At 44.3% G+C, this 948,928-nt stretch overlaps 5 protein-coding genes, 9 long non-coding RNA genes, 1 other non-coding gene and 1 pseudogene across 29 annotated transcripts; 4 read left to right on the top strand and 12 right to left on the bottom strand.

Moving 5' to 3' along the window:
- Window positions 1-45,222: 45,222 nt before the first annotated feature.
- Window positions 45,223-57,918, bottom strand: LOC147584889 (uncharacterized). The gene is made up of 5 exons (XR_015254103.1): window positions 55,963-57,918; window positions 55,518-55,616; window positions 53,357-53,469; window positions 48,907-49,042; window positions 45,223-48,358 (listed from the first exon to the last, which is right to left on the bottom strand). It is a non-coding gene; the product is annotated as an uncharacterized LOC147584889 (long non-coding RNA).
- An 825-nt stretch (window positions 57,919-58,743) lies between these two features.
- Window positions 58,744-80,117, bottom strand: LOC147584888 (uncharacterized). Its single transcript, XR_015254102.1, has 4 exons — window positions 78,667-80,117; window positions 65,805-65,924; window positions 64,325-64,498; window positions 58,744-59,286 (listed from the first exon to the last, which is right to left on the bottom strand). It is a non-coding gene; the product is annotated as an uncharacterized LOC147584888 (long non-coding RNA).
- On the bottom strand, window positions 75,595-77,294 carry LOC112860867 (methylglutaconyl-CoA hydratase, mitochondrial pseudogene; annotated as a pseudogene).
- Window positions 80,118-99,679: 19,562 nt separating the features above from the next.
- Window positions 99,680-105,022, bottom strand: AMER2 (APC membrane recruitment protein 2). 2 transcript variants are annotated; one of them, XM_086715119.1, is made up of 2 exons: window positions 103,575-105,022; window positions 99,680-103,196 (listed from the first exon to the last, which is right to left on the bottom strand). In XM_086715119.1, exons 1-2 carry the CDS (start codon window positions 104,455-104,457, stop codon window positions 102,298-102,300), a joined length of 1,782 nt encoding a protein of 593 aa, XP_086571245.1. In that variant the 5' UTR covers window positions 104,458-105,022; the 3' UTR covers window positions 99,680-102,297. The 2 variants fall into 2 exon arrangements, with proteins under 2 accessions (XP_086571245.1, XP_086571241.1); XM_086715115.1 differs by having other exon boundaries at window positions 99,680-105,022.
- A 782-nt stretch (window positions 105,023-105,804) lies between these two features.
- Window positions 105,805-107,763, top strand: LOC147584887 (uncharacterized). Its single transcript, XR_015254101.1, has 2 exons — window positions 105,805-105,940; window positions 106,176-107,763. It is a non-coding gene; the product is annotated as an uncharacterized LOC147584887 (long non-coding RNA).
- A 7,446-nt stretch (window positions 107,764-115,209) lies between these two features.
- On the bottom strand, window positions 115,210-116,974 carry LOC147584886 (uncharacterized). 2 transcript variants are annotated; one of them, XR_015254098.1, is made up of 2 exons: window positions 115,485-116,974; window positions 115,210-115,407 (listed from the first exon to the last, which is right to left on the bottom strand). It is a non-coding gene; the product is annotated as an uncharacterized LOC147584886 (long non-coding RNA). The 2 variants fall into 2 exon arrangements; XR_015254099.1 differs by having other exon boundaries at window positions 116,731-116,974.
- A 16,495-nt stretch (window positions 116,975-133,469) lies between these two features.
- Window positions 133,470-134,442, bottom strand: LOC147584885 (uncharacterized). The gene is made up of 2 exons (XR_015239918.1): window positions 134,309-134,442; window positions 133,470-133,700 (listed from the first exon to the last, which is right to left on the bottom strand). It is a non-coding gene; the product is annotated as an uncharacterized LOC147584885 (long non-coding RNA).
- A 40,646-nt stretch (window positions 134,443-175,088) lies between these two features.
- On the bottom strand, window positions 175,089-216,447 carry MTMR6 (myotubularin related protein 6). Of its 4 annotated transcripts, XR_015254096.1 has the most exons (16): window positions 216,285-216,447; window positions 204,761-204,877; window positions 200,959-201,121; window positions 198,478-198,635; window positions 197,821-197,949; window positions 194,697-194,831; window positions 193,933-194,046; window positions 192,384-192,516; window positions 191,315-191,424; window positions 190,762-190,887; window positions 187,101-187,150; window positions 186,472-186,672; window positions 184,157-184,288; window positions 183,945-184,071; window positions 178,061-178,250; window positions 175,089-175,165 (listed from the first exon to the last, which is right to left on the bottom strand). XR_015254096.1 is itself a non-coding variant. In XM_086715107.1 (15 exons), the coding sequence occupies exons 1-15, from the start codon at window positions 216,306-216,308 to the stop codon at window positions 178,191-178,193; spliced, it is 1,779 nt and encodes a 592-aa protein (XP_086571233.1). In that variant the 5' UTR covers window positions 216,309-216,447; the 3' UTR covers window positions 177,910-178,190. The 4 variants fall into 4 exon arrangements, 3 of the variants coding, with proteins under 3 accessions (XP_086571233.1, XP_086571228.1, XP_086571230.1); XM_086715107.1 differs by lacking the exon at window positions 175,089-175,165 and having other exon boundaries at window positions 177,910-178,250; XM_086715102.1 differs by lacking the exons at window positions 175,089-175,165; window positions 178,061-178,250 and adding an exon at window positions 179,505-181,718 and having other exon boundaries at window positions 216,285-216,446.
- An 8,451-nt stretch (window positions 216,448-224,898) lies between these two features.
- On the bottom strand, window positions 224,899-227,260 carry LOC147584884 (uncharacterized). Its single transcript, XR_015254097.1, has 2 exons — window positions 226,540-227,260; window positions 224,899-226,413 (listed from the first exon to the last, which is right to left on the bottom strand). It is a non-coding gene; the product is annotated as an uncharacterized LOC147584884 (long non-coding RNA).
- Window positions 227,261-229,151: 1,891 nt separating this feature from the next.
- NUP58 (nucleoporin 58) lies at window positions 229,152-278,411 on the top strand. 2 transcript variants are annotated; one of them, XM_086715098.1, is made up of 15 exons: window positions 229,152-229,440; window positions 234,154-234,296; window positions 237,953-238,102; window positions 238,786-238,923; window positions 242,726-242,836; window positions 247,854-247,878; window positions 248,977-249,042; window positions 249,358-249,532; window positions 252,365-252,444; window positions 254,482-254,600; window positions 255,023-255,105; window positions 257,849-258,050; window positions 263,431-263,529; window positions 265,119-265,214; window positions 278,007-278,411. In XM_086715098.1, exons 1-15 carry the CDS (start codon window positions 229,334-229,336, stop codon window positions 278,087-278,089), a joined length of 1,677 nt encoding a protein of 558 aa, XP_086571224.1. In that variant the 5' UTR covers window positions 229,152-229,333; the 3' UTR covers window positions 278,090-278,411. The 2 variants fall into 2 exon arrangements, with proteins under 2 accessions (XP_086571224.1, XP_025780237.1); XM_025924452.2 differs by lacking the exon at window positions 278,007-278,411 and adding an exon at window positions 266,456-268,606 and having other exon boundaries at window positions 229,153-229,440.
- A 3,037-nt stretch (window positions 278,412-281,448) lies between these two features.
- LOC147584883 (uncharacterized) lies at window positions 281,449-292,904 on the bottom strand. The gene is made up of 2 exons (XR_015254087.1): window positions 292,726-292,904; window positions 281,449-283,580 (listed from the first exon to the last, which is right to left on the bottom strand). It is a non-coding gene; the product is annotated as an uncharacterized LOC147584883 (long non-coding RNA).
- A 693-nt stretch (window positions 292,905-293,597) lies between these two features.
- On the top strand, window positions 293,598-945,034 carry ATP8A2 (ATPase phospholipid transporting 8A2). 9 transcript variants are annotated; one of them, XM_086715045.1, is made up of 39 exons: window positions 293,598-294,307; window positions 300,895-300,967; window positions 304,461-304,598; window positions 396,038-396,182; window positions 447,476-447,575; window positions 448,033-448,131; window positions 449,152-449,197; window positions 449,853-449,893; window positions 455,111-455,184; window positions 457,287-457,356; window positions 458,351-458,478; window positions 459,735-459,846; window positions 466,385-466,550; window positions 471,501-471,628; window positions 472,477-472,554; window positions 475,470-475,558; window positions 480,266-480,310; window positions 482,221-482,296; window positions 490,405-490,510; window positions 491,520-491,602; window positions 494,407-494,456; window positions 496,932-497,001; window positions 497,841-497,925; window positions 498,908-499,047; window positions 501,353-501,491; window positions 510,777-510,841; window positions 607,762-607,934; window positions 678,935-679,118; window positions 684,061-684,171; window positions 737,328-737,402; window positions 744,877-744,999; window positions 746,752-746,830; window positions 761,868-761,929; window positions 762,353-762,409; window positions 763,798-763,905; window positions 854,731-854,819; window positions 860,834-860,938; window positions 900,300-900,391; window positions 906,584-908,435. In XM_086715045.1, exons 4-39 carry the CDS (start codon window positions 396,082-396,084, stop codon window positions 906,679-906,681), a joined length of 3,447 nt encoding a protein of 1,148 aa, XP_086571171.1. In that variant the 5' UTR covers window positions 293,598-294,307; window positions 300,895-300,967; window positions 304,461-304,598; window positions 396,038-396,081; the 3' UTR covers window positions 906,682-908,435. The 9 variants fall into 9 exon arrangements, with proteins under 9 accessions (XP_086571171.1, XP_086571175.1, XP_086571182.1 ...); XM_086715049.1 differs by lacking the exon at window positions 300,895-300,967; XM_086715051.1 differs by lacking the exons at window positions 293,598-294,307; window positions 300,895-300,967 and adding an exon at window positions 304,144-304,310.
- Window positions 592,566-597,383, bottom strand: LOC147584882 (uncharacterized). Its single transcript, XR_015254086.1, has 4 exons — window positions 596,623-597,383; window positions 596,390-596,515; window positions 594,727-594,928; window positions 592,566-594,190 (listed from the first exon to the last, which is right to left on the bottom strand). It is a non-coding gene; the product is annotated as an uncharacterized LOC147584882 (long non-coding RNA).
- LOC112861806 (U6 spliceosomal RNA) lies at window positions 665,884-665,990 on the top strand. The gene has a single exon (XR_003223700.1). It is a non-coding gene; the product is annotated as a U6 spliceosomal RNA (small nuclear RNA).
- Window positions 804,552-805,401, bottom strand: LOC147584881 (uncharacterized). Its single transcript, XR_015254057.1, has 2 exons — window positions 804,924-805,401; window positions 804,552-804,737 (listed from the first exon to the last, which is right to left on the bottom strand). It is a non-coding gene; the product is annotated as an uncharacterized LOC147584881 (long non-coding RNA).
- SHISA2 (shisa family member 2) lies at window positions 924,562-930,671 on the bottom strand. Its single transcript, XM_025924856.2, has 2 exons — window positions 930,271-930,671; window positions 924,562-926,560 (listed from the first exon to the last, which is right to left on the bottom strand). The coding sequence occupies exons 1-2, from the start codon at window positions 930,602-930,604 to the stop codon at window positions 926,007-926,009; spliced, it is 888 nt and encodes a 295-aa protein (XP_025780641.1). The 5' UTR covers window positions 930,605-930,671; the 3' UTR covers window positions 924,562-926,006.
- Window positions 945,035-948,928: the final 3,894 nt, after the last annotated feature.

The following is a 948,928-nucleotide window of genomic DNA, read 5'->3' as shown; positions in this document are numbered from 1 at the left end:
TCCAGTTTTTCTGAGGGCTTTTAGGTCTAATCGGGTATATGGGTCTGAGGGTGCCTTTCTGAGTTTGTTGCCTCATCAAGCAACAAACTTGTTTTCAGCAGTGTTTAGAGTGGGCAGAGGAAGTTGTACTGCTTTCGTGCACACAGAGGTTCGGAGGGTCGGACAGTGTTGACGGATCGTCAGCCAGCAGATACTGATGTGAGACTGGGCTCCAAATGCATTAATCAGCTGGGCAAGAGTTCCATCTCTGATTCTGGTTTCTCCGGTTGTCAATATGGGGAATAGTACCCACCTCAGGGGTCCTGAGAATATTAAATGAGACAATGTATAAACATCAGAGGGCTAGCTAGCTGTTCCAGTAACTTCTCACTGAAGCCACTGGCCTTTAGGAGAATAGCCCTGGGGCATAGCCTTTGAAAGCTGAGGTTGCTTGATTGTAGGATTAATTTTCCTTTCCAATTCTTGCCACTCATTGGTAATTGATTCTTTCCCTACAAAAAGAAGTCGGCCGTGAGGGGGGAAGCCTGATTTACTGAGGCACCCCGCTAGCCCTCTACCCACAGGATCTCTTTGTCATAGCTACCACTAACCATTGTACAGATTCAAAAGAGGATCCAAGAGGTCAGTCTCCTCGCCAGCAGCACACAGCACATTACGTGGCGGAGGGAGGATTGCAGTCCTTCACCCTCAAAGCCCCGATGTTGCCCACGGCCGTGGCCTCCTTCAGGGCACATGCTACTCTAGGCCCCAACAAACCACTGTGAAGCGAAAGGAAGAGGTTCTCGTCGTTGGCCATTCTTTAATAATAGAATAGCCGTACCGTTGGTGGAATGCACCTGGTGTAGCCATTCTGGAAAACAGTATGGAGGCCCCTCGAAGTTAAAAGCAGAACTGCCCTGGGGCGCCTGGGTGGCTCAGTCAGGGAAGTGTCTGACTCTTGGGTTGGCTCAAGTCTGCGATCTCACAGTTTGTGAGTTCCAGCTGTGCTGACAGCATGGAACCCGCTTGGGATTCTCTCTCCCCCTCTCTCTGTTCCCCCCCTCAAAATAAATGAGTAAACTTAAAACAAATAGAACTGCCCTATGATCCAGCAATTGCATTACTAGGTATTTACCTCCAAGAATACAAAAACACTAATTCAAAGGGATACCCTCACCCGGTGTTTATAGCAGCATTATCTACAATAGCCAAATTATGGAAACAGCCCAAGTGTCTACTGACTGATGAATGGATAAAGAAGAGGTGATACACACACACACACACACACACACACACACAGTGGAATATTATTGGCAATAAAAAAGAAGAAAATCTTGCCACTTGCAAAGACATGCATGGAGCTGGAGAATATTATGCTAAGCGAAATAAGTCAGTCAGAGAAAGACAAATACCATACGATTTCGCTCATATGTGGTGACTAGAGGGCAAGTGGAGGAGGGTGGGGAAGATAGGGATGGGGATTAAGGAATGCACTTGTAGAGAGCACCGGGTGTTATATGAAAGTGTTGAATCATTCCATTGAACACCTGAAACTAATATTACAGTGTATGTTCCCTAACTGGAATTCAAATAAAAACTTGAAACAAATAATAGCAATAGTATGTGGTTATTTTCTTGTACAAAAATAAAAGGGAGCTACGACTTCTAGCTCCTGGGGCCAGACAAATGTATCTCCGGGGTTATAGCAGTGAATTAGAAGAGCTGTACCCAAGCTGCCTGTCCCCCCTCCCCCCACCCCATCCCTGACAGGTGCCATGGAGAGCCTGGATCGCCCTCTGGACATCAGGGGGTAGAACAGGGGACACCCTACCCTCGGTCCTCCCTGGCAAACCGCTTCCCAGAGGGGCCTGGGCAGTCCTTCCGTGGGGTGTCCATTGAAGGCTGCTTCCCACAAAGCAACTCCACTCATCACCCACTTCCCAAACGTAATAATGTGGAAGACACCCAGATGGCTTTACACCAGACATTGTCAGAGTCCGATGCCTAGAAATAGGTCTTTTGAATAGACCCAGAAGAAGAAACCATGCGGATCTTCCAAGGTTCCAAAGCAGTTTTTAGAGCAATCCCTCCATATGGGGTGAGGCTTTAAAAGGCGTGACAATAGCTGGGCATTAGATGCATCCGAGAAACAAGAGAAATGAAATTGTAGGTCGATGAAAACAAAAGAGTTTGGGGGATAAAGTTGCCCAAAGGAAGGGTTCTATTTAAATTAATGTGTGCAGATCTAAGAATAAGCTTCTTGAATATTCCACTTAGACTGAGAGAGAATTTAACTTGCTTCCTTCTCTTCTAGGTTCAAAGCTGCATCTGTGGTTCACTTCTCTAAGCATTCATACTTAGTTTTGTGGGGTGATGTTATTTAAAGTAATATTTTCTGCTATATGTGTTGGAATCCATTTTTACTTTAAACTTTTGGAAACTCTAATGTTAGTTGTCAACATGGCCTGAATAAATCTGTTTATTGTTTTATTAAAATCACGCTTTGGTCCGGAAAGAATTTTAGGTGGCATATATAAATACATCCAATATAAGAGAACAAGAAAGAGAATTAAAAACAGGCAGATGAGGAAAACATAACTCAAGGGAAATGAGGACAGAAAAGATGAACAGGCATTCATATATTTATATCTATGTAAATGCATACATTTATATCTGTTTTCATCAAAACTCTTTTAGCACTAACTCTGAAAGCAATGTAAGCAAACCGTGCAAAAATGAATCTTTAGCCTATTTAAAATAAGTGAAAAGTCATGATGTATTTCATGAAAACTGTATTATATTTGGGGGAAGAATGGAACTGTGATAAGGCGAGAGATCTCGAAGCTTCCAGAGTGCAAACCATTACAATTATTTCTTTACATTGTACATATTTGTAAAATGTTGTACAATTTATAAAATTTTAAAATTTTTTAAATGTGTATTTATTTTTGAGAGGGAAAGAGTACAAACGGGAGGGGCAGAGAGAGAGGGAGACACAGAACCCGAAGCAGGCTCCAGGCTCTGAGCTGTCAGCACAGAGCCCGATGTGGGGATTGAACCCACGAACCGCGAGATCATGACCTGAGCAGAAGTCGGACACTTAACCGAGGGAGCCACCCAGGCACCCCTGTGCACTTTTGGAACATTTACTACATTTTTGTTTCATGACGACAAGAGAAAAATGTAATATATCTATACTGTGTGAGCGGTGCGTGTATGTGTAACTGTTTTTCCACTAGCGCTAAAGTCACTTCCGAGAGCAAATAAAATCACTTTAGAGACCCAAGGATGCACAAGTAAAGTGTCTCCATTTCCTCTGGTTCTAGTCTACTAGGTAGGTAAGTCCTGTGAGCACTCAGTACTTGTTAACTAACTTGCCGATTGGCCTTTCTTCTTCTTTTATTCCTGTGAATGACTTTAATGTTTTCTGGGTGGATGTTTCCCCCATCTCTGTTGCGGGCCTACTGTGAGAGCTCACTGAGAGGAACGTTTCTGGCGTTAGCCATGAATTTGTCTGTGCAAGCATTTAGATAGCGCTTCTGGATCGGAGATTGACCTTCGCACAGAGAATTAGGAAAAAAGCCTGAAGGGGAAGAAAAAGAGGCAGGAGCAGGGGGGGCCCCGCGGGGACGGATGGCAGCCCAGGAAAGATGAGTGGGCCTCCAGGAAAGATGAGTGGGCCTCCAGGAAAGATGAGTGGGCCTCCAGGAAAGATGAGTGGGCCTCCAGGAAAGATGAGTGGGCCTCCAGGAAAGATGAGTGGGCCTCCAGGAAAGATGAGTGGGCCTCCAGGAAAGATGAGTGGGCCTCCAGGAAAGATGAGTGGGCCTCCAGGAAAGATAACGGGTAATAATTCAGCCACACCTGGGGGTGCTGACTAGCTGTCAAGTAAGCAGCTCACAAATGATGGCCAGACACTAATGATACCCCCTACCAGCAGGCACTCGGATGCAATGAAATATTTGCTCACTTGTCTGGAGATCTTGCATCTTGTGATGGACACGCTCCCCTGTTAGATATGATCATTTATAAAATTTAGTTAATGGTTACTCTTGTTAATTCTTTTCTCAGCTTCTGTGATCGTATATGGCTAATTCGTTAGGATAAGGATTTCTTCTGCATTTGAAATACTCAGAAATGCATCGTGTGCCCTTCCTGGATTCCCAATACACAAATAACGTCAGGCTAATTATGGAGGGAGTTCTTTATTCTAAGCTGCATACAGACACAAATACAGGCTTTAGAATCTCTCCGAATTTCCAAAGGTAATACTACTCCTATGAATTGCTCTAGTGTGTTATTGGGACTTGAATTAAATGAAAGGAAATCAAGGGGGGTGGTTAATAAAGACTCACTCATGTCTACTGTCTTAAATTCTTCTAGGCGTCGAACAAGCATTTTATCTTGGGATCCTAATTAAAGTCACTTTTCATCATTTTCATTGTGTACCCCCGAGAAATAGGCTCATAAATAAAACTGACAAGACCTGACAGTGTTATTAACCACCGATGTCAAACTTGATCATCATAGCACAGAATCCCCCCATGATAGGCTGCTACGTACAACCACCTCCCGGCCCTCGGTCTGCCAGGTGGATACGGAGGAAGGAGAAACCAGATGAATAGAAGTTTCTTTGCAAAATGCAGCCCTTTACAAAAAGCCCTTATCAATCGCTGGTCAGATTTTCCCCAAAAGCATTAATTGTGACTAACCGTGACCAGGGTGCTGTTGCTATCGAAGCAGTCGTTAACAAATCGTGCTTCCTCACTTTGACTTTGGTTCCTTCCTGAACTTGACAACTGTTTACTGGGTGATTCTGTTTGAAGAAAGATACCAGGCCCACGGGGATTTTTCCTCACGGCCAGTGTCCATTAGGACACGAAAATATAATGAGAAGATAACATACATGTGTAAATCTACTTCCTGTGAATTAAATTGCCGTTCGAGTGTGACTTTAAGACAACAATGTGAAGCATTCTGTGACAAATTCCTTTATGAAGCAAAGATTCCAATTGTGTGACAAATAACAATTTGTAAACTGGAATTTGGGTATAAAGACCCACATTTGTAAGATTGAGAGGTTGCAGCTTTCTTTGTGAAAGTTTCTCTAGGTACTAGGTGGTGAGGAGGGCCCTGGAGACAGTGTGGGACCTGTACAAGGACACTGGATGGGGGTGGGGTGGGGAGAAGGCCACAGAGTGGAACATGGGACCCCAAAGAGCGTGAGACCCCATGGCACCAGTTTAGAAGGGTCCTCCGATCTAAGGCAGAGGGGTTTAGATTCAATGACCATTGTCACCCTCGAGGAGCCAGGGGGTTGGTATAAAGGGTCTTTAGTCAAGACTATCGTCTTGACAGGCATGCGGCTGAAAGCGGACAATGCTGGTGGTCCGGGAAGTGACACCATGGGGCGGGGGGGTCAGGGCAGGGGGGAGACTCAGATTCAAGGAACCCGGGAGAAAGGAGTCGGGCTCAGGGACACAGATGCGGAGGAAACGGAGAGGCGGCTGAGCCACAGCTCTCTGCTGGCCGCTCTGTGCCACACGCTGTCTGGATTCCGCTCGTTCTCCAAGTACCGCAGAGGCAGGCAGGTGCCTCACTAAACATGCAGCGGAACCAGGGCCTCTGAGAGCAGCCTTTCCGGAGAAGCGTCTTTACATCACTGGAAACAGCCTCCAATCGACCCGGGACTGTTTGCCCTGGAACCATGAGGGAAGGTGACCAGGCTCTTACTGCACAACTTCGGGTTACCTGGCGCTGTCACCTGTGTTCGGCTGTCTCCATACGCGCGTCTTTGCGATCTCTTCCTTTCCTAGCTTCCTTCAAATAATCCACGTGGAACCCTCAGCCATGAGCTCATCTAAACCCTTTCTGGACCGGTTCTATTTTTAGCCTGCGCGCATTCTCGGCAATAATGAGTTGTATCTTCTTCGCAATCATTGTAAAATGTGCAATCCCCCCCGCCCTTGTCTTGAAAGGGCATTAGCGCGTCACCCTCATTCAGCCCTCTGCGTACTGCCCTTCATTCATTCATTCATTCATTTGCTCGATAAGCATTGATCCAGCGCACACCACGGGCGGGATTCTGCGCCATGCACGGGAGGAACAAAGCAACGTGCTTCCAGCTCTCGAGAAACTCAAGAGAGCACTGGGGAGACAGACTGGGAAATCCGACACTGTAGCTGGAAAGCGAGCAGGAGCGTCTGAGCAAGGTGTCACAGACGCAGCGAAGAGAAGTGCCTTCCCAACTAGTACGCCATGCTTCACGACTCTGCCTGCCACTTCCACCCTAGATGTGTTAGATCTCCATGGTCTGGTACTTCTTTTTTTGTTTTTCAGTGTAAATAATCTGTATCTTTTCATCCAGCCCCTTATGAAGGCTTCTTTAGACCCAACTTTTTAAATGTACGACGGGTCATATCCGTCTTGCCACTTGACTTGACTAGCACACAACGCTAGAAAAAGTTAAGAGGTGGTGCCCTCCGGCTATTTCGCTCTTAGATATCAACCTAATAGATAATTTTGCCACATGCCCTGTAGATCTGATCTTGGTTTCTTTGGAAATCCTCTTGAGTTGTAAATGTTGAGAACCCAGCACTTGAGAAAAGTTCTTTTCTTCCCAAGAACTGATTGTGTGTGTTTGTGTGTGTGTGTGTGTGTGTGTGTGTGTGTGCGTGCCTGCACGTGTATTTCTGTCTGTCTTCTTGGTGTGCCGAGGCTGAAGTTGGCTAGATTCTTTCACAAATACTAAATAAACCCCCTGCCCAGAACGCATAACTTAAGAATGGCGTCCGTGACAGCTAACGTTCTTAAGAGGATATGTGTTTTCTTGTAAGAGAGTTGAGTGGATGTAGAAGATACCGGTGACGGGCCCGCGGGAAAAATCCCGGGGTCACCTGGGACACCAAGCAGTATAGTGTCGGCGACCGGCTGACTTCGACTTTTCCACTCTGACTCTGACGTTTGCGATTTCATTTCATGGACACTGAAAGCTCTCTGGCTGCCCTGGCAGGAGAAAGCTCCCGAAAGCATTCGACGGAGTGCTGTTACAATCCCTTTGAGTCCCTTGCTCCAAGGCGTCGAGGGCCACAGACCATCTTCCCGCTGCACCTGCGGACGCGCCACAGACCTCCTTTTGGAAACTAAGAAATCACACCTTAGGAATCTTCTCCCACGTCTTTGTCTTTCAGGGGCACAGAAGGCTCCATCTTCAGTCAAGACGTGTTTATGGCCTGAACAAAGACAAAGCAGCGAAAATATAAAATTAGACACATTGATTTATGCCATTTAGCTAGCTATCTTCATGCTTTCGGTCCATTTACCTACACTGACATGTTCGCATTTATCTTTCCCATCCCACTTAAGATCACTGGACGTATTATACGTTTATCTTTTTGTGCATTGCCCCTCCTCTCCCCCACCAGAAAGACCGGTGTCTTTTGTCTATTTTGTTCTGTTATACTTTGGCTCCTGGAATACTTGATAACTGCTCAAAAAATACTTAGTGACTGAATTCTGAATTTCAAAATGTAGGGCTTGCTCCTCAATCCTCGTGAACGTATAAGGAGAAAGAAACTCGGTGTCTATGACGATTCCCCATGAATTTAGAGGACGCTCAGAAACAAAGATGGTGAGTAGTTAGTGGACATACGCTTTTGTTTTCTAGCTATGGTCCCTCCTTAAGGAAACATACCAACAATGCAGACATCCTCAGAACATAGGATCCACTGAGGAGTCTCTATATCTGAGTGCAGGACTGAAAATCCATATGGCTTAATGCCAGATCCTGATCCCTGCGTTAAGTCATCTAAGATGACATCTCTTAAAAGGAAGCTGCATCTGATAATGGATTCGAGAGCAATAAATGTCATAGACAGAAGACAAGGGTGTTAAACGGAGCAAATCTCAACAGCTTGGAAGGTTGTGAGTCGCAGATCAAATTCTGTCAGACTTGACAGTGTTCTGGCACGAGTGGGCACGCAGCTGTAGACCTACCGCCAGGGCCCCACCTCCCTGCGGCCCTGAGGTCCCCTGAGCTCCAGGAGCCGGAGGAGGAAGGGCACAGCCTCACTGTTCTCAGCACCCCAAACACAGGGCAGCAAGGCTGAGGGAGGAGAGAGGCCGAGGTGAGGCTGGAAAGGAGTCGCTGTCTGCTATTTTGTGCAAAGAGCGGCCCCCCATGCAGACGGCCTCAAAGCCACACCTGAGTCCCAACGTGGGGGAGGAAATGGACTCAGATGAAGAAGGCCCCGAGTCCAGCTGGTGGGCCAAAGTGGCTAGCGGGCGAAAGTGCACCCCAGGCATGCCTTCCTCGTCCCCCAACCGAAACCGCCATCGGCCTGGCCCTGCCCCTCTTCCGCAGCAGCGAGCCCCCTCCCTGTCGGGTTCTCGGCCAAGAGGAGGAAGAGGTGACCTTGACCTCCTGCTCTTGGGAGATCTTCACCCTGAGGAAGGCTTCAGTGAGGCTAAGTGGGCCATGGTGTGACTAAAACCCCAGCCAGCCCATCAGAATTTTCTATGAATACGCAGCTCAGGGTCTCACTCTGAACTTCCAACGTGCTGAGCTCACTGCCTCACTCTCTTCGTGGGGCACCGCAAACCCTGTGTCAAGAAAACCCTTTAGCCCTCCTGACCCACTGGCTTGGCTGAGCTTAGGACCCCTGCCCTCCCAGCCCGGGGCGTCCTGCTCAGTCGAGCATCTCCAGCAGGGCTCCGGCACAGCCCTAATTTCACTGTTTAATGACCCCGTCGGTGCACCTCTCCACCTCCCTGCTCCCCCTGCTCCTCCGACTGAACTACTTACTAGAGGGCAGGAGTCACCCGGGGGTCACAGATCTGAAATGCAAAGGCACCTAGTACACCGCATTGGATGGTTGCGGAAAAAGAGAAAGAGATGTGTGTGTGTAAGTGTTAAGAAAATTCAGAGAAACCCCTTCCACTGAAGTTTCTCAGGGTGGATGCATTTGCACTATGCCTTGGAAGATGAGACTGGCTGTGGGCAGGTGGAAATTGGGGAGAGGGAGGGGGCTCTGAGAGCAGAGAGTGTAACAAGAAAGCCTGTATAGGGTAGCACCCCTTGGCTCCTGCCTCTTGCCAGCTGAGATGGTCTCGAGCAAGGTACTTAGCCCCTGTGTATGTTGGTTTCCTCCTCTGTGAGACGAGAATGATGTTGGATCTGTTTCACCATGTTCTGAGGATCAAATGAGCTAACATTTGTTTAGGCTTAGAACAAAGCTTGGAATACGGTAAGCATTTATGTAAATATCAGCCATTAGCAATACTATTATCATCATAAGTCCAAATAAGAAATGTGGTAGGAACTCAGAGACAGAAGAATGGAACAGTCTGGAACAGACCTGGCTGAGGCTGTCGCTGCTGCTTTATTTTTTCCTTTCCTTTCCTTTTCTTTTCTTTTCTTTCTTTCTTTCTTTCTTTCTTTCTTTCTTTCTTTCTTTTTTGATAGCCTAACATTCTAGATTTTTCTGCGTGTCACTTTCAAAGAGAGTATTCCAATGTTTCCAATCCATCCCAAGATTTCGTTGAGAACAAGAGGGTCATTGTGTCCTCATGAAGAAGTCATTGGATCTTTTTATTTACGTTTCTAAAATAATCTGTATTTTGACACCAGGCAAGGTTCCTCCCAATTTCATCCTTGATTGGAAAAAAGGCAGAGAACAGATCAATTATATAACACACACACACACACACACACACACACACACACACATTAGGGCAATAAAAGAAGGCAAATCATATTTCTCTGAAGATCATGGTTACATGAGATGTATAAACTGGCTAAACTAAATTGTTGCAAATCCCGTTTGTCTGTAATTTTTTTTCTTTAAATGTCCCGGTTGAGGTAAACCCCATTTGCATTTACATGATCATAAAAAATCACAAGAAAAATATACTAATGCAGATCGACGTAAATATACAAGATAACAATAATAGACAATAGTGTATCTATGTTTTCCTTAATACCTTCAGCTAAGCCCACATTAGTCTAATTGCTTTGTTTTTTTGTCACTCATCTGTCAATGTCTGGCCCCTTTCTTCAGTTGTTTTCTTTTAGAAAATAAAAGCAAGTTACATAACAGTGTTGGTTGCACCCCAGAGACCATAATGATGAACCCAGAGGCCAGCAAAATGAGAGGAAAAGCCAGTGCTGTGGGCTGACCCCCAGCTCAAGGCTTAAGTTGTGCTCAGTTCTGGACCTGACTTTGTCTAAGTCTGAGAATTGAAACTGGATCTACTGTGATCTTGTTTTCCAAGTCTCCTAAGAGCTCCCAGAGCCAGGTAGCTGATCCAGGCACCTGCCCCAAATGCCCGGGTTCCCCTCCCGCCCTCAGGCTGCCTGGGCAGGGGGCTGTCAGTCTCTACCCTTCGTGGACGGAGATGCCATCCATTCTCCCCTCGCCCACTCTGTGTGACACTGCAGAAAGGGGGTTGCTTAGGTCAGCAAAAGGGTGGGCTTTGAAGTCCAGCCGGCACTTACCAGTTTGAGACTTGAGGCCATTCCTTTGGCCTTTGAGCCTTAGTTTCTCTTTCCGAAAATAGATCCATATGGTAAGTATCTTACGAATGTCTTCACTCAAGTGAGGAAGTAAACTGGAAAAGAGGAAAGAAGTGAGACCCCAGACAGGGGATCCAAGGAGAAGAGCAGCAAAGGGGCCCTCCAGGGAGGGCTGGTGCAAGATGACGAGGCATCCCTGGGTGCAGAGGGCAGTCCAGCCTGGGGCAGTGGCCAGCCTCAAAGATGGAGCCTAGGGCCCTTGGCTCGGTGCCTGCCTCCGGGCCTACTTTCATTTATTTATTTATTTATAAGTGTTTATTATTTTTCAGAGAGGGAGACAGAGCGTGAGCGGGGGACGAACAGAGAGAGAGGGAGACAGGATCCGAAGCAGGTTCCAGGCTACGAACTGTCAAGACAGAGCCCAACATGGGGCTCGAACCCATGGTGCCGAGATCATGACCTGGGCCGAGGTCGGTAGCCACCCAGGTGCCCCTGTGCCTACTTTCAATGAGTGAACTACTGGAAGATGAACCCCTGCCAAACAAGGGACTACAGCAAGACAGAAGGAGACATGAGATCTAGGGAGCAGCAAATGCACAGGGGAGGGCAGAAAAAGTCAGACGTCAGCAATAGCAGCCTGGACATCATCACCCCAAAAGATGGATGGAGACCCTGAGGAAGGTCATGGCCAAGGAACCCTGGGACTCCCTGGTCTTGGGAGAGGCTATTGGAGAATATGAGGAAAATCAGTAATCCATTGATAAGCCAGGGAATTATTGACTTGCAGAAAACAAAATGGAAGGAAGGAAATTATCAGAGCACACTAAATATTTAACCGTGAGTAATAGTTGCAAATGCAAGGGCACCTGGGGGGCTCAAGGTGGTTGAACACCTGACTCTTGATTTCAGCTCAGGTCATGGTCCAGGGTTGGGCCATCTAGCCCCACGTCAGGCTCTGCACGGAGCCTGGCATCTGCTTAGGATTCTCTCTCTCTCTTTCTCTCTCTCTCTCTTTCTGCCCACTTTCCCCACTTGCTCTCTCTCTAAAATAAAATAAAATAAAATAAAATAAAATAAAATAAAATAAAGTAAAATAAAATAGGGGCATCTGGGTGCCTCAATCAGTTAAGCATCCAACCTCGGCTCCGGTCATGATCTCACGGTTTGCGAGTTCAAGCCCCACATCGGGCTCTGCACTGACAGTTCAGAGCCTGGAACCTGCTTCGGATTCTGTGTCTCCCTCTCTCTCTTTGCCTCTTCCCCCACTTGTGGGCTCTCTCTCTCTCTCTCTCAAAATAAATGAATTAATGAATTAAAAATAAAATAAAATAAATTTTAAAAATAGTTACATAAGCAGATAAAGGTGAACAGTGAACACAGATTTAATTTAAAATTATAATTATTTTGAGGGGTGCCGAGCTGGCTCAGTCGGTAGAGTATGTGACCCTTGATCTCAGTGTTATAAGTTCGAGCCCCTGTTGGGTTTAGAGTTTACTTAAAAATAAAATCTTGGGGCGCCTGGGTGGTTCAGTCGGTTAAGCATCCGACTTCGGCTCAGGTCACGATCTCACGGTCTGTGAGTTCGAGCCCCGCGTCAGGCTCTGTGCTGACAGCTCAGAGCCTGGAGCACGTTTCGGATTCTGTGTCTCCCTCTCTCTCTGCCCCTCCCCTGCTCATGCTCTGTCTCTCTCTGTCTCAAAAATAAATAAAAACATTTAAAAAAATAAATAAAATAAAATCTTAAAAAATAAATAAAAACAAAATTATAACTATTTTGAACAAAAGGAGAAGAAAAAGCAGAGAACATGATGGTGGATCAGAAGTACAGAAAGTCAGTAAGTCATGTTGAAATTGATTTTAAAAACCGATATACATACACTCTTTAGAACTGTGGTCATGTTTAAGTTGTCAGAACAAACATCTCAAAGAGTTAAAACTGGTTGAAAAGAAAAAGGTGAACAGTGAGCACAGATTTAATGGGGAAAAGTGAAAGCAGGGAATGGTTTTATTTTCTTCTGGGCCTTCCACATTTGAATTTTTAACCTATGTGCGTACATTACCCTGATAAAAATAAAAGCTAATTTAAAATCCTCACTTAAGGGGGGGCGCCTCGGTGGCTCAGTTGGTTAAGCGTCCGACTGCAGCTCAGGTCACAGTCTCACAGTTTGTAGGTTCGAGCCCCACGTCGAGACCATGTCAGGCTCTGTGCAGACCCCTCAGAGCCTGGAGCCTGCTTCTGATTCTGTGTCTCCCCCTCTCTCTGCCCCTCCCCTGCTCATGCTCTGCCTCTCTTTGTCTCTCAAAGATAAATAAATGTTTAAAAAAATTTAAATCCCCACTTTACCAGATTGTTACACGGGTTACTGACGATATTTACAAAGTGCTTAGCACAGGGACTGGCACAGAAGGACAGGCTCTCATGGGGACAGTGGTCGTCATTACTGTTGCTGGTAACAGCTCATGAGTTGGTCCAAATAAATATGCAACTGGTTACTTACCACGTGCCAGTGCACTACTCTGAGTTCCATACGTGTATGCAAAGGACATTTGCAGAGTGCTTTTATTTCTGTTACAAAATGTTTGTGTTTGAATGCTAATGTTTTTTATTGAGGTAAAGTTTGCGAAGTCGGGTTTTATAATTATATTCCTTGGTAGGATTTAGATCACTCTTTTTCTTTTTAATTTTTTTTAATGTTTATTTGTTTTAGAGAGAGACAGGGCACAAGCGGGGGAGGGGCAGAGAGAGAGGGAGACACAGAATCCAAAGCAGGCTCCAGGTTCCGAGCTGTCAGCATGGCGACCCATGCGGGACTCAAACCCAGGAACCTGAGCCGAAGTCGGCTGCCTAACTGACTGAGCCGCCCAGGCACCCCACCTTCTTTTTTTTTTTTTTTTTTTTTTTTTCGAGAAAGAGAGAGAGTGAAAGACATGTGTGCGGGGGAGGGGCAGAGAGAGAACCTTAAGTAGGCTCCACATCCGGCTCGGAGCCCAACATGAGGCTCAATCTCACGAGTACGAGATCATAATCCGAGGTGAAACAGCGTTGGACACTTAATTGACTGAGCCACCCAGACAACCCTTAGATCACTCTTGAGTAGGGAATTTTACCATCGGATCTTTGTTGTTAGTGAATGAACTTTAATTTTGTAACCTCTTAGAGTTGTAAGCAAACTTTTTGAGAACGTGTGTCAAAAGTAAAGAATCTATACTTTTCGTGAGATTTTACGAGGTTATGAGACCTAAGAGGGCCCATAAAATGTCTCTGGAGAATACAATATGTTGATATGACTTTTAATAAGTTTTGAGTGCTGCAGTACAAAACCTTTTTTGAACCCAAACTTTACATTTCAAAAGAGACTAAAAAATAATTCCATTTGAGGCTTGATAGACCTAACAATTCCCTGACTCTAGTTTTTCTGGTGTCACATCAACCGAGGGAAGTTAATAAAGAGAAGTGTTCTTCAAACCAAGCATCATAAGTGACCAAGACAGGGGCTTTGGCTACCTGTGAAGAAAACAAAGGTACGAAAAGTAAGTAGGTTTGTTTGCCCATGAGCATACACGTGTAAAGTGGGGAGTCGAGAGGGGAAAGAAATTAAGAAAGAGAGAAATTGAGAAAGAAAGAGTTTAAAATGTGGAAATTTCCTTAAACCTAATTCTACCTCTTTTTAAAAAAATTTTTTTAACATTTTTATTTATTGTTGACAGAGCATGAGCGGGGGAGGGGCAGAGAGAGAGGGAGACACAGAATCCGAAGCGGGCTCCCGGCTCTGAGCTATGAGCCCAGAGCCCGATGTGAGGCTCTAACTCACCATCTGTGAGATCATGACCCGAGCCGAAGCCGGATGCTTCACCGGCTGAGCCACCCAGGCGCCCCTAATTCTACCTCTGTTGTCTCTGAATTAATCTACTCTTTCTTGGACAGATAAATGTTCACTTACTTTTAAACAATCTTCTGGGGTGTCTGGGTGACTTAGTCGGTTGAGTGTCCGACTCTTCATTTCGGCTGGGGTGGTGATCCCCGGGTTGTGGGATCAACCCCCGTGTCAGGCTCTGTGCTGGGTGTGGAGCCTGCCTGAGATTCTCTCGCTCCCTCTGCCCCTCTCCCCAGCTCAGGTGCTCTCTCTAAAATAAAGATACATAAATCTTTTATCTGCCTTCAAATCCTCACATGATCTCTTCTACAAATGAGCATCAGAATCCTCACAAAAAGGTGCTTGACCTCTTTCACACCCCAAACCTTGTGGCGCAAAGTCTGCAGGAGCCGTCACTCAGCGAGCAGGTCATAAGTGGTCTGCCTGGCCTGGGGCTGGCCACTCCAAATAGATGTGGTTTCTGTCTTCACGGAGCTCGCAACCTGTCGGAAAAGTTAGTCACACAAACAGCTGTGAAACCACACTGGCCGGAAGTGCTGAGAGGGAGGGGACATGGTGTGTGGAGAAACCCGGCGGGTGCTTTGAGGCAGAGCAGGGACTCAGGAAAGGCTTCCCGGGGTGAGTGGTGCCCCAGCAAAGAACCACAGGATGCTGCAAGGAGGAGGCAGGAGTGCTCATGACAGGATGTGCGGCTTCTGCCAAGTCTCGAAGGAACTGGGGGCCTTAACTGTGTCACACTGGGGAGGTGGCTATGATGAGGCCATTGCAAAGCAAGAGACCAGAAAGAGTTTCACTGGTGATTAGACCCCAGTTTCCCCGTGTTCTGGGCCCGCCAGGCAGAGTCACTCAGGGGGAAGCACAGGCAGGTGGGGAAAGCCAACTGTGGGGGGGGGGGGGGCGGGTTTTCTTGTGGTTTCTGTGGGAAGGAGTGGGCAAGGCAGGATAAGCGGGTTGAGGATTGGTTTGCTGTGTCTGCGAGTAGAAACCTCATGAAATTCGTGGTCACTGCGCCTATTAAAACACGCGGTTGGGGGTTTTCTAAAGTCTCCAGATGGTTGGGGGTGGGTCAGGGCTTACCTGGAACCAGCTAGCGGCCATTTCTGTAGACGTTACAACACTGAATTACAGAAATGACGAGTGTGGTTTTATCGTTGAGGGCGAGGTGACCCAGGAGAGGTGGGCAGGCTCAGAGCACCAAGCAGACAATGTTACAGTTACCTTCTTAGCCACGAACACTTTGAAGATGACTGGGGAGGTGGGGGAGGTATTCTGAAGGAACAGGCCCGCGCAGTGTGGAGACGGGTCATGGAAATTGTGAGTGACCACTGAGGCCTTTAAAATAGTTCGGGAGAGACGAGCCACTGACAGCACAGAGCCTACTTGGGAATCTCTGTCTCTGCCTCTACCCCCTCGTGTGCACACGTTCTCTCTCTCTCTCAAAGTCAATAAATACACTTAAAAAAAAAAACCCAAAACACTCTGGGGGTTAAATTAAGTTGACCAAATTCACATGGCTGGTTGAAACTGGTTTACCTCCAAGCTTACACATTCTTCACGACTTTTCCCTGTGTGAGTCGAGACAACATTCATGAAGCAAAAAATTCTCCCTGAAGACAAGCTTGCTCTGATGAAAGCATTTCCTAGTAAATAGAAATTCCCTGATAAAGCCTGAAGAGAACTGAGCTAACACAGGAATCATTCTTTTGTTAATTAAGGCATAGTGCCTACAATAAGCCACACAAATCTTACGTGTGGTTTGATAAGCTTTTTTTTTTTTAACTTTTTTTTTTTTTTTTTTTTTTTAATTTTTGGGACAGAGAGAGACAGAGCATGAACGGGGGAGGGGCAGAGAGAGAGGGAGACACAGAATCGGAAACAGGCTCCAGGCTCTGAGCCATCAGCCCAGAGCCCGACGCGGGGCTCGAACTCACGGACCGCGAGATCGTGACCTGGCTGAAGTCGGACGCTTAACCGACTGCGCCACCCAGGCGCCCCTGGTTTGATAAGCTTTGACAAACGTGCACACCTATGTAACTGCCACCTTAATAAACGTGTAGAGCATTTCTCTGACGTTAGAAAGTTCCCTCCCCACCCAGAAGTGGCCACTATTTTGTTTCCTAGCCCCATAGATTCGTCAGCCTGTCTTCCATTGTGCCGGCCTTATTTTGCTGAGCATCACGTTTCTGAGTTTCATCTACGCTGTGTATTAGGAATTTGCTCCACTTTACTGCTGAGTTGTAATCATCTGTAAATGGATGCTTAATGGATTTTAGCAGGCTTTTGCATATCATTATTAATAGCTTCTCAACTGAAGGAACCTCATATTTTAAATTTCTCATGTTTGCTGGGATCCTGTTCCTTTTATACAACACAGACCGTAGAATTAAGATATAAATTTCTCTCCTTCCTCCTAGTCACTCATCAATATACTGACAGTATCCCTAGGCCAGAATTGCGGGCACTAATTGATGGGTTCAGCTCCCCATTGTTGATAATTAAGGCCATCTGCTTCGAACTGGGATCTGCAGGGAGACTAAATCTCCATCACAAGGTAAAGCTTCTATAAGCTTCGCTGATGTTAACAGATTGTGAGAGTGGGAAGTGAGCGTTTCTGTGGGTGAATTGCAAATGAAGGCAGCTATACGATGAGGAAAACTGAAACATTTTGCCCTAAAAAAATAAGAATGTGTTTTTTGGAAATAAATATACATGCCGTTATTTAAAAGGGCATTATGACCCCTGAAAATGATGCCACCCACACAAACACTGACCACCACACACGTGCTAAATAAAGATAGGGTCTAAGAAGATTGTGTGATCAGAAAGAGGGCACAAAATCTCCAGAATATCACCAGGAATAAAAGATCAATATATCATAGTCATCTTATATCTATATATTAATGGCAAATGATTGAAAATGACACTTACGAAGCACATATTGTCATCTTAGAGCAACCACTAAACACTAATGAAATTAGCTTAAAGGCAATAAATGAACTGCACAGTCTGCTAAAAAAAAAAACCATTTAATACACAAAAAGCAGGGTAAAAAAATCAGGAGTAATTTAAAAAAGTGCGAGAGAGATGTGACAAATAGCAAAATGGCAGACTTAAAATAATTCATATCGGAGCCTGGAGCCTGTTTCCGATTCTGTGTCTCCCTCTCTCTCTGCCCCTCCCCCGTTCATGCTCTGTCTCTCTCTGTCCCAAAAATAAAATAAACATTGAAAAAAAAATATTAAAAAAAAAAAAATAATTCATATCAAGAATTAAATGTAAGTGGATTAAACTCTCCAATCAAAAGACAGAGATTGGCAGATGGGAATATAAAAACAAAACCAACCTATATTCGGTCTACAAAAGATGCTCTTTAAATGCAAATATGCAAATGAGTTTAAAGTAAAAGAACAGAAAAAGACATAGCATGGAAACAGTCAGCATGAGAAAACCCAAGTAGCTATACTGTAGGAAGGACTTTTACTCGAGACAAAGAATTTCAAAATGATACCAAGATCAAAAAGCAGGAATATAGAACATTTACAGATGTGTATGAACCTGATAACAGAGTTCCAAAACACTAAACATTGACGAAAAGGAAAGAAGAAATAGACAAATCCACGATTTTTGCTGGAGACGAAACCGTACTCTTCTAGTTAACGACAGAACATGTAGACAGAAAAGCAGTATAGCGAAAATTTGACCAACATTGATAAAGCAGGCAGAAAATCAGTAATGATAGATAAAGCCTAAACAACATCATCGGCCAATGACCTAATTGGCATTCACAGAACACTTGCCACACGGCAATACATTCTTTTCAAGTGCGTATGGAATACTCACCAATATAGAATATCTTGAGCCATGAAAACAAATCTCAATAAATATAAATGTAATGGGATTGCTTAGAGTATCTTCTCAGACCACAACAGAATTTACCAGAAGCCAGTAACAAAAACTCCCTGGAAAATCCTCAAATATTTGGAAATTAAACATGATTCTAAATAATCTCTGAGGAAAAGAAGACATCGGAATTAGAAAATATTTTGAGTTGAACAAAAATGTAAGCACACAGTGCTTACAGGAAACTTTATAGCATTAAAAAGCTTATATTAGAGAAGAAGAAATGAATAAATCCAGTGATACAAACTTTTTTCTTAAGCAAATAATAAAAGAGCAAATTAAACCCAAAGCAGGTAAAGAAATAATAGAGGTAACAGTAGAAATCAATGAAACAGAAAATAGACAAACTAAAGAGAAAACCAATGAAATTGGAATCTGGTTCCTAGCAAATCTCAATGGAACATAAACTTTTAGGTAAACTGGTCAATTACAAATGTACAAATTGCCAATGAAATGAAAAAAATGACAGAGGATTCTCACTATAGTTCTAGACTCACTAAAGATTGGACAATAAAGGAATGTTATGAACATGCCAAAAAATTCAGTGCCAGGGGCACCTTGATGGCTCAGTTAAGCCTCTGACTCTTGACTTCGGCTCAGGTCATGATCCCAGGGTAGTGGGATCAATCCCCAAGTCAGTCTCCGTGTTAAGCTTAGATTCTCTCTCTCCCTCTTTCTCTGTCCCTCCCATATTCGTGCTGTCTCAAAAAAAACCCAAAAAATCAATGCCATATGAAATATACAAATGCCTAAAAAGACAAAAATTACAAAAACAGACTCGGAAAACTGAAGACATATAACAAATAAAATGTTTAAATTTCCATCTGATTTCATGGTAATTCTATCAAACATTTAAGGAATAACTGATACCCATCTCTCACAAATTACAGCAGAAAAAAGAGGAGGAAACACTTTACTGTATTACTCTTTAATACCTAACAAAGACATAACAAGAAAAAAAAACTATACACCAATATCCATCATGGACATAAATGTAAAAAACCCTTAAGGAAATATTAGGAAAAAAACTGAACCCAGCAATATATTAAAAGCATCATGAATCATAAACGAATAGGGTTTGTCCAAGAAATGTAGTATTGGGGGAACCTGGGTGGCTCAGTCAGTTAAGCGTCCTACTTTGACTCAGGTCACGATCTCGCGGTTTGTGAGTTCGAGCCCCGCATCAGGCTCTGTGCTGACAACTCAGAGCCTGGAGCCTGCTTGGGATTCTGTCTCCCTCTTTCTCCCTCTCTCTCTGCCTCTCCCCTGATCACGCTGTGTCTCTCCCTGTCTCAAAAATAAATAAACATTAAAAAAAAATTAAAAAAAAAAAAAAAGAAATGTAGTATTGGTTTAATATATGAGAATCAATTCATGTAATTCATCATATTAATAGAATAAAGGACAAAAACTATATGATCATCTCAACAGATGCAGAGAAAGTATTTGACAAAGTTCAACACCCATTCCTTTTTCATTTAATTTAAATTTTATTTTTTACATATTTTTATTTATTTTGAGAGGGAGAGAGAGAGCAAAGGAGGGGCAGAGAGAGAGAGGGAGAGAGAGAATCCCAAGCAGGCTCCATGTTGTCAGTGCAGAGCCCAACGCAGGGCTCAAACTCATGAACCACGAGATCATGACCTGAGACTTACCCAACTGAGGCACCCAGGCGCCCCTCAACACCCATTCCTGATAAAAACTCTCAGCAACCTCAGAGTAGAGTGAAATATCTTCAACCTTGAAAAAGAGCATCAATGAAAAACTTAGCAGGAGCATCATACCGAATGTTGAAAAAGTAAATGCTTTTATCCTAGAACATGAACAAGACAAAGATATATACCCTTGCAACTTGTATTTAGCATTATTATTCAGCTGGAGGTCCTAACCAGGTGGATAAGCAAGAAAACATATAATAGAGCATAGAGTTTTTAAAGAAGTAAAACCAAATTTACAGTCAACATGATCACATATGTAAAAACTCCCGAGGTGGGGGTGTATGGTTGCCTTATTTGGTTGAGCATTTGACTCTTGATTTTGGCTCAGGTCGGGATACCAGGGTTGGGGATCAAGCCCTGAGGGGGACACTGCACTGAGCACAGAGTCTACTTAAGATTCTCTCTCTCTCTCTACCTCTCTTCCCCCCCCACTTCTCTAAAATAAAAAAAAAAAAATTAAAAAAAAATCCTGAGGAAATATACAAAATCTACTAGAAATAATAAATGAATTTAGTAAGACCTCAAGACAAAAGATCAATATGCAATAATCATTTTATTTCTATGCATTAACAGCAAACAATTAAAAATGACATTTAAAAAACCAATACATTTACAACAGCATAAAAAAAATCTTTAGAAATAAATTTAATGAAAGTTGTAGAAGATTTTTACAACGTTGAGAGAAATTAAAGAAGACCTAAATAAATGGAGAGATATGCCATGTTTAAGAATTAGAAGATTCAATATTAAGATATCAATTCTTCCCGAATCAATAGATTCGATGTAATCTTTCTTTCTTTCTTTTTTGAGCGTGACACCCATCGTGGGGCTTAAACTCACAACCCTGAGGTTAAGAGTCCCATGCTCTACCAACTAAGCCAGCCAGCTGCCCCAGATTCAATGCAATCTTAATCAAAAGCACAGCAGGCATTTTCTTTTAGAAACTGACAAGTGGATTCTAAAACTGACATGGAAATGCAAAGGGCCAAAAATAGTCAAACAATTTTAAAAAGAAGAAAAAAGTTGGAAGACTTAAACCACCTGGTGTCAAAACTACCGCGATCCAAAGAGTGTAATATAGGCCCACCAATCAGTGGAGCAGAGTCAAGTCCAAGAATAGATCCAAACATATGTAGTCAATTGGTTTTTAACTCAGGTGTCCAAATAACTAAATGATGGAAAGGATAGTCTTTTCAACAAATGGCTTTGGAACTGTGCTGTACTGTCCATATTGGGGGGGAAAAAGTCTTGACTCTTTTACCATATGCCAAAATTAAGTCAACATGGATCATAGACCTAAGTTTAAAAGCTTAAGTCTTTTTTTTTTTAATCTTTATTTATTTTTGAGAGAGACACAGAGTGTGAGCGGGGGAGGAACAGAGAGAGAGGGAGACACAGAATCTGAAACAGGCTCCAGGCTCCAAGCTATCAGCACAGAGCCTGACACGGGGCTCGAACTCGCAAACAGTGAGATCATGACCTGAGCTGAAGTCGGCCGCTCAACCAACTGAGCCACCCAGGCGCCCCTAAAAGCTTGAGTCTTAAAACCTTTAGGCAGAAAACATGGGAGAAAATATTTGTGATATAAAATCAGACAATAATTTATTAAGACATAAAGGCATGAAACAAAAGAAAATATTGATAAATTGGATTTCATAAAAATGAACATCTTTTCCCCTTCAAAAGACTCTCTTCAGAAAATGGGGGAAAATTTTGCAAAGCATCGAACGAAGGGCTTGTGTCCTGAACATAGAACTATTACAACTTACCAATAAGGAGACACACAGTTCAGTCAAAAAATGGACAGAAGATTGAAACAGACACTTCATAAAAGAATATATATAAAAGGCCAATAAGGAACGAAAAGATGTTCAATGTCACTAGTTATCAAAGAAATGCAAATTAAAACAACAAAGAGATACTGCTATATACTTCCTAGATTGGCTAAAATTTAAAAAGCCTGACAATATGAGGTATCTGCATGGGGATGAAGCTATTGGAATTTTCAAATATTGCTAGTGGTTATACTATAACAATACTATAGTATACTATACTATATTCCCTTGAAAAACAAGTTGGTACTTTCTTAAAAGGTTAAACACACACTCAATATTTATCCCAGCAATTCCACTCCTAGCTATATAACCAAGAATGAATACATATATCTACACACAAAGATACTATAGACAAATGTTCATAACAACATTATGCTCAATTGCCCCATACTGGAAACGATCAATATATTCATTAAGTAGTAAATCGGTGAACAAGTTGTTGTATATCCAGACAATGGAACACTGCTTGGTAAGACCATGGAATGAACTACTGATACATGCAATAAACATGGATGAAACTCAAAAATATGCAAAGTGAAGCAAACCAGACACAAAAGTCAACAAATTATTCCATTTGTATGAAATTCTAGAGAAGGCAAAATCATAGGGACAAAAAGCAGATCAGTGGTTGCCTTGGGCCAGAGCTGGAAGAAGAGATTGACTGTTGAGAGAACGTGGAATTCTTCTGATTTTGGTGGGGTTTGCATGATTGTATACATTTCCCAAACTCATAGAACCATACTCTTAAACTCTGTGAATTTTATTGAATGACAATGTATCTCAAAAGTTGCCAAAAAAAAAAAAAATCTATATGCAAAAAATCAGTATCTTTTCTTTCTTTCTTTTTTTAATCAGCCAGTAGAAGACCCAGTGGAAGAAAGGACAATATGTTGCATATCCTGTCTTGCCCTCCAGATTCATTCTCCACCTGACTCCACCCTGTTCTCCACCCAGATAGGCTTAATTATATTGCCTGTTGACTATATCAATGGGCTCTCTTATCCTTTTGCCTCTGGTTGGGTTTGGCCAATGGAAAGCTCCAGCAGGAGATCTGAAGGAAAGGATTAGGGGAGGTAACATTTTTTTTTTTTTAATGGTTATTTATTTATTTTGAGAAGGGTGGGAGGGGCTGAGAGAGAGGGAGAGAGAGAATCCCAAGCAGTCTCCACACTGTCAGCACAGAGCCGGATGCACGGCTCGATCTCACGATCTCACAAATCAAGTGAGGTCGTGACCTGAGCCAAAATCAAGAGTTGGATGCTTAACCCACTCAGTCACCCAGGTGCCCCGAGATAGCGTGTTTATTTCTTCCTCTACCACCGTCCTCTCTGCTGGAACCACAGTGGGCCAGTGGTGCCCCTGGAGTAAGAGTATAACTCCTACCTGCAATAAGGCTGTGTATGTGGGTTACAGCAACTCCTTGCCCTCTACTATCCATGCCCAGGTGTGAAGATGACGAAGGACCTTACAACTGCTGTCACTTTCCCGAAGGTACTACTCTGTGTTCCTTTGTTCTTCTATACCTTGTTCACCTATTTGCAAATACAACTCTTCTCTTATCTCCCCAAGCCATCCAACTGAAATGGGACCATTTGTTTTCTTAAGAGAACCCTTACTGATACAGAGTTCGCTCACAGCAGCACCAAAAAAATAATAATCCCACTGGAATTCACACACTAGAAATTGCAGGAGTCACGTAAAAACACTTCAAAATCAACAGCAACAAAAGACTTCAACAAATGGAAAGATCCCTGTGTACTGGAACAAAAAGACTCAACACTGTAAAGATGTCAATTCTTCCATAGTTAATTTATTATCTTTTTAAGGATTTTTATTTTTTATCTCTACACCCAACGTGGGGCTCAACTTTACAACCCCAAGAAGAAGAGTCACATGCTCTGCTGACTGAGTCAGCGAGGTGCCCTATTCAATAGTTAACTTACAAATCAAATGCCAACAGGTATTCTTACTGTTTTGTTGCTACTACCGTTATTGTTTCATTTTTTAATTGAACGTACCAGTTTTTTTGTTTTTTTTTTTTAATTTTTTTTTTCAACGTTTTTTTTATTTTTGGGACAGAGAGAGACAGAGCATGAACAGGGGAGGGGCAGAGAGAGAGGGAGACACAGAATCGGAAACAGGCTCCAGGCTCTGAGCCATCAGCCCAGAGCCTGACGCGGGGCTCGAACTCACGGACCGCGAGATTGTGACCTGGCTGAAGTCGGACGCTTAACCAACTGTGCCACCCAGGCGCCCCTGAACGTACCAGTTTTAATATTTATGTTGAAAAATAAACAAATAAGGATAGCTAGGAAAACTCTGAAAAAGAAAAGCAAATGTTAAAACATAAAATTATCATTAATGTCTTAAAAACCTGTGGTACTGGCATGTGAATAGGAGACACCAACGTCATTGAACAAAAAGCCCAGAAAATATACACGAATACTTACGAGACATTACAAGAAAACTTGCATCTGGCTCGCTTGGTTGGTGCACCACGCACCTTTTGATCTCAGGGTGGCGAGTTCAAGCCCCACATTGGGTGTACAGCCTAGTTTAAAAAAAAAAAAATGCATCTAGGGGCACCCGGGTGGCTCAGTCGGTTAAGCGGCCGACTTCGGCTCAGGTCACGATCTCGCGGTCCGTGAGCTCGAGCCCTGCGTCGGGCTCTGGGCTGACAGCTCAGAGTCTGGAGCCGGCTTCAGATTCTGTGTCTCCCTCTCTCTCTGCCCCTCCCCTACTGGTACTCTGTCTCTCTCTCAGAAATAAACATTAAAAAAAAATTTTTTTTAATTGCATCTCAAATCAGTGGGGAAAAGGACTATTTAATAAATGGTTTGGAGACAACAGGGAGCATTCTGGGGAAAAAAATATAGTTGACTCCATGCAGTTCAACATACACGAGGATAAATTCCCAATGAATCAAAGATTTAAGTGTAAATGTGGAGTTGGAAAATATTAAAGGTAATTATGAGAGCATTTGTTATAATTATGGAGTGGTAAGACTTTCTAATTATAATTTTGTTTTCAACGTTTTTATTTATTTGTGGGACAGAGAGAGACAGAGCATGAACGGGGGAGGGGCAGAGAGAGAGGGAGACACAGAATCGGAAACAGGCTCCAGGCTCTGAGCCGTCAGCCCAGAGCCCGACGCGGGGCTGGAACCCACGGACCGCGAGATCGTGACCTGGCTGAAGTCGGACGCTTAACCGACTGCGCCACCCAGGCACCCCTCTAATTATAATTTAAAACCCAGAAGTAATAAAAAATTTTTAAATCTCGTATTACCAAACACCACTGGAAGTAATAATGTTGAAAGGTAAAGTGGGAATCAAACAACATACTCCTAGAGATCTATAAGAAAAAAAAAAAAAAAGACCAAAAAAAAAAAAAAGAAGAAGAAGAAGAAAAGTACAGAAAAGAAAGGCCAACAATTCAATAGAAAAATGACCAGAACAATTAACAGAAAAAGAAATGCAAACGAGTTTTAAACAGAGAAAAGATACTCGCAGTGCCTGGGTGGCTCAGTCAGTTAAGGGTCCAACTTTGGCTCAGGTTACGATCTCACAGTTCATGGGTTTGAGCCCCGCGTCATGCTCTGTGCTGACAGCTAGGAGCCTGGAGCCTGTTTCAGATTCTGTGTCTCCCTCTCTCTCTGCCCCTTCCCCACTTGTGATCTGTCTCTCTCTCTCTCTCTTTCTCTCTCTCAAAAATAAAAATATGTAAACAAACAAAAAAAAAAAACAGAGAAAAGATAACTCAACTTTTCTCATAATAAGAGAACTGCAAATTGCAACAACACTGAGAAATCGCTGTCCACTTATCAGGTAGGAAAGCTCAAAACCACGGTAAAGTATTCCTGGTGAGGCTGTGGCCAACCGGGTTCTACCACGCACACTGCTCTTAGGAGTACAAATTGGTACCAGCTCTCTGCAGGGCTCTTGGTGCTATTAGAATTCCAAATGTATTCACTCTTTGATCTAGCTATCTTCTTCCTGTATATTTACCCTGTAGATATATTTGCACAAGTGAGAAATTATGTCCACGTAAACTTTCCACTTCAGTGTTGTTTTTAATAGCAAAACCCCCAAACAAACTATCTGACAATGGAGAACCGGCTGAATACATTATGATGTATGCATACAACGGAGTACTTTGCCGCCTAAACCAACATGGAAAATGTGCTCTGTGTGCTCATTGGCATGAAGTTAATTGGAAATGCTAATTGAAAAAAAGCAAGGTTCTGCAGGATTGTAGTGCGTAAACAAGAAAGGAAAGTAAGAATATATATATCTGAAGTTGCTTGTATATAAACACAACGCTCTGAAAGGACAGGCAAGAAACTAGTCACGGTGGTTACCTGAGGGACAAAGGTGAGGGGTGGTGACAGCTGGGTGGATAAGCGACAGAGGTGGGAAGGAGGCTGGTCATCATATACTTTCTTATATTTGCAAAGGTGTCGAGCCCTGTAACTATATCCCCTATCCACAATTTTCAAAATATAAAGACATATTATTCTTAAAAGTGAAACCCCAGAATGACAGATATTAGTATGTTACTTCAGCAATACTCCTTAACTTAACAATGGGTTCATCACATTCACTGTCCCCCATGTGGTACAATGAATGTTTTCTGTCCTCACGTAGCAACAACAGACAAGAGCAGGTGTTGTAGCCTTTGCTTCCCAGCTTGGTTAATGAGATGTGATTAGATACATTTATTCTTGGGCTCCTAACCCCTCACAGGACTCTGACCCGTGAGAATTGCCTTAGGTATGATTCTCTCTCTGCTCATTGGCTTTGAGTCTCTACATACACTGATTTTCATAGCCTCAAAAGTGTGCATTTCTGTACTTCCTTATTCGGACAAGTACAAAGGTGTGATTTTGTACTTCTGTAATTTGGACAAGTTAATATACACGGTTGCAACATTGGCAACCCCACCGAACAACTCAACACCACTGACAGTAATAATACGCCATTAGTTAATCTTGACAGCCCGTGTTTGATGCTTTTCATTTTTCTTCTTCTTCCTCTTCTCCTTCTCATATTCCTCCTTCTTCTTCTCCTCCTCCTCCTTCTTCCTCTTCTTTTTCTTCTTCTTTTTACAGAAGAACCGACTTCACTCTGCCTTATTTGTGCATAAGACAACCTTAAATTTTATCTGCAAAAGCATCTAAGACTAGATGGTTCTCTACAGATCATTGGCTGTCTAGCAGATGAGCATTCAAACCTGTAACTGGTGAAAATCATGAAATGAAAGAAAAGCTCCAAAATAGGGAAGAGAGAAAAGGGCAGGCGAGTGAATTTATTTTCCCTCTTATTTTGGAAACCATGGTGGCCCAAGAGATTTGGTTAAACCATGTAACATGCCAACCAACATAAATCGGAACCATCTTGGAAGAAATATATCCTTTTGACCTATTCAGTTCCTTTTCCTACCAGGCAAAATTTTCCCACGGAAATCAATCTGTTTGCCAGTCACAATCAAGATTTTCTATAAACCGTAAGACAATGGGCAGATTGGCTGTCCAGTGGAAATGACCTTTTAATGCATGGTCTAGCCTTGTTTCTTTTTTTTTAAAAATTTTTTTTTATGTTTATTTATTTCTGAAACAGAGAGAGACAGAGCATGAGAGGGGGAGGGGCAGAGAGAGAGGGAGACCCAGAATCGGAAGCAGGCTCCAGGCTCCGAGCCGTCAGCACAGAGCCTGACGCGGGGCTCGAACTCACAAACTGTGAGATCGTGACCTGAGCCGAAGTCAGTCACTCAACCGACCGAGCCACCCAGGCACCCCGGTCTATCCTTGTTTCAAATGCCTTAGTGTCACTGGGCATGGGGTTACAATCCTCAGAACTTCTGGGAAAATTTGAAAGTGAAGTTATAAATTAAATCATGGGTCTCCAGCCCAGAATTTTGGTGATTCCATCCCAGTTCAACTCCACCCAAGTGGATAGCCTATGAGCCGCATTTTTAGGAAATAAAAGCTAGTCTATATTCACATTTTTGTGATCTGCTTTCCTATCCATGTACACACTGAAATGGTTTTATTGTGCTGCCTTCTTTGAAAGAAAAGAGCATTTTGCATTCGTTAATGAGGCAGAAAATTCACCACACATTTGTAAATAATCACACCCTTCCTGGGCTTGCTTTTTTTCACGACTGCATTCTTAACATGATGACTGTGTTCCTGAAAAGCTGTGTATTGATTTAATTTTTAAACCTCTGATGAACGTTGTGTTAGTGAAGACGAGGATTTGAAGATCTGTTCTGAATTCTTTGTAATATGAACAGACCTTCCCAATTGATCTTCCTTGTGGGGCTGGACCTTTTTAGAAGGCTTTTTTTAAATTTTTTTTTTTCAACGTTTATTTATTTTTGGGACAGAGAGAGACAGAGCATGAACGGGGGAGGGGCAGAGAGAGAGGGAGACACAGAATCGGAAACAGGCTCCAGGCTCTGAGCCATCAGCCCAGAGCCTGACGCGGGGCTCGAACTCACGGACCGCGAGATCGTGACCTGGTTGAAGTCGGTCGCTTAACCGACTGCGCCACCCAGGCGCCCCTAGAAGGCTTTTCTTAAACAGAATGATTTCAGATTGTCAATTACTTAGATGTGTAACGACATTAGGTTCCAAGATTAAGGCTGTGTACCTTTGAGTATAAACTTCAGACTTAACGTGAATTTCCAGCTGACCTCAAGAGAATATAAAGATATATTATTAACATTATGTATTGATTATATATTTCACATAGTTATTTTATAGTTATATATTTATATAATATATAAAAACAGATATCATTATGTACATTGTATAATAATAAAATAGCTATTATAAATTCAGCAACACTTTAAAAATTATAACATAATTAATTTTAAATTCTATGTTTAAAAAAATTTTTTTTCATTTTCTTTTGAGAGACAGAGAGAGAGAGACAGAGCATGAGCAGAAACAGAAAAAATTCTGTTTTTTTAAAGATAACTAATCAAAGATACAAACATATGTAATTTAAAAAGTTTAATTGAGGGGCGCCTGGGTGGCGCAGTCGGTTGAGCGTCCGACTTCAGCCAGGTCACGATCTCGCGGTCCGTGAGTTCGAGCCCCGCGTCAGGCTCTGGGCTGATGGCTCAGAGCCTGGAGCCTGTTTCCGATTCTGTGTCTCCCTCTCTCTCTGCCCCTCCCCCGTTCATGCTCTGTCTCTCTCTGTCCCAAAAATAAATAAACGTTGAAAAAAAAAATTTTTTTTAAAAAGTTTAATTGAATAGGTGGCTATGTCTGCTCCTGATCACAATATTCACTTTCAACCATTTGCTTTTTTAAAAACCACTTAATTGAGGTATGATGGCTAGGCAAAAAGCTGCATATATTTAATGTATACAATGTGATGAGTTTAGGGCTAACGATATACCCCTAAAACTATCCACAATGGAGGCCATAATCTATTCATCACCTCCAAAAGTTTCCTTCTGCTTCTTTATTTTATTTTATTTTTTCCTTTTGTGGTAAAGGCTACTTAACATAAAATCTACTCCTTACCAAATATTTAAGACTATAGGACGGTATTGTTAACTACAGGCTCCCTGTTGTACAAAAAATCTCCAGTTTATTCATCTCGCATGACTGAAACTTTGTACTCTTTCACCAACACCTCCCCATTTCCTCCTCCCCCCAGCCCCTGGCAAACTCCACTCTACTTTCTGGTTTCGTGAGTTTGGCTATTTTGGATTCCTCATAAACGTGGGATCACGCAGTCTTTGTCCTTTCCTGCTCGGTTTGTTTCACTTAGCGCTCCTCCAGGTCCAGCCATGTTGTCTCAAGTAGCAGGATTTCCTGATTTTTTAAGGTGCAATAATATCCAATTCTATGTATATGCCATATTTTCTTTATCCATTCATCCTTCAACGGGCATTTAGTTTGCTTCCGTCTCTTGGATATTATAAATAATGTTGCAATGAATACAAGAGTACAGATATCTCTTTGAGATCCTGACTTCAATTTCTTTGGATATATACACATTAGTCGGATTGATGGATCAAAGAGTAACTTTATTTGTAATTTTGTTGAGGAACCTCCCTACTGTCTTCCACAGTGGCTGCACCAATTTGCATTCCCACCAACAGTGCACAAGGGTTCCCTTTTCTTCTCATTGTCACCAACACTTTTTTTGTTTTGTGTGAGAATAGCCATTCTAACAGTTGTGAGGTGACATCTTGTGGTTTTGATTTGCATTTCCCTGATAATTAGAGCATCTTTTCATATACATGTTGGCCATGTATGTCTTTTTTGGTGAAATGTCTATTCCGGTCTTTTACCCATTTTTTAAATAGGGTTATTTGGTTTTTTGCATTGATTCGTAGGAGTTCTTTGTATATGTTGGCTATTAACTTTTTATCGGATATTTAGCCGTTTGTTTTTAGTGTTCTAGTAGTTGGTTTTCATTAATCATAATCATACAGTTATTTCTTGGTTTATGAATCTTGCAGTGTAATTATTGACTTTTTTGCTATGATAGATGAGCATATTATTTATTTATCTATCTATCTATCTATCTATCTATCCCCTCCTCACCTATTCCTCCCCTTTCTTCCAGTTATAAGTATCACTATTTTTCGTTCTTTAACTGGTAATAGAAGTTAATATAAACATTCATATTATACTGTCATTATACTCAGTAATGTTACATCTGGTGAAATGTATAAAAGGATAGCCCACTTAAGCCTTTTCCTTTGAGATTAGCAGAGGCCATGACATTGCACCACAGAGAGAGAAGTATAATCATATGACTTAGCAATATGCTATAGAGAGAGTCACTATATATATAATGGTGTGCATATACATACAAACATTTGTACATAGTGTATATGTATGTAACCAAAATAGCATAAATGCTATTTATTGATTTTAACTTTTGGATTCAATCTAGAGGTAAATTACGGAGAACCTCATCATGGTTGTATAAATTCTGTATATATGGCATAATTATACCTAAATGATTTTTAAAGCCCATAAAATCAGAATGTTTATATTTGAAAAAATATAACAAAAGATTTGAATTTTATTATTTATTCACTGACGGATAATGTTTGATGTATATATTGTATATATAACAGCACTGCAACCCTCAGATGTCACTGGTTTCCGAGTTGTTAAATACCAGTTTACTGATGGGCTTGTTAGCAGTACCTCAAGAATTTAAGTATTTTCTTCTGTCTTTTTAAAAGGGCTTATGTCTGACATCCTTATTAGATTATAAGCATCTTAAATTCAGGAAGTGGGTTTCGTATAGCAAGTAATTAAGAAATGCTTATTGGTAGGCCAATATCATACTTCCTGAGGAATTTTATATACTTAACGTTCAAGCGATTAAATTCCGATAACATTTCTCAGAATAGCTGAGGGAACACTGTGTACAGAGATATTCTAGGTGATGTGGGAGGTATAGAAAGAAAGAACTTCCAGTCCACAGTCCTGAGGTTCACCCTGTATGGCTGGAGAGGCGGCCAGGGAAACAAATCATGTCTTGTATCATACTAGAGGCATGAGCCAAGTATGTGGGAGAAGGACAATGAATTCCAACAATGAGATCTTGGAGGACTTTGTGAATGAGATGGCATTTAAGCTGAGCTTTTAAAGATGAGTAGGATTTTGATAGACAGTCAGGAAGAGAATAGGTGTTACAAAGTCCAGGGAATTCGAGCAAAGGCAGATGACTGCTCACCAGCTTTTACAATCCCTTTCCTTCCATGGAAGGCAGTTGTCCCTGGAAAGTGGCTACCCTTCCAAAGTCTGTATTTCCCAGTTCCTTGTTGCATCCAGATATGGCAGGTCATTGGGGGCACCGCTGCCGGGTGGCTCAGATGGTTAAGTGCCCAACTCTAGATTTCAGCTCGGGTCATGATCTCACAGTTCATGGGATCGAGCCCCGAGCTGAGCTCTGTGCTGACAGTGCAAAGCCCGCTTGGGATTCTCTGTCTCCCTCTCTCTCTGCCCCTCCCTCTCTTGCTCACATATGCATTTGCTCTCTCTCTCTCTCAAAATAAATGAATAAACTTTAAAAAAATATGGATATGGCATGTCATTAGTTCTCACCCAGAGAGTGTTAGTGGAAGGGATATGTGTCATTTGAAGCAAGGCTTAAGAAACAGGTGTATTTTCCATCCTCCCTTTCTCCACCTCCTGGAGAAAAAGGAACCAGAGATGGATGAGTCCTGGGCCCCCAAGTCACCCCAGGAACAAAGCTGCTGACCAACTAGAAACACTTGCCTTGAACTGTCCCGATGAACAAATTATACACTAGACCTCTACATTTGGACATTTCCACATAGTAGGTCGGTCTAAAGGCGGATGGAGTCATATTCCCTGGAATAAAGCTGGAGCTGAATCTTGCACCCAGGACCTGGAGGGAGAAGAAAGCACGAAGTGAGATAAACAGGCTGCAGTTCCATCATTACAACACACAACATTTGTGACACAAAGGGGGGGGACACATCAAGAGACCCTTAAGACAGTAAGTTTCTAATCAACTGAAATGTTGAAAGAAAAAAAATATACTTATCTCCTTCGCTACACATTTCCCTGAAAGGATATTATCCACTGGGGTAGGGGAGGCAAAACAGCCATGGCCTAGAGGTTGAGAGCAAGAGGAGAAAAATGTGCCCCTAAAAGGATGAGCCTCCACCCAAGGCCCCGGTCTGCAGCTGAGAACCCTTAGTTCTTAGTTTCCCTGGGGCAATCAATGGCTACCCGTAACACTGAGACTGGATAATTAAATGCTGCGTAAAACTCTCCTCATTTCTAAGAGCTCACTGGGAAACCCCTACCCAGAGTGTCACTCCTAACAGACAGTACTAACAGTGTAAGTAACAGCCACTGGGGCTTTCTGGGCAATTCGATTGATGGGCGATGGGAAGTAATTGGACTCCCTCAAGGAGACCAAAGTCCATGTAAGTGACAGGCCCGCCTTCTGGAAGATTGGCCCGAAATTCAATCAGAAAATAAATGTCAACTCTGATCATATCACTGGACGTAAGTTGACGCTAGCCAGTTAACATTTAACCATTGGCCTTTAGGATAAGTCGAGAAGAAGCTTTTAAATAAATAGTGACTATTCCACTCTCAAATGTCTGTTAAGACTTGTACATACAACTGCACACAAATCTACATAATTACCCATGATCCTGAAGCCTACACCAATAATGTATGTTGACACAAAGCACCCAGGGCTGTACAAGCATCCAGACACAATTGGGATCTACCACCTGGGTTTGAGAGCCACTAGAGTAAATAGATAGCGTTTATTGTGATGATTTATGGAGAGCCACATTGGTAAGCACTTTGGAAAGAAGAGTAACCGACTATCTGTCCCATCCCTCAGCTTTTACTTCCCTTCTGAGGAAAACGGTGAACCATACTAGCCAACAGTCAGCCTAGAGGAGACAGGCACGGCGAAATAAACCCAGGATCTACTTTGCCAAGGGCACGTTTCTGCCCAAACCATGACTTGCCGTGAGATGGAGTATTTTCATGAATCGCTGGCTTTACCTTTTTAAAAATACCTGTCATTTTAAGGAAAAGGCTGCAAAGATTTTGAGACTAGCATTCTCTAATAAAGGACAAGGAACTGTGTGTATCCGGATGAAGTTTGTGTATCTGTTGAGTGATGAGCTTTCGTGGTAGCTAGAAATCTGGGGCCTGGATCAAGGGCAATTGTGACTTCCTAAGCCTAAATAGGCAGAGCATGTTTACATTAACGCATTTAGACCACAGTGAAATGAGGTACTTTAACAGCATCGATACAGGCATCGTGGGCTTTCTACGTCAGACTGCTCTCAACAGTATTCGAGGAAGGGACACAACTGTGCTGTTAAGGGGCGGGCAGTCAGTGGGCAGGGAAACCATGAGGCAGCCTCGAGGGGGATTTATGAGAAAGAGAAGACAAGTACCAAGATTGGGCACGGCACATACTTTGAAATATGCTTTGATGTTTCTAACACAATGCCAGGATACGCATGTGAACTAGAACCAGGAGTCTGACCGCAATCATCAGGTGGATGGATCTAAGCAAGCAGCTGGGGAGAGAAACATCAATTGCCCAAGGAGATGTCTATCGCGGCATTTTAAAAGGAGCTATTTTCTTCTGATGCATTTTATAAAATAGTTCATGTCACAAACTTCAGAAATCAGCAGGCCACCAGATGTCCACCCAGCCCACCAGAGTGACACTGGCCCATCTGATATTTATGGATTTGCGGTCAAGAGTACAGAGGCCTACCTATGTCTGAGTACTGAAAGTTATAAATCAACTTAAGAAACAGTCAAAGAAAATGTATCTATTACCTTAAAATATAGCTTCATAACAGAGGAATAGGAAAATAAGTGTCTCAGAGCTATGATTTATATATGAGTCAAGTCCGAAAATCACTATTTAGGTTTTTAGCATTAAGACATTAACACAGGAGTGCCTGATTGGCTCAGAAGGAAGAACATGGGATTCTTGATCTCAGGGTTGTGAGTTCGAGCCCCAACTTGAGTGTAGAGATTACTTTACAAAAAGACATTAACATAATTTCTATTGTTTGGCAATAATAATCTAAGGGATCCAAAATAAAATTTAACGGTATTAAAAGTGTGAAAACTTTCAATATATTACTAAAGTGTAGAGTGAATGAAAAAAATAAAGTATTAGTTTTTTTTGAGAAAGAGGGAGAGAGTGAGAGACTGTGAATGGGGGAGGGGCAGAGAGAGAGGGAGAGAGAGAACCCCAAGCAGGCTGCGTGCTAAGCGGGGGCAGGGTGGATGGGGGGGAGAGGGTGTGCCGGCTGGGAAGGTAAATCTGTCTGCCACGGTCGCTGCACTCCTTCCTGCGTGCGTCTGAGCAACTCGTGAGCACATTCAGAGCTGCTGCCGAGAGAAGGAGGACAGTGGGTAAGCCGCACTGCTGGAAAATGATGGTTCATGACCCAAAACTGACTGCAGCGTGCTGAGAGGGAACCTTCGACGCGTTAGTGAATTTGCCTTTTATCAGCTTCATCTCCCTTCTCCCACCGCCCCCGATTCTCCCGGGATCTGGAGCCATACCCATCCCCAAAGTCAGCCACGGCACCCCCCAAACCTTCGTGGCATTAAGATGTGAGACACGGACTCTCTGGGGCCTGAACACCACCGGCCACGAGAGCACATATGTCGGCTTATGGTCGCGCTGTGTCCGTGCCGAGCGCCCCGACTCAGGAGCGCCCGTGTGTTCCTTAACACATCCATCTGTGGGCAAGCGTCGCACCCGGGCCAGCCCAATCCCCGTCAAGTCTACGCAGGCACCGTCTACACCAGCACTATGGCAGAGAACTAGAATACAAGCCGCATGTTTCCTTTTAAGTTTCCTAGAAGCCGTGGTGAAAACTAAAAAGAGGTAAAATGAATTTCAGCAGTTTGTTTTCTTTAAGCCAAAACATCCACATATCATTATTTTAACACGTAATCAATATAAAGACTATTAACGAGGTATTTTACATTCTTAAAAAAAAAATCAAACTAAGATTTTATAATCGGGTGGTAATTTCACGCTTACTTCACATCTCAATTCAGACCGGCCACCTTTCCAGCACTCAGTCGTCACATGTGGCTGCTGTGACATGTTAGCACAGGCCCGGACATCCACTCCCCGAACCCATTTTCTGGAATGAATGTGAACACCTTACAGCAGATAATAATGGCTACCGTTTATTAAGCATTTATTTTACCAGACACCATAACAAGCGTGCTGTGCTAATTTTCTCATTTTGTTCACCCTCAGGTAATATTTCTTGGCCTATTTTAGAGCTCAGAAAACAGGCCCGACAGTAGTAGTTACTGGAGCAAGGAAAAAAGAGATCTCAAACCCAAGAATCCTCACTCCAGAGCCGTGGATGCCATGCCTTTGGAATGCCCTCAGAGCTCTCTGCTGTGCTCAGATTCCCCACACACACTTCACAAAAAAAGGGAATCCGGAAACAAGAAGTTTATTTTCATGGCTTTGCCCTCTACTGACTCATTTTCATGAGCTCCATTGTGGATTTCCCCTCGTTGGCTCTCCCACCAAAGACAAATGTCCCTCCACCCCTCTGCCCCTCCCACCCCCCAGTGCAAGAGCCAGCTGAAATTCTGCATGAGGATTAATTTATTCATAGTGAAGGCAGCCAGGCATGTTGAGAAATTACATCCTGTTCTGATGCATGAATAATGAACTTGGAATAAGGACACAGTTACTTGTTAGTCTTGTCATAACCAGACAATTTGGATAGGCAGCAGAAGTTTCATCAGATCTATGGATCATGCCAATGTAAAAAAAAAAAAAAAAATGGGCAAACTTTGCAGATTAGATCATTGTTCTAATAGCACCCACCAATGTGGACTCTTTTGATAGATTGTGCAGATCGATAAGGTACACAAAAAAGAAAGATTTCAACTCTCCTGCTCACCTGGAGACTAGAAGACACAGGGAATGCAGATATCTATTAATAGCATAGAATAAAAAAAATCCAGGGGGCCTGGGTGGCTCAGTCGGTTAAGCGTCCAACTTCAGGTCGGGTCACGATCTCACGGTTCGTGAGTTCGAGCCCCAAGTCAGGCTCTGGGCTGATGGCTCAGAGCCTGGAGCCTGCTTCAGATTCTGTGTCTCCCTCTCTCTCTGTCCCTCCGCCATTCATGCTCTGTCTCTCTCCGTCTCAAAAATAAATAAACGTTAAAAAAAAAAAATTTTTTTTTTAAATCCATGGGGTCAGGTTTCTTTCATGTAAAGAAAGCATTTACGGATTAATGATTTTTTCTGCTGTGATTAAAAATAAAGAATTATGATTTTGAAAAGAGCCCTCTATCTCTTAGAGGTACATGCTGAAGTCGTTACAAATGAAAGTATATGATGTCTGGGTTTGCTTTAGAATAATCTGTCTAAGTGAGGGGGCCACGTATATCTGAGACAAGACTGACAACGCGTTGACAATGGTTGAAGCTGGTACATGGGGTATATTATATTCTTCTCTGTATTTTGTATATGTTTAAAATTTTTCCATGATAAAAAAGGGTTTTTTAAATTTTTTAATGTTTTTTCATTTTTGTGAGAGAGAGAGACAGAGCGTGAATGAGGGAGGGGCAGAGAGAGAGGGAGACGCAGGATCCGAAGCAGGCTCCAGGCTCTGAGCTGTCAGCACAGAGCCCAATTCGGGGCTCATACCCACGAACCACGAGATCACGACCTGAGCCAAAGTCCGTGTGGTGTGTAACCGACTGAGCCACCCAGGCGCCCTCATGATAAAAAAGTTTCAACAAACCGATCGAAGAAGAAAAGATATCCTCAAAAACAGCCCTTCCCTGGTTTGCCATTTCTACCCCTTGGTTTTCTAGCTGTTTGTGTGATCCTTGTCACTTTAGGACAGGATTCCTCGGCCTCACCACTTTCGGGCCTGGATAATTGCTGTGGGGCCTGACCTGCTCGAGCTGGGAGATTAGCAGCAGCCCTGCCCTCTCTCCACCAGATACCAGTAGCTCGAGAGCGAGCGTCTCCCACCCCTCCCCCCAGTCCTGCGACAACCAAGATCAAAACAGCTCCAGACATTGCCAAAAGTCCCCGGGGGGAGCGGGAACTTGCAAGCCCACCCCACATGTGCACCTTCGCGTTAGACTGTGAACAATTTGAGGAGCGTTTTCGACTTCGGGTTCCTGGTGACTCCAGCAAAACTGGTACATAGTATCTGATAAACTCTCCAGCGATTCGCCTGGAGACCGGACCAGGAGCTGTGGGTAAAGCAAAGTAAAAAAGAAAACAAATGTACAGAAGGCAGCACTGGGTGATGGTCAAGTGGTGACAAGGGCATATAAGCTATTCTTGAGAATAGGGCTTTTACAAAGATCTTTCTAGGGGCGCCTGGGTGGCTCAGCAACCGACTTCGGCTCAGGTCATGATCTCGCGGTTTGGGGGTTCGAGCCCCGCGCCGGGCTCTGTGCTGACAGCTCAGAGCCTGGAACCTGCTTCCCAATCTGTGTCTCCCCCTCTCTCTGCCCCTCCCCTGCTCATGCTCTGTCTCTCAACAATAAATGAATGTTAAAAAAAAAATTAAAAAAAAATCTTTCTAACTGATCTGGTTTGTTATTATAAATAAGTAGAACTTATTAACTGAATTTATAAGCTACAATTTTTAAATTATGTTGTATACAAGAAGTTGATTTTATATCTTATATGAAATTTTTATATTTTCTATAAAATGTGTGCATGACTGGTATTTGACTTCACTATTATTGCTCTCAGTTATTCAAATTTGAATTAAGTCAATTCTGCTTGGTCTGTGATATATTCAAATATCCTAATAGTCACTTCTTCAGCGATCTCAATTATTTAAAACAGAATTGAATACCAGAGTGTTATAAGAACAAGGCCTCAAGCAGTCCATATAAGTAATACAAAGACCCTGAATTCATTTCTCCAGGAACAATGGATATACCCTCACTCAGAACTGAGTTACTCTTACTTTGCATATAGTTCTAACAAGGTTGGTGAGCTATTTCTTCCTCATTAAAAACCAAGTTAAGGCAGGGAGCGGGGCAGAGAATTCCAGAAACGAACACACTAGAAGAAGCAAGAAGTAATACTTGGTAGTCAGATAGCAAGAAACAGGTAAAAAGCAACATAAACACTCGACAGAAACAACACCAGCAGCAACAATAAAAACCAAACCTAGGGGCGCCTGGGTGGCTCAGTCGGTTGAGCGTCCGACTTCGGTTCAGGTCACGATCTCACTGTCCTTGATTTCAAGCCCCGCGTCGGGCTCTGTGCTGACGGCTCAGAACCTGGAGCCTGTTTCAGATTCTGTGTCTCCCTCTCTCTCTGACTCTCCTGTTCATGCTCTGTCTCTCCCTGTCTCAAAAATAAATAAAACGTTAAAATAAATAAATAAATACCAAAGCTAGTGTGTGATGTAGTTATTAAATGCACTTCATATCCTTTAAATATTCTAACTAACGGTCATTAATTCATTAACCAGAACAGAGAATAAAAGGCACATAGCAAATACTTGTGGAATAAATGTCCGTGACAATATGTCTCCGCCATTAGGAAAAAATGTAGTTGTGTTCATTATATTATGATTATAGGGGCATAAAAGCCAGCAAAACAATTTAAAAATATTCTCACTGCACCCAAAAAAAGGATTAGAGAAATGTTTTGTTCTTAGGGTGATAATAAACCTTATTTATATGGAAACCTCCTTTTTCTAGGACTGTTGTTAACACGAAAGATTATTGGGGCTTATTCTAGAAATAAGAAGTTGGTTTAACATTTGAAAATCAGTGTAATTCATTATATTAACAGAAATAAATGAGAAAAGTCATATATCCATATATGCTAAAAAAGCATTTCATAAAATTTGAGACCCAGTCATAAAAAACACTCAGGAGGGTCTCCTGGGTGGCTCAGTTGGTTAAATATCTGACTCTTGGTTTCAACTCAGGTCATGATCTCATGGTCGTTGTGAGATTAAGCCTCTCATCAGGGCTCCACGCTTGAAGCTGAGCTGCTTAAGATATTCTCTCTCTCTGTCTCTCTGTCTCTCTCTCTCAGAACCTAGGTGGCTCAGTCAGTTAAGCCTCCAACTTCAGCTCAAGTCACGATCTCACAGTTCGTGAGTTCAAGCCCTGCGACAGGCTCTGTGCCAACAGCTCAGAGCCTGGAGCCTGCTTCAGCTGCTGAGTCTCCCTCTCTCTCCCCCTCCCCTGCTTGTGCTCTGTCTTTCTTTCTCTGAAAAATAAATAAAAAACATTTTAAAAAAAAATTAAAAGATTCTCGCTCCCTCTCTATCCCTCTGTCCTCCTCTCCCTCTTCCTCTGCCCCTCCCCCATTGGTGTGTGCGCACGCTCTCTCTCTCTCCCTCCCCCCTCGCCCCCAAAACACTCAGGAAACTAGAAATAAAATATATTTAACAAAAAACCTAGGATATCACACTTAATGATGAACTATTAAATGCTTTCCTTATCAATTAAACAAGAAAAAGATATCCATTTTTATTCACATTGGTACCCCACATTGGGTGTAGAGATTACTTAAAAATAAAATACTAAAACAAAAAAAAATGCCCAATACTAATAAGTCACTTTTCTTAATAAAAATCAGGAAATTGGCCTCAAAAGAATTCCACCTCATGTTCCACCTGTTAGGATTATAGGAACATTCATTTCGGGGAGGATAGACCAAATATATTTAGTGGAATCTCAGGATACTTAAGGATCTAGAAAGAGTGACATTTGAACTACACCCAGGGAATTGTAAACATTTTTAAATGCTTCAAGGTATTTTTATATCTCTTTCTAAACAATATTCTAAAAACATAAGCTTTTCTTTAAAGATTTTAAGTAATTCCACACACAAAGTGGGGCTCAAACTCACAACCCCGAGATCAAGAGTCACATGCTCCACTGGCTGAGCCAGCCGGGTGCCCCAAAAGATAAGCTTTTAAAGCAGAATATCATATATAATCTATCCACGACCAAAGAGTTCTACAGCCAGGCTAGAGGTCACAGCCACTTAAATTGCATTTGATATATTTAGAACTAGCTATAAAATTATTTGTTCAATAAGCATGCTGAACACTTACCATGTTCAAGGAACAACAGACACGGTGAGCGTAAGAGGTTTTGTAAGCCTTTGTCTTCTACTCCAATGTCTTATAGTCTATTTGGGGTGATGGCACACACAGGTAGACAGCGATAACAGTAATGAAAATAATAACTAGCTGGCATTTATCTAGCACTTCTTATATGAGGGACATTTTCTATGCTATTTCACTTAACCTAGTCCTCAGACAACTCTAAGAGGTGGGTGCTCTTGTTTAACAGACGTAGAAACAAAACTCAAGGAGACCCCACTGCACCCCTAAAGTCACTCTGCTAGAGAAACCAGGACAGGAGGTGTTCTGTGTATTGCAAAAGCCTGACCTTTCAACCAGCAAGTAGGCCGTGGTGCAAAAGGAGCCAGGAGTCTGGCATCAGTTGGAAATGATTTGGATTTTAGGGGAAAACGTGATCAGGTGGCCCAATAAAGAAAGGCTTTGGGCTGGAAACCCAGCAATGTTGAACGTATTCTCAGCAGGCAGAAATAACTACACGGAGAAAGAATATCAACAATGCATGAAGGCAGAAAATTCCAAGGCTGGTCCAGGAGATAGAGTATCAGCAAATCACGGATTCATGCTAAGAGGGTGGGACGGGGTCAGGTTATGGGGTAGCAGAAGTTAAAGCACGAGTTTGGAAATGATCACGTAGGTGCTAATGAATTGAAGCTTTTCAGTGGGTATGTATGAAGCAAGACTCCTTTACAGTCATAATCCAATATGCAAAATGGATTAAAGATGGGGAGAAACTGGTTAGCTGCTGGTCCTTAGTCCTAGCTGCATATTAGAAACACCTAAGCAGTTTTTTTTTTTTTTCTTTTTTAATGCCAATACTGGGGCCTCAGCCAGGTCCAGAATCTCTGAGGTTGGGACGAGACATAGAATGTTTTTAAAGCTCTTCTAGGTGATTCCAATGTGGTATCAGAGCTGAGAATCACTGAGATTATTGCAGTCATGCAGTGTATGTTTTTGAGCTAGGGTGATAGCAGGAGAAATGATCGAATGCCACAGACATGATGGAGGCAGAGGAGGAAATAATATTTGGGGAGAAATTATTTTTTAATTCAACTTATTTAAACTAAAACAAAAACAGGGGCGCCTGGGTGGTTCAGTTGGTTGAGCATCTGACTTCGGCTCAGGTCATGATCTCACGGTTTGTGGGTTCGAATCCCACATCGGGCTCTGTGCTGACAGCTCGGAGCCTGGAGCCTGCTTCGGATTCTGCGTCTCCCTCTCTCTCTGCCCCACCCCTGCTTGCGGTCTGTCTCTCTCTCAAAAATAAATAAGCAGTAAGAAAACTTTTAAAAAATAAAAGCAAAAACAAAAACAGTTCACCCATTTCTCTCACCCTCAGTCCCCTGCCTCTGGTAACAACTAATCTGTTCTCTGTATCTATGGGTTTGGTTTGATTGACTAACTGATTGATTGATTGATTGATTATTCCACATATAAGAGAGATCATACGGCATTTGTTTTTTTCTTCCTGACTTATTTCACTTAACATAATGTCCTCAGGTCCATTCATGTTGCCTGTCGTGAATAGCAGTATTTCCTTCTTTTTTATGGCTGAGTAATTTTCCACTGTATATATGTACCACATTTTCTTTATGTATTCATCTATTGTTGGACACTTAGGTTGTTTGCATATCTTGTCTATCATAAATAATGCTGTAGTGAACCTGAGGGTGCAGATATCTTTTCGAGTTAGTGTTTTGTTGTATCCGGATTAACTCCCAGAAGTGGAATTGCTGTATCGTATGGTAGTTCTAGTTTTAATCTTTTGAAGAACCTCCATACTCTTTTCCATAGTGGCTGTACCAGTCTCCATTCCCACCAACAGTGCACAAGGGCTCCCTTTTCTCCACAGCCTTGCCAACCCTTGCTATGTTTTGCTTTTTTGACAATAACCATTCTAACAGTTATGATGGGATCTCATTATGGTTTTGATTTGCAGTTTCCTGATAATTAGTGATGTTGAGCATCTTCCTATGTACCTGTCGGCCACACGTATGTCTTCTTTGGAAGAATATCTATTTTTTCCCATTCCTTAGGTTGCCTTTTCATTTTGTTGATGGCTTCCTTGGCTATGCACTTCATTATGATTTTGATTACATTTCCTTCATCATCGGCGATGTTGAACATCTTTTCATGTGCTTATTGGCCATTTGCACACCTTCTTTGGAAAAATGTCTATTCAAATCTTCATTTTGACTTGTGTCTTTTATGTAACAAGTCCCTTTTAAGATACGATTTGTGTATATTTTCTCCCATTCTATGGGTTACCTTTTTTTCCCCTTCTTTTTTGGTGGCATCCTTTGAAGTACAGAAGTTTTTTCTTTTGATGAAGTTCAATTTTTCTATTTTGTTTTTGTTTTTGTTTTTGTTGCTTGTGCTCCTGGTGTCATGGCTAAGAAACCATGACCTAATTCAAGTTAATGAAGCTTACTCTGGAGTTTTCTTTCTTACATTTAGGACGATGATACATTTTGAGTTAAGTTTGCATGTGGAGTGAGTAGAAGTCAAACTATTTTATTTTAATGCAAATATTCAGTTGTCCTGACACGATTTGTTGAAAAGACTGTTCTTTCCCTGTTAAATGGTCTTGGCACTATTTTTAAGAATTAATTGACCGTAGGGGCGCCTGGGTGGCGCAGTCGGTTAAGCGTCTGACTTCAGCCAGGTCACGATCTCGCGGTCCGTGAGTTCGAGCCCCGCGTCGGGCTCTGGGCTGATGGCTCGGAGCCTGGAGCCTGTTTCCGATTCTGTGTCTCCCTCTCTCTCTGCCCCTCCCAGTTCATGCTCTGTCTCTCTCTGTCCCAAAAATAAAAAATAAACCTTGAAAAAAAAATTAAAAAAAAAAAAAAAGAATTAATTGACCGTAAATGGAAGGGTGTATCTCTGGGCTCTGAATTTAATTCCATTAACCTCTATGTCTATCTTATGTCAGTCTCATACTATCTTGATTACTGGAACTTTAAAGTAAGTTTTGAAATTGCGAGGTGTGAGTTCTCCAACTTTATTCTTTTTCAAGATTGTTTTGGCTATTCTGAGTTCCTTGCATTTCCATATGAATGTTAGCACCAGTGTGTTAATTTCTGGCCAAAAAAAAAAAAAAAAGGTAGCTGGGATTTTGATAAAACTGTTAAATGTTAAATCTATGGATCCATTTGTGGTATATTGCCATTTTGACAATACGAAGCCATTTGATCTATTAACATGGGATGTCTTCCCTCTTACTTAGTCTTCTTCAAATTTTTTCAACAATGTATCATCATTTTTTTTTAGGGCACAAGTCTCACACTATTTTGTAAAGTGATCTTATATATTTTATTCTTGTCTTATGTGACTGGAATGGAATTGGGCTTTATTAATGTTTATATTTTTATTTTGAGAGAGAGAGAGAGAGAGAGAGAGCACACGCACAAGCAGGGAAGGGGCAGGGGGAATCCCAAGCAGGCTCTGCACTGTCAGCACAAAGCCTGACATGGGGCTCGATCTCATGAACTGTGAGATCATGACCTGAGCTGAAATCAAGAGTCAGATGCTTGAGCCACCCAGATGCCCCTGAAATTGTTTTCTTAATTTTATTTGCAGATTTTTAACTGCTAGTAAACTGAAATACAACTGATTTTTGTGTATTCATTTTGCAACCCATACAGGTATATACACTTGTTGAGTCATTGAATCTTACGTGTAAGATACAATGCATTTTCCTCCATAAAGCTTACCTCAGTAAAAAAATTTTAAGGTTTTAAAGAAAATAAACAGGACTGGTTATTTTTAGCATGAGATTGTTCTACTAACTGGAAATACTGAAGGTTTATATAATTGGACTGATTAAGGAGGGCTCGTCCAATGGAGAGAAGGAGGTTGTGGTATTCTATAGAGCACAGCTAATGGCTGTTAATGGAAAAATAAAGTCATTCCATATTGATACTTCAGAGAGTTAAGACAACTCCGTAAATCAGTAACTATGGTGATAGAAGAAAGCGTAGGCTGTGACTCGCATTATCCTGGCACGTTCCTTGTCAGAGCAATCTCGCAAACGAAAAAGGCTTTTGTTTTCTCTGGTCATAATTGATGAGCACCCAAGTCCCAGAATCTCCGGGCCCCATGTTCTCTCCTGTCTTTTTGCATCTTGAGGCACCTTGAGAATGAATAGAACATCTCCACTGTCTCTTTAACCACATCATGAACACTGAGACTCAGCTGTTTGGTAATCACCGAGAGAAGTTTCAGCCATCAATCAAGAAATAAGGCTCTTTTGGTGCAGATCTTGTGAAAATATAACACCTATTAGCAAGTGTGCTTAACTACTGGGGCTGGCAGATCCGTCTTGTGTAGTAGTAAATTTTATTTCTTCTCGAGAGTTCGTGCCCTGAGAAACCCTAGCGAACACTTGGTACCTATGCCATGTTGCCCATGTTTCTAGAGTTTACAAGGAAAACTTCAAGACCAAAACCTCCTGGAGACATTGATCTTCGCGCCCTTATATTTGAAATTAGAGGAATGAGGACCACAGGGGGTAAAATAGGCCTCAGGGGCCACATGTGTTTTGAATATTTCATTGTAGATATTTCAGGATAATTCATCTTCAAGGTTCTTAGGCCTCATCAGACTTAGGTCTTACACTAAGGTCTAAGAAAATACTGTGTGAAACTAGCCAACGTTCATTGAAGACTATCTATTTCTCTCCAGTCTTCTAATGTGAGCTGCTGTCATGTAAATAATCTAGATATTCCTGAGATGATTACAAATAATCACCCTTCAAGTACACTCTATAAAAAATGGTATTAACATTTGTTGAGTGACTGTGTTCCATGCATTGTTCTGGTGCTTTTAAACCTGGTCCCAAGTTTAATGAAATCTGACAATAATGCAAACAAATTTAGTGTACCCGCCAGACTTATTCAATAAATTTGTGTTCATTAAGAAGACAAGTGAAACATCATTGACATATACATATTCCAATATTTTCTTTCTTAACATTGTTTTCAGCCTCCCTCACATTACCACGAAGACATCAAAACCCTACTATCGCAGTTCTGTCCTTCTGATTTTCCCACTGAAGGACAAGAGAAGAAAATTCCATATCTGTCATCTAAAATCTATTAGTAACTACTTTGGCTAAGCCTCGAAACTAAGATGCCGCGGATCGATTACACAGGAATGAGCTGACATTTGCTTCCTGCCAGGAGGCAATCCAGACAGATATAGAGAATTGGTTTTCTGAATGTAGTTACAGAGAGCACAATATTTACCTTTGTAAGGATCTGAGACTTAGGGAGCTAGTACAAAAAGCTGTATGTTAAAAATAAGGACTTAGGTTTTGGGGAATCACGGAAGGCCCACTATGTTTCTTCCATACTATCCTTTTGGCCAGCTTGTTTGAATATGCCGAAACAAAAAGAACGTTCTCTCTTACTTCTGGCAGAGTTGCACAGAAGGAAGGGGAGGAGCTAAATCCTCAACCCTCTCCCAGAACCTCCAGAAGAGGAAATATTGAAATGTGAAAGCTGAAAGAGCCCTTAGAAGCCACACCAGCCACAGCCCTTATTTTATAGACAAAGAAACGGAGGCAAAGGTTGAATGCGATTTTTTTTTTTTTAAAGCTTTTAGACCCTTTATCGTCCCTTCTGCCTGTGTGCCACTTACAGAATACATCGAGAAGTTTCGCTGGTGGGACTGGGATTCAGGTCCTCTGCGATAGAGTTGAAACAATTGTAAAAATGATTTTTCTTAGATGTATGATAACAAAATATCACAGAGTGCACACAGGACTGTGGACAGCAAGAGTCAGCATATTCCATTTTCAGAGAACGACTATCTGTCTCCACCATGGCCCTCTAAGGAATTTCAGGTACATTCAGATGAACTGTCTTTTATCCCAAATGCAATTTCCACCACTCGGGGCAATCTACTAAGGTAAGGTGCCCTGTGCTTCACAGTTAGCTCTGGGATTTGCCAGCTACACACAGCTAGCCATAGGCTGGCTTGCTTTTAAGAATAACACTTGGCTTGGGGCACTTGGGTGGCTCAGTCAGTTAAGCGTCCAACTCTTGGTTTTGGCTCAGGTAATGATCTCACGGTTCGTGGGTTCAAGCCCTGTGGCAGTCTCTGTGCTGAGGGTGTGGAGTCTGCTTGGGATTCTATCTGCCTCCTTCTTTGTCTCTCTCTGCCCCTCTCCCCCCTTAAATAAATAAACTTAAAAAAAAATACCACTTGGCCCAAGGACAGACCTCTAAGGCAACATCCATCTACAGTCTTAGTATAAAATGAAATTATACTTTAAAGAACTTTTCCTACGATGAGAATTGTGATCTATTTCTATATACCAGAGATTCATGGCAGATATATAACTCTTAAATAAGAAAAATATGCTAAGCTATAAATATATACGCTTACAAAGTACATGCATATACAGACACTTATTTTGGAAGCTCTGCATTTCTTTTGGAATAAAAATTAGGTTTATACTTCAGCCTACTTATTTTAACAAAAAGAGCATATGCCTTTCTAGGAATATACTTAACTCTTAACCTGTCAGTAAAGCAACTAAGTTCAATCTTCTGTTGTCCAGAAAAAAGACCAGTTTACTTTCTGAGACACCCAAAATACTGCACGTCCCTTTTACCAAAAGTCTGTATTACATAGGAGAAATCCAAAATTTCAGTTTTTCAGATCTTATAGCAAAAGCAAGTGTCCAAGCAAAAGATAGTGTTCCTGGTTGAAGCAATGAATTTCAACAGTATTCACCACGTTTATTTTCTGGAAATTGGGACACAAACACACAGCCCTCGGATTAGAGGTTGCAGGAAAAGTGGACTTTCTTATTTCTCTTATTTTACGAGTGAATAAGATTGAATGAGTGACTCATCCTGTTATGACTATAGCACATTTAGTGAATATTTTCACTGGTAATGAGTCATAACACAGGTTCCAACACGAGGAGTGCGGCTGCTCACGCACGATGTGAATGTTCTGGAGTCTGAGACTATGTGGCGCTCCTGTCTTAGTGCTGCCATCTACTGGAGACTCCTGTCTCTGCAATGTTGACCAGATGGTTTTAAAACTCAGATGGCCTCCGAAAAATTAACCTCACTTCTCGAAAAAGCCGGTGTTGCTACTCTGGTTGCTCCCGGTGTGTTTGCAGCGGAGAAAGCCTGGCTTTCTGATATATGAAAGGAAAATCACGAGGAATCAATCGTGGAGTGGAAGGCATCATTCCTGCTGTCTTGCACAATAGCTAATGGAAAGAGCCTCTCCTGATGTAAACGATGTAAACACGCTATCCTGGCTTCTCCTTCCCTTTGGCCGTTTTACTCTGAAACAGGATCAGAGTCCATGAAATCCTGTCTCAGCCCTCCCACCTGCCTCTGCTCCTCTCTCTGCGTCTAGCCTCTGAAGCCACCACTGTCCCCTTTCCTCGACTCCCGGATGCTGGCTGCCAGCCTGGCCCCAGTGAGTGGGCCAGGTGCAGGTTCGGAGAGCGGCTCTCGGGATGTCAGCTTGCCTGATGCGGTTCTGTGGTCAAGGTCATGGGCACGCTCACCATCGGTGGTACTTCCCTCCCCCCTCTGTACAGGTTCCAGGCCATTTCAGGGGAGCTCACTGGGGAGGGCACACTGCGGTCTGCTCCAGTGGCCGGCTCTGACCGCGTCCTCCCGTTCGGCCTGTCGTAACTCAGTGGCAAGGCAGGAGACGTCCTCAGAGGCCCCGCTCGCAGTCACCAGCTCACCTTGTAAAGCCTCAGCTGTCACCAACCGCGGATCCTCCACCAAATGTAAATACTGGGTAAACATCCCATCATAGGAGGCTGCTCAAGAAAGGACTTGCCGTGGAAATAAGGAGAGGAAGTGCTTGTCGGTCAATCCAGGCACCGTCCTCAAGGTTCAGAAACTCAGTGACCTGCGTTCCAAGGAGAGACGTGTGTGGGATTGGTGGTTTATTTTTTATCCTCACTGCACCTCCTCATACAGCCTCGTCTCACCCTTTCTCTATCCCCCAACTACAGAAACACACACACAAATGCAAACACAAACACACAAATGCACATGCCAACACACACAGACACAGAAACACACGCAAATATACATACACATAACACATACAAACACACCAAATGCGCACATACAAACACACAAATGCACACACGCACGCACACACACACAGACACTCCTCTCTCTCTCCTCTGCCTTGAAGCCAAATGCAGGAGTCCTTGAATGACACACAAAAGAAGTTTTTAACGGGAAACTGCAATCTTTGAAGAAGGGAGAAACCTAATAATACAAATTATTTGTGGAAGTTTAATAAGCTGGATCAGCCAGAACGGAGACTGGACCAAGTAAATGTCTGTCTGCATCTTCCTTCTAGCCAGCATTCAGTTAACTGTGCCAGCTACTCAACTGGGTGCTGGGGATGATTCAGACATTGCTCCCGCCTCTCCAGCGACTCACGTGTCACGAAGGCTTGCAGACTCGATTCTTTCTCACGTCCTTTCTCCCAGCAAACATTGACTGGCTGACGCCGTTAATTGCCAAATGTGAACTAATTCTGAATGCACGAGCCTGAATTCTCCAGGCGATTTTGTTTCTAGAAAGGAAAATACAGATGCGAAAAGACAAAGGAAAGAAAGCTTTACAGTGCACAAACACGAAACAGAGAAAGGATGGAATAAAAATGATCTATACTCACAAACCCAGATGACGAGGAGATGGGCAGGGGGCCCGTAATGGAAATAGAGAAGTCAGCAGGGCTAGTGTGAGGGGCAAGGTGACACGTGCACTTTGAGACGGAATGATGTGAAGGGACAGGGAGACATGAGTGTCATTGATTGGCAGACCTTCAGATGCGAGGGGTGGGGCTTGGGTCAAGAGTGGATGGTCAGACTAGAGATGGTATTTGGGAACAATCTGTAGGAAGGGGAATTAAATCGGCGGCGCGTGAGATAAAAGAGGCACCATGATTTAATTAAGTAGAAAAGGTCATTTCCTCCAAACACCGTTGGTCCACATCGAATAAGCCATGGGAAGGCTGTCCTGAGGCAAAACTCTGGGCCAAATCCTTCCTTCTGAGCAATGAAGGGGGAGAAGAGGGGCACGGTGTGAAAAGGCAGGGAGTGGGAGTTCTGGCCTTAACTGGGGTGTCACTACAGCTTCACACAGCTCGGGAGGGGCACGCTCTCCTGAGTGCCTCCATAGCCTGACGCGGTTTTGCTGCCTTGTGTTGGGGCGGCCCCCACGGAGCCTCAGTCCCGGGTCCTGAGGTGTTCAAGGCTCCGAAATCACTGAAAACACAGCACCAATGTGATGAGGGAGCATAAAGCAAGCACAGCTCGCAACCCCTCCCCCCCCTCCCCCCTCCCCCCCCCCCCCCCCCCCCCCCCCCCCGTGGGATGTAGGTGACATTCCTCAGGCACTCCCGGCTGCCCAAGGGCAAAGGAAAGGGCAAAATCAACGGTTAACTGACAGAGATTCCAGACATGCAGGACACGGGTCTCCATCAGTTAAAACAGTTGTTTTAGTAAAACTACAAGAAAAAGGCAATCTTATCAATAGCCTAATCTCCAGAAACCTAGAGACTCACTTTCCTGGAGCCCCAACATCACCGTCTCCTCCGGAGTGCTGTAGGGAACAAGGACAAGAAGGAAATGGCGGGTAAAATTAAATTTCTTTATAACCTACAGCCCATCGACAAATACTTGAGGCAAATAGAGTCTAACATTTCTCCAGGAACCCCCTACCACCTTAATAGTAATGCCTGATTGGTGGGAAAACAACCTTAGCCTGACAATAGCAACGATACTTTAGCATATGAAAGTCCTTTTGCCTCAACCTCCCCTAACTGCACAGTGTGTAACCAGTCACTCTTCACAACCCCAGTGCAGCTCTTTCTGCCCACGGGTCCTGCCTCCACGCTTTAATAAAATCGCCTTATTGCACCAAAAACGTCTCAAGCATTCTTTCTTGGCTGTCGGCTCTGGACCCCCACTGCTCCAAAACTCCATCAAATGGACAAAGAACTCAACCACACAAGACACGAGGTGCACACTAGCTGAAATCAAAATAGCCTTTTGCTGTGCTTGTATTGCCAAATCAGGACTTTGGCGGATGAAGTTCATTTCCGTGCCCTTTGTCTTGCCGATGCCCCAACTGACAGCCCCAGCTGCCTTCTGGAAAACCCGGCACCTCCATTCACACATGACACCGTTTCTCTCATTTTCCTGAAGAGTCCGCCGCTCTCTGCTCCTGCTCCGCTCTTCTCCATCGCCACAGGCTGACCTTCGTGCCCTTGTTACTGGCTCAGGCTTCGCAGTGTCTGGATTTCAATCCAGTGCAATCGGAGCGAGCCGAACGTCTGAGCCAGCTCAGCATGGGGCCTGTGACACCGGGCCTGCGTTCTATCGCCATCTCCATCAGCAAAACCCGTCATCGTCTCCATCGTCGCCTGCGTTCTCTGTCCTAGAGGAGCTGTCAGCCCGCGGCCCCGCTTTGCCTCCACCTCCCCACGCGCTGTGGAGTGGATTTCTGGGAGCTGCTCCTTCTCCTTGATCAGTGTAGCGGCACGAAGCTCACCCCACTTCCTGCCATCTCCAAAGCAAGGCTGTGCACGGCCCCCCGCACCCCAGGGGGCATTTGTCCTTAAACCACCTGATGACGCTTCTTGGTCTCAATTACTTCTCAGGCAAGTTTTCCATCCTTGATTAAATGCGCCAGAGGAACTCCCCCAAACCCAAAACAAGTTCTAGGTCTGGGTTAATCCCTTTCAGGAAAGACTCTGTTCCTATAAATGCTGATGATCTCATTTCAGCAACATTTATTAGGTGCAACTTGTATGCCAAACTAAGAAGGCCACAGGATAATGGGAATGTCTAGATATGTATTTAGAAATCACAAAATAGATATTTTGCTATCCAAGTTATTCAGGGACGCATTACTATAGCAGAAAGAGGCCCAAATTAGGGATTATTGGGGATTCTAATCCCCATTCTGCCAATCAAGGCTATGGGAACTTTCCATGCCTCTGCTTCTTCATCTGAAAATACAGGGGTTGGACCTGATTTCTTGCTAATGTTCCTTTACGTTTTACCATGCTGGGATTTTTCTTTTAATTGTTACCTTCTTATGTGATGTGGTTTAGCAGTTAGGAACTCCCAAGCCCCTATTTGACATCGGTGTTTGAGCTGTTAATATTGGAAACACTGATTCCCCTCAGATCAGCTTTGCAGATAATCTTGTGTTTTATGGAGATGTCAAAGAAGGAAGCGCTTTGCCAGAACGTCTGCAGAAAGCTTCGTCTTTCTGCAAGGTCATGATGTTCTAGGTGCTCCTGTGGCCTCTTATTTCACTCGGTAAGAATCTTATTTTTATTTATTAGCCAAAGGTGATGTGGTAAATTCCACAGTGGCTTATCCTCACTTCTGAGTTAGCATTTTTTTTCAAATCTGTGCATCCTGTTTCCTGGGCAAATTCTCTAGGCAGAGTTTGAAAAAGCACTTTTAAGAAGAATACAAAGCAGGGGTGCCTCAGTGGCTCAGTTGGTTGAGCATCCAATTCTTGGTTTCGGCCCAGGTTATAATCTCACTGTTTGTGAGCTCAAGCCCCTAATCAGGCTCTGCCCTGGTAGCACAGGGCCTGCTTAGGACTCTCTCTCTTCCTCTCTCTGCCCCTCCCTGCTCTGTCTCTCTCAAAATAAATAAATAAATGCACTAAAAAAAAAAAAGAAAAAAAGAAAAAAAGGAAGTTTAAAAGGCAGTCCTCCAAGTGAATCCCAGACCCAGGGAAGGGGGTGTCTGCACTGACTCCCACAGTTCGGGGTCCCCAGCACTGCAGTGGGGGTGAGCCTGGCTCAAGAGCAGCAAGTGGCCTGCGGGTGGGTCTGTGCCATGATGAGCCGCAACTTCTAGACCAGGTGTTGCCAACAGCTTGGGCACATGCTTCCCCAGCAGCAGTTCCGGTTCCCAGGAAGGGTTCTCTGTTTCCCGGGCCAAACTCTGACACCCGAGAGCTTGCTCCAGACGGGCTCAGGCCTCAATCATCCTCTCCCTCTATTTCCCACGCGTTCCCCTATTTGGGGCAGGTTCTCCTGTCAGAACCACCCCCCCTCCCTGTGCAATGGAGACATTCATCCACCCCCAGGACCTTCTGAAGGCACCTCCTTCTCTAGGTCAAGAAATAAAACCCACAGGCTTGATTTTGTGAGAAATAAGCCCACTGCCCCAGTCAAAGGAGGGACACGGAGACTCAGAGCACAGTGAAGCAAGGCTTTAATCAACGTTCTTGCAAGACCGGGTGTCTGATGAACAGGCCCGCTCAGGGCACTTGCAGCAGACAATTTATCTCCTAGTATGCAAGTCCCTCCCCCTAGTATGCTCAGCCTCATTGGCTGAGCACTACAGAGGCAAATCCCTCCCCTGATTCCTCATTGGCTGAGCACTACACAGGTAAATCCCTCCCCTGGTTCCTCATTGGCTGAGCACTACAGGGGTTACAGCCTTACCTGGAAGTCACCTGTGCCCATGTAAGGCAAAAAGTAGTCTGATTGGAACAAATGTACATTCCTTGAGGTGTGGCAGACACTTCAGTTCTTTGGCGCAAGCTCATTGCAAAGCCCGCGAAAACTAAGCCCGCGAAATGAAGGGGCAGGGATTAGAACCAGGAAGTGAAGTGTCTAAGCGTTTGGGACTCTGGTTGATGCATAGGTTGTAAGGTTGTAATAGGTTGTAAATCTATTGTAAATAGGTTAACTAGACAGCACAGCTTTTATTTGGTATTTGAAAATGAATCCTCTCACTTCTCACAATTTCCACCTTTCACAAATAATTTCTAAATACTTGGAGTTTTGGCACCAATAATTCAACGCATGAGTAGGATTTGAAAAACCCATCAGCAAAACGCAACAAAGTACCTCACAGGTCCTGTGGAAGGCTGTATTGTACTTCACCGATTCCTTTCTCTCTCTTCTTGTATTCATTATTTACTCAACAGACATTTACCTGAGGCCTTCCTGGGTATAAGGCACTGAGGTTTCAAAGACAGAGAAGAGTTGGTTATGGTGGGACAGACAGACGTAAATACAGCACACCACAACTGTTACTGGGCAGAAGTTACAGCCATGGTCCCTGGGGACTGGATCCAGGTCTCCCCCCTGGCTCCCGCATTCTGTAATTCTGAAGGAGTTGTGGTTCTGTTTTACAGGGGAGAGAGCAGAGGCTCAAAAGGGTCACTCAATTCCTGCCTTCCAGGCAGAAGTGGTAATGATGTGGAAATGTTAGGGTTTGCAGCCTACTCTTGAGATGCCTTCCATGCAAAAAGGTAGTTTTATTAAAGCATGGGGACAGGACCCTTGGGCAGAAAGTGCTGCACTAGGATTGTGAGGGGTGACTGATGATATACTTGGGAACTGGGGGAAGTGAAGACGCGAAGTTTCCAAACGGACTTTCATATGCTAAAGACTCACAGGATCCTGGAGGCCTAGCTATTGTCAGGCTAAGGTTGTTTTTCCCTCCAGCAAAGCATTGACTTTAAGACAGTTGGGAGTTCCCGGGGGAAGGTCATACTCTGCCCGCCTCGAGTATTTGTCAGTGGGCTGTGGGTTATAAGGAAATTTAATTCTATCTATATTTCTTTTTGCCTCTGTTCCCACATCAGTAACATTAGCTTTGTCCTTTGGGCCACATCTAACACTGACGTCTCCTCTCTGAGATGCGGAAGTCTGCCCTGATCGTGGCATGCTGCTGTTAAAAAGAAATCCACAGGCTTTTCTTTTTCGAAAATGGGTGTTACTGAGACCAAGATCCCAAACTAGGGCTTACCAGCTCAGCTGATGCAGTTTTTACCTCCCGCAGAGATGCGCTTTTAACCCCTCCGTCTGGAATTGTTTAGTCGAGGCTGGTGAGCCTGGTTCTGGGGCCTTCCTCATTCCCTGAAGGAAGGTGAGGTGACTGACTTGGTAAAACCCCACCTTTCCCCCTAAGGGAAAGGGGCTTGGCCTGGAACAATCCCTTTCTTTTGCTAATCGCTTTCTTGCCACACCCTCCTTCTAAATTTTTTTTTTTTTTCAACGTTTTATTTATTTTTGGGACAGAGAGAGACAGAGCATGAACGGGGGAGGGGCAGAGAGAGAGGGAGACACAGAATCGGAAACAGGCTCCAGGCTCTGAGCCATCAGCCCAGAGCCCGACGTGGGGCTCGAACTCACGGACCGCGAGATCGTGACCTGGCTGAAGTCGGACGCTTAACCGACTGCGCCACCCAGGCGCCCCAGCACACCCTCCTTCTAAAAACCCTCCAGATTTTACAATTCCTCTGAGTTCTCCTCTCCTTGCCAGGTGGGATGCTGCCTGATTCTCGAATTCATTAATAAAGACAATTAGATCTTTAAAACGTCCCCAGTTGGGTTTTTGTTAGTTATTTAACACTGCTGAAGACCGCAAGCCTGCTGGATCCCTTCCCCCGGTCGAAGGGTCAGAGAAGACAGAGGAACGCCGTGTATGGGGGCTGGAACTCAGGGTCCCATGGCTCCTGCACCCTGCGCCGGTAACACCCCTTGGGCAATGGGTTGCTCAGAGAATCTGCCCCTTTCTTACCTTATTCAAAAAGTAAAACCAGGGGCGCCTGGGTGGCGCAGTCGGTTGAGCGTCCGACTTCAGCCAGGTCACGATCTCGCGGTCCGTGGGTTCGAGCCCCGCGTCGGGCTCTGGGCTGATGGCTCAGAGCCTGGAGCCTGTTTCCGATTCTGTGTCTCCCTCTCTCTCTCTGCCCCTCCCCTGTTCACGCTCTGTCTCTCTCTGTCCCAAAAATAAATAAACGTTGAAAAAAAAATTAAAAAAAAAAAAAGTAAAACCAAGGAAAATCCCTGAAGCTCTTCTAATAAATTCACCCAGACTTTCATTCCTTGAACACTCATTCATTGAACACGGGCCTTGGGAATACAGAGATTGATAAACTGGTCCACCATCAGCTGGAAGCCAACACAGACCGCCTCTCAGTGCAGCAAGGAGACTGAGGAAGCTTGGCCAGCCCACACTCTTGTTCTGAGCCCAAAGGCAAGAGCCTGCTCCACTCACCAAGTCCTTCCAGGGCACCTGTTGGGGGGGACCAGAGTCCTCCAACGGCACTCCACTCTGCCATGCCCTATGTCTCTCCAAGCCTTGGTCCCAGCATTCCTGGCAGATGAAGGAGACAGTCCCTTGAACTGGGCATCGTCACCATCAAGCTAACACTCGGAGGACGTGATTGGAAGGGGGCTGGCGAGAGGGAGGCCCCCGGAGGTCCCGGCCATCTGAATGCATCGTCGTCACAACACCCGGTGCAAACCAAGAATATCATCTCGGGGAAGATCCCTCAGAGAATATCAAGAAGACGAGCAGGAGGGGGAAGGGGACGTGTGCTCCCTGGGTCCTAGGTCTCCTCTTCTCCATTCCATGAGCTGAAGACATGGAGGTGACGGTTGGGAGAGGGCGGGCAAGAAAATGAAGGGGCAGCGAGAGCAGCAGGGCCAGAGAGCCTTACCTGGATGGTTCCACACCGTGATGGGGGGCTGCCGAGCTCTCTGCCTTCCTGGAGTTCAAGCGATGACTGTTTCATCTTCATGGTAGGGACTCTGATCGAAACACAGGTGTCGGGGTGCCCGGGTGGCTCAGTCGGTTGAGCGTCCGACTTCGGCTCAGGTCGTGATCTTGCAGTTCAGGAGTTTGAGCCCCGCATTGGGATCCTGCTTCGGATCCTGTGTCTCCCTCTCTCTCTGTCCCTCCCCCACTCGTGCTCTGTGTCTCTCTCAAAAAGAAATATACATTTAAAAATTAAAACAAAACAAAATCCCACAGGTGTTGAAGGATGAATAGGAGCTCATCAGAAGAGAAATAACAGGAACGGCATTCCAGATACCGGAACAGCACATACAGAGGCATGAGCTGGTTCATAGTGTATAGAATGGTGAGAAGTTAGATATAAAAGAGCGTAAGATATGGGATGGGGACAGGAGGAAGGCGATATGGAAGGCTCTAAGTTTTCAGTGAGAAGCCAGAATTTATTTTTAGGAAAATCAATGTTCAAATGAACCCAAGAGGAGAGATTCTGGAGGCAGCCAATTGAGTTCACGGCTTCTGACCTGCTGAGAGGTGGTCTGGTAATGACACAGGATAAGAAGTCGGGTCAGTTTGGGGAACAAATCTGAGATACACTTGACACAGCTCAGAACAAGTTGAATAAGGAAGGTGAAGGGCGAAGGAGACGAGGGGTGTTTTTAGGAAGAAGGAAATGAGCTCCATTTTTAACATGTTCGATTTGAAACACCTAACGATGTCCCTCAGGAAGAGGAAATACGGGAATGTGACTGCAGCTCAATTTAGAATAAAAATAAAGCTTGAGGTATTGATTTTGGAGTTGCCGGGGTATACGGTGACAGTCGTAAGTGTTTGAAGTAGGTCAGACCGCTCAGAAGGAGCATATAAAGTAAGGAGAGAAAAGGACACTTTCCCAGGTAATAAATGAGAAGAGAGAGGTCAGTAAGGGGATGACAGTCCCCAGGTTGAGGAAGAGAATCAAGAAAAAAGGGGCCATGGAACTCTCAACCCAACAGATAATAACATAGGGCGGGAGAGCTGGGCAGCCTTAGAGGGGGACCGCAGGGCCCCAGGGCCAGCTCCTCAAGGCACGGGAGGGCGGGCTGCAGGGTGCAGGCACAGACTCACACACACACACCCCCAAACAGACACACACATAGACAGAGACACACACAGCATCCAGCCACACGGCAAGGCCTCCCTGGACACGCCGAGGGGAGAGGTTCCATCCCACCCAGCCCAGTTTATCACAGCAGCGGATTGTGGCCCTTCACGACCTAAAACCAAAGAACTCTGCACGGAGCTGGTGCCCCACACTTTGGAAAGGTTGGAAGACACCTACCAGGCCGGTGTTGACAACAGGGAGGCGGACGGCAGGGGTCTTCGTTCCCCTGGGTAGCACAGCCTTCCTTTTCCTACATGCAAATCTTCATTTTATCCACTCTGCAAGGCCCGTTCTTAAAATCTTTCTCTGACCCCTCCAGCTTGATGGGATCTTTCCCCCCAAATCCCCAATCCCCTCAAATGTTTATTGTCCTAATTTTCCTCTGACTCTCAGTGCTTGCTGATCAGGCTCTGTCCCCCTCTATTATTACTAATACTTTATGTACTACTGTAATCCTCCAACTAGAATATATGCCCCTCCCACATTATATCTGCCACATGCACACGTATAAACTCAGTCAGTCGTGTATCTAAATCGATGACTTTCCCGGGCATTTGGACATTCAGGAGCCTCTAGAAGTTTCCAGACTGAAGAGGGGGCCGGCGGCCTTTGAGAATCAGGTCACTCACACCCAGCCTATTTCTGAAGCCTCTTCCCTCTCAGGGGGGCTTCAGGCCAAGAGTGACAGAAGCCCAGAGGAGTATAAGGATATCCGGGGCTCGGAAATTAGAATAGAGCACTTGCGGGGCGCCTGGGTGGCGCAGTCGGTTAAGCGTCCGACTTCAGCCAGGTCACGATCTCACGGTCCGGTCCGTGAGTTTGAGCCCCGCGTCAGGCTCTGGGCTGATGGCTCGGAGCCTGGAGCCTGTTTCCGATTCTGTCTCCCTCTCTCTCTGCCCCTCCCCCATTCATGCTCTGTCTCTCTCTGTCCCAAAAATAAATAAAAAACGTTGGGAAAAAAAAAGTATTTTAGAATAGAGCACTTGCCTCGATTATGAGGGCGTGACTGACTCAGCCATTCGCCATTCTTCACGTATTACGATCTTATTAGTACTCAAACGTCCTGAGTGTGGCAGCAAAATTGGGAGACCACGTCACTTTTTAGTTTGATTCCCAGTAAAAGAAGGCACAGACAGAAAGGGAAGAGGGAGGACCGGCCATGAAGACTGTTCTCAGACCACCACACAAGCCACACTCTACGACAGTGGTCCAAACCGTGGTTGTCATCTTGGCCTGAATCCTCGCACTTGTATATATATAAGTTATATATATATTTTTACAAGGGTTGCTGCTGTGTGTGTTCTGCACACAGGAAGGGGGCTCGGTGCTGCCACAATTCTGCTGCCTTGGTAACAGCTCACAGTGTAGGGGCACAAGTCTTGCCCAGCTAAATTCCTTGTTCAACTATCTCCGTTAAAGCAGATACACGTTTAGGGTTCTTGCAAATAGCCCAGGGAGGCAAACTTGTGTTTCCTCTTAGCTCTGCAAAATTTTCAGTGGAAAGGATCAGAAATTCAATTAAATACAGGTAATTCAATTCAGACAGAGAGAATCAGGCTGATGGCACATCAGGACACTACCTTTATTATAGACGAAGCCACTCCTGGAGAATGTGGCTTCTGTCTGTGGGAGAGTGGGCTTCCTTACGCCTGACCCCCAATGGGGCAGCTGGCCCACCGGGTCCATGCCCCGGGCGGACGCTGGTAAACTTGCGGCACAAGGAACCGTGTGGAATGCGTTCTCCCACCAAGGAGCTGGGGCGTCGAGGGGAGGAGGAGAGGACTGGGCTGCGCCTTCCCACGCCCCCCATCAGGACACAAGGGCTGTTGAAGCTTGGACGAAGGTACCCTCCTGCACGTGGAGACTGAGAACATGGAATGTGCAGGTTTGCTAAATGAGACAAGAGTTTCACCTACCGGCATACAGCTTCCCTTCTGTGTTCTACCAGCCCCTTTTGCTTTGGGGTAAAAGATGCACGGAGGGTCAGGTTCTAAGACACCAAATGACCAAGACCGCAGGGCTGCTCTGAACGAACAGTGGGTTGCTTTTAAGAGATACGCAGCTTGTACTCATATGCCTTCCCCCAAATCGTCTGCATCCTGCTCCCTAAAGAGAAAGACAGGATTTGAGTGGTGGTGAGCATCCCAGAAACGCCAGCATGGGATGGGTGACGATGGGCCCCGGGACTTAGTGGGAGACAGAGGGGCTGAGAGGGAAAGCCGCTGGACCAGAGGAGCTGGGTTCTGACGCTGGCTGCGTGTGTGCATGTGTGTGCGTGTGTACGTGTGAAGTCCCTTAACCTCTGGAGCCACTGCTTCTCAAACTTGAGGGCACTTGTCACCTGAAGAATTTGTTAAAAATGCCAAGTGCTGAGTTCTACCACAGCGATTCTGACAAAGATCAGGGACCCAATTTTTAACCAAGTGCTCCCCGTGTGAGTCTGACGTGGGTGACCAGTGGACCAGCGTTGCAGAAGCTGCATTTGGCCTCGCGTGGGGTAGCTCAGGGTGACGCCTTCCTGTGTCCCTGCCAGGGCCTCAGTGGGGATGAAGAGACACCACTGACGTAAGCCCATGTAGTCAATTTAAAGTCCTGTACAACTGCAGCATCATTCTGTGAATAAAGCCTCTGTTATTCCCCAGAAAACCTTTTGTGGCCCCCACAAACATGGTCTAGATTCTTCCCTAGGCATACAGAGTATGTGGCCACAGAGTCTTCTGTGATTTCTAAGTCGCACTCTGTATTCTAATGTCCGTTACCTTCTTGATGTGTTTATCTCCCTCTATTTTCCAAAGTCAGACGCTGCCTTTGCATGTTGGGTCTCATGTGCTATTTGTCAGCCACATCTCGATTCCCTTGCGTTTCTCTTCAGCAGATTCTTTTTGAGCTCCCGCTCTGTCAGCCTCCTGGAGAAACCCGTCACTCAGAGACGGAGCGGGCAGTAGAGAGGTTTGCAATGGATTCGGGCCACCCCAGCCATACGGAGTCCCCACTGGGACTTCTCCCGGGCCAGAGGACTTGTCCTACCTCGGTCGGTGGTGCTTTTGCTCCTGGCCCCCAGGGCCTCTGCACTCACTGCCCTTGAACTGTCTCTGGCCCTGGGTTGAGCTGACACGGTCCAGGGCCAGCCTCTCAACACGGGGCATGGGGTCACACCCTCAGTCTTTGCCGGTCCCCAGAGGAACAGGCTGGCAGGCAGAACATACCGGACCTCAATTCTGCGCTTCCCAAACTCCTCAACGGAAGACACACACATGGTCCGTGTTTAAGAGAATTCTCATCTCTTCCTCTTGTTCTGCCGTGAATCGACTATATTGCCTCCTCCCACGTGTCAGCCAGCTAACAGACTGAAATAAATGTTTGCCGAATGGACAAATCGGTGAATAAATGAACGGAACTGACAGGAGAGAGCCACTGATGTGATATCTAATCCCCGAGCTGTGTGGGGTCAGGGTGGGGATAGAGGCCACCATAAAAGTCCCCCGAGAGTGGCCTCGATCCTAGTGCAAAAGTAAATGCCACCGGGGGCTAATTACATCTGAGCCTTGGAGACTGTGTAATGTTACCATGCTTTAAGTTATTGTCATTTTCCCATTTTAAAAATACATATTCACAGATTCCTTTTTCTGTTAACAGCACCCTTTTCTGTTACTTTGTGGCTGGGATGTATTCAAGCCAACTTAACAGAGAAACCTGGCAGTCCCATTTTCCTGCGTTTGGGGGACGTTTGAGCCAAAAGAATTGTGACATCCTCATAAATACATAAGATATCTGTGGCTCGGGCGTCTTGGAACAGAAGTGTGGTGTGGGAGGTGGCCAAATTGCTCATGCAAGGTGGAAAGGCACTCACATCCTCCTCACGTTTGTCGAGGATTGACTCTGCACGGGGGATCTAACAGAGCGAGGGTGGTAGGAGTTCCAGCGAACAAGACGTCCTCGCCTTCATGAGATCATTGTCTCGAAAGAAAGGCAGACGGATCCACAGGCACATAGAATACCCTGTAACACCAGGTTCTGTTTTGTTGTGTTTAATCCGGGGGGAAAAATGATTCTCCTCCCAGTGTCGTGAGATTCGAGGATGATTTTGAAAACTCTATTCATACTCGACACCTACTAGAACACTCCCACGGGAGGAGGTTCGTTCCTGAGTCACAGAAAACACGAAGAGGCAGATGGAACTAATAACAAAAGCTGGAAGATTCTATGGATGCAGGGTCCATCTTCCACAGCTGCCATGCAAGACAGTTGTGACGTGGGAAGGCAGGGTATCTTCATATGGGCCAGACCTCAGGGCTAAAGGAGACTTCAAGTTTAAAAAGCAAGATTTGATATAAAGTTGGTTTGGAAGACGATGTTGAAGCAACATACTGTTTAGCTCCGTCACTTCTCAAAGTGTTGCCTGGGGTGCCTGGATGGCTCAGTCGGTTAAGCGTCCAACTGATTTCAGCTCAGGTCATGATCTCACGGTCATGGGATGGAGCCCTGAGTTGGGCTCTGTGCTGATAGTGCAGAGCCTGCTTGGGATTCTCTTTCTCTCTCTGCTCCTCTCTCTCTCTCTCTCTCAAAAATAAATAAACTAAAAAAAAAAAAGGATGTGCAGAATCTCGGGTCCTATTCTAGATGCACAGAATAAGAATATGTATTTTTTTAATGTTTATTTATTTCTGAGAGAAAGAGAGAGAGAGAGACAGAGCACGAATTGAGGAGGGGCAGAGAGAGAGGGAGACACAGAATCCGAAGCAGGCTCCAGGACCCGAGCTGTCAGCACAGAGCCCAATGCGGGGCTCGAACCCACAAACTGCGAGATCCTGACCCGAGCAGAAGTCGGAAGCTTAACCCACTGAGCCACCCAGGCGCCCCAGAATGTACATTTGTAGCAACATCTCCAGGTGATTCACGTGCTCGTAACAGCTTCCGCAGTGCTGGTCTAGATCCGAAAAGATAGAGCCCAAGATAGATTTGGAAAGTCTAGGTCTGGAAAGAAGCTATAATCTAGGACACAGCTGGAAAGAAGATAGAGGGCAGAGACAAGGGTTGGAGGAGACGGAACATGTAAAGATTGCTATAAAGGACAGTCTGGAGGGTGAAGCCATCTCTTGTCTAGGAAACCTCTTCACTGCATTTTCTGAGACCCTGACAGTCTGAAATCATCTGCCTAAACTGTAATAATAGCTAACACTTATATAGTACCAGATACACTTCCAAGCAGTTTACGTGCAGCAACTAACTTCATCCCCACAACCCACAGAGTGGTGACTAATATTCTCCCATTGCACAGGTGAGAAAACTGAGGCATTGAGAAGAAGTGCCTCTCCCAAGCCCATATATCTAGCAAGCCCCAGAAATAGGCTTTATTATTTTTTTAAGTTTATTTCTTTACTTTGAGAAAGAGAGAGAGGGAGGGAGAAGGAGAGAGAAGTTGTGCTTGAATGTATGCACAAGCAGGAGAGAGCAGAGAGACGGGGGGGGGGGGGGGAGAGAGAGAGAGAGAGAGAGAGAGAGAGAGAGAGAGAGAGAGAGAGAAAGAGAGAGAGAGAGAGAAAGAGAGAATCCCAAGCAGGCTCTGCACTGCCTTCACGGAGCCCGAGGCGGGGTTGAACTCACCAACTGCAAGATCATGACCTGGGCTGAAATCAGGAGTGGGAGGCTTAACCACTGAGCCCCCCGGGAGCCCCAGAACCAGGCTGTAAACCCAGGCGGTGCCACCCCTGCCTCTGTAGCTTTTTATGGCCTTGCTCTTATGCCTCGTAGGATCTTAAGCTGCTTCTATCAGCTTCTTGTTCTTACTGTTTCCCTTGGAGGGTTTTGTCTGTTTGTTTAAGATAACCATCCTGGGGTGCCTGGGTGGCTCAGTCGGCTTAGGACCAACCCTCGATATGACTCAGGTCATGATCTCACCCTTGTGAGATCCAGCTCAGCCTCGGGCTCTGTGCTGACAGTGCAGAGCCTGCTTGGGACTCTCCCTTTCTCTCTGCCCATCCCCTTCATGCATGTACTCTCTCTCTCTCTCTCTAAATAAATACATAAACTTTTTGAAAAAGAAAAAAAGGAGGCGCCTGGGTGGCTAAGTCAGTTAAGTGTCCGACTTCGGTTCAAGATCACGATCCGAGGGTTTGTGAGTTCGAGCCCCAGGTCGGGCTCTGTGCTGACAGCTCGGAGCCTGGAGCCTGCTTCAGATTCTGTGTCTCCCTCTCTCTCTGCCCCTCCCCCACTTGTGCTCTGTCTCTGTCTCTCTCAAAAATAAATAAAACGTAAAAAAAAAAAAAAGAAAGAAAAGAAAAAAAGGATCACATCCTAACTCTGCTGTTCCAAGGAGGAATAAGGGGAAGACGCTGGTGCGTCCTGGGCCACCTCATCCTCCGGCTTCGTGCCCTCCCACCTGTCACCGTCATGTACAAACTGGCAGGCTCCAGGCTGAATTCAGTGTGTTTTGCTTCACCATAAGTGTTTTAAAACTCAGACATTTTCATACAAAAATCTGCATATTCACACTGCTCGCTCCAGATGGCCGCGGTACCCACGGCTCCCTGGCCTGCTTCATTTGTACACACTCAGGCTCCCCTTTTGTCCCCGCCTCCAAATGTGAGCGCCGTGAGAATGTGTGTCTCCATCAGGCATCTGGGTTGTTCCTTGAGCCTAGTGCCACGCATCGGGATGGAGGAGCTGTCGTCGATGCTTCTCGGCCTGGGCACCTTGGGCAGGAGCCAAATGGAGAGGAGAGGGGAGCAGGGCGCCAGAGGAATGGCCGAGGAGGGGAGAGCAGAGGAATCAACGCGGGGAATCCTAGACTTCGCAGGGGAGGCTTTTGCGAAATGACTGTAAATCAGGGTGATTCAAACACAGATCCTTACTTAGGAGCAAGCTGTTGGGAAAGCCCTGTCGTCTTTGAGTCAAAGCCCATGCGGCCGTCTGTGGAAACGTGCCATGTTCTATCAAGGAGCTGATTTCTTAATAAGTGAATTCATCTTCTCCCGTAACATGCTCCCCTTCATTCACCATCTGTCCCTTCGAACGTGCGTTGGTGGATCCCTTCCAAGAGGTTCGCAGGTTTAGAAGTGGGATGAATGCGCGAGAAAACGCTTCACTGCCAGGAGGGCTGTTCTGTTCCCCACCCTCACCAGTGTGCCAGCGAACGTGTCCTTACCTGTCCTGTGCTGCTCAGAAGCATGAGTATTCATGACACGTGGGTGCAATACCACAGTCGACGTTTTAAGGGAATATGGTCGTGCTCTGTCTGCGTTACCAGGGAAGCTGATTGCACTGTGACTCGCCGTTGGCCGGACCAAAGCCTCCGTATTTCCCACCTGTCAGTTGGGTTCTGGAATACAGTTGCAATAAGACAAGATTTAACAAGATTGGTGACTCAGTTCACTGAGTTTTTGCCTAAGTTCAAAAAACAAATCCCCACGTTAACACAAGTGATTATTTCGGTCCGCTGGAGGGAATTCTGTAAGTATATTAAATATGCCTACACTTTGCTTTTTCTACTGGGAAAATATCCAAAGGGAAAAAGTCAGAGTCAGGGTATCATTTCTGGAAGGAAGAAAACCGAACCTCCTGTATTTGGACACTTAGACTTTAATTGGGCCTTCAACTTGAAATCCTATCATTTCTCTTGGTCTCAGATTCTCCTTCTCTCTCTGCCTTTTGCGCTTCCCTCACTCTCTTAAGCATATCTTTGAACTATGTATTTGGTACCATTTACGCCACTTAGTTGTATCCTTTAAAAAAATTTTTTTTAATGTTTATTCATTTTTGAGAGAGAGAAACAGAGCACAAGTGGGGGAGGGGCAGAGAGAGGAGGAGACACAGAATCCGAAGGAGGCTCCAGGCTCCGAGCTGCCGGCACAGAGCCCGACGCGGGGCTCGAACCCACGAACCGTGAGATCATGACCTGAGCTGAAGTCGGACACTTAACCAACTGAGCCCCCCAGGCGCCCCAAATCTTCATCTTCATATGCTCACTTGCACAGCACCTCCTGAGTATCTAAAAAGCTTTCGGACAGATGCTTAATCTCATGTGATCGTCTCAGAACCCTGTGAACCAGGAGCTACTATTTCCATTTCATGGGGAACCTGAGATGCAGCAAGAGAAAGAAACTTATATGGGACAAATGGCCAGTGGCAGAGCTGAGATTTAAAACTGAGCCCTCTTGGGGCACCTGGGTGACTCAGTTGGTTAAGCATCCGACTTCATCTGACTTCAGCTCAGGTCATGGTCTCACAGTTCATGGGTTCGAGCCCCGTGTCAGGCTCTGTGTTGACAGCTCAGAGCCTGGAGCCGGCTTCGGATTCTGTGTCTCCCTCTCTGTCTGCCCCTCCCCCACTTGCACTCTGTCTCTCAAAAATGAATACATGTTAAAAAAATTTTTAAAAAAAAGCATCCAACTTCAACTCAGGTCATGATCTCACGGTTTGTGAGCCCATATCGGGCTCTGTACTGACAACTCGGAGCCTGCTTGGGATTCCATCTCTCTCTCCCTCTCTCTCTGCCCCTTCCCCACTCTCACACACTCTCTCTTTCTCTCCAAATAAACTTTAAAAAATAAAAACTAAAACTAAAAATGAGATTTCCTGTGTGCTTCCTTGCATGTTAGAGTGTTTCGATGGATATAAGGACTTACCGATATATAAATATCAAGAGCTCTACACGCAGACTTCCTGGAGGTGAATCCTGGCCCTGCCATTTACCATCCAGGGAGCTTTGGACGCATTACACAGCCTCTTTGTGCCTCCCCCTTCATCTGTAAAATGGAAGTAATAACGTCTACATCATAGAATCACCATGAGGATAAAATAAGCTAACACACGGAAAGCACGTATGAAAGCATGGACAGGACCCCGCACTTGCCTGTCACCAACCTAACACTGCTGGTGAAGGTTCAGCATAAAAGGCAGTATCCGCACCAGAATCGTATGATCGGGTGTCCATAGCTAAATGACCAGGAAGGAAGAAAACTCAGCAGGTTTTCTGGATATCAGTTTTCCTTAGCTCTCGTCAAAATGCTGTCCAGGCTAGAATTAGCAGAGGCCTGGGATTCAAATGTTTTAAAAGCTGGTGAGGGTGTCCTGTGAACTGCTCGTTTAAACAGCACATATAGTAGATGGAAAGAGGGTCCATTACTGCAGGCTCTTATCTCTTGCAAGGTTAAGAAGCTGTCTCTTCTAGAATCATCATTAGTCAGTGAAATAAAGGGCGACAATAGCTTACATTTCCACTTCAATCTTCTCGCACAAAAAAAAAAAAAAAACAACACAAAAAACCAGTTTAATCTGATAAGGCAAAATGCTAACATCTTTCAAAGCTCCCATTACACAATTCAAAGAGAGTTTAGGAGTTTTCTTTATTTCTCTTAAATTATTCATAACATAAATCTTTGAAATATTTAAACTCCTTTCTCCAGTAGTCAAAGGAGAATGCTGATGGAAAGCTCTCTGTGCATGCCCAAAAGGGACAGATCGATGCTTGCGGATGGGGGAGGGGGCAGGGGGAGTGGCACCGCAGCCTGGAGCGGGAATGGCCTCCTCATAGAACCTTCAAAGGCTTTCATTCTGCACGCTCTTGCTTTCTGGGACTGGGAATGTCTTCCTTTTGAGATCCAGGTTTTACCAAATGGGATTTACTTTTTCTAACGTTGTTCTCAAGGAAGAGCCTTTAACAAAACACAAGCAAAACATGCGAAGAAGTGGGACCGTCCTCCTACAGCAAATGAAAAGTCGCTCATTAGCAAAACACCGGGGTGCTACCATCCAGACGCCAGTGCAGCTGGCACCAATTCTGAGAGGAGAATGATTCATTACCATGGTTACTGATGCCCGAAATATTACCTTCTGCAATCAGCACACACAAAGATCCTTTAAAGAGAGTGTAAAAATTAGAGCACTGTAAACAATTAGTGAAAATTGCCAGCGGGCACGGAGGCTGAACTTACACAATGCTGCTTTCAGGGCCGAAAACCAGAGGGGACCACTGCGGCACCAGCAAATCTTGCTCAAGGCAAAAAAAGACACTCCTGTTCAGGGAGCCAGCTGCAGGCCTCGCCCACAAACATTTCTGTACAAATCTGTTATCAGTCACCAGGACGGGTTAGGAACAGACCTATCTAGTTGGTAATATTTGTACGATCAGATTCTAGTTCATTAGACACATAATTTCATTAAAAAAAAATTTTTTTTAACGTTTATTCACTTTTGAGAGACAGAGCACGAGCAGGGGAGGGGCAGAGAGAGAGGGAGACACAGAATCCGAAGCAGGCTCTCGGCTCTGAGCTGTCAGTCCAGAGCCCAACGTCGGGCTCGAACCCACAAACCACGAGATCATGACCTGAGTGGAAATCGGAGGCTCAGCCGACTGAGCCACTCAGGTGCCACTAAACACATAGCTTTTTAAAGCTTTTTTTAAAAAAAATTAATAAACCTTATTTAAAATTTTTTTTTAATTTTTTTAAGTGTTTATTTTTGAGACAGAGTCAATTTTTGAGAGACAGCGCCCCAATAAACCTCATTTTTAACGCCAGTTTTAAGTTCCCAACAAAATTGAGCAGAAAGCACAGAGATTTCCTCCCCCCACATTTGTACAACTATCAACATCCCCTGCCAGAGTGCTACATGTGTTGTAATTGATGCACCTATAAAAACTGATGAACTTACACTCACACATCATTATCACCCAAAGTCCATGGTTCACATTAGTGTTCACTCTCGGTGTTGCACGTTCTACGGTTTGGGGCAAATGTATAATGACACGTATGCACCATGATAGCACCCTGCGAGTATTTTCACTTCCCTAAAATCGTCTGTGCTCTGCCTGTTCATCCCTCCCCACCCCCACTCTCCCACCCCTGGCAATCACTGATCTTTTCACTGTCTCCACAGTTTTGTCTCTGTCAGCATCTCATATAGTTGGAATCATACAGCATGTAGCCTTTTCGGATCGGCTTCTTTCACTTAGTGATAGGCATTTAAGTTTCCTCCGTGTCTTTTCATGGCTCAATAGTCCATTCACCTACTGAAGGACGTTTTGGTGGCTTCCGAGTTTTGGCAACTCTGCATAAGGCTGCCATAAACAACCGTGTGCAAGGTTTTTGTGTGGACGGAAGTTTTTGACTCCTTTAGGTAAAAACCAAGGAGTGTGACTACTGGATCGTACGGTAAGAGTATGTTTAGTTTTGTAAGAAACTTCCAAACTGTCTTCCAGAGTGGCTGCACCATCTGTACTCCCATCAGCAATGAGAGAGAGGCCCCCAAGGTCGGTGTTTGCAAAGCATCTTGCAAAATGCTCTGTGTCCTAACACTAATACTACAGTCCAGTGCTGTTGCTTCTTAGTAATAAGATAGGGATGCGAAAGTGGGAGGAAAGGAAGCATGGTTGTTAAATGGCAGAAGTTTGCCTTTCAAACTGCAGTGGACTCTCTTCCAAGTCTTTAAATAGGAAACTAGATTAACTTCCATAAAAAAAGCTTTCACTGAGTGGATGAGTCATTCCCCGTACATATCTTATTCTATTTAAAGAATGTCAACACCTTGAGGCAATCTGTGCTTTCCCAAAATCTGGTCCAAACTCAGCAAATCCCAAAGCCCCACCCTGCTCTGCTGAAAATGGCGGCAGTAAAAACTCGGTCATTCAAATCTCTGATTTACTGAAATGTACCTTCCACCGCGGAATTTCTTCACAAAGAGGTGGCTAAATCAATTGGTAGTATAAACAAGATAATAACCTATAAGGAGCAGGCACTTTTGCATTTTGCAATGTAATTTGCAAAATCAGTTAAAACGTTGATGTTTGGGGCACCTGGGTGGTTCAGTCAGTTGGGCGTCTGACTTCGGCTCAGGTCATGATCCCGAAATCCGTGAGTTCCAGCCTCGTGTCGGGCTCTGTGCTGACAGCTCCGAGCCTGGAGCCTGCTTCCGATTCTGTGTCTCCCTCTCTCTCTGTCCCTCCCCCCGCTTGTGCTCTGTCTCTCTCTCTCTCTCTCTCTCTCTCTCTCTCTCTCTCGAAGTAAACATTAAAAAAATTAAAATAACGGCGCCTGGGTGGCGCCGTTTTTTTAATAAAAAAATTAAATTAACGGCGCCTGGGTGGCGCAGTCGGTTAAGCGTCCGACTTCAGCCAGGTCACGATCTCGCGGTCCGTGAGTTCGAGCCCCGCGTCAGGCTCTGGGCTGATGGCTCGGAGCCTGGAGCCTGCTTCTGATTCTGTGTCTCCCTCTCTCTCTGCCCCTCCCCCATTCATGCTCTGTCTCTCTCTGTCCCAAAAATAAATTAAAAAACGTTGAAAAAAAATTAAAAAAAAATTTAAAATAAAAAACATTGATGTTTATCATCTATTCTTTAAAGAACAGTGATTCATTAGTGCTTTATTAGCCACTAGTATGGTCTCAAGTGGATGAGATTTGATAAATACATGCATATATGCATTCTGTATACACATATACAGAAATACAGATAGAGATATAATGTGATCGCCACATGAGCAAGGTTTTTTTGTTTTTTGCTTTTTTTTTTTTTTTTTTGGTTTATATTGTCCATTGTTTTATCCCAAGCACCTGGAAAAGTTGTAGCACATAGAAGACCACATACAAATGTTTATACATATTTGTATATGGTATTCTATTATCTACATTGCCTTCAAATACACACGCACGTTGGCATACATGAATGAATGAATGTGAAGTCTCTCTCTCCTCTTTTGAATTCAAAGAGTTGTTGACAGATTTTTGTGAGTTTTCTTTTTCTGAGTGCATGAGCTCTGTAAGGCTCCATGAAGGCTGGAACAGGGTCTTATAGTTCTGTGTATTTTTAGTCTCATCAGATTCTTGCTGTCAGCTTCGCCGATTTCTTTCTGGTCCACTGGGTCCTGGCCTAGCCCTGTGGGCTCCTTCTGCTTCGCCCCGGATCTTGTGTCTCCAAACCCAGTTGGAAAGGGCCCTGGTTTCGTCTTTGCTTCTCTTCGATGTGCTTCTTTTAACCTCCAAAGAGTAACTAAAGGTGATATAGATTTTCCACAGTGCCAGTGGTTGATGTGCAATTATATGCAACTAACAGCTGACAGGGAACAAGGTCGGCTGTTAGGAAATATCCGTTGTACGCCAAGGTCAATGAAAGCAAACTGGCCAAAAGGCTGGGAACTGGCGAAATCGACGGGCTTATCCTTATGTAGCCCCCCAAACCGATTTCACCTGAGGGGACTGATCTAGCCGTCCCTACCCCTGATTTTTTTCTCTTTAGAACAATTACGTAGGTTCCTGAGATTCACGGGGCCTGAGTTCAGTCGTGTGTCTGCCGGGACTTCAGGGCAGAGGAGTTAAGGACAGGTGTAAGAATTACAGCAAGAAACTTCACCGATACAGGCTGATGGGGGCCTGTCCCGTTTCCCACAAAGTGAGGCTGAGGCTTGGCAGGAGTGGAGCTCCTGTAGGGACCCTCGTGTCGGTGCCTCAGTATCCAGGACACCTCTGCCTAGGGAAGAAATCGAAGAACAAAGGAAATTTCCAGTCCTACTCTTCTTCCTCAGCATGATGGCGTAGACAGGGGCGCCGGCTTGCAGCCCATCCCAGATGGATTAACATCTCTGCTCGCTACTTACCACTGCATCATTTCAGGAAAGTTGCGTAACTTCTCTGAGCTTGAGTTTCTGTAACTGTTAAATGACAAAAGTAATCGCCTGCTTCATAAGGTTGTGACAAGGATCGGCTGCCAGTGAGTATAGTGCGTGGGGTCCACCGGAAGCCCCTGGCGATTCTGTCTCAACTATTCTCCTGATGTGTTCTAATATGCTCTCCTATAAGATGTTACCGTCGTAACAGCGACTGGATGGACCGGCCCCGCGTGGGCTGCCTCCGTTCACTCCTCTTACCCACCCTGAGCGGTCTAGACCTTAGCACTCTGACCCGTCTCCGGTGGCTGACCCGACTCCACGATGCAATAATATGAAACATACATATTTCATTTGAGATTTTATGAGGATTCAGTGCAGACGTCTCAGCACCCAACGCACAGCAGAAACAGTAGAATTTCCCCATTAAACACCCCAGTTCTTTCTTTGAAAACTTCCCTGGACTGTAATCAACCTCACCTCTTCCCTGGAAACACAGATTCTAAAGACTTTGCTTGATGCCGGGAGCAAGCCAACCCCACCCTCGGCTTTATGCCCCACATCTCCCAACACGGGGCTGCGGTCGGCAAATCCCTGCCTGGCCCAACAGCTGGTGTGGTTCCGAAGCCCCACAACTGTGGCCTAGTCACGTCTCTCTGTCCTCCTCTCTCCTGTCCTCCGGGAAGGAAGAAACACAAGGCAAACCTAGTGTGAGAAATGACATTCATTCGCAGTGTTTCTGGGGCTGCTCAAGTTTGCATGGCCAAGGGGTTCAGGGCTGCCCACGCCGGCCCCTGATTCTAAAGCCTTAACTTTCCGCTATGTTTCCCTTGGGCTTCGAGCAGACAACTGGTTTTTCTGTCCCATCCTGCACTGGTGCATTTTAAGGAGAATATTGGAGATGTCCAAATCGACTCCCTCCATCAGTCATGACGTGAAATGAACCAGAGTTCGAGGCCCTTGACTTCCTAAGAGTAATTAAACAAAAGGGATGGTTTCTCGGCAGACCAGACCCTCTCTCCCTTTCAGCCTCCTCCCCGGCTTACCCCTCCGGCCACACCCTGCGGGACTGGATCACACCTGATACCCTTCTGTGTGGTGGTAGGAGGTACGCTGTAAGCTTTACCATCCTTACTGCTCAGAGTTTGAATCTTGAGTTCCCCAACTTGCCACTGGGCACGTTAACTTAACCTCTGTGAGTCTCAGTCTCCCTACCTGTAGAACATGGATAGGATTACCTTCCTCAGAGGTTTATGGGTAAGACCCAATGCCTGGAACAGCACACATTCCCCACAGAGTGGCTATTGGTTCCTGATCTGGGCAGAGCTGGATTTGGGGATCCTGTGCCCATCCGACTGGCTTGGCGATGAGGGTCAGGTGGAGAGGTCGGCATGCCTTCCCCAGAGGCTGGCTCCGCCAGCACTGGGGCACATTCCTTTCTGCCTGGCTGGACATGGGATTTCATCCTTCACACCCTTTGCTTTCCTCAGATAAGGAAAAACGGGCCAGTGGTTCTCAACTGGGGCAACCATATTAAGTCCCGCACCCCTCACCCTCTGGAGGCGTTTTTGGCTGTCTCAGCTGGGAGGGGGTGGGGTTACCCCCTGCACCTGGTGGCGGGTGAGACCAGGAATGACGCTAAGTATCACACAACGAACAACAGGACAGCCCCCACAACAAAGAATTAGCCAACCCAAAATGTTGATCGCGCCGAGGTGGAAAACCCTGGAAACAGACCCCATGTCCAGAATGTATGCGCTCACAGATAAAATGCCATTCTTTATGAAGTGGGGGGGGGGGGGGAAGCTGTTGGAGGCAACTACGTACAAAGAATGCTCATGGACAAATTCTCTGAAAAGAAAAACAAGAATTACCACCGGGAGGGGATGATATCAGATGATCTCAGATGGTTCTCTTGCGTTTTAAATCTTCCTATCGTGTGGTTTGGGCCATAAGTAAAGGAAAGAAACGAATCGTCCCAGAGGGTGGCACAGGGTTCGGCTACTAATTTAAACAAGATGACCAGCACTTGGAAATTCACTGACCCTCAAACTCTCTCCATTCACCCAGTGGGCCAATTTGTCCCCACCCAAGTCACTTTGCAAATGCACGAGATAGAATCACACCAAGAGAAATCAACATTTAGAGGGGCAAGAAAATCCATCCATGCAAAAATAATTTCAGTAGGGTTTTTAATATTCATTTAAGTTTTACTTCATTGTTCACTAAACCAGAAAATGACAGCAATCGCCATGACTGGTTAGGTCACTTGGGCCAAAAAAATTTCTGGTTGCCTGGCTTTTCCTTTTCAAATTTTTCTTTTTTCCTTTTTTCTTCCCAGAAACTGTTCTTAACTGCCAAGTCATTAAAAACTGCCGAACCAATCTGTGCATAAAACACAACCGAAACAGAACAGGTCAGAGGGAAAAAAAGGATGCACTGAAAACACCTTCTACATTATACGACGGATGGTTTCCATAATAACAAAAGAAAAAAGAAAATAGGACATTTATAATGAAATGAAGTGCCTGAACATCAGAAGACATTCTTAAACTGAGGTGGAAAAAGACTCCAACACATAAGACAAAAGGCCAATCAGGGCAAGACGTATAAAAGTCCTATTCACTGAAGGCCAAAGAACGGCTTAGCTCCCAACATACTATTAAAGAACCACTCACACCCCACACTTCTCCTTAGCTGAGCGTGGGAGACACAATAACTGCTCTTAGTCACTGTCAGCACGGGGGGGGGGGGGGGGGGGGGGGTGGTAATTTGCATGTGATTTCCATACAATCTTGTTGCAGGCAGATTATGGCATTCACAAGTCTGAACTTTTCATTTTATTTTTTTTCAAAGAGAAGGATCCATTGACCAGCAGTATGGACAGCTGTTATTTCTGCCCCTAACCGCTGGATGTTTGCAAGCTCCCAAATGGTCCTTTTGATTTATGTTTTAACACTCTGATCAATGCAAGGAAACGTGAAAACCTAACCTTTAATCTTTGAGATGGTTGAGATGGAATGAGCTTAGCTCTCCACGAGAAAATGCCAAAGTTACGAAATTATAAACTACATTATTTATGGAAGAGGAGTATGTCTTGACAAAAATTAGCTTTAAGGCAGAATTCTGTAATAGGTACAGATTATTTGATCTGCCCATTCTATCCTGTCTAGTCTTGCTGTCTTGCTGTCATAATCTGTTTATTTATTCATTGATTCATTTATGCCACACTCCACAAATGCTTCCAGGAAGTGTGTGCGCGCGCACGCACACACACACACACACACACACACACACACACACACAGAATACTTGAGGTGATAAAGCTGAGGAAAAAGAATGAAGCCAGGGAGACATTAGAATATAGAATATACACCATGAAGTGTTGTGAGTTCCTATGGTGGGTAACAAATTTGGTGCCAGTCTTCTTAGTAGCCAAAGCAAAAAGCACATTCCCATTATTACAAAGTTCACAGAAAAAAGAATGGTTCAGTTGTTCAGTGTTTCTCAACTATGAAACCTGAGAGAAAATTCTCTATTGTGCCTTGTGATGGCAGTTTCTTAAGGGATTTGTTAAGTAATCTAACAGTCGTGTTTTCTGTTTCATTACTTTCTGCACTTACCTGTATTGTTTTCAAAATAGGTAATAGAACACAATTTTGAAAAATCACTGCCTGGGGTGCCTGGGTGGCTCAGTCGGTTAAGCATCCGACTTCAGCTCAGGTCACGATCTCGCGGTCCGTGAGTTCAAGCCCCGCGTCAGGCTCTGTGCTGATGGCTCAGAGCCTGAAGCCTGCTTCCAATTCTGTGTCTCCCTCTCTCTCTGCCCCTCCCCCATTCATGCTCTGTCTCTCTCTGTCTCAGAAAATAAATAAACATTAAAAAAAAAAAAAGAAAAAGAAAAATCACTGCCCTAGAGCAATTCACATATGCGCACAAGGAAGCATGCGTGGGGGCACTGGTCGTAGCACTGCCGGACAGAAACAAAATAAATGTTCATCATTAAAAGAATGGATAAAGTTCGGGGCACCTAGGTGGCTCAGTTGGTTGAGCGTCCAACTGTGGCCCAGGTCATGATCTCACGGTTCATGGGTTCAAACCCCACATCGGGCTCTGTGCTGGGCTCTGTGCTGACAGCTCGGAGCCTGGAGCCTGCTTTGGATTCTGTGTCTCCCTCTCTCTGCCTTTCCCCTCTTGCACTATGTCTGTCTCTCTCTCTCAATAATAAACATTTAAAAAAAATTTTTTAAGTTATTTCTGTGGGGCGCCTGGGTGGCTCAGTCAGTTAAACGTCTGACTTTGGCTCAGGTCATGATCTCACAGTTTGTGACTTAGAGCCCTGAGTTGGGCTCCCTGCTGTCAGCACAGAGCCCGCTTCAGATCCTCTGTCTCCCTTTCTCACTACTCGTCTCCCCTCTTGCTCTCTTTCTCTCTGTCTCAAAAATAAACATTTTTTAAAGAGTTATTTTGGGGGCACCTAGGTAGCTCAGTTGGTTAAGCATCTGACTTTGGCTCAGATCATGATCTCACAGTTCCTGGCTTCCATCCCCGTCGGGCTCTGTGCTGACAGCTCAGAGCCTGGAGCCTGTTTCGGATTCTGTGTCTCCCTCTCTCTCTCTGCCCCTCCCCTGCTTGTGGTCTCTTACTCTCTCTCAAACATAAATAAACATTAAAAAAAAATTTTTTTAAAGAATGGATAAATTTTGATATAGCCATACATGGGAATACAGTATAACCGTTGAAATAGATGAATTAGATCGACATTACTAACATGGATAAATATCAAAAACATTGAATTTAAACAGCAAGTTAGAAGGTGATATGTATAGTGTGATTTAATTAATACAGGAGTTTAAATCTCCTTGAATAATACTATATGGTGTCTACAGAAACCTATAATTAACAAAAACACATAAACATGGATAACAATGATGCAGAACAACTTCAGGATAGTGATTCCTTCCGGGACGGTAATGACACTTTGAACTCTACACGGGCATGCAGGGTAGCTGGGAGCTTCCACTCTATCTGTAAGACTTTTCATTTTTTTGGTAGATAGAAATAATTTTATTTTGTATTGAGGCACAGCAGGCATACAATCCGTATTACTTCCTCAAGTGTGCGATACATTAGTTATTCACATTATAAAATTAAGGACAGAAAGCCTTGTATGCAGGGGATATTAAAAATGTGTGTCTAATTTTGAATCTGTCTCTGACAGCACCCACGACCAGCTTTATAAATCTGAATGCATACGACACGAGACACATTTGGACAAAGTATTCATATGGGCCCACTCCAGATGCTAATTCACTCTACAGATAACTCACTCTTCACCTTGGTCATTGGCACTCCAGGGTCTGAGGCACATGTGGATTTGAAAGACACTTCTGGAAGTACATTTATTACACTGGCCTTGTAAAGATTTCTGTTTCTTCTATTCTGCTTTAGAGCGAGGAGACCTTTTCTCTTTATAAGCAAGAAGACCTTCAAGCTTGTCTTTTGTTGGAAGAGTCTGAGCATAACAAGCTTCTTCTATGGCGAATCCTGTTACTAAATCAATCTCCATCCCTTGATTAATTGCTAATTTTGCCATTTTTATTGCAACAGGTCCCTGAGGTAAAAACTTTCCTGCCAGGTCCAAGGCCTTGCATGGGCTGGGCAGCATTCCTGTCCTGGTTCTGTTCTAGAATGTGGCTGATCAAGCCCACTGCTTTGGCTTCTTGGCCATCGAGCACACGTGCAGAGAAGATGAAGTCTTTGATGAGGACCATCCCGATACCGCCTGGCAGTGGCTGTGACCCCCCTGCCTCTATTTCATTCATCACTGCTCTCATTTTGGAGACAAAAGGAACAACTTCACTGGGATTCACTTGGACTCTCTTCTTAAGGTCAGCACCAGCACAGAATATTCCTGGGACTTCACTCCTGACTATTACCGTCCGCACTTTGGAATCAGATTTGAAAGCATCCACAGCTTTTGAGAGCATTTTTATCAGCTTTTACTGAATGGGTTTTGGCATCAGCTCTGTTTATTCCAAGCACCGCAGTTCCTCGGTTCTCCTCTTCCAGGTACCGAACAGGCTGCTGGTCCTCTGTCCTCACCTCAGAGCGGTACCCCTCCATGGGGCCGACCCCCTGGCTGATGGCAGGCACCCAGCCCCACCCTAGATGCCTGGCCCACCCACGGGCCGTCAAGGAACCAGGCAGTGTCCCCCCCGCCCAACCTGTGGGGCCAATGCAGGTGCCCAAGGTCCCAGGTGCCCCCGAGGCCTTGTCTAAGACTTTCTTTACACAATGATATGAAACAGATATGGTAAACCAACGAACAGTCTAATTTTTCTTGTGGGCACTTGGGTGTCTATCATCGTCTTCTCTGAACTTCTCTGTGTATTGAAATCTTTAATATTTAAACATAAAAATTTTAAATCATGAAAGGAAAGTTTGGGGACAGAGCTTGAAGGATCTAGAATGCCATGCCTAGGGTTCTGAACTTTATTCTTTAGGCATTAAGAATGTTTGTGCAGGGGCGCCTGGGTGGCGCAGTCGGTTAAGCGTCTGACTTCAGCCAGGTCACGATCTCGCGGTCCGTGAGTTCGAGCCCCGCATCAGGCTTTGGGCTGATGGCTCGGAGCCTGGAGCCTGTTTCCGATGCTGTGTCTCCCTCTCTCTCTGCCCCTCCCCCGTTCATGCTCTGTTTCTCTCTGTCCCAAAAATAAATAAAAAACGTTGAAAAAAAAATTTAAAAAAAAAGAATGTTTGTGCAAACTTAATTAAAAAAAAAAAAAAAAGTGAGCAGAGGACAGACTGGTCAGAGCTGTGCTCTAGAAAGATTACTCTACCAGGCACATAAAACTCCACTCTCTTGTTCTTCCCATGATACGTACTCAAGTCCATCCGTATCCTCTGATGTCTTCCCTGCCTAGTCTCAAAGTTGTCCCGCCACCAGGCTCAGTGTTTCTTGTCTCAGCTGCAGCTGTGTGGTGTGGAAGATTTTGGTTATTGTAAGGAGTGAATGGGAAAAATTGAGACGGAGGGCGGGGATGAGTTCGCGAATCAAGAAACATCGCTCCTATTAAGAACACCCTAAGGGGAGCGACATAAAATTAAAACTCAAAGCAGATTCTGTGCAAATCCCATGCCAATTCCCTGGTGGCCCAGCTTTTTCAAGTCCTGGCTTAGCTACATGTGATTAAGGGGAGCACATCAAATCCAAAAAGGCACACATGTCACAGACCCTCACTCGTTCCTCATTGGGGACCATTCCAAAGCATGTCATTACATTTTTCCCAGGAGTAAATTTGCCTGCGCAGGAGGCTGTGGGTCACGTCAGCTGCTCGACTGGGGACTGCCTATGTCAGAAACGAGTGCCTTCAAGGGTAAGTCGGAGGAATTTCCCACTCTGCACCCTGGCTATAACTCTGCTGTGGGTGTATCCCTGCCTTCTTTCTCCTTCCTTCCCTCCTTCCTTCCTTCCTTCCTTCCTTCCTTCCTTCCTTCCTTCTCTTTCTTTCTTTCCTTCCCTTTTTTCTTTCTTTCCGTTCATTCCTTCCTTTCTTTCAGTTTATTTATTTTTGAGAGAGACAAGAGGAGCAGGGGAGGGACAGAGAGAGACAGGTAGGGACACAGAATCCAAAGTAGGCTCCAGGCTCTGAGCTGTCAGCACAGAGCCCGACGTGGGTGTGGAACCCGTGACCAACGAGATCATGACCTCGGCCGAAATCAAGAGTGGGAGGCTTAACCCACTGAGCCACCCAGGTGCCCCTGCGCGTGTATTTCTAGCAACATTTCCTTATCCTCCAGGGCGGGCCAGGAGGTGCTGCTTAACAACAACAACAACAACAAAAGTTTCATAACGGTGCTGACGGACTCAACCAGGTATTTGTGCTAACCTTGGGGCCCTCCTCACAATCCTTTTAATCGTATTTTGCTGTCTCCTCTTCTCGGGGCCGGCGGGGCTGTTTCAGACGGCCAGTCATCCGAAGTTCCTCCCTGGCTCGGGCGGCAGAAGGCTCCCCTTTCCACCTGACGAAGAACATAACGAGCCCTCCTCGTCCTAAACCAATGCCTGGGGTTGGCACCACACGTCCTTCCCTCCGCCTTCAGGGAAATTGGGTTAGAACCCGTCCCCGCACCGTCCGCAGGGCGGGCTCTTCAGCGCGCTGAAATCCCCCTGCTGCAGTGATTGGGTCAGAGGCGATCACATGTCCTGGGGCCAGCCAATCAGTGTACTCCAAGTCTGGGCCTTGGTGATTGGTTGGAGGATGAGTTTAAGACCCAAATTGGTCTGGTCCAGCTCCTTGTCAGCGCTTGGGCACGCCCTCCTCCGGGAGGAAAACGACTCCTTTTTCCCTTGTCAGGGACTGGGCAGTGGTGTCCGAGAATTGGAGCCAACATTAGCAGAGGGAGGGAAAGAAACCAAGTTCTGCTGGCATTGTTTGAACTCCTAGGTGCCGCTCAGGCCTTGGACTTTTCACTACATGAACCAGGAGTTCCTTTTTCGTCCCAGGCAGTTCGAGCAAGGTTTTCTGTCACCTGCTGTTGGCCAAGCGTGACAGCTCCAGTGTCCTTTCACACTCCCCAAAGCGGCCTCTGCAGTTCACCACACAGACCCTGTCACCGTCCTTCTAGCCATCAGCAGGTGGCCTGCCCCTCCTCCGCAGAGAAAGGGAAACCATCCTGCACAAAGTCCACACTTCGGAGTTCTCTTGCATCTTGACCACCCATCTTTGTTGAACCGTCCTCGGAGGAGTACTTCCTCCTGTGCAGAGTGAGCTGGGCCCCTCTGCTCCGGATCCTGTCCCTGCTGCCCTCCTCTGGGACTTAGCCTTATCAAGTACTCCTTCTTCCTTTTATCTTCAATCTCTCCTGCCCCAGTGGCTCTTTCTCTTGTGTCTATGAACTAAAAAAGAAAGACAAGAAAAGAAGGAAATTAAAAGAACTTTCCTTCTTCCTGAAAATCAGCCTATCATCCTTTTTCCTTCCTTTACTTCACAACGTGCTCGCTTCAAAAAATACTCGCTACTCCGTGTACGTTCATTCACTTCTCAATTCACTGCTGCAATTAGAATTCTGCCCCTCTACTTCCCTGAACCTGCCAAGTGCAGTGGCCTAATTTCAACATTTCACTCCTCTGTAACAGTTGATTCTGCTGCTGTGTCCTCTTCTAAATGGCCCGTTGAGCACTTCCCTCATAGATTTTACTGCTTTTTTTCAGGGCTTCTTCCTCCATTTCCTATCGCTTAAGCCAACAAGTGTGTTGCCTTTTCTGGATTACAAAACCTGTCGAAAAATTGACGAGGCCTATTGTTTGTTTCCCTAGAAGCATGTACTTTGCAGGGTATTGATCAAGGTTGTTAGTAACAAACTGAAAAATATACTCCAGCTGGTGGAATCAAAAGGGGCTTGCCTAAGAGCACAGACAGTTCACATAAAGGTCGGGAGTGCGAAACTTCCAGGAACCCCGCACACGCAACGGAACTGCTCTGCCTCTGCCCAGTGAGAAGGCTCCTAAATCAAAGCCACCGCCAAGCTGCTGGCACCAAGCAGCTCTAGCGGGAACTGTGCGGGCAATGCGGTGCCCCGCACCCTGTGCCTCTCTCCGCATGCAACTCTGTGCGGATCAAGTCCCTCATGAGGGCAAGTGTCTTCAGACGACCCGGTTTCCAATCAGGGTCTCTCCCAAGCTTATCTTTCTGGCAGAGCCTCAGTCTCATGCAGAATCCTGGCTTCAAAGGGAGTGAGAGATGTGGCTTCCACCTTTCCTGCTGGGGGCACTGTAGAAAGAGGCTAAGCAGACAGCGTTGGGATAATCAATCAGCTGTTATCACCATGTATGTGTAAAGGCAAACTTCAAACACTGAAGAAACACATTTTAAATGTTGATGTTCCTGAGTGCTTTAGTCATGATTTTTTTTTTTTTTTTTTTTTTTTTGGTTACAAGTGTCAGATCACAATCGAAATTGCCTTTGTTATTATTTTTTTAATCTTTATTTTTGAGAGAGAGAGACAGAGTGCGAGCGGGGGAGGAACAGAGAGAGAGGGAGACACAGAATCTGAAGCAGTCTCCAGGCTCTGAGCTGTCGGCACAGAGCCCGACGCGGGGCTTGAACTCATCAACCGTGAGATCGTGACCTTAGCTGAAGTTGGATGCTTAACCAACTGAGCCACCCAGGCGCCCCTGAAATTGTCTTTCATAGGAGAAGGCATTTATTGGCTCAGACAAGAAGTGCAAGAACAGAACTAGCTTTGTCAGAACATGTCCACTCAGGGTCTCTGTTATTGTCTTAGCTCTGTTCCCCACTGCTTCTCTCTCAGGCAAGATGCTCCTGCAGTGACTAGCTGGCCAACAGCAATTCCCTGTTCATATCCTACTTGTACAGCAACCCCAGCAGACAAAGAACCTCCTTTCCCAAGTAGTTTTAGCAGAAGACCCAGAGTGACGTCTCCTTGGACTAGTGAGTCAGATGCTCCTCTTTGAATCAACCATCGTGACCAGGTTCGCAGCACTCTGATGGCACCATGTTTGAGTGATGTGTCCCACCTTAGGTCCAGAATGTGGGGCCATCCCTATATGAACACGTCGAACTGAGGGGTAGGAATGGAGGTGCTTTCCAGAGGAAATAGTATGTTGTTACCCAGAGGAGGGAGAATGGATCCTGGAAAGGCGAATTTAAGAGCTGTCCCTTCCACCGGAATTCTGCATCCCGCCTTCTGTTCCAGATTCCCTTGGGATAATCTCAACTACTTCTGTGGTTTCAACTACTGTCTGATTTAGGACTCTCTTGTCTGGAATAAACCTTACTTTGATTTTTTTTCATCCAGTGAAATAGAAAATTCAACAAAAGACATAGTGCATTTGAGGGGCACCTGGGTGACTCCGTTGTTAAGCATCTGACTTCAGATCAGGTCTTGATCTCATGGTTTGTGAGTTTGAGCCCTGCTTTGGGTGAGCCCTGCTTCTCTCTCTCTCTCTCTCCTTCTCTCTCCCCCCATCCGTCTGCCTCTTGTGGGATTCTCTCTCTCTCTCTCTCTCTCTGCCCCTCACGCATTTGTGCCCTCTCTCTCAAAACAAAACAAAACAAAACAAAAACAGTGCATTTGAAAGGAATTTTTTTGGAGGGATTTTTTAGAAGGAGGAAGGGTACAGTGTTTTTTTCCCCTATTTAAAAACATGTTACACGACATTCTGAAATGACTCGCGGTGCTTCTGGTCCTCTACTAAAAATGGAACTGTTCGCTGTCAGATAATCCAGTTTATTTCGCCCAAATGGTGGACACAGACATTTTTGTCCACAAAGGGAATATTATTTTTTAATTTTTTTAAGTTTGTTTATTTTTTTGAGGGGGGGGAGGGGCAGAGAGAGAGGGAGAGAGAATCCCAAGTGGGCTCCAGACTTGAACTCACGAACCATGAGATCACGACCTGAGCTGAAATCAAAAGTCGGTCACTTAACCGACTGAGCCACCCAGGGGCCCCCACAAAGCGAATATTTTTTAAAATATATTTATTCTTCTTCTTCAGGAACAGGCCTCTTGATCCTTGGGATCTTCAATTGAGATATTTAATTATTCATTTATCTCATCTAAGGAAGGTTCAATGGTCATATCTAATCTCAGTTGTCTTAATTCCCAGCAAGCATGATTTTGAGCAATTGTCAGGGTTGTATTTTCTCTTCCCTTAGTGTAGCTTATCTTCTGGGAAGGAGGCACACAGATCTGAGTAGGTGACTACCTTAATACCAGTTTCTTTAAATGTGTTCCAGGGATAGAGGAAAAAATGCATTATGACCTGGTATTATCTGTCGGTATCCAAAGCAGGATCTCCACCCAGATCCAGGTTCTTTATTTCGTTTTAATGTTTTAATTTATTTTTGAGAGAGAGAGTGTGTGAGCAGGGGAGGGGCAGGAGAGAGGGAGACAGAGGATCCGAAGCAGGCTCCACGCTGATAGCAGCAAACTCGATGCAGGAATTGAACTCACAAACCGTGAGATCATGACCTGAGCCGAAGTCGGATGCTCAACCGACTGAGCCACCCAGGCGCCCCTCCAGTTTCCTATCTTTAAAGGGCATTTTTATCTCAAGGTCCTGAAAACACCACAACTCAACACACCTCGAATGAACTCATCTTTAATATTTGCTTTTTGTTCAATATTCCCTATTTCAAGTAATTACTAGCTATCTTTCAACAAATTAGAAATTTCTGAATTGTCTCTCATCTCTCTCTGCTTTCATATCCAATGGGTCAAGTATTGCTAGTTCCTCCTGAATCTGTCTTGAACCTGTATCTTTCCATCCTCCTCTGCACGAGCCTGAATGTTTTTAAGATTTTTTTTAACATTTATTTATTTTTTAGAGACAGAGAGAGACAGAGCATGAGCAGGGGAGGGGGAGAGAGAGAGGGAGACACAGAATCCAAAGCAGGCTCCAGGCTCCGAGGCATCAGCACAGAGCCCGACGCGGGGCTCGAACTCACAAACCGCAAGATCGCGACCTGAGCCAAAGTCGGACACTTAACCCACTGAGCCACCCAGGCGCCCCTGCACAAGCCTTAATTAAGAACGCCCTTTTCAGGAATTGCGGGCGACTTACTTGGACATACGGCAAAAGCCTGAAATGCTCTTCTGCATTCCATCTATCACTGGAAAGGAGAACCAGACAAGGAGCTGACTTCATTCAGCTCTGGCTTTAAACCTGCCCCCTCCGTTACCATGTCATCTCACTCACCAGGGGGAAATCACTTTTCCTCTTCGGACCTCAGTTTCCTCATTTGTGAAAGGAAGGGGTTAGACTACATAACCTCCAAGCCCTTCCAGCTCAACGGTTCTGGAATTCTAGTCCCGACAACCCTGTCCCTACCCCATTTATCTCACGGGGTTAGCGTGCAAATTAAAATGACTGTACTTTCAGTGCCTGTTGGAGGGAACGCTGATGAACTCACACTAATTAATCCTATGCCTAGGGATTTAAAACCTAAGAAGTCAGGGGCTTCCAGGAGAGTCACACGCATTCAGCCCAGGGAGCAGAGCTACTGGACCCCTGTCCCGTCACTGGGGTGGGCTGGGGGACAGCTTCCATGCAGGCCTGGAGAGGTGGCTGCAATCACGCAGGCAAGACCTTCAGAGGTCACGGGCCTGAGTCATGATTAGCAGGATCACCTGAGCAGTCTATGAAAGACTCCCCCCAAAGCCCCCTTTCACTCCTTTGTTGTTTTCTCTCAATTAGGCAGCAAGGGCGGGGAAATTGTTTTAATAGCTGGCAGCAGATTTCTATCAGGGAGACACCTGCTTAGGAAAACCCCCGAACCGGCCTATCGGCCTATGGGGGATGGTGGGAGAGCGTGTTCATCTAGGAGATGGGGAGAGAAGAGGAAATTGGGAGCTGGCAGGGGCTGGAAAAAGAAACCCCAATGGCCAATGACTATGGAAGCAGCCAGGTCTCCCAGCTAGTGGCTGCCTGGTGGGGAGCACAAAAACCCTGTTCGCCTCCAGGTGGCATAGACTTTGCAGTGAAGTATAGCCTCCCTGTGGAACCAGGAGGAAGGAGCTTTCCCCCAAAATACATCCTTGCTTAACTGGATCTCCCGCCATTTGAAGGATGTTATTTAAACCCAGAGGACCAGGTAGCCCCAGCGATCACTTACCTTACGTTAGTAACATAACACAACTGTACTCATTACCTTCTGAGTTTTGTAAATTAAAAATGTAGACGGGAGCCTGGGTGGCTCAGTCGGACAAGCATCCGACTTCGGCTCAGGTCTTGATCTCGCAGTCCGTGAGTTCAAGCCCCGTGAGCTCAAACTGACGGCTCAGAGCCTGGAGCCTGCTTCGGATTCTGTGTCTTCCTCTCTCTGCCCCTCCCCTGCTCATGCTCTGTCTCTGTCTCTCTCTCTCTCTCTCAAAAACAAACATTACACATTTCTTAAACTTTAAACTAAAAATGTATTAATCTTGTATTAAGCCTGTGTTTGCTACTACATATCACACCAGAATCCACTGAGATTTATTATGTCAGTGCTCTTGTTGTGATTATCTAGCAGCTCTTGGGAAAGGAAACAATATAAATAGATTTATCCTGATGTCAAGTAGGGAGGATAGTCGAAATTACTGGTCATGGTCCTGAGTTTCCGTAAAATACCAGTAAATCTCACATGAGTCTGGGGACTTCGTGACTGTGTGAAGGGCAAGGGCCCCCAAGCTTTTCCTATCACAGCCTTCATAGAAAACAATGATATTTATGCGGCACTGGGGGGCTAACCCGAGGGGAGCCAGGGACAACCCACTATATGGGGCTTGGTAAAAACATTACATTTCATTCATATCACATCACACAGTTACATCAAGAAAAATGAGATAGGAAGTATCAGAGAAAATATTTAAGACTGCCTTTCTGTAAAACTCTTCTGTTAAAGGACTTCACTGAGAGATCAGACCTCCCTCCCCATGCACATGGCTTTCCTCTCAAGGTTTTAAGCCTCAGAGGGTCCTACCCTCCTTTTCTAACCCTTGATCGCCTCCATCCAGGAGGAAACATGTTCATCCAAATGGGTGATAAAAAATTGAAAACCGTTTTTGCAAACCTTTCAAACATTTATAACAGTTGGAATTAAGTTGAAAGGGTCTACCAGCTCCGAAGTTTTTGTGATCAGGGCACATGGACCTCAGACCCACCAGGACTTGGACCTGCCGATGGCCCCTCAAGTGGCAGCTGTCCCTGGCGGATCTCACGTATGCGAGCAGTCCCCCGGAGGACACTGGGTCCGTTGAAAGTGCCCTTGGCCAGAAGCCTGCTAACTGGGGGGACAGAGATCGGGGCCCCGCCGAGCCCTGCCTCGCCTCATGCCGGGCTGCCCCTCGGCTGCGGAGCCCTGCTTCTTGCCCTTTTCCAACACAGACTCCCCCCACCCCTGCTCTCCACCCTTCGTCCATGGAGTGGGCAGCAGCGGCAGAGACGGGGTTCCAGGCGCTGGATCCCCCTGCTTGCATTCTCCAGCCCTGCAGGGAGTCCCAGGCTTTTCATCCGTTCGTGAATACCTCGGGATGATGTTAGGCTCTCTACCCCCTGCCCGAGCCACTCTGTGGATCCCCCAACCAGGGTATGGCCAGCCACTCTGGGCCCTACCGGAGATCAGCGCCACCAAGCATACCTCTGAGAATATCCAGTTAAAGCCACAAACAGGGAGTGGAAAAGTAACTCTGAAGGTTCAGAGAAATAGCCTCGTAAAATAACAGAAACGAGTGTAGCTGGTGGATCCATTGGGCGTGTGTGTAAGTTGTGAGACTTTAACTCATAACTCGTATCAATTTATTTATAGCTACTATAACAAAAAATATTTTTTTAATTTTTTTTTTAACGTTTATTTATTTATTTTTTAAAAATTTTTTTTCAACGTTTATTTATTTTGGGGACAGAGAGAGACAGAGCATGAACGGGGGAGGGGCAGAGAGAGAGGGAGACACAGAATCGGAAACAGGCTCCAGGCTCCGAGCCATCAGCCCAGAGCCCGACGCGGGGCTCCAACTCACGGAGCGCGAGATCGTGACCTGGCTGAAGTCGGACGCTTAACCGGCTGTGCCACCCAGGCGCCCCACGTTTATTTATTTTTGAGACAGAGAGAGACAGAGCATGAACGGGGGAGGGTCAGAGAGAGGGAGACACAGAATCTGAAACAGGCTCCGGGCGCCGAGCTGTCAGCACAGAGCCCGACGCGGGGCTCGAACCCACAAACCATGAGATCATGACCTGAGCCGAAGTCGGTCACTTAACCGACTGAGCCACCCAGGCGCCCCACAAAAAGTATTTTTTAAAAAAATTTTTAACGTTTATTTATTTTTGAGAGACGGAGACAGAGCACGAGTGGGGTGGGAGTGGGGGGCAGAGAGAGGAGACACAGAATCCGAAGCAGGCTCCAGACTCTGAGCTGTCAGCACAGAGCCCAACGGGGCTGGAACCCACAAACCATGAGATCATGACCTGAGCCGAAGCTGGTCACTTAACCGAGTGAGCCACCCAGGTGCACCCAAAAAATAACTCTTGAAAAAATGTTTATTTTTGAGAGAGAGAGACAGAGACAGAGAGAAAGACAGAGAGAGCAAGAGGGGCGAGGGGCAGAGAGAGGGAGACCCAGAATCCGAAGCAGGCTCCAGGCTCCAAGCTGTCAGTAGAGAGTCCGATATGGGGCTCGAAACCACGAACCATGAGATCATGACCTGGGCTGAAGTTGGACGCTTAACCGACTGAACCACCCAGGCACCCCCAAAAACAACTTTTTAAAAGTGTTATTTGGGCCTGATAAAAATTAAGCCACCACCACCCCCCCCTTTGCATCCCTGCAATACTGCAGTCTAATTCTGATGCTAGTCACTTGGAGTCAGCAGAGATTCCACAGGTGAAGGGCATGGTCCCCAACTGTCCTCATTTCAGATGCCCGCTGCAAGTGTGGTCACCTGCACTTCTGACCAATTGGCTACCAGTTTGGGGGGTTCCCAAGACCCCCTCAGGTTTGGATAATTCATTAGAATGACTCCCAGAACCCAGGAAAGTACTGTACTTACAATTAGAGTTATTAAAAAAGGATACAAATCAGGACCAGGCAAGTGAAGAGTCACATAGGGCAAGGTCTGGAGGGTCCTAGACACAGAGCTCTGTGTCCTGCCTCATGGAATTGGGGTTGTCATCCCTTCCAGAACAATGATGTGTTTACCACCAGGAAGCTACCCTGAGAAGCCTCCGTGTCCAGAGATTTTATTGGGGTTTCATTACATAGGCACGACTGATTAAATCATTGGTTTCAAAGTTGAACTGAGTAAATCTCCAGTCTCCTTCCCCTCCCTGGAAGTGGCGGGGGCGGGGGGGGGGGGTCAGGCTGATGTCACAAGGTTCGGGGCCCTGGCTTCTAATCACATGGTTGGTCTCTCTGGCATAACAGGTCCCATCCTGAGTCACTTCCTTAGCATAAGCTTAGGTGTGGATAAGGGGCCCACCACAAATAACAAAGACACTCCTATCATCCAGGAAATTCCGAAGATTTCGAGGTTATCTTTCAGGAAGCAAGAACATACATCAGACAAACCCTATTATAACCCCTAACAACGCTGGTTTATGGATACAAGACTCTCAGGATAAGCCTCCCGGACAAATCAGGTATTATATGGATTTTCCACCAAAGGAGGACAAACGAATTGTTGGAGATATAATTCTGAGCTACATGTCAATATGAGAGAAAGTTATTAGGAGAACAAAGAACAAAGGTGGCAGGAAGAAGGAGGAGTAAGACCAAAATGTACAGTCATAAGAGAAAGGATTAAAAAGACGCAAGTCCTTGGGGGTGGGGAAACTCTAGACCATCAGACAAAATGGAGCCCAAGTAGGGTTTCGCCTCTTTATTATTTTTTTAAGTAGACTTGGTGCCCAGTGCAGAGCCCAATGTGGGGCCTGAACTCACGACCCTGAAATCAAGACCTGAGCTGAGATCAAAAGTCAGTTGCTTGACCGACTGAGCCACCCAGGCACCCAGGGTTTCACCTTTTATTCCTATTTAAGGTTGAGAGATGTCACTGTCAGAAGACCAATATTCTCTTGAACACAATGTTGGATTTGGACTTTGATGGGGCTCTCCACTTAGAAGAAATCTCCCTCACACCCACCAGGCAGGCACAAATTGATGGGTATGGTCATGCATCAGACCTGGTGCATATGTGCCAGACTGAGAAAACAAGATGTGACAAGAATCTTCTGCAATGCAGTCCCATGGGCAAAAGAAAGATTTAGAAGCTTGTTGAGAAAAACACACTGCCATCTGGAAGTAACTACAAAACATAGATCTAGGAGACATTGGTGTCTTCTGGGAAACACTGAGGTGCTGAGAAAGAGCTTTTTAGATTATCCCCGTCTTCTCGCCTGCCCCCTTGGAGGGTCGGGTAAATGAAGGAAGGGCCAAAGATGTCAAATGTACAGGCCTTCGTTTTCCTCAAAGTGGGAGCCTTGAAAAATAACCCTGTGTGCATGTGAGGGGTTTTTTATGTCCATTTCATGAAAAGTGTATAATTCTGTACAAAAAGGAATATGCAATTTTCCTAAACACTGAGACCTTGCTTGGATCTGTTTGATACATTCTTCACCAAATATTAGTATCTGTAGACTCAACATTTGGATAACTGCCTTTTTTCACATAAACCTTCACTGATAAGTGAAGAATATTATTCTTAAAACTTCTAATATATACATCAATATTTGATCCATTCTAGGATGCATATTTTCACACAATTTTCCATCTCTAAAGCTGGGTACATCTTTGAATCAGTGGTGTCTTACAATTATAATTGCCAGCATGTTTTTTCCTTTATGATACATAAGAGAATGTACATCTATAGAACCTTAGATTCGATGAAATATGGACAATTGCTTAAAATGTTACTAGACAAAACGTTGAAAGTTTAAAGAACCCCCATTGTCCTGAGTAGCTTGAATCCTTTAAGAACATGACAGGAATTAAGTGTCCAAATTCTAGAATTGTTAAAGGACTTTAAAAAGTGCCTTCAGGCATGGGAATCTATGGCTTTCAGATATCATATGCTTCTCCTTGAATCTTTTAATGTGACAAGTTATAGTAATAGACTTTTTAAAAATGTTGAACCATATTTCCATTCCTGGAGTAAACCCAACTTGATAGGATGAGTGTTGGTTTTATAGACAACCAGATTCAGTTTTCTTTTTCTAAGTTTCATTAAAGAGAAAGAAAGCGCACACACACAAAAGTGGGGGAGAGGGGCAGAGAGAGAGAGAGAGAGAGAGAGAGAGAGAGAGAGAATCTTAAGCAGACTCCACACTCAGTGTGGAGCCCAACAGGGGGCCCTATCCCACCACCCTGGGATCATGCCTGAGCTGAAATCAAGAGTCGGATATTCAACGAATTGGGCCACCCAGGCACCCCTGGATGCAGTTTTCTGATCTAATATGGAAATGTTGACTTCCATGATAGAGATACATTTTTAATTTTCCTCAACGAATGGTTCTTCCTTCTCTTAAAGAGATTGTGTTAGGGACACCTGGGTGGCTCAGTCAGTTGAACGTCCGACTCTTGTTTCAGCTCAGGTCACGACCCCAGGGTTGTGGGATTGAGCCCCACGTCAGACTCCATGCTGAGCACTGAGCGTGGAGCTTGCTAAAGGTTCTCTCTCTCTGCCCCCTTCCCCGCTCACGCACACCCTCTCTACATAAATAAATAAATAAATAAATAAATAAATAAATAAATAAATTTTTTAAAAAAGAGAGAGAGGTATGCCTGGGTGGCTCAGTCAGTTAAGCATCTGACTTGGGCTCAGGTCATGATCTCGAGGTTCATGAGTTCAAGCCCCGTGTCAGGCCCTATGCTGACAGCTCGGAGCCTGAAGCCTGCTTTGGATTCTATGTCTCCCTCTCTCTCTGCCCCTTCCCTGCTCATGCTCTGTCTCTCTCACTCTCAAAAGTGGATAAATGTTTAAAAAAATAATAAAATAAATAAAATAAAATAAAATAAAATAAAATAAAATAAAATAAAATAAAATAAAATAAAATAAAATAAAATATATATAGAGAGAGATTGTGTCAGATTGGAGTTACCTGATCATTAGATGTTTGGTAGGACATTGGTTCTGCTATCTGGTTTTACTGTTTTGTCTGGAGGGGGCGGGAGAGTTTTCACTGTCGATTCCCTTGTCTTTATAACAGTTTTAGGACTTTTCATGTTATCTACTTCTTCCCAAGCCACTTTCGGCAATTTATATATTTTTTGGAACTTGTATGTATTGTCTAAATGTTGAAGTTATTGCCATAGCTTTATAGCACTTTTTCTCTTTTTATCGATGCCACAACTGAAATTATGCCCATCTTCCCATTCTGAATCTTTCTCTTTTTTCCTGATAAATACTATAAATGTTTTACAAAAAAAAAAAATCAATTTTTGTATTTGTTGATCCACTTTAGAGTATCTTTGTTTCCAGTCTCGTTACTTTCTGCTAAGTTATATTACTTCTTTTTTTTTTTTTTTTTTTTATTTTATTTTATTTTTTTTTTTAATTTTTTTTTTCAACGTTTATTTATTTTTGGGATAGAGAGAGACAGAGCATGAACGGGGGAGGGGCAGAGAGAGAGGGAGACACAGAATGGGAAACAGGCTCCAGGCTCTGAGCCATCAGCCCAGAGCCCGACGCGGGGCTCAAACTCACGGACCGCGAGATCGTGACCTGGCTGAAGTCGGATGCTTAACCGACTGCGCCACCCAGGCGCCCCTAAGTTATATTACTTCTTACTTAGACTTTCTATGGGTTTATTCTGTTATTCTTTTTCCAACTTCTTACATTAGATTAAAATGGATCCTTAACTCATTAATTCTCAGCCTTTTATCTTTTCTAATGTAAGCATGTTGGGCTGTAAAATTCCTTCTAAGTAATCTTTGGCTGTATTTCATGTTTTAATATATAATGTCTTCATGATTGTGCACTTCTAATTGTTTTCTAGTACGCATTCTCATTTATTCTTTGATCCACAAGGTATTGAAAGGCACATTTAAAATTTGTCCCAAATGTATGGAGTGGTTTTAGTTATCTTATCTCTGCTAATTTCTAGCATACTTGTAGTAAAAGAACATATTCTGCATGTAACTGATTTTTTTTTTTTTTTTTTTTTTTGGAGAAGCTTTAAGACTTACTTCATTGCTTAGGATGTAGCCAATTTTAATAAATGTTTTATTTGTCCTTGAAAAGAATGTGGATTTTCCAATTGTTTGTTCCAGGATTACATGTGTCCAAAAGTCTTTCTCAAATCTTTATCCTTACTGATTTTGTGCCTGCTTGATCTTCCAATTACCAAAAAGTTCTACAAAACAGCTCATCCACTCTGATTGTGGATTCAACTGCCTATTGTATGGTCCCCAGTCCATTCTTAGGCCCTGGAACCAAAAGTTGAAAGTTCTAGGCCTCCAGGAATCAGTAGTAACATCCAGGGATTTCTGGCCTCCCTCCTTTGATAGCTCAATATGCATATAGAGAAATAAAAATAAACATTGGCATTTTTTAAGTGTTCTGTACAAGAAAATTTTAAAACGCTAAATTTCTGTATTGCCAGAAACATGTAAGATCTCTAAGCCTCACTTTTTCATTGAAAAATGGAAATAATAATATCTGAGGTTGAGATTCCCCAGGAAATGACACCAAGACAGAGATTTATACTCAGGGAGTTTGTCGGGAAGCTTTAAGTGGCCTTAGCAGAGAGTGTTATGTCTCACTCGTGTACACCCACCAAGCTGAGCATGGACCTAACACAGCAAATAGTCGATGGTTGTTCACTAAACCAAATGACATGAATCTATTTTCTGATACATATAATGGATATAACTTTTGCATCAGAGGAAAGCTGCAGTTAGACTGTGGCATTAGACCTGGGACCACTGGAGGACCTGGCCAAGAGTTGTCCTTGAGCTTCCCAAGAGAACCAGAATCCCCTAGTAAGTTCCTATGCCGCCTGGGCAACAAAGCCAACGTGGAGGCAGCTTCCGACACCGAGAACAACCATCAAGGACTCTCAATTATTTCTAAAAGGCCACTTTTATACAGGGTTTAGGGAATCTAGAAATCTCAGGAGCTAAGAAGGAAATTAAGCTCTCAAATCTTAGACCTAGAAGCCAGAAAAGCATAAAATCTTAAATGATCTAAAATGAGAACCCCCTCCCACCTGGGGGATAACTAGGAAAACGGAATGTGTCTGTAGCTTTGGGTCCTGGTCTTTGCCCAGACTTCTATCCTTTCTCGGGAATATCCCTTTCCCCATGTGACTGCTGGCTCACAAGCACCTGCCATGTCCTGGAGGGTGCAGGAGTCTTTGAGCACAAAGCATGGCGGGATAGAAAAATTCAAGGGCCGTTTTCCATTGCTTTGTTCTCTTTATGACATTGACCTCTTCCTTCTGAGACACAGGTTTTCACTCCCCTTTGGTTCAGTTGCTTCTTCGGGATTCTAAACCTTCAGGTTAAAGTTCTCCACGCGGTGAAAACAGCATGAAAGGCTGAAATCGTGTATGCTCTTAGAACTCTCCTGTGAAGGCCCACATTGGAGACTGACATCTATCAGTGAGTCTAGTGTGGCCAGCTACTCCCTCTGCGTCAGAACAGATGGGTTTCTCTGAGTTTGGCTGCTCTGTCACATGAAAATGGTGCTATCATTAAATCCCAGAATCCCACATCCCACTCAGGGCAGAGCAATATTCACTCTATGAGAAGTATTCAGCAAGTGAGGCTGATTCAGTACATGGGCCTTGCACGTCCGTGGCTTGAAATGGTAGAGGCAATTGCTCTCTGACTTATTTTCTCTCGAGCCCATAGACTTACATTTTTTTTTCCATGTTAAACACATCAATGATTTCTCTCCGCTAAGCGGGTGTGTACTCAACCACCCAGCCACCTGCCTTCAATCATGGTTGCTCTCTCTCCCTCTCTTCTAGCCCCTTGTTTGGTATCTGGGGAGGGGCGGGGGAAAGTGCCTTTCTGATTTCAGTGCCATCGTGTCTGTTCACTGCTGTTTTAGATGCCAACACTCCAACCAGCTCAGCTACTGTCCTTGATTTCTTCCACAAAGACTAGGCTTTTCCCCTTAGTCTCTCCTAATTATATGTAGGCTTTTCTTTTTTTAATTTTTTTTTTCAACGTTTATTTATTTTTGGGACAGAGAGAGACAGAGCATGAACGGGGGAGGGGGAGAGAGAGAGGGAGACACAGAATCGGAAACAGGCTCCAGGCTCTGAGCCATCAGCCCAGAGCCTGACACGGGGCTCGAACTCACAGACTGCGAGATCGTGACCTGGCTGAAGTCAGAGGCTTAACCGACTGTGCCACCCAGGCACCCCATATGTAGGCTTTTCATTTCAGAATAACCTGTCTCAGAAGATCACGCTTCAGACCACCTCTACTCCCTTCTGTTTGCTTGTTTGTATATAAGCATCCTGCACCACTCCATACCTCATTCCCAATCCAAGAAATCCGTATTTATCTCTATGCACATAAAAGCAAGTTCTCTGTTCAACTCCAGCTCATGAAATTTTAATTTTTATAAATGCTTTTTTTAATGTTTATTTATCTTTGAAAGAGAGAGAGAGAGAAAGCACAAGCAGGGGAGGGGCAGAGAGAGAGAACGAGACACAGAATCCGAAGCAGGCTCCAGGCTCCGAGCTGTCAGCGCAGAGCCGGACGTGGGGCTTGAACTCACGAACCGTGAGATCATGACCTGAGCCGAAGTCAGATGCTTAACCGACTGAGCCACCCAGGCACCCCTGAAATAATCCTTTTTTATTTCTTTTACTAATAATAACTCTTTGCCCCACGATCCTTCCTATAAAAACCCTCTATTTTGTACAACTGCTCAGAGCGTCTCTCTACTTGCTGGGAGGGAGTGCTGCCTAATTCATGAATTGCTTAATGAAGCCAATTCGATCTTCAAATTCACTCAGTTGAATTTTGGTTTTTAACACCCCCCCCCCCAAAAAACAAAACAAAATAAAAACCAGAAAACAACTCTTTAAAAGACTCCAGTCGGGGCGCCTGGGTGGCTCAGTCGGTTAAGCGTCCGACTTCAGCTCAGGTCATGATGTTGCAGTTTGTGTGTTCGAGCCCCGCGTCAGGCTCTGTGCTGACAGCTCGGAGCCTGGAGCCTGCTTCCGATTCTGTGTCTCCCTCTCTCTCTGCCCCTCCCCTGCTCATGCTCTGTCTCTGTCTCAAAAATAAATAAAAACATTAAAAAAAACGTTAAAAAAAAAAAAAAAAAGACTCCAGTTGGTTGGTCCTAACAGTCACAGCAGATTAGCCGGCCTCATGTGTGCTTATGAGAAATGGAGGTTTTCTGAGCAAAAGGCTCAGAGATCAGATGCACGTCAGAATAACAAGGCTTTCGAAAGGCAAACAACAGTTTTTCACTTGTTTACAAAGTGTGAAAAGAAATACGGGCCCACTGTTGGTTTTTTCCACCAATTTCACGCACACACACACACACACACACACATCACACTGCCATCACCATCATTCGAATCAGTTCTAAAAACTGAAAAGGGTGGAAATAAGATTGATCCCGAAAAAATAACCGACAGAATTCACTTTAAATGTAAAGGAGCAACAAAATTTATTGGCTGAATTGAACACAACAGTTAAAATGGCAGTGTTGTATTTTCATTTTAAGATGTTTGAATGAAACAAGAAAAGTGCTATTAGCTCAAGCTTCTTACATTCATTAAAAGGGTGGCTATCAAAACCAGCAACATGCACAATGATACATATGCACAAGATGGAATTATATCAACAAATATACAAAATACCCAAAATAAAATATTTACAGGCTTAAAAATATAAACATTGGTTCATTTATCCCATTAAATCATTGGAGGAAGGAGAAAAGATCCTATTGCTATCTGGAATCCTCTTGTAAAACAAGTTTTAAAAACATAGAGTAGTTCTAGAAGACAATTTTTGATGTGTTGGGGGGGACTTAACATTCTATTATAAAAATAATATCTATAAACCTACTAACCATTTTCCTCCTGTGCACAAAAATAATACAGCCAAAAGCTTGTCCTCAAAGACATGCCTGACTTTCAGGAAAACTAATTATAGAGATGGAATTTCTCATTTGGGTCTTCTTTGTCATTATTTTCAAAGAACCTGCAATTCCCTATGGTACACTGAGATATTTCATATAAATAACTTGGTCAAAACCTGAAGTTAGCAACGAGCCCAGCAGAGAGCTGGAGTCAAGTAAAAATGACAAAAATTTACTTTGCCTATAGCGTCAAAACCATTTTCCCTGACGTTCTTGATAGAACGGCCACTCTCGGATCCTTCGCATTCAGTTAACTTCATCCTAGAAGCAGTAACAATGTCATCTATTACTTTGTTAGCATTTCTCTTCCTTTCTTTAGAAAGAACTGTGCAGTGGGGGAATAAATGGTTGCAGTGTAGATATCTGAGAAGGCTTACTAATTCCTTTAGGCTGCCTAGGGCCATCTCATGGCATGTCACAAGGATTTGCTGTGTGTCTGCTCTATGCCCCTATGCGGTTTGACCAGGTATTTTTAGTATCTCTGCTTTAGCTTATTAGATGATCCAGGTAGGTATCTGAGAAAGTTTAATATGTCTCTGATAGCCAGTCACCTAGGCTGTATTTTATTAAAAATACTATCTTCCCACACAAAGCAGAAAGTTACTCTACCAATTACTGAGTGGTTACCAAAAAGGACCCCAGTTGACGATTCAATAGAATGACCACCTGTCACCGAACTCTTCATTACATCTTATTAATACGAGGTCTAAAATCCATTTTAAAAGCATCTCGCCAGCAGATTACAAAATCTGTAGGCAGACCTGCTTGTGTGTAACTCGAGAATAACTGGGGAATATAGTCCACAATTTTGACTGGCCCAGGTGGGGAAAAAACCTGCTAGACTCTGAGATCTTTTAGACTTGCATGTATAAAAGCCATCAAAGAATTAAAAACCAAAAAACCAAAACAAGCTCACTTTTAACTCAAAGAGTCAGAATAGTCATCGGTTGAATGGTATCCACAATTATAAAAATCTGGTTTGGCTCTCACAGTTCAGAACTTTGATCAGTTTCTTACTTAAAACGACTTATACAAAAATGGAATCATATGGCTAAAAAAGAAGATGTGTAATTAAAGCAGGAGCTATAGAGTTAGGTTTCTCATTCAAATTCTGTCCATTACGTATGAAATGGGCGACTCTGGACAAGGTGTCTCACCTTTGCGCGCATTATTTCCTTCCTCTGCAGGATGGAGCTAATACCCACCCTGCACGGTTCTTGTGGACCGTGGCGATAACAATGCACAGAGGATCGTCCCGGCACAGAGTCGACACATGGTATATGTTAGTTGTTTTACTTCAATACACAACCCTCAAATTCACGGTGGCTGACTTTCTAGGTCTTCAGTAAATATTAGTTGAATGAATTAATGAATCAGAAAATAGGCGCCAGAATTCAATGGCCACAGACAGAAGGTAGGATGCGCTACTTTTGAAAGAGCCAGGGGCTTGTCTCTGAAGTCCAGAACTGTATCGAGGCGAGGGATCGCTCAGCTAGTTCCTACTTAAACAAACCACACGGAACACCCAGAGCAAGCCTGGGCTGGGTTGATGATAGAAAACCACGTGCAACGTGCCTGGAATGACTGAAATCCTACAGGGAAGAAGTATTGCCATGACAACAGAAGAGATTTCTGTCTATATTTTTGATGTTAAACCCGAGAAAGAGAGGATACCGTCAAAAAAAAAAAAAAAAAGCAGAGCGTTTGCCTGTTAACTGCACAACAGTGCCCCGTCTCTCTGCCAGTGATGGGAGCACCATCGTCTCAGACACAAAACCAATTTTCAGCTTTATGGCTTGGGTTGGCTTTTTTTTTTCTATTGGAAGCGAGCCGGTCATGCCATGAAGTAGTTTTTAGCTCTTGTGTCACCCTAAGTTAGTGAAGACTTTATATTCCTGTCCCAGACACTAGGGGAAAAGAAAGGGGAAGAAGGGAAGGGGGAGGGGTAAAGATGGAACGGGATGGAAACAAACAAAAAGCAGGAATGAAAGATGGCCCACGAGGGGAGTAATATTGCCTAGCCCTCGATAAAAGAAAGGTGTTTTTAGGGACTGTTAAGAAAGTCCCATCACGGTACGGCTACGTGTGAACTCCAAACTGAAGGGGGGTTCTATGAAGTATCAGATACAGCATATGCCCCACGAATACAGGTTGCTTTGAATTTAAGTACTGATCGGTCATAAAATGCGCCCAGTTTCAGTTCCGGAGGCTTCGTGGCCATTTTAATCTGTCCTTTTTCAGTTTGAGAAGGGACTCCTTTCCGTAATCATGAAACTATCATTCTGAATCACTCCTTGAAAGCATTCTCTGCAGTGAAAGAAAAACATTCCTTATAAGTGGACTATTCTTGCAAGAAGCTGACTCCTTTATATCATCAGCACAGTGCAAAGGCTTTGAGAAGCAATTTGTGCCAGCCGTCAGGAGATGCTCAGAGCCAGACGCTGACCGCCCTTGAGGGGGAACCACACTTACCACCTGACCATGTTACAGACACGTCTTTCTATGAAGCAAACGCTTGCCTCTTGCTTTCCCACACCGGTCTGTATGTCACCAGTCGGCCATGCTAGCGTGTGGTCCCAAGCTGTCATGCATATTTGTGCGTGGGGAATCAAAAATTCCTAAGGCCGAGTTTCCACGAATAAGAACTATGTTGTTCATCCCGTGGGCTGCCTGGAGAGGACGGAGGGAAACGGTAGGGCCGAGGTATTTGGGTTCCTCCCGTTACTTCATTCGGGTACTTTAAGCCAGCCATTGCCAGTGGTGAGAAGAGGCAACTGTGATGCTTTCTCCTTATGTTTACGAGTATAAAATTCTTTAATTAGTTTCTTAAGAATGATTAGTTGCTTAAGAATGAGCACAAAGTATATGCAAATATATTGGAACACGCCTCAGTAGAAACGGAGCACAGGGGACCAAGGCCAGATTGTCATCATTCGGGGGAGAAATCTGGAATGACTACCCTCAGGAAATGTGTTCCACTACGCAAGTGTCAAAACACTCCACCCTCGCGAGAAGTGTCCCCTTACTGCCATCTGAGGGCACCAAGTAAACATGGTGGGTATGGAGAGAGCGGGGAGAAAGCTGCTTCAATTAATCTCTGCATACAAAGTGAATGGTAAAAAGTCTCTGAAGACTAATCTGACAAAGATGTAAGGAACGAAAACTCGGAAAGATCCGTATAAGAAACCTTGATATCTAACATAGCCTTTTTACCTTGGTAACCGTGTAAGCAAAGGGTACTTTGAATATTATTCATTTAAGCGCAAATACTTCAGAACTGACTTCTGAGATGAATGAAGAAACCCTTAAAACTCAGTAACACATCACATTCATCAACGTGAAAGGTTTTGTATTTACATAGGCAGATAGTCTGTGGAAAACGTATCTAAAGGAAGCCCTTAATGTCCTGTATGTCATTGTTGTTATTAGGTGAAATAATAAAAATCTGGTTCCTCTTGCAATTATCGAAAATGCTATAGTAAAATTTCTCCCGGTCAGTGCTAATGGAAGAATAAAAGCATCCAACTGCCATTAGAACTGATGCCAGAGTAGTTCAAGTAACATTGTGTGATGTAGACATTAAAGTCAGGCTGTCTTTGTGCAGAGCCATTAAACTCACTGATAAATGCAGGGCCAACAATTGATTTGACTTTCTCCTCTCTAATTTGTTCGGCTCTCTGACTAAACAGACTTAATCAACCAAGCATCTCAGAATCATACACAACATAGCAAAGGTATCATCAGCCCACATTTAATCCTTCCCATTAAAAAAAAAAAATCAGCAAATATGGCCAATTTAGGAAACGCATAATAATAACTGGAATATAAATCTATTAAAATGCTAAAAAAAAAAAAGCCAACTCTTCAATCTCCAGGAACGTGAATGAAAGTAGCCCTTGGCACAAAAAAAGCAACTATGATTCCTTGCCTATGGGTGGACAAGGTTACGATCCAGGCTTCCTGCATTGGTCCTGATTTCCCATCAACCTACTGAGGCCATTTAATTAATTGCCTGCATCCTTCATTTTGACTGGCGTGGGTGGAATTCTTAAAGATATAGAGGTTTGGGGTTTTTTTTAATGGAAAACATACGGGAAAACAAGAAAAAAAAGAGAAAATATTTTACATCTTGCATAACTGGTTAATTGCCAGGCAAGAGAAAATGAAGGTAAACTTTGCTGACACTTTCCTTTACTTATAAAAGAAGACACAGCATCGTGGTGGAATTGGAGAAAGGAGTCCCAGAACTGTGAAAGCAAAAATAGTTTGTCCCAGTGCTTATAAAAGAGATTTATCAATAGATTGCCTTTACTGTTACAATATTCTCATCAGTACTTCAGGTACACTTAACTTTCCTGTACAGTTGAACAAATGAGCAAACAGAACTTTTGTCATGGATTCACACAGAGGAGACTACAACCCTCACAAGCAAATGCACGAGAAGAAAATCAAGATCCTTTGTTTTACGGCTAGGAATGAAATTTACGTTTATATTCGCTGGGGGGGGGGGGGGAATGAATGCAGCTGGAGTCTAACCAGCACTATCGGGGTGAAATCAAATTTCTTTCTCAAGACAGAATGTGTAAAATATTTCCAAGTGTGCAGTAGATGCCTTTGTGTGTTAGTTTGTGCACAGTTGAGTGCATCAGCACGTGTGCGTGCGAGTGGCTTTATGAATTCCTGGTGGTGGGTTCAGAGTGCTTAAGGCTATGTCTGATTATAGGACCTCATCTAGAGAAGGAAATTAAATATTAAAACAGTACTTTGAAATGACATTAAGGATCTGACACAATGCAATAAAAGCCAGTAATCTGACTAATAAAGAAATTCAACAAATCTCTACCACCTCTTCCAATTGAATCACTGCAAATTTAAAATGGGAACAATCTGCTTTATGCTACTGGCTCAAACTTGTTTTCCTTTGATGTCTGTTTATTTTGTTCCTTTCGCACTGTTGAAATAGGTTTCCATATACTTAGCTTGCCTCTTTCTTTCCTTTATGAAACAGGACACAAGCTTTAAAAACATGTACCATCAGTTCATTACTTAGGCAATCTCTCTGGAAGCTGGGAGCTATATAGCTCATATAGTGTATGAATGTTATGCCGTTCACACGCATGTAGTTTTGCCTGAGAATATCTAGTCGTCCTGACACCATGAATCAACTCCTAGTAGGAGCTCTGGTCTTTTGATTACACACACTGAAGAGCATTTCACAGAGGATATTACATAATCATTAGAGGCTAATAGCGTTCTAGGAGCTGCTTCAGTTAATCACTCAAAGTATCCAGGCATATGGTAACCTGTTCTGAAATAATTGTTTCATCTAAAATAACAGGAAACATACATATAAGGAAGCCACTTTTCAAAAAAAAAAAAATCTTGGCATAGAATGTTTATGATACATATGCTTGCCAGTGTCATATTCTGAACATACCTGTCCCAATCACAAGTCCATAAAGCAAAAGTCAACTAACATGAAAAACTGTGTTTTTCTCTTGTTTTTTCTTTATATGTTCCTCATTTGGGACTCCCTATATTGTAGAATGGTGGAATCCAAAATTTTTATAACCAAGGTAAAAATCTCTGGTAAATAGTCTCTTACCCAAGACAAGACAGAACCATTCCTCTGGGAGGTCAACACAATAGACTTTTCTTTTTTTTCTTTCTTTTTTTTTTTTTTTTTTTTTTTTTTTTTTTTTTTTTACCCCTGCATTGAGAGCCAGAGAACCCATATAAAACAAAAACAGAATTGCTTTAGGTTACAGTACATAAAAGAACATCAATAGTTCAGGGACAGTTATCATAACTAGTTATAAAACCAGATTTTAAATTCGAGGTTACTGATAGATTATAAAATGTTAACAGCTGGATAAACTGTAAAATATGCATTACGTACACATGAAAAGGTTACAGTTTATAAATGCTAAAATACTGTGTCTCTTGGCATTTTAGTGAAATCTTTCCCTGATCCTAATTTCTTCACTGGGTGGGAAAGAAAAAGGAGAAAGAAAGAAAGGAAGGAAGGAAGGAAGGAAGGAAGGAAGGAAGGAAGAAAGAAAAAGAAAGAAAGAAAGAAAGAAAGAAAGAAAGAAAGAAAGAAAGAAAGAAAGAAAGAAAGAAATCCTGCTCTGTTGAGCTTTTTACTTCTCCCCAAACAAATGATCTAAACCAAGCAAACCAAACTGCTCCTTTATGGTCCTGGTGGTAGATAGTGACCTATTTGCATACCCAGCAACTGAAATTGGGCAAATTTTCTGCCAATCACTGATCCCCTCTGCTCATCAGGTGAAGACCAGACTCTTTCAGCTTTGGGGTGTTTCCCACACAGTGGTACGGCAAAGGGTCTTTTTTTTCTTTTCTTTTCTCTCTCTCTCTCTCTCTCTCTCTCTCTCTTTTTTTCCTGGAAAGAAAAAGGAAAAGAAGGAAGGAAGGAAGGAAGGTGTCTTGGGAGAGGAGGGGCTCCTCTGGGGTTGGCAGTGGTTCCTCCAGGCCCTCTTTGCACCCTGCCTGGCACGGCCGAGTATCACGGCATGACGCTTACTTAGGTTTGTTTGGTTAAGTCCTGTTTTCTGCAAAGGCAAGTAAAGGTGACTTCCAAGTGTTGAGCGCATCAAAGCAAAAAAAGGAAAAGCAAAGATTTTTTGTTTTTAAAGGTAAAAAAATTAAAAGTGCTTGAAAATAATTCTCAGGAAACTTATCTTGAGAGGAGAATCCCATGTGTAGCACCCCCTCCACGCTGTATCCTGCTGCCCCTGCTGGCCGCACAGGGACCTCCTGGGTCTAGGCTCTGGAGCAGGGACGGTCCTAAGAGCCTCCGTTTAGGGGGAAGCAAAACTTATTTCAGTGGTTCCCAGGGAAAGTTGTATTCCTTGACGTGTGGTCCATGCACGTCGGCCTCGGAGACCTCACAACTTTTTGGCAGTGTCGTGGCACGCCGCTGCCCGGATGGTGGTCCCAGCCAAGCCCCTGTTGCTGACCCTGCGGACCAGCACTTTGGAAACCGGGATTTTTGTTCTGGGCATCTCACTCCTGACCGGTTGCTGGTGCGCTACGGGATGGCTGGACGGGAGGTTCGCGAGGTGCTTGATGCTGATGGGGATTTTAGAGTCCTTCAGCAGGCTGCCTGGTGTGCGCAGCGGGCAGGTGATGGTGACCGGGGACACGGGCTTTAGCCGGGACAAGCAGGCCGTCTCCTCGCTGGCGGGGACGACGGCCGGGCCCGCATCCGGATCGGAGTAGAGGTCGTAGAGCGCGTCCCCGCTGTAGCTATCCCGGGGGATGGCCGCCTTCCTGCCGCCGCCGCCGCCGCCGCCGGCGCTGTCCTCCTCCGGGCCCGGAGTGGTGGAATCCCAGTAGCCCTCGTCGCTGTTGGGGACGCCCTCCTGCTGCTCCTTCTCCGGGGGTTTGGGCTCCTCCTTGGGATGGAGCTCCATGGGAACCCGGTTGAGCCTCCGGTGCTTGCCCAACGGCACGTCCTTGGCCCCTTCTGCGCACCTGGCGTCTTTGGGGGTCTCCGGCCCCACCTGGGCGTCCAGGGCCGCCGCCGCCGCCGCCGCCGCCGCCGCCGTGGCCGCTGCCTCCTGGGGCCCTCGTCCCTGGTCCTCGGTCTGCGACAGCATGTCCCAGAACTCCTGGAGATAGGTGTCGTCCAGCTCGTCCGGGCTCGCCATCTCCTCCCCGCCGCCCTGGTAGGCCACCACGCCGGGGTTCTTTTTAGACAGGACTGGCTTGCCAGGCCCGGGGGCATGCTTGTCGCAGCTGGGACCCGCCTCGTCCTCCGGGTCTGCAATAATATCTCCGCAGCCTGTAAGAGAGTCAAAGCTTTTCAGTGAAGTCACGTCAGAAAACATCAAACAAATACGATCGGCCGCCGGGTCTGAGGGCGGATCGACAGAGGAAGGGTCGGGGGCGGCCGCCGCCCGGCCGCCGCACTCCGCGTCGAGCAGGGGGACGGGCGGTGCCGGAGCGTCACCTGTCCTGCAGGCATCCTCGGCCGTGTGCGCCTCCTCCCCCGCGCCCGGCTCCGGGGGTGCCCGGGGCTCCTCGGCGCGCCGGTGCCCCGCGGCGTCCTCTCCCCGGGCGCCCTCGGCCCGAGGCGCGGCGGGGCCGGGGGCCCGTCGGCGGTCCGGCGCGGGGGCGCGAGCGGCGGGGGCCGGCCCCGGCTGCCCCCCTCCGGGCTCACCTGCTGCTGGCTCTGGCGGCGCGTCCCCGCGCGGCTGCTCCGGCTGGCGCGCGGGCGCGGGCGCGGGCGTCTCCTCCTTGACGCACTCCAGGCTGGCGGTGAGCGAGCCCGGCAGGACCAGGCCGCCCGGCGCCCCCGCGCGCTCGCCCTTGGCCTCCGCCTTGGCCCGCTTGTCCTTCCTGGGCCAGCGCATGCTGCTGAAGAGCCCCTTGAGCCCCCTCTTTTGTTTGCCGCCGGCCCTGCTCGCGTCCGCGGGCTCGCCCCGGCCGCTGTCCGGCCGCCCGTTCTTCCTCAGCAGGGAGAAGAAGCTGTGCGACTTGGCCACGGCGCTGGGGGCCGCGGAGCCCCCGCCGGGGCCCGCCGCCCTGGGGGCGCCCCCCGCCGCCGCCGCCGCCGCCGCCGCCGCCGCCGCCGCGCCCGGCCGACCCCCGCCGCCCCCGCCGCCGCCGCCGCCGCGCGGCTCCTCCTTCTTGCCGCTCTCCAGCACCAGCACCTCGGCCAGGCCGTCGTGGGTCCGGCTCCTCGCCATCCCCGTCGGACCCGAGCCTTTCGCGTCCCCTTTGTTTTTGACCCCGAAAATGCTGGGCATCGCGCCGCCCGATTTCCTCTTCCTGAACAACTTGAACGCGGCCTTGTTGATCCTGCCCGACGGCTGCTCGGCGGCCGGCGTCTCGGCGGCACAGTCGCAGTGCGAGTCCATGTCTGCCGCGAGGGTCCCGGCCGCGGCCGCCGCCTTCCTCCTGCAGCCCCCCGCGGACGCGCGGTCGCCGCCGCCGCCGCCGCCGCCGCCGCCGCGCCCGCTCGTCGCCATGGAAACCGAGCGGGCTAAGCCGCTTTCGTCAGCCGTGCGCTCGCGCCAGGCCCCTGTCATCGGGTTCTGCATCAACCTGAGCCGCTCGAGCCGCCGCCGCCGCGAGAGACGCACACATCAAAGACCCTCTCCCCTCCCGCCAGGGGCTTACATAACTCCCCAGCCCGCTTCGGATCCGGCGCGGCGCGTGTGTGCGGCGGGGGCAGGCGACGGGGCCCCGAGCCGGCTGCGCACCCGGGAGGCGTCATGGTGGCGCTCGGATCGCGGCCAATGTTGCCCGCCGCCCTCGCGGTCGTCCTCTAGAGATGCTCCTTCCGCAAGCCCGGTCGCGGATCCCGGAACGCCCCCGACACGGACAAAGAAACGCGAAAATTCGACCCAGCAAAATGGTTCCTCCTCTCCGCGCCTGTCCCGGGCCTCTTGAGTCTGTGTGTGTGTGTGCGTGTGTGTGTGTGTGTGTGTGTGTGTGTGTGTGTGTGTGTGTGCGCGTGTGTGTGTGTGTGTGCGCGCGCGTGTGTGTGTCTTGCCCCCAGCCTGTCGTGTCTGGCCCTACCGTTTGGGCCCCAGGCAGCAGCAGGCAGGCAGCGCGTCTGTTCGCCTCTGCGGCTCGCCCGCCGCTCGGCTCGGCACAAATCTGCAGGTGCAACAGTTCTGCAGGGTGGACGTGGACTGGTCCTTAGGGACAGCCATAGATTTTTATCTCAGACCCCAGCTCCTGGGGCTCGGGCCACGGGAGCCACTGCCTGGCCCGCACTGGGCCACTGCGGATGAGTGCAGAGTGGGACACCCTATTTGAGAATCTCGGGTCCACAGGTGGTCCTCGGAGGCCAGGGCCTGCCGCCTTCTTTTTCATTCCGCGGGACACGAGCTTTACTCCTGTCCCCCCACCCCGTCCCCTTCAACACCCCCAGGCCTTCCTGCAGCCCTCTCCCCCTTCCGGACGGGGAAGAGCCTGGCAGCATCCCTGAGGGCCCAAGAGTCTCTGCGGCTGCTCCAACCCACATGATCTGGGGAGAGGAAAACCTTGCCCCAGAGAACCGCCCAATCCGGGGATATTTTCTTCAGTCTGACTTGGAAGGTGACTGCTAATATTGTAACCTTCCCACCTAATTCCGTGATCCTGACTGGGGGGTTATTAGCAATAAAAAAAGAAATATGGAGAAGCATGTACACACACACACATAACATATACATTTAATATTATTTAAGAACGTGATAAATATGTAACAATACTTATATACCATTTATTTTATTCATAAATATTATTTAGGAATATGCAATGTTTACATCAATGTGAATAGCCATGTTTCCCCGAGTCATCTCGAGATTCACTTTTGTTGTTTTTTCTTGTTGTTGCTGTTAGAGACAGACAGGTGGGGTGGGGGGAGGAGAGCCCTCACACTGGCTGAGCAGGGGAGGAACACAGGGAGAAGGAGAAAGAGAGAGAATCCCCAGCAAGGCTCCACACCCAGCGCGGAGGCCAGCTTGGGGCTCTGTCCCACAACCCCGGGATCACGACCTGAGCCGAAATCAAGAGTCCGACTGAGCCATCCAGGTGCCCCTCGAGCATCCTTTTTTTTTAAATTATTTTTTTCAACGTTTAGTTATTTTTGGGACAGAGAGAGACAGAGCATGAGCGGGGGAGGGGCAGAGGGAGAGGGAGACACAGAATCGGAAACAGGCTCCAGGCTCTGAGCCATCAGCCCAGAGCCTGACGTGGGGCTCGAACTCCCGGACCGCGAGATCGTGACCTGGCTGAAGTCGGACGCTTAACCGACTGCGCCACCCAGGCGCCCCTCAAGCATCCTTTTTTATGAGCTTTGCATTTTACCCCGAAACTCCATTCTCTATGGGTTGGAGCCGCAGTTTTACTACTGACGTGTTGGCCATTGCAGCTCCTGTAGCACGGAACACAGTTGGTTTGAATTTAGGCCTTGGGGTTGTTCGTTGCACCCTTGCCCTTTTCTACTGATTTCGATCAAGAACGCTGTTTCGTAAAATTTAAAGAGCAGGGAGTTTGGATTCAGGAGAGGTTTTCATTCTCGCGTTTGAATCCAACCGGGTCTCTGCAATTCTTGGCACACGTCTCTCCTGGACAGGGTGTAACATTAAGACCCAGGTCTTTTGCCGGTTCTAACTGCCCACTTGCCATGAGGAATCAGGTTTCACATCACCGCAGGGAGGGAAGAGCTATGAAGTCTGTAAAGCGAAACGCAAGTGTTATTTCTCCACCAGCCTTTGGAAGGCGGTTGAAAACCTTTCTCAGTTCTCTTATACGCATCCCGAAATCGCTCTGACTGATGGGTTACGACGATGTACCTGTCCGTCCACAAGCGTTCATGGCAGGAATCTGGGAAAAGTGAAGCACTCTATACACACTCTCCCCTGCTCTCTCCCCAAGCCTGGCGCTGGGAGAAAGTGGACTGCTTATCTACTGCAGAGCTCTGATCTCCCAGGACTCCAATCTGAGTTTCATTAGCGTGACAATCCTTGGGTCCCCCTGGAAAAATGTGGCCAGGACTCTGGGATGTGTATCATTCCCTTTGAGACACAGAGACTCCAACAAAAACAAAGGGACAAAGCAGTCTTCAGTCCTTGGCCCAGAGGCAGAAGAAGGCACCACACTCAGAACCATCCAAAGGCCTCCAGCAAAGGGAGCTTTAGAAGTCAAGATGTGCATGGGGGTCTTCAAATGTCCTCTAACCTAAGGTCCTTGTTACAGGGACTGTCAAAAAGGAGAGCGTGGCCAGCCTGCAAGGACCTTACCAGAAGAACCAGACACTCGGGGAGAGCACCCCTTCCCGGGGCCCAAGAGCCAGCAAGGGAGGTGGATGGTTAAGAGTTCCAGGCAGCCTGCTGGAGGTCAGGCAGCCAAAGGTCATGGTTATGAACCATGGCAGGGGTTTACGCAACCTTAAATCGCTCTTCACAGTCAAGAGTGGGGGAAGCAAAATCTGCATCTGCACAAACTGGTGACTTTAGTCCCTGAAAGACAGATCATGACAGTGAAGATAAGTTTACCAGAAGCATCCCTGTAGGGGGTTATGTTTTCCTCTTTCATTGCTTCTCCCCAACTCCACCATTGTCCCCACCCCCACGCTGCCACTTGAAAGAGCAAACAGAAAATTCAAGGAGAAAGAAGCTGAGGAGAAATGTTTCAGAAAAAAAGCTGTTCCGGGGGCGCCTGGGTGGCTCAGTCGGTTAAGCGTCCGACTCCGGCTCGGGTCATGATCCCGTGGCTCGTGAGCTCGAGCCCCGCGCTGGGCTCTGTGCTGATGGCTCAGAGCCTGCTTGGGATTCTCCGTCTCCCGCGCTCTCTGCCCCTCCCCGGCTCGTGCTATCTCTGTCTCAGGATAAGTAAATAAACTTTAAAAAACATTTTAGAGGGTGACTCTGTGGCTTAGTCAGTTAAGCTTCTGACACGAGCTCAGGTCACGATCTCATGGTCCATGAGTTTAGAGCCCCTGTATGGGGCTCTGTGCTGACAGCTCAGATCGTGGATCCTGCTTCAGATTCTGGGTCTCCCTCTCTCTCTGCCCCTCCCCGACTTGCACTCTGTCTCTCTCTTTCTCAAAAATAAATAAACATTTAAAAATTGTTTTAATTAAAAAAAAGAAGAAAGGAAAAAAGCTGTTCCAGAATGATAGGATACTTCACAAACGTAAACAGCAAGCTGCCTTTGCTGGAGACATGTGCATGCTTTTCTGTTTTGGCACAAGGGAGTGTTTGTTATTCAGTCATGGCTTTTCTCTCTGGGTAGAGAGCGTCTTTGGAGGAAGACAATCAAAACAAGAGACAAGATAAGAGAAACACAGGAGAAATCATTTGAAAGCTTACCATCATGATCATCATCAAATTCCTCTTCAGGGTGTCTTCTGACCAGCCTAGCTCCAGCCATTGTCCTAAACTTATTGGGTGGAATTTTCTGACGGGCATCACCCAGAACATTCTGCGGAAAAGGCCATGGTGCAGCAGCCGCCGTGGACCTCCCCTTGTCACAGCATTCCCAATAAGGAGGCCACTGGCTTTACCTTACATTTGCCTAAGGTCTTTAAAGCAATAATGCTTAATCAATGTCATTTAGAAATGATGCTTGAACTGCAACCAACACTTCCTGTCTCCAGACCACTCAGCCTGCTCTGGACCCAGCCCAATTGGCAACGCTGGCTTCCCCTTCCTGTCCATCTCTGCCCCCAACCCCACCCCACCATAACTATCCTCTAAGGCGAGCTGAGTGAAGACCCTCAGATATCTTTGTTAAGAGGACCATCCAGAAGAGCCCCAGCTTTGCCAACTTTGACCCTCATCCAGCAGTTGACTCTGTCCATGTAACCACGGCCTGTCCTCGCCCTCCAAGGGATGCCTTGGGCAACCACAAGCTGAGAGAGACCACAGGTGAAGCGCCCAGTGGCCAGGGGAGAAATATGTGAACGCCCCTTGGCAGGGAGCTGGGCCCAGGGGCCCATGCTACTGGCATTTTTCTGTGCCCTCCTTTCCGTGGAACACAAGGCTCTAGGTGACGGCTGGCAGAGAAGGACTAGAGAGCTCTAAGCACAGTAAGCCTGAGCTGGACCGAGGTTCTTAGGTACTCTTATGCATATTTTCATTGCTGATCTGGCCTGAGCACCAGCTTTCAGTGTGGGGTAATAGCTGCTCTGGGTATATGCTTACTCAGAGGAGAAATTCATTTCTAATTAGTAACATGCAATGTGAAAAGCCCAGTCCAACTCGTAATTTTCCATATTAACCCTGGAACACAGCTGAGGCTGCTGAGGGGCAAGGGCTTATCTCAAGAGAACACAGAATCCCATGTTGGCTCTGGAATGACCGGAAAGCTCAGGGGGTAAGGTGTTCTGGGTTCCACAGGTCACCACTCAGGTGTCACCCTGGCCCAGCCCCTGTGGGTTTGTACCCGGATCATAGAGCAAGGGGGTGTGAAGAAAAGACCAGATAAAAGCAAAATGAGCAGACTATCTGTAATGTTGGTGGGTCTCAGGGGCACGGGCTGTGCGGAAGCTGGTATTTGGGTCATTCCTACGCCTCTCTCATAGCTTCTGCTTCTCGCTGGCAATCATTGGCATCCCTTGGCTTCTAGACGCATCATTCCAAACCACCTCCATGTTATTCTTTTTAAAAAACGTTTATTTTTTTAAATTTTTTAAAAATGTTTATTTATTTGAGAGAGAGAGAGAGCAGGGGAGGGGCAGAGAGAGAGGGAGACACAGAATCCGAAGCAGGCTCCAGGCTCCGAGCTGTCAGCACAGAGCCTGACGCGGGGCTCGAACTCACGGACCTCGAGATCATGACCTGAGCCGAAGTCGGACGCTTAACCGACCGAGCCACCCAGGTGCCCTGAAACCACCTCCATTTTCACATGATGTTCTCCCCCAAGTGTCTGTGTCTCCTCTCTTCTTACAAGGACACCAGTCACACTGGAGTAAGGACCCCTCTCCAGCATCACCTCGTCATGTTATATCTCAGTCACAATTGCAAAGATCCTATTTCCACATAAGGTCACATTCACAGGTACCGGGGTTAGGACCTCCACACATCTTTGGAGCCACCGTTCAACCCACAATAAGCACCACTGCCAGCAAGGGTGCCAGCATGCACCTCACTATTATCCTTCAGCCCGGTCACCAGTGCCCTTGGCACAGACAGTATTGTGGCTGGACTCTCTTCGACAGATCCAAACTGGGTATGGGTCGCTCCAGCAAGTGTAGGCCCTTGGTAGATTTCAAGGTCATGGATGGCGCTCCTGGGGTCGCCAGCAATGAGGGGACGGTACCACTGGCAGCCGGAGCAAACAGGAAAGAAAATCGCGTGGTCCAAGAAGACTAGATGTTGGCGCACTAGACGTGAGACCGCTGGCGTCTCTTGGCATCATCCGGGAGGATAAGAGGGCTGCCCGAGTTCCCATGCGGTGGATGGCATAGACTAAGAGAAACACCGTGGCCACTGTTGTTCTCCAATTTCTGCGCATAAGCCAGGGTGGCCCGAGAAACCCGTTACCCCGTCACCGCGCCTCAGCTCCTCCCCATAGTTCCCTTTTCTCCTGGGTCACTGTTTGGCCAGAGCGCCTCTTAGAAAACATTCTGTCTCAGATTGCAGAGTGGGGTGGGAGGCCCTCAAGCTGTCAGCACCAAGGTGGGCACGAGGAAGCCAAAACCAGGCAGAATGAGGCCAGACAACAGGGGCCCGTGTGGACGGGATGCCAGGGTGTGGGGCGCGGGTGAATGCACATCAGGGAGCGGCCAGACTCAGCAGTGGGGATCGTCTGATCCTCGCGAGCGTGGAAACCACAGCCAGACTCCAAGAGGAGGCCCACAGGTGTTAATGGAGGACGCAAGGCACAGGAATTCAAAAGCGAGAGCCCAGAGGGGCTGCGAGAAATGAATTAAAGCCCAAGCACCCGGCCCCTTGGGGGTAACTTTCGCTCGTCTCTAAGGAAATTCTACTGTGTGTCTGCTTTCTGATGCAAAGCAGCCTCACACACTGGCTTGACATGGCTCTTTCCGCAGGTCCACAGTGAGCACGAAGCAGCCCGTGCAGCTAAGGGAGGCCCCCCTGTCCAGGTTCCTCCTTCCCACCTGGTTTGCAGCCACATGAGCGAGGTGCTCTCTGCCAGGGCATCTCCTCATTGCCACCACGATGCCTTCCGGATCACCGGCTCCCTCCCTCGGCTGTTTCAGCTTCAGTCCCACAAACACCAAGCTCCCCTGCTTTCCCGGGCCACTCTGGTTCTGCCGCTGCCCCACATCATAACACCTGCTTCCCTGTCCCTGCCGTGATGGCGCAGGGGACATACATAAGGGCTCCAGACAGACAGCAGCAGGGTCCTTTCTGGTCTCGGCTCCCAAGCGACACGGGGAGGCGTGTGTCACACCCACTCCTTTGTGGCAGGGCCTCCTTCTTTTTTTTTTTTTAATTTTTTTTTTCCACGTTTATTTATTTTTTGGGGACAGAGAGAGACAGAGCATGAACGGGGGAGGGGCAGAGAGAGAGGGAGACACAGAATCGGAAACAGGCTCCAGGCTCCGAGCCATCAGCCCAGAGCCTGACGCGGGGCTCGAACTCCCGGACCACGAGATCGTGACCTGGCTGAAGCCGGACGCTTAACCGACTGCGCCACCCAGGCGCCCCAGGGCCTCCTTCTTAAAGACTCTGCCATTCCTTCTCTCCAACTTCTTTTCTCCCACTCCCCAAAGCTTGGGGGTCTTAAGTAGTCTGGGCCAGCAAAATACACACGTGTTCTCTTAAGTTAATCGCTTAGGTTGGGACCTTGGCCCTTCCAGTTTAAATGACTCTGCCTCATGCAAGTAAAAACCTCTTATACTGGAAGATACTGCCATGGGCTTCAAAACTTTATTTTGCACTTCAAAAAGCGTCTTCACTTGTTTTCGTTTTCTGGTTTCTGCATCTCTGACGACCTATTCTCGTCCAATTTCCCAGCCCTATCCCATCCCAAACCTCCTACACACAACGCACAAACACTTGCTCTCTAGCGTAGTCTATATTCTGGCAAGTCTGAGCAAATTCCCCGAACGTATCGTTGCCCATCGGCTTGGTACACACTGCAGCTATCACTTGGGGCACGGGAGCCCCACTTTTGCAGCTGATGTACCCCATGCATTCCCCACGAAGTGGCTGGGACCCCGGTTTCTCTGTGTCTCTAGGAGGTGTAGCAGATTCCCACGACAGGCATTTTCTGCACTGCCTCAATCATCATGGTGGCCCGGGGCCCACTTCCCATAAGTTGACTCGGACCTAGAGGGGCAGAAGATGCTGTTGACAGGGAGGAGGACTTCCCTCTGTGACAAGCAGAGCCCCCAGCCAGTAGCGCCGAGGCAGGTGAGGAGCTCTGTCATCTCAATCAGAGGCTGATGACTCGCTTCCGGGGCCACGACCTCCCCATTGTGAGTTACACGGGGTGTGTGTGGGGGGGGTACTTCCCTTGGAATTCTAAGCGTTACTTAGGATGGTCTTAGCTTCTGTACCGGGTCCCCCCAAATAATGACTCAACCCAACAAGTGTATGTCTAGCTCAGGTACCAGTTCGAAGTAGGTATTCAAGCCAATGGGGCAGGGGTCTCTTGCACACGCTCACTCAGGGTCTCGAGCCTCACATCTCCCCTGGGGTCTTGTGGCTGCCTGCTTCTACCCAGTGGGAGGCAAAGAGACCCCGGGAGAAGCTTAGACTCGGGCACCGTGCCTATACCTTCCTCTCGCGTTCAGAGGGGTACGGCCAGTCACATGACCACGTCTAGCTGCAAAAAAGGGTGGGAAATCTGGTCTCCCCATGCGCCTGGCCACATTGCTGTTACTATGCAAGGAGAGATTAGAGCGGCCAGCCAGCAGAATCTGCTGCCTACGGGCCCACTCTGCGGCCATGCTGGGGCAAGGAAGCCCCCCCCCCCCCCCCCCCCCCCCCGTCTCGCAGCGGGTCCACTTTCCTTCATGCTCCCTCCTCCTACAAGACAGCACGTTCGGTCTCCAGACCCTCCCCTCCAACCCCATTCCAACCTCTATCGCCCACTCCCAGCTCCCTTCGTTTCCTGTAGCCTTCTTCTGTGGAGAGAACATTTTCTGGCTAAAGCAATTACATTTAGGGGCGCCTGGGTGGCTCAGTCGGTTAAGCGTTCGACTTCGGCTCAGGTCATGATCTCACCGTCCGTGAGTTTGAACCTCGCGTCAGGCTCTCTGTTGTCAGCGCAGAACCCACTTTGAATCCTCTGTCTCCTTCTCTTTCTGCCCCTCCTCCCCTCAAAAGTAAACGTTACATTTTTTTTTTTTAAAAGCAAATACAATTAGCAAATGTTTGAAACGGACTTAAGTTAGTGCTGACTGTGGTTATTGCCACCTCTAGACTGCCTCCATTAGCATTTGTTGAGTGTCTACTGTGTGCTGGGGACTGTCATGAATAATCTACGACACTGCCCTCGGGAGCAACCAGGAGACTCCCCAGTGTGAGCCTTAGTTCAATGTGAAACTCTCCAGCCAACTGGCCTCACAGTACCTTTGTTTCCTCCCAGGTGCTAGGCCAGTATGATCAGCCCTCCGCAGCTTAAGTGTTCTTTTTTTCTTCCTTTGGGGAAAAAAAAAAAAAATCTATGTTTTCCTCCATGATGGGTTAATCCCCAAATAGCCAGGCTTACTTCAGTCCCAGATCCCAACCGCCTACTGGGTTTTCTGCGTGGGCTTCAGTTTCAGTCCCTGATCCGGCTTCACGCAGCTTTCATTTATGTTTCATTTCCATCCACCACAACAAGGTTACTTTTTTCAAAAGAGAGAAATCTCAGCAGATGTATTCATTCTGAAATGTTTCCTGGGCACACACCAGTGAGCTCATTAGCCCAGGCTAACCATGAGGTTTACCCTCCCCCCTCCCTGCCTCTTTTCTTCTTCGTCGTCGTCTTTTTTTTTTTTTTTTTTTTTAATTTTGCAGCAGAGAGCAAGATCATATGGTCCCCTAGCAGCTCCTTCCTGTATGTGCAGGGAGCAGTGACTGAAATCACCCTCAAGAAGGAGGGCTGTGCTCTCTAAACACGCATACTTCGGAGTATCTGCTTTTGTTTAGCGAAGACTGAAACTCAAATGGGAAATTTCTAGGTCAGCTGTACTTTGCTCTAATAAAGGGAAAGTCTAGCCAAAACGAACAGCAAAACTCCGGCCTCAGCTTTTTGGAGTGTCTTTTCTGATTACCCAATTATTATATTACAGCTCAGATTAGGAAGGGATTAGCCCCCGAGGTCGGACAGATGGAGAACACTATTAAAATACCCCATGTGGGGTTTCAGAGTGGGTAGCAAAGTGGCCACCTGTCCCTGTTTCTTGGGTCAGTCTGTCCTCATTTAGAGTCCCAAGATCGCTGTCTTTGATGCCAGTGTGGAGAAGCTGAATAGCACAGGAAGCAAGCTGGGCCCCACCCCCACCCCCCAACTTCTGCCCCTCCTCTTTCTCTTTCCTTATCTTGTGCCCTGCCCTAGAATGACCTGGCAAGAAATGGTCAGCTGAATTGCAAGTGACTTTGGGGTTGTCATCTCTTAGGGCCCTTGGGAACAGGTCTGGGACATTGTATTAGTTAATAACAGACAGGAAGGTTTCCATCCCAGATCCCCTTTTTCTTTGTTAACTTCTGAATAGGCACCTCCTCCTTTCTCAAGCTTTTGTAATTCAGGGGCCACACTGGGCTGTTTCTTTTTTTTTTTTTTTTTTCCAACGTTTATTTATTTTTGGGACAGAGAGAGACAGAGCATGAACGGGGGAGGGGCAGAGAGAGAGGGAGGCACAGAATCGGAAACAGGCTCCAGGCTCTGAGCCATCAGCCCAGAGCCTGACGCGGGGCTCGAACTCCCGGACCGCGAGATCGTGACCTGGCTGAAGTCGGACGCTTAACCGACTGCGCCACCCAGGCGCCCCAACACTGGGCTGTTTCTTGAGCAGTGAAGGAAGGTCTGTCCTGTGTCTTTGTGCCTTTTCACCCCTGTGTTTGGGGAGATCGGGACGGTCTCTGTACCACCTTGCCGGGCAAGGAAGCCTAGTGGCTTGGGCTTCGGGTCCCAGGCTTGAATTCGCAGGCAGAAAGGTGCTCTAAGCGGTTCATTTAATAATTAATAAGCCACTTAGCTCTTCTGCTTCAAGTCTTTTATCTTACAGGAATGGCGATGCTGACCTCAGAAGGATGTGTTCAGAAACATTAATGGCTGATGAGAAAGCATTATGCCAAGTAAAATATGTTGGTAATCTCGACACTGTAATGATCTAGCCAGATGAGTACATCTTCCTAATGAATATATCTAGCTCAGGTCAATTCAGGAAAAGCATACCGAACACATAGAGCGGCTCCTTCCTCAAAGACTTGGCCCCAGCACGACAGAACATAGAATCTTAAAGTTGACAAGGTCATCGATACCCAAAGTCTACAGACAGCCACCATTCATGATTGGAATTCTCCAGGAAAGAGGGTTTCACCACATCCAGAAGCAGCTTACCCCACGTTTGGACAATTCCATCACAGAGTTTTCTTGAAAAAAAAAATAGAGTTGAATTTATGTCTTCACAGCTTCTCCCCCTTAGTCCTGCTACTTCTCCAGTACTGACCAGCTCAGACAGGCCGGGTATTATTCCACAGGATTCTCACGCCTTATTTCATCCCCTCAATAATCACAGGGGGTTGGCTCCCCCGGTTAAGCAGAAAAGGAAACCGGGACAAAGAAGTAAAATGATTCGCTCAGATCTAATGGCTGGTAAACAGTGTGGCACCATAGTCTGCCATTTTTTTTTTTATGTTTTTCATCGATTTTTTGAGAGAGAGCACAAGCAGGGGAGGGGCCGAGAGAGGGGGACAGAGGATCCAAAGCAGGCTCTGTGCAGACAGGATGACAGCAGTGAGCCCGATGCAGGGCTCCAACTCGGGAACTGCGAGATCACGGCCTGGGCCAAGGTCGGACGCTCAATGGACTGAGCCACTCAGACGCCCCCATCGTCTACCTTCCTTATCACTCTTTCGGTTATCCACTCTGAGACGTAGTGGCTTCAAACGACGACCATTTATTTGCTCAGAATTCTGCAGCTCAGATGCTTTGTCAGGGCTTGCGGTGCGATGGCGGCTAGCACTGGACCCCAAAAGCGAGCATTTCAATCAGCAAAGCTGAAAACTGCCTAACTGTTCAGGTCCAGCTGGAGAAGTTACATGCCACCACCTCCACCAAATTCTATTGGTCAAAATAAGTCCCAGGGAAGCCCAGACTCAAGGGGAGGATGACTAAACTCGATGTCTTTGTTAAAGAGTGGCAAGATCATAGCGTGAAAAAACATGTGAGATGGGAGAGAGCATGGTGACCATCCGAGGAAACACCATCTACCAAACCCACCACTTATTTCTTCTAGAAAATAAGTTTGTATGTACTTCCAAATGACGCCTCTTCTGGAAACTGCCTTTCGAGTATTCTCTGAGACTTAGGTTTTTCAGGTGAGCCTTTGGTTCTTGAACTGTCCCTTATCATCCTAGCCTTCTCCCGCCACGTACCCCACAATGTAATGGCACATCCCAGGCTATGCCCAGGCGGGTGCAGAGCAGAATGGCCATGGCCTCGTGTCTGCTAGATGTGGATATTGAATCAAGTGGGAATTTTTGACTGCCACACGGCATCGTGTAGAAATTCTGGCCCCTGAAATTTGTAGCCCCTCACTCCGTACCTGTGCAGTTCTTTCGAGGGACCCAAGCTAAGTTCCATTTTGCAGAATCTGGCCTCGCACTCTGATTCGCCGGGCCTTTCTAGATCCTGATTTGGGGTTCCGCTGTCTTCACGCTCCTTCCCAAACCTACGTTTGACTCATGACTTACCTCTTCCTTCCACACCGGCTTCAAGCCACTGACAAGACTCCGGGCCCATTCAGGCGCAAGAAGAGAGTGCTGAGGAACACCTCTTAAAAGACAACCCCTCTGCGCATTGACATCTAGCCATCGATCTGCAGCTCTGCAAGCCGGTGGGCGGATTTATTCAGGCAGCTGTGGATTCACCACCTCGTCCTGCTTTTCATCCAACCCACCTTTTTACACTTTGTCTCGGGAGGGTCAGAAGAACCACTGCCAGGGGCGCCTGGGTGGCGCAGTCGGTTAAGCGTCCGACTTCAGCCAGGTCACGATCTCGCGGTCCGGGAGTTCGAGCCCCGCGTCGGGCTCTGGGCTGATGGCTCGGAGCCTGGAGCCTGTTTCCGATTCTGTGTCTCCCTCTCTGCCCCTCCCCCGTTCATGCTCTGTCTCTCTCTGTCCCAAAAATAAATAAACGTTCAAAAAAAAAAAAAAACAAAAAAAAAAAAAAAAAGAAGAACCACTGCCAGCACTTGAACCAGGTCCTGGAGACTCCCTCCTCTTTGCATTTCTCTGGTGTGCCACAACCATAACACTGGCAGCCAGAGAAACTAGGTCAGCCCGAGTTTTCTCACCGAGCCCCTGCTGACTCCTGGCGATCACAGCCTCCCCTTCGCAAATCATCCTGTTTACCCTCCATGCTGGACTCTCTCCCACCTCCTCTGCCTCCTGCCTGTTTCTGAACAGCAGCGCACTGTTCACCCATTTACAGCCTTCCCTGTCCTCTCCAGAATTCCCCAGGGAGCATCTCAGTGGTGCAGTCACCAAACTAAATCGCAGCTCCCCCTAGAACCTGATCCTCTTAGGAATCTGGGTCAGGAGACGTAAAGCCGCCCACTGTTTTCAAGAAATGTGGGCTTCTCTGTTCCCCGGCAATGTTGACGGCACAGCACAGCAAGTGCAAGAAAGGCAGAGTGGGCCTTCAGACTGCTTACGGTATAGTTCAAGGGGAGGCATGTCTGCTAATAACAATAATATAAAATTAACTACAGTCGCTGCGTTTAGGGGGTGGAAGTGAGACATTACAAGGTGCATAAGACACACGATTTCTACGTGGGCAGAAAAAAAAGGTTCCGGGAGGCAGTGGCGTGTGGAATAATTCCCAAATAGCAGGTAAGTTCTGGCGAGAGCACAGCGACGGGCCTCTCGCACGGCTGCCTATTTGCAGACATTCTTGAAAACAACCAGGTGGCGATGTAACAGATCCCTTTAAAATGCTCGCACCACTCGAGCTATAGTGCTTTCAGTGTCCGAGGAATTAATCCAAACACGACGTTATTCAAAGTGTCATTTAAATGATGGTGTCCTTGAACGGAACACCAGGCCACCATCAAAAGACTGTTTGTGAACGTGAACCCGATATCAGCTCAGGGCCCTAGGAGGCCCTCCCCTTGTCCCTCAGATATCTGATTGACACAACCTCGATTCTCCACTCCACCCTTTGTGACAGTGCAATTCTCTCCCACTAATTGTGCAGATTGCCAAGAGCTTCCTTCCTTCCGAGCGCTTCTTTTCTGTCCAGGGCCGCCTCATTCAGCTTCCGGTCCCCACAGGCATGTTGTGATTTGGGTGATTTCCCCTCGTTGAGAAGACCCGTCAAGGGGGCTCAGACTATGCAGCGCGGCTCCCTCTCGCCCTCACGCACTCGCTCCCTCAACTCCCGGCACCAATTGACAAAGTATGCCCCCTGCTCCTCCCCAGAGCTTTTTTCTCAATAATGGCCAATTTTTCCCTAAAAGGAATTCTTCTATCAGTTGCTAAGAATATACATTTCCCTCTCACATAATTGTACGAAGAATTTTTTATGACGTGACAAAATGCTTAAGATAACATGAGCTCAGCAGGAAAAAAGCAAGACACAATCGTAAAATTAGACCCAGTATAATCTCGACTGCATAACACAATGGGCCTCAAAGAGCAAATTTAGCCCAACAGTAGCCGTGGCCCTCTCTGGCGATGGTGGGCTGAGATTTTTGTTCTCCTAAATACACGCTGCTGCATTTGCCAAGTCTTTTTTTTTTTTATTTTTTTTTTCAACGTTTATTTGTTTTTGAGACAGAGAGAGACAGAGCATGAACGGGGGAGGGGCAGAGAGAGAGGGAGACACAGAATCGGAAACAGGCTCCAGGCTCCGAGCCATCAGCCCAGAGCCTGACACGGGGCTCGAACTCACGGACCGCGAGATCGTGACCTGGCTGAAGTCGGACGCTTAACCGACTGCGCCACCCAGGCGCCCCTGCCAAGTCTTGAAAGATAATGAAGATACTTGGGGCCCAAGTGCTGGGGAAAGTAATGTCACCTTTTGGAAAAACTGAAGTCGAGAAGTGAGGAAAAGCCAGCGCGGGGCAGGGAGGGCGGGCTACCGACCCTCGCGCTCCTGAATGATGCCCAGCCCTCCTTGCCCTGCGCTGCTGACCGCCAGCCTCCGAGCGAAAGCTTGACTAGTTATCTGACTTCCCATCGTGTTGCCAGACCGGCTCCGTGACACTTGGAGCCTCGGCAGGATTTCTGGGAGGCGGGGGCAGCGGCCGGGTCGGACTGAGGGGCGCACCTGCTGGTCTGTCCGGGCGCGCGCGGCCCAGTCCCTCCCCGCGGGCTGGCGAGGCCGGTGCGGTGTAGCCACGGAGGCAGTGAGGGGCAGCAACGTGTGCTAACGGACCGAGCTCTCAGCCCTTGTGGTCAGCGACGGTCCCTCCTAAGTTAAACATTGCAGGGGGACCTGGGGGGCTCAGTCAGTTAAGCATCCGACTTCAGCTCAGGTCATGATCTCACGGCTTGTGAGTTCGAGCCCCAGGTCGGGCCCTGTGCTGCCAGCTCGGAGCCTGGAGCCTGCTTCCGATTCTGTGTCTCCCTCGCTCTCTGCCCCTCCCCAGCTCGTGTGTGTGTGTGTGTGTGTGTGTGTGTGCGCGCGCGCTCTCTCTCTCTCTCTCTCTCTTTAAAAATAAATAAACATTAAAATAAATTAAAACATAACATTAACCATTGCAAAGCTGGATGTGACATCTATGATGACCACTCCTATGTTTAATCACTACTATTTAGTCAGTAATTTACTGGGCCCAGGAAAGGAAAATAAGACAAAAGGCCTGTCCTTGAGCTGCTTGTAAAATCTAGAACGGGAGATTCTGCACATGACCAGATGGGACAAGAGCCTTGAACAGTACAGCACACAGGAATTCAGATCCTCTGACGGGGGGAAACGACCACCGCCTGGGGCAATCCAGGAGTGCGTCCACGCAGCAGGCCCAGAGGTCTTCAACCGTGAAGGATGAGGGTCCTGGTGAGCATGCACGGGAGGAAGGCTTTCTAGGCAAAGTGCTAGCGAAAGGGACAGGAATACCACGGGGACAGGAAAGAATCAAGCATATCCAAAAGTTGTGAGTGGTGGGGCACCTGGGTGGCTCAGTGGGTTAAGCACCCGACTCTTGGTTTCAGCTGGGGTCATGATCTTGTGGTTCATGAGTTCGAGCCCCATGTCCTGCTCCGGTGCTGATGGTACGGAGCCTGCTTGGGATTCTCTCTCTTTCTCCCTCTCTCTCTGCTTCTCCCTTGCTCTCTCTCTCTCTCTCTCTCTCAAAATGGATTAAAAAAAAAAGTCACGAGTGGTGGTTGAGCTGGAGGGTAAGATCCACACAAAGGAGTCATTACTGGAAGAAAAAACTGGAAGGTAGATGAACATCAGTTGAAGGAAGCTATAGATGCAAGTGAAAGAATTTACTCAATGGGCTGAGGGTTTTCGAGCAGGAGAGTATAGGAGTTTAAGAAAGTTTACTGTCTGCTGCAGGTAGTTGAAGGAGGCAAAGCCGGGACTTAGTGGTCAGTCCCAGGACTGGCTCTAGATGGTTAAGGAAAGTAGGTTCGAGAAACCTTCTGGGTGTGGAGCCATGATTGTTATTATCTGGTTGAATGTGAAGAACAGAGGAAAAGAACAGAAGGTAAAGCGTGCTGAGTTTTCACGACCAGGAGGGTCGGAAGCTGCCATTTGTTTCCGTCTCACTGAATTTCTGGTGCACCCGGCACCCGAGGGTGGCGGTGCCTCCCAGGCGCAGCTAAGGCTCAGGGACGACAGGCCTGAGATCCCTCCCTGAGCCTTCTTCTTGGAGATAAGAGTCAAAGTAAGGGGGCACATGAAATTGCCGAGAAAGGATACTACAGAAGCAGAGAGGAGGGAAGGAGAAAGCCCGTAGTTAAGGAGTTACAAGAAGAGGGGTTATCAAGATAGTTGGTCGGTATCTTTGCTCGACTGACCTCTGACGTGCTTGGAACTTTATGCCACCTTGACACACAGCTGTCTTGACAATGTTCCGAATGACCTTCTGGCTTGCTTGTCTGGGTATTCTTCTCTACTTCATTGGACGCTCTGGTGCCCAAGGAATATGATTTGCTGTGGCTGAGAAAGATCCTTGACAAAATTTCTGCTGTAGCATTTGGTCCATGAGCTTGTCAGTCCTCAAGTTTGTTTAAATCAGTTGATAGCTGGGGCGCCTGGGTGGCGCAGTCGGTTAAGCGTCCGACTTCAGCCAGGTCAAGATCTCACGGTCCGTGGGTTTGAGCCCCGCGTCGGGCTCTGGGCTGATGGCTCAGAGCCTGGAGCCTGTTTCCGATTCTGTGTCTCCCTCTCTCTCTGCCCCTCCCCCGTTCATGCTCTGTCTCTCTCTGTCCCAAAAATAAATAAACGTTGAAAAATAAATAAATAAATAAATCAGTTGATAGCTTAGCATTTTTAGGCTTCCAGAACTCTGTGAATAGTATTTAGGTCTTCCAGACTATCTCCAAGTCATTCAAAGATATTCAAACCCTAGACTGGTATACCTTTTAGTATTCTTTGGTTTGTGATGGTGCTTTTCCTTTCGTGAATACGAACTTCTAGGGATTGTATCATGCTGTATTTATGTATATCGAGATAAATAAAAAGGTGCCCACCTGGCAAACAATCCAATCATGTATGCACTGTGTACAAAACCCACTTACTACAGACCTCAGCCGTCGCTTCCTGAGTTCAGATCTTTCTTCGCTTGTGATGGGGTTACCTCCCAGTAAACCCATCATAAATTGAAAATATCACAAGTTGAAAATGCATTTAATGCACCTAACCTACCAAGTGTCAGAGATTAGCCTAGCCTACTGTAAAGGTGCTCAGAACACTTACATTAGCCTCCAGTTGGGCAAGGTCATCTAACACGAAGCCTATTGTATAATAAAGTGTTGAATACCTCGTGTAATGTGTTGAATACTGTACCGAAAGTGACAAATAGCACGGTCGTGTGGGTTCAGAACGGTTGTCCATGTATTGGTGGCTTACTCTCGTGCTGGCTGCCAGTCCTGGCGAGGGGCTGCGACTGCTGTCCAGCATCAGGAGAGAGGATCTTTACTGCATATCCGTCGCCCAGGAAAGGACTGAAGTTCAAAATTCAAAGTTCGGTTTCCAGCAAATGCGTATGGCTCTCATGCCACCATAAAGTCAAAAATCGTTAACTCGAACCATCGTTCGAGTGTGTTAGAGCATCTGGGGAGGGTGTGTTAGACCCCGAGAGAAGAAACCGCATCCTAGATGACGAGTCTGTGAACGGTTCAGACTGCAAAGCAGGGCCAGCTTCTGGGCATGTCCCGCTGCACAGGGCCCGTGCTGGGCTAATGCCCTGCTGCTGCGTCTTGAAATCGTTAACACTTTTTGAACAGGGAGCCCTGCGTTTTCATCGTGCACCGGGCCCCGCAGATTATGCAGCCGCAGAGCTAAACACATGTGTCAGTAATAATGGAAAAGGTCAGAGGGGTCTCTGCTGGAAGCAACGTTTGAAATGGCTCTTTAGGTCAAAGCAATGCTGGCTGCAAGGACGTGGCCCCGTGGGCTTCCCGCAATCATTCACTGAGGTCAGCTTGGGGAGGGCCAGGGGCTCGCCAGACCTCTCTGGGGCCTCTACCTTTGAGCCCGGCGCCTGGCAACAGCTGCTCACCCCGAGTGGGTGAAGAATTTAGCTGCAAAAATCTAATTTGGGACTCCCTAATTAAGCTAATGAAGTCAGATCATTTTAATCTCTTCTTGGTCTAGCCCTAAGTCTAATCCCCCAGTAAATAGATAATTGTGACTTTGTGACATATGTGCCCTATTTTGGGATCGATGAGCCGAGCGACATCTTTCTGTGACTTTTTTTCTTCAAGACTTTAGGCAAGGAACTGGTTTTCCTCAGCCAGATTGGGGCAAAACTAGCCAGACTGATGCCTTTAAAGTGAGTCAATCGTACACCTTTTACTATAAACAAGCTGTGCCCAAACTGCCCCTTCGTCCCGAAAGATCCTAGATGATCCTCAAATTTCTCTTGTGTAATTAATAATAAATAATTACCATGTACAGATGTCTCCTGAGACGGGCTGAGGTTGATAAAATGGAGACCAAGCCGGCTCTCTCCTTTGGCCTCATAGTCTATAAACTAGGAAAATTCGCTAGTTCACCTTCAAAACAGTATCACATTGTCTTCCTGGGACACATACATCCTCGTAACATTGGGAAAGCCTCTAAAACCCAGAGACTGAAGGCACCGTTCTGTGTAGTCCCTCCGTCTTCCTGCCAATCAAGATTGTTGTTACTGAACCATTTCCCCTGTCTTTTCAAATAACTGAGAGACAGTCATTCTTCCCCTTTGGAGTTTATTGATTCATTCACCGAGTCTTTTCCATATTAATATTAATATCAGACGATTTTCAAGTATCACCCATTCCTCCCTTCCGAGGGTTTTGTGTTTCACCCATGCAATTTGATTTCTAAGCATTATTAGAAAATACAGGCACCATTTACAAACAGTCCAATTGGTTAGCAATACCACCACTAACGATAAGGGGTAATGCTCATTGGGAGCTTGCTCAGCACATCAGGCCCTATGCTGAGCGCTTTGTTTAGATTATCACTTAATTTCTCGCCCTCACAAGAGGTAGGGACTCCCGCCGTTGGAAGTGAGGAAAGCGAGCACAGACTGGTCTGTCCTCACCCAAGGTGCCCAGCCGGCCCGTCGGGGAGCATCTGAGCCAGGCGGTTCCAGGGCTCCAGGAGCCCCTCAGGTTCTCTTGCGAAGGACAGATCTCTGTCCTATGGCCTCCGACTTCCCTCCAGCTCAGCTAAGTGTACAGGCAGGGTTGCCACTGGAAAACACTGCTGAGACAGTGTGACGGTCAGCACACGGCATCTCAAATCGTGGTGGAGCCCCAATTTGCCGTGTGCAAGGCCGGAGTCGCCATTCACGGGATACAAAGGTCAGGAGAACACAGACCCGCCTCAGAGAACATACGGAAGTCTTCCAAATCTCCTCGCAGAGACAGCAATCAGCCATCCCGGGTTGCCCGAGGCTGAAAAATGTGTGACTTTCCATTTTAAAAGGAAGATCTTAGCCACACCAGGATGAGTTGGTCACCCCACTAGTGGGAAAGTGGTATCCTGTGTATTTTGAGAAGAAAATCCGTGGACCTTATCTAGACGATCTTGTGGTTTCTGTTCGCCTTTCTGTGTGCACCGTAGGGCCGCAGAGGCTGAATGAGCCCCGTAGGCAAGCAGTGTGCTCAAGACCCACACCTGGAATATTGCGAGTCCCTGAGGACCCCAGAGTGAATATGGCCGGGCTCAAGGAAAGACAAGCTCAGAGGAAGACCTTCCAGAAGCCCCGTGGATGGGAGTAAGGAGAGAACGTGGATCAGAGCTGCCTGCCTGAATGGGAGTGCTCTGAGAGGGGAATTGCCCCGGGAGCACCATTTGCCCCGTCTTTCTGGACTCACCTCTACCAGCCCGTAATTCTCCCCGGTGACCCTCGACTCTTTCAACAGCAGGCAGGAGGGACCAGAGCCACTCCAGTAACCCGCCCCCCCCCCTTCTCCTACTGGTGACCCCAGCAGCATTGTTGTTAGAGTCTTGGCCTGTCCCCCCACACTCAGCTGTCTCACGTTGGGGCAGCTGGACAAAGTCCAATAGGGCGACATACTGGATACTGGAGGGAATACATTTTCCCTCAAGACTGAGGCTGACATCTCTCTCCAGAGAAGCCTTTGAACACTTAGGTGGGAACCAATATGATGGAGGGTTTTCGTGAAGACTTGCGAAGGACCCCTGAGCAACTTTTCTGGTTTCCGAACAGAGAAACACAAAATGGCTCTTTTCTTTTCTTTCCTTTTTGCTCTTTGTTGCTGAATAGCTCCTTGTTCACAATCCTTTGGGCATGCGTTCAGTTCCTATGACAATGCCTATGGCGGAGCCAAACTGTGAAATCAGACCCATTGTCAACCACAGATGTGCTGCCAGAGCCTGGGTGGGGTCGCCCGCTGAACCAAAATGGCATCAGCTGAGCCGGCAACAGTGGTGAGCTCTGTGCTATTTACCACGGCATCACAACAGTCCAGATGGGGCGCTTTTCACCCAAGGTTTGAAAATCCTCAGTAGAGAAGATTCTAGGCAGAGAAGAGGAGAACGCAACTGAATTTGCGTCGCTGAACTTAGTCTGGTTTCGGAGAGAGATGGTACTTCACTGCCATCGGGTCATTTGCTGAGCCAAGAACAAGAACTTACGGCGGGACAGGTGACACATGGCGGGGTCCTCTGGGAGACAACAGATGCACGAGTCGGATTAACGCTTAAGCTGATTTAAGATTCAAAGGAGCTCGGTTGAAGTGTGTCAGTAGACTAACGTGTTTTTACTTCTATTTTAATTCTGAGGTTGAAATGGGAGCAGTTGAAAACAAGCATGAGGGGCGCCTGGGTGGCGCAGTCCGTTAAGCGTCCGACTTCAGCCAGGTCACGATCTCGCGGTCCGTGAGTTCGAGCCCCGTGTCGGGCTCTGGGCTGATGGCTCAGAGCCTGGAGCCTGCTTCCGATTCTGTGTCTCCCTCTCTCTCTGCCCCTCCCCCGTTCATGCTCTGTCTCTCTCTGTCCCAAAAATAAATAAACGTTGGGAAAAAAAAAAAAAAAAAAGGGGGCGCCTGGGTGGCGCAGTCGGTTAAGCGTCCGACTTCAGCCAGGTCACGATCTCGTGGTCCGTGAGTTCGAGCCCCGCGTCGGGCTCTGGGCTGATGGCTCGGAGCCTGGAGCCTGTTTCCGATTCTGTGTCTCCCTCTCTCTCTGCCCCTCCCCCGTTCATGCTCTGTCTCTCTCTGTCCCAAAAATAAATAAATGTTAAAAAAAAAAAAAAAAAAAAAAAGAAAACAAGCATGAAATTAATTTCCCTATAATCTCTCGGTAGGAATATGACATCGATATCATTGCTTGCATCGAAGGAGCATTTGGCTCAATAAAAATGGAGTGTCAGGCACTACATTAATCCTGTGGAAGGGTGAATCTCCAAGTAAAATAATTGTCCCACTTAATTTTTATTCCCTAGTCATCTGTGGCCACGGCTGGGCTGCAAATTTCATGAGAGGAGGGGCCAAGTCCGTCTGTATCTCTTATGCTTCACACAGTGCCCTGAACGTATGTCGTAGGCACTCAATAAATATTTATCAAATGAATGAACGTAGTGTAAATGACGCGGGATCTCCACCCTTAAATTGTGGTAAAGGAAACAAAGATGATGTAGCCATAAAGGCTTTGGAGGGTTTGGAGTGGGTGGGCTGGGAAGTCCCTTCCAACTGTGGGAGCATCTCTCCTGTAGAAAGAGGGGCTCTGGAGGCAGCTCTAGAAGATAAAGGAGGGCCAGACTGGAGGGGGAAAGGGAACTCTTGGTGGGTCTTCCCCATGACTGACAATCTGAATCTGTCTTCTTCCAGGATGCTGGCCCAGCAGTGCCCAGCCTGCCCTCTGTCGGGCCCCCTGTCGTCCAGGTGCGGTGTGGCTCTGCCTCAGGGCGGGCATCTGGGGCAAGGACGTAGGAAGGAGAATAGCCATCATGAGTCTGCCTGAAATGTGTCCTTTGCTGGGGACACATTTGCTGGTCCCAGCAGCAGAAGCCAGCACCCTTCCCACCACCCATGGACAGGCAAACGCCTCCAAACTTGGAACTCAAATCCTAAAGTGTTTGAAGTTTATTTATTTATATATTGTGTGTGTGTGTGTGTGTGTGTGTGTGTGTGTGTGTGTGTGTGAAAGAGAGAGAGAGAGCAGGGGAGAGGCAGAGAGAGAGGGAGAGCGAGAGACAGAATCCCAAGCATGGAGCCCAATGTGGGGCTTGAACCCACAAAGTGTGAGATCATGACCTAAGCTGAAACCAAGAGTCAGGGATTTAACTGACTGAGCCACCCAGGTGCCTCGGAAACCAAATCTTTGTGCCACAGTTTGCTGCTATGGTACCCCAGGGAAATGCCAACCTGCTGTTCATTGGTTCTACACTTCCCTTCTGACCAGTTACCATTTCCCAATATTCATCCTTCGTCTCAAATTCTCTTCCTCTTCTCTTCCCACCTACAGTTCTCCCCTCTCTCCTCTGGCGTCCCTCTCTTCCTTTGTTTCCTTCTCTGCCTCTCCTTCCTCTTCATAGCACTGAAAATTCCTTCAGATTCTAGTTAACAAAAGAAAAAGACTGGGGTGCCTGGCTGGCTCAGTCAGTGGAGCGTGCGACTGTTGATCTCAGAGTGTGAGTTCAAGTCCCATTAGGTGTAGAGATTGCTTAAAAATAAAATCCTTAAAAAAAACAAAAGACCCCTAAGGCAATGTATACCAAAGCAAAAAAGAAAAAAAAAATCCAAAAGTGTAAAGTTAAACCCATAAAAGTGGGGCACCTGGCTGGCTCCGTTTGTAGAGCATTGACTCTTGGTCTTGGGGTCATGAGTTCAAGCCCCACGTTGGGTGCAGAGATTACTTAAATAAATAAGTAATTTTTTAACTAAAAAAAATTTTTAAGCCTTAAAAGTATTAAAAAAAATCATAAGTGACCTTAATTAAAAACGTACCAATACCCATTCATGATAAAAACTCTCAGAAAACTAGGAATAAAGGAGAACTTCCTCAACTTGATAAAGAACATCCACACAATATCTGCAGCTAATATCACACTTAACGGCGAGAAACTAGAAGCTTTTGTGCTAAGATTAGGAACAATGCAAGTGTGTCCCTTCTCACTCCTTCTTTCCAACATTGTACTGGAAGTCCTACTTAATACAATACGATGAGGTACAGAAATAAAAAATCTATCAACCAGGAAGAGAGAATAAAATTGCCTTTGTTCCTAGATGACATGGCCATCTGTGTAAAAAATCTGAAGGAGTCAAACAAAACCTCTTGGAACTAATAAGCAGTTATAGAAAGGCTGCAGCAAACAAGGTTAATACATAAAAGGTCAACACTTTTCTATATATCAGCAGCAGACAAGTGGGATTTTTAAACAAGGGTGCCTAGCTGGCTCAGTAGGTACAGCATTGTGACTCTTGATCTTGCGGTCATGAAGCATCTAGCCCCATATTGGGCCTAGAATTTACTTTAAAAAATGAAATAAAAAAACCCAATGCCAGTTATGGTAGCACGCCCCCAAATGAGGTCAAAAACAATACCTAAAAATGAGGTATATACCTAACAAAATATGTAGAAGCTCTCTACGAGGAAAGATACAAAACTCTGATGAAAGAATCAAAGAACTAAATTAATGGAGAGATAGCCCATGTGCATGGATAGGAGGATCCAATATTATCAAGATGTCATTTCTCTTCAACTTGATCTGTAGATTCAATGCAATCCCAATAAGAATCCTAGCAAGTCATTTGAAGATATTGGCAAGCTGGTTCAAATGTTTATATGGAGACGCAGAAGACCCAGAAAAGCCAACACAATACAAAGGAGAAGAACAAAGTCAGAGGGCTGACGATCCTTGACTTTGAGACTTAGGGTAAAGCTACAGTAATCAAGACAGTGTGGACCTGTTAAAAACAAAACAAAACAAAACAAATAGATCAATAGAACAGAATAGAGAGCCCAGAAATAGACCCACATAGAGTCAGCTGATTTTTAACAAAGGAACAAAGGCAACACAATGAAGCAAAGATAGTTTTTTCAATAAATCGTACTGGAACTGGACATCCACAGGCAAAAATATGAGCCCAGACACAAATCTTACACCCTTCACAAAAAGTAACTCAAAATGGACCATAGATCTACATGTAAAATGCAAAACTATTAAACTCTTAGAAAGTTTAACTAATGTTGGGTATGGCAATGATTTTTTAGGTCCAACACCAAAGACACCATCCAGGAAAGAAGTAAATGATAAGCCGGACTTCACTAAAATTAAAAACTTCTGCTCTCCAAAGGAAATGTCAAGAGAATGAGAACACAGGCTACAGACTGGGAGAAAATACTTGCAAAAGACACAGCGGATAAAGAATTGTTGTAAAAAACACACAAAGAATTTGTATAACTTGACAACAAGGAAAGGAGCAACTCATTTTAAAAAAATAGGCAAAAGTGATACCTCACCAAAGAAGACGTGCAAATGGCAGATAAACACATGAAAAGATGCTTCACATCGTATGTTGTGAGGGAACTGCAAATTAAACAAGAGTGAGATGTCCCTACACGACTACTAAAAATGGCCCAAATCCAACATGGGCATCCCCAAATGCTGGTCACAACAGGAACGCTTGCTTACTGCCGATGGGAATGCAAAATGGTGCCGCCACTTGGGAAGACAGCTGGGAAGTTTCTTACAAAACCCAACATACTCCTACCAAGTGACCCAGCAATCACTCTCCTTGCTATTTACCCAGATGAACTGAAAATTCACATCCACCCAAAGACCTGCCCGAACGTGGAACTGCCCAAACTTGGAAGTAACTAAGATATCCTTCAGGGAGTAAATAAACAGTGGTACATCCGGACAGTGGGATATTATCCAGCAATAAAAAGAAATGAGTCATCAAGCCGTGAAAAAACATGGAGGAAACGTAAATGCATATGACTAAGAGAAAGAAGGCAGTCAGAAAAGGGTATATACTGCCTTGATGTCAACTATCTGACATTCTGGAAAAGGTGAGAGTACGGAGACAGTAAACAGATCAAGTGGTTGTCAGGGGTCAGTAGGAAGGAAGAGATGTATAGGGACAGCACAAAGGATTTTTAAGGCAGTGACACTACTCTGTATGATGCTACAATGGTGGATACATGTCATTATACATTTGTCAAAACCGATAAGAAGGTATAACACCAAGAGTGAACGCTAACGTAAATGACAGTCTTCGGACGATAACTATGGGCCAATGCAAGCTCGTTAATAATAACAAATACACCATTCTGGTGCAAGATTTTGTTAGTGGGAGATGGTATTGGGCAGGTGGGGGCAGGAGGTATGTGGGAAATCTCTGTATTTTCACATTTTTTTGCCTCAAACCTAAAAGTACTCTGAAAAAATAGCCGATCAAAAATATATAATGAGGAAAGGAAGCTATTAAGATGTGACTAGGTGAAAATGAATAATTTCTGACAGTAAATATTACCATACATAAATGAAATGAAGATTATCTCTTAAGATAAAACTGTAACACCTTCCACATTTAAAAATGAAAACATTTAGGGGCGCCTGGGTGGCTCAGTCGGTTAAGCATCCGACTTCAGCTCAGGTCATGATCTCGTGGTTCACGAGTTCGAGCCCCGCGTCGGGCTCTGTGCTGACAGCTCAGAGCCTGGACCCTGCTAAGGATTCTGTGTCTCCCTCTCTCTCTGACCCTCCCCCCATTCATGCTCTGTCTCTCTCTGTCTCAAAAATAAATAAACGTTAAAAAAATTAAAAAAAAAAAAGAAAACATTTAAAGACAAAACATGCTCAAATGATAACATTATCACATTTATTTGTCACCGTTCCAAATGAAGGACCCCCACGTCCGCAACATTTGCTCTAACACTGACGGCCTTTCCCCAAACCACTACCATCCGCTGGATGTTGCAGCCTAAGGGCGTTCAGCAGGACACCGATCCCGCCTACGTTCCGCTCTCTGTCCTGAATGAAGCGTTTCCCTTCGCTCCCAGAGCCAGAGTGCCTGCTGGTTTTCCCATCTTTGCCGGAAACGTCTTTTACAAAGTACTTCCTTTGGCTCCGGTGTTAGCCAGCCTCGGGGCGTTTTTGTATTTCGGATTGCAGAGACAGGTGTAGCTTTTCACTGCAGGCAGCTAATCACTTCACTCGCTTCCTACCTACTTTCATCGTTCTGGATTTAACGATCTTTTTTTTTTTTTCTTGTAATTTTCTTTCTTTCTTTGGAGAGACAGAGAGAAAGAAAGCAGGGGAGGGGCAGAGAAGCCCGGGGTCTCCTGGGAATGCCCAGTGCTCATGGGGTTTCACAATAACTAGACTTCGGTGTACCTTCTTCCTCAGTTCTTTACCCTTGGGCTCCTGATTCCCCAGGTCATCCCCCCAGGGGCATGCAATTCAACCAGAACATCTTTGTTTTCCTTCACTATCTTATCAAAGCTCCCCGCTACTCCACTACTCCCCTTCACTGGCCGTGGGGTCCTGGGGGCTGCCACACAGGTGTCACCGGAGTAATTTCTCCCGCGTGACAACTGTCTTCTTTTAGCAGCTCTGAAAGCTACAACTTCAGGGGTGTTCTTCCAAGCCACAGATCCGAGCATTTATGGTCCAAGGTCTCCCGGCCAGTGACGGCCAAGCGGAGATTCATCCCCTCCAGCATCCCAGAGCTTTCAGGCCGCCAAATCAGTTCCTGCTCCAGTGATGAGACCCTGTCTTATATTCTTTGCATATGTCCAAGCAGATCATGAGTGAATCATTTCCTTCCACCCGATCTTTACTCCCCCTTTCTTAGGAGGGCAGAATGTTTCCCTGAATCAATTTCTTTAATCTGGCCTCTGGCCATGTGTTTCTGCTCTGAGCGCCTTGCATGATCTGCTGCTGCAGAAACAAATCACCCCAAAGCACGGGGGCTTCAGACAACCCTCTTTGTCGTGATTCTGTGGTTCTGCGGTCTGACGGGGGGGGGGGGGGGGTTCTTCTCCCGGCAGGTGGTTCACACTTCCGCGTCCACGTGGGTGTGGGCTGGCCTGGGAGGCCTGAGAAGGTCCCTCGCACACGGCAGGGCTGGGGCCGAGAGCCCGCCGGAGGGCTTCGGTTCACACGCTCCCCGCGAGCCCTCTTTCTGTGCACATGTTGTCAAGCTCCAGGGCCGCCCCACGTGGCCTCTCTCCAGCAGGCCGGCTCGGACGTCCTCCCAGCACGGTGGCCGGGTTCCAAGAACACAGAGATGAGGACCTCAGTCTTCCCAGGGACAGGGCCACGGAGACCCTGTAGCCGCACTCCATCGGCCAAGTGAGTTTCAAGGCCGGCACAGACTCACGGGCCGGGGCAGTTGCCTTCCGCCTCTAGGTGACGGTGGCATCCAAGAGGCCGTGGCCCTCTTTAATCGGCCAGTGGGTCACAGTCCTGGCCTCAAACTCGCTACCCAGCAGGAAGGACGCACAAACGATGGCCTCTCCAGCCCTGTGCGTGTCCTCATCAGACCCCCCATCCGGCCGCACTGGTGTTCAAGCCTGCCCTGCAGCTGTCAGGACCCCTGAGGGAGGTTCCCTGGACAGGACTTTGCAGATCCCGGCACCTCAGTTACACGCGAACTGCTCACTTACTCCCTCTGCCGGGGAGGCCGGCTCTGCCTTCTTCTTCAGGTGAATGACCGTTCCCCCTGTCACAAGCACCGGGTGCGTCTCCAGCTCAACGTGCCTTCAGGCTAGAGAGCCACTGACTCGCATTTATTACAGGGGTTCTAGCCGACAGTACAGTGAACCTCTTCTAGGGAGGTGCTCCCTGCCTTCCTCATTCTAGGTAAGGCCTTGTGATGGTTAATTTGATATGTCAACTTGCCCGGGCCACGGTACCCCAGCAGTCGGTCAAACACCTGTCTGGATGTTTCTGTGAAGACATATTTTAGATGAGATTAACATTTAAGTCAGTAGGCTTTGATTAAAGTAGATTACCTTCCATGACATGGTGGGCCTCGTCTAATCAGCTGAAGGAGCCAAAAGACTGAGGCTCCCTGAAGAAGTGGGAATTCTGCCTCCAGTCTGCCTTCAGATTCAAGCTGCTGCTGTAACTCTTCCATGGGTCTTCAGCCTGCCCTGCAAGAACCATCTCACCTCACGGTGCCCTTGGATGCTTTCGGGGACTGGCAGGTATTCAAAGCTGACTTTTGTTTGGGGCCGGGCTCTCTCACCCACAGGCACCTTAATATGGGCAATGCCCCCTCAGGCTGGTCATTTGGTACCGCCCCCAGCCCCACAGGTTCCGGATTTCCAGCCACACAACCCCCATCCACGAATACACAGACTCTCTGTTACTATTGCCCCCAATGTTGTTGCCTGTGGCTTTCTCAGATGAAGTCCTTTTAAAGATGGCTCCAGTCTGGCTCTCTCTTCTATGCAGACCACATCTCATTCTAGCCCAATGCCCCAGGAACAAGATAGATGGTATTCCTTGACCTTGGGGTCCCTTCATTTGTTTCCCTCCCAAATTCTCCCGAGAGAGACAAGTAGGTACATTTGACTGAGGTGGTAATCTGGGATGCGGTGGGGACAACAGTGGATGCTGATGTTTCCCGGGGATGAGGTCTAGTGCTGTTTCTTGGCTAAGGATTACCAAAAGGGGAACCTGTTCCACTTTTTCCTATCATCCTTCCTCTCTGCCACGTATGCAACAGGTTTCTCCAGACTAGATCCACCACTGTGGGCCTCTCCCAGAAGGCCCAAAGGTATGTCAGGGCCTGATATGCCTGTCAAGGACCTTTTGGCAATAAGTAGCAGAATATCTGACTAACAGTAGCTTGAGCAATAAGGATTTATTATTACGTATAAGTATAGAGGTAGAAAGTTCCATGTTGATCCAGTGGCTTGATGATATCATGGCTCTAGGTCAACTTCTCTGCATTCTCTTGATTTTTTTTTTTTTTATCCTCTTGGTCACAAGATGGCTGCTACAGTTCCAAATATCACATCATCCACCATAACATACAAAGCCAGGAAGGAGAGGACAAATTCCATTCACGTACCTCTGTTCGTCTCAGAAGGGAAAATGTTTCCCAAAATTCTCCAGCAGACTTTCCTTTACATCTCATTGGTCAGGACAGGGTCACACACACCCCTCTCCCCCCGCCCCCCAGTTCCCTGCTGCCCAAACCCAATCACTAACAAAGGGAATAGGTTAGTCTGAGACTCCTCGTGATTCATCCTCTGGAGCTGGTTCCAACTTCCTTCAGGCAGCCAATCCCAGAACAAAACTGGGATTTCCTTCACCGGGGAAAGAAATGACGGAGTGTCGCCAGACCAGCACGCTGTCCTCACAGGCTCCAAAGATAAATGCCACCTCCTTCTACTTCATGACTCTGCCCAGGGCAAGTCATGAGACAGCATGTATCAGTCCTTGTCAGGGACAAAACAGTCACACGCGTGAGTGGATTCTGCCGTTTAAATAGGCTTGTTTCTGCATCCGATGCCCCTCTGAGGTCCCCGAACGGGCTGAATCAGAGAGCAGGAGACACCACAGGGCCCACGCAGGTCCCCAGGCTGCAGGGTCCCCGCCCGTCCCCTGGGCCTCACTGCCAGCGGGCCCTCCCTCTGACTTCCCTGGTCGGCCGGAGGGGGGCGCTGCTGAGGACTCACCGGCTGCGAGGTCGAAACAGAAACGCAGATGTCGTTTAGGGGATGCCCGGGAGGCAATGAAAATCAGCCAGAAGCAAGGCGAGGGCTTCTGACAGCGCTCGGCAGACGCCGCCCCTGCCCCCAACTGGGGAGACTGTGCGGGGGGGGGGGGGGGGGGGGGGGGGGGGGGCGTCTCTCTGGGTGGAAACTAGAAGGAGGAGAAAGGAGGTGGAGCGCAGGGGTTGGGGAGCAGGGAAGGAGAGAGGAAAGGGCCCTCTCCGTCTGGATTGGCAGGGCAACTCTTGGGAGATTTTACCTCCAGTTCTGTTTTCTACTGCTTTCTGGTTTCTGTCCGACACTTCAGCAGGTCAGGGTGTGGCTTGTTTTAATTCGTTTGCATATCTGGCAGGCCCTGGGTTTGGGGCTTCGTTTAATTTCCACCACCGACCGAGCCTCCCCTTGGGGAGTTTGAATGGGAAACACAAAGAGGGAGCTAGCAGAGAATAAAGGCAGAGCAGCGCAGGACTGAAGGCGGGCTTCGGAGGCCAGCGGGGCAGGGCCCCGGGGTTTGCAGGGAGGAAGCAGTGGCCAAAAGAATCACGAGAGAAAGAAGTCGCTCTGTGTCAGGAACAGAGGTGCCCAGGCCGGGACGGAGCTCAGCCGCTTTCGGGTGCCTGGGGGACCAGGCCATCCTGTCGGGAGAGCCGCTTTGCCGTGCAGAATGAGGAAGCCGGCCTCCTACCCTGTCCTCCGGGGTCCCCTGCCAGGTGGCACCTACCTCTTTATTTCCTCACCTATCCCTCCTGACACACAGTAACCAGATGAGTCCCTTTCGAGAGCACTGAAAGGGCTCGTTAAGATCACTGGTTGGCCCTTGACTGTTCTTTATCCTTCGAAGTATTGCTTCTCGATTTTGACCCCAAATCAGTAAGAACATTTTTCTGACGCTCCGCTCATGATGCCGTTGTCGGGAGGGCTCGGGGACGGATGGTGTGCGCCTGCGTGCCAAACTATGGATTCATTCATCGGTTCACCCGTTCACGCAACACGTATGTAATCTGCACTGGCTGCCAGGTTATGAGGTTTCTGGGATGAGCAGCGTGGCATTAACATGTCACCGTTCGATCCGGAATATTTTACGCCTCAGAAAACAGCATAGAAAAGCTGAAACCAGAAGCAAGAGAAGTATAGAGGAAGAAAGATTAGAAGGACGTTCGATGGCTTCCGGGGAGGAGAGAGGACCCCAAGGCCATCTGCTTCCTGGTGGGGATGGGAGAGAAATTCAGGGATCCCCTGGACGTGTTTGGGTCCTCCCTGGGCAGACGACAGCGCCCATCCTCAATGCCACCAGGTCATCCCCAGACCGCTGGCCAGGCCTCGGGACAACCCGAAACTCTCCCACCAGAAACGCTAGTGTAGAGCCACCCCTTGGCCCTGGGCCTTCTGGCACGTGCAGGCCAACCCCAAATCAGGCTCTGTGGGCTCCTGACGGGGGATGTGGAAGGCCCCGGGGCAGCTGGGACAAGGCCTGCGTTCTGGACAGTGCTGGCTGTGTGTTTGGCTTTCAAAACTGAGAAGTAATAAAGGTATTTGAGGCCAAGTACGACTATAACGGCGTCGTAAAGGATTTATCCAAAAGAGCCACCTAGATGGGAGAGCTTTTGCGTGCCCGGGTTTCCGATGCATTCCAAGGGAAGGAAATGTGACTTCTAGAAAGGTGCCGGGGTTTTTTAGCATGAGGGATTGTGCCAAAGCATTTGCTGGTTATACTTTGAATAATCAAGAAGGGTCTGCTGCCACTAATTGGCTGATTCAAGGCCAAAATCAAAGACTTGAATGCTGGGTTCAAGTGCACATCACTTAAACTGTATTTTTAGGAAGTGGCATCATTCAGAGTCCAACTGAGTCATGTGTTCTATCAGAATCCTTCCAACCTGACATGAGAAATATGCTCTAAGCACACCTTCAAAAGGAGGAATGATTTTCCTACTTTTTGCCCTACTTTTTGGACATTATACTCCAAGAATTATTATGTGCTCCTATTTGCTATTTTTATATCACCACTGCCTGGACTGTGACACCCTGCATGCGACCCACCCAAACACAGTGGCAACTGTCATCGTCTGTGAAACGTCTATCCCACACCTCCCTCGGCAGCTCACGCTTAGGACAATGAGGAGGGATTGTGCCCCGCTTGAACGCCCTCACCAAGAAACATGGATCCAAGATAGAAAATCCCCAGCAGGAAACAAAGCCTTGACTTCAGACTCACAAACCTTAAATTATCTTATTAATCTGAATAAAACAAAATAGGCACAAGAATAAAGCACCGAGCTATAAAGACTCCATGATGTTTTTTTGACTCTCCACAATAACAAAATTCTCCTCACCACTCTGGAGGAGCTAACCCGGCCTTCCAGAATGTATTATGCCCATGGAGGGGGGGTGTCTCCTGAGGGGAAATTGGCCTAGCTCTGTTTTCCCTTATATTTTGTATGCTGACACCCAGATACTTCTTTTTGTCAGGCAGAAACAGCCATGGGTCTGCGGGGACAGAAATCACCACTGGTTTCCCCGGAAAGTCTATTTGGTACTCGCCCCCGCCCCCACATTCCAAATGGGAGAGAAGAGGCGGCCAGTTATCTGAATGACAAATGGGGACAAAATACCCAACGGCCCGCAAAACGAGTCTCGCTTCAAAAAGAGCTCTTGCATCTCACCCAGTTGGAACTGTCGTTTGTCACTACCCACAGGACGGACTCAGCAAGTTCTGTTGAATGGATAACTCAGCGTTCGCGTTCGTCGCGGAGGATTGTCCTGGCCCAGCTAGCTGCACCCAGGCCCCCGTAAGTGACATCACCTGTACAGGGGGCGCGGAGGTCCTACCGGACGGGCTGGAGAACGAGTGACAGAAAATGCACACAGCCATGCTAGCGGCTCCTTTCTGGCCTCAGTGGTGACATTCTGGGAACAAAGCCCCTCTCCCGCTTACAACCTTCTGGTCATTTCCCAGTTTTCTGAGGACGGTCAAGTCTGAAATCCTCAACAGGGTCCATAGATCCCTGAAGACATGGCCCTTGGCTCTCTGTCGTACCCCGACTCCTGCCACTGTCCCGTTGTCCCCTAGGCGCCAGCCGCCCGGCCTCAGTCTCCCCACACCCCAGCTCCTCCCACCCCGCCCCACTTCCTGCTCCGCGTGAGTTTGGCGCTCAGTTCACAGCTTACCAACCCTGAGAACCATCTCGAAGAAGGTCCCCTGCTGAACAGTCACGTACCCTGCACTTTCACAGCACGTCCCTCCATTGGAAACATGTGCCCATTGGGATGGCGGTCCTCTCCTTTTAAACCGTAAGCTTTGTGGGGCACCTGGGTGGCTCAGACCGACTTGGGCCCAAGTCATGATCTCATGGTTTGTGAGTTCGAGCCCCGCGTCGGGCTCTGGGCTGACAGCTCGGAGCCTGGGGCCTGCTTCTGATTCTTTGTCTCCCCCTCTCTCTACCCCTCCCCTGCTCACGCTCCGTGTCTCTCTGTCTCTCGATAATAAATAAACATTAAAAAAATTTTTTTTAACCGCCAGGAACAAAATCATGGCTTCGGTAGCTGACTCATTTCATTATGTCCCGTGCTCTACCAAGAAATAGCCACTCCGGGAATTTTTCTCATAATACTATTGGTTTTACCATCTTAATTACTTTTGAATATCAGTCTATGTCATTAAGGATGAATGTTCGCAAAGGCTCTCCGTCAGAAAAGCGCCCTGGTGCTTAAGCCCCTTAAATAAGCCATTTCTTTTTTTTTTTTTTTTTCAACGTTTTTATTTATTTTTGGGACAGAGAGAGACAGAGCATGAACGGGGGAGGAGCAGAGAGAGAGGGAGACACAGAATCGGAAACAGGCTCCAGGCTCTGAGCCATCAGCCCAGAGCCTGATGCGGGGCTCGAACTCACGGACCGCGAGATCGTGTCCTGGCTGAAGTCGGACGCTTAACCGACTGCGCCACCCAGGCGCCCCAAGCCATTTCTTTAATAAATAATTTCCACCCACCGAGCATAACGGTGTAGATCCTCTGACAAGAGAATAAACAAGGCGTCTGTTGGAGCCTGTTTTTTGCCAGGTTTACACTGAGAGGCTACCCCCCTCCCCCCATGGGACTGGCAGGGGCGTGTCCCAAATCTCCTAGTTCTGTGTAGGGACGTATGTGGCTACAAAACCAGGGGCGACTGCTGTCCTCCTGGGCCTCACCCCGTGCCGGGCACCCTGAGAGGCGGGACTGACCAGGGAAACCACCACATGTCCACCGCTCTGCTGAGGGACAAGAGACCTCAGGGAGGGACCTGCACCCCCTGCGCCCCGGCTTTCTCCTTCCTAAAGCCAGGGTTATATTACCACCTCTCTCAGGGGGTTGTAGGGATCCAGCTGCAAATTCACATCAAATGCTTAGCCCACGGGAAAGTTCTTGACGTGAGTTGACTCGCGTTACCGTTTCACAGCCCGTTGCATCACATCTTCACAGCAAACTCAGGATGGCTGTGTGTGGGCGCTGATTTATCACATCCCCATTGCACAAAGGAGGAAGCTGAGGTTTGGGGGCAGGGGTACAAATCAACTTCCGGGAGGTCAGCCCGACCCTGTCAGATTGTTGGGGCGACCCTGGGACGCTCACACAGATTGATCGGTCCTCCAAGCCCCCGCCTCCATCCCGGCTGTGACCTGGGGGGAGGAGGGGAGGTGAAATACCAGAGCCAGCGGCCCCCCAGCCCCCCTTGCCGCTCGGGAAATAGCACAGCAGGGATCGGGGCTCAGCACCGGCTTTAAACTGGGAGACTGGTCTTTCTGGGCTTCCGGTTCTTTGCCTCAGATGAGAAGAACACTCCTGCTGAGCATAACCTATAGGCTTCTGGTGATGAGCCCCAGTACCCACGTAGCAGCCCCAGGACATTGATCCACTCTCCTTCCTCGTTTGCAACATGGGAGTGAGCGCACCCCCTCCCTGGAGGAGCTCTGTAACCCTAACACCTCACCCCTGGCGGTGGGGAGCGCACTTCTGGTCCCCCCCACCCCCCGTCCGTGGCGCTGTACATGGCTTGGCCGTGTGCCCCCAGCGCAGGAGGGAGAACTAGGACCTACCCAGGGGTCTTTTCCAATTCTGTCTCAGACTTCATCCCCTTCCATGCACAACACTGGTGCTGACGGAGCAGAGTAGAAACCAACTTTTCCTCTCCAGGGGTGGCTGTCTATACAACAGCCCCGGGGCCGTGCGTCGGGTCGGCTGGCCTATTGCACGTCCCGAGTGAGACCTACACGCCTAACCCTGATCTCACGAGCGCAACTTCAGAGAGGAAATACGGGCTTGATGAAATACTTCTGGAATACGGATTCCGCAAGCTTTGATATAAAATAATATTTGTGAAATGTTCTAGGCTTTGGGTGAAAAGTGAAACATGAGGGTCATAAATATATCATCTAACTCGTTAGGCCAGCCACGGTGCTCATGTCACATGAAGTAGGTCTATGGCTCTGGGCTCCATTCATCACATTATTCGGCGATTATCTCGAAGCCAGTAGAGTCCTTTTCGTGGGAGTGATGATTAAAGATGAAATTTATAACGAGGACGCGCGGAAGTCCATCTATACTGCTGATACTTAAGGATGTGCCGGGCGTGTGGAACTTAGGATATGGCTTTTGGGTCTCCCCCCCGTCGCCGTGGCCCAGGATGTAAACTGTACCGGGATGCGTGGCCCGTGTAGCCCTCCCCGCAGTCACGCAGAGAGAACTGGCCTCTGCAACTTCTCCATTCCTGAGCTGCTCTTCCTCAGGAGGCCCGTGCCCTGCAGGGAAGCAAAGGCGAGGATCTCAATTTCCCGGGACTCGGTAAATTCAGTCTGAGGTAATCAGGCAATCACTTAAGCTTTTGCTATATGCTCAGTCTCTTAAGAAACATTCTGCGTGTCTCTAATATTTCTCCCTCCTCCTGCTCTCCTCCAAGATGGTGACGGAGAGGTAGGGATGGCTCATGACAGTGTGTGGTGCTAGGGGAATCTCACCTCCCCTGGAACTTTCCGGGGGCCCTCTGGCCGCGAACACAAGAGGGGCTAATGGGGCCAATTCCAGATTTGCGGCGGATCCCAGGACCTGTCTGGATTGGGAAGTGTTGGCGGGGGTGTGCCAACACCCTCTACAGGGGTCCTTGTTGCTGCCCCTGGTACTAAGTAGGCTTCCACCTGTCAGGGGGCTCTCATCAGAGAGGTGGGCATAGCTGCGCCCTGCGCACACTCTCACAGGGCCATGGCCTCGTGCCACGACCAGAAGGGATCACGCTGGGACCAGTGATGATTGCAAAGATACCTTCGCAGAAAATGCATCTGTTCCTCGGCAACGGCAGTGGGAAGACTGACGTCGTTATAGGCAATGTATCCTACGGCAAATGGCTTCTCAAGGACAGTGGTGCAAATGAGGACGAGCAAAGGGTCCTGGGCCACAGTGTCGGCCCCTCTTGCTCACAGAGGGAGACGAGCAATCAATTTAGTGTTAAAATGACCTGAGGAAGTGAGGATCCCAGACATGAGCTCTGCCATGAAGCCTTCCTCGGCACCTGATGAGCGGGCAGAACGAGGGCTCACCACCACCCCCCCCCCCCGCCCCCCGCACCTCCTACAGAGTGGGGCTCGTGGTTCCGACACCATCAGTCGTGTCCATCACTCATGGTTACCATGGCCATGGCACAGTCTTTCCCCACGCGATCACCCCACGTTTCCTCCCCCTGATCCTTCTTCAGACCGTGGAAAGGGGCTGAAGTTCTCGTTGTCTTTTGAGCCAAGTCTCCTCCGGGGGCCAGAGGGAAGGAGTCCAGCTCCTCCAGTCAGTCCCGAGTCAGGAGCCAGCAGGGTTCAGGGGAAGCTCACACCGCCCCCTCCCAGGCTTGCCAGCCCCCCTCCCTCCTGCCCTCTGGTCTCATTGCTGCACAAGACACGAACGCCCTCCTTGACCGAACTTTGGCCAGGCTCCACAGCCCTCTTTTCGGCCAGGCTTCATCTTTGGCCCCTGTTGTTGGTCTATGGAGTCCAGTGTTAGTGAAGATTCTAAGTCACTTTATTGAGAGGCCCCCACCCTTGATATCCAAGCAAACTCCTCTTCCCCGCCCACCCCCTCAACTTCGGTACCGAACCAAGTTCCTCCTAGTAATTTTCCATCCACGGTCTCATCCCGCCAGTTGGTTATAAATCCCCATGGTTCCTACTGTATTCCCAGTTGCATCCGGTCTCTCTCCCCTACCGCAGCCCAGTCCTTCTGCGACTGTTTTGAATAAACTCTTTGTGCCAGTTTCACGTGTGTCAGAATAATTTCCCTTTAACAGTTCCGAGACCGCCCCCAAACTTACTCTCTGGAAATTACTGTTTGCTTTTGCTCACGGTGCAGGGAAGGCGTGGTTGAGCCACCCGTCTCCGGTCCTCGAGCATCAGGTGGGGAGAGATAGAGTTGAGGCCACCTTCCAAGCCAACGTCGTCACTCCCACGTCTGGTCCCTCCAGGTCTCCAGCCCCTCCCTCTCCACCTGGCATCTCATCGCTGAGGGCCCCTCCCTGTGATATTGGGTCTCTGGGCGCCGCGATTTCTTACGACCCAACAGAGGGGCGGACATTCTACAAAATACCCGACCAGTGCCCCTCAAAACCACCGAGGTCATGAAAAGCAAGGAAAGGCTGAGAAATTGTCACAGACCAAAGGCGGTTAGGAACACACGGCACTTACGTGGAATACAGTAACCTACATAGGATCTTGGAACAGAAAAAGAACATTAGGAGGAAACTAATAAAATCTGAGTAAAGTATACAGTTAAGTAGTGACATACTAATGTTAGACCCTCAGTTGTGACAGGTAGTAATGTAAGAAGTTAACAACAGGGGACACTGGGTACAGGGTCTGGAAGTCTCTGTGCCATAGACCCAACACTATTCTAAAATCAAGCATTTTTCAGGGGTGCCTGTGTGGCTCAGTCGGTTAAGCGTTCAACTTTGGCTCAGGTCACGATCTCACAGGTCTTGAGTTCGAGCCCCGCGTCCGGCTCTGTGCCAACAGCTCGGAGCCTGGAACCTGCTTCGGATTCTGTGTCTCCCTCTCTCTCTGCCCCTTCCCCACTCACGCTCTGTCTCTCTCAAAAACAAACATTAAAAAAAAAGTTCAAAAAAATTTTTATGTTTATTCATTTTTGAAAGACAGAGAGAGACAGAGCACAAGCAGGGGTGGGGCGGAGAGAGAGGGGGACACAGAACCCGAAGCAGGCTCCAGGCTCCGAGCTGTCGACACAGAGCCCGACGCGGGGCTCGAACTCACGAACCGCGAGATCGTGACCTAAGCCGAAGTCGGACGCTCAACCGAATGAGCCACCCTGGCGCCCCCCCCAAAAAAGTTTAAACCAAACGTTTTTAAAACAATTAGATGAACCTAAGCTACAGCAGTATAATGGCTTACCATTTATATAAGACTAAGGAATGGGGGGAAAAAAAACGTCTAAGCTTAACGACACCTGGATCCTGGACCTCCAAGAGTAGTGAAGGTGACACAAATAGAATCAGAAGCTGATAACGACTTTACCAAATGCTAATTACCTCACATTTGAGACTTAGGATTTTGAATTTTCAGTGACAGTACATGGAGTAATTAATTATACAAGATTAACTAGACCATGATTCAATTTAAATTTTGAGTTTCAGATTCTGTTCCTTTTTCTGCTGGGTAATCCCAGTTGAATACGTCTCTGAACTGTGAATGGCATTTGCAACGACACCGAAGGAATTTGAATCAGACTGTTCTCCTCCAGTAAGATGAGTTCTTTCCGGAAAGGATGGCCAAGGAAGTCGTGTCTCTTGGCTACTTGATGAAACTCACCAGCAGCAGCAACTGATCTTAGGTTATGGGAGTGGAAAAGGGGATTTAGAGTTTTGGAGCTTTCACTCCAAAAGTGCTGGTGGGGATGATACCGGTGACGCTGGTGGGAGCAGACGCATTTTCCCACAGCGGCTCCCCAGAGGAGATAGTACTCCAACGCCCACTTGGCCATGGCAACGGGGTTGTTGACTTCCAGTCACGCTGCCATTTGAGTGGCAGCTCAGTGGGGAACCAAGCTCAGCACAATGAAGGTCCTGCTCTTCAGAGCCTACTCAGTCATAAACATAGCTCTTTTCCCAGGCCTTCTGAAGAGAGGAGAGGCCAGGCCCAGGGTGCTGTGAAAAATGCCCCTTCTTTCCGCCATCCCACTGTTTCATTTCCTATCGCTGTCTTTTTTCGATGAGCAAAGCATTCATATACTAAAAGTGGTAATATCACGGTTTTGACAGTGTATTTGATTTTGCATTCCCCGTGGTGAGGACAAAGGTTCTTTTTATCACATTCTAGCGTAGCGCACAAGAGGGAGGCCGGCAGGGAAAAGGCGACATGTGCAGTGAGGGGGTTAGTTTTTATTCCGAGTACACTGGGAAGTCATCAGAAGGTGCAGCCATTCAAGGACAATGTGTGCTGGCGAACTTAAGAGACCTGCCTGGAACTGGGGGAAAGTTTATTGGCTCTGTCTTCTCCCTCATAAATTTTAATGACATGTTAGAAAATTGGGGTCAGGAGAAACAATTTCCCAACATCTTGATTTCCTGAAGGGTTTACCCTACAAGCAACTATTTTCATGGGATCCCACTGTAAGACAGAATCAAGGCTTAATTCCGGAAAAGGATCTTGGCACTCTGGGCCACCATGCAGCAATTTCTCATGCGGTCAGTTATTAAGTGCTGATTCAATACTAGCAATGCACTAAGCACTGTGCTAAACATCGGGAATAATGATGATCAAGGCCCAGCCCCTGCCCTTAAGACGCCCGCAGCTTAGTGTTGGAGACAGGAAGAGTGGGTATGGTTGGGAAAGACTCATTGCAATTTCGGCTGGCTTTTAAATGTTTTTCAAACTCACCCCAAGTGAAAACAGCTACAGAAGGATACCCCAATTGTCTCTGGTTTTGAGATCCTGCAGCTTTTCATGTGTTGAAGTCTCCTTCAATCGTCTTTAAAGTCTGTATGATTTAGGAACAAGTTCTTTGGTTGACGCTAGTGAATTTACCAAAGTCAACACCTATCCACTCAGCTGCTTGAGGAAAGTTGGGACACTGACAAAGTTTAATGTGGTGACTTCCTGTGCATCTTTCTATATCATTTACACTGTCTTTAAAATCCCAAACTCACTCATTCTCTCTCCCCATTCAGTCTTCTCAGGAAAGAATCTAAGACTTAGCCACATTGAGATTTCAGGAAATGTTGAAGCTCAAAGTATGTTTCAATAGGGGCAAAGTTTTGTTGTTGTTTTTCTTTTTAGTTTTGGCCTAAGATCCACTAAATTCCATGGTCAGTTAATACATGTTGCATAAAGGAATAAATGAATACACAAGCAAACAAAAAATAAAACAAAACAAAACAAAACAATAAGACGTATTAGAAAGAGTGTAAGGAGGGATGCCTGGGTGGCTCAGTTGGTTAAATGTACGGCTTCAGCTCAGGTCATGATCTCCCGGTTTGTGGGTTCAGGTCCCACATCGGGCTCTGTGCTGACAGCTCGGAGCCTGGAGCCTGCTTCCGATTCTGTCTCTCTCTGCCCCTCCCCAGTTCATGCTCTGTCTCTCAAAAATGGCTAAGTGTAAAAAAATGTTAAAAAAAAGAAAAAGAAAAAGAAAGAGTATAAGGGGAGGCAGAGTTAGGCAGATGGAACGATAGCATCCCATGACTCCAGGTAAGGTTGTCAAGCAATTAGCTAGCAAAGACAAAGAAAAGAGATTACAACAGCTAAAAATCAGAAACAAAGATCATCCGCCACAGGCGAAGACAGTTTGCAACCTGATCCAAACACATATATACACACCATGCTGTCCTTCATTCATTTTGCCAGACTGGGAAAACCTTCCCGTGGCCTGAAGTCAGCCCACGGGTCAGCTGGTGTTTGGAGCCACGGGGCTGAAAGATGACCCTCCTGCCAGGAATGCTGTCTCTTTTTTTTTGTTAATTTTTTAAATGTTTACTTATGTTTGATAGAGAGAGAGGGACAGCAAGGAGGGGAGGGACAGAGAGAGAGCGAGACACAGAGTCCAAAGCAGGCTCCAGGCTCCCAGCTGTCGGCACAGAGCCTGACACAGAGCTCGAACCCACGAGCTATGAGATCACGACCTAGCTGCCTAACCGACTGAGCCACCCAGGAGCACCAGAAACTCTCTCTCTCTCTCTTTTTTTTTTTAACCGGTAGGGATACACAGCATGATGTGGAAGCAACAGAATTTTGCACCAAATGCGTACGCTGCTCTTTTCTTGGAAGCTGAAGCCTCTTTTTTGTCATCTCTGCCCCAGTAAAAGTAAGGACCATTAAATTCATAGTCTCCTGACGCCTTTGCTCAGGAAGAGGTTCCACCCTGTTTGTTCCAGGTGATTCCATTGCCTCCTAAAAGTGATCATATCCAGAGATGAATTAACTCTTGATTTTTTTTTCCAAAAAGGAACACTTATAAGTCTTAAATTATTCAACTTGCACCAACGGATATTGACTCCTTGACACTGTGTTGTGTATTTGTGCCCCACCCCCCTCACCTTTACTTCATCTAAGTGCCTCTTAACTTTAAGACTTAAGTAGAGCTGTTTCTTCAGCTTCCAAACTTCTCTGTGGGATGACATTATATGGTCGACTTCCCAGAGTGAGGAAGAAAACCAATACCACCATCAATGGGGGGATAATATCTTCTCAGTGAAGACGGCTCTGTCTACTTTGGAATGATGGCAAACTCTTTGTTTCAGACCAGGTAAAAACAATTTGCTGGTACAGAAGCAAGCTATCAGTTTTTATATATTTATCTTGCATTTAGCCACTTTGCTGATTCTTTATCAAATGAAATGGTTCTTGAGTTGGTTATCTGGTGCTTTCTTAGATAGACAACAATATTGGTTGCAATTTTTTCCTCCTTTTAAATAATTATAATATATCTTATTTATCTTTGATATCTAATTGTATTGCCCAGAACTTCCAGGCAACGGTGAGTAATAATTAAGGCAGACATCCTTGGGGTTCCTCCACAGTTTTAATGGAAACACTTCTAGAGTTTCATATTTAATGTTGTTTAATGGAGTTACATATTCTATCCCAAATGTGAGCCTTAATCTCCCTAGTGTTTTAAAGATTTTTCTTATCTCAATCGGGCAAGAAGAGCCTTAAATTTCACAAATATCTCTTCCACATCTAACAAGATAAACTATTTCCTTTGTGAGTTGTTGATTTGGTTTATTAATATATTTTAATGTAATTATTCTTGTATTTCTGTAATAAATCCCACACAATCATAATAAATTATTCTTTAAATGTGCTATCAAATTTAATTTACTAGTATTTTATGGAGGATTTCACATCTATGTTAAAAGGTGAGTCTGGCCTACAATTTGGGGGGAAAATTAATTTCTTTTTTCTTCTTTTTTAGGTTTAGGTTTATTTATTTTTGAAAGAGAGAGAGAGAGAGAGAGAGAGTGTGTGCACACACATGGGCAGGGGAAGGGCAGAGAGAGAGGGAGACAGAGAATTCCAGGCAGGCCCTGTACTGTCGGCACAGAGCCAGAGGCAGGGCTCGAACCCTTGATCCAAGAGATCATGACCTGAGTGGAAACCAAGAGTCGGACACTTAACTGAGCCGCCCAGGTGCCCCAGGGGAAAATAAATTTAAAAAAAATTTTTTAAACTTATTTTTTATTATTGGTCTATTCAAGTTTTCCATTTTGTCCAGTTAAAGACTTTCCTATCTATTGACACTGTTTTTAGATAATCTTTTAAAACTCCTCTACGCTTATTCATTTCTTCCTTCATTCAACAAATAGCAATTGAATTTGCCTTTATAGATTCAATTCATAATAAGGTGTCTGCCACAGAGACTCCACATCTTAGGGATTTAATCACTATGCCTGGCACTGATTTAACGGCTGGTGACACAGCTGTGAATGTGCCTCGAGAAGTCCTTTCCGATAAGAGCTTACTTCCTAGTGGGGGAAACCATAGATGAAGTAAACAGATCGACTGCAGTGACAAAAAGATGGGAAGACAAGACCATGTGATGGAGATGAGGAAGCATGCCTGTCTGGAGCATTGGTGGCCAAAGAAGCCGAGATTTCATGAGAAGCAGGCTTCCAAAGGCCAAGGGGCCAGCATTGCCAAGCCTCCGAAGTTAGAAGAAAGCAGAATGAAGAACAAAAAGAAGGACAGGAAGAAAAAGCAGATAGGTAATGATCAAGGAGGCCGAGAGGCAGGCACAGGTGAGATCACTCAATATGGGAAGATACTGGAGGGTTTTGTGCGTGGTTGGACATGATCCAACATACATTTTAAGCAGATCTATTTGGCCGTTATACAAAGTGTTGGGGCAGAGAACAAGAGTGGCAGCTGGGAGACTAGTTGGGGGTTCAGTGGCTGCATAGGCAGAAGTGAAGGTGTTGCCCTATCCCTTTTCTCAGAATATTCGAGTTGTCTTTTTCTCCCTCGGGTAGCAATGCTGGAAGTTTGCCTACTTGATTGCTCTTGTCTAAGAAACAACTCTTGCATTTCTTGACTTACTCTTCTAATGTTCTCTTGTTAATAATTCATCAATGGTGTTTTGACCTCCAGGATTTTTTTCTACTTTTCTCTTTACTTTTTGCCCTCTTGCTCTTTTCTGATTCTTAGCTCATTGTTTGTTGCTTCCTTTAAAGTCAAAAACATTTAGAGATTTCAGTGTATCCCATAAATCTAATAGGAAACAAAATCTTCGTTTCACCAGACATTACCTTTTGGGGTACTAATGGCATCATATCAATGACCCAAATGTCACTAAGTCAAGGTTCCATGTGGATAATTGTCTCTCTTTCAAGGAATTATCATATGAAACACAACTTGCCTACTCTATATTATTGTTTTTTATTTTTTTAATGCTTATTTATTTTTGAGAAAGAGACAGAGTGTGAGCCGGGGAGGGGCAGAGAGAGAGGGAGACACAGAATTGGAAGCAGGCTCCAGGCTCCGAGCTGTCAGCACAGAGCCCAATGCAGGGCTCAAATTCACGAACTGTGAGATCATGACCTGAGCCAGAGTCGGACGCTTAACCGACTGAGCCACCCAGGCGTCCCTTGCCTACTCTATGTTAAATGCAAACCCCAGATACTTTCCCACCCCCCTTTGCGTTAGGACATGGACACTAGACTCTAAGTTAGAAGCCAGTGACAGGAAGAGCCAGTGGCTGTGCAGAGCCCTGTTGAAATGAAACAGCAAGAGCTGCACACAGTGACAGAGGAACGTATCGAAGTTGACAGCAGAAAAAGTTCCACAAACATGTTCAATATTCCTAGAAAACCACATAAGGGGAGCAATGAAAACTTGCCATTGGAGGTGCCAACAGGGAGATCATGGGGGAACAAGAAGCTAAGGCCACTCCTTCTGATGGAGTCTCTGTTTTCTCAGTGGGTGGAGAGGGTAGGCAAGCCATCACCTGCCTTGTGAGGAAGGAGGCACAAGGGAATGTTGGAGGGTTGAGGACAGGTGACATGTGGCCCCACACTGAAAGGGAGACCATCAGCTACTGTGATTGGTAACTTTTTGAGACTTCTTGAGCATTTGAAACTGCCTTGACATTTCAAATTTCTGTAGCAGTAAATCCCCATAGCATGTGTGTGCTTTTGTTTCAGAGGATGTAAGAATAAAAGCTAGATGGGGCGCCCAGGTGGCTCAGTTGGTTAAGCATCCAACTTCAGCTCAGGTCATGATCTCACGGTTCGTGAGTTTGAGCCCCGTGTTGGGCTCTGTGCTGACAGCTCGGAGCCTGGAGCCTGCTTCAGATTCTCTGTCTCCCTCTCTCTGCCCCTCCCCTGCTCATGCTCTGTCTCTGTCTCTCTCTCTCTCAAAAATAAAGATTTTAAAAATTATTTAAAAAAAAGAATAAAAGCTAGAGAAACTACATCCCACTCTAAAGCTGGTACTGAGAGAGAACCCCAGGTAGCTGGAAAGGTTCATCAGATGCCCAGGGTCTGCAGAGGGGGGCAAGGGTCGCTCAGATAGATAGACTGAGCAGGCTGAGGAGTGGGTCACCTAGCAGGGACCATACTCCCTACATTCCTAAGCAAAGCAGAACCACCCTCCTAGATATGGCCTCATCTTGCGTGAGGAAATTGGACTTAATATGTTTGGAAATTATTTGAATTTCACTAATGCGGACCTCCAATTTTTTTTTCTCCTGTCTATCCCTATAATTGTAAAAACTAGTGAAGGTATTTTACATATTCGCTTTTGCTTTTACTGAATAAAACATGTACTTTCCATCCAGAGCACACATTTTTAGTGTTTCCCCATCAGGGACCTCTTTTTTTCTCTATGGTTCAAACGCTTATCTTTGAATGTACTCCTATTCTATGGATGAGTTGGAAAGAAGTCAAATACATAAATATTTGACATGACTAAAAGCATGCTTTCCCTGTCAGAACTATACTTTACCACCAAAAGTGAATCCCAGAATTTAAACTCCTTCCCTGCATGCCTCGGACAATCGCTTCTCACCTTGTCCTTTGGCTTTCTGATGACTGACTGTCACTCCGAAAAGAGGGAGGCATTCTCGTCTTGCACATTCCCTACAATGTCAAATCTCTATGACAGATACCTAGGTATAAATTAGATCTAAAAAATGAATGCCAGAGACTAGAACCCTAGATGAAGGGGTTTCACCACATTACTATTTATGAAAGGTCATTTGACCCTCATTTTCATCTCCATGTGAACCATGAGTTCTACCCAAGAAGAAACAGACACAAGAAGTCCATATTCCAAGAGTGAACTACTGCATTTGATTTGGGATGTGAAGTCACATCATCGAGTGGAGATGTTTGCACTTCTGCATTTGAGCCCTGGCATAGGACTCTAAGATAATTCTTTAAGTAGCTCATTCCCATCTATTTTCCAAACACACTACTAAAACCCTTGTGGACAACAACTGAGCATTCTCCAGGTCAAACCTTGAGACCATAAGTAAATAGAAGACGACGAAAGTAGATAAATTCAAATAAATAAGAAAAAAATATTTAGAGCTTTGATTTTAATGGGGCCCGTACGAACTCAAATCAAGAGACAGAAGCTGGAAGAGATAGCCGTTCACAAGTAAATAATGTGGCCCGAGGAGAATGAAGATGGTTTAATTTATAATGAAAACAAATTTTTTTAAATGTTCGCTTATTTTTGAGAGAGACAGACAGGCAGACAGAGCATGAGCAGGGGAGGGGCAGAGAGAGAGGGAGACACCGAATCCGAAGCAGGCTCCAGGTCCTGAGCTGTCAGGAGAGCCCGATGCGGGCCCGAACACGCGAACCGGGAGACCATGACCTGAGCCGGAGGCAGACGCTCAACTGACTGAGGCACCCGGAAGATGGTTTAATCTTAGAATCACACAGAACATTGGCCTTATACTCGAGTATTTTTCTTTATAGCAACTTATCGTCAGGGAGAGGTTTCCGAAGGCGAAGGTTCTTTTCAGGGCGTGTCTTCTGCCACCGCTCTGTCGCATTTCACATTGTGGATCGTTCTCCTTTCAAACCTTGCTCCTTCTTGACTTCCCGTGTGTACTTGTCCATTCGACGAGTCCCGCGGCGTCCACCAGACACGGAGCCCCGGAGTGACGTCACGCACACCAACACCCCTGTCCTCATGGGGCACATCTGTTCAAGGGAGCCAACGGAGAGTTTAAGAGGCCTATGGTCCTCTTAAAGTGGAGTGCAAGTGGCTCCAAAGGGTGGGCAAAAACAGGGGCACACGGGAGCCAATGTCCGCTCCCACCCACTCTCACCCCTGTTCCTCAGGCAGCCCCTGCCCTGGGGCCTTCCCACCTGATGGCCGACTCCTCATCCCCTGCCCGTCTTTGTTCCCACAGCACCTCCTAGGCGAGGCCCACCGTTTTCACCCCACGCGACCCACGGCCTTCCCTCCTCCTGACCCCTGGGTTTCTTCGCGCAACTACCAGCTGCTAGCACACAACATAAATTACTCTCGACAGTCATAGTTCATTGACTGCCTCCTTGCTCCCTGGCAGCTCCTTCTGAGTCTCCTCCAGTATCTCCTGCCCTACCCATACCTGACACGTTCCCTTGGGTGTCCTACTCCGTTCTTTCCAACGACGATTCGGTGCCTGGGGTATGTTAGATACGTGGGCACGGAGGAGACGAAGATGGAACCGGCCTCGGTCTCTGTCCTCGAAGAGCTCATCACGTCCTTGAGGCAGACGTGTGGACGCTTTCACTACACGGGATTTACCTGATCTCCTGGGAGATCACAGGTGAACCACTCAGCTGTGGTTGGGGGTTGCAGGAAGTCTTCCTGCTGGATCACGGGTCCGAGGATTTGAACTGGATCACGGAGCCAGGACGAGGGTTACCCTGGCAGAGCCAATATGCTCCCCCAATTCCAGGCACGTCTCAGTTCCCCAGCACGCACCGTCCTCGGGTGGCTGCATTTTCCAACGACCGCCCAGCACACTGGGAGCAAAACCAAGCACCTAACCGAGGCGTGAACATGCCTGTCTGTCCTCCTCTACCTCCTGCACCGCTCTCAAATGTGATCAAGGGACTCGGTCGGGAGTCCTTTCCTGAGGAAGACAGTATTTAAACAGAAAGCTATGAAAATAGAACTTTTAACGAACAAATGCTGTCTTAGGAAAAAACAAACAAATGAACAAAACAGTGACAGGAAGTAATACGGTGGGATACAGGAAATAGGGGTACTTCCGGGGCATTCTCAGCCACACCCTTCCCTTTCCTCTCAAAGTCTGGGGAAAGAGTTGCATTTAACTGATATTAGACACTTCAACAAACATACGTGTATTGAACCCTCTCCTTCTTGTATGCTCATGATTCACAAAACTGCCAGGTACAGACGTCTTTCCTGAGCTCCAGACTCTTTTTTTTTTTTTTTTTTTTTTTTAGTGTTTTATTTATTTTTTGAGAGAAAGCAATTGAAGCGGGGGAGGGGCAGAGAGACTGGGGGACAGAGGATCCCAAGCAGGCTCCACACTGATAGCAGCGAGCCCGATGTGGGGCTTGAACTCACAAACCATGAGATCATGGCCTGAGCTGAAGTCAGACACCCAACTGACTGAGCCACCCAGGTGCCCCGGAGCTCCTGACTCTTAAATCCAACTTCCTACTAACAATCTCTGCCTGTGTTTCCCAGAGTGCCTTACATCCTTCACATGAAAAGCAGAACCCATATTCTTCCCCATATACACCTGCTCTTCACGACTTTATTTCTCAACTTGGTCAATGACACTACCATCCTTGTTAGCAATCCGAGAGGCGTCCGAAATCCCTCCCTCTCCACTCCGCACATTGAATTGGCCACCAAGACCTTTACATTTTCACTCCCGCCGCTCTGTCCACTCCTTCCCCTGTGTAACATCTTGGCAATTAATTTTTTGCTTTGGTCTTTCATCATCTTCTCCTGAACTCCTGCAAGAGCTTCTTCTTCGACACTTTCTGTCCCAGACCGGGTGTCCCCCTTTCTCCCCCAAGCAGAGCTTGATTGGAACCCGTGAGTAGGTTCTGTTGACGTTGGAAGTACTCAAGGCAATAGGCATGAGGGAGCCGGGAGAACGGTGGAAGAAAAGCCCATATAAAGATGAGGGACCAAGATCACCTCTGTGGGTAGCTGGGGCTTGATCCCATTCTCAGGCACATGTAGATTTCATCTTGGTATTATTCGTGAAGAGACAGGAGAAGCATTTACCCACGGGTTTCCATTCCTCATCATGAGGGTGTCAAATCTCCTGCACGTACGAGGCAAGGTGAAGGGGTGTGGGGCCAGGCACCCGAAATATCTGCCACCTACTCAGTTGAACCCACCTTCGTTTAGAATGTCTTTCTAGGGGCGCCTGGGTGGCGCAGTCGGTTAAGCGGCCGACTTCAGCCAGGTCACGATCTCGCGGTCCGGGAGTTCGAGCCCCGCGTTGGGCTCTGGGCTGATGGCTCGGAGCCTGGAGCCTGTTTCCGATTCTGTGTCTCCCTCTCTCTCTGCCCCTCCCCCGTTCATGCTCTGTCTCTTTCTGTCCCCAAAATAAAAACGTTGAAAAAAAAAATTAAAAAAAAAAATGTCTTTCTAGAATATAAATCTGATTATGTAACCCCCCTTGCCCAACTTATAATCCTCCAGTTCAGGGAGCTTGCAACATAGCACCCATACCCATTAGAACGGAGTATACAGCCTGCACGATCTGGGCACTGCAGCCTTCCTGACCTCCCCTCACACCTACCCATTCCCCCCAATGCCCTGGCCATACCAGAGGCTGGACTAGTCACGATTCTTCCCTTTCCTCCATGTTTGCTCACTCTTCTCATCTTAAATGTTCTTCTCCACCTGGTGAATTCTTACTCATCATCTAAAACTCAACCCAACTACCATTTCTCCCCTGGCACCTTCCTGACGCCTACCGTGTACTCCCAGCTTGGCCCCCAAAGAAAGACATAAAGCTCCCCCTCCTTTGCTCCTATAACAAATAATTCCAAGGCGATGTTACAGGGGGAGTAATGTACGCGCTCTGTAATTTCGCCTACCTTCTTGTATTATCTGCCCCGGTCTCGTGAGACCCTTGAGGGCAAGGAACTACTATATCTCCTTCAATTTTGTATGTTCAGTGCCTTGAACAGCGTTGGACCCATAGGGCATTCACTAAATATTTCTTGAATAACAACACGGATTCGTCACTTATAATGGATCAGCCACTTCGCTAACTGTGTAATGCATGTGTCACTGAAATGCGTGCAGGAATCGAAAGCTGGCCCAGATAAAGTACACCTGAGACCCTGCCATCACGTGCTCATGGAAGGATGACATGAAGAGATACAAAGCAGCTAAAGGTTCCATCTCTCAACTGCCTCCATACACTGCACACACACAGCAGCTTTCTCTCTTTTCTTCTTGCATCTGGCCCTTTACACCATGGGAGAGCAACTGCTGTAAATATTACTGGTCCAGAGTCCCCAGAAACTTGAAAATGGACCCTAAGCCAGAGGCTTCGGACACAGCACGGGGACAGGGCCACTGGAGACAACGGCGATGCAGAATACGAAACTGGATGAAAACCTTCAGTGGCAACAACGGGGGGAAACAGGGCCAAACCCGAGATCTTCGCAAAGAGGACAGCACTTTGTAGCAGCTGCACGGGAAGGAGGAGCATTAAACATTTATTAATATTGCCCATTTTCAGAAACCATTTGGCCAAGAGCCACCTGGCCTGACTCCTGGCCCCAGCCCCGCCTGCTAGGAGGCTGGCTTCCGAGCACAGGGGCCTTCTAAGTGGCGTTCTGCCGAGGGGCACAGGGCTCCAAGCAGCGTCGGCTACATCCCCGCTAGGATGCGATGTTCTTACTCTCTGGTAGCAACATACAAATTTAAAAATCCTAACTCGCTTCCAAGCTCTAGAAGATACTAAAATATTTAGATTCAATACTTGCCTGGAATTATGAGGAAGGGAAGAGAGAGTTTATCAGAGGAGAGCGAGCGATCTTAGCAAACTGGAAAAATAACAGGCTATCTGAAAATTAAAGACATCATTCTTGGTATGTATCAATATTTTAACACGGTTCCCTTTAGTTTCCTTTCTTTTAACTCCATCTGAAATTAGGAAAAAAATAAAAAAAACCCTTAAAAATTCTGGGCCTGTAAAATAAATAAATTATTTCTGGGCCTGGGGATTCATCTCTGCAGCCAATCCATAAAGGCCTCTTGCACAACTGCCGGGTGCCTGGAGACGTGCTCACGGGTTTTGGATAAGACGAGGAAAACACTCTTGCCATCAAAAGTCCAGGACCGAAACCCCCATGAGACATTTTCCCCCTTCCATGTACATTCTATAGGCTATGCTCATTTGGGTTTTCTAAATCGGTGATCTTTAGTGTATTTTAACTCTTTTCATAGAAAAGTTATATAGATAAGACATATATTTCTCCCAATTATGAGTGTGGTCTGTAGTCATGCTCTCTACTCACTCACCCCCCATTCAGCCATAAAGCTGGCTGAAGTCTGATTTCTGCCCCTACAGTCTGATAGTGAAACTGTTCTTGCCAAACCACAAGGACATAGACCATTTCTCCTCTTTACATGAAATGACCTTTATGGCATTTGACACGGTAGATAAAGTTCTCAGACCCTTCCTCCCTGGAGCCTATCGGTCTCTCTGGTTTTCCATGTTCTCTTTGTCTTGCTATTTTTTCTTTAGCTTTTCTTCTTTTCCTTACTTCTCAAGGTCTCAAGCTCTGATCTCTTATCTTATTCTAGGACCTCTGATAAATTTTATGCACACCCGTATCTTAATCCTCCGCTAGAAACTGGGGGCTTCCAGACTTCCCTTTTATAACTGAGGTCTCTCCTCTGAATACCAGTCCCATATTCCCATATTCATAAAATGTCTTCACTTGGATGTCCCATAGATGTCTTCAGTGCAATATAACTAAACCCAAGAGCATCTTTCCCCCACCTTACTCTCCCCTTCTCTTCCCCACCTAGGTGAATGGTAGTCCCATCTTTAACACAGTTACCCTAATGAGAAATCTGGAAGCCATCACTGACTGGGGCCTGTGCATACTCTCAGGCCCTCAGCAATGTATCATTGGTCAGCAAGCTGGTCTATTCTAGCTCTCTCCCTATTCAGCTCCCCCCTATCCTTCATCAAAATCCTTTTTTTTTTTTTAAGAGACGGGGAGAGAGCACAAGTAGTAGAGAGGGAGACAGAGAGAATCTTAAGCAGATTCCACACCCAGCACAGAGCCGGACGCAGGGCTCTATCTCACAACCCTGAGATCATGACCTGAGCCGAAATCAAGTCTGACGGTTAACCGACTGAGCCACCCAGGTGCCCTTCCTTCATCCATGTCTTACTTCAGGCTTCCGTAACTTCTCTCTTGGGTTATCTCAGCAGCCTCCTTTTGACCCCCACCGGTCCAGAGCAATCCTTCCAAAATACAAATCTCACCTTACGTCCCTCTTGTTTAAAATCAAAACTTCAAACTGTCTTCTCATCTTCTTTGAATTAATACCCAATATCAACTCTTACTACTTTCTAGTCATACTTTTCATTATGATCGTATTCTGAACTATTCAGAGCTCCCCATAAAACCCATGTTCTCCCATATTTCTGTGCTTTTGTTCTAAATGGATAACATCCCCCTCTTCTTTACCTGGCCAAAACCTACACATCCATCCTAAACCTCCTCATTCATGCAAACAGTTCAAAACAAAGCCTTTGATGGCCCCTCCCCAAGCAGAAGCAGGATTTCTCTATGCTATGATAGCAACAACTCACAGCAGCAGCAAAAATAATAAAACAACAATGAATATTTACTTAGGGCTAAACAGTCACAGTGGTTCTTAATTCCAAACGTGTATAAGAATCATCTGGGAATGTTAAAACGCTATGCAAACGTTGAAATGGTATCCAATGGTCTCCAAAGCCCATTCCAATATTCAGATGCATCAGATTTGGGACTGAGATCAGGAACCCACATGTTTAACAAAATATTCAAACTGATTCTGATGCAGTTGATCTAGGAACCATATTTTGAAAAACACTGAACATCTAACCGGCTTCCTGCCAATCGACTCAACACATTGCCACCAAATTACTATTCATAAAATACCTCTTATAATTTTAAAACATCAAATAGTTGGCACCAAAGACAATTGTGAGCTTCACACATATCTGTCAATTATCTTAAGCCCACTGAAGTGGTATTATCTATAAAGAAACAGAAAGTTATGGAGATTAACCTGATCAAATTCACAGATAGGAATGACAGGATTCAAGTTTCGGCCTTGTTCCAGGATACCGTATCTTGAATCATTCACTGCCATATAAAAACGATAACCAAAAGTCTCAATGAGTCCCCATGACAGTCAACTGAATGAGATCCTTGGCCTGGATTTAAAGGCCCTTAAGGGTCCTGCCCCTTGTGATGGTTAATTTTATGTGCCGACTTGACTGGGCTTATCTGGGCAGATAGCAGATAAGACATTATTTCTGAGTATGCCTGTGAGGGTATTTCCAGAAAAAATTAGCATCTCAGTTGGTGGGCCTAGTAAAGTAAGAGTTCTTCCCCTTTGTGGGTGGGTATCACCCAGTCCACTGAAGGCCCAAATAGAACAAAAAGGCAGAGGAAGGGTGAATTTACTCTTCCTTCCTGACCTGAGACACATGCCTTCTCCTGCTTCAGCTATCACACTGAGTCTGGAACTTACACCATCAGCCTCCCTCTCCCCCTTTCTCATGTCTTTGGACTCAGAACAAAGTATGGCACCAGCTTTCCTGGTTCAACACCAATAAGACAGCAAACTGTGGGACTTTTTGGCCTCCATTACTTCATGAGCCAATTCCTAAATTCATATATATATATGTATGTATGTAAATATATATATTTATATGTAATTTATATATATTTATTAATTTCTATATATTTTTTATGTATTTGTATATTTATATATAATATATATTTATATATACATTTTTCATATATGTATGTATGTAAATTTATATATGTGTATATATATATATATGTATGTATGTATGTATGTATGTATGTATGTATATGTATATATACACCCATACCCACACCCACAAACACATAGGCATACCTCAGGGATATTACAGGTTCAGTTCCAGACCATTACAATAAAGTGAGTATCACAATGCAAGTCAAATGAATTTTTTGGCTTCTTAGTGCACATAAAAGTTTTATTTAGGGGAGGAGCCAAGATGGCAGAACAGCATGAAGTTTTTTGTGTCTCGCGTCCATGATATACGGCCAGAGCAACACTAAACCATCCTGCACACCTAGAAAACTGATCTGAGGATTAACACAACAATCTGCACAACCTGAACCACAGAATTCAGCAGATATGTGGCAGGGAGAGGTGAACTGGGGGAGAGAGAAGCTGCAGAGGGCAGAGAGCCACTTTTGCAGGTGGAGAGAAGATGGAGATGGGGGGGAGGAGAATATGGGAAAAGCACCCCCTCCAAAAGCAGCTGGAGAGAAAGTGGAAAAGTGGAAACAGCCGCAGGGACTGAACTAAAAAAGGGAGAAAGGAGAAAGGAGAGGGTTTAAATTCCATTAAGACTATAAACAAGGGAAGCACAGAGTCTGCAACTCCGCAGCTCGATACCTGGTGGTGCTCTAGTGGGAAGGACGATTCCCCAGAAGCAGAGTGGAGTCCGGGGGTCTTCAGGCCACGTGGGAAGATGTGGTTCCCCTGCTGGAAGGACACCTGGTAGAGACTGTGTGGGCCCCCCAAAGGCAAGGCCCCAGTGGACCCGGGAGAACAACCACATTCACTGGTGCTGGAACAAGGTCGTTAAGGGTGAAGCCTGGTGCCAGATGTGTGTTGTGATTTTTCATAATCCCTGAAACTCTGCTGCTACACTATCGTGCGAACTTTTTCTGGGGCGGGCTGGCACTCGGCCACAGTCTCTGGGCGTCAGCAGCAGCACAGTCTTGCAAACGTTCCTGGGGGCAGCCAGCACCCAGCCATTGCTCGGTGAGACCCTCCCGCAGAGGGGCGGGGCGGGTCAAAGCCACAGTCCCTCAGAAGTAAGGGGCTGAGGAAAAACAGCCACATTGGAGACAAAACTCGGGAGGGAGGTTCTGCCTGGGGCGTGGTCACAGACTGTGTAAAAGCAGGGAGTGGACAGAAGCCGAAGACAGAGGATGGGTGTGTGATTGCTGACCAGGGAGAACAGAGTTCCAATACTAGAGAATGGGTAGCTGGGTGACGCCATTTTCACTGCTCCCACGCATGCACATACGCACTTATGAGCGCCACAACAATCCACCCCAGTAGGCTAGCAGCGCCATCTAGTGGAGAACGGAGACATTACACTGGACCTGCCCAACTGGCCCAACCTCGCTCTTCAAGAGCACAAGTCTCACCGCCTGCTTAGTTTATGGACTATAAAGCACTTCACAGTTTGACTTCTAGGGGAAAACAAAGTAATTTCAGTCATATTTCAATCAAACCCTGCTGTTGCTTTAACTACTAAGTTTGTGTAATATTGCAAATCCTTTGCTGTCCCTTCAACAAGCTTCACCGCATCTTCAGCAGGAGCAGAGTCCATCTCGAGAAACCACATTCTCTGCTCAGTGGTGAGAAGCAGTCTTCACCCCATCACGTTCTATCACAAGACACAGCAATGCCGTACACCTTCAGGCCCCACTTCTAGTTCTGGTTCTCTCGCTGTTTCCACCACATCTGCCGTGATTGCCTCCACTGATGCCCCGAGCCCCCAGAGTCATCCCCAAGGGTGGGAATCAACTTCTGCCAAACTCTTACAAAGGATATTTTGACCTCTTCCCATTGTTCTTAATGGTTTTCCATTTCAGGAGGGATTTAATTTACTTTGCCCAGATCCATCAGAGGAATCACCGTCTATGGCAGCTAGAGCCTTATGAAATGTATTTCTTAAAAAATAAGACTGAAAGTCGGAATGACTCCATGATCCACGGGCTGTGGAATGGATGCTGTGTCAGCAAGCTGAAAACAACATTCATCTGCTTGTGCGTCTTCAGAGCTCTTGCGTGACCAGATGCATTGTCAATGAGCAGTAGTATTTGTAAAGGAATCTTTTATTTTTTCTGAGCAGCAGGTCTCAACAGCGGGCTTCAAATATTCTTCAGTAAACCTTACTGTAAGCAGATGTGCTGTCATCCAGGCCTTGTTGTTCCACTTATAGATCACAGGCAAAATAGATGGAGCGTAATTCTGAAGGGCCCTAGGGTTTTGGGAAGGGTAACTGAGTTTGGCTTCAATTCATAGTCACTGGCCACGTTAGCCCCTAATGAGACAGTCAGCCTGTCCTTTGAAGTTTTCAATCCAGGCATTGGCGTCTCCTGTCCAGCTCTGAAAGTCCTCGATGGCATCTTCTTGCAATAGAAGGCTGTTTCATCTTGTTGAAAACCTCTTGTGTAGTGTAGCTGCCTTCATTGCTATCTTAACGTGCTGCTTCATCTTACAATCTGATGTCATGGGGCTCGCTTCTTTGCTTAAACTTCAGGAACCTGCCTCTGCCGTCTTCGTACTTTTCTTCTTGGCTTCCTCACCTCCCCAGCCCTCACAGAATTGGAGAGAGGTAGGGCCTTGGTCTGGATTAGGCTTTGGCTTAAGGGAATCCTGTGGCTGGTTTGATCACTGAAGCTTTCTCTGTATCAGCAATACAGTTGTTTCTTATGATTCATGTGTTCACCGGAGGAGTACTTTTTAAATTTCTTTCAAGAACGTTTCCTTTGCATTCATAACTTAGCTAACGTTTGGCACAAGAGGCCTCATTTTCGGCCTGCCATGGCTTTCCACTTGTCTTCCTCATTAAGCTTAGTCATTTCTAGCTTCTGATGAAAGTGAGAAACGTGTGACTCTTCCTTTCACTTGAACAACCCAGAGGCCCCTGTAGGGTTATTCACTGGCCTAATTTCAATATCGTTGTGTCTCAGGGAACAGGGAGGCCCAAGGAGAGGGATAGAGATAGAGGAAGGGCCAGTCAATGGAGCAGTCAGAATACACACAACATTTAGGTTTAAGTTTGCCGTCTTATACCAGCATGGTTCGTGGGACACCCCCACCCCAAACAAACTACAATAACAACGTTGACATTCACTGATCACAGATCACCATAACAAATATAATGAAAAAGTTTAAAACATTGCAAGAATTACCAAAAAATGTGACCCAGAGACACGAAGTGAGCAAATGTTGTTGGTGCCAATAGACTTGCTCTCCATGGGGTTGCCACCAACCTTCAGTGTGTGAAAAAACACAGTATTTGCAAAGCAGTAAGGCAACGTGCACTAGAACGAGGCATGCCTGTATGTCCTGACGGTTCTGTGTCTCTGGAGAACCCTAACACACACAGACTTTGGCTCTAGAGAAACAGAATTTTAGGGATGAGTTTTCTGAATTGGCTCTTAGGTTTCTGGAATTGGCTATTAGGTTTAAAAATGTTAATGAGGGGCACCTGGGTGGCTCAGTCAGTAAGGGTCCGACTTTGGCTCAGGTCCTGATCTCACAGTTCGTGAGTTTGGCCCCGCATTGGGCTCTGAGCCTGGAGCCTGATATGGGTTCGGTGTCTCCCTCTCTCTCTCTCTGCCCCACCCCAGCTCATACTCTGTCTCTGTCTCCCTCAAAAATAAGTCTATTCCAGCAGTTAAGAGAGCATGGATAGTTCATGGTGTGAACTGTCTATAGAAAGATGCAAAATATCTGAATTGGATACTTCTGATTAGCCCCTTACAAGAAGCAAGGCAGTAAATGACTCTGTATATGATACCTTGGAAACTTTTTGGAAAACTAAGGCATACAACAACATTGGTCAGTTGATCTTAGAACTCTAAGAAGACTTAGTAAGCCCTGTCCTTTATATTACAGGTGAGGAGAGCGAGACTCTATGGGCAAGAGTCTTGCCTGGGGGGACCACCGAGGAGCTAGGCCTGGGTCCTGCTTCTCCTGGCCCTTGGGTCAACGCTCCTTCCACACAAAAGACTGTCTCCTTTCATTCATCAAGAAAACAAAAACACCTTGCCTTTAGTAAGAAGGAGTTTTATGGAGCGATGAAGATATTCTAAAACCGGATTGAGGTAAGGGTTGCGCAAGTCTATAAATGTATTAAAAATCATTGGATTGCCTGATTAAGAAGGTTGAATTTTCGAGTATTTAAATTATACCTCAATAAAACGGTTAAACAATGAAACCTTGCCCTTAGGGAATGGAGTTTGGTCAGAAGCAGGCTCTATCTAGCACACAACAGACAGCGGTACACTGAAGATATTGCCTATTCTGTTTCCTCCTCCTCCGGCTGAGGTCCTGTTCCTCCTTTAGTGTCAGCCTCCCTACTTGCTGCCACTAAAAGCTAAGCTTCCCAAGGGCAGGGACTTTTTATACCTTGTCCCCTTCTAGATCCCCACCTCCTAGAATAATCCTAGAGTAATCTCTGGTACATGGTAGGCCTGTCAAATATTTGCCGCATGGATGAATGAATGAAAAACATGCATACCTTCATTTTCTTACTGTGTTCTCTACTGCGTAGAATCTGGCTTCTTTCTCCAGGGAGAGGTTGACAACTAGCCCAAAGTCCACAGATACTTGGGGGTTTGGGGGCAGAGCTGGGGTCAGCCAGGCTCCAGAGGCTGTGTTCTTAATCGCTGCTCTGTACTGCCTTCCATAAGCACTGAATAAATGTTAGCTGCTGTTATCACCAAATCTGCAAACAGCTAGTTTCCCTACATCCCAAGAGATAGCCAAATGGGCTCATATCATTTCCTCATTGAAGAGGACATGTGCATTTCTTTCTCTAAAGAATAAGAAGGGTTTTGGAACCGCAGAAGGAGTGTGAATTTTGGAATCAGGAAAGTAAAGTATGAGTCCAAGTTGCTGGCTGTCAGAGTAGACACGTCACCTAACTGCTCCAAGTTGGTGCCTTCACAAAATGAGGAAAATGCCACCATCCGTGCAGGGTTACTGAGAGACTTTCATGAAACGATGTCTGTGATGTACCCAGCACCCTACCTGGCATCCACTAGACACTCAGCTCGTGCCAAATGCCCGAAAGACAAAGAATGTCCCACTTGAAGTGGGAAAAGCATCAAAGGAAAGGACAGTGAGAAGGTAGCACAAGTGAGACTAAGAACAACAGAGGGAAGAACTCCACAGGTTTATGTAAACGTAAAACACACACGCAAACTCTGAGGACAAGAAAGGCACGTTAAAAACTATGTTTTGGGGATGACTGGGTGGCTCAGTCAGTTAAGCCTCTGACTTCGGCTCATGTCATGACCTCACGGTTCATGGGTTCGAGCCCCGCGTCGGGCTCTGTGCTCACAGCTCGGAGCCTGGAGCTGCTTCCCTCTCTCTCTGTGTTTCCCTCTCTCTCTGCCCCTCCTTGGCTGGTACCCCTGTCTGTCTCTCTCTCTCTCTCAAAAATAAACATTTAAAAAATACACAAAAAAATAAATGGATGTTTTGGGGAGTGGAATACAAGTGAGGTGAAAGGGAAAAAGATCAAGACAGGGACTTGTATGAGCTCATGCTGCTGCCGTATCCCTGGAATCCGGACACCCACGGTCCTGCAGACTGCACTCTCGTGTGTACACATCTCCCTCATACTCACACATGGGCACGAGAGTGAAGAAAGGCCAACTTCTCTGCCCACTCAACTTTTGTTCCCAATCTCCCTGATGTTTTGTTCCCCTATCTACCAACTGCTCAAAACATCTACCTCCTGCTGGATCCACTGAGCCTAAAATCTTCAACCAATTCCCTTAGGACCTCACCTGCCACAACTACTTAGCCACCAGTCCTACTTTGCCCTCCGCAAATGCCAAGACCGCTTGCCAAGGGCCTGTTTCTTGACAATTAGTCCAATGTCGGCTATTTCTAAAGAATACGCCATTAGATAAATTAAAGACTTCAGGATTTATACCTTCCTACAGGAACTATCTTGTATAAGAGCATACAGCTGGATCTGTTAAGAACAGAGAGCAGAAAAGCTAACAATTTCATCTGTCAAGCTCCGGAAAATTAAACTGACGAACAGATCTGGGCAAGCAAGATCCCACTGTTTAGATTTTTGCTGCCCAATACGGTAGGCACATGTGGCTACTGAGCATGTAAAGTGTGGCAAGTTCAAGCTGGTATGTGCCTAAATGTAAAATATATCAAATTTAGAAGACTTAATACAAAAATATGTTAAATATCCATCCATAACTTTTATATCAATCACTTGTTAAAATGCTAATATTTCAGATGCATTGGGTTAAATAAAATGTATCATTAAAATTAATTTCTTCTTTTTCTTTGTACTTTTTTAAATGTGTTTCCTAGAAAAATTTTAAATTACATATAGGGCTTGCATTATATTTCTATAGCAGAGTATTAATCTGGACTTGCCTCACAACTCTTTCCCATGCTCTATTTCACCAAGGAGCACTCCCTGATAATAACATCTGATGATCCAGTAACCTGAATAGGAGCTTCTCACTCAACCAATTTCACACTCACGTGTGCTCTTCAACTTGTCTCCCACTTCATTTCCTTTACAATATTCTGTGTTTGTTTCAGATGGCTACGTGACTAGAATTTCTCATATATTTTATGTGATCCTTTTACTCATGTTTATTATTTTAATTTTCATATTTTTGGTAACCGTATCAAAACACAAATTTGAGATGAGTTGGAAGGATGATGGCTCAGTTAATGCAGTTGAGATATGCTTTTGTCTCTTTTTCCTTGCTGAAGTGTCAGCTTTCCATGGTGGTCACTCTTCCTGTAGTTGACCAACCTACACCATGCCAACACGAGAGAACAAAATACTAGCAAACTGAGTTCAACAGCATGTTAAAAAGATTATAGACCATGATCAAGTGGGATTTATTCTTGGAATGCAAAGGTGGTTCAACATACAAAAATCAGAAAGAAGAGGAAAAAAGTGATTATCTCAATTGATGCAGAAAATTCATTTGACAAAATTCTATGTCCTTTCATAATAAAAACACTCAGCAAACTAGGAATAGAAGAAAATTTCTTCAATATGGTAAAGGCCACCTATGAAAAACTCATAGCTAACACCATACTCGATGGTGAAAGACTGAAAACTTTTCCCCTAAGATCAAGAACAATACAAAAATTCCTGTTTTGGGGGTGCCTGGGTGGCTCAGTTGGTTGAGCATCTGACTCTTAACTATGGCTAGGGTCATGATCTTAGGGGTGTGGGATTGAGCCCTGTGCCAGGCTCTGCTCTGGGCATGGAACCTGCTGAAGATTCTCTCTCTCCCTCTGCCCCTTTCCTCTGTTTGTGCACTGTCTCTCTATCTCTAAAGTAAAAGAAAAAAGTTTAATAACAAAATAAAAATAATTTTAAAAAATGCCTGTTTTCACCATTTCCATTCAACTTACTACTGAAGGTCCTAGCTGGAGCAGGTAGGCAAGAAAAAGAAACAAAAGGCATCCAAATTGGAAAAAAAAGAAGTAAAATTATTTCTGTTCACAGATGACATGATCTTACATGTGTAAAACCCTAAAGTCTTCCCCTCACACATAAAACTGTTAGAGCTAATAAATGAATGTAGCAAAGTTGCAGGAGACAAAATCAACAGACAAAAATGAGTGGGGGTTTTATATGCTAGCAATGAACAATCTAAAAAGGAAATTAAGGAAACAATTCCAGTTATAATAGCATCAAAAAGAACAAAATACTTAGGAATAAACTTAATAAGGAGGTACACTGAAAACTATAAAATGTTGGTGAAAGAAATTAAAGGAAATTCAAATAAATGGAAAGACATCCTGTGTTCATGAATCGGAATCTTAATAGAGATAAGATGTCAACATTATCCAAAGCAATTTAGAGGTTCAATAAAATGCCCATCAAAAATTCCACAGCGTCTTTGCAGAAATAGAAAAGCACATCCATAAATTCACATGAATCTTAGGGGATCCTAATAACCAAAGAAACTTGAGAAAAGAACCAAATTAGAGGCCTCATGCTGATTTCAAAACTTACTTCAATATTGCAATAATCAAAACAGTGTGGTACTGGCATAAAGACAAATATGTAGATCACCGGGATAAAATATAGAGCCCAGAAACAAAGAAATGAACCCTCACATACACGGTCACTAGATTTTCAATAAGAGTGCCAAGACCGTTCAATGGGGAAAGGGCAGTTGTTTTCAACAAACAATGCTGGGAAAACTGGGTATCCACACGCAGAAAAATGAAGTCGGACCCTTATCTTACCATATATGAAATTCACTCAAAATGGATCAAAATGAAAAATACTATGCTAAATGAAATATACCAGACACAACAGGACATAAACTGCGTAATTATACTTACATAAGGTAACTAGAATAGTCAAATTTATAGAGATGGGAAGTAGAAGGATGGCTACCAAGGGCATTGGGGAGTTATTGGTTAATGGATTCCGAGTTTCTGTTTGGGATGATGAAAGAGTTCTGCAAACGGATACGGGTGATGATTTCACAACATTGTAAATGTACTTAGTGCCACTGAATTGTACAATTAAAAATAATTGAAATGGTAAATTTGATGTTATGTCTATTTTACCACAATAATGACACAAAAAGAAGACATGGGTCGGGGGGCGTCTGGTCGCTCAGTTGGTTAAGCGTCTGACTTTTGATTTAGGCTCAGGTCATGATCTCAAAGTTCGTGACAGTGATCCCTGAGTCAGGCTCTGCGCTGACAGCACAGAGTCTGCTTGGGATTGTCTCTCTCCCTTTCTCTCTGCCCCTCCCCCGCTCGCTCACACACACTCTCTCAAAATAAACAAACAGAATAGAAAGACCCTAAGAAGAAGAGGTGGGGACTCCTGGGTCCCCACTGGATGATCGTAGCTAACTCTGTTAGTCTGAGTTCCACAGAGAACCAGAAGCAAAAGGATACACACAGAGAGATTTATTACGAGAAACTGGCTCACATGATTACATGGGCTGAGAAGTCCCGTGATCTACCACCTGCAAACTGGAGACCCAAGGAAAGCCAGAAATATAATTCAGTCCAAGTCTGAAGGCGTGAGACTCAGGGGACCCAATAGTGTGAACTCCAGTCCTAGGGCTAGAGCAGACCAGTGTCTCAGCTGGATCATTCAGGCAGAACAAGGAGGTAAGTTCTTTCTCCTTGTTTCATTCTCTTCATACCTTCAATGGATTGGAAGATGCCCACCCACATTGCTTTACTGAGTCCACCAATTCGAATGCGATCTCCTCCAGAAACACACCCAGAACACTCAGAATAACGTTCAGCTGAATATCTGGGTGTCCATGACCCAGTCAAGTTGACACACAAAATTAATCACCACAAGCCCACCCCTTGTCAACTTGGGCCCATACATATCTTGTTAAACTATACTTCCCTCCAAATAAAGAAAATAACCGGATCCTAATTCTGCCTAACATGACACAACTCTTCTGCATACAACTGAAAAATGACTAGCCCCTTCCCCAAAAGAGGAAATAAAATCCCTGAGTGATGTTTACTCTTCTCCTTGACGTCCTGTAACTTAAATACTACGATATGACATTAACAACACTTAGATACTATGATACAGTGAATACATGATACGCTATATAATGAGGGAACAAGACAGGAAAGAAAACAAGGATATTTGCTTCATATATATACTCACACAGATGTATTCATCAATATAAGAAGGAAATACTCATAAAAACGATAGTCCTCAATCTGTAACCGGTCACATGGTCATTCCTGGCTTTCGTAAGTACCTCTTCCCACCACCCATTCTGTGGTCCTTTTGCCCTTCAGCCAGCACCTCAGCTGGTCGTGGTTCTTCACCTGCTGGAGTGACCCAAACCTATATTCCTTTAAAAAAAACATTTGTTTTTAAGTTTATTTATTTACTTAGAGAGAGAGAGATTGGAAGGGGCAGAGAGAGGGAGAGGGACACAATCGCAAGCAGGCTCTGCACTGCCAGCATGGAGCCTGGTGCAGAGCTTGAACTCACGAACTGCGAGATCATGACCTGAGCTGAAATCTAGAGTCAGACACTTAACTGACTGAGCTGCCCAGGTACCTCCCCTGACTTCTCCAAACCTATATTCCTGAAGGGTCTGCATCATTAGTAACTGACTGGATAGGGTTCGTGTCGTTTTCCACCGACCTTAATCACAGGCCATGGTAATTTTAAGAGAAGCCCACAAGGATCTGCTGTACTCTGGACACACTCTTCCTCACCTCCGCTGTGTAACAGCCGTCCACTTTCCTCTTGGTAGTCGGGACCAATCGCCCAGCCAACACGGTAACTCCCTTCTTTGCCTGTTGATTCAGAGGCATGAGGAGCCCTACACGGGCAGGTGGCAGTCTTAACGTCCAGCTCATGAAATCATTGGTGTGTTTCCTGGTGGAGGCATTCCTCCCTCTCAAACTAAGACCATGTAGGCCAGCAGAGCATGACATCATGGGAAGAGAAAGCAAAAGCTTTGCTAGCGTGTCACTAGGAGTAATAGTGAATAATCCTATTACTCCTAGAGGAGTAATAGTGAGCAATTCCTGGAATCATGACTCCTGGCTATGGGTGAAAAAGCAACATATATTGGACACTGATCCAGAGCATGCACAGCCTTCTGGAGAACCTTGTCCCAGCCCCGCAAGGTATTGCCACTGAGCTGGCACTACAACTGAATCTTCAAAGGGCCGTTCCATTGTCCTATCAGGCCAGCTGTTTAGACAACGCAGCAGCAAGGCCAATGAATTCCATGAGCATAAACTTTTCTGCTTGTACAGACCAAGCAAGAATTTAGTAGGTTTCCTATCCATTTCACTTCTGGAAACACCATTATCAACTAGCCAATGCCACGGGTCTTTATGAGTCGACCACTCTAACTGCCGTTTTGACTCTGCTGTCCGTTACAGTAACCACACCTACCTTGCCTTTGGCCTCGAGTGCAACCACGTGACCCCCGCCACCCCTAGATCCAATTAGTCCCATTAGAACTTCCACATATTCATCGGTGTAGCTGTAAAGGTCAACGGGGAGGACAAATTAAGTCCCTCCTGGCACACGCTTGCAGCATAACCTAGAGAATTTCATACATTTCAATTTAAATGTGACTGGGGGAATAAAGATCTGAGACCAGCAGAACTGGCTCTCCACCCAAAGTGGACAGTCAGGTGGAAAATGAATGTGAGAGAGTGCAATGTGACAGTTAACATCAGCTATAGTTCATTCCCATAGAGAGAGAATCCCTCTCTACATGAAGAAATATTGACACCATATCTGAAACTATAGAGTCAAAAGGAAGGAGCTTAGGATATATGTTGTGGTCATCTTAGGAAGACGTTACTTCCAGGGGAAAGAAAGTATCTTGAAAGGTGGAGGTACTGGGAAAGAAGAAGACAGCTAAAGATAAGCCTTTTACCAAGATAAGATAATATAAATAAATCCGAAGACAGACAACAAAGGCACATTTATTAAAGAAACTGAACTTCACTACAGCAATAGAAGGGGAAGTTCTTAAACTAGCAATACATGCTAATTCTTCCATTCTTCTTCATAGGATCACCTGCTACAACTGTTCCAAGAAAATCCTACACAAACGCTTATGAATAGCAAACAAAAACAAGCATCCATGGGAAGTTATTATAAGAAGGAAGCAAAAACGAGAATTAAAACTTTTCAGTAGATGAAATCCCAAAGATAAATGCTACAAGTGGAGGCAAACTGTAGCAATACGACAACATGCGGTAAAATATAATTAAAAGAAGTGCTGATATGATAAACAACCACTAATCATAAATTCAAAAACTCAGAATAGAAATGAACAAAAAGATGTGAAACAAGAATTAACAAACTTAAAAGAGAAACTGAAGCAGGGCACCTGGGTGGCTCAGTCAGTTAAGCATCTGACTTCAGCTCAGGTCATGATCTCATGGTTTGTGAGTTCGAGTCCCGCGTTGGACTCTGTGCTGACAGCTCGGAGCCTGGAGCCTGCTTCAGATTCTGTGTCTCCCTCTCTGCCTGTCCCCTGCTCGTGCTCTGTCTCTCTCTTGCAAGAATAAATAAAACATTAAAACAAAAAAGGAAAGATACTGAAGCAAAAGAAAACAAATCCAGAAACAAAGATTAAATTTTAAGTTTCCAAAAGGAGAATATGAACAACTAAGTGCACAATAAACACCATAGAGGAAAGAAATAAAAGATGTAAAAAATTAAACAGAAACGAACAAAAAATGGTAAAAAGAGAAACTGATACAGAAAACTAAAAAGATCTAATACTTATGGAAATTTAAGCCCCTGAAGAAGAATAAAACAATAAAACTAATATATATTTTTTAAAGTTTATTCACTTCTTTTGAGAAAGACAGGGAGAGAAAGAGAGAGTGTGTGTGAGCAGAGGAGAGGCAGAGAGATAGAGGGAGAAAGAGAATCACAAGCAGGGTCTCTGCTGTCAGTGCAGAGCCCGACGCAGGACTTGAACCCACAAAGCATGGGATCATGACCCGAGAGCCATGATCAAGAGCCAGATGCCCAACCAACTGAGCCCTAAAACTCAGGCACTCCTAAAACCAGTATTTAAAAAATGATTCTAGAAAACTTTGCTGAAATAGAAGACCTGAATCTGTATGTTCAGCTGGGTCCCAGTGTACCTGGAAAAACTGACTAGAGGAGGTAACTAACCGCAAGATACTAGTTTATAAAATGACTTGACTTTATTTTTTTTTATTTGTTTTAATGTTTATTTATTTTTGACAGAGAGAGAGAGAGCATGAGGGGTGGAGGGGCAGAGAGTGAGGAAGACACAGAATGTGAAGCAGGCTCCAGGCTGCGAGCTGTCAGCACAGAGCCCGATGTGGGGCTCGAACTCACAGACCGCGAGATCATGACCTGAGCCAAAGTCGGATGCTTAACCGACTGAGCCACCCAGGCACCCCAAAATGACTTGACTTAAAAAAAAAAAAAAAAAACCACAGGGGCACCTGGGTGGCTCAGTAGGTTGGGCGTCCCACTCCAGCTCAGGTCATGATCTCATGGATTGTGAGTTCAAGCCCCGCATCGGGCTCTGTGCTGACAGCTCAGAGCCTAAGGCCTGCCTCAGATTCTGTGTGTCTCCCTCTCTCTCTGCCCCTCCCTTACTCGTGCTCTGTCTTTCAAAAATAAATAATTAAAAAAAATTAACCGCCCCCACACGCATGCACACAACAAAACCCACTGGGCTTCCAGGGAAAGGACCAAGCCACTTAAAAGGAAAAATATGGCTGGCATCAGACTTCTCAACAATAAATAAACAACATTTCTAAGAAACCCCAGGAAAGAAAGTATACACAAAGGATTTTATATCCAGCCATACTACTCTTAAAGAATAAAATTTATATGAGAATGCAAGCTGGTGCAGCCACTCTGGAAAACAGTATGGAGGTTCCTCAAAAAACTAAAAGTAGAACTACCCTAGGACCCAGCAATTGCACTACTAGGCATTTATCCATGGGATACAGGTGTGCTGTTTCGAAGGGACACATGCACCCCCATGTTTATAGCAGCACTATCAACAATAGCCAAAGTATGGAAAGAGCCCAAATGTCCACCGATGGATGAATGGATAAAGAAGATGCGGTATATCTATATACAATGGAGTATTACTCGGCAATCAAAAAGAATGACATCTTGCCATTTTCAACTACGTGGATGGAACTGGAGGGTATTATGCTAAGTGAAATGAGTCAGTCAGAGAAAGACAAAAATCATATGACTTCACTCCTATGAGGACTTTCAGAGACAAAACAGATGAACATAAGGGAAGGGAAACAAAAATAATATAAAACAGGGAGGGGGACAAAACAGAAGAGACTCATAAATATGGAGAACAAACTGAGGGTTATGGGAAGGGTTGTGGGAGGGGGGATGGGCTAAATGAGTAAGGGGCACTAAGGAATCTACTCCTGAAATCATTTTTGCACTATATGCTAATTTGGATGTAAATTTTAAAAAATTAAAAGAAAAAAAAAGAATAGAATAAAAAAAAGAATAGAATTTATAGAAAATATTTAAAACATGCAAGAACTAAAAATTGTATTTGCAAGCTCTTCTAAAGAATCTTCAAGGGGATAAGCTCCACTGGGGAAACTTTGGCAAAGACTGGTGTTGAGCATTGGAGACATTTAGTGAAAACTTCTAGAGTAGAAAAAAACGAGATGAGGGTGGAAGGATAGTTTGATAGTTATATGCTCTGACAAAGTGGAAATAACACAGAAGGGAGACAGAAAAGGAAGAATAGAATAAGCTCATTGACACACAAGTACCACATGGGAGCCAAGGATTACTACATACAGTGGACAACCCAAAGAGCAGAAACCTAAGTAAGGTAAAAAATGAGCTACGTGCTTCATATAAAGTATCACTTAAGAGGCGACCACTCGAACCTAAGTCCAAATATGTAATTACTAAAAGAAAGGTTTAAAAACATTTTTAAATGAAAAAGACCACATAGTAAACAGATAAAGTAAACATAGAAAGTTGAAGTAAATGTACACACAATAAAGTTATAAATTATGGCAAAGTTAACACCAAAGATGAGTCCATGTTAATATAAATAAATGAAATAAACTGAACATTTATTTGATAATAAAAAGGATCGTTTACATAGGCTCAAAGGACTTTCCACAAAATACTAATGTTATTAATTTTAAAGACAAAAAGAGTGATTTTACTTTGAAGAAACCTGGAACATACCACTTTAATCAAGGGTTCATAATTAACACCACCAGTAGCAGAATAAACTGATTTCACCTGATAGTACAAAATAACTGGCCTGTACTCATCATGAAATTCAAGAAAACACTGAGAAACTTTCCTGATTGAAGAAGCTGAAGAGACTGGAGAATCAAATTCAACATGTGGATTCAACAACTGGATTGTTTTTTTATTTTATTTTTATTTTTTAATGATTTTTAAAAAATATTTATTTATTTATTTTTGAGAGAGCTAGAGACAGAGCACAAGCAGGGGGAGGGGCAGAGAGAGACAGGGAGATGAGAATTTGAAGCAGTCTCCAGGCTCCGAGCCATCAGCACAGAACTGGCATGGGGCTCGAACCATGAACCAAAAGATCATGACCTGAGCCGAAGTCAGACTCTCAACCAACTGAGCCACCCGGGCGCCCCTGGATTGTCTTTTTAAATAAAGGTAATTTGGGGGACAGCTGGAAAATTTAAATGGGGTCTGAGAATTTTAGAGTGGTTATGTTAACTTTCTGGTTTTGATGGCTGCATTACGGTTATATGGAAATGCCTTAGTTTGTGGGGAAAATACACTTAAAGTGTCTAAAGGAGTAGGGGCAACATGTCGGCATCTTACTTTCAAAGGGGTTCAGGAAAAATGTTTCTTCTGTACCTTCAACTTTTCTGGATACTTGAGATGGCCTCAAAATGAATAATAAAAATAATAGTAAAGAGAACTCTGAGAAAGAAAAGTGCCAAGGCACAGTTCTACCATATAGCTTTGATAAATACAGTTGTACAGTTTTGGTACATGAACAGACACACCAGTGCTAAGGAAGAGAATCCAAAAGTACATAAACATGATGTCTCAAATCACTGATAAGAAGATGAATTTACTAACAAATGACTAAAATAACCAGATAACCATTTGGGAAAAGATAAATTTGAGTCCATATTTCTTTTTATATCCAGAACAAACTCCAAATGAACCAGAGAGTCAAATGAATAACAAACAAACAAACAAAAAAAAAAACCCAGCTATAAATACTAAAAGAACATGGGTGAATTATTTTATAGCCTAGGATTAGAAAGTCTAACTATAACTCAAAACAAGAAGCAATATAAGATGAATAGAATTCTATCTCCAAAATCTAAAACTCTTTTGCATGGCAAAAAGCAAGAAGCAAATGACAAACAAGGAGAATATATTTGCACATTACATCATAGAGAAAAAGTCAGTCTCCCTAAAGTATAAAAAACTCTTAAGAAAAAACAGAACTTGTTCAGAAAAAAATGGGCAAAAGACATGAACAGGCAATTCACAGAGAAGTGCAAATGACCTTAAATATATGAAAAAGAAAAAAATATGTTGATGCCTTATCCATCAACCTACAGCATCTTTACCACACCTTAGCTAGCTAGCTAGCGCCCTCCCCCCCCCCCACCCCCGCCACACACACACTTTGAACTACTTGGTAAAATGGTATGTCTGAAATCTGTTTTGATATATGCCAACAACAAAAAATGGCAGAGTATCAATCAAATGTGATTAGCAAACTGCCATTAATAATTGACTCTAGATATATACACAAAGGCTCATTACACTACTCTTATTTTTGAACTTTTGAACATCTGCATAATAAAAAGCTTAAAAAAATAGGAATGAGTTGAATTCACTAGTTTAATAAAATCTATACCATGGAGTAAGTACTATGTAGCCATGAACAAGGACTGAGCAAGCTCCATCTGTAATGATCTGAAGTAATCCTCAAGATTCAGTGATATAAAAAAATGCAAGATACAGAATAGTATAGAAAGTAAGCATCTTTTGTTCAAGAAAAAAGCAAATAAATATATATATACATACATCATATATGTATGCACATTTAATTGCAAAAAAAATATTGAAAGGGTAATAGAAACTAATAAAAGTGGCTGCCTATGGTGGGGGGGATGGAAGAGTAGTGGGAAAAAAACAGGGTAGAAGGGAAAGGAATAAAAGCAAGACTTCTGCATATACCTTTTTATAGAAATTGGAATTTTGAATTATGTTTTACCTCTTTAAAAATCCACTAAACCAAAAAGAAAATTAGCAAATCCTAAATTTGAAAACAAAATGTCTTAGTTGTATTTCAAATTAGTACAGTTGTTCCTTGTTTCATTGCACTTTATAGATAACCACATTTTTTTTTTTAATTTTTACAAATTGAAGGTTTGTGGCAACCCTACATCGAATGAGTCTATCGGCACCATTTTTCCAACAGCATCTGTTCACTTCCTATCTCTGTGTTGCGTTTTGGTAGTTCTTTCAATGTTTCAAACTTTCCATTATTATTATATTTCTTATGGTGAGCTGTGATCAGTGATTATGACTCACTGGAAACTCAGATGATGGTCAGCATTATTTAGCAATAAAGTGTTATTAAGGTATATACATTATTTTTATAGGTGTAATTCTACTGCATACTTAATAGACTATGGTATGGTGTAAGAATAACTTTCATATGCATCGGGAAACCAAAACTCATTTGACTCACTTTATTGTGATATTTACTCTGTTGTAGTGGTCTGGAATCAAATCCCAGTATCTCTCAGGTGTGCCTGTAATGTGAACAGAGAAATTATTTCAAGTGACTTTTGAATATAATTCTCTTTATGTCCTTGGTAGGATATACACAAGGATAAAGAGAACTGCAAAGAAATCTTAACTTTTATTCCGTATTTCTATCATTAGTAGTAACACTCATTGCAATTGTGAAACTATATTTTGTATACTGTAGTATATTGTAGAATAAAACAAAAAAATGTCAAGAGATGCCTGGGTGGCTCAGCTGGTTAAGTGTCCGACTCTTGATCTCAGCTCTGGTCTTGATCTCAGGGTCGTGATTTCAAGCTTTGCTTCGGACTCTGCAGGATATGGAGCCTACTTTTAAAAAAAGGTCAGGGGCGCCTGGGTGGCGCAGTCGGTTAAGCGTCCGACTTCAACCAGGTCACGATCTCACGGTCCGTGAGTTCGAGCCCCGCGTCGGGCTCTGGGCTGATGGCTCAGAGCCTGGAGCCTGTTTCTGATTCTGTGTCTCCCTCTCTCTCTGCCCCTCGCCCGTTCATGCTCTGTCTCTCTCTGTCCCAAAAATAAATAAACGTTGAAAAAAAACAAAAAAATTTAAAAAAATAAATAAATAAATAAATAAAGGTCAATATACACATGCTATTAGAAACCAGGATTTTTAGTATAAGGAAAAAAGAAATAGACCAAAGAAAGCCCTGTGGTAATAATAATTTGAATTAATATTGTCTAAACTTATTATTTTTTAAAGTTATTTATTTATTTATTTAGTTTATTTATTTATTTTGAGAGAGAGTACAATAGTGAGAGAATCCCAAACAGGCTCTGCAGTGGCAGCACAGAGCCCAACATGGGATTCAAACCATGAGATCATGACCTGAGCTGAAGTAAGAGACGCTTAACTGACTGAGCCACCCGGCACCCCTAAATTTATTATTTTTAGAAATACATTTTTCTAGTTCTGTCCACTAAAAGGGCCTGGAAGCAGTGACGCTCCAGGAGCAATGAGCACATGTGATGTCCAGAGTTTGGTTTCAAATATTATTCCCCACTAACAGGAACAAAGGTTCCTTGGAGACATGGCCAATTCCAAAACTGGAGCCAGGAAAGCACAAGATGGGCCTGGGACATCTACTCGTGTCAGAATCCAAAAATGTGCTCAAAACTACTTGGTACATGAACGGACATGAAAGGAACTTGAAGGAGCTCTTCTGCACAGACAGTGTGCAAAAAGAGCCTTTACTGCAACTGATTATAAAAATACACATCCCTACAGAAAAAGAGAGAAAACTAATTTTTGGAGGTATTACAACTCCTTACTCTGAAAATTAGTGATTAAAGGGAAAGAATTAAGCATTTATCAGGCCCTTTTCAAGAAGAATTTTCCCACTTGATGAGTGAAAGCACTTCTTTATTTTTTTTTTTTTAATTTTTTTTTTCAACGTTTATTTATTTTTGGGACAGACAGAGACAGAGCATGAACGGGGGAGGGGCAGAGAGAGAGGGAGACACAGAATCGGAAACAGGCTCCAGGCTCTGAGCCATCAGCCCAGAGCCCGACGCGGGGCTCGAACTCACGGACCGCGAGATCGTGACCTGGCTGAAGTCGGACGCTTAACCGACTGCGCCACCCAGGCGCCCCTGAAAGCACTTCTTTAAAGAATACCATCAAATAAACATAAAAGTGAAAAGACAATTTAGAAAATCAGCATTTTGGAACACCCAATGAAATAACTGATTCAGGCAAATATTATCAAATGGACAAGTTGTTAGGGAATGGGATATTCATTTTGATGTCAAAATACCACCTGGCAGATGGGGCGCCTGGGTGGCTCAGTCGGTCGTGTCCGACTTCAGCTCAGGTCATGCTCTCACAGTTCGTGAGCTCAAGCCCCGCATCAGACTCTGTGCTGACAGCTTGGAGCCTGGGGCCTGCTTCGGATTCTGTGTCTCCCTCTGTCTGCCCCTCCCCCACTCATGTTCAGTCTCTCAAAAATGAATAAACATTTAAAAAAAAAATCACCTGGCAGAGAATTGGCTAAGTGCAAAGCTGGGGTGGGGGTGAGGCGGGGGGGCAAATGTACCTTTAGAAGGAGAGATCAACCAAGTGATCGAATTTATCATCAAAACAGTGGAACAGGCTGATTATTATATCCTCCTGAGTAAGGAGGTACAGGAAGTCGTAAGATACCCTACAGTTGGTCTGGTTCAAGACGTCAGTGCAAAGGGTGAGGGGAGTGTTCAACGTCAGAGCCTAAAGAGGTACAAGCAAATGCAATGCATGAACCTTAACTGTAGATAGGAGTGCAAAAATAAGTAAAAGGCCCTGAGGAGACCATGAGGGGCTGGAATCTAGATGAAATCAGAGGCTTATTAACTTCTTAGGTGTGCTAATGGTCTCCTCATTCAGGATGAACTAGGTTATGCTACAGTAACAGAGCCCAAACTCTCAGTGACCTAAAATAAAGGTTTCTTTCTCACCCATCTTGTGCAGCAATGTTTCTTAAGTACAATGCGTCCCAAATTACTGCTCTTCATGGGAAAGTAATTCTGCGTTTCTTTTAAGAACAGGAGAGACGCTTACAGATCGGGGTAGGCGATTCAGAATGTGATTCTCCCACCATTCTGTAACAGAAGCTCCACAAATATTGTTAAGTGCAAATGCTTCTGAAGGTTGCTTTTGGTTACACATTCCACTCTGTTGACAAGAGTTGCTGTGCAAAGGGGTATTTTACTTGCTTGGAAATAATTAGAGTAGCACTAATACCATTTAGAAAAGTGGCAGAAATTAGTGTTTTATTTTCTGATAAGTACAATAGTATATATCCTTTTCTTGAGATAGTCATCTTAGTTTACAGGCTTTTTCTAGATACAGCCTTCTAAAGCGTATAGTTCTGTACTTGTAAAAATAGTTCTACGTTTTAACCCACCAAAACATGTTAATGCGAGTTGTACTACTGCACGGAAAAGCCAACAGAATAGCCAAAACACGGCCAATGAAAATGGATCGACATCACCGATAAAAGCCTGCAACTTCTCCTTATATAGTTTTGTAAACGATCAGAATTTCATCCAACTTAGAATGCCAACTGAATGAATTTTCAGTACTCTAAAGCGGACCTAGAAAAAAAAAAAAAGAGGTCAAAAAAGGCTATTCAAACGGCCGAAACGCAGAACACCGACAACGGTGAACACTGGTGAGGGTGCGGAACAACAGGAAGTCTCATCCACCGCTGGTAGGAATGCCACCGGCTCCCCCACTTTGGGAGACGTTTTGGCACTTTCTTACAAAATTAAACAGGCTCGTCCCACACAACCCAGTAATTCTACTCCTTGGCATTTAGCCAAAGGCGTTGAAAACTTCTGTCCACACAAAAACCCGCACAACAGATGTTTATAGGCAACTTTATTAAAAACTGCCATAACTTGGAAGCCACCCAGGTGCCCTACAATAGGTGAATGAATCAATCGTGGTATATCCAGACACAGAATATTATTCGGTGAGTGAGCGATCAAGACATGAAAACACCGAGAGGAACCTGAAGTGCATTTATTAAGTGGAAGAAGCCAATCTGAAGGCTGCATACCGTATGATACCTACTATGCGACGCTATGGAAGTGGTAAAGCTATAGAGACGGGAAAAAGATCAGTGGTTGCCAGGGGTGGGTGGGTAGGGAGAGATGAATAGGCAGAGCACGGAGGATTTGGGGGGCAGTGAAGATACTCTGTATGATACTATAAAGGTCATCATACATTTGCTCAAAGCCCACGGAATATAGGACACCGAGACTAAATAAACCCTAAGGTAAACCGTGGACTTTGAGTGATAATGACGTATCAGTTTAGGTTTATCGGTTGTAACAAATGTACCACTCTGGTGGGGTACGTGAGAAATTTCCGGACCTTCCTCTCAATTTTGCTGGGAACCTAAACTTCCCTTTAAAAAATAGTCTTTCAAAAAGGAGGCGGGGGGTTCCTGATACTACCCACCCTGTCCTGCTACTCCATTAAATAAAGAGAATACAAAAAAAAAAAAAAAAGACTTCCTTCCATCTTTTTTAGTCAGGATTCCCTGAGCTACTCTGGCTTAGCTAACCTGTTCAAAACACCCCCATATAAACTCCTTCCTGCAAGTCACTTTCCTCCTCACATTTACGTCCAGATCTGCCTTTGGCAAGACATTTTACCAAATGTATACTCTTACTGGACACTGCCTTCCACCAAAATTAAGTGACTCAACGACATCTGCTGAGCCTTTTAGCCCACTGTGCCTATTTTAAATATTTTGGTAATTATCTTTATGTAAGTTATTATTTATCAACATCAACCTTTGGGAAAATGAACTGAGGAAAGAAAGAACCACCACAACTTGATGCCATTTGTTTTTTGTGGTTTTTTTTACAGAAGAAAAACATTCAAAGTAAAATATGAACATTTAATTACCTTTAAATAACGTATGTAATAATTTACATGCTATACATTCCCAAACACACTGAACATAAATTCAATTTTATAAGACACATACACAATCTGCTTTTTGCCAACACATACGCTGTAGGTCACTTCAGATGTTAACTGATTTCTCAGTCCATGTGTGAGCACATAAATACACATATATATGCCTGAAGTTGAAGATAAACCAAAAACGCGTGAATATGAGAAGTCTGCCATGGAAGATTCTAAAACCACAATCAGTTAACTGGAACCAAGCAACAAGGCACAAAAGCTTCCCTTTGTGGTCACAAAGATTAAGGTTCCTGTCCCGGTGCTTAATTAAGTATGGAAATAGGTTTGGCTAAATCACAAACTATATTTTATAGTGCATTTCTGTCACTGTTTAAAAAGGAGTATTTTTCTTCTTACATAACGCATTACACAAAAGCATTGGAAAAATAAACAGGATTAGGTAAGTTCCCATACAATAAAGCTTTTTTTCCCATGTGAAAAAGATACTTGTTTATGCTCAAAACTAATAAAATAGATATAAGCATAGGAAAGAGAAGCATTAGGGATCTTACGCAGGTTTCCTACTCTCCCTGAATCACATCTCTTGCCAGCCGTGTACTTAAACCTTCAGTTTTAAAGCCAGCTGAGTGAAGACCGTCAAATGCATGTGATTTTTTTTTCATTTAAAGATATGTTACTAGCACACAGAAACAGTTAACATAACAAGGCAAACAGAAACCTCCTAGCATTTAAGTTGTTTTGCTAACTTTGTACTAGGCTATCCTTAATTTTCCTTTTCTTCCCCTATGTTAACGGATAAGATAAAAATGTTCCACATAGAAATGGCTGCTTTAAAATTCATGCAACCAAGCAAAATCTAAACTACCTGTACTAACTTCCCTTTTTTAATCCCAAAATTTTAAGGAACTGAAAGTTTGTTTTAGGAAGAGCAACTCATTGAAAGATAAAACTGTATATATCTATATACTCTTCACTGTCTCTAAGAACAGTTTTAGAGCCTTAGCTTGTTAAAGTTACACAGTTAAAAAAGGAATAAAGCCAACCACAGAGCATCAAAAGAATGCAGTAATCCGTACATAAAAGACAGTCAAATATGTTTACACATATTCAAGAAATCAGTAATCTAAGTTGTAAGTAATGTCATCAAGTGTAGCACTGCACAAACTGGAATCAGAATTAAACCTTCAGTTTCATTAATCTTGAATATGGAAGTGGGACCAGCCAACCATGAACTTAACAGTGGACTTGTACATCTGTTTATACAGGAGTATTGTAGCATGCAACCCCTGCAGTAATGAGAGTGCAATTCTTTACAGATAAAACAAGGCTGACCAAAAGAAAAAAACAAAAAAACCTTGCTCTCGGCTATAAAACCTAAGAGTAAAGAATAAGTTGAGATTTTTAAGGCTTTCTCAAGTATTTTTCATGGCACTTCAACATTAAACATCACTAATAGGCAAAATATGTAAATACTCATGGTTACGTAATTATAAGTCCATGCCATGTCAATTATTAAGTAAGGGAGAACTTGGTCAATTAAATTAGAGTTAAGGAAAGTTATTCATGTTTGGCTGTAATTAACATACAAATCATACAGAAGTGTCAATTCACTAGTATACAGTACAAGTTGTGTTCTGAGTAGATCTGCCCATTCCACTCCTTTCTTAAAGAACTGAAAGTCATTCCTTGCCGGAAATGCAATTAAACGGACTTACTTCTCTCACAAAAGCAGTTATTACCCTTTCTTCAACTACTCGACTCCAAAATCATTATCAGACAAATTCCTTTTGGTCATGCGCAAAGACCATTCTCACAATCCATTCTTGCACTACAGTCAGTCCAGAAAATACTCTATGCATCTAACAAGTCATTCTTGCCACACCATACTCTAAGCTGACCACACCGGGTTCCGATTTGGAAAACTCCTCAGCGTATTCACTGTAACGATTATCTGCTGGGTTGCTGCCCTCTATAGTTCGAAGAGCATGATTCACAGGTAACAGAGTTTGCTCCTTGAAACACAAGGAAGTTTTGAGGGTAGGTGATTCAGGATGAACTGAATGTATCAATTCCTTGGTGAGAATTCCATCTGTTGGCTTATTTTTACATTGTTTAATTTTCTAGAACAAATCCAAATTTGAAAAAAATTACTAATTGCACATACTACACGTTCAGTATAGGTTAGAGGAAAGAAGAAACCAAGCTTTTGCAAATGTTCTCTTTATGAACAATACAAAGTTAAACCTCAAAAAATTAATAAAATCTACTGCAGAAGAGTAAGACATCATGGAGAATCCTGACTGTTTATACAACTTTTATAGTGAAAAATGGTTATTACACTTGACTGCAAAAGATCCTAAGCCTTCATATTTGAAAAGGATATACGTTACCTAGAAAGCATTAAAAAAAAGTAAACATTTTATAATGAAACACATGTGTATGAGACCTTCACCCTGAATCATAACTGTATAATAAACACACACTTACTTACATAAAGGTTTTATTGCCTAAAGAACTTTCTTACATGGTTTCCCTATAATGGTTTGTTAGGTAAGCACAACCAGCTTTAGAACACAAGATTAAAAAAAAAAAAAAAACAAAAAAACAAACAAAAAAAGAAACAGAACACAAGATTTTAGAAGGATTCTTTGGCAAAGTATCACGCTCTCCAAATCCCTGGACCACTCTCCAGCCAATCTGCTTGTGTCACCTACGTCTTGGGCTTGCCTCACTTTTTACACATCCTCCTACTGCTTCCTCAAGTGGTTATTAGTTACCTCCTATTCTGACAGATGACTAAGGAGCAGTCCTGCCTGATTGGCAGACACGACAGTCTGAGTTACAACTGTCTACGATTTTTAAAGTAGGTACTCGCTGATCCTTTTTGCTTCTATATGATGACTGACAGAAAGATGATACGAAAGTCTTAGAGTGGAGAGGGATTTCTTAAACAAGATACAAAAGAAGGCATAAAACATAAAGACTCATCAATTTGTACACAAAACATATCATAAATAAAATGGAAAAGACAAAAATGGACTAAATGATGCCACTTGTGATAGACAGACAGATAGATAGATAAATAGATAGATAGATAGATATGAAACAAAGAATTAGCATCTGGTATATAAAGAACCCTTACGGATCAATAAGGAAAAGGCAAATATGCCAACAGAAAAATGAGTGGAGGTTGGAACAGGCCATTCACAGAAAAGGGAAAACCAAATGGCCGGCATATATATGAAAAGTCGTTCAACTTCATTTGTGATCATGGAAATCCAAAACTGAAAACAAATGAAGTGTTCTGCAGTAGCTGAATGGAGAGACTGATATATGCACATAAGAGAATATTATACAGTAGTTAATAATAAAACGAATTAAAGCTACATGTATCAACATGGATAAATTTCAAAACAATGTCGAGTAAGATGAAGCATGACGATATAACAACCTTTATATACTTTTAAAACGTGCAGCTCCTCAAGCCGGGTGAAGGGTACATGTGCAATCCTGTTGCCTGTTGCTTTTATACCTTATTAGAAAATACATTCTTTTGTATTTTTAATAAATATTAAAAATAATATTTTAAATCATATAAAACAGTCTTATAAATTCTGGATAAAAAGACAGACAGAAGTATAAAAATATGCACAGGAATAATTAACGCTAAATTCCGCCCAAATCATGTGGGGATGGGCTGAGCAGAAGTATACAGGATCTTCAAATATATCCTATTTCATTTCTTAAAAAAAAAAAGTGCTGAGGTATGATAAATATTAAAATCTCAAAAAGCGTGAAAGATACCCCAATATTTATTGCGTTCATATCTCTACTTTTCTGATGACCCCTGAACAACACAGGGGTTGAAGGAACCAAACCTCCCTGCAATCAAAAACCCACATGTAACTTCTGACTCCCCCAAAACATAACTACTAATAGCCTACCATTGACTGGAATCCTTATCAATAGCATAAACAGTCAACTGATACATATTTTGTATGTTACAATGTATTATATACTATATTCTCACAATAAAGTAAGCTAGAGAAAAGAAAATGTTATTTAGAAAGGCATAAGGAAGAGAAAGTATATTTACAGTACTGTGCTGTATTTGTAACAAAAAAAAATCCACTTATAAGTGGAAGTGTGTATTTCAAACCCATGTTGTTCAAGGGTCATCGGATATTGTACATCAGCTGTACAATATTAGTATTTCAACATTAAAATTCAGGGAAAGCAATTCAAACTTAAGAGGTTTCTACATACCAATTTACACTTCCAACATAAGGAAATAAACTAACTTAATATTCCAAATGTATTATATTAAGACACTTCAGAATACTTACAGATTCTAAGTCTTTAATGTCTTTCTCTAACTGCTTATTTTGCTCATTCATATTCGTAATTATATTAAACACAGACTGTCTAGGATGCAACGTTCGGTCAAATTGGTGGTACATGTTTCTCCAAAACCTTTAGGACAAAACCAAAAAACAACAGCTCAATAAATTGTGTTTGAAAAAAAACAAGTATAAATACCTCAATGATGCCAACTTACTTAAAATTGAAAGATACTGTATTTGGCTCCAAAACTGTAAATTTTGGAGATTTGGAAGTGTAGAGAGGATTTAAGTACTTCTTCTGGTCATCCAGGAGAAAAGGCCACAGGGAGTAAGTCTTCTCCTTTAACCTTGGTGTAATGAGAAAAACAAAGAGCTTTCTCACAGATGCTAATAATCATTTTTTATAGATCAGGCAATTCCTTCCCAAGTAGATTTCAGTTTTAATTTTTCCTTCTACTCACAGTCTAACCTCACCTTGTCTCTGCATTCTGTATTCTCCCTTTTCACTCACAGTCATGAAATAAAACCATGTCTCTTTGAACATAACACAGGTCTACCATTTCTCTCACAACCATACACGTTAAGAGATTCCTTTCAACTCACACAACTTCGTAAACGTGGTCTCTGTGACACCTATCTCAAATCACCACACACATGTATACAGAGTAAGATACTTGTATCGCTCTTTGCCTCATTCTCTTAACCCTCCATAGGGGCCGTAGTACAAGTAATTGCAGAGCAGGGACAAATTTAAGTGGGAATGAGTACAATAAAAGGGAATTGGGAAAAATCAAGTCGTTATTCAACAGTAAAAACACACCAATTATATTGCAATTTTAAGAATACGTTAGGTGAAGTAAGTGGATAAAGAGTAGAATGGTTTAGACAGTACACTTACGAAACGAACATAAAATAGATAGGAGTATAGGGAAAAGGGGAGAGTTTGCTCATTTTTCTATGATCCCTAAGATGGGTAAGTTCTTAGAGAAAGACTAATAGGAAATACATGCTTTTACTACCATCTTCCTTTTTGACAGGATGTTTGGCACTAACTGAGGACAGTGTTTCCTAAAATAGCTCTGTACTCAGCATCATCTGCTCCAAATTATGATAAGCTGTGAATTACCATAGCATGGAGCTAAAGTCTTAATGGTCTTTGATTTGTTCATCTCTGTCATACTTGATTTCAGTTGCAATTCCTTTCACACATCTTTAGAATCTTCCACGTGCTCTCAGTTCTGCTTCTGAGTTGGTTGAGAGTGAGAGTGTGTGGCTGTCTTCAAATTACTATCAGACTTAGCTTCTCTAGTTCTTGGATACGCAAGAATCTGTAACTGCTCTTTACTGGCTTGTAAGAAACCTAAACGCAGAAACTCAACCTAAAAAAAATGTAAGAACTTCTCACGGCCTTATCCCACATCTCCTTTGTATCAAAATCTAGCCAGAAACCCCTACTCCCAAAGACTGGTTAGGAAAGAACAGACAGGAGACCCAATTCAGGGACAGACACACTATAGCTAACATATTTTCCCCAAACAATTGTCTGCTTAGAAATGTGAGAATTGTGGCACCGGGTGGCTCATCAGCTGAGCGTCCAACTCTTAATTTTGGCTCAGGTCATGATCTCACGGTTCGTGGGACAGAGTCCATGTTGGGCTCTGTGATGACAGCAGGGAGCCTGCTTGGGATTCTCTCTCTCTCTTTATCTCTCTCTCTCTCTGCCCTGCCCCTGTGAGCAACTGCGTGCTCTCTCTTTTTCTCTCTCTAAATAAATAAACTTTCAAAAGAATTTTTAAAAAATTATTTTTTTTTAATGTTTATTTTTGAGAAATACAGAGCATGAGCGAGAGAGGGGCAGAGAAAGGGAGACACAGGATCCGAAGCAGGCTCCAGGCTCTGAGCTGTCGGCACCGAGCCTGACGCGGGGCTTGAACTCACAAACCATGAGATCATGACCTGAGCTGAAGTCAGATGCTTAACCAACTGAGCCATCCAGGTGCGCCGCCCCGCCCCCCGCCCCCCAAATAAAATTATTAAAGAAAAAGAAATGCAAGAAATATAAAGCCTCATCTTACCTTAAAACCAACAGTTGTAAAATTCTTTACCAAACCTTAAAACTTAGTGATCAATACTTTGTAGGAAATGAAATAGTGTAAGGCTTTTCTGTTCTAAATATATATTCAGACTAGAAAGGAACATGAAGGGAGTTTCCAGGGTGTTGGCAATACTTCTTGTTCTAGGTGCTGGTTACATGGATGGATGAGTTTTAGATGTGCTGAGCTTCGCACTTAAGCTATATGTACTTTTCCATGTGTATGCCACATTTCAAAACAAATTTTTTAAATGTGTTTTTACTATTAATCTGAGGATGTGAAGGATCTTCAGAAAGTACTTAGCTTCAGAAATACAGACAATAAAATTCAGTTCTATTACAAACTGTCAAGGTATTTTATTATGTTCAACCATGATCTATGTTAGACCTCAGCTAAGTAGGAAAAAAAACCAGTCCATTTGAAGCAAACCATCTTACTTGAGTTCTTCTCTTTCCTTCTGACAATTTCCAAGGAAGTTTCCAAATTGGCATGAATGAATATGTTCATGGATCTGAAGGAGAAACGCTTCATTGAATTCAAAGGCTTGTGGAAACTGTTCGGTCAAATGCCACACACATTCCAAGAACTGAGTAAACACCGGTGAGACTTCCTTTGGGTCACCATCCAAATGGCCACACCTAACCCCCCAGAAAGTACAAGCTTTTGAAAATGCCTCTGAGAGAAGACAAGTGTTCAGGTATTATTAAATTTAAACATACACACAAACACACGAACCAAAAACTTTATGATATTGGCATTAAAAAAGTATAATTTTTTTTTTACTAAAGCAATTTAAACCTGAGTTTTTCAACCACAACTTTAAAGGGTATGTTATCTTCTAAGTACCACAATCCAGACAGAAGGAAGGTAATGAATTGCCATAAAAATTAACAAAGGTATGAGAATTGAAAGAAGTAACAGAAAAAAATTAAATCAGTTTTCATACAAAAAACAGCACTCTCACCTGCCTCTGGACATGTGAGCTCATGAAGAACAGAAATATTCTGGCACTCTAAAATAGCTTTATTAATTTTACAAAATATATAAGTGTAAAAGTATGACTCACCTCTCTGAAAACTTATGTCCAAAAGAGATCCAATCCTTTTCTATTAAAACCTTAATAAGAAAAAGTAAAATGCAATTTACAACTACTTTCAATTTATTTTGTTTAAAACGGATTAAAAACTATTATTTTAATAACAGCATTTACCCTTTCAACTTATGGTTGCAAACAGAACAAAACAATTTTTTTAAGTTTTTTAATGTTTATTTATTCTGGAGACAGAGAGACAGAGCGTGAGCAGGGAAGGGGCAGAGAAAGAGGGAGACACAGAATCTGAAACAGGCTCCAGGCTCTGAGCTCTCAGCACAGAACCCGATGCGGGGCTTGAATCCATGAACCGCGAGATCATGACCTGAGCCGAAGTGAGACGTTCAACCAACTGAACCACCCAGGCGCCCCCAAATTTTTGTTTAATTATAGGCAAAATATAGAAAGAACCTGGATTAGGGGTTGGTTTAACAAAGAGCAAAAATGATGCATAAAAGAAACGGTAGTCCTGTGACTTAATCATTTCAGTTGTATTTATTACATTTTAAATGAAAAGTACATGCTATAAAGCACTAGTACATTTACATTTTTATGTGTAATATCTGCATAGTAAAAAAACTAAGAAAATATAAATCAAAATGGTAACAGTGGTTAACTGTGGGTGGTAGACTGGGATATATGTTTTAAACCTTTTGGCTTACTTGTACATTACTTATATGGTGCTTACCAAAAAAAAAAACAAAAACAAACAAAAACAAACAAACAAAAAAAAATATATATATATACATACACATACACACACACACACACACACACACACACACACACACACAGAGAGAGGGAGATGGGGAGAGACAGAGAGAGAGAGAGCAATGAAAAGTTTATATTCAAATTCAAATGTTGATATCAACCTCTTGAATGAACTGTCTTTATCTGTTTTCTCTGTCACAACTCTACTGAAGAGACAGGCTTCTGATTTTTTTCAGTCTAATTTATGCAACGTATCTTCTTCGTATACCACGTAATTTCATTATATAATCACCAAGTACATTTGCAGTATTAAAACTGCCACATTCAGCTTCTCTGATTTTGTTTTAAATCTCTCCAGAAGGCCATGTAATGTGATGGGGCTTTAAAGATGCAGTTTCTGGAGCCATGTTGCATGGGTTTAAATCCTAGCTTTGCCACCTCCACACTTGTGTGACTGCAGGCAAACGGTCTTCAGGCTGGAGCCCCAAATTTTACTGCAGGTCCTCTGCCTTTCCTCTCCACACCCACATCTAAAACCTCACTCAGTATCTTTCTCACGAAACTTAGTCATCTGTTTCTCTCAGTAGAAAGAGCAAGAGAGCAGCACCATCCATCCTGGCAACTGAGTCCAGATCTGGAAAATCATCCTGGAAGGGGCCTCCTCTCCTCTACTGCACATTTAACCCAGGAACAATTCTTTTTTTTTTTTTTTAATTTTTTTTTAACGTTTTTTATTTATTTTTGGGACAGAGAGAGACAGAGCATGAATGGGGGAGGGGCAGAGAGAGAGGGAGACACAGAATCGGAAACAGGCTCCAGGCTCTGAGCCATCAGCCCAGAGCCCGACGCGGGGCTCGAACTCACGGACCGCGAGGTCGTGACCTGGCTGAAGTCGGACGCTTAACCGACTGCGCCACCCAGGCGCCCCAACCCAGGAACAATTCTTATGACTCTACTTTCTCAATATTCCTGGAGGCTGAACCCTACCCTCTTGTGTCTGTGTGGGACTGCCCTACTCCTGGCTGTCTTTTCTCTTCTGAGTTATCTTGCCAGTTTCTACACTGGTCTCCTGCCCTCCATCATCCACTCCCCTCCACCTGGAAGACACCAAGCCATCTTTTTACAAAGAAGATCTAAGCAAGTTACCGTTCCCTCTATTTAAAGCCCGTTAATGGCTCTCACTACCCAAAGAAGGTGAAGGTCAAATTTCAGTCTTCTCTTCCTGAGGCTTTCATCTCACTATATTCTTCTGCACCCAAGTAGCCCGCTCTGACACCCTGAGCCCCAGTCATCACACATACCTGCAGTCAGCTAACGGATCTATGCTTTGGTTCTCATTGCTCCTTTTGCCTGGGAAGCTCTCACTCTGTCCCAGGGCATTTATCACATGACTTCATTTGAATGTCTAGCAAACAATTAAAGCCAAACGTGGCACAGAAAATATTCCTCACCTTCCACTCTCAAGGTAAGCTGCACATAATTTTATCAGGAGCACTTCCATTCGGCCTATCCCAGATTCGGCATGTTAGTGCCACCAAATAATGGTGCTGAAAGGGATATGGTGACGGTGAACTTCCCTCTGTCTTAAAGATGGCACTACATTTAATAATTCTAACTAATGACAACTTTCTACCTTCGCTTCATTTACTTTACTTGCCATGAGTTAAGATGCAAATTTTGAAAATCTAATCACGTTAAAAGACAAAAAACAGGAGCCAGGGCTTTAGCTTCACAGAGCAGAAAATCTAGGGGCGCCTGGAGGGCTCAGTCGGTTAAGCATCCAACTTCAGCTCAGGTCATGAGCTCGTGGTTTGTGGGTTCGAGCCCCACATCAGGCTCTGTGCTGACAGTGCAGAGCCTGGAACCTGCTTTGGATTCTGTGTCTCCCTCTCTCTGCCTCTCCCCTGCTTGTGCTCCGTCTCTCCCACTCTCTCAAAAATAAGTAAATGTAAAAAAATAAAAATAAAAAAAATAACAAAGAAAATCTATTCAACTAGAAATTTAATCTTCAGATATAAAACATGCTTCCTAATGTGTAATTACAATTAACAAATAAAGGAGTTTTAAACAGAAAGTTTCCTCTAGAATATAATTTCTTTTAATGTTTTCATTATTTATTTTTGAGACAGAGAGAGAGGAAGAGAGAGTGCAAGCAGGGGAGGGGCAGAGAAAAAGGGAGACACAGAATCTGAAGCAGGCTTCAGGCTCTGAGCTGTCACGATAGAGCCCAACGTGGGGCTCAAACCCACGAACTGCGAGATCTTGACCTGAGCCGAAGTCGGATGCTCAACCGACTGAGCCACCCAGGCACACCTAAAAAATAATTTTTAAGTACTCTTATTTGTGCCTTGCTTTACTATATCACTCATATTAGTTAGATAAAAATGAGGGAGAAAATACTGAATATTTCTACTATAACATTTTAGGAAACAACTATTAAATTTAAAAGTTGTTGGGTCACCGGGTGGCTCAGTCGGTTGAGTGTCTGACTTCAGCTCAGGTCATGATCTTGTGGTTCCTGAGTTCAAGCTCTGCATTGGGCTTGCTGCTGTCAGCCTATCAGCACAGAGCCTGCATCAAATCCTTTGTTCCCCCCCTTCTCAAGCTTGCTCCCTCTCTACAAATTAAAATTAATTAATTAATTTGAAACTCGTTTTCAAAGAGGTGGCACAAATTGAAATCAGTCTGATTCAAGGTTTTTGAAACTCAGCACTATATATATTTTAAGCCAGAAAATTCTTTGCCGCAGGTGCTGTCCTATGTGGTCTAGAGTATGAGCAGCATCCTGGGCCTCTACCAGCTAAATGTTAGTTAAATCCTTTTCTTTGTAACAATCAAAGCTGTCTCCTAACATGGCCAAATGTCTCCTGGGAGGACAAAATCGCTCCTATTTGAGAATCACTGGTCCAGCCAAATCACTCCTTACCATGAATCCTTTGATTGTCCTGTAGTAGGAATCCAGTAAGAGAGAGCCAAGGGAACAGACCTGGGACGTCCTATCCCAACCATCAGAACAATGTACCAACACACTTGCACTTTCAACCGTTATTGCCTGGAAAGAAAGATCACATACTTAGATTACAGCAGAATACGTTTTAGTTACATCAATTAAGTTCTATTTAAAAACGACACTAGCAAGTATTGCATCACACAGAAGAGCAAGGATGGCAATGGTAATGTCACGGCATAATTTCCAAAAAGAAAAAAAAAAAAAAAGGCAAAACACAATAAAAACACAAAGCATACCAACAAAAACCAAAACCAAAACCGCTGTTTCAAAGTATTTGGGGATTTCTTTTTAAGTCCCTACATGAAGTGCCACGTGATCTTTTAAAGCTCAAATGAAAGGAAGCCTCATTAAGGAGGTAACACGTAATAAAACTTATCTGACTGGAAAAGATACCAGGTCCCGACAGAATAAATGTATTCCTTCCCAACCAGTATAAACCCCAAACCAAATATGAGAAAAGAAGGGTTACTTTGGCTAAGAAGATTGCTGCATCCATAACAGCTTTGATATGGCGAAGCCATCCTGAGCTCTCCAAACCAGAGTAGAAATCACTGACAGAAAGCCCTTTGGTACCATTAACTAGAAAAGAAGGGAAAAATTTTCAATTAGAATGAGGCTACAGTCTCCACTTTTCCTCCTCAAGCTCTCTCTGAGTTAAATGAAAAAAAGAAGAGGACAAAATAAAAAGCAGGACTCTATAAATGAAAAGATGCTAGGAGAAGCTCCATAATGGATTTTGGGGGTATGTTTTTCTGTCATTCTTCATGCTTAAGTAAAGCTCCAATCTCTTTTAAAAAAAATTTAAGTACAAAGTGTTTAATTAAAAAGTCTGATTTTTTTTCATTAAAGAATTTTAAGTTTATTTTTGAGAGAGAGCGAGTGAGCGAGCACGAGTCAGGGAGGGGCAGGGAAAGAGGGACAGAGAGGATCCCAAACAGGCTATCTACGCACTGCCAGTGCAGACCAGTGCAGGGCTTGAACTCACGAACCATGAGATCATGACCTGGAGTCGAAATCCAGAGTTGGACATTTTACCAACTGAGCCATCCCAGCGCCCCTGATATTTTAATTTTTAAAATTCCACACCATGACTGGAAAGACACCTTAGTACTTAAATAGAGCATTACTATCATCAACTAATCAATCTAACAATAGCAATTTCTGTAACACCATTAGAACTTTGCTGTCCAATACAGGAGCCACTATCTACCTGAATATGGCTATTGACATATGTTTAGTCCAAACTGAGATGCACTGTAAGAGTGTAAAATACACACTAGTCAATTTCTAAGACTTACAAAAAAAAAAAAGACCTAAAATGTGTCATTACTAATTTTTATACTGATTACACGTTAACACAATGTTTTTAATATACTAGCTTAAATAAGTACGTTGTTAAAATTAATTTCAACTTTTTTTTTTTACTTTTTGGAATGTATAGGAAATTTTTAAATTACCTTAATTTTAAATTTTATAATTGGACTAGCATTATATTTCTATTAGACAAAGTTGCCTCCAAAGCAAGCAATAATTCATACCTTCCAATAACTTCTGAAGGCTGGACCGCATGACGTGAATATTTTCGATTCCAACAAACTGAAATCTAATATTAGAATAGTTGTCTTCATTTTCATAACCTTTTCCAGCTGCTCTGTTGGCCATTGCATTCAGCTAAAATTTAAAATTTTAGAAATTTAGAGATAAATTGCTTTTATCTTTTAATTTAGTTCACCAAAACATCACGAAAGCACTAAATGAACCGTATTTTACCAGAGAGTTTAAAGAACACTTTAAAACTGAATATGCTACCATTTTTTAATGAATAAAAGTGTCACATATGTTATTAACAGTAAAGAGGGCCACTAACAACACAATTGCTATGTAATGGAAAGTTCAGACAAGAAGTTCCCCACAAATAATTTATAAAACTAATTCACTTATGTTTGTAGTCAGTTTTCCATATGTTTGCAGTATTTCAAAATTTAGAGGAAGAAAGAAATATCTCTTATCTGAATCCTAAATGATTCAGAGATGAGCAGAGCTGGGAAGTTTTTCTGTTGCAGAATGAATGAGACCCACTTCAGAGCAAGCCTGTGGAGCCCCTGACCATCGGAGAGCCACAGGGACCCTGAAGAATCAGATCTGAAATACACGTCAGGTTATCTGAGGTCCTCCACATTAGAGATTACTGGAGGCCCACATGGTACATACCATGGCATGTAATCCACTAGCCTGATATATCTCCAAGAATTGGGCCAAAATAAGGAGAAAACAGACTGCCAGTAGGCCCCATGTCTTTGGTCACTAGATCAAATGTAGAAGTCCATTTAAGATTTGGCATGTTTTAATTCTTCCAGACTAGGATTTCATATTATACATTATTACTGTTTACTAAGTATTCTTATCAACTTGGATGAAACAAAACCTAAATTGAAAGAAAAAGTAGCTTTTCATTCAGTGGATGGGGGCCCAGTTTGGTAACAAGAACAGTTCAATTCTAGCTGCTGGCTCACTGGCTATTCCGCACCTAAGGTGAAAGTTAGATAGTAAAACGCTTCCACATTATTACTACTTAAATTTGAGTTCATCAGATGAGAGTCAGAGATTAAAATGCTTCCACATTACTACTCAAGTTTAACTAGTATAACAAAACAAAGAGAGAGGCCTGTTTTCTGTGTAGAAGTCAATTATACAAATGAGAGGTATAAGGTCCTGAGAAACAGATTGCCCTCAGGCCTCATATTCAGAAAGTCTTGTGTTAGAACAATCGTTTATATCTAATATCATCTAAAAGTAGTTCTGACCTATGAACCCACCTAGATGAAACAAGTAAAATAAAATTTGTCTTACGATATCACCAACATTCTAGACTTCTAAGAACGTCTTTTCTTGTTAACAAGATAAAAGATTATCAAATTATCAATTTCTAATTTTTAATATTTCTTAATTTACTCAAATTAATCTTCAAATTAATCTTCTGTTTCTTCCATTATCTTTTGTGAGAATGCACAATGATGAGAATAACTTCGAGAACAACTACCGTTCCTTTCAACAAAACTGCCTAAAATCGTGTTCTATATCGCTCACTCGCTTTTTCTCATCGCTTTCTCTTATTTTCTCATCATTCCAGATTTTTGAAGAAATCCTCACTATAATTCTGCCAATGTCCTTTTGTGTAGCCCACCAGCTCTGCATGCGATGCTATAATAAAAATTAAAAGTGATGTTAGCTATTACCATTGAGGATTTTAATTACTTTAGTTTCAGGATCCAATATGCATTAGTTGTTTAACTGTGTTTATAAAAAGAAAAAGGGATTCTGACATTTGGCCCAATGATAAAAATTTAACCTAACATTATAGATGCCTAACAGAACAACTGTTTCCTGTTTACTATTTATAATTCTCTAGTTCAATGTTTCTTAAGTTGAACTATTTTCCTTATTTTCTTGAATATTTCAATTAAGCCCCATTATTTTAACAAAAAGTATTTTGACAATTAAAAATTCTACCAAAAACATTTAGTAAGATTTTCTAATTTTTCACAACACACATACTATTTAATATTTCTTCACAATAACATAAGACTTACACATCATCAAGAGCTCTCAATATAAAGTTCAGCTTTTCTAAATTTACGTATAAATCAGAAGACATAAGAAATCACACATCTGGGAAACAAGTCTCCTAACCTGGCATCCTTTTAAAGGCTGCTTTCCTCAGTATCATTAGCCTCAGTTAATTTAAAACTAGGATTCAGATAGGTCGATTATGGGCAATTAGATCAAATCTCACTAATTAAAGTAACAAAGATAATGAAACAAACAGACTGTACTGTATTCAAGACACGTACTTTGGGCCTGGTATCCATTACATACATATAGCGATTGACTGGGTTGGCTTTACTAATGGCTTGAAGCAAATGTTCATCCTCCAGGCACCTGGCACTGAATCCTGATAGTGGCTGACTACATCGACAAATGGCAGCCTAATTTTAAAAGGACAGAAAACAGATTATTCAGAGATGTCTAAAAAATGCTTAAAAGAAAAACAAAAGTTAAAATCAAACATGTAATCTTTTTAAAAGATGCCAAGACAATTAGAAGATGTTAACTCTAAAATACTATTAGAATTAAACGTTTTTAATATCTTGGTGTTATGTAAATTTTCCCAATATTTTCTTCTAGTAAGAAACTGAAATGCTTCCTTGCCTAGTTTGATGAAAAATTCCTAAATTCTAAGAAGCAACACTTGGTCAATTCTCTATCATGTAACCTACTAAGATACTTGCATTCTATGCTCTAGATTATAAAATACTTTGAACTCAAGTTCAAGTAGGAGATTAGTCAATAAAGGTAGAACAAAATTTTTAAAAATAGCAACATTTGAGCTTTTACTTTCCCAAAGCTTTTAGATCTCTACTGAGAAATCAGATCTTAACATAAAATGAGACATAAAGTAAGAAAAATGAGTTTCAGTTTAAATTTGGGTTAAAACATAGTCAATCTAGGAGGGCAAACATATCTGTAAGAAGTAGTGAATGTTGGATTAGACATTTTAAAGTCTTAAAGAAAGATTGAAAGATTTAGACCCATATACTTTTTCTCCAATCTCATCCATACCAACTCCAACTTAACCCGACCCAACATTCCAACCATAGTATTTAACATTAAGGAAAAAGAGTAACATAAATTCACACATTCACTTATTTTAAATTCATACACAAAACCACGAGAATCTAATAAAATAGAAGAAAATGAGGACTGCTTTACATTCTTTTCAGACATACTTTCTGATTTGTTAAATTGGGCACTGAATATCTATTTTCAGCCAAGCTTTCCAATAAATACTGTATACAAATGTGGGTGTGTCAAATAGAGGCCATACCCAGTCATAACTCCCTATGACTTTGTTATGAAGAGTAGATTGAGAATTTCTGTTTAAAGTTTTACTTTTTACCTCTGGCTCCCTTCTAAAATTGAACTAAAATTCTAATAAAGACATCTAAAATGTATAAAATCAAAAAATCAAAGAGAATGGAAAAGAGAAAAGTACAGTAGAAATATTAATAAAATTTCAGTAAATGAAAGCAAATTGATAAGTAATAACCAACTTACTGGAACAAAGAGAGCTGCCAAGTTGTTATAAGTCCACAAGAACCAAGTATTCTGAGCAGCAAAATTTACCTCTGATTTACCTCTGAAAGCCTGACCCAGAGTATAACTGAAAATAGAACTGGCTGAATATCTGTATGGGGACTAGTTAAGGCTCCCACATCTTCCCTCGCCCTGAAGACAAAGTTTATCCTATGAAAAGGATTAACCCGAAGACTCTGGACAATAGGCACAGCTGTGGGTGTAACCCTGAAAAAACAGGAGGATGGGGCGGTTGGGGGGGGGGGCACCTGGGTGGCTCAGTCGGTTGAGCATCCGACTTCAGCTCAGGACCTGATCTCATAGCTCGTGAGTTCAAGCCCCACGTTGGGCTCTGTGCAGACGGCTCAGAGCCTGGAGCCAGCTTAGGATTCTGTGTCTCCCTCTCTCTCTGCCCCTCCCCTGCTCACACTCTGTCTCTCTCTCTCAAAAATAAGCAAACATTAAAAAATAATTACAAAAAAAACCCAGAAAGAATCCAAAGATAGAGATCACACGTGCACACAAACTTCTGAACAGCTTTGTAGTACCCCACTTTTAAATATGAGAGGGCAGCTAAGAATCAGGTATTTTGAAAGGCATGAAAAACAAACAAAAAAATAAACAGAAAAAAGGAACTCTGAGCAACAGACAACTAATGTGGGAAGCAAAATAATTCTTTTTAAAAAATCTTTAATATCTTCAGGGAACCGTCATCACAGCCAAGAAAAGTGTCTAAAAAGTTCAGAAAATACAAAAGAGTTCTTAGATTTAAATACAGTATAGCAAAAATAAAGAAGTGGACTAGAAACGAAGTTGAGGAAATGTAAAAAATAGAGATGGAAAATAGGAGAGAAAAATGAAGAAAAACGGAAGTTTACAGAAGCCCATTAGCCCATTTGCCAACATACACACACACACACACACACACACACACACACACACACACACACACGTACAAAGGAAAGTAAAAGAAGACAGGAAGTTACCAAAGAAATGGACAAGTAATTTCCCCAAAGCGAGTTCCCAAAGAGAATTTTTAAAAACACGCCAAAGCACCTCACTGTGAAATTTCAGAACACTAAGGGGAAAAGCAGATTCTAAAAGCTTCCTGAGGAGAAACAATCAGGTCACAAAGGACTGGGAGTCAGAAGTGGCATGGGACTCCCCAACTTACTAGCTGTTAGATCTAGGAAAAGTGGTTTACTCTCTCTGATAGTCTCCCCATCTGAAAGTTACAGGTAGTTAGTAGAGGCTACCTTATCAGATTGTCGTGGGGATTTCATGCATATGAAGCATCTAACACATAGTACCTCGGGGCCTACTATACAAGCTACAAAGAAAACTCTGCGGTAATGGGCAATCCCTATTACAGCATCTCAGTACAAAGATGCCTCCTCCCCCTCTTCATATTGCAGAATCCTTCTGTTTGAAGAGCTTTCTACAAAAACTGAGAGCCTGAAATACTCTTGGTTTTCTTCTTTTTCTTAGTTGGCTTCTCAAGACTGTCTGGTTTCCCCCAGTACACGGGATGAAAAGAGAACCACGGGGAAGAAGAAGAACCTATCTGTGCCTTAATCCTATACTTTCAGGTCCCTATGAGAAGGAAAGAAAGACTGAAGGAGGGCGGGAGAGAAAGAAACATGACAAGTATGAAAGTTTCTGTATTTCAGGCTACTTTTATCTTAAAATTTCAAAAACGTAACCCAGAGTTCCCTATCAGCAACGTTAAAATAACGATCTCTTGATGTAAAAGCGAGTGCTCTTTAGGATGCTTAAACCCGAAGAGGGGTTACACCTCGTTTGTAAATTAACAAAAGAAAAAAGAAAATCTTCTTTTCTTACCTCTTTATGTTCATGATAGTAGGAAAGAACTGGGAATCTTCCCTTGCTCCGGAACTTGGAACTACCAACAATTATTGGTTTACTTGCTATTCGGGGAACATAAAGTTCTCTGGGGTAAGTTTCACAAATCTGTAAAAAATCAAGTAAAACATAACCATTCTTCTCACCATTCAAAGACCATGAGGTTAAAAACCACCTTCAAAAAACTTTCAACTTATTAAATGCAAGTGCGGTACACACACGGACAGACAACTTGCTGCTGGGACACTCTCGGGCTCCAGGACTAACGTTTTCTGAATTTCTCCCAAAAGGTTGCTATGTCGAAGTAAATCAGAAAAAGACAAATACCGCATGATTTCACTCGTACATCGAATTTAAGCAACGAAACAAATGAGCAAAGGGGAAAAAAGAGAGAGTGTGAGAGACAAGCCAGGAAACAGACTCTTTACGGAGAACAAACTGATGGTTACCGGAGGGGAAGGGGGGAGGACGGGTTACACAGGTGATGGGGGTTAAGGACGGCACTTGTGAGGAGCCCCCGGTGTTGTAAAGAAGTGTTGAGTCACTGTGTTGTACACCTGAAACTAATATTACACTGTATGTTAACTACCTGGAATTTAAATAAAAACTTAAAAAAAAAAAAGGTCGCTAAGTTACCTTGTATTCTCGGTTGGCATCAGACAGCTGCCAGTTTGAATTTGGCACTCCCATCCTCTTATATTCCTCGGCAAGGTCAATGAGCTGCCAGCCTCGGAGTCGCTCCGAATCGTTTTGTTTGGGATTGTAAGAGAATGCATAGAGATCTTCATATTTTGCTGTAGTATACAAAACACATAAACGTTAAGCTGCTACCATTATAGGATTTATAGTTAAAATTCTACAAATAACAGTTTTTCAGTTGTTGTTTTTTTAATGTTTATTTATTTTTGAGAGAGAGAAAGACAGAGTGTGAGCCAGGGAGGGGCAGAGAGAGAGGAAGACACAGAATCCGAAGCAGGCTCCAGGCTCTGAGCTGTCGGCACAGAGCCTGACGCGGGGCTGGAACCCACGAACTGAGCTGAAGTCAGACGCTTAACCGACTGAGCCACCCAGGCACCCCAACAGTTTTTCAGTTTTATCCCTTCATTTTTCCTTTAAAATTTTCAAAGAGATAACTAATACCTGAACATATTTGAACTGAATATTTTCTCAGTTTGTTAATTCACATGATTATATCTAAAGGGATATCAATCTGAGATTCAATTTATATCATCAGCAAAAGCTAATAAATAATATTTTTATAATACCCTAGTGTAATACTTCTTTTTAAAAGTAAACTTCTAATGACGTACACACTTCTCACCCACCACTCTTCCCAAACGAGATGTGAAATGAAAATACTAATGCTACGTTCCTATACATTCCTATTCCATGCTACATTCCACGTACGTTCCTATAGGACAGTGTCAACCAAAAGTGGCAATGGTTGTACGGAGCTCCGGACAGCACTTGTTCCTGAACAGTGTTGAGCCCCTAAAGTGACCATCTTTACTATAAGATTTGGTGTAACCTGGGACACTGGGATAAATGCTACAGGCTTTATGTGTTAGGAGAGAAGGGTGTACATACACCTGCTCCTAGGCCACTACAGTCCGGGTGTTCAACAAAAAAGTACATTTAGTAACCAGTGTGCTTTGTCTCCCTGGAAAGGTCTATGTAATTCAAGTCAATGTTGAGGGAAGGAAGCCTCCAGATCCTGAAGGCGTAAGTAGTAATAGGATTCTTCTCTTGGGCCTACATGTCTCTCACTCCTACCTCTACTAACGTTGGATTCACCCTCCATTTCTCCTTTGGTGATCTCCCTTATGTTCCACTCTGGGCAGTTAAATATATTAGTCCCACTGCTACCAAAGGAGCCCAACCTTCCTTAACTTCTCATTTAGCAACCAATTTCCAAGTCATTGGAACACCTTATTTGTGGGATACCCACTTGGAAAAAAAAAAAAAAAGAAAGCTGTTCTGTTGGCTACCAACAAACTTTAAAAATGTTAACATGAATCTATGCTTTTTAAAATCTGTACTCTAAATGCTTCATTTTTTCTTTACTCTTACCCCTTCTTTGGAAACCATTCTTACAAGTCAGATCAGAAGCAGCTAATTATTTCTAAGCCAAATTTTTTGGAATAGAATGCATAAGAACTTGACTTAAGAGTTAAAGTATCTACCCAAACGATACAAAAATACAGATTTGAAGGGGTACATGCACCCCAATGTTTACAGCAGCATTATCAACAATAGCCAAACTATGGAGAGAGCCCAAACGTCCATCGACTGACGAATGGATAAAGAAAATGTGGTGTGTATATATATATATATATATATATATATATACACACATACACACACACACACACACACACATATATATATACACACACACAATGTGATATTACTCAACCATCAAAAAGAATGAAATCTTACCATTCGCAACAAGGTGGATGGAGCTAGAATGTATTACGCTAAGCAAAATAAGTCATTCAGAGAAAGACAAATATCATATAATTTCACCTATATGTGGAATTTAAGAAACAAAGCTGATTAACATATGGGAAGGGGGGGAGAGAAGAGAGGGAAACAAACTACAAGAGATTTTTTTTTTTTTAATGTTTTTATTTATTTTTGAGACAGAGAGAGACAGAGCATGAGCAGGGGAGGGGCAGAGAGAGGGGGAAACACAGAATCTGAAGCGGGCTCCAGGCTCTGAGCTGTCAGCACAGAGCCTGACGTGGGGCTCGAACTCATGGAGTGTGAGATCATGACCTGAGCTGAAGTCGGACGCTCAACCGAATGAGCCACCCAGGCGCCCCATACAAGAGATCCTTAATGACAGAGAACAAACTGAGGGTTGATGGAGGGAGGTGAATGGGAGATGAGCTAGGTGGGTGATGGGCACTAAGGAGGGCACTCGTTGTGATGAGCACTAGTAGTATGTAAGTGATGTGTCAAAGAATTCTACTCCTGAAACCAATATTTCACTGTATGTTAACTAACAGAATTTAAATTAAAACACACACACACACGAGTAACTTAAAGTATAAAGTAACAATGAGATTTAATCCATCACAAAATTAAGTAAGCTTTGGTCTCTCATAACAGTACCTTGTTTTGACAGTTGTAGCAGGGAATTGTAAATATCATGGCAATCTCTTTCTCTGGGAACAATGAAATGCACAATCCTGAAGTTCTTGCACTGAATCACAAGTGGGCATCCAGAAGTAGTCAAAGCTAGTTTCTCCACTAAGGCAATATGGTGATGCAATATCTACAGCATGAAAAAAACATTTGATCAGCGTCGTAAAAAAGTACTAAACATCGTATTCTCTTCCAGAGCGCATACGTGTTAGAAATGCCCTCTTCAACCAAAGTCCTCAGACTTTGTGACTGAATGCCTGAGCCAGAACTATGCTCTGATACTTCTCCATCGCTCCGCACATTCAATACATCATCAGACCCCAACAACCGCGTCTCCTACATCTCTCTGGAACCTACTTCTCTCGGTGTCCACTGTCACTCCTCTAGCTGCAGTGCTCCCATTGTTTCTCACCTGAGTAACTGTAAGTCACTGCCTACATGCTCTCTCCCTACCTTCTCTTACCTACTCTTACCTTCCTCTAATCCATTTTCTACAGGGCAGGTGATGACTATTAAAAAACGACTTAGAAAACAGCAATCTGGTCATGTCATTTCCCAGATTCTGGGTTCTAGACTCATTTCCAGCCCCTCCCCACATCAACTTCGAGTGACAAGGGCCCTTTCTGCATCAACCTCCTTCACACACACTCAGTTGTTCTTACTAACTGGCAAACTGTAGGTCTGCCTCTTCACCTAGGAACTTCTAGTATTATTTCCGGCCTTTGCTTAAACCTCACCACCAAGAAAAACAGCCTGACAACCCCCATGGCCTTTCCCATGGGAAAAGTTAGGTCCTCTCCATTTTCTTATCCCTTATCAGCCTATACTTTTCCATCACGGCACTCAGAACACGAGTAATTCCTTGTATACAGTGAATGTCTATTTCTCCAGCTAGATGTTGGGAACTTCATACAGAGCAATACCACAGCTAAGTTGAGCAACGTTCTATCTCTAGCACCTAACACAGTATCTGGAGCATTGGAGTGACCCTGCTCAAATAGAAAAAGAAAGTTTCAACTGTTATATCTTATACATGCAAACTTAAAATCTGACCAAACCAGCAATACAGGTGTCACTGCTTATACCTACCTTACAATGTTTCCTGACTGAATGAATAGAAAGTTCTACTATCAGCTCAATACTTGATGGCATTTTAAAGATATAGTTATCATTCATATGAGTTCTAATATTCTGTTTGCTACTAAAAAAAGCTTTCTTTTTCTCAATACCATTCCTATTAATTTAAAGCATTTTTTAAAATGTTTACTTAAGAGAGCAAGCAGGGTAGGGGCAGAGAGAGAAGAGACAGAGAATCCCAAGCAGGCTCTGCACTCAGTGAAAAGCCCAACACAGGGCTCAAACTCATGAACCGTGAGATGATGACCTAAGCCAAAATCAAGAGACCGACAGTTAACCGACTTAGCCATCCAGGCACCCCTACTTTAAAATATTTAAAGAAAAGTTTTCTGGAAAATAAAAGATCTCAAGAGTTATAGCAGATTCCTGAATGATAAAACTCAATCATGACAAGAAATAAATTCATCCCAAATTAATCTAAAACTTTAATGTAAGTTCCAATAAATAATTCCAAATGGCTTTTTGCCTTTTTCTGTGGTAGGGTAAGAGATGGCTGATTATTTATATATCATACATATGTATTATATAATTATAAAATTAAATGCTGGTATTATTAATCACTAATTATATATTTTTTCTAAAGTTCACATGCAAGATTAAATCTATAATATAATCAAGACAAGCTTAAAAAAGACTAATGAGGGAAGAATTTGCTCTACAGACATTAAAAGTATACATCACACAAATATTTAACACACTACACATGTACAGCTCAAACTTGTGGCTAACATTTAGCACTGTTAACACTGATATTAGCAGGCCTGTGCCAAGTTACTCAAAATGATCTAATACTAGCATCTAAATAGAGAACAAGAGACAACAGCTACTGTAATAATATGTCACTATCGCGATTCTAATTATGACCTAAAATTATTTGCAAGAAAATGCTGCAGAGACCGACTCTGCCAATAACTAGTGACATGACCTTGAAAGAAAAATCATCTGTAAATGAGAAAAAAGATAAAAAGTTGGTAAGTCTCTAGATCTAAAATGTTCATTTCTGTGGATCTACTATATGAAACAAATTTCATTCAGGAGAGACATATGAGAATATACTGATAAGAAGGCATTTTAAAGACAGTAATAGGAGAGGACAACACCGATATTTTTTCACTGCCCCGAAACTATGTTCTCAACATCCGCAAGAAGAGGTCTAGGGGAAACTTGCACATGTATCGCGAGGAGATGGGTAACATACTGAGAAGGTATTAGGACAGACGGACAAAGGAGGCGTAGATAGAGCGGGTGGTAGCATGACTAAGGATTTTACAAGGCCCTCCTGGCAGCTCCCGGGCCAACACTGCGTGGGGAGGAGGTCCAGTGCCTCTTGGGAACACAACTTCTCCGAGATCAACATCTCAGGGAAGTATCTTGACTTACTTACTGCAATCAGTTATCAACTGGATGGCCTTCCTGGGAAAATCAAGAGTACAATCAAAGAGAGATTGTATTAAAAAGCTAGAGTCAATCAAGGAATGTGCTACTGGTACAGTGGAAGCAATATATCAAAAGAACAGGACAGGGAGCCTAAAAGCAGGCCCTCCCTTTATCTATCACAGTTGATAGTACACATTAATGCAACGAAACCATCAGTAAATGGTGCCAGTATCCATATGAAAAGAACATAAAAATGAATCCCTAAGTCATATCGCCCACCAAAATATTTCCCAGATATATTAACAACTTATACTTGAAACACAAAATGTAAGTTTTTAGAAAAAAAAAAAAAAATAGAATCCCTTAAGTCACAAGACAGCATAAACCATAAAAGAAACAATGAAAATCTAATACATTAAAATTTCAAACTTTAGTTGCAAGACGTATACACATACAAGACAAGCCACACACTGGGAGAAGTTATCTACGACACATACACCTGACAAAACATTAAAAACCAAAATTCTTATAAAGCCAGTAAAAGGATAAACAGCCCAACAGAAAAAGAAAAGGAAACCTAAAGGCCAAAATATCTGAAAGGACAACTTTCTCATAATCAGTAAATTAAAATCACAATTGCACATCCACCAGAGAGGCAAACATTGTAAAGCTGACAATGTCAATGTTGCTGATGATGGCGGACCATGAGTCACACTCTACTGAGAATATTCTGAAACAACTATTTTGGAGAGGTGCCACACTTAGCGAAGGAAAATATGCACTTATCTTAGACCCAGTAATTTTACTCTCAGCCAGATACCTCCGAGACACTCTGGCACATATACAGGAAGAAATATATATAAAATATCCATTACTGTACTGTTTGATCTATAATCAATCAACTTAAAAAACACTGTAATTGCAATTTGGTATAAAAATACCACGGAATAGGCCATTTGATCTATTAAACATGGGCATGTATTATTTACATTTTTAAAAATTAAAAGGAACAAGTAGGTATTTTATAATTATTTATGCAGATAAAAAGAGCCTTGCTATATTCTATAAAAAATTTCCACATTCCACATGGTATCTTTGTTTTATTAGGAGGGAGGGTAGAGAATAGGCTGTTGAATTTTGTTGAAAATAGGTAACCAAGGATTAAATTATTTGTACATGACCAAAATAAAACACAGCTATAGGCCAAGTCCATTATTATAAGCATGGTAAGCAGCACAGCAGATGTCCTTCTTACCCAGGTTTCTTTCTGATGAGAGTCTATAAATAATAGATGTGTGGCTGTAAGATAGAGTGTTCCTGTTAGTGACTTGTTGCTGGTACTGAATCGGTCAAGTAATTTCACTTGCTCAACCTAAAAAAAAAAAAAAAAAATGTTATCTCTCATTTCACAAGTAACACAAATTCTTTGTTATCCCAGGATTTAAATGATCAGCTCCAATTTTTTTTCCTCCTTCTGTTCAAACACACGAGTTTATTTAATGTTGAACATTAAATTTCACGTATCTCGGGGAATATGTACACCATCAGTAACCTGGGTACTTTTTAGAGTTAAAATTATAACCGATACAGGAACTCCGTAAAAAAATATTAACACAGATACTAAGTGGAACAGAAAGGAAGCATGTGGTATAAACAGAAACAGTTTTCATATCCAAGAGTCCGTAAATTTTAGGTTGGCAAATTAGGTAATAAATACAAAAGGTCATTTACCTAGGGTCATGGAGGTAAACTACCAGAAAAATGAAATCAGGAAACAGTTAAATGGTTGCAAACTCCAATTGAATTTCTCTATTCTCTTCACCACTCCACCCAAGACCATGTTTTGTAGCCACCCCTGTGCTTTTCCTCATACCGTTCTCCCTTTCTAAGACAGTCTCGTCTGCTTAGCTAAGTGCTAAGCACTCTTCAAGGCTCACTGATGCCCAGTCTCTTAACCGGAATCCTTCTCAGAAAAGTAATTGATTAATGTCCCAGCTTTGTAGTTCCTCCCGGCTCTGAATGCCCCGTCACGGATTATGTCACACGCTGCTTCCGTGCTGTCTAGTGGATGAGGCAGTGAGGTACATAGCAGTTCTTTATTACTAGTAAACCCCTGTGCGCACGCGCACACGCAGGGTCGCCATTGGGGAATGGGGTTAGAGTTGGCGGGAATGTGCAGGATGCTACTGTTTTGAAAACACAGTATTTATGGCTGTGCCTGCTCATGGGGACAGGGAAAAAAGTAAAACAACCATAACCAACTTAAAATTTTGATCGGCAGCTATAAGAGTAGGCTGTGGATAATTCTTTAACTTGTGTGTCTTCAAAACCGGATTGCTAACAGTTATCTCATTAATTCTGTACTTTTCCCATACATATTTTTTGTTCCTTACTAAAACTGAAGAAACAAATGCCCCCCATTATGAAATTATGATCTTCAGTGTAATAACTACCATGTAAAACACTAATTAGCTTCCCCCAAAGAAATTTCCTTCCAGGGTTTTGCACTCATAACAGTTGCTGTCCAAATAAGTCAAAATTTAAATGTAAAAATAAAGCACCTGTTTTTGACAGAAAATTTTATTTGCAACATTAAGGCAATGAATTGAGTTTTAAGTCTTTCTTCTGGAAACTTATAGAGATATGATCTAATAATGGCTCAGTTCTCACAGTTGATTTGACAGGCAAAAACTGCCAGATCATCATATTCCTTGTCCTTTATAAAAGACAATAGGAAAACCTCCTTCTTATAAACCCGTATGAAGATTTCCCTTGGAGATCAGATTTGTTTAGGACCACTCCTTCCTTAGATAAAATTCTAACTTCATTATGCAACACACTTTGAATCCACACTTAAATTTAAACACTTTTAAAACAATGGGTCAATTACTGTTTACCCCTCTTCCACCGTGCTGGACTTGGCTGTAAGGGCACTGCGGCCAACCAACAGCAATGACCCCGGTATAAAATCTCACCTGCCGCATCTCTGAAGCAATGAAAGCGAAGTGCCAATGGCACTGAAGAAAAGAGAACTGATGAATATACTTGGAAATAAAGGTGACTATAAAGTGTGGACACTACTCACGCAAACAATTTGTGCCACTTCACACACTACTCAGAAAAGATTTAAAAAAAAAAAAAAGGATATTGGCAAGTAGTTTAAAGAGAGTAGGGGCTGATGTTGTTATTACCGTTTATTTAAATGAACACTAAGTTCTTTTTTAAGTCCACGTGAAGAGTTTTAATCTGTGGATTTTTAAAAGGTCGTAAGTATTTCTTGTTATGCTCCAATCATAAGCTGTAATAATTTCTTGACAAGGCACAAATTCTCACACACAATTATCCACATGCAAAACAATCACACCACTTTTCATTTGAATGTTAACCCTCTTCCCTCCATCCCCTACCTGGGGCTCTTGTCCACTGTCATTGGGTTAGCCTATACGTTAATGATTCCCCAAACTAAATGCCAACTCTGAGCTCTCCTGAATTTACACCTTCTGTTATACATATAATAACAATAATTCCTGACATAGTACTGAGGTCTTATTATGTGGCCAGTACTATGATAAGTGCTTCACATACATCATTTCATTGCTTTTCACAATTCCTATGTGGTACGTACTATTAGTGTCTGTACAAAAAATGAGACTTAGAGAAGTTAAATGTCCCAACACCACACAGCAAGTAACGGCTAGTGAGCGGAACAGCACTGAACAGGAATAGTCTAATTCCTGAAGTAGGACACCTTCCCACCATGCTAAACTGCTCTACTTGAGTGTCTAAAGAGTTATGTTAAGCATGTGAAGATGAAACTGATTTTCCCTCACCCCTCACAAATAGGTTCCCAATCCTGTATTTCTGAACTGAGTGAATATTAACCCGTCCTCATCCAGTCACCCACATTAGAAATCTGGGACTCATCCTATGATCCCCAACGTTCAATTAATCACCAATTCCTACCAATTTTATGGCCTACATATTCTAAAAATCTGCACCTTCCACTACTATTAGGGTAGTTCCTACAATATAATGAAATCATCTGTTCACGTGCCCATCTCTCCCACTCAAGCTATAACATACCCCAGGGCAAGAACTCTTATTTTTTTAATAAAGTTTTTTTTTTTTAATGTTTATTTTGAGAGAGGGATCAAGCACAAACGGAGGAGGGGCAGAGAAAGAGGGACAGAGGATCCGAAGCAGGTTCTGTGCTGACAGCAGAGAGCCCGATGAGGGGCTTGAACCCATGGACTAGGAGATTACGACTTGAGCCAAAGTCGGACGCTTAACTGTATGAGCCACCCAGGCACCCCAAGAACTGTCTCTTATTTATGTCTGACTACCTAACGACTAGTTTAACATTTGACACAATAAATGTTTGTTAAACAAAAGTGAACAGCCACAGAGAAATTTCTCACGGGGGGGGGGGGGGGGGAGAGAAGGTGCCCACAATTTACGAGTGGTCTCTTTTGCTGAAATCATCCAAGAGATTCATTACATAAAATTCTTCTTTGTAACATTATACTGTCCCTAAGGTCTCTCTGCCACCTTTTCTCTACACAGTAGGTGAACAGTAGACATTCAGGGGTTTACAACTAAATGAACAAACTTAAAATTAGTGGAAAAATTACTAATAGGGTTCAGCTTTTTTTTTGTTTTTAAATACATGTGTGGACTCTCAGTCTGCTATTCCCACCTCATCACCCAATTAGGACAAAGTCACTCTTCTTCTAGAGCTGCGTAACACTACACAGCTCTTTCAGGCTTGCTGTCTATCAGGATTAGAAATTCAGGTCACAAATACTCTTCCTGGGGCACCTGTGTGGGTCAGTCAGTTGAGTGTCCCACTCTTGATCTCAGCTTAGATCTTGATCTCAGGGTCATAGTTCAGGCCCAGTATTGGGCTCCGTGTTGAACGTGGATCCTACTTAAAAACAAACAAAACTCTTCCTAACACTCCAAGCCTATTTCTTGATTCCCCCTAATTTCTATATCCAAAATTATCTGAAACTCCATTTATTAGATCTCTAATTCTGGCTACCTACACACAAGTCCCAAAGCCTACCTGTTCCTCTGAATCATCTCCAAAACTCTACACAAATATAAATCCCAAGCCCCACTGAACTACATTCAGTCATCTCAGAAGATGGAGACCAATATAAATATAAATACATATGTATAAATACATACATATATTCTTTAAATACATATATGTATTTCAAGAATCTATTTTTATGAAGCTCACCGGGTCATTTTTACGCAACAGGTATTCCTTCTAACTTTAACTCCAAATTAATGCCTCTTGCTCTTAACTCACATTAGGCTAGGTTCCTTCCCTATCTTTATGCTCTTTTCCCAAATATTTAAGGCCCCATCTCGTGTAGTCCCCCCACTTCTTAAAAGAGCTTCTTACAACTGTGGCCCCTTAAAATATGTAACTGCATTATGGGCATGTACATACACTCCCCTGCCCTTCCCCCCTCCCCACGCATACACACACATCTTGAAAGAACATAGAAAAAGGGGTACCTCGGTGGCTCCAGGTAACGATCTCTCGGTTCATGAGTTTGAGCCCCACATCAGGCTCTGTGCTGACAGATCAGAGCCTGGAGCCTTCTTCAGATTCTGTGTCTCCCTCTCTCTCTGCACCTCCCCCACTCTCTCTCTTTCACAAAATGAATAAACATTAAAAAAATTATGAAGAGCATAGGACGAACATGAACGTAAATATACATTATAAAGAAAGAGAGTTTACCTAAAAAAAAAAAAAAAAAGTTTACTAACTCATTCAACAAAATTTTACCAGCTATCAACTAAAACTAAAGGTCAATTTGTCTGGGCCTCGTTTTCTTTATCTGCAAAATAAGTACAATAATCTCTCCCTTGAGCGCTGCAGTAAGGTTGGATAATAAATGTAGGTACTTTACCCCAAGGTTGCTTGAAAAACAGTAAGCAATAAAGTGCTCAAATGTTTGCAAAAATTACTACTGTTATTAAGTTAGTTAGCTGATAAGGTAAGTTGAGCCCTGACAGTCCTCTATATTAAAACGATGTCAAGTTCAAATGGAGAAAAGGAGGAAGAGGCACACCGACCCAATATTCTAATGTGTGCTACAGCTGGGAAAAAACTATGTTTTCCTAATATAATATTAAAAGCAAAGCTCAACAAAATTTTCTTAATACACAGAAAATACAGAATTCTCAATAGAAGAGACAGAACACAAAAGGGGGGGGCATAACATTTGATGAAAAAGAAACTCCCATTAAAGTAGAGCATCTGTGATGCTGTAGATAAAAGGATACAAAGGGAGGATTTTAAGCACCGTAGCCCATGATCGGATACGGTTTTTAAGATCTTTCCAATGGCAACGTGGAGAAAATGTTGAGTAGAGAGGAGATGGGAGGAAGGAAACCAGGTAAGAGGCTAATGGAGTAATCTAAGGGTGCCTGGGAGAGACGTAGTAAGTCCTGGATTAAGCCACAACAGACAGGATAAAGAAGAAGCCCATCGTGAGATAACGAAACTGAGGTGAGGAGGAAGGAGAAGTAGAGAAATGGAGGCTTCTGGAAGATGTTAATCTCGTCAGACCGGGTGCCATTCACTAAGATAAGGTATAAAAAGAAATATAAATCTGAGGGAAGAGAGATTACATATGACTCAATTGAGGATTATTTACCTTAGTAAATGAAAAATTATATTCACATCAGAAAATATAATAGAAAAATCATTACATGACTGCCTCAATATGGCAATCGCTATATGGATGTGACAGATAGTAAAATGAACCTGAACGTTAGTCCAAAACCTTTATTTAGTACTTTAGGTTCCGGAGAAACTTTAGGTTCTGAGAAAATTTACTAATTATTCTCTTCTTTGCTGCAAATCCTAAGGTAACTGTAAAAAAAAAAAAAAAAAAAAAAAAAAAAAAGAAGGAAATCAGATCTTTTTCTTCGCTAAAATTATCAGCATCCAAATTTCAAACCAGAGACTCAGCCAATTTCTAAACACCAACTGCTGCCTCATATTTCCCTTTTTCACCAAGGAACTAAAAGTACTTCACAGATGTTGCGACATCTTTCCCAGTGTTTTCCTGGAAACGTTTTAAGTCAGGTATTTAGGGAACCACAACTCTTTCAATTGACTAGCACTGAGGCCCTACAGAAATAGTGTTAGGATCCCTTAATTATAGGTATTACCACGGGCAAGAAGACAGTGGGGAAGAAGGAAAAGGTTTTGGGAACAGAATAAACAAAGAAGAAATGGTGCCGGGAGGACGGAACTGGAGGGTATGGTCATTATGGTGAGGATGGGAAACACCAACACGTTACTTTGAGGGCACGTAAGCTGAATTGTTGCCAACTTTGGGCCTGCACTGAAAGGTCCCCTAATGGTCTAAACAGGAAGTTCAAATTTCAGCTGATTACAAAACTGGAAAGGAAAAACGCAGGCAATCACACATACTCAGAATCACGTCTAGAAAATCCAGACACCAAGTGGCCTCTGGGACAAGAAAGGACCAATGGCTACCCTCCAAGTTCTGCATCAAACAGCTGTACTTTACAACTCCCTGACAAAGGTTACTGAAGCAGAAAATGCACTGTCAGGGTTTCTCTGACTTGTCGTGAGCCACCCCTATAGCCAGGCACCCATTGGGACTCTTAGTATCCACACTCCGCAGCACTGACGTCTTTCAAAAAGAAAGAGCGTCAAGCTGCCTTTGTGAGGTGGAAGATGAACCTCAAGAGGGCAGTGACTGCCATCTTTCTTTGTTCGTGTACCCCCGGTTCCTACAATAGCGTCTAGCTGAATAAGTCACCAATGAGACCGATCATAAATCCAAGGACACTTTGCAATCCTGTCTTACTTTGCTTTTCTGCAGCATTGGACACAGCTGACTTTTCATGAATGGCTTCCTGTCTCACTCAGGAAAAGCAAAGATTTCACATCAGCCTTCAAGGCCTGCCCCTTTGCCCCACTTTTAATCTACTAAAGTGCTCTCTCCTTCACTCACTCTACTCTAGCCACGCTGGTCTTCTTGCTAGTTCGTACTAAGCAGGCATGCCCAGCACGGGGTTTCTGCCCTTGTTGTTCCCTCTTCTGGGACTCTCCCAGCCACCCCTTCCCAACCCCTGTCCCTGTGAAGACGGCTTGCTCCCTCATCACTTTCAGGTCTCTACTCAAGTGTCACTATCTCTGTAAAGACTTCCCTAACTACCCTACTTACGACCATCCTCCCCCAACCCCACTCTGGCACTCTCCACAGCAATTATCATCTACCGTGTTACATATTTGACTTATTAACCTTGTTTACTGTTACGTCTTCCCCAACGAGCAGATGAGTTTTATAACGGCAGGGACTCTTGTCTGATTTACTGACCACCATTTCCCCAGTGCCTAAAATATACAAGCCTAAAGACAAGGAGAGAGCAGAGGAAGAGGAAGCAAAGAAGGAAATTAGAATAGGGAAAACTGTTCCCTTCCGGTGACTTGCCTCTTCCCGTTTTATCCCTAATACCCCTTCTCTGACTCCTCTTCTCCTGCTTGCCCCTTTGTAAGTATTCTCGGGGCTCTAACCTTCACACTCTTCTCCACAGAGCCTCTACGTGTACTCCTTGCAGAAACTCATCCATAAAAGAAAAAATCAATCATTACCTAAACACTGACAACTCCCAAATCTTCTTCGGGACCACACTTCTCCCCTGACCCTAGACCCTCATAATCAGCCACCTGCTAGACACAACCCGACCACCTAAGTTCCTCTCCTCCATCCCCTACTTTCCTTCCATTTCTACTCATGCTGACCTACCTCACTATTCAAATCTCTTGATTAGACCATTACTCTGTGGAGAAGAGGAGTGTTATGGTTAAGAGAACAGGACTGGTATCAGAAAGATCTAGATTCGGGGCGCCTGGGTGGCCCAGTCGGTTGAGCGTCTGACTTCGGCTCAGGTCATGATCTCACGGTTTGCGAGTTCAAGCCCTGCGTCAGGCTCTGTGCTGACAGCTCAGGGTCTGGAGCCTGATTGGGATTCTGTGTCTCCCTCTCTCTCTGCCCCTCCCCCACTCTCTCTCTCTCTCTCTCTCTCTCTCTCTCCCCCCCCCTTCAAAAATAAATAAATATTTAAAAATTTAAAAAAAAGAAAGAAAGATCTGGATTCACGTTTCCACCTCTTACCTAGTAAAGCTAGCTGTTTGAGTCAGGACAAGATATTTAATCCTCTGCAGGCTGGGGTTTTCCCACCTGTCTAATGGGATAATATTAGTGAGTCAAAATGGCATTTTGCATGGGGAAAAGCATTCAGGTGCTCCCCACAAACTATTGGTTCTTATTTTTAGTCATTCCCAGTTTTGCATATCTTTCCCTCTGTGTAACTGATAACATGTGTTTGTATACATACGTGTACGATCTTACATTCTAATGACAAAACGGGTAGCAAGCTAAGAACAAACTAGGCGTTACTTCTGGAATAATTCACTTGAATCCTAGTGAGGTCAGATTTTCATAGGACACTCCAATCTTTAGTAAACTCTAGAAAGCAGTCTTCCGTATAGAACTTAGGAAAAACATTCTTCCATTACATTCTGTAAAGTTCCATTCACAAACAGCATGATATCATTCGACATCAACAGATGATGTCAGCCAAAGCACTGGAGCCTGGCAGGGATAGGAGAAAGACTGTATAAAGAAGTGTGTCTGCTTCTTTCCCATTGTTTCTTGGCAAGACTATCTCATTATGGCAAAATTAGAGCTCAAAGTGATAGGCATAAGCTTGGAAATGGTCTTTCCGAAATTCAAATTCACACCTGACATCTTTAATGGTACAGTTCGTAAACCAAATGTGACCAAAATAGGATGATATTCCTGAATTTTATAGCTATAAAGCCATTTAATCAGTACTCAGCCTCTGGGTAGTAAGCAATAATAATAATAAAAAACCTCACAATGACACTATACAAAAAAAAAAAAAAAGCCACATATTATTTACTTAAGTCAAAAAGAGATTCGGGGGAAGAAAAAGCTCTTAGAATTACTATTAGAGGGGCGCCTGGGTGGCGCAGTCGGTTAAGCGTCCGACTTCAACCAGGTCACGATCTCGCAGTCCGTGAGTTCGAGCCCTGCGTCAGGCTCTGGGCTGATGGCTCAGAGCCTGGAGCCTGTTTCCGATTCTGTGTCTCCCTCTCTCTCTGCCCCTCCCCCGTTCATGCTCTGTCTCTCTCTGTCCCAAAAATAAATAAACGTTTGAAAAAAAAATTAAAAAAAAAAAAAGAATTACTATTAGATTCATTTCTGATTTAATATTAATACATTTTAACAATTAGATTAAAACTAGAGAAGAAAAAAACATTATGTAATCTTTGGAAGTAGACAAGCCTTGGCTTCGATCTTGGCTCTACCTCTCATTAGATAATTGAGCAGATTACTTCAACTCTCCAAGTCTATTCCCTCATCTGTAAAGGTTGATAATGTACCCAACTGGCAAGGTTATTCAAGAAATTAGTGACAATTTTGTATAAAAAATATATTTGTGAAATTGTAAGTACGGTAAAGAAATACTGCACAGTTGGCTCTAGAGACATAGAGTTGCTCAAGAAATGGTCATTATTACTTTCCAAATACAGCGGTCTCAACACAGAACAAGACAATCGTTACGTACGACTACAATCAGTTCTTGATCATAGTGACTAAACTGCTAAATTCAAAACAGCTAAGTAAACTTAAAGCAATTCATTTTTAGTTTTGAAATACAATCATTTTTGCAGTAAATTAACCATGTCCAAGAAGGCTACGCATACTAGTATAATAATGCAATAGGCTATGTTCATATCAATCTTTTGAGACTAAGCCATGATTTAAGAAAATATTACAGTAAACGCAATGATCAGAATGTAGAACGAGCTCCAAATCTATCGTGCTTACTGCTACATAACCGGTGTCTGTACGATGCCTGGCACGTAACTGGGACCTGGTAAATATTTGTTTAATTATAGTCTGTCTATAGCCACTTAAGATTATTCCAGAGTACTGGTGGTCCAATGCTAGAAAAATAATTCAAAGTAATAAAAGAGCACAACTTGAGAAGTAATTTTAATAGAAAATTAAATTTTGCTTCTTGGGGCGCCTGGGTGGCGCAGTCGGTTAAGCGTCCGACTTCAGCCAGGTCACGATCTCGCGGTCCGTGAGTTCGAGCCCCGCGTCAGGCTCTGGGCTGACGGCTCAGAGCCTGGAGCCTGTTTCCGATTCTGTGTCTCCCTCTCTCTCTGCCCCTCCCCCGTTCATGCTTTGTCTCTCTCTGTCCCAAAAATAAATAAAAACGTTAAAAAAAAAATTAAAAAATAAATAAATAAATAAATTTTGCTTCTTAAAAAGTCGTACGAGGACCTGGCTAAACCATTAGCACAGGCCCACTGTGAAAAGCTACTATATAATATACATTCAGAACTTTGGAACCAGGACAAGAACCTGATCTGATGCATACCTCAGCCCTCTTTTCCACCTCCGCATTTTCTACTAGTTTGGTTATTTACTTAGTTAGCCTTCTGTTTTCAAACTTTAAGTACCAGCAACTTGAAGAATTACAGAGTTGCTTTACTATTCTTCTCTTTAAAAAAAAGATTTTTTTGAAAGACATTAGTTTTTAGCGTCTTCAATTTTACTATAGTATGCGCAGTCAAAAACAAGCTCCAACAAAAATCCGTGACATCTAACAAAGGTTTGTGAAACATTTTAATGGCACAGACCTCAAACTCTCCATGGAACAAATGAAGATAACGCACGTCTGCTATTTTTCTAAATGAATGGTAACTTTAGGATGTGAGGCAACTGAACAATGGTTTCAGGAAAACACGAAGTCAAGATTCACAGTGGGTCCCTCTTCCCCGTGTTGTTAGGCGCCCAGAGGTCTTCAAATCATGTTATTCAAGTCTTGTCTCGGTTTGTTTTCTCCCTCCCAAGGCTGAAGCTGAACTTAATTGCTGGTAACGTAATTCGGTAACATTCTGATGCTATTCCCTTCAGTTTTAACATTTGTAATGGAATTATAAGAATATTGTGTGTTCTTAAAAGTAAATGCCTTTCGCACCCAAATGTTAAGCATAGGATTTAATAAGCTCAACTAAAAAAGAGTTTCACCGGACACTTTAAAATATGGGATGCCATTTTTTTCTTCTCCGTAACTCCTCTGTTAAACTATTCACACTAAAGACAATGAAGTTTTGAAGCACAGAGACGGAATGCCAAATTTAAACGACTGGAGACCGAGACAAGCAAGTGAGATGGAGCAGAGCGCTGATCGCAGCGTCTCCAAAACTTCCATCAAGAATCTGTGACATGGGACAATTCAACGTGAACAAGGAAAAGCTTACACAGTACCGGAACGCTGGTTTGAGGACCCACCCGTTTTCCGGTCTATGGGCGGCGAATGGCTGAAAGCAGCTGGAGCTAAAACAGCCCCAGTTCTGCCCCCCAAAGAGTGTAGCGCTAGAGGGCGGCGACCCATTTCATGGGACTTAACCCCCAGCAGCCCAAATCATCCAGACCCCGACACCCAGGGCTGAAGCGAGACTGCCACTCCCGTAGGTACAGGAGGCCTCCGCACCCACCTCGGCCCAAACTGCCCCTACCCTCCCAGACTAGGCCCGGGCAGGGCCCTCGGGCCTGGGGCCGGGCCCCCGCGCGGCCGCTCCTTAGCCCCGGTCGGGCCAGCCGAGCTCCCATCGCCTCGTCCCTCTGCCGGCTCAGACCATGGCCAGTGGCGAACAGCTCTCTGCGTCCGACTACCTTGGTCGTACGGATGTGCTCCATTTCGAGGAGACGGCCGCCGGCAGCCAGCCTCACGGGCGTACCATGGAGCGACAGAACCCCGGGCGGCCACAACCACCCAGGTCCGGCAGGAACTATCAGCGGGCCAGCGCCGCGGCCCGTCAGCCCGCCCCCTCAGCCCGCCCCCTGGCAGCGTCAACCGCGCAGGCGCAGCCGGCGTGCGCCGTCTCCAAGAGACACTTCCCCAAACCGGCGGCCGCGAAGGGGGCGGGGACCGGCGGGGCAGAGCGTCCTCTGGGGGAGAGCGGCGTCTCCTTCTTCTGAGCCACCGTAGATCCTGCAGCGCCCCCTGCTTGTGGAGGCTCGCCAACCCCTAGCAGAAGGCGTCCCTCTATCGGGCAGTTGGCCAAGGACAAGAAATGGAGGCGAGCTCGGTGGTTCATAGACTTTTCTTTGCTCAGGAATGGACTGTGTGGACGTCCTTGTGTGAAGAGAATTTAGTGGGTGAGGGCGAGACAAGACGTCACTGAAGTCCATTACCCTGCCAGTGGACAGCACCAAATTTCAATACTTTCTCTTTAGGTGCGGTTGTACTAGAATCTGTTCCAAGGAAATCATCAAATATATTTAGTGTAGCCTTATTTGAAACAATCAAAATTCCCCATACTACAGAATTAGTTATATAAAAGTGTAGTATGTCCATAAACACCAGCATCCATTAAAAAATTATGCGGTAGATCCTAACAAGTAAAAGCTGAGCAAACTTGAAAATCATCAACTTTCCCTAGACCTGCAAGAGAACTGAGGTCACCGGGAATATCACTGCCCCCAGAATTAGAGAGGGGCAGGCAAATACAGACAATCACAACTAAAGGAAACAAACCCACAAGCAGCAACCTTCCTGGGCACCAATGCCGGGCAGTTTCTTTTACCTAGTAAATCATGTCCAAATATCCAGAAAAACTTACAAGACATACTAAAGGGCAGAAAACAGTGTGAAGAGACACAGCAAGCATCAAAACCAGACTTGGATATGACAGGGATGTTGGAATTATCAGACTGCAAATTTAAAACAACTAGGGTTAATATGGGAAAGGGTCTTATTTATCTGGATAAAGGAGACAACACGCAAGAACGGATGGGCAATGGAAACAGAGAGACGAGGGTCCTAAGTAAAAACCAAAAAGAGATAGTAGAGATAAAGAACACTGCAACAGAAATGAAGAATGCCTTTGATGGTGTTATTAGTAGTCTGGACATGGCTGAGGAAAGACATCTCTTTCCTCGGAGAGCTTGAGAATATTTCAAAAACTAAAACTTCCAAAACTAAAACACAAAGAAAACAAAGACTGAAAAAAAACCAGAACAGAATATCCAAGAACTGCAGGACATCTACAAAAGGTGTAGTATATATGTAAAGAACATCTGAAGAGGAAAGAAAGGAACAGAGGCAAGTATTTGCAACAATAATGTCTGAAAATTTCCCCTGGTTTAATGTTATATGTCAAACCTCAGACCCAGTAAGCTCAGAGAACACCAAGCAGGATAGATGTCAGAGAAACTACACATCATTCTCAAACTATAGAAAATCAAAGATAGAGAAAAAAAGTCCTGAAGAAGCCAGAGGAAAAGAATAGTTTACCTATTGAGAAGCAAAGGTAAGTATCACATTTGACTTCTCTTCAGATGTGAAGAGACCGCACAAGCAAGAAGAGAGCAAAGTGAAATAAAGACTTTCTTAGGTAAATAAAAATTGAGCAGATTTGTTGCCGATAGAGCTGCCTTGGAAAAAATTGTTAAAAGAAGTTCTTCAGAGGGAAGGAAAATGATACAGGTCAGAAATTTGGATCTATATAAAGAAAGGAAGAACATTAGAGAAGGAATAAGTGAAAGTGAAATAAAAACATTTCCTTATTCTTTATTGATCTAATAATAAACATTTTGTTCAAAATAATAGCAACAATGTATTTGAGTGTGTGTGTGTGTGTGTGTGTGTGTGTGTGCACCCACGCACAAATGCTTAATGTATAAGTGAAATGAAGGACAGCAATGACACAGGGATGGGAGGGAGGAAGGAGGAATTACGATTATTATTTTTTTTTAATTTTTTTTTCAACGTTTATTTATTTTTGGGACAGAGAGAGACAGAGCACGAACGGGCGAGGGGCAGAGAGAGAGGGAGACACAGAATCGGAAACAGGCTCCAGGCTCTGAGCCATCAGCCCAGAGCCCGACGCGGGGCTCGAACTCACGGACCGTGAGATCGTGACCTGGTTGAAGTCGGACGCTCAACCGACTGCGCCACCCAGGCGCCCCAGGATTATTTTGTTATAAAGTACTTGCACTACCAAAAAAATTTATGCTGTAGAGGAATATTACATAACAAAAATGTTGATGCTGTATTACTGAGTGGAAAATAAGCTGGTTATGGAATAAGATCAATGTGACTGTTCCGTAATTTTTATGTATACAAACAAAAAGTTTACATTTCTAGATGGGAGGATTGCAGGTGGTTTTTGTAATTCCTCTATTTCAGTGTTTCTCAGCCTCCAGTGATTTTGCCCCTCAGGAGATATTTGGCCATACCCGGAGATATTTTTGGTTGACACAACTGGGTGCATGGGTGGAGACGCTACTGACATCTAGTGGGTAGAGGCTAGGTTTGCTGCTGAACATCCTACAATGCATACCTACAGACACACACCTAGCAAAGAATTATCCAGAAACATGTCAATAGCGAAGAGATGGAGAAACCCTGCTTTACAGTTTCCCGATGTTCTATACTAAGCGGGTTTTTAAAAAATTTTTAACGTTTATTTATTTTTGAGAGATACAGAGACAGAGTGTGAGCAGGGGAAGGGCAGAGAGAGAGGGAGACACAGAATCTGAAGCAGGCTCCAGGCTCTGAGCTGTCAGCACGGAGCCCGACGCGGGGCTCAAACTCACGGACCACGAGATCATGACCTGAGCCGAAGTCGAACGCCTAACCGACTGGGCCACCCAGGCACCCCTATACTAAGCAGTTTTGATGCAATTTGAGTTTTGGGTTTAAGAGTGAATGCTAAGAAAGAATTCTTGAGATGTTTTTGGTGCAAAAAGGTGATTTTATTATAGCACAGGAACAGGACCTATGGGCAAAAAGAGCTGTACTGGGGTTGTGAGGAGTAACTGACTATATACTTTTTAATTAGTGGGGGTTAATGATAGCGTAAGTCTCTAAAGAATGTGGAAGCAAGGCTTTCAGGACCTTGAGGGGCTAGCTGCTGTTGGGATAAGGTTACCTTTAGTCTTTTAATAAAACGTAAACACTAAGGCACTAAGGCAACCACGAGTTCCTTGAGGAAGCTCGCACTCTGCATGTTTCACGTACCAGTGGGCTGCAAGCTGTAAGGAAATTTAAGCTACATTTCTCTTGCCCCTGTTTCCCTCATCAGTTTCACTTGTTGTAACTAGAAAATGCTGCTTGTAAAACATCATTATAATTTTTACATCATCTTTCTTACCATGTTTGATGTTCTAGGTTTTTTCTTCTTTCTCTTTTTTAATGTTTATTTATATTGGGGGGGGGGGTGTGGGAAGGGGCAGAGGGAGAGAGAGACAGAATCTGAAGCAGGCTCCAGGCTCTGAGCTATCAGCACAGAGCCCTATGCGGGGCCCAAACTCATGAGCCCTGAGATCATGACCTGAGCTGAAGTTGGATGCTTAACTGACTGAGCTACCCAGGTGCCCCCTACGTTTTCTTTTCTGGTTAAGAATTTTCCAGCATTTCATTCACTTATTTAATTCAACTTGTCTTGGTGTTGCTTTGTCTTATTTTGGTTTGTTTTTTTTTTTTTTTTTGAGTGCCTGCTGTGTTTCAGACAGATTACCAAAGCAAGTGAGATGTTTGTTAAGCACAGCAGTCTTTGTGGTGAAATTACTTACTCCTGTAAGGTAAGTATGAAATAAGATTGAGCAACCTAGAAACCAGTCTTGGTACAGTAGCACATACAAAAGAAACACAAATCCTGCTTCCAACAAGAAAGAAAGAAAGAAATTAAGGAAGAAAGAAAGAAAGAAAGAAAGAAAGAAAGAAAGAGAAAGGAAGAAAGAAAGGAAGAAAGAAAGAAAGAAAGAAAGAAAGAAAGAAAAAGAAGGAAAGGAAAGGAAAGGAAAGGAAAGGAAAGAAAGAAAGAAAGAAAGAAAGAAAGAAAGAAAGAAAGAAAGAAAGAAAACACATTGAAAATTAATGTAGGTCCTTACTGAAGACCTCTTGAGAGATGAGAATAGGGCAAATTATATTGAGTGACACACATCATGACTTCCTTAATAAAACCTCTTTTTATTATTTTCCCCATGTTTTTGTCATTTTCCCCACTTCCTGTTCCCAGTTTACCCTCACATATCAGGTTATCTATCCTCCACCTTCTTTTCTCTTGTCATTTCTCACTTTTTCTCTCTTACCGATTCTAATAGAGAGGGAATAACAATGATAACACTTACTACCTGATAATCAGGAGTCAGAAAGTGTACCAGATGCTTTGCCTGTATTCTGAGGAAAATACTTTCCTCAGTTTAAAGATGAGGAAAGTAAAATACAATGAAAATACTTGCCCAATATCATGCAACAGAGAAAGCCTAGATCCATGATGTGAAGCCAGACAGTCTGACTCTAGAGTCTGTATTATTAATAATTATTCTATATTGATTTTCCACAATCCATATAGATGTTCCATTTATGATAATATGATAGGCTAGGAAATGACCCTGCCTTAAAAAAAAAAAAAAGAATTAAAATAACAGGCAAAGTAGAAATCAAGTTCTGTAAAGCACCAGGTAACAGACAAGATAGTGAGGCCTTACCGTGCAAACTATAAGAGAAAGTATATACCCAGAGAGGTAAGCAGGAAACTGGAAATGTGGCAAAAGGGCCATTTCCAAACCAGGTGCCCTTAAAGGATGCAAAATTCAGAAGCCAAAATCTCAGGCCCACCCAGGTGGGGAGTTTAATGAGGCGCTCTCTCCCTACGTAAAGCCAGGGCCGTATGGAAACTCAACCAACCCAAGCCCTAGAATATAGCAGGAAATTTGCATTGACACGGAGAAAAGAAGGGGGTGCAATAATTGCCCATCTTGAAAATATTACAACCACAAAAAGGTTATTAGATGGATGTACAACCTAGATTCATACCACCTAAAAAAACTTACCCCAAATGTCAAGCTGTGAATGCAGTTGAAAGTACCTGGAATCAGTAATGCCTAGGAAGCTTTTTACAATAAACACAAATCCTTTTATAGTGAATTCTACTTCTACTGTGGGTTTCAAGTAATTCTCACAATTAGTTTTCAAAGGAAAGCTGTGGTGATTCGTCAGAGTAAAAAATACGTACGTAGTACACAAGGAAACAATTCTCAGGAGATAATTGGCAGTTAACAATGCAATAGCAATAAAAGATTTTATAATTATCAGGCTTTGTTTCTAAAACAACTATGCTCATTTTGTTTAAAGAAATGAGACATTTGGGGCGCCTGGGTGGCGCAGTCGGTTAAGCGTCCGACTTCAGCCAGGTCACGATCTCGCGGTCCGTGAGTTCGAGCCCCGCGTCGGGCCCTGGGCTGATGGCTCAGAGCCTGGAGCCTGTTTCCGATTCTGTGTCTCCTCTCTCTCTGCCCCTCCCCCGTTCATGCTCTCTCTCTGTCCTAAAAAATAAATAAACGTTGGAAAAAAAAAAAAAAAGAAATGAGACATTTAAAATATCTGCAGTATAGGGGGAAATAATTTAAAAAAAAATTTTTTTTTGTTTATTTAGTTTTGAGAGAGAGACAGAGACAGAGACAGAGCAAGAGCAGGGGAAGGGTAGAGAGAGAGGGAGACACTGAATCCGAAGCAGGCTCCAGGCTCTGAGCTGTCAGCACAGAGCCCAACGCGAGGCTTGAACCCAGGAACTGTGAGATCATGACCTGGGCCGAAGTCGGTTGCTTAACTGTCTGAGCCACCCAAGCGCCCCGGGGGAAAATAATTTCTGAATGATATAGCAAATATGAAGAACCAAATATAACTTCTATAAATTAAATACAAAAATTGGAATGGAAAGCTCATTGGATGGGTTTAACAGATTAAACAAATTAGAAGAAATAATTAGAAAACCAGAAGTTACTAAAAAAATTATCCACAAAGGAAAGGAGTACAGAGAGACAAAAAGATTATAAATATGACAAAAGATTCAGGAAAAATGAAAGAAAGAGTGCAAAGATCTAACATAAACCTAATCACAGTTTCACAAGAATAAGAGAGAGAAGAAGAGAGACTGGGCAAAAATAACATTTGATGAGATAATGCCTGAATTTTTTTTTTTTTTTAGAATGCATGGAAGACACCGATCCACAGAATAAAGAAGCCTACAAATTCCAAGTTTGATAAAAAGAAATCCATGTCTAGATACATGATAGCGAACTACAGATTCCCTATGGTGACTTTGTTATGGCAACACCAAAGACAAAAATGGAGATCTTAAAAGCATCCAGAGGAAAAGTACAAATTACCTCCAGTAGATCCGTAATTACATTTACAGTTGACTTCTTATCAGCAATAGTAGAAGGCATGTAACATTGCAATGGTATCTGCCATTTACTGGAAGAAACAACCAATAATCTAAAATACTTTTTGCAGGGATGCCTGGCTGGCTCAATTGGTAGAGTATGTGACTCGTGATCTCAGGGTTGTAAGTTTGAGCCCCATGTTCAGTGTAGAGATTACTTAATAATAAAATCTTTTAAAAATCAAATAAAATAGGGAAGCCTGGGTGGCTCAGTCAGTTAAGCGTCCAAGTCTTGATTTCGGCTCAGGTCATGATCTCATGGTTCATGAGTTCCTGCCCCATCTGGGGTTCCATGCTGACAGTGCAGAGCCTACTTGGGATTCTCTCCACCCCCCCCCCCACCCCTCTCCCACTCTCTCTCTCTCAAAATAAATAAATAAACTTAAAAAAATTTTTTTAATGGGAAATAAATCACTTAAAAAATAAAATACTTTTTCCAGGAAAAAATATCTTTCAAAAAATGAAAGTGGGAAAAAAACTCAGACATCTTCCAAAAGACAAAAACAGAAAGACTGAGTTTGCCATGATCCATATTACAGCAAATTCTAAATTGTATTTCAGAATAGGGAAAATGATCACAGATGGGAGATCTAAGATACAAAAGAAATGAAGATTCTTTTTTTTTACATTTATTTATTTTTGAGACAGAGAGAGAGCATGAACAGGGGAGGGTCAGAGAAAGAGGGAGACACAGAATCTGAAACAGGCTCCAGGCTCTGAGCTGTCAGCACAGAGCCCGTCATGGGGCTCGAACCCACGGACTGCAAGATCATGACCTAAGCCGAAGTCGGACGCTTAACCGACTGAGCCACCCAGGCGCCCCAAAGATTCTTTTTAACATAAAGAAATGAGAGGTGCTGAGTGGCTCAGCCAGTTAAGCTTCTGTGTTTGGCTCAGATCATGATCGCATAGTTTCGTGAGTGGAGCCCCGCATCCGGCCCTGCGCTGACAGTTCAGAGGCTGGAGCCTGCTTCAGATTCTGTGTCTCTCTCCCCATCTTTCTGCCCGCCTCCCCCACAAACTCATGCTTTGTCTCTGGCTCTCAAAAATAAATGTTAAAAAAAATTTCAAACACAGAAATGAGTAAATATAAATAAACACAAACTGCCTAAAACAATAATAAAGTTTTGCTAAGTTGAACAATAATTCAAATACATGAGTTAGGAGTGAGATAAAGTATCCTAGTATCCTTGCATTACCTTGGAAAAGAGTGGGCGTGCTGGTTAACTTTAGCCTTAAAAAGTTGTGTTTATATGTTTTATTTGCTAGAGTAACTGCTAAAATAATAGAAACAGCATATAAGTTCCAATGTGGTAGAAGGTGAAAATGGAATTTTAAAAAGATATATTTGCCACAGCATAAAAAGAGTATTAGATGTCAACAAATTTAACAAAATATGTGTAAGATATTTATAGAGCATGTTACAAAACTCCATAAATGGAGGGATAATAGGTATACAGATATGCAATCTCAATCTTCTCCCTCTCTCCACACACACACACACACACACACACACACACACACACACACACGCCTAAATAAATGGGAGGGCTGGGGCGCCTGGGTGGCTCAGTCGGTTAAGCGGCCGACTTCGGCCCAGGTCATGATCTCGTGGTCCGTGAGTTTGAGCCCCGCGTCCGGCTCTGTGGTAACAGCTCAGAACCTGGAGCCTGTTTCCGATTCTGTGTCTCCCTCTCTCTCTGCCCCTCCCCCGTTCATGCTCTGTCTCTCTCTGTCCCAAAAATAAATAAACGTTGAAAAAAAAAAATGTGGACTCTAGAGAATCTTAAGCGTATGCAATAGTATGTTACGTATATTATGTATATGCAATAGTATATTATAGAATATTATGTATATGTTTTTAGTACCCCATCTGTAATAGCCCAAAACTATAAACAACAGCAGGAGTAAAATAGGTGGATAGATAAATGGTGATAGTCATAAAATAGAATAATATGCAGCAATGTTAATGAATATTCAGTTACATATAACAGCAAAGATGAAAATCATAAATATAAGGTTGAACAAAAAATGCAAGACACAAAACAACCATATGCTATGATTCCATTTATGTTATAGTTCAAAAAAAGGCAAAACTCAACTATGTTTAGGGGTGAACACAGAGGTGCTAAAACTATAAGGAAAATTGGAGTGTGATTGAAGAAGGGCATAAAAAGAACTTCTAAGTTGCTTGCAGCATCCAGTTTCTTGATGTGGGTGGTGGTCACAATATGGGTGTTTCATGATGTGGATGTTTAGTTTATAAACAGAACTTGTATACTTTCTGCATTCTTCTGCAAGTATGATATTTTCGTAACTGGGAAAAGTCTATGAAGTAGGACATTTTAACTTCTTTTCAAAGTAATATATACTGTTGTTGTTTTTTAAAGTCCAAGGGTAGGGGCATCTGGGTGGCTCAGTTGGCCAAGCATCTGATTTTTTATCTCAGCTCAGGTCTAGATCTCAGGGTTGTGAGTTCAAGCCTCACATTGGGCTCTAACACTGGGCATGGATCCTACTTTAAAATAAACAAACAAAAAAATAAACAAACAAATATTCAAGAGTAGCATAAAGCTTATAACAAAATTTGGTTATCCCTTGCTTCATCACTATTCCTACTTCCCCAAAGCACTCATTCTGATTTTTGTCTTTTTCTTGTTTTTACTTTCGTATGTCTGAGTAACATAGTTTTAGGACTCTTTCTTGACTTTTTTTTTCAGTTTTAGGTAATTTTTTTCAGTTTCTTCCTTCACTTAAGGTCAGAATTTAGCTCTTGTAGAAAATCCCCTGCTCCCAGATTTGCATTTCCCCTTCCTCTTGTGCTATTAGAGTTTTAACACCTTAAAAACGTTGAATTCACACTCATGTTTTCATTATTATTCTTATAGACTCTTCACTGTGATTCCAAATTAAGTGCTCCACTTACATTTCCTTTCTTATATAATTGAATTTTTTTTTTCAATTGCCTCTTTGAGTAATTTGCCTAGTTTTCTTTCTCTCTCATGTTAAGTATTCTCACACTAGATCCAGTATTCCTTCATGGTTAAGTCCGACAGATGATCTCTCAGTTCCATTGTTTTTCCTCGAGACATCTGTCCAGAGGTCCCTAGATATCTAAGAATCTCTTCCCTTCTTATTCCAGGTTGTTCCAGTTGTTCTCTAGGCCTACTGAATTATCTTGGGACTCCCCTTCACCCGTATATGGTGAAGCCAGGGAAATGTCTTGATTAGTCTTTTGTGTTGAATTCCTAGATCTTATGTTGTATTCTTCTTGATTTGCTTACTTTGTTCTGTTCTGTTTTGGTGCAGTATATTCTTTTTTTTTTTTAATTTTTTTTTAACGTTTATTTATTTTGGAGACAGAGAGCGACACAGCATGAACAGGGGAGGGTCAGAGAGAGAGGGAGACACAGAATCTGAAACAGGCTCCAGGCTCTGAGCTGTTGGCACAGAGCCTGATGTGGGGCTCGAACTCACAGACCGTGAAATCATGACCTGAGTTGAGGTCGGGCGCTTAACCGACTGAGCCACCCAGGCGCCCCTGGTGGAGTATATTCTTTAATGACTTCCTGAAATAAGGCAAAAGACAAATCTTTGATGGATAGTTTGGCTGGGTCTAGAATCCTGTGCTGGGAAAAATTTTTTCTCTTAGGATTTTGAGAGCTCCCAGAAACACATCCTAACTTCCATGGCACCTGTTCAGAAACCTGATGACTTCCTGGTTTCCCTTTGGAGGTCCCCACTTTATTTTCTCAGGAAGCTTTTTGGATCTCTTCACCCCCATGATCTGAAATTTTAAAACAAGAAACTTGGTTTTCTCCTCTATTTCCATCCAGTGTTTTGAGAACATGATGAACTCTTTGAATATTTTTTTTTAATGTTTTTTATTCTTGAGAGAGATAGAGCATGAGCAGAAGAGGGCAGAAAGAGAGGGAGACACAGAATCTGAAGCAGGCTCTAGGCTGTGAGCTGTCAGCACAGCCTGAGGTGGGGCTTGAACTCACCAGCCATGGTACCATGACCTGAGCTGAAGTTGGACCCAGGTGCCCCCATGCTGAACTCTTTCAATCTAAAAACACGTTTTCTTTAATTATGGGAAATTTTTTTATATTATTTCTGAGATAATTACTGTTTCTTTTTATTATTTTTTTCTTTTTTTCTCCCTTACTTCTGTTATTGTTCTTCCCATTTCCCTCCCTTTCTCCTTTCTTCTTCAAAAAACATTTTTTTAAATGTTTACTTATTTTTGAGAGGGAGAGAGAGACAGAGTATGAGCCAGGGAAGGGGTAGAGAGAGAGGGAGACACAGAATCAGAAGCAGGCTCCAGGCTCTGAGTAGTCAGCACAGAGCCTGATGCGGGGCTCGACCTGAGCTGAAGTCAGACACTCAACTGACTGAGCCACCCAAGCGCCTCTCTCCTTTCTTTTTTCTATCAGATGTGAAAAGTCCTGGTCTGACTCTAATTTATTATTCTTTTATTCCTATTCTCTAGGCCTTTGTCTTTTTTTTTTTAATGTTTATTTTTATTTTGAGAGAGAAAGAGAGAGCGCGAGTGAGCAAGGGGGGCAGAGAGGGAGAAAAAGAGCCTGTCCGCTCTGTCAGTGCAGAGCCTGATGCAGGGCTCGATCTCAAGAACTGTGAGATGACAACCTGAGCGGAAACCAACAGTCAGACGCTTAACTGACTGAGCCACCCAGTCGCCCCCTTTGTCTTCCTAATATATTTTCTGGGAAATTCTTACGACTTTATAATACCACCCTTATGGAGTAGGAGTTGTTCTCCCCCTCTTGTGGGGCAGTGTTTCTATATAAATGATTTGGAATGCTTCTGCACAAGATATTTTTCTATTCTTCCCCATTTATTATTTATTCATTCGCTTACATCAGTGTGGATTTACCGATGTTCATTTTAAACTTTTGGTTATAATCTGATAGTTCCTTAGTTTCTTGTTCCAGCTTTGGCCATCAGTAAATTTTTCACTTGGCTCCTATGTCCTTTGACATACCTCATCAATATAGGCAGGGCTTTTTTGGTTTCTGGTTTTTTGAGCACTTCCTTACTTTCTGGCACTACAATATGCTCCAGGCTCATCTTGCATCTTTTCCACCCCAACTCTTAGAATTAATAATTTCTCAAGGAGGTCCAGTCCCTTTAATTGGAGAATGATACTAGAATCCAAGATCTGGGCACTAGCTGTGCCGACGCGCTACTGGAATGCGGTTCCTCCCAGGCTAAGAGTTCATTTGGTCACCTACATTTCCCTTTTTCCTTTTTCTAAAAATTTTTTGTAGCACTCTGTTCTGATTTTGTGGATCTCGTTTCTCTAGGTATAAGATAAAAATAAAGTTACTTGTTTATTTTTGCTTCCCAAATTATCTGTATTCCTTCTAGTTTTGTTTTGGTTTCTGACTTTCGCGTCAGACCTGTTCTCTAGTATCTGGTGATCTTTGACCATCCTTTCAATAAAATGTTACTTAGAAACAATCTTTGTAGGAGAGTTTGACATTTGACGAGCCTCATGCAGAACGAAGAGGTAAGCATTTTCTTGGGGATCCCCCATACCACTACTTGAAGGTACTATGCGTTTGAACGGGCACAAGGAATTCTGGGAACAGTTGTCTTGTTGGTAGCAGCAGCAGAAACTGAGTAGAAAGCCCGTTAGGCACCACACACAGGATCGAAAGGATCCATACCATCTGCTCCTATGCACTAGCTCTCTGCACAAACTCCTACCCAGCAGGACACGCCGCAACACTTGGACTTGACCACAGCCTTTGATCGCCAGGGAGTTTGCGCAGCACCAACAGGGTCAGCCACTGCGCCCCCCCCCCCCGCCCCCCCCGCAGCGGACTCTCTCTGAAACGCCGCGGAGCGGATGAATTATCATCGATCGATTACCGAAACGTCAGGGAGCAGACACGCTCCCGGTACTTCCCCGGGAAGGGGCGGTAGCCAACCAAAAACTGAGGTCGCCTCCTTTACTATAAAGGCGCCTGGAATGCTCCATAGGGTCTTCCTCACTCTGGGACTCCGCGCATCCCTTTTACCAGTAGGGAAGGACATAAGCAATAATTGAGATTCAACAACCATAAAGTACAGATTACGTCAACACGTATCCCAACACAGAACTAAAACGAAACGGTCCGCCTTGCCTTTAACGCCGGACGCCACCTCCGTAAGAGAGCCGGCGCCACGCCCACCCCACCCCCTCCCAGGGTGCCTTGCGCGGCGTGCCGACCCACCCACCCCGTCCCAGGGCGCCTTGCGCGGCGGCCTCGCTCCCGGTGGGCTACGTGCGCGCGGCGGGCGCCGGAACGTGCTCTCGCGTGGTGGCCCCACCCACCTCGGCCTTCTCAGCCGCTGGGACTTGAAGTTCCCGCCAGGTCGCGGCTGGGTGAGAGCGATGCTGCGCGGCCCCCCTTGACTCTGAGGAGAGAGGAGCGTCCCCGGCCCCTTGCAGCTTGCTGACGCCTCCGAGCCCCGGCAGCCATGTCCACGGGGTTTTCCTTCGGGACCAGCACGCTGGGCTCCACCACCGTAGCCGCCGGCGGGACCGGCGCAGGCGGCGGTTTCTCCTTCGGGACTGGGGCGTCTAGGTAACCGCACCTCCTCGCTTTCCCCGGCCCGGGTCCTCCCCTCGAGCCTCCGGTGGATGGGCCCGTCCCTCCCTCTTCCCCCCGCCCCCCAGGTTTCCTTCCCAGTGGGCCTGGTAGAAAAATACTTGCCCAGGGCCAGCTTCGAAGCCCTGCCTTATTTCAGCGCCCTGCCGCCCCCCCCCCCCCCACTCCGGCGGCCTGGTCGGCAGGAGGGCGGATGGTCTTGGGGTTGTGAGGTCCCCCAGAATTTACGATGGTTCATACTCACACATTGTTCCCACGGAGGGGGTCTGGCTGCGTGGAAGGGCCTGGCATGTCACGCCGAGCCCCAGCGGTGCGGCAGCCCGAGGCACGGAACGAATGGTGAACGAATGAACGGCACTGGGGCTTACTCTGGGGTTTTAGAAAAAGACAGTGTAATAGAAGATTTTAAGGAGCACAAGTCAGAGTTTCTCCCCGAGAATTCAGGTTTCATTGCAGGAGACACGGTGTGGGACTTTCCAGGGCTTAATGATGTTGTGGGATTTTAAAGGAGCTCAGGTCTTTGTACCTCATGGGACCCTCTCCTTTGTTGTTTCTTGTTTTAAACACTTGTTACAGCATTTATTGGTGATGATTTTGAACATGATGTGCAGATGAGTGTACATGAGCGAGTGTTGTGTTGTAATGACTTACACTGAAAAATGTAGCGTATTTCTCGTTTTTGTGCAGCCTGCTAAACCACCAGCTCAAATGGCGAAGTAAAGCTAGCAGAGGTCCAGAGACCATTAAAATCGTTAAAGATCGTTGTCATGATGAGACATGGAATCTTTAGAATTCAGTCTTTTTAAGGTAAAGGTGGAGGAGTTCCTTAAATCCAGAAGAGCGCGTAGAACGCGTTACACGGCCTCTTGTGAAGTTTGAGGAATGTGGTTGTAGATTAAAAGGGCAAAAAAAGAATCTTCCTTGTGTTAAAAAAAAAGGGGGGGGGGTTGGGCACAGACTACATAGTCAAATATAAAATCTGGGAGTCTTTCTCCTTTAATACCTCCTTTTCTTTCACTCTGCACACATGATCAGCAAGGCCTGCTAATTTAAAATTTTTCTAAAATATCTATCTATTTATTTTGAGAGACAGAGAGAGACCGAGCACGAGCTGGGGAAGGGCAGAGAGAGAGGGAGACACAGAATCCCAAGCAGGCTCCAGGCTCTCTCTGGGCTGTGAGCACAGAGCCCAACGGGGGCTTGAACCCCACGGACCGTGAGATCATGACCTGAGCCGAAGTCGGAGGCTTAACCCACTGAGCCACCCAGGTGCCCCTCCATTTTGTTGTTGTAAAATGCTGGTTGTGATCTGCTAAATTGATGTTATACTTCTGATGGGTCCTAATCTTAGGTTGAAAAACACTGCTGTAGCAACTTGGGCATTTTCTTAGTTCCTCAGGTGGGCTTGGCCCAACCCCTTCCCCTTGGGTCAGTTCCTGCTGATTGGAATCCCCCCGCCACCTCCTTGAGTGCCAGGCTAGTGTCTACTGTTGGGACTCCAATGCTTACCTATCCAGAGAGGTCTTTGCAGCTCTGCCAGTGTAGACGAGGTTTCCATCCTCATAGCACTTACCACGGTTGTAGTCAATTCGTTATATTTTTTAAATTTTTTTATTAAAAATTTTTTTTAACATTTATTTTTGAGACAGAGAGAGAGCATGAACGGGGGAGGGTCAGAGAGAGGGAGACACAGAATCAGAAGCAGGCTCCAGGCTCTGAGCTGTCAGCACAGAGCCCGACGTGGGGCTCGAACTCACGGACCGTGAGATCATGACCTGAGCCGAAGTTGGACGCTTAACTGACTGAGCCACCCAGGCATCCCAATTCATTATATTTTTTGTTGACTTGTTTATATTCTGATCCCAGCGACGGAACGGAAGCTTCATGAGGGCAAAGACCGTTTCATGTCGTTTTTTTGGGTAGACACAGTGAAGCTCAGTGCATATTTTTTGAGTGAATGAGTGATTGATTCATTCTCTCCACTGACTGGAAACTTCCTGAAGTCAGGATCTGAGTCTTACCACTCTGTCCTCAGTCCCTGTGACAGTTCCTGGCACATGATAAGGGCTTTCAGAGATCCTTGTTGAATGACTGAGTAAAGGAATTCTGAGTCATGAGCTGGAAACATGTACACAATCTTCAGAAGGGCTTAGATGAATGAAAGGAGAGACCATCTGACGTCTGTCTCGTGGAGTACTGGTTTGAAGGCCTAACTACCCCTAGAGCCATCTAGCAATTTGGTCTCTGTAGGTAAATCGTTTCAGCAACGTTACTGTCCAGCAGTTCCCACGTCTGGAAAAGGTGTATCATCTATTTATCTCACAGAGTTGTTGAATCGGATAAAGCATGGAAAGTATTTAGCATCACACCTGGCACTTGGTAGGTGCTCAGTAAGTGTTACCTCCTGAGTCCACATTAGGGCATGCTGGAGAAGTTAAAAGAATATTCCTGATCTGCTGGAGTCAACTTGGCTTTTCTGTAGCACGTCTTAAAGAGTCACTAGCAGATAATACCAGGTTGAGGCAAAAATTGGTCATGTCTGGGGTGGCTTTTGGTTTTCATTAAGTAAATTTCTCTGCCACAGAGAAATTTCTCTTGCTTTTCTGAGTAAGAAGATACCACTTTGATATATTTCTTTGGTAATGTTTTCAAATTTAGGTATGAAACACTTCATTGTGTCTTCAGTTATCAAGACATTTTAAATATTTTAATTGTCTTTTTAGACATACCTTGGCTGTACTTCTTTTGTGTCTTTATGGAATGGCAGTAAAACCAAATGGGATCACTGATTTATTTGGGAGACAGCAGAGCATAATAACCATTTTTTTAATTTGATGTTTGCAAAATTTGCCAATTGTGTTTATTTAAACATCTTTTTTTTTTTTTTTAATGTTTATTTTTGAAAGAGAGCAGGTGCATGCACTGGGGTGAGGAGGGGCAGGGAGGGAGAATCCCAAGCAGGCTCCGTGCTATCAGGAAGCCTGACACGTGGCTCAAACTCACAAATCACAACATCACGACCTGAGCCGAAATTAAGAGTCGGACACTTAACCGACTGAGCCACCCAGGTGCCCCCCTAGAATACCATTTTAATGCAGTTGATTAAGTGTTTAGGATTTGTGCTTTGTTGGTGAAACTTTGCAACCCTGTTCTGCCAGCCCTCTGTACTTCACACCTGGGACACACATACACCTGTGCTCATAGAAATCATTTTAAAATCAGTGATAAACTAAGACAGAGGGTGTAGTCTTTTTTTTTTCTTCCCTACTCAGTGTTGATTACTGATTTCAAGTTCTACCTTCTTAGTAAGCTCCTCTCTATTCCCCTTACAGTGATTAGCTGGCATAATACCTTGTACATAATGTGTTTAATTGAATTTATAAGTGTTCCTTATGATGACAGTAGTAACATTTAATCTCTTGATCTTTCAAAAAATCTGTTAAGTGGGCACTGTTACTCCCATTTTGCAGATGAGGAAATAGAGAATCATAAACACTAAGTAATGTCACACAGGTACCAGGACACTGGGGTGCTGGTACTGGAACCCAGCCATAACCCCACTGCCTTCTTAAATTGAAACATTCCAGACTTTTAAACTTTTTAAAACTGACCTTGGCTTCTCTTATGGTGATTATGTCTGTATGGAAGGTGAGGGAGAAGTAATAAAGGTACGTATACAGGATGAATGGGATCTCCCATTATGTTACATGTTGATATATTCTCTCCTAACTCTCCTACACAATTTTTGAAGTGGCAAATTGTCAGGATTTCTTGTTTATTTTCATAATTTGCTCTCCCACCCATAGATAGCAAATTTGAGCCCCCGAGTTTTGATAAGAACAGTTGAAAGTTGTGAACTCTGTTCATATCACTTGTTATTATCAGCAGTTCTTTTTAAGCTTTCGAAAACTCTGGATCGAGGGTAATTTTGCTTTGCATTTTACTCTTGCCAGGTTACCTTGAGTCCTTCTCATCTTCTCACCCCTGCCCCCAGTTCTTACTGCTGTTTGGTTGGCAAGATACCTGTGTCCTCTGCCCCCCCCCCCCCCAACTCCATGAATGTGGTAATATAGCAATAGAGAGGTAGTGAAGACCACTTAGAATAACTTTTCTATTTCTGGGTATGTTATTTTTCTTTATGTTATTATTAGTTGGGGAAGAACAAATGCTTTTGGAAATGTGGACTGTACATGAGTCATTCAAGAAGAAAATGATCCACATTCATAGCATTTCCCTATGGCCATTTAAAAGTATGCTAGCTTTTTTTTTTTTTTTTTTTTTTTTTGAGAGGGAGAGAAACAGCATGAGCAAGGGCGGGGCAGAGAGAGAGGGAGACAGAACTCCAAGCAGGCTCCAGACTCTGAGCTGACAGCACAGAGCCTGACGCGGGCTCAAACTCATAGACCACGAGGTCATGATCTGAGCCAAAGTTGGATGCTTAACTGACTGAGCCACCCAGCACCCCCCCCCCCCCCATTGTATTTTTTAAGGCTACTTTTATACGTGACTTATTTTTTAAAGAGAACAGGAAAATATTTGAGTTTGGTTGGTTAAAAATGTTCCTTTTGTATTCTCTGGAGGCATATTGAATATGTTAAATGAAAGAAGATAATTAACCTTGAACTTTTATTTTTCTTAAAGAAATCCTGGCTCTAATATAGACTCTATTTTGTTTTTTTTTATAACAAGCAACCCTTCGGTGGGGCTCAATTTTGGAACTCTTGGAAGCACTGCAACTCCTGCAACTACATCCGCTTCCTCAGGTGGTTTTGGAACTGGCCTCTTTGGACCGAAATCTACCACTGGGTTCACTCTGGGAGGAACAAATACAGGTAAGGAGGATTGTCACATTTGCAGGGAGTAGGTGTGGGCTATTCTTCAAGTTCTGTTCTCTATCCCTTCTCTTTAGTTATGTTCTCTATCCCTTCTCTTTACAAGGATTGTCATTGGTGACAGGCCGAGAAAATGGTAAATACTAAGATGAAAAAATATATTGGGATGTGGAATTAAGGACCAGTGATAGGCCCATGTTGGTTATAATCTATTTAAAAGAATGTTTTTTTAATGTTTATTTCTGAGAGAGAGAAAGAGACAGACAGACAGAGCATGAGTGCGGGGGGGGGGGGGGGGGGGAGGGGCAGAGAGAGGGAGACACAGAATCTGAACTAGTCTTCAGGCCCTGAGCTGTCAGCCCAGAGCCCGATGTGGGTCTCAAACTCATGAACTGCGAGATCATGACCTGAGCCGAAGTTGGATGCTTAACTGACTGAGCCACCCAGGCGCCCCAGTTATAATCTATTTTTGTGTAAAGAAGGAAAACACATTTAAAGAATTAAATAAGATCTCTCATAAGAAAAAAAATTTTTTGTAACTTGACACAAAGATGGTATACCTCCTTAAATACGATGAATAAAGTAACAATTTTTATATTAAATTATATAATGCCGCGTTTTACTTTAGTCAAGATGAGTTTACCAATTTGGACTTAATTGAGCATATGTGGGACAGTTAGCATCTATTTTACTGTAAAATTATAATTTGCCTTCCTAAGAGATGTTTTAAGATTTTGTATTATTAAAACAACTGTCTCAATGGGAAAAGGTAGACATTTCAATAATAAAAAGTTGTTTGTTTTTTTAATACTTATGGGTATTTTATTATTAAGTTAAAAATATGATTCACTGGTACTACCATTTAAACAGTTTACTTCCTTATTGACTTTTTATTCTCTACCCTCAGGGCCTCTTGGTCTCTGTTACCACCTTTTGCATTGACCTTCCAGCTTTGATTGCAGCATTTCACAGCCACACATAGAAAATGTAAGAACTGCAGGAGTAGATGTGACATCAACCAGGGAGCTTCTTGAAATAGCTCTACGTGCCAGTGTTTTGCTTAGAGTAGCTTTTTTTTCTTCTTCCTAATTTTGTTATAAGCAGTAGTTGTTTGCATTTTATAAATTTTATTTCCTAATTAATCAAAATTATATACAGCTTGCAATATGAAAACCAGTGCTATAGGAAGAACGTTTGTGTTAGCGGTTATGGTGGAAGATACTGGTCGTCTGAGTAGTGTTATCCCACCCTGAAGATGATTCCAAGTCTCCCCTTGTGATAAACCCCCAAAATGCCATCTTCCACTGATGAATTAAATTTTATTTCTCTTTTTGTCCCCAGGAATAGCAACAACTATAACTACAGGATTAACTCTGTGTAAGAATTTTTGAGGAAAGATTCCCAGATCTGTGGTTTTCTACTCTTCTCGTAATATCTCACAGAGCTGGGGTATAGAAGGAAGCATGTAAGGAACCTAACAGAGATCACAGACACTCATCACAGAACCTTTTAGTACTGGCGTGTTTTAAAAAGTCAGTGACTTTTTAATTCAGAAAAAAAGCCTTAAATACAGAAGTGGTTTTTCTGTGGAAATTTCACATTACAGTTTGCAGTTATTTGAGTCCTTGTAGTGAAAAAAGCACCACACTACATAGCTCAGAAGTCTTGGAATTAAACCCTGCTTATACCTCCAAGTCGTCGTGAGGTCTTAGGTAGTCATGTAATATCTGGCAGCTTTTAGTTATCTATAAAGTGAAAGTATTAGACTAAAAAGTTTTTGACTTCCTTCTGGCTCAAAAATACCCTCGTTCTCTGCAGTGAGATGCCAAATGGAATGTGAGTAACTAGAATGGCGATTAATAATGTCAAAGGAAAGGAATGAATGAAAGGACAGTGAGGAGCCTCAATTAAAATTAAATTTATTAATTAAAGTTAAACCAAAAGTTGAAATAAATTCAAGATTGGTGGACTGTTTTCATTTGGATGCTACTCACCTGGTATCGGGAGAAAGCATAGCACATCTGTTTACTACCAGCGGTTTGGACAGGACTGGCTTCAAGGACAAGCAGTTGGATTCTTTCATTTTCTGAGATTGTCGAACCCATGCAGGATTTCAAAGCACTGTACTCTGGCAGGAACTTCTGGTTGTGGTAAGGACAATCCAGAAGCTTAGTTTCTGGCTTCTTCGTGCTCTCGGGAGAAGCCAAAATGCAGGTTGTTATACACGTCTTCATTTAGTAGTTTTGAGCAGCTGCTGCTTCCTAACTGTGTGGCCTTAGGTGTGCATGACGGTTTGAACATTCAGTATTAGCTGTTGGTGTGGCGATGGTACTGGTGGTGAGGGCGGCGCGGATGACGTCAAGAACTACAGAGTGCGTGAGCAGGGCATTCGGTGTGTTCTGAGGTGAAGGGGACAGGCAGGTGTAGTAATATGTTCTTGTGTGATCTGATAAAGGCCATAACAGATGTATGAAAGGCACCAAGGAAGGAAGAGAAAGAAAAGGGTAGAAGTTTATTTGGGGGGCAGGAGACATTATTCCTGATGCAGGAATGGAAAGTGCAAAGGCCCGGTTATAAAAGGACCGGGGAAGTAGGAAAAATACTCGGTTCTTAGAGTTTTGGATTCAGAGGTGGGAATGGTACGGAGAGGGGATTTGAGGAGCAAGTTGGGACAAGACAGGAAAGGTGGTTGTGTGCCAGCCCTTTAGGCTGTAGCGTAGAGATAGTAGAGAGCTAATGGGAGCCTTCAGCCCGGGAGAATCAGCAGGGTATTATTTTTTGTTGGTATTCTCGCTTGTTTTTAAAGTAACTAACTGATTCAAAGAATAGATTAGAGGTTAGAAGGACTGACAGCACAGAAACAAATCAAGAGGTTGTGATAATAGTTCTTGAGAGGAAGATGGCCTGAGCTAAGGTTTTTGAAGATGCTTGTAATCCAGGGATATTTCTGCAGGAGCATTGACAGGGTTTGTGGCCAGTAGAATGTAGGAGAGAGAAGGGGCATCAGGGAGGGTCGTGGCTTCTGGCACGAGCAGCTGAGAGGACCACGGCAGGGGATTTAGGAGTGCTTTTGTCTAGGGGGATGCAGAGGTGCAGAGGGACATCCAGGCAGAGCTAGCCAGGGGAGACTCCAGGGGGTGTAAATCAAGACCGTGTTTCTGTGGTTGAAATTCTGCGGTTGGGAAGTAAGGAAGCAGGCCTGGTACCATAGGCAGCCTCATTTAAGAAGTGAACAGAGGAAGGAGATGGACGGAAGGAGACTTCAAGGAGTAGTGGGAGCTGACAGAAACCCAGAACACTAGGCAGTAGAGAATGCTGGTTTAAAGAGCCTTGGAGGGGAGGGAGACTTTTCTGCTGAGTATAAAGGAAGGGTAAATGCTCTTTTAGGTACATTCAGGGGTAGAGCTGAAAATGGATTTCAACATTAACACAGTGACTGGACTTTTTTGCTGTTCTTAAATCCCAGGGCCATCTTTTTTAAGCATGCACCCTGATTTGGTCCCACCTTTTATATGTCACTTTTTCGTGCACATACAAGTACATGGATCCTTGTTCTATCTGCAAAAGTAGACGGGCTCTATCTTTCAGGGATCCTGATTGAAACTGGTATGATACACACTTATGGTAAAATAGGATCTGTTTGTCTGTTTGCGCAGGAACGCCAGCCACAACATCCGCATCTACGACGGGTTTCAGTTTAGGATTCGCTAAACCTGCTGCGTCTGCCACACCATTTGCTCTGCCCATTACTTCTACCTCAGCTAGCGGTCTTACTCTTTCGTCTGCTCTGACGTCAACTCCTGCAGGTGAGGCACAATGGGAGAAGCCACCTCTTACGGTTGAATTTACTAGTTTTGCCGTTGGTGAACATAGGTATCCACCTTTATTATTAAAGAGAATTTTGGTTTTGGAAAGTTTATTTCAACCATGAGGCAGTTTTGACCTAGTAAACTACTGATTTGTGAAGAAGGCCATCACTGGTCCTTAAAGCAGGAGGGACCATCTTGGAGGTCAGTCTCTACTTACAGAGCAAAGCAGGGACAGAGTGAGAGGCAAAATGTAAAATTAGTAATATCCACTTTGTTTTCAGGGAGCATTTTGGTGACAGGGAAGGGTAAAGAGTTTGCATAAATATTGCCTGGCTTAGGATTCATTCCATTTCGAAGGCGAAGTTGGTGTCCTGGGTGGAAAAACTCCTTATTACTGTCTGGAATCAGTTACCTGATACCATTGTAGTATTACCCAGAACTCTTATTTCTGTCACTAGGTTTTGCTCTGAAGGTACGATTTCTCTTTATTCTTAGGTATATATATAATTTCATCTTTAATGAGTAGGTTTTCTTAAGTGAATTTTATCATGGACATGAAGGGTTGTTTGTTGTGTTTTTGTTTTTTTGCTTTTTGCATTTGTTGGGAAGTGTTTTTATTTTCTCTGGTGTTCTTAGAAATGATGTTTCCTTATGAAGGCTTACAATTTCATTTTTTACAGCATCTACAGGATTTACTCTAAATAACTTGGGTGGAACAACAGCCACGACTACTACTGCATCAACAAGCCTCTCTCTAGGGGGAGCCTTAGCTGGTTTGGGAGGTTCGCTTTTCCAGAGTTCGAACACAGCAACATCAGGTAATTGATGGTATTTACATTCCAGAAATAGTAACTATTTATTTTTAAATTTACTTTATCTTTATTTCAGCCTTTTGAACAGGTCATTTTATCTCTTTAACCTATAGATTTTTTGTTCATTGTGAACACTGAACTAAAAAATAATGTTTTTCATACATAATTAGACATCTTAACTATGTAGAAATAAATTTTTCTGCTCAATATTTTTATTTATTTATTTAGAGCACATGAGCAGGGGAGGGGCAGAGAGGGAGAGAGAATCTCACTCTGTGCTCAGTGCAGAGCCTGACGTGGAGCTTAATCTCATGACTGCAAGAATGACCTAAGCTGATATCAAGAGTTGGGCACTTAACCGTTTGAGCCACCCAGGGGCCCCTCAGTATTGACTGACTAGATAAGGAAGCAAAGAGGGGCCTGTTTAAGGAGGAGTAAACTATTCTAAAATTTTTTTTTTAATGTTTATTTATTTTTTAAGGAAAGCAAGACAGAGTGTGAGCGGGGGAGCAGCAGAGACAGAGGGAGACACAGAATCCGAAGCAGGCTCCAGGCTCTGAGCTGTCACCAGCTCTGACGTGGGGCTCAAACTCACGAACTGTGAGATCATGACCTGAGCTGAAGCTGGTTGCTTAACTGACTGAGCCACCCAGGCGCCTCAGGAGTAAACTATTCTAGAGAAACTTGTCTTTTTAATAAAAGACAGTTGCTTAACTTGAATCATTTAGTATCTAAATTCATTGTAAGACAACTTGACCTTTTAAGCTCTGGTTGTAAGAATGGCTTTCCATTAAAGACATCAGGAAAGGGTATTAGCATGTTTTGAAAGCAAAGTTTTAAAACACAAGTATTAAATTTATTATAGTCAGACAAAATACTAAAGTATTAATTCACTTGGCAGAGAATACTTAATGTGTTCTATCTTAGATTGAGTTTTCATTTCATGCTTATTTTGAAATTGGCCTAGGGGCGCCTGGGTGGCGCAGTCGGTTAAGCGTCCGACTTCAGCCAGGTCACGATCTCGCGATCCGTGAGTTCGAGCCCCGCGTCGGGCTCTGGGCTGATGGTCAGAGCCTGGAGCCTGTTTCTGATTCTGTGTCTCCCTCTCTCTCTGCCCCTCCCCCGTTCATGCTCTGTCTCTCTCTGTCCCAAAAATAAATAAACGTTGAAAAAAAAAAAAAAATTGGCCTCATGTTAAGGATTCTACTTTAACATGTTTTGAATATTAGGAATGTATAATAGAGGAAACATGATACTGTATATAATGTAACACGGTAATATAATACAGGACAGCCATTGGGGCTATGTAGAAGTGAGAAAAGCTTTCCTCTGATTTGAAGACATTGTATAATTATCTCACATAGCAATATAGAATCTAGAATTTCTGTTTGGGGCGCCTGGGTGGCTCGGTGGGTTAGGCATCTGACTTGATATTGGCTTAGGTCTTGATCTCACGGCTGTGGGATCGAGCCCTGTCTCCGGCTCTGTGCCGAGCATGGAGCTTCTTTGGGATTCTTTCTCTCTCTCTCTCTCTCTCTCTCTCTCTCTCTCTCTCTCTCTGCCCCTCCCTGCTTTTATTCTCTCTCTCTCTCTCTCTCAAAAAAAGAGTTTCTGTTTCCTAACCTAATTTATGAGTTAGGAAAAGTTGATAACGTGTTGGGGTGCCTGGGTGGCTCAGTCGGTTAAGCATCCGACTTCAGCTCAGGTCTTGATCTCACGGGTTCTTGGGTTCGAACCCCGCGTCGGGCTCTGTGCTAACAGCTCAGAGCCTGGAGCCTGCCTTGGATTCCGTGTCTCCCACTCTGTCTCTGCCCCTCCCCCTCCCCTGCTTGTGCTCTGTCTCTCCCTGTCTCAAAAGTAAATAAACACTAAAAGAAAAAAATTTTTTTTAATAAAAAAAGAAGTTGATAACGTGTTGAAATCACAGAATTTCCAATACATACGTTCATTTATAATGGCTATTTGATTTTCAGAAGTTTTGCTGAACACCTAATATGTGTCTAATAATTGGTATGTGGGAGAGATGGAGTATGACCTGATGTTTTCTATTAGTTATGGTTCTTTTGTGTCCTCTATTCAGATACTAAATTCAATGAAGAAACTCTGGGTCAGTGGAAAAGGGAAAAAAGAGTTTGAGTTCATCAGGATAACCTGTAGAAATTCGTGGTGTTCAAGTTTGCTTTGATCTTTCAAACACTTATCTTTGTCACTATTGTCTAACCTTTTAGGTACTCAAAATGTCTTCAAATAAACAAATCAGTGGATGACTATAACGTACATTTCCTTGCAGGATAAATATTTAAACATCTTTCCTAAAGTTCCTGTGAGAGCAAAACACAAAAATAATAGGGGAGGTTGAGGATTGTTTTTGCGTCTGCTGATGAGTTTTTAGGTCCGTTCTAATTTTTCTTAGGCTCTAGGCACACATCAGTGCTTAATTTATGGTTATGCTAACCTAAAGATGCCATTGACTTTAAAAAATTCACGTATGTTTAGCATTGTTTTTTTCTCGCATTGCCAGTGTTTGAATCCAGCTTTCAGTCATCCTGTGCTCAGATCCGGTACATCCTACTGTTTCTCTAAATAGCATACTGTCCGTATTGTCAGCTTGGGAATGCATGGACTTCTGTGATTTACCAATGCAAGGTCTCTAAAATTTTGCTACTTGATTCACAAGCATACATTAATAATTTAAGATTAACAGTCTAGCCCCTTCAATTCCTTTTGTCAGTCAGGTGGGATTTAAATAAATGAATTTTCTTTTCTTTCTTTTTTAAGGTTTATAAAAAGAACTTGGGAGTATGCAGTTTTGGTGATGTTTGAACTTATGTAAGGCTTCCAACTGTCAGCTCTTTAAATTTCATTAATAATAAAACTATTTGCTTTATATTATTACTGAAACCTTACAAATCATCACTGTTTTATTTATCTGTCCATCCCCACCTTTACTGAGGTATAATTGAGAAATAAAATTGTAAGATATTTAAAGTATAGAGCATGATGATTTGATACATACATATACATTGTAAAGGGATTCTGTCAAGTTAATTCACACATCCAGTACTAGGTAATTTAAAAGTATACGATTCCAAAGCCTTATTGGAAGATGTGACGCGTTCACCTGAAAGTGTACAAGCTAAAACTGCTTTTTGTAGAGAGGGTTTAAAAAGCAACAAATAAAATGGATTGTTCACATGTATTGAATTAACCTACACTCTCTGATCCTTCTGGTAAAGAAAAATTGATACGGATCCGTAAATACAGAGAACAAAGTGATGGTTGTCAGAGTGGGTGGGGTAGGAGGATGGGCAAAATGGGCGAAGATGAGTAGGTGGTGCAGGCTTCCAGTTGCGGACTGCGCAAATCTCGGGGATGAGCAGTACAGCCCAGGGAATCTGGTCAGTGGTGTTGTAATAAGGTTGTGTGGTGACATAGGGGGTAGCTACACGTGTGAACATAGCATGATGTGTCGACTTGTCAGGTCACCATTGTACACCTGACACTAATGTGACATTGTGTGTCAGCTACATCTAAAAAGATTGCCTGAAAAGTAAAGAAATCAAAATTACATCATCCAAACTCCTTATACCATCGAATCCCAGCAAGACTATCAGTCTTTGTCCAAAGCATACTCTAGACTTGTTCTTGTTATTTGCTTAAATCAAGTATGGAGAAAATCCAGGATCCAACTTAAAAACAATTTGAATGCTTTGGTCATTAAGGTGAAATTATGAAGACTTTCAGTGAAAAATGAGGCAGTGGATGTTTATCCCTCTGGGCTTATAAATAATATTTGGTTTATTTGTAGGACTTGGGCAGAATGCTTTAGGCTTGACTTTGGGAACCACGGCAGCTACTTCAACTGCTGGCAGTGAAGGCCTTGGTGGTATAGATTTTAGTAGCTCATCAGATAAAAAGAGTAAGTAATGTTACTATAATTTTATGTTCTTACAGTAACTTAAACTCCTGTGTCTGGAAGATGTTAGTTACATATTAAGTAGTAAAGTTTTGACTTTTAAATTTGATTGTATTTCCCAAATGACGCATGTGGTGTGTGTTTAAGATTTTCTTTTTGTAGAAAACTGAGATTTGTATGTGCATATGCCTTACGTAGCTATCTTCACGTGTGTATTAATATATATTCTTAAGTTGGGATCATGAGCACATACCTTAGTTGACACTTGAACAACACACTTTGAACTGTGCAAGTCCACCTCTGGATTTTTCCAATACGTAACAGCACCGGAAGTGTGTTTTCTCTTCCTTATAGTTTTCTTAATAGTGTTTTCTTTTCACTAGCTTATCTGATTGTAAGAATACAGTGTATAATACACATAACATACGTAGTGTGTGTTCATTGTTTATGTTATTGGTAAAGCTTTGGGTCAGAAGTAGGTTATTAGTAGTTAAGTTTTGGGGAGCCAAAAGTTATATGTGGATTTTCAACTGCCTGTGAGGTTGGCACCCCTTAACCCCTGTGTTGTTCAAAGGTCAACTATATCCCTTTATTTATAACCTGTTCTTTCTCATGTGTTCTATCAGAAGTATTTGCCAACTCAGTAATTCTTTAGAAATATTTTAATGTAGCTTAATATCAGTTTTATGAATGGATGTATCATTAGCCATCATTCTATTATTAATATTTGTTTTTAGGTCTTCTGGGAAGTATCACTGTATCGGGCATCTTTATAGGGAAAGGCATCTTAGTATTGTACTTTAAAGATGTACACTCGGGCTGAAATTGCCTGGGTTCAGATCTGCTCAACTGTTTACAAGCTCTGTGACCTTACTCAAGTTGTTTATGCCTCTGGGCTTTAGTTTCTTTATCTGTAAAGTGGGCCCAACATAACAGTACCTACTTCATGGTGTTGGTCTGAGGATTACTATTCACAAAACTTCAGCAGAGCCAGGCAAACAGTAAATGCTGTCTAGGTGTTTGCTTTTAGTATAACTTTTCATTCATATTTTCAGTTAATTCTTTAGGACAGATAACCTAGAAACTGAATCATTGGTTTGGAGAGAGAAACAATTTTGGAGACTCTTAGTGTATATTGTGAAATTACTTTCCAGAAAGGTTTTACCAATTTATTTCCCACCAGCCGGTATGAAAATGCCCTTCTCACTATGCTCCTGCCATGCTGGGTATTCTTTTTAAAAATTGTCAATCCAGATTCATTTTCAAAAGTTTTTTAGTGTTGCTGGTTCCATGTGTGTGATTGTTTGTTTTGTTTTGCAATGTCTCTTCTGCCTCTGATGAAAACATGTTCACTAGGGCATATGCATGCACATTGCATTAAAACCCCATGAAGAATTAAAAATGAGGCAGTAGATGAAGGTGTAAAATGTGCTGTGTCCATATGTGAGAATTTTTTGTTTTGGACATGGTTTTTATTGTGAAGAGATACTACGCTAGGGTGAAGTACTATCCTAAAAGTTGGCAAAATCCTTTTTTTTTTTTAAAGTTCATTTTTATTTTGAGAGTGAGAGAGCATGCATGTGCACGAGCTGAGGCAGGGCAGAGGGAGAGGATCCCAAGCAGGCTTGCACTTGATCTCACAAACCATGAAATCATGACCTGAGCCAAAATCAAGAGCTGAATGCTTAACCAATTGAGCCACCCAGGCACCCCTGGCAAAATCCTTTTAAACTTAGAATATTTAGGATTGTTTTTCTTTGAATGAAAATTGACTAATTTCTTTTTTTTTGTTTTAATGTTTTATTTATTTTTAAGACAGAGACAGAGCATGAGTGGGGATGGGGCAGAGAGAGGGAGGGAGACACAGAATCCGAAGCAGGCTCCAGGCTCCGAGCTGTCAGCACAGAGCCCGACGGGGGGCTCGAACTCACAAACCGTGAGATCATGACCTGAGCCAAAGTTGGACACTCAACTGACAGCCCCCCGGGTGCCCCGAAAGTTGACTAATTTCTAAACATAGGGGTGTATCTCTCGTTTTTAGTTTTCTGTGTGGCGACTCCATACTTAGAAAAAACCTTAGATATTTTAGCAGCTAATTTTTTTACTCAGCTAGAGCAGCTTGGTACCCTCCAGCTACTTTCATTCATGAAACTGCTTCTCTCTTTATTGTAATTGCTTTTAGGCTCCATGTGAAAGGGCTGAGTGAGGCAAAGGAGGAAGAGAAATGTGAGGAGTTAATCTCCCCTCTTTTTCCTGGGCCCTCCCTCCATTGTCTTCCGCTCACAACCTTGGTGAGAGTTGAACCAAAAGAATACGTGGAATAAGCGCACGTGACTTCATGTGCCACCTCTGGTTCCCTGTCATTTGCTACTACGTGTCAAGGGGTTCTTTTTTAACCTGAGGCTTTCTGTCTTTCTAGTGGCTATATCAATTAGCCTGGACCTGCGTTACTGGATTTAATCAGATCAAGAGTGGTAGGAAGCAAAGTTGTGTGAGGAGGCGCGGTATGGAGCTGGGCCTGGGGATGAGGATGATCTTAGCCCTTTTCTGAGGAACTGCTGGAAGACCAGCTACAGAACAGGACGATGAGATTCCAGAGGTCACCAAGGGCCTTGTGTGCCACGTTAAGGAGCTTTGGGTTACACTGGGGACGGCTGAGACCTCGCAGGGCTGTGATGTGGGTGATGTGACCTGAGATACGTGTTTGAAGAAGACGGTTAGGAGAGCCACGTGGGAGATGGTGTGCAGGAAGGCAAGAGCAGACGCGGAGCTCTAGTAGGACGCTCTTAAAGCAGCCCGCGGGTATTAAGAGAGGCAAAGCTACACGCACTAGTCAGCGCGCCCAGAGTGAGCTAAAAGCAGGCCTAAGTTTTATATACACAGGTTTGTCTGTGTGTAAACTTTTGTAAATATAATAAAAATGGAATGTCAGAGAGCAAAACAGTACTTGAGTCAATAAAGAAGTTGAACTATCTAGAAAAAAATTAAATCCCTACTTTATATTGCCGTGTCTCATCAAATTGGAGACACCCATCTGGAGAACGTGGGTACCAAGTTCAGAAATGTTAAATTGTGAAGGAGAAAAATCTTAGCATCTGTGCAATACAACATATGGAAAAATAAACTAAGTTGGATTAAAGAGGTAAACAAAAGAAACCCCATGGACAAAGGAAGAAGGTAAATGACAAATTGGGACTAAAATGCTTCATTTCTAGATGCTTATATTTTCACATTTTAACATCTGAAACTGAGATATATCTTAAAAGTAGGATCTAATTTTAGAAATAGACACATGAAATACATGAGACAAAGAATTATATACTTAATGTTGAAATAGCTCTTAGAAGCAATAAGAAAAATACCTCAGAGATACCCAAATAACCTGAACAGACTGTTCACAAAAGGAGAAATATACTTGTTTAACATTTGAAATATTTTACTTAGTACTGTCAGAAATAGGAATTTGGATTATAATGAAGTGGCATTTTCCACTTCAATACTAGCAGTGATTTTTTTAAAACATAAGTTCATTGTTGAGAGTGTGATGAGAAAAGTACTTTTTTTTTTTAATGTTTATTTTTTATTTATTTTGAGAGAGAGAGCACGAGCAGGGTAGGGGCAGAGGGAGAGAGAGAGAATCCCAAGCAGGCTGTGCTCTGTCAGCGCGGAGCCCGACGTGGGGCTCGATTTCACAATCCATGAGATCATGACCTGAGCCAAAATCAAGAGTCAGACTCTTAACTGACTGAGCCACCCAGGCACCTTGGAAAAGCTACTCTTATTCATAGTAGTTGGGAGGATAAATTGAAACAACTGTGTTAAAGGATCAGTTTGATAATATGTCAGAGGCCTTCCCTGAAATAATCTTTGACCTATAAATTCTTCTTTTTTGGAATACAAATAAAGTAGTGAACAAGTATTTATGGATAACTATATCGACTGTAGCAGCATTGTTTATGTAGTGAATGCTCATATGTTAAGAGGGTTGGGCATAAAGGTTCTGATACAGCTACATCATCATATCCTATGGTCATTTAAAGTCACGTTAAGTGACATGGAAAACTTAGAACATGCTGAAAAAATGTGTTGAAATATTACTTCTAGTAATCCTGACTGCTTTTAAAAATGTGTAAGTACAGAAAAAGCCTGGAAGACGGACCACTGAGGTTCTTTGGTGGGATTCAGTTTTGTGTGTTCCTATATATTTTTTTAAATAAGCGGGTCTTGGGGCGCCTGGGTGGCTCAGTCGATTGGGCGTCCATCTTCAGCTGAGGTCATGATTTCGTGGTTTGTGAGTTCAAGCCCCGCGTCGGGCCCTGTGCTGACAGCTCGGAGCCTGGAGCCTGCTTCAGATTCTGTGTCTCCCTCTCTCTCTGTGTCTCCCCTGCTCACCCTCTGTCTCTGTCTCTCAATAATAAATAAACGTTAAAAAAAATTTTAATAAGTGGGTCTTTATAGTGACAAATTTTGGAAGAGCAGAAAGTAAGTCACTGCATTTTGCTGAAGGAGCTTTACTTTTCTGCTTATATAGATATATGCTATTAATGATAACTACTAAGTAGGTGTAATTAGTGAGAAAGTTGTTGCTATATCTGCACACATTAAAGACTTCATTTTTTAAAAAATTTGCTGCTTTTGTAAAATATTTAGAGATGATCAGGTCATCTGATATATTTTAATATTCTAATCTAAAAAAGTGTCAAGTAAAACTTTCAGGAGTTAAACTGCTAGGCCGGAATATTTTTCATGGAAGACAGTTGAAAGAGGAAGATTCGGCCCTTGAATGAGATAGATACAAATCGGCTATATAACTGTCTGTTTATATGTACACAAACATGTTTCCATAACGTGCTCTGTTTCAAGTTGGTGACACGTCATGGCCTCACATGCTGTTTAAGAGGCAGTCTAAAAAATGCTGAACAGTTTCTGTATATACCTTAGCTTGCATTAAATTGAAACTTCTATTTGGAAGACATTGTTGAATGACCTGTTTTTACATGAAGCTTCTTGAATTTTCTAGGTGATAAAACAGGAACAAGACCAGAGTAAGTTTACAGTCTAACTTTTAAAATATTTTAATTGAGTTTTATTTATTAAATAGTAGGCAAATGGTATGGTTGGAAGTAAATGAAACCATATACGCATTTAGAAGAAAAATTCTTCGAATCAGTTTTTGTCAAAAATAAATAATAAACCTATGCTCTGGAAAGATTATGGGATGGTCAAATCTTCAAGTTTTAATCATTTGGAAAACTTATAACCAATTCTTTCTAGAACACTTTATGCCCAATTTTATATCTAAACATACCTTTTATATGTAAGTTACTACACCAGTACCATTTATTTTATGATGATGAAGAGGGAGAAGAGCCTCCATATACGTCATATGTTCGAAGATCATTATTTTTACTACCACTTGTATTTTCTCACCTCCTTTTTACATTAAATAAAACATTTGTAAATAAATGATCAAGTTCATGCCTCTAAAACATCTTGTGTATATTTTAGCCCTATTACATAAATAGGAAGCTGAAAGAGACTGAGATTTGCCTAGAGGTTATGGCAAGGAGTTAGTAGCAAATCTGTGACTGAAATTTAACTGGTAATTACATTATGGCATGCCAAATTTCACTTATTCCTATCCTCATTACACATGTATGATTTCCTTAAGCTATTCCTAGGTCTTATTTTATTGAAAAACAAATTGAAATTATACAATAAAGTAAAATATTTGGAGCCTCTCATGAGAAGTTTTGTAGACTGTTTAAAGAATTTTTTAATATTTTTTAACTGAATGAAATGACAGTCGTAGAATTTTTGAGCCGGGGGAACTTAGTTCAATATTTAATCTGTTGTATTTTCTAAATTTTTTTCTTAAACATTTAGTCAAATGCATTTATGTTTACTTATAATAGGTGCCAGTCTTTTTAGAAAAGATCTCTCTATGTCAGGTGAATTGTTAAAGTTATTTTAAAGGTCAAGAAATTTATAGTTGTTTATAAAGAGCTTTGAAATCATTCATGAAATGTATAAATGGGGAATATTTGCCTTATTTGCTTCTCTCTTAACATACTCTGGTGGAACTCAGCCGTCAGCTTTTTATTACCTCAATGGCTTTAATACATCTGTGGCATTTTTCTTAGGGACAGTAAAGCACTGAAGGATGAAAATCTACCTCCTGTCATCTGCCAGGATGTTGAAAATCTCCAGTAAGTGTGTCAAACATAATTCGATAAGTCATTTTGAAGAATGCTAGCATATATTTTAGGGGGAACATCTCTTTCTCTTAAACGTTTTAACTTGGGTAAAAATTTTAATGTTTTTAGAAACTACAGACAAAGCAGAACAGGACTTACATTTTTGTTAACTGTCATTCTCAAAAAAGAATGTGAACTGTAGTTGAATTTTTAATATTTCCTTCTTAAAACACTAGGACTCTGGCCAGCCTGTTGTAAGGGTACTTTTTTCCTATAAGAAACCAAAGGTGTATTTTTTTTTCAACTTAGTTTTATGTATCGTTTTAGGAAATTTGTGAAGGAACAGAAACAGGTACAAGAAGAAATTAGTAGAATGTCTTCAAAAGCAATGCTTAAAGTACAAGAAGACATTAAAGCTCTGAAGCAACTTCTGTCACTAGCTGCCAGTGGGTTACAGAGAAACACTCTCAATATTGACAAGTTGAAAATAGAAACTGCTCAGGTAAATGAACTTACAGTCGTTTTACCGTAGGGTTTTGTTTTGCCATGTGTTTTTCAAATGAAATCAGTCTTTTATAAAATCAGGATTTACTACATATAGCTTGTACAGTTTTAAATTGCTGCAATAATAATGGTTGCTAGTTCGTATTGAGTGCTTACTGTGTATGAGGCAGTGTTTTTTTGTTTTTTAGTTTTTATTATTGAGAGAGACAGAGAGCACGAGGAGGGGAGCGGCAGAGAGAGAGGGAGCGAGAGAATCCCTAGCAGGCTCTACACAGTGTGGAGCCCGATGCGGGGCTTGAACCCATGAACCATGAGATCATGATCTGAGCCAAAGTCAGATGCTTAACCAACGGAGCCACCCAGGTGCCCCATATGAGGCGGTTTTTTAAGCAGTTTATTAGTCCGGTTTAGTTTTCATGACAGCTCTGTGAGGTAGGCACTCTTATCTTCCTTATATAAATAAGACAGTGGGCAGAGAGCTTTGTTAATAAATGGAAGAGCTTGGTATCTGACCCCGGTAATCCAACTCTAGAGTTGATGCTCCTGACTAGTTTGCTTTCTAAGAGTGACCACTGGCTAAGTTGCTGCATTATACAAGCTATGTCGAAAAATGTTTTTTAAAAGTCTGTCAGTGATTAAATAAAAACTCTATCATGCTTTGTAAATATTAAATATATACAAAAATACATACTTTGTGTGTGTGTGTATATATATATATATATATCGTTCTTATCTATTTTGGTGGGGAAGAATGATGGTAGATGATTTTTATATTTTAAGTAAAAATATTAAGGTTGCTTATATGTCTTTTTTGTTTGAAATATGATCGACCTATAACACTACATTAGTTTCAGCTGTGCAACATAATGATTCAGTATTTATTTTTATTGCAAAATGGCCATAACAAATCTAGTTAACATCTACCACCGTGCTTAGCTAAAAACCTTTCCCCCTTGAGATGAGAATTTTTAAGATCCACTCTCTTAGCAACTTGCAGATATAGAATACATTATTATTACTGTAGTCACCATGCTGTACATTACATTCCCCGGTCTTATTTATTTTAAAATTAGAAATTTGTGTGTGCTTACCTTTAAGTCTTTAAGTCAACTATTGGAGAATACTTTCGTGATATTTTTAATGAAAATGTGTTACTAAAGTAGCTATTCTAAACTATGATGTTTAAAAGGAATTCAAAGCCTTTGTTGTCTGCTTTCAGATTTCCTGGTTGCCTACACACATTGGTTATATACAAATAAAATATTCTCCCATGTTTCTTTTTCTCTTATTCCTCGTGTGTGTGTGTGTGTGTGTGTGTGTGTGTGTGTGTGTGTGTATACACATATATATGTATGTATATGTCATATCTAGGAGAAAGAAAATGTTATGCTTCTGGTGGAGAATGATTAGACTCTGATTAAATATTACATGAAGTCACAAATTTCATATGTGAAATGTATGAAATTGTATAAATTCTATGGAAAATTTCATTAACACAGTAATAGAGGAGGCAACTCAGAAAGAGGTGAATGCTATAATGGGATCTGTTGTGACTTTAGTACCAGATGATTCTATTCATAAATATTTGGAATACTTTTTATGTACTAGACTTGCTAATAGTCTTTCAGAGATAAAAACACAACCCGAAAGGCACTAAAAGACTAAAAGAGCAAATGAAATAATGAAAGTTTGGGTAGAATATAAAGGTGGCAAATGAAGAAGAGGATGAATCAAAGAAAGCTTCCTTAGGGCTAAAGTCCTCTAAGTTGGGTTTAGAAAATTTTGTAGGTGATATCCAAGAAATTTGATCTAAACTTATTTTATTTCTAATTTACGGCAGTTAGTGCTCTACCCACACTTCAGTGAATTATCTATTGAAAAAATATTCTGATTCCCTTAGTGAAGTAGTTCTCAATCTTTAACCCCAAACCCTTTTCTTCAAAGAAAGCCTTTTGGGGAAATAAAAGCAGTTCTGAGGTGAGGAGCAGCGTTGTGGTTGGAAACACCAGAACCTTGTGGAAGCAAAGTCTTTTCAATACTTCATTTTGGGGGGTACATAACTCAAGAGTTTAAACAAGAAGTGTAGTTAAACTTCTTTTTGGGTAGGGTAGGTGCCAAATGCTTTGTTGCGTTTATATCATTGAGTCCGTGGAGTCAGTGAACCTTTTTAAGGATCTGTTTTACCACTTCAGCAGAAGTGTTGGGATCAAAATACATATGATATACTAGTGAGAGTGAATTAAGTCAGTTCGGTACTATGTTCTAGGTACAAGGTATGACTGAGGCACAAAGGCCTCAAGAGGGCACTTTTTAAAAAATGTTTATTTATTTTGAGAGAAAGAGTGTGCATGTTTGCATGAGGAGGGGAGGGGCAGAAAGAGAGAGAATCCCAAGCAGGTTCTGCACGGTCAGCCCAGAGCTGGATGTGAGGCTTGATCTCATGGTTCATGAGATCATGACCTGAGCCAAAATCAAGAGTTGGATGTTTAACAGACTGAGCCACCTAGGTGCCCCTTAAAGATTTTTAAATAATAGCAGAGTCTTTTGCTGTGGATGAATTAACTTCACAGATTGTATAGAAGTCCATAGTTCTTAAAATACATAGCAGCTCATTATAAATTTACCATAACCTTCATTAAAAGTATACTTTGGAAAGAGGTTTTGGCAACTTGTAAAACAGGTTAAATGTGACGTGTTCTTGGAGCATGAGAGTGGCATTGTTTGAAGTTTCAGTCCAGAGATCATTGGTATTTTTAACCTGGCTTTTAACTGGTTAATCTTTCTTTCTGTCTTTCTGTCTTTCTTTCTTTCCCTCCCTCTGATCTATTAGGAGTTAAAGAATGCTGAAATAGCGTTAAGAACCCAGAAAACACCACCTGGACTCCAACATGAAAACACAGCTCCCGCCGAGTAAGTTACTGGATTTTCTCACTTTAGGAAAGCAAAACAGTACAATATATAGGCCAAGAATTTGTAGTTTACTATGTAGCAAGCCTGGGTTAATAAGCACTTGACATGGATTTCTCCTTTTAATTCTCACAATAACCCTAAGAAGGCAGTCCATTATCTTCATTTTATCGAAGGGTAAGTGATGGCTAAGATCTGAGCTTTTAACCAGTGTTATGCAGTTATACTTTATTTGTATGTTATGGCCTTTTCCACTGTATTAAATATTGCGGGTAGTAGATATTTTTACCAACAAGGACTTTTTAATTTAAAAATAATTTTATGATAATCCCTTCCTTAAACAGGGCATTCTAGAAGTTTAACCCTTTTACTTGTTTGCATAGCTTTATTCACACAGATAATAAATCATCAGAAAGAGCAGTTAGAAAATGTAGATAAGTTAAAATAAAAAACATCCACCTGCAATCTTCTCACCCAGGAGGTGTGTCTGTCTAGTTGCCGAGTGATATCTATCTTGTCTCTTTATATTCTTTCATGTTGCTAGAGCTAATGATAGCTAATATTTATCAGATGCTTATCATAGGCCAAGCAGTGCACTTAGCACTTGACATACTTTATCTCATTTTCCACAAAACCTCTACAGCTGTCACTATCCCAGTCTTCGAGATGAGGGGCCCGAGGCATGAGGAGTGGTGGAGGTCTGACTCCTAGTTTCTCACCCCTTTTTTCTTTTAACTTTTGATGGTGACTTAATTTCAGACTTAGAGAAGAGTTCAAGAAGGAAACAAAGAATTCCCATGTGTCTTTTATCGAGATTCCTTATATGTTAATATTTTTACTATGTTTGTTTTGTTCCCTGCTCTCTCTAATATATATACATTATTTTCCCCCTGAACAGTTTGAGTTCTTTGCAGACAGATGCCCATTATGCTAAAGTACTTCAGTGCGTATTGCTTAAACGTAAGAACATTCTGTTACATAACCACAGTTCAGTGATCAAAATCAGGACATGTTAACAAGGACAGTGATACTCTGATTATCTTATTCAGATTAGCATGGGCTGTGTTCCTCACTGGACTTCTAGTAGTTTAACCTTCTTATTCTTCATGCTGCCATCAGAGCTGGTTTTGAAATGGGGTGAATTGTATCATTTTCCATTGCAAAAAGCTTTCGTAGTTGCCCATTTCTTACAGAATTACATACAGCACGCTTTGTATACTATTCAAGGTCCCTTTTATTTATCTGGCATTCTCTGGTTAAATTTAGCAGCATAGTAGCAGTAATTACATGCTTTCCTTGGACACTATAGTGTTTTCAGATTATAAATATAAGAACTGTAAGTACTTGTAAAATCTGGTTGACAGTTGCACTTTTTAAAAAACTTTTTTGAACTTATTTAGACTTACAGAAAATTTCCAAAAATGATAGTACAGAGAATTTCCTTATATCCCTTACCTTTCTTCCCTTAATGTTAAAATACTGTGTAACCACAGTATAATTATCGAGAACAGGAAATTAACATAGGTGTGGTGTTACTAATCAAGCAACAGAACTTATTTGAATTTTACTGACTTTTCCACTAATGTGCATTTTTTTCTTCCAGTATCCTGTTTTCCACTAATGTACTTTTTCTATTCCAGGTTCCCATTCACTTCTCATTCATTCATTTCTCCTTCATCTCTCCCAGTCTGTAACAGTTATTCAGTCTTTGTCTTTCATAACGTTGATACTTTTAAAGCATAGAAAGTTGTTTTGTAGATTGTCTCTTAATTGGGATATTTCATGATTGGAGTAATCTATGATGGAGTAATCTATTACTCCAATCATGATTGGAGTAATTTCATGATCTATTTTTGATACCTTGATAACTCACAAGTTTTGGTTCTGGTTTCAGTAATATCTATGCCATATCCTTATGTCCTCAGACTAAGTCAAAGGCCCTACTTAAATGGGGGCATATATTTATTTACTGGTTATTTTAATGCAAAGAAAATAGCATTTTTAAAACTTTGATCTGACTTTGTAAATGTTTTTGTATAGCTACTTCAGAATCTTGGTTCAGCAGTTTGAGGTACAGCTTCAGCAGTACAGACAGCAGATTGAAGAGCTAGAAAACCATCTTGCCACACAAGCAAATAACTCACATATAACCCCTCAAGGTAACATGCTTTCTGTGGTGATTTTTTTTTTTTTTTTTGATAGCACTGTTTTTTAGTAAGAGAGAGAGGTTAAGGTGTTGTCACATAATATTCTACATAACTGCTAGTAGTTGTCTTGAGCTGCTATATAATTTCCTTGCTATTAGATATTTATTCTCCGTAAATAGAAAATGCTTTATTATGAACTGTTATTATGCTGACCAAGGCAGAAGTTTCAGGGCCTTCTCCCCTCCCCCTGCTGACTGATTCAGACACCCTGCTCTCAGTCAACTCGCTGTGCTCTCTTCTCTCAGTCATGGAAATATTGATGTGATCTTGTGCCTCCTACACTTTTAGTACCAAAAACTGCACTCAAGTCATAGAAAAATAATACTGATTATGTTACATGTATATTTGTGTGATAATATAACTTTCTTTTATAGATTTGTCAATGGCTATGCAGAAAATTTATCAAACATTTGTAGCTTTAGCTGCACAACTTCAGTCTATTCATGAAAATGTAAAGGTAAGTTTTCATTACCAGTTCATGTATCTGTATATCTAGACCCAAGTGAAGTATTCATTTGCAGAGCAGAAGCATTCATGCTAATTATAGGAATAGCTAAAATTACATATAAGTGAAGAAGACTAAAACTGAAACAATCCACATTCATGCTCAGATACAATCACAGATAATATCTGTTGTTTTTTCAAAAAGATCCAAGTGTTCTGTGCAATCAGCTATCTTAACTTTTTTCAGTAGTATATTGTAAACAATTTTCTGCGTTGATATACATACTTCTTCAATATCATTTTTAGTAGTTACATAGGATTTCAGTGTGTGTGTGTATATATATATATATAATATATGTGTAGTTTCCTTACCGCATCCTGTTTGTTGGACAGTTAGGTTGTTTCCATGTCTTTAAACTAGGAGCAGCACTACAGAAAAGAAACATTCTTAGTAGCAAAAGTATTTTGTACTGCTTTAATTTTACATAGGTCTTATTTTTTTTTTTAATTTTATTTTTAATGTTTATTTGAGAGAGAGAGAGAGAAACAGAGACAGTGTTAGCAGGGGGAAGGGCTGAGAAAGAGGGAGACAAAGAATCTGAAACAGGCTCCAGGCTCCCGAGCTGTCAGCACAGAGCCCAGTGTGGGGCTCAAACCCACGAACTGCAAGATCATGACCTGAGCCAAAGTTGGATGCTTAACCAACTGAGCTACCCAGGCGCCCCATAAATTATACCAGTTTTGAAATGAGCATGCTTTGGAGCTTTTGCTTTAATATATTTAAAATTCTAAACCAGATTTTTAAAATAGTTTTAAAGGAGGAATTTTTATCGAATTTTCTTGAAATTAGTTTATTAAAGTACTAAAGATGATTCTCTGTTGGTACTTTGAAGTCTGTGTTGTACAGGTTTTTTTTTTTTTTCCTTAATTTTTATTATGAAAGTTTTCAAATAGACACACAAAAAGAAGGGCACTGTTGTAATGAATGCCAGGTACCCACTCTCCGCTTCACCCATTATCAGGATCCTGCCTTGCTTTGTCAGTTTCCCACCCAGGGATGCTTTTTCCCCCTGGAACATTTTAAAGCAAATTCCAGACATGTCATTTGTAAGTATACATGCTTTTTCAATGGCAGTTTCTCCTCTCTGGTATTCTTATTTCTTTTTCTTTCTTTTTTCTTTCTTTCTTTCTTTCTTCCTTTCTTTCTTTCTTTCTTTCTTTCTTTCTTTCTTTCTTTCTCTCTCTCTCTCTCTCTCTCTCTTTTTTTCTTTCTTTTCTTTTGTTTTTTAGTAATGTACATTGTAATATACATTCCCAGGAACCAAAGAATGTTCCATGATCAGATTTACCATTTATTTTCAGTTGCATTTAGTGACCAAAGTATAATTTCTAGCTTCATTTACTTACAGAAATCTCACAGGAGGTCGTTTTTTAATTTTTGTTCCTTTTGTATTGTTTTTCATGAGATAATCTGCTGAAGCAGGTTTAAACTACCTGAGCCAGCCAGGCCCCAAGGACATTAACAAAACTGGACATTTTATCAATTAACTATATAAATCAAGGCTGATAGCTGTTCTTTTTTTCTTTTCTCTCCTTAAACCAATTGTCTTTCAAGTCTCTAAGGCAGGTGATTATTTTCCAGTATCTGAAGCAGAACAAATTGATGGACTACTAATGCCAAACATTGTATGGCTATATTCATATAATTACACAGAGAGAAGAGGGTGGATTAGGGGGAGATCACTTCTAATAAAACTCATTCTTCTGACATCACATACTCTACTTCTGACTGCATTTTCCCCAGTTTTCAGTTCTTGGCAGGCCTGCTTCAGTACATTAAAGAGGTAGGAAAGTCTGGAACCAGAACATCAAATACTGACATCCACACAAAAGGGGATGATAACTTTTAAATACCATAAATAGCAGTAAGATTGCTAAGTGTTCTACCTGTTAAGACCAAAAAGACATTACTGCTGAGAATGGTAGGAAATCTGAAAATCCTATATCTTTTTAAAAAGTTGTTTAAAACTGATCAAAATTTGATTAAACCCTTAATGAAAGTATCTAATAATTCTGATGTGAGTTAATGGCCTTAATCAAGGCAGATGCTGCATTGGGTGAACGAGCCCACTTGATGAACGTGGTAATTTTTCTTTCTTACTCTGAAATTATAAACTCACTCCCCCTCCTCGTTTGGTTATGCAAGTTCAACATGAGTCATTCTCATGGTAAAATAGTCAAACAATATTGATAAAGTGAAAACCCTTTTTAAACTCTCCAAGCTGTCTCTGCTGAAGTCACTTATTTTAACACGTGTCACCCAGGCCTTTTAAAGAAGGCATTTAGCACATACATATGTAGTACATGTTTTCAGCTTTTTGCATCTAAAAGTTATCAAGAGGTTGGATGTTGGAGGGGGCAGCAATTGTGAAAAACTAGAATATTGAAAATGGAATTTTAGATGTTACTAGCTAACTCGTTTTAAAGAGGCCTCATGGAGCCAGAATGTTTTAGGCAGTTTATTGTAAAGACATGACAAAATTAGGGAAGAAAATACTCAAGAGAGCGTTAGAGCTTGCATGCATCACTTGACATTCCATGCATTAATAGCACTTTGATTTGCGCTTTAGGGGGAATGTATAGCATTGGCAATGGCAATGTCTTTGATCTGCTTATTTCCTACTTAGATTATTCCCGTATTACCAGATTCAACACAGAACTTGATTGATTAACCTTTTCTTTTTTCTTTCCCTTAGGTGCTAAAAGAACAGTACCTTGGCTACAGGAAAATGTTCTTGGGAGATGCTGTAGATGTGTTTGAAGCCAGGCGAGCAGAAGCCAAGAAGTGGCAGAACGCACCCAGAGTTACTACTGGACCCACCCCTTTCAGCAACATGCCAAACGCGGCAGCCGTTGCCATGGCTGCAACTCTTACACAGCAGCAACAGCCTGCTACAGGTCTGAATGCATTCAAGTTATAGCTTCTTACTGTTAAAATGCAGAACATTTATGTGCATTTTTATAAGTCTTCCTTTTGTGTTAGCACTGAAAAATTTCTATGAGTAGCTATTCCAGTATAATCTAAAAATTATGATGGACACAATTATAAACATATACCTGATAAAAAATGCAGGGTAGTCTTAGCAATAATTATTCATCAGTTAGATACTGAATATTGTGAATTACTTAATGTTATTTGCTGTATTGCTATAAATACCCTTTAGAACATGGTGTTTCACTACCGAATTACATTTAAGAATAACACGTTCTGAACTCGTGATTGTATCATTTATTGTTTTACAGTCAAAGCTAATTCAGCCATGATAGCATTTCTCATATATGATACTGATAGATGGTGCATTCTTGTTTCCTCATACATAGTGATTACAGAGTACCCACATTTAGGATGAAGTACATTTTTATGACTGAAGGTGTGTTGAAGATCAGTTGGTTGTTTTTATGTATAATGACTACAAACAGTACAGGTTCTTTTAACCAAATTTGGACGATAGTACATGCTAGAATTATTTGTACCTTTTCAGAATGAACAGAACAGTAGCAGGAGCAGGAAAAAGATGTTTTGAGATGCTCTGGATTGCACATTAAGAAGTATGAACTGGGAAAGCTGGGCAGATGATGAAAATAATTGGTGAGATACTAGAAAGCAGATAATTTGAGTCCTTAGTTTAATTCTACTTCTGACAAAAGAAACATTTTTTGTGGTCTAGTTCTGCAGTGTGGAGTTTGGTCCTGTGTCTTTGGGAGATTGTTATCTTTACTCCTACAGTCTCCTTTTTGTCAGGCTTGAAGTATGACAGAGAAAATACAGTCTTAATGGATATTGATTTTTTTTATTCATTCAGAAATTTTTGAGTAATGCTTATTATTATCCTATAGCATGTGTCTTTCTGAGAGTTCCATATAGTCCAAGAGTAAATTACAAAAAGTAAAAAAAAAAAAAAAAAAAACCGAAAAAAACAGACATATCTAGATTGCATTCAGGCTGCCTCTACTAGGGAAACATTCTCTGGTTTTCACTATTGGCGGTTTAAAAATTGTTCTTCACATTTGGAGATGACAGAATTGACTTCCCATCAGTGAATGGCTGGTGATTGGTTTATGCCAAATCCTCCGCATTCCGTGGCTGGACCCATGTGAATAGTGGCTCATAGTGGCGCTCTCTACTAGTTCTCTAGCTGGCTGGAGTGTAGGATTCCATTCTCGAGTTGTGGAGGAAAAAAGTCATTATGGAACGGATTCCTATACTGACTTGATAGTCATACTGATTCAGTATAGGAATCAGTCCCATAATTATGATTATCAGTCTCATGATTATTTAACCAGCTAATCAAGCCAACATAGTACCAACTTACCTTTCAGAGCCAATATTAATCCTAAAAAAGATCAGATAAGCATGGGTTTTGGTTAAGTGTCCTTTAAAACATAAGGGATTTCCATTTTAATAAATAAAATAAAAAAGTCAGTTATTTAAAATGTCATGGGATAAGTGAATTTTATATTCTGTGGTATACAGCTAAATTTGAAGCAAAACCACTTGTCAGGGTTGTTACATTTTGTGTTTTGGGTTTTTTTTGGTTTTTGTTTTTGTTTTTTAATTCCTTTATGTAGACAGTCTTGAGAGGTGTGTAGGTTTTCACTCATACATTTTATGCTCATGGACATATGAAGATGTATGTTCATTCTACAAATATGAGTCCCTACTATGTGCTAGGCTCCGAGGGTACAAAGGTAAACAATGAGCTGAGTATGATGTTTGCTCTCCGTGGTGATGGAGAATGTTGGCTTAATTTAGAGTAATCATCTTGCAGAGCCTTTGCTCATTTAATTTCCTCTGTGACTTTTGCCAGGCTTCAGGGCAGCTGCGGCCCCCTGCAGTTGTGAAGCCTGTATGAGGGCTTCCCCGTTTACATTTTGAGTTGTGTGATTTTTAGAACTGAGAAGTTTAAAACAGTAGTAATAAAAATTTTGCTTTATGTCTTCTGTTTCTTGAAGGCCTTCCCAGCTCCATGTAGTGCATTCCTTTATGCGTCTTGTAGTCAGAATGTTCGTTATTTCAGTCCTGTCACCACTGCAGCGAGATGGATGAGGTCTCCTAGATACAGACCGATTTGATGAGTTACAGCCTGTTGAGAAATATTGTGCTTTGTATTCACTCGGTGACTTAATCTTTATGTCCTGTGACTTTGAGGATATCTTTTGCTTTTTAAGTGCAAATAATTTTAAAGACCATCTAGATTCAGTTAGGTAAGGCTTGTGTGCTGTTTTTATATATCACTGTTGATGTGTGCAAGATTTGAATTGTCAGGGGTTTTGCTTTTAGTTGCATATGGATTCTTCATTAATATAAAAAATGCAGACAGCTTTCTTAGGCTGCCACCTTCTGAAGGTGGTTTCTCTTGGAGGTGGAGGTATGGGTTTAAGTGACTTCTTAACTTTGGTGTTTTTAAGTGAAAAAAATATAATAGGTCTTAGGCCTGCGTGATTTATGGTTATTGTTTCTGAAGGCTGAAGAAAACTGACGAAAACCAGCGGGCTAATTATGTGTGAAATAAGCATCAGTACATGGATAAATTACATATAAGTAGATCTTGAGTACACTTGTCCATCAGTGCTTTTGAAGCCTCTTAAAAAGCTTAAGACATTTTACATTAGGATTACCAATATAATTTTAACTTAGCATAGATTGTTCTAAGCTAACGTACTGGGATTAAGTTTTGCTGTTGTGTTTTGACACTTTTAAAAAAGTTCTTGATGTTTACATAAGAAGACTATTCTCATGTGACTTAGCTGCTATTTTTAAGGAGAGCTGAGACATTTTGTTAGAGTTCCTAATTTCTAGCTTTTAGTGTAGGTTTGGACATTTAAGATGTAGTGTTAAATAGGAAACGTTAAGTATTTCATTTTAGTTTCTTGTAGTTTTCTGGTTTTGTTGTGTTTAACAACCAAAGGAACATTCCCCGTTAAATCAGTAAGTAAAATTTTTCAAATTGGGGGAAAAGGCATTTTTTGTTTTTCAGGAAAATTATTTTTAAAATATGACCTAGGAATAATCATACTAATTACATTAGATATTTTGAGTAATTATTGAAAATTATTAAAAAATTTTAGCACTTTAGTCCTTTTCCTGTGAATGCAGTTTTACTTTTAAGAAAGTAGAATTTATTCTGGAAAATATGAATTACAGTGCTGAACTTGATTTTGTTGTGTGTGAATATGTTATCCGGTAACTTTTGTAAAATGTTACTCTACGTGAAGATTTCACTTTGGGCAATTATTGGGATATATTACTACTAACTTGGTTTTATTTATGGAACTAAGCCTCTCATTGAATGACTATTCAGATTTTGAAACAGATTTCTTGAATTGTTTACGTGACTTTTGCCTGAAGGATTTAGATTCTGCTTTCTAATAGTGAAACTAATTTATATGGTGGCCAGAGTGTAATATATGCTAATACTTTGGCGTGGGAGATATTTATCATGTTTTTAATATTAAAAAATGTTATACATTTGCCTACTAGTTTTATAAATGATGTTGCCTTCAGAATTTGTGTGAAGGTACAAAACTCAAAGTATCATGTACCTGTTGTGCAATGGAAAGTCTTGTCGTTGTCAGAGTTCTTGATTACCTATATTCTGAATATTGATGATTAGGGTTACTCTTAAAAACAGACCCACACACAACAAAAAGCATGTTATTTGAGTAACTCTTAACGACTTGTAGGGTTGAGGGCTGTGGTGTGCGTTGTTCTTTAGGGCCTTCCACCAGCAGTGCCTCCTATAAACATGTGACACTTAAGTCTCTCAGTGTTAAAGAAACTGGACGTGTGTTTTCTACGTATTATTTTTGTTAGAAATAAGAAAGTAATATGTTTAGTTTCTTTTTCCTATAGTAACATTTTACAAAAGAGCTGCTAGGCAGGTATTTTATTCTCAAATTGATCTCAAACTGGATGTAAAAATTTAAATCCTTTTTTAATTTATTTTTTAATAGTAGTATAAGAACTCTGGCTGCTATTAGTTCTTACTTTTTATTTTCTGGGTAGAAGCTATTTGAAAAGTCCAGTTTCTGTCCTAGGGTAGCAAAATATAGTTCCTCGGTTTTCTTTTTCTTTTTCTTTTTTTTTAATGCTTTGTAATTGTACACTACCTTTTGAATATACAAACCTCATTCTTCATTGAACAACTTGAAGGCTTTGATTTTTTTTTGAAGAGTTTAAATTTCAATCTGTATATTACTTTGGCAGTTCCCTCAACTTTGAGATGCACTGATCACTGTGCTTGAAAAAGACAAGACTGAAGATTGTACTATGAGATTTATTGAATAATTTTCATAAATTATTTATCAAATGAGAGATTTTTAGATTTTTGTATTCTGCTTAGTTAAAGAAAAAGTAGTTAAAAAAAGAGAGGCTAGTAAGTTTGATGCTATTCTTGCCAAACAGACTCAGACAAAATCTTTAATGAATGGGAAAAGGATGACTAATAATTGTTCTGCATCTGAGTACATTTTCCAAAATGTTGGAAAGAAACTTCTGAATTGAAATCTTGAATGTATTGAATCTGTCAAGGTACACAGCGGTGCCTTTGTAAATGTTCATTATCTTATTTAATCAGGTGATAAGTGGTGTAATGTAGCAGAGCTTAATAATAGACTCAATTATCACTTTTTGTGAACAAGTTGGAATTGTCATGTTACTGTGTAATTGATTTGCTTTAAAATGAACAATAAATTTAATGAAATAAAACATTGTCTTGTTTTTTATCTACTTATTGTATATATCATTTATATTTCATATAAAAAATGCCTAGTTTTTTGGGTACTTACTCTTATGAAGTAACATGATAGTTTTGCCACGTTAGCGTCAGTCTCTGATCAGTTGAGACTTGACTCTAACGATGAGGAGCTTGTTTTTAAAAAAAAAAGTAAAAACCTTTTACTGATTACACCAACTAATTTTATCAGAAAACAAGTGGGGAGATCTAAAATCATTTTAGAAAGAAAACCAAAAGAACTATAATTTACAATACATTAAAGATTTCAAATTATTTAGTAGGTTAAAATAACATCTTTCGATGTGCTAAGCCTCTTTTAATTGTCTAGTGTGAACAAGTTACTTAAAAACTTTTTTTTTGGTTAGGTAAATCAGGCTGGGGAGATACCTGAAAACTGGCTTTTAGCAAATAGAATTTGTTAAAATTAATCACTGTTTATTTTAAAAATAATTTCATAAAGAAATTTTAATCTTGAAAGAGTAAGGCAAATTTGTTTTTTTTCCCCCCCATTTTTTTTTTTTTTTTTTTTTTTTTTATACCAGGGCCACAGCCATCTCTGGGAGTTAGTTTTGGAACACCATTCGGCTCAGGTATTGGCACTGGCTTGCAGTCAAGTGGCTTAGGTTCTTCAAACCTTGGAGGTACACTTTAACTTTTCTAATATTGCCTTGGACTATTATACATTTGAATTGATACTAGTCTGTAAAAAATTTCTAAGAGGGTCTGCTATTTTGGTAGTCAAGGTTCCATCTGACAAAAACAGCTCTCCAAACATAATCAGTGCTTTTTAGTATTAGAATTAGAACTTAAATCATTTCATCTTCAGTGAATAGTAAATAAAAAAAGAATAGTAAAATTAATTGGTAGGGATGTTCATATTTTCAAAGCAATATGCTAAAATATGAACTTGCAAGTTACTTAGTTTTAATAAATTTAACTTAAAAAACCAGTAGTCTTAATCACATCATTTTAGAGTCCAAACTGCTTCTGGACATCTAATCATTATCTTCTTTTTCTGTAAATGAACACTTTAGATGAGAAAATAATTTTATTATAAATTGGACAGTTCAGCTTCTGTCTTTTGCTAAGCATTTTTGGCATAGCTGCCTTTATGCGTACTTGTATACATAACAGTTAATAGTTTTATAAGTTAACTCTAGTAAGGTAAGTCTTCTGCCAATCATCATGCTACATATAAACGTATTCACAGTTCTGTGGTATGGGTATTTGACAGTAGAATGTATTTTGACAAGCATATTGTCATATAATGAATATATTATTTCCACTAAAATATATCATCGTAAGAGTGGAAGTCTGTGAGCAATCAAGGTTACTTAATATAGTAAACTCTATTGGAATTACTAGAATTATAGTAGACAGCATATTTCCTATAATCTATAATTCAGTTTGCCATCATACTTCTTAGCGTCATAGGCTATAATACTGTCTCAGACTCCTTATTTTAGATAGACTATTGCAGAGTAGCCTAAGAAGAATTTGAATTTTATTTTTAGATCACTTGACTTTGAGGAGAATGGAAACAAGTCTTTAAGTACTTAGCAGAATCTCTTCTTGAACTTCATATGACGAAAAATATTTTTTTATTTAAATCATGACTAGTACTATTAAGAAAGAAAAATGATCTCCCACTCGAAATTTCTCAATTGTCAAATCGGCTGGTATGTGGCAGGAGCCTGTGTTGCTGAGTAGATTTAATGTGATTAACTGTTTTGTAATTATGCAGTTTTTCAATGGTGAAGGTTCTTAAGTGAAAAGGTTTTGGTAAAAAGCAGAGTAAAAGTTGTCTTATGGTACTTGGTGTTTAAATTCTTGTGCATGTCACGCTTACTTATGACTTTAGTTTTTTTTTTTCCCAAAATGAAATATCCCTAAGTAGATGTGTTTATATCTGTTTGACCTAACACCATATTTCAGTGGTCACTAAAATTTCTAGTCAATCTGGGAGAGAAAATACTAATACGATCTTGTTCTTTATAGCTTGTTCTGTATAAAAATTACTGATGGGTCTTAAACTTAGTCTCAATAGATCAAAATGTTCATTTCAGAATTAATCTGATTCTTCAGAAGTCTGATGCACAAGAGTAAATAGCAGGTTTGTGTAATAGCACTGTGTTTATTAGACCTCTGATAATTGTAGGTTTTACTTGTCAGTAACCTTTAATCTCTGTTTTACGTACCATTGTATATTTCTCTATTACCCTTTCACTAGGATTTGGAGCTAGCTCTGGTTTTGGATGCAGCACCACAGGGGCCTCCACATTTGGATTTGGAACAACAAATAAACCCTCAGGAAGTCTTAGTGCAGGTTTGTGTGTTTTTGGCCTGAATTTCAGGCAAATTTAAAGATGCAAATTATGTAATTTAAAAGTATAACGATTGTTATTTCCAGTAGCCAGAAGCAATCCCTGATTCAGTTTCTACCCCCCACAATGAAGCATGTAAGCCTAACTAATCATACAGTTTTATCTCTCTTGGAAACTAAAAGTCAGGTTTGTGAAATATCTCTAACAAGACTTATTAGTTTGAGATAATAAGTAATTATATCCTCTTTTAACTAAGTAGAGATTCTTTTGAACCCAAAGACTAGTTTTATGGTTAAACAAGTCTCTTCATTATTACAAAAATGGTCCCATTGTTGTGAAAGCTTTGACCCAGTGTTTGTTTGTTTAGGAGAATGATTTCTCTCCCAAAGAGATGTTCTTTAGTTGCAAGTCCCTTTGGTTTTAAAAGTCCCACTCTTATAATGGATGATTAATTGGGTTCTTTGTTCATTTTGAAATAGGTATGTAATCTTTTGACTCCTCTAGTAGAAAATCCCAAATTTCTTCTCCATTTTCTCTATATTTGTAAATAATGGCTTCATTTATAATGTTTAGGGATAAGTATCATGTCTAAAATAATGACACAATACCTACTGTGTTTAAATTGAGGGAATTTTAAGGCAACTTCATTTAATATTAAGTGGTATTTAAAATCAACAGTTCCCAAAGAGTAAGATAATAGAATTCAGTGATACGGGGATTATAATCTAAATACGGTACTATTAATAAAGTAGGCAGTGATAGCATTTGATCTTAGTTACGCAAGGGTTCCTATAAAATCAGAACAGTGGGTGCTACTCTTTGGGGTGTTCATTGTCCTGAAAATCATGGGTTGAGGCCTTCTTGGAGGACTTAGGATTACAGGAGTGGGTCCATCTTCTACATGTTGACAATATGTTTCTGGAGCGGCTGAGAAGGAAGGCAGCATGGCATATCTAATTAACAGGAAAGTACCCGGCAGCTTGAAGTTTTCTAGAGTTCAGTTATTTGTGCTAAGGTTTCTCTTGGCTTGGGTCACTAAACTTAGGTCTCTAAAGGTGCCTCTTAGTAGTTAGCTAAATTATTTTCCTATAAAATTCCATGTTACAAATTTAGTGTTCTAATATATTGGCTATTTTCATAAATATATATTCTTTTAGCTAGAAATTCACCTCTTGTCCCCATTCTTTATATTTGTTTTTGTGTTTTAACTTCTGATGTGAATATTTTCTTCCCTAAACATAAGGCTTTGGCAGCTCAAGTACATCTGGGTTTAACTTCAGCAATCCTGGCATCACGGCATCAGCTGGTTTGACATTTGGGGTGTCCAATCCTGCCTCTGCAGGTTTTGGAACAGGAGGACAACTCCTTCAGTTGAAGAAACCTCCAGCTGGAAACAAAAGAGGAAAAAGATAAACATATGGGTTGATGTGGTTGAGAGAATTCATAGCAGCGTCGTTCATTCTATGAGTCTATTTTTCTAAAATTGATGCAGTAATTAAATTGCATCCCAGGAGATTTATAAAGTTTTGATATTTTTCCCTACTCTGGAATCTGAACTGTGTTCTTGTTTGCCATGGTAAACATCTTTTTTTCTTGTGAATTTGAAACCCAGTTGTGTATTTTTCGTTATTTTTTGATGGTCAGTGTAAGCAATGTTCTGATTACATCACTGATAAGTAAAGCCTATTTAACCTAGTGTCATAGCAATGTTTTTGTTGATAAGGTTTACATGATGTGAATATATGCACATTTGTTTCTTATACAGATGGTATGAGTTCTTAAGTCCTATGCTAGAATCAGTTTGTTCCTTGATAAAGGCCTTTTGAACTACACTGCAGGGCATCTTGTGAATATGTATGTAAATATATACAGAATAATACACACAGTTGTGTGTTCACATAAAATATATATTTACAGACCTACAACTTTTGCCTCAGACTTGTTCCCCTTTTCTAAGGGTATTCTATTTTTCACCTTTTAAGCTTCAAAGCCTCAGTGCTTGTAGAGTGATGAGCTAGAGGTACCAGGTCATTGCAGTTATTTAATTTACTTACAGACTTAATGAAATGGTTACTGGTGTAAATATTTGACCCCCCAGTCTTTTCCATAGCAGCTGCTCTGAATGAGGAGTGCTGTAAGAATCATCCAACAGATTTTAACAACTTTTATTATCCCATACACCCTCACATTTGCCTGTATGAGATGTTTTCTCATATCTGAGATGAACCTTCAAGAGCATATTTGAACTCCAGACTGATGTCTGGGGGCAAAGAGCTATTAAGCCAAATTGATTCTATGCAGGTGAAGGATGCACTATTACTTTAGTGGAAACTTTTGTAGCTATTCCAGTACAGAGTTCTTTCTTATAGGGCTATTGATATTGACACCAAATGGAGTGGTTTATCAGCCTCTTAATGTCTTAAGTAAGTGCTTAATTTGGAATAGAGAAACAATATATTTTAAGAAAAAAGTATTCTTTGTAGCAACTATAAACTACCCCATTTTAACAGTGAACAGAGCTCCAGGTAAAAACACATAAGGCATGTCAGATTGCATCTGTGTAATATTTGTCTATATTAGTATTAGTGACATCGAGTGGGTGAAAAAGAAGGCCCTTGGAAAGAGAACTGCCTTAGCTATGATTTCACACAGAAACCATTAAGTAGACCTACTTTATCTTTCAAGTACAGTTTTCAAATGGGATGTGAACATGGAATTTCATTGAAAATAGTATAATTTTTTATATAGAAGGTTTTGTACATAATGTGCATCAAGTGAATATTTTCAGAATCATTTTCACCAAGGCACCTTTTTTTCTAAAATAGGTATTACATACACACACACACACACACACACACACACACACACACACACACATATTTTTAGTATAATGTTAGTTGGGTTTGATTACTAAAGTGTTGTTAAATCTGTTTTATTTATCCGCATATAGCAGTGATTGGCTTTTTGGAATTGAAACTTTTGCGCCTTGATGCATTAAAATAAGGAAAATGCTTTGTTTTGGAACACTGAAGTTTTTATTTTTGCATTCTTCTCTAAAACTGCAATCCCCAGATCCAGATTTTGGGGAAGGGTAGGAAAACGTGGGATTTTTGTGTTTTGAATTACTGTCAGAATTAAATACCCAAATATAGCAAGCTTTTTTTTTTTTTTTAAAGGACATTGCATTGTGCTGCAAAAATCTGAATATTTATATTTCTTAATTTTGTTCTTTATATCTTATACATTTTAATATGTTGAGCCACTGGAAATTTGTAACAGATCAATTTGTGATAGGAGTTTAATGTGTTGTCATTGTCTCCAATGTCTTCACTCTGTCCTGAGCATATCATTATGTAAACAATAAAATATTATTGTGTCAGTTGCTTTGAATCTTTATAGGTGTCAGTAGTTGTTCTAAATACGTAATTTTCTTATTATTGCTCTTTTATTCTCTGTGATTGGTTTTTAGTGTTTTGTTTTTACCAACTTATATATCTTGCTTTTTAGAAAAATTGTAGAGTGAACACAAGATAGAAGGATATTGGGTAAAATGTGAAAGTCCCCTTCAGCTTCCAGGGCCTGATCGCACTTTCTTCCCCTGAGTATCTTTTCTTCATATTTCGGTGTGTATTCTTTCGAACCCTTTAAAAAATGGCCTTTTTCAACATATGCATATAAATGTTTCCGCTCTCTTGTTTTCTCACATTTATCATTCTCTTAGGTCCTTCTTTTTGTAACAAATGGGTTAAAAGAAATCTGTGTACTTTGATTTGTCTTCTTTCTCCTTTAACCATAGATCATCAACATTTTTCCATGTCAGTGCACGTAATTTACTTTTTATGTACCGTCCCGTGGCATGGATGTACAATGAATTGTTTAAAGTATTTTCTGTGGTTGGGCAATTAGGTTCTTTCCAGTATTTCTGTTTTACAGAAAAAGCTGTATGTGGCTCTTATGTTTAATGTTTCTTTGGGATTGATCCTTGAAGAGGAATTGCTGAAAATGCATATAAATTGTATTTTTTAATGCCAGATTGCCTCCCCAAACTGCTGTATAAATAATACACTTCTACAGCATGCATGAGTACCCATTTCCTAGTATTCTTTGCAACCCTAGATGTTATCAATCCTCATAATAACTACTTGTGAGTTGAACTTTTTAATATATATGTTAGCCATTTGCATGTTAATGTAATTGCATGTTGGTATCCTTTGTCCATTTTTATGTAGTAGGTTTGTTTTGGTTTTTTTTAATGCTCTCTGTAGATAATGTACGTTAATGTTTCTCTTATGAGGTAGTTTGGACTCTTGGAGTCAGCTGGGTTCAGACGCTTGCCTTGAACCTGTGTGATCTTGGGGAAGTTAATTCACTTTTCTAGAGCTTAAGCTTTATCATCTGAAAAGTGGGGATAATAAAGATGGGTAGTTGTATTAATAATAGAATCTTTTATAAAGCACTTGGATGGCATGAACCCCTGATACTTTGCAAGTTTCGCTGTTCTTGCACCAGTACCCCACTGCTGTAATCAGTGTCCTTGGATGCTTTGTTTTGGTACCTGATGGGGGAGCTGCCCCATCTTGTTTTTGTTTTTGTTTTTGTGTGGGGTGGCTATTTTCGGACACTTACTCTTTAAGATAAGCTTGAGTACCTATATTTTTCTTTCAGAGATCTTACTGGGATTTTGATTGGGTTTATACAGATGAAATACATTATGATCTGGGGAGAGTTGACATCTTAATATGTATAGCATGATATGTGCATATATTAGGGCTCTTACTCTTTCTGCAAGGTTTTACAGTGTTTATCAGATACCTGTTTAAGGTTTTACTAACTGCATCTTGGTTTTATTTCTGAGCATGGATTTTTATCCTGCACTTGGTACAAGGTCATTCACGTTATTACAGAAGCAGATTAACTGTTCTTTTGTGATGATACAGTAAACCCAAGTTAATGTCTTACTAATCTCAAATATTGTGGGAATTTGAATAGTGCTTTTAGAAATACTGTAATGGGATTTTTATGTGTGAAATACTTAGGTTTGAATGATTTATCACATTTGCTTTGACATCCCCTTCCTCCGTGCCTTGCCCTGGTCTCGCCATGCATAATCCTGGCTGCACTGTACTTTTTGGAACACACACCACGAAATTATTTAGGGGATACAACCCTGGGACTTGGTAACAGGGGGTCAATGTCCTGGAAAATCTCAGCTGGAGGGCCTAATTTCAATCTTCACAAAGTCACCTTTACCTATAGGTGTCTCCCATTTATTGAGTGTGTAACATGTCTGTTCTGGGCTCCACACTCGCAACTTTATATACTCTACCCTGTTTAATCTCAATATTACCCTATAAAGCAGAAAACTCCCAATTACTAGATGAAGAAACTGAGGCTTATTTTATGCAATTTACTGGAGGTCACATGTCTGTCAAGTCACGGAGCTGCGGTTTTCTGCGATGACAGGAATGGCACGCTGATTTTCATGCCTAAGCCCTCAAAGTCTCCCAAGGTAATGTCATTACATGATTTATATGGAAAATTCCAGGTATGCAATGAACTATAGATCAAAGCGAGGGAAGTACAAGGGGCGCTGGCACTTGAGGGAGGCATCCTAGGGGGGGTGTTGTGTGAGGAGGTAGCAGGTGCGGGACTTCTGGAGCCACCTTTCCCACTGCTTCCCTGTGAAGAAGCTCCTAGAGAAGCATGAGGGGTGGTCTGCCCACCTTAGGGTAAGGGGGAGCAGTCTGGACTATCTGAATCTTCCGGAAGGTAAGCAGTTTAGCAAGAAAGCTTTTCCAGGAAGGCTGGCCTGACTCCTGTAACCCAAGAGCACCACATGCTCAGAACGGGTGAGACTCGACCCTTTTCTTGCCTTACAGAGATGAACCTTACCTGGCACAAGGAGACCATGGAAATGGGCAAGAAGTTCGGGTGCTGAGGGACAGCAGCAGATTGAGGAAAGAGTAGGGGTTACTGGACAAGTTGGTCCTGGGCCAAATGTGGTTGGTTTTTGTTTTTTTTTTTTTTTTGCCTCTTCCTACTTTACTCAGTCTAATGCACTCTTTCTCTTCTACCTAATCTGTCAATTAAGAACAACGAAAAACCTACCAGGCTCACAAAGGTCGCAGTCCTGAAGACTGGGCTGTAAATTTCATTTGCAGAGACCTTGTTTTTGTCGTCCTCAACCCTTTGAATCCCCTGGTAGCAAGTCAGTTAAATTCAGTAAAACATTTGTTAATATTTGCTGTGTGCAAGTCAGTGCTGGGAATTTAGAGGAATATAAATAGCAATGGGGTATTTTCTGTGCTCAGTAATGTTAGCTAACATCAGTGCTAAGCGGAGGCAAGGGCCTGCTCTTAAGAGCTTTCCATACATGAACTCATTTACTCCTTAGTCCTATGAGGTAGGTACTATCATTTCTTTTTTACAAATGAGAAATTAGGCACAAGTCACTAGTAAGTGAATGGGCCAGAATTCAAGACCAGGCTGTTTATTTCTAGAGTTGAGGATTATAAGTAAGTATACTCTAATGTGAGCTTTTTATTAAGTGATAGGTTAAAGATACAAAGAAAATTACTGAGTGCACAGAGGAGAAATTAACTTGGCCTGGGGAAACTCCCAAGAAAATTGTAATAGGTGGCTTTGAGCAATGAATGAATAGGGTTTTTTTGTTTGTTTGTTTTTTTTGTTTTTTTAATTTTTTAAAGTGTGTATTTTTGAGAGAGACAGAGCACGAACGGTGGAGGGGCAGAAAGGAAGGGAGACAAGCAGGCTCCAGGCTCTGAGCTGTGAGCACAGAGCCCGAGGTAGGGCTCCCACCCACTAACGGTGAGATCAGGACCTGAGCCAAAGAGGCTTAACCTACTGAGCCACGCCCCCTGGCTCCCCTGGGGTTTTTTTGTTTTAGTTTTTTTTTTTTTTTTTTTTTAACGTTTATTTATTTTCGGAGAGACAGAGCACAATTGGGGGAGGAGCAGGGTGAGAGAAAGAGACCCAGAATCTGGAGCAGGCTCCAGGCTCTGAGCTCTCAGCACAGAGCCTGAGGCAGGGCTGGAACTCACGAACAGTTGAGATCATGACCCGAACCGAACCGAAGTCGGATGCTTAACCAACTGAGCCACCCAAGTCCCAGGAGCCCCTTGTATTTAATGAAGTATTAACAATTTGAATTTGAAGAACCACAGATTTATTTAATTAAAGATAATTTTACATTTGAACAAGATAAAGGGAGAAAATAAAAAGCAACAAATACCTCACTTTCCACAGGAAGTTTCTGTTAAATTTCTTCTGTTATTGTTTTTCTTCATAACTGCATAGCATGTATGTCCACACTCTGTTTAATAACCAGTTTCTTTTGGTGAATATTTCGACTTTTTTATATTTTTTGCTATTAGAAATAATTTTGGTAGGATCAGTGAAAATGGTATCCAGTTTTATTTATTTTCTTTATGAATTTCAACATTTTTGTGTAGGTAGTAACCAGCTTTTAAAAATTATTTGTAAGAGTTCTTTGGATGTAATCCCTTCCTTTTTTTTTTTTTTTTAATTTTTTTTTTCAACGTTTATTTTTGGGAGAGAGACAGAGCATGAACGGGGGAGGGGCAGAGAGAGAGGGAGACACAGAATCGGAAACAGGCTCCAGGCTCTGAGCCATCAGCCCAGAGCCTGACGGGGCTCGAACTCACGGACCGCCAGATCGTGACCTGGCTGAAGTCGGACGCTTAACCGACTGCGCCACCCAGGCGCCCCTGGATGTAATCCCTTCCTATCTGTAGAGATGTTTGGAAAAATTAACAATTTTAAACCTTTACTCTTGGAGCCATGTAACTTTTTAATGAAAATTATGGCATTTAAAATAATTTCTTATGTATTGCAGATGTTTTGCAGTTAATCATTTCACCTATTTATGGTTTATTTTTGTGCTGAGTAGAAATTTTAAGTTTTAAAATTGCCCAAGTTGATTGGTCTTTTTTTTAATGACTTCTGGGAAAGAGTGAGAGGTCAATGAGAGGGAAAAGAGAATTAAGACAGTTTAAGTTTTGTTTTATTTTGTTTTGTTTTGTTTGTTTTTTAAGAGAATGTGAGCTGGGGAGAGGGGAGAGAGAGAATCTTAAGTAGGGTCTCTGTTCAACATGGAGCCTGACGCGAGGCTTGATCTCATGACCCTGGGATCATGATGTGAGCCAAAGTCAAGATTTGGACCCTCAACCAACTAAGCCATCCAGGTGCCCCTAATACATTTAAAGTTTTACAATTTGTAGTCTTTCGTATTTGTTTACCATTAAAACTTCATAATCGTATGAAGTTGTCTTTAGAAGATTCAGCTAGGTGGCTGGTGCCAGCCCGTAATTGGAGAATGGCAGAACTTGCAAAGAGACTTCACACCTACTACTTTTTAGCGTGCTTTGACAGTCATGACATTTTAAATAGGGCCGTGACATTAAGATAGGTGATATGATCATTTCTCTTTTAGAGATGAGAGAAGCAGCTAATTTGCCCAAAGTCCTGCAAGTCCTAAGTGAGGATGCTAAGACTCAAACTCTGATATATCTAGTGTCATTCAAGTGAAGTCTTTTAGAACTTGATTTTCAAATGATGGCACGTTCAGCTCACTGTCATTTCCAAATTTAATGCATTCTGTATTGTCACATACTCAGAAGGCAGAAGAAAAGTTAAATCTCTGTGGCCAATGCATTTTTTTTTTCTTTTTAAAAATTTTTCTCCTAGATAGACGGGAGAACTTGATTCAAGGACACCAACTCTTATATAAACAACATGAGTGACAAGTTCTTATTCTTATCTTGGTGAACTGTATAGGTGCCACTATGAAAACTAAAACTATGTTTTAACTGTATCTTCTAGATTGAGCCCTTGTTTGATGTAATCATTTTATCTTATTTTTTTAAGTAATCTATTAAGTTTCTAAAAACTACCACTTTAGATTCCTTACACAGTGTTGATCCTACGTGGTCTTATTTGTATTTTTTTCCCCTAAAACTGTAATTGTGTGTGGTGTGTGGGTCTGTGTGTGTCTGTATATATACACAGATATAATTCAAATTATCTGTATATAGAGAAAATTGAAAATGTATCATTGAAAGTCATTCCTATTTTTGATGATATGTAAACATTTAAAGATATATTTTTATATATTTTGGTGTATCATTATCCCCTTCTACCTGACTTAGTTATTAGTTTAGTGAGTTTCTTACTGTTGAAAATAGCAGAGGGGCGCCTGGGTGGCTCTGCTGGTTGAGCGTCCAACAGATGATGATCGCACAGTTGGTGAATTTGAGCTCTGTGCTTAGCACAGAGCCTGCTCTAGACCTTCTGTTTCCCTCCCCCCCCCCCCCGCCCCCGCTTGTTCTCATGCTCTTTCTCAAAAGTAAACACACATTAGGGGCACCTGGGGGGCTTGTGGATTGAGCATCCAACTTCAGTTCAGGTCTGAGCCCCACATCGGGCTCTGTGCTGACGGCTCGCAGCCTGCTTCAGATCCTGTCTCCCTCTCTCTACCCCTCCCCTACTCGTGCGCTGCTTTCTCTCACTCTCAAAAATAAACAATAAAACATTAAAAAATAAACACTAAAAAAGAGAATATAGCAGAATTTATTATTTTCATGTTTAATTCTTATTTTTTATCAAAATCACACGACAGTTAAAAGAGTCATGTTTCCATAAACCTTGTTAAAAAAGCAGTTTCCCTTCTCTCTGTTTGGAAGTGACCTTTTTCACCCCTTAAAGCTTTTGGCCAATTCTGTTTTCAGTCCCACTTTCACCTCTTCCTGCAGTAATCAGTAGCTTCCTTCTCAGCTTTCCCCACCATGGTGAAAGGCAGCTCTCTTGATCTGCTAGTCAGTTACTCTTCCATTCCAGCTCCTAACATTTCTTTGCTATTAACACAGGGGGTTTCTGTTTGCAGGGACATCTCCTTAGTTTGCATGGCTCATATTACTTCAGATACAGGCAAAGCTGCTTTAGTAAGAGACCTGAAAATACAGTGGCTTGAACAAGACGGTTTATTTCTCTTTCCTGTGATGGCCCAATAGCAGTCCAGGGTTGATGTGGCTGTTCAGTTAAAAAGAGAGGGCCTTACCTTAATTGTTTTGAGTACATATTGTATTGAATCTGTCTTATTCCTGATACGGATATAAGCTGACCTAGATTGGATTTATCCCAGCAGTGACTTGTATTCTCTTTGGTCTATGAGGTAGTTTGCATTACCCTTTCTTCAAAATAACTGTCCTTCACTAGCTTTCACTTGAACTCTTTTGGATGCTGCTCTTGATTTTGACCTTCGTGTAACTTTAGGTTCAGAGGTTGCAAACTAACTAGGGAGCTGTCACTTGATCTGTTTGGTCCACAGAATGTGTGCTGATTTTTAAAAATCAGATTTTACACGAAATCCCCAATCTCTTGTGAACAAACACAAGCAGACAGATCTGGCAGCAGCGATTGCCCCCCCCCCCCCCCCCCCCCCGGGAACTTCCCCTTTGAGAAGTGTCATTGACCCTCCAATTAACCCCCGTCCCCACTGCTCCCTGCCTTCTCTTACATTTACCTCGCTTGTTGAATTACCTGCTGCACCAGTTTCATCATTTGCTCTGTGGCCCACAGGCTTGGTCCCTTACCTTTCTCTCCTTTAACTATCATACGGGTCTTCTCTACACCCTTCCTCCGCTAGGGCCGTGATGGGGAAACCAACGCACAGAGAGCCAGGCTCCCAGCCTTCCTCATTCACAGAGATGTGAGAGTGACGATGGCTAGTCCACTCAAATGATCACTAGGAAGGAAAACATCTTCATCATCTGGCAAGTTTCTCAGTGCTGCGGAAAGCTTCTGACCTTCCACCATCGCTTTGAAAGCAATGACTCCACAAGGGGAGCTCTGCAGTGCCGGGAAGCTGACAGCAGGGGGCAGGGGAGATGAGTTCCCTCCTGCCAGAGGGCTAGTCAATTTCTTGCACAGTGTCTGTTTCCTGACCTGTTGTTTCATGGCTTAAAGTTCTATAATGGGACTCATTTGTTTGTGTTTTACTATTTGGTAGGTGTGTTAATAACAAATAATAATTCTTTCCAATCATAGTGTGCATTTTCTACAGTAGCTGAACAAGGGATTGGTCTAAAGAAAAACGGTCTTTTAAATAACAGCCCGAAACAATAATGCGCTGAGCATTTATTCCTTTTGGTTTCAAAAAGAACTCCTCCCATGTGATACACTTTTATTTGCAGTTGGTTTAGAATTAGTGATTCTCTATTTTTCAAGTCTATGCTCTCTGATAATAGCAAACGTATTTAGTGAACACCTATGATAAGCCAAGCAGGAGAATGTGGTAAGTCATTATGCCTTGGTTCAGAATTAGTATTTCAATCTGCACTGCCCAAAATGGTAGCCATTTGCCATACGTGGCTACCGAGCACTTGACATATGGCTAGTGTGATTGAGAAACTGAATTTAAAATCTTCATTTGAATCAATTTAAATTCGAAAATGGACGTTCAACTACATATTGGGCAACACTTGAGGGTGTTTGGAACAACCTAGATATGCGATTCTACTTTTTGATTGTAAATTTTGTGAAATCTACATGCAGGTCAAGTAGTTCCAAAGCAAATTTAGCATTTGAGAAGCTTTTAGGTATAAAATCCACACTGGAGTTAGAAGACTTGTCATGAAAAAAGAATAAAATTTTTAATTAATATTTTTATTTTGATTTCATGTTGAGATGATAATGTATCAGGTTAAATAAAATCTTAATTTCATGTGTTTGTTTTGTTTTAATGGGGCTCCTAAATTTTAATTTAATCTAATTTACATTTTAAATTACATATGAGACTTGCATTATATTTGTTGGACGGTGCTGCTTTAGACAGTACTAACCACGCTCCTGGGGCCACTTCTCTCTAAAAGAGAAAGAAACCGCAAATTTTTAATTTGTTTCTCTTTAAAAAAATCTCTGTGTCAATTCTTACAACAGCCTCCTAGCTGGCAACCCTTTCATTGTGTCTACCCCTGTGAGTCATCCGAATTCTTCGTTACCTCCTTGAAATGCAGACAGGGTTATGTAAAGCCCATACTCTCTGGTACTTTTTATTCCAAACGCTTTAGCATAATCTGCAAGGTCCCTCAAAGCCTGGCGTCTACTTTCCCAAGCCCTCTTCTGCTCTTCTGCTGCTCTCACACACCGAGGCCATTCCAGGGTATACTAAGTTCTTTCCTGCCACTCTGCATTTGCATCCTCTGCTTCCTTTGCCTGGAATAGAGATTAGCCTCTCAGTGCCCTCTGTCCTCGTCCTCCCCATCTCCTCTGGCAAAGTGAACATACAGCTCTGCACTCCAGGAGGACTTTGGACCTTATGACACAGGCTTACCACATATACTTTTGTCACTCGAGGAGGTATTTGTCTCCCACATTCGATTCTGTGATCCCAGAACAAGAGCCCTGTCTTGTTATTATTTTGGTTTGTTTTTGTATCTTCAATACTTAGCATTTGATTGGACTCCATGAATATTTACGAACTGAGTGATTACTACAGTGGGAAAGGGGTTAATTCAGGGACCCACTGTGGACCTTACTCTGCAGAGGGGTTGGAACCATGCCCTCCACCACTTGGCCAAGTTATTTAAGTGCCGCGTTAGTGGAACAGAGATCATACCTATGCTACAGGTTGACTGTGAAGATGAAAATGAGTTCACGTATATGAGGTGCTTCAGCAGGTGTCCAGGCAAGCTAAACATGCAACAGATATTAGAATTGTCACCATACGGTCTAAACTATTTTTCTTTTTCTCTCAGGCAACAAATCACAGGTTTTAACTGGATTTCGAAAACCCAGTGTTACAGAAACCAATGAAATAGGAAGAAAAATCCAGTTCTGAGCAGTCACTGAATCAACAAATACCGACTTTGAAGGAACTTCTGATTATCATTTTACCAACGTCACTATTTAAGAATAGAACTATAAGGCTTAATGAGTTTGGCCAAGGTGTTTTGAATTCAGTAAAGAAAACTTGCCCTTGGTGTTTAAGGATGATCTAATGGATCATAAACCAGTTACGGAGAGGGTTTAAAAACACTACTGGGAAGTAGGCCACTAATTCAGTGTCTATAAGGAATCGTGGAAGGTTTACAGATGGGTAGGAAAAGCTGATACAAAATGGAATTGACCAAGTACAGTGAATTAAATCTTTGTTAATGTAATTATGCAACTCATTCGTTTAAAAAAAATTTTTTTTTTCAACGTTTATTTATTTTTGGGACAGAGAGAGACACAGCATGAACGGGGGAGGGGCAGAGAGAGAGGGAGACACAGAATCGGAAACAGGCTCCAGGCTCTGAGCCATCAGCCCAGAGCCCGACGCGGGGCTCGAACCCACGGACCGCGAGATCATGACCTGGCTGAAGTCGGACGCTTAACCGACTGCGCCACCCAGGCGCCCCAACTCATTCGTTTTTAAAAAGCAGCTTTCCTGAGATATAATTTATATGTCCCATAATTCACCTATTTGAAGTATACATTCACTGGTTTTTAGTGTATTCACAAAGTGAGGCAATACTACAGTCTAACTTTATTTTTTTTTTTTAATTTTTTTAATGTTTATTTTTTAAGAGAGAGAGAGAGAATAGACACAGAATCCGAAGCAGGCTCCAGGCTCTGAGCTGTCAGCACAGAGCCCGACGCGGGGCTCGAACTCACGGAATGCGAGGTCACGACCTGAGCTGAAGTGGGTGCTCAACCAACTGAGCCACCCAGGTGCCCCCCACCCCCTCACAGTCTAATTTGAGAACATTTTTCCCCCTTGAAAGGAAACTCCATACACATTAGCAATCCCTTTCACCAGCACTTCCACCACAAGTCCTAGGTAAACTTTCATCTCCTTTCTGTTTTGAACATTTCATGTAAGGGTCACTGGCAGCTTTAACATTTTAGCATGTTATCAAGGATCATCCGTAGTGCAGGACGTATCAGTTCTTCACTCCTTTTTATTGCTGAATAATATTCTATTGCATGCATACAACATGTTTTGCTTATTCACTCATCAGCGGACATTTCGGGTGTTTCTGCTTTTTGGTTATTATGCATAATGCTGCTATGAACATTTATGTACAGGTTTTTGTGTGGACACGTGTTTTCACTTCTCATGGGTGTGTACCTAGGGAAGGAATTATTGGGTCACATGGTGACTCTCTATTTAACATTTCGAGGAACTGTCTAATTTTTCCAGAGTAGCTGTACCGTTTTATAGTCTTACCATCAATATGTGAGGGTCCCAATTTCTTCATATCTTGCTATTGTCTTTTTAAAAAATTATAGCCCTCTTAGTGGGTGTGAAGTAGTATTTCATTGTGGTTTGAATTTCCCTAATGACAGATAACGTTGGCCGTCTTTTTCTATGCTTATTGGCTATCTGTATATTACGCACTTGATTCTTATGAAGCATATACCGTTCCTGTGTTCATTCTATTAACAAATGTTTGTTGAGCAACTATTATGGGCCAGACACCTTTCTAAGTGTTGGAATAGGTAAGTGAATACATCAAACAGAAATTCCAGCCCTCGTGGCACATATATTCTAGTTGGAAGACATGGGCTATATAAAAAGTAATATGTTAAATATGTAGAATTTTAGGTGGCGATAAGTGTATGGAAGAAACAAGGTGGAAAAGAGGAACAGAGACTGCTGGGGTGAGGCTTACAGTGCTACAAGAAGTAGCTACAGGACGCCTCACCTAGAAGATGGTATTTGAGTAAAGGTAAGAGGTGATGATGCAGGGAGCCAAGCAGAGTCATGGGCAAAAGCAGGCCGTGGAAACAGTGTAAACGTCTCAAGGCAGGAGGACTCATTGGCCCAAAGAGCATCAGATGTATGGCAGGAATGAAGAGAGGGAGGAGAGTAAGAACCTATGGGAAGATCAGAGGTAAAAACGCCATTGGATTGTGTAGGGCCTTGGAGGCCATTATGTGGGCTTTGCCTTTCAGTCTGGGTGCGATAGTAAGTCTTTGGAGGATTTGTATGGAGGAGTAACACGATCTGACCTCTCTCTTTTTTTTTTTAAATATTAATTTTATAATATTTAGAGAACACTAATAAAACCAAATGACTCATAGTTATACTTTGGGCCTTGGGAAAATATGACACTCTGAAATTTATTTTATTTGAATTAAAATATTTATGAAGAACATAAAGCTTGGAATGCATCACGTTTGGCCGTGAGATATAGCTGCATATCACAGAGCATGAAATATGTAAAACATTTAGCAAATTCCAGAAAGAAAATAGATCTGAGAGCTATGACCTTACTTATGAGAAAATTTTAGTAAGTTAAAGGAGCAATAGTTTTTTATTGAGATATAATTGACATGTCAGTTTCAGGTGTGCAACATAATGATTCACTATCGGTATATGTTGTGAATTGATCACCACAGTAAGTCCGGTTAGCATCCATCACTACACATAGCTACGATTCTTTTTTCTTGTGATGAGACCTTGTAAGAGCTACTCTTAGCAACTTGCAAATGAACTGTAATCACCATGCTGCACATATACATTCCAGGCTTGGAATATATATATATGTGTATATATATAGAAAGATATATCACGTTTTCTTTATCCACTGATGGACACAAGTTTCTTTCATGTCTTGGCTATTGTAAATAACGCTGCAATGAACATGGGGTTGCCACATATCCTTTCAAATTAGCGTTTTGTTTCCTTTGGGCAAATACCCAGAAGTAGAATTTCTGGGGCATCTGGTAGTTCTATTTTTAATTTTTTGAGGAACCTGCATACTGCTTTCCACAGTGGCTGCATTAATTCACATTCCCACCCACAGTGCGCAATAGTTCCTTTTTCTCTACCTCCTCACCAACACTTGTTGTTTCTTGTTTTTGTTTTCTCGTGATACCATTCCAACAGGTATAAGGGCAATATCTCCTTGTGGTTTTGATTTTCATTTCCCCGATGTTGAGTGACATTGAGCACATTTTCTTGTACTTCTTGGTCATGTGTATGTCTTCACTGAAAATGTCTGTTCAGATTCTCTGCCCATTTTCTAATTGATTTTTTGTTTGCTATTGAGTAATGAGGTTTTTGTTGCTTTTTTTTTTTTAATGTTTGTTTTTTTTATTTTACTTTATTTTATTTTATTTTTTTTATTTATATATGACATTGTCAAATTGGTTTCCATACAACACCCAGTGCTCATCCCAAAAGGTGCCCTCCTCAGTATTAATGTTTGTTTTTGAGAGAGAGAGCATGCACGCCTGTTTGGGTGCTTTCACATATGTGAGTGGGGGAGGGATAAAGAAAGAGGGAGACAGAGGATCCCAAGCAGGTGCTGTCAACGCAGAGCAGGGCTGGAACTCACGAACCTGAATGGTGAGATCATAACCCAGCCAAAGTCAGACGCTTAACCAACTGAGCCACACAGGTGCCCCGTAGTATGAGCTTTTTAAAATATGTTTTAGATATGAATTCCTTATCAGATATATGATTTGCAAATATGTTCTCTCATTCAATAGGTTGCCTTTTCATTTTGTTGGTGGTTTCCTTTGCTGTGCAGAAGCTTTTTGGTTTGAGGTAGTCTCACCTGTTTATTGTTTTGCTTTTTGTTGCCTTTGCTTTTAATGTCAAATTCAAAAAAATTCATCACCAAGACCAATGTCAAAGAGCCTACTGCCTATGTTTTCTTCTAGGTGTTTTATTGTTTCAGGTCTTACATTCAGATCTGTAATCCACTTTGATTTAATTTTTTGTGTATGATAGAAGGTAGTGGTCCAGTTCCATTTTTTGTGTGTATGGTTGTCCAGTTTTCCCAACACCGTTTATTGAAGAGACTTCCCTTTCCCCATCATATATTTTTGACTTTTTCTTTTTGTCGTAAATTAATTGACCATGTATGCCTAGGTTTATTTCTGGGCTCTCTTTTCTGTTCCGTTGGACTATGTGTCTGTTTTATGCTAATGCTATACTGTTTTGATTACTATGGCTTTGTAATAGTTTGAAATCAGGAATTATGATGCCTCCAGCTTTGTTCTTGTTTCTCAAGGTAGCTTTGGCTATTTGGGGTCCTCTGTGGTTCCATACAAAATTTAGAATTGTTTTTTCCTATTTCTGTGAAAAATGCCATTGAGATTTTGATAGAGGTTGCACTGAATCTGTAGATTGCTTTGGGAAATATGGACGTTTTAACAATATTAATTCTTCCAATTCATGAGCATGCTATATCTTTCTATGACTTCCTTCTTGCCAAGATGTTCAGAGATGCCTATGTGTGCATGCACGTGGGTGAGGGGATATTAGTTGTCACAATAACTGGGGACCAGGGATACTCAACATTTTGCAATATACAATATGTCAGTAGAAGCTGTGCTAGAAAACACTGGTGCAAAGACACAGGAGGTGAACTGAGACACCATTCCTGCTCTCTGACTAAGAAATGAGGGATACTTGCATCAGGCTGGGGCACTGTGGGTGATGAGGAAGCTTGATGATTCCGTGTATATTTTGAAGCTGGAGTTGACAGGACTTGTGGACCGATGGAACATGAGGGGAAGACTGAGAGAAGAATGAAAGGTGACTTAAGGATTTGGGGAAAAACGGAGTTGACGTTCCTTGGAAGGGCAAGGTTGAGGGAGCGGTGGGGGAGAAGGAGCGGCAGAATCACAGGTGCGGTCAGCTATTGTAAGTTTGAGACGCCTCCGGACATACCAGTGGGCATCTGGCAGTAGGCAGATGAAAAGAGGCATCTGGAAAGAGATTCAGTAGGCATTCGGTAGGCATCTGAAAAGAGATTCTTGAGGGGGTGATTTAAATTTTGGAGTTTTACTAGGCCAGGTGATTAACAAAAGAGGGAGTTAGAAAAGGGAGAAGCCGTGGGGCTTTCCAACAACAAAAAAAAAGTCAGAGTGATGAGCAGGAGACAGCCAAGGAGACTTAGGAAAACTGTCCAGTGAATTAGAAGGAGAAAGAAGGTAACATTGAAGTCAGAGGAAATCTCTAGTCACCTTTGGCAGCATGGTTGGGTGCAACGTCGGGGAGGAAGATCTGCCTGGAGTGGGGTCACAGGGAGGGGGGAGATTCCCAGCCTTCCCCTGATAGCACGTCCTCCCTGCTTAGTACAAATATAAACTCTGGACAGAACACAAAAACACTACTTGCGGATGTTGAAAAATACGCAACCGAAGGCAGTTGTTGAACAGGGGCCAGTTTCCTTTTTTTTTTTCTTTTAATTTTCGTCTTTTTTTCTCAATGCTTTGCCCCCAGGGCAGGCTCTACTAGCTTCTCAGTGCATTTCAGGAGACTAAAACTCCAGTAGAAACGTCCCAGTCTTTCTGGCCAGAGGATTCAGGTAAAGGAGGCCCACGAACTGGAAAGAGAGAGTGTGTGTGTTAGCCTGGTGAGAGCGTGTGAGCAGGGGAGTGGCAGAAAGAGAGGGAGAGAGAGAGAATCCCAAGTAGGCTCCACACTGTCAGCGCAGAGCCCGATGTGGGGCAGGATCCCACGATCCTTGAGATGGTGACCTGAGCCGAAACCAAGAGTCAGACGCTTCACCGCTTCACCCACGGAGCCACCCAGGCGCTCCCAAATTTACCTTCCTACCGTCAGTGTTTGTGAGGTTCTGTTTTTCTGCATCCACACTAGAAACAATAATGAGAGATTCCTTAATTTTTGCTGGTCTAATTGGTATTAAACGGTATCTGTGGCGGTTTCAATCTTTACTAAATGACTAATAAGGTTGAGAATATTTTCATATGTTTATGGGCCGTTCATATTTTTCTTTCCAGTTAAATATGTGATAGCTTTTGCCCATTTGTTTTCCTATTGGGTTGTTTCTCTTTTTCTTATTAACTCATAAATTGTTAACTGTTCATTCTTTGTTGGTTAAATAAGTAACAAATGTTTAATCACGGTTCGTGGCTTGTCTTTTTCATCTAGAGTGTCTTTTGATGAGTGGAAGTTCTTACTCTTAATGTAGTTAAAATTATTCATTATTTTCTTTTATGATTTTATGGATCTTTGGGGGGGGGTGTTTAAAAAAAATTTCCCTACTTAGAAGTCATAACAATACTTGCTCTTTCCACCTGAAGCTGACTCATGAGTGGTGTGAGAAACAATTTCATTTTTTTTATATGGAAATTCAGCACCATTTATGGAATAAGCTATTATTTTCCCAGAGGCTTCCAGAGTGGAACCGGGCACAGGTTAAGTTTCACATACGTGCGTGCCTCTTTCTCACTATTCTGTTCCACTGGTTTATTTATCTCTCCCAGTATCAATTCTGTATTGACTTGTTATAGAAACTAAATCACAAACTTAATTGTTATAACTTTATGTCTAGTAGGTTAATTCTCCTATTTTGTTCTTTCTTTTGGACTATGTTGTTTATTCTTGGCCCTTTTCTAGGAAGACAAACATCTGCTTTTCAAGTTTCATGGAAATTCCTGTTGGAAACTTGTTTTAAATTCCATTGACTCTATGGATTAATTTATGCATAATTATATAACACTGAATTTTTCCATCAATGAGCATGGTATGAGGTTCCATTTTGGGGGGCCTTTTTAATGTCTTTTAATAAAGCTTTATAACTTTTTCCCATAATAGGATTTGCACTCTCTCTATTTGTATAATGAATTTATATTCAGCAAACTTGCTAAACCCTTATTCTAATAATTTAATTGTATATGTGTTACACATTTCTACCTTACAGTCATATCCTGTGCAAATAATCCATTTTGTTTCTTCCTTTGCAGTCCTTTGATCTTTCACCTGGTTTTATTCTCTTACCCTCCTGGCTGGGTGCACTGGATAATGTTAAATAGGAGGGGGAATAATAGCGTTCTTGTCTTTGTCCTGATCAGTATTTCACCGTTAAAGTTTTATTTTTTTTTAAGATTCTCTTTATCTTTACTTAAGATATTATTCAAAGATTTTTTTTTAAAGATTCTCTTTATCTAGGTAAGCAAATTCCCTTGTGTACATTAAAAAAAAATCAATAGGTATTGAATTTCTTCCTTTTTCTGCATCCATTGAGATGAGAAAGATTTTCTCCTTTAATTTGTTAATGCACTAAATTTCATGTATTTATTTTCTATTAAACTACCTTTGCGTTCACAGAATAAACCAAACTTGGTCATAATGTGTATTACCTTTTTTTATAAAGTACCTCCGTGTGTGTGCATGCACATGTGTGTGTCTGTCTCTGTATCTTTCTCTCCACTCTCCCCATCCCACTATTTTATTTGTCTTTTCAAGGCATAAACTGTTGACTTTGTTGATACTTTGTATCCTGTCTTTTTTTTCCTATTTCATTAATTTCTGTTCTCATCTCTGGGCTCTTCTCTTTTCTTTGAGCTTACTCTGTTGCTCTTTTCCTAATTTCTAAAAATGGACATTTAGCTAATTACATTTTTGGTTATTTTTCATTTCTTGTTTTTTTAACATAAACATGAGGTCTCTAAATTTTCTTCCTGTGTCAATTTGGGATTATCCCACAAGTTTTGATAATTTTTACTAATGTTCAGTCCTAAGTATTTCTTGTCCAGCATGCATTCTTTGTCTCTACATTTCCGACCATATCCTTTAAAACTAAAATTTGAAAATTTTATTTTTATTTATTATTTATTTATTTTATTTTATTTATTTATTATTAATGTTATTTATTCTTTAAAATTAAAATTAAATTTTTAAATTTAAAAATAAAAGTTTTATTTACGTCGTTTATATCTTCTATGTTTTTGTACATTTATTTGTTTGCTTTTGGTACACTAGACCTATCGACAATGAAATGATGAGCAGTTACACAGCACTTGCTAAATACTGGGTGATGTTTCGGGCTCTTGGCATTAGTTATTAGGGAATTATTTTATTTTATTATTATTATTTTTTAACGTTTATTTATTTTTGAGACAGAGAGAGAGAGAGACAGAGCATGAACGGGGGTGGGGCAGAGAGAGAGGGAGACACAGAATGGGAAGCAGGCTCCAGGCTCTGAGCCATCAGCCCAGGGCTCGACGCGGGGCTCGAACTCACAAACCGCGAGATTGTGACCTGAGCTGAAGTCGGACGCTTAACCGACTGAGCCACCCAGGCGCCCCTAGGGAATTATTTTAATCATCCTTTAAGGTGAATACTGTCATTACCTTCATTTTACCTATGAGGAAATTGAAAGTAAATAAGTAATTTGTCCAAGATCACGCAGCTAATGAGTACCAGAATAAGGAATCTACCTGACACTCTGGTTGCACAATGCATGCTCTTAACTGCTATATCATACTATGTGTCAATAACTGGTATTCAAATCCCATATTACTGATGTATCTGTCATTTTCACACTGAAGTTGTATCAAGTTTTCATTATACACATTAGGGCTATTATGTTAGGTGAATTGAATCTTTTATCATTAGGCAGAACCCTCTTACCTCCAGTAATATTACTATTATCTGTTTTGTCTCTTATTAACATGGTCACTCCTGCCTTCTGTCTATATCAGCATGATGTAACCTTTCCATCTTTTGCTTTCAAACCTTTGGTGTCCTTATATTTTTGGCATGTCTCTTATAAATAGCAGTTAGCTTAATAATTTTCATTTTCATTTTTATTGGTATATGTGTATCTTATAGATTCAGATACTTAGTGCTTTTCAATATCTTTATTCTGTAGGAATTTTGTAATTAAAAAATTCCCCTTTCACGAAACTGAGAGTTGTTAAATTTTCACTGGAAGGACCTCTTAAAATATGTTTGTTCTGCCAGGACTCTTTGAAGGGGAAGAGACACACACACTCAAGCCCCCTATCTGATTTTAACTTACTGGGTATGCTACATTTGGTTAAGTTTCATCAAATCTCTCCATAAAACTTTCAGAGGCAAAAAAATTCAGTAAAATTTTCAGAGGCAAAAAAATTCATATATCAATCCCATCAGGACTTGGAAAGTGTCACCCCACCCAGTTTCATTGGAAAATCATAATTAAACCTTCAGCTTCATTTGTAGCCTAGCCAAAAATAACACAAATATCCTTTTAGCGGCACATCCATTTGCTTTTCTTTTTAAATTTTATTTTACTTAATTTTTTTTACCATGATAAGTTTATGTTACTTTTTTTTTTTTTTTATCTTGATAAGTGTACATTTAATTCCCATCCCCTGTTTCTCCCATGCCCCCACCGACCTCCCCTCTGGTAACTCTCTGAACTCTATAGTCGAGTCTTGTTTCTTGATTTGCCACTTTGTCCTCCTGGTTTTTTTTTTTTTCCTTTGCTTGTCTTTTTTGTTTTTTAAACTCCACATATGAGTGAAATCATATACTATTTGTCTTTCTCTGACTTATTTCGCTTATCATTATACTCTGTAGATCCAGCCATGTTGTTGCAAATCATAAGATTTCATTCTTTTTTTATGGCTGAATATTATTACACTGTATATAAGCACCACATCCTCTTCTTTTTTAAAATGCAATTTATTGTCAAATTGGCTTCCATACAACACCCGGTGCTCATCCCAACAAGTGCGCTCCTCAATGCCCATCACTCATTTTCCCTCTCCCCCAGCCCCCCCTCCATCCTTAGTTTGTTCTCTATATTTAAGAGTCTCTTGTGGTTTGCCTCCCTCCATCTCTGTTTGTATTTCTCCCCCTTCCCTTCCCCCATGGTCTCAAGATCCACATTTGAGTGAAAACATATGATATCTGTCCTTCTCTGATCCACGTTGCTGCAAATGGCATGATTTCATTCTTTCTTATTGCCAAGTAGTATTCCACTGTATATATAAACCCCATCTTCTTTATCCATTTGTCAGTTGATGGACATTTAGGCTCTTTCCATAATTTGGCTATTGTTGAAAGCGCTGCTGTAATTGAGGGATCAGAAAAATGGCGACCCCCAGTCTGTCCTTTATGGACCAGGTGTTCCAAATCACTCTGTTCAAGCCGTCCTCACTGTGCCACGGGCACAAGTGAGGTGATTTGTCCCGCTCTCCCGACTCCCATGCCCTGGTGCTTGGCTGGGATTCAAACTCCTGCTCCATGAGTCCTGGTACTGGGAGAGTGCTGCCCCTACGCCACCCGATATATGGTCTCTGGCTGGCAGGCAGTCTTTGTCTCTTGAGCAGATAGAACCCCTCTTCTTACACCACTCCAGGGAGGGTATCACTTTCTCCTACTGTGGACTGCACCCCTAACCTAGCCATGGAGCCTGGGGCTGGCTCCCCTCCTCTCTAGGTGCTCGATCAGGGCAGCCGGTCTGGATCTCCTTGGGTTGATTTGGTTCCGGGCACTCTGTGCTTCCTGGGTGTGGTTTTCTGTTTCCTTCCCCAAATTCAGGAAGTTCTTAGCGATTATTTCGTCAAATAAATTTTCTGCCCTCTTTTCTCCCTCTTCTCCTTCTGCGATCCCTATAACGCTAAGGTTAGTACATTTTTTGGTGTTACTGTGTTTCCTAAGTCTATTTTCATTTTTAATGTTTTCTTCTCGCTGCTGTTCAGCCTGATTGCTTTCTAGTACTCTGTTTTCCAAGGTGCTGATCCATTCCTCTGCTTCCTCAAATCTACTGTTCATTCCATCTAGCGTATTTTAAATGTTTTTTATTGAGCTCTTCATCCCTGATTGGTTCTTTCTTATGTTTTCTCTTTGTTAAGGGTCTCACTGAGGTCTTCCCCTGTATTTTTATGACTATTGCCTTAAAGTGTCTATCAGGAATATTACTTCGCTCTGTTAGTTAGCTCTCTTGTGTGATTTTGTCCTGTTTTTTTCATTTGGGACGTATTCCTTTGCCTCCCATTTTGTCTAACTCTCTGTATCTCTACGTGTTAGGAAAGTCAGCTATGTCTCTTGTTCTTAGAAGTAGTGGCCTTATGAAAAGGTCCTGTAGTGCCCTGCAGTGCAATGTTCCCTGCTCACCAGAACCTCCCGATTCGAGGGTGTCCTCTCTATGTGTTGCATTCCTCCTACTGTTGTGACCGAGTTGCATTCGCCTTCAGTCCAGTCATGTGCGACAGATCTCTTTGTCTGGTACGGGCAGGGTTTGGTCCCTGTGTTGTGACTTGGCCAGTCTGGGGCCATCCTGGGCTTGAGCTGAGTCAGAGCAGGCGTTTGCTAGAGATAAGGCAGCACTGAACTGCAGAGCCCTTTCCCTGTGTTGGGAAGCTTTTGTCGGTGGGCTGGGCCTGCATTCAGACCAGATGAATGGCCCCTACCCCCTGCTGGGGCTGCTGTCAGACTGACACGTGTGGTTATCTTCTGCTCTCCCCGGGTAGGAGTCACTTTGAGGTTGTGTTGGTGACCGCGGGGGCTGCCTGCACACTGCCAGGCTTACCGCATTGCTTTGGACGGGCTCTTGCCGAGGGCTTTCTGGAGGGGGCAGGTCTGCAGAAGGTGCGGGCGGGTAGTGGTGTTAGCAAAGTTTGTGCAGGTCTGCTGTGGGAGAGGATGCGGAGCTTGGGGAAGACCTCCTAGAGCTCTAGCTGCAGGACTGGAGGTAGTGAGTCCACAGGAGAACGCGAGGGCAGAGAAAATGGCGCTAGCGAGGTTTGGATAGGTCTGCCGTGGCAGAGGACCTCGAGGCAAGGCCTGGCTGGGGGTGGGGGGGGGTGTCTGAAGGTCATGGGGGTGGAGCACACCGTCAGCAAGTTAAGCGGCGGGTGTGGCTGCTGCCCTAGTTTCTGAAGGTGTCCCTGTGCCTAGGCTGAGGGTCAGTGAAGGGAAACGGCAGCTGCCAGGAATTTTGTTCTTGGAGAAGCGGGCCAATGATCCCCGTGCCTCCAGTACGCACCCTGAGATTAGTAAACGAATGTCCCTTTCATATCCCCCGGGGGGTTTTCAAAATCCTGCTTCTGTGTTATATCTCCATGAGGCTGTTTGTTGTGTTGTCTCTCTCTCTTTTTTTTTTTAATGTTTATTTATTTATTTTTTTCTGAAGGAGAGAGAGAGACAGAGCATGAGCGGGGCAGGGGCAGAGAGAGAAGGAGACACAGACTCCGAAGCAGGCTCCGGGCTCTGAGCTGTGGGCACAGAGCCCGACGCGGGGCTCGAACCCACAGACTGCGAGATCATGACCTGAGCTGAAGTCGGACGCTCAAGCGACGGAGCCACCCAGGCGCCCCTGTTGTGTTGTCTCTTTAAGGGTGGGGACTCAGTTTCCCCTCGTCCTCCCAGCAACCCCAGAGCCAAGCCCACTGATTTTTAACATTCCACGTATTAAGCCCCGCTGGTTGTAAGAACTCAAAAAATTATGTCTCTGGTTTTCAGGATTTGTCTTCCCCATGCGGGTTCCTCGCACCTGGGGTGCCTAGTTTGAAGGTCTGTTCCTTTCCTCCCTCCAGGCCTCCGGCATCACTTGCTCTCAGGGATGGTCACATGGGTCCATTTAGCTCTGGGCCATGTCTCTTCCCTTTTGACCCTCTTCCATGTGGCCTCTTCTCTAAATTTAGCTGTAGAGGGTCTGTTCTACCAGTCTTCGGGTCATATTCTGGATTATTTACACCGATGGGGGTATTATCTAGTTGTATCTACGGGACAAGGTGAGCTTAGGGTCCTCCAACTCTGACATCTTTCTCAGAAGTCCTTTACCGGTCTTTTAAACGAGAAAACAGATGAACGTAGCTCTAGAAATATTTCCTTGAAAATATTTAAAAACTATTCTCCATCTATTCATTTTCTCAGCGTTCTTTTTCTGGAACCTCTATTAATCAGATTAGTTTTCTAATTAGCTATCCTTTCTCTCTTATTTATCTAAATGCCTGGCTGCCGCGTGTTGTGTGCACCAAATATGCAGATGTGTCTGTGTGTGTGTTCGGGTCTGTGTCACAGTTTGTATCTGTGCTTGTGAGTGTACGTACATGTATGCACGTGTCCTTGTATGGACGTGTCCCATGCATGGGAGTGTGTGTGCACACATTTTTGTGCGTGTGCGTTTGTGTAGACTATTTGGGGCGTCACTGGGTTTGTTTGCAGGCGTTCTTTCGACCTGCCCTCCCTCATGCTCATGGCTCTGAGATCTGAACCTTTCCTGGGTACTGGGGGGGGAGACAGGCTCTGTCTTTGACTCTGTCCCATTCTATGCTCACCTGGAGGCTGTCGCTTCTTCCAGCCTGCGGAGCCTTGTCCAGGGTGTAAAAGATAACGTTCAGAAACAGACGTAAGTTCTCTACGGGAATCTAGATAGAATAAAGATCCACACCATAGGTGGCATTTCCAATGAGTGTGAAAAAAGTGGCTAATTCAAGAAATGGTGTGGGCATTCCTGTTCACCATTTAGAAGACAACAAAGCGGGACCCCCTGCCTTGTTCCCGAAAACAACATAAACTCCAGATGGGATGAAGAGTCAGATATGAAAAAGGGAACACACAAAAAATACCAGAATAAATGGATCATTAAAAAAAAGTGTCACCTGGAGATAAAGAATGCCTTTGAACAATGTCACGAAATCCAGAAAGCTGAAGGGCAAAACTGGGAAGCAAGCTGCCTTCCTGGACATTACGTTTCTCGGGGCTGGCTGACCTCGCTCCCCATGACCCTTTCCCTCCTTGAATGCTGGTGGTCCTGCGACTGTCCTGCCTGGGCTAGCCGCTTCGATCCACACGCCTTTCACTGAGCGTCCCTGCAGGCTGGGCCGCTGACCACGCCTTGGCCACTCAGACTCTGTCTGAGAAGTGTGAATCTGGAGCCGGGGTCCACGGGGTCAAAAGCGGAGCCCTTCCCAAGGCTCTGATGTTCCCAGTTGCCTGCGGTTATGTGAGGGCCCATGTCCTTTCATGGGTTCTGTACCTACTTGGGGCGCCTGGGTTGCTCAGTCCATTAAGCCACCGACTCTTGATCTCACCTCAGGTGATGACCTCACGGTTCACGGGTTCTAGCCCCGAGTCGGGCTCCACCCTGGCAGTGCGCAGCCTGCTTGGGATTCTTTCTCTCCTCTCTCTCTGCCCCTCCCCCCACTCTCTCTTTCTCTCTTTCAAAATAAATAAACAAACACTAAAAACATTGCATTTCTGTTTAAGTTAGCCAGAGCCAATGTTTATGGCTTACTCTCAGAGAACTCTGGTAAATGGAGAGCCGGATGGGGTGGGGTTGGGGGAGCATCCCTGCCTTGCTCCTCCCCACTCCTCCCATGGAACATTCTACACCAGTTGAAACAAAAGCAACAAAGTGGGAAAATATTTACAGTGAGGATAAATAAATAAAGAACATTAAGGGCCAATTCACAAAATGAAAACACTACCGATAAATACATGAGACAATGGTTAGTCTTTCTAATGAGCAAAGGTATGCAGACTTTAAAAAAAAAATCAAGTATTTAAAACATCTATTAGGCTTTCCTGGTGGCAGAGTAAGCCACAGGCTGTATTTTCCAAGGCACGGTTGATTTTTCTTTCAAGTTTCTTTCTTTTAAGTAGGCTCCACACCCAGCGTGGGGCTTGAACTCACGACCCTGAGATCAAGAGCCGATGCTCTATCACCTGAGCCAGCCAGGTGCCCCTCAAGGTAATCTTTTCCAAACTGCAAATCTCGATTTCCTTACCTTCTGGACGTTTGGTTCTGTTTCCCAATGCCTTGTCTATTGACCGGCTGGCGGCAGGCTTGCCCCTTGCGTCCGAGCTGCACCCGCTGCACCGAGGAGAGCTGGCCTGAGTTGGGAACGCCGTGCGGCCAGGTTGGCCTGAGGATCCCTGCGCTTCTGCTCGGGGCTCTCAGCCAGCCGCGACCTCCGCCCCAGACCTCTCCCCCCACTTCCTCCCCCTGATTCCCCCCCAGACCCCTCCCCCTGGTTCCGCCCCCAGACCCCTCCCCCTGGCTCTCCCCCCCCCAGACCCCTCCTCCTGGCTCCCCTCCCCCCACCCGTCTCATTCCCCCACCGCACACGGACCGGTCCGCGTCTCAGAGCCGCATCCTCCCCCTGGTGCTGCCGGCGTGGCTCTGTATCTGGAGCTTTACCGGAGCCCACCGTGCACCTCTGTAAAATTGCCGGCACTGCCTGGGGGCCGCGGGTAAGGAAGGGGTGGGAGCGGAGTGCGACGGAGCGTGCGATTGCCAGGTGGCAGCGGCGGCGGCTGGGGGGCAGACGCGGAGAGGGAAGGAGGAACAGGAGCCCCGGGGCAACGCGGGTGGTGGCGGGAGGCACAGGGCTGGCGCGTGGAAGGGCTGGCCCGTGCCGGCGGGGGCGTGCGTCGGTCCCTGCACCCGCGTACGCGCGCACGCAGGGGTGGGGCGTGGTGAGGACGCGCGCGGCCTGCCGAGGTGTCCGAGCGTGCAGGCGTGGGAGTGGGGAGCCCCCGAGCGCGGCGGCGGAGCTCCTGGGAGAGGCAGGGCTCCGGGCTGCAGGCAGCGTCCAGGGCGCGGGGGCGGGGTGCGTGGGAGGAAGGGAAGGGGCTCGGTCTCTTTGCCCTAACTCCTGCCTTTTCTCTCCTGCCTCCCCCTGCTCTGCTGCACGTACCCTGCCTGTGCTCGTTTCCTCTCACGGCTCAGGACACGCGCAGGAGGACCCCAGGCCTGGTCGCCCCCTTGAACACGGCGGGCTGTTGCCGGGAGAGCCGCCCCGGGACGCGACCACGTCCTGTGGATGAGGGGTGCCGGCACCCGGGCACGCGCAATGGCTACCTACGCTTAGGGGCCGGATTCCACGTTCCGCCCGTGAAACGCGCGCCCCGCTCTCCAGAACGGGAGGGGATGTTTACTAGGCATATTGGACAGACTGGTTTTCCAAAGTGAAGTCATAACTGAAATGCTGTATGTTGCCGTTGTGCTCGGATGCGCACTGGTGACGCTTCATCTGCTGTGCGCGCAGCGCGCCTCCATCATCACAGAAGCGGGGCGCAGCGCGGTGGGGAGACCTCGGACACCTCCAGCCGAGGCCACCTGCCACTCCCCACCTTCCAGGGCCCTCCGGACTCCATCTTCTCTCCGTCCCAGCTTTCCCACCTGGCTCCTGTCTGGGGGCAGGCCTGCAGAGAGCTGATTCCTGTCCTTCCCCACGGGGACAGTGGCTTGGGGTGGCCTGAGCGCACTCTTGTTACTCTGCCAAAATGCAGCCTAAAGCATTCTGATTGTTAAATAATTCAAAAAACGTTCATCTGTCTTTGCTGCTCCTGTGAAACTCAGATCAAGTAAGTAGAAAGGAGCAGGGGAAAAAAAATGTTTAATGTGATGTGAACATTAATCTTTCTAAAGGATCTGTAGCCCACAGAAATGATAAATCAGATAGCCAGCCAAATATTATATGTTAACTTCTCAAAATGTCTTCAAGTTATGTTCATGCAAGTGATTCTCCAATATTCAGGAATCAGTTTGCCAAAAGGGTATTTTGGGGGGCTTTGATTATGTCAGTGAGGTCCATCCATATTGTAACCTGCATTAATACTTTTTCATTGCTGAATAGTATTCCAGGGAAGGATATACCACATTTTCTGTATCCATTCAGCAGTGGATGGACGTTTGGGTTATTTTCAATACGGGGCTATTATGAATCACACTTGTGTACAAGTTTTTGTGTGGATGGATGCTTTCATTTTTCTTAGTGGATTTCTAGGAGCAAAATTGCTGGGTTTATAGGGTGACTTTTTACTTTTATTTTTTAAGTTTATTTATTTCTTTTGGGAGAGAGAGAGTAAGAGTACCAGTGTGAGCAGGGGAGGGGCGGGGAGAGAGAGGAAGAGGAAGAATCGCAAGCAGGCTCTGTGCTGTCAGAGGGCAGCCCAACTCCGGGCTCGATCCTGTGAACCGTGAGGTCGTGCCTGGAGCCGAAATCCAGAGGCGGACATTAACGGACTGAGCCACTCAGGATCCCCATGTTTAACTTGTTAGGAAACTGCTAAGGGAGATCAAGCATGGTTTTCAGGGAGACTTCGTCTCATTGGTCAACATGGTTCCTCAGGCCACTCCAGTGGCCTATGATAGGTGCAGCCTATGATATCGTTAGCCCTCTCCCTCCAAAGCCTTGCAGTGGAGAGACGTCGGGTCATAAAAGATGACAAAGCAACAGATGTTCATCTGATGAACTCCAGAATTCAGTCAACTCTGAGTTTTAACTCATATTGTGTAGGAGAGGGCATGTGTTCAAAGCTGTAATTACTTTTGGTAGTCTTTGGTCCGCAGCTGCGGAAGACAATGTAGATACTTGATTAAAGTCTTCCATTCTGTTTATATAAAACTATGCTTTGGGTTTGTGTTACTATGACTGTCTAGAAACACTTTTTTTTTTTTTTTTTGTGACTTCTCCTCTGTTGAAAAGACCAATTTGGAGGGTACGATAATTATGGATGGGGCCACTAGACACTGAATTGACAAAAGCTCACATTCCGGCCCCACTTACTACCTACCTGTGTGATCTTGGGTGAACTCTTGAACCTTCCTAACCCCGAGTTTTCTCATCCACAAATTAAGGAGAATCACGTCCTTGTCTATTTGTATTGTTTTGAAAACGAAGTGAGGAAATGCAAGTCAAGCATTTAGCTCATTGCCTGGTGCAGAGTAAGCACTTAAAAAATGCCAGCTATTTTTATCACTATTATAAAACTAGCTCATCTGCTTTCACACTTGTTCAGTTGTCATCAAGCTGCCGGGTTAGCTGTTGAACTCCCCAATACTCAGCAGCTGTGTTGCGTTTCCTGGCGAGGTGCTTTGCTCTGTTATTGTGACATCCCTTCTGGTCCCCAGTTCAGCTTGGCAACCAACGCTTGCTTTGATCACTCTGCTGTTCATCCCTTGCAACTGAAATTGTAGCATAGCAACGACGTTAGGCTGATAGTCTCACTATATCCCTACACTTCATTTAAGGAACACTTTCTTATTGTAAAATTGTAAAAAATTTGAAAGAGCATGAGATGGAAATAGAAATCACCATCCAGGAATAATGAATTACAGTTAACATTTTAATACCTCTCTCCTTAGATTTGGATACACACACACACACACAGTTCATATATATGTATATTAAAAAATAGGGGCACCTGGGTGGCTCAGTCGGTTCAGTGTCTGACTTCGACTCAGAGTTTGAGCCCCATGTCAGGCTCTGGGCTGACAGCTCAGAGCTTGGAGCCTGCTTCGGATTCTGTGTCTCTACTCTCCACCCACCCCTACTCAGGCTCTGTCTCTCTCTCTCTGTCTCTCAAAAATAAACATTAAAAACATTTAAAAAATAGATCACAACATATATACAGTTCTATGTTTCCCTTTTGTTCATTTAACACTGTGTTATAAATAAGTTCTCAAGCCATTACACATTCTTCAAAAAGAATTTTAACTTACTTGCTCATGCTTTTGTCATTGGGCTTGTTTTCCAGGTTTTTGCTATTATGAGTATCCTAGTGCAAGCATTTAAAAACATTTTAAGGGGCGCTGGGTGGCTCAGTCGGTTAAGCGTCCGACTTCAGCTCAGGTCATGATCTCGCGGTCCGTGGGTTTGAGCCCTGCGTTGGGCTCTGTGCTGACAGCTCAGAGCCTGGAGCCTGCTTCGGATTCTGTGTCTCCCTCTCTCTCTCTGCTCCTCCCCCATTCATGCTCTGTCTCTCTCTGTCTCAAAAATAAATAAACATTAAAAAAAATTTTTTTAAAGTTGAGGTAAGTTTACAGTGAAACATGTAGATCTTAACTGTACAGTCTGATGTGTTTTGAAAAATGCACACACCCAATATCCATTCCTTTATATAAAAAAAATTAAACCTGTCATCCCAGGAAGTTCCCTGGAGTCTCTTTTCAGTAAGTCTTTACAACATGACCCTTAGAGGGGTTTTTCGCCTTTTCTTAAACTTCATTTAAAGAGAACTGATAAAAGAAAATTTCCTACAGATGATTTACAGATCCGCTTACTAGATCAGGTAGGTTTTTATTTTGCAATTCATGAATCGGGGAGCATTCACTCCAGCAGATAGAAAACAAACAGCTTTAAAAAGGCAAGAGATTGTTTTTTTTTTTACCGAGGTATCATTGGCATAAAACTTTATATTAGTTTCAGATGTACAACATGATGATTCAATATTTGCATACATTGTGAAATGATCACAAGGGGGCTAGCTAACATCTGTCACCACACAGTTACAAATATTTTTTCTTTAAGATTCGTTCTTGGGGCGCCTGGGTGGCGCAGTCGGTTGAGCGTCCGACTTCAGCCAGGTCACGATCTCGTGGTCCGTGAGTTCGAGCCCCGCGTCAGGCTCTGGGCTGATGGCTCGGAGCCTGGAGCCTGTTTCCGATTCTGTGTCTCCCTCTCTCTCTGCCCCTCCCCCGTTCATGCTCTGTCTCTCTCTGTCCCAAAAATAAATAAACGTTGAAAAAAAAAATTTAAAAAAAGATTCGTTCTTTTAGCAACTTTCAAATATGCAATATAATACTTTTTTTTTTTTTCAACGTTTATTTATTTTTGGGACAGAGAGAGACAGACCATGAACGGGGGAGGGGCAGAGAGAGAGGGAGACACAGAATCGGAAACAGGCTCCAGGCTCCGAGCCATCAGCCCAGAGCCTGACGCGGGGCTCGAACTCACGGACCGCGAGATCGTGACCTGGCTGAAGTCGGACGCTCAACCGACTGCGCCACCCAGGCGCCCCCAATATAATACTTTTAACTATAGTCCCCATGTGGTACATTACATCCTTATTTATTTATTTAATACTGGAAGTTTGTACCTTTTGACCCCCTTCACACATTCCACTACCCCCCCATACAAGCATGCCTTGTTTTATTGTCCTTTGCTTTCATGTTTTATTTATTTATTTATTTATTTTTTAAATTTTTTTTTTCAACGTTTATTTATTTTTGGGACAGAGAGAGACAGAGCATGAACGGGGGAGGGGCAGAGAGAGAGGGAGACACAGAATCGGAAACAGGCTCCAGGCTCCGAGCCATCAGCCCAGAGCCTGACGCGGGGCTCGAACTCACGGACCGTGAGATCGTGACCTGGCTGAAGTCGGATGCTTAACCGACTGTGCCACCCAGGCGCCCCATCATGTTTTATTTATTTTTGAGAGAGACAGGGACAGAGACAGAGTACGAACAGGGGAGGGGCAGAGGGAGAGGGGGACAGAGGGTCAGAAGCAGGCTCCGTCCTGACAGCCGCAAGCCCCGTGCCAGGCTCAACTCCCAAACTGCGAGCTCATGACCTGAGCCGAAGTCGGACGCTCAACCAACTGAGCCACCCAGGCGCCCTGTATTGTCCTTTACTGTGCTTCCCAGCTAATGGAGGTTTTTACGAATGGCAAGTCTGTGGCAGCCCGGTGTGGAACTCGTCCATTGGCACCACTCTGCCAGCACCACCCACTCCCTTCGTGTCTCTGTGTCACATTTTGGTAATTCTTGCAACACTTCAGACTTCTTCATTATTACTACGTTTGTTTGGTGATCTGTGTCAGTGATTACTGTTTGCTAGAAGCTCAGATGATGGTTGGCATTTTGGGGCAATAAAGTATTTTTGAATTAAGGTATGAACATTTTTTAGACATTGCGCACGTAACAGACTACAGTATAGTGTGAACATAACATTTATGTGCACGGGGGGACCTAAAATTTCATTTGACTCGCTTTATTGTGATATTTGCTTTATTGCAGCGGTCTGGAACCAAATCTGCGATATCTCTGATGTATGTCTGTATGAGTGAGATTTCTGTGACATTATGAGATGTTCACTTAGCATAATGCCATCAAGGCTTATGCATGTCAGCAATGGCAAGGTTTCCTTCTTTTTTTATGGCTGAGTAATAGTGCATTCTATATAATATATTACGTATATATTTTGAATATGTAATATGTTACATATGTATTTAGAATATATGATATATAATAAATATATACATAGTATAATATAATAAATATAATATATAAATCTCTATATCTCTATACTTATCTATGTATCCATGTACCTATCTACCTATAAAGTTGTTTCCATGTCTTGGCTATTATGAATAATGCTGCAATAAACTTGGAGGTACAGCTATCTTTTTGAGTTAGTGTCTTTGTTTCTTTCACATAAGTACCCAGAAGTGGAATGGCTGGATCATCCCACATGGTAGTTCTGTATTCAACTTTTCGAGGAACGTCCCTACTGGTTTCCACAGTGGCTGCACCAGTTTACATTCCCACCAACAGTGGCCAGGTGTTCCTTTTTCAACAGATCCTCACCGACACTTGTTTCTTGTCTTTTGGATAATAGCAGTTCTGAAAGGTGGGAGGCGCTATCTCGTGGTTTTGATTTGCATTTCCCTGATCATTAGTGATGTTGAACACCTTGCAAGGAATTTTCATAGACCAAAGTGAGCAGGATTGAGGAAGTTTGGACGGGGCATTTGCTAATAGGTTAAAGTAGGGTTACTTTCCTTACAAGGAGCAAAGGCACTTCTTGGAGCTGGGTTAGGTGATCTGTGCCGGGCAGACCAGTGCTGATTAGTTGGCCTAGGCCTTTCTTTTCTGGGGGAGCCAAGCACAGAGCATCGAAACTTAAGTTCTGGTTTGCTTACATGGGGCTTAAACCACGGGGAACTTGAAGTTGGACCTAACCCGGTTACTTTAATGGAATTATACTTTATTTATTCTTTTGTATCTTGCTTCCACTCAGCATTATGTTTTTTAGATTCATCTGTGTTACTGTATATATTGGTGATTTATTCCTTTTTATTCCTCAGTCATAGCCCAAAATATGAATATATCACAATTTGTTTATACATTTACCTATTGATGGATATTTGGGTTGTTTCCAGTTTGAGGCTATCATGAATAAAGCTGCTATTAACATTTTTTTAAGTTTTTTAAAAAGCTTATTTACCTGTTTTGAGAGAGAGAGAGAAAGAGAGCGCACAAGTGGGGGAGGAACAGAGAAAGAGGGTGAAAGCGAGAATCCCAAGCAGGCTCCACACTGTCAGCACAGAGCCCCTTGCAGGGCTTGAACCCACGAACCGTGAGACCACGACCTGAACCAAAATCGAGTTGGACACATAACCACCTGAGCTACCCAGGTGCCCCACTGTTATTAATATTCATTTGTAAGTCTTTTTTGTAAATATGTGTAAATTTCTCTTGGGCAAATACGTAGAAATGGAATTTCTGGGTCATAGGGAAGGTGGATATGTGACTGTGTAGGAAGCTACGAGTTTTTCAAAGTGGTTATAGCATTGGACACTCCCACCAGCCAAGTATCGCCACTCCTACAGTATTTGGAGTTGTTAATCTTTATTTCTAAGCATCCTGCTGTGTACTGATATGTCATCGTGTTTGAATCTGCATTCTCCTGATCATTAACGAATTAGATCTGTCTTGGGAGTATTGAGTTGTAGGAGTTACTCATATATTCTAGAAACAGGTCCTTTGTCAGACGTGTGTGCATTGTGAATGTTTTCTCCTGGACTGTGCCTGCCTGCTTATTTTCTTGGTGTTGTTTTTTGATGAACGGAAGTTTTATTTTTGGTGATGTCTGATAAAAGTTTTTTCTTTTATGGTACTTTCCAGGTCTTGTCTAAGAAATGGTTTCTTCTAGAAGCTGTACATGGCTAGTTTTTTTACACTCACGTTTATGATCCATTTTGAGTTAATTATTGTGTTATGGTTAAGGGATCAAGGCTTATTTAATTTTTTTCCACATGATCATCAAGTTTTAGCACCATTTATCGAAAAGACTTTATTTTCCCTATTGAATTGTTTGGGTGCCTCTGTCAGAGTTATTTAGTGGTATTTCTGGACTCTAGAGAGAACAGAATAGATTCTGTTTCAGTGACGTGTCTGTGCACCTGTCTATACTATGCTGTCTTGATCAGCATTAGCACGACAATAAGACTTGAGATCAGGTAATGTCTTTGATTTTCTTCTTTGGGTCCCTTGTTTTCAATGTGGAGGTCTTGCACATCTTTCATGAATTTTTCTCCATGTATTTTATGATTTTGGCGCCCTTATGTTTTATGAAAATTGTATTTATTTGCTGCTGGTTTTGATAGATTGGATTTCCCAAAATGGCTGCAACGGTGTTTCCAATCCTTACGTGCCACCAGAATCTTGCCTCTTTTCCATCAAGAGCTGGAGTCTATTTCCTGTCCTCTCGAACTGACTGGGCCTTTGTGACTCCGAAACAGGTTGTGGTGGGAGGGAGACCGCAGGCGCTCCGAAGCTAGGTTAGAAAAGGTGACATAGCCCGACTCTGTCTCCTGGGACTGTTGGAAGCCAGCCACCATGCTGTGAAGAAGCGTCAGCTGCCTGGAGAGGACATGTTGAAGTACAGGAGATGACAGCCCCAGCTAAAAGCCCAGCTTCAGCCAGCGTCACATGCCAGACACAGGTGCTAACGAGTAACGGGAAGGGGAGGGGGCCTGCGACACCCGCCCCTCTGGTCATCAGGATGATAGTGACCGTTCCACTGAATATTTCTTGTTCTATGTCCAATTTGGGAAAGTGCTCTCTAAAAACGATGTAAAAATTAGAGGAATTTGGAGTCATCAGAATGCATTTACAGAATGCTGAATACGACTGCGTTAGAATAAGGTTTTCTATTAAATCATCTTCTTTCCTGGATCTTTTGCCCAATACTCTCAGGGTTGCTTTTTAGCCTGTGTGTAAATAACAGGGAGAGAGGAAGGAGGCCTTATGAAGAAAGCCTAAAAGGAAATGGTCTGGGGACAGAGGGAAAGGAAAGTGGTGAGGGACTAGTGGTGGCTTCCACTCCGACTATATTGTCCCTCAAGCTGGCGAGGAGGTACACCGACGAACACTGTATGCGTATCTATATCTTTTTATTAATTTTTATTTTTTAAATGTTTATTTTGAAGGGGAGAGAGGCAGGGCGTGAGTGGGGGAGGGGCCGAGAGAGAGGGAGACACGGAATCGAAGCAGGCTCCAGGCTGTCAGCACAGAGCCTGACGTGGGGCCTGAACTCACAAACTGTGAGATCATGACCTGAGCCAAAGTCGAACGCTTAACAGTCATCCAGGCGCCCCTACTGATATCTTTTTATATGGTGTACATATGCCATTTCCTTTTCAAAAATGTTTCCCTATGTATAGACATAGGTCTATATACATATGATATACATATATATGTATACATGTATGACCATTTTTTCATGTGTAAACATTTTAAAAGGAAATGGGGTTTTCTTTCGAGGAAAGGGGCTTAAGAAATGGTGTCAGGTCTTCATTTGCATGAAAGAACTTCAGAAGGACACAAGCCGGTTGTTTTCTAGAACCACGAAGATTAAGAACGGGCTTGAGTGAAAACAGAATTTTGGGTGGTTATAGGAAGGGAAGGATTGCTTGGCCACCCTAGTTCTTGAGTGTTGGGAGTGTGCTGCCCAGAGAAGTTGTGCAGATTTCGCTCCTTGGAAAACAGGGTCGGCCTTTCTGCCGTCATCCCATACCATACTGTCTCTGGGAGACCGGGTCTGTCGTTGGCTGACCTCACTGCTTAGGGAGAGGGCACACAGAATAGAGAGGATGGAGACAGCTGGCTCTCAGGGACGGAAAACTCCGATCCCCTTTTCCTTTATGTCATCCCTTAGGACAGAAAGGACTGCTCTTAGCTCCGTAGTATTTATCAACCCACAGTGCCAGGAGCTCGGTGTGTCCTTCTTGGTCTAGCTCTTAAGGGTTTTTTCCCTTCTGCATGCTGCTGCTGTCACCTGACTTGTGAATGCCTGGGGTGGTGACTCTAGAGAATGGAGGCACAGGCTCATTCTTGACAAGTCTTTGCTTCTATGGGGTAGGCACAAAATGCATTTCTCTGACTGTTGTATACATACAATGTTTCCCTGTCGCTGTTTTGCATTGGCTCCTCTTTTTTACAAGCGTTTTGGTCTCCTTTGGTTCTAGCCTAGGCTGCCCCTGACAAGCGTAAAAGCATTTCTCTGAGAGGTCAAGCACAGGTTATTGAATGATACATAGTGGCATGTGCGTTCTGAGACTAGTAACAAATAAATACTGGTCATCGGCTAGCTTCTGTCCTTTGTGCAGGTGTATCTTTAGAAGACTTCAAAGGTAAGATTTAGGTCTGGATCCTGTAGTCAAACGCCATCCTTAACTAACTTCCCCAGAGAGATACCCCCGCCAGTCAGATCAGGGAAGTTAACCACGGCAGTCAATGACATAACACAAGTTCAAGTGAGGCGCCCATCTATTGGCCCTCGTACCTATGACGTCATCTTCACAGTGGGCCAACTGGACTGTCTCCGCTCTCTACAAAGTTGTCAGGATAGATTTGGTTATCGGAAGATACACACACGAAGAAACAGAAGCACTCCCCCGACTTCATGATAGGGATGCAGGAAATCAGGGGAAGGCACTGAGCCAGTCTGTGGTGGTCAAGGCAGTGGCCTCTATTCAACATACTCAGCTTCTTAAAAATTAAAAATAACTTCTATCTACTCTTTCTTTTCCCACCTGGTTATGGGCAGAACATTTTTCATCTTAAAATTCGGGGTTGAAAAAAGCCCTATTTTTCACCCGAGTCGTCTCCAGCTCTGCTTAAGCTCTCAAGGGGGTTGTTCTGTGTAAGAAATTGAATCATCAGCGACAAAGTTTTTGACAGACTCTGCTGGGACGAAGTTGCTTCACGATCACCCTCAGCAGCTAAGACCCACTGGGAAAACGTCTTCTGCCCTGAAGCTCTCAACTCCACAACCGAGAAAGTTCTCTTCTTCCTCAATACCATGCTGAAGATTCACACTTATCAGAAACACCTTTTTTTCCCCCCTGAGGGCCCAGAATGGGCAGGCAGGGAATCCCACCTGAAGCTAAGGTTGCCAGTCTGTCCATCCCTTCTGCACGTTTTTCTAGGAAAATGCGGGGCAGAGGCTAGTCAGGAGGAGCTGGAGGGATGCCTGGCCTTTTCTCGTGGGGCACCATTCTTTCTGCTGAACTCTGTTCCTCTCCTGGTCCGTCCCCGGTATTTACGCTAAATTTAGTATAATGATCACATCGATAAATAAACGCAAGGTCAGCCTCTCTTACAATCATGTTTCTCTTTTCACTCTGAGGTCGGAATTTCATCAGCTATTAAACATTCAGCCTTTCCCCCCCTCTCTTTATGGAACTGTGCCCAGAAGGACCAAGTGCGGTTTGAACGCTGAGTAAAAACAGTAAGAAATGGATCAAGTGACCTTGGACAAATCACCTCACCTGCCACTGATTTTGTTTCCTATGGAAGGTGTGTCGGTGTGTGTGTGCGAGTGTGTGCGTGTGAGCTAAGCGAGCTAAGTATTCGTAGGGGCTTCCCACAGTTTTAACGTGCCACTAACTAGAATTCTAGGCGGGCTGGGGGCCCGGAGTCTGGACACCCAGGTTTTCTGTTTTCCAGACCCTACACCTTAGAAGTACCTGTTCTTTGCAGCCGATCCCACCACAATGTACACAGAACAGAAACCGAGAGAAGCCGGCAGAGTCAGGAGTCCCGAACGATTCCCACGGGACAAGCGCACCACCTAACAAGGGACAGGTAAAAGAGGCAGCGGGCAGGGGCGGAAAAGGGCACCCTGAGGTGCGCTCGCGCCCCAGAGGAGCCCCCTAGCGCACCGCCCCGTCCCCCCACCCGTCCCCTCTCCGCCACCTAAGAGCCCCCCGTGCTGCGGAACGTTCCAGACTCTGCCCGGCCGCGGCCGAGGCCCGCTCCGCCTCCCGCCGGGCTCCCCGCCGGAGGGCCGGACCCCTCCCCCGCCGCCGCCGCCGCCGCCGCCGGGCCAGCGAGGCCCGCAGCGGTGGCGTCCGCGGGCGCTGCCGCATTGGCCGGCGGCTGCGGCACGGACGGCGCAGCCTCCTCCTCCTCCTCCTCCTCCTCCTCCGCCGGCGGCCCCGCAGTCCGGCCCGGGAGCGCGCCCACCCATGGCCCTCGGGCCGCCGTCCCTGCGCCCAAGCCCAGCGCGCAGCCTCCGCCGCTCGCCCGGGGCCGCCTAGCCCCCGAGCCGGGCGCGATGCCGAACGCCTCCCGCCTGGACAGAGCGCTCAGGATGTCCCTGCCCCGAAGGTCGCGGATCGGCTCGTCCGTTGGTGAGAGGGGAGGGGCGCGCGGCGGGCAGGGTCGGCGGGGCGGGGGCCGGGGGGGAGGCGGGCGCGCGGAGGGGAGCCGCCGCCCCGCCCTCCTCCCGCCTCCCGCCGCCGGTGCTCGCACCTGGGGGTGGGGGTGGGGCGCGCCCGCGGCGCCGGGAGGGCCGCACGCCGGGCGAGGGGCGAGGGGCGAGGGGCGAGGGCGTCGGTGACCCCACTCCGCCCGCGGGGCCGGGCTGCGTGTGCGCGCGCTCGGGGTGTGTGCGTGTGCGCCGCCGCGCGCGTGCCCGGCCGCCCCTACGCGGGGGGTTCCCCGTCCCCCGCTGGGTGGGCGCGGAGACCGTCGGGGGTCGGCGGGGTCGGCGGGGCCGGCGTCGCCCCGCGCGGTGTTTGCTGTAGCGCCCCGGAGAGCCGAGGGGCCCCCACGAACGTTTGTCGCCACCTGGGCCCTGGGGACGCGCGCGCGCACCCGGCGGCGACGCACCGGCTCTCGACCACCCGCACGGCCACCGCACACGCCCCGCTGCGCTCGGGCGCCCGGGCGTTGGGGCGCCTAATCCTCTAAAGCCCGACACCCCGGTGCTTCCACCCCGGCACCCCCGGCCCCTCCCGTCCGGACGCTCGCATTTTGTTTCTTATAGACTATATTTAGAAAGCAAAGTCGCGTTAAGCTGGATGTTACGTGATTATGATGCACGATGGGTTACCTAGACACCCCCCCCCCCCGCCCTAATGAGAAATCTCTTACCATTTCAGGGCGCCCTGCGCGTTTGTAGGTAGATCTTCGATTGGAGGAAGGGACAGGGTCTGCACTTTGGGGCTGGGGGCGTTTGGAATTTCTGTGCAGTTTTTGTCGCTTGTTTTGAGAAAGTAGGCTTCTAAAAATAAGTGACTTTCCCATTTCTCTGGTTGAGTCATGTGAGATGGAAACGGCAGAGCAGTGTTTCCACGTTATCGTCCGGGCGCCTTCAGACTGGTTGGAGGAGAAGCCCAGTGCGAGAGCATCGCTGGCCGAGACTAGGCAGTGCCGAGTGCGGGCTGAGGCAGGGAGCCCCGCTGGGAGGGGACAGCGGCCATCCGGGGGCCGGATGGTACCTGTGACAGTGCTTAGGTGGAGCGGAACGGGGCGGAGGGGCGGGGAGAGCGGGCAGGGCCGCCGCCATATGTTTGAAGACAGAGGCAGTAGCATTGTTCCTGATGCGGATTGAGGCTTCAGTAAACAGAGCATCAAAGGTGGCTGCGAGGAGAAAGAGAGGGGAGGAAGGCGCCACTGTGTGACGGTGCCGTCGCACAGAGCCCCGCTCTTGCGCGAGTCCTGCGTTGGCTTTAATGCTGTGCTGTCGCTGTCTTGGAGGCCTTAATGGGTTTTGAATGAGGGGCCTGCAGTTTGATTTTGCAGCGGGCCCTGCAAGTTACGTAGCCAGGGTGTATGGATGTGGCCCAGAAGGGAAAGGTCCTTGGACGGAGCCCTAGGTGTGGTGACATTTCAAGGTTAGGGCAACCGCCAAGGGGCTGAGAGGATGGTCGAGGGGAAGCCCGGAGAGGTCCTCTGAAGCTCAGTGAGCCAGCGGTGCGGAGGGCAGGAGTGCTCAGCTGTGCCCAGTGCTGCTGGGAGCCCAGGAGAGGCACCACCTGCCGACAGTCCGTCATGGAGGGCACGGGTGACCTTGCACGGAACTGTTTTGTGGACGCGTGGGCAAGAATGTCTACAGAACACCTTCAGAGAGACTTAAGGGGACAGATATTGGAGACAGCAAGTACAGAAAACTCTTGGCTGAATTTTGTAGCAAAGGGGGAGACTGAGCAACGACAGGCTGAGTTTGGATGATGGACCAGGACGGAGGGAAGTGCTGGGGCTGGGGGTGCTGCAAGGGGAAGGCCGGTCCATGCTGGAGGGTTAGCCCAGGAGTGTCCTGAGCTTTGAAACTGCTTTCCAGTTGACGGAGGTGCGACACCGTGAGTGGGACATTGCCATCAGCAGAACTGGCACTATCACCACCCATTCTGCACAAACTCTTTTGGTACTTTACTCCTTCATGTGGAAGAGGGTCTTCAAAGAACCTTTTCTTTTCTCTTTGCTTTGCTTTGTTTTCCTTTTCATTTCAAACAAGTCTTTTTTTTTTTTTTTTTTTAGCGTTGATTTATTTTGAGAGTGAGAGAGACAGAGTGCGAGCAGGGGAGGGGGAGAGAGAGAGAGAAACAGAATCCGAAGGAGGCTCCAGGCTCCGAGCTGTCAGAGCCCAACGTGGGGCTGGAACCCACAAACCACAAGCTCCTGACCTGAGCTGAAGTCGGATGCTCAACCGACTGAGCCACCCAGGCGCCCCTCGAAGAACCTTTTCTAAAATGAAATGAGGGGCGCCTGGGTGGCGCAGTCGGTTAAGCGTCCGACCTCAGCCAGGTCACGATCTCGCGGTCCGTGAGTTCGAGCCCCGCATCGGGCTCTGGGCTGATGGCTCGGAGCCTGGAGCCTGTTTCCGATTCTGTGTCTCCCTCTCTCTCTGCCCCTCCCCCGTTCATGCTCTGTCTCTCTCTGTCCCAAAAATAAATTAAAAAAAAAAAAAAAACGTTGAAAAAAAATTAAAAAAAAAAAAATGAAATGAAACAAAACAACAACCTGTTAGAATTTGGGTTAAATTTGCATTAAGTTTATAGATTAACTTGGAGCAAGTAGACATTTAAAAAATGTTGTCCCTTTAACCATAAACATGGTATTCTCATCATTTATATATGTCTTTTATGTCTTAAAATTTTTTTTTTAAATTTTATTTATTTTTGAGAGAGACAGAGCGTAGGTGGGGGAGAGGCAGAGAGAGGGAGACACAGAATGTGAAGCGGGCTCTAGGCTCCGAGCTGTCAGTACAGAGCCCAATGCGGGGCTTGAACTCACCAGCTGTGAGATCATGCCCTGAGTCGGATGCTTAACCGACTGAGCCACCCAGGCGCCCCTGGGTCTTTTGTTAAAGTGTCGTAATTTTCTCCATAAATTTCTATGCATTTAAAAAGGTTTATTGCAAGATACTTCTGTTCCGAGAATAAATGAGCTTATTCAAAAATTACATTTTTCATTGGTTGTTGCTGACGTCTAGGAAACGAATTTTAATGTTGACTATTGTATCAACAACCTAGTGAACTGTCATAAATTTTCGAAGCTTAGGGTTGCTTTAATTTTGTGTGTGTAGACGTTATCTGCAAATATTAATTTCATTTCTTCCTTCATAATTGTTATAACTCATATGTCTTTCTTATTTGATTACATTCATTAGTACTGCCAATTAAAGGTTGACCAGAAGGGCCATTCTTGCTCTGCTCTTAGAACATTAATGCTTCCAGAACTCTCTGTTGAGGAATGGTGCTGGAGTCCGCAGCTGTTCTGTAGGACTCTAAGGAAGCACTCTGTACTTCCTACTCAGTACGTTAGGGCAGAGGCGGGTTTATTGTGCATTTTAAGACACTGGTCAGGGACCAGCAGAATGCTTAAAGCTACCTGGGTGGTTGTGAGGTCTTTCCCTTTCCTCTTTCCTCCCTGGGCCTTTGTCTGCAGGAAGAGTGCATCCTGGCCCCCGTATCAGAATGGCCATAATAAAAAATAGTGACCTCAGCAAATCCTGGCAAGGATGCAGAGGAAGCGGATCATTCCGACATTGTTGCTGGGGATGTAAAACGGCACAGCCACTCAGGAAGAATGTTTAGCAGTTTCTTTTCTTTCTTTCCCTTTTTTTGATCGAAGCATGGTTGACACACAATGTCACATCAGTTTCAGGTGCACGACACAGCGATATGATGTGACATCTCTGTGTGTTATGCTGTGCTCACCACGAGTCTGGCCCCCGACTGTCACCACTCAGTGTGTTGACTCTGTTCTCTATGTTCTACCTTTCACCCCCCTGACTTACTCATCCAGACTTGTGGAAGCCTCTCCCTCCCACCCTTCTCCGTCCGTTTTGTCCGTCTCCCAGTCGCCTCTGCTCTGGCAACCATCCGTTTGTTCTCTGTATTTATGGGTCTGTTTCTGCCGCTTTTGTTTTTTAGATTCCACAGATAAGTGGAATATGGTATTGTCTGTGACTGCTTTCACTTAGCATAATACCCCCTAGGCTGATCCATGTTAGCAAATGGCAAGATTTCATTCATTTTACGGCGGGGTATATTCCATTGTATGTATGTATACGTATGTATATATATTCATCCGTCTCAATGATCAGTACACAGTTGTCAGTGGACAATCAGGTTGCTTCCATTTCTTGGCCATTGTAAATAATGCTGCAGTGAACATAGGAGTACTTCTGTCTTTTCTGAATTAATGTTTTTGTTTTCTTTGGCTAAATACCCAGTAGTGGAATTACCGGGGTATATAGTATTTGTGTTTCTAATTTCTTGAGGAAACTCTGTGCTTTTTTTGTTTTCACCATGCTGCACCAATCCACATTCCTGCCAACGGTGTACAAGGTTTCTCTTTTCCCCACACCCTCACCTACACTTGTTATTTCTTGTCTTCCCGATACGAGCCATTCTAACAGGCATAGAGTGACATCTCATGTGGTTTTGGTTTGCATTTCCCTGATGATGAGTGATGTTGAGCACCTTTTTATGTGTCTGTTGGCCACCTGGATGTCTTCTTTGGAAAACTGTCTATTCAATGTAAATTAAAAAATAAATAAATTATTAATAAAGAAAGACAAATGTCTGTTCAGGTCTTCTGACCATTTTTAATTGGATTTTTGGGGGGTATTGAGTTGTATAAACTCTTTATTTTATTTTATTTTATTTTATTTATTTTATTATTTTTTATTATGAAATTTATTGTCAAATTGGTTTCCATACAACACCCAGTGCTCATCCCAACAGGTGCCCTCCTCAATGCCCATCACCCACTTTCCCCTCCCTCCCACCCCCCATCAACCCTCAGTTTGTTCTCAGTTTTTAAGAGTCTCTTATGGTTTGGCTCCCTCCCTCTCTTTTTTTTTCCCTTCCCCTCCCCCATGGTCTTCTGTTAAGTTTCTCAGGATCCACGTAAGAGTGAAAACATATGGTATCTGTCTTTCTCTTATGACTTATTTCACTTAGCATAACACTCTCCAGTTCCATCCACGTTGCTACAGATGGCCAGATTTCATTCTTTCTCTTTGCCATGTGCTATTCCATTGTGTATATAAACCACAATTTCTTTATTCATCCGTTGATGGACATTTAGGCTTTTTCCATAATTTGGCTATTGTTGAAAGCGCTGCTGTTAACATTGGGGTACAAGTGCTCCTATGCATCAGCACTCCTGTATCCTCTGGGTAAAGTCCTAGCAGTGCTATTGCCGGGTCATAGGGTAGACCTATTTTTAATTTTTTGAGGAACCTCCACACTGTTTTCCAGAGCGGCTGCACCAGTTTGCGTTCCCACCAAACGTGCAAGAGGGTTCCCATTTCTCCACATCCTTGCCAGCATCTATAGTCTCCTGATTTGTTCATTGTAGCCACTCTGACCTATGTGAGGGGATATCTCAGTGTGGTTTTGATTTGTATTTCCCTGATGAGGAGCGACGTTGAGCATCGTTTCATGTGCCTGTTGGCCATATGGATGTCTTTGGAAAAATGTCTATTCAATGTAAATTAAATACATAAATAAATTATTAATAAAAAAGAAAGAAAAATGCCTAATCAGGTCTTCTGACCATTTTTAATTGGATTTTTTTGGGATATTGAGTTGTATAAACTCTTTATATGATTTGGCTATATAGTCTTATAAAGCTGAACACACAACTGTCATTTGACATCGCAGTTGTCCTCTTGGGCATTCATTTCAGAGAAATGGAAACGTGTCTTTACACAAAAACTTATGCGTGAATATCCATAGCAGCTCTATTCATCATAGCCAAAATTTGCATGTCTTTCCATGGCCGAAAGGATAAACAAGCTGTGGTATATCCATACCATGTAATACTACACGGCAATACGCAGGAACCAAATACTGGAAACACCACAACTGGGGTGGGTCTCCAGGGAGTTGTGCTGAGTACAAAAAGTCCAATTACGGGGGCGCCTGGGTGGCTCAGTCGGTTAAGTGGCCGACTTCGGCTCAGGTCATGATCTTGTGGTCCGTGAGTTCGAGCCCCGCGTCAGGCTCTGTGCTGACAGCTTGGAGCCTGGAGCCTGCTTCCGATTCTGTGTCTCCCTCTCTCTGACCCTCCCCTGTTCATGCTCTGTCTGTCTCTGTCTCAAAAATAAATAAATGTTAAAAAAACAAAACAAAACAAAACAAAAAGTCCAATTACGAAGACTGTGTGTCACCTTATCCTGTTCATATGACATTCATGAAATGGCAAAATTATAGGAATGGGGAATAGGTTGGTGGTTGCCAGAAATGAAGGAGGGCGTACGGGCAGGAAGGATCAAACGGCAACATGAGGGATCCTTGGGGTGGTAAGAATGTTCTGTGTCCTGACTTATCCAATAGCAGTGCCCTGGTTGTGATATGGTGCTATAATTTTGAAAGGTGTTTCCACGGGGGAAAGCTGGGTAAAGGGTACACAGGATCTGTGTTTCTTACAACTACATGTGGATCTAAAATGATCTCAAAACGTTTCATGAAAAAAAAAAAAAAAACAAGGTAAACTGTAGTGATTTTTCGTCAAAAGAAAATAGTTGTCAAGTTTCAGATCTTGTAATAAACTCTCAGTTTAAGACAGTGGACTGAAATTATTATAGTTTCATTGATAGGATGTTTCCTCGGGGAAATTGCATTGTACATCACCTGTTTCTATAACATGGCAGAGCCTCTGTGTTTGATAAGCTCTGTGCTTGACGCATTACCTCCTGCTTGATGTCATCTTGGCGGGGTCTGGGCCAGGGGTACTCCGTTGAAATTATTCTCATTTTTTATAAACTCGTAGTGAAGGGATCAAAGGCCACCGTCTGCCTCAAGATGATGTGCTCAGCTGCGTACTATTTAGTAAAATAATTCTGGGATGATTATTTTTTGCTCATGAGATATCTTTGACTCCTGTCTTCATCTGGATATTCAAAGGTACTTTTGCCAAGTCTCCCTTTCTCCAAATATATGTTCGGTGTCCGTGTGGCTGAGATATTTTACCAGGTGATGGGAATACAGAGACTGACCAGGGGTGGCCCCCCGGCCTACCTGGAGCTTACCGTTGGCCCAGGGAGGAGCCTTTCAGTCCAGGAAGGGGGACAGAGCGGAACTGGAGCTGTTGATTTTAACAAATACGTACTGAGTGCCCACCGTGTGCCAGGCACCGCTCCTGGTGCTAGAAACGCAGCGGTGAGCGGAGCAGGTGCTCTCTCGTGGAGCTTGTGGCCCTAGTGGTTGGATCCAACACACGGGGTCGGCGTGCACAACTCTTCCTCTGCCTCACCGTGGCACGCATGGCCTGTGACAGCTCGTGGAAGGTAACACTCGCGGGCAGCGCACACGGATGAGTGATGAATCTGTGAGTGGTGTGTATGGGTGTGCAGGGTGAGGTGAGCTGTGAGGACAGAACGGAAGAGAGAGTTGGTCTTTACAGACTGTGACGTCAGAGGTATCTAGGAAAGAAGCTGCCTCCCTGTTTTATTAAATTTAGGGATTTGGCTTAAATGACAGAAGATTAGCAATGGAGAGCAGGTGGGCAGCCAGCGCACAGACCAGAGACGGAAACCGGAGGAGGACGGCAGATCTTCCAGAAACTGTCCCCAGTGTCCTCCTCCCAACCCCACCCTGGACCCATCCATGTCCTCTGTCCTCTCCTGGTCCTCAAAGGTGGTTTTTTTTGGTTTTGTTTTGTTTATAAAGAGTTCCCGTGTGGACTCAGTTTTCCCATAACCACCTGCCCCACGTTTCAAGGGGCCAAGTGGGAAAATGAGGGCAGCGGAAAGTGGAGAGAGCTCTTCTGTTAGAACGTGTGCCGGGAGGCCTAGCTGGCTGGCGTGTTGAATTAAGAATGGGCAGATCATGACCTGCGGAGTGAGGAGGCGAAGGCCACTTGCCTGAGGCTGGCAGGGGGCTCCCTCAGCCCCCAAGCGCCCGCTTTGGGAAAGTGAAAGCCCTCTGGGTCGTTTTGACCAAAGGTGCGGTTTTGGTACGCTTACACAAAGGGAGGAGTCACCAGAGTTATTACCCACAAAGCCCAGAAATGGGGCTGGGGGTGCAGTGAGCTGGGGGGGAGGGCGGTCCTCCATCCGGGGGGAGGCATGAGCGAGCCGGAGGCAGAGAACAGGGTAGCAAGCACCTGTTTCCTATAAAGTGGTCAGGGTGGAGGGCAGTAACTTCTGACGATCTTAACTCGAAGGGGTTGTTTTATTTTATTTTATTTTATTTTATTTTATTTTATTTTATTTTATTTTATTTTATTTTATTTTATTTTATTTTATTTTATTTTATTTTATTTTTTAAATTGTTTTTAACATTTTTATTTATTTTTGAGACAGAGAGAGACAGAGCATGAACAGGGGAGGGGCAGAGAGAGAGGGAGACACAGAATCCGAAGCAGGCTCCAGGCTCTGAGCCATCAGCCCAGAGCCCGACGCAGGGCTCGAACTCATGGACCGCGAGATCGTGACCCGGGCTGAAGTCGGATGCTTAACCGACTGAGCCACCCAGGCGCCCCGAAGGGGTTATTTTAAAAGATGCCTCGGGGAAGGCACAGTGGCAACTTTCGGGGCCCTCCCAAGCTCAAGTCCATACGTGAATGTCCAGACCCTGGGTGTGAATAGGGGAGCCATGCCGTAAAATACCCAGGCGGCAACTCAGAAACACAGACGTTGTCTTTCATCACGAAGGGCGGGACGGCGTCTCAGAAATGGCCAGATCCTCCCGTTTCACCGAGGAGAAAGACAGTTCAGAGACATTCCTTGCCTCTTGGTTGATTTCTGACAGGACCAGCTAATCCCCCAAGTCCAGTGTGCTTTTGGCCACCTCCGGTGCACGTGGTTCAGTATCACACCCAAGCTGAGCAGAACAGGTTCTGTTTTTGTTTTCTGTTCCTCAAATGGAAAGACATAAAGAGTTAGGCCTAATTGCTCCTGCTTCTGTTTTCTCTACTGTCTATCCTGTGGGTACTCAGAGCTCTGACTGAGCTCTGTCATGGATCAATTTTGGACTTGGTCTAATGGTCTAGATTGTGTTTGGAACTTTCTTAAAAAAAAATTTTTTTTTAACGTTTATTTATTTTTGAGACAGAGAGAGACAGAGCATGAACAGGGGAGGGTCAGAGAGAGAGGGAGACACAGAATCGGAAACAGGCTCCAGGCTCTGAGCTGTCAGCACAGAGCCCAACATGGGGCTCGAACTCACGGACCGCGAGGTCATGACCTGAGCCGAAGTCGGATGCTTAACCGACTGAGCCACCCAGGCGCCCCGTGTTTGGAACTTTCTTGATGGTAGTATGCATCGGGGTTCAAATACCTAGCTTCAGGATCAGAGAGAATTGGATTCAGTTCTGTATGACGTTGGAAAGCTTCCTTTATTTCTATTATAGATGTGAATGAAAATTACATTTTGTACCCCATGGGGTGGTTGTGATTAGTAATATATATAAAAGTTCATGCCTTGGGGCGCCCGGGTGGCTCAGTTGGTTGAGCATCTGACTTCAGCTCAGGTCATGATCTCGCAGTTTGTGAGTTCGAGCCCCGCGTCAGGCTCTGTGCTGACAATTCAGAGCCTGGAGCCTGCTTCCAAGTCTGTGTCTCCATCTCTCTCTGCCTCTCCCCTGCTCATGCTCTGACTCTCTCTCTGTCAAAAATAAATACACTTAAAAAAAAAAAAAAGTGCATGCCTTAATTATTTGATACATTAAGAGAACTTTGTGATGCAATCACACTTGTATTGACAATATATAAGGTAAACTCGTACCCTGCATGACCGCGGAATTGGAGGAAACTTCACCTCTCACCATTTCGCCGGGTTAAATCTCACGATGGAGGCCTGTGGAGGACATGAGTGTATGAAGTCACCACTCGAGCATTTAAGCATTCTTCGCGTGTCCTTATCCGGGTGTATGTGATCACCCGCCAAGCACTCTGATATACGTAGAGAATTCATCCTCCAGTGTCTCTGGAGACTTTCCCCTTCTGCTCATTTGTCCTACCGTCAAGGCCCTTTTTTTCCCCTACAGGTGGCCAGTAAACACCCTAGTTGACGGCTTCAGTTGCTTAATAATTGATTTAACTTTTACAGCGGATGTTTTACCTTAAACCCTTATCTGACCGAGGTGCCAGCGAGACTGACGTTTCAATTGAAGTTATTCTCTCAAACACTTTGCAGACATTTAGGGGAGGATGTGCATAGAACACCTTTAAAGGTGAGCCTCTGCCTTTCCTTCTTGGATCTTTACATTTACTAAATATAACCTGCGGTCAATGCAGCACTAGATACAAGATCTTATTTACATCCATTTAGGCCGGGGAAAGTGCTCAGGGCCGATGCTAACGACTGTTAAGAAAGTCTAAAAATAAAAGTGATGTCATGTTCATGCCCTGGGAGTTCTTCCCCGTCGTTAAGGGCAAACTCCGGAATAAGACCTGGGAGAGAGCCCTCACCAGGACATAGCACCAAGGAAGCCAGGATGGTTGGCTGCCCATGCGAAATACCCTGACGACCTGTAGGGACACATGGACACCTGGGTCTTTCCTGCAAAGATGTGTTCATAAGGGTGCACGAGTAGTAGTGTTCATTCACCAGTAGTGATTGTGGAGGGCTCCCTGTGTCAGCACGAACGTGTGTGTGTGTGCGTGCGCCCGCGTGTGCCTGTCTCTTCCTCGGACAGTTCATCTCTTACTTTGCTCATTGCTTGTAAGAATCAGAATCTGATATAACATCACCTGTCACCTGAAGAAGTGACCTAATCTCAGTTAACTTTGAACTAGAGATTTCACATTTGCAAGTAGACTTTCCAGACTTTTGTAGTCTCATGCTAAATAATAAGCAAATGTGACACTTCACACATTTCGGTGAAGCGTTTGGGGGCTGCTTCTTCCTCTTCTGTCCCGAGGGGTGCTGTGTGGGCCGCGATCAGCACTGAGGATCCCTGGATTACTGTAAATATTTTAAGCACATTACCGAGACTGGTCGTACGGGAAACTAGACTGAGCAAATACTACACGGAGTAAGGACCTCTCTACTCTGACATTTGGAACCTCATTCCAGATCCTAAGTTCAGGGAGGATTGCTTTTTTTTCACCGGCCTTCAGTGATGCCTTCATATCATGGACAAGCTCATTCACATTCAGAGGGAGACACTGCAGACTGGCAAGCTGTTCAGCTTCGTGCCCCACAGGATCAGGCCTCTTATGAGCTATTTTTAGCCACGTAATGATTATCCTTATTTAAGACTCTTTTCCATTTTCTTTTTGCTTTTTTTTATTTGCACCGAGGAAACAGAACTTGGGTTTTAAAACTGCAGAATTTTTGTCTTTGGACCCCCAAAGCAGTAGTTACTGTTTGTCTAGCAAACAAACGAAGTGACCTTTTGTTCTTGAATCTCAGGAGCCTCGCTCCACAGCTGAGTTTAACCGAATTGCTAACAGTGTAGGATAGTGTGAGGGGTTTCTGTGGTGTCCCCCGCCCCCACGGTCCCTTCCCCAGATTACCCGTGCTGTTCACTTGTGCTGCTGAGAGTTTTAGAAATACGCTCTCGGGGTCTGCCCTACGTTCATGCTCATGGTGACCTTCCTGATGCTTGGAAATACGTCTGTTCCACTCTATTTAGCTCTTCCACTCTCTGATTTTCAGATGTCAGGGTGTGGGCAGATATTCTGGAAGGGAAGACACCACTGTGGGCAAGTGACTGAGGGGGCCTCAGGTAAAATAAAGTGCACAGGTAGGGGCTGTTACGGTATTCCAGGTGAGGAATAATGAGGGCCTGATCCAGGGAAGCATCAGAGATGCAAAGAGAGAATGACTGGGGAGCACAGCTGAGTTGGAATGGACGTGGTGTAGAGATGGAACTAGACAAGTAGAAAAGTCTGTCCATCTTGCCTGTCCATTATTTGTCCTTTGAGAGCCCAGGCACTTCGCAGAAGTGGGCAATACTTCAGAGAGTCAGACATTATCAGAGTCAAAGGTGACTCTGTGCTGTCCAAGATGGCGGCCACCAGCCGCAGGGGGTTACTGGGCACTTGAGAGTCAGAACCCAGTGTAGTGTGCACACTGCATTCTGAAGGCTTAGTAGGAAAAAAGAATCTGAGACATCGCATTAGTAATATATGGTGTTTCTTACATATTGAAATCATACTTGGGATTGGTCGAGTTAAATAAAATATATTATCCCCATTATTTTCCATTTCTTTGTATTTTTTTTAAGTGTGCCTATGAGAAAAGTTCAGATTGTATATGTAGCTTGCATTGTATTTCCATTGGACAACACTGTCATAGATCATCTTGTCCAAGCACTTGTGATTGACTATTCATGGAATTGTAGACTTTCAGCAATAAAATGATCTGGGAGCCCAACATCCTCCCCTCTGGGGGAGGAAACCAAGGCTCTGACAGGTTACATTCTGGAACCTGCCTGGTGTTCCAGGGGTGGCGACCGCCTGGGGTCCATGTCTTTCTACTCTTCCAGTATTCTTTTCAGGCTTATTTTGTCTTTCTCTGGCACTGAGTAAATCTCTATTGGGCACAATGTAAGCGATCCACCTTGAGTTTATTTTGAAAATTAACTGGGTCATAGTGCAATATGACCAATATGTTTGGTTTTGCTTTCCACAGTTTCAATCACAAGGCAGAACATCATCTGGAAACAGATGATTCTCGTTTTGAGCAATTGGTAGAGGGTCCACAGTAGCCTAACGCTGCGTCACAATGCCTGTGTCACTGACCTCACTTCATCTCATCACGTGGGCATTTTATCATGTCCCATCATCACAAGAGGAAGGGTGATTGCAGTGTAAAAAGTTATTTTGAGGGAGAGGCCACATTCACATTAATTTTATTGTGGTATATTGTTGTTACAATTGATCTGTTTATTAGTAGCTATTAATCTCTTACTGTGCCTAATTTATAAATTTAACTTTATCACAGATACGTATTACGTACAGGAAAAACACAGTATATATATATAGGGCTCAGTACTATCCACGCTTTCAGGCATCCACTGGGGGTGTTAGAACGTGTCTTCGTGCATAAGGGGGGCTACTGTACTTGAGATTCTGTTATATTTCTTTGAACCTAATATCTAACAAAACCTACTTGCTTGAGTCTTTGTCGTCTGAGATCGTCAGTCAATATTTGCAGAGAGGATCTTCAAATATTATGCGCCTGCAATTTATATTAAATGAACCTTTGGCCCCGTGCTGCACGGTCTAGAGAGAGAAGCTGGCAAATCTTACCCACCCCTTTGACAACCTCCCTCATGACCAGTGGGCATTTTGGTAGCAATTTCCTCTTCCCGGACACTGGTCAGTAATTAGAGTCGAGTTTTTTAAAGACACATATCTTAAAAATGTTTCCCTCTGAGTGTATATTTTCTTCATAATGTAGTCCTCAAATGGCTGTCCCCCAGAAATGGAGAAAGTAAATACAGAAGAAAAAGTAACCCAAGGGCCATGTTCAAACACCATTAGGGTGTCCATGGCACTGAGTCCTGTTGGGAAGGCAAGGTAGGTTTTGTTACCAGGGGATAAAGCTAGGCTTTTTAGATCGTCCCTGAACTTTGAGTTTTTGGGAATTTCTTTTAACATTGATGAAATCGTGGGCTGTGATACCAAATTCAGTGTGGGTAACCGAGATGATACTTGAGCTGTCGTTAGCAGTCTGATACCTTGTTCCATTGGCGTGTGGTTGTTTTGCTTTAAGGGGAAGATCTGACTCTCAAGCTGTGTCTGTGATAGAGAGCTATGTTGTCTGTAGTCTGCGGTCTGTTTCAGCAGAGGTCTTGGCTTTAGGAGCATGGCTGTGGGGTATGACTGAAGATACCCTGGGTAGGAGAGGTATCCCGTGGTTCTCTGTCCACCATAAGGCTCTTTTAGGCAGAATGCGGACAGGATGTATCAACGCCGTGCCAGAAATACCATGCAGGGCAGATGAGACCTTGGATGTGGCGATGGCCGTGTGAACTCAGTGCTGCGGCATCACGCTGTGAGGTCAGCAGTGTAGTGTTGCACCGTGACAAATGTCTAATGACATGTATCCACCATTATAGAATCACAGAGTATTGTCACTGCTCTACAGGTCCCCTGGGCTTTACCTGTTTATCCTCCTCTGTCCCCGGCCCCTGGCTACCACTGATCTTTTTAGTGTCTCCATCGTTTTGCCTTTTCCAGAATATCATTTGGTTGGAATCCTACAGGACGTAACGTTTTCAGACTGGCTTCTTCGCTTAGTGATTCGCATTTAAGACTCATCCATGCCTTTTCATGGCTTGATATCAAGCTGTTTTTTAAAATCCCTGAATAATGGTCTGTTGCCTGGATGGACCACAGTTTATTTATCCATTAAGCTACTGAAGGATATCTTGGTTGCTTCCAAGTTTTGGCACTTACGAATGAACCTGCTGTGAAGGTCTGTGTGCAGGTTTGTGTGTGGACATACATTTTCAACTCCTTTGGGTAATCTGATCATATAATGAGAGCATACTTAATTTTATAAGAAGCTGCCGAACTGTCTTCTAGAGAGGCTGTGGCATTGTACATTCTTACCAGCAGTGAGTAAGGATTCCTGCCGTTGCACATCCTCACCAGCATTTGGTGCCATCGGTGTTTTGGATTTTAGCCATTCTAATACTTGCTGTCGTTTGCAATTCCCTAACGACGTGTGATGTGGAGCATCTTTTCAACGTTTATTTATTTTTGGGATAGAGAGAGACAGAGCATGAACGGGGGAGGGGCAGAGAGAGAGGGAGACACAGAATCAGAAACAGGCTCCAGGCTCTGAGCCATCAGCCCAGAGCCTGACGCGGGGCTCGAACTCACGGACCGCGAGATCGTGACCTGGCTGAAGTCGGACGCCCAACCGACTGCGCCACCCAGGCGCCCCGTGGAGCATCTTTTCATATGCTTCTCTGACATCTGTATTTCTCTTTGTATCTAAATACAAAGAACTCTTCAATGTTTGTTTCAGAGAGAGAGAGAGAGAGAGACAGAGAGAGACAGAGAGAGTCAGAGAGAGAGACACACACACACAGAATCTGAAGCAGGCTCCAGGCTCTGAGCTGTCAGCACAGAGCCTGATGTGAGGCTCGAACTCATGAATGGTGAGATCAGACCTGAGCCGAAGTCAGATGCTTCACGGCCTGAGCCCGCCAGGCACTCCTACAAAGAACTCTTCAAACTCAGCAATAAGAAAACATATAACTTGATTTACAAATGGGCAAAAGATTTGAACCGGTGGTTCACCATGAAAGATATGTTTTGCAGATATCTTCTCCCAGTCTGTGGCTTGTCTTTCATTCTCTAAGTGTCTTTTGCAGAGCGTATGTTTTCCATTTTAACAAAATCCAACTTATCGATATTTACCTTCACAGATTATGCTCTTGTTGTTTCAAGTTTTCTTTGATAATATTTTTTCTTAGCTTTTTTGAAACTTACATGTGTAAAGTTATTCTTGTAGAGGATACTTAAAATTTTTTTTTTGAACGTTTATTTATTATTTTTGAGAGACAGAGACAGAGCATGAGCAGGGGAGGGGCAGAGAGAGAGGGAGACACAGAATCCGAAGCAGGCTCCAGGCTCTGAGCTGTCAGCACAGAGCCCGGCACGGGGCTCGAACTCATGAGCCACGAGATCATGACACAGCGCCACCCAGGCGTCCCTGGAGGGTACTTTTAAATTGTGAGTAACACATACTGTTTTTTCCTCCTAACACAGGCGAGAATTAATCAGTACATGAATCCTCTTCCTCCCCGCTCTTGGCCCCGCAGACAAAAAGAAGACTGAAGCTTGGCCGTCTGACTCCCTCCCCTACTTCCTTCTCTGCTGAAATCACCTGAGTTGGCCGCTGAGCGTGTTCACTGTTTTCTTTGCTCACCAGGCTTCCTTGTGTACCACTCTTCTTGTTGGAGTAGATCCCCCAGGATCTCCCAGTGACCAGCTGGGAGTGTGAAGGGTTTCTCCGCGTCCCTGAAAATGCTTTTATGTCATCCTCCCAGTTAAGCGACAGTTTTGCTGAATACAGAGGTCTAGCCTCCAAACTCTTTTCCTTCAGTGCTTTAAGGAGATCGCTGCATTATCTTCCTGTACCCAGATTTGCTGATGAGAATCTACGTCCATCCGACTCTTGTTCCTTTGCAGCTAAGCTATTTTCCTTTTTGATTAGTTTTTAATGATATACGTGTCCTTGGTGTTCTCAAGTTTCAATCTAATGGATTTTCTTTTGCCCATTAGTTAATTGCTCGGTGCTGGAGGGCCCTTTCAGTCTAAGAATGCTATCTTTCTTTTGGGGGGACGTTTTCATCTTGCCTTGTCAATCACTGCCTCCCTGTCCTCCCCCCCCCCCTGCTTGCAGCTTCCTTTCATCAATGTTGGCACTTCTGTGTCCCCACCCCCCACCCCCGGGGGTTTCTTAATTGTATTTATATTCCTTATCTCCTAATGCCCCATTGGGGCGTTACCTGGCGTTCACTGATGCACTCTTTAGCTTTGGTTTTCCTTCCTTTTCATTTTTTTCCTCCTTGGTTTTTAATATCTACCGACTTTTTATTTCAACATTTATGTATTTCATTTCCAAGGTCTCTAATTGATCCTTTTTTTTCAAAACACTCTAGTATTGTGTAAGGTCCTGAGCACTCTGCTTTCCTGGAGGATGTGAATTACACGTTTCAAAGTATTTTTCTGATTGTTTTATTATTGGAGTGTGAGTTCTGTTTGTTTTCTCCTTTTCTTTTTTTTTTTTTTTTTTTTTTTTTTAAATTTTTTTTAATTTTTTTTTTCAACGTTTATTTATTTTTGGGACAGAGAGAGACAGAGCATGAACGGGGGAGGAGCAGAGAGAGAGGGAGACACAGAATCGGAAACAGGCTCCAGGCTCTGAGCCATCAGCCCAGAGCCTGATGCGGGGCTCGAACTCACGGACCGCGAGATCGTGACCTGGCTGAAGTCGGACGCTTAACCGACTGTGCCACCCAGGCGCCCCTGTTTTCTCCTTTTCAAGGTGTTCATGCACCATGTAGTTCTGTGTGATTCCAGAACTCATTTTTTAAAAGTTGGTTTATTAATTTTAAGGGGGTGGGGGATGGGCAGAGAGAGAGGTGTTTTGTTTTGTTTTTTTTTTTTTTTTTTCCTCAGTTGAGGGTCCCTGGAGAGGGCCAAGCAAAGCTGCGGGGGGATCGGGGATCATCCACACTGTCTTCAGTTGAGTGCAGAGCAGGTGAAACGTGCTAGCAGGTGCCTGCAGGGATGGTCTGCTCAGCTCCTCACTCCTTCCACATAAACAGCTCTGTGTCCCACGAGCCGGAGGAAGCTCTCTGCAAAGGAAAAGTGTGGGTCAGTTTCCAAAGGGCCAGAGTTTCAGTGGTTTAACCCTGGCCAGGTGTCCTATGGGACCACATTAGCCACACAAGTAGTCTATCCTGTGTTTATCCTCTCTTTTCTTTTGCTTAGATGCATGCCTGCTGGTTGCAGAGGGGAAGTCACGCACAGCACTGTCTTTTTGTTTGATCTGCTTAGGCTGAGCACAGTCCCGACTGTAGGCAGGGATACAGCCCAGATGACTCTAGTCGGACCTTTTGGGTTCCGACCCCGACACATCCTCGCTGGGCGTCCATGAGGAAGTGAGTTACCTGACTCCATGAGCCCCGCTTTCCTCGTCCATAACATGCAGGTGGTAATAATACCTCACTGATTACAGAAAGACCTTAAATATAATAACATATATGGAGCACCTACCACTACCCGAAACTTAATGTCATTCATTGATTATTGTAAAATTAAGAATTAAAAACAATGACATGATATGCTCTTGTAATTATTTCGAGAATAATATGCTAGGGATTATAGGGCTCTGACCCTCCTCCATTTTATTTTATCCATAACTAGATTGTTAACTTTTCTTCATGTAATATCAACTCTGTATGGATACCAAAGTCTTTGTCTGGAAAGTCAAATGACAATCGTAGTGGGCTTAATTAAAAAAAATTTTTAAATGTTTATTTATTTTTGAGAGAGAAAGAGAGAGACACAGCCGGGGGGAGGGGCAGAGAGAGAGGGAGACACAGAATCCGAAGCAGGCTCCAGGTTCTGAGCTGTCAGCACAGAGACAGATGCAGGGGTCGAACCCATGAACTGTGAGATCATGACCTGAGCCGAAGTTGGTCGCTTAACTGACTGAGCCACCCCGGCACCCCATAGTGGGCTTAATTTTTAAAGAGCATTGCAGTATTCTGCTCACATCACCAAATGCGTGGGAGAATTTGCTCTTGTGAAACAAACCAGTTTTCCACCTTATTATGGTGCTTTGGAAAACTTAGAGGAATACAGGGATCACATACCTCCCTGCGCCCACCCTGGTTACTGGAAGGGATATGGGGCGTGCCCAGTTGGCCCCATTGCAGACTTGCACTTTTAAACCAAAATTATGCTAAGCTGAGTAGCAGTCTGAACATTAGTAGGAATGGATGTTTCTCCTCTTGGAATCCAAATTGTCATTTTCTCTCATCACTGTGCATGGAAGGTGTGACCACCCCTTACACTCCAGACTCTGCAACAGTTTAAGGGTGTCTCTCTTTTTTTTTTTCTTTTACAACCTTGATTTCTGCCACAGAGCACATCTTTCAGGGACCTTCTGGCCTCTCAGCTGATCTTGGAAATACATGATTACATCATAGTGTCTCTGGACCCTCAGGGGAAAATGTTCCCACTCCTTTTGCACTGGAAATAAAAAGAACAGGTCCATTCTGTGCTTGGAACTAAGGCACTAAGTAACCTGAGGTGCTTGGAGCCTAGAGAACCACTGAGAATTTCTCAGGACAGTGTGAGCAGCTGTGAACCTCCCGCTGTGTGTTCTAGCAGGAATTAAAATCGTGCGGACGGTTTTGCGTGGCACAGGGTCTAAATGAACATGTTTCCACATCTTAAACTTTTCCGTTTTACGTTTACATGTATTCATGTGTTTTTTTTAATGTAAAAAAATTGTTTTTCAGAGAGAGAGCGTGCATGGGGGGAGAGAGTCAGAGGGAAAGAAGCTTTTTTTTTTTTTTTTTTTTTAAATTTGAGAGAGAGAGAGTGCGGGAGAGGGGCAGAGGGACAAAGAGAGAGAATCTCAGGCAGGCTCTGTGCTCAGCATGGAACCTGATGCTGGGCTGGGTCCCACTACCTTGGGATCATGACCTGAGCCCAAATCAAGAGTTGGACATTCAACCAACTGAGCCACCCAGGTGCCCCTCTACGTATTCATTTCTTTTTAAAAAAAAAAAAAATTAATGTTTATTTTCAAGAGAGAGAGAGAGAGAGAGAGAGCGCGTGAGCAGGGGAGGGGCAGAGAGAGAGTGGGACACACAGAATCCAAAGCAGGCTCCGGGCTCTGAGCTGTCAGCACAGAGCCCGGCCTGGGGCTCGAACTCATGAACCATGAGATCATGACCTGAGCTGAAGTTGGACGCCTAACCGACTGAGCCACCCAGGCGCCCCTCTACGTGCTCATTTTTAAACACTTGCCTCTGCTTTCGTAGGGCTGAGGGTCATATGCACGTTGTACGTTGGCTTTAGCACTTTTCCGCTGTAGGAGGTGAAGCCCTGTGTTCGCCTCGTACTGTCTAAGCTTCTGGTTGGTGGGCATTGGGTATTTATGTACATGTTCACGGCCTTAGTGCTTCACTACTCTCTAAAATGGGTATAAATAAAACCCCTTTCGCTAAGTTACTGTTGAAGTGCTTGAAACATTACTTAGAGCTATAGCTTCCTAAAAGTCTAATGATAATTTAGTAACCATAAGAGTGTTTGTCCATGAGAAGAACTTAAGGTAGGTGTTTCTTTTCTGTAACCTGAAAATATTTTCTATGTTAAATGCAATGTAAATGTTTCTATATATTAAGATTTTTTTTTTTCTCTTCACTAATATTTTAAAATACGTTTGTGGGTCCCGGTTGTTCCGGAAGAGACTTTTTGTGTTGTCTTTCTCAGTGTGAGAATCTAAGAAGGGAAGGAAGGAAAGGAGGTTGTCAGGCAGGCAGGAAGGGTCTCACCCTAGAGAAAAGGTGGAAAACTTGCTGCAGGGCAGGTCAAGGACACTGTGGTGCCCGGTGGTCCGGAGAGGGGGAGGAGCGGCCTGAACGCAGGAGCAGTGGGTGGAAGGGAAAGTGGAATTGCGTGAGGGCAGGTGTGCATGGAGAGTGTGCTTGAAGGGAATGTTGCTCTCCCTGTTCGATGGAAAGTAGGTTCACCAAGGTGGCCTGGAGATATCCGAGGGAAACCGATGAAGAGCGAGGGCCAAGCTCTGCCAGGTGATAGGACAGCCTTCTGCTGCTAACGTGGGATTAGAGGAGCACAGGACAGACTTCCTGCCCCCAGTCACAGACTATGGAGGATGAAATTTCCGTTTAAAAGGATGCGAGAAGATACACAGTTTAAGGAAGACAGTGGCTCTTCATGAGGTTTGAGGGACTATAGGGAGAGAAGTAACCGTTGGTTTGTTTTCAGGAACTGAAAACAGGCTCATTTGGAAATGGGAAATCTCAGCATTTTAGATGTAAGGAGAATGAAGTAGAAACTGGTGGAGTTTGTAATGTTAAAAGAGGAACGTGATCGTGCTGTGTGTGATGAGCTCCGGGCTTAAGTGAGGTCAGCAACGGTGGGAGAGGAGGTATCCGCGTGTGGTCTACTTTCTGGGAAGTGTCCTCAACTGGGTCTAGGTTCACGTGCAGATCGTCAGTCCCGTACCTTAGGTCAGTGGCGAATCAGCTAGAGGGCTACTGGGGGCGACATACACGAATGATGTCGACAGGCGCAGAGGCTGCCTGGGGGAGCCCGCGTTTGGTGTTTGACAGAGAAGGACATCGGTGAGCCTCTTTGTCACACTCAGCTTTGGATTGGAGGAGTACTTGAAATAATGTCACGTAGCCGGTTTTCACTGAAATCAACAACTATCGATTGAAACCTTCCCGTGTATAATGCGTGACCTGGCTACTTTGTGGATAAAGGAGACGCGATACTACACAGTTCCTGTTTCCGGGAATTGACCATCTGGTTGGGGGAGATAAGACCCAGACATGTGAGGAGGAGGTAATAAAAATAAAGAATATTTGGAGACAACAGCAGGGCACCCACAGGGCGTGATGAATTGCGGAATGAGTCACGAGGATGGTAAATGAACGCTCGAAGCAGAGCCTGGTGATACTGTGCTTTTCAGAGCAGGGTTTGAGTGAGGTGGTTATTTTTTGGCTTTTTAAAAAGTCAGAGCAATTAAGGTGTAATTTACATACCGTGGAATTCACCCTTTTTAGGTGTGTCGTGTGGCTCCGTGATGTTGACAAATGCACACACCTGCGTACAATCTAGACCCCGATCAGTTTTCATTTCCCCCAGAGTCCTCCCTTGTCCTTTCGTAGGCAGTTCCCTGCCCCTCCTCTCTCCCAGCTCGGGACAAGCACTGTTCCGATTTGTTCCTGCTGTTTTGCCTTTTCCAGACAAATGGAATCCCGTGTATATTGCAGTCTTTTTTTGTTTGGCTTCCTTTGCTTTCTGCTTTTGAGCTTATCCGTGTCTGTCGTTTCTTTCGTTCCTTTGTACGGCTGACCGGCATTTTGTGGTATGGATGCACCACAGTATGTTCATCCGTTTTCCCGGTTTCTTGAGTTAGGTTTCAAAGGATGGGCGGATCTAGATGGAGGTGGTGGTGGCGGGAGGGGACAAGGTAACTCAGAGGTCGAGTGGCATGATTTGAAATAGAGCAAGTTTCCGAGATATATCCTGAGCAGCAGTAAACCAGAGAGGAAGCCTCCTGAATAGGCAGCTTTATCTGCATTTTTATTATTGATCAACCCAGCTTCAGCCTTTCCTCCCCCTTCATAACCAGCCGGCAGTAATTTCTCCCTGCCCTGGACGCTGTCATTCTGTCCACTCTCTGCCCATCTGTTTGCCCCTTCATCCCTCCATTCTGCCATCATTTATTCACTTGTTCTGTTCATTCATCACTCAGCCTTCAAAGTGCCGGGCACTGAGTTAGGATCAGGCGAAACAAATTAGAAATCAAAATCCCTGCCACCTACAAGTTCTTAGTCTAGTGGGGGACATGACAGGAAAGCCAACAATTAATAAAACCCCTCATCACGTAATGATTTGAGTTGTTATTTAACTTTCGACGTGGGTTCTGTGGGGCAGGAAGAAGGCACCCTCCATGTTGGTGCCTTGAATATCCTGAGATCAACACGTATAAAAGATAATTTAAGTTGAAGCCATTTAGATTGGTTTTGGTCTTTGGGAAAGAAAAGAAACCCACTTGTATACATGTTTATTTTTTGCCCTTCTTGGATGCCATCGGGGAGAAACTTTGGCCAAGATGGGGAGCCTGGAGCAGGCTGATTTAGTGGGTGTGGGGCTCAGGGAAGGTCACAGCTTCCAGCAGTTGAGGTTGCTTGAAATCTACTTGTGGTTGAGAATATACTTTGAAAAATGCCAACAAGCAACAATCTATCGTAACGCACCATGGTTAAGTCAATGATTTAAAAAATAAAACCATTCGGGGCGCCTGGGTGGCGCAGTCGGTTAGGCGTCCGACTTCAGCCAGGTCACGATCTCGCGGTCCGTGAGTTCGAGCCCCGCGTCGGGCTCTGGGCTGATGGCTCAGAGCCTGGAGCCTGTTTCCGATTCTGTGTCTCCCTCTCTCTCTCTGCCCCTCCCCCGTTCAATCTCGGTCTCTCTCTGTCCCAAAAGTAAATAAACGTTGAAAAAAAAAAAAAAATAAAAAAAAAAAAAAAAAAAAAAAAAAAAAAAAAAAATAAAACCATTAAATTCTACCGCGTGGAGGTGGATGGACAAAGGCAGCCAGGGTATCCCTGGATTCACTCGTTTAGTGCTGAGCCCGGGTGCTGTGAGCTGTAGTCAGCCGTAGACCCCTGCCATGGTGGAAGTCCGTGGTGTGGTGCTAGTGGTTGACGGGGAGCCCCGCTCCAGCAACTGTGGCACTCTGGTTGAAAGAAATTCTGTTGCTTTTACACTTACTGTGCCTTTCCTTTGCGCCTGTGCACATGTCCCTGCAGACCCCCACGGAGGGACTCCTCCTCCATGGGGCCCTTCTTGGTTGATCAAGATTAACGGGCGTTTCGTTCGTTTCCCTGAGCCACCCTGGCATTTCATGTGTCCCACTTGTTAACCCGTGTCTACTTCTTTCAAACTTCTCAGAATTATTTACATGCTGTTTTCTGTAGTAGACACCTTCATGGGTGTATTTCTCATTGCGGGTTTCTTTGTCTTAATTATTTACTCTGGATTAATTTCAGAATTATAGAAGGGTTGCAAACATAAGACAAGTTTTTGGTATGTCCTCTAAAAAAAAAAAAAAAAAAAAAAACCAGCCTCAAAATAGGTTGACAAATGCTTCATCTGCTGTTTTACGAGGCCTCTAGCCTGGGAGACAGTGTATCAGATCACTCTCCAAGAACTTTCTCGAATCTTGCCAGTTTATAGGGGATTCTACGCAAAAAGTGTAGGGGTGTGGGTGCTTGAAAGCAGCTCTCCAAGGTATGATTGCATGTCACAATAGTAAACCTTGTTGTTTTGTAAAAATTAAGGATGTGTTATAAATTTGTTGCAAAAATGAAGGATTATGGATCCCCTGGTAGATGCACGAAAGACCCTTGGTTCGTTTTCACACATTATGTTTCTACCATATCTGATTGTTCAAAAATATCGCCTGCGTGCCGCCACTTAACTGCTTTTCTGGTTCTTCTTGTTTTTGGTTTCTCTTTGAGGTCACTTGAGACAGTCATCAGGCTGACATCGGCCCCCTACTGCAGTTTGGGTGTAGAGATACGTTCGTCACCCAGCTTCCCTGATTTTAACGTCTTGCGTAACCGTGAGGCATTGGTCAAAACTAAGAAACTAACATTGTTCAAATACTAATTAACTAAGCGACGCGTTTTGTTCGGATTTCACCAGTTTTTGCCCTAATGTCGTTTTTTTTTTTGTTTTGTTTTTTGTTCCTAGATCCTGCTCAGGATCTCACACTGTATTTAGTGGTCATGGCTCTTTTTCTTCTCTGATCTGTGACACTTTCTGTCTTCCCTTATTTGAAGAGTACTCATCAGTTATTTTACACAATGTGCTTCAGTTCGGGTTTGTCTTCAATTTGGCGTTTGCCCCTGTGATTAGTATCTGCCGAACTGTCTTCCAAAGTGACTAGTATTAACATTTTGTGTTCATATTTCCCCCAGCAGTGAGGGTCCCTGTTGCTTCTTTGCTTTTGGTATTGTTGATTTTACCAACTGTAGTAGGTGAGCGAGCAGTGGTGCCTCATCGGGACTTTAGTTTGAACTTTGAATTTGAATTTTATTTTTAATGTTTATTTATTCTTGAGGAAGAGAGAGACAGAGTGTGAGTGGGGGAGGGGCAGAGAGCAAGGGAGACACAGAATCCGAAGCAGGCTCCAGGCTCCGAGCTGTCAGCCCAGAGCTGGACGTGGGGCTCGAATCCACGAACCGCGAGATCATGACCTTAGCCAAAGTTGGACACCTAACCAACTGAGCCACCCAGGCGCCCCCGCTTTTTTTTTTGAAAGAGAGAGAGGGAGCAAGTGAGCCAGGGGCAGAGAGAGAGAGAGAGAGAGAGAGAGAGAGAGAGGGAGAGAGGGAGAAGCAGGGCTCACCGGAAGCGGGGCTCATGTTTTTACCTGAAGCGGGACTCGAGCTCACCCAAAGCAGGGCTCGAATTTACCTGACGTGGGACTCAAACTCGCGAACCGTGAGATCATGACCTGAGCCGAAGTCAGATGCTTAACAACTGAGCCACCTAGGTGCCCCTGAACTTTAAAAAACATTTTTCTATTTTATTTTAAGTAGGTGCGATGCCCAATGTGGGGCTTGAACTCATAACCCTGAGATCAAGAGTCATGTGCTATAACCCACTGAGCCAGCCAGGCCCCTTGTCTGATACTTTGTGAGCCTGCTGTTTGACTTTGTCATCTGGAGGGGGTTCATCTGGGAGCCATTTCATCTTGTATGGGCCTTAACTGTAATGGATGCTTATTGAAAATCTCATGTAAAAGAAAATATTTTCCCTCCACCCTTCTAGGTTCTTGGCTGAGACCCCTCTCCTTGTAACAAAAGAGCAAATTAACAGGAGTGAACAATTTTGTGTGTGTGCCCTCACAGGAGCCCCACAAAGATGGGAGCCTGGGAGGGCAGCCAGGGGACCAGTGCCCGAGCTAAGGAAAGGTCTGGGGCTTCCAAGAGGGGAGGCGACTCACGGGGAGGCGAGAGGAGAGGGAATATTTGGCAAAGGCTCCCCCTCAGGTGATGAAGTTACTTCTGGCTAAAGCTCTCTTCCGGGTATGGGCCCCATTTCTAATAGAAGTTTCCCTTCCAAAGGTGTCGCCGCTGTTCTGTTTTCAGAGCTTTTCCCGTGTCTGCAGTTTCTCAAATTAATCAACTCAAAATAATGTTTATTTCCAAGAGGCACGCTCTGGGGTCGTATACTCTGCTGCCTTTCACTGACGAGGGAAGGGTCTGGGCTTCCACGGCCGGCAGACTTGAGGTTGAGGTCCCACACTCCGGTCACGAGATCTTGGGAAGTCTATGAAACCTTTCGGACTTAGTGCCTTGACTTATAAAACGTGAATAGGATCTCACGATCATTGAGAGCAACTTGATGCACGGCACCTAGCGTTCAATAGTTACTCCATAAGTAACTGCTTTTATTGTTTTGGTTATTGTCAGTTGAGTGACTGAATAGTTGAGTGAGTGAATGGTGTAGTTGTCACGACCTTGTAAGTACATCTTAATAATAGATGAGAAAGATTCTAGTGGACGGTTTTGGTTTTCTGGGTCTCCTTTCTAGGCTGCAGAGGGGTGGGCTTGACCTCTGCAGTGTGGTTAGGCTGAGAGATGGGGCCAGTCTAGGGGGAGGGGAGCTGGGAGCTCCTTAGAAATCAGTGGTGGTGCGGGGAGGTTGGCCTCAGGCGGACATCGGACATCGGACATCGACAAGGGTGTTGCTTTCAAATAAGTCTTCTAGCCAACGGTTTGCTTTGTGTGGTTTTGGGGATTTGTGTTTTATGTTACCAGAGAAAACAAAGCCCTTGCCTCCCCCTCGCCCCAAAAAAAGAAAGAAAGGAAGAAAGAAAAGAAAAAGGAAGAAAACCAAAAACTAACACAAAAGGAGACTTCAAGTCTAATCCCCTGAACCCTCCCGAGCCTAAGGGGGAGACCCCGTCAGAAGAGGCAGATAAGCAGAAGACAGGAGGTTGCAGAGACCAGTTACTGGCCAGGTTGATGACACAGGAAAGATCCAGGCTTCACAGGCTTGACATGCCCTTGGGCCACCTCTCAGTAGACCACTGGTCCCTCCACACTCTGTATCCGCTCCCAGTGGCCAGTTACCCAAGCCAGAGATCTTGTCTCCAGCCTGAGGGGATCTCTCTTTTAGAAGAGGGCCATGGGTCCCACTTGTCGTCCTCACCCGTGGCTCTGTGGCTTCTGTCTTGGCCTGGACATCTAGTAATGACCCCAGATGGCCGGTGACCACGAGGGTGTTTGTAGATGCATTAATGGCTTCGTGTTTGTACTAACTTTATCTTGGTGTTTTTAACACTGACCGTGTAGTTGGAAAGCCTGACGCTATGAGTCTGCATGTCCTTTCCTTTCCACTTTCAGACCAGGCAACTGAGAGAAAAGCTTGTGTGTTTCTTACAGGACCTTACCGAAGCCACTAGAGGACTCCAACACCACCAATACCTGGATACTTTTTTCTCAAGTCCTCTGTGGGTGGCAGAGATCCAGAGATGCACAGGGACCTTTGAGCCCGCTTGCTTTGCTGCCATCGAATGAACATTGCAGTTGCCCAACTGGGCTTGGTTGGGGTGGGGGGGTGGACCTTATTGCTTCTCGCCCACCTTGAGTCAGCTCCTTTCACACTTTAGGACTCGCGACTTGGACTATCCCACTTCTGGGAATCAGTTTCTCTCTTCATTGGTATTCACGGTGTCTTCATTGGTGTTCATTCATCAGCTTGGGCTGCTATAACAAAATTTCATACATTGGGAGGATTAAACAGCAGACATGCACGCATTTGTCTCAGTTCCGGAAGCTGAGGAGCCCAAGATCAAGGTGTTGACCAGTTTGGTCCTCCACTGAGGGCCTGCTTCCTGACTTACAGCCATCCGTCTTCTTGCTGGGCCTTTACGTTTTGGAGAGAGAGAGAGCGCTCTAGTATCTTTTCCTCTTTTTTTGTTTTTTTGAATTTATTTGCTTAAGTAATCTCTATGCCCAACATGGTGCTCGAACTCACAACCCTGAGATCAAGAGCCACACGCTCTGCTGTCTGAGCCAGCCAGGTGCCCCTCCCTTCCTCTTCTTATAAGGATACTAATCCCATCATGGAGGCAGCCACCCTCTGGACATCCTTAAACCTAATCACCTCCCATAAGGCCCACCTCCAAATACCATCATAATGGAGGGTAGGGCCTAAAGACAGGAACACTGCGGGGCACAAACTCTGTCCATAACAATGGGGATCTTTCATATAATCTCCTGGAATTTTCCTTTATCATTGGTCATTATACTTCCATGTGTATGGTTTTCTGATTGTCACCACCGCAGGCCATGGGTCCGTGAGGACAGCCTGTGTCCCCTCTGACTCAGTGTTGTGTCCCTGGTGCTTGTTATATAGTAGATACTCGATAAACGTTGTTGAATGAATGCCGGGGGCTGAAAAAATACAAACTTGAATGCGACTTGGTTCCTGTTCTTGAGGAACTGGGGAGAGGACGGAGATCTTTATGGAATATTTTCCATACCATGTGATAGATTTTGTTAAAAGATATGTGTGATGTCGAGAGGCGACAGGGAAGAGAAGAGTGTCCGTGCCCCCGGGGTGGGAGAGATCAAGAAAACTTCACAAGAGGAAGTGATGCTCTTATAAAGTGTCCTTATGTAACTGAAGTGATGAATGGGACATGAAATAAGGCCGGGGACAGACGTCATAAACCAGGCTTTGCGCGTTTGTAGAACTAAGTGTGATCAGGTTATTACTGTTTTCGGCCTTTACCTCTGCTTGAAAAGTCTGCTGCAATTCACAGCGGTGATCCCCAAATGCCAATTTGTGGACTGGCTGAGGCACAGTCCCGGGACACGGAACCTGGGTGCCTGATCTACACTGAACCAGCTCCCCAGGGTATGTGACGTACCACGGAGAATGGGGACCACTGATGGGAGCTGTGGCTCTCAAGCCGAAGCAAGCACCAGAGTTCTCTTGCTTCAAGCTGTTCTTTATTTAGCGATGAATACAGTTTAGGCTGGATTGTGATGGACAGACATGAATGCTTTCTGGCTGGGGATGAGGTGAGGGCAAAGGCATATCAGTCGCAAACTGGCTTCGTGGCCACCAGGCCACTGTGTTTGAGGATCAGGGTGTCTTTCTGCGTGGGCCAAAGGACAGGACTGATTTAAAGGTGCCCTTTAAAAATAGCTCCTCGGGGCGCCTGGGTGGCGCAGTCGGTTAAGCGTCCGACTTCGGCCGGGTCACGATCTCGCGGTCCGTGAGTTCGAGCCCCGCGTCAGGCTCTGGGCTGATGGCTCGGAGCCTGGAGCCTGTTTCTGATTCTGTGTCTCCCTCTCTCTCTGCCCCTCCCCCGTTCATGCTCTGTCTCTCTCTGTCCCAAAAATAAATAAAAACGTTGAAAAAAAAATTTTTAAAAATAGCTCCTCTGCTACCCTGGTCGGCCATGGCGCTAGGCCCTGGGTCGGCCGCCCAGCAGGCATATGACTTACTGGTCTAACCTCTTTCGTTGCCTTTCAGGAGGGAGTAGCTGAGTCAGGCTGGGCACCAATTAAAAGGACTGTAGAGGGGCTTCCTTGGTGAGATGGTTCTTTTTCTGTGGAGTGGTCCACCTTGACTGGTAATACTGGGTTAGAAGACACTGGTTGAACCCAGCTGTGAGAGTAGAGCATCGATTGTGCTGGAGAATATACGGGGGAAAAAGTATCTCTAAACACAATTCCGACGCCCTTGTAAATTTTATATCTACCTTTGCCGGGAACTCACTGGGTGACCTTGAAAAGGTTTCCACCTCCTCTGCGTCCAGACTTTTCACTCGGACCAGGCTTCTGCACGGGGAGCTTGGGTGCCACCTCTGTCTGTGTGGCAACCACATTTCCCCCCAGCCTGAGGGAACACGTGGTCTGGAAATATTTTTTTCTGACCTGTTTCTTTTTAATCGAAACTTGTCTTCTAATTTGGTTCCTTTGGTAGCCAGTTGCATGGAAGTTTGGGGGTTTGCAAGAGTGGAGAGCTTGAAGTTGAGAATGTCCAAGGAGATCCGATGGCAGGGTTGCTCTAACCTAATGAAAGTTACCAGTTGGCTGTATTTATCACGGGTAAGACACCTCCTAAAAGCATAAGGGCTGGAGGGGGGGCTGCTGCAAGGAATCCATTCATTCATTTGTTCATCCCTCTATTTGGATGTTTACTGGTTACTTGCAATGTGCCAGGCACTGAATTAGGTGCCGGGGATATCCAATGGAGGATGTAAACTTCTGGCCCCGTGGGAGACAGACAGGTGGACAGGCTCTTCCGGAGCAGTGGGTGAGTGCCAGAGCGGGAAAGGTAGAGGGATCACATGTGAAAATCACCCACCCAGACCTGGCGGCCAGAGAAGGGTTCCAGGAGGACGCAGTGTCTGAGACTGAATGAGGACCGAGTCATGCCTGGGAGGGGGCTGGGGCTGCCGGGAGTGCTCAGGGCCAAGGGGACAGCGTGAGCAGGAGCTGAGAGAGGACTAAAGCCTGCGAGGAGGGGTGCTCCAGGCTGGCTGGTACTCGAGAGGGAAGACAGACTCGGCTGGAAGGCCTGGCCTCGTTACACATCTTGACTCTTCATCGACAAGGCGACGGAGAGCCCTCGGAAGGATGTTGAAGGGCCGCAGTGAGATCTGCACTAGAGAATTCTGCCCCTGGTTTCACTGTGGAGAGCGGCTCGGAGGTGGGAGCGGTTAAGGAAGCAGCAACGGGAGGGCCATGGGGGCGAACCCGGGAGAGTGGCCGTGCGGGTGGAAGGAGGCAGATCGCATGTGAGAAACTTGTTGGAAGGCGGGCGGAGGGAGAGAGAAGGGCAGGCTCCCTGCTGGGGCGGCTGGGTGGCTGAGGAATATGGAAGAAGAGAGAGAGAGAAGTGCTTTTATTCGTCGGCCGTGTTGGTTCGAAGTGGCTGCAGGACGATACAGAGCACGTGTCTCCTGGGTGATTGGATCTGCGGGTGTGGCCCGTGGACATGAGAGATTCGAGGCAGTGACTGGTGCTCCTGGGACCCGATGCTTCAGCGAAAGATGAGGAGGCAAAGGAAGGTGACAGGAATGTGTCCTGAACAGAACTTTCCTGAACGTCCCCATGGAAGGGACAGGCAGGGGAGGAGAAAGCTAGAAGTGCTGTGGAGAAGCGGCCAGGGAAGTTGGAGGACACCGGAGGCGGGAGGGGCGTGCTCCAGACGGAGAGTGGCCAGCAGGGCTGAGCGTGCCAGGGCCCCAGGAAGGCAAAGGCTGCAAAGGTTGGATTCAGCAGCAGGACGTGTGGAGACCCTGAGGGGAGCAGCTGGGTGGAGGGCCGGGGACAGAAGCCCGAGAGCAGCGTCCGAGAGGACAGGGATAGGGGAGAAGCCCACGGGCAAGTGTAGACGGTGCTTTCAAAAAGCTCATCTTCGGGGCGCCTGGGTGGCTCAGTCGGTTGAGCGTCCGACTTCGGCGCGGGTCACGATCTCGCGGTCCGTGAGTTCGAGCCCCGCATCGGGCTCTGTGCTGACGGCTCGGAGCCCAGAGCCTGTTTCGGATTCTGTGTCTCCCTCTCTCTCTGCTCCTCCCCGACTCATTCTCTCTCTCTCTCCTTCAAAAAAACAAACATTAAAAAAAAAAAAAAGCTCGTCTTCAAGGGAGGGATGAGAAGAAGCTGTTGAAAGATGAGTGAAAGTACAGAAAATGGAGACTGGAAGAGGAATGCTACCTGTCACATCGGGACGAGCCCTGCCTGCCCTTGGGGACTGAATTAAAGCTCGAACTCACAGACATTATTGGGAAGACCCACCTGCCTCAGTCAGCTCTCCTTCCGCCCAGCTCTGCCTTCTTCCAGATGGTGCCCTCAGCTCAGGCCTCCAGCAGCCTGCACTCTCTGCTTCCCGTCCCTGCGCGCGCTGGGCTTCTGGGCGGCTCCCCCAGGCCCCTCAGGATCTGAGTGGGACCCTTAGCACCCAGGCCCTGCCCGGGCTCGTCACCCTGCACGCCAACATATAAGGCTGGTTCAGGCCCACACCTTCTGGATCGTGAGTTTTGAATAAATGCACAGAATCCTAAACATCACACATTACAAACAAACTCGGGATGTGGTGTTCCGTGCAGTGTTTCATTGTGGTTTTTAGGCTGGGCAGTCAGTTACTAGTACTTCCAAGTGTGCCTTCTGGGTGGGGAATGTTCTGGGGAAACCATAGAAAAGGTGTGTTACCCACAGGTACACAGCCTTCCCTCCTTCCCTTTAGCTATGCTTTGATTCCCCTGCCCCTGGCTTCTCTCATCCTGGCTCCTGGCCTGTTGGATCACGACTCATTCATTCATTCATTCATTCACTCTCTCCGTCCACAGAAATATGTTGAGGATCTGTGTGCCTGGCCGTGATTGGCACTAAGGAGTCAAAGGTGAACAAAATGGGATTTTTTGCCCTGTGAGGGCGATGTGACAAATGCTCCCACATGACCAGGCACACACCCTGCAGTGGGAACTGCACAGAAGGCAAGGGAATGTACCAAGGGCAGGGCCGGCCTCCCGGAGGAGGCGGCATTTGAGTCTAGCTTGGAGACGAGAGTTGGATTTTACCAGGCGGCTCAAGCTGAGCCTATACTTGGAATCCCCTTGTGCCTCTCTCGAACCCGTCTCCCTGCTCTGCACCCACCCCATCCTTGGAGGGTCAGATTCTGGGTTAAGGAATCTTAAGGGTTGAGGAGCCAGGATCATCACCCTTCCTCGGAAACGTCTTATGTCTTTCTTCCAGGTAACATATTTCAATTTTAACAGCCACTGTATGGCTAATGCGTCCCCCCGAGCAGTGGCTGTCACAGGGTGTGTGTTCCCCGGCTGCTATATTGTTGTGCCTCTCACAAGGTCATGCCACCTGCTTGATTGGTTGCAGCCCGTTACCACCGCTGCCAGATTGTCGGCAAAGCGATGGCCATGTTGAGAAGGGACACTCGGCAGGCAGTGGGGATCTGTGAGGGACCTTAAGAGCACCGTGACTGGGTCGAATTCACAAGCATAGAAAAGTATCTCAAGGGTCGTGCTGATATTCTCAGTATCAACACCAAATTTCGCTAGAGCAGGTCTTCTATCTTTAAAGCTAATTACACTGGGGAAATTGATAGCCCCAGCAGGTAATTGATGCCCCGTAATCCTGACAGTATGATATGGTTGGTTTTGTTTTTGTTTTTTTTTTTTTTTGGTGACATAATTTAAAGAATAATTTACAGAGAAAACAAAACCTGGGCATTCTTTCCTAGAGGGCTTCTTCAGTTAAAGAGGAAGAATGTCTTTGAATTCTGATATAAAGTTTTGTTTCTAGACTGTATTGCAGACAAATTAGTCTCGGTGGGATGGGAAACCAAGTTTTGCAAAGGATGGGGTGTACGTGAGCCTTCGAAGATTCCAGCATACAGCACGGCTGATGATAAACATTTGTCAAGTAATGAGAGAACAAGTGAAGGGGGTTTCCCTTTGATTGCAGGGGTCAGGCTGCCCTGAAGGCTGACGGTTACTATAACCACAGCGGTTTTCTGCTTCTGAATTAAGGCCGGGAACGCCCTCTCCAGTTAGGACCTATAGAAGTACAATCAATGAACAGCAGCTGCTGCTGGTTTCCTCTCTTCTTCAAAGCTAATTATTCCCATCTTAGGACTTGGCAAAATCTGTCTTTATGGGGAGGCTTAGTTATGTTCGCCACCCGGAACTCTCTGGAAATCAGACATTCTCAAGTAATTGCGGGACACCCTCTGGTGAGCAATCCAAGGTGTCTTTACTCTCCGCGTACAGACGCAGTTCTGGCTCTTTCTTGTAGGTCTTAGTTGCCTGGTTGCACCCTGGTGGTTCAGGACCAGGTCCCTATGCAAGGAGGCATCATTCTCCTTCCCAAAGAGCTCTGGGGAGCCCTGAGGTCCGGACAAGGCTGATACGATCAGGTGGAAGGTGTGGGTAGAGGAAATGCTGTGGGTCATCTCCTCATTCTTTCGGATCCAAGGTCCCCTATGAAATGTCAACACCCGGGAAAGACTCAGTCCCCATTTGGCAGAGCTGATCGACTTGAGAGGACCGTGCGAGAAGGAGGTGCTGATGATACGTGGGCTGCAAGGAAGGAGGGAAGCCGTGCCCTCTGGGGCAGGCCAGAGAGACAAGTGAGCCCCATGGCTTTGCTTCTTTCCCACCCTGCACCCGGATGCTTGAGGGAGGAGGTGAGTTGACTTTTATGCACCCTGTGAAGACCCTTACTCATTAAGTGTTAAAAATCCACTGAATATGGAAGCAAATTTGTAAAGCCAAACTCTTCGTAATTATGTGTATTTTGGAAAATGCGTTAGAATTCATGACAGTAATACCGAAATGTCATCTGAATCGGAAGCTTGTGTTCCAAATATCTAGTGAAGGTAGAAGGAATAAGAAAAGAGGTGTCTTCACTGTCACCTTTGCCTCATATCGAGGTCTAGGGAAATGGGGGTGGGATTAGAAAATGGAGATGGTTTGGGGCGCCTGGGTGGCTCAGTCGGTTGAGCATCCGACTTCGGCTCAGGTCACCATCTCGAAGTTGACCGAGTTTGAGCCCCGCGTCGGGCTCTGTGCTGATGGCTCAGAGCCTGGAGCCTGTTTCAGATTCTGTGTCTCCCTCTCTCTCTGCCCCTCCCCCGCTCATGCTGTCTCTCTCTCTCTCTCTCTCTCTCTCTCTCTCTCTCTCTCAAAAATAAACATTAAAAAAAAAATGGGGACTGTTTGATCCAGAGGAGGAGGATACAAGGGCATTAAGAGGAAAAGGATCAGCTCTTGAAATGTCACAGTAGGGAAACAACCAAAAGGCCCACAAGAAAGTGGATTAAAATCGAAGAGAATGTTTGCCATTAGGGAGAGCTTCCTGCCTGTGCTACATTGTGAGGTTGGATTGGGCTTTTCAAGTAAGCCCATCATCTCTCCTGTGAATAATTTGAATATATCGGGTAGAAGGCATCACACCGGGGCTGTGCGGCGACCTAGGCGTGCAAGACAGGGTCTCTGGCCTGGGGGAAGCACAAAGGGGAGTGGTGTGGAATGGCTTGAGTTGAGGGGCATAGACTGGGTCGTCTCCCAATACCATTCACTGGAGAGAAGGAAGTACTCTTACAGCACTTTTCGAAAACCAGTATGGCAAGGAGTACTTTGGCTCCGAGGTTTGTAACTGGCCTGGCTTCTGTTAATTAGTCTCCGTTCCTCCAGGTGTCTCCATAACCTTTCCCAGTGTTCTCTGGGCTTTGGATCTGGCCCCGATCGCCCTTCTCTCTCTCTCTCTCTCTCTCTCTCCTTTATTTTTCAAGTTCACAACAAAATTGGTTGAAGAATAGAGTTCCTTAATCCCGCCCCCTCACTCTCCCCCACCGTCAACCTCTTGCACCAGAGTGGTACCCAGCAGTGACACATCAGTACTGGCCAAAGTCCATGGGTTACATGAGGGTTCTGTCTTGTCGATGTGCATTCTGTGGGTTTTGACAAATGTATAGTGACGGGTCTACCATTATGGTATCACATGGGATAGTGTTACGGCTCTAATATTCCTCCGTGTGCTGCTTACTCATCGCTCCCTCTCCCTAACCCCTGGCACCCACCGATCTTTTTATTCTCTCCAGTTTCACCTTTTCCAGAATGCTGTATGCTTGGAGCCATGTACGGTATGCAGCCTTTTCTGATTGGGTTCTTTCACTTAGTGGTATGCACGTAAGGTTCCTCCCTGTCTTTTCGGGGCTTGATAGCCCATTTCTTCTTAGTGCTGAAGAGTATCCCAGCCTCTTTCTCAGGCCCCTCTGAGCTCCCCTCAGGCCGCCTCCCAGGCACAGAGATAGCGGGAGAGGAGATAGGGATGTCTAGAGGGTCAGTGTCTTCTGGACCCTGAATTTGAGAGTCGCTCCTGGAGAAAAGAAAAATCCCTTTAAAGATCCATGCCTTTGTGAAATTTATGAATTTTTTGAATCCTCTTTGGATGCGGAGATGAATTCCTCGTTAACGGTAGGACCATATCATCCTACCTTTGTAGCAATTGGGGGCAGTTCGCTAGTTTCAGGCTCTGAGCACCCAGGAGCAGGATGACTGGAACTCATTCCCACTCTTGCCTCCCCCCCACCCCGCAGACTCCTCCCTGCCCGGCCCTGCTTTCTGTGTTGGCTGCTAAGGTCTGCCTGTGGCCGGCAGGCTGCTGCTGTCGGGCACCGCACAGTGGCCTCGGTTCCGGGACATGAGCTGTCCCATCAGATGAAGGGGGCTGGCCTGGATGCAGACCGCCTTTGTTGTCACACAGTTGTTGGGATCTGCCTAATTTACTGAGGTGGAGCTGGTATCACTTGTGGCCAAACACAACACTCCCGCTGGAATGAGAGAGGGCCCTCTTTTCCTCTGGAGTTGAAACGTTTGATCGGGTTCCCAGAATAAGTTGGCCCTGCCCTCTGGGGTTCCGGTGCGACAGGATAGGGGGCCATGGAGATGCCTGCTGTGAAGATCCTGTTTCTTATGTGTTAATCTTGTTGAAAGACATTTTTTTCCCCCCAGTGTGCACCCAGTGGATATTTACTGGTGACTAGGTTTGTAGGAGAGCAGAGTAAAAATTCTCAAAGTATACTATTAGGGTCTTATTAATGAGTTCTGTTTATGGATTATGTATATACTAAGCCATTGCCTTAAACTCTTGTCTCTCCCAAAATAATCTTGGCCTTATTTTCAAAGACTGTCTAAGGGGGAAATCCTCCTGTCTCTTAATGCTTTGGGATAGCCCTCATGGTGCTTTGATTTGATAGTTGAAGGAAACTAATTGCACATCTAAGAATTTTAATTTCTGATTATAGATGCAGAACGATACTGTGATTCTCCTGGAGTGTTGCAAAAGGAACAGCTCAAATATAGAAATAATGGGCTTTTTGCACACATGCAAGGAATTATAACACTTGGAGGAAGAAAGCGTTGTTGTGTCGCCTGATTTTAGTACCTTCAATTATAGTTTGCAAAGTCACATACCGTCTCGTGGAATTGTTATTCAAAACCCTTTCTTCTTTACTTTTCTGTCCCCTGCCTGTGCTGGCATTTATGCCCTTTTCTATTTTGATCTTCCTGTAAAGCTCTCTTTTCTGAAAACGGTTTCTGGAAACATCACCACCGGCTAGACCAGCAGGCTGGCTTTCATCCTGTCTCTGCCATGATACGCTCTGTCTACTGAAATATTGACTTAAAGTCTGCAGGCTTAGTAATAATGTCTATTGTGTCTATTTACAGAAAAGGAATTTGCCACGGCTTCATTTCCTTTTGGGGAGGAAGGAGGTGGTCACAGACATTTGTATATCATTCCCCGCGTGATCTTTATGAAGCATGACAAACGTAAAACAAAATGATAAGATCTTGGGCATCCAGGGCTCAAAATCTAAGATTAAAAAAATCTAAAGACCAGGGCAAATAGCTAAGCTGAAATAGGAAGGAGATGGTAAAATCGATAACCTGGAAGAGTAAATGGAAAAAGCGATTCAAGAGAACGATCGTGTTTTGTTTCAGGTTCTTGTAAGGATTATTCCTGACCTTCAAAAAGACAGAAAACACTAAGCCAGGCACCACGAAGCTTGGGTCAAATATGGTCCCGCCTTTGAATCAGCGATGATAACTGGGGAAAAAGATAGAAAAAAGTTGAAAAAAAATATTAACGTACAGCCATGAAACAGGATGGACTGCCTTACCATCAGGAGGGACCATTGACAGCAGAAGTAATAGAATTTTCGTGTTGCACTGACACCAGGTTATTTTTTTCAGCAAGTTGCAGAGGTTAGGGTATTTTCTGACTCCAAATGGCCAAAGAGGCTGAGCCCGTTAGCATAGTGCTTCTCCAAAATAAATGAAACGTGAGGGGGAGCCTTGTGCACGGCTCCCGCTGAAGCGATTTGGTTCACAAGACAACTAAAATACAGGCTATATTTTACGTAAGATACAGGCTACTTTGGAAACTGAAAACGCAACTCAGCAGGCTCAAGGGGTGTGGGGGGTACGCCTCCCACAGGCAGACGGCCGGCCCGTGGGGCAGGCACAGGTGCGGGTTGTGTGCAACTGCTCAGAACAGGAGGAAGGAGCACTGTGCGGAGTTCTGTGGGGAGCACTGCAGGGCTGTTTAATGATGGCGGCCGTCTACCTGACGATTCCCGCAAGACAGTTGGTGTGCCCAAAGCCCTCCTGAAAACAAAGATGTTGTTTACTATACAAAAGCTACAGCATAAGCCACAATATTCGGGGACTGGTGGCTAGAAGGATCTATTGAGCAATGCCCTTACTTCCCACTGACACATGATTTGATTGTTCAGAGACCATCTGCCTTCCACAGCCATAGGGCTGTGCTCAAAATGTATTAGGTGCCAAAGTAATCCAGTTAAGGGAAGCAAAGCTCCGAACCTCTTACCGTCCATATCCGCTCCTGGCCAGGTGGCTACTGGAGGGCTCCTTGAGGCCTTTGGACCTCAGCAAGAAACAGAGGTGGGCCATTTCAGGTGCCATGTATCAAGTTATATCAGCAAGGAGGCAGGGGCCTTGGGGAATGAAGCATCCTAGACCCACACTTAGGTGTACATAGACCAGTACAGCCAACTGGTCACCCACTGGCCTGCCCTCTCTTGGACCCCACAGGGTTCGGGCAGGACACGCACGGGTGTGCCCCATAATGCCAAACGGATCTGTTTGTTAATTCAGTATACCAAAACAAAAGTTAACTTTATGCTTGATTTTATGTGAAGCACTCTACTAAGTCAAGTAGTTGTAGTGAGAATATCTTTTATACCTGCCGTCAGACTTATTTTTCAGAAGATTTGCAACCTGATTGGTAATGTGATCATCTAACTTAAAAACTAAGTGAGTCTAGTTACTATTTCTATTCTGATTTAAGCTCAAATGTGGCATGGAGTTCAACCCACTTTCCTTTTTTCTTCTCTTCTTCTTCTTCTTTTTTTTTTTTAATGTTTATTTATTTTTGACAGGTGGGGGAGAGGGTCAGAGAGAGAGGGAGACACAGAATCCGAAGCAGGCTCCGGGCTCCGAGCACAGAGCACCATGCGGGGCTCAAACTCACGAACTGTAAGATCATGACCTGAGCCAAAGTCAGAAGCTTCACCGACTGAGCCACCCGGGCGCTCCCCCCTACCCCTGCGTCCGTTCCCCCCCCCCACTCTTTTTCATTTTTAATTGAGGAAATGGAGGCCAGAAGTGTTCTGTGACTGGTCCAAAGTCCGCAGTGGTTTAGAGGCTGAGCAGGACTGGAGTCAAGAACTTTCTCCTCCTTCACGAACCGAAGAACTGGTCACCATTTCAGAATAAAGGCTCTTCATTTCCTTGAAGCCTGCTCTATTTTTATTCCTCGATAACTCTGTTTTACTTTATTTACTTTATTTCTTAGGTTACTGCTGAGGTTTATCATTCTCCCGCAGGTTGACTGAAAATCTTGTAAAAATTGGTGGCTCGTTCTTGTTATTGAATGCAGTGATGTGAGTAGGAGGGCAGGTCAGGGTCGGCCGTGTGGGGTGGTCACCATAGACAGCAGCACCACTGACAGTTACAGCCAAAGGAGCCTTGGTGGTCACTGAACCTTTCACTTTCAAAGTGGGAAACTGAGACCCATAGAGGCCAAATAGCCTGTCAAAAATCAGAGCTGTGACTGGAACCTGAGATGTGTGTGGGTGAAAGAGAGAGCGCGTGCGTGTGCATAAGTTGGGGAGGGGCAGAGGTGGGGGGAGAGTGAGGGAAAGAGAGAATCGTAAGCAGGCTCCGTGACCAGCTTGGAGTTTGACTCGGGGCTTGATCCCACACCCATGAGTTTATGACCTGAGCTGAAATCAAGAGTCAGACACTTAAGTGACCGAGCCACCCAGGTGCCCTGGCACCAGAGACTCTTGATTCTGTGACTGTGTTGTCACAAGGACTATATTTCTAGACAGAAGTATCAATTGTATTAAATCACAGAGATAAATATAATCAGTTTTAGGAGATTAAGCGGTCTGGTCTTCGACCCAGGATGTAATGTGCAGTGTCCTTACCGGTCCCTGGAATCAGCTTACATATATGCCTCTTTTCCATGAATCGAGTGCTTCCATCTATCTAATTGAGGCTTCCTGCATATTAATAACCCTAGTTATAATATCGATTCCATGCCTCGGAACCACACGTGGTGCTGAATTTCATTGCCTGATTTGTGGTCAGTTACCTAAATGTACATTTTGTTCTGAGCGTTGCCCTCGGTTCCTTTTTGGTCTCTCCCCCACTTTTGTGCCCCCACCACCACCCAGCTGTTATGTCATCTCTTCATTTGTTCTTTTATCAGTTCCTGGTGGCACAGGGTTGTGTCAAGCGGGTGTGGAGCAAATAATTAACCAGGAGGGCATACATACTTGAAATTTGCCGGGGAAGAAGCAGAGGAGCATGGTGCCTTCACAGATCGAGGGGGTGCTAAAGACGGGTGGTTTCTGGGAAAACTGACGCCCTGAGCAAAGAGACTATGACAGCCATGAGAGTTGATAAGCTTTTTCGTTAGATTCACATTTCTACCACCGTAGATCCCGTAGCACAGAATGTTGTTCACGTTCATATGCTTGCCTCTGAACATGATGAACTCATCGTAAGTCTCATGTGTGCATTAGATTGCACCCATCTCGGGGCGCCTGGGTGGCTCTGTCGGTTAGGCGTCCGACTTCGGCTCAGGTCACGATCTCGCGGTCCGTGAGTTCGAGCCCCGCGTCGGGCTCTGTGCTGACATCTTGGAACCTGGAGCCTGTTTCAGATTCTGTGTCTCCCTCTTTCTCTGACCTTCCCCCATTCATGCTCTGTCTCTCTCTGTCTCAAAAATCAATAAACGTTAAAAAATTTTTTTTTTTTTTAAAAATTGCACCCATCTCACTTCCGCACATGCTCTCCTTCTTGACAAATGGTACCGCCATGTATCCCGTTATGGAGCACGAGTTCTCGGAGGAACACTTCCTTGACTGCTCTCTCTCACACCCCACGTAGAACCCGTCCGCAAGGCCTGCGGATGCTTCTTTAGAAATATTGCCCCAGATAGGACCGCTTCACAGCACCCCCACGACTAAGGCTCCCGTCCAGGCGACCATCATTCGAGTTAAGTCTGCACGGGTCTCCTCACAGCTCCCTTTCGCAACCACGAAAAACCACGTATTTTTCGCAACCATAAAAGGAGCCTGATTGGTCCTTTTATGATTGAGTCAGACCATACTATGTTCCTGTGCGAATACCAAGGCGGCTTTCTACTCCCACTTGGAGTAGAGTCTAAAATGCATCATGGGAGAGGCCCTCCTGACCAGGCCTGCTCCTACCAGTCTCCTCCCCTTGACCTGCACTCCAGGCACACTGCCTTCCCTGCTGTTTTTCAAATACACGAAACAGTCCTTGTCTAGGGACTTGGCACTAGCTCTGAATCGTGGGTGTGCTTTTCTCACTGGGCTCCTCATTTCCTACATCTGAAATTGAACTCCTTGGTCACTGTCCATGTGCTTACCTTTAATTTTGCTCTATTGCATATGTTATATATGTATTTGTTTGTTATTTGCCCCCCTGAAGAACTTGCAGTCTTCAGGAGATGGGCTTTGGGTTTTGTTCACTGTTTCTTCTACAGAAAACAACTATTTGTTAAATGAACAATTGGGGTTATCTGAGAACTGTATTGCAGTGGTTAAATTCCTCTTAAAGCCAAAAGCTCTGTTGCGTATTGGGGCTGCCAGGGCACTGGTCACATGGAAATGGTAAAATACTAGGGTTTTTTCTCATTGTCAGTGGGTTCGTTTGTGCTGCTGTTGACCCCACTCCTACCTCCATTTATTTTATAAAAGTTTATCTCTAGTTGGGGCGCCTGGGTGGCTCAGTCGGTTAATCAGCCGACTTTGGCTCAGGTCATGATCTCACAGTCTGTGAGTTCCAGCCCCACGTTGGGCTCCGTGCTGACAGCTCAGAGCCTGGAGCCTGTTTCCGATTCTGTGTCTCCCTCTCTCTCTGCCCCTCCCCCGCTCATGCTCTGTCTCTCTCTGTCTCAAAAATAAATAAACGTTAAAAAAAATTAAAAAAAAAAGTTTGTCTCCAGATTTTATATGAAAGTCTGGGGGCGCTTGGGTGGCTCAATCGGTTGAGCGTCCAACTTCGGCTGAGGTCATGATCTCATGGTTCGTGGGTTCGAGCCCCACATCGGGCTCTGTGTTGACCGCTTGCTCAGAGCCTGGAGGCTGCTTCAGATTCTGTGTCTCCTCTCTCTGCCCCTCCCTCGCTCACGCTCTGTCTCACTTTGTCTCTCAAAAATAAATAAACGTAAAAAAAAATTTATGTGAAAGTCTCTTGGATGTCCCAGCACCAGAGTTAGATGGTGAAAGCCCCGGATGTGTGTTTTCCTGTCGTGTCCTAACATCCGTTGACAGCAGGCCTAGACAGTGCGCAATGATTCGCGACAGGCTTGATGTCTACGTGTTCACCTCCTTTACAGAAATTTTAGAGTTTGTATTACTCTCCCCGACTCCTCTCAAGATGAACAGGTTTTAAACCCCTCAGGAAGCATTAGCAGGAGGCCATCACCATCATTATTTGGTTAGTTTGTTGTGTCACAAGACTTATAAACTGCCCAGGAGAAGCATAAATTGTCAGTAGTTCTTCCAGAATGACTACCTTTATTCATGTTTAAGATTCATGTCTGAAAGGCTTCTTTTAGCTTTTCTGCTTTCTTTTATTCATGGGAGGTACTAAAAGCAACTCGTTGGGGTACATGGGTGGCTCAGTCAATTACGCATAGGACTCTGGATTTCGGCCCAGGTCACGATCTCACAGTTTCGTGAATTTGAGCCCCGTGTCGGGCTCTCGGCTGACTGTGTGGAGCCTGCTTGGCATTCTCTCTCTCCTTAGGATTCTCTCTTTCCTTCTTTCTCTGCCCCTCCCCCACTCACATGCACACACGCGTGCATGCTCGCTTTCTCTCTCTCAAAATAAATAAATAAACCAAAAAGAAAGTAAAAGCAACTTCTTTTCAGGTTGAAAATATTGAGACATACGTGAATTAAAGGCAGTTGAATGAAATAGTAGCTACACCCATATTGTGTCCTCATAAACCGTGTCCCAGAAAAATGTGATCTGAGCTCTTGAGCAACTTTGCTGCTTGAGATTGCCATGTGGTTTAGAAGTTGGGCCACCATCGCGGGCAGTTTAGGAAACTGGGCTCCAGATTAAGTGACGCCATTTATCGGGACTTTAATTATGAAGTGTTAGGATATTTAGTTGATTTCCGCTTGTCTGAAAGTATGTCTTTGTCCCCTGGGACCTTCTTTTGCCCCCAGTTTTCCATAAATTTGTGGCTATTTCTAAAGGTGGGCGTGAGTCGCTTTTTCCCAGTTTAGGCTGAACCAGACATTCCCTTCCATCTTTAGCCTGTTGGTATAACTGAGTCTCCGCCTTGTACATGAAGGTGTGCTCTAATCACACAGGGACCTTTACTTTTATTTTACTTTGTTTTCTCCCGTTTCTCCAGAGGCATGGCCCTTGTGTCCTGCCTTTGGGGCCATGGTCTGACTCTGTGATCTTGGCCAAGTTGCTTTGAGATTTTGGCACTCAGTTTCTTCATCTATGAGATAGTATTAGACAGTCTATAAGTGGATTCATTCATCAACAAATATTTATCTTCTACCATTTTCTCAGGTGCTGGATAACTTTGCATTGATTGGTTCATTTATTCATTGATATTCTCACTTGTTTCAGAAAGAACTGAAGGAAGATGGGTAATAATATTTGCTTTCACAGCGTACAAAGCACCTTCGCATATATCATCCATTTGATTATAATAATAGTCCTGAGAGGCCGGTGGTGCTGCTTCATGGTACAGATGGGATAAAAGGTCTTTCCAACAAGCCATATTTGATGATTGTCGGGGAAGGGTCATCAGGAGGACGTGACCACTGGTTGACCTGTGATCTGGGCCTGACCCTTGGAGGCTCCTCACATCCTTGGAATATGGCTTCCACGTGCCCTCCCTGCTTCCAGGAGGTGCCCCAAGCACCTAGCCTTGAGATAGTGATTTGGCGTTGGGAACCTCTGCACTATATGCTGACTGAGCCCCATTAAGGCCTCTTTATAAACTGAAGATTTAAAAAAAAAATGCTTATTTGTTTTGAGAGAGGGAGAGAGGAACGGCAGAGAGAGAGGGAGAGAGAGCATCTCAAGCAGGCTCCGCACTATCAGCACAGAGCCCGACGCGGGGCTCTGTCTCACAAATTGTGAGATCATGACCTGAGCTGAAATCAAGAGTCCGATGCTTAACCGATCGAGCCGCCCCGGCACCCCTAAACTGAAGATCTGATGGGCAGGCGCAGGGAGGTACTTGCCTTGTGGCCACCCACCCTGTATGTGAGCCCTTGCTTATGGAACCTGCCGCCTGCCAGGCTGTGGGGTCCGCCTGTCTCCTCTGCCTCTCCTTGCCATCTGTGGACAGCAGGGCAGGTGTGGGTGGCAGTTTCAGATGGCCTCTGGGCAGCTCCAGATGCTTCAAATCTACGATTCCGTGGTCCCAACCGTTCCGCTCAAACTATTAGTATAATTACTCTAAGAAGCTCGTTCGAAGTGGAGATTTCTGATTCACTGTGGGGGGTGGACCCCAAGAGTCTTCATTTCTAAGAAGCAATGGTGGCAGTTCTGGTCGGGGGTCTGCTGACTGCGCTTTGAGAAACGCTGCTTCTGGGCGAACACAGCGCCCGCACAGCACAGATGGCCATCACACGTTTACTGGCTCAATCTGTGGGCAACGAAGCTGTGAGAAATAACCAACAGAAATAGAATGAAAACGTTCAAGCGTAGATAGACAGGTGACACCCGTAACACTGATGGAATGGGAAAGTCGGCTTTGCTGTGGACCCAGACACTTGCAGTGTCTGAAAGTGAATTAACTGGTGCTCAGCGTGCTGTGCTCTTAGGCCCCCCTCCTAGCACCCCAGGCCTTCAGATTTGACCTTGCACACCTCTCATACCACCCACACTGCTAATCCACTGTCATTTCCCCTGTTAACCAACAGCCTCTTCCAACCCTCTCTTTCCTTCCAGGGCCTGGTGTAGGAAGCCGTCAGCATCGCCCTGCCTGGCGCTCCTGTGTACAGATCCTCCACTGCGGAGGAACGGGGACCTGAATTAGAAGATCCCAACCCCTCTGGAATAATACATCTAACGTTTGCACAGACCCCAGGGAAGCTCTGTCTTAGAAAGGGGTCAGCTGAGATCTTCCTGCAGTCTTTAAAAGGCTCTGCGGAAAGGGCAGCTCTATAGACGTTCACGAATAGGGTTTCAGCCTTGCCGCTCCCAGCCCTCCCTCCACTTGGGAGCTCTGATCTCCTCGGACAAGGCCACTCCCCCTGCCTCTTCCCCTGTTCGCCGTGTTAGAGGACTTTTGTTTATTTTAAGTTAAATCACGACTCTCCTACAGATAGCGTTCAGGAGGGAGCCGGTAAGATGTTACAGTCCATTCAAAGCATAATCCAAAGAAGACACATTTCTAGATCAGGAATACTGAAGCGTATATGCGTATAGAGGCAACATTAGCATTTTTCTGCAGAATGGGGAGGGGGGCGTAAATTGAACTGCCTGCCATCTGGCAGCATTTCCTTGTCTACAGGCAAGAATTACTTTGAATTGCCTTCAGTTGTCTGCAATTCACAGAACTCAAAGACAATGAGAAGCGAGAATCAAATAACCTGGAAAGACGTGAGCTGGACATTTCATGGTTTTCTACTGCAGCACAAATTTTGGCGCACTGAAGTCGTTTACATGCGATGAAACGCAGCATTCGTCTTCCCGTTATTTTGTGTCCCCTGTCCTCGCTGCTGGTTATGGTCTTTCACTCCGGAGAGCAGACAGCACAAAGGTCTCGAGTCAGATCCTTCTAGCTGTCCTTCCCTGTAGTGTGTGAACTGGACAGACCGCTGCACTTCTCTGAGCCCTGGAGGTCTCATCTTTCAAACAGAGGTAACAGCACTTACCTCCTAGGCTCTTGCAGAGTTGAAGTGAAATGGCGTGTAAAGTACCTGGCACTCAGCAGGTGCTGTCCCAAGGTGACTTTGCTGCCATTCTGCTGCCCATCGTCCTGGGCCTACTGACTTGACCCTCAGTCACTGAGGAGTGGGGGGGGGGGGGGGGGGGGGGCTCAAGATGGGGCACGTACCCCTACATTGTCCAAATCATAAAACTAATCAGGAAGTTGAACCACCACCCCGGGTACTCTCTGGCTAGGCTCTCCGAGTTTGCAGTCATAGAGGAAGTGCTGTGATTCGAATAGGGAATAGTAATGGGAACTGTCAGCAAGTTTGATTTTTTCCCACCAGCTACAGCGTATTTAGTACAAGCATTGACCCTGGGTAGACTTCTAAAGAACTATTAAGACGTCAGGGAACTTATATTTATTACATTTAATTGGAAATATAAGCTTGGCACGTAGGAAATACGAAAGGAGTAAAGCAGTAGAGCAGTAAATAAATGATAAATGCAGTAGGTGGTCAGGGAAGGGTCTGGTTCCCTGTGCATCCTTCTTAACAATCCAAATAATGGGCCATCTTGGCTAGGATTCTGCCACCAATTGATGGGAGCAAAGAACTGAGGCAGGTGTGTGAAGAGTTCTAGAAAGGACTCTCATAGATTACTCATGGAAAAGCATGACTGTGTGCGCCTGTGTGCGTGGCTGAGTGAATTAAATCCTCTTCTCAGAGTTCTAAGCTTCTATATTGAAGGGTCTCTGTGGACAGACCAGTCACAGAAGCAAAGCCTTTACTTATTTATTTATTTATTCATTCATTCATTCATTCATTCATTCATTCATTTTATTTTTTTTAGAAGCAAAGCCTTTAAACCAAAGCTTTAGGAACATGTGACGTCATTTTCAGGGTGGGGAGAGGCCCGAACGGGATTCCTCTTTTTCCTTTCAGACCTGTGCCTATCTTGGTGTAACTTACTTATTTTTGTTTGTTTTTAGAATCATTTGAAAAGAACTGCTTTAGAATTAATCAGCCGGAGGAGGGTCGATACCGGCAGGGTCACCAGCGGGCCGAGGGGCGATGAAATACAAGGATGGAAGGGGACAGGTGGGTCAGGGGAGGGGGGCGAGGTTTCAGTCAGAGCAGAGACGGGGCTTCGGAGGAAGGTAGGTCTTTGTCTGCATTTTATTTTATTTTTAAAGTTTATTTATTTATTTTGAGAGGGAGAGAGAGAGAGTGAGCACGAGCAGGGGAGGGGCAGAGAGAGAGAATCCCAAGCAGGCTCCACACTGTCCAGGCAGAGTCCCGGCTCAAGGCTTGATCTCACCAGCCAGGAGATCGTGACCTGAGCTGAAATCAAGAGTCCGACTCTTAACCGACTGAGCCACCCAGGGGCCCCTTTTGTCTGCATTTTAAACCTTCCCTTCCCTTCCCTTCCCTTCCCTTCCCTTCCCTTCCCTTCCCTTCCCTTCCCTTCCCTTCCCTTCCCTTCCCTTCCCTTCCCTTCCCTCCCCTTCCCTCCCCTTCCCCCCCCTTCCCCCCCCTCCCCTCCCCTCCCCTCCCCTCCCTTCCCTTCCCTTCCCACAGCAATGTGCTATGCCAAGAATTATTCCATTGAATACTAGATATGCTTTTAGATGCAATGTGTGAGCACTAGATAAAATTTTTGGTGATAACAGAGATGGGCTTAGTATTTAATTTGTAAAGTTTCATGCTTTAATTAACATGGCCACGGATAGTTTTCAGGGAATATCCGGAATGTTGATGGTTGGAACGGAGATCCAAACTGGGGACTTGAACATACGGGCCCCATTCAAGTCTTGTTCTTTTAGTGAAATTCAAGCTTTAAATGATGAATTTAAGTTTTAAGATTTAGCTGGTGTAGCTATAAACAGCTCGGTACAAACTGCTTTTTTTTTTTTTTTTTTTTTTTAATTTTTTAAATCTTTATTTTCGAGACAGAGAAGGAGAGAGAGAGAGAGAGAGAGAGAGAGAGAGAGAGAGAGAGACAGTGCGGTGGGGGAGGGGCAGAGAGAGAGGGAGACACAGAATCTGAAGCAGGGTCCAGGCTCCGAGCTGTCGGCACAGAGCCTGACGTGGGGCTCGAACTCACGAGCTGTGAGATCATGACCTGAGCAGAAGTCGGACACTTAACCGACCGAGCCACCCAGGCGCCCCCAAACTGCATTTATTTTTAAATTGCTTCCTTGGGATATCTTGCTGAAGTTATTTGATTTAAACTGCCTTCCCTTTATTTCCAAAACTTTGATTCAAGTTCCAGGACTGAATACGAATACCTAGGATTTTTTTCTATTGTGTAAAGTGCATTACAACTCTGGATGGACGGAAATCTCATTCTTTAAAAAAATATTTTTTAATGTTTATTTATTTTTGAGAGAGAGAGACAGAGAGCGTGAGCGAACAGGGGAGGAGCAGAGAGAGGGAGACACAGAATCTGGAGCAGGCTGAAGGCTCTGAGCTGCCAGCACAGAGCTGGACACGGGGCTCAAACCCATGAACTGTGAGATCACAACCTGAGCTGAAGTCAGACGCTTAACTGACTGAGCCACCCAGGCACCCCATCATTCTTTAAAAATATGTCACTACTAAACATCTTGGTAAAGAATGCACAGGTCAGGGGCGCCTGGGTGGCTCAGTTGGTTAAGTGTCTGACCCTTGGTTTTGTCTTAGATCATGATCTCATGGTTTGTGAGATTGAGCCCCGAGAGTTGGGCTCTGCCTGCTTGGACCCTCTGTCTCCCCCTTTTTCTCTCTGCCCCTCCCCTGCTCATGCTCTCCCCCTCTCTCTCTCCTCCCCGCCCCCCAAATAAAGAAATAAACATTAAAAAATGAACAGCTCAAACTCGATTTCACATAGAATAGTCCCTTAGTGGTTCTGGTACTTTAGTGGATGACCAGATAACTACTTAGTGTCAACCAAGAAAAAGAGGCAGAACTGAAATAAAATAAAAGCAGTTATTTGGGGTCTGAGAATTGCGATTTGGAGGCACAGATTTGGGTAACAACCCACATTGCATCCCACTAGGGAGCCAAAGTCAGGAGTTTTTAAATATTTTTTTTTTCATATATGTATTTTTTCATGTATTTTGAGAGAGAGAGAGTGTGTGAGAGTGGGCACGTGTGTGAGCTAGCAGGGGAGGGGCAGAGAGAGAGAGAAAGAGAGAGAGAGAACATCCCAAGCAGGCTCTGTGTTGTCAGCTCAGGGTCTGATGCGGGGCTTAATCTCACACACCATGAGAGATCGTGACCTGAGCTGAGATCAGGAGTCTGATGCTTAACCGACAGAGCCACCCAGGCGTCCCAAGGCCCATCTCCTTAATGGCCTCCCGACTCCCTTTCAGAACCCCTTGATGTAAGGGACTCCATTTTCTTTCACCTTTCACATTAGCAACGCATTTTGTCTTCAGAGCCTTGTTCTTCACTGTGTGTAACGCATAGCAACTATACTTTTTACATTTGTCTACGTGTTTCTCCATAGCTTATGGTCTCTCTTTTCCTTTCATTTTTTTAAAAAATTTTTTTAGATGTTTATTCATTTTTTGAGAGAGACAGAGCATGAGTGGGGGAGGGGCAGAGAGAGAGGGAGACACAGAATCCGAAGCAGGTTCCAGGCTCTGAGCCGTCAGCACGGAGCCCGACGTGGGGCTCGAACTCATGAACCGTGAGATCGTGACCTGAGCCAAAGTCAGATGCTTAATCAACTGAGCCACCCAGGCGCTCCTCTCTTCCTTTTAAAGGAGAAGTAAGCCATATGGCAACTTGAGAATTACACAAGTAACTATTACTTTGTACCTGCACAGCACTAGAAGTACATAGCAGACCCCCCAAAAGAAGGAGTCTGATCTATGACTTTGTACGGCGGGCTCTACTGGGCGTCGTGAAAATCTCTGGAGATGAAGCAATTGTATAGGACGCGTTTGCTGCTAAATATGGAGCCTGGCATATTTAACCTCTGACTGAGGTTCCCTGTGAGGATATCTGGGTCTTTTTTGCTCCTTTAGGATTCACCATCTTTTTCCGTATCGTGGAGTACCTCGAACTGAGCCCCTTGTTAAATCCCCCTGTAATTCCCGCCAATTATAAAGTGGTGATGATGAGCAGTTATTGGGAGGTGATTAAAACAGGCCTGCAGGTATAGGGCTCAAACTTTGCTTTCTGGTCCTCGGGAAGGACGAAGCCACAGAACTGTCCTTTTCTGGCTCATTCCTTAACTGTAGTGTTAGTTAAGTAGACAAAACACTTCCGAATCAAGGGGAATATAGAGAATTCCTTAAGGACTTAATAAACACCTTCAGAGGCTCTCTGAAAGTATGTATTATTTACCTGTGGATTTTGACAGAAGCATTTGTCTGTAGACTGAGATGCTTCTTTTAAAAGCGTGGGCTTGTTTTTCATGCCTCATGTAAGGGTGCCGCTGAGGTTTGAGAGTGCGCATGCTTGGTCCGCCATACCCTCTACCTAGAGGTTTGTCTCCATAAGGCCTGTGACTCAAAGTCGTCCTGTCATTGTGGGCTTGTCAGTAAGTGTCCCTACCTTCCCTGTGTTGCAAGTTAAAAAAAGTTACCCAAAGGTATTTAAATAAAGGTCACAAGCAGGTCCCGTTAACGGTCCTCTATTTTCAATCAAATTGCAAACCTGGCCTTCACCCTCCTTCCTTCACCCTCTGCCGCCACCACAAGGAGTAATATGCCCGGGCTTCCGCATTCTGGTTCTGGGAGAGGGGAGCGCGTTGTCCTGTGGGACTTGGGGAGGCTCCTGAGTGGGGAGGGCTGGGGCGTGGAGTGGGTGGGGGTCAGCTGTCACAGGCCGGGGAGAGAGAGGAGGCCTTTCCTCGAGGCCCAGCACAGGCTCACCGAATCCTGTCTTGCTGAAAGTGCTCTTCAGTCTGTAATGTGTCTAATGCTGCTGATTATGCGATTCTGACTTGAGTCCCTCTTCCTGCCCTGTGGCGTTTCTCTTATAGCTGATGGGTCTAAAAGCACTCTTCACCTTATGGCCTCTGTAACCACATTGTCAAGCAGGGTGCTTCTGGATGTCAGCGACCTTCCAATTTAGGAGTGACTTGATTGGTGATTACTTTCTTCTCTCTCCCCCTCTGCACTTCTGGGCAGAATGTTCCAGGTCTCTGCACACAGTTAGGTTTAACTGCTGTTACTCTTTTTTTTTTTTTTTAACGTTTGTTCATTTCTGGGACAGAGAGAGACAGAGCATGAACGGGGGAGGGTCAGAGAGAGGGAGACACAGAATCCGAAACAGGCTCCAGGCTCTGAGCCATCAGCCCAGAGCCCGACGCGGGGCTCGAACTCACGGACCGGGAGATCATGACCTGAGCCGAAGTCGGACGCTCAACCGACTGAGCCACCCAGGCGCCCCTTAATTGCTGTTACTCTTAATGCAAAGTGTATGGCAGAACAGATTGAAGCCCCTAAAGGATTTCCTTGAGACTGAATCGTAAAGAAGTCGGTTAAAGTTCTTTTTCAGAAACAAGTTCGCTTAAACCAAGTCATTTTATTGAATGGTTTTGGTAAAGACATGTGGTCAGTTTTTCCCTCCTAGACCCCTGGGCGTTCCAGTGATGATTGTGGCACTTGAGCTTGTGTTTTAGCTATTAAGGGTTCTTGATGGTTCCAAACGCAGCCTGCCTCTTGAATGTAAGCGACCGTCAGAAGCACGGGCCTGAACTGCGTGCTCTGTGAAAGTCTCTGCGGACGGGCCTCTCTTTTCTTTCTGCTCCCGTCAGCGTGTCTGTGTATGTGCTCCGTTACCGCTGTGTTTCCAATATACATCTTTCCCATTGGCCTTTCCTCCCACTCTTGTCCAAGATCAATCCTTCCGTTTAAAAGCTAGAAACTTGCGCCGCCCCCCCCCCCCAAAAAAAAGTATGGAGGACACACAGTGCTTTCTCAGTGGAATCTATCGAGATGTGGTTTAATGGAGGGTGAGAAGCTGGACAGATTCCTGGGACCAGAGTCCAAGTTGATACTGTTTTCTGATTGTATCCCCACCCCCACCCTAGTTGAGCTTTATTGTTGAACCTGAATAAAGAAATCTCTCGTTATTTTAAGGCCTTTCCCATTAAATCTTAACGTTTTAAATTTGGAGGGTGCAGGGAGGATAAAACTTGACTCTCTAAAAAATTAGGTATTTGGGTATAATTCCGTTTTGTTTCTTGTTTCCCATAACCCCAAGGGTCCCTCTTATTGGAAGCATTAGAATTTTACTCCTCAGGTCTCCTTGGAAGGCAAATCTTTGATAAAGTGTGGGACATTTGAGTTTGTCCTGGCAACCGCCTGTTTGTTCTCTGTATTTGAGTCTAGTTTTTTTTTTTTTTACATTACACGCATAAGCGAAATCATATGGTATTTCTTGTTCTGTGACTTGTTTTTACTTAGCAGAATGACCTTCTAGGTCCATCCATGTTGTCATGAATGGCAAGATTTCATTGTTTTTTTTTTTTTTTTAATTTTTTTTTTAATGTTTATTTATTTTTGAGACAGAGCGAGACAGAGCATGAACGGGGGAGGGGCAGAGAGAGAGGGAGACACACAGAATCGGAAGCAGGCTCCAGGCTCTGAGCCGTCAGCCCAGAGCCCGATGCGGGGCTCGAACTCGCGGACCGCGAGATCGTGACCTGAGCTGAAGTCGGACGCTTAACCGACTGAGCCACCCAGGCGCCCCAAGATTTCATTGTTTTTCATGCGTGTGTCTCACATCTTCTTTATCCAAGCATCTGTCTATGCTGTTTCCATGTCTTGGCTCTCGTAAATAACACTGCAATAAACATGGGGGTGCATCGATCTTTTCAAATTAGTGTCTTCATTTTCTTTGGGTAAATATCCAGAAGTGGAATTACTGGATCGTATAGTATTTCTATTTTTAATATTTTTTTTTTAGATTCCAGGGGAAGTAGGCAGTTAGAGTCTAAAGAAGACATCAAGCATGTTCATTCTTTGGAAAGATTCCTCCAAATCTGGTTGTGGTCTGCAAGGAGGAAAACCAGGCAGCTGAGTGGATGGGTATTCTTAATGCTAGAGCCATTTGTGCTCCTTGAGCGTTCCATTTTAAGTGTATTAATTATTCAAGAAACTGGTAAATGTAATAGACTGTCAAGTACCGTGTGGGAACTTGGGGTCGTGCAGGAACTTGGCGCATTCAGGATTCACTCATTGCTCCCGTGCCGGGGTGCAACAGTAGATGAGGCAGGAGAAGTCACTCTGCCTTGTGTGATTTCCACGGGTGTTCGGGTTTATCACGTAGGCCAGGAGGGCCCTGGTAGGTGGGAGGTGCTGTCACAAGCCTGCAGTGATGGGTCAGGTGTTGGTGACGAGGGAGGCAGTCTGGGCAGGAGTCAGCAGGTGTGTGATGATCCAGCCGGTGAGGATGAGACCCTGGAGAGGGATGGCTGGGGAGGAGGGGCTGGGCTTCTAGAGATGAAACCTGTGCGGTGCCTCCAAGACAGAAAATCAGTGGTGGCTGATGTTTGTGGTTTGAGAGCTTAATATAAACACCAGATTCGATGAGGAAAGCTCAGTCAGTTTGGATTTAGAGCGTTGGAGAAGTATGTGGGACCTCTGGGTGGAGATGTCTGCTAAGCAGCTGGAAGCGTGGGCTCATGTCCATGAGTGAGGTCTGGGACCCAGACCAGCTCAGAAAAGGACGGCGTAATCTTGGGTGAATGTGCAGCCTGGGTGGGAGCTGAAAACAGAACGGTGGAGCCTCACATGTGGGGGGATGGTCAGAGGGGGACATTTGTGTGGAAAGAGAAAACAACAACAGATTCCTAGAAACCCAAACAGGGACTGTGGTAACATGGAGGAGATGTTACTTTATAAGGCTGAACGCTACGGAGGGGTTTGTAGGAATGAACATGTGGACAGCTGGATTTGGTAGGTAGGGGGTTGCCCTTGATCTTAGGAAGAGTGATTCCAGAAGATGGTAACAAGGAAGCACTGTAGTGGGTTGAGGAACGGTGGTTAGACATGAGGGTTGTTGGGGATGTTCTGAGAGATGAAAAGGCGGAAGGTTATGGTACAGAATTGAGTGTACTTAACAGGAATGGAATAGTTGGTGCGGTCTCTACTTGCGTAAGTGTGTATTCTTACCTCAAACGTATTTTACAAAGTAGGCACTCATTGTATGTGTAATACATGTGCAATACATATGCGTCTATAACATGTAAATTACTCAAATGATATACACATAGATGTAAACCTGTCTCTTGACTATTTTGATTAAAAAAAGCCTTTGAACGGATCGGAAAACCTCAACACTTAATTTTATATGCTTTCTCTAAACGGATTTTAATTGACACATTCTAATGGGGACCTTTACTTTGGTCGGGGGAAATCCCATGTAGTCACAGTGCAATGGGAATTGATTCCTCCTCCCCCTCCCCCGCTCTAGGAAACAACCCGAGGTTATCTGAGATCCAGTTTCAGTACTTAGTTGATTGCTTCTAATTAGGCAATGGTCTTGCTTTCATATGAGGAGCTTCTTAGTAAAATGTGAACTCGTAGCATTTTTTTAAAGTTTAATTCTTCATTGAGATATAACCTACGCACCGAAAAGTGCATGACTGTTTTTTAATGAGCTGTCATTCGTACATGAAATTCACTTCTTTAAAATGTAGACTTCAGTGGCTTTTAGTACCTTCTGAAAGCAGCTATCGCCACTATCTAATTCCAGCACATTTTTATTTCCGCCCCCCCCCCCCTCGCCCCCAAAGGCAATCCCATACTCCCCTACCTTCCCTGGAGCCCCTAGCAATCACTAACCTATTTTCTGCCTCTATGGATTTGTCCGTTATGGCCCTTTCCCATAAGTGGAATCATCCACTATGTGGTATTTTGTGTGGGGCTCCTTAGCATGATGTTTTCAAGGGTCACCTGTGTTACAGGATGAATTTGAATGTGATTTACTTGTGGTCAGATAATATTCCGTTGTCCAGACATACCACATTTTGTTTATCCACGCCCGTGAGTGACTTTTAACGTTCTCATTTTTAAAGCTTTGGGGCCTGGTTTGTGCGTGCAGAAGCACGTAGGGGCCCGCACAGAGGCTGTGCCATCAGCTTCGCCCACATCACTGGGCACTTGAGGTTCCTATGCTGATTGACCTCGGAGGCTTTGTGTGTCTGGATGCTTGTGTGCCCACAGCCACGGGACAGCTTTGGGTTTTATCTGCACTGAATCCCAGGCGAGGGTGTTTCTAGGGACCCTAGGATGGAGCAGAGACCCCACGCAAAGTGTCCGTTGACTTTCGTCCCTGGGGATCTGCAGACTTGCATAAATGTGGAATGATATCCCCCCTCTCCCCCCCGCCCCGGTGTGGATATTGACTAGTTTGGGAGCTTTGATGGTTCCTAGCAAATACTTGGGGCTGACATCTGGTCATATGTGTATGTGAGCTGAGCAGGGTGTCTCCGAGGCCTGGTGGAGTCTCCTGGGCAGGGACGCCCGGGCCGAGAGCCGGGCTCCTGCCGATCAAGGTCATGTCCCTGAGGTTTGTACAAGTGGACTAGCCTGCTCATTTTCTTTCTGTCCACTTTTTCTGTGGGCGATGTGACCCTGTTTACATCTCTCAAAAGGAAGCACTCCCAGAAAAACCCCTTTAGGATTCATAACTAAGTGGGCTTGTAGGGATTTACGTGTTCTTAGGTGGGTAAATGTTCTTTCATAGAGCCTAACACCCTTGCTTTTATATTTTTCCCCTAAGTATACATAATTGACGTCTCAGTAAATGACGCAGACGGTTTGTGACCGAAGTTCCCCAGCACTCATGCTAAGCTAACGAGGTGCACCCAGACATTGGGTTTTCTTGGCTCCACCTGGAAAGGGGGTTCGTCAGCTTTAGGGAGGTTCCTTGTATACTTTGTCAGTTCAGGGGAAATCTAAACAAGTCCAGGAATGACTTCTAATTGTTTTTTCCTTTTGTTTTTACTTTTTATTTTATTTTTTTAATGTTTATTTTTGAGAGAGAGAGAGAGAGAGAGCGTGAACAGGGGAGGAGCAGAGAGATAGGGAGACAATCAGAAGCAGGCTCCAGGCTCTGAGCTGTCAGCACAGAGCCCGCCACAGGGCTCGAACTCACGAACCGTGAGATCACGACCCGAGCCGAAGCTGGACGCTCAACCGACTGAGCCACCCAGGCGACCTGCTTTTTTCCTTTTGTTTAAAAAAAAAAATTTTTTATTCTTTATTTTTGAGAGACAAAGACACAGCATGAGCAGGGAAGGGGCAGAGAGAGAGGGAGACACAGAATCCGAAGCAGGCTCCAGGCTCCGAGCTGTCAGCACAGAGCCCGACGCGGGGCTCGAACTCACGGACCGCGAGATCACGACCTGAGCCCAAGTCAGATGCTTAACCGACTGAGCCACCCAGGCACCCCTTTTCCTTTCGTTTTTGAACCATGAGAGTCGTTGCAAGGTCTGAGCTCCTGAGCTTTGGCCCCATGTCTTTCTGTGACTATGTGGAAAAGGCATTTTGTAATGTGTTTATTCCTTGACTTGGGTGTGTGTGGATGGGGGGAGGAGGAAGGAGTGGTGGCGACTTGATGTGAGGATCTCAGTTGTGTCCTGCAGCTCATATTGTTTCTAGCCTGTTTTTGACGTGTTCCTTGCATATATGAGAGTAAAACGCACATGCTTGATTCTTGAGTTTTTGACTGCAGTTCTTAATTGCATACAGAACTCTCAGGCATTAGAAGTGGGAAATATAGGGGCGCCTGGGGGGCTCAGTTGGTTCAGCATAGGACTTCGGCTCAGGTCATGATCTTGTGGTCTGTGAGTTTGAGCCCCATGCCCGGCTCCGTGCCGACAGCTCGGAGCCTGGAGCCTGCTTTGGATTCTGTGTCTCCCTCTCTCTCTCTACCCCTCTCCCGCTCACGCTCTGTCTCTGTCTCTCAAATAAATAAAAAAACGTTAAAAAATTTTTAAAAAATCTATTAATTTTGGAACTACCATTTGGCCAGAATGTTATTTATTTTTCCCCTAGTTTTAGATCACAGGATAAACTGATCTCATGAAAAGTTTTGCACAGTTAAATAGAAAGAACCGCTCAGTGCATGTGTGTGTGTTTCACATGTGCATGTGTGTGCCTTTTCTGACTAAATTTAAGCTGTTCGCTGTCTTTTTTTTTATCGGTTCACGACCATAAAATTTAGCACTGGAGATTTCAAATTTACCTTCAGTTATGGTGCAATAATTCGACTCTGAAGATGTATCGATAACCTTCCAATTAGGGTCAGAATTAGTCATTTGGATTCGGAGCAATATTTCGACCATGTAGACATTGTTAATAACTGCTTTAACTGTAATTTAAAAACTCAGATGTTTACATATTTTGCTTTTTTTCCTCCCAGGGCTATGTTTAAGCTAAGAAATCAGATGGCTTTTCCACAGATCAAAGGCCTATAAAATTAGTCTTCAAAGCCTTTGAAGCTGCAATATTTCAGGAAATAGTGTAAATAAAATCAATCGACTCTTTTTAAAATAAAGCTTTTCCTGGTATCGCTAGGGATTTGTATTTAGCATTTCTAAAAGTTTCTTGATGGTAAAAACCTCACCATTAAACAGGATTAGAGACTCATGTATTTTTTAAAGTCAGGATTACAAGTGGATTTTAAAGAAAATACATTAAGGGAAACTTCTACTTTATCTGAAGCCTAAAAGAATGGGTAGGGGAAGAGAGGTTGAAGGAGTGTATAATCTGCTTTAGAGAGAAAGTGAGACAAACTTGAAACAAGTAGACACTCTGGGATCTTCGTAATTCCCAAAAGGATTCTTCACCATTGGGCAATCTCCAGTTTAGATACCGGACACGTATGTTGATAAGATAAGGCAGCCTTAATTTATGAATCCAGTGTTAAGAAGGCAATTTTTATTTATTTATTTATTTATTTAACGTTTATTTATTTTTGGGACAGAGAGAGACAGAGCATGAACGGGGGAGGGGCAGAGAGAGAGGGAGACACAGAATCGGAAACAGGCTCCAGGCTCTGAGCCATCAGCCCAGAGCCTGACGCGGGGCTCGAACCCACGGACCGCGAGATCGTGACCTGGCTGAAGTCGGACGCTTAACCGACTGCGCCACCCAGGCGCCCCCAAGAAGGCAATTTTTAAAAAATAAGAAAATAGAAAGGAAAACAACCTTCCTATTTTAATCTTTTTCTGATCCTAAAATGTTCTTTTAGAAAATGAAATTAAGAACAGGAATAAAGAAGAAATAAGCCGTTTATATCCATAAAGTCTAAAGAAGAGAAGTACTGTTAACATTTTGGAATATGAAGGAATTCTTAAGGAATATGAAGGGTCTTAAGGCTTTTCCCCAGTTTGTTATATTTGTTATTTTTCAGAGTCACCATTTTAAAATCTTAGATGAATGAATGTGTCTAAAGGATTCTATGATCCTTAGTGGATTTTTAACCAGGAGTGGGGGGGGGGGGGGGGGCGGAGGGGAACAGGTAAACTTTGAGAAAAAGGAAGTTCTGGGTAGGAGATTTGCAACCTAGGGAAATTCAGTAAATATTTAAGACCGAATCCTGTCTTCAAAACGTATTTTCCAAAGAACTCTTAGGGTGTTATCAACTTTTTCGGATGACTTTTACGGAGGGTTTTTATTTTTTATAAATAGTCAAAGATCATAGAGCTGAATTAGAAAATAGAGTTCCCCAGCTTTGAACCAAGTTTGTTAGCAAATTTGGCCTAGTTCATGCTGTTTTGTTTTCTAATGCTGGATTTTTATTTCTAGGTTGCTAATTATTTCATTAGTCTTTTTATGGAACGATTATTTACCAACATGGCAGGGTTTGTCACAACTGGAGATACGTGAGAAAATTGGGGAGACGAGGAAATAGGAGAAAGAAAAAGACAAAATCAGTAGTCAAAATACAGTTGGCTCCAATCCTTTAAGCAGCCGAAGCAAATAGGAGGCATGATCAGTCAGGAAAATTAGTGTCCGTTAGAAGAGAAATTCGGTTCCAGAGACACTGAGCTATTTGGGATACGGAGTCCAGATTTGAATTTCTCTTGGGAATCCCAAAAGGTGCTGTGATAAGGGACCAGAGGGTTTTACAACATCCCTAAAGAAAATGTAGTGAATGATGTGTTGGCCTGGGAACGTACCGGTCCGTCACGAGCTCCCCCAGCGCCTGGTGTGTGCCGGGACAGGGCAGGGGCGATTCTGGGGCAATTCTGGCAAACGATCTGGCTCAGGCAGTGTTAGGGGGCCTGGGTGCTGCAGGGTTTCCCTAACGGGGAGACAGCGTCCAATCTTCCGCGGAGGTGGGAGGTGCCAGGGGATGGAAAAAAAAAAATCACAAAATGGAACTTGACTCACCCTCTTACTCATTTCCACAAATGTTGCCCGTATGGGGCTGTAGAATCCATCAGGCTATTTGATAGAAGAAGAAAGCCTTAATTTGCCATCCCCTCGAAGGTCACCTCGCCATTGCCCCTGCACCTCCTTTGTGACTTGGCAGGCTTTTAAGAGGATTCTTTTTTTTTCTTTTTTCTCCTCACTTGTTTCGGGTTTAGGGTTTTGTTAAATGAGTTTTGGGTCTTACGTTTTCTTCGCTATAAATATCCACCCAAAGCCATCGCGTTGAGAAATCTTTGCAGCCTGGAGTTTTCGGGATTAAAATCCAAGAGCCATTTGACGAGCCGAGGTTAACCAGGGAGCAGCTCTGCGGGGTGCCCGTCTGCCCCTTCTTAAGTGACGGGACGGTGGTGCCTGCCTCGATGAGGCTGAATTCCGTGCGGAGGTGCACTTAGTGGGACCGAGCTCTGCTGGGGTGCTGGGGGAGCCAGGGTCTTGGTTGTAGGCTCTCCCCATAACTTCTCCCTATAACTTGCTCCCAGGCTCAAGGATGAATCCTCAGATGAGACTTGGAATTAAAGCAAGCCAAGAAGGCTTCTGTTCACCTAGAAATTTTACTGTCACCCAGCAAGATCTACCCATGACTATCCTTCCACTGTTTCCTTTGCTAATTTGGTAGATAAAAAGTTAAAAAAAAATTGTTTTTTCATGAAAAGCGGCTCCCACTCCTCTTTCTGCTATTATGCCACGTAAATTGGAACAGGAACGTTTCAGGGCATAATGTAATTCTCTCAGATTATCTTGGGGATCCGCTTTGAGCTCTTAATGCCTAGACACCTATGAACGCTTACGGCTGCTTTTGCGTTCACGCAGCCCGTGTAAAGGACCGAGCACCATGCCCCTGATCTACGGCTGTAGGAGATGCTGTTCCATAGGTAATAGACTCCATCTACAACGCTGTCCTAATGTAGGTGCAGCCTACACAAGGCACGGGTGACAGAGGACTCGGAGAAGAGCAGCACTACTTTGAGTAGATAGAATCCTCTGTCTTGTAGATCTAAGGGATTCTTCATCCTATAGCTTGAAATGTAGCAAGATCAGCTGAGGCGGTTCAAAGAATTTTTCTTTCTTTTCGTAAAGGTCAGCCAAATATATTTTGAATATGTTCAGAGCCCTGAACTAGTTTTTTTTTTTTTTTTTTGGCAATGAAAATATTTAGGTGAAACCTGAAAATGAAATTAGATGGTATGCCGGAAGCCAGAAACCCAGAAGTTACACGTGAACGTGGACCGATAATATTCTGTCTTAGAATAGGTTGTTTATCTCAGTGAGCACCAAAAAAGGAAAACCATGGGCTCAACACTAGAAGCTGCTGATTGGGGGTCACAATACTCACGCTATTTTAAAATTGCTTTTTCTTAATTTGTTTCTTGGACGAGGAGTTTGAATATCGTGCTGAACGGTCAGGTATTTAGTTTGCTTTTGCGGTTTTTAGAACAGTGATGCAATGGCTACTAAAATACCCAAATCTAGGGAATGTGAATTGGAGTCGAACTTTCTAGACCACTGCTTTTTAATTGGTAAAAGTTATAACTGCTGAAAACTGTTGTGGGGAGAAGAATCGAAAGCATCCTTTGTCAGGATCTGTTGCTTTTGGTAATTGAATGGTTTTGTCCCCACCTTACAGTGGGAACAGTGGGAGGGCCTTGACTACAGAACTGACCTCAGCTGATGCCAAGGCGGGGGTGGGGGGGTTGGCACTATGCTGTGAAGTGTTACCGGAGCTTTCCTGCTGAACTTTTTGGTTTTCTTTTCTTTTCTTATTTTTTAAGTTTATTTATTTATTTTGGGGGGAGGGGGGAGAGAGAGAGAGAGTACGGGCACGCACTCGCAGGGGAGGGGCAGAGAGAGAATCCCAAACAGGCTCAGCACCGTCAGTGCGGAGCCTGACGTGGGGCCCGATCCCACAAACTGCGAGATCATGACCTGAGCTGAGATCCAGAGTCGGATGCTTGACCGGCTGAGCCAACCAGTCGCCCCACCTTGTCTGTGACCTGTTTCCTCATTCACGTTTTCTTTTTTTTTTTTTTTAATTTTTTCTTTCAACGTTTTTTATTTATTTTTGGGACAGAGAGAGACAGAGCATGAACGGGGGAGGGGCAGAGAGAGAGGGAGACACAGAATCGGAAACAGGCTCCAGGCTCTGAGCCATCAGCCCAGAGCCGGACGCGGGGCTCGAACCCACGGACCGCGAGATCGTGACCTGGCTGAAGTCGGCCGCTTAACCGACTGAGCCACCCAGGCGCCCCTCATTCACGTTTTCAGCCTGGACAAGGTAGGACTCAGATTTTTGCAATTCAAATACAAATTATCCTCTCCTATATACTTTGTATAAGTAGTATTGGGAAAATTACCATAGTCAACAAACAGTATTGATGGAAAAATTACCATAGTCAACAAATCAATACTCAACACAAAAATGTCCTTATATATAACTTTTTCAACCATTAGACTGGATTTTTCAGTTTTATTTTGCCCTGAGAACCCCAAGGTAGGTATTTTTCTTGTACTATTATGTGTAACAAATGAAACCTACTGAATGCAAATTAAGAATTTCAAGCTATAAAGACCACGGTTAATCTTAAAGGCAGGTGGAAAAAATTTTTAACATTACAAGTCTCTCAGGGCGCCTGGGGGGCACAATCAGTTAAGCGTCCGACTCTTGGTTTCGGCTCAGCTCGTGATCTCCCATCAGGCTCTGTACAGATGGTGCGGGGCCTGCTTGCTTGGGCTTCTCTCTCTCTCTGCCCCTCCCCCGCTTGTGTGAGTGCTCACTCCCTCTCAAAAAGAAAATAAATTAAAAAAAAAATTAAAGTCTCTTAAGCAGGAATACTGTTCATTTCCTGGAGATTTGTTGAAGGGAAGATACGAACCGTATTGGATTTTTCCCCACCTGAGGCCTTTGCGGGCCACAGAAACTCTTAGAAAGAGGGGTGTAAATTTCAGATCAGGTGATTTGGGAAGAGAGGCAGGAGTGAGTGAGTGCGTACTTCGCAGTGATGACCCGGAGATGCAGTTAAATAAACGAAACCGCCTCACCCCCTTTAAGACGGCTCTTGTGACATACTAAAAAGAAAACCCAGAAAATAACACATGTTGGCAAGGATCTGGAGCCCTTGGAGCCCTTGGGCGCTGTCCGTGTAAGACGGTGCTGCTGCTGTGGAGAAGCAGCCAGAGGCTCGCCCAGAGTGCCAAGTGTGAAGTCCCCACCTGAGCCAGCGACTCCGCTTCCGGGTGTAGACCCCAAAGAATTAAAAGCAGGGTCGTGAAGAGACCCTTGCACACCCAGTCACAAATGGCCGAAAGGTGGAAGCCACCGAGGTGTCCGTTGATCGCCACAACGGACGTGGGGTTGTTTCATCCCGTGGGATGTTATTCGGCCTCAGCAAGGAAGGAAATTCGGACCTGCTGCAGCCCGGATGGGCCTGGAGGGCGTTGTACGAAGTGAACTAGGCGGTCGCAAGAGGCAAATACTGTAGGATTCTCTTTATACGAGGCACCCGGAGGAGTCAAGTTCCTGGAGGCAGAAAGTCGGATGGTGGCTGCCAGGGACAGGAAGAGAGGGGAATGAGACATATTGGCCAGCTGTGCAAGAGGAAAAGAGTTCTGGAGATTGGTGTGCAACAATGGGAACGTACTCATGTTAGGAGGGGTTTAGATGCTTTACCACAATTGGAAAACTATACATGTAATTTATTGTATGTGCCTGTCGTGATTTGATTTAAAGTTTATTACTATTTTCTTAAATGTTTATTTATTTTTGAGAGAGAGAGAGAGAGAGAGAGAGAGAGAGAGAGAGAGAGAATGGGGGAGGGGCAGAGAGAGAGGGAGACACAGAATCCCAAGCAGGCTCCAGGCTCTGAGCTGTCAGCACGGAGCCCGACCGCGGGGCTCGAACCCACGAACTGTGAGATCATGACCTGAGCTGAAGTCAGATGGTTAACTGAGCCACCCAGGTGCCCCATGATTTGATTTAAATAGTAGTTTAATGAGGTCAGTGCCTAGATTGTAATCTGCTCCCCCATTCCCTATCCTCATCCCCTTATATAATTTTTTTGCTATCTTCTTATAAATACTGTGTAACTTGGGGGTGCCTGGGTGGTTCAGCCGGTTAAGCGTCCAACTTCAGCTCAGGTCATCATCTCGCAGTTTGTGAGTTTGAGCCCTGCATCAGGCTCTCTGGCTTCAGTTCTGTGTCTCCCTCTCTCTGCCCCTCCCCGCTCGCAGTCTCTCTCCCTCTCTCTCTCTCTCTCTCTCTCTCTCTCTCTCTCCCCCCCTCAAAAAAATAAGCATTTAAAAAAATTTTAAAAATACTATATAGCTTGTTTTATTCGTTGTCTCTTTTCCCTCTAGAGTGTAAGCTCCATGAGGGCACAGACTTCTGTTTTGTTCTATAGCTCTGGTGCCAGAAAGGGTGAGTTGGCACATAGTGGGTATCAGCAGATATCTGTGGAGTGATAGAATATTGTAAAGTCAAGTCACTTGAATGACAGTTGCATTTGGGATATTTTATCTTAATGTCTTTTTGAGATTTAACATAAAGCATACAACTCTAGAGTAGATCACTCAATAAATACTTATGCATCTGTATGCCTGTGGTCAATGCCCAAAGGAAAACGCAGACTATTCCCACCTTAGAAGATCCCTTATGCCCCTCTCCAGGCAGTCCCCTTCTAGACAGATGTAGTCACTGTTTTAGTTTCTATCACCCCTGCATTTATTTGCCTTCACACTTCAATTAAATGGCATTTTACGGATATACTCTTTTGTCTGCGTGATGTCTGGGAGGTTCAGCCACGTTGAGTGTTTTCCTGGGTGGCAGATCGCTGTTGGTTCATCTGCCCCTTGCTGATCAACATCTGAGTTTTTTCTGTTACGAAAAAGATTCCCGTATATATTTTCGGTGGACATAACTTGGGTGAAATACATAGGGGTAGAATTAACTCCTAGGATAGACCTATCCTTTAGAAACCGCCCGATGGTTTTCCCGGGTGGTAGAAATGCTTTACATTCTCACAGCACTTGGGCCCCATTCTGGTGAACATGACGAGTGCTTCTCTTTAAATTTTTTTTTTTTTTCAATGTTTGTTTATTTTTGGGACAGAGAGAGACAGAGCATGAATGGGGGAGGGGCAGAGAGAGAGGGAGACACAGAATCGGAAACGGGCTCCAGGCTCCGAGCCATCAGCCCAGAGCCTGACGCGCGGGGCTCGAACTCCCGGACCGCGAGATCGGGACCTGGCTGAAGTCGGACGCCCAACCGACTGCGCCACCCAGGCGCCCCAGAGTGCTTCTCTTTAGAAGCCATGCTTGTGGGTGTCTGTCTAGTGCATCCTCTGTGGTTTTCATTTGCATTCCTCTAAACGAGTAAGGTTGAGCGTCTACTCACGTGCTTATTGGCCACTGGAATACTCTCTGCGAAATACCTGTTCAAGCCTTTTGTTCATTCATCTTGTCTCTACATCTTGTTCTGTGTGCAGCCTTTATTTTGGGCACAAGTCTAGTGTCAGATACACACATTGCAAATATCCTTTTCCAGCCTGCGTCTTTCCTAAAATCCCGTAATGAATCGAAGTCCTTAAGTTTGGTAAAATCAAATTGATCAAGGTTACTTCAAAGATTACGTTCTGTTTAAAAAAAAAATGTTGCCTGTCTTGGAATAATTTTAAAACCCTTAATGCAGTTAGCACAATAAAATGAACTCATATTAGACACTCATTTGAAAGGGACAAAGAATTAAGTTTAAGCAAGTTCAGGATCCAAACCTCTTTAAGGATAAGACCAAGATACGAGGCCTCTTTTTAGGTGACGTTTTGCATACACTTTTTAAAAATTGAACTTTGTTTTGTTCAACATTAAGAGAATCTGGTCGGACGGCCACAGTAGGGGGACAGTGACTTGGGAGAGAGGAGATTGTTTAACTTGGACTCGGAACCTTTGTCTTCTCTCTCCGCCACACATTGTGGGCCTAACGCTTTCTGTTTGCCCCTCACCTTTCCTTCATGGACTCTGTTATAAACTTTTATTCTACTGTTTTTCTAATGTTTTTTTTTCCCCCCTGTTGTTTTCTAACGTGCTAACCCAATAGGAGAGCCCAACAAGACGTTGGAACGTAGCATCTGCTGTGCAAAATTAATGGCTGGTAAAGCCTGAGGTTGCTGTACATTGGGGTTCTGTTGAAATTGTTCCCAAACTTTCCCTGCTGCTAGGATTCTTCCTTAAAATAGGGTCGTGAAGGGACTCCACCTTGCGGTTCTGCCACTGCCCTTTCTGGAGCCCGTATTTCTGCTTGGAGTGTGTTTTCAAGTGAGTTACCTGCTACGTCGTTTTGAAGGAGTGGCTGGGGAAAGCTTTCTGTTTTCCTAGGTAGTATTTACTTTAACCTTTTTACGCTCAGGTCTCTGCACAGATAACCATTCTCAGAAACAAGTGCCCGTTTGTGAACACCTTCTTTTTGCTTTTGCATTGTAGGCTTTTTCCCTGTGTTCACACCGTCCGATATGGGTGTTACAAATTTTGTTGTGGTTGATTTGCCGTTTCACTGTTTTTTTGTTCCCTTCTCTATTTCTCTACTTTGTGTTTAATTCGCTGTTTCCAGTTTCTGAGGACCAAAGTGTAGCTCATTCATTCGAGACTTCTTTTCCTTTTCAACGTAACCATTTAAGGCTTCCTTCCATTGCCTCTATGCTATGGCACTCTATGTATCCAACATCTGTCTTGTTTTTCTCATTTAACGGTCTCTCCTACCATCACTGCCACTGCCCGGCTTCAGATCCTCTTTCCGTGCTCAGGATTCCTTAATCTCTGGTCTGGATTGGACTTCAACCTCTGTGTACGAATGCCTGAATGTATACCAAAGATTTCCCCCTGAAGGCTTTACGGCAACTACAAATTGACCCGTCTACACAGCAAAAGCCCAACAACAAATTTCCTCTTCTTTCTCCTTCATGCTTTTCTCCCTTTGCATCCTTTTCACCCATGCAGACACGCAGACTCATTCTTTCCACAGTGGTTGATGGTGTCCCTTTGACCGCTCCTGCCTCAACCCGGTCCTTCCTGGCCCCGCTTTTCCTCTTTCAGATGTTCCTTCCAATGTGTCCAGTGACTTAGTGGTGTTCCAGGATTCTCTGCTGATTTCAGTTCTGCCGCTGCCTCCTTCAGGCCACCGTCTCTTGCATGGTGGGTCTCCACGCGATTTAACCTGTCCCTTACCTTGCCCGTGCTCCCCAGGATTCAATCTTCTCCGTCTCCGACCTGAGCGGGGTGGCCTCGCTCAACGCCGGCAAGCCTGGTCACACCTTTCACTCCTCGTCTTCGGTTATTTCCTCACCTCTCAGAGGGCTTATGGTGTCCAGCTGACGTCACATGGATTTCGAGGCCCTTCAGATTTGGGTTTCTACTTCCTCTTCCTTCCACGCGTGGCACGTACCTGCGTCCTGGCTGCGTGGATCGTCTTGAAGCCTCCAGAACAGAATGTTGCATGTTGGTTACTGCCTTGGAGAGATTACGTATGTTGTTGCCCTTACCCAGAATGTCTTATTGCAGCCTCTCTGTTCGTCGTCTTTAAACATGGGCCTGTTTACCCCTCTGAGACCTCTCGTATTGCCCTCCTTTGCCTTGGTTAGGAGGCCACCTGACATGCTTCCGCGGACCGTGGCACCTGAGCCCCTTGTACACTTGATCTTGTCTTTGGACATCACTTGTGTACAGGTGTCCTTTGACCCTGAGCTGGGGGATCCAGGAAGGGCGGTGTCCGTCTCCTTTATCTTTGTCCTAAGTGCCCGCGTTGCTCTGAGCACAAGCGGTCCCTAGTGACGTTGGCGGGACTGAGGTTTGCTGACTTTAGTCAAGGATTTAAAAATTTTCTGCCGCCTGAAATATACATCTTCATGTATTGATGGAACTCTCACTCTGCTCCTTAAATAAGACCGTATAAGAGAAAGACAATTTAAATTCTCAAATGGGCCACGCAAAGGTTATAGAGGAGGACTGTGCTCGGCGAGGAAGGCTCACGTAAAAAATGGGTGGGGGTGGGGGGGGGGAGCACGAGCGTGGCTGGTGGGTTTAGTGGAAGCCCAAGTGGATGTGATGGGCCAAGACTGTGGGATGGTCTGGAGAGGTACGCTCCCTGGAGAACCGTCTGTGGGCTTTCAAGTCGGCAGGGACGAGGAGCTTGGGTTCTGATTTCCTCCCCAGCTCCAGCAGCTATGGTGACCTTGAACAAGTTAACCAACGTATAAGATTCCCGTGTGTAAAATGAATTTCACGCCTACCTCCTGGAGTTGCTATCGATGAACAACATGTGCTCCAGATGTCGGTGTTGGTATTACTCATACTTTGGTTTCTCCTCTGTTCTGGCCGGTCTGCCTCCTCTTTCTTTTTCCGCCCTCGTCCGCGTGTCCACGCCTCCCCTCCTGCTGGCCACTCACAGAGAGACGAGCTTGGCAGTTTCTAAAGGCCTCCTTCATCACTCACGGTGCTCACAACCCAAGGCGATATATTTTTGTATACCTCCCTTGCCTTTCACCGACATAATCCCAAGAAAAATGAGGGAAGCGGTTGTTGTGACTGTTTTCGGGCGTCTCAGACCACTGCCCTGCCTCCTGGCCCCAAACCAGAGCTTTCTTTTCATTCAGTTCAAAATATTTCCTGCGTTCTCTTCCAGTCTCTTCTTTTACCTACGGTTTAGAAGTGTGTTTCATCTTCAAACGTTTAGGTGTTTTTCAAAGAGCTTCCCACTGTTTCTGCTCATGGTCAGGACGTATTTGTATCATTTCAGCCCTTTTAAATGTGTTGAGACTTGTATAGATGGCAGTTCACCTTGTCGAATGGCCTGTGCGTATTTCTCCTTTGCTGGGTAGAACATTCTCTAAGTGTTGTCAGATTGCTTTATAGTGTTGTTCGTATCCTGTATTTCACTATTGGTTTTCTTTCTTTGTTGTATCAGCTACTGACAAGTATTGTAGCCTCCAACGTAGTTGTGGCATTGTCTATTTCTGCTTGTAGGTCTAAGGGTTTTGCTTCATAGATCTGTTATTAGATGCATAAATGTTTAGGACTAAGTCCTCTTGGTCAATTGCTGTTTTTATGATTATGAAAGGTGCCCTTTTTTATTTTTTATTTTTATTTTTTTAACGTTTGTTTATTTTTGAGAGAGAGAGAGAGAGAGCGAGTGCCGGGGAGGGGCAGAGAGAGAGGAAGACACAGAATCCGAAGCAGGCTCCAGGCTCCGAGCTGTCAGCACAGAGCCCGATGCGGGACTTGAACTCACGAACCGTGAGATCATGACGTGAGCCAAAGTTGGGTGCTTAACCGAATGGGCCACCTGGGCACCCCAACAGGTGCCTTTTTAAAAATGTGTATTTATTTTTGAGAGAGAGAGACAGAGACAGAGACAGAGTGTGAGTGAGGGAGGGGCAAAGGGAGACGGAGACACAGAATCCCAAGCAGGCTCCAGGCTCAGAGCAGTCAACAGAGCCCGATGCCAGGCTCACACCCATGAAGAATGAGATCATGAAGTCAGACGCTTAACCGACTGAGCCACCCAGGTGCCCTGAAAGGTACCTTTTACCCTGATAATACTCTAGTTCTAAAAATCTATTTTTACTGATACTGTGACACTTACTCTAGGTTTCTTTCGGTGGTCTGCTTCATATCATTTTCCATTTCCCGTTGAACCTATCTGTGTCTTCTATTTAAAGTGGATTTCTTGCAGATCGAATAAAAAAGATCCAACTAGAGGCCATCTGACAATTGAATAAATTGAAGTATGTGGCCCACTTACAATGAATGTAGTTATCACTGTGGTTACATTTAGGTCGGTCATCTTGCTTTCTACTCCTCTAGCCTCTTCTTTGCTCTTTGCTTTCCTCTCCTATTGCTTTTTAAAAAAGTGTTAACTGTGCATTTTATGTATTCTGTTTTATCTCCACTCTGGGTTTATGAGCTGTAGTTCTTTGATATTTTTAGAGGTTGTTTCAGGATTTCCTATGCACATCTTTTCACTCGTTGCTTTCTATAAAATAACAATGTAGTGTTTTACGTCTAGTTCAAGAACCTTATTACACCGTATGTTTTTATTCACTCCCCTTCTGTCTGTTGCACTGTCCATTTAGTTCTAAGTATAATTCCCACAATACACTTGTATGCTACCAAATAATTTTTACAAGATTTTAAAGGAAGTATCTCACTTGCCTGTATATTTCCAGCTTTAGGCCTTCCTTGTTTTTGCGTGGGATTGTTTTCTAATAGTCTTCTACTTTAGCCTACAGAACTTCCTTGAGCTTGCAGTACATAAATTCTGCCAGCTTTGGCCTCTATGAAAAAAACCTTTTTCACCTTCACTGTTGAAAGATTTTATTGAGGGGCGCCTGGGTGGCTCAGTCGGTTGGGCGGCCGACTTCGGCTCAGGTCACGATCTCACGGTCCGTGAGTTCGAGCCCCGCGTCCGGCTCTGGGCTGATGGCTCAGAGCCTGGAGCCTTCTTCCGATTCTGTGTCTCCCTCTTTCTCTGCCCCTCCCCCGTTCATGCTCTGTCTCTGTCTCAAAAATAAATAAACGTTAAAAAAAAATTTAAAAAAAAAAAAGAAAGATTTTATTGATAGGGAATCCAAAATTAACATTTAAAAAAACCCCTCAAAGGTGTTCTGTGTTCTTTGGACTTTCATCATTTCTAATGAAGAGTCTGAGAAAGGTCTTATCTTTCTTCTTCAATATGCACTATGTCTTTCCCAGGCTGGCATATTTTTTGTTAGTCCTGGTTTTGCCATTTGCCTATGTTATGCCTTGATATGTTTTCGTTTGGCCCGCTTGGGGTTCATTGAGCTTCTGGACATTCTGGGTTTATAGTTTTCATTAATCTGAAATATTTTTCCTTTCCCTCCTTGCACCACCCCCATTTTTGTGTCTGGAACCCCAGCTATGTATACTGTAGATCCCTGATATTGCCTCACAGGTCACTGAAGCTCTGTTGATGTATGTTTCTCGGTGCTTTGGTTTGGATAGATCCTCAAATTCATGAATTCTTTGCACTGCAGTGCCGGATTGGATTTTAACTCCACCCAGCATCATTTTCATTTCAGATATTCTGGTATTCACCTCTAGAAGTTCTATTTGTTATATCTCATTTCTTATTGTATTCTCCCCCCACCCCTTAAATCCTTGAACATATTGCATCTACTTATAGCAGTAAGTTTTTAACACCTTTGTGTAGTAATTCTACATTGTTCTCACTTATGGGTCTGTTTCCATTACTGAGTTATTTTCTGAGTATGGATCCTTTGTTCCATACAGGTTTTCTGTTTCTTTCATGTCTGGTGATTTTTGACCGAATATGGTACATTGTGAACTGAGAGCTAGATTTTAATTCCTGTCAGGAGTTTTGGACTTTGCTCTGCTTAGTTACGTGTAGATTAATTTGATCCTATTGGGGTAGTTTTGAAGCTATTATGCAGGGGGTCTAGAGTAGCTTTTCTTATAGGTCTCTTCTAGTCTCACAGCTAAGACACGATTCCCAGTGTAGTCAGTGAGGCCTCTCTGCTTTGGTTCATGGCACCTCTGACAATTTCCTGGCTTTGTGTGAACTCTGGAAATGTCCCCTCTGACAGTTCCTTGGCAATTATTCTTTCCCTGGCCTTGATGAGTTTTGCCATATGTATGTGCAGATTGGAAATTAGCCAAAGGTTCAAGGTGACCCTTTTGCAAATTTCTGGAGCTTCTGTTTTGCATAGCTCCCCGCTTCTACTGCCCTATAAATTTCCTTCTCTGCCCTGTAAATTCTCAGCATTTTGGCCTCCTCACACTGCGATCTTTGTCTCCTCAATTTAGTGAGGTTGTGAGGTTTTCGTTTGGGTTCTCTGCTCACTGCACTTTGGTCCAGAATTTGTTTTCAGGTAGAAAGGTATCATAGGGTTCACCTTGTTTCTCTTCTCTCCAGGATTACTTATACAGCCTGTCACTTGATACCAGAAAATATTTTTTTTTTCTATATTTTCTCCAGTTTTCTGATCGTTTAGTGGGAGGGTGCTAGTCTGGACCTCCTTATACCCCCTGTGGTCAAAAATAGAAATCCCGGGGCGCCTGGGTGGCGCAGTCGGTTAAGCGTCCGACTTCAGCCAGGTCAAGATCTCACGGTCCGTGGGTTCAAGCCCCGCGTCGGGCTCTGGGCTGATGGCTCAGAGCCTGGAGCCTGTTTCCGATTCTGTGTCTCCCTCTCTCTCTGCCCCTCCCCCGTTCATGCTCTGTCTCTCTCTGTCCCAAAAATAAATAAACGTTGAAAAAAAAAATTAAAAAAAAAAAAAATAGAAATCCCAATTGGTCTATTTTAAACTTTCAATTTGTGAGATACGATAATCTCAATTTGTATTCGGGAATTGATGTGTCCTTTTTGTCTTCCAAATTAGCTCAGACTTGTGGGCTTACCATGGTACAGTTTGAGGGAGCCGACTGCTTGGACGCCCTCTAGCTTGAGTTGTTCTTACGGCAGTGGGAAGTCACATCATACCAAAAACATAGACCTCATGCTGTGTTCAGTTTTCAAAATCTCAATGTGGCTTTTATACAAGACAGAGGATAGCCGTTACCCTTTTAAACAAATACATCCTCATGAATGTAAGAGGTCCGTGAGTTTGCCTCGGAGAACTTAGCGGAAGCTGTCAGCCTAGCATAAGCGGTAGTCACACAAGTGACTATTGTGACACGAGGTATGGACACTTACCGCTGGCACCTTCCCTGTTGGGGGCAGTAAGAGGATGTTACTGTCTGTTCTTTGTGTGCCACGGGGCATCGTCTTGATTTTTTTTTGTCCCACTGGATTCTATTCAGGTGCTTTTCTTTCCTTATAATCTTATGACTGGTTTTTATGTCCACTTGGCTGTGACATTTTTGTATAAATCAACTATCAATATAATATGCTTGAAAAGGAGGCTCTTAAAGATTGACATGCTCTTTGTTTTAAGTATGTAATAATAATTCACGGGCTATAAATGCATGTATAGGCACAGATGTCTTTAAGATCTACTACTGTATTTTGTTTTAAACGTTTTATATTTTTAGGAAGATACCAAATATTTAAAATGGCAAACTTTTCTTTAGTTTTATCAAGAGATATTAAATGAAGTGTTTAAAGTTGCTTAAAAATGCAGTTTTGAGAAGTTAACAGTTTTGAAAAACATTTACCAAAACATAACAGGAAATTTTGGGATTGAATAAATCTGGGCAAAACATCAGGACCCCTAGGAAAGTGTTATACAGACTTTTCTTAATGAGTCAAAATAGTGATTGTGAACATTAGTGATTATTTGGTATTTATTTAGTCTTCCTTGTCTTTGTGGCTGGGGTTTTCGGGCTATGCTCACTCTCTAACCTATGGCCTCAGGGTTGCTGTGCTTGGTACATGCGTGGGGCCTGTCTAGTTCTCTGCCCTTCCTTGCTGTGAATTTTCACTTCTGACTGACCAGTGTGACTGACTGTAACGATTTTTTTTTCCTCTGATTGTCTCTAATCTGAGATAAGGGAATGTCTAGTTTGTTAATCTTACTAGAAACAAGGATAACCAAAATGTGTGCTGACCTTTAAGGCAGGACTAAGGTTCTGTTATAAGAAAACTGTTTTGATTTTGGTGAAAAACTCTAACATCAACTTGGGTTTCTCTATAAGGCATTTTGGTCCCTACATCACAGCTGGAGGGGTGTTTGCCAACAGGCTAAGTTATATGGCTAGGAAAGGGCTAGTGCCCAGCTTTCGGATGCAGTGATTTTGGGTACAGATCTGTCGTCCCTGTTAAATATTCCTTAAGCTGATATTGAAATTACTTTCCCTCTTTGAGATACAAGTTGAGTCTGAGGGGTGGGGAGGGCTGTGGGATATGTTGACAGGTAAGAAAATAATGGAATAACAACTGCTAAGCCAGTGCTGTAAAATAGAAATTTAACTGAGCATATTTGTACTTTAACAGTGTATTTCATTTAATTCCGAATATCCCAAATGTTATTTCAGCATGTAGTCAATATACAAAATTGACACCATTTACTTCCTTTTTTAAATACAAAATAATAAAAGTCTGCTGTGTATTTTCCACTTATAGCATATTTTGATTCTGGCTAGCCATATTTCAAGCACTCAGTGGTCACATGTGGCTAGTGGCTACCATATTGGACAGCACAGCGTTAGTCTCTGGTTGTTATCTGATCAACATTCTTATGATTCAGAATTTATACATGCACACACAAATTGGGATATGAGGAAAGTGTTCAGAAATGCCATTTTAATGCACTTTGGATAGCTATAATGAAATAATCTTTGGTTTTTTTGGTTATTCATAATTATCAGTACTCTAGTCGGGGTGTTTATACCTGTTGCGGGAATTAACGAGATCCTTGTGATGCGGTGCCTCTCAATAAAAACTTGAGGGCAACATTAAATGTAGTAAACATTTTCAACATGAACTGTGAACAGCACAGTAGGTAGAGAAGAGTTTATCAGGTTAGTTAATATGCAAGTGATTTTTTTTTTTTTTTTTTTTTTTTTTGGTCGAGGAAAATGGGGGATTTAACCAGAATTCTAAGGTATGGGAGTAATATGGTTAGAAGGCAATGGCGGACATGTGGAAGGTCCTTGCGATCCAAGACGCAAAATCGACATTCTAAGTGGACCAGCTTAGAAGAATTCCTGGTTGGAATATAAAATAAGAAAATACAGAGAAGTCCTTGGGAATGATAACTCTTGACAAAAAGGGAGTTACAGGAGCTGATGTTTAGATATTTAGCAAGTGCTCTCATAGGATTGTGATGTTTTTGTTTGACTACAGCCACATCACTTAATAGAATCTTTAAATTAAACACTTTATAAGAACAAGGTTATCTTTGGTACCTATATCCAGCACCTCTAAGGAGAGCGTATCAGTGTTTGGCGTCGGGAAGATGGAGAGATTTGTTCTTGGATTTCGTCAAGTTGGAGGTGGATTTAGGACTTTGGATTAGACTTGAGTTAACACCTGGCATGGCTGCTGCGACGGGTGACTGTTGCATTAACAATGTCAGTGTTGGGTGTGCGGACTTTCCCTAGAGTCGGTAGCTTTGTGTTGATCCTAAGGCTGAGTTTCTTACCTATGGGAGCAGCCACTTGGCAGATGTGTGTTCGCACAGCAGCGGGGATGGTGACCACACTGATTCGGGCACACGGATTATATGGAGTCAGGCTCTCGTGACGATAAGTCCTTGTATGTTTCATGTAGTTACATGTATATCCCCTTCAAGGAATTCTTTTTTGGGGGAATCACTGTTAGTAAGTTTTATCTTCCTATAAAGCAGACTCAGTTGCTTATTATTATTATTAAAAAATATTTTTTAATGTTTATTTTTATTTTTGAGAGAGGGAGACAGAGCACAAGTGGCGGAAGGGCAGAGAGAGAGGGAGACACAGAACCGGAAGCAGGCTCCAGGCTCCGAGCTGTCGGCACAGAGCCTGACACGGGGCTTGAACTCACCGACTGTGAGATCATGACCTGAGCCGAAGTTGGACGCTTAACTGACTGAGCCACCTCAGTTGCTTATTAGATCATTAGCTTTGCCTTGTGAATGTTTGCTCAGTGTTTTTTCAAATGTCTGATTTTAAGTTGTTCTCAAGGTGAGCATAAAATTGAAAACGGAAAGTAAACAGGTCTCATTTTGAAAGTTACTTAGGCCCAACTAAGATGCTGATGGGCACTGTTCTAGCACATTTATTTTCAGAAATTATATTTTTAAAATCTCTTAGGGTAAGTTGTTCAACCTGGCTGGCCAAGTAACTTGAAACATGTGCAGCTTTGTCTCAATGTGGCTGCGTTTTCAAACCCTATTTTCTCATTCAGCATATTGGTTCATGTTGCCAGAACTTTGTGTTTTCCTATATTCTTAGGTTTGGGCCACATTTAGACACAGGTATTTGTTTTATGGTCCTCGTGACTCTGATGGGTAATGCGTGGTCTTCTGCATGTTCCAGAAATGCAGATGCGTGCCAAGGCACCACTCAGAGGACCAGACCTTCCCTGGCCGCCTTGTGTGACTCAAACACACTTTCACGGCATCATTGTGTTTACATTAAATGTACATGTTCGCTCAGGCCAATAATGTTCTATAAGTTCTTGGATGACTTTTTACTATTACAGAACATCTTTGCAAGACAATATTGTCTAAAGTCAAAGCCTGATCATGGAAGCAGACAGACCTAGCTCTGCACTTTGGATATTATTCCCTTTGAGTTAAGTGAACTCCATCAGGTAGTTCGAAGTTTCTCAATTGTCTCATCTGTCAAAGGGTGTTGATGACCCTCCCAGGGTGGTTGTGAATTAAATGTGAGTCTGTGTGGAAAGCATCTGGCAGCTGGGGTGGGGGGGGAGGTCTTAGGAAATGGAAGCTTAATTATTAGCATACAGTCACTAGTGTCTTTGATTTTATAGTATCCTCCTTATTTTATTATAGAACTTTGTAGTTTACTCACCTTTTTCAAACCCAAGGTCTCAGTTTTAGCATTATAAAAGTATTAGGTAAAGTAGGTGTTATCTTCCTTGCTCAGATGAAGAAGTCAAGTCTCATAGAGTAAACTTTAAATTGTAGGTAAAGCATTTGTGAAATCAGTAAAATGACGTTCAAAGCCTGGCTTACTGAAGGACAAAATGTTTACTTTTGTAAGCAATGATATGTATAATGTTGACATTGCCAGGTGATGAATGAACCTTAGCAACAGAGTTGAATATTTACTAAGACTTGTTAAAGCAGGTTGAATTCATTGAATCATTCAAACGGCAAGTACCAAACACGTGTACCAGGCACCATAGGGAGAGCAGGGAACCTGAAAATCTTAGCTCATGGAGCTTACATTCTAGAAGGGTGGGCCGATGACCCATGGGTAAATAGTATTTACGAGAGTTATCACCACTCTAAAGAAAAGAAGCCTGGATAGCAAATGACCAAAGGAAAGAATTACTGTAGATGACACAGTTCCAGAAGAACTCTTTGAAGATGGGACATTTGAGCAGAGACCCAAGACATAAGAAACCAGAGATGTGAAATTGTCGAAGAAGGCAGTTCCGGCTTAGGATAACCCCTAGGCGGGAGAAATAGTAGGAGCTAAGGAGCTGAGGTGGGGATAAGCTGGACATCTGTGAGGGACAGAAGAAAAGACCAGTGTGTCTGGAATAGAGCCTTGTTAGTCTATGGTGGGGAGTTTGCTCTCTACTCAAAGTGTGGTGGAAAATCGTTCCACCAGATCTCGGGTTACATTTAAAAATAGGAGTCTTGCTCCTGTGTGAAAGGCGGGAGGAGGATGGGTTGGGAAGTTACTGCAGTGTCCGGGCGAGGAGGGGTTGATGATCTGGGGAGGTAGCAGCTGAAAGAGCGAGAAGCAGTCTGACTCAGGATCTGTTCAGGTTAGGAGCAGGGGTAGAACTGATGGGATCTCCTGACCAACTGGATGTGGGATTGAAAGACAAGTCACAGTATTTGGGAAGTAATTGCAAGGAAGGATGCAGAACTACTTCTAATCCAGGTCAGTCATTCCTGGAGGGATTCCCTGCCCTCCACAGTAGAAAGACAAGCCATCTATTCAGTTTGAGCCCATGGTAAATGCTAGAGATTCTAGGGAGATGAGATCGTCCTTGACTCCAAGGACCCCAAAGCAGGACTTTGTGAACATTGAAGTTACTCTCTAAGAGAAGGAGGGAGTTTAAAGCCAACAGAGGAGGAAGTTCTGGCAGAGCAAGTTTCCAGGGGGAGATGCAGTTTGAGAATGGAGAGGAATAGGCGGGATGGTGGGTGCTTTTGGCTTTTATGAATGTCTTCTCCTCTTGTCCCTGGAGTGACGAATGAAGTTACTTGTTGTCATCTTTGTCATTACCTATTTGGAATGTGTGGCTTAAAATAATCTTTTTTTACATTCATGAACTTATTTTCATTCTGTCTACAAATCGGCAGTGATGAAACTTAGAGGTGCATGGCCCATGAAATATGCAAATGGAAATTTACATAAATAATTTCTACTGCAGGAAGTTAAAAGTTGAAAAAGATTTTCTACGCCCCTGAAGTTCACCGTATTAAAGTAAACCAAGCCTTCCTCCTTAGACTTCAAACTGTGTTGTCTCAGCAGAAAGTGATAAAATCTAATCAGAATAAAATAATCCAGTGTCTGTTTTTTATCCAATGCACGAGTACTCACTGTTTTGGTTTCTGGCTGCTCACGTGTTGAGTCGGCTGCTATACTGCTTCCACTGTAGGCTGAACTCTGTAGGTCATGGTTGCCCGAAGATAGGTTTTCATGGGGAGAAAGGCATTAGTAGGCAGGCATAATAGAATTTCAGTATACACGCTGTGGTCAGTCACCCTCTAGGTCACCCTCTAGGCCCTCTGGCCTCTTTTGTGTGCTGTGTCTCAGTGCCTAGAAGTCCCCGGGTCCAGATCTGTCTGTCTTTTGAAAGCACAGACTAAGGATGACCTAGCAAACCTTGATGAGGAGCTCTGTTGCAACCAAATGACCCCAGAGTTTGCTGACTCGGTCTTTATGGTGTGAGAAATGTAGGGGCGTTTCGTGTTCATTGACGGGAACTCCAGACCTTCTCAGAAGTGGGAGGGAGTCCGTTGGGAGATGAATGTTGCCAGCGAGGAAGAGAAGCAAGCTGGGAAAGGTACGCACCGGAAGGCACGCTTGCAGGTGCATGAGCTGGGGAGGCAGGGTCCCAGCACGGGCCCTTCTGTGTCTGCCGTCTCCTGGCTTTTGCTTCCCGAGTGAAGGAAGAAGTAGGAGCTACAGGTGTCACGCCGTGAGAAAAAAGACCTGAGCTTGTTCAGGAGCTGCAAGCGGTCTAAGAAGTCTCAAGTTCAAGTGATGGCCAGAGCAGTAAGAGATAGAGGCTGAACCAGGAAGGCCTGATATATTCTGGGTAATGATTTTTAGGTGAAGCCTCTCTACCTAACGAAGATTTGAGGCAATACATATCAAACCATGCCCTGAAAAGCATTTGTACTTTATTTGCATTTTTCTTAACAAATGTCTTTTTAAAAAATTTATTTTTTTTTTAATTTTTTTTTTCAACGTTTTTATTTTATTTTTGGGACAGAGAGAGACAGAGCATGAACGGGGGAGGAGCAGAGAGAGAGGGAGACACAGAATCGGAAACAGGCTCCAGGCTCTGAGCCATCAGCCCAGAGCCCAACGCGGGGCTCGAACTCACGGACCGCGAGATCGTGACCTGGCTGAAGTCGGACGCTTAACCGACTGCGCCACCCAGGCGCCCCTAAAAAATTTATTTTTTGAGAGAGAGAGAGAGAGAGAGAGAACGAGCATGGGAGAGGCAGAGAGAGAGGGAGAGACAGAATCCCAAGCCAACACTGTGTGATCAGCATGGACCCCAACTCAGGGCTTGATCTCAAGACCGTGGGATCATGACCTGAGCTGAAATCGAGAGTCAGATGCTTACCCAACTGAGCCCCCCGGGCGCCCCTCTTAAGAAATTGTCTTCACAGAGTAAGTCCACATGACCTTATCCCTCTCTGCCAACCTGCGTTAGTGTGTGACGCTAACACGAGTGATGTCCGTGTGTCAGGGCTGATGGTCAAAACTGAATTATTTCCTTATTGACTGTGTACTTCTGATATTGGTCTCGTGAAGTACTCGTTTTGCCCTCCGGATCCCCTGCTTTGCGTCTCTCTGGGGTATGGTATGGTCTTATTTCTTGTGCTCGATCCTTGGTTGCTTGGAAGTCTCTTTGCAAGTGTCGTGTGTGTTTCACTCTGTGGTTGGTACTTTTGTCAACTCGCTGTAGAGCAGTTCAGCCATCGCCGTGGTTGTTCAGATGAAACCACAAACTATGCACGTTTCTGTAAAGGGGAAAACGCAAGCTGCAGCCAGGGTACATTAGATCCAGGGACCACGGGCGCTGAGATGGGGTTAGGAGTAGGAGAGGCTCCTTTGGGGCAATGCCTCTGAAAGATGAAGGTGGGGGTGGGATGGGATGGGATTGAGTGAGGAAAGCCTTCTTGTAGCAGTGCTCATCTGCTGCCTGTGATGGCAAAGAGAGAAGGCAGCAGAGCTGGGCTAGAAGAGCCTTGGGCTGTGACGCTGGCCCATTGGAAACCTCCAGAACTGGGCTTGGCAAGTTACAGCCTGCGGGCCTGTCACCATCTTCATTAACAATGGCTAGGACTTCACTGCAGAATTTTAGGCGATACTCTGGTCTTAGTAACATTGCATTTACTGAACTTGTGGAGTACCTGTTTCCCCCCTCCCCCATGTTATAAGTCCATTTTATCTCCTTGCATGGAGGTCCATTTCAGAGGGCGTCCCTAAATTCTGTAGAGGGTAGTCCGTTGATTAGTGCTGTCTTCCTCCAACCCCCACATCTTCAGCTATGGGTGTGTAGAACTGAGTCAGATTGTCAGCAGAGTAAAAGGAAGGTCTGGAAAGGATACAGGATTCTCTGGTTGTGACCACCCTTGCTGCTAGTGCATTGACAAAGGATTTGAAGAGTAGAGAGTGCTACAGAAACTTAGTTATGGTCCAGGATTGTATGTCAGACGTCACTGAGAACTTGGGACAATTCTGGCAGGCTTTTGTAACATTCAGTCCATTTAAGTAGTGTCTTCAGTGGACTGAACTCTTGTCTAAGAGTGGTAGGCAATGCTTCTATCATTTGGGCCTCTCAGTTCCCTCATCTTCAAAGAATTATTGGTCATAAGGATATCCTACTACCTAGACAGGGTATTTCATTGTGCTCGCTTTACAGTTTCATGGTCCACTGTGAAAGTCCTTTCGTTCAAGGGGAAACTAATTGCTTAAGTGATCGGAAATCCATAGGTAAAGGAAGATCATCAGAAAATGACCGGCCTCTGGTCTTTCCCCTCCCTGTCATCCAGTCAACTGCCAGGCTTTGTTCATTAATTCCTATGATCTGCTTCTAAAATTAGCCGCTGTCCTTCTGGTGCCCAAGGCTCTCTTAAAACTAGAGACCCTTCCCTGTGTGAACACCTGCCCTGATCTGTAGCTCTATCACACCATTTCTGACTCTACATCTGTGTAATTACGTACATGTTTTCACTTCTGGGTCATCTAGCTTCTCACACCTTGTCTGTCAAAATAGTCCTTCCATTCCCTACTCTTTGCTCTGGTTTTCAGAGGCAGTGTTGTGTAGGGAAGCCAAAGTTAGGAGCTTTTGTCGTTCTTGTGTATCTGGGTGCGGAGGGGAGTAGAATACAGTCCTAAGAGGGCATCCTAGAAAGCTGCTTGAGTCAAGTGGCTCACAGCGCATGTTTGCCCATGGCTTTGTCTTACTCTGGATGTCCTTCTCCATATTTACCCTTTGGAGCTCTTTACGTAGAGCTCAGTTGCTGGCTTTGTAGTGAGAGACCTCTTAAATCTCTCCAGTACTGCCCCCTTACTACTATAGCTGGAAATACTAGTTTCTCTTAGACACTACACACCCATAGCATTCAAGGTCTCTTTTCCTGCTCCCACAGATGCTGAGGAAGAGTAAGATCAATAAGGCATAGTCTATACTTTTCCAATTAGAGACCTTTTCAACCAGAAAGACACACAGAGTAATTATGACCTGGAAAATGCACAGACGGGACAGTTGGGTATGGTTATTGGAGGTTGTGTAAGACTGAGAAAAACATTCCCTGGGAGAATTCCCTGCCTGGCCATGTCTGAGGGTCCTGTAAGTAGAGGGGGGACCTCCAACCCAACCTGGGGATGTGTGGTGAGCGAAGACTTCTCAGAAGAGAGTTGTTGGGAGGCAAACACGCTAAGAGGAAGAAAATGCAGGTGGAAGAAGACCTTTCACATCCTGTGCTGTAGTACTCTGCACAGATTGGTTTCCTCACCACATTGCAAGTTCTCTGAAGGCAGGGAGAGAGTTTTTGATTTTGACGTTGTGCACATCGAATGTTCTGAACTTCGGATGAATGAACGACTTCCATCTGCCTCCGTCGTTTTGCTTGGCTGCTTGACTTACTGATTTCTTCTATATGTTCCTGCCTTCAGGGCACTTGACTCTCTAGGGACTTTGTTTTCCTGGGTTAAGCACCCAGTCCTGTAATCTCCACCACCACCACCACCATGTTGCCTGTGAGCCTGGCATTTGGGGGGAGTTGCGTTTTTAATGTATAGACTCTGGGGCTATACTTTCAGTTAAAGGAAAAGAAATCAACCCAAACCTAATAAGGATACAAGACCAGCAACAAATATTTGTCTATTTCTGGAAACTCCTTGAAGCCCCACCCTCAAATTACTTATAACGTAGGTCATATAAATGACTCCTAACGAATAAAATTCAACTTACAGATACAAAGCTAGTTGGTGAATCACCCCCTGTCTTCTTTATCTCCAAAATGAACATGCTTGTCATGAGTGGTTTGAGAATTCTATGGGTTAACCCATACAGAGTGCGTAGACCAGGCTCAACGAAAGATTGTGCTTCTTACCGTAACTGTGCATGACCTGTCAGTGACACGGCAGAGACAGCTAATTGAGTTGGCGACACGAGTCGGTGGAGGATGCCGGGATTTCACGGATCCCGTCCGCGTCTCTTTGGCATCGCTCCTCCTTTATAAAGATTTTCCCATATTTGGAACTTTCTCACTTCTGTGTCTGAGAAGAAATGGGATACACAGAATGCCACATCAACAAGAAAATCAGGGGAAGCCATCCCAACTGGGAAAGAATGTGTTGTATCCGCGGAGTCAGGAGTAAAATTGGCCTCCTGGTGGACCCTTTCAAATCTGACTGCCTGGAATGTTGAAGGTTACATTAAGATTGTTGATAGAAGTAAAGAGCGATAGCTTCATATGACCCGAGGTGAGAAGCACACAGGGTGGGCGGACTTACATGTGAAACAGCATGATAGTTGGAGCAAATGAATGTGCCTTTCTCTTGTACTTGAGATGTGACTTCTATGCACTCAGTGCCTCTGCCTCCCAGGGGAAGGTTTAGAAGATCCACCACGAGAAATATCAAGGTGTCTTCCCCTTATGCTTTTCAAAAATAGCAGGGACGGACAAGCCAGCCTCTTGTTAATGAGATTTTGCGGATTAATTGTCCTCTCCGTTAAAGGGTTTACAACAGACCTGGGAGGGCTTGGCTGTCAGCATTTTCTATGTTGAAGAAGAGTTGGGTTTGCAAAGGGTTGTTTGGAATCCAGAAAGAATGAGGTCAGGGACATACACTGAAAAGCTTGCCTGTCCTTTTGATCTTTAGGAGGTGGAAGGGGGGTGGTGGTGATGGTGGGGGGGGGGGGGGTTGGGAAGAGAAGAAATCCATCTGAAAAGAAACATCTTAATTTTTCTCTCTCTGGGGAAAGTTTCCCCAGTCAAAGAGGGGAGATGTGTGACATATAACTGAGAGGTAAGAAAAAGTTTCCTTTTCCTGAATCGCCCACCGGTACTTTTCATGTGGTCTGGGAGCAGGTTTAGAAGCTGCTGGGCCCCTCTGGGCCTGCAGAGAGATGACTGATGATGCGGGACAGGTGGGCTGGTTCTGAGACGACACTCCGTGAATCCGAACACCTTTGGCCAAGGTGTTTTGTATCTTCTGAATGCTTAGGACAGGCAACGAACAACTTCAAAGAAAACTGCACCTCTCCTAGGATTAACTGTTCAAAGCCTGCCTTCATGTATATAGTGAAACAGTAGTGAGCTTTTTAAGGTTGGTGCCCTTAATTTGCACCCGGTTTCCTGGCCCCAGGAGTGATGAGTATCCATCCCCTAGCAACAGGGAGTTGCAACAGAAGTCCCTGGGCTTGTAATTTTAAGCCTCCGCCAATCCGGCCCGTCATATAGAAAAATCCTCTGAATTGACTGCTGTGAAACCTAGCCTTTCTTTTTGGTCGTTTTCGCTTTTGTATATTAAAGAGATTTCCTTAAAAGCACATCTGCCTTCACTTACATTAACATTCATCATTTGTGAATTACTAAATGATCTAAGGTGTAAAATGCGTCTCGAGGAACCAGAAGCCTGCTTTGCAATGTTGTCCTAGGTGGAAACAAAGCCTCAAATTACTGTGGCTCCATTTTCACCCCCCGGGTGCCGGAGCCAAGTAGGTTGTATATAACGTATCGCTGGCACGTGCCTTTGCTCGCACGCCATTATTCCTGGAACACTCTGCTTTTTCCACACAGCCAAATCATACTATCCTACTCATTTTTGTAAGCCTGGTTCCGATGCTTCCTCAACAAAGTCACCCTGGTCTTTGACCTTGGCAAGACTGGCAGTCATCTTTGTCTTCCGGATTCCCCTGTATCTCGGTCTCCGTTTCTGTTGCTTCTGCTGAAGCGTGAGCCTGGGCCTTCAACTGTGCACTCCTATGCCTAGCGAAATGCCTTAGATCTAGGAAGGGCCCAATTCCCGCTTGGATAAATTCAACATTCAACAGTATTTTATTTTTTTTTTTTATTTTATTTTTTCAACGTTTTTATTTATTTTTGGGACAGAGAGAGAGCATGAACGGGGGAGGGGCAGAGAGAGAGGGAGACACAGAATCAGAAACAGGCTCCAGGCTCCGAGCCATCAGCCCAGAGCCCGAAGCGGGGCTCGAACTCACGGACCGCGAGATCATGACCTGGCTGAAGTCGGACGCTTAACCGACTGTGCCACCCAGGCGCCCCTACATTCAACAGTATTTTAAATCCTCAAGAGGCCGGGGCCAGTGTCTTCCCTTCTCTGTCCCTGACAAAGAGAAAAGAGAAGTCAATAAATATTGGCAGTAAAAAGTGTCCCTTTCTCTTTGTGTTTCTTTTAAATTCCTGGACAGAGATGGATCACAGCTGCTATACTCGGAGAGCTGTGGTTTGCGCAAAGTAGGGTCTAGAAAAGGCCTCCAAAACGTGTCCGCCGTGGCTAGGATCACCGCATTTCGCATTTGGACCGCATTTTCATTATGTGTGTTTGATTAGGAGCAGTAATGGCTCGAGGGCTTCCCCGGCTGCTGGACTGCTTTGTGTCATTGTGTTCTGAAGGATTATGAAACATCTTTGTAAATATGGAGTGTAATGGCCAGAGTTGAACTTGAAACCTTTGGGGCAGGGGAGGGGTGTGTGTGTGCACGCACCCACACGTACGCACGCACACACACGTGCCTCTGGTTACAAAGCTCTCTGATGATAGTACTGTTTTCCTGGAAACTTTTCTGGAGGCAAAGAGAACCATCTTTTACATACCTTTTAAGTGCATACAAAATGAGGAGAAAAGACCCAATCCACTTAATTCCAGGAACAAAAGGCTGAAGATCCTGTTTGCTCTTTACATGTCCTGTTTTGTTGCCGTGGAAGATATTTAATGTTTCCTTGAGGTGGGAGTTGTGATGTAATCAGGTTGGTAACTGGAAAGAACTTGGTGTGTATGAAGGGTCAGCAGACTGTGTCCGGTGGGCCAAATCTGACCTGTGAGTGAGGAACGGTTTTTACATTTTTAAGAGTTTTTTTTGTGTTTAAAAAAGAGAGGCGTATGTAGCCCAAAGTCTATAATGTTTACTGTCTGACCCTTCACAGAAAGTTTGCCAACGTTTGATTTCTACCATCGATTCCTGTTTTGCGGTTGAAGAGACCAAAGCTAGCTGGTGTCCCGACTTGCTGAGGCCCGTAAAGGCAGCCTGTTCTAATGGAAGGAGCATTGGATTCAAGTTTCTGCAGATCTGGCTTCTCTAATCCTATCTTGCGTTTGACCTGATACGCTTCTGTGATTGTTCGTAACGTCTCCCTTTTGGTTCTGTCATTGTAGAGTTCACCAAGTAATGTCTGCAGTCCGGTTGTAATACCAAGTACCCACAGTGAGCTCAGACTTCACAGGTTCAGGGCACAAGTTTTCTAGAAGACTGCCCTCGCTTCAGACAGGAGCTGCAAGCTCAGGGATGCCTAGACCACTTGTACTTCTGGCCAAATGGCTACAAATTCAAGGATTTCCATTACCCCTTCAGTTTCAACATATGCTAGAATAACTGAGAACTCAGAAAAGCACTATATTTAGGATTACAGTTTTTATCATAAAGGGTGCAAATCAGGACCAGCCAAATGGAGAGAGACGCTAGGGTGACATCTGGGAGGGTCCCACATATGAAGCTCCTTAGGACATGTCATCGGAGCTTTGGTGTCTGTAGTGTTTATTGGGCTTTCGTTACATAGGCATGATTAATTGGACCATTGGCCACATGACTGAATTCAGTCTCCAGTTCCGCTTCTTCCCTGGAGTTGGGAGGTCAGACCCCAACCTTCTAATCACATGGTTGGTTTTTCTGGTCAACCCCCATTCTAAAATGGCCCAGGGGCCCACCAGGGTCACCTCATTAGCATAAAATTGGGTTATGGTCCTGGGGCCCCACCGTGAATAGCAAAGACACTCCTGCCCCTGGGGTAGTTCCAAGGGGTTAGAAGCTCCCCCAGGAAGCCCAGACAGAGACCAGCCAAACTCTTTACTCCACAACAATGTCCAGGGTCTGACTTCCCACAGAACTAGTAACAGAGGTTCTAGAAAGAGGCTCGCCCCTTTAATAGGTTTCTGACTTAGGAAGACTAGAGTATTTCTTTCCCAAGAATTTCTACTGTGAGGTAGTGAAACTTCTTTGCGAGGGAAGTGGACTAGATAAGTCACCAGCATCTTCTGGAGTTCTGAGTTAGAGAAAAATACTGCAGTTCAGAGTGAAGGATTTTATTTCTATGTTGCTTAAGGCAATAAAATGCTTAGTAAAAATTTGCCTTCTATTAACTCCCCTTTAATGTTGAACTCTTTGAGGTTCTTAACTCCCTGGACCAACACTAAAATGTATATTAGATAATCAACAGTCATAAAATAATGTATGATTAATTAGATAGGAACAGATTTCAGAAACCTGTTAAGATTTTTCCTTCTCTTTCCAGAATGATCTCCATGGAATTAATTTACGTAATGCGGAGACATGAGGCATTGTCCTCGCTTCTATCTGCTCACCTGCCAGTGGGAGGTCCAGCGTTGTCCCTGCTCCCTAGCTAGTGACTTCACATCCTTGTTGCCACAGATATAAATGAGACATTTGGGCCATTCAGCAACATGAAAATACTATAAGGACACGAAGAAAGTGAGTGGGAAGAGATTACCAGGCAAGCTGGAGCCACGGGGTGGCTGGGGTCCGTGGGAGAGTTGTAGGGATCCGTGACATGTGTGGCAGAACTAGCCTGCTTCCCTATTCGTCACCCATCCTCTGTGCCTATCCTCTTAAAATCCTTTCTCCTATCCTGGCAGAAACTCTGAAGGAAGGAGGGGCTTCTTTATTTAGCCAATCACCTTCCAGCTATTTCTGGGCTTTATCCAAACCAACCAACCCAAGTGTTGCCACAAAAACATTCCTCTGTCAAATCCGACTTCTCTGGGTGTGGGTTGTGGCATCTAATGGCACTTGTGCCGGGGCATCTAAAACCTTGCCCCCGCCCCAGGGTGATCTATACGTGAATAGGTATTTCTCCCTCCTCTTTAACCTTACTTGCATATCTGTCTTAAAGGAAACAAATAGGTTCTCTGTGCTCCCTCACAGTACTGATTAGCACTTCTGGTTATTCAGGAGTGGGTCAAGGAACCCAGAGACCCCAGTATAGCTAAGATCTGGGAAGGAAATTACCCAGAATCCAGAAAGCTGTTGGGACAGTTTCTGTTGCTCTCCCTGAAATGGTTTCGTCTTTATTTCAAAAGAAACTCTCTGTTTCCCTGCCTACTCCATGGGTAGAAGATGGCCATCCAGAGACCCAGAGTGTGTATGTTAATAGAGCAGCCACATGCAGAAACCTGTCACAGTTTCCAGAAGACTCCTCTAATGGTCAAACTTGGATGAAGCAACTATCCCTGGGGCGAAAAGCTGTGATGCGTGGGGATGCCTGGGTGGCTCAGTTGGTTAAGCGTCCGACTCATGGTTTCAGCCCAGGTCATGACCTCACAGTTCATGAGTTCGAGCCCCATGTCATTGGGGCTGATGGCACAGAGCCTGCTTGGGAATTTTCTCTCTGCCTCTCTCTCTGCCCCTTCCCAGCTTGTTCTGTCTCCCCCTCTCTCAATAAATAAACAAACAAACAAACATTAAAAAAAAAAGCTGTGATGCATGCATCGACCCTTTCATAGACCTGTCCGGGGCTCCCTGGCCTGCATATGGGAAGGGAAAGGTTCAGTGACCACACAAGGGAGTCTGTGGTTCAGCAGCTGGGTAGGCATCCTCAAAAGGGACCTGCTACATTAGCCCTTTATCTATATTTACAGACTGGCTACTGTGTGCTAGGCATTATTCAGGATGACAGGGCTAGAACCACGAGCAAGACAAAGTCCCTGTCCTCATGCCCTTGGCCGTCAGCTGTCTTGTCGGCGTTTCTTGTTGTGTAGTAGGCAAGCTTAGTGCTTGTCCATTTTCCCACTCTCGTTTCTCTTTATTCTTTTTACCTTGGTTTCTTTCTCAACAGATATTTATTGAACTCCCACTGTCTGCTGACACTGTGCTTGTTTATACGGGGGAGTTGTAAGCATATACTCTAATTTTGCACGGTGGTATTTTCAAAATGCATTAACTCAGGATTCATCTTAGGAGTCTGAATTTGAAACCTTAGTCATGCTGTGCTTCGCTATATATGGTGTAGTGTTCTCTTTAGGCGATATATTTTCGACAGATGTGTGGTATTTGGAAGAGATTAATGTTTTTCTCCAAAGCAGGACTTGGTTAGGATGAGGCCACTGAGGTAGAAGAAAGTTATTGGTGTCCTGGGGAAGGTGGGGGGGGGGGGCACTATAATGATTGCTATCCAGAATAAAATTCCAGGCCGGCCCTGACGTAGCGTAGAAAGGTGAGTTGGCCTCATGCGTGGTAGATGCTTGGGAGACATTATTTCATGTAATTCTGTCTCTAATTGTGTAATTTGTTTGCACCCCAACATGCGTTATCCAACACTTAACTTCTTGTTTGGGCAAAATGGTTTCCATTCTCATTTCTATCACTAGTGCTTTTTTTGTCCCAATCTTCTCTTCTTCAAATTCGAATTACCCAATGTTCTTTTTTCTTTTTTTTTCTGGCCCACACATTGAATCCCAAAAAAGTCTTACAGGGTTTCCTTTTGAGATCGTTCTCCTGTCTGTGCGTTTTTTGTTTTTTTTTGCCCATTCTCCATTGAAGTTTTGCTTTTTAACCTCTTGCTTCTAGATTGTAGAATTAATTTCCTACCTGATCCCCTTATCTACAGATCCTCTCCTCTTTCTGCTTCTACTTGTACCTCACTGCCAGCTGCACTTCTCCCCTGCTTAGAAACCGTCTGTGGCTTCAGATGACCTTCAGGATGAAGTTTAAATTTCTTTGCCTGGCATTTAATTCCTCCCCAGTCCTTCCCCACCCCCCCCTCCCCCCAGCTTCCTTTCTGTTGCCCACTTTGGACCCCTCAGTGCTCGTTTTTTGTTTTGTTTGGTTTCATTGGCTTATACATCTTGTCTACTTGGGCCTTTGCCTGACTTCTTTCTAGTTCCTGCCCCCAACTGTCCTTGTCCTCTTTCCTAACAGAAACCTTACCCATACTTTAATGCTTGTATATCTGTCCTCCAACTCTTTTTTTCACCAGCTCCCCTCACGCCCATAGAGGCTGCTGACCCCTGACCCTCCTTAGCACCTTCAAGCCCACTCTTAGTCACTTGTCCTGAACCGCAGTGTACTGGTAACCATAGTTATACCTTAGTACCTTAAACTGGTTAACATTTTGACAGTAGGCGCTAGGCCTTTGTTTGTTTGTTTGTTCCCAGCAGCATCCAACAAGTGATTCTCAACTGTGGCTGCCCACCGGTATCCCTTAAGGCACTCGAGAACAGAGTACAAGACGTTGGAATCTGTGGGGGTGGGGCCCAGGGCCTATATAATTGTGGGAGCTCCCTTGGTGATGATAATGTGCACCAGGGTCAAGAGCCACTGAGTGAATACAGTCTAAGCAATGGACTGTTCTTTTTTTTTTTTTTTTAATTTTTTTTTTTTTTCAACGTTTATTTATTTTTGGGACAGAGAGAGACAGAGCATGAACAGGGGAGGGGCAGAGAGAGAGGGAGACACAGAATCGGAAACAGGCTCCAGGCTCCGAGCCATCAGCCCAGAGCCCGACGCGGGGCTCGAACTCACAGACCGTGAGATCGTGACCTGGCTGAAGTCGGACGCTTAACCGACTGCGCCACCCAGGCGCCCTTTTTTTTTTTTTTTTAATTTTTTTTTTTTTAGCAATGGACTGTTCTGACCCATACAAGCATATGGCGTTTGAGCCCTCTCTGCGAATCATTGCATCTCTGCCTGGAGAATTTAAAGCGACCCTTTAGAAGACTTGAGTGAAAATGACTTATTCGACTAGCAAACATGAGTGCCCGTTATGTGCCAGGTACTGTTCTAGGTGCAGAGATCACTGTACTGAACAAAACATGTCCCTGTTGTCCTGGAGCTTCTGCTCTCGGCCGTGGGAAGACGGACCATAAAGAAATATCAGGTAATGATGATCGAGGCTGGAGGTGACTAGAGCAGGGTAAATGGGCAGAGAGAAAAAGCGGTATTTTTATGAAGGCAATGTTTTTGAAACTAGCCTATCTGCCTTAATTCAGCAAGTGCTTTAAAACCCAGCGTTCTCTGACTGAAGTGTGGGAGCCCCGGCCGGGCTCTCAGGCCAGTCAGTCTTGAAGTGGGAACTTTTGCTCTCTGCTGCCCCTTGTCAATAAGCGGAGGGCAGAGCAGTCCCCTGTGAGGCCAGAGGAACCCTGGAGAGTGGAGGCTGGAGGCAGAGAGCGAGCATCTGAGGAGATGGGGGTCCCCAAATGGGGAGCAGCTAACGCGCTGTGACCGGGGACCCAGCTGTGAATACTCCTCGGGATAATACGCCCGCTCTCAACCGATTTTGTTTTGGTTGTTCCCCTCATGTGATCACGATGAATAGGATTATAATCACTTTCCACAGATGTCGACACTTTCTCGCTCAAGATTTCTGTCAATGAATGTTCGTTGCAGCTGTGAAGTAGGTGTTTGCTGCAATGAGATGTCGGTTTCTTAAACAGTATACATCACTCATTTCTTTGATAGGTGGAAGGCATGGCAGATAGTAGCGCGAAGATGTAGGTATGGAAAAGGAGAGGAGGCCTCCTCTGCAGGGCATTTATTTTTCTGTGATCCTTTACTTCAGGCATCCCTCCCTGAGGGTCGGTTCTTGAGGTGGGTTGCCCCTGGTGATAAGGGATACGCTTGGCGGTTGGCGACGGGGGTGTGTTCAGGTGTAGCCGCTCCAGTAATGGGCGTGTCAGTATTCTCCATGCTGACACCTGCATACGTGGAGGTTATGGCGTGGGGGCCGGGGGGGGGGGGGTCGGTTGGCCCACAGAGGGGCTTGACTGTAGGACTGAAGTCAACTCTTAAGGGGATACACTTGCGTGTGCCTTAACCACAGGAACCCAACGGGCGCCATGAAATGCAAGATCACGCAGCCCTCCGTGAACCGGGATGGGTAAAGCTACCTCCCTCAGGTTGCCAGGCACACCTAAGGGGAAGGGCAGCCTGTGCGTTCAGGATCACGGCGGAGCCGAGCCCATCATCACCCCCGAGGGTTGGGAATTTCCTTTGTAGGGCACGGAGATGTGCTCTCGCCGTCCCTTTCCGCGGCGACCAATGCAGAGCACAGCCCCTTTGCTGGCATCTTTGTCCTAAAGTCAATCAGAGCAGCCGAGAAAACCGAGTTCCGGACAGCGGTCCCTGGGCCCGCAGGGGGAGCTCACCGGTGGGGGGTGGGGGGAGGCCCTGGCCCCGCTGTCCCCGAGGCCCCTCCCCGCCCCTGCAACGGGCAGCGGTGCCCCTGCCAGCCAGGCCTCCGGCCGCAGCGGGGCGGGAGGGGGCGGGGCGGAGTCGGCCGCGGGAGAGGCTCCCGCCTCGGCGCCCGGGGGCCCGGGGAGGGGGCGGGGCGCGGGAGGGGGCGGGGCGCGGGAGGGGGCGGGGCGCGGGAGGGGGCGGGGCGGAGCCGGGAGCAGCTGCGGCGGCAGGTCTCCAGGGGGAGCCAAGGTACATAGGCGGGCCCGGCAGCGCCCAGAGAGAGAGAGAGAGCATCCTTCCCAGCCGGTCCTCGCCCGCCAGCCCGCAGCCCGTGCTCGCCGCCTCTTGCCTGGCGTGACTTCTTTGTGTTTTGTTTTCTGCCCGCACCCCGTCTCTGCAGGACCTGTTCGTCCTTCTTCGGGCTACAGGAAGGCGGAGGATGAGATGTCCCGGGCCACGTCTGTTGGAGACCAGCTGGATGCACCAGCCCGCACCATTTACCTCAACCAGCCGCATCTCAACAAATTCCGTGACAACCAGATCAGGTAGGGGGAGGCGGCCGAGAGACACAAGGACAGTTGATTCACGGCTGGGATGGGGTTCATCTTGCTCTTGGCGGCTTTTGCACACACCTAGCCAGCGGTCCCCACCCTCCGCCCCCATCTCTTCCTCCAGCCCCTTCCACTCCCCTCCCCCGTCCCCCCTGGGAGCCTGACAGTCTCTACCTGCTTCCAATGGGGTCATGTGAATACAGCCTTTACCTTTCTCTTCCTGGGCTCTGTTCTGTGCTCAGGCTCTCTGTGAGCCCCGAGGAAGTTTTTATTATTGTGGCCCTGACAAAAATGAGGTCTCTTATCTTTTCATCCCTGGGTTCCCTTCCAAGAATTCCTCCTAGTCCTGTTTCGAGCTAAATGAGAGCTCTCCTTACCGATTTGCAGACCATAATGTAGGGAAGTGCTTTCTAAAGGACTCCCACAGGACACAAGGACTCGCACTCAGCCCTAAGTGGTCCCCAACATTGGTTATGAGGTACTTATATGCTGGGAAACTTTGTGCGGAGTTAGCTTTCATCCCTCTTTCTGCTAACATTTAAGTGTCTGCTTTTTGCTGGCTACCGTCTCGGATGCTTTAGCTGGACTTGGTTAAGGAATCATCAGAACCTCTTAAACAACGTTACCTTCAGACTAAGAAACGGAGATGTTAAATAATGTCCCTGTGCTCATATGGTGTCTAGCACAGCTGCAAATAGCACCCACCTTCTCAATGAAAGCTGAAGTTCTTTCAGCTGTGCGAAAGATCTTTAGGCATGGGTGTTAGCAGGTGTTTTACATTTCATTAAACTTTCAGACGTAGACAACTTTATACGAGTGACTTCAGAGGATGTGGTTCTGTGAATGGCTCAGAACACCAAGCACAGGTATAGAGAAGTTAACTGATCAGGTTACACATAGATTATTGACAAGCTTGAATTGCAACCCAGTGTTTCTCGAAAGCTCTCGTGAAACTTCGTTGCGTGCTTAAATACTCGGCAGCAGCACCAGCCCTTACGCAGGCTGCTTAGCCCGAATCCCTATTGAAAAAGGTTTGGCCGTTGGGCATGACGGTAGCTTGATAGAGTTTGTGGTAGAATAATGGCGCATGTTATATGGAGGTGACCCCTCCATTGATTAAGGGACTGTTAGGTTGTTTGGGGCTAGATTATTAGTGTTAGCTTATTAGTGTTAGGCTTTATTTTGGTTTACAAAACAGATGAACATAGGGGAAGGGAAGGAAAAATAAGACAAAAAGACGGAGGCAGGGGCACCTGGGTGGCTCAGTCGGTTGAGCGCCCGACTTTGGCTCAGGTCATGATCTCGTGGTCTGTGACTTCGAGCCCCACATCGGGCTCTGTGCTGACAGCTCGGAGCCTGGAGCCTGCTTCGGATTCTGTGTCTCCCTCTCTCTCTGCCCCTCCCCTGCTTGCACTCTGTCCCTCTCAAAAATAAGTAGACCTTAAAAAAAAAATTAAAAAAAGAGGAGGCAAACCATAAGAGACTCTTAAATACAGAGGACACGTTGAGGGTTGCTGGGGGGTGTGTTGGGTGGGGGGGGGGATGGGCTAAATGGGTGATGGGCATTAAGGAGGGCACTTATTGGGGTGAGCACTGGGTATTAAGTGTCAGTGGTGAATCAGTAAATACTACTCCTGAAATCATTATTACACTATATGTTAACTAACTTGGATTTAAATAAAATTTTTAAAAAATTAGAACAAAAAATGACCGTTGGGACATACTCTTCATTTAAAAACGTAGCCTAGAGGAATAGCTGAGGTCCCGATAAGAATGAGCGGGCTCGGTTTAAAATGCAGAGCGTCCACCACAGTGAGTTTCTGCTTCCCAAACTCACACGCTCTAATCAAAAAGACGACAAGCGTTGGGTGTTGGTAAGGACGTGGCGAAATTGGAGCCCTCCCTACACTGATGATGGGCATGAACGGTGGTACAGCTGCTTTGGAAAGCAGTTTGGCAATTCCTCAAAGGGTTAATGCAAAATTACCATGTGACCCACCAATCCTCCTAGGCATGTCTACCCAAGGGCAATGAAAAACTGTGCACACAAAAACATGTGCACAAATGATCATAGCAGCGTGATCCTAACAGCTCCAAAGTGCAACGACCCAAATGTCGGTCAACTGGTCAATGAATAAACAAGTATCGGTATAATGGAATACTATTGGCGGGGGAAAGGGATGAACTACATTACTTGCTACGATATGGGGTGAGACTTAAATATGATGTTAAATGAAAGAAGCCTGTCCCAGAAGTCCTCATTCCACTTACAGGAGATGTCTAGAGGGGCAAATCTATTGAGACCTGGATTAGTGATCCCTAGGACGAGGGAAGAGGTTGAGAAACGGGAGTGACTGCTAATGTACATGGGGTTTCGTTTGGGGGTGATTACACAACTCTGAGAATATACTTGAAACCGTTTGGAATCCTGCATTGCCAATATAGTTGCATTTCTTCATACCTTATATATGTTTCCATTCAATTACTTTTAAAAAGATGGAAAGATTACTTAAATATGTTCCATTTTTTTTTTCTTCTTTGCTTGATTTCGAGGCTCAAGAGATCTATATTTCACTATGCTACACACTTTAAGCAGTGAATGTGTTCGGCCCAAAAATATATACTATATAAGGATGTCTAATTGAAGAATTTTCTTCTTAAACCTTAGGATGTTTTCAAGTAGTATTTTTGCTTAGTTTTTCTTGATTTCTTGGGCTCTGGTATCCATTTAAGCATGCTTAAAGTTGGGAAACTAAGGGTCTTGATATTTGTTTAAACTTCCTATTATATGGAAGAGGATTTAAAAAAAAATTTTTTTTTTTACATTTATTTATTTTTGAGAGACGGCACTAGTGGGGGAGGGGCAGAGAGAGGAGGGGACACAGAATCCGAAGCAGGCTCCAGGCTTCGAGCTGTCCGCACAGAGCCTGATGCAGGGCTCAAACTCACAAGCCACGAGATCATGACCTGAGCGGAAGTCGGACGCTTGACCGACTGAGCCACCCAAGCGCCCCTGGAAGATGAAGATTTTTAAGAGCTTTGGTAATGTGGATTCACTACTTGTTCCGTAATCAAGATGCAAAGCTATCTTTTGAGGCTGATCTTCCCAGATTTTTCAAGCGGCTACCTGTTGTACAGTTTCATTTGTACTTTTGGGGATAGAAGGAGCTGTAAGTATGGGAATATACACTGGGGTTGGTTAGGAATAAAATAGGTACCAACTCTTCTATTTAAAGTCTTGTATAAGAATATCATTGCATTAGTTGAAATAAATCCCATCGAATATTAAAAATCATACAGCTTGAGTTCATGGCTTCTATTGGGAACGCAGATTTCAGAAAACACTGAATAGGGTCTAAGAAATTAAAATATGGCCCTTGCTGTTCTGTAAAATGGCTTTTTAGTATTTGTTTCGCCTCAAGTCTATATTTAGGGGAATTGGTAATGTGACTTCTAGTTCATTGAGGGACTGTCTATAAAACTTTTTGCCATTAAAGCTTAAGGATTTTACAAAATGTTGAGCCACAGTATTTTAGCACTTTAATGTTGCTGGAGTCGTCTTATAAAAATCTTTAATTCTTTAAATAAGGCTTTTTAAAAAAAAAAATAAAAAAAAAAATAAGGCTTTTTATATTGGCTATGAAAGTTTGCTAAAAGTCGATAAAACTGTTCAAAGGAATATTTTCATAAAAAGGGGTTGAAAAAGGATTTTTTCTTAACCTTTCTTGAGAAAGGGTTTTAACTTTTTTGGGGGGTGAGGAGGCAGGGGCGTGGAGTATTCATTACTGATTACTTGCTTCCAAATCAGTGTTTGTAAAAGAGCCCAGGTAGGACAGGTGAGACTCATGCTAGCCCATGAGTCCAGGGTACTGATTTTGTGGCTGTTACATAGACCTCAGGAGGCTGGTGTTCCCACTGACCTTCTCCACCGCACGCCCTTTATGACTCAGTGGAGAAGTGATCATGGAGTGAACTGATCACGGCAGTGGCTCTGTGACTGTCTTTATGGCCACCTGGCATTTTGATTTCAGAAAAGAGATCCGAGTTTGCTAAAGAGGGATGTGGCTGTTGGGCATTGGGGAAGGTTGGTGAGGGGCTGCATGGTACAATTCAGGACAGACCTTGAAAGTCTAGAGTTAATGTTTCAACTAGTATATCCAAGAAAGAGACTGGGCCTGCTGAACACACAGGTAAGGTCACTGCTGGAGTTGACTGTGGCCCTGGCACCCCTGGGGGATACGCCAGACATGGTAACTCCAAATTCCAAGCAGTTCCTTGAAGTTCTGGGAGGATCTGCACCATATCGGTAGATGGCTCTCTAAACCTTATTATTGTTCTCCATACTGAAAATAATGCCAGTGATTGATTTGAAGCTATGGTAGATTGATTTGAAGCCAGTGAATTTGGATTCTTACAATTATGAGGAAATAGGACATGGTCTTTTTCTCCTAAGCATTGCTTTATCCTAGGGCCTTAGTTATGAAGTCAGTACCGCTTCACCTTCTAGAAATGAGTAGTAGTTAATGGAATATTATGGAATATTGCAAGGTTCACACACACATACATATGTAGGATTGTATACATATATCCACCTACAAGATCCCTTTTTTTCTGGTGTACAATCTCCTTTTAAATATTTTAATTTTTTTTTATGTTAGGGAGAATGTGAGCAGGGGTGGAGGGGGGGAGAGAGAATGAATCCCAAGCAGCCTTCACGCTCAGCGTGTAGCCCCACTTAGGGCTTGATCCCACAACACCTGGGATCATGACTTGAGCTGAAATCAAGAGTCAGATGCTTAACCGACTGAGCCACCCAGGCACCCGCCTCATTTTAAATATTTTAATAGCTTTATTGGGATATATTTTACATCCCATATAATTTGTCTACCTAAAGTATATAATTCAGTGGTTTTTAGTATATTTAGAGTTGTACCGCCATCACCACATCCATTACGGTTTCCTCCCCCTGGGCCTGAACAACCACTCATTTCCCCTCTCTGTAGATTTTCCTCTTCTGGACATTTCGTATGAATGATATAATTGCCTCTTAGGTGTTTTAACTGAAACATTAAATGCATATAGAAAGTTTGCTACTTAGAACAACCTGGTGGTGAAGCTTCAATTTTGTAAATCTAAACTCTCCAAAATGTTGAAAGTTAAACATTTTTTTCCAGAAAATACCCTGAAATTTGCTGATCGTTTGGATCTCTTTGCTGAGCAAATGGACGCAATCAAGTTCAGGTGTATGCCGTCTTTTCGTGGGATCATCAGCACGCCATTTGTACTAGTTTCAAGGCTAAGAGGGAGTTTGAAATGAGGTCTTCAAAGCGAGTTAGGAATGTTTACAGATACTGTGTTTTGAATGAGTCATTTCAGGTGGGAGTTCCAGCTAACAAAAATCTTCATTAAAGCAATAACTTAGCTCGGTCAAGCTATCGCATTTCTTCTTGGTTTGTCTTAAAGGAAAACTGCTTAATATTGCTTTTGCCAAGAGAAGTTTAAACTAGAATTTTGCCTTGCTAGAAAAAGGGACGCCCTTAAGCTGCTTAAAACGTAACAGAAACAGGGGCACCTGGGTGGCTCAGTCGGTTGAGCATCCGACTTCGGCTCAGGTCATGATCCCGTGGCTTGTGAGTTCGAGCCCCGCATTGGGCTCTGTGCCGACAGCTTGGAGCCTGGAACCTGCTTCGGATTCTGTGTCTCCTTCTCTCTCTGCCCCTCCCCCACTTGTGCTCTGTCTCCCTCTGTCTATTGAAAATAAATGTAAAAAAAAAAAACCAATGTAACAAACAATACGACGTTCCTGGTAAGAATCATAACTGCCTTTTACTCATGTAAAGAAGATTGTTTGAAAAACCAAAGTTGACAAATCTGATTTGGGAGTGCTTTTGTCAAGTTTGGCCAAGGTAAAATGTATAAAAATCCTCATCGAGAAAATTTGGTAAAAGCATGTGTGTTACCTACCTTGAAGCGGCTTCAAGATGTTCTATGTATGCTGCTGTTACTGAGCTATTTGTATATTTTTACTTTGTATATATTGAAGATGTGCAACATGATTTGACGTACATATACATAGTGAAGTGATTAGTCAAGTTAATATCCTCTCCTCACTCAATCGTTTCTTTTTGGCTTAGAGGTGGATATACTTGGTTAATCTCCAAACCACGCACTGTAGTTTCTGCACGTGAATGTCACAGCGTGTTGAGAGTCCTTAATTTGTACATACCAGCAGCCACGAATGCCGTAGAAGGTTCTTGTAATTAGGACGTTATCAGGTTTTCCACCCTTGGACGAGGCTTTTAAAAGGCATGGCGCAGATGAAAATATTCGAACTGGGGAACTCTTTTAGCGCTGTCTTTCAGGTAGCTATTGAGAGCATGAGCTTTCTTGAAATGTATTTTTAGAAACAAAAGCATGTCAGCCTCAGGCTAGTTTTGTGATGTTTTGATGTTTCTAAGGAAACAGCAAATGTCTAGGAGAACAGGCTCACGGTGATCTATCAAGTGGACCCTTGTATGGGTGGATGAGGAGTATATCTTGAATTCCATCAAAGTCCCATCTGTGCCATTGTCATTGATGAAAATGGGTAAAGGCATTTAGTCTGAGAGTTTCAGTCAGTAACCTATTTCCCAATTTTATTAAACCTTCCTGTCTTCTTTGAGCTTGTGTTTCTGATTCTAGCTGATAAAAAAGTGAGCATCAAGATTTGTGAAAAACAAGTTAAAACTGAACCAGAATTAGAGGAGACTGAGGACCTAGGACAACTAAATGTGGTATGAGTTCTGAATCAGATCTTGGAACAGAAAAAGTGCATTGGTGGGAAAACCGAACTTTGAATAAACGATGTAGCCAGACTAGTACTGTGCCAATGTTATTTTCATACTTACTGTAGTAATTTCTTTGAGCTAGTTGTCCTCCAATATTATTAGTTTTGATCCTTGTGCAATGGTTGTATCAACATCGTGGGGAAATTGGGTGAAAGGTATGTGGTAACTCTTTGTGCTAATTTTGCAACCCTTCTATAAAGACAAACTTCTCTCAAAGTATTGGAAAAAACTATGGGGCGCCTGGGTGGCTTGGTCGGTTAAGCATCCGACTTCAGCTCAGGTCATGATCTCACGGTCCGTGAGTTCGAGCCCCGCGTTGGGCTCTGTGCTGACGGCTCAGAGCCTGGAGCCTGTTTCGGATTCTGTGTCTCCCTCTCTTTCTGCCCCTCCCCTGTTCAAGCTCTGTCTCTCTCTCTCAAATAAACGTTTAAAAAAAAAATATTGGAAAAAACTAGCAGAAGTGTCTGGGAGAGTAGGAACTGAAAACTATACCCCTGTCTTTGTGTTGGTGCTTTGGGAAATGTTGAGTTCCTTTATTGGAGACACATGGTTTTGAATGGATGATGGTCAGAAGAGAGAGACCGGACCCATCTCTTGGCCTGTTTGTTGTGCTAATCGGATGGGAGAACACTCATTCCCTGGGTGTCAAACAACATTTCCTTAGACGGCAACACGGAGAGTCTGTTGGCATAACAGCTGACCCACTTGTACAGAACTTGAAAAGTCGGTAGCAAAGTGAATGCAGAAAACTCTGTGGTCAGAGTTTAGTCATGTGAGATTTTGTGTAGTTCTCTAGAAAGTAGCCTCTAAGTGTTTATTCCACTTACGGCTGAGTCACTCAATGGACAGCAAAAGCTTACTCAGAAATGCTAATCAGCATCCCTTTGAAGAGGGACAATGCTTACAGAGAACAAAAGGAGCGGTCTGACCATTGTTGGGGTCAGACATGCAGTGATGTTTTACAAAGAAATTTCCTGAAATCCATGACGTTGAGTTTGATCATTTAAATGCTGATCTACCCTTTTCTCTTAAAGCTGGCTCTTCAAAACTCGAATCACCGGTTTTTAGCTACCCTTACTGTTTTATATTACACGCAGTTAGGAAAGGATTTGGAATTAGGTTGGGATGTTGTTGGTCAGTCTGAGGATTATTCTGTATGTCTTCCGTATTTGTTACATAGACGGTCACTCGGAAGGCTACTCTCAAAGAGTGTTGGCTGGTTTCAGTTTCAGAACAGCCTGAGACCAGATAATCCACTTGAGAGTGGGCTTTGTGCTCTCAGAGAAGTCTCAGATTTAGGCCCGTGGTCTCCTGTTTTGATCAAATGTCCCATTGGTAAAACACTACCATGAACGTTTGATATGTATATTTAAGTATCTGTGTATATGTTACTGTCGTTAGTTATTATCTCAAGACGCAACATGTACTTACCAAGGTTCTCGGTTAAGAATTATGGATGTAAATCCATGTTAATAATGATTATTTTGAATATTTTTGGGTGACCTAATCCAATTTGATTAAATCATCCTAATGTTGAACTTAGTAAGATGGATTGAAGGGCTTTTATAAGGAAGAGAAGTGTCAATTCAGTTTTTTTCCTTGTCGTTTGCTTACTTTCTTTAAAAAAATTTTTTTAATGTTTATTTACTTTTGAGAGAGAAAGCACAAGCAGGGGAGGGGCAGAGAGAGAGGGAGACACGGAATCCAAAGCAGGCTCCAGGCTCTGAGGTGTCTACACAGAACCTGACACAGGGCTCGAACTCACAAATAAGGAGATCATGACCTGAGCTGAAGTCAGATGCTCCACCAAGTGACCCACCCAGGTGCCCCGCTTACTTTCTTGCTTTCAGTCTGTGGTTTGTTTCATTACGGGATTCTTAAGCCACTTATTCTTCTTGGGAGGTTTAGTTGAGTTGGAATTAGATACATTACTCCATGAATGCCCCTAACTGGACACAGAAACTGAAATATGTAGTGATAAGCAGAGTGAACAGATGGGAAGGGGTGCCACTGTCACTCCCTCGTCAGTCCTCTCAGGCCACCATGAATATACATAGCCGAGGTGGCTTAGCGTTCTCTCCCCTAAGTGTTATTTTTCCTGCATATTAAGAGGCTGGAAGTCCAAGACCATTAATGGCAGCATGGTCAGGTTCTGGTGCAGACCCTCTTCCTGACTTGCAGACAGTGCTGCCTTGTTTTGTCCTCACGTGGTGAAGCAAGAGACCCAACTCTCTGGTGTCCCTTCTTATAAGGGTACCAAGCTGTACGAACCCCACTCTCATGACCTCATCTCGGCTTTATCACCTCACAGAGACCCCTGTCTCCGAGTATCCTCATACTGGGGGTTAGGGCTTCAACATACCAATTTTCACGGGACCCAGTCTAGTCCATTGCACCCCCTACCCTCTATCTCCCCCTTTAGAGAGCTTTCCCTCAAACCTCGTTACATAGGACCAGGTGGGGGCACCGGTGCCAATCCACTCAACAAACGTTATTAAATCAAATGGTTGAGAGTGCATCTACGTAGAAGCTGGTGACCTCTTCCCACCTTCTGCTTTGGAGCCACCAGCTTTGGGCTGTCTCCTCTTCTTTGGAGAAACCTATCTGGTCTGACCCATTCCGGTTTTGACTTCAGACCTCAGCAACCCTGAGACCGATCACATCAATGGGACTTAGCGCCATTTCTAACCCTGCATTTGATCTATACTAGCAATGCACTTCGGTCCCCTTTTATGAAGTGTGGTGAATTGGGGCCGGGTGGTTGGCCGCACTTCAGAGTGAGGCAGGCAGCCGAATGGGGGAAAGATCAGTGAGCTGGGTTGGAAGAGGAGTTAGAGCTCAGCCCGAAAGATCAGGTGTGGTTCGTGTGGGGAGGCATCCTTGGCATGGGGAACAGCACAGGTGAAGGTGCAGAGGAGCAGGAAAGCTGAGCTTGTGTCTTTCCAGCAAGGATGTGGAAGAAATCAGGGATGATGGATGATCTGTGCGTTGGGTGTAACCAGGAGAAGCTTTCAAAGACACAAGTAACAGCATTATGTTGTTGGAGAACCTTCCAGCACGCTCTGATATTTAGAGTGGAGTTTAGCTGTTATAATTTCCTGAGGTGAGGTGTGGGGCTACAGGATCATGGAAGCACAAGTCACCAGGGGTGATCAGAGGGGAGGTCGTGAGTGGGTGGAGGAATAGATAAGTATGGTCCTTAGTTAGGGTCCAATTTTGGGGACAGAGAAGGTAGTGGCACTATTCTATTCCCAAGGATTCTTTTAAAACTCTATTGAATGCTGGGTTAGAGCAAGGTCCTTGACCTCAAAATAGCACAAACTTCCTTCTACCTCAGTACTACCCTACCCCCCAGGGGCTCAGAGGTATAGGGGCGCCTCTGTTGGCTGAGTCGTGAAGGCGTGGAGCTCTTTGTCCCCCTCTTCCAGCAGCTCTACTAGGAAGTTGCTCCAGCTGTTGTCAGCTCTTCCTCTACCTTGAGATCTGTTCCGTTCCAAGATATTTGGCTCAGTAAGTGGGAACCATAATAATGTACCTTGTATGTTGGTAGGAATTTGATGGCAGTACGTATGTAACCCAAGGTATGGTATTTGGTATAGTGTCCAAAGAGTGGCTGAAAGTCCAGGCTGGTTATTATTCACGTTCTCTTCTGCCAGGTGTATTGCTTACTATCCGATTATTTGAGGCCTAGAACATTCAGTTGGTGAGCTATGGGTGGGGGGTGAGGAAAGGAAAGTGTATTTGAGTACTACCCTGGGCGAAGGACGGAGAGTACCTGGACAGTAAATATGCAGGTTAAAGAATAGCAAGGTAGGGGCACCTGGGTGGCTCAGTCAGTTGAGCATCCACCTTCAGCTCCAGTCTTAATCTCACACTTTGGCTCAGGTCATGATCTCGTGTTCTGTGAGTTCGAGCCCCGCATCAGGCTCCCTGCTGTCAGTGCAGAGCCCGCTTAGGATCCTCTGCCCCCTTCGCTCTCGGCTCCTCTCCCACTCACACTCTCTCCCTCTCAAAAATAAACATAAAAAAAAAAAAAAACAGCAAGGTAGATTTTGCATGTTAGGGGCTTTTGTATATTTTTCCTATATTTTTTTGCAACTTCTATAGGCAAACGTGCTGTCCCGAGAGCGTAAGACCAGGCTGAGAGGTGTTCAAGTGTGCGTGTGTGTATCATTGTAGCTTCAAGAAATTGGTGCCTGCGTTTGGCTGTGTTGAGAGAACAGGGTCCCGTGTAAGTTTACGTTAAAGTCACTGTGACCTCCTCCTGCAACCAAATACCAGTGAAGGTTCTTGACTACGGGACGGTGAAAACGTTAAACCTGGTCCAAATGGAGAAGTAGAAATGTTCTGAGTTACGAATGTAGAATCTGTAGCTCTCTCTCCTTCCCTCTTTTGTCCCTCCTTCCTTCCTTTTTCCCTTCCTTGTTCTGGACAGTCAGCTTTTCAGCCATTTAGACTCTGCTTTGACCATCCCTAAGGAATACTGTGCATGATGTTTAATTTGAATACTTAATTGTAGATTGAATTATATAAAGGAGTGTTCTTATCCTATCAAAAATACGACTCCTTTGTTTCTATTCCAGTAAAAGGTGTGGAGGTCTTGAAAGCATTACTGTCTAGCATATGAAATGTGTTACAAAACCCTGACGATTTAAAAATAGAGCTCTTTATTTTCAGACCGTAAGGTTATTTGCTGAGTAGTATCATAATTACTTCCCCAGTATTCCATCTTTGTTGAAACTGCCTCATATTAATTTTTAATGTTCCCTTTACAAATTAGAGTTCCTCAATCATCCCAGTGTTGACGTATCAGTAAATTGAATTATTTTGTAGAATGACTGTGCCAAGGGCAGATGGAAACATTCACTTCTCTCAGTCTTACTGTTTTGCCTGCTACCTCTTTCTGGTTTTATTGCCACTTGTATTTTTAGAAAGTTTGTTCACTACATAGGCTTAGACATTACAAGAGAAATAATTTTATTATTTTAAAAATCCTATTTTTTGAACATTTGTCCATTTTTGAGAGACAGAGCATGAGCAGGGGAGGGGCACAGAGAGAGAGGGGGACACAGAATCTGAAGCAGGATCCAGGCTCTGAGCTGTCAGCACAGAGCCCGACGCGGGGCTTGAACCCACCAACCATATGAGCCGAAGTCAGGTGCTCAACCGACTGAGCCACCCAGGTGCCTCGAGAAATAATTTTAAATACAGGAGGGAATGAGTGTGTGTACCATACCATAGGTATTCTCTATATGGAGGTCTTGATGTGGGTTAACCATCTTTGTAGGCCAAGCATTGTAGATATTACCAAGTTGTGGAACTCCAAAGCAAAAAAATAACCTGATGGGAGATCCCTACTGATGCCTTGACCAGTTTTCTTCCACCACTTTGTGTAAATGTATTCACATATGTGTGCACCCTGAAATTCTTAATGCTTATAATTCGTTTGTCCTACACATGAACATGTATCTCCGTTGGGAACTCATTAACTCGTCTGGTAAACCAGTCTAGTCCATGTTTAGCTGATGGGGGAGTCCTTCCTTTACGTTGAGACTTCTCGTGATTCCCCCCTATGAAAAGCAGAACTTGGCCCATAAGCAGCCGTAAGTAGTTGTAGTCACTATAACAAAATATTCTAACATCACATCTGAATTAATATGAATGAACTGTCTTGCATTTAATGGTGCCCTTAATGTTTAGTGTAATAATCATAGATGTCTGTAGAGATACGGTTTTTGGTACGGTATGAGTTTTGAGAAAATGTTGACACGGCGAGGGGTGGTCAGTCAGTAATCAACAATACTTTCGTGTATTTCTCTTGCAATTTGTCAGGATCAAGCTATTTCTAGTTTTGGGGTCCATTTGGTAGTATCTTTGGATGGTACATGGGCACACCACACTGTTTAAAAAAAATAATTTATCATATGTCCTACACTTACTTGGACAAGCTATTTAAAAAAAATTTTTTTTAATGTTTGTTTGTTTGTTTGTTTATTTATTTATTTATTTATTTATTTTTTTTTTTTGACAGAGACAGAGCATGAGCGGGGAAGGGGCAGAGAGAGGGAGACACAGAACCCGAAGCAGGCTCCAGGCTCTGAGCTGTCTGCACAGAGCCCGACGCGGGGCTCGAACCCACAGACGGCGAGATCATGACCCGAGCTGAAGTCGGACGCTCAACTGACTGAGCCACCCAGGCACCCCAGGACAAGTTATTTTTAATACAATGGTGGCATTTGCTAGAGAGTAAAATAAGTGTCTTCTAGAAATAAACTCATGATATTTAAGAATTTTGGAATAGTAGAATAGCTTTATAAGAAACTTAGCAGACTTTGATTTTAAATTCTAATACTTATATAAGTAGTTTGAAAATACCGATTTAACATCCCTCCCAATCAAATGTTTTCTCACATAGCTGTTGAAGATAAATTAATGGTTTTTGAACTACTGTGCTAAGGGACCTGATGAATTTTGATATTTTGAGATACGACCATTGGAAAAAATATCACTGGGGTGCCTGGCTGGCTCATTTGGTGGACCGTGCAAGTCTTGATCTCAGGGTTGTGAGTTTGAGCCCCATGCTGGGGGTAGAGATAACTTGAAAATAAAATCTTTAAAGAAAAGATAGAGTTATGTCTAGCTTTTAAAAGAGACTCCTATGCTATTTACGTTCTGGAAACTCACTGAATATTTAAAAAATTAGAGGGGCGCCTGGGTGGCGCAGTCGGTTAAGCGTCCGACTTCAGCCAGGTCACGATCTCGCGGTCCGTGAGTTCGAGCCCCGCGTCAGGCTCTGGGCTGATGGCTCAGAGCCTGGAGCCTGTTTCCGATTCTGTGTCTCCCTCTCTCTCTGCCCCTTCCCCGTTCATGCTCTGTCTCTCTCTGTCCCAAAAATAAACGTTGAAAAAAAAAATTAAAAAAAAAAAAAATAAATAAAAAATTAGAACAGCATAAAAATGGGGGCGCCTGGGTGGCTTAGTCGGTTGGGCGTCCGACTTCGGCTCAGGTCATGATCTTGCGGTTTGTGGGTTCCAGCCCCGCGTTGGGCTCTGTGCTGGGGCTCGGAGCCTGGAGGCTGCTTTGGATCCTGTGTCTCCCTCTCTCTCTGCCCCTCCCCTGCTTGCAGTCTGTCTCTCTCTCCTCTGTCTCTCTCAAAAATAAATAAACATTAAAAAAAATTTAAAAAAGAACAGCATAAAAATGGGTCCACATACATCCATGGAATAATGTTTATCAGATAAGAGAGCTGAGGTTGAGTTCGGCAGAAGTGCTGTAGCTATTTAGTAACTTCCAAGATGCAGTCTCTGCTGGGCAAGACTAAAAAGTGAATGGTCTCTGGAATCTCTTTGCCAAGGTTTATGGACCTAAAAACCATCCAGTGCATTTTTGTGAATCCTTGTAGAATGCCATCTGCGCTTATGTATATTTTGCCCTCCGTTTGTCATTCTCGTCGTGTTTGCATGCTACCTGCCGTGCTGTGCTTCTCTCCTGTGGCATGCATATAAAGGTAACTTGATTGGTGAGACCACAGTCTATGGATCATTTTTTTCCTCTAAACTTTACATTGTATAAGAAAAATCTAGGTTTATTTGGTCTGGGGCAAGGCTGATTTCTGTTTGAAACTAACACTCCAGGGGAATTTTTTGAAGGGGGTCCTCATTTACAGTCCTCCCCGTCCTCCAGTGCATATTCCATAGGATTACTGTGAAGGCTAATTAAATGAGTTAATATATATAAAGCACTTTAAACGGCGCCTGGCTGAGTGCTTTACAGATTTTGGTGTTCCTGTTGTTTGCGTTTTAGATTATGTATTTGGCAAAAACTCTCCTACCAAACTTGTTACATAGCGCCTGAGATGAAAACAACCAGGTTTTGAATTGCATTTAAAAGGATTACAAGATAATGTGCAAACCGAATAGGATGAGTGTATCTTAAGGGAACAAACACAGACATTCTCTTTGTGCAGCAACCTGATGAAGATCAACTTTAGTGTTTGCCTGAGGTTCTCACGGATAATTTTAAATTATTAAGTGTTTACTGGAAAAATGGTAATGGAAAAAATGAGCAGTGTAAGCTAGGTTTTTTAATTTTAAATTTTGAATTGCCAGAGGGGGTAGGTACTTAGGTCAAGGAAACCAGCAAAGGGAAATTGGTATACGAGTCTTGTGCCCACCAGTGACCACGCGAATGACTTGTCACCCACAATTTCTCTGAGCCTGTGTTTCCTCATTTGTCTGGCGGGAAGCACACCTGCCTTGCAGGCGTGTCATGAAGCTAAACAAGGTTACAAATGTGAAAACGTCTAGAACGTAATGCGCCATGGATATTGGTACACCCCATCTTCCATAGCCTATCAGATCGGCTTACTCCTCTTTCTCATGGTGGTGAATACAGGTAACCTGAAAGTTACCATTTGAACCGTGTAGGAGTAAACACCTCAGTAGTGTGAGGCACGTTCACATCGTTGTTACTCTTTTCGTCTTCCCAAGGGGAGACTTAGTGTCCACGGGACGACTCCCTGTTTCCCCCCTCACCCTGGCTCCTGGCGACCACCATTCTCCTTTCGGTCTCTGTGAACCTATTCTCCGGGTCCCTCGTGGGGTTCTCCCCCACTGTGGGGAGTTCCTGTTCTCTATCAAGTGATCAGTTTCTACTCTTGAATCCTTCTACGATTGATCTCCTGCCTTGTTGTGCACCACGGTAAACGCCATTAAAATAGATACAAAGGTTTAGAGGAAACTCACGCAATTTCTTGTCCTTCCTGCTTCTGAGTGTGGTTGCCTTTATTGTGCCCATCATCCTTCCCCAGTGATCCTGGGAACGTTGGGGGATTCTGGGACCAGGATGGAGAAAGAGGGCTGCGGAGGGAATGGGGTGGGATTGGCATGGGTTTTTTAAGTCAGATCTGCTTTGTCAAGTAGCGGGTTTCTACGGCACCGTCTCAGGCCCTGATTTCTTCACTTCTACCATGACCGCCTGCCTCAGTGCCCCTTTCCTTCCCATCTAGGTTGTTGGAGGTCATGGGTCCAGAGGCAGTTAAGGCGCTATACTACATCTGTTTTGTCTTCAGTAAGACACATGAGGCTGGCTGTTCTCATTGTATCCCAGGTTGACTGTCTCCTCTCCCCACACCCCTTCTCACCCTGCATTCTGGCTGCAGGGAGAACTCCCTCGGCCTCTACTCACAGTGCTTTCCCCGGAGGGCTCTCTTTTCCTACTAACGCTGGTCCACGTAGCGAGCTCTGTCTTTTAAGGCTCGGTTCTCCTATCCCTTAAGAAGCATTTTCATCCTTGTCCTGCATCCCCACCCTTCGGAGGTTGAGCGACCCCTGCTTGTGCCACAGCTTCGTGTGGACTTTTCTGTTGTGGAGCTTAGCCTGGTGCATCAAATCTATTTTTGTGTCTCTGACTCTCCAGCTCTGCTGTCTCATCCTTGATGGCAAAGTCTGTCTGTTTCATCTTGTGTCCTCCCAGCACCAGGCACAGTTCTGGCCAACGGGAAATGGAAAATCTTGGCTGCGTGACTTTGCTCTACAGGTGAAGGTCAGAATTGCACGGAAAATTAGACTTGGCTTGATGAGTTGTTCTAAGATTTCCCTTCACACTTAATTGCTTATTGAACAAAGTAGAACCCCCAAAGCAGTTACTTAAGCCTCAAAAATTGATGTATTGTGTGGTTTTGATGTGCTTTTATATATAAAATACTCTTGCAAAGGGGGCTGCTGAGTTAAATGCTTTTAATGTCAATTCTTCAGATTTAATAGACTGATATCTGCCCTCAAATGCAGGTGCCTTTGGGACTTAATGTGATTGCTGGCATCCTTACTCCTTTATATTAGTTGAAGTTGGAAGTTTCTTCATTCATCAAATTTATTTTTAGTACCTAGTACACACGAGTCCCTGCGCTTGGGGTTGCGGATGCGGCGGTGGGAAAGTGAGGCTGCCGCATTTGTGAGTCTGATCTTCTTGTTCCATTTGTTTCTCCCCTTTCCCCATAGTTCTCTTTAGCTTTTCGGTACCTTTGAGAAAGGGGACTTAGAGAACACACGTGTAGCCGCTGCTGTGGGAGAAGTTCGTTGCCCCTCTGCTTTTGGGCGCGGGTCCTCGGCCTCTTAAAAGAGGAGCTCCTTCGGGAGAGTGAGAGCGGCCCTCAGGTGTGTTCCCCCGAGGCCGGAGGTGGGAACAGTGCACCTGCCTGAGGTGCAAACAGTGCAACTGCCTGGAGGTCTGCCTGCCTTCCGTTATCACTGTGCACCAGCAGCTGGAAGCGGCAATGGCAGGAAAGATGCTCTCCCTGAACAAGTCTTCCGTCGAGCTGAGTTCTAGACGATGGCTGTGATGATTGAATTTGAAGGGTTTTCTGTATATGTAAAATTACACATCTATATGTTTCAAATAAACGTTATTTTATTTATTCATTCATTCATTTAAGAGAGAGTGAGTGCGTGCATGCAGGAGGGGACAGAGGGAGAGAGAGAATCCTAAGCGAGCTCCACACCCCATGTAGGGCTCGCTCCTATGACCCTGGGATGGTGACCTGAGCAGAAATCAAGAGTCAGATGCTCAACCAGCTGAACCATCAAGGTGCCCCGAGCACATTTTTATTTTAAATAAGTATTGTACTCTACATGGAAGTCGGCACATACAGGTAACTCTCTGGCCCCCAGTATACAAAGACTAGGTTTCATAATTATCTTACAATTGATTTTTCATAATTATTCATGGTTTTAAAATCAAAAAGCAAATAAGGAAAAGAAAATGTAACATTAGTGGTATTATTTACTAGTTGTCTAAATGACTTCTTTTGCAGACATTTTGGTTTTGTTAAATTTCACATGCTAGTTTCTTTTTATTTTATTTTTTAAATGTTTATTTATTTTGGAGAGAGAATGAGCGAGCACAAGCAGGGGCGGGGCAGAGAGAGAGGGAGACACAGAATCTGAAGCAGGCTCCAGGCTCTGAGCTGTCAGCACAGAGCCCGACGTGGGGCTCGAACCCATGAACCTGAGCTGAAACCAAGAGTCGGATGCTCAGCCGACTAAGCCACTCAGGCACCCTTTTGTTTTACTAGTTTCTTGACCATTATTGACATAAATATCATAGCAGCCTATAACCAAAGGATTAAAGTTCAAACTGTTATGGTATAAAAATGATTGAATAAAAATAGTTGTGCTTCTCTCTGCCACAATAAAAATTTACTGACATGATTACGTACAATTTAATGAAGATAATGTTTGCTGTCGGGCCTTTTATTCCCGGTCAAGTTTTTGTTTTTATTTCATGATTGTTACTGAAAGTAATTTTGTAAGTTAAGGAGGGGGCTGTTTTAAAAACAACAACAACAACAACAACAACAACAACAAAACCACTCTCCTGGGTGTCAGACACACTGGGTAAGTGGATCACTGCTGGCAGCTGGCATCATGGCGAGCCAGCCTTGACCTGGCCCTGGACTGTCACTGTGTCCCTGACCGTGAACCTGCAGCTCCTCCCGCCCCTGTGCAGATGGATTTAGATGTAGCACGGTTTCTTCCAGGCCTTTTCAAGGTCTCTTCTAGTTGTGAAATCCTGTGTTTGAGTGGATCCTGAGCTGGAACGTGGCACGGACAGAGCAGTGTTTGGGTTGACCTATTGGCCAGTGATTGCTGTCATCCTTACTCCTGCTGGTCCCCAGTGCCTGAGGTGGTGGGAGTCCGTTTCTCTTGCCCATTGGTAAAAAAGTTCAAGGTAGTCCATGGATGTGGTCATCTCTTCCCTGCTGCTTCAGTCCCTGAGACTAGGAGTGAGGGAGTTATTCTAGATTTCCCTCTGCACTTGGAAGGAAGATGTATTCTCTATAGAATCCAAAGTTCATTTGTTGAGACTTCTTAATTACATTTTTCAAGTCTATATTCTTAGGCTATCCAATTAGTCTGGTAATAGAATTATTCTCCCGTTACAAAGTTTTTGGTCAATTTGCTTATGACTTTCGTTTTACATGTTTTCATGCTATGTCATTTAATACATGGAATTTGTCCCATAGGTGGTAACATAGCTATAATTAATGTTTTGGCCTATGTTTGTTATTTTGCTTTCAAACTTGACTGCATGTTAATACAGCCTTTGCTTGTTTTTTGTTCATGTTTGTATTGTATGATTTTGCTCATAAATTTTTCTGTGTTGAATAACAAAATCCCTCCAGAGATCCTTCTTCTATTCAGTAGGTGCTCTTGACCTATTTTTATAACTTTTTGATCATTTTGTTGGTTATTGTTGTTTGCTTACCTTTTCCTTGACTCTTGGCCTTGGCCAGTGAAATTCATTTTGGGATTACTAAACAAATGGAAGGAACTAGGGGTAGAGCCATCCATTTTGGCCACATTGACCATGTAGGGTCTGTGGGATGGGCAGGCAGGTACGTCCAAAGAGGGCATGTGGTAGGGGTTGGGGTTGGAGGTGGATTTGGTGACCACGGGCACACTGGTGGTAATTTGAACCTTGGAAGTTGAATAAGGCCAAGGGCAGAACCTTAGGGAAGATCCCTGTTCAAGGATCCATCTGTGAAAGAAAAGGAGCCATCTGAGGTGGAGGGTGGTGACCAGAAAAGGAGGGCTGCAGAAGCCCGGGATGGCCCTTCAAGGAGAAAAGTAATGGCGTTAGGTGTGGACAAGAATCCCTTTGCTGTGGTAGGTCACTGAGTAGTTTCTGTTAATGAGAGCATCAGAGACCAGGGAGTGGTAGGTTAAAGTCTAAATGGGAGGTGGGGAGGACGGCAGGGTGGAATTGTCTTCTTGAATGGAGTTGGCAGTGAAGGGAGATGAGGAAAGGCTGAAAGAGGAGAAAGGAAAGGATTTTATTTTAAGAACTGTCTTGGGGCTCCTGGGTGGCTCAGTCAGTTAAGCCTCCAACTTTGGCTCAGGTCTTGATCTCCTGGTTCATGAGTTGGAGCCTTGTATCAAGCCCTGTGCTGACAGCTCAGAGCCTGGAGCCTGCTTCAGATTCTGTCTCTCTCTCTCTCTCTCTCTCTCTCTCTCTCGCTGCCCCTCCTCCATTCCATCTCTCTCTCTCTCTCAACATTAAAAAAAAAAAAAAAAACTGTCTTGCTGGGGGCGCCTGGGTGGCTCAGTCATTTAAATTCTGACTCTTGATTTTGGCTCAGGTCATGATCTCACAGTTGTGAGATTGAGTCCTGTGTCAGGCTCCATGCTGACTGTGGAGTCTGTTTAAGACTCTCACTCCCTCTCTCCCTCTCCCCAGGCCCCCTTTACATGTGCACACACTCTGTCTTTCAAAAACACCTGTCTTGCTGACAGTGGTGAAGGGAGGTAGGATAGGTTAAGGGCATTGGGCCTGGGGCATCCGATCCTGAGCCCAGGTGCAAAGGTGGAATGGTCCCTTTCAAAGATAGGACGGAAGGGGCTAAGGCTGGATGAGGTGGCAGCTTGGGTGCTATGAGGAGCAAGGTGAATCAAGTCCAATTGACAGCTTCCGTGTACCCCATAACATGGGGGTGCACAGCCTCGAAGTGAGGGGGTAGGGGTAGGGTGGAGAGTTTGAAAACATGGAAGGGTTGGAACAGCCGGTGGTGCTTGGGAAAGGGCACAGAGAACTTAGGTGATGTTGGGAAAGTAACATAGGTACTTTATGTGAAGACACCCACTTAGTTTTGCCTTGCTGAATAATATACTTTTAGTTTTTCAATCTTTTGGTGGGGGGAAAACACCAAATAAAAAAATCAGTCTGAGTCTGTTGCTTTTTGTGTATTGTAGGTATTTCCAAGTGGGGGCTTTGTGTATATTGGGTGTGGATGTGTGTGTGTGTGTGTGTGTGTGTGTGTGTGTGTGTGTGTGTGTGTGTCTGTGTTTGTGTGAAAGCTTTGACCTTTCTGCCACTGCAGAAGATTCTTGATGCCAATGTTGGGTCATTTATAAATATTTGAGTAGGTTTGCTGGGAGCAAAACCATGCTGCAAAGGGTATAAAAGCTTGTTTGGCCGAGATGAATGTTGGAAGGATTTATGGTAACGGGGAGAATATAGGGAACACAGCCTATTGTTTTTTTTGTTTTTTGTTTTTTGTTTGGTTTGTTTTTGCATTTTTCTGTTTTGTTTTTGAGGGGCAAGGATTCTTGGTATCTGCCGGTTTTTAGAAGAGGTTTGCTGTTCTCATATTCACCAACCTTCATCTGTGTTTCAAAAACTGAAAACCTAAGGCTAAAAATTGATCTGAAGCTTCTGATGGTTTTATAATTGTTCTTGAACACGGCTAACTTTACTTTCCTGTTCATTTTCTCGGACCTCTTCTGTCCGAATCCTCCCAGCAGTGAGTAAGGTTGACACTGATGATTTTAGCACAGTGATGTTAACAAATTCACGCGGACCTAGCGGGTGAGCCTATAAGCTCCACCATGTTCTTCCGGTGCCCTAGTGGGTCTTTGCTGACTAGCATCCTTGGGATCCGTCTTCTTTCTTTTCAGCGCTTTGCCTCTCTTACCCATTTACTGTTCCCGTTCACAAAGCGAGTTAGGGGTTTCCTCACATTTCCCTTTAGTGAACTATCTATACCACACTTAACACCCAGATGGGCCTATGTGTTAATGGAGTTTTATTGTCTGTATCTTCCATGCTGTACATGACACCCCCATGACTGACTTATTTTATGCCTGGAGGTTTGTACGTCTCCATCCCTTTCACTTATTTTTCCCATCTGCTTCATTCCTCCCCCCTCTGGCAACCACCAATCTGCTCTCTCTGAGCCTGGCTTTTTTTTTTTTATTCCAAATACAAGCGAAACCATATAGTATTTGTCTTTCTGACTTCTTTCGTTTAGCATAGTCTCCTCTAGGTTCATCCTTGTCATTACAAACGGCGGGATTTCCTTTTTTTCATGGCTGAGTAATATTCCACTGTGTTAATCTACACCTGCCACCTCTTGCTTATCCGTTCTTTGATCACCAGACACTTGGGCTGGTCCATATCTTGGCCGTTGTAAGTAACGCTACGGTGATAGTGTCAGCTTTTTTTTTTTACTGGATGGTTTTAAGTTTTATGTAGTAGGCTAATTGCACAATTCAAGACTTGATGCAATTGCCCGTGCCCTCCGAATGAATAGTTGTTGAAGAGGAGACCACGTGAGGCGGAAAAAAGATTGCGAGCATCTTCGAAAGTGGAAATGGTTGAGTAAGTTACGCAGCCCAGTTGACCTCCGTCTCCCTGGACCCACCGGTTCTCTGCCCCCCCCCCCACTTGGTTGTTAGACAAATAAAGAGGTTTTCTATCGATTCTGACTCCTTTCAAAGCCCTGCATGAAACCTGCATGAAAATGAAGAAAATATTTTGTTCATTATATTGGTTAGCTCCTTGTTCAAATGTTAGCTCCCGACAGGAACAGTTTTTAGTTAAATTTGGGGAAAAAAAAAAGCAACTTAATCTAAATGGACCTCAGCTTGCTTACTAGAGAAAATGAAGCTGATCCCGCCTGTGAAGGGATTTTATTTATTTATTTATTTATTTATTTATTTATTTATTTATTTATTTACATCCAAGTTAGTTAGCATATAGTGCAACAATGATTTCAGGAGTAGATTCCTTAGTGCCCCTTTCCCATTTAGCCCAGCCCCCCTCTCACAACCCCTCCCGTAACCCTCAGTTTGTTCTCCATATTTATGAGTCTGTTTTGTCCCCCTCCCTGTTTTTATATTATTTTGCTTCCCTTCCCTTGTGTTCATCTCTTCTGGGTCTTAAGGTCCTCATCTGAGTGAAGTCGTGTGATTTTTGTTTTTCTGACTAATTTCACTTAACATAAGACCCTCTAGTTCCATCCACGTAGTTGCAAATGGCAGGATTTCATTCTTTTTGATTGCCGACTAATACTCCATTGTGTATATATACACCACATCTTCTTTATCCATTCATCCATCGATGGGCATTGGGGCTCTTTCCATACTTTGGCTATTTTTTTTTATTTAAAAAAAATTTTTTTTACATTTATTTACTTATTTATTATTTTTTTTTCAACGTTTATTTATTTTTGGGACAGAGAGAGACAGAGCATGAACGGGGGAGGGGCAGAGAGAGAGGGAGACACAGAATCGGAAACAGGCTCCAGGCTCCGAGCCATCAGCCCAGAGCCTGACGCAGGGCTCGAACTCCCGGACCGCGAGATCGTGACCTGGCTGAAGTTGGACGCTTAACCGACTGCGCCACCCAGGCGCCCCTACATTTATTTATTTTTGAGAGACCGTGAGACAGAGCATGAGTGAAGGAGGGGCAGAGAGAGAAGGAGACACAAAATTCACAGCAGGCCCCAGGCTCTGAGCAAGTGTTCAGCACGGACCCTGATGCGGGGCTGGAACCCACGAACTGCGAGATCATGACCTGAGCCAAAGTCGGACACTTAACCAACTGAGCCACCCAGGCGCCCCCATACTTTGGCTATTGTTGATAGTGCTGCTGTAAACATTGGGGTCATTTGCCCCTTCGAAATGGCATCCCTGTATCCCTTGGATAAATACCTAGTAGTGCAATTACTGGGTCATAGGGTAGCTCTATTTTTAATTTTTTGAGGACCCTCCATACTGTTCTCCAGAGTGGCTGCGCCAGTTTGCATTCCCACCAGCAGTGCAAAAGAGATCCTCTTTCCCTGCATCCTCGACAACATTTGTTGTTGCCTGGGTTGTTAATGTGAGCCATTCTGACAGGTGTGAGGTGGTATCTCATTGTGGTTTTGATTCATATTTCCCTGATGATGAATGATGTTGAGCATTTTTTCTTGTGTCCATTGGCCATCTGGATGTCTTCTTTGGAGAAGTGTCTATTCCTGTCTTTTGCCCATTTCTTCACTGGATTATTTTTTGGGTGTTGAGTTTGAGAAGTTCTTTATAGATTTTGTATACTAACCCTTTATCTGATAGGTCGTTTGTGAATATCTTCTCTTATTCTGTTGGTTGTCTTTTAGTTTTGCTGATTGTTTCCTGGGACTTTTGAAGACTAAATACATGAGGCAAAAAAAGCACACACACAGATATGCATAGGGAACAGTGCCTGGGACACTTGGGATTTTCAGTGAATGTTGGCCTTGTTATCGCTAAAATGGGAGATGATGAGGCTTGCGGTTACCATGTGCTAGGAATGCTAAAGCCCTTTGAACTCTGGTTTTGAGAAATGTTTCTACCAATCTTAACAAAATAGTAGCAAATAAGTTTATTTGGGAATAAGGGAATTGCGATTCAGGACAAGCAAGCTATGGAAAACCATAGGCAAGTCTGAAGCTGAAGGGTCAGCTTTTATTAGATTTCAGAGATAAATCAACACAGATTAATTGCCGCTTTGAGAAATTCTTTTAAGTCCCAGGCAGGCCCTTAATATCAGAAAAAGATGGAGGGAACATTGTGTGAAATTAAAGACACTGAACAAGCTTTTATTTCTTGTGAAGATTATAGGTTTCACATATCAATGTAATGCCCATTTAGACTGAGTTACATAGAGTAACTAAAGTTACTATTTTTCAGGTTTGGTTTAGTTATTCAAAATAATGGTTAGTTTTAAGACTAATCATTGCCTACTGAACTTCTGACTAGGGGGAATAAGTTTGAACAGCTGAATGAAAATTGAATTAAGTTCTTTTTGGATTTAAGGGGAGGATAAAGTTGTTTTTTTTTTTTTTTCGGATAAAATCTTAGGAATATTTTTGATTTTATGATATTTTTCCTTTAAGGAGAGAATTGGTGGGTTGGTTCAGCCGATGAAAGCTCATATCTATAATTTAGACCATTGTTTTTTCGTGGCTTACTTTCCCTATTGAAGATAGGGGTGTAAAAATAAAATTTCATTCTCTGGTATTTGTTCATCATAATTGTTGCCCATCTTGCCTGACTTATAAGCTATATACCCACATGCATGGAGGCACACACTGAAAACAAGTTGACCATTTTGGGTGCCCACTGTGGCCAGACATGTGCTCTGCATTGGGGATCCAAAGGTCAATAGGTTGGAACTTGCATGGTAGGAGAGAGAAACAGATGATGGGTGTATGTGAGAAGAGTCTAGGAGGTCAGCAAATGTAGCATTAGCATTTGTGTGCCTGATGGGAATTTTAGATGGCAGACCTTCATTAATAGAATTTGACATTTTATCTTTAAAATTTCTCCTAACAGAAATCGGGAAGCTTTGTAGTTTGTAAAAGGACTCTATTCCTTCAACAAGCATCCTTCTCACAAACTGTTCTTTTTCTGCACAGGCAGAGCTGTTTCTGGTAGTCACATTCTCAAATAATGCTGCAGATTCAGTCTCTCAGGCATGGGCTCTGCTTTTTTTCTTGCACTGATGGTGTGTCGGACAGTTAGACTTCTCTATGAAAACTTTCCTTTTTGGTTGTAGGATTGGCCGTGTGGATAACGCTGCCTTTGTTAACACTATACTTGAGCCAAGCTCGGAAGTAGGATGCAGCTAGTTTCAAAAGGTTTTTGCTTCCCCTGCAGGTGTGTTGAAGTACAAATTTGAAGGGAGAGGATTTGGAGAATAGATAAGAACTACTATTTGTAAGAGCTAACATTTGTTGAGAACTTCCTGCATGCCGAACACGATTTCTGTTGACCCAGTATTGAACTCTGTTTTACGGTGGCTGAAACTTAGGCACAAGAGTGTTAAAATAACTGGCCCAGGATTCTTAGAGTGTTGGGGAGGAACATTTTTCCTTCTACCTTCTAGATTCTTTGGTCTAATTAAGTGGACATAATTAGGTTAACAGGAAAACAATTAGTTTTGTGCTTAAGGGAGACCCATAAAAATATGGGACTCCAGTGTAAGTCAGGCAATTGAAGCTTTATATGCCGTCGTAAGCTAAGGAATGGGATAGAGGGTAGGGGACTCAAAGGGGAGGAGGGTGATCCATAAGACAATAGGAGCAGATGTTTGGTCATTAGACGTTTGCCCCGCCATGCACATAGGTCATTCAGATAAAAGTTATCTCTGGTAATAACTCGCTCTCTGAGCCAGGCTCCCTATTTAAATTCTTTTAGGTAGTTAAGGGAGAGAGGGAGGTTCTTCTTGAGTGCTAGGTCTTGATTGCTTTTAGCTCAAAATAATCTATATGCCCAAATGGCATCTTTTGGGCTCCTGTATTATGCTTTCCTTTATAGCAAACCTAGCAGTCTGGCTGCAGAGCTCATGCTTTTAGCCACGATGCTACATCCATTACTGGAATGATACGGAGTCCTACATCCAGAGCTAATTCACATGTGGGTCATACTGATATTTTGTTCAAATCAGAACATGAGGACATTGACCCTTTGCCTAAGGAAAATCAAACTGAGATCTTTTACTTTTGACAATAAAATAGTGCTACGTGGGAGGGGATAAATGTCCCCCAAGATCCATTCCCAGTGGTTCATCCCCATGCTAATTATCACCCCCTGTTGATCCTAAGGAGGTGATATTATTCAGGCCAACTAGATAGAAACATACAGATCCTCTTATAGTGACTGGCATAGACTGAATGTTTGTTTCCCTCAACATTTATATGTTGAGACTTAATTCCCAATGTGGTGGTATTGGAGGTGGGGACTTTGGGAGGTGATGAGGTCATGAGGGCTTTAGGGATTCGTGCCCTTTGATAAAAGTGACCCCAGAGAGCTCCCAATTCCTTTTACCCTGTGAGGACAAAGCTGGAAGACAGCGGTCTATGAACTAGGAATCTAGCTCTCATCAGACAACTAATCTGTGAGCTTTCAAAACTGAGAAATAAATTTCTGCTGTTGATAAGCCATCCAGTTTGTGATTTTGTTGTTGTTGTTGTTGTTGTTACAGCAGCCTGAATGAAACAAGGTGGTATCGTGGCACCGAATAGTGTCCATAACATTTGGGGAAGTCTTGGTAGCCTAGTGTATTACAATATGGCGGGGGGGGGGGGAACCCAAAAGAATATGGACTTTAGAAATGGGTTATGAAGTTGTAGGTGTTTGACCCTACTACAGATGTAGTTCCCAGTTCTTAATTACATCCGTGTAATGTTTCAGAATATGAGATTTGCAACTAAACATACTTGACTTGAGTCTTGGCTTAGCTATCGACTAGCTCTGTGATCCCAGGTAAGTGCAGTACCTTCTTAGAGAGTGTTTCCACTTTTATAAGTCAGTGCCCAGTGAACAGATTTGTTCCAGAAGTTAATTGCTTGGCAGATGTTAATGACTAAATTGGATGGCAATAATTCCTCCTATGGGCACGGTCTTCCATCATTGAGGAACTATGCAGCTCTTTTCTCACTCTGCCAAAACACCCATTCTTCTCTCCAGTGTATTCTTTCGATTTAATATTTGTTGAATAATTGAGTGTCTTGATTTAGTTAGGAAGATACAGTAAATTGTAAACTTCAGATTGTATCAAGGGCAAGCAAGAGAATAAGGGAATGTAGGGAACAGTCAGGGTGGTGTGGGGGAAGATCAGCCAGATATCTCTCTGGAGGTGATACAGGGGTCAAGATCTGGGGAAGGGAAGGAGCCGGCCACTTAGAGAAGAGAGGTGGGGAGGATCCTGGGCAGAGAGAAGGAGCAGAAAATGGAGTGGCTGAGCCTAGTGAGAGCAGCTGGCGAGAGCTGGGGAGCCACCGTCACCTTCAGAGTTGCCCCAGCTGTTCGCAGCGATGTGTTCTCACCCCCACGGTCCGAGGGCAGGATAGCCCAGACTCCCTAATGTGACCGTCCCACAGTACACCAACGATACGCATCCTAGTGGGGAAGAGTGAATTATTTCCTCGCAAAGCCTTCCTTTTAAATACTTCCAAAAATACTGTCCCCTTCTGTATGGTAAAAATTCCCTTTTCCCTGAACTTGGAAAGAAGGCTCAGGGTAGTGAATGAGCTGCCACACAAGTTACTAAAAATTACCAAAGAGAGTGTCCACGGCCCTTGTTCCCCTGGAGAAGTGAAGTGAACTCCATATGATAGAGCTCTTCTGAAGGTTTAATTGAAATACTGAGGTGTGATAGGAGAGGACATGCATAGAAGCTTTGTCTCGTTTAAAAAACACTTTTAAGCTTGTCAAAGAGATTTAAATGACTTACTCAAGCTCAAAGTCCTTGGTGTTACACTGTGTGCTCGGATCAAGTCCGTGAGGCTGTTTCTGTGGAGGGTGCAACTCTGGAGAAGCGAGCTAAACTAGAATTAAAGTGGAAATAGACTGTGAGAGTAATACGTGATACTTGAGGCCCAATAGAGAGTATTGGATTGAAATGTTTGTATTTTGATTCTTTTGAGGCATAGATAAATTCTACATGCAGTTTTTGACTTGTATGCTTTAGGTATTCACATCTGAAACTTAAACCTTCAAGTTTATTTACCTCTATCCGTGTTTGTATTCCTTTGACCTATTTGACTCCTACCCTGACACTTTTAGTTGTGTGTTTGGGTAGGAAGGGGGAGTCCTGAAAAGCAACATAATGTGGGACACCTGGGTGGCTCAATTGGCTTCGTATCCGACTCTTGGTTTTGGCTCAGGTCATGTCTTGGGGTTTGTGGGTTCAAGCCCTGTGTCGGGCTGTGTGTTCATAGCGTGGAGCCTGCTTGGGACTCTCTCTTCCTCTTTCTCTGCCTCTCCCTGCTTGCACGAGCACGTTCTCTCTCAGAATAAATAAGTAAACTTAAAAAAAGGCGACAACAGTTGATGTGTTTTAACACGTACCCAGGATTTGCTTTAATCAGGTAGAATAAGGCAGATGCAGAAATGATGTCAGAAGGAAGAAGCTTGTACTCACAGTTCCCTAGAAGCAGGAGGCAGGACATGCCATGCAGGGCCACCTAGGGAAACACCGTGTCATTCTTGTGGCCGAGGGGGTGAGGGGAAGGCATGGGCAACAGCTGTTACTGTGGTAAGGTGAGACGAGGCATGATACGCAGATTTCGGCTGGGATAGTTTGAATGATCTCAGCAGCTCTGGGACGTGGGACTGCCCCTGGTTGCCTGGTGTCTGACTCTGGGACGACACCAGGGCAGGCGTGATGTGTGAGAGCTCAGTGAAGCAAGCAGTTGGTGGGTGGGGGCTTCCGGTTGGTTGGTTTGCATATGGAGGACGTGGTCCTGGGAAAGCTGCTTGCTACCTCTGGAGAGAAGGAGGGATGTGATAGCTATGGTAGGGAGCTAACACAGCTACCTCTGAGAGGGGAAGTCTTCCACGATCGGTGATGCCTTAGATGTCAGGACATCAGGAATACAGAAAATAAGAAACTGTAGTTAGAACGTGATGGGAAGCCTTTAATTATCTGTAATCAAAGTGAGACCGAATCCACAGACGTTGAATAGCTTGTACTGGAGCAAAACACAAGGCCCAGGGCTGAAGGGGTGAGCTGAACTTCCTCAGACTTGAGGGAAGGGGTTGCTTTCCCCCCCTGGGCTCTGAGGAGAGGTCCTGAAGGATGGTTGGGAGAGCCAAGGGTTTCAGAGGGAAGTGTGATTACAGGAGAAGGGAAGAGAAATGCGCATGGTGAGCAGTGGTGGGAAGGCGTGCCTGGATGCAGGGTGTTGGACCGTTTTTAGTTCGAGGCTGGGGAGCATTAGGAGTTTATCAGCAGCGCGGAGGAGGAGCCAAGATGGCGGAACAGCATGGAAGCTTTGTGTGTCTGGCGTCCATGAAATACAGCCAGACCCACACCGAACCATCCTGCACACCTAGAAAACTGATCGGAGGACTAACACAACAGTCCGCACAACCTGAACCACAGAATTCAGCAGGTACGTGGCGGGGAGAGGTGAACCGGGGGAGAGAGAAGCCACGGAGGGCAGGGAGCCGCTTTTGCAGGTGGAGAGAGGACGGAGACTGGGGGGCGGGCGGGCGGGGGGGGGGGGGGGCAGAATACGGGAAAAGCACCCCTTCCAGAAGCAGCTGGAGAGAAAGTGGAAAGTTGGAAACGGCCGCAGGGACTAAACGAAGAAGGAGTTTATCAGCAGTGTGAGGCCAGACCCCATGCCCCTCACTTGGCCTCCTGACACTACTGTTCAAAAGCAAAGCCCTTTACTCATTTCCAAATACTAGTGGTTATTTGGATCGTGGGGGTTTTTGAATGTGAAAGTAGCCAGTATGTCAGAAAGGAGTCAGGTGCCCCTGTATGGGATAAATTCCGGGGCGCTAATTAGCAGGCGTGAGCTGATGAGGGTTTCCAATAGGCTGTGATGGCCTTGGGAGTGGAAAAAAAAAAAAAAGGAAACAATGGGGGGCATTTGGCTATATTAATTTATCCAGAAGAGGCTTCAGGCTGGGAGCTTCATTGTAATGTCATTGTAATGTTACTGGCAAAACGGAAGTCCTCTGAAATATCGAAGCCTGGAATGCTGCAGGTGAGGGGCTCTGTTACTGGCTGGTCTCAAATGGGATTGGAACCCATCAAAAGGAATTTAGAGTCTGGGGTTTAGCAGATCTGGGTTTGAATCCTCCCGCTGCCATTTTTGGAGGGGGGTGGTGGTGGTGGTGATAAAGGATGAATTAAGCTGCCAGCAGTAACTGTTACGTTCAGAAGAGAATGGTCAAACTCCAGAGGCGCGACTTCCTCTGCCTGAAACATTGACTAACCCATTTCCGCGTGCCCTCTGGGCTCAGGTGTCACTTTCTCCGTGTCTGTGTTGTGTTATATGCTTGTTGGGGCTGTGGTACCTATCACTGCACTGTGTAATTGCCTGTCTGCCACAGTGTAGACTACCTGTCTCTAGACCAGCCTCGTGTTAAGTATGACGGTGTAGATATAGTGTTTCGTGGATATTGTTTTGCCATTCCATTTAAAGAGGCTTTGTTGGGGCACCCGGGTGGCTCAGTGGGTTAAGTGTCCGACCTCTGCTCAGGTCACGATCCCGCGGTTTGTGAGTTTGAGCCCCGCGTGGGGCTGTCTGCTGTCAGCACAGAGCCCACTTTGGATCCTCTGTCCCCCTCTCTGCCCCTGTCCTGCTCGTGCACATGCTTGTTCCCTCTCTCTCTCAAAAATAAACATTAAAACAAAAAAAAGGAGGAGGCATTGTTGAGGAACCTGAGTGGGGAAGTTTTAGTTTATTAGTTTGGAGAAGAGAGCACTCAGGGAACATTTGACCACGCTTTCAGAGGTGAGGGCTCTGGGCTGCCTTGGCAGGTGAACATACTGTCTCAGATGTCCAAGCGGGGCTGTGATGTGGGGTGACACGTGTGGGTCTGCGTTCTGATACCGGGGCTAGAGAGGTATAAGATGCCATCTAGCTTCACCCCCCACCTTTCATTGTACAGTTGAAACAGATTGTGTAACTAAGACACTTCCCCAGACTGGTGTGACAACTTAGGGACAGTTGAACCAGACATCTCCTGGTTGCTCTGGGTAGCATCTCCAGAACTGGGTACTGGTTGAGGTCAAACTGGTGATATATCCAAGTGGGATAGCCCCCAGGGGGGCTGAATACAGAGGGAAACAATCTTCCCAGGTGTAAGGATGGAGAGGGAGGTCAGCATGGGGATAACAAATGAGCTGTGAAATAGTATTCGCAAAGAGCTTTCCAGTTTTTTTTTTTTTTTAAATTCTTTTTTTTTTTTTTTTCAACGTTTATTTATTTTTGGGACAGAGAGAGACAGAGCATGAACAGGGGAGGGGCAGAGAGAGAGGGAGACGCAGAATCGGAAACAGGCTCCAGGCTCTGAGCCATCAGCCCAGAGCCTGACGCGGGGCTCGAACTCACGGACCGCGAGATCGTGACCTGGCTGAAGTCGGACGCTTAACCGACTGTGCCACCCAGGCGCCCCGAGCTTTCCAGTTTTAAGAGTTGTCCTGAAGTGGACGTTTGTTCTTTGGGCAAAATACTGAGCATCAATTCTCTCTTGGGACCATTGGACCCAAATCCATAAGAACCAAGCATCTATTTTCACAGGGGGCCAGAATAAGACCTCATTTGCTCCACAGAAAGAAATAACTTCCTCTTGGAAGCCGTAAGATGTGAGAAAAATACTTAGACACTCTGGATTCCTTCTCTTGTGGGTCTTTCAGAATTTGAATGCTTGCCATCTACCCTACAATGCTGAAATGGATGGTCACCCAGTGAATTTTGAAGAAAATTGAAGACCTCAGGTTAAAAAAAAAAAAAAAAAAACACATGGATGGAGTCTGAATACTTAACTAGTTTAGGGTGCCATGTAGCTATGAGCTTGTCGTTGGCATTCGGTAAATACTGGCATGAAGATGAGCGGGTCTGTGCATCCTGGGCCCAACAGAACAGCTCAGGGCCAGACATGGCGTGTAGATCTTTTAAGAAACCTTCTCAGATACGATATCGAGATCGTGAATTCATCATGCTCTAAGAGACTCCATAGAGCACCCAGGTATGTTATGTGCTGGAAAGCATGTTAGAAACATCCGATTGGGGATTTGCAGTCACTTTCCTGTACTTCATGCCAACGGAATATTTTTCAGTGGTGTTTTTTTTTGTGTGTCCCACCACCTCCCGCATAGTCAGGTTTTGGACTGAATATTGTCGGTATCCAATGTTGTGTATATGAAAGGTATGAGGATTCAACATTCGTAGAATTTTTCAAAAGTCGGTATAGGATTCTGAAAGGGCACGACTGAATTGGTACCCTAGTTTAAAATTCTTCTTCATCTGCCATCTATTCCATAGGGTTTTTTTTTTTTTTTGGTTTTTTTGGAGTTGTAGTTACGAGGGATTAGTCACGAAGAGCAAATTTTATTTTCCTTTCCCTTTTAGAAAGAATATGTGCCATTCAGACTGTCACTGTGTAATGTGATGGGAAAGGCCACTTACAATCAATACTCCCCTGCTCATTCCTTTGAAAATCTTTGCTTGGGTCGGCCGGTGCGAGGCCATCTGAAGCTGCTAACTTTGCCCTGTGTTCTCAGGATCACGCTGCTGATGAGGATTGACAGTTACTAAGGGAACTTCTGCTATATCTTCCCCTATGTAGGGTACTATCCCCATGGCAGTCCCTTCGCAAAGAGTAGTTGTCTTAAATTTAAATTTAAAACTGTGTCTCAGTTTTAAGGTGATTGGATTGAGTGTGTCTGAGACTATCTGCTTTGGCCCCTAGTCTCAGGCTTGCAGATAATAAGACTTATTTTCTTTAGGTTTGTTAGCAAGGTCTCTCTCTCTCCTTCCCTCCCTCCCTCCTTCTCTCTCTCTCTTTTTTTTTTTTTTTTTTTTTTTTGTCACAGCTATTTTCTTATCAGTGGACGTGGCTGGCCTGGATCTTTATCTCTATATTTTAAGAGACCTACTGTCATACATGTTTTCCTCTTTCTTTCAGTTTCTTTTATCAAAACCACAAACACCCCCTTGATTCATTTTTCTTTATAAGACCATTGTTTTCCCCCTTGGTTTCCATCCCTTAAGCTTAGAGTCTGGAGTTTAGTTAGCTACAAAGTCTGAATTGTAAAACCCTTTTGCATCGTACAGCTGGTAACGCGGGTCAAAGACACTTGCACACGTGGAATCGTGCATTAACCTCAGAGACTTCTTAAAATACAACCCACTAGGACTACTTATCCTTTTTATTTTAGTTCGCTCTCAACTCTTCATTTTTCTTGGCTTTTCAGTAAATCCAACCTAGAGATACTTTATAATATATGCTTTCCTGGCTCTTAGCTCCTTAGTTGTGCTGAACCTTGTTGATGATGAGAGCCTGTCCATTTATTTCCCTTTCAGAACTGTTGCCATTATGTAACATTATATATTATATAACAATAAGATATTATTCATATCAGACATTCTCTTATCTTTCTTCCGTACAGGTATTCCTTCTTGCCGTAGAATTATAAATTAGCCATACCTTTCTGTTTTTTTTTTTTTTTCCAACGTTTAATTTTTTGGGAGACAGAGAGACTGAGCGAGCGGGGGTAGGGGCAGAGAGAGGGAGACACAGAATCGGAAGCAGGCTCCAGGCTCTGAGCTGTCGGCACAGAGCCCGACTCGGGGCTCGAACTCACAAGTCGTGAGATCATGACGTGAGCCGAAGTCGGATGCTCAACCGGCTGAGCCACCCAGGCGCCCCGTTTAGCCATACCTAAGACCTGTGACCTAGAAAGGAAAAAAGTCTTCACTTAAGAGTGTAGAAAGGTTAAGTGGCTCCTACAAGCTGGAGCTGGGATTCGAAACCAGCTTTCCACATTCCCTGCCTGTGCCTTTTTCTCTTTTATTATTCAGAGGAAACTAGATCTAACAAATACTTGATTACTTTTCAATATAAAGGACCATTGCTTTTAGCTTTGCTTAAATTCTGATTTTGTGTTTATTGTGGATAATACCTAATTCTGCTGTCCAGAGTCTTTCCTGATTTCATCGCTGAATGTTGCTTGTGCTCCAGTTCAGTGCCCTTTTGAGGGGCTCTGACATTTTTTCACCCCTGATCTCATCGTACGGATGATTTAACGGATGTGATTTTTGTCACGCCCCGAACACAAACCACTGATATTTCCACCCTTTTCAAATTTGATCAATATGTGGAACTGTCTGTGTCCAATCCCAACCTCAGTCCGTGCTGACTCCCTGGGGCTATGTGCCACCTGCCCAACCTACCATGGATCACACCAGGAGGCCATGACATGTCTCAGTCATTTGCTTATCTCAGAGATGGCATTAAGACGGGTGCCACCCACCACTTTTGTCCCAAGTACTTGGGAGCAGGAATGGTCGTGAGCTGTGGGTCTGGCCAGTTAGACGTGCATGGAGGGCATCCAGGGACAGATAGATCACTTCATGATAGAGGCACACAGCCTTTCTCCTCCTGGAACGCAGCCGGGCATCTGAAGGGGGAGCCGCTGTTTTGGGACAATAGTGTGGCAGAATGTGAGGACACCCAGGATATGGACATTTGTGGAGCCGCTGTGTTAGTGCTGGACTGCCTGCCTCTGGGACTTGCGTTCTGAGAGGAAAATCCCCTCTCTCCCCCAGGCGGCTGCGGTGACTAGGTGAATTTCTGTTTACAGGGAGCAGAATTCAGTTCCTAATTACGAATATTTTTTGTTTTAACCAGAGCATCTGCTTCTTTTCTAAGAGCTCTCATGCATTCACGTTTGCCTCTCAAAAACTCGGTTTTTGGCAGTAGTCCTTCCATTCTCCTTGGCTTTCAGTAAAAAGGATTTTCTCGGTAATGGCGTCTAATGTGCTTTTCACTTGAAAATTTGCAAGATTGAGAAATTGGCCACCATATTGAATAGATACTGTGGATGGGTCTTAGATTGACTTTTTGTGTTATGACCGCAGTCATGTGACCACTTTGCCACTAGCCCATAATAATGTCCATTCCTCAAACTAGACCTTATTTATCAAAACATGACTGGGGCTACTAACTGGAATTACTAATCATGCCAAACACTGTAGAAAAGTGCAGGTGTATGTCCCTAAAATGATGACTTACACAGATCAAAACACCAGACACTCATCTGAGAATTTGTGCCACAGCATAAGGCGTATATGTATATGGCTCGAAGAAAAATCATTAGAGGCCCTTAAAGGGAACCACTTGTTCTGTATTATTTCATCCAGTAATCATGTTCAAATCTGCAATAACCATTTTTTTAAAAACAGGGAAACTTATGTTTTTTAGCCTTTCTATTTGTGGTGTGAATTTCCCAGGGAGAAAAAGACAATTTGGGAAAAGAATATCAAGGTAGGAGTTAGTTACCTTACCAAATGTCAGGACATACACAAACCTACTGTCAATCAAAACGGTATGGGAATTGATGAAGCTATCGTGGCACTAAAAACCGTGCCAATGTGTTACAAGGTGGTATTTCTATTAGGCGGAATAGATAATTATGCTGGTATCATTTATGAAATAATATGCCTGTCTGTCAGGGTAAAGACAAAATTGAGCTCCTTCCTATATCAGTAAGAATAAATTCTGATTGCAAAAATTAAAGACTGATATTGAAGATCTATATAAAGAGGGGCACTTGGATGGCTCAGTTGGTTAAGCGTCTTACTCTTGACTTGGCTCAGGTCATGATCTCACAGTTCACTGAGCCCCACGTTGGGTTGCACACTGAGAATGTGGAGCCTACTTGGGATTCTCTCTCTCATTCTCTCTGTCTCCCCCTCTCAAAATAAATAAACTTAAAAAATATATAAAGAGAATCTTGGAGACTACATTTCTATAATGGAAGGATGGAGAAAAATTTAATACCAAACCAAGGTGCTGTAAATTTTGGGGGGACATATGCATTGTCCAAAACCCTTTTGTAAGTCCATTAAAAAATTCACTATACAAATGAGTGGTCTATAAATACATTTTATAGAGTTAATAATTAGCTACAACCAAGAATTATTACAGACAGACACTGAACAGATCACCAAACTAATAGGAAAATGTGTATGAGGAAGTGATAATGGACCAAAGCCATGTGGCGTGCAAATGTATGAAAATATGCTCAACTTTGTTGTAATTGAGGAACTGCAAATTAATTTGGCAATATGTATTATTTGGCAGAAGACTGAGTACTGTAAAATGACAATACCTGTTATTGGCGGGGATATGAAGATGAAGAATACTCCTGTATATAGCTGGTAGAAATGGGAACTTCTACAATTCTTTTGGGAAATAATTTGCCGTCTGTTAAAATAAATTATGATCCTTTTGGAACAGAAAAAGGACATTAGGTAGCAGCTGAGGAAATCTAAAGTATGGGCTTTAGTTAATAATTTTAAAAGCTACATGATCCTTGGATTACCTTAAGTGGAATTAAGAATCTATCTCCTAGAAGTAAACTCACCGGCGATCATGGATCTGCACACATCGCTATTTACCATGACCTGTTTTAGGGTGTACAAGTCTGGAAATTAAATTCTCACCATAGGATGAATAAGTCAATGGAAGGATATTATATCGTCGCTAAAAATGAATTAGAGCTGTGCCCTTGACTTGCAAGGATTTTGCAGTGTTGAGGAAAGCAAAATTCAGAAAATGGCATATTGTCCCATTTTGGGGACATTTTTGTCCCATTTTGTCCCATTTTTGTGGAACATGGCAACTATATAGGTATGAACACGTGTCCATGTCTGTGTATGATTTTATACACTTTAAAATTATGGAAGGGTTTACAGGTTATTAAAATAACCATATATAGATGGTTTATGTATATGTATTGGGTTATGTGTATATCCACAGAGGCAGATTGACTTGGCACTAATGGAGCTTAAGGTTCAGGGTATTTGCTCATTCTCAGGCCCTGGGAGGGAGCCGCCCACACGTTTATTTACATGGCCACTGATTTTTGTATAAGAAGTAGATTGAACCCGGATTGAGTAAGACGAGGGTCTCTTTTCAGTTGGACTTCACCCCTTATCACACTTCCTCTTTTGTTAGATGGCATTGGAGTGGCATTGTAGGGATCTGGATGAGGAAAATTAGGAAATAACATCTTGTGTGGGTTTAGAGATCTATTTACGTGGCGTGCAGTCCCTTTGGTGACTAAATTATTAACTATGTCCCAGTATAGGAGTAAGGATTAGAGATGAGTAAGGATCAGAGATGCTTCTGTTGCCAGCACCTTGCTTGGTGTTGTGGGAGGACAGTGTAGGGTTAGAAGTGTGTGGGTCATATTGGAGGGATGGTGTTTGAAAGGCATGGGGCCAGAAGCTAGTCTGTAGGAATTTCTTCCAGATTTTAAGTTTCATTCATAAAAGAAATTTGACAGAAGTTTCTCTGAATTTGACAAACAATCAAACATTTCACGAGATTACTACTGTTCATGAATTGTGAAGTGAAAGAAATATCAAAATTTCAGTGAACAGTAACTTCTTAACCATTATTACAGGAAAGAGTGAATTGTCTTTTATGAAAACTGTTACAGAATTGTCCGGTAACAAGTGATCTCAGCAAATGAAATACAAGAATACTAGGGAAGAAGTATTGTAGAATACTAGACAGTTAATAAAAATACTGTATTTTCTGAAAGTTGCAATGCCGTATATTTCAGGTTTTATGAATTATGTTGTGATTCTCCCCCATCATTCTAGATAAGTATTGTTGTTTTTTTTTTTATTTTGTATTAAAGCGGGATTCCCCAAGTTGTATGTATATTGTATACAAATTATATCCAGACCCCACAAGTCTGGACCTAGCTGTGGGTATATAATGAGTACACTAAATGAAAGGATGAGAAAACATTTTAGGATTACCTAGGAATGAACTACAATACATTGTGTTTTTATATTAAATCTCCATGAGTGAATCTACAAGGACCAATTATTAAACTGAAAAAGCAGCTTTAAAGTTCTTCTCTAAACAATGTTTTTCTGACAGTTTGCCTTAGAAAATTCCTGAGGATCTTGGTTTTCCTCTGGCACTGACGTGTGGCTCCTGTTTTCATTGCAGAGAACATTGCTGGCCAGCAGGGGGCACTGTGCTGTCAGTCTAGGTATGCAGTGAGCTCTGCCTGCAAAGCCCGTAAAGGTGGTGAAGAGAATAAATATTGATAGGGCTTTCCAGAGCTCCGGGTGTGTTAGAGGAAAAGAAATTACTTTCTCTTCCTGCCTCCCATCCCCCACCCCACGCTTTCTCTCTCGCATGCATGCACACTGAGTGATGAGATGCATATATTACAGATTGTGTATTGGGTAGACATGAATAGGGAAAAGCTTGCTAGAGAAGATGACCCCTTGGGCTGTTGGCTCAGAAGCGGAGAAGGATGTGGTTTGATGAAAAGAAGAAAGAAAGATGTTCTAGGAATTTGGCAGGGGATTAAAAGAAGCGAGAGAACTTAAACTAATACTCTTCGCCATAAAGTGATTTCTGTTTAAGGGGGAGGAACTTTACTCTCATTTTTCCTGTGGGCTGAGTTACAGGATAAAGACTCCTGTGCTGAAAGCCAGACTGCTCTTCCCAAAGGAATGACTATATAAAAGTTTTATGCTCTGAGTGTTGCACTGATGTTTGTTTCTTGTTAGATTCAAGTAGGGTAGATTAGAATTTCCTTCCTTCTGTCCATAGCCTCGGGCCGGGTTGTTGCTGGTGGAAGGAAGGGGCCGTAGGGAATACTATCAGATATGAGTGGTTCCTACAACATTTTGTGGTGGGAAGCAGTGTAAGAATGAATTAGGTCTTTAACCTAATTTCATGTTCTGATAAACAGCTTCTTATGCCATTTCTAAAATTAGCCAAAAATAAAAGAACTGATGGTCCCTTGACAATTAAGTCTGGATACTACTAACCTTTATTTAAAATATTAAGTTATTATTAAAGTAATACACATGAGTTGTTAAAAGTTGAAATAGGTGTGGAAGCTTACCATGAAAATCAATAGTCTCCCTCCCCATCTCTCCCATTCTGGTTCTGTTCCACCAAAGGCAACCACTTTGAACTCCTTCTGCTTTTAATTCTTTTGTGGTTTCCACCATATTTATTTTTTATGTTTATTAAAAAAAGTTTTTTTAACGTTCATTTTTGAGAGACAGAGCACAAGCAGGGATGGGGCAGAGAGAGAGGGAGACACAGAATCCAAAGCAGGCTCCAGGCTCTGAGCTGTCAGCACAGGGCTCGACGCGGGGCTCGAACTCACAAACTGTGAGATCATGACCTGAGCCGAAGTCAGCCGCTTAACTGACTGAATCACCCAGGTGCCTCTATATTTCTTTTCTTTTTTTATTTTTTTGAGAGAGATAGCATGTGAGTGGGAGAGGGGCAAAGGAAGAGAGCAAGAATCCCAAGCAGGCTCCATGCTCAGCCTGGAGCCTGACGCAAGGCTCAATCTCATGACCCAAGGATCACAACCTGAGCTTTAAGCCAAGAGCAGGACACCTCCGTTTCCACCATAGTTCTAAATAGGTTTAGAAATAATCTTTCTGAATTCTCTTGTAGATAAATATTTAACTTCTGACTTTGGTGCCAAGTACTGACGTAGTATATCATGTTTATTTTTTTCCTAGTGTAACTTGCCTTTTCTTCCTCATTTTTCTACTACATTTTTTTTTTTTACATATACTTGTTTTTCTCTTCAGATCACTATTATACAACCTCTCTATATATTGAAAAAAAGATCTCTCAGAATAGTGTCTCAGTTCTATTTGTTTTTCCCCCCAGAGACATCTTTCTCAGGTAAACTGGCTGTTGTGTGGATGTATTGTAAAATGATCATCTTAGAACTTTCTTGATGTTTTGTTGAGTTGAATTCCCTATTTTTTTTGATAGTGTGTTAGTGTGTTGTTTTATTTATTGATTAATCCCTAATATTGTTAAGCCCATTTTGCAGTAAACAGTTTCCTAAGAAAGCTTACATGAAAGGTAAATTTGAGTGTCTGATAGTTTGGCTAGGTATAGAAATCTAAAGTGTTGCTCTAGCTGAATTTATGTTAAATTCAATGTGATATTTTTTCTCCTTTATAAATAAGTTATTTTTACAGTCTTGTGTTTTTAATAAAAGGATATTTGGTATTCTATAATTGCAGATTTTTGAATAGGTCTCTCGTTTTGGGTACTTAGTGAAGCCTTTCAATCCAAAACTTTATATCTTAGAATTCTGAGAAATTTTCTTGTATATTTTTTTAAAAAATGTTCTCTTTGTCTTACTTTTGTAGAGCTTATAATGGTTGGATATTGAGTCTCACATCAGTGCTCTTAGGTCTCTAATTTTCATCTTTTTTTTCTATTTTTTGATATATATTCACTTTTATATTTCACTTCTACGATTGGATTATCTTAGGCTGTCATACTTGTAATTCCTAATAACTCATTCTGTTACATTTAAAAAGTAGCATCTTACCCTGGTTTTAGATGAATGTACTCTGTTCTTACAACTCTGAGGATGTTAGCATTTTAAAAAGTACTCTTGGGGCGCCTGGGTGGCGCAGTCGGTTAAGCGTCCGACTTCAGCCAGGTCACGATCTCGCGGTCCGTGAGTTCAAGCCCCGCGTCGGGCTCTGGGCTGATGGCTCAGAGCCTGGAGCCTGTTTCCGATTCTGTGTCTCCCTCTCTCTCTGCCCCTCCCCCATTCATGCTCTGTCTCTCTCTGTCCCAAAAATAAATAAAAAACGTTGAAAAAATTAAAAAAAAAATAAAATAAAAAGTACTCTTGGGGTGCCTGGGTGGCTCAGTCGGGTAAGCGTCTGACTCTATTTCAGCTCAGGTCATGATCTCATGGTTCATGAGTGCGAGCCCCGTGTGGGGTTCTGTGCTGACAGTGCAGAGCCTGCGTGGGATTCTCTTTCTCTCTTTGCTCCTCCCCTGCTTGCTCTCTCTCTCTCTCTCAAAAAATAAATAAACCAAAAACCAAAAAAAAAAAAAAAGTATTCTTCTTAAAGTTTGCCGCATTGTGTTTCCTCAGATCTTTTCTTTTTCTCTTTTCATCTTTGAATGTCTTTTTCATAATTGCAACTTTCTTTTTTTTTTATTTTTTTTAAAACTTTTTTTTTTCAACGTTTATTTATTTTTGGGACAGAGAGAGACAGAGCATGAATGGGGGAGGGGCAGAGAGGGAGGGAGACACAGAATCGGAAACAGGCTCCAGGCTCTGAGCCATCAGCCCAGAGCCCGACGCGGGGCTCGAACTCATGAACCGCGAGATCGTGACCTGGCTGAAGTCGGACGTTTAACCGACTGCGCCACCCAGGCGCCCCCATAATTGCAACTTTCTACACATACTTGGTAATCTTCCAAAAAGCATAGACAACTGAGTGGTGCTTTATGGGCATGGGTCAGATAGCAAGCTCTGCTTTAGGAAGGACTTTAAAACATTGAGTATATGGAGGATTTTTTTTCTCTTCCTGTGAGGTTTCAGTGTTTGCCTAGGGCATGATCTTTAGCTCTCCGGCCATGGGTATAGGGGTCTAGCTGTGTGACGTTTCTGTGCCGCCAGAAGCAGGGGCCTTCCAAGAAAGGAACAGTGCTGCTTTTCTTAAGCCTTTGCTTTTAGCCCTTTATAGTTTTATCTCCTGAAGTTTCTCCAGATTCTTAACCCTGATCTCCTGGCTTGGCTCCTCTGAGTAGAGACTTTAACTGTTTCCCCTTGCTTTTCCCCCTTGCCTCCGTGTTTTTTTTCCATTGTTGGTGTCTCCACCTCCTGAACCTCTAGTGTTTTGTAGGCTAACACCCCTCTCTCCCTGTCCACAGGCCCCTCTGACACACTAGGGTGTGCCTGTCTCTGTCCTGCCTGATAAGTAATGGTGATGGTTCATTTTATGTATATGCCATGGAGTGCCCAGATGTATATGCCATGGAGTGCCCAGTGCCTGCATGGAGTGCAGGTTCTGCGTGTTTCTGTGAGGGTGATTTTGGATTATATTAACATTTGGATCATACAGTAAAGCAGATTACCCTCCCCAGTGCGGGTGGGCTTCATCCAATCAGTTGAAGGTCTAAATCGAGCCATAAGGCTGAGTAAGCGGGAGCCCCTCCTGCCTGACAGCCTTTGAACTGGGACAGTGTCTTTTTTTTTTTTTTCCTGCCTTCAGACTGGAGTTCCACTACTGGATGTCCAGCTTGCTGACCGTGGGTCTTGGGACTTGTCAGAATCTACAATCGTGTGAACAATTTATAATCTCTCTCTCTCTCTCTCTCTCTCTCTCTCTCTCTCTCTACATATACCTCCTGTTGGTTCTGTTTCTCTGGAGAATCCTGACTAATGCAGTGACCCTCTTGCTAGAACTGAATTATTACTCTCTCAAAAATGGACTGACTTACCTTCTCAGAAAATAGTTCTCAAAGTAGAACCTGTTCTTCTGTCTCAGCCCAGGGCCTTTCCCCAAGCAGTGTTGCCCTCTGGAGGTGTTCCCTTGCTGCGGCTCCTAGAGGCACGTGCCCAGCTTTCTGGCCAAAAGCAGACAGGAGTCTATTTTAGGAAGAAAAAAAAAATCTCCCCTGCTGATGATTCCATTTCTCATTTTGAAAAACATGGTTGTATATTTTTACATTCTTTTTTAACTTATGGTGCCTGGGTGGATGAGGATGATAAATGTGTGTGTCCATTTAACAGTTGTGAGTCAGAAACCAGGTCCTTAACATTTTTTTTAATGTTTATTTTTGAGAGACATAGAGCACGAGTTGGGGAGGGGCAGAGAGAGAAGGAGACACAGAATCTGAAGCAGGCTCCAGGCTCCGAGCTGTCAGCACAGAGCCCGACGCAGGGCTCGAACCCACCAACCGTGAGATCGTGACCTGAGCCGAAGTCGGATGCTCAACTGACTGAGCCACCCAGGTGCCCCGAAACCAGGTCCTTTTTGGATTGAGCCTTTATGTGTGGGGCTTTAATAAAATGCTCTGTTCCTCATGTCTCTGTGAAGTTTCAGGTAGGCAACTACACGGGTGTGTGCACTTTATGAAAAGTTGAGCTGTATACATGGTTCCTCATGCATACCAGAAAGTGCAGAAAACCTAGTAGAAAAGCTTGAGTTAAACTTAAACATTTGAATGAAGGTTTGCAGTTACGTGTGAGTCACAAAAATGATATCGCTCGCCTTGGGTTTTGATATCCGTAAACTTCTTGGATTCTTCGTAGCACACAGGACTGACAGATTTTGCTTTATTATCCAGACCTTGGTGAACTTTTTGTGCATTCCACACTAGTGAACCCTGCGTACTCCTCAGCACACCTCCTGCTGATTTTCCTGTTTATCCGTGGCTAGGATCCCACGTAGACCTGGCTCATCTTTGGAGTTCCTAGGCTCTGCCTACTTGGGAAGTGACCTTTTTTGACTAGCTTTAACCTCCTCCTGGAACGAGGGATACCCTTGCTTCCATGGAGCCTGTGCAGGCTTTAGGTGCTTCTACTTTGATGACTCTGTTTCAGAGTCCTGTCACACCTTGTTTGACTTGTGGTATGTCAGCCCCCAGAGCAGCCTTAAATATCCCTTTTGATTGGGTTTATTTCCCTGGGTTTGGAAAGAACATTGTGAATTCTGAGTGCAGGGCCAAAGGTAGAATTACATGTAACAGACTTCGACCTGTTTTGCTGGTCCTGGGGCGGCAGTAGGATTGGGCTTCGTTTGTGACTCCTGTACCTGTTGGTGTCGAGGTCAGGTATTTTCATAATATTTGGTGTTTCTTTTTATTCAAGATAGAATCTCCTTGAAGATGGTCCTTTTCGCTTTGCTTTGAATGAGAGTCTCCCAGCTTCCCTTCCTTTGATTTGATCTCAAAGTTCGCAGGTTTTCAGGTAAAGCAATTGAACCAAACCTACTTCTCAGTGATGCTACTTCTGGAGATAGTAGCTATAAGCAACCGGTGTCTTGCATTTGGAACTGCGTATCTCAGGGTTGTCCATGGGCGAAGATTTGCCTGGCAGCATGCTTTGTGCTCAAAATGTTGTGTCTCCGTTCTCTTCTCCCCTGGCCACATTTTCATCGAAGTATTGAAATAAACGCTTTGTGTCCAGAGGCATTTATTGAATGATGCATTATGTGTTACAGAAAAGAACATGCTAAAAAGGTCTATGTCAGCTGTCATAAAGTGCTATAAAGAAGTGTGTTACTAATACCACTGGCCCAAGTCCAATTACTACATTCTGGGAACAGGCTATGAGATAAGGCAGTATCTTGCACTTTTTCCCCAGCTATGGAAGAAGAAACAGGAAGAGTGTTGAAAATAGAGATTTTCAAAAGTGTTGAAAATAGTGTTCTCATATGACTTTTGCAACTAACTGGTGGAATTGTAATAGTTCAGGAAGATGACGTGAACGTTTTTAGTGAAGTGGTCCTAGCCCTGTTTATCGGCAGGGATTTCTATATTGGAGAGGATTTTCTGAACATAATTTGGGGGGGGTGTTGGTTGGCAAAGCATCAGTAGCTAGATGGGGAGGGCCATAGGCTTTGCTGTCCATTGGTCCATCCTTTTGGCTGTGTGTATACCTAAGGGGGATTTACTGCTCCCATTTCAAAGTTGAGTGTTAAGCTAGTTTAATTTCTGGGTTTCTGGAGGCTCGTTTTAGGGGGAAGTTACACTTGGATTAGTTACTGTGTTTTAGATTTGCCTTTAGAGACCAGTTGTCAATTTCAGTGTTTCTCACAGCCAGAAAATCCTAACTCAAGCGTCATGTCTGGGTTTTCTTTTTCTTTTTTTTTTAACGTTTATTTATTTTTGAGACAGAGACAGAGCATGAACGGGGGAGGGTCAGACAGAGAGGGAGACCCAGAATCTGAAACAGGCTCCAGGCTCTGAGCTGTCAGCACAGAGCCCGACGCGGGGCTCGAACTCACGGACTGCGAGATCATGACCTGAGCCAAAGTCGGCCGCTTAACCGACTGAGCCACCCAGGTGCCCCATGTCTGGGTTTTTTGTGCTGAGTTCTGGCGATGAGACTTCTGGAATGCTTTGTGATGTGTGGCCGGCGTAGTCCCAGGCCCACGTGTTTGCCAGGCCCTGTTTCCTGTAGGGGTTGTTTCCTATACTCTCCAGGTGCTAAGAGTGCCCAAGGGGAGCTGCCCCCCCTAGACACGTGACCCCTGCTGATACAGGTTTCCCCAGGGGAGGGGGTTTGCAGGTCGCTGCAGTTGTCAGCTCTTGTCTTCTTGGAATCCAGAGACCTCAGGTTCTCGAGATGAAAAGGCCGGTGTCTGACTCAAGTGGTCTGTCCGTACTTCCGCACGTGGTTCCGCCCACGTTGGCCCTTCCCTTCCTCTCCCACGGAAGGAACCACGGGAGTGCTCACACTCCCCGCTTTGCCCTTGCTGTTCCCTGCTTCTGTGGCGCTCTTCCCTGCTGTGCCCACGTGGATGTTTCTGCTGCTTCACCTCCCTCAGGGCTTAGCGCAGCCTTCACCTTCTTGGTGAAACGTGCGCTGATCTTGCCGTTGAGGATCAAGCCCCTTCCCCCAGGCCCCGCTCGCGTACCCCTGTGTCCCTCTTCCCCGATTGATTGTCCTCCACGGCGTTTATCACATCTGTTCTGTCCTGTTTTGTTTTCAAGCTCCTTTGTCCTCTAGAATGTAATTCCCATGAGGGTATGCGGTTTTGCCCGGTCGGTTCCCTGTGGTGCCTGACACAGTGCTAGTGCCCGGATGGGGCTCAGTGAATATCCGTGGAAGGAAGGTCGGATGGATGTTTGACGAGCCCCTGGTCATTCCTCACGTCGCCCAATTTTGGCGGACGCTGCTCTAACCTGTTTAGAGGGCATCTGCGTGAACCACAGGAGATGCCTGTTTTCTCCTGGTCACTTCTGCCCCTTCCCCAGGCTCTACGATGTGCTAACTACCTAGGGCTGCTTGGAGCTAGTGCCTGTCCTTGCCGTGAACAGCCATGTCCGCAGGCGTGCTGACGTGTGGTTTGAGTGGGCATCTTTTGGGACCGACTCGTTCACCTGGGTGAACGGACGCTTCTGTTGGGAACCTTCTTAATTGGCCCGTTTCACCCTGTGTATGGTTCTTAACCCTGGTACGGGGACCGGATGGTAGATGTCTCTCATCCTTGTTAGGTGTTGCAGTGTTCACCTGGACTGACTTCAAAAAGGAGATTTGAGCAAAGCTACCTGTTCAAGGGTGGTTGCCGGTCAGGGTATGGTCCTTGGGCCAGCACCGTTGACCTCACTGGGAACTTGTTGGCAATGCAGAATCACAGGCCCACTCTAGACCTACCGAGTCAGAATGCGCATGTATTGGTTCGTTTTATGTGCAACTTGACCCGGCCGTGGTGCCCAGGTGTTTGGTCAAACATTATTGTAGGTATTTCTGTGAAGGTGTTTTTGAATGAGATTAGCATTTAAATTGGTAGACTGTGAATACAGATGATCCTCTACTTTGGGTGGCCTCATGCAGTTAGTGGAAAGCCTGAACAGAACGAAGTCTGCCTTTCCTGGACGAGAAGGAATTCTGCCATCAGACAGCCATCAGACGTGAAAGAGCACGTTAGATCTTCCCCTGGGTCTCCGGTCGGCTGGTCCACCCTGCAGACTTTGGACTTGTCAAGCCTCCACAATTGGGCGAGCCAGTTCCTTAACATCTCTCTTTCCCTGTCTCTGTGTATACATTCTGTTGCTTCTGTTTCTCTGGAGAACCCCAACGAATCCATTTTAACAAGGTCCCCCAGCAATTTATATGCATCTTTAAGTTGGGGAGGCGCTGCCCTAAACTCTTCTGGTGGAAGGATTTTGAGGTGCTTGCCTTTAGCAGGTTGTAGTTGTGTGTCTCTAAATCTGTATCAGGACACATCAGGGTTGTGTGTCAAGACGATTGTTTTCAGGCTACGCAGTAGCCATCTCTTAGACCCGTGTCGGTTTCTCTGAATTACTGATTACACTCATTCTGTTTCAGTATGAAAATATCTTAGACTCACTTTTCTAGTCTGACTAGAATAAAAGTTACTATGTTTTCCTCCCACATCTTACTCTTGGTTTTCTCACATAAATGGGATCTCTGTCTACTCCAAACCTTTACGGCATTTCAGAGACAGGCGGGTCCTCTTAACGCACACTTAGTATCTTACTGAATTGGGAAACGTTCACGCGTAGACAGGGTCATGTACCGTCAGTGTGAGTGTGTCTGTTCCATACAGATGGAATCTGGGGTTTATAGTCACGCTACTTTATAAGATGCTTTTTCGTCTTCAAGTATATGAATTTTCCTGTTTTCTTTACGATAAACGTTGTTTGCTTTGTTTCAGTGGTCAGTACACCATAAAGGAATACGTGATGTTCCGTTTGAATTTGTCCTCTAAACTGTAGTTAAGAGAACTTTATACCGTAACTTTATACGACATGTACTGTCGTGTACGTGAACTTGATATATTTTCCCTACTCTTTAATGAGCTTGATTGCAGCTAGTTTGTTCTGTCTGGCAAAATTTTACAGTGACGTCTTATACCCCAACGGGCTACATAAATGAATGGGGGCTCCATGCAAACGTATTTTCTAGCTGGTTCAGTGATATCCCTTCAAGTGTCAGAATCTTTACGTTTGAACGGTCTTAGAAGTGGTTTTCATGTAATTGTCTATATGTATATTTAATACTGTAAGCAGACGAAGGCTAAAAATAATTCTCTGAGGATGACTCCAGTGTGTATTGTGAAACACAAGGCTGATGTACCATGGGGATGATCTTTTCTGAGACAGTAGCAGTAAATGGTACATGGGACAGTTTCCTGTTTCCTCAGGTGATCTTAAGATGCTATATTTTTTGAGTTGCCTGGTTTTATTATTTTGTCGTTGGGACTTATAGCAGTATATATGCCCCTAGTGTTCTGTCTCCTGAGGCATTTGCTCTTCTATCTTGGTGTTTCTGATTTGTTGTGTATTTGTGTGTTGTGTTGTTCTGCTGGATAATCTTGCTATCATATATTTCAGTTAAGAGTTGGCTCAGATGGAACTACCCCACGATCCAGCAGTTGCACTGTTAGGTATTACTCAAAGGATACAAAAATACAGATTCAAAGGGGTATATGCACCCCGATGTTCATAGTAGCATTATCAACAATAGCCAAACTATGGAGAGAGCCTAAATGTCCATCGACTGATGAATAGGTAAAGCAGATGGGGTATATATGTACACACACACACACACACACACACACACACACACACACACACACCATGGAATATAACTCAGCCATCAAAAAGAATGAAATCTTGCCATTTGTGATGACGTGGATAGAGCTAGAGTGTATTAATGCGAAGTGAAATAAGTCAGAGAAAGACAAATAATATTTTGCTCCTAGGTGGAATTTAAGAAACAGATGAACATATAAGAAGGGTGGGGGCGGGGGGATAAAGAGAAGAAAGGGAACAAACCACAAAAGATTCTTCATGATGGAGAACAGACAGGGTTGATGGAGGGAGGTGGGTAGGAGATGGGCTAGATTGGTGATGGGTATTATGGAGGGCACTTGTTGTGATGAGCACTGGGTGTTATATAAGTGATGAATCACTGAGTTTTCTACTTCTGAAACCAATATTGCACTGTATATCCCCTAACTTAAAGTTTAAATTAAAGAAATATTTTAAAAAGGCAATAAAAAAAAAAAAAGAGTTGGCTCAGAATTAGGTCTTCAGAAGGCAAACTAGGAGTCAAGCGGGTACTTCTTATTGGTAAGCCTTTGAGCAGCCAAAAGAAATCTGGTTCATTTGGCCCCTTCAGCTTCTCACTTTATGTCTTTGGATTATTTCATTATTCATTGATTATCTGCTATGTAGTGGGAACATAGGAAGTTGAAGTAAGCATCTTAATGTTCCCAGAATCTATTTTGGGGATGGATAAATATAATACAAAGCAAAGCAGAGACCATATAATGTAGGGACAAACACCATCCTGTGGGCTTGGAGGAAAAAGAGTCTGTGATTTGACCAAATTTAATGGGATATATAAGTTTGAGGGGGTAAGATGGGAAGGAGAGACCATTTGGTGAGAGAGGATGTCCCAGGTGGAAACAAAAATGGGAACATCTACAGATTCAACACAATATTTGTCGAGATCCAGTGGCATTTTTTACAGAAGTGGAAAAAACACTGCTAAAATGATATGGAACCACACAAGACCCTAAATAGCCAAAGAAATTCTGAGAAGGAAGAACACAGTGAGAGGCATTACACTTCGTAAGTTAATGCTATACTCTAAAGCCATAGTCATCACGACAGTATGGTCTTGGCATAAAAACAGACAAATAGATCAACAGAACTGAATCAAGAGCCCAGAAATAAACCCGAGTATATATGGTCCACTGATACTTGGAGAGGGAGCCAAGAATTCTCAAGGGAGAAGAGACCATCTTTTCAATAAGGTGCTGGGATAATTGGATACTCACATGTCAAAGAATGAAACTAGACCCCCATCTTACACCACTTACAAAAATTAACTTGAAGTAAAGACTTAAGTGTAAGACCGCAAGCCATGAAACTCTTGCAGGAGAACATAGAAACAAGCTCGTTGACGTGGGTTTTGGTGATTTTTTGGATGTGAGCCCTGAAACCCAAGCAACAAAATGAAAAACAAGTGGGACTACCTCCAAGTCAAAAGCTTCTGCCCAGCCAAAGAAACCATCAATAAAGTGAAAAGAGAATCTGTGGAATGGGGAAAATGCATTTGCAAACCAAGTATCTGATAAGGGGCTAGTATATAATATATATAAAAGACTCCTACAACTCGATAGAAAGAAATGTCAGTTGAAAAATGGGCAAAGGACCTGAATAGACACTTATCCAAAGAAGATAGACGAAAAGCCAATAGGCACATGAAAAGATGCTCAGCATCACTAGTCATTAGAGAAATACAAATTAAAACCATAAGGACCTATCACATTACACGTATTTGGATAGCCAGCATCAAAAAAAGATAACAAATGCTGGCATGGATGTGGAGATATAAACTGGTGCAGCCACTGGGGAGAACAGTATGGAGTTTCCTCACAGAATTAAATATAACTACCCTATGACCCATCAGTTCAACTTTGGGCAATATAGCAGCACTGTTGAGTCAAGACAGGGAAACAGCCTGTCTGTTGATGGGTGAATGGATGAAGAAGTTGTGGTATATGCATAAAGTGGAATATTACTCAGCCACAGAAAATGAGGGAGCCCTACCACTTGAGATGTGGATAGACCCTGAAGGCACGTGAAGTAAGTGAAGTAAATCGGAAAAAGAGGACATACTGCATGATCTCACACACGTAGAATCTAAAGAATCCAAACCCAAACTCCTAGAAAAAGATGAAACCTGTAATTACCAGAAGTGGAGGGTGGGAGGAAGGAAATTGGATAAGGTGGCCAAAAGTTACAAACGTCCAGTTAGGAGATAAGTACAAGGAATGTAATGTACAACATGATGACGATAGCTACCACTGCTGTATGATAGATATGAAAGTTAAAGTTTGCTTGTGCCCATATGAGAAGATGGGTGTTGGCTGAACCTGTTGTGTTAACCACTTCACGATAGATGTAAATCGGAGCATCATGCTGTGCACCTTAAGTTATACAGTGATGTATATCAATTATTTCTTAGTAAAACTGGAAAACCGTTCCAAGCAAGCATGAGTAAAGGATGTGATAGGAATGGAGATTTTTCAGGTGTGGTTGACCAAAAATAAAGCCCCCACCTGTGGTAGGTATCCAGAGGGATACCTTCCTGGTACCCAGGGCATACTTTATGGAATTAACTTGCTGCATTGAATCGATGGCTTTCTATTAAGAACTATCGTGCATCACAAATCATGGCGTCATAATTCTACCCCGTTGTGTGAATTACCCAAGGCATTTCTATCTACTTCAGTGTTCGTATCTTCTGCATTTGGAATGTGTACCTCTTTCTGTTTTGCGATCCTTGAGACATGTCTTCCTTTAACTAATATTCTTGATGTGCTTACTATAGCTCCCAGAAGGTGGACAAATGTCCCTGCTCACACCGTGTGAATAGTAAATGTGTCTAAATTTGAAAACAGAGATCCCATTGGAAGATTTTCTTGTCAGGTGTGTCCTTTTACAAGATTTTGTAAAGGGCCAGCATGGCAATTTTCTTGTCCTGAAGTTTGAACTACTTTACTTTTCAAACCACTTGTAAAATTCTTGAAACTTCATCTTCTTGCTTTTTAGAACTTACGTTTGTAACCGACGCTATCATTTTTCTTTGTCCTTTCAGTACGGCCAAGTACAGCGTGTTGACGTTTCTACCTCGATTCTTGTATGAGCAGATTAGAAGAGCTGCTAACGCCTTCTTCCTCTTCATTGCCTTATTACAGGTAAGGTTCTTAAAAAAAGTTATCTAAAATTCATAATGCTAACTACATGCAAAATGAGACTTTGCTCAAAGGTCACGTAACTGAAAAAGTGTCATGATGCTTGGATGTAATTTGTCCCCTTATCCAATCATTGTTTCCATGAAGAAACATGATCTTTGCATAAAGGGAGACTTATCTAGATATTGCTGGGAGGACAGTGGCATTACTAAAAAGACGCCTCGAAAAATGGCCCTCGGGTGATACTTTTAACCCCCTTTCTGTTCTAAACACATAGCAATGTTGGATAAAATTCTTAAAATACGTAAAACATGTACTTAGTTTTTAAAATGTAATCATTTTGGTTTAACAAGTGGAACAGAACTTCAAAGAGTGGTGAGTGTCCTATTTTCTTTTACATAGAGAGGATTTTCATTTAAAAATTTTGTCAGCTTCCCTCTTTTGGTCTCTTGTCTTACAGCAAATTCCAGATGTATCTCCAACAGGAAGATATACCACCCTGGTGCCATTGATCATTATTTTAACAATCGCAGGCATCAAAGAGATTGTAGAAGATTTTGTAAGTTTTTGCCTTCATACAATAAAAATGTTGTATAAGTTATATAGCTTATAACTTATCTGTTGCTTTGGGTTTTTTGTTGAAGACAGGAAACTGGTCGATAGCTTAACTAGCCTGTCAAGGCCCACGATGTTGTTTTTGGGGAGGGAACGTGGACACACAGTGTCTTAAATCCAATGGCACAGAAGTAGTTCAAACTCTATTTTCTAATGTTAGCTCTGAGGCCCCTCTTTGATTTTCATCACTAATGTTCCTTGTGTCCTGCTTTAGAGCTTGTTAATTTGGGTAGTGAAAGGATTATATTGCTGCCTTCTATTGCAGCGTTGGGCTGGCTGTGGCTGAGGTACTTTTATGAGTCTTTCCCTCATGTTAATCTCCGTGTATTTCCAAGTTCATTGGCTACAGCCGTATTCATGCTTTCTCCCCTTTTCTCTCTCCACCTGTGGTCTTGTCTGCATAGTCTTTCTCTTCCTCTCCACTCCTCACTCCCTCAACCCATTTCTCTCTCTCTCTCTCTCTCTCTCTCTCTCCCTTCCTCCCACCCCACCCCCCGCAGTGTCTGTGGCTCTCTCCTTCTCACACACACATACACTCACACACACATGTACATTTTTCTGGGAATCGGGAAACAAATGAATGGAATACAAATCAAAGGAAACGTACTTTGTGCCTGAAGTTCTTTACCAATAAAATGAATTTGGTTGTTGTTGGGTTTATCATCCTGAGTAATTTTTTAGTCGAGCCTAAAACAAATAAGGAGTGAGAAGTTTCATACTTCAGAGTGCTCACTCCTTGTTGGAGCCAAAAGGTCATGGTTTACACCTGCATCCACATTTGCTACATTTATCTACTGAATTCAAGCGACGCTGGGTCACAAACCACCGAGCTGAATTTTATAGCATTAATGTTGGTGCGAGTCGGTTTCCTTGTGTCCTGTTTCTTTCCTGATCTATTGTTTGTTGTTTCAATTATTCATTTGGAACTTTTGAATCTAAGAACGTTCTTTCTTTCTTGTAACAGAAGCGGCATAAGGCAGACAATGCAGTTAACAAAAAGAAAACGATAGGTAAGACACCAGGCTGAGTCACTTTTTCCACTGGAAAACCTAAGACCTGCATTTAAGGCATTTTAAATTAGTAGCTAATGGTACGGAGAGAAGTCGAGGGAAGTGATCTATAAAACATTTTCAAGAGCAAAATTACAAACCAGTCCAACAAAAGTGAGTCCTGGCTCTTAAGATTTGAACAGAATTGGTGTATTTTCAAAAAGGTGGTAATTTTCAGGAGCTAGACATATTTTATGTCCAAGAATTCACATCCTTGATTTGTAATTGCGCCCTACCTCTCTCTTTTACTCTATTGATTTCTAGAACATTAGATCTGTGGGGTTGTGTGCGTGCGTGTGTGTGTGTGTGTGTGTGTGTATGTGTATGTGTGTTTTTAAATCTCGTAACAACAGGGTGATATTTTTCTCCTGGGATAAACAGGACAAGATTTAACTTATATGCATATATCTATACTTATGTGTATACATTAACCTACATATGGGACACAGATTTGGGCTCCATTTTGGGGAGTGGTGTGGTATACCTTTATGTCTAACGATATGATCATGTTGGAAGTAACAAGTGGAATTGTAAAAGGAGCCTTTTAGATTTTGGAAAGCTGGTTTTATTTTGATTATCACCGATGTTGATTGAAACATTTTTTTTTCTTTTTCAGTGTTAAGGAATGGTATGTGGCATACCGTTATGTGGAAAGAGGTAAAAACGAATTTTAAAGATATGCCGGAAAGTACTGGCTTGGGGACTTAGAATTAATTGTTAGTATTGATTGCAGTAGATAAAGTTCAGGCTAAGACATCAGTCCTTTCCAATGTAAGTTTTACATTGTGGAGTTTCCCACGAGGTTTACTTAGAACTGCTCCTTGTTGGCTCTGTTCCCCCGCCGTCTTCTGGAAAGTACCCACGGTGTCAGTTCAGTTGTGAAATTCGTTGCTCCCGATGGATATGGATATTTCTAGAATATCAAAGCAGTCTCTAGCTTCTAACTCCAATCCAAGAGACCTTCTCCCTGGTCTCTGTTCTCCTAACCTAAAACCAGTTTTTTAAAGATTTTCTAACTTCGGAGAGTCTCGCTTCTAACATCTTTGGTGGGAAGAGTTTTGGGTTTAAGATTGACTGTAGAACATAAATAGATGGAGTGGGGGTTGGAGACCAGTGTTGTTTCAGTCCTGAAGTTGGGTGGCACGACCCAAGTCTTAACTTGACGATACTGACAAGGTTTGCCTCCGTGTCCCTGGAAACCTGAGGTTGGGAGGGTTTTTGGGGCTGGTGAGCGTTTCTTGGCAGTTCATGGTGATGAACAGAAAACCTAGAAGAAATACGCTGTGCCATCTAGGTATCTTGCACCTGATAAAATTAGCTTTTGAAGTGAGCCTCTGTTTTACCTGGACCATCTTAGTGGTCATAAGATTCTTTTGGGGGTGACTCTCATGACTTCAGAATTTGAAGCTGATTAACATGATTTCAAAAGGAAACTGCGTTTTAGAGGGCTAACTTAACGATAGTTTCTCCTGTTACACATTTAATAAGCAGTGGTTAAAAATGCCTCTAGGGGCGCCTGGTGGGCTCAGTCGGTTAAGCATCCGACTTCGGCTCAGGTCATGATCTCACGGTTTGTGGGTTCGAGCCCTGCGTCAGGCTCTGTGCTGACGGCTCGGAGCCTGGAGCCTGCTTTGGATTCTGTGTCTCCCTCTCTTTCTCTGCCCCTCCTCAACTCGTGCTCTCTCTCTCTCTCTCAAAACTGAATAAACATTAAAAAAACCATTTTTTTAAAAAAATGCCTCTAGAATTTTTTACTTTGCAAAATGTCTGTGATATAGTGCCTACAGCCCTCAGTTTAGTTTTTTTTTTTTTTTATTTTGTTCCGAGACCTATTAAGTCCCTTTGTAGTGTTTTGTGATAACACTTTAACCTTGGTAGCAATCTAGAAATCCTGTATTGCAAATACTAATCGACCTCCCTCTTACTTGGAAGTAAGTGGTTTGAAATTCTTGACTTCACAGGTTAGAAATGCTCCTCCCAGTGCTGGGGGAGGGGGGGGGTTCAAGGATTTCCACTGCACTTAGGAATGGCCTCTGTTTCTCTAAGATTCCTATTGCCCGCCCCCGCCTCTTCCCCCGCCCCAGATAGCCATGGACAGTGATCTGGATTTGGGATGTTTACTGGAAACAGTAGAAAATGGAGTGATGATCTCTGAATTCCGGGTCCAGGAGGGGGTGGCCCCACTGACCCCTAAAGCTTGCTGCTGTCTCCCACACACACATTTGAAGTTAGAAAAAAATCCCAAACCAAATAACTCTTCTATGCTTTGCCACATATATTTTTTAACTTCGTTTAAAACACTTGTGCTTGTTTAAATGGAGCTCTTAGCATGTACTAGAGACAGTGTTAGGCTCTGGGGAATGCAAAAAACAGTACAGCATGGCCCCTGCCCTTGAGAAACTGCCTACAGTGGTTCTCCGCCTTGGTGTGTGGGGCATCCCAGCTGCCCTAACGCTGACTGCTGCCCGGGCTGTAGTCTTAAGAAAATGACTGATTCTGAATTTCCACAGGGTCCTCGAATTTGCATTTGTAATAAGTTCTCAGGTGAGGCCGCTGCGGCGGGTCCAGACTCCTGCCCCAGCACCCCCACGGGTAGTGGGAGCGGCAGGCAGCTGAATAGAATGCAGTGCACGTACTGAGCTCCCGTGTAGGGGCGGGCTTGCGGAACATACGGGAGGGACTACTAGTCCAGCAGTTCAGAGGAGCGGAGGCTTCTCTCACGGGATACGCTGGTGTTCTTGCGAAGGATGAACGGGAGGTAACTGTTTGGAGAGGGAAGTGCTCTTCAGGACAGACGGAGGTGGGTGGGCGGGAAAGGCGGGCACATCTACACCGTGGCTCAGAGCAAGATTGAGAATAGGGGAGAAGACAGGGGAAGCTATCTTTAAGCTTCCCAGAGCCATGAAACTGCCACCTGGAACGGTAAAGCCGGAGTCGGCAAGTCCCTGGGCTGTAGCTGAATAGTGAAAACTCTTCTGCGCCTGTCGAGAGCTTTGGTTGACTTGAGGAGACCTTTGAGCTTGTCCTTCAAAAATCAGAGACTTGAGAAACCCCCTGAGGCTAGAGTGGATTCAGGGGTTCAGAGGGGGGGCTCTGTCTTGCCTTAAGAATTCTCATTCTGGGTAGTGTCACACGCGCAGCAGCCAACCAGGCATAAGAACACCAAATAGAAAACCATTTTCAAGCACATTTCCAACGAAGTCGTCTTTCATGCACATGAAACTTCTTAGTACTTTGTCAGTGGGCTACAAATGCCTCTGTATGGAAATAACTAAGATGGGGGGGGGGAGCCCTAATTCCCCTGTCCTCCCACCGGGTTCACAAAAATGCCACTGCCTTTTTCTTATGAAAACATGACCAGGTTTCCTTTCTCATTTTTAACTAAGTGCTTCTTATTTTTTTTTTCTATGCAGTTAAACTCTTCACATAACATACGTTTACGTTTAAAACCATTTTCAATTTTCATAAGCATTCCTTGCCTTTTAACCGATGGTTGTCGCGATAGCCCTATAGCCTCTGTTCTTTGATATTCTTTTTTTTTTTTTTAAATTTTTTTACATTTATTTTTGAGAAACAGAGTGAGACAAAACGTGAGCCGGGGAGGGGCAGAGAGAGAAGGAGACACAGAATCCAAAGCAGGCTCCAGGCTCTGAGCTGTCAGCACAGGGCCCAATGCAGAGCTTAAACCCGTGAACCATGAGATCAAGACCTGAGCCAAAGTCGGACGCTCCACCGACTGAGCCACCCAGGCGCCCCTGATATTCTTTATTATGGAATACGGGGTATACTTCTGTGCCTGCCCTTTGCCGATAGGTTGATATACAGTGGTTCTGGAATTTAACTTTTACCACCATTCCCTATATTGAGCACGGTTCCTTACTTCACACGCTTTGGTGAGTGATACGGAGCACTGGCAGGACACCTGTTTAGCAGACCTTCCTTCTCCTACTAGAAAGTTAGATACAGGCACCTGCCAGGGGCATTCTCCCAGCCTGCAAGATCCAGCACTCTTTCATAAGCATCACTTTCATAACTACTCCGTTTGAAGTTCCTGATTTCCGAGAGGACAGAAATGTGTGTTAGAACAAGCAGGAAGACCTAGTGCCCATTTTGAGTTTTGAATTTGTTAATGTGTGCTGAGAGCGGCCTTTGTTCCCGTGCTGTCAGAGAATCGTGGCATCTCTGACTCTGACACTCCCAGTGTTCGTTTGGTGTCACTCCTGCTGGTAGAGACTAGCACTCAGCACATGCCTGTTCCATGCTGAGTGCTTGTATGTACGTCCTTAGTCATTGCATCAGCCCTCCCAGGTTAAGTGTTGGTCTTTCCCCAGTTAAAAAAAAAAAAAAAAAATTATTTATTTTTGAGAGAGAGTGAGCAGGGGAGGGGCAGAGAGAGGGAGACACAGAATCCGAAGCAGGGTCCAGACTCTGAGCTATCAGCCCAGAGCCTGACGCCGGGCTCGAACTCACAACCGCGAGACCATGACTTGAGCTGCGGTCGGACGCTTAACCGACTGAGCCGCCCAGGTGCCCCGAGGTCTTTCCCCGTTTTGTAAGTGAAGACGCTGGGGCTCGGAGAGGTGAAGGGCTTACCAAGATTGTCTAGTGTCTGTGAGCCTCAGATTTGAACCTAGGTCGGCCTGACTTGAAAGCCCAGACTCTACCTACCTGGCTGCTTCTGTGACGTTATTTAAAGGATTTCCAAACCCTTGGCCATGGTGTTCACGGTTGGCAGATTAGGGCCTCTTTCCTTACCTTGGGGTCTTCTGTCCAGCGGAGTCTGTTTCCTAAAATGGTCTCTGACTTTGACTATGACTTTGTTTTTTTTTTTTTTTTTTTTTTTTTTTTTGGCAAGTGAGGCTATACAAATCTTCCCCGTTGTATGTGGTATGTTTCCAGGGGACCTTTCAGGTGCCCTGTTCGTGGGTGAATTTCGTATTGCCTTGCAGTCAGAGCACGGGGCCAGTTGCACGGTTTTGAATCTGGGGTCCAACGCTCATTGGCTGCTGTGGGATGTTGATCGCATGATTCCTCTTTGAGCCTCAGTTTCCCTGTTTGTTAAATGGAGAAAATCTGTGTTAACTCAATTGCTCCTTAAAATAACCCCATGTGGGGCGCCTGGGTGGCGCAGTCGGTTAAGCGTCCGACTTCAGCCAGGTCACGATCTCGCGCTCCGTGAGTTCGAGCCCCGCGTCGGGCTCTGGGCTGATGGCTCAGAGCCTGGAGCCTGTTTCCGATTCTGTGTCTCCCTCTCTCTCTGCCCCTCGCCCATTCATGCTCTGTCTCTCTCTGTCCCAAAAATAAATAAACGTTGAAAAAAAAAATTAAAAAAAAATAAAATAAAATAACCCCATGAAATACGTGCTGTGAACCCCATGATATACACAGATGCACACGGAGTTTACATCACTTGCTCGGAGTCATATAGGGACAGTGAGGAGTCCAGCCGGGGGATTTGAGCCCGGCCTTCAGGCTGGCTCTGGAGCTGTACTCAGCCAACCCCCCCCCCCCCAACCCCCCGCTACTGTGTATAGCTATGGGATTGTTGTAGAGTTCAGGGGTGGAATTTGCAACTGGATGGAATCATCATGAGAAAAGGAGACCTTGATAGTTGTTCTGACTCGTGTTTCCTTACTCTCCCTTTCTGTTTTTGTTTTGTTTTTCTTTTTCATTCAGCATCCACTGCAGAGAGGCCATATTACCATTTGTAGTGAAAGACTTTGCTTCCGTTCTTATCAAGGAAAATAATTTGGGCTTGTGTCTTGAATTTCAGGGCATAATTATATAGTAATGTTTTCTTCAAATATTTAACCACCTTAGTCACTGTTTGTGCTTGCCTTTCATGCTCCTCTGACCCTGTCCCTGGTTTTCTAGGTGGCGGTGGGAGACATTGTGAAGGTCGTCAATGGGCAGTATCTTCCAGCAGACATGGTCCTGCTATCCTCCAGGTCAGCTGTGCTAATGGGCACGTTTTTTGAAATAAACATTACGAACAATAAAGCATTAAATGGTGACTACGGGAATCACAAGGCACCTTTTTGCTTCCACCCTCCACGGCACCAGCCTCTCTCTCTCTCTCTCTCTCTCTCTCTCTCTCTCTCTGGCCTGTTCTTCTGTGACTCGTCATTTGCCTCTTTTTTTTTTTTTTTTTCCTGCCTTGATCCTGTTTTCTTTCTCCTATTCATTCCCGTGTACTTTTGCAAAACTCTTCTATGTTTATTGGTTCATTTTAGTCTCCTAGCTATTGTGGGCTATTTGTCATTCACCGGAAACATTCCAGAGCAGGGGAGTGATTCCTTCATGGTACCCAGCTTGCAGCATCTCTGAGACCTGAGAACCAGTCTCCTGGTGGGTCCAGCCAGGAGTCTTCCCGTGGAACCTAGGGTCTCCTTTACTAGCTGCTCAGAGATCTGTTCCATTTTCACAGCATAGACACGATCTGCAGATAGATCTGTTGCCCCTCTATTCCTCCATGTTTTGTCCCCCTTTCCACCCAAATGCCATTGCCACGTTCTCCACGTAGTTTCGTGCTGGAAAGGTATCACCAATTCCTACATGACCTGAATCATGGACCGTGTAGTCCTTGACTTCTCCTTGGCTTAATACATAAAAGTGAATATCAAAGAAAGGATGCTAAAATTAGGATATGAGTAAACTTCTGTTCATGAGTTCAAGATCAAATTATATGATGAGTCTAAAACTTCCTGTATTTATGTACTGTGGGGAGTCCTAGATACTTACACCGTTTGCATTTTCTCTGACTACAGACAGTGCTGCTTTTGTTGGATCTGGTCACATATTGGATTTTAAGCCTTAGCGTGAATTGTCTTGCTCGAGCTAAAAGGTGTGACGATAGAGTCCTAGGCCTATAGAGGAGGAAAAATACCACATAAGGCAGGATTCACGTTTGTCCCTCTTGATTAGTAACGACAGAAATAGTGAAATGTGGATCATTTGACAGTTTTGGCTGTGAATTTTCACCGTAACCCTCAGAAAACCTGGTTTTAATGTGAGATTGTCCCAGCTGACCATGTGTTCCTAGGCTGCTCACTAGTGTTTGAGTCTGTACATTGTGCTAAGCTGTCCGCTGAGTCCGTCATCACACTTAATATTCCCCAAACCCTTGCTGTCCCTGCTATTTACATGAGAAAACAAAGATTGAACAACTTCCAAGTCCACACGCGCCACCAATGTAGCGAGAGGAGATTTGGACTCAGCCAGTGGCTTGCAGGTTCTGTTCTCTTAACCTCTATGATTGGAAGTAGGAATACAGTATCTTCCATGTTTCTTCTTCTTCATATGTTCTGTCCTTACAAGTAGGTGTTTGGATTAAAAAGTTACCTGTTGAGGGGCGCCTGGGTGGCTCAGTCGGTTGAGCGTCCGACTTCGGCTCAGGTCATGATCTCGCAGTTCGTGGGTTCGAGCCCCGCATCGGGCTCTGTGCTGACAGCTCAGAGCCTGGAGCCTGTTTCAGATTCTGTGTCTCCCTCTCTCTCTGCCCCTCCCCCACTTGCACTCTGTCTCTCTCTCTGTCTCAAAAATAAATAAACATTAAAAAAAAAAAAAAAAAGTTACCTGTTGACACAGTAAAAGGTGCAGGGAAGGCCTGCCAAGCCTGTGTCTTGATTCCTGAACAGTGGCTGTAACGTTCTTCAAGAGATGTGTTTGTTCTGGCTCTGCCTAGGGTAGCTCTTTTGGTCGGGAGCAGACTGAGTCTCAGACTCGAAGGGTCATCCGGACACGGTAGTTGGGTCTTAGCCGGAACATCTTGTGTTTCCCTCAACCCACCAATCCCCTTCTCATTCTTCTTTAGTTATTTCTGTTGCTTAAGGTCAAGCAGCCATTATGGGGGGCCCATAATGGTGGATAATTGGGCAGACCACTTGGTATTGGTGTTGAGCCCCAAAGAGGAGGGTCTTTCTGGTCAGTTACTACTGAAGTGGTTGAAGGGCCAGTCAGCAGACACACTTTCTGGTAGAGACTTTATGAGCTGGGAATTTGGGGAAGGGATCTTACTAACCTTTGGCTTTTGAAATTTCTCTCTTCATAGTGAACCTCAGGCGATGTGTTACGTTGAAACAGCTAATCTGGATGGGGAGACGAACCTTAAAATTCGTCAGGTAAAGTTACCTTTTAAGACTTGTGCTGCTACGGAGACCCCCCCCCAATTGCCAATTTGGTCCGCTGTACCAGTCAGTGCTTTTCCTAGAGATAAAAAAGGAATCCCTGAGAAGAATGTGGCTTTTATTCTGAAGGGAACCTCTTCAGAGCGACAGCAAAATTAAAATAGTGAGCTTCATCCAAGTATGAGTCACGAAGGGTATCTTGCCTTAATTTACGTCCTAGATTTCTGCCTGTTAGTGCAGATGGAAAGACATCCTGTCAGCTAGGTTGAGTCACGTGGTGGAAAGGGCAGCATCTATATGGGGATATGGAGTAGACAAGGTGTGGGTACCTAACTTTACACTATTGTTTTAACTGAGACTTTAATTCTAGAGAGTTATATATTAGGTATGAAATTTCTGTGCCTTAAAACTGCTCTTACCATATGTTTTCATTCTAGAATGAAAAGTGGTCTTTAATATAGTACAAACTGTAAGCATTTGACATGTACGTTTTCTGCTGCATAAAGTTGAATTTGATAGTTCTGTCCACGTATTTTTCTTTTCTACCTTAGGTATTTGATTTAGGTAGTTTTTTTTTTTTTCTGTTTAAAGAAGAGTTGCTAAGTGCTAGATATGATACTCATATAATACTATATTAAAAGGCTACTTTATTCTGTTTTTATGACTTGTGTTAAGATAGAACTGATAGAGTGTTCACTCCGTAAGGTGTTTGAGTACGTGGTTACTTGATCATGGATGTTCCCAGCACAGTCGTAGAATCTGAACTTTGTACTTCACTGAAATCTTTGGAAACTTTTGATTAGGTTGCTATAGCGAAGGCTGCCTGTAGAGTCTGTCTTGAGGGACCGGTGGTTTGATTTGTCAGCCTCCCCAGTTATTCCATTTTTGCTGATACATTATTTCTTTTGGATTAACAGTGGGGTTGCTGAATGCCGTCCCTAAACCTGGAAGATTGTGTTCACGTTCCTCTTTTGGTTTAACATTTTAGGGTTTGAGTCACACTGCTGACATGCAAACAAGGGAAGTATTGATGAAGTTATCTGGAACCATAGAATGTGAGGGACCCAATCGCCACCTCTATGACTTCACTGGAAACTTGCACGTAGATGGGAAAAGGTATCACTTTTCACTTTGCACTTAGTTTTTATTTTTGTTTCTGTGTTGTTGTTGTTTGTTTGAAATGGAGCTTTGGAAACTATCAGTTTGTTTTTTGATTTCATAATGTCTTAAAATCATGAGATTTTGTAGGTTTCGCTTAGATATGAGAGACTGAGCTTTTCCCAAAACACAATTTCAGTCCATATAAACCTTCCCTTAAATTTAAGGAAAGAACTGGTTTTTGTCAAGAAAAACAGCCTGAGGGTCTGAAATGAGGTTAACAGTATGGACTGTTTTTTCTGTGTGTAAAATTACCTACCAGGGAGGAGAGATGGTTTGGGCTGCATAAAATTGTCCAGAAAAGCAGAAGAGAAGCATTGAGGGGTATAAGAGCCAATCTGTTCATTAGAGAAATGTCCTTTTGGGTTTTTTTGGATAGCATTCTTCTAAGTAGCATTTGTGTTTATGAAGTTGAGTGGAAGGAAACGCAATTACCCCCCCCCTTTTTTTTGAATATTCACGCTCTGTTGTCTGTATTCTTTTGTCTTTGTCCTCTTGACATTTGTTTGATTGTTAGAGAGTCATTTTTGTCCTTCCGTTGATGCGCAGTGTCTCCCTTCTGCCCATCTATAATCTGCGTGCTCCTTATCCATGCTTCCCACCTTTGCATTTTGAACAGACCCAAAGGGAAGGATCTGATCATGGGAATCAACCCAAAATAACTATGACAGCTGTGACTGCTTTCTTGGTTTTCATTTAGCATGCAGAACCATTCCGTGTTCCATATCTTCATTTTGAATTTCTAAATTATCACCCAGTCCCTTATTTAACCGTTAAGTCATCCTTGACAAATTTGATATTATAGCTCTTTTGCTTCTTTTTTGTTGTAGTAGTCTCTAAAATAAACTGGGTTTTCCAAATGAATAAGCTTCTGGTTATTTTAGCAATTTCCTTATTGGGTGTGGAGTTTCATAACTGGGTTGTAAGAGAACACGATTCCCTCTAACATTTTTGTAGGAAAAACAATCTATATTTTTTTCCTCGTGGTGATAAATGGATAGGATGACACTTTTTTTTTTTTTTTTTTTTTTTTTTTTTTTTTTAGATTAAGGCATCGGTAACCTTTATTGCCCCTGTGTCTCAGTGAAATAATTCAAATTTGACTAAAAGGAACAATCAAATTAATAGACTAATTGTGGGTTTATGTTTAAGGGAAAAGCTCATGCTCATGTGTCACACTATCATTAAATATAAATGTTGTTTCTTATTTTTAGCCCTGTTCCCCTTGGGCCCGACCAGATCTTATTAAGAGGTACACAGCTTAGAAACACTCAGTGGGTCTTTGGCATAGTTGTTTATACTGGACACGACACCAAACTCATGCAGGTAAAACATTTCTATGCTGAAAAACAATGCTGGTTTTAGAATTTATTTTTTCTTTCCGTTTTTCTAGAGTAGAGAGTGCAAATGCAGGTGTTGCATTTGGGAAGCTCAAGTTTGTGACCTAAATTTGGAAAGGACGTACCTGATTCCTTGGGTAGTTTTTCCTGGATTTCTATGATCGTATCGCATGTGTATTATCTCTTGCTTGAAATATCGATGGTCTTTGTTTTCCAGACTGAGGGGGACAAACAGTTCTAACTTATTTTATCTTCTGCACTTAAGCGGGGATTCATTCTAACTTCCTTATTTCTCTGCTTCTCTTCCTCACCCTGTGAATTAGGATTTTACAGTAAATTGTCCTTTTAATTGAACCCTTGGCAATGTAAAATCAGTTATTTTTGAGTTGATGTTTATTCCTCATACACCAAAAAAAAAAAAAAATTAAGTTGAAATGATTTTGCTTTCTCCCTGATCGTGATTTTTAAATTATTATTTGTGGGTTTGAAGCAGCCCGCATTTGTATTTTGATGTGTTTTGCCAGACAGGTTTTGAAATTCTGTATAAATCAGTGTCCTGATGTGTCATTTCTCACATTTCTTTGGTTTCGTTTGGCATCTTACTTTGCTAACGGTTGCTGTTCATGAGAATCGGCTTTTGGCTTGTCTGCTCTTTAGTTTCGCTTCCGAAGCATATATTTGACTGTACTTCTTCGTTCAAAAACATTTAGTGACCACCGTGCACCAAGTCTTGAGCTGGCCTATATGGATGCAATAGTGAAAGGCCCAACTCACCCTCTGGGAGCCACATGGACTAAGGAGTAATGGGGAATTACCGGGTAGCACAGTCAAGTCCTGTGGGTGACTACAGAAGGGCCAGGCCCCCCAGGATTGGGGCCATTAGCGGACTCCGTGCTGAAAGCACATTTTATTTTTTTTTTTTTTAATTTTTTTTTTCAACGTTTTTATTTATTTATGGGACAGACAGAGACAGAGCATGAACGGGGGAGGGGCAGAGAGAGAGGGAGACACAGAATCGGAAACAGGCTCCAGGCTCCGAGCCATCAGCCCAGAGCCTGACGCGGGGCTCGAACTCCCGGACCATGAGATCGTGACCTGGCTGAAGTCGGACGCTTAACCGACTGCGCCACCCAGGCGCCCCTGAAAGCACATTTTAGATGGAGGGTTAGAGAGAGGGGTGCTCTTGAGTTGGTCCGCTCTTTTCATCAGATGATGGAAGAGGAGAGAGTTAACTGTTGACTAGAACAATTGACGCGTTGGAGCCCACGTCCGCCCCAGCTGGGAAATGCAACGGAGTCAGGGTGGCGGGAGGTGGAGGGTGGGGAGGTGGTGAACGTGAGGAGGCTTCAGAGGCTCGTGAGGCTCGAAGGCTGCTGCAGCTGCTGCGTGACAGGCCGTGTGGAGTGCTCGTCCTGGGGTTTCTTGGGCGGAGAGACCTGAGAGTGAGCCGGGGGAGGGGGAGGCCGACGGTAGGACTGTGGGAGGCTGGGAAATATGGGGCTGAGAGACCACGCATCTGGCGGTCGGAGCTATGGTCGTGAAGACGGGATGATGGCAGCCCTGGGGCCAAGATGGATGCCTTAAGCCAAATGCTCACCTCCTGGGAGTGTGGGGGCCATGGCTGAGAGGTCGGCGGACTCGCTGAGAGAAAAGGCAGAAGGCGGCGTAGCCGAATGACGTGAATGTCACGGGGGAGCGTTTTAACGTGGCATCAGAGGCATAAAGCGTCAGAAGTGCCACCAGCTTCCGAGGCCGAGGCGTGTAAGCACTCTCTGCTTGAGGGGCTTCAGGGAAGGAGTGCCCTCACCTGGGTAAGGAAAGCTCCCAGCGGAGGAGGAGGAGGAGGAGGTCGCGGAGAAGTTCCGGGCCTGGGATGGAATGGCATGGTGTGTTGGAATGGCTGCGGGGGAGGGGGGTGTGTGTACGAGAGGGTGGGGGTCCGTGGCAGCCCGAAGAATAAGTAGTGAATGCTGAGGCCCTTCTTGGATGGCTCACGATCCTTCGGTGAATCCGAGAGGCGTCTGGTCTGTCCTCCCGGCTGGGTCCTCACCAGTTCAGAGCTGATTAGAACACTCCACTAACCAGCTCGCTTCTGTTTTGTTTTGGTTTTTAAAAATTTTTTAATGTCTATTTTTGAGAGAGAGAGTGAGTGGGGGAGGGGCAGAGAGAGAGAGGGAGACACCGAATCGGAAGCGGGCTCCAGGCTCCGAGCCCTCGGCACAGAGCCCGATGCGGGGCTCGAACTCACAAACCGTGAGGTCGTGACCTGAGCCGAAGTTGGCCGCTTAACCGACTGAGCCACCCAGGTGCCCCAGATCACTTGTGTTTTGATGGTGACGTGACAGAGGTGACAAAGAGCTCAAGTTTGGGACCCCAAGACCGGTGTTTAGATTGTGCATGTTACAAATTTCACCCCTCTCCGAGACTCCTTGTATGCCGGTTGTTTTTTTCAGGGTGACATTGGTAGTGTAGCTTTGTAGCTAAGGTGTAAGAGATAATTAAGTTATGCCTAAAAATGATCCCATCATCTTGTTATTGAGCAAGATGTGCACAGAGTTACCTCATGAAGTTTGCGTCTCGTGAGATGGGTGCTTCTCATCGCACCTACACGTGATAAACCCATGCGAGGCTTGTTACGTGTTGACTGTTTGAGTGCAGAATGATGGAAAGCCCCAGAAACATCTGTGCTAGGTGCACCGTGCCTTTAGGACTGGAAAAACAACTAAAAATAAGGAGCTTTTAAGTGGAATATAATATAACACCTGTAGCTGGAAACCGTTCTGCTTGTGAACTAACGTTTTTGTCTGTACGTGTGCTGCTTGACCACAGAGAGGAAGCACAATTGCTTTAGGGGTCTGCTACTTTCACATTCGTTCTTTAAGCTCTTCCCGCAGTGTGTTCCACTCTTCAGAGTTCCCTTGTTTCAAGTTGGGTGTAGTTACATGTGGAAATATTTTCAATATTACAGTTTCTATTGGTTGATTTAATGGGCAAGGGGTATTATCACATTAATTACAGCAAATACTTAGTGCCTTCATTCATCGTTCTAAGCAATTTGCATGTACTAAATTGTTTATTCCTCACAATGGCCCTATGAGGAAGATACTATTGTTGTGCCCACTTTCTAGATGAGGACGCTGAGACCGAGTGTCTAAGTAAGTTACTGAAATGACATACCCACCCGGTAAGAGGGAGAGTTGGGATTCGAACCTAGGCAGTATGGCTCCGGAGGGCATGTTCTCACTAGTTGCTCTGTTGACTACTCTGTTAGGAGAGACGAAAATGTGTGAAATTTAGGTCAGTTGGAAGCTTTTTCAGACTCTGACATTTTGACTGGTTTCTATTACAGAACTCCATTACTCAGAAGTAGCAGTGTTTCCTAAGAATTTTGTAGAAGAATTTTCAATGCTAGTCAGAATTAACATTACACGCTCATCTCTGCAAGTTGAGATGTTCGGGGAATGGGAGTGAGTAGGCAGAGCTCGGCTCTGCACGAACTACGTGTGATTGAAGCTTTGGGCTCTAATATTGGACACAAGATAGCTTTTCCTAACCCTGTTCACTGGCCAGGACTCAATAGTTGGAAAAGATCAGAAGCCAAGAAACTAATGAAGTCACAGAAATGATGTGTATTGTAATTTTTTTTGTCTCTGTGCCTCCAGTGAACGTTTGTTAAAAATGATACAATCTCGGGGCTCCTGGGTGAGCTCAGCCGGTTAAGCGTCCGACTTTGGTTCAGGTCATGGTTTCATTGCTTGTGAGTTCGAGCCCCACATCGGGCTCTGTGCTGACAGCTCGGAGCCTGGAGCCTGCTTTGGATTCTGTGTCCCCCTCTCTTTCTGCCCCTCCCCCACTCACACTCTGACTCTCTCTCTGTCTCTCTGTCTCTCAAAAATAAACACGAAAAGATAAGATCATGAGTTTTAAAAGATTGGGATAGGGAGTCTTGGAATGGGTCTCTTGCTCTTTCCATAAGACCGGAGGTGATATGTTGTCCCCATCAACCTGTAGATGGGATTTGATTTTTGATGGGTCAACCTTCACTAATGGACTTCCATTTAGATTCTAAAGGAAATTTTAAAGTCTGTAAAGGACAGGGGTGCCTGGGTGGCTCAGTTGGTCAAGTCTTCGACTTGATTTCAGCTCAAGTCACGATCTCACAGTCCTAGGATCCAGCCCTGCATGGAGCATGGAGCCTGCTTGGGATTCTCTCTCTCCCTCTCTCTCTGTCCCTCCCCCATTCATTCTCTCTCTCTCAAAATAAACATTTTAAATTCTTTTTTTTACTACTTATTTTTTGAGAGAGAGAACGAGAACATGCATGAGTAGGGGAGGGGCAGAGAGAGAGGGAGACACAGAATCCGAAGCAGGCTCCAGGCTCAGAGCTGTCGGCACAGAGCCCGACGCGGGGCTCGAACCCACGAAGCGTGAGATTGTGACCTGAGCTGAAGTCGGAAGCTTAACTGACTGAGCCACCCAGGTGCCCCATAAAATAAACATTAAAAAAAAAGTCTGTAAAGGACAAATAATTCAGAGAACTGAAGTGAAAGGGAGAAGAGAGGATATATAAAGGAAAATGCTGCTGGGCTGTTTAAATACTTAAGCACTTCAAAATTGCCCGTAAAACGATTCCCCGCCTCCCCACCCCTACAGGAAACCAGATCATGAGGGTAGCATTGGTGGGTTTGGTGACAGTTTCAGCGATGTTGTGGAACCGTATTATCGAGGGAACATAGGGATGGATTGCTCCCTGTTTGCATCTTGATTTTGTTATGTTGTGACTTGATCCATGTTTTTATGTTTGGAGACCTTCTCATCCTACGTTTTTTTTTACTGATCAGATGAATGAAAAATAGTGAAGAGTCATGAGTTAAGTTTTGAACAAGGCACCATTTTTAAGGCCAGTGAGTGCCCTTCAAGCTTTCAAATCACCCGATTTTCACAAACCAGTGTTGGCACCTGAGAGACCAGGCTCGTGACTCCTGGAGGGAGACTTGCAGACTGCAGCCTGTGTCCTTCTGCCCCTATCCAGTTCCTGGCTCCTGATTTAATCCAGGGGCGGCTCACCTCCAGGAATGGACTATTACCATCTTCGGGGTTACTATATCCACTCCCTATCACTGCTCTGCTGTAACAAATTATAGGGACTCAGTAGCTTAAAACAACATGAAGTCGTCATGTTATCTAGTTCTTTAGGTCAGAAGTCTGATATGGGTCTCACCCCTGTCACGACCCCTGCAGAACAACATTCCTTTCTAGAACACTCCAGGAGGTTCTAGAGGAGAATCTTTTCCTTGCTCTTTCCAGCCTTCTAGAGGCGTCCTGAACTTCTTGGTTCATGACCCTCGTTTTCCATTGTCAAAGACGGCAGTATTGTACGCCTTGGACTAGTCTTGTGTCTCCCTCTGACGGTAGCCAGGAAAGGATCTCTTCATTTTCTGTTTTTAAGGGCCCACGTGATTAAATTGGACCCACTTGGCTAATCTAAGATAATCTCCCCAAATCGTGTCCTTAATTTAATTATATGCAGAGCCCCTTTTATCACATAAAACAACGTATTTACAGGGTCAAGGTATTAGGGCATGGGCATCATTGGGGAACCATTCATTGTTTTCCCCGGAGCAATTAGAATCAGAATTTTTAGTAAAATGACTTCAGGTGCATAACTGTCCAGTGTGAACAGTTGTACTGACTTTTCCAGTGCTAAGAGGATGTAGTCCCAAATTTTCTACCTGATAAGCAGCGGTCCTTGAATCCGGCTGTAACGAATCTTTCTAAACTGACTTGCCGACACTGGCCTCTGTTTGAGCTGGGATGGTTTCCCCACTGGCAGTCAGGAATTAGACCGTACATGTTTGTTGATGGTTAGGCTGTCTTCCACTTTTGTCTTACTTTCCTGTCTACATCTTGTTTATAATTCAAGACTGCACTCAGATTTCTCACGACCACTAGAGTTTTCCTCATGTACCTGCTTGTTCCTTGTTCAGTTTTCCAAATGAGCCCTTTGTCCGTTCATTTTGACACCTAATCATGTCAACACCTATTTTGCATTTTCGGTGTCTGTGTGTCTGTGTAGGTCTTTTTTTCCCTCCATTTTGAGGGGAAAATACATACTTGAAAAATAGTTCTTTGTATTTTAATCGTAGAGCTATATTACTTGGGACATTCACTCTAGATTCTTACGGCACGGAATCTTTAAGTTTCTCTTGCATTAAAAACATCCTGTTTTAAACTGACTTTAAATGATTTAGAACTTGTTTTCTAAGATTGCAAAAGTAGCCAATTTTGTACTAAAATGTCATCCTAAGTACAGATTGAAGCATGAAGAGTTGAAATGTGTTCTTTATTTCAAACGTTGTTGATTCAGGAGTGCGGTGCACTTTTTAATTCCATTGGTTATTGGGAAAAAATACAGTCTTTTACTTTTTATGTGTTGAATTTGGTTAACTTACCTCCTTTTCTCCCCACTCCTTAACCTCAAACCTGTTCTGTGACTCTTCCTGATTTTCACTGCTGTTGTACAGAATTCCACAAAAGCACCTCTCAAAAGATCGAATGTTGAGAAAGTGACCAATGTGCAGATCCTGGTGTTGTTTGGCATCCTCTTGGTCATGGCCTTGGTGAGCTCGGTGGGGGCGCTGTACTGGAATGGGTCTCAAGGCGGAAAGAACTGGTACATCAAGAAGATGGGTAAGTGTCTGGATGGAGTGCTTGTTGAAGTAAGATTAAACCAGTTTTGGAGAATCCTTTCAAGTACCGTTTATGTGGGTGGCCATGCGCATCCTTCATTCTTTTGGCTACTCTCTATATAAGGCCAGCCTTTTTGGAAGATTAGGAGTCATGTGATGAAATGAAGATTGACATATTTGGGGATTGTTTTATATTCAAATGATTATATTTTTAATGATTTTTTTTGAGTTACTTTCTTAGTGGTTGCTCTTAGGGATTAATGTCTCAGTTTATGGGCATCTGCCTCTAATACTAACATAATTCCAGTAAAATGCAGAAATTTTCCTCCAGTATGGATTCATTTCTTTGCCTGCTTTGTGCTATTATCATATAAATTAGGTCTATGTTATCAACCTAGTAATACGTTGTTATGGTTGTTGCTGTATATAATCTAGTGTCTATTAAGCAAAAAGAAAAAAAATGTAGAGTTGTTTTACATTAACCTACTTATTTACTATTTCTGGTACTCTTTATTTCTTCCTGTAGATTTGAGTTACCAGCTTGTGTTATTTCTTTGCTTCCTAATAGCTTGGTCCTCTGATTCCTTTGTGCTGTCCTGTATTACGTCTGTATATAAGTCCAACGGTGCAATTTGCCGTGTTTTTTTAAATCCAAAAGAAAGGATAAAGAGAAGTCCCTGTGTAATTACTTGTACTGATATCCTTTGTTCATATGGATTTAATTCCTGTCTGGTGTCCCTTCCTTTCATCCCGGAGAATTTCCATTGGTATTTCTTGTAAGGCAGACTGGATGGCAACAAATTCTGTTTTCATCTTGGAATGTATTAGTTTCTCCTTTGTTTTTGAAGCAGAGTTTTGCTGATACAGGATTCTTGTCGAATTCTTGGTTGGTGTTCTTTTCCTACAGTACCTTGCACATGCCATCTCACTGCCTTCTGGCCTCTGTTGTACTGATGAGAAGTCAGCTGTTAATCCTACTAAGTTTCCCCTTGTATGTGAGTGATTTTCCTGTTGCTGCTTTCAAAATTGTCCTGGGTTTTCAGTAATTTTGAGTTTCTTTCATTTGGAGTTTGGTGAGCTTTTTGGATGTGTCCATTAATATTTTTCATCAAGCGTGGGAAGTTTTTTAGCTACGATTTATTCAAATATTGTTTCTGCCACATCTTCACTTCCTTCTCTTTCTGGCAGTTCCATTATGCACGTATTGGTCCACATGATGGGACTTTATTAGGCTCTGTTAGTTTTTCTTATTCTGTTTTCTTTCTGTTCTTCAAATTGGGTAATCTCTATTGATCTGCATTCAAGTTTGTCTGTTACTCTCCTCTGCTGCCTCATGTCTGGTCAGCTTCACGGGGATCTCTTTAATTTCAATGATCATACTTTTCCGTTTCAGAATTTCCATTTGGTTCTTCTATCTTTTTATCAGTGTTCTCTGATCAGTCGTTGTCATCGTACTTTCTTTTAATTCTTTAAACAGTTTCTTTTAGTTCTTTGTAATAGCTTTGAAGTCTTTGGTCCATCATTTGGGTCCCCCTCAGAGGCATTTCTTTTTGTCTTGTTTCCTTGTATGTTTCATATTTTTGCTGTTGGTTGTTGAAACCTGGGTGCTTTAGGTAATATGCTGCAGCAATTCGGGACGGTTTCCTCTTCCTCCTGGGGTTTGTTGCTGTTTTTTGTTTACCTGTTTAGTGACTTGCCTGGAAAAATTCTGTAAAGTGTTTTCTCCTGCCTCTTACTGCTCAGTTTTAGTCCCATGTTTTTAAAACTGTTGAAATGTATAGTTTAAGCTATATCAAGGTTTTTAGTATATTCCTATTTGTGCTGCCTTTAGCCCTTACCTAACTTGAATGTTTTCATCACTGCAGAAAGAAACCCTATCCTCATTAGCACTCACTCTTCTTGGTTTTATCTTTAAGCCTGGATTCCTAGGGTCAGCATAGCTTAGGGGTCATGCAGTGATTGGTCAGAGGTTGTGCTTAAACGCCTTGAGATAGTAAGGTCGTGGTAAAACTCCTTTGTTGTTTGATCTGTGTGTGGCTGTGGAATACCTTCAGTGTTTGGGGAATTTAAAGTCTGACCATATTCAGCCGGGGACTGGTAGTTCATAAGTCTCTCCTAAGCAAGCGCAGCCTTGTGCGTGGACGTGATTTTCTGGACCACCAGGGTGGAGTGTGATCTTTCCAAGGTTTCTTCGGTCATTTATTTCCACAGATATCCCTTTTTGATTTCTAGCTGGCCTTCTGTTTTGTTTGCTCCTACTAGTACCGTGAGATGTACGTCTTCCCTGATTGTTAGCCCCTGGGATCCCTATTCTTTGTGGCAGTGCCCTCGGCATGGCGGTTTTCGTGCTGTGTTCCAAATAATGACATCTTCCTCAGGCTAGTCCTGTCCTGACAACCTGCCTTCCTCTGGAGTCTCGGCCTGCCTCACCCTGGGATAGAATTTCTGATGGAGCTGGGGCTGGGGGCGTGAGAGCCGCAAGTCCCGTCTACCCACCCCGAACAGAATTTGAGCATCATGGCTCAAAGGGAAAGAAGAGGGAAATAGCCTCTGACTTAAATGCCAGAAGTTTCCACTTAGATTAAGTAGATATTTTTAAATGCATGCTTTTGAATTTTTTTTGTAGGCACTGTGATTAATTTCCAAGCACTTTAACTACTTGTTTTTGATAATTTTGTCCAGTTCTATTGCTTCCTGTTTTGAGAGATTTGCTAAGCTTCTTATAGAGCAATTCCAGAAGACAAATCAATTTAATGACAAAATGTTTTGAGAACTAAATTTGAATTTTAAAACTTTTGAATCTTTTCTTGAAGTTTTTGTTATTCCTATCTTTAAATGTATTTTGGTTAAACTGTCAAAACATTTTTTTCCTTTTCTAATTATCTCATGCAGAAAAATCAAACACTTTTAACTGCTCAGGAGAACTATTGTTGCAACTTTCACAAGTATGACCAGGACTCGAGTTGTAGGTTGGATCAAAACCCTTGGTTTTGTTCTTAAAATTTGGATTTGGACTGTATTATATGTCTAGCTTCAAATATGAAGACTGATACTTTCTGTACATACATAGTTTCAAAATATCATGATCTGGATAAATAAACAGCATTGGCCACTATCTTGGTATACAGGATTTGTGGGAACTGGCACTTAAATTGCCTAATGTCGGGGTGCCTGGGTGGCTCAGTCGGTTAAGCGTCCAACTTTGACTCAGGTCATGATCTCGTGGTTCATGAGTTCATCTCCCATCGGGCTGTGGGCTGACTGGTTGGAGCCTGTGTCTCCCTCTCTTTCTGCCCTTCCCCCACTCTCAAAAATAAATAAACATTAAAATAAATAAGTAGCCTAATGTCAAATTCCAGTATTAGCTGCATGATTTATGGTGGAAGAATGGTCTCTCTGTCCCACCCATAATGCTCTCTGCTTTGTTTTCCTATGGAAAAGTTGGCGTAGCTCTGGCAAGAGCCGTCGGACTTCACGTTCGCATTGTCGGTCTTGGAGCTGTGACTTCATCTTCTGTCCTCGCTCACCTCCACTTGATTGCTTTTGTTTGGCTGAATGAACTTTTATGCATAGGGTCTCTCCTGAATGTACTCTACTTACTGACACTGTCTGTGATGATCCGAAGCAATTTTTGGCCTGTATTGAAACCTGACATTTGAAATTTCTTAATACGCGATTCTCATCGGCAGCTCTTCCTGAGCAAATTAAACCTCGGGGACATTTGTCGACTATTGGTACTTCGAGATGCTGTTTAGCAACTATATAATTCAAAAGAACAAGATAGCAAAGTGACATGTTAGAAAGAAAAGAAGCATTTGGCAGGGAAAATAGAAGCCTTAGTGGGTGAGAAGAAGTGAAGGGTTGGGGCGAAGGTCACAACAGCCACTGACCAGCTTGTGCCCCCTCCGTGTCATCCTTCACCAGCCCTTTATCTTGCCATCACAACTACCCTCTAGAACTCTACAGCTGAGTCAAACCACCACCATTGGACTAATGTCCTGGGGAGGAAAAGCTCAACTGGGGCTTCAAGTCCCTACAAACTACTAATCTCCAATCCTAGCCTTTGCTTTCTTGAAACACCCATTCCCCTCAAGAGGCATTTTTAAATCCAAACCTTCAGCCAGCTGCAATCCTCCCTCCCCCCTTGCCAAGTTAAGATCATACCACTTTTTCCTTCAACCGGAGTGTCATGCTCATTAGGAAAAGAACTTTTCTCTTTTGATACGGACCTCTTTTCCCTCTCCTGGTCCCTTTTCCTGGCCACACTGACCCTACTTCTGCCTTGGATTCTGTCCTCTAGGGGTCTTGTTCCATCCTTAGGGGTCCTCCTCTGTTAAGATTTCCTTCTCTTACCTTCAGTAAATAGGCTCAAGTCTTCCTACCTCTCTCTCTTTGCCCGCCACCAGTGACACTTGTTTTTTTTGTACCTTACACACTCTTTGGAGGATTCCAAATAGACTCTGACCTTATTAGCGAGGTCGTAGATATTCCTTACAGACATTTGAAATGCCTGCTTTCTTTTCTACATCCTTTTTAGTTAGCTGGCTTGTCTCTTTCTGCCAAAACTGGACTAAAGCCTCCTCCGGATGGCCTTCAGCGACTATGCCTTCCCATTGAAAAACCTCCTGTCCGGGTTTCAGCAATGCCCTACGAACTCCTCCTTCAGTAGACGTAGCCTGCTTCATGGACGGTGAGGGGCGTGCTGGCTCCTGCTTCCTCTCCTCCCCCACAACCTCCTGTTAGAAGCCAGCTCTCTGGTGGAAGGGATTCTATTAACAGTCTTGGTATGCACTGTATGCCACGTAGTAGGTGCTCACAGTGTTGTAACTCGAAGCTCTCAATTTATACATAAACCACGAACGTCTTTTAGAAAAGTTCCACAAGAATAAAGGAAAGGGAAACCGAGTGGAGACGAACTAAAGCTCACAGATGCTCTGCTTTTCTTCCACAGACACGACCTCGGATAATTTCGGCTATAACCTGTTGACGTTCATCATCTTGTACAACAATCTGATTCCCATCAGTCTGTTGGTGACTCTTGAGGTTGTGAAATACACTCAAGCCCTTTTTATAAACTGGGTGAGTATCACAGCAGAGCTTCAAAGTTGGGTGACTGGAGCAAGGTCAACCAGTGTTTTCTCCCGTTGGCTCAGAGCCTCTCAGGCGAGCTCCCAGAAAAGGAAGAATGTGGTTAATTTAGGATTGGGTCTGGGACTTAAACTGGCCAGACGACTGGCAGGGGGTCTCTGGCAAGGCTGTCGCTGAGCCGGTGGTGGCAAGGACTAGTTGCCTGGGACCTCCGCTTCCCGGTCTGTGAAAGGGGAGGGCGTGGGTGCCCATTCAGGGGGTCCTTGTGAGGATTAAGTGAGATAATGGAGGCAGAGTGCTCAGCGGGCGAATGTCTTTGGGTGAGTGGGGACGAAGTGGCTGCAAATGCGTTCCTGCATTTACAGTCTAATTAGTGCCGCAGGAAAGGTCTCGTAGGTGTGTCTGTTTTAGTGTGCACCGTATATCAAACTCACCGTGACCATATATACACTTGGATTCTGTTGCGAGAGTGGAGGTGGAATTTTTCAGGAGCTACCGTGGCCATTAAGCAGTGAACTTCAGCCAGTGCTTGTAGACTGGGCGCCTTCCTGTGCATTGTTATTTGATCTTGCCGGCAACCCTGTGAATGAGGTATTGGCTGATCACAAGCATGGGTTGGACTAGGTCATGCAGTGATCGTCTTGCAACCAAATCTTCTGTGTATAAATTGCATATTGTCTTCTGTCACAGTGTTCTCTATACTAATGGCCATTGTACTTCCCCACCCAAATGAGCATTTATACTATCAGTTGTAGCCTCTTTTCTGCGTTGATCTGAGTGAAGGACTAATGGTATTTATTTTCTGAAGCGTCCTCCCCACCCCCCCCTCTCTCTCTCAGGACACAGATATGTATTATCTAGGAAATGACACCCCTGCGATGGCCAGGACCTCAAACCTTAATGAAGAGCTGGGGCAGGTGAGAGCTTCTTTGGGAACTTTGGTAGTGGTGGCACGAGCATCTGGGGAGGCCAGTGCTAGAACCATCGAACATTTTGGAAAAATAGTTCTCTGGGAATGTGGTTTTGATGTCTGAAGATCTATATCTATATACATCTATATATAGATATATATATAATGAAAGTACAATATTACTAAATAGAAATGTTAGTTGGTTTTCACCTGCTTTTTTGAGGCATCAGTGTATTTTATTACCTAGAAGGTACCTGCAAAAAAATTAACACAAAAACTAAAGTGCAACGTTAGTTTGGATATTAACATTGTTTATCAGGAGGAAATGATGGGGAAAACCATGATTCAGACATGCAGGTATTGGGTAACCTTACAAAAACATGAGGGAACTAATTTGAAGGGACATAAATCTATTACATTTCTCACATGTTTAAGATTTTGTTTCTGGAACATTCCGGGGAACGAGTTTCTTATCTGCTCTCACCTTTGAAACCCCTATTGCCTTTAATGAGTTGTGTTTGTGTTTTATCTTCATCCTGTGTTGAAATTACTGTAAGGAAAGCCCTCTTTTGAACACATTGGAATTAAATGTTGTAATTTCCTTTTATACGTCTTATTTAAACCTCCCAACAGCCCTGTAAGGTGGGTGCTATATATATATGTCAGACTAAATTTGCCTCCTCTTTGAATGCTTTTTTAGTTTTTCAGGTAAAGTTAATCTGTCTTCCATGTCTCCATGACAGTCTCTCCAAATGTAAAAACAGTAAAATGAGAGACACGATAGTGACGTAGTATCTATTTCTGTCCTGAACCTTTCGAGTCTATTTGAGGGTGTGGATGTGCCCAATATGAAGTCTTTGGTTGCCTTGGTCATAGTCTAACACGGTGCTCAGTTTACCGTTGTTCTCAGGACCCGTTAAGTTGGATCCGAGTAATTGATGGATTACAAGTGCTCAAGTTGTACCCAGGATAATAATTCATCCTGATTGGGAATGTGGGAAAAGTTTGCTTGGGGTCAAGCTCTACCTAGTTTTGACTTGGAACTTAAGGGTAAGTTAAAATTCAACAGGCAGAATGAGAGCAAATCTTGATAATTCGTTCTTAGAAAACTTTCATTTTGAACATTGTGATATAATATTTTAATTTTTAAAAAAGAGGGGCAGAAGGAAACTCTGCTTATTGGAAGGCTGATTCTACTGAATTTTTTATACCCCTCGACCTACTGCATGTAAAAACTTACTTACAGGGACACCTGGGTGGCTCAGTCGGTCGAGCATCCCAATCTTGGTTTTGGCTCAGGTTCGTGAGTTCAAGCCCCTCACTGGGCTCTGGGCTGGTAGCACAGAGCCTGCTTGGGATTCTCTCCAGCTCTCTCTGCCCCTCCCCCACTCACACTGTTTCTGTCTCTCTCAAAATCAGTAAACTTTAAAAAAAAACCTTATGGTTGAAGCATTAATTACCCATACTTTACTGATTTTTATTTCTATGTAATATTTGACTTCTTTAGGAACATTACTAATTTTCCTTTACTTGAAGACCCTTTGATTGCTTTAAAAATAATTCATAGTGCATTTGCTTCTATTGTTTCATTAAGAGAAAGTACAGAATAAATATTCACACATTAATCCCTCTTCCATAAAATAGTAAAGCATGGCTTCCCCCTTGTGATCCCTGGAGTACATCCAGTAGCAATCATGGCCCCTCTTTAGAAAACCACCGAGAAACTGGAATTTTTACAGGAGACAGTTCTGTTAATTATTCTCCCTTCACCAATCCATGACCTCATTTCCCAGATGTTCTGTATCTTCTGGCCAAACTCTTTGTTTGATAGATGTGGAAAGCGGGACCCAGAAGGAGGAGGTGACTTTTCCAGAGTCCACATTAACTAGTTTGTGTCCAGAGCCTGAACTGGGCAGCCATCCTCCTATGCTCTTGAGCTCTTTTCCCTCTTCCCCATCACATGATCCACTGGAGAGAACATAACTCGCACAGCACATGTGCATTTGGAGTTCATCTCTTTTCAGCTAATCGTGACCTCTAGAAATTTCTCTTTTCACCTTTGTATATTGGGAGCTTTGTGTGTTAAATCTGTAAAACTTTGTATCTCAGAAGGTTCTATAATCTATAGCATGTCTATGCTGCCTTCATGTAATCTTAACTGTTACTATGATGGAGGACCTTCATGTTTGTTCTGTGTTGTTTCAGGATGTGCTTTCTTAATCCAATTAGGAGTGGAGTGAGAAAAAATGTCTTGAGTGTTGCCCAAGTCTGAGCTTGTTGTCTTGATATATTGAACGCTTAGACCAGGGTGCTGTATGAGATCGTGGGACTGTCCTGGAGAGTGATGTGTCCTTGTGGAAGGACCTAGTGCTTGTGCTTAGAGATGGATGTGGCAGCAGGACTGTTATCGAGGCCCCTCCTTTGCACGTTTACACACAACTGCATTCTAGGCTTGGTTAGTGGACAAGGTTTTCTTGTTTTGTTTGTTTTTTAATTAAAAAAATGTTTATTTATTTTGGGGGGAGATAGAGAGTGAGCAGGGGAGGGGCAGAGAGAGAGGGAGACACAGAATCCGAAGCAGGCTCCAGGCTCTGAGCCGTCAGCACAGAGCCCGACGTGGGGCTCGAACTCACAGACAGCGAGATCATGACCTGAGCCGAAGTTGGACACTTAACCTATTGAGCCACCCAGGGGCCCCAGTGGTCTATGCATTAAACATATTTATATATGTAATATATAATTATAAAATATGTTGTAACATTGTAATATATATAATTATAAAACGTGTTTTACTTGCTTTGAGGGAATTTACCTTTTAAAATTAATGGAGATTTTTGAAAAATAGAGAAGGAAAGACTGTATTTATTTGTGTTGATAGCTTACTACAGTTTTGATGTACATTTCTTCCGTTCTTTGATTTAGGTGAAATACCTATTTTCTGATAAAACTGGAACTCTTACATGCAATATCATGAACTTCAAGAAGTGCAGCATTGCTGGGGTAACCTATGGGTAAGTTTATCGCTTAAAATTTGGCATTCTTCCAGCAAACCAGTTTATTTTTAGTTGCTTAGTCAAATACCTTTTTGGTATTTGGAAAGGATATTTGTAAGAAATTTAGATATGTAGTAACTACTGAATGGGTTTAAAATGTAATGGGTCCCAACTTTGAACAGTTAACACAGTTTATTTCTGCAAATATTTACCTGGTAAGAAATCCCTGGATTTAATGTTATAAATTTAATTTTAAAACTTTAATTCTAGGGGCGCCTGGGTGGCGCAGTCGGTTAAACGTCCGACTTCAGCCAGGTCACGATCTCGCGGTCCGTGAGTTCGAGCCCCGCATCAGGCTCTGGGCTGATGGCTCAGGGCCTGGAGCCTGTTTCCGATTCTGTGTCTCCCTCTCTCTCTGCCCCTCCACCATTCATGCTCTGTCTCTCTCTGTCCCAAAAATAAATAAAAAACGTTGAAAAAAAAAAAACTTTAATTCTATAAATTTAACTTCTTTAAATTTATAACCTAATAATTATAAATGTCTTACTCCTATTTTTACCTGAATGCCTTTTTTTTTTTTTTTATTGATGTATAGCTGACATGTAACTTTGTTAGTTTCAGATGTATAACATAGTGATTCAGTGCTGGTATATATTGCAAAATGGTCCCCACAGTAAGTTTAGTTAACATCTGTCACCACACATAGTTACAAAATTGATTTTTTCTTGCGCTGCAGCTTTGAAGGTCTATTCTTTTAGCAACTTTCAAATATGCAGCATAGTATTTATTATTAACTACAGTCACAATGTTGTAGGTTAAATCCCCATGACTTATTTTATAAGCGGATGTTTATCTTTTGCACCTTTCACCCATTTTGACCACTCCCCACCCCTTGTTTCTGGCAACCACTAATCTGTTCTCTGTATCTGTGAGCTTGCTTGCTTTGTTTGTTTATTTTGATTTCACATAAGATCATATGGGATTTGTCTTTTTCTGGCTGGCTGGTTTCACTTAACAATACCTTCAGGGTCCATCCATGTTGTCACAAATAGCAAGATTTCCTTTTTTATGGCTGAGTAATATTGTCTTGTACATATGTACCATATTTTCTTTATCCTTTCATCCATTTATAGACAGGATGTCTTGACTATATCTTGACTATGTAAACAATGCTGCAGTGAACATGGGGTGCAGATATCATTTTGAGTTTGTGTTTTTATCTTCTTAATACCCAGAAGCTTTCATAAATACCCAGAATTGGAATTGCTGGGTCATACGGTGGTTTTATTTTTAAGTTTTTGAGGAACTTCCATATGGTTCTCCATAGCGGTTACACCAATTTACAGTCCCACCAGAAGCACACAAGAGTTTCCTTTCCTCCACCTCTTTGCCAACACGTCTTATTTCTTGTAACCATTCTAACAGGTAGGAGATGATAGCTCATTGTGGTTTTGATTTTCATTTACATGATGGTTAACACATCTTCATGTACCTGTTGGCCATCTGTTTGTATTCTTTTTTTTTTTTTTTAAAGATTTTTTTTTTCAACGTTTATTTATTTTTGGGACAGAGAGAGACAGAGCATGAACGGGGGAGGGGCAGAGAGAGAGGGAGACACAGAATCTGAAACAGGCTCCAGGCTCTGAGCCATCAGCCCAGAGCCTGACGCGGGGCTCGAACTCACGGACCGCGAGATCATGACCTGGCTGAAGCCAGACGCTTAACCGACTGCGCCAGCCAGGCGCCCCCATCTGTTTGTATTCTTTAGAAAAATGTCAATTCAGATCTTCTGCCCGTTGTAAAAACATGTTTATTTTTGAGAGAGCAAGTGAGCATGAGTGGAGGAGGGGAAGAGAGAGAGATAGAGGACCTAAAGTGGGCTCTGCGTGGACAGCAGAGAGCCCGATATGCGGCTCGAGATCATGATCTGAACCGAAGTCAGATGCTTAATCCATTGAGCCACCCAGACATCCCTCCTTCTGCTCATTTAAAAAAATTTTTTTTAATGTTTATTTACTTTTGAGAGAGAGAGACAGAGTGTGAGCGGGTGAGGGGCAGAGAGAGGGAGACTCAGAATCTGAAGCAGGCTCCAGGCTCCAAGCTGTCAGCACAGAGCCCGACGCGGGGCTCGAACTCACAAACTGTTGAGATCATGACCTGAGCCGAACTTGGACACTCAGCCGACAGAGCCACCCAGGCTCCCTCCTTCTGCTCATTTTTAATCAGATTATTTTTTTTTTCCAATGAGTTGCATGAGCTCTTTATATATTTTAGATATTAACTCCTTACCACGTATATGATGTTCAAATATTTTCTTCGATTCAGTAGGTGGCCTTTTCATTTTGTTGATGGCTTCCTTTGCTGTGCAGAAGCTTTGTAGTTTGGTGTAGTCCCACTTGTTTATTTTTGCTTTTTGCTGCCTTCGCTTTTGGTGTCAGATCCAAAAAAATCATCACCAAGATCAATGTCTAGGAGCTTGTACCTGTATTTACTTGCAGGAGTTTTATGGTTTCAAGTCTAACGTTCAAGTCTGTAGTCCATTCTGAGTGAATTTTTGTGTATGGTGTAAGATAGCTGTCCAGGTTGTTGAAGAGATCCATTTATTGAAGAGATTGTCCTTTCTCTGTTATGTATTCTTGGCACTTTTGTCAGAAATGAAGTGACCATATTGCATGGGTTCATTTCTGGGCTCTCCTTTCTGTTCCATTGATATATGTGTCTGTTTTTATGCCAGTGCTATCCTGTTTTGAGTGCTATAGCTTTGTAATATAGTCTGAAACCAGGCTGTGTCATGTCCCTGGCTTTGTTCTTGTTTTCCGAGATTGCTTTGGCAATTTAGGTCTTTTGTAGTTCCGTGCAAATTATAATTATTTGTTGTTTCTGTGAAAAATGCTATTGGAATTTAAATGGGAATTACATTGACTCTGTAGATTGCTTTGGTTTGTACGGACATGTTGACAGTAAATTCTTCTCATCCATGGACATGGAATATCTTAATATTTATTTGAGTCTTTGTATTCTTTCATGTCTTACGGCTTTCAGTGTGTCAGGTTTTGCGTCTCCTTGGTTGAGATTTTTAAATTTCTCTTCTGATGATTCATTGTTAGTCTGCAGAAATACAACCGACCTTTGCTAAATTCATTTGTTTTAATAGTTACTTGGTGGACTCTTACAGTTTTCTATATATAGTATCGTGTCATCCGCAATTAGTGACAATTTTACTTCTCTCTGAATTGGGTACCTTTTATTTTTCTTGCCTGATTGCTGTGGCTGGGATATCCAGTGCTGTGTTGAATAAAAGTGGCAAGAGTGGCCATCTTTGGTTCCTGATTTTAGAGGAAAAGCTTTTGGCTTTTCACTATTATGATGTTAGCTGTGGGCTTGTCACATGCGACCTTTATTATGTTGAGGTATGTTCCCTCTGTAGCCATTTTGTTGAGAATGTTTGTCATAAAGGGATGTTGAATTTTGTCTAATACTTTCTCTACATGTAGTGAGATGATCATATGATATTTATCCTTCATTTTGTTAATGTTGTGTGTCACATTGATGGAATATAGATGTTGAACCGTCCTTGTATCCTGGAATAAATCCCAACTGATCATAGTGCATGATTTTTTTTAACGTATTATTATATTCAGTTTGATAATACTTTGTTGAGGATATTTGCATCTGTGTTCACCAGGGGTACTGGCCTCTAATTTTCTTGTGGTGCCCTTAACTGGTTTTGGTATCAGGGTAATGCTGACCTTGTAAAAACAGTTTGGGAGGTTCTCTCCTTTTCTGTTTTTTAGGAAGAGTTTGATAAGTATTGGTATTCTTCTTTGAATGTTTGGGAGAATTCACTAGTGAAGTTGTCTGGATGTGACTTTTGATTGTTAGGCTATTGATTACTGACTTGATCTCCTTACTAGTAGTCAATCTAAGATTTTCTATTTCATCATAATTCAGTCTTGGTATGTTGTAGGTTTCTAGGTATTTATCCATTTATCTATTTCTTACATGTTGTCCAATTTCTTGGCATATAATTATTGATAGTATCTCTTATGAGCCTTCATATTTATATTGTATCACTTCTTTCATTACTGATTTTGAGTCCTGCTTTTTTCTGCTGAGTCTAGCTAAAGGTTTGCCAATTTTGTTTATCTTTTTAAGAACCAGCTCATAGTTTCATTGATCTTTTTTTTCCCCTCTATTTCATTAATTTCCGCTCTAATCTTTGCTACTTTCTTCCTTATGCTAAGGAAGTTAGTATTCAAAGGACGTTGTCTCATTTGTTCATTTTCTAGTTTTTTGAGGTGCAAAACTAGGTAATTTGGGATTTTTCTAGATTTTTCATACAGGCATTAATCGCTGTGAACTTCCTTATTAGAATTGCTTCTGCTACATCCCATAAGTTTTACTATGTTGTATTTCCATTTCCTTTTGTCTCCCCATGTTTTTTTTTTTTTTTTTTTATTTCTCTTTTGATTTCTTCTCTGACCCATTGGTTGCTCAGTGGTGTGTTGGGTTATCTCCGCATATTTTTGAATTTTCAGTTTCATTCTGGTAATTGAGTTCTGGTCCTACCATTATAGTTGAAAATGATGCCTGATGTGACGTAAGTTTCCTTGAATTTGTGAAGAGTCGTCTCGTGCCTAATATACGATCTATCCCGGAGAATGTTTTGTGTGAGTGCCTCTCTTGATCAGTTTTATGAACACTCTGTTTCCCTTTCTCTGGCAGTCATTTTCCAGAATTGACAAGAGAACCATCCTCAGATGATTTTTGGTAAGTGGATTCTAGCACTTCTTGATGTCTTAGTGGGAAGGGTTTTGGAACAATTCTCTATCGTCATTTTCGCTTAAATATTTTGTTAATAAAAGTTTCATACTTCTTTTTCCAAGAGAGAACCAAACTAAAATTAAACATGAATATGCTTTTAAAAGTAATAGCGGAACTACAAGGATTTAACAAGAAATAGCCAGTCCTTCCCTTGATACCTTCCATACTTCCTGCTTCCCAGCATAATGTCTTCAAAGTTGTGTCATACGTATTGTAGCCTGTATCAGAATTCTATTGACATGGAAGGCTGAGTCATATTCCATTGTCTGTATATACCACATTTTGTATAACCCTTCATCTGTTGATGGGCATTTGGTTTTTTCCTACTCTTGCCTGGTGTGTTTAATGCTGCCACGCACATTGGTATAGAAGTATCTAGTCTCTGCTTTTAATTATTACGGGTATATACCTGAAAGCGGGATTGGCGGGTCGTGTGGTAGTTTTATGTTTGATTTTTTGAGGAGCCACCAAACTGTTTTCCACAGCAGCTCCACCATTTATATTCCTGGCAGCAACACACATTTTCCCCACATCCTCGTAACACGTGTTAATTTCTGTTTTTGTTTTCATGTACACAATAGCCATCTCAATGGGTGTGAAATGGTATCTCATTGTGGTCTTGATTGGCATTTCCCTTAGGACTAGTGATGGTGTGTGCTCATGTTTTAAGATTTATATACTAACAAAGCTGATTGGTAGGGCTACATGGGCAGGGGAGACCATGCAGTTGATGACTGACTGGTTTCCCTGTGGGATGATCGGCCGGGACCTGCAGTTTTAGTAGAGGATCTTTGGATGTCAGCCTCGGTCTTCTATGTGATCAGTCGTCTTCTCATGAGGAGAACTCTCCAGGCTGTAAATCTGGCTGTGGCTGTTAAAGGAGCTGAGTAGAGGCAGAGAGTTGGTGGTCATGAAGGATGCACTTAAGACTCCTGTCCTGGGAGAATTCCCTACCCTACCCACTTGTGTGCCCCGTGTTGCTAGGTCCAAGGCTACTCTGATTTGACTTCTCCAAACTATAAACCTTCCATGGCTCTCTGAGTTCCAAAAAGTTCAGTTATCTGGCTGCATGGGATGAGGGGGAAGGTTCCTGGAGGCAGACTCTTCCTCAGATGGATCTGGAACCCCTCCTGCTTCCCACTTTCCCTTTATGGGACAGGCACCTCAGGCTGCCATTTGCTCAGCTTCCGCAAGATTCTGCTAGGGGCATCAGTTGGTATTCTAGTCTCTTCACTGCACAAGCTGTTGGTTTCTGCTCTGCTAAACTCCCACATCCAGAGTTCAGGCTGACCTTGGCTGTGGTCACTTCTTCCGTCGTCTTTGTTTCCAAGAAGGGGTTTCAGGAGGAAGTGGGGATACAGGAATATATTTAACCCTTCACATTTTCTTCAGTGTGATAGCAGCACACCGCCATTGTATCAGGTTTTATCGGTTCCTTTCTCACAATATTTGCCTCCTTCTCTCTTCTACGTTTGAGTTCTGACCATAAATGAATGCCTAGATACAATACAATAATTGTTCCTATTTTACCTGCTTTGAGGTAAATACTCAGAAATTTTCCCTGGTAGACGTTAGAGAACAGCTAAAATGACAAAGTGTTGACCCCTGCCTCTGTTTTTTCTTGTAACTATGTCGTTGTTTATAATGAACATATAAAATACTCTGCTTATAGTAAGGCTAAAGATTTTCTACCTCGAGGTCTGAAATAATATGCATTATTCCAAATCTTCAAAAGCTTAATATAAATCTATAGGCTTTTTAGGTGTGATTCTTCTTCAGGACAAATTCTTACTAGGTGTGGGTAGATTTTAAAGAAATTTTTGAACTGAGTAAGTATTTTCTGTTCTCTCTCACAGCCGGATACCTCCTCCCCCTAGTGACTCATGTGACTTTGATGATCCTAGGCTCTTGAAGAACATTGAAGATCATCATGTAAGGCCACTGTTTTGCTTCTAGAATGTTCCATAGCTTATGGTGTACTTTTATTTACGTGTATGTGTGCTGCCTTGAAATTTATAATTTTGGACCTTGGGGAGGAGATGTGGTTTTACTTTTCTGGAGTTAGTATTCAGGGAAGTTATCTGAAATAAATGCTCTGTGGTTAACACTCTGCCTGGTAATGCAAAGCTGAATTAAATATGTGGTGGAGCTCTAAAGTCTCACGTCAAGGTGAAGACGAGTCTCCATATGGAATTCGCCAACATTTCAGATTTCTCCTGCTCTTTAAGATTTCTGCAGTACCATTTCTTCACGGTTGTGCATCTAAGAGGTCATGCATTTTGAAGGACACTTGCTTTATGCTTGGACCAGGAGAATTTAGGGAAGAAAAGGAGGGCAGAAGAGCATGTTGCATTTATAGCATCCTACCGTGTGCCAGACATTTGACGCGTATTTCCTTTAGCGCTGGAGTCACCCCGGAGAAGTGATAGGAAGCTGCGTGGAAATATCGACTTGGCCAAGAGTTACCAGCAAACAAAAGTAGATATGAGACTCAGAACCTAAGTCTGGTTGATTCTTAAGTCTGACATCACATTATCTCTACTATTCTAACAAACCGGGATTAACTACAGGGTCGCCTAAATTCATTTGAAAAGCTACTTTGAAAAATACCAACTTAGAAAAGTCTTTAGGGATGAAGGCATTTTGCAACCCGTTTAATCAGTGTGAATTCCATCCGATTTTTTCTGAAAAAAATGTAACGTTAGGTAAACTTGAGCAAAATTAAAAGTTTATCATTCCAACATTTTGTTAAGATGCAGATCTAGGGGCGCCTGGGTGGTGTAGTCGGTTAAGCGTCCGACTTCAGCCAGGTCACGATCTCGCGGTCCGTGAGTTCGAGCCCCGCGTCAGGCTCTGGGCTGATGGCTCGGAGCCTGGAGCCTGTTTCCGATTCTGTGTCTCCCTCTCTCTCTGCCCCTCCCCCGTTCATGCTCTGTCTCTCTCTGTCCCAAAAAAAAATAAATAAACGTTGAAAAAAAAAAAAAAAGATGCAGATCTATTTCAAACTTACTCTAAATTCTCAGTGAGGAAATTTCCTGTTCTCTGCTGCACTTGCCCATTTGTTAACGCTGAAATCTTCCTAGGCACGATTCTCAAATGCATGCATGTAAGGCACCCACTCCCACCGGCTGGGATGCGGACTTTCTGCCTCAGTCCCTGGTGGTGCTGATGAAGTGGTCCCAGACCATACAGTGGATGCTGTTGAAGTCCATGCCCTGTATCATAGTCACAGGCATCGATGTGTTCTCTTTTTTTTGAATTAAAAAAAAAAAAAAATTTTTTTTTAACGTTTATTTATTTTTGAGACAGAGACAGAGCATGAACGGGGGAGGGTCAGAGAGAGGGAGACACAGAATCTGAAACAGGCTCCAGGCTCTGAGCTGTCAGCACAGAGCCTGACGCGGGGCTCAAACTCATGGACCGCGAGATCGTGACCTGAGCCAAAGTCGGCCGCTTAACCGACTGGGCCACCCAGGCACCCCCAAAAAATTTTTTTTAACGTTTATTTATTTTTAAGACAGAGACAGAGCGTGAATAGGGAAGGGGCAGAGAGAGAGGGAGACACAGAATCCGAAACAGGCTCCAGGCTCCGAGCTGTCAGCCCAGAGCCCGACGCGGGGCTCGAATGCACAGACCGCGAGATCATGACCTGAGCCGAAGTTGGACGCCTAACCGACTGAGCCACCCAGGCGCCCCCTTTTTTTTTAATTTTGATAGTAGCCGTCTGGTCCAGCTGCTAGGCTAGAGGTTCTCCGAGCTGAAGAGTGGCATCTGAGAAGAAGCTTCTGTGGAGGATGGCAGCTTAATCACGGATATCCAAGGCTTCATGGGCACAGTGAGGGCTTGCTTTCTGAAAGAGGACTCCAGCATTCCTGAATAGTGTTTAGAGGGTATTTAGGTGACTAAATGTGTCTGTTCAAGTTGGGGTGGAGAATGGGAAAGGAAGAAGGTGGAAGGGTGACCTAGAGGCTTGGGGAACTGCACATAAGTCTCCTTTCAAGTTTGTTTTCCTGGCCCAGATCAGTGGGTGAGGAAACAGAGCAAGTGAGGTGAGCCTCGTGCTCGGGGTCCTTCAGAATCCCAGGGAAGGCTCAGAAATGGCACGCGAGTGGATCTGAATTTAAATAAGAGACTCATTCATCTTCTCATTCATTTAGCAAACAGCTTAAGGGCCTGGTTGATATCGATCACCTTGCTAGGTACTGGGGGAAGAGACGAGTAAGAAGACATTCAGGGGATTTTTTTTTTTTTTTAATTTTTTTTCAACATTTATTTATTTTTGGGACAGAGAGAGACAGAGCATGAACGGGGGAGGGGCAGAGAGAGAGGGAGACACAGAATCGGAAACAGGCTCCAGGCTCCGAGCCATCAGCCCAGAGCCTGACGCGGGGCTTGAACTCACGGACCGCGAGATCGTGACCTGGCTGAAGCCGGACGCTTAACCGACTGCGCCACCCAGGCGCCCCCAGGGGATTTTTATTAGTTGGGGAAACAGATGTAAAATCATTAGGAGTCATTGTTTACCTTTGTGGCGTGGGGGGAGTGGTACGATACCTCTCCCCAAGAAAGAGATTTCATTTTGTGTAGATGGAGGAGTCTGATCTCTTTGGTGGGTGTTGGGGCTAACAGAATCGTTGAAATGTGGGCATCGTGGGCACCCACAGTGAATGGTAGCTCACATTCACCTAGAGTGCGGGCTGGTGTAGAAAATCAGTGCACAGGGGGCAAATCCTCATTTGGAGAAGAGATCGTGGGGAGACACTCTACATTTGCTGCTGGGATCCCCAATCTTGGAATCTTGAAATACCGAGCTCAGTTAATTTGTATATACGTACAGATGTTCTCTTCAAAGCTGAACCCGTGCATGGGTGCTGTTTCTGACCATCGGTCACATGCTCGGTCCTCTTTTGGCATTCGAGTGGAGACCTGAGATGTATCAGGATACTCTAACAGGAGCATTTCCTGCCCCGGGGCCAATGGCATGCATTTCTGGAAGGAACCCTACTCTCTGGAGAAGTTAGTGCTGCTTTTTTACATCCATTGCCACCTCACCATCTGCCATCCTGAGCCAGATTTCCTTTCATTCCAGTGGGAAGGCCGTCGAGAGTAGTGGGGCAGGGCCAGCACTATTTTCATAAGGGAATCCCTGGCTCAGTGAGGTTATCATAAACATCGGTGAACACATGGAGACTTTAAAATTTTTTTTTAAACGTTTATTTATTTTTGAGACAGAGATCATGAACGGGGGAGGGGCAGAGAGAGAGGGAGACACAGAATCGGAAGCAGGCGCCAGGCTCTGAGCCATTAGCCCAGAGCCCGACGCGGGGCTAGAACTCATGGACCGCGAGATTGTGACCTGAGCCGAAGTCGGACGCTTAACCGACTGAGCCACCCAGGCGCCCCAAACACATGGAGAATTTAAAGGATATTTTAATAATCTGGACACTCAGAGTTCACTGAGGGTGTGATACGGCCATGGACTGGAGAATTTATTTTCTATTATTTTAGCAAAAGCCTACTTGCCTATGTTCACCACTTTTTAAAGGTGTGCTTGAAGCCTTCTAGGGTATTCTACATCTTGGCTACTGTGTTAATTACCCCACTGACATTTAACATGTAGCTCGACTATAAATAATGAGGACCATAGGCTACAGTATTTTTCTTTCAGAAAATCGGGATTAGATTTAATGTACTTCATGGATTTTTAAAACATTTTAAGTACAGAGCCTCTTAGATCACTTGGTTATTTTGCCAAAATAGGATTGAGGAGAGGGAAGAAGCATTTCAGGATTTTAGCCTATGGATATCCCACATTCCTATCTAAATTGTCTTGGGACCGTTGACTAAAATTAAAGCATTTGGGCCAAGAAAACCTTTGCTTTCCTCCCAAGGGAATACCTCCATATGCTACAGATTTTTTGTTTTTCCTGGGTCATCATTTCTGATTTTCTGGGTCCTTTAGGACTATGTTTTAAGCTTTGTGTAGGCTGATAGCCAAGGTGGAATTTGCCTATTAAAGAATCCACCTACGGAAAATTTCAAGGAAGAAGTTCATGTGGTCCTTTGTTTACATTGCTAACCAATGACTTCCTATTTGTGGGATAATTTCCCAAAGATTTACCAAGGAAGAACACATATGGGTTTTTCTTTTCTTTTTTTTTTTTTTTGAGTCATTATGCCTAAGACTTTTGAGCTTGAGTCTTGAAGAAGAAATTATTTGTATATGTATTTAAGTACTTTATAGCTGTGATTTGGCATGCCAATTTTAGACATGCCTACTTTTCTATGTTTTACATTCATCAAATACTCATTTCTAGATATAGAAAGCATTTTGTGCAGATTAAAATCTATTAAATGGAGGACAGGTATTTTATGATTATGAGGTACCTTAAATAGGCAAATTCATAGAGGCAGAGCAGAATAGAGGTTATTAGGGGTCGGGGAAGGTGAGAATGGGGAGTTACTATTTGACGGGTACAGAGTTTGGGAAGATGGGAGTTTTGGGTGTAGATATAGTCGTGGGTACACAGCAGTGTGTCTTTAATGTCCCTGAATCATGCCCTTACGGATGGTTAAAATGATAAGTAGTATCTATTTCTCCACATGCAAAAGCTTTAACTTCTAAAAAGATACATATACATGCATGCGTGCCTTGTCCAACAATCATTTCTTCGAAGTTATAAAACCCTTTTCTTGGAAGTTACAGAAAGGAAAAAGTTTATTTGCAAACATGGAACACTCGTTTCAAATATATTGCAAACCTCTCATCCATAGGCTGCGCATGGTTTGTTTCCTTTCATTTATTAGAGAATGCCAGGTTAACTAGAGAACCAAAGTTAGAACAGTTTTGTTTTAGGGATTTTTTCTTTTTGGATCTTTAAGAATGTTGTCTGGCCTACCACTCAAAGTGGAAACTTAATTTGAGTGTGTGCATGACTGTTCTTATTAGCTGTCAGAGGGATTTTACTATTTGCCATGAATCAAAGACCCTCTTTCCTACTACACTGTGGGATGAGATGTGCCAGATACGATCGTTCTCAGAGGCAGGAGAAAGCGGTCTTTTCTTGTCCCCCCGCATGCTACGTTTTTATGTATCGTGTGTTTCTAGCTCGTTAAATTGTTGAATTGTCTGTGGAACCGGTTGTTGCTGAGTACCATTTATATCAAAGAGAGAAAACAATAAGCTCAGGTCAATTAATTACCAGTGTAAGGCACAGTATGAAAGCCAGAGTCGTCCTTGGGAGCCTGTAAATACTTCCTTCAGTTCCTGCCACCTAGGCCAATATTGCCAAAGACCAGGCCCAAGACCTAATGGTCAAAGTGGCGGAACTTCTTAGAAAGCTGAATTGGAAGCCTCACAAAGTCATCCGCATCAAAGTCTGGTAGGATCGAGACCCTGGGACTAGGGTTGGGCTCTTCTGGGTAGATGCACCTGAGAACCTCAGGTTCCTCTGTAACTTCTGGGCCTGCGGACGTGGCCACCTGCCCTTAGGTTAAAGAACAGACAAGGTGTAGAGGAAATGCTAGGACGGACGATGGAAGAGAAAGAGCAGGGACTACACCCGTCTGGCGAGTCCGCTCTCGGTGTACTGATCCAACGTAGAAGATGCTAGCTTCCTTCCCCCTGTTCCTTGACCAGGTCTCGGCTAAAGCAGGTGGTCTTGCTGCAAAGTGCTGATCTTCCTCCGGGTCTGCCCCCACCTCCCACCTGAGCCACCAGATCAAGCCTGGGGGCACATTTCAGCACAGCAGACGGGGGTGATGATGGCCCGCTAGTTTGGAAGAGGGGTTATTCACCAAAGGGGCTGCAGGGCCTGGTAACTGCTACCAGTGAGAACTGGGAGAGCGTGACTGAGAGAGGGACATGATCGAAAGCTGCACAAGAGAGAGAGTGTTGGAGTGTGGGACTCTTCTGCTGCTCTCTCTTGGAGAGCCAGTTCTCTGAGCCGCTGTGACGACTCTTAGCAACTCAGAAGGAGTGGTGGCCTTTATATAAAAAGCAATTTATTTTCACTGCAGAAACACTTAGAGAATACAGAGTATTTTTTTAACCCCCTAAATCGCTTCTGTCCTGTGCTGCCAAGTACTGTTAACATTTCCGTCTCTTCCTTTCTGTTATCTTTCTCTGTGTGCACATGTGAACACACACAGAAATTCACTGCAGATGCCGAGATCGTGCTGCATGTAAAGTTTTTACTAATCCTACCTTCTCAAGAAATTAACAGTATAAATGTATCTGCAAACACTGATATTCCTGGAGATGGTCACCTTTAATTTCAGCAAACGATTCCCTGATATGTTGGAGTCACTGGAGCTGATTCCCCAGCACTCTTTGCCGTGTAGACCTTGGGGAATTTGTAAATCCTCTAACTTACTTGATTTCACTGAACCGTAGTTGAACGTGCATTTTCTTTTCCTGAAGGCGGATAAGAAGTAGCCGTGTGAGCGGTTATGATTCGCTGCCACATGGCTGCTCTTCAGTCTCATTGACGGGTCAGGGGAGAAACTCAAAATGTTTTCAGATACCGATCACTGTCCATTTGTGACTGAGAAACTAAAAACAAAAACTCTGCAGAAATCAGAAAACATAGAGTTGCTTCCTGATCAGTGAAAAGACAAATCTGTCTCAAATTTATAGCCAGCTGCCTATCAAAAAGTGAAATATAAAAGACCTTGGCGTTAAAATAACGTGAGGACAAGGAGGCCCAGTATCACCCCTGGCTTCGAACATCGTCCTTAGAGTGCTAGCCTGAGTGGGCCAGTAAGAACTCAAGGGTATATGTTAGAAAAGAAAAGGAAAATGCTGTCATCTGTGGATGATGTAATAACTGTCTGCCTTAAAACCCAGGAGAGTCAGCTGAAACTCGGAGAGCTGGTAAGGGGTTCATTACAAGCGACATTAAATGCACTTACAAAACTCAGTGTTGGTCCTTATATCTGAAGTATAATAGAAATAAGATCCTATTCATAACATAAAAAGCAATAGATAAGATGTCTAGTACCGTTCTCACATACAGTAGGCATGTAGGTATTTTTTGAATGAATAAAAAATTAACAAGATTAATAAAATATGCCAGGGCCTATAGTTAGAAGTATTAGAAGCCTTTAGTCAATAGGAAAGCTTTCTGTATTCTTAGATGGGTAAACAGTATTACGATGGCATTTCTCCATTATTTCTATAATCTAATCCCAATGAAAATCATGAGGAGTGTGTGTGTAGGATGGGAGAAAGATATTAAATACGTATCCAGGACGGCTTTTTTTTTCTTTTCTTTTTTTTTTTTAAGTAATAGGGATGCACTGCCTTATAGCTTTTAAGCAATTATTAGGTTAAAGAACAGACAAGGTGTAGAGGAAATGCTAGGACGATGGAAGAGAAAGAGCAGGGACTCACCCGCCTGGCGCGTCCGCTCTCGGTATACTGATTCAACGTAGACTTGAACGCCTTCTGTCTGCTGGGCCTGGGGTTACGTTCTTGAGGAAGACAGATGACCTTCTGGCACGCCGGCGTCTCCCAGACGTGGGGAAGCCGCACGTGAGCGGCAGGATTGTGCGAGGCGTTTGGAGCAAGCGAGGCGGGGGCTGGGGGAACTCTAGGAGGGGCGCGTGCTGCCTCCTCGCTCTCCTCTGACCCCAGGGTTAGTACATTAAGAACGATGTTCCGAGACGGGTGGTAGGGGACTTCTCAGGTGAAGTGACTGTCGAATGGAAGCAGAGAGGATGAGTAAGAATTGGCTTCGAGCAGGTGGAGGGGACAAGGGGCAGTGGGACGGGCGGAGGCCTGTCAGAAGACCTACGGACCAGACCGGCTGGTGGAGCACCCGGGAGGGGAGAGGCGGGAGGAGGTGGAGCTGGGTGGAGAGCAGCTGCCACCCAGAGGGTGGCATCGTGGGGGACGTGGGGTCCACGCTAGGGCCTCCACCTGTGTTCGAAAGGGGGCCGAAAGCCAGTAGCGGGCTCTAAGCAGGGGATGGCCGAATCTAACCCTGCTGTATGCCAGCGGTGTTTTAACAGATGATCGCCTTGCCTTATGTCTGTAGCCCACAGCTCCGTGCATACAGGAGTTCCTCACCCTTCTGGCCGTGTGCCACACCGTCGTCCCTGAGAAGGATGGAGATAACATCATCTATCAGGCTTCTTCCCCAGGTGAGGGCTCTGGGCTGGGTGTGCCCTGCTATCCCCTTTTCTGGAGGCTTGGCTGTCTGCATTTACTTGTGGAGGGTGCGGTAGGGAGGTCGGCTTCACGAAGACCCCACTATTTACCTCTGGCCTCACGCAGTGTACAGGTTATGGTCACAAGCGATAAAGCCACAGAAAGGTGGCGCTGGGCCCTCCTGACTCTGTAACACTGTGACCACGATGGGAGGCCCCAGGCCATCTTGCAGCTCCTAGCAGAAGTCCCTTGCAAAAATAACATAGCAATCACTATTGCTCATAAGAGGCTACATGCAGTGGAAGAGAAAGATCAAATCATAATTTCAGCTTGGAACATACCTGTCTTTGAGTCCTCTGAAAATTTGTTGAAGTGTATTGTGAATGTTGTGCCATGTATGTGTCAGTAATTTTCAGTTTACCAGAACGTTTAACCTGAACGCTACTATTCTCCAATAATTTTGAGCAAAGGAAAAATCATCATAAAGCAAAAAAAAAAAAAAAAAAAGTCCCTGCACTGGACAAAACTCTCAGGGGAGGGTGGCCTGGCTTCCCTGTTCACCCTCTGCCCGTCGTAGATTCTCCAGCTGCTGATGAAGCTGGGTGCTGACTCTCGACCCGCTTCCTGGAGCTCCGAATCCTACCATACTAGAAGTGAAACGCTGCCTCGCAAGGACAAGATGGGTTAGTCAGGAAGCCATGGGAATGTAGCTTAAGTTCCTTAAGGAGAACTTGACCCCAATGGAGGATAGTAGGTAGACCAGCACTCTTGTCCCGACGATCAGCTTTAGGTCCTGTCTTTCCCACCTAACGAAAGTGCTGCCTTCAGGATCCTGGTGGCGGACTGAGCGAGCGCCTCCTAAATCCTGAGTCCTTACCCTTGTGTGCTTAGGCTGGGCCTCTCTAGCTGCTGCCGATCTGCTTAATGTGTAAGATAATACGTGCTCCACAGAATTCTGCCATTACCTGCGATTAGTCAATGCCTTGTCAACTCTATTGACAGATGAAGCCGCTTTGGTGAAGGGAGCTAGGAAGCTGGGTTTTGTCTTCACCGCCAGAACGCCGTACTCGGTCATCATAGAAGCCGTAAGTGACGAGCCCGGGTACCTCTTGACATTGTATGTCACCTCCTTTTTTGAAGACTGTGTTTGAAATAGCGTGTCTGATGTAAACACGATAGCTACATTTCTTCTTTTTTTTTTTTCCCCCTCCCGTGAGGATTAGGCCCCGTTGCGAAACTGCGGGCATGACGGGATTCTGTCAGCTTATTCATGTTGTGTTGCGGGCATTTTTCTCTCAGAGATACTTCTCCACAAGTCTTGCATGTGCTGGTGTGATTTGTAGTAAAGAACCTAGCAAGCCTGCTCTTGGTTTTGTCATAGGGAAATAAGCACGTGGCCCACTTGTCCTGAGGACAGGATCTGTGACTCTGTCTCTGTAACCTTGGCACGTAGAGTTCTTGCCCAGCACAGCCCTTGGCGCATTAGCTTCGGTCTCCCTGGCGGGGGGAGAGGCAAGTTGGCACTTAAGATCTTTGTTATTTACACGAGTTTTTCTTTTCCCTACAGTCAAGGGATTTGTTTATTTTATGATTGTTTTGTTTTCTATTTGTATGGTTTTTTTGAGTTTGGCTGCTCAGGAAGCCTGAGGGAGAAATTTGGTGACAGGAAAAAATGGAAATCAAATATAACATCCAGTAGGGACCCTTGAGGCAGGTAACGGGGGAAATTGATGGTTGGGACTGGCAATGCCCTGGCATTTTTGATGCTGACTGTTAGAGGGGCTGCATTTCGCTACAGTCTGTGTTGATGAAGGGCCTGGAAGCAGTCACTGACTTCTCTCTCCTCTGCCTTCCTGCACCCCTCAATTTGGGGAGGACGGACGGATTATAACGGATTTTGCCTTTATGTATCTTGTGTCTCTAGACCTTGCTGATGCACTTGAAATTCACTACTAACTTACATAGCTGTTATCGTTCCTAACTTGGCAGTGTTCCATTTTTTTCTTGTACTTAGAAATGCGAAACCTAGAAAATACCAGACCTCGACAGAGTGCCCATTTCTTGGCGTTTTTGTGTTCCTGTCTTCTGGAGGACAGAGATGAAATCATAATTATTTTTACTTCATTTTAATCACCAGCAAGACTCGCTTAGGGAAAGGTGCAGTCATTAGAGGTGGAGCCAAGCAACAGACTGAATACAGAATTTCCTTTGTGGAAGGTTTTCAAGCCTTCGCCCCCCTCAATTTGGGGAGACTCAGAACCTTCGATGTATGATCTGCTGTCGCACGAGTGCTGCTGGTTTCTGTGCATTGCGGCGGTGGGGACTGGAGGCGGGACAGACTGACTGGGCACGAGTGGGAGAGACAAGGAGACAAGGCTGCTTCTGCTTTGCTCACAAGAGCGGCTAAATACAGGGAAGCCAGGGAGCCCACTGACCTTGTCATCACAGTGGTAGATGTCGGTGAAGGGTGGATGGGCACCCCTCTGTCATTTTATTAGCCCATTAAGGCCACGTGTCTGGGAGTACATGAGACTCTCTGACTAGTTCAGGGCCATAAATAATACCTTCGAGATCCTGTTCAGCCAGAGTGTCCTCAAACCCCACCTTCTCAAGTTGGTTACCAGCTGTTGCCATGAAGTGGCCGCTACTGATCATCTTAATGGTCAAGTCCGTGGGATGCACGTGGTTGCCCAGTGGTTGATCTGAGAGCAGAGAGGGGTTAGCACCTGGCGGTCACAGCGCTTGGGCCGATTTGCGGGGTAATGGTGGGCACGCTTCTGAGTGGGCCTCTGAGGAAGTTGGGACAGCCTGAGGAGAAAGAACCGGATGAGGAGGGTCACTGGTTGTATCTCTGGGTGTGAGGGGAGTTGTGCACAGGAGAGTAATGATGCCTCAGGTTTCCCTGGATAATTGGCTTCATTCATTACTTCTCTCAAGCCTGAGGGACACGTTGGTGAGGAGGCCACACGCTCAGTGGCAGAAATAAGATTCTGACTCCTACCTATGGAACTTCAAGGCCCACGTGCTTTTCACCATGATGTATTGGGGAAATAGAGAGCAGGTTTGATTAAGGAGTTTGGCAACGGTCCACACAGCCTGGAACCTTCTGGGAAAAATCGAGAACATTGAGGTTCCAGCTTTGAAGAACTTGAAGAAAAATAACATTTGATGAATTGCTCTAAAATCTTATGCAGATCCATAATCCTTATTTCTAAATTGCGAATCCAGGAAGCTTTGGATTCCGAAAAAGTTTTCTCCTGTATTTGGGGAATAGGCATCTGGCAGCAAAACTTAGCCAGAACTGACATGAGGCCGTTTATGGTCTTAGGAATCTCCGTGTCCTACGTTTTGCTGTGGAAAATTGATGTGTTGGATTTTAGGGTGTTGTGGCCACATAAGCCCCTGGGGAAATCATGCCACATGGTGTATGTGTGCATTTTAATAAAATGTACAAAATTCTGGATTCAGAAGCATGACTGGCCCCAAGGTTTCAGGTGTTCTTGGAAGGGAGGGTCAGCCAGCTGTTGTGATGTCCTAGAGAAGAATGAGAAGCTTCTACCAGAAGGGGGAGCTATGACCCCACCTGACTGGCTTGTGGGAACCCTGTACCTGTTGAAAAGGCCTTGGCAGGGGGATAGAGATGGAGAGAGAATGAGGTGGGGAGGAGGGAGAGCGGGAGAGGTAATCGATGTGTATGTATTACAGAGAGGGAGGGTGAGAGGGATATGTGTGTGTGGATTATATACAGAAAGAGAGAGCGCTGGGAGGAGGAGGAGGAGGAGGAGGGACGGGGAGATGTGTGTCTAGAGAGGTTTACGACTGGGGAGACTGTTGTTTTGAGATTTTAATACTTGGCACCTCAGGTAAGAGCCTGTTTTTCTTCCTTTAGATGGGACAGGAACAGACATTTGGAATCCTCAACGTCCTGGAATTTTCTAGGTATGCTTCTCCTTCATGCACCGGAATAAAATACTTCCGTATATATTTAACAGCTTCATCAGAGTGTTTGCAAGATTGTATGATCTGATTAAATACAGCACTTAGGTATTAACGTTACTGAGTAGATCTCCACAGTCCCTCTCCTGTCTGGAATTTGGGACGTTCTGTAAAGAGAGTGAAGCACGTCATTTTCCTGTGCGTGCACGCGTGTTTTCCCCGAGTGAAGCACTGTGCTCCCACAGCCTCCTGTTTCTGTAGGTTTCCAGACCCGCTGTTCCGGCATCAGCAGCCGCGGACACGTCTGCATACTTTGGAGTGTGTGGTGGGGAGGGCTTTATTTCTGTTGGTTTTTCCCAAGTCCCGTGAGGTGGTGCCTCGTGCTTTATCTAAGCACTCTCATGCCAGACCTGGGGCACTGACAAGCCAAGACAGGTAAGATCAGTCCATCCCCGTCGGAGGCTTTGTCTGAGTTGGGCACTTGTTCTCTCTGTATGCCAGCTCATTCTTCCCCAGGGTGGTTTATCTAATTTTCAGACCCAGGAATATTTGTTGATTATTTGCTTCCCTAGATCATTCCTGGTTTGTCCTTTTGAAAAATCTTAATGTTTTGTTTCTTGCCTTCTCAACACTGACTGTCAGTACGAGAGCAAAGTTCTTTTGCTACCTCGAGAGCCTGTTTTCCAATTATTAAACCTTGGGTTTTTTAAATAACCTTTGTTAAATGATTTCACACATTGTTTATTCTGTCTGCTTTATAAGCTGTTTGAAAAAGATCAGTTTTAAAAATTTTTTTTTATGTTTTTATTTTTGAGAGAGAGAGAGAGACAGAGTGCAAACAGGGGAGGGGTAGAGAGAGGAGACACAGGATCTGAGGCAGGTTCCAGGCTCTGAGCTGTCGGCACAGGGCTCGAACTCACGGACCATGGAGATTGTGACCTGAGCCGAAGTCAGACCCTTAACAGACTGAGCCACCCAGGCACCCCTGAAAAAGATCAGTTTTGTAACTCTCTTGTAGGAAATGCTTTCCAGCCCTAGTCTTTAGTTTTAGGACTGAAAACTTGAACTTTGGTGGGTCAAGAGCCCTTGTGGCTGCTTATTCAGAGGGGAAGAACGATGGTTGATAACAGCAGTGGTTCATAGAGGGAGTAGGAGACAGTGTCCCTGTGGGTGGAGGTGAGGAACATACTAAACATTGCTCCGGACTTTTTGTGCCCCGTCTCTTACTGGTGTCCTGGAAACTGTGCTGTTATGCGGCTGTGTTAACTGGGACGAGCAGTTATTGGAGGGACAAGGGAGGAGGAAAGGGAATTAAATTAAAGCAGGTGAATATGGACGTGAGGATGTTTTAAAAACTTATGGGAGAACATGCGGGAATAAAAGATCACTTATAGCTGTGGTTCTATTTCTTTTTAGTGGACTCCTCTTCTTCCCAGAGCCACTTAATCATGACCACACTCCTTTGCGGTACCTGGTGGCAGTCCTGCTTTGCGCATTCAGAAACCAAAGTGCTGGGCAAACAACTTTGCCACGAGTCCCCGGCTACTAGGTGGCCGAGGGAGAATTCAAATCCAGGCCAGGCAGAGTGCTTAGGGTTAGGGTGTGGGAACTTACACAGAGCTGGAGAGAGAATGTCCCTTAGTCTGAGGAGCTCATAGTCCATTGGAAATCCCCTTGCTGGGGTGGGTGGTCTGGGGCCCGCTGTGGTTAGGACGTGTTTCAGGAGGATGGAATGTTGTCTGCGAGAGGCAAGGGGCAGGAGCCGTGGAGGGGGGGGTGGTGTGCCGTGTCTTCAGGTGTGCTGGAGGCCTGCTGGTGAACGGGCGGGTTCGTGCGAGATAGACCAGGCCGCAGAGGTGAGTGGAGGTCAGCAAGAATTGGAACCTGTAGGCAGTGGGGAGCTATTGAAGGCTCCGTGAGTGACCATGAGTCATGATGAAAGACCAATGTAGGAGGGTCCATGTCGGAGTGGGGAAGGCAGCAGTGAGGCTCACCTCAGTGCTGCATGAGGAATGTTCTACGACTTTGTAATTGCTTTCTATTCTAGTTAAAAGATCCAACAAGAGTCTTGAGTTCAGTGGATGTCTATAGAAGCTTCCACTCTGTTGCTTACTGGGCAGATTACTAATATTTTGAGCCGTAGAACAAAAACACTTTTACGGAGTATCGTCAGGAGTAAATTAGATGTGCGTGCGTAGCGGACGGTCAAGTTTTCTGTTTCTTCTCTCCTGCTATACATAATTATATTAGTGAGTTTCCATGGCAGGGAAAAAAATAGGTTTATATCCGTTGTGTATAATAAAAAGAGTGGGAGGTATACAATTAAAGCCCACCTTTGAAGGAAAAGGTAAGGAAAATGGAGTTTCTCCATTTTTAGGACTACCAGGCCATCTTTCGATGTGTTTGGTGCTTAATCATAGGGCATGGGTCCTACAATACAGACCAGTGATAACTTTTTTTTTTTTCCTACTCTTACAGTGACAGAAAAAGAATGTCTGTAATTGTTCGAACTCCTTCAGGCCAGCTTCGACTCTACTGTAAGGGGGCTGTAAGTACTGACCGAGCGTCTCGTGTAGCAGGTGCCCTTGGTGGCTCCTTTGTGAACCTGCTTCTCCTGACCGCTGTCTGACTTGGTAGTAAAGGCCTACTGAACACAGTGGCGGTTCAGGCCAGCGTGGCAACCGTGGCCCCTGAAAAGCTTCCTTTTAGCCAATAGGTGGTTTCAGAAATAGCGCTTTGCCGTGTGATGCGAGATCCTTAGGGTGTGACTTGTGATTCTCATTTTATCACCGTTATGTTGTGACTTCAGGAAGATGGAATGGTTCATAACGACCTGTGATGATCTTTTAAGTATTCGTGTGTGTGTGTGTGTGTGTGTTTGTTTGTTCTCAAACAGCTATTCGTAGTTGTTTTGTGTTTTCATCACAGAGAGCTTTTCTGGGCTGTGTTGCTCAGTGTTAGCTGAAGTGGGTTCAGGGCCTAGTGGCTGGTACACGCCATGGCTGGGAGCTCCTGCAGGGGCAGGAAGCAAGAGTGTATTTGTGCAGTTTAGGATGTGCATGGTACCCTTTCCGCTTCTGCATAAAGGTGTTCTACACATCGGTACATATTTTGCAAATTTGGGTAAATGTAGGTACCATTATCTCTCTGACAGTTCTCTTGACGCTTACGGTTCTCCCCAAAGTTTTTGTCTGGACACATCCATACCCAGTTTGTTTTCCAAAGCTCATGAGTGAATCTGTCTGAGAACTGTATTTCTACCTGCCCGCTCAAGTACTCTCAAGTATTCACATTGGATAAGCATCATTAAAACAAAGCTAGGTTTAGGATGCTGACCTCAGGGTTTACTTAAAGGTTTGCCAGTCACAATGTTTCTCTATTTTGTAGGATAATGTAATATTTGAGAGGCTTTCAAAAGACTCAAAATACATGGAAGAAACCCTGTGCCATCTGGAATATTTTGCCACGGAAGGTCAGTGAAATTTGGAAATGTTATTTTTAACCATTGAAGTTTTACTTTCAAGTGTTTGCGGCTGATGCTCGGGGGTGAGCGGTCATGGTCTGAATGGACGCGTCCGTTTGGTGCCGTACTTGGCTTGCTTCCTAGGAGTATACTTTCCTAGGGCCAACCCCTGCCCCCACCCTCCACATTCTGTGCCCACGGCCATGACGCCATGTGCACCAGAGTCCACGCAGAGTTACGTGCATGACTCTGTTCGCTCTTCCCCTGAAGGACGAAGGGAGCAGGCAGGCCAGCTCACGATGTGTAGAATCATTCTGTAGTCATTATTCCTCTTCAAAAAAACCCATGTCCTCACTTCCCCGTCCCCCTCTCGTGATCCTTGTGACGCTGGCTTATCCATGACTTGAGGAAGCAGTAATTCACTGAGCCCACAGAGACTGGGAAAGGAGTTCTCTGAAAGGATGTCAGAGATTCCAGCAAGGGAACACGATGAACGTTGGAGCCTTGCCTAAGTGCTGGCTGCTGCTTTCTTGGCTTCGTGTGTTCCTGTGGCTATGAGCGTGTGTGTGCCTGCATGCGTGTGCACGTGCACATGTGACTGCTTGAAAGCCTGGGTCTTCCACATGGTAGCATGTCCGGCTTTTATTGCTCTCCTGCCTCCTCTACTTCTGATACCTGCCCACGGCACGCGTACGTATAGATCGTGCCCAGCTCCTGTACGTGTCTGCCGTAGGGAGTTCACGTTCACGGCTTCTCGCTTCTCATGGACTCTCAAATGTATCCTCAAGGTGGTTTATAGCAAAATGCAGTAGACTTGTTTCTACCTTCCCTTTTTCGATGAGTGAAAGTTGAATCAGAGTGACCTAAAAAGCAGATAGTTTCTTGAATTTTTTTTGAGTGTGCGGGTATAAAATGGAGCCACGTGATGTCACCTATGAGGGAAGGCGTCCTGCTTCTTTCCATCGCTGGATACACTATGGCTGTTTTGCAGGCTTGAGGACTCTCTGTGTGGCTTATGCTGACCTCTCTGAGCAGGCGTATGAGGAGTGGCTTAAAGTCTATCGAGAAGCCAGCACCATCTTGAAAGACAGAGCTCAGCGGTTGGAAGAGTGCTATGAGATCATAGAGAAGGTAATTGCACGTGATACACTTGTTACCTGCCCAGTGAGGGGCTCCACCACGTATTGGACAAAGTCTCTGGACAGGAATCCTTTTGCTGTATAGCGGAGAGCGTGTGTGCATAGGGGAGGGGCAGAAGAAGGGACAGAGAGAGAGCGAGATAATGAATGAATCTTAGCACTGGGCATGAAGCCTGCTTGTCTGTCCAGCGCTGAGCCTGGCCTCATAACCCTGACATCATGACCTGAGTCAAAATCAAGGGTCAGACGTTTAACCAACTGAGCCACGCAGGTGCCCCTTAACCATTAGCTTTTAATGATGTCTTTCTTTGCTTTAAGAAGCACTTAGTTTTTTTTTTCTTTTATTAAAGTTTATTTATTTATTTTGAGCGAGAGAGAGAGAGAGAGAGAGCGCACAAACAGGGGAGGGGCGCAGAGAGAGACGGGGAGACAGAATCCCAAGCAGGCTCTGTGCTGTCAGCATGGACCCTGATCTGGGGTTCTAACCCACAAACCACAAGATCATGACCTGAGTCAAAGTCAGATGCTTAATTGACTGAGCCACCCAGGTGCCCCAAGAAACACTTAGTTTTTATGGGCTACCTGAAAGATTGAACCAGCTTCCGCTAAGTGTTAATGGTATCTTAAGAAGTATCAGGTCAAAAACAATGTCAGTGACTTTCTGGGTTTGCCTAAGATTAGGCACCCTGTTGACTTACATGAGTTACATGAATCAGACCCCATAGGCTGGTTGGACATTGTTCATTCTGAGAATTTTCACACTTATTCTAGTAACAGCTGCTTTTGCCATTGGTGCTTTGTATTGCCTACTTTGATTTTTGATGTTGTTTCTGTTCTTTTCAGTTTAACCCAAGGCGTCAGGTAGCTTTCTAGGTATTAGATTCCCTCCCATCTGGGAGCTGGATTTCACCTTTTTCTGTTTCATGTCGGCAACCATTGGCCCATCCAATTTCCAGTTTCTAGAACTCTGGAGTCATTAGCTTTTATCATTCTTTGTGTTTTTTAAAATTACTCTTGAATTTTTTTATACCCTGTTTTTACTTGAGTTTTATATTTACTTACGTGTCACTTTAATGGAATTTGGTAGGAGTGGAACCAAATTCAAGTGTACATTGTTTCTGCTTTACTGGAAATAACCAAAATTACTTTAGAATCAGAAAATGATTAAATCGGGGCACCTGGGTGGCTCGGTCAGTTAAGCATCTGACTTTTTTTTTTTTTTTAACGTTTATTTATTTTTGAGAGACAGAATGCAAGCAGGGGAGGGGCAAAGAGAGGGAGACACAGAATCCAAAGCAGGCTCCAGGCTCCGAGCGGTCAGCACAGAGCCTGACGCGGGGCTCGAACCCGCAAACCGCGTGATAATGACCTGAGTCGAAGTCGGATTCTCAACCGACTGAGCGACCCAGGCATCCCAAGCATCTGACTCTTGATCTTAGTTCCGTTTTTGATCTCAGAGTTGTGAGTTCAGGCCCTGCATTGGGCTCCATTCTGGGCATGAAGCCTACTTAAAAAAAAAAAAAAAAAGAAAGAAAAGGAAGAAGACGGTTAAGTAGGTGACGTGCCCATGGGGCACCCTTTGCACCAAGCACATAGTGGATGCTTTTCCCACAATCAGGTAATCAAGCTAAGGTACTCTGTCATGGAGAGACTCAGGGGAGGTAGGTAAGCGGTTAACAGGCTCTCTGGGCAGGGGCTGGGGAATCTGCCAGACCAGCAGGCAAGGTACAGGCTGCTGCTGTCTCCACATCCCCGTGCATTCACACCCATCCTCACTGTGAACTAACCCTTTGTGGGTCTGGAAGAAGTTTAACAATCTTAAAATCTTAAAATCCTTTGATATTTTTTCTTTGGCTTTTAAGTTGTTAGCATCCACGGCCTCTTAGCTTTGTATTGCCAGATGTGCGTTATCATCTAGAATCAGTTTTGCTTCCGTGTTAACTATTACATGGTATGTCCTTAGCTCATCAGTGGAGAGGGGAGGGCTCACGTACTGACTATCCTCAGGATAACTTGCTTGTATGCTTTACCGCTGGGTGATTTCTATTTTAACATGCCCATGGACCAGGAAATAAATGATAAATACTAGGTTGCCTCTGTGTCTTGAGTGGTTCTAACACTGCAAACAGTTTTGAAACTCAGTACATGAAGCATCATTAATTATTTGCAAACAAAGGCTTAATGTACAGGAAATAAGAGAACCGTCAACATTTTGACTGCCTTTTTGGGTCAGTTTTGTGGTTAATGCTGCTCTTAAGCGTGTGCCGATCTTTAATTGATGTTATTTTTCAATCTAGAATTTACTGTTACTTGGAGCCACAGCCATCGAAGATCGCCTTCAGGCAGGTGTTCCAGAAACCATAGCGACTCTATTGAAGGCAGAAATTAAAATATGGGTGTTGACAGGAGACAAACAAGAAACTGCAATTAATATAGGTAATGCATTTTAAAATTTCCTGATGCTGGTTTTGTATTGTTTGTAAAGTGTCTTGTAGAAGTGCCTAGGGCTTCCTCAAAGGCATTGACAGATGATGTTTTAAGGCCCAGGAAAGTTTACCTAAATCAAATGAAGATGCTCTTGTGAGCATTATCTGCCTGTAATAAACACTGAAACTCCATCTCCCTGAAATGTAGAATACAGAATTCAAGTTTTGAAGACTTTTTTTTCTTATCACTTTCTTCACAAAGTTTTAGTCTGAGGCTAAGATGTTTTCACTGAGTTTATTTATTATTATTTTTTGAGAGACAGAGTGAAAGTGGGGGAGGGGTGGAGAGAGAGGGAGACACAGAATCGGAAGCAGGCTCCAGGCTCTGAGCTGTCAGCACAGAGCCTGACGCTGGGCTCGAACTCAGGAACCATGGGATCATGACCTGAGCCGAAGTTGGATGCCCAACCGACGGAGCCACCCAATCCCTCACTGAGTTTAATATGCATTATAATTTTGGATAATTATGACCACTGGGATGATTTTACCAACTGATGGATTTTCTAAGAGCGCTGTGTCTTTCTTTCCCTTCCCTGCCTGGGTTGGTAACCTCTTTGCTTGCTAAACATCACAGAAAGGAAAATTGAAGAAAGGGAATTTTAAGTCCAAATAACTTCATTCATGTTAAAGAGGCACATTTTGAGTTTGGAAGGAGTTGAAATGACTCATTTTAAATTTTTTTTTTTTCAACGTTTATTTATTTTTATTTTTGGGACAGAGAGAGACAGAGCATGAACGGGGGAGGAGCAGAGAGAGAGGGAGACACAGAATCGGAAACAGGCTCCAGGCTCTGAGCCATCAGCCCAGAGCCTGATGCGGGGCTCGAACTCACGGACCGCGAGATCGTGACCTGGCTGAAGTCGGACGCTTAACCGACTGCGCCACCCAGGCGCCCCAGAAATGACTCATTTTAGAAGGTCTCCTTTCGATTGCTTAAGTTCCCTTGAAGTTCTCTGCCACTTCCAGTGTCATTATGTAGCACCAGCCCAGGTGCGCATGTGATCAAATGAGTATGTGAGGCCACATGACTTATAATGTCTTTATGGAAACAGACTCCGGGTTACCCCTGACTTCAGAAAGGAACATACTGGAGCATCCAGGTTTGGGTTACTGGTATCCTGTTTGGAGCGGTCGCCTTGGAATGTTATCACCTGAATCCAATGGTGGCCCTTTCCTTAAACCTTCTGTTTTGAATCAGCTCTCCCAGATAACCACAGTTGTAGTCAATACTTACCCTTTGAAGTGAATTTTTTTTTTATAGACAAGAGTCATTTAATCATTTCTTATCAAGGTTGTGACTAATCAAATGCAATTTGGGCCCCCACACCACTGAAATTAAAGTCCCAGGCGAGTGACAGGTGATTCATAACCATCTCTGAAGCTTCAGGTATAGACATTACCTATTGATTTGTGTTAGTTGTCTGTCAAATGCATGTTTCTGGACAAAAGTAGGATGATATTTCTGTGCAGATCCCTCACTATTACTAGAAAATAAAATTCTATAGCTTGTAGCCCTTTGGTGATGTCAACATTTTTTTAAAAAGAAGGTAAACATGTGCTTTTGGGATAATGCCCCCCTCTCTCTCTCTATATGTATGTGTTGTCCCTTCAGGTATGATTTCCCATAAAATTTGGGTTAAAATACCTGCTGATATGTGGCTCCTTTTGTTCATATAGGGCACATAAAGTTGACTGCTGCCCCCAAATACTGAAAATTTAGGGGTGTGCTTTCTGCTCTCTTAGAGCAATATCAAAAGGTAGGTAAAATTGTACTACGGTGATAAGATCTGGAAAACAGAGGTTGAGTGTTCTTGCTGGACTAATGACCTTTTTATGCCCCTAGCCCCAGACGACTTCCTTAAGTGCTTTCTTGTGTTTGCTGTAAGAAGAGAGTGTGAGTGTGCTGGCTGGTAAAAGGCCACTGTCCCTCTCATGGCCTCTCTGCAAAATCACCCTGTCCTTAGGCAGCGCCCACATCCCTTTTCCTGCTTGTCCCTTTTGTCATACCTGAGCATATCAGGGTCTGGAGGAGTTTAGAATACACGCAAATGAAAGCAAAGGCTTAAAAGCCAACCCAGGAAAAAAAATGGATTGTAATTCCTAAAGGAAAGTTTGACTTGAAGGCTGTGAGGCTTGTCTGAGGCTTATGAGATAATTGAAAACCTATCTGAAGAGTTTGTAAAAATCATGGTTGATAGTATTTTGTGCTTTTTTATCAAAGAGGGTAGAGCAACATTTGTAGCTTGGGGACCAGGAGCATTCACAGCCATTAGATATTTTAAAATCGATCTTTTCTTAGCAAACCCTCTACAGGACCACATGGAGATGATGCATCCTGTTCATAGATAAGCTGATGACTTTACCAAATTCTCGTATTCTGGAGTTTTTTTTCTACTCACATATTTTTCTAGTGTGTCAGAATGCAAACAGATCTTTGGTGTTCCTAAGTATGCGTCCAACGGCCGGGGAACCGATGTTCTCTGCAAGAGCTGTCTGAGTCACTTTTTCACTTTGCGTTCAGAACTCACTGGGAATCCTGGGTTGTGTTGGGTGGTGTTGGGGGATTAAATGTCGCTTTCTGAGTTAGGATTTCTGTTGTGCCCGCAAATGATGCAGGAGGCTCAACAAAGTGTAGACACCCGGACGTTGTGTTAGACTTGTCCACGCCAGGCCGCAGGTGACCGCTACAAGCGGCATGAGGTCGTGCTCCAGATACAGTGGGGATTGTATGCCTCTGTGCTCCTTGCGTGTTCCTCGTGGCCCCGGAAATCTGAGCTCGTACTGATCCATAACACTTGATGTCCTGTACATTTTAGTGCATTCGGCCTGCGTTTTCAGGGATTCAGGGGATATTTGGGAAGATGATCCAGTGCCTAGACTTCTACTTCTTTATGGAAGACAAGAGAGCAAATTTTTTTCTATTTTTTTAAATTTTACTTTTAATTAAAAATGTACATCCAAATTAGTTGGCATCTAGTGCAACAATGATTTCAGGAGTAGATTCCTTAGTGCCCCTTCCCCGTTTAGCCCCTCCCCCCTCCCACAACCCCTCCCTCCAGTAACCCTCAGTTTGTTCTCCAGATTTATGAGTCTCTTCTGTTTTGTCCCCCTCTCTGTTTTTATATTATTTTTGTTTCCCTTCCCTTATGTTCATCTGTTTTGTCTCTTAAAGTCCTCATATGAGTGAAGTCATATGATTTTTGTCTTTAACTTCACTTAGCATAATACCCTCCGGTTCCATCCACTTAGTTGCAAATGGCAAGATGTCATTCTTTTTGATTGCCGAGTAGTACTCCATTGTATATATATACACCTCATCTTCTTTATCCATTCATCCCTCGATGGACATTTGGGCTCTTTCCATACTTTGGCTACTGTTGGTAGTGCTGCTATAAACATGGGGGTGCACGTGTCCCTTCGAAACAGCACACCTGTATCCCATGGATAAATGCCTAGTAGTGCAATTGCTGGGTCCTAGGGTAGTTCTATTTTTAGTTTTTTGAGGAACCTCCATACCGTTTTCCAGAGTGGCTGCACCAGCTTGCATTCCCACCAACAATGCAAAAGAGATCCTCTTTCTCCCCATCCTCGCCAACATCTGCTGTTGCCTGAGTTGTTAATGTTAGCCATTCTGACAGGTGTCAGGTGGTATCTCATTGTGGTTTTGATTTGTATTTCCCTGATGATGAGGGATGTGGAGCATTCTTTCACGTGTCGGTTGGCCACCTGGATGTCTTCCTTGGAGAAGTGTCTATTCATGTCTTTTGCCCATTTCTTCACTGGATTATTTGTTTTTTGGGCGTTGAGTTTGATAAGTTCTTTATAGATTTTGGATACTAACCCTTTATCTGATAGTCATTTGCAAATATCTTCTCCCATTCTGTCGGTTGCCTTTTAGTTTTGCTGAGTGTTTCCTTTGCTGTGCAGAAGCTTTTTATTTTGATGAGGTCCCAGTAGCTCATTTTTCCTTTGGTTGCCCTTGCCTCCAGAGACGTGTCGAGTAAGAAGTTGCTGCGGCCAAGATCAAAGAGGTTTTTACCTGCTTTCTCCTCGAGGATGATGATGGCTTCCTGTCTTACATTGAGGTCTTTCATCCATTTTGAGTTTATTTTTGTGTCTGGTGTAAGATAGTGGTCCAGGTTCATTCTTCTGCATGTCGCTGTCCAGTTTTCCCAGCACCACTTGCTGAAGAGACTGTCTTTATTCCATTGGATCTTCTTTCCCGCTTTGTCAAAGATTAGTTGGCCATACGTTGGTGGGTCCATTTCTGGGTTCTCTATTCTGTTTCATTGATCTGGGTGTCTGTTCTTGTGCCAGTACCACAGTGTCTTGATGATTACAGCTTTGTAGTATAGGACAAGAGAGCAAATTAATGGAATATCTGCCCAGTGCCAGCGCTCTGCTAGGACTGCCTTCTGAACACGGTCTTCAGTCTTTACATCTTAACGGTCTTCTGGCTCAAAGGGGAAGTTCAGTGTTTATGAAAGTTACGTTGTATTTAATGACCAAGCTAGCATGAGGTCTCAGGGCCCCTCAGTTCTGGTGCAGGGCTCATTTTACACGGATTCACATAGCTTTCGTAAATCTGTTCTCTGAAATTTGAAGACTGGGGGAGGATGGTAGAATATATCATCGGTTCCAGGCGGCACGTTGTTATTATACGGCAGTGTCCTGAAATTGGGATGTCTTATGATCGTCGACTCTTACGGTTTAGTAACATTTTCTTAGTGGTACGTAGAGTAAGCGTTCACCTTTAGAGATGACGCTAGGTGTTTGGGGTTGTTCGTTTTCTTCAGCATTTATCTGTCATACTTTAATACATATTTCTAAAATGTAACTTTTAGTTCATACCTTGGAAATATTTAGTCAAATTAAATTCCAGGATATTTATGTCTCTGAGGAGCCAGTGAGTACTATATAGACAGTCATCTTGCCTGTGGGTTTTAGGTAGTTTGGAACTGGCACGGTGCCAGAATCCTGCTGCACCAGGCTTGAATTTGTGCTAACTAGCTATGTTTCAAGGAGTTGGCAATTTTCTTTTTTAGCTTAAAGAACTTGGCATGCGTTAGTCTAAAGTGAAATTTCAGATGTAGCCTTTGTGAATTGTGTCATTTCCTTATTACCACTGGATATAACATCTATTAAATAGATGTGAAGTCCTCAGAATCTATGATTTTTTTTCTAATGGATATAGGATGAGTGAGAAAAAAAATCCTGGTGTGATTCCATTTTAAAGCCATTAGGCGGGAAAGAGCTTTCATTGTAAACTATTCCTAAGTTGTAATTCCGCACCCTACTCCCCCACCCCTCATTTTTTACTCATCATTTAACGCTTCTGAACCATGTCTTACAGTCTTAGAAGTTTAATTTTTAGAAAGTAAATATGGTGCCTGCTTATCCTATTATTGCCCGTTGCAAGAAAGACAGGTGTCCGTTTTCAGTGAAGCTGGGATGTTTGGCGGTGATCTCAGTCTGAGTGTTGTTTTTCACCAAAAAGTCAGATACGTTATATCTTGATCACCTGCAGCTGGTGTTGTTGCCAGACGTTCTAGTACAGGCTTGGGGGACCCGCATTCCCTAATTGGGGCACGAGTTAATCCTGAGCCAAAACAGAGTGAAATAGATGATGAGAAAGTACTAACTGCACAGCACAGACATTAAGCATGACTGGTGTTAATAATAGTTACCGAGTGAACATTGGCTATACTGTGCCAAATACTGTGCTGAGTCATTTGTGTCTGTTTTATATTTGATTCCCCTGAGACAGCCATCATTCCCCCTTTTAAAGATAGAACTGAGGCACAGAAATACCAAGCAACTTATTAGCCTACATCACAGAGGTGGGAAGATGCTGAAAATCTGAGCATGGACCTGTGATACTTGATATTTACTTCCCAGAAGGAAAAATACCTGAGCCAAAAAAGAGAAAGGAAGGCTTCGAGGTTTCCAACTTGAGCCTTCAAGGGTTCAAAAAAAAGAAAAAAAGTCTGAGCATAGAATGGGTCAGGATGGCCCAGTTTGTGAGGCGAGGCTGAGGTCCTGTGCTCTGACGTGGAGTAGCCTTTTCCTGAGAAGGATCTGGAGGGAAAGGTGCCCAGGTGTGTGGTTTTGGGGGATGAGCCCTGGTTCTCTGGATGATGAAGGACTCTGAGCTTCGTTGGCCCCCTCTGGCATAGATTAGAATATCATCTTTCATCATCCATTCCTGATGTCTGGCAGTGCGTTTCATACATTTATACTCAAATATTGATCAGATTCTCTCTGAAAATAGTTAGGACCAACAACACACTTACTAAGGGTTTGGAACCAGCCTGAATTTCAGTGATGGGTAGGTTGATGAATCTGAGCCTAAGATCCATGCTTAGTAAGGATAAAGTGTACCTAACCCTCCCAGAAATGTCTCCAGAGAAATCTGGACTTAGGTGTCTTTGACGATGTGAGTTTATCTCAAAAAAAAAAAAAAAAAAAAAAAACCGATTTCAGAATCTGAGAGATTTGGTTTGGTGATACTTCCTAGCGTGGATGATTATTTTCTTAAAATGCAGTCCTGCTCTAAGTACCATAGAGTCTGAAATATTTTGATTTCTTTGGATGTTGATTATACTCAGGTAGCAGAAAGACTAAACACTTTTGTAGCGTGCTGTTAATTTCAGCTGTAGTAAAAAGTAAAATCCCAGAGGTTCTCTTCCTAGTGATTTTATGGCCGTTTTGTTAGATTGCAAGATTAAAGAGCTAGACCTCAATTTACAAGTGCGGATTGACATTTCATACCTGGCCCTTCTCCAGGAGTTGATCTCATTTTATCCACAAACATTAGAAATCAAGCACACCAAACTGGGGTTGACATAATTTAATTTGCCACATTAGCTAAGTCACAATTAACTGTGTTAGACTTCCGTGTTCTGTCTAGTGCAGGTGTTTTGTGTGATAATTCTCTAAGCAGAATCTCACTTCGTTTTCTAAATTGAAAAAAACGCGTTTCCAGAAACCTTTAGTTCTGTATATTTAAATTTGCAGAAGTGTCGGTGGCTTTATTTATTGCCCTATTCCCTGAAACGGCTAGAAAAACATTTAAGAGTTTTTCCATAATATCTTTGTGCAGCTTCAGTTGTCAAGCAGCATTTTGCGTCGACTGAAAAATATAAAATAAATCAGCAAGTTAGGGCTTAAAAATTATAGCTCGCTTCTACAGCTGTTGTTCAAATCAAAATCTACCAGCAAATCCTTTTGCGTTAGTTACACTAAATTTGTAACAGTCTATGTCGCGTGACGTTACTGGAAGTCTCTGGGGTATACAGAAGGAGTGAGCCTACCATAGTGGGAAATAAAGTTGCAACATCGCCTTTTGTAAATGAAAATAAAGTGTAGACCTCCCTTCTGAGCCTAATCTAAGAACTTATAGGAAAGAAGAATACATTTGTAAAATTTTAATGGTCAACAAAGACTTCACTTCTGTCAATCCTATGAGGCAGGACTTTGAAAGGCATTCTGGGAAAGTCTGATTTTTACTCATCACTGCTGTTAAAATACAAACTTGAACAAGTTTGAAAATGTGTAGAAAATTGTTAAATGTTTCCACCTGCCCCCCCCTTTTTTTTTTGTCTTCTAGGTTAAGCAGGTACTTGCCCATGTGGTCTTATGATTTTAGATTCTTCAGTTTGTTTTAGTTTTTAAAATGATGAGAAGTGGTTTTAACAAGTGAAATAATCTCGTTCCCTTGAGGTAACCATTGTTAACGGTCTGGACTATATCTTTATGGTATTGCTTTTAAAAAATATTCTTCTGAAATATCAAATATTCTTCTGAAATGACAAACGTTAGTGAAGGATATCCTTTGTACGTTCCAAAATAAACATATTTATTGTCTCTTTCCTAAAAAGAAAAAAATAAAAACCAAAAGGCTTTTCCTGGTCTTAATTTTTCTGGGGGTCTTAAAGTCTGTTTGGTGCCTTTTAATAGGGTTTCCTCCACATCAAAAAAAAGCCCCGCTGAGTAGAATTGTCACATAAATGCAGTAGTTCTGGGACTGGCCCATTAGTTAAATGCTTGTCTCCTTTTCCAGTTAAATATAGCATCTGTAGGAACGGATATTTTAGCTGTTCTGTGGAGAACAATCCAGGCTCCTCCTCGCTTCAGGAATAGCTCTGGTTAAGCCCCTTCCTTGAGATTCCAGGTACTCGCTCGAAGATTGTAATTCTCGTTGCTGATGATTGGTTTCCTGTCTCCGTAATCACTAATCCTTTATCCTTAGGTGCTGAGAGTGGGGGGAAAAATCTTGCTGTGAGGGCCAATTTTCTAGGTGGGAGGATTCTTCTCTTGCCTTTTCTCAATGAGCTAGATTGCGACGAAGGTTGGTGAAAAGCGCCAGTTCTCTCAAGGGGCACTGAAGAGGGGGACGGTGTAGCTTGGAAGAGAGTAGACTCCTGACAGACCTCTGGGTCTTAGGACCTGCTGGAGCTGCCTCCTTCCCACAGTGCCTGGATTTCAGGGGGCCGGGCTCTCCTCCTGGTCTGTGGGGTCACCGAGCATCTCCAGATGTTTGGCAGTAGACTGCAAAGCCTGAGTAGGGAAGTGGTTCAGAGAAAATATGTTCACCTCCTGGGAGGAGAAGTCGAAGAGCCACTTGCTTAACCTATAGAGAGAACTCTTTAAAAATAGGATGGAAATGATCGATAGGGATCAGTGTGGGAATACGTACTTTTTTGTTTCAGGGGAATTTTCTTTTTTAAACTCCCATTTGATTCTTGAAATGCACCTTGCTTTGAACTTGGGGGAGGAAGAGAGATTCGGTTGTGTGATAGTCGTCCTTTGAAACCTGATGTGAGAATTACCTGCTTTGTTAAACAAACACACGAGGGCTCTTGATAGTAGGGTAGGCTCGTTTATGCTGATTCGCAAGCACCGTTAACGTCCATGTGTCTCCCTAACGGTGCTGCTGTTCTCCAAAGATGAGGAAGACTCCACAGAAAATTGACAAATGTGTATTTCAGCCTTTGGTCACGGAAACCTTCCCAACCAGTTCTATCTCAGTGGTCTGCAAGAATCAGAGTCTGCTCAAAGAACTCCCTTTTCCTGCTCCTCATGCTTGTCCAGTTCTTCTGTGTTCCTCGACAGGCTTAAAATGGTGATAAGGAAGACCCAAGAAGGGAGGATGAGTTTACACAGTTTTTGGAAAGTGAGGAGTTCTTGGAAGGAACGATAAACTCCCTAACGTTGCTTCTTCCTCTTACTCTAGGATATTCCTGCCGGTTGGTGTCACAGAATATGGCCCTTATCCTATTGAAGGAGGATTCCCTGGATGTAAGTCGTTTTTCAAACGTTGTATGTGTCTTTTATCGTATTAAACTCTTCATGTATTTATTACTACTATAACTGATGAGGGTGTGTTTTTTTTTTTTTTTTTACTAAAAATTATAAAAGTACTCTGTATATTGTTATTTATGAACAGATGTCGTAATCTCTTTAAACACCAGGATAGTAAATTTGGAGCACTGCTTAAAGGTACTTCTCCTTTGTGCATCTGGAATTCTGCATTTACGATGTTGACGGGACCTGTTACGATTTACGTTAAGTGGGGATGGTCGACTCCAGAGTTACCAAGGAGACTTGCAGGATTTTCTTTCTAGCACAAACTTTAACATAAAGATAATATTCAAGTGTCCAGAGTTGTTTGAATTTATATAGGAATAGGCTGCATTCCCCCAACATTCCAGTGCCACTAGCTCATGCAGAATTGAACAGCATGGTTCTCTGAGCATGTCATAGACCTGTACCCGCCTGGGCGTGGCCTAAAGCTTCTGATGAGACCAGGGGAACCGATTTGGGGTTAAACAGTGACCTGGGAAGTAGTTTGATAGGAAGACATCAGCTGAACAACGAAATCCCATTTGTCAGGACTCATAACAAGGGCTTCTTACTGCCTGGAACCCAGGGCCACCCTTCAGGCAGTGTATTTAAAGCCTCTTTTAGGAGCAGATGACAGGGTTAGTGAAAAGGATGAGATATAGTACAGAGATGTTTATAGTTGGAGACCAGGGAGGCCATGAATCCTACCGTGAAGGCCGACACACAGAGCGCCTCTTCAGGTGGCGAGTCTGTGTGCTCGCGATGCTGTTCGATGACTTGGGAGCTTCAGGATCGATCTCAGTGTGCCTCTTACCCTTGTTTGTGTCACTGCCTACCAGAAGCCCAAACCTCCCGGGTCATCCCTCCTCTCCTGGACCCTAATTCTCCAGCTCTGGGGTAGTGAAGAACCTCCCTTCTACCCAGTGTTGGCTTCTCCCAAGCACCCCCATCCCACTTGCCTTTATTCTTGTCTATAGAACTTCTGATCACTAGAAATAATATATATTATTATTAATAAATATAATAAAAGTATATAAGTGTGATGAAACACATGTAGAATTCACCATCTTAGGCATTAAGTACACAGTTCAGTGGCATTCAATATGTTTATATTGTTGTATCATCACGATCTGTCTCCAGAACTCTTTTCATCTTACAAAATTAGAACTTGGTCCCCCTAAAACAGCAACTCCTCACTTCCTCCCCAGTGAGCCCCTGGCTCAACCACCATTCTGCTCTCTGTCTCTGAATTTGACTACCCTGGTATGTCCGATAAGTGGAATCATACTATATTTGTCTTTTTGTGACTGGCTTATTTCACTTAGCATAATGTCCTCAATTCATCTATTTTATAGCCTGTGTCAGATTGTCCATCCTTTATGACTGGATAATATTCTGTTACATGTGTAGCTCATGTATGGCTTATCCATTTATTTGTCAATGGAAACTCGGGTGGTTTCTGCCTTTTGGCTGTTGTGAATGCTGCTTCTACGATCGTGAGCGTTCAACTATCTCTTAAAGACCCTTCAGTTATTTTGAGCATATGCTCAGAGGTGGAATTGCTGGGTCATATGGTAGCTTTATGTTGACCTTCTAAGGAACTATCTTGCCGTTTCTATAGCAGATGCTCCGTTTTACATTCCCACCAGCAGTGAACGAGGGTTCCAGTGTCTCCACATCCTCACCAACATGTGTCATTTTGTGGGGTTTTTTTTTTTGTAGTAGCCATCTTGGTGGGCATGAAGTGGTATCCCCCTATGATTTTGGTTTGATTTCCCTAAGTGGTTAGTGATGTCGAACATCTGGTCATGGGCTTAGTGGCCATTTGTAGATCTTCTTTGGAGAAATGTCTAGTCAGTCCTTTGCCTGTTGAAAAAATTGGATTTTTTGCTTTTTCATTTTTGTGAAACACTTTATATTTGGTCTGTCTTGCTCTAGTCCCTTAAAATGTGAAAATATAACGTTCATAGAGCTAAAAAATCTGATTTTTTTAAAAAACTGGTCAAAGACCATGCTTTTCACAGGTACTCTGTAAATGTTTGAACGATTGGACCAACTTTAGATCATTTTCCAGTTACCGGCTAGAACTTCCGTTTAAAAGGTCACGCTGATGAGGCAGTGGCTATCTACCATATAGATACATCTATCTGTCCGTGGATGGGCTGCATACAAGGTATCTTTAGGAGGGAATCAAAACTGAGGAGAACAGCTTGGTGGTAGAGAGGAGAGTGGAGAGCTGGTGCAGAGAGGGGGACTAGAACCGTGGGGGAGCCAACTAGCCTGTGAGAACACCCAGATGTCTATGCCAGGAGCTTACTTGTTTGCCGATGATCTTCGGGTTCCAAGGCATCCACGATCTTAAACTAAGCCTATTATGTGATGGTAACTCAGAAGTGAGCCTGTATTTTCCTTTTATGCCAAGTGTACTCAGGAACCCGAGAGATGGGCTTTGACTCTACACAGCACTATGAGGCTCTAAGTACAAACTGGGAATTTTTTTTAAATGTTTACTTTTTTGAGAGGGGGGGAAGGTGCAGAAAGAGAGGGGGACAGAGGATCCAAAGCAGGCTCCACACGGACAGTAGAGAGCCTGATGCGGGCCTCAAAGTCATGCAGTGTGAGATCATGACCTGAGCCAAAGTCGGACGCTCCACCAACTGAGCCAGCCAGGCGCCCCCACATCGGGACTTTTGGTTGACCTAGATCATGGAGTGATTTGTGAGGCCAGACAGGTTTTGGGGGATGTGACTGGCTGCCCTTGGAAGCCTGTTAAGAATTCTTCTTTCTAACCAGTGTTGAACGTCTGGTTTTAGTGTAATGACTTCCATGTACTCAGTATCTGCTGAACAGAGGTACAATTTTTATGTTTTTTTTTTTTGTTCCATACTCCAAGCCCAGGGGGTATTCCCTATTTTTGACTAGAGTCCTTCTTCTCTTTCGCCTTGTTCCCTTCTCCCTCATTCTTCAGTTGGGTTGAAGGCATTCCTGTTCTCAAAATATTTCATTGCTAGGTGTGGAATAGGAGTCCTGGGGAAATAAATTAGGTGTGTACCAGATCCCTGTGGAGCTCCCAAGTTGAGCTTTTTAGGCTGCAGGGCTCACATATAAGTGGGAGGGAACAACGGGGATTACCGCAAAGAGCCAGATCTGGCATCCATCACTTTCACTTGACCGACAAACATGTCCGGGGTAGAACTCCAAATGCTTGTAAATGATCAGGATTTATCTCTCTGCTTTGAGTTAGTCACCTGTTACCAAAACAACATCTAAGCTCTGTAATACAGATGAGATCGGGGGTCTTGGAAACAGGGCTGGGGGGGGGGTGGTGGATCATATGTACCCCAGGGGAGCACTAGACGATGATGCGTCAGGATGCCAGAAGAAAATGTGCTTTTTCTTCTTTTACGTTTAAAAAAAAAAGTGCCGTGAAATCAGCTTCATTGATGATCACATATAGGTTGGCACTGGCACACCCAATCCTATTTCAGGTGCCCTGATTAGAAATGGGCCTGGGAGGGGGGCGCCTGGGGGGCTCAGTCGGTTGAGCATCCGGCTTCGGCTCAGGTCATGATCTCGTGGTCCGTGAGTTCGAGCCCCGCGTCGGGGTCTGTGCTGACGGCTCGGCACCTGGAGCCTGCTTCAGATTCTGTGTCTCCCTCTTCCTCTGCCCCTCCCCTGCTCACGCTCTGACTCTGTCTTTCAATAGTAAATAAATGTTAAAAAAAAAAAAAAAAAGGGAAATGGGCCTGGGAGGAGTGGGTAGGAGGAGGGAGGCATGGAGTGCAAGGAAGAAGTGTGGACACTGGGGCAATCACTCTTTGGTTTGCGAAATATTGCCCTTTGCGTGTGCTGGTTAAGTGGATTTGTGGGCCACGTTTAGTTTTGGGAAAACTGACTCTCCCAAGATACCAGCTTACGTGGATCCCTGTTTAAAAAAAAAAAAAAGGATTGGGGGTAACACTAGTGTCAGCAGAAGCCACACCGTTATGGCATGCTAGTTCAGGCTTTTCTTCAGCTACTGGATGAGTTAAGTCAGTTATCCGATCTCCCCAAGTTAAACAAATTTCAGAATTACTCAGGAGGCCATCATCATTAATCTTGAATCTTTTCAAAAACGCATATGGCGTCTTGAAATGTTAGCTGTGGTGACTAAAAAAACCTCTCAGAAATCATGAGGCTTTTAAAACTGAGCATGAGTATGAGAATAAAATTGTACAGTTTTATTAGCAATTGATAAAAACCTCTAATATTCAAGTTACTCTCCAAATTTCACAAAACCGGCTAGCAATCGACTGAAGGCATCCTTTGATACTTGACAAGAAGCGCCACGCCTTTTGGGGAGCATTTGTGTACCCTCCAGTAATACAGATAAAATAACACAGCCACAATTAAAACAAAGATGCACGGAAGACCTACAGAAAATCTTGCTGGGGTTTTCTGAGGAACAAGAAATTGAGCAAAGTGTGAAACGTAGGAGATTTGTTCCATATTTGGGTGAAAGTGTAGCTGCTTCTAAAATGGGTTAACTTACGGGGTGCCTGGGTGGCTCAGTCGGTCGAGGGTCCGACTTCAGCTCAGGTCATGATCTCACAGCTCGTGAGTTCGAGCCCCGTGTCAGGCTCTGTGCTGATAGCTCGGAGCCTGGAGCCTGCTTTGGATTCTGTGCCCCCCTCTCTCTCTCTGCCCCAACCCACTCGCATTCTGTCTCTGTCTCAAAAATAAATAAACATTAAAAAATTTTTTTAAAAATAAATAAAATGGGTTACCTTACTTACATACACACACACACATACACAAATTCTAGTTTTGATGAGCCATCAAAGGAAAGATGTATCGGTAAGGATATATTCTGAGCAAAATATTATTTCTTTAACACAAGTTTTATGAAATGAGTGTGTATCATCACTGATGGGATGGCCACTTGGGAATGAAAGGTGGAATCCTGTAAAATTCACTAGTGACCTCGGTGGCAGAGACTGCGTTTGCCAGCATCCTTCTGGCTGGCTGGGACTCTGAGATTTCATTCTCACCGGTGGCATGTGAGCAGAAGTGAGATGGGAAGTTTCTGCATTACCCAGTGAAAAGGAAATCCCTGGCCCTGGTTTCTTGGTTCTTTCCATTTTGTTGACTGCAAATGGCAACCGCTAGAGTCTCTTTGGAAGTGACTGTGTTGAGGAAGCTCCATATTGAGGAAGGCAGAGTTGTCTCACTGCTTCAGGTCCCTGGATGACTTTGAAGAGCAGAGAATCTGAAGATTGTGTGTGTGTGTGTGTGTGTGTGTGTGTGTGTGTGTGTGTGTGTGTGTGTGTGAGAGAGAGAGAGAGAGAGAGAGAGAGAGAGAGAGAGAGAGAGAGAGAGAAAGTGAAAGTTACATAGTTTGAAGTCTTGCATGGCGGGGAGATCTTTGGTTAGCCTCACCCTACTAATGAAACAGAACCTGGTACTTAAAGTAACATCCGTACAGGCTCCTCAAGCATAGATATAGGGCTGTCCTCAGGAGGGTTTGCTTTGGTTGGCAAAGAGGAGGGGATGGGATTTGGAGGTCAAGGGACTTGGAGCCCTTCAGTTTGATACACTCGTCCCCATTGGAGTCTTTCAGATTGAGACACCTGTCTTAAGGTCCCGTGTTTTCCCAGTCATTGCCCTGACTTCCACGGGAAGGGACCTAGTGAGTCTGTAACTACAGCCTGCATAGAATTCTACAACGTGAGCATTTTTATCATCCCCAAAAGTTTCCTCGTTGTCCCTTGGCAGGCAACCCTCCTCATCCCTAGGCAACCGCAGACCTACTTTCTGTTAGGATAGAATTTCATATGAATGGAACCAAACAATAGGTTCTGTTATTGTCTGGCTTTTATTCAACACGGTAATTTTGATGTTCGTTAATGTCGCTGGTTGTATCAGCTGATTCCTTTTAATTTTTTTTTCAACGTTATTTATTTATTTTTGGGACAGAGAGAGACAGAGCATGAACGGGGGAGGGGCAGAGAGAGAGGGAGACACAGAATCGGAAACAGGCTCCAGGCTCTGAGCCACCAGCCCAGAGCCTGACGCGGGGCTCGAACTCACAGACCTCGAGATCGTGACCTGGCTGAAGTCGGATGCTTAACCGACTGCGCCACCCAGGCGCCCCAGCTGATTCCTTTTTATTGATGAGCAGTGCACCACAATTTATCCATTCTTCTGTTGATGGACATTTCAGTGATTGCCAGCTTGAGGCTATTATGAATAAAGCTTCCGTGAACACTTTTTGTATGGGTTTTGTGTGGACGCATATTTTCATTTCTATCAGATAAGTCCCTAGGAGTGGAATTGTGGGGTCATAAAGAAATGTATATTTAGCTCTGTAAGAAACTGTCAGTTTCCATTTTATTTTACTACTAGTACTGAGAGTTTTCATTTCTCCCTATTTTTTTTTTCAATATATGAAGTTTATTGTCAAATTGGTTTCCATACAACACCCAGTGCTTATCCCAAAAGGTGCCCTCCTCAATACCCATCACCCACCTTCCCCTCCCTCCCACCCCCCATCAACCCTCAGTTTGTTCTCAGTTTTTAAGGGTCTCTTATGCTTTGGCTCTCTTCCACTCTAACCTCTTTTTTTTTTTTTTTTTTTTTTTTTTTTTTTTTTTTTGGTGCATGGGTGTGAGGTAAAGATTGAAGTACAGTTTATATCCCATAGGGCTATCTAGTTTTTCCAGCGCCATTTGTGAACAATACTATTATTTCCACATAGAATTACCTTGACTTGATCATATCTGTGACTTGATTTTTAGACCATCTATTTATTCCATTTATGTATATATCTTTCTTTATGCCCAATTCTTCATTGTCTTATTTATAGTACCTTTGTAACAAGTCTTGGATCCTTGAATCCTTTTTCAAGACTGTTTATTCTAGGACCTTTGGCATTTCTGTACACATTTAAGAATCAGGTTGTCGACTCCCCCGAAAGCTTTGCAGGATTTTTATGGAGGTTGCGTTAAATATATAGAAAAATTGGGGCAATTTGACATTTTAATGGTATTGAGATTTCTAATCCACAACATGATATATCTCTTATTTACTTAGGTCTACTTTAATTTCTCTCAGCAGTATTTTGTAGGTTTTAATATATAGGGTTTGCATACATCAAATATTGTGGTTTTGTTTTCGAGCTGTAATTTAAGAATGATTTGGCTGTTCTCTTAGGCATTGATGTTTTCTTTTAGATCTTTATTTATGATTTGTAAAATTTCTGGTAATTCCATTTCTTTGTCATTTCTGGGTCCAATTTCTCTTGGTTATAGGTCACTTTTCCTGTCATTTATTGTATGCTGTTTATTGTTAATATTATACTTAGTATCTGGAGTCTGTAATTTTTCTTTAAAGAGTATTGAGTTTTGGCAGGCAGTTTATAGTAGCCTTTACTCTAGAACTACTTTAGCTTTACTACTAAGATGAGACGTTAAGACTGCCACCTAAGACTGTAAATATTCACTTTAGTTTCTCTGCGGTGGATGGTTCGAACTTAAGTATCTCCCAGTATTGTATGAGTGCTGGGAATTTTTCACCTTACGGGCCTGATAGTTCTTTTGTCTGTCTATCCATCCATCCATCAATCCATCTGTCCATCTATCTATCCATCCATCTATCCATCCATCCATCCATCCATCATCTGATTATTTACATAATTTTAAAAATTATATATTTTTTTATGTATAGGTTTTTTCCCAATATGGTCTCTGTACACATGCATAACTTAGTGTTTGGTCAGAGACCCAAGGGAACCCTTATAGATTTCTCAAATTCTTTCTGTGTGTAGTTTCTCTTCATAATGCTACTTTGCAAATTCCAGTGACCTAGAATTCTCCAGCTGTACCTCCAATCAGAAAGCCTCAGCTTTCTGGTTCATCTCATTCAGTTGATTTCTTTCAAGGATCATAGTCCTTAGTTGCCTATTGTCCTGTGTCTAAAAACAGATGTTTCATATCTTTGTTTCCAGTTTTCTAGTTGTTTACAGGTCTGGTGTCTCCATTACTTTATGATGCCTAGAAGCAGAGTTTGACAAATCCCACTTCTGCCTCTGTCAGATCATCTTTGATACATACTGATTTCAAGTTTAAAGGCCGGTACCACTTGGATTTTTCTTTTGTAACTGTTTGTTGCTCCTAGAGGTTGGCCAGTTGTCTCTGATTTTGGGAACTCTATGAAAATAGCTGGCTCAGGAGAAAAGCAGAGGGTTGATAGGACCTCCTGGTTCCAGGGAAGAAGCAGGAGGATGGCTGGAAAAGCAGAGGAAGACCATCATTGATGTTAATTTAAATAAATGTTTTGGTACTCTTTGTCATGGACAGCTAGCATCTTTTTCCCCACTAGTGATGAGATCAACATCACTTCCTTGAAACCCAAGCAGGTGAAATAGTGAATCTCTGTTTCCCATCTTTGGACTGTTTGTTAGCACCACTTCTGGTACCAAATACAGGACTTAGCAGGCTTCAGTGCAGGAAATACAGTCAGATCTGATCAGGAGATAAATACCCCACACATTATTTGAACAGAGTGGTTTTAATGAAAAAAAAATTGTGAATTAATTTTGGAGTTGTTAATCAGACAACTGAAAGTCTAAGAAGAGAACTCGGGGGCAAATAACAACCCTCAGGAAAAATCTGAGCCCACGCTGTTGTTGCAAATAAAGTTTTATTGAACATTCCTATTTATTTACACATTGCCCATGTGTACTTTCATACTACAGTGGTAGGGTTGGTTAGAAATTCAGTTAGTGACTTTTGGCACACAAATCCTAGAGTATTTACTATCTTGTCCTTTTTAGAACAGTTTGCCTGCTCTAAGGTACTTTGTAGTGGCAACTGAGGGAAGCAGGTACCGCTCATAGGCTGAGGGGACAAAAGGAAAAAGATTGGACTCATTAATACTTTTAAACTTCAAAGAGGGGATTCTCAAAGCTGTTACTCGGATCTCTGTAGAGTGGGAGATGGCCGGCTGGTCCAGAGTGTCTGCATTTTGGGTAGAAGACAGTGAAGATAGTTTTTGCAAGTGTTGCAGAAATCTGAAAACCGGATTCATCTTCTGCTCTTGGAAGGAACTGAGCTGCCCTGGGAGGAAGAAGCAACTGGCAAGGCAATTGCAAGGGGACCAGAAACCCACAGGAGACCAATGGGAAGGAGCAAGTTCCTTTTCCAACGGCAGCTTCTCTCGTCCGTCTCTTGCGCCACCTACTGGCAGAGCCTAGCGCAGAGCCCTCTGGCGACTCAGGAGTGTGGTGCATAGAGTTCCTGTTCCAGGATCACAGACTACATGTGGAAAGGTAGTTTTGAGGCTAAGGGTTGCTAACTCGACAACTGGCACAGAAACTAATTTCAAGTATAAAGAAAGTTAAAACAGTAAATTACTGGAAAAGCTGAATGAGCAGAAGTCTGCATGTCCCAGGTAGGTAGGTAGGTTTCCGGTTCATGCATCTGCACGTTTATTCTCAAGGTCAGGGCGCTGTTGTTGCTATCCCAGAAGACTTGGGAAAATCACTGCTGATCTTCCGGCTTCCCTACCCCTGTGAAGCTGGCACTAGGTGGTGGAATGTAGGATACTTTCTCTGCAGATAAAGGAATAGCTGTCTTCATTCTGCCTTCTAAATCTTAAGCAAATGTGTCTTGTGGATGGACTCTATCCTGAATCCTGCTGATAAGGGAGTCTGGGAAATACTGTTTTTAGCTTTACAGTCCTTGCAGTATAGAGAAGAACACGGAAGAGAATGGGACTGGGCGGTGAGAATCCATCAGTAGACTGTCTAGTACTGGCTAGTTCATAGGCAAGAAGCGGGAATCAGCACACGGAATGCTATAGGACCTCACGGATGTGGCCAGTTTTACAAAAAGCCTTTAACATACGGTAGATTTTTTTTTACTTTGTAACGACATGCAGAGTCACCGTGAACATTTTGTGGACCACTGAGAAGCCTATTTAGTTTCTGTTGTTGTTCTCATGGCAAAGAACTTAACAGTTGTCAGACTTAAAGGTGATGGAGAATAGAACAGTGGCTAAGGAAGCAGGCTTTGGAATGCTTGGCCGGGTTCAAATCCTGTTATCTGTGCTTAGAAAAGTCTTTGACCCACAGTGAGTTCTCCTAGTAAGTCAGTTACTCTTTTCTGTTTTTCTTTTACAAGAGTCCACTTTCCCAATTTCATCTTTTCTCTAATGACAGGTGTCTCCACGGTAAGTTATTTAAAATACGTTTAATATATGGAAGCACATTCACATATTCATACCCACAGGCATACTGTCATGATTTGTTGCTTCAAGTCGAAGATGAGATTGCATTCTTTTCTTTATGGCTGATCGATATTCCTCTGTGTGTGTGTGTGTGTGTGTGTGTGTGTGTGTGTGTGTGTGTGTGTGTGTGTGTGAGAGAGAGAGAGAGAGAGAGAAAGTTGTGTGCGTGCGCACGCTTCTGCGTGCATGGGCGTACCATATTTTCTTGATTCATTTATCTGTTGATGGATCTGGGTTGCTTCCATATCTTTGCTATATATTTCAGTAAATATGGGGTACGCATATCTTTTTGAATTAGTGTTTTTCTTTCCTTTGGGTAAATATCCAGTAGTGGAATTATTGGCTCATATGGTCATTCTGTTTTCACTTTTCTGAGGAATCTCCATATTGTTTTCTGCAGTGATCGTGCCAATTTACACCAGCAGTGCCCAAGTGTTCCCCTTTGTCCACATCCTTACCAACACTTCTTGTCTTTTTGATACTAGCCATTCTGACTGGCATGAGGTGGTATCTCATTGTGATATTGATTTGCATTTCGCTGATGATCAGCGATGTCGAGCACCTTCTCACGTGTCTGTTGGCCATCTGTAAGTCAGTCACAGAGATGAAGAGTTTAGCGTAGAGGATATGGTTGTTAACGTTGTAATATTTGGTGACACCCAGTGACTACACTTATCACAGTGAGCACTAAGTAATATATAGAATTGTTGGATCAGTGTTCTATACCTGAAACTAACACAGCATTGTATGTTAATTATACCTCAATAAATAAAAAAGAAGATGAAGGCGAGAGGATAATGGCTCTTTTTGGGATGGAGAAAACACTTGAAAAGATATGTTTAGAAACGCTTGTATTGTTATGGGACTTCCTGCAGAAAATGTGGGTTGCATATCTTAAGCCATGGACTAAGCAGCCTCCAGAAACAAAAGCTCATGTGTGTTGAGTGCTTCTTCATGAGCGCCTGACACTTAGTGTGAGTTCTCGCTCTTAAACTTGCTAGAAATTCTTTTTTTCAACGTTTATTTATTTTTGGGATAGAGAGAGACAGAGCATGAACGGGGGAGGGGCAGAGAGAGAGGGAGACACAGAATCGGAAACAGGCTCCAGGCTCTGAGCCATCAGCCCAGAGCCTGATGCGGGGCTCGAACTCACGGACCGCGAGATCCTGACCTGGCTGAAGTCGGATGCTTAACCGACTGCGCCACCCAGGCGCCCCTAGAAATTCTTAAAGGTAATGAAGCTCTCCTCTTTTAAGGTTGGTGTTCAGATATTTTAAAAAAATTCCTCCCCATTTTTTCCCCCTGCCATCCTGATAGTATTTACCTACTTGGTAGGATCCCCTTATAGTTGTATTTGTTTTTCAACATCTTTTCGTGGTGTACCAGAAATTTTGGTTGAGCAAGTTTTTTTCCTGATTTTAGACATGTTCAATTAATAATTATTTTAATCCTTTAAAGGTATTTAACATATAAAGGACAGAGAGACTATCCAGTGTTATCAAGAAACATAAAGCAAGGTGAGGGGGACATGTCAGGCAGAAAGGGCAGAGGTGACTATGTTATGTAGGTTAGTTAGGGAAATTCTCTCTGATATGATGATACTTGAGCAGGTGTGGATGATGAGAGCTCTGGGGCTGTCTGGACAGGGGACTGCACTTCTCACTTTGCCTGGAACAGTCTCAGTTTATACTGTTGTCCTGGCATACCCTCATCATTCTATATCTGGGGGCCTAGTGTCCCAGGACGGTGGTTTACCAAGTGCAAAGTCCCAAGGCTGATGCCTTCCTACTCTATTGAGCCGCAAGTGGCTGCAGTGGAGAGGGAGAGGGAGTCCAAGAAAGAGCAGGGACTTTACCTTGTAGTTTTGTAGGTGGTTGTCATGACTTGTCTTTTATTCTGAGTGAGATGGGTGGTCACTGGTGGAATCTGAGCAGCAGGGATACAGTGTGGTAGATGTAGATGTAACGGAGGTGAGAACAGAAGCAGCGGGCCCACTTGGCAGGCTATTGTACTAATCCGGGTACAAGGTGATTGGGCCAGTTGCATCCAAATGTTGGCCGTGTTGGTGATGGAAGGTGGTGAGATTCTGGGTGTAGAGTCTTTTCACAGTAAAGCTAACAGGATTTGCTGGTATATTGAATGTGGAATATAAGAAGGCTAGGACTCCAAGGGTTTGGATCTGAGCAACTGGGAAGATTGAGTTGCCATTTCAGACATGAAGACTGTAAGAGGAGCAAGTATGGTTGGGGGAATTAGAAGTCGTTTTGGGGTGTGTTAGGTTGAGGTGGTGATGAGAGATTGTTAGGCAGATGAACCTATAAGTCTGAGATTCAGGGGACACGTCTAGGATGGAGAGAGATCCTTAGGAGTAGTAAGTGTACGATTTTGAACCATGAGACTTGATGGGACTGTATATTTTAAACTATAGAGATGGCAAAGAGTTGAGAACTAAGCTCTCGAGGAGTTTCATTGTGTAATAGTTGAGGAGATGAGAGCCAGCAGAGGAGACCAAGTGGGTGTGGCCATTGGAAGAGAAACAAAAGTTTGGTATCCTGGAAACCTCATATAGAAGTAAGGTTCAAGAAGGGGCAACAACTGTATTGGTTGCTGCTTTATGGATCCAGTAAGACGGGGTCTGAGAATCTGTTATTGGAATCAGCAATGTGGACGTCAACAGTGACCTTTCAAGAGTTGTTTGGAGGGGGGGGTGTTGTAGAGATGAATGCCCGATTGGAGTGGATTCAAAGGATTGGGTGGAGGAGGGGTGCCTGGGTGGCGCAGTCGGTTAAGCGTCCGACTTCAGCCAGGTCACGATCTCGTGGTCCGTGAGTTCGAGCCCCGCGTCAGGCTCTGGGCTGATGGCTCGGAGCCTGGAGCCTGTTTCCGATTCTGTGTCTCCCTCTCTCTCTGCCCCTCCCCCGTTCATGCTCTGTCTCTCTCTGTCCCAAAAATAAATAAACGTTGAAAAAAAAAAAAACAAAACAAAGGATTGGGTGGAGGAGAAGAATGGGAGAAAAACTGTGTAGAGATTTCTGTGAGTTTTACTGAAACTTTCGACAGATCTTTGGTTAGTACGGTGACCTGTTTCCTTATTCTGTTAAGCAAATTAATGGGTCACTTATTCTTCTATTAACATATCACAAATTGTGATTTTTTTTTTTAATTTTTTTTTTATTTATATATGAAATTTATTGTCAAATTGGTTTCCATACAACACCCAGTGCTCATCCCAAAAGGTGCCCTCCTCAGTACCCGTCACCCACCCTCTCCTCCCTCCTACCCCCCTTAATTTTTTTTTTAACATTTATTTATTTTTGAGACAGAGAGAGACAGAGCATGAACGGGGGAGGGTCAGAGAGAGGGAGACACAGAATCTGAAACAGGCTTCAGGCTCTGAGCTGTCAGCACAGAGCCCAACGCGGGGCTCGAACTCACGGACCGCGAGATCGTGACCTGAGCCGAAGTCGGCCGCTCAACCGACTGAGCCACCCAGGCGCCCCAAATTGTGATTTTTAAAAACAAACTTGGTCAATAAAAGGAATATTAACAGTTTCTGTTTAAGTGAAAGTGGTAGACATTTGTTTCAAATGGTCTTGGAATAAGTGAATCGATCAGACCTTTAAATTTAACGTACCAAACTCTTTATCGTGTAACAGTCATGCTTTTATTTATGTTTTTCACAAAATACAGCTGGTAGTAGTCTTCTGTTCGACTGTGGCTATGTCAAAAATCATTCCCACCCAAAATGGGTTTGTTTATGATCATCCATGTCGACGGAATCCAGCCTTGGTTGGGGGTGACTTTGATTCTTTGTCTACCTCGAGTGCTAATGGTATGCCTGGAAGCATTGAAAGCACAGAGAATAGGAAGGCATAACCTGTCAGGGAGCCTGATGGCTCTTACCACTGCTGGCTGTCTAGATGAAGACAATTGGTAATTGCGCGGTATATCATAAAGACAGATCATGAAGAATGCTTGATGATGGCAGTTCTTAGCCACAGATAACAACCTTCTTTTTTTTTCATTTTTTTTTTTTTTCAAACGTTTATTTATTTTTGGGACAGAGAGAGACAGAGCATGAACGGGGGAGGGGCAGAGAGAGAGGGAGACACAGAATCGGAAACAGGCTCCAGGCTCCGAGCCATCAGCCCAGAGCGTGACGCGGGGCTCGAACTCACGGACCGCGAGATCGTGACCTGGCTGAAGTAGGACGCTTAACCGACTGCACCACCCAGGCGCCCCAACAACCTTCTTTTCTTGACAACGCAGCCAGGGTATCATAGGAGGAAAAGTTACATTGGAGGCTTAAATCTGTCAGATTCCTTCATCGATGAAGTTTATTCTGTGTCAAATTTCTCAGCACTGTTGTTCCTGTATGAGGCAACTTAGGTAGACCTGGGCATGTTTTGTTTGGAATGACTTCCAAGTTGTATCTAAGACAGAACCTTTGATGTAGTTCACTTGATTAATGGGAGTGTAATGATCACCCTTTGTTCTGAGGATAATTTAGATTTTATGGCAGTCTACTAGTTTTCATCCTAATTGACTCCCTTTTCAGAATTAATCCATCTAATGTAGAAAATAGGTATAAAGGGCAAAAGAATAAAATTACTTAGAATCCCGCTACTCAAAGAACTACAATTAAAAATTTGGCAGGGGCGCCTGGGTGGCGCAGTCGGTTAAGCGTCCGACTTCAGCCAGGTCACGATCTCGCGGTTCGTGAGTTCGAGCCCCGCGTCGGGCTCTGGGCTGATGGCTCAGAGCCTGGAGCCTGTTTCCGATTCTGTCTCCCTCTCTCTCTGCCCCTCCCCCGTTCATGCTCTGTCTCTCTCTGTCCCAAAAATAAATAAACGTTGAAAAAAAAAATTTAAAAATTTGGCTAATGGTCTAAGAACTTCTTTTCTGAGGCAAGAAGAAGTATATATTTATATCTGTGTATACATATGCACACACACAGTATTTATAAATTTCTTTGCGTACTTATATCTATGTATTTGTATCTAAATATTTGTTTATATACTTATCTATAAATATTATATATTTGTGTATCTACATATTTATACATGATATTCATTTTTTGGCTCTTTTCACAAACAGTGCAACATGTGTGTGATATGTATATAGCCATTTAAAAAATGAAATTATACACAACATTCTTGTTAACCTGTTTTTTTCCTCTCTTAACTGGAATGCTGTTTCTAGACCAATCAATTTGTAGCTGCAGTCCCCTTTTAGAGAATGACATAGATTCCATTGTGTATATTTCCATGGTTTATTTAACTCTTCACTGATTATTGGACATTGAGGTTCTCACCTTTCATGTTTGGGAACATAATTGGTTTTCTATTATTTATTTTCTTAGAGTAAATGCCTAGAAGTAAGGATCCTAGGTCAAGGGAAATAGACCTCTCTGGAAGGAGATTATCCATGCACATGGGCACACACATACATACAGGTGCATGTATTCATACATTCTTCTTTGTCCTCTTCTGCCAACTTATCTTCAATTTGTTAGTGAATTTAAAAAGTTTACCACACTGTGCACAAATAATAAAAATGTTGGAAATTTAAGTATCTTCTCAGTATTGCTTGTGGAGTTAAAATACTCTGAATTGAGATTATATTTAATATGAGTTAAATTTGAAGCTATTAAAGCAAAATAAATTCTTAATAGATGGTTGCATAGCTTATAGCTTGAAACAGTGATGAATTTTTAAAATTTTTTAAATGTTTTTTTTTTTTAATTTTTGAAGGAGAGAGAGACAGAGTGTGAGTGGGGGAGGGGCAGAGAGCGAGGGAGACACAGAATCCGAAGCAGGCTCCAGGCTCTGAGCTGTCAGCCCAGAGCCCGACTCGGGGCTCAAACTCGCAAACTGTGAGATCATGACCTGAGCCGAAGTTGGACGCTCAACTGACTAAGCCACCCAGGCGCCCCGAAGCAGTGATGAATTTTTAACTTGTGTGGCTCTTCTTGGCTTTTCCTATTGGGTGTGTGGTGCTAGGTGACCCGTGAAATGTAATAGCTATCACCGATTCTGTTTGACTATTTTCTTTTAAATCTTTCATTATGAGAGCAGTCTTAAATGCATGATTTAAGAACATGTTGAAGAATAATTCATCGGCAGATAGATTATTATGTAAGTAGGAACATGATTATCTTTTAGAGATGAACTGTCTGCTTTCAGTAGAGAAGTTCTTGATTTATTAAGTTACCACAGTCTCCATTCAGCATAATGGTCTAGTTCTTGTACTTGAATTTGAATTATAAGCCTACTGGAAAACATTTTGGTCCAACTGAGCATATTTATTTGGCCTTAACATTACTTGGTTCAGATGTTTTGCTCTTTGTTACCTGGAACTTAAATTTAAGAACAGTGTAAAATAAAATGATATATTTAAAAAACCATCTTCCGTAAGAGGTTGGAAGTGAACATGTTTTTCTGTGCTGTCCATTATGATAGTTGCTAGCCACAAGTGGTTATTAATCACTTGAAACATAACTGGTTTGAGGAAACACTGACTTTAACCCATCTTGTAACTAGAGGCTACCATATGAGACAGAATAGTGTAGATTGTTTTCAGTCCCCTTGTGGAGGGGTTGGCAAAACTCCACGAGGCCAAATTCAGCTCACCACCTGTTCTTGTAAATAAAGTTTTATTGGAATACAGCCAGGCTCATTGATGTATGTTTTGTCAGTGGCCGCTTTAGTGCTACAGTGGCAGGGTTGAGTGGTTGCCACACAGAATACATGGCTCACCAATTCTTACTATCCTAGACTGTTGACTATCTGGTCCTACACAGAAAGATTGTTGGCTCCTATCCTGCCCAATGAAAGAGAAATTGGCCCAATTCTACTTCCACAGTTGTTTGTTGCATTATCTAAAGTGTGCTTTGAAATGTTAAGCATTATGGGAGAAAAATGGGGTCTATGGCTAATTTGGGGGAGATACAGAGTTATAAATAAGTAGGTTTTTCTATAAGTTTATGCAATCTTTAATACATTTATTGTACTATAAATCTTAAAGAACTAGAGAATATTTTGTTAACCAAGCTTGACCCCTGAATTTCTTTTTTGATGAGTAACTCTTGGGATGGGGAACACAGATTTAGAAGTGGTGCCTTTAGAAGTATGGAGTTTTCCTCTTGGTTGATGTAAGAATAAAAACTGTATGAAAGAGAATGCTCAGAAAATAGAGAAATGCGTGTTTAATTTTTAACTTCTATTAAATCAGTAAATATTTGAGTGCTTTTAATTGGCCAGATTGCTATTATTGTAGACAGTCGTAAATGACAACGTATTCTCTACTATACTCGTTTCTATTTTAGTGTAAATAACCGTTACATCTTGACTTTGCCACAAAGGCAAAGTGTGAAGTGCTAAGTACATATAGCTAGGGAAAGAGCAAACTTTCCGTAAAGGACTAGATAGTAAATATTTCAGACTTTGCATGCTATGTGCTCTAGGTCACAGCTGTTCAGTTTTGTCATTGTTATAAGAAAGCCATAGCTGATACACCACTCACGTCATACGTCCTTATACGTGTGCATCAATGTACCATATGTAAATACATACATACGTCTTTGTGCTCACATTAAGTATTCAGTAGAAATGACTATATAAGTCATAAAGTGTCAACAGAATTTTAGAGAACTGGTTATCAGGCATTTCCTGTATTTCTGTGAATACATTGTACTGAACCAACAAATCAGTGATTTAAAAAAGATTATAACAAGGTTGCATTCTTGGAAATTTAAAAACTGCACTTAGAAATAATTCAGGAGTCAAAGAGGGAATCACGGTGTAAATCAGAAAATATTTAGAACCGAGCGATTAAAAAAATGCCTTGCATCAAAACTCCTAGGAATATCTCAGGTAAGTTTGTAGCCTCCCTATTATACTATAAAAAGAGAAAGGCTTAAAGGTAATGAGCTGTGTATGCAATTTAAGATGTTAGTAAAAGAGCAAGAGAAGATCACTGTAAGTAGGGTCTTCGGAAAGACTCGAATGAGATAAACACAAACACAAAAATTTTCAAAAACCACAATTTTTGGGAACGAGAAAAAGCTACGATAGAGAGCAGTGCTTATAATAATAGAATACTTTGAACAACTTGATGTAAATAAACTTGAAGCTTAGATGAAATGATTAATTACTTAGGAGAAATACAAAACCGTCAGAATCGTACTCAAGGAAATAGGAAACCTGAATCCCCCTACAACTATTAAAGAAGTGGTATCACTACGTAGAATTTTTCCTACAAAGAGAACACTAGATGGTCTTGCAATGTACATAGTCCGGTTTTGTCAGGCATTTAAAGGAACAGTTGCAATTTTATACATAGCCTTCCAGAAAATAAAAGTCAGTCCTTTTCGGTGTAGTTTGACGCTCATGTAACCTTCCCCTCAAAACCATTAGGGGCAAAATGGTAAACATTACAGGCCAATCTTAGCTGTACACTGAGGGGTAAAATTCTTTACTGGATTGGGTTTGCCATTCTCTCATTAATGGAAAAAAAAAAATCATACATTGTGATCTAGTTGTGTTTAATTCCAGGAATGTAAACATGTGTTTCCTTTAAAAACAAATCCTGATAATCTACTTCATCTCATTAACAGATAAAAGGGGGAAAAAAACCCATACAATTTATCTAATTAGATGCAGAAAAGAAAAAAAAAATTGAAGGAGCAATTTATCAGTAAGCAACCATAGCAAAGAAACTTGTCGTCCTGGAATAGGAGTAATCTTTCTTAACCTGATAAGGTGCATCTACCACAACCTACGTGAGACATCCTACTTCATGGTGAAGTGATAGAACATTTCTTTTAAAATACTCATGAGATACACATGTGCCCTGCCAGCAGCCCCTTTTGACATTTTACTAAAGGTGTTAGCTTCAGTGTGACAAGATAAACAAGAAAGATATAAGGATTAAAATAAACAATTTTCCAGGCACCTGGGTGGCTCAGTTGAGCGTCCCACTCTTGATCTTGGCTCAGGTCATGATCTCATGGTTCATGAGTTTGAGCCCTGTATCGGGCTCTGTGCTGGCGGCATGGAGCCTGCTTGAGATGCACTCCCTCTCCCACTCCCTCTCTTTCTGCCCCCCTTCACTTGCATGTGCTCGCTCGCTCGCTCTCTCTCTCTCTCAAACTTTAAAAAATAAAAGACAGCTTTCATGAATACGATAAGGAGTGTCTATCTAGAAGATGCAAGAAAATCAGATGAACCATAATTAGGAGTTAAGGTAGACTGTTAAAATGGTTTGTAAAAGGGAAAAAAGACATTACAGAGAATTGAAGGGCCGTTACTTGTCTTACTTTATCCCATTGCCTGAGAGAAAAACCGCCCTCTGGAATTTTTTATACTTTTGCTGTACCTGCGTATGTATCCAAAAGCTATATAAAAACTTATTTTGGATTTTTCCGAATGAAATCCTATTGTTTGTATCTTTGTGCTGTCTGCTTTTTTCCACTCATATTTTTTGCCATTGAAGTTCATAAATTTAGTTCTAGTTACTTGCTGTACAGAATTTCAAGCTTGGTGGTAGACATTTTGGATTATTTTGCGTTTTTCATATTCTCGGAAGTGTTGTTGAAAACATCGTAGGTGCTTGTCTCTTAGGTACATGTGTAGGAATCTCTCAGGTATGTGCCTCGAAACAGAAATTGAGCTACTCAGTATTCTCTAATTCCTCACCAGGATGGTTCTACCAATTTCCCTCTCTCCAGGAGTGTGTGCAGATTATTGTTTTTATTGCTTTGTATCCCCATAGATGCAGTTCCTCACCCTCCTTTTTTTGTGGGTGAAATTGTCCTAGACCAATCCCTTTGCTCCCCAAATGGGTGAACATGAATCCTTCCCTTGTTTTCTATTCCTTTTTTTTTTTTTTTTAGTTTTTATTCAAATTATAGCGAGTTAACATGCAGTGGAATATTAGTTTCAGGTGTACGATTCACTGGTTCAACACTTAGTCGTCAGCAGATGATTCAACACAGTGCTCATCCCAAGCGCATCACCTGTTTCCCCTCCGATAACCATTTGTTCTGGTTTCTCTTTGTCAGTGGCGACTTCATGAAGTCTAGGTTTTAAGAGCAGTAATATTTGGTAATAGAAGGTACAGCTTGTCCGATTCTCCAAGCCCCTCCGTAGTTACCTGTTTGGGGATCTCAAAAGAAAGTGCTGCTTCCTGGATGCCTCACTTCTGGAACATTGATTTTTGTCTCTGAATCATGAGTACCGGGAATCCCTCTTGGATCCTTGGAAAAAAACCCCAAAACACAAACATGAGCAAAATCTGATAGATTGAATTAGCTCATAGGGTACAAATTGCTGTGGCCGACTGGCACATGTGGGTCCTGTTGAACGTAATCACCGACCCTTCGACACGTTGGCGGCGGCTGCCAGAGTCCGCAGCCAGGATCTGAGCGGGAGGGCGGTGCACGTGTAGTTTAAGGAATAACATAGAGATTAAATGTGTAATTGGAAATGATTTTGCAGAATAAAACTGAAGTCTGGTGTATCTCGAAAAGGAAATCACTGCAGACATATAAATCGCTTCCTGTTCGGTTGAATTACAATTCTAGCAGTAGACGAGACCGGAACGACGAGGTCTCCACCAAGAGATTCAGCTGGGGCTAAAGATCCTGCCGCGTGGAGGTGGAAGAGTATAATGCCAAACTGAATATAAAAACAATGTCATTTCCTTCAAGTTAAACTTTTTCATTATAGTTGTATGGTGAGTTTTTATTTCATGGCTGTATACAGCTTCTTTATCATTGCCTAATAGCATTTGAATGCCTTTTACTTGCTATTCATGTGGCGTTTACGAAGTTGGATACTAGATTTCAGTGTTAGGGGCTGATTATTTTTAGATCTCTCTTTAAATTGGGGGATTTTCTGTCCCGTTGAATCCGTGAGTTATAGCTTTTGTTATTGCAGTTCTCTCCACGGAGAATCGACAGGATGGTTTTGTGTGTAGGAAATGATTTGAAAAGTTTGGCAGAAGAAAACTAAAATCTGCTTTTAGGGACAGAGAGGAGGACGTCGGTATTGACCCTGCAGACTCCATTCTTACTTGGCGTGACCTTGCCTTTGTTGTTGACGGTGGTTTTCTTACACATTCCTTGAATTTATTTTTGTTAGAATTCCATTATGAAATTTACCTAATTACTTATATTTTTCCGTAGTTTCCTTTCATTCCTGCAGAATTGGAAAAATCAGAGCAGCCCTGAGGGGAATGTTTTAAGAAACACCCTTCCTTTTTTTTTTTTTTCATTCTTTCTGGGCTTGCCCTCCTCCGTCTCAATATCTTTACTTAAAATACACATAGTAGATAAAGACTCATAAAGGGAAAGGGAGGAGAAGGCTTCTTACATTTTTGCAAGATAGCAATACTGGTAATGTGATGTGTGTTTAGGATTTAATATGCTAAACCTTTTTTTATCTATTTAATCTCCTTATGACGCATTGTTTATATTAGCTAATTTGTGGGTTGCCATATTTATATTATTGACTTAAATCATATAGAAATTGATTATTGGCTTGTAAGTTATGTGCAAGTCCTTGGCAAATAAGCATGTTATATTCATGAGAGCAGTGTTAGAATTTGTGGCTAGATGCCAATCCTATAAAAGCAGCTTTAGGAGCTGATAGACCACATGAGCACATACAGATTTTTGAAAGGAGATTTCTCAACATACTTAAGATCTTGATGGCGTAAGTCCCCGTAATTAATTTCACTTAGATTTCTGGTTTTGTCTCTCAGTACGTGGGCATCACGGACACTACTCTACACTCAGGACTTCAGTAAGTTTATTTTCTTTTTAAGTTTATTTATTTAGAGAGAGCATGAACGGGGGGCGGGGGTGGGGGGAGAGAGAGAGAGAATATCCAAAGCAGATTCCTTGCTGTCAGTGCAGAGCCTGACATGGGGCTTGATCTCACAAACTGTGAGATCATCACCTGAGCCAAAATCAAGAGTCACCTGAGTAATTTTAAATGTTAAACTAGAACAGGCAGGTTGAGAGTGACTTTGGTAACTGGCCCGAGGTTGGTTAGGAGTGTGTGCTTACCTGTGTGAGTGTGATCCTGTGGGCTGCCGCCTGAACGGTGAGCTGACGAATCTGGGAGGGAAGAAGTGGAACAGACACTGGAATAGTCAGTTCATGCAAGGTGTTGTTACTCCTACAAGAGCACCTTGATGTCATCAGGAAAGATCTGTTGTCTTCGGGGAGGGAGTGTGCCGGAATGGGTATGAGGACAGGGAGGTGGCGTGCAATTGGCACGATGTTGGCGACCTTAGGTTTACCTTGTGAGTGTACTTGTTTAGGATACTTGAAAACAATCTCATTACGAAACTTGCTTGTTTTAAGCTCTCGAGCAGCGAAGAGTTACATTAACGTCAATAAACTTTGGTTGAATAGGGAGACCACGCCCTTCTTTAGAAATTGTAGGATTTCAGGTTTTGTTAAAAAAAAAAAATTAAAATTTCCTTTTTCGGCAGGATTCCCTAGGTGAGGCAGGGAGATTTCACGCTGCTGGTAAAAAGGTGATGCCTAGTGGTAGTCAGTAGGTGCCTTAAGACTTTGCTGGAACATGCAGAATAGCATTCTTCTGGACTACATCCAGAATTTTTATTAGGTTCTTGGATGATGGGAACGAGCTTGCTTAACCAGCCTCCCAGCCTTGAAATGGAAAGAACTCTCAATTCTCTAAATGGCAGCAATGTAATTAAAGACTTGAACTTGGGTTTGTTTTCCAGTAATGGCAGGTGAGGTTACCCTAACCAGCTTTCATACTGAAAATAAGTAAAACTTTTCAGTATAATATTTTTAAAAGCATTGAAGAGAAGACAAGACAGTAAGGGATTCTCAGGAAAAACTGGAGGGATTGTGGGAATCCAGAGAGGCATATGGGATGCCTGGGATGATGAAGCTGCTGGGGGCCTTGGCAGGCCACAGTCCCAGAGTGAGACTGAGCCACAAGTAAGACTCGTTTCCTGTGGGTTTGATGCCTGAGTTCTCTGCACGTGTATGGTCCAGGGACCCTGAAGCCATTCATCTCTAGTAGTAAAGTCAGATGTTTTTATAGGAGGTCATTTTAACTCTAAGTGCAAAAAATATGAGTTCACTGTCAAAAATAATAAAGCACAGGGGAAAAGATCCCTCAAGCAATTAGCACACACTAGAAACAAACTACAAAGATTAAAGATAACAGAATAATCAGATATAGAATGTGAAACAACCTTACTAGGTTATAAAAAAAAAAATTGAAAATAAACCTAAAGATATCTGTAGGGAGTGGTAAACTATAGAAGACAGCATAGCAAATGTGGGAAATGATTGAATAGAATTTCTGGAAATGAAAAATACAGTAACTGGAAAATTAAATATATCTGGAGAAATAGAATAACCATAACATTTCTGGAAATGAGAAAAAGAAAAATTCTAAGGATTTAACAGCAAATTAGATAACACTCAAGAATGAGTTCGTGAAGTGAAAGGTAGGTAAGAAGGCTCTAGGACAGAAGTCAACATTTTTTTTTCTGTGAAGGGCCAGGTAGTAAACATTTTAGTAAACATTAGTAAACATTTGTGGGCCATGTATGGTCTCTGTTGTATATCCTTCTTTATTTTATTTAGGTCTTCAAAAATGTAAAAATAAATTCTTAGGTTACAAGTCATATTGGGAACAGGCCATGGGATGGCTTTGGCCCGTGGACACTTCTTCCCTGGCTCCAATAGAGAACACAGCGTAATGAGGAAGAAGAGGAGAAAATACGGAAGAGGCTGAGGTATAGAGGACAGAAAGAGAAAGTTTGCCATGTACTTAATCCATCCTAGAAGGAGAGAGGAGAAGAATAGGCCAGAGAAGTATCTGAGGAAATAAGAGCTAGGAATTTTCCACAAGTGATAAAGACACTTTTCCATAGATTTGAAATGTGCAGTAAACCCTAAACAAGATCAGTGGAAACATGATCCCCAAGAAACATCATTGTGAAACTTCAAACATCATTTGGTATTTCCAAACCCCAAGCACAAAGACAAGATTTTGAAAGCGGGAGGCGACATAAGGGAAAGGTTTAGATTACTTCTGTAGGAGAGACAGGTGACTTCCCAGCAGCAACACTGGAGCTAGAAGATAGTGGAATGGGATTTTCAATGCTGGAAGGAAATAACTGCCAACTGAGAGTTGTAAAGTCAGACGAATCTTTCAAGAATGATTTAAAATTTAAACACAGAAACATAGGTGAGAAAGCATCACCAGCTGACCCTTATTAGTGGAAAATTCAAAGGTTGCATTTTACCCAGAAAGAAAACGATCCTGGGTGGAACATCCGAGTTGTGCAAAGAAACAAAAAAGCAAAGTGTATGTTACATACTTGATAAGACCTAGATTACTATTGAATGTATCCAACACTATCTGTAGGAGGCAGTGAAGTTGATTTGGAATATAATACAACAATAGCCTACAAGTGGAGAAGAGAAGGAAGTATGTGTTTAAAATCCTCCCATTTAGAAATAGTTTTCAAGCACAAACAGCTTTACAGTTGGTAGGAATCTTAAGACGATAAACTATTGACTCAGTTTTTTTTTTTTTTCAACGTTTATTTATTTTTGGGACAGAGAGAGACAGAGCATGAACGGGGGAGGGACAGAGAGAGAGGGAGACACAGAATCGGAAACAGGCTCCAGGCTCTGAGCCATCAGCCCAGAGCCCGACGCGGGGCTCGAACTCCCGGACCGCGAGATCGTGACCTGGCTGAAGTCGGACGCTTAACCGACTGCGCCACCCAGGCGCCCCTATTGGCTCAGTTTTTAATAGGATAATAGAACAAAATGTTAGAAATGGGCACTGTGAAGCATATTGCTTGATTCCTGTCATAAAGGGGAGAAAAGGGAAATCCGTCAACCAATTGTAACTTTTTACTGTTTTCAGTAAAGTTGTGTGAAACTCGAGAGGGAAAAGAAACCTGAATTAATAGCAAAACCTTCAACATACTGTTACAATGATAAGTAACTTTTTTTTTTAATTTTTTTTTCAACGTTTTTTATTTATTTTTGGGACAGAGAGAGACAGAGCATGAACGGGGGAGGGGCAGAGAGAGAGGGAGACACAGAATCGGAAACAGGCTCCAGGCTCCGAGCCATCAGCCCAGAGCCTGACGCGGGGCTCGAACTCACAGACTGCGAGATCGTGACCTGGCTGAAGTCGGACGCTCAACCGACTGCGCCACCCAGGCGCCCCAATGATAAGTAACTTTGAGGGAGGTTGAGTTGAGAATTGAGCAGTGCGCTTGCAGATGGGAGAAGAAGGGTTATTGAGGTCGCTGTCTGGCGTCTGTTTTAGTAGCTCCCTTGCTGTTGGAATTCTTGGTCCCAGCATCTTCTCCAATAGACCCTGCATCCAGAGAATTCCTCTTATCCTGGTTGTCTTTGATCTGTGCTCTTCTCCAGGACACAAGAAGGTACCTTGAGAAGTGTCAGGAGATGTTTCCTTCATAATTAGGAAAGACATTCTTTGTATAACTTTTACGTATTAATAAGCATGAAATCTGCATAAGCGTGTCAGATGTCAGATTTTTTATTCACAGGGCTAAGTGTTGGTAGAGACACTGGAGGACAGATTAACCATGAGATTTGGCCTATTTTTGATGGAGTCTGCCCATTTCTCTATTTTTTGTTTTCTTCAACCTTTTCTGCTATGTAGTGCTTTCTTATTTTCTTGGGTTTGTTAGAGTTAAGTGTACTTATTTTAAAATATTATCTGAGGCTGATAATGTCTGTAAATGTTGATCTTGGACGTTCATGAGATACCTTACAGAGGTGAGAGATCAGCTCCTTTCTCTTAAGTGCAGTTTTCTTGGGTTTTATTTAATGTATTATTTTTTATTACAAAACATAATTCACATACAAATACAAATTTATCATAATGCATTCTTATTCTCATATTATAAGACATGTGCATTTGGAGTTTTATGTTTAAAAGTCCCCCCGCTGGGGCGCCTGGGTGGCGCAGTCGGTTAAGCGTCCGACTTCAGCCAGGTCACGATCTCGCGGTCCGTGAGTTCGAGCCCCGCGTCGGGCTCTGGGCTGATGGCTCGGAGCCTGGAGCCTGTTTCCGATTCTGTGTCTCCCTCTCTCTCTGCCCCTCCCCCGTTCATGCTCTGTCTCTCTCTGTCCCAAATATAAATAAAAACGTTGAGAAAAAAAAAAATTTAAAAGTCCCCCTGCCCCGCAAAAAAAAAGACAAAAAGGAAATTCTTTCTCTAATCTTGTAGATTTTGTTTTCAATTGCATGCATGTGGCAAATAACTCACTATCTATGAGTTCAGCTCATGGGGCAAAATATATTTGCTGTAGGCTCTTTTCTCTCTAGGAACCTCATTAGGTCATTGATAGTTCTGAGTTTGTCGTAATGACCATGAGTAAATGATCCAAAATATCTTATGTATATCCTCCCAGCCATCCTACCGTTTTAGACTGAGACCATTTTTCTTCATTCTGGCTTCATCCTAGCTGTATGTTTACCAAATCCAGTCTTGATATCACCAAGAACATCGGCAGTGAGGGGTAGGGGGAAGGTGGGATTGCTTATGTGACACTGGATCCCTCTCTAGGAATGTGGAGCTCCGTTTTTTTGTTGTTTTGTTTTAAGTATCGAAAGGTTGTAGTCAGAAACAGAAATAGTAGAAAGCAAATTTGTGCTGAATCTTGAGTAAATTTACCCCAAAGTTTGATGTCTTTTTTTTTTTTTTTTTTAAATTTTTTTTTCAACGTTTATTTATTTTTGGGACAGAGAGAGACAGAGCATGAACGGGGGAGGGGCAGAGAGAGAGGGAGACACAGAATCGGAAACAGGCTCCAGGCTCTGAGCCATCAGCCCAGAGCCCGACGCGGGGCTCGAACTCACGGATCGCGAGATCGTGACCTGGCTGAAGTCGGACGCTTAACCGACTGCGCCACCCAGGCGCCCCAATGTCTTTAAAATATATAGTGGGCCGTGAATTTTGTCCCGTGGCTGTGATTCAACCACACGTTGTGCGTTATTATTTTTTTTTTTAACGTTTATTTATTTTTTTGAGACAGAGAGAGACAGAGCATGAACGGGGGAGGGTCAGAGAGAGAGGGAGACACAGAATCTGAAACAGGCTCCAGGCTCTGAGCGGTCAGCACAGAGCCCCGACGCAGGGCTTGAACTCACGGACCGCGAGATCATGACCTGAGCCGAAGTCGGCCACCTAACTGACTGAGCCACCCAGGCGCCCCTGTTGTGCGTTATTTTTATACGTTAAGACCTTCAGGGAATTCATGTGCCAAGTGGGAGATGTGTCAGTAAAGTTAAACAGATTTTTGGCAACTGGCAAATTTAGTTTCTTAAGACAAAACAAAGAAAGAAATAGGAATAGTCAGGATGAGATAAGCACCCAGGCCGAGAGAGATGATGAGAAGAAGTAAGGAGAAGAGATATCAGAAGAAAGTGGGAATGTTGAGGGGCCCTGGGTGGCTCAGTCGGTTGAACGTCTGACTCTTGATCTCGGCTCAGGTCATGATCACACGGTCATGAGATGGAGTCCCATGTCAGGCTCTGTGCTGGGTGTCAGGCCTGCTTGAGATTCTTTCTCTGCCTCTGCCCTTCCCCTACTTGCACTCTCTCTGTCTTTGTCTCTCTCAGATCAATAAATTTAAAAGACATCATTTCTTGGTATGAGAGAGCTTTAAAATAGTTTGCATGTAAATGGTGTTTAGAACACTCACTGAGTTGAAATCTCTAAGAAGCATCTTGTCCAGTGGAAACCTTTTTTCTACTTGAGTAGCATAACCGTGTTTCTTTCCTCATGGCCTGTGTGAGCCCCTGATGCATGGCACTTAATGGCTTTGGAGAGATTACGGGTTAGGCCAACAGGCTATAGTTCCTTTATTGTTCATGGTTTATGGATACAGTAGAGGAAAAGGAGAGAAATTTGGAGGAAATTTGATTATGCCTGTGATGGGACTGGCTGTGTCTCCATTGCACACATAGAACTGCTGGGCTCAGAAATGACTTCGCAGAGTTCGCACAAGTAAATAGAATTGCTGGGACTGTCTCTCCTGGCTCTGAATGTTTGTGTGTTTGTTTCTCACTGTATCTGAGCTGTTTGAGTTAGAGGGACGAGCGGATTGAGTTGGAACCGTAACTGTCTGATTTTTTAACTGTAGATGAGTAAGCACTTTACCTTTTTCAATTTCATCTCAATTTGTATTTTGCTTTGTTGTTAGGAGACCAAATTAACCTTCACAAGATACTTAATGTTAGTCTTTATACGTGTTTTCAATGGCACCTCTATTGTGGAGTTTTGTGTGAAGGTTGAATGATGTACTTTCCCAGCACAAATTATAATATTGCCCCCAAATTATATGTACTGAAGGCAACTGAAGTTTGTATGCAATTATGTGTTTATCACATTGGTGATTGGCTATTAGCTGGGTAAGTGCAAGTTGTGTGAATTATGCCTGCCTAGGGGTGGTCTTGCCTATGTGAGCTGCTTTCCTGAAATAGTCAATTTACCCAAATAAAGTCATTAGTGCAATTTTCCTGATGACCACCTCTGAGGTTTTTTTTTTTTTTTTTTTTTTTACTTTTTTCAGCTCCCGTAACTTTTATAATTATATCATTTTAAAAGAAATCCCTTCCATCTGCAGGAGTGCGTTGCTTATGGCCTCCTTGAATCAGCTGAGGTCCGTGAGGTTTTTTGCATTTGAACTGTCTCGAAAAATATGAAAAGTTTGTGCCTTTCTTTCATGGCGTAAGGCAACTTCACAGCAACAGTGGATTGTGTGCAATCTATTCTACGTATCACATTTTGGGGGACGTGGACTTTAGGTAGGCAAGGGTGGGCAATGAGAAAAATGTACACTTAGTATTGGAAGGAAAAAGATTGGTTATAGATCCAAAGGTGGTGTTTCCTTCAGCAAACACAATCGGAGACTCTTTGTCAGCAGGGACACCGGCTGGAGTCCAGTAATCAAGAGACATGAGAAGTGTTAAATAATACGAGAAGATTTTTTACTTTATCAGATCCCTTTCTGAGGAAGGGCAGATGCAGTCTGTGAAATCACCAAGTGTTTGGAAAAGGGTACAGAAATGCAGGGGGACCAAAGTGACTTAAAATATGTACCCTTTACATGCGCGGTTTTCTGCACCGTGTGAAGTAATTGTCTAAAATTACAAGCACTACGACAGTGATTGAACTCCAGCTGCTCATTGAGCCTTTCAGGTTTAAAAATACACAGGCCTCAGCAATTCAAAGATTATTAAATGACACCTTCTTGTGGGAACCCCCATTAATGTGTTTGAGCGGTGGGTAGCGAAGGTCTTTGGGGAAGCAGGGGTGATGGGTGTCTCATTACAGTTTTGCTACACCGAGATTTTGTCAGCACTTTATTCCAGAGGACGTTTAAAAAAGCAGAGATCTCTTGCGTCCCTTGACAGCTAGATTTTGTGTTGATCTCTGAAGAATAGAAATTAAATGAAATCGCTCATGAACCACAGACATGCCTTGGTCCATAACTTGGTTATTTTCATTGAACCCCCACAACGTCCTACGATGGGACTGCCTCTGCTGGCTCCGAATGTTTGCTTGTTTTCCACTGTGTCTGAGCTGTTGTGAATTTTCAGATGTTTTAGAGTCAAAATTGCCTCTAAAGCAATTTTGAGTTGCCATTCCAACTTGAAGGGTTAAATAAGAGGTTTTATTCTTTGGTTCAGTGAACGTATTGAGCACCTGCTGGGTACGAAGTACACCTAGAGGCACTGGGAGTAAGTGGTTAAAAATGACCTAGATGGTCCCTTACGTGGAGCTCCCAGTTTCACTGGAGGGACATGGACAGATAAAAATAAGTGAATCGACAAGATAACATAAATGCCTTGAAGGACAAGTAGCAGGCTGGTATATTAAGGTGTGGCTTGGGGGGTAAAGGAGAGCGCCTTCTGATCCAGTGATCAAGGACTCTCTGTAAGGAGGTGACCTTTGGCCTGAGAACCAGTGGTGACGAGGTAGGGCCAGGACAGGAGCATGCAGGCCAGAGGAAACGGCCAGTGCAGCCCTCTCTGCCCCAGGTAGTATCCTGGTGGAACACAGAGGCTGTGATGAGGCCGAGCCTAGCGAGCGAGGCTTCCTAGTCCTGGAGGCGGTCAAGAAGCAAGCAAGGGAAGAGCACGCTATACGGGGTCCTATAGGACATGGAAGGAGGCAGGACTATTCTAAATGCAGTGTGGCCTCTAATCGATGGCACTGTCATTTCCCGAGATGGGGAAGTTTCTGCACGTGGGTGGGCAAGGCGTTCTCTCCTTTGGTCACTCTGATTGAATGTCTAGACCTCAGTGTACTGATGTATACTCGGTTCTGTTGGGTTCAGACTTGACTTATGACTCACAAGTTCTCTGAGTCAGGATGTGTAAGTGGATGGATTATCTGACCGTGAAAATTCTCTTTGTCTAATAAAGAGGAAGAAATTCAAATATATCACTGAAGAAAATCAGCAAAACATAAAGGAGAGACAAAGGACCAGAGAAAGTCTTTAGAAACAACCACAAAACATAATAAAATGACAAAAAATACATACCTATTAATAATTACTTTGAATGTAAATGGGCTAAATTCTCCAATAAAAGACATAGGGTGACAGGATAGATTAAACAACAACAACAAAACAAGACCTGGGACACCTGGGTGGCTCAGTTGGTTAAGCGTCTGACTTCAGTTCAGGTCATGATCTCGTGGTTTGTGAGTTCGAGCCCCACACCGGGCTCTGTGCTGACAGCTCAGAGCCTGGAGTCTGTTTCTCTCTCTCTCTCTGCCCCTTCCCCCCTCATGCTCTGCCCCTCTCTGTCTCAAAAATAAACAAACACTAAAAAAAAAAAAAAAAAAAAAAAGACCCATGTATATACTGCCAAAAGAGACCCACTTTAGACCTAAAGACATCTACATTCTCACAGTGAGGGGACGGAGAAACATTTATCATGGAGATGGATGTCAAAAGAAAGCTGGGGTAGCAATACTTATATGGTACAAAATAGACTTTAAAACAAAGACTGTAACAAGAGGCAAAGAAGGACACTATATAATAATAAGGGAGACAATCCAACAAGATATAACAAGTGTAAATATTTATGCATCCAATATGGAAGCACCCAAATATATAAAACAGTTGGTAACAAACATAAAGGAACATAAATGATAATACAATAAGTGTAGGGGACTTTAACACTCCACTCACATCAATGGACAGATCATCTAAACAGAAAACCAACAAGGAAACGATGGCTTTGAATGACACTGGACCAGATGGATTTAACAGATGTATTCAGAACATTGTATCCTAAAAAGCAAAGTACACATTCTTTTCAAGTGCACACAGAACATTCTCCAGAATCACAAATTAGCCTACAGAGCAGCCTCAACAAACGTGAGAAGATCGAAGTCATTCCATGCACCTTTTCTGACCACAATGCTATGAAACTAGAAGTCAACCACAGAAGACAACGAACACATGGGGTTAAATAATATGCTACTAAATAGTTAATGGGTCAACCAGGAAATAAAAGGAGGAATTAAAAACTACACGGAAACAAATGAAAATGAATACACAACAAAGATGTGTATTAGATGTAGCAAAGCTATCCTAAGAGAGAAATTTATAGCATACAGTCCTACCTCAAGAAGCAAGAAAAAAAATCTCAAATATCCTAACCTTACATCTAAAGGAGCTACAAAAAAGAACAAACAAAACCTAAAACCAGCAGAAGGAAGGAAATAATAAAGATTTGAACAGAAATAAATGATATAGAACCTAAAAAAAAAACAAAACACCCCAGTAAAACATCAATGAAACCAGGAGCTGGTTCTTTGAAAAAAATAAAATTGATAAACCTCTATCTACACTTATCACAAAAAAGAGAAAGGACTCAAATTACAAACAAGAGAAGAGAAATAACACCACAGAAATACAATTATAAGAGAATATTATGAAAAAACTATATGCCAACAAATCGGACAACCTAGAAGAAACGGGCAAGTTCCTAGAAAACATCTAAACCAGCAAAACTGAAACAGGAAGATATAGAAAGTTTGAACAGATCAATAACCAGCATAGAAATTGAATCAGTAATCAAAAATCTCCCACCAAACAAAAGTCCAGGACCAGATGTTTTCACAGGTGAATTCTACCAAACATTGAGTTAATACCTATTCTTTATTCTGAAAAATACAAAGGGGAGGGTAACTTTCAAATTATTCTGTGAGGCTAGTGTTATCCTGATATGAAAGCCAGAAAAAGGCACTGAAGACACTAAAAAAAAGAACTACAGGCCAATATCCCTGATGAACGTAGATGTAAAAATCTTCAATAAAATGCTAGCAAACCAAATTCAACAGTACATTAAAAAATCATTCACCACGATCAAGTGGGACTTATTCCTGGGTTGCAAGGGTGGTTCCATATTTACAAATCAAACAACATGATACGTTACGTCAATAAGAGAAAGGATAAGAGCCATATTATCATTGCAATAGACACAGAAAAAGTATCTGACAAAATACAACATCCATTCTTGATAAAAACTCTCAACAAAGCATGTTTAGAGGGAACGTACCTCAACATAAGACCCATATATGAAAAACTCACAGCTAATGCCATCCTCAGTGGAGATAAACTGCGAGCTTTTCCACTAAGTTCAGAAACAAGACAAGGATGTCCACTCCCACCACTTTTATTCAACATGATACTGGAAGTCCTAGCTACTGTAGTCAGACAACAAAAGGAAATGGAGGGCATCCAAATCAGGGAGAAGTAAAACTTTCACTGTTTTCAGATGACATGATACTGTAGGTAGAAAACCCCAAAAAACTCCACCTGAGAACTGCTAGAACTGATAAACAAGTTCAGTAAAGTTGCAGGATGAAGAAACAATGTACAGAAATCTGTTGCATTTCTGTCTACCAATAATGAATCAGAAGAAAAAGAAAGCAATCCCATTTATAATTGCACCAAAACCCATAAGACACCTAGAAATAAACCTAACCAAAGAGGTGAAAGATCTGTACTCTGAAAACTATAAAACAGTGATGAAAGAAATTGAAGATGACACAAATGCAAAGATTCCATGCTCACGGATTGGAAGGACAAATGTTAAAATGTCTACAGTACCCAAAGCATTCTACGCATTTAATGAAATCTCTATCAAAATACCGACAACATTTTTCACAGAACTAGAACAAACAATTGTAAAATTCACATGGAACCACAAAAGACCTCGAATAGCCAAAGCAACTTTGAAAAAGGAAAGCAAGGCTGGAGGCATCAAAATTCCAGACTTCAAACTATATTACAAAACTACAGTGATGAAAACAGTATGGTACTGACACAAAAATAGACACATAAATCGATAGAACAGAATAGAAAACCCAGAAATGAACTCATAACCATATGGTCAAGTAATCTTCGACAAAGTAGGAAAGAATGGGAAAAGGACAGTCTCTTCAACAAATGGTGATGGGAAAACTGGACGGCAATACGCAAAGGAAAGAAACTGGACCACTTTCTTACACCATACACAAAAGTAAATTCAAAATGGATGAAAGACCTAACTGTGAAACCTGAACCCATAGAAGTCCTAGAAGAGAACCCAGGCAGTAATTTCTCTGACATCGACTGTAGCAACTTCTTACTAGATACGTCTCCTGAGGCAAGGGTAACAAAATGAAAAGTTATTGGGACTACATCAAAATAAAAAGCTTCTGCACAGTGAAGGAAATAACAAAACTAAAAGACAACCTACAGAATGCAAGAAGATATTTGCAAATGACATAACCAATAAAGGGTTAGTATCCAAAATATATAAAGAACTTATAAAAACACCCAAAAAATGAATAATCCCATTAAAAAATGGGCAGAAGATAGGAACAGACATTTCTCTAAAGAAGACATGCAGATGGCCAACAAACACATAAAAAAGTGCTCATCGTCACTTAGCAGGGAAATGCAAATCAAAACTACCATGAGATATCACCTCATACCTGTTAGAGTGGCTAAAATCAACAACACAAGAAACGACACATATTGGCAAGGATGTGGAGAAAGGGGAACCCTCTCGCACTGTCGGTGGGAATTCAAACTGGTGTTCTGGAAAAGTCTATGAAGACCCCTCAGAAAGTTAAAATGGAACTACCCTATGATCCAACAATCACATTGTGGGGTATTTACCCAAAGAATACAAAAAGACTGATTTGAAGGGTTAGCAGCAGCATTTACAACAGCCAAGGTATGGATGCAGTTCAAGTGTCCATCATTAGATAAATGGACAAAGAAGATGTGGGGTGTGCATGTGTGATGGAATATTATTTGGCCATAAAAAAGAGCGGTATCTTTGAATTTGCAAGGACATGGATGGAGCTAGAGAGTGTAATGCTGAGCGAAATAAATCAGAGAAAGACAAATATGATTTCACTCACATGTGGAATTTAAGATACAAGCAAGGGGGGAAAAGACAAATCAAGAAACAGGGTCTTAATTATAGAGAACAAACTGATGGTTACCAGATGGGAGGTGGGTGGGTGGGTGTGTGGGTGGGTTAAACAGGTGATGGGGATTAAGGAGTGCACTTACGATGAGCACCGAGTGAGGTATGAAATTGTTGAATCACTATATTGTACATCTGAAACTATTATAACACTGGGTGTTAACTAACTGGAATTAAAATAAAAACTTAAACTATTCTCTTTGTTACGCGAGCTATGGCTTGTGCTGACCAAAGTATCGGAGATGCCATATCTATCATAAAGTTGCTGGGTAAACTTGGACTCCGGATAGAAGAGTTCTATGATTTACATACCTAAAGGCATTGTAGGGTGTGGCTAGGTCTGTGTGACAGACTCCTGCAAAGGCTGGCTGGACATTCCTATGGCTCCCACCCTTGTTGAATTAGGCGCCCATGCTGTCGGCCTCAAATAATCTTTATAGCCCTTCACTTTAGACCAACCTTTTTCTGACCCACAGGTTTTTGTTTTTGTTTTTTTCCCTTGAGGTTAATTCCTTCAGCCAAATTATTGTCGAGGCCCAGTGGCCCGGGAGCCATTCATTGTCTTTAATGTAATGTCATGCAACTTTGCTTCGATCCTTGATGTCGATCATACTGCGTTTTCAAGTTCTAGAATCTCCAACCTCTGAAACGCCACTCTAGGGCTCTGTTTCTGCTGTCCACACTTGCAAATACACCACCTTGATTTCATTTCTTCCCGTCTTTGTTCATCCTGATCCGTTTGTGAATACCCTTCCCTCCTCTCCTAACTCATTTTGAGCCACACTGGCTGCACTAGTCTGTTCCAGCTGCTGTAACAAAGTACCATGGGCTGGGGGTCTTAAACTACAGAAATTTATTGTCTCCCAGTTCTGGAGCCTGGAGGTCCAAGATGAAGGTGTCCGCGGGATGGGTTCCTTCTGGAGGCTCTGAAGGAGAATTTGTTCTCAGCTTTCCTCTTAGCTTCTAAGTTGGCCTGAGGGCACTCCTTGGCTTGGAGATGGCCGTCTTCTCATTGTGTCATCTTCACACTGTTTCCCCGCCGTATGTGTCTGTGTCCAGATTTCCCGTTTTCCTAAGGACAGCAGTCGTTTTGGATTAGGGCCCCCTTGTGATGAGCTCTGCAAAGACTCTACATCCAAATAAGGTCAGATTGTGAAGTACTGGGGGTTAGGGCTCCAACAGAGCTTTTACTGTGGGATACGACTCGCTGTCTCTTCTCCGGTTTCTCAGTGCAGACGTTAAGTGGCAAACATTCTTGGTCTCTTGTTTGACCCTTGGGGATGGTTACCTCTCCTACAGGACAGTACGGTCTTGCTGTGGCTTATTCGTCGTGTCCCTGTAACTCTTCCATCCTATTTATCCTCTGATTTGTCTGTCACTCTCAGTAGTGCATCGTCGTCTTGAGGACAGGGTCCGGGATCAGCTCGGTATCCTCTCCCTGGGCACTTAGAGAATGCTCACAGGGTAACTGTATGGTATCATCGAGCATACGTGTTGGCTAAACACTGCTGTGGTCTCCAGTCCAGGCATAGTTTGACTCAACAAACTTATTTTTTGGAAGAGCTAGTCATATAATTCAAGAGAATAGAGGTTTTAAATTTTTTTTAGAAATTAAGACCAGTTAAAACGATAGAATGCAAGCTTAGGTGATGTCAAGTATAAAAGATGAAAAATAATTCTTTTTCTTGTGAAATTAAGGCTGCGGTAGGTTCAGTTTAACATCCATCACCAGACATAGTTACAAAAATACTTGTGATTAGAACTACTTTCTTAGCAACTTTCAAATAAATGCTGCAGTATTAATTACAGTAACTATCCTGTACATTACACCTCTATGACTTATTAATTTTGTAACTGGAAGTTTTTACCATTTGACCCATTTCACCCACCCCTGATTCCACACCTCTAGAAAGCACCAGTCTGTTCTCGGTATCTGTGATCTGATATTTTTTTTTGTTTGTTTTTACATTCCACACGTGAGATCGCCTAGTATGTCTTTCTCTGTGTGACTTATTTCACTTAGCAAAATGCCCTCAAAGCCTCGAGGTCCATGCATAGTGTTGCAAATGGCAAGATCTCCTTTGTTATGGCTAAATAATATTTCATGGTATATGCATGTGTGCATTTTGCACACGGCAATGAACTTGAGGATGCAGATACCTTTTCAAGATGGTGATTTCGTTTTTTTCAGATTTCTTTCTTTCTTTCTTTCTTTCTTTCTTTCTTTCTTTCTTTCTTTCTTTCTTTCTTTCTTTCTTTCTTTCTTTCTTTCTTTTTCTTTCTTTCCTTCCTTCCTTCCTTCCTTCCTTCCTTCCTCCCTCCCTCCCTCCCTCCCTCCCTTTCCGTCCATCCCACCACTGGACTGCTGAGTCACGTGACAGTTCTGGTTTTAACTTGTTGAGGAATATTAATACTGTTTTCCACGGTGGGTGCACCAATTTAAATTCCCACCAACTGTGCACAAGTGTTCCTTTTTCTCCACATGCTCACTGATACTTGTTTTATTTTTGGATAACAGCCATTCTGACAGGTGGTAGGTGCCCAGGTGCCGCCTCACTTTGGTTTTGATCTGCATTTCCCTGATGATTAGTGATGTTGAACATCTTTGCATATACCTGTTGTCTGTCCGGATGTTCTGTTTGGAAAAATGTCTCTTCAGCTCCTCTGCCTATTTTTTTAATTGGATTGTTTCCGCTTGTTTGTTTTGTTAGTGTTTTTGTTTTTGTCTTGTTTTGTTTTTGCTATTGAGTTTTACGCGTTCTTTATATCTTTTGGATATTAGTTCCTTATCATATGTGATTTGAAAATATTTTCTCCCATTCAGTAGGTTGCCTTTTCACCTTGTTGATGGTTTTCTCTGCAGCAGCTTTTTGGCTTCATGCAGTCCCGCTTGCTTATTTTTGCATTTGTTGTCTTTGCTTTTGGTGTCAGATCCGGAAAAAATCATCACCAACATTGATGTGGAAGAGCTTACCACTTATGTTTTCCTCTAGGAGTTTCATGGTTTCAGGTCTTTAATCCATTTTGAGTTCGTTTTTGTGTATGTTGTAAGAAAGTGGTCCAGCCTCATTCTTTTGCCTGTGGCTGCCCAGTCTTCTCAACACCATTTATTGAAGAGACTCTGTCCCCATTGTATATTCTTAGCTCCTTTGTCATCTACTAATTGGCCATACGGGCATGGGTTTATCTCCGGGCTCTCTGTTCCATTGCTCTAGGTGGCTGTTTTGGGGCCATACCATACAGTTTTGATAACTAGCTTTTTGGTATAGTTTGAAGTCGGGGAGCTTTGTTGTTGGTTATCAATACTGCTTTGGCCTTTTGGGGTCTCTTGTCATTCCATACGAATTTTAGGATTGTTCTATTTCTGTGAAACTCGACATGCCATTGGAATTTTCGCAGTGATTGTGTTGAATGCGGACACTGCTTTGGGGAGTAGGGACACTTCAACAATATTCTTCCAACCCATGAGCAATGGAGTATCTTTCCCTTTATTTGTCTCTTCTTCAGTTCATTACTGTCTTGGAGTTTTCAAGGTACAGGTATTTCCCCTCCTTAGTTAAATATTTTTCCTAAGTATTTTATTCTTTTTGATGTAATTGTAAAATGGGATTATCGTCTTAGTTTCTCTTTCTGATAATTTATTAGTGTATAGAAACACCATAGGTTTTTGTATATTGATTTTTGCATCCTGAAAGTTTTCTGAAGGTGTTTTTTTTTGTGTGTTTTGTTTTTGTTTTTGTTTTTGGTGGAGTCTTTAGGGTTCTATCTATATAGTATCATGTCCTCTGCAGATAGTGACACTTTTACTTCTTTTTGATTTGGATCTTTTTACTTTCTCTTGCTAAATTATTTTCTTTAATCAGTCATTTGATCTTGTAGATGGTCTTCACAAATGCCTTTCTTCCAGCCTTCTTTCGGAATATTCTTTCATTTTGAAACACTAGCTCAAAATATCTTCTTTTATCTGACATTTGAAGAGTTGCCAAATATTTTGCATTAGGCTACACGATCCATATAATATGTTGAAAACCATGTGGGTTGTGGAGAGACTGTTCTGGTGTGAATGAGATGGCATAAACCAGTAAGAGGGCCCATCCGAGTGTCCTCCTACGCGCTCACCTTTCCTCAACGGTCACCTACCCCCCCTCTCCCACCCACCTACTTTCCCTCTGCTTTCTCTCTCTGCTCAGGCCAGTGTGGCTTCAATTTCCCTGCATAAAACCCCTGACCTCCAAGGAATAAATGCTGGTTTAACACACAGCATAAATGGCCCTGTTTTCTATGACAACTTTAAACTAATACTTGTATTTTGATAATTGAGAGAGAACTTCAGATGTGGGGAGAACGGGGTAATATAATATTGCAGTTCTCTGGCAGCCGCAGTTTAATTTTATGGCAAAATCAATGACTTTAGAAATGGTGCTGTATTTATAACACTGAAAGCTTTGTGTTGGCAATTCCTTTCAAAGAAAGCGATTCTCATTATTCTATCGTAGACGTGCCCACCACCCTCAGGCTGTTAAAGACACTTGGTTTTGTTTTGTTTTGTTTTTTCTTTAACCTTCCCTGAGCAGGGGACGGGGAGGGAAAACCAGGCGTAGGATTCTTTTGTGTTTGCTTCTAGTGTTTTATTTCTAAGTGAATTGAGACCATATGGTCCTATAAACCCAAAGCTAGGTGGTTCAGAGATGTAATTTTGTGGCCTTGAAATGTTTCTAGTTTTGCCCGCAATTAGTGGAATATAATGTGTTCACAGAACAATGTATAACTCACACAGACCCACTGGCGAAAGAGTCCGCTCCAGGTACTGTGATGTATTCAAGAGAAGTGGGAGATCTCCACAGAGATGACTAATCGGTGGAGACTAAGCCCTCTCCCTTGTTCGCGTGACAACATTCGTCGGGTGTGACGCTTACTTCGCGGTGTCAGGTTTCCCTGCCTATATGCTCAGCCCTAATCCTCGCTTCCCGTGCATCCGTGTTCATACCCTCATGGATGAAGCTTGGCTTGAGGCTAACAGTTTTAAGTGACGGAGCTGTGGTTTGCTAAAGGCAGCTTTGGGCTGCTTATGTTCGCTTCTGAATAGAAAGAGCTTCCAAATATTTCCTGGAGGGAACGGTTCTACAGGAAATCTTGAGACAGCTCTTATGTTGATACATGTAAAATATGCTTCTTAATAATACATGTTCGTGATAATCAGATAAATGGAGTGTTGACTGATAACTTGAGCAATGTGATTGGCTAATGAACAGGATGTTTATTCTCTATTAATACTCTGGACATACCAAAGGAAACTGCATCATCTGTTGAAAAAAAGGTCCTTGGAGTCCTAATTTTCAGCCTTCATTTTAATTTACAAGAGCAGGGATTGCTTCTGGGACCGACTTGGAGTAGTTTCTGGGGATTATGTCTGATTTAAAGACCGTTGGCTGTGCCAGGGGCTATAGGCTTCACCTGTGAAATGCCAGGGTGCCTCTCTTGTCAGAGCTTAATTACATTATTTGCATCTTGAATTGTTGAAGGTGGGTTGTCTGAGACTTTGAGAGAGATCTGCTTTTTAGTTTCTGACCAAGCAAGGGAATGATGGTTACATAAGACACAACCATACCTGTGCTTTTCGCATGGGGAAGAGCGGTCTTTGGAACTTAGGACAGTGCCATCCAGCAGGACATTCTGTGACGATGGAGTTGTTCCTTTGTGTCGTGTAAGAGGACGACCCCTGGTCACGTCTGGGTAGTGCAGCTGAAGAACTAATTTTGTAATTAAATCGAAATGTAGGTGTAATAACGAGCCACAGGTGGCTGATAGCTACCATTATTGCACAGTGTGGACACAGAATACTGAAGACTGTTCTACCTCAGTGGTTCAGAATAAATTGTACTTGGCTCCTCTCCAGGGTAAATTTACGTTTGTGGTCTTAAGTTGATTTGAGAAGAGGCTTATTATGCGTTTGGGGTCATCTAAACTTGATGCAGCATTATTTTTTGTCAACGGCTGGTTGATGATCGTGTTGATCCTACAAGAAAATGCTTGCTGCTTATATGTGAAGAAGAATTTGGTGGGCTCCAGCTTCATTCACAAGGTCAAGAGGACAAATGCTATGCCTGCATTAGGCGTTATGCTTTCTCGGTTGATGCTCTTACCATACAGCGACCCGTGGGCGTTGTTCGTGTGTTTAAAGGTATCTTAAAAATGCTGCCACCGTCAATGTAGGAGTCCTTCCTCTACTTCTTCAGCTTTCTGTATTATTCTCAAATCCCTTGGTTTTTGCCCTAAAACTCTTCTTCTTTACCCACCAAAAAAAAAAACTCCTTCGACCACAGCTGGGCTTTACCTGGTTGGCTTGTGCAGCAGGCCACGAGTGAGATCATAGCGTAAGAGCAGCTCATGGGGGAGGGCGGGCGTTACAGGAAAGGTGGAATCCTGAGCTGCTTTGTGGGGGTGTCCTGGTGGGGAAGTATCTTTCCTTTAGCAGAGATTCAGAGGAAGGGTGGGAACCTGTGTCTTCTGTGACCGAGGGACTTCATTAGTTCTCCACCTCAGCTGGGAGGCTGCTCTTCTCTGTGGAAGACGTTGTGTTCTGCTCAGCCCTCCACGTGTTTTGTTACTTTCCTGCTGAGGAGGCTCTAGAAGGCGCCCTCAGAGCCATACGACTTGCTTACTACGGGTGGTTTTGTTATGCTGCCAGGCCTGAGCGATAAGCTGTTTATAATTCAATGGTGTTTAAAAAAATTTTTTTTCATGTTTATTTATTATCGAGAGAGAGAGAGAGACAGAGCATGAGTATGGGAGGGGCAGAGAGAAGGGGAGACACAGAATCCCAAGCAGGCTCCAGGCTCTGAGCCGTCAGCACAGAGCCTGATGCGGGGCTCGAACCCACGAACCGGAAATCATGACCTGAACCAAAGTTGGACGCTCAACTGACTGAGCCACCCAGGAGCCCCTGTAATTCAGCCTTCTAAGGGAAAGCACAGAGTCATGGGAATATAGTGTCTACGAATGTTTCACTGACTCCCCAAGTCCTGAAGAAGAAGATCCTGAAGATTTGTTCAAGTCTCTACCTATTCCCATTAGCAAAGCAAAATGAGGTTAGATTTCTCTTGAGCCTGGTGATAGCCTCTCTGGTAACTTGCAGAGAATGATCTACATCTAGCCAGGTGTGCTGTCTTTTACAAAGGCAAGGTTTTGCTTCTTAAGTATACACAGCAAGTAAGTAATTACTGCTCTTTCAGAATGGCATGTAAAGAAATTTCTTCCTTCCTGTAGGACTCATTTTGTATCCATATTCTCTGTTCATGAGTATGTTTTTAAGGGGATTCATCTTCCAGAATGATTTCTAAGAATCTAGGGGTGGAGAATGTACATCATCAGCCTCAGAATATCTCATTTGAATTCCAGCCTTGCTCCCCCCGCCCCAAAAGAGAAAGAGAATGCACCAGGGAGCATGCATAATATCAACTCTTTGTCGTCTTAGAAGGCTTACATGGGGGCATCAAACTTAATTTCTTACTATGCCCTTTCAACCACAGCAATAAAGTAAGCATGGTGAGGGCAACGATGATGATGTCGTACCCCCCTTAGGCAGGCATGTCTGTGGTGCAAACGCCTCGCGAATATTTTTTGTGTTGTTGACGGAAAAGCCACCCGACTATTGAAAGTGGGCAGGGGGAAAAATGAACTTTAATGCTGTATCTACAAATCTACTGGAAACTTCACCAGGAAAATGTAAGAATCTAAAGCAGATTAACTCAGTCAAGCTTGACACACACGTGAGCCGTCTCTACTTTCCGTTGGTTGTTTCAAGAGACAGCATCTCAAAATGAGTTGTCAGAAGAGCCGTCAGCGTCTCTCCAGGGACTGTTACTACAATCAGGAACTGTGCTCCTGATGGAGGAGGCCTCAAATAAATTGGGTCCATGAATATTAATGATTTCTTAAAAGTCATACCTAGTAACTACATCACTAGCCCTTCAGAATGGGGCCATTATGCTCTATCTGTGCGAAGTGCTGTTAGAGTGAGCGTGTTCCTCGGGCCCAGAAAGCGACCGTTCGCAACTAAGCTTCTAACAAGTTCTCCCATCCTAAGACTAAGCTACACAAAAATTCACGATGCCTTGAGTCCTAGTTAGTCTTAAGGCTTTTAAATGATGCCTGAAATGATCTCTCGCGACTCCCCTAGGAAGTTTGAACTGATGCGGTTTTCTTTTAAATGCCCCTGTGCCACATGGTGGCACTGGAAAGTAAGTCTATGTGTCTTTGTCCTGCCCTCCCTCCTGTGGAGGTGGGGCTGGTGGGTGGTTCGTTGCCAGTGACAGATCTCTGCGAGAAGACCTGTACCAAGCACTTCTTGTGCTGGCCTTCTCCAAAGCGGTTCAAGTTTATTCAGAATTGCCATTTTCCCCCATAGGATATATATTTTTTAATATGAAATTTATTGTCAAATTGGCTTCCGTACAACACCCGGTGCTCATCCCAACAGGTGCCCTCCTCAATACCCATCACCCACCCATCCCTCCCTCCCACCCCCCATCAACCCTCAGTTTGTTCTCAGTTTTTAAGAGTCTCTTATGCTTTGGCTCCCTCCCTCTCTTTTTTTTTTCCCCTTCCCCTCCCTCGTGGTCTTCTGTTAAGTTTCTCAGGATCCACATAAGAGTGAAAACATATGGTATCGGTCTTTCTCTGGCTGACTTATTTCACTTAGCATAACACTCTCCAGTTCCATCCACGTTGCTACAAAAGGCCGTATTTCATTCTTTCTCATTGCCAAGTAGTATTCCATGGTGCGTATAAACCACGATTTCTTTATCCATTCATCAGTTGATGGACATTTAGGCTCTTTTCATAATTTGGCTATTGTTGAGAGTGCTGCTGTAAACACTGGGGTACAAGTGCCCCTATGCATCAGTACTCCTGTATCCCTTGGGTAAATTCCTAGCAGTGCTATTGCTGGGTCATAGGGTAGATCTATTTTTAATTTTTTGAGGAACCTCCACACTGTTTTCCAGAGCGGCTGCACCAGTTTGCATTTCCACCAACAGTGCGAGAGGGTTCCTGTTTCTCTGCATCCTCGCCAGCATCTATAGTCTCCTGATTTGTTCATCTTAGCCACTCTGAGTGGCATGAGGTGATAATACCTCAGTGTGGTTTTGATTTGTATTTCCCTGATGAGGAGCGACGTTGAGCATCTTTTCATGTGCCTGTTGGCCATCCGGATGTCTTCTTTAGAGAAGTGTCTATTCATGTCCTCTGCCCATTTCTTCACTGGATTATTTGTTTTTTGGGTGTGGAGTTTGGTGAGTTCTTTATAGAATTTGGATACTATCCCTTTGTCCGATATGTCATTTGCAAATGTCTTTTCCCAGCATTGCCATTTTAACTCTCTGGTCTCTGACCACACATCGGCCTCCTGGAGGCTTAGGACCATGAAGGCTAACCTCCTTGACACTTACCATAGTGGTTAGCAATTGGTTTACAAGCCATAAAAGCCATTATCAGATCATTAGCGAGCACTTTTTTTTTTTTTTTTGAAAGGCTTAAAGGTATCTCCTGAAATTGCTCTGAGGAATGTCCCTTCTAATTTAAAAGAAATACAGGAGCAAAACAAGGAAAAAAGTTAATTCTTTCCTTGCAGCGTGGGCAACTTGTGCTGTGTGCCAGGAACTTTGCTCTGTGCTGGGGCACAAAATCAGAACCTGCTCATGGACGGAGTTCAGTCTAAGGGAGGAGGACCCACATATCATTTTATTTTTTAATTTTTAATGCTACTAAATAAACGCGGGCACACCAGTGGGGCAGGGGCAGAGAGAGGGAGAGAGAGGAACCCACCCAGATGTGTGATTTGAATTCATGAATCGTGAGATCATGACCTGAGCTGAAATCAAGAGTTGGACACCCAACCAACTAAGCCACCAGGCCCCCCAGGACCCACGTACCATTTTAAAAGTGAAAACTCATAAACAGATCATGAGAGTGCCGTGGAAATAAAGGGGAAGGCAGGACAGCAGCATGCTAAAATAGGGGACTGTTAAGCCTGGCAAAATGAGTTGGAGAGGAAGCACGTGGGGGAAAATGAGGAATGAGAAACCATTCCGCAAAGGATATTGAGTAGTTTGGGGGATGTTTCGCTAGATATTTCTACTGCAGGCTGTAAATATGTGTTCCGTGTGAAAGGGCAGTTGTGGCTGAGTGAGCCTGAGGGCGAAACATCTCAGATTCCCCTTTTGGAGACACTCAGAGCACATAACTGTTTTTTAAAGTCTCTGAGATGTCCCCCCCTGCCAAGAAACCAGCTTACGTTGATTTAATCCAGTGTTGCCTAAATGTAGTTGCGCATGGAATCCTCGTGCTGTTGCACAGAATGATTTCTGATCAGAGGCTCAGGAAGTGTTGCCTGCCGGTGGTGGACGAGGGGCTGCAAAACTTGGCCCAGGCGAGACGCTAGGGAGTATTCTAGGCCACGCTCCAATTTTGAATGTTTCCTTTGTGTAAAAACGTTATAGTGTCTTCACATCCCCTATCAGAGGCAGAATTGCTGTAATTACTCTGAGGCTCTCTGCTTTGGAGAGACATAAAAGCAAGCGGCTGGCCCCTGAGTCAGCAGCATAAGCTATCTCGATACTGGGGCCATTGCTGTAAATGGAACTTTTGCACAATTCTTTAAGCAAGGAGAACTCTCCCTAGTGTCCTGTGGGGATTCAGCGAAGCTTCCTGTCCAGATTTGCATGCCCAGTGGCTGGATGAGGGCAGGGGAAATGATGGTGCCGGGATTACAGAATGATGGAGATCCAGTGCTGAGACCTCAAGGATTGGCGGGGAAGACGCAGGAAGAGCTGGGGAGTGGATTTGGAGGATAGAGAAGGAATATCTTGGAATTCGGAAAGCTATTCGTCTCGAGCAACGTAGTATCAAATTCTCTGGCTCAGATCAGGGCCTTTTAAAAATTTCCCTGCTGTGTCTCCCCCTAGAGGCTTGCCTGGCACAGAGTAGATGTCAAGAAATACGAGTTGACTGATTAAATTATGTTTTATAATGTACAAAGCCCTTAGTTTTAATGACCGCCTGCGGTGCACGAGTAATGTCTTTGTTTTGCCATGCTTGTGCAAACCTCATGAAGTCCCATGGTGACTTATGCCGCCACATTTAAGGTTTGTTAATTGTTGCCTTTAAGTTATTTGCTACCTCGAATTTATCTCATGTTCTTGGTTTTCCTGAAGATGCCATCTTATTAGTTTTTAATTATAACACCAGGGGACACAAAGTAGATAACAGCAAGCTGTGAGATGTAAGCAGCCGTGAACCCCAGCACCCAAGACGGGGCTCCTGCTGAAGACAGCACCGTGTCCTCCTGTGTTCCTACCCCAGTCCTGAAGTTTGTGTTTTTAAAAGCCGGAGAATAACAGCTTTAGCCACGTTATATATGTCTTCTTTTTAAATTTTTTTTTTTCAACGTTTATTTATTTTTGGGACAGAGAAAGACAGAGCATGAACGGGGGAGGGGCAGAGAGAGAGGGAGACACAGAATCGGAAACAGGCTCCAGGCTCCGAGCCATCAGCCCAGAGCCCGACGCGGGGCTCGAACTCACGGACCGCGAGATCGTGACCTGGCTGAAGTCGGACGCTTAACCGACTGCGCCACCCAGGCGCCCCTATATGTCTTCTTCAACAACATCCCATTTAGCTTTGCTCGTTTGTGAGCGTTGCGAAACGGGCCGTATGTGCTCTACTGGGTTTTGCTCGTGATCACTCAACATTCTGCTGAAAAACATGTAGTTCCTTTTCCCTGCTGAAAATGAAGATTGCGCTGTGGGATAATGTTTTCATCCTTTCTTGCAATCTTCTGCTGTTTCAAATGGCGTTTTCCCAAACATCCTTGTATGTGGCCCTAGCTGTGTACAGGTTTCTCTGTGTTGACCCCCGAGTGGAATTCTGGGTAATCGTGTTTGAGCACATTCCACTTTACGAGACAATGCCAACTGCTCTCCAGAGTGACTGTGGCAACTTACATGCTTTCCTGCGTTAGAGTTTCTGTTGCTTCTCCTCTCCAGCCCTCGGGATTTGTAAGAGGACTTCATTTTCGCCCATCTGTCTTTGGCTTCCTCCCGTGTGCAGTCCTTGTTAACGTCTTTTGCTGGTTTTCCTATCGGGTTGTTTCTAATTTTGTTCCTGGTATGTGTAGACGTTCTCTTATATATTTCGAATGTTAAAATTTTATTAATTGGTGTGTGCGGCAAATATCTTCTCCCACCTTGTGGCTTGTCTTGCCCTCTCTCTGTGGTTTCTTTCGGTGGGGGAAAGTTTATAATTTTATGCAGTCAGATCAGTCGATGGTTTTCCCTCTGATGCTTGTTCTTTCTGTGTCCTAAGAAACTCTTTCCTTGAGATCATAAAGGTAGTTTCCTGTATAGTTTCATACATTATTTTTGGTGGTTTTCACACCTTAAGCATTAAATTGATTTTTGTGCAGGATGTGAAGACACAGTCTGATTTTATTCTGTGGGCACGAGCGATTGCTTGTACCTTTTGTACAATTGTACACGTACCAGTAATTGAACGGTTATCCAGTCTTTCCCTGATAATCGTAAACACCAGCTCTTTGCAGTCACATGCCCATATGGGTACATATGTTTCTGACATTTTTGTTCTGTTCGTTGACACTTGCCTCTTCTATATAAGTGCTCTGTTGGGGTTTTGCATATAATTGCACTTAATCTATGGGTCATTTTCTGAAGAAATGACATATTTTTTTTACATTTTTTTAAAAGCGGGTTTCACATCCAATGTGGCACTTCAACTCATGACTCCAATATCTCGAGTCATATGTTCTACCAAATAATCCATGACATCATCTATTTAGTATTTCCTTAATGTCTTTCAAGTGAAATTTTAAAAATTTCTCCTTAAAGGTCTCCCATATAGTTTTAGACTTATTTCTGGATACTTTGTGTTTCTGTGCTATGATAATAACTTTTCAAGAATTTTATATATATATATATAATACACATATATACATATGTGTATGTATATGCATATATATATATATGTATTGCTGGTATTTCTAAATGGAATTTATTTTAGCATTCTATTTTGTAATTTAGGAACCCTACTAGACTCTAATATTAATTTTAATATGTAGATTCCTTTGGAATTTTATTTTATTTTATTTTTTTTATTAAAAATTCTTTTTAACTTTTTTTTTATTTATTTCTGAGACAGGGAGAGACAGAGCATGAACAGGGGAGGGTCAGAGAGAGGGATACGCAGAATCTGAAACAGGCTCCAGGCTCTGAGCTGTCAGCACAGAGCCCGACGCGGGGCTCGAACTCACGGACCGCGAGATCATGACCTGAGCCGAAGTTGGCCGCTTAACCAACTGAGCCACCCAGGCGCCCCTTCCTTTGGAATTTTAAAAGTAAATAATAATACAATCTTTGAATGATATTTGGGTACATCTTTCCAGTCCTGGTGGTTTATTTCCCTTTCTTGACTTACCTTGTGGACAAGGGCCTTCTAGCACGTTGCTGGATAGAAGCAGTCGGGGGCTACTTTAGGCTTTTTCTGATCTGAATTCTCATGTCTCACTTTTAAGGATGATGCTTATTGTAGATTTTCTATGGATTCCCTCCATCATGGTAACACGAATGGATACTGAATTGTATCAGATAGTTTTTCTGTGTTCATTGAGGTGATGTTATGATTTTTCTTATTTAATCTTTTGATATTTGAATCACCTTTTGCTGATTTTCCAATATTGAACCAATCTGGCATTTTCAGAAATATTCAACTTGGTGATGGTGAATTACTTTTTTGTATTCATTATTGACTTTTGTTTGTCAATATTTAGAATTGTATGCCTATATTTGAGTATAACTTGTCTATAATTTTTGTTTTCCTAGGTTTTCCTTATTGAGTTGTGATACCAGAGTGCTGTCACTCACAAGGGAATGTGTTCTCTGTTTCTCTCTGCTCTGACTTAGTTTGGATAAAGCTGGGATGATTTCTTACTAGAACTCACCTGGAAATTTCTTTGTGGAAAGATTTAAACTATTGAGTCAATTTCCTTAATCGTTATAAGATTTATCAGGTTTCTTTCCCTTTGGAAGTCAGATAATTAGGCAATACTTTCTCCACCCCCTCCGGGTTTATTTATATCATTAATTTTTCAACTTCATTGGCTTGAAATTGCTCAAAGCTATGATCCTCAGCTTTATGAAGGTAGCACTTCTCATTTCCATTCAATTTATTGCCCATTTATTTTAGATCTTGTTTATTAGAGCAGTATTACTAAAGAAAGGAGTTTGCTAGATTTTTCAAAGAACAAACTTTTGGCTTTCTTTGGTAGCCATTTTTGAGTTAAGTTGTACATGTTTTTCTCTGGTGTCAATTACGATACAAGTATGGTTCTTATCATTTCTAACAAGTTCTGTCTTCACGTATAGAAGATATTCATCATGCAGCTGACAACTTGGCTGTAAGTGATTTTCTCTGGTTATCTTTAATTTTTATTTCAGTCAGTCTTTTGTTTGTAATTTCTTTCATTGTTTTTAAACTTAGAAAATCATCTTCTGTCTAAATAGTTAAAGATTTAAAAATTTCCTTTAACTTAATCGTACATCTAATAAAACTCTTTTGAATTTTAATCTGACCTATGATGTAAAATAAGACTGCAAACAATGACTCAAAATTCCAGCTTCCTGATCAAATCTGCTGAAGCTCTTTCTATAGAGAACTTCACCCAGTCCTCTCTTAGACGTACTGAATCCTAAATTTGGGGACGGGGTTGGGTGGTGAGATCCCAAAACATTTGTCTCTTAAAAATATCACAGGTAGTTCTTGATGTGCAACCAGATTTGGGGACAACTCACTTAACTGTATTTTTCCAGTTAAAGGTGTGTTTTGTTGTTCCAGCAACAATCACGCAGCAACCTTTTCTTTTACTGCCGGGGGAGATTCCTCCCTGCTGTGTGTTCAACTCCAGGGTATCCGCGGACTGTCTCCGGGCTCTGCAGTGTGACCTTATTAACATCACAGACTAAGGGAGGGTAGCTATAGAATATGTTCGCCTGTCCGGTGAGGCTGCTCTTCCCTACTCTTATTTTTAAAAAACATTTCTCATCTCTCAGAGTATGTTGTATGCGTTCCCATTTCAACACGCCATTCAAAACGGGGTCTGTTACACATTTTCACCTTTTTCGCGTACTTTCCATCCCTTTCTTGTTCAGATGACTTCTTCTGTGTGCATTTTCGTTGTCAGGGAATTTTCTTTCGTTTTTCTCTTCGAGTTTGTGAAAAGAATGGCACTTTCTTGATTTTTCCCTGGCTGTCACCGGTGCCTAGGAAAGCTGTCGATTCTCGTTTTCGGTAGAGTGGTGCATTTGGGCTCCATTAGACTTCTTCCAGTTCCTGAACTGAGCCACTTGTCCTTTAATTGGGCTGCTGTTCCTTTTCTACGTGGTCCTCTCCACTGCCTCGCCCACTCTCACTCCTGACTCTTCCCCACGCTCCCGATTTCAGCTGCACTGTCATTCCACCAAGATGTCGTCTTGGAGCCTCTCACTAGGTTCTGTGCTCTGCCATATACTTCGTAACGACAGCCCGTTTTCCATCCCGATGGCTTCTTTCAGTGTGACTGCCTACCTGGTGTCGCTTATCCCTGCCTGCCTGTACACTGCTTGGGGGCCAGGGACGTTCTGGTCGTTTTGCTGCTGTCTCCCAATGTGTAGTGCATGGCACACAGTGGGCACTCGAAACATTGGTTAAATTAATGCATGAATCTATGTTTTAGCGGCATCCGTTGGGCAGTGTGGAGACTGTGGCAGAAGAGGAGAATGTCAAGAGGCCCAGAAAGGTCCGTTGCAGTTTTCCAGGCAAAGGAGAGTAGGAACTTGAGGTGCACTTACCAGGGATGGAGAATAAGGATTAGATTTCCGAGCGAAGAGGTATGATTGACATTATTTCGGTGCCAGTTAGATGCAGGTGTAGGAGAGCAAGCTGGGTGGATTGAGGCACCTGCGGAGAAGCTGGCCTTGGGAAGAAAGCTGGGGAGAGGTGGTGATACTTGCTTTCTCCCTACAGCCCCTGATGATAAGGCACGAAGGGCCACACTTTGGAAGTGATGGTTTCCCTTAAAACCTAACAAAATGGTTTTGGGCTACAAATGGAGAGCGTTTCTATTTTCCTTATTTGTGCCCTCTAGTGAATTGCTTTTAAAAATTTTTTTTTTTCAACGTTTATTTATTTTTTGGGATAGAGAGAGACAGAGCATGAACGGGGGAGGGGCAGAGAGAGAGGGAGACACAGAATAGGAAACAGGCTCCAGGCTCTGAGCCATCAGCCCAGAGCCTGACACAGGGCTCGAACTCACGGACCGCGAGATCGTGACCTGGCTGAAGTCGGACGCTTAACCGACTGCGCCACCCAGGCGCCCCTAGTGAATTGCTTTTAAAGACCGTGACATATTTTGAAAATAGTTCTTATGATGTTAAGCCGCCGCACTGCATCGTTAGGCTGTCTTTTGTCCTTACGAGGTGGAAAATGTGGAAATTCCATCTCCAGACCCCAGCTAATGTGTGGTTTCCTTTTGCGTGGACAAATCTTTGAAGGAGGGAGCCCGTATCTGCCCCTCGTCTGTGCCCATGGCTCATAGGCATAGGAGGCTGCCTGTCTCTTCCTTGTCTTTCTCACTGGGGTCCACTCGTAGGTCTCGCTTCAAGTGACATTGTGCAGGTGGCTCACTGAAATCCTCATCAGTGATGTGGTTTCGGCGATGCTATGACCCTGAGAAGTTTTCAACAGGTAGCTGCTCTGTTTAGGGTACCTTTTTGCACCCTGCTGTGTTCAAGAGAAGCCTCCAACATTGGCACCAGGTTCAGCACTACGTTAATCGCTTGGTTGACGGAGGGTAACGTAAATGGGTGGAAGAAGGCCAGGACTCTCGGCGAACCTAAGTGTTTTACTGCTGGTGTCTGAGGTGGGGGACGACTTGGAAAAGACTTACATTCTGCATCGGTGAAGGGTGCTGTCACCAGTGGCATCCATCTAATTTCCTGGCTTCCCCAACAGAGTTCTCAACATCATTAGAATATTACTGTTGCAGTTGACATCGTCAGGGCCAGAGATGGGAGATGGTGACATTTTGCAGTTGTTGAAATGCCCCCCTCACTCCCGACTGAGATGTCCTTCATGGTGGAGAGGGAGAGAAACATCTGAGGAGTGGCCGAGCAGCTGTCTGGGAAGAGATCCTTAGATTCCTTGCAACAGCATCATATTGCTTCCCAAGTTCATGGCCCCAAACACATCACTAAAGGAAATAATCAGCCATTAGATCTTGCAGCATAATTATCTGACTATCCATTTTGTTTGTAGTTTGGATGAATCCTTGCTAAGCTTTATTGTGGCGGAGGTGGCGTGCACCCTGTGTAATTTGTTTTTGTTCTAGAAATACTTGTGTACGGATGGGCAAGATGAATTGGGAGTGCCAGCCATTTTGCCAGCTCGTCGGATGTCACTGTTCAGGTCACTCGATGTCAGGGGATGTTATAAACAGGCCCTTCTTTCCAAATGCAACACCACTTGCTATTTCTAAGAGGCTGCCAACGAAGGGATTAGGAAATAGCAGGAAATCATAGGCAGAGTCAGTGCCTGGGTTGAAATCCTGACTCCGTCCAGTGTAGGCTAGGGGCCCATTACTTAAGCGGTCAGTGCCTCAGTTTCCTTTTTTTGTAAAACGGGGCTAATAGTGGTACTGCAGGAAGGTTACGAGGACTAAATAGGTTCACGCACAGAAAAGCCTGAAGAATCGTATCTGGTAAAGCATAAACGCTGAAATGTTAGCTTACGTTATCAGGAAGTCATTTCTAAAATGTAGCTCTCACTTAGTGACCAGAATGCTAACTTAAATGATTCTTAGTGAGTTGTGCGATTTAAATTTTGGTTATTTTTTTCCATTGGACTTTTTCAAAGTCCTAGTGGATTCATATCACTAAAATCCATAATCTGTTACATTCTGTTACGTTAATTGAGGCTATCAGGTGTCCAAAGAGGTCGGAGGAAAGCTTAGAGGAGCTAAACTTGCTTTTTAACCCCAGAGAGCCGTGTAAAGTGAACCGAGGGCTGATCTTTGGCATTTGGGTCAGGAAAGCAGGGTCTGAACACAAGAGGGAGGAAATAAATGCTTCTCTTCCAGTTGCTTGGACTGGAGACGCGTGGGGTGCTGAGAACTGGTGAGTCTTAGAAGCATCACGATTTAATGAGGAACACAGCAAGACACCAGAGAATCCTGTCCCTCCCATCCTAGAAACTGCCTTCGTGCCACAGCGTCCCCTTCTGTAAAGTGGGAGTTTCCATGCTCGGAGGGCCGCCACGGTGAGATGGGCCAAGTCCGTGACTGCCGTGGGCCAGGACAGGAGAAGACAGAAATCCAGATTTTTACATAAGAGCTCAGATCTTGACATGTTGAAAAGTAAGGTTTTAAGCGTTCGGTGCGGCCCAAATAAGTCCTGTCTTTAGCTCAGACCCAGGCTTAAGGCCGCGAGTTTTCCATCTCTGAAATGAGAACAAATTGCTGGTTTTACGTGTGGCACACCAGTTTATTGAAGATAACAGGTCATTTTACTAGAATCTTTGAGTAAAATGATATCTGGTGGACTAGCTGAGATTGTTACACGATGCCTGGTTTCGGTTATTTGGGACATACCTATCATGTGAGTCGGTACTTAATTCAGGTAATATGTTCTCCTTAGAGTGTGCAGTTGCTGCATGTAAAACTTGGCCCAGAAGCTGCAGACTGCTGTCCCGTAAAATATTAACTTTTGCCTCTTAGGTCCTATTAGTAGTTTTTTTTTTTTTTTTTTTTTTTTTTTTTTTTTTTAACGTTTATTTATTTTTGAGAGAGAGAATGAGAGAGCGCATGCGGGTGGGCAGGGGCGGGGGAGGGGCAGGGAGGGAGGGAGAGAGGCCCCGCAGAGCAACGTGCTGACAGCAATGAGCCTGGCGCGGGGCTCAAACTCCTCAAACTCGTGAACCGCGAGATCATGACCTGAGCTGAAGTCGGGTGCTCCACTGACTGAGCCACCCAGGCGCCCCTGGGTTCTTTGAATTTGATAAAGGAAACATTGCTTCTGGTTCTTCTGTTCTTTCACGTGTAAGTGACAGTGTCATCTCCTAAAGAACGTGCGTTTTAGGGCTCGGAGTCTGGAGTGCGGGAAGCTTCAGGAACCAGAGACAGGAGAGTGTGTTGGACCGCTGGCACCCAGCCCACCGGTAGGATGTGCCTGGTATCTTCCGCGTGGGTGCGAGTCGGTGCAACTGTGAGTGGCTGTCTCAGCCGACGGCTTTGTGGTGTTTGTAGCAGATGCCCTACGTCGTGTTACTTGGAGAAGTTCTAAGGATTTGCAAGTTTACCACATAGGCAGATACACATCCAGAATTACCTGTGTCCAAACAAAACGACCAGACATTCGCCTTTCCCAGCTGACGTGTGTGACTGCTGCTGCTTTAGCCATTAACGATTTAGCTGTAGTTTGGTCTTCCCATTTTCTGGACAAGATTCCCAAGACACCCAGTCACAGGTTTCACCGCTTCCAGACAGTTCCCAGTCCAGAGCAGATCCTGCTTCCGTGAACCTTTCTAAAATCACGTAACAGAACCCAAATCTGGAACGGGGCACTCCGCAGCCCTCCACAGCCTGGTTCTCTGATTGCAGCAAGCCAGTAAACCCCAGTGTGGTTCTGCCGGTGTGTCCCAGCGGGCATTGAAACCTACGTAAGATCTCATGATAGTATCATGCAGGTATTTACTTTTTGGTACTTGTGAAAATCAAAGGCAGAAGACGTAGGAAAGTTTGTAAAGGAAAGTTAATGTTACAGGCTGAATGATCCATTTGCATAAAAGCTGTTTTACAGACTGTCTCCCTTTCAAGGTTGGGTATGTGGCGCTGCTAAGGCGTGTGGGAAAGCCGGTCGGTGTCTACGGGCAGAGGTCACGTGATTCGCTATGGCTGTTGCAGGTAGGAGGAGGGCATGACCTTCTGAAACCTAGTTAGAAGAAGCTCTTTCTAAAAGCTGTAGATTGTGCTGATTATGATCCTCAGCAGGCTTCAACCTGCTGTCCGAGTCTGGAACTGTAGACAAATTAAGATCAACAAACATTCTGAGGTCAAGTTTCATTTAATTAGAGTTTGCTGCCAAGTCATGGTTTGGAGCCCAGCCTCCGAGCCAGGTGCCTTTTGACCGTCTTCAGTCTGAACCGCGGAGAACCCACAAGGAGGCTTTGCTTTTTCTCTGGGCCAGCTCCCTATCAGGCCAAATCCCAGGGGCTTGCCCAGGGATAAGCTGTCTCTCTGCCTCTGGGTATAGAATGCTTTGCTGCTAATGCACGAAGGCAACACAGAGCACACGAGGCAATAGAAGTGGGTTCCGATTTGGTAGGCTTTTCCTAAAACCGAGAAAAAGGATTTCCGGTCCTTTCTCGGGGCAGTTTAAAAAGAAAAATAAGCTGACTTTTAGTTTTTCAGGTCACTTTTCGAGGAAACATGCAGAGTTCTCTCTCAGGCACTGTTATCTCCCTTTGTGAGGCAAACAGGAAGCTTTCCCTTGCCAGCTTTATTATGTCATTGAATTAATAATGTTGTAAAGACTAGATCAGAAGTCAATTTGGCAGCTGTGCCTTTAGGGAAATTTTTGGAAGAGTGACCTTCCATTTTTAATAAGCATGTTATTACATTTAGAATTAAATTACCGAGAGCCAAGCTACCCTCTTGAATTTGCTATTAGCCATTTTTTCCCTTTTATTTTTAATGAACTAGAACAAGTTGAAGCCAGTCGTTTCTAACAGTATGCAGTAAGAAAGGAACTCCGCATCTTTTACCATCAGGCCCTTTATTTTAGGCAAGTTTTCCTTCTCTAAACGTGGGGATTTTAAGTCTCCTACAAGGCATCAAGTTCTTTTTTTTCCCTCAACGTGGAATGGGAAGACTTGGTACGTTACTTTTACATATGGGTGCTTCCTTGTGCTTGAGTTTTCCTCCCTAGAGTGAAACCTACAATCTTCCTTGAAGTTATGTGATTCTAAACTTCACGCAGAAAATAAACGGACCGGGATGTCTAGTAGCGTATGCTGTAACAACAGATCTGGGGAAGAGGTTTATTAGCCCATCAGATACTAGAACCTAAAACATTAGTCCTCGAGGCGATACAGTGCTGGGCTGACGTAAAATTGTAGAAACCCAGAGGGCGGTTGAGAATCACTAGCTAGCAAATTTGGTCTCTTTCATTTCCAAATAATACTCCTGAGTAAGCCCTAAGAATTGCTCCTGAATGATGTCGGCATAGATACATGGCAATTTGGAGCCAGAATTTAGAAACCTAAACCAAATAAAAGGGTACTCCCGATTCACCGAAGGTGACAGATTCTCAGACTGTAGGAGACATAGTGAAAGAATAAAAAGATAGTATGCTCAGGCATGAAGCCGTCAACCAAATCACAGATCCAGAAATACTCCCTTATTGTCATAGGGCCTTTTTGAGAGCAGAGCCTGTCGGGTAAGCCGTCTGATTCGGGCACCTAACACACCTACTTCGTAAAAGCCCACGTTTGCTAAGGTAGCTTAATGAATGCTGTAAAGAAAACAGCAGTGTATGAACTAGCCTGTGTGGATGTGTAAGCAAATGTACAATTTTTTTTTTTTAAAGTTTTTTTTTTTTTTCAACGTTTATTTATTTTTGGGACAGAGAGAGACAGAGCATGAACGGGAGAGGGGCAGAGAGAGAGGGAGACTCAGAATCGGAAACAGGCTCCAGGCTCTGAGCCATCAGCCCAGAGCCCGACGCGGGGCTCGAACTCACGGACCGCGAGATCGTGACCTGGCTGAAGTCGGACGCTTAACCGACTGTGCCACCCAGGCGCCCCAATTTTTTTTTTTTTTAATGTGCTGGGGCGATGACACTATGGGTGCTTTTAAAGAAAAATCCCTTTACTGTATTTTCAGCAAATTGGGGCAAACAGTAAACTTACATGACTAAACCTGCTTTTTATTTTATTTTATTTATTTACTTTTAAGTTTATTTCTTTTGAGAGAGACAGTGGGGGTGGGGCAGAGTGAGAGGAGGAGAGAGGATCTGAAGCAGACTCCGTGCCATCAGCACAGAGCCTGACGCGGGGCTCGAACTCTTGAACTGTGAGATCATGACCTGAGCTGAAGTCAGACGCTTAACTGTCTGAGCCCCCCAGGTGCCCCATATACCTACTTGTTAGCCGATAGAAAGTCTTTGACCCCAGCGATAAGTATATTACTGTATGTATTTCTCAGGTTGATGGTAACGACCCTATTATAATAATAGACATGATTTGTTGAGTGCTTACAACATGCTGGGCACTTCGAAAAGAATTATCTTTCCTCATAGCAAATGTATGAGATGTATTGCATTTTTTAATATGTGTTAACAAGAAATCTGTAATGGTAGCTAATTCGTGTGCATATATGGGCCTGGGAGATACAGGGAGAGTTACCTTTGTATGTATGTATGATTATTTACATTCTTTTACTGGAATGTAAATGTCTGGAGGCTTAAGAATATTATGAAACACAGGTTCTCTGACATAGGAGTATAACCTGGCCCACCTATCAGATATTGACTCTAGGAACCATGAGTTTCTATCCTCTTTCTGAAAAAATCTGTCTGGGGGCTACCCCTACCTAGTTTAGGTACTATAGATAGATAGATAGATAGATAGATAGATAGATAGATAGATAGATAGATAGATGTGTGTGTGTGTGTATATTACATATAATATATAGTGTTCATTATATATGTAATATAGTATATATTATATAATATATAATGTATATTATATATAATATATAATGTATACATATAACATATAGTGTATATATATTATATGTAGTTTTTATTACATTATATATATGCTATACTTATACTATATTAAATATATAAATACTTAAATATATACTATATTAAATAAATATAGTATATAATATACTATATTAAAGTTTTTATTTAAATTCCAATCAGTTAACAGTGTAATGTTAGTTTCAGGCGTACAATATAGTGATTCAATACTTCCCTGTAGTACCTGGTGCTCATCACCACAAATATACCCCTTAATCCCCATCACCTGTTTAACCCTTCGCCCCACCCACCTCCCCTCTGGTAACTATCAGTTTATTCTCTATAGTTAAGAGTCTGTTTCTTGATTTGCCTCCCTCTGTGGGTTTTTTGTTTTTGTTTTCATTTATTGGTCTTTTGGTCCTGGTTAGGACAGATACACAATTTTTGGTTTTGACTATAATGACTCACAGATCACTGAGTGGAACCTAAAATTTTTCTCTTGCTCATTTGCTTGTGATCTATCAATTACACACGAAATAAAGTGAAGTTTGCTTTAAGAAAAGAGTGGGGAAAATGATTAGGAACGTGAGCAGGATTAAATCCCTTTGCATAGCTCTGGAGAGACCATCTTTCCTTGTATCACTTGTGTAAAGCAAAATTTGAAAGATGTGAGATCTAGTATCTGAAACACGCATGGGGGGGGGGCTACCTCCAGTGCTTTATTTCTAACACCCGGATGGGCACTGAAATTTGATTTAGTGCGTTCTGTTGCATTCTGTAGGGGTGATGAGTCACTTAGTTGTTTGTTTAAAGATAATTAAAAAAATAGGGCAGCAGATGTTAAAGTGAAAAGAAAGGATTAAATGCTAATTGGAATGATTGTGTGAAGCTGTGGTTTACATGCATGGCATCGTGTATTTGATGGGTGGGGAGAGCGAGTGCAAACAGTGAGGATTGTGTACTTTGAGCACTTGTTTCCAGGACACTTGAGGCCAGAGGGTAGTGGTTAACACAAGAATTCCGAGGTCAGCCTGCTTGCATTTGAACCCTGGTTCTGTTGCTCCCTCGCTCTGTGACCTGGGGCCAATCATTTAAACTCCGTGCCTAGGCTTTCCTATAAAATGGTGTTGTTAATAACACCCACCCCATAGGATTATTGTGAGGATTAAATGAGTTCAGATATGCACATTCCTTAGAAGAATGCATAGCATATTGTACAGACTACGTTGCTTACCGTTACTTGCTATGGTTAATGGACAAAGGTTTACTAGGATACAGAGGAGGTTCACAGCATCAGAGGTGAAGTTATTTTGGGGTTGCGTCCTTGGCAAAGTTTAGTAGGTGCCCCAAGATGGTGCCTCGTTTTTTAGAAAGAATTTATAGGCCTAGCATGTGATTGATTTAAGCCTCAGTGCTGACTGACTCTCTATGGGATCTTGATACCCTGATTAACTTCATTGTTTTCCAGCTATACCTCTTGAACTTTTTTTTTTTTCCTTAATTTTACTGCACAGGAGAGAGGTCTTGCTAATGTTTAGGTTCTTAGGTATAAAAATAGAACATTCTTGAGATGGTCTGTGTAACTGACGAAAACCTGACTGGAAATTAACCACTGCAGAGCCACTGCCACTGAAACGATTATTCTGGGAAGCATGAGTTCACAATATAGAGTGAATTAGTGATTAATCTAATCTGGAAAAAAAAAAAATGAGCTCTTGACAACAAATAAACCTTACACATCAAGGTAGTTAACATGTAGTTGTCTTTAGGCTGCAAATGCCCCTTAAAACTATCAGCGGATCTGACAAGATGCCCTTAAAAATCTTAGAGAAACCTGGGTCTGTGCTGAGGTTGTATTCTGGTGCAGTGTAATATTTGCACGTAACATCCTTTTATACTACAGAAGAAAATCCTTATGCATAGATACTAGCTTTTTTCCAAGCACCCTGTCGGTGAACAGAGGGCAGCAGACCAAATACAAAGGAAAAGAGGTCATCTGAGAACTTAAACAGCAGGCAGAGAGCGAGGTGGACATTGACCTGCTTCCGCCGGCTTGTGCTTTGTGCTGGGTGCTGTTAGACAGTCATCCCAGTGAATGTGCACACACATCCAAAATAGGATGTGGTGGCTCCGTTTGGCTTGCTGAAGACACCGAGGCTCAGAGGACGTGAGAATCTTGGCCAAGATCACAAGCACAGAAATGGCAGAGCCAGGATTCAAATTCAGCTGCAAGGTTGATGAAGCTCCTGAATATGTCAAGGCTTAAGAACATTTGACTAATGCCTCCAAAAGTTAATTTGGTGCAGATGGGACTTTTGCATCAATATTAATTCAGTTTTTTTCTCCCGCATCATTTCAGGTTCCTTATATTCATAAAATTTGGATTGAACTTTTTATTCTATTACTGAGCAAGTCTCATTTCTGAGTTTGTAGGTGGGGAGAGGTGTTCTTCAGGTCACTTGAAATGGAGTCACAAGAGTACAAATGTCTCCATTTAACCTCATTACCTGCTGTGATATTCAAATAGCCTTGTAATCGACTTTCTTTTATTTTCACTGAAGACAGATTGGGCTACTGGCTTTTATCCCTTAATCTCCAGAGTTGCGTCCTAAATTCCCTATTTCAAGATTGCAGACAAGTTTTTTTTTTTTTTCCAGGATTAGAAGCTTCTTTAATCTAGACCCATTATTTAGTAATATAAAGAGATAAAACATCTTTTCCCTCGTTATCTGGCAAAAGGACTTTATTGCAACCCACAATGTGCGGAACTAATAGGAATTTTACCTGTTTTCTAGCCCTCTGCTCAAGGTCAAAAAAACGTTTGGAGGTCTCCTTAAATGGGAATCTTCACCAACTACAGATGATTTAAAACCTTTGTCAAACCTGTAGCTTTTAGGAATTATCATAGCAGAATGAGGTTGGTAAGGGAGGGGGTTTGGATTCTGAAGTTTAATTAGAAATTACAGAAGTTACAAGATGAATGATTAAAATAGTAATTTACTTTCTTGCATGTTGAATGAAAGGCCTGAAATGCTGATTAGGTGGTAGGAGAGAGTATGAAATTAGATAGAATGGTGGTAGGATTTGAGATTTTATTGTCGCCTTCCTCACCCCCACCTCCAGCAGTGTGGCAGTGGGTCACATGACTCTGCCCTCGAGGTGGGTTGGACCATGAATGCCATCGTCAGGAGGTGTCTATAGTCCTGCCTGCATGTGTTCTGACCTAGACCAAGTCAAAGTCAGACAATGCCAACAAGAATGCCTGAAGATACAAACTTTCAGTTGTAAGAGTGACTTCTGAGGATCTAATGTGCAGCACGCGACCGTAGTTCAGATGGTGTTGTATTCTCGAAGGTTGCTGAGACCTTAAACGTTCTGAGCACCCAAAAATAAATTAAAAAGTTAACTGTGTGAGGTGTGATGGATGTGTTAGCTATCATGATCTTGGCCAATCGCTTCACAGCGTGTATCTCTATCAAATCATGTTGTACACTTGAAACATACACAGTTCTATTTGTCAACTATTCCTCAGTAAAGTTGGGAGAGAATTTTAAAAAAGAATGCCTTGAGAAACTGCTCACGACTGAGAGTGCAGTTGCCAGGTGGAGTTGGAGAGCCAAATAGTTGGGATCAGTTTGACTACGATGAGTCAAGTGAAGGCAAAAGGTGGGATCCAGTAGGTCTAGAAAGGCCTCCAGAGAGAACCAGAAGCACCATCAAAGAGCTGTGAAATGTTTCTCCACATTTCCTGTTGCTGCCGCAAGTTTCTGGCTTCCTGAGGCTTGGTGTTCGTTTTCTCCTGCATATGGTGACTGTGCACCCTTTCCTTTGAGGGCGTCTGCTTCTTGGATGGTAGAGAGCCTTTCCTGTGAGGAGAATGATGTCTAAAAAGACGTCTGCTCCGTGCACTCCAGAAGATCCGCACTTTGGTCTAGAATGTTAGAGAATGAAGAAAATAATTTCCCAAGGCATTAGAGACAAGCTAAGGCTGAGAGACGGGAAGTAGCCGGGGCGTGAGTTCCTCCAGAGCTCACGTGTCTAAGGCAATAGTCCACCACGAAGGCTGCACCCTGGAAGTCTCTGTGCTCAGTGAGGTGCATCTATCAGGAGACCTAGCACTTTCCCTCTCAGGCCAGGGCAACTGGTTTCTGGTAAGCATTGGTTTTGCAAGTTAGTATCCAACTCTTGAGGATTGTGTCATTATACCTAGAAATTGTGACAGCTCACTCAAATCTTTTGAGTATTTTAGGAAACATAGGTCAGAATTGGGGCAACTTAACGATTTTTATCAGTCATAGAGATGCTGTGTGCAAACTTTGATTCCCTAGTGTATGACTTTCATTCTGGCCTTAGCAGCACGTGTGAAATGTGGACAGGGTTCTGGGGCTCATGGGGAGGAACACTAATGTGTTTGCACGGTGGTGCTGATCCGAATCCATTCATACCTTCTATCATTCAGTCTTGAATTCCAGAAATCGTGGATTTTAGAGTTGTGTACAATAACCACCTTGGCTAGGTTCTTTAATCCAGGGCTAGGTTTTTAAGCCTCATATGTTCATAAAATGTGTGACAGAGATTTTTAAGATTATTAATGGTGTTTCTGTTCTTTTCTTTGTATTGGCCGATGCGAATGGCATCAGGGGATTACAAGCCAAACTTATAAAATATTTATCCCGGCCAAGGCTGGTTTTTGCCTTTATGTTTCCAAATATTGACATGGTAGGACACAAGTCTTAACCTTAGTGGGAAGAGGATTTTCTTGGCACATTTTAGTTGTCCACTCTTAAAAACGTTGGTTTGTAAATTAACTATTCCAGGTTAAACTTTGCTATCTGACATACTGGGGTTTATTATAGTAATTATTTGGAATTTGGGCTTAAAAGTGAGTATTTTCCCTCTTCTCATGTATAGGTGAAACTCTCAGCCTTTTGATGACACCAAGCTTCAATATGCCAAATGAACATGAATTTTAACTTTGCTTTTAGGGAGATGAGGGCAAGGGGGTAAAACTTCCAAATGGATTTGCAACTCGATTAAGGCTTTCTGGGTAGAGGCAAGGCTGAGATGATTCTAAAACTACTTCTGGTGTCTCTTTCTGTAGAAAGACCGTTCTGTTCAGTCCATTCATACGAGGATTAAGCTTTGGTTGGTTCCTTTTTAGTACTGGAAGAATGAAAACAAAATTAGAGGTATTTTTCTTTTTCCAGCTGACTTTTTTTTCATTGGGGTGAAATTAACCATTTTAAAGTGAATAATTCAGTAGTGTTTCGTACATTCACAATGTTGTGCAACCATCACCTCTGTCTAGGTTCAAATTATTTTTATCACCCCGAAATAAAACCCTGTGCTCACCGAGTATTTACTCCCCCACAATTCCCCACCCCTGGCAAACAGCAGTCTGTCTTCTGTCTCTCGTTCACTTAGTAACCAATGCTGCCTTCCTTTGTGTTCGATGTTTTCCTAGTGTACCTTTTTGATCTCATCCTTGCTTCGGTCTGAATGTTCGTGTCCCCCTTCCCCTGCTCCCCCTCACCCCTACCCCCTGCTTTCATGTATTGACATCCCAATTCGCAAGGTCATGGTATAATGAAGTGGGCCTTTGGGAGGTGATTTGGTCATAAGGATGGAGCCTTCATCATTGGACCCCAGAAATCCTCACCCAACAATGTGTGGGCACCCTGATCTTGGACTTTCAGCCTCCAGAATTGTAATACATTTCTGTTTTTTATGAGCTACTCTGTCAGTGATATTTTGTTTTAGCAGCCTGAACAGACTAAAACACATCTCATTTCCTTTTCCGTATATATTTTTTTATTTACTTAGTGACTACTGTGGGGATTACAATCAACATAAATTTCCTACAGTCCAATTTGAGTTGGTGGCAATTTAAATTCAGTAGCCTAGAAAAATTGCTCCCATACAGCTCCACATCTCCTTTATGGCAGCAAATTTCAGCAAATTGCTCCTGTTGTAGCAAATTTCATCTCTGGACACTGTATGTATACCCATTAACATAGACCTGTAATTGTTTTGTGCATTTATCTTTTAAATGACGCAGGGAACAAAAAAGGGCTGCAAATCAAAAATATGCTAATATTGGGTTTTATGTTTTATGTGTGCAGTTACCTTTAGTGGAGCTCTTTACTGTTTGGTGTTCTTTCATTTCAGCCTAAAGCACTGCTTTTCAGTATTTTTTGTGGGGCAGGTCTAGGAATGAATTCACATTTTGTTGATCTGGGCATGTCTTCATTCCCCCCGCCTTTTTTTTTTTAGTTATCTCTACACCCACTATGGGGCTTGAACTCAACAACCCTGAGATCGAGTCATTCTCTCTACTGACTGAACCAGCCAGGTCCCCCTTTCCTAATTTTTTTTTTTTCAACATTTATTTATTTTTGGGACAGAGAGAGACAGAGCATGAACGGGGGAGGGGCAGAGAGAGAGGGAGACACAGAATCGGAAACAGGCTCCGGGCTCTGAGCCATCAGCCCAGAGCCTGACGCGGGGCTCGGACTCCCGGACCGCGAGATCGTGACCTGGCTGAAGTCGGACGCTCAACCGACTGCGCCACCCAGGCGCCCCTCCTAATTTTTTTAAATGGTAGTTTTGCCAAATACAGGATTCTTGGTCAGGTTTTTTTTTTCTTCCAGAACCTTTAAATATAGTCATTTTACTGCCTTTTGGCATCCATAGTTTCCAATGAACAATTGGCAGTTAATTTTTATTAAAGATGCCTTACACATGACGAGTAGCTTCTCTTGTGTGGTTTTTGAGATTCTCTTTATTTTTGTCTTTGACAGTTTGATTGTAATGCTTGTTTGCATTTGTAGGTCGGATTATAGATTTATAGATTTGCATTTATAGATTTATAGTTTGATTATAGATCTCTTTAAGTCTGTCCTGCTTGGAGTTTGTTGAGCTCTATGGACCACGGGATTTTTTCAGCCATTTTTTCTTCAAATATTTTTTTCTTCTCTATTCTTGTTTTCTCCTCCTAAGACCCTCATATGCAAATGCTGCTATGCTTGATGGTGTCCTACATGTCCTTCTGGCTCTGTTTATTTTTCTTCATTCATTCTTTTTTCTTTCTGTTCCTTAGTCTGTATAATTTCAGTATATTTTCATTATCGCTGAATCTTTTTCCTTCTTGTTCAAATCTCTCATTAAACCCTTCTAGTGAATTGTTAATTTTAGCTACTATACTTTTCAGCTCCAGAGTTTCCATTTGGTTTCTTATTATTACTCCTATCTCTTTACTAACACTCTCCACTTTGTCATACATTTTCCTGATTTCCTCTGCTTCTTTGTTTCCTTTAGCATTTTGAGCATATTTAAGACAATTGATTGAAATCTTTGTCTAGTAAATTCAGCGTTTGAGCTTCCTCAGGGATGACTCCTTTCAATTCTATTTTTCCCCCACGAATGGGGCATTTTCTCTTGTTTCTTTGTGTGCCTTATACCTTCTTGTTGTTGGAACTGGTTATTTTAAATGTTATAATGTGATAAACGTGGAAATCGGATTCTCCGCGTGACAAGGGTTTGTGGTTGACCGTCAAGTGCTGCCGTTTGTTTAGTGAGTTTCCCAATCCATTTTTGCGAAGACTGTGTATTCTTGGTCACGTGTTATCACTGAAGTCTCTGTTCTGTTGATGTGCGGTGACTGAAGTCTCTTCTCTGTTTTCTCGCTGGTCATCCAGTTACCTTAAATGAGATTTCCTTAAATGTCTGGAGTCAAAAGGGAAATAAATAGTTTCCCTGTCTTTGAGCTGGAGCACCCCTTCAATGTGGAAGGTGGGTCATCCACAGCTTTGCTTTTGCCTCCTGTTGTGCAGCACTGACAGAACCACTAGAAGTGTAAGTCTGGGCCTCATCAGGTCTTTTCTGAGTGTGCGTCAGTCCTGGGCACATGTACTACACTATAACTTTCACAGTGTATGTGGTGACCCTTCCAAGCTCTTACTCATTCCAGAAACTTCCTCCTCAGCCTTTTGCTTCCCAGGCTTTTGGGTCCGTCCACTGCTTGCCCCCTCTGCTGTCCCGTGTCCTGGGTGAGCGTGGGGAGCATATCTTTAAATCTTCCATAAAGTGCCACCATCACCTGGAAAAAGCCACTGCTCAGGAGAGCAGGGCGGGGCGAAACAAAGGTCCGCCTCTGCACCAGTCCCTCAAGGAACCAGAGGATAAGTCAAAATGCACCACTGTAGTATTTTAAGAATAAGATCCGTACGAGCCCCTTGGCATCAGCAAGCTGCACTAGGAATGTCAGCCACCATCCTCCTGGCCACGGTGTGGTGCTGGGGGATGGGGGTGGGCAGGCAGGTAAGCAAAAAGGCCACAGTGGTCTTTTCGTGGAATTCAGCCACGTTTGTCTTCACTAAGCACTCCCCCAGTTATTGCAGGTTTTTAAATTAAATCCCAGAGTTCCAGAATGTGATCGTGTTGGTATTTTCATCTTAATCCTTGCTTCCGTGGAGGAACTGTTTCTCAGAGCACCCTAGTCCATGATTTTCTGGGACGTAGCTTGGGACTTACTTGCTTTTTCGGTCATTTTTTAAAACCGATCATTTTTTTAAGAGCAGTTTGTGGTTCACAGGTGAATTGGGGGAAAGGTACAGATTTCCTGTGTGTCCCCCACCCCCACACATGCAGAGCCTCTCCTACCATCACCCCCCCCCCCCCACCAGAGTGGTATATTTGTTACAGTTGACAGACCCACGTTGACTCATCCTCGTCCCCAAAGGCTGTAGTTATGTCAGGGTTCACTCTTGGTGCACATTCTATGGCTTTGGACCAATGTGTAATGCCAGGTATCAAATAGAGTCGTTTCACTGCCCTGAAGATCCTTTGTGTTTCATCCGTTCTTCTCGCCTCCCCCAACCCCTGGTAAATGGTGATTTTTTTTTTTTAACTGTCTCCATAGTTTTTGTTGTTTCCAGGTGTCCTATAGTTGGAATCCCACAGATTTTCAGGTGGGCTTCTTTCACTTAGGTAATACACATTTAAGATTACTCCATGTCTTTCCATGGCTGATAACTAATTTCTTTTTATCACTGAATAATATTCCTTTGTCTGGATGTATCCCAGTTTATCCATTTACTTACAGAAGGACGTCTTGGTTGCTTCCAAGTTTTAGCAGTTACGAGTGAAGCTGCTATAAACATCCAGGTGCAGGTTTCTGTGTGGATGTAAGTTTTCAACTCCATTGGGTAAATACCAGGGACTGCAATTGCTGGGTTTTATGTAAAAGTGTGTTTAGTTTTGTAAGAAACTGCCAAACTGTCTTCCAAATTGGCTGAACCGTTTTGTGTTCCTACCAGCAATAAATGAGAGTTCCTGTTGCTCTAAATCCTCACCAGCAGTTGATGTTGTCAGCATTCCAGATTTTGGCCATTCTAAGAAGTGTGGGTAATTACTTTTTGAAGGATGATAGTCCCACTTCATACAAATCTGAGTGGTAATATTTTTATCTAAACATGCTGTTATTAAAGCAGCCTTTCAGAGCCTGGGAAGCATTTCCTGCCTGGGAGTTATTAAGCAGGCTGTTCTGTACAGCAGCCGCTTGCCCCACTGTCAAGGCCATGCAGCTGTGTGGATTGAGTCGGAGGTGAAGTGTGCTCTTTGCTTTCCCTCTCGCCGCTGGTTTCTCAGCTGACTCTCCCTCAACCTTCTCCCCGTGTCGTAGCTTCATGCCCCTTGCTCCTGCCTTCTTCGCTCCACTGTTCAGTGTTTTGACCCATCTAATATTTTTTAAGCACTACTTTGATCTGGTGACTTTTAAAATACATTTTAATAACTTCAGAAGGAAGCTTCAACTTCTGGGACTCACCTTCAAGATGCTTCAAAAATCCAGCCTGGTCTTATTTGCCCACCAATTCCCATTGTATTTCTGTGTATTCCCGCTAAATAAAGAGTGAGTGTCACCATTTCTGGTGTAGAAACTGAGGGTGCCCCTTCTGTGGTTTCTTATACTTCAGTTTCCCCCTTCCACACCTTGCTCTTCTTCACGTGCCCACAGTCTGCCTCCCTTTCAAAAACCTAGCCCCGATGTGAAGGCTTTGTTAAAGTTAATATCTACTTAAAAAGATCCTTATTACTTAACCTTACTACTATTTGGTTCTTAATACTCCGGTCCCTTGTAGTATAGTTATTTTTGGAATCTGATTTCCAGATTTGTCACGTTAAAACATTTAAAATGACCAGTTTTTGGGGAGCCTGGGTGGCTCAGTCGGTTGAGCATCCGACTTCGGCTCAGGTCATGATCTCACCATTCATGGGTTCAAGCCCCACATCCAGCTCTGTGCTGACAGCTCGGAGCCTGGAGTCTGCTTCGGCTTCTGTGTCTGCCTCGTCTCTCTGCCCCTCCCCTGCTCACACTCTGTCTCTGTCTCTCTGTCTCTCAAAAATAAACAAACATTAAAAACAAATTTTTTTTAAATAACCCAGTTTTCAACAACAAATGACAAGGCACACAAACAAGGGAGAATGCTCCATTCATGGGGAAAAAACAAATTGAAATACCTCATTCCTGAGGAAGCTCAAACACTACACTTAGTGGATATAGACTATAATTCAATCTATGTATTCTGTCCCTTCTCTTAGACTTTCAGATGTATGAAGATGGCTAGGGTACTTGGGTGGCTTAGTCAGTTAAGTGTCTGACTCTTGATTTCGGCTCAGGTCATGATCTCACTGTTTGTGAGATCGAGCCCCACATTGGGCTCTGTGCTGACAGCACGGAGCCTGCTTGGGATTTTCTCTCTCCCTCTCCATCTCTGCCCCTTCCCCCCTTACACATGCACATGCATGCTCTCTCTCAAATAAATAAACTTAAAAAAAAAAAAGATATATGAAGGTAGCATGTATTGGTTCATTTGACATTCCCTGAATTTCTTGGCATAGTGCCCTACTGTTTTAAATGTTTATTATTTGCCAAATAAAGGCACATTTGAGTTTAGCTACATAGAAAGAAACTATTTTTGTAAGAATGTTTTATCATCTTGTAGCTGTCAAACCAATATATCCGATAGTGTGATTTTAAATGGAAATAAACTTGCTGAGCCTGACCGGGAGAGCTCTTAGTTTGGTTTCCTTTGACTTTCTGAGGTAAAAACTGGTGGCACCTCTCAGTGTCTTCAAGGATGTTCCTACTGATACTTTAATTAGAAACTTCTAGATTTCCTTGCAGGCTACTTATGTGCTTACATGCATTATTTTATCTAAACTCTTTACCCGGAATCACAACTTGATGGTTTTCCAACTTGCATTGGGTCCCTAACACCGAAGGCTTGGACCATATGTGAAATCACGATGCTGTTGCCTTGTCTGTGTCATTACCGAAAGTTTTTTAAACTTCATTTCTTATTCACATTTCTATCAGATGTCATGCCTCAGTCACACCCTCAGCCTCTGGAAAGAAAGCAAGGGGCAGGGTGTCCAATGGGGAACCTTGTAGGTCTCAGCCTCTGCCTTGCATGGGCATCTCCTTGGAGTTAGTATCTGCCTGGCTGACTCTCCTCTCTTTCCTTCTTTGCATGCTTTCGTCTCGTTTGAGGATTCTAGCTTGTTCCTAGAGGGGTAATACAAGATATCCAGGGACACTGATTCCATTTCAGCTGTCCTTACAAGATACCCTAGAAACAGTCTCTTAGGTCTTCTGTTTTTTTCCATCACAAACCTTTTTCCCAGTATTGGACTCCTCTCATGGCATCACCTTAATGTGTTGCTGTGCTAGCAGGGTCTTTCCATTTCTCTGTGAGGCTGGAATTGAGGGTAGGAAGATCGTCTTTACAAACACACTTAGCAAGGGAAGTTAAACCACAACTGTAAGGGATCCATTTTCTTTTTTTTAATGTATGCTTTTTTTTTTTTTTTTTTTTTAAGGCACTTTTTGTTTTCCTCACTTCCAAACTTTTAATTCTGGCTCCCATTTATTTTCTTCATTTTCTAAGCCACCTATGCCCGTGGCCAGGAACTGGCTTTATTGCTCTTTGCGTAAAGACAAAGTTGACTCTAGGATAGGGTCAAAATCCGTACCAGTAGGTCTCAGTTCTGCCTTTTTGAGCTAATACATTCAATCTAATTTCCCTTGCATATGATAGCTATTAAAACATTTCAAGACTGTGAACATGCTTATTTAAGACCGGAAAAGCCCAGGTCACAGAGGAAGAAGGAGGCAATTACAGAGTAGGAGTGGACAGACTTGAGTGGTTTGGGAGACTCTGGGAGATGCAGATAATATAAGGCATTGCTGGGAAAGATGAAAGGAGCCGGGGCAGAGACAGAAATGTTTGTTCATCTGGTAGTTTTTATGATCAGTATTCCCTGAAAAATAATTTCTGCAGGTTCCTGCTTCACAATGAAAATAGGAAGAGTGTTTTCGATTGAAAAAGCTCAGAATTCCTGCATTAGCACTGCCTTTCCATTCAAACGCTGCTGCTTTCCCCCCCAGGCCAGAGGAGGCAGGGAGAGTGAGAAGGGGCAGACCTCGTTCTTCTCTCCCTCTGGTTGCCCTGTGGCTTCCAGACGTCACCGTCACCGTCACCAGAGCTCTGTAGGACTTCTCAGTGCCCCCTGATGGCCTTCTATACATTTGTATGGGATTCTACGTGATAATTGCTGTTTAACTGCACACAGATTCTGGACGGGTCACAAGATTAACCATGATGTGGCAAACGAGACCAATTGCTGTAGCTGCAAAGCAGTGACTCTGGTTTCTGTATTCCGCTCAGGAAATCGAGTCTCATTACTCTAATCCTGTCCTGCATTAATACCGATGTAATTATAGGGCCAGAAGTTTAAAAAAATTCCAAAAAATGTAATACTGAAAGTCCTGCAACCTTACTGACTAATTGAGCCTAATCTCATGATAGTTTACAATTGCTGTCATTTGTAGATAGCATTTATTGCTCCCTGTGTACCCTGCATGTTCTTCTAGTAGGTTCGCTTTCTTACCCTGGACGCTAATTTAATCGTGACTCTCCATCTACCCCATCAAAACAGCCATCAGTGAGTAAGGAGAGTGGTTTAGACGGATGAAGGATGACTCACAACAATGGAGTTTATAAAAAGAAAAATGGTGACAGAGCTAACTTATAAAAAGAACCCCATAATCCAAAAAGTGTGTTCATTTGCTTGTGTGGTCCTAGTTATGTTTAGTTTCACAAGGACTGGGGAAAAAGATGAAAATGATGGGGAACATGGTGCAGAACGTTCGGTTGAAAATGATACAGTCCACATGTTGCTGTGTCATCATTAAGTGTGTGTTTTTGAAACAAATCGATTTTTTTGTGGCTCAGCAGATGATAGTCAAGGGCTTGACTGCAATATGGAATCCCATTTGGTTTTGGTTCCACCGTGGCTATAACCCCCATAAGAATGAATCTTAGGAATGAATTAGAAATTTTTGTGATGTAGGGGCGCCTGGGTGGCTCAGTCGGTTAAGCGTCCAACTTTGGCTCAGGTCACAATCTTGCGGTCTGTGGGTTCGAGCCCTGGGTTGGGCTCTGTGCTGACCGCTCAGAGCCTGGAGCCTGCTTTGGATTCTGTGTCTGCCTCTCTCTCTGTCCCTTCCCTGCTTGCGCTCCGTTTCTCTCTCTCTTAAACATAAATAAACATTAAAAAATATTTAAAAAAAGAAATTTTTGGGACGTTGATGTCTTAAGTTAAAACCCAGCCATTAAAGGACCCCCATTTTCTGCCTAAAGTAAGATTTCTGCATTTGGAGAAGCCACCAGACCTCCATGTCTTTTTAGGTTAGTGTGAACAAATTCATCCTGCTTGGCATCTTTCCAGGGTTCCCACTGAGGGTCCAGATGCATGCCCCCATGGAACTGTCTGTTCGATGAGGACTTTCTTCTGTCTTCAGCCATGCATAGGATAAAGCATGCAAATTAGGTTTTTTTTTTTTTTGTCATAAATTATGCCACCTCCAATAGTGTGTTGTTTCCATTCTAGTCAGTTTTAGGCCTTTTGAATTGTTTGAAACAAATTGGTTTTGAAATCTCCCCGATGCCTGTTGGCCCACATTTTTCAGTAGGTGAAGGTCAGAATGGGTTCCCTACCACAGCTGCCCTCTCATTTCTTTCTGGGTAGGTAGTGTATTTGTTGCTTTTCAATCCCTGCAACAGACTGGAGTTTCTTATTCTTTCTCTAATGAGTATAAAACTCCCTTCGGACTTGGAGAGCAAACCGAGAGTGAAACCTTCACGAGAAAGAGTGTTGATTGACCTGTTCTCCCCACCCCCATGTCCTCACCACTGCATTTCTTCCAACATCGTGGCTGTCAAGAAAGTGAAACTGGAATAATTTTTCAAAATTGCAGTGTGACCATGGTAGCAAATGGAATAGAGCCGGAAGCAGTGATGAAGCAAAGAGTTGCTTGTGGGCCGAAACCGTGTGTATGTCGTTTCCCCCTGGCCTCCAGAAGGTGATCTTCCTGGGGAGCTTTCGAACATACAAGATTCACTCGTAATTTCTCAGAGTAATTTAAAAGCAAACGGTGGTCACCAAGTGAGTATAAGGCAGCCATAAAGGGATGCTTTATTCTTTCTCTTTTCTTCGTTTTCAGGGGAGTATTCTGTAACCAAATGGGGCGATCCTGCTTTTTTCCTCATTCCTGTGTCCCTAAATTCCGATCACTCCCCTGGCTGTGCTTGCCACCTTGTTAGCATTCAGGTTTTATGACAAAGGGGAGCGTATGAAATAGATGTGGTTCTCTCGAGGCGATGGAGAGGCCCCAGCGGGACAGAATTTCGGGAATGGCAGCAATGTGCCCGTCTGTCACGTTGGCTTTGTCCCTAGGATTGCATCGCGTGACCCGTAGAGCCAGGTGGCTGAGCAGGAGCCAGGTTACATTTCTCTAGGGCCGCTGTGCTACAGTTGTCACCCTCAACTGCTTAGAAATGTCTAACATTCTTGCTTTCCAGAGGGCTTCCTGTGTTTACACATTGATGCTGTTGAAATCCGGGCCGGTCGATAGACGGGTTGTAGAACAGGACGGACGGAACCAAATCAGGCCAGGTGCAGAGCAACACCTTGGGGAAATACCTCCAATTATTTTCAGACGCTGGCACCTATGTGGAAGCTACATGCCTTATGAAGTAGCTTTCTCATGTTAGGATTTGGGGAAATGTGCTGACACGACCTTTTCTAGTTAACATCTTGCGTGTTTTTGATAGACTGTGCAATCATTCCACTATAACTAGGGAAGGACTATGAAAGAAGAATATTATACACAAATTTTGGAAGGTGTGGGTGATCATTTTGTTCTGCTGAGTATATTTGAGAGAGCGACGGTGTTCGAAGAGCACTGAAAGTACTTCCCCAGGCTCTGCTGGAGTTCATGAGTTGGATCAGCTCACCTTCAGGAGGCAGGCAGGCCACAGAATGCTTCCAGTGGATGGATACCGAGGCCTCAAAAAAGAACATTTTGTTGTATTTGGTCGTTTATTTTATTTTATTAAAAGAAAATCTTTTTTAATGTTTACTTATTTTTGAGAGAGACAGAGATAGAGTGTGAGCTGGGGAGGGACAGGGAGAGGGGGAGACATAGAATCCGAAGCAGGCTCCAGGCTCCGAGCTGTCAGCACAGAGCCCGACGTGACGTGGGGCTCGAACTCGCGAACAGCGAGATCACGACCTGAGCTGAAGTCGACCGCTTAACCGACGGAGCCCCCCAGGTGCCCTTATTTTATTTTTATCGAAGTGTAGCTGACACACAGTGTTACATTGGTTTCAGGGGTACAACATGGCGATGGGACAAGTCTACACATCACTCAGAGTGTAGCTTCTGTCTGTCACCATACCGTATTATTTTAATACTGTTGACTATATTCCCTGTGCTGTGCTTTTCATCAAAAAGAACATTTTAAGTGGAAATCCCCCAATTAGTGCTTTTCCTCTTTGATTTATATTAAAAAAAATCGAATTGATATAATTAACTTACCTGTTTGTTTAAAAAATCAGTAGTGCCTTGGAGGGTAAGTATTCTGACAAGTAGATAAAGGTTATAAGACGATCTGATTGGCGGTACACATCAGAGGATTAAAATGTCAGGTTAAGAAATATGTTTCTGACTTGAGAGCTTAAACGTATCTTAAAATGCCCTTAAATTTCACAGGTATCCGAGGAAGGATGAGCTAGATTGTTTTTGTTTTGTTCTGTTCTTTTCCTCGTCTGGCTTAGATATTTCTAACTTGGCTCTACTCAGTAGCTCTCCCTCTGAGTTGGGTTGTGCTGGAGACATACAGACCGCTGTGTGAGGTGGGGGATGGAAAGGAAACGAGTCATTTCAGGGCTCTGTTCCGAAGCGTGAGATCTAATCTGGTTCAGAGACCACACGTGAATTCTACCTTAGGACATTCGAATCATTTCTCTGGCAACTCGGTTTATTGTATGTGAGCGTATCAGAACACCCTGCTGTCTCTCCCCAACCTCACCGTGCTTCTTCAGACATCTCTTGTTTTACGTGTGCCACAACAAAAAGTTTGATTTTTGCCCAAGTGAAAAGGAAAAAGTAGATAGCATATTAAGTGACTCTTTTACGTCTTACGCATTTTTCTCTAGAAAATAACTACGTTTGTATTTGACCCGGTGAGACTGTGAACTTACTAGTAAGGGATGAAAACCTCTCATTGGTAGAAATTCAACAGGAAACTCAATTTGACAAGTTAAGACTTGCACACAAAAAAGTGTCTTCTGTAAGAAGTTTTGTTTTTTATTTTTTAAATGTGATTAAATGTGTTAGAAAGCCTCTCACTCCTTTTTGTGTGTGTGTGCTTTTCTTTTCCTAGTGCTTTGGTGATAGGGCAGAGTCCTATGGTTCTTCTCCTTTCTAGAGAAAGGGAAAAGCCTCCCATCCAGATCTCTTCCAGCTGGACTTGTAGCCAGCTGGTTTGCCTTGCTGTCCCCTCTTGGCACACCGTCTTTTGCTCCACTCCATCAGGACTCACCTTTAACAAAATTCTTCTATCACGACACCAACTAAGTCTAGAAATCTGCTACTCTGGTTGCCACTAGGTACATGTGGCCATATAGATTAAGTAAACTTAAAATTTTTGTTTCTTAGTTGCACTAGCCACATCTCAAATGCTCAAGGGTCACACGTGGATGGTACAGAAGGTCATTTTCGTCATCACAGAAAGTTCTATCGGACAGTGCTGGTCTAACACCCTGAAGAGTTTCCTTTTTTTTTTTTTTTTTTTTTTTTTAAGACTGTAATGTAAGCCCTTAGCCTGGCTTCCAAACTTTCCCAAATCTTGTTTGGGAAACATGTGTACAGATTGAATATAATTTATTAGAAGGTTATCAGAGAAATCGTTGTGCTCAGTCAGGGGAGACTTGGTGGAAAAGGAGAGGCATCTTACTCCTTTTTTTAAAAAAAATTTTTAAAATGTTTTTATTTGCTTTTGAGACAGAGACAGAGCATGAGCAGGGGAGGGGCAGAGAGAGAGAGGGGGAGACACAGAATCCAAAGTAGGCTCCAGGCTGCCAGCACAGAGCCCGATGCGGGGCTCGAACTCACGGACTGTGAGATCGTGACCTGAGCCAAAGTCGGACGCTTAACCGACTGAGCCCCCATCTTACTCCTTTTTGAAGAATGAATGGTGCCCCAACAGGCAGGAGGTACTAGAAGAAGGTTTTGGGGAAATACGTGAACGTGAATATCATTTGGGGTGTAGAAGACCTCTGTCTGGTGAGGTATAAGGTGAGGAAAGGGAAACAGGTGAGAGACCGGTGGCCTATATCCTCTGTTAGGGATTTATACAGGCACGTGTCTTCTCATGGTCTTCAGCACCCAACCATCTTTAATCTCCTGTGTCTTCAAAAAGAGAACATGAAAAAGTTGACTCAGTAATTGCAGAGAAGACGAAGACGAGGCTGTTAGGGGATAAACGTGTACTTGAAAGAGAGGAGAGATGGTGGGAGTTTCGAGGTCCCGAGATCTGGGGGGGGTCACGGTGTGGATCTGGTGCAAAGGAGAGAGGGAGAGAGCAGGAGAGACAGAAACACAATTTAGGGGTATGAGGCTGGCGCTACCTTGAGAGCGAGTCCTTTGAATCGCGACCACAGCGCAGGAGTTTGAGAAGCTTAGGGTGGAGGGAAGATGAGTCACGACAGCCCAGGTTCCACGGGGTGCGGTGGCTAGGGAAGTGGAGGTGCGGGTAGTCCGTGGTGGCAAGAAATTGGCCCTCAACTTTATGTCCCCAGCACCTGCGAAGCACTTGATGGTTACTGGATTGCTGCGAAACACTTGTGGCCTGTGGGGGGGAAGGTTGGCCTCCCCAAACCGAACAGCCGTGGAGCCTGGTACCAAACAGATTTCCACGTGAGGGGGGGAAAGGTAGAGGCCCTTAGCGATGGGGCTGGCGGCAGGTGGAGTGTGTGGCCGGGAGCATTGCTGAGTTTATGGAATGAAAAAGCCCCACCAGGGAGTTGCTGAGTTTATTGAATCACCTAGACCCAAGGTGCCAAAGTAAGCATTGCTGATTTGGCTACTGGCATCTGCCTCCCAGCCCTGGCTCTGGCCTGAGAGCGGCTCCAGTGGACGGGGTTCCCTTGAGGCAGGAGGCCAGGACTCCTAGAACCACGGAGAGGTGGCAGCCGCCGTAGTCATCCCGGGAAGCCGAGACCGGGAGGTGGCTGGCTTTCGAGCGCATGTGTGACGGAGGGATCTGGACTCGGAAAAACTCTATGGGAGGATGCCTTTGGCAGCAGGGTGGCTGGTGAGCTCTCCTTTAAAATCAAACCCATTACGGAATGAGTGGTTGCTCTGCCATAGGTCACTGCACCTCTCAGGTCGTTTCTGAGAAGAATAATTGTTACTCGACCAATCCGTCGTAGGCTGACGGGACAAAAAGCAATTTTTGTGAAAGCATTTTATGAGTTGTAACATGCCATAAAAATTCAAGTTACTTGTAAATTGGATTGCGGAGAGTAGAGATCTGAGCAAAGGAAACCCGGTGAAGGTATCTTTACAATAATCACAGGGAATTAATGAGAACATGAATCCAGGCTATGACAATGGGGGCGGGGGGAGAGAGAACAGATGCAAAGCTTTCTACTAAGAATGTAAAACTTGGACCGGGAAGCCAATTAAGCACTAGGGGGAGGCAGTGGGGTGAAAGGAGGAGGAGGACACCAGGATTCCGAGTTTGAATGACGGAGAGCATAGTGGTAGCGAGACCTGTCGTGCAGGGAAAGGCCGGCGGTGGAGGGATGGCCTTTGTGTCGGGCTTCTGGGATTCCGGGCACCGCTTGAACATCCTGCCAGAAACGGCCGGGAGAAATCTGGTCGGAAACCCAGAGGGATAATGGAGGCTGGGGTTGGGTGCTGACCGCTAGGAGCAGTGTTGGCGACTTTGGACTCGAATGCTGACACCAAGGCAGAAGTATCAGAAGAAGGCCAAAGTCACACTCTTGGGGATAATGCAACTTAACTTCCTTTGGTGTTAGGGTTTCCTCAGTGTGTGTGTAGCTTCCTCAACCTTCCTGAATCATGGCACTTAGCAACGCGTGTTCACTTGCTCAAATTCCTGACATACGCTTAATTCTGGGAGGGAGGGATTGCATTCATCTTGTGCGCTATCAATCCTGCACGTAGGTTGAAATGCCTAGAAGCACACAGTAAGCATTGGCAGATATTCTTTTGAATGAATGCATGTTCTGAGACTAAGGTCATTGTGATGAAAGATCAAGAGAGCCCTGGCTCGAAGGTACAATCCTGGACCCGTTCCAGGTCAAGTGATATTAAATGAGACCAGCTGATATTGCGAGTGTCTTTCTTCCCTAATGCTCTGCAGATTGAGAATGTGAGTTGAGAATACAGATTGTTGGTTATGGATTAGGAAAACGTAGAAATAGCAGAAGGTCAAGGGGATTAGGACAGCATCAGTATCCCTGAAATCCAGGGTAGTTGGAGTGGTAGGTCAAGCCAAGAAAGACCTGAGGGTGAGTCCTCAGTGGTTTATGGAACAAAAGACATTTTGAAAACAAAGCAGGCAGTGTTGACGGGGGTGGAAGAAATTGAGAGGGAAGGAAAGGGAAATTTCATGCTGTAGGTTCTTGGGTATGACTGTGCTAATCGTGTGGTTTTTAATGGGTTGAATTGTTTCCACCCCGAAAGACATGTTGAAGTCTTAATCCCCAGGGCCTTAGAACGTGACCTTGTTTGTATACAGGTACCCTGCAGATATGATTAGTTAAGATGAGGTCATGCTGGAGTCGCGGAGGCCCTGTGCCCTGACTTGTGTCCTTATGAGAAGAAGTGACACGCATGTACATAAGACAGGGAGCAGTGGCAGAGACAGAAGTCCCTGAAGCTGCAAGCCCCAAATTGCTGGCAACTCACCAGAAGGTAGGAAGGCACTAGGGCCTGGGAAGTATTCTCCCCTACAGGTTTTAGGGAGAACATGGCCCTGCTGACACCTTTGCTTTCAGACTTCTAGCCCTGAGAAGTGGGAGATAGTTTTGTTGTTGTTTTCAGCCACCTCATTCTTGGTCAGTTAGGGCAGCCCTGAGAGACTGGCAGTGGCTAAGAGGAAGTGAAAATGAAGGTCATGGAGACCAAGGTGGTATGAGATATGGTTGCCGTGCTCAAGGTTTGGAGAACAGTGGAGAGGGATGGAGGGAAGAAAACAGTGTGGAGCACTAAAAGTCTCAGATAAGGGGAGTGTCCTGTAGCCTCCATACCCATAGCTAAGTGGCCACATAATCACGAGCTCTCCATACCTCAGTTCCTTTGAAAGTAAAGCAAGGGGCTTCACCATTATCAGGAAGGTGCCTTCTACATTCCCAGTTTTATATATCTCCAACTAGGTCTGTTAGTTCCTGGCCATTTGGGTTTAGGTTGCAGTTGGTATGGATGTTTGGTTTCTTTTGCAGGTATTATAATAGGGGCTCTGTGCATCTTAAATAGGACCGATGTCTTCAGGTTGAATGAGTTCAGTGTGCCAAACACTCCCTGCCTAAATTCTCATTGCAGAAAACACGAGTGGTATGCCCTGGTACATATTTCTGAAGAGAGGGAAGCAGTTGGTATTGAAGTGACCGGTTCCTTTTGCAAGGGCATCCATGAAAACTAGGAAGTCTAGACTGCTTTCCAGAGAAAAAGAGTCTTTGAAGATTGGGAAGCTGGGGGAAAAATTAAAAAAGAAAAGCTGTGCCCAGCTTACCAATATTGAGGGCAGAGGAGTGGCTTAAGACCCTGTGGGTTCCTTGCTTTGTCTCCCAAGCCTGCAGCCAGTTTGGGTATGGGGAGAAATGAAGGTGTTTAGTGTGTTCCCCTAGAGCTCCCGCATTGGAAATGAACTTGGGATGAGTGCTAATGTTTTAGATTTTTCTCCTATTGGTTGCAAAATGAAATGTTTGTGCACCCCTCACTCGGTGTTGACCTTGGTATTTCCACACTCCTGATTTTCGCAAAGATTGACAGGTACATAATTTTGGGTAACAGCGTGACCCAATACAGCGTGTGTATTCTTCCAGTCCTGACCTCCGTGGGGTTCGGGGCAGTGGTCCCTGTCATTCAGTCCACTTCTAGGGAAGTCAGCCTGCAGGGAGCCCTTCGTGCAGTTTCCAGTGTTGTTACAGGAATAGCACTTGGCTCCTAGTGGGAAGGACAGGTTTGTTTCCTTCTCCTGCTTAGATACAAGTGTTCAATTTTTTGCTTTTTCTTTCCCTCCTCCCCCTCATCAAAACAAAGCAAACTAGTCTTTGAGAACACCTCAGAACGATTTATTTGCTGAAGATGCGTGAAAACAGCGATCTAAGAGGTCGGGAAAAAAGAAACCTCAGTGGTTCCATCCTTGTGTACCTTTGAAAACAGATGGGACGAGAGGACGACTTTGGACTGAGTGCTTGGGGTGTGATCTGGTTCACCTTGTGACAGAAGAATGAGTCTTTACCAATTGACTGTGTTTGGCTAGAACCCAGGCCCAAAAGAACACTCTGGTCTTTGGCAAATGCATAGAAGAAAAACATGTCAAAATGAAGCAGAAGTACCGTATATCAGTTTCCGTGTGTAACTCTACGTGTGTAACTATAGCCGAAGGAAAGCAAGAAGTAAAAAAAAAAAAAAAAAAAAAAAAATGACGGCCATTCCTTCTAATTTAGACTGTGTTGGTAAGAAGTGCCGTGGAGCTTTGCTGACAATGTTAGAAGACTTAGACAAGAGTCGGTGTCAGCCTGACTCCACTTCCAAAGTCTGTCTTCCCGACCTTTCTGGTGGGTTCCTATTGTCAACTGGATCCTTCTTCCACACTCCTCTCCAAACACCTTATGGTTTTGGGAGGTGGAAATCAGGAACAAAATCCTTTCCCAGAGTCTGGCTCCGGGACCCTATCACCTTCCAGACTGAGCGACTGGAGCGGCCTGGCGGTTGTTTTTCTTAGTTGTATTGCTGCTTTAATTGGCCTCAGTTCCCTTCATCTGTCATGAAAACTCTTAAAACTCATACGAGAGTAATTTTCCCCACCTTCTTTATTGCGGGTTATTTTCTCTCCACGGGGCACGCTGCTGGGGATTCGGCCCGTGCCCTCCGGTGCCCTCCTCCGCTGGCTTTCTTCGGAAAGCAGTCGTTTGGTGAGTTTGTGCAGGCTGACCGATTGAGTTACACCCTGAGGAATGTTGAACCTGGTTCTCAGCTGCAGGATGTCTTTCCCGAAAGTTCTTAGAGTGCGGGGCCTGCTTTGAGGATTCACATTTGTGTATTGGTTTACAGCAACATGAAAGCCTTCTCCCCACAGTGGATGGGTAAGTTACGTAAGGAACGTGACATAGCCCTCTCCCGGGGCCCGGAGCTGAGGGCAGGCCAGGCCCTTCTGGCTGGTTTCACATGTATTTATGACTTTCTTTTATACCTAATAGTCTTGCCTTGGGTTTAAAGGAGAAATTCTTTTAAAAAAAAAATTTTTTTTTAACGTTTCTTTATTATTGAGAGAGAGAGACAGAGCATGAGCAGGGGAGGGACAGAGAGAGAGAGAGACACAGAATGCGAGCTGTCAGCACAGAGCCCGATGCGGGGTTCGAACTCACAAATCGCGAGATCATGACCTGAGCTGAAGTTGGACGCTCAACCGACTGAGCCCCCCAGGCGCCCCTCCCCCCGCCCCAAAGGAGAAATTCTTAACGCAAGGAAAGATTCTGGGTCGTTTCCTGTAAAAAGTTGGAAGCTCTAAATTATAAAAAACAAGAGTAAACATTAAGTCGATCTCCAAATATTGCATTTGATAGGATGTAAATTGAGAGCAAAAGACCACAAACAGAAAAATGACCGGCTAATAGCACCATCTGAGGTTATTTTAGTAACGTGTGGAGGAGGAAGTAGACAAGGGAAAGATTAGGAGGGAGGCCCTCTCTGAACATATTGCCCTTAGGCACGAAGCTTGTGGCCGCTGCAGCGTCCAAGGTGAGGCTCTTGGTTGAGAGTGGAGGTGAGCGATTTGCACTCTGTCTCTACACCAGGCCTGTGTCTACGGGCTGCAGTTGGCCCCGTTGCTGGTTAAGTCTTCTGTACACATAGGATCCTCAAAATGCTTGACTCGGTAGGAGAGTAATATGCTTCTACTGGATTTAGTGTGTACTTTTGTGGGCGTGTGTCAGTATATGTGTGTGTGTTCGGGCTGCAGGTTTGTATTTTATTTTTGTCATCAGAGCTCAGAAATGATGGTAGGGATGAGTCCTTGTCTCCGTTGAATCGCCCAGAAGCCGTTGCTTTCCTATTACCAGGAAGAGGGTAATGTGCGATTACAGACGGTGGTGTCAGTGAAGGCATTTTGCGTCGGTTGCTCAGAAAAAGAGAGTACGCTCGTGAACACCGAGTGGTATATACAGAATTGTTGAATCCCTCTATCACATACCTGAAACTAACATAATCCTTTGTGTTAACTCTACGGGAATTAAAATAAAAACTTAATAATAAAAAAAAGAAACAAACTAGCTTGTGTAGGAACAAAAAGTATTTGCCATTTTGGGAAAATGCTGGATGAATCATCATTTCCTTTTTTTTTTTTTTTTTTTAATTGTGAGTCCCTGATCATGCTTGATTTTTGTGTCAAACCGATGGTCAGTGAGCCGAATGCGGATTGCAGTAGTGTTCTGCTTGGATGGCATTGTGAATAATGGCAGGTGGTACAGGACATATCCCAGTTGGCCACAGGCCCCGCCCCGCCTTCATGTCGGAGCTGTACCTTTATTACCTGTCTGGTGCCCTGAGGTCATTTATCTACATGGTACCCAACGCATATTTTCAAATTCTTTCTTAAACAGAAGCAAACAGATAGTAAGGCGTACGTCTGTTCAATGTATATTTGTATTTTGTCTCTCCAGATGTCTTCTGACAATGGTTTAATAAGAGCAGTGAAACACTCAAAATTGCTAAAGAATAGATTAAGAAGGTTTAGGGCAAGGATTATATATTAACTACCTAATTAGCCCTTAAATCTGTGGCACTGATCTTAATGACTGAGTTTAGCAGAGTGGGAAAGCTTGTATGTTTCCTGTTTCCTGAGTGAACAATCCTGGTATTGAATGATTCTGGCTTAACCTTTTTCGATCTCCCTGGAAACATTTTTGCTTCTAGGTTTCCCTTACTCCTCAAACGTTGCTAAATTAGCATGGGCTTTGAACACCCCCCAAAAGTCCTCTCCATTTCACATACTTCTCATATTTGTTCTATTGAAAGTGTTGATCGCAAGACAAGCTCAAGTCTGAGCCCGGATGGCATTGATCTGATTGATTCCTCTGTGTGCTCTCTCTGTGGCCATGGGCCTTCTTCTGGAAAGACCATATCGAGTTCGTCCACTGTTGTGAATGAAAATAATCAGCTGGCGAAAGCATAGAATTAGAAACCTCTTGGTATATTTATTTCTGTGTCCCAAGAATTCTGATTTAAAGCAGACTTTATTTCAAGTAATGTGAACAGTAGGTCGTTCAGGAGTCTCAGATGAATCAATGTTTTCTTCCCTTCTCTCCAAGAAAATCTATTTAAAGCAAAGGTCAAATCTGTGCTGGATTTAGAACCTATTAAATGTAAGTCTGGAGAACAGAGCCACTTCTTTTCTATTCTTTACATAGTTTCAAGCACTAGGGACACTCTGGTCTTCTGCAAGCCATCATTTCCCACATTTTTCTGGTGTTTGTACTTGGGTTTTTTTTCGTTGTTGTTGTTCTGGAGGATAGAGTGTTACCTGGAGCCTCTGTACCCAGTGAATTTGAGCCCTTGTGAGTCTTTGAGCTTATGTAATTTAGGAGTAACTTAAACCTTGAACAATTGCCTTGGAGGATTTGATTAGGCTTTGAACTGTATCTAAGAAAGATATATTAATGCATGTATTAATGTGACACATTTAATTAGCATGCTCAGAAATTGAACTCCTATGTGCCCTTCCTCTCTCTCCCCCTTCCCTCATCCCTCTGTCCTTTTCCATCTCCATGAAGGTTGTCAGGCTGTTGCCCATATTACCATCCCCACGCGCTGCCCTCACATTGTTACCAAACCCTGCACATTTTACTCTGAAAAATCTTTCACTTCCTCAGTCCAGGGCTTGCTGTAGGTGTGGGTGTTGGCATGGTGTCCGAACTTGTCCCTCAGCTCCCCATGGCCTTTCACCCAAGAAAGATTCGGACGAATCAGTGCCCTGAGGGACATACATCGGGAGAGAGAAATGGGTGTGCACAGGGGAGTGTGCTCTTAAGTAGAGCCACCGAGAAGGATCTCATCAGGGAGAGGGGATGAGCCATTGGAAATCTGGGAGAGAGCTGGAAGGGAGCAGGAGGGCGTATTTGAGGAACACCAAGATGTCAGTGGGTGCTGTGGTCAGAGCCACAGTTTGGGGGGTTTGGGCCCCACGGGGCAGGGTAAGGCCCTGGCTCTTGAGAAGCTTCTGAAGACTGAACCGAGTGACAGGATCTGCCTTTCTTGTTATCAGGACTCTGTTATGGTGAGAAAAGAGAACAGGGTGGGGATGGGGGAAGGGCCAAAGCCGGGAGGCAATTTAGGAGTTTGCTATGATGGTGTAGGAGAGGGAAGGTGGCTTTAGCAGGGCCTTGGTGAGAGGTGGTCAGATTCTATAGGTATCTCAAAGACACAGGTCACATTGTTGACTGATGGATTGATTATTTAGGGTGTTCAATAAAGGAATAAGAATAAGCCCAATGTTTTTGGCTTGAGTACCTGGAAGGTTGACGTTCCCCTGCTGTGTTCCCACTGTTGGTGTTCTCAGAAGATTTAATGCAGGGAACAGCAGGCTTGGGAGGGAGGGAGTAAGGAGCCCAGTGTGGACATGATGTTTGCAGTTCCTTATAAGACAACCAAGTGGAGATGCCAAGTGACGTTGTTGGATATTCGGGTCTGGAATTTGGCGGAGAAGTTCTACCTGGAGATATAAACTTGTGAGTCTGACATATTTAAGGACGTAAGACCAGCTGAGATCCCCAAAGATACACGTAGGAAATGTCCTTGGACTGAGCCTTGAATCATTTTTCTTATAGGATTCAGAAATTCAGCTTTCTTAATGCGGGATATCCCCTTTGTCCCAAACCCAGGTTTCAGGGGCATTTCTAGGTGTTCCTCTTACATACACGGACAGGTGAGGACAGTTGTCAGGCCGCAGTCCTTCTGCAGAGTTGTTTTCAAAGGAGTGCCCTTCTGTCCATTCCTAATCTCTGCTAAGCATTCCAGTGTTAAGTTTGCCTTTTGGTAGTTTTCTCCTGCTCCTTGCCCCTCCCCTGTTAGAGTCTACGTCTCTGTCATGGATGTTATTATTCTTTTCTTCATAGTCCCCTATAATAGCCCTTAGCCTGTGTTCTCATTCATGTGCACCTGGTGGAAGGCAAGGGAGTTCTCTTTTTGTCCCCACGACTTTGAATATCACCTGCATGTAACAGCATAGCGTTTGTTGAATTGAGTTTAATTTCTTAAGGTTCACAAAAGTGGTTTCTGTTTTATATTATACACACACGCATATATGTATGTATTATACGTCTACACATACCCATATATACACCTGATATTTGGTATTTTATAATATTTTCTATATTTTATGTTTTTTCTAGGATATCATGTATATCGTGTATGTGTGTGTATATCTGTGTGTGTGTGTATATATATTATTTATTTTCTTCTCAGAATAACTTTTCATCTCTTGTCTCAAGCATTTAGTACTAAGGCTTAGGAGCTCAAAAATGTGTACATGAAGAAAGAAGTTCTTATAGACACATTCACAGTTATTCCTTCCATCCAATATGCCATCTTATGCAAAAATTTCAGTACTACAGCTGACGCTTCATTTTTCCCTATAGAAATTCTAGCCATCTGGAAAATCGTGTGTGTGTGTGTGTGTGTGTGTGTGTGCGCGCGTGCGCGTGTGTGCGTGCACGCGTCAAAGGTGAGATCTCTACTGAAAGCAATTTCAGGAGCTTCAGGAAATCCTCATTCCTCTGGACAGCTTTTGGGTTTTCAATCTGGGAATTTGCATGTTCTCTCAGTTTTACTAGTTTAATTTTAGGGGCTGAACCTTCATCAACTAGGTCGAATAAAGAATCTGGAACCGTGCCTGGATTGGCAACGGCCCACGACAGCTGTGACGAGAATGTGGGCAGAGCCCCGGTGGGACCTCGACTTGTGTCCAGTTAGAAACCAAAGAACACGGTGCTCATCGAGCTGGGAGCGTGGGGCCCGGCCGTCAGGGCCAGGGGCATGGTGGGAGTGCTAATGTAGCTCTCTGTCTCCCCCCGCCTCACCCCGTCACCAGCAAGCTCTGGCCCGCCCTAGTGATTTTCGTTCCCACTTTCAATGGAGAAGTGGGTCAGAGCAACCACAGCACATGCCCACTGACCAGTGATACTTGGCCTCCCAGTGTTGGGGCGACAGTAGGGACTGGGTGGCACCGTGGCCGGCGTGCATTTGTCGGGGATGGTTGGATGTTGCTTCGCAGGAACCACGGGTCTAGGCCTCCCGGAGACTGTAATTTTTCGAGAGACACCGGCTGTCAAAGCTCTCGTGGCTTTTAAATTTTGGATAAAAAATTTTTTTTGCCAAATGTGGGGTGAATACTTAACCTAAACTCACCGTGTTGGTTACGTTTCCTGGCCACGCAAATCAATCGTCAGGACCTTTTCTCCAGTTGGGCATAAACTGCTGTACTTCTGCCCGTAAGCCAGTCTCGGTCTCCTTGGCTGATGTCCTTGTCCGGCTTCCGATGGACTCCTGCTTCTTGAGCCGGACTTCGTTCGTGGCACATAAAACTCACGGCAGGTGTGAGGGGTCTATTTGCTCCATACCTGTTTCCTCACGAACGCGTAAGCACCTTGAAGAGAGCTCTCGCAGTTCCGTGCGTGGCTGCGCCCTCACGTTTGGCGCCCCACGGCCACTTGATGCGTGAGTGGTCTGCCAAGCTAATGTCTCAAGTGCTTTAACGAACTATGAGTAGAAGGCCCTTGTCCCCAGACGAGTGCAGTGATGTGCAGAAGGGACGGCAGGAGCAGAGAGGAGATGATTCACACCAGACAGTGAGCGATTGTTCTGGCCAGGGTCAGGAGTTCAGGAAGCAGCAAATATGCCCCCCAGAACGGGTGGCAAGCGTTTTCTCAGCACCTGCTGCATGCTGAGTGATTTGTTTGTTTGCTTTCTTCACCCAGAGGGAGTGGTAAGGAAACTGCCCAAACGGTTTCTTTTTCCAGTCTTCATCCGGCATTGATTGAGGGGTTATATGATCCACAAAGGACAAGCGGTGGCTGCCGGAAGTTCGCTCTGAGCTCCGCAGACTTCGGAGGGACTTCTGAGTAGCGGTGTCCCCAGAGAGCAGTGCGGGGTAGTCCAGGGCCAGAGAGGCTCCCTACTCCACCCCCCACCCCCCGTCCCCCCCCAGGCGTTCAGACCAGTACTTACAGGGAACGGTAGGTTGTTCTTGAGCCAAAGGGCCACCTGTCTGTACGCAAAGTCAAAATGAAGTATCTGCTGTCCCCCAGTCACAGACCCCTCCCCGCGTCCTCCCACATCCGTTTCCCAGCCACTGGCCTCTTTTAGCAGGCCAGACAGACGCTGGCTACCCTCCCCATCTCCTCTCTTGCCCTCTGACCAGACACCACGCATCCTTCTCGTGAACTGCGTTTCCTGGTTTTGTCTCTGTGACCCCAGTCAGAGGTTAGACTCTCATCATCTGAAGGCTCCTTGCTGGTCCGCTTCCCGTCCCACTCCGTCATCTCTGCTGTCGATGGGTGAACATCTGAGTGTGGTATTTTTATATGTAGAAGCCGTTGCTTTGCATTTGGGTGTACAAATGGTTCCTTCTGTCCTCCCAGCCTCGCCACCCCCCCGGCACCTTCCCAGCTGTGCCTGTGGTTCCCCAGCCTTACAGGCCTGCGTCGGTACCCACTGCCCGCAGTGGTCTTTGGCTGTCGTGTGCCATTGTCTCCTTCCTTTGCTCTGGGCCTCTCCACCCCTACAAACCTGTGCACATAACAAGCTCTTAATGGCTGAAGATTGATTAAAGGTTTTTCTTTTTTTGTTCTATATTTCAATGTAAACTTCTGTCTCCGTGACCTTGAGTCCTTGTCAGTCTGTGTAGACAAGAGAATGGTGAGGGGTGTTCCAGCCTGACTCCCGGCCTGCCCTCTCCCCCCACCCCCCAGTTTGTTAATGGATTCTGCACAACTGGGGAAGCCTTCTGGCCAGGCGTATGTGCTGAGAGTTCCTCCTTGCCCAGTCATCAGTGTGGTGATCTCCAGTGGAAATGGGACTTATGCTACACATTTTTGCTTACTTATTTGGTTTTATTTTAAAAATCCATATGTAATAAAATACACCACTGATTTCACCAACTGGCGAGTATCCTCTAGAAAGTATTCCCAGTTTTAAATGTGCTACCATTGTTCCACATAAACACGACATATTTTCCTAACATAGCAGGGGATTTGTATACAGCTGTTCTTTCCTCTCGCATAACTCTCTCTCTCCCCCCGACTCCTGCTGATTCAAGGAAAATCGAAGAGGTCCCACTGGTAGGTGCTTTCCAGAACTTGTCTGAGGTGGCTCAGCCACAGCCGGGGCGCTGTGGGTGGCGGGCCAGTCTCAGTGTGTCGTCTTTTTGCTCCAGTAGGTCCTAGTGGTGAGCCAAAGATCACAGTGTCTTCGCGTGGCCAGAGCCTTCATGATTCCCTGTTCGCTACCTCACACAGACCACAGCTGCCTCATGTGGATTTGGATTTTTTTTTTTTTTTATACTGTCATGTGCTGTTTGCATGAGTCACACACAGCCTGGGCACATTGTAATTCCTCTGAGAGTTAAGAAGACTTTAGGAGTAGTAAGTGTAGTGGCTGTACTATTGAAATACTAAAGTTAAACCTTCCTTAAGGGCAGGAAATTAACTAGTTAAGATTATTATGTTCATTTTCCTATACGGCACCTGTAAGGGTTATTCAGAAAGTGAGCATATGGTCTTAAGGAATCGGGCAAACCGTAAGAGACTCTTGGGTACCGAGAACAAACTGAGGGTTGGTGGGGGTTGGGGGAGAGGGGAAAGTGGGTGATGGGCAGTGAGGGGGGCGCTTGTCGGCAGGAGCACTGGGTGTCGTCTGGAAACCAGTTTGACAATAAGTTATATAAAAAATTGGTTTTATTGTAAAGCAAGGGAGTAGCTCACAAATTGAAATGACTTTGTGCTACCTATTCTATGCTTTCTGTGATGACTTAGCAGATACCAGCATTCGTCACTTGAGCCAAATGTGGATCTTTGGGCTGCTGTCAGTACTTTGTCTTTCCGTGTAAGATGGCACTCTGTCTTCCTTTGCTAAAGTTTATGTGACATAATTAATCTCGCGGTTCATTTCAACTACTTTGCAAATTTTAATTGTCTGGAGATGATTTTCTGCAGTAGTTTCTTTTTAAATGTATAAACGTGATCACCATTGTGTTTGGTCCGGGCACTTGAAAATAACTCCCAAGTGTTGAGCAGATTTTAGAGATAGCTAAATAGGTGATAGCTATGAATACACCAAAGGTTAAAAATTTAAATCCCCAAAGGTCAGAAAATTAATTAAGTTAAAGTGTTTGTGTTCATAGTAAAATTACTCCTGGTTAGTGTGATATTAACCGTGGCAGTCATTCATTGTGTCTCTGAAGTCTCCGGTGACTCCCAGAGATCCAGTCTGGACAAACGTGTGACAAGCAATCGTTCATGGAATTATGGAGGGTCATTTTATACACAGCTGAATGATCACTGACAAATGCTGGTTTTGCATTCTTCTTGCAGGAGGGTCACACTTTGAAATCATTTTCTTAGAGGAAAAGGGTTATCTACTTTAAGAAGAATTCCACCTTTTAACAAATTGAAAAAAAAAGATTGGCAGTCCATATTCAAATAACAATGCTTTTTAAAGCATATAAATTATTTTTGAGATCTCATTATATATGGCCATTCAAGAATATATTTGTTTAGCATGTAAGACGATTCCTGCTACTAAAATCAAAATACAGCTTTTTGAATAAAGTAAGCCTATTAGGTTTGCTATTTAATATCCTTTGTGATAATGAAAGTACATGTTTTCAGGGAATTCTTTAACCTGAATGATTTGAGGTCAGTCACAACTGTTAGTCAAACGGTCTTCCAATAAATAGCAGTGATTCAGTCTTCAGACATTTTCTAGGCCCTGAAGGCTAAAAATAAGTGGACAATAAATGGTAAATGGTCCCCCCCCTCCCCCCGCTTTAAATAAATGGTACTTGTTCATTTACAGCTGCTGCCAGTTTTCTGCCATATTCCCCCCCTCCTGAGTCCCCCTTCTCACACTGTCTGGGATGCCCTTCCACGAAAACGTGGGTCTTCTAGGGACGAGAGATGTAAAAAGAAGAAATTGAAAAGTAGGATATCCCAGCTCTCCCGAAGAGGGGTTCTTGGGGCTTATCAGCCTGCACAAGAACGGCCCCTGTGTACTCCCTGAATTATTCCACTTTGCTTACTTGTGTGTCTTAAAATCCCCCCAGACAGAATTCGTTTAATTCATTAAGCATTAGGAAATAGTCAACACCATTAGTCATGAGGGAAATGCAAATGAAAACCACTAAATCTGACACTGCACGCCCACGGGAAGGGCTGAAATCGAAAAGACTGATGGTGCCCGTGTGGACAAGGATTGCGGGGAGCAGCCAGGGCGTGCACGTGGGCCTGGGAAGAAGGCGAAGTGCCTCAGCCGTGTCTTTTTAAGTCGGAAACAGCCCCTCCCGGTCTCTTTAAAGTTAGATGAACACTTGGGGCGCCTGGGTGGCTGAGTCGGTTGAGTGTCCGACTTCGGCTCAAGTCATATCTCGCAGTTCGTGAGTTCAAGCCCCGCATCGGGCTCTGTGCTGATGGCTCAGAGCCTGGAGCCTGCTTCAGAGTCTGTGTGTCTCTCTCTCTGCCCCTTCTCTGCTCATGCTCTGTCTCTCTCTGTCTCTCAAAAATGAATAAATGTTAAAAAAAAAAAATTAAAGTTGGATGAACACTTGCCCTGTGTGTCTGTGTAGGTGGTATGACAGAGTGGTTCCAATCTTAGGTGTCTACCCAGGAGAAGTAGGAGTACGTGTCCACACGAAGACTAAAATACTTACACTAGCATTATTTATGATCTCCTAAAACTGGAAGCAACCCAGATGTGTAATAATGGGTGAGTGAATTAAACAAAATGGGGCATATTCATACAGTGGAATACGACTCAGAAACAGAAAGGAATTGATGAGTGCAGAAACACTGGACAGATCGCAAAGCCTTAGGCTAGATGAATAGGCCAGACAGAAGACACTGTGAACTCTGATTCTATTTATATGGCATCTGCAAAAAGGCAAAACTATAGTGACAGAGTGGATTGAGGATTGCTAGGGAATGGGTTGGGGGTGGGGTGGGGGTGGGATTGCCTGCAGAATGGCAGGACGGAACGTTTTTAGGGCAATGGAAATGTTCTACGTATTGGTTATGGACAGAGTCACATGACTGCGTACCTTTGCCGAAACTCCTTGAATTGTGCATTTAAAATGGGTCAACCTTACATTAATTATAGCTCAATGAAGTCGATTAACCAAAACAAAACCTCTGTAGAGGCTTGTCTGTTACTATGAATTCAGTAAATTGAGTTGGTTTACTCTCCGAAGATAAAAAAAAAAAATTTTTTTGTCAGCAATAGAACATTTTGTGGGAGGTGGAGATGGCCAGTGTCGAGAAATGCTTGATGGGGGTGACAATAAGAGGTGACTTGAGGGTACCAGACAGGTACTTGGGTACATGGAGGCAAGAGGCCAAATTATCTCTTAAGAAGGTTTGCCCAGTGCCTGTGAAATAGCATCCTATCCTCCTTGAAATTATTAGCATTCTAGGAAATCCTTGAAACATTACACACTTAACAGAGATTCCTCTTTTTAACGAACCTCGTTTAGAGGTATTCATAGATTAGAACAAAGCAACATCCAGAGCACAAAGGTATCAGCTCTCCAGGCATCAACAGCTGCCAGCAGGGGCCATGAGTCACTATCTTGTCTTCCCAGCCTTGACTTTCTTTCTTTGCCTGTCGTGGGTTTGCTGGGTTTGTGCTTTGTCTTTTAAGTGTTACAGACTTTCATATCCATTAGGATTTATAAATGCCAAAGTATTGTGCGTGTTAATGCTGTCAGGAAACAAGTGTGATTATATTGGAAGCGAAAATGATAGTAAAATAAAGGAAGTGGCAAGAATAAGAAGAATGCTGCTGTGGCTGGTCTGACAGTCGGGACAGTGGGAATGGGTGAAGCAATGGTAGAATGCAGTGGCGAGAGAAGTCACATATGACAGCGGGCAAGAGACAAGAAAAATAGGCGGCTGGAATGGAAAAACAACAAAACCCTTTTGAACCCATGGTCTAGAGGATGAGCATCACCATTAGATACTCATTAGCCCGAGGTTAATCCAGGAGAAGGGAGTTTGTTCTCGAAGGCATAGTATGATTTGGCTGAATTGCTGCTCGTGAAACTTGAACCATCCTGGCTTTCAGCATGGTCAGCTCTGAGCCCGTTGGAATTTGCAGAACATCAAAGGGGGGTCTGAGGCAGCTGCTGCTACCTCAGCGTCTAAGAAATTCCTCTCGACACTTGCCAAGCTCACGGAGAGAGAGGGTTACCTACCTCGACATTTTTCAGTGTTGCTGGAACGGTTTCATTTTGAGGAAAGATTCCTGCTATCTGCAAATCGGTAGAAATGCATCCAGATTCTAGAAATCTTCATCTTTCTGGGTTGATTAAACCCAGAGTGATTAACCGGAGAGCCACCTTTCAGATCCCACCTGCGCATAAATTCAGATTGAACTTCAGCTGTACCTCAGATGAACCTGTGATCTGTGAGCAGGCAACCATTTCCTGAGATCAAGGGTAGCACTGTCTATGGTGTTTATATAATTAAAAAAAAAAAACAAAAACCCTGAAAATGGAAAGGCCAGCGTAGAGCTTACTGGTAAGAAATGCAGGGCTCCCAGTACAGCTCAACCAAGGGAGCGGTGAGTGTTTGGTGCACCTACAGGAACGGTCTGTAGTTGCACTCGCTCGCTTTTGGCTGTAAACCGTGTGTGTTTTTAATTGCAAAGGAAAATAAAATTGTAGAACATGTATGAAAACCTGGAAATAGATTGTTTAATATTAATGCCTAAAAGGCAAATTCTAGCGAAGGGTTTTGGAATGTTCTGTATCTTTCTGGGAATGAAACTTCTAGTCCCTACTCCCCGTGCCCCTCATAACAGCTAAGTCCATTGTAACTTTCAGTAATTGGTTTTTTATTAAAATAAGAGACTGCAGTATAAAGTTTAGCGACTAGGCTAAATAGGCATTAACAGGCCCTGGGATCCAACCACAATTTGTAACATCGTTCCTTTGGGAAAATAGATTCTAAGTGCCCAATAACCGACTTACAAATAGACTTTTGAATCATAGTCCATTTGAGAATAAGGAACTGTTTGTGATAGTAATACCTTCGATTGGCTTGCTTGAGAACTGCACAGAAGGGACCTATATTCTGCCACACATGTGCAATGAACCCAACCAGTCTGGGTTTGATCAAAGATTATTGCTGAGTGGGCATTGGAAGGAACTGAAGTGGAGGCTGGAGACAAGTCAAGGGTGGAGTTGGGAGGATGGGGAGTTAGGAGAGGTTTTAGCGGGAGGGAAGGTTTTCAATCTCAAAGGCAAAGGTGCGGGGGCGCCTGGGTGGCGCAGTCGGTTGGGCGTCCGACTTCAGCCAGGTCACGATCTCGCGGTCCGGGAGTTCGAGCCCCGCATCGGGCTCTGGGCTGATGGCTCAGAGCCTGGAGCCTGTTTCCGATTCTGTGTCTCCCTCTCTCTCTGCCCCTCCCCCGTTCATGCTCTGTCTCTCTCTGTCCCAAAAATAAATAAACGTTGAAAAAAAAAAAAAAAAAAGGCAAAGGTGCGATTCCGTGTAGATGAAGTGAGAGAACAGGACGGTTTGGATAGGAGCGGCGGTTAGGAGTAGAGAGCGTGGCAGGCAAAAGGAATAAGAAGGATCAACCAGAAGACAGCCTCTTAATTATAGAGAACAAGCTGAGGGTTACTGGAGGGGAGGGGCAGGGGGATGGGCTAAATTGGCGATGGGTATTAAGGAGGGCAGTTGTGATGAGCCCTGGGTGTTGTATGTAAATGATGAATCATTGGGTTCTACACCTGAAACTAATATTATACCGTACGTTGACTAACTGGAATTTAAATAAAAACTTGGAAAAAAGGGAAAGGAAAATGTACCAGGAGGGCCAAATGGCCCACATAGTAACAGCCATGTTTGGTTCAGTCTCTGCAAAGGGAAAACGTGACTGCTACGTTTCTACGGTTTGCAGTTCAACTCAGCCAAGGGGTCATCATTCACTTCCACGGGCATCTCCTGCTCCAAGAGGCCTTGTCCTGCCTCCCCTCTCCGTGCGCCCCCGTATTAGCAGCCTTCTCTTCCACGTTCGGTACTAAGCGCGGATCTGTCCTACAGCTGCTATGTTAGGAGGCTCATTCCAGGCAGTAAACGTGATGGCAGTTGTTGTGTGCTCCGTCTGTGTGTTGCCTTGGTCACAGGCCACGTCTTTTCGTATCCAAATCCATTATGCCAAGAGTAGTGCTGCATCACCGGTGGGCTCAAGGGGTCGTCTTTTGTCTTAGCTTGGTCTGCTGGCCCCAAAACTGGGTGGCTTAACCAACAGAAATCTATTCCTCATGGTTCTGAAGGCTGGGAAGTCTAAGATCAAGGTACCGGCAGATCCATTGGCTCCAAGGACATTGGATCCAAGGGCTCTCCTCCGGGTTTGTGGAGCAGCTGTCTTCAGCTGTGTCCTCCTGTGGCTGGAGGGGGGAGAGTGGGCGGGGTAGAGAGAGAGAGAAAGGGAGAGAAGGAAGAGACTCCCTCGTCCCTTCTAGTAAGGGCACTGATCTCATTGGGAGTGCCTCCCCCTCGTGACCTAGTTACCTCCCAAAGGCCCCACCTCCAAATAACCATCACATTGGGGATTAGAGTTTCAACATATGAGTTTTGGGGAGATACACACATTGAGTCCACAGCACTTTTCCCGGTTCGACTTGGAAACCTGTCAACTCAGTGTCATCCATGTTTCCCCGGCCACCGTGGGCTGTGGCATACGAGGCTCTCAAGAAGAGGGGCCATGTGTGCGACTCTGTGTCCCTGCCTGCCACTGTTGAAACTCCAGCTCCCTTTCGGGTCCTTCCCTGTAACTGCTTGACTGATTGTGGGGGCAAGGGGAGGACTGTCTGTGTCTGAGGAGCATGGTTTCCTCATTAACCGTATTTCTGCCATTCCCATTCCCAGTGCTTGGCACCCTCCCTGCTCATGCCCCAGAGCCTCTCACGCTCGCGGGCGGTCAGCTGCCAACCCTTAGGCTGAGGAAGAAGGCTCCAGTCTGTCTTTATGAGCAGGACAGAAATAACCCTAAGTGGAGAAAGTACCCTCCATAATCTTACCGCTGTCGCATATCTCCATTTGTACTGTGCCCCCTTAAAACACAGCCACAGGCAGGGGTCTCCTCATCTCAGGGATTTGAATTCTTCAACCTTTTCCTCCATAAGTCCAGGGGGTGGGGTGGCAGCGAGGGTAAGTTTCACTGGGCTAGACGGTGCCTCCACGACAGTATTGGCACGTTGTCCGAGGACCAGTTCCATACATCTTGCCTCGTCCCTTTCAGTAAGAAATTTTCCAGGAGGTTTTTCTGTGCCCCCCGTATCGACCTCTGGCCAGCGCCCTCTCCAGAATTGCCCAGACTTGTCTGAGTTTCCTGGTGAACACACCCAGGCCGCCACACCGGGATTTCCCTGAGTGGGTGGGATTTTCTTCTTTCCACCCAGATTCTAAAGGGCAGGCTGTTGGCACAGATAAGGTAAACGTAGACGTTTTGTCTGAGATTCAGAATTATGCAACTCATCAAGAGTTAAAAAAAAATGTGTAAAGTTTCCTTTATTTTACTGAGAGTCAACTTTTATTCTTAGGGCACTGTTCTATCAATTATGCTTATGTCACTACGCTGACAAAGAAGGCGTTGTCAGCAGCAATGGCATTTATTCACTGCCCAAAATAGCCCAACTGTGTATCTTCCTAGATGTAGGGTAGTAACCAGAGGAAGAATGGGCTTCATTGAGTGCTTATTATCTGCCAAGCTCAGTGTTAAGCAGGTTGCCCTGATTAGCTCATTTGTTTATAACAAAAGTGCTGTGAGGTAAGTATTCTTAGCCCCATTTTTACACTTGAGAATTGTTGTTTAAAGAGGTTAAGTAACCCGCCCAGGGTCACAGAGGTAATAAGTGGAGAGCTGGGACCAGTCCCTGGGCCATCTGACTCCAGAACGGGGCTCTAGGCCACAATTATGCCTCAAATACATCTTTCTGATAAGTGTTGTTGGAAGTCTCTTACTGAGAATGAAAACTGAGCAGTAAGACAGTAGAACCTGTTTTCCACTTTGTGGTAGTAGCTGATGCTCAGTTTAACTAGCGGTGGAAAGATTCCTGTCCATTTGACATGTTTCTTGAAGACGGTAATTTATGTTATCATGTGGATAAATTATATGTAAATGTAGCTTAATAGCCAAAGGACAGTCGTCCAGACGATAATTTTAGCAGACTTTTGTGTTTCCCCGATTCATTTAAACCATATATTTTTGTGAGCCAGAGACTTTATTCTTCTCTTTGAAGCAGATATCCTACTCGTAGTCATAAATTCACTGGGAAGTCAGACATACTTTTTTTTTTTTTTTTTTAATCCAAAGAATGATTCTATGCTTTAATTCTATCTGATAAGAGACATCACACCAAGGTGCTTATTTAGGCTGGTACTAATATCTTAAAACGTATTATTTTAAAGTGTTTAATTTGATTAAATATTTTCTGGAACATGAAAAACATCAGTTTGTTCCTTCTTGTGACGACCCATGGGGAGAAATGGTTTAATCTGAAGATCTCAGCAGAGAAGAGAAATTAATCTTTTGTATTAATTTTACACCCCCTAATACTTTTTGGAGGCTTTATGCAAACTAAGAAATGTTTGCCATTTAAGTTTTAGCACCTTTATCTTTTGGAAATAATAATAAAAAAAAAAACACCACCACCCATTTGTTTGTATGGAGTCTCGGGTTCTAGAGGCACTGAGAAAACTCCATATGGAGTATAAAGGAGTGGGGAGAAAAACTGTCCTCGGAACCTTAGCAATTAAAATTCCAACGGAGAAGAATTTGGATGCCGTAGTTCAGCCTGGACTGTAACTAGAGTCGGTTATTTTAAATTTTTTTTTTTTTTTAAACGTTTATTTATTTTTTTGGGACAGAGAGAGACAGAGCATGAACGGGGGAGGGGCAGAGAGAGAGGGAGACACAGAATCGGAAACAGGCTCCAGGCTCTGAGCCATCAGCCCAGAGCCCGACGCGGGGCTCGAACTCCCGGACGGCGAGATCGTGACCTGGCTGAAGTCGGACGCTTAACCGACTGCGCCACCCAGGCGCCCCCATAGAGTCGGTTATTTTAAATGTCAAATGTAAATATCATTAAAGGGGATATGTTCATCCATACAACAGACCTAGCAGGCATTCCAGCGAATTCCAGACACACGCCACATCGGACTCTGTATGTGTTACGTTAGAATGGGTATGGCACTCTGTTTTTGATATATTAAACACCTAAAATTTGAAATACTAAACACATGCCCCCCCCCCCAACTCTCGTTTCAGGCAACAAGGGCAGCCATTACGCAGCATTGCACCGACCTTGGGAATCTGTTGGGCAAGGAGAACGATGTGGCCCTCATCATCGATGGCCACACCCTGAAGTACGCACTGTCCTTTGAAGTCAGGAGAAGCTTCCTGGATTTGGCGCTTTCGTGCAAGGCGGTCATATGCTGCAGGTAAGCAGTTGCAGACTGTGCGGGGTTCACGTTCCCATGTGGCTGTAACCTGTGCTTTTATTAAAAAACAAAACAAAACAATGCATGGAAATTCTAGGGGTAAAGTTTCATTTAAAAAGAAACACAAGCGAAATAGAGGTGCCTGGGTGGCTCAGTCCGTTAAGCATCCAACTCTGGATTTCTACTCAGGTCATGACCTCACAGTTTGTGAGTTAGGGCCCGAGTTGGGCTCTGTGTTGATGGTGTGGAGCCTACTTGGGATTCATTCTCTCTCTCTCTCTCTGTCTCTGCCCCTCCCCTGCTTGTACTCGTTCTGTCTCTCTCTCAAAATAAATAAAAACTTTACACAGATTAAAAAAAACCAAGCAAAATAAAAATACTAATTTAACCATCCATTCACAGATTTTAGGTAAGGCAATTAGTGGTTTTTACAGTTCTGTTTGTTGTCTCCTGAAAACACAATAGAAGAGCTGGGGCCTCCAGTCTTACTCGCCCTGGGAGAGTAACTGGAATAAGTCTGCCCTGAGCAGGTGTGGCAAGGCCCTAGCTACTTGGTTCTTTGGTTCTGGATGTCTGGGCTCAATCTCCAAGACTCGAGGAATTTGGATGCCTCTTTTCTGACATACAGTAGGTATTTCTATTCAGTAAGGAGGTTTGGTGGGGGCCACGCTATACCAGCTTTTGTGTTTGGACCCAGCCAGATGACTTTGCTGTTGTCTTTTAAGCTTTCATGTGAATTCCAGTTAGTTGACACACAGTGCTGTATTAGCATTCAGGTGAGGGACTTGGTTGTTTTTTCAGGAAATCTGGGAAGGTTTCTGAGGGTGGGCGTTGCGACCTTCCGCGGGCTACTGGCCACGCGAGGTCCAATTCTGATAGAGATTTGAGGGTCAGGATTATAAAGAAAATACTAGAAAGATGAGCGGCACCACCTTGGTTGTGCAGCAGATGACTTGAGAGCTGAGAGGAGAGCTTTCCATCTCCGAAACTACTGTCCTTGGGCAGTGCCAAGGACAGTACATGGTTCAGTGCACCGTCCAAATCCTTGGATTGATAACCTGATCTGTGCTTGCTCTTATATTTTAGGGTTACACATTTTTTGTACATTGTTTCCTTGGGTATTTTCTCAGAAATCAGTTATCAGGATGCTTTTAAATTCCTCACTGCACTGATGCTTCAAGAACGCCTCTTGTGGGTTCAGGCATCGTCCGTTCAGAATAATGGCTGTCGCGGTGACAGTGCTGTTTCTGCCTGACTAAAAGGCCCTAGTGACATCATCTGCCACACCTCTCTACCCAGGCCTCTCGTAACACTGCCTGTTTGGGATGGCCGGCAACTCTGGGGGACAGCTACAGGAAAGTCTCTCCCTTGCCTCTCCAACCTTGCTCCCCACTCTAGGGATTCTTGGGATTCTTCTTGGAGACCAAAAAATCTGTTGCCATTTTCCCGTGAGTACACATACTCAGAGCTCTGAACCGTCTTCGGACGCTGATAGTTCTCGATCATTTCGTCCTTCTCTCTTGAACCCTGTTCGTAATTTGGAACATGTCGTCAAAGGCCAAGGAGAGCCGGGGTGGCAGCCGGTGGAGCCTCCGTGGTGGAGAGGAATGTAGCTGTTGTGCTGTGGTTGTAGGATGTTCAAGGACCCCAGGGTGAGGAACAGATTCAAATGTTTTTACAACAGTGAATAGGAGCTGCGTGTTACCTCTACGTCCGGAAGCTTGGCACGGTAAGAGGGACCCAGAATAGTGAGGAATGACTAAGCATCTGGACGTGAAAGGCCAGGCTTCCGAGTTGTATAACGGTCTCCCTTTCTCTCTCTCTCTCTCTCTCTTAAACAATTTTCTTGAGATACAATTCACCTTTAAAGTATATAGTTCAGTGTCTTTGAGGCTGCTCACAACGTGTTGTAACCATGACCACAACCAATTTCAGACTATTTTTAGCCACCCCCGAAAGAAACCCTCTTTTCTCCTGTTAGTCAGTCCCCATCCTCCTCCACCCTCCCCCCCAGCCTCGCTCAGTGCTAAACTACCACGAATCTGCTTTCTTGTCTATACAGATTTGCCTATCTGGGACATTTCGTATGAATACAAGGATACGAGATGGGGTCTTCTTCTGATTTCTTGCGCTTAACGTAATGTTTTCAAGGTTCCTCCGTGTTGCAGAATATATCAGTACGTTGTTCCTTTTCATAGCTGAATAACATTCCATTGCATAGATATACCACTGTTAGTCATCGATCTTGATTAGCACTTGGATTGTTTATGCTTTTTGAACACTATGAGTAATGCTGCAATGGGGATTCATGTATACGTTTCGTATGGACATCTGTTTTCGTTTCTCAAGGAGCAGAAATGTTGTGTCAGCTCGTATGTCTATGTCTGATCTCTGGAACCATCAGGCCGGTTTCCAAAGTGGCTACACCCTTTGACATTCTCACCAGCAATCTGTGACTGTGCCAGCTTGGCCATATCCATCTACTTGTTATGTGTCTTTTTCACTGTTAAGCCCAGTGGGGGTAAAGTCGTATCTCATAGTTTTGATTTGCATTTCCCTGATGGCTAATAGTAATTAATTATAAAATGTAGATAAAATAAAAAATTGAAATACTAAATTAATTGAAATATTAAAAAATAATAATGTTGAGCATCCTGGCATGTGCGTATCGGCCATGCCAATGTCTGTTCGAGTCCATTTTTAAGTTGGATTATTTGTCTTCTTGTTGAGTTGCAAGAGTTCTTTATGTACACCGTATACGACTGTCTTATCAGAAATAGGATTTACAAATATTTTCTCCTGTTCTGTTGGTTGTCTTTTCATTTTCTTGAAGATGTTGTTGGCAGCACAAAAGATTTCAATTTTGACAAAGTCCACCTTATCTGTTTATTGTTTCATCCTGTGTTTTGGTGTCCTGTTTTACTTATTTAATCTTTTTTTTGAGAGAGAGCACACCTGTAGGTGCATGGGTGTGAGCAAGCGGGGGAGGGGCGGAGGACAAGGGCAAGAGAGACTCCCAAGCGGGCTCCACAGCCAGTGGAGCACCGGGTGCAGGCTTGATCTTACAACTGTGAGATCGTGACCGGAGCTGAAAGCAAGAGTCAGAGGCTTAACTCACTGAGCGACCCAGGTGCCTCTATCCTGTCTTTTTTTTTTTTTTTTTTAATTGGTTTTTGAGAGAGAACAAGCAGTGGGGGGCGGGGAGGGTAGAGAGAGGGGGAACAGAGGATGGGAAGCGGGTTTTTGCTGACAGCAGCTAACCCGACGTGGGGCTTGAGCTCACAAACCGCGAGATCATGACCTGAGCCAGAGTCTGACGCCCAACGGACTGGGCCACCCAGGAGCCCCCTCTGTCCTGTCTTTTTGAAGCAGCTGTTACTGTGCTTTCTTCCCTGGCTTCCATTTGGGCACGTTAGCTCAGGGACGTGCACATGGCAAGAAGCGGACAAGGAGTAGTGGTGAAACGCTCTTTTCTCATAATTTCCCCTTTGTGTCTGTGCCGTAAAGCTGCCGAGTTAGGTACCTGGTTTCTGCGAGGTCCACAGCACTAGGGGTTGTTACTCTAGTTCCACCCGGAGCCAGAAGTCATGGTGAGGACGTCCCTCTCCCTTGCCAACCGCGAGTGGGTCACGGGGCCATCACCCTGACTTGTCGGTGAGCAGAATCAAGCAACAAGAAACAACATGGGAAAGTCTGGTAAACTAAATCAAAGCAAACGTGCTCTCACTTCATGGTTTTTCAAAGGGAAATCCAAACGAGTCCGTTTGGATTCTCCGGGGAGAGCAGGAATGCCTTCAAGGCTTTACAGGAACACGCCGCTTCCTTGCCAGGTGCTTGATACTAAAGAAAAACATCTTCTCCCCCTTCTTTCTTTGGCTGCTTTCAGAGGGCTTTGTGTATCACATAAAGCTGTGCACTCAAAGACTTCACAGGAAGGACTTCAAACTGGAATTGGCACAGAAAGAGGAAATTTCAAATTAAATACTGTTACTGTCTACAAAATAGAAACACTAATTGAAAAAAGGAATCTAGGAGAGCGTACCGCTGTTACTACTCTAGGAAACATTTCTTGGCTGGTTTCACACTCAAGATTTTAAGAACATCAACACCCACTTAAAAAAAAAAAAAGCACCCGTGTACTTCAGATGTTGCTTACTATTCATTGAGAATTTAACCGTAAATTAAATTTAATGTGACTTCAAACATAAGGTTGACCTTAATTCTCACTTTTCATCTTTAAAATGTAATCACTGTAAAAGTTACCCCTTTCTCTAATAATAGAAGAAAATAATTGCTTTCGGAAAATAACCTCAGTGAGCTCGTGAAGCCCCGTGTCCTGTCAACGTTGATTCCGAGACTGGCGGATGTTGTATAAAAACTGATAACACCTTTAAGCGAAAACAAAATTTTAGGCAGAAAACAGAGGAAATAATGTAAGAATTTGTTACCTACTTTGCGGACACTAGACTCACACACATTTAGCTAGTTATACCTTATTATACCCAAAATATTTTCCATGTAGTTAAAATCCTAGAAAGGTCATTACATGGTCAGCAAAACAGGTACAGGTCAGAAATCTCCTGAGGTTTACTGTTGTATCTGCCAGGGACCCTGCCACATTATCTATCGAGGTAAAAACTGGTTGGTCTAATCACGTTTTTGTCGGAGGCTTGATATGTGCATTGCGTGTCCGGGAGAATAGTGACATGGTCTGTGCCTGTTAAGAGCAAAGAGTAAATGAGAGTATATGACAGGACTCACGTATCTTCTACTTTACATCTTACGTGGGCCCCGACTCCTTGTAAGCAGGGCCTCAGAGAAACTAGCAGGTCCCCGACTCCAGTGACCTGTATCTTGCCATATGTAAAGATTCCCAATTTCTTTCTTGATTCCTCCTCAGCAGCTGAAGTCAGTGGCTCCCCCCGCTGGATTCTCATGTGTTTCTGTGACTCCTGTTTTTCCTACGTGTCTTCCTTATGGGATCTTTTCAGCAGCCTTTGAAGTGTCCTGTTTCCAAGGTTTTGCCTCAGCCTCGTCACACCACCCCCCTGCCACGTCTTCTCCCTGGTGCGTTCCATTTTTTTCCAGGGCCCCGTTCATCCTCTCCGTTCGTGAGTCACAACACCAGCTTTATCCTGAACCATCTAGAGAACTTAAACAATTTTTGTCCTCAAAAATTTAAATACAGGATTATCCTCTGACCCAGCAATTCCACTGCTAGGCGTATAACCCAAAGAATCAAGAACGGGTAATCAAGCAGATACTTGTATGTTGATGGTCATAGCAGCGCTATTCACAACAGCCAAAAGGTAGAAACAACCCAAATGTCCCCTGATGGATGAATGGATCAACAAAGGGTGGTGTATCCATACAGTGGAATACTATTTGGACATAAAAAGGGAAAAGCATGGATATACATGCTCAACATGGATGAGCCTCAAACACATACCTAGTGAAAGAAGCTGTTACAAGAGATCACAGATCATATGTTTCCATTCATAGGAAATATTCAGAATAGGTAAATTCATACAGATGAAGGCAGATTAGTCGCTTCCAGGGACTACGGGAGAAGGAACATAAAGTGATTGTTGAATGGGTACAGGATTTCCTTCTGGGGTGATGAAAACGTTTTGGAACTAGATGGTTGCACAAGGTTGTGAATATACTAAATGCCACTGAACTGTTAACATTTTTTTAGTTTTATTTTATTTTGTTTTTAACGTTTATTGATTTGAGAGAGAGAGACAGAGTGCAAGCAGGGGAGGGACAGAGAGAGAGGGAGACACAGAATCTGAAGCAGGCTCCAGGCTCCGAGCTGTCAGCACAGAGCCCGATGCAGGGCTTGAACCCACAAACCGTGAGATCATGACCTGACCCGAAGTCGGATGCTCAACCGACTGAGCCAGCCAGGCACCCCGATTGCTGTTTTCTTGGTCTTTTGTTTTTTGTTGTTAACACTTATTTTTGAGAGAGAAAGAGGAGACAGAGAACAGAGCATGAGCAGGGGAGGGGCAGAGAGAGAGGGAGACACAGAATCCGAAGCAGGCTCCAGGCTCCGAGCTGTCAGCACAGAGCCCGATGTGGGGCTCGAACTCACGGACCGTGAGATCATGACCTGAGCCGAAGTCAGACACTTAACCAACTGAGCCACTCAGGCGCCCCTGAACTGTTACATTTTAAAATGGCTAATTTTATGTTATATGAACTTTCTGTTAAAAAAAACAATAACAAATGAAGGGGAACCTGGGTGGCTCAGTAGGTTAATCGGCTGACTTTGGCTCAGGTCATGACCTTGTGGTTCACGAGTTTGAGCCCTACGTTGGGCTCTGTGCTGATAGCCCAGATCCTAGAGCCTGCTTCGGATTCTGTGTCTCCCTCTCTCTCTCTCTGCCCCTCCCCTGCTAGTAATCTCTCTCTCTCTCTCTCAAAGATAAATAAAACATTAAAAAAAATGAATAAAAGAATTCATCCATTTAAATGAAATGTATATTGAATGAACAAAACAAAAGTTGGAATGAAAGTGCCCTTTGTTTGAATTAAATCTTCGTGGAAAAGAAGAAGAAAAAAAAAAAAAAAGACAAGACTGCTTCCCAGGCTCTACCCAGAACAATTAAATCAGAACTCTAGGGATTATACAAGCCACCTGTCCCCAACTTTGATTCTAGTGAGTATTTGGGGTTGAGAGGAGAGGACTTCCCCAGTCTGTCAGCATGTCCAGCATAACCCCTTTCTTCAGCCCCCCGTGTCTGAGACTTCTTCACACTGACCTGGGCATACCTTAAGTTCAACATGTGTAGGCTGAAGTAATCACAATCCCTGGTCTATGCGTCTCCTCATTTCTTCTGGGCTTCCCCACTAGTTTTCGGAGTTTTCTGTCCCAGGTTGATGGTACCATGCACCTCACAGCTCCCAGAGCCTTTTCGTAACATAACAGGCACTGTTCTGTATTTGAGGGACCCGTAAGAAACGAAACCATAGAGGGGCGCCTGGGTGGCTCAGTCGGTTGAGCATCTGACTCTTGGTTTTCGGCTCAGGTTCTGGTCTCATGGTTCATGAGTTTGAACCCCGCATCGGGCTCCGTGCTAACAACAGGGAGGCTGCTTGGGATTTTCTCTCTCTCCCTCCCTCTCTTTCTCTCAAAAAAGAAAGAAAAAAAACCAAACCTGAACCATATAAGTAAATTATTGTATTGAATCAAAAATTGCACTGTCTTAATTTGTCGATCCTTGGTAAATATTGTCTTTGTTTTTATAAAGAAGAAATAAAGGCCTCAGTAAAATTAGAGTGTCTCGTCCATGACTTCACCTAAAAAAGCAAGGGAGGCATTGTCAGTTTATCCTGGATACGAACAGTACCAGGGCCCGTGCTCTTAAATCATGTAGTCGGCTGTGGCGGCTAATTTATAGTCATGTGTTTATTACTGTCAGGACTCGAGTTTTATATGAAGGTTTGGCTTTGAACATGTTCCACCTGAAGAATTTGTGTGAACCTATTTAGCATAAAGTCTGGTAGGATTTGTCTTTCTCCAAGAAGTCACGTAGGAAATGTGTAAACCATTTTTTATATGTTCGAGAAGGAGTTCTCTGTTCTCTGTTCTTTCTTCCCTGTGTCCTTGGAACTACCGTCTTTCACGTTCTCTCATTTTTCCTTTTTCTCCGACGTTCTTGAGTTTGGTCAAAACGGAGATAAATTTTGTGGGCACAGACTTGGGATGGGGCGGGTCTTTGGCCTCTTGAGAACATTCAGAAATTGAAAATGTTAACATGGATCGTCAGGAAAAAAGTCATGAAAGAATCGTCAGGGCTCCCCTTGTGAGGAAGTTGTGGCCCCGCCACGGTCCCCTGCAAGTGCAGGTGATGCTTGTCGTCCCCAGTGCCACCATATTAGCAGATGTGATTTATGACTGTATATCTCTGGGCAGGAGGTGGAGCGGGAGGAAAACCCCACAGCAGGGTGGATGTGCAAATGAAGGGTTTCAGAAGACATCATTTGTTTTCTTGGCTGTGTTTCGACTTCTGTCTTTCAGGGTAGATTCAAAGATAAACATGTGTGAGCCTACCATGATACCATAGAAATACGGCGAAGAGAAAAAAGCAGATTGGGCACAGCAAACGTTTCTAAAAAGCTTTTTGGGTTTATTTTTCTAACTTGAAGAGTGATTTAGATTTCTCGTAGGAAAAAAATAGAAAATTCAGATAAGCGAAAAGAAAGAAATCAGAATTCACAATCCCCCCAACTAGAGTTCGTCACGGTTAGCAGTTGATATTTAAATCTAGATCTCTCTCGGTTAAAATAATGTTTATCAGAAGTGGTTTAGATTATTTACAATATGTGAAGCGAAAAAGGTTATAAACCTTAAAGCTGGTTATAAAGGTTTAGTTTCTATGCGAAATCATGCTATAAAATGTTTTCTAAAAGCTTGCTAATCTTCTGTTATGAAAACGCCATGATTAATCTCTTCCTATTGTTGGGTATTTGGGTTAACACGTTATTTTTTTACTGTTAGGAATATCACTACCATAAGATTTTTATAGCTAAATCTTTGCAAAGACCCTTGATGATTTCCGTAAAATAGCAATTCAAGAGTAAGCCACGTAGAAATTGGCAGAAGTGTTTGTAGCCTTCACCTAAGAACAGGAAGTTATTTGATTGGGAGTGAGAGAGATGTGGTCAGGAGCTCACTCCGTGCTGGGACAAATGTGTTCCCCTCGTTCGGCCGGCTTGGTGTGGGGTTTATTTTCCCCACCAAGAACAGGGAGCATTGAGAGAGTACTTTGTGGCAGGATGCATATGGGGTTGAAAAAGAAATCACGGCATTTTCAGTCACGGACAGTGTATCATCTCCACGGCTGGTTCGACCTTATACTTGTTTTCTGGACTCTCGTAAGCCTGTGACTCACTTAGCCTGCATCCCCGAACCTGTACACTGGCCCTACCTTCAGACTACTTAGGGTAGGAAAGAACTGGCTCTTTCCACTTGGTCTCCACTCCAGCTTAGCTTTTTACATTAATGAGGCATGATGGATAATAAGAAATCTTAGAACATGATGCATTTTGCGTGTGGTATCTTTCAGCCTGTGAACCACACACAAGAACTCTATCCAAACAGAGTTCAGACACACTAATTAGAATTGTACCACCAATTGTGTTTTGGTTGGCGTCCACATTGGTAGGGGGCCAATCATACACTTGCAAAAATAAAACTTTTCTTTAGTTTCTTTCATGATATGATTTCTCAGCATCATACATGTTTAGTTAGAAGTCAGCTTCCACCTTTGACATTTCGTTCCAGAGAACATTATTAACTTGTCGAGGGTGTAAGCCTATCCTTGGGTTGTTTGTATTACAGCTTAGCATGTATGCCCGTTTGTTGATTAAATGCAATTAAGGTAGAATTCATTCTTAGGGTTTTGTTTTGTTTTGGCATTTTTTTTTCATTGAGCTCTAAAACGAATGCTATTATTTGAGTGATTGTGGCAATTTTATTTCGTCCTAACTGGCCTTTTTGTTGCTGCGCTCAAAGTGAGTGTGCTCAGATGTTATGATTCCTCAGCAACATGTTGAATAAAAACAACGTCCAAAAAGCCCACAGTTTAAAAAATGTTTTCCGTCCACAGGTTTTACCATTATTTACTCAGAATGAAAATTAGATTGATGTAGATTCTGTACCATAGAGAAATAGCTTATTTAATCATTGTATAGACTGGCATATGTGGGAACTTGGCAATCTTAATAGAACAAGGAATCCCTTTCTGAGCAATTCTAGCTTAGAAAAAAAAAAGCCATTTTATTAAACATTTTGGAATCAAAGCCAATTTTGATGACACGTTTAGAAATGGAGGACTGTGTTCGTCTTAAATAACGATTGCGGGACCAGTCACTCTATAGTATCAACTCTTGACTATGAAGGATTTCTGGGTTTTTTTTCCTCCGGCTAAAAGTGACATATTATCAATATTTATCTGTAGCTCCTAGAGGTGAAAAGTCGAAAGATAAATTAACCCGTCAGCTTGGTTACTTGTGTCCTGAACTAGCAAACTGCTTTGGTGGGAAGATACAGTACTTGTGGCAAAATACAAGCAAATATTTTAGTATAAGATTCAAAATACAGAAACTTCTTCTGTAGGAAAATCTGTTAGATAATGCAAATTAAAAGTTAGCATCTGTGACATGTTGACATGACAGAAATCTCTAGCAGGGGGCATTTAGTAATATGGTTAGATCTTTTAATAGTGTGCTGTATAATTGCGAGCACATTTCTTTTTATTTATTCATTCATTCATTCATTCATTCATTCAGTATATGACATTTATTGTCAAATTGGTTTCCATACAACACCCAGTGCTCATCCCAAAAGGTGCCCTCCTCAGTACCCATCACCCACCCTCCCCTCCCTCCCACCCCCATCAGCCCTCAGTTTGTTCTCTGTTTTTTTTTTTTTTTTTAATTTTTTTTTCAACGTTTATTTATTTTTGGGACAGAGAGAGACAGAGCATGAACGGGGGACGGGCAGAGAGAGAGGGAGACACAGAATCGGAAGCAGGCTCCAGGCTCTGAGCCATCAGCCCAGAGCCCGATGCGGGGCTCGAACTCCCGGACCGCGAGATCGTGACCTGGCTGAAGTCGGACGCTTAACCGACTGCGCCACCCAGGCGCCCCTTGTTCTGTTTTTAAGAGTCTCTTATGCTTTGGCTCTCTCCCACTCTAACCTCTTTTTTTTTTTTCCTTCCCCACCCCCATGGGTTTCTGTTAAGTTTCTCAGGATCCACATAAGAGTGAAACCATATGGTATCTGTCTTTCTCTGTATGGCTTATTTCACTTAGCATAACACTCTCCATTTCCATCCACGTTGCTACAGAGGGCCATATTTCATTCTTTCTCATTGCCACGTAGTACTCCATTGTGTATAGAAACCACAATTTCTTTATCCATTCATCAGTTGATGGACATTTAGGCCCTTTCCATAATTTGGCTGTTGTTGAGAGTTGTGAGCACATTTCTTAGGAAATTTTTTTTTTTTTTGGTTATAAAATGGGTGTTACCATACCACTTTTCTTCTCTCGCAGAGCTGTCCTTCTGAACGGTTCTGAGACGTGGTTTTTGTGGTAAAAGTTCCCCTTGGTTTCTGATCTTCCCACTGTGTCGTCGACACAGATACAAAATGGACAATGGAAGTAACGAGGCCCTTCCTTCTCGTCAGGCACTAGTCTAAGAATTATGGTAATCGGGCCTGTGTGATCTCCCATCTCTCCGCTCTGCCGCTTTCAACACATTGGGACCCAGATGAGGCGCCAGGAGAGCTTGTAGACACATCACTTTTCAAGTTTTTTCCTGTGTTTCTTCCTCTTCCTCTTTTCATGAATGATTAATTCATCAGCGCGTGTCATTTTTGACAACAGTGCTTTGCCAAATGAAACAAGGTGATGTTAGGTCAAACCGTGGTCCAAAATTCTGAAGTAGAAGCTCATAATATTTGGCATCTTTCCTACTAGAAAAACAAACCAGGAGAAAAAAAAAAAGTCAAGAATAGAGCCTAACTAAACATGTGGAATGTGTCATGAATATTTATATCCCCAAGTCTTGCCTTGTGATAGTATTTGTGTTTAAGGTGGTTTTTTTTTTCTTTTTCCTGTGAAATAGTTCAGAATGTGTTTCATTAATACAAGTGTCATGTTAACTTTCATTAGGAAAAAATTCCACTTCTGCTGACAACATTGACACCTTTCTGATGGAGCATATGCAAAGTAGCTCTTACGTTAATTGGTCCCAAAGAAAATTATGTTTTCCAGTTTCCTGCCTATACATCTGACACTTTGCCTCATTTAGTACCTGCTCAATTATCGATGCTTTTTCCCTTTCCTGATCTTGACAGCCAGTATTCCTCCTATGACTTTGAAAACCATAAGGAATACCCCATCCTGGAAGCTTAACTGTCCTCCAGTTTGAACAGGAAGTACCAAGATGACCGTGAGCAACTATTCCCAGACTGCAGCCTTCTCTGGTTTGTTTGTTGATTGGTCGGTTGGTTGTTTTTCCAGCTTTATTGAGGTGTAATTGGTATACAGGAAATTGCATCTAATTAACATGTACAATTTGAGTTTGAACGTATATATACACTCTTTGTTACCGTCATCACAAGCCAGGTAATGGACATGTCCATCCCCTCCAAAAGTTCCCTTGTGTCCCTTTGGTTTGGGTGGTGTTTTTGTGGTTTTTTTTTTTTGGATTGTTGTGTGTTTTGTTTTTGGGTGCAGTAAGAGCACTCAGCAGGAGCTCTACCTCCTAATAACTTATTAAATGCACAACACCTTAGTGTCAGCCGTAGGCACTGTGTGGTATGGCAGGTCTCTGGAACCTGCTCTCGAGTAACTGTACCTTTCTACCCATCGAGCGACGGCTCCCAGTTCCCCTCCCCCCACCCCTTGGTGACCACCATTCGTGGACTTCTATACCTTTGATTATTTTATGTGCCTCCCATAAATGGAATCGTGCAGTGGTACTTGTCCTTCCGTGACTGACTGACTTCACTTAGCACAATGTCTTCCAGGTCCATCCGTGCTGTCACCATGGCAGGAAGGCTTCTCCGCTTGAAGTGCCTCTGATTCAGCTTCTTACTTGTTTAACTTTAGAGAGGAAATACCTGGCAAGGAAGGAATGTTTCCGTTCGTTGTGTCTCAGAATTCTTCCTATTCTGTTTAGCCCCATTTAGGGCCACAGGTAAATTGGCAACATGAGATACGTCAGGTTGATGGAGCTAACTTAAGTTGCCAAATTTTGGAAGTTGGGCTTGGTTTAAATTTTATGGTTGGCCATTTCTGAGCTTTATTATCATTGCCATCTGCACCGCTTTGCTGGGTCAGCAGAGACTAAGAGCTTCTGCTGAAAGATTTGGTTTCTGTTGTTTCTTGTTAATCCGCTAACTGAGCTCTGTTGGAGTTCGGGGGCTGAGCGGTCCTCAGTGGCTTAGTTCCTGATAGGCCAGCAAATGGGAGAGACGCAGGCAGACGGACAGACGGATGGACAGACAGACAGCTCCTCTGTCCCCCGCTACTCCATCAAAGTCTTGACACCTGGGTCATCTGAGAAAAAACAGAGTGAGCATTTTTCTCCCACTAAGCAAGGATTCATGGCGGTGCCCTTTCACCACTTGGACATACCGGTCATTAAAGACCAGAGTAAATACACCAGCGTGAAGATAATCCTTTCTCAAATATACAAGTGCCAAGTTGAAACCATCTGTCAATCGTTTGTGCATTTTCCCCTTACTTTTATTTGTCTTAGTGGATAGGTGTTGTTTGGAAATATTGGAGCTTGAGAAATTAGCAGTCCTCTGTTATCACGGTGTTTTGCCAGTTCACAGATAACTAAACCGTTAAGTTCGTGTTTTCTCTTTGTAGAGTCATGACAAATATATATTGGGTATTTCTTTTTCCTGCAATAGAAAATAATGACAGGGATTGATGCTTATTTGTAGATAATTGAATACACGGGCATAGGGGTATGTTCAATGGTTTTTCAAGCTCCGTGCTTCACATCAGGATATGAATTTTGAATGATCAAATCTGGGAACAAATATAAGATTAACATAGAAGGTAGCGAAGCCTTTTTTAGAAACGGAGAAAAGAATAAGTGCTGAGTGATGTTCATTTATTTGAACAACACTTGGGATTTGAATTTATATCGCTCTGTGGTTGTAGTTGTGTATTAACACGTGTCTGTATAAACATAGCTACTTAAAGAATAGTATCTGATGGATGCTTTCATACCAACACCTCATGAAGGTTAAAAATAGTTATAATGATAGAAGCTAAAGAAACAAAGTAGGGGTTTGGTGTGGTTTTGTGTTTCCTTTGTTTGAAAACAGCTGCAAAGAGTCTTTGGTATGATTCCATTGTTGGGTGTCTTGCATTTCTACATTATACTTAAAATTGTCTCAAGTCAAAGATTTCTTTAGATTAAGTATTACGGGCCTTCAGATAAATTGTGGGGAAGAAAGAGGACTTTTCCCACATCTTCTAGACCTATTTTAAGGTGATTTCGATGTATCTTATCCTGTTGTGTTTTTGGAACAAGCTGGTTTCCGCGTGATGGACCCGGTAACTGCGTCGCCCCTGGTCGGCTCGCTGGCCCGCCCAGGCTCCGCACGGTGGCCCAGCCGAGGAAGCGTCTCCTGATGAAGGTTGATGCGTAAGCCCAAATGGCACGGCCTCTGCCTGCAAAGAGGACTGTGGCGGGAGGGCCAGCCCATAAAGGGCAAATGGCGGCGCAGATGACAGCATTAGGTGTCGTAAAAGTCAAATCTGGGAAGTGAGGGGGCATCGTTAGCTCCAGGGGTGTGTGTCTGGTGGGGAAATACTGATGATGATACTGTGGCGCTAACACTCAAGTTGTCACTGTGTCCAGACCGCCTGTGAGCATTTAACATCTCTTACCTCGGAAAATGCTTCAAGCGGTCCTGCAGAGAAGAATCTTAGGGTCCTTACTTTAGAGTTTGGAGAGCAGAGGCACAGAGGACTGAGGACGTTACCCTGAGTCCCGTAGCTGTAACAAGTAGGTCCAAGGTTTGAACCCCGGCAGCCTAGCTCCAGAGTTGATGCTGGAAGACTGCTCTCAAGATAACGGTGAGGAGCTGAAGGGTTCAGAGTAGATGAACGGAGCTTGTATGTGTTTAGGGAAGATTCAATATGAAGGCCAAAAATAGAGTGTGTCTGCGAGGTGCGAGGCCCTTTCGATTCTTCAACTTGGCGACAGTGGGAACCTCAAGTAGGGTGGTGGTAGCCTGAGTCTCTGACACATAGTAGGTATTCAACAAACTGTTGGGCTGGATTTCTAGACTTCCTGCAATGGGTTATGATCCAAATACACAGTCATTAAGGAGTTCGAATCAGTAACTTTTAGCAAGGGAGTGAATGTAGGAAGATTGGTAGGATGGGGGAGACGTTAAGCCCTGCTGTAACACGGGCCATGTCAGAGGGGATGCTGGTGGAGGGATTAATTTCCAGCATTTCTAGGAGCTGCATCATCTCCAGCAGCTGCCGAGCGTTCAAGTCTGGTGCAGGTGGGTGCTCTCGAGTCCAGATTCCCCCAATGACGGTGTGATCTGTCTGAAGCTACAGACGATGGCTTCTTGGCTGTTTGCCTTCTAGCTAGCATCTATGCAACACGCGTTCTGGATCAGTTGTTCTAGTTTATGCTGCTCCAGTAGGAAAATAAGTAAGAGAGACTTTGCTTATGGTCTCCCTTCACATACGTCTCTGGTGGAAGAAAGTACTATGACTAAACGGAGTGTGACTTTAGAAAAACACACACAGCTGCGCGTGTGGAAGACAAGAACGGATCGAACATTAAATACCATAAAGCTGGAAGTTCCAGGACTTGTTACTGGCATTTGTCTCCTCAGGGCAAGGTTTCTTTTTTTTTATTTAAAAAAAAAAAATTTTTTTTTCAACGTTTATTTATTTTTGGGACAGAGAGAGACAGAGCATGAACGGGGGAGGGGCAGAGAGAGAGGGAGACACAGAATCAGAAACAGGCTCCAGGCTCTGAGCCATCAGCCCAGAGCCTGACGCGGGGCTCGAACTCACGGACCGCGAGATCGTGACCTGGCTGAAGTCGGACGCTTAACCGACTGCGCCACCCAGGCGCCCCAGGGCAAGGTTTCTAAGGTGAGCTCCCTTTGTATCTTGAAGATAGTGATGGAAGTTTTCAAACATGGCGGGCAGAGGAAGGGGCAAACACTTGCCTCTTAGATGAACCAGGCTGGATTTGAGACGGGTGAGACTTCGGAAGGAATATGAATATCACAACTGGAGCAATCTAGAAGACTAGATGCCATGTCCTTTTGGGACACGAGTCACAGTGGCCATCTTCATTCATAGAACACATTTGTCACCTTTTGTTTATTTGCCACCATTTATTTATTTTTACTGCAGAAGGAAATGCGAATGTCTCATAGTTGACTTTGAGGAGGTACTTCCTTTCCCATGTTAATTTTCCCGATGTATAAAGTAGTGCCTTAAACAGCCCCTCAAAATGCATGCTCTCCTCTGTCAACTTATTGTTGCTTCAATGGCGTGTATTTACTGGTCTGCTGTTGGACGTTAGGTTTCTGAGCCAGGGTTGTTTGAGCAGTTCCCCCACTGGAGAAAGGTTCTCGAACTCCTCTTGGTTTGCACAGACCCTGCGGGTCTGCACCTTCAAGGTGTCGAAATGATCCTCGCCGGTTAGTGCCATGGCCTCTAGGACTCCAGACCCCAGAAGACTGGTCTTGGAGGACACTCCTCTTTCTAGGTACACACTCAGAACAGGAAAAAGTGTTGAGGAAGGTAAAGGTTTCTCCATAACGCAGTCCCTTTGTCAAGATGAGTGGGAGGGAGGGCTTTGGGTGAGGTCAGACTTGCTTGAGTAATAAGGCCCCTTAGGGTAGGATCCATATGCTACCCTTAGCAAGGCCAGTCCTGTTTGTTCGCTAAAGCTCTGAGGGCCCAAAGGGACGAGAGATGATATGTGAAAAGGGTCTAAGTGACTCCTCTAGTGTTAGGCCACGTCAACAGACGTAGTGAAAGTAAATCTGATTCAAGTGCTAAGGACTTAATTATGTCCTCCCCAAATTTATATGAAGTCCTAACCCCTAATGTCACTGTATTTGGAAGTAGAGCCTTTAGGAGGTAATAAAGGTAAAATGAGGTCTTTTAGGATGGTGGGATCCCGATCCTATAGGATCAGTGTCCTTATAATAAGAGACACCCTGTCATGTGAGCATATGGTAAGAAGGAGCCATCTGCAAGCCAAGGAGAAACCAGAAACCAAATTGGCCAGCATCTTGATCTTGGACCTCCAGCCTCCAGAGCTGTGAGAAAATAAATTTCTGTTATTTAAGCCCCCCAGTCCGTGGAACTTTGGTACGCCTGCCTGGGCTGACTAATACGCTAAGTTCAGGTTTCTGCATTGCCCAAGCTAATTAATAAAATCCTTACTGCAGTTGTTTTTAATCAGCTGGAGTTGCCTTAATCAGTTCTGGGTTTGCGAATGTGAAAGGATTGGAAAGGGGGTCATGAGTGAGGTGAGGGATCGGTGAGAAGAATTGCGTGAGTAGGAGATGATAGCCTTGGAAAGTAAACCTGGGAATGCTTTGTATTTCAAACTACGCCATTCCAACAAAGGATAAGTCATTTTATGTGATAAGAGCAAAAGTAAGGAATATCATCGTGGAACTAAAAATTTAGTATTGTATTTAGCTTACTGCACCAGTCTTCCCTTAAAACTATCCTAGGATTAGCCTGATTTGTTTGATTTTAAGGTAAATTTAGCAACGCAATCCCTAAAATTATAGATGCTGACCAGTGTATGGAATTCCCTCTTTTCCCAAAATGATGTCTGTTTCTCCTTCATTACGTTCCTAGCTTTGTTCATTCCATATTTCAGTTTTGATGTGAGGTTTAAAAAACAGAAATTGCTTCTTCCGTTTCCAACTTGAAAGGCATTTTGACAATTGTGTGTAACAAATGCCATCATTCTCACTAGGTCTGTTGTTTCTGATAGGACAAAGAGGCACGCTTTGCTGGCCTAGAAATTCTTACCAGTTTTCATACACTGTACCGTTCAAGCATGTCTTTATGTATGAAAGGAGAGTGATTCAGAACAAATTTATATTAGCCCGATTCTCAAAATCCTGAAGTTAACCAGGATTACTTTGAGTGGTACAGCTTTCATGCAGATGTTCTGCAGAAAAATTTAAAGGTCCTCATCGCCCTGCATGGAGATCCTCAGTCACGATTCTAGAAGAGCCCAACCTCAACCTAGTAGCTGTGAGGGATTTGTGAGTTCTCCTGGTTAGACCTCAGTACTTTGCTGCTATTCCAGCAAACTGAACCGTCTCTGAAGGATTATTTTAAATGTCGGTCACGTTGTGTTTCTTCAGATGAAAAGCAAAACGAAATCTGCATATGTGCTGAATGAATTAAAGGTACGTGTTACAAAAAGATTTCCCGTCAGATACTTCTATGGGGCTCCTGCTTTGTCCTGGGGATGAGATTATACTGTGGGTGGCAAGATCAGCACCGCCCCCGTCTCTGTGGTGCTCGTGGTCTGGAGGAAGACCTGGATGGTGAAAACCGTGGATTGTACAATTTGAATTGAATCCTTTACTCTCTTGTATTTCTGTGTACAGAGTCCTTGATCTTAGGTAGATGGACTTCTTAGATATGCTAGCTTCTCTCATGCTGTGCTACTCTTAATGGTCAGCTTTGATTGGCCCAAAGTTTGGCTAAAAGAGAAGCTATATGTCTCTGCTGAAAACCCTTCTGGAGGCTTCTCATGGCTCTGAGAATCCAACTAAAAGGACTTAATGGGATCGTGCTCCCCCATTGCTTACCATGCCCCAGCCACATTGGACTCCTTTCTGTCGCTCTGCAATCTGAGTGGGCTGCTGGCTCAGGACCACCATGAGACCTGTTCTCTTTGCCTGTAAAGTCCTGAGCCCTGATGCCACATGGCGAGCACGGTCCCTTGATTCAGGTCTCCCCTCAAATACTAACTTGTCAGGGAGGGTGTCCTTGAATACCTGGCTAAATTAGTGCCCCTTCCTCTTTCCTCAGCTTTAGTTTGCGTGAGAGCACTTGTCCCTACCTCGCACACTGCACTTGTGTTTAATTATTGGCAATCCGTCTCCACCCAATAGAATGCAAGTTCCGTTAAGGCAGTGATTTTTGTCTCTTTGGTCCTCTGCTCCATCCACGGTGCCTAAAACGATGCCCAGCACATAGTGAGCGCTCAGTAAGTATTTGCAAATGAATGAATGGTGTGATACCCTCCCTAAACCTTTAGTTTTCTGGGAGACAGCCAGCCCCCTTCTTGGGACAGTTGCTGAAGTTATGCCAAGAGCACTGATGATACAACAATGAAGAGAAGATACTGGCAGAGTCAGATTTTTTCTCTTTCCACTATTCTTCCTATTTGGGAGCACCCGCTTAGGTGGTCTACCCACCTATGTGTAAAAAATGGCCTCCAATGTGAGAGAATATAAAAGTCCTTGGAGAAAACAAAGAGCCTTTTGTATCAGAGTTAGCATGTGATGCTGAGTTTAGGATGCTCACAGGATCTCCACATGGACACTAGAAACAGAAAAAAGAAAAAGCATAGACTGGACATGTGAACAAATGCTTCCTCTGAAAGTAACATAACTTTTCCTTTTCTCATGCTCCTATCCCTTCATAAAGGCGAAGTTGGCTTTATTGACAGCTAGTACCACTGAATGCTACTGTAAAGTCAGTTTATGAAGCTAAAGTTTATTGAGCAGCTACTATGTTGCCTGCGATGAGGCTAGAGGAGCAAGCTGGGGCTCAGGCAGGCAGGTCTGTCATCACGTAGGGATTTGTACTTTGTCCTCAGTACAGCGTGCAACCCTGACATTTTCTAACCAAGGAATGATGTGATCAGATATATATTTTTTAATGACTGTTTTACTGAGATGTAATTCACATGCTGTACAACTCACACATTTGAAGTGTACAGTTTCATCCTTTTTGGAACATTCAGAGTTGTGCAACTATCACGGGAGTCCATTTTAGAACATATTCGTCACCCCCAAAATTTCCGCACCTGTTAAACACTCTGGATTCCCCTCTATACCCAGCCTTAGGCAACTGCTAGTCTCCTTCATGTCTCTAGATTTGCCTATTCTGAAAACTCCACAAAAATAGAACGATATGTGGTCTTTTGTGACGGGTTTCTTTCCCTAAGCACAATGTTTTCAAGGGTCATCCACGGTGTGGCATTTTACTTCTTAGGATGGATACATCACATGGTTTTCTTTCCATTCACTCATGGATGGACATTTGGGTTATTTATACTTTTTGACTGCTATGAATAATGCTTCTGCGGACATTGATGTATCAGTTTTTGTATGGATGTACGTTTCCAGTTGAGTACCTAAGAGTGGAGTTGCTGGGTCATGTGGTAACTCTGTTTTCTAAACATAGAGGAACCGCCAGACTGTTTTTCTAAAAGGACTGGATCATTTTACATTCCCATTAACAATGTATGAGGGCTTCAATTTCACGATTTTTGCCAAAACTTGTTATTTTTTTTTTAATTATAGCCACCCTAGTCACTGTGAAGGGCAATCTCATTGTGGTTTTGCTTTGCATTTCCCTAATGATTAGTGACGTTGAATGTCTTCTCATGTGCTTACTGGCCGTTTGTATATCTTCCTTGAGAGAGATCTATTTAAGTCCGTTGCTCATTTTTAAATTAGGCTGACTTTTTATTATTGAGTTGTAAGTGTTCTTTATATGGTCTGGATACAAGTATTTTATCAGATATATAATTTTCAGATATTTTCTCCTGCTCTGTACGTTGTCTTTTCCCTTTCTTTCTCTCTTTCTTTCTTTTTTAAATGTTTATTTTTGAGAGAGAGAGAGAGAGAGTGAGAGAGACAGAGCATGCGCGGGGGAGGAGCAGCAGAGAGAGAGAGACACAGAATCCGAAGCAGGCTCCAGGCTCTGAGCTGTCAGCATAGAGCCCGACACGGGGCTCGAACACACAAACTATGAGATCATGACCTGAGCCGAAGTCAGATGCTCAACCGACTGAGCCACCCAGGCTCCCCTGTCTTTTCTCTTTCTTGACGGCATTGTTTGCAGCACAAACAAAAGTTTCTAAATCCAATGAAGCCTGCTTTCCCACTTGATCTTTTGTTGCATATGCTTCTGGTCATGTCTGAGAAACTATGGCCTGCTCCAAGGTCATGAATATTTACACCTATGTTGTCTAATAGGAGTTAAAGTTTAGGGGCGCCTGGGTGGCTCAGTCGGTTAAGCGTCCGACTTCAGCCAGGTCACGATCTCGCGCTCCGTGAGTTCGAGCCCCGCGTTGGGCTCTGTGCTGACAGCTCAGAGCCTGGAGCCTGCTTCTGATTCTGTGTCTCCCTCTCTCTCTGCCCCTCCCCTGTTCATGCTCTGTCTCTCTCTGTCTCAAAAATAAACAAACGTTAAAAAAAAAAAAAAGAGTTAAAGTTTAGCCCTTACATTTAAGTCTTAGATCCATTTGAGTTAATTTTTGTATATGGTGTGAGGTAAGGTCCCGTGTCGTTCTTCCGCATGTGGCTGTCCAGTCGTTCCAGCACCACCTGTTGAAGAGACTGTGCCCCATCGAATGGTCGCAGCCAGGTTTCTGTTTTTAGAAGTGCACTCAAACTGGTGACCGTATGGCTTAAAGGAGGGGTAAGAGTAGAGGAAGGGAGATCAACTGGACAAATATTGTTTAGCCGTTATCCTGTGTTCAGTATTACTTCTAGGCCCTGGGACTGCGGTGATCGACAATAGGTCCGGGTGTAGCCCAGCCTCGTGCTGATACTGCGGATTAGGATGCAAATCTACAGGAAAAAGAAAAAAAGCAAAGGAAATGATTACGAATTGTGAAAAAAGAAACAGGGCTGTTGTACATACAAATCATGTAGCTTATTGAGTACATAAAATGTGAATTTCTTGTTTGTTTTTTTCCCTTTAATTTCAGAGGCATCTCCACCCTTGGGTTGAGTATGCCACCTCACGCAAGTGGGGCAGAGTGGACTTTGGTGAATAGCCTCCCGTGGAAAGAAAGACGTCGTTAGTGTCATTGCGCCCTGCATGCTACTTCCCCCCCCCCCTCAGAGTTTGACTTCGTGTGCCTGTTCACCTGCTGGCAGCATTTCCAGGCTGACAGACTGAAAGAATGACCACTCCATCCATCCATCCATCCATCCATCCATCCATCCATCCATTCATTCGTCTCTATTAGATCAGGGTAGCTTGGATCAGGGAGGCAAAGAGAAGAGGAACACAGATTTGAGGGAGGCGTAGATGTAAAGTGGAGAAGACTTTGTAATCAAGTAGGAAAGGTAAGAGTGAGAAGGGGGAGTGGTCAAGAATGGGATCAGGGATTCTGTGTTTCGTGGCAATGACAGCGACCGAATGCTGAGGATGGGCTCTCTGTTAGCATTTTCCAGGCATGTGTCCGTGCGGCACAAAAACTCCTCCCAAGGTGGGCACCACCAGTACCACCATAGGACAAAACCAAGGCTTGGGGAGATTAAGCGGGTATCGCTGGAGCAAGAGTGGGCAAGCATCCGACTTCGACTCAGGTCATGTTCTCGGGGTTTGTGGGTTCGAGCCCCGCATCGGGCTCTGTGCCGACAGCTCGGAGCCTGGAGCCTGCTTCCGATTCTGTGTCTCTCTCTCCGCCCCTGCACTGCTCGTACTCTGTCTCTCTCTTTCTCAAGAGTAAACATTAAAAAAATTTTTTAAAAAAAGAATTGAGCTTAACCTTGCTTATCTTTGGCATTTTCACTTCTTTCTCTTACTACGTGATGTATGTTTTTAGTTATAGCTCTTCAAAGTCCAGGCTAACGAGATAGAGGAGAAAATATTGTCTGTAACACCTGGGGCTAGGTGAGAGTAGATGACAGGGGGACTCTGGAGTGTGGTACGTATTGCCTATTCCTAAATTATGTCACGTGTGCCTCGGCACTTTACTTCCTCGCTGTTGGAACTGGTTAGATCACTGGATTTTAATTTGTGTGGTGTGGTGCTCTTTTTTAGAGCAGGATAATGACATTAGGAAAGTTGGATCGAGGTGATTTTTTCATCATAGTAATGGAATACAACAACAATTTCAAAACTGAGCATTTGTGTCATTTCTTGAGTTGGAGCAAGCCTCAAATCATAAAACGTATTAGGGCACATTTTAATATCTCTGAGACGGGGGTCAGAAAAAATGTAAGTGAATAAGTCTTTCATTTACTGTTTTTTTTAAACCTTTGTTTCCTTTTTTGGACCTATTATTCTGAATCTTTTCTGTTTATCACTTTTGTGGTTATGGATGCCACCTGGTACACAAAGTTGTTATTTTGATTCCAATCTGCTGTGTCTTGGGGAATATGGACTGTTTGCTCTTTGAGCTACAAAAATCGGTATGTACTACAAACAAAACGAGAGAGATTGCTAAAGATCCAGCAGCCATCTAGGAAACATCTGCCAAGAACGCTGATACATAGGCCCAGCCTCCTGAGACAGAATGTGAATCAGGAAAAGAAAACCAGGTTTTGGGTGTGTGTGTGTGTGTGTGTGTGTGTGTGTGTGTGTGTTTTAAGCCAAGAATAACAAATGAAAGATTAAAACACACAAGATTAAAATTGTTCTGAGTTTTTTTAAAGTTGGTTAGAAGTAAAGGCTTAGAAGCACGTACCATTTTATTTAGTGAAAAATGAAATTTGGGATTGTTTCTTTTCTCTCTCTCTCTCTTTTTTTTTTTATGAGCAGGGGGTGGGGGGAGGCACATGTGTGAGCTGGGGAGGGGCAGAGGCAGGGGGAGAGAGAATCTTAACCACAATGTGGAACCTGATGGGGTGGCTCGATCTCATGACTGTGAGACCGTGACCTGAGCTGAAATCAAGAGTCCAGCGCTTAACAGACTCAGCCCCCTGGGTGCACTGGATTGTTTCTTCTGTTGTAACTGGCTTTTGGCATTGGTTAGAAATAGCAGAATGAATGAATGAATGGACACATGGCCAAAGCTGGTGCAAAATGGCAGAGGACCTGAAAGGGAATGGGCCATCGTTCATGTAAAACATACCTGTGTGCACGTGGATACCCAGGGACATTTTCCGTGTCTTGCAGGGTTTTAAAAGATTTTTGCCCTGTTCTGCCTTTTTGAATTTGAACTCGTGTATCAAGCTCGTAGGTCAGTTTCTGTGAATGCTTTTCAGCCTGGGCTACCTCAGCTAAGCTCTTAGGTTTCGTGAATCCAATTCAGTGCCAGAGAAAGGCTTTATGATTTGGCTCTAGGCTTTCCTTATGAATGCCTTCCCATTTCATTTCTTCCAAAATAAAGCACTTCCATAGCATCACACCCCTGTTCTGGTTGGGCAGCTGTTTGTGCTCCTGCAGAGATTGCCAGAAACACTGTAAGTGGTCCATTCACGAAGGAGAAGGAAAATCAGATTAACTGTTGTCTGGGCCTGATTGACTTTCTCCAACCCAGGGAGTGGGTTTTTCTAGGGGGCCACAGCCTGCCTGGGTGTATGCGGACAGTCAATGAGAGGAACCGTCCTAACAGCTCTGGGGGTGAGGTGAGCATTGCCTTTTAAAGTTTTTTTTTTTTTTTTTTTATAACATTTATTCATTATTGAGAGACAGAGAGACAGACACAGGGCATGAGCAGGGCAGGGGTAGAGAGAGAGGGAGACACGGAATCTGAAACAGGCTCCAGGCTCCGAGCCGTCAGCCCAGAGCCCGACGCAGGGCTCGAACTCACGGACCGTGAGATCATGACCTGAGCCGAAGTCGGCCGCCCAACCGACGGAGCCACCCAGGCGCCCCAAACATTGCCTTTTAAATTGGAAATATAGGTTACATAGGTAGAGCGACGGATAAATAATTCCTGGGAAGGCATTCCAAGAACATTTACTACCTCTCTGACTTCAGCCACTGTGATTTCAAAACGTGGCTGGTGACAGTCTCGTTTTCCCAGCTACTCCATGTGAATCTTTGGCGTTTTGCCTTCCTCCCTCCTCTTACCCCTCGTAAGAATTCCCCATTCGCAGTTCTTGATTCTTACTGTTTTTTTTTTCGTTTAAATCTCACTTTTTTCATCTCTTCATTCGGCCTTCAGCAAACTGTGCTCCAGCCTCCGCTCAGAACCTTACATCCCTTCTCTTATGAAGCCCTCATCATAACCCTGCAGAGGCAGGTTGAACAGCTTGTCCTGGAGCTGAGAACAGAAGCCCAGGTTGGGCTTCTGTACCAAACAACTCAGCCTTTTAGGGGGACCATCCCGTGGCTTTCTGTATTCACAGATATGTACAACCATCATCACGGTCAATTTTCAAACACTTTCGTGTCCTCAAACAAGAAATCCTGTACACTCAAAACCCCAGCCCCCAGCCTGAGCAGCCACTAATCCACATCTGCCCCTCTAGGTTTGCCTGATCTAGACCTTGCACGTAAATAAAATCATAACACGTGGTCTTGCAGGGCTACCTTCTTTCACTTAGAATGTTTTCCAGGCTTATCGACGTCCTCGCACATATCACTATTTCTTTTGTATGGTTCAGTAAAATTCCATTTTACTGAATGGAATGGGTATACCCCATTTTGTTTGTCTGTTCGTCGGTTGATGAACGTTTGGGCTGTTTCCACCTTTTGGCTATGACGACTAATGCCACCATAAACATCCACGTACAAGCTCTTACATGGACATCTGTCGTCACTTCTCTGGGAGGCCACTTGTGGAGCCGCTGGTAACTGGATGCTCACCTCTTTGAGTGGCTCTCAGGCTGTTTTCCCCAGAGGCCGTACCATTTGACATCCCTGCCAGCAGTGTGCAAGGGTCCCGCCTTCTCCCCTTCCTCACCCACCTGTTCTTGTGTGACTCTGTCAACACGGCCGTCCCAGTGGGTGTGAGTGGTTTGGCGCTGTGGGGGCTGTGGGCTGTGGACCCCGCAGCACTCACCTCCACTCACATGCGCCTTCCTTTCCTTCTTGATGGCAGTGGGAGTCCCTTTTGCTTCCAGCCCCCCATCGATGTTGCCCTCCCAGAGCCTTGCTCAAGTACTATTTGGTCCTACAGCTTACCTGACCAGGGTGCTCAGGGGGCTCCCCCCTTTCCTGCAGGGTGCTTTCTGCATTTCTTTGGGGTTATGAGCCCTGCTGTGGCCTTGCATTCCTCTCTTCTTCTGGACAGAGTGGAGACTCTAACGAGACTGGTGTATTTATTATAATCTGCCTGTGCTAAGTATGTTCACACTTGTGAGCCTTTGTTCCTGCAATTCTTACAACTCTTCTTCTCTTCCATGAGACCCTTTCTGCCAGACGTTATGGATTTCTTCCACGTTCCTTCAGCACTTACTATTAACACACACACACACACACACACACACACACACACACACACACACACACACGGCACTAATTTATTGCTTTGCGTTTCTCATTTAGGCTTTCGTCTGTATATACCAAAAATGCATCTAACAGCCACAATAAATGCCACTTCGTCACTCCCTGGTTAAAAAACTGAGCCTTCCCAGTGCTGTTGAGGACCCCTCTGTACCTAAGATCACACCTCCCCCCACTTCTGTTCCCACAGAGGTGACTCCTCTTGTCAATTCTGTTTGGTCATCCACTTGCTTTCTTTCATGGTTTCCATCTCTCTGTGATTGATATCATTTCCCTGTACATGCATTTGAACTTAGAGCAAATGGAATTGCACTGCTGTATCGCTTAGTTTGTTCAAGGCTGTTTGAATTTAATCCATGTTAATTCACGTGGCCTTAAGTGTATTCATTCTCCCTGCCACCTGAAATTCCACTGAATGAATATTACCACAGCTTCTTTTATTATTCTGCTGTCAATAGGCATTTGGCTGGTTGCCAGATTTTAACTATTACAACACAACATGGCTGAGAAAATAGTAAATGTCTACTCGTGCACATGTGCAAATACTTTTCTAGGGTATGAAACTTGGGAGTGGAATTGCTTGGTAGTGGGGAATGTGCATTTTCAACGTCACTAAATAATGCAGCACCGTATTCTTAAGTGAATTGCCAACAGTTTATAAAAGTGTTTCCTCATCTACATCTTTGCCAAGACCTGTATTTTTAAGGTGTTTTAATCTTACCAGCCTTGCGAGTGTGAAACGGCTTATCTCCTTGTTCCAGTTTTCTATTTTCTCACTTGCTAATGAGAGGACTTTAGTTTTCTTGCCTTGTCTCACATCTGATACTAACTTAGCTATGAGAAGTTTCTTTTAGTTAGCCTTGGCCTAGCACATCTTTTTTCTGTCCTCTTACTTTTGGCTTCTCTGTGTTCTTTTTAAACATCATCTAGCTGGCTTTTGTTCATTTTTTGTTTCTAACTCCAGTTGGAGGGCCTGTGTAGTGGAGAATTTTGTCCATTTCCACAGTGTTTGGGGTGATTGTTGTTTGGGGTCTGTGAATAATGGGAGAAATGAATTTGCATGTGGCCATTGTTCTGGGCAGCATTCCGAGATGGCCCTAGGGTTCTCTCCCATCTGGTGGACACCCCCTGCACAATCCCCAAGACTGGGAATGTAATGCTTTTACTTCCATGATTAGGTTATGTTTTATAGGAGATGGACTTTAAGAAAGGGAGATTGTGTGAGCGGGTCTGACCTACCACATGAACGTTTTAAATCTTGTTCTAAAGGTCAGAGATGGGGAAGCCAAAGAAATTTAAAATGTGAGTAGGATTTGATGGGTGGTTGCTGGTTTGAAGATGGAGGGGGTCTGTACAGCATGGTGACCTCCAGGAGCTGGTAGTGGCCCGAGATGCAACCAGCGAGGAAATGCGGATTAGCCCTAGGAGACCACGGTCAGGGAATCCAGTCATGCGGGACCTGGACTTCTGACCTACGAAACTGTGAGCTAACAAATTGGTGCTCTTTGAGGCAGCTAAGTTTGTATGGCTTTGTCATGCAGCAGTAGAAAACTAATACAGTCGTGTGCCATCTGAGAGAGCTTTGGGACAGCGTTCAGGCCTTTCCAGAAGGTAGTTGGAAATAAACACCTGTATTTGAGAGAAAGATCTCGCCTGGGGACAGCTTTACAACTGTTGTTACAGAAACGTAACGTGTAAATGAGATCAGTCAGAAAACGAGCCGCTACACGGAGCACCTTGGGCAATACTCACATTACCCGCTGTTGAATTGTGAATGAGGGTCTGACGGGTGAGGAGTCAGAGCTCAGAGCAGCGAGAGTTGCAAAAACTGTGTAAGTTTTATCTCCTTGGTAAGTTACAACTGGGTTGAGAGCTGAGCACGTTACCGTACTGACTGTTTCGGAAATATACAAAGGCCCGGTCTGCGGCTGTGTCTCCATTTAAACCATCCACATTGATCTCTTACGGTCCCACAGCATGAACAGACGGCTGCCTTCTCCTCCGGTCATTTAGTGGGAGTAGGGAAGAGAAACAAATGCCTGTTATTGAGCTCCCTTTTGGCAGAAATATGTTAAGAATGGAAAAAAGGAAGAAAACCAGACCCGCGTCTCTTGGTGTCATAATGACTAGAGCTTGGGTATACCGAGGGTCTGGACGGTCAGGTCATCAACATAAGGGCCACTGATGCAAAGTTCAGACTAACTTCCTCCGGCATCAAGCCCGGGAAACAACGGACTGCCCCGGTTTCAAGGTGCCTTAAATAACATTCGTTCCCTGAACGAACACGTGATTGAAGTGCTTACGAGTCAGCAGCCCTCGCCCTAGCGCCTGGAGGTTAAATGTTACCCAACGCAGGCATTTCCCCTGCCCTCTCCGAGCTCACAGTCTATCAGGCAGGGTGGTATGCACACCAGCACCTTGCAAAACAGCGGTTCAATATGCTGGCTTCTCTCTTGTGTTGCGTCTTTGGGGGCCGTTGCTCACCTGGCACACACCCATCCCCCCTCTGCCAATAGGAGAAAACACAGGAAAACACTGGCCTGGCAGTAAAACACCGTTCCCTTAAGTCCTCCGATTTCTCTGAACTGTTCTGGGCTCTGCTTCTTGTCCCCCGCGGACCCGTCCAGTCAGTCGTACCGCAGAGCTGCTCCCTTGCCTGTGAGGATGGACCCAGACGTTTGGGGCAAACTCTGAGTGAGGAGCCCCGTGCCGAGCTTGCAGACCGGGGTTAGAAACGGGTGGCGGTTGACCAGCGTGGGATCTAAGGTCCTTTTCAGGCCCAGGGTTCAATTTTGCTGACTCTGACCCTCTGAGGTGGCCATTCCCAGACCAGAGACCAGTGGCAAGAGTACCAGGGAACTTTCTCTGGCGTGGAGGCCAGGAGGGAGGGAGGAGCGAGGGAGCGAGCCCGGTGTTCTCAACACCTGTGGTCACTTCGTGTTGTGGGTCGAAAATGGAGGGTCTGTTGGAGGTGGCCAGGCTCCTGAGTGTGACTGCCAGACAGATCCAGCCAGACCGGCCTGGTGACCCTGTGTTTGACCAGGACCGTCCAACGGCGTGGCGCTCTTGCCTGCCCTAGCCATGGACACTCTGACCCTGCCCTGCCCGATGCTTTTCTGGGTTTTATTGCTAGAATGATGTGCTTCTGCTCAGTTAGCTTACGGAAACGGCTTCCAGCCTAGCTTTTCCTTTATCTCACTCTGTTGCTTTCTCTACCCCGGCTCTGTTCCCGATGTTCACATTGTCCGCGGCTCATCATTCCTGTTTGAGTTCCTGCACTGTAAATGACCATTTTGTTTCTCGTGGCACAGAGAAGTAACCAGCCCAAGGGGGAAAACAGCATGGGTCCATGTGTGGTTAAGGCTAAAAAGAAATCCGCCTGATTTTTTTTTTCTGGCTTAAGTCTTGTCTTCATAAGGACCCCAGAAGATCAGTCTTAAGACCTCATGGCTAAATGTCACATGCTGTGGCAATGACACTGATTCCAGCCCATACTGAGTGCTTATCATGTACCTGACATTAAACTAGAAGGTTATTTTTTATTTTTATTTTATTTTATTTATTTATTTATTTTTCAACGTTTATTTATTTTTGGGACAGAGAGAGACAGCATGAACGGGGGAGGGGCAGAGAGAGAGGGAGACACAGAATCGGAAACAGGCTCCAGGCTCTGAGCCATCAGCCCAGAGCCTGACATGGGGCTCGAACTCACGGACCGCGAGATCGTGACCTGGCTGAAGTCGGACGCTTAACCCACTGCGCCACCCAGGCGCCCCTAGAAGGTTATTTTTTAAATTTTTTATACCATTAAAAAAATTTTTTTTAAGTTTATTTCTTTGTGGGGGGGGGGCAGGTAGAGGAAGACAGAGAGAGGGAGACACAGAATCCAAAACAGGCTCCAGGCTCTGAGCTGTCAGCACAGAGCCCGACATGGGGCTCGAACTCATGAACTGCGATATCGTGACCTGAGCTGAAGTCGGACGCTTAACTGACTGAGCCACCCAGGCACCCCTAAACGAGGAGTTTTATATGTGGTGTTTATTACATTTGCAGGGCAACACCAATTTTCTGATTTCAAACAAACAAACAAACAAACTGAAGCTCAGGAAGAATAACTTGACAAGCAAATGCTGATAGAAATCCATTGAATGGAAAGCGAAGGTGAAATACTGTAGCCTTATTTATTTCAAAGTCGTCAGTGGTAGGAGAATTATTTTCCAAAGAGAATCATTTTCTGATTTGCGTAGAATAGATTATAATGTTTCGTGTACCCGAGCAGAAGCCCCCTTGTGCAGGAGAAGGTAGATGAAGGCAGCAGAGGGTGTCTCTGTAACTAAGAGTATGACAGGGGCGGGGCTGGGGGACAGGCAGGGCGGGGCCTGGGAGGTTGGAGGTGGGGGAGTAGTTGCCTACTGCCACGCACTAAGTAGCTGAAAACAACACAAATCTATTCTCTTACAGTCCTGGAGGTCTCCAGGGGAGTGCAGGCTCCGGGAGCTATTGAATTCTAAAGGAGTTCTTTAAATAATAAATTCCCTGACTTGTGGCCCCTTCTTCCATCTTCAGAATATATCACTCCACTCTCTGCTTCTGTCATCACATCGTCTCCTCCTCTTCTGAAGCAAAACCATCCTCTACGGACACTTTGTGATGACATTTAGAGCCACCCAGATAACCCCAGATGATCTCTCCGTCTCAAGGTCCGTAGTTAGAGCCGCAAAAATGCCTTTTTGGCCAGATAAGGTAACATTTACAGGTTGAAGGGGTTCGGATGTGGACATATTGAGAGGCTGCTCTTGAGCTGGAGAGCACATAGGAATTGATCCCTTGCAAGGAGTTCTTTTCATGAGAAGGCGCGAGCCCCAGAGGTCTGGAGGAGATCCCAGCAACAAGGCAGGAGTGCTGGCAGGCTCTACAGGGAAGGGCAGTGAAGAAGGGCCCTGAGGGGTGGGGGTGGGGTGCATTGATGTGTGTCTCTTGATTTTCCTTTCCTTTGTGTTGATTTTCAGCGTAGTAATCTGGTATCTTTAATCTGTAATCCCCATCCGCCTCCAGCCGGGGCACAGGTGTGTACAGAGGGGGGTAAGCACAGCCACAAAGTGGGGGTGGGGGGCACATTTTCCCTCAGATCTCAGAAAAGAGCATTGTCCTGTAAATTAGCCTGACTATGTGGCATGACGGAGAACTCGGGTCTCCTGAATTTTCAAGGTAAACTGTTGGAAGATATCCGAGCTGAATCCTTACGTGACAAACTTTAATAGTCTGAGAAACATTGTTTATTGGAACATTATAGGAAGAAGTTTAGAGAAGTTTTTTTGTTTTTTGTTTTTGGTTGTGTTTGTTTTCACAGAAACATTAGTTACCGCACAATGCTGTGGACAACCCAGGAAGTGATTTTGTCATCGTTATTATTTGTATTCTCTCTTGTCAAAACCAAAGCATCCACCACATGGCAAGAGCTGTGTTTGCAATATTGAAAAGCAGGGGCGCCTGGGTGGCTCAGTCGGTTGGGCGGCCGACTACAGCTCAGGTCATAATCTCGCGGTCTGTGAGTTCGAGCCCCGCATCGGGCTCTGTGCTGACAGCTCAGAGCCTGGGGCCTGCTTCTGATTCTGTGTCTCCCCTCAATCTCTGCCGCTTCCTTGCTTGCTCTGTCTCTCTCTCTCTCTCTCTCAAAAATAATAAACATTTAAAAAAATTTTTTTGAAAAAAAGAAAAGCAAATAGCGAGGCCACTGGACAACATGAGAGCCTGTGCCCTGGATGATTGGAAACGCTCATGGCAAAAGCCGGCCATTATCTGGAATAAACTTCCCTGGAGGGAATTTTTCAGACTCACGCAGGGGACCACTAATAAAACACAAACTATAAAGTGTCCTCCAGCAACAAAAACACGTGGGATGTTTTTCTATATAATATTTCACATTAAATGTAATTGTAGATTAACTTTTATAGAGAAAATATTTGTTCAAGCCAGAGATGCTTAAATCCTTTCATTTCCTCAAGTATGACAAAGCACTGGGAATATACTCCCCTTTGTAATTTCCTACTGATTTGCCCCAGTTATGGACAGAACGTTAACTCTGCAAAGTCTGCACATGGGAAACTGCCCCAGACGGAAATCTTAAATTGGCCAGACCCTGAATCTGGAGTTGAGGCCTCTGTGCTCTGGTCCCAGCATCGAGGCCCACCCTCGCGGGTGCCTCACCAAGCGTGGCTTCCCGGCCTCATGGTGCTGTCCCCAGGGCGGGGTGAGGGCTAGGTCATCCACAAGACTCCTTCCTGCTCTTAGCTCACACACGGCTCAGCTATCCCAGAACCACATGCCGGATTTAGTTAACCCCCGGACCTGTTTTTATAGTCTTTATGAAACGTTAAAGCTTGGACTAATGTTTATTATTTATTAGTTTATTCAGTCTATTTGTTAATAAACAATAATTATTGACAATGTCTTATTACTGAGAATTTCACAATCTCCAAATTCCCAGCGTGAACAAAGTTCGAAACTAAAGGGATGAGACGAACAGAGTTTGAAGGGCAGCACGCCTGGCTTTGAACCTGGCCTCTACCGCTTACGAGCTGTGGGACTTCATCAGGGAATTTGCTAGAATCTCGCGTTTTCTCCCGTGGGAAGTGGGGACATCTACCTCAAGGACATCTCCCGGCAACTGTCAGGTGCTCCAGTGCCCTATGTGGCTGATAACATCGCCTGTTTAATAACGGAGGTCGGGGCGCCTGGGTGGCGCAGTCGGTTAAGCGTCCGACTTCAGCCGGGTCACGATCTCGCGGTCCGTGGGTTCGAGCCCCGCGTCGGGCTCTGGGCTGATGGCTCAGAGCCTGGAGCCTGTTTCTGATTCTGTGTCCCCCTCTCTCTCTGCCCCTTCCCCGTTCATGCTCTGTCTCTCTCTGTCCCAAAAATAAATAAACGTTAAAAAAAAAATTAAAAAAAATAATGGAGGTCGATGTAGCATCAGTGCCGCTATTTTGTCTACACAGGGCCTCGCCTCTCGAGTAGAAGCCACCAATACTTAGAGGTCGAGTTACTTTTCAGGACAACTTAGTACTTGATCCACGAGACGGGCAGATGAGCCGTCCCTGCCTGAGGGAGAAGGTAGACGTGTTATGTGATAAGGTTTGCATCACACTGTCGCCAGCAGACGTTAGAGGTGGTCGTCTGAAAACGGTGGGTGCGGCCTCTGAGCCTCCGAAACGGGTCTGCCGTGTCCTGGGTGCCGTGGCTTCGTGTGACCAGAGCCGCTTCGGTCCTGCCTCCTGTCTTGTGCTGTCCCCACAACTGTGGGCTCTCGGGTAGACCTCCCCACTGCCGCCACATCAGTGAGCGTTGGGGAAGTTTGTAATTAGCACATACACGCGAGCATAGAAACGTGTGCCTGAAACCTGTTCAGTTAGTTGTGATGGCACTCTCCCTGGGACATGGGATGTGGCTGCTCTTTTTTTTTTTTTTTTTAACTTTTTTTTAACGTTTAATGTTTATTCATTTTTGAGAGACAGAGAGAGAGAGAGAGAGAGGAAGGGAGACACAGAATCCAAAGCAGGCTCCAGGCTCCAGGCTCCGGGCTGTCAGCACAGAGCCTGACACAGAGCTTGAACTCACCAACGCGAGATCAGGACGTGAGCCGAAGTCGGACGCTCAACCAACTGAGCCCCCCCCCCCCCCACCCCCCAGCGCCCTGGGATGTGACTGCTCTTAATAGCACCTCTGAAAACTGTCTTTCAGAGTTCCAGTGCCACTTCATTTCAGGCCCTGCCAGGTGGATGTTTTCTTCCTCTCGCATTCATATATCCTCAGCGCTGCCCTTCGGAGAAGTCCTAGATTTCAGCCGGTTTGTTGAGTTGTTCTTACAAGGCTATGCCCTTGAGTTGCTTCTGTCGGTTCCCCTGTGCTCCTCCTCATTTCTTCCGTTTGTGGACATAAACTGGGCACCTTCACTTACTACCTTGTAAGACGGAATCAAGGGGACCTTGCTTTGACTTCTGCTCTGTTCTCTCACACTCCCCGTCCTCTTGGTGCCTGTGTCCTACAGAGAACTGGGGAGGGGGGACCTGCCACCGTGTGGCCGGACCAGGCGCCGTGGATGTGCTTTCATGTGTCCTCATTTCACCCTGATTCGTACCCTTCAGGGCAGGCCTTGATATTCCCACTGAACTGGGCGAAGTGCACGTAAGTAGTTTATGATCAGAACTCAGGTCTGAGTCCAACCCACTGTATCAATTACTTGGAGTCTGTTGTGACATCTGGATCTTTTTCTTGGTGTGGTGTTATTGTTATTGCCCTAGCAAGGCTTGGATGAAGTGGGTCCTGGTCCTATACTTGTTTGGCTTGTCTTGCTGGATCTGTTTTTTCGCCTTTGCTCTCAGATGACTTTGTTAAACTGAAAAATCCAGAATTGGTGATAAAAGATCTCTAAGAGACTTAGGTGGCCCTCCGACTTCACACTTCATAAATTACGATTAAAGGGAAATTGTTGAGGATGCTAACGGCAATGTGAAAGAAAGCGCTTCCCCACACACACACAAAAACAAAAACAAGCACGATGGTTGAATTTGGTGGCTTTTCCCCCCGAGTCTTTAACGTGCTCGTGTGGGTCGTGTCCGAAGGGAATGTAGCATACGCGCTTCTGAAACTTACTCTCGTCTGTCCACATCTGACTTAATTTGTTGGAAAGCAAAACTCAGATTAAGGCGGATTTGTCTTCAACTCCGTCAAATTGATTCTACAGAACAAAAGGGACTAGTGGTCCGCGACTGTTAGCTGGGCGTGCAAATGTCCGCTGTGTGTCAGGACTACCTGCTGTAATTGTGGCATTCTCTGCTTTTACGGCGGGCGTTTAAAATGTAGTAAACGCGTGCAACAGGGCTCCTGTGGTAGCTTCTGCCCTTCTCAGAAGTTGCAGCCTCCGGTGATAGGCTACCTCGCACCCTCGCAAAGAGTGCCCGGTGCTGAGTTCTCCTTACGGGTTGACATTTTGTCCTGTGCTCTGTATTCTTACTTTGCAGTTTTTCGTGGGTCACAGACCTAACATGAATGCCCTAAAGAAGGCCAAATGTAGACTCCCTGCTCGATTTCCTTATCCCGGAAGAGCTTACTATGGAAGGTGGGGGTTGAGGAGTTGCTGGATTTTTGTGGTTTCATTGGTTAAAGGAGGGAATACAGATAACTGCGAAAGCCATAATTGTTCAAATATTTGCCAGTTGGATTCTCGTGCCTGCGGTTTTCCCCATCCTCTTCCCAGACCGTTGTGGCCATAGAACGCTTTTAATCTGGAGTGACCCCCTTCCAGTCTTGTACTTTCATTTTTCTGAGTAAAGGCACTGAGTCCTCAAGAGCCGACGGAAGATACTTAGCAACACCCAGAGGGTTAGTGGAAAATCCCTCCGGTGTAATCAAATTCACAAAAAGCGTATGATGATCCTTTCAGTTTTTTTTTTTTTAAATGGAAGGATGTACAGCAGAATGTAACACACAACACACATACCCACGAAAAATGGGGCTCATTCGGTGACTCACTGAAGGTGTCACTTAAAACTGAGAAAACACACTGTTATGTGCACAGCAACCGACTTGTTCTTTCTACTCGAAGATATGCCGCAAAACTGTGAACGTCTACGTTCAAAACTTGATTTCCGTTATCCTGAGGGTTGTGAAAACCTTAGGCTCTGAAAATGAACACGATCGATTTGTAGGTGACAACGTAAAACCGGACAACTAGACTTTTTTCCCAGGTGGGCTGCGTGTCCTCTCAACTCTGGTGTCCTGGAGAGGTCCCCAGCATCGTGTGCCACTTATCTGTGCTACTGGCTTTTCCCCTCCCAGCCTCCTTCCCGTCGCTCCTCTGCTCACATACCTCAGACTTACTGTTCTATCTCCCTCACGTCGGGGATAAAACTGAGCTTTTCTCTTCCCAGCGCAAAGAGCTGGGCTTTTCCCAAGAGGAAAGAAATCCCTATTCCCAGTCATTGGTATTAAAGGAAAGAAGCAACTCCCCCCCACCCCCCCACCCCCCAAAAAATAGTGTTTGGAAGTAAGGAGTCCCGGTGGTCCCTTGCAGGCTGTTCCTTCCAATGTCACAGCAGAGGCAAGCAGCGTTGCATGATTGGAAATCATCTGTACCGGGACTCCCAGGACTCAGAAGATGTGGTCGTGGCCACATAGCAATTCCATCACTAGCCACCTACGATGCCTTGAGCAAGCTGTTCACACTTCAGGCCTCCGTTTCCTGTTTGTGAAATCAGGGGGATAGACTACATGATCTCCAAGGAATTATTTGTTGTTGTTCCAAAAGTCTAGATATTATTTAAATTTTAAGACCTAAGATAAATAAATGACATGTCTCCTGAATTTATTTTTAAAATGTAGTTCATGGCCAAGAATATTCACTGCTGTAAAGGAATCGTTTAAAGAAGTGCTCTTTTATTTTCTCTGGGACTGTATTTGACTTGAAATGTTTTATTTTTCGTTGTGTCCTTTCAATGGATTTCAGCATGTCTATGAGCTGAGTTGGTCTAACAAACTAAGTGATAACAGAATGGATGTTGTGTTTTATGAATCAATCAGTCAGGTCTCGAAGGGGTAAAAATTACGAAGAAAATACGCAATTTATCCCAGTAAAAGAACTCACTTCTGCCTGAGAAAACATATCATACCCTGTATTATGGCATGATGCTGATTTGTCCCACAGGTGTGAATAAACCTGGAAAGCATAAACATTTGGAAGTTATTGAAAATTTATTGAAAATGTAGTACGAAACTTCCACCCTTCCTTTGTTCCCATCCAAAATACAGAGTTATTGTAGTTGGCTGAGGTTTTTCTTAAATCTCAGAGGTGTCATTTCCCCACATGTGAGAAAATTGAATGGGTTGGATCTAAGAATAATAGTACATGCCTTTATGGTGAAATATAGACAATGGGAGGTGTATGTCATAGAAGTCTTCAATGCCTAATAAGGAAATAATCTGACTAACAGCAGGTGTTTTGATTAACAGAGAAGGCAGTTTATAGCGTAATAAAGAACGGCATGAAGGATTATATGGCCCAAAGAAACCAAGACAGATTTCGGGGTGGGGGGAGGGGAGTAACTTCTCCTTCCATGCCCCTGTGAAACTAATACATATTGTTGAACTTGAAAAACAACGAAGGAAATAGAAATCAGTGACGGTGTCCCCATCCTCAGACAACTACTGTTTCTTGTACTTGTTTGCACGTGCCTATATGCGTGCGTGTGTTTTATTTTTCGTGACGTACTCTGGAGCATGCGTTTTTCATCAAGTTAAATAGGTTGTAAACGGCAAGCAGAGATTAGAAAACCAAAATTTATATTCTTTCCATCAGGAATCTTTAGCTTTTAATTCCTGCTAATTTAGTAGTTATTTGTTCTTTTCGTCATACTTTGTCCACGGTCTCACTTACTGGATTTCAGTAGTTTTCTTTTCCAAAGGATTTGGTGTTGTGGGTATTGAGTCACTTAATCTATTTGATACGTGGGCCCACTTAAAAAGAAAAAGTCAGCCATTAAAAAAAAAAAAATCAATTGTGGTCCAGAGAGGTAGCTTGAGAGTTTATCGGTTCCATCTCCTTTCTTCAGCCAGAACTGCCCAGATGCTCTCTGTTTTAAGGACCTCCTGACAATAAAATTGTAAACCACAAATAGTGTTTAACACCCTTTGATGTCAGCCAACTATTCCTTCCGCCTAATTTCAGTACCTTATGGCACAGCTTAACCCCCTTCCCTTTTGATTTTCCTCCATCGGAGATAGGGGCACCTGGTTACCTCTTTTGTAACGTTGCCTTTTCCCAGTGAACAAATAAGATCCAGTTACCCTCTAACTTTCTCTTCACGTTGAATTTCTTCTTTTAGTCCTCTTTTACCATGACAAGCTTGCCACGAAGACCACGGGCGTAGCACCCAACATGTGGTGTACGTTCAAACATGAAGATGTGTATAAACTTCGGGATTGGTTGTGAGTTGTTGTGTACATGAAGCATCACCTTCCATCCTAATTCCCTTCTCCCCATCCCAGTCCCCATTTCTGTTCCTGGTTAGTACTACTTGGAAAGGCCTCTGTGTCTAGCCAGGAGTAGGAACCGGGCCCATAGCTAAGATAGCACTCGGAAAGGCTATCTATAAGTACTGGATGAAGTCCTTAGCCAAGGGCTGTTCTCCATCTCTAGTCTGTGCCCGTAGCATCGGAAGTGGGTAGTAAACCGAACAGAAGATGTTAGGTAACGTAGATTTCTCTCTTTTCCGACAGACACTCATGTAGTACCTTACATGAGTAAGGTTCACAAAGCATATAGGGTCTTTGCAAGCATTTATCGAGTGCCTACTGCACCCTACCACCTGGGTGGACCTCCAGGGTTTTTTAAAGCAGCTCTTACCCTCAGAGTTCACAGTTCAGTAGAGGGGACAGAATGTAACAGACCATCATGAGCCATCGAGGTAAGCCTTCTAACAGGTAAGATCAAGGTGCAGCGGCGGCAGAAAGGAACAAGTGATGGGTCCTATCTGACAGTCAAGGGCGACTCAAGAAAAGATGGCTGACCTGGGTTCTAGCACAACACCTAAAATGTGATTTCACTTACTGAGTGAGGGGGTCCCATTCCTCCACTAGAAGGTGGGTATTGGACCTTCCATCTTGGAAGTCCTAGGTTGCTGGTTGCTGTAGCCAGGTCGTTAGATGTGAAGGGAGGAGCAATCTTACGTGTACGTGAAGAGTTAGGGGCTATGTCTCAGAGGGCACTGAGTGAGAAATCTTTTTTAAGTTAGACAAGTAACCGACAGGAGGGGGAGGAGAACTGAGAGGAAGGTGAATCAGGAGGGCAAGGAAAATAGAAAGCGTCGGTAGCCTTCCAAGGGGGAGTGGGTGGTAGCCCGGGAGAAGGCTAGACAACCGTGGGGATGGGGCCACGGTAGGGATCTTGAGAGCAGGAGTAAGGATGGCCTAATGGATGTAGTTATAGAAGGCCCCTTTCGAGATAAACCCCACATGGGTCATGTTTCCATTACCTCCGAGTGCATCGTGATGGCAAGATGCTAATAGGTGGTCACTTGGAGACACTTGGAGAGTGGTCTTGAGACACGGTCCACGTAATTAGCTGGAATGATAAAAAAACAAGTGTGACCGAGGATACAACCTGCATTCAGGGCCGGTGAATGTTATCTGTGATGAACCAGATTGTAAATATCCTAGGCTTCGTTGTCTCGCCACATCTCTATTCTATTTTTACACAGAAGCAGCCATGGATAACATATAACTAAATGGAGGTGGCTGTGTTTCAGTACAACTCACTCACAAGAATGGGCAGTGGGTTGGATTTGACCATGGGTTGTAGTCTTCTGACTCCTGATCTAGACGGTGGCGTCTGTATGTTGGCGACTGTAGTTGACTGTAGGCCTGGACCAGAGTACATGCTCTCTGGATATACCTGACACAGAGCCCTGGGAAATGCAGACCAGCAATCGTAGAGGAGGACAAACCGGCAGATGAAACTGAGATCACTGTCAAGCCAGAGTAAGGAGAGGTTTTCAGTGTTAGGGGGTGTGCGTCACAGTCAGCTGACATAACCTAAGTGCTAGGATAATGGCATTCGGTAGGAGGGAAGTTTGTGTGGCCTGATAAGGACAGAAGTACTCTGAAAGGTAAACACAGGGCGAGCAAGTAAGGGCATGGGTTTGTTTTTGTTGTTGTTTCTGTTTTTTTTAACCCCAAATGTAAATATGAGGAAACAGACCCTTGCAAAGGTAGATCACGCAAGCCTGCGCCAGAACACGAACTCACGTATTTGCATCTTGCGGTTGTGTGAGGTTGTTCAAAACCACACCCCCACCGCCACCAGGCCCTAGCTAATTCTCTCGGTCATTTTGTAAAATCCCCACTTAAGAGGATCCCTTCTGGTTGGACCAAGAAGAATGAGGTACCTGTTGGTCTATCAGTATGCAGATAGAGCCGCCCTTCTAGAAGTTACCTACAGCCGACCCCGCTCCTGTAAACCATCCCGTATACTTGCAGAGACCAGGCAACACTCTTTGTAAACACGATACTCCTCGCTGAGTCTGAAGACTGTCTCCTGCCCTGGACCGAGAGCATCACGTGTGCTAGCTCCTCATTTAATCTGTGTACCGGCCCTCCGATTTCAGAAGTATTATTTCTCTCTAATCCATGAGGAAAACCAAGATGCCATCCCCCCTTCTCCCCCAGGAAGTGGCGGGCTGGGATTTAAACTCCCATGTCGCTGAGATTCCTCACAGGTAGAGGGACAGGGACTGCCAATCTGGAGCACAGGCATGGTATCCCTGTTGTCTTGTCCGATCCTACGGTCTCTGCCTCCTCCAGCCCCACGTCTTTTTCTGACAGTCACTATGGTTTAATCTTTAGGAAGGTTGCAGGGCCGTGGAATTTTGTTATATCCTGTGTTTTCATTCTGAGGTCTACCGCCGTGGCTGGGCACGAGACCTTAGCCGGTAGTAAATGATAAAAATGTGTTGCGATGGGAGGAAGGTGGGGAGGCAAAGCGTGTGGGTGTGGGGGAGACACAGAAGAGGGAGGAAAAGGGATTTGTGAGCCGGGTAGGGAGGGGGCCGGGCCTGGAGGGCCCCTCGAACGTGTCTGTGTCCCCTAAACACATCTGTTTTTAGCTGGCTTGCTTCTGCTAACAGTTTCTCAATTTACATATGTAAGAACTGCAGGCAAAAAGACTGGAACCGAGGGCTCATGCCACTTGGCTCCCCGCCAGCTTTGATTTCGAGCTGACAACTTTCTGGATGTAATACAAGATTTATAGTTGTTTGTTTCTCCCAATGAGGTGGCAAGATAAGGCTGCATCTGTTACAGCCGCTCAGCACAGGGTATGTAAACATTGGTCTTCTTTTTAAAAAGAAACACGAAAACGTAAACCTTCCAAGGTCTAAACGTGGTGTGAATTAGCACGCTGGTAATGGGGCTCATTGCACGTCAGCTGCTCTTACCTGGTGGGGGAGTGCTGGTGTGGAAGGTGGGTTGGCATGTGAAGTGGGCGGGTGAAAGCTCTTCCTTTTCTCTTGAGCTCTGGAGCAGGAGAGTCACGTCATGCGTTAAAGGAGGGGAAGGAAATGGCCCGGCGTTTCTCTCCGATGTCTGAACAAGCCCTTACTGGTCAGATCCTGGATGCCACCCTCCGTGCCGCTTGCTAACAGGTCGCTAGGCATCTTGGCGGTGTGTCAGGGGGCGATGGGGACAGCCGTTCATCAGAGGCGTTCGCCGCATCCCGCCTGACTGCTTCTCTGTCCTGCCTGGAGCTTCTTGACCTCATGCTCTTACTTCCAAGGGAGATTCTGTTCTCCCTCGGTCAAATCATATGGAAACAGGGACAGAAAGGCTTAAAGCGTGAAACCTGTGGCTGTTTATTTCTTACTCTATAACCGGGTAAACTGAGAGATGAGAACAGCCTTCATATAGCACAGAAGGAGGCTTTCTTTTTCTTATTATTTTTTTTTTTATAGCACTTTTTGACCCTGTTCCACCGCAAAATAAGTTCAACTTGGTTTGGAGAAGAGCCACACAGATGGAAAATCGTAGAAAGACAGTAAATAAAATGTAACATAAATGGCAAGTTTACCACTTGGAGCTTGATGTTATTGGGATTTGTATGCTGTCTCCCGTTTTATTTAAGGAGAAATAAACTTCACGTTAATGAAGTTGGCAGATGATCCCAAATCAGAGGAGATTTCAAAAACGTGGAAGGGCAGAAATATTATAATTATGCCTTTAGGAGATTAAAAATATAGGCAGGAAATAACAAAATGAGATACAGCTTGTAAAATGCACACTCATGCAACTGGGGAAGAATAATGTGAAATGCAGAAGCCGAATGAACAGAAGAAACGTGTAACAAAATGCCAAAGAATAACAGTACGTGCCAGTATCCACCGGACCCCGAAGTATACTACCGTGGACGGACCATTGGGGGCCACCTACGCTGCTCATCTGCAATAAAAAGACGGTTTGGCCTGCAGAAAGGACAGTCAGCGGTGTTTATTTTGGTTCCATAATTTCCCTGTTGAGGAGCTAAGGAGACCAGAAGGCGGTCACTGGTAGAAACCGACATAACACCAGGGAGGATGGGAGTGTAACAGCAGAGGTGAGGAAGGGCTGAATGCAGACTGTGATACTGGGGTTGGTCAACAATAGATGGACCTCAAGGAAACCTAGGAGGCGAAATCAGGCTGAAGATCCAAGGAGGAGGCAAGAGAAGTTGCAGATGGCTTCCCGGCGGGGGCCTGGTGGAGCGGGTGTCACCGTGATACCCACAAGAGGGTTAAACAAGCAGGTCCAGGAAAGATAGTCTCACGTACGTTGATTGGCGGAAGCTAAAGGGCTCTTGAGCTGTAGGACTTTCTAGTATGCAAATGGATGTTTAGTCCAGCTGGATGAGTTGTAAGCTAATTTGATGTGTCAGTGATCGATACAGAATGTCAAGTACTTCTATCAGGTAGACCTTTACATTTTATCCCAGAAGGCCAAAAAATGTGAGCATCTCAGACATCTGGCCAAAACAAGAAAGCCAGTCTTTATTCCTTTCTTTCCATAAGACAATGCTTATTCACTTTTCTTAAATATAGCTATAGTAGATCTGTTTTAAAAATCAGACACTTATTGGGGCGCCTGGGTGGCGCAGTCGGTTAAGCGTCCGACTTCAACCAGGTCACGATCTCATGGTCCGTGAGTTCGAGCGCCGCGTCAGGCTCTGGGCTGATGGCTCGGAGCCTGGAGCCTGTTTCCGATTCTGTGTCTCCCTCTCTCTCTGCCCCTCCCCCGTTCATGCTCTGTCTCTCTCTGTCCCAAAAATAAATAAACGTTGAAAAAAAAAATTAAAAAAAAAAATAAAATAAAAATCAGACACTTACGAACACACATGACTTTTCAGAACTATGTAAGAAAATAGCTATTTTTAAGACTAAAATGAGTTCTTGGACCCCCAGGTGGCTCAGTCGCTTGAGCATCTGACTTTGGCTCAGGTCATGATCTCACGTGCACTGACAGCCCAGAGCCTGCTTCGGATTCTCTGTCTCCCTCTCTCTCTCTGCCCCTCCCTGCTCTCTCTCAAAAATAAGACTAAACATTAAACATTTTTTTAAAAAATAAAATGAGTTCTCATATTTTAGTTTTACAGGCAAGACCTTTGTCTGAAGAGAGTTTAAAGATCAACTACTTCTAGAAGATGATGGAAATGTAGATGAGTCCAGGATGTAAATTTCACATTCTAAGAATGCTGATGATGTGCGAACCTGAAATCAGATTGTTGCTTAGTTTCTCAAAATATTGGGATTGATAATCTCCCTTGGTCATAATTAGCAGTTAATGAGCAGAGTATCCAAAATAGAAGTGTCCCTGAGACAAATGAAACATACACGCAAGCAAAATTTTCCTGAATTTAAAAGCTTAGGGAAGTTTAGTTACTGATTCAAGTAAAATGCAGCCTTCACGAACTGAGGGCTCAATGTCATGACACGTGCGGGAAGGCACTGGACCCAGGGATCAGGAGAATTGTGTTCTGAGGCGGGATCTGCCCCCCTCACTGAGTTTTGACAAGGCTCTGGAGATGCCCGACTCCAAGTCCACCGTACCTGAGGGCAGGATCCTGCCTTCTTCTCATTCTTTGTGGTAGGAGGTCTAAGTGATTACCGATGGAAATTCCAGCAGCCTTTCTTTTTTTAAATTTTTTTTTTCTTCAACGTTTATTTATTTTTGGGACAGAGAGAGACAGAGCATGAACGGGGGAGGGGCAGAGAGAGAGGGAGACACAGAATCCGAAGCAGGCTCCAGGCTCTGAGTCATCAGCACAGAGCCCGACCCGGGGCTCGAACCCACGGACCGCGAGATCGTGACCTGGCGGAAGTTGGACGCTTAACCGACTGCACCACCCAGGCGCCCCATCCAGCAGCCTTTCTTAGGGATATTTCTGAAAGTCAAATTCCTCAACGTGACTCTGAGGTATATAAGATAAGGTACGTATTTAAAATACCTTGTTAATGTCAGCAACGACCGTGTGACTCAAGCAGATAACAAATAGGGACACACATGTGCTTCGCCACAAGATAGTTATATGGCAAGGCAGGGGCTCGTTAGAAACCAAGGCTTTGACTTGCTTGAGTCCCCCCCTACTTTTGTTACTGGTGGTGAATCTTTTGGATCGTTTATTCTGAGGAATATGCACTGGGCCCTCATAACCAGGGATTTTTTTTTTTAGATAAGATGGAAGAAACAGTGGTTTGGAAAAGGCCCTTGGAAGTTTAAGAGAAGGTCACTGCTGCCCTTCTAGTCTCAAGGACATGACATGGGGGCAATGTGTCGTGCGCACAGGAGCGGGCGTGGCTTTGTGGCACAGGCTTTCCTGGGGGAGTCCGGCTCTAGTTTGGGAGGTGGGGGATTTTTGAGGACGTGGAAGATGGCAGGGGGCGTTATGGGCTGAATTGTGTGTCCCGTCCAGTAGGCCTCCCCTTCCGTAAAGGGGAATTTTGAACACAGGCACGTGGGAAGAACACCATGTAAAGACGAAGGCACAAGTCGGCATGATGTTTCTGCAAGCCGAGGAAGATTGCTGGTAAACCACCAGGAGCTGAGAGAGGCAAGCATGGAGCAGGTTCTCCCTCACAGCCCTCAGAAGGAGCCTGCCGACTCCTTGGCCTCAGGCTTGCAGCCTCCAGAACTGTGAGACCAGCAGCTTCTCTCGTCTGAGCCATCCAGCTTACGCCATTTTGTGGTGGCAGCCGGAGGAGACGAATACGAAAGAGACGGTGTCCCGAAGGAGAAATTCTTGTAGGATTCTAACAGTGGTGGAGGTTCGGGTCCCAGGAAAGGAAGCTCAGAGAGCAAGCTCGAGGATGTGGACGAGACAACAAGATTTGCTCCCACTGTGGGTGGCCACAGTAGGTGAGGACATAGCTTCGCTTTGACACGTGGAATTTACCGGTCACATTTTTCACGTGTGGTGCTGGGGGTTGCGTCGGGTTCTGGCAGACGTGGGACTGGAAAAGCTTAAAGAAACATCAGGCAAATGCGTCTTGAGGTGTCGCGCAGCACCGCGGACCATTCTGCAGCGATTTGTTCTGAAGCTTTCAGCAAGTTGATCAATTTCCTCCACTTCACCTGTTGCTGAGTTTTTCTGAACCTTAGCAAGAATGCTAATTAGTTGCGAAAACCTATATTGATGAATGAGGTGAAGGTCCCCCGAGGAACATGTATCCCATCAGTTAACAGTTGATTTATTCGTTGACGGAATGTCCTTGGAAAGCGTATTGCGGGTTATGAGGAAAGGTTTTGAAACGTCGTAGGATGTAAGCTAATCCTGTGACCACATCTGTTCAAAGAAAAAGCATATACTGCCTTTTCGCATAGTAGAAACTTTTAAAGTCATTTATTGTTTTCTGTTGTGGCTCTGGTTTCGTAATTTTTATCAAGGAACATGCCCCGATATGTGCCTTGACCTTATAAGAGGGAAGAGACCGCGGTCCGTTCTCCCCAAGTATGAATTTTCTGGAGCAGTTGCCCGATTCTTTCCGGTTCCTCAGCTTAAAAACCACTCTGAAGGCAGTAGATTTTATTTAGCCCCGAAGCTGTAGTTAGAATATTTTTCTTCCTTCTCCTCTGTTTTTGTCCCTAGTAAAATAAACGGAGATATGTGGCGCTCACCCGCCCTGCTCGCTCTTTCCTGCCCCGCCCCCCACATGTGTGTGTCAGCCAAATATGCAGGTTTGTGGGGTCAAGAATGCCAGCGGGAAATGCACGCTGCACATACAAATGTGTTTTCAGACATTTCATTCAGAATGCTTTCCTTAGCCCTTTTGAAGGGACAGAGATGGAGGAAAGACAGATTTCATTTTTATACACTTGGTTCCATATTTAGAGATGATGAGATCATTTCGGTTTCATCGGTGATGTTAACATAGCAGGCTGATACTTAGAGTGAGAATTAAGATGGCCTCATTGATCCCAACCCAGCTGTGTCCTTATTATGTGACCTTGGGTAGAAATCTCAAAAGCCCCTGTGGTGAGAGTAATGTGCATCAGACTGTGTTTGTAAGAACAAGCTCATTACAAGGCATACAGGGAAGTTAAAAGTATGTTCATCCAGAGGGAGATACCTGAGTTTTCTTATCTTTGCTAATTGGACACGGGTTGCATTTTCAGAGGAAAAGATGTTAGATACATTTTTAAGACTGTGGTGCCATTTCCCTGCAGACAATACAAAGGGCAGTCGTTAAGTCAGAGAAAGACAGATAGCGTATGATAGCACTTCTATGTGGACTTTAAGAATGCCGAACTCCTAGAAACAGAGACTAGCATGGTGATTATCAGCGGCCGGGGAGTAGGGAAAAGGTGTTGGTCAGAGAGTATAAACTTGCAGCTGTAAGACGAATAAGTTCTGGGGATCTCATGTACAGCATGGCCATTAAAGTTAACAATGCTGTGTTACATGCTTGCAAGTTGCTCAGAGAATAGATCTTAAATGTTCTCGCCACAAAAAAGAAATGGCAATTATGCGATGTGATGCAGGTGTTCCCTAAGACGATGGTGGTAATCATTTTGCAGTGTATCAGTGTACCAAATCAACATATTGTTTGCCTTAAACTTACACAATGTTACATGTCAATTACATCTCAGTAAAGCTGGGGGAAAGGGAAATTAACACCTTTGGAGAAAACTACAGTGATTTTATGGCTGTGTTATGTGACTGAGAGGAATACACATACACACACACACACACACACATGCAGGAGAGCACTAGAGCAGGGACCCACCTGTTCTGATTTGACTTTGGAATCGTACGGATTAGGCGGGAGTGTTGATGGCACATGATTCACCTCCCCACTTATCCTGAGGCTAATGACAAACCATGTCCATTAGGCTGCAAGCTGATTTGTGTCAATGCAAAGTGTCATGCTTGGCGAGAGGGAAGCCAGCCCAGAACGTAAAGTGAATCGTACCATTAACTTGTCTTTATTTATATCCTGTTTTGGTTCTAAAAACCAGACATAAGATGCTTACGTTTGATTTGGCATAATTCTCAGGACTATCTTATGAGGACTTGGGAAATCTCATTTGCTTGGTCTAAATCCATCTATGTCCTGAGCTATATATCTGCTCTGTGACTGGGTGTGGAATTTCCCTAGTGACTGGGGACGTGCTGGGGTGTTTGCATGTAAAGGTAAATATGAATTCCGCCAAGATGTAGTTAATACAAAGGTATGGGTAATGGGGTAATCTTTAAGGAGTGAAGCAAATGCTGCACGAGTGAGATAAGTGCCAGGATCCAGTTCTAGTAGAACTTTATTGCTTATGCTTTTTAAATATGATTGTTTTTTTTTAATTTTTTTTAACGTTTTATTTACTTTTGAGACAGAGAGAGACAGAGCATGAACGGGGGAGGGGCAGAGAGAGAGGGAGACACAGAATTGGAAGCAGGCTCCAGGCTCTGAGCCATCAGCCCAGAGCCCGACGCGGGGCTCGAACTCATGGACCGCGAGATCGTGACCTGAGCCGAAGTCGGCCGCCCAACCGACTGAGCCACCCAGGCGCCCCTAAATATGATTGTTTTTAAGCAAACAAACACAAGCCCGAGTTTCATCCTCTAGTTCAGTTCCGTAAGGTTATTTTATGTGTATGTGTGTGTATGCCTGTGTGTGTGTACGTGTGCACCAGAAAGGATATTTTAGTAAAAGAGAAATAGCGTAAGAATAAATTTCTCTGGTTTTGACAGAATGCTAAGCATAGGGCTGACTTAATCCTATAAAGTTTGTGCCCTGTGTTGTTTTCACCACACTGTGGGTGTGACCTCTCCTTCTTCTGCTGTGACCCTTTATCAGAATGCCATTCAGTACCCGGGAGGGTCCCCACTGCATGTACTCTCCAGAAGAGACTTTAAAACCCAGGTAGTGTAATCCATACTCCTCACTTTTCTAGCTGCAGGTGCCATGCTCAGCGACATTCTCTGTGTCATTCTCCATGAGCTAAGGGTAAAGCCCACTCGAGACTAAAAACCTAAAAACAGAAGCTTCAGTGACAACGCGGAAGACTTGTTTAGCGTGTTCAGGGATTTGCATACTGACATAAACTTAATGCAGAATGGATGGCAGGTCGTGGGCGTCTTCCTTGGTTATTTGACTTGGGAAATGAGAAGGGAAGATAAAGTAACGAAGCTGTTAAAAGAATTTGAATTTCAGGGGCGCCTGGGTGGCTCCATTGGTCAGGCATCCAACTTCGGCTCAGGTCATCATCTCGCGGTCTGTGAGTTCGAACCCCGAGTCGGGTTCTGTGCTGACAGCTCAGAGCCTGGAGCCTGCCTCAGATTCTGTGTCTCCTTCTCTCTGCCCCTCCCCTATTTGCGTTATCCCTCTCCCTTTCTCTCCCTTTCTCTCTCTCTCCCTCTCTCCCTCTCTCTCTCTCTCTCAAAAATAAATAAACATTAAAAAAAAATTTTTTTTAAACTTGAGTTTCAGCTCAGACTTTTTATGTCCCTTTTTGTACACATAAACAATATCTTTTTTTAAGGGAAATGTTTAAGGTCACTTTGTGCACTATAGGTGCTGAAATATTTATGAAACTATTTTCGTTAGTTAGGAAAACAGTTAACCCAGGTTGAGTCTAGAATGTTCCTTGCTCGTTCACTGGAGGGCTGATGATCAGGTACTGAAAGGAAACTTGACCAGCACATCCTTACTCTTGGACAGATGTTACATATGCGTCAATAACAATAGCAGCAAAACATTTCCTCAATAGCTAAAATTCTGACCCCTTCCAGTTGAAGGATATTTATTTAGAAAGAAGTGCATTTAGGGGCGCCTGGGTGGCTCAGTCAGTTGAGCGTCCGACTTCGGCTCAGGTCATGATCTCGCGGTCCGTGAGTTCGAGCCCCGCGTCGGGCTCTGTGCTGACAGCTCAGAGCCCGGGGCCTGTTTCAGATTCTGTGTCTCCCTCTCTCTGACCCTCTCCCGTTCGTGCTGTCTCTCTCTGTCTCAAAAATAAATAAACGTTAAAAAAAAATTTAGAAAGAAGTGCATTTAAGACTAAGCTGTATAAACAGGTCAGAGTGAAAGGATTTTTTTTTTTTTTTTTTTTACAACCAGAGTCAAAATGACTGGAATAATTCATATGTATTTCTTAATTCTGTACTTCAAAATCGTGGTGTCACCCCCAGCTTTTCTGCCTGTGCTTTCTAGATACCCCTGTGACCAAAGTTCCTTAGCTCGGGTGCGTTTAGTTCCAGCGGAGGGCGTCCCGGCGCCCACTGAGGGTCCTGTTCATTCTGTGCTAAGGTCCTCTGCTTCCCTTGTAAAATGAGAACCTTCTTCCTTGTGTCTCCTGATCTCACCCAGGAGTTTTTTCAGTCTTTTTTTTTTTTTTTTTTTTAACAAGGGAGGATGTTACCATCTTTAAGAAGACTTAAGATGGCAGTTTTTGTTTTTCTCTACACATATAAGAGATCAGAAATGGGAATCGGTAGAAACTTACATTTGCCTCATCTACAACCCGTTTATTCTATCCATGAGGAGTAATGAGGGATCAGAGCCCATTAGAGCCAGAATGTTTGGGAAAACGTGCCTATGTGGCCGTGCTCTTTGGGCCCGTAGATCTTCATGAACTATGGAAAGGTCAGTAGAAGAGTCAGTTCTCGGGTTTGTATTTCCAAATGTTTGTGGTGCTTCCACATAAGAGTTTAAAAACATGAAGTGATTCCATTTTAATTTTATAAAATTATAAAATTGTGACTTTTCAGCAAGCTGACATTTTTAGCTGGCTTGGTTCAGATATTTTCCTACAAATAAATTAGTTTTGTTTATTCTAAAGAGATTCATTGGGTTTTTAAAAATGGATTGAGCTAATAGTTCAGAAAACCTGAGAGTTAGCTACTAACATGTTTGTAGTTCATTCTGATTTGAGAGTCAGTTTGGCTTAAATTCCAACTTAAAAAAATTAAGGAGAGGGGCGCCTGGGTGGCTCACTTGGTTAAGCGATTAAGCGTCTGACTCTCGGTTTTGGCTCAGGTCATGATCTCCTGGTTCTCAAGTTCGAGCCCCTCTGATGCTTGGGATTCTCTCTCTCCTTCTCTCTCTGCCTCTCCCCTCCCTGCCCTCCACCCCTCAAAATAAATAAGTAAACATTAAAAAAAATTAAGTAGAGATACACTTGTACTAGATGTTGGCTCTGTTTTCATGACAGTCTAGATAGATGGTATTATTGAACATTGTGAATAGACTAAATCATCTCAATCAAGAAAATCCACTCATAGCAGAGAAATTATTTTTCAGTGAAGGGAGGTGATAGGATTTTTCCCCATGTTATTTCACGTGGAAGATTTTTCAGCAGACTGGTCAGAGTTCTGCCCAATTGTTTTGAAGTTTCCTAAGAACCAACCTGATTTTTCTCCTCACTACACGTCTGAATTCCCTTAAGCTTTTGGAACTTTTTTCCGTTTTAAATGTTACACACACTCTTCGGTTTGACCATTGAATGAAATGTTTTGACATTTAAGGGGAAAAAATCCTATAAGCATTAATCAACGTAAGATATTTGTTGCTTTTTCATTCGACCCCATCCAGCTTTCATCCTGACATGCGCCATCCTGCAGGCACCGGCGGCTTGTGTAATTGTTTAGTACGGAACGCGGTTTGATCTCTTTCTTGTGCTTTCAGTGCTGGTAAATTAATCAAAAGGAGTTACTGCTCTGCTGGGCATTAGCATGGGTTTAGATGTTTCTGCTTCAGGGCCTGTTCATCAACGAAAATGCTTTTAAGCCCCAAATGGAGAGTAAACAGTATCGTCGCGGCCGCTTTGAGGTGAGCCATGACTTGTGACCCGCTTACATTTGGGAAGAGGCCCGTTTGTATTAGCGGCTATTCTGGTTTGGGTTGTAGCATTTCCAAAATGTTTTTTCTCCTCCTTTTATTTTAACGTCCTTAGTATTTGCGAAGAGCCACTCCTACCGTCATCACCACACATTCATACCAGAGGCATTTCGATCGATACGTGGAAATCAAAATAAGGAAACCCAGTTTGGTCCCATGCCAACATTCCTATGAAGTTTGAAATCTAACATATGTGTCATAACCAGCGTTTGTCGTTAGAGGACAATGAAATTACACTACCAACTGAGACAGAAGTCATCATCTGTAATACAGAGCAGTTCTTTGGGGCATGCGGGTGGCTCAGGCGGTTGAGCATCTGACTCTTGATTTTGGCTCATATCATGATCCCCGGATTGGGATCCCTCGCTCCCCAACCCACCCCCCCGCCCCTCTCCCATGGGCGCACTCTCTCTCAAAAATAAAAAAATAAGAGCGGTTCTTATTAAAATTGTAGTTGGGTTTTTTTCCCCATTAGACAGAAGTCGATACTCTTATTATCATTGGCACTCTTTGTGCCAAGCATTGTACTAGGTGCCAAGATCCAAAAGAAAATAGTCTTTGCTTTCCAGGAATTAGTCCCTTGAGAAAGACACATATATGAATCATTTCAGGGTGATGAGGTATGTGTGCCGATTGAGGGATTGACCAGGGGGCTCCAGGTTAGGTCGAGAGGGTGGGTCCTCTCCCAAGGAGATGACGTTGAAGCTGGTCTTCAAAATGAGTGGAAGGTAGTGGAGGGGGGGTGGGGGGAGACAGGGAGTTGGAGGAGAAGATTTGTCAGGAAAAGCAGGGCAGTGAGACCATAGGTTGAGGGGGGGGTAGGGTGGGGCATGGGTGTTGTCAGGGAGGCAGTGTCTGGAAGGGAGCTCCGTGAGGCACTCGGTGCTCAGGAACCTTTTTTTTTTTTTTTTTTTTTAACAAATTTATTGTAATTTAATATAGTGGTCTGAGTTCAGAGAAATAAAGGGGAAATTATGTGTTTGAAACATTAACTTTGCAGCCCAAATATGGAAGAGACTCAAAAAACCAGAAAATAAAAATAAAACCAGGCATACACAGGAAAGCAGACAATTCTAGATATAGACATAATGCTCCCCTCAGCGTCCATTACTATTACATGGTTTTAGCAGTTTTGTGGAGGTATGATGGATATGCAAAAACGGCAGGTGCTTGGTGTGTACAATTTGGTGAGTTTGGACAAACACAAGTACCCATGAAGCCATCACCACAGTCAAAGTTAATGGACATGTACTCATCACCTCCTAAAATGTGATCTGGAATGGTGATCTACTAAACTTAGGCTTGTTCCTGGAGGGGAACCCTGAGGAATTCAAGAAAGAGCAGTAAGAAGATTGGCCTTATGAACACAGCAAGGCTGTGGTGTAGACAGGAGTTGGGGTTGGGGGGGTGGCAACAAACCCATGGTGTTTCTTCAGATTTTCTTTAAAAATGAAAAGGAAGTTAAAAGGGGAAGTTCTGGTCATTATTGAGAAGAAGAATTACTTGACATAACGGTACATTGTCTCCTTCATTTCTGATCGGTGACGTCTAAGTTTGCTTTAAAAATCATTATTTGCATGTAAAGAGCTCCTACCTGTGTATAGAAAATTTCTGTTTTGAACGAGTTGCTCTGGAAAAACATAGAAGTCCTTTTGGGATTACGTTGGTAGTTCGGTAAAGTAACGTAGCTGCAACAGATCTGTTTTTGAAAACTGAGAATTTGTTCTGTTTGTCCAGGGTCTGAAGTTGAAGTGCGTTTTTGGACTATACCACAGCATCCTGGAAAACTGAAACGGGGCTTGGGCACACTGTCTATAGGGGTGCCGGTGAGCTCCCAGCCAGCGCTGCTGTCCTCAGGGTACAAACTGCACATTTTTCTGGTGAAATATACCTCACCGTGTAAATGTGATTTATTTGGCGGGGGGGGGGGGGGGGTGCGGGAGGGGGGCTATTTCTCCTACAACCTTCTCTGGATTTATTTTGAAGGTAACTAAGGTAATCCCACGCCCTTGGCTCATTTTGAATTCAGCCTCATCAACAGATGTTTAGTGAGGCTGGATGGTGCCTTTAATGAGAGGGCTAGAGGCACGGTGCGAAGAAACGTCAGCATCTTCTTCCTTTTTCTGTACGCTTTGGTGTTTAGAACGTTGAGAGGTAGCTCTGTGAGTCTATAAATATCTTGCAGTGTAATATCACTCAGATGTCTACAGGTGGTCACAAAAGCGTTCAGGGAGGAGTTCAATCGAGGAAGGTCTCCGGGGGCATTTAATCAGCTTTTGTTTTTAAGAACTTACGTGCTTTTTCATCGTAAGAGTAGTACACGTTTCTGACGTGAACCGGAGAGAACAAAAATGCAGGAATAATTCACCTAAATCCATTCTTGTCAGCGATAACCACTTTCTAACTTACTTCCTCCTGCAATTGTATCTCTGCGTGTACACGTGTATATCCGTTTAATAGTGCACGCCCCAAACTGGATGCCACTGCACCTGCAATCGCCCAGCTTGCTGTCTTCGTTCAATAGTACACAGTGGGTGTATGCCCGTGTTCCATGTGGACACAGTTTAGATCTTCAGCATTCTCTTTTAAAAAATTTTTTCTTAACGTTTATTCATTTTTGAGAGACAGAGACAGAGCACGAGTGGGGGAGGGGCAGAGAGAGCGAGGGAGCCACAGAATCCAAAGCAGACTCCGGGCTCTGAGCTCCCAGCCCAGAGCCCGAGAGGTCTGCGTTCCTAATGGCGTGGGGCTTACAGACGATGCTCTCGGGCTGTCTGAGGGCTATCACCTTGTCTCCTGATCCGTTCCTTTCTTAGCATAAATTCTTGCAGTGGAGTTGCCCGTTCAGAAGTCAAACGGAGTTATATATATGCACGTCGGTAGTATATCAGGGTGCTTATTTAACCTCCGCATCAACTTGTGTATCCGTAGTGCGTTCGGTTTTTGACAAACTCTGTTCACACTGTTCCCTTCCCTTCTCCTGAACTGCTCTTTTGTCGGCTCTGCCCACCATCTCCTCCGTTTCTCTCAGAACTAAGAGAAAGACCTCTGTGGGTTTTTTTTTGTTTTGTTTTGTTTTTTTTACTGGCTCACCACCCTCCACTGTGTCTTTGGCTGCTCTCTTAGGCTCCAGCAGCCCTCAGCTCAAGTGCACCTGGCTGGAGTGGTGCATGAATAGGCCTTAGGTTTCCTGCTGGAGCTTACAGGACTGGCCGCGGCAGGTAGAAGAACGCCGTCTGGGCCGCGACGCCCGGAAACCTGGCCAGTGGCGTCACAAACAGACCTGTATGATGCACGTTGGGACTTGCAAACCGAGTGACAACACTCGAGGGGCGTGGCCCCACAGCTGCCTTTGGCTCAACCCATACACATTTGGAGACCCCTTTTTCGCTTATTCAGCACCCAGCTCGGTGCCGATTCGCATGAATGTTGGCCAGACACTCTGTAGTGTGGTTATTCGCTTCCTGTTCCCTTTAATGAATGCGACGCTCGGCCTTTTAGAGCAGTTTACGTGGCAAGTTTACGGAGCTGTAATTTGGAGACTCGTTCCAGGTGGGGTAAGAGTGTCCACAGCTATTGTGTGAGTGAGTGCCAGCCACGAGCCTTCACTACCAGCCGATAAAGAGTTCCAGAACGTAGAAAGAAAGCTGGCACACGTTGGGGTACGTTGCAAAGCAGCGAGGGCGGTGCTGGCCTCCGTGGGGGGGGTGGGATCGCAGAGGAAACGTTATCCTCGGCGTAGAGGGATGGTCCTGCCACGTCTGTAAGGAGGTTTCCTAGCTTCTGTTTGGGACACGTGTTGTCAGAAGTGCTGGCGACCCCACGAGAGGCTGGGAACGCCCTGCAGCGGAGCATCTCCCTGCCTGTGGGAAGGGTCTCCTCTGCCACGGTGCTTGGTGGGTGGGTGTGCACAAAAAGAAAGACCACCTGTGTCAAAATTTAGCTCCCAGAGTTAAGGAAAAGTCTGCTTCCTGAGTGAACGTAGCATCTGGAAGAAATAGAGAGGGGCTATTTCCTAACTGCCATTCAAGTGTGTTAAGCCAAGTGTCCTGCGTAGTTTTCTCTCCTTCATTCACTCGGGGACTTGAAAAGAAATCGTTCCCCTTGCGCTTAGCATCACGTGTGTCCCACTTACTCCAAGAGCAGTACCGTTTGACTCGGTCAGCACTGATAGCCCCACCTGATCACCGTAGCACCCCAAAAGCGTGAGGCTGTCGTTACAAATCTGACTTAATTTGCCCGATGCATTTTTACCGGTTGGCTAGTTTGCCACACTCTGTGTGGCTGGATTGCTTAATATAGTTTTCTTTATTCTGTTGATGACCTGAACTTCATTACCAGCTGATAGGGAGTTCCAGGATGTAGAAAGAAACCTGGCCAAGAGTATCGGTGGCTTACTAAACTAACTGGCCCTGGCCTCTGCTTTGTTACTGATGAGATTATCAGAGAGCAAGTCCCACAGAGTGTGCTCACTGCCATGGTCCGTGCCCAGGCCCACAAGGCCGTTATCTTTCCAGGAAGCTGTGGCCTTCTCTATTTGCTCCTTAGGGAAATTTCAACTTTAAACATTTCAAATGGAAAAACCCTATGTGATTTTTTTTTTTTTTTTTTTAATTTTTTTTTTTTTCAATGTTTATTTATTTTGGGGACAGAGAGAGACAGAGCATGAACGGGGGAGGGGCAGAGAGAGAGGGAGACACAGAATCGGAAACAGGCTCCAGGCTCCGAGCCATCAGCCCAGAGCCCGACGCGGGGCTCGAACTCACGGACCGCGAGATCGTGACCTGGCTGAAGTCGGATGCTTAACCGACTGCGCCACCCAGGTGCCCCTGATTTTTTTTTTTTAAAGCTTTTACTAATATGATTTAATGGGCTGTAGCTAGCTTCTTAAAATCAGTCAAAACTGTCTTTTCAATAATGTTGAAAAATATTTTTCTTTGAGTAAAAATTAGTCTCTTCAATTTTAAGATAATTTCACTTGCAAGTTTGGAGCTCAGTAAAGTCCTGGGTTAAGTAAGTGTCCTGGAGAATTGTCTGATGTCAAAAAGTAGGCAAAGAGGTCCTAGCTTTAAAATTTGTTGGGATCTGGGGCACCTGGGTGGCTTAGTCGGTTAAGCGTTCAACCTCAGCTCGGGTCATCATCTCACAGTCTGTGAGTTCGAGCCCCGCATCGGGCTCTGGGCTGACAGCTCAGAGCCTGGAGCCTGCTTCAGATTCCATGTCTCCCTCCCTCTCTGCCCCTCCCCTGCTCGTGCTCTGTCTCTCTCTGTCGCAAAAATAAATAAAAACATTAAAAAAATGTTTTTTAATTTGTTCAGATCAAATATTAACAAATTTGTTTTAATCGAATTTTTGTATTATTTTATCATCATTTCAGAGATAAAGTGCTTTTGAGATTTTATTTTTTACCATAACAACAGATCATCTGTGACGTAAGAGAATACGTAATTACGGATTTCATTGGGATTTTTAGGTTAACTGGAAATGGTCCTGTGTCGGAGGGGGCATTTCTGTTTTTGACTTGTTCACTGGTATTATTTGACATAATGAGGCTTCTTTGAAATTTGTCTTCTACTGAATTTCTGTCCTTTTTCTTTGGGAAGAGTAAAATGGATTCTAGACTCCCGTTTTATTAATTACATTCCTATTGGGCTATTTGCTGTTTTGTTTCATTTTGGGAAACCAGAGTAAGCGGAAAAACTATTTCTAGTACATGAATGAGAAAGAATCATACTCCCACGTTTGATCCTGCTCGAGGGGGAGAGCATCCTTGTGACGGCTACGCGTCTTTTGAGTTTATAACGTGTTCTAGTGAGCAGCTGACATGATTTTAAGGCAAGAGGACAGGCTACGCTGATCACACAGTCCTAATCATTCGAGAAAACTCTGATATGACTACGGTGCCATCTTCTGAGGCAGGCTTTCCCCACTTTGACTCACGACTGCACCGAGGGACAGAGCTATGGAGGGAGGTGTGCTGACCCTCGTTTGTTCTTTGTTCCCATGCGTTCCCTGCCCCAAACCTCCATGGGCTCCATTTCCCTCCGCAGCATCTAGCAGAACTGCTTCTGTTATTTCTGCAATGTGACCCGTGGAGGTAAACTTGGCAGTGGACCCTGTGTGCCAAACACTTTGGGTGTATGGACAGTTAAAAACGGAAGACGTAATCTTTATCCTGCAAGAACGCACAATCTTATTTCTGTTTACATACGTTCACGGTCAGTATGTCTGGATAGTGGAGTGAATTATTACGCAATTTAACGGGTCGGCATACAAAGAAATTAGGTAAAATTATACATGAAAGCAATCAGATACAGGACGTTAAGGTGGGGGGTGGTAAATTCAAATAAGGACACATCAGCCAAAATTTTCTTCTCTGCTGTTTCTCATCCCACCTCCATCCACCCTGAAACGCCGGGAGGCCCTGAAGTCAGGAACTTAGGGGAGGACCTTCCCAGCCAGGACTAGCATGGAGCCTGGATGGCATCCTCAATGGAGAGGTGATGAGGGGTGGCTGGCACTTAATCCGAGAGTCAGGAAGAAGCTAAGAGAGGGGTTTTCCCCATCTTTCAAAATGCTTACCCACCGATAGCATTCCTTTGGTCTTTGTGACTCTTCTGTGAGACACATGGGAGGGGTGACTCCCTCAAATTGAAAGCAGAGAACCGAGAATCGGGATCAGGTAACCTCGTGGGGCTCTCACCGTGCTGGGAGTAGATGATCCGTGCCCGTCCGCCAGCCCGGCCTGGCCGGATTGCTCAGCGGAAGTGTGGGACACTTCCCGAGTGGGTGTGTGCACAGTAGCCGGGCGTGTAGCTGAGTGGCTAAGCAGGCAGACCCTGGAGTGCGACGGCTGTGGTCATGTCCTGTCTTGGGTCAGGCTTTGTGACCTTGGGCACAGTGTGCCAGCCTCCCTGGCCTAGTTTTCTCACCCGTGAGTTGGTCAGGATGGCCTGCCGATTTCTCAGAGTCGCAGCGAGGATTAAACTAGCTCGGTCACGGATGGCTAAGTACCGTGGGTTCAATCAGCACTTGTGGCTGGTCTTTTATTATTATCACTATAAATAAAATAATAATAAAATATCATTTTTGCTTCCAACTTGAAAGTATAGGTTTTAGTGCTCGCTTTGGCAGCACATATACTAAAATTGGAAAAATAAAGAGAAGCTTCGCATGATCCCTGCAGGAGGATGACACACAAATTTGTGACGCATTCCATTAAAAAAAAAAAAAACAAAAAAAAGCAGCGTAAGTCTCAGAGCCTAAGAAATATTAGAAATCCTCATTGTTGGTCACAGAGGAGAGAGAAAAACTGGAGAGGCTGCCTGCCTAGATGAGAAGGGGCAAGAATCCCATTTATGCCCCTCTCTGGGGGGCCCTCCCACTCGAAGCCTTCCCCCTTATTCCTCCTGGTTCATGTGGTCACGCGGGGCCATCACCTGCGTCCTCCCCTCCCCACAGTGTGAACAACGAGCACTCTGAAACCCTGGGCGTGAACAGACTCTCCAAGGGATGGGGAGGGTGGGAGCTGTTGGAAGAAGGATGGAATTTTCCCCACATGTAAGTTATTATCACCTCGGACCTCGGGTCACGGAATCTGGTTCTGGGCCTTATACCACTCTGAGTGTGGGCCATAGGATTTTTAAAAAGGCACCTGGGTGGCTCAGTCCGTTGAGCGTCCGACCCTTGGTTTTGGCTCAGGTCATGATCCCAAGGTTGTAGGTTGGAGCCCCAACCTACACGTCAAGCTCTGTGCTGAGCCTGGAGCCTGCTTAAGATTCTCTCTCCCCCTCTGCCCCCTCCCCGCTTGCTTTCTCTCTCTCTCTCTCTCTCTCTCTCTCCCTCTCTCCCTCTCTCCCTCTCTCCCTCTCTCCCTCTCTCCCTCCCTCTCTCTCTCTCTCTCCCTCTCTTTCTCTCTCTCTCTCCCTCTCTCTCTCTCTCTCTCTCTCTCTCCCTCTCTCTCTCCCCCTCTCTCTCAACCTCTTATATCAAACTCCCTTATCTGAGGCTGCGTTTGGTGTATGACTCCCATTTTAGCTGGAAGGTGGGTATGATTGCAAGATTTAAGCATTTCTCGCCATCTCCTTTGTATTTCTAGCTTTTTATGGGATGAGAGCCCTTGCTGAATGCACTCCTGGTACCTTTCCTCGACTCCTCAGGTCTCCTGGCTGGAATCTTCTTCATCCTAAACTCCCCCCTGGCCATAGCCCTGGTCCGAGTGGGCATGTATGGGCAAGCTCTGGTCTTGATCTCCTCGCCAAGCGCAGCATCAGGCCCTCCGCCCTGACAGCAGCATTGATCTTTCTCACTTGTCCACTGCAGCTGCCAGCCAAGGTGGGCGGGGCAGATGTTGGTAGCGCTGACCCCGCCTATCGAACCACATAAATGGCACGCTGGACTTTCAGGTGGTGGCTGTTGCTTCGAGGAGGTGGTAACCTGATGAATGTGGTTGTTGGTGTATTAATCGACTCTGAAAAGTATAGCTACCAGGTGGACTTGAAGGTTGAGATTTGGGCTTCTCTGAACAGGTGTTGTAACGAACAAGTCACTTTCATCTTTCTTTTTCTTTGATCGAAACTGAAAGATGATCATTATTTAGTATGATAAGTGTGTTCTTGAACATGAATTGGAAACAATTAAAATGAAGAATAAGCACAAGGAGAGCTGTGTTTGAAGTCCAAAAACAATCATTTAAAAATGGGTAATTCAACAGGCATTTGTTACCTATTGTATTTGGTGCTACGCGTTTTAAAGATGAGTAAAAGAAATCCCTAAGACCAGGTAACTCATAGCCTAATTATGGAGACGAAGTACCACACAGCAAACTATATTCCAGACCAGACTTTGTCCAAAGAAGTGTTGTTCTGCTAGTGTTCAGTCAGTTAGGAGAGCAAGTCACAAATTAAACTTGCAGTAGGTCAGGTTTATTACTCTTAGACTTGGCTGCTACAGTTGATTTCTCCTGTGGGTGCACGGCGTCCTGGGCTCACGTTCTCTCTTTATGCAGACCCACACGTGGTTGGTCACGAGGCCCATGGTCGCTTCTGCCCCACACCAGGCGCTCCTGCCCCATCTGCCTGATGTCCGTCGATCTTTCTCGACCACTTTCCAGGACTTCAGCGGATTTATAGAACCAGCACGTTCATCTTCATGTTCTGCTTTAGCAGCGGTAGAATGCTGCTGCCTTCCTCCCTCCCCCCGATAGACTTTATTTTCCGAAACAATTTTAGGTTCACAGCAGAATGGAGTGGAATGTACAGAGATATTTACAACACATGCAGCGCCTCCCCCCCACGACCCCCCCGCCCCGTCCCGACAATGGTACATTTGTTACAATTGATGAACTACATTGACCTGTCCTTATTACCCAGAGTCCATTGTGCACATTAGAATTCACTCTTGGTGTAAATTCTGTGGATTTGGACAAATGTACCCCCAGAAAAGCATGATCATTTCTCGCTGTTGAGATCAAGAATTAGTGGCTTATTAAATACAGGCTTCAGGTTTGAGAAGGGGTGTGTGGTTCTTGGAGAAAGTTTTGTCTGACTTCTCCGCATTTCTACCCAACAAATTCCACTCCCAGATTTTCAGATTGGAGAGAGTGGGTGCACGTGGTGCTGGTCACTGCCATCCCTGTGGCTCTTAAGGCTCTCGGTTGCTTGCATGAGGCCTGGGGTCAAGGTCAAGAGGTACACAGGCTGCCCCACTTTTTCCAGGGTACAGATAGTTACAGTTTGGCTTATTTCTTGGGTTGGTAATTTGGTGACCTTTGCGACAGGTGACAGGTGAAGGGCAGGTCTAATTAAAATCAGTCTATTAAGCATCTCGGTCGTCATTTATTTTTAGTGGTGCATGAGCTCATGATGTGTTGGCCCTGAAGGAGCTATAAGCTTGCTCTGAAATGTCAAAACTCAAAGCCTTCTCAGCTTTCCTCTCGGTCCTATTTCCTATTCCCACTATCCCCACAGCAAAGGCCAGGCACGCTGTTGTGAAATACTAGTGAAATTTGCAGTGGAGAACAATAAATGTATGTTAACCCCAAGGAAGGCAGACACTCCTGAGAGGGTTTGGGGGGCTTTAATAAAGCATTTCAAGGAAGCAGAGTATCGAATTAATGCTTTTTGTGCTAAAAACATTAAGGTATTTAAATGTGTTATTCTAATCCCTGCTTCAGCCTGGGAACAGAAGGATCTAATATCTCTTATTTAAATCCCAGCCTTCCTAGTCTGGGCCCTTCTTTTCAGCCTAGCACAGGAAGAAACAGGCTATAGCCAGTTGACTTCAGTGAATGTAAACCTGTGTGTAATTCACAACGTACGACCTATTAAAATTTTATATCAAATGTGGCTGCCCGGATCTTAACATATTCTGTATTGTTTAGTGGAGATGTTAGGTTTTCAGAAGCTAGACTCCTGTCTGAGCGCCACTTTAATTGCTCTGTTTCCTGGACACGCAATAAAATTGTCATGGACGCAAGTACAGATGCATAAATCCTGAACCCCCAAGCAGGGGATACTTATTTCAAAGCGAGCCCTTTCTGGTCGTGGAGTAAACTGATCTTGGGCAGACAGGGTGTCCTCCCTTTCTCCAGGGCCACTCTGAAAGCCTCAGCTGCACAGGCAGCATTTATGGCCAAAGCACAGGATCAGGTTATAAGATTTTTGTTCGGTGAATAAAGAATATCAGGTTCCCTCACGACTCACAACTGTAGGATGGCTGGTCTCTACCTCCTAGGCTGGGAGGAAGAGAATGCTCCCAGGACAGTGAAGGCAGTCCGCAGTCAAGCAGTAATTAAGATCAGTGGTAAATGTATCGCCCTGTCCCCAGATCACTCATTAGGGTTTTTTCCGCCTTTAAAATTCTTGTTTGTCGAGAAGTTTTTTTAGATTTTGGAATCAAGATTGGGGGCCATAGAAGGGTGACTTCAGGTGACTAGACTATTTAGTCATAACATTATTCATGTTGAAACTCTGGGTCATGCATCCAACGTGAAAGTGCAGAATACTTTGATTAAGATACTGGCAAGATTGTTTTTCAGAGTTTGATACTAAAAGGAGAATCAAGACCACATTTTGTACACTGTGTTTGTATGTGTGTGTGGTGTGTGTGTGTGTGTGTGTGCATGCACCAAACACTGAGATAATCAGCAACCCCTTTAAGCTTTAGAATTAAACACTGGAGGAGTTAAATGAACTTTTTAAGCAAGGAAACTACTGGTAGTAATTGTTAATATATTGTTATAGTGGCAAATTTATATAAATAGCATTTTTAAAAAGCTCTCACCTTCTCTCTCGATTCCAGGCCTGCCTGGCTGCCCCTCCTGAGAGAGGGGCAAGGAGAGAGTGTGAAGGAGGGCTCATCTCCTGTTTCTGGAAGTTGAAGTCTATTCTGGAGGCGGAAACATTTAGCCTTAGTATTTTTGAAAAAACGAATACTTACACCATGTCGAAAAGAGTCTTTGTACTTTTCGGATGCTTTGGAGATTTTAAGCTTTCTGCAGTTTAAATTTAATATATGCCCAAACATGTGTGTTAAATTCCTAAACTGACTGGGGCATCTGGGTGGCTCAGTCGGTTGAGCTTCAGACTCTTGATTTCGGCTGAGGTCACGATCTCACGGTTCATGAGTTCGAGCCCTGTGTCGGGCTCTGCACTGATGGTGCAGAGCCTGCTTGGGATTCTCTCTCCCTCCTTCTCTCTGTGCCCTTCCCCACTCACTCTGTCTCTCTGTCTCAGTCTCTCTCAAATAAACAAAAAAAATTTACATTCCTAAAATGACTGTGTATCTTGCACCACCAAGATATACAGCAAGATGATAGCACAGCTACCTGTTTTTGGCCTCACCTGGCACAGTCAGACTTGTCACATTGTGCCAGTAGCCTGCATTCAACCTTCCGTGTACCTGAAGGGGGACAACCTCCATACAGGGAACGTTGTCAAAACATCTCCAAATAAGCGATGCCTCCTGAGCTCTCCGATTAGCAGCTCGGCAGATCCTGTGACCATATTGGCCTGTATTTCTCAAGGGTGGCTGGATCAGATGAGGGCTCATAGTTATTTCATGCAGATTTGTATCACCAATCATGAGATCTACATCGATCATTTTATTTAACCGGCAAGTTAAATGCTTACTCTACTGGGTACTGTGTTCAAAAGTTGTTAATAGGGCAAAGGTCTGGAGGAATTGGGGCTCGCGAGAGAGTATGATTTCAGACCGAAATCACCATGCAAGGAGCAGGTACGTGGCGAGGTGCTTAAACACAGACTTTGTTCGGATGGTTTGCATCGCCCGACATCCCCGAGACCACTTGAAAAGACCCAGTAAGCCAGTTTGTGCTAAGCCCTCAAAGTGCTGACGCAGGATGATACTCAGGGGCTTACTGTTGGCTTCTCATAGTCAGAGCATTCGGATCGAAAGAGCAGGCCTCTGGGTTAGCCCTTCCCAGGAGAGCCCTGTATGAAGCCAAGGATGGTTGCCCTGCTACATGTCATTAAGAGCTGTTGCAAAAAGCCTCTAATGAGCCCATAATGTTTTTAAGGCTGTTAGTAGAAAACAGAATCAAGAGCACCGGCATGTTTGGCCAGGAAGTTTGCAAGAAGTGCCCACTGGCAGAGTGGTCAGGAGAAGTGCGGTGTTTTGAACTCCTCTCCACGGGCGATGGAATTAGATCTCGCAGAGGTGCACAGTTGCCTTTGCTTTGCACTTCTTCCAGTCTCTCTGTCTGGAAGACGGAATAGGAGTACTCTTTCAGGATTATACACTGGTAGCATGTTCCCATTTATATGGAAGTTTATGTACTTTTAAGTAGAACTGTATTTTTCCTATTATTCATAATTACGGTTAGAGATAATTAGTCTTAGAACCATGATTTTGGTAGGTAGTCACCATTTATTGAATGTCCACTGGGTTAGCATGTGGAGTAGGGGATGGAGAGGGAAGGATGGAAAAGAAGGAAAAGGTGAAATTGAGGGAGACAAATACATGCCCCATAATGGTAAAATCATTACACTGGGTGCACTGAGTTTACTTTAAGAGAGATACCCGCTAAATAGTTCTGGGATCAATTCTTTTTTTTTTTTAACTTTTTTAAAATTAATATATTTGTTTTTGAGAGAGAGAGAATGAGAATGAACCCCAAGCAGGCTCTGTACCATCAGTATGGAGCCTGATGTAGGGCTTGAACTCAAACCGTGAGATCCTGACTTCAGCCAAAGTCGGACGCCTAACCAACTGAGCCACCCCGATGCCGCCTGGGATCGATTCTTGAAACGTTGGTGTCCATGATGTTCCTGCCTGTGGTCTGTCATCCTCTCTGCTCTTTTATGAGGCAGCTCTTTTATAAGGTTGGGGAAAGGACAGTAACTTCAGTGATACGGCATTTTGTAGGAAACCGCATCTTTGATATTGCCACGGTGTGGTCCGAAATTTTTAAGGATGGAGAGAAATCCTTCCACAGGAGGGCCTCCATAACACCTCAGATGTGGGGGGAAATGCTAGGGTGGGTGGAACCCTTCACTGCCAAAGCCGCCGAAGCCGGACACGCTCATCTCTGAAAGTCTGTGAATGTTGCTCATTTAGAACTAGGTCTATGGTGCTACCCTATGCAGCCCATTATCTCACGGATGGTATTTTTTCTCTATACGCACTCCTTCTGCTTTTGAGAACGTGCTCCGCTCTAGTCCCAACCCTATGAGGCTGCCTCTTGGTCAGGCAATGAATTTTTGCAATAAAACCTGAACTGCGCTTTCAGTTACATCTTTGTAAGGTGCCATCTCTCATGGCTTCCTCCTGTAGAAGATAGCTCTTTTCTATGTGTACATTCAAAAAAAATTTTTTTAATGTTTATTTCTTTTTGAAGGAGAGAGAGAGAGAGAGAGACAGAGTGTGAGCAGGGGAGGGGCAGAGAGAGAGGGAGACATAAGAATGCGAACCAGGCGCCAGGCTCCAAGCTGTCAGCGAGGCTCGAACTCACGGGCTGTGAGATCATGACCTAAGCCGAAGTCGGATGTGGATGCTTAACCGACTGAGCGACCCGGGTGCCCCTCTGTGTGTACATTTTTATAATAAGGGAGCACTTGAGTCTAATTGAGAGCCCCTGAGTGAGTTTAAATGTCACTTCTTTGTGCCTATACGTAAACTGACCTCAGGTACCTACTGGGTCTGCCCAGACACACCCTCTTGCCCCGCCCTTCCCCTGCAGCCTCTCATATCTGTCCCTCTGCTCTAGGGACTGTCCCAAGCTGCCAACGTTATTTGCTTTTGGAGCTAGGGGCTACGATCAGATGCACTAAGAACTGAGACATGAGATTAAAGTTGAGAGAGTCACACATTTTGGGTCAGAGCACAGAGATAGAATATTCCAGAAGGGGAAAGCTTTCCAGGAGGCCTGGACAACTGGTCCTGTATCAAGTGCACTAAATGCATCTAAGGAACAAACACAGAGGTCAGGACGCATATTGGTCAGCCAGGGAGGCACTTATTAAACAGACACATAGGATAGTTCAATTGTTCTGAGATTTTAGACACTTTTTTTTTTTAAATTTCAAAGAGAGAAAATGTCGGAGTGGGGTTGAAGGGCAGAGGGAGAGAGAGAAAAAATCTCAAGCAGGCTTCATGCTCAGCATGGAGCCCAAAGCAGGGCTCAATCCCAGGACCCTGGGACCACGACCCAAACCAAAATCAAGAGGCAGACGCTCAACCAACTGAGCCACCCAGGCACCCCTAGATTTTAGGCTTCTATGTTAGGTGTTCGTGTATCTACAAACAGATTTGTTTTTTTTAAGATGTCGCAATTTTTGAAACTTTTAAGATTACTGACTGCTATAAGAAATAAGGTGTAATATTGTTTTTTAATGAAAGAGTTTCATAAGGATGTTATCTTTAAATTAATAGGGAAAATGGACATTTTCACAAATTAAATCACAGATGTTGGTCTCTGTGACATTAAAAACAACTTAGTCCTATAGACCAAAGTCCTATAGACCAAATTTTGGTTAGTGTTTCCTCCCTCTCACCCTCTTATGTGAGACACTCAGATTTGAAGACTATTTTAAACGACATTCCAACCCTAGTTTGTACTTACTAGTTGAGGGTTAAAAGCAAAGAAGAGGCCAACTGGATGGCTCAGTGGTTAAGTGTCTGACTTTTGGTTTGGGCTCAAGTCACAATCTCATGGTTTGTGAGTTTGAGCCCCACATCCGGCTCTGTGCTGACAGTGCTTGGGATCCTCTCTGCCCCTCCCTGGCATGCTGTCTCTCTCAAAATAAATAAATAAACTTAAAAAAAAAGCATAGAAGAACATACAAAGCTTGAAAGAAGGGGATGAGATTCAGTGTTCCTGCTAATTGTTAAATGTCACCTTCTGAAACTTTTACATGTATCTTCTGCTTTGGAAATGTAAGCCCAGCTAATTAAAACATTTGAACAAGAGAGATCTTGTGATCTTGTCCAGGTCAGTGCTGCCTACTTTGGTGTTGTCCATAGGCAAGCAACATCACCATCACCTGGGAGCTTGTTAAATGCACACTTGTGCATCAGAACCTGTATTTTTACAAGCTCTCCAAGTGATTCTGATGCTCACTTAAAACTTGAGACTCATTGACCTAGGCCGGTGGCTTCAAACTTCGTTTTCCATCATAGGGACTATACAGAATAACTAAATTTAAGAGTCCAATTAGTAAATGTGCTTAGTGAATCTGGTTAATGAGTAAGTGTTGAAGTTCTCTTGGGTGCCCCTGGGTGGATGGAGTTTCTTGCAACTCGCCTGGCTGAGCTGAGCTCAGTTTGCAAATCAGTAATAGAGATTCACCCCACTTTACAAATGAGATCTCTGGGCTCTAAGAAGGAAGGGATTTGTTTAAACTTGCTCAGATGATATTGCAAAGCAGAATTTAGAAACTTGTTTTGAGACCAGGGCTTTTGTAGATCAGATAAATTAATGCATGATCATTAATTCTAGAAAAGCAGTTACCAAAGGTACTACTTAAACATCATAGTTGAAATAACTTTAGAAAGTACATTTTAAAGTTTCAGGAACACATATCCCATGAAATTAGATACTCCAGGATACTGAATTTTTTTAAGTCTCCAAAGGAAAACTAATTTTTTATTTTAGAATCTATTGTGTTCGCCAAAAAAGTAGGTAGAATATCTCTCCAGTTGATTAAAGATCTTTGATTTTATGTTTTTATTCACAAGGCACTAAAGTAGTTATAGAACTGTCCCAAGTGCCTAGCTTAGCTCAGATGTGGCCTGGAATTCTTATTTTATGGGTTGAATGTACTATATGCTGGGAAGTGTGGCATGTGATTCCAGGTTACAAATTAAGATTAAAAAAGGAGGTGGTTTGTGCTTCGTGGCAACTTGGCGTACTAAAACACTACGTATGACCGAGGCGTAATGGTGCCTATTCCGTTTTGTAGAAATTAGCTGTTTGACATCTGTTTTGAACCCCTCGTGTGTGCTAGAATTATATTTTCTCAAGGCATCGCAGCCGAGGGCATAATAAATCCTTGATGAGAATTTCATGCTTCTAAAATGCTGGGATATGACTTAGTTTATATATCCCAGTCAGGTTTTCTCTTTATTCTTGCTTTTTTGGGAAAATGCAGCTTTGGACTTGCATAGATTTTGCTCGAAGCCATCGGAATCATGACTCAACTCGTCTGAGATTCAAATCCCACAGTGGCAAATGTAGTGAGTGGATTTGACTTGCTACTTGGCTCTTGTTGGTTGGCTTACTGCTAAACCCAATAATGAGAAAACACCTTAAAAATATTTTTTAATGTTTATTTATTTTTGAGAGAGAGAGAGAGACTGTGTGCGCGTAAGCAGGGGAGGGGCAGAGAGGGAGGGAGACACAAAATCCCAAGCAGGCTCCAGGCTCTGAGCTGTCAGCACAGAGCCCAATGCAGGGCTCGAACCCACGAACTGTGAGATCATGACCTGAGCCAAAGTTGGACACTTAACCGACTGAGCTACCCAGGCGCCCCAAGAAAAAAAACACCTTTAACCTCAGAGAAAACCACGGACTTGTTTAGTGGCTTCCCTATTTGGCCACCACAACCCGTCCAGCCTCCCACCACACATGTTCTTGTGGTTGAGCTTTCTGCCCTGCAGAGTCCCCTTTTGCCCCGTATACCCCCTTTTGCTCTGAGTCACTCCAGGTCAGCTGGAGACCAACTTACTCGATGACTTGGGTGGCAAGGAAGATTCTCAAGTCGTCGCAGCCCCAGACTCCCCAGGGCTGTGTGTCTGTCCCATGTGCTCCTGTACAGAAGACGAGTTCGAGATTAAACGATAGTGGAGTTTCACTTCAGTGAGTGAATGAATGTATTTGAAGAGCCAGTGATGTAATCATGGAGAGGAGTGATCAATGCAGAGGCTCCCAGACTCCCTGCGTTCGCAGAACTGTAGTGTCTCAGTGATTGCTTTGCAAAGCCCCTAGGCCAAGAAAGAACATTGAATACATTGAGCAGTTTCTAACTACGAGGAAGGTAAGGTCAAACAATGAAAGAAGTAATTATGTTCGAACAACTTAGTAGACGTTTGAAACAATCACGGACATAGCTGGAAAAAAATAATACTTTATCTCACCCTTACTAACCATAACCACTCACCGATTCTCTGGTGTGGGGCACCTGTTGAGCCTTGGACAACTTCTCAAACCTCGAAGAAAGCATGGATGTTTCAGCCCTCATTTCCTATTTCACATTGATTTCTGCTTTTTATCATGGCAGCCGTGAAAACTCGGCTTCACAAAGATATGTCATAAAATGGAATGTAGCATGATCTAATATTGGAACCGTGAGCTCCTTCGAGCTAGTGTTTCGTGCGACTACCTGAGGGATATTGCTGGTTTTCCCTTGAAAATTCATAACTTCCCACTGCAGCACTGCAGGGCCCTTACAGGGAACCATGGGTTGGATGGTGTTCCGTTCTCAGACGTGTCCGATTTTTTCTAGCAATTGAAGTTTTGCAGATGGGGTAGGAGATAACATTTGTCTCACACAGGCAATGTGTGATTTCACATAAATATATCAACCATCTCATGAGGTAGGCTCTTCTCATTTTCCCCATTTCATTGATGGGAAGACAAGGACTCAGAATTACTTCTTCTGTGTAAATAGTATGGGGAACAGAAGAAGGTCACGTTCAGTTATTTAACTTTGAATCCCACATTGGTGTCTCCATACCATATATGACCTCTGCTTCTGTTGAGCTTAAAGAAGAAATGGGAAATCAGAGTCGTGTAGCAGATGAGAATTGTGGGGCTGTGCCTGCTGATCAGGAGCTAAATGAGAGAGGTACGTCAAGGTCAGCCCTTGGCTCTAAGTAGCCCTTGCACAAATGTGGAAGGAAGAGCTACAGTTTACATCTCTGTCCGTTAACATTGCTTCCAGTAATTTCCCATTAGGCTACATTAGAGTAAGTCTAGCATCTGCTACCAGGGAGATGGTGATTCTGTTCCATTCTGCTCGTAGCTGTCTAGAAGATCATACTTGGAATCTATTTTTAAGCTCTGAAGCGTGTCTGTTAAACAGTGGGTGAGGGACCTGGGACTGTTGAGCTCGTAGCCACTGAACTGTGGGAGGAAGGATGTGATGGATGTCTCTCTAGTTCAGCCTTCCTGACATTTGAAAGATGAGTTCTACTTGTTCTAGCCTAACCCAAAGGACAGAATTAGTGCTTTTAGGTTATCAACCACAAAAAAGTAGCAGTAATGATTTTTGGTGGTTGCAGTTGCCCTAGGAGGCAATAAACTCCCATTATCGAAAGTCACTGTGAGAATGATTAAAGAGATAGTAGATTGTACAACATGGCTCCTAAAAGCCTTTCAACCCCCAGATTCTGTTTTTCTAATTTGCTAATTTCCATTCCTTTGAGCTAAGGCTCCCAGAGTACCTGTGCTTTAAGTTCAGTTTGCTGTCTCACCAGACACAGAATGGTCTCTGGGTTGGTAGAATTAAATGTAAGGTCAAGTGTAAGTTTTCCGTTGGAAACAGGTATTCTGGAGGTCAGAGGCCATATGAGAAGTCATAGTTGTACTGAGAAAGTCCTTGCGTGTCTATTCTAGCTTACAAGTACCATGCGTATGTGGGTGCAGCCAGTATACCTCTGGGAGACCCAGACAGGCCTTTTACTCTGTGTGTGTGTGTGTGTGTGTGTGTGTGTGTGTGTGTGTGCGCGCGCGCGCGCGCGCACACACACACACGCCATTCGGGAGTTTACCCGCGAATTTTTTTTTTCACCCAAAGTGACTCTCAGCTTACCAGTTCAGAATTTAAAATAAATCAGTCCCGAGGTACTAATAGTTTTTACCATGTCGTTGTATTATCTGGTCTTACACTCCGAACAAATACTTCGTTATAATGAACTTTGCTGTGCTTTAGAGCCCGTAGATTTACATTGGGTCTTCTTCCCAGATGATTTGAGGGCTTATAAGAAATAGCCCCCATCCTTCGATTCCTTGCGGAAACAGCCCATCTTCCTGCAAAGGCTGTCTTATCTTTGGGCTTTGGGCTGTGCTCCTGCACAGTTCAGCTTTGGTAGTCCTGTCCCGGTGACGGCCCCCCCCCCCCCCCTTCTTAAATCCTTGTGCCTTGGCTGCCCTTCAGACACTGCCTCCATTTCTGAGGTGGAGAAGGGAAAGGCTTTCTTCTCCCTTACCCTCATCCTCTTTCCGCACCTCTCAAGCCATGCCAATTTTCTTTCCCTTCTGTGAAAGCCGATTTTACAGACGGTCCCCTTGCCAGCCCTGGGTTGTGTATGATGTACAGCAAAGCAAAAATGGGGTCTGTGCTAGCTTTCTGATTTCTTTGGAAGACATTTCCTAAGACCTCTGTATCCAGCTTCCCTGCCTTCATCGTTCGGCGGGGGGACACACGTGCCCCTGAGGAGTTTGCACGTATGGTTACCACCGCGCAGAGCGATTACAAACAGGCCGTGTTTTCAGTTAGTTTTGACTTGTGTATTTCATCTGTGAAGTTGGCAGCTACTTGAAAGCCACAAGCTACTGTTTTCTGAAAGCTTCTTTGCACATGAGCATAAAACGTATGTATTGGATTTGGAAATTGTCCAATAACTGCCCTTTTAATGCAGCTCAATGTAGATTACAGCTGTTTCCTCTGGAAAGACGCATCCAGTCATCATTTCTTTCTTCTCTTACAGAGTGTCTCCTCTGCAGAAGTCTGAGATAGTGGACGTGGTTAAGAAGCGGGTAAAGGCCATTACCCTTGCCATCGGGGACGGTGCCAACGACGTTGGGATGATCCAGACCGCTCACGTGGGTGTAGGGATCAGCGGGAACGAAGGCATGCAGGCGACCAACAACTCGGATTATGCCATCGCGCAGGTCAGAGGCGCGTTGACCAGCTGTCCCGTCCCGTTGGCAGAGGTATCAGCCGGGCATGAAGGCCTGGTTGGTGCTTGACCTCGGTCCAGCCCTAAGAACCCTGCCCCCTCTTTTGCAGTTGTGTCTAGACAAAATCGCCGGAGTATTTGCATTTCCCTGTGGTCTTGCTCTTGTGCGGTTTGAGGGCCCTGTGCTGCGGGTTGTTGTGGTTGTCGCGGTTGTATTTGTCAGCGGTGAGGTTGGCCGAGCTCTCTGTCCTCCAGACGAGGCATCGTCCCTGACGGATAGGTCTTGGGTCCTGCTGATGAGAGCCTCTCACCCTCAACTCCCACATGGGCTGCCTGTCCTGGTCCTGTTCCTTACGGCATCCCTTGCTAAAGGATGGCCATGCTCATAACATTAATTCTCTACCGTCCCCATCCCAGAGTCTCTCCTCTTTTCAGAAGGCGCTAGAACACTCTCTCATCAGGCATTGAAAGTCAGGGGAAAGCAGTGATTTACAACCACCAGCCACCCTTCTCTACGGCCATAACCAGGGTGCTGCCCAGACCCGCTGCTCTGAGATGAACCCACGGTCAACAGCAAACAGCCTCTCGCTGCCAGACCAAGTGCAGCCCGTTCCTCTCTGGATCACATGTTGCCCGCAGAGGGGCCCAGTGTACTTTGTAGTTACTGAACAGATGACCTGACAATGAGAGAAATGTCTGCTCCTCAGAGAGAGCCAAAACCTGAAGGAAAATAGCCAACCGCCTCACCCTAGGTATGACAGATCTAGGTCATTTGCCCCCCTTGATCATCCAGAAAATCTAGACCTCACAATGGACACCGATCATGGCCTCCTGTCTACAGGTTACAGTAACTTGTGATAAAACGCCTGCGCGTTTGGTGGTTAGCCAGTGTTGTGTCATTTCAAGTATGTGTTAACCTTAATCACGTGAACACAAGTAATAGTGGCGTTTTCTCCCTTCAAGCTGAAATTGGGGGCTGCGTATACAATGTGAAAGAGCTTCCAACGCCCCCAGGGCTGCGGGCTGGTCCTGCGCAGCTTGGGGGCTCTCCCTCCCCGGAGCGGGGTTCTAGAGCATTAGATCACCTCTCAGACTCCCTCCCGGCTCGTGGTTCTGCAGACACAGGGAGGAATTTACAAAATCCTCCTGGCTCCGGAAAGCCCACGAAATCAGTCTTGTTTCTCTGTTGATTTCAAAGAAATCCTCAAGGTAATTGCTAAAGTTGGTAGGGGAAGGAATTCTGATTTTCCAGGTGGGAACACTGGGGCTCCTTCCCATTAGGTGACCTGCCTCGGGTCCGAGCATCGGGGGTCAGAGAACACCAGACCTGCACGTGACCTTGGGGACCAGTCCCGCACACCTGCCCGTTCACTTTCCCGAGTCCACCACTCCGAGGCCTGTGAGACTCCCACTTCCTGTAGTCTGTCAGCAACTGTAGATGTTATACACCCCAGCATTATTAAATACTTGAGTTATGGCATCATGTGGCTGGAAGGGATCTTTAGAGGTTTCCTAGGAGTTCCAGGCAAATATTTGCCTGTCTTTTTCTTTAAAATGTCTGGGGAAGGGAGATTCCATGACCTGCTTTATTGAAACTGCATACTAATAGGCTGTGGGATCTGGAGCAGTGATTGCTCTCTTCAAGTTGACAGCACGAAAGCAGGGTAGGGAGGAGAGAGAGAGAGACAGAGAGAGAGAGAGTGTGAGTGAGTTAGGGGTCTCCTTCCCCTTCCAGTGTCCTAGCCGCTGCCACAGGAACTGATGCACGGCCCCATGTGTCTGTGGGTCTTTGTTTCTCCTGTCCGTGGTCCTGCCCGTGCCTGGGGAGGGGTCCTGCTGCTTCAGGGTAGCCTTCTTCCTGGCCTTACACCTTCCCCACCTGACACTGTGCCTCGGCCGCTTCAGTCAGAAGTTAGAGATGCCACAATTTTATGAGTCCCGTTGCCCCTAGTGAAATGATAAACGTCTCTGGCAGAAGTTAACATCGTGTGCTTTGTCTTTTCATTTCACGTGGATGAATACGCTTTTGATCGGATCTTTGAGGAAGTGCCCCGGAAGGTTGTATACCGAAGGAAGAAAATGTAGCTCGCAGGCTTGTCCTTGGGAAAAAACGATGAAAGAGGCCAAGCTCTGGTTCTACCTCTCTTCCGCCCGCCTGTGCTTTTATCGTCAGAGGCAGCTGCTGGGACTCACGGCTGCCCCTGTGCTGCTGCCTTGCCCGTGGGCACTCTGTGCTGGCGACTGTAGCCCTCGGCTGCCCGTTCTCCTCAGGAGAGGATCCTTCCTGCCCCCAACCTTCTTAGCGTCTTTTGAGCGACCTCATGAAAATAGCATTTTGATTTAGGGGGTGTGTGTGTGTGTGTGTGTGTGTGTGTGTGTATTTCCTGAAAACAGATCATTGTAGCGCTACACTTGAGTCATTCCGGATGACTCTAGCAGATGTTCTCTGTGCCCACCGAAGTTTAGCATCAGGGGGTCCAGGTCAAATGCAAACTTCCTTTTTATTTGTTTAGCCAGTTATTTTATGATTCCCCAATCCCCTTTGGAATCCTTAATGAGCTTTTATGGGGAGTTTTATTTTTCCATATGAACCTACTCCTGCCATTTTGAAGTGGCCATTTAGCTTTTGGAGTACGTAGTTGAGTGACTGCCCTACCCCCATCTCCTGGAACAGCTCATGAAATGTGATGTCGTGTCAGATCTTTAGGGCTAGTGGAACCTATTGTGTGGTTTCCTCTTGAAACAGAACGGTTTTGTTTTTAAATACTGCATTTCTAGTCAGAAATTTTCTTTTCTACAGTTAAATTTAATGTCAAAAGTAATCAGAAATAGGCAGTTTGCCATATCGAAAGAATTTTTTTTGCACGCATCACTTTTTTTCTACTTAAAAAATGTTTGTTTTGAGAAAGAGAGAGTGCACACAAGCAGGGGATGGGCAGAGTGAAAGGGAGAGAGAGAATCCCAAGCAGGCTCCACGCTGTCAGCACAGAACCCCATGTGGGGCTCAGTCTCACAAACCATGAGATCATGAGCTGAAATCAAGAGTCGTATGCTTATCTGACTGAGCCACCCAGGTGCCACTCTACTTTTTTTAAATTTAAATTCGAGTTAGTTAACATATAGTGTAGTATTGGTTTCAGGAGTAGAATTTAGTGATTCATCACTTACATGTAACACCCAGTGCTCATCCCGACAGGTGCCCTCCTTAATGCCCCTCCCCCATTTAGCCCATCCCCCACCCACTACCCCTCCGCAGCCCTCAGTTTGTTACCTAGATATAAGAGTCTCTTATGGTTTGTCTCCCTCTCTGTTTTTATCTTATTTTTCCTTCCCTTCCTCTATGTTCATCTGTTTTGTCTCTTAAATTCCACATGAGTGAAATCATATGATATTTGTCTTTCTCTAATTTATCTTGCTTAGCATAATACACTCTAGTTCCATCCATGTTGTTGCAAATGGCAAGATTGCATTCTTTTCTATGTCCGAGTAATACTCCATTGGTAATATGTACACCACATCTTCCTTATCCATTCAGTTGATGGACATTTGTGCTCTTTCCATAATTTGGCTATTGTTGATAGAGCTGCTATAAACATTGGGGTGCTTGTGCCCCCTTTGAATCAGCACTTTTGTATCCTTTGGATAAATACCTAGTAGTGCAAATTGCTGGGTCATAGGGTAGTTCTATTCTTAACTTTTTGAGGGACCTCCACACTGTCTTCCAGAGTGGCCGCACCAGTTTGCATTCCCACCAGCAGGGCAGGAGGGTTCCCCTTTCTCCACATCCTTGCCAGCATCTGTCGTTTCTTGAATTTCTAATGTTTGTGGATATTCTCAATATAGCCTGATGATCTCTCTTAGGAGAGTGAGCCTGAGGACGACGACGACCCTGTGACTTGGAGTGGGTAATTGAGGGTGTAGTTCAAGGCAACCGACAGGACACCAGTGTGACACAAGACTAATTAATGCGTAGACATTGTGAATTTAAATAGGATTGCCCCTAATGGTGCCTTTGTACCGGAGCACGACACGGTCCACAAAAACAAACAACAGCAACAAAGAACAAACCTTATTTCCCTCCTTCTAGCTCAGTATTCGTTTTTGGGGACCTTTGTGAGGTAGGACACAAAAAGCCAAGCCAGGCTAAGAGGAAGCGGATAGGATTCAAGTGGCGCCCGAAGACCCTCCTACCCCAAAGAAGATTCAAATATCTCATTTGATATTGGATATCGCTCAGTATTTCAAGCAGCGAGAGCCATTACACCATCGTCGACCTCGTACCCGCTGCCTGCTGGTTTTTTGTTTTTCTTGACTGCATAGCACTCTAGCAAGAAGTACGGTTCCCTGGTTGGAAGCAAAAAAGGAGGACACAATGAGTGTAGAAGTGAAGGCTGTGTGTGTGTGCCCGATTGCAGGTGCCCCTCTGTGCACGTGCAGTTGCTTTTAACCTGCAGGCTGATGGTGGAAATAGGTCATGTACACATATGTGCATCCCTTTGGTAAAAAGGGTACTGGTGCCTGAGCGTTCCTGTCCCTTGCTCCCGAAGTCACCATAAAATCTAGTCGAAGAGAAGCATCTGGTTGCTTTGCTTTTCTTCCAATTCAAGTGGTCACCTTCTCCTAAGAGTTGAGGACCCTCCTGCCCCGGCAAAAAAAAAAAAAGTATTTGTGTAAACAGAACGTCAGGAGAATAACAGTTGGAGGTCCACTGTTGTGTTTGGGGGAAAATAACAATTAGGTGGATCTGAGAGGAGATTTTAGTCGTCCTCACTGGACCTGAAAGCTTTGCCTTTTGTTTTCGGGAGGGAGCGGTTTTCTCGGGTTATCCGCACACTCCGCTTTCCTCTGCTCCCTTACCCGTCTCCCAAGGCCATTTTGCGGCTTCTGTTCCTAAATGATGGGCGGTCCTGAACTTCATTCTTTTTCTTTCTCAGTTTTCCTACTTGGAGAAGCTCCTGTTGGTTCACGGCGCCTGGAGCTACAACCGCGTGACCAAGTGCATACTGTACTGCTTCTACAAGAACGTGGTCCTCTACATTATCGAGGTGAGCAAGGTTAACCTCTTCGTCGAGGCGGAAGGCCTTCACGTATTTAAGGTAACTTCAAGAGAGGATGTTGTTCATGTAGAGCTGAAGAAAAGGTGGCGGGGGGGGGGGACATATGGGAAAGCCGTGACGCACGTGGCCTCTCGGAAGCAGGGGGCACCTTGCAGGTGGAGGTCCTCATGCCGAGCCACTGGTGCACGGAGACTGTGCATCTGGCCCGAGTGGAACTTTGCTGTCACTCACACCCCGCGCCCCCCAGGGTGGTCAGCGCCTGGGTGGCAGATGCTTGCACCTGTCTTGGTGACCCCTGGGACGTTTCTAGGCAACCCAGTCATCCTTATCTTCCCTAGAATGAAAGGGTCTGACTTCTTGCTGTATTTCTCATGGAACCTGCACGTTACCCAAGCACGGATTTGTCACTTGTGGGATATTTGGACCATACTATTTCAATGGGGAAGGCTGGGGAGTAAGCAACCAAGGTAATTAAAAATACCTCTTGAACTCACTGGGTTGTGAAGCTGGTTTTCAAGATGTTGATTCAATTGCAGGTGGACTTATTTTACTTATTAGGGGGACTAGAGCAGGAGAAGGGTGGGCCCAGGGAAAAGTGGAACGGGCCCTTTCTGTGTGAGCTCAGTGGGAGTACCACCAGGACAGCTGTGCTGCAAGGGGGTGGCTTTTGAGGCCATCTTGACTAATAGGTTTCCAAGTGTGTTTAGAAAGGAGGAAGCAGCTGGTCGCTCCAGAGAGATAGAAAAGCAATGTTAATTGTGGATGGTGTCAATATGGCATTCTGTTACGACTTATTTTGTGTCTGATTTCTCAATGCTTGGCAGAAATAATAACCAAGGCATAGATCAACGTTTTCTGATGCGGATCTTTAATGTACTCAGCTCAGGGAATTTAACAAGTGGTTTGACTAGCCATTTCTTTACCAAATTGTCTACCCTTTCCTATCAAATATTCGGGTCAAACACATAGGTTCCCATCACTCACTCTGTAACTAAACTATTAGTGGGTAATTTTCCTGAGTTGTGCAGGTTGTTCACTGTACAAGGCTGCCCAGCCGAAGGGGTAAATGGGGCAGAGATGTAGGAAAACCAGGAAAAAGAGATGCGTTTTGCTAATTTGCACAAAGGCAGTCTGCTCACCGTGTCTGCTCGTCTTGTGCCGTAATAACACAGTTCAGTCCATGCCAAGTAAGAACTTCTAGATATGACGGGTTTCATAGTTTGTGTCTTCCTTTTGTCTGCGTTATTACAGGGGTTTTTTTTGGAGGGGGGCACTTAAATATGTTTGTCCTTCTGTTTCTGTGACTTTTTTTTCCCTCCGTGATAGGAGTCACTCCTGAATGTCACTTGGGGTCATAGATAATCAGTGCTGTGGTCTGCAGGAGTGTAGGAATCCCTGCTCCCACGTGCCATCCGAAGTTTTGCATGCACTTTCAGCTCCTGTAGCATTTGGCCTCACAAGATTTCTTAACAATCTGTTTTTCCTCAAAATCAGCAAATTACAGATAGTCTAGACTTCTTATCAGGACATTTTACATGAAGCCCCCAACCCTTTGGCTTCCCAGAACTTCTTCCCAGGAAGTGCTTAGTCATTTACACCTCCTATCTTGCCCCCCGCCCCACCTTTTTTTTTAAATTTCAAGAGGGCTAAGGATGAGAAGAGTATAATTTTTGTCTGTCTGGAAAATTCTATCTGGAATGAAACCCTGAAAATGCCGTGTGAGTTCCTTACATTAATTTTTCGATTGTAGCTGAGCCACAGCGGTAAACAGTCTTTTGTAAACAGCCTTTAAAAACATTCTTGGTAACATTTAAAAATGAAATAAAGTCTCCACCACTCTGGTCTCCATTTTCCATTTAGTATTTCTAGGAGATTTCATTCGAAAACCAAGAGAACAAAATCCTCGCCTGCGCCCGGAGCATTGACTCGGTGTGTATATAGCCTCTGTGCCACCAACATGCACTTTAAGTGTAATTTTAAAAACGGGAAATTTTAGTGTGTTTTGAACGGAAAGACCGAAGCTTATCATACTTTGATTTGCTCCTTTGCGATGAATAGTTTTGCATTCTGAGGGTTACCTTGTAGCTAATTGAGAAGGAATTCTATCGCGTATTACTCTCAAATGGTTTTCTTGTAGCTCAAGGAGAAACCCTTGGCAACAACCAGTAAGTTCTCGTGTCAAACGACCTCTGATACACATACTATCAGTCATTTAAAAATAGAGTCAAGAGGCAATTTGGCGGAGTGACAAAAGACGCACAGGTAGGCATGTGCACGCACACACGCACACACACACTTAGAGTCTTAGGCATTGCCGTGAGGATTATGGTGATTTGAATTACCAGTGAAGATCGTATGGTAGACCTATGAGCCTGTGATGCTCACTTGGTCCACTGACCTATGAAACTTGATTTTCCTGCGGGACCCACGGCTCTCTCCTCACCTCAAGACGGAATGCAAACTGAAAGTCCCCGCCACTCTCGTCCCCTGCTCGCTTAGGCATATTCTTTCGGGACCCTTTGCTGTGTTTACGGACATGTTCACATATACAAGCAAATCAGTGTTTTTACACACAGGTCCTCATGCTCTGTAATACGGTCTGCAGCCCATGTTAGACCTCACACCGTACTTTTGGGACCATTCCCGTCACTACACACAGGTTCATCGCGTGCTGTTTCACAGAGTAGCTTCTTGATCTATTTCACCTTTCCCAGATTGATGATCAAGTCCTCTCCCTCCCACCCACAAAAAGCCTTGCGGAATAACAGCTTTCCCTCTAAGTAGGCCATAAATACTCGACCGAAATGATAGTGATCTAATTTGAGCGTTGCCACCACAGTGCCTTGACCGTCACGCACGATCAGTTGATAAGTCTGTACCACAAGCTCCTTCTTGCTGACAAACCTTAGTGCTATTTGACGTGTCATGTAAAATTTCTTCGGGCCGAAGTAACCATTGGTTAGAGTGATTATGAAATAGGAACAAAACGATGGGATCAGTGATTTCATGGTCACCCTATTAATAGGCAAAACAAAAGATGCATAAACGTTGGCTCTCTGTTCCCTCCACTGCTGCCTTTATTTAGCACTTCTTGCCTGCATGATAGCAAAGACCGCTAGCTTTGCTCCATCAACCATCTGTATGCAGCCCGGATGAGCCTTCTGACATACATTTGACTCATTCCAGTGACTGGCACAGTTTCTGGAACATCGACACTCAGAAATGGTGGCAGCGAGTAAACAAACGTCACTGCCCCCCTCGGACTCAGACAAGCAAAGGAGGGGCAGAGGGAGAGAGAGAATCTCTGCACTGTGCCCAGTGCAGAGCCGGACGTAGGGCTCGATCTCAGGACACAAGGTCATGACCAGAGCCAAAATCAAGAGTCAGATGCTTAACCAACCGAGCCACTCAAGTGCCCCATCCTTGAACTCTTCAAGGTTCTTATGGCTCCTGATGGAATCCCCAGGTCTGCCTTCCTGCCCCTGCCCCTCGTGGTCTGGATCCCGATTGTCACCGGCCTTATATTTCACTCCATCCCTCCTCATCTGTTATTAGTGCTGCTAATGCACACAGTAAGATACTCCTTTACTATGCTTACGGTTCTATGCATTAAAACTGGATTTTTTTTTTTTTTTAAGTTCATGTGTTTTTGAGAGAGAGAATGCAAGTTGGGAAGGGACAGAGGGAGGGGGGAGGAATTCCAAGCAGGCTCTGCACCAACAGCACAGAGCCCGACGCGGGGCTCAAACCCACAAACTGTGAGATCATGACCTGAGCCAAAGTGGGACGCTTAACCAATTGAGCCACCCGTACGCCCCATGTTGGATTTTTATCATTAGAAACCAACTGGCAGTTTTCTGTCTGCCTCTCGTAGACGATGCCCAGAATATCACAAAGAGTGTCTGGAGATGGGTGATGATGGCTGCCCAATGGTGTGAATGTACATTAAAACGCGATTAGGATAGGGACGTCAGGGTGGCTCCGTCGGTTGAGTGCCCGACTTGGGCTCAGATCTGTGAGTTCGAGCTCCGTGTCGGCTCTGTGCTGACAGCTAGGAGCCTGGAGCCTCCTTCACATTCTGTGTCTCTGTCTCTCTCTCTCTCTGCCCCTCCCTCCCTGCCCCCCCCCCAAGAATGAATAAACATTTTTTTTTAATGAGTGCTCTATGCACTTTATTTTATTTAATTTTCATGACACTTGACCATTTTTTTTTTTAACGTTTTATTTATTTTTGAGACAGGGAGAGACAGAGCATGAACGGGGGAGGGGCAGAGAGAGAGGGAGACACAGAATCGGAAACAGGCTCCAGGCTCTGAGCCATCAGCCCAGAGCCCAACGCGGGGCTCAAACTCACAAACCGCGAGACTGTGACCTGAGCCAAAGTCGGACACTCAACCGACTGAGCCACCCAGGCGCCCCATGAATAAACATTTTAAAAAGATTAGCATGGTAAACTTTACGTTATGTGTATTTTACCATAATAAAAAAACATGCCAAAAAATTTTAAAAAGAACATCACCAGCACTTTGTTGGTTGAGTCACATGGAGGGAAACAAAAATGTGTAGCCAGGACCCTATGCTTTGGAGAGCTCATTGAAGGTTTTTTCAAACCTTCAGTGTAGTGAAGTTACGTAGTTTTGTTTACGTGTAGTTTTGTTTTGTGTCAGTGATTAAACGCTAAGTTTGTGGCTGTGACCGGATGACCATATTTCTCAGAAGGTAAATTTCCGCTGGGGGCGCTAGACCGCGCAGAACGTCTTAGCCTTGTGGGGCAGACGGGGCTCTTGTCAGCCAGCTAGAGGGGGTGCGTTCCTTGTGTGTCAGAGGTAGGGATAAAATTAGCGAAGGTGAGGAGGTAGGGCTGGGTGGGATACATGAGTGGCCAGAGAAGGGATCTAAATAACTAGACAGGAGCTTTGTTGCTGTTAGAAGCTGGGGTTCCTTTTTCATTGCGGAATAAGCGAGTGACAGAGTAAAAGCGATTTCAGAAAACCCCTATGTCAATATGTAGGGCAGATGGCAAGCAGAGACCTTTAATGTAATTTTGTAGCTTTAACCTGGAGCATAAATCATGACCATTATGTAACTGTTTCCCAGCATAATTTATAAGCAGAAAGGAACAACTGATTTAAAAAAAAAAAAAAAAAACAAAACAAACTCTTTGATTTCCACAATGGTAGGCATTTACCGTAAATGTAAAGACGGGGGGAAAATCCGTATACATTTTTGAAGTCCTCATGCGACTGCTTGGTGATAATTCCCAGAGAGAGAAGGGTTGATTAAATCCTTTAAAGTTCCTACGCTATTTAACAAGGTACGGGTTCGCTACTCAGAATTCCCGGAATAGGGTACAAAGCCTAAGAAAGTTTCAAAGCATAACAGCTTCCGCATGTTAAGCGTTTACTAGGTGCGCTGGTTTGTCCTCAGACTTTCTGAACCCCTAGGGAAAGGTAATATTCGGAATGGAGAAAAGTTTTAACGATAATAAAATTCAAATAGGAAAATAATAGGGAAGTTACTTGACTTTAACCTGCATTTCAAAAAATTACGATACTGGGGCGCCTGGGTGGCACAGTCGGTTAAGCGTCCGACTTCAGCCAGGTCACGATCTCGTGGTCTGTGAGTTCGAGCCCCGCGTCAGGCTCTGGGCTGATGGCTCAGAGCCTGGAGCCTGTTTCCGATTCTGTGTCTCCCTCTCTCTCTGCCCCTCCCCTGTTCATGCTCTGTCTCTCTCTGTCCCAAAAATAAATAAACGTTGAAAAAAAATTTTTTTTTAAATAAAAAAATAAATAAAAAATAAAAAATAAACCAAAAAATTACGATACAGATCCCTTATAAACTTTGATGTGTGATGTAAAGACAAGACCCCAAATCATCTTTGAAATAGATGAGACTTTGAAATTATGATTATTATAATTACGATGGCGATGAGTTGGTGGCTCCTAGTATAGAGAATAACAATAACTTAGGTATTGATGTGAAAAATGGGAATTTTATACTACTTAGAGTGTCTGCTTATTTTTGGCAACACGTATAAGGAATTTTAATGTTTTCTTGGGGTCATTAGACTGGCATGAGATACTGGCCAGGAACTGGGATGCATATTTGGCATGGAGGTCTGGAAATATCACTGAATAAGACAGATTTAAACCACTGCAATTTGAGGTCAAATGCAACTAACCAACAGAATTTTGTTGAAAGCTAATTAAGACTTGTCAGTATCTGACAGGCCTAACACAAACAACAAAAAGCCCGTGCTCTAGAACGTTCCAAAATGTTTACCAGCATTTCGTTTTCCGTACCTTAAAACTAAAACAGTAAAATGAATTATGGTTCATGTATAAACTGCCATTTTCACCCAAAATATTCTCAGAGAAGTACTTCGAATTTGTATTTTTTTCTGAAAACATACACATAATCTTTTTTGTTGTGATATAGTTTTTTGCTGTCAGACCTCAGAGGTTTGGGTTTTTTTTTTCCTCCATTTTTTAGATCATTATTGTTTGAGAATAATTATATCTCAATGACTTGTAGGTGGCCCCTTCTTTCATTTATCATCTGACTAGCTTCTCATTTGTGGAGCCTTCTCATTTGTGAAGCTCCTTCTCATATTTGGAGCCTTAAAACATATCATCGGACTAGCTTCTCATTGTGGAGCCTTAACGTGCGAGAGATGCTGTGGATTTGGTGAGCCCTGTTCCAAACTGGCATCTGTTTCCCAAGAGTAACCCGGGCTGCCTTGTAAATGGGCTTTGGGTAGATTTTGCTTTAAATCTTAGAATCAACAAAGAATAGACATTTTAAAACTTTAAAATATTATCCAATAACGTTTTCTCCTTTTAGTTACAATGCACGACTTAAACCCACCTCGAAAAAAAAGAACGTGTTTCATTCTTGACACATAAGAGATCTCTTTATGGTGAAAGACCAAATTCCTGATAGCTAAGCTTCCCTCTTCTGTCCTGTCCATCTGCCTTGTGAGAGGTGGCTTTAGGTTTCTTGATAAAGAGCCCTGATTTGAGGGGCTAGATTGCAGTGACGAGCTTAAAAGTTAGCATGTTAATAGGTGAAGGGGAATCGAGACCTATCTGTACAGGCTGTGACTTCATCACATATGAAACCATCGTTTTCTGGTAAAAGCTTTAAGCATTAGTTGTTGCCTGCCTCCTTGATAGCAGGTGGAATGCTGGGACCAGGGGCCCAAACTCTGCAGAGTTCTTCCCCACTTGACAGGGCTGGTGGCACAGCGAGAGAAGGGCCCCCAGGGCAGATGTCTGGGGCCAGTTCCATTCCAGGAACGTCCCAGCTTGTGGACTCCGTGACCACCTTGCCGTTTCCTGTCTGGAGCTGATAGTTACTGAGCAATCTTTACAATTTTAATATGTCGGAAGGAAAACTGTCTCAAGAATGGCTTCCCAGTGGGCAATTACAGGATGGGAATTCACCAGAAGTAGGAATATTCTGAACAGTACTCTCCCCGCCTCACACACCCTCATTCTCCAAGCACTCTGGGGTCCTGGGATCCAGATGAACCCGACTGAGCCCCTGCTCTTGGAAGAAAGTAGGGGATGCAGGGAAGACTGGCACAGTTACGGTGCCGGGTGCCGGCTTACAGGAAGACCGCGCGCGGTGTGCGGGGAGAGCTGTCACAAGTGGTGCCGTACGGCCGTGGGGGCCTCGGCTTGCCAGGAGGAACTGAGCTAGGACCTGGCGGGATGAGGACAGGCTGATCAAGCGAGGGGGGCTGGAGGAGAGGGTTCCGATGGCCTGCCAGAGAGAGGCCCGCACCTGTCTGCCCCACTTAACCCTCCCGGTGTATTCCAGCTCCGTGATAAATGCCAGAAGTCACCAGGCCCCTAGGAAACAACAGGGAAGAAGTGTAGTTTGCTGGGTTTTACGTTTCAGTAGGAAGATGGCCGCAGAAGTGACGGCACACGGGCGCAGGAATGTTCTCTCCAAGCCTACTTGGTTGCTGCCCATTTGCGGAGCTGGGAGTTTATCAGCAAAAGGTAGAGGAGTGGGGAGGGGTGGCAGAAAGGCGTCTTTATAAAGCCACAGAAATATTAGCAGTCTGGAGGGATTCCCCTACAAGATACACCATCACTTTGAACTTTACAAAAATAGACTCTTGCTGCCTTTTCCATGTGACAGTATATGCTTTTTTAATGATGTTTTTGCAGCTGTGTTACCTGAAAGGCTCATTGTAAAGATCCAACGTTCTACCAAAAAAAAAAAAAAAAAAAGATGTATTTAGGCCCTGATGTTTTAAAGATTGAGTCTTTAACTCCATAAAACCTCCCCGAGGGGGGAAAAAAAGTGCGAGTCCAAAAACAAAATCAAGCTAAGGACTCACGGGGTGATGTGAACTCTGAGAGGTCTGCTGTGTGCAAAACCGTGCCTTATTCTGGAGCGCCCATTCTTTCCTGCCCTCCTGGTGCTGTGGCAGAGACAAAGTCACCCCAGCAAGGGGGGCCACCTCATCGCCTTGTGCCTTAAAGCTCCCTTATGCCAACTTGCTTCCTTTCCTTTAGGTCCTATTGCACTCAGACGTAACACCTGCATAATTTAGTGCTGGGTTCTCATCAGGGGGAATGTTACTTCTTTTTACCAAATTGCTTGTGACTTCCCTAAGGGCAAGGACCCTTTCTTTCTGACTTTGGCCCTAGACCGGACTAAATACACACTGCTCAATAAACAGATAATCAATTAAACACATTTCAGTAGAGGCTGACAGGTCAGAATCTCTTGGGCTCTGTGTGTCTGGGTGGAGTGGTGATGAATGTGTTTAGAATACAAAGGATTATTTAAGTAGCATATATTTTAAAAAAATTTTTTTTAACATTCATTTTTGAGAGAGAGATACAGAGCATGAGCGGGGGAGGGGCAGAGAGAGAGGGAGACACAGCATCCGAAGCAGGCTTCAGGCTCCCAGCTGTCAGCACAGAGCCCGATGCGGGGCTCGAACCCACGAACCGTGGGATCATGACCTGAGCCGAATCGGGTGCTTAACCGACTGAGCCACCCAGGCGCCCCAGCATATTATATTTCTGATTTCTGTTTAGGAAATATCTTTCTGGTCTAACTTAAATCTTTCCTTGTGGAATTTTCATACAGAGAATATACCCTCTAAGTACGTATTAGAAGATTAATTCAGGTTTAGAATTTGTTTAACCTCATCTTTTGAGAGAGAATAAAGGATAATTTTGATTGCATTCTTTAAACACATTCCTACCTTACACTAGCTTTTATTTTAGCTGAAACTCTTAGATTTTCACTCTGGTGAAAGTGATTTTTACCAATTGGGTTTTTCTTGCCATTTTACTCTGCATTGCTTACTCTCCTAGATTTCTTCTTGTCCTTTCTTCCACTAGTAGAGACCAGCTGTCCTAAGACTTTTGAAATCAGATTTCCTTTAATTCTCGGTATCAACTTTGTAAACGTGTCTCAGCACAAATGCCCTGATCGTGCCTGTCTATCCATTTTCATCTCTGTGCACCAGAGTAGCACTGTTCTGAGCAAGTAAATTTCCATGACATCTGATTGCCAGTGGTTAAAAGTCACAGGTTGTGGAAGAGATAAGGGGACAACAGAAAAGAGCACCTCCTGTAGCAGACGAAGGAGAAGGTGGTGGGAAGAGGCAAAGGGGGTTCATAGTGTATCATTCCAGTTATGGAAAATGATCGCCTGTTTTTGTTTTTGTTTTTTTGACCTCCATTTGCTTTGAGAGGATCAGGAGCCAGGACCCTCTCTTCTCCTTTTCTCTAAACTTGTCGGCCTGACTTAGAAAAGAGAAATAGATTTTGGCCCATAGTTTTGAATATTTTTTTTTTTTTTACAAGCAAGCGAAGTATGATTATAAGAATGCAATTCATCTTTCTTTTTCTTCGACTTAGGGTTTTTTTGGATTTGCCCTTTAGTTGAAATAGCTTCGGTTAAAAAAGCATCACATCAGGAAGCTCATCTCTCCTCTGGTAAATGCCTGTACTTTTAGGTGGTAAATAATCTTCACTGCCTACTGACAACTCACTGGAGCCAATATATTGGTTTTCATTTGAGCCACTATATTGGTTTTCCAACAGGTGTTCTGGGAGTTTAGCATGCCCTTCATTTCTTAGTTCCAGTGCCCTGACAGATCAAGTGGGCTATTTAAAGAAGGCTCAAGAAGTGATGTATGTGCTTTCTTGCCTGGTCTTTCAAAGTGAGGGGAGGCAAAGTATATTAGTGTTATTAAATTCTGCTTGTACCTCCTGAGCAGGCCGGTGAAAGAATATTGATTAAAATGTTGGCCTCTTTCATCCAAGGATCAGAGGATGAGGTTTATTATTGTTCCCTTAACTAAGCTGCATGTTGTTTGGATGGTCATTTTGTCAATCACTTGTCCATCTGAAAGTTGCTTCTTCTACTAACTAGGAGCTTTTACCTCCTTGTTAGCCTTGCTTTATTGGTTTTCTTTTTTCTTTTGAAGGTTTTTATTAGTACGGTGCACTGGTATACCACTTTATTTTTTTGTGAGGTATAATTTACATGCAACAAAATAAACTCTTTCCTTCCGACTTCGGCTCAGGTCATGATCTCGTGGTGCTTGAGTTCGAGCCCCACGTCGGGCTCTGTGCTGACAGCTTGGAGCCTGGAGCCTGCTTCGGATTCTGTGTCTCCCTCTCTCTCTGCCCCTTCCCTGTTGACGCTCTGTCTCTTCCTTTCTCTCAAAAATAAACAAACATTAAAAGAAATTAAAAGAAAAAAAGAAAATAAACCCTTTCTAGGGTTCAGTCTGTGAGTCTCAACAAATGCATATGATAGTGTCAGTGCCATGACCCTCAGATAGAGAGCACTGCCATCACTCAAAACAGCCCCCCAACGCCCCTTCTGTAGTCTGGAACCTACCCTTACACCCAGTCCCTAGCCATGACTGGTCTGTTTTCTGACCCTATAGTTTTGCCTTTCTTAGAAGGTCATGTGGGTGGAATTATACCGCTCTATGATCTTTGGCATAACCCATTCGAGGTTCATCCATATTGTGGTGAGTGTCTGTGGTTCATTCTTTTTTAGTGCTGAGTAGTATTCCACTATAGAAATAGGATTTCCCATGGTTGGAGAGTTCTGGAAGCCCAGTTCCACGGGGTTGTGAGCCAGGGACCAGGAAGGCACCGGACTGGAAGTAATACTGTGGTTGCAGGAAGAACTTAAATGCGACCGGAATAGCCCTGATCATAATGGCGATGATGATGACGGAGGGGTGAGTTGGCCTGGGGAACACTTTCTGCTAATCCTTCTGGGGAGGAGAAGGGCCAAGAACCCAGACTTGTCTTCTTCCAACCCCTCCTCCATCTGCTATCTCGCTGGGGACGGCGGTTAGCAGACAGCAGCAATGTTAGGTTGGGGTGGGGCTCTGTAGTCAGACCGCCTGGGGGCTTTGCTCCCAGCTCAAGCCCTGCAAATCTGGGCACGCCTCCTGGCTACTCCCAGCCTCAGTCTCCTTCTCTGTAAAATGAGGGTAATAAAGTGCATACGTCAAAGAGTTTACGAGGATTAAGTAAAACCATACAGGAAAGCCTTTAGCATGGGGCCGGCCCCAGAGAGCCCTCAAGTTAGCCACTGAGCATTATTTGAAGGTATTTCATATTTGACCAGTCTTTCGACTACAGTGTTGTAGGGCCTGAGGCGTTTCTAGTTCATCCTTCTTCCCAGAATAGGAATCTGCCCTGCAATAGCCAACTCTAACCCACCCTCTGCTGGGAACCTTCTAGGAGGAGGTAAGTCTTCCTTACTACCTCTTTAGGTAGTGCCACCTTAAACACAGCTCCTGTTATATGCTGCAGTTGGATATAACCGCTGCAGAGCAAAACAGCCTTGAGTAACCCTATTCGATTAACTTGGAGTTTGCTTGCCTCCTGCCCGTGCATTGCTACCAATTCAGGTGCTAATAAGTAACTGCAGTCCAGTAATGTGGTCATATGTTTATGACTGAGAAATAATTCCTCCGGCACAATCTGTGGCCTCGTGTTCTCCCCGCACCCAGGGGGGCATTTACAGATGTCGTTAATTGGCCGAGAATCCTCGATGCTGTCACACGTTGCCTGAGAGCATTTAGATGAAACACTGTATATACAAACCACGTGGATAAAGAAGATGTGGTCTATATATACGATGGAATACTACTTGGCCATGAGAAAGAATGAAATCCTGCCATTTGCAGCAACGTGGATGGAACTGGAAGGTGTTATGCTGAATGAAATCAGTCAGTCAGGGAAGGACGGATATCGTATGTTGTCATTCATATGTGGATCTTGAGGAACTTAAGTCCATGGGGGAAGGGAAGGGGGAAGAATACTTACAAACAGAGAGGGAGGGAGGCAAACCACGAGAGGCTCTTAAATACACAGAACAAACAGGGTGGATGGGGGATGGGGGAGAGGGGAAAGTGGGTGACGGGCATGGAGGAGGGCACCTGTTGGGATGAGCAGTGGCTGTTGCAGGGAAGCCAATTTGACCATAAATTATGTTCCTAACAAAATAAAGAAAATTGTAGCCATTAAAAAAAAATAAATGAAACACTGAAACTGATGTACTTGTCCCTTAAAACTCCAGCTCCTTAAACAGTCCACTCTCTGGGGGTTTGCTTGAAGGAATCCATGTGAGTTTCCTTTGCTCCCAGAGCATGAGTCTCACTAGTTTCTCTCAAGGCCAAGCCGTCTCCTGTTGGCTGAAAACAGTTCTCCCAGGCTGCCCTGGACCGAGATGTATGCCTGCATTAGAGTTCAAAAAAGAGCCTTTCCTCTAGGTGAACCAAGTCGGAAGTGTGCCGTCCACAAAGACAGTGTCAGTACTTGCATGGGGCAAAGTGCTAATGCCCGTTGCGGGTATTTTTCACCTGGGCCAATGGTAGCCTTAAAGTATGCAAGGGTTCTATCAATTACACCCGCCTTCAGGGTGCCCTGAAACTCATCTGCTTTGGAACCGATAAGAACAAACAACAGTGGGGCGCCTGGGTGGCTCAGACGGTTAAACATCCAACTTCAGCTCAGGTCATGATCTCACGGTTCTTGGGTTTGAGCCCCACCTTGGGCTCTGTGCTGACAGCTCATAGGCTGGAGCCTGCTTCGGATTCTGTGCCTCCCTTTTTCTCTGCCCCTGCCCTGTTTGCACGCTGTCTCTCTCTCCCTCTCAAGAACAAACATTAAAAAAAAAAAAAAAAAAGGAACAAACAACAATGAACTATATCCTGGCGACTACTATGCGTTGGTATGAAAATGGAAAATAAACGCTCCTGGACTCTTCTTGCTGTTTCCGTTCCCGAGTATATTTTGAATCTATAAAAGCTGGGTGCATTTTGTATCTGCTGCCTTTTTTGTTATTGTTGTTGGAGAGACTTGCCAGATCGCTTCTCGGCCTTTTGGCTAAGATCAAGTGTGGAGAGACTTGCCAGAGAAACTTACCCAAAAAGGCAATGCTGTGAAAAATTTCCTTGCTATTTGATAGGTCACGACAAAGGCCACTGGTATCTCTCTTGTTCTTGATCTGTGCATAGTATCATTAGCTGATGGGAAATACGCATTTGGCTTGATAATTCTTGCTGGAAATTTTAAAAGCTCACATTAAATAGTCCTAATATGTTGTTGCATTAACCCCAAAAGGATCTGAAAATATTGATGGAATACTCACTATAGGGAAGTTATATAGCCACCATGGATTTTTCTTCCCACCTAAATGACACCAAGCAGATGGCTGTTGTTTTCACACTGGTCTTGGGGGCCCGTCTTTGTAGCAGTGCTTCCCAGAATGAGCACTGCCATGTACTTACAGGAACCACGTATCCGATGGAAGATGGAACCACGAATGCGATGGAAGTACCCGGGGTGCCTCCCAGAGGAGTTCTCACGGGATACCTCTGCCTGCGTCACTCTCCCCCTGGAGTTATGGCCAGTGCCATGGTTCACCTGACTCTAGCTGGAGTCCGTGCAGATAGGAGTCACGATTGATCCTCTGCTTCTCCTTTTGTTCCTGCTTGTTAAATTTTTTTAATGTTTATTTATTTTTGACAGAAAGAGAGGGAGAGGCAGAGAGAGAGGGAGACACAGAATCCAAAGCAGGCTCCAGGCTCTGAGCTGTCAGCAAAGAGCTGGACGTGGGGCTTGAACCCATGAACCAAGAGATCATGACCTGAGCTGAAGCTGGACGCTCAACCGACTGAGCCACCCAGGGGCCCCTTTTTCTCCTGCTTCTATAGCATCTGTCACAACATTAATCTCACAACATTAAGTCATATCTGCCTACATCAAGAAATGCTAATCAATGGTTTCTGAACAATAAGCATAAATGGGAAAAAAAAAACCCTAAATTCTACTCAAACCAACTAAGGCTTTAATGTTGCTAATTAAGTTAGTAGAGTGAATTCTAAAGAATAACATTGAAATAATAATTAAAATCAAGTTTTTCTGCCTACAATGAGTCAGAAAAGATTTAATTTAAGTATTAATTAAAATACATATTACTTAAAAATGAAGTTAAGTACATCGGAGGAATAATAAGACAAGTCTCACTCTAAAAGTCAATGTGAATAAATAGACCTACCCCACTCTTGGACTAGGAAGAAATATGTGCACACGGAGACGTACACATACATTTTTACACATAAAAGCATCAAAACAAACAAGGAAATGCTAAAGATCATAAGAAACTACATGATAAAATAGCCTGGACATCTTGAAAATAAAAATATTAAGAGGATTTGTCAAGCTGGATGTTACACATAGTACAAAGGTGTAACAGTAAAAGCAGTTTGGGGCTGTGCATGGACAGATCAATAGAACCAAGTGGAAAACACAACAACCAATCCAAATACAGCTGGATCTTTTGTTTATGATTAAACTAGCATTTGAATTGAGTGGGTAAAAGATATTTTACATAAATGGTGAAGGGCAACAGAGGCCACTTGGAGAAAATATTACATTGGATTCATAATTCTTTACTCTTAACACCAAAATTAATTACAAATGGATTTGAGGTTCATGCGGTGAAAAGGTAATGCATTCCCATGGTTTCTAAACTTGAAAACCCCAGTGAAAATTAAGCATCCTAAAATCGGCTATGTCTGGCTCTGTCCACGTCATTGTCCCCTTCCCTGTAGAGGTTTCCTTGATACCTCCTTTCAGCATTTGTTTACCCAGACACCAGCCTGTGTGATTATTTGCCTTGTGCGTTTCTTTCGTACGCAAAAGATTGCATTCTAGAGACCTGTTCTGCCCTTTCTTTTGTGTCATAACAGTATATCCCGGGGTCTTTCCATGTCAGTGCTAGAGGGCCTCCTCATTCTTCTTGAAGTTGCAGATTATTCAGTTAGATAAATAGTTTACTTAACTAGTCCCCTATTGATGGACACTTGGGTTATTTCCAACCTCAACATTTTCCTTCAACAAATTATGCTCCAGTGTTGGATAAATTCCCAGAAGTGGGACTTCCATGTCAAAGGGTAAATGCATTAATAATTTTGATAAGTATTGCCATTTCCCCTCTTTCTTTTACATTTCTACGAGTTCTTTATATATTGGGGGGAGATTAAGCTCATTGTCAGGGGCATGAGTTGCAAGCATTTTACTTTTCATTATAGTAAAAGACTGGGATCATCCCAAACTGTTCATTGCGGACTGGGTTCCCTGGGAAGGAGACTCAGATGGAGTTTAGCATGAGGGATTTTGTGCCTTTGAAGTCAACATCTGTCAATGGGAGGGAATGGAATCATGAAGAAGCTATGGGTCAGGTAAATGAATGAGACTCTATGTCAGACAACTGGCCGGGGGCCAAAGCCAGGGTGAGAATGCATTTTCCTGCTCTTGCTATAGCAAAATTGCAGGCTGCTTCTTCCAAGGAGAGCATCCTAAAGAAGGCCGTGGCTCAGGAGAAGTGATTTCTAAAGAAATGAATGAGAGTAAGCAAAGAAAAACAAAGAAGGAAGTATTCCCTTGGAAAAGGGTATACCCGTGAGTCTGCAGAATTGCAAGTAGTTCTGAATAGTTGAAGGTTGGGTCTAAGAAGTGTCTGGAAATGCAGTGGGAGAGAAAACTGGGGTGACATCAGTTAAGCCCTGGATATATATGAGTCTTGGCATCTTAAACACAGTAGTAGTGATGTGATGATAGTGGTATTTCTGAAAGATCATTCTTGTACTATTCATCTTGGTGGCTCATAACAGAGCAGCAGAGGATAGTTTCCAAAGATGGCTACCTCAATATGTCTTTTAAGTCCCATGCTCTTCATGCAAAGTGCTTCTGACACTTTTCTACTGAGCGGTGGTGTTGTGTTCCCTTCCCTTGAGTCTGGATGGACCTTTGTAACAGCTTCAAGCAATAGGCACCAAGTGACTTCCAAGGGTTGGTTCCATTGGAACCCAGCTGACCTGTTGTGGGAAGACCAAGCCAGGTGCAGAAGGCACATGAAGCTTTCTGGCCAACAGCCTTTCTGAGGTCTCAGCTGCCAGCCGTGTGAGCACACAGACTTCAAAGAACTCCAGACCCCAGTCTTCTAGCTGACACCAGTGAAGCAGAGATGTGTGATGCCTGCTGAGCCCTGCCCAGTTCTAGATGTGTGAGCAAAATCAATGGTGTCATTGTTTTGAAGCACTAAGTTTGGGATGGAGGGAGTAACTTGTTAAGTAACCATAATCCCTAGAAATATTTAGGCTGATTTTGGTTTCAAGCAAATTAACTAATGTCCCATCAGGCCAACGGGTTTCTTTATCTTTTGGGTCACGTTCCTTTGAGCCAGTCACTTTTGGAGATGCAGAAGAGTGTTTCGCGTAGAATGTAAATATTACTGAGAAGAAACGTAGTTTCAAAGGACTTGTCACCATGAAGTTTAATAATTAGGCACCGAGCACACTGTTCAATGCCATTCGCATGATCTATTCTCCCTCTCCCGGTATTCCTTTCTCCTGGACTAAACTACTAGTTTGCTGATGACACTAGTTTGCTGATGACAGCAACTACTAGTTTGCTGATGACAGAAAAGTATCACATTTTCCTCTTGCCATACAAGTGTATGCAGTGGTCAAAATTCATAGAGCTGTACGCTGAAAAGGGTGAATTTTACTGCACGCAAGTTATATCTTTAATACATATCATAAAGTATATCTTAATAAGCAGATATTCTAGTAATTGCTCCTCGATGTTTGAATCGGGCCTAGTGCCACATCTGCCAGAAAGGTCTTTTGTTTATATCGAACTTCTCCCTTTCCTTCCCTTCTCCATTCCACCACCCCTCCCCCCATTACATCCTCTCTCTCATAATCCCACACTTTCTTAGAGTTTAGTTGTGGGGTAGGCCTGCTAAGGGTGATTCATGCATCCATGCCCAAGTTTTAATTCAACAAATAGGGCTGTGATCAAAGTATTGGTTCTGTACGGTAGAGGCTTGGGAACATTTGACAAAACTAAACTTAGCTCTCCGCTGAGACAGCCAAAGCCTGGAGACATCATGCATGCACTTTCTGTATGCATAGGAAGTTTTCTCCCACTCTGTTTTCTCATTCCTGCGAGGCTAGATGGCTCAAAGGTGTTGGGGCAGGAGTTTACTTAGGTATCATTGGGCTGTCAGAGCCTCCTATCCCTCATTATTTTTGAGTTGTAAGAATATAGTTAAAATGCTTGTGTTTCTGTACACTTCCTTAGCCTTCATATATGAATATTACAGTAAATCATAAATCACAATTCAAAAATGCAAACACCTTCTGTGCCCACATTTAGTATATTTAGTCAATTTCTTTTCCATATCCACTCAATGACAGCTGAAGGAATTTCTTTAGGATGACAGATTGTCAGCACATTGACATAGATTGTGTTAGATGTATATTTTTAGTGGGAACGAATGATTTTTAAGTGAGCTTTTCTCAGAAATATAATAATAGGGAGGAGAATTGTTATTCCATGTGTCAAGCCTATAGAATTTTTTTTTCTCGCCGGTTATAACGGTCAACCTAAAGAGTAGTTATTAACAAGTATTTTACAAAATAAAGAGGAAAATCGTAGCTTGCTAAAAACCATTCTCACATTTACTAGAATAGACACATGAGTAAATAGGAAAGAAAGTTATCTTTAGAGAAAAAATAATTTTAAAATAGTTTAGAATTGTTTCTCGTTCTTTATTATATTTCGCTACTTGGATAACATTTGGGAAAAGGGACCGATCAAAACTTGCCACATGGAAAGGGCATTTCTTTACATTTACTTGTGAAATTGAACTAAAATTCGGAGTATAAGAACTATGATCTCTGAATGAGATCCTGATTTCTTATGAATACTTTCCTGGAATCAGAGGCTAAATTGTGTGGTTATGACCTAGTTACTACCTGGAGGTACTGCAGATTGTTCAATCAGAAGGCCGTGTGTTGCTTTCTGCCTCTGAACATTTGGGACCATCCCTTTCCTGTGTATGAGCCCTGGGGAACTGAGATAGGAGAGCGGGATACATGTTAAATCACTTTTCATGTAAGGAATGCCCACGTGGGTTCCCAGAGGACAAAATTAGGCGAGGACCTAATGGGGAAGAGCTGTTCTCAGACTGGGAGAATAGGCCTGGCTTCCTAAGGGACTGCCTCTCTCTTGAATCTTCAGCATTGGCCCAAAGGGATGTGTTTCTTCATACTCACTTTGAATGGCCGTTGTATTGCGCAACAACATGACCTGCCATAGCTTGATTCCTTTTACACTGGGAAGATTTTCAAGGAGAAATCTTTAAGGACACAGAACCAGGGAGGAGAAAACACCGCACGTTGTTGAAGAAAGTAAATCTTATTACAAAAGAAAGCAGTCTTAATTTTTCTCTGGAAAATAATTAACAGCTGCCAAGGGACCATCAGTCCTTCAACTGCCTACATACAGCTCGGTTTCCTTGGTGTGATCATTAGTGGAGATTTTTCAGGCGAATGCACAGATACGCTATGGGAAAGGTAAATCTGGTTCTATAGAACTCTAGCCCTGGGGTGGCTGATGTGCACCCCTGAGGTTTCACTTCTTCTTGTACCTGCCCCACCCCATCGTGATCCTCGGTGCCTGTCAAAACAGGAAGCCTTTACCTACTCCCTAATGGAAGGAGGCCCCAGGGCATTATTACCACAACCAGCCACAGGGATAAAAGAGGCCTCGAGTGGTAATATAAATATGGTGATAATAATAAATCCGAAAAGAACACAAAAGTAAAACTACTAAAACATACTTGCAAATACAAGTGTCATTCACAGCTTCGCTTCTCACCGTAAGACTGTGCCCCTTGGCCACGTGGGGCACTTGGTCTTCGCTGGTGTCACATGCTTTGTAGGGTGAAGAGTGGTGCGGGCAGGAAGCATTTTGAAACTTGTTTGCAGTTACTGGGCCGCTGTAAATCTATATTTAAAAGTACGATTACCAAACATGTTTAATAACCAAGAGAAAGCTTTGTTGAGACAGGGACAGTGTTATGTACCATAAACTCAGCGATGCAAATATATGAGCGTATAAAACAGACTAGAAGGAAAAACCCAATATATTCATATCATACTTATATTTGAGTCAGTAAATGTATGAATTATTTTTTTCTGTGTGTTTTATAGATATTTTTAAACAAATGGTATGTTGATTTTATATGCAGACAATGTCAATGCATACATGTGTGAATAGATGCTATAACGATGGGGTTTAGGAAAAAGACAACTAGAGGTTACAGTTGACATGTGTATTAAAAAACCAAATCAGGGGCGCCTCGGTGGATCAGTCAGGTAAGCATCCGACTCTTGATTTTCAGCTCAGGTCATGATCTCGCGGTTTCGTGGGTTCAGACCGCGCGTCAGGCTGTGCGCTGACAGTGTGGAGACTGCTTGGGACTCTGTCTCCCTCTCTCTCTGCCTTGCCCCCGTGTGCGCACTCATGCTCTCTCCCTCCCTCGAAAATAAATAAATAAATAAATAAATAAATAAATAAATAAATAAATAAATAAATTAAAAAAAAAATCACCCCCAAAACCCCAGAAACAAAAGTTAGGCCATTGCAACAAAAATCAGGATATAGGCAAAGCATTACTTAGGGAATCTCACATTCTTATGATACCTTTTCCTGCCAGTAGTACATATTCCTTGCAAACAGTTCTCCCTGAAAGATAAGTACTGTTAAGAAGCTTTCCAAAGTGGCACTCAGCTTGGCAGGGTTTCATGAACTCTCTCTTGAAGCATCTTATTTTTAAAAAAAATTTTTTTTAACATTTACTACTGAGAGAAAGAGATAGAACATGAGCAGGGGGGAGGCAGAGAGAGGAAGAGACACAGAATCCGAAGCGGGCTCCAAGCTCTGAGCCGTCAGCACAGAGCCCGACACGGGGCTCGAACTCACAAACCGCGAGATCATGACCTGAGCCGAAGTCGGACGCTTAACCGACTGAGCCACCCAGGCGCCCCCCATCTCTTGAAGCGTCTTAGTGGACATTAGGTAGTTCATACCTCTGCATGAGCTGAGTTCTGAACACACCCAAATAATTATTCAAACTTCTATGATGCAGGATAAACAAAACAGCTCTGTGGTAAAAGTAAAATCTGTTTCAATCACGAATTTCATCTTTTACTTTTTTGAGTTTGAGGTACTGTGCTCATCAGAAATGGACATTGTACCCCAGAACAGCTTCGTTCCCACAGTCAGAAGGGCTGTATTTTATTGAGTTCTTCTATGTTAATTTGTTCCTTTTTGGTTTAAAAATGTGTACGTAACAAGTTATACTTGAACGATAATTGATCATAGTAATTGGAGTGTCTAAGAGAAGTTTTAGTCCAAATAAAGCTTTGCCTTAACTAACATGAAGGAAACCATTTCCTCAGCAACTATACAGACTATCGTGTCAGGTGCATATGCTTTTTTTTTTTTTTTTTTTTTTTTAGGAATTTGATGTATAGGTTGTCTTATGACTATAGGTTTTATTCAATTTAGGTTCTGTTTTATATATCTTTAAGTTTTGGAGGGGCCGAGCTAGTTTTATTTGACGGCATGACTTAATGGGTGGAGTTTGCAAGGGCTCTTAGCTGTTGCGATGCTACTCACAATGGCACGGTCTTGAAGTGTTAGTTTTGTTAAACATTCCGTGCTGAATTCGTAAAAAATTAAAGGTCTTGACACTTAATTACATTCAGAAGGGGAAAACAGTGTCGCATTCGCAGACTGACCCCGTTGAAGTATGAGTGGTTATCGATGGGCACAGTGCCTTGGTAAATCGGTCCCGTGTAGAGACAAATGAGTCGGAGGTGCGTAGATGGTTTACGCAGATTGGATCTGTATCCAGTAATAACAGATCCCTTTTGGTGTTCCACGGTTCATTTTATTTCAAGAATTCTTTAAAACCTGTGCTATTTTCCCGGTCTAATTTTGCCCAGACCAGGACACCCTCAGCACAAGGTGCTTTCACCCTTAGGCATCTCCAGTTGATGTACAGTGACTAATGTCCACCATGTGTCATGTAATGAGCTCCCAGACTGCTCTCAAACCGTGTTTGTTTCATTTGACCCACAAGAAATGGTAGTGATTCTACTGTGAAGGTGCTTATCACAAAATGATGAACGATTCACGTAACTCTGAAACTCCCTCAGGGAAACATCTATTATTTGTGGAAAATGTCACCTCGTTCTCTAAGAACTTCCTCAGCTTTCTGTGTATGTTTTGGGGCGAGGTGAAGAACACAGCGGGAGGTATCTACACTTGGCGATTCTGTGCACACACATCAAGCAGTCACAGGCTTCCGTGTAACTTTTGTCCACCTGGCTCACGGAAGGTAAAGGTTTCTTTTTATAGATGCGGTTGTTGTTGTTGTTGTTGTTGTTTTTGATAACTGAGTGTCCAGTCCTTAGTAGGGAAAGAGTATTTCAAGCAGTTTTAAATACTTAGAAAATAATATCGCATTTCTGTGCATTACCTCGGGACTTGGAAGGGGTATTTTAAAGGCTGGTCTTGAGAAGGAGGAGGCTAGGAGGCATGGCTTCCGACCCAAATTCCAGTTGTGTACTTTCTCTTCCCTTCAGTGTCCTGTTATAAAATGGAACTTAACCAACCTCTCAGGATAGTCGTGGCAGTTCAGTGGTAATAGCAGATGAGCTCCATCCAGAGCCTAAGTGCCTAAATGCACTCCCCTCCTAACCGGTCATTTTGGAGGCTAATTATTTGGGGGTATAACAGAAGTTCATCGCTGGAAAACAGTTTTAAACGAGTCTGCCTCATCGAAGGGTAGGTACGGGGAGCCAGCACGGAGGAATCCGTGTGTGTTGCTCCCGACCGCAAGTATATTCAGAAGGACGCGGGACTCTTTCTCAGAATGGATTTGTAAGGACCCGTTTCGACGCCAGCTCTCCAGTTCGAGAATTCCAACTGCTCTTGCTGGTGGCAGAGGAAGCCGTTTTCGGGCACCCAAGGGAGCTCTTCAGTGGTCTATCACCACCCTTGTCCTTTGATCTAGGAAAGCGAAACAGTGACCCTTCTTCCCGAATAAGTCGTTTGGACATTTCCAACAGAGCATCCGGAACCTTAGGAAAATGTAATACGTTTCCTAAAGGAAGTTAAAAAGGTGCAGTGTTGTCTGATGACTCGATATATTCACTAGTAATTATAGTCACAATAGTAGCTGGCACTTACTGAGCCATTTCATGTGCCATCCACTGCTGCAAGTGCTTTGCACATATTATTTAACACCCACCAACCCCTATTAGACGTTTCCTACTACTGTGTCCATTTTACATGGGGAAACCGAGGGTCGCACAGGTTAAGTAACTTGTTCGTGGTCAAACAGCGGCCGGGCCAACGTTTTAAACCAGCCATTCTGATGCTGGAGCACTAACTCGTATCTATACCAAATATTTCTGGATGCAGTGGGAATGAGGACCGGGTATCTGCCCTGACCTGGTCAGGATGAAGCTCGGGTAGGTTGTTGACTAAAGAGAAGGGTAATAAACACAGTTGATAAACCCAGGTACCTGATAACAAGGTCTCAAACTGAATCACAGGCCAGTCCTAAGAAGTCAAACAAGAGATGCACTGGACATTATCACACAGTCACTTGAATCAGGTCTTGGTGTCTAATATCTTCTGTCCAGTTATTTTCAATATTGTTTAAGGTACAGCTCCTCATTTTGACTTTAGAGGGGTTGTACGGAAGGTTTCTGAACACCTGGAGGCACTCTGTGGATTTTTTTCCCCTAAAAACTTATCCCCAGGGAAGAGATTGCTGAGCTGAGGAGCTGGGCGTCTCACAAAGAATGTATCTTAATGCTACGAAATAGTGCCCCAGCTGTCACAATTGTTTGTGCTTTTCCGTCTCTAAGCCGTGCTGTGCCTACGTCCCCGTCTCCATCTATGCTGGAAAAATTTCACCTTCATGAAATTGTCAGAAAGCAACAGCAAGAATAACCATAGAATGTTATGGTTGTGGTTTCTGCAGCCACAGGGGCTCATGATGCTAAGAGTTTTCCATAAAAACTGTAAGTTGCCCAAATCCGTGTTGATCCTGGGCACAAGCAGCAGAAAGCATCTCTAAGGGCCAAGAATTGCTGAGATTTTGACCCTGGGCAAAACTGTTCTTCCATTCAGCTGTGGAACCTAAAGCTGAGCCCTAATCTTGCTTGGTTTTCTGATGTCTGTCTATGCCAGCACATTGGGCTGTTGTCTCCATAAGATACATGTAGTTACCACCAGGCAAGAGAGCTGCCTTATGGGAAGAGAATTCTAATTTGTTGGGTGGAGATTTCGCCCCTCTGGTTGCATCTCTGGGCAGTGGGCTACTTTTCTAGGTTCATGTGGAATCTGTGCTCCCTCTTCTGGGTTGGCTGTGGAGCCCAGGGCATCTCTCTCACAGACGTCTTCCATGTCTGGTAGGCTGTCCAGACACGCTCACCTAGAACGGGTTAGTGTTCTGAGCCCAATAAAAATCCCCTTGTTTCTCAGTTTCAGGCCAAATTCTTTAATGCTTCAGTACTGTTCCATCATTCTCCCTTAACGGCTAAACACCTAACTCTCTTGGAAGCTCACACGGGTGAACTTTACCCAGTGCTGCTCTTAAAATCTACCTCCCACGTCCCTGTCTGTGGGTGGGACTCTGGCAAAGATAGCAAACAGTTCCAGAATGATCAGAGACGAGTTGCTTCTGGATATTCTTCCTTTGCCTTGCCCAGAGTACTTGGATCGGCCATCGGGAGATTTTTTTAGAAAACGCTTTGAAACTCAATTAAGTGGCCGGACATGAACAAATGTCAAGCTTTGGCCATTTAAATATTCACGGCACTATCCACGTGGTGACCTGCATTAATTACACGTTCATTCTTGGGATAACAGAACTTGCGAAACTTCTGCCTTGCATGAGAGACACTTCCCATTATTAAAAATAAGCATACATCATTTGGGAACTTGTCTTCACAAATGTATGCAATGGATAATTGCAGTGAAACGAAACCAGTGACCAACATTCAGTACCTGCGGCACAGTCTCGAGAGTGGCAACTTCCTGGAGACCTCGTAGCCCAGAAGCAATGACCTCTATCCTCTTCCTCCAGGAGTAGGCAAAGGTGACAGGAGACAGGGTGACTGACTGTGCTTGAGAACTTTTTCTCAAGTCAGATTGAAAACAGCAGATTGGGAAGGAAAAAGAAGGCACAAACAGAGAGGGAGACAAACCATAAGAGACTCTTAACTACAGAGAACAAACTGAGGGTTGCTGGAGGGAGGTGGGTGGGGGGATGGGCTAAATGGGGGATGGGCATTAAGGAGGGCACTTGGCTGGGATGAGCCCTGGGTGTTACATGTAAGCCATGAATCCCCGGGTTCTACTCCTGAAGCCAAGACTAGCCTGCATGTTAACTCACTTGAACCTAAAAAGAAGGGAAAAGAAAACAACACGAAAGAAAACAGACTGGGAAGCAATAGAAAATGTTACCCCTGGAATTCTGTGACCCAGCGCGGGCCGGTTGTGATTTTATTTGTCAAATAGAACGCCTGGAGGCTAGACACTAATTGAGCAATCAGTAAATCTGAAACTCGGCTTGTTTTTAATTTCGTCATAGAAGTGAACGTCTAATCTTCCACAGGGAAATTTTGTCTCCCCCCCGGTGTGAGGAAGAAAAGTGAAGTTGTGTTTCCCTTTCGTTCCGTGTGTGCTGTCAGTGGTTACTTCCTTACCAATTGTGCGGGCTGTTATAACCATATAGTATGAACTATTATACGACATGATGAAATACATGTGTAGAAAGTCAGGGAGCTGTGTTGCTTTCATGAAAATTAATTTGTATGTTTTGGAAAGACTCACAGGTGAGGGTTTTTGTTTTTGTCTTTTTGTGGGTTTTTTTTTGTTTGTTTGTTTGTTTGTTTTTTGCTAATTATTAAGACAACTGAAAAAATTGGTGAGTTTTGTTTTTTTAAAACCACAGAAGATTTACACTCAAGTTGCCTCTCAAGTTTTCCCTTTACTTAAGAAGCTCTGAAACTGGGCATCTTGTAATTGAATGCTATTGATAGGTTGTAGTATCTCCATGTGATGGACAAAACGGAACTTGAAGCAGGAGAGCCTGTGAAATCAAGTTTCGGTGAAGGAATTTACATTTCTGTATTCAAAGTGAAATATTTATTTACCATGTTTGACTACTTTTTTTTGAAGTTTATTTATTTACTTTGAGAGAGAGAGAATCCCAAGCAGACTTTCCATTGTAGCATGGAGCCCGACACAGGGCTCGAACTCACGAACTGTGAGAGCCAAAATCAAGAGTCACATGCTTAAATGACAGAGCCACCCACGAGCCTCTTGACTACTTTTTTAATTAACTGACTTCCTGCAGGTCTCAACTGACTCAGAAGATGGGATTGTAACAGATTGCTGAAATGAGCTTTTTAATGAAACGGAACATCGAAATTATACTTTAGTATCTGGGGTACAAGTAAGTCTATGGCACAGTGATTTAATAGAGGTTCATGCTGTCATTTTAAAGGACATCCTGTACTATACGAATGTGTACGTGTATCCTATAAATGGTCTATTTGTGAAGTCTTGGCCCAGATAGAAGTTTTCTTTAGCTGCAGTCCTGTAATGAGTAATTATGACACAGCTGATGTATGCCGCGTTGCTCTCACGCTTTTGTCTATATAAGCATCTCAACCCGGAATGCCGGTTGCCTCTTATATCTTACTGTTGAAATTCTACCATCTTTCAGAAACCGGGTCCAATGTGATACTTTGCCTCAAAAGTCTTCCCCAGATTCTCCGTGTAAAGCTGCGGGAGACTCCTGAAATGTGTTTGTTGACAGCACGTTGCAGTACTCCCTGCTGGCTTGCTTAGAGATGCTCCCAGTACTGGGATTGGGGGAATCCTGTTAGCGCTGATGCATTTGCACCGTGTGTATGTTTGTATACACCTCCACGTCTCCGGGTAGCTCTGAACACGGTCATCGGCACTTTCGCCTGACTTACGTAAGAGCACGCACACCGAAACACTGCAGGGCAGCAAGAACTTCCATTTGTGTATCAGGAGAGAGAACAGATCCTTCCCCACAGCAAGCACAAACACACATTTTTTGAGGGGAAAAGAAGCATTGTGCTGACATTCTCTCGGAGAAGTGACTGCCTGTAGGTAATAGGGCTCTGTGTGCTTTGGCGAAACATTTGTTTAAGCTTAGAGAGCCTTTCAGGTTTTGTTAGGATATTTAAAGGTGCTTGTCTTGTAACCATTTTCAGGGGTGGGTGAGGAATGGTCACTAGCGATAGCAACGTAGAGAAGACTCTTGGTTGGGAAGAAATGTTACTATTTTACAATTTATAATAAAAGTGTGGTGTTAGAGGTAAGTGCTACCTGCTTGGAAAGCTACGAACCTCGAAGCTACCTGCTCTCTCCAGGGATCAGGAAGCTAATTTTAACTCTGAACTGTAAGCTGCACGGGTTTCGGAGTTTAATTTTCTGTGATATTAACCAATCTCGTGTGGTGGGTTTTGTAGCTTTGTTAGTTGTATTGATCTAATAGTAAAATACAAGTGCTTGGGTCTGTATTTGTAGGACTAGTATATGTGGCTTGCTTCTCCGTTATTACTGGGTCCCAAAAACTGTCAAGAGCTTTCTGTAAACACATTCTAAATCTAAAAGCATCTTTAAAAATGAACTTTTTCCCTTTGAGGCAAAATTCCGGTTGGCTGGCAGTTTTCTTTCCTATAAAGGGGCTCCTCGGGGAGAAATGCTCTGAACGGAACGTGGCCTTACCACCACTCTGCCACAGTCTGGATTGGGTGGCCCTGTTAAATCACCTCCTTACTCCGTGTATAGAAAAATGGATTCCGCAACCTTAAAATTATAGCCCTTACCCAAGAGAACTTCTAACATAAAGAAAAAGCAGAAGCTAGCTGAGGCTTAAGATGTCTATATAAGGAGAAAAATGAGGTGTTAAACAGTTAGACACTGCCATCAGATTTTTCGCATTGATTAATAGTTCTGAATCGTTTGGGCCTTCGGTCCAGAATGCAACAGTTATCCAACCCGTGGACGTTAAACATTCAGTTGCCAGCTTCTGGGTTTTTTTTTTTTTTTTTTTTTTTTTTTTTTTTTTTGATTGTTAATTTTCAGTTCATGTGGTTTAGGTGCTTGGCTAAGGATTTTGTGAAAATATCTTTTCTTGTTTAAATTCATTTTTCTGCAAATTCTGACTGCTTTAAAGGTGGATGATAGAGTTAGCTTATTTTTTTCGTATTTACCCTTATTTAAGGGTAATGAGGTCATTAATATCTTTTATTTGCTCATAAAAAACTGTAATATATATAATCTATTCAAAATGAAGGTTGCTTTTGAAATTTCCACATGCTTGGAATCTTGGAATCTCAAGCTACGCATGTAGATACCGTCTTCACAGGTATTCCCTACTGAAAACCATGCTGGCATCTCAGAAATTAAGTACAACGTATGTTTATAAAGTGGCCCTTAATTTTGCAACTGTGGAAATGTTGTTATCTTGATGAAGGCTACAGCTGTTAGAACATTAAGTTCTTTTTTTAATTTTTTTATGTTTATTTATTTTTGAGAGAGAGAGAGAGAGTGAACAGGGGAGGAGCAGAGAGGGAGACACAGAATCCGAAGCAGGTTCCAGGCTCTGAGCTGTCAGCACAGAGCTGATAAGTGTTATTGAAAACCAAATAAATTAAAAATCTCTGGAAGAAATTGTGCTTATAGGTGGCGGCTAAAGAGCCAAAATTCTGGTAGAAGCTGGACATTAGACATGGTAGACAAAGATGAAAATGGACCCAAGACCTTGATTATCAAGAAATAGTCCAGAGGGGTGCCCGGGTGGCTCAGCCGGTTGAGCGTCCAACTTCAGCTCAGGTCATGATCTCGAGGTTCGTGGGTTCAAGCCCCACGTCGGGCTCTGTGCTGACAGCTCAGAGCCTGGAGCCTGCTTTGGATTTGGTGTCTCCCTCTCTCTCTGCCCCTCCCCTGCTCGCACTTTGTCTCTGTCTCTTAATAAATAAACATTAAGAAGAAGAAGTCCAGAACCTAGAAGGAATTGGAAAATTCGGGATGAAACAGAAACATATATAAGGTGGTTTAGTGTGCCTGTCTGGAGAGATTCAGGGTTACAAAGAAACTAGATGGGCAGATTAAAGTTATATCATCTCTACATCTTTAATAAAGTAAGAGTTCATCCTACCTGACAATTATTTGGTGTCTGAGATATTGGAGTTGACCGGGGCATGGCCAAGATAAAGTTTCGAGGCATTTACATTTGAAGTCCCCCACAGTAAAGTGATCTGAAGGTACTCCATAGAGACATCGTTTTTAATTCAAAAGATCCCATAGACGTTACCAGGCCCAGCCTGTTCTTGTTTCAAAGGACAGTGGTGTTAAAAGAACGGTTCTGTAGATGGCCTGAAGTCCCATGGCTGTTCAGGGGCAGAATCAGGACTATTACGGGAGTCTTCTCTCGGGCAAATCTTGTATTTTCTCCTCCACATCACTGCAGCTGTGCAGAATTTGAGCTGCTCCAATGAGATGTCTGGTAGACAGCTGTAGATTGAAATATAATCACATATCATAAAATTTCCCCCTTAAAAGAGTACATTCGAGGGGTTTTAGTATATTCGTAGACTTGTGCAACTATCACCACTGAATGATTCCAGAGCACTTCTATCACTCCAAAAAGAAACCCCGTAGCTATTAACAGTCCCTAATCACCCCCTAACCCCCTCTCCGGCCACCACCACCACCAAAAGCCTCTGGCAACCTCCAGTCCACTTTCTGTCTCTATGGATTTCTTTGTTCCAGACACGCCGTATACGTGGGAATCATGTCGTATCTTGCCTTTGTGTCTGGCTGCTTTCACATAGCCTAAGGTTTGCAAGGGTTCATCCGTGTTGCAGCACATATCAATGCTTCGTTTCTTTTTATGGCAAAATAATACTCCATTGTATGGATCTCCCACACTTTTTAATCCATTTGTCAGTTGACAGACATTTGGGATGGTTCCACGTTTTATACATTATGAATAATACTGCTATGAACATTTGTATGCAAGTTTTTGAATAGAGCTAAGTTTTCAGTTCTCTTGGTATATACCTAGGAATGGAATTGCTGAATCGTATGTAAAGTAACTCTATGTTTCGCTTCTCCGGGAAGTGCCAAGTTGTTTTCCAAATTCGCAGCACTGTTTTACACTCCTACCAGCAGTATGCAAGGGTTCCAATTCTCCATACCCTCACCAACACTTACTTCTGGATTATCGCCATCCCGGTGGGTGTGAAGTGGTGTCTCACTGTGTTTTGGGTTTGCGTTTTCCTGATGACTAATCATTTGTGCGTGTGCTTGCTTATTGCTCGTCTGTAAGCCTTCTTTGGAGCCATGTCTCCTTAGACCCTTTGCCTGTTTTTCCTTTGCCAGTTGGGTCGCTTGTTTTCTTCTTATTATTATTCTTGAGTTGTAAGGGCTCTCTTTGCATTCTGAATACAAGTCCCTTCTCAGCTGTGTGATTTTTTTTAATTTTTTTTTTTTCCATTCTGTGAGTTGTCTTTTCATCTCAAGGGTATCCTTTGAAGCAAAGAACTTTCTAATCTTCCTGGAGTCCTACTTTTTCTTCTTTAGTCTTCTATGTTTTTGGTATCCTGTCTAAAAACCGTTACCTAACCCAAGGTCACAAAAATGTACTCCTATGTTTTCCTCTAGATGTTCAGTAGGTTTAGCTTTTAAATTTGGGACTACTGGGGGAACCTGGGTGGCTTAATCGGTTAAGCGTCCGACTTCGGCTCAGGTCATGATCTTGCGGTTCGTGGGTTCGAGCCCCGCATCGGGCTCTGTGCCAACAGCTCGGAGCCTGCTTCGGATTCTGTGTCTCGCTCTCTCTCTGCCCCTCTTCCACTCATGCACTCTCTCTCTCTCTCTCTCTCTCTCCCTCTCTCTCAAAAACAAACATTAAAAAAAAATTTCATTTAGGACTATTGTCCGTTTTGAGACGGACAATATGGTGTAGAGTAGGTGTCCAGCTTCATTCTCTTGCATGTAGATATCCAATTGTATCAGCATTATTTATTGAAAAGATTCTCTCCGTCATTGAATTATCTTAGTCCCCTTGTTGAGAATCAATTGAACATAAATGAAATAGCTTATTTCTGGACTCTCTATTCTATTGATCTGTATGTGTAAACTAAAAATTCTTTAAAAACAAACAGTGAGACACTTAGTCACATTATTCAATCCATGTAGAAAACAGAGAGTAGAAAAGTATCTATAACTTCTCACTGTGTTTTGCCATATTTCCCTTGAGCGAGACTTAGACCATTTAATTCCTCTACAGTTGTTATTCTTACCTTTAAAAAAAACTTTAAAAAAAATGGACAAAGCAGCAGGACCCCTAAAATCACTTTATACACACACACACACACACACACACACACACACACACACAGGAAGGGGTAAAGGTTATATTTCTTTTTAATACTTTGTATTTTGCTGTCCCTGTTTCTGCTGTAAGCCACTGATTTACTGAGTGCAGTCCTGAGGCTCGATACCAGCTGTGCACGAGTGGACTTTTATAAATACTTTCATGAGAACTTGAATCACGAGTTACCTTAATTTAAGGGCAAGCAAAGAACATTCTGAACAAAACGTAAACCTTTACTGAACCCAAGTTCAAACTGGTTTCTTTGCTCCCCAAAGACTTTTTGTACCTGAAATATCAATCGAAAGCATATTTCTACTTGAATTTTTAAAAAAAAATCCTTCAGATATCTCTACTTTAACTCCCATGATTTAACTTTTAGAAACCTCTGTGACCTTATAAACAAAGAGATCTCTTGAGAACCGAACTGGGAAACCATATTTTCAGAGAGCCTAGAGATTTTTCCAGAAAGTTGAAAGAGATCTAAGCAATTCAAATCTCAGAAGGAAGGATTGTGTCCTAGGTAAGAGCTACACCCGAAAAACATGTAATATTTCAAAAATTTATGGTTCCAGTGAATATTCACATGCTACATTGTAAATTACCAGATCTTGACAATGACTTGGCTTGCATATGAAATAATATTAGCTTAAAGTTGTTAGACAGTGAAAGATACAGAAAGCCAGACTCTGTAGAGAACCAACAGAAATAGGTGAAGGGGACTAAGAACACTTACCATGATGAGCGCTGAGTGACACATAGAATTGTTGGATCACTGTGTTTTACACCTGAAACTAATATAACGTGGATGCCAACTATACTGGAATTAAAATGTTGAAAAATTATTCAACACTGACATACTGCCTTTTAAAATGCAGTTTCCTGTTTAAAATCTTTTTTTTTTTTTTTGTCTTTTTTAAGTTTTTATTGAACTTCCAGTTTGTTAACCTACAATGGGATATCAGTTTCAGGTGTACAATATAGTGACCCAGCACTGCTGTGTAATGCCTGGTGCCCATCACAAGCGTCCTCCTTCATCCCCATCACCTCTTTAAAATCCACGGTTTTGCCCTCTCGAACCTACCACGTCCACAAGGCCACTGTCGATTCTTTCTTCTCAGAACCTATTCTTGTCCCTCTTCTCCCCTTCCCGTGTGACGCCTCCTCGCAAATGTTTCAAACTGTTTGTGCCACTCTCCCGGTCGCTTGTAAAGCTTCCGTCCAAGTGCTGTCTTTACCGTTATGTAAATCAACTCTCCTTTCTCTCGGAGCTGTTCCCATCTCCTCTTGAAAGGCTGGTTGTTCTCACCTCCGGCTCACAGTGCCCTGCTTATTTTCTTCACAGCCCTGATGGTCGGATTTGTTGGTTTACTTCTGCGTTACCCGTTACCCGTGTCCCCCACCGGTCCACAACGGCCTCAGTGGCAAAGATCTTTCTCTCTTTCCCCCTAAATCTCCAGCACCTGGAGTAGAGCCGAGTACACAGTTGGTGCCCCATAAATATGTGTCCAATAAATGATCAAACAGTAGTGAGTTACAACCAGAGTCAAAACTCCCAAGAATCTGAGAGGGTGTGTGTATGGTAGAGCCATCTAATTAGTATATTGCAGAGAGCGGGCCGGCTAAACTCATTTCCTGGAGGGAGTCCACTTAATGACATCTCTAGCCATTTGAACGCAGGAGAGGAAAAAGTTTTTGTTTTCTTTGGTCGTGTCTTCCACTGGGCTTTGGACCCTAGAAAAGTAATGGTAACAGCTTTTGTTCAGCTCTTACCGTCTGAAGCCTTCATTCAGTGTGGACTGTTGTGGGAAAAGCACTTTCTCTGAACGAGGCGTCCTGTTGTTTCTGAATTTACCCCTGTTTTTCACCTTCTTGCTCATGAAGTCGCACAAGATTCTGTTTCTTTATATAGCACATTAAAAATTGGGGCGCCTGGGTGGCGCAGTCGGTTAAGCGTCCGACTTCAGCCAGGTCACGATCTCGCGGTCCGTGGGTTCGAGCCCCGCGTCGGGCTCTGGGCTGATGGCACGGAGCCTGGAGCCTGTTTCCGATTCTGTGTCTCCCTCTCTCTCTGCCCCTCCCCCGTTCATGCTCTGTCTCTCTCTGTCCCAAAAATAAAAATAAAAACGTTGAAAAAATAAATTAAAAAAAATAAATAAAAATTGCAGTGTGAATGGAGAGCGCCCACTTCTCAAACCTCAGCTCCAGTGGTCTTTCCTCAAGGGAGCCTTGTTTCGCATCCTTAGCAGCCTTTACTGTCTTTGACGGCGTTTGTCACATTCCAGACGACAAAGTGAAGGTTCCGTCTGTTGGGCCCAGCCCCCCTGGTCTAGAGAACTCCATGGGGCCAGAGAACATGTCTGTCTCTCTTAAAACAGCTCTATTTCTAGGCAGCACTCAATAAAATAAGTTGAATCAATTAATCCTTTCCAGCTTTAAAATGCTGATCTCTCTGATTCATGAATCCATTTTCCAGCAGCAGTAATATGTGACTTTGTGATATTAAATACATTTCCAGGAAGCTCAAATACAGGGACATGAATGGCTCAGTGAGAGGAACAGGTGTTTCACGCTTGCGGGAGAAGGCAGGTGTGATGTTCACTTACAGACTTGCAGGCAGAGGTCGTTTGTTTCCTGGGTGAACCATTTGATTTTTTTGAAAACAATTTTTAAAGTGATTGTGATATATTAATACCATTAAATCATTGATGAATTTTGCCAAGTCTTTGGAAAGTAAATATTAAAGGATCAAATTATGATCAGGCTTACATTTTACTTCATCGTTTTGTTTTCAGCTTGTCCTATAAATTTTGTGCATGATGTTATAATTAAGGATCTTAAGGGATGAATTAAATAGAGAGTTATACAAAATTTTTGCCACTTGTCTCCCCTAAAAGAAAAATATCTGTAACTATAGTAAAAGACCCTGTCATCTTAATTAAGAGGCAGCTCTTTTTCTGTTTTTTTTTTTTTTTCCTGTCTTAATTATATAAGCTGTGCTGAGTGGGATGTAATAACATGATTTTAAATTGATAATTCATGTGTAGAAGGCACTTGGCAGTAAAGTACAGAGCAGTATCAGTGGCATAACGTTGGCAGTAGAAAAATATAAATATAATCCAAATGCCAGCATAGAAATAAAGCCAGGACCAGGTAGTCAACGATTCGATAAAATGTTTTGGGAAATGCAGTCAATTACATTAATTTTTAAACCAAAATAAAACATGTAGTTTACTGAGAAGTCATAGGAACTGGATATGTGTGTGTGTGTGTGTGTGTATCTACATACCATTAAAAATGGTAATCCTTACGTTTACTTACACTTCGAGTCATCATCCCTAAAGAACACCTTTTTTAGATGTTTCTTCTGGAAGCTCTCAGCTTGTCTCCAAGTAACATGCTTGTGCTATGTGTTGGTTTCTCTATTTCAGACGTTGCCTTTGACATCGTGTTCTGGCGGGTGAGGATTTCCCTCCCATATGTTACTGTCTGACCTCCCCTCTTCCTCCCTTCCAATATAGTTATAGCTATCATTTTAATTAATTTGGGGATCTGTGTGAGCCTCTTTAATAGTATGTAAATAATGTTCACTGTAGAGCCAAAAAATATGATTCTTTTTCCTTTCTTGTTCATGTTTCAGTTTTTCCCATAGTTTCAGAAAGCCTTTCTTTTTTTATTCAAGTGTGTGTGTGTGTGTGTGTGTGTGTGTGTGTGTGTGTGTGTGTTTAGAGGGGGTGGGCATGTGTGCACAACAGGGGAAGGGCAGAGAGGAAGAATCCCTAGCAGGCTCCACACTCACAGTTCTGAGCCTGATGCAGGGCTTAAACTCATGAACCAAATCGTGAGATCATGACCTGCGCCTAAAGAAGAGTCAGACACTTAACCAACTGAGCCACCCAGGCACCCCATCAGAAAGCCTTCCTCTTTGTCTCTTGCTCTAACTGAATTCCACATACTATTAATACTCTCCAGAAGTTCCATTATATTATGTATTTTCTTGAATCTCCTATCTACCTCTCCCTCCCCCCCCTTTTTTTTTTAATGTTTATTTTTTATTTATTTTTGTTTTTGTGAAGGACAGAGAGAGAGAGGAAGCAAGGCAGCGGCAGAGAAAGAGACACAGAATCCAAAGTGGGCTCCAGGTTCTGAGCTGTCAGTGCAGAGCCCGACACGGGGCTCGAACTCATGAACCATGAGATCATGACCTGACCCAAAGTCGGACACTTGACAGGTTGAGCCACCAAGGCACCCCATCTCCCTCCCTTCTGAAGACCCCTCTCCTCTGGACTGCTTATTCTTTAGGCCTTATTCCTGCCACAAAAATTTGTTTCCTGGATTCCCTGTTGTCATTATTCATGACTTCTTCACTCCTGTTCCTGAATCACATATATCAGTAGTTCCTTCAAAAGTGTTACATGGGTAGTATATTTCTGAGACGTTGGATATCTTTATTACGTGATTACATGTGATTGGTAGATGGTCTGGGTATAAAATCCTAGGCGGAAATTCTTTTTTCTTTCAGAATATTCTCTCTCCTTTAGCCTCCTCCTAGCTGGCCAAAGAGAAGCTCGATGCAATTCTGATTCTCAATACTTTGTATTTACACATCAGAGTATTTGTCTTCTCTTTGTTCAGTGTTCTGAAATTTGCAAAGATGTGTGTATGTGTGTGTTAGTGTGGATCTCCTTTCCTTTATGTGTCTTTTCAACCTAGAGACTGGCTTTCTTTAGTGTGGGAAATTTTCTTATATATATATTTTTGTAACATCCTCCTTTTTATTTTCTGCATTATATCTTTCTATAGCTAAGTCGTGTAAAGAACCTTCTGGATTTTCTTCCAATCTACTTATGTTCTCTATAATTTAACTCTTACTCTCTTGCTCTCTTTGAGATTCCTTGACTTACTTCTAGACCCCCGCTATTGTGATTTGGGTTTTTTTTTTTAGTGTTTTTCTTTCCTTTTAATTTGCAAGTCCTTTACTTTGTTCTCCCTGCTTTTATAGTAGCACTCTGATCTTAGTTTATAGGTGTAATATCTTATTATACCTCCTTGAGGATATAAAATAAAATCCATATAAAGTTTTATTTTTTACCCCATATTAGTTTCTGTTTTATCTGAGTTTCTTTTTTTTTTTTGAAAGTTCTTCTTAGATGCTCCAATATGTGGTTTTAGTCTTTCCTTAATTAGATTTTTTATTTCTTATTTACATATTTTAACCTTCACCTAACAATGCAAACATTGAAATACTGAATAGTTAATACGTAATAGTCAAAATATCCTTTAATACATTTCAGATTTGAATAAAATTAATGTGTGCTTAAAGTAATTTCGCTGCCTGATAAAAGGTGACAACTTTTCCCATTGTTGATCATATTTACTTTTCCTCTCCTGGAAGAATTTCCAAAAAAAAATCATGACAGTAATAGCAAACTTCTTAGCACATCTAGATGATGATAATTACGATGTCTGCTTCTTCAAATTCTATTGTGAAAAAGAGATTTACACCATCCAAGTGTAAAGAGCACATCATTAATACTATATATGTTCATACACACTTGGATAATAACCAAGAGGACCTTCTCTGGAATGAATTCTGGAATTGTTCCCAGATGTTAATAATTAATTGTGTTGTATATAATGTTCAGGTTAAATTATGTATTATCTTATTTAGTGGAAGTCTAAGATTGACAAGTATCTGTAGCAAGACAGGATATTTTGAGAATTTAACTACTCATAAAACACGTACCATGCAGTAATTAGCCCCTTCAGCAAGTGTTGGTACTCTATTTAGGATTCTGGGCCTTTTGGCAAGATTGAAAAATGTTTCTGCTACTAGTTAAACTGTTACTCTGAAATCATGAATATACACACTTAAAATAGACAAGTTAGCTGTACCAATACCTTAAAATTATACTGAGTAAGTAATATTCTATTCTAAGTATTAATAATGCCAAAACTGGGCAAAGGCAATAGAATGGCCATCATAGTAGCTTGATTGCTATGAATTTGTTAAGAAAATATTACTTGTTCCTTTTCAAAATAATAGCCACAAACAAAGAAAAGAGGGAAGAGAAAGGAAAAAATGCTCAAGGATGCTTTTCCACATGAACCTCCAAGTTTAATTGACCAACATCATTCTGCCTTATCTTAGCAACTTCGTGAGGCCTGGGACCGATGGGTGTTATCCACAGAGAGAAGTGATGCTCCTAACGTTGTCTCCCATTTTAATTCATTCATAGCTAAGCCTACTGAAGCGGCTCTCAGTCTGGGGCCTTTGAGGGAGGTGCCGCTGCTAAGGGCCAGAAGTTCACGGCTGGGAACACTGCACATCACAGCTGGGACAGAGGGCAGAGTGGGTGGGTGCTTTTACAAAGTATGGCATGATTTTACCTTTTAGCGCATTATGCAGTTTGGCTCTGATGGGACAGACAGGGTTGTTGGGCTGGCGTGACCTCGTCTGTAACCTCCTTCCCCGTGGCCACTCTCCATGGTGGTTCTGGAGGTGGCCGTGTGATCTTGTTCTGGTCTGTCGTGTGGAAGTGGAAGTCTCTGGGTGGGACTTCCAGAAGTGCCTGGCCCGTGAATAAATATTTACTCAGGGTTGAAGAAAATGAAGTATAAACCTTAAGTACCGGTTATGAAATTTAATACAAAGCGCCTTTTCTTTGCTTCTGTCTATTGCCCCTGAGCTGTAGACGTTGCTCTCATGCCAAAGCCCATCCCCGGATTTCTTGCGTCCTCCTTGCACCGGGTCCCTCACTGGATCACTTCTGTTCCTGTTGATGTGATGGGTGTCTATTTACTAATATAGCAGATGTTTTTCTTACCTAAAACTCTCCCCCCAAGCTTCCACCTTGTACTTTGGATTTCTTCCTGGAGAGCCCACAGGTACTACATATTTCACATGCCCCCAACGTGAGCTCCTCTACTGCCCTCCCATCCCCAAGCCTCACATCTAATCACGATCATCGCTGTGACTCCAGTCTCCCTTCAGAAGACTCTCTGAATCACCTGCGGCTGCCACTCCATATTAATCCCCTCAAACAGGACTTCTCAGTATCTTTCTCTAAGAGTGTTCCCAGCTGTGATTCCTTCCCTTCATGACTCTCGAGTCTGCCTCCTACACTTTTCTATTAGGTAAACTTCCAGAAAGGCAAGTGGCCTGTGTCACATTCCTGCCAAAATGCAGTTGTCCTGGGCTCCTGGTTGGCCTGAACAAGCACGTGCTAGAGTGGAAAGTCCTCCTGGGAACATATGAAGACCCCACCCCCCCAGGAATCCATTGCCAGAGCTCACTTCCAGGGCACGCTCCTGCCCTGCCCCCCTCTCCATAGCCAACATGAAAAGCATACATCTCGCCTCTTCAGAAGCTCACTGTGGGGCATGCTCCATGGTACGAAAAGATGTCAGCCACAAACCCAGGAGACTGCATTTATTGAAAAAATAAAACCCCACCTCTTCTACCCCACACAGTGGTCAGCAACACACGGCTCCTGAAGAATTATCCAGAGAGCATCTCAGTAAGAAGCAGAGAAGGAGACTGTCCCATATTTCATGTAGATGCCATATTCATGACAATGCTCTGTTCCTCCCATTGATCTGTACCAGTGCCTGGAAGCTCAGAAGTGGCATGGTCATCGTGGATATGGATATGAACATGTCTATTTCAAGTGCAAATTGAAGCCAGAATTTTTTTCTGATGTAACCAGTTAGTTCAAAAGTGAAGGTAGGTGTTGGCAGTCAGGTTTCAGTGACTCTGTCCTACACTGAGAGAACCTCGTGCACAGAGAAAGCAATGTAAGGTGGCCCTGTGTGGTCAGAGGAAACTGTTTTGTCAAACAATCATGTAATAGCAATAGTGTATTAAAAACGAAAAAGGTTCTTATTTTTCCCCAAAGTTTTATTGTGTCGGGTGAAAAAGGTGTATCTAAATGAAACCATAGCAGGGATAGAAGCTACCTGAAAATTCTTGGTATAGCCTTGAGACGTACTTCCTAGAAGTTACGAAAGAATTACTCTGGTGAATAGGTAACAAAATCCTCTACAAGTCAATGTTTTTTGTTTCTTTGCCTTCAGAAAACTTCAAAAAGGACCTAATCAAGATGTCAGCAGATAGATTATTTCCAATAACATTCGTATTAGAGCACTGTTTTCTTCTTTGGCAAGTGGCTCAGAGATCCAAAGTATTGATGGATATTGCTCTAACAAACTTTGCATTCTCATTTACTATGTGAGTTCTATTTCTCGGGACTTAAATCTGTAGAATAGACATGATGCAATGGGAATATTCTTCCACAGTTACATAAACTAACGGGCTGAGAGGGGACCCAGCTCCATCTCTCTCATTAAAAGATGTATTTCCAGCAAAATTTTATTTATTATTTAATGATTATCAAAATGTGTAATTTTTTATCAATTATATACCGCTAGTAATCGTGATGAAAACTAAATCCAGAGCTCTTTAACGCTTATAGCTATATAGCCGCAGAAAATTAAAAGAAAATTCATTGTAATTTCTATTCTTGTGCAGTGTGACAGGGTGATCAATACAAGACTTTAAAACAAAAATACATTAAATTTGGGTTAAATTGTATCTGAGTCAAGTGGAATGGAAAACAAGTTCAAGACAACAAGAGTGATGTAAACTTTGTGACTATTAAAAAAGTATTTGTAGATTTCTTAAAGTGGATTATAATGGGCATCCACTTGTGGTACTTAGAATCCATTGAGTAGGTTAAAAAAGATTACATTTATTGTAAAATGCCAATCTTTACATATGCCAGAAATTATATCCTTTGCAACTATTTGTCCTTGTCATTAGAAAATTTACACGACAGGGGTGCCTGGGTGGCGCAGTCGGTTAAGCGTCCGACTTCAGCCAGGTCACGATCTCGCGGTCCGTGAGTTCGAGCCCCGCGTCGGGCTCTGGGCTGATGGCTCAGAGCCTGGAGCCTGTTTCCGATTCTGTGTCTCCCTCTCTCTCTGCCCCTCCCCCGTTCATGCTCTGTCTCTCTCTGTCCCAAAAATAAAATAAACGTTGAAAAAAAAATTTAAAAAAAAAAAAAAAAAGAAAATTTACACGACCTTAAAAATGTATTGAGACTAAAGCAATCTACAGAGTCAATGAAATCTCTATCAAAATCCCAATGACATTTTTTTGCAGAAGTAGGAAAACTCATCCTAAAATTCTTGTGGAATCTAAAGGGACCTCACATAGCCACAGCAATCATGAGAAGGGAGGACAAAGTTGGGGGAATCATACTTCCTAATTTCATACCTTGCTGCAAAGCTACAATAATTACAATAGTGTGGTAGCAGCATAAAGACAGATATATAGAGCAATGGAACAGAGAGCCCAGAAATAAACCCTTACATATATGGCCAAATGATTTTTGACAAGGATGCCGAAACCTTCCAACAAGGGAAGGACCATCTGTTCAACAAATGGTGCAAGGAAAACCACATGCAAAAGAAAATTGGATCCTTACCTTACACCATATAGGTGTAACTCAAAGTGGATCAAAGAGCTAAATATGAGAACTAAAACTATGGAACTCATAGAAGAAAACATAGAAGGAAAATATGACATTGGATTTGGCAATGATTTCTTAGATGTGGCACCAAAAGCACAGACAACTAAAGAAAATACAGATAAATTGGGCTTCCTCAAAATCAAAATTTTTGTGCATCAAAAGATACTGTTAATAGAGTGAAAAGGCAACCCACAGAATGGGAGAAAATATTTGTAAATCATGTATCTGACAAAGGAGCAATATCTAGTATATATAAAGAACTCCTACAACTCAAGAAGAAAGAAAGAAGAAACAAGAAGAAAACCTAATCCAAAAATTATTAAAGGACTTGAATAGACATTTTTCCAGAGAAGGTATATAAATGGCCAAGAAGCACATGAAAAGATGCTCAACATAAGGAAATGCAAGTCAGAATCACAATGAGATGCCAATTCACATCCATTAGGATGTCTACTGTTGAAAGAAAGAAAGAAAGAAAGAAAGAAAGAAAGAAAGAAAGAGAAACAGGAGATAGCAAGTGCTGGTGAAGACATAGAGAAATTGAACATTTGTGCCTAGCAGGTGGGAAAATAAAAGGGTCCAGCCACTGTGGGAGACAGTATGGAGGAACCTCAAAAATTAAACATAGAACTGCCTTATAATCCAGCAAGTCTACCTCTGGAAATATACCCCAAAGAATTGAAAACAAGTACTCAAACAAATATTTGAATACTGGGGTTCATAGGTACGTTATTTACGGTAGCCAAAAGGTGGAAGCAACCCAAGTATCCATCAATGGATGAACAGCTAAGCCAAATTCTGCATATATGTGCAATGAAATATTATGTGGCCTTAAAAAGGAATGCAATTCTGATCATCGCTACAACATGTGTCTTGAAAAAATTATGTTGACAGATACAAGGCAGACACAAAAGGACAAATACTGCGCGATTCCACTTACATGAAGTAACGCGAATAGTTACATTTATAGGAACTGGATGTAGAAGAGCAGTTACCAGAGGCAAGAGGGAGGGAAAATGAGCTGTTATTGCTGATGGGAAATTCTAGAGATGGAAGGTGGTGATGGTTTTACAACAGTGTGAATGTACTTAATACCACTGAATTTTACACTTAAAAATGGTTAAAGTGGTAAATATGAAGTTACGTATGTTTTACCACAATAAATAAATACGTATTGAGAGAGTTTTTCAGATTTGCAGCTTAAGTGTAGGCAATATATGCATAACTGTTCACATATTTGAATAACACCTGTCTAGTGTCCTTCACAGTCTGAACCCAGCCCTCTCCTCTCACTTCATTTTCTTTGTAGCCACCTGGAAATTCACATCTGCTACAATTATGTACCTGTAAGGCCCTTTCTCCCCCCACCGATTTGATTAATGGAATCTGATACTCCCAAGTACCCACCACCTTCCAAAAAAGGTTCTTCCCATAGAGAGAACCCATCTCTGCGTCTATTGTGTTCCCAAAGAACTTCTCCATACCTTTGATCCGTCCCAAACCTGTCCTCAACCAGACCGCATTCTTCAAGGGCCAGGATGTCGCATGCTTCGGCTTTGTGACTCCTACGCACAGCACAGAACATAATTTGGAGCAGGATCTTAGTAAATAGTCCGGTAACTGAACTTCTAAAAACATACGTGATTCTTTCCTCGTAATTCTCCTCTGAGAGAGAAGGCAGACCTTTTCCCCACTTCCCAGAACAAGAAAATCAGCAAACGCCACACCTCGCTCGAGCTACAGGCGTCAGGTGGCTGACAGGGATGGAGGAGAACATCACAAATCTGCCTTCTTACGACCAGGTCTGTGGAGCCAGGCACTAAATCTTACCGTCAATATGTTAAGAACATTACTTTATTGGCTAGAAAACCCATGTTTTTGAATATTCGCCGTAGGTTTTGTCCATAAACGAAATGATCTACCTGTTTCTGCTACCCCTTCCATAATAAGCCCCCTGCCGCTGTTCCAACGCCACAGTTTGGAAACAACTGTGTCGTTAATGAACGATACCAGATCCTAACCAATGACCTCCAGATGAAAGGCTCATTATTTCATTACTGGTCTCCAGAGCTGTTTTGTCCCCTAACACTGTAGTACAGAATTTAGACTGAAGAGTTTAAGCCTTGAACTATAAAAAAAAAAAACAAAAAAAAACTGTAAGTAGTCCTTGACATAATTTGGAGTGATTAAATTCTATTGTGCCAAGAATTCCTTATTAAAAATCAATTTAATTGCGCGTATACCATCTGGTCGGTATTATGGTCTTTTATGGGAAGGAACCATGATTTTGTATTTACCTGATGTTCTGTTGGATAAGCATGTAATTTTGTAAAAAGGGAGAATGTTGTGGCCCTGGAAAATTAGTAATTAAAGAAACTTTAAAGGTGCTTACTAGACTTCACTTTTGTGATGTTTGAGCTATAAGATTTAATATTTTAGGATTTTAATGGAAAAGAAAATGTTAAAGTAGGAAATGTTTATGTGCACATCATATGCTACATTTATTTGCATGAATAATTTTTATCATATATTAAGTTTTATCATATATTAAGTTATATTATATATATTAAGATATATTTTTATCATATATTAAGTTCCCTTAAACATAACTTAGATTGTCACATCAGTATTTGTGTTGTCTTTTTATTCAAAGAATTTGGATAATGAATGGTGAGAAGTTTGCCTTTGATTGTCTGCTAGCTTGGTTTGAACTATATTAGTAAAAGATTGCCACAGTTCAGCTCACAATATTGCAGGAAAATGTTTCAAACTGGAGCGACTGCATTTTGTTGTACAAAATGGGGAAGTTTTTTTTGCCGCCTGTTTTTCAAAAACACTTTACACCGTAATGTAAACAGGATCCTTTAGTTTCCTTACATAGCATGAGAGGCTTAAGATTTGGGTCATTTCCTTAAGTTTTTGGTCTGCTTATGTGCTTGTGGATGTGAAGCAGTTTGTTCATGTTACAATCTTCAAACGTCAGCGTTGTAAATTAGCAGCCATAAACATTGATTCAATTCTGAATTGCCTTAACTTCGATGTCAAAAAAAAATCACTTGTGGGGCACCTGGGTGACTCAGTGGGTTGAACGTCTGACTCTTGATTTAAGCTCAGGTCATGATCCCAGGATCGTGGGATCGAGCCCCACGTTGGGCTCCACGCTGAGCAGAGAGCCTTCTTACGATTCTTCATCTCTCTCTGTCTCCCCAGTTTATGCTCTCTCACTCCCTCTCTATTAAAACAAACAAACAACCTTGTTATATAGGGCCTAGTGTTAACAGCTACCTATTTGGTATCAGCCATAACATCTCTAATCTTCCCTGTGCCCTGATTTCCTCATTTGTGAAACAGGCGCATTGCCTGCTTGCTAAGCTTGCTTATGAGGTTTAAACGAGATAGCCATTTGGAATGTTGTGAAAATTATTGGCACAGAACGTATGTTAGCTTCTATCATCATCCAAAATACCAAAATGACCATCCTGCAGTGTGTGGTTTTCTTTCCATTTGTTCATTAAAAGAAAATGAAGCTAGGGGATTCAGAAAGTTGCCTGTGCCCCCGTAGCAATTAAGTGCTCCAATGAGGATGAAATCTGTTCGGTCAGTTCCATGATCTGTCCTGTACTCCCTCTCAGCGACCTCTCCCCTTTCATGTTAAATGTTAATATTCTGCACGTATTCGTTTATTGAGTACCTGCACCGTGCTAGATTCTGAGTATGTAATAACCAGTGGGATCTTTGCAGTTCTCTGGCTTCATACGTCTTACCGATGGGGTGCTGGACAGGCAAGAGCGCAATAAAAGCTATAGGACGTAACAAGCCAACGGAGAAATGAGGATGGGACAGTGATAGAGAATGACAAGGTCTTTCCTGCTACGTAATTCTTTAATGTAACACTGATTTGTTGGAATAATAATAGAGATGTCTAAAGAAAAATAATTTCCCCTCCTCTGCCTCCGTTGCTGCCCAGGCGTTCAATAGGAGCAGTTTAGCTAGGCTACCTTTCTTTGCTCTCATACAAACATACGTAATTGTATGGCATTTTTCTCGGGATTTTACCAAAAAATGGATTTTATACACAGGCTTAGTCAGTAGAGCATGTGACTCTTGATCTCACTGCTGTGATTTCAAGCCCTACGTTGGGTGTGGAGACTACTTAAAAAAAAATTTTTTTTTTAAACTGGATCCTATACACATTACTTCATAACTTTCTTTTCGTTTATTTGCCCTAAAAAGCCCTTTGAAGTTGTGTAAGTGTGTGGTGTTTCCCGCTAACATTGTACCTGTCCAGGACCTACCCAGAGAACATTCTCCAAAGATTTTAGAGCTGAAGCCTTGCCCATTCATTACAGTAGTTGCTATTTAATGCTGACCACTCGATCCCATAATTCACTGGACTGAAGACACTTGCCGGGAAAGTTTTTGGAGTATCTTGCTGTTGCTACTGTTTTTTTTTTTTTTTTTTTAAGTTTTCTTTATTTTGAGAGAGAGCACAAGCAAGGGAGGGGCAGAGAGAGAGGGAGAAAGAGAGAATCCCAAGCTGCTCTGCACTGTCAGCGTGTGGAGCCTGACGTGGGGCTCGAACGCATGAACCGTGAGATCATGGCCTGAGCCGAAATCAAGAGTCACTTAACCTAATGAGTTAAGTCAGTTAAGGACTCTTCACCAATTGAGCCACCTAGGCGTCCCCTGTTACTACTGTTCTTGTGGTTGTTATCATCATCATCATCATCATCATCATCATCATTATTATTATTGCCATTATTATTTCTGATAACTCTAGCTCTACAATAGCATCCCTGATTTTTTTCCCCTTGATTTCCTGTCCACCTACCTACCTGTCTACTGACCCATCTATTTATTTTGCCTTTTCTTTTGTCAATCTATTTCTTTGGCGTACATTTCTTCATTTACATACCCATAGATGTAACATTTCAAAAGATAAGTGCTTTCATAGACTTGCTACATTCACAGCCTAATAAAGACCTTCAGGGGCTTTTCTTCCCTATGCCTTTTGCTTTGTTTTCTTTTTGCTTTCCACTATTAACAACACTGAAAACCAGGCAGTGTTTTTACATACAGGTGCTTTTATTTATGAGAATAAATAGAATTTTTAGACGAAGTATATGCTTGTTTTTTATCTTAATACACATTGCCAGATGAAATTCCAGAAAGATTGTGACACTCTGACTTTTAAGCAGGGTATCTTTAATGCCAGTTAATCAGCTCAGACCTGATGTGCAAACCGGTAGATGATGATGTCATTGCCACTTCAGCAACAAACCATATGGCTGATTCATTTAATTATTCCCTCTCGGGTACTTTTCCCGTGTCAGTCCTCTACCAGGGGTCTTGGAAGAACAGGGTAAACCGAGGAACAGGTCCCCCCTTTCCCAAGTGAGGCAATCCTCTAAGTATGTCGGCTGTTAGCTGAGAACCTGAGTGCAGCAGGTCCGGCCCACTGAGATCGTGCAACGCGGCCAGGACCTCTAGACGGGAGTCTGTGCAATTAGCCAAGACGGTTACTGCGTTTTTGGCAGTGAGGCAGCAGTTAAAGCAAAGAAGGATCTTTTTCCAAGAAGGAAAAGCCATTTAATAAGTTTGAGTCAGTTTGCTCGTAACAGCGCTGCATTTGAGGACCAAAAACCCCAGGAGCTTGGCAAGTCACAGTGCTTGGCTGGTGTTCCCACCAACTCACCAAGTCTGAGGCCAGCCAGGCAGAACCTGGCTCCCTGTGCTTTGCCTGTATTCATTTAGTAACATTCCTAGTTAACAAGAACGTAAAGGCGGAGGAATCTTGCTCCCCATTAATCCAGAAGAGTGAAATGTAGTGGCTCTAAGCAAGCCGTGGTCCAGGGAGCTGTACATCGGAGGGGGGACATCGGGCCATCTGTTTGCATTGAGGGCTGTGTGTTGAGTGCATGTAGCTTGGAGCTTGTGGTCCCACCAAAAATGGCATTGATGTTTAGGAACTGGGCAGTGCTTGCTTTTTTGTACATGAATTTACCATTTGTGTACGGGTGCCCGGCGTGGAAGTCTGATTTTGTGCTGTGTCAGGGAACCACGGTGTACCAGTCTCATGAACGAATGAAACAGAAACTAAGTATGCTCGTATAAATTACTTGAAAACACTGTGTGTTCTCATACTTTTTCCGTTTCACCTAGGGAACTCTTGCCAAAACGAAATCAGGTTTGAGCCTTTACCACGTAAGGGAACACCAGCTCGTGGGTTTTGAAGTTAGGGGATGGATTTTTGTTTGTTTGTTTCGTTTATTTTGGTTTCACTTTTTTCTATTTTCTCCGCCAACTACTTCCAATGAAATAAACAGGTCCAATGGTGTAATGATGGATCATTTGAATGAAGGTTGAAATTGAATTGGAAATGTTGAGAATGAGCTTGTTTATACTTTTCAAAACTGCATCACCGCCTGCAACTGATAAAAATTAGCACAAACATAGCAAAAATCTTTAAGGAGACATGTGGCCAAGCCAGTGCCAACCTGGACAGAGTCGGAGCCCTGTTTAAAGGGAATATCCCCACATTCCACTAACCAAGGACGTTAGTCTGAAGTAAAGATTACAATTTTTCACATGGTTCAGGATCGCTTGGAACAAAGGTTAATGCCAGGAAAGAGAAGGTCGATTTCTCAGGACTTTTCCCCCTTATTGTATATTTTCTGCAACGTGAGTGTCTTAGCTACACGAAATTCACTCTCAGTCTTTAGGGTGATTCCTCATTCGTGATTTATAAAGTTAGGTTTCTGACATAAGGATCTACCTTTGTGAAGTTCTGGATTCGTATCCGGTGCCGCGGTGGCCTCTCGAGAACAGCGCCTGTGGTTCAAGGCCAGGGGAGAGTTCCCCAAAAAGAAGTGAAGCTTTTTTCATCCACACCCCGTCAGCACAAATCTAAGCATGGCTTCGCGTAGTCTGTCACGTATCATTGTTTTGCCTCTAATAAACATCTGTTTACATCGAGATTTCTAAGTTATATCAGTTTGACCTAATAAATGTATTTTTCATCCAGTAGTGGCACTGTTGACATTTTGGACCAGGTAATTCTTTGTTGTAGGGAGCCGTCCTGGGCACGGTAGGATATTTAGCCGAATCTTTCGCCTCTACCCGCGAGATGCCAATAGAACCCTTACAGAGGTCTGCAGACATTGTCAGTGTCCTTAGAGACAAAAATCAACCCTAGCTGAGAATTACCGCTTGAAATAGTTATGTAAATAAAACATGAACATGTTCTTAAAACGTTGGGACTGGTACAAGAGGTAGGAGACGCCACACCTCCTGTTGAAGAACACTGCTACTACCAGAAGATAATGGATATTAAGTTTCTTATGTGACCTCCAGAAAGTTACCATGTAAAATCTGTGCCCTACCGTCTATTCTGTACTGTCGTGACCTTTCAGCATATACCTTGATATTTTTCATTTTAATACATCCGTGAGACTTTGGTATTAAAGCACTTACAGTTTTATATTACTCTTTTTTAATGTTTTATTTTTTATTTTTGAGAGAGACAGAATGCACACAAGTTACACGGGGCGGGGGGGTGGGGGGGGGTGCAGAGAGAGACCACGTTGGAGGATCCAAAGCGGGCTCTACACTGACAGCACTGAACCCAGTGTGGGGCTTGAACTCACGAACTGTGAGATCATGACCTGAGCTGAAGTTGGATGCTCAGCTGACTGAGCCACCCAGGCACCCCTCACATTACTCTTTCTAACGTCTGCACAGTGTCGCATTGTTACAGATGAACCATAATTCATTTAGCTGTCAGTGCACAATGTAGGTTCTAATTTTTTTATCCTTCCAAATACCACAGTAAACCTGCTTGTATTTTCATGTTGAATACTATGTGATTACAGATATAAGATACAATCCAGAGTATATCCCTAAAAATGGAACCCCTAGGTCAGAGGAAAAGTACATTAAATGTATTTGTGGACAGTGCTCTCTACGTTAGCATCTGGCTATGAGGGTAGCTATTTCCCCACATTATCAAACTTTTATTTTTTTTTTTTATTTTTTTTTAAATATTTTTTTCAACTTTTTTATTTATTTTTTTTGGGACAGAGAGAGACAGAGCATGAATGGGGGAGGGGCAGAGAGAGAGGGAGACACAGAATCGGAAACAGGCTCCAGGCTCTGAGCCATCAGCCCAGAGCCCGACGCGGGGCTCGAACTCGCGGACCGCGAGATCGTGACCTGGCTGAAGTCGGACGCTTAACCGACTGCGCCACCCAGGCGCCCCAAACTTTTAAATCTTTGCGCGTGATATCCCTGTGTTTATATCATAAAAAGTGAGATTTCCTGTATTTATAAGTTGTTTTTTGTCCACCGTGATCACATTGTATCTGTTCTTTGCCTATTTTCCTAACAGCTTATTGGGCATTTTCTTTCCCATTTGTAGGAACTCTTTATGTATTAAGGAAATTAGTCCTTTGTCTTCATAGATGTTACAAAAATGTTTGAACGAGTTATTCCTTTTCTTTCAAGTTTATTAATATTTTTTCTATAGAAATCGTTTCAAATTTAGCCCTCCTTTTGTACAATTTCTGAGTTTAAGGTCTCCAGAGAGTTTCACATACGAAAGCACTTTTCCCCCGTTTTCTCTTAATTCTTTGAATTTGGTTTTTTATGTTGAAATAGGCCATCCGTAATTAACTTGAGTATACAGAGTGAGAGCAAAATACCGCATAATTTTTTTCTAAATAGTATATCATGCTGTGAACAAAATTCCTTCATATTTGGGCGCAAAACACTAAAACTAGATTCATACTTGGTGCTTGCAAAGAACCAAGGAGAAGCCATGCTGTCAGGATAGCAGGCAAAGACCTTCCTGGTCTGTAGGGCTTTGGAAGTCAGGGTTGTGAATTTGTGGTTATTCAAATAGTATCTCTTTCACGTGTTACTCTGTACACAGCACATATTTTAATTTTTTTAATCCACCAGGCATTAAAATTTTTTTGTATTATTAATACCACAGACACACTTAGTATTACTTCCGTCATTGCGTTTTCATCGTGTTTTGGGCTCTTAATGTTTCCTTTGTTTCTGTCTTTGCCTAAGCTTCTTGTCATGCTTTGTTTTGCTAAGGACATGTCAGCATTCCCACTGGCCTCTGGTATTGTCTACTGCTGGAGAGGAGTGATCTTTCCCCTTGTAGGTTAACTGCTTTTTCCGCCAAAATATAAGAAGAATCGATCTTTCAAAATTTTAACCCATTAATTGACATATCAGAATGTGGGTAGCTGTGGATCTCTCTTTATCTGTGGTTTTGTTTCCTGGAGACAAATGGTGCTCACTCTGTTGGCTGAGCAAGGTATTGGAATATTTCAGAATTTTTCTTTTATTATATCTTCGAACATTTTGTTCTCTATCCTACTTGTGCCTTTATGTTTTTCTAAGGTACACCCTTTTGGAATTTTCCAGTTATCTTTGAGAGATTGTCAGCTCTTACAATGAACGTTAACCTTTTGTGCTTTGACATTTGTTCTCCCAAGCCCTCCCCACCGCCATCCGTGGGTGTGCTGTGGGCACTTTCAGTTCTGGGTGCCTCCCCCTTTACAAAGTGCCTTTAACCTGCAACATTGACTTTGTCTTGCTTGCTTCCTCCTTTGATAGCTTATACATCTTACTTTAGCTCTTGTTTCAATGAAAAGCCACATTTTCTTTAGCTCTTTTATGCCTGTCAAGAACATTCAAGATATTCTTCTGCCCCGTGACCTGGTTTTTTCAGTAAAGATTATTTCATATTCATGTCGTGTATAATGTATGACATTATATATTTTATATGTATATAGTTATACATAATTATATGTAATATGCAATGTCATACATAACGTATACATATTCTTTCATAAACGCATGTTTTCCTTATTATTTTGTGAGCATATCTAGGGGGCAGGGGCTGCAAAATTGTCTCAGAGCGCTTGCTCGTCAAAGGTTCTGCCTCATCTACATTGGTCAGCTGTCATTTTGCATCAGTAAGCCCCCCCCCCCCCCCGTCTCTTCCTCTTGGGCGAGTTGGAGGGCGATGTGTCTCACAGTGAGTGTCTGCATGTTACGGGTTTTCTGTTGGACGAATTTGCATTTCTTTCTTTTCGGGTTCCCTCCATCAGTGCCTGCCAAGTTGTCAGCCATTTCTGCTCCCAACTTGACCCTGCCATCCTCCTCGCTCGCTTCTTGGGGGGAAACGGCATAGGTGTGTACATTGTCCTTCAACCTCAGTTTGCTTGCTGTGGTGAATGGGACAAGGGACCTCAGCCGTGACTTGTCCCTGCCTGTAGATTTCTCCCTTGAACGTTTTCTTTTAATGTTTTGTTTATTTTTGAGAGCAAGAGAGACAGAGCGTGAGTGGGGGAGGGGCAGAGAGCGAGGGAGACGCGGAATCCGAAGCAGGCTCCAGGCTCTGAGCTGTCAGCATAGAGCCCGACGCGGGGTTCGAACCCATGAACTGTGAGATCATGACCTGAGTTGAAGTCGGATGCTTAACCGACCGAGCCACCCAGGGGCCCCTAGATTTCTCCCTTTAAATGAGAGTTGGTCAGCGATTTCTTGGATTGTTGCCCTGTTTCCTGGAAAATTTTTTACTCTGTAGGTATATTACTCTGCTGTTGGCAGTCCCCCTTGTTTGAGCCTATCTTGTATTATTTCTATGCTGTGTCATGTGTAGTTTTAATAAAGGCTATCCTATAGTTTCATTGAAAAGAGCTGATTCTGGGGTGCCTGGGTGGCTCAGCCAGTTAAGCGTCTGACTCTTGATTTCAGCTCAGGTCATGATCTCGCAGTTCTTGAGATCAAGGCCCGCATCAGGCTCTGTGCTAATAGCACAGAGTCTGCTTGGGATTCTCTCTCTCCCTCTCTCTCTTCCCTTCCCTCCCCAAAATAAATAAGTAAACAATAAAAAAAATAGCCATTTGCTATTTTCAATTACTTTTGCTGTTTTCAGTTGATATTAGGAGAGGGGAGAGCGGTAGAAATATCACTACCTTCAACAAAAGAATATAAATCAACAGAATTAAGCAATATAATAATTCAGTGTTCATTAGATATTTATCAGTGTTTGCTCACTTATTTGAATAGGAGAATGTAAAAGTATAATACAGTCTTGGGAAAATAAAGTGAAAACTCTTGAAACAGTTTACAAATATGCTTGAATCAGATGTGGACCCAGGCTCTCCTCACACTAAAAGTTTGGCTGAACTATTGATTACCAAGGCCTCGAGTGGTTGGAAAGCAGTGTGATTGGAATTGTTGTTTTAGGGACAGCTGATATTCGGACAGGTGTTGTAAAAATATTCTGAGTGCAGAACACAGCATAAACTTCTGATTCTTAGTTCCCTGTCAGTGTTTCTTGACAGAGAACAGCCAGGCCTCATGGGGGCCTCTTGGGAGACAGTTGGATTTAAGAGTGAATAAGCGTGTGGGAGGACTTTTGAGGGTCCGCAAGGTCAGCAAGCTTATCTTAGATTTAGGAGGGATCCCTAGCAGTTTTTTGAACTAGGGGATGAGATAATCAAAGCTATGCTTAAGAACACTTCATCTGGCAATTGAATTGAGGTGTATTTCATTCGACCCTGTTGGGACTCGGTGAATCCTTTGTACTAGCTATCGCATTCCGTACAGTTGTGCAACATAGGCAACAGTTCCTTTCTCGAGAAGCTGATTTTGAAAAATCAGACTCGGCAAAATTTTCGTAGCAGAGTTGGTCTCAACTCTTATTATCATGGGGTAGCTCTTCTGTGTTGCCAGTGTATTTCTCCCATAGTAATGGATTCAGTCTGTCATGATTTTATACCACTAAGGTGAATTCTGTGATTCCCGTGGGATGCTTTAAAGTCTAGCCCCAGATCACTGGAATCCTGTTGTATCCCGTAAATTTACATGACTTTTGAAACAGCAGCATGTTGTATTCCGTTCTTCCATATTCGCTCCCTTCTAAATCAGGGTTTTGTCCATCCTCGCGATGGCTCACCCCTTTTCTGTTGCACTCTCATTGCTGCACATCTTCTCCTGGTTATGCCCGTCTGATGGCTTCTTCTCTAACATATTTTTATCCCCTGGTATTTTGCTCTGCAGTTGTTTTTATGTCAGTCTTGCTTAATCAATTAGAATTATAGTCTACTTGAAGACATAAATAATCGTCTACATTTTATTTATTTATACACCCATGTTACTCAAGAAGATGATTTGAGCATGTTCCTTTTGTATTACTGTGTTTTGACCTTTGCTGAGGTGGTGGACGTTTGATTGAGGAGGGTCACTATTTTATGAGCTAAGAACATAAGTGACCAACAGAGGGGTTTTTGTTGTTTTTTTATTTATGGTTTTTATCTGTTTGAAAGTCCTACAAAGATAAATCACCTTTATCAAATCAACTCCATGGGGAAAAAGAACACGAATTCTGAGACTCTTCCAGTCAATGAGAAAGCGTTGCCACGAAACATATTCGACGTAAATGAAATATAAGTTGCTTTTCTGTAAAGATGTACATATTACCTCTTAAAATTGATGTATGCGTTAAATATAAATTTTCCTTAAAATACCAGTACCCGTAATATCGGGAACTTGTTTTTTATGGAAGAACGACCACCACGTCCTGTGGCTCTTTATCCCTCAGCAGCTGTGTCCAGCTGGTGGTCCACATTCCCCCCACTCCTTCTTCAGTGAATGGAAACATTTAGGTCAATATTGATATAAAACTTCTTGAACTTTCTTCTCTTTCAGCTTTGGTTCGCCTTTGTTAATGGATTTTCTGGGCAGATTTTATTTGAACGCTGGTGCATCGGCTTGTACAATGTGGTAAGCATTCCCTATCTCTATCTGATAGCATGCGAAACTTCAGTGACATTCCTTTACTGTTTACGTCTGGGAAGTGTATCTAAGTCAATCATCTGTATACATAGCGGGCAGCACAAATACATCTTTAGAGCCTTTGTTGCTGCGACACATCCCGCAGAAGCCCAAGCTCTCCACACATGGTTTCAATCATAGCAGATCATTCTTGAATAACCCCATGAAATTATTAACCCATATATCTTGATAATAGACCCTTGTTACCTCCTGACTAAATGCCTGCACAACATTTCCTTGTTTTTAGCTCAAGTAAAAATTTCTGAGCTACATCTAAGCCTATTCCGCTTCGTAATTTTATTTCTGAATTCTTAAACATAGATAATGCATGTAGAGTATGTAACCCGGTGTCCATTTTGTCCTTCTTAGAAGAGTATCTGTCCTTGTGGGAGAATGTTGTCTTCCACAGCTAGTGCTGCAATAATGAACGCTGACTTCCAGCTCCCATGGGGAATGATAATCGGCTTGCTTGGCATTTTTCATGATTTTAGAGTTCTTTTTTCATTACCTCACTGTAGTGGATTCAAACGCTAGAAAGAAATAGAAGCCATAAGCCCAAATGGCGAAGTATAGCTACTTAGCTGTTTGTTTTTCTGGCAGGAAGAACCAGGGTGCTGTAGCCTGGTGCTCTAGAGACCCCGGTACGCAACATCACGAGTTGCGCTTTCCCACTTCTTTTGGACGCTAACTCTGGCATCGCCTGCCCTGTGGGAGTTTATAGTCAGACACAGCCATCATAGGAAGCTACAGATGGAGCTTACCAGACATACAGTGTACATTGTAGGGCTATAAATATTTATACCTTGTATATACATTTTTGGCTGGATGTTCTAGTCACCGGCTCACACAATCTTTTTTTTTTTTTCTTCTTTTTCAGTAGCTACCATGCAAGGTTCCAGGTATAAAATGCTGCATTTGATAGGTTGCCCCAGCCCTGTGTAGCTTGACGGGATAAGAGGGTCAAATGGGTAGACTAAGCTGCCACTGGGCCTGAGTTCAGATCTTATCTTGGGTTTAAACAGTCTTGGTGAGTTAGTCGGTGTGCTGCTAGCTGCTAAGTATGCTGGCACATTTATTGCTAACACGTAGGCTCAAAAGGCAAAGGTGACAGGTGGTGAGAGTGGGGACGAATCAATGCCCGTTTCTCACCTGTGCTGGAACAGCTGTTCTAACTCACCTACCACATGGATAGCGGCTCAAAGACCTCCCCTCGGACAGATTGCTAACTTTGCAGGACCTAAAACTGTTTGGGGCAGATGAAAATTAGCCTCTGCTCCATAATGATTTAGTGCTGGAAGGGGCCACATCCATGCCCGCATACGGATTTATAAATAGGAAGCTGAGACCCGTGAGACTCTGCTTGAGAGCTAAGGACTGGTGTAGTGTCGCCTGGTTGGATGATGCGTGGAGGTCAGCCCCCCTTTTGTGTTCAGGCCTGAGAGCTGGATTCTTCACTTAGCTGTGTGCAGCCGTGGACAATTCACATCAGTCCAACAAACTTGCGTTGAGGGCCTGCTATGCATAAGATGCTGATAGGCTTGGACAGTGTTGTTCAGAATGTGGTCCTCGCACCGCTTAACCAGGATTTGTGTGAAGATGCGGACGCCTGAGCCCCATCAGAGCTTCTCAGAGATAGAACACAAAAGTTTGAACACAGTTTTTTTAAGGATGGTTGTGCATATGAAAGGTTACGACCCACGGTGACCTTTGATCCCTAGGGCTGGGGATGTGTTGTGTGCTCTTTGTGTCCCCCAGACTATAGAAAGGAGGATATGGCACTAGAGAAGGAAATTTCAAGGTAAAATGGCCCTGCACGTCTGTCACTAAGACCACAGCACAGGTGTTGGAGGGAGCCACCATGCAGAGCTGGGACAGTCAAGGATCTGTGAAGTCAGAGGGGTTCTGGCCTCCAGAAGTCAGTCGTGCTGGAAGGGCCAAACCTTTTGAGAACATGGAAGTTTGTCTCCATAGAAATTGTTTTGGTAACTTTTTAAAAAAAAAATTTTTTTAATGTTTATTTTTGAGAGAGAGAGAGAGACAGAGCACTAGTGGGGGAGGGGCAGAGAGAGAGAGAGAGAGAGACAGAATCCAAAGCAGGCTCCAGGCTCTGAGCTGTCAGCACAGAGCCCGACACGGGGCTCGAACTCACAGACCATGAGACCATGACCTGAGCCAAAGTCGGACGCCCAACCAGCTGAGCTACCCAGGCCCCCCTGTTCTGGTAATTTTTGTTTGAAATAAATGGAAACTAAGAGAAATATTGCAAAAAGAGTACAAAGAACTCCTGTATTCACATTCATCGATTATTACCATTTTGCCCTCATTTGCATTTCTCTCTCCTTACGCGTGCATATGTGCAAACGCCCGCCAAGGGCACGCATGCACACACCCACAAGCACGCATGTGCATGCACGCACCCCCACAGGCCCTCATGCATACGCACACACCAACACAATTATTTTTGAACCAGTTGAAAATAAGACATCAGGCTTCTTACTGCTTAATGCTTTGGAACACAGTTGCTAAGACCATTCTCTTATATAACCACAGTATAATGATCAAAATCTAAAATTTAGAATGGATATGGTACTATTCTCTGATCCTTATTAGTTCATATTCCAATTTTGCCATTGTTGTTCCAATAATGTCCTAGTTAGCAGATTTTTTTTTTTTTCTCCACTCCTGCCTCAGTGCACAAAGCCAGTACAAGGGTCTCTGAGTTTGGGACAGTTTGGGACGTCTGAGACGTTCACGAGTGACCCCTATGTTGGGCTGGATTTCCTCTTTCCATTTTCTCCAAACAGCATTTCTGTCTTAATTTTTCTTCTTCTGTGTATGCTCTTTAGATTTGATTCCCCGGGCCAGCTAAGGTAGCGAGTCATGGTTTGTCATAGCAGATTAAATAGCATAAAAACTGACCTGAAACTCTGAAATCTCTCCAAATAATGAATGAATGCCATCCATTGGATTCCCATCGTATCTGTAGTCAGATTTCTACGTCCTTTTATTTTATAGTGACAAGAACCACCATGGTCAGATGGATTTCAGCTAGGTTTCATCTCTTACTTTATTGAGGTAGCTCTTAATGTGCTTTAAACTGTTTGAAAAATTATCTTATTTAATCCTATCAAGCCAGCATCATTTGAAGGAAAAAACTATGGGCCAGCCTCATTTGTAAACAGAAATACAAAAATTCTAAATAAATTATCAGCAAATAGAGTTCAAGAGTGCATCAAAAGAGTAAAATATTTGACCAAGTAGGATTTATTTCAGGAATACAGGAGGTTCAAAATTTTTAAATCTTTCTAAATATCAACAAAAGAAAAAAGAAAAACATGATCCCATCAGTGGATGCGGAGACAGTATTCGAGGCAAGTCAGGTGCCACTCCCCAAATAAGGACTCTTAAGTAAAATGGGAAAGAAAGAAGCCAATCAACTATAATCCAGACTATTTATTAAAAAAAAAACACAGTAGCATATTACCATAAATGGTAAAATTCTTAAACTATTTCATTTTAAATAAGAAATTAGTCAGGGATGCCTGAAATCACTATATAATTCAGCACTGGTTTTGGAATTTTCAGCAATTGCCAGGAAAATTTAAAAACTATTACTAGAAAAAAAAAATGACTTCTGTGCTTATACAAATATGCACACAAAAAGTGGCCTTTTCAATGTGTTCACATATGGCTGTATATCTATAAAACCCCAAACATATCAATAAATACTAGAATTATAAGAGAATTCATAAGGTGACTAGATCCATAACCAATAACTTCTTTCTATCCTAACGATCGACAGCTTTTTCAACTCTAGCAAAGGAGGCTTAGAAATGGAAAGGACTAGTAATTCCTTTCATATACATTGTGTAGGAGTAATTTTTATAGTACCAAATAGAAAAAGAAATCCAAAACCTTACTGAAGTATACAAAATAGAGGAGAACAGCTGGCAAGGGATATTATTCTCTTGTATGAGAAGACAGTGTCCTAAAAAAAAAAAAAAAAAAAAAAAAAACTCCTCTAAACTGATACATAAATATGTGTATTCCAAATAGAATCCCAGTGATTGGGGCCGGGGGAGGGGGGGGAAGTTGCTCAAAATGATATCGAAGTATAAGTGAAATTAACAAGTACTTGACAACAAATACGCAGAGTACAAAAAAGGAAATCACAAGGGTCAACTTCTTGTCACTAAACATCAGACAATATTGGGGTGCCTGGGCGGCTCAGTTGGTTGAGTGACCGACTTTGGCTCAGGTCGTGATCTCATGGCTCATGAGTTCAAGCCCCGCATCAGGCTCTGTGCTGACAGCTCAGAGCCTGGAGCCTGCTTCAGATTCTGTGTCTCCCTCTCTCTCTGCCCCTCCCCCTCTCACTCTCTGTCTCTCTGTCTCTGTCTCTCTCAAAGAATAAATAAACATTACAAAAAATTTCTTTTTTAAACTTCAGACAATACTATAAACCTGTTGTAACCAAATCAATATGATCCTTACATGAAACTGCACCAATAAGAGAATCCAGAAGTAAATTCCAGTTTGGGATTCCAGATCTACAATATGTGAGAATTAAATAAACGTCAAAGGTGCTATTTTAGGAAGAGTTTGGATTAATTGTGTTCTGACAACTGGCTCTTTATTTGGAAAAAATAAAATAAAATTGGATGCCTATCTTATACCACATAGATAAATAAATTCCAGATACGTTAAGACTTACATGTGGAAAGTGAAACTGTAAGATTCCTGCAAGAAATTCCTAAAAACTTTGATGACAATAATTGGGCACCCAAAGCTATTCTTGACCGTAGAAAACTTAAGCGCTTTTATATGACAAGAGAAACCATAAAGAAAGCCAGGAGACAAAGAGTGCATCTGGATTAAAGACAGAGTTGGTATCTGTTATACTCCAAGTACTCTTAAAAAGTGGATAAACCACAAGTAGAAAATGGACAAAGGACCTGACTAGACCGTTCACAGAATTGCAAACCCAAATGTCCAACAAATATATAAAAACACGCTGACACGTGTTGGTAGTCAGGGAAATGTAAGTTACCTTTTAGGTAAGAATTAATATCTTTAATTTTTAGCCTGGAGGATATTAAATGTAACACCCAGTGCTGCTGGGGAAGCAGGGACATGATTACTGTTGTCCTTCACGAAGGGAAAGGTAAATGATTGGAAACTTTTTTGGAAACCACTGAGCAAATGTCTTGTAAAATTTAACATGTATCTTTTTACCCTGCAACCCTATTTCTGGGAATCCTTCCCACAGAAATAAAAGATAAAGGTATCTTTGTTATGATACATTACGGACGTTTATTACGTAATGTGTGCGGAAACAAAGGAATACCTATCTGTAGGCGAATGGCTGAAAAAATACGGAGCCTCCGTATTATGAATCACTGTGTGGGGGGACAAATACTGCTTTAGTGTCAAACCCAGGGGACGTGTGAAGCATCCCATGATGTATTGTTTTGCGAGAAAAATACGAAGAAAAATTTGTTTCTATAAAACAGAGAATGGGGGCGCATGGGTGGCTCCCTCGGTTAAGCATCCGACTTCGTCTCAGGTCATGATCTCACAGTTTGTGAGTTGGAGCCTTGCATCGAGCCCTGTGCTGACAGCTCAGAGCCTGGAGCCTGCTTCAGATTCTGTGACTCCCTCTCTCTCTGCCCCTCCCCTGCTCATGCGCTCTCTCACTGTCTCTCTCTCTCTCTCAAAAATAAGTAAACATTAAAAAGAATTTAAAAAACAACGACAACAAAGAATGATCTATGTGTGTGGTGTGTTAAAGCAGGGTGAGAATATGATAGGTCCTACTGGGGGGTTGGCCACTGGTGAAGGGGGGACGATGTGAAGTGGGTAGAAAGTCCCATAAAAAAGGAAAAGAAGCAGTAAGGACGGTAACATGAAGCACGCGTGAAAGCACATATAAGCGGAACAACGGGGGTGGGTGGACGTACAGCTGTGCACGGGTTCTGAGATGTTGGCTGGGAGCACCTCCTTTAAACAGATAACTTGTATTATTGTGAGAGGGCCGAGTGCCAGCCCTCTCGATCCTCTTATCCTTGAAATCTGGAGGAGGTTGAGACCCCCAGGGCCATTTTCCTTTCTGCTCCAGGGTGAACGAGGATCATGGGAGTTTTGTGGGCCTTATTCCACCACATCTCTGATTGTTTTATCCTAATAGATTTGGAAAAGGCTTTTTTATCTGGACTCGGGCTCCGGGTAGCTGGTGACACAGAGCTCTCAGAGACACGCATCCAGTTCCCACGGGCCTGAGAGTTTGCTGGCTTTGTAGGCAGGGATTTGCTCGGTGCTGATGCTGAGCAGTGAGTGACCCGGCCTGTGACCTCTTCCCAGAACCACGTAAGAGAATGGCCTTCCTTTCCAGGCTGAAATGGCATGCCGAGTCCCAATTTCTTCTTTAGGATCTGGCTTTCTCTTTCCCAGACACAGTCAGGAGCGTGCCAGTCCCCTGTAGATTACAGGTAAGGGTCGTGGTCTCATCAGGCACCAGGAGCCCCGTTGTCGTGGCAGGTTGCTCTGTCTCCTTCCCAGCCTCGTCTTGTGCCACGTCCTCAGCCAGCCACCGTGCCGGAAGTCTCAGGAGTCCTCACCCCACCCCCGAACGTGCCACCTGTGTTCCTACCTGAAGCTTGGCGAGGGGTGCTCGTTTGACGGGAGTGTTCCCTTCTGCGCCCCTCTCCCCGGCCTCCCTCTTCATCCCGCCAAATCCTGTAGGTCCAGTACCTTACAGGTCAGGCACTCTTTGTCCCCGGAACCCTTTCCTGACTTTCCCTTCTCCTTCCCCATCATCTCCCCCATGAGTAGTTTCGCAGAGCACCGACTCGTAGGTGTTTATTTATACGCGGGCTGCCTGCCGCCCGTCTCCAGCCCTGCAGTAGACAGAGCTCCTGCGGGTCAGGGACCTGCTGCTTTTCCTCCTCCTTCTATACATATTCCTGGTGCTTATCACGGCGTCTGGCCCATAATTCATTCCCAAGAAATGTCTGTCAGATGAATAAATGGGTGAAGTACTTCGTGCTTCCTGAAATTTGAGTATAAAATCAGGATGGGAAGTTGTAAAATCGTGCCTCGGCGACGCTAACAGGAAGGCACAGCACCCCACAAAGCCACCGAAACCACCGCTCGCTTGACAAAGGAAGGTAGTTGTTAATTGAACGTGGTTTCTTAGCTAATCAGATATTTATGGTGTTGTGTTTCGCGTCCAGTGCATTCGTTTTATGCTGATGGAGTAACAAGTAAAAACGGTCTCTCGTGTATTCTCTTTGTTTGGAGGGTGCCTGGGGAGCTGTGAATCACTGAGGCTCAGGTCTGGACTTGACTGAAAATTAAGTCATCATTCCGTGGAAGCGAAACACTCGGGAAGGCCAATTTTAATGGCTCGTTGTTCTCCACACAGATTTTCACAGCGTTGCCACCCTTCACCCTGGGAATCTTCGAGAGGTCTTGCACCCAGGAGAGCATGCTCAGGTTCCCACAGCTCTACAAGATCACCCAGAACGCGGAAGGCTTCAACACAAAGGTAAATGATGCTCGCCCACAGTCGTCGCCTCAGAAGCGCGTAAGCAGCGCGCTTCATCTTCCGGCTCTAGTTACCTGCCTGAGAGGTCAGAGAGAACATTTGAGAAGAGTTGAGGACCCAGCCTTCTCCAAAGTATAGCCAGCCGGTGAATTCCAGATGCTGAGTCGGAAAGGAAGCTTCCGCGTTGCACGTTCAGTTCCTGTTTGCTGACTCCTTTGCTCTTGTCCCCGTGTGCCTTTGACATTGATCTGGCCAGCGGCGCCCATGGCCCTGGGTCCTGTGGGATCAGAGACTCCCCTTCCCTTCATAAAGCCCCGCGATGAGGCCGGTGGGGAGCTTCCCTAATGGAGCCTTCTCGCCACCTGTGGCTTGGTTTTTCAGTTAAAAGAAAAGGTTTCTTTAGTCAGTGAGTAGAATTGGCCAGATGTCAACACAGGCCAGATGTCAAGGCAGTGGTGGGTATTTCTTTTTCAGCCTGGAGAATCAACCAGAAGAGACAAGGCATCTAGACCTAAAAGATGCCTAAAAGGCATCTAGACCTAAGCAGTCCTGCAGAGGGCCGAGCAGAAGCTGGGTTAGGCTAGGTGTTGCCGGGATTCTGCCGTCAAGCCTGGCAAAGGGGACCTCCCAGGGTCTGCCAGTCACAGCTAAGCAGCCGGGTGGTTGAGTCTCACTGGCCAGAAAGGAAGACCTGTGCCTGGTTTGGTGCAGGATGCCTCCTTTGCCATGTTTCTGTCTTAGATTTTTGTGCAGGAGGGGATTAGGGGGTTGAAACAGAGGTTCATTTTAACATTTTAACAGCGGTCAGTTAAAATACAGGACGCTGGTTGTGTGCATGATTTGCTTGGGTAGCCACCGGGGCCTTGGTAAGGGTGACAGAGGGTGAGACTTATTTGCAGACACCTTGAAGATTTTTTTTTTTTTCTTTTGAGGGGATAGGTGAGGAGGTCAGGGAAAGGGCAGGAAAAAAATGAACTTTTCAAATGGGAAAATCCCATTGTCTTATCATTTTTTTTTCATTATTGTCTGTCTCCCCACCACTACTTAGGATCAAACTATAGGACAGTCCCCAGAACAATCTGTAGATGTTTGAATAAACTCAAGCTGGTGTCAGTATGGTAGTTCGGTCATCTCGGTAGTTAAAGAGATCCTCGAAATGCATTTATGAAACTCTGGTTTGGAAGAAACTAAACTTTGCGTTCTCTTGTTTGACCTTTCAAGTGTTAAAGAGTTTTAAACATGCATGATACTAACCAAACTCCTAGGAGTGAGCAAGTTGCACGGGAGGGATTTCAAAAAGCAAAACAAAACAGTGAGAGCGGGGTGTAGGAATCCACATTTAAGGCGTTTTCAGTGTTTTCAAAACATTTCTGTCTCTTGTTAACAATTTTGACCTAATACCCTTCTCTTTCTAGATGATTGTAAAATTGTGTTGTCTTTTTTATGATTACTTAAAAAAAAGGATTATAATTCATTTTTTTGGATGTGGACAGATTGTATATTGCTCTATGTATATGGCCATATACATTCAGGTCTTTGTCGTAAGGTGATATTATCTGGAGATCGTCCAGTCATTTGTACGTAAAAATGAGGAAATAGGTATTTTTTTTTTTTTTAACTTCAAGAATAATACGGTGCTTCTGCAGCGACGCAGCACCCTGCCAGTATCCTTCACAATGAGCCGTCTGTTGAGTTGCACAGAGGTCAAGAGTTGTGGGCAGCTCCTGACTCCCTTGGTTTGTTTTCCCTTAGGTTTTCTGGGGTCACTGCATCAACGCCTTGGTCCACTCCCTCATCCTCTTCTGGTTTCCCATGAAGGCGCTGGAGCATGGTAACAGCTTCATGACCTCAACTGTCAGCAAGTAGCTCTGCGGTCCCCCTGGTGCCAGTTGTTCACGATTTCCCCCCCCCAGTTCTGCAGCCCTAGAGATCACAAGAACACATTTTAGAAGAAAAACATACCTAAAATCTAATGAGAGCGAGGGCTCAGGTTTATAGCTTGTAGGTTTCATCCATTCTGGCTCCGAGAGCCCGTTTTCTTTCAGTTGCCTGGAGAGTTTAAATGCTAGGAATTCTAAACTTTGTTTTTAATAACCGTTTGAGGCGAGGATCTCGAAGCAAAGCACGGCACTGTAATGAAACACCGATGCCTCCCGTCCACGAGTTGGACATTTTCGGTTAATTACTTGGGCTTTCGTTTTCCACCCTCGCAGACCTATATGCAGAGTAACTCAAATCTCGTGAGAGCCTAACCTCACACCCCATTTCCTGAAAGAGTTGCCTTTCCCTGACATACACATTTCAAGCAAAGTGTTAAGGTTTGAGGACTGATTCCCTCGACCGGGTTTAGTCCTCCCTCCAGCTGGAAGAGGGCATGTGAGAAATGCAGCTGACTCAATATATCCAAAATGTTTCCTCCTAAGGAGAGACACAGCTTTTAGTCCCAGAAAAGGAAAATGTATCATGAGACTGCTTCTCTTTCATCCCTGTCAAATAGTAATAATCCCCCGGGGAAAAATTACTCCAAATGTTGACTAGACAAGGCCTTTTATTGTTCAGAGAACCAAAGAATATAAAGCCTACAAGCCTCTTTGTTTCTGTGTCAATGTGTGTTGTGCTTCAAACAGAAATGATTCATCCTCGCTGATAGTCTTTAGCCTATTAAATACTGACAGTTGGAGAAAATGCATGCACAGCCAATTTATTATACCCTATGACCTGTTCTCTGAGTCTCATCAGACCTCCTTGTCCTGGAAGGGTCCCTAAGTCTCCAGATCAGAAAATAAAATGTCCTGTTTCCAGACCCACCCCCACAAGGGACATTCTAGCAGAATCGTGGCCTTTTAACTCTAAAGCTTTCCTGTGATTCATTTTTACTCAGAGTAGATCTTCATGTATTTTGAATGAGCAGGGGTTCCAAAGAGTGCTGAATGTGGTTTGTTGTAGAAGCCCTGCCAATTTGGTGATAGAAGCAGCCATCACTGTGTCAGGATGGACTGGCATTGGGAAGCAATGGGAACAATTTTGGGGGGGGGGGGGGCGCCTGGGTGGCTCAGTTGGTCAAGCATCCGACCCTTGATTTGGGCTCAGGTCATGACCTTGCGGTTTGTGAGATCGAGCCCCACGTCAGGCTCTGAACGGACAGCATGGGGCCTACTTGGGATTCCCTCCCTCCCTCCCTCCCTCTGCCCCTCCTCTCTCTCTCTCTCTCTCTCTCTCTCTCTCAAAATAAGTAAATAGTAAAAACAAACAAGCAAACAATTTTGGCAGTTGTCCCCTTGGCCCACACGCAGGGAGACACAGGGAATGGTGTGGACTGAGCACAATGGCTGTCTCCAGGCCCCTTCCCCTTCTTATCGAGACGTGGCACTCTGGTCCTAACTCCAAAGTGCTTGCCTTGGGACTCTCAGAAGATCTGTAAGATGGTCACGTGCTTGTCTGCTCCCAAAAGAACTAATGTGGCCCATTCTGCGGTAGGGGCAGGGGTTTTCCAATCCTAGAGTTATGATTATGTGCTTTGAGCTTGTGGCTTGTGGTTTGTGGCAGAATTGTTACAGTCAAGCTATAGTCCATTATGTAGATCTATTCGTTCACCTCACGCAGGCCTGTGTTGAAAAGCAGACAGACTCCCGAAAAGTTACTTTACCTGAGAGATAACACCAGGTGAATTTCGGGTTCGTTTCTGCCGCCCTGTCTGCTTCCCTCAAATTTGGCAATTTGCCTAACAGCCAGCCAATAACATGAGTTTTTCCAGTTTGTGTTATCATCACCAATGCCATTATTTCATTGTGTTCAGTAAGCCCGCAGCATGGGGTTTTCTTTTCATTGTGTTGTAAATGTTAACCTATTGAGTGAACCTGTGTAAGACAAAATAAATTGCAAATATTAAGTATGTTTGGCAGAGAATTGTAGGAGGCCATTGGAGTTCTTGTTCGTCAGTTGACTTCCTCTAACAAATGAATATTTTAGAATGAATTTCTTAATTCTCATGATTAATGGGTAGCAAAAATGGTTGTACTGTTGCTCTTTAACCTCATTCCCGTGATGCTGACGTCCAAGGCACTGTGGTGGATGATGAGGGTGACAGGTAAATAAATCAACGTGGGTCTTACCATCAAAGAGTTTGTAGTCTGATAAGGGAGACTGGATTCACACATGGAAGCTTCTAGTACAAAGTAGAATATTATTGCCTCAAGTAAAATACACCCGGCGTGCTATGGGATTTTAGAGGGCTGAGAGAGAAATGCCTTTCATTTGGAATTGCTAGTGACCTGTTTGAGAGGACAATATTTAGGTTTAGCCTCAAAGTCCAAGCAGGATCGAGACATATAGGCATGAAAGGAAGAGCCGGATACAGTGGGGAATTTCAGGGCTGATGTGGAAAGCTTCGAGGAGCTGATCCCTTCAAGGGTAGAAGACCGGAAAAGGTTTGAGAAGGTGGGTGAAAGCCGGACGGCACAGGGCTTTGCATGCGAGGTGAAGAAGTTGGGACTAAAGATGTTAAGTGAAGAGTCACGTAGAATTTAGATCAAGGAGAGTGTTATGATCAGAGCAGTCTGGGGGGGATGAACGTGTGCTGTCAGATAAGGTGAATTGTAGGAGGAAAACCACTTGTGTCTCCAGGCATCGCAGAGAGCGTTTCAGCAGAGTTAAGCCCAGGAAATGGGAATGTGTTTAAGGAGGAGGGAGCATGTGTTGAGAACTTCTGTATTCGGCAGAACCATGGCGTCTCCCTGATGTGCACCCTGAGAGTGCGCAGATATGAATTCCGCCTCTCTTACCCTCTGGCGGCTTGCAGAAGGTGGGAGCCGATGACCAGCAAGCACGTATGGAACTGCTGAATGGCCAGAGTGCTGAGTGCTACGGGGACACAGCCTAGTCTAGTGGGTCGAGGAAAAGGCTTCTCCAAAGAAATGACATCTATGTTTTTGAAAGTTGAGGAGGGGGTGGCCAAGTGGGGCAGGGGAGGTGTGGGGGAAGGTGGGGAGAAAGAGCATCCCTGGCCCAACCAGGCAAGCACGTGAGCACCCGCACACGGCGTGGACAGTATTTACCGGTGTGGGAGCCGGGGAGGGGGTGGGGACCTGGACTGCAGACTCTGTTCAGCCTCTGATGAGCATTTCAGGATGCTGGACAGTGAATGTCAGGAACCTCCCCTTCTTGTCTCCCAATCCTAATGCAACGATAATAAACCGAAGCACGTCTTCACGTATTTCCAGTGTTCCCTCCGGGGTCAGCAACAGCACCCACGGTCGAGACAGCTACAGCACAGAGGCGGCGGGAGTGGCTGGAAAGGAGGGCAGAGAGGCTGGAAGGGAGGGCAGAGAGGTTAGGTGAGGGTCGCGTCACGAAAACCCGGGTGGGCACTTTTCTCGGTGAGGGGTTGGAGGTGAGAAAACTGCTGTGTAGAAAAACACATGAGGGTTGGCAGGAAGATGAGGGTTTTCTTTGGGCGTGGGTGCGGGTAGGCAGAGGAGAGTCAGTGGTGGAGATTCAGAAAGGTTGCAAGTTTGAGAAGATGGGGACTCTTGCCGGGATTACTGGTTCGTGTGTGCTGATTGGCAGTCTCAAATAGAAATGAGTTCTCGTGACACTTTGAATTTCCGCTTAGAGCAATGTTATCACCCAACCCCCAAAGACACCTGATCTGAGACAAAGTAAGGCACTTCCAAGGCAGCTCGGATCCTGATCTGACAGAGGAGTCCTTCCTTCACCCCCAGGTCCTGCCTGAAGCTGTTCCTTGGACTCCTCCCCACACCCAGGGCCTTAAAGGAGTTTTGCCTGACAGGCTAAGGTCCCTAGAGTATTTCGTTCCTGTCATTGACGCATGCTTCGTGGATTATGTCACAAAGACAGTGGATTTTACTAGGGAGTTCTCTGTCCACCATCCATGAAGAGAGGCACAGGTACATACCAGTGTTGTTCACTTGGGGCACGTAGTTGTTGGGAAGGAATATTTTTGAGAAGGTGTGAGCACGCCATTCATTCCTTAGAAAGGTTCCAGGAATTTTGCTTTGCTTATGTTTGCGTGGTTTTGGATAGACCTTTCAAAGCACTCCTTTGCTGATGGAGTTTGTGAGGACTCATTTCAAGTTTCAAAATAAAATTTTCCACTCCGGCAATTCAGCAAATCAGATTTCTTCCGACCATCACAGCCTTACGCTCAGTCCCGTGGCCCATCTGCAGCTCCCACGCTTTGATGTGAAAAGCGATTCTAGGTTAAAACCAGAGATGTCACCTTTGCAGGGACTGAAATTCATCAAGACCCTTGGTGTCAGGCCACACTCAGGTTTTCCATTGGTGGATCCAGTCTGCATATTTGAGCAATCCTCCTTGAAGTGGAATGTGGCTATTGGCGAAAGAAAGCAAAATCAGGGGCGCCTGGGTGGCGCAGTCGGTTAAGCGTCCGACTTCAGCCAGGTCACGATCTCGCGGTCCGTGAGTTCGAGCCCCGCGTCAGGCTCTGGGCTGATGGCTCGGAGCCTGGAGCCTGTTTCCGATTCTGTGTCTCCCTCTCTCTCTGCCCCTCGCCCGTTCATGCTCTGTCTCTCTCTGTCCCAAAAATAAAAATAAAAAAAAATAAAATAAAAAATAAAAAATAAAAAAAAAAAAAAAAAAAAAGCAAAATCAGGTTTGACTTAGCAAAAGGAAATTTTCAGATTTTTCTTGATGAAATTTAAGAGGGGGGGGAGGGTGTGACGAGAAAGAGAACATACTTACCAGCCGGGAAAAATTCCTGAAACATTTCTCAATTCTTCACAGTCTACACCCTGGAAATCACTCCCACCCCTTTTTCCAGAAGGAAAAGTACCACGGGGATACTTACTCTACTGGCACCATTAAGCAGCAAGGTCTTTTAAGATTTCTGGAAAAGGCTATTTTCTACTTTTTAATCAACGTGCTGCCGGAAGATCAGTTTTACAAACCGTGCACACGTAAAACATGAAACGTGACATACTTCTCTGTCTGTGGCATCATCGGGCCATTTTCGCTGGAACTATTTACGATCTACGCCCAGTACTGCAAAGTTGGCTCTGTCACGTAAATCCTAATGCCTTGCCTTGCTTCCCCTTAAGCTGAGTGTGGGCAAGGCTGCCCTTGTTCTCTGGGCTCGCAACTTCTTAAACTCAATTATTCGTTCATTGAAAACAAGGCGCTTGGGGCGCCTGGGTGGCGCAGTCGGTTAAGCGTCCGACTTCAGCCAGGTCACGATCTCGCGGTCCCCGTGAGTTCGAGCCCCGCGTCACGCTCTGGGCTGATGGCTCGGAGCCTGGAGCCTGTTTCCGATTCTGTGTCTCCCTCTCTCTCTGCCCCTCCCCCGTTCATGCTCTGTCTCTCTCTGTCCCAAAAATAAATAAAAACGTTGAAAAAAAAATTAAAAAAAAAGAAAAGAAGGCGCTAAACGCTAAATGAGTCTGTTCTCTGTGCCAGGCCAGCACTGGTTTCTGGGCATCCCGTAGGGAGCCAATATTGCTCTATAATGTTCCCCTAACCTACCTGATGGCACTACATCCTGGACCAGTCAGGAGGGTGTTGCTACTGCAGTTTATCCACAAAGTTTATCCACAAAATGCTGTATTTGCTTCTTTAAAAATTCTTTTAAAGTTTATTTGTTTATGAGAGAGGGAGAGAGGGGAGGAGTGGGGGAGGGTCAGAGAGAGAGGAAGAGAGAGAATCCCAAGCAGGCTCCACGCAGCCAGCACGGAGCCCAGTGCGGGGCTCAAACTCACATGCCTGAGCCAGAACCAAGAGTCTCGGACGCTCAGCCGACTGAGCCACCCGGGCACCCCCAAAACGCTGTATTTTCAAGTAAGGGATGTGAAACAAGAAGCCGATGTTTCGTTCCCCTTGAAGAATCACGACTGTGCTGCGCACAGGTTTTAAAAGATCTACGACACGTGAGAAAGATCCAGGGATGAATGTCAGATGCTGAGTGGGACGGAAAGGGGACTGGTAACCCTCCATATGTCCTCTGCCACCTGGAAACTTCTGAGTGGCCAGGGTAGCGGAGGATGTTCATAAGACCCTGAAGCATGTACGTGAAGTGAATGGGCCTTGCTCACTAAAATCTAGAAAAATGGAATGTGTTGGGAGCTTTTTAGATGTTTATACAAATGAAACTACCACTTATAAATCTAAATAACTCATCACTAACCCAGTCATAATATACTGAAAATAAAACCAAGTCTCCAAATTCAAATTCAGAACATTTTTTTTCCTGTTTGGGTTTGTTTTCAACCCAATGACCCATTGAGGGAAAGCTCAGACTTTGTCCTTTTATCTGTCGCACCGATGTTTGGAAACACAGAATTGGGCTGGAGGCTCATTGTTGTCATTCAGTGAAATATTTCTTATGTTCTTAAATATTCGCTGTCTCTTTTTAAAACATATTTTTAAAGTTTTATTTATTTTGAGAGCGAGAGCGAGAGAGACAGCACAAGTGGGGGGGGGGGGGCAGAGAGAGTGGAGAGAGGGAGAATCCCAAGCAGGCTCCACACTGACAGCATAGAGCCCCACGCAGAGCTCGAACCCACAAACTGCTAGGTCGTGACCTGAGCTGAAATCAAGAGTTGGACGATTAACCAACTAGGTCACTCAGGCGCCCCTCAGTGTCCCTTCTAATAAACCCTGTGTTACATGTATTGGAAACAGTTGGGTTTGGTGTAATGCTTGTAAGAAGCATGAGCCAGAGTCCCAGATTTCACGAACCCTTATAACTTTATCAGGAAGTTGAATTGAAGTGCGTTAGCAAGGGTGGGAATAGACTGTAACAACCCCCAGATCTTAGAGGCGTAACCCATTAAAAGCTTATTTCTTAGTCGTGTCACCATCAAATGGAGGAGTGCATTGGGCATATTTTCTTTTCTTTGATTTTTTTGTTTATTTTTGAGATAGAGGGAAAGTGTGCATGCACAAACAGGGGAGGGACAGAGAGAGAGAGAGGGAGAGAGAGAGGATCTGAAGTGGGCTCTGTGCTGACAGCAGAGGTCCTGATGCAGGTCTCAGGCTCCGGAACCATGAGGTCATGACCTGAGCCGAAGTCAGGCGCTTAACCAACTGAGCCACCCAGGCACGCTGAGCATATTTTCTCATTTTCCATGTTTTTGATGCTCTGATGACTGGGGCCTTGATCCTGAAGAGACCATCCTTCCCAGGGCTACCTAATTCCTAGAGAGAGCAAAGGACTCCCTTGCAACAATGTCTCTGATACTCAGATCAACCAGTCCGGGGCCGACACCCCCAACCATCTAATCTATTAACTTTCACATACCAAGCAATATTCTCCCTGCCCTGAATCACCCCGGGGCCAGATAACCAGGCAACTAGGGATCACCCCTATAACCCAGAGTCTGCTGAAATTATTCACACCATCCAGTCCTAAGCTTACACAGCATACCTGCTCTGCCTTGCCCATTCCATCCCCCAAAAACCCCAGTAAAGGCTCTGGACCATGCTCTCCCCTTTCGTCGCCTTCCTCCTGACTGACCCTGGTGCTTCCCTATGTGGCCCTGCGTGGCATCCATGGCTCCTGTTTCTAAGAATGTAAGCATGAACTTCCTTCTGTAAGCATGAACTTCCTTCACGACATCGTTTCCATGTCTGCATATCTTACCATACCTCATTAAAACAAATTCTGGGTGCGTTTCAATGCAAGGGGGCAAGGGGACTCCACATCATGACCCCTGAGTTCACCCTCAGCCTTAACATCGGCAGGGCAGAGAGCCAGGAGAGGGAGTGGTTTCTCCTGAGCATCTCTGGCATCTCCTGCTCATGTGTGATTGGCACAGACTAGTCGCAGGGCCCTCCCTAGGTATGAGGGGCTAGGGAGTGCTATTTAGCTGTGCACCCGAGAATAAGGCACAAGTCTGTGGCCTTTGACTTTGACATTCAAGTTTACTTTCCATCGTTTTTACCACCTTTTTTTTTTCTTAACTACCTTTTTGAAATCCATTTTTAGTAAACAACAGTGAAAAACACATTAAAATTTGAGTTTCATCCTTAACTTTCTCCGTCAGTAACGGCAGTAGAGAGGAGAAAATCCAGCAAAAGGCTTATATAACTAGGAACTCAACCCAGCACTGGTTATGAATGTAATTATAATCACTAACAGTTGTATAAACTCTACCTTCTGTAAACTCTTTCCAATATTTTATACCACTCTTTACCGAGAAAGGAAAAAATAAATTTTCTCTTCACGAATACATAGCATTGGAAGCAGAAAAGAATACTTTCAATCACAGAGCCGGCAGTCAAGGTATTTGAGCAGGGTGAGTTCTGAAAGTTTGTAAATTGGTGAGTTGACATTTGAGATACATCTTCACTTTCAATACTGTACTAATCTAGTAGTACCTGGTTGGGGAGTACCTCCTTGAAACGTCTAGAGTCTTGAGAGGCCCAAAGAGCAAGATGGGGTAACGATACCCTGTTAATATTCTGGAATAAGGGCTCCTGGAAGTTCTGAAGCCAAAGGGCGGGGAGAGGGAAAGCAAGAGAAACTTGGCATCCGATCTTCAGCCACAATTCTTGGCAGGTGCCTTGTCGTCAAGGGAATGGTGCCCCCACCTCCGTTCTCCCTACTGAGTCATAATGTGCGTGAGGTGCCTGGGATTTCTAATTCAGGTGTTCCACAGATTCTTACGACATTAAAAATGCACATATAAATTCACCATCTGTTTTCTTGATTATTAAATCCTGTCTTCCCTGACTGTACGGGACCGTGCTATAACTTTGTCTTCAGATTTTGCTTTTTGTCAGAGCCATTTCTGGATACGTTCTTGTGGTTTAATGATGTAATGCTTTTAACAAGCTTTTAATTGAAATGGCATCTTTATAAAATGTCACCAACCTAGCCCTTTGGAATACTCTGAAGTAAGTTCCTTGATCATTCTGTCTGCTTAGAAAATGAGACATACTTTCCTTACAAATCACGGGTTTTCCCACAAATATTTTCAAAGAGGTCCTTGCATGCAGCATTTCTGGGCTGTCGCTACTGATGTGGAGAGTCCGTGTGGTTTTGTCTCAACGGTCCACAATAGTCTGTTTTAGTGACTATTTCTAAACCACACTTGGCTGATCTTACACTACGTTGGCCCCTGGATCCGACCAGATATTGCAAATAATGTCAGTCTGGAAGAACAGTGTCACCCACTGCTGTGGGCCAGTGGATCCTGAAGCCCCAGTGTGATATCGGCCTTTAAGAGAATGGGCTAACTCTACCCGGGACAGTGTCTCCAACTCTGTCACTTATGTTTAACCCTTTTGATGCATATAGTAAACCCCATCGTTCTAGTAGGCTTTATGTCACATGTAGCCCCAGTAAAATCATTCTAAATCTTTCCTCTCCTTTTAGGTTCTCCACTCTATGGAAATCTTCCGATGGGTTTTGGGGAGAGGCAATGCTCTCCTCTCTCATTTCGTCTCTCACCCGGGTGAATTTGATCCCCGGTTTGCAAAAGGCTGACTGGTCCCAGTTTAGTTACATGCCAGCTGTTCTGGTGCCGTAGCGAGCTGAATCCTTCTTGCTGCCACCCGTGCTCGGCTAAGCCTTTGTGTGCCGATAATGATGGCGTTCTGGTGGGAAGTGCACCGCTGTCCTGCTGGTGAAGATAGGGAAACAAAGGTTTGGGGAGATTACATCGCTCCGCGTGCACTCTTGACGGATCTCTCGTGTTAGGGACCTTTTGAGAGCCTTGCGTGGTTCGGGCCCTGCCCACCTCATCATTCCGGTGCACGCCATCATGGCCCCACGCCCACCCTGCACGGCTCACCCCTCACCCCCCTGGGCGGGGGTCTGCCTCCATGCCCCTCTGCAGGCTCGTTTCCTTTTGCCCTTTCCCCTCTCACCGCCCCCTTCCTCCCAAATAGCCATCCACCCCACCCCATGCTGCTCTGCATGAAGTGGTGTTCTCACCGCCATTTCCACAGACGGTGGCCAAGTGATGTTCTGAAGGCTGTCTTGGGGACCTCAACCACTCACCTGGGCTTGGGGGTTACTTTTTCCCTTTAAAAAAATCACTGCAGATGTTAAATATCTGACTGAAATAAAAACAGCCAAACGACAGGAAAGATGTTTTCCTGAGTGGGTTGTTGGAGTCCTAACAGTGCTCTTCGGTTTCAGCAACGTGGGAAGAAATAGTTTGTCAGCAGCGTGCTTCAGGAATAAACCGGACAGTCGAAGTGGGCTTTTCCACCCTCGAATTATCAGCAAGCCATAGCTTATTGATGCGTTCATTCGCAAATGATTTCTTAGGACTTCTCGTCTCTTCTTCAGTGCGTTATTGGCAAGATTTAACAAAGAACAATGCCCACAGGTATTTGCCTCTAACGCGGTTGAAATAAAACCCGGACGAGAACGATCCATTCCATGGGAATTTCCCCAGCAGGGTGTACAGAGCAGTGTCTTGTGACTTATCTAAAGGATGCTATCTTCTTTGAGGCTTTTGGCGTGTCCCAGAATTCTCCAGTCGGCTTAGGAGTTTCTCCTTCAAGGAATAAATTATTCCCAGATGGTAATCCATTTTGACCGAGGCGGGAGATACTGTTTCCTCGGAAAACGAAGATGCACGCTGACTTATCCTTCCAAACTAATGAACAGAAATAGAAGGTTTATCCTGTCTCGTCTAAAAGTCACTTTCAGTGTATTCAGATCACCTCAAGTATAAACATTTAATGCCAGGGAGCATTTCACTTTCTTGACAGTGGAAATTAATGCATCACCAGACTCTGGAAGCTACAGTTGGAAAATGTCTTTTAGTTTTCCCTCTTTTTCTCTCCATGCCGCGTTGCCAGCAGAGCGTTGAGTAGTCCTAAGGGGCTCCATGGAGGCGCCGTCCTCGTACGTGAGCTCTCAGTCCTACAGGTAATCACAGTCCGCCCCCGTTTAAAGGCCATCAGGGATCGGGTGTTGCATGCTTTGTGCGGAAGTCTCCCACTGTTTGTGCCCATCGGTCGGGGGAACAGTTGGGTGTCACTGCATTCTTTCCACAGTCTGACTGGAGAGAAGAGGGTTCTCCCAGGTGAGACACTGCTTCAGAGTCTATTCTGTATACTTCTGGGTATTCCCAGTTCCTCTTTTGCCTGACTTCCAACGCTGTGGTTCTCAGTCTGGGCGATTTTGTCCCCGGGGGACATTTGGCAACGGCTGGAGAAAGTTTCCGTTGTCAGCTAGTGACTGGGTGCTCCTGGCATCCAGGCAAGCCGCCAAACATCCTGCGATGCACAGGACAGTCCCACGCAACAAAGAATTACCTGGAAAAACGTCAGTAGTGAGTGCCAAGGTTGAGAAACTTGGGACTGATGCAGTGCGCACCCTAACTCAGGTTTCGGGGGTTTACTGCTGCTCCCCAGGTTTGCACATGCGTTTACTTCCATATGTGGCCCAGAATTCCTGTCCTAGGAATCTAATTTTCTGTCCTCCTCAATTCTCTCCTGAAAGTTCTTCCCGTTAGGTGCTGGTACTTCAAAGGAGTCCTTTGTAATGTTTTTCCCTCTTAAAATTGTTTCCTTTTATTCTCGGGGATCCATTTTTCTAGCTCAGTAAGGAAAACAAACTTATTTGCAGTTTGTTGCAAAGTGGGTGATCTTTTTCATGTCACTCGACTTCTCTTTGCTGCCCTAGTTTTCTCGTCTGAAACATGAAGGTAATGATATTATTTCCTACAGTTGTTAGAATATCGAAGGAATATCACGTATGTCAGTATTACATATTAGTAACACTAATAATTACGCATTACTGTTACGTATATTGGCAAGCGTATGAATATATGTAAAGTGCTCAAAACCGTGCCGGTCATATAGTGGGTAACATGTTCTCTCCTTTCATTGCAGAATTTCTTACCATGCTTTACAATGTTCTCTTTATGTCTATAAAATATGAAACACGTTCTAAGCCCTTCATGTTAGACCAATGCTTTGAATGTTTAATTTCTTTTAGTACATGAATCAGCCAACATTTGAAACACTAGTACTAAAAGGAAATTCAAAGAGTTGTCGAACCATAATTGTGAACTTTGATTGTCAGGTTGGTCTCACACCTCTTCTAACTTTTCCATCTGGTCGGCATGGACTCTGAACTCCGTTAGGGCTTAGTGTAGGTTGAACTTCAGGGAACTCGGGTCTTTGTTGGCCATTCATTTACCCGTAGACTGCGACAAGGAAATCCACCTTGACCTAAATTGAACAGGAAGAAGCTCTGAAACTCTCCAGTTTCCACCATTACCTACCTGGGGCTGATGTAGCACCTAAGAATGCAGACCTTATAGTCTTTGAATTTCTATCTTAGAGGAATCTGGGTGACAATTCAATCATCATCATCGGTATCTGGCATAAAATCCCCGGCTTATAGATGGGGAAACTGAGACTTAGAAGCTAACCTTTTGAAGAACATAAATAACAGCAGAGCTGGAACAAGAGAGCGGGGCTATATGGTCTTCTAATGCTCATTGCTGGGATTTTTTTTCCCACTAACCTTGACTCCCTTCTCACCACCTCATTTTTCTCAACATGCTTTTGTTTCTCCCTCAGTAGCATTATGTGTCTTTGCTATCTGTTCTTCCTATTGTGACTTTAAGATGTTGACCACTTGGAGGGGGTGGGGTGCGTGTCTGGGTGGCTCAGTCGGTTGAGCATCCACTTCTTGATTTTGGCTCAGGTCATGATCTAGCAGTTCGTGGGATTGAGCCATGAGTCCCGTCTCTGTGCCGACAGCATGGAGCCTGCTTGGGATTCTCTCTCTTTCTCTCTCTCTCTCTCTCTCTCTCTCTCTCTCCCCCTCCGCTGCTTACATTCTCTCTCTCTCAAAATAAATAAACATTTAAAAACAAAGGAAGGAAGGAAGGAGGGAAGGAAGGGGGAAAATACTGATCACTTGGTACCAAATTTTAATGTGTCACTCTTTTTATCAGTATTCCTACATTAATATGACCAGAACCAGTGTTCTCCATCTCAAGTAAATGATATCACCGTTGGCCTAGGTACTCAGGCAAAAACCTGAAATCACCCTTGATTCCTCATGTTTTTTTCCACCCCACCAAGTCCTAAATCCTGTCATTTATACCTTCAAAATATGTGCCAATTCCTATCGCTTCTTTCCACCTCCAACATAACCACTCTGGCCTGCAATGTCCAATAGAGCTCTCTGGACAGTAGTGACGCTCTGTATTCCCTTCTGTCCGACATAGTAATCACTAGCCACCTGCGACCATTGAGCATTTGAAATGTAGCTAAGTGTATCCGAAGAACTGAATTGTTTTTAATAACAGCTTTTCAATACATAATTTACCTACAATTCACCCAAATGCTATGGTGTTTAATATATTCAAATAGTTGTCTGTCACCTTAAGCAATGTTTGAGCATTTTAACCTCCCCCAAAAGAAACCCCATACCTGTGAGCAGTTACTTTTCATTTACCCCCCTAAAAAACCCACCTCCTGTCAGTCACTAATCGACTTTCTGTCCCTATAGACCGGCCCATTCTGAACAGCTCAGGAAGTACAGTCCTACAATAGATGGCCTTTTGTGACTGGCTTCTTTCACTTAGCACGAGATTTTCAAGGTTCACCCGCGTTATAGCATATTTCAGTAGTTTATTCCTATTTATTGCCCAATAATGGAATAGTAGGTGTTTTGACATTTTTCCTTCCTTTTAATGAAATTCTGCCTAAGTTTTCAAGTCTCTCCCCTACGCTTCGAGATCATTCCTTTGTAAGTCTGTGGCCATCCCTCTGTGGATAACTCCTATGTTCCCCAACAGCCGTCCCTTAGTTTAGGTGTCTATAATGCAGCCCATAATGTCACTTTACAGTTCATCTTCCCTTATATCCACAAATTTACCTATCTAGAATCAGGAGAAAGGCCGTGCCCTGGAGCTTGGTGTAGGGCCCCACGAGCCCCAGATTCTGCCTATGATGCTACTCAACCATTTTAGTGTTTTAGGAAACTGAACAGATCTTGAATCTTTCATGAGAGTCAGGTTCCTCAAAGCAGATGTGTAAATCAGCAAGCCCAAATATGTATGGCAGCCACTGGGCTGGAAATTTGAACACAAAAATCCCTATGTACTTGGCCTGTAGGCCACAGATCTAAATTTGAGTATAGAAGGACATAAGAGGAGATTGGCAGTGGCATCCAAAGAAACCATTCCTGATGTTGAAACAGCCTTCAACCCCTCAGGATAATAACCAGACTTTTCACAGCAGGCAAGTTAGGCAGTTCTATTAGAGTTCAGCCTCACTGATTGTTTTATCCATTGTGATAGTCGTCCCCGAAAAGAAAAAAAGTGGAAAAGATTTTTAAAAAATTGAAGCTTCAAAACCCTCGTTGTATTTTCTAGATGTCTCTCGCTGGATTGTTCACATTCCTCCAATTGATAGACTTCACGCGGTTGCATACGAGAACATGAGTAGTGAATTCTGAGTTCAGTAATCATGAATTGATTTGTATTCATATAATCATCTTCCTTTATTGGCCTGTAATTCCAACTTAGCAAAAATTAAAAATGCAGAGTAAGAGAACACTCAAAAAAAGTCTAATGCTGGCGTTCAAAAAGATAGACTATTATGTCCTTACTCTTCCCTGGGTTTAACCCAACAAAGGGACATTTTAATCTTTATAAAAATGTAAATGTCAGTGCAGTTCAAGTGTTTGGTTCAGTATGTTGGAAACCTGATTTTGTTTGCTTCATTTGGAGAAAATGCCAGATGAAAAAACTCACCGTTAGAAGTAGGAGGCATTAGAATCACAGATGATGCAATTTTTGAAATTCCCTTACGATTTAATAAATGTTTCCAAAGTTCTGTTTTTGTGTTCTGAACAAGACAGATTGCAGTGCTCTTCCCCAGAAGTTAGTAATAACTTCTTTGTTTTTCAGATACCCCGTTGGCCAGTGGCCAGGCCACAGACTATTTATTTGTTGGAAATATTGTTTACACGGTAAGTTTATCTCTGTTTACGGAACCGTTCTTAAGTGGCATATGTGTGGGCTTGGCCTCTGAAAACCCTTTATATAAGGCCTTCCTTCATGTTATTTGTTTCAAATCGTTAAACCACATAGTATAGATTCCTTAGAGTTCAAAACGGTTGTGAAATGCTTACCTCACTTTTTTAGTGGAGATTTGACAGAGTCGATTTCTGGACAGGTGACTAACAGATCACCCCATTCTTCAAATGACACTCTCACATCTACCTGTGAAAAAGGCAACGCCGAGAAAGGTTATTTTCCCTAAATCTTTCCAAGCTAAGAAAAGCACAAAAGTAACTCCAGCTGCCTCTGGAGGGGAGATTTGCGATTCTCCTAGAAAGTAAAAATAAGTCACCGAGGATAATACGTTTTCCCCAATTCCTTTGTTTTCACAGTATGTTGTTGTCACTGTGTGTCTGAAAGCTGGTTTGGAGACCACAGCTTGGACTAAAGTAAGTTTTCTCTGGAATTGTTTCTCTATCCTTATAGGTATTTTGATGGCATGCGATCTTTTTAAGCCTTGGGAAAACAATCAACAATATTTGGTTTGCTCATTTAAATTTTGCACGTAAAAATCGTCTTTTTATCTTTATCAGGGCAAATTTGCAGCCCAAACTTTTCTGATGATTCATTTGCTTAGCACTTAGTAACAGCTCTAAACTCTTAACAGTTTTCTCATTTCAAATGTATATGCATGTTTTTAAAACAAAACAAATACACACAGAAAATACAGAAGGACAAAAAGGAGAATTTTTAACTTCCTTCACTTTACCACCAAGAGACAGTTGGTATTAACACTTTTCTGGATAACATTACAGACTTTGTTCCATGTGTATTTTTAATAGGAGAATGCATTACAGAGCATATAGATAGTTTGGTGATCTTTTTTCAGTTAAAAATATATCATGAACATTTTCCATACCTAAAAGTATACTTGCACAAAACCTTTCTTCATGATTAAAGAGTATTAAGTTTTATCGCTATCCAACATTTAATCATTCCCCAACTTCAGACGTTTTGGTGACTTGCCACGTTTCAGGATGATAACCCGTGTTTCATGTTTGTCTGTCACTGCTGTTTTCATAGGCTTCTGCTTCTGGGAAAGTGAGGGAGGAGGTTGGAGCTGGATGTGGAAGGAGGGAATCTATTAATAGACAATGGCAGTTAATCCAAATGAGAGGTGATGGTGGCTTGACCTGGGGTGCTACAGGAGGAGGTAGTGAGAAACGGCCAGATTCCAGATGTATTTTTTAAAAAAGCTAGCAGCCCTTGATGATGGATTATATCATGGGGTGTGGAAGAAAGGATGACATCGAGCATCGTCATATTAAGAGGACAGAGGAGAAAAAGCTAACAGCTCAGTAGGCACTTAAAGGATGGTTAAGACGTAATATCCATCCCAGATTTGTAAAAAGGTCTTTGGAAAATGAAGAGAACGGCCGAAATCTCAATAAGTAAGAACATCTTGTTCTTTTTGTCCATTCAGTGCTTTCTTACTGGATTAACGAGGCCTGGCTTTATGTAGCTCCAAGTTGGAGCAGACGCTGGTGAGGACCAGCGGGGGGCCTACTAAAAGTACGGGATGGGTCTAGGAGAAGGTCAGCTGCGGCAACAAAAGCACCTTGATCTTAGTTTGGGGCCACCGGTTACTTGAAATCATCGTTAAATATTCTGAGACAAGGCCATTAGAAGATGGAACTTTCCAATGACTAGTGATGGGTCAAAATGTTTCCCATAAGGAAGGGCGGCTTGGACACAGGGATTCTGCTGCAGGTGGGGTTCAGGTGGCTCTCCTGGGCCAGCGGACAAGCCCTGCCTGAGCGTGTGTTTCCTTTTGCAGTTCAGTCATCTGGCTGTCTGGGGAAGTATGCTGATCTGGCTGGTGTTTTTTGGCGTCTACTCAACCATCTGGCCCACCATTCCCATTGCTCCAGATATGAAAGGACAGGTCAGTGCTGCTAATTGCGAATGGGCTTTCCGTGTCCAATGTCCGATGGTGATGATGCTTTCCGTGTGTGGGCTTCTCGGGTCTCGTGACACTGATGAACTTCAGGAGAGGCTGGTATTGCCTGCTTCCATCAAAATTCAGAGGGAGGGAAGTAAACCAGATCAGAGCACCTGGAAGAGGTGGTCTTGTCCACACCAACGTCATCTGAAATTTTAACTACTGTAAGTAGTCAGCTTAAATCCGCTGACCTACCTGGCGTGTCCTCATTTCCATAATGGAATGTGTGTTGATTACACACAGTTCTGATGTGTACAGGTAGTTTTTGGCCCTTGGAGAACTGGAGTTGTTTTGAGTCATTCACAATCCAATGATTATGCTGATGGTAGTTGTGAGGTTAAGTGTATTGTTATTCTCTGACTGATAGTCTCCTGTGCAAGTTAAATCTAACACCTCTATGAACCAGATCATTAATTCACCAGAATATCTTCTTGTTCATCTCTTGAACTAGAGAGGCTGAGGTTCAAGACCTATACACTTGTTTGAATTGTTTTAATATTTTCTTTTCTTCTGTATTTGTCCGGTGTTTGAGATTGAGCCATCAACGGTGATGGATCTTAGAGTCCCACAGTATTGGTTCTTGAGAGGAGTTTGACAATCCTAGGTTCCAAACCACCCCAGGTTACAAATGAAGCCATGCAGGCCCTGACACTCCAGACTGACCCTACAGACCCCATTTCGGGGTCTGCCCATAGCCAGAGCTGCCCAGAGACCCCCAGCAAGTGGCTGCCCCGGGCCCTGTGCTTTGGAGGCCTCCGTGATGGCTGTCCCTGGCTGGGTATGTTCCTCTTCGCAGGGTGAGGAGCCCATGGTACACAGAGCCAGAACCCCTATGTCTAGTCCCTTCCCTGGGTTCCTAGGACCCTGAGTTTCCTTCCCAAACAGCCACAAAAGCCAGCTTCCCAGGCCTGCCTGGCCCTCTTCCCAGATCCAGGCCTGTGTGAACATCCCTTGCCCCAAGGGGCAGCCAGGTGCCAGGTATGTGCTCTGGGCCAGCTGGGTGTTTGCATCTTTAGACCCACCCCCATGTGCATGAGGCATGGGATGAGAAGAGAAGGCCTGGGGGTCAGGGGTTTCCACTCGTGTCCCTGCACCAGGAATACATATTTTAGGGACAGGCCTGTCTGTGGCACAGCCGACTGCTGTCTTAGCCTCACTTACTCTGCCGAAATAAGCCGAAACTCCTGGGTCTACCCAACGCGAGATACATGTGCAGCGGCCGTGTTGTGTGAGATAATCCGGGGGTGGCATTGCTTGTCTTTTTTGCTTGGCGAATCAGTAGTCGGCGTCCCAGGGTGTCCGGAACCTCCCCTGAATGTGGGTGCTGAGCAGGGCAGACGTGTTCTTCAGGAGTAGGCTTGTATGTCTCCTGATGCATCTTTGCCATCCGTAAGCAACGAGGCCAAACATACCTCTTCCAAATCCGAGTGACAGAGGAAATTCCAGAAGATGGTGTAGCAAGACAAGCATCTCCCGGCAAAGATACTTTGTACATTTAAAGAAATCAGTTCTACTTTAAAGCAATGGGGTCCATCCCCAAAACAAACCAAGTGCCTAGAATATCTGCTTCACATTCTCTTCCTTCTGGGCGAGGGCAGGTGTGGTCTCATGACTGTTTCTCTCGGGGAGTTTTTACGGTGCGGAGAACAGCTGATTGCTGAAGAGACTTTCTTATGTTAGAGAAAAGTGATGGCTGGCAGAATGGAATCCGTCCACGCGTGGCCGGCCAGCAAAAACTGCTAGTTTGGAAACCCCTCCCGGCATCTTCAACGTTTATTTATTTTTGGGACAGAGAGAGACAGAGCATGAACGGGGGAGGGGCAGAGAGAGAGGGAGACACAGAATCGGAAACAGGCTCCAGGTTCTGAGCCATCAGCCCAGAGCCTGACGCGGGGCTCGAACTCACGGACCGCGAGATCGTGACCTGGCTGAAGTCGGACGCTTAACCGACTGCGCCACCCAGGCGCCCCCCTCCCGGCATCTTCAACAAAGAGAAGCTCGCATGAACCCCCTCTGTACGCATTTGTAGCCGCAACTCCAGTCCAAATGTGCACGAGCTAGTCTGGTTTCCAACTCTCACTCCGATCAAGAGGTTACTTTCCACATTCAGAGAGGCCACGTTTGCCGGGCAGACCCTAACAGGCCACATTTTCACTATCCAAGTTGCTTCCTGTGTGAAGCCTCGACTGAAATTTCTGTCATTGAGGACCTTTCAAACACATTTAACCAGGTAGTTCTACCACCCCAAAGCAAAGAAACGATAATATCAAACCACATCTCACTTTGGCATACACATGGTTTTATTTTTCACGTATTCCCCGTCGTTCTAACTTTTTTGTGGGTTGGTTTGCGTGAGGCAAAGGAAGTCTTGAAATCCAACATGGCCGGTCGGGACTGAGGTTCTCGCTAGACGTTGAATGACATGATTAATGTAGTTTTCATTGTCACAGGATTTCTAAGTCAGTATTCTGCTGTCTGTGTTTAAAGGGCTGTTTATTATCACTAGTCTTCGTCTGGGGGAGACCTCTTAGTGGGGACAGGTGTCAGAGAACAATGTCAGAGCCAACCCAACGCTCTTTCACCTGCTGTCTGCTGCCCAGTGGTTTGTTCATCCTTTGAACACTTTTGAAGAAGCCCTTGCATGGAGAGTGGCCAACACTAGCCTGAGGTCTCCCAAAGACCTCCTGCTGACTCCGAAGGGATTTCAGGCTATCGTAAAGAAAGATGGGAGCCGGGCTCAGGTACAGGCAGAAACAGGGCTCCTTAGGGTTACTGTCGAAAATGTGCCCAAGCCGTGGTCATCCCTTTGGTTCTAGGTTGGTATTATGGACTCAGTGTTTGTGTCCCTAACCTCTGATTCACGTGGTAAAGCCCTAACCCCCAGTGTGATGGTATTTGGAGGTAGGGCCTTTGGGAAGTTATTAGGTCATCGAGGGGATTAGTGCCCATAGAAGAAGGGGCCAGAGAGCTAGCTTACTTGGTTTCTGCCACGTTGAAGCTGTGATGAAAAGTTAGATGTCTGCACCGGAAAGACCAGGCCGGCACCCTGATCTCAGACGTCCAGCCTCCAGAACCATGAGAAATAAATGTCTGGGGCTGATAAGCCACCCCATCTATGGTATTTCCTTATACTAGCCTGAGCTAAAACCATTGGTGAGTGCTTAGGAGTGAGGGGTACTCTGGGAGAAGACTGTTGTTGTTGTTGCTGTTACATGTTTTTAGTGACTTGTAGAAACGTTTTCTTGTAGTTTCCAAAGCGGTAGGATTTTGGCAAATGAAGATGGTTCTTTTGAGCTTTGGAATTCAACTAGTGTAATGGCAAACGGCATTTCTCACTGAGGAGCCCAAGACAGATACCCCGCACAAAACATTCTGTCTATTCATAACATCCTAAACTGTTGAAAAGATGCATTGTTTCTGCTGGGGTTTCCTAACAGATTTAGTTCAATATTTCTTTCTTTGTCTCATCCATTATGTTTGGAGTTTTTCTCATGGCGGGGAGAAGGCAGGTTTTCCCTCGAGGGCAAAGGAGGAGAAGGCTCTAGATGAGAGTGATTTTCCACCGTCAAAGGGTCTTTATCTTCCCTCCAGTACCTCATGATATGGTACTCGAAACCCAGCCAGACAGTGAGCCAGGAAGTCTCAGTGGCAGTTTCTGAACTCAGAGAAGTCATCTGAAAATATGCAACATTTGTGGGATTTTTAAGGGACACCCTGTTTTTCTATTTTTCTAGGCCCATGCTAGATCGAAAGCGAATTAAAAACTCAAGTTGCGTCTATCCTGGTTACTGGCAAAGTCCCCTACCAGGGAAAATATGTGCTGATGTTTTCCCATAGAGGACCGTATGTTTTTCTTTCTCCCAGTAGCATAACCATGGGTTACAGGCATCTCCATAATGGGTCCCCAAAGCCAGTGCTTGAAGCTGGCTTAGCCCAGAGTTGCCTGCTGAAGGGAGAGCTTTCAGTTAGAGAGAGGAAGACTTTATCTAAAACTGGATCGGGAAACATATTTACATTTTCTTCACGTATTTCTCAAGGCTTTTAACTTGGGGAGTATCTGAGGGGATATCATCTCATTTGACCTCTGTGTAAAAGTCAAGAGACCTACCCTAACTAGCTTTATAACCTTTGGTAAGTCCCTTAGTCCGCGTTAATTTCCTTATCGGCAAAGTCAGTGTAATATTACACTAATTACCTCAGAGGCACATGGTACAGATATAACAAGAAAACCTGAGGGAGTTAGAAGACATGCCTACTCTTTTTCCTGGAGTGACCAATTATTTTTGAACTTTTGCGAACAGAGATATTGTACACTCGGCTCCCAATTCTTTTGGCCAGAGGATTTTAACGTTTTATAGGTTCTAGATGTGATAGTTTTCCGTAAGTTCAGGTGACTACCTGCATCTGAATCATCTGGGTTGCCTATTAAAAAACAACCTCCTCCCCACCCAGAAAATATGTTCTTCCAAGGCACGTGCGCACGCGCGCGCGCACACACACACCCACACAATATCACAGTCCCTGGGTGTGTAGCCCCAACCTCTGAATTTTAATAAACCTTCAAGCTATTCCTCCCTTTAATGTTTGAGAACCACTGCTGTAAGACACCTAAAATATTACCCCATCAGTGTTCGAGTCATGCAGGGTGTTACAGGGAGAAGATGGTATGTTTAAAATATTCACAAACGATTTATGTCTCATGGGCAGTGCTTATGTAAGACATGGCGGGCATCGCCAGTGACTGCTTTAAGGCAGCTAGCTTTCCAAATAGAGAATTATACCAGAGGACATTACATCGTTCACCATGGAAAAATATTCCTCATCAACTTTGGTGCTTTTCCTTTAACGTTCTTTTCATTGCTAGTCAAAGAGGAGAAAAAAACCTTTCACTTCAAAGCTTACAAACCGCTAACTCTGTAGTGCCAAGCTCCAGGCTTCAGCCAGTTTCTGGCCTATGACAGGCTTTTTTTTTTTAATCCTAAATACAGGAATGGGTTTACGTTTGAGTTTTATACCCACACTCGTGTATACACAGTGCAAATCCCAACGGACTAACAGTCTACAGAATGGAGGTATCATTGCTGACCAGGGTTGGTCAAAGAGATCCACTGCTCATCTTCCCTAACTGACTGCTTTCTCCTGGACTTGGCAACCTAGTAAGATCTCAGGCCCAGGTATTTTCCACACAGAATGTTAAAAGAGGGGTTTTTGTTTCCAAGTGCCTCAGGGAGGCAAGCGAGGGAGAAGGGTAAAAGTCCCATCGGCCACCACCTTTGCTCAGCTGGGGTTCTAGAACATCTCTGCAGGACAAAGGCCCACCCAAGGGCCAGGAGGGGACTTGTGCCCGGGTTAAGTTTCCTGGCGTGGGACAATGTTGTTCACCCCCAGCATCCATCCTCCTCCACGCTTTCCCGAGGGGCCTGGTTCGTAGGCACATACAAGGCCTTGTGCAAGAGGTCCAGCACCTTCGGGGACTCATTTCCCCCCCGACTCCTGGGGAGAGCTTGATCCCAGCCCCTGCTGTCGTAAGTGATTCAGAAACCCTACAGGGGACACAGGAGACATTCGCTGGGCGCTTCTGCGAGAGAAGCATGTTTGCTCCCAGGAGAAATCCATCAAAGAGATGGCTTTCTCCTGTGCGTGATGTGGTTGCTGCCGTGCCGGCCAGAGCTGTTCAACCGTCAGGAGGGAAGCCCCTCCAGAATCCTTCTGCCACCATGAAAGATGTGATATAAAGACAGAAGACCACCAGAGTCTCTTGTGTGAGTGTTGAGCCACCAAATGAAGCCAGCCTTGTAGTGCCCCCACCCTGCACCCACGCCCACTCTCCAAGGAGCACCTCATGCATGTGCCACCCGTACTTTGTCAGTAGCAGGTGCATAGAAAAGGCACTTGACTCTCATGTCAGTGTTGGGACATTTATAGTCACCAGTATGCAGTCAATCAAGGAAGTATGTGCTTTTAAAAAAAAAAAAAAACAGGGGCGCCTGGGTGGCGCAGTCGGTTAAGCGTCCGACTTCAGCCAGGTCACGATCTCACGGTCCGTGAGTTCGAGCCCCGCGTCGGGCTCTGGGCTGATGGCTCGGAGCCTGGAGCCTGCTTCGGATTCTGTGTCTCTCCACCCCACCCCACCCCACCCCCCCCGCTCATTCTCTGCCTCTGTCTCTCAAAAATAAATAAATGTTAAAAGAAAAAATTTTTTTTTAAAGTGGGCAAATCCAGCAACTTAATGCGCAAAGGCATCCCAACTGGGCCTGAGTTCCTCTGGTTCTCTGCGGACCTACCAGAAGTCCCGCCCTGAACCTCTCAGCAAACCTTCCACGCAAGGTCTTTGTCAGAGCGCTGCAAAATAGGTTGGGTGAACAGGTCGTACAACTGTACCAGCAGGCTAATAAATGTTTGTACGCTTGGCACAAAAAAAAAAGTAGGTAATGTTTATTGAGAACCTACTAAGTCTCAGACAAATGTGCACTCATACAAGTGTATGCTGCACACAAGCAGTTACATGGGGAATCAAGCATTAGCTCACCTGATGATCTACGAGCCGTAGGAGGGCACAGAGGCTTAGAAACAAAGCAGCAGCACCTCGGTCAGTCTGGGGAGGGCAGTAGCTGAGACTCGGTGGCTATGGAGAGCACCCGGGGTGATTGATACTGGGTACAAGCCAGATGTCACCTAAGTGTCAGGCGAATCTCCTTGAAATTGTGCTTTGATTAACTTGCATCGGAAGACGCTTACCCTGCAGTGTAGTCAAATTTTTAAAAGGTAACTGCAGAGTCAGAAGCAGTACACGTACCTTGTGTGTGAGCTGCACGCTTCTGCCCTTGAACCCCGGGGAAAGTAGGTTTCAGACCATGTCTTTTTTTTTTTTTTTTTAGGTATGTCGTGGAAAGCCCTTTTTTCTTAGTTCCTACTCCCCCACCCCCAACACCCCTCTTCTCTTTCTTTTGGAAGTTTATTTTATTTTGGCCTCTCGTTTCAAGGATGCTGTGTGCTAATTAGAGGCCAGGCGGCTTTGATTGTGAGTTATTTTTCTCCTCAGTGAAAGGTTTTGTTGTGGTGTTGGCATTTGCCATTCATTCGGATGTTAATTTTTTTTAAATATCTGTCAGCAAATTAAAGTACACATTACATGCTGATTTTGTTTGTTTGTAATATTTATACTCCGCGGTCACTGAGTATGTTTGATGTGGTTTTGAACTTTTCCTTTCTCCAAACATGTGGAAATGCGTATGCGGGGCGCTGGAGTTGAGACTCTACGCAGGAGTTTCCTTCTCTGACATCTGCAGAGAAAAACGGCCTTGACTGGTGACCACGGTGTGCAACTTGTGGTCCTCCCGCCCAGGGACATCCGTGTTCTTTAGGCTTGTTCTGTTTAAGAGGTGGAGAGCTGCCTGGGAGAGGCCAGCAGCGAAAGGGTTTGTGCAAGGAAAGACAAACCTTGCAAGAAAAGTTGGGTCTGACTAAAGAGAATCACAGCCTGCGATTAGGCCTCTGCCACGGCTGTCGTATTTTGTGTAAACAACGATACAAAGCTGCTGTTGACAGAATCCAAGAAGACCAAAATAGTGAAAGGATTTAAAGGAGGTGAGATCTTCAGTCGCTCTTGTGCATCGTAAAATATTAGCACCCATCGAGGAAATTGTATGCTTCTGAAACCAAGATTAACCAGCTGTTAGAGTGTTTGGCATTCCTTTGGCTAAAGACAGGAAAAGAGAAATCTAGGGTTACCTGTATCTGTGCCTATCGTGCTCATTCATTCGTGGGTTTTGTTTTCATTTTTTAAAAAAAAATTTTTTGGGGGGCGCCTGGGTGGCGCAGTCGGTTAAGCGTCGGACTTCAGCTCAGGTCACGATCTCGCAGTTCGTGAGTTCGAGCCCCGCGTCGGGCTCTGGGCTGATGGCTCAGAGCCTGGAGCCTGTTTCCGATTCTGTGTCTCCCTCTCTCTCTGCCCCTCCCCCGTTCATGCTCTGTCTCTCTCTGTCCCAAAAATAAATAAAAAACGTTGGGAAAAAAAAAAATTTTTTTTAATGTTTATTTTTGAGAGAGAAAGACAGAGCGCGAGAAGGGGAGGGGCAGAGAGAGAGGGAGACACAGAATCCAAAGCAGGCTCCAGGCTCCAAGCCATCAGCACAGAGCCCGATGAGGGGCTCCAACCCACAGACTCTGAGATCATGACCTGAACCGAAGTCAGATGCTCAAGCGACTGAGCCCCCCAGGTGCCCCTGGTTTTGTTTTAGTTTTTTAATTGCTACAACCTGATTGTAATAAAGGATAGACCCTGAAAGAAGGACATGTTTAAATGTGGAGATTTCTGAGTGCCAGTGAAGGCAAGCCCCGCCCACCCTTCTCAGCCTCAGCAAACAAGCCTGTTGCCTCCTGGGTAGAGGGCCATCTTGTCATCAGTCACCCGCCCTACATCTTTGTGGTCACAGCCCCTAAACCCCTTCCCCTCTTCCAGAACATGTGTTTAGACAGTGCTGGTTCTGCCTCTGCTCCACATCTGGTTCTGAACTCGGCATCCAGAACTAGTCAGCCAGGATGTCCATATCGCGGACCATGGTGACTGATTCAGGAATGGGCATGGGGACCTGCACCAGGCCACTTAGAGGCAGTTCAAGGATTTGTTTTTAATAGAAACTAACAGGGGAAGGAGAAGGCACTCTTGCTGCTGGTTTGTCGTACGGGGATGATGTCGGCCTGGAGCTGCCAGTGGCCACTGTGGAGACAGTGCCTGGCTGGGGATGAACCGAGCACAGAGGAAAAGCTGAACCAGGAGAGGACCGCTTTGAGTGCACTCCTGGATCCAGCTCTTCCTGAAGCTAGGGCCATCTCCAAACTTTCGGATACACATAAACCAGTATATTCCCATTTTTGCTTCAGACAATTCGAGTTGGATTTCTGTTACTTCTGAGAAGAGTCCTAATTAATGAAGAAATTGCTAAGTTGCAGACACAAAAGGGAAAAGTGACTGAGACAAGTTAAGATAGGACTCTCCTCTCCTTCTGGAAAATTGACAGGCATTGTTATGTTGTAGAAAAGCAGCTGGCCAACTTTTCCCACTGTGTCTCCAAATTGAGTGCCATGGGACACTGCCTACTTTTTGTAGCCGCCCTCCCCTCCTTCCCCACCCAGAACAAGAAGACAGCCTTGGGTGGAACTAATCGTTTGCAACAGAGATGGAAGGACATGGAACATTTTCTGAGAGAGGCCTCTTGGAAGCCAATGATTCAAAATGTCTTAGAGTCTAATGGTCCTGAGCAGATCTGTCCAATAGAAATATGGGAGACACATGTATAGCGTTCAGTCTTCTGGTGGCCCCATTAAAAAGGTAAAAACAAACAGTTAAATTAGTTTTATTAATATACTAACTTGTGATCAACATTTAAAAAATTATTAATGAGATAACTTACGTTCTGTTTGTACTAAACCTTTGAAATCCAGTGTGTGTGTTGAACTTACAGTACATCTTAAATCAGAGCAGACCAACTAAGTGTTCAGTAGCCGCCTCTGGCCAGTGGTCACTGTGCTAGACAGCACAGCTCGTGACCAACAGAGATTCGGAAACCCAGATTCATTCTCCAAGGCTAAATATAGTTCAGGCAAGATTAAGAGATGAGGAAACCTAGCCCCAGATAAGCTTGGTCCTCTCCAGGTCCCTCCCCTGCATCCAGGGTGTGGACGGACGACCTGACTTTAATTTCAGTCCCTTGTACTTAAAAAGATCTTGACTCTTCCACAAGGCTTTCCCTAAAAAATAAAATCTGGACCAACTGAGCTGTTAATCTATGCTTATTAATTGCCTTAAGCAGAGTTTTTGAAGCACGGTTTATAAAGTGTGGGTCTGATTTTAAGTAGTTGGCTAATACCCCAGACATTTCCTCCTGCATGTGGGAGGGAAGAGGTCAGGATCCAGGACTTGGGTCACATTTATGTCCTGCTGCAACCAGCTGAGCAATAGTCACCCATGCCACCAAAAATAAATTAGATCTGTTCCTAACAAATGGTTAATTTGTTCAATAAGTGGCAATTTCTGAGTAGGATTATTATGTCATTTCTGAGATTATGGGAACCCTTTTGTCCTTTTTTTCCCTCTAGAGTCCCAGGTGCCTTTCTCCATCATGATGCTTAATCCAAGCCTTCTATCATTTTTACCTCCTAAATGTCTTTTATAAATATGTATCTTCCTCCATCCAGCTCTGGTCCTGTCCCGTTAGTTGATGGTGTAGCATTTTTTGCCTGGGCTGTTGCAGTAGCCTCCTGATTAGCTAATGAGCATCCAGTGTGTCTGGATCCATTGCTCTACTATAGTCAAAATAGTCTTTCAAAACACAAATCTGATGTAGTTGTCCCCCTGGCTTCCCGTTGCCCTCAGGATAAAGTTCCAGGTCATTTACCTGGTACCCTTGGGCACCATGAAGCCCTGACCCCCACTCCTGTGATATCGTCCCTCACTCCTCACCCCCCCACACACTGGTCTTCTCTTGCTTTCTGGAGTGCCCTGCTTGTACTCTCACAGTGCATTTGCACCTACTCCCCTCACTTCCTGAATGGCCTGGTCTCCGCCTTCCACCTAGCTAATGCTTACCTAGTTTTCAGACCTCACGTGAGTCATGACTTCCCGAGGGTGCCTTCTCTTGCACCCCTGACCAAGTTACATCCTCCTAATACAGGTGCCCTTAACATGACTCTCCTTTGTTGTACTTACCACGATTAAAAATTTACGTTTGTATACGAGATAATACCTTAATCCCGTTAGGATGACCGCTACTTAAAAAAAATAACCAGTATTAAGAAACTATAGAAAAGTGAAATCCTTGTGCACTGTTGGTGGGAATGTAAAATGGCGTATCACTGTAGAAAGTGGTATGGAGGTTCCTCAAAAATTTACACACAGAATTACCATACGATCCAGCAATTCCACTTTTGGGCATATACCCAAAAGAATTGAAAGCAGGATCTTTTTTTTTTTTTTAATTTGAGAGAGACAAAGAGTACACAAGCATGAGAGAGGCAGAAGGAGAGAGAGAGAGAGAGGGAAAATCTTAAGCAGGTTCCATCCATACTCCGCGTAGAGCCTGATGCAGGGCTCGATCCCACAACCCTGGGATCATGACCTGAGCTGAAATCAAGAGTCAGATGCTCAAGCGACTGAGCCGCCCAGGCATCCCAAAAGCAGGATCTTGAAGAGATATTTGCACACCCTTGTTCATAGCAGTAGTATTCACAAGAGCCAAGAAAGAGAAACCATCCAAATGTCTGCAGGCAGGTGAATGGATAACCAAAAGATGATCTCTACATACTAAGGAATATTATGCAGCCTTTAAAAAGAAACAAATCCTGTCACGTGCTGTAATACAGATAGATAGATAGATAGATAGATAGATAGATAGATAGATAGAAAAATAGATATAGATATAGATATAGATGAGCCTTGACATTATGCTAAGTGAAATAAGCCAGACCCAAAAGGACTAATACACTGATTGCATTTATATGAAGTACCTAGAGAAGTTGAATTTATAGAGACACAAGGTAGAATGGTGGTGGCCAGGGGCTGGGGGGACAGGGGAATGAGGGGTGAGTATTTGATGGCTCTAATAGAGTATCGGTTTTGCAAGATGACACAGTTTGAAATGTATCGCGCAACAACATGAACCCAGTTAACACTGCTCAACTAGCTACATCCCAAAAAATGGCTAAGCTGCTAAGTTTTGTGACGTGTTTTTTACCACAATTTAAAAAAAATGCTTTTGAAGTACATTTATGTGATTTCATAGTTTATGTCCGTTTCTTCCTCAAAACTGTGTGAGGAAAGTGAATTCTCTTCAGTATGTCCTTGGACTTCTCTACCCTCTTTTCTAGCATTCAGTAAATATTTAAATGTGTGAATTAGTACAATGAAATTAAATACCTCTCCCGTAGAGTTGAGGGATGGATTTGGCTTTGTGTGATAGGTTCTTAGTCTCTGCTTGCTGAATGGATGACCAAAGTGGATACCAAATACTTGAACATTTGGAAATAGTCTAGCTCTGCACACGATAAGTGATTGATAGCTTAACGAATTCAGCAATGTTCTCAAGTGTGCTAAGAGCCAGTAACACAAGCCGTGCGTTTTTCCCACCCAAAGAATGATTTCCAGTTGAAAGATTTTTAGAACATTTCCAGTTAAAATCATACTCGGACCATTTTGGCTACATGGGTGCTATCTGGGATATAATATTTGTTGACCCTGGTATTTGCAAATATTTGGTGTTTATAAGGTTAAATTACTTCATGGGAAGGGGCACTGGGGTGGCTCACCGACTGAGCATCTGACTCTTGATTTTGGCTCAGGTCATGATCCCAGGGTTGTGGCATCGAGCCCTGCATCAGGTTCCACGCTAAGCCTGGAGCCTGCTTAAGATTCTCTCTCTCTCTCCCTCTGCCCCTCTCACCCACGCACACACTCCTTGTCTCTCTCCGTCTCTAAAAAAAGGAAGAAATTCAGAAGTGTCTCTTTTGGAACTAATAGTAAAGGAAAGGCAAAAATGGAGTAAAAATGAATTCTTGAGTATGTAATTTGAGGAAGTGCTAAGCTAATAAATATCCAGTGGTCTTATTATGGGAGATAAAACTGATGAAGACAGTGAGTGCATCTAGCAGAAATGCAAGTTCTCTAACCCACTACATCCTCGGATGGCATTCTCATTATTCCATTGAAAGCACTGATATATTTGGAGTAATAAATACCAGCACACAGTTGGAAGAAGAGGTTTTGATTTTTTTTTAAAAAGTCAAGGTTAGGTAGAGTTTAGGTAGCAGCTGGCCTCTGATAAATCTGGGATGATTTCATGGAAGAAAGCGGCCTTCTCTGGGGGGCACTGGTCCTCCGTCAGATGGTGGGGCCTTCCAGGTTTATGGATTGCCTTAGAAGAGAGATTTAAAGGATGAGTTCATCTGGCACCAAGAGCCGAATTAGGGCACAGGATTTTTGTGTCAAGTAAAGCGATAACTACAAGAAAAGAAAAGGTTTACGATTTGAAGCTCGTCTGTCTTCAACACAGCATCATAAGTAAGGGAAAGAAAAGCAGTAAGGAAAGTGATTCTACATCCGGTAAAACCAGAAGCGGCTGGGGACAAAAAGAGAACGAAGGGAGGAAAAGTGATTGATAATGGGGAGCATCAGAAGTCTTCATGTGATGGGGAAGGCCAGGTGGGCAAGGGAACCTGGGAGGACAGGGTTTTATCATTTCACCAAAGGAGATTGCAGGGCTGTGGAGAAATTTTCCTAGATGTGGCATTAAGAAAGAAACAAATTGACCGTGAATAAAGGTCCTGTAACGCAGTAGGTCAGAGTATTACCTCTTTATGATTAATGTGGGAAAAGTAATTCTTAGAAACGAAAGGAAGGGGCGCCTGGGTGGCGCAGTCGGTTAAGCGCCCGACTTCAGCTCAGGTCACGATCTCGCGGTCCGCGAGTTCGAGCCCCGCGTCAGGCTCTGGGCTGATGGCTCAGAGCCTGGAGCTTGCTTCCGATTCTGTGTCTCCCTCTCTCTCTGCCCCTCCCCCGTTCATGCTGTGTCTCTCTCTGTCTCAAAAAAATAAATAAACGTTAAAAAAAAATTAAAAAAAAAAAAAAAAAGAAACGAAAGGAAATAGAGGACATACGAGTGTTATTTTGTGTTAACCTATCTGACTGCTAGCTCATTTAAAATGAACCAAAAAAAAAAAAAAAAAAAAAGCCCTGGTCAATGTTATAAAACACACACACACACACACACACACACACACACACACACACACACACACACACACTGAATTTTCTTACCATTCAAAGAGAATTGCATTAGGGTATTATAGTAGTTTGCTATAATAACTTGTTGATCTATATGAGACTTTTAAAATCTGAGATGACTGTGATTTTAGAAAACGGCTTATGATGTCAAAATAGTTTACAGGAAATATAAAATCGAGCCATTTATAGATAACTAGCGAAATTGTCTCCTTGGGGATTTGTTCCTTTTGTTAAAAGAAAAAATAATCCTGTGTTTTTGATGGCTCACATGTAGTGGACTGACTTAGTGAAGATAGTATTCTGATACACAGCATGAAAGTGAATTCTGTTCAAGCCTTTTTGAAGTTCTTCCGACACAGGTCTTAGTGATAGATGCTATTTTAGGGCCATTTTATCTCGAAAACAACCTTTTTCTTTCAAAGAAATGGAATTAGTCCTTCATTCCTCAGTATCATTTATGTACCTGCAGTACTGGGTAGTTGTCATTCTAGAAAATTGGAGTTTGGGTCCTGGTGGTCTCCAGGGCCCGCCTCTTCACCCTCTGATCTCCTGGGACGGTGAAGGGAGCGTCTGCAGCTCAAAACTCCAGACATCGAACATCTAACAGAGTGACGTGTTTGCATCTGTATTTCTGAACACTCCATATCATTTTGCTTTCCGATTCATGGAGATGTCTCCATTAGTTCCGTATATATTTTGCCTTGCTTAAAGCGAGTTCTTGACTGTTTGTCTCCTTCTGATGTTCTGTCATTTCCACCCCCTGCTCTTCCCTTTCTCCTAACCCGAGTCCTCTGTCAGTAGGTAGTTACCTTTTCTCCTGTTCCTAGAGCAACTCTCTTTGCAAAGTTTTGTCCACTGCTATAATGGCATGGGTTTACATTGTAGTTTGTTGATCACAGCTTGCCAAGAGGGCCCTCCCACACCCTTCGCTACCGAAACTACTATCTCTGTGAATTCTGAAGCCATTTTACAAGCCCCTCGTCCCTTCAGACATGGCTTGGGAAATCATTTTATTCATTAAGGGCTCATGAGGGCATTACCCATTACATGCAATTGCTAACAAAGGGAAGCATGCTCCTTTCCCAGTGGCTTCCTAACAGAGCCTGCCCTATACCCAAAAAGACAACCCTCAAGGCCTGAAATACATGTCAGTCTTAGAAGATCGCCTAAGAAAATATTCGGTGAATAGACTGTAAGCAAAAAAACAGGTTTGCGGTTCTTCCCTTGTGCTGGAAAGCTTCTTTTTCTTTTTTAATGTTTGTTTAATTTTGAGAGAGTGAGAGAGACAGAGCGTGAGTGGGGGAGGAGCAGAGAGAGAGGGAGACACAGGATCTGAAGTAGGTTCCAGGCTCTGAGCTGTCAGCACAGAGCCCGACGCGGGGCTCGAACTCACGAGCCATGAGATCGTGACCTGAGCTGAAGTCGGACGCTTAACCCGCTGAGCCACCCAGGCACCCCAAAAAGCTTCTTGAGGACAGCCCACTTCTTGGCAGGTAGAAGACACTTCAGTAAGTGCGGAAGGAACAGATGACTGAGGTAGGAGGGACGGGCTAGAATATAACCCAAATGAGTTGCCCGCCCCGGCCCTTAACCCCCATCATCACCAATCAGGCTCCCTCAGATGTGCTGGGTTACTTGTTAGTTGTTGTTCAATTTGCATCAACATTAAAGAATAATGTTATAAGATGGTACGAACCATATGGTGAATCTAAATGATTTTGACTAGTTCTGTGTCATCCACATGCTTGGCCTCTAGAACCTTCTTTGTCTTTCTCTGGCTCTCGTGTGTTCCCTCATGCGCCCCGTCCAGGGGTGTCTTCACCCTCTGCAGTCACACAGGCTTAAACCTTTAACCTACTTCCCCCTGTCCCCCCATCACCAGAGCTGCTCCCCCACCATTAATTTTCACCTGTGCCACTGGGCTTGTGTTACAGCCTTTAGAGCACTGTACCCCCAGCCTCATGGCAGATAGTCTATGTTATTTGCCCCAAGAGGGCTCACATGGTCTGCACACATATTTGGTCTACAGGGAATGTTGAAGTGGCAGGAGAGGGGAGAGACCCTTTGGCCTTGATGACAAGATTTTAAATAAACTCAAAGAATCAGGACTCTGGATATTGTCTTTGGTTGTGGCTTATTTCCATGAGAAAAAGAATCTTAAAGCTTCAACTCTTGTTCCCTGCTAGTGTCTCTTTCTTAGAAATTATTCAGTGAACACCCAGGAAAATATCTCTAGTGGTGGCAGTAAATGAAGTCTGATGGAAAGCAGGTTTTTCTATCAGCCATTAGCCTTGACCTTGCCCATTTGGGGCTATACCCCAACATGCCCAACTTGTTTTGTTGTTGTTGTTGTTTTTAATTATACGGGTCAGGGTCCTTGGGTGCAGTGAACAGAAGAAAAGAAAACTGGCTTTGACTTAAGAAACAGAAAAGGAATACGTAGAAGGAAATGATACAGCCACAGAATGTAGGGAAAGGCTTAAGAACCAGGCTCAGAAAGCTGGTAGAACTCGTGGAGGCCACCCTGGGGCCATGTGGTCAGGATACGACCCGGCACTGTGACCGTTAGCTGTGTGCCTCTGCTGGTGACGGACTTTGGACTCTCCCTCTGCAGATACTTCTTGAGGTACCCGAAGCGCGGGCAGGAGCATCTGACGGCTTCCTGCCTTGCACCAGCCTTTTCCTTTCTGTGATGGTTTTTCTAGCAGGTTTATTATCAGCTGACCCAAACGTGTTTTGTAACGGTCCTGGCAGTGCCCACAGTCTCCTACAAACAACAGGAAGGGAAAGCCTCTTTTCCACGAGGCTTCCATTTGGGGAAGGAGTGAGGATCCTAGACGTTTTCTGGAACAGCTTCTCTCGAGGAGATGACAAATTTGCCTAACTTACCAGACAATTGGAGTAAGTTCGGGAAGTCCAGTCACACCATATAATACTCAGTAATGAGCAGAGACAAAGCAAGAGTCTTCCCTGTAAGAAAACTTAAAGAACAGCTTGGGGAAAAGCAGGCTTCAACTGAGTAGGCTTACATGCGTCGGTGGGGACGGAGGTGGTCTCCCTCACAGAAGCAGTGAGGTGAGGAACCGTCCATGGCATGAACTGTTTTGGGCAGAGGGACTGTGATGGGTAATCAGATCTCAGATAACCCTAAAATCAGAAATTAATGATGTACAGATAATCACCTGTAACTTGCCATCATCTATAGCAATTCAAGTAACAGTTTCCCTCTTCCTTGTGTGTCAAAAAGACCCGGTAGCTGATCCGTAGAGGGTTGCCTCTTGGCACACCGGCTTCGTGTGAAATAGCTAAACGTCCCACCAGCTGAAAAATGTGTCATTTCATTGTTTTCTCAGGATACCGTCAAGGCAGGGGCAACCAAGAAAGAGGAGAGAAAAAACGTGATTAGCATTATTTTGTCGTAATTCGGCTTGAACGAATTAGTTACCGAAACCAGGGGAAGTTGCTATCCCATTTATAATCCCGACGGTGAGGCTCTAAGTGGTAATGGAAAGTTTCAGATGAACTTTGGTTTTGCAGCAGAATTTCGGCATTGTGAGGCTCTTTCTGGAATACACTCAGATGAATTCACGTAAATCCGCTGGAAGAACCTTTACAGCAAGGAAAGAGTATTGACAAGCTACCATTTTCCCTCTCCCAGGAGATACTATTTGTCGTTACAAGTTATTTACCCCTAGATGGAAAACACAACCTCATCTATCCCTGCATGCACCTAAAAGCTATTCAGCAGAAGTTAATCTTTTCAATAGAAGCAGCCAACTTTTCTAGCAAAGGAATTTGCAGTCTTTGTGGTTTGGGTAAAAAGGTGGTTCATTTTACTGGTTTCTTGGTGAAAAATGTTTCATGATAAATTCAATCTTTCCTGAAAAAAAAAAAAATCCCCAAATCTACTTTTCTGTGCAAAATTCAACATGAAAGCCTTTCTCTATTGAAGCAGCCGAATGTGGAGTTGTGTGGACCCGGGCAAACAGTTTTGGGTCCAAGGTTAAGGATATTTATTGCCGGAGGTATTATGTGTTCGTATCCAGGAAGAACAAAATCTAGTTCATCGACAGTGGTTTTCAAATGCATTCATTTAGTTTCTTTTGTTTTAGGGGGAATGTTTTTCTCCTTCTCCTTTTCATCCTTTTCCACACACTTGGTAGAATTTGGGAGGATTTCTGCCAGGGATAACTAGCAAAGGTATACAATGTGCGAATACACAGGAGATCTGCTGGTTTCATTGCACAGACTTCAGAGAAAGTTCCTTACACTCTGACTTTGGCATAGCATGCAGGAAATTCCTCGTTGGTCTGCCCGATGCAATAAACAGCCCTCCTGCATCTAACCACATCCACGCTGAAAGTTTCTTAGGTGGGGTTACTTTTGCTTTTTGTGTAAAAGTTAAGGGTCCCAGGATTCCAATTCCACACTTTCTTTAGCTCCTCGGTTTGGAGTTTGTGTAAGGACTGTGTTTAGGAGTTAATGGGACTTGCGGTTGGACTTACTCTAGTGTTTTCTTTGTGCACACGGGAAGGGTAGACAAGGTAAACAGATCCCCTGTGGGGATGCTTTCGGTAAACCTTCCATTACATCAGACTGATCAAAAACATCAGAAGTTCGCATTTGCTTTTCGATTACTCATTGAGGACGTGGCTTATTATATTCAGTGCCGGTGAGTCCTTCAGTAACCCTGCTACTCCAAGGGTGGCCCCCGGGCGAGGTGGCCTCAGGATCACCAGAGGGAGGGCTTGTTCAAATGCTAAATCTCAGGCCCCAACGCAGAGCTGCTAGACTGGACTCTGCATTTTAACCAGAGCCCCACACGGTTCATAGGACGTTAAAGGTGGAGAAGTCCCGAGTCCTGTCCGTGCTAGCAGAGTGCCTGAGTCCGTTCCAGTAAGATCTCCGTGGGAGGGTGTGAGGGAGAAAACAGGCTGGCCAGCGGGGCAGAGGAAGGAGAGCCCGGGAGGACATCGCCTGAGTTAAATTATGCTCATTAATTCAATTTGCGGCAGGAATGTGTGTAAATAAACGCGGGCCGCTGCAGAAGTTCTGTTTCCTGCAGGGCTTAGGCAGGAATGCAGGGGCCAGTGGCCGTGAAAACCTGAGTGGAGATCAGTCAGCCCTGCAGCCACGAGACAATGACAGTAAAGAGGGCATTAGCTTTATCGTGTTAGGGAGGTTTTAAATGCAGGGTTTAGTGCCAAACCAAGTGGAACAGGAGAGGCTGTGCTAGCATAGATAAAATCTTAATTATTTGAAAAGATTAAGCTCGCTTGGCTGTTCCGTCCTCCTTTTTGAAATCAGTGCAGGTCAGATTTCCAAAGGGGTTAAATGAAAAGGACAGTGCCACAGTCCTACGCAGCCTGTCAGCGTTTCACGTGCGCGTTTTCCCTGCAAAACAGAGTCCGTGAAAAACAGGGAAGAGAAAATGGAGTTCTCCAGGTTAAGAGCAGCTCCTGCCTACCATAAACCTGTAAGACGTTTATGGGCTTGATTTTTGGCACTTCGTGTTCAGGAACGGTTTGGGGGGCGGGGGGCTGAGCAATCATCTCTGGTTAATATTTATTAAACCCCATGGGGCATGCTGGGCAAAGATGCCTGCCTAACCATTAAAAGATGGCCTGCACGCTGTCATTTTCAGGAGCTCATTGAATGTTATTTATGCCAAAGAGACATCTGCTTTCCAGCTTAAAAATTAGCCACAAGTCCCTCGTCCCTACTCACGGATGGGATGATCTAGAGGAGAGTCCTGTCCTTTAATTTTATCTAGAGATGCTTTCCTGAATGCCTCTGTGCTTAGGCCGATGCTAATGATGATAAGAATAGCTCACCAAGTGCCGGGCGCTTTACTGAGTGCACTATGTGTTTAATCTTTAGTGCCGTTCCTATCTGATGGACATGAAACCGAGTCCTGGTAAAGTTAAGGAACCTACCCATGGCCACGTGGTCGGGAGGGGGCCCGGCATTTGACCTCAGGCTGCCTCGGGGGGCCCCTAACTGCAGCCGTTCACCCCTCAATACACAGCAGCCCCATCTCTTTCAACTGTGCCCTGAGTGCTGTGCGCCTTCTCTGTCTCTTAGGAGCCCTCCGCATCATTTTGTCGTGAAAAAAACATTTTTCTCTTTATTATTGCGCACTAGTGTGTACCCAAGTCTTTCACCCACTGGATTGTTAGAAATTTGAGAGAAGGGGGGCACCTGGGTGGCTCGGTCAGTGAAGCATCTCTCAAAAAACAAATAAACATCACAAGTACTTTCAAAGAAAGAAATCCTAGAGAAGAGACTGGCATAGACGAGGCCCTCAGTGAACAGTAATTCGTTCCTCCTGAATGCTGACAGGCCAGTGACTTCAGTCCTGAGCCTCGCCCTGGTTCTACAGGAAAACTTACAGGTGATTGCCCTTTCCCAACACCGAGTGGCATTCTGGGGAAGCACGGAGAACCCTTGCCTCTCGGCTGTATCCCTTCCTCTTTAAAAGGCTAAAAAGTCCTCTCCTATACGCCACTGCAGGTAAACCTGGAGACCACTTCTTGGTACCCACGTGGGACTCCCATTAACGCGGACGCAGCCCGCGTGCGTCAAGGGGACACAGAAAAATCCTGCAGATCGTTGAGGCCTTGATTGACAGTCTTGTTGGCCGCTCAGGGCTCGATTTAAACTCCGGCAGAGAGTGACAGGAAGCAAAGCGAGTTTTCACTGCTAGTTATTTCCTCGCTTGTGTATACACTGGCCTGTCCCTCGGGGGCGCAGAAGGGGCAGAGGCAAGAAAGATGAGAAATCAAGCTCCTGGGGCCCATCCCTCTAGGCCACCCTCGGTATTCTAACTTCCACACCATCGGGCCGAGCCTGGTTAATAAAAGGACCTTGGGCGTCCCGCTCCTGCCTGCTGTGAGTGCCCACGTCGGGGAGGGTCCGCGGCCTTCGGCAAACAGCACGAGCTCAAGTCGGGTTGGCCTCTGCTCCCTCGGCCATCACAGCAGCGTCGCAAAGGGACTCCACAAATCCCACCCGTCCTTGGGGGTGGCAGTTGTACAGTGTTGCGGGGGGGGGAAAATCATCTCAGGATTTCGCTCTCTGTCACTCGTCACCCACACTCCCAACTCGCCAGTATTCGGGGACTGATGTATTTGTGGAGAAGCGCCACACCCCGCTTCTGCTCCCACTGTCTTTTGCCGCCTGCCTCTTCCCGACTTTTCTGCTCATTAGCAGGCTCTCAGAAAGCAGGCTGGGGGAAGGAAGCAAGAAGACAATTCTAAAATCAGCGTCAGTCTTGGCTTATGCTCCAAGTCTGCCTCCTTGGGAAGGGAGGGGGATCTTGCGCCGGGTGAGCCCTTTCTCTGCCGGGGTTTCCCCAGGTGATGTGGCTACTTTCAACTTCCAAGTTCGTGCACCTTCCCTCGGCCCGAGAAGGTCCTGAGCATGCTTCGAAAAGTCCGACGTTGGAGGAATGGGGCCCAGGTCAGAGCAGCCGGGTGGACAGAACTCGATTTCCCTGCTGCCTCTGCTTCTCTCTCACTGTTGACCTCTGCCCTTGAGCCTTCTCACGTGCCTCCTCCCGTCTGCTCACATCCCTCTCCAGGCCCTGCTGACTGCGTGCTCCCTGAGACCAAGAGACCTTTCTGTGGAGATGAAGGGGGCTGGGCACTGAGGCCTTGGCCTTTCTGTCCCTCCCGGGCCCTGGTCTCCGCAGCAAGGACATCGGAGCAGGCCACACTCTCCCGCCCTTGCTTCCGCTTCCTGCTTTGCCCAAGATTCCCTTCCTCACCCCAGACTAGAGCACAGCCTCCTTTCATCTGCCTCTGTTCTCCTGCGTCTCTATCCCGGACTCTGCCCTTCTCTCCTTCCACCTGGCATGAGAGGCATGTTCCTCGAAGCGGGGAACGTAAAGGCTAAATCCTGGGTCCGCTAATTGTCCGAGGAACGTCACTCGCCCTTTCCAGCTCATTAACAGAACGGAGGGTGGCCAGTGGTAGAGCCACCGACGGCCTAGATCGATCGGCCCCGACCCAGAGGACTCTCAGTGTCCCCCTGCTGCTCGCGATGCTGTTTTCTTGCTGTTAGTTCTGTCTGTCTTGCACTAAAGCAGCCACAACCTGGTAGGGGGGCAGTTCAAGCAGAGCAGGGTATTTGTAGGTATTTTTTTTCTCTTTTAAAATTGGCCTTTTACTGAGCCATGGGGATGGTTTCCATGCATTACTCCTTAATGATATGTTTATTTACCTAGACCCACATGATTCTCCCTTGCCCTATAATAATCCGATATTAACTTGTAATAACCAGGATGCCTATTGCAGGAAGGGGTGTTTCAAAGAGAAGCAAAGGGAATTGCAGGTTCAAAATTCCTGAGAGAAACTGAATAGAACCCTACGGAAGAGGATGTGGGAAAATGACGGGCTCAAGAGGGCAGCCTTCCAGACTAGCACATCGCTAGCTAGCTCTGCTCATACGCCGTTGTTCGAAAGCTGCCTTTGGTTTGAAGGAAGTTTCTTCCTCTGAGCATATTAAAGTAAGTAGTTCTAAAATTGGCTGGCAATGTTCTGTCGTCTCTTAGATAAGAGGTGTGTTCTTTGGTAGCTGTAACTGAACAGTAATGACACTTGGGCGCCTGGGTGGCTCAGTCAGTCAGGCGTCCGACTTCAGCTCAGGTCACGATCTCACGGGTTCGTGGTTCGAGCCCCACGTCGGGCTCTGTGCTGACCGCTCAGAGCCAGGAGCCTGCTTCGGATTCTGTGTCTCCCTCTCTCTCTGCCCCCTCCCCTGCTTGCACTCTGTCTCTCTCTGTCTCTCAAAAATGAATAAACACTTTAAAAAGATTAATGGCACTTGAGATTTCCAAATTACCTAATATGGCCCCCACCCCCACAACAGAAGTTGGGACGTCGGGGCCGTGATGGTGGAATAAAGCATTTGTCGCTGGGATTAGTTCATAAATCTAAATTAGCTCTTTTTCCGGAAGATTCTCAGTGTGGAAATGGTGGCATTTGGCTCTAGTTGGATTTGAATGCACGTGTTTTGTGTGTTTGTATGATTAGAAGGGGATTCTGTGCCCCTGTTGTGTATACAGTGCCTGTCATATGCTGTCCACCCTTCTGGCTTCCCTATTTTTTGTCACATCTGCAAGTGCCATCTGCCTTTTGTAAACAGGTCACTAATCCCAGACTAGAGGCATGAAATACAGCTGACGCCTTACACGCTCCACATGTGCTGAATGCCGACAGCGAGAGAGGGAAGGGCCTGAGGACTCAGCCTCACGGGGCAGAGTGCCTCCTCGGGCCACTGCAGGGAAATCCCTGCCAAGCAGCAGCCCACAGCCTCGTGCCATCTGGTAGCTGTTGAGTAGCATACAGGAAAAATGTCCTGAGACCCAGGGCCTTGTCCAAAGGGAGCATCAGAGTTTTACTGCCGCGAGAGTGAAATGAGAAAAATGGGATGAAGCTTTCAGATTCTAGCCCCTTCTAACCCAGGCGCCCCAAAAAATCATTTGAGATGCACACCTCTGATGTGTGCACTTTGTCGTTGGGTATATCTTTTACTCTGATAAAAGGTTTCCATTTAAAGACAGGACAAGTGTGTAAGGAAAAACGTCTTTCCTCAATCCAACTTTCGCTAATAATAAACTGAATCGAGCGGGGAGAGAGAAGGCGGCAACAAAGCAAAGCAGGTGTTTCCATGTGCAGGACCCTGAGACAGGAACTCGCTTCCCATGTGCCCTGGGAAGGCTTCACTTGTTTTGTTTTGTTTTGTTTTTAAGATTCTATTTTTAAGTCATCTCTACACCCAACTGGGTGGGGCTTGAACCTACAACCCTGAGATCAAGAGTCAGTCTCATGCTCCACCCACCGAGCCAGCTGGGTGCTGTGGGTGGTGGGGGAGCCTTCGCTTTTAATAACTCTCCTGCTTCAGTTTTCCTTTGTCTATTGAGGGTTCCTAGTTTGCTTTGTTAGTTTGATATTTTTTTTAACAGAATAATAGTAAGTACATCAATATGTGTTTGAATCCCAGTAGAATGCTTTTGAATAAATGTTTCCACGGCTGCTTATGCATCGTGTACTCTAACAAAAAATCTAAAACATTTATTTTAATATACTGACTTGGAAATTACCACTATTTGGACGGTAGTTAGAGGCGTGGGAGTAGATGATACTGCCAGGGTAAGTGGGCAAAGAGATTTAAAAAAAAAAAAGTAGAACAGAGCCCCGAGCCCCCGGGGGGAAACTGGCATCTCCAGCGTTGGTAAACAGCCTTCTGCTCACCAAAAGTAGCACACGTTAACGAGACAGAGCACACTGATCACTCTGTAAAGGCTGCCTGAATAATTCAGTCTTGTTTTCTCTTTAAAAAGTGAAATCGCTTTGAGCTGCTCTAAAATTCCTGGTCTGAAATTTTACATCAGGACCAAAACAGTACCCAGACTAAGAATTTTAGTACCACCGTTTTCCTTGCTAAAGAACCTTTCAAATGTGCCCATAGATACGTTGTCTAAACTTTCTGAAACTGACAAGGAAAATGTCTTTAAAAAAAAAAATTTTTTTTTTAACGCTTATTCATTTTTGAGACACAGAGAGAGTGCAAGCGGGGCAGGAGCAGAGAGAGAGAGGAAGACACAGAATCCCAAGCAGGCTCCAGGCTCCGAGCTGTCGGCACAGAGCCCGACGCGGGGCTCGAACTGACAAACCGCGAGATCATGACCCCAGCCGAAGTCGGACGCTTAACCGAGTGAGCCACCCAGGCGCCCCAAAATGTCTTTTTTTTTAATTGACAAGGAAACTGTCTTTTTTTTCTTTATCAAGCTTAGAAAATGATAAAAACAAAAGGGCTAAAAACACATGGGCATTGTGTGCAGAACCTGGTCGGGAGGGTCGCTGTGCTTGGCCCACGCAGGGCATCTGAGTGTTGGTGGGGGCTGGGCTGTTGAACCAGTGGGGGGTGGGTATAAAGTGTGCAGGCTCCTGGGGGCTTTCTTGTCGGTGGATGTTTTATTGGAATAGGTGCATTTCTTTGCCTATGTTTAATCTTACGTGAAAATACTACCTCTGAAGCTTTCTTTTTCCTCACTTCAATGTGACATTTTTTTCTGTGACCTCTCAGACTATCACGAGAACACAATTTAAATTCCACCAACTAAGGGAGACTTCCTTTTGACAAATAATTAAGTACTACTTGTTTTCCATCTTCCGACAATAATTTGTTTTCCTGTTTTGCTGTCGTTGTTTTACGTGTAGTAAACAAGTAAATTCTGATCTTCTTCCCCATTTCCCAGCAAACACCAGTGTCTGTGCATTGCTGTTAAATTTGTATTATCGTCATCTGTTGTATATATAATTTAAATGAATTTTTAAAAATATTAAAAGGTCTTAAGACTTCAGGAAGTTGAAAACCCCCTGGGCAGAGCATTGTACGGACAACTTTTGTTTAAATCACCTTCCCCCACCTCCTCTGTCTTGGCTTCAGGACTCTTTAAGAAACAACTTCACTGCTCTTTAAAAAAAAAAAAGTCTTCGAGATGCGGTCTGATCATAACTCTCTTCACACTTGCTCAAGGCGCAATAGCAGATTAATAAAATATTCTTTAAGGAGGACTATTATTTTAGGCTCAGCATGGGTTTTTATGCAAACCTTAACTCTTTTCCTGTTGGATATTATCAATACCACTTTCGCATCCTTCCTCCCTAATGCAATAACCTCTTCTTCACCTCAAAGTGGTTGATCTCCTGGCAACACTCAGCACTCGTTGCTTCTAGAAGTTCTGTCTTCTGATACATAATCCTTTCCAGTCTCTCCTGACTGTGACTTTACTATATTTCATTGGTCTGTCCTACTCCACGGTCCATCCCTTTAAATGTAATTGGTCTGAAGGATTCTTTACTCACCTTTTTTTTTTTTTTAAATAAACTTTCTCCCTCTGTTATATCCTATATGCCAAAAGCTTCAATTCCAGCTAAAAACAATCAACTTCCAAGAGTATATCTTTAGGCCAACGCTGTATAGTTGCCGACAACTCGACTGACTTGGAAAATGAAAACATATCTTTTTCCTCTTCTGTATTTCTTTAAATACCTAACAGACTATCTGGTACCTAGTACATATTAGATAGATGAAAAACATGCTCACAACAGTGAAACTTCTTAATTTCTGCATTCAGTTCTGTGATTTTCACTCTAACGAAATAACCCCCGAGGACGTACCGGAAGAACGAATATAGATATTTCCTCTCCCCGATACATATTTATACTTTTGTCATGACGATCAGTAGGCCACCCTCACAAATGGTGTATTTCTAGCTCTACCTATCAGACTTCTTGTAGAAGGTACAGCTTGGGGATCGACACTTGGCAGAATATATTTTTTTTTTCCCCTGACTCTTGTGGGACTGACTGATTTTGAATATAAGCCGTGGAGCAGAAATGTTAAAACACTTGGGAGCCCCGTTCTCCCTGCCCCCCCCGCAGTGGGAGTCTTTTATTGCCAGAAGTGAATATCCCATAGAGCTGAAGAAAGTCCTATGAAATTTAGCCTTTAAAAACAAAGCTGTGTTTCAGTTCTGTGGAAACAGAAGGGATTGCTTAAAAAAAATGACATGGCAGATGTGATGAGAATTTGTTTGAAGGCATTTCTCTCAGGTTAAGTCACGTTCGCCAACTTACAACCTGGAACACATTTTGACAACTCAGCAGAGCTCCACGGTGGAGAGTCCACGACGATGAAGAGAGTTTGTGCCGTGGGACAGGCTGGGGGCCGGAAATGGACTCCCCCTGCTTGAGAAGTACCCGCTCCTCTCCCTCCGTCGACTGAGCAAAGCCAAGGAGCGAACTTGAAAACACGAGCTGTGTCCCCTCTCCTCTGCAGTGATGCATTCGGTGCTGCAGGTGATTCGCACAGGGTCGCAGGCCGGGTCGCCTTGGTGCGAAGCACAGAGGTGTTGTTTTGTGTGCTGGCCGTCCGTTTCTTGCATAAACATGAGGGCCAGATCATTAAATGACCCCTAGTGGAAAGTATTCTTCCACCGCTCCCCAGGGAGGAAAGCATTAAATGCCAGCACCGAGTATTGAGTATTGAGTACTGAGTTAATGTTAGATAGGCCCGGGTTTGAGACCGTTGCCATCAAAGAGGGTGGCCATCTTAATCAGACATTGCCTTCGCGTGGGTCTGGGACAGGATATCACTGGAGAGCGTGATGCATCTTTCCCTCAGCTCTTCATCCGGATGCTGACGCTCCGGAGAGCCAGGGCACCTTGGGGTGGCCCACCGCCGTGCCGCCGCGAGCCTGGATAAGAGGGGCCACCGTCTCAGCCCCACCTGGGAAGCTGCCCCTTGCTGTGGGACATGCCACGGCTTACCCACCCTCCCGAGCGTGTCCCACAGATGGAGGGTTTAGAACCCAGTTTACTGAGGATTTTGCGTGCTCACACATAAAAGTGGTGGCGTCTCTCCGGTATTTGCTTGGTAAATGGCACTTATTATAGGACTCTTCTCAATTCATAGTACCGACCTGTCAGAAATGGTTTGGGAGCATTTTTGGGTCAAAAACTCCCCATGTAGCCTTTCAGCACAAATTCATTTTTGCCTGTGATATACCGGGTACTTTGTAGGACCTGGAGATACAACCAGGATGAGGACTAAGGGCCCCTGTTCCTGTGGAACTCCCATTCTGGTAACGTCAGGCAGAAACCAACGAATAACATATGAAGAGGATGAAAAATCGTTATCACACATACGCAGAGAATTGCAAGTGACCGTGTGCTTCCTTCAGATAGGGTGCTAAGAGGGGCATCTCAAGGGAGCCGCCATCTTGGCTAGGGTTGGACTGAGAAGCAGGAGCCCCTAGTGCCCAAAGTGGGAGAGAAGGAGCCGAGCAGAAGGTGCGGAGACTGTTGTGTTCTGTGTAGAGAGCAGAGGTCAGTTTGGCTGTAGTGGGAACCGGGGAGAGTGGCGGGAAATGAGGGCACGGGGTGAGCAGCGGCCAGATCATAGGGGGCCTTTATCAAACACACGATGAGAAACTTGGATCTTACTCTAGCTGGGATGGAAAGCCTTTGAAAAGTTTTGAGCAGGAAAATTACATGATCCAATGTACATTTTTAAAAGGTCAGGGGCGCCTGGGTGGCGCAGTCGGTTGAGCGTCCGACTTCAGCCAGGTCACGATCTCGCGGTTCGTGGTTTCGAGCCCCGCGTCAGGCTCTGGGCTGATGGCTCGGAGCCTGGAGCCTGTTTCCGAATCTGTGTCTCCCTCTCTCTCTGCCCCTCCCCCGTTCATGCTCTGTCTCTCTCTGTCTCAAAAATAAATAAAAGTTAAAAGGTCAGCTCGCTGCTCCCTGGTGCTAAGAGGAGGGAGTCGATGGAGAAGAAGCAAGAGAACCAATGAGGCTTCATGGAGTTGGGATCTGGAGGAGAAGAACGGCTAACTCCCTGTTCCGTACAGGACGGTGTCTAAGGCATGACTGAATTTGGAGTCAAATGGGTCGTACGGTTAGCCTTGTGTTTGGAGGTGGGCCCAGTGAGTGGGTCCCGTTGGTGTAGTGAAGAAGGAGAGGCAGAGGGGCGAAGGGAGACAGAGTAAGGGAGACAGTTCTGGGGTTGCACAGGAGCTGTCTGAAGTGGGCAACTCACTGAGGCTGATGAGCTTTCCTGAAAACACCAAACCTGGGAGAAGACACGCTTTTGCACGATTCTGCAAGCCTGGGTGGTGCCAGAAGTGGCCGAAGAATGGCATTGGGCCAGGGGATTTTGTAAGAATTGGGGTAAGGGAAGCTGAGAGTTAGCTTGAAGAGGAGGAAAAGGGAAAAGGGACCAAACTGAAAGGGCCTTGGGAGTTTTGTGGGCCTAAGGAGCTCTAATAGCTTCTGTGCACATGCAAAAGAAAAGAAATCCCATCGTACTTGGAGCTGAGAAGTGTTATATGCATGTGTATGCCTTTAAAGGAGTTAAATTTTATACTCAGTAGATGCATATTTTATGTAAAAATGTATCATAGCTATGAATACAAATTCATAGGTATATTATATACACCTAATTTAAAATGTGGTTCTTAGAAGAAACTAAATCAACTAAAAAGGACAAATTTAAATTTTTAGTTATTTTTTCCATTACTTTCCTACACAGATCTTAGAAACAGGAACAGAGTTGTTTCAGAAGTCAGTTTCTGGGAGGAGTAAGGAGGAATGCTTTAAATTGCCGTTGATCGCAAAGAAACTGGCATGGAGGGCTGAGGTTTCAGCATGAGATTAGATTTCACTCTACAGCTTATTAGCTGAGCTACAGTCACTCCGTAGCCTATTAGCTGGGAAACTATCTCCAAACAGGATATGGTGATTATTTGTAAATGATCATTGAACTGCTGATAATAGCTCATCACTGGGTACTCAGGGGAACAGCTCCTTTTAAACGTGCATATAAAGACAACGTGAATGAGAATATCATAGGTACAAGCACGTAAATATCAGCTGCTCTACCAGGTTGGAAGATTCCTAAGTAAAGATAATTCACAATAATTTAGATACAACAGACTGTAGATTAGGCATGTTTTAAGTAACTAGTATTTATGGAAAAGGATAACAACAAATTCTTGGCAATCAAATGAAACGAGAGCATGGGATTCAAAAGAAGGACACTGAAGAAGTTCACCGAACAGGAAGGGGAGATTGCTCAAGAGATCTGTAGGGAACCATTTTTCCCACTATCCTCTCTGCATTTCAAAAGGCGGATGCAATTACAGCTAGAAGACATCATCTGAATGTGGAGTGAGATGCTAATAGTCTGCCTTTTTTTTTTTTTTTTTTTTTTTTTTACTGGCAGTGAAGTTTCAGTAATATCTTTACTCCCCTCCCCAAAGCTTTGGAGAACATTGGACATTACTCAGTACAAGCAGATTGAGTTATTTGTTCGAATGACCAGCGTTTTTGAAATAGGGAGTCCAGCTTCTGTCCACAGGAATCCCCATATCTGGCGGGCAAAGAATAAATCCCATGCCTCTGGATACTTCTATTTTGGATCATGAGTATTTGAAGTAATCATTCATAACCATTTATTTGAAATACTTTGTTACATCATAGCTAGGTGGTATCCATAAAAAAAAAAAAAAAAAGATTTTCCAAAGTGTCTGTGCATGTTTCTCTGTAAGCATTTTGCATCATGCATTAAAAAAAGCTCCTTTTAGGGGCGCCTGGGTGGCTCAGTCAGTTGAGCGTCTGACTTCGGCTCAGGTCATGATCTCACGGTCGTGGGTTCGAGCCCTGTGTCGGGCTCTGTGCTGACAGCTCAGAGGCTGGAGCCTGTTTCGGATTCTGCATCTCCCTCTCTCTCTCTGCTCCTCCCCTGCTCACACTTTGTCTCTCTCTCAAAAATAAATAAAAATTAGAAAAATAAAAATAAAAAAAAGGTCCTCTTGGAGCACCTGAGTGGCTCCATCGGCTAAGCGTCCAGCTCTCCACTTGGGCTCAGGTCGGGATCGCGCAGTTGACGTGTTCAAGCCGCACATCAGGCTCTGTGCTGACAGCATGGAGCCTGCCTGGGAGCCTCTCTCCCCCTCTTTGTCTGCTCCTCCCCTGTGGGCACACGGGTGTGTACATGCACGCGTTTGCTCTGCTCTCTCTCAAAATTAAAAAAAAAGGCTCCTCATCCTGCCTTTGCCCTGGAATGTTGGTGCCCCAGGCGCTGCTGTTCAGTTTCTTCCGTCATGTCTTTTTGTTCCCATGCTGCTCTTTCACCCACTGCTCTTGGACAGTGACCCCCCCACTCCTTAAGCAGTGAGGACCTCCTCCCGAGCCCCAGGCCCACACTTATGGAATGAATTCGCAGCCGTTTCCACTGGCCCTCTCCTCCTAAATGTCTCCTGGTCTCTAGGCCTCTCGAAATCAACCTGCGACATTATCGACTAACTTTATGCACCTTGCACACGCACACACACACACGCATACACATTTGCACGTGCGTGCGTGCACCGGGGGTGGGGGGTGGGGGTGGGGCCACAGCAGAAATGAAGCTTGTTTTTCCTGCTGTAAATCCTGGCTTGGTTTCAGGTAACTCACACCAGGAACTCAGCGTCTCCCTCCTGCCCTGTCACCCTCGGCGCGAGTGGTTCTCCAGCAAGGCGGTGTCACCCCTGACGTGGCCTTCTGACTCCTCTTCCCTTCCTGCCAGCCCCGCCACTTTCCTCCTCAGCCGGAGCGCCGACCTCACCACCAGTCTGGCTGCTGCTTCCCCCTTCCTTCCCTTCATCTCAGCCCTCCCTGCAAGGTGCCTCCGGTCTCCATCGCTTCCCGCCAACCCCACCCCTACCCGCCCGGCGTGCCTGCTTCCATCCTGGGCCCTCAGAATCTGTTCTCATCCCAGCCACCTGAGTGATCCTTTCAGAACCTGAATGTCTCGCGTCAGCGTCTACGCAGAAGCCTCCCGGGGCCTCCCGCCTCATTCAGACTGAGTCCTTGTCGTGGTCCGTAAGGCCACTCCTGACCGTTCTCTGTTACGGCCCTCCTCACACGCTCTCGTCAACCACAGCAGTCTTGTCCGGCCACCCAGGCCTCAAGGCTGGAGGTCTTGCCGGGCCCTTTGCCGACAGCCCTCTTGCTCAGAAATTAGTGTCCTGCCTCGTCGTTCTTTCCGTGCTCAATTCTTCCTCATAGCTCTGCCCACCTTCCGGTCTAACACATAAGGCGCGTGTGTCTTCGATGTGTCTTCCCACACAAAGAAGCTTTGTGAGTTTGCAATTTTGGTTTAGTCCCTGTCGGATTCTCGGCTTAAAATAATAGGAAGTAAACAGATAGTTTCAAAATAAATGAACGGGAGTCGTCTGGGGAGCATTTAAAAACACGGTTGTGCAAACTCCACCTCAGACCTAATGAGTCAGCACCTCGGGGCGTGCGGTTCAGAAGTTGCTCTTTTTCCAAGGTCCCCAGGTTGGGAGCCACTGCGGCCTGAGAGCTTTCGGAAGCCGCAGGTGTCCCCAGCTTCAAACCCTCAACTGCCTTCCATTTTCCCGCGGAGTCGTGCCCAGACTCCGTGAGGTGACAGTCAAGGCCCTGGGCCAGTCAGACCCCTGGGGGACTTTTCAGCCTGCTTCACTCGCCTCTCGCCTCTCGTGCCTTTTCTCTGCTAAAGTGGCATACTCCTCTCGATTTGCCGAATTGCTCGTGGTTAAAGTTTTGATTCAAATGTCAGTGGTTAAGCATAGTTTCCCTCTTTACCCTCATTTCTCCACAACCATCCCAGTGATTGCGGGTCACTTTTATGGTGTGTTGTGTGTCGTATCCATGACCTACTCTTTCAGAATTGGCCTCCTCGGGGCACCTGACTGGCTCAGTCAGAAGAACATGATACGCTTGATCTTGGGAGTTCTGAGTTCGAGCCCCATGTTGGGTGTGGAGATGACTTAAATGAATAAAACTTTTTTTTTCAACGTTTATTTATTTTTGGGACAGAGAGAGACAGAGCATGAACGGGGGAGGGGCAGAGAGAGAGGGAGACACAGAATCGGAAACAGGCTCCAGGCTCTGAGCCCTCAGCCCAGAGCCCGACGCGGGGCTCCAACTCACAGACCGCGAGATCGTGACCTGGCTGAAGTCGGACGCTTAACCGACTGCGCCATCCAGGCGCCCCTTAAATGAATAAAACTTTAAAAAAAAGAATTGGACGACGCCCCATTAGGCTCTAAATTACTACAAGATGACAGCGACTTCCTTTGCTTGGTCCTCAACATCTAGCAAACTGTTAGACACAGTTCTTCCCGTGCACCCGAACAGAAATTATCTTAATGATGTGAGATACCTTCACTGGGTTTTCTTGAGTATTGAGCACCAGACATCTGCACGGATATGGACAGACGGGCACAGCTAAGCAGACGTGCGTTGAGTCCAGCCCTGGGCCCTCGGTCCCCTTCTGCCAATCGTCCGCCTTCTTGTGCTCCCAGTTCTGACGTCTTAACTTCCGTGTCTCTCGGCAGGCCACCTCCTTAGGCACTTAAAGAAACGGTTTTAAAGGAAGATTTCCTCGTGTGATCCCTTGTGCGCTTGTCTAAACGGACAAGATTTTCTCTTCCTCTCCAGATTCAGCCTCTCTTCCTGTTTTCTGATTCTGTCTTCCATCACTGCTTGGTGGACCTTGATTCTGCTTTCATCCCCGTTCACGCTCTCGCTCTCATCTCTGTCGCTCCCGTGTCTCTGTCTCTCTCGCCTCCCGTCTTTTAATACTTTGGTCTCTCCTATCATTTGAAAAGTGAGAACAGCGGAGTAAAAAGTCCGGCCGTCCCTCTGCTGACCTCCGCCTGCTGTGTCTCCCTTCTGTCGCTTCGCTCTCCTCTGCTGGCGAATTGGGGGGGGGGGGGGCTCACCAGCTGCCGCGGGACCCCAGACCCTGTGCCCGCGCCCACCCTGGTCCTCCTCTGCCTGCTGGCGCGAAGCGTCAGCCTCTGGCCGTCTGCTTCCCTGAAGGGCACTTGAGAGGCTCCTGTGAGACGGTGCTGCCCCGGGTCCCCTTTCTGCCCCGGGTCCCCTTTCTGCCCCTTCCATCTCATCTCCTCTCCCAGTCTGCCTGCATAGCCCTGCCCGGCTGCTGCACCGTGAATGACAAAAGTGGCAAGAAAGCCTGGGGCCAAGTAAACCTCATTCAACGCTCCCGTGTCTGGTTCCCAAGTCTGGGTCTTTTGGTCTTTGTTCTTCGCTGCCACCCCTCAGGAAAACCTGTCTCTGAAAAGGGGCCGGTCACCTCCACTCTCTGTCCCTTCCAGCTGCCCGCCCGACGTGCTGTGTCCTGATCTTCACCCTTGCAAGTCTAAACCTTATCTTCTCTCTCCCTCACCCCCTTTCAAATAGATTTTCCCTAATTTCTCTGCTCCTGTCTTTCTTCTTCCGGCCCGTGTCCCGAGCCTCTGATCATCTCACGGGCCCCCTCCTCTATCTGCCCTTCACAGTTGATCAGTCTCCACACCTCCTTGTCTCTCCTCTCCTCCCCTCCCCCCACCATCACCTTCGTATCCTTTATTGCTTCGGGTCTTCCCGCCTTCAGTCTCTCCCGGGAGGGTGCACACAACGGACAACCGTGCCCAAAGTCCCACTGTCACTCAGCCGCAGGGATTCCGGTAACGCCACCCAGATCTAGGCTCTCCGCAGCCTGTCCCATTTTGCGGATTCCCCGGCACCCCACTGGGGTCCTTTCTGCACTCTCATGAATGCCTCTCTTCTTCCCTGATGAAATGCTCTGCCCTCTTCTCCTCGCCTCCCCAGAGCTGCCCTTTCTTCACATTCTTGTTCCTTTGGGAGTACTCCCTCCCCAGGTTTTTGCTTCTTCTCCTTCATTACTGAGATGACAAAAGGAGAGCCTTAGGACAGGTTCTCTGCCGTGAGCTGACAGTCCTGTGCGCTTCCCTGACTAGGCCTCAGAACTTGGTCTGTTCCTCCCACAGTGCCCTTAATAAACATGTTTTGTTGACAAGCCGTCAAAACAGGGTAGAAAACACTCAGAGAACTGGTATACGGCTGCATTCCAACAAATGATAACTTTGAAGAGGAAGTAAACTAAAATCAAACTCCCAGTTTGACGACCATTTACGATCACTTGGAATCTTGGCCACCTCAGTGGGTTTCTCCATGATGGAGGTCTTAGATTTCTCTCTCTTGCTTTTCTTATCTGTGCAGAAGGGCCTATTGACTCAAGCGTTCAACAGTCACTTCAGGATACCTACGATGGGGATGTGTGGATGTCTTTCAGCTGCGCAATAGCCAATGACATTTTCTGAAGACAGAGACCTTATCGATTAGCAGGCCTCTCAGGGATTTTTTTTTTCCAATTTTCTTTTTGCCATTACAGTCTTTCTTTATACACCCACCCCCTTTGTATGGTCCTAACTTCTAATCTAAGTCGAGGCCCCCATGCTTTCAGCTATCGTACGTCATACTAGGCTCTTTTTTTTTTTTTTTTATTTCATTTGAGGAAGGGAGCAGACACATGAGTATGGGGTGGGTGGGGGGGGGGAGAGAGAGAGAGAGAGAGAGAGAGAGAGAGAGAGAGAATCCTAAGCAGTCTCCACGCTCAGCATGGAGCCCAATGTGGGGTTCGATCCCAAAACCCTGGGATCGTGCCCTGAGCTCAAATCAAGAGTTGGACACTGAACCAACTGAGCCACCCAGGCAGCCCCATCATACTACACTCTTAAACAAGCACAGTAGAATATGGAGTCCGTAGAGATTCTGTCTGAGTTCTGGGATGGACCAAAGCATGGAATGCTAGAGCCGGCTCTTCATATAGAAGCTGAGGTCTTCTAGGTTCTTCCCAGGAGTGAAACAGTCCTACTGCATTGCTTTTTTTTTTTTTTTTTTTTTTTTTTTTATTCTAAGACCTTTTATCCTAAGACCTATTCTATATCCTTGGCAGATTTATTCAGATGAAGGTTCTGTGATAACACATCAACTCTGTGGTCTAGTACCTCGCCTGTCAAACTCTTGTAATTAAAATAACTTGTATAAATACTGTGACTTGAGATCAAGCTTAGAAATCTCATTTAGAGATAACGCTTTAATGCCTGATGGTTTCCTCCCGAGATAACACTGTATTTGCTCCCATGTCTGTTCCAGCAGATCTTTTAGTGGAACAGTTTCAGTAATGTCTGGAAGTCACCAATTACGACGTGCTTGCAGCCTGTGCAACTGTATTCTGTGCACGCTGGGCTGTGGTAACAGTGACTTAGTTTCACTACGTTGCGCATAGTTTCACTCATCGGGTTGTCGTGTCCAGGCCCGCACTTGGACACTTTTTCATCTTTGCAACCTGTCTCCCGAGGAAGTAACGAAGCGGTGACTGGCCTCCCTGTTCAGAACGGACGAGGGTGTCCCTGAGGCCTCCAGTCCCCCTAGGTGTCTTGTAACAGCATTCCACAACAGCTGTTCTGTTTTAAGGCTCAGTGCCCTCAACAAATTCCAGACGCCCCACGGCTGCGGCAGTTGCTCAATGGTGACTTCAGGGTTCACTTGGTTCAGGCCTCAAGGGGACGGAGTCAAAGCTGACATGACTTACTGTTCAGGCAACAGTTTCCAAAGAGAGAAAACATTTCAGATGCCAACTAACCGCTGCTTTCTTCCAAAGAAGAGGACTTTAGAGGAACGGCTCTCTTTCAGGCAGTCGTGATCCTGGTTCCATTTGCTTGGACGGCATTTTAGTTTCCCGGCCCTTTCGTACTGGGGACGCTTGACCCAACGGTTTTGATTTTTTGCGTGTGATACTTTTATTTATTTATTTTTTTTTTTATTTAAAAAAAAATTTTTTTTTTCAACGTTTATTTATTTTTGGGACAGAGAGAGACAGAGCATGAACGGGGGAGGGGCAGAGAGAGAGGGAGACACAGAATCGGAAACAGGCTCCAGGCTCTGAGCTATCAGCCCAGAGCCCGACGCGGGGCTCGAACTCACGGACCACGAGATCGTGACCTGGCTGAAGTCGGACGCTTAACTGACTGCGCCACCCAGGCGCCCCGCGTGTGATACTTTTAAATAACAAGTCCGTAAAGTAGAAAATACTATTTGGATGATAAGAGGAGCAAACAGTGTTAAGGATTATTTTAAAAACTATCTCGTTCATGGCTTGCCTTGAACTTTGAGGATGTTTGTTTATCTGTATTTAATACAGTAATTTGTTTATCTGTATTTAATACAGTAATATCTGTATTTATATCTGATTCATTTGGGGCGCCTGGGTGGCTCAGTCAGTTAAACGTCCAACTCTTGATTTCAGCTCAGGTCCGTGATCTCATGGTTTGTGAGTTTGAGCCCTGCATCAGGCTCTGTGCTGTCAGCTGGAGACTACTTGGGATGCTTTCTCTCTCTCTCTCTCTCTCTCTCTCTCTCTCTCTCTCTCTCTCTCTCTCTCAAAAATAGGTAACTAAACATTAAAAAAATAAATCTGACACATTTTAGCTGAGTATGAAAGCTTTGCAGATACACTTTGAAGTTGTTGACATATTTCTTATAATTTGTTTAGTTTATTAAAAAGAAAATTCTGAGTAAACATCAGTGTTATTATAGTTATAATTAAATTATTCCAGGTAATAGTTTCACAAGCTTAATGACATGCGTTCCCAGAATAATGCAGCTAATAAAAAATATAATTATGACTAACCATGTCATATTTTGTATTCTAATCATTTTAACCATTTTTAAGTGTACAATACAGTATATTGATAATGTTGTACAACTATCACCATGATCCACTTCCAGAATTTTTTTTTATCATCCCAGTCAAAACCTCTGAAATAATTCCTCATTCTCTCTTGTCCCCAGCTCCTATGATATTTTCCCTAAGAATTTGCCTAGACGAGGCACCTCATATATAAGGTGGAATTATACAATATCGGCCCTTTGTGTCTAGCTGATTGCACTTAGCATGATGTATCCAAGGCTCATCCATGTTGTGGCACATGTCAGGATTTCCTTCCTTTTTAAGGTCGAATAACATGACTCCACTGAATGTTTCGTAGAAGAAGAACTCTTGCTTGACCCTCCTAGGGTCCCCTGCCCGAGTCTGCTAATTAAGCTGACAGATTAACAGGAGAGAAGCATACAAATGTATTTATGTAACTTTTATGTCACATGGGAACCGTCATAAGGACATAAAGGCCCAAAGAAATGGTTAAACCCGAATGGTTCTACACCAGGTTTGGTGAAGAGTGGAAAGTCATGGAAAGTTATGATAGGGCGCAGGGTCTGAGCTAAGTGTAAGAAACTGGGGGGCATTTAGCGAGGTCTGTTGTCTGGATTCTTTGCAGTGGGTCCACGAGTGGAGGGAGGAGACCTCTTACCGGAGAGTCTTAGGAACTGCTTCAGGGGAGAAGGGGGAGAACAGAAAGAACCTCTCTTCTGCCATTTTCTCAAACGCCTTCAGCTTAAAATTAATGTGCCTGGGTGCCATATTTCCAGGCAGCATGTCTTAAACCCCGCCACGGTATACTCCATTGCGTTTCTTAATTCATCCGTGGATGAACATTTGTGTTGTTGTTTCCACTTTTTGGCCATTGGGAACAATACTGCTGTGGACATTGGTGCGCAGGTTTCTGTTTTAGCGTCGATCTCTCTTGCAACGTGCCTTCCTCTTTCCCTTGTGATAGGAAACACTAAATATTTCTTCCAAAAGTGGTCCAGGCCTGGCTTGTTTTCTTCTTCCCAAATGAAACAATCGTTCAGTGGGTATAAGCTTCCTGTTGGGAGGTTTAGGCTGACTAGAGAATTGTGTCTTCGTGTCTCATTGTAAACACCATCTTAAGGTAACCACAGGGCCATTCACAGAACCCTGGAATGATTAAGTAAATATGAAAAGAAGACTAATTATCCCCCTTAGATAAGGCTGGGAGATTTGTGCAGAGAGGTGTTTATGTCAGTGCGGTGTCTTGCTTGTGGACAAAAGATACCCCTGTTTTCCAGGAAGTTTGCCTCCCAGACCCGGTCAGTCCTGAATCTTCCTGGGGCCGTAGCCCCTTGAATCGCCTTGTCCAGGCTGTGGTGCTCCAGGCCAGGTGGTCCCCCGGGACAGCGTGCCCTGGGCTTCTGAGATTTATGCAGAACCAGTTGAAGCCCAAATATCTATCACATTCCTAGCCACCCGTGGGAGCCTACCCCGAGTCAGGCGGAAGGCAGTAGATGGTGTTAACCAGACTCAGATTTTTTTTCCCCCCTCTTAATTCCTGTGTTTGAAAAACAGGAGCAAAATGTGTCTTCTGTATTTAGCTTGTGCTTAGATCTGTATTGGGGCCTGACGAATGTGTTCCTGTTGTTGTCCTTCCAGTTACTTAGGAAAACAAACTGTTTTGCTCGCAAGGTTGAATGAAGGTGGTGGTCTTTGCTCAGTATCGTGGAATATTAATACATTAACAACAACTGAGCTTATAATAAAGAACGGTGACCTTTCAAATGATCTGAACTGTCTGCTGTATGTCACATTTTACCTTTTTAGAGAAGTGCTAATTCATGTTAAGTCCGCCTGAGAGATTTGTTTAATGAGCAGATTAAACATGAGGGATGATTATCCCTCTCTTCATTTTTTTTTTTTTTTTTTTTTTTTAAAGGAAGGGCTTCTTGTGATGGCCCTCTGCTATTTGGCACAGGAACACAGAGGGGTCTTTTTAAAATTACCCCTGCAGGGTCACTGGGACCCAAGCTGTTTGCTTCATTAAACCCTGGTGGCTTCCTTAGAGCCAGCAACCCCCCCCCCCCCCCCCCCCCCCCCCCCCGCAAACAGCCCTGACACAATTGTATCTAAATTAGCATCTGACTGCCTCCCCCCAACCCCTCCCTCCCTTTTTAAGCTCCATCGGACAGGGATTGGCAAAGATGTTAATTGGTTGGGCCTGGCTCAGAACAATGGACTTGCCAAGACGACAAAAGGACTAATGTTTCTTTCAATATGCACCCAGATTCACATTAAGTACCTCTTTTAATTACCAGGAATTATTGTAATGCCTGGTCAATGGAATAATTGACCCTCAACAGCCAGCGCTGCCGCGCACTAAATAATGGCACCGGCCTCGTCAGAGTAGCAGGTTCGAGGGTGATTTGGAGGGACTGAAGAGAGATTTTCTCAGCCAGTGCTCTGGGAAGTTCCAAGGCAGCCCAGTGGGAGCCCCAGAGAGGGGACTCATTTGGGCTTACCCAGGAGGAAATATGCTGAGAGCCATTAGGATTTTATCCTCTGCATCCTAAAGGGGTGCGTAAAGGAATGAGTTAGGAGTGTGAAAGAAATTAGTCGGTAGCTTGGCAGTTTAGGACTCATGTGGTCAGTGAGAGGCCCCAGCGCAGGTGGAAGTGTCCCAAACTTCCTCTACCCAGGAAGGTTCCTTTCCAGCCCACACCGCAGTTCCGCCCTCCCTTTTTATTTTTTTTTTTTTTAATTTTTTTTTTCAACGTTTATTTATTTTTGAGACAGAGAGAGACAGAGCATGAACGGGGGAGGGGCAGAGAGAGAGGGAGACACAGAATCGGAGGCTCCAGGCTCTGAGCTATCAGCCCAGAGCCCGACGCGGGGCTCGAACTCACGGACCGCGAGATCGTGACCTGGCTGAAGTCGGACGCTTAACCGACTGCGCCACCCAGGCGCCCCCCGCCCTCCCTTTTTAAAAAGGGACATTTTGATTTCAAATGTGGGGTCAAATGAATCCCCAAACTTGGTGTCATCTCATTCTCTATTATCACAAATCGTTAGATACCTTACAAATCATTATCACAAATCATTAGATATCTCACAAGTAATTTTGTGCCGTATTGAGGTTCGCAGAGAATGTGTTTTTAAAAAATTGACTATGTCCGGATGGGATCGAACAGCATAGTATACACTACCTGGGAGAATCCTTACTTTGCGGTTGATGTCCTAATTCTAAGCAAGGTTAGATTTTTAATTTTTTTGAGGGCTCTCGAGTGCACACACACAGGGGAGGGGGAACAGAGAGAGAGAGAGAGAGAGAAAGAGAATATCTTAAGCAGGCTCCACGCTCAGCGAGGAGCCCGACTCAGGGCTCAATCCCATGACCCCGGGATCATGACCTGAGCAGAAATCTAGAGTTGGGACTGAGCCACCCAGGAGCCCCAAGGTTAGATTTTAAACTACCATCCCCCGATCCCCAACTGTCCACCTATCCACCGAGGTTACCTTGTGTTGGGCGTTTTGCATGGAGCTTTGACTGAGTGATCGTAACCACTCAGTCTAAGTAGTAGTGTTTGTGAGGCTGCTGAAATGTCATAGCTGGGCACTGTCACCGTTGAGGTCAGTCAGAACTGAGTCCTAATCTTAACCGAGCTGCAGTCAACAAATGTGACCTTTAAATAAGATGCTAAAATGCCCAAACTTAAGTTTCATCCATCGTTTTATTCAATATAGCACCAGGTAAAGAGTATCACCCGCTGTGTTGCCTATTATAATTATTGCCCCCAAGACTGCATAGCCAGGAAATGATGGAGGTACAATCTGTACTGACTGTTTTTTGACTCCTAAAGCTTGTGCCTTTCCAGGATGCCCTATCACCGATCCATCCCTAGAGTTTAAGAGAAAATATGAATATGCTTCAAAAATGGTGAAAAATAAAACAGCAGTGCTTGCTTTCATCTTTAAAAACAGTAGATGAGAAAAAAATTTCAAATATAACGGAAAGTTTCACAAATACATTGTGATCTTGGCCAGGACATTATTTTTCCGTACATAACACTAGAAATTCATTTACCTCTAGCAAGTTTCAATCGGGGAAAGGAAAACATTCGAGTATTCACTGCTGGTTCTCAAGATAGATGTGTTTTTCCCATGAAGGAAAGGTACAATGTCCAAAGAGATCGTACAGGCACGTGCTGACACCCGAACTTGACAGAAAGGATCGTTTAAGTTCAAATGCCTCAATTAGAGGTTGATTTTTGTATTTGTTTGGATGTTTGATCTGGTGAGTAGGTTCACTTTTTAAGAAGTAAGTTCTCTTAGGTTCCGTGGATAAATATAAAAAATGACTAAACAAAACACCACCACCACCACCAACAACAGCATCTGCATTTCTTGCAGTGACGGGAGTTAGGGCTTTGATGTAGACTGCCAAGTCTTTTGGAACTTCTCCTTGAGAAGCTTCGGTTTTTATCATGGAGAGTGGACTCTTGGGTGGGAAACATTCTGGTCCAGCTTTACTGTTCCCTAGTTCTGAGTCCTTGGGCAGTTTAACTGTAAAAGAATAGAAGATGACCTCCTACAACTCAACAAGTCAACCTGTAAAATAACCATCCCAACACCGACCGAGAGACGTTGCAGTCATGATCTCGCTTGATATCTGTGCTCTTATATGTTCACGGCCACCTCCTACTTCCTAAAACTTCTTTCTTCTCTCTTAACACCCAAATTATTTCCCTTGCCTAAGTTCCTATCTGTGTCTTTCCACCTCCTTGCTGGTTCTTCTTTTCCTTTCTGGCCATTACGTGTGGTGTCCCTCAGAGTTCAGTTGAGTCCTTCACTAACTTGTTATCACTTCCTGTGGCCACCTCGTCCATCGCCATGCCCCGACCAAATAGAAATATTTACGCTGCAGATATAAATCCCTAACCCTCACCTCTTCCTGAGTACCAGACTCACATTTCTAAGACCCTCTTCACACTCCCCACCCCAACACTCAACATACTCAAAATTCAGACTCATTGCCTATAACCTATGGGCTTAACGCATCATTGTTCATTTCTGTGCTTCGACACGGTACATGGGATTTTTCTTACACTCTCGCTACTCCCTGACCTACAAGCCATCTTTTCCTAATCCCGTCCTTCTCTTCGTCAATACGTCTGGCAAATCCGCTTCTCTCCGTGTTCTCAACTGCCCTCACGATGGTTGTGATGTCATCACCTTCTGTTCGACTCTAGAAGCTACTGTGGATGATCTCCACGTCATAACCTCCTTCACTCCAGGCTTTACGCCGGAGTGCAAACTTGTGGCTGCTTAGAAACTTGTTAAGGGCCCCGCTTCCCTACCGAGTGATCTCAAACTCCTTGGAAGGGCTTTCAGGAGCCTCACAATGGAGCCTTTCTGTACCCTGTTTGCTACCTCTTTTTTTCTCACTACACCCTGTGCAGAAACATGCAGCATATTTCCAAGCTTCTGGTTATGCTGTCCCCCCTATGGAATGGCCTCCTTCCTCCTCCCTCGACTGTTAAGATTTCGCTCACGTTTCAAGGACCAAACCCTTATCATTTGTCAGTGGTTCCATCATGATAGGGATTTCTACCTACGTGAAGTTTTCTCCAGACTTCCAGCAAAATTCATTTCTTTCTTCATCCCAGCCCACAGCTCATGGTCATTTTTGCTGGAAGAACATCTGTTCTGCTTTGTTAGCATCAAGGGATTGTATATCCGAGTCTAACCGGGAATCCAGAAGCTAGGCTAATTATTTAAAATCGCGTGTTTTAATTCAAAGAATCGGTTGCAGAGGCAATACAAGGTCTGAGAGAGAACGTGGAGGTGAACCCCCACAGAAAGTGCCCCCCGCCCTAGGCTGCAAGGCCAAAGGGAATACAGGGTAGTATGGGCCTAGTAGCTGGGTCACCCTGCGGGAGTGGCCTGTCCCGGCAGGGAGCAAGATCCCCAGGGGAAGCGGGGCTGCTTCTGGAGACCTGCAGGCAGAGGGGAGAGATCCTGGCTTCTGCCTTCTCACCCTCTAATCTCTTGCCAGAGCTCTGCTGGCAGAGCCCAGTTGGGGCCTCCCCCCCCCCCCCCCCCCGGAGCACGCAGCCTGCAGGGGTCAGGCCTGTGAGACAGAGCAGAGCAGGGATTTGAGCGCAGCAGAGACCCAGCACTGGCACGGGTTACGTCCGTCTCCGGAACATACTTAGAGCGGCTTAAAAACAGGGACTTCATCTGACGTGCTTTTGTAACCGTACTGCCCAGCACCAAGAAGATTTCATAAATATTTAGTGAATCGAAATGAGCTCTATAGTGTCCTTCCAAGCCTAAAATCATGCTTTCACTCCCCATGCATTGCCTCCATTTATCATAACGTTGAAACAAAAACATGCAACATCTCCATGAAATTTTTCTTGATCACATCGCCGACTTGTGCGTAGTTATTTACTTAAACCCCGGCTTCAGTTCAGTCTTCGACCCTGTTCCTTTATTACCCTCGAGCCGGTGCTATTTATCAGCTCGGGGTCGGTTTTGAAACCTTTTCCACCAACTGGGAGTCAGATTAAAATACAGGAAGGGAAGTGGAGACATTGATTTGAGAAATGCTAACAATGTGAGGGGGAAAAGGGGGAACAGAAAGCGTTGTTGCGGGCAGTTTTCACATAACTCGTCCTAAATGTGCCTTTGAACAGGCTCCCACGCTGGTCTGTGGCCAGGCTCCCCCCGCGCCCCCCAGAAGAGACGTTGAGGAGCGTGGCGGGCTCCCCGTGGGCGACGCCCAGCAGGTCTCAGGCGGAAGGCTCGGTAGCCGGTCCCTGCCTGCCTTTTTAAGTTGTCTTGCCCTCCCTTTGGAGCCATTCCAAAGAAGAAAGGCGTCACCACGGCAGCACCCGGGGGCCTGGCGTTCGGATGCACGCACCTTCCGAGATCGCGTCGCCTCTGGCTTAGGAAGCCGCTTCCGGCCTTCCTCTTCTGATGGCACCTGCCTGCGGCAGGTCTAGACCGGATGGGCTAGACCCCGGGTTACAGCCTCGCACGCGTCACGGGGTCTAATGTTTGAGACAGTGGCCGAGCAGAGCCAGAAGAAATCTTAAGGAACATCCCGAGCCCTTTGTTTCCTGGTGAGGAAATGGAAGCTCAGGGAAAGGTCCCTCTTCCGCCGCACACGCCCCAGAAGTTGTTTGAAACCCTCACCTTGAACATTATGTCGCAGTGTTGTCAGTGTCATTAATCAATTTGCTTGTCCTTTCTAAGTGTCTCCTCTTATTTCGAATTGAATTGTAGGCGTTTTTTTTTTTTTTTTTTTTTTTCTTTCTGTATGCCTCCTTTATTGGCTTCTTTTGGGTTTGGACTCCGAGATCTCCAGACAATGTCCCGGGCCCATGTTTCCTGTTTTGTTTTGTTTTTCTTTTTTTACCCCAGCACCCATGTCCTTCTTTCTCTTCAGTCCACTTGCTCTCACCCCCAGTGCCTCAACTCTCACACTCGTTCTGACGTTTCACTGCATGAACAGATTGTACTCAGCTCAAAAGGGTTGCAGCTGGGGGCACCCAGGTGGCTCGGGTAAGCGTCCAACTTCGGCTCAGGTCGTGATCTCACGTTCGTGGGTTCGAGCCCCGCGTCGGGCTCCGTGCTGGCAGCTCGGAGCCTGGAGCCCCGCTTCGGATTCTGTGTCTCCCTCTCTCCCTGCCCCTCGCCAGCTTGCACTCTGTCTGTCTCTCTCAATAATAAACATTAAAAAAAAATTTTTTTTTTAAAGAAAAGGCTTGCAGCTAAGCACACACACCTGATAGCAACCTCTACACGTAGGTAGAATTTCCGTGTCTTTGAGATCATCATCCAGTTCAGCTCCTGGCCAGAGCTGTGGTCTCCTCTGTCCTAGAGCAGTATGGACACAGTTCATCAAAGCTGACCCCAGATGTTCAGCATGATGACGTTACAATATTCTCATTTTCTCCCTTCCCATTTCTTCCCTTCCCTTCCTTTCCTTTCTCCCCATTTAAAGACTCTGTAAACCTGTGGAGGACCAATTTTATCTTTAATTCTGCAGGTTAGATCAGTAGATGTCTAATTCAAGCCAAATACTAGTTGTTTTAATTGATCAGATCTGTCCTTCACAGTAACCCTAAAGTGCTGGTTTTAGTGTCCATTACTTTATGAAGAAATTGAGAGAGAGATTGATTGATTGATTAACTTACCCAGCATCACAGAGATATTAGCTACACAGCTGTGGTTCAGTCCTAGGTGTGACTGATTTCAGACCTGCTCACTGTATGATATTATGACGCAGATGGCTATGTCAACCAGAATTCATATAAGTAACTATAATTTCAGGAACAATCACTAATTAATATTGACATAAATTATTTGCTAGAAAATTCTATCTTGGTAAAGCTTAAAAATAACCTGGCTTCTATGCTGGTAACTATTTAAGGAAACGTGTATCTTTTCCCTCCTTGTAAATATAAAAATAATTTCTTCATAATGGCGTGTATTATTTTAAAATGTGAGTTGATAGCTCATAGCAATGAACTATAATAGAATAAGAGACCTTATTTAATTCTAAGATTTCTTCAGTATTACAGAATACATTTTCAATCCTTGAGTATTAGCCCTCCCCCCACCCAATTGTTGACCGTGAAGAAAGAAGATGAGAGAAAATAAGAGAAGGCAGATGTTTAAAGAGAATAATTATCTGTAGAAGGACATATGTTTTTAGATTCAGTGAATTCATCTTTTATGAAGTGGAAATCCTGGCCAAACCACATAAATGGACTTAAACTGACTGCCAGATAAGGAGCATTTTAGACACGAAAAGGCACTGCTACAGCCTGAAGGATAGGTTTCCCAAAACATTCTGATAAAAGCAAAATACTTCAAGATGCTAGAGGTGCGTGAGTGATAGATAGGAGGTTTTCTCGGGAAGGACATCAGTTACTAAGATAGAGGAAGGGAAATTTGTAACGGGAAGTGAGGAAGCCAAAATGTTGTATTTGTGGATTGGGCTCTGCAGGCCTCCAACCACGTGATGTTCCCAATCACAAAGTTACTTTTTGCTGGTGACTGCATGGTTGCACAAAGCGCCAGATCCCTGGTTAAACGGGAGAAAAAGACCCACCAATGTGGTGTAGAGCATTCGACAGTGTGAAAACTATGTCTGTTGCCTGTGGGCACTAAAGGGAAACGTAGAAAAGAGAGCCCACTCTCCAATCAGAAGGGGATGAGCCGAAGTCTACATGATACGACAGTGCTTTATTTTATTTTATTTTATTTTATTTGTTTTATTTTTACAATGGCTTCTTTTAAGATTTGTTCTGATTTGTGAAAGTTTGAGGACCGCCCCCCCCCCCCCCCAGGTTAACGAATCAGTACACGGAAGATGAGGGCCCAGTGGAGGCAAGGACAGCATGAATTCCAATGTCACCATCGGGACTTGTCTTCCATTCCTCCCAGCAGCCTGTCGCTGGACATTTCATTTCACTTTGTCCCCCACTCGTAATCTGATGTTAGGGGGTACTATATTTGTTACTGTGATGATTTTAAGTTAACTGCCCTTGTATTCTTCGTAATAAGAAAGCACATTGCTATCTAGGGTTTGGTACTGGAATGGAGCGTTAAGCACTAGGAAAAAGTGGTTTCAAATACTATTCCTCTTAGGCAGGGGTAGTAATCCGTGGGAGTCCTGAGAGTCGCTATGGACACCTGTGTTTCTCTAGACCTTGTACAGTCACTGAATTGGAGGACAGAGCCGGAAATAATGACCTTGCTTTTTAAAACTAAACTAAATGCTGCCTGGAAAGTGAATGCAATTCACCTTTAAAGGAATGTGTATTTTTCCACATATGAAATCATTGGTGTTTTCATGTATTCTCTTCCCAAATTATACATTGTCCTTTTCACTGGAAACGTGCAGGTGAGCTCATTGTTAAGACTTCGATGTAGGGAAAACTACAGGCCTTTATCTGGGAAAAAACACACGAAAGGTCTCGGCCAAGGTATTTGGCATTATGGCAAATGACTTATCCGCCATCTTCTTTTTTTTTTTTTTTTTTTTTTGATTCCTTGCATTTGAGCTAAGGGGTGGGAAAAAAGAGCCTGTGACTACTTTTCAAGAGTAAACTATAGGGGCACCTGGGTGGCTCAGTCGGTTAAGTGGCCGACTTCGGCTCAGGTCATGATTTCACAGTCCGTGAGTTCAAGCCCCGTGTCGGGCTCTGTGCTGACAGCTCAGAGCCTGGAGCCTGTTTCAGATTCTGTGTCTCCCTCTCTCTGACCCTCCCCCATTCATGCTCTGTCTCTCTCTCTCTCAAAAATAAACATTAAAAAAAAAATTCAAGAGCAAACTATAGGATTTGAGACTATAGGCTCACCATGACATCTAACTCTTGCTAGATATTCTAAAAGTAATATTTGATGAATCCTGTACACACACACATACACATATATTATTAGGCACACACACACACACACACTTTATTAAGGTGCAGGAAAGCTAGAGCTAGTCATTTCCTGGGAGTATAAAGCCTTTACAGGTATTCATAACAGGTGGTCATCCCCATGAGATTGGGTTCCGGTACTCCCAAGGAAGTCTTGCTTTCCTAGGCTGTTGGTAGGATACCAGAAATAGTTCAAGGACTCAGAGCTTTGCCCACAATTATGGTGGTGTCCTAGAATGCACTTTAATAAACACTTATTGAATATCTGCTGTTTTGCAAGCCTCTGTGCTATGTGTGTACAGTTTAATTGATCAGTGATTAATTTGAAATACAACACTTTATGTGGTTATTATTATGACTGTTATCTTGATTGCAAACTTTTCACTGTATTTTGAATTTCAGTTTGAAAATATTTTTCTTTCCAAAAGCTAAGAGTGCTCGTTATAATATGTATATTACCCATTATAAAAATTACACCGAAGCCATTGGCCAGGAATAGCAACTTTTAACGTTTAGGGTTGGTGTGATTCTTAGCTGAGGTGTGCCACCTCCTTTTTAACTGTATTCCAATCACTATCCCCAGGAGGCTTGGGGTGTTTGGGTTTTCTTTTTGTCTTGGACATAAAAGAATTGTTATGTTTACGTGCTGAGGAAAACGGTCCCCTGGAGAGGTGCATTCTCTAAGCTCTAAATTAGGAAGTGCAGTGAAGTGGGGTTGCCCTCTGGATTTTCTACAGCCCCTACCCCCCACTATAGTCCTAAGAGAATCCCCGCTTTTAGAGGAAAGTCATCCTTATTCAACGCATTTTCTCACTTTCAATTTAGCCTTTAACCTGTCAGAACCCTCATCATTCCTGCGTAACGATTCTCACCATCACCAGTTCTTAATTACAATTCTAAAGAATATTTTCTGTCTCTTTCTTACAGACCTCTCTGTAGTGTGTTGTGTTTTCTTTTTAAAACTCACTTTTTTCTTCTTTCTTCTTTTCCTTTAAAGCCATCTTCTCTGGGACTCTTTCTATACTCCAGCCAACCCTTTGCTTCTCCATGCTAGACTCCCTTTCCTCCTTGGTAACTTAAATGCTGAAGTTCCCCAAAGTTCTACCCTCAGCCACTGGCTCATTCTTCTTGACTGTTCTTATCCACTCATCTGTCTTCTACTAATACCTCTGGACTTATGACCTCCAAGTCTAAATCTCTGAAAGGCAAAATCACTCTTCTAGGTGCCAGACTCAGTGACCCAGAGCCTTTCAGACTTCCCAACTTGGATCACACACACACACACACACACACACACACACACACACACACACCCTGAGCTCAGCATGTGTGAGACATCACATTCCCCCGCACACGCCCTCACCTGTCTACTTTTCTGCCCCTGTAAGTGGCTCTACCCTCTACTAGCTCACATAGCCAGGAGCCACAGTCTTCCCTCTTGCCAGGCTCAGCAGTCACCAAGCCTGGTAGGTTCCACCTTTGAAACTTTGCCAGGTCTCCCTGCCTTCTACTCTGCATGGCCTCGTTGGAATATCACCGTCCCTGGCCAGCGTGGCCACGGGAGTCCCTGCCCTACGGCTTGGCCATTGGCCCCAGCCCTCTTGAGCTCCCATGCCTTTCCTCTTGCTTGTAGCAGACTCCTTTTCCTGAATATCCCCAACATTTTATTCTCCTTTTACTTATTTATAGAATAAAACTGTAAGGATCCAGAGGACAGAAACTCTATCTCCCTTGTATCCCAAGAAGTAACTCTGTCCTGTTTTCCCTTTCCCACAATCCCATTAAAGCAATGTCTAATGAATAAGATCTAACAAAATTCAACAGCAAGGCTGAAAGACTTCTCTTCCAACACAATAAACTAGTATGAGTGAGTCTCAAGGAAAACGTATGGTGAGCCCTTGTCCCTTTAAAATGTGTAAGATTATCAGATATTGGAAAAACTGAACTGAAGCTGAATTCATATTTATGTGTTCTATTTAATGTATTTACCTATAAAATCTTGTGCTGGCATGAAAGATTTGAGCCTAAAAGCTTAAGATTTAAGCTGAGATATGCTATTTTGATTGATTACATGTCATAAAACAATATAATATTTATGGTTTGAAGTATAGTTTTTGGTGTCTATTTGATTGAGTGCGTGTAAAAGGGAAAAATATATCTCAATGTTTCTAAGCTAGAAATAAGCTAAATAATTATTGAGGTAGAGAATGTCTTTACTTCTACAATTTAATTTCTTAAGACTGTTGAAACTTAAGAAGAGTGACACTCTTGTCAAGTTTGGAGGGTAGGAATTAACTGCATTTAGTTTTGGAGAGTATGAATTAGCCGCATTTTCCAAGTTGTAGCATAGAATAGGAAAACCCTACCTCAGCGATTGCCTGTATCAATAAGAGGTCAACTCCAGGGGCGCCTGGGTGACTCAGTCAGTTAAGTGTCCGACTCTTGGTTTCAGCTCAGGTCACGATCTCGCGGTTCATGAGTTCCAGCCCTGTATCAGGCTCTGTGCTGTTAGCACAGAGATTCTCTGTCTCCCTCTTGGGACTCTCTGTCTCCCTCTCTCTCTGCCCCTCCCCTTGCTCTCTCTCTCAAAATAAATAAACAAACTTAAAAACACACAACTAAAATACTTAAAAAAAAAAATTTCAACTTTAAAATTCTAATAGGTCCATCATCCTAATCAGTAACATGCAGTTATTAAAAATTTTTAAACTTCTTAAATGTTTATTTATTATTTTGAGAGAGAAAGAGAGAGACAGAATGTGAGTTGACGGGGGCTGGGGGTGGGTGCAGAGAGAGAGGGAGACACAGGATCCGAAGCAGCTCCAGGTGCTGAGCTGTCAGCACAGAGCCCGACGCCGGGTTCGAACTCACAGACCGCGACATCATGACCTGAGCCAAAGTTGGACGTTCAGCCGACTGAGCCCCCCAGGCACCCTAGTGACATGCAATTTAATAAAATCTCCGTGGTGAGCTTATTGTGTGAAGAGTTTTCATTCTAGACACTCAGAATTTTATTGTAGCCTTCACAATCTGGGTGTCTCGAGGGAGCCTGAGCAGAGCCCCGTGTGAATTTGGAGGAGTTCAGATTAAAGGGATGATGTTCCGAGAACAAGTCGGATCGGTCTGAGTATTGCAAGATTGTTTTCGGCATTAACGGTGGCTGGTGACGGAATGATGAGACCTTCAGGTCCTGGAGTCTCAGCGAACCACCTTGGAAGGAGATAAGCGGACCGCTGTCACATTGCGGAATTGTAGCTATTCCCCAAGAGGACAGAAAGGACCGCGTGCTTCCGGTCGGTGGGCAGGGCCGTGGGGTTCCCTGTGGCCAGCTGTCGGCTCCCTCCGTGGAAGGCCACCGAGTGCTCGGGGGTTATAAATGAGCAATTGTCGGAGCTCCTGCGGAAAGCATCCGGCAGAAGGGTTAGCATCCCTCGTGTTGTGTTTTTGGCCTGCGATCGGAAATAGTGCGCCACATCTCATATGCCTGCATGTGTCCAAATACCCCTCGCCGGGGTGCGGTTTCCCGCAAAGGGGGAGGTCGTGGCCGCTGCGCGCATCTGCTCATCTGCTCTCATCTTGGGCCAGTGCCAGCCAGCCGCACTTTGCGACTGTGACACGCGCTAATTGTAATCCTTGTAACCCCGTTCCCACAATTGTACACAGAGCCTCGCCTGCCAGGAGGCCCAGGGAATGCCTCCTTTTATAGGGAACCAGGCTTGGACCCTGTGCTGAGCGGGTCCAGATCTGAAGTGCAGCGTCTTCTTTTTATTATCAACTTGAAGGGCAAGGACAGGTGGGGCTAACCAGATCCAGACCCGGCTACCCTGTTTACTGTAGAAAGCCAGGGATCGACGTAGAAACACATGTCTTGGTAAGAATACACCGTAAAACTGTAGTGCCCCTCCTCCCACCAGAAAAGCTTGGGCAGTGATCATTTTTGGCTGAACGGGCGCAGTCAAGTTTTCCCATCACCAGATCCACCAGCGGAGCCCTGCCAAGAGCCGCAGCCGCGTTCCTGCCGGTTCCTGGAGTCTTCTCAAGTGGCGTTTTATTAAAGTCTTTTATTTCGCTTTCAGTGAACATTCATTTCTTCTGTTTGCCTCCTGCAAGCCAGCGCTTTGACGGGCGCTGCGGCCAGCAGGGGTGAGCCACGGTCTGCGGCCGCCGGGGGCCGGGCCAAGCAGTAAAGGGCGCGAAGTGCACAATGCGTGAAATCGTTCTCTGCTCTTTACCGTTACCGTTGTTAAGTTCGGAAAAATTACTCTCACTGTCGAGGTCCATCCGGATGACATGTATTTTAGGAAAGCGACGGAGGCTGCAGTCCCCGTGATCAGGTCCAGATGCCATCCTCCCACTACTGACGTGGTCGTCTGGGATAACACCGCCTCTAGCCTGAACTTCCCTCCTGTAAAGCTGTTAAGTCCCCTCGCTCCTAGACGTTACCAAAGTAATGGAGAGGGAGGTCCTGTGCGGTCTTCTCAGGGACAGCGCTGCCCACACCCAGGCTAGGGTATTTCGTGGTAAGTTTGATCATCCGCTTTCTGCCTGCAGAGGGTTGAACAATTTAAATCCCGTCTGGCTTTTATTTTTTTCTAAAAATATCATTCCCGAGACGATTACGCAATTTTAGCATTTACTGTGAAGTTCCTCTCTGGCAGCATAAAACACTACAGAAAACGTTAGTAGAAGTTTGGGTGTCTAGCTTTTTAATGGGTGGATTTGTGTCACTGTCGAAGAGTGACTCTTTTCCAAGTAGCTGACATGGACAGGGGAGGTAAACACTGGCCAGGAAGGCGCCCCTCAACTTGCTTTCCCTTGTCTTTGCGAGACTCAAGTGATAATGTTGATAATGGATCGATAATGGCCCACGGGGCACATCCCGTAACACAATTTCTACCCTCCCTTCCCTGTTGTCTCCTGTACCTCTCTCATTCAGAGCACAGTAATTGAAGGCTTGATGAGAGCCATTAAGCTGTGAACAGGTGACCACCTCTTAATATCTTACTCATTTCCAAGGCTTGTTAGCAGAGTTGGTCTGTCAGGGCTGGAGGCCACGAGTCTGAGATCAAGGTGTTAGCCAGGTTGGTTCCTTCTGAGAGCTGTGAAGGAGAACCTGTCCCATGGCTCTGGTCTCCTAGAGGTATCTGGCCATCTTTGACGTTCCTTGGCTCGCCCACACATCATCCTGATCCCTGCCTTCGTGCTGTCCCTGTGTTCATGTCTGTGTTCAGATTTCTCTTTAAAAAAAAAAAAAAAAAGTCGGGGCACCTGGGTGGCTCAGTCGGTTAAGCCTCCGACTTTGGCTCAGGTCATGATCTCACAGTTCGGGAGTTCGAGCCCCACATCGGGCTCTGTGCTGACAGCTCAGAGCCTGGAGCCTGCTTCACATTCTGTGTCTCCCTCTCTCTCTCTCTCTGCCCCTCCCCTGCTCATGCTGTCTCTCTCTCTGTCTCAAAAATAAATAAACATTAAAAAAAATAAAAATTTTTTAAAAAGTTTATTTTTGAGAGAGAGAGAGAAAGAGAACACAAGTGGTGAGGTTGGGAGTTCAAGTCCCACCCATGCTGGGTATGGAGACTACTTAAAAAAAAAAAATCTTAGGGGCGCCTGGGTGGCTCAGTCGGTTGAGCGTCCGACTTCGGCTCAGGTCATGATCTCACGGTCCGTGAGTTCGAGCCCCGCGTCGGGCTCTGTGCTGACAGCTCAGAGCCTGGAGCCCATTTAAGATTCTGTGTCTCCCTCTCTCTCTGCCCCTCCCCCGTTCATGCTCTGTCTCTCTCTGTCTCAAAAATAAATAAACATTTAAAAAAAATTTAAAAATAAAAAAAAAATCTTAAAACAAAAAGAAAAAGAATTTGAGAGGGAGGTAATTCAACCTATAACACTATCATACATTGATGTTTCCTTGAAGTATTTTGGGTTCTTACCACCTATAATTCTCCCTAAGAACTAAGCAAGTAAAGACTGGATTGTGCTTATTTCGTAAGTTGCATAGTCTCTCTATTTCACAGAAGAATCCTCTCTCATTTAGGTCTGGGGTGTCACAAGGACTTTCAAATGCTTGCTGTTTTTGCTAAATTCAGGTAAAATAAATAGGAGGTCTCCTTTCTGTCAGGCTTTGAGCTTGGTGCTGAGAATATAAACATGTGTGGTCATTGCCCTCACAGAGTCAGTGAAGAAAACGAAAGTATAGCACAATATGTTCTGTGTAATGCGTATCAAACTACAAAAGGACATGGTCAATTTGGAGGTGGAGTAAAAAAGCTGTGGGGATTCCTTAGGGATTGCCACGACTCCCCTCAACAAGCTCTTGAAGGAAAATAGAGATTTCCCACCCCCTCTACCCCCAAGATTTAAGAAGTGGGAAAGCATTTCAGTGGGAAAGACCTATTCCAGGACCAGAGAGATGGGCAGTAAGGAAGGGGAGGGAGTGGTTCAAGGCAAGAGCAGTGAATGGACTTGGGAGAAAAACGTGGAATCAAGTGTTCAGGGCAAGGCGATGGCTTTGGACAAGAAGGGAAATACCTTGTGTCTATGATTAAAATGAAAGTAATCGATACGGGTGTGACTGTAGGTACATTTCATGTTTTCAGGAAAGTTTAGAGTCAAAGATTTGAAGCTAAAGTGCCCGATTGTTACAGGAAATTTCCATGGTTAAATCATCTTTCTTAAATATAAATTGGAGTGTCTCATTTTGCGGCCTAAAACCCTGTAATAGCTTCATCTTGACATTTTGATGTAGTCCAGGATTCTTAACAAGATTTAGAGACCCTCCACAATCTAATTTCTCTTTGTGTCAGCTCTCCCTTGCCCTCTCTGCTCCGCCATATTAGCTCCTGGAATGTTCTGGGCCTCTGCCCAGGCCTGGAATGGGGCCTTCTTTTCCTTCCAGTGGTATGCCTTCCCCTGTTACCCAATCCATTCCCCCCCCCTCCTCCTCCTCCTCCTCCTCCTCCTCCTCCTCCTCTTCCTCCTCCTCGAAGCTTCTGCTGAAAAGTGGCACACTCAGGGGGGTGGTTCCTGATGGCTCCCTACTCCTGCCCCAGCTGCCATCACCTCCCAGAGCACGCTATTGTCCACTTTGTTACTTGCATGGCACTTATTCACTGAACATATTTCTTTTCCAATAGATGGCAAGCTCTGGAGGGCATAAACGGTGTCTCCCGTACAGTTCACCATATCTCTGGCATGCCGTATTGTGTCTGGCATATGGCAGGTGTCCAGTGGATGTTTTGCTAAATGAATGAATGAGAAACACATAACTGACGGGTCGTGTCTCAAAAATAAGCATGAAGTTAGAAAATAAAAATAAAGTACTTATTACCAGTCACACACAGAAAAGTTAAATTTTAAATTCTTGCCAAACTAATGTAGTTCGTATTTAGTTAACTCTCGGAAATGTTTGAAAGAACGAACCAAGGGACTGAAGAATGATGTGGTTAGAACTGACCTTGAGGCTGGAAAGCCACAGAGGACCACGGGAACAGCAGGATGTGTGTGGTGCGTTCCCTAGATTCTCCCGGACTTCCTCATCTTCTCTCCTTTCTCTTCTGTGTGTTTATGTTGTATTTTCTTTTCCTCCCACCCACTCTCCACTCTTTCATCCTCTTCGCTTTCCCGTGTGTCACCTATACCGTTGGTTCTAATGCAAGTGCCTAAATGCTAGTTCAGCATCACCCGCCCCCAACCTGAGCTATATGGCTGGTCTTTGTGCTAGGGAACCCGACAGCCATCGTATTTACACCTCCTGTCCTCCTCAACACACTGGGAAAAGCGTTTAATTTAAAAAAAAAAAAAAAAGGTTGGAATTTTGCATTTTATCACTTTTATTGAATGAATTTTAATGGCCCCTTCATTTCAGAAGCAAGTTAGCGTTCGGTTTTCCTCTTTAAAAAACCAAAAAACTTGGCTCTTTGTGGAACCTGAATCATTTTCAATCCCAAAATAGGCTGGTAGCTGTCTAAGTCAGCATTCTGCACTGCTTTTGTCATAAAGCCAGTTAGTGTTTCTCCAAGCGTGGGGCTGCTCCTCCGCCAGCAGAATTGGGAAAGAAAGAATACGATGCGTGCTGTAGTACACGGGTTCATGTTGAGAAGTGTATGTCTTGGCACAGGAAGATTTCAAAGGCTTGAATATTCATAAGGTCTCTTATCTAAGCCACTCACCGGTTATTAGTGCTTCACATTAAATTAAAGATATGTAAATCCTCAGAGGTTCGTGGTATATGTGGGCTGACTAAAGCTGAACCTTGGAGAAAGAAACCACACACTGCATTTTCAGGCGGGGTCTGTTCGCTCTTCTCTGCGCTGCACTCATTATAACAGCCCTTTCCTCGCTCATATAAAATTGTGATCACTTCGTCTCCAGAAGCCTATTTGACTTAGCTTTATATGTATACCATTTATCTTCCTCTGCTTCAAACGTTTTACACGGACGAAGCCTGCTTTGAAGGCAGAACACCCACGTTTGGTATCACTGCATTCATTTTTCTTCTGTTTTGGCTTCAATTACGGTGCTTTTAATATTCATGAGGTCTGAAAAAATAAACATCCTAGACCATTTCCTCCGAATGGAAATATTATGGTTTCAAACCCCAGAGAAAACAATTGGTAAGTTTTCTACCAGCCCACAGTTTCTCTCTGTCAATTAGAAAGTAGCTCCAGCCTGGCCGAAGGAATAACCTGACACTTGTGGGCTTCCCAGAGCAGATGGCCGGGGGCCTGCTTTAAAGACGAGTCAGACAGTCAGCAGACATGCACATTTAAAGATTCCCTTTAGAATAAGAGGTATCAGAACCCTTTCGACTGACTCAAAATGACACCATTTTTGTCACTGAAGAACGTAGAAGAATTCTCTATTCCGTCTGCTTTTCTGTGTTCAAGTTTGACCATTTCACTCCATTTTGTCTCCTTACTTTCCATCAGGCCTGTACTGGTATTTCCTTCTCCAGGAGTATGCTCAACCAGTCCCTTAAATATCTTAAGGAATATAGGGCAAGACCTTCCCACAAATGCAAAGGCCAACCTTTTAAGAAAAATGAAATGGTTGTCCTCAATAGTTAAAAGTGATCATCAAAAGTGGCGTTTCAGTGTGAGAACGTTGTTCTAGGTTCCATGTGCTGGAGCGGGCCAGCCCCAGCGGGGTTACGCATCCCATCCTGTTGACTCTCTGTCGTGTTGCCCCGGGTCAGATTCTCAAGGCCTTCGATTCTCTCCCCGAGGGGTAGCTCTAGAGTCTTCCCTCACGCTCGCTGAGAGCATGGTCCCGCGTCCCACACTGATGACCCACCTGCAGTTTCATGGTTCCCTTTCTCAAAACATCTCTGTAACCTGTCTTCTCTTTCCTTCTCAGGAACTATAATTTCTCTAGGTGCTCAAGGCTAGCTGCCTCTTCCCCAGATCATGTTCTGTGTCTCTATGGCTGACTCAGACGCCATTAACAGATCTTTCGTTCCTACCACCTCCCACGAAGGGTGCTGAGAGGACAAACATTTGGGTCCCAGCCTCCTTCGCAGTGAGTGATACCCGGCCGCATGGGCCAGAAATGGCCAGCAAGCACTAGGGAAACTTGAGCGGGGGTTTCCTTCATGACAGTAAGCGGTGGGGGGGCGGGGGGCGGCCTACCTTCTCTCCCTTCCTTGAAGGCAGATAGAATGCCTTGCACAGCACCCATCTTGGGACCATGAGGCCTCAAGTAAGAGGACAGAAAGTCAACACTGAGGGTGATAGTGCTACAGGACGAAAAAAGCCTGGGGACTTCACAGCACGGAGGAGCAAGCACCTACTTCCAGAATTATTTGCGGGGAGCAGCCGGCAACCATTTGTTGTTTGAGCATGGCTGGTTGCATTTTTAGTTTCACACGGGCAAGTACAACCTAGCAGCTACTCCCCTGTCCCCCAAACAAAGCAGATATCAAAACTTTGCCCCATCCTGGGACTTCTTGTACATTTTTAATTTCTCTGTCTTCGCTGGCTATTTCCCTAACGCGAGCTCCCCAAACACCTTCCTTGTCCTTGCCCCTCCCCGCCATCACTCGGTGCTCTACGTCAGTCCCAAGCTTGGTGAAAGAACCGGCTGTACTTGCCCTCCTGAGCCCCTCATGTCCCTTTAGTCCCAGCATTGGACTTAAGCCCTCACTACTTCACCTTTGCTCTCACAGATCGTAGGTGTGCTTCTAGTCTCGAGCTGTGGGTCTGAGTCTCGATCTTCCCCAGCCTTTCTGCAGCACTTAACACGGCTGGCTTCTCCTGCCATCTTGAAGCTCTCCTCTCACCCTCCAGTCTTCCGGTTGTTTTTTCTTTCTTTCTTTGTTCCCTGAAATGTAAGGGCCCCTCAAAGTTGTGTCACACTTCTCTCTCTGCTTTCTCCCCTGCCAGTCTCATCTATCCTAACCCCAGCTTCAAATATCGTTTCTGTGACTGTGTCTCAAATCGGCCCCACTTTGGCCCAGTGTTAAAGGTAGTCTCTGTTGCCAGCTGCGGGTTGCAGATCGTTGCTTCAAGTCACGCTAGAATCTTCCTCGTCCTTTTCCTGCCGCCTTGTATTCAGGTATCAGATCTCACCGATTTTTCCCTCAGCAAAAATTTCTCACACCTTTCCTGCAATTTACATGTATAATGCTGCCCCCCCTAACGATGGCCTGTAGCGTAGGACTATCCTAATTGCTTTTCTTATGTGAGCCTACCCTTGTACAGACCACCATTGTGGCACCTCCCTCACTCTAACTCACGCTTAATCCCTCACTGAGTCCTGTCCATTCTTCCGCCCAAATATCTTCCCCATCTGTCCATTTACCCTCCTTTCTGTGCCACCACCCTAGCCCAGGCCACCGTGTTTGACATGGCTCTTGGCTTTTAGTCTCGTTCCTCTCGATGTTCTGCACGGCATCTGGAAAGTTCTTTAACCAGTGTGAATCAAATTATGCTCCTCCCCTTTTTCAAGCCCTTTAGTGAATCAGAATTGAGAATCTTGTACGTGGCAGAGGAGGCCCAGGCTGATCTGGCCCCGTGAGTCTTGTCAGCTGCATCATAAAACACTGTCCGGCCATCCTGCTCGCCTCTTAGTTTCCTCACATCAACTCAGGTCTCTCGCACTCAGGGCCTTGGCTTGTGCTGTTCTTTCTGTATACAGTACTCCTAACCCCTTGCCCAAACGGTCTTGCAAATTTCTACCACTTCCTTTGGGTTCAGCTCAAATGGTACTTATTAAAAGAAGCTGTGGGCCCCCTCATTGTTCTTTGTAATCGCATCAGAATGTTTTCCTTCGTTGCCGTGAACGAAAAGAATGTCAGCTGTGTTAGTTGTTTAGTGTTCTAATTTCCCCACCCTTAGAATGTCAGCACTTTGAGATGAGGACGCTTGGGTGTTTTTTTTCTTCGTGGTGTGCCCAGCGAAACCAGCTCGGTGCCTTACCCATAACATGGGCTCAGAAGTACTTCTTGCGTGAATAGCAAAGGCTCAGTGTGGTCTCACCGCCTGTCAAATAGAAACTCAGCCCCTTGGCCTCTTTGCTCAAGGGAGTCTAGAGTCTGCCTTCTGCCAACCTTTCCCACCTCTTCCCTCACAACACCCATGCCTGTGATGTGTGACTGAGCAAATGGAACTTTCCCCTGACACATGTGCCCTTTCTTGTTCCTGGTTCTCCCCTGGGCTTCCCTCTACTGCCATGTTTTATATCGTAGCTCTACCCATCCATTACCAGTCCAGCCTGCGTCCCTTTATGATGCGTTTTTGGACCTGTCTCCGACCAGGGGTGATCTCTGCCTCCCTTGCTGTCCCAAGTACCTTGCTGTGTGTTCCTTTCTGCTCTACAGAAAAGGTGTATGTTTTTCCCTCTTGAGCTAGCGTGTAAGATGCTAGAGAGGAATGTGTCCTGTTGGTCTCGGCACCTACCACACTGCTGGGCTCAGGGCCTGGTTGGTTGGCATGCTGGATACACAGGTGGGCTGCGGGCCTCGGTGATCCGCCTACGGTCGAGGCGGGCAGAGCGAGCTGAGCCCTCTGTTTGAAACTCCCCAGCCAAACTGAGGTAAACTTGGGGAAGCATCTCGAAGTTCTCGGCCAACCCCGGAGAAGATACTTGATAAGATGTCCTGAGTGCATTCAAGGTAGAGCAGAGACAAAGAGCTTAGGTTTTTACAGTAAATTTATCCGTATGGTGTGGCATGACATCCCTTCATTCCCCTAAAGGAGGGGACGAGCCCTACGGTATGTTGGCTCAGCCGACTGAGCGGATATTGTGCTGACTGTGGATCTCAGCAACGAAAAGGGAGAAGCCCCAGTGTGGTCGTTGAAAGAAGAGAGCGCCCATCCCCAGTCTCTTGGGATCGGTCACAGAAGAAACGCCAGTCTGCCTGGGGATTGCCTGGTGCCTGTTTTGTGGCCGCCTCCCACAAGAAAGAAACCTTTTCATCACTTGAGTAATCCCTGCCCCCTCCCCACGAAGGAAAATAAACAGAAAATTCTCCCTTTGGGTCAGCTTTGAGCATCAGCTGTAGCTGCTCTAGCAAAGATCAAACCAGAATGCTTGCACCTTGTGGTCATTGGCATCAAAGGCCGCAGGTTTTCTTTCTGCCTCATTTTAATATGCTTGTGAGCCTTGGGAGGCTTAATTAAAACTGTAGGGGAGCCAAAGTAAGCATATAAAGGAACTGTTTTGATGCTTCAAAAACCCAAGCAAACAGAATCTGGATTATTCAATTAGGTATGCTTATGGGATTTGTCTTGGGTGTTTTGATTGCTCAAAGCCTGCTGGGGAAGGCAGTCATGGGGTTTAGACCTGAAAAGAACCATATTTAATGCCCCCCAAACTTCACTTCTTATCTTCTTTATTTAGGTTTCCCATTACCAGTGCGTTATTGTGAGCTGCACATGAACTTTTCCTCTGACTTCTGTTTACTCAGCTTCTTCCCCTGATACCGGATTACACGGCAGGGCCAGCCCAATTTTCCGGCCTGGTTTGGCAGTCTTGTTGTTGGATCCCTTTCCGGCTTTTTCGCTTATGGTCTTTGCTTTAGTAAGACGCAGGGCTGCCAAAGAGGCAGCGTGGCACGGCAGCTCACAGCGCAGGATCCCCAGCTAGACCCCTTCTTGTCTGTTTGGTCTTAGACAAGTCCCCTAATCTCTTCCTGTGTGTTTATATCATCTACAAAAGGGAGATCGGGGTGGTGGAAACATGTGCCAACATCACAGCGTTTACCGTGTTAATTCAATCAAATCATTCGTGCCAACGTATACTTAGCACCGTGCCTGGCTCAGGATGAGTGTTCAGTAAATGGCAATAATTATCATGGTTCTCCCAGGACATCGGTAGACATATCTGCCTTAGCTGCAGCCAGTGGTTGAGGGAAGACGGGAAGGGTTGTGAATGTAGGCCCTCCATAGGCATAGGGTAGATAGACCTGGCTTCTATGCTACGAACAAGCCCAGTCTAAGGCCTCGAAGGTCACATGAGAGACCACACACACACACACACACACACACACAGCGAAGGTCAGTGGAACGTGTATCATGTGACCGGTTTTCCCAGCGGGCATTGACGTGACAAGGACTCCCACGGTAAGATCAACTGTGGAGCCCCTTTGTCATTAAACTATGGGATTCTCCCTCTGAAGACAGCATTCAGAGTCAGGTCTCCAGGAGAATTGATTGCCAGGACATGACGGCTGTGGCCACAGAGGCAGGCAGCCATATCTCCCAGGGCCGTGGTGGCCTGGCCTGGTTGTGAGCACACTGCACACTCCAGAGAGTGTATGCATCCAGCTAATCAGCTTAAAATAGACCCGTGTGCCAAGAGCCTATCCTGATATCCGACCGTTGGAAAGCCACCCGACAGGAAAGGTTTACCTGGTGTCGGATGGGAGAATACTTAAGAACCCAGACAAATATTTAGTGTCAGTTGCGAAAGATTTACAAACAGGTGTTTCTGGATGGTACTGCTGTGCTAGGCTTTCACTTCCTTTCCAGATGCTTGTACCCCAACAAGGCAGGTAGTATAAAATGTTTGTATAGATGGATAGCCTGTGCAGGACAGAGTTTCCCCTTTCTGGTTTCTAGCACATCTATTAATAAGTGGCTGCCTATGACTAACCAGCTGCTCAGATAAAGGGGTGGACAGAACACGTCCGTACTGTTAGGAGGTTGTCAGTCTAATGAAGACACGTAAACAAATAAGCCTAACGTTGAACGTAATGCAGAATCACGGGGTGCAGTGAAAAGAGCAGGCATCGTGAGGTCTAGGAACTTGGGGTGAACAGTGGCTCTTAGCCCTGGCCAGCAGCACCCCCTTAGGAAGATGGTGTGGCCTCTCTGAACTTTCCAAGTCTCCAAGATGGAGGACGGTGTGGTGTTTGAGGGCCACCCTTGTGTATTAAATGAGGGGAGGGCAAGCTACGAGCACAGTACCTGACAAATGGTAGCGATGCAAAAAATGGTGCTAGGAGGAGTGTTACATGAAGGACACAGGGGAGGGACACAGAGGAGAAGCTGAAGGGGTGGTGTTTGAACCGAATCTTGAGGGCAGCAGAATTCTCAAAGTGACAGAATGGAGCGTTGCCAGCTGCGCAAAGAAAAAGATGGGCAGGGGCGCCTGGGTGGCGCAGTCGGTTAAGCGTCCGACTTCAGCCAGGTCGCGATCTCGCGATCCGTGAGTTCGAGCCCTGCGTCGGGCTCTGGGCTGATGGCTCGGAGCCTGGAGCCTGTTTCCGATTCTGTGTCTCCCTCTCTCTCTGCCCCTCCCCTGTTCATGCTCTGTCTCTCTCTGTCCCAAAAATAAATAAAAAACGCTGAAAAAAAAATTTTTTTTAAAAAAAAGATGGGCAAAGGCCAAAACAAGAAGAACGTTCCGAGAGACGCAGACAGTTCAGCATGGCTGGAGTGCAGGGTTCTGGTCATGAAAGGCCAAGAGCACGGTCTTGATGACAGACAGGGCCGGACCATGAATAGCCTCACATTCTATGCCAGAGAAGTTAGATTTTTGCCCAAGTTTGCAGTGTACTAAAAATTCCAGTGCCAAGTACTACACGAGGCTATTTATATATGTTCCTGCCTGCCCAACAGCCACCTTAACAAGGATAAGATAGCCCCATGTTGTAGATGGGCCAACTTGGGATTCAAGGAGATTGTTACTTTGAACTTACCGTGTTAGTTTGTGGTGAGTCAGGCAGACAGCTTATCTAACGGGCGTGTTGTCTCGTGGGGTATTTCATGTCAACTTTTCAACTTTTGTTGCCTTATTTTTACTTTCGTTTCCTATTCTTTGTTATTCCACCTCGGATACGGTTGGAACCAAGCAGTACCACAAATACGTAGAACGCCTCTACTGATAGTCCAACTGAGTGAGTCTGGCCACTTTCCCCAGCTGGGCAGTTGATGAGGTAGAAACAGGGAATTGGCTCGCTAGTGTAAATCACCAGGATACAAAGACTCATTTTTACTTTGGGTCATATTGTTCTCCCCCAATACATCAAGCAGTCTATTAAAAATAGCACACTATATTTTATTTTATTTTTATGATCGGTATTAGGCTTGAGTCCAAACTAACCTAATGCGGGGCATTTGGTTGAAGTTGAAGCTCTGGATTTCGTGAAATTTGGTGTGTCACCCACAAGGGAATACGATTCAACCCAACTTTAGACGGGCCATCCTCCCTCAAAATATTAGAAGTACACGTTAGCATCACCTCTAGGGATTTTGGGTACGTGAGGCACCCAGAGCTCTGTAGTCGGAATGGCGGTGATCAACCCCACGCCCTCAAATTGCTCAATGCCGTTTGTTTTGGATGACTTCTAAACAGGTGTTTCCTCTATGTCACAAATGGTTTAAACTAGAGCCTAGCTTACGTCCGGCTCGTTCAGCTGAAATCACAGGGCCAGCTGACGCTCCGTGAGCGTGTCTGCTCATCTGCGTCCATGCTGACAGCCGGTACTTGCTGATTCCCACGTTGGTCAGCGCTGGACGTAGAACAGATGTTGGGGATTACGGGGAAGGATGCGGGGAGGCTGTGGGCCTGCGTGTCCGCGGAAGTAATTCATTGTGGCGACGCAGACAGGCCCTGCTGAACCTTCAGTGAGAAGCTCTACGACATAAGCCTCGGTGGGCCTGTGCCTCAGGACTCGAAACAAATGTCTTCCTGTGTCCTTTAATTAAAAGAAAAATTATAAATCATCTTTAAACGGAGAAGGGAGGGAACCTAATCCCACAAGGTTCATTTAAATTCTAATCTCTGAGTTACTTAGTGTAGAATCCTCTAATGGATCCCCTTGGTGCAGCATTGGAAGACCGTTTGCAGGGGGCTGTCCCGTCCACTCCCATCCCACCCCGCTTTTTGGGAAAAATCCTGGAAGGCTGGGCTCAGTTTACCCCATACACCACAAAGCTCTTTCTTCCTGGCCGTTTCTGGCTGTCCTGCAGGCTCTTTGTCTCACTGGCCCACCAGTGGTACTGTCCAACGCTCAGCTCACAATCCCAGGACGCTCGGAGTTAGAGGTCCAGACTGTAGAAGGCTGTAGGTTGTGACAGTTTTTGTGTCTGCTCAGCGGGGCACTGGGATCCTCAGCTCTTACTGTGGCAGTGCTCTGTGGAAGACTAACCAGAAGGTAACTTCCTTTTTTCTTAAGGGTTTCCAGGTAGCATTCTGTAGGGTTAATGAACTTCGGTTGGATCCTTCTCATCACAATCCAATTATATTCGTTGGTACATTTCAGGAAGTGTGCTGTTGGTTAAAAAAAAATCAGATGATTTAAAGAGCCAGAAAGAAAGGGATGATACAATTAGAACTGTTTGAGCCGGTAAGGGTCATCAAAGAAAAATTTAGAAATCAAGCGAAGTATGTAAACAGAGTTTCTAAGAAGAGTAGAGTTCAGGTTTTCTCTTTTACTTGTTCATTGCCCACTTACTTATAGCCCGTTAAGGATTTCAGTGATCAGAATTAACAGGCAAAACGTAACCTTAGCTGTTACTGCCTTAGAGTTGATTTGAGTGTCTTATTTTTTTCCCCCAAGAATGTAGCAGATACGTTGCTTTCTCTGCATGTAAACGTTAAAATGTTGCTGCTGGTGAGAAAGCACATTGTTAATATGGAGAACAAAGAAATTGACAATAGCTTACTAGTGAATGTTAAAAACATGTTAAAAAAGAGACAAAAGACATAAATTTGTATATCATTGGCATTAAATACCATAGTAAATAAGCAAATAAAAATACGAGGAAAAACATAATGGATCCTTGCAATAAACATTCTAAGATTCAGAATCTCAAATGCATTAGAATTAGGAGGGCTTTTTTTGTTTGTTTTTTAAATAGCAACTCAGAGTAACCTCCTTGGTTTTCTTTTTGGGAAAAAAAATGGGGAAGAAGGCTAATTACTATATTTTGTTTTTCCTCTGAAAACATCTTCCTTTCTCCCAAATCTACACAAATATAAGAAGACAGTTCTATCAAAGCAAAGAAATCCCTCAGATGCTTCAATAACATTAAGGGGAACAAAGACAAAAAGAAGGTCTGGATGATTTTAGGAAGAGCATTATTACATATTATTCACATATTAACCCAATTTGAACATGGGAGAATGCCACAAATGTACCAGGCTCTCTGTGGAAAGAACAGTCCAAAGTGTTTATGTTTGGTTGCCTCTACGAATTTTTAAACAAGGGAAGCTGTATTGAAAAGATAAATTGAGATATATGGGAAAGGAAAACATCGCTGAAGTGCTTCCATTAGGGCATGATGAAAAAAAAAAATGGATCTGTTTTATGTAAATTTTCAACAGTGACCTGGTAAAGAAAGTCAAAAGTACATTAATTAAATTTACAGAGCCAAAAAAGGCAAAGACCCAGGAGGTTAGATGTAAAAAAATACAGATGGACTGAGAGAGATGAGGGGAAATAGATAGACTTTTACAACATGATATTCAGCTTGGAAATATGCAAGCTCTAATACGCTGGGGAATACCAGCCAAAAGACAGATAGCTGGTTTAAAGGAAAAGTTAATAAAATGTCGAGTCTGAAAAACTATACACACCAAAGCCAGGAAATTACAAAGTTATGGATCCCGCAGTAACTGTAAATTAACCCCAGTGCACATATGTAGTATTTCATATTACTGTATATGGTGTTAACTTTCACGCCTAAACATGCAGGCGTGTGTGTGTGTTTCGTCTGAATTACGGTTGTAATGGGAACAAAGGTGCAAACAGGACACGTAATGGATTGCCTGCTCCTTTCACAAGTCACCCAGGAGCCCTGGAGCCCAGGCTGGTCATGCGCCTTGGAATAGAGCAGAGGAAGAGTCCGGCACTGATTCAAAGTCCAATTGTTTGCCAAAGGCACTGGGAAGACAGACACATTTCTTAACAGTTGTAAAGAGGTCATGAGCGTCCTGGGTACGTGGAAGGAAGTCCATAGTACATTCCCAAGATAACACATAGGATTTAAATGTGTCTCCAGTCTAATTTCTCCTTTCCTTTTCCTTGCCTCAATGCAAACTACCCAATATCTCTCTCATATGCTCCCTTCACTCCTATTTTTTTTTGCCCAATGACCATCCAGTTTTTCTCTCTCTATACCTGGTGTCTTACTGAGCTCAGTACAGGAGATAGGATACAATGTTTTTCTTTTAAAGCATCCAACCTACCAATCTGGTTGTTGTTTGCTTTTTGTTTTTTCTTTTGGTCGTTTGCTTTTTTTTTTTTTTCAACGTTTTATTTTTATTTTGGGGACAGAGAGAGACAGAGCATGAACGGGGGAGGGGCAGAGAGAGAGGGAGACACAGAATCGGAAACAGGCTCCAGGCTCTGAGCCGTCAGCCCAGAGCCTGACGCGGGGCTCGAACTCCCGGACTGCGAGATCGTGACCTGGCTGAAGTCGGATGCTCAACCGACTGTGCCACCCAGGCGCCCCGGTCGTTTGCTTTTTTAAAAATAGTCCAGTCAGGGGCGCCTGGGTGGCTCAGTCGGTTGAGCGTCCGACTTCGGCTCAGGTCATGATCTCACAGCTCGTGAGTTCGAGCCTCACATCAGGCTCTGTGCTGACGGCTCAGAGCCTGGAGCCTGCTTCGGATTCTGCGTCTCCCTCTCTCTCTGCCCCATCCCATTTGCATTGTGTCTCTGTCTCAAAAATAAATAAGCATTAAAAAATTTTTAAAAAATAGTCCAGTCAACTTATATGCTGTATATTCCAATACATTCCTTCCTTCCAACATAGGACCAGGATGGAGGAGTCCACAGACCTCTTCCTGAAGCATCATACAGGCCATTTCTCTTCTAGTTCATGCGTCTTCTTATAGCATCTTCTACCCTTGTCATAACCACACACTGATTTTTCCCTCTTTACTGGCTCCATCATTGGGAAGTTGTCCACCTATGTAGATAATTCTTCTATTTATCTTTGTAATCCTTTGGCCTCCTCGATGCCTGTGAGGTTCTCTGCAGCCACCTTCCCCTTGCTTGGCCAGGCCACACCTCCACGACCAGGTCATTGAAATCTGTGTCTTCTGCAAGATCCCGCTATCCGATTCCCCTGGGCTCACAGCAAGCCCTCGTTCTTCTACTGCCTGTGGGCCCTCAGTCCCACTGGCCCTGCTGTCCACCTTCGCTGTCATTATCAGATGAGATCGGGCACGTTCAGGGGGATGTGGCCGTGGACGTCACTGTCATTATCGGCCTGTCAACCTTGTAGTTGGGTGCCCAATAAATACTTTCTGAACATTCTCTCACCAATTCTTCCAGCCTTCAGCTTCCTTTTTCACAGCCGGGCTCCCAAATCAGCGATTTAAGTGCTTCGTTCCCTCTTGTCCTTAATTCCCATGCCCTCTTCTGTTCCGATAGCTTCGCCTGTCCCTCCCCACCGTCTGCTTGCGTAGCCGTGTGCTCTCTGGGTGTCCCGCGGTTACAGAGACAGTCAGATGGTGTGTATCCTCATCAGGGTCATCTGTTCATGCTGGCAGTTGGCTCTCATTGGTATTGCATCTGATTTCCCATTCTGCACGCAGCATTTTCTAAAGCTTCTTCTTCCCCTGTAGCCCCAGACTGCTTTGGCCCCACCAAAGCAGACTCATGGCCCCACCGTCTACTCCAGAGATTAAGGTCGTTTCGTTTGGGTTTCTCCAGCCGTCTCGCCACCCAGAAACCCCGGGGTTCAGCCATCACTGCGGTACAGGTGACACCCAGGTACGCAGGGCTTGCCCATCTCTCTTGTGACACACACAGGCTCTGGGGGCAGACGGCTGGCTGTACGCCCTGGCTCTGTCACCTGCCGGCTGGGTGGCCCTGGCCGAGTCCCGTGACCTTCCTTGCCCGAGGCACCCCACCCCTAAGACGGGGCTGACAACAGCGACTCCGACAGCAGGGCCCAACAGGCAGGGCTGCTGAGAGGATGAAACGCACCACCTCGTAGAGAGGGCTGAGAACGTTGCCGGGCACTCGGCGGACACGGTAAATGTGGCTCCTCTCGTCGCGGCCCTTTTTGCCAGTGTCCATGTGTTAACCTTATTGTGAGCCCCTCAGCCTCCCTCCAAAAGCAGTTGGAGCCAGCTGGCCTCCAGCCTTTGGTCCCACCCTCCCCTTCACTGCCGGCCTCTGCAGCTACCCCGCTCCACGCTTCCGCCTCTGCTGTGGCTCCCGCCCAGCGAGGCTCTCCTTTGTCTCCTCAGCTACGCGGAGGCCCCTCTCTCGGCCCAACAGGCTCCACCCTCCCTTCGATGGTTCCTGTAGGCTCGTGCCTTGATATTCTCTGTTCCAGATGCCTCCTGTGGCTTTTTATCGTCTCCTGAATTAAATCTAAACCCCTGAGGCCCACATTCAGGGCTGCCTCCCTACACACGGCCCAAACCCAAGCACGTTTTTTTCTTGCAGAGAATATTCCCGTCACTCCCACCTTGGGTCTTTGTTCCAGCTCTTCTTCTGGTTGGAGCGTTTCTCATCACTTGTAACTATATGGAATCTCAGTGAGCCCCACATGAGCACCCCTCTTAAAGACCGCTTTGCCTTCCACACACCTATCTTCTTTCTCTACCAACCAGAAGCTGCTAGAAGACAGGCCTGGCCCTCCGGCTCCCCACGTGGCCCCAGCATCACACACACACTGAACTGAACTCTGTGAGTTCAGACCTGGACACCCCCCTCCAGCACCTCGTACCAGGCCTCACACGGCCGTGCCATACGCTGGTGCTGTTGTGGCCTGAAAACGGAATTTATCAACGTTGTGACATCTTTCACACGTAGGGACAAAGGACGTGGAATCAAATACACAGCCTACTCAAATATTAACAAGTCATGTGCTTTATCTCTTCTTGAAAAGAAACAGAATGTTAACCATACTGTCGAGTGCCCCTGGTTGCCCTCCGAATCTCATTCACTCTGAGATAGAAACACTCTTGTGCCTTTAATGTTTACTATTTTTATGCATGTATTATGTACATAAAAACCTATAGAACATATAAACAGTATATAGTGTTGATTTTTGCAGGGTTTTGAAGCTTTATAAAGATTGTATCGTATATACCCTTCTCTTCAACACTGGGTGTTTGGGTTTTTTTTTTTTTTTTCAAAGCTATTTTTGATGTTTACCCATAGTTATAGAATTGTACTTCGTTCATTTTCATGCTGTTTGCGGTTGTATAAATATGCCAGAACTTATTTATTCTCCTGTTGATAAACATTTAAGTTACCTTTTTTTTTTTTTGCCATTACTGAAAATACTATAGCAAACTTTCTTGTCTATATCTGCAGACATGTTATGAGTTTCCCTAGAGTATTCCAGGAATGGAATGAGCATTGGAAATTTCTCAATGCTTTTAGTGCAGATCTTTTCATGCAAAACTTTTTCATTTTAATGCATTCAAACTCATCTCTTTCCTTCATGGTTTCTGCTGTTTCATATCAAATTTTCTTTTTTTTTTATTTATTTTTTATTTTGTATTCTTTTTTCAACGTTTATTTATTTTTGAGAGACAGAGACAGAGCCTGAGTGGGGGAAGAACAGAGAGAGAGACACACACACAGAATCCGAAGCAGACTCCAGGCTCCAAGCTCTCAGCACGGAGCCTAACGCGGGGTTCGAACCCACAAACTGCGAGATTATGACCTGAGCCGAAGTCAGACGCTTAACTGACTGAGCCACCCAGGCGCCCCTCGTATCAAATTTTCTAAAAACTAATCAAGGTTATAAAGGTCTTCCTCCACACTTTGTTCTACAAGTTTAAAAGTTTTGCTTTTCACCTTGGAAGTGACATGTGCATGGGGTGTAAAGCAGGTGTACTTGGATTTTTTACAACGACATAAACGGGACCACGTCCCGGCGAGCCCTCCTCCCCCACTGATGCACAGGATACTTGGCTGCTAGATTTCTAGTACCGTCATGTGGGATTCTTCATGTCCAGACTCTCTGGTGTTGCATCTGAGGGGCAGGGTCCGAGCAGAGTGGGGCTGGTGACACCCTGCTAGAGGAACATGAGCATTTGCCTCCAGACAAATGGGTTTGAACCTAGAGAGCATCTGAGATGCATCACAATCCCTGCACCGGAGACTTTGTCTCTCTAGAGAGCCTCAGAGTAGCAAGACCCCAGTAGAGTGACGTCTAAGCATCTATAAGCTGGACATCTCTGGAGAACCGCTGGGCCATAAATTACAGGCGTCCTCTCCTCACTCAAATTATTCCCGTTTTATAAAAATGATTCTTTTCTAACTTTTAGATGCCCTCTGGGATGCTTTGAAGGCCAAGATACTATTTTTGTTTCATAGGTATCAACTTTAATAAGACTTGCCCAACTGAAGAATAATGAGGAACCATAAAATCTCAACAGATCCTGCGGTGTATACACACACACACACACACACACACACAATGTGGGACTTGAACTCATGACCCCAAGATCAAGAGTCGCACGCTCCATCGACAGAGCCCCAGGCCCCCGCAGACTGTGAGCCATCCGTTAACAGACATGTGCTGTGTTGTCTGTTACCGATCACCAAGACATGGCAGACTTTGCTTTATTGAGTGAGGATACAGGACTGCTTTCTCAGCACGACTGCACTACACTGGGGAGATAACATTCCCATGGAATAGTTGCATTGTTTAAATCATCTAAATTTGTCATTTTAAGATGCTACATTTCAAGCAGAATAGAAAAAGACAAGGGTCAGAAATGTGACAAAAGAATTTATGTATGGCAAAGTCAGACTAGGATTTCTAAGCTAAAAATTGAAGCAGGATTTTACAAACTTAAAGGCTTGCGATGTATTAAAACGAATGTTATTGAAATGCTAATAAATCATAATAAAATACTATCCAATTATGAGTAGACAGCACAGCCATTGTCTGTTAAGAGCATGACTCTCATACCATGGGACAGGCAGGCCCTGGCTCTAGAGTCCAGAGAGACCTGGGTGCAAATCCCACCTCAGATCCTTGCCGTGTGACCTGAAATTGGTCACTTAACCTTAGCCTTAAGTTGTATCATCTGTAAAATGAGAACAGTGAGTTTCTTTCTTGCAGGTGTTTCTGTGGGGCTTAGAAATAATAGATGTGGGAGGGGCACCTGGGTGTCTCAGTTGGTTGAGCGTCTGACTCCTGATTTCAGCTCAGGTCATATCACGATCATGAGATTGAACCCACATCAGGCTCTACTTTGAGTGTGGACCTACTTAAGATTCTCTCCCTCTCTCTTCCTCTGCCCCCTCTCCCCTGCTCATGTGTGCGCTCTCTCTCTCTCTCTCTCTCTCTCTCTCTCTCTGCCCCCTCTCCCCTGCTTGTGTGTCGTGTGCGCGCGCTCTCTCTCTCAAATAAACTTTAAAAAAAGAAAAATAATATACCTGGGAGTACCTAGGAGGAGAGGTTCCATAGAAGAGAGCAGAAGCTCAAATAAAGACCTACCTCCCACTTGGGCCAGAGGCCAGTGGCGTCTTTAAGGAAAACAGAAAATGCCAGGGAAGGGTTGGGAAGAAGTGAGGGTTGGTTTTAGAGTAATGCTATACATTTATATTGTTTGGGATACCCTTGCTGGGAGTTTGGAGCTCCTGCAGCGTGTGCTTGTGAATCCTTACATGCATCCGGCAGCGTTGTGCATAGAGACAAGTGAGTAGTTTAACCAAATACCCCGCATTCTGGCCATGTGTGTAGATGTCTGTGGGTGGAGCCTTGGAGGAGCGCGCTCCCCCTTCGTCTTTGTATCTCTTGTGAGTAACCGAGAGGTTGACGTGGAATGGGTGCTCAAACACTGCTGGTTGTTGCCGTGAAGCGTTGAGTTTTGTGAAAGAAAGAAACCAACTCGATGAGTAGAAGGCATTAATTTCTTAATTTGGTACTTGGTGTTTTGCAGTGCTCGCTTGGTTATCACGAAAACTTGACTAAAGCTAGTCTCTTCCCCCGCGAGAATATTGTTTCTATTTAAAAAAGGCAATCTGAACTTTGGTGTGGGGAGCAGTAAAAAGTAACAGCAAGAGTGACTGAAAGAGAGAGAGAGAGAGAGAAGTAGGCAGAAGACGTCCCCGGGGAGCCACAGGCTGCTGCTAAATTTCAGCTGCGGTTGTCAGAGTTAAAGAAAACATCAGAGAAAGTATCTCATCGTGGGGTCCCCGGATTGTTCTGCTGTGAGTAAGGCCAGCTGAGGGGTGGACCAAGGCCAGCTGGCAGGGGCTCAGACGACCGGGTGCCATGCACCAGCCACTGAGCTCATTTGCTCCACCTCGGTCACTTTACAGTCAGAGCTGCTTCAAGATCAGCACAAGGCACCGTGCAGATGTTTGGGGGCTGGGAAAGCAAGGCAGAGTTTGAGGAAGGAAGAAGTACATGCTTAGTGCTGAAGGGTGAGCCCAGACCTTCTTGGGGATTTGGTGAAGTAAAATGTGTTTGTATACAGCTAACTGGACACTGGGCTCAACAGCCTTGTGAGGGAGGTGCCACTGCTCTCTTGGTTCTACCAGGAAACTGAGGCATGGTGAGGTTAATTAACTCGTTGAAGTGTCATGGTCTAAAGCATAGAGGCAGAATTCTATCCCAGGTTTATCTGAATCCAAAGTCCTCATTCTTCACTACCGTATTTAGCTGCCGAGAAAATCCCTACAGGAGCAGTAAGGAGTTAGCCCAAGGCTGCCACATTGGGTTCTAGAACTCTGCTCCCTCAGTGAATGTTCATTGTGACTTTGTGAGGCAATGGAGCCCAGCGTCTGTATCCCGGAAGAGATGTCCCTCTCCTCCTGAGAGCCCTTGTGGTTGTGGATCTCCATTCTGGGAAATAGATTGAGAAGCACCCCAAGGACTACTCCAACAGGATGGAAAACAGAGAAGCTTGGATCCATAGCAGTGATCGAGTCAGTCGAAGCCTGGATCTAAGCAAAAGTGGGATATAAAGTTTGCTGATTCAAGGGCTTTCCATGTCTGCCCCCACCTCTGCTCCCAGGCCCAGTAAGCTCCTGCTTAACAACTCTACCTGGGAATGTCCTGTGCCTACTGATCAGCTATCTAGTGTACAAATTATTTTCAAATCCAGGTATGTTTTTGTAACTGTTAATTCCATTTTCCTTAAACTTGTTCATGGAACACCCCTGACAGTGGAGGAAAGTGAAGATTAACATTCCCCAGGGATGCCTGGGGACATGCGCTGTGGCATTGCATCTCAGAAATGATATTGATTTGAAGGCTCTGGTTTTAGGAAAAGAGAAACCGTGCAAATCTATTACAAAAATGTTCTTGGTTTTATCTTCTATATCATTTATTTCTGCTGTAATCTTTATTCTTTACTTCTGCTGGTTTCAGGCTTCATTTGTTCTTTTTCTAGCTTCTTTAGGCATAAAGTTAGGTTATTTATTTGAGGGTTTTTTTTGTTGTTGTTTCTTAAGGTAGGCCTATATTGCTCTAAACTTCCTTCTTAGAACCACTTTTGCTGTGTCCCAAAGGCTTGGGGCCATTGTGGTTTCATTTTCTTCTGCTTCCAATGTACTTTATCATTTCTCCTTTTATGTCCTGGTTGACCCTTTCATTGTTTCGTAGTATGTTATTTATCCTCCATGTATTTATGATCTTTCCAGATTTTTTCTTGTGGTTGACTTCTAGTTTCATAACGTTGTGGTCAGCAAAGGTGCGTGATATGACTTCGATCTTCCAAAATTTGTTGAGGCTGTTTCTGTGGGCTAATGTGTGGTCTATTCTAGAGAATGTTCCATGTGCACTTGAAAAGAATGTGTATTCTGCTGTTTTAGGCTGGAATGTTCTGAAGATACCTGTTAAATCCATCTGGTCCAGTCTGTCATTCAAAGCCATCATTTCCTTGTTGATTTTCTGTTTAGATGATTTGTCCATCTATCTAAGTGGAGTGGCAAAGCCCCCTACTATTATTGTGTGACTATTGATTCGTTCCTTTATGTTTGTTATTAATTCTTGTATGTATTTGGGGGTTCTATGTTGGGGACATAAATATTTACAATTGTTAGATCTTGTTGGATCATCCCCTTTATTATTATGTACTGTCCTTCTTTATGTCTTGTTATAGTCTTTGTTTTAAAGTCTATTTGTCCGGGGGCGCCTGGGTGGCGCAGTCGGTTAAGCGTCCGACTTCAGCCAGGTCACGATCTCGCGGTCCGTGAGTTCAAGCCCCGCGTCGGGCTCTGGGCTGATGGCTCAGAGCCTGGAGCCTGTTTCCGATTCTGTGTCTCCCTCTCTCTCTGCCCCTCCCCCGTTCATGCTCTGTCTCTCTCTGTCCCAAAAATAAATAAAACGTTGAAAAAAAAAAAAAATAAAAAAAAAAAATAAAGTCTATTTGTCCGACATAAGTATTGCTACTCTGATCACTTCTGATGTTCACTTATATGACAAATGTTTCTCCATCCCCTCACTTTCAATTTGCAGGTATTTTTAGGTCTGAAATGAGTCTCTTGTAGGCAGCATATACATGGGTCTTGTTTTTCTGTTTTGTTTTTGTTTTTATCCATTCTGTCACCATACATCTTTTGATTGGAGCATTTAGTCCATTTACATTCAAAGCAATTATTGATATATATTTATTGCCATCTTATTACTTGTTTTGTGGTTGTTTCTGAAGATTTTCTCTGATCCTTTCTTGTCTTTTTCTCTTTCATGGTTTGCTGGTTTTCTTTAGTGATATGTTTGGATTTCTTTATTTTTATTCTTGGCATATTTGTTAGTGGTTTTTGATTTGTGGTTACCATTAGGTTTGTACATAACATGTTCTGCATATAGCAATCTATATTAAGTCAATGGTCGTTCGGGTTGGAACCCATTCTTTACTCCTCTCTTCCCCACATTTTAGGTATATGGTGTCATATCTCACATCCTTTTATTTTGTGATTCCTTAACCTACTTCTTACAGAAATAGTCATTTTTACCACTTTTGTGTTTCCTACCTTCATACCGACATTTTGGGTCTTTCCTTTCTACTCAAAGAGTCTCCTTTAATATTTCATGCAGGGCTGGTTTAGTGGTCCAATACTCCTTTAGTTTCTGTTTGTCTGGGAAACTCTTTATCTCTCCTTCTATCCTGAATGATAGCCTTGCTGGATAGAGTATTCCTGGCTGCAGATTTTCCCCATTCAACACTGAATATATCATACCACTCTCTCTGGCTTGCAAAGTTTCTGTTGAAGACTCCGCTGATAGCCTTACGGGGTTTCTTTTGTACGTAACTGTCTTCTTTGGTCTTACTGCTTTTAATGTTTTTTCTTTATCCCTATATTTTGCCATTGTAATTACAATAAATCTTGGTATGGGCCTGCTTTTATTGATCCTGTTGGGGGTTCTCTTTGCCTCCCAGTTCTGGATATCTGTTTCCTTCCCCAGATTAGGAAAGTTTTCGGTTATTATTTCTTCAGATAAATTTTCTGGTCCCTTCTCTCTCTCTTCTTCTTCTGGGATGCCCATTGTATGAATGTTAATACCTTTTGTGGAGTCACTGAATTCCCGGAATCTATTCTCGTTTACATAATTCTTTTCTTCTTTTTTCTTTCTTTCTTTTTTTTCCCACTTTTGTTCAGCTTGCTTACCTTCCACTACTCTGTCTTCTAGGTCATTAATTGTTCTTCTGCTTCTTCCAGCCTGCTCTTCATTCCATCAGGTTTGTTTCTCATTTCATTTATTGAGCCCTTATCTCTGCTGTGTTATTCCTTATATCTGTGTTAATGGTATCACTGATGCCCTCCACTCTTTTCTCAAGTCCAGTGCTTTAAATTCTCAATCAGGCATGTTACTGATATCTATTTCACTTAGGTCTTCACCCATGGCCTTGTTCTGTGCTTTAATTAGAGACAGATTCCTCCCTCTTCTCATTTTGTCTAAGTCTCTGTGCCTATTTCTGTGTGTTAGGAAAGTCAGCTACGTCCCCTGGTTTTGAAGGTAATGACTTTACGAAGAAGAGGTCCTATAGTGCCCTGCTGTGTAGTTTCCCTTGTTCCCAAGGGCCTCGCATTTCCAGGAGTGTCTCCACTGTGTGCTGTGTACTCTCTGTTCTTGTGTCCTGGCCACTTTATCCTTCAAGTCAGTCACCTCCAGAAGCTCTCTTTGCCTGTTGTGAGCAGTATTTGATCCCTGGCCTGAATGTGGTGCATTTTAACTAGGTGTGCCCTGGTCTGCTTGTGAAATGAGACCTGTTGTCACTGCCACTGGAACCGAGGCCTTGCAAAACTCCCTTGTTAGGAGATTCATGTTAGCAGGGATTTGGGCCAGTGTTTTGGGGGACCCCCCCCCCACCATGCTGGGACTGAGGCAAGCATGACTGGAAGGAGCAGTTCCACCAGAACGTCAGGGGCAGGGCTTGGTGTAAGCAAGTTAGGTAGCAAGTGTCAGCACTTGGCAGGTTCCCAGCTGGCCCTGGGCTTATGCTGAGGGGCACAGGAGGAAAAGGCAGCAGCCAGTTCCTTTGTTCTCTGAGCTACGCCTCTGTGAATGCTGTCTCTCTGGGTCGTGCTCTGAGATGAGCGAATAATCTCCCTACTGTGTGCCGTAGTGGCTCTTCATATCCCTGTTTCCATTTTCCATGGTGTATGTCCATGAGCTGTTTGCCCTGCCTTCTCTGCAAAAGCAGCACAATGCCCTCCGAGCTGTCCCAGAGCCAGGCCCACTGACTTTTAAAATCCAGGCTTTAAGCCTCACTGGTTGCAAGAACTCACACAGTTTGGGCCCTCTCACTTTCCATGCCAATTACCATGGGGATTTGTTTTCCTAGTATGCTTGTTCCCCTGTGTCCTAGTCTGTCTCTTGCCCTTCTCTGCAACTGTGGCTCCCTCCTCGGCCACAGTGACCACGGTCTCTTTCTCTCCCAAGCCATGTCTCTATACTTCCTGCCTTCTTCGATGTGGCATCTTCTCTATCTTTAGTTGTTTGTCATGCCACTCTTCAGATGGATTTCTGGGGTATTTAGGATGGTTTCATAGTTACCTAGTTGTGTTTCTACAGGATGAGATGAGCCTAGGGTCCTCCTGCTCCGCTGCCGTCTTCCCCTTATCCTCTTTTCTTGGCTTTAATATGAAATCATCTATTTCTCAAATCTTTGGGTAAGGTTGAAGACCGAGAAAGATGTGTCTTGTTAATCCCATGGATTTTACTCGAATTGGGACTATGCAAATCTTCCAGGTCATGTTAGCATTTTTAAAAAGTATTCTAGGGGCGCCCGGGTGGCGCAGTCGGTTGGGCATCCGACTTCAGCCAGGTCACGATCTCGCGGTCCGTGAGTTCGAGCCCCGCGTCGGGCTCTGGGCTGACGGCTCGGAGCCTGGAGCCTGCTTCCGATTCTGTGTCTCCCTCTCTCTCTGCCCCTCGCCCGTTCATGCTCTGTCTCTCTCTGTCCCAAAAATAAATAAACGTTGAAAAAAAAATTAAAAAAAAAAAGTATTCTAAATGCACAAAGTAGTGATCAGTGGGGACTTTTCCGGGGGATAAAATATCTCATATTTAGGATATGTGTGTGAGTGTATATATTCTATTAGTTATGCAGTTCCCATTGTCTACCTCTGCATTAATTTCAGTAAAAGTTGGGGAGACAATCCTTCCTAGGGTCAGTCCTGTCAGGCTACGTGAGTGGCTGCTGGCCTTATGTACCCGTAAGGCCATGTCCTGGGTAGAAGTTTTTATCGTCACTTGAAACAACGATTCAATGTCTTTTAGTTTGTGGTTCCTGCCACCGAGGAACCTACGGGAAAACCTGAAGCCGACCGATCTCCCATCTCTGAATTCCATTAAATCTATGCTAAGGATCAGGATGGTTGTGGGCTGCTTATCCTACAGTTTAATTCTGCATTACTGGGGAGATCTCACTCACTCCTCAGCCCTGTGGAAGCAGCTTAGGCTCTGTGACAGTCTGGGTTGATCATTTTCCCCAGCTTCCTGGACGGGGACTCAGGTAGGCACCATATTTAGCCTTTTGACGTGTCCCCACATAGAGAACATTTTTCATGAGCAATTAGCCCCTACTCTTTTTTCTTTTCTACTTGGGTACAAAGTAAGTTATCAGCGGACATCTTTCAGCATCGTAGAGCGACAGCGGAGTCTCTGCTCTGAGTGGTGTTCTGTAGAGATGAGAGCAGTGCTTGGCCTGGCATGATGATAGGAAGCTCACCTTGATCAATTCAAAATAGAAGGCACCCTGTCAGCAGTCAGCACCAGTGAGTGGTGCTCATACTTGAACCTAAAGAATAGATTTTAGCTATTTCACTATTTAGCTTTTTTCACTATTAACACCTGCTGCCCATCACCCACAAGCAACCTGTTTGCAATATAACTTGGGAATCCTGCATCATACGGCTCAACCTGTCCAGCCACCTGAGAGCAGTGACGCGTGAACCTCCTGACAGCTGGGGCAGATCGTCATCTTCTGGACCCAGCCCCGCTCAAAACTCACTCAAGAGCCACTCTCTATCGCTATTGTTCACTGCTAGGATATCCAAGTAAGATTGGGGCTTCTACCAATAGGGTAAAAACATCAGCTCATTATAGGTAACGTGTATAGCGCTTACCATGGGCCACACACTGTTTCCAGTACTCTCCATTTGTTCATTTAGGCCTCATGGTATCCCTAGTGAGTTAAGTAATATATATTTCCTATTTTACAGAGGAAGAAGCCAAGGCCTGGTGATTAAATAAGAGTAGGCAGCAGAGTGGGATTGAGGTCCAGGTAGGCTGTCTGTGCCTGTTAGGGACTGGATGTCCGTGTCCCCCTCAAGTTTTTATATTGAAGCCTTAACCCCTAACGTAATGGTAATTTAGAGATGGGACCTTTGAGAGGTGATTAGGTTCAGATGAGGTCACGTGGCAGGGGCAGAGGCCTCGTGGTGGGATTAGTGCCCTTGTAAGAAGAGACATCAGAGAACTTGCTCCTTCTCTTTCCCTCCCTCCCTCTTTGCACACGCGCGCGTGCACACACACACACACACACACACATGCAGGTCATGTGAGCACAGTGAGAAATCAGCCTTCTGCGAGCCACAAGAGAGCTTTCACAAGAAAGCAGGCTGGCGGGCGCCCTGCTCCCAGATGTCCAGGCTCCAGAACTATGAGGATGAATGTCTGTGGTCTACGCCCACAGTCCCTGGCATGCTGTTACTGCAGCTCGGGCTGCCAGTGCTCCGTCAATCCCACCTCCCACAGAAGCCCTTACAGCCCCTCAGCTTTTCAAGAAACACCTGCCGATCGTTCTCGTTGGTCCTTCAGATGTCCTTCCTCGGCAGTGCCTCTTGGTTCAAGACCTTGATTTCGTCCGCCTCTCTGGGAGGAGGAGGGAACCAGCTCCTATTCCACCTTGGGAAGTGCAGGCGACCCACAGGCTAGGTCACAAGGGTGTATATTCTGGCACCACAGCGGCCAGTGAATATGCATGAAGTGACAGCAGCAACTGTCTGTTCCAGAGCCCTGGGCTCTGCGGGGACCATCTCTGAGTCTCTGGATCTTCCAGATTTGAGGGCCAGCTAATAGTAGTCATGGTGAGGGGCGCTCATCTCTCTTCGGGGGGCTCGTCACTCAGGCGGCAAATCGAAGAGGTGGGCCATCTTTATTGATATCTGTCATAAATACTGTGCTCTAATATCGAGCCTAATATTCTAAATTACCGTGGTTGTTGCCACTGTGAGACGTCTAATTTTTCTCCTCAGGGAAACGGATAACTTTCTGTGACAGCACAGTTGACTCTTTTGGCTTTCTGTGAAATCACGCGAGAATCACAATCTAGAAATAGTGAGTGTTGAAATTGTCTATAAACACCCAGAAGAAACACTGTACCACAGACACCCACAGAATAATTTCTGGAAGCCTGCAGGCTCACCTCTAGGGAAGGAGAGTCAGAACTGGTACCGTGGCGTCCCTGCAGCCCTCCCCGTCAGCCCCTGCAGGATCGAGCCCCATGTCCGGCTCTGCACTGTTAGCGCTTGGATTCTCTCTCTCCGGCTCTCTCTACCCCTCCCCCACTCACGTGTGCATGCCGTCTTGCTCTCTCTCTCGCTCGCTCTCTCAAAATAAACAAGTAAATATTTTAAAAAATTGTACAGCACCAGTTTTAAACCTGCCCTGTTCTCACCTTGAACGTGAGTCCCACATTTCATAGCAGTGATAGCTGATTTCCTTGCCTTAATTTCCTGCACCAGGCCCTGTGCAGAATGGTAAGAATGTTTTCTCCTCCGGAAAAATCGTTTCAGGAAATTCGTGGTCTCTAAAATGGGGTGCTAAAGAGCAAAATGGGAAATCAAAAGGACCACTACCCGAAAAAGGATAAGTTAATAATCCAGGTAAGCAAATCATAGCATCAACACTCCACCTCTTCACAGCCTGTTCGGGGAAAAATCGGGAACTGCCGTCTCGTCACTGGCCGGGGAATAAATGAGAGTTGAAATGTCGCCACGGATTTGTAGAGAATCGTCCCGTTCCACGCGCCCTGAAATAAGAGTTCCCTCCCTTGGGTCGGGGTGGGGCGGGGTGAGGGGAGTCTGTGTTTCCTTCAGAGGTTTCTTTCTGGAGCTTTTGGCTTTGTCAGCGCTGCCCTGCCAGTTAGTGGGGAAAGGCTCCCCACTCCTGTGGCTTCTGTCATAAGTAGCTCACGTGGTGATGACGGTGTTTGTGAGAGCAGACCCCACACGCAAGGTGTCAGGACCACAGTGAGCCACTAGAACGGCTACCATGAAAGATACGGACAAGACCAAGCGTGGTGAGGACGTGGGACAGCAGAGGTGCTCAGACATTCACTGTACTCGTGCAACTGCTTTGGTGAACTCTTGGGACGTCTCTTATAAAGTTCATCATACACAAGCACACCTCGTTTTATTGTGCTTCACGGATACTGCATTCTTTTTTTTTTTTTTTTTAATTTTTTTTTTCAACGTTTATTTATTTTTGGGACAGAGAGAGACAGAGCATGAACGGGGGAGGGGCAGAGAGAGAGAGGGAGACACAGAATCGGAAACAGGCTCCAGGCTCTGAGCCATCAGCCCAGAGCCTGACGTGGGGCTCGAACTCCCGGACCGCGAGATCGTGACCTGGCTGATGTCGGACGCTTAACCGACTGTGCCACCCAGGCGCCCCGGATACTGCATTCTTTACACATCGAAGGTTGGTGGCAACCCCGCCTTGAGCAAGTCCATTGGTGCCATTTTTCCAACATTTGTTCACTTTGTGTCTCTGTGTCACGTTTTCGTAATTCTCACAAGATTTCAAACTTTGTCATCATTGTCATTTTTTTTAATTTATTAAAATGTTAATAATTTATAATAATAATTTATAATAATTTATAATATAATTTATAATAATTTATAATAATTATTTATAATTATAACATATAATAATAAATTATATTATATTATACAAATATATTATAAATATATAAATATATAATATATTAATAATTAATAATAATTATTGTTAAAATAAACAATATTTATTTTTGAGAGAGAGAGAGAGTGTGAGTGGGGGACAGTCAGAGAGAGAGGGAGACAGAATCTGAAGCTGTCAGCACAGAGCCTGTATGCGGGGCTTGAACTCACCAACAGTGAGCTAAAGTCGGATGCCTAACCAACTGAGCCACCCAGAGGCCCCTCAAACTTTGTCATTATTATATTTGTTATGGGGACCTGGGATCAGTGATCTTTGACGTTACTCTTGTAACAAGAGTTTGGGGGCGCTGCAGACCACACGCATGTAAGACAATGAACTCAATCCACAAATGTGTGTGTTCTCCTGCTCCACCACAAGCCAGACATTCCCGGTCTCTCCTCCTCTCCTTGGGGCTCCCTGTTCCGTGAGACACAACAATATTGAAATTAGGCCAGTGAATAACCCTATAGTGGCCTCTATGCGTTCAAGTGTAAGGAAGAGTCTCACGTCTCTCGCTTCGAATCAAAACCTAGAAATGATCAAGCTTAGTGAGGAAGGTTTGCCCAAAGCTGAGCCAGACCCAAAGGTAGCCCTTTTCCACCAGACAGCCAAGCTGTGAATGCAGAGAGAACGTTCTGGAAGGAAGTTGAAAGGGCTTCTCCGGTGAACACACAAATGGTGAGCAAGGGAAACAGCCTTATTGCAGATCCAGAGTCACCTGGAGTGGCCTGGACAGAAGGTTACATCAGCCACAACATTGCCTCCAAGCAAAGCCTAATCCGGAGCAAGCCCCTAATTCTCTTCAGTTTTATGAAGGCCGAGAGAGGTGAGGAGGCTACCAGGAGCAGAGTTTAAAGCTAGGAGAGGTGGGTTCGTGAAGCTTACAGAAGGAAGCCTCCAGAACATAAATGATGCAGGGTGAAGCAGCAGGTGCTGATGAGAAGCGGCAGCAAGTTTCCAGAAGGTCTGGCCAAGGTAGTTAATGAAGGTGGCTGCACCAAACAGCAGATTTTCAATGCAGACAAAACAGACTTCTATTGGAAGAAGATGCCACTGAGGACTTTCACAGCTAGAGAGAGGCCACTGCCTGGCTTCTAAGCTCCAAAGAACAGGCTGACTCTCTCGTTAGAAGCTAATGCAGCTGGTGACTTAAACTGGAAGCCAACTTTGCTGAAGTTGAAGTCCATGAAGTGCTCACAGACCGTTCTGAAAATCCTAGGTCCCGTTAGAATTATGCCCAGTCCACTGTGCTTTACAAGTGGATCATCGAAGCCTGGATGACAGTATGTCTGTTTACAGCACGTCATGTTTACAACATGGTTTACTGAATATTTTAAGCCCACGGTTGAGACCTGCTGCTCAGGAAGAAAGATTCCTTTGGAAATATTGCTGCTCGTTGCCAGTGCACGTGGTCACCCAAGAGCTCTGATGGAGACGCCCAAGGAGACTAACGTTTCCACGCCTGCTGCCACGGCGTGGATTCTGCAGCTCACGGATCGACGAGTCATTTCCACTTTCAAGTCTTACTATTGAAGAAATGCGTTTTGAAAGGCTATCGATGTCATAAAAAGTGATTCCTCTGATGGATCTGGGCAAAGCAAATTGAAAACCTCCTGGAAAGGATTTGGCATTCTAGATGTCATCAAGAACATTCGTGATTCGTGGGAAGAGGTCAAAATATCCACATGTGCAGGCATTTGGCAGAAGTGGATTCCCACCCTTGGGGATGACTCTGGGGGCTCGGGGCGTCGGTGGAGGCAATCACGGCAGATGTGGTGGAAACAGCGAGAGAACCAGGACTAGAAGTGGGGGCTGAGGGTGGATGGCGTTGCCGCGATCTTGTGACAGGACGCGATGGGGTGAGGACTGCTTCTCGCCGCTGAGCAGAGAACGTGGTTTCTCCAGATGGGACTCTGCTCCTGCTGAAGATGCTGTGAAGCTTGTTGAAATGACAACGAAGGATTTAGAATGTTACGTACACTTGGTACTTAAAGCGGCGGCAGGATTTGAAAGGACTGACTCCAGTTTTGAAAGAAGTTCCACTGTGAGTGAAATGCTATCAAACAGCATCTCATGTGACAGGGAAAACATTCATGAAAGGAAGAGTCCCTTGCTGCAGCAAACTTGACTGTTTCTTCTAAGAAATTGCCACAACCACGCCAGCCTTCAGTACCCGCCACCCTGATCGGTCAGCAGCCATCGACATCGAGGCAGGACCCTCCCCCAGCAAAAGGATTACGATTTGCTGAAAGCTCAGATGATGGTTAGCTTTTCTCAGCAGTACAGTATTTTTAAATTAAGGTATGTGCATTGTTTCTTAAGACCTAATTCCATTGTCCAATTAACAGACTATAATATAGCATAGACATAACTTTTATATACAGTGGGAAACAAAAAAACTCATTTGACTTGTTTCATTGCAATATTTGCTCTATTGTCGCGGTCTGGAACTGAACCCCCAACATCTCTGCGGTATACCTGCGCATGACAGAGCAACCCCCCTCTCAGGCGTTGACCCCAAAGAAACAGAAACATATGTACACAAAAACGACTCTGTACACATGCGTACAGCAGCCTTATTATTGATAAGAGGCCCAAACTAGAAAGAACCCCAAGGTCCATTCACAGGAGACTGGTTAAGCAAATTGTGATATATTCACACAACAGAATACCGCTCAAACATTTTAAAAAGAATAGGTTATAGATACCCACAGGAACACGCATGAATCTCAAAGGCATCATGTTGGGCGAAAGAATGTCTTCCCACTTGCGTGAAGTCCTAAAACAGGCAAAACTTAGCTGTTAGTGACAAATCAGGGCAGGGGAGGGATCAGGCAGGTGTAGTTATACAGATGTACACAATTGTCAGAACTCTTTGAACTAAAAACTTAAGATTTGTGCATTTGACTGTATTTAAATTCTAATACCCCCCCCCACCTACCCCGAAAAGCATTCCTTTATCCTCCTGGAGGGGGAATACAGTATTTTTTTTAATATTTATTTAATATTTAATTAATATTTATTTAATATTTATTTTTGAGAGAGAGAGACTCAGTGTGAACAGGAGAGGGTCAGAGAGAGGGGGAGACACAGAATCCGAAGCAGGCTCCAGGCTCTGAGCCGTCAGCACAGAGCCCGACGCGGGGCCTGAATTCACGAACAGTGAGATCATACCTGAGCCGAAGTCGAACGCTCGACCGACTGAGCCACCCAGATGCCCCACGTTAATCATCCACCACTAACTTTTGAGGGTTTCAAAACAATAGTGTCATTGATAGAGCTACCTTATGCTTTAGTGACAAAAAAAAAATTAATAAAGCCCACTGTCAAAAAGAGAGCGTTTGTTACATGCTTGGTTCTTAATGACCCCACGTTTGTAGGAATGATATTTTTATGTGGTTGCTTCTTCTCGCCCATCTTCAGGGATCACAGCAAGGCTGAGGTAGCAGCTTCTTGTGCCGGGGGTTATGGCTTCAGGTCCCCTTTTGTGCAGGTAGATCTGGACGTGCCACTGGGCCGGCACTTAAGTGTCCAGATCAGGCATGTGGGGTGGTTTCTGAGTTAGCACAGGTACGTAGGCGCTTCTGGCATCGCTTGGTTGTTTTTCCAAAACTTCATTTGCATTCTGAGTGCGTGGAGGAGAGTCGTCTGAGGACGTTCTGTGGGAGACAACTGAGATGTTACTTTTCAGTAAATCTAAGCATAACATTGGCACCAATGTTAATGCCGTAGGTATTCTGTGGAGGAGAGCTGTGGGCACACGTGACTATGGGAAGGGAACTCGATTTCAGCCTGAAATTGCACCCTCCTTCCCGAAGCAAGTGGATGTGGTCTCAGCTCAGTCCTTTATCGAGCCACACACGAGATAGTCTTTCCTGCACCTGTCTGTCGTTCCGCCTGCCCCAGAGTTCCCTGGGGAGGATGGATTTGTGCCGCACACCTGCCTCTCAGCCTCGGCGTGTGGGGGGTGCACAGCTCCTAAACAAACGCGTCGACCGTCGCACAGTCACCCAGAGCAAATAGTGCGAGAACGTACATCACCACCCTTCCCAAAACGACTCTCGCAGAGAGAAAAGTGGATTTAACTTCCCTTGTGCGCATCCGTGGCAAACAAGGTTTTTGGAAAGCCAGAGCTCACTGACAAAACTAGGGCTCCCTTGGCCTTTGAATGGAAACACAAAGTTAGGAAAGGTGAGGGGTAAACAAAACTTAAGGAATAGAAACCACAAGTACAAGTGTCCCTACCAGGCTGATGGTCCTTAGAGGTTTGGCTTAATTTTGTTACTGTGGCTGGCGGGGGTGGGGGGGGGGGTGGTGCAGGGATTGGGGGGCGCAGTTCTTTGGTTCTGTTTTTGTGACACTGCAAGTCCTCCAGATTTTCTTTGACTTACAGTTTGAATTTGGTGCCCTGTGTTTCTGGTGTTAAATGGGAGTCAGACTTGGGGCTTGAGTGTTATTGCCAAGTCTGTGCTGGGGGATGTTCGTTCTCTCCTGCCCCGGGACAGGCGGGTGCAGGAGGAGGAAGCCCCTCATTGCTCACGTTTAGGGGAGGCAGTGAGGCTTGGGGACAAATAACGGCTTTGGATGTGGCAGCAGATCCTGGGGGGAAGTTGCAGAATTAAATTTCCTTCTGTGCAACGGGAACTGTGAGGGGTCACATGGGAAGTCCTGCACATAGAGATGCACAAAGAAGTCCTAGTTCCTTCTCTGGGCCGGTGAGCGGTTGGCTTCCGCTGCCAGCACCTTGGTTCCCATGCACCCCGCACTGGGAGCACAAAGTACCTTACCTGGCTCTGGTTACTTCTGCTTCCCTTTTGAAACTTCTCGTCTATTGGTCTCTTGGGTGCCTCTGTCGGTTGAACGTTCAACTCTGGATATCATCTAGGGTCATGATCTGATGGTGGTCAAATCAATCCCTGCATCAGGCTCTGCAGTGACAGCATGGAGCCTGCTTGGGATTCTCTCTCTCCCTCTCTATCTGCCCCTCCCCTGCTCATGTTTGCACACGCATGTGCACTCTCTCAAATAAATAAAACTTAAAAAAAAAACCAACAAACTCCTGGTCTATCACCATGTTCCTGGATGGCTGGACCTGAGCTTGCGGCTGTGTGTGTGAGATTAGTAGCACACTGTAGGAAACAAACGCACTAATCCCTGATCACTCCTATTGTGGGTGCCCCTGGTTCATACTTCTAATCTAACTCAGTGCTGTGCTGGGCGGCTCATTACAGTCAGACAAACCTCCAGTCCTGTCTGGGCTCTCACCTTTTTGCGCCCTAATGTATCAATTCATTCTACCCACCTGAGCCTCAGTTTACTGCAGTGGGTTCCTGTGCATTTGGCACCTGAGTGGCTCATGTCTGTGCTAGTAAAGATGTGCTAACTGGGAAGAGGGGGTCCATTCTTCCCAACAGACTGTTAGCACATCAAAAGGATATTTTTAGTATATGTGCTGCTGAAGCGAGCACCAAAAGGATATTTTTAAAACCTCACTCAATAGTACTTAGGAGAGGGGAGGGGAAAGAGTAATTAAGTGCCATTTGTCACCCAGCCCAGCTCAATAAACATTTTTTTTTTTTTTGTCATGCTTAAGAGAACAAGAAAATGTAATTAAGTTTAAATAACTAAAGCTGTGGCCTTAGGGAAGCTTTCAGGACGTTGGACCTCAGTCATTCTGTGAAAATCTGTAGAAACCTTTCTGGAACCACACTTTTAAGTTATATACACGAAATCTTCCCGGCTCCAAGTTTTAAACACCAGCAACAGCAACAACAATATTTGCAAATCTCTATATAACTTTTTGTTAATTTGGGTGGGGGCTTCATATTTCCAGTAGGGCAGCTCAAAGTTCACGGTCCTTACTTCGCTCAGCAAGTAAAATTCTTACTGAGTTTCGGAAACTAGTTTAAATCATTGCTGTCAAGTATTATTTTTAAATGACCGTACCCTTTGGTAAATACACCTAGCAGATGATCCAGGACCTACCCCAGTAAGTATAGCTCAAACCAGTCCCACCTTCCACGGGCAAGTACCACCCCAGGCGGGTACAGCAGAGAGCAATACCCAAGGTGCCAGCTCAGCCCTGCGGCTGGGGACTCAGCCAGCCATAGAGGCAAGAGGGTTGTTGATGGGCTCCTTCCCGTGGTTCGCTTGGGAGGTGGAGGGAGGGGTCGGGTTACATCTTTTCTTTCATGTGAGTAATACATATTTTCGGTAGAAAAAAACAGGAAGTAGAGATAGCCAGAGAGATATGCAAACAACAGTCACCGTCCTCCTGTATCCCAGATGCATTATTCACGAACACGTCAGCAGCACGTGTGAAAGGGGGTGGTAGTCTCGAGCCCAGCAAGGCTGGGACCACTCCACCCCTTTTGAAGTCCCAAAACGCGTTCGTGAAAGGCGAGCAAATCCTAAAACGGGACCTACAACAATCGGAGTGTATGTTGACGTATATAGACACATGCTGAAGGCTTCACATTCAAAGACACGGGAACTTGTAGTAGACTGCATCAGGACATAGCATCTCAAGTTCAATTTCGAGATTTGGCCCAGTTGTGCTGCTTTTCCCACACTCCCATTGCCATGGTGGGTCCGTTGGAAGAGGTGTCAGAACCGGAGTTTGCATTAGCCTTGTAACATTCCTCTGTGCCAACGAATCTAATTCTCTGTCACTCTTAATTGCCACCCACGAGCCCATTGTCTGTAGGTACCACAATGTAATTAAGTCCTGTTCTTGGACGTTTCTTTCTTCCTGTCTTTGGTAGCACAGCACGGTGTGAATATTCTTGCACTTCTTCGGACACTTTATTACTTATTTCCTGAGGATGAAGTGGAAGAGACGTGATTGATGGGGCACAACGCACTCCCATAGTTTTAAGTCAGAAAACAGGCACTTTTTTAGAAAAATCAAAGCAAGTCCTCCAGGCCCTGGGTGGAGTTCAGCTTTACCCCAGACCTCACTGCGTCTCAGACTCATCGTCAGAAGCTCCGAGTCCCGCGGAGAGCCACGCGACAGAGTTCGGAGGCAAGACCCGAGCGGTTAGGCGTGGGCTTTGCCGTGGCTGCTCGGGACAAGGGCCGCGGTGGGTGTGGCGGGCCCACCAGAACAGAGGACGGAAACCAGAGAGCGCGTTGAAACTAGCATGCCACGTGGGGGCCAAACCCGCCCTCTGCACTTGAAGAGAGCTGCCCTGAGCACCCCCTGATTCTCAGCCCTGCCGTGTCCCTGCAAGTGTCCCCCAGCTTACGTGTGCCTCGACCCCACTGCCCACCCGCCCTCGGAAAGCCTCCGGCCACTTGGTAATGAGTTGTGGCAAAACCTCTCTCTTCCCGTGGAACCAAATGGTGAGGACTCCAGAAAAGCAAAGGAACGAACGTGAAGGGTTCTGTCACCCCTGTCCCTTTTTGAAGTGGCCCACCCTTCCAGGCCAACTTGCCGGTTGCCAGCTCCCAGCCCGGCTCACCGGAAACCCCAATCTAAGGACTCCCTACCCCCCAGCCCCCACATTTGCTTAGAGCAAACTTGTCCGCACCCCCCTCCCCGGCTTTTGCCCTACATTCTCTTTTCACCTCCTCCCCTGACATTTAACTTGGCCCCACAGCTCTGTTCCTTAAAACCCTCTGCCCCAAACTGTCTGTGACGCAGCATGCCAGGAACAAGAAAAGCTCATCAAAGGCTGCTGTCCTCGCTGCCTGTCCCTGTCACTCATCGTTCCCCTTGGAACTGCTCTCCCTCTACCCTTCCCAGCTGCCGAAACCCTGCTTATCTTTCTAGACACATCTCATGTTCTGTGCTCTTTAAGGAGCCCGACCAGCCTTCTGAAACCCCCTAGAATGTGATCACAATACATGTCATATTCCGCTGTGTCGTGTACGGACGGTCCCTGACTTAGGATGGTTCCGTTTAGGATTTTCCAACTTGATGATGGCGTGAGAGCGAGGCGCATTCAGTAGAAGCCGTACTTGGAGTTTTGAATCTGGATCTTTTCCTAGGCCAGCGGCATGTGATACGATTGTCTCTCATGACGCCGGGCAGTGGCCACTCCCCAGGCAGCCGGCACAGCCCCGAGGGTGAATGGCCGACACGCTCACAACCATTCGCCACCCAGACAACTACCTGTCACTTTTAGCACGGTATTCAGTACGTCGCAGGAGATAGCCAGCACGTGATTGTATTTTTAGTCTCGTTTTTTGTTTCTTTTTTTTATCAAAGCATAGTTGGCACACCATGTTATGTTAGCTTCCCGTGCGCAGCGTAGTGATGCAACAAATCTGTTTGTAGTGTGACTGCCGCGTGTCACCAGACAACGCTTCCCGTCCCCCTGACCGTCTTCCCTAGGCTGTGCCTTTCATCCCCGTGATGGAAGCCTCTGTCTGTCACCCCCTTCGTCTGTTTTGCCCTCCCTCCCTGCATTCCCCCTCCCCTCCGGCAACCACAAATTTGTTCTCTGTACTTATGGGTCTTTTTCTGCGTTTTTGTTTGTTAATAAGTTTGTTTTTTAGATTCCACGTAGAAGGGAAAATATGGCTTTTGTCTTTCTCTGTCTGGCTTCTTTCACTCAGCATTATACCCTCTGGTACGCCCATCCATGTGGTCCCACATAGCAAGATCTCGTTCGTGTTCTTGGTTGAATAATATTCCGTGTGTGTGAGTGAGTAATATTCTGTTGTGTGTCCATACACACCCCCCCCCCACATCTTCTGGATCCATTCATCTGTGGATGGACACTTATGTTGCTTCCATATCTTGACTATGGATTGTAAATAATGCTACAGTAAACATAAGGGCACATATATCTTTGAATTAGTGTTTTTGTTTTCTTTGGCTAAATACCCAGTAGTGGAATTTTGGGATCCTATGGTGATTTCTATTTGTAATTTTTTTAAATGTTTTTTTTTAACGTTTATTCATTTTTGAGACAGAGAGAGACAGAGCATGAACGGGGGAGGGGCAGAGAGAGAGGGAGACACAGAATCAGAAACAGGCTCCAGGTTCTGAGCCATCAGCCCAGAGCCCGACGCGGGGCTCGAACTCACGGACCGCGAGATCGTGACCTGAGCCGAAGTCGGACGCTTAACCAACCGACTGAGCCACCCAGGCGCCCCTCTATTTGTAATTTTTTGAGGAACCTCCATACAGTTTTCCACATTAATGCTTTATTATAAAATAGGCTTGGGGCACCTGGGTGGCTCAGTTGCTTGGGCTCCCAAGTCTTGATTTAGGCTCAGATCATGATCTTATGATTTGTGAGTTCTAGCCCCACATCGGGCTCTGCACAGACAGCATGGAGCCTGCCTAGAATTCTGTCTCCCTCTCCCTCTCTGCCCCTCCCCAGCGTGCTTCTATATATCTCTCAAAACAAAAATAAACTTAAAAAAATAAAACAGGGTTTTGATGATGTTGCCCAACTGGCTGTGGTGTTCAGTAAGTTAGGTGTATTAACTGCATTTTTGACTTATGATAGTTTCAACTTATGATGGGTTTATCAGCATATGACCCTGTTGAAAATCAGGGAAAATCTATAGATTATACCACGTGTGTGTGTGTGTGTGTGTGTGTGTGTGTGTGTGTGTGTGATGGGATGTTTTCCATTGATTAAATCATGTAGGGTTTTTGAAAGAACAAACCTAACGCACGTGTCACTTCTGTGTCTTGCAGGCAACCATGGTTCTGAGCTCTGCACACTTCTGGTTGGGATTATTTCTGGTTCCCACGGCGTGTTTGATCGAAGATGTGGCGTGGAGAGCGTAAGTGAAAAGTGAAGTGGCCGCCCTAAGTCTTGCTCAGCTGCCCTTGCAATCACCTTTCGTGAACCCTGCGGTAGGGTCCTGCATGCTGTGGGACTTCTCAAGAATCAGGTCTCCTGCCTGGCTAAAAACTGTATGTGGAGGTCATTTCAAATTAGAAAATACTTGGAAGGAAGGAGTCTTCATTTTCCCAGTAACTCACAGTAGGAATCCTTCAAATATAATTTATTTAGAGTGCCCGTGTTCAGATCTATGTGAACATTAATCACAGAGATGAAATTATAATGTGGGTCAGACAGGAAACAATTCATGCTCAACTTTTGCTTACGTTTCAAAATAATATTGTTTCTGAAATGTCTTGTGTACAAGGTAAGTGAAGCAACTACATTCCAAGAGAATGTAAATTTTAATTTTATCCATGAGAAAGAGACGGAATACTCCAAATGAGGGAACACTGAGTTTTGTTTGGGGCAGGCCTGATTCCTCCTACAAACAGTTGCCGACTTCCCTGAAAATTGAGCCTCCTGGATTGGTTTTACTTTAGGCAAAGCATAATTATTTTGGGGCCCTGAGGTAGAGAATTGAGACTTTAATCCAAACCTTCCAGGAAAAGACATCAGATTTCATTTTTATCTCCCCCTTCCTCCCGCACTCAATGAGAATTGTTCTTGCCTGACAGTTAAGGATGTCTTTTGAAAAAGTCTTCATTTTGGCATTATCTTGACACCCGATGACGCCTAACGTGGAGAGAGAGAGAGAGAGAGAGAGAGGAAGAGAGAGAATTGTATAGCACATATTTTGGGTGGGTTTTTTTTTTCCTCGTCACTAAGTTTTGCAACTGTTGGAAAAAACTAAATAATTCTAATTTATTAAATGGCTTGATTTACCCCTACTTTCGTTTTATCTACTAAACCCGTGTTTTGTAAATAACTGAACTAGAATCTTTGCAAATGAAATTATAGCCAGGAAAGATGTTTTCTTAATCTAATAAATGCACTGAGGGAAAATGTTCTATTATTTGTTCTTATAGCACAAGAGACGGGTTCCTGTGCCCAGTGCCAAATGGTATGTGGCATACCATTTTACCTTGCTAAATTTCTTCAATTTCACATGACAGTTGGGTTAGTTTTAGGTCAATGCAACATGACGTTGGTTACATTAGATCACTTTACAATTTATACTGATTGAGAATAGTGATGCAATTATAAATTAACCTCAGCCTATTTTAATTCAACTATCTAGATTAATGCCATGAAAAAAGATGTTATTGAGACTGTATTTGCCAAGTGAGACTTGAGCAAAAGTATCTTTCTACCATTTCGAAGAGTGTTGGCCGATGACAGTGTTCTCTACCTCCTCGTCTTTTCCAATCCATTCTGAGTAAAAGTTACCGGTCACCAGGGAAGCAAATTATTCCTTCAAGCAGGACTTGTTTTTGGTTTCCCCTGGCACTGTCAAATTAGTGCCATTTACATTTTAGCAAGAATAAATCAAAGGACACTGCTCCAGTGTCCACCGGACACTCCAGCTCCAGCTCCACCGGATGGAAAGAGCAAAAGTCACTTCATTTCCAAGAAGCTTGCCAGCCGGGTAGGAGCAGGACCGTGCTCTGTGGTGAGGATGCTGGTGGGGGGCCAACAGAGGCAGACAGACCCCAGGCATTGCCCCACCTGCTACCTCCTGCCCGGTAGGGGCCCAGAAAACAGCCCTTCCCAGGAGCAGACGGCGCCTCAGCTTTGGGCTGAGCCGGAAGGGCCGCTACCAAAGTGCAGGGACACTCACAGAAATGTACTTTTGTCCCTTCCTGTTTGGAGAAACCAGGGAGGGTGCGTACCGTGGCTCTCACCTGCAGCATTTGCCCAAAGAGTATGCTCAATTTGTAGTACACATTTCACGTCTAAAGTACAGTCACCTCTGTCCTCAAAAAACGAGAATTTCACAAGTTTACTTGGGAATCCTCCCTGTGATCACGGGGATACTCCCGGCCTGACGTCGATGTTGTCGAGTCCCGTGAATTCAGAGGCTTCTCTGGGAAGGGAAAGCCGAGTATGAGTCGCACTGTGATTTCTCTTTCTGAGCTTTAACTCCCGGGACGTGTTCCGGTTTTCCTTCCTGCACACTGAGCAAACAACACGAACCCTGCTTGTCCACAACCTCCCTTCCCTGGGTTCCGGGTGTCACCTGTTTATTGCTGTGGCTGTCCTTGGGCTTCGCAGGAAGAGCCTGTGGGGCCATGTCAGAGTCTCTCACGGGATGACTCTCTCATCTTGCCTTGGCCCAATCTTACTGGACTTTTTGTTTTGTCTTGAATGTTGGAGGTTGACTCTCTTTTGAAAGAGCTTTTAAATCCCAGCAGGAGGCAGGCCCACCTTTTTGCATGTATTTCTATGAGTGTTTAGGGAAGTGAGCTGCTCTTTCTCCATTTTCCCCCCTTAGCCTGCCCAGTCCCCCTCTCCCATTTCAGGACCTAGACTGTTTCAGAGTCAGGAAAAAAAAAAAAAAAGAAAGAAAGAAAGAAAACCAGCATGAGGTAATTCAGTCATTTTTTCCATGAAGTCTGTCAGCTTTCTGGTCGAAGATCCGTTAGACTGTCTTAAGTCAGATTTGGATGCCATAAAGTACCTACTCTGTTATCCTATTAACCATACTTTTCATAAGGGACCGAACTAACACATCTTTTACTAAAATAATTGACTGATTATATGTGATACCTGGCTAATGAGTATTTTTATTAGAAGCATGAAGTTTAAATTGCCCAGAACTATTTTAATACACTTTAGCTTACGCACTTCCAAAATGTTTACCCATGACCACATTCTTAGGTAAGCTGCCATGTACTCATTCTCATTTAGGAGAAATTCGTTAGTTGCTTTGTAGAAATAATATAAAGCTCAAGGCCACTGGGCACAGGAACCCGTCTCCTTTTATCTAACTGTATCTCTCATACTTTACCAGTCAGCACACAATACGTTCAGCAATTCCAGAATGACTTCATTTCCTTATTATAATCCCAGATAGGCAGTTAAATGGAAATAAAAAGTAAGAAGAAATTTCTGTATACAAATGAATCTTGATTTAAAAAAAAAAAACCCAACTAAACTAAGTTTTTGTGAACCAAATTGTATTTACATTTTCGTCCACATTTAGTGGAATCGAACATCTCCTTGACTTGCTGCTTTTCCGTGCAGAGGAGGGAGTCAAGGAACAAAGTTTCAGAAACAGAAAGATGAAAAGGTCAAGATGCTACGTCGATCTATTTGTGTTAAAAACCCCCGAATACGTGGAGATACCCTTAGCTGTATCTGGAGGCTCCCAGACGACTCTCACACTCTGACAGTGGCTAAGCAACCCACGCTACCCCCCGTGGGATCATCTGGTCTTTTGGTGCGGGGTTGGATGGAGCAGCCCCAGACCACAGCGGGCTAGCCGTTGGGGGACAGTGGGGCTCACTGTGTCACAGCTGTGACTCAGAACAAGCCACACCCCGGTGCCTGGTGAGACCGAACTTGCAGGCCAGTGGCTGATGCTTAAAGGCCGGCTTTTCACATGTGAACTTTGACAGGGGGAGGAGAGCCATTCATCTAACGAAGAATTTATTAATGAGGTTAAGGCCCTTGAAAAAGCAGTTTTGCGTTGCTAACGTCACTTCTACCCCAGTGCCACACGCAGAAAGACTCACGGAATCATCCCCAAGCATTGCCATACGGTGTTCTCAAATAGTGGTCAAGTTCCATGAGCTAGGCTCGTGGAAATACTGAAAACTTGCTGAGTAATTCTTGGACACCAGTGAGTTTCATCCATTAAAAACATGCACAGTGTCTGGGGGCATTAGGATACTCAGATCGTTTCACCCTGAAATGATTTTGTGAATGAGCCAAAACTGGCAGTTTCAATGTAGTGGGTCAGATTCGTTTTCCCTTGGCCTAAGGTGTAGATTTCCAGCCCGCTGGCCCAGCCTCCCTGTTCCTAGCCTACTTCTTGGTGGCACCCTTGTCCCCCAGCCCAGAAGATAACTCCGAGGGCTGTTACAGAGGTTGATGAGCCCTGATTGCTCTGTGTTGGGAGAAGGAGGGAGGAAGGAGGGGAGGGGTGGATTGAGGACCATCCTGAAACAGAGCACATGTTCATCCCCCAGGACCCGCAGATGTGTTCTCTGTGTATTTGGGGACCTGTATATCTGGGGTGAATCCTAGCGGAGCGGGGCTTGCCCCTCAGTTGTCTCCCTATCATCCTAGCCCCGTGGGCCCATGAGATAAAAGTTCAAGTTGGGGGCCCAGCATATTCAATAATAATGAACAGTGCAAATTTCAACATTCTTTTTTTACTGTCTCCAGCAAAATGCTAAACGTTTTCTCATTTCTTGTTTAAATTAAAATTCCACAGTCTCTGCTTTGAACTGCAGTATGTTATCACTCCTGAGTCCCGGGACTCGGCTTGATGTAATTAAGGTATTATGTGTTAAAACCTGTGTGGCTAAGTTCTCTTGTTTACTTTGGGGAAAAGGAATGACAGGCACATACACAGTGTCTTAGGACTAATACTCCATTATAGATTAACTTGGAGTGTTAGGGGATGACTGGGCGTTATCTTAACAGACTTCTTCCCTTGAAGGTGGAGGGTGGGAGGAAGAATGCGATTTCACTGCCACAGCTTGCGTCTTCAGAATGTTCCCGTTACGCTGTTTTCGCTTCCTTGCAGAGATGCTCCGTTTTTGTTCTTGTTCTGTCTTTGAGTCCTGGCACTTAGCAGGGTCTCCACATCTGTTTACACTGAAACTAATGAAAAGCTTTTTGTAATACAGAAACCTGCCTATATTGCTAAGCACTGAGCCCTTTTTCTTTTTAGTTGTCCCCCCTCCCCCCCGTTTCATACCTGTGTCTAGTCAAATGGCCTTTTCCGTCAGCGGTATCGTTTCCAACCAGTAGCTCTGTGTTTAGTCTCAATTTCAGGAAGATCCTGAGATCAGCTGCTTGTTTGAATGTTGTAAGGTATTCTTAGTTTAATCAGAAAAAGAGGGCAGGCGGTTCTTCCTGCAGTTCGAGGGGGATGACCTGACCAGGCTGAGGTTTAAACTGTGGTGCAGAGGCCAGCTTATTTCCGTTGCTACATCAGTTGCTTTACGCCATGGAGACCCACATAGATGGGCCCCGAGGGTAAGTCTCTGCAAGAGAACAGTGGAAAAGCTGTGCCTGGATATTTGTACTGACCCTAAATTTCAGGTCCAGGGTTTGGCTTGAAGAGCATGAACTCCAGCATTAGAAACCCCATTCCCGGGGCGCCTGGGTGGCTCAGTCGGTTAAGCATCTGACTTCAGCTCACAGTCATGATCTCACGGTCCATGAGTTCGAACCCCACGTCAGGCTCTGTGCTGACAGCTCAGAGTCTGGAGCCTGCTTTGGATACTGTGTGTGCCTCTCTCTGCCCCCCCCCCCCACCCCCTGACACCTGCCGCTCACACTCTATCTCTCAAAATTAAATAAACATACATACATACGTACATAAATCCCATTCCTGCTGTGACAGTGGCTCTTTTGATGCTAAAAAGAGAACAAACTACTCGCCCGGGGTCTGTGATCCCAGTAGGGGCCAGGGCTAAGGGATCCGCGTACATCCACTAGGGTAAGGATTTAAAGCATCTTCTGGGTTCTTAGGTTCTGCAGTGAAACACTTTGGAGATGGACCCATGAATATCCATGGACCCCGGTCCTTGGTCTGAAAGGCTGGGTCCTCAGCCAGATTCTCAGGCTTTCAGCAGCAGGCAGCGTTCCTTGGCGGATGTGGGCTAACTTCTGAGGCTCACGGTCCAAGTGTGTTCTGGGGGACTTGGGATGCTTCCCAGTGTATGAAAGTGGAGCCCCGGCCACGCACCGGGACTGTGACTTTTCCATGATGTCTGGAGCTGCAGCCTTGGCGTCCGAGGGCATCCAGATGTGGCCCCAAAAGGGAGCAGCCAGGCTTTAACGCTGTATAAAGTTCCTACGTCATGCGCTTTTTGTCTTTTCCTTCCGACACAGGGCCAAGCATACCTGCAAGAAAACGTTGCTGGAGGAGGTGCAGGAGCTGGAAACGAAGGCCAGAGTGATGGGGAAAGCGATGCTTCGGGACAGTAATGGGAAGAGGTGGGCCAGCGCCGGCCAAGAGCGTGGGGGGCACCAGTTCTCCCAGCCCTGCTCCCGACTTTTCCATCCCACCTTGCTTTTCCTCTCCTCAGTTTTCCATGCAAGCGTGGCATGCTCAGTTTTAGCCGTTTTGGGGATTCTCGAAGAATATAGTCACAGGCAGATTTAAATCGCATTTTCTCAGTGGCCACGTGAGATGCGGCCTGTCCCCAGGTAAAGCTGGGGGTTTTCACGGGGTCTGGGCATGGCCAAAACAGCCCACGTGCAGAAAACAGAAATAGCGATACTATCCCGAGGTGGAAAAGGTCTGTTTCAGTCTTGTTACCAAAGCTAGGCCTTTTGATGTTAGGCCCAATTATTATACTCCATGATGAGTATCTACCATGAAGGTTTGCATGCCGAATAATGTGTGTTTTTCATGTAAATCTTGTTACGGTTCACGGCAAGTGTACCTGGGGCCTTTCGTTGTGCTTTTACTGAATTGTGATTTTCTACTGGTGTTGAGAAAGTATCATGTGACGTATGGGCGAGTTCACAGGAACAAATGCTATCGTTCCCTCTCCTTATTTCCCGTGGGACATCGGCCTCCTCTTTCCCGTACCTAAAAGTTGGGCATGTGAACAGCTTTTGATTAATCCTGTACGTCGCAGGGTTATTAGATTGCATTTAGTTAAAGCCTGCATACTACCAAAGGAAGCTGACCTGGACCCAAGAACAACTTAGTATTGCCGTCTTAGACACATGGAATGTCGGGAAAACTCGGAGTACCACTCTCCTATACGTGGGTTGAAGGAAATCTGTAGCTCACGGCCAGGAAAACAGAAATCTGCAAGCTGAAGACGTCTAGAGGTTCCTACTCTGTGTCCTAATGTTTCAATTCTGCTTGATCCTACCATCTTCCAAAGCAATGAAGACAAAAGCATTTTCTTTTTTAACCCAGAGTTTGAGAACTGTTAGGAATATAACTTCAAAGAACTTCAGATACTTCAGGGAAGGGAAGATACTTCAGATACGCACAACTTGAGCGTGTAGTTCAAGTTGTGGTTTTTGTGTTTGTTCATGACATTTTTTTTAACAAGTGAGGCCATTAGCATTCATTATATGGCAGCTGTGCCAGTGGCTGTAAAAAATAATCTGTCAACAAGACAAAAATCACGGTCTTCAATAAGCTGAAAGCCATGACTGGGTGGGGACAGCAGCCGGGCTTGAAGCAGATCTATATAGAAGGGTTACACACGGCAGCACGTGGCTAAGGCCTGCTCTGTCCGTTAGATACTTTAGGCCCAGTGCTTAGCACCTACTAGATTTTCAAGGGCCTACAAAATTCTTTGAGACCTGAAAAAAAAAAAAAAAAAGTTCCTAGGCTCCAAAAATAGGGAACACCCTCGGCAAATTGAAATTAATAAGGGTTTAAAACTCTACAAAAGGCAGATCAGTCTTAGTAACTGTTGGATGTAATACGCATGCTGAGCTTTAGCATCTTTGAAAACAACTCACAGGGCCTCCTAGATCCCAAGCATGCTCGCATATACCCAGTGACTGCTGAGAGATCATAGGTAATTCCTAAGTAAAACGAGAATTTCAAAGCAAAATTCTAAAAACTCTTCTGCAGCATTTGACAGGAAAACCTTGTGCCCGGCGTGGCATAAGAATGCGCTTCGCCGTGTTTGATCCGACGTGGGGCCGGGGTCTCGTTCTGGTCCGGGAGGTTAAAACAGGCCTGGACATGGGGTCGGTAGCGTGGAGGGCGTTCAGAGGAGGCGACAACCCGGGAGGTCATCTGGCGTGGGAGATGAAGGGCTTCGCGTTGGAGATGGGATGGGAAACAGGGCTTGGAGGAGGCGGGCAGATGGAAATACTGAGTGTGTGTTTCCAGCAGAGGGAGCAGCCCGTGCAGAGGCACTGGTAGGATTGTGTGCCCGTGTGCATCCCACGGAGATCTGGAGCCTGCGTGTGAATTCTGGCTCAGCTGTTTGCTGCTTAGCCGCGTGACCTTGGACAAGATATTTTACATAGTGAGATGGTCTCTTCATCTGTAACCCAAGACCAATATTTGGGAGAAGGCGGGTTGGGACTTGACGAAACAATGCGGACCACACGGCAGGTCGCCTGACCCGTGGCAGGAGCACAGCGTCCCCGCTGCTGGTCTTTAGTTTGGCTGGAGAGCTGTGATGTTGAAGGCGGATGCGGGCTGTGAGCCCGTCCCTCCTTACAGTTCATAAAAAGAATGTCATTGTTAAAATTCACGTGTCCTGTTCAAAATGCACTTCTCAAGGTTCAAATGAGTGTCCGAAAGTAATGAGAGTTTAAATGGGGCTTCCTACCTTCTGCACCTTCAAACCTGTTTTCTGATCACTCTGTAAACGTGACGATTGTGTGGCTGGAGTGACTGCGCAAGAACGTGAGTGTGCACCCCCACTCCGTGGCTCCGGTTCCCTTGGGCTCTCGTCGCGGTGTGTTGCCTCACTTTTGTGTTCCTAGCAGAAGATCATTCGGGGATGCCCCGCCTCCCATCGTCCTCAGACCACCCCCCACCCCCGCCCCTGACCCACCACCATTTGTTTTTCCTCCCTCCTAATTGCTCCCAGATTTTCTGGGTGGTCCATTTGCAAACTAGATAGTGGCTACGGGCTGTTCTGATTTTGTCCTGCCCGGTCTCACAACTTTTCGTTCATCGCCTTTGTTTGCTCCTTTCACACCTGCCTGGATTCCTGTGCACCTCTGGTGCAGGGAGGCATGGGGGCGGGTCAGCCCGGGAAGGGGTGGGGGAGGTTTCTTCAGCTTGGCCCTTCCTTGTAAAGACTTAGAGACGCCGTCGTCGTTGAGAGATCCTGAGTACTCTTCTCACATCCCCGTTTCTCATTCCCCGCCCCCCATCTAATATTTCACTTCACTCGTGCATCTGTCTTTGGCTGTTAGTCGGGCGCATCGTAGAAGCTCTGTAAATATTTGTTGACCGCCTGGAAATGTGAAAGCCCTGCGAGTTGATGGTTGGGCAGGGAGAGTGAGCCTGCACTATCCGTGCGGACCTCCCAGTCCCTGTTGTGTGGGCTCATGTGGAACGTGGCCCCAGAGAGATGCTGAGAGAGACATAGGTGGCCACTCGGCCCTTAGTGAAGGGGGCTTTTATCTCATGGCTTAAGAGTGGAGCTAACAGAGTCACAGACGGAGAGGCGTAGGACATTAGCCTATGCATGCGCGGATGACAGCCCCCAGCCCATCCTGCTCGCCAGGTGTCCTCAACACCCCTAACCACAGGAGAGCTCGGAATGCCTTCCCTAGGGCCTCTTCAGGACATCCTGCCAAGTCATAAAAGCCAGGTCCAAGTCGCTGGCAAATATCGTAGCAGTTTTTCTCAGGAATGTAACTCACAAGAAATGGAGCAAAAATGTTTATGCATTAATCTTGAGAAGCCCTCTTGTGCCAAATTTGCAAGTATAATTTTGAAACGGTAGCTAGGGATTCTGTGTCCCTCTGTGCTCTTTAGCCATTCAATAAAATACTTTTAACTTACTGTTTGACTGATCTTGTCGAAGCCCCAAACTTCACACTCTTGGTAAACATGAAAATGTCATTAGCATGCCTCCACACTCCTGCATTAGTAAATCTTGACTTCTGAAATGAACCTGTGTCGTTGATGCATAGTTAAACCTGTCCTCGTGACTTAGAGAAAACGGGCTGATAAAAAGATGACATCTGAGAATGAGACATCCAGAAAGTGCAGGGCAGTAAGAAAATGCCTACAGTGGTGAGCAGAAGTGTCTTGATTTTGTTTTGTCCTTCCCCGATGAAACATTTTTCTTGACGTATTGTTTGCATACCTCCCAAATACCAGACGCTTGTTAATATTTGCATTGTTAAGAATACCTTTCCCCAAACCATCTTCCCCAGAAATCTTCACCGAGATATAACCAAGATAGAGTCTGTTACGCATTTCAGGACTTTGCTAAAGGGAATAAAAAGGAAAATAAATGAGCTAAAGGGAAGAATTCCTTCTTTCAGTGTTTTGGTAGTATTTTCGCTCTCTTTATTCCTGAAGTGTAACTCACGCAGTTTTTGTTTTTCTCTGGTGGAAGAAAATCTTCCAATGGCCACTTACCATTACAAATAGAATTGTTAAAAATGCCTAAGATGTCACGTACGGGCGACAAACCTTTTTCCCCCTTACCTTGTTTTTCTTTCTTGGTACAAGGTAGGGGGTGTTCTGATGTTTTCGGTATGAGGGCAGTCAAGAAGAAAGGGGAATATATTTGGTGAAAACATCCAGTTTTCCAGTTATTTAATCTGAATAAACAACAAGGAGACCCTTTTGTTGTAGAACTTCTTTCTCTGCATCACAGTTGGTGGGAGGGGGTAGGATAAGGCCCTGTGCTGACTTTCTCCAGTTTCAAGGTCAAGGAGTTCTGGTTGCTGCCCTTGGCTTCCCCCAGCAAGTCGGTGGGATTCTCTTTCACTTAAGTGCTTCCCTGAAATATACTTCACTCTGTGCCCTGGTAAAGGTAGCCGGTGACTGGTCTTTGCCTCATGGTGAGCGATCACTGAGTCTCTTATTTGGTTTTATGTCCTCGTGAATGCTGATACATGGGCGCTGTGACCCCGGGGCTGAGCCAGCACACCCAGGGTAATCTAGACAGCCTGTCTGCCTCTTGGGAATTCAGGAGGGAAACGTGATTCACTCCCGTGTGTGGGTGCCACAGCCTGTGCTCACACAGCTTCCGTTTCATCAAGGGCTACCTCTAGGCAGATAGGCGGGGCGCTGGGCCAAGCCAGCCATCTGGGAATCCTGATGGAATGTTATCAGTGGAAAAATAGAGGCCGGAGCCTGAAACACATCAGCAAGATTTTCAAACACACCAAAGTTTATTCCTCCAGCCATCATTCACCTGGTGCTCTTTTAAAAACCAACCATATTAAAAAACAAAAACTCCCCGATACGTTTTGAGGTGAGTACTCAATTCAAAAAATATCTACTACATGGGGCGCCTGGGTAGCTCAGTTGGTTGAGTGTCTTCCTTCAGCTCAGGTCACGATCTCGTGTTCGTGAGTTCAAGTCCCGCATTGGGCGCACTGCTCTCTATCAGATCTCACTGCTTCGGATCCTCTGTCCCCCTCTCTCTCTGCCCCTCTCCCGCTTGCATCCTCTCTCTCTCAAAAATAACAAACGTTAAAAAAAATAAATCAGTATCCACTTTGAGCTCTAGACAGAAATCCTTTGATGTGTAAAATAATATTTAAAAGCTATTTGGTGTTAATACACCTCCCAGTCAAAATTGTACAACTGCTGAGTCAAAACTGAGTGTAAGCAAGCCTCAAAATGTGAGATACACCGGCCTGATTGTGTATTATTTCCCCAATATAGACTTTATGTCATTTTAGGAAAAATGTTTTTTCCTCCTAGTATTGGCTGCTGGCAGCACCTGAGTCTGTCTTCCCTTTGTTTCCCTTTCCCACACTTTTCCTCTCCCTAAAGTATCTATTAGTTTTTTATTAGCTAAAAGGATAGGAAATTATGGCATCATTTTAGCAAACGTCTCCAGGCCAGGTGGCAAATGTCTGCTTCCAACACCTGGTTAAGATTTCTTTCACTTCCAGCTGCATTTTTTCCATCACTGTGTCATGAAGCCGAGGAAAGAGTAGAGCACAGAGATAGACAGACCTGAGTTGGGCTCTAAGCCCCCCGCCCCCCTCACTTAGCTGTGTGACCTTGGCTGGGTTAATAACTTCTCTGAACTTCAGCTTTCTCATCATAAAGTCACTCTGAGGTTTAAATGAAATAATACAGATTAAATCTATAGCATATGGAGACGTTCAAAAAGTGTTAATACCCATGTTGTCTCCTAACGTAGAAGCTGAAGAACAAAGTTTCACTGGCCATTTTAACACATGGGGGCTTTTTTCAGAGCTCTTAGAGTGTGAGTCCAGCAGATTCTCTGGCTTGCGTCTTCGGGGTACGCCGCCCTTCCTCGCAACACCCCCCCCCCCAGGCTGGGGCAGAGGGCAGGGCTCCAGCTGAGCCCCAGGCGCATCAGAGCTGTGTGAGCAAGCCACCATGAGTTTTGGGTCAAGGACACCGGGAGGGGGAGAGAGTTCACAACCCTGACGGTTTCCTGAGTCAGCCTTGCACTTCTGCTTTTACTGACTCCACTTTGCAAAGAAGAGGGGTGCTCCCAGCCAGGCTGTGTCCCAAACCGAGACTGTCTGTACGCAGCACGTCTGCGCCTGAACTGGCCATCTCCCCTGAGAACCAGCCCATCCCTCAGAGTTCCCTGCCCCCATCGAGGACGAGTTGCCGCAATACCTCAGATACCCTCTCTGCATCATCCCGTCCCCTCTTTGCTGTCACGCGCGGCCGGGCTCCGGGGCTTGTAAACAGACCACCACTCCACCACCTGGGCCAATCCCCTGATTCTGAGGCCAGTGGCTCCTTTGGTGCCCTGTCCCCCTGACCGGTCCCCCTGCTGTGGTGCCTGCCCGGCTCACTCCAGCCTCCACGGAGCCAAGACTGTTTCCTGCCACTCCCTGGTCTAGAACCTTCCCTATTAGCTGTCCAACTGAGTGCAGGACAGGGACACACACTGATTTCCGCCTCCTCTACCTCTTTTTACCGGCGTGGGTCTTAGCCTCCTGTCTCCCCTTGCCCTCCCGAGCTTCCCCTCCCCAGGTTTGGTCACGCTCCTCTGCAGCCCGTGCTGCCCGTGGCCCTTTCTTTTCTTTTCTTCTCTCTTCTGTTCTTTATTCTCAGGTTCGTTAACATACAGTGTAGCCTTGGCTTCGGGAGTAGAGTCCCCCGATTCATCGCTTACATGCAACACCCAGTGCTCATCCCAACAGGTGCCCTCCTCAGTGCCCATCAGCCACGTTCCCCTCCCCCCTCTGCATCAACCCTCAGTTTGTTCTCTGTGTTTGAGAGTCTCTTATGGTTTGCCTCCCTCTCTCTTTGTATCTGATTTCCCCTTCCCTTCCCTTAGGTTCATCTGTTAAGTTTCTCAGATTCCACATGAGTGGAATCACGTGATATCTGTCTTCCTCTGACTTATTTTGCTTAGCATAATACCCTCCAGTTCCATCCATGTTCTTGCAAATGGCAAGGTGCCATTCTTTTTCATCGTCGAGTCGTATTCCATCGCGTATCTAGACCACATCTTTATTCATCAATTGATGGACATTTAGGCTCTTTCCATAATTTGGCTATTGTTGAAAGCGCTGCCGGGGCGCCTGGGTGGCGCAGTCGGTTAAGCATCCGACTTCAGCCAGGTCACGATCTCGCGGTCCGTGAGTTCGAGCCCCGCGTCGGGCTCTGGGCTGATGGCTCAGAGCCTGGAGCCTGTTTCCGATTCTGTGTCTCCCTCTCTCTCTGCCCCTCCCCTGTTCATGCTCTGTCTCTCTCTGTCCCAAAAATAAATAAACGTTGAAAAAAAAAAATTAAAAAAAAAAAAAAGAAAGTGCTGCCATAAACATTGGGGTGTGTGCACCCCTTTGATTCAGCACTCCCGTATCCTTCAGATAAGTTCCTAGTGGTGCAGTTGTTAGATCGTAGGCCCCGTGGGCCTTCTCTGTTGGCTGGTTTTAGGCAAGGGTGTCCACACTGGGTGGAGCTCTGGGCACTCAGGGACAAACGAGGCAGACCCTTGTCCTGGAGGGACCCGCAGCCCTGAGGACAAATGTTTCCGCCTCCAGACACACTCTGACATCACTGAGTTGTCTCTGATTTCTCGCCACTATGATGATGTCAGCTTGGGCCACCTCTAACGCATTCATTTTGAAAGTGTTTTCAGTTATGCAGATATTCAACATATACGGCAATTAGTGCAAAGAACCCCCCACCCAGTTCTCGCTGCCCAGATTGAGCGCTTACCAAGATTTTGCCGACACCACTTCATCTAGCTCCTTTTGGGCCCCATTTTTGTTTCGCTGACGCATGCAAAGCAAGTCCTAGATATCACATCTCACCCTTACTTCACGATGCAGCTCTAAATATCACCCCATACATTTTCACGTGTATTGTCGTTAATACGTTTATACTTGCTTATGTTGTTACCTGTAAACACTAACTCCAACGCCTGTTATCACATCTAAAAAATTAACGTTGGGGCACCTGGGTGGCTCAGTCGGTTGAGCGGCCGACTTCAGCTCAGGTCATGAGCTCGCGGTCCGTGAGTTCGAGCCCCGCGTCGGGCTCTGTGCTGACAGCTCAGAGCCTGGAGCCTGTTTCAGATTCTGTGTCTCCCTCTCTCTGACCCTCCCCCATTCATGCTCTCTCTCTCTCTGTCTCAAAAATGAATAAATGTTAAAAAAAAATTAACGCTAATCCGTTGGTATCGGTTGATACCCCGTCCACAAACAGATGTTCTGGGTCCTGCCAGGCCTCCCTTTTGGGGGATTTGTTAGGTTTGTATGAGGGTCGAGGCAAGGGACCCAGGCAACCTCGGGTTGCTGTGTTTTCAAGTTTCTTTTTCTCTCCAGAAGCCCCCTGCCCTTCCTTGTGTTTCATGCCATGGGCTTAACAGAACGTCTGCCCCATTTTCTTCTTCTCACGACGGTTGTCACCACATGCTGTAAGTGAGTTTGCTCCTATCCGAAGAGGTGGCCCAGCCTCAAGGAGGTGGGGTCGCCTTCCCGCCACACACCAGTGTCACCCAAGCAGTCAGAGACCAGACCCTCATCTTCGACTCCAGGCCTCCTTCCACAAAGCCAAGGTTTTGAGAGCCACCCAAGTGCATCCATTTCTAATTACATCTCATTTGGAGTGCCCGGAAAGCAGTGGAGCCCCCAGAGATCAGGAGGGGTGGCCGCCTGGGAGCAGGCATCCGATCGATCGGAGGCCAGAGGCCTTGGGTAGGTTTTTGGGGGGGAAGGTCAAAGTCTGCGCTCCGAGGAAGCTAGAAAATAATAGTCAAATGCTGGTGCCTTTTCCGTCCCTAAACGCAGAAGGAACATGGAACAGACATGGAGACCACCCTCCTCTAAAGGAATACGGAAGCCAGTCTGTCCACATCAGAGCGAATAAAAACAGAGGAGTTCACAAAAGCTGTCAGCTGTTGTGATCCGATTCAGAAAAGAGAAGCCTTGTTGAGGAAGGTGATTTCCAGCCAGAATCACCTTAATGGGGACGAGGATGGTCTATAAAAGAAATCCGTTGGGTAGATTTAATCCCGTGTAGGGAAGAACCCTGGGCAAGGCCGGTGAAATCTGCAGCCTTGCTGACAAATAGCACAGGTGAGGAAATGCATTCTAGAACAAAGGGAGTAAAAGGTCCAGGAAATTACAGAAAGGCTCACTGGATTACCCAAATGGGGATTTCTGGTGACTGCATCCTGGGCACAGGAAAGAGAGGATGGGGAAACTCAACTCGTAAGGAAGTAAAACACCTAATTAGCATTTACCTACTGCCTAAGCTGCCTGTGTCAACTAAAAATAATTGGTTCTCTGTTATCTTACGGACGGGAACTCCCAAGTGCCTTTGTTGTTGTTGTTGTTGCTGCTGCTGTTGTTGTTGTTGTTATGGACAGGTGTTCAATAATTTAAGAAAACTTTCATAAGTACCTTTTGTCATTTGTTATGAAGCAAGAAAAGGACTTCTTGTGCCCTTTAGGTGGCACGTTAGCTGTGCTAGAAATGGGCGCGGCAGCTGAGCCACTGTAGTCAAAGTGTTGCAGAATCTTGATGCGATTTGTGCAAGAGGACGAGGAAACCCTCGTCTCCCTGTGTTGCAGGGAGTGAGTTGATGGATACGGAACGGAGGCAGGTTAGTGTCAGTCCGTTGTTTGCTAGGAACACGTCCCCAGAATCTAGTTCCAGGATGACTTAAGAAAATTTATTTTTCCAACCGTGACTTAAGTTAGTTTAATGTCCTCTTTTCAAAAATCATTTTTACTCGAGAAGTTAATGTTCAGTAACTCGTGCTGTTGGTTCATCACATCCCCTGTAAAGCAGGACAAAATATTCTAATCCTTTTTTTTTTTTTTTTGCAAGTCAGTTTTATTTAACCCATTTGAACAACAATAGAAACGGGAGGTAAATTTAAGGAAAAAAAAAATTTTTTTTTCATGGTGTAGGTCTTATCATTTGAACAGTGATATTTCACATTCCAAGCAGAGATTAGTTCTTCAGGAGATTTTTAGAAGATCTTGGCTAATCACTTCTCTACTTCATTATCAGTGAGTGTCTGCTTTTTAGTTTGACTCCCTCCTCCTCCCTACCTCCAACTGTGATGGTAAAGCATTCCAGCCAGCAGAAAACAGATGACCGCAAACACCCATTCTGAAATCGAGTTACAATTTAAACATAATCCAGGAATAGCCAGATTCCTCTGCTCCTTTCTCAATGGGCCCGTCCTGACTCCTTTGGGAGACTGAGGAAAGAAGAAGAGACCTTCTGGCCCCGAAAGTACAGATGCAAAATTGCTTTTGTAGTACATTTAAGAGAATTGTTGAATCCCCTGGATGTATCAGACTTCTGGAGGAAAAAAGAATTCAAGGGGCAGTGCTGGACTTTTTTTTTTTTAATTTTTTTCTTTCTTTCTTTCTTTCTTTCTTTCTTTCCTTCTTTCCTTCTTTCCTTCTTTCCTTCTTGTCTGTTTTTGCACCCGACACTACTCTGAACATGCACACCCAAGTCCCAGGTGTGGTTCTTGTTGTACAGCACAGTAGTTTGGCATCTCTGTGCCTGGAACCTGGAAAGCCACTTAAGGGCCATTTGGTCACCAGGTCATTAGGTGACTGTGACATCATTGACCTTGTAGTAGACGACTCAGAATTTGTAAAAGTTATTGCTCAGAGATGATCATCGTCGTGGGAATTGCTGCATTTAGCAATAGATGTGTTGAACTTTTGGAGAGATTTCTCTAGTAATAAAAGCGGGGGGGGGGGGAATGGATGTGTCTCTGCTAGTGAACAAAAGAGTAAATCCTTCTGGAGGCCAGGACGCGGGAATGACTGCTTATTTAAGAGCCTTGGTGGTTTAGCCATTCAGTTAGTTGCAATTATGTCTTCCCTTTCTAACAAGGCAGTGATAATACGGTTATTCAGTGTTTATTCTCTTGCCCTAGCAATTAGGATTGGCTCAAGGCACCTTAGGTGGTGGTAATTGGGAATTCACACTTGCTAATGAGTAAACATGTTGGCTTCATAGCAAATAGAATCACTGATTGGCTTAATACGGGACAAGTCACTTACTCATCATGCAACAGACATTTATTGAAAACCGAGGACGTGCCGGGCCAGGGTGTGGCATAGGATGAAACAGACAGGTCCCCACCGTGTTAGAGCTTACATCCCAGTGAGGGTCACACGCAGTGAACAAACAGCGAATAAACTCGAGATGCAGTGGTGACTGGTGTGAGGAACATGGAACAGAGGTTTGTCACGGGGAATGAATGGGTTTACGTGTCAGGAAAGTGTCTCAAGATGTCACTTAGAGACCTAAATAAAACACATAGCCAACCCAACAAAGATCTGGGGAAGCAGCATCCCAGACGGTGGAAAGTGTTGGTGGTCTGGCTGGGGCCTGTAAAATTCAGGGCAAAGTCACCTAAGAGGCAGCAGAGAGATTTGCAGGGAACGAATAACGGATCAGGATTTCAGCCACCGGGAGCCATGGAAATGGCTCAAGCAAGAGAAATGCATGACTGGATATTGTAAAATACATGATTGCCATGCCATTTTAAAGCCACAGTAGAACAAATTATATATACATATATGAGATATATAAATATAAAATAGTATATAAAATACAGGTAAATAATATATATATATAATATATATATGTAAAAGCGAAAGTAAAAAAATAAGAAAGTATTTTGGTATGAATTTATTGTAACAGTTGAAATTAACACATTTGTTTTAAGGCCAATTAGTAGTAACGGTGAGAAGATTTTTAAAATGACAGAAATTTAAAATAAGTTTTATGGAGGACAGATGTCTTATCTTATTTTTTTTTCTACTTCCTTTTGGGTTCTATTGAGAAAAGCCCTGATGTACAGAGAGTAGTTGCCATTCACAGTTAACCATGGGAATCTCGGACTATGTTTTCTTTTTTTGTTGTTCTTGATTATATTTAATGTAATGACATATTTGCTTAATATGTAAAGTAATATAAGTAATATATATATTATTAAATAATTGTGTAATCATTTTTATAATTATTAAATATAAGCATAAATAATATAGAAATAATTTATATCAATAATATGTTTGCCTACATTTCTTATATACGTATATCATATAAAGAGGCTACTGATGGTTTACATAAGCACTACGGTTCTCTAAACTAGCCTCATCTGATAAAGTGATTGTTCTCTTGTTACGCGACTGACTTATGCAGACAAGAATATGGTCAAGCGATGCACTTGGAACAGAATAGGCTAATTGCCAGTATTTTAGCTATAATGGACACATAATGCTTTTTTAAAAATACCAATATACAACTACAACCTTTCTAATACGTGACCTGTTTATAAGACTGAATGTAAGAAGCTTTAATCTGAGATCTTTATAGAAGCAAGTTAATTTGAAAACATTTGCAGCTTTTAATATTAAGGTTTGGTGTGTCTCACATGAAATATTTATAGGTTCTTATTTTATATTCTTAATTTTTTTTACGTTTCTTTTTGAGAGAGAGAGAGAGCACAAGCAGGGGAGGGGAAAACACAGAGAGAGAGAGAGAGAGAGAGAGAGAGAGAGAGAGAGAGAGAAACCCAAGCAGGCTCCCGCATTGTCAGCGCAGAGCCTGATGCAGGGCTTGAACTCATGAACCGTGAGATCATGACCTGAGCCGAAACCAAGCATCAGACACTCAACTGACTGAGCCACCCAGGCACCCCACGTTCTTATTTTAAATGTTTTTACAAATATTCAATGTATAGAGAATGCAACTTAAAAGCTAGTGGTTGAAGGGTAGTGAACAGTACTATAACCTTAAAAGTACTTATCCCTGTATTTCAATTGAGTCACAATGTCCAGAAGCATACGTTCAACAAATTTGAAGGCTTTGGTAAGAATATACACTTTAGAGGGGCACCTGGGTGGCTCAGTTGGTTGAGTGTCCGACTTCAACTCAGGTCATGATCTCACAGTTTGTGGGTTCAAGCCCCATATCGGGCTCTGTGCTGACAGCTCAGAGCCTGAAGCCTGCTTCAGATTCTGTGTTTCCTTCTCTCTCTGCCCCTCCCCCGCTCACACTTTGTCTCACTCTGTTTCTCAAAAATAAATCAATGTAAAAAAAAATTTTTTTTAAGAATATACACTTTAGAGAAAATAAAACACATATAACTATTTTAATGTCACTTACATATCTAGTTGAGGCATATAAAATGAATGACTTAAATTTTTTTGGTATTTAAATTAAAAAATATAACTTAAGCAAGAGTTTTACATGCACTCATTTAATTCATTGATAAATATAACTTTTCATCACCACTGAAATAAAAAATTTTCAATTCTGCTGCACATTTCTTTCTTCCAGTTTGTCACAAATAGCTAAGGTTCCAGATGGAAAAAATGTTAGATATTCTAGGTATTTCTAGATTGATAGTTGTTTATTTTTATTTTTTTTTAAGTTATTTATTCATTTTGAGAGGAAAAAAAAAAGATCCCAAGCAGGCTCCACACTGATAGTGTAGAGCCCGACTGGGAGCTCTGTCTCACGAACCCTGAGCTGGGACCGGAGCCAAAATCGAGTTGGACGCTCAACCGACTGAGCCACCCAGACGGCCCCCATGGTTGTTTTGTTCGTTAAAGCATTGGTATGTCACCCAGACCTTTTGTCATCCTGGCTATATCCTACCTGTTCAGAAAGCATTTGCTTTTCTGAAAAGACGCGAGGGCAGGAACTTGCTGAAGGCGCTTTTGTCACATGCGACTTTGGGACCGTTGTCCACGCTCACACATCTGTTGAAAACTGAAGACATAGCCAAGTTGCCACAGGCTGGAGACAGAGCCCTTTGCCTGCTTCCCAGGTGACACAGTGTCTCTCACCAGGTGCAGATCAAAGACACTAGAGCGCTCAGAGCACAGGGGCGTCAGACGGGATTGTGAGCGAGCTGCTCCCTACCGTGTTACTGGACAAATTGGTTGTATTCTTTGACCGGATGTCTACAGATCTTCTCTATGCGGGAGCGTTGGAGACATGTTGGCTTCCCGAAGTAAAACCCAAGTGAGCTTTTTGTTCGATAACCCAGAGAAATGCTGCAGCCACAGGTTTCTGCTCCATTTCGGCCACTGCTCCTTCGTGTCCAGAGACCACACGGGCCTGGGTCAACCGGCTGAAGACCACGTTGCTACTGTTCCTCAAAGCTTTTCACTTTAGTTTCTTCGGTACGTGGAAATGAAAATACATGCATAGCCTCGACAACCATTGATTTGTATGTGTTCTCTTTTGTTGAGGAATGTCTAGGGGAAGAGTGCACTGTGTCTCATTCTGGATAAAGAATTTTCCTGAGGATCTTCAGGGACTTTTTTTCCATTAAGCCCAGCAGACATCCTCATTTATGTACTTCAGATGCTCGGTTCTTATTGTTCCTTAGGTGACTTTTTCTTCTTCTTCCTTTTTATGTAGTATTCTCAGAGGGCATAACCACACCATTCCATCAAGTTTACTTCATTGTTCTGTCACTGCTGGATTCCTTGCATTAATTTCTTTCTTGAACACGCCAGCTTATACTTAACCCGCTCATAGATCTCCCGTTTTCTGACTTTAGTTCTTTTATAGCTCTGTTGGAACATGTCCAACGTATGACATCATTAGAAATGCTGCATAGGCTCTGAGATGGACCTTCTGTTTATCGCCTTGATTTTCTGTGCTGCCATTCACGTGTGTATATCGTGTGTGTGTGTGTGCGCGTGTGTGTGCGCGCGCAGCACGTCTCATCTGCTACCACTTGCAACAACAAAAGAACATCCACCATTTACAAGAACAACAACAACAAAAATGAAGTTACGACAAAGGAAAAACCTGATCATTGAATTTATAGTCGATTTTTGTCATTTGTTCTCCCCGGACTGTGTCCACCCATCTGTGAGCAGGACAGGACATGATGGCACCTCTCATTTTTTCCTTCTATAAGCCATTACCCATTCATATCCAATCTCTTCCAAACATTTTGCACAAAAATGCCGACAAGTAGTTTCATGGTTTTTTTTAATGTCTGTGAGTGGGTATATCCTGTTGTCGAAGGTCACGTTATAAGAGCAGATTTCTCTGACGGAGCCTTGTCTTCTCAGAACCTTCTCTGATAGAACCTCTTTCTAGTCTTCAGGGGTCAGCCTGGATAAAAGTGGAGCTTCTGGTAACTTTCCACACCCGGTTTCTCGTACACGTTCGCTCACTCAGAGATGCCAATATTGTCATCCTTTGTGGTGATGCTAATCCAGGCAAGAGCACGTATTGAGCCTTGCGTTTTGCCAGAGATCATGCTAGGTGATGAAGAAATAGGAAAAGAGTAAAGTGATGATGTCAAATACAGTGTGAAAAGTGTTTTAAGAGGGTAATGGAGAGACTGAGAGAGCCCAGTGCAAGTTAGAATTTGTTAGCAGGGGGCAAAGCAGGGGAAGGGGATTTTGGCTGTAGAGAAAAACTCTGCAGAGTTCTCCGGGCACGATGAAAAGGTTAGTGTGATGGGCCAGGAGTCCACGTGGTGGTGAAAGTTTAGGTTGGATAAGTAGGTAGGGACCAAATTACATGACCTATGATGAGGCTGGGGTTTTATTCTATAAGCCACAGGGATCCATTAAAAGCCTCACTAATTAGAAATAGCTGTAGAGGGGCGCCTGGGTGGCGCAGTCGGTTGGGCGGACCGACTTCAGCCAGGTCACGATCTCGCGGTCTGTGAGTTCGAGCCCCGCGTCAGGCTCTGGGCTGATGGCTCGGAGCCTGGAGCCTGTTTCCGATTCTGTGTCTTCCTCTCTCTCTGCCCCTCCCCGTTCATGCTCTGTCTCTCTCTGTCCCAAAAATAAATAAACGTTGAAAAAAAAAAATTTAAAAAAAAAAAAAAAAAAAGAAATAGCTGTAGAACGAGGGGCGCCTGAGTGGTTCAGTCGGTTAAGCATCCGACTTCAGCTCAGGTCATGATCTCACGGTTTGTGGGTTCCAGCCCCGCGTCGGGCTCTGTGCTGACAGCTCAGAGCCTGGAGCCTGTTTCAGATTCTGTATCTCCCTCTCTCCCTGCTCCTCCCCTGCTTGTGCGCTCGCTCTCTCTCTCTCTCTCTCTCTCTCTCAAAAATAAACAAACATCCAAAAAAATTTATATATAGCTATAGGCTGAGATCTCATGAGTGGCGAATATTAAACAGAATCACTTGGCCTTTCTTCACCAAGATCTCTACAGTTTGCCCATACAAAAGCAAGTGTAGATGTCTCCAGAATGTCTCTGTCATGCAAAGTTGTACCAGGACATGCCTATTTAATCCCCTGCTCTAAAACGATTTACATTATAGGAAGGTTTTCTTACAGTGGTTTCACACCCTTTTTGAGGAGAGAGAAAAATTGTAGGTTACTACCTGCTTGACACATAAGCAGTAAGCAACCAAATATGCAAACGTAGGGTAATGCCCCCTTGGGCTGACCTCCAGCCCTGGGGACTTCATGACTCTCCTAATGTGGAGAATGCAGTTTCTCACATAAAGCCTAATGGGTAGCTATTCATGTAACACATATGTTACACGTTCATAGAACATATATATTACATGGTCATATAACATATGTGTTACACGTTCATATGACGTTATGTCCCATGTTCATATGACATACACGTTCTATGTTCATATGATGTAACAGCTATAAATTATGCTGATTACAAGAATAGACAAAATGGTAAAACCTAGGTTACTATTATGAATTATATCCAAAAACTATACCTATATCCCAAAACAATAACTATATGCAAAAATAACTGCTAGGTGTACCTCAGGGTCACGAGGCCAAGAATAAATAGCCAAGTCCCATCTCCCCCTCTTCATACTTTTTCAACTTACTCTCCCTGTCGCTCTCCCAGGCATACATTCTTGGTTCCTCAAAGTCTGTCCTTGGGCCAGTGGCTTGTCATTGTTTTGGAACAAGAAATCTTGTATCAGTAGAGACTGCCTCCAGTTGCAAATAACAGAGGCCCCCGTTCAAACCACCTTCCAGGTCTTGAGAAGTCCCGGCTGGTACAATTTGAACATCCCGCTGGAGGGCAGTCATGGCTGATGGATCCCTGGCCAGGAATGTCACCAGGGCCCAGAGTCTTTCCACTTTGCTCCAATACTTCATACTAAGTCTGCTCCAGCCCCTGACATGATCACAGGGAGATCATCCCACGTGAACCTTGTTCACAACCATTGAAAGGAGAGTTTGCCCCTGACAAATCGTTCACGAGTTTCTGTTTTTCTGGAATGGGCCATCCTGCACCAATCCCTACAGTCAGGGAAATGCCATGGTGGATGCTTGAGGTCTGGATTACCAGCATCCATCCATGTAGGAATGTAGGAACTCCATGTAGGAGTGCTCCTCAACAAGGGGGGAAAGAAAAGGATGTTGGTGGGGACGTTACATGCAACTTACATACATACATACATACATTACAGGCCTCTGAGAATCTGATGAAAGCATGTCTTGTCTCTCTACATGTCAATTTTGCATTAGATTTTTAGGGGATTCACTCACCTCCTAAAGACTGTCATTCTTTATCTCAGAGAAATTACATCACTTCCAGAGCAGAGATGCATGTTTCTCTTAGATTTTCGCGTTCTCCTTCCTGTACTCTGTATCCATTCTGGAAGCACACCATCTAACACTGGAGGTCAGTTGTGGTTTTTATTTGCTGTTTCATAATTTTTACGGATGACCCGGAGACAGGTCAAGCAATAAGATGTGAGCGATTAATTGCAAACATCCAATTCATTCTTTAAATCCATCACCCAAGGTTTTTTTCCATTGGGAAAGAAAGGGAAAATGTGTTCCCCCTGCCCTGTGCCCCACCTGTTTCATTTTCTACCACATCTTTCCTGATGCTATCCCAACATCAGCTGCAATGAATCTTTCCACAGACTGGTAGGAACCAAGAGTAAGGTAATCGGCCAGACCTGTCAGAACAGCCTCACGCTGTGGGATCCGGGTGAGCCTTTTCAGTGAGAACTCTTCTCCAAACTGGAAAACATGAGCAAGCCGTGCTGTGGACAGCCATCTTATTTTGAAATTTGAAAAGAAAGGGTTTGCCAGGAACACCAGGCAGGTTTCGCAGCCCTTCTGCCTGAAAGAAGCCGAGGACCTGACCTCTGGAGAGCCCCTTGTGCATTGTCTGTCCGTGTGCTTATCGGTAAACCCTGCTTTAAAAGTAATAAAAGAAGACCCTGGCAAAGTTTGCATGGTGTTGCCTCACTCCCCGTGTTCGCCTTGAAGACCCTTCTCTAAAGAAGAGACCAGAGAGGATTTGACGGATTGCCAAGCCCAGCCGTGGCCACCGGCCAAGTGGAGTTGGGGGGTCCTATTCCCCAGCTCTCTGCAACCCAGGCTGTAGGTCTGGTTCTCAATCTGGACAGCCGTCAAATGGCACCAGATAACTAAACGTTCGTTTTCCTTTTCTGTTTACCTTAACGATCAGCTCAAAAGTTTTTTAAAAGGCAGCTGTGGTATGGTTCCTGCTTGTTCCACACAGAATTGTCCTGCAGGTGTGGCCTCAACTTGAACAGTTTTTGCACACTTGTTCTCAAATGGCTGATTTGAAAAGCCACTGTTTGCACTCACTTCCTGCTGAAGAGTATGGGTTAATTTTTTTTTTTTTTTTTGATGAAGCAGACAGTTTTTTCAAGAACTACTTTAAGATACTTAGCCTGACTACTTGGGCCACAGGAAACAAAGTTGTTAGTGTCCATACAGGATTATGGAAAATGGGATTCTAGTTCCAAATCCAAAGCAACTCAGCTAGTGGATGGAGACCTGACACGGGTTAGTGACCGAGGAGGGCCCAGCGGAACCTGCTGCACGTCCAGCCCTGGCTAAGTGTGGGCCTCAGCCTCAGAGGGCAATGTTGACCGCCTGTCCTGCGGTGTCCTGTGACTTAGATGCCGTCTCTGCCCTGAGAGAGAAGACACTGGGCCCCAGCACTTCTGCACACAGAGCTGGGAAAAGGCCTTGACTCACAAATGGTAAGAATGGTAACGCTTCCTCTCCACACACGGGGAGGAAGCGTTAGACCCCATGCTACCTCCTAGTTCCGACACGTCCGTTGGGAAAGGAAAGGGAGCTCAAATGACTTTTTTCGGGGGTTTTGAGTCTACCTAGGACTTAACTGATAATACTGTGTTCTCCATGTGGGAGGAGGTGGAAGAAACAGGAAAATACTTCCAAATGTTGGTTGTGGCCTGGCTGGATTCCAGAGTACTGGCGATCGTGGCTTCATTCACCCCTTCATAACATCTTCCTTGCGCACACCCCGACCTTGTTCCAGAATGGACTTTAAGCAGCTCAAAAACATGAATCGAGTGTTAGGGTGTAAAAGGTAATTTGTTGAAGGCCTGTAACTCTCTCCATGGGCTGGGCCGAACTTTGAGTGACTCACCCCTGGTCTGAAGTCCTATAAACAAATCCCCTAGGCTGAGATCTGCAAATTTTCCTCTATGTAATTCTCATAAAGAGAGTTTATTGTATTCCCCACCAATCGGGCCGTGCATTTTCCCAGGGAGACAGTACAATGCAGGCACCTGTATGGGCCATCAGACTCCTGTGAACTCTGGGGGGGAACACAGAGGTCAGGCTATGCCAGGCACCTTGATCCCTCATTATCTTTAATTAGTGTTTAGGAGGTTAATCGGGAGTGAAGCTTATCTTTTGTTACTTCAACAGTTGAGTCAAGGGGGCACTATGGCCAAATTCGGATTGTTTGTTTGGGTTCTTATTTGAATTTGTAAAGTCCCGATGTTTATTGCCCAGACCCGTGCCTTGGAGAGGTGCTGGAAGAGAAACGAGGGTACAGGAACAGTTATTTTTATTGTAATTAATTTGCAGCTTAATAGGCCTGCTAGAAAGTTTGCTATTGAAAAGAAAATAACATTCATGAGCGTTCTCAGTGGTTTCAGACTTGACCCAAATCTTCTTAAGCTCAAATAGGCAAATTTGCTTCATTTTACATATAAAGGCAAGCTCACATTCAAGGAATTTAATTGATTAAAATACTATTAAGTCATTACGCCCACGTCTCCCCTTCCTGTAGTTGATGTTCTGTCAAATCATATTTTTTTTTTATTTTTTTTTTCAACGTTTATTTATTTTTGGGACAGAGAGAGACAGAGCATGAACAGGGGAGGGGCAGAGAGAGGGAGACATAGAATCGGAAACAGGCTCCAGGCTCTGAGCCATCAGCCCAGAGCCTGACGCGGGGCTCGAACTCACGGACCGCGAGACCGTGACCTGGCTGAAGCCGGACGCTTAACCGACTGCGCCACCCAGGCGCCCCTCAAATCATATTTTCAATATTTTCATGGTTAGAGCTAACTTTACTCTCAGGAAATTGTATTTCAGCCCAATAGGCTTGATTGTTCACAAACTGTCCTTAATCCTGGTTTAAATTTTCCTCTGCTTCTCTCCAGCACCCTGTGCTGTTTCTCTGCAGTTATTATCCATAAGCATCAAGCACTTTAAAAATAACTGTTGGGGCGCCTGGGTGGTGCAGTCGGTTAAGCGTCCGGCTTCAGCCAGGTCACCATCTCGCGGTCCGTGGGTTCGAGCCCCGCGTCAGGCTCTGGGCTGATGGCTCGGAGCCTGGAGCCTGTTTCCGATTCTGTGTCTCCCTCTCTCTCTGCCCCTCCCCCGTTCATGCTCTGTCTCTCTCTGTCCCAAAAATAAATAAAAACGTTGAAAAAAAAATTTTTAAAACAACCGTGGCCTTTGTATAAAGGCATATACTCTCTTCACCCTCCCACGTTCTTTTCTTCCTTCCTTTGCCACATTCACATACTTGCCCCTTGTTGCAAGATAAACTGAGGCAAGTTAAGAATTGCAAGAGTCTCCATGAGCAACAATCAAATAGAATCAGAAGCAACAGACCAGAAGTGGCTAGGAGGTCTCTGCTAGGAGGAAGGAGCTCAGGGAGCGATTTCAGAGAGAAAAAACAACAGCAAATGAAGGAGATTATTGATTGGCTATCGCTTAAAGCCTGGTCAGGTTTGTGATTGGTTGTCCTTAGGCGTCAGTTTCATAACCATGAGGTATTTACAAGCTTGGATTTTGGTTCGCCTATGTGCGCCACCGTGGCATTAAAACCGCATCGGTCTGAGGGCTTCCTTGTTTAATTAATTTAACACCCTTAAATGAAGGCCATTGTTTTCAAGCTTCACGGGAGGGTGAACTTTGGACCTGCGCTGAAGTGCACGGTTTCCATTGCACAAGAAAGCAACCCTTAGCCAATCTGTACGCCTGCCTGAGACGGGTCGGCCCTTCTTTGGCAAAGTTAGAAAGTAGGCTGAAGTTAGAAGGTAGGCTTGGTAGTCCTGTGGCCCTGGAAACTCTCTTCTTCACAAAGAAGCTCCGTGTGATGAGACCCTGGGAGGTCACACCAGCTCCTCCCTTCCTCCAGGACGAGGATGTGCTTGCTCGGCCTTTAGAAGGAGGAAGACAAAGGGCCCCGTGGGCTTGCCATCCCTTCATTTCTTCAATCCTTCCACGTATAACCCTTGAGTATCTTCCTTGTACTCGGCACTGTTTTTGGTGCTAGGCATATAACCGTGAATGAAAAACATCGAACTGACCCTCCTAGAACGTACCTTATGGTGGGGAACAGAAAGGAAACACAAACTCTGTGGTGAAAAGTGAGATAAAGCAAACTAAACCAAGGTACAGATTTGGAGAGAGAGGAGGCGGGGAGGTTATACAGCAAGCCGCTCTACGGAGAGAGTCACCCACCGTGGGAAGAACATCCCAGACAGCCAGCCAAGTGCAAAGACCCTGATGTGGGAAACTAGTTAGTGTTCCCGGAATCTCGAGAAAGGCCATGTGGCTGGAGCGGGGGGGGGGGGGGGGGGGGGGGGGGGGGGGGGGGGGGAGCCTAGTAGGGGATTGGGTTTGAGAGGAAGCCAGGGTTTTGCATTTAGCGTTTGATTTTGAGCAGGGAGATGGCATGGTCCAGTGGGTAGAAGTAGAACTTTAACAGAACTTTACTCCTGGAAAGCAGCATCTTCCCGACCAGCTTGGTGCTTCACCACGGAGTTGTTTTGCCTTGTCCTTTCCCAAATGCCCCGATCAGGAAATACACAGAGCCTAGACTATTCCTCACTCCATTACACCCGGGGCTTCTCAACCCACCGCCCAGCCTTTCACTGAGGCCTCTCTGGGTCAGCCAGGTGCCCTGCTAATTTATCTGTTCCTAGCAGCCCCGTGACTCTGACCTGACCTTTTCATAGGCTCTCCGACTGGACCACGGCGCTCAGCCTTGTATAAGGGAAACCTCACTACTTCATTGCAAGTCGTGGAATGAGGTAATGGTTTCCATATGTGCTGGGGCTGTCATTCAAATCTGACTTCGCCTGCTCTGCTAATGAGGTCAGACGGCTCTGCCTGTGGTGGACAGCCTCTCCCGGGGGGGAGCTCGGCTCCAGGAGACGGATGACAGTCTCCCACCCCCTTTCAAGGAGCTCAGGGAGGCCACATTTCTTCCCACTGCAAAGAAACAGAAAATAAAAGGCCGTGCATGCATTGTTTTGTTTGTTTAAACGTTTTATTTGGAGATAATTGCAGTTTCACATGTGGTTGTAAGAAATAATACAGAGAGAGCCCCCCTCCCCCCCCTGCCCCTCCCCCCGGTAGCCTTTGCTCACTTTCCCCCAAAGGTGACATCTTGCAAAACTATGCAACGGTGTCACGGCCAGGAAACTGACATTGATGCAGTCAAAATAGGAAACATTTTCATCAGCACCAGGATCCTCATGTTGTCTTTTTATAGTCATATCTACCTTCTACCCTGTCCTTAGCTCCTGGCAGCCATCAATCCGTCCTCTATTTCCATAATTTTGCCATTTCAAGAATGTTATATAAATGAGTCATATCATGTGTAACTCTTGGGACAAAAAAAAAGCTCCCTTTTTTCACTTAGCATAATTCTCTGGGGACTCATCCGGGTTCTTGCATATTAGCAATGGTTTCTTCCTCTTTCTCGCCGAGTAGTATCTCATGGCTATGGCCGTACCACGCTTTGTTCAAACATTCACCTGCTGAAGGATATCTGGGTTTCCAGCTTGGGGCCATTATGAATAAAGCTCTGGAAAACATTTGTTCACAGGCTTTTATGTGACCGTAAGTCCTCATTTCTCTGGGATAAATGTCCAGGAGTGCAACAGCTGGGTTTTTTAGCAGTTGCATATTTAGGTGGGTTATTTTTTTTTTCTTTTTAAAAACGAAAACCATTTCTTGGCTTCCATTCTGTGGGTAGGCAGTTTGGGCTGCACATTAGCTCAGGTTTATCTGATTTTTTTTTTTTTTTTTTACATCAAATGCATAAACTTTACCTTTTTAAATTATATAATTTAGTGGTTTGTAGTATTTTCACAGAGTTGCGATGTGTTTGGTTTTTTAAAGAAATGCCAAACTGTTCTTTCAGAGTGGCCACGGCATTTACATTTCCACGAGCAGTGTCTGAGCGATCCAGTCTTTCCACATCCGTGCCAGCACGTGCTGTCACTGTTTTTTTATGTTGGCCGTTGTGGTAAGTGTGTGGTAACAGCTCACTGTGGTTTTCATTTGCATTTCCCTAATTGCCAATGATGCTGAGCCTCTTTTCACGTGCTCATTTGCCATCTGTATGTCCTTTCTGACGAAATGTCTCTTCATACCCTTTGCCCGTTTTCTTTTTTTCTTTTTTTTTTTAATTTTTTTTTCAACGTTTATTTATTTTTGGGACAGAGAGAGACACAGCATGAACGGGGGAGGGGCAGAGAGAGAGGGAGACACAGAATAGGAAGCAGGTTTCAGGCTCTGAGCCATCAGCCCAGAGCCCGACGCGGGGCTCAAACTCGCGGACCGCGAGATCGTGACCTGAGCTGAAGTCGGACGCTTAACCGACTGCGCCACCCAGGCGCCCCCCCTTTGCCCGTTTTCTAATTGGATTCCTTGGGGTTTTCTTCTGTTGAGTTTCAGTAGTTCTTTATATATTCTAGACATTTATCCTTTGTCAGATAGGCGGTCGACAAACGTTTTCTCCCACTCTGTAGCTTGTCCTTTCGGCCTCGGGAAGACAATCTTTCTCAGGGAGAAAAAAAAAAGGTTTTTAATTTTAATAAAGCCCAAATTAATTTTTCTTTATGGATTTTGCTTTTGGTGTTAGGTGCAAGAACTCTTTGCCTAGTCCTCGATCCCAAATATACGGTTGTATTTTTTGTAGAGTTTTATAGTTTTGTATAGTTTTATAGTTGTATAGTTTTATATTTTACTCTTAAGTGTGTGATTCATGTTGAGTTAATTTTTGCATAAGGAGACTTCTATAGAGGGTTTGTTTTTCTTTATGTATGCATGGTTGCTCCTGTATCATTTGTTGAAAAGAGTATCTTTCACCGAATTGCTTTTACACCTTTATCAAAAATCAGGTATATTTTTGTGGTCTTTTTCCTGGGTTCTCTATTCTAGTCTGTTCTACTAATCTGTGTAGCTATCCCTGAACCAATGCCACACTGTCTTGATTACCATATCCTAGGTCTTGAAATCAAGTAGACTGATCCCTTCCATTTTATGCAAAATTGTTTTAGCTACTCTAGGTCCTTTGCTTTTCTGCACATTTTTTAGAGTAATCTTGTCTATACCTACAAAAAAATCTTGTTGGGATTTTGATAGGAATTGCATTACTATAGATCAACTTGGTAAGCATTAATATTAAATCTAAATATCAATTGGGAAGAATTAACATTTTTGTTTTTATATATATTAATATTTATGTTGAGTGTTCCAATCCATGAAAATTACATGTGTTTCCAATTATTTAGATCTTTGTTTTGTCAACATTGTGTAATTTTCAGTATATAAGTCCTGTATATATTTTGCTAGATTTACACCTAAGTATTTCTTTTTTTTTTTGAACAAACATATATGCATCATATTTTTTTTTTTAATTTTTAAAAAAAAATTTTTTTTTTAATGTTTATTTATTTTTGAGACAGAGACAGAGCATGAATGGGGGAGGCGCAGAGAGAGAGGGAGACACAGAATTGGAAGCAGGCTCCAGGCTCCGAGCCATCAGCCCAGAGCCCTACGCGGGGCTCAAACTCACGGACCGCGAGATCGTGACCTGAGCCGAAGTCGGACGCTTAACCGACTGAGCCACCCAGGCGCCCCTATGCATCATATTTTTAATTTCAGGATTCACATGTCTATTTATAGTACATAGAAATACAATTGATTTCTGTGTGTTGGTCTCATAGCACGCAACCTTGCTGAACTCACTACTTCTGAGAGTTTGATATGTGTCTGTGTGTGTTTATATTTTCTTATCTATATTTATATTTCTTGGGATTTTCTAGACCATCACATCATCTGCAAATTGGAACATTTTTATTACTTCCTTTCTGATCCATATTCTTTTATTTCCTTTTCTTGCCATATTGCATTGGCTATAACTTTCAGCACTATTTGAATAAGAATGTGAGAATGGACAACCTTACCTTGCTTCCTATCTTAGGGGGAAAGTAGCAGTCTTTCATCATAAAGTATGGTGTTAGCTGTGGAGTTTTCAAAGATGCTCTTTGTCAAGTTGGAGAAGATCCCCTTTATTCCTAATTTCCTACGAGGTTTTGTTTTGTTTTTTAAATCATGAATGGGTGTTGAATCTTGTAAAATATTTTATCTGCAGCAACTGATATGATCATGTGCGGCTTTTTTCCTCTTTAGCTATTAATTTGGTGGATTACATTGATTTTTATATATTGAACCAGTTTGCATCCCTGGAATAATGCCCACTTGTTCATGTTGTGTTATTCTTGTCATATATTGCTGAACTGAATTTACTAACATTTAGAAATTTTGCATCTATATTCATGTGAAATACTGGATTGTGGTTTTCTTTTTTCTTTGTTATATCTTTAAATGGTTTTGATATCAGGATAGTAAGTGAATTAGAAAGAGTCCCCTCCTCTTTGATTTTCTGGGAAAGATTGTGTAGAATTTTTTAAATAATTCTTTAAAAGTTTATTTTTATTTATTTTGAGAGAGAGATAGAAAGCAGGAGAGAGGCAGAGAGAGAGGGAGACAGAATCCCAAGCAGGCTCCAAGCTATCAGCACAGAGCCTAATGCAGGGCTCGAATTCACAAACTGTGAGGTCATGACCTGAGCCGAAATCAAGAGTTGGCCACTGAATTGATTGAGCCACCCAGGTGCCCCAAAGGTTTTGTAGAATTGATGTTAAGTTTTCTTTAAATATATTTGGTAGAATTCTCCAGTGAGAGTAGAATACAGCAGAATTCTCCATTTTATCTTTTGTTTTCTGTTCTGGTTTTCATTTCTCTGTTTTGTTTTTCCTTCCTTCTTGTGGGTTATGTGAATGTTTTTTAGAATTCCATTTTGGGGGTGTCCAGGTGGCTCAGTTGCTTTGGCTGAGGTCATGATCTCACGGTTTGTGGATTCAAGCCCCACATCGGGCTCTGTGTTGACAGCTCAGAGCCTGGAGCCTGCTTCAGATTCTGTGTCTCCCTCTCTCTCTGTCCCTCCCCCATGCACACATGCACGCTCTCTCTCTCTCTCTCAAAATAAAGAAACATTAAAAAATAAAATAAATAGAATTCTATATTGATTTATCTGTCATATTTTTGAATGTGTCTCACAGTATAGATTTTTTTACTAGTTGTTCGGGGTATTATATATATACATACATACATATATATATACACATATATATATACACATATATATATTATATATATATTATACATACACACACACACACATACACACATAACTAGTCATAGTTTACTGGTGGTGTCATTTTATCAGTCTGAGTGAAGTACAGAAACGTTACCTCCTTTTACATTACCCACCCCCATTTATAATATGCTTTTCTTAAAAATTTTTCTCTATATACATTTAGAACCACATCAGACAATGTATAATTTGTGCTTTAACTTAGTCAAATATAATTCGGGGAATTCAAGAGGAAAGGAAAAGCCCATTGTATTTACCCATATTTTTGCTTACCATGTTCTTTCTTTTTCCCTGATGCCCCAAGATTTCTTTTTTTTATCATTTCCTTTTCATTTCTGAAATTTCCGTTAGCTATTCTTATAGGGCAGTTCTGATGGTGACAAATTCTCTTAGTGGCTTCCATTTGAGAATGTCTTGATTTCTTCATTCCTGAAAGATATCTTCACTGAGTGGACAGTTCGTTCCTTTCAACACTTGAAAAATATGCCACTTCTGGCCTCAGTAGTTTCTGGTGAGAAGCCTACTGTCATTCCAATTGGTTTTCCCCTACAGGTAAAGTAGCATTTACCTCGGGCTGCTTTTGAGATCTTTCCTTTGTCTGCAGTTTGAAGAAATTTGAAGAAAGAAATTTAATATAATCTGTCTTGGGCTGGATTTTTGGGGGCTTGTCATATTTAGAATTTGTGCAGCTTCTTGAATCTGTAGGTTTATGTCTGTCACTAAATGTGGGAAGTTTTCAGCCTTTATTTCTTTCAGTGCTTTTTCAACCCCATTCTCTTTCTCCTCTCCTTCTAGGACTCTGAAGACATGCATGTTACTTCTTCTTTTATTCTCACAGGTCCCTGAGACTCTGTTAGTTTTTTCCTCAGTCTATTTGCCTCTGTTATTCAGACTCCATCATTGCCACCGTTCTGTCTCCCTGTTTACAAACTCTTTCTTCCGTCCCCTCCATCCCGCTCTTAAACCCATCCACTAAGTTTTTATTTGTTATTACATTTTTAAGTTCTAATGTTTATAACCGGTTCTCCTTTATATCTTCTTTTTTGAGGTGTTCTTCTTTTATTTTTCATTTGTTTTAAACATATTCCTAACTGCATGTCGAAGCATTTTTATTACGGCTGCTTTAATATCTTTGTCAGATGATACCACCGTCTCTGTCGTCTTGATGTTGCCATCAGTTGATTTTTTTTTTTTTACATTCATTTTGACATCTTCCTGGTTCTTGGTATGACACGTCACTTTCAAATGAAACGTAGACATCTTAAGTGTTACGTGTTCTGATGCTGGATCCTGCCAGGTAGAAGTACTCTAGATCCCCTACTCGACCTCTGTTGAAGCCTGCTGGGTGGGGATGGGAGTTCCTGCTGTCCGCATGACCTCCACTGACACTGCAAGGGATAGGTGAAGGGTGGGGAGGAGACATGGGGTATGCCTTTGTTACTCCTGGGCAGGGATGAAAGTCCTGATTCTCTGTGAGGCTTCTTCTGACACAACCCCACTGAGGAGGAGAAAAAAATGCCCCCTTTCGCTAGGTGGGGCACAGAAGTTCATTCTTCTCGTGTTGTCTCTGAAGATACCACAGGGGACCAGAGACCTCATTATCAGCTGACAAGGATGAAAGTCCCAGCGCCCTCCTTGATCTCCTCTGTTACCACCTCACAGGACATGCTGTTGCAGCCTCATAGGAGTGGAGGTCTAGGCTCCCCACTTGGTCTCTGCTGGCATGGATGGGAGTGAAGCCACAGGTTTTTTCTGTGGTGGTGGGCTAGAGTAGCATGACCATGGTCTGAAAGTTTTTTTGTCTTGCTAGGCTGCCCCTTTCCTGCTCCTTTGACTAGAGAAAACAGGCTTTTATCTGGGCTTTTTTGGTTGCACCCATGGGCATTTCTGGGTTGCCAGACTTTTTAGCTCCAAATATGGGATCTGTGAGGCCAGAAGGAAACTGAGATTTCTCATGCCCCGAGGTTCCTAGCTGGTCTTCCTTCCAATTTCATCCGAGTTGCTATTTCAGGTGAAAGGACAGTGGGGTTGCCAGCTCCTGGTTTCTTTCTTCTTGAACTTTCCTTCCCACTTCACTGATTTATATATCACTCCCGTTAGCAGACACAGTGGAAAAGGATCACATGCAATCTGGTCCCCTGCCCCTTTTGTTAAAGGCTTCCCAGGCAGCTTTGTCCTTCAGCATGGTTGGCTTACGTGCATCACCTGTGTTCTAACCCAGGTGGTTGTTGACAGACAGATTCCATCTGTCTTGAGCCTGCAAATCTGCTGTTGCCTCTTGCAAACTTATTGCTTGATTTAGTGCTACACCTCCTTGGAGAACAAACTTTTCTTTTTGAGAGAAAATGACCCAATCCACGTCATAGAAGAATGACATTTCGTCAAATACCCCAAACAGTCCCCTGACCCCCACTTTCCAAAACTTTGGACAGAAGAAAATAAGCAACTTGTTAGTATAAGCCTTTCTTCCCTCCAGTTCCCGGTTGTGCTGGTCAGAGGAGACGAGACCAGAGAGGACAGGACAGATCTATCCTCTTATTTTTTTAATGGAATTTGTATTAAGTTCATTAACCTTGTGTCCTATCCTGTCCTCAGCCAGACTGTCTTTCAACTCTTCCATGTAATCTGAATTCTTAACAAAATACAACGTCCTGTCTCTGTAAAGGACACGGGGTTGTTTTGTTAGGTTTTGTTTCTGGCAGTGTCATCTAGAATTTGGAGGGGGCTTTCGTCCTCTGGAGGAGAATTGGGATTCTATCATTTGTAGAGAACAATACAGAGGAATTCATCTCAGTTATTATTGGAAATCCCACTGCATCCTAGCCCAGTGTTGGGCATTGTGGACAGATGCAGAGACAAATAAGACCGCGAGAATAAGACAGACCAAATCAGTAAATACAGAGGACAAATGCAATTTTTTGTACGTAACCATGTCCTCTGTCCTCAGCCCTGAGTAGGTACTGTGAAAAACGCAGAGACAGTATAAGACTTGGTCCCTGAGAGAACAGACCCTCTGGTTGAACACTCAGAGGACGTGTTGGTGTTTCTAGGAATCACCCCTTATGGCGCCTTCTCACCCTGCCTGTTCTCCCTGGGTTTCTACAGGCTGAGGAATCCGAAGTGGCATCTCTGGCTTGAATCTCTCTAGACCCCAATATCTCATGGCCTCCTAAATGCTTCAAAGGCAACTCAAAGCCTGACATCCAAAATTGGACTCATTGTCTTTCCTACTAAACCCATTCTTCTCCTGCATCTCCAACTGGATGATCAACAAGGAGTTAGCCATTGTTCAGGATGTAGCTTCAATGTTGATTCTTCTTGAAGCCTTCCTGAACTTTCTGCAAGTTATCGCTCCTCAGTTTTAACGCTGTTGAGGCCCGTGTAATCTCCATTTTGGTACTCATCACCTTTGCCATGGTATGTGTCTACCCAGAGAGATCACCTCAGAGACTGTGAGCTTCATAAGGACAGGGACAGTGTCGTAGGTGGCTTTGTTTCCAGCACTGGATCTCCCACACAACAGGTGCGGCATAATTGTTGAATGAAAAGAAGTCAAGTTTGAAAAGTGGAAAGTGTATGGTTTGGCAGCAAGGAAAAAGGAGAATAATTTACTACCATTTAATGGAACAGGCTTTACAAAGGTCTCCTTGCTCCAGGGTCGTAATTCCTATCTTACTGGAATCTTAGGCTAGAAAACCTATTTTGTTTTTATTCTTGTTATTTTCCCTCATTACACTGGTCTGTTTAACTAAGGCAAAGTTTTTGATCCTACAAAGGCCTAAGTAGGTCTGGAATGCACTTGAGCCTAAAAGGTTCTTAGCTTCTGATGTTCAGATTATAAGGCGTAAAATAAGTTACCAATTGAGGCTATGAAATCTCATTCTCTAGGGCGCCTTAAAAATAGGTTAGAGTTTCAGTAGTCTGATAGATTGGTAGATGTTTAGCCTTACCTGAAGGAAAAGGAACTTTGGACTAGCTGTTTTCTTGAAGAACCTGTCAGATTTATGTTTTGAATGTGGTCCAGCACTAATTTAAAAATAAGTTTCTAAAAATACATATTTGTTTTTGGCTTTGTACGTCAGCTGCAATTCCTAGCAGCTGTAACTACTGACAAGATCTAAAAACAGATTTGCAATTATTTGCTATATTCTCCATGTTCCTGCTCTTTGGCAGTTATGCATGGGTGATTTTTGCAGGAATAGCCTCCTGACAGAAATGTGGACATGAGGGTTTGTTATTCCCCAACATAATGCTTCTCAGCTCCCCGCTCCTTCCTAAACTGCTCAGTTTTTGAGACAGGAGCACACCTCCCCCTCTAGGATATGTCAGCTTCTAAACAGAGCCTGCCTATATGGAGTTGTGTGAGGTTGGGTTTCACCATCATTACTGGGGAGGCACCAATAACGCACGCTCCGTTGGTAAATTTATGTTTACGTGTACCTTTCCTATCGGTAAGTCTCGGTCAGCGTGCGTGCTTCAGCGAGGACAGGACACCATCAAAGAACACACGTTGACTCCAGGATCCCCCACTGTGGGAGAAGTCAAATGTGAAGATTGCATCATTACCAACAGCTCAGGCAGTGGGAGGGAATTTACTCCAATTCAGGACCCATTCCCTCTCCTTTTTAACTGAAATTTCTTTTTTTTTTTTTTTAATTTTTTTTTTCAACGTTTATTTATTTTTGGGACAGAGAGAGACAGAGCATGAACGGGCGAGGGGCAGAGAGAGAGGGAGACACAGAATCGGAAACAGGCTCCAGGCTCTGAGCCATCAGCCCAGAGCCTGACGCGGGGCTCGAACTCACGGACCGCGAGATCGTGACCTGGCTGAAGTCGGACGCTTAACCGACTGCGCCACCCAGGCGCCCCCTTTTTTTTTTTTTTAATTTTTTTTTTCAACGTTTATTTATTTTTGGGACAGAGAGAGACAGAGCATGAACGTTTTTTAAGTTGTGATAAAATTCACACAGTGTGAAATTTACCATTTTAAAGTGTACAATTCAGTGGCATTTAGGACATTTACAGTGTTGTGCAACCATCACCACTATCTACTTCTAGAATGCTTCCACCTCCCCAAAGGAAACATGTGGTTTAAGCAGTCATTCCCCATTTCGCTCCCCTGCCTACCCACCCGATACTCTCCGGCAACCACTACTCTACTTTCTGTTTACATACTGGTCTATTCTGGATCTCATATAGTCATGCAATACATGGCCTTGTGGGCTTGACTTCTTTCAATTACCATAATGTCTTCAAGCCTTATCCCTGTGGCAGTATGTCCCTCAGCACTCGATTGCCTTTCGTGGCTGAGTAATAGTCCGCTGTATGGAATATACAACGTTTTGTTTCCATTCATCAGTTGATAGACATCTGGATTGTTTCCATCTTTTGGCTGTTGTGAATAATGCTGCTGTAGATATGGGTGTACAGGTATCTGTTTAAGACCATTTCCATTTCCTTTTTTTGAAAGTATATGTTGGAGTGGAATGGCTGTGTGATGCAGTCTTCTGTGTGGAACTTCAGTGGCTGCACCATTTTATAATCTCACCAGTAACGTGCTAGGGTTCCAACTTCTCCACACCCTCTCCAAAACATGATACTTTCTGTTTGTTTGTTTGCTTGCTTGCTTGTTTTATAATTATAGCCATCCTAGTAGATATTAAGTGCTGTCCCTTTGTGGTTTTGACTTGTATTTCCCTAATGACTAATGATGTTGAGTATCTTTTCATACATATGCTTTTGGCCATTGTATTTAGTCTTTGGATAAATGTCTTTTTAAGTCCTTTGCCCATTTTGTAAATGGGTTGTTTGTCTTTTTTGTTGTTGAGTTTGGGGGATTATTGATATATTCTGGATACTAGACCCTCATCAGATATGTGATTTGCAAATACTTTCGCTCATTTGGGGTTGCCTTTTGACTTTCTGGATAATGTCCTTTGATGACCAAAAAGATTTTAATATTGATGAAGTCCAATTTATTTTTCCTTTTGTTGCCTGTGCTTTGGGTTCATATCTATGAAACCATTGCCAAATCCCAGGTCATAAAGATTTACTCTTTTGTTTTCTTTAAGGAATATATATAGTTTTCACTCTTATATTTAAGTCTTTGATCCATTTTTAGTTCACTTTTGTGTATGATTGCAGGTAAGGGCCCAACTTCATCCTTTTGATGTAGAAATTCAGTTGTTCTAACACCATTTGCTGAACAGACTATTCTTTCCTCATTAAATGGTCTTGGTAACTTAGCCAAAAATCTAGGCTCTTAATTACATCACACTGATTTATGTGTCTATCTTTATGCCAGTGCCACACTGTTTTTATTACCATAGCTTTAAATTTTTTTTATGTTTTATTTATTTTTGAGAGAGAGACAGAGACAGAGCATGAGTGGGGGAGGGGCAGAGAGAGAGACACACACACAGAATCTGAAACAGGCTCCAAGCTCTGAGCTGTCAGCACAGAGCACAACACGGGGCTTGAACTCGGAAATAAGCTCATGACCTAGGCTGAAGTCGGACGCTTAACCAACTGAGCCACCCAGGCACCCCACCATAGCTTTATGTTAAGTTTTAAAATCAGGAAGTGTGAGTCCCATAATTTTTTTTTCAAGATTATTTTGGCAATTTGGGGTCCCTGTGGATCTTAGGACAATTTTTTCCATTTCTGCAAAAAAAGACTGTTGGAATTTTGCCTGTTTTGATTAGAATTTCCAACAAATTCATCAGATAGAAGTGGTGAATGCAGGCTTCCTTTGTTTTGTTCCCGGTCATAGAGAGATAGGTTTTAGTCTTTCACCATTGAATATGATGTTAGCTGTGGGTTTTTCATAAATGAAAAGGACTTTATGTGTTGTGTTGAGGAATTTCCCTTCTATTCTCAGTTGCTGAGTAATTTTATTATGAAAGGGTGTTGGTTTTGTCACATGCTCTGTCTGCACCAATTGAGATGATCACATGATATTTTTCCTTCATTGTATTAATGTATGGTATATTGATTGATTTTTGTATGTTGAACCAGCCTTGCATTCCTGGGATAAATCCCATTTGATCATGGTGTGTAATCCTTTTATTACACTAATGGATTTAGTTTGCCAGAGTTTTCTTGAAGATTCTCTCTCCTTTTTTAAACCAAGATCTCATAGATATAAATTGTCTTTCCTTGTACTAATTTGTACTTCGTTTTTCTTTTCTTCCCATTATTCAAAATTAACCAAATATTTGGTTGTGTTTCCTTCACCTTTTTTCCAATGTCTTTGTGAGTGTATAGCTTCCAAAGTATGCATAGATGATAGAATACCATAAAGGGCAAATGTTATTATCATCCCTTTCTATCTTTTTTTTTTTTTTAATTTTTTTTTCAACGTTTATTTATTTTTTTGGGGACAGAGAGAGACAGAGCATGAACGGGGGAGGGGCAGAGAGAGAGGGAGACACAGAATCGGAAACAGGCTCCAGGCTCTGAGCCATCAGCCCAGAGCCTGACGCGGGGCTCAAACTCACGGACCGCGAGATCGTGACCTGGCTGAAGTCGGACGCTTAACCGACTGCGCCACCCAGGCGCCCCTCATCCCTTTCTATCTTGAGTTTTTTCAACATTATTGTTCAGCATTTTTTTAGGTTTATTTATTTATATGAGAGAGACAGAGACAGTGTGAGTGGGGAAGGGGCAGAGAGAGAGGGAGAGAGAAGCAAGCTCCATGCTGCCAACACAGAGCCTGATGTGGGGCTCCAACCCAGAAAACTGTGAGATCATGACCTGAGCCAAAACCAAGAGTCGGACGCTTAACCAACTGAGCCACCCAGGTGCCCTTTCCTGAGAAGTTTTAATAATTGTCAGTAATAATGCTTTTTTCTTCTGCAAAGAAGAAAATGGAAAGTGGGGAAAGTACTGTTACTTGACATTTCAACTTTGGAGCACATAGAGAAGCCAGTGGCTCAGACATCTCCACTAGAGTGTTTTCTGAGCTCTCAGACCCTTTTCATCACCTAAACCTTTGTCAAATCTGCCACTTTAAGGGTCTCCAGAAAAGGTTGTTTCTGAGGATAGCGAAGCTTGAGAAAGAACAGTTCTGTGATCATGTTTTGTAGCCATAATGTTTTCCAGTAATTGGGTCAGGGGAATATAAATTATTCACAGAAACCAGATAAAGTCAATATGGTAGACTGAGCTGACGCAGGACTTTTCCAGATGCATAGAAATGCTCAGTGAAATATGAACAAAGAAAGGCTTTTAATACATAATCAACTTCAAATGGAACACAGAAACCTAGGTGCCAAAATGGAGAGACGCAAAAGCCAGTAGGCCAAGAGGGAGATAAAGCTGAAGAGGGGGTATCAGACTGCATAAAAGGCTCAGGGACTGAAGGTTCAGAGATTAATATAGGGAAAGGAGATAAAACCTCAGTCCCAAGTGAGATAGAACTCAATGCATAAAGCTACAGATTTTGTAGGGCTGCTATTGTAATGAAACAGAAACGAGAAACATTTTACTCACTAGATTGACAAAGCAGCAATGGGGAAGACAGAATTACCCACCAGAAACTGGAAGCCCATGCTTATGTATGAGGTCCAATTTTAGACTCTTCCCAATGCTATGGGAACTAAGCTAAGATAATGTAAAAATTGATGCAACCCACAGGACCCTGGCAGAGGCAAAAGAAAATCATTCTGAAGCATGACTTCATAACTAGAGCACACACAGTAAATGAACCACAGTGACGGTGGGTCATGGAATACTGCAGACATTTATTGGCTCTCCACACCCCCAAGAACTGGATATGTAAGGAATGTCTGAACAAACCTATAAAATACTGGGGAAAGAAGATGTGGAAAGAGTAAAATAGTATGTGAGAACAGGTGGATCTAGAAGATAAATAAACTCTTGTAGACATGAGAAGGGTTCTAATTTCAATTAAAGCATGCCAGTCAGTTTAATGATAGTTCAGGTAAAACCAAAGAAAGAAAGGAAATGGAAAACGTAGAGGAGACGTAGAGATGTGGAAGATAGGATTATATGTATAAGAAGATCCTGGATAAGAAAAAAACAGAGAACTGGGGACAGGCAGGACTCAAAGTGTTTTCCATACATGAAGATAAACTTCTGAGTTGTAGTGACTTTCCAGGTCTCAGCAGCTGAGCAGATTTAAAAACACATTTGGGCGCCCGGACGGCTCAGTCAGTTAAGCTTCGGACTCTTGATTTCGGCTCAGGTCATGATCTCCCAGTTCGTGAGTTCGAGCCCTGCATGGGGCTCTATGCTGTTGGTGTGGAGCCCGCTTGGGATGCGCTCTCTCTCCCTCTCTGCCCCTCCCCCACTCACATGCTCTCTCGCGCTCTCTCAAAATAAAATATTTTGGGAAACACCAATCTACGTCTAGTCGTACTAAGTGTCGTAACAAAACTGCAGAACACCAAGGACAGAGTAATTATAAAAGTATCTAGAAGGAAAAAGACTATCTGCAAAGAACTGATCCTCTAAATGAGTAGATAATTAAAAAGAATGTAAGAAAGGAGAAAGGAAGTGAAGAAAAATGTGATGCATGAGAAGCCGAAAATGACACTCCCTAGATATATTTTAAAACATGATGAAGTGTTAGTTGTGATGCATATATACGTAAAACAAAAGTACGAAATAGAGATGTAAGACTATTTCTGATTTATTATAAGAGAGGGGGAATAATGGGGTCTGGGAGGAGGGCAACGGACTTCGTATTTGAAATTTTATTCTTTTGTTCACATTTGAAGTAGGGGCGCCTGGCTGGCTCAGTTGGAGGAGCATGTGACTCTTGGATCTCAGGGCGTGAGTTCGAGCCCCACACTAGGTGTGGAGATTACTAAAAAAATAAACAAACTTAAAAAAATTTTTTTGAAGTCATTCTCACAACCAGGACAGGACTTGGTGCAGGAGTGCAAATGAGGTACCACGTCTGTGGTATGTGAGTATGTGAAAGCCATAAGTCAAGCTAACAAATAGCCATATACCTTGATTAATACACCTTCATAAAGACTGTGGTGTTTTGTGATTCCCAGATTCTCTGGAGTTTTGGAGCCAGAAAGTTGTGGCATGGGAAAGAGTTTGCTGCCCTGTGCCCTCCCCCCACCCTCCCAACCCCAGCTTAAGGGGTCCTGCACTTAAGGGGGTTTACACGCATGAGTTTGGGCATCACCATCCATCCGATGCAAAAACTCACCCATTGGCCACCCGCAGACCTAGGAGTGTGGATGCTGGCTCTAAGGTCTGCTTTTAGGAGGATAGTTTGGCCTTGGGTGCCAGCTTGGAGAGGTGTGACTCAACAGGAACTTCTGGGGTCCCAAATACCCGGGGTGGAGGACAGGCGTGGACTCTGGGTGGACAGGTCCCGCTGGCCCTATGGACCCTTTACCACGTGGAAGGAAGGGCTGCAGGACAGAGTGGGTCCCTCTAAAACAAGGGGTCAAGCGGTCAAGCAGAGGAGCTCCATTTTCTAAAGCTGAGCAGGTGGGTGGACATTCACTGTACTAGTAGTCCCTATGTGTTTGGAGTGTCTTGTTATAAAGAGAGCGAGAAGAATGCACCATTTCACAAGGGAAAGAGGGACATCTGTCGAGCCCAAAGGCAGGGGCAGGAACACTGCCAGCAGAGCATCCTGTGACCTTTGTATTTGCTACAGCTGAGTCTGTTTCCTCACCTGCCCAGGGAGAGACCAGGATGTGTGACTTCCCACTTGCATGGTCCTGTGAAGTTCTCATTCGCCCCATCACTAGGCAGCACCTTCCACGGAGGAATCCTGGCCAGTGCTGGGTCACACAGGGAGGACGGCCCTTCATTTCCTCCCCCCCCCCCCCCCCCCCCCCCCGTCCTAAAAGCAGCCAGCACAGGGAGCCCCGGGCACACTCACAGGCTCCTCCTCGTGTATCTGCTCCTCTCTGCCTTGTCCGGGCTGTTGCTCAGCAGAGCCCAGTGAGATTAATTTGGCCCGTGGAAGAAAAGGCCATGAGAGAATGGAAAGCCGGTGCCAAGGGATAGAAAAGGTGTTTTTCCTCATCAGCCATCATGCATTTTGCCAAGCTTAGCTAGCCGAGGCTCACCTCCAACTGGTGATGAACAAACATTGTCCTTTCAACTGACATAATCAGAAAACATTCTCTTCTGGAAACTCAAGTGCAAAAGGAACTTCAGCTCAGAGAACTACTGAGAATACTTTGGGCCCCGCTCCTCCTTCAAGGCCCTTGAGTTGCTGTGAGGTCGACTCCTGTCAGGAGACCATGGTCTTCAGGCTCGAGGCTCATAGACGTGGGATGGGGGGGAATGTACTCGGATGGCCCGTGGCCGCAGCTCCTCAAACAACTTCTGTGCCCTCACATTCCCACAAACGGCAGATCGGGGCGTATTTGTTTGCTAGGGTTGCCGTCACAAAGTACCACAGACTGGGTGACTTAGCAGAAATTTGTTTTCTCGCTTCTGGAGGCCGGAAGTCCAAGATCAAGGTGTTGGCAGTGTTGGCTCCTTCTGAGGTCTCTCCCACTGGCTGGTAGATAGATGGCTGTCTTCCTTGTCTTCAGACGGTCTTCCTTCTGTGTGTCTGGGTCCTAATCTCCTCTCCTTAAGAGGACACCAGTCGTGTTGGATTAAGCCCACCCTAGCGACCTCATTTAACTTAATCGCCTCTTTACAGACTCTGTCTCTAAATACAGTCCCATTCCGAGATTACTGGGGGTTAGGATCGCAATGTAAGAATTTGGGGGGATCGCAGTTCAGCCCATATCAGAGGGCATTGGCAAACTCCCACACACCAGGAACCTCCTGGGGCAAACAAAGTGACCTCGTAATGGTGAGAAATCAAAGCCCTTTGGCCTACCTGGGCAACTTTGAAGCACCCCCTTCTGCTTTATCAGAATAAACAAAAGCTACCCCAGAGGACCGCTCCGTATTTCCTTACAGCGGTGGCAACCTTGGAGGGAACCCTTTCAGGAAAGGCGAGAAGAGCTCCTAATCCTCGTGTGTTCCAAGAAAATTCACCTTGACTTTCAACATAACAATCAGGTTGTGCAGAAAGAAATCAGTCTCTCGCGGGGGCCCCAAGGCACCTCGGGGAGGCTCTCGTCCTGGTACATTTTACTGGCTCAGGGAGAGGCGGCTGCAGGTGGGACTAAGGCTTTTAAGGCATTTACCATAGAAACAGATCAGTGCTTGCAGAAGTGTTCTGGAAAGCCAAGGGTGTGCCTGGTATGAAAGGGCACTTGCGGTGCACTTCAATTAAGAGGCAGGCCGCGTTCAGAGGCGTTACGCACAGGACAGACTGGAAACAGAGCGCCTTTCAGAAGAGGGAGCAGTGCACTCAGGGTGTCGAGATAGCATCTACTGTAAATAATAGAGCTGCTGGCCAAACTGGACATTTTTCTTGACATGAGGAAGCCTTTTCCCCCGGTCTCTTTTATTTTGAAACCTAAAGTCACTGGGTGAGGCATTTTGAGAGGCATCCACATGAACCGGGACTGACCGAGTTTGATCCACCTGCAGGATGAATGAACGTGACCGCCTACTGAGGAGGCTCAGCAGGAAGACGCCCCCCACACTCTTCCGAGGAGGCTCCCTCCAGCAGTGTGTCCCCCGTAAGTAGCCCTTACCCCCTTTCGGTCAGCCAGACCCCAGTGACGCAAGGAAGGCGGAGGCTTCATTAAAGCATGCTGGTGCTAAGAGGGACGGAGACGCTTGCCAAGCCAGAGCCCCACATTTGGACGTGGAATTTGTGCATTTGGCTCCGGGCGAGTAAGCTGGAGTCTAGGTAGTGCCCTGGGACCCAATCAAATGCCTGAATGACAGAACCCTGAAACTTAAAATCCTGATGTGCTCGAGATCCTTCTGTCAGCCTCCCAATAGGATTTTGTTCTAAGGCTCAAGTGATATGATTTTTAAATCATTTCCCCCAAAGATAGCAATGTGCACTCTTTTATTTCGTATTAGCATGTTAATTAAAACAATGACGATCACCGGGGGAAAAAAAATCTCTGTTCTCTTCCCAGGAAGGCTGCCTCTGCCTCTAGCGCTGGTGTCCCCACTCAACACCAGAGGCCAGGCCTGATTTCTGCTGAGGCACCTGACCCAGGCAGGGGTCAGTGGGGGTGTGCCAGACCCCAGAGGAAGGGTGGGAGGCCATGAAAGAGACACAGGTGGCACAGCTCACGGAGGTTGTAGGCCTATTTCAACAATCCAGCCACTTGGCTGGCCGCTGAGAGGTGTTATTAGCACAGGTTTCCTTGGGCCGGAGGTTTCCTTGGGCGAAGCCTGTTGGCACCTGTCGTCTGTCACCTGTTTCTGCCCCTCTGAACCCCGCCTCTTCTCCCAGCACCCCGTCTCTCGCACATCACTTACCATCTCTTCAGCTGACACGTCTCTTGCTTCCTTTCTCTCCCCGAGTTGTTCAGGAGGGAACAGGAATGGTTTAGGAGAAGTGGAGAATTGTTGTGTCCGTAGTAACAGGTATTGAGGGTCTGTGTCAGGCTCCCCTGAGCTCCACCCATCAACAGATCTTCACAGACTTTCCAACAGAGAGAAGGACAAGGATAGACTCCCTCTCCTCACTTTCCCCACACGGAACACCAAGTTCCCTGTGGTGCCTCCCATGCCGCCCGTCCTGCCCCAGGAAGCAGGCAGTGTCCGCCCCGAGAGCACTCGGCAGAGGCTCAGGCCGCTACAGTAACTGGCGAGCAAGGCCCAGCGATCTGGGTCACAGCCATTGTCTCTCTGATCCAGGAGACAGGTTGAGTCAGGAGGCTTGATGGCGTGGTCCAGAGAGCGAGGTCTGCAGGGTCCCGCTTCTGGAGCTGGACTGCCTGGGGGTCCTGTCCCAGCAATGTCACTTTTTTTGTGTGACCTTACATCTCTGTGTCTACATCTGTAAAATGGAGATGATGTAAGAACTGGGTTCGGGGGGAGAATTAAATGAGATGGTTTATACCAAGTGCCTAGAACAGTGCCTGACACTATGGAGTCCAATAAAGGTGAGGTATTACTGGTTTTTTCTGCCACTAGGTGAGTAACTTTGGGCAAGTTACATATTTCTCTAAACTTCTGTTTCCTCCACTGGGGGAACAAAAGAATTATAATAATATACGTCTTACACTCCCTCTGTGAGGCTTCAGGATGATGTGTGTAAAGCAGCTCTCTATAGCAGGCACAGAGAAAATGGACACTGATTCTGTAAATGATGATGTCTAGGCCCCACTGCTTCTCTAATAAATGTTTCAGAATAACCCGAGAAAGACTCTATGTGATGCATATATTGAGATCAAAGATCAAGTAAGAACTTGTGTAGAAGAGTCATAAAATATCCTACAACTGTTGAACGTTCTTCTTAACTCTCGGTGTTTTGAAGGACAAAAGAAAATTCTAAGGAACAAGTACAAGGAATAAAAAAAAAGACCTCTAAAATCACGGCGCGTTTTAAAAACACCCAGCAACTAATAGCAAGAAACCGATCGGTAACAGAACATTCTGTCAGTAACAGCTGGAGAAGGCCATCGAGCTGTGAGAAGTGGTCCTGGCCTGCGAGAAGGTCTGCGTTCTCCTCTTGGCCTCTGCTCGCCCGCCCTGGGTCTGTCCGTCAGCTGTCTTGGCCCTGTCTTCCCAGGAAACTGGAAGGAAAACTCTCACCTTGGCGGGATTTTTAGTTCCTTACAGGCCACCGACACGCGGTATTGATAACTGAGATGAGCACTTTCCTACAGTCTAATTTCCTTGTCATCCGCAAATGGGCTACCCCCATTTCTGTCGCTTTCAGGGAACTTCTGCTTTCATGAAGCTGTTTTATCAGAGCTACTTAAGGGGAGTTTTATTCCAAAATAACTTTTAAAAAATGACATGAGGGGCGCCTGGGTGGCGCAGTCGGTTGGGCGTCCGACTTCAGCCAGGTCACGATCTCGCGGTCCGTGAGTTCGAGCCCCGCGTCGGGCTCTGGGCTGACGGCTCGGAGCCTGGAGCCTGCTTCCGATTCTGTGTCTCCCTCTCTCTCTGCCCCTCGCCCGTTCATGCTCTGTCTCTCTCTGTCCCAAAAATAAATAAACGTTGAAAAAAAAAAAATTTAAAAAAATGACATGATTTCATGGGTTTCACCAAATGTTCTATCAGAACACAAAACAACTAAGATGCTCCCCTGCCCTTCCAACTCCTCTCACCTACCCCCTTCTGCCCCCAGACTCTGGCTGTGGCTGAGCATTTAAGGAGCAGATGCCTTGGGAAGCCAGCCAGGGGAAGTTTTATGAGTGGGGTCCATCCAGGGCTTTCCCCACGGCCCCATCATTACTTTCTGGCTCCCGGGACTTCCTGACAGATGGAGCAGATCGGGAGAGGCTAAGGGTTGGAGGCTTCCTCTGAGCTCCCCATTTGGATGCAAAGGGTGGCGACTTGTTCATCGGACAGAAGCTGGTGACCTGATGGGGCATCTTTGTTGGGCTGAGGGGTGCGGGCTGGGCGGGCAGAGGCTCATTGGGTGGTGATAGTCCCTGTGGCCCCACTAAACACTTTTCCCCTCACGGCCCTCGCTCCCGCCAGGCCTGGTTTCTGAGAAGACCATGTTGTTGTCTGTAGGAGGGGGACACCCCTGCCCCAGGGTAGCCCTCCCAGGCCGCCCTCCATTCCTTCTTGAGCTACACGGCTCACTTCATGTCTCTGTTGAGGCTAAGAAAGTCTAGTGAGGAAGGTCTTAGTGCGTCACGTTCTGGAAACATGATGGTAGATGCAACCCATGGGAACTGCGGGACAAGCCCTCGGGGAGTGGCCTCTGGGAGCTCAGCTGACCCTGGGAGAAGAGATTTGCTACTGGACCAGAAGGTCCTCTCAGATGGACACCTGGAAGCCCTTCCCAGTCTGGAGTGGAGGGGGAATCCTGCCTGAAGGCCCTTGTGCCAGTGAGACAAATACAAGCCAAGGATGCCTTACAGCTCCAAGCTACATCTGTGTCCCAGTAGGCATGGGCAGGATATGAATGAAAAACAGAATAAGACAAGGCTTTTGCTCTTTGCACTTGAGCAAGGAGCAGACAATTCCACATGCTAAGATAACTTTCCCAAAAGGACACTCCCAAACAACGTTTCTGTGTCTCAAAAAGTCCCCTTCGTTTCTTCCTCTCCACCAGGCACCTCCCCCCTCCAAAAAGCACCTCAAAAAAGACGGGTAGCAGTTGTTCTACTCAGATGGATTGTTGAGACTGCCTCCGTTCTTTTCTGGAATGGAGGTAGAGGCTTCCTCCAGTGGTGCTGAGTGTGAATCGGGCCTGAACGAAGACGAGCGTTCTGTGGCCTGGCTGTAGTTCGCCATGGAAACGCCTGGCACCCATGTGGAAGGTTAGAGCTCTGAGGACACTTGGACCTCATCTGGTCCAGGCCCTTTATTTTACAGAACAGTCAACTAAGAAGACCCAGAGAGCTTAACCCATGGTCCTGTGGCCACGTTACTGCCACGCAAGGACTAGAACCATCCTCTGCCTCAGGCCCTGGGCCTCAGGATCCAAGATGGAAGCAGCACAGGTGAGAAAGCCGCCGTCGGGGTGGAGAGCTCACTGGCCACCTACCTGCCACCAGACGGGCTCGGGAAGAGCACTGACAGGGCGCTCCCATCGCTTGGGATCAGAGCCACTTCCCGGGTTGACGAGCATCCGCCTGGGGTGTCACGGCAGGCCACCGACAAGGGCTGCGTGGCCCCCTCAGGAAAACATGGGATGTTGACTAGAAATGTTCCTGTTAAAAGACCGGAGAGTGAAAAGTGTCCAAGTTGACCACAGAACACAGCCTTGTGACCGGAGGAGACGGTGTTACTGGCTAGATTTTGCTTTGAAACATCCCACGGCAAGGTGTCCGGTCTCAGACTACAGTCAAAGAGCCGCACAAAGAGCACCTTGTGCTGGAGGGGCCTCAGCACCCGGGAGGGAGGGAGCCGCCCCTCGGAAGCTGGGCAAGGGATGTCTCCTCTCCCCTGGCCCTCACCAGTCAAGCAACTCACTCGGAGGAAACCTAAATCAGAAGAGTGGAGGAGAGAGGAGGCATTTCCTCTTCAGGTCCCGTGAAGCCGCTGAAGCCTCCTTGTGTGGAAAGCCATCATGAGAAAGTTCAAGTGCCCTGCACCCAGCACCCCCAGGGCCTCCCTCCCCAGGCCCGCTCCTGCATTCCAGCCCAGGGACCCCGCCTGCTCTTGGACCCCGCAAGATGGGGCTCACGCCAGCCACCGCATGGTGTGATGTTTTGGTTTGCGGATTTGGTTTTGTTAGAGATGGAGGTGAGCCAGTGGAAGAAAGCCCCCGCCCCCCGTGGAAGATTCCTTTCGGTTCTTATCCTTCCCTAGTTCTCCCTGCACTCCCACCCGCCCCTGCTGTCCAGCCCATGTCCTTAGCTGCCTCCCGGGCCACCTGTGCAGAAGAGCCCTGGCCTCCCAGGGTGTCCTTTCTGAGCCCTGGGGTTTACTCAGGTGGTGGCCGGGAGAGCCGGGAAGCCAGCCCAGGCTCAGAAAGTCTGCTTTATGAGAGTCTGGTTTACGCAGAGCACAAAGTCACCCTGCGCACCATCCCCACGAAGACGGCTATGCGTTGCTCTTACCTGTCCTTATGGTTCAGAAACTCTCCTTTGTAAGCCAAGTGTCTTAGTAAAATAGTCACCCCCGCGAGGTGATACACGGCCACAACTTCTGATTTCTTTTTCTCCCTTGGAGAACGTGGCCGTGAACTCACATGTCCATTGATAAGTCATCCGCACACGTGGATGGGAGTGACCATTGTCAGACGTTTTACCGTGTTGTCTTTTGGTCAGAATGTCCAATCCAGCTGTGGGACTTCGCCATACCCCTGCCCCAGAGGAGTTAGCCAACAGAGACAGAGTCTTGTAGATGCTCCTTCTGTGGGAAGGACCCTTTAGGAAGGAGGGACCTACTCTGGGCTTTCGAAGGCTAAACCTCTCTTGGAACCAGAGGTGCAGGAGAGTGTGGGTCCTGCAGAAGTCCTGCCTGGGTTTGGCTCCCAGCCCTGCCACTCACTAGGTCTGTGAAATCACCCTGCTCCTCCGTTTCCCCATCTGTGAGATGGGAAGAATACTATCACCTAACTCATAGGGCTTTGGGGGAGGAATAAATGAGCTATTCGTGCATAATACATAGAACAGGCCTGACGCACAGAGCATTTAATAATTGTTGGAAGCTGGGGCTGGTGTTGTTATTATTATCGGAACTGATTGTAAGACCCATTCTTCCTGGGGGGCTCTGGAATTTATCTTGTGATCTTTTTCTTTATGTACACAAAAATGAACACACTAATTTCTTATTACCAGTCCGCATCAGTCCGCTTGAAAAGCGGGAATGCCGCGAGCGTCACACGCGCATCGCCAGTCTTCGCTCCCGGCGTTGCTGGGTGCTCCCCAGCCAGCCTGCCAGCTTCAGGCAGATTGGGACACTTCTGGAGCAGGGCAAGTGGCCTTGCCTCCCGGCTGGCGCTGGGACAGTGCAGACACGGACCAGTGACCTGCCGTTTATGCTTCCCTGGCTGAGCTCCGCCGCGGCGAGGCCGGCCCCCGAGCCTTTCCCATCCCGGCGGTGGCGGCCAGAACCGGTCAGGCCTCGTCCCACCCCGCCCCATACTCTGCCCACGTTTCCCTCCCGGGCCACGGGTCTGTCCGTCCCAGGCTCCCACCTACCCAGGGCCGGTGAGCCCAGTGTGGCGAAACCGAGCTCCCGTGTCCCAAAAGAGCATTTTCTTCTACACCCTGGGTGGTCCCCCCTCCCCCAGTTCTCCTGTCAACCAGTCCCCGTGTGTGTTCCTCCTGCAGATGGGTACGCCTTCTCTCAAGAGGAGCATGGAGCTGTCACTCAGGAAGAAATCGTCCGTGCTTACGACACCACCAAGAAGAAATGCAGGAAGAAATAAGACGTGAGTTGTCCTGATGGGTCCCAGGAAAGAGACGTGGTTTGTCGCGCCCGGTGTGAACCCATCTCTGCCCGAAGAGACTGGTGTCAGCAGCCAGAACACCATAAAACACATTTCCGTGGCCTTAGCCAACCGGTTTGTTAGTCACACAGTCCCTCGCAAACCTGCAGTAGAGCCCGCGGGGGAGGCCGTCTCTTCCCCTTCCCGTGTGTCCGCAGCGCTTGGCCTAACTTCCGTTCCCGTTGTTGCGAAGCATTCAGCTGTGCTCTGTGAGCCGTGAAATTGAAAGCGTTACGTTTCATTTAAACATCAGTGCTAGCGGTCCTGGGAGAAAGGCGAGAGAGTGCCATGCCCGTCTCGCGGAATGGGAGCGGGGGCGCGCTCGCCTCCTGTCGCGTTAACTCACGGAATTGGGTCCACCAGGCAGCGCGTAAACTGCATTCGGGGCAGGCCGGCGTCTGGCTTTGATTCCTCTTTGGTTTGTATGACGTCGGCGTAAACTTCTCGACTGCGGTGAAATCGCAAAAACGTCCGTCAGGGTGGTAAGCCTGAGGACGCTTATCGTAATGCGCTCCACGGGCCCGGCAGGGCGGCCGGGTCGGCGTTCCAGGATTCTCCTGCACCCTTCGCAGGTGCCCCCTGTGGCCCGGCGGGCTTCCCTGTCGCCGACCTTCTGCATGGCTGGCCGCGGTGCTCGGTGCATGGCCGCTGGTGGGCAACCAACCGAAATCTGCACTGTTTCTTGCTCTAGCACAGATTCAGGCTACCGATGCGAGAAATCCCCTCTTCCACACCGCCCTTTCCCTCCCGTAACTCCAGAAAAGAAAACATACCCCGCATGTATTCTGAGCGTCTGTCCGCCTCCTTCCGAGGACAGGGAAGCCTGCGGGGTCGGGGTGGCAGAACGCCTCCGCCAGCCTGCTCTGGTGAGGCTCTCGGCGCTCACTCCCCAACCTCCAGGCCACTGGACCTTTGGCACCCATTTAAGCCAGACCCACGCTTGTTCTCTTGGGAGTTCGGAGCACATTTTGCGTTTTCGCTGCTGGGAAACCACTGAATTTATAGCGTGTCTCCCCGGAGAAGAGAAGCCCCTGTCACTCTGCCACTCTGAAATCGGAGAGAATGAGGGAATCCAGTGGGAGAGTAAGGGGCCCTGAGGCTGGTGGAGGAAGAAAGCCATCAAAGGAGAAAGCAAGAGGCAAGGACACAGAGACGCGGAGACGAGGACGCGGGGGGACATTTTAGCCCAGTCTCCGTGGAAACCGGAATCAAGCCCGGAAGCCCAGGCGGTCGTGATGATCTGCCTCATGCATACAGGAGGCTAAACAAGACCTTGACAGGCAGTTTTCGTTGAAAAGAATTCTACACCTTTCAAGGAAACGCCCTTTTCTATAGGGATGAGGTTTCCTTCCTTATCGAGTCGGTGTGATATACGGGCACCTCCCGGAAAGTAAAGTGTCCTGAATCTAAGGCAAGGAAGAGAAGCGCTGAGTCACTGACTTTGCAAACTGCGCAGTGCCACCTTCTAAATTTGGACGGAACTTGTGAGCCCTCAGGCATGAATGTCAGCACCTGGAGCCCTTAATAAATGGCCAGCCTGGAGGCACGTTCCTCTCCTCTCCGCTTTGGTTGCCAAACCAGATTTTTGGATGGCTTCACATAAATACTTCTGGGCAGCTGTTACTGCTTAAAATGGCACAGTGCTTCTGGGGATGGCTGTGCTAAATGGGGAAATAAAACAATAGTGCACTTTGCTTCCTTATCCTTTATTTTTGGAACATCCACATCTTATTGGGCATTGTAATAACTGAGAATATGATTTGCTTTGACTAAGAAAACTAATCCTTTACTTATGACATGACCAGGATTCAGAGAGGGCTTACGGGGAAGCGGAATGCCGTGAGGCTTAGAAAATGGCCCTTCCTTCTTCCCCAGGACGGTAAACCATTTTTAAATACTAGAACACCCGGTGACATGAATCACCGGAGGACTGTCATGCAGGAATTGCGCCCCCCAGCCCACAAGATGTGCCTGTAGTTAACACAACAGACCAAGGTAAATGTCTTTATTGGACACCCAGAGAGATGATGTCCTAAATACATAGGAGGAATGAAAATTTGAATGAAAATTTGAATGTGCGTTAGGCATCCTGACTGTTTGGTTTCATTTGGAACTAAGCCTGTCTGGAAAGGGGAACTCAAACTCATTCTTTGTCAAATACTTAGTTCTTTCTTTCACTTGAAGCCTTCCAAATTAGATTTCTGAATTACGGGGGGGGGGGGTGTGTGTGTGTGTGTGTGTGTGTGTGTGTGTATGTGTGTGTGTTTTGTTTGGGCTTTTGGTTTTTTATTTTATTTTTTACATTAAAATGCAGTTCAGATTTTCTGAGATTTTAGTATATTTTCCAATTCTTTTGAAAATGGGACTAAGCAGTCTTTGCAAGTATGAGACATGCACACAGAAGAAACCACGAGATGGGATGCCTTTCTGTTCTCTTATGCGGTTACGCCGTCTGGTAGCCAAATGACTAAATTGGGCTTCGAGGAGGAACAGCTGTCACTGTGTGCAGTGTAGTATTTAGCCGCGGCCAACTCGGGGGCTGTGTCACTTGTCCCGTCTTCGAAATCGAGGTCAGAGTGTCACGCACAGCCCCTCCCCAGGGAGCAGGGTGGACTGGAGCAAGTTGCATACTCTGGCTGTCAGCTCAGTGGAGATGCCACATGGGACTTGTCACTCTGCCACATGGTAAGTGACATACAGGCTGGCAGGTCATACTTGGTCAGCACTACGGGGCCTGTTCCTGATTGGGCTAAAGTAGCAGCATCCACTGAGGCCCAGCCTCGGTCTGGGGTTATACACAGACTGCCGACTCTTAAATTTGAGTCCACGTTCCATTCCGGCTGACTCCGCAGAAAGAAAAGACTGGCCGTTCTATGCACTGAGTTTTGAGTTCCACTGCACACTCGCACGGGCCAGCAAGGGAGGCTGTGGCAAGTGCACATTAAGCGGGCAGGATAAGAGAACAGAATAAGCCAGCCATTTCTGCTTGGCTGTCTGGATTAGCACTTGGTTGCTGATCAGAATGGGCTTTGTCATCATTTGGGGATGTGGCTGACGTGTCCATCCTGTCTCTGCGCAAACTGTTCAGGGCTTCTCGACCAGTGTTATGTTCTCCCATCTGCCCAAAATGTGATCATCTCGGGGGGAATCACAGAGCATACAAAACCCGTGCTTTGGAGAAAGGAGGTGCTGTTGCTTTAACATTCGCGGAGTAACACCCTCAAACGTGAACCTGAGTTTTGGCAGAGCATGGCTGGGAACTCTGTTGACGTTTCCTTTTCCCTGACAAGGCTTCAGGTCTTGCTGTAGGGAGCTGGCAGTGGAAATCAGTGATAACTTGTCAAGAAGCGGTGAATAATGAAAAAAAAAAGTGAGTATGAGCAACAAATGTCTGAAAAATGCATATAGATGTACATATGACAGGCGCTAAGACTGAACTTTTTTAGAGAAAACTATCGTCTGTAATCTCCATTTGTTACAACAATGACCCTTTATCTCCTTTTTTGAAGAGAATCTTCTATCATATTTCTGTTCCTAGGAGTTTCTGTCTTAGACCACAAGTTGGGTAGAATGTTTGCAAAATTCTGCTGTAGGATGAGGTAGCCTTTCACCCTGACCATGTGAAGGAAGTGCACACGTTTCAGCTGGCATCTGGATTACTACCGAGGGCCATTGTCCCAAAGTAATTCAAGGAGTGATTTTGCCTCAGCATTTGAAATGTAGACTTCATCTCCTGGGATCCGTAAAAATGGCGAACGGGGGGAAATCTGGTTAAGCAGAACCCAAGATAATAACCTGGCAAAGAAATGAGTTTGTCAGGTCAGGTTCAAGGATGGCGTCCCCCATCACATTCGTTAAATACTTTCTTCGTGCAAATGCTTGTATTAGCAAATACAGTAGTGATAGAGATAGTGAAAATAAAGCCCTCCCCGCTAACAAGGGAAGGCATACCTCAGTTGGCTTTGTTGCTGGTTCTCCGTTGGCTCTAGGCAGTTGTTGGTCTAACTGTAGCCTTGGGAGAGATTATTTAGTCTCATCCTAGCCATTTTCCCATCCTTAAGGGTGAGGAGGATGGTTACAAGAGTTTCCATGGGGTTGTAGAGGTGAGAGTCCAAGATCTCCCCCATGATGATATGTTAAGAAGTATCTCCAAAAGGAATAGACCTGGAACACTCTACCCGATGGGTGGTATTCTTCATTTGTTTATTTTTTTTAGCATCCCAACAGAATGCTGTTGTCCAACAGTACACATTTGCTTCGATATTACATGAGCTTGATTGACTGCCAGGCCTCAACTAGCACTCTGTTTGAAGCTCTCCCTTAGCTTGTTGGGTATGACTGTGGCAAACCAGGATGCAGTCTTCGACAGGAATAAAAGGCCACGGAGGCCAGCACAGTGTTCGGAAGCTACAAAACAAAAGGGGGCAGAAAAGAGGGGCGGCTCACCCTGCTGTCCCGCCCCAAGCAAAATTCATAGCTGTTAACTCTGACAAACACCTCTGCTCCCCTGACTGAGGAGGGACAAAAGAGTGATTCTTTTACACCTTGGCTGGCTCATTTTCAATGACAATCTCTTGCCCTAGTTGCCTTAGAGACATCCACTCTGCTCTTTCTCTCAGGCTCCAGACCAACAAAAACACACTTACAAGATTAGCCCATCGGCATGTCTTCTGACCTGGCTAAAGAAAGAAAGGAGACCTGTTCCTTTTAAAAGTCAGGAACTACGTGTCAGGTGGCTTTGATTTATGACAGAAAAAGGAAGAAGAAAGTTGAGGTAACAGCACTATCCAAATAACCCTGCCCGGGAAACTGAGGGGTCAAGAGAGCTGATCAAGAGCCTTTTATAGGCAAGCTCTTCTGTGTGGCAGAGAAGGGGCCAGAAGGAGGCGGAAAGCCTGAAGGTGAGGATGTGAACCCACCTCCAATGGGATTCGATTCAGTCATCTCCCTAAAGGTCGCCAAGCAACTACAGGTGGCTCATCGAGCACCGATTTCAAAATGGAAAAAGAAAATCAGCCCTGTCATAGGGTTTCTCTCCTTCCCACAAGGTCCCTGCACCGGTAGATACTTTCCGGGTTTTTCATGAATAAAATCAGCGTGTGTGCTGACACGTGCATTCCTCCACCTTCCTTCTCCCATGTTACCAATGATCGCTGAGTTCAGAAGCACCCCCGCTGCTTCCCCAGGGGCCTCCCTCTGCAGGGGCCTTGCTACCAGCTGCCACCCAGCCAGCTGCAGGGGTGGCGCCCTCCCCCCCACCCCCCCATCCCCCCACCCCCCACCCTCCCATCCCCGGGCCTGCCAGGAACAGCCGGGTCTACAGCCTGCCCGTGCGTCATCGTTCCTGCAGGTCCCTGAATTGCTGTTTGAATGTAGCATCCTTGTGGTGTCTTTTTCATGCAAGCAAAGCCACGTGCCCTCCTGTCTGCTGTCACATCTGTGCTCAGATTGCCTAAATATTGTTTGCGACAGGGAGGTTTTAATCTGGTTATACAGAGGGAAGCGGGGCTGTGGGGGCACGTTTAATTGGCTCCCAGCAGAGTAGCGAGCGCGTCTGTGGAGTGTGGGGTTTTTTTGTTCCCTCCCTCTAGAAGTGTTACCATTTTCACGTCCTATTAATGTCCTCTGGTTGTTAAATTACAGCAGCACATTATAGCCGAGCCGGGTTCCCTCCTGGAGTGAATACAAATGAAGGGCATTTACTTGTATTTTTAGAGGTTTTGGAAAGTGTAGTGATTTGTGGCTTTGATCAATCCTGTTGACTGGTATATGTCTGCACAAACCTGTTTCAAATAAATCTTTTGTTAAAGTAAATGATTGGGCCGTGATTTATTTTGGAATTTTCTCTTCCACTAATAAGCAGTTACTGCCATAGGGACTTGGGACAATAATACAGAGGTTTTGTCTGCAGGTGCGGGCGGTGTATATGCTCTGCCTGGAAACCCTGTTCTATGGCAGGAGCACAGAAGAATCTGAATTGTAGATTAACGTGAGCTCTGTGAGTCCAGGTCCCTTTTGTGAGAAGAGGGTCCAAGAGGCCACACGGAGATTGGACTGATCACACAATGGAGAGAATTGTACATAGGGGGACTTCTCCCATCCATTCCTGTACTTTCCTTGGTTTATCTCAGTTTCCCTGCAAACTGAGGTGTGAAACGTTCAAAGTCTGTTGTCAAGCATGAAATTACAACCCCGTCGTTGAACACGCCGTCCCAAAGCATGCCGCCTCGGCACGTTGACTATTTGAGCTGAAGGCCATCGAGAAACAGCAGGTGCAGGAAGGGCTCTGTGATCTCCCCCCTTCTACCCAAAGGCAGGTCACAGCATCGCCAATGAGAAAGGTAGCCTCCCTGCACTGGGAAGAGAAGAATGTTCTTATCACTGGGGACTGGGGGTCGACGCCGGAATGGATCTGTACAAACAAACCTCCTAGAATAAGCCCGACCTTCCACTGGCTCCCCCCATATGTTGGTTTCCCTGTCTACTGCCCCTACACTGCAAGCCTCTTTGTCCAGTCACATCCCCACAATTTATCTTTCTTTGTGTAAAAGGTATATAAGCGTCTGGGCCTAATGGCTTCTTGGGGTCTTCAGTTTTCTTCTGAAGATTCCCATATACACGTAAAAATATTAAATAAATGTGTATGCTTTTCTCCTGTTTGTCTTGTGTCAGTTAAATTCTTAGGCCAGCCACAGAACCTAAGAGGGTAGAAGGAAGTTTTTTCTCCCTTACATTATTTTAAGGAGACTAAGGAGACACCTGCCCGTTCCCTGTAGGCTCACCAAGCCACGTTTAGGTAAGCATCCACGACCTTGGGGTTCCCTGGGATGCACAAGTCACACAGCAGAGGCCACACTGAACCTGGGGTAAAGTGGGAGCTAGAGGGCCCAGACATTGACCTTGGAAGCATGGAGACAGGGGCCTTCCTCCCTGGAAACCAGCCTCAGGCTCTGGTTCATCGCCTGCCTGCCTGGCTCTGTTTGGGCAGCTCTGCACTTGACTCATATGCAGTGAGGACAGACTGGGGGCAGAGGACAGACTCTGGGGGCGGAGGACAGAAAGGCCACAAAGCCTGCAGAGGCTTAAGTCTGGAACTCCAAAATCTCCTACCTGCCCACTTCAGATTTACTACAAATCCCCACGGTTGCCTCCGATTCCTCCCAGATAGTTTTGTTAGAACTGAGTTTGGCCAGTCGCGACCTTGGTGGCCACATTCCCAGGCTTGGGCAGGGACAGGAGGCTGGGCCTCATTCCAGGCAGAGCTCTGGCCAGAATGGCCTGCTCTACACAGGCCCAGCCTTATTTTTCGTAAATCACGCAAAACTGAAAATGGTTTAATACGATCAATAGCAAAGTGTTCCATTCCAAACCTTTGCCGTGTGCGCTTGGTTGGTTCTACAAAATCTGCCTTTGCTGCTACGGCGATTTTTTTTTTTTTTTTTGAAATCCCGTCCCTCACTTGCACTCACCAGAAGAAACTTGCATCATTGAGAGGCCATTAGCAGCTGAAGACAGTTTCCAGACCCTACATTTCTGCCTACAGCACTACTCTTTGGCATAGTTTTCCCTCTGAAAAAGACTCAGGCCACTTTGAAAAATCATTCAGATTCTATTTATTTTCAACATGTTTGTGTAAGAGACGTATAGAATGTGAGGGATTGAAACGTGTATCAAAGCAGCAGGGCACATAACAGAAGCCCACTCCAGCCTCTAATCTTTCTCTTTCTGCCTACGTTCTGTTCCACGCATGCATCTTTCAAGGGAACTTGCCAGCAACTGTTGAAAAGACAAGCCGTTGTCGTAACGGGGACTGTGGATGCGGTCTGGGACTTTATTTTTTTCCCAGAAGGAGCACGTGCCAAGGCGAGAAGCACCAAACAAACACGGTCCAGTTCACAATCATTAGGCTTTCACTTATCGAAAGTAGGCCATACACGAAAATAAAATGACTCACAGTTCTTGCGGGTGGGCCCCAAACTCCGCCTTCAACTATTGGCCTCTTCTGGCACCACACTGTCCTTGACTTTAGATTGCAGAGCGATGAAAGCGAAAGCAAGGTGCACAGGGGCCCTCAGCGCCACGACTTTGGCTGAGCCCTGAATGGGCAGGGTCTGTCCCAGCGGTTTCTATGTAATTGCTATTAGCCTTGTTGACATTGAATGCTACCTGTACTCTCTCCGCAGCTCTAAAGAAAATGTGTTTTGATTTGAAATAGTCTAACTGCCAAGAACCTTATGGATTTTTCTCCCGACTTTCAAAATAGCGGTTGTGCGCATCTTAAGTCTCATCTGACTTAAAACTCTTGTGCTGACCTAACACACCTTGCCCATGGCTGGGGGCCCCCGTGGTTGTCACCATTGCTTTCCAAATAGCCTTGAGTGGGGGGGGGGGGGGGTGTGAGTAGCTGCTGTGAGCCGAAGTAGAACAGCCCTTTAGTCACGAGCAAAGCTGTTAATGTCATTTCTCCCCCCTTCCCGGTGTCCTTAAGCAAGCTGCCTGCAAATTACCTCCAAAGATGGCTGCAGGAGTAGCCCTTGGATTCGGTTCACTATTGCATTTCAAACTGCATGGAGGGGAGAATAGTGGGGCTTGGGGAGACCCTTACGCAGCGGTAAAAGAAACCACCTCTAAGTGAATTTCTTTAATACTTGGGCTGGAGAATGTTTTAACGGAATCTCACTATCCGGTCTACGTGGTGAAGAGCCCCCGTGGGCTGGCTGCTGACGGCAGGTCCCCAGGAGCTGGGAGCTGAGGGTGCCCCACACGCCCCCTGCATGAGGGAGACCCACTCGCACGTGCAGGAGGCCCCTGGGCCTGTGTGCGCGAAGCTCACGCGTGCGCGATCACGCGTGCCCCTCAGCTCTGCGGGAGAAGATGGAGCGGACACAGACAGACATGAACGCTAAAGAAGAAAATCCCTTCTCAAACTTGAGAATGTAGCAAAGCAGGGGAGACGATGCCACGGGAAGGGTACGAGGGCTTGACGCAGTTCTCACGCGAGGAGACGAGAGAAAAGCGGGCAACCGTGTGTGCTAAAGGGAGATGTTGGCAGGGCTCTACCGGCCCACCTGACCCGACAGCCGGACGTTTGAGAACCCGGGGACTTTACTGCTAAAAGGCCGAGGCCCCCGCTCCCAAAGAAGGGCCTCCAGCGGCCGGTGGAGGTGGGAGAGCACTGGGCGGCCCAGTTCAGGTGTACTCCTGCCCTGGCTGACACCAAGCGAGGCCGGCTGATGATCTTGAACTCTGCCCACCCCAGGCAGCTGCAGCTGGGAGGGCTCTCCGACGCCCTTTCTCACGGCCCTTCGGAATCCAAGCCGTTTCCCAACACAGGTGGAGGGTGTGTCGAGACGCAGTGGAGAACCACACCGAGTCCCGGCCCCACGGAGCTGACATCCCAGTGGGAGAGTCAGACCCTAAACAAAAGAACGTATAATCCGACACCGGGTTCTGCAGCATAGATGGTGTCTTAGCTTGGGCTGCTACGGCAAAACTACCATTGACTGGGGGGGCTTAGAAGCGATGGGTATTTATTTCTCATAGTTCTGGAGGCTGGAAGATGGAAATCTAGCAATGACTTCAGCAAGCCTAACGTGTGGGGAGAGACGCGTGCCTTTCAGAAGTCACGTGCTCTGTGGACGATGTCCAAGTGGGGCTCCTCACTCTACAGCAAACCAAAGGCCACTGACACGCATCGAACACCACCGCCTACAGTGCCCTCCAAAGTGACTTACAGCCGTGACGTTCTAACACAGTTCTGACTCATTTTCTAGTAATCGTAGAGATGGATGTGGGCTTCAATACGATTGGTCAAGCACAGTGTTTATATAACCACGTTGTGAAAAAGAGAAGTAAGTGAATCAAATGAGTTTCTGACACTTCTCAGTAAAAGACTGCTGAATGAATACTGATCCTTAGTCAACAAAGGATCTTTGTGTCCCAGTACATCTTCCGTTAGACATACGATTTCTTAAAATTAATACAGAGTTATTGTACTGGCTTAAAAAAAAAAAAAGAAAATGAAAACTAATAAAAAATAAACGAAGAGTGATCACCCCAGATTACTCTCCGCCTTCCAATTTATTGTCAGGAGAAATGGTTTTAAGATGACTCCAGTGGTTTCAAACTTTTGCCATCCTCACATAGTTATGTTGGACCCAATATTTCGAGTCAACCTGTGACAAAAGTCTAGACAGAAGCTGCAAATATCATTCTCACAGAGGTCACCATGGGTCCAAGAACAAAGCCAACAGGACCAACATTCTATTCTGTCTCCGGTATTGTTAACTGAATGGCCATTTGAAATTTTTTGTAAGCAAAGAAGAATCTGTGTGCCACTCCAAATAAAGTCAAGTTATATTGGATGCTCCTTTTCAAGAAGTAGGGCATTGCCTTGGCCTAAGGAGGATTCGGCTCATTCAATTCCTTTTGAAATACTTAACATCTTTATGGCCAAATATTTTTTCTACCTCCGCAAGTGTTAACAGCATGTGCACTGTGTGCAGGCATTGTGCTGGGTGCTGAGGAGTCATTTAGAGCTGTAGACGTCTTGGTTTCTATCCTTGAGAAACTCGCTAAGGGGACATGTACACAATTCAACATGGCCCCGGGCAGCATGACACAAGGGTACCAGCAAGTGCTGTGGGAACAGGGAACAAAGAGGAATTACACCCAGCATGTGTGCAAGGAGCAGAGAGCAGCACTGTCCTCTCTCTAATCTCTACTGCTCTCAGTTCTTATAGCCCAGTCTCTCAGGGTTATTGGATGACGTGAAAAACAGAGGAACGACAAAGGATCCCAGTAGAATGTGGCTAGATGAGGTGGTTTTTTTTTTTTAATTTTTTTTAATGTTTATTCATTTTTTTTGAGAGAGACAGAGCATGAGTGGTGGGGGGGGGGGGGGCGGGCAGAGAGAGAGGGAGACACAGAATCCAAAGCAGGCTCCAGGCTCCGAGCTGTCAGCCCAGAGTCTGACACGGGGCTCGAACCCACGAACTGTGAAATCATGACCTAAGCTGAAGTCAGACACTTAACCAACTGAGCCACCCAGGCGCCCCTAGATGAGGTTTTAAAGATAGGTTAAAATTTAACCAAAAAACCCTACTTACATAAAACCAGAGCTTCTGGAAAGCAGCCTACAGAACCAACACCACCTCGGGAGAAAGCTGAGGTGGCCGGTCCTGTCTCATTATGTCACTTAATCTGTACAACTGCCCTGTGAGTGGATGACACGATGAGTCTCATTTTAGCCAACTGAGGTTCCACAAGGTTTCCTGACTTGTTACCTACTTGTCAGGGATGGAAGAGGGATTCGAAAACAACTCCCACCTCCTCCCAAGCCCATCCTTTACTTCAAAGGACCGTGCAAAAGACGACTGCAAAGTCCCCAGAAATGCAGCTGTCCAGGGAACGCTGTTAAACCCAACTCCCATGGAACGTTTAGTTTCTATTTTTGCCTTGAAATGAGACGTACGAAGTACTCTGAGTTCAGTCACCGACTTGATACGCAGCTGTCCTAAGTAGATGAATACATTTGCAACATCCATGTCAGAAAGATGAGGAAAATCCTAAGAGTCATTCAGCTACAAGGCATAGTGTCAGCTTGAAAGATGCCGGTTACTGACTTCTGCCCCCTCCCTTCCAATACTGCCGTGCGATGCTCTGGGGGGTGGCCGCACCCCTTACCCTTTGCCCGCTGGTCATACTAGGCTCTGCCAACAGGGGGTGCTAGAGGGAGCCTGAAAGGCTGGGGGAGCAGAAGGGCAAAGACCTGCCCGTCCACTGCCTTGTCTGTGACCACAGATACAGCACCAGTTTCCATCTTAAAAAAAAAAAAAAAAAAAAAAAAAAATTGGCATTTCCTGGGGCATCTGGGTGGCTCAGTCAGTTAAGCACCCAGCTTCAGGTCAGGTCATGATCTTATGGTTCATGGGTTCAAGTCCCATGTCGGGCTCTGTGCTGACAGCTTGGAGCCTGGAGCCTGCTTCGGATTCTGTGTCTCCCTCTCTCGGTCCTTCTCTTGCTCATGATGTGTCTCTCTCTGTCTCTCATAAATAAATATTAAAAAAAAATTTTTTTTAACTGGCATTCCCAGAATGGGCTGCATTGTGTCCCCGGGGGTATCGGTCAGCAAGTGCTGCCTCTCTGAGCGGACAGGGCCCTTCCTTCAAGCCCTGGATTCTAATACCCCCAGCTTCTTCCCTTTGCTCCTTTGGCCTTAGGGATAGTAACTGCCTCAGGCAATCATCAGCTCCGCATTGCCTCAATTTCCCCTTTTGCTCTTTCAGTTCCCTAGCACCTGTTTAACCAATTCCTTTCACAAATTCTCTGTTAAAAATAACTGGTATGACACTGGTCATATCTACTAAGGCAAACATCCATATGTCTCCTATGACACAGCACTTCCTGTTCTGAAACTCCACACAAGAGGGCTGAGGGCTCGTGTTCACGAAAACACCTTTAAAATGTTCCTAACCACCCCAAATGCAGAGTAACCCAAATGTCTGTCAACAGTAGAGTGGATAAATATAGTGTACATATGGTATTTCTATATGATGAAATACTACGCAGCAATGAAAAGGAACTGGGGCTCCATTCAACATCAGTCATAACAGTGAGGGAGGGAAGCATGTGATTCCATTGTTACGAAGTTCAAAACCAGGCAAAGCTAACGTATGATGATGGAGATCAGAGGAGCCCTTCCCCTTGAGGGGAACTCTCGGCAGGATTCTGTCTCTCTCGACCTTGATGAGAGTTTATTGAGTTGTACATTTAAGATTTGTGTCCTTTGCTGCGTGTTGGTTATAATTCAGTGGAAAATTAAAATGATTCAATCTGTGTTCCTGACTGGACCCCAGTTGGTACAGAGAGATGCCAACTGGCAGACTAGAAAGGTTCTGTAGGTGTAGTTAAACACAGCAGACATATAGGGAGGAGAGAAAGCCTGTGAATTTACAAAGCAACAGCACGGAGAACTAAGACAGGCCGCTTAGGGCATTACAGAGAACGGTACTGATTCAAGGCTCAGAGAAAGCCAGTTCTGTGCACATCTCTTGGGCAACCTAAAAACATTAGAAATATAGACTAACCCAGATAAAACTGGTTATTGAAACAAAAATAAGGAAAATCTAACATAGTTCTGTTATAATGTTCCATCTATCTCTCTATCTGTAGTTGACATATTTTGTCAATATACATTATGTATTTCTTTGTATCAGGCAGGTTGAAAATATCTGAAAAGAAATTAAATTATATGTGTATTATAAACACCTCATAGATGCCACTATGTTATATTCTTTATCTCCGCACCGACCCTAGGAGGTGGGTGTGGTGGATCCCCTGTTCCAGAAGGCACGCTTGAGCTCAGAGACGTGAACGCTCACCATTGATGTTAGGGGTGGATTCTAACATAGGTCCGTCCGACTCCAGAGGAAGTTGGACACAACCAGTTCTGGCTGAGACAAGGAAAGCTGAGCGCTGCAAACCAGCTCCAGTTTAAAAAAAATCAGTCAAGAATTGAGAACAGAGTCTTGGATGAGATAGCCTCACATAATAAGTTATTTCTGTTTCAGATTTTCCTGTGATCATTCTGTACACATATGTATACACACATGTGGTAATTTTATATACATGTTACAGATGGCAATCAGTCTTCTACAGCTGTTATGTCTCCTCAGTAAATAATGTCTTGTGTAACCTATGATTTTTCTAAATGAAAAGACCTACATTTCAAGATGGTTGAAACCAAGATGCAAGTTTGATGTTTGAAATCAATCTTAAGGCCGCCACCATAAACTGTTTACCCCTTTTATCATCCCTCGTTTAAAAGCTTTCTTATTTTTTTTAATTTATTTATTTTGAGAGAGAGAGAAAGTGCGGGAGGGACAGAGAGAGGGGGAGAGAGTCCTAAGCAGGCTCCGTGCTGTCAGTGTGAAGACCGACTTGGGGTTCCATCCACAGACCGTAAGATCATGGCCTGAGCCAAAATCAAGGGTCGGTTGCTTAACTGACTGAGCCACCCAGGTGCCCTTAGACTTCCTATTCTTGACTTGAGTCCAGTTCCTTCGATTGGGGGTGTAAATGTCGGAGGCATTCTGAAGCTTTAACTGTGAAAGGCACAATGACCCCACACAGCCACCTCCCTCCATAAAACTGTAATTTTATCTCAAAGTTATTCTGTCCTGGTTGCTGTGGGGTTATAGTGAATAGTCAAAAATACTGAACATCTTGGACAGGAGTAACCGTGTCTCTAGGGGTTTATTCTTCCATTTTCACTGATAAAGGATTCTATCCAAGAAGAACAGAGGGCAAAGAAAATCCAGGGCAAATCATGCACTACGTAAGAACTGTTTACCTAGCCCATCTTCAATTTTCAGGAAAGGAGGTAATAATTTCTAACCCTTTGTCATCTCTCACTGACTCAACCTCTTCAAGGCACTTGAAGCACAGTAACATGCATGTTTTCAATTAAGAAAAACATTGCAGAAGGCAAAGAAATTTTCTGTGTATCTTGGAATGAATGGGCTGAATGAAAATAGCTGATCTCCGGCTCTTAAAAACAACAACAAAAAAAAAAAAAAAAAAAAAAAACAGAGAGAAAGGGTGAGGGGTAGCAGGGTGGAAATGTCCTCACAGCTCTACCAAATAAGAAGGAAAAGAAAAGGAGGATTAAGGTTGAGTGATGAGAAATGGTGTTCTCATTTGTATGCATGATTTATTCCTCTTGGCAATATTTAGGCTGCTCCTTTTAAAAAGGAAAGGGGCTCTCACTCTTAAAAACTGAGAACAAACAGGGTTGATGGGGGGTGGGAGGGAGGGGCGGGTGGGTGATGGGTATTGAGGAGGGCACCTTTTGGGATGAGCACTGGGTGTTGTATGGAAACCAATTTGACAATAAATTTCATATATTGAAAAATAAAAAAAAATAAAAAAAATAAAAATAAAGAAAGCTCTAAAAGTTGGGTCTAAAAGTTCAGACCCACTCCCCGGGCTCCTAGGCCCTTCCCTGGGCAGGCCCCGGGGAGCCCACACACTTCCCTGGGTTGTCAAAGCCACAGCCACCACCACCCCCTGCCTTGAGCTTCCTCCACTCGAGATCATACGGCTTGCTCACGCGCTTTCCTTGTGTCCTACTCAAGAGGCAAGGGAAATCAGCAGAACGGGGAAGTGTTTTAAAATGTTTTAAAATCCTAGAAAGTCCCCTCGGCCGTTACATTATTTACTTAGCGGCAACTCAGCAACATCTAGTAGGGCCGGCCGGGTTCCTGGGCTGCTTGTTTTCCCATCCTGATGACTGACAGGGTTCGTCCGATGTCTGGGCCTGCCCGTCGTAACCCCTCTCCCCAAACTGCGCCAAGCTTCGCCAAGCACAGACCTCGAGTCGAGGCCTGCAGTGAACAGTGCAGGCGAATACACATTGTACATCCTAACGCTGCAATTGGGACTGGAGGAGGCCCGGGCTAAGTTAGTGGGAAGTCTTGATTCTGAAGTCCCTTAAACAGAAACAAGCGCATTCCTTTTAAGCACTCAAAAGGCTTAATTAAGCAACTAAAAGCTAGCATTCTGTGTATTCATTTAAATGACTTGAGTGACTCACGGCGAAGACGTGTGGCAGACAATGTGAATTTGCGGGAAACAGAGCCTTTACCACAATCCAGGAGTATGTGCGAGTGCTGTCACTAGGCAGGGGCCAAACCCTTCCCTGTCCCAACTGTTAGCACCACTTTAATTTTTCTCCCCTGGGTCCAGTCCATTTGGGGACATCCGCCCTGCCTTTTCCTCCCCAGCTTTGTTCCAATTTTCAAGGTTTCCCCAGGAAATACTTCTGATGGAAACTTAAATTCTAATTTGTATCAAAATAAGGAGAAAAGATCATAGAATTCGCGAAGTTGTGCAAGCCTGAGAAAAAAAGAGCTCAAGGTAAATTCACCCTATGAAATATTAGTCAAGCATCTAGGATCGTAATCAGAAGTGGAGCGCTAGCCTGAAGCGGGGAGCGTGGCCGAGGAAATACGCCAAACCCACTTGCATTTGTCTCAACAGTCTTCTAGCCACTCTGGACGTTGACATTATTGTTAAATTGTAACTTTTCCAGCCATAGCAGGAATGCTAGGAGATGAGTAGTTTCATGGCCCTTCAATGGACAGAAAGAGCTGGTTCATTTCTTCCTCCTTCCAATCAGAGGGTCTGACCTTCCCACACAGAGGGATACAGGGATACAGTCCCCAGAGCCATCATGACTCAATGCTGAAGGTTTACATACAGAAGAAAATGTACAGCAGCAAACTATTTTCCTAACTGCTTTCTTTTTTTTTTTTTTCCCCAGCACAACTTTAAAATAGTTCTACCGGGTGCAAATTATACCTTACAGATTCCGATTTCATGCCAGTAAGGAAGGTGTCCTTAAACCAGGTATCTGAACCTTTTACTTTGACAGCTAAACGTCTCTAGTTTTTATCAAAATTGAAAAGATCTGAGGGTGCGTCCAATGATATTATTTATATTTGGGGGAAGACCACACAGCACTAAGTGAAGAACTCATTTCGTTTATTAAAGCGCATTTTTGCTTTAATCATATTTAGTACTATGTAGAAAGGAAGGAAAAGTTACACAATTGTAGAGAAGCTGGCACTGTAGGTTTTAAAAAAAAGCTGTTGAAAATGTCATAAAGGGACTCCTTCCAAATAATCAGGTAAGGAATGACTAGATTAGGGGTTGGCGAGCTAAGACCAATGGCCAAACCTAGCCCACTGCCTCATTTTTACGGCCCGAAAGTTTAGAATGGTTTTTACACTTAGAAGTTATTGAGAAAAAAAAAAATCAAGTATTTTGTGACACGTGAAAATTGTATGACATTCAAATGTCGGTGTCCATCAGTGAGGTTTTATTGGAACACGGCCATACCCCTCTGCTGTTGTGTGATAGTGGCAGAGTTGAATAGTTGGTACAGACCATCTGGTGTGCAAAGCCTAAAGTATTTACTCTCTGGCTCTTTCCCGGAAAAAAAAAAAAAAATTTGCCAATCCCTAGGCTGAGTGATCTCTGAGGTCCTTTTCACCTCCAAGCTTCTAGGAAGTTTACTTCTTAGATAACCCAGAATCCTCCATCAAAGACAATGTGTGGAACATACATGAACCTGATAATACCGTAATCCCAAAGACTCTCTTTTGTGTCAATACTCACAGAACGTACATAGAAACTTCCAAGACATTACTTTTAAAGGTACGCTCTTGGTTCTAGAGAGCAATTCTTTATAATTTTTAGCAGTTTTATCACATTAACAAGTTTAAAAGACCATCCGAAGAGTTACCAAGTAAAACAAAAATGAAAAAAAAAAACCCAACTCCCTTGGAATTCATACCATAAAATATTTATTAATAAGTAAAAGGATTCCCCTGCCTTTGTTATTAAAAAATTTTGAGCGTTGGGGCGCCTGGGTGGCTCAGTCGGTTAAGCATCCGACTTCAGCCAGGTCACGATCTCGCGGTCCGTGAGTTCGAGCCCCGCGTCAGGCTCTGGGCTGACGGCTCAGAGCCTGGAGCCTGTTTCCGATTCTGTGTCTCCCTCTCTCTCTGCCCCTCGCCCGTTCATGCTCTGTCTCTCTCTGTCCCAAAAATAAAAATAAACGTTGAAAAAAAAAAATTTTTTAATTTTGAGCGTCTTCGTGGATACCAATTGCCAACAACGGTTTTATATCATTCAGTCATGAGAGAGAGAGAGAGAACGGAGAGAGAGCTGAGCGAAAAATAGGGTAGACAGAAAATGGATGGATAGTTGGATATATAAACTATCGATATAAATATAAATGTGTGAAAGACCATACCTTACAAATGGTTTAATTGCAAATCTTGGTTGTGCCAGCAGATGGAAATACAGTTGCACATACTTAAACTTACTTCTTTTAAGCAAACAGTACAGATTCACTTGAATTTCATAACTCAGAACATTAGTAATGAATACAGTGCTTGTTGAGGACTATAAGAGAGAGGAAAACAAAAACTAACTGTGAGGGAAGAAAGGCAAGATCTCTTTGAAAAGCTTTTCTCTTGACTCAGTAGTCCCCCCACCCCCCCGCCTGAAAAATAAGCCATTCTGATAACAAGAGTATGAAAAGCCTCATGATTTGCAAAGTATATTGTATTTGTGGTGTAAATTTCATCCCAAGTCTCAGATTATGGCTGAGAAGTTATACTAAGTATCGTTGTAAAGCATTTCTTTGAATTTTTATAGGAAAACAAGAAAATGTTTTATCAGATCTAGGCAGAAATGCTGATCTTCATTTATAACAGAAATTACCCGCACACGGTACCATATAGACATGGGGATCCGAAAACCGAATAGAACAAAATGCCAAGCCATACCACACGGTAAAATTCCAACTCACTTGGAGAAGTAGCAGGTGGTAACTTATGATTTCAATATAAAAACATCTAATTACGTCTTCTCAGATGTCACTATAAAGTCAGAAAATTAGATGATACGATCAGGAATGACATGAACGGTTGTATTACTACACCACCCGCTACTTAAAAGATTAAAATAGTCCCAGAGTTCTGAAATGTCATTAGTTAAGTAACTATACAATTTCTTTCAGTCTCTTTTTAATGTAGAAAATCACTTTGTAATAAGATCTCTACACAAGGTAAAAAAGCACAAAATAGACCAAAAAAAAAAAAAAAGCACAAAAATAGGCAAAATATATCTATCTTTTTACAATGAAATTAAGATGTGCCTGTGAAACACTGAGATCAAGGACCCAGCTCAGGGAGTTCGAACTGGATCTCCTTTTATAATAATTCTGTCTTTACATCTTCCCCTGAACCCTGGATGCTTATAAAACTCTTACCCAGGTAAAAGGGAGGGAACAGGTATTCCGATCTTGGACAGTAAGAAACAAAAAAGAAATAATCGCAAGGATACAATAGAAACCCTCAATCTGTCCGTTCACAAAATCCTTCCGGCAGTCGTACCTCAAGGGCCCTTACGGCCTCAAGTGTCTGTCACACAACCACGGGCAACAACACGGGCATCTCCAGATGATGCTTTTTTTCCGTCATAAATCAATCACGCACCGGGACGAAACAACATCCAGAAAGGCTAACGTGGAAAGAGATGTTTTCATAGGGCCGGGGGCAAACGAAACCATCCAAGAGAATCGGGCCGTCCACACCAGCCACACGGGCGGACTTCCACTTAGAGAATTCTTCCCGCATCCCCGGCTTCCCCGTGGCTCCTGTCCCGTGCAGGAACCCGGCGGGCACCCTGAGCTACACGGTCACAGCTGGGTACATCTTCTGCTCGCTGTTGGTGTGGGGGAAGGGGGCTTGGATCTTCCGGTAGCCCGTCTGCAGGCTGTCCAGGAAGGGGGGCACAGGAGTCATAGGCCCCGAGTCGTGCTGCACCGCGTACCCCACGTAGGGGGGGTGCAGGAACTGCCCTTGATGGGGCACGATCTGGGTGGCCTGCTGACAGTTCAGCACGGAGAAATTTGTGGGCATGTTGACATACACGTTGTTCATGGTCCCCTCGGGCAAGCAACAGTTGGTCTGTGACCTCGTTGGGGGCGCCCGGGCCCCCGAGTTGGCACTGGAGCTGGAGCTGGCAGCCGTGCTGGACTGGCGGGAGGACGACCCTCGCGAGGTGCTGGCACTGGGGATCATGGGGATGGTCTCCATCAGGCGGCTCCCTCCGGGGGCGCGGCTCTGCTGGGGCTCCTGCTTCGGCCGGAGACACCTGCAGCAACACGCTGCCACCAGTGACCCCAAGATGATGAAGGCGACGAAGACGGACCCAACGATGAGGAACGGTACGTAGATGGGGACTGAAGGATAAAAAACGGATCATCGTTTACTGTAAGAACGCAGTAAAAGATCAGCGCTTGGAGTAAGCGCGCCAGCCCATACCCGGAACCGAAGGACCCAGGCTGGGCCAGTCTCTGCTTTCTAGCGGCCCACAGGATGCCCGGTCCCTCATCAAGTACGCAGGGAGGGCGGTAGGGCCCTGTAGGCGGACCGGCCCCCAAAGCAAAACTGTTAACGTTCACAGCTGAGGCTCACCAACTGCAACACTGAGACGAATGTCCAATTTAGCAAAAATACGAATTGAATGTTTTGAGACTTCTAAAATTCCTACAGTAACTGAACTGCCTGAACTTAAGTCTGCCCTAACAGATACTTGTCGGATCTGCATAGAAATGAATTAAATTTCTGGGGGTGGCTCAGTCAGTTGAGTGTCTGACTCCAGCTCAGGTCATGATCCTGTGGGGTTTGTGAGTTCGAGCCCTGCGTCGGGCTCTGTGCTGATGGCTCGGAGGGTCTCCCACTCTCTCACTCTGCCCCTCCCCTGCTCGCACTCTGTCTCTCTCTCTCTCTCAAAAATAAACATTTAAAAAAAGAGTTTTTTAATATTTTTAAAAAAGAAATGAATTAAATTATTTAAGAGTGGTTCCCCCCCCCACACACACACACACCCCCTGGAAGCTATGTTCTTTGCAGACTTCTCTTGCCATTCTTGAGCTGTTATTTTTTTCACAGGCAAGTAAATCAAAAACTTGGGTCTAGCCACAGCCGTTTCCAAATCTGTAACACAAGGCACAGGGGTCATCAAAGAAGGGTAAAAAAAGAACAAAAAACAAAATACAAAAAACCACCACACACAAACTTGCCTCGCTGAGGGCTGGTCCTTAGGCCGTGCCCCCCCCCCCCCCCCCCCCCGTGGGCACTGGATGGTGGAAAGGTGATGTGACTCGCAATAAAGGGAAGCTATTCCAGACACATGCAGGTCAGCATGAAACAAGGTACCAAACAGAACAAATGTTGGGAGCAACAGGACATCTGTTCCAGGGAGAAGGGCAGCCCCCATGATCAAGAAGGGACCCAGGCAGGGCCAGGGTGGCTGCAGTAGGGCAGTTACACCCGCAGTTAACAACACTGGGTTCTGTATGAAGAACTCCAGGGAAAGCCTGCAGACCGTGGAGCAGCGTGCATCGTATTTAACGAGTAAGGTTTCTTCTGAAAAATAACGTACAAGCGGAAAATAAAAAGCTTTCCTCAAGTTGGCAGCGAGTTCCATTTTTACACTGTTGTACTGAGAACAATCTTTTGGAAGCTCTGGGGATGGCACTCCAGGACTTTCAGAAGCTAGACGCAGGCTGCCGGGGACGGAGAATCGGGAGACAGGAGGCTGCACGGTGCTTCAGAGCCACTTTGGAATTCTACCCCGGGTCACCGAGAATCTGTTTTCTGATGGGCTCCTGCCTGTCGCCTTGGCTTTTCGATTGGAAACTACATAAGGACAGGGACTAGGGCTCGCTGGTCTCGGCAAAGCCTAGAGCACAGGGGTGCAGGGCAGCAACTGGGAAGAAGCCCAGCTCTGAGACTCAAGTCAGTGTTATTAGAAGACACTGCCACACGGAGTCCTGGAGGAATAATGCCTTGTTAAGTAAAACGTACTTTATAGGGAGGTCCCAAAGGCTGACCTCTGAAGACTTCCTAAACCTTCAGTGCTGAACACTTATTTATGTCGCGCCCCGGCAGCAGGTAGAAACACTTGCTACAGAGTTTGCAGCGCAGAGGGTTTTCAGATGAGGGTGCTGTTCTAACAGCATGATCTCTTCAGCCCAGCTATGACGGACCGGAGCAGTGGACGCTGGGCTTTTCCGTATGCACGTTATAATTATCTCATTCTCTAAATTAGGGTACCAGCCCTAAATGGGTTATTGGGATGTAAACAAATAAAAGCAAAAAAAAAAAAAAAAAAGAATTCTCCAGACATCACAGTGGAAACTAGCTGAGTTCAGTGTAAGTCCACAGAATGAGTTTTGGGGAGAAAGAATTGTTTTCCTTCCAGGATTTTTCATGGGGGTGTAAATAACCACACAGAGGTAAAGAACGCAGTGCTCCCATAAACCCTGGGCGCAGCCTGATTAGGCATGTTGACCGTTTTGACTGCAGAAGAGAAGCCAGTGGAACAGAGTGTTTAGGAAAAAGGATTTAAAAGAGTGAGGAAGGCATCCACCTCACAAGAAGCTAGCCGCCTTCTGGTCTGTCCAAAGTCAACCCAACTTTTTTTTCTAAACTTTTTTTTTAATGTTTGCTTATTTTTGAGAGAGAGACAGAGCGCAAGCTGGGGCAGAGACAGAGGGAGACACGGAATCCAAAGCAGGCTCCAGGCTCCGAGCTGTCAGCACAGAGCCCGATGCGGGGCTGGTACCCAGAAAGTGTGAGATCATGACCTGAGCCAAAGTCGGATGCTTAACCGACTGAGCCACCCGGGCGCCCCTCAACCCAACTTTTTAGAGATCACTCATGAGCCCAACTTAGCAGATACATCAAGGCAGCAGTTCCGTCTTTGGCTCGTTTCTCAAGGCTTTCTTCCCCAGTCACACGCCCTGCAACCGTGAGCTGGAGGAGCTGGAGCTTTAAAATGGCACCTTTTCTGGAACTACCCTCCGTTCTCCGCTCTTCAGACTCAAGGCAGCGGGACAAGAGGAGTAGCTTGCTAATAAAATGCTTGACTGCAAAGGGAACAGCACTGAAGAGAGCTGCCTCTTACCAGGCCCAGGAGACAGTTCTGGAAACACAGGTGCCACTCAGTGCCAAACAAAGCTCAGGTAGCTTAAACCCCGGCTCAGGGCGCTGCTAAAAAGTCCTCAACATAACCAGCTGCAGAAAAGGGAGGAGACGTCCATTCTGTGTTTGCCATCCGACCTCCACCTCTACCCTGGTGCTAAATCCTCCCTCCGGTACGTGGGCGGAGACCCTCAAGGGAGGTGGTCTGGAAGGTTTCCGAAGAATGGAGGAAGTGGAACTCATCAAAATTCGTTTGTGGATGTGTGCTCTCTCTTCGGCAACTTGAAAAAAAAACTATTAATTTGAAAAAACCAAAGCCACGAAGAGCAAGCTTGGGCACGGTTTTAATATCCCACCTACTAAGTCTGACGTGGTAAAGAGAATTGTCCAGAAACCAGAGAGGCCCGGGCCGTGCAGCCAAGTGTTCCAGAGGATTAGAATTCCCCGGTCTGTTAAAGTGCATCACCCACAGGAAAGCCCTGAGGAGCTGCCTGCCTTCTGCGGAGCCTCTACGGACGAAGGGCCCTCGCCAAACCTCTCGCTGCGGTCGCGCCCTCACCGTTTCCCGGGGTCCCACCAAGACACTCACTCTTACTAGAAGTTAGACCTATGGAGACAGGAGGCATGGGAGAGGGTTTCAGAGGTCCCCGGCCAGGAGGAATGCGGGGCTGTCTGCACCCCACGCTGCCTTATGTTTGTGGTTTGCTTCTGAAAATCCAAGCCAAGCTGTTCTTTAGGGGGCAGATAGGGAAACTGAGGCTCAGGGCAGTGAAGCTTAGCACAAGTTAAGAGCTGCTCCAGGATGCAGACACCCCCCCCGCCCCCCGCCCCCTCCTGGTCCAAGCCCTTTTCTGAAATTCCATCGCCCCTAACTCCTCTCGGGTCTCCGGGCTCCCGGGCCCGTGCCGCGCGGGCAAAGCCAACCTTCCTCCCCTCTCGCGCTCCGACCCGCCCGCCCTACCTGCCGAGCCGTCTGGGCCGTCTTTGTCCGCCCGGCCAGGCTCGCCGGCGCCCTGCTGGCGGTCGTTGTCGCAGCCGCCCTGGTCCAGGCGCGCCTCGGCGCTGGAGCAGCAGTAGCGCAGCGCGCAGCTGCCGCAGCAGATGGTGGCGTCGCCGCCGTCGAAGCGCTCGGGGCACTGGAAGCCGATGCGCCAGACGCCCTGCGCGTCCAGCCAGCCGTGGCAGTACTCGCCGCTGGCCCGCGCCCCCGCCGCCAGGAGCGCGGCCAGCAGCAGCTGCAAGAGCGAAGCGGCGTTCCGAGGGGAAGCGGCGGGCGAGCGGCGTCCGCCCCACATGGCACCACCCTGCGCGCGGGCGGCGAGGCTCCAGACGGCGCAGAGCTGTCTCCGGGAAGTCGCGGCCCCGACGACCAGGCTCCCGGTGCTGCGGCGGCCGGGACTGGGACGCCTTCCGCGGCGCTCCCCGAGCGGGCCTCTCGTCCTCTGCCGCGACGTCCAGGAGCCGACGACGCCGGGCTGCTGGGGCAGGGGTCCTAAGTCATCCCTCCCTCGGCCGGGGCGGGATGCCGCTCGCCGGTCCCCGGGGGCGCTGCCTTGAGAGCGAGCCCTCGCTGATGGAACGCTCTGGGCGCAGAGTCAGAGGGGCCCCGGAGCCGCCGGCCCGCAGCCCCCGGAGGCTTCACCCGCGACGGGAGCCTCCGCACGCATCCCCGAGGGGACGCTCACTCCCGCCGCCGACCTGAAGCCAGGTCGTTGCCGCGGAGGTTCGGCCTCGTGGTCCCGCGCGCAAGTCGGGAAGCGGCTCCGCTCCTTTACTGCCCTCTCGGGCGGCGAGAAGGGGCCCAGAAAGGTGGCAGCGCGCGCAGGGCTCCGGGCAGCAAGTGCAGCGGCCGGCCGCGCTCAGGCTCCCCAGCCCCGAACTCGGTCCGCATGGCTCCGGCCGCGCCGCCCGGGCAGCGCTGCCCTCCGCGGGGCGGACGGCCGATCCTCCCGGCGCACGCCGGCGTCCAGGACGTGGGCGACGGTCCGGCGCGCCCCCGCCGCGGTCCCGGGAGCCTGCCTGGCTGGCGGCGGCGCCCGCGGCTGCTGCTGCTGGGCGCGGGTCCAGGCGGGCGGCTCGCCCCCGGCTCCCCCGCTCCGCCTCTCCCGCTGCAGCTCGCTCCCACGGGCGCCCGGCAGCCTCCGTCCAGCTCTCCCTCTCCCGCTGGGCGCCGCTTCCCTCGGGAGGGGCGCGCACCGATGGGAGCCTCCCACGGAAGTTTCGGTCCCCCGGGCTGCGGAAGAAGCCGAGGGCGGCAGCCGCCCGCACGCTCACGGCGCCCGGCACCAAGCCAGCTCCGACTGGGCTCGCCGCGGCGCTGCGCGGCGTTCTTATTAGGGGCCGGCGGCTCCCCGGGCGCGCATGCGCGCTAGCGCGGGCTTCCCTCCTCCCGGGTACGCCCCGAGACGCCCGGAGCCCTTCACCTTCCGACGCCGGTGGGGCGGCGGGCCGCGCGGGAAGGAACGCAGCTCAAACAAACCGGGCCTTGCTAACGCAGGAACAGCAGTAATCGTAATAAAAGCAAACTGCACTTGCTTATTGAAGATCCTCGCCCTTCCATCCGATTCTCAAGACTTCCCTTGCGAAGGATTGTAATCACTTCCCATTTTACAGAGGGTGAAGTTGCCGCTCAGATTAAGTGTCTGTCTCAGCTTCCAGCAGCTCGCGTCCTGGCCACGGCTGGTCACGGGCCACAAGCGTGGATGTGTGTGTGAAAGCGTTCGCATGCCTGTGGCTGCGCCTGGTGGGCTCCAGGCCTCCACCAGGTGGAATGAAGAGACTTCGGTGAAAGCATTATAAATTTGGCCACTGTCTAGATGATCTGTGTCGAATTTTTTCTTTCCATATTTGGGCGTGGCGATTTACTGGATTTAAGCAGAAAGGTGCCTCTGTTCAACATTTGGCCTTACGGGTGCAGACAGCTGCAGTGAAGAGGAAAACAAGGTTCAGACAGACCAGAAATGCGGCTTTGATGAAGGAGAAATTAATAGCTTCTCCCTTGCGGAAGCTAAAACAACAGGTGCTGATGCTATTAAAGCAGCAGTGATTATTTTTAAAAGAACTAGTGACCCTTCCGACACGGTCTGGAAGTCAGCGGACCTGGTATCTAGGCCCAGCCCTACCAGTAAAGAATGACTGCATTTTCTTGGCCTCAGTTTCTTCGTCTTTAAAGTGGACCATGGGATACGATAATCACTAAGGTCCCTTTCAAGTAGGCGACTGTAGAACACAAGGCAATTTCATTCACGGCAAAGACACTGCTGTTCAAACAATCATGGGGCACTTGTGAATGCCTGGTAAAGGCACAGATTCAGACATGGTTGACATCCTTCCACTCTCCCCAACAAAATCAAATGAAAGGAAAATACCTGCCCTCTTCTCCCCCGCCCCCCCATCCCAAAGAACACCTCATTCTTTTCACTAAGCCTCTCTCCGAGCATTGCGCTTAAATCCATCGTTTTGGGGGAATTATTTTTAGCTTCATAAAATTATGTATTTTTTAAGTTTATTTATTTTGAGACAGAATCCCAAACAGGCCCCTCGCTGTGAGCAGAGCTCCCCACAAGGGGCTCGAACTCACCAACCCAGTGAGATCATGACCTGAGCCAAAACCGAGAGCCTGTCGCCTCATCAACTGAGCCACCCAGGCACCCCTAAAATTATGTATTTTAAATGCACCAGCCACCAACTCTTTGTAACCTAATATGTTAACAAAATTTCAGTGTGAAATTATTCATTCAACAAAATCACGCTAAAGTCTTCCGGTAAGTGTATGGTCCTCTGTGTTGGGTACTGGGGATGCGTCAGGAAGCCAGACATCATGGTCGTTTCCTTCAAACAGAGCTCAAAGTCTCTGGGGTAAAACAAATTGGACAAAGAGACAAAGAATTGAATAGGCAAAGATAATATGATAAAAGCTATGACTGGTGGTGTACAGGTTAAGCACATAACCTGAAGGTCAGGAAGGAGGGAAGGTCAAAAAAATCCAGCCCAAGTTCTGGCCCAACTACAAAGCCTGCCCAGCACAATGCTCGTCCCCACAGTGCCTCCTGCAGAGGGCCCCGGGACTGACTGTGAGCTCTATACCAATCACCGGGTGCTTAGGTATCATTGTTTTCCGATGGGACCATAAACTGATTTGGGGGGTGTTCAGAGGGTTAATACTTTACCTTTTTATTCCCCCCTTTGGAAAAAATGAATACAAAAGAACTGTACATTTCTCCAGACAGTCCCTATCCCATACCCTTCTTCCACTATCCATTAATCCTCCAAAAATTCTGAGAACTTGTCAGAGTTTATTTATGACGAGAGCGACGTTGCCCATTTCCACATTGGGATTGATTTGGTGACAGGGTAGGGCCACAGTTTCAACGCAATACGTTTTTCTCAAACAGTTCACAATTTACTCACGGGCAAACCTAGAAATGCAGAGCTTTGAACAAATGCGTTGTCTTTTCTATTGTGTTCCTTTATTCTTTGAAAATTAAGGAGAGGCCCATTTCATAGTTACTTTATGTGGTGGTTGATTGACTTCAAGGCTCACATCCTTAAAACGTTCTGTTCATTCCTCTGGCTTGTTTTTAGTTTTTCTTTGCGTCTCTAGTATGTCGTATTGAAATTTTATAAGATGAGTTGTCAAATACTTTTTGAGCTTCTCTATGGGAGGTGCTACTGGGGGATGTTAAGTTGGCCTTGTTCCTTTCCATAAGAAATAAAAAGAAATTCCCTCACTGTCCTTAACAGACAGCCTACACTAATTTTACTACTCTCTTCTGAGAAACCATGGCTAGAAATCATAACATATAGGTAGTAGTAATAGTAATTTATTATAATCAAAACTAAATGTCAGGCAGTCTGCCAAAGTATATTTAAACACATATGAAAGAGTGCCCTCTTCTCTTTCAAAAAGCTTAATTCTATAGACACTTGCTGGGGAAGTATATTTTCAGATAATTTTGTCTTTCGGTCTGTGCCTGTGTATATGAATAAAATGCAGTTGATTCAAATACAGATTTCTGACATATCTTCAGAAGTACAAGTAGAAAGTCATATAACTAAAGAAATGATTACTTATACCTCTGCTAACTGGAGTTGATACAAATCATATGGAGGTAATCATATTTCATTTGGCTAGCAGTTCTAAACGCTGCAAAATCTGCAGAGTTTTTCTGCAAGTTTCAGCAAGAGCAGAATTTTCTTACCATCTGTACACCAGTCAGCAGTCTGTTTAGGAAGAATGGCTTTCACTGGGTTCATTCATTTTTTTTTCCTCCTCTTTTATAAATAGGAGTAGTATTGAAAATTCACATTTGGTTTACCAGAAGTTCTTTTAAGTTGAAAGTGTTTGTGTTAACAAATGAGACCTCAAACCCAAACAAATATGCTAATTTATGTTGCTTTTAATTTTGCCTTGTGGTTACCTAACCTCATCTGAAAATAAAAATGGTCTTAAGGTTTTGAAAACAAACATCTCTCTTGTTGCTTTTAAATTTCTCATCTTTCATCCTCTTCTTTTTCCTTGTAATTGATATACTGACTCTCAGAAAAGTAATTTCCATATTTTAAATTCTTTTTTTTTCCTCATCTGTCATTAACTTTAAACATTTGATGTACTTTTCTCCCTCCCCCATCCTCACCCCTAACTCCAGAGTTTTAATGAACCATTTTTCCCGTTGATTTTGGTATTTACTACTGATATCTTTTCTTTTTGGAAATACAGAGTTACAAACCATCCAGGACTTCTTCCAACAATGCTGGAATATCTGAAAGGGTGGCATAAACAAAATCAACCTGGCATCCAAATCCTACAGCAAATATCTGCAAATCATGTAACTGATAAGAGCCTAGTATCCAGAGTGTATACATTCAAATCAACAACAGACAAGTGACCCAATTCAAAATCAGGCAAAGGGCTTGAACAGACGTTTTCTCCCACAACCAACAAATGCACGAAGAGATACTCAATATCATTAGTCATTAGGGAAATGCACATCAAAATCACAGTGAGATACCATGTCATACCCGCTAGGACGGCAATAATAAAAATAATAATAATCAGGAAATAACAAGGATTAGAGAGAATGTAGAGAAATGGGAACCCTTGCATCCTACTAGTAGGAATATAAAATGGTGCAACCACAGTGCAAGGCAGTTTGACAGTTACTCAAAAAGTTAGACATAGAGTTACCATATGACCCTGCAATTCCATTCCTATGTATATATATCCAAAAGAAGTGAAAGCATACGTCCCTGTATATATTTGTACATAAATGCTCATGGCAGCCATATTCATAATAGCCGACAAGTGGAAACAATCCAACGTCCATCAACTGGTGAACAGGTAAACAGCTTGTGGTATATCCATGTGATTGGAATATTATTAAGTCACAAAAGGTAGAAAGAACTGATCCGTGCTACAACATGAATGAATCTTGAAAGTATTATGCTAAGTGAAAGAAGCCAGACAGAAAAGGTACATATTGCATGACTCCATTTATAGGAAATGTCCAGAATAGGCAAATCCAGAGAAACAGAAAGAAGATGAGTGGTTGCCAGGGGCTACGGGGGAGGGAAGAAGGAGAGTGACTGCTTAATGGGGTTTCCTGTAAGGTTGAAAACGTTCCAGAACTAGATGTGAGTGATAGTTGCACAACATCGTGAGTGCGCTCAACGTCACTAATGGTAAAAGTTACGTTATGTGTATTTTACCACAATAAGAATCCAGAACTGAAAGAAAAAGCCTGTGCCCATGAAACTAGCTATCTGCCCATGACGTCACCTGAAGGCTCTGAAGCAGGTTCACCAGTTTTAAGTCTCTGTTCTCTTAGAAATGAATAGTGCTGAAAGATAATCAGTTAAGGAGTCCTGTGACACAGCCGGGTACTTCTGAGTAGAATTCTGAGCCCCTAGGTTAATGTTGCAAATCCTTTGTTAGAGACTAACTTATGTCCCCACCCACATGCATAGGCTGAAGCCCTCATCCCCAGTGTGACTGTCTTTAGAGACAGGGCCTTTAGGGAGATGATAAAAGGTCACAGGAGAATGGGCCCTAATCCAATAGGACTGGTACTGGTGTCCTTATGAAAAAAGGAAGAGACCCCAGGGATGGGTGTGCACAGAGGCATGACCGTGTGAAGACATGGCAAGGAGGCGGCCATCTGCAAGCCGAGGAGAGAGGCCTTGGGTAAAAAACAATCTCGCCAGCGCTCGAGCTCAAACTTCCAGCCTCCAGAACTGTGAGAAATACTTTTCTGTCGTTTAAGCCTCCCAGTGTGTGCTATTTTGTTGAGGCAGGAGAGCAGACTGGTGTACTGTGTTCTGCCCAGTCCCTTCAGCCTAGAACACCAGGAATGCCCTAAGACAACCGCGAGGGCCTCCTGAAAACGCAAGGCAGCTTGGGTCCGAGCTCTACCTACGGACCAGAGAGGAATGACTTGAGGTGACAGGGATACGCCTTAAAAACAGTGTGAGAAAACCGCAGGTCCATCTAGAATAAGACACAGTAAATGCGTGCTGATTCAAAATGGTAGGAAGATAGAGTCCGACTCTTCGCCAAAGTGGATTATCACACAGATCTGGTTTCAGTTTACCCCCAGAACCCTTTATTTGTGTCTCTACTGATGTAACTGGAATTATGGTTCCTTTGGTCTTCCTTTCTAGGCCGTGAATCCTTGAAGGCAGAAGTCAAATCGTACTCACCTTTGAGTTCCCACCGTGGTGGGTGTGGAATAGGCTCAGTCTACCCAGTCAATAAACGTTTACCGAGCGTGTGTGTGTGCCAGGCACAAAAATACTCGATATTGAACTGAAGCGTTAATTGTAAGGAATTTTAAACCTTACCTAAAAAGTAAAGGCGTCCTGAGTATAGAAACTTGGATATGAAGTATCTGGGAAGATTAGGCCAAAGAGAAGTGGTGCTCAGGTGAAAATCCTGGTGCAGTGAGTTCAGAGGGAGAGAATTCCCAGCCAGAGACTCGCGTGGCCTCACCTACGCAGACCTTTATTCGAGACTTAAGATGAGAGACATTTTGCAACGAGAGAAGATGCAAGAAAGGGGCAAGCTGTGCTTGGATGTCACCACGTGAAAATCGACACGTAAGCCGCCCACGGGGTTGGTGCCAGCAGTCTTCACGGGTGGCAAGAGTAGTTCCGTTGTGCTGCCGTCGGTGGTCTTGACGTTGCCTCAGTGCCAGGTTTGGTTGGGGCAGTGACGGCCCCAGCACCTGCTGCAGACGTGAGGGGCATTGCTTCTGTCCTCTGCGTCTGAGAGCCAGCGGTGGCAGGAGGAAACGGCACCAGCCTCGGGGTCACCAGAAGAACGAGTTTGAGAAGGGGACGCTCTGCGGGGGGATTCTCACAACTAAGGAGAATCTCTGGGTCCCGTGCGGCTCCTCCCTGCAGAGCAAGAGAGGGTGAAGAAACGTCTAATCTCGTTATGTAGCCCAGAATTCTGTCGTTTCATGTCCAGGCTAAGAAACTAGGTTCCTTGAATATAATTCCCTATTATTTATGAAAATAATTCAGGAGGCACTTTGGATCACAGGTTCCTTGGGATTGCACGTTATTAAGATCATCGTTTTTATGACCGGGTCATAGGAGGAAAAAAAAAGCCCATTTATCCTGGGTGTTTAGATTTGATGTAAATAGGAATTTGCTTCATCAAAGCTGCTTCACCAGTCTCCTGGTAAAAACATAAAAAGATAAAAGGACCACTGTGCTGCTTATTTTAGCAGAAACGGAATGATGGAATTCACAGCACAGCCTCCCGGTAATTATCCTTGTCCAAAGACTTTAACTTTTCTAAACCAAGCCCTCCCCCGTTTTATGGCTTCGACCTTCTTTTTGTACCTTTTGAATTCGTAAGAGATTTTCTTTGGCTTTTGCAAGAAGTCAATCTCTCAGGAAACAATTGAATTAAACTTCCTATTTGTTTAAAAGTCCTTGGGTAGTGGCTCACATCTGCATTTCCTCAAAATGTCTCCATTGGAAGAATAAAGAAAGAATGTTCTGCATTGTGTAGTATTCAAATGAGCAGAAAAATGTGTAATGAGTTCCATATCGTACAAACGTTAGCGTCCTGATAACACCTTAAGACTTGTTAAGTATTTCAGACCATTTCACAGCCTTACAAAACTCAAACATTTCTTGCTGGATATTGTAAGTTCTTACGTAATGTAACAGGTGCCTGGAGAGTCTCCAGTTTACTAGCCTTCATTTCTTAATTAGAAAGAAAGTGTTGTTTTCCTTTTAATGTTTTCATATTAGAAAATATACTTGAATAGCTATAAGACCGAAGCCCAATCAGTTAATAACTACTATTTATTGAGCGTCTGGTATTGAGTGTCAATTATTGTGCTAAATTCTTCGATATCATTATAGTGTCTCTTCTAATGAATGTGTTATTAATAAGCTAAAAAAGGTTTAAATTCATCCACTTTTCTAAAATGTCCTAATGAGTTAAAAAAGAAAGCCTATGCAGAATGTCATCCAATTAATTTAATACAAGCATCGTTAGTATTCCTTTCCCAGCTTTTATTTTCAATGAACCAGTTTCTAATGTTACACACATGAGACGAAATGTCTTAGAAAAAATGCACAAATTGCTGGCATTCTTAATTTGTTACCAATTTCCGTTTTGGCGCACGGTGGTTAGCTTTTATAAGGTGCGCATATTTTCAGTTATTTTATTTCTGGAAGTAGGTCAGTTTACTTTGGAGATATGAAGCCCGGAAGAAAATACTAGAAAAATAGAAAGTGGAAAAGCACAGGAAGGTCTAAGATGATGAGGATATTCTGCCTAAAGAAAATAAGGTGAAGGAGGTAGTTTCAAAATCCTTTCAGTGTGAAGGATTATTTCAGGAGGGCGCTTAAATCTCCCGTACAGAGAAGACAGACGGGAGAAGGTGATCTTTAAAGAGCGCTCTCTAGCCAGTGTGGATGAAGAGGCTACAATGCAGATGATGAAGGAGGTAGTAGAAACTACCCCTATTTCCTTAGGAACCTGTTCAATAAACTGTAGCCTTGGAAGGAGGAGGGGTGTCTCAGGAAAACTGTGCCAATGGACACAGCCAGGACTAGTCAAAGTCTTGAGCTAGTATTCCTTGAATCTGACCATGCCGCGTAAAATTCTTAGACTTACGATAAAGGAAACAGCAAACAAGGTTCATATTTGTTCTTTTGACATTGATCAAACTCCCTGACTTCCTCAAGCCAGTAAAATATTTTAAAGCCAGCGGCATTTGGGTGGCTCGGTCGATTAAGTGTCCGACTCTTGATTTGGACTCAGGTCACGATCTCACCGTTCATGAGCCGGAGGAGCCCTGTGTTGGGCTCTGCGCTGACAGCGTGGAGCCTGCTTGGGATTCTCTCTCTCCTTCCCTTTCTCTCAAAATATATAAGTAAACTTAAAGAAATAGATTTTAAAACAAGACAGGAACGTTGCGTCTATTAATGTATCTGGTATCCCCTTCTGATAATATTTTAAGGTTCTGGGATAATATGCATTTTAGTGCTTCTGGGAGCGGGAGGAAAGGGGGAGTGGGAGGTGACGGGCTGCCTGGGGGTTACCTTGAGACCTAGACCCGTCTGCAGAAGTCACACGGTTCCAACACTCAAAAGGCATCCGGGGTGAGTTTCAGATGTAGGTAATTTACATTTATAGACTGGGTCAAGCAAATTCGACAGTTTAAGTGAGCACTGAATGAATGGGAACATAAATATGTTGGGGCCAATAAATGGTCATATTTATAGAGTGCAGTAAAAGCCATATCTCTCACTCCACTTGGAGAAATCCTGCCAACTGGATTTGGATTGAATGCAGTGGTCATGATATTGAGTGCTAAAACCACAGGAGAGGTGAACTCAGCTCTTTAAACTGAACTTTCAACTTCTGTAGTACTATTTCAGATGCGCTTGAATATTCAATATCCTCTTGGTAGAGAAGGAATAATAAGTCCAAAGACACAGGAGACAAAACAAAACAAAAAACACAGCCAAACAAACAGGCAAAAACAAAAAAGAAAACCAAAGACACACTTCCTTTGAAACTCATTCATACATTTCCAGAATCTAAACGGGGCCGCCAAACCCTACCTAATTTTGGAGAAAATATAATCCATATGTTGCCTGATAGGAAGAGAAGGATTAAGCCAGCCTCCAAGTAATAAAAAAAAAACGGGTAACTGTTTCCAAGAAACAGCACTCACCGCTGTTTTCTTCATTATGGTGAGTCCTGTTTTGGTAGTCTTGGAAGTGACCCTGAAGATCAGGGCTTGGTTTACTTTCAAGTCTGAGCATCGGAATCGATTTAGCCTCCCCAGTACCAGAAGCACAGCCCCCCACTTGTCGAGTTCCTGCCCGAGGAGCAGAGGGCTCTGCCCCACGCTGGTATTACAGGGGCTGAGTCATGAACGCAGGGCAAGCTCACTAAACCGAAGATTCTTTTTTAAAACACAAGCAGAGAAGTCCAAGAGCAGTCTCCTCACCCTTTCCACGTGTTACGGAAAGTGAACGCTGCCTCTCTATGGCAGCGTTTCGACGCTCTTTGCCATGTCTCCAGCTCACTGGAGAGTCCAAGATTCGAGGATAATGAAAACTTGGACTTCTGATAAATGACACGCCAAATCTTTGAACTCCTTTAAGTCACGTTCGTTGTGTTAAATTTCACAAGTGGCTGTAGGTTTCCGCAAACTCTGGTACTTGACTGTTTTGTCCCTAGGACGTAGGTTAAGCGGCGTAAGAGCTGTTGTTTTTAACTGAATGATGACATCACGCCATGTCTAGTTGACTAAAGTAAGAAATCCGGGAGGTCCTTCTTTTCAGTTTTGACTTGCAAGTAATTTCACACTTGGAGAATGGGTTGTGAGGGTATGAATCACACGGAGAACACTTGGGTACCCCTTTACCACAGTCACCAATTGTTACCATTTGGGAAATGTGTTTTATGTCCAAACAATGCCTCCTAAAAATGGCTTCATCCTCCTCCTCCTTCTGATTTGGGACTCTCTGACCTACAGATATGAGAGAAAGGACCAACAGTACTAATTGTACCTTACTTGTCAGAACAACACCAGAACCATTTTCTTTTGCTGGTCATTGATTTATACTCCCTCCCCACCCCACCCCCACCCCCGGTTGTCAACAAATTATTAAATCCAAGTCATACGCTTGTAAAAATGCATTACTTGGGTAGCCCTCTCCTAACAGCTTGGCTAACTTTACATGTATTACAATGCTAAGCATTGAAGAATATAATTTCAAGCCTCTCAAAACAGAGAAAAATATATGCAATCCACAAACTTCCCAAGACTTCATGTCTTTGGCTCTTGCACTCCATCTTCTGGCTAAAAGCTGGCTGTGAGATAGTGGAGTTGAACACACCAACCGTTATAAGCAATTGTGGCACTAGATGTAAATGAAAGAGAAGCATTAATATTATACCAGCAAAAATGTACTAAGTCCACAGGAAAAAGAGTAATACACAAGATCAGACAGAAGATGACTGCCGCTGAAATGACACCCCTTGCTTACCTGGAATGTCAATCTGAGAAGCCTATGCCCAGGTTTTATGACCCAGTGGGTGATAGGTAGGGGAGAATGACTGGGGATAGAGTTTGGGAGGCCAGGCATGGGGAGCCATCAGCTGGTCGTCATGATCTTACTTTAAATTTTAGGTAACCTTTCTCCAAGTCACTGCTTCTAAATCCCTTTGAAGGCAAGGACTGAGTCCATGTTACCTTTCCATCACCCTAGACTGTAGACTTTCTCGTCGAATGAGTGAAGAATGAGAGGGGCGCCTGGATGGCGCAGTCGGTTAAGCGTCTGACTTCAGCCAGGTCACGATCTCGCGGTCCGTGAGTTCGAGCCCCGCGTCGGGCTCTGGGCTGATGGCTCAGAGCCCGGAGCCTGTTTCCGACTCTGTGTCTCCCTCTCTCTCTGCCCCTCCCCCGTTCATGCTCTGTCTCTCTCTGTCCCCCCAAAAATAAATAAACGTTGAAAAAAAAAATGAGAAACGAATTTCTTTGCTTCTGTTTAACACATGCAGGTGTGCTGTTGAGGTTTGTTTTTTTTTTTAATTTTTTTTTCAACGTTTTTTATTTACTTTTGGGACAGAGAGAGACTGAGCATGAACGGGGGAGGGGCAGAGAGAGAGGGAGACACAGAGTCGGAAACAGGCTCCGGGCTCTGAGCCATCAGCCCAGAGCCCGACGCGGGGCTCGAACTCACGGACCGCGAGATCGTGACCTGGCTGAAGTCAGACGCTTAACCGACTGCGCCATCCAGGCGCCCCAAGGTTTTAATCTGAAATACAAAGATTAAAGTAATGAACGATTACAGCACACAACAGCAAAATATCTAGGAACTAATAGTTTTCTGTAGCCCCAAATCATATGTGTCTATTTAGTCAGATTTTCTTTTTTTTTTAATTTTTTTTTTCAACGTTTATTTATTTTTGGGACAGAGAGAGACAGAGCATGAACGGGGGAGGGGCAGAGAGAGAGGGAGACACAGAATCGGAAACAGGCTCCAGGCTCTGAGCCGTCAGCCCAGAGCCCGACGCGGGGCTCGAACTCACGGACCGCGGGATCGTGACCTGGCTGAAGTCGGACGCTTAACCGACTGCGCCACCCAGGCGCCCCCAGATTTTCAATTTCAAACCAAACTATTTGCAGAAATAATCTACTTAGAATCCTCATTTTAGACTTGGAACGGGTTATAAAAGCTACATAGTTTACATAAAAAATCAGTAAGTTATCCATTTGGCTTTGAAATATCATAAATCACTCTGCAGATTCCCTTTAAAGATTCCATACTCTTTGAAAGCCTGTTCTAGGTTTAATCATATTTGCAACATATCCTTAAAACAGGCAATAATTGTCATGTGCCAGAGTACCAACAGTCACACCAGAGTGAGACATGGAGATTTTGGTTTTCTGAGGCACATGGACACAGCCTCTCCTGCAACATTACACTGAAATCTCCAAGGGACCAGATCTTTTTTGCACAAACATTCCCCATTCTTAACTTCCTGTCTGCTTAGACTCAAGAAGACTTGCTGGTAAGATTCCCTCCGGGTTAAACTATAATGCAACAATAGTATAATTTCCAAAGGGAAGGTAAAAATAATAGAAAATAGTAGCTATTTATTGAAGACCTATTTTGTGCCTTAGATTGTTTATACACATTGTCTCATTTAATCTTCCCAAACCCATTTGGAAGCAAAGTTACCCTGGATGTCCAGCTGAAATCTGCCATTTGCCTGTAGCTTCAGCTTTGGAAGCCGGCGTCAACAATATCTCCAGCATCCCTGAACTTGTGCATGATCAGTGGTCACAATGGTCAACTGCTCGCATAGGCTACCATCATATCTAATCCTTATAACATGTTTGTAGAAATACAGACGTGGTGTGACATTGGGTTTCGTTTTTACTATTGAAATATAGCATTTATTAAAAAAAAAAAATTAAAAAAAAAAAAAAGGGGCGCCTGGGTGGCACAGTCGGTTGAGCATCCGACTTCAACCAGGTCATGATCTCGCGGTCCGGGAGTTCGAGCCCCGCGTCGGGCTCTGGGCTGATGGCTCGGAGCCTGGAACCTGTTTCCGATTCTGTGTCTCCCTCTCTCTCTCTGCCCCTCCCCCGTTCATGCTCAGTCTCTCTCTGTCCCAAAAATAAATAATCGTTGAAAATAAAAAAAAAAAAATTAGAAAAAAAAAGAAATATAGCATTTACTTTCAAATATAGGTTAAGTGTGGACTGAAAATCTCTTTGGGGCATTTAGAGTTTGGAATTCTATCAGTCAATTGAAGTATGAATCTGTGTTTATTATAGCAAGACTATGACAAGTGTGGAAGGCAGAAAGATTATTTAAAAGAAGGCATGTTCGCTTCAAGACACATTGTTTTTTGAGTCAACAAATGTTCATGCAAATTGAAATGATAACATGAGGCAGACGAATAAGGATTATCAATTATATCATAACTGTAGACTTTTGTAGAATTGTTTTTGTCTATTAGTATTCTTGACATTAAATAAAGTGACAAGTAAGAACTGTATTCATTTTTTCTTCAATTCTATGTAAGCCATGATCCCTTTAAGGAAAAATACTATTCAGAATTTCTTTTTATGCATGCTTTAGAATCAGGTGGTTAACCTTGCCACTAAAAATTTCACAGGAAAAACTCCCAAATCACTCTACAGCAACATTCAGGATAAATCATCTCTGATCTACACATAATAAAGACTAAAGGAAGAAGAATAGAATATTTACTTAAAAATGAGCTGCTCAAATCCTTTGCTTCTCTACCAAAGGTGAAAATGGATTCTATCTAGTATCGTAAAAATGTAGGTAGCTACCAGAAATGTAGCCGCTGACGGTGAAGAAATTATTGTTTCTTGCCCAGAATGTTGAATTTATAACATGTAACTGATAAAATCTTAGTAATAAAGCTTGTTAATGTAGTATGTTGACTGAAAAAAAAAAAATGACTCTAATTCTCTACCCCAACATCTATTCGTAGCCTTTGCAATGTGTCTTTGGAGACCTTCCCTTGAAGAGGTGGAATCTATTTTCCCACTCTGAATCTGGGCAGCTTTGTGGTTTACTTTAGCCAACAGAACGCAGCAAAAAGACTGATGTGCCGGTTCTGAGCCTAATCTCTGGCGGTCTCACTGGTTTGCACGCTTCTGCTCGCACTCTTTGAACCCTGCTGCGCCCTGAGAATGAGCTCAAAGTTCTACTGGAGTAGGAGAGACCATTCGGAGCAGAGACTGTGATGGCATCCTAAACCAGTCAGCCCCCCGCTGACCTGTGAGGTGACTGCAGCCAGGTGAGTGAGCAGACTGGAACCTAGCTGAGATCCTCTGGGATCTCAGAGCAAAAAGCGCACAACCACCCAGCTGACCAGACGGAATGCTGAAAGATGAATGTTTATTATCGGATGCCAATGAAGTTTTGCAGTTACTATATGCCATGGAAGTTTGTGGTCGCCCAGCCCTATTGTGACAATAAATAACTGATACAGTTAATGGCTACTTTTTTTTTTTTTTTTAAGAACATTTCAGGCTTATTCTTTTATTCCAGAAATCCATGTTAAGACGGTGATATTTGGCTTTGGCTTCCGTGACTTTACCACCTGACCATTAAAAATTCAACCCAAAGCATGGATTCGGTGCTTCTCCGTGAGTTAAGAATGATCATCTCCAGTTTAGAACTTAAAAAACACACACGCACACAACTGAGGGTTTGGAAGATTTCCCAGGTCCAAAGCAGATCTATCTGCCTCCAGAACCATGTTCTGGAGTTATAGAGCTACATTCTCTAATACAGTCTCTGGCATGAGCTCTGGCAAGAATGGAGTTGGTCACTTACAGGAAGTCATCCTACGGCCTGATGGACAATTTATTCTGGGTAGGAAATGAAGAGGGTCCATTCCATTTGGAAACTGATATCTGTGCATGAAAGCCAATTTGATTGTCTGGGAAAAGACTCTGGATGGAAGGAAATGTTGGTAATCCCACCCCAGACCCGCACAGGTACTCAGTAAAAGTGTACTGAGTTCATGAAAGTTACTTATCAATGAAATATGCTTTGCGGCTTAAAGAAAGGAAATCTGTTCAAATTAGGATTTTATGTGACAGTCCTCTCTATTATTCTTCTGATGCATTCACTCTAAAATTAGGCAAGAATAATTATTTGACCATATGCTTTGTTAGTCCGCCACCTTCCTCTGATTAGACTAAGCTGACATCTGAAGAAAGGTGTTGGGAATTGAAGCAGTGTGAGAAAGACACAAAGGAACAAACTCTCTTGTGAGTAAATACTCGAGGGAAAGACAGAACACTGATTGGATAGAGAAGAGGAGTGGTTCTCAAGGTGTTTCCAGGGTCAGCAGCCTCAGCATCATCGGAGAATGTGTTAGAAGTGCCGATGCTCAGGTTTTACCTCGGACCCACGGGATCAGAGCCCTGGAGAGCTTCCATAGACCTTTTAGGTGGTTCTGACGCCCACTGAACGTGAAGAACCACCAGGTAAGGGTCATTCAAAAGGAGCATTTTTCTTCCTTATACGCTTTCAGTTTGGGTCTTGTGCACAGTCGAGAGATAGAACGGGACAGCTCTGACCCTCCCAGCTCTCTGCTCCCGGAGGAGGCCGGTGGAAGAGTTGCAGTCTCCCTGTTCCTTGCAAGGTCTGTGAACAATGAAAGCGGGCAGGGGAAAGGTAACTGGCAGAGGAGCCCAGTCCTTGTGGCCCCCTCGCTCCGCTCCAGCTTCCCTTACTCCTTAAGCTTAACCCTCTGGCTGCCCCGACAAGGTCAAAGCACCTTGTATGTCATGCAAAAAATATTTCCCAGCAAAGTGCTTTGCCTCCAGCTGTGAAATTGATTAGTGGCCACAAAATCCCTGGGGAAGCGTCTCTGCTGACAGCTGTAGTTGCTATTTGGAAACTGCAGAAGAAAGGAGTTCATGAGGGAGGACAAGATCGTGTATAAGGTACAGGAAAAAAAGTTTTAAAGTATCTTTTCCTCTCGAAGGTAAGCAATGACACACCCAGGAGGGGAAATAATTCTACTTCCTGTATTGGAGTTTTTTGTTGGAATAGCTTAATATTTAGTTAATAGTTACAAAGCTACTTCTGAAATCAGTATCAAGAAAATTAGCTTGTATGTATTTGAGAGCTGTGGAATTAGAAGATGAAAATCAGCCAGTGCACATCCTGGGAAGGCGTGCTCCTTGTGGAACACTTGGCCAGAGTGAACTGTCTCCATGTATCCAGGAACACTGTCTGAAATATGGGAAAACTGGGGCGCCTGGGTGGCGCAGTCGGTTAAGCGTCCGACTTCAGCCAGGTCACGATCTCGCGGTCCGGGAGTTCGAGCCCCGCGTCAGGCTCTGGGCTGATGGCTCGGAGCCTGGAACCTGTTTCCGATTCTGTGTCTCCCTCTCTCTCTGCCCCTCCCCCGTTCATACTCTGTCTCTGTCTGTCCCAAAATAAATAAACGTTGAAATATGGGAAAACCAAACATGTCTTATCATGACACGTTCAACTCATTACTCAGATCTGGAAATTAAAATACATTGCTCTCCATAAAAGTGAGGTTTTTTCATTTAATTTTATTTATTTAATTTTATTTTGAGAGAGAGAGAATACAATTGGGGGAAGGGCAGAGAAAGAGGGAGAGAGAGAGAGAGAGAGAGAGAGAAAGAATCCCAAGCAGGCTCCATGCCACCATCACAGACCCCCTACATGACGCTTGAACCCACCAACCTATGAGATCATGACCTGAGTCAAAACCGTGAATTGGAGGAGGCTTAACCGACTGAGCCACCCAGGCACCCCATCCATAAGAATGAGTTTTAAAGATCCAGTTAAACTCTGCAATACTTCCTACTACCACATTTCCCCCGCTAAAGCACCTTTTGAACATATCCTAATATTCTGAAGTAGAAGAGTGCCGCTTGACACAAGAGAGAACGCATGTCCAGGCCTCAGCTACTGCACTGGGAGTCAGTTACATGAAACCGACGAATACCAATTTATGGGCCCAGATATTTTATTTTCAGTTAATACATAGCCAGTTAGATTTTTACACAGTGCAGGGGACAGAGGTAAAACCAAGATTCATAATAGGAAAATATATAAACTATGCAAAAAAAAAACCCAACAAATACAGGTATCCTAGGTGGAAAAGTTACAAAGCATCACATGGCAGCTAAGTGTTTTCTTCACAAATTACTTGACTGGGCCAAAAGTGGGGGAAAGAAAAAGTGTCTCTCACGCCCCCTGGTGTCTTCTGGTGGGACTTGCAGCGTTCCAAAGCTCTTCAACAATTCCTATCAGAGTGAACAAATTCTAATTCCCTGTTTTTATTTATGAGAGACTTTATTAATTATAAAAATAATTGAAATATCTATCTAAATATGAGAGACAGGAAAGTCTGGTGTTTGCTGATGACTGTCAGTGAGTTTACCATAAAATGGGGCTAATCAAGAATGCTAAGAGCATGAGGTCATGACCAGATGGCTGCCGTCAGTGAACACATGTCTGAACTAATTACCAGGAGGGGACAGGGACAAAGACCAAGTGCCTATAAAAAGCAGTAGAGCTTGGTGAGCCAAGGGACCAAATTAAGGAGGTAAATCAGGAGGACAGGAGAACCAGAGTTAGGAATTTTGTGGAAAGCACAAATACAGACTAGACCATGGGAGGAAGAAAACCCTGAATGGATTGGAATTTTGAATGTCGCTCCAATCTAGTTTAGATCCCACGTAGGCAATCAAATAAGTATCAATCAAAACAAACAAAAAGAGGCCATTAAGGGGCAAAAAAAGAAGAAGAAATCCCATTTCAGAGGAATAATCAAAACAATGTTATCAAACCAGTAAAGAACGTGGTTTATAAACATTTGCTCTTACCGCTTGTACTAGAAGCTTCAGAAATTTGTTTAGAATTATCTAAAGAAAATGAACAAATTAAGGACCAGACAACGGATTTTGGAAACACATTTTTCATGTAGGTGATTTTTGGCTGGAGGAGGAAATAGGATACATGACTCAGTGACTCTACTGGTTTACTGTTGCCTTGAAAGCCAAATCTCCTGGCTTTCAATTTTCCTGGAAATT

The sequence above is a fragment of the Puma concolor genome, chromosome A1 (assembly GCF_028749965.1).
Source record: "Puma concolor isolate L17-30 chromosome A1, mPumCon1.1.hap2, whole genome shotgun sequence".
Taxonomy (NCBI): Eukaryota; Metazoa; Chordata; class Mammalia; order Carnivora; family Felidae; genus Puma; species Puma concolor.
This window is presented reverse-complemented; position numbering and strand designations above follow the sequence as displayed.

Bases quoted from the DNA above. Each gene is read 5' to 3' on its own strand.
- AMER2 (XM_086715115.1), bottom strand. From the start codon at position 104,457: ATGCAGAACCCGATGACAGGGGCCTGGCGCGAGCGCACGGCTGACGAA.
- MTMR6 (XM_086715102.1), bottom strand. From the start codon at position 216,308: ATGGAGCACATCCGTACGACCAAG. The intron at 194,832-197,820 runs GTAAGAAAAGAA...TTTTAAAATTAG, and splicing joins ACTATCATGAACATAAAGAG to GCTGCCATTTGTCGATGTAG. The intron at 184,289-186,471 runs GTAAGATGGTTT...CATTACACCAAG, and splicing joins AAGGAAAGAGAAGAACTCAA to GTTAAAGGAGAAGACTTACT.
- NUP58 (XM_025924452.2), top strand. From the start codon at position 229,334: ATGTCCACGGGGTTTTCCTTCGGGACCAGCACGCTGGGCTCCACCACC. The intron at 252,445-254,481 runs GTAAGTTACTGG...GTTTTTGTATAG, and splicing joins GAAAACACAGCTCCCGCCGA to CTACTTCAGAATCTTGGTTC. The intron at 255,106-257,848 runs GTAAGTTTTCAT...TCTTTCCCTTAG, and splicing joins CTATTCATGAAAATGTAAAG to GTGCTAAAAGAACAGTACCT.
- ATP8A2 (XM_086715021.1), top strand. From the start codon at position 305,071: ATGCCGAACGCCTCCCGCCTGGACAGAGCGCTCAGGATGTCCCTGCCC. The intron at 449,894-455,110 runs GTAAAAACGAAT...CTGGTTTTCTAG, and splicing joins ATACCGTTATGTGGAAAGAG to GTGGCGGTGGGAGACATTGT. The intron at 762,410-763,797 runs GTAAGTTTTCTC...TTCCTTTTGCAG, and splicing joins AGACCACAGCTTGGACTAAA to TTCAGTCATCTGGCTGTCTG.
- SHISA2 (XM_025924856.2), bottom strand. From the start codon at position 930,604: ATGTGGGGCGGACGCCGCTCGCCCGCCGCTTCCCCTCGGAACGCCGCT. The intron at 926,561-930,270 runs GTAGGGCGGGCG...TTTATCCTTCAG, and splicing joins CGGCCCAGACGGCTCGGCAG to TCCCCATCTACGTACCGTTC.